The 1,118,678-nt window shown below is 38.3% G+C and overlaps 132 protein-coding genes, 5 long non-coding RNA genes, 2 other non-coding genes and 10 pseudogenes across 181 annotated transcripts in view; 73 read left to right on the top strand and 76 right to left on the bottom strand.

The window, feature by feature from the left end:
* Positions 1-5,471: 5,471 nt before the first annotated feature.
* LOC145903105 (lysozyme g-like) lies at positions 5,472-6,817 on the bottom strand (annotated as a pseudogene).
* A 4,704-nt stretch (positions 6,818-11,521) lies between these two features.
* Positions 11,522-13,327, top strand: LOC145903104 (uncharacterized). Its single transcript, XM_082991184.1, has 2 exons — positions 11,522-12,621; positions 13,168-13,327. Exons 1-2 carry the CDS (start codon positions 11,522-11,524, stop codon positions 13,325-13,327), a joined length of 1,260 nt encoding a protein of 419 aa, XP_082847310.1.
* A 1,043-nt stretch (positions 13,328-14,370) lies between these two features.
* Positions 14,371-15,321, bottom strand: LOC145903103 (uncharacterized). Its single transcript, XM_082991182.1, has one exon. The coding sequence runs from the start codon at positions 15,319-15,321 to the stop codon at positions 14,371-14,373; it is 951 nt and encodes a 316-aa protein (XP_082847308.1).
* A 288-nt stretch (positions 15,322-15,609) lies between these two features.
* Positions 15,610-16,560, top strand: LOC145903102 (uncharacterized). The gene has a single exon (XM_082991181.1). The coding sequence runs from the start codon at positions 15,610-15,612 to the stop codon at positions 16,558-16,560; it is 951 nt and encodes a 316-aa protein (XP_082847307.1).
* A 224-nt stretch (positions 16,561-16,784) lies between these two features.
* Positions 16,785-18,419, bottom strand: LOC145901337 (lysozyme g-like). Its single transcript, XM_082988967.1, has 5 exons — positions 18,250-18,419; positions 18,093-18,191; positions 17,834-17,947; positions 17,615-17,697; positions 16,785-17,237 (listed from the first exon to the last, which is right to left on the bottom strand). Exons 1-5 carry the CDS (start codon positions 18,296-18,298, stop codon positions 16,962-16,964), a joined length of 621 nt encoding a protein of 206 aa, XP_082845093.1. The 5' UTR covers positions 18,299-18,419; the 3' UTR covers positions 16,785-16,961.
* A 1,561-nt stretch (positions 18,420-19,980) lies between these two features.
* On the bottom strand, positions 19,981-21,137 carry LOC145903101 (lysozyme g-like). The gene is made up of 4 exons (XM_082991180.1): positions 20,963-21,137; positions 20,797-20,910; positions 20,631-20,713; positions 19,981-20,259 (listed from the first exon to the last, which is right to left on the bottom strand). Exons 1-4 carry the CDS (start codon positions 21,135-21,137, stop codon positions 19,981-19,983), a joined length of 651 nt encoding a protein of 216 aa, XP_082847306.1.
* A 1,839-nt stretch (positions 21,138-22,976) lies between these two features.
* Positions 22,977-28,718, bottom strand: LOC145903099 (peroxisomal membrane protein PEX16-like). The gene is made up of 7 exons (XM_082991178.1): positions 28,664-28,718; positions 25,586-25,719; positions 25,117-25,197; positions 24,929-25,055; positions 24,649-24,819; positions 24,113-24,320; positions 22,977-23,103 (listed from the first exon to the last, which is right to left on the bottom strand). Exons 1-7 carry the CDS (start codon positions 28,716-28,718, stop codon positions 22,977-22,979), a joined length of 903 nt encoding a protein of 300 aa, XP_082847304.1.
* A 637-nt stretch (positions 28,719-29,355) lies between these two features.
* On the bottom strand, positions 29,356-36,581 carry LOC145903098 (lysozyme g-like; annotated as a pseudogene).
* A 2,177-nt stretch (positions 36,582-38,758) lies between these two features.
* On the top strand, positions 38,759-42,698 carry LOC145902611 (uncharacterized). 3 transcript variants are annotated; one of them, XM_082990650.1, is made up of 9 exons: positions 38,759-38,979; positions 39,368-39,483; positions 39,621-39,758; positions 40,425-40,574; positions 40,754-40,810; positions 41,448-41,615; positions 41,898-41,969; positions 42,148-42,348; positions 42,422-42,698. In XM_082990650.1, the coding sequence occupies exons 4-9, from the start codon at positions 40,440-40,442 to the stop codon at positions 42,557-42,559; spliced, it is 771 nt and encodes a 256-aa protein (XP_082846776.1). In that variant the 5' UTR covers positions 38,759-38,979; positions 39,368-39,483; positions 39,621-39,758; positions 40,425-40,439; the 3' UTR covers positions 42,560-42,698. The 3 variants fall into 3 exon arrangements, with proteins under 3 accessions (XP_082846776.1, XP_082846775.1, XP_082846774.1); XM_082990649.1 differs by lacking the exons at positions 38,759-38,979; positions 39,368-39,483; positions 39,621-39,758 and adding an exon at positions 40,158-40,212 and having other exon boundaries at positions 41,487-41,615; XM_082990648.1 differs by lacking the exons at positions 38,759-38,979; positions 39,368-39,483; positions 39,621-39,758 and adding an exon at positions 40,158-40,212.
* LOC145902610 (uncharacterized) lies at positions 42,480-44,590 on the top strand. Its single transcript, XM_082990646.1, has 4 exons — positions 42,480-42,610; positions 42,668-42,724; positions 43,258-43,427; positions 43,554-44,590. Exons 1-4 carry the CDS (start codon positions 42,605-42,607, stop codon positions 44,272-44,274), a joined length of 954 nt encoding a protein of 317 aa, XP_082846772.1. The 5' UTR covers positions 42,480-42,604; the 3' UTR covers positions 44,275-44,590.
* A 15,034-nt stretch (positions 44,591-59,624) lies between these two features.
* On the top strand, positions 59,625-61,339 carry LOC145903097 (uncharacterized). The gene is made up of 6 exons (XM_082991177.1): positions 59,625-59,819; positions 59,929-60,108; positions 60,156-60,340; positions 60,393-60,517; positions 60,580-60,750; positions 61,137-61,339. Exons 1-6 carry the CDS (start codon positions 59,625-59,627, stop codon positions 61,337-61,339), a joined length of 1,059 nt encoding a protein of 352 aa, XP_082847303.1.
* Positions 61,340-65,724: 4,385 nt separating this feature from the next.
* LOC145901393 (tripeptidyl-peptidase 2-like) lies at positions 65,725-75,041 on the top strand. 3 transcript variants are annotated; one of them, XM_082989052.1, is made up of 28 exons: positions 65,725-66,008; positions 66,243-66,380; positions 66,528-66,604; positions 67,482-67,613; positions 67,684-67,826; positions 68,026-68,168; positions 68,317-68,393; positions 68,451-68,578; positions 68,916-69,015; positions 69,095-69,243; positions 69,469-69,584; positions 69,643-69,733; positions 69,843-69,926; positions 70,010-70,125; positions 70,300-70,418; positions 70,554-70,660; positions 70,798-70,952; positions 71,338-71,451; positions 71,795-71,989; positions 72,169-72,306; positions 72,381-72,625; positions 72,703-72,781; positions 72,845-72,883; positions 73,016-73,158; positions 73,238-73,334; positions 73,438-73,568; positions 74,675-74,797; positions 74,920-75,041. In XM_082989052.1, the coding sequence occupies exons 6-27, from the start codon at positions 68,139-68,141 to the stop codon at positions 74,757-74,759; spliced, it is 2,538 nt and encodes an 845-aa protein (XP_082845178.1). In that variant the 5' UTR covers positions 65,725-66,008; positions 66,243-66,380; positions 66,528-66,604; positions 67,482-67,613; positions 67,684-67,826; positions 68,026-68,138; the 3' UTR covers positions 74,760-74,797; positions 74,920-75,041. The 3 variants fall into 3 exon arrangements, with proteins under 3 accessions (XP_082845178.1, XP_082845179.1, XP_082845180.1); XM_082989053.1 differs by having other exon boundaries at positions 74,872-75,008; XM_082989054.1 differs by lacking the exon at positions 72,845-72,883 and having other exon boundaries at positions 65,726-66,008.
* On the bottom strand, positions 72,480-72,997 carry LOC145902615 (uncharacterized). The gene is made up of 3 exons (XR_014402619.1): positions 72,913-72,997; positions 72,734-72,819; positions 72,480-72,609 (listed from the first exon to the last, which is right to left on the bottom strand). It is a non-coding gene; the product is annotated as an uncharacterized LOC145902615 (long non-coding RNA).
* A 2,327-nt stretch (positions 75,042-77,368) lies between the features above and the next one.
* Positions 77,369-83,013, bottom strand: LOC145902449 (protein NLRC5-like). Of its 4 annotated transcripts, none has more exons than XM_082990419.1 (10): positions 82,869-83,013; positions 82,521-82,619; positions 82,253-82,291; positions 80,493-81,803; positions 80,333-80,428; positions 79,046-79,240; positions 78,558-78,629; positions 77,964-78,196; positions 77,611-77,778; positions 77,369-77,529 (listed from the first exon to the last, which is right to left on the bottom strand). In XM_082990419.1, exons 1-10 carry the CDS (start codon positions 82,927-82,929, stop codon positions 77,455-77,457), a joined length of 2,349 nt encoding a protein of 782 aa, XP_082846545.1. In that variant the 5' UTR covers positions 82,930-83,013; the 3' UTR covers positions 77,369-77,454. The 4 variants fall into 4 exon arrangements, with proteins under 4 accessions (XP_082846545.1, XP_082846546.1, XP_082846547.1 ...); XM_082990420.1 differs by having other exon boundaries at positions 80,333-80,425; XM_082990421.1 differs by lacking the exon at positions 79,046-79,240.
* Positions 83,014-89,817: 6,804 nt separating this feature from the next.
* LOC145903096 (uncharacterized) lies at positions 89,818-91,261 on the top strand. The gene is made up of 3 exons (XM_082991176.1): positions 89,818-89,894; positions 90,774-90,961; positions 91,100-91,261. Exons 1-3 carry the CDS (start codon positions 89,888-89,890, stop codon positions 91,259-91,261), a joined length of 357 nt encoding a protein of 118 aa, XP_082847302.1. The 5' UTR covers positions 89,818-89,887.
* A 648-nt stretch (positions 91,262-91,909) lies between these two features.
* LOC145903095 (uncharacterized) lies at positions 91,910-93,782 on the top strand. Its single transcript, XM_082991175.1, has 5 exons — positions 91,910-92,053; positions 92,242-92,299; positions 92,447-92,627; positions 93,229-93,419; positions 93,699-93,782. The coding sequence occupies exons 2-5, from the start codon at positions 92,255-92,257 to the stop codon at positions 93,780-93,782; spliced, it is 501 nt and encodes a 166-aa protein (XP_082847301.1). The 5' UTR covers positions 91,910-92,053; positions 92,242-92,254.
* A 6,197-nt stretch (positions 93,783-99,979) lies between these two features.
* On the bottom strand, positions 99,980-105,656 carry LOC145903094 (tripeptidyl-peptidase 2-like). The gene is made up of 18 exons (XM_082991174.1): positions 105,589-105,656; positions 105,002-105,168; positions 104,375-104,719; positions 104,033-104,175; positions 103,808-103,884; positions 103,623-103,750; positions 103,186-103,285; positions 102,958-103,106; positions 102,617-102,732; positions 102,468-102,558; positions 102,275-102,358; positions 102,076-102,191; positions 101,783-101,901; positions 101,541-101,647; positions 101,249-101,403; positions 100,750-100,863; positions 100,212-100,406; positions 99,980-100,024 (listed from the first exon to the last, which is right to left on the bottom strand). Exons 4-18 carry the CDS (start codon positions 104,060-104,062, stop codon positions 99,980-99,982), a joined length of 1,626 nt encoding a protein of 541 aa, XP_082847300.1. The 5' UTR covers positions 104,063-104,175; positions 104,375-104,719; positions 105,002-105,168; positions 105,589-105,656.
* Positions 105,657-118,653: 12,997 nt separating this feature from the next.
* On the top strand, positions 118,654-125,891 carry LOC145903093 (lysozyme g-like; annotated as a pseudogene).
* A 653-nt stretch (positions 125,892-126,544) lies between these two features.
* On the bottom strand, positions 126,545-129,456 carry LOC145903092 (uncharacterized). Its single transcript, XM_082991172.1, has 2 exons — positions 128,970-129,456; positions 126,545-127,335 (listed from the first exon to the last, which is right to left on the bottom strand). The coding sequence occupies exons 1-2, from the start codon at positions 129,454-129,456 to the stop codon at positions 126,545-126,547; spliced, it is 1,278 nt and encodes a 425-aa protein (XP_082847298.1).
* A 3,531-nt stretch (positions 129,457-132,987) lies between these two features.
* LOC145903091 (uncharacterized) lies at positions 132,988-134,526 on the bottom strand. The gene is made up of 2 exons (XM_082991171.1): positions 133,806-134,526; positions 132,988-133,187 (listed from the first exon to the last, which is right to left on the bottom strand). Exons 1-2 carry the CDS (start codon positions 134,524-134,526, stop codon positions 132,988-132,990), a joined length of 921 nt encoding a protein of 306 aa, XP_082847297.1.
* Positions 134,527-143,342: 8,816 nt separating this feature from the next.
* On the top strand, positions 143,343-144,280 carry LOC145903090 (lysozyme g-like; annotated as a pseudogene).
* A 236-nt stretch (positions 144,281-144,516) lies between these two features.
* On the top strand, positions 144,517-145,854 carry LOC145903088 (lysozyme g-like). The gene is made up of 5 exons (XM_082991170.1): positions 144,517-144,577; positions 144,676-144,873; positions 144,926-145,039; positions 145,123-145,205; positions 145,576-145,854. The coding sequence occupies exons 1-5, from the start codon at positions 144,517-144,519 to the stop codon at positions 145,852-145,854; spliced, it is 735 nt and encodes a 244-aa protein (XP_082847296.1).
* A 1,474-nt stretch (positions 145,855-147,328) lies between these two features.
* Positions 147,329-149,095, top strand: LOC145901786 (lysozyme g-like). The gene is made up of 5 exons (XM_082989580.1): positions 147,329-147,585; positions 147,645-147,743; positions 147,889-148,002; positions 148,139-148,221; positions 148,630-149,095. Exons 1-5 carry the CDS (start codon positions 147,537-147,539, stop codon positions 148,903-148,905), a joined length of 621 nt encoding a protein of 206 aa, XP_082845706.1. The 5' UTR covers positions 147,329-147,536; the 3' UTR covers positions 148,906-149,095.
* A 393-nt stretch (positions 149,096-149,488) lies between these two features.
* LOC145903087 (uncharacterized) lies at positions 149,489-150,173 on the bottom strand (annotated as a pseudogene).
* Positions 150,174-154,276: 4,103 nt separating this feature from the next.
* Positions 154,277-155,293, bottom strand: LOC145903086 (uncharacterized). Its single transcript, XM_082991169.1, has one exon. It carries the CDS (start codon positions 155,291-155,293, stop codon positions 154,277-154,279), a length of 1,017 nt encoding a protein of 338 aa, XP_082847295.1.
* Positions 155,294-162,470: 7,177 nt separating this feature from the next.
* Positions 162,471-163,471, bottom strand: LOC145903085 (uncharacterized). Its single transcript, XM_082991168.1, has one exon. It carries the CDS (start codon positions 163,469-163,471, stop codon positions 162,560-162,562), a length of 912 nt encoding a protein of 303 aa, XP_082847294.1. The 3' UTR covers positions 162,471-162,559.
* Positions 163,472-181,524: 18,053 nt separating this feature from the next.
* LOC145901785 (lysozyme g-like) lies at positions 181,525-183,068 on the top strand. Its single transcript, XM_082989579.1, has 4 exons — positions 181,525-181,778; positions 182,009-182,122; positions 182,264-182,346; positions 182,730-183,068. The coding sequence occupies exons 1-4, from the start codon at positions 181,604-181,606 to the stop codon at positions 183,003-183,005; spliced, it is 648 nt and encodes a 215-aa protein (XP_082845705.1). The 5' UTR covers positions 181,525-181,603; the 3' UTR covers positions 183,006-183,068.
* An 8,572-nt stretch (positions 183,069-191,640) lies between these two features.
* On the bottom strand, positions 191,641-192,948 carry LOC145903084 (uncharacterized protein F54H12.2-like). Its single transcript, XM_082991167.1, has one exon. It carries the CDS (start codon positions 192,946-192,948, stop codon positions 191,641-191,643), a length of 1,308 nt encoding a protein of 435 aa, XP_082847293.1.
* Positions 192,949-196,744: 3,796 nt separating this feature from the next.
* LOC145903083 (baculoviral IAP repeat-containing protein 7-B-like) lies at positions 196,745-197,230 on the bottom strand. The gene has a single exon (XM_082991166.1). It carries the CDS (start codon positions 197,228-197,230, stop codon positions 196,745-196,747), a length of 486 nt encoding a protein of 161 aa, XP_082847292.1.
* An 11,977-nt stretch (positions 197,231-209,207) lies between these two features.
* Positions 209,208-211,924, bottom strand: LOC145901787 (uncharacterized). Its single transcript, XR_014402567.1, has 7 exons — positions 211,410-211,924; positions 210,845-211,016; positions 210,388-210,566; positions 210,167-210,243; positions 209,941-210,107; positions 209,557-209,616; positions 209,208-209,363 (listed from the first exon to the last, which is right to left on the bottom strand). It is a non-coding gene; the product is annotated as an uncharacterized LOC145901787 (long non-coding RNA).
* A 5,305-nt stretch (positions 211,925-217,229) lies between these two features.
* LOC145903082 (uncharacterized) lies at positions 217,230-219,905 on the bottom strand. The gene is made up of 6 exons (XM_082991165.1): positions 219,899-219,905; positions 218,862-219,049; positions 218,586-218,723; positions 217,770-217,919; positions 217,524-217,581; positions 217,230-217,376 (listed from the first exon to the last, which is right to left on the bottom strand). Exons 1-6 carry the CDS (start codon positions 219,903-219,905, stop codon positions 217,354-217,356), a joined length of 564 nt encoding a protein of 187 aa, XP_082847291.1. The 3' UTR covers positions 217,230-217,353.
* A 6,882-nt stretch (positions 219,906-226,787) lies between these two features.
* LOC145901784 (protein NLRC5-like) lies at positions 226,788-232,431 on the top strand. Of its 5 annotated transcripts, none has more exons than XM_082989574.1 (10): positions 226,788-226,932; positions 227,182-227,280; positions 227,510-227,548; positions 227,998-229,308; positions 229,376-229,468; positions 230,561-230,764; positions 231,181-231,252; positions 231,623-231,855; positions 232,042-232,208; positions 232,290-232,431. In XM_082989574.1, exons 1-9 carry the CDS (start codon positions 226,872-226,874, stop codon positions 232,132-232,134), a joined length of 2,205 nt encoding a protein of 734 aa, XP_082845700.1. In that variant the 5' UTR covers positions 226,788-226,871; the 3' UTR covers positions 232,135-232,208; positions 232,290-232,431. The 5 variants fall into 5 exon arrangements, with proteins under 5 accessions (XP_082845700.1, XP_082845699.1, XP_082845702.1 ...); XM_082989573.1 differs by having other exon boundaries at positions 229,373-229,468; XM_082989576.1 differs by lacking the exon at positions 230,561-230,764.
* Positions 232,432-233,381: 950 nt separating this feature from the next.
* On the bottom strand, positions 233,382-245,253 carry LOC145901781 (tripeptidyl-peptidase 2-like). Of its 11 annotated transcripts, none has more exons than XM_082989562.1 (33): positions 245,190-245,253; positions 244,901-245,046; positions 244,573-244,788; positions 244,201-244,338; positions 243,977-244,053; positions 243,384-243,548; positions 242,965-243,096; positions 242,752-242,894; positions 242,272-242,414; positions 242,092-242,168; positions 241,907-242,034; positions 241,470-241,569; positions 241,242-241,390; positions 240,901-241,016; positions 240,752-240,842; positions 240,559-240,642; positions 240,360-240,475; positions 240,067-240,185; positions 239,825-239,931; positions 239,533-239,687; positions 239,034-239,147; positions 238,496-238,690; positions 238,179-238,316; positions 237,860-238,104; positions 237,704-237,782; positions 237,602-237,640; positions 237,327-237,469; positions 237,151-237,247; positions 236,917-237,047; positions 235,691-235,812; positions 235,447-235,568; positions 234,472-234,591; positions 233,382-234,085 (listed from the first exon to the last, which is right to left on the bottom strand). In XM_082989562.1, exons 9-33 carry the CDS (start codon positions 242,299-242,301, stop codon positions 233,996-233,998), a joined length of 2,907 nt encoding a protein of 968 aa, XP_082845688.1. In that variant the 5' UTR covers positions 242,302-242,414; positions 242,752-242,894; positions 242,965-243,096; positions 243,384-243,548; positions 243,977-244,053; positions 244,201-244,338; positions 244,573-244,788; positions 244,901-245,046; positions 245,190-245,253; the 3' UTR covers positions 233,382-233,995. The 11 variants fall into 11 exon arrangements, with proteins under 11 accessions (XP_082845688.1, XP_082845692.1, XP_082845696.1 ...); XM_082989566.1 differs by having other exon boundaries at positions 244,573-244,668; XM_082989570.1 differs by having other exon boundaries at positions 242,752-242,821; positions 244,573-245,046.
* A 2,812-nt stretch (positions 245,254-248,065) lies between these two features.
* LOC145902435 (uncharacterized) lies at positions 248,066-250,382 on the bottom strand. Of its 3 annotated transcripts, XM_082990395.1 has the most exons (5): positions 250,259-250,382; positions 250,120-250,185; positions 249,881-249,937; positions 249,179-249,348; positions 248,066-249,052 (listed from the first exon to the last, which is right to left on the bottom strand). In XM_082990395.1, the coding sequence occupies exons 1-5, from the start codon at positions 250,286-250,288 to the stop codon at positions 248,332-248,334; spliced, it is 1,044 nt and encodes a 347-aa protein (XP_082846521.1). In that variant the 5' UTR covers positions 250,289-250,382; the 3' UTR covers positions 248,066-248,331. The 3 variants fall into 3 exon arrangements, with proteins under 3 accessions (XP_082846521.1, XP_082846522.1, XP_082846524.1); XM_082990396.1 differs by lacking the exon at positions 250,259-250,382 and having other exon boundaries at positions 249,995-250,175; XM_082990398.1 differs by lacking the exon at positions 250,259-250,382 and having other exon boundaries at positions 249,881-250,021; positions 250,120-250,162.
* A 629-nt stretch (positions 250,383-251,011) lies between these two features.
* Positions 251,012-254,543, bottom strand: LOC145902436 (uncharacterized). The gene is made up of 6 exons (XR_014402603.1): positions 253,624-254,543; positions 253,121-253,236; positions 252,845-252,982; positions 252,028-252,177; positions 251,797-251,848; positions 251,012-251,148 (listed from the first exon to the last, which is right to left on the bottom strand). It is a non-coding gene; the product is annotated as an uncharacterized LOC145902436 (long non-coding RNA).
* Positions 254,544-256,991: 2,448 nt separating this feature from the next.
* On the bottom strand, positions 256,992-257,966 carry LOC145903081 (uncharacterized). The gene has a single exon (XM_082991163.1). The coding sequence runs from the start codon at positions 257,964-257,966 to the stop codon at positions 256,992-256,994; it is 975 nt and encodes a 324-aa protein (XP_082847289.1).
* Positions 257,967-263,551: 5,585 nt separating this feature from the next.
* LOC145903080 (uncharacterized) lies at positions 263,552-264,821 on the bottom strand. The gene has a single exon (XM_082991162.1). The coding sequence runs from the start codon at positions 264,819-264,821 to the stop codon at positions 263,901-263,903; it is 921 nt and encodes a 306-aa protein (XP_082847288.1). The 3' UTR covers positions 263,552-263,900.
* A 5,813-nt stretch (positions 264,822-270,634) lies between these two features.
* LOC145903079 (peroxisomal membrane protein PEX16-like) lies at positions 270,635-275,514 on the top strand (annotated as a pseudogene). Its single transcript, XR_014402631.1, has 7 exons — positions 270,635-270,764; positions 272,772-272,905; positions 273,294-273,374; positions 273,436-273,562; positions 273,672-273,842; positions 274,171-274,378; positions 275,388-275,514. The product of XR_014402631.1 is annotated as a peroxisomal membrane protein PEX16-like (transcript).
* A 1,843-nt stretch (positions 275,515-277,357) lies between these two features.
* LOC145903077 (lysozyme g-like) lies at positions 277,358-278,349 on the top strand (annotated as a pseudogene).
* Positions 278,350-279,960: 1,611 nt separating this feature from the next.
* On the top strand, positions 279,961-281,711 carry LOC145903262 (lysozyme g-like). Its single transcript, XM_082991327.1, has 5 exons — positions 279,961-280,102; positions 280,162-280,260; positions 280,406-280,519; positions 280,656-280,738; positions 281,147-281,711. The coding sequence occupies exons 1-5, from the start codon at positions 280,054-280,056 to the stop codon at positions 281,420-281,422; spliced, it is 621 nt and encodes a 206-aa protein (XP_082847453.1). The 5' UTR covers positions 279,961-280,053; the 3' UTR covers positions 281,423-281,711.
* Positions 281,712-285,178: 3,467 nt separating this feature from the next.
* On the bottom strand, positions 285,179-286,195 carry LOC145903076 (uncharacterized). The gene has a single exon (XM_082991161.1). The coding sequence runs from the start codon at positions 286,193-286,195 to the stop codon at positions 285,179-285,181; it is 1,017 nt and encodes a 338-aa protein (XP_082847287.1).
* Positions 286,196-296,218: 10,023 nt separating this feature from the next.
* LOC145903075 (uncharacterized) lies at positions 296,219-297,226 on the bottom strand. Its single transcript, XM_082991160.1, has one exon. The coding sequence runs from the start codon at positions 297,224-297,226 to the stop codon at positions 296,219-296,221; it is 1,008 nt and encodes a 335-aa protein (XP_082847286.1).
* Positions 297,227-300,365: 3,139 nt separating this feature from the next.
* On the bottom strand, positions 300,366-301,280 carry LOC145903074 (uncharacterized). The gene is made up of 2 exons (XM_082991159.1): positions 300,757-301,280; positions 300,366-300,672 (listed from the first exon to the last, which is right to left on the bottom strand). The coding sequence occupies exons 1-2, from the start codon at positions 301,278-301,280 to the stop codon at positions 300,366-300,368; spliced, it is 831 nt and encodes a 276-aa protein (XP_082847285.1).
* Positions 301,281-315,528: 14,248 nt separating this feature from the next.
* Positions 315,529-318,073, top strand: LOC145903073 (uncharacterized). The gene is made up of 2 exons (XM_082991158.1): positions 315,529-317,238; positions 317,696-318,073. Exons 1-2 carry the CDS (start codon positions 315,529-315,531, stop codon positions 318,071-318,073), a joined length of 2,088 nt encoding a protein of 695 aa, XP_082847284.1.
* Positions 318,074-320,867: 2,794 nt separating this feature from the next.
* On the bottom strand, positions 320,868-321,563 carry LOC145903072 (uncharacterized protein F54H12.2-like). Its single transcript, XM_082991157.1, has one exon. The coding sequence runs from the start codon at positions 321,561-321,563 to the stop codon at positions 320,868-320,870; it is 696 nt and encodes a 231-aa protein (XP_082847283.1).
* Positions 321,564-325,401: 3,838 nt separating this feature from the next.
* LOC145903071 (baculoviral IAP repeat-containing protein 7-B-like) lies at positions 325,402-325,887 on the bottom strand. The gene has a single exon (XM_082991156.1). It carries the CDS (start codon positions 325,885-325,887, stop codon positions 325,402-325,404), a length of 486 nt encoding a protein of 161 aa, XP_082847282.1.
* A 2,204-nt stretch (positions 325,888-328,091) lies between these two features.
* On the bottom strand, positions 328,092-331,486 carry LOC145902490 (uncharacterized). The gene is made up of 8 exons (XM_082990481.1): positions 331,168-331,486; positions 330,610-330,781; positions 330,153-330,331; positions 329,933-330,009; positions 329,707-329,873; positions 329,323-329,382; positions 328,950-329,119; positions 328,092-328,822 (listed from the first exon to the last, which is right to left on the bottom strand). Exons 7-8 carry the CDS (start codon positions 329,075-329,077, stop codon positions 328,522-328,524), a joined length of 429 nt encoding a protein of 142 aa, XP_082846607.1. The 5' UTR covers positions 329,078-329,119; positions 329,323-329,382; positions 329,707-329,873; positions 329,933-330,009; positions 330,153-330,331; positions 330,610-330,781; positions 331,168-331,486; the 3' UTR covers positions 328,092-328,521.
* On the top strand, positions 331,172-332,169 carry LOC145902489 (tripeptidyl-peptidase 2-like). Its single transcript, XM_082990480.1, has 4 exons — positions 331,172-331,289; positions 331,364-331,608; positions 331,686-331,764; positions 331,999-332,169. The coding sequence occupies exons 1-4, from the start codon at positions 331,236-331,238 to the stop codon at positions 332,167-332,169; spliced, it is 549 nt and encodes a 182-aa protein (XP_082846606.1). The 5' UTR covers positions 331,172-331,235.
* Positions 332,099-335,635, top strand: LOC145902488 (tripeptidyl-peptidase 2-like). Its single transcript, XM_082990479.1, has 7 exons — positions 332,099-332,141; positions 333,098-333,194; positions 333,298-333,428; positions 334,519-334,640; positions 334,763-334,884; positions 334,988-335,107; positions 335,495-335,635. Exons 2-7 carry the CDS (start codon positions 333,162-333,164, stop codon positions 335,582-335,584), a joined length of 618 nt encoding a protein of 205 aa, XP_082846605.1. The 5' UTR covers positions 332,099-332,141; positions 333,098-333,161; the 3' UTR covers positions 335,585-335,635.
* A 2,019-nt stretch (positions 335,636-337,654) lies between these two features.
* LOC145902414 (protein NLRC5-like) lies at positions 337,655-343,279 on the bottom strand. 4 transcript variants are annotated; one of them, XM_082990366.1, is made up of 10 exons: positions 343,138-343,279; positions 342,790-342,888; positions 342,522-342,560; positions 340,762-342,072; positions 340,602-340,697; positions 339,336-339,509; positions 338,848-338,919; positions 338,254-338,486; positions 337,900-338,067; positions 337,655-337,819 (listed from the first exon to the last, which is right to left on the bottom strand). In XM_082990366.1, the coding sequence occupies exons 1-10, from the start codon at positions 343,196-343,198 to the stop codon at positions 337,784-337,786; spliced, it is 2,289 nt and encodes a 762-aa protein (XP_082846492.1). In that variant the 5' UTR covers positions 343,199-343,279; the 3' UTR covers positions 337,655-337,783. The 4 variants fall into 4 exon arrangements, with proteins under 4 accessions (XP_082846492.1, XP_082846493.1, XP_082846494.1 ...); XM_082990367.1 differs by having other exon boundaries at positions 340,602-340,694; XM_082990368.1 differs by lacking the exon at positions 339,336-339,509.
* A 6,873-nt stretch (positions 343,280-350,152) lies between these two features.
* Positions 350,153-350,995, top strand: LOC145902039 (uncharacterized). Its single transcript, XR_014402571.1, has 2 exons — positions 350,153-350,750; positions 350,877-350,995. It is a non-coding gene; the product is annotated as an uncharacterized LOC145902039 (long non-coding RNA).
* Positions 350,996-351,692: 697 nt separating this feature from the next.
* On the top strand, positions 351,693-370,495 carry LOC145902038 (uncharacterized). 4 transcript variants are annotated; one of them, XM_082989878.1, is made up of 14 exons: positions 351,693-351,830; positions 352,019-352,076; positions 352,224-352,404; positions 353,006-353,196; positions 353,476-353,547; positions 353,725-353,925; positions 354,009-354,074; positions 354,253-354,309; positions 354,907-354,963; positions 355,151-355,330; positions 355,710-355,871; positions 369,309-369,368; positions 369,572-369,741; positions 369,869-370,495. In XM_082989878.1, exons 2-14 carry the CDS (start codon positions 352,032-352,034, stop codon positions 370,167-370,169), a joined length of 1,743 nt encoding a protein of 580 aa, XP_082846004.1. In that variant the 5' UTR covers positions 351,693-351,830; positions 352,019-352,031; the 3' UTR covers positions 370,170-370,495. The 4 variants fall into 4 exon arrangements, with proteins under 4 accessions (XP_082846004.1, XP_082846005.1, XP_082846007.1 ...); XM_082989879.1 differs by lacking the exons at positions 369,309-369,368; positions 369,572-369,741; positions 369,869-370,495 and adding exons at positions 356,838-356,897; positions 357,144-357,313; positions 357,441-357,724; XM_082989881.1 differs by lacking the exons at positions 354,907-354,963; positions 355,151-355,330.
* A 2,577-nt stretch (positions 370,496-373,072) lies between these two features.
* LOC145903070 (baculoviral IAP repeat-containing protein 7-B-like) lies at positions 373,073-373,558 on the top strand. The gene has a single exon (XM_082991154.1). It carries the CDS (start codon positions 373,073-373,075, stop codon positions 373,556-373,558), a length of 486 nt encoding a protein of 161 aa, XP_082847280.1.
* Positions 373,559-374,982: 1,424 nt separating this feature from the next.
* LOC145903069 (uncharacterized) lies at positions 374,983-375,907 on the top strand. Its single transcript, XM_082991153.1, has 2 exons — positions 374,983-375,717; positions 375,875-375,907. Exons 1-2 carry the CDS (start codon positions 374,983-374,985, stop codon positions 375,905-375,907), a joined length of 768 nt encoding a protein of 255 aa, XP_082847279.1.
* Positions 375,908-381,481: 5,574 nt separating this feature from the next.
* On the top strand, positions 381,482-382,510 carry LOC145903067 (uncharacterized protein F54H12.2-like). Its single transcript, XM_082991152.1, has one exon. It carries the CDS (start codon positions 381,482-381,484, stop codon positions 382,508-382,510), a length of 1,029 nt encoding a protein of 342 aa, XP_082847278.1.
* A 1,834-nt stretch (positions 382,511-384,344) lies between these two features.
* On the bottom strand, positions 384,345-387,367 carry LOC145903066 (uncharacterized). The gene is made up of 2 exons (XM_082991151.1): positions 385,285-387,367; positions 384,345-385,162 (listed from the first exon to the last, which is right to left on the bottom strand). The coding sequence occupies exons 1-2, from the start codon at positions 387,365-387,367 to the stop codon at positions 384,345-384,347; spliced, it is 2,901 nt and encodes a 966-aa protein (XP_082847277.1).
* A 4,017-nt stretch (positions 387,368-391,384) lies between these two features.
* Positions 391,385-391,990, bottom strand: LOC145903064 (lysozyme g pseudogene; annotated as a pseudogene).
* A 3,593-nt stretch (positions 391,991-395,583) lies between these two features.
* LOC145903452 (uncharacterized) lies at positions 395,584-397,228 on the top strand. Its single transcript, XM_082991532.1, has one exon. The coding sequence runs from the start codon at positions 395,669-395,671 to the stop codon at positions 396,587-396,589; it is 921 nt and encodes a 306-aa protein (XP_082847658.1). The 5' UTR covers positions 395,584-395,668; the 3' UTR covers positions 396,590-397,228.
* Positions 397,229-398,160: 932 nt separating this feature from the next.
* LOC145903063 (uncharacterized) lies at positions 398,161-402,610 on the bottom strand (annotated as a pseudogene).
* A 7,351-nt stretch (positions 402,611-409,961) lies between these two features.
* On the top strand, positions 409,962-411,533 carry LOC145902583 (uncharacterized). The gene has a single exon (XM_082990616.1). The coding sequence runs from the start codon at positions 410,060-410,062 to the stop codon at positions 411,074-411,076; it is 1,017 nt and encodes a 338-aa protein (XP_082846742.1). The 5' UTR covers positions 409,962-410,059; the 3' UTR covers positions 411,077-411,533.
* A 4,391-nt stretch (positions 411,534-415,924) lies between these two features.
* LOC145903465 (uncharacterized) lies at positions 415,925-417,235 on the top strand. The gene has a single exon (XM_082991545.1). It carries the CDS (start codon positions 416,023-416,025, stop codon positions 417,028-417,030), a length of 1,008 nt encoding a protein of 335 aa, XP_082847671.1. The 5' UTR covers positions 415,925-416,022; the 3' UTR covers positions 417,031-417,235.
* Positions 417,236-419,490: 2,255 nt separating this feature from the next.
* Positions 419,491-421,843, bottom strand: LOC145902596 (lysozyme g-like). Its single transcript, XM_082990629.1, has 4 exons — positions 421,096-421,843; positions 420,751-420,864; positions 420,575-420,657; positions 419,491-420,191 (listed from the first exon to the last, which is right to left on the bottom strand). The coding sequence occupies exons 1-4, from the start codon at positions 421,268-421,270 to the stop codon at positions 419,916-419,918; spliced, it is 648 nt and encodes a 215-aa protein (XP_082846755.1). The 5' UTR covers positions 421,271-421,843; the 3' UTR covers positions 419,491-419,915.
* Positions 421,844-423,020: 1,177 nt separating this feature from the next.
* LOC145903062 (lysozyme g-like) lies at positions 423,021-424,572 on the bottom strand. The gene is made up of 5 exons (XM_082991150.1): positions 424,568-424,572; positions 424,064-424,260; positions 423,898-424,011; positions 423,730-423,812; positions 423,021-423,284 (listed from the first exon to the last, which is right to left on the bottom strand). Exons 1-5 carry the CDS (start codon positions 424,570-424,572, stop codon positions 423,021-423,023), a joined length of 663 nt encoding a protein of 220 aa, XP_082847276.1.
* A 974-nt stretch (positions 424,573-425,546) lies between these two features.
* On the bottom strand, positions 425,547-429,862 carry LOC145902646 (peroxisomal membrane protein PEX16-like). Its single transcript, XM_082990694.1, has 8 exons — positions 429,678-429,862; positions 429,540-429,624; positions 428,789-428,922; positions 428,323-428,403; positions 428,136-428,262; positions 427,855-428,025; positions 427,319-427,526; positions 425,547-426,191 (listed from the first exon to the last, which is right to left on the bottom strand). Exons 1-8 carry the CDS (start codon positions 429,816-429,818, stop codon positions 426,065-426,067), a joined length of 1,074 nt encoding a protein of 357 aa, XP_082846820.1. The 5' UTR covers positions 429,819-429,862; the 3' UTR covers positions 425,547-426,064.
* Positions 429,863-431,595: 1,733 nt separating this feature from the next.
* LOC145902600 (nudC domain-containing protein 1-like) lies at positions 431,596-433,693 on the top strand. The gene has a single exon (XM_082990634.1). The coding sequence runs from the start codon at positions 431,615-431,617 to the stop codon at positions 433,403-433,405; it is 1,791 nt and encodes a 596-aa protein (XP_082846760.1). The 5' UTR covers positions 431,596-431,614; the 3' UTR covers positions 433,406-433,693.
* A 1,933-nt stretch (positions 433,694-435,626) lies between these two features.
* LOC145902621 (PHD finger protein 21A-like) lies at positions 435,627-441,916 on the top strand. 3 transcript variants are annotated; one of them, XM_082990662.1, is made up of 13 exons: positions 435,627-436,013; positions 436,747-436,779; positions 436,875-436,989; positions 437,204-437,607; positions 437,718-437,806; positions 437,938-438,047; positions 438,223-438,381; positions 438,597-438,745; positions 439,253-439,460; positions 439,809-439,993; positions 440,410-440,565; positions 440,976-441,155; positions 441,245-441,916. In XM_082990662.1, exons 1-13 carry the CDS (start codon positions 435,960-435,962, stop codon positions 441,377-441,379), a joined length of 1,977 nt encoding a protein of 658 aa, XP_082846788.1. In that variant the 5' UTR covers positions 435,627-435,959; the 3' UTR covers positions 441,380-441,916. The 3 variants fall into 3 exon arrangements, with proteins under 3 accessions (XP_082846788.1, XP_082846787.1, XP_082846789.1); XM_082990661.1 differs by having other exon boundaries at positions 435,628-436,013; positions 437,192-437,607; XM_082990663.1 differs by lacking the exon at positions 435,627-436,013 and adding an exon at positions 436,449-436,626 and having other exon boundaries at positions 437,192-437,607.
* A 131-nt stretch (positions 441,917-442,047) lies between these two features.
* On the top strand, positions 442,048-445,817 carry LOC145903061 (testis-specific serine/threonine-protein kinase 3-like). The gene is made up of 7 exons (XM_082991149.1): positions 442,048-442,300; positions 442,588-442,752; positions 443,157-443,320; positions 443,581-443,741; positions 444,492-444,670; positions 445,350-445,453; positions 445,526-445,817. The coding sequence occupies exons 1-7, from the start codon at positions 442,196-442,198 to the stop codon at positions 445,815-445,817; spliced, it is 1,170 nt and encodes a 389-aa protein (XP_082847275.1). The 5' UTR covers positions 442,048-442,195.
* Positions 445,818-447,555: 1,738 nt separating this feature from the next.
* On the bottom strand, positions 447,556-463,851 carry LOC145903060 (dual oxidase 2-like). The gene is made up of 30 exons (XM_082991147.1): positions 463,692-463,851; positions 463,304-463,372; positions 461,881-462,042; positions 461,234-461,532; positions 460,340-460,469; positions 459,271-459,437; positions 459,057-459,117; positions 458,879-458,990; positions 458,468-458,525; positions 458,243-458,398; positions 457,803-457,889; positions 457,232-457,416; positions 456,758-456,882; positions 456,147-456,281; positions 455,759-455,889; positions 455,437-455,589; positions 454,889-455,077; positions 454,076-454,277; positions 453,256-453,531; positions 452,990-453,056; positions 452,590-452,792; positions 451,976-452,206; positions 451,320-451,503; positions 450,877-451,000; positions 450,386-450,565; positions 449,872-450,042; positions 449,351-449,509; positions 448,724-448,879; positions 448,511-448,651; positions 447,556-447,678 (listed from the first exon to the last, which is right to left on the bottom strand). The coding sequence occupies exons 1-30, from the start codon at positions 463,849-463,851 to the stop codon at positions 447,556-447,558; spliced, it is 4,596 nt and encodes a 1,531-aa protein (XP_082847273.1).
* Positions 463,852-465,251: 1,400 nt separating this feature from the next.
* On the top strand, positions 465,252-479,000 carry LOC145901915 (protein HIRA-like). Its single transcript, XM_082989731.1, has 24 exons — positions 465,252-465,414; positions 465,903-466,082; positions 466,345-466,434; positions 466,505-466,603; positions 466,836-466,972; positions 467,029-467,148; positions 467,480-467,649; positions 468,404-468,586; positions 468,989-469,094; positions 469,151-469,315; positions 469,773-469,852; positions 469,910-469,988; positions 470,137-470,233; positions 470,297-470,370; positions 471,785-471,891; positions 472,633-472,882; positions 473,335-473,430; positions 473,687-473,847; positions 475,512-475,676; positions 476,214-476,396; positions 476,950-477,069; positions 477,454-477,600; positions 478,331-478,460; positions 478,826-479,000. The coding sequence occupies exons 1-24, from the start codon at positions 465,378-465,380 to the stop codon at positions 478,961-478,963; spliced, it is 3,114 nt and encodes a 1,037-aa protein (XP_082845857.1). The 5' UTR covers positions 465,252-465,377; the 3' UTR covers positions 478,964-479,000.
* Positions 479,001-479,572: 572 nt separating this feature from the next.
* Positions 479,573-484,244, bottom strand: LOC145902731 (nuclear pore complex protein Nup50-like). Its single transcript, XM_082990825.1, has 9 exons — positions 484,026-484,244; positions 482,928-483,063; positions 482,684-482,763; positions 482,449-482,610; positions 482,065-482,183; positions 481,467-481,803; positions 481,206-481,285; positions 480,481-480,721; positions 479,573-479,984 (listed from the first exon to the last, which is right to left on the bottom strand). The coding sequence occupies exons 1-9, from the start codon at positions 484,182-484,184 to the stop codon at positions 479,898-479,900; spliced, it is 1,401 nt and encodes a 466-aa protein (XP_082846951.1). The 5' UTR covers positions 484,185-484,244; the 3' UTR covers positions 479,573-479,897.
* A 2,517-nt stretch (positions 484,245-486,761) lies between these two features.
* LOC145903059 (SCO-spondin-like) lies at positions 486,762-522,684 on the top strand. Its single transcript, XM_082991146.1, has 80 exons — positions 486,762-486,823; positions 487,175-487,319; positions 487,765-487,924; positions 488,397-488,627; positions 489,531-489,654; positions 489,718-489,884; positions 489,943-490,104; positions 490,345-490,550; positions 490,607-490,876; positions 491,008-491,252; positions 491,588-491,812; positions 492,574-492,703; positions 492,762-492,873; positions 493,032-493,168; positions 493,537-493,735; positions 493,942-494,151; positions 494,585-494,717; positions 495,199-495,412; positions 500,219-500,313; positions 500,734-500,845; positions 501,375-501,492; positions 501,572-501,760; positions 502,119-502,318; positions 502,475-502,645; positions 502,811-502,952; positions 503,488-503,690; positions 503,895-504,109; positions 504,261-504,456; positions 504,586-504,784; positions 505,044-505,139; positions 505,265-505,392; positions 505,530-505,660; positions 505,720-505,847; positions 506,073-506,149; positions 506,263-506,398; positions 506,540-506,701; positions 506,810-507,016; positions 507,385-507,605; positions 507,941-508,155; positions 508,459-508,647; positions 508,997-509,094; positions 509,156-509,283; positions 509,388-509,497; positions 509,637-509,876; positions 510,113-510,312; positions 510,544-510,745; positions 511,238-511,390; positions 511,747-511,976; positions 512,216-512,460; positions 512,636-512,856; positions 512,955-513,019; positions 513,506-513,608; positions 513,859-513,955; positions 514,015-514,099; positions 514,223-514,412; positions 514,602-514,805; positions 514,916-515,028; positions 515,198-515,303; positions 515,520-515,704; positions 516,147-516,325; positions 516,386-516,523; positions 516,615-516,739; positions 516,808-517,086; positions 517,347-517,519; positions 517,943-518,083; positions 518,225-518,320; positions 518,388-518,453; positions 518,518-518,597; positions 518,926-519,098; positions 519,583-519,693; positions 519,768-519,979; positions 520,174-520,341; positions 520,628-520,829; positions 521,008-521,126; positions 521,224-521,363; positions 521,431-521,551; positions 521,611-521,871; positions 521,942-522,078; positions 522,216-522,366; positions 522,653-522,684. The coding sequence occupies exons 1-80, from the start codon at positions 486,762-486,764 to the stop codon at positions 522,682-522,684; spliced, it is 12,741 nt and encodes a 4,246-aa protein (XP_082847272.1).
* Positions 496,637-498,220, bottom strand: LOC145903534 (uncharacterized). Its single transcript, XM_082991620.1, has 2 exons — positions 498,045-498,220; positions 496,637-497,649 (listed from the first exon to the last, which is right to left on the bottom strand). The coding sequence occupies exons 1-2, from the start codon at positions 498,166-498,168 to the stop codon at positions 497,276-497,278; spliced, it is 498 nt and encodes a 165-aa protein (XP_082847746.1). The 5' UTR covers positions 498,169-498,220; the 3' UTR covers positions 496,637-497,275.
* A 1,287-nt stretch (positions 522,685-523,971) lies between the features above and the next one.
* Positions 523,972-525,895, top strand: LOC145901830 (fibrinogen C domain-containing protein 1-like). Its single transcript, XM_082989632.1, has 6 exons — positions 523,972-524,256; positions 524,336-524,439; positions 524,705-524,801; positions 524,877-524,973; positions 525,022-525,162; positions 525,456-525,895. Exons 1-6 carry the CDS (start codon positions 523,986-523,988, stop codon positions 525,649-525,651), a joined length of 906 nt encoding a protein of 301 aa, XP_082845758.1. The 5' UTR covers positions 523,972-523,985; the 3' UTR covers positions 525,652-525,895.
* Positions 525,896-527,746: 1,851 nt separating this feature from the next.
* On the top strand, positions 527,747-529,433 carry LOC145902056 (fibrinogen C domain-containing protein 1-like). Its single transcript, XM_082989904.1, has 6 exons — positions 527,747-528,017; positions 528,081-528,184; positions 528,492-528,588; positions 528,663-528,759; positions 528,813-528,953; positions 529,244-529,433. The coding sequence occupies exons 1-6, from the start codon at positions 527,747-527,749 to the stop codon at positions 529,431-529,433; spliced, it is 900 nt and encodes a 299-aa protein (XP_082846030.1).
* Positions 529,434-529,865: 432 nt separating this feature from the next.
* LOC145902657 (ileal sodium/bile acid cotransporter-like) lies at positions 529,866-535,538 on the bottom strand. Its single transcript, XM_082990708.1, has 9 exons — positions 535,432-535,538; positions 534,004-534,079; positions 533,681-533,805; positions 533,357-533,492; positions 533,067-533,185; positions 532,538-532,626; positions 532,234-532,332; positions 531,374-531,531; positions 529,866-531,101 (listed from the first exon to the last, which is right to left on the bottom strand). Exons 1-9 carry the CDS (start codon positions 535,523-535,525, stop codon positions 530,831-530,833), a joined length of 1,167 nt encoding a protein of 388 aa, XP_082846834.1. The 5' UTR covers positions 535,526-535,538; the 3' UTR covers positions 529,866-530,830.
* A 6,644-nt stretch (positions 535,539-542,182) lies between these two features.
* Positions 542,183-566,101, top strand: LOC145903058 (uncharacterized). Its single transcript, XM_082991145.1, has 9 exons — positions 542,183-542,287; positions 542,632-542,743; positions 542,948-543,483; positions 543,735-543,952; positions 562,071-562,327; positions 563,568-563,804; positions 564,014-564,189; positions 564,289-564,759; positions 564,951-566,101. The coding sequence occupies exons 1-9, from the start codon at positions 542,183-542,185 to the stop codon at positions 565,746-565,748; spliced, it is 2,910 nt and encodes a 969-aa protein (XP_082847271.1). The 3' UTR covers positions 565,749-566,101.
* Positions 566,102-566,217: 116 nt separating this feature from the next.
* On the bottom strand, positions 566,218-569,519 carry LOC145902530 (sepiapterin reductase-like). The gene is made up of 2 exons (XM_082990541.1): positions 567,333-569,519; positions 566,218-566,964 (listed from the first exon to the last, which is right to left on the bottom strand). The coding sequence occupies exons 1-2, from the start codon at positions 567,882-567,884 to the stop codon at positions 566,713-566,715; spliced, it is 804 nt and encodes a 267-aa protein (XP_082846667.1). The 5' UTR covers positions 567,885-569,519; the 3' UTR covers positions 566,218-566,712.
* Positions 569,520-576,408: 6,889 nt separating this feature from the next.
* LOC145902547 (ras-related protein Rab-12-like) lies at positions 576,409-580,427 on the top strand. The gene is made up of 7 exons (XM_082990562.1): positions 576,409-576,685; positions 577,030-577,196; positions 577,958-578,018; positions 578,141-578,279; positions 578,658-578,744; positions 579,128-579,229; positions 579,580-580,427. The coding sequence occupies exons 1-7, from the start codon at positions 576,519-576,521 to the stop codon at positions 579,688-579,690; spliced, it is 834 nt and encodes a 277-aa protein (XP_082846688.1). The 5' UTR covers positions 576,409-576,518; the 3' UTR covers positions 579,691-580,427.
* A 5,050-nt stretch (positions 580,428-585,477) lies between these two features.
* On the top strand, positions 585,478-589,762 carry LOC145903288 (uncharacterized). Its single transcript, XM_082991362.1, has 7 exons — positions 585,478-586,040; positions 586,136-586,215; positions 586,448-586,620; positions 586,962-587,091; positions 587,690-587,792; positions 588,292-588,457; positions 589,029-589,762. Exons 1-7 carry the CDS (start codon positions 585,545-585,547, stop codon positions 589,162-589,164), a joined length of 1,284 nt encoding a protein of 427 aa, XP_082847488.1. The 5' UTR covers positions 585,478-585,544; the 3' UTR covers positions 589,165-589,762.
* Positions 589,763-598,248: 8,486 nt separating this feature from the next.
* On the top strand, positions 598,249-623,579 carry LOC145901567 (uncharacterized). 2 transcript variants are annotated; one of them, XM_082989298.1, is made up of 60 exons: positions 598,249-598,797; positions 604,072-604,095; positions 604,192-604,227; positions 604,297-604,395; positions 605,658-605,717; positions 605,846-605,899; positions 607,217-607,324; positions 607,992-608,045; positions 608,330-608,383; positions 608,441-608,485; positions 608,645-608,698; positions 608,821-608,865; positions 609,044-609,097; positions 609,448-609,492; positions 609,784-609,837; positions 610,938-610,982; positions 611,339-611,437; positions 612,054-612,107; positions 612,376-612,483; positions 612,902-612,955; positions 613,623-613,676; positions 613,900-613,944; positions 614,012-614,065; positions 614,357-614,401; positions 614,577-614,630; positions 614,946-614,999; positions 615,288-615,341; positions 615,617-615,670; positions 615,768-615,821; positions 616,004-616,048; positions 616,114-616,158; positions 616,220-616,273; positions 616,363-616,416; positions 616,478-616,531; positions 616,851-616,904; positions 616,970-617,077; positions 617,137-617,190; positions 617,251-617,304; positions 617,461-617,517; positions 617,590-617,643; positions 617,705-617,758; positions 617,832-617,939; positions 618,017-618,124; positions 618,186-618,239; positions 618,481-618,534; positions 618,648-618,701; positions 618,937-618,990; positions 619,049-619,102; positions 619,184-619,237; positions 619,297-619,458; positions 619,681-619,734; positions 619,843-619,932; positions 620,045-620,098; positions 620,166-620,195; positions 620,355-620,405; positions 620,465-620,609; positions 620,751-620,857; positions 621,326-621,475; positions 621,679-621,831; positions 622,207-623,579. In XM_082989298.1, the coding sequence occupies exons 1-60, from the start codon at positions 598,354-598,356 to the stop codon at positions 622,348-622,350; spliced, it is 4,425 nt and encodes a 1,474-aa protein (XP_082845424.1). In that variant the 5' UTR covers positions 598,249-598,353; the 3' UTR covers positions 622,351-623,579. The 2 variants fall into 2 exon arrangements, with proteins under 2 accessions (XP_082845424.1, XP_082845425.1); XM_082989299.1 differs by lacking the exon at positions 604,072-604,095.
* Positions 623,580-624,161: 582 nt separating this feature from the next.
* Positions 624,162-627,107, top strand: LOC145903056 (Ig-like V-type domain-containing protein FAM187A). The gene is made up of 7 exons (XM_082991144.1): positions 624,162-624,343; positions 624,586-624,707; positions 625,054-625,172; positions 625,387-625,469; positions 625,529-625,674; positions 626,000-626,231; positions 626,903-627,107. Exons 1-7 carry the CDS (start codon positions 624,162-624,164, stop codon positions 627,105-627,107), a joined length of 1,089 nt encoding a protein of 362 aa, XP_082847270.1.
* Positions 627,108-627,463: 356 nt separating this feature from the next.
* On the bottom strand, positions 627,464-632,008 carry LOC145903481 (noelin-like). The gene is made up of 10 exons (XM_082991561.1): positions 631,759-632,008; positions 631,209-631,376; positions 630,653-630,793; positions 630,477-630,596; positions 629,949-630,049; positions 629,629-629,694; positions 629,027-629,158; positions 628,634-628,760; positions 628,139-628,308; positions 627,464-627,955 (listed from the first exon to the last, which is right to left on the bottom strand). The coding sequence occupies exons 1-10, from the start codon at positions 631,912-631,914 to the stop codon at positions 627,730-627,732; spliced, it is 1,407 nt and encodes a 468-aa protein (XP_082847687.1). The 5' UTR covers positions 631,915-632,008; the 3' UTR covers positions 627,464-627,729.
* A 1,762-nt stretch (positions 632,009-633,770) lies between these two features.
* On the top strand, positions 633,771-634,837 carry LOC145903332 (piercer of microtubule wall 1 protein-like). Its single transcript, XM_082991407.1, has 2 exons — positions 633,771-634,043; positions 634,259-634,837. The coding sequence occupies exons 1-2, from the start codon at positions 633,922-633,924 to the stop codon at positions 634,518-634,520; spliced, it is 384 nt and encodes a 127-aa protein (XP_082847533.1). The 5' UTR covers positions 633,771-633,921; the 3' UTR covers positions 634,521-634,837.
* Positions 634,838-644,041: 9,204 nt separating this feature from the next.
* On the top strand, positions 644,042-647,490 carry LOC145902418 (CDP-diacylglycerol--inositol 3-phosphatidyltransferase-like). Its single transcript, XM_082990371.1, has 6 exons — positions 644,042-644,090; positions 644,463-644,596; positions 644,702-644,814; positions 646,693-646,816; positions 647,091-647,172; positions 647,345-647,490. Exons 1-6 carry the CDS (start codon positions 644,042-644,044, stop codon positions 647,488-647,490), a joined length of 648 nt encoding a protein of 215 aa, XP_082846497.1.
* A 3,876-nt stretch (positions 647,491-651,366) lies between these two features.
* Positions 651,367-654,919, top strand: LOC145901733 (CDP-diacylglycerol--inositol 3-phosphatidyltransferase-like). Its single transcript, XM_082989500.1, has 6 exons — positions 651,367-651,512; positions 651,798-651,931; positions 652,023-652,135; positions 653,007-653,130; positions 653,401-653,482; positions 653,947-654,919. Exons 1-6 carry the CDS (start codon positions 651,464-651,466, stop codon positions 654,090-654,092), a joined length of 648 nt encoding a protein of 215 aa, XP_082845626.1. The 5' UTR covers positions 651,367-651,463; the 3' UTR covers positions 654,093-654,919.
* A 625-nt stretch (positions 654,920-655,544) lies between these two features.
* LOC145903315 (cytochrome c oxidase subunit 5B, mitochondrial-like) lies at positions 655,545-658,092 on the bottom strand. The gene is made up of 4 exons (XM_082991391.1): positions 657,939-658,092; positions 657,692-657,811; positions 656,536-656,724; positions 655,545-655,800 (listed from the first exon to the last, which is right to left on the bottom strand). Exons 2-4 carry the CDS (start codon positions 657,789-657,791, stop codon positions 655,652-655,654), a joined length of 438 nt encoding a protein of 145 aa, XP_082847517.1. The 5' UTR covers positions 657,792-657,811; positions 657,939-658,092; the 3' UTR covers positions 655,545-655,651.
* Positions 658,093-659,291: 1,199 nt separating this feature from the next.
* Positions 659,292-664,826, bottom strand: LOC145903055 (uncharacterized). Its single transcript, XM_082991143.1, has 13 exons — positions 664,732-664,826; positions 664,480-664,668; positions 663,909-664,028; positions 663,780-663,848; positions 663,250-663,508; positions 663,019-663,134; positions 661,964-662,111; positions 661,444-661,575; positions 661,059-661,220; positions 660,699-661,001; positions 660,225-660,574; positions 659,693-659,886; positions 659,292-659,623 (listed from the first exon to the last, which is right to left on the bottom strand). The coding sequence occupies exons 1-13, from the start codon at positions 664,809-664,811 to the stop codon at positions 659,292-659,294; spliced, it is 2,454 nt and encodes an 817-aa protein (XP_082847269.1). The 5' UTR covers positions 664,812-664,826.
* A 3,973-nt stretch (positions 664,827-668,799) lies between these two features.
* LOC145903054 (uncharacterized) lies at positions 668,800-674,545 on the bottom strand. Its single transcript, XM_082991142.1, has 14 exons — positions 674,433-674,545; positions 673,799-674,140; positions 673,538-673,726; positions 673,344-673,463; positions 673,220-673,288; positions 672,715-672,973; positions 672,094-672,209; positions 671,475-671,622; positions 670,921-671,052; positions 670,536-670,697; positions 670,176-670,478; positions 669,705-670,054; positions 669,201-669,394; positions 668,800-669,131 (listed from the first exon to the last, which is right to left on the bottom strand). Exons 1-14 carry the CDS (start codon positions 674,456-674,458, stop codon positions 668,800-668,802), a joined length of 2,742 nt encoding a protein of 913 aa, XP_082847268.1. The 5' UTR covers positions 674,459-674,545.
* A 3,279-nt stretch (positions 674,546-677,824) lies between these two features.
* On the top strand, positions 677,825-685,606 carry LOC145903053 (uncharacterized). Its single transcript, XM_082991141.1, has 14 exons — positions 677,825-677,954; positions 678,226-678,343; positions 678,689-679,030; positions 679,319-679,513; positions 680,236-680,364; positions 680,776-680,844; positions 681,116-681,332; positions 681,605-681,877; positions 682,558-682,692; positions 683,129-683,293; positions 683,611-683,913; positions 684,045-684,394; positions 684,931-685,133; positions 685,320-685,606. Exons 1-14 carry the CDS (start codon positions 677,870-677,872, stop codon positions 685,604-685,606), a joined length of 2,871 nt encoding a protein of 956 aa, XP_082847267.1. The 5' UTR covers positions 677,825-677,869.
* A 527-nt stretch (positions 685,607-686,133) lies between these two features.
* Positions 686,134-702,824, bottom strand: LOC145903052 (uncharacterized). Its single transcript, XM_082991140.1, is given in 41 exon segments — positions 686,134-686,335; positions 687,021-687,213; positions 687,292-687,444; positions 687,559-687,681; positions 687,816-687,959; positions 688,338-688,460; positions 688,649-688,792; positions 689,228-689,350; positions 689,619-689,771; positions 690,453-690,602; positions 690,792-690,986; positions 691,282-691,404; positions 691,839-691,961; positions 692,388-692,504; positions 692,568-692,690; positions 692,820-692,930; positions 693,300-693,456; positions 693,684-693,799; positions 694,063-694,303; positions 694,632-694,717; positions 694,917-694,968; positions 695,036-695,184; positions 695,528-695,642; positions 695,938-696,143; positions 696,412-696,573; positions 696,671-696,850; positions 697,173-697,353; positions 697,630-697,769; positions 697,971-698,078; positions 698,349-698,521; positions 698,784-698,909; positions 699,181-699,358; positions 699,512-699,659; positions 699,769-699,937; positions 700,225-700,339; positions 700,643-700,802; positions 701,116-701,300; positions 701,826-701,990; positions 702,066-702,282; positions 702,434-702,546; positions 702,704-702,824. Coding segments are annotated over 41 exon segments (6,063 nt in total).
* On the top strand, positions 701,727-701,799 carry Trnat-agu (transfer RNA threonine (anticodon AGU)). The gene has a single exon. It is a non-coding gene; the product is annotated as a tRNA-Thr (tRNA).
* Positions 702,825-710,682: 7,858 nt separating the features above from the next.
* On the top strand, positions 710,683-720,384 carry LOC145901459 (uncharacterized). Its single transcript, XM_082989154.1, has 3 exons — positions 710,683-711,412; positions 715,529-715,710; positions 719,065-720,384. The coding sequence occupies exons 1-3, from the start codon at positions 710,716-710,718 to the stop codon at positions 719,776-719,778; spliced, it is 1,593 nt and encodes a 530-aa protein (XP_082845280.1). The 5' UTR covers positions 710,683-710,715; the 3' UTR covers positions 719,779-720,384.
* A 1,474-nt stretch (positions 720,385-721,858) lies between these two features.
* On the top strand, positions 721,859-727,411 carry LOC145901478 (uncharacterized). 3 transcript variants are annotated; one of them, XM_082989175.1, is made up of 8 exons: positions 722,419-722,553; positions 722,895-722,950; positions 724,034-724,180; positions 724,644-724,779; positions 725,180-725,257; positions 725,580-725,752; positions 726,195-726,420; positions 726,755-727,411. In XM_082989175.1, the coding sequence occupies exons 1-8, from the start codon at positions 722,527-722,529 to the stop codon at positions 727,052-727,054; spliced, it is 1,143 nt and encodes a 380-aa protein (XP_082845301.1). In that variant the 5' UTR covers positions 722,419-722,526; the 3' UTR covers positions 727,055-727,411. The 3 variants fall into 3 exon arrangements, with proteins under 3 accessions (XP_082845303.1, XP_082845301.1, XP_082845302.1); XM_082989177.1 differs by lacking the exons at positions 722,419-722,553; positions 722,895-722,950 and adding an exon at positions 721,859-721,967 and having other exon boundaries at positions 726,755-727,410; XM_082989176.1 differs by lacking the exons at positions 722,419-722,553; positions 722,895-722,950 and adding an exon at positions 723,610-723,707.
* A 504-nt stretch (positions 727,412-727,915) lies between these two features.
* Positions 727,916-731,333, bottom strand: LOC145901477 (UDP-N-acetylglucosamine--dolichyl-phosphate N-acetylglucosaminephosphotransferase-like). Its single transcript, XM_082989174.1, has 5 exons — positions 730,002-731,333; positions 729,484-729,701; positions 729,005-729,236; positions 728,603-728,791; positions 727,916-728,392 (listed from the first exon to the last, which is right to left on the bottom strand). Exons 1-5 carry the CDS (start codon positions 730,268-730,270, stop codon positions 728,086-728,088), a joined length of 1,215 nt encoding a protein of 404 aa, XP_082845300.1. The 5' UTR covers positions 730,271-731,333; the 3' UTR covers positions 727,916-728,085.
* Positions 731,334-731,629: 296 nt separating this feature from the next.
* Positions 731,630-736,119, top strand: LOC145901474 (protein artemis-like). Its single transcript, XM_082989170.1, has 9 exons — positions 731,630-732,083; positions 732,424-732,722; positions 733,077-733,159; positions 733,217-733,311; positions 733,374-733,505; positions 733,669-733,862; positions 734,275-734,469; positions 735,041-735,190; positions 735,737-736,119. Exons 2-9 carry the CDS (start codon positions 732,450-732,452, stop codon positions 735,884-735,886), a joined length of 1,272 nt encoding a protein of 423 aa, XP_082845296.1. The 5' UTR covers positions 731,630-732,083; positions 732,424-732,449; the 3' UTR covers positions 735,887-736,119.
* An 826-nt stretch (positions 736,120-736,945) lies between these two features.
* On the top strand, positions 736,946-747,313 carry LOC145901449 (uncharacterized). The gene is made up of 21 exons (XM_082989140.1): positions 736,946-737,082; positions 737,277-737,345; positions 737,964-738,095; positions 738,403-738,547; positions 738,800-738,983; positions 739,528-739,613; positions 739,682-739,784; positions 740,024-740,099; positions 740,380-740,474; positions 740,536-740,629; positions 740,721-740,847; positions 741,083-741,235; positions 741,453-741,588; positions 741,651-741,740; positions 742,005-742,106; positions 742,356-742,544; positions 742,668-742,852; positions 743,162-743,366; positions 743,643-743,886; positions 744,083-744,215; positions 744,377-747,313. The coding sequence occupies exons 2-21, from the start codon at positions 737,294-737,296 to the stop codon at positions 747,117-747,119; spliced, it is 5,274 nt and encodes a 1,757-aa protein (XP_082845266.1). The 5' UTR covers positions 736,946-737,082; positions 737,277-737,293; the 3' UTR covers positions 747,120-747,313.
* An 878-nt stretch (positions 747,314-748,191) lies between these two features.
* Positions 748,192-764,537, bottom strand: LOC145901483 (uncharacterized). The gene is made up of 8 exons (XM_082989182.1): positions 764,436-764,537; positions 762,014-762,124; positions 761,528-761,586; positions 754,050-754,118; positions 751,289-751,439; positions 749,810-749,868; positions 749,582-749,716; positions 748,192-748,618 (listed from the first exon to the last, which is right to left on the bottom strand). The coding sequence occupies exons 1-8, from the start codon at positions 764,458-764,460 to the stop codon at positions 748,361-748,363; spliced, it is 867 nt and encodes a 288-aa protein (XP_082845308.1). The 5' UTR covers positions 764,461-764,537; the 3' UTR covers positions 748,192-748,360.
* An 885-nt stretch (positions 764,538-765,422) lies between these two features.
* Positions 765,423-773,937, bottom strand: LOC145901452 (ATP-dependent RNA helicase DHX58-like). Its single transcript, XM_082989142.1, has 24 exons — positions 773,795-773,937; positions 773,395-773,544; positions 773,209-773,328; positions 772,980-773,148; positions 772,670-772,827; positions 772,472-772,607; positions 772,254-772,411; positions 772,127-772,164; positions 771,714-771,801; positions 771,338-771,457; positions 771,037-771,162; positions 770,675-770,801; positions 770,239-770,370; positions 769,824-769,980; positions 769,437-769,602; positions 769,272-769,382; positions 768,899-769,047; positions 768,484-768,619; positions 767,934-768,152; positions 767,246-767,413; positions 766,711-766,865; positions 766,477-766,644; positions 766,285-766,418; positions 765,423-766,120 (listed from the first exon to the last, which is right to left on the bottom strand). The coding sequence occupies exons 2-24, from the start codon at positions 773,504-773,506 to the stop codon at positions 765,907-765,909; spliced, it is 3,261 nt and encodes a 1,086-aa protein (XP_082845268.1). The 5' UTR covers positions 773,507-773,544; positions 773,795-773,937; the 3' UTR covers positions 765,423-765,906.
* A 306-nt stretch (positions 773,938-774,243) lies between these two features.
* Positions 774,244-775,954, top strand: LOC145901496 (uncharacterized). The gene is made up of 3 exons (XR_014402529.1): positions 774,244-774,359; positions 774,544-774,692; positions 775,847-775,954. It is a non-coding gene; the product is annotated as an uncharacterized LOC145901496 (long non-coding RNA).
* Positions 774,905-779,321, bottom strand: LOC145901460 (uncharacterized). 2 transcript variants are annotated; one of them, XM_082989155.1, is made up of 14 exons: positions 779,206-779,321; positions 778,930-779,059; positions 778,472-778,591; positions 778,252-778,420; positions 777,889-778,046; positions 777,678-777,810; positions 777,467-777,624; positions 777,346-777,383; positions 777,055-777,136; positions 776,767-776,862; positions 776,509-776,628; positions 775,875-776,020; positions 775,474-775,615; positions 774,905-775,275 (listed from the first exon to the last, which is right to left on the bottom strand). In XM_082989155.1, the coding sequence occupies exons 2-14, from the start codon at positions 779,033-779,035 to the stop codon at positions 775,271-775,273; spliced, it is 1,473 nt and encodes a 490-aa protein (XP_082845281.1). In that variant the 5' UTR covers positions 779,036-779,059; positions 779,206-779,321; the 3' UTR covers positions 774,905-775,270. The 2 variants fall into 2 exon arrangements, with proteins under 2 accessions (XP_082845281.1, XP_082845282.1); XM_082989156.1 differs by lacking the exon at positions 779,206-779,321 and having other exon boundaries at positions 778,578-778,591; positions 778,930-779,032.
* Positions 779,322-784,192: 4,871 nt separating this feature from the next.
* On the top strand, positions 784,193-789,589 carry LOC145901453 (ATP-dependent RNA helicase DHX58-like). Of its 2 annotated transcripts, none has more exons than XM_082989145.1 (21): positions 784,193-784,381; positions 784,585-784,704; positions 784,763-784,928; positions 784,989-785,146; positions 785,361-785,529; positions 785,589-785,752; positions 785,818-785,886; positions 786,032-786,157; positions 786,216-786,342; positions 786,601-786,732; positions 786,785-786,920; positions 787,059-787,224; positions 787,279-787,389; positions 787,494-787,645; positions 787,718-787,853; positions 787,939-788,166; positions 788,223-788,394; positions 788,619-788,769; positions 788,825-788,968; positions 789,035-789,153; positions 789,213-789,589. In XM_082989145.1, the coding sequence occupies exons 1-21, from the start codon at positions 784,246-784,248 to the stop codon at positions 789,382-789,384; spliced, it is 3,054 nt and encodes a 1,017-aa protein (XP_082845271.1). In that variant the 5' UTR covers positions 784,193-784,245; the 3' UTR covers positions 789,385-789,589. The 2 variants fall into 2 exon arrangements, with proteins under 2 accessions (XP_082845271.1, XP_082845269.1); XM_082989143.1 differs by having other exon boundaries at positions 785,990-786,157.
* Positions 789,590-790,115: 526 nt separating this feature from the next.
* On the bottom strand, positions 790,116-797,617 carry LOC145901456 (ATP-dependent RNA helicase DHX58-like). Its single transcript, XM_082989149.1, has 17 exons — positions 797,408-797,617; positions 796,968-797,090; positions 796,126-796,254; positions 795,808-795,975; positions 795,424-795,550; positions 795,149-795,277; positions 794,838-794,982; positions 794,542-794,707; positions 794,298-794,408; positions 793,942-794,090; positions 793,759-793,888; positions 793,463-793,690; positions 792,783-792,950; positions 792,338-792,492; positions 791,343-791,486; positions 791,092-791,213; positions 790,116-790,700 (listed from the first exon to the last, which is right to left on the bottom strand). Exons 1-17 carry the CDS (start codon positions 797,550-797,552, stop codon positions 790,487-790,489), a joined length of 2,553 nt encoding a protein of 850 aa, XP_082845275.1. The 5' UTR covers positions 797,553-797,617; the 3' UTR covers positions 790,116-790,486.
* Positions 797,618-799,282: 1,665 nt separating this feature from the next.
* On the top strand, positions 799,283-805,490 carry LOC145901476 (beta-1,4-mannosylglycolipid beta-1,3-N-acetylglucosaminyltransferase brn-like). Its single transcript, XM_082989173.1, has 6 exons — positions 799,283-799,486; positions 799,738-799,793; positions 800,482-800,652; positions 801,388-801,616; positions 801,833-802,271; positions 804,410-805,490. The coding sequence occupies exons 1-6, from the start codon at positions 799,374-799,376 to the stop codon at positions 804,620-804,622; spliced, it is 1,221 nt and encodes a 406-aa protein (XP_082845299.1). The 5' UTR covers positions 799,283-799,373; the 3' UTR covers positions 804,623-805,490.
* A 157-nt stretch (positions 805,491-805,647) lies between these two features.
* On the bottom strand, positions 805,648-808,395 carry LOC145901472 (tubulin alpha-1C chain). Its single transcript, XM_082989168.1, has 7 exons — positions 808,288-808,395; positions 807,286-807,508; positions 807,095-807,199; positions 806,828-807,024; positions 806,269-806,766; positions 806,007-806,200; positions 805,648-805,951 (listed from the first exon to the last, which is right to left on the bottom strand). Exons 1-7 carry the CDS (start codon positions 808,288-808,290, stop codon positions 805,816-805,818), a joined length of 1,356 nt encoding a protein of 451 aa, XP_082845294.1. The 5' UTR covers positions 808,291-808,395; the 3' UTR covers positions 805,648-805,815.
* Positions 808,396-811,729: 3,334 nt separating this feature from the next.
* Positions 811,730-812,899, bottom strand: LOC145901492 (tubulin alpha-1B chain-like). Its single transcript, XM_082989189.1, has 4 exons — positions 812,744-812,899; positions 812,185-812,682; positions 811,923-812,116; positions 811,730-811,867 (listed from the first exon to the last, which is right to left on the bottom strand). The coding sequence occupies exons 1-4, from the start codon at positions 812,810-812,812 to the stop codon at positions 811,732-811,734; spliced, it is 897 nt and encodes a 298-aa protein (XP_082845315.1). The 5' UTR covers positions 812,813-812,899; the 3' UTR covers positions 811,730-811,731.
* A 2,751-nt stretch (positions 812,900-815,650) lies between these two features.
* Positions 815,651-818,388, top strand: LOC145901467 (tubulin alpha-1C chain). The gene is made up of 7 exons (XM_082989164.1): positions 815,651-815,749; positions 816,527-816,749; positions 816,836-816,940; positions 817,011-817,207; positions 817,269-817,766; positions 817,835-818,028; positions 818,084-818,388. Exons 1-7 carry the CDS (start codon positions 815,747-815,749, stop codon positions 818,217-818,219), a joined length of 1,356 nt encoding a protein of 451 aa, XP_082845290.1. The 5' UTR covers positions 815,651-815,746; the 3' UTR covers positions 818,220-818,388.
* Positions 818,389-821,321: 2,933 nt separating this feature from the next.
* On the bottom strand, positions 821,322-823,971 carry LOC145901468 (tubulin alpha-1C chain). The gene is made up of 7 exons (XM_082989165.1): positions 823,815-823,971; positions 822,935-823,157; positions 822,743-822,847; positions 822,472-822,668; positions 821,914-822,411; positions 821,651-821,844; positions 821,322-821,595 (listed from the first exon to the last, which is right to left on the bottom strand). The coding sequence occupies exons 1-7, from the start codon at positions 823,815-823,817 to the stop codon at positions 821,460-821,462; spliced, it is 1,356 nt and encodes a 451-aa protein (XP_082845291.1). The 5' UTR covers positions 823,818-823,971; the 3' UTR covers positions 821,322-821,459.
* Positions 823,972-827,261: 3,290 nt separating this feature from the next.
* Positions 827,262-829,919, bottom strand: LOC145901469 (tubulin alpha-1A chain-like). Its single transcript, XM_082989166.1, has 7 exons — positions 829,770-829,919; positions 828,868-829,090; positions 828,678-828,782; positions 828,407-828,603; positions 827,849-828,346; positions 827,586-827,779; positions 827,262-827,530 (listed from the first exon to the last, which is right to left on the bottom strand). Exons 1-7 carry the CDS (start codon positions 829,770-829,772, stop codon positions 827,395-827,397), a joined length of 1,356 nt encoding a protein of 451 aa, XP_082845292.1. The 5' UTR covers positions 829,773-829,919; the 3' UTR covers positions 827,262-827,394.
* Positions 829,920-832,872: 2,953 nt separating this feature from the next.
* On the bottom strand, positions 832,873-835,714 carry LOC145901470 (tubulin alpha-1C chain-like). The gene is made up of 7 exons (XM_082989167.1): positions 835,393-835,714; positions 834,483-834,705; positions 834,293-834,397; positions 834,022-834,218; positions 833,467-833,964; positions 833,204-833,397; positions 832,873-833,148 (listed from the first exon to the last, which is right to left on the bottom strand). The coding sequence occupies exons 1-7, from the start codon at positions 835,393-835,395 to the stop codon at positions 833,013-833,015; spliced, it is 1,356 nt and encodes a 451-aa protein (XP_082845293.1). The 5' UTR covers positions 835,396-835,714; the 3' UTR covers positions 832,873-833,012.
* A 418-nt stretch (positions 835,715-836,132) lies between these two features.
* On the bottom strand, positions 836,133-836,467 carry LOC145903051 (tubulin alpha chain-like). The gene is made up of 2 exons (XM_082991139.1): positions 836,291-836,467; positions 836,133-836,235 (listed from the first exon to the last, which is right to left on the bottom strand). The coding sequence occupies exons 1-2, from the start codon at positions 836,380-836,382 to the stop codon at positions 836,133-836,135; spliced, it is 195 nt and encodes a 64-aa protein (XP_082847265.1). The 5' UTR covers positions 836,383-836,467.
* A 2,024-nt stretch (positions 836,468-838,491) lies between these two features.
* Positions 838,492-841,195, bottom strand: LOC145901463 (tubulin alpha-1 chain-like). The gene is made up of 7 exons (XM_082989159.1): positions 841,067-841,195; positions 840,094-840,316; positions 839,911-840,015; positions 839,643-839,839; positions 839,085-839,582; positions 838,823-839,016; positions 838,492-838,767 (listed from the first exon to the last, which is right to left on the bottom strand). Exons 1-7 carry the CDS (start codon positions 841,067-841,069, stop codon positions 838,632-838,634), a joined length of 1,356 nt encoding a protein of 451 aa, XP_082845285.1. The 5' UTR covers positions 841,070-841,195; the 3' UTR covers positions 838,492-838,631.
* A 1,405-nt stretch (positions 841,196-842,600) lies between these two features.
* Positions 842,601-845,281, bottom strand: LOC145901465 (tubulin alpha-1A chain-like). Its single transcript, XM_082989162.1, has 7 exons — positions 845,167-845,281; positions 844,213-844,435; positions 844,022-844,126; positions 843,756-843,952; positions 843,195-843,692; positions 842,935-843,128; positions 842,601-842,878 (listed from the first exon to the last, which is right to left on the bottom strand). Exons 1-7 carry the CDS (start codon positions 845,167-845,169, stop codon positions 842,743-842,745), a joined length of 1,356 nt encoding a protein of 451 aa, XP_082845288.1. The 5' UTR covers positions 845,170-845,281; the 3' UTR covers positions 842,601-842,742.
* A 2,108-nt stretch (positions 845,282-847,389) lies between these two features.
* LOC145901464 (tubulin alpha chain, testis-specific) lies at positions 847,390-849,853 on the bottom strand. Its single transcript, XM_082989161.1, has 7 exons — positions 849,699-849,853; positions 849,220-849,442; positions 849,006-849,110; positions 848,742-848,938; positions 848,007-848,504; positions 847,746-847,939; positions 847,390-847,690 (listed from the first exon to the last, which is right to left on the bottom strand). Exons 1-7 carry the CDS (start codon positions 849,699-849,701, stop codon positions 847,555-847,557), a joined length of 1,356 nt encoding a protein of 451 aa, XP_082845287.1. The 5' UTR covers positions 849,702-849,853; the 3' UTR covers positions 847,390-847,554.
* Positions 849,854-850,310: 457 nt separating this feature from the next.
* Positions 850,311-852,657, bottom strand: LOC145901466 (tubulin alpha chain, testis-specific-like). The gene is made up of 7 exons (XM_082989163.1): positions 852,560-852,657; positions 852,214-852,436; positions 851,629-851,733; positions 851,365-851,561; positions 850,817-851,314; positions 850,556-850,749; positions 850,311-850,499 (listed from the first exon to the last, which is right to left on the bottom strand). Exons 1-7 carry the CDS (start codon positions 852,560-852,562, stop codon positions 850,364-850,366), a joined length of 1,356 nt encoding a protein of 451 aa, XP_082845289.1. The 5' UTR covers positions 852,563-852,657; the 3' UTR covers positions 850,311-850,363.
* A 925-nt stretch (positions 852,658-853,582) lies between these two features.
* Positions 853,583-855,602, top strand: LOC145901480 (carbohydrate sulfotransferase 11-like). Of its 2 annotated transcripts, none has more exons than XM_082989180.1 (6): positions 853,583-853,985; positions 854,063-854,171; positions 854,267-854,427; positions 854,573-854,684; positions 854,765-854,904; positions 855,222-855,602. In XM_082989180.1, exons 1-6 carry the CDS (start codon positions 853,771-853,773, stop codon positions 855,289-855,291), a joined length of 807 nt encoding a protein of 268 aa, XP_082845306.1. In that variant the 5' UTR covers positions 853,583-853,770; the 3' UTR covers positions 855,292-855,602. The 2 variants fall into 2 exon arrangements, with proteins under 2 accessions (XP_082845306.1, XP_082845305.1); XM_082989179.1 differs by having other exon boundaries at positions 855,038-855,602.
* Positions 855,603-855,696: 94 nt separating this feature from the next.
* LOC145903050 (uncharacterized) lies at positions 855,697-863,538 on the bottom strand. Its single transcript, XM_082991137.1, has 12 exons — positions 863,472-863,538; positions 862,403-862,541; positions 861,789-861,947; positions 860,859-861,008; positions 860,486-860,577; positions 859,323-859,544; positions 858,849-858,969; positions 858,223-858,412; positions 856,960-857,855; positions 856,575-856,743; positions 856,165-856,266; positions 855,697-855,804 (listed from the first exon to the last, which is right to left on the bottom strand). Exons 1-12 carry the CDS (start codon positions 863,536-863,538, stop codon positions 855,697-855,699), a joined length of 2,415 nt encoding a protein of 804 aa, XP_082847263.1.
* A 2,531-nt stretch (positions 863,539-866,069) lies between these two features.
* On the bottom strand, positions 866,070-875,301 carry LOC145901454 (serine/threonine-protein kinase PRP4 homolog). Of its 4 annotated transcripts, none has more exons than XR_014402523.1 (17): positions 874,547-875,301; positions 874,173-874,325; positions 873,960-874,103; positions 873,591-873,771; positions 873,323-873,446; positions 872,844-872,988; positions 872,490-872,597; positions 872,054-872,192; positions 871,454-871,643; positions 871,081-871,268; positions 870,468-870,652; positions 870,194-870,288; positions 869,257-869,361; positions 868,304-868,572; positions 867,866-867,940; positions 867,328-867,679; positions 866,070-867,272 (listed from the first exon to the last, which is right to left on the bottom strand). XR_014402523.1 is itself a non-coding variant. In XM_082989146.1 (16 exons), the coding sequence occupies exons 1-15, from the start codon at positions 875,221-875,223 to the stop codon at positions 867,908-867,910; spliced, it is 2,736 nt and encodes a 911-aa protein (XP_082845272.1). In that variant the 5' UTR covers positions 875,224-875,301; the 3' UTR covers positions 866,070-867,679; positions 867,866-867,907. The 4 variants fall into 4 exon arrangements, 2 of the variants coding, with proteins under 2 accessions (XP_082845272.1, XP_082845273.1); XR_014402524.1 differs by having other exon boundaries at positions 867,345-867,679; XM_082989146.1 differs by having other exon boundaries at positions 866,070-867,679.
* Positions 875,302-876,552: 1,251 nt separating this feature from the next.
* Positions 876,553-879,712, top strand: LOC145901473 (cleavage stimulation factor subunit 1-like). Its single transcript, XM_082989169.1, has 8 exons — positions 876,553-876,736; positions 876,976-877,068; positions 877,128-877,262; positions 877,325-877,483; positions 877,641-877,767; positions 878,020-878,195; positions 878,355-878,555; positions 879,463-879,712. The coding sequence occupies exons 1-8, from the start codon at positions 876,554-876,556 to the stop codon at positions 879,697-879,699; spliced, it is 1,311 nt and encodes a 436-aa protein (XP_082845295.1). The 5' UTR covers position 876,553; the 3' UTR covers positions 879,700-879,712.
* A 426-nt stretch (positions 879,713-880,138) lies between these two features.
* On the bottom strand, positions 880,139-885,652 carry LOC145901457 (armadillo-like helical domain-containing protein 3). The gene is made up of 19 exons (XM_082989150.1): positions 885,506-885,652; positions 885,381-885,437; positions 885,165-885,311; positions 884,740-884,985; positions 884,016-884,183; positions 883,711-883,767; positions 883,551-883,658; positions 883,282-883,331; positions 882,781-882,856; positions 882,623-882,707; positions 882,232-882,327; positions 882,052-882,176; positions 881,859-881,989; positions 881,542-881,630; positions 881,387-881,475; positions 881,194-881,320; positions 880,899-881,050; positions 880,725-880,841; positions 880,139-880,280 (listed from the first exon to the last, which is right to left on the bottom strand). The coding sequence occupies exons 1-19, from the start codon at positions 885,578-885,580 to the stop codon at positions 880,200-880,202; spliced, it is 2,076 nt and encodes a 691-aa protein (XP_082845276.1). The 5' UTR covers positions 885,581-885,652; the 3' UTR covers positions 880,139-880,199.
* A 5,650-nt stretch (positions 885,653-891,302) lies between these two features.
* LOC145901475 (beta-1,4-mannosylglycolipid beta-1,3-N-acetylglucosaminyltransferase brn-like) lies at positions 891,303-896,464 on the top strand. Its single transcript, XM_082989172.1, has 8 exons — positions 891,303-891,594; positions 892,486-892,565; positions 892,879-893,015; positions 893,485-893,528; positions 893,603-893,770; positions 894,197-894,416; positions 894,788-895,247; positions 895,657-896,464. The coding sequence occupies exons 2-8, from the start codon at positions 892,554-892,556 to the stop codon at positions 895,870-895,872; spliced, it is 1,257 nt and encodes a 418-aa protein (XP_082845298.1). The 5' UTR covers positions 891,303-891,594; positions 892,486-892,553; the 3' UTR covers positions 895,873-896,464.
* A 920-nt stretch (positions 896,465-897,384) lies between these two features.
* On the top strand, positions 897,385-902,865 carry LOC145901458 (cilia- and flagella-associated protein 45-like). The gene is made up of 12 exons (XM_082989153.1): positions 897,385-897,474; positions 897,878-898,000; positions 898,084-898,217; positions 898,722-898,866; positions 899,106-899,276; positions 899,557-899,735; positions 900,067-900,195; positions 900,465-900,612; positions 901,029-901,169; positions 901,638-901,804; positions 902,045-902,240; positions 902,625-902,865. The coding sequence occupies exons 1-12, from the start codon at positions 897,472-897,474 to the stop codon at positions 902,727-902,729; spliced, it is 1,641 nt and encodes a 546-aa protein (XP_082845279.1). The 5' UTR covers positions 897,385-897,471; the 3' UTR covers positions 902,730-902,865.
* A 2,239-nt stretch (positions 902,866-905,104) lies between these two features.
* LOC145901461 (nucleotidyltransferase MB21D2-like) lies at positions 905,105-910,531 on the top strand. The gene is made up of 10 exons (XM_082989157.1): positions 905,105-905,219; positions 905,329-905,456; positions 905,680-905,797; positions 906,039-906,161; positions 906,440-906,566; positions 906,940-907,156; positions 908,007-908,185; positions 908,403-908,633; positions 909,031-909,155; positions 909,500-910,531. The coding sequence occupies exons 1-10, from the start codon at positions 905,185-905,187 to the stop codon at positions 909,675-909,677; spliced, it is 1,461 nt and encodes a 486-aa protein (XP_082845283.1). The 5' UTR covers positions 905,105-905,184; the 3' UTR covers positions 909,678-910,531.
* A 903-nt stretch (positions 910,532-911,434) lies between these two features.
* On the top strand, positions 911,435-915,176 carry LOC145901482 (uncharacterized). The gene is made up of 11 exons (XM_082989181.1): positions 911,435-911,605; positions 912,131-912,237; positions 912,303-912,421; positions 912,860-912,930; positions 913,013-913,066; positions 913,446-913,574; positions 913,659-913,727; positions 913,975-914,028; positions 914,272-914,340; positions 914,593-914,672; positions 914,947-915,176. Exons 1-11 carry the CDS (start codon positions 911,512-911,514, stop codon positions 915,037-915,039), a joined length of 939 nt encoding a protein of 312 aa, XP_082845307.1. The 5' UTR covers positions 911,435-911,511; the 3' UTR covers positions 915,040-915,176.
* On the bottom strand, positions 915,065-916,830 carry LOC145901489 (translocon-associated protein subunit gamma-like). Its single transcript, XM_082989185.1, has 5 exons — positions 916,627-916,830; positions 916,248-916,374; positions 915,917-916,018; positions 915,407-915,538; positions 915,065-915,250 (listed from the first exon to the last, which is right to left on the bottom strand). Exons 1-5 carry the CDS (start codon positions 916,754-916,756, stop codon positions 915,181-915,183), a joined length of 561 nt encoding a protein of 186 aa, XP_082845311.1. The 5' UTR covers positions 916,757-916,830; the 3' UTR covers positions 915,065-915,180.
* Positions 916,831-917,937: 1,107 nt separating this feature from the next.
* Positions 917,938-920,423, top strand: LOC145901479 (exopolyphosphatase PRUNE1-like). Its single transcript, XM_082989178.1, has 8 exons — positions 917,938-918,022; positions 918,111-918,215; positions 918,435-918,631; positions 918,874-919,061; positions 919,186-919,370; positions 919,626-919,856; positions 919,927-920,015; positions 920,166-920,423. Exons 1-8 carry the CDS (start codon positions 917,969-917,971, stop codon positions 920,236-920,238), a joined length of 1,122 nt encoding a protein of 373 aa, XP_082845304.1. The 5' UTR covers positions 917,938-917,968; the 3' UTR covers positions 920,239-920,423.
* Positions 920,424-934,533: 14,110 nt separating this feature from the next.
* On the top strand, positions 934,534-937,545 carry LOC145901490 (signal peptidase complex subunit 2-like). The gene is made up of 4 exons (XM_082989186.1): positions 934,534-934,709; positions 935,516-935,668; positions 936,339-936,478; positions 936,984-937,545. Exons 1-4 carry the CDS (start codon positions 934,626-934,628, stop codon positions 937,162-937,164), a joined length of 558 nt encoding a protein of 185 aa, XP_082845312.1. The 5' UTR covers positions 934,534-934,625; the 3' UTR covers positions 937,165-937,545.
* Positions 937,546-937,642: 97 nt separating this feature from the next.
* Positions 937,643-938,416, bottom strand: LOC145901491 (trafficking protein particle complex subunit 1-like). The gene is made up of 3 exons (XM_082989188.1): positions 938,247-938,416; positions 937,986-938,124; positions 937,643-937,816 (listed from the first exon to the last, which is right to left on the bottom strand). The coding sequence occupies exons 1-3, from the start codon at positions 938,414-938,416 to the stop codon at positions 937,691-937,693; spliced, it is 435 nt and encodes a 144-aa protein (XP_082845314.1). The 3' UTR covers positions 937,643-937,690.
* Positions 938,417-938,443: 27 nt separating this feature from the next.
* On the bottom strand, positions 938,444-938,714 carry LOC145901493 (ubiquitin-like protein NEDD8). The gene has a single exon (XM_082989190.1). The coding sequence runs from the start codon at positions 938,675-938,677 to the stop codon at positions 938,444-938,446; it is 234 nt and encodes a 77-aa protein (XP_082845316.1). The 5' UTR covers positions 938,678-938,714.
* An 865-nt stretch (positions 938,715-939,579) lies between these two features.
* Positions 939,580-942,616, bottom strand: LOC145903049 (tartrate-resistant acid phosphatase type 5-like). The gene is made up of 7 exons (XM_082991136.1): positions 942,517-942,616; positions 942,109-942,314; positions 941,636-941,760; positions 941,097-941,279; positions 940,750-940,900; positions 940,182-940,294; positions 939,580-939,712 (listed from the first exon to the last, which is right to left on the bottom strand). Exons 1-7 carry the CDS (start codon positions 942,614-942,616, stop codon positions 939,580-939,582), a joined length of 1,011 nt encoding a protein of 336 aa, XP_082847262.1.
* A 1,199-nt stretch (positions 942,617-943,815) lies between these two features.
* LOC145901455 (peripheral plasma membrane protein CASK-like) lies at positions 943,816-961,183 on the bottom strand. The gene is made up of 23 exons (XM_082989148.1): positions 961,077-961,183; positions 960,346-960,458; positions 960,015-960,120; positions 959,494-959,571; positions 958,763-958,835; positions 957,466-957,568; positions 956,975-957,147; positions 955,708-955,914; positions 955,356-955,467; positions 954,907-955,028; positions 951,121-951,276; positions 950,641-950,832; positions 950,056-950,134; positions 949,863-949,948; positions 949,314-949,382; positions 948,183-948,379; positions 947,980-948,095; positions 947,652-947,732; positions 947,234-947,314; positions 946,688-946,890; positions 946,194-946,280; positions 945,502-945,618; positions 943,816-945,097 (listed from the first exon to the last, which is right to left on the bottom strand). Exons 1-23 carry the CDS (start codon positions 961,133-961,135, stop codon positions 945,038-945,040), a joined length of 2,670 nt encoding a protein of 889 aa, XP_082845274.1. The 5' UTR covers positions 961,136-961,183; the 3' UTR covers positions 943,816-945,037.
* On the bottom strand, positions 952,939-953,675 carry LOC145901613 (uncharacterized). Its single transcript, XM_082989355.1, has 3 exons — positions 953,542-953,675; positions 953,193-953,349; positions 952,939-953,103 (listed from the first exon to the last, which is right to left on the bottom strand). The coding sequence occupies exons 1-3, from the start codon at positions 953,673-953,675 to the stop codon at positions 952,939-952,941; spliced, it is 456 nt and encodes a 151-aa protein (XP_082845481.1).
* Positions 961,184-962,966: 1,783 nt separating the features above from the next.
* LOC145901451 (uncharacterized) lies at positions 962,967-977,723 on the bottom strand. Its single transcript, XM_082989141.1, has 28 exons — positions 977,596-977,723; positions 976,677-976,840; positions 976,179-976,203; positions 976,014-976,106; positions 975,404-975,523; positions 974,353-974,472; positions 973,973-974,092; positions 973,580-973,693; positions 973,069-973,188; positions 972,703-972,825; positions 972,143-972,251; positions 970,702-970,837; positions 970,024-970,144; positions 969,625-969,728; positions 969,035-969,170; positions 968,562-968,733; positions 968,025-968,134; positions 967,329-967,464; positions 966,976-967,069; positions 966,804-966,905; positions 966,357-966,556; positions 965,982-966,177; positions 965,569-965,721; positions 964,986-965,148; positions 964,186-964,319; positions 963,813-963,935; positions 963,433-963,532; positions 962,967-963,316 (listed from the first exon to the last, which is right to left on the bottom strand). The coding sequence occupies exons 1-28, from the start codon at positions 977,681-977,683 to the stop codon at positions 963,195-963,197; spliced, it is 3,498 nt and encodes a 1,165-aa protein (XP_082845267.1). The 5' UTR covers positions 977,684-977,723; the 3' UTR covers positions 962,967-963,194.
* Positions 967,894-967,966, top strand: Trnav-uac (transfer RNA valine (anticodon UAC)). The gene has a single exon. It is a non-coding gene; the product is annotated as a tRNA-Val (tRNA).
* Positions 977,724-983,861: 6,138 nt separating the features above from the next.
* LOC145902282 (endothelin-converting enzyme-like 1) lies at positions 983,862-997,512 on the top strand. 2 transcript variants are annotated; one of them, XM_082990196.1, is made up of 18 exons: positions 983,862-985,151; positions 985,593-985,777; positions 986,278-986,514; positions 986,926-986,979; positions 987,180-987,317; positions 987,585-987,665; positions 989,588-989,718; positions 990,137-990,248; positions 990,704-990,814; positions 991,613-991,711; positions 992,299-992,376; positions 992,932-993,035; positions 993,625-993,735; positions 994,803-994,870; positions 995,075-995,151; positions 995,290-995,355; positions 995,509-995,684; positions 996,428-997,512. In XM_082990196.1, the coding sequence occupies exons 1-18, from the start codon at positions 983,930-983,932 to the stop codon at positions 996,525-996,527; spliced, it is 3,150 nt and encodes a 1,049-aa protein (XP_082846322.1). In that variant the 5' UTR covers positions 983,862-983,929; the 3' UTR covers positions 996,528-997,512. The 2 variants fall into 2 exon arrangements, with proteins under 2 accessions (XP_082846322.1, XP_082846321.1); XM_082990195.1 differs by having other exon boundaries at positions 992,299-992,391.
* Positions 997,513-997,775: 263 nt separating this feature from the next.
* Positions 997,776-1,003,819, bottom strand: LOC145902677 (anaphase-promoting complex subunit 4-like). The gene is made up of 17 exons (XM_082990748.1): positions 1,003,600-1,003,819; positions 1,003,264-1,003,413; positions 1,003,080-1,003,200; positions 1,002,485-1,002,581; positions 1,002,291-1,002,401; positions 1,002,099-1,002,236; positions 1,001,519-1,001,616; positions 1,001,055-1,001,214; positions 1,000,511-1,000,623; positions 1,000,335-1,000,434; positions 999,796-999,910; positions 999,298-999,488; positions 999,105-999,201; positions 998,830-998,920; positions 998,500-998,662; positions 998,244-998,426; positions 997,776-998,174 (listed from the first exon to the last, which is right to left on the bottom strand). Exons 1-17 carry the CDS (start codon positions 1,003,817-1,003,819, stop codon positions 998,079-998,081), a joined length of 2,244 nt encoding a protein of 747 aa, XP_082846874.1. The 3' UTR covers positions 997,776-998,078.
* A 1,207-nt stretch (positions 1,003,820-1,005,026) lies between these two features.
* LOC145903370 (uncharacterized) lies at positions 1,005,027-1,009,495 on the top strand. Its single transcript, XM_082991448.1, has 9 exons — positions 1,005,027-1,005,136; positions 1,005,580-1,005,684; positions 1,006,647-1,006,760; positions 1,007,222-1,007,380; positions 1,007,727-1,007,863; positions 1,008,179-1,008,379; positions 1,008,782-1,008,945; positions 1,009,075-1,009,215; positions 1,009,273-1,009,495. The coding sequence occupies exons 2-9, from the start codon at positions 1,005,595-1,005,597 to the stop codon at positions 1,009,380-1,009,382; spliced, it is 1,116 nt and encodes a 371-aa protein (XP_082847574.1). The 5' UTR covers positions 1,005,027-1,005,136; positions 1,005,580-1,005,594; the 3' UTR covers positions 1,009,383-1,009,495.
* Positions 1,009,496-1,011,333: 1,838 nt separating this feature from the next.
* On the top strand, positions 1,011,334-1,015,126 carry LOC145903048 (ornithine decarboxylase-like). Its single transcript, XM_082991135.1, has 9 exons — positions 1,011,334-1,011,471; positions 1,012,333-1,012,506; positions 1,012,723-1,012,895; positions 1,013,353-1,013,487; positions 1,013,785-1,013,956; positions 1,014,070-1,014,211; positions 1,014,627-1,014,718; positions 1,014,838-1,014,958; positions 1,015,041-1,015,126. Exons 1-9 carry the CDS (start codon positions 1,011,334-1,011,336, stop codon positions 1,015,124-1,015,126), a joined length of 1,233 nt encoding a protein of 410 aa, XP_082847261.1.
* Positions 1,015,127-1,018,178: 3,052 nt separating this feature from the next.
* Positions 1,018,179-1,022,676, top strand: LOC145903046 (ornithine decarboxylase-like; annotated as a pseudogene).
* A 3,538-nt stretch (positions 1,022,677-1,026,214) lies between these two features.
* LOC145903045 (ornithine decarboxylase-like) lies at positions 1,026,215-1,029,822 on the top strand. Its single transcript, XM_082991134.1, has 10 exons — positions 1,026,215-1,026,352; positions 1,026,493-1,026,666; positions 1,026,973-1,027,145; positions 1,027,521-1,027,655; positions 1,027,955-1,028,126; positions 1,028,271-1,028,412; positions 1,028,815-1,028,906; positions 1,029,064-1,029,184; positions 1,029,268-1,029,355; positions 1,029,759-1,029,822. Exons 1-10 carry the CDS (start codon positions 1,026,215-1,026,217, stop codon positions 1,029,820-1,029,822), a joined length of 1,299 nt encoding a protein of 432 aa, XP_082847260.1.
* Positions 1,029,823-1,032,406: 2,584 nt separating this feature from the next.
* Positions 1,032,407-1,035,893, top strand: LOC145903044 (uncharacterized). Its single transcript, XM_082991133.1, has 8 exons — positions 1,032,407-1,032,496; positions 1,033,339-1,033,452; positions 1,033,843-1,034,001; positions 1,034,335-1,034,471; positions 1,034,765-1,034,986; positions 1,035,242-1,035,399; positions 1,035,564-1,035,704; positions 1,035,772-1,035,893. Exons 1-8 carry the CDS (start codon positions 1,032,407-1,032,409, stop codon positions 1,035,891-1,035,893), a joined length of 1,143 nt encoding a protein of 380 aa, XP_082847259.1.
* Positions 1,035,894-1,038,072: 2,179 nt separating this feature from the next.
* LOC145902121 (uncharacterized) lies at positions 1,038,073-1,048,071 on the top strand. Its single transcript, XM_082989985.1, has 8 exons — positions 1,038,073-1,038,202; positions 1,038,994-1,039,107; positions 1,039,498-1,039,656; positions 1,045,420-1,045,565; positions 1,045,822-1,046,022; positions 1,046,306-1,046,469; positions 1,046,540-1,046,680; positions 1,047,276-1,048,071. Exons 1-8 carry the CDS (start codon positions 1,038,113-1,038,115, stop codon positions 1,047,383-1,047,385), a joined length of 1,125 nt encoding a protein of 374 aa, XP_082846111.1. The 5' UTR covers positions 1,038,073-1,038,112; the 3' UTR covers positions 1,047,386-1,048,071.
* Positions 1,040,253-1,042,454, bottom strand: LOC145901594 (uncharacterized). Its single transcript, XM_082989330.1, has 8 exons — positions 1,042,259-1,042,454; positions 1,041,993-1,042,198; positions 1,041,597-1,041,795; positions 1,041,266-1,041,503; positions 1,041,027-1,041,189; positions 1,040,903-1,040,966; positions 1,040,680-1,040,845; positions 1,040,253-1,040,367 (listed from the first exon to the last, which is right to left on the bottom strand). The coding sequence occupies exons 1-8, from the start codon at positions 1,042,452-1,042,454 to the stop codon at positions 1,040,253-1,040,255; spliced, it is 1,347 nt and encodes a 448-aa protein (XP_082845456.1).
* A 1,048-nt stretch (positions 1,048,072-1,049,119) lies between the features above and the next one.
* Positions 1,049,120-1,053,141, top strand: LOC145901981 (oxysterol-binding protein-related protein 8-like). The gene has a single exon (XM_082989812.1). The coding sequence runs from the start codon at positions 1,049,160-1,049,162 to the stop codon at positions 1,051,623-1,051,625; it is 2,466 nt and encodes an 821-aa protein (XP_082845938.1). The 5' UTR covers positions 1,049,120-1,049,159; the 3' UTR covers positions 1,051,626-1,053,141.
* A 2,264-nt stretch (positions 1,053,142-1,055,405) lies between these two features.
* On the top strand, positions 1,055,406-1,057,125 carry LOC145902523 (TM2 domain-containing protein 3-like). The gene has a single exon (XM_082990532.1). The coding sequence runs from the start codon at positions 1,055,554-1,055,556 to the stop codon at positions 1,056,268-1,056,270; it is 717 nt and encodes a 238-aa protein (XP_082846658.1). The 5' UTR covers positions 1,055,406-1,055,553; the 3' UTR covers positions 1,056,271-1,057,125.
* A 1,178-nt stretch (positions 1,057,126-1,058,303) lies between these two features.
* On the bottom strand, positions 1,058,304-1,059,789 carry LOC145903475 (uncharacterized). The gene is made up of 3 exons (XM_082991555.1): positions 1,059,493-1,059,789; positions 1,058,993-1,059,252; positions 1,058,304-1,058,775 (listed from the first exon to the last, which is right to left on the bottom strand). Exons 1-3 carry the CDS (start codon positions 1,059,779-1,059,781, stop codon positions 1,058,590-1,058,592), a joined length of 735 nt encoding a protein of 244 aa, XP_082847681.1. The 5' UTR covers positions 1,059,782-1,059,789; the 3' UTR covers positions 1,058,304-1,058,589.
* Positions 1,059,790-1,062,698: 2,909 nt separating this feature from the next.
* On the bottom strand, positions 1,062,699-1,069,534 carry LOC145901504 (cationic amino acid transporter 2-like). The gene is made up of 13 exons (XM_082989203.1): positions 1,069,379-1,069,534; positions 1,069,028-1,069,147; positions 1,068,342-1,068,470; positions 1,067,557-1,067,712; positions 1,067,377-1,067,481; positions 1,066,672-1,066,818; positions 1,064,545-1,064,767; positions 1,064,115-1,064,254; positions 1,063,919-1,064,053; positions 1,063,747-1,063,866; positions 1,063,422-1,063,582; positions 1,063,262-1,063,370; positions 1,062,699-1,063,163 (listed from the first exon to the last, which is right to left on the bottom strand). Exons 1-13 carry the CDS (start codon positions 1,069,506-1,069,508, stop codon positions 1,063,075-1,063,077), a joined length of 1,764 nt encoding a protein of 587 aa, XP_082845329.1. The 5' UTR covers positions 1,069,509-1,069,534; the 3' UTR covers positions 1,062,699-1,063,074.
* A 5,405-nt stretch (positions 1,069,535-1,074,939) lies between these two features.
* LOC145903319 (uncharacterized) lies at positions 1,074,940-1,098,806 on the bottom strand. Its single transcript, XM_082991394.1, has 12 exons — positions 1,098,678-1,098,806; positions 1,097,107-1,097,243; positions 1,090,549-1,090,721; positions 1,087,834-1,088,073; positions 1,082,694-1,082,794; positions 1,081,514-1,081,661; positions 1,080,558-1,080,680; positions 1,079,514-1,079,665; positions 1,078,600-1,078,828; positions 1,078,121-1,078,229; positions 1,077,697-1,077,803; positions 1,074,940-1,077,319 (listed from the first exon to the last, which is right to left on the bottom strand). The coding sequence occupies exons 1-12, from the start codon at positions 1,098,745-1,098,747 to the stop codon at positions 1,075,210-1,075,212; spliced, it is 3,699 nt and encodes a 1,232-aa protein (XP_082847520.1). The 5' UTR covers positions 1,098,748-1,098,806; the 3' UTR covers positions 1,074,940-1,075,209.
* Positions 1,098,807-1,104,020: 5,214 nt separating this feature from the next.
* LOC145901988 (host cell factor 2-like) lies at positions 1,104,021-1,114,639 on the top strand. Its single transcript, XM_082989818.1, has 21 exons — positions 1,104,021-1,104,180; positions 1,104,578-1,104,726; positions 1,104,983-1,105,143; positions 1,105,629-1,105,834; positions 1,106,227-1,106,450; positions 1,107,103-1,107,250; positions 1,108,003-1,108,158; positions 1,108,385-1,108,529; positions 1,108,834-1,108,876; positions 1,108,948-1,109,035; positions 1,109,095-1,109,183; positions 1,109,458-1,109,685; positions 1,109,903-1,109,984; positions 1,110,202-1,110,286; positions 1,110,436-1,110,756; positions 1,111,026-1,111,184; positions 1,111,529-1,111,967; positions 1,112,534-1,112,826; positions 1,113,175-1,113,329; positions 1,113,712-1,113,769; positions 1,113,832-1,114,639. Exons 1-21 carry the CDS (start codon positions 1,104,021-1,104,023, stop codon positions 1,113,863-1,113,865), a joined length of 3,423 nt encoding a protein of 1,140 aa, XP_082845944.1. The 3' UTR covers positions 1,113,866-1,114,639.
* Positions 1,114,640-1,117,669: 3,030 nt separating this feature from the next.
* Positions 1,117,670-1,118,678, top strand: part of LOC145901841 (uncharacterized) — a 2,964-nt gene continuing 1,955 nt past the window's right edge. The window contains exon 1 of the mRNA XM_082989645.1: positions 1,117,670-1,118,511. Within this exon, the coding sequence (XP_082845771.1) occupies positions 1,117,722-1,118,511 (790 nt within the window). The 5' untranslated portion in view covers positions 1,117,670-1,117,721. The remainder of the gene's footprint in view (positions 1,118,512-1,118,678) is intronic.

Below are 1,118,678 nucleotides of genomic sequence, written 5' to 3'. Positions count from 1 at the left end.
GCAAAACGAGCAGTGAAAACCAAATTGGCCTATGTCCTTTAGCTTTTTATTTGCGACCGAAAACGCATGTTTGACACCATGGTGGCTAAGGTTCGTCGAATTTAACTCAAATTGACAGTTGCCCGCTTGTAATTTGAACATTTTTATATCAAGCGACTTGAAATTTTGCACACAAATACTAGATGCCAGTGCAAAACGAACAATAAAAACCAAATTGGCCTATGTCTTTTAGTTTTTTATTCGCGACCGAAAACGCATGTTTGACACTATGGTGGCTAAGGTTCGTCGAAATTTACTCAAATTGACAGTTGCCCGCTTGCAATTTGAACATTTTTATATCAAGCGACTTGAAATTATGCACACAAATACTACATGCCAGTACAAAACGAGCAGTGAAAACCAAATTGGCCTATGTCCTTTAGTTTTATATTCGCGACCGAAAACGCATGTTTGACACTATGGTGGCTAAGGTTCGTCGATTTTTACTCAAATTGACAGTTGCCCGCTTGCAATTTGAACATTTTTACATCAAGCGACTTGAAATTTTGCACACAAATACTAGATGCCATTACAAAACGAGCAGTGAAAACCAAATTGGCCTATGTCCTTTAGTTTTATATTCGCGACCGAAAACGCATGTTTGACACTATGGTGGCTAAGGTTCGTCGAAATTTACTCAAATTGACAGTTGCCCGCTTGCAATTTGAACATTTTTACATCAAGCGACTTGAAATTTTGCACACAAATACTAGATGCCATTACAAAACGAGCAGTGAAAACCAAATTGGCCTATGTCCTTTAGTTTTTTATTCGTGACCGAAAACGCATGTTTGACACCATGGTGGCTAAGGATCGGCGAAATTAACTCAAATTGACAGTTGCCCGCCTGCAATTTGAACATTTCTATATCAAGCGACTTGAAATTTTGCACACAAATACTAGATGCCATTACAAAACGAGCAGTGAAAACCAAATTGGCCTATGTCCTTTAGTTTTTTATTCGCGACCGAAAACGCATGTTTGACACTATGGTGGCTAAGGTTCGTCGAAATTAACTCAAATTGACAGTTGCCCGCCTGCAATTTGAACATTTTTGTATCAAGCGACTTGAAATTTTGCACACAAATACTAGATGCCAGTACAAAACGAGCAGAGCAAACCAAATTGGCCTATATCCTTTAGTTTTTTATTCGCGACCGAAAACGCATGTTTGACACTATGGTGGCTAAGGTTCGTCGAAATTAACTCAAATTGACAGTTGCCCGCTTGTAATTTGAACATTTTTATATCAAGCGACTTGAAATTTTGCACACAAATACTAGATGCCAGTGCAAAACGAACAAGAAAAACCAAATTAGCCTATGTCATTTAGTTTTATATTCGCGACCGAAAACGCATGTTTGACACTATGGTGGCTAAGGTTCGTCGAAATTAACACAAATTGAAAGTTGCCTGCCTGCAATTTGAACATTTTCATATCAAGCGACTTGTAATTTTGCACACAAATACTAGATGCCAGTGCAAAACGATCAAGAAAAACCAAATTGGCCTATGTCTTTTAGTTTTATATTCGTGACCGAAAACGCATGTTTGACACTATGGTGGCTAAGGTTCGGCGAAATTTACTCAAATTGACAGTTGCCCGCTTGCAATTTGAACATTTTTATATCAAGCGACTTGAAATTGTGCACACAAATACTAGATGCCAGTACAAAACGAGCAGATCAAACCAAATTGGCCTATATCCTTTAGTTTTTTATTCGCGACCGAAAACGCATGTTTGGCACTATGGTTGCCAAGGATCGGCGAAATTAACTCAAATTGAGAGTTGCCCGCCTGCAATTTGAACATTTTTATATCAAGCGACTTGAAATTGTGCACACAAATACTTGATGCCAGTACAAAACGAGCAGATCAAACCAAATTGGCCTATATCCTTTAGTTTTTTATTCGCGACCGAAAACGCATGTTTGACGCTATGGTGGCTAAGGTTCGTCGAAATTTACTCAAATTGACAGTTGCCCGCTTGCAATTTGAACATTTTTATATCAAGCGACTTGAAATTTTGTACACAAATACTAGATGCCAGTACAAAACGAGCAGTGAAAACCAAATTGGCCTATGTCTTTTAGTTTTTTATTCGCGACCGAAAACGCATGTTTGACACCATGGTGGCTAAGGTTCGTCGAAATTTGCTCAAATTGACAGTTGCCCGCCTGCAATTTGAACATTTTTGTATCAAGCGACTTGAAATTTTGCACACAAATACTAGATGCCAGTGCAAAACGAACAATAAAAACCAAATTGGCCTGTGTTCTTTAGTTTTTTATTCGCGACCGAAAACGCATGTTTGACACTATGGTGGCCAAGGATCGGCGAAATTAACTCAAATTGACAGTTGCCCGCCTGCAATTTGAACATTTTTATGTCAAGCGATTTGAAATTTTGTACACAAATACTAGATGCCAGTACAAATCGAGCAGTGAAAATCAAATTGGCCTATGTCCTTTAGTTTTTTATTCGCGACCGAAAACGCATGTTTGACGCTATGGTGGCCAAGGTTCGTCGAATTTAACTCAAATTGACAGTTGCCCGCCTGCAATTTGAACATTTTTATGTCAAGCGACTTGAAATTTTGCACACAAATACTAGATGCCAGTACAAATCGAGCAGTGAAAATCAAATTGGCCTATGTCTTTTAGTTTTTTATTCGCGACCGAAAACGCATGTTTGACACCATGGTGGCTAAGGTTCGTCGAAATTTACTCAAATTGACAGTTGCCCGCCTGCAATTTGAACATTTTTGTATCAAGCGACTTGAAATTTTGCACACAAATACTAGATGCCAGTGCAAAACGAACAATAAAAACCAAATTGGCCTATGTCCTTTAGTTTTTTATTCGCGACCGAAAACGCATGTTTGACACTATGGTGGCCAAGGATCGGCGAAATTAAGTCAAATTGACAGTTGCCCGCCTGCAATTTGAACATTTTTATGTCAAGCGACTTGAAATTTTGCACACAAATACTAGATGCCAGTACAAATCGAGCAGTGAAAATCAAATTGGCCTATGTTATTTGGTTTTTTATTCGCGACCGAAAACGCATGTTTGACACCATGGTGGCTAAGGTTCGTCGAAATTTACTCAAATTGACAGTTGCCCGCCTGCAATTTGAACATTTTTGTATCAAGCGACTTGAAATTTTGCACACAAATACTAGATGCCAGTGCAAAACGAACAATAAAAACCAAATTGGCCTATGTCCTTTAGTTTTTTATTCGCGACCGAAAACGCATGTTTGACACTATGGTGGCCAAGGATCGGCGAAATTAAGTCAAATTGACAGTTGCCCGCCTGCAATTTGAACATTTTTATGTCAAGCGACTTGAAATTTTGCACACAAATACTAGATGCCAGTACAAATCGAGCAGTGAAAATCAAATTGGCCTATGTCCTTTAGCTTTTTATTCGCGACCGAAAACGCATGTTTGACTCTATGGTGGCTAAGGTTCGTCGGAAATAATTGATTTTGAGAGACCGCCTGCGATGGTGGTCGAAAATTTTTTTGACATTTTTAAATCAAGTAACTTTGAACTTCACACACAAATTACAGATTCTGTTTCCACTATGAACAACATATTTGTGTCGGACTAATGGTATTACAACACAGTGATTAATGGATCAACGGCATTTGTAATCGAATTTTGTTTCAAAAACAAATTTTGTTTCCCACTATGTACAACACAGTGATTAACGGTTTAAATGCATTTATAAACGAATTTTGTTTCGAAAACAAATTTTGTTTCCCACTCTATACAACACAGTGATTAACGGATCAAAGGCATTTGTAATCGAATTTTGTTTCGAAAACAAATTTTAATTCATGCTATGTTCATGATGTTTTTGTGCAACTTTTTGCATTTTTGAATAGATAAAATCAGTTATCACAGTATATATAGACGTAAGTTATACTTACTGAGGCGTTTCAACTTTAAATTAAGAAACGTTTTGCTTCAACATATGCCCTACTCACACATATTTCGCACAGCGTTTGTTTCGTGTGATAGTGGATGAAAATCTAGTTTGTTTTGGATTAATTCGTATGACATGTTCCAACAGATTAGTTTGATAAATTAGTTGAAAAAGATTTCTGATTTAGGAACAATCCTTAACCCCGGCCCCATTATCTCACGTTTGGACCAACATTGTCCAATTTATCCGATAGTGTTGATTTAAATAGCTCATTTGACACCTGTATAACCTAGCATTTTTATTCCATAATATGTTACAGCACGTTTGCGTAACGCTTCTAATTTCAAGTATGGCCCTCTACCCCCATCATGTGGCCAGTCGTCGTCAAGAATTTTGTTCACAAAATTCGTTCACAAAATTCGTTTACAAAATTTCAATTTTGTTTCCCACCATTACATGGGAAGAGAATGATCATAGTTGCACAGTGGAAAAATTTCAGTCAGATGGGAACTAATCTTACGGTCAAGCTTCTTAAGGACGTAAAAACTTCCTGGTGCGAGTAATAGGGAAGTTAGGTTGCAGTGCAATTGCAAAATCTGTTTGTATGGTGCAAAATTTTAATTAGTTGCAAATTATGCGCAAAGGCTTTTTCCGTTATTTAAATTTCACTAAGCAAAGTTTTCCAAAAAACTTATTGCAACCGAGGAAATATCGCAAACCCACCAACGAACAATCAACAAGATTTAATATATGACCAACAAACCTGCTGGTTAACAAAGTAACCTGCACTACATTATTTTTTCATACTGACCAATGCTATTCCAAGCTTAAAATTTGTTTTAAACTTTTTATAAATCAATGACAGTTAATTAACGCAAGGTTAGACTGCTTTATAGTCATCATCTATAGGAACCATTAAATAACGCTATACTTATTTCCTGCCAACATTCTAGTTTAAACTTTTGTGGGCGTCAACAACGGTCACGTGACGTAGTTAAACGAACGTGGTCCGACCTTAAAATACTGTACCGACAGCGCCGTCTTGCGTTTTATAAACCGATCAAACTAAACATCAGTTGCACAAAGGCAACATACCATTGAAATTCCGATTCAAACTCGTAATGCGGTTACGTATTTTGGGATGAGATTTCAACAATGTTGCACGGCGCATAAATGATCACAGGGCACCAGCAGTGATAACAAACACTTCATCCGATCATTTACATCATTACATAAATATAAATTGACTCTGTCTTCCAATTAATTATATTTCACACGCTGAATTATATTTCACAATTGGACAACAACGCACCAGCATGAAGACTACAATATGATCCAAGCGGTTAAGACTAATCAATATTGCGAAAGTCATACCACAACATCCACCATACATTACTTACTTTGTAACCAATTTAACTGAGCAACTACGCATCACTGATAACTAAAATATAGGCCTAGGTCGAAATTTAAAACCAACACCACTTCTAACATCAACTATTAGTCTTTGTATCCCTTTTCACGGAAGTACTGGGCTCTGGCCACTACGTCGTTGGAATAATCGTTTTTGCTTGTTCCCATGTCCAAGTTCTTCCATTAGCGGACGTTTATGCTTCCGAAATTGTAGCAGGCAACACCGACTTGAAGTTGACGATGCGAAGACCAGTCAGGAAATTTCCTTTCCATTTGCTTGTTACAATCGGCCAAAATTTTAGCAGCCTGGGAGATGTGTTCTTTGGAGTTCCATGCACCCTTTGTGGTGTGGTGTCGCTTGTCAATCTAAACCAAGTGGTTTGTATCTTTATTGTACATGCAATCTAACCCGTGATTCACAATCTCACTTAATATTTCTGTTTACTTTACTGAAGATTAATATAAACAATGATATGTTTTCTGCCCCTGAAACTCCAATGCTGGAAAAATATCATTGTTTGTATTTGTGCCTGATATTCTTAAAGTTAAATGTAATAAACCGTTAAATTGTTTCATACAGATTTTCATTTTTTTGTTGTCAAAACCAAGTGATGGCATTTTAGGCACTTCAGTTGCAAGAAAAACTGGACTAACATCAGTACAGATTTTTCACAAATAAATAGCAGTAGCAGTTTGAAAGAACCCAAACCTAATTGTTTAAATCTTATAGACTCACCTGCATCAGTCCAAATGCGTTCCCACCGTCGCCGAACCCGTTCTTTAACATTCTTCCCCCACGACTCTCCCGGCTCATAATACCTACAGCGATAAAGCTGAATTTGAAACCCCACACATACCTACATGAGTTAACAATACTTAAGCTTCATTATCAAGCGCAATACCTACCACTAGCGCAGGGTCGACGTCGTTTTTTCTTGCAGCACTCAATATCGACGATTTGTATCGGTTTACGTCTTCAAGGTCCGTAGATGCCATTTTTCTTGAAGCGCGAACTCCTGGATAATGGGATGTGAGTGACAACGGTTGCAGTGACGTTCATGGACTTACCGCTGTACGAAAGTCGATCGCCTCTTGCTGTTTGAAAGGACGCACCGGTGGGATGCAACTTATTAATGTCGCCAAACAAACCTGAACGGGATGCCGTGTTCCTTTGACCACCGACTGAAAAACTTAAAACCAATCCTTGGCCAGCACTTACGGTTCTTGTTCCAAAACAGGACATTCGGCAACAGTGTGTGCAAACGCCTAAGCAAACACGGTAACATTTACCTCATTTAATGAAATTGCATGGATATCAAAAACATAAAAATGCAATTGTTACGTTATTTGACAAAAACATTAACTTACTTACTTTGACAGCAAAGAACCATAAAAAGAATTAAAATGTGCATCTTCATCGGACCGGTAAACATCTTTTCCGTAATCCGAAACAATAAACTCAGTCAATGCCTAGCCCACCAAAGCTCATACCATGGTATCTTTGTAATCGAAACGGTTTCCAGAATCACTTACCGCACTCTCCAGTTTCGCATTGAACTAAGCATATACATAAAAGCTTTCTAAAACCCAAGTGGAATCCCTTCATCGATAGTGCAAGTTATGTGGTTGTTTAACTATACACATTTAAAGGACTATTACAGGAACCATCAAATAGTATTTGAGGTGCTCAATGATAACCCCGAATGCTTCACGCAACAGTTCAAAAGCGAGACATTGTTTTCTTTGCGTACCACCTACTTGAATGTTGCAAAGTAACAAAGGGGATGAACGAAAATTTTGATATCACTTACGATTTTTTTAATTCGAACTATACCCGCAAATTACGGAAAGGTGCTCATGTTCTACCTGGAATGCGGTCGCGTACCACAGGTGGCAAACGCACCACCGGTTGGGAAACACTGATCAGAAAATAATTGCCCTGTCACCAAGCGCCCAGCACCAATCGATCATTTATTTCCTAGCGCCCCCCAATCGCCCATTTGGTCTTCAACGCCCCCCGAACGATTGCAAACGCCCCCACTTCGAGAACAACTGCTTTACAGTATTATTCAATTTATTCAGTTTGTCGTGTCAGTCTCTGATCTATGACTATATGCTTGCTTGTGCACTGCTTTTATAAGAGACTGACTGTTAAACAACTTTATTCGCACGAGCTTTCGTGAGATTGATCTCGCTTCATCAGGTGCAGCAAATAACGTGTCAAATAAAATGCGGTAACAGCGCTAAAAACAAGGAAGAAAAAAAGGAAAAACGCACGAAGAGGTGATAATTGTTGGTCACTGAGTGCCCGTGGCATCTTGGTGCGTATAATGACTCATAAAGCCCCAGTCTCTATTGAGACCGTGGTTGATGGAGTCAAATTTTTCGATGTGGCGTTGTTCTGCCGTCTATCTCGCTAGTCTCGTTCTTCTTATAACCTTCTGTACCACCATGACCCTCAAGTCTTCAACACTGTGGTCAGGCTCGTTGAAATGAGCTCCTACCGGTTTCTCGTAGTTGTTGTGCCGAATATCATTTTTGTGACCGTTCATTCTTTGTCTCAGTGTTTGTCCGGTTTGTCCGATATACAAAGCTCGTGGACAGCGGGCACACGTCAAGGCGTAAATGACGTTGGTTGACCTGCACCGTATACAGCGTTCGGTTATACAGTTAAACGATATATATTCATACAATTTTAGTTGATTGTTTCCGCATTTTGTATCAAGTCAAAGCATCCATGCCCTCGCTTTAGTGCCACCCGCAGTTGTTTGTTTTGATACAGCAAAGAATTAATGCTCCCCACATTTCTGCGTCATCATCACATACGCAACCGCAGGTTTTGCAATATGTTCATTGTATGTGTGTGTTAAGCCAATCCTGTTTTCCCATTTAAACTGTTGAGAATGGTCAGCATATTGTTTTTGGCTTTCTTATTTAAAATTGCAAATCATGTGCAAATGCCTTTTCTAATATTCAAATTTCGCCAAACAAAGCATATTGTTTCAATAAAATTATCGCAAAGCAGTTCAAAGTCAGTAAAAGAGTTTTACCATGAATCAATGAAAATACGCGTCTTGCTAATGACTGATCAATTACTTGTAGCTTCGACTACAAATATGCAAAACACAATGCGATACACATTATCCATTCAAAGACTGAGTTTTGACAAAGAAGATCAAAGTGAGAAAATATTTTTGTTATTTACATGCGTTTAATTTGACAGCATTGACAATGTTAAAATTACAGTAGTGATTCCAAATTTACAACTGATAGTTTGCAAAATCGAACCAAGTTTGTACCGACATGTTCAATCACACAAATTTTCTCACAAACAAAGACTAACAAACTCGACAAATATTATTTAATTGTATCCATTTTCGCGAAAAAAACTGAGCCCTTGCAACGATATCATTGGAGTATGCATTATTGATTGTTCCTTTATCCAGTTTGTCCCAGGAGCGAACGTTGCAAATGCCAAAGTTGTAAGCAGCAATTCCGCCTTGCAGTTGCTAATCAAGACTCAAGATGGGGAATTTTGCTTGAACTTGAACAATAAAGTTGATCAGGATGTGTGCCTTGGAGTAGGTGGGTCAGAGAATTCCAATCTCCTTTCAAGTAGTAATATCGTTTGTCAATCTATAAGTTTCTTTGACACAAATAGTTGACAGAAGTTGTATTACGACGCAGAAAACATGCACATATACCGTATTTTACGGACCATAAAGCGCACCCGATTATAAGGCGCACTGTCAATAAATTGCTTTGATTGTTTTTTTGTTCATACATAAGGCGCACCGGGCTATAGAACGCAACGTATTTTAAGGAGTATGGGTTACCGTATAAAGTTTACTTGTTACGTAATAAATGTAAGCAAGTCACAATAGTACAATGAGCAAAAGAAAAAATGTGGCTAGTGAATAACACAGTTGCTAGTTGCTTTTACCGTAGTTTATTGTGTAAGACGGTGGTTTATTTATATAATAATAGTATCGGTACTGGTTTTGAGTGTAGGCAATAAAGCACTACTTGATCCATACATTAGACACACCGGCTTATAAGGCGCACGATCAATTTATGAGGAAAAAAAGGATTTAAATTGCGCCTTATGGCCCTTAAAATACGGTACCATACCCACGAAAATTTATTATATAGATTATTTTATGTGACATATGTGTATGATGATTCTTAAACTTTCAAGTTCCAGATTTCAAGTCTAATATCGACTCTTACCAAAGAGTAAACTATTCAATGATATTTTTGCTCAAAGATGCTCTGAAGAAAGTGCGATGTAAACCCACATATTCGAATTCACACAGAACAAAAACCTTTAAGATGAGATTTTTTGCATCAAATGTTTCCTGTTAAATTCAGATGTCAAATGTCGTACACTTGGTGTGCACTTTGGAGAAAATTCCTTCATGTGCTCATTTCGTTTGAAAGCGTTGAAAAACACGCGATTTGGGCAGATATGTTTACATTCACACTGAAGTGAAACCTTTCAGATGCGAAATTTGTGAAAAGGTTTGACCAACAAATGCCCATGTCAAAACGCTCAAACGTATTCAAACTGGAAAGAGGCCGTACAAGTGCATCGTGTGTAATCAAGCTCTAGACACAAAATGGAGCCTGGTCGCACACGTCCGGATACACAATGCTGATAAATCTTTAAAGAGTAAGTTTTGTTTAAACATACTTGCCCAGAAAAGCACTCGAATCTTCCACGTTTTTACCCAACCAATACAGGAGAGAAACCGTGTACAACATATGTGATAAAGCATCCACAAGTTCAGGCAATCAAACGAAGCATATCCGAATCTATAATGAAAAAAACAAACATTATAAGTGAATTGTTGCCATCAGTTATATGCCTATCCGTATATTGACATTTAATTTTTAATGTTACTAGAACAATTTGTGTCCACGCTTCTGGTTTTAGAAAACATGTTTCGCTTTTTAGTAAAGCATCTTCAGTTATACAAACAAAATAAACAGAAAAGACATTGTTAGATGCTAAAAATGATAAAACAATAAAACTGGCCGAACAGTAGAAACCTCTGGTGCTAACATACTGGACGACGCTCTGATCAGATGTTACAAGTGACCTACTTTTTTATCACCACAGGCGTACATTGGTCAATCAGGTGAAACAACGATAAATAGTTTGTAATAAAGAAATCAAATCAAATGAAATGGGCGGGGCTATCGTAACTGACGGTAAAATTAATTTTTGAATGTTGATTTTAGCGTTTAAGTGTTTGTGCCATGTGTCCTCGTATATGTCCAATTGGTCTTTTGGCCCTTAATGGACCACTGTGACAAATTTGTCACGTTTAAAAAACCTCGAACTCACCGCCCCAAATTACAAATTTTTCCTATGCAGGTATATTAGTCTCTCATTGCGACACCAAATTATTTTTTCTTTAAATTTAATAATTCTGTCCATAGAGGGTTAAGAACATCTGTTTGTAAAATGCTTATGATTCGAACTCACAACCATTATTCAGAAGTGTTGTTTAGTCGTATATTTATCTAATCATTGCAACCGTCAGTTTGTCACCTCGTGCACTTGTTAGATTAAAACCCCCCGCTTGGAAGTTGGCACGTTTTGAGTTCACGTCATTTCACTTTCCGTTTGTTTTATAATCGCCGAACTACACCTTCCACTGCAGATAACAACCACACCGTAAAACTTTTAATCGTAACTCCAAAACTTTTTTCTCTTCCTTTGGCACTTCAACCTTTAAATATTGATACATCTTTCAACTTCTTCACACGCAGAACTTTTTTCGTCCTGGGATACACTCCTATGTACAACAGCAGATATACCAATACGAAATTACAGAATTAGTAACGTTAGTTGGCGAGATATTTGGTGTGCAAGCAAACTGCAGATACAAATGAGGTGATTTCTGTTGCGCAATATGTCGAGTCAGTTTTAGTGGCTTTTGACCGGTTTCTTAAAACTGTGGTAAACATCAAGACAGAGGGCGCAAAATAATCAATTTGATTTAGTGTTGTCAAAGATATAATACTGTTTACAATTACGTTGTAGGTGTGAATTGTGAAATTATTGGTAATAGGCAAAAAGTTCAACAATTGTTGCTTAAGATAAAAAAAAAAACAGAAAACAAACAGAAATGGAACAGTTTCAATGCAAGATTTGTGAAAAGTCGTTTCAAACCAAACACTTACTGGAAAAGCATGACATCATTCACACAGGAGAGAAGCCATTTCGTTGCAAAAAAAATTCAGGAAGTGCAACCTTCCAAATCCACAAAGGATCATATACTGGAGAGAAGCCCTACAAGTGCACGTCTTGTTCGAAAGTGTTCAACCAGAAAGCACTTCTAAGCAGACACATTCGGACTCATACCGGAGAGAAACCTTACAAGTGCACATTTTGTTCGAAAGCGTATAGTCAAAAAGAAACTCTAATCATGCACATTCGGACTCATACTGGAGAGAAACCTTTTCGTTGTGATTTTTGTGAAAAGTGTTTCATAACGAAATCGAAATTGAAAATCCACAAACGAACTCATACTGGAAAGAAACCTTATAAATGCACTGTTTGTTCGCAAGGGTTTAGTCGTAAAGAAGCTTTAATGATACACATTCGTATCCATACTGGGGAGAAACCTTTCAGATGCGATTTTTGCGAAAAGTGTTTCGCAGCCACCTCCAATTTGAAATCCCACAAACGAACTCATACTGAAGAAAAACCATATAAATGCACGATTTGTTCGAAAATGTTCAGCCAGAGTGGAAGTCTAAGCAGACACATTCGGACTCATACTGGAGAGAAACCTTTCAAATGCACATTTTGTTCAAAAGCGTTCAAGCAAACAACACATCTAAGCTCACACATTCGGACACATACTGAAGAGAAACCTTTCAGATGCGATTATTGCGGAAAGTGTTTTACAGCCAAATCGACACTCAAAGACCACAAACTAACTCATACTGGAGAGAAACCTTTCAGATGCGATTATTGCGAAAAGTGTTTCACAGCCAAATCGACACTCAAAGACCACAAACTAACTCATACTGGAGAGAAACCTTTTAGATGCGATTTTTGCGAAAAGTCTTTTAAAACGTTATCGCAAGTCAAATTGCACGAACGAACCCATACGGGTGAGAAACCTTTCAAATGCACATTTTGTTCAAAATTATTCAGTCAAAAAGGCAATCTGGGTGCGCATATTCGAACTCATACTGGAAAGCGCCCGCTGACACCCATGTGACGGTTACCGCGTCAATTTGAGCACGGTTAAAAAATGCACTGGTTTAATTTAACCTCCCCCCCCCCCCCCCCCCCGCTTGGAAGTTGGCACGTTTTGAGTTCTTGTCATTTCACTTTCGTTTGTTTTGTAATCGCCGAACTACACCATCCACTGCAGATAAAAACCACTCCGTAAAACTTGTAATCGCTACTCCAAAACTTCTTTCTCTTCCTTTGGCACTTTAACCTATAAATATTGATACATCTTTCAACTTCTTTACACGCAGAACTTTTCACGTACTCGGATACACTCCTACGTACAATATCAGATATACCAATACGTAATTACAGAATTTGAAACGTTATTTGTCGAGACCTTTGGTGTGCAAGCAAACTGCAGAAAGAAATAAGGTAATTTCTGTTGCGCGAGATGTCGAGTCAGTTTTGGAGCGTTTTGAACCGTTTCTTACAACTTTGGTAAACATCAAGACAGAGGGCGCAAAATAATCAATTTGATTTAGTGTTGCCAAAGATATAATACTGTTTACAATTGAAACCTTTCAGATGCGATTTTTGCGAAAAGTGTTTCGCAACCACCTCCCATGTGAAATCCCACAAACGAACTCATACTGGAGAGAAACCTTTTGAATGCATAATTTGTTTGAAGGTGTTTAGCAGCAAAGCGAATCTAAGAAGGCACATGCGAACTCACACCAATGTGTAACCTGTGCAATGTTTTGCTAAAAAATGTTCAACCAAAAATGTCAAAAATGTTCAAAGATTCTTAAGCAGATACGTTTTATATTGGAGTGTGCCCACAGACCCACCCATGACTGATACCGGTAGTTTGGTGTGGCTTGTTGGTTCTGTGGTAACAGCAGATTTTTGACGCACGCATGTTCCGGGATTTAATTTCCACACAAAGCGCAACTGACATTATTACGTTTGTTTAAAGTAATCGGAAACTTGTGGCTTGATCTTGATGTGTATGCATGGTTGAACAGTTGTTAAATATATATAATTATAAACTTAATGCGGTTGATGCTTTGTGCGTGAAAGCTGTTGTTCGTTAAAGAAGAGTGCCCAGCAGTTGACTATAGGTAGTCCAATGTGCCTTTAAATAGAAATACGTGCCTTGCTCGTGACTGATCATTCATTTGTAGCTTCGACTGCAAATATGCAAAACAGAATGCGAAACGCATTATCCATTCAAAGCCTGAGTTTTGTAAGATCAAGTAAGATCAAAGGTTGCGTTATATTAGAAATTGACCTAAATCATCCCACATTGTGTAAACACATTCTATTGGGAATGGTTTCCGTTTATTGAAATTTTACTCCAATGAATTTCCCATTATTAAAACTATATTTTAAGAAGAAACGGCCACAATCGCTTTTGGAGGTTGACTCAGATATGTTGTGTTCTGGAAGCTTTGTTTACACGCGTTTAGTTTGACAGCATCGACAATGAAAACTGAAAATAGGCTTTGACCACCAGGTATCATAATGAATTATGAATCTGACGCTCTTCTGGTGGAGAACAACAATATACACCTTTTGTTTAAAAAAGATTGTATTTTCTGACGTTTCGCCTGTACGTACGACTAGGCTTCTTCAGAGAATAAAACAAACACAGTAGCGAAGCGAACCCACAGGGCAAAGAAATTGAGCGACGAAAAACAAAAGGGCGTAACAGCTAAAACACAGCGGGACATAATTCAATGGACAACATCGATCATGGGTCAAACGGCCAAACATGGGAAACAAAAGTCACGAATTGTTACGGGCGAAATTGCGGAACACGGGCGAAAGTACTTTTCCATCGTTCCGATTTAAAACATTCGGTAGCGAATTAATATAATAATTTTCCACAACCAACCGTTTTGCCAAAATTGTTTCATGTTTTAATACTTTTGCTTCCTTCCAATTGATACGGTGGTCGGTGTCAAGCATGTGGGCACATAGGGCAGATTTATTGGGTTCCATATTGCGTATGGCTGCCTTGTGTTCTTTAATACGGGACGTTAAATTGCGCTTAGTCTGGCCAATATACACAGTGTTACAATCAATACAAGGGATTAAGTAAACTACACCGGTCATTTGAAGCATGGGAATACGGTCTTTAGGTTTGGGAAACATGTTTTCTAAAGTGCATACCGGTTTCATGGCAACTTTTACGCCAGTGGCGTTGAGTATTCTTGATATCCGCTCAGAAACTCCCTGTACATATGGTATGGAAGTGAATGCTGTGTATGTTTGTGTGGGTTTGTTGTGTGTGTGGGGTGTGAGATTTAGGTTAGTGGGAAATTTGTTTAGTTTTGGAACGTTTCGAATGTGTTTGCGTTCAACCCTCCGAGTGTGTGGATCGGCAATATGTGTAATCGTTCTGTTATATAAGGTTCTGGCCACAATGAGTTTTTGATGTTTCGGATGGTGTGAGGTGTATTGTAAGTAGCGGTTAGTGTGTGTAGGCTTGTAAAAAATGGAGGTGGTAAGTTTCCCGTCCGGGTTTGCAGTGACGTTTGCGTCCAAAAATGACAGACTATGGTCATGTTGTGTTTCCCGGGTAAACTTAATAGAAGGTTCGATGCTGTTTATGTGGTTATGAAACCCTGCGACCTCGTCTTTTGCTATGATGACGTACGTGTCATCGACATAGCGGAGCCAAAGTCGCGGGGGTGTTTTGAAGGAAGCAAGAGCGGTTTGCTCAAGTTGTTCCATTATAATGTTGGCCAGAACCGGTGAAATGGGAGAGCCCATGGGGGTGCCAAAAATTTGTGTTACGTAAAAACGTCAATTCCGACAGATGTTGCGCTCAGAATATCCTTGGACCAACTACAACAAGACACAACACTACATGAACGTACCAATCTTAAGTTAACACACATCCAAGAGGCATTACAGTTGTGCTTAGACTCGACTGTTTTCACATATAAACACGACATTTACCAACAAATTTTTGGCACCCCCATGGGCTCTCCCATTTCACCGGTTTTGGCCAACATTATAATGGAACAACTTAAGCAAACCGCTCTTGCTTCCTTCAAAACACCCCCGCGACTTTGGCTCCGCTATGTCGATGACACGTACGTCATCATAGCAAAAGACGAGGTCGCAGGGTTTCATAACCACATAAACAGCATCGAACCTTCTATTAAGTTTACCCGGGAAACACAACATGACCATAGTCTGTCATTTTTGGACGTAAACGTCACTGCAAACCCGGACGGGAAACTTACCACCTCCATTTTTTACAAGCCTACACACACTAACCGCTACTTACAATACACCTCACACCATCCGAAACATCAAAAACTCACTGTGGCCAGAACCTTATATAACAGAACGATTACACATATTGCCGATCCACACACTCGGAGGGTTGAACGCAAACACATTCGAAACGTTCTAAAACTAAACAAATTTCCCACTAACCTAAATCTCACACCCCACACACACAACAAATCCAGACAAACATACACAGCATTCTCTTCCATACCAAATGTACAGGGAGTTTCTGAGCGGATATCAAGAATACTCAACGCCACTGGCGTAAAAGTTGCCATGAAACCGGTATGCACTTTAGAAAACATGATTCCCAAACCTAAAGACCGTATTCCCATGCTTCAAATGACCGGTGTAGTTTACTTAATCCCTTGTATTGATTGTAACACTGTGTATATTGGCCAGACTAAGCGCAATTTAACGTCCCGTATTAAAGAACACAAGGCAGCCATACGCAATATGGAACCCAATAAATCTGCCCTATGTGCCCACATGCTTGACACCGACCACCGTATCAATTGGAAGGAAGCAAAAGTATTAAAACATGAAACAATTTTGGCAAAACGGTTGGTTGTGGAAAATTATTATATTAATTCGCTACCGAATGTTTTAAATCGGAACGATGGAAAAGTACTTTCGCCCGTGTTCCGCAATTTCGCCCGTAACAATTCGTGACTTTTGTTTCCCATGTTTGGCCGTTTGACCCATGATCGATGTTGTCCATTGAATTATGTCCCGCTGTGTTTTAGCTGTTACGCCCTTTTGTTTTTCGTCGCTCAATTTCTTTGCCCTGTGGGTTCGCTTCGCTACTGTGTTTGTTTTATTCTCTGAAGAAGCCTAGTCGTACGTACAGGCGAAACGTCAGAAAATACAATCTTTTTTAAACAAAAGGTGTATATTTGTTGTTCTCCACCAGAAGAGCGTCAGATTCATAATTCAGCATCGACAATGTTAAAATTACAGTCGTGATTTCGAAATTTGCAACCGATAACTTGCTAAATCGAAGAGTTTCATCGACATGTTCAATCACACAAATTTTCTCACAAACAAAGACTTATATACTCGACAAATTTTCTTTAATTGTATCCATTTTGGCGAAAAAACTGAGCCCTAGCAACGACATCATTTGAGTAATCATTATGGTTTGTTCCTTTATCCAGTTTGTCCCAGGAGCGAACGTTGCGAATGCCAAAGTTGTAAGCAGCAATTCCGCCTTGCAGTTGCTGATCAAGACTCCAGGTGGGGAATTTTGCTTGGACTTGCAGAACAAAGTTGATCAGGATATGTGTGCCTTGGAGTACGTGGGTCAGAGAATTCCAATCTCCTTTTAACTTGTGATATCGTTTGTCAATCTATAACACAAATAGATGACAGAATGCTATATTACAACGCAGAAAACATGCATATATGCCTTCGTATAAAACAGCCCACAAAAATTTACTAAATACATTATTTTTTGTGACATATGTGAATGATGATTCTGAAACTTTCAAGTGTAAGATCATTTAGACAATCAAGAACGTCCACAAATAAAACAAAAACAAGGGTTTTTAAATTTCACAGTCAACTTTTCTGTGTTTGAAACATTTCAAGCAGGGGACCATGCACGTATGACACATGTTAATTCGTAGGACCTTTTCGGTGGTAATTTTGTATTTTTTCATTGTAAATTTGTATCTTCTATGTATTCTGATTCACAGTTATATTTTTGTTCGCAATGTTGCATTACCTGCATCAAACCCCAGGCGTTTCCATGGTCACCCCAGCCGTTCACCAAAGCCTTTCCGGCCCGACTTTCACGACTGATGATTCCTGAAACATGAAAATATTTCCATTACAAATTTCAACACGCATCGACCTTATGATTGTTTTCCCTTTAACCACTGCGAACGTAGTGTGTGTCATAGTCAATACAAACAATATCACACTGTGGGGGCGATTAATATACCTGCTATGACAGCGGGGTCCATGTAACTGCTTGTGGCTGCCGTTAGTATGATTGACTTGTATCTATTCATTGCGGTAAGATCTGTTGAAGCCATTTTATACGAGGCCGGGACCCCTGCATTGAAAAACTACTATTGTAAAAACAAAGTACTTGAAACCAGCAGTATATTATCTTTGACTTTTTTATTCAAAGTTATCAACTCCATGCTTTTCGCACCACAATAAACAGAAACTGCTAAAGTAATTGAAGCGAAACAAACCGTCGTAAGTTAGTTTGTCACTTTTTGCTGTTTTCCAAGAAGCACCGGTTGGAGATAGGTTATCAATGTTGCCATAGTTTCCGTGGAAGCCAACAGCGTCTGCAAATAAACACAACCTTACGCAAAACTATACGTTGTACTTTTACCCACAACTTACATTTGGTACAGTAAAGTTCAACCAGGAGAATTAGCAATAATTTGTTCATGGTTATACAGTAGTAAACTGTCAACTCCAATCCCGAGTCAGGTGTGAATTATTCTTCTTAAGTCAAGCTTCTTAAGGACGTAACAACTTCCTGGCCCGATAGCTGGTGTGAGCAATGAGGAAGTTAGGTTGCACTGCGATTGCAAAACCTCTTTGTCTGGTGCAAAATTTTAATTAGTTGCAAATTTTGTGCCAAAAGCCTTTTCCGATATTGAAATTTCACCAAACAAAGTTTTCCAAAAAATTATTGCTAATCCACCTTCGAACATTTAACATAAGACTTACTCATAACTCGACAACCTGCTAGTTATAAGCAGTTCACAGTCAGCGAAAGAGTTTTACCGTAAAAACAAAAATCGTATGAAATTTAAATACGCGCCTTGCTAATGACTTGTAGCTTTGACAGCACCACACCCCTGTCTGAATTTGTTATTCTCACATCTCACTTGTATTTTGAGACCTCGCCCCGAAATTTCAGGAAAAGGGGACTCAGCCAGCGCGTGCGATGCCAATGAACGTGTTTCAATGTAAAATTAAATTTTTGCACCAGACAATGAAGTAATGTAATCTCAGTGCAACCAAACTCTCTCAAACCAGCTTTGTGACCAGGAAGAGAATAATCATAGTTGCACAGTGGAAAAATTTCAGTCAGATGGGAACTAATCTTACGGTCAAGCTTCTTAAAGACCTAAAAACTTCCTGCTGCGAGTAATAGGGAAGTTAGGTTGCAGTGCAATTGCAAAATCTGTTTGTATGGTGCAAAATTTTAATTAGTTGCAATTATGCGCAAAGGCTTTTTCCGTTATTTAAATTTCACTAAGCAAAGTTTTCCAAAAAACTTATTGCAACCGAGGTAATATCGCAAACCCACCAACGAACAATCAACAAGATTTAATATATGACCAACAAACCTGCTGGTTAACAGTAAGTGAAAGAGTTTTACCGCGAAGTGTTTCAACAAAGTAACCTGCACTACATTATTTTTTCATACTGACCAATGCTATTCCAAGCTTAAAATTTGTTTTAAACTTTTTATAAATCAATGGCAGTTACTTAACGCAAGGTTAGACTGCTTTATAGTCATCATCTATAGGAACCTTTAAATAACGCTATACTTATTTCCTGCCAACATTCGAGTTTAAACTTTTGTGGGCGTCAACAACGGTCACGTGACGTAGTTAAACGAAAGTGGTCCGACCTTAAAATGCTGTATCGACAGCGCCGTCTTGCGTTTTATAAACCGATCAAACTAAACATCAGTTGCACAAAGGCAACATACCATTGAAATTCCGATTCAAACTCGTAATGCGGTTACGTATTTTGGGATGAGATTTCAACAATGTTGCACGGCGCATAAATGATCACTGGGCACCAGCAGTGATAACAAACACTTCATCCGATCATTTACATCATTACATGAATATAAATTGACTCTGTCTTCCAATTAATTATATTTCACACGCTGAATTATATTTCACAATTGGACAACAACGCACCAAAGCATGAAGACTACAATATGATCCAAGCGGTTAAGACTAATCAATATTGCGAAAGTCATACCACAACATCCACCATACATCACTTACTTTGTAACCAATTTAACTGAGCAACTACGCATCACTGGAAACTAAAATATAGGCCAAGGTCGAAATTTAAAACCAACACCACTTCTAACATCAACTATTAGTCTTTGTATCCCTTTTCACGGAAGTACTGGGCTCTGGCCACTACGTCGTTGGAATAATCGTTTTTGCTTGTTCCCATGTCCAAGTTCTTCCATGAGCGGACGTTTCTGCTTCCGAAATTGTAGCAGGCAACACCGGCTTGAAGTTGACGATGCGAAGACCAGTCAGGAAATTTCCTTTCCATTTGCTTGTAACAATCGGCCAAAATTTTAGCAGCCTGGGAGATGTGTTCTTTGGAGTTCCATGCACCCTTTGTGATGTGGTGTCGCTTGTCAATCTAAACCAAGTGGTTTGTAACTTTATTGTACATGTAATCTAACCCGTGATTCACAATATCACTTGATAATTCTGTTTACTTTACTGAAGATGAATATAAACAATGACATGTTTTCTGCCCCTGAAACTCCAATGCTGGAAAAATATCATTGTTTGTATTTGTGCCTGATATTCTTAAATTTAATTGTAATAAACCGTTCAATTGTTTCATACAGATTTTCATTTTTTTGTTGTCAAAACCAAGTGATGTCATTTTAGGCACTTCAGTTGCAAGAAAAATCTGGACTAACATCAGTACAGATTTTTCACAAATAAATAGCAGTAGCAGTTTGAAAGAACCCAAACCTAATTGTTTAAATCTTATAGACTCGCCTGCATCAGTCCAAATGCGTAACCTCTGTCACCCAACCCGTTCTTTAACATTCTTCCCCCACGACTCTCCCGGCTCATAATACCTACAGCGATAAAGCTGAATTTGAAACCCCACACATACCTACATGAGTTAACAATACTCAAGCTTCACTATCAAGCGTAATACCTGCCACTAGCGCAGGGTTGACGTCGTTTTTTCTTGCAGCACTCAATATCGACGATTTGTATCGGTTTACGTCTTCAAGGTCCCTAGATGACATTTTTCTTGAAGCTCGAACTCCTGGATAATGGGATGTGAGTGACAGCGGTTGCAGTGACGTTCATGGACTTACCGCTGTACGAAAGTCGATCGTCTCTTGCTGTTTGAAAGGACGCACCGGTTGGATGCAACTTATTAATGTCGCCAAACAAACCTGAACGGGGTGCCGTATTCCTTTGAGCACCGACTGAAAAACTTAAAACCAACCCTCGGCCAGCACTTACGGTTCTTGTTCCAAAACACGACATTCGGCAACAGTGTGTGCAAACGCCTAAGCAAACACGGTAACATTTACCTCATTTAATAAAATTGCATAGATGCAAAAACATTAATGCAATTGTTACGTTATTTGACAAAAACATTGACTTACTTACTTTGAGAGCAAAGAACCACAAAAAGAGTGAAAATATGCATCTTCATTGGACCGGTAAATATCTTTTCCGTAATCCGAAACAATAAACTCAGTCAATGCCTAGCCTACCAAAGCTCATACCATGGTATCTTTGTTATCGAAACGGTTTCCAAAGGCACTTACCCCACTCTTCTAGTTTCGCATTGAACTAAGCATATACATAAAAGCTTTCAAAAACCCAAGTGGAATCACTTCATTGATAGTGCAAGTTATGTGGTTGTTTAACTATACACATTTAAAGGACTAGTACAGGAACCATCAAATAGTATTTGAGGTGCTCAATGATAACCCCGAATGCTTCACGCAACAGTTCAAAAGCGAGATGTTGTTTTCGCCGTGTACCACCTTGTTGAGTGTTGCAAAGTAACAAAGGGGATGGACTATCGAAAATTTTGATATCGCTTACGATTTTTTCATTTAAACTATACCCGTAAATTACGGAAAGGTGCTCACGTTCTACCTGGAATGCGGTCGCGTACCATCGGTGGTAAACGTACCACCGGTTGGGAAACATTGACTTACGCTATAAGAGAAAATTTGCCCTGTCACCAAGCGCCCACCAATCGATCTTTTATTTCCTAGCGCCCCCGAATCGCCCATTTGGTCTCCAGCGTCCCCTGTACGATTGCAAACGCCCCCAGTGGGGCGTTGGCGCCCACTTCGAAAACCACTGCTTTACAGTATTATGTAAACCACCTTCGCAAACAACTTGCGGCAAAGCCTTAGGCATGCGTGTTGCCACAGAGTGCATGGAATGTAACGGCAGATGCTAAACCGGTTTTGAGTGATTTTTTGGGATTGTTTAGGCAAGCTCATTTGTTCGGCGAATATTTTTGCAACAACCTGGCGTGGCTCTGTAAAATATTCCTGGTGTTGCTAATTTTTAATTAAAAAGCTGTTCCACGACATTTGTCATTCACCACCCAAAACTTGTTTTTGTAAAATTATCAATTAACTCTACTCTTGCTGCCAAGCATTGCAAAATCTTTAATTCAGTTTAACAACAGAGACCGACTCGACTGTAAAACGACTTCAAAGAACAGGTAGGCGTTCATCTAATTCATATCAAAACAAGTATTGCTTACCTCAATCTATTTTCCTGAAACTTTAAAGTGATGCCTTATATGTACATGCATATAGCAAGAAATAGTTTTAAACTGTACAAACGTACATATTTGTTCTTGTAGTTGCGGCAAAAAAGCATTAAAAGTTGCAATATTTTCCGCCATTAACACAACATACTGTTTCAAACGCAGAAAAATCATGTATAAAAATTAAGAACAGTAAAAACCCTTCAGAATACCCTTAAAGTTGATGCTTTAATCCAGAAGAAACGTCAGTGAGAGGTGAAACACCACTAAGTGGATTTTTTTACATCAACAATAACTGCACTTTTATAAACATTCTTTTACAACACGACAAAATTACAAAAAAGTGAAATTACTCCGCAAAAGGCACAACAACACATAAAAATTACAGATTCACAATTTGAAAACAATCTTCCAAAGAAAACAGAAACTCAATTGATATTGATCAAACAACACCTTGTACCACAGGCAGTGACACACAACTTTCTGATACACTGCAAACCCAATACTTGATTTTTACAATTTTGTCCAATATAGGTAATTAATTGTCATTAGTCCAACAAATAAACAAAGCCGTCAATGAGGAGTTAATCACACCAAGTGTAGAAGTAAACTCTTTGCCATGCTGGAAGATATTTGGAGAGGGGATCAAATATATATCTTGCCAGAGGAACAGTTTTGGACAGGTAAGCAAAAAGTTGAAGAAGTTTGGGTCTAGACAAAATTGTAAAAGTGTATTGGTGACAGTGCTGTTTGGGTAAGGTTGCATTAACAATTGCGTGTACACAGCCAACTCAAATATAATTTTTCATTGACTCACATTTGCTGACAGTGTATCATACAGCTAACATGCTCTGCACAACTATGTAACTGAAGGACTGATAATACACTTAAGTCTTTTACTCATGACTAGCACCTTGCACTTTCTGCACTAAGAATGTTTTTTTTCTTGTTCCTGATGGAGTGATCATTGTTTTCAAGAAAACATTTGGGCATCACACCCCATGAAGTTTATCTTATTTTACCTTATCTTAAGCTCCTATATAAACTTCAGGCATTTATCCCAAAATCTGCAGCACTGTTTGTCACCACACATGAAATTGTTTTATTCTCCTAGTAAATAGCTCATTTCATTACGTCCCACACTGCACAAAATGCAATAGCTGATATTTTTGCAATTGACAATACCTGCATTTGTACTGAGTAAACAAGTCTATCTAACGCTTCCTTATTGAAAGACTGGTTCCTTAATTTTGCCAGAATCTAGCCCTCAACGAGGCGTTGTTTATTACACCAATTTAAGCATAGCTTTCTTGTGGTTTGGTGCAAAAACTTGGAGTTAACTATTCTAAACAGGAAAGCCAAAGCTATTATGCTGTTAATCATCCTTAGTAGACATTTCGGACAGTGCTGTGTTCATCATCAGTATATCTTAGAAATGAGATACAACATTTCTACAACTTTCTTGTGGTTATATGCAATTTTGTATTTGCAGAAACTGAGATTGCTCGTAAAAGTGAAACTGATTTTTTTAATTTGTTATCCACCAGCTGATTTCAATCCAAAACTTTCTGTTTTAAATTAATACTACCTTAGTAGTGATATTGTGTATAATAATACAATAAAACTTGATTAGACATTAACGAAGATCAATATTAACCCTTTAACAACCAATGCCATAAATTTTTCATACCCTACATGATGTATACCACAAAACACTTACCCAGTTGTTTTGTCAAACACTGGAGATCTGAGCAAGTAGAGCAGGAGGTTGGCATATCTTCTCTGCAACTCTTTTTCTTCCAAAGGATTCAACTTCTTGTTAGTCAACCTGTTTTCTTTGGTAAGCAATACATGCGAGGAGGCATCAGTTGCAAGGGCTGTTACCCATGGCAGGAAAGACTTGGTCCCAAAAGCAGCAGTTGCCAATACTATGATTTGTTATTAAGGAATTTACTTTTGTAAATACTATCATTTGTTATTAAGGATTTGTACATTGGTCAGTGTGTTTAATGCAGACATACACTTGAGTGCAAAAAGCAAGTGTTATTCAAATAAATAACAACAAAGTATATAACGACCTTAAGTTGACCAGTCACATGTGCATTGTGATAAAGTTTAACCACCACAGCCATAATCATGTAGAAAACCAATTATAGATTTTACCAAAGTAACCTTGGATACATTTACCTTCATTAGTAAAAAATAAACAACAAGAATGAATATAGTAAATTTTCACAAAGCAGTTATTAAGGATACAGTGAATCATTGGTCGAACTGAGTAGAGAAGTTCACCAACAATCTGAGTTTTGTTGAGAGCTGTTGGTGGCAACTGTACATTAACTTTGTTGCCAGAATGTGAGTCATCACAACTATCCAGTGTTCTAAACTTGTGACCAGTTCTTGGACCAACGTAAAACACATTTGATTCTGCCAACAAATACATTTTTTAGCCATTTTTGGACAAAAAACACTTCAACATCAAACTAGTTTTTCTAGTTTTTCTGAAAAGAACAATTAGTTTCTTTCTTTTCACTACCTTGGCTTGAAGATGAAGGCTCATTGTGTGACACTCTTGAAACAGCTGCTCCTTTCGATGTGAGTGACAAAGAGGATATTTTTACACCTCCCTCGAATATTAACAACAAAACACATCTCAGAATGACCTGAAAAAATTGGTACTGACTGTTCATCCCACAACACAATTAAGAGATAAAAGACAATTACTTTTACAAGACATAGCACTGATATAACTGCCCATCTAGAACCAGGCCCACCAGTTCGAACTGCAGCTATTTCAAAAAAAGCCTGTAAATAAATCAGTAATACATAAAACCACATTTAAAAATGTATAACATAACTGAATTACAATTTTAGTTTTTTGTCGTCCTAAACATTAAATTGTACTTTATTGCTAATTTTACAGTACATCATGTAAGGCCCTGTATTTTTGACTGCTATAGTTTCTGGGGTATTTTTTATAACAGACTGGTTTTTGAAACAGTTTTAATAACGCGAGCTACTTCATCAAGTATTAGTAGAGCAACAAAAGCATGTGATTGTAATAAACAATATATACAGACTACTCCTTTTATTACAGTCAAACAAATAAAACTCTTGATGTACTACAGTGGAATATATGCAGAACTGCTCAATTTAAAACATATTGAACATAGAGTTTGTAGGGGTTATATACCTGAGAAAATTCAATCACTGTGAGGACCTGGTTTAACTTTTCAACAAAATTGCTGCCTTTCTCAACTGTAAAGAAATCCTTGGATTTTTGTATGTGTGAGTTGACATATGAAAACAGGTTACAGGTGGATGAAACTAAAAACAAAATACAGAAATAAGAAACACTCACAGATTCGTTTTTAGTTTTGATAATAAGGCAGTTAGTTTTCTGTTTTAAACCAATATGACCAATTTAACTGCATTATGGGCAATTATTCTAAAAAACACAAAATAAGAAAGACATAAAACTATTTTCTGCTTTATTAACTTTTTGCAGCAAGTGTTTCATGCTACTGCATGACAAGGCAGGATTACCACAAAGGTCCTTAATTGGCAATTAATGTAGCTATCACATCAACATTGTTTGGTTTGCAACCACAGACATAGCAGCTATAGCCCAGATTGGAAAGTTTGTTTTTTGCGCAGAGGATTTTGTTTCAGCGATTGTTAAATGCGCAGACAAACATAACGTTTTTCCGTATGATAATGCATTAGCTCATTAATTAATATATCATTAAATTTTTGCAAAAGTGAGCTAAGGATTTATAATTTTTTTCACCAGAGGGATGTTAGTTGACAAAAAAAAACGCCAGTTAACAAAACTTTGAACGCGGGTTACTCGGCCACCTTACGAGGTAGCGCCATGATTTTTTTACACGATACAGATGAAAAAATGTATTCATATTCGGTTATTAATATCATATGCGTATTATGACATAAGTCGCGAAAACAAGATTCGCTTCGCTAAATTTTAAAGCATAACATTCTACGCGCTAAACCCTTTCAAACGATATCAAAACTTTGGAAAAATTCGCTGGGGCTTGTGCAGAAAATGAATTTATATTTTCGAAAAATGAAAAAATATCGATTTTACCTTAATAACTTTTTTTATCGTTATGGCCCAAGTTTCAATTTACAACCATACGAAAGCTCAAAAATCAAGCTTTCCAAAAATATCAAACATGTCTAAAAACACATTGAGCTGCCTCTGTACGAGCCGAATACACTTCAACCCTACACCCCCCACTGTAAACACGGTTTAGGGGTGCTCTGGTGCATACTTTCGCCGATAAATGTTGCTACAAAGCGAGTCGCAAGCTTTTCTTTTTAACAAACAACCTTATACCATCCCACTATCGAATGAAATCAAAGTTGAATCAATTCAGTCGGAGATGCTATGCTAAATCCAACGATTACTTACTCAAACCCGACCGTCGCCCGTCGCTTTTTTAAACCGCCAAGCCATATGTATGGGCGTCACGTACTTTCGCCGATAAATGTTGCTACAAAGCGAGTCGCAAGCTTTTCTTTTGCACAAACAACCTTATACCATCCCACTATCGATTATGCCATTATTAATTCAGCATATGAGTCCATAACTGAAACCTCGACATTTTCCAAATTACACCCATTCATGGTGGGAGTCAATTGATTGGACTATCACATTGGGCTGAGCAGAATACAACTTGGTGGGAAATACTAGTTTAACATTTTTCCACTTCTGTATATGATTGCAATCACTAGATGGTTGTTTTGCTAATGGATGCTTTGGCAACTGCAATACAAAACACTTAACTTTTCTTGGGTTCTTTTGTGTACTTGTAGCAAATCCAAGTTTCATATATACATTTTGAAATGCTATGCATGACTGCACATGACAAAGAAAAAAAAATGCAAATAAACAAGCATAACAATTATAATATATAGTACCTCAAGTGTTGTATTAGTTTTCGTTCGATTTTTAAGGTCATTTTACTATTTTAGAACTGCAGGAATTAAGTTTTTTTCATTGAAATTTGTCCCTTAATGGACCAGTGTGACAAAGTTGTCACGTTCAAAAACCCCGAACTCCCCACCCCAAATTACAAATTTTTCTTATGCAGGCATATAAGTCTCTCATTGCGACACCAAATTATATTTTTCTTTAAATTTAATAATTCTGTCCATATAGGGTTAAGAACATCTGTTTATAAAATGCTTCTGATTCGAACTCACAACCATTATTCAGAAGTGTGATTTAGTCGTATTTTTATCTAATCATTGCAACCGTCAGTTTGTCACTTCGTGCACTTGTTAGATTTAAACCCCCCGCTTGGAAGTTGGCACGTTTTGAGTTCTCGTCATTTCCTTTTTCTTTTTTTGTAATCGCCGAACTATAGCCTCCACAGCAGATAACAACCACACCGCAAAACTTGTAATTGCAACTCCAAAACTGTTTTCTCTTCCTTTGGCACTTCAACCTTTAAATATTGATACATCTTTCAACTTCTTTACACGCAGAACTTTTTACGTACTCGGAAACACTCCTACGCATAATATCAGATATACGAATACGTAATTACAGAATTAGTAACGTTATTTGTTGAGATATTTGGTGTGTTTTTGAGATACATTTACGCTGTAACTTTTAATTGTGAAATCATTGCTACTATAGGCAAGAAGTTCAAGCAGAAAACACAAAACAAACAGAAATGGAACACGTTTACTGCAAGATTTGTGAAAAGTCGTTTCAAACCAAAGATTTACTGGAAAAGCATGACTTCATTCACACAGAGGAGTATCCATTACATCGCAAAAAACATCAAAGAGCATCCATCAACATCCACAAACGAATTCATACTGGAGATAAACCCTATAAATGCACGTTTTGTTCGAAAATGTTCTGCCAGAGTGGAAGTCTAAGCAGACACATTCGGACTCATACTGGAGAGAAACCTTTCAAATGCAAATTTTGTTCAAAAGCGTTCAAGCAAACAGCACAGCTGAGCAAACACATTCGGACTCATACTGGAGAGAAACCTTTCAGATGCGATTATTGCGAAAAGTGTTTCTCAGCCAAATGGACACTCAAAGACCACAAACTAACTCATACTGGAGAGAAACCTTTCAGATGCGATTTTTGCAAAAAGTCTTTTAAAACGGCATCGGACGTCAAAAAACACAAATGAACTCATAGTGGAGAGAAACCTTTCAAATGTACATTTTGTTCAAAATTCTTCAGTCAAAAAGGCAATCTGGGTAGGCATATTCGAACTCATACTGGAAAGTGCCCGCTGACCCCGCGACTTAATTTCCACACAAAACGCAACTGACATTATTACGTTTGTGTAAAGTAATCGGAAACTTGTGACTTGATCTTGATGTGTATGCATGGTTGAACAGTTGTTAAATATATATAATTATAAACTTAATGCGGTTGATGCTTTGTGCGTGAAAGCTGTTGTTCGTTAAAGAAGAGTGCCCAGCAGTTGACTATAGGTAGTCCAACGTGCCTTTGAATAGAAATACGTGCCTTGCTCGTGACTGATCATTCATTTGTAGCTTCGACTGCAAATATGCAAAACAGAATGCGAAACGCATTATCCATTCAAAGCCTGAGTTTTGTAAGATCAAGTAAGATCAAAGGTTACGTTATATTAGAAATTGAACTAAATCATCCCACATTGTGTGAACACATTCCATTGGGAATGGTTTCCGTTTATTGAAATTCTACTCCAATGAATTTCCCATTATTAAAACTATATTTTAAGAAGAAACGGCCACAATCGCTTTCGGAGGTTGACTCAGATATTTTGTGTTCTGGAAGCTTTGTTTACACGCGTTTAGTTTGACAGCATCGACAATGTTAAAATTACAGTCGTGATTTCGAAATTTGCAACCGATAACTTGCTAAATCGAAGAGTTAAATCGACATGTTCAATCACACAAATTTTAAAGACTTATACACTCGACAAATATTATCTAATTGTATCCATTCTGGCGAAAAAACTGAGCCCTAGCAACGACATCATTTGAGTAATCATTATGGTTTGTTCCTTTATCCAGTTTGTCCCAGGAGCGAACGTTGCGAATGCCAAAGTTGTAAGCAGCAATTCCGCCTTGCAGTTGCTGATCAACTCTCCAGGTGGGGAATTTTGCTTGAACTTGAACAATAGAGTTGATCAGGATCTGTGTGCCTTGGAGTACGTGGGTCATAGAATTCCAATCTCCTTTTAATTTGTGATATCGTTTGTCAATCTATAACATATAGTTGCTTGTTCATCAAAACCCCAGGCGTTTCCATGGTCACCCCAACCGTTCACCAAAGTTATTCCGGCCCGACTTTAACGACAGATGATTCCTGAAACATGAAAACATTTCCAATGCAAATTTCAACACATGTCGACCTTATGTTTTCCCTCTGACCACTGCAACGGTGGTGTGTAAATACAAACAGCATCATACTGTGGGGGCGATTAATATACCTCGTATGACAGCGGGTTCATGTAACTGCTTGTGGCTGCCCTTAGTATGATTGACTTGTATCTATTCATTGCGGTAAGATCTGTTCAGGCCATTTCTTACGAGGCCCCTGCATTGAGAAATTATCCACAGTGAAAAAATAGTTTTCGAAGACAGTAAAATATTTTGTGAAGCCAAAGGCTAATACGGTAACCATTCTTAAGAATATGTTTCGAATACGTCTGCTTAATGGTAGTAGCTTTGGCATTTTTATTCAAAGTTATCAACTCGATTCTTTTCACACCACATTAAACACTGCTAAAGTATTTGAACCGAAACAAACCGTCGTGAGTTTACATTTTGTCACTTTTGTTGTTTTCCTAGAAGCAGCGGTTGGAGATAGGTTATCAATGTTGCCATAGTTTCCATGGAAGCCAACATCGTCTACAAATTAAACACAATCTTACGAAAAACTACACGTTGTACTTTCACCCACAACTTACATTTGGTACAGTAAAGTTCAACCAAGAGAATTAGCAATAATTTGTTCATGTTTATACAGTAGTAAACTGTCAACTCCAATCCCGAGTCAGGTGTAAATTATTCTAACATTCGAGCTTCTTAAGGACGTAACAACTTCCTGGCCACAAAGCTGGTTATGTAATGAGGAAATTAGGTTGCACTTCTCATTTTTTGCAAAACCTCTTTCGCTGGTGAAAAATTATATTTACTTGCAAATTTTGTGGAAAAAGCATTTTTCGTTATTTAAATTTCACCAAGCAAAGTTTTTTAGATGTCAAAATTCGTACACATGGTGTGCACTTTGGAGAAAATTCCTTAATGTGCTCATTTTGTTTAAAAGCGTTGAAAAAAAAATATGTATACATCCACACTGAATTAAATCCTTTCAGATGCGAAATTTGTGAAAAGATTTGACCAACAAATGCCCATGTCAAAACGGACAAAGGTATTCAAACTGGAAAGAAGCCATACAAGTGCAACGTGTGTAATCAAGCTCTCGACACAAAATGGAGCCTGGTCGCACATGTAAGAGTTGGCGTGTTTGTTGGTTGATTACCTGTTCAGCTGCGACTCCTGACTACTCTTTGTAGCGAACCAGACTTGGGTTAGTTTGTTTATTTGTCACCAGGATACGAACGAAACTTGTGTGCAGAACAGACGATTGATCCTACACAAGACAAGCCAAAGTAGAATAGGCGGTTCCACAATGTGGAATGAATTCTGACCACACGAACCACAGATTTATAGACAATCAAAACAGAGTAAGAATGCCGTCGCGTGAGCCACGATACTGTCATTAGGTGATTACGGTCAAAAAGTTCCAAGAACTGTGGTATTCGCCTCGGCGATACAAAATTGAAAGTCATTTCATTACATCATAGCATAAACGTTACACACACGTCCGGATACAAAATGCCGATAAACCTCTCAAGAGTAAGTTTTGCTTAAACATACATGCCCAGAAAAGCACTCAAATCTTCCACGTTTTTACCCAACCAATACAGGAGAGAAACCGTGTAAGTACAACATATGTGATAAAGCATCCACAAGTTCAGGCAATCAATCAAAGCATATCCGAATCTACAATGAAAAAAACAAACATTATAAGTGAATTGTTGCCATCACTTATATGCTTATCCTTATATTGACATTTAATTTTAAATGTTTCTACAACAACTTTGTGTCCACGCTTCTAATTTTAGAAAACATGTTTCGTTTTCATTAAGGCATCTTCAGTCCTACAAACAAAATAAACAGAAAAGACATAGTTAGATGCTAAAAATGATAAAACGATAAAACTGGCCGAACAGTAGAAACCTCTGGTGCTAACATACTGGACGACGCTCTGATCAGATGTTACAAGTGACCTACTTTTTTATCACCACAGGCGTAGTTAATCAGGTGAAACAACGATAAATACTTTGTAACAAAGAAATAAAGTAAAATGAAATGGGCGGGGCTCACGTAACTGACGGTAAAATAAATTTTTGAATGTTGATTTTAGCGTTTAAGTGTTTGTGCCATATGTCCTCGTATATGTCCAATTGGTCCATGGGCGGTTGTTGCAAAAACACAACAGTTGTTGTTGTTGTGAAAGAAGTGCTGCTGGTTAGGTAGATTTCATGTAGTAAAAACAATTTATTGCTATATTGACATTTGTGACAAATTGGTAACGTTTAGAATACATGTCATGAACATACACTTAACAAATGTTTTTTGAGCGCCGATCAAGAATATCTCATTCTTTACGTTTCAAAGAACGCCAATTTTGCAATTGGAAACACTGTTATGGTTAACTCCAATAGTGTGAACGGCGGTAGTTTTCGAAAGTTGTGTTTTGGTAAATGACTGTTTGTTGTAGGTTTGCGGTTGTATTTGAAAGCTTTACTTTTAAGTTAGTGAGTTGAAAAAAATCATGCATGTGGGCGTAGATTTTATTGAAGTAAATACCGACGATTTTTGGTCAGATATTTTTTTTTGGATTTTATGGAAATTTTTGTCAATGTAACAAATTTGATGACATAGTCCATTAGGTGATATTTTGTAATAGATATAAAAATCAAAAGTTTATGGTTTTGCTCTTAAATTGGGAATATTTGCCATTATATACAGTAAATGTAAGGTAAATTGATGGTAGCAAATGGTGTGGTAGGTCTATGGGGGATGATAATGGTGAAATTGATGATGACTTATCGGAAAATATTCTAATTTTGATGATGAGCAGAGCTTAGTTTAGCAGTTTCTATGTTAAATCAAATACATATAGTTAGTCAGTTGGGTAATTGTCGGACAGTTAAAGTTATGGGGTAATTAGTGGACGCTATCAAAGGAATAAAAAAACTATGGTTCCCTCAAACTTTATCTTGTGCATGTGGTAAGCTGGAAGCCTCCATTTTCTTCTGTTAAACACTGATAAAAAATAGAATTTTTTTGTGAGGGGGATTCATTTTACGTAAAATTTTTCAAACTAAGTGGATATAGTAATTTGTTAAAAATTAACAGTGTTTTAATGATTTGAAATTTCATTTAGGAAACACTGGCTGGTCAAGCCCTACAGTTTTCAATGAAGGTTAAACTCAAACGTTTACCTAGTCTGTCCTCTTAGAAAAATGCATCTAATATTTACCCCATGCACATTTTTCCATTCAGGGGTAATTGTTAGACACTGACACTCTGTATTAATATCATAGTACCAACTGTTTTGAGAGGTTACAACCAGGATTAATGTAACAAAATTAAGAGATTATTACACTCATGCAGACCTTCGAAAACGTGCGATAATTACCCCATTTGACTATAGTGTTTTACTTGTTTGAGTATTGCTTAAATGATTATGCCATTATTGATTCAGCATATGACTCCATAACTGAAACCTCGACATTTTCTAAACTACACCCATTCGTGGTGGGAGTCAATTGATTGGACTTTCACATTGGGCTGAGCAGAATACAACTTGGTGGAAAATACTAGCTTAACATTTTTCCACTTTTGTATATGATTGCAATCACTAGATGGTTGTTTTGCTAATGGACGCTTTGGCAATTGGAATATAAACACTTAATTTTTCTTGCATTATTTTGTTTACTTGTGGCAAATCCAAGTTTCGAAGGTATTTTGAAATGCTATGCATGACTGCACATGACAAAGAAAAAAAATTAATGCAAATAAACAAGCATAATAATTATAATATATAGTACCTCAAGTGTTGTATCAGTTTTCGTTCGATTTTCAAGGTCAGTTTACTATTTTAGAACTGCAGGAATTATTTTTTTTTTTCATCAAAATTTGTCCTTGAATGGACCAGTGTGACAAATTTTTCCAATTTAAAAAACCTCGAACTCCCCACCCCAAATTACAAATATTTCTTATGCAGGTATGTAAGTCTCTCATTGCCACACTAAATTATTTTTTTCTTAAAATTTAATAATTCTGTCCATAGAGGGTTAAGACCATGTGTTTGTAAAATACTTATGATTCGAACTCACAACCATTATTTAGAAGTGTTGTTTAGTCGTATTTTTATCTAATCATTGCAATCGTCAGTTGTCACCTCGTGCACTTGTTAGATTTAACCCCCGCGCTTGGAAGTTGACACGTTTTGAGTTCTCGTCCTTTCACTTTCTGTGTGTTTTATAATCGCCGAACGACTCCCTCCATTGCAGATAACAACCACTCCGTTGAACTTTTAATCACAGTTCCAAAACTTCTTTCTCTTCCTTTGGCACTTCAACCTTTAAATATTGATACATCTTTCAACTTCTTTACACGCAGAACATTTTACGTACTCGGATAGACTCCTACGTACAACAGCAGATATACCAATACGTAATTACGGAATTAGTAACGTTATTTGTTGAGATATTTGGTGTATTTTGAGAAAGGCTACACAAAACTTGGCAAGAAAGCTGCAGATAGCTATAACTTACTGTTACAAACCTTTGCGGCGTATTATGTCGATTCAATTTGTTTCCAGACAAGTGCAAAATAATCAATGTGCTTTGTAGTCAGCAAAAGTATAGGACTGACTTACATTTACGCTGTAACTTTGAATTGTGAGATCATTGCTAGTATAGGCAAGAAGTTCAAGCAGAAAACAGAAAACAAACAGAAATGGAACGATTTCACTGCAAGATTTGTGAAATGTCGTTTCAAACAAAAGATTCGCTGGAGAAACATAAAATCAATCACACAGGGGAGCATCAAAATCCATCCTTCAAAATCGCAAACGAAAGATTGGAGAAAAACAATATAAGTGCACATTTTGTTCGAAAATGTTCAATCGGAGTGGAAATCTTAGCGCGCACATTCGGACTCATACTGGAGAGAAACCTTTCAAATGCACATTTTGTTCAAAGGCGTTCAAGCAAAGATCACAACTAAGCTCACACACTCGGACACATACTGAAGAAAAACCTTACCAATGCATGTTTTGTTTCAAGGTGTTTAATCAGAAAGGAAATCTAAGCTCACACATTCGGACCCATACTGGAGAGAAACCTTTCAGATGCGAATATTGCGAAAAGTGTTTTACAACGGCATCGGAAGTCAAAAAACACAAACGAAGTCATACTGGAGAGAAACCTTATAAATGCACATTTTGTTCGAAAGCGTTCAGCCAGAAAGGAGATTTGAGTGCACACGTTCAAACCCATACTGGAGAGAAACCTTTCAAATGCACATGTTGTTCACGAGGGTTTAGCACGAAAGGATATCTAAGCAAACACATTCGGACTCATACTGGAGAGAAACCTTTCAGATGCGATTATTGCGAAAAGTGTTTCACGGCCAAATCGACACTCAAAGACCACAAACTAACTCACACTGGAGAGAAACCATTCAGATGCGATTTTTGTGACAAGCCTTTTAAAACGGCATCGGAAGTGAAAAAACACAAACGAATCCATACGGGAGAGAAATCTTTCAGATGCACATTTTGTTCAAAATTGTTCAGTCGAAAAGGAAATCTGGCTGCGCACATTCGAACTCATATTGGAAAGTGACTGCTGACCCGCCTGTAACGGTCACCGCATCAGTTTGAGCTCGGTTAAAAAATTCTGCTGTAGAATGAACTAATGCAAGCGCAGAATATTACACAAAAATATGCCAATCTCACACACCGATCGTAGTTGAACTTAAAACTATTCTTGTGAACCGCTGTTCTACATTAAATTTTATTTTATGTGACATATGTGAAAGATGATTCTAAAACTTGAAAGTGCCAGATTTCAAGTGTAAGATTATTTAGACAATCAAGAATGTCCACAAATAAAACAAAAACAAGGGTTTTTAAAATTTACGGTCAAGTTTTCTGTGTTTAAAACTTTTTCAGCATTGGCGCCATGCGCATATGACACATGTTTTTTCGTAGGTCCTTTTCGGTGCTAATGTTGCATTTTTTTCAATGTAAATTCGTATCTTCTAAGCATTTTGAATCATACTAATATATTTGTTTGCAATGTCGGATTACCTGCATCAAACCCCAGGCGTTTCCATGGTCACCCCAGTCGTTCACCAAAGCTTTTCCGGCCCGACTTTCACGACTGATGATTCCTGAAACGTGAAAATATTTCCATTACAAATTTCAACACATATCGACCTCATGATTGTTTTCCCTTTTTCCACTGCGAACGTAGTGTGTGTCATATGAAATACAAACAGCATCATACTGTGGGGGCGATTAATATACCTGCTATGACAGCGGGGTCCATGTAACTGCTTGTGGCTGCCGTTAGTATGATTGACTTGTATCTATTCATTGCGGTAAGATCTGTTGAAGCCATTTCATACGAGACCGGAACCCCTGCATTGAAAAATTATCCACAATAAAAAGTAATTGAAGACAGTAAAACATTTTGTTCAGCCAAAAGCTAATATGGTGACCATTCTTAAGAAGATGTTTCGAATGCGTCTGCTTAATGATAGTAGGTTTGGCTTTTTTATTCAAAGTTATCAATTCGATTATTTTCACACCACAGTAAACACTGCTAAAGTAATTGAGCCGAAACAAACCGTCGTAAGTTAATTTGTCACTTTTTGCTGTTTACCTAGAAGCACCGGTTGGAGATAGGTTATCAATGTTGCCATAGCTTCCATTGAATCCAACAGCGTCTGCAAAATAAACCCGTCTTACGCAAAACTACACGTTGTACTTTCACCCACAACTTACGTTCGGTACAGGAAAGTCCAACCAAGAGAATTAGCAACAATTTGTTCATGTTTATACAGTGGTAAACTGTCAACTCCAATCCCGAGTCAGCTGTAAATTATTCTAACAGTCAAGCTTTTTAAGGACGCAACAACTTCCTGGCCACAAAGCTGGTTATGTAATAAGGAAATTAGGTTGCACTCCTCATTTTGTGCAAAACCTCTTTCGCTGGTGGAAAAATTATATTTAGTTGCAAACTTTGCGGCAAAAGCTTTTTTCGTTACTTAAATTTCACCAAGCAAAGTTTTCAGATGTCAAAAGTTGTACACATGGTGTGCACTTCGGAGAAAACTCCTTCATGTGCTCATTTCGTTTAAAAGCGTTGAAAAAAACGCGATTTGGGCAGATATGTATACATTCACACTGAAGTGAAACCTTTCAGATGCGAAGTTTGTGAAAAGGTTTGACCAACAAATGCCCATGTCAAAACGCACAAACGTATTCAAACTGGAAAGAAGCCATACAAGTGCGACGTGTGTAATCAAGCTCTAGACACAAAATGGAGCCTGGTCGCACACGTCCGGATACACAATGCTGATAAATCTTTTAGGAGTAAGTTTTGCTTAAACATACTTGCCCAGCAAAGCACTCAAATCTTCCACGTTTTTACACAACCAATAGCCTACATGAGAGAAACCGTGTACAACATATGTGATAAAGCATCCACAAATTCAGGCAATCAAACAAAGCATATCAGAAATGAAAAAAACAAACATTATAAGTGAATTGTTGCCATCAGTTATATGCTTATCCTTATATTGACATTAGTGACAAATTGGTAACGTTTAGAATACATGCCATGAACACACCCTTAACAAATATTTTTTGAGCGCCGATCAAGAATATCTCATTCTTTACGTTTCAAAGAACGCCAATTTTGCAATTGGAAACACTGTTATGGTTAACTCGATAGTGTGAACGGCGGTAGTTTTCGAAAGTTGTGTTTTGGTAAATGACTGTTTGTTGTAGGTTTGCGGTTGTATTTGAAAGCTTTACGTGAGAGGGATTTATTTCACGTAAACTTTTTCAAACTAAGTGGATATAGTGATTAGTTAAATTTAACAGTGTTTTAATGATTTGAAATTTAATGTAGGAAACACTGGCAGGTCAAGCCCTAAAGTTTTCAATGAAGGTTAAACTCAAACCTCTACCTAGTCTGTCCTCTTAGAAAAATGCATCTAATATTTACCCCATGCACATTTTCACATTCAGGGGTAATTAGTAGACACTAACACTCTGTATTAATATCATAGTACCAACTGTTTTGAGTGGTTACAACCAGGATTAATGTAATATAGGGATGTGGGATGTGGGCAATTCAAAATAACAAGTTTGGATGATTCGAATTCTAAGCTATTCAAATCCGAATTCTAATTCAAAATTGAATAATAGGATTTAGTTTTATAACTTTTCCTTAACTTTAATCACATTAATTGTTCACCTATTTCCTGTTTATAAATATGGCTTCAATGGCATGTAACAAACTTAAGAGATTATTACACTCATGCAGACCTTCGAAAACAGTCAATTACTCTATTATGCAACCAGCATAGTTGCAAGTGACTGCTAATTTCATTTTTAAAGGGATGTATAAGGATTTACCCAACACAAAGCAAAACGAAATAACTCAAGATGTAATGTCCAAATTTGCAATGTTTGTGAAAAAGGTCCGATAATTACCCCATTTGACTATAGTGTTTTACTTGTTTTAGTATTACTCGAATGATTATATTATTGATTCAGCACATCAGTCCATAACTGAAACCTCGACATTTTCTAAACCACACCCATTCTTGGTGGGAGTCAATTGATTGGACTTTCACATTGGGCTGAGCAGAATACAACTTGGTGGAAAATACTAGCATAACATTTTTCCAATTCTGTATATGATTGCAATCACTAGATGGTTTTTTTTGCTAATGGATGCTTTGGCAATTGGATCATAAACACTTAACTTTTCTTGGGTTCTTTTGTTTACTTGCGGCAAATCCAAGTTTCATATATGCATTTTGAAATGCTATGCATGACTGCACATGACAAAGAAAAAAAATTAATGCAAAAAAAACAAACATAATAACCATAATATAAATTATCTCAAGTGTTGTATCAGTTTTTGTTCGATTTTTAAGGTCATTTTACTATTTTAGAACTGCAGAAATTTTTTTCATTGCAATTTGTCCCTTAAAGGAAAGCATATAAGGAAAGACAGACTTGTTTCTATATAAGATAATTTTTATAAATCTTTTTTACAAATCGCACTCATAGATGTCACATGAATAATAACAATTAGTGAAAATGATTTATTCTTACGTACGGGGAAACACCGAACGGTGTTCGTGGATTAAGATTTTAACTTGATTGAAGTTATGGGAAGCAAAGATTAAAAATGGGATCTAAGGACATGCTTCGTAAGTATTTTTGAAATTTTTTTTTTGTGTTTTGACGTATATAAAATATTTGTGGTTTTTGGCCAAAAAAATTTGTGACATTGGATAAAATGCACGACCCAGGCTTTTGCCTGTCATAAAGCATCTGTTTTTCTTAAATCAGGCGTTAGACACCCAGGACATAGTAGTCATCAATTAGAATTTCTCCTGACCCATACACTTTTACCAGATTGAAAGAAAATTTGACATTCTTTACTAATATTCTGCAAAAAAGATACTAAACGCATTAACATACGAGATGTGTTTGCTATTCTGCACTACATTCTCACTACAAAAGTCACGCAAAAATTATTTAATCTGTTTTCTCCCGTTTAAATTTTTTATAAAATAGTTATTTGTTTATTTGCAGTGCGACAGTTGGTCCATCATAAGGATAATCCAAACAGACATTTGTGGACTCCTCATTATACTCAGGCAGCATTCGATCATGCCGGTGATGCATTTGTATGAAACAAGAGATTTACAGTAAGTCAAAAGGTAAAGCAGGGTACTTTGTGACAATTGACACAAAAAAAACCAAGGTGACTAGTGATGTTGTTGAACATCAAATATTCATGTAAAAAAAAGTTCATGAGGGCTTTATTGTTTTTTGTGTTTAACAGGCACCAACCAATGCAATCTTCCAGCGATACAAGCAGCACTGTTATGCAAAAAACTTTCCCATCCAACAACTTGATAGAATAACTGGTCTCTGTTTGCAGGAAACCCCATTTTGTCGTCCATTAGAGGATGATCAGCTTGTAAGTGGAAGTGGTAAAATTTGAATTTGCATTAAGCATTAAGAAGTACTAGTTTTTTGACTTTGTTTATTTTTGTTACATTTATTTGCAAAAATAACTGATGTATTTACAGGAAATGCATATTTTTAAAGATTTTTTTAAGTTTTTTTTTATAGCACTTGTATTTTTTTTAATGTTTCGAAAAAATAAGTTGAAACTAGATCTTGGTTCACAAAAACATTATAATTTCAAATTATCTTCATATTTTCATATTTCCATTTATCTTACTGATTTTGTGGTCAGATAATATGTAAAATGTGTCGACAATTCCTGAATAAAAACTTTTAATTCAATGTTTCCAGCAGCTCTTTCAAATTTGTTTTATTATAAGCTGAAAAATTTTTTTTGCCCTGATAAGGGCATCATCAGAAGAGTAAAAACAAAAGCAATGAAAAATAACCAAGTACAAGCGAAGGTCTGTTCATTGCTTTGTGTCCAAAATGTCCACGTTTATGTTTTTAATTTTCCAGTAAATATTTTATGCCTTGAAGACAGTTATATTGATTTTGTATTATTCTAAACTTCTTACTCACAACAAGTAAATATGCCTTAAGTGTTTATGTGCACGATAACAAGTTTAAACATAAAGAATATAAATAAGCACCATCTATTTTATTTTTCAACCAGCTTCGTTGTTTTTCAATGCTGACTCTGGAGATGAATCAAAGAACATTTAGTTTAAACAAATGTATTTTGCAATGTGCTGGTGCAATGGCTTCCACTAGTGTTATCAATGTACTAAAAGAGATTACAGAATCGGATTTGTCCCACTTGAAGGTTTGGATAAGTTGAAACATTCTGCAGAATTAAAATTACAATTGGATTAATATATTGGTATATGACTTAATATTTATCCTTTAGTATTGAACTCATGATCTATATCATCTATATATCTAATCTATAATTTATCATAGCCACTTGTGCATATTTTTTGTATCTGTTCTGTTTATTCTCAGGTGTTTGTGGATTATGCAAAGAAAATTCAATGGTATGGATTCACTTCTATATTGCAGGTATAATTAACTTGAACATTTCAAACACATGATATATTATGTGATATATACGATACATTCAATGGTATTGGAAACAAAATTAATTGTATTTCACAAGTATAGCTATAAATGGTATCGTTGGCAATAAAATGTTTTTACTTCATGAAATCTACCTAACCAGCAGCACTTCAGAAGCGTGGACACCAAGTTGTTCTAGTACAAAAACTTAAACGCAAAAATCAACATTCAAAAATTAATTTTACCGTCAGTTACGTGAGCCCCGCCCATTTCATTTTTATTTTTTACATGATTTCTTGTTATAATCTTTTGATTGTTGTTTCGCCTGATTAAGCAATGTGAACCTGTGGTGATAAAAAAGTAGGTCACTTGCATCACCTGCTCAGAGCGTTGTCCAATATGTTAGCACAAGAGGTTTCTTTTTTTTATCGTTTTATCATTTTAGCATCTAACTGTGTCTTTTTCTGTTTATGTTATTTGTAGAACTGAAGATGCTTTATTAAAAAGCAAAACATGTTTTATAAAATCAGAAGCGTGGATACAAAGTTGTTCTAGTAACATTCAAAATTGGTATCGTTGGCTTGCAAATTGCATATTTGTAATTTGTGGTTTTGAAGATCTTCCTGTTGACTATATAAAGGTGGTCTGCCAGTTTGCTTACAAACACGTTTGTCCCGAGAACAAAAGAAAAAGCTTCGCACACTGGACAATGTCAGAAAGAAATGGAAAACAAACTTTTAGACGGATCGAGAGATACATGAAATCCATGAATGACGGAAACTATGATCTGGGGAGGCTTTATTTGGAGGTTGGTTTTCACTTGTTGTGTTTTAGTATTTGATGCTCTGTATCAATTGTACATTTCTTGACATATAGATTTTTTCGTTTAATTTTTGCAATGTTTAATACATTTACTCCATGATTAGTTAATGTTTCTGTCTTAATCACACAACTTACCTCTTTTCACTTCTGTTTGGATCCTGTTTTGATTTTTTTTTCCCATTTCTGACATTATAAATATTCAACCTCATAACTGATCCTATTTCAACTTTTGGTCACTTAATTACATTTACAACTGGTTTTGACGCAGGACACAGCCCGACATGAGTATTTACGTGCCATTGAGCTTCAAATTGAAGATTACATCAAAAGCATAACAGAAGTGTGTGTGTAAAGTTATTCTTTTACGTGTATTTAAGACATTTCATAATGGTCATTGTAAGATTGGCCTCTAAATGTTTGCCTAAAATGTGAAAAGAAATATTGGAAAACTTGTGCAGTATTTTCTCTTTTTACTGTGCATTATTGTATGTGGTCTTACATCATAACTTATGCTGCAGGGTATCAGGACCATGTCAGTTGACACATCATATGAGTACATTACCTCAAATGCTCAGGATTTTATCTTCGAAAAGTACGAAGATTTTCTAAAAATACAAGACTTCAGACACCTGGGTTGGTATCAAAGTGGTATCAGTGCATTGGGAACATACACAAACAGTTACAAGATAATGTTTGAGGATGACTTTAAAAGAAAGCTTGTAAGTAATCTTTTATTTTATGAGTAATTTTTACATCCAAAAAATTTAGATTGTCATCTAATATTTTATTTAGGTTGCACTAAAGCGTGTTACAAACAACTACAAACAGCTACAACGGAATGACGTGACTGAGCCATGTAAGCAATTACTGCTTGGAATGAGAAAAAATGCTTCATCCATGGATGTTTTTCCTTTGCAAACATTTATGTGAAAAAGTTTGTTAATGTTTGTTAAGGAATGAAATCTTTGTTACATCATGATGGTGCTCAAGATTGTGAAGATGTGCTGACTGTTTTATTAAAGTTCGTTATTTTGAAAGGTTTTAAAGCAAACGCAAAGCACTGATGACACACTACCAGTTGATGGAAGCAAAACAGTAAGTTATTGGGATTGAACAAAACTTTAAAAATAAGTAACTTGTTTATCTTCGTGTTCCCTAAAATTGTTCATGCTTTTCGGAAGTGCATGGTGATTAAATATTACCATAGATTGTGGTAATACAGTCACAACTCTTTAGACTATAGCTTTGCCACTCTCAACTTAAACTGCAGCTTTAGTTCAAAGCATAAAATAGTCACAAACCTTCATAATTTATGGCTTTATGTTCCAACCTAATGTGATACACCCTAGTTTAACATGATGAAAAATGTTTACTGTAAAAAAGAATTTTGCGTTCGATTTTACTTTGTGTATTCAGTGCTTATTTTAACACAATTAGTTGCTGTATTTGAATACCAACAATTTTGTAATGTGTTGTTAGATCCATGATTTGAAAACAAACATGTGATGCAATTTTATGTTAAAAGAAACACTTTTTTCCATGCAGTAAGTTTGAACAACACTAATTGTTTAGCCAAAAAATAACCATTAAGTTAGATTATGATCAGTTTAACCAATCCATTACTTTAGGCTGTGGATTGTTTTGTTCCTCCGAGCGAACTGACATTTTCCATGGACAAAATTATTGACAACGGAAACTTCAGGCTTGTTAAGAAGGCGTGGAATGACATGCATGGAAATGTAACAGTGCAGTATATTAACATAGAGGACGGAATATCGACCGAACAGCAGATGGAAACGTAAGTTTGTAAATATATTGACACGGTTTTGGGTTTTAATCACATAACTGTTTTTCATGTAAAATTCAAACATGGATCTACAGTTGTTCACAAATCACATTAATTGAGCTGGTACGTTTGTTGTAGGTTGACGGAAGGCGTCTCACTCTTTCGGTTGGCTAATCACAATCACGTGATCCGCGTACTCGGTCACACTCGCCAGGGAAACGAGTTCGGAGTTTTGTTCGAGTGCGTGGACGGTATGAACATCTTCCCCTTCCTCCAATACACCAGGAAGAAGGATTTCTGGCTCCCTCCCCTGGCCAACGTCCGACTCTGTGCCGATATCGCATCTTCCATTCACTTCTTCCACTCCGATCCAATTTTTAGAGTCGGTGACGTCACGATTGATGACGTAGTGATCACGTGCAGCATTCGTGCCAAAGTGACGGGGTTTAAGATTGGTAAATTTATGGAAGGCAACGAAAGTCGTGGGAATGGTGCCGCGTCCCTTGCAAAGATAATCGCATCCATAATCCTCCGGGAGAAGTGGAGTGGTGATGAGGATTGGGATCGCATTGCGGAGGAGAGCATGGCGTGCGCAGAGACCCAGGAGGAGCGGAAGTTATGTTGGGCACTGGGGGATGAAATCCGACTTTGTCAAAGGGAAAGTCCCTCGGTCGCTGAAACACGAAAACGTCTCCTCATGCGCTTGGAATTGGAACCCTCTGATGACGGAGGTTTCACTTTTTCGGATGAGCGCACAACTAGGCTCTTAGAATACCTCCTGGATGCCATGAGAGAGTTCGACTTTTCAGACAAAGATCAGAATAAAATTGATGACAATGATGTTCTTCCTATTCTTTAACCTGTGTGTTTTCGTGAGCAAATTTTTTTTAGTTTACTCTGATATCGTCATTGCTCCACAGCTGTCACATCCGAAACTGTTTGATTTAATTAGTTGAGATGTGGGTGACATTCGTTTTTAAAATTTTCCCGTGTTTGGGTTTGCCTCCTTCATATGTGTTTCCAATATAGCCCACATATGACGTATCCGAGATATAATCCATTACTGCACTGGAACGACTTTTCAGACCTAAACTCTATTGTTTGTTCGGGATTAAATGCGTTGACAATTTATTTTTGTTTGTGGAGTTCTGTTGTTTGCAGTAAAACTATGTGAGTGCGAAGGATTGTTTGTTTTCACAAAAGTTAACCAATCTTGCTGACGGTGTTTATGCAAACATGTTGTTAATCACCGACACAAACCTCAGTCCCATTTATCAAATTTCTAACCGCTGTGTAGATAACGGCTTCTCGGATTGCACTGAAAGCTTGATGAGCCGCAAGAAGTATGGATTGGTTCGTGGGAGGGATACGTTTAGTTTATTCAACACAATGCAACCCCAGCTACAAACTTTATTAAGTTGTAAAGCAGAATTTAAACAAATACAATATATGCAACGTGAGTTGCTTAAAATCTTCAAAAAACCTTCCCCTAATTTGCTTTCGTCACAGCAATATAGGTGGCATAAAACAGCAGCATCCAGCAAAGCAAACTGGCAGGGAAACGGTATGAACAGAATGAACAGTTACGTGTGGTCAGGTACGGCAGTGTGTAGTTATTAGTACCTTTTTCGGCAAACTATGCGACATATGGCGAATGTTGCGAAAATGAATAAAACTGTTGCAAAATGAATACGATACAAGTTGATTATCCTCTATGTTGCATCACTTCATAGTGTTGTGGGTCGACCTTAATGGCAGTCCTGTCAAGAAAGAAGAGTTTTCAGAGAAAGGAGAACTTACTGTTTGACCTTCTTCAGGGTTGAAGGGAATGTTGAATTTCTGTTTTGCTGGAATTTGGCAGTGGCTGAGATGGATAGAATTCCCTAGGGATGATCTTTCAACACAGATTTCTTTGGAGCAGTACGATTCTAACCAGGAATCGGATGCCGAATTTGATCTCCTGGAGGAGAGAGTATAGATGGACTCTCGGTTCCACAAAGGGTTGAAGCGGGCTTACACCACTCCTTAGCAATGGATGGCAAGGAGATCAATTTGTTGGGAACTACCGGGGAGGAGACGTTGGTGGTTGCCACAGCGGCATTGGAGGGGTCATGTTGCACAGCACCGGTCATTGGGTTTCTTACATATTTTATTCGGGGTACCTTATAGTTCCCACGAATATCGGACCCAATAACAGCGAACAAAACAACAAATAAACAACAATATAAAAAACAACGCAGAAGAAAAGACCTGGTGATAGTTAGTCTTTAAATAATTTTCCGCTAGTGGGCGCCGATAAAATAGCGAGTAAGAACAACAAGGAAAAAAAAAAAAAACAATACAAGTAAAAACACGTACGGGAAAGTATACCGACTCCTAGTGATTGATCTATCATTAAATTATTGTCCACGAGTTGGCGCAAATAAATGACGAGCGAGAACAACAAATATAAACAACAATTTTTTTCTTACTTTATTTATTTTTTTTAGTATTATTGAAAAAGGACGCTAAAGGCGTACAATTGAAGAAAAGACTAAGCAAGAAGACAAAAAAGGCAACAAGGGTTAAACATAATGGCGAGAAATCAGCACAAGAAGTCAAGTTACATGGGTATATGCTTCACGTCAAGCAGCGTACGACCACTTTCTTTTGTAATAATTCGGTTCGGTATTTCTCACTGGCGATGTTTAATTCAATGGATCTTATTGTTTGCAACATATTTACAAATTCTGTTGTTGTTGTTGGTTGCCTATTAGCGTATTTGCATCTATAAATTACAAATCGTGCACAAAGAAGAGCGCAGTTTAATGTATTCCGAACAGTAAATGCAAAGAAGAAAAATAAAAGGGGACACGAAGTTTAGCACTGAGCCAACCGCATACATTTTCCCAGTAATGTGCTGCATTAGGGCAATTTACAAATAGATGTGAAAACAGTTTCCGCGGCATTTTCGCAAAAGACACATGAACCTGTTTCTGTAAACTTCATATCCTTTAACTTTTTGTTGGTCACAATGGCCATGAGATTTAGCTTAATTTGAAAGCTTATTAGTTTAGTTTCCACTGTAGCTTGAGGTATATTTTATATATTTGCCTCCAAGATACTCCAAAGTCGACTAAGGACTCCCATACAGCTTGTGCTTTGTGTTGAATCGTATTGCTATTTTGAAGCCAAAAATACAAAGCCTTTGTGCTCTTGCAATGTCTCAAGCAATGCAAACAACAATAACAAACGCGTGCGGGGAAAAACAGTGACATCTGGTGGTTATTTGGTGGTTAATGTATAGTCCCCAGGTGGGCGCTAATGTGGGGCGTTTTCCGGTTATTTTGGTCATGCCGTGAAAGGTCTCATACAGTAGGTTTATTGGTGCCATATTATTTTTGCTATATGTATATGTATGCCATATATGCTATACAGTCGGTTTCAGTGAGGATAAATAAAAAAAAACGATAACATCGCGTGGAAAATTTTTGATGATGTGTCATCCGGGAGTGGGCGCTATTATAGGGTGTCGGTATTTCTCCGGTTGTTAAAGGCGTTGAAAACGTCGGTCTGGACCACCTCGAAAAAGGGGTTGTCCCTATTTCGCTGGATAGTTAGTTTTCAGCGTAAAGAGGTTTTGCGGGATGTTACCAAGTGCCAGGGTATGTCATTGATGGGTCGTGTGTCGTGTTTAATTCTGTTTCGTGTTTTCCAAATAGCGTGTGTTAGTGAGGTGTTTAATAGTGCTTCTAATGTTTATGACAAGCACTGAGAGGGTCGTTAGAAGAAAGAATAGCCAACTTACTCACCTTGGATTTGTGGAGCGAACACTTGTATTCCAGACTTGATCCAGACGATGCAAAAGTGCCAATATTCCAGTAATCCAATGTACACAATAGTCCCATTTTTTAAAAAATCGTACACGAATGTGCGAAACTCCCCGTGTCGGACCGCAGTTTCCTAGTTTTCAAATTAATGGCGACGAGTTGAAATGTCGGGGTTCCGCTTAACTGAACAGCATTTTATTGCTGTACTGATTTTTTTAGCGAATGACGTAATGTGTAACGACTTACAATTTCCTTACATCGTCGCTTGCGTCGTAACAAGTATATCACCAACACAGCAACGCACGACACCTTGATTAAGCACAAGGAAAAACAGTGGAAGGAGAAGTGCTGGAAGCAGACAAACGCAATCAAGCGTGAGTTTTTTCTACAACATAGAAGTGTTGGCAAAAATGTGTTTGAAAAAAGGCTGTCAAATTGTCATTTTTAAGTATTGTGATAGTTACCAATGCCGTGAAATACAAATTTACTATACTTGCAATGTACAACAAAAATTCCCTGACTTTTTGAAACACACCGATTTTATGCTAATGAGTTCAGCACTAACCAGAAACTCAATTTTTCCCATTCTGCCATGAATTTTCAAGAAAATGTTTTTGTATTTTTTGTAACTTCTAATTGTCGCCTATCTACATACTTCACAACGCTAATAGGCAAAGGAAAAAACGAAAACACGTCTTATCGAGATATTCTTTGCAATCACCAATTTACGTACTCTTTTGAAGAAAAGCATCAACGGAAGAGACGGACTTGTTCCTATGTAAGATAATTTTAGGTTAGGCCTAGATTTGCTAGATTGTAGCAACACGCATGTTGCCCTATTTAATTCTTTACACATTTGGAACACATACGGACCGAAGACTGCAGACGGTGTTAAGCTTTCCTGTCGAAGCTCCCACAGGCTTTCTGGCATCCTGCTGGACAACACATTTTTTCTGACACTTTGTTATAAAACGCCCATTTTGTAATCCTTCGACAGCCAGTCTAGGCTAGTCTTGCCTACTCTCAGTCGCTCGTATTCTCTCGGCCCTGTCGTTATTCTTGCCATCGCGCTGTAAACGTTCGCATGTTCTTTTAATAGTTAAATTCGCTGCAATTCAGTCACGTGTTAAACGCGCTTGAAACAAGTTAAACTTAAGCCACCTGGTAATTGCAATCGTGTGTTTCCATTAATAAAGAAGTCTGTTCACGGAGCTTTTAATTCAGTAGTCTATATCAGCAAGAACACGCAAACAGACTTTAGCTTTAGCAAAGCAGCGACTGGGAATCCTATCTGTACGCTGCAAGATAAACCCCACATATTGCACAACTCAGCGGTTGCCTTGAGTGTGACGAAGCAATTTTTCAGATTGGTAATTATGAGATCGCTGCATAACCATATGAAAGAAAATACACATAGAAAAATAACTATTACTGAAAATAATTTATTATTACATACGGGGAATCACCGAACGGTTTTCATCGATTCTGATTTTTCTTTGATTAAAGTTATGGGAAGCAAATATTAAAAGTGGGGTCCAAGGGCATGCTTTGTAATTACTTTTGAAACATTTTCGTGTGTTTTGACATACATTAAATTTTATGAGCTTTTTGAAAAAATTTGGTAACATTGATTAAAATATACGACTCGTCCGTCCTTGGACGCTTGCAGACGTTGTTCGGTCATGTCTGACCCGCAGACACATATTTTTGTTAAACACAGCAACCCATGTTGCCGAGCCCAATTAATGGCATCGTTGTTGTGGAGGAAAGCACCACACAGAGAAAGTTGACGTGAGTTTACACCTACAAGCGAGTTCATGTTGATAGCACACGAATTTGCAAGAAAAGACAGTTTTTTGCGTTTCACGTTACACATCATAAAAAAAGAAAAAGGCAACACCAAAGTTTTTAAGATGCCCATTATTAGAAAACAATGAGCATTAATGACAAACTTGCAGAGACATGGGATTACCAAATAAGGCAACGAAAATATGCTTCCTGGTATTGCGAAATTAAACTTTCAACAAATACAAGCATGATTCATTGCTTACAGTTAGCATTCTAGTTTTACCAACATGTACCACAGCAAAGCAGTTGTGGAAATGTAAAACACTTTTGGCAATTTATTTTATTGCTGGAAGACTTAAACTTGGTTGAAACAATATATTTCGGTTTGGAATTAGTTATTAGTTCATTACAAACTATGGAAACATCGATTTACCTACATGGCTGCACTCCAACAGAAGACCTTTCAACTACACACTGTATTGATGTCTCTGGTAATAAGACAATTCCTAATCGACGGCTTGACCCTGCTGAAATTAAGCAATCGGTCTCCTAAAAGAATATAATGAATTCGTATCGTAAAAACAAGGCCACAAATTCCGTCGATCACCGTAAGGTCGTGGTTAATAAACTTGTAGCGATTTATATTTCGAGTTTCTTTGATACATTCTTTACGGTTGTGATCTCGCATAGGCCCTTTTAACCGCTAACGGGCACCGCACCTGGTTGGTCGACAATGTAACAGTAGTCATCAATTAACCCTTTAGAGCCCCAGGGGTCACCGGTGACCCCATGACTTTAAAGACCCATACAAGAAAGTTTTCTGCTTTTTTGATTTTTTTTTTACCTTTAAAGCCCAGATTCCTCCCTTTGCCCTGATCTACATATAATTTTAAAACCGGTAGATGTCGCTATAGGGATTTTTTGATTGACACAGCAAGCACGCCGGAAGGAAACGCAAAAGTGCTTTATAAGCTACATTTACATGTGTAAAAAAAACATTCAATTGGTGAACAATTTGCAAATAAAGTCGGTAGTCCTTTAGCTAAGGCATTGTATAGTATCTATTTAAAAGTTAGGTATTCGTAGCACGTATTTTTAAGAAATGGCGCACTTTATAATTTCATGGGGTCGTTTATGGGACATAGGGCATTGGTGCCAAGTACAATTATTTTTTTTTAATCATGTTTTTCAGCTTTTTAATTAATATTATTACATAAAAGGATCACATGATACTAGAAATAATACGTGCATCATCTATTGCGTCGATTTCGGGTCAGGTTTTTATTTTATGCACGGTAATATAGCTATTTATGAAGGTTTTGTCAAATTTTATCGGTATAGGCCGCATCTCTCAATTAAATCCCAAAAATTGAGCTTTAGAAGTCATTTGTTATTGTGCACCTGGTTACAGTTTCTCTTGTTTGCCAAAAACAATTGCCGGGTCTGATGACTCATGAAGGGGGACTACTATTGCTGAACAGAAAAAAAAATGATTGCAGCTGCATTAAGACAGCACATTGGGGGGTTTTGCAAAGGCTAACTGCTAAATTGTCAGTCCTAGGGGGTGTACAAACAGCCCCGGTGGGGCCCCAAGACAATTACAAGACATCTAATTCTTCATGAATTGTGTAGAGGAGGGTTGGTGGCTTCACTTAATCGCAAATGGAGGTAACTTTCTGTGATTCATTTTTTCACAAAACAAACCTACACTTTTTTCTGCTTTTTTGACCAAAATAATGGCCAACAGAGGGTCAAAATGCCCCCGGGGGAGCAGTTTAAGTAGTTATTTCGATTATAAATTTGGCCACAATTCCTTGCCAAGGGTCCGCACTGACAGAAAATCACAAATTGAACATACTTTCTGTGATTCATTTTTTCACAAAATCAACCTCAATATTTGGGTAGTTTTTCAGCTACATGTACAACAGCACCCTCTACCAGTTTACTGCCTGACTAATAACCCTGAAAAACAAACTAAAACTGCCCCAAACACGCTGAAAATCGCCCTGGCAACAGCCTGTTCATCTGCGCTCATTCAACCAAAACACTGGCGCCCATGCATGACCCATTGCATTGTTACACATAATTTTACTCTGTTACGCAGGACAGAGTTCGAGAAGGGCAATTCCCAACCGGGAAAGTCTTTTCCATAGAAATACAGAGATGCGGCCTATAAATAACCATTGACCAGCAAAAATAGACAAATATTGCTGTTACAACTTGGGCAACATCAACACGGACCTAAAAAAGGCGTTGTTTAGCTTTAAATACTAAAAAACAAAGTTTTCTGCCCATATGAACCTGCGAAACACGAAAATCAGACGTAATAGGGGTCTAAAAATCAGTTGTTTGACCAAACATAATAAAATATTACATCGATTTTATTTAGGTTGTTACTTGTACTGCTAAAGAAATGCATAGCTACACTAGTTTCAACAAAATTAGAAAGTTAAATTTTTTCATTGGTCATCCGCCAGAGCCCAATGGGTCACAGTTGATGCAATACTCATGGTAGTCAGAAATAAGGGGTCAGAAAGGGAGATACTTTTACACCGGGTCACAAAGTTTTTTCCAAACTTGATCCACATATAAGCCCAAATCACATATAAATCTGTGCGAATATAAACGCTCCGATTTCGGGTGGTATTTCAACTCAAAGTTATAAACAAAAACAACAGGCGGTGCGCACTGTTCACGCCTAATCATTCAAATTGGCACAGATTTCTTTTTTACACATACTTATATGTGGATCAAGTTTTGAAAAAACTTTGTGACCCGGTGTAGTAGTATTTTCCGTCAGAAAGGGGAATGCGCAGATATCACCATAACACTTGGACACGCCCTGAAGGATATCCCGACTCTATACCTTATGGGTACATTAACCAAACAAAATAACAAGTGTATGAGCTCCAGCAGCAGGCAGCAGGGTAGATAATATGTAGGAAAATCCTTTAAATAATGTTTATTTATTGCGTGCAGGGAGGAATATGTTCCACCTCATAAGTGCGTTAGGATATAGCCCAAAAATAGTGAATTGTTTAATGGTTGTGGCAATTCAATTTTGATCTGAAATACATGTAAGCGTTTGCAACATTCAAATCTGTTTACATATCTTTCATATGAGAAAATCTGGGAAATTCACATACTTTGAAATGAGCTAATATTACTCACCAATTCATTGCCCTAATTAATTTACGCAATTAACCCCAAAGTTTCGGTTGAGTATTTGAAAAAAATGCACCTAACCGTTTTGTTTTACAACACTAACCCTAACCTTACTTTATTACGTCACAAACAAAAGTGTATCATTACTAAAAAGAAGGTTAATAAAGCGGTATCGACTTGTATTTTTAGTATGTTTGTTATATGTCTCTTCTTATAATTTGTACCAAATTTCAAGTCTCTGCGACGTCTCCTTCATGGTTACGTACGATTCCGCACTTGGTACCCCCTCTTGCCGCCAACGGCGCCAGAGTGCGTAGAGATATGTGTATGTTTCGAGGTGTACAAGCTAAAGTACTGGTCCGATTAATGTATAAATGGGTACGATTGTACAGAAGAGACGGTCTTATAAGATGATTGTTGTTTTGATCCAATCCATCTATCATCAACATTGTTACGTCACAAACAAATGTGTATCGATGTTTAAAATAGGGTTAGTAAAGAGGTAGCGACTTGTGTTTTTTGTATGTTTGTTATATGTCTCTTCTTGTCATTCGCACTAAATTTCAAGTCTCTGCGACGTCTCCTTCATGGTTACGTACGATTCCGCACTTGGTACCCCCTCTTGCCGCCAACGCCGCCGGAGTGCGTAGAAGTGTGTGTATGTTTCGAGATGTACAAACTAAAACACTGGTCTGATTAATGTGAATTTTGGTACGATTGTACAGGAGGGACGGTGTTACAAGATGATTGTAATTTTGATCGAATACATTTATCATCAACGTTATTACGTCACAAACAAAAGTTTATCGATGTTTAAAATAGGGTTAGTAAAGAGGTAGCGACTTGTGTTTTTTGTATGTTTGTTATATGTCTCTTCTTATAATTTGTACCAAATTTCAAGTCTCTGCGACGTCTCCTTCATGGTTACGTACGATTCCGCACTTGGTACCCCCTCTTGCCGCCAACGGCGCCAGAGTGCGTAGAGATATGTGTATGTTTCGAGGTGTACAAGCTAAAGTACTGGTCCGATTAATGTATAAATGGGTACGATTGTACAGAAGAGACGGTCTTATAAGATGATTGTTGTTTTGATCCAATCCATCTATCATCAACATTGTTACGTCACAAACAAATGTGTATCGATGTTTAAAATAGGGTTAGTAAAGAGGTAGCGACTTGTGTTTTTTGTATGTTTGTTATATGTCTCTTCTTGTCATTCGCACTAAATTTCAAGTCTCTGCGACGTCTCCTTCATGGTTACGTACGATTCCGCACTTGGTACCCCCTCTTGCCGCCAACGCCGCCGGAGTGCGTAGAAGTGTGTGTATGTTTCGAGATGTACAAACTAAAACACTGGTCTGATTAATGTGAATTTTGGTACGATTGTACAGGAGGGACGGTGTTACAAGATGATTGTAATTTTGATCGAATACATTTATCATCAACGTTATTACGTCACAAACAAAAGTTTATCGATGTTTAAAATAGGGTTAGTAAAGAGGTAGCGACTTGTGTTTTTAGTATGTTTGTTATATGTCTCTTCTTATAATTTGTACCAGATTTCAAGTCTCTGCGACGTCTCCTTCATGGTTACGTACGATTCCGCACTTGGTACCCCCTCTTGCCGCCAACGGCGCCAGAGTGCGTAGAGATATGTGTATGTTTCGAGGTGTACAAGCTAAAGTACTGGTCCGATTAATGTATAAATGGGTACGATTGTACAGAAGAGACGGTGTTATAAGATGACTATAATTTTGATCTAATCCATCTATCATCAACGTTGTTACGTCACAAACAAAAGTTTATCGATGTTTAAAAGAGGGTTAATAAAAAGGTAGCGACTTGTGTTTTTAGTATGTTTGTTATATGTCTCTTCTTATAATTTGTACCAAATTTCAAGTCTCTGCGACGTCTTCTTCATGGTTACGTACGATTCCGCACTTGGTACCCCCTCCTGCCGCCAACGCCGCCGGAGTGCGTAGAAGTGTGTGTATGTTTCGAGATGTACAAACTAAAACACTGGTCTGATTAATGTGAATTTTGGTACGATTGTACAGGAGGGACGGTGTTACAAGATGTTTGTAATTTTGATCGAATACATTTATCATCAACGTTATTACGTCACAAACAAAAGTTTATCGATGTTTAAAATAGGGTTAGTAAAGAGGTAGCGACTTGTGTTTTAAGTATGTTTGTTATATGTCTCTTCTTATAATTTGTACCAGATTTCAAGTCTCTGCGACGTCTCCTTCATGGTTACGTACGATTCCGCACTTGGTACCCCCTCTTGCCGCCAACGGCGCCAGAGTGCGTAGAGATGTGTGTATGTTTCGAGGTGTACAAGCTAAAGTACTGGTCCGATTAATGTATAAATGGGTACGATTGTACAGAAGAGACTGTCTTATAAGATGATTGTTGTTTTGATCCAATCCATCTATCATCAACATTGTTACGTCACAAACAAATGTGTATCGATGTTTAAAATAGGGTTAGTAAAGAGGTAGCGACTTGTGTTTTTAGTATGTTTGTTATATGTCTCTTATTGTCATTCGTACTAAATTTCAAGGCTCTGCGATGTCTCCTTCATGGTTACGAACTATTGCACATGTTGATAGTTGTTTACCGACCGCGGCGCTGAAGCGCATTAGCATGGGTTAACGTTTTGTTTATTTTCAAGAGAAATACTTGTCGGATTTGATTGTGAATGAGCTCGATTATAAAATTGGTACTCTTCTTCGTAACATGTGACAACCAATTGAAACTGACGTAAAATGTAGGTGTTACGTCACAAACAAAAGTTTGTCGTCGATTTAAATAGGGTTAATATTTCGTTATCGCCTAGATTTTCAAGTATGGTGGTTTGGTGACACTTGTGGTTGTCTGTGCAAAAAATTAAGTCTGTGCGACATCTCCTTCAGGGCGACGTACAATTGTTCACTTTGTGACATATTTACCGCCAACGGCGCTAATACGCGCTATGCTTAGCTTCATTTTTTTCTTATATTGCTTTTGGATACCCTTGTGGTTGATCGTAGGCAATTTCAAGCTTGTAAAATGTTTATTTTATTGAATAATCAATGAAGCGTAAACACGTATTTTCTTCGTTGCTGTTGTGCCTTTCGTCGTCTTTCCGATGCCTATAGGAGAACTGCGTATGTACGTGTAGGCGAGAATCTTCGTCGGTGCGTATCTTCAGCCAGTGACGTCACAGTGACGTAATTTTTGGTGTGACGTCATAACTTGACCCCACCTTTATTGTGACGTAATTTGGGGTTTCCCCGGTTTCTCGAACATAGGTACGTACGGGTCTAGTGTACTATTGTACGTACCTATCTTCTAAAAATCGGGGAACCCCCAAATTACGTCACAATGAAGGTGGGGTCAAGTTATGACGTCACACCAAAAATTACGTCACTGTGACGTCACTAACCGAAGATATGCAACGACGAAGTTTCTCGCCCACACACACATACGCGGTTCTCCTGCAGGCACATGAAGGTCGGCAAAAGGCACAACAGCAACGAAGAAATACATTTTTACGCTTCATTGATTACATAATGAAACAAACCTGTGAGACACTTGAAATTGGGTACGATCAACCACAAGGGTGCGTAAACCAACATATGAAAAAATGAAAGTCGTGGTTAAGGCGCTTTAGCGCCGTTGGCGGCAAACAAGTCCCAAAGTATACATCCATACGTACCAATAAAGGAGACGTCACACAAACTTGAAATTTGGTACAGACAACCACAAGGGTGACTACACCAACATACTAAAAAGTTAACTCGATACCACTTTATTGACCCTTTGTTTATTGACGACAAATATTTGTTTGTGATGTAACAATTACATTTAAAGTCGATTTTAATCCGTTCTCGAATATTATAAACAAGAGTCCCTCCTTGACAATCGAGCCCATTCTCAACACAATCCAACAAGTATTTCTCTCAAAAATCATCAAAACTTTAACCGACGTTAACACGCTTTAGCGACGTTGGCGGTAATAAGGTTCCATAGTGTACAATTGTACGTAACAATGAAAAAGGCGTTGTATAAACTTGAAATTAAGCACAAACAACCAGAAGGGTTTCCACACCAACATACTAAAAAATTAACCCGATACCACTTTATTAACCTTCTCTAAATGAACGATAAACTTTTATTTGTGACGTAACAATTACATTTTAGGTCTATTTTATTCGGTTGTTGTATATTATAAATAAGAGCTCCTCCTTGACAATCGAGCCCATTTTCAACGAAATCCAACCAGTATTTCCTTCAGAAATCATCAAAACGTCAACCAAAGTCGACGCGCTTTGGCGCCGTTGGCGGTAATAAGGTTCCATAGTGTACAATTGTACGTAACCATGAAGGAGACATCGTACAAACTTGAAATTTGGTACAGACAACCACAAGGGTGTCTACACCAATATAGTAAAATCTTAACCCGATACCACTTTATTAACCCTCTCTTAATCGACGACAAAATAGTGTTTATGACGTAACAAACATATTTTAGGTCTATTTTAATCGGTTGTCGAATATGTAAAAGAAGAGCCCCTTCTTGACAATCGAGCCCATTCTCAACAGAATCCAACCAGTATTTCCTTCAGAAATTATCAAAACGTCAACCGAAGTCGACGCGCTTTGGCGACGTTGGCGGAAATAAGGTTCCATAGTGTACAATTGTACGTAACCATGAAGGAGACATCGTACAAACTTGAAATTTGGTACAGACAACCACAAGGGAGTCTACACCGACATACTAAACAATAAACCGGATACCACCTAATTAACCCTCTCTTAATCGACAACAAACTATTGTTTATGACGTAACAATTACATTTTTAGTCTATTTTAATCGATTGTCAAATATTTTAAAAACGAGCCCCTCCTTGACAATCGAGCCCATTCTCAACAAAAACCAACAAGTATTTCTCTCAAAAATCATCTAAACGTCAACCGAAGTCGACGAGTATTAGCGCCGTTGGCGGTAATAAGGTTCCATAGTGTACAATTGTACGTAACCATGAAGGAGACGTCGTACAAACTTGAAATTTGGCATAAACAACCACAAGGGATCCTACACCAACATACTAAAAAATTAATCCGATACCACTTTATTAACCATCTCTAAATCAACAATAAACTTTCATTTGTGACGTAACAATTACATTTTAGGTCTATTTTATTCGGTTGTTGTATATTATAAATAAGAGCCCCTTCTTGACAATCGAGCCCATTCTAAAGAAAAACCAACCAGTATTTTTCTCAAAAATCATCTAAACGTCAACCGAAGTCGACGCGCTTTGGCGCCGTTGGCGGCAAAAAGATCCCATAGTGTACAATTGTACGTAACCATGAAGGAGACATCGTACAAACTTGAAATTTGGTACAGACAACCACAAGGGTGTCCACACCAATATAGTAAAATCGTAACCCGATACCACTGTATTAACCCTCTCTTAATCGACGACAAACTAGTGTTTTTGACGTAACAATTACATTTTAAATCGATTTTAATCCGTCCTTAAATTTTGTCAAGAAGAGCCCCTCCTTCACAATCGAGAGTACTTTTAATAAAATCCAACGAGTATATCTTTCAAAAATCATTAAAACGTCAACCGACGTTAACACGATTTAGCGACGTTGGCGGTAATAAGGTTCCCATAGTGTGGAATTGTACGTAACCATGAAGGAGACATCGTACAAACTTGAAATTTGGTACAGACAACCACAAGGGGGTCTACACCAACATAGTAAAATCTTAACCCGATACCACTTTATTAACCCTCTCTTAATCGACGACAAAATAGTGTTTATGACGTAACAAACATATTTTAGGCCTATTTTAATCGGTTGTCGAATATGTAAAAGAAGAGCCCCTTCTTGACAATCGAGCCCATTCTCAACGGAATCCAACCAGTATTTCCTTCAGAAACTATCAAAACGTCAACCAAAGTCGACGCGCTTTGGCGACGTTGGCGGTAATAAGGTTCCATAGTGTACAATTGTACGTAACCATGAAGGAGACGTCGTACAAACTTGAAATTTGGCATAAACAACCACAAGGTATCCTGCACCAACATACTAAAAAATTAATCCGATACCACTTTATTAACCATCTCTAAATCAACAATAAACTTTCATTTGTGACGTAGCAATTACATTTTAGGTCTATTTTATTCGGTTGTTGTATATTATAAATAAGAGCCCCTTCTTGACAATCGAGCCCATTCTCAACAAAAACCAACAAGTATTTGTTTCAAAAATCATTAAATCGTCAACCGACGTTAACACGCTTCAGCGACGTTTACGGTAATAAGGTTCCATAGTGTACAATTCTACGTACCCATGAAGGAGACATTGTACAAACTTGAAATTTGGTACAGACAACCACAAGGGAGTCTACACCGACATACTAAAAAATAAACCGGATACCACCTAATTAACCCTCTCTTAATCGACGACAAACTATTGTTTATGACGTAACAATTACATTTTTAGTCTATTTTAATCGATTGTCAAATATTTTGAAAACGAGCCCCTCCTTGACAAGGAAGCCCATTCTCAACAAAAACCAACAAGTATTTCTCTCAAAAATCATCTAAACGTCAACCGAAGTCGACGCGCATTAGCGCCGAAACGACAAGACTTAAACAAAAACTGTTTTGACAGGTCATCTCCGTCTGCATTGTAGTTAACTTGTTGAAAATTTCAAGTCATTTGAAGGCAGATACAGCAAATGACAGCCGTGCATCAACTTTTTGCAGAGGGCACGACCAACGCGCCTTCCGCGCGCAAAATGCGCTACGATGGTAACTGTGTGTTTCAATATTTGAAAAACGACAAGACTTAAACAAAAACTGTTTTGACAGGTCATCTCCGTCTGCATTGTAGTTAACTTGTTGAAAATTTCAAGTCATTTGAAGGCAGATACAGCAAATGACAGCCGTGCATCAACTTTTTGCAGAGGGCACGACCAACGCGCCTTCCGCGCGCAAAATGCGCTACGATGGTAACTGTGTGTTTCAATATTTGGAAAACGACGAGACTTAAACAAAAACTGTTTTGACAGGTCATCTCCGTCTGCATTGTAGTTAAGTTGTTGAAAATTTCAAGTCATTTGAAGGCAGATACAGCAAATAATATTTAAACATTGTTCATTGCAACGGATTCCTGGGTGTATCAAGCCAGTTTTTGGTAAACTGCCTGTAAACTTATACATATCAGTATTTACTGCGTTATGAAAATGCCACAGCATGGCTTTTTACCTTACCATATTTGGCCAAACCATAAGTTGAAACTATTACCTTGTTTGGTAATATCAACTTCATTATAAGGACGTTGATAATGGCCTTTGTTTCGCAATATCCCCTACACTTTTTCTCATTCTTTCAATGAAATAGCGAGCAATCTGCCATGTGGTTTTTATTGCAAATTCAACATGAATTCGTTGGTAGGCATAAATGCTCGGCAACTATCGCTCTGCGGAGCTTTGCTTTATGTGGAGGATGCGATTAAATTTGCGCGGCAGTACAGGCTGTTGGCCAACAGTCACTCTTGTGTCTGTGGTACGCTGATGATGGAACAACGCCTACGGGCAAGCAAAGATGGGATAATATGGAGATGCCCGGACCAAGTAAGGGTTAGGGTTGATTTGCATTTCCCGTTGTCTTCTCCAAATTTAGGAAATGCCCAGAAGAAGTTGCGTTAACATACACTTCCTATAGTTGCCTTCATGCTTGCAGGAATGTCGAAAACGAGTCTCCGTTCGGACAGGATCGTTCTTCGAAGGAAGCAACCTGTCCACGGTTCAACTGCTTACAATTCTGTACTATTGGGCTGAGGGACGGAGTCAGGAGGCGATCGAGAAAGAGGCAGAAATCTCTAACAAAATTTCTGTTGATTGGTGTGGATTTCTCCGAGAGGTGATGGTTTTACCATTTAAATAGGTTGTTTAATACTTATTTACAAGGTTTACACTGGCATCATGCAGATATGCACAGAGGACCTTCTGCGGAATCCATGCATCACTGGAGGCCCAGGACATGTCGTCAGCATCGACGAGTCCTTGGTTGCTAAGAGAAAGCCTTGCTCGAACGCCCAGGCTCGCCCGATTCCGCAGCAGTGGGTGTTCGGTGGCATTGATGTGGAAACCAAGTACTTTTTTAAAAGCGTGTTAATTGCATTTTGCACAGAACTATTTTGACAGGGACTGTTTTATGGAATTGGTTCCTTCGAGGGACCAAGTAACCTTGGAGGCAGTTATACGCCGACACATTTTGCCCGGCACAGAAATTTGGTCCGACGAGTGGCGGGCCTATAACAATTTAGGAAGTAACTTCACTTAAGTGACCAGTAGATGTAGTTTTTTTAAACGTGTGTTTTTGCATTTGTAGACATCGGATATACTCACAGAACAGTGAATCACTCTGTGCAGTATGTTACGTCACAAGGCGTCCACACTAACACCATAGAAAGCCTGTGGTCGGCGGCTAAACGCCAGTTACGCCAAAAAAATGGTGTCCATCGGGACTATACTCCGACGTACCTGGACGAATTCATGTGGCGTCAGAGGCGACCGAAGTCGCACTATTTCCATGATTTGGTGCTGGCCATCAGCACTAATCCAAAATATCAAGTGTAAATGTAAGTGTGATTAATGTGGTACATTTTAACAGTTTATACGAATGTAGTTTTTCAGATAGACTGGCGTTCCTGTTGCGGAAGACGCATGTGCGCAGGTAAAATATGGCTAATGGCGAAGGGTCCTGCTGCAAAAAACCCTAACGACTGCATGGAGATTACCTCAAGGGTGCAGTTGGAAAATCTCAAATAACATAAAAATATTACAGTGCGGAAATAGGTTCGATTGTCAAAGAGGAGTTCTTCTTGATAATAATTAAGAGTCGATCAAAACAGTTGTAAACTGTAATTGTTGATGTCGCATCGAAAGATGCCAGCAAGACTGCGTTGTCCAAGCGTGCGGTGACATTGCGACACGAAGTTGTCTTCGATAAAGCCCAAGTTCTGGAGAAGGAGTTGGACCACTCCAAGCGGCTGTTTCTTGAGTTGCTTCACATCCACAAAAATAGTGGGTGCGTCAACGACAAAGAACAATGTGCTTTCTTTCCGACAGTTTCTAATAATTTGTTGTAACTGTTGTGTCTCCTGCAATGTTTGGCGTTTTTGCCTCTAGCACGTGATTTGACAAGCGGTGTCAAGGTGTCCTTTTTTCTTTTGTGTCCCTGCGTGTTTTAGTGCAGTTCACTTTTTGCATTATACCTGATGAAGTCTCGCCGCATGGCAGACGAAACGCCGAAGAAATACAGTACGTTATTTTATGCCAGAAGAGGAGTACATGCAATTGTTACATCACAAACAAAAGTTTGTCGTCCATTAAGAGAGGGTTAATAAAGTGGTATCGGGTTAAGATTTTACTATGTTGGTGTAGACACCCTTGTGGTTGTTCCTTCATGGTTACGTACAATTCCACACTATGGGAACCTTATTACCGCCAACGTCGCTAAATCGTGTTAACGTCGGTTGACGTTTTAATGATTTTTGAAAGATATACTCGTTGGATTTTATTAAAAGTACTCTCGATTGTGAAGGAGGGGCTCTTCTTGATAAAATTTAAGGACGGATTAAAATCGATTTAAAATGTAATTGTTACGTCAAAAACACTAGTTTGTCGTCGATTAAGAGAGGGTTAATACAGTGGTATCGGGTTACGATTTTACTATATTGGTGTGGACACCCTTGTGGTTGTCTGTACCAAATTTCAAGTTTGTACGATGTCTCCTTCATGGTTACGTACAATTGTACACTATGGGATCTTTTTGCCGCCAACGGCGCCAAAGCGCGTCGACTTCGGTTGACGTTTAGATGATTTTTGAGAAAAATACTGGTTGGTTTTTCTTTAGAATAGGCTCGATTGTCAAGAAGGGGCTCTTATTTATAATATACAACAACCGAATAAAATAGACCTAAAATGTAATTGCTACGTCACAAATGAAAGTTTATTGTTGATTTAGAGAAGGTTAATAAAACGGTGTCGGGTTAATTTTTTAGTATGTTAGTATAGACACCCTGTGGTTGTTTGTACCAAATTTCAAGTTTGTACGATGTCTCCTTCATGGTTACGTACAATTGTACACTATGGGATCTTAATACCGCCAACGGCGCTAATGCGCGTCGACTTCGGTTGACGTTTAGATGATTTTTGAGAGAAATACTTGTTGGTTTTTGTTGAGAATGGGCTTCCTTGTCAAGGAGGGGCTCGTTTTCAAAATATTTGACAATCGATTAAAATAGACTTAAAATGTAATTGTTACGTCATAAACAATAGTTTGTCGTCGATTAAGAGAGGGTTAATTAGGTGGTATCCGGTTTATTGTTTAGTATGTCGGTGTAGACTCCCTTGTGGTTGTCTGTACCAAATTTCAAGTTTGTACAATGTCTCCTTCATGGGTACGTAGAATTGTACACTATGGAACCTTATTACAGTAAACGTCGCTGAAGCGTGTTAACGTCGGTTGACGATTTAATGATTTTTGAAACAAATACTTGTTGGTTTTTGTTGAGAATGGGCTCGATTGTCAAGAAGGGGCTCTTCTTTTACATATTCGACAACCGATCAAAATAGACCTAAAATATGTTTGTTACGTCATAAACACTAGTTTGTCGTCGATTAAGAGAGGGTTAATAAAGTGGTATCGGGTTAAGATTTTACTATGTTGGTGTAGACCCCCTTGTGGTTGTCTGTACCAAATTTCAAGTTTGTACGATGTCTCCTTCATGGTTACGTACAATTCCACACTATGGGAACCTTATTACCGCCAACGTCGCTAAATCGTGTTAACGTCGGTTGACGTTTTAATGATTTTTGAAAGATATACTCGTTGGATTTTATTAAAAGTACTCTCGATTGTGAAGGAGGGGCTCTTCTTGATAAAATTTAAGGACGGATTAAAATCGATTTAAAATGTAATTGTTACGTCAAAAACACTAGTTTGTCGTCGATTAAGAGAGGGTTAATACAGTGGTATCGGGTTACGATTTTACTATATTGGTGTGGACACCCTTGTGGTTGTCTGTACCAAATTTCAAGTTTGTACGATGTCTCCTTCATGGTTACGTACAATTGTACACTATGGGATCTTTTTGCCGCCAACGGCGCCAAAGCGCGTCGACTTCGGTTGACGTTTAGATGATTTTTGAGAAAAATTCTGGTTGGTTTTTCTTTAGAATAGGCTCGATTGTCAAGAAGGGGCTCTTATTTATAATATACAACAACCGAATAAAATAGACCTAAAATGTAATTGTTACGTCACAAATGAAAGTTTATTGTTGATTTAGAGATGGTTAATAAAGTGGTATCGGATTAATTTTTTAGTATGTTGGTGTAGGATCCCTTGTGGTTGTTTGTGCCAAATTTCAAGTTTGTACGACGTCTCCTTCATGGTTACGTACAATTGTACACTATGGAACCTTATTACCGCCAACGGCGCTAATGCTCGTCGACTTCGGTTGACGTTTAGATGATTTTTGAGAGAAATACTTGTTGGTTTTTGTTGAGAATGGGCTCGATTGTCAAGGAGGGGCTCGTTTTTAAAATATTTGACAATCGATTAAAATAGACTAAAAATGTAATTGTTACGTCATAAACAATAGTTTGTTGTCGATTAAGAGAGGGTTAATTAGGTGGTATCCGGTTTATTGTTTAGTATGTCGGTGTAGACTCCCTTGTGGTTGTCTGTACCAAATTTCAAGTTTGTACGATGTCTCCTTCATGGTTACGTACAATTGTACACTATGGAACCTTATTACCGCCAACGTCGCCAAAGCGCGTCGACTTCGGTTGACGTTTTGATAATTTCTGAAGGAAATACTGGTTGGATTCCGTTGAGAATGGGCTCGATTGTCAAGAAGGGGCTCTTCTTTTACATATTCGACAACCGATTAAAATAGACCTAAAATATGTTTGTTACGTCATAAACACTATTTTGTCGTCGATTAAGAGAGGGTTAATACAGTGGTATCGGGTTAAGATTTTACTATATTGGTGTAGACACCCTTGTGGTTGTCTGTACCAAATTTCAAGTTTGTACGATGTCTCCTTCATGGTTACGTACAATTGTACACTATGAAACCTTATTACCGCCAACGGCGCCAAAGCGCGTCGACTTTGGTTGACGTTTTGATGATTTCTGAAGGAAATACTGGTTGGATTCCGTTGAGAATGGGCTCGATTGTCAAGAAGGGGCTCTTCTTTTACATATTCGACAACCGATTAAAATAGACCTAAAATATGTTTGTTACGTCATAAACACTATTTTGTCGTCGATTAAGAGAGGGTTAATACAGTGGTATCGGGTTAAGATTTTACTATATTGGTGTAGACACCCTTGTGGTTGTCTGTACCAAATTTCAAGTTTGTACGATGTCTCCTTCATGGTTACGTACAATTGTACACTATGAAACCTTATTACCGCCAACGGCGCCAAAGCGCGTCGACTTTGGTTGACGTTTTGATGATTTCTGAAGGAAATACTGGTTGGATTTCGTTGAAAATAAGCTCGATTGTCAAGGAGGAGCTCTTATTTATAATATACAACAACCGAATAAAATAAACCTAAAATGTAATTGTTACGTCACAAATAAAAGTTTATCGTTCATTTAGAGAAGGTTAATAAAGTGGTATCGGGTTAATTTTTTAGTATGTTGGTGTGGAAACCCTTCTGGTTGTTTGTGCTTAATTTCAAGTTTATACAACGTCTTTTTCATTGTTACGTACAATTGTACACTATGGAACCTTATTACCGCCAACGTCGCTAAAGCGTGTTAACGTCGGTTAAAGTTTTGATGATTTTTGAGAGAAATACTTGTTGGATTGTGTTGAGAATGGGCTCGATTGTCAAGGAGGGACTCTTGTTTATAATATTCGAGAACGGATTAAAATCGACTTTAAATGTAATTGTTACGTCACAAACAAATATTTGTCGTCAATAAACAAAGGGTCAATAAACTGGTATCGAGTTAACTTTTTAGTATGTTGGTGTAGTCACCCTTGTGGTTGTCTGTACCAAATTTCAAGTTTGTGTGACGTCTCCTTTATTGGTACGTATGGATGTTTACTTTGGGACTTGTTTGCCGCCAACGGCGCTAAAGCGCCTTAACCACGACTTTCATTTTTTCATATGTTGGTTTACGCACCCTTGTGGTTGATCGTACCCAATTTCAAGTGTCTCACAGGTTTGTTTCATTATGTAATCAATGAAGCGTAAAAATGTATTTCTTCGTTGCTGTTGTGCCTTTTGCCGACCTTCATGTGCCTGCAGGAGAACCGCGTATGTGTGTGTGGGCGAGAAACTTCGTCGTTGCATATCTTCGGTTAGTGACGTCACAGTGACGTAATTTTTGGTGTGACGTCATGACTTGACCCCACCTTCAATGTGACGTAATTTGGGGGTTCCCCGATTTTTAGAAGATAGGTACGTACAATAGTACACTAGACCCGGTACGTACGATTCCGCACTAGACCCAATTATTCAATCTGTTTTCACCAGTTAGCATTTTTTTGATAAAATTGACTTGTATATATTTGAAGTGCGACTGTTGGCCCATCATCAGGATAATCCAAACAGACATTTGTGGACTCTTCATTATGCCCAGGCAGCATTCGATTATGCCGTTATAAAATTTGTTAATGTGGGATTTTTTGGACCAGACGAAATGTCAACAAAATCCTTCTTTCTGGTGTATTTGGAGTACATGAAGCAGTAAGTCAAATATGGTGATTTCGAACACTTTGGACAAGCAAAAGGTGAAGCAGTATGTTTTCAAACATATCAGTTCTCAACAGTGCAGCTTGGTGACTAGTGATGTTGTTGCACATCAAGCATCCATGTGAAAATATTCAATAATAGTTCTTAACAATGTCTATGTTCAACTTCTCCGTGAACATTTATAAAAAAAGGAAAAGTTCTTTGTGTTGTTATTAATTTTGGTAATCGCCTAAGTATATTGTGAAGTCTCATCTGTTTTTGATATCATTTAGGGTCACATGGAATGCATGTTGTAGCCATAACTTTGCGGATGAACCAGACAAAAATCGTATTACACCTGGTGCACAAATTGTTGCGAGATTGTTGATTCCAAACTTGCTACCATGGAGACCGGAACTTTAATCAGAGGGGTCAGTTTGATATTTTGTTTGTTGTAAAATGTGTAGCTTTTTGTGTTGTATTCTGTATTGTTAAAACAGCTGGAACAGACGGTTACTATTTTCTGTGTACTTGTAATTTCATATATTAACATATATATATACATGTTTGTGTTCCAGTTATCAGAGGTTGTTCGTCTGGGATGTGATCTTGCCAACCTCTGTTATGGTGAAGCGTGCCACTGGCTGGGGGCTGAGTAAGAAATATGTCACCTATCACTTACATGCATAGGCGTCGATATAGGGGTGACTGGGGTGGCATGTCACCCCTCACAGACAAACATGGGTGACAACGCATGCATTGTCACCCCTGGATTTCGTTTAAATTAAAAATTATTGTCAGAAAAACCATATATACATTATACTATGCGTTGAGCTAGTTTTAAACGACCAGTACTATCACCATTACAATCAGGACAAACACAAGTGTCTTGTGGATTGTTACGTAACAAAGTGACAAGAAACGGAATTTGCGTCATTTACTGATGTTTAGGGTGATACGACTGACGAAATGTTTTTTGCATGTTTCTAAAACCTGGAAAAGTCACCCTTAATATTTTACAAAACGTTAAAAAATCGACGCCTATGCTTATGTGTCATTGAATTTGTCATGTGTGTTTTTCAGTAAAATCACTATAGAAGAGGCCGTCACCAAACACAATTTTATATTTGTGTCAAGTGTCGGCAACAATGGTCCATGTTTGTTGACAGTGGGCTCACCAGGTGGCACTTTTTAATGATCGATTTTTTGCTGTGTTGTGTGGTTTTGCCACAATGAGAAAAATATCTGGTGTAAGTGAATTGTTGACATGTTGACAATTTTCTGGAGTGTGCATTCATATTGTTCCTAGTTTGGAGAACTCTTGAAAAATATAACATTGACATTAGAAATAGATGTCTATGCAAAATCCATACACTTCATGAGTCACGGAACAATTCCCTGTGCTAATTAAGAACTTTTCAAAATTGATTGCACAGACACATATGTGCAAATTATGTATCAACTTACCTTTTATCAAATGTTACCAACTCTGAAATTCAGGAATTAGGAAATAACCACCTATGTTCTTCCAGTTTACATCAGATGGAAGACCCAAGATTGTCGACATCATTGACGCAACAGGTAGTGGAGATGTTGACACAAGCACTGTAGTTACTCCTGATCGTGACGGAAATATTGTTGGTCTAACTGGTCGAACACTGAAGGTGTGTAGTTACTTTGGTATACATGTTGATTTGACAGCATAATGTTTATCAATGAAATATCATTTTGAAGCATGGCAAGAAAAATGACATTGCGTTAATTAGTTGGTATTTTTTTTGATTCCATCGGCTTGGAACAACCCAAGTGGAAATTACAACATTGGTTTAAAAGATTTGTCCATCATTTTTTCTAAAAACCTAAAAGATTGCTTGCAGGTAAAAAGAGAGAATTTTTCTTGTAATCAGCAATTTTGTTTTAAAATATAAATGATATAATTATAAAAGATATAATAATATTAGGCAAAATGTGTGTGCACATGCAGTTATGTTGCCAGTCCAAGTGGAGTGATATGATTATTGAGATTCAACAATTTTATTTATTTATTTGGTTGCCTGAACAATTAAATATTCACAGAAAGAAAAGAAGGAAGGTACATGGGACTCCCAGCACAAGAAAATTACTGCCACTACACTAGGCAAGATTGAAGAAAGCACCAAAGCAGACCAAGGAACCCTGCAGTTGCAACCATGGAGACTGGAACTGGTTTAATCAGAGGGGTCAGTTTGAAATCTTGTTTGTTGTAAAATGTGTAGCTTTTTGTTTTGCACTCTGTATTGTAAACAGCAGGAACAGATGGTTACATCATGTTATTATCTGTGTATATACTTGAAATTTTGTATGTTAACGTAAATATTTGTGTTGCAGTTATCAGAGGTTGTTCGTCTGGGATGTGATTTTGCTAACCTCAGTTATGGTAAAGCGTGCCACTGGCCGGGGGTTGGGTAAGAATGTTACCTATCATTTACATGTCATTGAATTTGTCATGTGTGTTTTTTCAGTAAAATCTGTTCCACTGCAGAAGAGGCCATCACCAAACACAATCTCATATTTGTGTCAAGTGCCGGCAACAATGGTCCATGTTTGTCGACGGTGGGCTCACCAGGTGGCACTACAGAGCACATTATAGGTAGGTTATGCTGTGTGCACTTAAAATACCATGTCCATAAAATGTTGATACAATTTCTTGCATTTTAAGAAAACAAAAAAAATTACATTTATTTTATGCCAGGCGTCCAAAACATATTCACAAACATTTTCACCATGACTTATTTTCTACATCAATCAGTTGCTTTGTTGTCATTCTTAAAAAAATTCTTGTAAATTGTTTCTTTGTAGCACCTGTGCTTTGTCGGTAGACTGTATGGTTTCCTTGTCTCTCTTTTCAGTATCACTCACATGGCGTTTTGCTGGTATTCAGTTCTTTACACAATAAAGGTTCTCAAATTCCTTATCTTGTTCTTTAGGTGTAGGAGCGTGGGTATCTCCTGACATGATGACAGCTGAATATTCGATGACTGAAAAACTGCCTAGCAACCAGTATACATGGTCGTCAAGGGGCCCATGGTAAGCAATAAAATAACTTGTTTTTTGTTGTTAGTTACCTTGTGTTATTAATTTCAAATGTTATTGAATCACATTTTAGTGTGAATGGAGCACTTGGCGTGTCCATATCAGCACCAGGTGGCGCCATCACCTCTGTTCCAAATTGGACCTTACACAGGAGTCAGCTGATGAATGGAACCTCAATGTCTTCACCAAATGCGTGTGGTCCAATTGCACTTATTTTATCAGGTAGACTTTCATCTGGTTTGGACAGAAACTAAGTAAATATTGGTAAAGAATTAGTTATATTGGTAAAGAAGTAGTTGTGTATTTGGTGCAACTTCACTTTGTATCTCTGGTAGATTAAACAAAAATTGAAATAGTTCAGCAACTAAAATTTTGGAAATTTTTGAATTTTATTTTTTAATTGCTGCTTTGTGCAGATTCAAGAATAAAAATACTGTTGTATTTTAGCATTGAAAGCTCAGGAAATACAATATACTCCATACAGTATTCGCCGCGCTATCCAAAACACAGCATCAAAACAAGGCTCTATTGAATGCTTTGCTCAGGGTCATGGATTTTTACAGGTAGGCTGATATGAATATAGTGGGAGGTCACATTTAATTTATATCTCACATTTTTAAGGTAAATGAAGCATATGAATATATAATAAATAATGCTGCTGCACCAGAAAACAAGATATCTTTTGACATTTCACTTCCACAATCAGGAAAAGGTTATTGTTGATAGTTTAAGATAAATTGTTGTTTGCAACCTGTATAGTTTCTAAATTTCAGTTATCTATCAAGATCATGAAATCAACATAATATTTAACTTGTTTGCAGGAATTTATCTACGTTCTTATGAAGATTGTTTGAAACCACGTTCTGTCAGTGTGACTGTCGAACCCAAATTCCACTCTTCAGCAAGTAAGCACAAAAAATAATAAACAGTTGTCAAGCCCTCTTTGTGGTCTGTGTTTGCAGATGAACGTTCATTTCTCAATCTTCAGGTCCTGAGGAAAAGATTGAATTCAGTTGTCACATGGCTGTATGCAGTGACCAGCCCTGGGTAGTTTGTCCAACACATCTTGAAATGATGAACATGGCAAGAGCGTTTGTCGTCAAAGTAAGTTTTATGGCTGCCACCAAGATTTGCCTAAACTAAACAATTTGGAATAGACTTTAATAATATAGTTACGCAAACACCAAGTAAATAATGTTACTTGAAAGATGTTGATCTGTTGTATGGAATCTAATTCATGTTTGTTTAAATTAAATCATCATCTGGTTGCATTTTCAGGTGGATCCAAGAGGATTACCTCCAGGTGTACATTATGCCCAGGTTCAAGGTTTCAACACAAAGCGTTTGGATGCAGGAGTACTTTTCACTCTGCCAGTCACTGTCATTAAACCAGAAAAGTAAGATCCTTCAGTTTCCTGTCTTTTAATTATTTTTATTTTTTTATGATTAATTTTTATTGTAATTTTTTTGACTTCATTTCCCAATGAATGAAAAATTTCACAAAACTTATAACCTGAGATATCTTTGTCTAGAACTGGTCAACTCACCAACTACCGACTTCAACAAGAACAACGAACGTTTAAACCTGGACAGATAGCAAGAAAGTTCTTCCATGTACCTGAAGGTGCAACATGGGCAGGTCAGGATTTGACAAATGCACAGATTCAACCTAGAATTAACTTTATGCTGAAAATGTATTTTTTAGTTCTTAGCAACAGCTTGCTTGAGGCTTGTATTGGCTCTTATATTAGGATCAGACAATTACTTTTCCCACAGAAATGACGTTGAAAAATCACTCAATTGATCAGTCAGCAAGATTCGTGTTACACTGCGTCAATATTCGACCACAAAGAGCATTTCGTGAACAAGAGTTTTACAAGCTTGTAAATGTTCCAGCAGGTGGCTCCACAGAGCAGGCGTTTGCTGTTCAGGTAACAATTCCCGCCTTTGTGCACAATAATATCATATAATATCTAACATTAGTAATTTTTTTACCTCTACATACATTTGATAAGCAAAGTGGAGCCAATAATATGAATTGTGTAAGCTGCAGACAGATGGCCACTGTTTCAACATAAAAGGTCTTGAGCATCAGTGCAGCTGGTGTGACTATCAGACGACTTTGCTGACCAAACGGCCAAGCAAAGACTTCCACTTTGTGGTGACTATACAATCACCGTAGGTTGCACCTAGTCGTCTGATAGTCACACCAGCTGCACTGATGAGACCTTTTATGTTGAAACAGTGGCCATCTGTCTGCAGCTTACGCAATCTACATGCATTGTTTTGCTTTACTTAATGTGTTTTACTTTTTAGTCTGGGATCACAGTAGAACTCTGTGTCGCCCACTGGTGGTCAAGTTTAGGTGACGTCTCCATTTCATATGACGTCAAATTCCGTGGGCTTACCGTTAGCAACAACTTGGTTATGGTGAGTGTAATATTTCTATATTTGACTCATAACACAGAATATACCCAAACCGACCACTTCATTCACTCTGATTGGTGAACCACTGTAGTCAAGGTTGTGGGTTCAAAGTTCAAATCTTACCAGGAGCATGTTGCTATCACTAGTCAGCTAATATCAATCAGTGTCGGTGATGTCACTATAAATAAATGAATGATATGATAGCTGAGATAGACCACACTGCCTTAGATTGTCAGTTCAATCTTTCGTAATGTGGTATCTAGTCCTGAACACAAAACTTTGCATGTGTGTTGTACAACCAAGATGAAGTAAATACAGAAAGTAACGTAGTCATGAACCTCCCCAGCATGCAGCCAACGGAATTCATCGCCTTGAAGCTTGCTCATTGGAAAGAGAGGATCTCTCACCCTCTATAACCCTCAAACACGTTGTTCAACCCCTGAGAGCAACTGATCATTGTATACGTCCATTATCAGCTAGAGATCATGTTCTTGGAGAACAACCAACATATGAGATGATCAACACATACCCTTTGCATGTGGTGAGAATGTGGTTGATTTGAATCAACAGAGACTTAAAACTGTTCATGTTTTAGTTACGAAATTATCGCATAAACCTAAAACAATTTATGATGAATTTAGGAAGTTTTAAACTGAGCAGCCTGCACCTATTACTGGGGCTACTATTGTAACTTATCAACTCACAATAAATTGTCTGCAGACAAAATCATCTGATGTCACCATATCCTTTCCCATGTTGTCGGATTTATTGTACGAGAATGAATATAACAGTCAGATATGGTTGATGTTTGATTCCAACAAGTGCTTTGTGGGTGCAGGGGACGCTTATCCTCACCAGGTATATTCATTATAGTGATTACATATCATATTTGCAATTCGACACAGTTGATTGTGCATGTATTTATCTTACAGTACCCAATCAAATTGGACAAAGGTGAATACACAATACGCTTACAAGTCTCCCATTCATCGAGGGACGCCCTACACCGACTCAAGGACGCCGCACTAGTGGTGAAAGCCAAACTGTCGTCATCAATATCACTGGATGTTTTTTCCACATACAGAGACGCGTTGATGGGAAGTAACAAGATGTCGAATCAAACAGTGATTCCTGGACATCCATTTCCATTCTATGTTGCTCCTTTACAAGAAGACAAGTAAGATTGTGTTTATTTGGTTTGTTTGTCATGTGACAAGCGCTAAACAACATTTAAATCACTTTTAAATATTTCAGATTACCAAAGCATGTGACTGGAGGACAGTACCTGATTGGTCAGATGAGCATGGCAAAAGGGGAGCTTGGAAAACGTGCAGTAAGTTGTGTTAATTCAAACACTCAATTTATCTTCCTCTGAAGCAATGTGTATTGTTAACAGAGCTTGTATAGCGGAAAAAGGTCCAAGATTTCTGAAGAGGTAGAATAACAAACTATGCAGAAATTCACCTTTTGCCTTTGTTGCTTTTTTTCATATAGATGATGTCCTAGACTTCTGCATCTAAATCAGTAGAGTTCAAATCTTATATGTTGCCTATCTTGTTTCCTGCAGTACACATACAAATTCACGTACGTCCTGATCGACCCACCGAGCAAGAACAAAACTAACCGCAACTCAAACTCAAAGAAATCAAACAAAAGCTCCAACCAGTGTGAGGATGATGTCAGAGACCTTCAAATTTCCTGGGTTGCTAAGTATGACGTAACCAAATCCGATAATTAACAAAATCATTGCTGACACGATTATATCCTAAACTTTGATATTCCGTGACAGACAAGAACGACTGGACTTGTTTGATAAACTGAGGTTGGACTGGGGTGAACACATACCTCTTTACATGGCTAAACTACAAGCACTTGAAGCAGCAAAGGTAATCATTACTTTTATAAGACAGGTGAATTAGTAAAAATTCCTGGAAATACTTTGAAAACAAAAGTTATTTTTTCACCATCATTAAGCTCATGCATTTGTAGACAAGAGAGGAGAAATTGGATGAAATAATAGAGACGGCTGATGAAGTTATATCTCGTATTGATACTCATCAATTATCAGCTAACCTTGGGATTAAGTGCGACCCAAGACCAGATGCTGCTTCCATAAAGAGGTAAAACCACCAGACTGGCAACCATTTAACTCTAGTGTGATTCGTTAAAATTCTATTTCTGTGTAAAACGTTTCATGCGAAGAGCTTGTGAAAGTAATATAATGTTATGTCAATAATATTCTTATACAGTATATATGTGTGTATATTTACAATGCAACTTAGCGATTGCTTGCAAGTCAATCAATATTACATAAATTTAAGCCATTCCATGTTAAATCATCACCAAATGACCTAAACCTCTTTAATGTAGATGAAACATATGTGTTAAGTACTATGGCACAGTCACTCATGCCAAATTTTAGTTCACTCGGATCATTGGTTCAAGAGTTATGTTTCCATACAGTTGTCGTTTTGGGGCAAAGTTCAGGGGTTTGCCTTCTGCTTTAACCCCTTTATTTCGAAAACTACTTGGCCAAATTTGATGACTTCGGTATTGTTTGAAAGAGAATTGTCTGTATAATCAGTTTTGATTTTTTGTTTCCTTCTTACAATGACCTCTTGACCTTTGTTGTAACCCTGAATTTGACCTGGCCTGATTCGTGACCCAGAGGTCGTCAGATGGTTAACTTTTAGGTCTTATAACATACAGCTTACAGCTACAACATATCAAATCATTGAAGTGGTAAAAGTTTTTGGTTTCTTGTTATATCGCTTCATAAAGATAATATTGGCTAAGAAACATCTCTTTTGGTCATACATGAGTAATTTGGGATATACCTTGTTTTTATACACAGCATGGAATATTAAATGTTATAATGTAATTTTCCCACAAGCTGTGGTATCAAATAGGGCAGTTGAGTAATTTTCGTGCATTGAAATTCAATTTTTCCTAATTCATGTTTTTGCACAACAAACTTGTTTTCCTTTCTCAAGGTACACAGAAAATAAACCTTATTCATAAATGCATCCCACTTCATCCACATTCTGAAAATTGTTCCTCTTCTGTTATAATATATGTTTAATAAGGCCAATAATTGTGTTCCTATCCCACACGAAATGTTTCCTTCAGTGGTCCAACAAGTGTCCTTCTGGTTTGGCCAGTGGAACAATTAAGATGGTTTTAGGCGATTTGACATGGAATGACCCATTTACATTTTCCTTCGCAGTGAAAGTGAAAAACAGAGATGTCATCTCATTGGATCGCTCGTGTATAAAGGTTGTGCTCTCGCAGATAAAATGGTTCAACTTTGACACAGCGAGGGAAGAAAGATCAAAAAGTGAAGCCACAGGTGTCTCTTTATTATCTTTGATTCATGCTTATATCGCTGTAATTATACTTGTAGCTTAGTAACATATTTTACAGTGTATTGAATACACCAGTTGTGTTTTAAACACATATCTTTCTAAAAAGATGAACCGCATGAGGGCGCTGACAATCTTGGTAGTAGTGAAACAACTTATGGTGAAGTTTGCGAACAACTTAAAGAAACTTTCGAAAGGTTGCAAATGTTTGCGGACATGAACGAGAGCAAGGTGGGATGGAAAGTATATATTACCATAAGCGCTATTATGAGCTTGTCGTCTTATCTGACACTTGCATGTTATACCAATAGTTAAGAGAAGATCACCATGTTCAATTCATTCTATACAGAGTACCAGCATATATACACAGTATAAACAACACCAGTGCAAGCTTTTAATGACATTTTTGTCGTTTCCAGGTTTTGCCTTTTGTTTTTAAACACGCGGTCGCCAATAAGAAATATGGTCTGGCCGCCCGAGCCCTGCTTAAACAAAGCGACGACAAGAAATGCAAAGAGACTGACTTGAAACTTATTGAGGTTTGTATTCAAGTCTTAATGTGGACGTGTTACGTCACCTGTGTTTTGGGTCATCTTAAAACTATTTACACGCAAGAAATTCACTTCAAATTTTGTACCCAAGAAACTTACTCGTACGCGACCTAACATGATTGTTTGATTAAAAATGGTTTTACACAAATGTCTATAACTAAAAAAACAAGGCCAGAATCATTTCTAGAACCACACAGGTATTTAAGTACAGGTTTAAAGCAAACCAATTTCGACAAATATCATTGAAATGCGAAATATTATAAAAATAAAATACAGTAAGTTTTACTTGTTGTTGCATAAAAAGCAATAAACTGCAGGTGATTTTTGTAATATTTTTGAGCTGTGTTGTTTGAACTTACTACTGTTTGTTGCAGATTTGTCGCAAACTTGGTTGGGAATACGTGGCGCAATACATTGAGATGTCCCTTCCAATAAAATACCCAGCCTCATTCATTCCATTTTAAAGCGATACAACGTGTATTGTGTGCCGCTGTTTGTTGCGGTTTATTGCCGTCGTCCATCGCAGTTTGTCGCTGCTTTTATCTAAATTTCAATTTCTGTTTTTACTGGCAAAGATCTGAACTTTGTTTCACTAAATTAGTTTTTTTCGGCCATATTCTGCTCGCATAGGCACCAAATTTTATGTCACATGATTTATGAATTATTTGCAAAACCTAATTTTTCGACTGCATTGAGGAATTATTCTTGATTTTTAATTGACAGCGAAACAACTTCCACGCAAACCTTTTTTACGGGGATGTGGGTTTTTAAGCAATTGTTGCTTTCTGTGTTTTGCGCAATGGATATTGAAGGTAATTGCGTACAACCTTCTCTAGAGACGTTTCTACTATGTTTTTTTATCTCGTTGTAACCAAACGTGGTGTTTCTGATGATCGTACAATAATTCCACTTTTGTGTTTGTGTAGAAAAATTCTGTCCTTTTCTCATCTTGCAATCTTTGGTTACTAACAAAGTACCAGAATCACAAGGAAATTAAGATAAAAGCACTGGTTGGTTAAACAAAACTTTGCTGTGTACTATCCGAAGCTGTTGAATTGGAAACTACCCTTTATCTAATAATATTTTGAGCGATTCGCACGTTAATATTTGTTTGGCGAAGTTCTGGTAAAAATACCCATTTCTCAATTAATGCCAAGAGCAATCGAGCGTTTTAGGTTCTATACATTTACCCACATTCGGACAGTTTTGCTTTTTTGCCAGAAGAATTGCTGGTGTTTGGTAACACATGAAGGCTGACTACAAAATTGCTCAATTGTAAAACAAAGACGTTACAGCTGATTCAAGGTAATGTACGGTTAGGATTGGTAAATGACTGAATGTTTTGTGGCGGAAAAAAACAGCTCTGTGGGGGGGCTGGTATAACAGTTCGAATACCAAGAGACAATGTGCAGAAAAGTGTTTGAAGGCTAATACAAAAAACTCTGAGATTCTCAGCAAAAAAACGACTAACGTATTTTGCTCTTATTTTCCAAATAAAATGGCAATTCTGTTTTCCGCAATAATCGCCCTTATTTTTTAATGCTTCAGTTTAGAACCTTGCAGGTTTCCGTATCTGATCGTGCACAATATAGAAATGCACGGCAACACATCAGTAACTTGCAACGCAATTGGAAACCCGAGAAATGAAGCAGTCAGACATCATGTAAAATAGCGCAGATTTCCAGACCCACAATTTCCGACCAAATGTCTTTGCACAAATGACAAATTAATATCACCTACAGCTCGTTGTTCAAATTCTAAACAATTTTAAAATGAATATTTATAAATTATTAAACCTCTGAATCAGATAGGTGTAAATTTTCTATATTTAAACTGCAAAAAAACATTGCGCACATAAAATTTTGTCAGAAATCTGCTACAAAATTATATCTCATTCCTTAATTCGGTTATTATTTCTATTTTTGTTATAATACCTCTAGTGACACTGTTAAAGTTTATGTGTTGCTAAGTGACGCTTGGGAAAAAATGTCAGAGTTTTTGTTTTTTGTTAAAAATCATTTATTTCTGAAATCACGAAAACAAAACACAAATAATTCAGGAACAGGAAATAGTTTTCGTGTTGAGATTCTGCTTCAATCCGAATCACTGGAATCTGGATCGGATGAGGGGAGGGACTGTTGACCTTCATCCAAACCATAAACCATCGGCTGAAAAAAGTCACAAAAAGTTTTAATTTTATGAAATTCCACAAATAAATGTTTTTATACAAATATAAATTAAATCCTCACAGGGTTTTCCATATTAGCAAGTGCTTCCTTCACCATCTGAATCGACTCCGGATCCATTTTGCACCCAAGCAGACCCACCCCCCCCCCAACCTTCGGTAAAATCTCACAAATTTTTTTCCCGTCGTCTTTTCCGCGAAACTCGTTTCCATCCAGGGCGAGAAATTCCAACTATTTAAAATAAAAACATTGTTTGTTGGAAATATTTCTACACTATCTGAACCAGGAAGAAGCAACATTTTATCCCAAAACTAAAACGATTCCGTGTTTTTTCTTTAAACAAATAAGTTTTGCAAAAAATGTCAGGGATTTAAAACAGAATCTTGGTTACAAAATAAATAAAAACACAAACAAACCTTTGGTTTCATTATTTTTATTGCTTCACAAATAATCGTTAAATCTTCGGAGTTCAGGTCGCAATAATTCAGCCACAGCTGCAAATCATTTCTTGTAACTTTTGGTAAAAATTCCTCCAAAACCTGAACGATTGAGTGAAGTCGGGTTGTGGGAAAATCCAATATCTGAGGACAAAAACCGGCGAGATTTTCTTGGTGGCATTTTTGGATTTCCTTCAAATCCAGAAAAAAATCTGAAACAAAACAGAAGCAAGTTTATGAAAAAAGCAGATATCTGGTTTCCAGTTTTAATAAAATCATTTAAAACTAAAACTTACTTTATTCTTGCACAGAATTCCCCACGTTTAAGTCGGATTTAATCAACACAAGAACCAACAAATATAAAACGTTTAAATTAACAGAAAATACATAAATTACACGACAGAAATAAACGCGTCTTTCCTCCACAACATTTAATCACAACTAAAAAAAACTGCATTGAGTGTTCGGTTCAAACAATGACTGTGTGACGTAACAAACCCACCCATTGTTCGTTATTAAATGTTGTGTTTACAAACACGCATTAAACTGTTGGCATTCATATCATTTACTCACTCAGTAGATCGTATTTCGTGGGTTGAGATTGGAGATATCTTGAAAGCGCATCCAATAATTTCGCACGTTTGTCTGGAAAACAAGAAACAACAACATTGGCAATGAAACTGTTGACATGTATTTGGTTGGACGAATTGTTTCTACTCGTATGTTTTGCGCAAACACATTTATTATCTGTAGGAGCTAAAGGTTATTTAATGCAGTAAAGCAGAGGACATCAATAAATGAATCAAGTATACGCATGTTACATGTCTAACGCAGTAGTATCAGTAACGAGTGCCTTGGCAAAGACAATACCATGTTATAGTTTACTGGGGATGGGTATAAGTGCCCAACCTGTATTTAGAGTTGGTGGTTAAATAATCATTGTCATGGCCGAAGGCTGTTTATTAAATGCAAATAAAATGTGTGACGCTGTTACAAGATTACAATGACTGAAAAAAGCGTTATCACGAAATCCAGTTTGATCAGCATTCATGGAAGCTTACGGTGCTGTTGCTGGTTGGGTTCCTCTCGCTTCTTCGGTCGTGTCTGTCGCTTCGACGTCGTCGCGATTCCGGCATTCTGCTTCTGTGACGTAGACTTGCGGGGCAGCGGCTTCTGTGACGACGTCGCCCGTCGCGTGACGAGGACCTCGTGCGCCCTCGTGCGGTAGCCAACGCGACTGCGTCGATTCTTCTCTCCTAAGAGAAAAATAATAAAAAAACACGAAACAATGAAATAACCCAAAAACAAACGACATTTATATAAGTCTTTCGCGTGTGTGTAAGGCAAAGACAATACCATGTTATAGTTTACTGGGGATGGGCATAAGTGCCCAACCTGTATTTATAGTTGCGTGTTTGTAAGGGGTGTACCACACAAAATCCTAGCCGACAAGATGGGAGGACAGGTTGAAAATGTACCGGTACTAGTCCGCGGCCCTATAGTTGGGACTCCTGAGGTAAAACAAAAAATCTCTGCATGTCTAACCGTAGTGCAGTAAAATTGAACACATACACCATTGGTACAGCTATGCTTGGTCACTTAACATTCAAATTTGTGGATGCAATGTTTTAACATGGCTAAGAACCTGAAAACTTTAAATTACCTGAAACTTTAAAACATGACATGTGTTTCAAATGCACACCTGTGGCTACAAATAAAAATTTTAACACAATTTGACCCAGGATACAGGAGCTATGTTGACAAAGTTTTCATTTTGGGGCAAAAGCAGGAGCTTCAAATTTTCAAATCAATGCATGTCACTAAATATGTGTAACTTTTTTTTGCAAATATACTGTTCATCCCTGTTTAATTTCTGTAACATGTGAACATTCACTTAATGTGATTGATAAATCACTGTTTTCAAAAAATGTTCACAAATGTTACACAAATAGAAAGCTTGTAATATATGTGCAAAAAAAAGCCATAATATTGCAAAGCTGCAGACAGGGTGTGTACACGCACTGTTTCGACCTGTAAGGTCTCATCAGTGCAGCTGTTGTGTGGCACTATGCTAGCTTTCACACTAGCAGGCACACTAGTCTCCACTTTGTGGTACCTTTCGGTCAACGTCGATCTGCAGGGTACCCTATACTAGGTACCGAACAACAGAGACGACGAACCACTGTGGAGCGCACTATGGCCAAACGGAACTGCTTGGTAACCGATAGTGCAAAAGGCATATATATTACATTGGTGTTTTATGCCTTTTGCACTATCGGTTACCAAGCAGTTCAAATAGTAAACCAGGTAATATGTGTTGCAGTTGCAGGTTTACATAGCAAAGATACCTTTTTCCAGGATCATGGAATCTGTCTCAGAGCAAGCAAGATCACCGTCACATCCAGACTCCAAATTTCCTTCAGCAGGATAACTTCCTGATACTACTTGCAAAAACAACAATTAGGAAAATTAGAAAGATATTGTAAAAATAATTAATGCAATGCTTACGACGTTTCTGTCCAAGCAAAAGGCCACATACAAATCGCCGCACCATGGCCCAGTGTGAAACTTTCACTACCTCATCGACGATTTGGTTGAATTCTTCAACAGGCATAAAAAAGGAAATGTAAAAGGCGCAAATAAATTCTTGTAACATTTGATGTGAAAAGAAAAAGAAAGTTTGGGAACCATCAAAAACTTTACGATGTGAGAACCAAGAGTGTTTTACAAGCTTAATTATCACATCCTGAACATTAATATGCTCTAGGCCCACTGCAGAAAGGTCTACATGGCTAAACACAACAGTGTGGCGAGTCATTCCATTGTAGGCCATTTTGCCAAGGGCTTTTATAACAAAGTTTATGCTCTTGCCCTTTGCATATTCGGATACATTGAATTGTTGCAATACTGCATCAAATAGGTTGGTAACTGTGTTAAAACTGTCTGGGCCACCAAACAAACAGGCATACAAGACAAATTGTAAAAGCAATGGATTGTGACAAAAACTAAGCATTTGTGGAGATTCAGTTTCAAGTTTTTCAAACAGTTCACTTGCTTTTTCTTCAGCATAGAAATAAAACAGCTTTTTCATGTCTTCTGTAGCAAGGTCGTGGACATAAATGGTAGATTTTGGACGGAGTCCCACAGGAATGGCAAGCAGGGAATGAGGACGTGATGTAAAGATTAATGTTGCTTTACTGAAGAGGGTTTTGCTGCACAGACTAGCAACAAGCTGTTGAACTGTAAACAGAGTTTTGTAATCTGTATTAATTTGCTTTAAATTTTCCAGTGACCATGTTGCCTGATCCAGTCCATCAAATACTAAAATGCACTTTTCTTGGTTTTGCTTCATCCATGTGAATGCAGCATCAAGGACAGTTTGCTTGGTATCAGGAAACTGCCTGTCCAGTAGGAGCTCTTGAAGTGTAAGTTTGTCATCACCATAGTCTATATTCATGAAGGTTAGGTGTAACATCAAATACCCCTTTTTGATGTGTTTCAGCAGTTTCTTGGATAACGATGTTTTTCCTGACCCCGGCGGTCCCGCAAATGCGATAAACTGGGGACCTTTATGAATTTTAGTAAGCAATCCCTCAAATGTTGTGGGTTCGCCTTTAACTTGATTTACACTGTCCCTCATTGTTGATGGCACAAACTCCTCTGCTTTCTTGGGATCAATACCCTTGTAAAAGTCAAGTTTTTCCAGTTTTGGATTAACATCTGGGATTCCATCTTCTCTCAAACCAGGAAGAGACATGATAGTCTTTAGTACATTATGTCGACTTTTAATGATTTCGATGGCTTCTTGCTGCACTTTTTCTGAAATCAAAAAACACAAGTCATCAGAAATTTCTCCCAAAACTATTTCAATTCAGGTTCATCATTATTCATAGTTACGCTATTGCAGTGTATTGTTCTGTTTACCTTACATTTCTGCATTTGATTGAATGAAGGTGCACAGTTTTAACGAACAAAGAAACTAAATTGGGAAAAAAATTGTTTAAAGCCCCACTTTGATTTTCCTTGTGACCCATCGCTTCGATAGGCTGAGATATTACGGTAGATGGTGATTCACTGTGTTAAAATTACCGTTCCATCACCAATACCTCTAAAGTAGGGGTTGGCATCCCTTTAAATCAAAGTTTACAAATTATGTCAAAATTCGAATGACATAGTGTGCAAACATATAGGCTATGTGCACCATAATATTTTGACATTTCAATAATATGATTGTGTTCTTGTTGCAGAAATAGATCACAATATTTTACCTTCATTTTGTTCATCATCTTCTTTTGTGCTTGGTGTACCTAAATTTTCAGTAAATTGAATAATGTTAGCATAAAATCAGCTCAAATTAAACTTTGCCCATGAACCGATATAACTTCATATTATATATATCAATTGGCACTTGAATAAATTTTCTGGTTAATCTACATAAGTAAAAAACTAACATAACTAGAAAGCTCAAGACCCTGTTTAAAAAAGAATATTTTCAAATTGTCTTACCCTGCAGTAATTTGCAATACCCTTGGTTACCTTGACTGTAGTAGTTTTTGGTTATGTTGACATCACCTTGAACTCCAACAACGCTGTCGGGCATGCTTGCCCCCTGTGCTGATACTTGCTGCGATGGACCTCGAAAAATTAAAACTTTGTTACCTAGCCTAATAATGTTCATCAGCATACAGGGTGAAGTACAGGAAATTTCATATTTCAATGGTTTCTGATCATAGCAATGATGTGAAAAAAATACTTTCAAAGTTTGGAAAACAGCTCTTTTTATTGCTGCCAGCATTCTGAATTTAAGTGTGTTACATGGTTGTAATAAATCAACCAAACAACGTTAAATGTGTTTTTTAGATATGAAATCAAAACCCATCCTACCTGGTATCTGTGGCTTAATTTGAGAATCATTCTGACATTTTGTGTCAGACGTTCTTTTCATCTTGCTATCTCTGTTGATACTTGCTGGTTTTAAGCTTCTCTCGGAAAGACAATCACAATTTAACCAAAAGTACGAAACAATTCAGCTGTCAACAAAATCACATTATTGTAAAAGTTTAGTTAAACAATGTCTATATAAATCCTAATGCTGTACAGATTAGGTCAACAAGGTCATGGACACACTTTTGCCAAACAAATTAACATGTTAGGATCTTTACATAGGGTATGTCACAGATTAGGTTAATGTGTCTTAAGTAAGAAAGATGCTGCAGCAAAATGACTATTCATCGTTGTATGTTGTGTTCTCCCCAAAATAGTACAGTAATGTCCAAATTAAATTATTTTTTGCAAGACATCAAAAACACTACTTTTAGTTGAAGCATTTTTGTAATTTAATGGCAACTGTTAAAAGTTTTCAATTGCTTGGTTAGAATAAAACTAGGAGTTAAAAGATGGACACACACCAAGCCTTACACTACCACCTCTGACAAACAAACCGATACATTTGCAAGTAAATTCACTATCATAATTTGTGAAATATTGGTTAGTGATCAGCAAGTAACTGACAACTACTGTTTAGTCTTATGGGTCAAGATGAACATAAACCTTTGACCTTCTTTGTGACGCCTTAATCTGAATTGATGCTGTTGTGTTGCGCAGACAACCCATCATTCCGCTGTGCGATTTGCTGGAATTTTAAGTGACTCACTGTATGAAAATTATCGTCACATGAGTTAATAACCTCTGAGCTAAGGGTAGGCAACTCATTAAACGCAGCGTGCCGGTTTACAAATTACGTCAAAATTTTAAAGACCCATGTGCAAACATATGTGCGCCCACCAAACTTTGACTGATAAAGTCAGCAACAGCAATCGCCTCATTTTATGCAATTTCTATTGGGTAAATACAATACAAAACGATCCAACATCTTATCCCATGCCTGACTTGTTCGCATGTCTGGGTTTGCCAACTATTGCTATGGTTAAGGTTCTATCGGTTGTCATGTCATTATCGTTGTGAAATATCCGCTTCGTATTGTTTATGCTTACTCGTGAAAAATCACACTAATTTCATTATTTCGGGGCCTGGTATTTTCTATGGTCGTGTGGAAAACACTGGGCGTTGGTCGGTTTGCAGTAGATCTGAGGGCATGGTGAACTCTACTGTATCTCAAATTTTTCACGGAAATGAACGAATGATGTAGGAAAATTATATTTAGTGAAGAAAATTGCATTTGTTAAATGATATTTATTTGAGCGTTGTGCACTGGTAGCCTGTAGGCCATACCTAGGTTTGCATTTTAATATCGGCAAGTACAAAAACAGGTGAGCATTTCAAGCAACTAGCATGATTAAACGACTAACGTTATTGTTTTTTAGACAAAGTAAAAAAGGTAAAAATGACTATGTCGTTTTTTATGCGGACGTCAAAAGAAAACAAGATCATAAATTCCCTGTCAAGGTACTCGGGAAATCATATGTAAACTGTATGTGGTCCTTTAGCCGAATACGTTGGACGCTCTTGCTTTAACTGCACGCTACGTTATTCTCTTTTTTGCGTTAATAGCATCACACAAGAGAAAAACATTTCATGTGTTGTGATCACTGGACCCAAGGCTTTTTTCCTGTCAGAAAGCAATTTGTTTTTCTTAAATCAGATGTTGGACACCCAGGACCTAGTAGCCAAAAATTAGAATTTTTTCTGACCTGTACACTTTTACCAGATTAAAAGAAAATTTGAAAATGTTCACTGATATTCTGCACAAAAAATACCCTTCTGGAATTACTTTTTTTGCAACAAGTATTTGTTCACAGTTTACCAAAGTTAAAGTACACTTTTTACCATCTGGGCTAGTTTGCGATCTCAATTATCGTTGCGCAGACGACTGATGACGCTAACTATAGGTGGCGCTAATGAGCAAATATAAAAAAATTCCACCAAACAACAAAAGAAATTAAGTATTGTAACAATGCTGGTTGAATTTTTAAATGCTGATTGCTGATATTATTCCAAATTAATGAAATTGTTTTTAGAAAGGATTTTCCAATAGCTTTAATTATACTTTGTCGACTGCGCACTAAGTTTGCTGAACTTCAGGCTCATAACATTTTTCCTATATTGAGACTGGCGTCATGATACGACTTAGCTTTGTTGTACAACATAAAAAACGATGTTTACCCCTGGTTTTTGTTAAGATTGGTGTTGAGCCGACTACATACACTTTAAACTCTATTGATTGGTATTGATCTTCATATCAGAATATAATGTAGGCCTACACTACTTTCCAGAGGAGTAATTTTCAGTACAGTCATGTTTGTTTCTGCAATGACCTGTCTACACACATTCGCTTGTTAGACATATTTTCTCGTATATTGCCCGACTTTTTCACATAAAAGCGAAGCTGAATTCGCTGGAACTTTTGACGTCACAGCTGACAAACAAACCTTATGTACACGAGGACAGATTACTTTTTGATTCATTCATCGTTATCAAGTGTGGCGAAAATGATACAAGGCACTAATGCTTTAATGTTGTTTTTATTGTTTATTTAAAGGCACTAATGTTTTTCTTTTTGCTTTCTTTGATTATCTGTGTTGTTTATTTAAAGCAGTCTTTATTACGTTTGCGCACAACACATCGCACAATTCTTTTGTTTTATTTGGATTTATTTCCGAATCCTGTAACGCTCCATTGGTTTACGTGCAAGTCGTTGATTGGTTGATTGGCTGGTGCAAGAAGTGCCTCGTGAATGACCCATAAGGTGTGCGTCGCGCTATACAGTGGTTTTCATTGTGGCGAAGTGAGTATTTTGTTGACGCCCATTTAGTGAAACCAGTGTGAGGTATTTTGGCCTAAATGTTCGTTATTGCAGGTTCCGGGCCATTTTTGAATTAGGGAGACAGGGTTAGGGTAATGATCTTATTTGAGTCTCTAGGGTTGTATTTGGTAAGGGGTCGCCGCTTAAATTCCACGAGGCTCAATTCCCGCCCTGTCGAAATAATTCCGTAATAACTTGGCGAGGAGCCAGGACCTTGTCACCACACCCACTGGTTTCGCTAGCAAGACTCAAGTGTAGTGCCTTTTTTTAGGGAAAGGAGTTGTGCGTGGAAACTGATTCCGGGGAAAAGATCGTACTTAAAGTAGTTTTCCCTCTAAGTTTAAGACAAGAGGTTATTGTTGCACTACAAGAAGACGCACTCGGAGGTGGGCATCTAGGAATCGTGAAGACCCTCTCGAAAGTCGCCGAAAGTTACCATTGGTACAGGTGGCGTGAAGCAGTAGAACAGTTTTGTCGGGGTTGTATCGAGTGCCATATTAAAAAAACGCACAACGGCCACAGGCAGCATTTGTCCGCTCGACGGTAAATAGCCCGATACAGCGTGTTAAGGTTGATGTGGTTGGGCTTCTACCACTCACGCGATCAGGATATCAGTCTGGGCATTCCCACCCCACACGCTTTTGACAGGGCCACCACTACCACTTCTTGTGTAGATTTGCTTGGGGAAAATGTCGAAAAAGGGAACGAGATGTCATACGAAGCCGAAATCCATCGTTTACGCGATTTTTTGGAACAACGAAGGAAATGATGTGAAAAGTCTCCGACTCCAGCACTAGCGGATGACAAGTTAATACGATCGGCGACAACACGGGACACCACATTCAGTCGGTGATTGCATTCTTATCACGAAACCAGCAGTCCTGGTGGGAAAATGCAAAAGCTACAGCGACCTTATCGCGTTGTCAAAGTGGCCTCGACCCCGTCAACTATATCATCGAGGAAGCGGCTGGTAAAAAGCAAATGGTTCACTTCCATCGAATGAATCCCACAACCGATACCTTTCCTGAAGCCGAAAGTGTGCAAACGAATCAGAAAGATGAAGTCGAGAGCGTCGGCCTACCTGCATGTGGCCAGCACGTTTATGTTCCAAAAAGTAAAAACTTGCAAACCGTGCCAGCGGCCTGCTGATTGGACGACACGTTGGATATTGACCGACCCAGTTGGCCTGTGCGGGAACGCAGGCAAACCGAGATTTGTCCAGCGACAGAAACATAGCCCTAGCGGAAACAGTTTTGGGGTTGTGAGAATGTGACGAATATGCCAAACGGCACTAATGCTAGGTTTTTGAAGAATCGGAATCTCCATTCACAAATATTTCATGTGGATGTTATGTCACAGCTTTAATTCTTTGTAACAACTGAGCTACTAGTAAAACTTAATCACTCACCCTACTTTAACCTTCCAAACACATACAAATAACAAACCAAACATGACGCATGAAGTTAGTCGAATTACTATCCATAAATAAATAGAAACACTTTTGTTTAATCTCACACTTAACCCTGAAGTGCAGCTAACCTCTGTTGGTTGAAACGATTCTTGTATTAAAACAACAGCACTGTATGGTCCAAATACAGCCGGCAGTCATAAGCACGCGAACTTTCCAAGGCGCAACGAATAATATGACTTTCAAATCCGACGAACAATTTTCATGTTTACAGACGTTGTTTTTTGAGCGTTTGTTAGAGCAATAGTTTTGTTATCTCAAACATGCAGCAGCTGTTTTCTTTATTTCGAAAGACCTTTTGCTGGCAACCTCGCGCCGCTTTTATCTCCAATTTTTAGGATGTTGAGACATTGTCTAGAAAACGATTTCACGGCCATTGAACGCAAAAAGCTGAGTATATGCGCGCAGTTATGACTGACTTCAGATGGAATGCAGCTATTCAACATTGGGAACCGTGTAAACAATATGAACCGACTCCGATTGACCATCACGATACAACGAACTACTCGACTTAGGAAGTAAACGACCTGCGCAACGCAAACAACGTTGTACGCCCAAGTTGAATGATAACAACCTATAGGGATTGGAAAGGCTGGTCGTCCTTTTGCGTAATTGAGAAAATAGTGGGATAACGTGCGATGGACTTGATCTGCTCGGTCGCCAAGAAGCTGTACTATCTGCTATCGATAACTGGGGCCGTAGCTCATGTTTCGCGACCATGATAGCTAAGCACGTTCAGATCTGTAATAGCGGACACCAAATGGCGAATATTAGAACACCAACCATCACACGCTACTCCGCAACTCGAAAAGTGCAGCAAGGAAGTAAAAGCAAATCTTACACAGAGCACGAGTGTCATTGCCCGAGCTATAGAAACACAAACTAGATTATCTCCATATTATACCGGAAATCAAAATGATTTCACCACTTCCTGGCCTCGTATTTTCTAGGGCCGTGTGGAAAACATGTGGCTTCCTAAGCGTTGTTCGGTTTACAGTAGTTCTAAGTGCATGATGAGCTCTGCTGTGAATTATATGTTTTGCAGAATAAACGAATGCAGGAAAATATACGTTTATTCTGAAAACAAATCCTTAAATGCGTTCATTAATGGTTTACTTTCACACATTGGGTACTGGTAGCTTGTAAGCCCCATATAGGTTTGCGTCGTAACATCAGCATGTCACACTAACTTGTGTTCCGTAATGTTAGCATCTAATTTTTACATATAATGTACGTGACAAAACAGGTGAGTATTTCTAGCAAGTAGCATAAATAAACGACTTACACTACTCCTTTTGAACAAAGTCAAAAAAGGTAAAACATGACTATGTCCGTTATGCTAACGTTTTAAGAAAACAAAATCATAAATTAATTGTTAAGTGTTTCGTGAAATCATATGCAAACTGTATGTGTTCCTTCTGCCGAAAAGGTTGAACTAGCTTGCTTTAACTGCACGCCACGCTATTCTCTTCGTTACGTTAATAGCATCACACAAGAGAAAAACTTTACGTGTGATGTGATCAGTAAAGTGTGACGTTTTTGGCGCACTGTAACTTTCGTACTTCCTACAGTTTAACGAAAAGAATGTGATCGCTCTTTTGCCCCAAATAAACGGATTTGATCTGTTATTGGGGCAGTATATCCTTTTTGTTGTGTCGATTCATGCTTTGTAAATACAAAAATTCAACATCGTGTTATAGTTTACGTTAGCGATAACAATATTGTCATCAGTATTAAACCGCATTTTGAATCTAACTTACATTACGTTGACATACGTGCCCTTTTGAAGTAGGCAATACCAAACATGCACATAAAAGCTATCTGTTGCTTTTTAATAATCAAACTTATATTTTTAACTACAACTGCCGACATTTGACAACAAAACTAAGAAGTGCATCAACTGTTTGATTAGTTTTTCCATTAGCGACAACAGCTGAGTTTCGTGAAATATCACGAGCATCAATCCCACACATCAGCAACCCGATTTGACAAACAATTTTGTTTCTGCTTCTGGACAACCAAAGCCTAAAGTTTCTGCTTAATCTTACGCTAAACATTTTCAGCTACATTTCCAAGAATATTTGTTATAAATCTATGGCTAACTATAGCAAAGGAACCAATAAACAAGTTGCTTCACAGCAAACTTGAAAGATAGCACAAATTCAGTTCCTCATTTTACTGAATCAATGGCGACGAGTTGAAAGGTCAGGGTTCCGCTCTACCGAAGATTTTTTTTAGCGAATAACGTAAAGTGTTTTTTTAGCGAGTAACGTAAACGACTTACAATAACCTTGCGTCGTAACAAGTATATTATCAGCACAGCAAGCAGCAACGCACCTCGATCACGCATAGGAAAAACTTTGGAAGGAGAAGTGCTGGAAGCATACAAACGCAGTCAAGCGTGAGACTTTTTTCACACAACAAAGGAGAAAGCAAGTTATGTATTAATTTAAAGGAAAGCACATAAGGAAAGACAGACTTGTTTCTATATGAGATAATTTTAATAAAACTTTTTTACAAATCGCACTCATAGATGTCACATGAAAAATAATTATCAGTGAAAATGATTTATTCTTACGTACGGGGAAACACCAAACGGTGTTCGTGGATTAAGATTTTAACTTGATTGAAGTTATGGGAAGCAAAGATTAAAAATGGAATACATATAAGGACATGCTTCGTAAGTATTTTTGAAACTTTTTCTTGTGTTTTGACGTATATAAAATATTTGTGGTTTTTGGCAAAAAAAATTGGTGACATTGGATAAAATGCACGACCCAAGCTTTTTTCCCGGTGTTTCTAAAATGCACAATGTCGCTAATGTCGCTAATGCCGCTAATGCCGCTGATGCCGCTAATGTCACATTGGCTCCTTCAGCTATATTAGCGGGCATTAGCTTACATAAGCGGGCATTAGCTACATAAGCTGGCATTAGCTACATAAGCGGGCATTAGCGGCATTAGCGACATTAGCGGCATTAGCTACATAAGCGGGCATTAGCTACATTAGCTACATAAGCGGGCATTAGCGGCATTAGCGACATTAGCGGCATTAGCTACATAAGCGGGCATTAGCTACATAAGCGGGCATTAGCTACATAAAGCGGGCATTAGCGGCATTAGCGACATTAGCGGCATTAGCTACATAAGCGGGCATTAGCTACATAAGCGGGCATTAGCTACATAAAGCGGGCATTAGCGGCATTAGCGACATTAGCGGCATTAGCTACATAAGCGGGCATTAGCGCCATTGTGCATTTTAGAAACACCCCTTTTTTCCTGTCATAGAGGAATCTGTTTTTCTGAAATCAGGCGTTAGACACCCAGGACCTAGTAGTCATCAATTAGAATTTCTCCTGACCCATACACTTTTACCAGATAGAAAGAAAATTTGAAATTGTTTACTAATATTCCGCAAAAAAAATACTAAATGCATTAACATACGAGATGTGTTTGCTATTCTGCACTTCACTCTCACTACAAAAGTCATGCATAAAATTATTTAATCTGTTTTCACCAGTTAAAATGTTTTTATAAAATAGTTATGTGTTTATTTGTAGTGCGACAGTTGGTCCATCATCAGGATAATCCAAACAGACATTTGTGGACTCCTCATTATGCTCAGGCAGCATTCGATCATGCCGGTGATGCATTTGTTAATGTGGGATTTTTTGGAACAGATGAAATGTCAAAGGAAGTTTTCTTTCTTGTGTATTTGGAGTACATGAAGCAGACAAGAGATCTAACAGTAAGTCAAAAAGGTAAAGCAGGGTACTTTGTGACAAATGACACAAAAAAAACAAGGTGACTAGTGATGTTGTTGAACATCAAATATTCATGTGAAAAAAAAGTTCATGAGGGCTTTATTGTTTTTTGTGTTTAACAGGCACCAACCAATGCAATCTTCCAGCGATACAAGCAGCACTGTTATGCAAAAAACTTTCCCATCCAACAACTTGATAGAATAACTGGTCTCTGTTTGCAGGAAACCCCATTTTGTCGTTCAATAGAGGATGATCAGCTTGTAAGTAGAAGTAGTAAACTTTGAATTTGCATTTAGAAGTATAAGTTTTTTGACTTTGTTAATTTTTGTTGCATTGATTTGCAAAAATAAATAATGTATTTACAGAAGATGCATATTTTAAAGATTTTTTTATGTTTTTTTTTATACAACTTATTACATTTTTTTTAATGTCTTGAAAAAATATGTTGAAACTAGACCTTGGTTCACAAAAACATTATAATATCAAATTATCTTCATAATTTCACACTTCCATTTATATTACTGATTTTGTGGTCAGATAATATGTAACTTGTGTCGACAATTCCTGAATAAAACTTTTAAGTCAATCTTTCAAACAGCTCTTTCAAAGATGTTTTATTATTAGCCGAAAATTATATTTTGCCCTGATAAGGGCATCATCAGTTTCTGCAAAGAGTAAAAACAAAAGTAACGTAAAATAACCAAGTACAAGCGAAGGTCTGTTCATTGCTTTTGTGTCCAAAATGTCCACATTTATGTTTTTAATTTTCCAGTAAATATTTTATGCCTTGAAGTCAGTTATATTGATTTTGTATTATTCTAAACTTCTTACTCACAACAAGTAAATATGCCTTAAGTGTTTATGTGCACGATAACAAGTTTAAACATAAAGAATGTAAATAACCATCTATTTTATTTTTCAACCAGCTTTGTTGTTTTTCAATGCTATCTCTGGAGTTGAATCAAAGAACATTTAGTTTAAACAAATGTATTTTGCAATGTGCTGGTGCCATGGCCTCCACTATTGTTATCAATGTACTAGAGGAGATTACAGAATCGGATTTGTCCCACTTGAAGGTTTGAAAAAGTTTGTATGTTTAAAACATTCCACAGAATAAAAATTACAACTGGATTAATATATTGGTATATGACTTAATATTTATCCTTTAGTATTAAACTCATAATCTATATCATCTATATATCAAATCTATAATTTATCATAACCACTTGTGCATATTTTTTGTATCTGTTCTGTTTATTCTCAGGTGTTTGTGGATTATGCAAAGAAAAATTCGATGGTATGGATTCACTTCTATATTGCAGGTATAATTAACTTGAATATTTAAAACACATTGTATGTTATGTGATATGTACGATACATTCAATGGTATTTGAAACAAAATTATTTGTAATTCACAAGTTTTCTGGTTGCATTGTAATAAATCACTTATAAATGTTTCTTTTTGCAAGGAATTGGTTTTTGTCATCCATGAATACAAAGGCCCCAAATATGGACAAAATAATGACTATCTCAAAACAGTTTTCACAAAATATTCCACCTCAGAATATTCCTTTGATCCACTTTCTGTAGCATTTGATAGCTGTATGTGCTACACTCTGCCTTCAGTCAAAGATGTTACACACTCAAAAGGTTGGTTCTGTGGTGTATATTTATATGTAAATATAAGCCATAATATTGGAAAGCTGCAGACAGGGTGTGTACACGCACTGTTTCGACCTGTAAGGTGAGATCCGTTTGGCCATGGTGTTTTTTTCACATATATTGCATTGGTGTTTTTGCCTATAGCACTATCGGTTACCAAGCAGATCCGTTTGGCCATAGTGCGCTCCACAGTGGTTCGTCGTCTCTATTGTTCGGTACTCAGTATCGGGTACCAAACAGATCGACGTTCACCGAAAGGTACCACAAAGTGGAAATTAGTGTGCCCGCTAGTGTAAAAGCTAGCACAGTGCCACTGTCAACAGCTACACTGATGAGACCTTACTGGTCAAAACAGTGTGTGTACACACCCTGTCTGCAGCTTTCCAATATTTCTATGTTCTGATCCAAAATAAATTTTTCATTATGCATGTATTTGCATTGTACACGTCCTGTTCTAAATGTTGTTCCACTATTTTTGTGCATTAACTTGCACTGAAATTTAATAAAAAGATTCAAAATATGTAAAACTATAGTTATAAATGGTATCATTTGCTTACAAATTGCATATTTGTAATTTGTGGTTTTGAAGATCTTCCTGTTGACTACATGAAGGTGGTCTGCCAGTTTGGTTACAAACACGTTTGTCCCGAGAACAGAAGAAAAAGCTTCGCACACTGGACAATGTCAGAAAGAAATGGAAAACAAACTTTTAGACGGATCGAGCGATACATGAAATCCATGAACGACGTTAACTATGATCTGGGAAGGCTTTATTTGGAGGTTGGTTTTCAATTGTTGTGTGGTAGTATGTGATCCTCTGTATTAATTGTACATTTCTTGATGCATATATTCTTTGGTTTAGTTTTTGCAATTTTTAATACATTTACTGCATGATTAGTTAATGTTTCTGTCTTAATCACGCAACTTACCTCTTTTCACTTCTGTTTGGATCCTGTTTTGATTTTTCTCCATTTCTGACATTATAAAGATTCCACCTCATAACTGATCCTATTCCAACTTTTGGTCGCTTAAGTACATTTACAACTGGTTTTGACGCAGGACACAGCCCGACATGAGTATTTACGTGCCATTGAGCTTCAAATTGAAGACTACATCAAAAGCATAACAGAAGTGTGTGTGTAAAGTTATTCTTTTACCTGTATTTAAGACATTTCATAATGGTCATTGTAAGATTGGCTTCAAAATGTTTGCCTAAAATGTGAAAAGAAATGTTGGAAAACTTGCAGTATTTTCTCTTTTCCTGTGCATTATTGTATGTGGTCTTACATCATAACTAATGCTGTAGGGTATCAGGACCATGTCAGTTGACACATCATATGAAAACATTACCTCAAATGCTCAGGATTTTATCTTTAAAAAGTACGAAGATTTTATAAAAATACAAGACTTCAGACACCTTGGTTGGCATCAAAGTGGTATCAGTGCATTGGGAACATAAACAAACAGTTACAAGATAATGTTTGAGGATGACTTTAAAAGAAAGCTGGTAAGTAACCAGAAGCGAGTCGAAGCACTTTCAAAAGCCAAAGGAAACTTGGACACCCTTTTAGAGCGACAAACAAAAATTGCTATTATTCGGAGTAGGGTACGTTGGGCAGAAGAAGGAGAAAAAAACACAAAATACTTCCTGAACTTAGAAAAACAAAATGTCGCAAAAAAAACCATCTCTAGATTATTAATCAACGGGACTATATCCACTGACCATAAATTAATACTTAATAACCTAGCTGTTTTTTATACCCACCTGTATGAGAAACCTCCATGTTCGACTCCAAACACCCTGCTGACAAGTAACCTAGAAAAGCTCGCACTGCCAAAAATCACTTGCGAACAAGCGGAAAAACTGAATGAGGACACAACGGAAGCGGAATTTTTAAATGTGATTAAAACCATGCAAAAAAACAAATCGCCAGGCTTGGATGGCTTCACGGTTGAATTTTACAAGATATTTTGGGATGATATCAAACTGGTCTACCTAAATGCATGGAAGTTTACGGTTGAAACCGGTAAAATGTCGGCAAGCCAACCTGAAGGACTTATCACCCTAATTCCCAAACCAGGAAAAGACCTTTTACAGGCCCAAAATTATCGCCCGATAACCCTGCTAAACGTTGACTATGAGATCGCCGCGAAAGTGATTAACACAAGAATACGCGGTGTTATCGACGGTATCGTATCCAACGACCAAAACGGCTTTCTTCCACACCGATATATAGGAACAAATATCCGGTTGCTGTTCGACATGATTGACAGTACGGACCATTACCGCGTTCCTGGGGCAGTACTGTCTTTAGATATTTATAAAGCCTTTGAAACTTTAGGGTGGGAATTTATCTACGCAACTCTCTCTGCGTTCGGGTTCGGAGTCAGATTTGTCAATCTCATTAAATGCTTGTACCAAAATGCCTCTGCGAGAGTCACCAATAGCAACTTTCTCTCAGAATCTTTTGACATAGAACGTGGCGTCAGACAGGGAGACCCACTCTATTCGTGCTCTGCATCGAATGCCTAGCAACTGCGCTTAGACAGGGTGATTTTGAAGGCATACGAACGACAAAGAATACAAAACATCCTTATTTGCGGATGATACACTCGTTTTTACTAAAGGTTCTGATGCGGATTTCACCAAAATCTTTCAAATTTTAGAGGAGTTCGGCGAAATGACAGGTTGCAAAGTAAATATGGAAAAGTCCTGTGCCTTTTTCATAGGTCCTAATCGCTCAATCCATCACAAACCATTTCAAAAGGATGGTCTTCAATGGCCCTCGGAATCTATTAAGTACCTTTGGGGTTATAATACCACTCACAAAATACAAAGATGAGGAACTTATCGAACTAAACTTTTCTCCGGCACTAAAAAAGCGAACATAGTAATGAACCTTTGGGCGACCAGAGGATTAACCCTTCTCGGCAAAATAACAATAGCTAAGAGTCTCATTATACCTCTATTGACATACAAACTGTGCGTCCTACCAGTGATCATCCCAAAAAAGTGCATTTGTAAAATCGACCGAGCCTTATTTAAATTTATATGGGGCTCATCTTGGGAACGAATTAAAAGAGTCACCCTGTGTAAAAGTTTGGATAACGGCGGGGCGGGCATGATACATATTGAGAACTATATGTTGGCTCTAAAATTTAAAGCGCTCAGGGAATTATTTTGCGAGGAAACAAAAATTATAACGGGTCTTCAAACTCCATTCTTACACCCAAACAGATTGGAGGCACTCTTAAACGCGACGGTCGGCCCATCTAAAACAATTTTGAGGAGCCTCATCCCATTGAGAACCCTCCGTTGTATCATAAACATTGCGAAATCAATCCTGAGCAAAAACCCCGACCACGCATGCAACAGACCTCTCTGGCTCAACAAAGCATTAAAAAAACGCAGTAAACCCTTCTATTTCGAAAAATTTATAGACGCGGGAGTAATGGCCCACAACGACCTACTAGACCACAATGGGGAATATTTGAAATATGATGCACTTACTACAAAATTTAGTCTTGACCCAAGTACAACAGATTTCACTAAGTTTCTCAAGCTTATAGCATGCATACCCGAGGAGTGGGACTATGGACCAGTGCCTTCACATAAAAAGCTAACAGACGTTTTAAAAAATATCTTGACACATTGCGAGAGCACAAAGGCTTTGTATTCGTGGCTTCAAACCGCCAATACAATTCAACCCAAAGCACAAGCTGTATGGGAATCCTTAGTCAATGACAGAGTACCTTGGAGGCAAATATATAAAAATATACCGCAAGCTACAGTGGAAACTAAATTAATAAGTTTTCAAATTAGGCTAAATGTCAGGGCCATTGTGACCAACAAAAAGTTAAAAGATCTGAAGTTTATAGAAACAGGTTCATGTGTCTTTTGCGAAAATGCCGAGGAAACGGTTTTACATTTATTTGTAAATTGCCCTATTGCAGCACATTACTGGGAAAATGTATGCAGTTGGCTCAGTGCTAAACTTCGTGTACCCTTGTATTTTTCTCGTGCGCATTTACTGTTCGGTAGACATGAAAATAACAATATTTTTAAATACTTTTTAAATTGCGCTCTTCTTTGTGCCAGATTTGTGATTTATCGATGTAAATGCGGTAAGAGGAAACCAACAATAACAGAATTTGTAAATATGTTGCAAAAACAAGATCTATAGAACTAAACATCGCCAGTGAAAAATACCGTAGCGAACCGAATTATTACAGAAGAAAGTGGTCCTACGCTGCTTGACGTGAAGCATATACCCAAATAACTTGACTCTCTTTTGCTGATTTCTCGCCATTGTGTTTAACCATTGTTTTTTGTCTTCTTGCTTAGCCTTTTCTTCAATTGTACGCCTTTAGCGTCCTTTGTCAATAAAAAAAAAAACAATACAAGTAAAAACACGTAAGGGAAAATATACCGACTCCTAGTGATTGATCTATCATTAAATTATTGCCCACGAGTTAGCGCAAATAAATGGAGAGCGAGAACAACAAATACAAACAACATTTTTTTCTTATTTTATTTATTTTTTTATTATTATTGAAAAAAGGACGCTAAAGGCGTACAATTGAAGAAAAGATTAAGTAAGAAGACAAAAAAGGCAACAAGGGTTAAACATAATGGCGAGAAATCAGCACAAGAAGTCAAGTTACATGGATATGCTTCACGTCAAGCAGCGTACGACCACTTTCTTTTGTAATAATTCGGTTCGGTATTTCTCACTGGCGATGTTTAATTCAATGGATCTTATTGTTTGCAACATATTTACAAATTCTGTTGTTGTTGTTGGTTGCCTCTTAGCGTATTTGCATCTATAAATTACAAATCGTGCACAAAGAAGAGCGCAGTTTAAAAAGCATTTAAAAATATTATTATTTTGATGTATTCCGAACAGTAAATGCAAAGGAGAAAAATAAAAGGGGACACGAAGTTTAGCACTGAGCCAACCGCATACATTTTCCCAGTAATGTGCTGCATTAGGGCAATTTACAAATAGATGTGAAAACAGTTTCCGCGGCATTTTCGCAAAAGACACATGAACCTGTTTCTGTAAACTTCATATCCTTTAACTTTTTGTTGGTCACAATGGCCATGAGATTTAGATTAATTTGAAAGCTTATTAGTTTAGTTTCCACTGTAGCTTGAGGTATATTTTTATATATTTGCCTCCAAGATACTCCAAAGTTGACCAAGGACTCCCATACAGCTTGTGCTTTGTGTTGAATCGTATTGCTATTTTGAAGCCAAAAATACAAAGCCTTTCTGCTCTCGCAATGTCTCAAGCAATGCAAACAACAATACAATAACAAACGGGTACGGGGAAAAACAGTGACATCTGGTGGTTATTTGGTGGTTAATGTACAGTCCCCAGGTGGGCGCTAATGTGGGGCGTTTTCCGGTTATTTTGGTCATGCCGTGAAAGGTCTCATACAGTAGGTTTATTGGTGCCATATTATTTTTGCTATATGTATATGTATGCCATATATGCTATACAGTCGGTTTCAGTGAGGATAAATAAAAAAAACGATAACATCGCGTGGACAAATTTTGATGATGTGTCATCCGGGAGTGGGCGCTATTATGGGGTGTCGGTATTTCTCCGGTTGTTAAAGGCGTTGAAAACGTCGGTTTGGACCACCTCGAAAAAGGGGTTGTCCCTATTTCGCTGGATAGTTAGTTTTCAGCGTAAAGAGGTTTTGCGGGATGTTACCAAGTGCCAGGTTATGTCATTGATGAGACGTGTGTCGTGTTTAATTCTGTTTCTTTTTTTTCCAAATAGTGTGTGTTAGTGAGGTGTTTAATAGTGCTTCTAATGTTTATGACAAGCACTGAGAGGGTCGTTAGAAGAAAGAATAGCCAACTTACTCACCTTGGATTTGTGGAGCGAACACTTGTATTCCAGACTTGATCCAGACGATACAAAAGTTCCAATATTCCAGTAATCCAATGTACACAATAGCCCCATTTTGAAAAAAATCGTACTCGAATGTGCGAAACTCCCCGTGTCGGACCGCAGTTCCCTAGTTTTCGAATTAATGGCGACGAGTTGAAATGTCGGGGTTCCGCTTCACTGAACAGCATTTTATTGCTGTACTGATTTTTTTAGCGAGTGACGTAAATGTGCAACGACTTACAATTTCCTTAGATCGTCGCTTGCGTCGTAACAAGTATATTACCAACACAGCAACGCACGACACCTCGATTAAGCACAAGGAAAAACAGTGGAAGGAGAAGCAAACGCAGTTAAGCGTGAGTTTTTTCTACACAGAAGTGTTGGCAAAAATGTGTTTGAAAAAAGGCTGTCAAGTTGTCATTTTTAAGTATTGTGATAGTTACCAATGCCGTGAAATACAAATTTACTATACTTGCAATGAACAACAAAAATTCCCTGACTTTTTGAAACACACGGCCTGGCCGCGAAAAAATCGTTTGGCCGTAAGGCAGATATTTGGCCGAATTTGGCCGAATTTCACTTGGTACTATATAAATCCACAAAAGGCATTGCTGGTTTCAGGTTATCAACAGATTTGTGGACGATTGTATTGTCATAAATATGCCTCCGAAAAATTGTTACGTCATAAACTAATCTTGACTGAGTTGGTAAAGAATTATGCTGCAATCGTAATGCTTTAGCAACATAACCGGTTTTGAAACCACTGATTAAGCATATAGATAACAGTGTTTTGAGCATACAATTTACGAATTTATTTCCGGCTATGTAGTCGTTTTTGTAGAAATCATTAGTGATGTGTTGCGCCGGATCCGGGTACCCGGACCCGGCCGGATATTGACCAATTTTCAATACCCGGACCCGGCCGGATAATACACTTAATTTTACCGGATAGTTGGGAAAGCATTTTTGTCCTAAAAGCGGACAAACATTTCGCAAATTACTCGTTTTTGGGACCCAGTCTGTTATACTCGCCGACGTAAGATTTTTCTGTTATTTGTTATTTAGGTTTTTCGTGACGTGTTATACCATATTAATAAATGCCCACGTTTGTTTGTTCCACTCATGACAGGCTAACCTTAACATAGCATTCTGTTTGGCAATCAAACATTTTTGCCATAATAAACGAATCGGCGTTAACAAACTGCCGGATCCAAAATATCCGGCCGGATTTGATTGACAACTATCCGGATCCGGCCGGGCCGGATAATTTGGAACTGGGAACATCACTAGAAATCATCAAACTTATAACGTGATTTGGCCGAATTTTGGCCGTAAGAGAAAAAAAAATTGGCCGTCAAGTGTTTTGACCATCTGGCAGCCCTGTCGCAGAACGGTGTTCTTGGATCCAAAAATTAAGTTGTGGAAAGCAAAGATTCAAAATGGGATCTCTAAGGATATGGTGACATCAGATGATTTTGTCTGCAGACAATTTATTGTGAGTTGATAAGTTACAATAGTAGCCCCAGTAATAGGTGCAGGTAATGAGGCTGCTCAGTTTAAAACTTCCTAAATTCATCATAAATTGTTTTAGGTTTATGCAATAATTTTGTAACTAAAACATGAACAGTTTTAAGTCTCTGTTGATTCAAATCAACCACATTCTCACCACATGCAAAGGGTATGTGTTGATCATCTCATATGTTGGTTGATCTCCAAGAACATGATCTCTAGCTGATAATGGACGTATACAATGATCAGTTGCTCTCAGGGGTTGAACAACGTGTTTGAGGGTTATAGAGGGTGAGAGATCCTCTCTTTCCAATGAGCAAGCTTCAAGGCGATGAATTCCGTTGGCTGCATGCTGGGGAGGTTCATGACTACGTTACTTTCTGTATTTACTTCATCTTGGTTGTACAACACACATGCAAAGTTTTGTGTTCAGGACTAGATACCACATTACGAAAGATTGAATCGACAATCTAAGGCAGTGTGGTCTATCTCAGCTATCATATCATTCATTTATTTATAGTGACATCACCGACACTGATTGATATTAGCTGACTAGTGGTAGCAACATGCTCCTGGTAAGATTTGAACTTTGAACCCACAACCTTGACTACAGTGGTTCACCAATCAGAGTGAATGAAGTGGTCGGTTTGGGTATATTCTGTGTTATGAGTCAAATATAGAAATATTACACTCACCATAACCAAGTTGTTGCTAACGGTAAGCCCACGGAATTTGACGTCATATGAAATGGAGACGTCACCTAAACTTGACCACCAGCGGGCGACACAGAGTTCTACTGTGATCCCAGACTAAAAAGTAAAACACATTAAGTAAAGCAAAACAATGCATGTAGATTGCGTAAGCTGCAGACAGATGGCCACTGTTTCAACATAAAAGGTCTCATCAGTGCAGCTGGTGTGACTATCAGACGACTAGGTGCAACCTACGGTGATTGTATAGTCACCACAAAGTGGAAGTCTTTGCTTGGCCGTTTGGTCAGCAAAGTCGTCTGATAGTCACACCAGCTGCACTGATGCTCAAGACCTTTTATGTTGAAACAGTGGCCATCTGTCTGCAGCTTACGCAATTCATATTATTGGCTCCACTTTGCTTATCAAATGTATGTAGAGGTAAAAAAATTACTAATGTTAGATATTATATGATATTATTGTGCACAAAGGCGGGAATTGTTACCTGAACAGCAAACGCCTGCTCTGTGGAGCCACCTGCTGGAACATTTACAAGCTTGTAAAACTCTTGTTCACGAAATGCTCTTTGTGGTCGAATATTGACGCAGTGTAACACGAATCTTGCTGACTGATCAATTGAGTGATTTTTCAACGTCATTTCTGTGGGAAAAGTAATTGTCTGATCCTAATATAAGAGTCAATACAAGCCTCAAGCAAGCTGTTGCTAAGAACTAAAAAATACATTTTCAGCATAAAGTTAATTCTAGGTTGAATCTGTGCATTTGTCAAATCCTGACCTGCCCATGTTGCACCTTCAGGTACATGGAAGAACTTTCTTGCTATCTGTCCAGGTTTAAACGTTCGTTGTTCTTGTTGAAGTCGGTAGTTGGTGAGTTGACCAGTTCTAGACAAAGATATCTCAGGTTATAAGTTTTGTGAAATTTTTCATTCATTGGGAAATGAAGTCAAAAAAATTACAATAAAAATTAATCATAAAAAAATAAAAATAATTAAAAGACAGGAAACTGAAGGATCTTACTTTTCTGGTTTAATGACAGTGACTGGCAGAGTGAAAAGTACTCCTGCATCCAAACACTTTGTGTTGAAACCTTGAACCTGGGCATAATGTACACCTGGAGGTAATCCTCTTGGATCCACCTGAAAATGCAACCAGATGATGATTTAATTTAAACAAACATGAATTAGATTCCATACAACAGATCAACATCTTTCAAGTAACATTATTTACTTGGTGTTTGCGTAACTATATTATTAAAGTCTATTCCAAATTGTTTAGTTTAGGCAAATCTTGGTGGCAGCCATAAAACTTACTTTGACGACAAACGCTCTTGCCATGTTCATCATTTCAAGATGTGTTGGACAAACTACCCAGGGCTGGTCACTGCATACAGCCATGTGACAACTGAATTCAATCTTTTCCTCAGGACCTGAAGATTGAGAAATGAACGTTCATCCGCAAACACAGACCACAAAGAGGGCTTGACAACTGTTTATTATTTTTTGTGCTTACTTGCTGAAGAGTGGAATTTGGGTTCGACAGTCACACTGACAGAACGTGGTTTCAAACAATCTTCATAAGAACGTAGATAAATTCCTGCAAACAAGTTAAATATTATGTTGATTTCATGATCTTGATAGATAACTGAAATTGAGAAACTATACAGGTTGCAAACAACAATTTATCTTAAACTATCAACAATTACCTTTTCCTGATTGTGGAAGTGAAATGTCAAAAGATATCTTGTTTTCTGGTGCAGCAGCATTATTTATTATATATTCATATGCTTCATTTACCTTAAAAATGTGAGATATAAATTAAATGTGACCTCCCACTATATTCATATCAGCCTACCTGTAAAAATCCATGACCCTGAGCAAAGCATTCAATAGAGCCTTGTTTTGATGCTGTGTTTTGGATAGCGCAGCGAATACTGTATGGAGTATATTGTATTTCCTGAGCTTTCAATGCTAAAATACAACAGTATTTTTATTCTTGAATCTGCACAAAGCAGCAATTAAAAAATAAAATTCAAAAATTTCCAAAATTTTAGTTGCTGAACTATTTCAATTTTTGTTTAATCTACCAGAGATACAAAGTGAAGTTGCACCAAATACACAACTACTTCTTTACCAATATAACTAATTCTTTACCAATATTTACTTAGTTTCTGTCCAAACCAGATGAAAGTCTACCTGATAAAATAAGTGCAATTTCACCACACACATTTGGTGAAGACATTGAGGTTCCATTCATCAGCTGACTCCCGTGTAAGGTCCAATTTGGAACAGAGGTGATGGCGCCACCTGGTGCTGATATGGACACGCCAAGTGCTCCATTCACACTAAAATGTGATTCAATAACATTTGAAATTAATAACACAAGGTAACTAACAACAAAAAACAAGTTATTTTATTGCTTACCATGGGCCCCTTGACGACCATGTATACTGGTTGCTAGGCAGTTTTTCAGTCATCGAATATTCAGCTGTCATCATGTCAGGAGATACCCACGCTCCTACACCTAAAGAACAAGATAAGGAATTTGAGAACCTTTATTGTGTAAAGAACTGAATACCAGCAAAACGCCATGTGAGTGATACTGAAAAGAGAGACAAGGAAACCATACAGTCTACCGACAAAGCACAGGTGCTACAAAGAAACAATTCACAAGAATTTTTTTAAGAATGACAACAAAGCAACTGATTGATATAGAAAATAAGTCAGGGTGAAAATGTTTGTGAATATGTTTTGGACGCCTGGCATGAAATAAATGTAATTTTTTTTGTTTTCTTAAAATGCAAGAAATTGTATCAACATTTTATGGACATGGTATTTTAAGTGCACACAGCATAACCTACCTATAATGTGCTCTGTAGTGCCACCTGGTGAGCCCACCGTCGACAAACATGGACCATTGTTGCCGGCACTTGACACAAATATGAGATTGTGTTTGGTGATGGCCTCTTCTGCAGTGGAACAGATTTTACTGAAAAAACACACATGACAAATTCAATGACATGTAAATGATAGGTAACATTCTTACCCAACCCCCGGCCAGTGGCACGCTTTACCATAACTGAGGTTAGCAAAATCACATCCCAGACGAACAACCTCTGATAACTGCAACACAAATATGTACGTTAACATACAAAATTTCAAGTATATACACAGATAATAACATGATGTAACCATCTGTTCCTGCTGTTTACAATACAGAGTGCAAAACAAAAAGCTACACATTTTACAACAAACAAGATTTCAAACTGACCCCTCTGATTAAACCAGTTCCAGTCTCCATGGTTGCAACTGCAGGGTTCCTTGGTCTGCTTTGGTGCTTTCTTCAATCTTGCCTAGTGTAGTGGCAGTAATTTTCTTGTGTTGGGAGTCCCATGTACCTTCCTTCTTTTCTTTCTGTGAATATTTAATTGTTCAGGCAACCAAATAAATAAATAAAATTGTTGAATCTCAATAATCATATCACTCCACTTGGACTGGCAACATAACTGCATGTGCACACACATTTTGCCTAATATTATTATATCTTTCATAATTATATCATTTATATTTTAAAACAAAATTGCTGATTACAAGAAAAATTCTCTCTTTTTACCTGCAAGCAATCTTTTAGGTTTTTAGAAAAAATGATGGACAAATCTTTTAAACCAATGTTGTAATTTCCACTTGGGTTGTTCCAAGCCGATGGAATCAAAAAAAATACCAACTAATTAACGCAATGTCATTTTTCTTGCCATGCTTCAAAATGATATTTCATTGATAAACATTATGCTGTCAAATCAACATGTATACCAAAGTAACTACACACCTTCAGTGTTCGACCAGTTAGACCAACAATATTTCCGTCACGATCAGGAGTAACTACAGTGCTTGTGTCAACATCTCCACTACCTGTTGCGTCAATGATGTCGACAATCTTGGGTCTTCCATCTCATGTAAACTGGAAGAACATAGGTGGTTATTTCCTAATTCCTGAATTTCAGAGTTGGTAACATTTGATAAAAGGTAAGTTGATACATAATTTGCACATTTGGTTCCGTGCAATCAATTTTGAAAAGTTCTTAATTAGCACAGGGAATTGTTCCGTGACTCATAAAGTGTATGGATTTTGCACAGACATCTATTTCTAATGTCAATGTTATACTTTTTAAGAGTTCTCCAAACTAAGAACAATATGAATGCACACTCCAGAAAATTGTCAACATGTCAACAATTCACTTACACCAGATATTTTTCTCATTGTGGCAAAACCACACAACACAGCAAAAAATCGATCATTAAAAAGTGCCACCTGGTGAGCCCACTGTCAACAAACATGGACCATTGTTGCCGGCACTTGACACAAATATAAGATTGTGTTTGGTGACGACCTCTTCTATAGTGATTTTACTGAAAAACACACATGACAAATTCAATGACACATAAGCATAGGCGTTAACGTTTTGTAAAATATTAAGGGTGACTTTTCCAGGTTTCAGAAACACGCAAAAAACATTTCGTCAGTCGTATCACCCTAAACATCAGTAAATGACGCAAATTCCGTTTCTTGTCACTTTGTTACGTAACAATCCACAAGACCCTTGTGTTTGTCCTGATTGTAATGGTGATAGTACTGGTCGTTTAAAACTAGCTCAACGCATAGTATAATGTATATATGGTTTTTCTGACAATAATTTTTAATTTAAACGAAATCCATGGGTGACAATGCATGCGTTGTCACCCCTGTTTGTTTGTGAGGGGTGACATGCCACCCCAGTCACCCCAATATCGACGCCTATGCATGTAAGTGATAGGTGACATATTTCTTACTCAGCCCCCAGCCAGTGGCACGCTTCACCATAACAGAGGTTGGCAAGATCACATCCCAGACGAACAACCTCTGATAACTGGAACACAAACATGTATATATATATGTTAATATATAAAATTACAAGTACACAGAAAATAGTAACCGTCTGTTCCAGCTGTTTTAACAATACAGAATACAACACAATATGCCACACATTTTACAACAAACAAAATATCAAACTGACCCCTCTGATTAAAGTTCCGGTCTCCATGGTAGCAAGTTTGGAATCAACAATCTCGCAAACAATTTGTGCACCAGGTGTAATACGATTTTTGTCTGGTTCATCCGCAAAGTTATGGCTACAACATGCATTCCATGTGACCCTAAATGATATCAAAAACAGATGAGACTTCACAATATACTTAGGCGATTACCAAAATTAATAACAACACAAAGAACTTTTCCTTTTTTTATAAATGTTCACGGAGAAGTTGAACATAGACATTGTTAAGAACTATTATTGAATATTTTCACATGGATGCTTGATGTGCAACAACATCACTAGTCACCAAGCTGCACTGTTGAGAACTGATATGTTTGAAAAAAAGTGTATGGGCCAGGAGAAATTCTTATTCATGGCTACCAGGTCCTGGGTGTCTAACATGTTAGGTGCACCTGATTTCAGAAAAAAACAGATTGCTTAATAAATGGAAAAAAGCCTCGGTCGTATATTTTAATCAATGTTACCAAATTTTTTCAAAAAGCTCATAAAATTTAATGTATGTCAAAACACACGAAAATGTTTCAAAAGTACTTACAAAGCATGCCCTTGGACCCCACTTTTAATATTTGCTTCCCATAACTTTAATCAAAGAAAAATCAGAATCGATGAAAACCGTTCGGTGCAGGGCTGCCAGATGGTCAAAACACTTGACGGCCAATTTTTTTTTCTCTTACGGCCAAAATTCGGCCAAATCACGTTATAAGTTTGATGATTTCCTTTAGAAACGACTATATAGCCGGAAATAAATTCGTAAATTGTATGTTTAAAACACTGTTATCTATATGCTTATCAGTGGTTTCAAAACCGGTTATGTTGCTAAAACATTACGATTGCAGCATAATTCTTTGCCAACTCAGTCAAGATTAGTTTATGACGTAACAATTTTTCTGAGACATATTTATGACAACACAATCGTCCACAAATCTGTTGATAACCTGAAACCAGCATGCCTTTTGTGGATTTACATAGTACCAAGTGAAATTCGGCCAAATTCGGCCAAATATCTGCCTTACGGCCAAACGATTTTTTCGCGGCCAGGCCGATTTTCAAACGGCCAAATTTCTGGAATTTGGCCGTGAAGACGGCCAAATGGCAACCCTGGTTCGGTGATTCCCCGTATGTAATAATAAATTATTTTCAGTAATAGTTATTTTTCTATGTGTATTTTCTTTCATATGGTTATGCAGCGATCTCATAATTACCAATCTGAAAAATTGCTACGTCACACTCAAGGCAACCGCTGAGTTGTGCAATATGTGGGGTTTATCTAGCAAATCTAGGCCTAACCTAAAATTATCTTACATAGGAACAAGTCCGTCTCTTCCGTTGATGCTTTTCTTCAAAAGAGTACGTAAATTGGTGATTGCAAAGAATATCTCGATAAGACGTGTTTTCGTTTCTTCCTTTGCCTATTAGCGTTGTGAAGTATGTAGATAGGCGACAAGTAGAAGTTACAAAAAATAAAAAAACATTTTCTTGAAAATTCATGGCAGAATGGGAAAAATTGAGTTTCTGGTTAGTGTTGAACTCATTAGCATAAAATCGGTGTGTTTCAAAAAGTCAGGGAATTTTTGTTGTACATTGCAAGTATAGTAAATTTGTATTTCACGGCATTGGTAACTATCACAATACTTAAAAATGACAACTTGACCGCCTTTTTTCAAACACATTTTTGCCAACACTTCTATGTTGTAGAAAAAACTCACGCTTGATTGCGTTTGTCTGCTTCCAGCACTTCTCCTTCCACTGTTTTTCCTTGTGCTTAATCAAGGTGTCGTGCGTTGCTGTGTTGGTGATATACTTGTTACGACGCAAGCGACGATGTAAGGAAATTGTAAGTCGTTACACATTACGTCATTCGCTAAAAAAATCAGTACAGCAATAAAATGCTGTTCAGTTAAGCGGAACCCCGACATTTCAACTCGTCGCCATTAATTTGAAAACTAGGAAACTGCGGTCCGACACCGGGAGTTTCGCACATTCGTGTACGATTTTTTAAAAAATGGGACTATTGTGTACATTGGATTACTGGAATATTGGCACTTTTGCATCGTCTGGATCAAGTCTGGAATACAAGTGTTCGCTCCACAAATCCAAGGTGAGTAAGTTGGCTATTCTTTCTTCTAACGACCCCCTCAGTGCTTGTCATAAACATTAGAAGCACTATTAAACACCTCACTAACACACACTATTTGGAAAAAAAAGAAACAGAATTAAACACGACACACGACCCATCAATGACATACCACTTGGTAACATCCCGCAAAACCTCTTTACGCTTAAAACTAACTATCCAGCGAAATAGGGACAACCCCTTTTTCGAGGTGGTCCAGACCGACGTTTTCAACGCCTTTAACAACCGGAGAAATACCGACACCCTATAATAGCGCCCACTCCCGGATGACACATCATCAAAATTTTTCCACGCGATGTTATCGTTTTTTTTATTTATCCTCACTGAAACCGACTGTATAGCATATATGGCATACATATACATATAGCAAAAATAATATGGCACCAATAAACCTACTGTATGAGACCTTTCACGGCATGACCAAAATAACCGGAAAACGCCCCACATTAGCGCCCACCTGGGGACTATACATTAACCACCAAATAACCACCAGATGTCACTTTTTTTCCCCGCACGCGTTTGTTATTGTTGTTTGCATTGCTTGAGACATTGCGAGAGCACAAAGGCTTTGTATTTTTGGCTTCAAAATAGCAATACGATTCAACACAAAGCACAAGCTGTATGGGAGTCCTTAGTCGACTTTGGAGTATCTTGGAGGCAAATATATAAAATATACCTCAAGCTACAGTGGAAACTAAACTAATAAGCTTTCAAATTAAGCTAAATCTCAGGGCCATTGTGACCAACAAAAAGTTAAAGGATATGAAGTTTACAGAAACAGGTTCATGTGTCTTTTGCGAAAATGCCGCGGAAACTGTTTTCACATCTATTTGTAAATTGCCCTAATGCAGCACATTACTGGGAAAATGTATGCGGTTGGCTCAGTGCTAAACTTCGTGTCCCCTTTTATTTTTCTTCTTTGCATTTACTGTTCGGAATACATTAAACTGCGCTCTTCTTTGTGCACGATTTGTAATTTATCGATGTAAATACGCTAATAGGCAACCAACAACAACAACAGAATTTGTAAATATGTTGCAAACAATAAGATCCATTGAATTAAACATCGCCAGTGAGAAATACCGTAGCGAATTATTACAAAAGAAAGTGGTCGTACGCTGCTTGACATGAAGCATATACCCATGTAACTTGACTTCTTGTGCTGATTTCTCGCCATTATGTTTAACCCTTGTTGCCTTTTTTGTCTTCTTGCTTAGTCTTTTCTTCAATTGTACGCCTTTAGCGTCCTTTTTCAATAATACTAAAAAAAATAAATAAAGTAAGAAAAAAATTGTTGTTTATATTTGTTGTTCTCACTCGTCATTTATTTGCGCCAACTCGTGGACAATAATTTAATGATAGATCAATCACTAGGAGTCGGTATACTTTCCCGTACGTGTTTTTACTTGTATTGTTTTGTTTTGTTTTCCTTGTTGTTCTTACTCGCTATTTTATCGGCGCCCACTAGCGGAAAATTATTTAAAGACTAACTATCACCAGGTCTTTCCTTCTGCGTTGTTTTTTATATTGTTGTATATTTGTTGTTTTGTTCGCTGTTATTGGGTCCGATATTCGTGGGAACTATAAGGTACCCCGAATAAAATATTTAAGAAACCCAATGACCGGTGCTGTGCAACATGACCCCTCCTATGCCGCTGTGGCAACCACCAACGTCTCCTTCCCGGTAGTTCCCAAAAAATTGATCTCCTTGCCATCCATTGCTAAGGAGTGGTGTAAGCCCGCTTCAACCCTTTGTGGAACCGAGAGTCCATCTATACTCTCTCCTCCAGGAGATCAAATTCGGCATCCGATTCCTGGTTAGAATCGTACTGCTCCAAAGAAATCTGTGTTGAAAGATCATCCCTAGGGAATTCTATCCATCTCAGCCACTGCCAAATTCCAGCAAAAAGAAATTCAACATTCCCTTCAACCCTGAAGAAGGTCAAACAGTAAGTTCTCCTTTCTCTGAAAACTCTTTTTTCCTGACAGGACTGCCGTTAAGGTCGACCCACAACACTATGAAATGATGCAACATAGAGGATAACCAACTTGTATCGTATTCATTTTTCAACAGTTTTATTCATTTTCGCAACACTCGCCATATGTCGCATAGTTTGCCGAAAAAGGTACTAATAACTACACACTGCCGTACCTGACCACACGTAACTGTTCATTCTGTACATACCGTTTCCCTGCCAGTTTGCTTTGCTGGATGCTGCTGTTTTATGCCACCTATATTGCTGTGACGAAAGTAAATTAGGGGAAGGTTTTTTGAAGATTTTAAGCAACTCACGTTGCATATATTGTATTTGTTTAAATTCTGCTTTACAACTTAATAAAGTTTGTAGCTGGGGTTGCATTGTGTTGAATAAACTAAACGTATCCCTCCCACGAACCAATCCATACTTCTTGCGGCTCATCAAGCTTTCAGTGCAATCCGAGAAGCCGTTATCTACACAACGGTTAGAAATTTTTGTGTCGGTGATTAATAACATGTTTGCATAAATACCGTCAGCAAGATTGGTTGACTTTTGTGAAAACAAACAATCCTTCGCACTCACATAGTTTTACTGCAAACAACAGAACTCCACAAACAAAAATAAATTGTCAACGCATTTAATCCCGAACAAACAATAGAGTTTAGGTCTGAAAAGTCGTTCCAGTGCAGTAATGGATTATATCTCGGATACGTCATATGTGGGCTATATTGGAAACACATATGAAGGAGGCAAACCCAACCACGGGAAAATTTTAAAAACGAATGTCACCCACATCTCAACTAATTAAATCAAACAGTTTCGGATGTGACAGCTGTGGAGCAATGACGATATCAGAGTAAACTAAAAAAAATTTGCTCACGAAAACACACAGGTTAAAGAATAGGAAGAACATCATTGTCATCAATTTTATTCTGATCTTTGTCTGAAAAGTCGAGCTCTCTCATGGTATCCAGGAGGTATTCTAAGAGCCTAGTTGTGCGCTCATCCGAAAAAGTGAAACCTCCGTCATCAGAGGGTTCCAATTCCAAGCGCATGAGGAGACGTTTTCGTGTTTCAGCGACCGAGGGACTTTCCCTTTGACAAAGTCGGATTTCATCCCCCAGTGCCCAACATAACTTCCGCTCCTCCTGGGTCTCTGCGCACGCCAAGCTCTCCTCCGCAATGCGATCCCAATCCTCATCACCACTCCACTTCTCCCGGAGGATTATGGATGCGATTATCTTTGCAAGGGACGCGGCACCATTCCCACGACTTTCGTTGCCTTCCATAAATTTACCAATCTTAAACCCCGTCACTTTGGCACGAATGCTGCACGTGATCACTACGTCATCAATCGTGACGTCACTGACTCTAAAAATTGGATCGGAGTGGAAGAAGTGAATGGAAGATGCGATATCGGCACAGAGTCGGACGTTGGCCAGGGGAGGGAGCCAGAAATCCTTCTTCCTGGTGTATTGGAGGAAGGGGAGGGTGTTCATACCGTCCACGCACTCGAACAAAACTCCGAACTCGTTTCCCTGGCGAGTGTGACCGAGTACGCGGATCACGTGATTGTGATTAGCCAACCGAAGGAGTGAGACGCCTTCCGTCAACCTACAACAAACGTACCAGCTCAATTAATGTGATTTGTGAACAACTGTAGATCCATGTTTGAATTTTACATGAAAAAAATTTATGTGATTAAATCCCAAACCGTGTCAATATATTTACAAACTTACGTTTCCATCTGCTGTTCGGTCGATATTCCGTCCTCTATGTTAATATACTGCACTGTTACATTTCCATGCATGTCATTCCCCGCCTTCTTAACAAGCCTGAAGTTTCCGTTGTCAATAATTTTGTCCATGGAAAATGTCAGTTCGCTCGGAGGAACAAAACAATCCACAGCCTAAAGTAATGGATTTGTTAAACTGATCATAATCTAACTTAATGGTTATTTTTTGGCTAAACAATTAGTGTTGTGCAAACTTACTGCATTGAAAAAAGTGTTTCTTTTAACATAAAATTGCATCACATGTTTGTTTTCAAATCATGGATCTAACAACACCTTACAAAATTGTTGGTATTCAAATACAGCAACTAATTGTGTTAAAATAAGCACTGAACACACAAAGTAAAATCGAACGTAAAATTCTTTTTTACAGTAAACATTTTTCATCATGTTAAACTAGGGTGTATCACATTAGGTTGGAACATAAAGCCATAAATTATGAAGGTTTGTGACTATTTTATGCTTTGAACTAAAGCTGCAGTTTAAGTTAAGAGTGGCAAAGCTATAGTCTAAAGAGTTGTGACTGTATTACCACAATCTATGGTAATATTTAATCACCATGCACTTCCGAAAAGCATGAACAATTTTAGGGAACACGGAGATAAACAAGTTACTTATTTTTAAAGTTTTGTTCAATCCCTATAACTTACTGTTTTGCTTCCATCAACTGGTAGTGTGTCATGAGTGCTTTGCGTTTGCTTTAAAACCTTTCAAAATAACGAACTTTAATAAAACAGTCAGCACATCTCCACAATCTTGAGCACCATCATGATGTAACAAAGATTTCATTCCTTAACAAACATTAACAAACTTTTTCACATAAATGTTTGCAAAGGAAAAACATCCATGGATGAAGCATTTTTTCTCATTCCAAGCAGTAATTGCTTACATGGCTCAGTTTCACGTCATTTTGTTGTAGCTGTTTGTAGTTGTTTGTAACACGCTTTAGTGCAACCTAAATAAAATATTACATGACAATCTAAACTTTTTGGATGTAAAAATTACTCATAAAATAAAAGATTACTTACAAGCTTTCTTTTAAAGTCATCCTCAAACATTATCTTGTAACTGTTTGTGTATGTTCCCAATGCACTGATACCACTTTAATACCAACCCAGGTGTCTGAAGTCTTGTATTTTTATAAAATCTTCGTACTTTTCGAAGATAAAATCCTGAGCATTTGAGGTAATGTACTCATATGATGTGTCAACTGACATGGTCCTGATACCCTGCAGCATAAGTTATGATGTAAGACCACATACAATAATGCACAGTAAAAAGAGAAAATACTTCTAATCACATTTTAGGCAAACATTTAGAGGCCAATCTTACAATGACCATTATGAAATGTCTTAAATACACGTAAAAGAATAACTTTACACACACACTTCTGTTATGCTTTTGATGTAATCTTCAATTTGAAGCTCAATGGCACGAAAATACTCATGTCGGGCTGTGTCCTGCGTCAAAACCAGTTGTAAATGTAATTAAGTGACCAAAAGTTGAAATAGGATCAGTTATGAGGTTGAATATTTATAATGTCAGAAATGGGAAAAAAAATCAAAACAGGATCCAAACAGAAGTGAAAAGAGGTAAGTTGTGTGATTAAGACAGAAACATTAACTAATCATGCAGTAAATGTATTAAACATTGCAAAAATTAAACGAAAAAATCTATATGTCAAGAAATGTACAATTGATACAGAGCATCAAATACTAAAACACAACAAGTGAAAACCAACCTCCAAATAAAGCCTTCCCAGATCATAGTTTCCGTCGTTCATGGATTTCATGTATCGCTCGATCCGTCGAAAAGTTTGTTTTCCATTTCTTTCTGACATTGTCCAGTGTGCGAAGCTTTTTCTTTTGTTCTCGGGACAAACGTGTTTGTAAGCAAACTGGCAGACCACCTTTATATAGTCAACAGGAAGATCTTCAAAACCACAAATTACAAATATGCAATTTGCAAGCCAACGATACCAATTTTAAATGTTACTAGAACAACTTTGTATCCACGCTTCTGATTTTATAAAACATGTTTTGCTTTTTAATAAAGTATCTTCAGTTCTACAAATAACATAAACAGAAAAAGACATAGTTAGATGCTAAAATGATAAAACGATAAAAACTGGCCGAACAGTAGAAACCTCTTGTGCTAACATACTGGACAACGCTCTGAGCAGGTGATGCAAGTGACCTACTTTTTTATCACCACAGGTTCACATTGCTTAATCAGGCGAAACAACAATCAAAAGATTATAACAAGAAATCATGTCAAAAATAAAAATGAAATGGGCGGGGCTCACGTAACTGACGGTAAAATTAATTTTTGAATGTTGATTTTTGCGTTTAAGTTTTTGTACTAGAACAACTTGGTGTCCACGCTTCTGAAGTGCTGCTGGTTAGGTAGATTTCATGAAGTAAAAACATTTTATTGCCAACGATACCATTTATAGCTATACTTGTGAAATACAATTAATTTTGTTTCCAATACCATTGAATGTATCGTATATATCACATAATATATCATGTGTTTGAAATGTTCAAGTTAATTATACCTGCAATATAGAAGTGAATCCATACCATTGAATTTTCTTTGCATAATCCACAAACACCTGAGAATAAACAGAACAGATACAAAAAATATGCACAAGTGGCTATGATAAATTATAGATTAGATATATAGATGATATAGATTATGAGTTCAATACTAAAGGATAAATATTAAGTCATATACCAATATATTAATCCAATTGTAATTTTAATTCTGCAGAATGTTTCAACTTATCCAAACCTTCAAGTGGGACAAATCCGATTCTGTAATCTCTTTTAGTACATTGATAACACTAGTGGAAGCCATTGCACCAGCACATTGCAAAATACATTTGTTTAAACTAAATGTTCTTTGATTCATCTCCAGAGTCAGCATTGAAAAACAACGAAGCTGGTTGAAAAATAAAATAGATGGTGCTTATTTATATTCTTTATGTTTAAACTTGTTATCGTGCACATAAACACGTAAGGCATATTTACTTGTTGTGAGTAAGAAGTTTAGAATAATACAAAATCAATATAACTGTCTTCAAGGCATAAAATATTTACTGGAAAATTAAAAACATAAACGTGGACATTTTGGACACAAAGCAATGAACAGACCTTCGCTTGTACTTGGTTATTTTTCATTGCTTTTGTTTTTACTCTTCTGATGATGCCCTTATCAGGGCAAAAAAAAATTTTCAGCTTATAATAAAACAAATTTGAAAGAGCTGCTGGAAACATTGAATTAAAAGTTTTTATTCAGGAATTGTCGACACATTTTACATATTATCTGACCACAAAATCAGTAAGATAAATGGAAATATGAAAATATGAAGATAATTTGAAATTATAATGTTTTTGTGAACCAAGATCTAGTTTCAACTTATTTTTTCAAGACATTAAAAAAAATACAAGTGATATAAAAAAAAACTTAAAAAAATCTTTAAAAATATGCATTTCCTGTAAATACATCAGTTATTTTTGCAAATAAATGCAACAAAAATAAACAAAGTCAAAAACTAGTACTTCTTAATGCAAATTCAAATTTTACCACTTCCACTTACAAGCTGATCATCCTCTAATGGACGACAAAATGGGGTTTCCTGCAAACAGAGACCAGTTATTCTATCAAGTTGTCTGATGGGAAAGTTTTTTGCATAACAGTGCTGCTTGTATCGCTGGAAGATTGCATTGGTTGGTGCCTGTTAAACACAAAAAACAATAAAGCCCTCATGAACTTTTTTTCACATGGATATTTGATGTTCAACAACATCACTAGTCACCTTGTTTTTTTTTGTGTCAATTGTCACAAAGTACCCTGCTTTACCTTTTGACTTACTGTAAATCTCTTGTTTCATACAAATGCATCACCGGCATGATCGAATGCTGCCTGAGCATAATGAGGAGTCCACAAATGTCTGTTTGGATTATCCTTATGATGGACCAACTGTCGCACTGCAAATAAACAAATAACTATTTTATAAAAAATTTAAACGGGAGAAAACAGATTAAATAATTTTTGCGTGACTTTTGTAGTGAGAGTGAAGTGCAGAATAGCAAACACATCTCGTATGTTAATGTGTTTAGTATCTTTTTTGCAGAATATTAGTAAAGAATGTCAAATTTTCTTTCAATCTGGTAAAAGTGTATGGGTCAGGAGAAATTCTAATTGATGACTACTATGTCCTGGGTGTCTAACGCCTGATTTAAGAAAAACAGATGCTTTATGACAGGCAAAAGCCTGGGTCGTGCATTTTATCCAATGTCACGAATTTTTTTGGCCAAAAACCACAAATATTTTATATACGTCAAAACACAAGAAAAAATTTCAAAAATACTTACGAAGCATGTCCTTAGATCCCATTTTTAATCTTTGCTTCCCATAACTTCAATCAAGTTAAAATCTTAATCCACGAACACCGTTCGGTGTTTCCCCGTACGTAAGAATAAATCATTTTCACTAATAGTTATTATTCATGTGACATCTACGAGTGCGATTTGTAAAAAAGATTTTTCTTATAAATTATCTTATATAGAAACAAGTCTGTCTTTCCTTATATGCTTTCCTTTAAGGGACAAATTGCAATGAAAAAAATTTCTGCAGTTCTAAAATAGTAAAATGACCTTGAAAATCGAACAAAAACTGATACAACACTTGAGATAATTTATATTATGGTTATTATGTTTGTTTTTTTTGCATTAATTTTTTTTCTTTGTCATGTGCAGTCATGCATAGCATTTCGAAATGCATATATGAAACTTGGATTTGCCACAAGTAAACAAAAGAACCCAAGAAAAGTTAAGTGTTTATGATCCAATTGCCAAAGCATCCATTAGCAAAAAAAACCATCTAGTGATTGCAATCATATACAGAATTGGAAAAATGTTATGCTAGTATTTTCCACCAAGTTGTATTCTGCTCAGCCCAATGTGAAAGTCCAATCAATTGACTCCCACCAAGAATGGGTGTGGTTTAGAAAATGTCGAGGTTTCAGTTATGGACTGATGTGCTGAATCAATAATATAATCATTCGAGTAATACTAAAACAAGTAAAACACTATAGTCAAATGGGGTAATTATCGGACCTTTTTCACAAACATTGCAAATTTGGACATTACATCTTGAGTTATTTCGTTTTGAATTGTGTTGGGTAAATCCTTATACATCCCTTTAAAAATGAAATTAGCAGTCACTTGCAACTATGTTGGCAGTTATTTAAGGTTTTTACTATCCATAGTTAAATCGAATCCAAAATACTGCATAATATTCTGTTTTGCTGGTTGCATAATAGAGTAATTGACTGTTTTCGAAGGTCTGCATGAGTGTAATAATCTCTTAAGTTTGTTACATGCCATTGAAGCCATATTTATAAACAGGAAATAGGTGAACAATTAATGTGATTAAAGTTAAGGAAAAGTTATAAAACTAAATCCTATTATTCAATTTTGAATTAGAATTCGGATTTGAATAGCTTAGAATTCGAATCATCCAAACTTGTTATTTTGAATTGCCCACATCCCACATCCCTATATTACATTAATCCTGGTTGTAACCACTCAAAACAGTTGGTACTATGATATTAATACAGAGTGTTAGTGTCTACTAATTACCCCTGAATGTGAAAATGTGCATGGGGTAAATATTAGATGCATTTTTCTAAGAGGACAGACTAGGTAGAGGTTTGAGTTTAACCTTCATTGAAAACTTTAGGGCTTGACCTGCCAGTGTTTCCTAAATTAAATTTCAAATCATTAAAACACTGTTAAATTTTAACTAATCACTATATCCACTTAGTTTGAAAAAGTTTACGTGGAATAAATCCCTCTCACAAAATTTTTAAGTTTTCAAATTTCAAATATCAAAAGTTTCAAAAGTAAAGCTTTCAAATACAACCGCAAACCTACAACAAACAGTCATTTACCAAAACACAACTTTCGAAAACTACCGCCGTTCACACTATCGAGTTAACCATAACAGTGTTTCCAATTGCAAAATTTGCGTTCTTTGAAACGTAAAGAATGAGATATTCTTGATCGGCGCTCAAAAAATATTTGTTAAGGGTGTGTTCATGGCATGTATTCTAAACGTTATCAATTTGTCACTAATGTCGATATAAGGATAAGCATATAACTGATGGCAACAATTCACTTATAATGTTTGTTTTTTTCATTTCTGATATGCTTTGTTCGATTGCCTGAATTTGTGGATGCTTTATCACATATGTTGTACACGGTTTCTCTCATGTAGGCTATTGGTTGTGTAAAAACGTGGAAGATTTGAGTGCTTTGCTGGGCAAGTATGTTTAAGCAAAACTTACTCCTAAAATATTTATCAGCATTGTGTATCCGGACGTGTGCGACCAGGCTCCATTTTGTGTCTAGAGCTTGATTACACACGTCGCACTTGTATGGCTTCTTTCCAGTTTGAATACGTTTGTGCCTTTTGACATGGGCATTTGTTGGTCAAACCTTTTCACAAACTTCGCATCTGAAAGGTTTCACTTCAGTGTGAATGTATACATATCTGCCCAAATCGCGTTTTTTTCAACGCTTTTAAACGAAATGAGCACATGAAGGAGTTTTCTCCGAAGTGCACACCATGTGTACAACTTTTGACATCTGAAAACTTTGCTTGGTGAAATTTAAGTAACGAAAAAAGCTTTTGCCGCAAAGTTTGCAACTAAATATAATTTTTCCACCAGCGAAAGAGGTTTGGCACAAAATGAGGAGTGCAACCTAATTTCCTTATTACATAACCAGCTTTGTGGCCAGGAAGTTGTTGCGTCCTTAAGAAGCTTGACTGTTAGAATAATTTACAGCTGACTCTGGATTGGAGTTGACAGTTTACCACTGTATAAACATGAACAAATTGTTGCTAATTCTCTTGGTTGGACTTTCCTGTACCGAACGTAAGTTGTGGGTGAAAGTACAACGTGTAGTTTTGCGTAAGACAGGTTTATTTTGCAGACGCTGTTGGATTCAATGGAAACTATGGCAACATTGATAACCTATCTCCAACCGGTGCTTCTAGGTAAACAGCAAAAAGTGACAAATTAACTTACGACGGTTTGTTTCGGCTCAATTACTTTAGCAGTGTTTACTGTGGTGTGAAAGTAATCGAATTGATAACTTTGAATAAAAAAGCTAAACCTACTATCATTAAGCAGACGTATTCGAAACATCTTCATCAGAATGTTCACCATTTTAGCTTTTGGCTGAACAAAATGTTTTACTGTCTTCAATTACTTTTTATTGTGGATAATTTTTCAATGCAGGGGTTCCGGTCTCGTATGAAATGGCTTCAACAGATCTTACCGCAATGAATAGATACAAGTCAATCATACTAACGGCAGCCACAAGCAGTTACATGGACCCCGCTGTCATAGCAGGTATATTAATCGCCCCCACAGTATGATGCTGTTTGTATTTCATATGACACACACTACGTTCGCAGTGGAAAAAGGGAAAACAATCATGAGGTCGATATGTGTTGAAATTTGTAATGGAAATATTTTCACGTTTCAGGAATCATCAGTCGTGAAAGTCGGGCCGGAAATCTTTGGTGAACGACTGGGGTGACCATGGAAACGCCTGGGGTTTGATGCAGGTAATCCGACATTGCAAACAAATATATTAGTATGATTCAAAATGCTTAGAAGATACGAATTTACATTGAAAAAAATGCAACATTAGCACCGAAAAGGACCTACGAAAAAACATGTGTCATATGCGCATGGCGCCAATGCTGAAAACGTTTTAAACACAGAAAACTTGACCGTAAATTTTAAAAACCCTTGTTTTTGTTTTATTTGTGGACATTCTTGATTGTCTAAATAATCTTACACTTGAAATCTGGCACTTTCAAGTTTTAGAATCATCTTTCACATATGTCACATAAAATAAAATTTAATGTAGAACAGCGGTTCACAAGAATAGTTTTAAGTTCAACTACGATCGGTGTGTGAGATTGGCATATTTTTGTGTAATATTCTGCGCTTGCATTAGTTCATTCTACAGCAGAATTTTTTAACCGAGCTCAAACTGATGCGGTGACCGTTACAGGCGGGTCAGCAGTCACTTTCCAATATGAGTTCGAATGTGCGCAGCCAGATTTCCTTTTTGACTAAACAATTATGAACAAAATGTGCATCTGAAAGATTTCTCTCCCGTATGGATTCGTTTGTGTTTTTTCACTTCCGATGCCGTTTCAAAAGGCTTGTCACAAAAATCGCATCTGAATGGTTTCTCTCCAGTATGAGTCCGAATGTGTTTGCTTAGATATCCTTTCGTGCTAAACCCTCGTGAACAACATGTGCATTTGAAAGGTTTCTCTCCAGTATGGGTTTGAACGTGTGCACTCAAATCTCCTTTCTGGCTGAACGCTTTCGAACAAAATGTGCATTTATAAGGTTTCTCTCCAGTATGACTTCGTTTGTGTTTTTTGACTTCCGATGCCGTTGTAAAACACTTTTCGCAAAAATCGCATCTGAAAGGTTTCTCTCCAGTATGAGTTAGTTTGTGGTCTTTGAGTGTCCATTTGGCTCCAAAACACTTTTCGCAATATTCGCATCTGAAAGGTTTCTCTCCAGTATGGGTCCGAATGTGTGAGCTTAGATTTCCTTTCTGACTAAACGCCTTGGAACAAAACATGCATTGGTAAGGTTTTTCTTCAGTATGTGTCCGAGTGTGTGAGCTTAGTTGTGATCTTTGCTTGAACGCCTTGGAACAAAATGTGCATTTGAAAGGTTTCTCTCCAGTAGGAGTCCGAATGTGCGCGCTAAGATTTCCACTCCGATTGAACATTTTCGAACAAAATGTGCACTTATATTGTTTTTCTCCAATCTTTCGTTTGCGGATTTTGAAGGATGGATTTTGATGCTCCCCTGTGTGATTGATTTTATGTTTCTCCAGCGAATCTTTTGTTTGAAACGACATTTCACAAATCTTGCAGTGAAATCGTTCCATTTCTGTTTGTTTTCTGTTTTCTGCTTGAACTTCTTGCCTATACTAGCAATGATCTCACAATTCAAAGTTACAGCGTAAATGTAAAACAGTCCTATACTTTTGCTGACTACAAAGCACATTGCTTATTTTGCACTTGTCTGGAAACAATTTGAATCGACATAATACGCCGCAAAGGTTTGTAAAAGTAAGTTATAGCTATCTGCAGCTTTCTTGCCAAGTTTTGTGTAGCCTTTCTCAAAATACACCAAATATCTCAACAAATAACGTTACTAATTCCGTAATTACGTATTGGTATATCTGCTGTTGTACGTAGGAGTCTATCCGAGTACGTAAAATGTTCTGCGTGTAAAGAAGTTGAAAGATGTATCAATATTTAAAGGTTGAAGTGCCAAAGGAAGAGAAAGAAGTTTTGAAACTGTGATTAAAAGCTCAACGGAGTGGTTGTTATCTGCAGTGGAGGGTGTCGTTCGGCGATTATAAAACACACAGAAAGTGAAAGGACAAGAACTCAAAACGTGTCAACTTCCAAGCGCGGGGGTTAAATCTAACAAGTGCACGAGGTGACAACTGACCATTGCAATGATTAGATAAAAATACGACTAAACAACACTTCTAAATAATGGTTGTAAGTTCGAATCATAAGCATTTTACAAACACATGGTCTTAACCCTCTATGGACAAAGTTATTAAATTTTAAGAAAAACATAATTTAGTGTGGCAATGAGAGACTTACATACCTGCATAAGAAATATTTGTAATTTGGGGTGGGGAGTTCGAGGTTTTTTAAATTGGAAAAATTTGTCACACTGGTCCATTCAAGGACAAATTTTGGTGAAAAAAAAAATAATTCCTGCAGTTCTAAAATAGTAAACTGACCTTGAAAATCGAACCAAAACTGATACAACACTTGAGGTACTATATATTATAATTATTATGCTTGTTTATTTGCATTAATTTTTTTTCTTTGTCATGTGCAGTCATGCATAGCATTTCAAAATGCCTTCGAAACTTGGATTTGCCACAAGTAAACAAAATAATGCAAGAAAAATTAAGTGTTTATATTCCAATTGCCAAAGCGTCCATTAGCAAAACAACCGTCTAGTGATTGCAATCATATACAGAAGTGGAAAAATGTTAAGCTAGTATTTTCCACCAAGTTGTATTCTGCTCAGCCCAATGTGAAAGTCCAATCAATTGACTCCCACCACGAATGGGTGTAGTTTAGAAAATGTCGAGGTTTCAGTTATGGAGTCATATGCTGAATCAATAATGGCATAATCATTTGAGTAATACTCAAACCAGTATAACACTATAGTCAAATGGGGTAATTATCGCACGTTTTCGAAGGTCTGCATGAGTGTAATAATCTCTTAATTTTGTTACATTAATCCTGGTTGTAACCTCTCAAAACAGTTGGTACTATGATATTAATACAGAGTGTCAGTGTCTAACAATTACCCCTGAATGGAAAAATGTGCATGGGGTAAATATTAGATGCTTTTTTCTAAGAGGACAGACTAGGTAGACGTTTGAGTTTAACCTTCATTGAAAACTTTAGGGCTTGACCTGCCAGTGTTTCCTAAATGAAATTTCAAATCATTAAAACACTGTTAATTTTTAGCAAATTACTATATCCACTTAGTTTGAAAAATTTTACGTAAAATGAATCCCCCTCACAAAAAAATTCTATTTTTTATCAGTTTTTAACAGAAGAAAATGGAGGCTTCCAGCTTACCACATGCACAAGATAAAGTTTGAGGGAACCATAGTTTTTTTATTCCTTTGATAGCGGCCACTAATTACCCCATAACTTTAACTGTCCGGCAATTACCCAACTGACTAACTATACGTATTTGATTTAACATAGAAACTGCTAAACTAAGCTCTGCTCATCATCAAAATTAGAATATTTTCCAATAAGTCATCATCAATTTCACCATTATCATCCCCCATAGACCTACCACACCATTTGCTACCTTCAATTTACCTTATATTTACTGTATATAATGGCAAATATTCCCAATTTAAGAGCAAAACCATAAACTTTTGATTTTTATATCTATTACAAAATATCACCTAATGGACTATGTCATCAAATTTGTTACATTGACAAAAATTTCCATAAAATCCTAAAAAAACATATCTGACCAAAAATTGTTGGTATTTGCTTCAATAAAATCTACGCCCACATGCATGATTTTTTTCCACTCACTAACTTAAAAGTAAAGCTTTCAAATACAACCGCAAACCTACAACAAACAGTCATTTACCAAAACACAACTTTCGAAAACCACCGCCGTTCACACTATTGGAGTTAACCATAACAGTGTTTCCAATTGCAAAATTGGCGTTCTTTGAAACGTAAAGAATGAGATATTCTTGATCGGCGCTCAAAAAACGTTTGTTAAGGGTATGTTCATGACATGTATTCTAAACGTTACCAATTTGTCACAAATGTCAATATAGCAATAAATTGTTTTTACTACATGAAATCTACCTAACCAGCAGTACTTCTTTCACAACAACAACAACTGTTGTGTTTTTGCAACAACCGCCCATGGACCAATTGGACATATACGAGGACATATGGCACAAACACTTAAACGCTAAAATCAACATTCAAAAATTAATTTTACCGTCAGTTGCGTGAGCCCCGCCCATTTCATTTTACTTTATTTCTTTATTACAAACTATTTATCGTTGTTTCACCTGATTAACTACGCGTGTGGTGATAAAAAAGTAGGTCACTTGTAACATCTGATCAGAGCGTCGTCCAGTATGTTAGCACCAGAGGTTTCTACTGTTCGGCCAGTTTTATCGTTTTATCATTTTTAGCATCTAACTATGTCTTTTCTGTTTATTTTGTTTGTAGGACTGAAGATGCCTTAATAAAAAGCGAAACTTGTTTTCTGAAACTAGAAGCGTGGACACAAAGTTGTTGTAGTAACATTTAAAATTAAATGTCAATATAAGGATAAGCATATAAGTGATGGCAACAATTCACTTATAATGTTTGTTTTTCTTTCATTATAGATTCGGATATGCTTTGGTTGATTGCCTGAACTTGTGGATGCTTTATCACATATGTTGTACTTACACGGTTTCTCTCCTGTATTGGTTGGGTAAAAACGTGGAAGATTTGAGTGCTTTTCTTGGCATGTATGTTTAAGCAAAACTTACTCTTGAGAGGTTTATCGGCATTTTGTATCCGGACGTGTGTGTAACGTTTATGCTATGATGTAATGAAATGACTTTCAATTTTGTATCGCCGAGGCGAATACCACAGTTCTTGGAACTTTTTGACCGTAATCACCTAATGACAGTATCGTGGCTCACGCGACGGCATTCTTACTCTGTTTTGATTGTCTATAAATCTGTGGTTCGTGTGGTCAGAATTCATTCCACATTGTGGAACCGCCTATTCTACTTTGGCTTGCCTTGTGTAGGATCAATCGTCTGTTCTGCACACAAGTTTCGTTCGTATCCTGGTGACAAATAAACAAACTAACCCAAGTCTGGTTCGCTACAAAGAATAGTCAGCAGTCAGGGAAACGCAGCCGCAGCTGAACAGGTAATCAACCAACAAACACGCCAACTCTTACATGTGCGACCAGGCTCCATTTTGTGTCGAGAGCTTGATTACACACGTCGCACTTGTATGGCTTCTTTCCAGTTTGAATACCTTTGTCCGTTTTGACATGGGCATTTGTTGGTCAAATCTTTTCACAAATTTCGCATCTGAAAGGTTTTAATTCAGTGTGAATGTATACATATTTTTTTTTCAACGCTTTTAAACAAAATGAGCACATTAAGGAATTTTCTCCAAAGTGCACACCTTGTGTACGACTTTTGACATCTGAAAACTTTCCTTGGTGAAATTTAAATAACGAAAAATGCTTTTTCCACAAAATTTGCAAGTAAATATAATTTTTCACCAGCGAAAGAGGTTTTGCAAAAAATGAGAAGTGCAACCTAATTTCCTCATTACATAACCAGCTTTGTGGCCAGGAAGTTGTTACGTCCTTAAGAAGCTCGAATGTTAGAATAATTTACACCTGACTCGGGATTGGAGTTGACAGTTTACTACTGTATAAACATGAACAAATTATTGCTAATTCTCTTGGTTGAACTTTACTGTACCAAATGTAAGTTGTGGGTGAAAGTACAACGTGTAGTTTTTCGTAAGATTGTGTTTAATTTGTAGAGGATGTTGGCTTCCATGGAAACTATGGCAACATTGATAACCTATCTCCAACCGCTGCTTCTAGGAAAACAACAAAAGTGACAAAATGTAAACTCACGACGGTTTGTTTCGGTTCAAATACTTTAGCAGTGTTTAATGTGGTGTGAAAAGAATCGAGTTGATAACTTTGAATAAAAATGCCAAAGCTACTACTATTAAACAGACGTAATTAAACAGACGTATTCGAAACATTTTCTTAAGAATGGTTACCGTATTAGCCATATTTTTAAAATATTTTTCAAAAACTATTTTTTCACTGTGGATAATTTTTCAATGCAGGGGCCTCGTAAGAAATGGCCTGAACAGATCTTACCGCAATGAATAGATACAAGTCAATCATACTAAGGGCAGCCACAAGCAGTTACATGGACCCAGCTGTCACACCAGGTATATTAATCGCCCCCACAGTATGATGCTGTTTGTATTTATACACCACCGTTGCAGTGGTCAGAGGGAAAACATAAGGTCGATGTGTGTTGAAATTTGCATTGGAAATGTTTTCATGTTTCAGGAATCATCAGTCGTTAAAGTCGGGCTGGAATAACTTTGGTGAACGGTTGGGGTGACCATGGAAACGCCTGGGGTTTTGATGAACAAGCAACTATATGTTATAGATTGACAAATGATATCACAAATTAAAAGGAGATTGGAATTCTCTGACCCACGTACTCCAAGGCACACAGATCCTGATCAACTTTATTGTTCAAGTTCAAGCAAAATTCCCCACCTGGAGAGTTGATCAGCAACTGCAAGGCGGAATTGCTGCTTACAACTTTGGCATTCGCAACGTTCGCTCCTGGGACAAACTGGATAAAGGAACAAACCATAATGATTACTCAAATGATGTCGTTGCTAGGGCTCAGTTTTTTCACCAGAATGGATACAATTAGATAATATTTGTCGAGTGTATAAGTCTTTGTTTGTGAGAAAATTTGTGTGATTGAACATGTCGATTTAACTCTTCGATTTAGCAAGTGATCGGTTGCAAATTTCGAAATCACGACTGTAATTTTAACATTGTCGATGCTGACAAACTAAACGCGTGTAAACAAAGCTTCCAGAACACAAAATATCTGAGTCAACCTCCGAAAGCGATTTTGGCCGTTTCTTCTTAAAATATAGTTTTAATAATGGGAAATTCATTGGAGTAGAAATTCAATAAACGGAAACCATTCCCAATAGAATGTGTTTACACAATGTGGGATGATTTAGGTCAATTTCCAATATAACGTAACCTTTGATCTTACTTGTCAAAACTTGGGCTTTGAATGGATAATGCGTTTTGCATTCTGTTTTGCATATTTGCAGTCGAAGCTACAAATGAATGATCAGTCACTAGCAAGGCACGTATTTCTATATGAAGGCAGGTTGGACTACCTATAGTCAACTGCTGGGCACTCGTCTTTAACGAACAACAGCTTTCACGCACAAAGCATCAACCGCATTAAGTTTATAATCATATATATTTAACAAGTGTTCAACCATGTATACACATCAAGATCAAGTCACAAGTTTCCGATTACTTTACACAAACGTAATAATGTCAGTTGCGTTTTGTGTGGAAATTAAGTCGCGGGGTCAGCGGGCACTTTCCAGTATGAGTTCGAATATGCCTAACCAGATTGCCTTTTTGACTGAACAATTTTGAACAAAATGTACATTTGAAAGGTTTCTCTCCAGTATGAGTTCGTTTGTGTTTTTTGACGTCCGAAGCCGTTTTAAAAGACTTTTCGCAAAAATCGCATCTGAAAGGTTTCTCTCCAGTATGAGTTAGTTTGTGATCTTTGAGTGTTGATTTGGCTGTGAAACACTTTTCGCAATAATCGCATCTGAAAGGTTTCTCTCCAGTATGAGTTAGTTTGTGATCTTTGAGTGTTGATTTGGCTGTGAAACACTTTTCGCAACAATCGCATCTGAAAGGTTTCTCTCCAGTATGAGTTAGTTTGTGATCTTTGAGTGTTGATTTGGCTGTGAAACACTTTTCGCAATAATCGCATCTGAAAGGTTTCTCTCCAGTATGAGTCCGAATGTGTTTGCTTAGATGTGCTGTTTGCTTGAACGCTTTTGAACAAAATGTGCATTTGAAAGGTTTCTCTCCAGTATGAGTCCGAATGTGTCTGCTTAGACTTCCACTCTGGCTGAACATTTTCGAACAAAACGTGCATTTATAGGGTTTTTCTCTAGTATGAATTCGTTTGTGGATGTTGATGGACGCTCTTTGATGTTTTTCGTGAAGAAATGGATTCTCTCCTGTGTGAATGATGTCATGCTTTTCCAGTAAGTCTTTGGTTTGAAACGACTTTTCACAAATCTTGCTGTGAAACTGTTCCATTTCTGTTTGTTTTGTGTTTTTTATCTTAAACAACAATTGTTAAACTTTTTGCCTAATACCAATAATTTCACAATACACAGCTACAACATAATTGTAAACAGTATTATATCTTTGACAACACTAAAGCAAATTGATTATTTTGCGGCCTCTGTCTTAATGTTTACCACAGTTTTAAGAAACGGGTCAAAACCCTCTAAAACTGACTCGACATCTCGACATATTGCGCAACAGAAATCACCTCATTTCTATCTGCAGTTTGCTTGCACACCAAATTTCTCGATAACCAACGTTACTAATTCCGTAATTACATATTGGTATATCTGATATTATACGTAGGAGTGTATCCGAGTACGTAAAAAGTTCTGCGTGCAAAGAAGTTGAAAGATGTATCAATGTTTAAAGGTTAATGTGACTACAAAGCAAATTGATTTTTTTTAAATGTCTGGTAACCATATGAATCGACATAATACGACGAATAAAGTTGAAACGTACATCAATATTTAAAGGTTGAAGTGCCAAAGGAAAGAAAAGAAGTTTTGAAGCTTTGATTAGAGGTTTTATGGAGTGGTTGTTATCTGCAGTAGAGGGTGTAGTTCGGCGATTATAAAACAAACGGAAAGTGAAATGACGTGAACTCAAAACGTGCCAACTTCCAAGCGCGGGTGTTAAATCTAACAAGTGCACGAGGTGACAAACTGACGGTTGCAATGATTAGATAAAAATACGACTAAACAACACTTCTAAATAATGGTTGTGAGTTCGAATCGTAAGCATTTTACAAACAGATGTTCATAAGCATATAACTGATGACAACAATTAACTTATAATGTTTTTTTTTTCATTATAAATTCGATATGCTTGGTTTTATAGCCTGAATTTGTGAAAGCTTTATCACATATGTTGTGCTTACACGGTTTCTCTCTCTTCTTTATTGGTTGGGTAAAAACGTGGAAGATTCGAATGCTTAGAAAAGTACACGCTATTTTTTTACCCTTGTAAGAAAAATCTTGCACTCCCTTGAACTGAACTACCACTTTTGACGCTTTATGATCCCTTGTTCCTGCCACATTCCAAATCAGTTTTTTCTACTATAGTGTTTTAGCTGTAGTTTCAAAACAGTGTTTTGGAGCTCAATGTTTTGCGAGTGATGTTCCAAACTCTTAAAGGTTTGTTATATTTTGGATTTTCCAAAATGCAATACATATTACTCTTGTTGTTGCACATTACCATTGTGGAGTCAACTATCCTTTACATACAACACTAGTGCTAACTACTAAGCTGCGGTGAGCAGGATGTTTTTAATTAAGGCAACATATTCAACCAACATTGGTAGTTTATTGTGGAACAGCGGTTCATAAAAAAAAACTTTTGACGGTTTCATCGTTAGATGCACGATAACAAAACAGTTTTAAGTTCAACTACGATTGGTGTGTGAGATTGGCACATTTTTGTGCAATATTCTGCGCTAGCGTTAGTTCTTTCTATGGCAGAATTTTTTAACCGAGCTTCAATTGACGCGGTAACCGTCACATGGGGGTCAGCGGGCACTCTCCAGTATGAGTGCGAATATGCCTACCCAGATTGCCTTTTTGACTGAATAATTTTGAACAAAATGTGCATTTGAAAGTTTTCTCACCCATATGAGTTCGTTTGTGCATTTTGACGTGCGATGACGTTTTAAAAGACTTTTCGCACAAATCGCATCTAAATGGTTTCTCTCCAGTACGAGTTAGTTTGTGGTTTTTGAGTGTCGTTTTGGCTGTGAAACACTTTTCGCAATAATCGCACCTGAAAGGATTCTCTCTAGTATGAGTTAGTTTGTGTTCTTGGAGTGTCCATTTGGCTGTAAAACACTTATCGCAATAATCGCAGTTGAAAGGTTTCTCTCCAGTATGAGTCCGAATGTGTCTGCTTAGACTTCCACTCCGGCTGAACATTTTTGAACAAAACGTGCATTTATAGGGTTTTTCTCCAGTATGAATTCGTTTGTGGATGTTGATGGATGCTCTTTGATGTTTTTCGCGAAGTAATGGATTCTCCAATGTGTGAATGAAGTCATGCTTTTCCAGTAAATCTTTGGTTTGAAATGACTTTTCACAAATCTTGCAATAAAAGTGTTCCATTTCTGTTTGTTTTGTGTTTTCTGCTGAACTTCTTGCCTATAGTAGCAATGATTTCACAATTAAAGTTACAGCGTTAATGTAAATCAGTCCTATACTTTTTGTGACTTCAAAGCAAAAAAATATTTTCGCTTGTCTGAAAACAATTTGAAACGACATAATACGCCACAAAATCGACAAAAAGGTTTGTAAAAGTAAGTTATAAGTATCTGCAGTTTCCTTGCCAAGTTTCATGTAGCCTTTCCCAAAATACACCAAATATCTCAACAAATAACGTTACTAATTCTGTAATTACGTATTCGTATATCTGATATTATGCGTAGGAGTGTTTCCGAGTACGTAAAAAGTTCTGCGTGTAAAGAAGTTGAAAGATGTATCAATATTTAAAGGTTAAAAGGCCAAAGAAAGAGGAAGAAGTTTTGGAGTTGCGATTAAAAGTTTTGTGGCGTGGTTTTTATCTGCAGTGGATGGTGTTGTTCGGCGATTATAAAACAAACGGAAAGTGAAAGGACGAGAACTCAAAACGTGCCAACTTCCAAGCGCGGGGGTTAAATCTAACAAGTGCACGAGGTGACAACTGACGATTGCAATGATTAGATAAAAACACGACTAAACAACACTTCTGAATAATGGTTGTGAGTTCGAATCATAAGTATTTTACAAGCACATGGTCTTAACCCTCTTTGGACAGAATTATTAAATTTAAAGAAAAAAAATAATTATGTGTGGTAATGATAGATTAATACACCCTCATAATCAAATCCTAAAGTTATAAAATAGTAAAATGAGCTTGAAAATCCAACAAAAAATGATACAACACATAAGGTACTATATATTATAATTATTATTTTTGTGCATTTGCCTTAATTTTTATTCTTTGTCATGTGCAATCATGCATAACATTTCAAAATGCATAAATGAAACTTGCATTTGCCACAAGTAAATAATAGAACCCAAGAAAAGTTAATTGTTTAAAATCTAATTGCCACAGCATCCATTAGCAAAACAACCATGTAGTGATTGCAATCATATACAAAAGTGGAAAAATGTTATGCCAATATTTTCGACCAAGTTGTATTCTGCTCAGCCCAATGTGAAAGTCCAATCAATTGACCCCCACCATGAATGGGTGTAATTTAAAATGTCCTGTTTTCCATTTTGTTTCCGTGTCCCATCTTGCAACAGAAAACGCTGATACAGCTGTAATAAAGCTGGCCGGAAATGAGTTGTTGCATCCCTTTGCAAATGTCCAGGTTTCGGTTATGGCCTCAATTACTCAATCAACAATGACATAATCATTTGAGTAATGCTCAAACTAGTAAAACACTATGTATTTGATCTAACTTACCAAATCCATCAATATAAACATAGAAACTGCTAAACTAAGCTCTGCTCATCTTCAAAATTAGAATATTTTCCGACAAGTCATCATCATTTTTACCATTATCATCCCCCCATAGACCTTCCACATTATTTGCTACCATCAATTTACCTTACATTTGCTGTATATAATGGCAAATATTCCCAATTTTAGAGCAAAATCATTAACTTTTAATTTCCATACCCATTACAAAATACCATCTAATGAACCGCGACTACTCTTAACGTTTAACAAACTTACCTATGATGAACATAGTGCAAGGTATAGCGTGACTACCCTAACGTTTAACAAACTTACCTATCACGGACATAGTGCAAGGTATAGCGTGACTACCTTAACGTTTAACAAACTTACCTATCACGGACATAGTGCAAGGTATAGCGTGACTACTCTAACGTTTAACAAACTTACCTATGATGGACATAGTGCAAGGTATAGCGTGACTACCCTAACGTTTAACAAACTTACCTATCACGGACATAGTGCAAGGTATAGCGTGACTACTCTAACGTTTAACAAACTTACCTATGATGGAGATAGTGCAAGGTATAGCGTGACTACCCTAACGTTTTTAACAAACTTACCTATGATTGACATAGTGCAAGGTATAGCGTTGCTACCCTAACGTTAAACAAACTTACCTATGATGAACATAGTGCAAGGTATAGCGTGACTACCCTAACGTTAAACAAACTGACCTATGATTGACATAGTGCAAGGTATAGCGTGACCACCCTAACGTTTAACAAACTTACCTATGATGGACATAGTGCAAGGTATAGCGTGACTACCCTAACGTTTAACAAACTTACCTATGATGAACATAGTGCAAGGTATAGCGTGACTACTCTAACGTTTAACAAACTTACCTATGATGAACATAGTGCAAGGTATAGCGTGACTACTCTAACGTTTAACAAAGTCCATAAGTCTTTGAAAAGCTTGAGCAGCGTTCTTTAATTCAAAAGGCATTCGAAGAATCTCAAAAAAACCAAAGGGGGTGATGACGGCTTTGGAATGTCGGTTTTAGCAACTGGCACCTGATGGTATCCGCGCACCAAATCAATTTTTGAAAACACTTTTGCTCCATCAGGACGAGAACTAAAGTCCTGAATGTGACCTATATTGTAACGGTCTGGTATTGTGGCAGCATTCTGACGGCGATAATCGCCACACGGTCGCCAATCACCGGAGGATTTCGGCACCATGTAATGGTGATGCCCATGGACTCGAAGATCTGCAAATAATACCCAGTTGCAACATTTTAGAAAACTCGCGTTTTGCTATTTGCAATTTTTCTGGCGACAAGCGTCGTGCTTTTGCGTGAACTGGTGGACCGACAGTTGGAATGTAGTGTTCCACCTGATGTTTTGGCGTTGTTGCGGAGAACTTGGGAGTAGTTATGGAAGGAAACTGCGTCAGCAATTGTGCGTAAATGTTGTTACTTGTCGAAAGTGCGTTGAGTTGCATTGGTGAGTGATTGATACAATGAAATGGTGCACTCGCAAAGGAAAGAGCGTTTACCAAGCATTTGCGCCTCAGGTCGACAAGCAAGGAATTTGCGCGCAGGAAATCTGCTCCGAGAAGCGGCCTGGGAACGTGGGCTAAAACAAACTTCCAAGAAAACTTGCCAGCAACTAAATCGAGCGAAATTGTTTTTGTTCCAAATGTTTTTATGGCAGTCCCATTAGCGGCTATAAGCTTGAAGTCGTTGCATTGACGCAAGCGTTCCCTACTGGAGGCCGGATAAACGCTAACTTCTGCTCCGGTGTCGACCAAAAATTGTTGTTGTGAATTACTGTCCCATAGAAAAAACAAATTCTTGTGAACGCCGGCCGCTGCTGCAGTTAACAACGGCCGGCCTTTAAGTTTTCCTGATAAGCACAATGTTGCTGGCATTTAAGGGCACGGTCGCCAAAGCGTTGGTGATAAAAACAGAAACCGTTCTTACTTGATTGCTGCGCAGGTGCTGCTAAAGGCATTTCACGCTTGCGGACTTTTGAAACGAAAATTTTCTCGCTGTTTTTTGCCTTCCAAAGTACGTCGGCACGTTGTGCTAATTGCCTTGGTTCGACCAACGACTCATTTCTTAACACGAGCCGAATTTCTTCCGGCAAGGTTCGAAGAAAAATGTAGTGAAACAAAAAACATGGTTATGACCGGCCATCAGGGACAATGAGCTGTGATGGCGATCGGTCTCCAAGCTCGGTAATGTTCAGCAAACGTGCAGCTCTTTCATATTCCGTAAGTCCAAATGTTCTAAGCAAGCGTTCCTTAATTGCTGCGTATTTGTTCTGCTCAGTCGGACTTTCAAGTAGATCCAAAAGACGGCTTGCTGTTAGTTGGTCCAATGCTGACACCACATAATAATACTGCGTTCTATCGCAAGATATATTGCGCAGCGTAAATTGTGCTTCGGTTTGTTGAAACCACACTCGGGGTTGTTCAGTCCAGAACGTCGGTAGTTTCAAAGAAACAGCAGTGTGTGTAGTACTTCCTCTCGATCCTGCATTGTCCAAGAAATATCGTTTCCTGACGCTCGGGGTCACCAAAATGTGTCGTGATTGCTCTTTATTCGTAGTAAATCGAATGATGCCAACATGGCGTGACACATGACACGTGAGAGAATCGCAAGAAAAAGGCAACACGGACTAAAACTTAAACAACTTGCGACGGTACATCTTTACAACATATTATGTCGCTACAGGTTTCATCGTTAGATGCACGGTAATAAAACAGTTTTAAGTTCAACTACGATTGGTGTGTAAGATTGGCACATTTTTGTGCAATATTCTGTGCTAGCATTAGTTCTTTTATATAGCAGAATTTTTTAACCGAGCTTAAAATTGACGCGGTAACCGTCACATGGGGGTCAGCGGGCGCTTTCCAGTATGAGTTCGAATATGCCTACCCAGATTGCCTTTTTGACAGAATAATTTTGAACAAAATGTGCATCTGAAAGGTTTCTCACCCATATGAGATCGTTTGTGCATTTTGACTTGCGATGACGTTTTAAAAGACTTTTCGCAAAAATCGAATCTGAATGGTTTCTCTCCAGTATGAGTTAGTTTGTGGTTTTTGAGTGTCGTTTTGGCTGTGAAACACTTTTCGCAATAATCGCATCTGAAAGGTTTCTCTCCAGTATGAGTCCGAATGTGTTTGCTTAGATTTCCTTTCGTGTTAAACCCTCGTGAACAAAATGTGCACTTGTAAGGATTCTCTCCGGTATGGGTTCGAACGTGTGCACTCAAATCTCCTTTCTGGCTGAACGCTTTCGAACAAAATGTGCATTTATAAGGTTTTTCTCGAGTATGAGTTCGTTTGTGTATTTTGACTTCCGATGCCGTTTTAAAAGACTTTTCGCAAAAATCGCATCGGAAAGATTTTACTCCAGTATGAGTTAGTTTGTGGTCTTTGAGTGTCCATTTGGCTGTGAAACACTTTTCGCAATAATCGCATTTAAAAGGTTTCTCTCCAGTATGGGTCCGAATGTGTGAGCTTAGATTTCCTTTCTGATTAAACACCTTGGAACAAAACATGCACTTGTAAGGTTTTTCTTCAGTATGTGTCCGAGTGTGTGAGCTTAGTTGTGATTTTTGCTTGAACGCCTTTGAACAAAATGTGCATTTGAAAGGTTTCTCTCCAGTATGAGTACGAATGTGCGCGCTAAGATTTCCACTCCGATTGAACATTTTCGAACAAAACGTGCACTTATATTGTTTTTCTCCAATTTTTCGTTTGTGGATTTTGAAGGATGGCTTTTGATGTTTTTCGCAACGAAATGGATTCTCCCCTGTGTGATTAATATTATGCTTCTCCAGCGAGTCTTTGGTTTGAAACGACTTTTCATAAAACTTGCAGTGAAATTGTTCCATTTCTGTTTTCTTCTTGAACTTCTTGCCTATACTAGCAATGATCTCACAATTCAAAGTTACAGCGTAAATGTAAATCAGTCCTATACTTTTGCTGACTACAAAGCACTTTGATTGTTTTGCACTTGTCTGGAAACAATTTGAATCGACATAATACGCCGCAAAGGTTTGTAAAAGTAGGTTATAGGTATCTGCAGCTTTCTTGCCAAGTTTTGTGTAGCCTTTCTCAAAACACACCAAATATCTCAAGAAATAACGTTACTAATTCTGTAATTACGTGTTCGTATATCTGATATTATACGTAGGAGTGTATCCGAGTACCTGAAAAGTTCTGCATGTTAGAAAGTTGAAAGATGTATCAATATTTAAAGGTTGAAGTGCCAAAGGAAGAAAAAGAAGTTTTGGAATTGTGATTAAAAGCTCAACGGAGTGGTTGTTATCTGTAGTGGATGGTGTAGTTCGGCGATTATAAAACACACAGAAAGTAAAATGACGAGAACTCAAAACGTGCCAACTTCCAAGCGCGGGGGTTAAATCTAACAAGTGCACGAGGTGACAACTGACGATTGCAATCATTAGATAAAAATACGACTAAACAACACTTCTAAATAATGGTTGTGAGTTCGAATCATAAGCATTTTACAAACACATGTTCTTAACCCTCTATGCACAGAATTATTAAATTTAAAGAAAAAACAATAATTATGTGTGGCAATGATAGATTAATACACCCTCATAATCAAATCCTAAAGTTATAAAATAGTAAAATGAGCTTGAAAATCCAACTAAAAATGATACAACACTTAAGGTACTATATATTATAATTATTATGCTTGTTTATTTGCAATAATTTTTATTCTTTGTCATGTGCAGTCATGCATAACATTTCAAAATGCATATATGAAACTTGCATTTGCCACAAGTAAATAATAGAACCCAAGAAAAGTTAATTGTTTAAAATCCAATTGCCACAGCATCCATTAGCAAAACAACCATCTGGTAATTGCAATCATATACACAAGTGGAAACATGTTATGCCAATATTTTCGACCAAGTTGTATTCTGCTCAGCCCAATGTGAAAGTCCAATCAATTGACTCCCACCATGAATGGGTGTAATTTAGGATGTCCTGTTTTCCATTTTGTTTCCTTGTCCCATCTTACAACAGAAAACGCTGATACAGCTGTAATGAAGCGGGCCGGAAATGAGCATCCCTTTGCAAATGTGCAGGTTTCAGTTATGGCCTCAATTACTCAATCAACAATGACATAATCATTTGAGTAATACTCAAACTAGTAAAACACTATGTATTTGATCTAACTTACCAAATCCATCAATATAAACATAGAAACTCCTAAACTAAGCTCTGCTCATCATCAAAATTACAATATTTTCCGACAAGTCATCATCAATTTTACCATTATCATTCCCCAATAGACCTTCTACATCATTTGCTTCCATCAATTTACCTTACATTTACTGTACACAATGGCAAATATTCACAATTTAAGAGCAAAATCATAAACTTTTGATTTTTATATCCATCACAAAATATCACCTAATGGACCGCGTCATTAAATTTGTTACATTGAAAAAAAATTCCATAAAATCATAAAAAAACATATCTCTTGTTCCTGCCACTTTCCGAATCAGTTTTTAGTACTATAGTTTAGCTCTCGTTTTGAAACAGTCGTTTGGAGCACAATGTTTTACAAGGGATGCTCAAAACTCTTTTAAGGTTTTTTTTGGATTTTCCAAATTAACGACATTTTATTTGGAAAAAAACATATCTGACCAAAAATCGTTGGTATTTACTTCAATAACATCTACGCCCACATGCATGATTTTGTTAACTCACCAACTTAAAAGTAAAGCCTTCAAAGTACAACCGTAAACCTACAACAAACCGCCATTTACCAAAACACAATTTTCGAAAACTACTGCCGTTCCCACTATCGGAGTTAACCATAACAGTGTTTCCAATTGCAAAATTTTTGTTCTTTGACACATAACAAATGAGATATTCTTGGCAAGCGCTCAATAAACGTTCATTAAGGCCAGGTCCACACTCACGCTTTGCGCCGGCGGATTCTTTGTTTGTTCCAATGTCCCGAGCTTTCGCCCACACGCTGGTGTATAATGAAACAAACAAAGAATCCGCCGGCGCAAAGCATGGGTGCGGACCCGGCCTAAGGCTGTGTTTGTTGCATGTATTCTAAACGTTACCAATTTGTCACAAATGTCAATATAAGGATAAGCATATAACTGATGGCAACAATTCACTCATAATGTTTGTTTTTTTCATCATAGATTCGGATATGAGATGGTTAAGAACATCTGTTTGTATAATGCTCATGATTCGAACTCACAACCATTACTTAGAAGTGTTGTTTAGTCGTATTTTTATCTAAACATTGCAACCGTCAGTTTGTCACCTCGTGCACTTGTTAGATTTAAACTCCCCGCTTGGAAATTGGCACGTTTTGTGTTCTCGTTCTTTCACTTTCTGTGTGTTTCATAATCGCCGAACTACACCCTCCACTGCAGGTAACAACCACTCCGTAAAACTTGTAATCGCAACTCCAAAACTTCTTTCTCTTCCTTTGGCACTTCAACCTTTAAATATTTATGTATCTTTCAACTTTATTAGTCGTATTATGTTGATTCATATGGTTATCAGACATGTGCAAAAAAATCAATTTGCTTTGTAGTCAGCAAAAGTATAGGACTGACTTACATTTACGCTGTAACTTTGAATCGTGAGATCATTGCTACTATAAGCAAGAAATTCAAGAAGAAAACACAAAACAAACAGAAATGGAACAATTTCACTGCAACATTTGTGAAAAGTCGTTTCAAACCAAAGACTCACTGGAGAAACATAAAATCAATCACACAGGGGAGTATCCATTTCGTTGCGAAAAACATCAAAGTCCATCATTCAAAATCCAGAAACGAAAATTTGGAGAAAAAACATATAAGTGCACGTTTTGTTCGAAAATGTTCAGCCAGAGTGGAAATCTAAGCAGACACATTCGGACTCATACAGGAGAGAAACCTTTCAGATGCAATTTTTGTGAAAAGCCTTTCAAAAACGGCATCGGAAGTCAAACAACACAAACGAACTCATACTGCAGAGAAACCTTTCAGATGCGATTATTGCCAAAAGTGTTTCACAGCCAAATCGACACTCAAAGACCACAAACTAACTCATATTGGAGTGAAATCTTTCAGATGCGATTTTTGTGAAAAGCCTTTCAGAACGGCATCAAACGTCAAAAAACACAAACGGACTCTTACTGGAAATTGTCCGCTGACCCGCCTGTAATGGTCAAAAGTAAACGCTATTTTTTTACTCTTGTAGGAAAAAATGTTGCACTCTCTTAAACTGAACTACCACTTTTAACGTTTCATGACTTTTCGTTCCGCCACTTTCCAAATCAATTTTTACTGCTATAGTGTCACAAGTTTAGCCCTCGTTTTGAAACAGTTGTTTGGAACACATTGTTTTACGAGGGATGCTCCAATCTCTTTTAAGTGTATTATATTTTGAATTTTCAAAAATTAACGACATTGAGTATAAATGTGATACATATTACACTTGTTGTTGCACATTACCATTGCGGAGCCAGCTATCCTTTATTTACAAACACTAGTGCTAAGTATGCCTATTTTACAAGATATATTAATTCACTTTACGACGGCCATCCAGTTGAGCCTGTAGTACTTTCATCCCCTCATGTGTCGTATGTGGGTAGTTACCTATACAATTTTGACAACCCGAAAGGCAAAATTTAATATTGTCCCCACAAACTACTAAGCTGCGGTGAATAGGATGTTGTTAATTAAGGCACCATATCTAACCAACATTGGTAGTTTACTGCAGAACAGCGGTTCACAAGAAAAGAAACTTTTGACGGTTTGATAGTTAGATGCACGATAACAAAACAGTTTTGAGTTCCACTATGATCGGTGTGTGAGATTGGCACATTTTTGTGTAATATTCTGCGCTTGCATTAGTTCTTTCTATAGCAGAATTTGGAAACCGAGCTCAAATTGATGCGGTGACCATTACAGGCGAGTTAGCAGTCACTTTCCAACATGAGTTCGAATGTGCACAGCCAGATTTCCTTTTCGACTGAACAATTTTGAACAAAATGTGCATCTGAAAGGTTTCTCTCCGGTATGAGTTTGTATATGATGGCTTAGATTTCCTTTCGTGCTAAACTTTCGCGAACAAATTGTGCATTTGAAAGGTTTCTCTCCCGTATGACTTCGTTTGTGAATTTTGACGTCCGAAGCCCTTGTGAAAGACTTTTCGCAAAAAATACATCTGAAAGGTTTCACTCCAATATGAGTTAGTTTGTGGTCTTTGAGTGTCGATTTGGCTGTGAAACACTTTTCGCAATAATCGCATCTGAAAGGTTTCTCTCCAGTATGAGTCCGAATGTGTTTGCTTAGATGTCCTTTCGTGCTAAACCTTCGTGAACAAACTGTGCATTTGAAAGGATTCTCTCCAGTGTGGGTTGGAATGTGTGCACGCAAATGTCCTTTCTGGTTGAACCCTTTCGAACAAAATGTGCATTTAAAAGGTTTCTCTCCAGTATGAGTTCGTTTGTGGGATTTCAATTTGGAGGTGGTTGAGAAACGCTTTTCGCAAAAATCGCATGTGAAAGGTTTCTTCCCAGTATGGACACGAATATGTATGATTAAAGTTTCTTTACGACTAAACGCTTTCGAACAAACAGTGCATTTATAAGGTTTCTCTCCAGTATGCGTTCGTTGGTGGATTTTCAATTTCGATTTCGTTATGAAACACTTTTCACAAAAATGGCAGCTAAAAGGTTTCTCTCCGGTATGAGTTCGAATGTGCAAGATTAGAGTTTCTTTCTGTCGAAACACTTCCGAACAAGACGTGCACTTGTAGGGTTTCTCTCCAGTATATGATCCTTTGTGGATTTGGAGAGATGCACTTCCTGAATTTTTTTTGCAACGAAATGGCTTCTCTCCTGTGTGAATGATATCATGCTTTTCTAGTAAGTCTTTGGTTTGAAACGACTTTTCACAAATCTTGCAGTGAAACTGTTCCATTTCAGTTTGTTTTCTGTTTTTTATCTTAAACAACAATTGTTAAACTTTTTGCCTATTACCAGTAATTTCACAATTAACAGCTACAACGTAATTGTAAACAGTATTATATCTTTGGCAACACTAAAGCAAATTGATTGTTTTGCGCCCTCTGTCTTGATGTTTACCACAGTTTTAAGAAACCGGGCAAAACGCTCAAAACTGACTCGACATCTCGACATATTGCGCAACAGAAATCACCTCATTTCTATCTGCAGTTTGCTTGCACACCAAATTTCTCGCCAACTAACGTTACTAATTCCGTAATTACGTATTGGTATATCTGCTGTTGTACGTAGGAGTTTATCCGAGTACGTAAAATGTTCTGCGTGTAAAGAAGTTGAAAGATGTATCAATATTTAAAGGTTAAAGTGCCAAAGGAAGAGAAAGAAGTTTTGGAGTTGCGATTACAAGTTTTACGGAGTGGTTTTTACCTGCAGTGGATGGTGTAGTTCGGCGATTATAAAACAAACGGAAAGTGAAAGGACGAGAACACAAAACGTGCCAACTTCCAAGCGGGGGGTTTAAATCTAACAAGTGCACGAGGTGACAAACTGACGGTTGCAATGATTAGATAAAAATACGACTGAACAACACTTGTGAATAATGGTTGTGAGTTCGAATCGTAAGCATTTTACAAACAGATGTTCTTAACCCTCTATGGACAGAATTATCAAATTTAAAGAAAAAAATAATTTAGTGTGGCAATCAGAGACTTATATACCTGCATAAGAAATATTTTTAATTTGGGGTGGGGAGTTTGAGGTTTTTTAAATTTCAAAATTGTTGTTTAAGGTTTTTACTGTCCATAGTTAAATTGAATCCAAAATACTGCATAATATTCTGTTTTTGCTGGTTGCACAATAGAATAATTGACTGTTTTCGAAGGTCTGCATGAGTGTATTAATTTCCTAATATTGTTACATGCCATTGAAGCCATTTTTATAAACAGGAAATAGGTGAACAATTAATGTGAATAAATTTAAGGAAAAGTTATAAACCTAAATCCTATTATTCAATTTTAAATTAGAATTTGGATTTGAAAAGCTTAGAATTTGAATCATCCAAACTTGTTATTTTGAATTGCCCACATCTCTATATTACATTAATCCTGGTTGTAACCACTCAAAACAGTTGGTACTATGATGTTAGTACAGAGTGTCAGTGTCTAATAATTACCCCTGAATGTAAAAATGTGCATGGGGAAAATATTAGATGCATTTTTCTAAGAGGACAGACTAGGTAGAGGTTTGAGTTTAACCTTCATTGAAAACTTTAGAGCTTTACCTGCCAGTGTTTCCTAAATGAAATTTCAAATCAATAAAACACTGTTAAATTTTTACAAATTACCATATCCACTTAGTTTGAAAAAGTTTACGTAAAACAAATCCCCCTCACAAAAAAATCATTTTTTTCATCAGTGTTTAACAGAAGAAACAACACATGGTGTTTTTATCTACTGCAGGCTTCCAGCTTACCACATGCACAAGATAAAGCTTGAGGGAACCATAGTTTTTTTCCTTTGGTAGCGCCCACTTTACCTCATAACTTTAACTGTCTGACAATTTCCCAACTGACTGACTATATGTATTTGATCTAACACAGAAACTGCTAAACTAAGCTCTGCTCATCATCAAAATTAGAATATTTTCCGAAAAGTCATCTTCAATTTTACCATTATCATCCCCCATAGACCTTCCACACCATTTGCTACCATCAATTTACCTTACATTTACTGTATATAATGGAAAATAGTCCCAATTTAAGAGCAAAATCATTAACTTTTGATTTTTATATCCATTACAAAATATCACCTAATGGACCGTGTCATCAAAATTGTTACATTGACAAAAACTTCCATAAAATCCTAAACTAACATATCTGACCAAAAATCGTCGGTATTTACTTCAATGAAATCTACGCCCACATGCATGATTTTGTTTCAACTCACTAACTTAAAAGTAAAGCTTTCAAATACAACCACAAACCTACAACAAACAGTCATTTACCAAAACACAACTTTCGAAAACTACCGCCGTTCACACTATCGAAGTTAACCATAACAGTGTTTCCAATTGCAAAATTGGCGTTCTTTGAAACGTAAAGAATGAGATATTCTTAATCGGCGCTCGAAAATCGTTGGTGTTCATGGCATGTATTCTAAACGTTATCAATTTGTCACAAATGTCAATATAGCAATAAATTGTTTTTACTACATGAAATCTACCTAACCAGCAGCACTTCTTTCACAACAACAACAACTGTTGTGTTTTTGCAACAACCGCCCACGGACCAATTGGACATATACGATGACATATGACACAAACACTTAAACGCTAAAATCAACATTCAAAAATTAATTTTACCGTCAGTTACGAGAGCCCCGCCCATTTGATTTGATTTGATTTCTTTATTACAAACTATTTATCGTTGTTTCACCTGATTAACCAATGTACGCCTGTGGTGATCAAAAAGTAGGTCACTTGTAACATCTGATCAGAGCGTCGTCCAGTATGTTAGCACCAGAGGTTTCTACTGTTCGGCCAGTTTTATCGTTTTATCATTTTTAGCATCTAACTATGTCTTTTCTGTTTATTTTGTTTGTAGGACTGAAGATGCCTTAATAAAAAGCGAAACTTGTTTTCTGAAACTAGAAGCGTGGACACAAAGTTGTTGTAGTAACATTTAAAATTAAATGTCAATATAAGGATAAGCATATAAGTGATGGCAACAATTCACTTATAATGTTTGTTTTTCTTTCATTATAGATTCGGATATGCTTTGGTTGATTGCCTGAACTTGTGGATGCTTTATCACATATGTTGTACACGGTTTCTCTAATGTATTGGTTGGGTAAAAACGTGGAAGATTCGAGTGCTTTTCTGGGCATGTATGTTTAAGCAAAACTTACTCTTGAAAGGTTTATCGGCATTGTGTATCAGCAGGGTAATTACGGTGATGTTACAGTACAAACTTTAATCTCGAAACAAATAGTTGTTTTTTGCACACTTGTTTATAGGCTTATGGCGAGCGCACTGTTCGCCTGCGCATTGAAGTGTGCATTGCCTACTTCTTGTGTCGCCGTTACTTTATAAACGTGTGTTTTGTGTTGCTCGCTCTTGCTACACTGCACAACTTGCTAAATGGTTTAATATAGCAGAAGTAATGCATGGCAAGGCGGGACCGCCCCACTGCGCAGGCCCTTTATATTTGGCGATCACAGCTCTAATATTCTGATCATAAGGTTCACAGGCTTCGCAGCCAAGCTGGATCAGCCACTTTTCCCGACAAGTCGGAGCGAGATCTGAAAAATCAAGCTCCCGGTGAGGATTGAACTCACAACCCTGGGCTAACCAGGCCCAACGCTCTACCAACTGAGCTACAGGAGCTCACTGGCTTCACGGGGTATATTGTGGCCAAGGTACACTGGTGCGCAAGCGCGCAACTTGTCAGGCGGCCTTCACATGCGTAGAGGATCTCCACCACCGTAATCAGACAACGCGGAAGTAATGCCATGCTTACGCATAGCAAGGCGGCATTATTTCTGGCACCCCGCTGTCATAGCAGGTATATTAATCGCCCCCACAGTATGATGCTGTTTGTATTTACCATGACACACACCACGTTCGCAGTGATTAAAGGGAAAACAATCATAAGGTCGATATGTGTTGAATGTTTTCATGTTTCAGGAATCATCAGTCGTAAAAGTCGGGCCGTGAAGGCTTTGTTGAGCGGCTGGGGTGACCATGGAAACGCTTGGGGTTTGATGCAGGTTCTCCGACATTGCGAACAAAAATATTAGTATGAATTAAAATGTATAGAAGATACAAATTTACATTGAAAATAATACAAAATTAGCACCAAAATGGTCTTGCGAACAAACACGTGTCATATGCGTATGGCGCCCTGCTGAAAATGTTTCAAACACAGAAAGTTGGCCGTAAATTCTAAAATCCCATATTTTCGTTTTATTTGTATAGACATTCTTGATGGTCTAAATGATCTTACACTTAAAATCTGGCATTTTACAGTTTAAGAATCATCATACACATATGTCACATAAAATAATCTATTTAATAACTTTTGTGGGTATAGTATATGTGCATGTTTTCTGCGTTGTAATACATCATTCTGTCAGCTGTTTGTGTCAAATAAACAGTTGTGTTATAGATTGACAAACGATATAACTAGTTGAAAGGAGATTGGAATTCTCTGACCCACGTACTCCAATGGCACACAGATCCTGATCAACTTTATTGTTCAAGTCCAAGCAAAATTCCCCACCTGGAGTCTTGATCAGCAACTGCAAGGCGGAATTGCTGCTTACAACTTTGGCATTCGCAACGTTCGCTTCTGGGACAAACTGGATAAAGGAACAAACAATAATGATTACTCCAATAATATCGTCGCTAGGTCTCAGATTTTTCGCCAAAATGGATACAATTAAATAATATTTGTCGAGTATATCAGTCTTTGTTTGTGAGAAAATTTGTGTGATTGAACATGTCGATGAAAGTTTTCGATTTTGCAAATTATCGGTTGTGAATTTGGAAATCACTACTGTAATTTTCACATTGTCGATGCTGTCAAATTAAACACACGTAAGTAATTACAAAGATACCATGGTATGGGCTTCGGTAGGCTAGGCCTTGACTGAATTTATTGTTTCGGATTACGGAAAAGATGTTTACCGGTCCGATGAAGATGCACATTTTAATTCTTTTTGTGGTTCTTTGCTGTCAAAGTAAGTAAGTTATTATCAAATAACGTAACAATTGCATTGATGTTTTTGGTATCCATGCAATTTTGTTAAATGAGGTAAATGTTACCGTGTTTGCTTAGGCCTTTGCACACAATGTTGCCGAATGTCGTGTTTTGGAACAAGAATCGCAAGTGCTGGCCAAGGATTGGTTTTGAGTTTTTCAGTCGGTGGTCAAAGGAACACGACACCCCGTCCAGGTTTGTTTGGCGACATTAATAAGTTACATCCCACCGGTGCGTCCTTTCAAACAGCAACAGGCGATCGACTTTCGTACAGCGGTAAGTCCATGAACGTCACTACAACCGTTGTCACTCACATCCCATTATCCAGGAGTTCGCGCTTCAAGAAAAATGGCATTTACGGACCTTGAAGACGTAAACCGATACAAATCGTCGATATTGAGTGCTGCAAGAAAAAACGACGTCGACCCTGCGCTATTGGCAGGTATTGCGCTTGATAATGAAGCTTGAGTATTGTTAACTCATGTAGGTATGTGTGGGGTTTCAAATTCAGCTTTATCGCTGTAGGTATTATGAGCCGGGAGAGTCGAGGGGGAAGAATGTTAAAGAACGGGTTCGGCGACGGTGGGAACGCATTTGGACTGATGCAGGTGAGTCTATAAGATTTAAACAATTAGGTTTGGGTTCTTTCAAACTGCTACTGCTATTTATTTGTGAAAAATCTGTACTGATGTTAGTCCAGTTTTTCTTGCAACTGAAGTGCCTAAAATGCCATCACTTGGTTTTGACAACAAAAAAATGAAAATCTGTATGAAACAATTTAACGGTTTATTACATTTAACTTTAAGAATATCAGGCACAAATACAAAAAATGATATTTTTCCAGCATTGGAGTTTCAGGGGCAGAAAACATATCATTGTTTATATTCATCTTCAGTAAAGTAAACAGAATTATTAAGTGAGATTGTGAATCACGGGTTAGATTGCATGTACAATAAAGATACAAACCACTTGGTTTAGATTGACAAGCGACACCACACCACAAAGGGTGCATGGAACTCCAAAGAACACATTTCCCAGGCTGCTAAAATTTTGGCCGATTGTAACAAGCAAATGGAAAGGAAATTTCTTGACTGGTCTTCGCATCGTCAACTTCAAGCCGGTGTTGTCTGCTACAATTTCGGAAGCATAAACGTCCGCTCATGGAAGAACTTTGACGTGGGAACAAGCAAAAACGATTATTCCAACGACGTAGTGGCCAGAGCCCAGTACCTCCGTGAAAAGGGATACAAAGACTAATAGTTGATGTTAGAAGTGGTGTTGGTTTTAAATTTCGACCTAGGCCTATATTTTAGTTTTCAGTGATGCGTAGTTGCTCAGTTAAATTGGTTACAAAGTAAGTGATGTATGGTGGATGTTGTGGTATGACTTTCGCAATATTGATTAGTCTTAACCGCTTGGATCATATTGTAGTCTTCATGCTTTGGTGCGTTGTTGTCCAATTGTGAAATATAATTCAGCGTGTGAAATATAATTAATTGGAAGACAGAGTCAATTTATATTTATGTAATGATGTAAATGATCGGATGAAGTGTTTGTTATCACTGCTGGTGCCCTGTGATCATTTATGCGCCGTGCAACATTGTTGAAATCTCATCCCAAAATACGTAACCGCATTACGAGTTTGAATCGGAATTTCAATGGTATGTTGCCTTTGTGCAACTGATGTTTAGTTTGATCGGTTTATAAAACGCAAGAGGGCGCTGTCGGTACAGTATTTTAAGGTCGGACCACGTTCGTTTAACTACGTCACGTGACCGTTGTTGACGCCCACAAAAGTTTAAACTAGAATGTTGGCAGGAAATAAGTATAGCGTTATTTAATGGTTCCTATAGATGATGACTATAAAGCAGTCTAACCGTGCGTTAATTAACTGTCATTGATTTATAAAAAGTTTAAAACAAATTTTAAGCTTGGAATAGCATTGGTCAGTATGAAAAAATAATGTAGTGCAGGTTACTTTGTTGAAACACTTCGCGGTAAAACTATTTCACTTACTGTTAACCAGCAGGTTTGTTGGTCATATATTAAATCTTGTTGATTGTTCGTTGGTGGGTTTGCGATATTACCTCGGTTGCAATAACTTTTTTAGAAAACTTTGCTTAGTGAAATTTAAATAACGGAAAAAGCCTTTGCGCATAATTTGCAACTAATTAAAATTTTGCACCATACAAACAGATTTTGCAATTGCACTGCAACCTAACTTCCCTATTACTCGCACCAGGAAGTTTTTACGTCCTTAAGAAGCTTGACCGTAAGATTAGTTCCCATCTGACTGAAATTTTTCCACTGTGCAACTATGATTATTCTCTTCCTGGTCACAAAGCTGGTTTGAGGGAGCTTGGTTGCACTGAGATTACATTACTTCATTGTCTGGTGCAAAAATTTAATTTTACATTGAAACACGTTCATTGGCATCGCACGCGCTGACTTAGTCCCCTTTTCCTGAAATTTCGGGGCGAGGTCTCAAAGTACAAGTGAGATTTGAGAATAACAAATTCAGACAGGGGTGTGGTGCTGTTAAAGCTACAAGTCATTAGCAAGGCGCGTATTTTAATTCATACGATTTTTGTTTTTACGGTAAAACTCTTTCGCTGACTGTGAACTGCTTATAACTAGCAGGTTGTCGAGTTATGAGTAAGTCTTATGTTAAATGTTCGAAGGTGGATTTGCAATAATTTTTTGGAAAACTTTGTTTGGTGAAATTTCAATATCGGAAAAGGCTTTTGGCACAAAATTTGCAACTAATTAAAATTTTGCACCAGACAAAGAGGTTTTGCAATCGCAGTGCAACCTAACTTCCTCATTGCTAGCACCAGCTTTCGGGCCAGGAAGTTGTTACGTCCTTAAGAAGCTTGACTTACGAAGAATAATTCACACCTGACTCGGGATTGGAGTTGACAGTTTACTACTGTATAACCATGAACAAACTATTGCTAATTCTCCTGGTTGAACTTTACTGTACCAAATGTAAGTTGTGGGTAAAAGTACAACGTATAGTTTTGCGTAAGATTGTGTTTATTTTGCAGACGCTGTTGGCTTCCACGGAAACTATGGCAACATTGATAACCTATCTCCAACCGGTGCTTCTTGGAAAACAGCAAAAAGTGACAAACTAACTTACGACGGTTTGTTTCGCTTCAATTACTTTAGCAGTTTCTGTTTATTGTGGTGCGAAAAGCATGGAGTTGATAACTTTGAATAAAAAAGTCAAAGATAATATACCGCTGCTTTCAAGTACTTTGTTTTTACAGTAGTAGTTTTTCAATGCAGGGGTCCCGGCCTCGTATGAAATGGCTTCAACAGATCTTACCGCAATGAATAGATACAAGTCAATCATACTAACGGCAGCCACAAGCAGTTGCATGGACCCCGCTGTCATAGCAGGTATGTTAATCGCCCCCACAGTATGATATTGTTTGTATTGACTATGACACACACTACGTTCGCAGTGGTTAAAGGGAAAACAATCATAAGGTCGATATGTGTTGAAATTTGTAATGGAAATATTTTCATGTTTCAGGAATCATCAGTCGTGAAAGTCGGGCCGGAAAGGCTTTGGTGAACGGCTGGGGTGACCATGGAAACGCCTGGGGTTTGATGCAGGTAATGCAATATTGCTAACAAAAATATAACTGTGAATCAGAATGCATAGAAGATACAAATTTACCATGAAAAAATACAAAATTACCACCGAAAAGTTCCTACGAATTAACATGTGTCATACGTGCATGGTCCCCTGCTTGAAATGTTTCAAACACAGAAAAGTTGACTGTGAAATTTAAAAACCCTTGTTTTTGTTTTATTTGTGGTCTTTCTTGATTGTCTAAATGATCTTACACCTGAAATCTGGCACTTGAAAGTTTCAGAATCATCTTTCACATATGTCACAAAAAATAATCTATTTAGTAAATTTTTGTGGGCTGTTTTATACGAAGGTATATATGCATGTTTTTTGCGTTGTAATATAGCATTCTGTCAACTATTTGTGACAAAGAAACTGTTGTGTTATAGATTGACAAACGATATCACAAGTTGAAAGGAGATTGGAATTCTCTGACCCACGTACTCCAAGGCACACAGATCCTGATCAACTTTGTTCTGCAAGTCCAAGCAAAATTCCCCACCTGGAGTCTTGATCAGCAACTGCAAGGCGGAATTGCTGCTTACAACTTTGGCATTCGCAACGTTCCATCCTGGGACAAACTGGATAAAGGAACAAACCATAATGATTACTCAAATGATGTCGTTGCTAGAGCTCAGTTTTTTCGCCAAAATGGATACAATTAAATAATATTTGTCGAGTATTTAAGTGTTTGTTTGTGAGAAAATTTGTGTGATTGAACATGTCGATTTAACTCTTCGATTTAGCAAATTATCGGTTGCAAATTTGGAAATCACGACTGTAATTTTAACATTGTCGATGCTGTCAAACTAAGCGCATATAAACAAACTTTCAGAACACAAAATATCTGAGTCAACCTCCGAAAGCGATTGTGGCCGTTTCTTCTAAAAATATAGTTTTAATAATGGGAAATTCGTTGGAGTAGAATTTGAATAAACGGAAACCATTCCCAACAGAATGTGTTTACACAATGTGGGATGATTTAGTTCAATTTCTAATATAACGTAACCTTTGATCTTACTTGTCAAAACTCTGGCTTTGAATGGATAATGCGTTTCGCATTCTGTTTTGCATATTTGCAGTCGAAGCTACAAATAAATGATCAGTCAACGACGAACAACAGCTTTCACGCACAAAGCATCAATCGCATTAAGTTTATAATTATATATATTTAACAAGTGTTCAACCATGCATACACATCAAGATCAAGCCATAAGTTTCCGATTACTTTACACAAACGTAATAATGTCAGTTGGGTTTTGTGTGGAAATTAAGTCGCGGGGTCAGCGGGCACTTTCCAGTATGAGTTCGAATATGCCTACCCAGATTGCCTTTTTGACTGAACAATTTTGAACAAAATGTACATTTGAAAGGTTTCTCTCCAGTATGAGTTCGTTTGTGTTTTTTGACGTCCGATGCCGTTTTAAAAGACTTTTCGCAAAAATCGCATCTGAAAGGTTTCTCTCCAGTATGAGTAAGTTTGTGATCTTTGAGTGTTGATTTGGCTGTGAAACACTTTTCGCAATAATCGCATCTGAAAGGTTTCTCTCCAATATGAGTCCGAATGTGTTTGCTCAGATGTGCTGTTTGTTTGAACGCTTTTGAACAAAATGTGCATTTGAAAGGTTTCTCTCCAGTATGAGTTAGTTTGTGATCTTTGAGTGTTGATTTGGCTGTGAAACACTTTTCGCAATAATCGCATCTGAAAGGTTTCTCTCCAGTATGAGTTAGTTTGTGATCTTTGAGTGTTGATTTGGCTGTGAAACACTTTTCGCAATAATCGCATCTGAAAGGTTTCTCTCCAGTATGAGTCCGAACGTGTTTGCTCAGAGGTGCTGTTTGCTTGAACGCTTTTGAACAATGTGCATTTGAAAGGTTTCTCTCCAGTATGAGTCCGAATGTGTCTGCTTAGACTTCCACTCTGGCTGAACATTTTCGAACAAAACATTTTCGTTTGTGGATGTTGATGGATGCTCTTTGATGTTTTTCGTGAAGAAATGGATTCCCCAGTGTGTGAATGAAGTCATGCTTTTCCAGTAAATCTTTGGTTTCAAACGACTTTTCACAAATCTTGCAGTAAAAGTGTTCCATTTTTGTTTGTTTTGTGTTTTCTGCTTGAACTTCTTGCCTATAGTAGCAATGATTTCACAATTGAAAGTTACAGCGTAAATGTAAATCAGTCCTATACTTTTGCTGACGACAAAGCAAAAAAAATATTTTCGCCTGTCTGGAAACAATTTGAAACGACATAATACGCCACAAAATCGACAAACAGGTTTGTAAAAGTAAGTTATAAGTATCTGCAGTTTCCTTGCCAAGTTTCATGTAGCCTTTTTCAAAACACACCAAATATCTCGACAAATAACGTTAATAATTCTGTAATTACATATTTTTATATTTGCTATTGTACGTAGGAGTGTATCCGAGTACGTAAAATGTTCTGCGTGTGAAAAGTTGAAAGAGGTATCAATATTTAAAGGTTAAACTGCCAAAGGAAGAAAAAGAAGTTTTGGAGCTATGATTACAAGTTTTACGGAGTGGTTGTTATCTGCAGTGGAGGGTGTAGTTCGGCGATTATAAAACACACAGAAAGGGAAATGACGAGAACTCAAAACGTGCCAACTTCCAAGCGGGGGTTTAAATCTAACAAGTGCACGAGGTGACAAACTGACGGTTGGAATGATTAGATAAAAATACGACTAAACAACACTTCTGAATAATGGTTGTGAGTTCGAATCGTAAGCATTTAGAAACAGATGTTCATAAGCATATAACTGATGACAACAATTAACTTATGATATTTTTTTTTCATTATAAATTCGATATGCTTGGTTTTATAGCCTGAATTTGTGAAAGCTTTATCACATATGTTGTGCTTACACGGTTTCTCTCTCTTCTTTATTGGTTGGGTAAAAACGTGGAAGATTCGAATGCTTAGAAAAGTACACGCTATTTTTTTACCCTTGTAAGAAAAATCTTGCACTCTCTTGAACTGAACTACCACTTTTAACGCTTTATGATCTCTTGTTCCTGCCACATTCCAAATCAGTTTTTTCTACTATAGTGTTTTAGCTGTAGTTTCAAAACAGTCTTTTGGGGCACAATGTTTTACCAGGGATGCTCCAAACTCTTATAGGTTTGTTATATTTTGGATTTTCCAAAATGTGATACATATTACACTTGTTGTTGCACATTACCATTGCGGAGCCAACTATCCTTTACATACAACACTAGTGCTAACTACAAAGCTGCGGTGAGCGGGATGTTTTTAATTAAGGCACCATATTCAACCAACATTGGTAGTTTATTGTGGAACAGCGGTTCATAAAAAAAAACTTTTAACGGTTCCATCGTTAGATGCACGATAACAAAACAGTTTTAAGTTCAACTACGATTGGTGTGTGAGATTGGCACATTTTTGTGCAATATTCTGCGCTAGCATTAGTTCTTTCTATAGCAGAATTTTTTAACCGAGCTTAAATTGACGCGGTAACCGTTACATGGGGGTCAGCGGGCACTCTCCAGTTTGGGTTCGAATATGCCTACCCAGACTGCCTTTTTGACGGAATAATTTAGAACAAAATGTGCATTTGAAAGTTTTCTCACCCGTATGAGTTCGTTTGTGCATTTTGACTTGCGATGACGTTTTGAAAGACTTTTCGAAAAAATCGCATCTAAATGGTTTCTCTCCAGTATGAGTTAGTTTGTGGTTTTTGAGTGTCGTTTTGGCTGTGAAACACTTTTCGCAATAATCGCACCTGAAAGGTTTCTCTCCAGTATGAGTTGGTTTGTGTTCTTGGAGTGTCCATTTGGCTGTAAAACACTTTTCGCAATAATCGCACTTGAAAGGTTTCTCTCCAGTATGAGTCCGAATGTGTCTGCTTAGACTTCCACTCCGGCTGAACATTTTTGAACAAAACGTGCATTTATAGGGTTTTTCTCCAGTATGAATTCGTTTGTGGATGTTGATGGATGCTCTTTGATGTTTTTCGCGAAGAAATAGATTCTCCACTGTGTGAATGAAGTCATGCTTTTCCAGTAAATCTTTGGTTTGAAACGACTTTTCACAAATCTTGCAGTAAAAGTGTTCCAAATATCTCAACAAATAACGTTACTAATTCTGTAATTACCTATTCGTACATCTGATATTATGCGTAGGACTGTTTCCGAGTACGTAAAAAGTTCTGCGTGTAAAGAAGTTGAAAGATGTATCAATATTTAAAGGTTGAAGTGCCAAAGGAAGAAAAAGAAGTTTTGGAGCTATGATTACAAGTTTTACGGAGTGGTTTTTATCTGCAGTGGAGGCTATAGTTCGGCGATTACAAAAAAAAAGGAAATGACAAGAATTCAAATCGTGCCAACTTCCAAGCGGGGGGGTTAAATCTAACAAGTGTACGAGGTGACAAACTGACGGTTGCAATGATTAGATAAAAATACGACTAAACAACACTTCTGAATAATGGTTGTGAGTTCGAATCGTAAGCATTTTTACAAACAGATGTTCATAAGCATATAACTGAAGGCAACAATTCACTTATAATGTTTTTTTCCATCATAGATTCGGATATGCTTGGATTGATTGCTTGAATTTGTGAAAGCTATATCACATATGTTGTACACGGTTTCTCTCCTGTATTGGTTGGGTAAAAACGTGGAAGATTCGAGTGCTTTTCTGGGCAAATATGTTTAAACAAAACTTACTCTTGAAAGGTTTTCAGCATTGTGTATCCGGACGTGTGCGACCAGGCTCCATTTAGTGGCGAGCGCTTGATTACATACGTTGCACTAGTATGGCTTCTTACCAGTTTGAATACCTTTGTGCGTTTTGACATGGGCATTTGTTGGACAAACCTTTTTCCAAATTTCGCATCTGAAACGTTTCAATTCGGAGTGAATGTATACATATCTGCCTAAATCGCGTTTATTTAAACGCTTTTGTGAAAAAATGAGCACATGAAGAAATTTTCTCCAAAGTACACACCAAGTGTACGACATTTGACATCTGAATTTAACAGGAAACATTTGATGCAAACAATCTCATCTTAAATGTTTTTGTTCTGTTTGAATTCGAATATGTGGGTTTACATCGCACTTTCTTCAGAGCATCTTTGAGCAAAAAGATCATTGAATAGTTTACTCTTTGGTAAGAGTCGATCTGTTGTCTTCCAAATGTTGCCATTTTGCTGAAATTTAAGGTTTTGAGTTTTGGTTTGCATTCGTGTTTATTTTTTCAATACAAACTAACATTGTTAGTTAGGATATACAAAAAGTGACAAACTAACTTACGACGAGTTGTTTCGCTTCAATTACTTTAGCAGTTTGTATTTACTGTGGTGCGAACAGCATGGGGTTGATAACATTAATTAGGAAAGCCAAAGCTACTACCATCAAGCAGGCGTATTCGAAATATCTTCATAAGAGTGGTCACCATAGTAGCTTTTGGCTTGCTGCCTTCTATTAAATTGGCTTTAACAGATCTTACCGCAATAAATATATACAGGTCAATCATACTAACGGCAGCCACAAGCAGTTACATGGACCCCGCGGTCATAGCAGGTATATTAATCGCCCCCACAGTATGATGCTGTTTGTATTAACTATGACACACACCAAGTTCGCAGTGGTTAAAGGGAAAACAATCATGAGGTCGATATGTGTTGAAATTTGCATTGGAAATGTTTTCATGTTTCCGGAATCATCAGTCGTGAAAGTTGGGCCGGAAAAGCTTTGGTGAACGGCTGGAGTGATCATGAAAACGCCTGGGGTTTGATGCAGGTTTTCCGACATTGCGAACAGAAATATTAGTATGAATCAAAATGCATAGAAAAAACACATTTACATTGAAAAAATGCAACATTAGCACCGGAAAGTTCTCACGAACAAACACGTGTCATATGCGCATGGCGCTCTGCTGAAAAAGTTCCACAGAAAAGCTTACACAGGCATGTGCCTTCTTAGATAATATTTGAAAAAGTTCTGCCTGTAAAGAAGTTTAAAGATGTATCAATATTTAAACTCAAATTGAGGCGGTAACCGTCACACGGGTGTCAGCGGGCACTTTCCAGTATGAGTTCGAATATGCGCACCCAGATTGCCTTTTCGACTGAATAATTTTGAACAAAATGTGCATTTGAAAGGTTTCTCACCCGTATGAGTTCGGATGTGCATTTTGATTTGCGACGACGTTTTGAAAGACTTTTCGCAAAAATCGCATTTAAAAGGTTTCTCTCCAGTATGAGTTAGTTTGTGGTCTTTGAGTGTCGATCTGGCTGTGAAACACTTTTCGCAATAATCGCATCTGAAAGGTTTCTCTCCAGTATGAGTTAGTTTGTGGTCTTTGAGTGTCCATTTGGTTACAAAACACTTTTCGCAATAATCGCATCTGAAAGGTTTCTCTCCAGTGTGAGTCCGAATGTGTTTGCTCAGATGTGCTGTTTGCTTGAACGCTTTTGAACAAAATGTGCACTTGTAAGGTTTCTCTCCAGTGTGGCTTTGAATGTGAGCACTCAAATGTCCTTTCCGGTTGAACCCTTTCGAACAAAATGTACATTTGAAAGGTTTCTCTCCAGTATGACTTCGTTTGTGTATTTTGACGTCCGATGCCGTTTTAAACGACTTTTCGCAAAAATCGCATCTGAATGGTTTCTCTCCAGTATGAGTTAGTTTGTGGTCTTTGAGTGTCCATTTGGCTGTGAAACACTTTTCGCAATAATCGCATCTGAAAGGTTTCTCTCCAGTATGAGTCCGAATGTGTTTGCTCAGATGTGCTGTTTGCTTGAACGCTTTTGAACAAAATGTGCATTTGAAAGGTTTCTCTCCAGTATGAGTCCGAATGTGTCTACTTAGACTTCCACTCTGGCAGAACATTTTCGAACAAAACGTGCATTTATAGGGTTTTTCTCCAGTATAAATTCGTTTGTGGATGTTGAAGGATGCTCTTTGATGTTTTTCGCGAAGAAATGGATTCTCCACTGTGTGAATGAAGTCATGCTTTTCCAGTAAATCTTTCGTTTCAAACGACTTTTCACAAACCTTGCAGTAAAAGTGTTCCATTTCTGTTTGTTTTGTGTTTTCTGCTTGAACTTCTTGCCTATAGTAGCAATGATCTCACAATTCAAAGTTACAGCGTAAATGTAAAACAGTCCTATACTTTTGCTGACTACAAAGCAAAAAAATATTTTCGCTTGTCTGGAAACAATTTGAAACCACATAACACGCCACAAAATCGACAAAAAGGTTTGTAAAAGTAAGTTATAAGTATCTGCAGTTTCCCAAAACAGTTACAAGACATCACATTCTTAATGAAATGTGTAGAGGAGGGTTGGTGGCTTCACTTAATTGCACATGGAGGGTAGTTTCTGTGATTCATTTTTTCACAAAACATACCTACACTTTTTTCTGCTTTTTTGGCCAAAATAATGGCCAACAGAGGGTCAAAATGCTCCCGGGGGAGCAGTTAAAGTAGTTATCTCGATTATAAATTTGGCCAGAATCCCTAGTCAAGGATTGGGACTAACAGAAAATCACAAATTGAACATACTTTCTATGATTCATTTTTCCACAAAATCGAACTCAATATTTGCGTAGTTTTTCAGCTACGTGTTCAACAGCACCCTCTACCAATTTACTGCCTGACTAATAACCCTGAAAACCATAGTAAAACTGCCCCAAACACGCTGAAAATTGCCCTGGCAACAGCCTGTTCATTTGCGCTCATTCAACCAAAACACTGGCGCCCATGCATGACACATTGCATTGTTACACATAATTTTACTCTGTTACGCAGGAGTTCGAGAAGGGCATCTTCAAACCAAGCAAGTCTTTTCCATAGAAATACAGAGATGCGGTCTGAATAATGGTTGTGAGTTCGAATTAAGCTTTTTCCAAACAGATGTTCTTAACCCTCTATGGACAGAATTATTAAATTTAAAGAGAACAATAATTTGGTGTGGCAATGGGAGACTGATATACCTGCATAAGAAATATTTGTAATTTGGGGTGGGGAGTTCAAGGTTTTTTAAATTGGAAAAATTCGTCACACTGGTCCATTATGGGACAAATTTCAATTAAAAAAAAATAAAAATAATTCCTGCAGTTCTAAAATAGTAAAATGACCTTGAAAATCGAACAAAAACTGATACAACACTTGAGCTACTATATATTATAATTATTATCTTTGTTTATTTGCATTAATTTTTTTTCTTTGTCATGTGCAGTCATGCATAACATTTCAAAATGCATATATGAAACTTGGATTTGCCACAAGTAAACAAAAGTACCCCAGAAAAGTTAAGTCTTTATAATCCAATTACCAAAGCATCCATTAGCAAAACAACCATCTAGTGATTGCAATCATATACAGAATTGGAAAAATGTTAAACTAGTATTTTCCACCAAGTTGTATTCTGTTCAGCCCAATGTGAAAGTCCAATTAATTGACTCCCACTAGAATGGGTGTAATTTGGAAAATGTCGAGGTTTCAGTTATGGACTCATATGCTGAATTAATAATGGCATAATCATTTGAGTAATACTCAAACAAGTAAAACACTGTAGTTAAATGGGGTAATTATCGGACTGTCCATAGGTAAATAGAATCCAAAATACTGCATAATATTCTGTTTTTGCATGTTGCATAATAGAGTAATTGACTGTTTTCGAAGGTCTGCATGACTGTAATAATCTCTTAATTTTGTTACATTAATCCTGGTTGTAACCACTCAAAACAGTTGGCACTATGATATTAATACAGAGTGTCAGTGTCTAATAATTACCCCTGAATGTAAAAATGTGCATGCGGTAAATATATGTTGCATTTTTGTAAGAGGACAGACTAGGTAGAGGTTTGAGTTTAACCTTCATTGAAAACTTTAGGGCTTGACCTGCCAGTGTTTCCAAAATGAAATTTCAAATCATTAAAACACTGTTAAATTTTAACAAATTACAATATCCACTTAGTTTGAAAAAGTTTACGTGAAATGAATCCCCCTCACAAAAAATTATTTTTTTACCAGTGTTTAACAGAAGAAACAACACAGGGTATTTTTAACTACTGCAGGCTTCCAACTTACCACATGCACCAGATAAAGTTTGAGGGAACCATAGGTTTTTTCCTTTGGTAGCGTCCACTAATTAACCCATAACTTTAACTGTCCGACAATTACCCAACTGACTAACTATATGTATTTGATCTAACATACAAACTGCTCAACTAAGCTCTGCTCATCATCAAAATCAGAATAAAATATCACCTAATGAGCCGTGCCATCAAATTTGTTACATTGACAAAAATTTCCATAAAATCCTAAAAAAACATATCTGACCAAAAATCGTTGGTATTGACTTCAATAAAATCTACGCCAACATGCATGATTTTTGTCAACTCACTAACTGAAAAGTAAAGCTTTCAAATACAACCACAAACCTACAACAAACAGTTTACCAAAACACAGTTTTCGAAAACTACCGCCGTTCCCACTGTCGGAGTTACCCATAACAGTGTTTCCAATTGTAAAATTGGCATTTTTTAAAATGCAAAGAATGAGATATTCTTGTTCGGCGCTGAAAAAACGTTTGTTAAGGGTATGTTCATGGCATGTATTCTCAACGTTACCAATTTGTCACAAATGTCAATATAAGGATAAGCATATAACTGAGGGCAACAATTCACTTATAATATTTGTTTTTTTTTCATTGTAGATTCGGATATGCTTTGTTTGATTGTCTGAATTTGTGGATGCTTTATCACATATGTTGTACACGGTTTCTCTCCTGTATTGGTTGGGTAAAAACGTTGAAGATTCGAGTGCTTTTCTGGGCAAGTATGTTTAAACAAAACTTACTCTTGAAAGGTTTATCAGCATTGTGTATCCGGACGTGTGCGACCAGGCTCCATTTTGTGTCGAGAGCTTGATTACACACGTTGCACTTGTATGGCTTCTTTCCAGTTTGAATACCTTTGTGCGTTTTGACATGGGAATTGTTGGTCAAACCTTTTCACAAACTTCGCATCTGAAAGGTTTCACTTCAGTGTGAATGTAAACATATCTGCATAAATCGCGTTTTTTCAACGCTTTCAAACGAAATGAGCACATGAAGGAATTTTCTCCAAAGTGCACACCAAGTGTACAACTTTTCACATCTGAATTTAACAGGAAACATTTGATGCAAAAAAACCTCATCTTAAAGGTTTTTGTTCTGTGTGAATTCGAATATGTGGGTTTACATCGCACTTTCTTCAGAGCATCTTTGAGCAAAAAGATCATTGAATAGTTTACTCTTTGGTAAGAGTCGATATTAGACTTGAAATCTGGAACTTGAAAGTTTAAGAATCATCATACACATATGTCACATAAAATAATCTATATAATAAATTTTCGTGGGTATGGTACCGTATTTTAAGGGCCATAGGGCGCAATTTAAATCCTTTTTTTCCTCATAAATTGATCGTGCGCCTTATAAGCCGGTGCGCCTAATGTATGGATTAAGTAGTGCTTATTGCCTACACTCAAAACCAGTACCGATACTATTATTATATAAATAAACCACCGTCTTACACAATAAACTACGGTAAAAGCAACTAGCAACTGTGATGTTCACCAGCCACATTTTTTCTTTTGCTCATTGTACTATTGTGACTTGCTTACATTTATTACGTAACAAGTAAACTTTATACGGTAACCCATACTCCTAAAAATACGTTGCGTTCTATAGCCCGGTGCGCCTTATGTATGAACAAAAAACTAATCAAAGCAATTTATTGACAGTGCGCCTTATAATCGGGTGCGCTTTATGGTCTGTAAAATACGGTATATGTGCATGTTTTCTGCGTCGTAATACAACTTCTGTCAACAATTTGTGTCAGAAACTTATATGTTATAGATTGACAAACGATATCTCTAGTTGAAAGGAGATTGGAATTCTCTGACCCACCTACTCCAAGGCACACATATCCTGATCAACTTTATTGTTCAAGTCCAGGTAAAATTCCCCACCTGGAGTCTTGATTAGCAACTGCAAGGCGGAATTACTGCTTACAACTTTGGCATTTGCAACGTTCGCTCCTGGGACAAACTGGATGAAGGAACAAGCAATAATGATTACTCAAATGATATCGTTGCAAGGGCTCAGTTTTTTCGCGAAAATGGATACAATTAAATAATATTTGTCGAGTTTTTTAGTCTTTGTTTGTGAGAAAATTTGTGTGATTGAACATGTCGGAAAAAACTTGGTTCGATTTTGCAAACTATCAGTTGTAAATTTGGAATCACTACTGTAATTTTAACATTGTCAATGCTGTCAAATTAAACGCATGTAAATAACAAAAATATTTTCGCAATTTGATCTTCTTTGTCAAAACTCAGTCTTTGAATGGATAACGTGTATCGCAATGTGTTTTGCATATTTGTGGTCGAAGCTACAAGTAATTGATCAGTCATTAGCAAGACGCGTATTTTTATTGATTCATGGTAAAACTCTTTTACTGACTTTGAACTGCTTTGCGATAATTTTATTAAAACAATATGCTTTGTTTGGCAAAATGTGAATATTAGAAAAGGCATTTGCACATGATTTGCAATTTTAAATAAGAAAGCCAAAATTAATATGCTGACCATTCTCAACAGTTTAAATGGGAAAACAGGATTGGCTTAACCCACATATACAATGAACATATTGCAAAACCTGCGGTTGCGTATGTGATGATGACGCAGAAATGTGGGGAGCATAAATTCGTTGCAGTATCAAAACAAACAACTGCATGTGGCACTAAAGCGAGGGCATGTATGTTGTGACTTGATAGAAAATGCAGAAACAATCAACTAAAATTGTATGAATATATATCGTTTAACTGTATAACCCAACGCTGTTTTCGGTGTTGTTATGTGTCGTGCAGGATAATTACGGTGGTGTTAATGTACAAACTTTAATCTGGAAACAAATAGCTGTTTTTTGCACACTTGTTTGTAAGCTTGTGGCGACCGCACTGTTCGTCTGTGCATCGAAGCGTGTATTGCCTTTTTCTTGTGTCGCGATTACTACATTATAAACGTGTGTTTTGTATTGCTCACTCTTGCTATACTGAACAACTTTGCTGAATATAGTATCAACAGCTTACTGGTGACCCCGAAACTCCAAATACCTTGTTTGAAAATCATGGACACGGAATACCTGTCGTTTTTAAGCGTCCACGTTTTGGCCAACACAGCCACGCGTGTCTGGTTGCAAAAACCTGAAGCACACTTTGCGCAAAGGGAAATCACAGCAGACGATACGAAGTTTTTCTATGTAGTTTTGGCCTTAGACTACGCCACAGCAGCGCGTTATATTTACCTTGGTCGACTGCTTCACCCGATGGCCGGAAGCGATACCAATCGATGATGCCACAGCCATAACTTATGCACGTGCTTTTGTTTTTATTGGGTTGAGTGGTTCGGCATTCCCAGTCACGTTGGACTACCGTTAGTCAAATGCTGGGAACTCGTCTTCACATTTTTGACTTTTTTGGTTGAACATTTTTCAGCAAAACATTGCAAAGATTACACAATGGTGTGAGTTCGCATGTGCCTTCTTAGATTGTATTTGAAAAAATTCTGCGTGTAAAGAAGTTTAAAGATGTATCAATATTTAAAAGCCAAAGGAAGAGAAAGAAGGTTTGAAGCTGTGGTTAGAGGTTTTACGGAGTGGTTTTTGTCTGTGTCGGAGTTTATGTTGGCGATACAAAGAGGTTTGGAAATGACGACAACACAAAACGTGCCAACGTCCAAGCGGTGGGTTTAAATTAAACAACTGCACGAGGCGACAGACTGAAGGTTGCAATGTCTAGTGTGTGAATTCCCACGTGTTTGGTAAACTTGGCGTTCTCCTTTAAAAGGCTTTTTTTCCATCGTCTTGCAATCGATTGTTTTTTTTTCCAATGAGAATTCGGATATTTCTTGTTCGACAGCTTGGATTGTTGAAGGCTTTATCACATATCTTGCACTGAAAAGATTGCTTTCCGGTATGAATCCGCACATGTTTAGTAAACGTGACTTTCTCCCTGATGGCCTTTTTTAACATATGTTGCAATAGAATGCTTTTCTCCAGTGTGAATCCGAACGTGCTTGGCAGGGCTGCCATATGCCTTGAAGGTATTTCCACACATGCTGTACTTCGAAAACGCTCTGCACGACGTCCAGAGTATAGTTGAAAGCTACATCACACCTGTTACACTGGAAAGGTTTCTCACCAGTATGGGGACGAACGTATAACTTTCACACAGTTTGGTGCAAAAGAATCAACTGCACAAGGCAAATAATATATCAGCATTTCGAACCAGGTGAAGTACGATTATTCACTAAACAATTTTCAACATGAAACTGCTCAGTCTTTCTTTGTAAATTTAACAATTTTGCCTTCTTTAACCAAAATTAAACACAAAATATAAATGGTTTCGTTATCATTATATCTCAGTAGTGGAGTCTTGTTCACGTGGACTTTGTGACGTCAATACTGTGCTCACACACATATTTCCCCGTCCAGTGGGTTACCAGCATACTTTCACTATTTATTCGCTTCAGTTCTCATTCCCATTTATTCGTAAAACGCTTGATAAAGAAATTAAATGTAATTTCCACCTTTCAAAGTGTTCAGAATATTTTAGGTAACCGTTATCTCTAATATGACTGAGTCAGTGAATCAATTGCTTAAACCGCTGAAATTTTTGAAACACATTTTGCTTAAAAAATGTTTAGGTATCGTTTCAGGATATGGATAACTTGTTCGAAACATGCACAGCAGAGACCCAATGCATATTGTGCTTAGAGAAGTACACGCTATTTTTTACCATTCTAAGAAACAATCTTGCACCCTCTTGAACTGAACTACCACTTTTAACGCTTTATGTGTTTTCATTCCGCCACTTTTCAAATCAGTTTTTACTGTTGTAGTGTCACAAGTTTAGCCCACGTTTCAAAACAGTCTTTTGGAGCACAATGTTTTACGAGGTATGTCGCTTGTGGGTAATTACCTACACAATTTTGACAACCTGAAAGGCAAAACTTAATATTGTCCCCACAAACTACTAAGCTGCGGTGATTAGGATGTTGTTAATTAAGGCACCATTTTCAACCAACATTGGTAGTTTATTGCAGAACAGCTGTTCACAAAAAAATTAACTTTTAACGGTAGTTAGATGCACGATAATAAAACAGTTTTGAGTTCTACTACGATTGTTGTGTGAGATTGGCACATTTTGCGCTAGCATTAGTTCTTTCTAGAGCAGAATTTTTAAACCGAGCACAAATTGATGCGGTGACCATTACAGGTGTGTCAACGGGCAGTTTCAAGTATGAGTTCGAATATGTGCACTCAGATTTCCTTTTCGACTGAACAATTTTGAACAAAATGTGCATCTGAAAGGTTTCTCTCCCGTATGAGTTTGTATATGTTGGCTTAGATTTCCTTTGGTGCTAAACTTTCGCGAACAAATTGTGCATTTGAAAGGTTTCTCTCCCGTATGACTTCGTTTGTGGTCTTTGAGTGTCGATTTGGCTGTGAAACACTTTTCGCAATAATTGCATCTGAAAGGTTTCTCTCCAGTATGAGTCCGAATGTGTTTGCTTAGATATCCTTTCGTGCTAAACCTTCGTGAACAAAATGTGCACTTGTAAGGTTTCTCTCCAGTATGGGTTAGAATGTGTGCACGCAAATGTCCTTTCTGGTTGAACCCTTTCGAACAAAATGTGCATTTAAAAGGTTTCTCTCCAGTATGAGTTCGTTTGTGAAATTTCAATTTGGAGGTGGTTGAGAAACGCTTTTCGCAAAAATCGCATGTGAAAGGTTTCTCCCCAGTATGGACACGAATATGTACGATTAAAGTTTCTTTACGACTAAACGCTTTCGAACAAACAGTGCATTTATAAGGTTTCTCTCCAGTATGCGTTCGTTGGTGGATTTTCAATTTCCATTTCGTTATAAAACACTTTTCACAAAAATCACAGCTAAAAGGTTTCTCTCCGGTATGAGTCCGAATGTGCACGATTAGAGTTTCTTTCTGTCGAAACACTTTCGAACAAGACGTGCACTTGTAGGGTTTCTCTCCAGTATATGATCCTTTGTGGATTTGGAGAGATGCACTTCCCGAATTTTTTTTGCAACGAAATGGCTTCTCTCCTGTGTGAATGATGTCATGCTTTTCCAGTAAGTCTTTGGTTTGAAACGACTTTTCACAAATCTTGCAGTGAAACTGTTCCATTTCAGTTTGTTTTCTGTTTTTTATCTTAAACAACAATTGTTAAACTTTTTGCCTATTACCAGTAATTTCACAATTCACAGCTACAACGTAATTGTAAACAGTATTATATCTTTGGCAACACTAAAGCAAATTGATTGTTTTGCGCCCTCTGTCTTGATGTTTACCACAGTTTTAACAAACCGGTCAAAACGCTCAAAAACTGACTCGACATCTCGACATATTGCGCAACAGAAGTTACCTCATTTCTATCTGCAGTTTGCTTGCACACCAAATGTCTCGCCAACTAACGTTACTAATTCCGTAATTACGTATTGGTATATCTGCTGTTGTACGTAGAAGTTTATCTGAGTACGTAAAAAGTTCTGCGTGTAAAGAAGTTGAAAGATGTATTAATATTTAAAGGTTAAAGTGCCAAAGGAAGAGAATGAAGTTTTGGAGTTGCGATTAAAAGTTATATGGCGTGGTTGTTACCTGCAGTGGATGGTATAGTTCGGCGATTATAAAAAACCCAGAGTGTGAAATGACGTGAACTCAAAACTTCCAAGCGGGGGAGTTCGAATCTAACAAATGCACGAGGTGACAAACTGACGATTGCAATGATTAGATAAAAATACGACTAAACAACACTTCCTAATAATGGTTGTAAGTTCGAATCATAAGCATTTTACAAACAGATGTTCTTAACCCTCTATGGACAGAATTATTAAATTTAAAGAAAAAAATAATTTGGTGAGGCAATGAGAGACTTATTTACCTGCATAAGAAATATTTGTAATTTGGGGTGGGGAGTTCAAGGTTTTTTAAACGTGACAAATTTGTCACACTGGTCCATTAAGGGACAAATTTCAATGAAAAAAAATAATTTCTGCAGTTCTAAAATAGTAAAATGACCTTGAAAATCGAACAAAAACTGTTACAAGGTACTATATATTATAATTATTATGTTTGTTTATTTGCATTATTTTTTTTCTTTGTCATGTGCAGTCATGCATAGCATTTCAAAATGCATATATGAAACTTGGATTTGCCACAAGTAAACAAAAGAACCCAAGAAAAGTTAATTGTTTATAATGCAATTACCAAAGCATCCATTAGTAAAACAACCATCTTGTGATTGCAATCATATACAGAAGTGGAAAAATGTTATGCTAGTATTTTCCACCAAGTTGTATTCTGCTCAGCCCAATGTGAAAGTCCAATCAATTGATTCCCACCATGAATGGATGTAATTTAGAAAATGTCGAGGTTTCAGTTATGAACTTATATGCTGAATCAATAATGGCATAATCATTTGAGTAATACTCAAACAAGTATAACACTATAGTCAAATGGGGTAATTAACAGACATTTTTCACAAACGTTGCGAATTTTGACATTACATCTAGACTTAGAGTTATTTCGTTTTGCTTTGTGTTGGGTAAATCCTTATGCATCCCTTTAAAAATGAAAGTAGCAGTCACTTGCAACTATGTTGGCAGATATTTAAGGTTTTTACTATCCATAGTTAAATTGAATCCAAAATACTGCATAATATTCTGTTTTTGCTGGTTGCAATAGAATAATTGACTGTTTTCGAAGGTCTGTATGAGTGTAATAATCTCTTAATATTGTTACATGCCATTGAAGCCATATTTATAAACAGGAAATAGGTGAACAATTAATGTGATTAAAGTTAAGGAAAAGTTATAAAACTAAATCCTATTATTGAATTTTGAATTAGAATTTGGAGTTGAATAGCTTAGAATTCGAATTATCCAAACTTGTTATTTTGAATTGCACACACCCTACATCCCTATATTACATTAATCCTGGTTGTAACCACTTAAAACAGTTGATACTATGATATTAGTACAGAGTGTCAGTGTCTAATAGTTACCCCTGAATGTAAAAATGTGCATGGGGAAAATATTAGATGCATTTTTCTTAGAGGACAGACTAGGTAGATGTTTGAGTTTAAACTTGATTGAAAACTTTAGGGCTTTACCTGCCAGTGTTTCCTAAATGAAATTTTAAATCATTAAAACACTGTTAAATTTTAACAAATTACAATATCCACTTAGTTTGAAAAAGTTTACGTAAAACAAATCCCCCTCACAAAAAAATCATTTTTTTCATCAGTGTTTAACAGAAGAAACAACACATGGTATTTTTAACTACTGCAGACTTCCAGCCTACCACATGCACAAGATAAAGCTTGAAGGAATCATAGTTTTTTTTCCTTTGGTAGCGTCCACTTTACCCCATAACTTTAACTGTCTGACAATTTCCCAACTGACTGACTATATGTATTTGATCTAACACAGAAACTGCTAAACTAAGCTCTGCTCATCATCAAAATTAGAATATTTTCCGAAAAGTCATCATCAATTTTACCATTATCATCCCCCATAGACCTTCCACACCATTTGCTACCATCAATTCACCTTACATTTACTGTATATAATGGAAAATGTTCCCAATTTAAGAGCAAAATCATAAACTTTTGGTTTTTATATCCATTACAACATATCACCTAATGGATCGTGTCATCAAAATTGTTACATTGACAAAAACTTCCATAAAATCCTAAAATAACATATCTGACCAAAAATCGTCGGTATTTACTTCAATGAAATCTACGCCCACATGCATGATTTTGTTTTCAACTCACTAACTGAAAAGTAAAGCTTTCAAATACCACTGCAAACCTACAACAAACAGTCATTTACCAAAACACAACTTTCGAAAACTACCGCCGTTCACACTATCGAAGTTAACCATAACAGTGTTTCCAATTGCAAAATTGGCGTTCTTTGAAACGTAAAAAATGAGATATTCTTAATCGGCGCTCAAAAATCGTTGGTTAATGTGTTCATTCACAAATGTCAATATGTCAATAAATTGTTTTTACTACATGAAATCTACCTAACCAGCAGCACTTCTTTCACAACAACAACAACTGTTGTGTTTTTGCAACAACCGCCCATAGACCAATTGGACATATACGATGACATATGACACAAACACTTAAACGCTAAAATCAACATTCAAAAATTAATTTTACCGTCAGTTACGAGAGCCCCGCCCATTTGATTTGATTTGATTTCTTTATTACAAACTATTTATCTTTGTTTCACCTGACTAACTACGCCTGTGGTGATCAAAAAGTAGGTCACTTGTAACATCTGATCAGAGCGTCGTCCAGTATGTTAGCACCAGAGGTTTCTACTGTTCGGCCAGTTTTATCGTTTTATCATTTTTAGCATCTAACTATGTCTTTTCTGTTTATTTTGTTTGTAGGACTGAAGATGCCTTAATAAAAACGAAACATGTTTTCTAAAACTAGAAACGTGGACACAAAGTTGTTGTAGAAACATTAAAAATTAAATGTCAACATAAGGATAAGCATATAAGTGATGGCAACAATTCACTTATAATGTTTGTTTTTTTCATTATAGATTCGGATATGCTTTGATTGATTGCCTGAACTTGTGGATGCTTTATCACATATGTTGTACTTACACGGTTTCTCTCCTGTATTGGTTGGGTAAAAACGTGGAAGATTTGAGTGCTTTTCTGGGCATGTATGTTTAAGCAAAACTTACTCTTGAGAGGTTTATCGGCATTTTGTATCCGGACGTGTGTGTAACGTTTATGCTATGATGTAATGAAATGACTTTCAATTTTGTATCGCCGAGGCGAATACCACAGTTCTTGGAACTTTTTGACCGTAATCACCTAATGACAGTATCGTGGCTCACGCGACGGCATTCTTACTCTGTTTTGATTGTCTATAAATCTGTGGTTCGTGTGGTCAGAATTCATTCCACATTGTGGAACCGCCTATTCTACTTTGGCTTGCCTTGTGTAGGATCAATCGTCTGTTCTGCACACAAGTTTCGTTCGTATCCTGGTGACAAATAAACAAACTAACCCAAGTCTGGTTCGCTACAAAGAGTAGTCAGGAGTTAGGGAAACGCAGCCGCAGCTGAACAGGTAATCAACCAACAAACACGCCAATTCTTACATGTGCGGCCAGGCTCCATTTAGTGTCGAGAGCTTGATTACACACGTCGCACTTGTATGGCTTCTTTCCAGTTTGAATACCTTTGTGCGCTTTGACATGGGCATTTGTTGGTCAAATCTTTTCACAAATTTCGCATGTGAAATGTTTCACTTCAGTGTGAATGTATACATATCCGCCCAATTCGCGTTTTTTTCTACGCTTTTAAACGAAATGAGCACATGAAGGAATTTTCTCCAAAGTGCACACCATGTGTACGACATTTGACATCTGAATTTAACAGGAAACATTTGATGCAAAAAAATCTCATCTTAAAGGTTTTTGTTCTGTTTGAATTCTAATATGTGGGTTTACATCTCACTTTTTTCAGAACATCTTTGAGCAAAAAGATCATTGAATAGTTTACTCTTTGGTAAGAGTCGATATTAGACTTGGAATCTGAAACTTGAAAGTTTTAGAATCATCATACACATATGTCACAAAAAATAGTCTATATAATAAATTTTCGTTGGTATAGTATATGTGCATGTTTTCTTCGTCGTAATACATCATTCTGTCAAATATTTGTGACAAATAAACAGTTGTGTTATAGATTGACAAACGATATAACTAGTTAAAGGAGATTGGAATTGTCTGACCCACGTACTCCAAGGCACACATATCCTGACCAACTTTATAGTTCAAGTCCATGTAAAATTCCCCACCTGGAGTCTTGATCAGCAACTGCAAGGCGGAATTGCTGCTTACAACTTTGGCATTCGCAACGTTCGCTTCTGGGACAAACTGGATAAAGGAAAAAACAATAATGATTACTCCAATGATGTCGTTGCCAGGTGTCAGTTTTTTCGCAAAAATGGATACAATTAGAGAATATTTGTCGAGTATACAAGTCTTTGTTTTTGAGAAAATTTGTGTGATTGAACATGTCGATAAAAACTTGGTTCGATTTTGCAAACTAGCGGTTGCAAATTTGGAAATCACTGCTGTAATTTTAACATTGTCCATGCTGTCAAATTAAACGCATGTAAATAACAAAAATATTTTCGCAAATTTATCTTCTTTGTCAAAACTCAGTCTTTGAATGGATAATGCGTGCGATTTCCTATTTGATGATGACGCAAAAAATTAATTTTATTGAACCAATGTGGTGAGCATAAATTCGTTGCAGTATCAAAACAAACCACTGCGTGTGGCAATAAATCGAGGGCATGGATGTTGTGAATTGATACAAAATACGGAAACAATAAACTAAAATTGTATGAATATATATCGTTTGACGGTATAACCCAACGCTGTATACGGTGTTGTGATGTGTCGTGCAGGATAATTACGGTGATGTTGCAGTACAAACTTTAATCTCGAAACAAATAGTTGTTTTTTTGCTTATAGGCTTATGGTGACCGCACTGTTCGTCTGTGCATCGAAGCGTGTATTGCCATTTTTTGGGTCGCGATTACTACATTATAAACGTGTGTTTTGTATTGCTCGCTCTTGCTATACTGCACAACTTTGCTGAATATAGCATCAACCGCTTACTGGTGAACCAGAAACTCCAAATACCTTCTTTAGAGATCATGGGCACAAAACACGCCGTAGTCCTTCAGATTCAACGTTTGGCCTGGTTGCAAAAAGCTGAAGCACGCTTTGCGCAGAGGAAAATTGCAGTATACGATACGAAGAACATTTTGACACATTTCTTGCATTAAAAAGATTTAGTTACCGTTTGAGGATGTGGATAACTTGTTCGAACATCCACAGTAGAGTCCCGATGCATACTGTGCTTAGAAAAGTACACGCTATTTTTTTGCCCTTGTAAGAAAAAATCTTTCACTCTCTTAACTGAACTACCACTTTTAACGCTTTATAATCTCTTGTTCCTGCTACATTCAAATCATTTTTTACTACTATAGTGTTTTACCTGTAGTTTCAAAACAGTCTTTTGGGGCACAATGTTTTACCAGGGATGCTCCAAACTCTTGTAGGTGTGTTATATTTTGGATTTTCCAAAATGTGATACATATTACACTTGTTGCACATTACCATTGCGGAGCCAACTATCCTTTACATACAACACTAGTGCTAACTACTAAGCTGCGGTGAGCGGGATGTTGTTAATTAAGGCACCATATTCAACCAACATTGGTAGTTTATTGTAGAACAGCGGTTCACAAAAAAAAAACTTTTAACGGTTTGTGGCGTGCTTGCTCTTTATTCGTAGTAAATCGAATGATGCGAACATGGTGTGACACATGACACCTGAGAAAATCGCTAGGAAAAGGCAACACGCACTAAAACTTACACAACCCGCGTCGGTACATCTTTACAACATATTATGTCACTACATTACTCCCCTCCAGAAGCGGGTTTTGCACTTTTTGGAGGTCGCCCTTTTTTTTGGCTTTGGTGTAAGAACTGGCTGTGTTGCATCAATAAAGGCGATCAATGGAGACTGTTTGCTGAGTTCCAGAAATATCTAGCACGAAATATTTGTCGTTGCGCGTTACAACATGAAAAGGTCCCTGATATGGTGAATTTAAAGGAGGACGGTATCCATCTTTTCGAACAAACCCATACTCGCAAGTAAAAAGTAAATCAGGAACAAAAGTACGATAAGTTCGATGGCGTGACATTGGTACAGGTAGAACACGAGAAACGGAACTGCGAAGCGTTTTAAGAAATTGCGAGGGTTCAACGGCAGTGGTGGTGTGCGGAATGCAATCACCCGGTACAGCGATCGGTTCGCCATATACCAGCTCAGCGCTGGAGGATTGAAGATCATCTTTCGGCATGGCCCTGATTCCCAGCAACACCCATGGCACCTCATCTATCCAATTTGAAGAGTTAAGTCTGGCCATTAGGGAACTTTTTTGTTGTCGGTGAAAACGTTCCACCAGACCATTTGCCTAAAGGCGGAAAGCTGTTGTGCAGTTGCGGTTAATACCAATAACATTGGTAACAGTCGCCCACAGATGCGATGTAAATTGCGAACCTCTATCGGAGGTAACTTGAGATGGAACGCCAAATCGGGCTATCCAATGGTGAATAAGAGCACGTGCGAAAGTTTCTGTGTTAGCATCGGGCATAGGTATAGCCTCAGGCCACCTAGTAAACCGATCAACGATTGTAAATAAGTATTTGTTACCTTGGCATTGTGGAAGTGGCCCAACAATGTCAACGTTGATGTGTTGGAAACGGCTTGCAGCTGTAGGATAATACTTCAATGGTGCGCGCGTGTGTCTGCCAACTTTTGCCTTCTGGCAAGCATTGCACTGTTGAGCCCATGTGCGAACTTGCTTATTTATGCCATGCCAGACAAATTTACTTGATACCAGCTTCTGTGTGGTTCGAACAGAATAAGGATGCGCCGTGAATCACGTCAAATACACGACATTGCCATGGTTGTAGAATGATTGGTCGAGGGGAACCGGTTGACATGTCACATAAGAGCGTTAAACCGGCTTTAAACTTTATGTCTTGAATCTTTAACTTGGTAAGCGCTGTGCGGTATGCTTGTACTTTTTGGCTTTGTTGAGCAGCAGCGAGGGCGTTGTAATCAAGGTCAATATGTGCTTGGTCTGCAGAGGCAATGAACGACCGGGACAATGCACCTGCAACAACATTTTGTTTTCCCTCTATGTGTCTAACATCCGTTGTGAATTCGGATATAGCAGTTAAATGGCGTTGCTGTCGAGCAGAAAGAGGTTCCTAATGCTTCTTCAGAGCGAATGTTAAAGGCTTGTGATCAGTGTACGCGGTGAACGCTCGACCTTCAAGAAAATATCGAAAGTGGCGAACAGAAAGATGCAACGCCAAAAGCTCACGATCAAAAGTGCTGTACTTTGTTTCTGCAGGTCGCAGATGCTTGCTAAAGAAAACCAACGGCTTCCAAATTCCATTGATTTGCTGCTCCAATACCGCGCCAATAGCTTTATCCGACGCATCGATGGTTAATGCCGTTGGAGCCCGTGGTTGCGGATGGCACAAAATGGTTGCATGTTGCAGAGCCATTTTTGCGTTTTCAAAGGAGGCATTTAATTCAGGTGTCCACTGCAGCTGTAAATTTTTACCAGAAAATTGTTTATAGATTGGGGACATGATTTTAGCAGCCGCAGGAATGAAGCGATGATAAAAATTAATCATACCAGCAAACTCTTGTAGGCCCTTAATCGTAGTTGGGGGCGGAAAACGTTGAATGGCTAAAACTTTGTCAGGAAGTGGCTGAGCACCGTTGCAATCAATTCGATGCCCCAGAAAATCAATTTGCGTTTTTCCGAAAACGCATTTATTCACGTTAAGGACAAGGCCATTGTCTGCAAGTCGTTGAAATAGTTGTTTGAGATGTGTGCGATGAACCTTTAACGAGGAACTGGCAACCAGTATATCATCTAGGTAAACAAAGGTAAAATCCAATGATTGACAAACAGAGTCCATAAGTCTTTGAAAAGCTTGAGCAGCGTTCTTTAATCGAAAAGGCATGCGAAGAAACTCAAATAAACCAAAGGGGGTGATGACGGCTGTCTTTGGAATGTCGGTTTTAGCAACTGGCACCTGATGGTATCCGCGCACCAAATCAATTCTTGAAAACACTTTTGCTCCTTTAGGACGAGAACTAAAGTCCTGAATGTGCGGTATGTTGTAACGGTCTGGTATTGTGGCAGCATTCAGACGGCGATAATCGCCACACGGTCGCCAATTACCGGAGGATTTCGGCACCATGTAATGGTGATGCCCATTGACTCGAAGATCTGCGAATAATACCCAGTTGCAACATTTTAGAAAACTCGCGTTTCGCTATTTGCAATTTTTCTGGCGACAAGCGTCGTGCTTTTGCGTGAACTGGTGGACCGACAGTTGGAATGTAGTGTTCCACCTGATGTTTTGGCGTTGTTGCGGAGAACTTGGGAGTAGTTATGGAAGGAAACTGCGTTAGCAATTGTGCGTAAATGTTGTTACTTGTCGAACGAGCGTTTAACGAGCATTTGTGCCTCAGGTCGACAAGCAAGGAATTTGCGCGCAGGAAATCTGCTCCGAGAAGCGGCCTGGGAACGTGGGCTAAAACAAACTTCCAAGAAAACTTGCCAGCAACTAAATCGAGCGAAATTGTTTTTGTTCCAAATGTTTTTATGGCAGTCCCATTAGCAGCTATAAGCTTGAAGTCGTTGCATTGACGCAAGCGTTCCCTACTGGAGGCCGAATAAACGCTAACTTCTGCTCCGGTGTCGACCAAAAATTGTTGTTGTGAATTACTGTCCCATAGAAAAAACAAATTCTTGTGAACGCCGGCCGCTGCTGCAGTTAACAACGGCCGGCCTTTAAGTTTTCCTGATAAGCACAAGGTTGCTGGCATTTAAGGGCACGGTCGCCAAAGCGTTGGTGATAAAAACAGAAACCGTTCTTACTTGATTGCTGCGCAGGTGCTGCTAAAGGCATTTCACTCTTGCGGACTTTTGAAACGAAAAATTTCTCGCTGTTTCTTGCCTTCCAAAGTACGTCGGCACGTTGTGCTAATTGCCTTGGTTCGACCAACGACTCATTTCTCAACACGAGCCAAATTTCTTCCGACAAGGTTCGAAGAAAAATGTAGTGAAACAAAAAACATGGTTATGACCGGCCATCAGGGACAATGAGCTGTGATGGCGATCGGTCTCCAAGCTCGGTAATGTTCAGCAAACGTGCAGCTCTTTCATATTCCGTAAGTCCAAATGTTCTAAGCAAGCGTTCCTTAATTGCTGCGTATTTGTTCTGCTCAGTCGGACTTTCAAGTAGATCCAAAAGACGGCTTGCTGTTGGTCCAATGCTGACACCACATAATAATACTGCGTTCTATCGCAAGATATATTGCGCAGCGTAAATTGTGCTTCGGTTTGTTGAAACCACACTCGGGGTTGTTCAGTCCAGAACGTCGGTAGTTTCAAAGAAACAGCAGTGTGTATAGTACTTCCTCTCGATCCTGCATTGTCCAAGAAATATCGTTTCCTGACGCTCGGGGTCACCAAAATGTGGAGTGCTTGCTCTTTATTCGTAGTAAATCGAATGATGCCAACATGGCGTGACACATGACACGTGAGAGAATCGCAAGAAAAAGGCAACACGCACTAAAACTTAAACAACTTGCGACGGTACATCTTTACAACATATTATGTCGCTACAGGTTTCATCGCTAGATGCACGGTAATAAAACAGTTTTAAGTTCAACTACGATTGGAGTGTAAGATTGGCACATTTTTGTGCAATATTCTGCGCTAGCATTGGTTCTTTTATATAGCAGAATTTTTTAACCGAGCTTAAATTGACGCGGTAACCGTCACATGGGGGTCAGCGGGCGCTTTCCAGTATGAGTTCGAATATGCCTACCCAGATTGCCTTTTTGACAGAATAATTTTGAACAAAATGTGCATCTGAAAGTTTTCTCACCCATGTGAGTTCGTTTGTGCATTTTGACTTGCGATGACGTTTTAAAAGACTTTTCGCAAAAATCGCATCTGAATGGTTTCTCTCCAGTATGAGTTAGTTTGTGGTTTTTGAGTGTCGTTTTGGCTGTGAAACACTTTTCGCAATAATCGCATCTGAAAGGTTTCTCTCCAGTATGAGTCCGAGTGTGTTTGCTTAGATTTCCTTTCGTGTTAAACCCTTGTGAACAAAATGTGCACTTGTAAGGAATCTCACCGGTATGGGTTCGAACGTGTGCATTCAAATCTCCTTTCTGGCTGAACGCTTTCGAACAAAATGTGCATTCATAAGGTTTTTCTCGAGTATGAGTTCGTTTGTGTATATTGACTTCCGATGCCGTTTTGAAAAACTTTTCGCAAAAATCGCATCGGAAAGATTTTACTCCAGTATGAGTTAGTTTATGGTCTTTGAGTGTCCATTTGGCTGTGAAACACTTTTCGCAATAATCGCATCTGAAAGGTTTCTCTCCAGTATGGGTCCGAATGTGTGAGCTTAGATTTCCTTTCTGACTAAACACCTTGGAACAAAACATGCACTTGTAAGGTTTTTCTTCAGTATGTGTCCGAGTGTGTGAGCTTAGTTGTGATCTTTGCTTGAACGCCTTTGAACAAAAAGTGCATCTGAAAGGTTTCTCTCCAGTGTGAGTACGAATGTGCGCGCTTAGGTTTCCACTCTGGCTGAACATTTTCGAACAAAACGTGCACTTATATTGTTTTTCTCCAATCTTTCGTTTGCGGATTTTGAAGGATGGATTTTGATGCTCCCCTGTGTGATTGATTTTATGTTTCTCCAGCGAGTCTTTTGTTTGAAACGACTTTTCACAAATCTTGTAGTGAAATTGTTCCATTTCTGTTTTCTTCTTGAATTTCTTGCCTATACTAGCAATGATCTCTCAATTCAAAGTTACAGTGTAAATGTAAGTCAGTCCTATACTTTTGCTGACTACAAAGCACATTGATTATTTTGCACTTGTCTGGAAACAATTTGAATCGACATAATACGCCGCAAAGGTTTGAAAAAGTAAGTTATAAGTATCTGCAGCTTTCTTGCCAAGTTTTGTGTAGCCTTTGTCAAAACACACCAAATATCTCAAGAAATAACGTTACTAATTCCGTAATTACGTATTCGTATATCTGATATTGTACGTAGGAGTGTATCCGAGTACCTGAAAAGTTCTGCATGTGAGAAAGTTGAAAGATGTATCAATATTTAAAGGTTGAAGTGCCAAAGGAAGAGAAAGAAGTTTTGGAACTGTGATTAAAAGCTCGACGGAGTGGTTGTTATCTGCAGTGGATGGTGTAGTTCGGCGATTATAAAACACACAGAAAGTGAAAGGACGAGAACACACAACGTGTCAACTTCCAAGCGAGGGGTCTAACAAGTGCACGAGGTGATAACTGAGGATTGCAATGATTAGGTAAAAACACGACTAAACAACACTTTTGATTAATAGTTGTGAGTTCGAATCATGAGCATTTTACAAACACATGTTCTTAACCCTCTATGTACAGAATTATTAAATTTAAAGAAAAAAATAATTATGTGTGGCAATGATAGATTACTACACCCTCATAATTAAATTCTAAAGTGATAAAATAGTAAAATGAGCTTGAAAATACAACAAAAAATGATACAACACTTAAAGTACTGTATATTATAATTATTATGTTTGTCTATTTGCAATAAATTTTATTCTTTGTCATGTGCAGTCATGCATAACATTTCAAAATGCATAAATGAAACTTGCATTTGCCACAAGTAAATAATAGAAACCAAGAAAAGTTAATTGTTTAAAATCCAATTGCCACAGCATCCATTAGCAAAAAATCCATCTAGTGATTGCAATCATATACACAAGTGGAAAAATGTTATGCTAATATTTTCGACCAAGTTGTATTTCTGCTCAGCCCATTGTGTCAACATGGGAGTACAGCATCGACGTCATCATTAGCGATGTGTCAGGCTGCTGTACGGACCTAGATGTTGAATAGGTAAAGCGGTTTTGAGCTATCATCCACGTTCAGTGCTGGTTTATGGTGTTGGATGTACAGTGTTTCCAGAATTAGTAATTTAGATTTTATGTTAAAGGTGTGTAAAACTTTGGGCGAATTGAATTTAACGTGATGATCCGAATTTTCCCACAGGTGGTTGCTGACCTCGCTTTCAGCTTTCGTAGAAGGATGATGCTCCTTCATGCGAGTGGCAAGGTTGCGCGTGGTCTCACCAATGTAAGTGGCCCCACAGGAGCAGGTGAGTTGGTACACAACATTACAGCGATGGAGAAGCTGTTGCTTGTCTTTAAAGTTGAAGAGTTTGGAGAGGGAAATGGTATGGTGGGTCGCGCGCAGTTTGATGGGGAGAAAGCTGCGCGTATTAATGAATTGTCGTAATTCCTGACGTATTTATAGTTTACAGGGCCAAGGAAGGGCAGTCGAAATACCAAGTACTTGGTTGGTGCTTGAGGAGGGGGGGTCCGTGGGCTCACGTTCACGGTAATATACCGACAATTGAGGTAACGCCTAATGCAAGTGGAGATGAAATGGGATGGAAAGCCATTGGTAATGAGCATGCGAGAAATATTGCAATACTTAGCATGCAATCCTTGGTAAGTGGAGCAGATTTTGTACGCTCTATGTAAAAGGCAATTGACTAGGTTTCGTTTATAGATGAAAGGCACGAAACTAGACCATTTGGTGTATAGGCCAGTGTGGGTAGGCTTTCTGTAAACGGAAGTGACAGGAGTTTTTTGATTTTTATCTACCAGTATGTCTAGAAATGGAAGAACCCCGTCTTGTTCGAGTTCCTTAGTAAATGAGATATTACAATGAACACTGTTGATGATGGAAAAGAACCCATCCATTGACTGCAGATTAGGGAAAACCAAGAAAAGGTCATCCACGTATCTGAACAGGGCCAGTGGTTGTTGGGCTAAACTAGTCTTTTGCAGAGCTTTGTCTACAACGTGATTCATTATTACATCAGCTAGGAGAGGGGCAATGGGAGACCCCATTGCAACACCATCAACCTGCTGGTAGAGTGCACCATGGAACTGGAAGGTTGTGGATTTTGTGACCCAATTGAGTAAGGATTTTAACCTCCTCTTATTCAGGCAGAAGTTGTCAACATCTTTTGTGAATATTAATTCCAACAAAAGTTTCATGGTGTAATCTAGAGGTATGTTAGTAAATATACTTTTGACATCAAAAGACACCATGATGTTGTTTTGCAGGTCTGTATTGCGGCTATCCTTTATGTTTGAGGGGTGAGCCCTAAACGGTGACAAAATTTCAGTGAGAACTACACTCACTGAGAAGTTCACTGCAGCCAGTTGCTGTGAGGAGAGAGAATGGGGATTGCATTTTCTCTCAGCTTTAAATTTGGACATGTATTTGCTGTATAATTTAATAAGCAAAATTTTGAGATCTAATAGGTGTTTGGTGGAGAAGTAGGATCTAAGTTGCAGGTACGTTTACTGATGTATAACAGCATTTTAGCTTTGGCTTTCATTTTCAAAACTATGTATTTGATCTAACTTACCAAATCCATCAGTATAAACATAGAAACTGCTAAACTAAGCTCTGCTCATCATCAAAATTGGAATATTTTCCGACAAGTCATCATTATTTTTACCATTATCATCCCTCCATAGACCTACCACATCATTTGCTTCCATAAATTTACCTTACATTTACTGAACACAATGGCAAATATTCACAATTTAAGAGCAAAATCATAAACTTTTGATTTTTATATCCATTACAAAATATCACCTAATGGACCGCGTCATTAAATTTGTTACATTGAAAAAAAAATCCATAAAATCATAAAAAAAACATATCTCTTGTTCCTGCCACTTTCCGAATCAGTTTTTACTACTATAGTTTAGCTCTCGTTTTGAAACAGTCGTTTGGAGCACAATGTTTTACGAGGGATGCTCAAAACTCTTTTGAGGGTGTGTTTTGGATTTTCCAAATTAACGACATTTTATTTGGAAAAAAACATATCTGACCAAAAATCGTTGGTATTTACTTCAATAACATCTACGCCCACATGCATGATTTTGTTAACTCACCAACTTAAAAGTACAACCGTAAACCTACAACAAACCGCCATTTACCAGAACACAATTTTCGAAAACTACTGCCGTTCCCACTATCGGAGTTAACCATAGCAGTGTTTCCATTTGCAAAATTTTTGTTCTTTGAAACATAACAAATGAGATATTCTTGGCAAGCGCTCAATAAACGTTAATTAAGGCCGGGTCCACACTCACGCTTTGCGCCGGCGGATTCTTTGTTTGTTCCAATGTCCCGAGCTTTCGGCCACACGCCGGTGTATAATGAAACAAACAAAGAATCCTCCGGCGCAAAGCATGAGTGCGGACCCGGCCTAAGGCTGTGTTTGTTGCATGTATTCTAAACGTTACCAATTTGTCACAAATGTCAATATAAGGATAAGCATATAACTGATGGCAACAATTCACTCATAATGTTTGTTTTTTTCATCATAGATTCGGATATGAGATGGTTAGATGGTTAAGAACATCTGTTTGTAAAATGCTCATGATTCGAACTCACAACCATTACTTAGAAGTGTTGTTTAGTCGTATTTTTATCTAAACATTGCAACCGTCAGTTTGTCACCTCGTGCACTTGTTAGACTTAAACCCCCCGCTTGGAAGTTGGCACGTTTTGTGTTCTCGTCCTTTCACTTTCTGTGTGTTTTATAATCGCCGAACTACACCATCCACTGCAGGTAACAACCACGCCATAAAACTTTCAATCGCAACTCCAAAACTTCTTTTTCTTCCTTTGGCACTTCAACCTTTAAATATTGATGTATCTTTCAACTTTATTAGTCGTATTATGTTGATTCATATGGTTACCAGACATGTGCAAAAAAATCAATTTGCTTTGTAGTCAGCAAAAGTATAGGACTGACTTACATTTACGCTGTAACTTTGAATCGTGAGATCATTGCTAGTATAGGCAAGAAGTTCAAGAAGAAAACACAAAACAAACAGAAATGGAACAATTTCACTGCAAGATTTGTGAAAAGTCGTTTCAAACCAAAGACTCACTGGAGAAACATAAAATCAATCACACAGGGGAGTATTCATTTCGTTGCGAAAAACATCAAAGTCCATCATTCAAAATCCACAAACGAAAAATTGGAGAAAAAAAAAAGTGCACGTTTTGTTCGAAAATGTTCAGCCAGAGTGGAAATCTAAGCAGACACAAAATCTTGCACTCTCTTAAACTGAACTACCACTTTTAACCCTTCATGACTTTTGGTTCCACCACTTTGCAAATCAATTTTTACTGCTATAGTGTCACAAGTTTAGCCCTCGTTTCAAAACAGTTGTTTGGAGCACAATGTTTTACGAGGGATGCTCCAAACTCTTTTAAGTGTATTATATTTTGAACTTTCAAAAATTAACGACATTGAGTATAAATGTGATACATATTACACTTGTTGTTGCACATTACCATTGCGGAGCCAGCTATCCTTTATATACAAACACTAGTGCTAAGTATGCCTATTTTACAAGATATATCAATTCACTTTACGACGGCCATCCAGTTGAGCCTGTACTACTTTCATCCCCTCATGTGTCGTATGTGGGTAGTTATCTATACAATTTTGACAACCCGAAAGGCAAAATTTAGTATTGTCTCCATAAACTACTAAGCTGCGGTGAATAGAACGTTGTTAATTAATGCACCATATTCAACCAACATTGGTAGTTTATTGCAGAACAGGGGTTCACAAAAAAAGAAAATTTTAACGGTTTGATAGTTAGATCTACGATAATAAAACAGTTTTAAACTGGTTCTGCCACTTTTCAGAACAGTTTTTACTACTTTGGTGTCACAAGATTTGGTCATCGTTTCGGAAGAGTCTTTTGCAGCGCAGTTAATATTCCAAAATTAACGACATTGAGGATAAATATGATACATATTACACTTGTTGTTTCACATTACCATTGGGGAGCCCATTATCAGATAGATCAATTAAATATACGACGACAATCCAGTTTAGCCTGTACTATTTTCATACCTTTATGTGTCGCATGTGGGACGTTACACTTTTGACAACCCGAATGGCATAATTTAATTTGACAGCATTGACTTAGACACATATTCTCTAATTGTATCCATTTTGGCGAAAAAACTGAACCATGGCAACGATATCATTGGAGTAATCATTATGGATTGATCCTTTATCCAGTTTGTCCCAGGAGCGAACGTTGCGAATGCCAACGTTGTAAGCAGCAATTCCGCCTTGCAGTTGCTGATCAAGACTCCAGGCAATTTTGCTTGGACTTGAACTTGTGATATCGTTTGTCAATCTACAAAATAAAAGTTTCTTTGACACAAATAGTTGATGGAAGATTACGAAAGGAAACATGCACATACATTTTCGTAAATAATAGCCCACAAAAATTTAATAAATAGATTATTTTGTGTGACATATATATGATGGTTCTTAAACTTTCGAGTGCTAGATTTCAAGTGTAAGATCATGTAGACAATCAAGAATGTCTACAAATTAAACAAAAACAAATGTTTAAAATTTTACGTGCAACTTTTCTGTGTTTAAAACATTTTCAGCAGGGCGCCATGCTCATATAACACAGATTTGTTCATAGGACCTTTTCGGTGCTAATTTTGTATTTTTTCGATGTAAATTTATATCTTCTATGCATTTTGATTCGTACTGCTGTTAACCAGCAGGTTTGTTGGTCATATATTAAATATTGTTGATTGTTTGTTGGTGGGTTTGCGATATTACCTCGGTTGCGTTAACTTTTTTGGAAAACTTTGCTTAGTAAAATTTAAATGACGAAAAAAGCCTTTGCGCATAATTTGCAACTAATTAAAATTTCGCACCAGACAAACAGATTTTGCATTCGCAGTGCAATCTAACTTCCTTATTACTCACACCAGCACTGTGACCAGGAAGTTTTTACGTCCTTAAGAAGCTTGACCGTAAGATTAGTTCCCATCTGACTGAAATTTTTCCACTGTGCAACTATGATCATTCTCTTCCTGGCCACAAAGCTCGTTTGAGGGAGTTTGGTTGCACTGGGATTGCATAACTTCATTGTTTGGTGAAGCAAATTTAATTTACATTGAAATACGTTCATTGGCATCGTACGCGCTGGCTGAGTCCCCTTTTCCTGACATTTCGGAGCGAGGTCTCAAAATACAAGTGAGATGTGAGAATAACAAATTCAGACAGGGGTGTGGTGCTGTTGAAGCTACAAGTGTTATGATTAGTCATTATCAAGGCGCGTATTTTTATTCATATGATTTTTGTTTTTACTGAAAAATTCTTTCGCTGACTGCGAACTGCTTAACCAACAGGTTGTCGAGTCATGGATAAGTCTTATGTTAATGATTCCAGGTGGATTAGGTTTATTTTCTAGGTTGTGATAATTTTTTGGAAAACTTTGTTTGGTGAAATTTCAATATCGGAAAAGGCTTTTGCCACATAATTTGCAACTAATTAAAATTTTGCACCAGACAAAGAGGTTTGCAATCACAGTGCAACCTAACTTCCTCATTGCTCACACCAGCTGCGTGGCCAGGAAGTTGTTACGTTAGAAAGCTTGACTGTTAGATTAATTCACACCTGACTCGGGAGTTGAGTTGATAGATTACCGCTCTATAACCATGAACATTTTCTTGCTAATGCTCTTGGTTGGACTTTCCTGCACCGAAAGTAAGTTGTTGGTGGAAGTACAAAAATACGGTGTTGGCTTCCATGGAAAGTACGGCAACATCGGTAACCTTTCTCCAACCGGAGCTTCTTGGAAAACAGCAAAAAGTGACAACTTAACTTACGACGGTTTGTTCGTTTCGCTTTAATTACTTTAGCAGTTTGTGTTTACTGTGGTGCGAACAGCATGGAGTTGATAACTTTGAATAAGAAAGACAACGCTAATACCATTATACAATACCAGCAGGATTGTTCGAAACGTCTTCCTAAGAATGGTCAGCATATTGGCTTTTGGCTGCACAAAATGTTTTACTCCCTTCAATCACTTTGCTTTTACAGTAGTATTTTTTTCAATGCAGGGGTTCCGGCCTCCTATGAAATGGCTTCAGCAGATCTTACCGCAATGAATAGATACAAGTCAATCATACTAAGGGCAGCCACAAGCAGTTACATGGACCCCGCTGTCATAGCAGGTATTTTAATCGCCTCCACAGTATGATTCTGTCTGTATTTACTATGACACCAACCAACCCACGTTCGCAATGGTTATAAACAAATTATTCATTAGGTCGATGTGTGTTGAAATTTGCATTGGGAATGTTTTCATGTTGCAGGAATCATCAGTCGTGAAAGTCGGGCCGGAAAGGCATTGGTGAACGGCTGGGGTGACCATGGAAACGCCTGGGGTTTGATGCAGGTAATGTGACATTTGCGAACAAAAAAATGGTATGAATCGGATACTTAGAAGATACAAATTTACATAAAAAAAATACAAAATTAACACCGAAAAGGTCGTACGAACAAACCTGTGTTGCAAATGCATGGCGCCCTGCTTGAAATTTTAAACACAGAAAAGTTGATCGTAAGAGTTAAAAACCCTTATTTTCGTTTGATTTGTAGACATTCTTGATAATCTAAATGATCTTACACTCGAAATCTGGCACTTTACAGTTTTACGCATATCTCACATCAAATAATCAATATAATAATGTTTGTGTGCTGTTCTATACGAAGGTACTGTGCATGTTTTCTGCATCGTAACACATCTTTTGTCAACGTCAAGAATCTTTTGTGTTACAGATTGACAAACGATATCACAAATTAAAAGGAGATTGGAATTCTCTGACCCACGTACTCCAAGGCACACAGATCCTGATCAACTTTATTGTTCAAGTCCAAGCAAAATTCCCCACCTGGAGAGTTGATCAGCAACTGCGAGGCGGAATTGCTGCTTACAACTTTGGCATTCGCAACGTTCGCTCCTGGGACAAACTGGATAAAGGAACAAACCATAATGATTACTCTAATGATGTCGTTGCTAGGGCTCAGTTTTTTCGCCAGAATGGATACAATTAAATAATATTTGTCGAGTATATAAGTCTTTGTTTGTGAGAAAATTTGTGTGATTGAACATGTCGATTTAACTCTTCGATTTAGCAAGTTATCGGTTGCAAATTTGGAAATCACTACTGTAATTTTAACATTGTCGATGCTGTCAAACTAAACGCGTGTAAACAAAGCTTCCAGAACACAAAATATCTGAGTCAACCTCCGAAAGTGATTGTGGCCGTTTCTTCTTAAAATATAGTTTTAATAATGGGAAATTCATTGGAGTAGAATTTCAATAAACGGAAACCATTCCCAATAGAATGTGTTTACACAATGTGAGTAGTATAGGCTCGCCATGAAGATGCAGCAATAGTTCCTCGGATGTAGGTCTTCCTCCGATAAGGTCCTTGGCTCCGAAAAATGTCCCCCTCCTCCTATCAGATCTTTAGCTCCGAGCCCGCTTCTCCGCTAAAATAGAGCCCTTTTAGCTTTCGGGCTTCACGCTTTCGGGCTTCCGCAAGAGTTCTGAGAAAGTCGGGTGTGTGTGTGAGAGGCATGTGGTTTGAGAATTAAAGATAAATTTGTGTGAAATTAGATTAAAATTAGAGCTTTTTTTTCCGCCACTGTGTGTAGGTGAGAATAAATGTTAACCAGTGGGGAGTGTTCAATTCTCTAATGCAGTGTGATTTCATCGGTGTTTAACAGGTAAGTTTCGTAACATGTTTTTTAGGTCAATTGTTGTGATCGCTTTCACATGATGGTGTAATATGTTTTCTTGAAAGAATATGCGGTTGTTCCTGGTTTTGTGGCGGAAGGAATTGAAAGCAACATGTTAATTTTTGATCGCTTTCACATGATGACGTAATATATTTTCTTGAAAGAATATGCGGTTGTCCCTGGCTTTGTGGCGGAAGGAATTGAAAGGAGTATGTTAATTTCTAAGCTGTTGAGTGTTTTCGTGCTTATTAATTTTGAAAGCATGCGTGTGGCATTTTCAAAACTGTCAAGTGTTTTTCCCGCGCAACTACCTCTCCCCTGTTGAACAGGAATGTTTTTCTTTTAGGGGGAAAAATAGGGTTGTGTCATTCCACCTACTGGAAGTTGGATGAATTTATGGCGATGTAGCAATGGCGTTATCATCCCCAAGCTGTTTCGCGGGAAGTGGTGAAACCCGTTATCAATAGCCTTCTGAATCCCTTCCTTGTTTAGATTCACGTATGTGTTATTGTTGGAAAATAGTGTTTTATCATTCATACTACCGGGAATTTAGATTGATTTCTTGCTTTGTTCACAACCGATTTCACATTAGCTAGGGAAGCCGTTCATGAGCTGTAGTTGGCGGGAGAAATCTGTTAGAAGAAGGTGATTGCACCATTTCATGGGTATGAAAGTAAACGGAAAAAAGTTCGGCTATAAAAAAAGTTTCACCACGTGTTTCGTTCAATTCGGAAGTTGGAATACGTGCTGGTGCGTTCAGTTTTGGGTATAATGGAAAACGCACAGCGTATGTTTGTTTGTCCTAATTGTCAAACGAAATTTTGGAATGAAGCACAGTTATCCAGACACGTCCTTCTCTGTGACGTCGAGAACGTGTGCGAACACTGTAAAAAAAGGTATTTTGTTACATTGTTTTGTGTTTTCTGTGTCGTTTTTTTGTTACGATATTTGTTTATGTTACAGCTTTAGTACCAAGAACAACTTAAAGCGTCACGTAAAGCAAAGTTGTACCAAGTTGCAGTATCCGCAAAAATCTCTACAAACATTTGCGAATGCTGAAACTCACACGGAGGAAGTGGAGACAATCGACAGTCAAGCGAATGCGGGGCGCGCGAAATGTGTGAAACGATTGAGGTAAAGTATAATTGATGAAATAAAAAAACAAAACTTATGTCTTTCGTAATGTTGTCTAGGTGTGAAAACGGACCACCGGCAGAAGAAGAACCATGTAACATTGACACCAACACTGCAAAAAAAATTAGGTTGTAAGATATTTGTGTGATTTTTTTGTCCGTTATAACAATAGTTTTTCTGTTAGATCTGACGAAACAAAACATGGTACTTCCAGTATTGGTCAAGCTGTTGATCTATTAATTGGTGAAACTACCAAGTCGCCGAATACAGATTTTTCTGCACAGGACGTAATGTAAGAAAAAAGATTCTTTGATGGAAAAAAACAAAAAAAATAAAAAATGTTGTACATTGTTTTGTAAGGTTTTTGCTACAAGGCAACGGCGAAAGCTGCGGTGACGAAACTTTTTTTTTCGGAGAAGGTCAGAATGTTTCAACACAGACCGAGAATGGATTTTTAAACACTCCACAATACATAGAATGCAGAACACCGAGTGAAAGCGTTCCTCACGAGTTCCCCGTTGAAAGGTGACAAATAAAAAAAATACATATTTTCGAAGTTTAATTCCCCTTTGTGTCGCAGTTCTGACCCCTTTTTTGTGGAATTGGGTCCAACACTACATCCTGAAACATCGGAGACTGCTGAAACAACAACTTTGATGAATCAAGAGAGGTTTGTATAAGCGCGCGCCGGATCATGCAATACAATTATTTCTATTTTGTCGTTTATTCTTACAGTCAGTTGGATGTCTCTCGGTGCTCTGAAGACTCGGAATTTACACTTTCTCAGATCATAGCCTGCGACGAACTATGGTAACCACTTGTTTGTTTGTTTTTTTGTTTTAGAACCTGAGTAAGTTTTTTTTTCTTTGGGTGGTGAAATCATCTGCTATAGGTAACTTTTTTTCTTTTTTTCCAGCGACGAAGACTTGCGTAAAGATGAAGAGAGTGAAAATGTTGTTTCCTATTCACCCGAGACTTCAGAAGAGCGGAGAGAAGTGCAGAGGGGTAGGTGCGTGTTTTGTGTACATTCTTATCTCTGTAGCAGACCACTGAAACGGTTTGTGTTTGTTCTCAGTGGAAGAAGCGGCGAAGGAACTGGTGGAGGCGATACAGGGTTGCGATCCGTTGCGCCTTCATCCCGGTCTGACTTTGACGACCGCAGCGCTGTTATCAGCAGCCATCTGGTATCTGACAATGGGCGAGCAATCCAAAACTTCCAAAGACGAGGGAAACTGACGAGTGTTTATAATTACCGCCTTCCGCTTGACTGGGCTAGAATTGGTGACATTGTCGATGACATATTATCCGCAAGAAGTGAAAGATTTCGTATTAATGCTGGTTTTGGGTTTACCCTGGAAAATCACTCGGGGGAAACACGTTTTTTTCACTCGTCACCTAATAATTTCCAAGTCTTCCTAGCGCCTTATACAGTTCGCACGCGTGATGAGTTGTTAACGTTTTTCGCCGCTTTGCGAGATGTGGATGTTTCAGAAAAAGTTCGATTGGAACGACCGGATACTTCTTGGAAAGTTAAGGAGGTTTTAAACGTCACCCTGTATGTATATTATTTGTCATCGCCGCTTATTGGTCATGGTGTCGAATTGCCTCTGTACGTCGCACGAAATACAGGACTGCGTGCGCTGAACAAAACTCCCGACGGTCGTCGTCTTTATGGGGATAATTTGTGCTTTTTCAGATGTCTTGCGCTGTTTTTGAACCCAAACCTTGTGAAAGGGGTTAGTACTAAAGCACGTGAACTGTGTCAACAATTCTCACAGCACGTTGAGCAAAAAAGCGCTATTTTTCCCGGTGTGACATTGGAAGACTTACCCAATTTGGAGAATTTTTTTCAAGTCAACATAAATGTCTTTGAGTTAATGCCGGGAGAACAATCGAAATGTAAACTCAAATGGCGAAGTGTAGCCCGTCTAAGTGAGAAGCATGATCCAATTTTAAACCTCAACTTATTCCAAACCCACTTCAGTTTGATCCACGACCTAAACAGATACTGTTCAACATACTGCTGTCGGGTTTGCTTAGCTTCGTTCACACACCGTGTAAACTGTGCGCAGCACCAAGCCACCTGCACTATGCTAACGAAAGAAATTTATAAGTTTGGGTATTTTTCTTCTCCGAAAAGCATGGCCGAAAGACTTGCAGACGCCGGGGTCGTGGTTGATTTATCGATGAACATGTCCCCATTCTTCGTTTGCTTTGATTTCGAAAGTTATTTCTCTACTGCGAGTCTTCCCCCTGCGGCGCCCAAAACCAGATATGTAGCCGAACACTTACCTTTGAGTGTGTCGCTTTGTTCTTCTGTCCCGGGGTATGAAGCACCGCGGTGTTTGGTGTCGGAAGGAAGCAGTCAGGAGTTAGTCGAACGCTTTGTTGGTTACTTGCATGAAATTCGAAACGCCAGCTCAAAGATCTTGCTTCAGCGTTTTTCGGGCGTCATCAGACAGTTGGAGACAATTGTTCGAGACAGTTGTGAACGTGAAAAATGTGATCGTGAAGAGCACCCGTTGTCCAAACTGCAGAGTGACTTGAATCTTTACCTAACCAATACCACTGTGATCTCTTTCAATGGCGGTTCATATGACTTACAACTGATAAAGCGATTTTTGTTTCCCGCTTTGTTAAAAACCGATAAGATTTTGAATGTGGTGAAACGGAACAATCAATATTTGTCTATAAAAACAAGGTGTTTCGAATTTCTGGACTTGCGGAATTACGTGGCGGCAAACTGCTCATACGACAAGTTGTTGCGCGCGTTTGAATGCAAACAACTGAAGGGTGATTTTCCTTACGAGTACATGACAAATATTGAGAGATTAAATGAAACTTGTTTACCTTCACAAGAATCTATCTACAGTTCTCTTCATCGATCTACAATTTCAGATGAGCGTTATCAGAGCTGTTTAGAAACTTGGCGGTCTGAAGGCATGACATCACTCAAAGATTATCTCATTTGGTATAACAACCGTGACGTGATGCCTTTTGTAGAGGTAGTTTCGAAACTCTCCAATTTTTACAAGACGCTTGGAGTAGAACCGTTTAAACAGGCTCTTTCCGTTCCCGGCGTAACTCTAATCTATTTGTTCAAAACAATGGATCCAAACATAGGAATTCCACTTTTCGGTGAAAAGTTTAAACACATTTTCAACCTGGTCCGTCAAAATATTGTCGGCGGACCAGCTATCATTTTCCATCGCTACCACGAACGCGGACTTACCGCAATACGTTCAGTGAAATACGAGGTTGAAGCTCGTCTTTGTCAAAGTGTTATTGGTTGGGACTGCAACGGATTATATGTTTGGGCTATGTCCCAGCATCATGGGACATCGTTTTTCACGGTTCTCACCTATGAGAGCGATTCAGACCATTTTACGGTCTCCCATTCTTCCAGACACGGTCACCTTGCTCGTATATGGTTGGAATTTTGTTCAGAAAAGGACAAGGTTTTCATTCAACATCACTTCAACGGCGGGGAATCTCGTATTGGCAAGCGGAATATTCCAGTAGATGGGTATTGTCACGCGGAAAAAAGAATCTATCAGTTTTTCGGGTGCTACTATCACGGCTGTCGAGTTTGTGAACCGCGATTTTGCTTTGCAGATAAAAATAAACCGATGAGAGCTCGTGAAAAAACAGCGGAAATTACCGCTTATTTCCAACGTCTCGGTTACACTGTGGTTCATACATGGGAGTGTGAGTGGCAGGCTTTGCAGTCGCGTGACAAGACAGTTCACAAGTTCGTTGCTTCTCGCATGTTTCAGAAACTGCGCATTCCAAAGGTCAGGAATTTTGTGAACGTGCTAGAGGCTGTGCGTTCCGGTGCCCTGTTTGGACTGGTAGAGTGTGACATTTCAGTTCCTCCAGAGAAGCGAGAATACTTCAGCGAATTCTGCCCTATTTTCAAGAACATAGATGTTTCTCGTGCTGATATTGGTGAATATATGTGCGGTTTTGCAGAAAAGCATGGTATCATGTCTACCAAACGTCGCTGTTTGATTGGAAGTATTAAAGGCGAAAAGATTTTGTTGGCTACGCCTTTGTTGAGATGGTATTTGTCCCACGGTTTGGTTGTGATCCACATTTATCAAGTGATTTGCTACGAATCGAAACGCTGTTTCAAGCCGTTTGTAGACGCAGTCACGGCAGCGCGACGAACAGGGGACGTTCAACCAGATAAAAAATTGATCGGGGACACGTTTATGCTGCTAGGTATGACTCTTGTTATGTGTTGATGTTAGTTTTGCCCACCGCTAAAAAAATTTTTTTTATTTTTCTAGGTGTAATTTTTTTTAGGTTTTTTTTGTGATTACATGTGTTCTTCCGTTACCTAGGCAACTCTTCTTACGGAAAAACGCTCACCAACAAGCACAAACATATGGAAACGTTATTTCAATGTGAAAAAGACGCACAAAGTTCGATCAATTGTTCAAAATTCCGCCATCTGGAAAAAGTGAACGATGATTTGTACGAGGTCAAACTAAAGAAGAAAAGAATCTACCAAAATCTACCCATCCATATCGGTTTCAGTGTTTACCAGTACGCAAAACTACGAATGTTACAGTTCTACTACGACTTTCTCGACCGCTTTGTCGACCGTAGAAATTATGAACTCACAGTCACTGATACCGACTCGCTTTACGTCGCTTTGGCTGGAAGTACCCTGGACCAGGTGGTTAAACCGTGTTTGAAACGGGAATTTTATTCCACCTTGCACACTTGGTTCCCTTCGCCGTGTTGTGACATTCACCGATCTGAATTTATCGAAACCCGCGTTGCCAACCGCCACTTTCACCAACGACCCTGTTGCGTGCAACGCGAACGCTTCGATCTTCGCACGCCTGGTCTGTTCAATTGAATGGGCGGGAAGCGGTATCGTAGCCCTTTCAGCCAAAACGTACTTTTGTAAAGGTGAAAACGGCGACAAACAAACCTCAAAAGGCATTAATAAGCTCCAAAATCCGCTTACGTTTCAGCAATACCTCAACGTGCTACAAACCGGTGTGAGCGGATCGGGAAAAAACACAGGTTTCCGAGTTTTGAATCAAAGCATATTTACCTATGAACAAACTCACAGTGGGATTGGTCATTTTTACTGTAAACGTAAGGTTTTGGCCGACGGTGTATCTACCGAACCATTAGATTTGTAAACCGATGTTTGTTTGCGCTTTCTAACCGTTCTGTCTTATGCCACTTTTTGTGTGAGCGGTGTGCGTGGTGTGCGTGCGTACGTGTGTGCGTTAATAAAAGCACAAGGGAGTTTTGTACTCGATCATTTGATAAAAAAATGCGTAACTCAGCATATCCACCAGGAGCGGATGAACGAGAGAGAGAGAGAGCGAGCGAGCGAGCGAACGAGAGCGAGAAAAACAATTTACGTGGCATACAGCCGTGTGCGCGAGTTCAGCACCATCTGGACGCTGGACTATTTCGACGTCATTTCCTCCTTTTTCAGTAATAAATAAGACCGCGTGTAGCGATCTGCGGCATAGACGCAGTCCCATATACAGCCAAAGCAAACTCGTCGAAACAAAAACATGTCGTTCAATAAACGTTTGCACCCCGACACAGTGGATTTCCAAAGCAAGCGACGCAGTGCAACTGAAATTCTTGCGGACATTTGCAAAAGAAAAACGACCTGCGTTGCAATTGTGTGTTTGTGACGTATTTTTATCTCTTCGAACAGGTTCCAGGCTACGATGTGCAACACTGTACGTGAGGTCCAAAGGAGAGTTCTTTACCCAAGATGAGCTGCGAGAGCTTGCAAAAAGCTTGTTCTCGGAGTCTCCGTATATTTTAATGACGCCAAAACCGTCCTCGGACGGTTTCTCACGTGTACCAATTGTCTACTGGGCGACTTCAACTGCTCTAGACGATTGCCTGATTGAAGACCAAGCAAAAAACATGTCTTTTGATCTGCTCTCAGATGGTATAGGTTTAAGTTTCAAGTCGAAGTCGGTATTCTTGCCTGTCGGTTATCTGACGCCGCTGATTGGAAATATAGAATCATTTGAGTTCAACTACTGCTATTCGCATCTGGTCGAGGCCTCCATTCGCGAAGAAGCCACACGCGTGGAAAACATATTCTTATCAACAGATAAAACTAAGTTGTCTCCACTCGGTGTGCCTTCGCTTTGTCGCCGGGTTTCGGATGAAGACCCATAACCCCCCTCCCTTCCTCAACCGCCCCGCCCCCCTTTTTTTAACACAAACCCCCTCCCCTCTGCTCCGCAGAGGGGGCTAAGCAGCCACTCACCGAAGGTGAGTGCTTAAAGAAGGGGGGGAAACAATGACGTCATTTTGTGTGTGTGTGTGTGTGCGGCGACTTGTATTCGAAAAAATAAACAGAGTTACAACACACTTGAAACAACGGTGTCCACCATGGCGTCATTTTTTAGCAGATCAGACGAAAACGACTTGACAATAGTGGACATGGGTAGGCCACGAGCGCGAAACAGTACAAAGTAGATACAATGTTGACCACAGGCAGCCGAAAGGGAATGTTGAACCACTTGTGAATTCCATTTCCATTCTGTGGCGTTTCTGTTTAGAAATGCGACAAACTCTTGGTGCATCGGTTTGCGTCCAAAACTATCGAAAAATTCAGCGCCATCGCCTGCATCGAAATAAATCGCCAACCAATGTGTTACTTTTATCGGTATTTACAATGTACGCTTTTGGCGACGGGTGGTGGTTGTGGAATAAAGTTTTTAGCTCATCTCGCGCGTAACTCCATAAAAAACAGTTCGCGTCACTTGATCCCGGAGCAACACGGATGCTATTTCATTTTCATTCATTTTCACGCAGCGTAATTGAAAAGAACATTTCTGTGCTTCGTTATTTCGATTATGCTGTCGAATTCCGCGTACACCAAAATATTTATAGAATTCGGCAGCGCCGTTCCGAAATGCGCCTCCAAACGTATATTTCCGTGTTTTACCAGTTCAAACGAGGCATCGGTCGCTTGACTAGGGGTTAGATCGAAACAGTACAGAGTAAATCCGCGGGCGTAATCGTTGAACGATATTCCGTTTCCTTCGTCCGAAAATTGCACCCCGAGACCGGTAAATAACGACAAATAACTCCTGACGTGTTGTTTTGAGTTATAGTCGGGTTGCAAAGGCTTTGCGGGTGTTAGTTTACCATTGTTGTATAACGCCAGGTAGTTTACGTCGAAATGTTTAAAGTGAAACGGTTTTTTTGCATAACTTCCATTGAAGGCGTCGTTGTCGACGAAGCCAACTACCACGCGTCTAGGTATCTGACCACTGAGAAATGTGTCATGTGTGGTCGAGAGATTTCCGGCGGGGACCGAGTAAACCTGGACCGTCGCACGTGTAATCGGGTAAAGCGCGGAAGATTTCTCGAGCGCCTTGAGATGACCAAACATCACGGGGGTAGAGGGGGTAATTTTGCGCACAAACAGGCGGACGTCACGTAAGTTCGTTTTGTAATCTGATCCCGCGGCGGCCATGATAGAAAACGCGTCTTTGCTCCTGATTAATCGAATCTTCACATCAACTCCATTCAACAAAAACCGCGGTTGAAATACAACATCCAAGTGAAGTTTGCCGAACATTTGTATGTTTTGACTGTCACTCGCGCGCGTTTTACGCGTGGTGAAACCGCCGTTGCGCGCGCCTAACGTCTCAAACTGGCCCGCGGAATCGCGGTGCCACATTGCCGCTGTTAATTGAGAGGTCTTTGCATCGTTCCCAAAGTTCAGTAGTGTTTCAACGTAGGCTCTATACGCATAAGTATTACTCGCGGGGGTTACTAATTTGTTGTTCAAACTTAAATCTACTTGATCGAACAGGGCATGCATCCAGTAGTTGCAAGGAGCGACTGCTGCATCCGCAGCTATGGCAGTTCCGTCGCCTTTCGTGATACGCGCTGTGCACAAAAGCATGAGACTCGACAGGTCGATGTAATATTCACCGGAACCGGAAATGAGAAATTCGATGGGTCCTGCGTCGTTGAGAGTGGAGAGCGGAGCGAATTTAACCCAAGTCGATTGTTCGACACTGACCTGAGTCGGTTTGATCGCGAACAAGTCAAGTTCGCTTTTAGTGCATTTTCCAGAATGTTGGTTTATGAGACTGCCCATGTCGTTTTTTTTGTAGCCGCTGCTGTTGTCGTTGTTACGAGAAAATGTCTGTCTTGCTTCGTCTGATGGCCGCGGCACGTTTCTTTCTCTTGGCTGCTTTTCGCCGTTTCGACCCTGCCTCACTGGGAGGGTTCCTGAACGAGCGCTGTACCGAACGCAATAATGTCGCACCCGCTTCTCTGCTGCGTTTTATAGCGGCAGCCCTAGGAGACTGCCCGCTCAACACGTCACCGGCCATTTGCGCCCCTGTTTGTACGATTTGCTTCCCAACGTGTTTCGCTCCACTTTTCAACATAGGCAAAACAGCTCTACCGAGTGTTGCGAATAGGCTACCTAAACCTGCGCCGTTTTGCGGTCGCCCACCGGCATAATAAGGTAATGCACCACCGGCTTGTGTCATGTAATATTGTTCAAAATCACGAATATCGTCTTGAACGCAATAGGGAGTGCCGCAATGGCGTTGCATTTCACTGAAATTGCAAAGGTTTTTTTCTCAGGTGAAGTGTAACCACCACACGACCACTTTCAAAAGGAATTTCGGCCCCGAATTCGTTTCTTAAACTTAGTTCTATGCTGCGGATCGTGTTCGCTCTGACTGGATGGTAAGATAATCTGTTGAACCTTTTAAATACAGTCGCGCCAGGTTCTCCTTGTACCGGTATGGTGTTAAGCAATGGCACGATTGAATCACCCACAATGCGTCCGTGTAAAATGTCAGAATAGACAAAGATAGAAGAAAACGCGTGATTTTCAAGTGTACAGGGCCTGCGGCCTGTGTGACTCCCCGCTTCGAGCGTCGCCGCCTTTGTGGTAGGATCGTTCCCCAACAAGTGCCATAAATCAGGTGACAGCTTCATCCGACACCCTCGCGGTAGATTAATTTTGGTAAATCGTGTCACAGGGTCAAATGCGACTATGTTTTTGATTACACCGCCCTCGGGAGGGTAAGTTTCGTCATCCAGTTCGCGGAGCTCCCGTTTAAAACGTTTACTGCCTTCGACCCTAATTAATTTTCTCATTCCATTCGTAATTTCCGATCCACTTTTTTAGTTTCCATTGGGAAGGGTAAAGTTCGCAATTGGCGCGCGTTCACCTGCACTAATTCCGAACCACATGTCATTAAATTTCTCATTCTTCCACGTCCGCGGGTACTGGATATCGCTCAGCGCGACCCCACGCCTTTTTCGTTTTTCCAGTACCTTCTCCACGGTAAAAAGATCCTTTTCCACACTTTGTAATTCTTCTTCGTAAAATGAACCTCTAATTAAGTCACTGTTGTAATCGTTCAAAAAATAGGTGCGAGGAATTGTTCGACGGCGAGTGTTGACAAAAAAAATTTCCTCTGACCAGTTTTGCAGATAACCTTTCTTAAACATTCCGCGGGTGACCGCGATCCGCACCGGTGCACCCACCACAAATTTCCAAGTCCGAGAAGAAGGTCGCGGTAAATCACCGTATAAGTTTTGCCAAATTATTTCCTTGTTGGCTCTGTTCAACGACACGGGGGTTGTTCGAATACTCCGGTGATACGAATTGTTGTATCCCTCCACTAAATCATCCAAAACTTCGATGTATTTGGTCTTGGATGTGTGCGTGAAATAACGCCACATGCGCTGTTTCAACGTGCGGTTGAAGCGTTCTACGATCGACGCTTTTGTTTCGTCGTTGTAAGTGGTGAAAAACTCGACTTTACATTTGCGTAACCACGCTTGAAATTTGTTATTGACAAACTCCTTTCCGCGGTCGGTTTGCAATCGTTTCGGTCTGCGATCTGTTGTTTTAAAGATTTTCTCAAACGCTTTTACAAGACTTAAACCCGTTTTTGTTTTTATTGGAATCACCCAAGCGAATTTAGACAAAACATCAATCACAGTCAACAAATACTTAAAGCCCTTGTTGTACGCACTCAGTCTCGTAACGTCCACGAGATCCGCCTGCCATTGGTGGTCTATACCACCGACCACCACTTTCAAGCGTTTAAAATTTCGACGGACAGGCTTGTGAAGCGTGTAGGTGTCTTGACTTTGCAACCACCTTTTCACCTCACCCCTTTTCCGTCCGGTGGCGTGTGAGAGTCGACTGACTCCACCAAAAGCACCGCGATGCGACGGCGAAAAGTACACGTTTGAAAACTTTACAGATTTATCCATCGTTTCGCCAACCGACTTGTCCTCGCTTGACCTGAAGTGGATACGACTGGGCGCCGACGGCTTGAAGGCACGTCTTTTCTATACCCAAACAACATTGACGGCATGTTGACTTTCTCCAAGGCAGACATAAAATCATTCCAACCAATCGGTTTTGAAGCCAGACGCCTAGGCCGCACGGCAGAATGCACCAAATCTTCTATGTGACTGCCGTTTATTACGCGCCCTTCAATTAAAAGCTCGCCAGTTGGAGAGAAATCGATGTTGGGTTTTTTTTTGACAAAGTCCATCATTCGCTTTGCCTTGTGCTGGAAGGTTCTCGGGGTGGAGTCGACAAGGTGTTTTTCTATCAGGAATTTTTCGGTCGGACGTTCCGTTTCTTCTTGCTTTGTCCCCGTGATCGTCACTTCCAACGGTTTGCTGACATTGTTCTTGTCATAAAACCGATAACGATAAAGCGCTTGGTTGTATAACTTAACTTTTTCTTCCAGCGGAATTGATTCCGATAAAATGTCTTGCATTTTCCTGTCCAACGTGGACAACGCGTTTTCAACCGGAGTCGAACGCGATGAAATTTTGTCTTGCAGTGTTTTAATAATATTCGGATCGACAAGAGCAAGTTTTTGAACGCTTTCCATTATTTTCCACCAGTAAAGAGTTTGCCCAGGACCGGAATTACTGAACCTATGAGTGGGGCCAGCAAGGCAGAAAGGAAACCTCCACGCTGAATTATCTGGCGTTTTTTTACAAGAGAAACTGACTTCTTTCCTAACTGACGAATACCCTTTTTATATTTACACAGCTTTGCGCGTTGAGGATGAGACAAAGGTACGTTCCCCTTTAAAACGTTCAACGCACATTCACAAATACACTGAAGCAGTTTTCGATCAGCACCTTTTATAATCGTTCGAACGAGTTTTGGTTTGGCCGAAGCAAGTGTGGCAAGAACAGAAGCGTGGTCATTTAGTCGCATTGACATTTTTTAGAGCCTCTTTGAGTTTTCGGAACGTACACAATCTGCGTTTCCCCGCGAAAAATGTTTGTACGCCAGCGAAATTTCACCGGTGTTGACTGTTTAAAGTCCAAAAGTAAATAACCGTGGGCGCCCCTCGTTGCGTCTCTATAAGATTCTTGCAGCGCTCGACCGCGACCAGGTTGAATTTTTGAAAACGACCAAATAGTGTGCGTTCAAACTAATTGTACGGTGCTCTTGTCCTTTGTGAAACAAATTTTGGACGATATAAATTACACTAATGTTTCTGTGATGACTTCCCTTAGTGAAAAGATTGGTCACGTTCGCATCACATTCGCGCATTAAATCGTCCAGAATTAAAAGTGTTCGCTTCGAAGAATCAAAGTCGGTCACCATGCCTTGAACAAATTCCACCCCATCTATCTCGTCATAGGCAGATTGCCATTCTCCATAACACCACACAACACGCTCGGGTGTTGGGACCGTCAGTTTTTCCTCTATCAACCGTTTGACAAAAACCGATTTACCGCAAGAAGAAGGCCCGGCTACCAGGCATGTAAACGGATGTAGAAACTCCATTTTGTTTAATAACGTGTGTACCTGTTGCACCTTAAACATACGGAAAGTCGCACAAAAACATCGCTTTAAATACTTTATTTCACAGCACACAAACGAATCACCAGCGAATCAAATAAGTCAGTATTTCAGTAATATCAGGTGTCAATGTCCCCACACGTTCTCGCGCACACGTCTCTTCCCAGTTTGGTCCACAAACATCTTTTCCAACCCCATCACTTTCTCGCGAACATGATTTCACGAAGTTTTCTCCTTTATACCTGAGAAGAAACTCACATCGAGGTGAATGTCGGGCATGTTCCTCCCAAGGTGAGTCGTGCAACTCCCAGTTGAAAAGTCCACGCCCACAATACCAACACTTCACTTTATCACCACTCCCCGTGAAGTAAAAACCAGCTTCGGCGAGTTCTGACGGCGACGCATGGATGTGATAGGGCCAAAAACCAGTCCCGAATGATTTCAACCGCTTTGTTTCATTCGACATCGTCAAAAACTTGGGTTGTAAACAAGGAAACTTTTTAACACGTTCAAGAACCCAGTTTGGAGTGCCCAACGTCGAACACAGCAAATCTCCTGCACTCATCATTTTTTCTTGAACCAGAAAGTGGCACTAACAATACACTCGTTTGAATTCAATCGCACTATTTATATTCTTAAACACCGCATTCGACCGACCGCATAAACCAATATGCTTCCTGTCACACACACCCGACTTTCTCAGAACTCTTGCGGAAGCCCGAAAGCGTGAAGCCCGAAAGCTAAAAGGGCTCTATTTTAGCGGAGAAGCGGGCTCGGAGCTAAAGATCTGATCGGAGGAGGGGGACATTTTTCGGAGCCAAGGACCTTATCGGAGGAAGACCTACATCCGAGGAACTATTGCTGCATCTTCATGGCGAGCCTATACTACTTTCATCTCTTGGTAATTTTGTAACAGTCACAAAAGTCAAACAGCAAGGCCTTTTAAATGAAGATTTGGCTGCCTTGCTTTTATTAGCTGCCTGAGCGTAGCTAGTTTTGTCCCTCTCCATTTTGCGTCCGCACCCGACGCGCGCAACTTTAGAATGTTGTCAACGCCAATAACAACCAGAGAAATACCGACACCCCATTATAGCGCCCACTCCCGGATGATACATCATCAAAATTTGTCCACGCGATGTCATTGTTTTTTTCGAAATTTATCCTCACTGAATCCGACTGTATAGCATATATGGCATACATACACATATAGCAAAAATAATATGCCACCAATAAACGTACTGTATAAGACCTTTCACGACAATAGCCAAAATAACCGGAAAACGCCCCACATTACCGCCCACCTGTGGACTACACATTAACCTCCAAATAACCACCAGATGTCACTGTTTTTTCCCGTACGCGTTTGTTATTGTATTGTTGTTTGTATTTGTTGTTCTCGCTCGCCATTTATTTGCGCCAACTTGTGGACAATAATTTAATGATTGACCAATCACTAGGAGTCGGTATATTCTCCCGTACGCGTTTTTACTTCTATTGTTTTTTTTTCCTTGTTGTTCTTACTCGCTATTTATCAGCGCCCACTAACAAAAAAATATTTAAATACTAACTATCACCAGGCGTCACTATGAGTTGTTAACCCTTCCTTCCGCGTTGTTTTCTTATATTGTTGTTTATTTGTTGTTTCCAACCCTGAAGTTTCGCAAACAGTAAGTTCTCCTTTCTCTGAAAACTCTCCTTCCTCGAGTTTCCAGGAGGGACAGAGTGAGAATTCATCTTCCTCCACTACTGAATAAGACTCCTTCAGCGTGCTTTCCGAGATCAGATACGCCAGTTCATCACCATTGTACGCCCCTGCATCACCAGCGTATGATCCATCATTACAGCGTACGTGCCCCCCGAGGTTCAACGCCGAAGCACCCACGGTCTCCGATCCGGTGTACCTTCCACCCGAAGTGAGGAACACCAGCATCCAGTCGCCGATCACAACCTCGATCCCGTACAAACCCGTACAGGGATGAAGAAAGAAGAGGAAGAAGAGTCTTTCACCCTAAAAGCAGTACTCTAAGTGCTGCCACATACTCTTCCCGTCCGACGACGACATCTACCGTTGCAAATACAACCGAAACATGTAAATGGGGCATACGCATACCGCAAGACTTTGACACGACTATTTAGCGCCATTTTGAAATTTCTCGCGTCAGCGCAACCGTTGTGACAAAATAACTCCATTTGTTTATTCACCCAAAAAGCGCAGTTTTAATTTGATTAAATTAGAGCGAAAACTAAATTTTGATATTGATTTCTCGCTGATTAGAAAAGTTAAAGAAAAGGTTATTTGTTATGTAGTAAAGGTTTACAACCGGGACTTTACTGTTATCCATTCTTCATAGAATCGTCTCAAAAAAAAGGAAAAATTCTGCCAAGAACAAGACGACTCGATTGCAAGGTCGACCCACAACACTCTGAAGTGATGCAACATAGAGGATAATCAACTTGTATCGTATTCATTTTTCAACAGTTTTATTCATTTTCGCAACACTCGCCATATGTCGCATAGTTTGGTTGTGACTGCGTTTCCATTGTGTTTGAAATATTTTTCCAAAATTTTGGGTTTGTGTTCTGGCATCGCACAAACACCGTAAAAACATCCTGCTTTTCGCAACAACTGACAAGGGCAAAATTTAACGTGGACAAGGCTTGTGCTGTAAACATTAACCACACACTGCCGTACCTGACCACACGTAACTGTTCAGTCTGTACATACCGTTTCCCTGCCAGTGTGCTTTGCTTGATGCTGCTGTTTTATTTCCTCCTATATTGCTGTGACGAAACCAAATGAGGGGAAGGTTTTCCGAAGATTTCAAGCAACTAACATTGTATATATTGTATTTGTGATATATATATTAAACCTATCCCTTCCACGAACCAATCCATACTTTTTGACGCTCATCAAGCTTTCAGTGCAATCCGAAAAGTCGTTATCTATATACAAATTTGATAAATGGGACTGAGGTTTGTGTCGGTGATTAACAACATGTTTGCATAAATACAGTCAGCAAGATCAGGTTTTCTTTTGTGAAAACAAACAATCCTTCACACTCACATATTTTTACTGAAAACAACAGCACTATATAAACAAAAATAAAGTGTCAACGCATTCAATGCCGAACAAATAATAGAGAGTTTAGGTCTGAAAAGTCGTCCCAGTGCAGTAATGGATTATATCTCGGATACGTCATATGTGGGCTATATTGGAAACACATAAAATGGAGGCATACCCAACCACTGGAAACTTTAAAACACAAATATGACCCATATCTCAACTAAATAAATGGAACAGTTTCGGATGTGATAGCTGTGGAGTAATGACGATATCAGAGTAAACTAAAAAAAAATGCTCACGAAAACACACAGGTGAAAGAATAGGAAGGATTATAGATGCGATTATCTTTGCAAGGAATCCGGCAGCATTCCCACGACTTTCGTTGCCGTCTATTACTTTACCAATCTTAAACCCCGTCACTTTGGCACGTAGGCTGCACGTCATCAATCGTGACGTCACCGACTCTAAAGATTGGATCGGAGTGGAGGAAGTGAATGGCAGATGCGATATCGGCACAGAGTCGGACGTTGGCCAGGGGAGGGAGCCAGAAATCCTTCTTCCTGGTGTATTGGAGGAAGGGGAGGGTGTTCATACCGTCCACGTACTCGAACCAAACTCCGAACTCGTTTCGCTGGCGAGTGTGACCGAGTACGCGGATCACGTGATCGTGATTAGCCAACCGGGATAGTGAGACGCCCTCCGTCAATCAGCAACAAACGTACCAGCTCAATTAATGAGATTTGTGAACAACTGTAGGTCCATGTTTGAATTTTACATGAAAAACATTTATGTGATTTAAACCCAAAACCGTGTCAATATATTTACAAACTTACGTTTCCATCTGCTGTTCGGTCGATATTTCGTCCTCTATGTTAATGTACTGCACTGTTACATTTCCATGCATGTCATTCCACGCCTTCTGAACAAGCCTGAAGTTTCCGTTGTCAATAATTTTGTCCATGGAAAATGTCAGTTCGCTCGGAGGAACAAAACAACCCACAGCCTAAAGTAATGGATTTGTTAAACTGATCATAATCTAACTTAATGGTTGTCAGTTGTGTGCAGAATTACTGCATTGACAAAAGCGTTTCTTTTAGCATAAAATTGCATCACACGTTTGTTTCCAATCATGGATCTCGCAACACATTAAAAAAAAACGACCGCAAAATTCTTTTTTACAATAAACATTTTTCTACCTTCTTAGAAGCAAGTTTTTGGTCCAATATCTTTAACCTGGCTTCTGCTGCTTTGAGTTCCTGCAAAAAGAGTAACAGATCAAGTAAAATGTTCAATGATAATTTATCATAGCTGGTGTGTACACTCTGGAATCAAGAGACACAAGATGCAGATCTGCAACAAAACCCAGACATTGACATGACATCCTCTAGTTAATGTTGCAGATACACGATAACTAAAGGAAAAGGTTAAGGTTTAGTAAGGGCATGTGACTCACCAGGGGTCACCAAACTATGGTCCACAAGGCTAGTCCATGGGGCCCACCAGTCTAGCCCCCAAAATAGCACAACAGTTCATCCTACCCCACTATGAGATAAATCGTGTTTCTTTTGTTATATACTGACGTGGATAATAGGCTGAAGTCTTCAGTATTTAAACTGACTTTCCATTTGTTTCCTCAACGTTGCATTTGCCCAAAGTTGTGACGAAGAGAGAATTCTTTTTCCACACTTCAAACATTTTTTATGAATCCTTCAAATGGTTCTTCCATTGCAAAGAGAGCTTCCTAAAACTGAAAAACACACATGACAAATTCAATGACATGTAAGTGATAGGTGACATATTTCTTACCCAGCCCCCGGCCAGTGGCACGCTTCACCATAACTAAGGTTGGCAAGATCACATCCCAGATGAACAACCTGTAATAACTGGAACACAAATATGTATATATGTTAAAAATACGAAATTACAAGTACACAGAAAAAAGTAACCATCTGTTCCAGCTGTTTTAACAATACAGAATACAACACAAAAAGCTACACATTTTACAATAAACAAAATATCAAACTGACCCCTCTGATTAAAGTCCTGGTCTCCATGGTAGCAAGTCTGGAATCAACAATCTTGATGGCAACAATTTGTGCACCAGGTGTAATAAAATTTTTGTCTGGTTCATCCGCGAAGTTATGGCTACAACATCACCCAGGTAATCGCCCAGTAGTTATGGCTGCAACATGCATTCCATGTGACCCTACAGGATATAAAAAACAAATGTGACTCAACAATATACTAAGGCGATTAATACAATTAGCAACAACACACAGAACTTTTCCTTCTTCATAAATGCTCACGAAAAAATTGAACATAGACATTGTTAAGAATTATAATTGAATATTTTCACATGGATGCTTGATGTGCAACAACATCACTAGTCACCAAGCTGCACTGTTGAGAACTGATATGTTTGACAGCATACTGCTTTAACTTTTGCCTGTCCAAATTGTTTAAACATCACCATATTTGACTTACTGCTTCGTGTACTCCAAATACACCAGAAAGAAGAATTTCTTTGACATTTCATCGGGTGCAAAAAATCCCACATTAACAAATTTTATAACGGCATAATCGAATGCTGCCTGAGCATAATGAGGAGTCCACAAATGTCTGTTTGGATTATCCTGATGATGGACCAACTGTCGCCCTTCAAATAAACACATGTCTATTTTATCCCAAAAAAGGTAACTGGAGAAAACTTACGTCACTGTGACGTCACTAATATCTTCGGTTAGTGACGTCACAGTGACGTAATTTTTGGTGTGACGTCATAACTTGACCCCACCTTCATTGTGACGTAATTTGGGGGTTCCCCGATTTTTAGAAGATAGGTACGTACAATAGTACACTAGACCCAAATTCTAATTGATGGCTACTATGTCCTGGGTGTCTCACACCTAAATTTACAAAAACAGTTTGCTTAATGGCTGAAAAAAAGCCTGGGCCGTATATTTTTATCAATGTCACCAATTTTTTTAAAAAATAAGCTCATAAAATTTAATGTACGTTAAAACACACGAAAAGGTTTCAAAATACTTACAAAGCATGTCCTTAGAGATCCCATTTTGAATCTTTGCTTTCCACAACTTAATTTTTGGATCCAAGAACACCGTTCTGCGACAGGGCTGCCAGATGGTCAAAACACCTTCCACCCGAAGTGAGGAACACCAGCATCCAGTCGCCGATCACAACCTCGATCCCGTACAAACCCGTACAGGGATGAAGAAAGAAGAGGAAGAAGAGTCTTTCACCCTAAAAGCAGTACTCTAAGTGCTGCCACATACTCTTCCCGTCCGACGACGACATCTACCGTTGCAAATACAACCGAAACATGTAAATGGGGCATACGCATACCGCAAGACTTTGACACGACTATTTAGCGCCATTTTGAAATTTCTCGCGTCAGCGCAACCGTTGTGACAAAATAACTCCATTTGTTTATTCACCCAAAAAGCGCAGTTTTAATTTGATTAAATTAGAGCGAAAACTAAATTTTGATATTGATTTCTCGCTGATTAGAAAAGTTAAAGAAAAGGTTATTTGTTATGTAGTAAAGGTTTACAACCGGGACTTTACTGTTATCCATTCTTCATAGAATCGTCTCAAAAAAAAGGAAAAATTCTGCCAAGAACAAGACGACTCGATTGCAAGGTCGACCCACAACACTCTGAAGTGATGCAACATAGAGGATAATCAACTTGTATCGTATTCATTTTTCAACAGTTTTATTCATTTTCGCAACACTCGCCATATGTCGCATAGTTTGGTTGTGACTGCGTTTCCATTGTGTTTGAAATATTTTTCCAAAATTTTGGGTTTGTGTTCTGGCATCGCACAAACACCGTAAAAACATCCTGCTTTTCGCAACAACTGACAAGGGCAAAATTTAACGTGGACAAGGCTTGTGCTGTAAACATTAACCACACACTGCCGTACCTGACCACACGTAACTGTTCAGTCTGTACATACCGTTTCCCTGCCAGTGTGCTTTGCTTGATGCTGCTGTTTTATTTCCTCCTATATTGCTGTGACGAAACCAAATGAGGGGAAGGTTTTCCGAAGATTTCAAGCAACTAACATTGTATATATTGTATTTGTGATATATATATTAAACCTATCCCTTCCACGAACCAATCCATACTTTTTGACGCTCATCAAGCTTTCAGTGCAATCCGAAAAGTCGTTATCTATATACAAATTTGATAAATGGGACTGAGGTTTGTGTCGGTGATTAACAACATGTTTGCATAAATACAGTCAGCAAGATCAGGTTTTCTTTTGTGAAAACAAACAATCCTTCACACTCACATATTTTTACTGAAAACAACAGCACTATATAAACAAAAATAAAGTGTCAACGCATTCAATGCCGAACAAATAATAGAGAGTTTAGGTCTGAAAAGTCGTCCCAGTGCAGTAATGGATTATATCTCGGATACGTCATATGTGGGCTATATTGGAAACACATAAAATGGAGGCATACCCAACCACTGGAAACTTTAAAACACAAATATGACCCATATCTCAACTAAATAAATGGAACAGTTTCGGATGTGATAGCTGTGGAGTAATGAAGATATCAGAGTAAACTAAAAAAAAATGCTCACGAAAACACACAGGTGAAAGAATAGGAAGGATTATAGATGCGATTATCTTTGCAAGGAATCCGGCAGCATTCCCACGACTTTCGTTGCCGTCTATTACTTTACCAATCTTAAACCCCGTCACTTTGGCACGTAGGCTGCACGTCATCAATCGTGACGTCACCGACTCTAAAGATTGGATCGGAGTGGAGGAAGTGAATGGCAGATGCGATATCGGCACAGAGTCGGACGTTGGCCAGGGGAGGGAGCCAGAAATCCTTCTTCCTGGTGTATTGGAGGAAGGGGAGGGTGTTCATACCGTCCACGTACTCGAACCAAACTCCGAACTCGTTTCGCTGGCGAGTGTGACCGAGTACGCGGATCACGTGATCGTGATTAGCCAACCGGGATAGTGAGACGCCCTCCGTCAATCAGCAACAAACGTACCAGCTCAATTAATGAGATTTGTGAACAACTGTAGGTCCATGTTTGAATTTTACATGAAAAACATTTATGTGATTTAAACCCAAAACCGTGTCAATATATTTACAAACTTACGTTTCCATCTGCTGTTCGGTCGATATTTCGTCCTCTATGTTAATGTACTGCACTGTTACATTTCCATGCATGTCATTCCACGCCTTCTGAACAAGCCTGAAGTTTCCGTTGTCAATAATTTTGTCCATGGAAAATGTCAGTTCGCTCGGAGGAACAAAACAACCCACAGCCTAAAGTAATGGATTTGTTAAACTGATCATAATCTAACTTAATGGTTGTCAGTTGTGTGCAGAATTACTGCATTGACAAAAGCGTTTCTTTTAGCATAAAATTGCATCACACGTTTGTTTCCAATCATGGATCTCGCAACACATTAAAAAAAAACGACCGCAAAATTCTTTTTTACAATAAACATTTTTCTACCTTCTTAGAAGCAAGTTTTTGGTCCAATATCTTTAACCTGGCTTCTGCTGCTTTGAGTTCCTGCAAAAAGAGTAACAGATCAAGTAAAATGTTCAATGATAATTTATCATAGCTGGTGTGTACACTCTGGAATCAAGAGACACAAGATGCAGATCTGCAACAAAACCCAGACATTGACATGACATCCTCTAGTTAATGTTGCAGATACACGATAACTAAAGGAAAAGGTTAAGGTTTAGTAAGGGCATGTGACTCACCAGGGGTCACCAAACTATGGTCCACAAGGCTAGTCCATGGGGCCCACCAGTCTAGCCCCCAAAATAGCACAACAGTTCATCCTACCCCACTATGAGATAAATCGTGTTTCTTTTGTTATATACTGACGTGGATAATAGGCTGAAGTCTTCAGTATTTAAACTGACTTTCCATTTGTTTCCTCAACGTTGCATTTGCCCAAAGTTGTGACGAAGAGAGAATTCTTTTTCCACACTTCAAACATTTTTTATGAATCCTTCAAATGGTTCTTCCATTGCAAAGAGAGCTTCCTAAAACTGAAAAACACACATGACAAATTCAATGACATGTAAGTGATAGGTGACATATTTCTTACCCAGCCCCCGGCCAGTGGCACGCTTCACCATAACTAAGGTTGGCAAGATCACATCCCAGATGAACAACCTGTAATAACTGGAACACAAATATGTATATATGTTAAAAATACGAAATTACAAGTACACAGAAAAAAGTAACCATCTGTTCCAGCTGTTTTAACAATACAGAATACAACACAAAAAGCTACACATTTTACAATAAACAAAATATCAAACTGACCCCTCTGATTAAAGTCCTGGTCTCCATGGTAGCAAGTCTGGAATCAACAATCTTGATGGCAACAATTTGTGCACCAGGTGTAATAAAATTTTTGTCTGGTTCATCCGCGAAGTTATGGCTACAACATCACCCAGGTAATCGCCCAGTAGTTATGGCTGCAACATGCATTCCATGTGACCCTACAGGATATAAAAAACAAATGTGACTCAACAATATACTAAGGCGATTAATACAATTAGCAACAACACACAGAACTTTTCCTTCTTCATAAATGCTCACGAAAAAATTGAACATAGACATTGTTAAGAATTATAATTGAATATTTTCACATGGATGCTTGATGTGCAACAACATCACTAGTCACCAAGCTGCACTGTTGAGAACTGATATGTTTGACAGCATACTGCTTTAACTTTTGCCTGTCCAAATTGTTTAAACATCACCATATTTGACTTACTGCTTCGTGTACTCCAAATACACCAGAAAGAAGAATTTCTTTGACATTTCATCGGGTGCAAAAAATCCCACATTAACAAATTTTATAACGGCATAATCGAATGCTGCCTGAGCATAATGAGGAGTCCACAAATGTCTGTTTGGATTATCCTGATGATGGACCAACTGTCGCCCTTCAAATAAACACATGTCTATTTTATCCCAAAAAAGGTAACTGGAGAAAACTTACGTCACTGTGACGTCACTAATATCTTCGGTTAGTGACGTCACAGTGACGTAATTTTTGGTGTGACGTCATAACTTGACCCCACCTTCATTGTGACGTAATTTGGGGGTTCCCCGATTTTTAGAAGATAGGTACGTACAATAGTACACTAGACCCAAATTCTAATTGATGGCTACTATGTCCTGGGTGTCTCACACCTAAATTTACAAAAACAGTTTGCTTAATGGCTGAAAAAAAGCCTGGGCCGTATATTTTTATCAATGTCACCAATTTTTTTAAAAAATAAGCTCATAAAATTTAATGTACGTTAAAACACACGAAAAGGTTTCAAAATACTTACAAAGCATGTCCTTAGAGATCCCATTTTGAATCTTTGCTTTCCACAACTTAATTTTTGGATCCAAGAACACCGTTCTGCGACAGGGCTGCCAGATGGTCAAAACACCTTCCACCCGAAGTGAGGAACACCAGCATCCAGTCGCCGATCACAACCTCGATCCCGTACAAACCCGTACAGGGATGAAGAAAGAAGAGGAAGAAGAGTCTTTCACCCTAAAAGCAGTACTCTAAGTGCTGCCACATACTCTTCCCGTCCGACGACGACATCTACCGTTGCAAATACAACCGAAACATGTAAATGGGGCATACGCATACCGCAAGACTTTGACACGACTATTTAGCGCCATTTTGAAATTTCTCGCGTCAGCGCAACCGTTGTGACAAAATAACTCCATTTGTTTATTCACCCAAAAAGCGCAGTTTTAATTTGATTAAATTAGAGCGAAAACTAAATTTTGATATTGATTTCTCGCTGATTAGAAAAGTTAAAGAAAAGGTTATTTGTTATGTAGTAAAGGTTTACAACCGGGACTTTACTGTTATCCATTCTTCATAGAATCGTCTCAAAAAAAAGGAAAAATTCTGCCAAGAACAAGACGACTCGATTGCAAGGTCGACCCACAACACTCTGAAGTGATGCAACATAGAGGATAATCAACTTGTATCGTATTCATTTTTCAACAGTTTTATTCATTTTCGCAACACTCGCCATATGTCGCATAGTTTGGTTGTGACTGCGTTTCCATTGTGTTTGAAATATTTTTCCAAAATTTTGGGTTTGTGTTCTGGCATCGCACAAACACCGTAAAAACATCCTGCTTTTCGCAACAACTGACAAGGGCAAAATTTAACGTGGACAAGGCTTGTGCTGTAAACATTAACCACACACTGCCGTACCTGACCACACGTAACTGTTCAGTCTGTACATACCGTTTCCCTGCCAGTGTGCTTTGCTTGATGCTGCTGTTTTATTTCCTCCTATATTGCTGTGACGAAACCAAATGAGGGGAAGGTTTTCCGAAGATTTCAAGCAACTAACATTGTATATATTGTATTTGTGATATATATATTAAACCTATCCCTTCCACGAACCAATCCATACTTTTTGACGCTCATCAAGCTTTCAGTGCAATCCGAAAAGTCGTTATCTATATACAAATTTGATAAATGGGACTGAGGTTTGTGTCGGTGATTAACAACATGTTTGCATAAATACAGTCAGCAAGATCAGGTTTTCTTTTGTGAAAACAAACAATCCTTCACACTCACATATTTTTACTGAAAACAACAGCACTATATAAACAAAAATAAAGTGTCAACGCATTCAATGCCGAACAAATAATAGAGAGTTTAGGTCTGAAAAGTCGTCCCAGTGCAGTAATGGATTATATCTCGGATACGTCATATGTGGGCTATATTGGAAACACATAAAATGGAGGCATACCCAACCACTGGAAACTTTAAAACACAAATATGACCCATATCTCAACTAAATAAATGGAACAGTTTCGGATGTGATAGCTGTGGAGTAATGACGATATCAGAGTAAACTAAAAAAAAATGCTCACGAAAACACACAGGTGAAAGAATAGGAAGGATTATAGATGCGATTATCTTTGCAAGGAATCCGGCAGCATTCCCACGACTTTCGTTGCCGTCTATTACTTTACCAATCTTAAACCCCGTCACTTTGGCACGTAGGCTGCACGTCATCAATCGTGACGTCACCGACTCTAAAGATTGGATCGGAGTGGAGGAAGTGAATGGCAGATGCGATATCGGCACAGAGTCGGACGTTGGCCAGGGGAGGGAGCCAGAAATCCTTCTTCCTGGTGTATTGGAGGAAGGGGAGGGTGTTCATACCGTCCACGTACTCGAACCAAACTCCGAACTCGTTTCGCTGGCGAGTGTGACCGAGTACGCGGATCACGTGATCGTGATTAGCCAACCGGGATAGTGAGACGCCCTCCGTCAATCAGCAACAAACGTACCAGCTCAATTAATGAGATTTGTGAACAACTGTAGGTCCATGTTTGAATTTTACATGAAAAACATTTATGTGATTTAAACCCAAAACCGTGTCAATATATTTACAAACTTACGTTTCCATCTGCTGTTCGGTCGATATTTCGTCCTCTATGTTAATGTACTGCACTGTTACATTTCCATGCATGTCATTCCACGCCTTCTGAACAAGCCTGAAGTTTCCGTTGTCAATAATTTTGTCCATGGAAAATGTCAGTTCGCTCGGAGGAACAAAACAACCCACAGCCTAAAGTAATGGATTTGTTAAACTGATCATAATCTAACTTAATGGTTGTCAGTTGTGTGCAGAATTACTGCATTGACAAAAGCGTTTCTTTTAGCATAAAATTGCATCACACGTTTGTTTCCAATCATGGATCTCGCAACACATTAAAAAAAAACGACCGCAAAATTCTTTTTTACAATAAACATTTTTCTACCTTCTTAGAAGCAAGTTTTTGGTCCAATATCTTTAACCTGGCTTCTGCTGCTTTGAGTTCCTGCAAAAAGAGTAACAGATCAAGTAAAATGTTCAATGATAATTTATCATAGCTGGTGTGTACACTCTGGAATCAAGAGACACAAGATGCAGATCTGCAACAAAACCCAGACATTGACATGACATCCTCTAGTTAATGTTGCAGATACACGATAACTAAAGGAAAAGGTTAAGGTTTAGTAAGGGCATGTGACTCACCAGGGGTCACCAAACTATGGTCCACAAGGCTAGTCCATGGGGCCCACCAGTCTAGCCCCCAAAATAGCACAACAGTTCATCCTACCCCACTATGAGATAAATCGTGTTTCTTTTGTTATATACTGACGTGGATAATAGGCTGAAGTCTTCAGTATTTAAACTGACTTTCCATTTGTTTCCTCAACGTTGCATTTGCCCAAAGTTGTGACGAAGAGAGAATTCTTTTTCCACACTTCAAACATTTTTTATGAATCCTTCAAATGGTTCTTCCATTGCAAAGAGAGCTTCCTAAAACTGAAAAACACACATGACAAATTCAATGACATGTAAGTGATAGGTGACATATTTCTTACCCAGCCCCCGGCCAGTGGCACGCTTCACCATAACTAAGGTTGGCAAGATCACATCCCAGATGAACAACCTGTAATAACTGGAACACAAATATGTATATATGTTAAAAATACGAAATTACAAGTACACAGAAAAAAGTAACCATCTGTTCCAGCTGTTTTAACAATACAGAATACAACACAAAAAGCTACACATTTTACAATAAACAAAATATCAAACTGACCCCTCTGATTAAAGTCCTGGTCTCCATGGTAGCAAGTCTGGAATCAACAATCTTGATGGCAACAATTTGTGCACCAGGTGTAATAAAATTTTTGTCTGGTTCATCCGCGAAGTTATGGCTACAACATCACCCAGGTAATCGCCCAGTAGTTATGGCTGCAACATGCATTCCATGTGACCCTACAGGATATAAAAAACAAATGTGACTCAACAATATACTAAGGCGATTAATACAATTAGCAACAACACACAGAACTTTTCCTTCTTCATAAATGCTCACGAAAAAATTGAACATAGACATTGTTAAGAATTATAATTGAATATTTTCACATGGATGCTTGATGTGCAACAACATCACTAGTCACCAAGCTGCACTGTTGAGAACTGATATGTTTGACAGCATACTGCTTTAACTTTTGCCTGTCCAAATTGTTTAAACATCACCATATTTGACTTACTGCTTCGTGTACTCCAAATACACCAGAAAGAAGAATTTCTTTGACATTTCATCGGGTGCAAAAAATCCCACATTAACAAATTTTATAACGGCATAATCGAATGCTGCCTGAGCATAATGAGGAGTCCACAAATGTCTGTTTGGATTATCCTGATGATGGACCAACTGTCGCCCTTCAAATAAACACATGTCTATTTTATCCCAAAAAAGGTAACTGGAGAAAACTTACGTCACTGTGACGTCACTAATATCTTCGGTTAGTGACGTCACAGTGACGTAATTTTTGGTGTGACGTCATAACTTGACCCCACCTTCATTGTGACGTAATTTGGGGGTTCCCCGATTTTTAGAAGATAGGTACGTACAATAGTACACTAGACCCAAATTCTAATTGATGGCTACTATGTCCTGGGTGTCTCACACCTAAATTTACAAAAACAGTTTGCTTAATGGCTGAAAAAAAGCCTGGGCCGTATATTTTTATCAATGTCACCAATTTTTTTAAAAAATAAGCTCATAAAATTTAATGTACGTTAAAACACACGAAAAGGTTTCAAAATACTTACAAAGCATGTCCTTAGAGATCCCATTTTGAATCTTTGCTTTCCACAACTTAATTTTTGGATCCAAGAACACCGTTCTGCGACAGGGCTGCCAGATGGTCAAAACACTTGACGGCCAATTTTTTTTTCTCTTACGGCCAAAATTCGGCCAAATCACGTTTTTGATATTTTTTTTCTCTCACGGCCAAAATTCGGCCAAATCACGTTATAAGTTTGATGATTTATTGATTTCTACAAAAACGACTACATAGCCGGAAATAAATTCGTAAATTGTATGCTCAAAACACTGTTATCTATATGCTTATCAGTGGTTTCAACACCGGTTATGTTGCTAAAGCATTACGATTGCAGCATAATTCTTCACCAACTCAGTCAAGATCAGTTTATGACGTAACAATTTTTCGGAGGCAGATTTATGACAACACAATCGTCCACAAATCTGTTGATAACCTGAAACCAGCAATGCTTTTTGTGGATTTATATAGTACCAAGTGAAATTCGGCCAAATTCGGCCAAATATCTGCCTTACGGCCAAACGATTTTTTCGCGGCCAGGCCGTGTGTTTCAAAAAGTCAGGGAATTTTTGTTGTACATTAAAAGTATAGTAAATTTGTATTTCACGGCATTGGTAACTATCACAATACTTAAAAATGACAACTTGACAGCCTTTTTTCAAACACATTTTTGCCAACACTTCTGTGTAGAAAAAACTCACGCTTGACTGCGTTTGCTTCTCCTTCCACTGTTTTTCCTTGTGCTTAATCGAGGTGTCGTGCGTTGCTGTGTTGGTAATATACTTGTTACGACGCAAGCGACAATCTAAGGAAATTGTAAGTCGTTGCACATCAGGTCACTCGCTAAAAAAATCAGTACAGCAATAAAATGCTGTTCAGTGAAGCGGAACCCCGACATTTCAACTCGTCGCCATTAATTCGAAAACTAGGGAACTGCGGTCCGACACGGGGAGTTTCGCACATTCGTGTACGATTTTTTTTAAAATGGGGCTATTGTGTACATTGGATTACTGGAATATTGGAACTTTTGTATCGTCTTGATCAAGTCTGGAATACAAGTGTTCGCTCCACAAATCCAAGGTGAGTAAGTTGGCTATTCTTTCTTCTAACGACCCTCTCAGTGCTTGTCATAAACATTAGAAGCACTATTAAACACCTCACTAACACACACTATTTGGAAAAAAAAGAAACAGAATTAAACACGACACACGTCTCATCAATGACATACCCTGGCACTTGGTAACATCCCGCAAAACCTCTTTACGCTTAAAACTAACTATCCAGCGAAATAGGGACAACCCCTTTTTCGAGGTGGTCCAGACCGACGTTTTCAACGCCTTCAACAACCAGAGAAATACCGACACCCCATAATAGCGCCCACTCCCGGATGACACATCATCAAAATTTTTCCACGCGATGTTATCGTTTTTTTTTATTTATCCTCACTGAAACCGACTGTATAGCATATATGGCATACATATACATATAGCAAAAATAATATGGCACCAATAAACCTACTGTATGAGACCTTTCACGGCATGACCAAAATAACCGAAAAACGCCCCACATTAGCGCCCACCTGGGGACTGTACATTAACCACCAAATAACCACCAGATGTCACTGTTTTTCCCCGTACGCGTTTGTTATTGTATTGTTGTTTGTATTGCTTGAGACATTGCGAGAGCAGAAAGGCTTTGTATTTTTGGCTTCAAAATAGCAATACGATTCAACACAAAGCACAAGCTGTATGGGAGTCCTTGGTCAACTTTGGAGTATCTTGGAGGCAAATATATAAAAATATACCTCAAGCTACAGTGGAAACTAAACTAATAAGCTTTCAAATTAATCTAAATCTCATGGCCATTGTGACCAACAAAAAGTTAAAGGATATGAAGTTTACAGAAACAGGTTCATGTGTCTTTTGCGAAAATGCCGCGGAAACTGTTTTCACATCTATTTGCAAATTGCCCTAATGCAGCACATTACTGGGAAAATGTATGCGGTTGGCTCAGTGCTAAACTTCGTGTCCCCTTTTATTTTTCTCCTTTGCATTTACTGTTCGGAATACATCAAAATAATAATATTTTTAAATGCTTTTTAAACTGCGCTCTTCTTTGTGCACGATTTGTAATTTATAGATGCAAATACGCTAAGAGGCAACCAACAACAACAACAGAATTTGTAAATATGTTGCAAACAATAAGATCCATTGAATTAAACATCGCCAGTGAGAAATACCGAACCGAATTATTACAAAAGAAAGTGGTCGTACGCTGCTTGACGTGAAGCATATACCCATGTAACTTGACTTCTTGTGCTGATTTCTCGCCATTAGGTTTACTGCGTTTTTTTAATGCTTTGTTGAGCCAGAGAGGTCTGTTGCATGCGTGGTCGGGGTTTTTGCTCAGGATTGAATTCGCAATGTTTATGATACAACGGAGGGTTCTCAATGGGATGAGGCTCCTCAAAATTGTACTTGATGGGCCGACCGTCGCGTTTAAGAGTGCCTCCAATCTGTTTGGGTGTAAGAATGGAGTTTGAAGACCCGTTATATTTTTTGTTTCCTCGCAAAATAATTCCCTGAGCGCTTTAAATTTTAGAGCCAACATATAGTTCTCAATATGTATCATGCCCGCCCCGCCGTTATCCAAACTTTTACACAGGGTGACTCTTTTAATTCGTTCCCAAGATGAGCCCCATATAAATTTAAATAAGGCTCGGTCGATTTTACAAATGCACTTTTTTGGGATGATCACTGGTAGGACGCACAGTTTGTATGTCAATAGAGGTATAATGAGACTCTTAGCTATTGTTATTTTGCCGAGAAGGGTTAATCCTCTGGTCGCCCAAAGGTTCATTACTATGTTCGCTTTTTTAGTGCCGGAGAAAAGTTTAGTTCGATAAGTTCCTCATCTTTGTATTTTGTGAGTGGTATTATAACCCCAAGGTACTTAATAGATTCCGAGGGCCATTGAAGACCATCCTTTTGAAATGGTTTGTGATGGATTGAGCGATTAGGACCTATGAAAAAGGCACAGGACTTTTCCATATTTACTTTGCAACCTGTCATTTCGCCGAACTCCTCTAAAATTTGAAAGATTTTGGTGAAATCCGCATCAGAACCTTTAGTAAAAACGAGTGTATCATCCGCAAATAAGGATGTTTTGTATTCTTTGTCGTTCGTATGCCTTCAAAATCACCCTGTCTAAGCGCAGTTGCTAGGCATTCGATGCAGAGCACGAATAACGTTGGGGAGAGTGGGTGTCCCTGTCTGACGCCACGTTCTATGTCAAAAGATTCTGAGAGAAAGTTGCTATTGGTGACTCTCGCAGAGGCATTTTGGTACAAGCATTTAATGAGATTGACAAATCTGACTCCGAACCCGAACGCAGAGAGAGTTGCGTAGATAAATTCCCACCCTAAAGTTTCAAAGGCTTTATAAATATCTAAAGACAGTACTGCCCCAGGAACGCGGTAATGGTCCGTACTGTCAATCATGTCGAACAGCAACCGGATATTTGTTCCTATATATCGGTGTGGAAGAAAGCCGTTTTGGTCGTTGGATACGATACCGTCGATAACACCGCGTATTCTTGTGTTAATCACTTTCGCGGCGATCTCATAGTCAACGTTTAGCAGGGTTATCGGGCGATAATTTTGGGCCTGTAAAAGGTCTTTTCCTGGTTTGGGAATTAGGGTGATAAGTCCTTCAGGTTGGCTTGCGGACATTTTACCGGTTTCAACCGTAAACTTCCATGCATTTAGGTAGACCAGTTTGATATCATCCCAAAATATCTTGTAAAATTCAACCGTGAAGCCATCCAAGCCTGGCGATTTGTTTTTTTGCATGGTTTTAATCACATTTAAAAATTCCGCTTCCGTTGTGTCCTCATTCAGTTTTTCCGCTTGTTCGCAAGTGATTTTTGGCAGTGCAAGCTTTTCTAGGTTACTTGTCAGCAGGGTGTTTGGAGTCGAACATGGAGGTTTCTCATACAGGTGGGTATAAAAACCAGCTAGGTTATTAAGTATTAATTTATGGTCAGTGGATATAGTCCCGTTGATTAATAATCTAGAGATGGTTTTTTTTGCGACATGTTGTTTTTTTAAGTTCAGGAAGTATTTTGTGTTTTTTTCTCCTTCTTCTGCCCAACGTACCCTACTCCGAATAATAGCACTTTTTGTTTGTCGCTCTAAAAGGGTGTCCAAGTTTCCTTTGGCTTTTGAAAGTGCTTCGACTCGCTTCTGGTTACTTACCAGCTTTCTTTTAAAGTCATCCTCAAACATTATCTTGTAACTGTTTGTTTATGTTCCCAATGCACTGATACCACTTTGATGCCAACCCAGGTGTCTGAAGTCTTGTATTTTTATAAAATCTTCGTACTTTTTAAAGATAAAATCCTGAGCATTTGAGGTAATGTTTTCATATGATGTGTCAACTGACATGGTCCTGATACCCTGCAGCATTAGTTATGATGTAAGACCACATACAATAATGCACAGTAAAAGAGAAAATACTGCAAGTTTTCCAACATTTCTTTTCACATTTTAGGCAAACATTTTGAAGCCAATCTTACAATGACCATTATGAAATGTCTTAAATACAGGTAAAAGAATAACTTTACACACACACTTCTGTTATGCTTTTGATGTAGTCTTCAATTTGAAGCTCAATGGCACGTAAATACTCATGTCGGGCTGTGTCCTGCGTCAAAACCAGTTGTAAATGTACTTAAGCGACCAAAAGTTGGAATAGGATCAGTTATGAGGTGGAATCTTTATAATGTCCGAAATGGAGAAAAATCAAAACAGGATCCAAACAGAAGTGAAAAGAGGTAAGTTGCGTGATTAAGACAGAAACATTAACTAATCATGCAGTAAATGTATTAAAAATTGCAAAAACTAAACCAAAGAATATATGCATCAAGAAATGTACAATTAATACAGAGGATCACATACTACCACACAACAATTGAAAACCAACCTCCAAATAAAGCCTTCCCAGATCATAGTTTCCGTCGTTCATGGATTTCATGTATCTCTCGATCCGTCTAAAAGTTTGTTTTCCATTTCTTTCTGACATTGTCCAGTGTGCGAAGCTTTTTCTTCTGTTCTCGGGACAAACGTGTTTGTAACCAAACTGGCAGACCACCTTCATGTAGTCAACAGGAAGATCTTCAAAACCACAAATTACAAATATGCAATTTGTAAGCAAATGATACCATTTATAACTATAGTTTTACATATTTTGAATCTTTTTATTAAATTTCAGTGCAAGTTAATGCACAAAAATAGTGGAACAACATTTAGAACAGGACGTGTACAATGCAAATACATGCATAATGAAAATTTTATTTTGGATCAGAACATAGAAATATTGGAAAGCTGCAGACAGGGTGTGTACACACACTGTTTTGACCAGTAAGGTCTCATCAGTGTAGCTGTTGACAGTGGCACTGTGCTAGCTTTTACACTAGCGGGCACACTAATTTCCACTTTGTGGTACCTTTCGGTGAACGTCGATCTGTTTGGTACCCGATACTGAGTACCGAACAATAGAGACGACGAACCACTGTGGAGCGCACTATGGCCAAACGGATCTGCTTGGTAACCGATAGTGCTATAGGCAAAAACACCAATGCAATATATGTGAAAAAAAACACCATGGCCAAACGGATCTCACCTTACAGGTCGAAACAGTGCGTGTACACACCCTGTCTGCAGCTTTCCAATATTATGGCTTATTTTTACATATAAATATACGCCGCAGAACCAACCTTTTGAGTGTGTAACATCTTTGACTGAAGGCAGAGTGTAGCACATACAGCTATCAAATGCTACAGAAAGTGGATCAAAGGAATATTCTGAGGTGGAATATTTTGTGAAAACTGTTTTGAGATAGTCATTATTTTGTCCATATTTGGGGCCTTTGTATTCATGGATGACAAAAACCAATTCCTTGCAAAAAGAAACATTTATAAGTGATTTATTACAATGCAACCAGAAAACTTGTGAATTACAAATAATTTTGTTTCAAATACCATTGAATGTATCGTACATATCACATAACATACAATGTGTTTTAAATATTCAAGTTAATTATACCTGCAATATAGAAGTGAATCCATACCATCGAATTTTTCTTTGCATAATCCACAAACACCTGAGAATAAACAGAACAGATACAAAAAATATGCACAAGTGGTTATGATAAATTATAGATTTGATATATAGATGATATAGATTATGAGTTCAATACTAAAGGATAAATATTAAGTCATATACCAATATATTAATCCAATTGTAATTTTTATTCTGTGGAATGTTTTAAACATACAAACTTTTTCAAACCTTCAAGTGGGACAAATCCGATTCTGTAATCTCCTCTAGTACATTGATAACAATAGTGGAGGCCATGGCACCAGCACATTGCAAAATACATTTGTTTAAACTAAATGTTCTTTGATTCAACTCCAGAGATAGCATTGAAAAACAACAAAGCTGGTTGAAAAATAAAATAGATGGTTATTTACATTCTTTATGTTTAAACTTGTTATCGTGCACATAAACAGTTAGGCCTATTTACTAGTTGTGAGTAAGAAGTCCAGAATAATACAAAATCAATATAACTGACTTCAAGGCATAAAATATTTACTGGAAAATTAAAAACATAAATGTGGACATTTTGGACACAAAAGCAATGAACAGACCTTCGCTTGTACTTGGTTATTTTACGTTACTTTTGTTTTTACTCTTTGCAGAAACTGATGATGCCCTTATCAGGGCAAAATATAATTTTCGGCTAATAATAAAACATCTTTGAAAGAGCTGTTTGAAAGATTGACTTAAAAGTTTTATTCAGGAATTGTGGACACAATTTACATATTATCTGACCACAAAATCAGTAATATAAATGGAAGTGTGAAATTATGAAGATAATTTGATATTATAATGTTTTTGTGAACCAAGATCTAGTTTCAACATATTTTTTCAAGACATTAAAATAAATGTAATAAGTTGTATAAAAAAAAAACATAAAAAAATCTTTAAAATATGCATCTTCTGTAAATACATCATTTATTTTTGCAAATCAATGCAACAAAAATTAACAAAGTCAAAAAACTTATACTTCTAAATGCAAATTCAAGGTTTACTACTTCTACTTACAAGCTGATCATCCTCTATTGGACGACAAAATGGGGTTTCCTGCAAACAGAGACCAGTTATTCTATCAAGTTGTTGGATGGGAAAGTTTTTTGCATAACAGTGCTGCTTGTATCGCTGGAAGATTGCATTGGTTGGTGCCTGTTAAACACAAAAAACAATAAAGCCCTCATGAACTTTTTTTTCACATGAATATTTGATGTTCAACAACATCACTAGTCACCTTGTTTTTTTTGTGTCATTTGTCACAAAGTACCCTGCTTTACCTTTTTGACTTACTGTTAGATCTCTTGTCTGTTTCATGTACTCCAAATACACAAGAAAGAAAACTTCCTTTGACATTTCATCTGTTCCAAAAAATCCCACATTAACAAATGCATCACCGGCATGATCGAATGCTGCCTGAGCATAATGAGGAGTCCACAAATGTCTGTTTGGATTATCCTGATGATGTACCAACTGTCGCACTACAAATAAACACATAACTATTTTATAAAAACATTTTAACTGGTGAAAACAGATTAAATAATTTTATGCATGACTTTTGTAGTGAGAATTTAGTATTTTTTTTGAGGAATATTAGTAAACAATTTCAAATTTTCTTTCTATCTGGTAAAAGTGTATGGGTCAGGAGAAATTCTAATTGATGACTACTAGGTCCTGGGTGTCTAACGCCTGATTTAAGAAAAACAGATTCCTCTATGACAGGAAAAAAGGGGTGTTTCTAAAATGCACAATGGCGCTAATGCCCGCTTATGTAGCTAATGCCGCTAATGTCGCTAATGCCCGCTTTATGTAGCTAATGCCCGCTTATGTAGCTAATGCCCGCTTATGTAGCTAATGCCGCTAATGTCGCTAATGCCGCTAATGCCCGCTTATGTAGCTAATGTAGCTAATGCCGCTAATGCCCGCTTATGTAGCTAATGCCCGCTTATGTAGCTAATGCCGCTAATGTCGCTAATGCCGCTAATGCCCGCTTATGTAGCTAATGCCAGCTTATGTAGCTAATGCCCGCTTATGTAAGCTAATGCCCGCTAATATAGCTGAAGGAGCCAATGTGACATTAGCGGCATCAGCTACATTAGCTACATAAGCGGGCATTAGCGGGCATTAGCGGCATTAGCCACACAAGGGGGCATAAGCGGGCATTGGCGACATTAGCGGCATTAGCGACATTAGCGACATTGTGCATTTTAGAAACACCGGGAAAAAAGCCTGGGTCGTGCATTTTATCCAATGTCACCAATTTTTTTTGCCAAAAACCACAAATATTTTATATACGTCAAAACACAAGAAAAAGTTTCAAAAATACTTACGAAGCATGTCCTTATATGTATTCCATTTTTAATCTTTGCTTCCCATAACTTCAATCAAGTTAAAATCTTAATCCACGAACACCGTTTGGTGTTTCCCCGTACGTAAGAATAAATCATTTTCACTAATAATTATTTTTCATGTGACATCTATGAGTGCGATTTGTAAAAAAGTTTTATTAAAATTATCTCATATAGAAACAAGTCTGTCTTTCCTTATGTGCTTTCCTTTAAATTAATACATAACTTGCTTTCTCCTTTGTTGTGTGAAAAAAGTCTCACGCTTGACTGCGTTTGTATGCTTCCAGCACTTCTCCTTCCAAAGTTTTTCCTATGCGTGATCGAGGTGCGTTGCTGCTTGCTGTGCTGATAATATACTTGTTACGACGCAAGGTTATTGTAAGTCGTTTACGTTACTCGCTAAAAAAACACTTTACGTTATTCGCTAAAAAAAATCTTCGGTAGAGCGGAACCCTGACCTTTCAACTCGTCGCAATTGATTCAGTAAAATGAGGAACTGAATTTGTGCTATCTTTCAAGTTTGCTGTGAAGCAACTTGTTTATTGGTTCCTTTGCTATAGTTAGCCATAGATTTATAACAAATATTCTTGGAAATGTAGCTGAAAATGTTTAGCGTAAGATTAAGCAGAAACTTTAGGCTTTGGTTGTCCAGAAGCAGAAACAAAATTGTTTGTCAAATCGGGTTGCTGATGTGTGGGATTGATGCTCGTGATATTTCACGAAACTCAGCTGTTGTCGCTAATGGAAAAACTAATCAAACAGTTGATGCACTTCTTAGTTTTGTTGTCAAATGTCGGCAGTTGTAGTTAAAAATATAAGTTTGATTATTAAAAAGCAACAGATAGCTTTTATGTGCATGTTTGGTATTGCCTACTTCAAAAGGGCACGTATGTCAACGTAATGTAAGTTAGATTCAAAATGCGGTTTAATACTGATGACAATATTGTTATCGCTAACGTAAACTATAACACGATGTTGAATTTTTGTATTTACAAAGCATGAATCGACACAACAAAAAGGATATACTGCCCCAATAACAGATCAAATCCGTTTATTTGGGGCAAAAGAGCGATCACATTCTTTTCGTTAAACTGTAGGAAGTACGAAAGTATCAGTGCGCCAAAAACGTCACACTTCACTGATCACATCACACGTAAAGTTTTTCTCTTGTGTGATGCTATTAACGTAACGAAGAGAATAGCGTGGCGTGCAGTTAAAGCAAGCTAGTTCAACCTTTTCGGCAGAAGGAACACATACAGTTTGCATATGATTTCACGAAACACTTAACAATTAATTTGTGATTTTGTTTTCTTAAAACGTTAGCATAACGGACATAGTCATGTTTTACCTTTTTTGACTTTGTTCAAAAGGAGTAGTGTTGGTCGCTTATTTATGCTACTTGCTAGAAATACTCACCTGTTTTGTCACGTACATTATATGTAAAAATTAGATGCTAACATTACGGAACACAAGTTAGTGTGACATGCTGATGTTACGACGCAAACCTATATGGGGCTTACAAGCTACCAGTACCCAATGTGTGAAAGTAAACCATTAATGAACGCATTTAAGGATTTGTTTTCAGAATAAACGTATATTTTCCTGCATTCGTTTATTCCCGCAAAACATATAATTCACAGCAGAGCTCATCATGCACTTAGAACTACTGTAAACCGAACAACGCTTAGGAAGCCACATGTTTTCCACACGGCCCTAGAAAATACGAGGCCAGGAAGTGGTGAAATCATTTTGATTTCCGGTATAATATGGAGATAATCTAGTTTGTGTTTCTATAGCTCGGGCAATGACACTCGTGATCTGTGTAAGATTTGCTTTTACTTCCTTGCTGCACTTTTCGAGTTGCGGAGTAGCGTGTGATGGTTGGTGTTCTAATATTCGCCATTTGGTGTCCGCTATTACAGATCTGAACGTGCTTAGCTATCATGGTCGCGAAACATGAGCTACGGCCCCAGTTATCGATAGCAGATAGTACAGCTTCTTGGCGACCGAGCAGATCAAGTCCATCGCACGTTATCCCACTATTTTCTCAATTACGCAAAAGGACGACCAGCCTTTCCAATCCCTATAGGTTGTTATCATTCAACTTGGGCGTACAACGTTGTTTGCGTTGCGCAGGTCGTTTACTTCCTAAGTCGAGTAGTTCGTTGTATCGTGATGGTCAATCGGAGTCGGTTCATATTGTTTACACGGTTCCCAATGTTGAATAGCTGCATTCCATCTGAAGTCAGTCATAACTGCGCGCATATACTCAGCTTTTTGCGTTCAATGGCCGTGAAATCGTTTTCTAGACAATGTCTCAACATCCTAAAAATTGGAGATAAAAGCGGCGCGAGGTTGCCAGCAAAAGGTCTTTCGAAATAAAGAAAACAGCTGCTGCATGTTTGAGATAACAAAACTATTGCTCTAACAAACGCTCAAAAAACAACGTCTGTAAACATGAAAATTGTTCGTCGGATTTGAAAGTCATATTATTCGTTGCGCCTTGGAAAGTTCGCGTGCCTATGACTGCCGGCTGTATTTGGACCATACAGTGCTGTTGTTTTAATACAAGAATCGTTTCAACCAACAGAGGTTAGCTGCACTTCAGGGTTAAGTGTGAGATTAAACAAAAGTGTTTCTATTTATTTATGGATAGTAATTCGACTAACTTCATGCGTCATGTTTGGTTTGTTATTTGTATGTGTTTGGAAGGTTAAAGTAGGGTGAGTGATTAAGTTTTACTAGTAGCTCAGTTGTTAAAAAGAATTAAAGCTGTGACATAACATCCACATGAAATATTTGTGAATGGAGATTCCGATTCTTCAAAAACCTAGCATTAGTGCCGTTTGGCATTTTCGTCACATTCTCACAACCCCAAAACTGTTTCCGCTAGGGCTATGTTTCTGTCGCTGGACAAATCTCGGTTTGCCTGCGTTCCCGCACAGGCCAACTGGGTCGGTCAATATCTAACGTGTCGTCCAATCAGCAGGCCGCTGGCACGGTTTGCAAGTTTTTACTTTTTGGAACATAAACGTGCTGGCCACATGCTGGTAGGCCGACGCTCTCGACTTCATCTTTCTGATTCGTTTGCACACTTTCGGCTTCGGGAAAGGTATCGGTTGTGGGATTCATTCGATGGAAGTGAACCATTTGCTTTTTACCAGCCGCTTCCTCGATGATATAGTTGACGGGGTCGAGGCCACTTTGACAACGCGATAAGGTCGCTGTAGCTTTTGCATTTTCCCACCAGGACTGCTGGTTTCGTGATAAGAATGCAATCACCGACTGAATGTGGTGTCCCGTGTTGTCGCCGATCGTATTAACTTGTCATCCGCTAGTGCTGGAGTCGGAGACTTTTCACATCATTTCCATCGTTGTTCCAAAAAATCGCGTAAACGATGGATTTCGGCTTCGTATGACATCTCGTTCCCTTTTTCGACGTTTTCCCCAAGCAAATCTACACAAGAAGTGGTAGTGGTGGCCCTGTCAAAAGCGTGTGGGGTGGGAATGCCCAGACTGATATCCTGATCGCGTGAGTGGTAGAAGCCCAACCACATCAACCTTAACACGCTGTATCGGGCTATTTACCGTCGAGCGGACAAATGCTGCCTGTGGCCGTTGTGCGTTTTTTTAATAATATTGGCACTCGATACAACCCCGACAAAACTGTTCTACTGCTTCACGCCACCTGTACCAATGGTAACTTTCGGCGACTTTCGAGAGGGTCTTCACGATTCCTAGATGCCCACCTCCGAGTGCGTCTTCTTGTAGTGCAACAATAACCTCTTGTCTTAAACTTAGAGGGAAAACTACTTTAAGTACGATCTTTTCCCCGGAATCAGTTTCCACGCACAACTCCTTTCCCTAAAAAAAGGCACTACACTTGAGTCTTGCTAGCGAAACCAGTGGGTGTGGTGACAAGGTCCTGGCTCCTCGCCAAGTTATTACGGAATTATTTCGACAGGGCGGGAATTGAGCCTCGTGGAATTTAAGCGGCGACCCCTTACCAAATACAACCCTAGAGACTCAAATAAGATCATTACCCTAACCCTGTCTCCCTAATTCAAAAATGGCCCGGAACCTGCAATAACGAACATTTAGGCCAAAATACCTCACACTGGTTTCACTAAATGGGCGTCAACAAAATACTCACTTCGCCACAATGAAAACCACTGTATAGCGCGACGCACACCTTATGGGTCATTCACGAGGCACTTCTTGCACCAGCCAATCAACCAATCAACGACTTGCACGTAAACCAATGGAGCGTTACAGGATTCGGAAATAAATCCAAATAAAACAAAAGAATTGTGCGATATGTTGTGCGCAAACGTAATAAAGACTGCTTTAAATAAACAACACAGATAATCAAAGAAAGCAAAAAGAAAAACATTAGTGCCTTTAAATAAACAATAAAAACAACATTAAAGCATTAGTGCCTTGTATCATTTTCGCCACACTTAATAACGATGAATGAATCAAAAAGTAATCTGTCCTCGTGTACATAAGGTTTGTTTGTCAGCTGTGACGTCAAAAGTTCCAGCGAATTCAGCTTCGCTTTTATGTGAAAAAGTCGGGCAATATACGAGAAAATATGTCTAACAAGCGAATGTGTGTAGACAGGTCATTGCGGAAACAAACATGACTGTACTGAAAATTAGTCATCTGGAAAGTAGTGTAGGCCTACATTATATTCTGATATGAAGATCAATACCAATCAATAGAGTTTAAAGTGTATGTAGTCGGCTCAACACCAATCTTAACAAAAACCAGGGGTAAACATCGTTTTTTATGTTGTACAACAAAGCTAAGTCGTATCATGACGCCAGTCTCAATATAGGAAAAATGTTATGAGCCTGAAGTTCAGCAAACTTAGTGCGCAGTCGACAAAGTATAATTAAAGCTATTAGAAAATCCTTTCTGAAAACAATTTCATTAATTTGGAATAATATCAGCAATCAGCATTTAAAAATTCAACCAGCATTGTTACAATACTTAATTTCTTTTGTTGTTTGGTGGAATTTTTTTATATTTGCTCATTAGCGCCACCTATAGTTAGCGTCATCAGTCGTCTGCGCAACGATAATTAAGATCGCAAACTAGCCCAGATGGTAAAAAGTGTACTTTAACTTTGGTAAACTGTGAACAAATACTTGTTGCAAAAAAAGTAATTCCAGAAGGGTATTTTTTGTGCAGAATATCAGTGAACATTTTCAAATTTTCTTTTAATCTGGTAAAAGTGTACAGGTCAGAAAAAATTCTAATTTTTGGCTACTAGGTCCTGGGTGTCCAACATCTGATTTAAGAAAAACAAATTGCTTTCTGACAGGAAAAAAGCCTTGGGTCCAGTGATCACAACACATGAAATGTTTTTCTCTTGTGTGATGCTATTAACGCAAAAAAGAGAATAACGTAGCGTGCAGTTAAAGCAAGAGCGTCCAACGTATTCGGCTAAAGGACCACATACAGTTTACATATGATTTCCCGAGTACCTTGACAGGGAATTTATGATCTTGTTTTCTTTTGACGTCCGCATAAAAAACGACATAGTCATTTTTACCTTTTTTACTTTGTCTAAAAAACAATAACGTTAGTCGTTTAATCATGCTAGTTGCTTGAAATGCTCACCTGTTTTTGTACTTGCCGATATTAAAATGCAAACCTAGGTATGGCCTACAGGCTACCAGTGCACAACGCTCAAATAAATATCATTTAACAAATGCAATTTTCTTCACTAAATATAATTTTCCTACATCATTCGTTCATTTCCGTGAAAAATTTGAGATACAGTAGAGTTCACCATGCCCTCAGATCTACTGCAAACCGACCAACGCCCAGTGTTTTCCACACGACCATAGAAAATACCAGGCCCCGAAATAATGAAATTAGTGTGATTTTTCACGAGTAAGCATAAACAATACGAAGCGGATATTTCACAACGATAATGACATGACAACCGATAGAACCTTAACCATAGCAATAGTTGGCAAACCCAGACATGCGAACAAGTCAGGCATGGGATAAGATGTTGGATCGTTTTGTATTGTATTTACCCAATAGAAATTGCATAAAATGAGGCGATTGCTGTTGCTGACTTTATCAGTCAAAGTTTGGTGGGCGCACATATGTTTGCACATGGGTCTTTAAAATTTTGACGTAATTTGTAAACTGGCACGCTGCGTTTAATGAGTTGCCTACCCCTAGCTCAGAGGTTATTAACTCATGTGACGATAATTTTCATACAGTGAGTCACTTAAAATTCCAGCAAATCGCACAGCGGAATGATGGGTTGTCTGCGCAACACAACAGCATCAATTCAGATTAAGGCGTCACAAAGAAGGTCAAAGGTTTATGTTCATCTTGACCCATAAGACTAAACAGTAGTTGTCAGTTACTTGCTGATCACTAACCAATATTTCACAAATTATGATAGTGAATTTACTTGCAAATGTATCGGTTTGTTTGTCAGAGGTGGTAGTGTAAGGCTTGGTGTGTGTCCATCGTATTAACTCCTAGTTTTATTCTAACCAAGCAATTAAAAACTTTTAACAGTTGCCATTAAATTACAAAAATGCTTCAACTAAAAGTAGTGTTTTTGATGTCTTGCAAAAAATAATTTAATTTGGACATTACTGTACTATTTTGGGGAGAACACAACATACAACGATGAATAGTCATTTTGCTGCAGCATCTTTCTTACTTAAGACACATTAACCTAATCTGTGACATATACCCTATGTAAAGATCCTAACATGTTAATTTGTTTGGCAAAAGTGTGTCCATGACCTTGTTGACCTAATCTGTACAGCATTAGGATTTATATAGACATTGTTTAACTAAACTTTTACAATAATGTGATTTTGTTGACAGCTGAATTGTTTCGTACTTTTGGTTAAATTGTGATTGTCTTTCCGAGAGAAGCTTAAAACCAGCAAGTATCAACAGAGATAGCAAGATGAAAAGAACGTCTGACACAAAATGTCAGAATGATTCTCAAATTAAGCCACAGATACCAGGTAGGATGGGTTTTGATTCCATATCTAAAAAACACATTTAACGTTGTTTGGTTGATTTATTACAACCATGTAACACACTTAAATTCAGAATGCTGGCAGCAATAAAAAGAGCTGTTTTCCAAACTTTGAAAGTATTTCTTTCACATCATTGCTATGATCAGAAACCATTGAAATATGAAATTTCCTGTACTTCACCCTGTATGCTGATGAACATTATTAGGCTAGGTAACAAAGTTTTAATTTTTCGAGGTCCATCGCAGCAAGTATCAGCACAGGGGGCAAGCATGCCCAACAGCGTTGTTGGAGTTCAAGGTGATGTCAACATAACCAAAAACTACTACAGTCAAGGTAACCAAGGGTATTGCAAATTACTGCAGGGTAAGACAATTTGAAAATATTCTTTTTTAAACAGGGTCTTGAGCTTTCTAGTTATGTTAGTTTTTTACTTATGTAGATTAACCAGAAAATTTATTCAAGTGCCAATTGATATATATAATATGAAGTTATATCGGTTCATGGGCAAAGTTTAATTTGAGCTGATTTTATGCTAACATTATTCAATTTACTGAAAATTTAGGTACACCAAGCACAAAAGAAGATGATGAACAAAATGAAGGTAAAATATTGTGATCTATTTCTGCAACAAGAACACAATCATATTATTGAAATGTCAAAATATTATGGTGCACATAGCCTATATGTTTGCACACTATGTCATTCGAATTTTGACATAATTTGTAAACTTTGATTTAAAGGGATGCCAACCCCTACTTTAGAGGTATTGGTGATGGAACGGTAATTTTAACACAGTGAATCACCATCTACCGTAATATCTCAGCCTATCGAAGCGATGGGTCACAAGGAAAATCAAAGTGGGGCTTTAAACAATTTTTTTCCCAATTTAGTTTCTTTGTTCGTTAAAACTGTGCACCTTCATTCAATCAAATGCAGAAATGTAAGGTAAACAGAACAATACACTGCAATAGCGTAACTATGAATAATGATGAACCTGAATTGAAATAGTTTTGGGAGAAATTTCTGATGACTTGTGTTTTTTGATTTCAGAAAAAGTGCAGCAAGAAGCCATCGAAATCATTAAAAGTCGACATAATGTACTAAAGACTATCATGTCTCTTCCTGGTTTGAGAGAAGATGGAATCCCAGATGTTAATCCAAAACTGGAAAAACTTGACTTTTACAAGGGTATTGATCCCAAGAAAGCAGAGGAATTTGTGCCATCAACAATGAGGGACAGTGTAAATCAAGTTAAAGGCGAACCCACAACATTTGAGGGATTGCTTACTAAAATTCATAAAGGTCCCCAGTTTATCGCATTTGCGGGACCGCCGGGGTCAGGAAAAACATCGTTATCCAAGAAACTGCTGAAACACATCAAAAAGGGGTATTTGATGTTACACCTAACCTTCATGAATATAGACTATGGTGATGACAAACTTACACTTCAAGAGCTCCTACTGGACAGGCAGTTTCCTGATACCAAGCAAACTGTCCTTGATGCTGCATTCACATGGATGAAGCAAAACCAAGAAAAGTGCATTTTAGTATTTGATGGACTGGATCAGGCAACATGGTCACTGGAAAATGTAAAGCAAATTAATACAGATTACAAAACTCTGTTTACAGTTCAACAGCTTGTTGCTAGTCTGTGCGGCAAAACCCTCTTCAGTAAAGCAACATTAATCTTTACATCACGTCCTCATTCCCTGCTTGCCATTCCTGTGGGACTCCGTCCAAAATCTACCATTTATGTCCACGACCTTGCTACAGAAGACATGAAAAAGCTGTTTTATTTCTATGCTGAAGAAAAAGCAAGTGAACTGTTTGAAAAACTTGAAACTGAATCTCCACAAATGCTTAGTTTTTGTCACAATCCATTGCTTTTACAATTTGTCTTGTATGCCTGTTTGTTTGGTGGCCCAGACAGTTTTAACACAGTTACCAACCTATTTGATGCAGTATTGCAACAATTCAATGTATCCGAATATGCAAAGGGCAAGAGCATAAACTTTGTTATAAAAGCCCTTGGCAAAATGGCCTACAATGGAATGACTCGCCGCACTGTTGTGTTTAGCCATGTAGACCTTTCTGCAGTGGGCCTAGAGCATATTAATGTTCAGGATGTGATAATTAAGCTTGTAAAACACTCTTGGTTCTCACATCGTAAAGTTTTTGATGGTTCCCAAACTTTCTTTTTCTTTTCACATCAAATGTTACAAGAATTTATTTGCGCCTTTTACATTTCCTTTTTTATGCCTGTTGAAGAATTCAACCTAATCGTCGATGAGGTAGTGAAAGTTTCACACTGGGCCATGGTGCGGCGATTTGTATGTGGCCTTTTGCTTGGACAGAAACGTCGTAAGCATTGCATTAATTATTTTTACAATATCTTTCTAATTTTCCTAATTGTTGTTTTTGCAAGTAGTATCAGGAAGTTATCCTGCTGAAGGAAATTTGGAGTCTGGATGTGACGGTGATCTTGCTTGCTCTGAGACAGATTCCATGATCCTGGAAAAAGGTATCTTTGCTATGTAAACCTGCAACTGCAACACATATTACCTGGTTTACTATTTGAACTGCTTGGTAACCGATAGTGCAAAAGGCATAAAACACCAATGTAATATATATGCCTTTTGCACTATCGGTTACCAAGCAGTTCCGTTTGGCCATAGTGCGCTCCACAGTGGTTCGTCGTCTCTGTTGTTCGGTACCTAGTATAGGGTACCCTGCAGATCGACGTTGACCGAAAGGTACCACAAAGTGGAGACTAGTGTGCCTGCTAGTGTGAAAGCTAGCATAGTGCCACACAACAGCTGCACTGATGAGACCTTACAGGTCGAAACAGTGCGTGTACACACCCTGTCTGCAGCTTTGCAATATTATGGCTTTTTTTTGCACATATATTACAAGCTTTCTATTTGTGTAACATTTGTGAACATTTTTTGAAAACAGTGATTTATCAATCACATTAAGTGAATGTTCACATGTTACAGAAATTAAACAGGGAAGAACAGTATATTTGCAAAAAAAAGTTACACATATTTAGTGACATGCATTGATTTGAAAATTTGAAGCTCCTGCTTTTGCCCCAAAATGAAAACTTTGTCAACATAGCTCCTGTATCCTGGGTCAAATTGTGTTAAAATTTTTATTTGTAGCCACAGGTGTGCATTTGAAACACATGTCATGTTTTAAAGTTTTAGGTAATTTAAAGTTTTCAGGTTCTTAGCCATGTTAAAACATTGCATCCACAAATTTGAATGTTAAGTGACCAAGCATAGCTGTACCAATGGTGTATGTGTTCAATTTTACTGCACTACGGTTAGACATGCAGAGATTTTTTGTTTTACCTCAGGAGTCCCAACTATAGGGCCGCGGACTAGTACCGGTACATTTTCAACCTGTCCTCCCATCTTGTCGGCTAGGATTTTGTGTGGTACACCCCTTACAAACACGCAACTATAAATACAGGTTGGGCACTTATGCCCATCCCCAGTAAACTATAACATGGTATTGTCTTTGCCTTACACACACGCGAAAGACTTATATAAATGTCGTTTGTTTTTGGGTTATTTCATTGTTTCGTGTTTTTTTATTATTTTTCTCTTAGGAGAGAAGAATCGACGCAGTCGCGTTGGCTACCGCTCGAGGGCGCACGAGGTCCTCGTTACGCGACGGGCGACGTCGTCACAGAAGCCGCTGCCCCGCAAGTCTACGTCACAGAAGCAGAATGCCGGAATCGCGACGACGTCGAAGCGACAGACACGACCGAAGAAGCCGAAGAAGCGAGAGGAACCCAACCAGCAACAGCACCGTAAGCTTCCATGAATGCTGATCAAACTGGTTTTCGTGATAACGCTTTTTTCAGTCATTGTAATCTTGTAACAGCGTCACACATTTTGTTTGCATTTAATAAACAGCCTTCGGCCATGACAATGATTATTTAACCACCAACTATAAATACAGGTTGGGCACTTATGCCCATCCCCAGTAAACTATAACATGGTATTGTCTTTGCCAAGGCACTCGTTACTGATACTACTGCGTTGGACATGTAACATGCGTATACTTGATTCATTTATTGATGTCCTCTGCTTTACTGCATTAAATAACCTTTAGCTCCTACAGATAATAAATGTGTTTGCGCAAAACATACGAGTAGAAACAATCCGTCCAACCAAATACTTGTCAACAGTTTCATTGCAAATGTTGTTGTTTCTTGTTTTCCAGACAAACGTGCGAAATTATTGGATGCGCTTTCAAGATATCTCCAATCTCAACCCGAGAAATACGATCTACTGAGTGAGTAAATGATATGAATGCCAACAGTTTAATGCGTGTTTGTAAACACAACATTTATTTGCGTAACAATGGGTGGGTTTGTTACGTCACACAGTCATTGTTTGAACCGAACACTCAATGCAGTTTTTTTTAGTTGTGATTAAATGTTGTGGAGGAAAGACGCGTTTATTTCTGTCGTGTAATTTTTATATTTTCTGATAATTTAAACGTTTTATATTGGATTGATTTGTTGGTTCTTGTGTTGATTAAATCCGACTTAAACGTGGGGAATTCTGTGCAAGAATAAAGTAAGTTTTATTTTAAGTGATTTTATTAAAACTGGAAACCAGACATCTGCTTTTTTCATAAACTTGCTTCTGTTTTGTTTCAGATTTATTTCTGGATTTGAAGGAAATCCAAAAATGCCACCAAGAAGAAATCGCCAGGTTTTGTCCTCGGGTGTTGTATTTTCCCGAAACCCGACTTCACTCAATCGTTCAGGTTTTGGAGGAATTTTTACCAAAAGTTACAAGAAATGATTTGGTGCTGGTGCTGTGGGATTGCGACCTGAACTCCGAAGATTTAACGATTATTTGTGAAGCAATAAAAAGAATGGAACAAAAGGTTTGTTTGTGTTTTTATTTATTTTGTAACCAACATTCTGTTTTAAATCCCTGACATTTTTTGCAAAACTTATTTATTTAAAGAAAAAACACGGAATCGTTTTAGTTTTGGGATAAAATGTTGCTTCTCCCTGGTTCGAAATAGTGTCGAAATATTTCCAACAAACGATGTTTTTATTTTAAATAGTTGAGAAATCTCAACCTGGGTGGAAACAAGTTTCGCGGAAAAGACGACGCGAAAAAAATTTGTGAGATTTTACCGAAGGTTGGGGGGGGTTGAGTCTGCTTGGGTGCAAAATGGATCCGGATTCGGTTAAGATGGTGGAGGAAGAACGAGCTAATATGGAAAACCCTGTGAGGATTTAATTTATATTTGTATAAAAACATTTATTTGTGAATTTTCATAAAATTAAAACTTTTTGTGACTTTTTTTAGCCGGAAGTTTGGGGTTTGGTTGAAGGTCAACCGTTCCCTCCCCTCATCCGATCTTGATTCCAGTGATCCGGATTGAAGCAGAATCTCAACACGAAAACTATTTCCTGTTCCCGAATTATTTGTGTTTTGTTTTCGTGATTTCAGAAATAAATGATTTTTAACAAAAAACAAAAACTCTGACATTTTTTCCCAAGCGTCACTTAGCAACACATAAACTTTAACAGTGTCACTAGAGGTATTATAACAAAAATAGAAATAATAACCGAATTAAGGAATGAGATATAATTTTGTAGCAGATTTCTGATAAAATTTTATGTGCGCAATGTTTTTTTGCAGTTTAAATATAGAAAATTTACACCTATATGATTCAGAGGTTTAATAATTTATAAATATTCATTTTAAAATTGTTTAGAATTTGAACAACGAGCTGTAGGTGATATTAATTTGTCATTTGTGCAAAGACATTTGGTCGGAAATTGTGGGTCTGGAAATCTGCGCTATTTTACATGATGTCTGACTGCTTCATTTCTCGGGTTTCCAATTGCGTTGCAAGTTACTGATGTGTTGCCGTGCATTTCTATATTGTGCACGATCAGATACGGAAACATGCAAGGTTCTAAACTGAAGCATTAAAAAATAAGGGCGATTATTGCGGAAAACAGAATTGCCATTTTATTTGGAAAATAAGAGCAAAATACGTTAGTCGTTTTTTTGCTGAGAATCTCAGAGTTTTTTGTATTAGCCTTCAAACACTTTTCTGCACATTGTCTCTTGTTATTCGAACTGTTATACCAGCCCCCCCACAGAGCTGTTTTTTTCCGCCACAAAACATTCAGTCATTTACCAATCCTAACCGTACATTACCTTGAATCAGCTGTAACGTCTTTGTTTTACAATTGAGCAATTTTGTAGTCAGCCTTCATGTGTTACCAAACACTAGCAATTCGTCTGGCAAAAAAGCAAAACTGTCCGAATGTGGGTAAATGTATAGAACCTAAAACGCTCGATTGCTCTTGGCATTAATTGAGAAATGGGTATTTTTACCAGAACTTCGCCAAACAAATATTAACGTGCGAATCGCTCAAAATATTATTAAATAAAGGGTAGTTTCCAATTCAACAGCTTCGGATAGTACACAGCAAAGTTTTGTTTAACCAACCAGTGCTTTTATCTTAATTTCCTTGTGATTCTGGTACTTTGTTAGTAACCAAAGATTGCAAGATGAGAAAAGGACAGAATTTTTCTACACAAACACAAAAGTGGAATTATTGTACGATCATCAGAAACACCACGTTTGGTTACAACGAGATAAAAAAAACATAGTAGAAACGTCTCTAGAGAAGGTTGTACGCAATTACCTTCAATATCCATTGCGCAAAACACAGAAAGCAACAATTGCTTAAAAACCCACATCCCCGTAAAAAAGGTTTGCGTGGAAGTTGTTTCGCTGTCAATTAAAAATCAAGAATAATTCCTCAATGCAGTCGAAAAATTAGGTTTTGCAAATAATTCATAAATCATGTGACATAAAATTTGGTGCCTATGCGAGCAGAATATGGCCGAAAAAAACTAATTTAGTGAAACAAAGTTCAGATCTTTGCCAGTAAAAACAGAAATTGAAATTTAGATAAAAGCAGCGACAAACTGCGATGGACGACGGCAATAAACCGCAACAAACAGCGGCACACAATACACGTTGTATCGCTTTAAAATGGAATGAATGAGGCTGGGTATTTTATTGGAAGGGACATCTCAATGTATTGCGCCACGTATTCCCAACCAAGTTTGCGACAAATCTGCAACAAACAGTGGTAAGTTCAAACAACACAGCTCGAAAATATTACAAACATCACCTGCAGTTTATTGCTTTTTATGCAACAACAAGTAAAACTTACTGTATTTTATTTTTATAATATTTCGCATTTCAATGATATTTGTCGAAATTGGTTTGCTTTAAACCTGTACTTAAATACCTGTGTGGTTCTAGAAATGATTCTGGCCTTGTTTTTTTACTTATAGACATTTGTTTAAAACCATTTTTAATCAAACAATCATGTTAGGTCGCGTACGAGTAAGTTTCTTGGGTACAAAATTTGAAGTGAATTTCTTGCGTGTAAATAGTTTTAAGATGACCCAAAACACAGGTGACGTAACACGTCCACATTAAGACTTGAATACAAACCTCAATAAGTTTCAAGTCAGTCTCTTTGCATTTCTTGTCGTCGCTTTGTTTAAGCAGGGCTCGGGCGGCCAGACCATATTTCTTATTGGCGACCGCGTGTTTAAAAACAAAAGGCAAAACCTGGAAACGACAAAAATGTCATTAAAAGCTTGCACTGGTGTTGTTTATACTGTGTATATATGCTGGTACTCTGTATAGAACAGTGGTTCCCAACCTTTTGTGGTTGGTGACCCCCTATATTGATTTAAACTAACTTGCGACCCCCACCATTTTTTTCCCAACAGCAATATCAATCAAAGTGCACTTTACAGTATATCATTTATTGGCAATCACTTTGCTCCATAAGACGGCTGACTTGCAACTTCATAGCCAAGTTTGAAATCCTAGGTTGAGTATTTGACAACGCTAAAATCTGAAAACTACCTTGATTCAGCACTGCACCACGTTGCACAAGACACACGGAGGCTTTTTAGTGCAAGTGCAGATTATGCGGGTAAATCCAAACTTCAAATATTCTTCAACATATTTACGCTTCTTCTCCATGACCAGAGGTAAAGAAAAACACTGCACCTTGATATCTCACTGCTACTTACAACTGAACGCCCTAAACTGCTTTTTGATACTTTCATTGTTCATGACAATAACTGCTGTGATGTTTTAATGACAATGCCTGTGCACAATGTTAGTGGCACATAGCCTACTGCTTATCGTCCCTGACAAGACAAAGCGATGGTAGGCCCAACTAGTTGTAGCCTATGTGTTGTAACAAGTTATGAAAACATCACATATATGTCGCGACCCACAGATAGCCTTCCCGCGACCCCCTTAGGGGTCGCGACCCCCAGGTTGGGAACCACTGGTATAGAATGAATTGAACATGGTGATCTTCTCTTAACTATTGGTATAACATGCAAGTGTCAGATAAGACGACAAGCTCATAATAGCGCTTATGGTAATATATACTTTCCATCCCACCTTGCTCTCGTTCATGTCCGCAAACATTTGCAACCTTTCGAAAGTTTCTTTAAGTTGTTCGCAAACTTCACCATAAGTTGTTTCACTACTACCAAGATTGTCAGCGCCCTCATGCGGTTCATCTTTTTAGAAAGATATGTGTTTAAAACACAACTGGTGTATTCAATACACTGTAAAATATGTTACTAAGCTACAAGTATAATTACAGCGATATAAGCATGAATCAAAGATAATAAAGAGACACCTGTGGCTTCACTTTTTGATCTTTCTTCCCTCGCTGTGTCAAGTTGAACCATTTTATCTGCGAGAGCACAACCTTTATACACGAGCGATCCAATGAGATGACATCTCTGTTTTTCACTTTCACTGCGAAGGAAAATGTAAATGGGTCATTCCATGTCAAATCGCCTAAAACCATCTTAATTGTTCTACTGGCCAAACCAGAAGGACACTTGTTGGACCACTGAAGGAAACATTTCGTGTGGGATAGGAACACAATTATTGGCCTTATTAAACATATATTATAACAGAAGAGGAACAATTTTCAGAATGTGGATGAAGTGGGGTGCTATGTATTTATGAATAAGGTTTATTTTCTGTGTACCTTTAGAAAGGAAAACAAGTTTGTTGTGCAAAAACATGAATTAGGAAAAATTTAATTTCAATGCACTAAAATTGCCCTATTTGATACCACAGCTTGTGGGAAAATTACATTATAACATTTAATATTCCATGCTGTGTATAAAAACAAGGTATATCCCAAATTACTCATGTATGACCAAAAGAGATGTTTCTTAGCCAATATTATCTTTATGAAGCGATATAACAAGAAACCAAAAACTTTTACCACTTCAATGATTTGATATGTTGTAGCTGTAAGCTGTATGTTATAAGACCTAAAAGTTAACCATCTGACGACCTCTGGGTCACGAATCAGGCCAGGTCAAATTCAGGGTTACAACAAAGGTCAAGAGGTCATTGTAAGAAGGAAACAAAAAAATCAAAACTGATTATACAGACAATTCTCTTTCAAACAATATCAAAGTCATCAAAATTGGCCAAGTAGTTTTCGAAATAAAGGGGTTAAAGCAGAAGGCAAACCCCTGAACTTTGCCCCAAAACGACAACTGTATGGAAACATAACTCTTGAACCAATGATCTGAGTGAACTAAAATTTGGCATGTGTGACTGTGCCATAGTACTTAACACATATGTTTCATCTACATTAAAGAGGTTTAGGTCATTTGGTGATGATTTAACATGGAATGGCTTAAATTTATGTATTATTGATTGACTTGCAAGCAATCGCTAAGTTGCATTGTAAATATACACACATATATACTGTATAAGAATATTATTGACATAACATTATATTACTTTCACAAGCTCTTCGCATGAAACGTTTTACACAGAAATAGAATTTTAACGAATCACACTAGAGTTAAATGGTTGCCAGTCTGGTGGTTTTACCTCTTTATGGAAGCAGCATCTGGTCTTGGGTCGCACTTAATCCCAAGGTTAGCTGATAATTGATGAGTATCAATACGAGATATAACTTCATCAGCCGTCTCTATTATTTCATCCAATTTCTCCTCTCTTGTCTACAAATGCATGAGCTTAATGATGGTGAAAAAATAACTTTTGTTTTCAAAGTATTTCCAGGAATTTTTACAAATTAACCTGTCTTATAAAAGTAATGATTACCTTTGCTGCTTCAAGTGTTTGTAGTTTAGCCATGTAAAGAGGTATGTGTTCACCCCAGTCCAACCTCAGTTTATCGAACAAGTCCAGTCGTTCTTGTCTGTCACGGAATATCAAAGTTTAGGATATAATCGTGTCAGCAATGATTTTGTTAATTATCGGATTTGGTTACGTCATACTTAGCAACCCAGGAAATTTGAAGGTCTCTGACATCATCCTCACACTGGTTGGAGCTTTTGTTTGATTTCTTTGAGTTTGAGTTGCGGTTAGTTTTGTTCTTGCTCGGTGGGTCGATCAGGACGTACGTGAATTTGTGTGTGTACTGCAGGAAACAAGATATGCAACATATAAGATTTGAACTCTACTGATTTAGATGCAGAAGTCTAGGACATCATCTATATGAAAAAAAGCAACCAAGGCAAAAGGTGAATTTCTGCATAGTTTGTTATTCTACCTCTTCAGAAATCTTGGACCTTTTTCCGCTATACAAGCTCTGTTAACAATACACATTGCTTCAGAGGAAGATAAATTGAGTGTTTGAATTAACACAACTTACTGCTCGTTTTCCAAGCTCCCCTTTTGCCATGCTCATCTGACCAATCAGGTACTGTCCTCTAGTCACATGCTTTGGTAATCTGAAATATTTAAAAGTGATTTAAATGTTGTTTAGCGCTTGTCACATGACAAACAAACCAAATAAACACAATCTTACTTGTCTTCTTGTAAAGGAGCAACATAGAATGGAAATGGATGTCCAGGAATCACTGTTTGATTCGACATCTTGTTACTTCCCATCAACGCGTCTCTGTGTGTGGAAAAAACATCCAGTGATATTGATGACGACAGTTTGGCTTTCACCACTAGTGCGGCGTCCTTGAGTCGGTGTAGCGCATCCCTCGATGAATGGGAGACTTGTAAGCGTATTGTGTATTCATCTTTGTCCAATTTGATTGGGTACTGTAAGATAAATACATGCACAATCAACTGTGTCTAATTGCAAATATGATATGTAATCACTATAATGAATATACCTGGTGAGGATAAGCGTCCCCTGCACCCACAAAGCACTTGTTGGAATCAAACATCAACCATATCTGACTGTTATATTCATTCTCGTACAATAAATCCGACAACATGGGAAAGGATATGGTGACATCAGATGATTTTGTCTGCAGACAATTTATTGTGAGTTGATAAGTTACAATAGTAGCCCCAGTAATAGGTGCAGGCTGCTCAGTTTAAAACTTCCTAAATTCATCATAAATTGTTTTAGGTTTATGCGACAATTTCGTAACTAAAACATGAACAGTTTTAAGTCTCTGTTGATTCAAATCAACCACATTCTCACCACATGCAAAGGGTATGTGTTGATCATCTCATATGTTGGTTGATCTCCAAGAACATGATCTCTAGCTGATAATGGACGTATACAATGATCAGTTGCTCTCAGGGGTTGAACAACGTGTTTGAGGGTTATAGAGGGTGAGAGATCCTCTCTTTCCAATGAGCAAGCTTCAAGGCGATGAATTCCGTTGGCTGCATGCTGGGGAGGTTCATGACTACGTTACTTTCTGTATTTACTTCATCTTGGTTGTACAACACACATGCAAAGTTTTGTGTTCAGGACTAGATACCACATTACGAAAGATTGAATCGACAATCTAAGGCAGTGTGGTCTATCTCAGCTATCATATCATTCATTTATTTATAGTGACATCACCGACACTGATTGATATTAGCTGACTAGTGGTAGCAACATGCTCCTGGTAAGATTTGAACTTTGAACCCACAACCTTGACTACAGTGGTTCACCAATCAGAGTGAATGAAGTGGTCGGTTTGGGTATATTCTGTGTTATGAGTCAAATATAGAAATATTACACTCACCATAACCAAGTTGTTGCTAACGGTAAGCCCACGGAATTTGACGTCATATGAAATGGAGACGTCACCTAAACTTGACCACCAGCGGGCGACACAGAGTTCTACTGTGATCCCAGACTAAAAAGTAAAACACATTAAGTAAAGCAAAACAATGCATGTAGATTGCGTAAGCTGCAGACAGATGGCCACTGTTTCAACATAAAAGGTCTCATCAGTGCAGCTGGTGTGACTATCAGACGACTAGGTGCAACCTACGGTGATTGTATAGTCACCACAAAGTGGAAGTCTTTGCTTGGCCGTTTGGTCAGCAAAGTCGTCTGATAGTCACACCAGCTGCACTGATGCTCAAGACCTTTTATGTTGAAACAGTGGCCATCTGTCTGCAGCTTACGCAATTCATATTATTGGCTCCACTTTGCTTATCAAATGTATGTAGAGGTAAAAAAATTACTAATGTTAGATATTATATGATATTATTGTGCACAAAGGCGGGAATTGTTACCTGAACAGCAAACGCCTGCTCTGTGGAGCCACCTGCTGGAACATTTACAAGCTTGTAAAACTCTTGTTCACGAAATGCTCTTTGTGGTCGAATATTGACGCAGTGTAACACGAATCTTGCTGACTGATCAATTGAGTGATTTTTCAACGTCATTTCTGTGGGAAAAGTAATTGTCTGATCCTAATATAAGAGTCAATACAAGCCTCAAGCAAGCTGTTGCTAAGAACTAAAAAATACATTTTCAGCATAAAGTTAATTCTAGGTTGAATCTGTGCATTTGTCAAATCCTGACCTGCCCATGTTGCACCTTCAGGTACATGGAAGAACTTTCTTGCTATCTGTCCAGGTTTAAACGTTCGTTGTTCTTGTTGAAGTCGGTAGTTGGTGAGTTGACCAGTTCTAGACAAAGATATCTCAGGTTATAAGTTTTGTGAAATTTTTCATTCATTGGGAAATGAAGTCAAAAAAATTACAATAAAAATTAATCATAAAAAAATAAAAATAATTAAAAGACAGGAAACTGAAGGATCTTACTTTTCTGGTTTAATGACAGTGACTGGCAGAGTGAAAAGTACTCCTGCATCCAAACGCTTTGTGTTGAAACCTTGAACCTGGGCATAATGTACACCTGGAGGTAATCCTCTTGGATCCACCTGAAAATGCAACCAGATGATGATTTAATTTAAACAAACATGAATTAGATTCCATACAACAGATCAACATCTTTCAAGTAACATTATTTACTTGGTGTTTGCGTAACTATATTATTAAAGTCTATTCCAAATTGTTTAGTTTAGGCAAATCTTGGTGGCAGCCATAAAACTTACTTTGACGACAAACGCTCTTGCCATGTTCATCATTTCAAGATGTGTTGGACAAACTACCCAGGGCTGGTCACTGCATACAGCCATGTGACAACTGATTTCAATCTTTTCCTCAGGACCTGAAGATTGAGAAATGAACGTTCATCCGCAAACACAGACCACAAAGAGGGCTTGACAACTGTTTATTATTTTTTGTGCTTACTTGCTGAAGAGTGGAATTTGGGTTCGACAGTCACACTGACAGAACGTGGTTTCAAACAATCTTCATAAGAACGTAGATAAATTCCTGCAAACAAGTTAAATATTATGTTGATTTCATGATCTTGATAGATAACTGAAATTTAGAAACTATACAGGTTGCAAACAACAATTTATCTTAAACTATCAACAATAACCTTTTCCTGATTGTGGAAGTGAAATGTCAAAAGATATCTTGTTTTCTGGTGCAGCAGCATTATTTATTATATATTCATATGCTTCATTTACCTTAAAAATGTGAGATATAAATTGTATGTAACCTCCCACTATATTCATATCAGCCTACCTGTAAAAATCCATGACCCTGAGCAAAGCATTCAATAGAGCCTTGTTTTGATGCTGTGTTTTGGATAGCGCGGCGAATACTGTATGGAGTATATTGTATTTCCTGAGCTTTCAATGCTAAAATACAACAGTATTTTTATTCTTGAATCTGCACAAAGCAGCAATTAAAAAATAAAATTCAAAAATTTCCAAAATTTTAGTTGCTGAACTATTTCAATTTTTGTTTAATCTACCAGAGATACAAAGTGAAGTTGCACCAAATACACAACTACTTCTTTACCAATATAACTAATTCTTTACCAATATTTACTTAGTTTCTGTCCAAACCAGATGAAAGTCTACCTGATAAAATAAGTGCAATTGCACCACACGCATTTGGTGAAGACATTGAGGTTCCATTCATCAGCTGACTCCCGTGTAAGGTCCAATTTAGAACAGAGGTGATGGCGCCACCTGGTGCTGATATGGACACGCCAAGTGCTCCATTCACACTAAAATGTGATTCAATAACATTTGAAATTAATAACACAAGGTAACTAACAACAAAAAACAAGTTATTTTATTGCTTACCATGGGCCCCTTGACGACCATGTATACTGGTTGCTAGGCAGTTTTTCAGTCATCGAATATTCAGCTGTCATCATGTCAGGAGATACCCACGCTCCTACACCTAAAGAACAAGATAAGGAATTTGAGAACCTTTATTGTGTAAAGAACTGAATACCAGCAAAACGCCATGTGAGTGATACTGAAAAGAGAGACAAGGAAACCATACAGTCTACCGACAAAGCACAGGTGCTACAAAGAAACAATTCACAAGAATTTTTTTAAGAATGACAACAAAGCAACTGATTGATATAGAAAATAAGTCAGGGTGAAAATGTTTGTGAATATGTTTTGGATGCCTGGCATGAAATAAATGTAATTTTTTTTGTTTTCTTAAAATGCAAGAAATTGTATCAACATTTTATGGACATGGTATTTTAAGTGCACACAGCATAACCTACCTATAATGTGCTCTGTAGTGCCACCTGGTGAGCCCACCGTCGACAAACATGGACCATTGTTGCCGGCACTTGACACAAATATGAGATTGTGTTTGGTGATGGCCTCTTCTGCAGTGGAACAGATTTTACTGAAAAAACACACATGACAAATTCAATGACATGTAAATGATAGGTAACATTCTTACCCAACCCCCGGCCAGTGGCACGCTTTACCATAACTGAGGTTAGCAAAATCACATCCCAGACGAACAACCTCTGATAACTGCAACACAAATATGTACGTTAACATACAAAATTTCAAGTATATACACAGATAATAACATGATGTAACCATCATTTTACGACAAACAAGATTTCAAACTGACCCCTCTGATTAAACCAGTTCCAGTCTCCATGGTTGCAACTGCAGGGTTCCTTGGTCTGCTTTGGTGCTTTCTTCAATCTTGCCTAGTGTAGTGGCAGTAATTTTCTTGTGCTGGGAGTCCCATGTACCTTCCTTCTTTTCTTTCTGTGAATATTTAATTGTTCAGGCAACCAAATAAATAAATAAAATTGTTGAATCTCAATAATCATATCACTCCACTTGGACTGGCAACATAACTGCATGTGCACACACATTTTGCCTAATATTATTATATCTTTCATAATTATATCATTTAGGAACACAACTCACGGGTTTTCTCATAATGCTGAGTATAAATAGACTGGCCCATATTGCTGTTAACACTGTCATGTTAAAAACGTTTCGACAAAAACTTTTGTCATCATCAGTTTGATCAGTTTTTTTATATCATTTATATTTTAAAACAAAATTGCTGATTACAAGAAAAATTCTCTCTTTTTACCTGCAAGCAATCTTTTAGGTTTTTAGAAAAAATGATGGACAAATCTTTTAAACCAATGTTGTAATTTCCACTTGGGTTGTTCCAAGCCGATGGAATCAAAAAAAATACCAACTAATTAACGCAATGTCATTTTTCTTGCCATGCTTTAAAATGATATTTCATTGATAAACATTATGCTGTCAAATCAACATGTATACCAAAGTAACTACACACCTTCAGTGTTCGACCAGTTAGACCAACAATATTTCCGTCACGATCAGGAGTAACTACAGTGCTTGTGTCAACATCTCCACTACCTGTTGCGTCAATGATGTCGACAATCTTGGGTCTTCCATCTGATGTAAACTGGAAGAACATAGGTGGTTATTTCCTAATTCCTGAATTTCAGAGTTGGTAACATTTGATAAAAGGTAAGTTGATACATAATTTGCACATATGTGTCTGTGCAATCAATTTTGAAAAGTTCTTAATTAGCACAGGGAATTGTTCCGTGACTCATAAAGTGTATGGATTTTGCACAGACATCTATTTCTAATGTCAATGTTATATTATTTTTCAAGAGTTCTCCAAACTAGGAACAATATGAATGCACACTCCAGAAAATTGTCAACATGTCAACAATTCACTTACACCAGATATTTTTCTCATTGTGGCAAAACCACACAACTCAGCAAAAAATCGATCATTAAAAAGTGCCACCTGGTGAGCCCACTGTCAACAAACATGGACCATTGTTGCCGGCACTTGACACAAATATAAGATTGTGTTTGGTGACGGCCTCTTCTATAGTGATTTTACTGAAAAACACACATGACAAATTCAATGACATATAAGCATAGGCGTCGATTTTTTAACGTTTTGTAAAATATTAAGGGTGACTTTTCCAGGTTTTAGAAACACGCAAAAAACATTTCGTCAGTCGTATCGCCCTAAACATCAGTAAATGACGCAAATTCCGTTTCTTGTCACTTTGTTACGTAACAATCCACAAGACACTTGTGTTTGTCCTGATTGTAATAGTGATAGTACTGGTCGTTTAAAACTAGCTCAACGCATAGTATAATGTATATATGGTTTTTCTGACAATAATTTTTAATTTAAACGAAATCCAGGGGTGACAATGCATGCGTTGTCACCCATGTTTGTTTGTGAGGGGTGACATGCCACCCCAGTCACCCCTATATCGACGCCTATGCATGTAAGTGATAGGTGACATATTTCTTACTCAGCCCCCAGCCAGTGGCACGCTTCACCATAACAGAGGTTGGCAAGATCACATCCCAGACGAACAACCTCTGATAACTGGAACACAAACATGTATATATATATGTTAATATATGAAATTACAAGTACACAGAAAATAGTAACCGTCTGTTCCAGCTGTTTTAACAATACAGAATACAACACAATATGCCACACATTTTACAACAAACAAAATATCAAACTGACCCCTCTGATTAAAGTTCCGGTCTCCATGGTAGCAAGTTTGGAATCAACAATCTCGCAACAATTTGTGCACCAGGTGTAATACGATTTTTGTCTGGTCCATCCGCAAAGTTATGGCTACAACATGCATTCCATGTGACCCTAAATGATATCAAAAACAGATAAGACTTCACAATATACTTAGGCGATTACCAAAATTAATAACAACACAAAGAACTTTTCCTTTTTTTATAAATGTTCACGGAGAAGTTGAACATAGACATTGTTAAGAACTATTATTGAATATTTTCACATGGATGTTTGATGTGCAACAACATCACTAGTCACCAAGCTGCACTGTTGAGAACTGATATGTTTGAAAACATACTGCTTCACCTTTTGCTTGTCCAAAGTGTTCGAAATCACCACATTTGACTTACTGCTTCATGTACTCCAAATACACCAGAAAGAAGGATTTTGTTGACATTTCATCTGGTCCAAAAAATCCCACATTAACAAATTTTATAACGGCATAATCGAATGCTGCCTGGGCATAATGAAGAGTCCACAAATGTCTGTTTGGATTATCCTGATGATGGGCCAACAGTCGCACTTCAAATATATACAAGTCAATTTTATCAAAAAAATGCTAACTGGTGAAAACAGATTGAATAATTTCATGCATGACTTTTGTAGTGAAGATGAAGCGCAGAATAGCAAACACCTTTCTTATGTAAAGCATTTGGAAATTTTGTGCAGAACATCAGTAAATATTTTCAAATTTTTTTTCAATCTGGTAAAAGTGTATGGGCCAGGAGAAATTCTAATTCATGGCTACCAGGTCCTGGGTGTCTAACATGTTAGGTGTACCTGATTTCAGAAAAAAACAGATTGCTTAATAAATGGAAAAAAGCCTCGGTCGTATATTTTAATCAATGTTACCAAATTTTTTCAAAAAGCTCATAAAATTTAATGTATGTCAAAACACACGAAAATGTTTCAAAAGTACTTACAAAGCATGCCCTTGGACCCCACTTTTAATATTTGCTTCCCATAACTTTAATCAAAGAAAAATCAGAATAGATGAAAACCGTTCGGTGATTCCCCGTATGTAATAATAAATTATTTTCAGTAATAGTTATTTTTCTATGTGTATATTCTTTCATATGGTTATGCAGCGATCTCATAATTACCAATCTGAAATATTGCTACGTCACACTCAAGGCAACCGCTGAGTTGTGCAATATGTGGGGTTTATCTAGCAAATCTAGGCCTAACCTAAAATTATCTTACATAGGAACAAGTCCGTCTCTTCCGTTGATGCTTTTCTTCAAAAGAGTACGTAAATTGGTGATTGCAAAGAATATCTCGATAAGACGTGTTTTCGTTTCTTCCTTTGCCTATTAGCGTTGTGAAGTATGTAGATAGGCGACAAGTAGAAGTTACAAAAAATACAAAAACATTTTCTTGAAAATTCATGGCAGAATGGGAAAAATTGAGCCGACACCCTATAATAGCGCCCACTCCCGGATGACACATCATCAAAATTTTTCCACGCGATGTTATCGTTTTTTTTTATTTATCCTCACTGAAACCGACTGTATAGCATATATGGCATACATATACATATAGCAAAAATAATATGGCACCAATAAACCTACTGTATGAGACCTTTCACGGCATGACCAAAATAACCGGAAAACGCCCCACATTAGCGCCCACCTGGGGACTATACATTAACCACCAAATAACCACCAGATGTCACTGTTTTTCCCCGCACGCGTTTGTTATTGTTGTTTGCATTGCTTGAGACATTGCGAGAGCAGAAAGGCTTTGTATTTTTGGCTTCAAAATAGCAATACGATTCAACACAAAGCACAAGCTGTATGGGAGTCCTTAGTCGACTTTGGAGTATCTTGGAGGCAAATATATAAAATATACCTCAAGCTACAGTGGAAACTAAACTAATAAGCTTTCAAATTAAGCTAAATCTCATGGCCATTGTGACCAACAAAAAGTTAAAGGATATGAAGTTTACAGAAACAGGTTCATGTGTCTTTTGCAAAAATGCCGCGGAAACTGTTTTCACATCGATTTGTAAATTGCCCTAATGCAGCACATTACTGGGAAAATGTATGCGGTTGGCTCAGTGCTAAACTTCGTGTCCCCTTTTATTTTTCTTCTTTGCATTTACTGTTCGGAATACATTAAACTGCGCTCTTCTTTGTGCACGATTTGTAATTTATAGATGCAAATACGCTAATAGGCAACCAACAACAACAACAGAATTTGTAAATATGTTGCAAACAATAAGATCCATTGAATTAAACATCGCCAGTGAGAAATACCGTAGCGAATTATTACAAAAGAAATTGGTCGTACGCTGCTTGACGTGAAGCATATACCCATGTAACTTGACTTCTTGTGCTGATTTTTCGCCATTATGTTTAACCCTTGTTGCCTTTTTTGTCTTCTTGCTTAGTCTTTTCTTCAATTGTACGCCTTTAGCGTCCTTTTTCAATAATACTAAAAAAAATAAATAAAGTAAGAAAAAAATTGTTGTTTATATTTGTTGTTCTCGCTCGTCATTTATTTGCGCCAACTCGTGGACAATAATTTAATGATAGATCAATCACTAGGAGTCGGTATACTTTCCCGTACGTGTTTTTACTTGTATTGTTTTGTTTTTTTTTCCTTGTTGTTCTTACTCGCTATTTTATCGGCGCCCACTAGCGGAAAATTATTTAAAGACTAACTATCACCAGGTCTTTCCTTCTGCGTTGTTTTTTATATTGTTGTTTATTTGTTGTTTTGTTCGCTGTTATTGGGTCCGATATTCGTGGGAACTATAAGGTACCCCGAATAAAATATGTAAGAAACCCAATGACCGGTGCTGTGCAACATGACCCCTCCTATGCCGCTGTGGCAACCACCAACGTCTCCTCCCCGGTAGTTCCCAACAAATTGATCTCCTTGCCATCCATTGCTAAGGAGTGGTGTAAGCCCGCTTCAACCCTTTGTGGAACCGAGAGTCCATCTATACTCTCTCCTCCAGGAGATCAAATTCGGCATCCGATTCCTGGTTAGAATCGTACTGCTCCAAAGAAATCTGTGTTGAAAGATCATCCCTAGGGAATTCTATCCATCTCAGCCACTGCCAAATTCCAGCAAAAAGAAATTCAACATTCCCTGCAACCCAAAAGAAGGTCAAACAGTAAGTTCTTCTTTCTCTGAAAACTCTTCCTTCTTGACAGGACTGCCGTTAAAGTCGACCAACAACACTATGAAGTGATGCAACATAGAGGACAATCAACTTGTATCGTATTCATTTTGCAACAGTTTTATTCATTTTCGCAACACTCGCCATATGTCGCATAGTTTGCCGAAAAAGGTACTAATAACTACACACTGCCGTACCTGACCACACGTAACTCTTCAGTCTGTACATACCGTTTCCCTGCCAGTTTGCTTTGCTTAATGCTGCTGTTTTATGCCACCTATATTGCTGTGACGAAAGTAAATTAGGGGAAGGTTTTTTGAAGATTTTAAGCAACTCACGTTGCATATATTGTATTTGTTTAAATTCTGCTTTACAACTTAATAAAGTTTGTAGCTGGGGTTGCATTGTGTTGAATAAACTAAACGTATCCCTCCCACGAACCAATCCATACTTCTTGCGGCTCATCAAGCTTTCAGTGCAATCCGAGAAGCCGTTATCTACACAGCGGTTAGAAATTTGATAAATGGGACTGAGGTTTGTGTCGGTGATTAACAACATGTTTGCATAAACACCGTCAGCAAGATTGGTTAACTTTTGTGAAAACAAACAATCCTTCGCACTCACATAGTTTTACTGCAAACAACAGAACTCCACAAACAAAAATAAATTGTCAACGCATTTAATCCCGAACAAACAATAGAGTTTAGGTCTGAAAAGTCGTTCCAGTGCAGTAATGGATTATATCTCGGATACGTCATATGTGGGCTATATTGGAAACACATATGAAGGAGGCAAACCCAACCACGGGAAAATTTTAAAAACGAATGTCACCCACATCTCAACTAATTAAATCAAACAGTTTCGGATGTGACAGCTGTGGAGCAATGACGATATCAGAGTAAACTAAAAAAAATTTGCTCACGAAAACACACAGGTTAAAGAATAGGAAGAACATCATTGTCATCAATTTTATTCTGATCTTTGTCTGAAAAGTCGAACTTTCTCATGGCATCCAGGAGGTATTCTAAGAGCCTAGTTGTGCGCTCATCCGAAAAAGTGAAACCTCCGTCATCAGAGGGTTTCAATTCCAAGCGCACGAGGAGACGTTTTCGTGTTTCAGCGACCGAGGGACTTTCCCTTTGACAAAGTCGGATTTCATCCCCCAGTGCCCAACATAACTTCCGCTCCTCCTGGGTCTCTGCGCACGCCATGCTCTCCTCCGCAATGCGATCCCAATCCTCATCACCACTCCACTTCTCCCGGAGGATTATGGATGCGATTATCTTTGCAAGGGACGCGGCACCATTCCCACGACTTTTGTTGCCTTCCATAAATTTACCAATCTTAAACCCCGTCACTTTGGCACGAATGCTGCACGTGATCACTACGTCATCAATCGTGACGTCACCGACTCTAAAAATTGGATCGGAGTGGAAGAAGTGAATGGAAGATGCGATATCGGCACAGAGTCGGACGTTGGCCAGGGGAGGGAGCCAGAAATCCTTCTTCCTGGTGTATTGGAGGAAGGGGAAGATGTTCATACCGTCCACGCACTCGAACAAAACTCCGAACTCGTTTCCCTGGCGAGTGTGACCGAGTACGCGGATCACGTGATTGTGATTAGCCAACCGAAAGAGTGAGACGCCTTCCGTCAACCTACAACAAACGTACCAGCTCAATTAATGTGATTTGTGAACAACTGTAGATCCATGTTTGAATTTTACATGAAAAACATTTATGTGATTAAAACCCAAAACCGTGTCAATATATTTCAAAACTTACGTTTCCATCTGCTGTTCGGTCGATATTCCGTCCTCTATGTTAATATACTGCACTGTTACATTTCCATGCATGTCATTCCCCGCCTTCTTAACAAGCCTGAAGTTTCCGTTGTCAATAATTTTGTCCATGGAAAATGTCAGTTCGCTCGGAGGAACAAAACAATCCACAGCCTAAAGTAATGGATTTGTTAAACTGATCATAATCTAACTTAATGGTTATTTTTTGGCTAAACAATTAGTGTTGTGCAAACTTACTGCATTGAAAAAAGTGTTTCTTTTAACATAAAATTGCATCACATGTTTGTTTTCAAATCATGGATCTAACAACACATTACAAAATTGTTGGTATTCAAATACAGCAACTAATTGTGTTAAAATAAGCACTGAATACACAAAGTAAAATCGACCGCAAAATTCTTTTTTACAGTAAACATTTTTCATCATGTTAAACTAGGGTGTATCACATTAGGTTGGAACATAAAGCCATAAATTATGAAGGTTTGTGACTATTTAATGCTCTGAACTAAAGCTGCAGTTTAAGTTAGAGTGGCAAAGCTATAGTCTAAAGAGTTGTGACTGTTTTACCATAATCTATGGTAATATTTAATCACCATGCACTTCCGAAAAGCATGAACAATTTTAGGGAACACGGAGATAAACAAGTTACTTATTTTTAAAGTTTTGTTCAATCCCTATAACTTACTGTTTTGCTTCCATCAACTGGTAGTGTGTCATGAGTGCTTTGCGTTTGCTTTAAAACCTTTCAAAATAACGAACTTTAATAAAACAGTCAGCACATCTTCACAATCTTGAGCACCATCATGATGTAACAAAGATTTCATTCCTTAACAAACATTAACAAACTTTTTCACATAAATGTTTGCAAAGGAAAAACATCCATGGATGAAGCATTTTTTCTCATTCCAAGCAGTAATTGCTTACATGGCTCAGTTTCACGTCATTCCGTTGTAGCTGTTTGTAGTTGTTTGTAACACGCTTTAGTGCAACCTAAATAAAATATTAGATGACAATCTAAACTTTTTGGATGTAAAAATTACTCATAAAATAAAAGATTACTTACAAGCTTTCTTTTAAAGTCATCCTCAAACATTATCTTGTAACTGTTTGTGTATGTTCCCAATGCACTGATACCAACCCAGGTGTCTGAAGTCTTGTATTTTTATAAAATCTTCGTAGTTTTCGAAGATAAAATCCTGAGCATTTGAGGTAATGTACTCATATGATGTGTCAACTGACATGGTCCTGATACCCTGCAGCATAAGTTATGATGTAAGACCACATACAATAATGCACAGTAAAAAGAGAAAATACTGCACAAGTTTTCCAATATTTCTTTTCACATTTTAGGCAAACATTTAGAGGCCAATCTTACAATGACCATTATGAAATGTCTTAAATACACGTAAAAGAATAACTTTACACACACACTTCTGTTATGCTTTTGATGTAATCTTCAATTTGAAGCTCAATGGCACGAAAATACTCATGTCGGGCTGTGTCCTGTGTCAAAACCAGTTGTAAATGTAATTAACTGACCAAAAGTTGAAATAGGATCAGTTATGAGGTTGAATATTTATAATGTCAGAAATGGGAAAAAAAAATCAAAACAGGATCCAAACAGAAGTGAAAAGAGGTAAGTTGTGTGATTAAGACAGAAACATTAACTAATCATGCAGTAAATGTATTAAACATTGCAAAAATTAAACGAAAAAATCTATATGTCAAGAAATGTACAATTGATACAGAGCATCAAATACTAAAACACAACAAGTGAAAACCAACCTCCAAATAAAGCCTCCCCAGATCATAGTTTCCGTCGTTCATGGATTTCATGTATCTCTCGATCCTTCTAAAAGTTTGTTTTCCATTTCTTTCTGACATTGTCCAGTGTGCGAAGCTTTTTCTTTTGTTCTCGGGACAAACGTGTTTGTAAGCAAACTGGCAGACCACCTTTATGTAGTCAACAGGAAGATCTTCAAAACCACAAATTACAAATATGCAATTTGCAAGCCAACGATACCAATTTTAAATGTTACTAGAACAACTTTGTATCCATGCTTCTGATTTTATAAAACATGTTTTGCTTTTTAATAAAGCATCTTCAGTTCTACAAATAACATAAACAGAAAAAGACATAGTTAGATGCTAAAATGATAAAACGATAAAAACTGGCCGAACAGTAGAAACCTCTTGTGCTAACATACTGGACAACGCTCTGAGCAGGGGATGCAAGTGACCTACTTTTTTATCACCACAGGTTCACATTGCTTAATCAGGCGAAACAACAATCAAAAGATTATAACAAGAAATCACGTAAAAAATAAAAATGAAATGGGCGGGGCTCACGTAACTGACGGTAAAATTAATTTTTGAATGTTGATTTTTGCGTTTAAGTTTTTGTACTAGAACAACTTGGTGTCCACGCTTCTGAAGTGCTGCTGGTTAGGTAGATTTCATGAAGTAAAAACATTTTATTGCCAACGATACCATTTATAGCTATACTTGTGAAATACAATTAATTTTGTTTCCAATACCATTGAATGTATCGTATATATCACATAATATATCATGTGTTTGAAATGTTCAAGTTAATTATACCTGCAATATAGAAGTGAATCCATTGAATTTTCTTTGCATAATCCACAAACACCTGAGAATAAACAGAACAGATACAAAAAATATGCACAAGTGGCTATGATAAATTATAGATTAGATATATAGATGATATAGATTATGAGTTCAATACTAAAGGATAAATATTAAGTCATATACCAATATATTAATCCAATTGTAATTTTACTTCTGCAGAATGTTTCAACTTATCCAAACCTTCAAGTGGGACAAATCCGATTCTGTAATCTCTTTTAGTACATTGATAACACTAGTGGAAGCCATTGCACCAGCACATTGCAAAATACATTTGTTTAAACTAAATGTTCTTTGATTCATCTCCAGAGTCAGCATTGAAAAACAACGAAGCTGGTTGAAAAATAAAATAGATGGTGCTTATTTATATTCTTTATGTTTAAACTTGTTATCGTGCACATAAACACTTAAGGCATATTTACTAGTTGTGAGTAAGAAGTTTAGAATAATACAAAATCAATATAACTGACTTCAAGGCATAAAATATTTACTGGAAAATTAAAAACATAAATGTGGACATTTTGGACACAAAAGCAATGAACAGACCTTCGCTTGTACTTGGTTATTTTTCTTTGCTTTTGTTTTTACTCTTCTGATGATGCCCTTATCAGGGCAAAAAAAAATTTTCAGCTTATAATAAAACAAATTTGAAAGAGCTGCTGGAAACATTGAATTAAAAGTTTTTATTCAGGAATTGTCGACACATTTTACATATTATCTGACCACAAAATCAGTAAGATAAATGGAAATATGAAAATATGAAGATAATTTGAAATTATAATGTTTTTGTGAACCAAGATCTAGTTTCAACTTATTTTTTCAAGACATTAAAAAAAATACAAGTGATATAAAAAAAAACTTAAAAAAATCTGTAAAAATATGCATTTCCTGTAAATACATCAGTTATTTTTGCAAATAAATGTAACAAAAATAAACAAAGTCAAAAAACTAGCACTTCTTAATGCTTAATGCAAATTCAAATTTTACCACTTCCACTTACAAGCTGATCATCCTCTAATGGACGACAAAATGGGGTTTCCTGCAAACAGAGACCAGTTATTCTATCAAGTTGTCTGATGGGAAAGTTTTTTGCATAACAGTGCTGCTTGTATCGCTGGAAGATTGCATTGGTTGGTGCCTGTTAAACACAAAAAACAATAAAGCCCTCATGAACTTTTTTTTCACATGGATATTTGATGTTCAACAACATCACTAGTCACCTTGTTTTTTTTTGTGTCAATTGTCACAAAGTACCCTGCTTTACCTTTTGACTTACTGTAAATCTCTTGTTTCATACAAATGCATCACCGGCATGATCGAATGCTGCCTGAGCATAATGAGGAGTCCACAAATGTCTGTTTGGATTATCCTGATGATGGACCAACTGTCGCACTGCAAATAAACAAATAACTATTTTATAAAAAATTTAAACGGGAGAAAACAGATTAAATAATTTTTGCGTGACTTTTGTAGTGAGAATGTAGTGCAGAATAGCAAACACATCTCGTATGTTAATGCGTTTAGTATCTTTTTTGCAGAATATTAGTAAAGAATGTCAAATTTTCTTTCAATCTGGTAAAAGTGTATGGGTCAGGAGAAATTCTAATTGATGACTACTATGTCCTGGGTGTCTAACGCCTGATTTAAGAAAAACAGATGCTTTATGACAGGCAAAAGCCTGGGTCGTGCATTTTATCCAATGTCACGAATTTTTTTGGCCAAAAACCACAAATATTTTATAGACGTCAAAACACAAGAAAAAATTTCAAAAATACTTACGAAGCATGTCCTTAGATCCCATTTTTAATCTTTGCTTCCCATAACTTCAATCAAGTTAAAATCTTAATCCACGAACACCGTTCGGTGTTTCCCCGTACGTAAGAATAAATCATTTTCACTAATAGTTATTATTCATGTGACATCTATGAGTGCGATTTGTAAAAAAGATTTATAAAAATTATCTTATATAGAAACAAGTGTGTCTTTCCTTATATGCTTTCCTTTAAGGGACAAATTGCAATGAAAAAAATTTCTGCAGTTCTAAAATAGTAAAATGACCTTGAAAATCGAACAAAAACTGATACAACACTTGAGATAATTTATATTATGGTTATTATGTTTGTTTTTTTTGCATTAATTTTTTTTCTTTGTCATGTGCAGTCATGCATAGCATTTCAAAATGCATATATGAAACTTGGATTTGCCACAAGTAAACAAAAGAACCCAAGAAAAGTTAAGTGTTTATGATCCAATTGCCAAAGCATCCATTAGCAAAAAAACCATCTAGTGATTGCAATCATATACAGAATTGGAAAAATGTTATGCTAGTATTTTCCACCAAGTTGTATTCTGCTCAGACCAATGTGAAAGTCCAATCAATTGACTCCCACCAAGAATGGGTGTGGTTTAGAAAATGTCGAGGTTTCAGTTATGGACTGATGTGCTGAATCAATAATATAATCATTCGAGTAATACTAAAACAAGTAAAACACTATAGTCAAATGGGGTAATTATCGGACCTTTTTCACAAACATTGCAAATTTGGACATTACATCTAGAGTTATTTCGTTTTGCTTTGTGTTGGGTAAATCCTTATACATCCCTTTAAAAATGAAATTAGCAGTCACTTGCAACTATGTTGGCAGTTATTTAAGGTTTTTACTATCCATAGTTAAATCGAATCCAAAATACTGCATAATATTCTGTTTTGCTGGTTGCATAATAGAGTAATTGACTGTTTTCGAAGGTCTGCATGAGTGTAATAATCTCTTAAGTTTGTTACATGCCATTGAGGCCATATTTATAAACAGGAAATAGGTGAACAATTAATGTGATTAAAGTTAAGGAAAAGTTATAAAACTAAATCCTATTATTCAATTTTGAATTAGAATTCGGATTTGAATAGCTTAGAATTCGAATCATCCAAACTTGTTATTTTGAATTGCCCACATCCCACATCCCTATATTACATTAATCCTGGTTGTAACCACTCAAAACAGTTGGTACTATGATATTAATACAGAGTGTTAGTGTCTACTAATTACCCCTGAATGTGAAAATGTGCATGGGGTAAATATTAGATGCATTTTTCTAAGAGGACAGACTAGGTAGAGGTTTGAGTTTAACCTTCATTGAAAACTTTAGGGCTTGACCTGCCAGTGTTTCCTAAATTAAATTTCAAATCATTAAAACACTGTTAAATTTTAACTAATCACTATATCCACTTAGTTTGAAAAAGTTTACGTGAAATAAATCCCTCTCACAAAATTTTTAAGTTTTCAAATTTCAAATATCAAAAGTTTCAAAAGTAAAGCTTTCAAATACAACCGCAAACCTACAACAAACAGTCATTTACCAAAACACAACTTTCGAAAACTACCGCCGTTCACACTATCGAGTTAACCATAACAGTGTTTCCAATTGCAAAATTTGCGTTCTTTTGAAACGTAAAGAATGAGATATTCTTGATCGGCGCTCAAAAAATATTTGTTAAGGGTGTGTTCATGGCATGTATTCTAAACGTTATCAATTTGTCACTAATGTCGATATAAGGATAAGCATATAACTGATGGAAACAATTCACTTATAATGTTTGTTTTTTTCATTTCTGATATGCTTTGTTTGATTGCCTGAATTTGTGCTTTATCACATATGTTGTACACGGTTTCTCTCATGTAGGCTATTGGTTGTGTAAAAACGTGGAAGATTTGAGTGCTTTGCTGGGCAAGTATGTTTAAGCAAAACTTACTCCTAAAAGATTTATCAGCATTGTGTATCCGGACGTGTGCGACCAGGCTCCATTTTGTGTCTAGAGCTTGATTACACACGTCGCACTTGTATGGCTTCTTTCCAGTTTGAATACGTTTGTGCGTTTTGACATGGGCATTTGTTGGTCAAATCTTTTCACAAACTTCGCATCTGAAAGGTTTCACTTCAGTGTGAATGTATACATATCTGCCCAAATCGCGTTTTTTTCAACGCTTTTAAACGAAATGAGCACATGAAGGAGTTTTCTCCGAAGTGCACACCATGTGTACAACTTTTGACATCTGAAAACTTTGCTTGGTGAAATTTAAGTAACGAAAAAAGCTTTTGCCGCAAAGTTTGCAACTAAATATAATTTTTCCACCAGCGAAAGAGGTTTTGCACAAAATGAGGAGTGCAACCTAATTTCCTTATTACATAACCAGCTTTGTGGCCAGGAAGTTGTTGCGTCCTTAAGAAGCTTGACTGTTAGAATAATTTACAGCTGACTCGGGATTGGAGTTGACAGTTTACCACTGTATAAACATGAACAAATTGTTGCTAATTCTCTTGGTTGGACTTTCCTGTACCGAACGTAAGTTGTGGGTGAAAGTACAACGTGTAGTTTTGCGTAAGACAGGTTTATTTTGCAGACGATGTTGGATTCAATGGAAACTATGGCAACATTGATAACCTATCTCCAACCGGTGCTTCTAGGTAAACAGCAAAAAGTGACAAATTAACTTACGACGGTTTGTTTCGGCTCAATTTCTTTAGCAGTGTTTACTGTGGTGTGAAAATAATCGAATTGATAACTTTGAATAAAAAAGCCAAACCTACTATCATTAAGCAGACGTATTCGAAACATCTTCTTAAGAATGGTCACCATATTAGCTTTTGGCTGAACAAAATGTTTTACTGTCTTCAATTACTTTTTATTGTGGATAATTTTTCAATGCAGGGGTTCCGGTCTCGTATGAAATGGCTTCAACAGATCTTACCGCAATGAATAGATACAAGTCAATCATACTAACGGCAGCCACAAGCAGTTACATGGACCCCGCTGTCATAGCAGGTATATTAATCGCCCCCACAGTATGATGCTGTTTGTATTTCATATGACACACACTACGTTCGCAGTGGAAAAAGGGAAAACAATCATGAGGTCGATATGTGTTGAAATGGCACTTTCAAGTTTTAGAATCATCTTTCACATATGTCACATAAAATAAAATTTAATGTAGAACAGCGGTTCACAAAAATAGTTTTAAGTTCAACTACGATCGGTGTGTGAGATTGGCACATTTTTGTGTAATATTCTGCGCTTGCATTAGTTCATTCTACAGCAGAATTTTTTAACCGAGCTCAAACTGATGCGGTGACCGTTACAGGCGGGTCAGCAGTCACTTTCCAATATGAGTTCGAATGTGCGCAGCCAGATTTCCTTTTTGACTGAACAATTTTGAACAAAATGTGCATCTGAAAGATTTCTCTCCCGTATGGATTCGTTTGTGTTTTTTCACTTCCGATGCCGTTTTAAAAGGCTTGTCACAAAAATCGCATCTGAATGGTTTCTCTCCAGTGTGAGTTAGTTTGTGGTCTTTGAGTGTCGATTTGGCCGTGAAACACTTTTCGCAATAATCGCATCTGAAAGGTTTCTCTCCAGTATGAGTCCGAATGTGTTTGCTTAGATATCCTTTCGTGCTAAACCCTCGTGAACAACATGGGCATTTGAAAGGTTTCTCTCCAGTATGGGTTTGAACGTGTGCACTCAAATCTCCTTTCTGGCTGAACGCTTTCGAACAAAATGTGCATTTATAAGGTTTCTCTCCAGTATGAGTTCGTTTGTGTTTTTTGACTTCCGATGCCGTTTTAAAAATCTTTTCGCAAAAATCGCATCTGAAAGGTTTCTCTCCAGTATGAGTTAGTTTGTGGTCTTTGAGTGTCCATTTGGCTCCGAAACACTTTTCGCAATATTCGCATCTGAAAGGTTTCTCTCCAGTATGGGTCCGAATGTGTGAGCTTAGATTTCCTTTCTGACTAAACGCCTTGGAACAAAACATGCATTGGTAAGGTTTTTCTTCAGTATGTGTCCGAGTGTGTGAGCTTAGCTGTGATCTTTGCTTGAACGCCTTTAAACAAAATGTGCATTTGAAAGGTTTCTCTCCAGTATGAGTCCGAATGTGCGCGCTAAGATTTCCACTCCGATTGAACATTTTCGAACAAAATGTGCACTCATATTGTTTTTCTCCAATCTTTCGTTTGCGGATTTTGAAGGATGGATTTTGATGCTCCCCTGTGTGATTGATTTTATGTTTCTCCAGCGAATCTTTTGTTTGAAACGACATTTCACAAATCTTGCAGTGAAATCGTTCCATTTCTGTTTGTTTTCTGTTTTCTGCTTGAACTTCTTGCCTATACTAGCAATGATCTCACAATTCAAAGTTACAGAGTAAATGTAAGTCAGTCCTATACATTTGCTGACTACAAAGCACATTGATTATTTTGCACTTGTCTGGAAACAATTTGAATCGACATAATACGCCGCAAAGGTTTGTAACAGTAAGTTATAGCTATCTGCAGCTTTCTTGCCAAGTTTTGTGTAGCCTTTCTCAAAATACACCAAATATCTCAACAAATAACGTTACTAATTCCGTAATTACGTATTGGTATATCTGCTGTTGTACGTAGGAGTCTATCCGAGTACGTAAAATGTTCTGCGTGTAAAGAAGTTGAAAGATGTATCAATATTTAAAGGTTGAAGTGCCAAAGGAAGAGAAAGAAGTTTTGGAACTGTGATTAAAAGCTCAACGGAGTGGTTGTTATCTGCAGTGGAGGGAGTCGTTCGGCGATTATAAAACACACAGAAAGTGAAAGGACGAGAACTCAAAACGTGTCAACTTCCAAGCCCGGGGTTTAAATCTAACAAGTGCACGAGGTGACAACTGACGATTGCAATGATTAGATAAAAATACGACTAAACAGCACTTCTAAATAATGGTTGTGAGTTCGAATCATAAGCATTTTACAAACACATGGTCTTAACCCTCTATGGACAGAATTATTAAATTTTAAGAAAAAAATAATTTAGTGTGGCAATGAGAGACTTACATACCTGCATAAGAAATATTTGTAATTTGGGGTGGGGAGTTCGAGGTTTTTTCAATTGGAAAAATGTGTCACACTGGTCCATTCAAGGACAAATTTTGATGAAAAAAAAAAATAATTCCTGCAGTTCTAAAATAGTAAACTGACCTTGAAAATCGAACGAAAACTGATACAACACTTGAGGTACTATATATTATAATTATTATGCTTGTTTATTTGCATTAATTTTTTTTCTTTGTCATGTGCAGTCATGCATAGCATTTCAAAATACCTTCGAAACTTGGATTTGCCACAAGTAAACAAAATAATGCAAGAAAAATTAAGTGTTTATATTCCAATTGCCAAAGCGTCCATTAGCAAAACAACCGTCTAGTGATTGCAATCATATACAGAAGTGGAAAAATGTTAAGCTAGTATTTTCCACCAAGTTGTATTCTGCTCAGCCCAATGTGAAAGTCCAATCAATTGACTCCCACCACGAATGGGTGTAGTTTAGAAAATGTCGAGGTTTCAGTTATGGAGTCATATGCTGAATCAATAATGGCATAATCATTTGAGCAATACTCAAACAAGTAAAACACTATAGTCAAATGGGGTAATTATCGCATGTTTTCGAAGGTCTGCATGAGTGTAATAATCTCTTAATTTTGTTTTGCTTTGATTGATTGCCTGAACTTGTGGATGCTTTATCACATATGTTGTACTTACACGGTTTCTCTCCTGTATTGGTTGGGTAAAAACGTGGAAGACATTAATCCTGGTTGTAACCTCTCAAAACAGTTGGTACTATGATATTAATACAGAGTGTCAGTGTCTAACAATTACCCCTGAATGGAAAAATGTGCATGGGGTAAATATTAGATGCATTTTTCTAAGAGGACAGACTAGGTAGTCGTTTGAGTTTAACCTTCATTGAAAACTTTAGGGCTTGACCTGCCAGTGTTTCCTAAATGAAATTTCAAATCATTAAAACACTGTTAATTTTTAACAAATTACTATATCCACTTAGTTTGAAAAATTTTACGTAAAATGAATCCCCCTCACAAAAAAATTCTATTTTTTATCAGTGTTTAACAGAAGAAAATGGAGGCTTCCAGCTTACCACATGCACAAGATAAAGTTTGAGGGAACCATAGTTTTTTTATTCCTTTGATAGCGTCCACTAATTACCCCATAACTTTAACTGTCCGACAATTACCCAACTGACTAACTATATGTATTTGATTTAACATGGAAATTGCTAAACTAAGCTCTGCTCATCATCAAAATTAGAATATTTTCCGATAAGTCATCATCAATTTCACCATTATCATCCCCCATAAACCTACCACACCATTTGCTACCATCAATTTACCTTATATTTACTGTATATAATGGCAAATATTCCCAATTTAAGAGCAAAACCATAAACTTTTGATTTTTATATCTATTACAAAATATCACCTAATGGACTATGTCATCAAATTTGTTACATTGACAAACATTTCCATAAAATCCTAAAAAAACATATGTGACCAAAATTCGTTGGTATTTACTTCAATAAAATCTACGCCCACATGTATGATTTTTTTCAACTCACTAACTTAAAAGTAAAGCTTTCAAATACAACCGCAAACCTACAACAAACAGTCATTTACCAAAACACAACTTTCGAAAACTACCGCCGTTCACACTATTGGAGTTAACCATAACAGTGTTTCCAATTGCAAAATTGGCGTTCTTTGAAACGTAAAGAATGAGATATTCTTGATCGGCGCTCAAAAAACGTTTGTTAAGGGTATGTTCATGACATGTATTCTAAACGTTACCAATTTGTCACAAATGTCAATATAGCAATAAATTGTTTTTACTACATGAAATCTACCTAACCAGCAGCACTTCTTTCACAACAACAACAACTGTTGTGTTTTTGCAACAACCGCCCATGGACCAATTGGACATATACGAGGACATATGGCACAAACACTTAAACGCTAAAATCAACATTCAAAAATTTATTTTACCGTCAGTTACGTGAGCCCCGCCCATTTCATTTTACTTTATTTCTTTATTACAAACTATTTATCGTTGTTTCACCTGATTAACCAATGTACGCCTGTGGTGATAAAAAAGTAGGTCACTTGTAACATCTGATCAGAGCTTCGTGCAGTATGTTAGCACCAGAGGTTTCTACTGTTCGGCCAGTTTTATCGTTTTATCATTTTTAGCATCTAACTATGTCTTTTGATAAAGGATTTTTGTGTCCTATAGTCAGCATCACCCGCTGTACACAAAATATGCACATTACTTTATTTTATTTTAATTCGCGGAAATAAACTGACTGACTGACTGACTGACTCTTTTCTGTTTATTTTGTTTGTAGGACTGAAGATGCCTTAATAAAAACGAAACATGTTTTCTAAAACTAGAAACGTGGACACAAAGTTGTTGTAGAAACATTTAAAATTAAATGTCAATATAAGGATAAGCATACAAGTGATGGCAACAATTCACTTATAATGTTTGTTTTTTTCATTATAGATTCGGATATGCTTTGATTGATTGCCTGAACTTGTGGATGCTTTATCACATATGTTGTACTTACACGGTTTCTCTCCTGTATTGGTTGGGTAAAAACGTGGAAGATTTGAGTGTTTTTCTGGGCATGTTTGTTTAAGCAAAACTTACTCTTGAGAGGTTTATCGGCATTTTGTATCCGGACGTGTGTGTAACGTTTATGCTATGATATAATGAAATGACTTTCAATTTTGTATCGCCGAGGCGAATACCACAGTTCCTGGAACTTTTTGACCGTAATCACCTAATGACAGTATCGTGGCTCACGCGACGGCATTCTTACTCTGTTTTGATTGTCTATAAATCTGTGGTTCGTGTGGTCAGAATTCATTTCACATTGTGGAACCGCCTATTCTACTTTGGCTTGCCTTGTGTAGGATCAATCGTCTGTTCTGCACACAAGTTTCGTTCGTATACAAATAAACAAAAAACCCAAGTCTGGTTCGCTACAAAGAGTAGTCAGGAGTCAGGGAAACGCAGCTGCAGCTGAACAGGTAATCAACCAACAAACACGCCAACTCTTACATGTGCGACCAATCTCCATTTTGTGTCGAGAGCTTGATTACACACGTTGCACTAGTATGGCTTCTTTCCAGTTTGAATACCTTTGTGCGTTTTTACATGGGCATTTGTTGGACAAACCTTTTCACAAATTTCGCATCTGAAAGGTTTCACTTCAGTGTGAATGTATACATATCCGCCCAATTCGCGTTTTTTTCTACGCTTTTAAACGAAATGAGCACATGAAGGAATTTTCTCCAAAGTGCACCCCACGTGTACGACATTTGACATCTGAATTTAACAGGAAACATTTGATGCAAAAAAATCTCATCTTAAAGGTTTTTGTTCTGTGTGAATTCTAATATGTGGGTTTACATCGCACTTTTTTCAGAACATCTTTGAGCAAAAAGATCATTGTATAGTTTACTCTTTGGTAAGAGTCGATATTAGACTTGAAATCTGAAACTTGAAAGTTTTAGAATCATCATACACATATGTCACATAAAATAATCTATATAATAAATTTTCGTGGGTATAGTATATGTGCATGTTTTCTTCGTCGTAATACATCATTCTGTCAACTATTTGTGTCAAAGAAACTTATATGTTATAGATTGACAAACGATATCACTAGTTAAAGGAGATTGGAATTCTCTGACCCACGTACTCCAAGGCACACATATCCTGATCAACTTCATTGTTCAAGTCCAGGTAAAATTCCCCACCTGGAGTCTTGATCAGCAACTGCAAGGCGGAATTGCTGCTTACAACTTTGGCATTTGCAACGTTCGACCCAGGGATAAACTGGATAAAGGAACAAACCATAATGATTACTCCAATGATGTCTTTGCCAGGTGTCATTTTTTTCGCAAAAATGGATACAATTAGAGAATATTTGTCGAGTGCATAAGTCTTTGTTTGTGAGAAAATTTGTGTGATTGAACATGTCGATAAAAACTTGGTTCGATTTTGCAAACTGTCGGTTGTAAATTTGGAAATCAGTTCTGTAATTTTCACATTGTCAATGCTGTCAAATTAAACGCATGTAAATAACAAAAATATTTTCGCAATTTGATCTTCTTTGTCAAGACCCAGTCTTTGAATGGATAATGCGTGCGATTTTCTATTTGATGATGACGCAAAAAATTAACATTATTAAACCAATGTGGTGAGCAAAAAATTCGTTGCAGTATCAAAACAAACTACTGCGGGTGGCAATAAAGCGAGGGCATGGATGCTTTGACTTGATACAAAATACGGAAACAATCAACTAAAATTGTATGAATATAAATCGTTTAACTGTATAACCCAACGCTGCATACGGTGTTGTGATGTGTCGTCCGGGTAATTACGGTGATGTTACAGTACAAACTTTAATCTCGAAACAAATAGTTGTTTTTTGCACACTTGTTTATAGGCTTATGGCGACCGCACTGTTCGCCTGCGCATTGAAGTGTGCACTGCCTTCTTCTTGTGTCGCCGTTACTTAAACGTGTGTTTTGTGTTGCTTACTCTTGCTACACTGCACAACTTGCTAAATGGTTTAAATAGCCGATCAACCAATTATTGGTGACCCCGAAACTCCAAATACCTTGTTTGGAGATCATGCGTGCGTGCGTCGAAAATTTGCGGTTACCACAGGACCAACACGACACAGTAAACTACCGATATCAGTAATAGGTGGGTCTGAAGGCACACTCCAATATCAAACGTGTCTGCTTAAGATTCTTTGAACATTTTGACCTTTTCTATTGAACATTTTTTAGCAAAACATTACACAGGTTAAACATCGGTGTGAGTTAGAATATATGTTTTTTGATTTCTATGCTAAACACATTGATAAGGTTTCTCTCCGGTATGCGTTAGTCTGTGAACTTTAACATGGGAGGAGGATGCGAAACACTTTTCCCCGTGTGAGTTCGAGTGTGCTTTGTTAGATTTTCTTTGAGGCTAAACACCTCTGATCAAGATATTCAATTAAAAGGTTTCTCTCCGGTATGAGTTCGTTTGTGTTTTTTGACTTTTGATGCGGTTGTGAAGCACTTTTCGCTAAAATCGCATCTGAAAGGTTTCACTCCAGTATGAGTCCGAATATGTTTGCTTAGATTTCCTTTCTGACCAAACACCTTGGAACAAAACATGCATTTCTAAGGTTTCACTCCAGTATGAGTTAGTATGTGGCGCTTGAGTGTCGATTTGGCTGTAAAACACTTTTCGCAATAATCACATCTGCAAGGTTTCTCTCCAGTATGATTCCTTATGTGTCTGCTTAGATTTCCTTTCTGACCAAACACCTTGGAACAAAACATGCACTTGTAAGGTTTCTCTCCAGTATGTGTCCGAATGTGACTGCTTAGAGTTCCTTTCGTGTTAAACCTTCGCGAACAAAATGTGCATTTGAAAGGAATCACTCCAGTGTGGGTTTGAATGTGTGCACTCAAATGTCCTTTCTGGTTGAATGCTTTCGAACAAAATGTGCATTGAAAAGGTTTTTCTCCCGTATGAGTTAGTTTGTGTTTTTTGACTTCCGATGTCGTTTCAAAAGACTTTTCGCAAAAATCGCATCTGAAAGGTTTCACCCCAGTGTGAGTTAGTTTGTGGGCTTTGAGTGTCGATTTGGCTATGAAACACTTTTCGCAATATTCGCACCTAAAAGGTTTCTCTCCAGTATGAGTACGAATGTGCGAACTTAGATGTGCTCTTTGGTTGAAACCTTTCGAACAAAAATTGCATTTGAAAGGTTCCTCTCCAGTATGAGTCCGAATGTGTGAACTTAGATGTGCTTTTTGGTTGAACGCTTTTGAACAAAATGTGCATTTGAAAGGTTTCTCTCCAGTATGAGTCCGAATGTGTCTGCTTAAATTTCCACTCTGGCTGAACATTTTCGAACAAAACGTGCATTTATAGGGTTTTTCTCCAGTAGAAATTCGTTTGTGGATGTTGATGGATGCTCTTTGATGTTTTTCACGGAGAAATAGATTCTCCACTGTGTGAATGAAGTCATGCTTTTCCAGTAAATCTTTGGTTTGAAACGACTTTTCACAAATCTTGCAGTAAAAGTGTTCCATTTCTGTTTGTTTTGTATTTTCTGCTTGAACTTCTTGCCTATAGTAGCAATGATCACACAATTCTAAGTTACAGTGTAAATGTAAATCAGTCCTATACTTTTGCTGACTACAAAGCAAAAAAAATATTTTCGCTTGTCTGGAAACAATTTGAATCGATATAATACGCCACAAAATCCACAAAAAGGTTTGTAAAAGTAAGTTATGAGTATATGCAGTTTCCTTGCCATGTTTCATGTGGCCTTTGTCAAAATACACCAAATATCTCGACAAATAACGTTACTAATTCTGTAATTACATATTCGTATATCTGATATTATACGTAGGAGTGTATCCGAGTACGTAAAAAGTTCTGCGTGTAAAGAAGTTGAAAGATGTATCAATATTAAAGGTTAAAGTGCCAAAGGAAGAGAAAGAAGTTTTGGAGTTGCGATTAAAAGTTTTACGGAGTGGTTTTTATCTGCAGTGGATAGTGCAGTTCGGCGATTATGAAACACACAGAAAGTGAAATGACGAGAACACAAAACGTGCCAACTTCCAAGCAGGGGGTTTAAATCTAACAAATGCACGAGGTGACAAACTGACGGTTGCAATCATTAGATAAAAATACGACTAAACAACACTTCTGAATAATGGTTGTGAGTTTTAATCATAAGCATTTTACAAACAGATGTTCTTAACCATCTATGGACAGAATTATTAAATTTAAAGAAAAAAATAATTTGGTGTGGCAATGAGAGACTTATATACCTGCGTAAGAAATATTTGTAATTTGGGGTGGGGAGTTTGGGTTTTTGAAACATGACAAATTTGTCACACTGGTCCATTAAAGGGAAAAATTTCAATGAAAAAAAAAGTAATTTCTGCAGTTTTAAAATAGTAAAATGACCTTGAAAATCGAACAAAAACTGATACAACCTTTACTGGTACTATATATTATAATTATTATGTTTGTTTATTTGCATTAATTTGTTTTTCTTTGTCATGTGCAGTCATGCATAGCATTCAAAAAAGCATATATGAAACTTGGATTTGCCACAAGTAAACAAAAGAACCCAAGAAAAGTTAAGTGTTAATCCAATTGCCAAAGCATCCATTAGCAAAACAACCATCTAGTGAAAACAACCATATACAGAATTGGTAAAATTTTATGCTAGTATTTTCCACCAAGTTGTATTCTACTCAGCCCAATGTGAAAGTCCAATCAATTGACTCCAACCATGAATAGGTGTGATTTAGAAAATGTCGAGGTTTCAGCTATGGACTCATATGCTGAATCAACAATGGCATAATCATTTGAGTAATACTCAAACAAGTAAAACACTATAGTCAAATGGGCTAATTATCGGACGTTTTTCACCAACGTTGCAAATTTTGACATTACATCTAGAATTATTTCGTTTTGCTTTGTGTTGGGTAAAACCTGATACATCCCTTTAAAAATGAAAGTATCAGTCACTTGCAACTATGTTGGCAGATAATTTAAGTTTTTACTGTCCATAGTTTATTCGAATCCAAAATACTGCATAACATTCTGTTTTTGCTGGTTGCATAATAGAATAATTGACTGTTTTCGAAGGTCTGCATGAGTGTAATAATCTCTTAATATTGTTACATGACATTGAAGCCATATTTATACACAGGAAATAGGTGAACAATTAATGTGATTAAATTTAAGGAAAAGTTACAAAACTAAATCCTATTATTCAATCTTAAATTAGAATTTAGATTTGAATAGCTTAGAATTTGAATCATCCAAACTTGTTATTTTGATTTACCCACATCCCACATCCCTATATTGCATTAATTCTGGTTGTAACCACTCAAAACAGTTGGTACTATGATATTAATACAGAGTGTCAGTGTCTAATAATTACCCCTGAATGTAAAAATGTGCATGGGGTAAATATTAGATGCATTTTTCTAAGAGGACATACTAGGTAGATGTTTGAGTTTAACCTTCATTGAAAATTTTAGGGCTTGACCTGCCAGTGTTTCCTAAATGAAATTTCAAATCATTAAAACACTGCTAAACTTTAACAAATTACCATATGCACTTAGTTTGAAAAAGTTTACGTGAAATGAATCCCCCTCACAAAAAATTCTATTTTTTATCAGTGTTTAACAGAAGAAACAAAACATGGTATTTTTAACTACTGCAGGCTTCCAACTTACCACATGCACCAGATAAAGTTTGAGGGAACCATAGGTTTTTTCCTTTGGTAGCGTCCACTAATTACCCCATAACTTTAACTGTCCGACAATTACCCAATTGACTAACTATATGTATTTGATCTAACATACAAACTGCTCAACTAAGCTCTGCTCATCATCAAAATTAGAATAAAATATCACCTAATGAGCCGTGCCATCAAATTTGTTTCATTGACAAAAATTTCCATAAAATCCTAACAAAACATATCTGACCAAAAATCGTTGGTATATACTTCAATAAAATCTACGCCCACATGCATGATATTTGACACCACCCTCATTCTGGCAGAATTCTGGCAGAATAATTTTGCAAATTTGCCACATTTCGCAAGGTACAACAGGCATTTACTCAAAAATTGAAATTAAGGTGCCGGATGACCTTCAAATCGCCCATCGAAGACGACCAGCTTTTTGCGAATCAGCAGCATAATGGCGTAATGCCGGCATGCGAAAAATTTCCTATTAAAACAATTCTGCTCGGCGTTCTTGCAATAGGTGCCAATATTGACCAAATTTGACCATATTGACCAATAAGCCTTCTAAATTTATAACTTTGGCAGTATGCAAGTACAACATGTGTTCAATCATGTACATTTGCACATATCAGCAAACTTGGCAATAATACACAACTTTATTTGTAAAAAATTGTATTTGTTGACTTCCGGGGCCGGGCCACGTAGCAGCCTTCGACATGCTACAAAATGTTGATTTGCGGACTGCAGTTTGTCCACCCTTGGTGTAAACAAATACAAAACATTTTTGCTACATGTTTAGATGATGGATTGCTTTCTACGTTTCTTTTTCATGTGCTCTTTGGATAAAATGGCAACAAATTTTAGAGATATGTGACATACATAACGCTAAATACTATTTTTTCCAATACACACAAACATATGTATTTACTGTTTATCCTGTGACATGCGTTGCATAATTGATTTCTGTGACAAAATACTGTAAAAAAAATATGCTCTATTTTCTGTGCAGGTCGTATTCAGTTCGAAAAAAAAGAAAAAGTTGAATTGTGATGGTTACTTTTGAGGGAAAAGAAAATTGAATATGTAGTGTAGTTCATACTACACCTGACAAATTCCTGCAAATGTGTCATTGGTAGGGGAGTCAGGAGATAATAGGAGAGGGGTTGATAAAATTTTCATGTTAGGTACCACGAATCCATACGAGTTGATAAACCCTTCGGTATCTGAGATCGAATCGTAATAGAATGCAACAGTACAGTCAAACGATAACGCGTGAAATATGTCCACATCAACGTCATTGCGTCATAAGGGACAAACAGAAAGAAAGGCAATCTTCGACCAAAACGAATTTCAATGCCAGGACCAAACTTTATTTTATCAAAATAGGTCTAAAGACCGCATATCAGCAATTCTATTAAAATAGTTTTGCCCGCGGGGAATGCCCGTCTTGTACTCCTGCGTCATAGAGAGTCTCAGTTTCGTCACAAGGCAACCGGTGATGCATTGGGGTCAATTTTCTGTTTAATAAGCAAGAAGTAACGTGGTGAAGCCAGGGCGATTTTCAGCGTGTTTGGTGCAGTTTTAGTGCAAATTTTTGCTCTTCTCAGTCAGTCAGATGTTTGGTGCAGGGTGCTGTGAAAAGTTTAGTTGAAAAACCATCAAAATGTTCAAGGGGATGAAGCACAAAATTGAATCTTTTATTGGCACCTATTGCAAGAACGCCGAGCAGAATTGTTTTAATAGGGAAGTTTTTCGCATGCCGACATTACGCCATTATGCTGCTGATTCGCAAAAAGCGGGTCGTCTTCGATGGGCGATTTGAAGGTCATCCGGCACCTTAATTTCAAATTTGTTAATTGCATGTGGTAGAGCATTAAATTTCCGTTCTCGTGATATTGGTCAATATTGGCACCTATTGCAAGAACGCCAAGCAGAATTGTTTTAATAGGGAAGTTTTTCGCATGCCGACATTACGCCATTATGCTGCTGATTCGCAAAAAGCGGGTCGTCTTCGATGGGCGATTTGAAGGTCATCCGGCACCTTAATTTCAAATTTGTTAATTGCATGTGGTAGAGCATTAAATTTCCGTTCTCGTGATATTGGTCAATATTGGCACCTATTGCAAGAACGCCGAGCAGAATTGTTTTAATAGGGAAGTTTTTCGCATGCCGACATTACGCCATTATGCTGCTGATTCGCAAAAAGCGGGTCGTCTTCGATGGGCGATTTGAAGGTCATCCGGCACCTTAATTTCAAATTTGTTAATTGCATGTGGTAGAGCATTAAATTTCCGTTCTCGTGATATTGGTCAATATTGGCACCTATTGCAAGAACGCCGAGCAGAATTCTTTGTATTAGGGAAGTTTTTTGCATGCCGCCATTATGCTGAATCGCAAAACCAGGCGATTTTTTTAATTCGCGATTTTTTTGATTGATACAGCTGCGAAAAAATTTGTTTAAATGTTTTTTGAGGTTTGAACTGCTTGCTCATCTCTGTAATTTGATTCTAATCCAAAAGAAACTAATTTTTGAGTAAATGCCTGTTGTACCTTGCAAAATGTGGCAAATTTGCAAAATTATTCTGCCAGAATTCTGCCAGAATGAGCGTGGTTATTTGACTGCTGTAATTTCGGCGAAATTTTTTTTTATATCAACGAAATATTTTTCACGCATGACTGAATACAACTTCAATGGATTTACCAAAAACAAAACACAAGTATATGCACAAATTAGAGCATAATTACCATTCAAAAACATCAATGTAACTTTGGCAACAATTCACACTATTTTGTTTTCACAAAATGTATATACTGAAGCAGCAATACTTGTTAATTTGGATGCGAACTGACACAAAGCATAAAATGGAGAAGTCGATTGATATAGGCAAACATTTGAAACCTTTCCGGGCCGTAGGATTTTTTTTAATTTTGCACAGAGCTTGCCTGGAGCATGCAGATGAACGCGGTATAAGTTAAAATCCCAACAGTTTCCAAGTTTCCCAGCGAAATGAACTTAACTGCAGGTCACCCGCTGTGACGACATAGAGGCCTTTACGCGAGTATAGGCTGGCCGCAAGGCCTCTCGTACAGGCGAACATTTGAAACCTTTCCGGGCTGTAGGATTTTTTTATATTTTGCACAGAGCTTGCCTGAAGCATGCAGATGAACGCGGTATAAGTTAAAATCCCAACAGTTTTCAAGTTTCCCAGCGAAATGAACTTAACTGCAGGTCACCGGCTATGACGTCATAGGGCCTTTAACGCGCGTATAGGCTGGCCACAAGGCCTCTTGTACAGGCGAACATTTGAAACCTTTCCGGGCCGTAGGATTTTTTTAAATTTTGCACAGAGCTTGCCTGGAGCATGCAGATGAACGCGGTATAAGTTAAAATGATGGAAGAAGTATTGTAATTTCGGATGTTACGAAATTGACCCCCGCAATAAAACAATCATATGACTTCGTTTATAAACAAATTAATGGGATTTTGTGAAAATCTTTTGAGCAAGGAAAAGATCTACCGGAATGTTACCGCCTATGTTTATATTACCACGGAAAAAAAATGTGTTGATAAACTACAATAAACACTTTTCACACCTTAAAATCTCTCAAGATGAAATGAACAATATAATGCGATTCGTTGAATACTCGTTTTGTCGTCGTCTCGTGCGACAACGACTTGTTGGTAGTCAGGTTTTCCGGGAATCGTTTTGCGGCCGAGATTTAAAACCAGATTTGATTGTGCAAGGAAGTATGATCAGTAAGATGTCGAAAGATGAGACACTGAATTTTAATTTTTTTTTTAATAACATTTTGTACTTTGAGTCATTAATTGGTTATTTTATGAGTGTGGGTAACAGTGCCTACGAGGAAACATGTAGAAGGGTCGGTTCTAAACCATCGCTTTATATTTAAAAATGCAAAGTAGATTTTTTTTTTTTGTTATTTTGATTTATTGGTTAATCTAAGTATACTGGGCAATAAGCAGTGTTACCCGGGTCGACACTGTATAGACAAGGTTTTAATTTTCCCGCTACAGAGACCCCGCCCACCATACGTTAATTAAGGAATCCATTCACATATTTTTTTTAATTATATTTGTGTTTGCCGTAACGATATTTTAGAGTAATTATATTGCTTTGATTCAAATCAGTTATTTTCTTCATTTGGATACACTTGCGTCCAAATGTTGTTTTATCTGCAAAATAAAACCACTACGATTGCCGGAACCTTGACGTGGTGTAGTGGCTTTATACCAATACCGGCACTTACTAAAACAAATCGTATCCATCACCACTAAAGCAAAGAGAGGCAATGTCCATGAAGTCATGTTTATTTTCGAATACTTGGAACATACCGATAACCTTCGTTAACGCCTGAATGAGCAAGTTATGTTTTAGCCATGTCACTAGCGTATACGAGGGTAAATGACCGCGTTCATCTGCATGCTCTAGGCAAGCTCTGTGTAAAATATAAAAAAATCCTACGGCCCGGAAAGGTTTCAAATGTTCGCTTGTACGATAGGCCTTGTCGCCAACCTGTACGCGCGTAAAGGGCTCAATGACGTCATAGCCGGTGACCTGTAGTTAAGTTCATTTCGCTGGGAAACTTGAAAACTGTTGGGATTTTAACTTATACCGCGTTCATCTGCATGCTCCAGGCAAGCTCTGCGCAAAATTAAAAAAAATCCTACGGCCCGGAAAGGTTTCAAATGTTCGCCTGTACGAGAAGCTTTGTGCCCAGCTTATACGTGCGTAAAGGGCTCTATGTCGTGATAGCCGGTGACCTGCAATTAAGTTAAGTTCATTTCGCTGGGAAACTTGAAAACTGTTGGGATTTTAACTTATACCGCGTTCATCTGCATGCTCCAGGCAAGCTCTGTGCAAAATTTAAAAAAATCCTACGGCCCGGAAAGGTTTCAAATGTTCGCCCGGAAAGGTTTCAAATGTTCGCTCGTACAGCGGCAGCTCAATGTGTTTTTAGACATGTTTGATATTTTTGGAAAGCTTGATTTTTGAGCTTTCGTATGGTTGTAAATTGAAACTTGGGCCATAACGATAAAAAAAGTTATTAAGGTAAAATCGATATTTTTTCATGTTTCAAAAATATAAATTCATTTTTCTGCACATGCCCCTGCGAATTTTTCAAAAGTTTTGATATCGTTTGAAAGGGTTTAGCGCGTAGAATGTTATGCTTTAAAATTTAGCGAAGCGAATCTTGTTTTCGCGACTTATGTCAAAATACGCATATGATATTAATAATCGAATATGAATACATTTTTTCCAATAATTTTGGTGTCGTTGGAAAGATCAGCCTATGATCTGTATCGTGTAAAAAAATCATGGCGCTACCTCGTAAGGTGGCCGAGTAACCCGCGTTCAAAGTTTTGTTAACTGGCGTTTTTTTTTGTCAACTGACATCCCTATGGTAACAAAATCCTCTGCGCAAAAAACAAACTTTCCAATCTGGGCTATAGCTGCTATGTCTGTGGTTGCAAACCAAACAATGTTGATGTGATAGCTACATTAATTGCCAATTAAGGACCTTTGTGGTAATCCTGCCTTGTCATGCAGTAGCATGAAACACTTGCAAAAAGTTAATAAAGCAGAAAATAGTTTTATGTCTTTCTTATTTTGTGTTTTTTAGAATAATTGCCCATAATGCAGTTAAATTGGTCATATTGGTTTAAAACAGAAAACTAACTGCCTTATTATCAAAACTAAAAACGAATCTGTGAGTGTTTCTAAATTCTGTATTTTGTTTTTAGTTTCATCCACCTGTAACCTATTTTCATATGTCAACTCACACATACAAAAATCCAAGGATTTCTTTACAGTTGAGAAAGGCAGCAATTTTGTTGAAAAGTTAAACCAGGTCCTCACAGTGATTGAATTTTCTCAGGTATATAACCCCTACAAACTCTATGTTCAATATGTTTTAAATTGAGCAGTTCTGCATATATTCCACTGTAGTACATCAAGAGTTTTATTTGTTTGACTGTAATAAAAGGAGTAGTCTGTATATATTGTTTATTACAATCACATGCTTTTGTTGCTCTACTTATACTTGATGAAGTAGCTCGCGTTATTAAAACTGTTTCAAAAACCAGTCTGTTATAAAAAATACCCCAGATACTATAGCAGTCAAAAATACAGGGCCTTACATGATGTACTGTAAAATTAGCAATAAAGTACAATTTAATGTTTAGGATGACAAAAAACTAAAATTGTAATTCAGTTATGTTATACATTTTTAAATGTGGTTTTATGTATTACTGATTTATTTACAGGCTTTTCTTGAAATAGCTGCAGTTCGAACTGGTGGGCCTGGTTCTAGATGGGCAGTTATATCAGTGCTATGTCTTGTAAAAGTAATTGTCTTTTATCTCTTAATTGTGTTGTGGGATGAACAGTCAGTACCAATATTTTCAGGTCATTCTGAGATGTGTTTTGTTGTTAATATTCGAGGGAGGTGTAAAAATATCCTCTTTGTCACTCACATCGAAAGGAGCAGCTGTTTCAAGAGTGTCACACAATGAGCCTTCATCTTCAAGCCAAGGTAGTGAAAAGAAAGAAACTAATTGTTCTTTTCAGAAAAACTAGAAAAAATAGTTTGATGTTGAAGTGTTTTTTGTCCAAAAATGGCTAAAAAATGTATTTGTTGGCAGAATCAAATGTGTTTTTCGTTGGTCCAAGAACTGGTCACAAGTTTAGAACACTGGATAGTTGTGATGACTCACATTCTTGCAACAAAGTTAATGTACAGTTGCCACCAACAGCTCTCAACAAAACTCAGATTGTTGGTGAACTTCTCTACTCAGTTCGACCAATGATTCACTGTATCCTTAATAACTGCTTTGTGAAAATTTACTATATTCATTCTTGTTGTTTATTTTTTACTAATGAAGGTAAATGTATCCAAGGTTACTTTGGTAAAATCTATAATTGGTTTTCTACATGATTATGGCTGTGGTGGTTAAACTTTATCACAATGCACATGTGACTGGTCAACTTAAGATCGTTATATACTTTGTTGTTATTTATTTGAATAACACTTGCTTTTTGCACTCAAGTGTATGTCTGCGTTAAACACACTGACCAATGTACAAATCCTTAATAACAAATGATAGTATTTACAAAAGTAAATTCCTTAATAACAAATCATAGTATTGGCAACTGCTGCTTTTGGGACAAAGTCTTTCCTGCCATGGGTAACAGCCCTTGCAACTGATGCCTCCTCGCATGTATTGCTTACCAAAGAAAACAGGTTGACTAACAAGAAGTTGAATCCTTTGGAAGAAAAAGAGTTGCAGAGAAGATATGCCAACCTCCTGCTCTACTTGCTCAGATCTCCAGTGTTTGACAAAACAACTGGGTAAGTGTTTTGTGGTATACATCATGTAGGGTATGAAAAATTTATGGCATTGGTTGTTAAAGGGTTAATATTGATCTTCGTTAATGTCTAATCAAGTTTTATTGTATTATTATACACAATATCACTACTAAGGTAGTATTAATTTAAAACAGAAAGTTTTGGATTGAAATCAGCTGGTGGATAACAAATTAAAAAAATCAGTTTCACTTTTACGAGCAATCTCAGTTTCTGCAAATACAAAATTGCATATAACCACAAGAAAGTTGTAGAAATGTTGTATCTCATTTCTAAGATATACTGATGATGAACACAGCACTGTCCGAAATGTCTACTAAGGATGATTAACAGCATAATAGCTTTGGCTTTCCTGTTTAGAATAGTCAACTCCAAGTTTTTGCACCAAACCACAAGAAAGCTATGCTTAAATTGGTGTAATAAACAACGCCTCGTTGAGGGCTAGATTCTGGCAAAATTAAGGAACCAGTCTTTCAATAAGGAAGCGTTAGGTAGACTTGTTTACTCAGTACAAATGCAGGTATTGTCAATTGCAAAAATATCAGCTATTGCATTTTGTGCAGTGTGGGACGTAATGAAATGAGCTATTTACTAGGAGAATAAAACAATTTCATGTGTGGTGACAAACAGTGCTGCAGATTTTGGGATAAATGCCTGAAGTTTATATAGGAGCTTAAGATAAGGTAAAATAAGATAAACTTCGTGGGGTGTGATGCCCAAATGTTTTCTTGAAAACAATGATCATTCCATCAGGAACAAGAAAAAAAACATTCTTAGTGCAGAAAGTGCAAGGTGCTAGTCATGAGTAAAAGACTTAAGTGTATTATCAGTCCTTCAGTTACATAGTTGTGCAGAGCATGTTAGCTGTATGATACACTGTCAGCAAATGTGAGTCAATGAAAAATTATATTTGAGTTGGCTGTGTACACGCAATTGTTAATGCAACCTTACCCAAACAGCACTGTCACCAATACACTTTTACAATTTTGTCTAGACCCAAACTTCTTCAACTTTTTGCTTACCTGTCCAAAACTGTTCCTCTGGCAAGATAAATATTTGATCCCCTCTCCAAATATCTTCCAGCATGGCAAAGAGTTTACTTCTACACTTGGTGTGATTAACTCCTCATTGACGGCTTTGTTTATTTGTTGGACTAATGACAATTAATTACCTATATTGGACAAAATTGTAAAAATCAAGTATTGGGTTTGCAGTGTATCAGAAAGTTGTGTGTCACTGCCTGTGGTACAAGGTGTTGTTTGATCAATATCAATTGAGTTTCTGTTTTCTTTGGAAGATTGTTTTCAAATTGTGAATCTGTAATTTTTATGTGTTGTTGTGCCTTTTGCGGAGTAATTTCACTTTTTTGTAATTATGTCGTGTTGTAAAAGAATGTTTATAAAAGTGCAGTTATTGTTGATGTAAAAAAATCCACTTAGTGGTGTTTCACCTCTCACTGACGTTTCTTCTGGATTAAAGCATCAACTTTAAGGGTATTCTGAAGGGTTTTTACTGTTCTTAATTTTTATACATGATTTTTCTGCGTTTGAAACAGTATGTTGTGTTAATGGCGGAAAATATTGCAACTTTTAATGCTTTTTTGCCGCAACTACAAGAACAAATATGTACGTTTGTACAGTTTAAAACTATTTCTTGCTATATGCATGTACATATAAGGCATCACTTTAAAGTTTCAGGAAAATAGATTGAGGTAAGCAATACTTGTTTTGATATGAATTAGATGAACGCCTACCTGTTCTTTGAAGTCGTTTTACAGTCGAGTCGGTCTCTGTTGTTAAACTGAATTAAAGATTTTGCAATGCTTGGCAGCAAGAGTAGAGTTAATTGATAATTTTACAAAAACAAGTTTTGGGTGGTGAATGACAAATGTCGTGGAACAGCTTTTTAATTAAAAATTAGCAACACCAGGAATATTTTACAGAGCCACGCCAGGTTGTTGCAAAAATATACGCCGAACAAATGAGCTTGCCTAAACAATCCCAAAAAATCACTCAAAACCGGTTTAGCATCTGCCGTTACATTCCATGCACTCTGTGGCAACACGCATGCCTAAGGCTTTGCCGCAAGTTGTTTGCGAAGGTGGTTTACATAATACTGTAAAGCAGTGGTTTTCGAAGTGGGCGCCAACGCCCCACTGGGGGCGTTTGCAATCGTACAGGGGACGCTGGAGACCAAATGGGCGATTGGGGGGCGCTAGGAAATAAAAGATCGATTGGTGGGCGCTTGGTGACAGGGCAATTTTCTCTTATAGCGTAAGTCAATGTTTCCCAACCGGTGGTACGTTTACCACCGATGGTACGCGACCGCATTCCAGGTAGAACGTGAGCACCTTTCCGTAATTTACGGGTATAGTTTAAATGAAAAAATCGTAAGCGATATCAAAATTTTCGATAGTCCATCCCTTTTGTTACTTTGCAACACTCAACTAGGTGTTACACGGCGAAAACAACATCTCGCTTTTGAACTGTTGCGTGAAGCATTCGAGGTTATCATTGAGCTCCTCAAATACTATTTGATGGTTCCTGTAATAGTCCTTTAAATGTGTATAGTTAAACAACCACATTACTTGCACTATCAATGAAGTGATTCCACTTGGGTTTTTGAAAGCTTTTATGTATATGCTTAGTTCAATGCGAAACTAGAAGATAGAGTGGGGTAAGTGCCTTTGGAAACCGTTTCGATTAGAAAGATACCATGGTATGAGCTTTGGTAGGCTAGGCATTGACTGAGTTTATTGTTTCGGATTACGGAAAAGATATTTACCGGTCCAATGAAGATGCATATTTTCACTCTTTTTGTGGTTCTTTGCTCTCAAAGTAAGTAAGTCAATGTTTTTGTCAAATAACGTAACAATTGCATTAATGTTTTTGGCATCCATGCAATTTTATTAAATGAGGTAAATGTTACCGTGTTTGCTTGGGCGTTTGCACACACTGTTGCCGAATGTCGTGTTTTGGAACAAGAACCGTAAGTGCTGGCCAAGGGTTGGCTTTAAGTTTTTCAGTCGGTGGTCAAAGGAACACGACACCCCGTCCAGGTTTGTTTGGCGACATTAATAAGTTGCATCCCACCGGTGCGTCCTTTCAAACAGCAAGAGGTGATCGACTTTCGTACTTTTCGTACATTTTCGTACAAGTCCATGAACGTCACTGCAACCGTTGTCACTCACATCCCATTATCCAGGAGTTCGCGCTTCAAGAAAAATGGCATCTACGGACCTTGAAGACGTAAACCGATACAAATCGTCGATATTGAGTGCTGCAAGAAAAAACGACGTCGACCCTGCGCTAGTGGCAGGTATTGCGCTTGATAATGAAGCTTGAGTATTTTTAACTCATCTAGGTATATGTGGGGTTTCAAATGAAGCTTTATCGCAGTAGGTATTATGAGCCGGGAGAGTCGAGGGGGAAGAATGTTAAAGAACGGGTTGGGTGACAGAGGTAACGCATTTGGACTGATGCAGGCGAGTCTATAAGATTTACACAATTAGGTTTGGGTTCTTTCAAACTGCTACTGCTATTTATTTGTTAAAAAATCTGTACTGATGTTAGTCAAGTTTTCCTTGCAACTGAAGTGCCTAAAATGCCATCACTTGGTTTTGACAAAAACAAAAAAATATATTACATGCACAATAAAGATACAAACCACTTGGTTTAGATTGACAAGCGACACCACACCACAAAGGGTGCATGGAACTCCAAAGATCACATCTCCCAGGCTGCTAAAATTTTGGCCGATTGTAACAAGCAAATGGAAAGGAAATTTCCCGACTGGTCTTCGCATCGTCAACTTCAAGCCGGTGTTGCCTGCTACAATTTCGGAAGCCAAACGTCCGCTCGTGGAGAAATTTCGACATGGAAACAAGTAAAAACGATTATGCCAACGACGTAGTGGCCAGAGCCCAGTACTTTCGTGAAAAGGGATACAAAGACTAATAGTTGATTGTATGTTTGAAGTGGTGTCGATTTTAAATTTCGACCTAGGCCTATATTTTAGTTTTCAGTGATGCGTAGTTGCTCAGTTAAATTGGTTACAAAGTAAGTGATGTATGGTGGATGTTGTGGTATGACTTTCGCAATATTGATTAGTCTTAACCGCTTGGAACATATTGTAGTCTTCATGCTGCTTTGGTGCGTTGTTGTCCTATTGTGAAATATAATTCAGCGTGTGATGCGATTTGCAAATAAAATTAATTGGAAGACTGAGTCAATTTATATTCATGTAATGATGTAAATGATCGGATGAAGTGTTTGTTATCACTGCTGGTGCCCAGTGATCATTTATGCGCCGTGCAACATTGTTGAAATCTCATCCCAAAATACGTAACCGCATTACGAGTTTGAATCACAATTTCAATGGTATGTTGCCTTTGTACAACTGATGTTTAGTTTGATCGGTTTATAAAACGCAAGACGACGCTGTGGATACAGCATTTTGAGGTCGGACCACTTTCGTTTAACTACGTCACGTGGACGTTGTTGACGCCCACAAAAGTTTAAATTAGAAAGTTGGCAGGAAATAAGTGTGGCGTTATTTAAAGGTTCCTTTAGATGACGACTATAAAGCAGTCTAACCTAGAGTTAATCAACTGTCATTGATTTGTAAAGAGTTTAAAACAAATTTTAAGCTTGGAATAGCATTGGTTAGTATGAAAAAATAATGTAGTGCAGGTTACTTTGTTGAAACACTTCGCGGTAAAACTCTTTCACTTACAGTAAACTGTTAACCAGCAGGTTTGTTGGTCATATATTAAATCTTGTTGATTGTTCGTTTGTGGGTTTGCGATATTACCTCGGTTGCGATAACTTTTTTGGAAAACTTTGCGTAGTGAAATTTAAATAACGGAAAAAGCCTTTGCGCATAATTTGCAACTAATTAAAATTTTGCACCAGACAAACAGATTTTGCAATTGCACTGCAACTTAACTTTCTTATTACTCGCACCAGCACTGTGACCAGGAAGTTTTTACGTCCTTAAGAAGCTTGACCGTAAGATTAGTTGCCATCTGAATGAAATTTATCCACTGTGCAACTATGATTATTCTCTTCCTGGCCACAAAGCTGGTTTGAGGGAGTTTGGTTGCACTGAGATTGCATTACTTCATTGTTTGGTGCAAAAATGTAATTTTACATTGAAACACGTTCATTGGCATCACACGCGCTGGCTGAGTCCCCTTTTTCCTGACATTTCGGAGCGAGGTCTCAAAATACAAGTGAGATGTGAGAATAACAAATTCAGACAAGGGTGTGGTGCTGTTAAAGCTACAAGTGTTATGATTAGTCATTATTAAGGCGCGTACTTTTATTCACATGATTTTTGTTTTTACGTTAAAACTCTTTCGCTGACTGTGAACTGCTTAACCAACAGGTTGTCAAGTCATGAATTAAGTCTGTGATAATTTTTTGGAAAACTTTGTTTGGTGAAATTTCAATATCGGAAAAGGCTTTTGCCACAAAATTTGCAACTAATTAAAATTTTGCACCAGACAAAGAGGTTTCGCATTCGCAGTGCAACCTAACTTCCTCATTGCTCACACCAGCTTTCGGGCCAGGAAGTTGTTACGTCCTTAAGAAGCTTGACAATTAGATTAATTCATACCTGACTCGGGATTGAAGTTGACAGTTTACTACTGTATAACCATGAACAAATTATTGCTAATTCTCTTGGTTGAACTTTACTGTACCGAAGGTAAGTTGTGGGTGAAAGTACAACGTGTGGTTTTTCGTAAGATTGCGTTTATTTTGTAGACGCTTTTGGCTTCCATGGAAAGTATGGCAACATTGATAACCTATCTCCAACCGGTGCTTCTTGGAAAACAGCAAAAAGTGACAAACTAACTTACGACGGTTTGTTTCGCTTCAATTACTTTGACAGTTTCTTTTTACTGTGGTGCGAAAAGCATGGAGTTGATAACTTTGAATAAAAAAGCCAAAGATAATATACTGCTGCTTTCAAGTACTTTGTTTTTACAGTAGTAGTTTTTCAATGCAGGGGTCCCGGCCTCGTATGAAATGGCTTCAACAGATCTTACCGCAATGAATAGATACAAGTCAATCATACTAACGGCAGCCACAAGCAGTTACATGGACCCCGCTGTCATAGCAGGTATATTAATCGCCCCCACAGTATGATGCTGTTTGTATTTACCATGACACACACTACGTTCGCAGTGGTTAAAGGGGAAACAATCATAAGGTCGATATGTGTTGAAATTTGTATTGGGAATATTTTCATGTTTCAGGAATCATCAGTCGTGAAAGTCGGGCCGGAAAGGCTTTGGTGAACGGCTGGGGTGACCATGGAAACGCCTGGGGTTTGATGCAGGTAATGCAACATTGCGAACAAAAATATAACTGTGAATCAGAATGCATAGAAGATACAAATTTACAATGAAAAAATACAAAATTACCACCGAAAAGGTCGTACGAATTAACATGTGTCATACGTGTATGGTCCCCTGCTTGAAATGTTTCAAACACAGAAAAGTTGACTGTGAAATTTAAAAACCCTTGTTTTTGTTTTATTTGTGAACGTTCTTGATTGTCCAAATGATTTTACACTTGAAATCTGGCACTTGAAAGTTTCAGAATCATCTTTCACATCTGTCACAAAAAATAATCTATTTAGTAAATTTTTGAGGGCTGTTTTATACGAAGGTATACATGTATGTTTTCTACGTTGTAATTTAGCATTCTGTCATCTATTTGTGACAAAGAAACTGTTGTGTTATAGATTGACAAACGATATCACAAGTTGAAAGGAGATTGGAATTCTCTGACCCACGTACTCCAAGGCACACATATCCTGATCAACTTTGTTCTGCAAGTCCAAGCAAAATTCCCCACCTGGAGTCTTGATCAGCAACTGCAAGGCGGAATTGCTGCTTACAACTTTGGCATTCGCAACGTTCGCTCCTGGGACAAACTGGATAAAGGAACAAACCATAATGATTACTCAAATGATGTCGTTGCTAGAGCTCAGTTTTTTCGCCAAAATGGATACAATTAAAGAATATTTGTCGAGTATATAAGTGTTTGTTTGTGAGAAAATTTGTGTGATTGAACATGTCGATTTAATTCTTCGATTTAGCAAATTATCGGTTGCAAATTTGGAAACTACTGTAATTTTCACATTGTCGATGCTGTCAAACTGAACGCATGTATAAACACACTTCCAGAACACAAACTATCTGAGCCAACCTCCGAAAGCGATTGTGGCCGTTTCTTCTTAAAATATAGTTTTAATAATGGGAAATTCATTGGAGTAGAATTTCAATAAAAGGAAACCATTCCCAATAGAATGTGTTTACACAATGTGGGATGATTTAGTTCAATTTCTAATATAACGTAACCTTTGGTTGGGTAAAAACGTGGAAGATTCGAATGCTTAGAAAAGTACACGCTATTTTTTTACCCTTGTAAGAAAAATCTTGCACTCTCTTGAACTGAACTACCACTTTTAACGCTTTATGATTTCTTTTTCCTGCCACATTCCAAATCAGTTTTTTCTACTATAGTGTTTTAGCTGTAGTTTCAAAACAGTCTTTTGGGGCACAATGTTTTACCAGGGATGCTCCAAACTCTTATAGGTTTGTTATATTTTGGATTTTCAAAAATGTGATACATATTACTCTTGTTGTTGCACATTACCATTGCGGAGCCAACTATCCTTTACATACAACACTAGTGCTAACTACTAAGCTGCGGTGAGCGGGATGTTTTTAATTAAGGCAACATATTCAACCAACATTGGTAGTTTATTGTGGAACAGCGGTTCATAAAAAAAAACTTTTAACGGTTCCATCGTTAGATGCACGATAACAAAACAGTTTTAAGTTCAACTACGATTGGTGTGTGAGATTGGCACATTTTTGTGCAATATTCTGCGCCAGCATTAGTTCTTTCTATAGCAGAATTTTTTAACCGAGCTTAAATTGACGCGGTAACCGTCACATGGGGGTCAGCGGGCACTTTCCAGTATGAGTTCGAATATGCCTACCCAGACTGCCTTTTTGACGGAATAATTTGGAACAAAATGTGCATTTGAAAGTTTTCTCACCCGTATGAGTTCGTTTGTGCATTTTGACTTGCGATGACGTTTTGAAAGACTTTTCGCAAAAATCGCATCTAAATGGTTTCTCTCCAGTATGAGTTAGTTTGTGGTTTTTGAGTGTCGTTTTGGCTGTGAAACACTTTTCGCAATAATCGCACCTGAAAGGTTTCTCTCCAGTATGAGTTGGTTTGTGTTCTTGGAGTGTCCATTTGGCTGTAAAACACTTTTCGCAATAATCGCACTTGAAAGGTTTCTCTCCAGTATGAGTCCGAATGTGTCTGCTTAGACTTCCACTCCGGCTGAACATTTTTGAACAAAACGTGCATTTATAGGGTTTTTCTCCAGTATGAATTCGTTTGTGGATGTTGATGGATGCTCTTTGATGTTTTTCGCGTAGAAATGGATTCTCCACTGTGTGAATGAAGTCATGCTTTTCCAGTAAATCTTTGGTTTGAAACGACTTTTCACAAATCTTGCAGTAAAAGTGTTCCATTTCTGTTTGCTTTGTGTTTTCTGCTTGAACTTCTTGCCTATAGTAGCAATGATTTCACAATTGAAAGTTACAGCGTTAATGTAAATCAGTCCTATACTTTTTGTGACTACAAAGCAAAAAAATATTTTCGCTTGTCTGGAAACAATTTGAAACGACATAATACGCCACAAAATCGACAAAAAGGTTTGTAAAAGTAACTTATAAGTATATGCAGTTTCCCTGCCAAGTTTCATGTAGCCTTTCCCAAAATACACCAAATATCTCAACAAATAACGTTACTAATTCTGTAATTACCTATTCGTACATCTGATATTATGCGTAGGACTGTTTCCGAGTACGGAAAAAGTTCTGCGTGTAAAGAAGTTGAAAGATGATGTATCAATATTTAAAGGTTGAAGTGCCAAAGGAAGAAAAAGAAGTTTTGGAGCTATAATTACAAGTTTTACGGAGTGGTTGTTATCTGCAGTAGAAGGTGTAGTTCGGCGATAATAAAACACACAGAATGTGAAATGACAAGAACTCAAAACGTGCCAACTTCCAAGCGGGGGGGTTAAATCTAACAAGTGTATGAGGTGACAAACTGACGGTTGCAATGATTAGATAAAAATACGACTAAACAACACTTCTAAATAATGGTTGTGAGTTCGAATAGTAAGCATTTTTACAAACAGATGTTCATAAGCATATAACTGAAGGCAACAATTCACTTATAATGTTTTTTTCCATCATAGATTCGGATATGCTTGGATTGATTGCTTGAATTTGTGAAAGCTATATCACATATGTTGTACTTACACGGTTTCTTTCTATCCTGTATATTGGTTGGGTAAAAACGTGGAAGATTCGAGTGCTTGTCTGGGCAAATATGTTTAAACAAAACTTACTCTTGAAAGGTTTTCAGCATTGCGTATCCGGACGTGTGCGACCAGGCTCCATTTAGTGGCGAGCGCTTGATTACATACGTTGCACTAGTATGGCTTCTTACCAGTTTGAATACCTTTGTGCGTTTTGACATGGGCATTTGTTGGACAAACCTTTTTCCAAATTTCGCATCTGAAACGTTTCAATTCGGAGTGAATGTATACATATCTGCCTAAATCGCGTTTATTTAAACGCTTTTGTGAAAAAATGAGCACATGAAGAAATTTTCTCCTAAGTACACACCAAGTGTACGACATTTGACATCTGAATTTAACAGGAAACATTTGATGCAAACAATCTCATCTTAAATGTTTTTGTTCTGTTTGAATTCGAATATGTGGGTTTACATCGCACTTTCTTCAGAGCATCTTTGAGCAAAAAGATCATTGAATAGTTTACTCTTTGGTAAGAGTCGATCTGTTGTCTTCCAAATGTTGCCATTTTGCTGAATTTTAAGGTTTTGAGTTTTGGTTTGCATTCGTGTTTATTTTTTCAATACAAACTAACATTGTTAGTTAGGCTATACAAAAAGTGACAAACTAACTTACGACGAGTTGTTTCGCTTCAATTACTTTAGCAGTTTGTATTTACTGTGGTTCGAACAGCATGGGGTTGATAACATTAATTAGGAAAGCCAAAGCTACTACCATCAAGCAGGCGTATTCGAAATATCTTCATAAGAGTGGTCACCATAGTAGCTTTTGGCTTGCTGCCTTCTATTAAATTGGCTTTAACAGATCTTACCGCAATAAATATATACAAGTCAATCATACTAACGGCAGCCACAAGCAGTTACATGGACCCCGCGGTCATAGCAGGTATATTAATCGCCCCTACAGTATGATGCTGTTTGTATTAACTATGACACACACCAAGTTCGCAGTGGTTAAAGGGAAAACAATCATAAGGTCGATATGTGTTGAAATTTGCATTGGAAATGTTTTCATGTTTCCGGAATCATCAGTCGTGAAAGTTGGGCCGGAAAAGCTTTGGTGAACGGCTGGAGTGATCATGAAAACGCTTGGGGTTTGATGCAGGTTTTCCGACATTGCGAACAGAAATATTAGTATGAATCAAAATGCATAGAAAAAACACATTTACATTGAAAAAATGCAACATTAGCACCGGAAAGTTCTCACGAACAAACACGTGTCATATGCGCATGGCGCTCTGCTGAAAATGTTTCACAGAAAAGCTTACACAGGCATGTGCCTTCTTAGATAATATTTGAAAAAGTTCTGCCTGTAAAGAAGTTTAAAGATGTATCAATATTTAAACTCAAATTGAGGCGGTAACCGTCACACGGGTGTCAGCGGGCACTTTCCAGTATGAGTTCGAATATGCGCACCCAGATTGCCTTTTCGACTGAATAATTTTGAACAAAATGTGCATTTGAAAGGTTTCTCACCCGTATGAGTTCGGATGTGCATTTTGATTTGCGACGACGTTTTGAAAGACTTTTCGCAAAAATCGCATTTAAAAGGTTTCTCTCCAGTATGAGTTAGTTTGTGGTCTTTGAGTGTCGATCTGGCTGTGAAACACTTTTCGCAATAATCGCATCTGAAAGGTTTCTCTCCAGTATGAGTTAGTTTGTGGTCTTTGAGTGTCCATTTGGTTACAAAACACTTTTCGCAATAATCGCATCTGAAAGGTTTCTCTCCAGTGTGAGTCCGAATGTGTTTGCTCAGATGTGCTGTTTGCTTGAACGCTTTTGAACAAAATGTGCACTTGTAAGGTTTCTCTCCAGTGTGGCTTTGAATGTGAGCACTCAAATGTCCTTTCCGGTTGAACCCTTTCGAACAAAATGTACATTTGAAAGGTTTCTCTCCAGTATGACTTCGTTTGTGTATTTTGACGTCCGATGCCGTTTTAAACGACTTTTCGCAAAAATCGCATCTGAATGGTTTCTCTCCAGTATGAGTTAGTTTGTGGTCTTTGAGTGTCCATTTGGCTGTGAAACACTTTTCGCAATAATCGCATCTGAAAGGTTTCTCTCCAGTATGAGTCCGAATGTGTTTGCTCACATGTGCTGTTTGCTTGAACGCTTTTGAACAAAATGTGCATTTGAAAGGTTTCTCTCCAGTATGAGCCCGAATGTGTCTACTTAGACTTCCACTCTGGCAGAACATTTTCGAACAAAACGTGCATTTATAGGGTTTTTCTCCAGTATAAATTCGTTTGTGGATGTTGAAGGATGCTCTTTGATGTTTTTCGCGAAGAAATGGATTCTCCACTGTGTGAATGAAGTCATGCTTTTCCAGTAAATCTTTCGTTTCAAACGACTTTTCACAAACCTTGCAGTAAAAGTGTTCCATTTCTGTTTGTTTTGTGTTTTCTGCTTGAACTTCTTGCCTATAGTAGCAATGATCTCACAATTCAAAGTTACAGCGTAAATGTAAAACAGTCCTATACTTTTGCTGACTACAAAGCAAAAAAATATTTTCGCTTGTCTGGAAACAATTTGAAACGACATAACACGCCACAAAATCGACAAAAAGGTTTGTAAAAGTAAGTTATAAGTATGTGCAGTTTCCCAAAACAGTTACAAGACATCACATTCTTAATGAAATGTGTAGAGGAGGGTTGGTGGCTTCACTTAATTGCAAATGGAGGGTAGTTTCTGTGATTCATTTTTTCACAAAACATACCTACACTTTTTTCTGCTTTTTTGGCCAAAATAATGACCAACAGAGGGTCAAAATGCTCCCGGGGGAGCAGTTAAAGTAGTTATCTCGATTATAAATTTGGCCAGAATCCCTAGTCAAGGATTGGGACTAACAGAAAATCACAAATTGAACATACTTTCTATGATTCATTTTTCCACAAAATCGAACTCAATATTTGCGTAGTTTTTCAGCTACGTGTTCAACAGCACCCTCTACCAATTTACTGCCTGACTAATAACCCTGAAAACCATAGTAAAACTGCCCCAAACACGCTGAAAATTGCCCTGGCAACAGCCTGTTCATTTGCGCTCATTCAACCAAAACACTGGCGCCCATGCATGACACATTGCATTGTTACACATAATTTTACTCTGTTACGCAGGAGTTCGAGAAGGGCATTTTCAAACCAAGCAAGTCTTTTCCATAGAAATACAGAGATGCGGTCTGAATAATGGTTGTGAGTTCGAATTAAGCTTTTTCCAAACAGATGTTCTTAACCCTCTATGGACAGAATTATTAAATTTAAAGAAAACAATAATTTGGTGTGACAATGGGAGACTGATATACCTGCATAAGAAATATTTGTAATTTGGGGTGGGGAGTTCAAGGTTTTTTAAATTGGAAAAATTCGTCACACTGGTCCATTATGGGACAAATTTCAATTAAAAAAAATAAAAATAATTCCTGCAGTTCTAAAATAGTAAAATGACCTTGAAAATCGAACAAAAACTGATACAACACTTGAGCTACTATATATTATAATTATTATCTTTGTTTAATTGCATTAATTTTTTTTCTTTGTCATGTGCAGTCATGCATAACATTTCAAAATGCATATATGAAACTTGGATTTGCCACAAGTAAACAAAAGTACCCCAGAAAAGTTAAGTGTTCATAATCCAATTACCAAAGCATCCATTAGCAAAACAACCATCTAGTGATTGCAATCATATACAGAATTGGAAAAATGTTAAACTAGTATTTTCCACCAAGTTGTATTCTGTTCAGCCCAATGTGAAAGTCCAATTAATTGACTCCCACTAGAATGGGTGTAATTTGGAAAATGTCGAGGTTTCAGTTATGGACTCATATGCTGAATTAATAATGGCATAATCATTTGAGTAATACTCAAACAAGTAAAACACTGTAGTTAAATGGGGTAATTATCGGACTGTCCATAGGTAAATAGAATCCAAAATACTGCATAATATTCTGTTTTTGCATGTTGCATAATAGAGTAATTGACTGTTTTCGAAGGTCTGCATGACTGTAATAATCTCTTAATTTTGTTACATTAATCCTGGTTGTAACCACTCAAAACAGTTGGTACTATGATATTAATACAGAGTGTCAGTGTCTAATAATTACCCCTGAATGTAAAAATGTGCATGGGGAAAATATATGATGCATTTTTGTAAGAGGACAGACTAGGTAGAGGTTTGAGTTTAACCTTCATTGAAAACTTTAGGGTTTGACCTGCCAGTGTTTCCTAAATGAAATTTCAAATCATTAAAACACTGTTAAATTTTAACAAATTACCATATCCACTTAGTTTGAAAAAGTTTACGTGAAATGAATCCCCCTCACAAAAAATTATTTTTTTACCAGTGTTTAACAGAAGAAACAACACAGGGTATTTTTAACTACTGCAGGCTTCCAGCTTACCACATGTACAAGATAAAGTTTGAGGGAACCATAGGTTTTTTTCCTTTTGTAGCGTCCACTAATTACCTCATAACTTTAACTGTCCGACAATTACCCAACTGACTAACTATATGTATTTGATCTAACATACAAACTGCTCAACTAAGCTCTGCTCATTATCAAAATTAGAATAAAATATCACCTAATGGACCGTGCCATCAAATTTGTTACATTGACAAAAATTTCCAGAAAATCCTAAAAAAACATATCTGACCAAAAATCGTTGGTATTGACTTCAATAAAATCTACGCCAACATGCATGATTTTTGTCAACTCACTAACTGAAAAGTAAAGCTTTCAAATACAACCACAAACCTACAACAAACAGTTTACCAAAACACACTTTTCGAAAACTACCGCCGTTCCACTATTGTCATCCTGGCAGACTCCGAATATGTTTCATCGAAAAAAGGGTCCCGCATCAATGATCACCATTTCACGAGATGGTTCATAAGATACAAACGTGTTTCTTCTGCCTATAAATCACAGTACGTCTAATTATTTCAACCAAAATCAAACTGAACGGTTAGTACACTCAAATTACTGGCAGCAAATCCCACATTTGATATCAGAATGGCTTCAAACACAGGCGATTTGGCGTGTGTTGCTAAGTGGGGGTACGTCACATTCAACCGCGTGCCAAAATACTTTCCGGCCCCTATAATTTTTTTTAAATCTCTGCACCTGTCAAGTATCTAGTGCTGATTAACGAGAAAGTAATTAAACTCGGTACAAATCCCAGGTATTCCATCAGAATGACTTCAAACACAGGCGATTTTGCGTGTTTTGCTAGGGGGGGTACGTCACATTCAACCGCGTGCCAAGATACTTTCCGGCCCCTATAATTTTTTTTAAATCTCTGCATCTGTCAAGTATCTAGTGCTGATTAACGGGAAAGTAATTAAAATCGGTACAAATCCCAGGTATTCCATCAGAATGATTTCTGTTTCAGTATACGCAGGTTTTCCCCCCTTGGCGTGAACGTGATTCATTCGTTTCTTAAAAACGTAATGCATTTGTATGGTGTTAAACCATTTAGTTGCAGAATTATTTACCTACCTAAATTGATGATCGTTTTGCAATTTTTTTGTGTGTTGTACGTCAGGGATAACATATTCAAGGAAAAATCTCCACGTTTTTTTTCGAAAACTTAATGAATTCTTTTCGTTCGCCCTACTGTCTGAAATCTCGAAAGATAACATACCTTGTTTTTTTTCGATTTGATGTAGTTTTTTTCTCGAATTTATTTTATTAGGGGCTTCTGGCAAAGACATCTTTAGGCTTTTGACGTTGAAGTCGTGCTTTTTAATTCGCGGTTAAGGGTCTTATGGTGTAGTTTGTGTGCGTTAATTCTATTTATAAAAGAACATTACAGATTCATGGCGACTTGATTTGGTATGGCTGGCACTTTTTCGCAAATCTATTATATTTTGTTGGTGTTGCAGAGCAATTACGTTTTCCGTAATTTCTCCAGCATGCTGCTTTATCAAATAAACAGGCACTCACAAGCAACTGCAAAGTTTTCTTGGCGTTTATTATCAGCACAAATGCTAATAACAGCGCTAAATTTCAATGTAAACAACGTAAGTGTCCTCAATATACAACGAATTAAAAAGAAATGCCCATTGAAAACTTCGAACAAGATTACATTCAACAAATCTGTCACGTCTGACAATTTACCACAAAACAGCTAGAAAAAACGTATTTCCGCCTGTCGTTATATGGTTAATACTTGTAGTACAAGGATGAATGTCCACTTAACTCTACGAATAGAATTGAAAAAAATGGCGGAGAGAGAAAAAATAGTTGATACTCGTTCACTAAACAAGTAGAAGGTTTCATATTATGTTTTATGGCAAGCCCGTTTAGTTTAAACAATATTTATATCGAAACAAACGCCCATGAAAAGGTGATTTCCGCACAGTAATTAACGTCTGACGTATAGCATCGAAACTTAAGTGAAAGATCTGCTTTTCAGTTCCAAAAATATACATTCGACGAGCATATTAATTTATGTGTAAAAGAGAAATATAGGCAGTGGGCAATAATCCCTTTAACTACATTTTCATGTGTACAAAAAGGAAAATAAAATTTGTGTCAATTAGTGCACACATTGGAGGCAAACACAAGGAATCCACAATTTTCTTCATAAACCCAAAATCTTACATCTTCAGTGAAATAGGGATACTCTACCACAATCATTCTGATGGAATACTTGAGATTTGTACCGATTTTAATTACTTTCCCGTTAATCAGCACTAGATACTTGACAGATACAGAGATTTAAAAAAAATTATAGGGGGCGGAAAGTAGTTTGGCACGCGGTTGAATGTGACGTACCCCCCAAGCAAAACACGCATAATCGCCTGTGTTTGAAGTCATTCTGATGGAATACCTGGGATTTGTACCGATTTTAATTACTTTCTCGTTAATCAGCACTGCATACTTGAGAGATGCAGAGATTTAAAAAAAATTATAGGTGGCGGAAAGTAGTTTGGCACGCGGTTGAATGTGACGTACCCCCCAAGCAAAACACGCATAATCGCCTGTGTTTGAAGTCATTCTGATGGAATACCTGGGATTTGTACCGATTTTAATTACTTTCTCGTTAATCAGCACTAGATACTTGAGAGATGCGGAGATTTAAAAAAAATTATAGGGGGCGGAAAGTATTTTGGCACGCGGTTGAATGTGACGTACCCCCCCAAGCAAAACACGCATAATCGCCTGTGTTTGAAGTCATTCTGATGGAATACCTGGGATTTGTACCAATTTTAATTACTTTCCCGTTAATCAGCACTAGATACTTGACAGATGCAGAGATTTAAAAAAATGTATAGGGGTCGGAAAGTGTTTTGGCACGCGGTTGAATGTGACGTACCCACCCTAGCAAAACACGCAAAATCGCCTGTGTTTGAAGCCATTCTGATGGAATACCTGGGATTTGTACCGATTTTGATTACCTTCCCGTTAATCAGCACTAGATACTTGACAGATGCAGAGATTTAAAAAAATTTATAGGGGGCGGAAAGTAGTTTGCCACGCGGTTGAATGTGAGGTATACCACCCTTAATGAAATACGCAAAATCGCCTGTGTTTGTAGACATTCCGATGAAAAACGTGGGATTTGCTGCCAGTAATTTGAGTGTACTAACCGTTCAGTTTGATTTTGGTTGAAATAATTAGACGTACTGTGATTTATAGGCAGAACAAACACGTTTGTTTCTTATAAATCATCTCGTGAAATGGTGATCATTGATGCGGAACTCTTTTTTCGATGAAACATAATCGGAGTCTGCCAGGATGACAATAGTGCCGTTCCCACTGTCGGAGTTACCCATAACAGTGTTTCCAATTGTAAAATTGGCGTTTTTTGAAATGTAAAGAATGAGATATTCTTGTTCGAAGGTGAAAAAACGTTTGTTAAGGGTATGTTCATGGCATGTATTCTCAACGTTACCAATTTGTCACAAATGTCAATATAAGGATAAGCATATAACTGATGGCAACAATTCACTTGTAATATTTGTTTTTTTTTCATTGTAGATTCGGATATGCTTTGTTTGATTGTCTGAATTTGTGTATGCTTTATCACGTATGTTGTACACGGTTTCTCTCCTGTATTGGTTGGGTAAAAACGTGGAAGATTCGAGTGCTTTTCTGGGCAAGTATGTTTAAACAAAACTTACTCTTGAAAGGTTTATCAGCATTTTGTATCCGGACGTGTGCGGCCAGGCTCCATTTTGTGTCTAGAGCTTGATTACATACGTTGCACTTGTATGGCTTCTTTCCAGTTTGAATACGTTTGTGCGTTTTGACATGGGCATTTGTTGGTCAAATCTTTTCACAAATTTCGCATGTGAAAGGTTTCACTTCTATTTGAATGTATACATATCTGCCCAATTTGCGTTTTTTTCAACGCTTTTAAACGAAATGAGCACAAGAAGGTATTTTCTCCAAAGTGCACACCACGTGTACGACTTTTGACATCTGAATTTAACAGGAAACATTTGATGCAAAAAAAACTCTTCTTAAAGGTTTTTGTTCTGTGTGAATTCGAATATGTGGGTTTACATCGCACTTTCTTCAGAGCATCTTTGAGCAAAAATATTATTGAATAGTTTACTCTTTGGTAAGAGTCGATATTAGACTTGAAATCTGGAACTTGAAAGTTTAAGAATCATCATACACATATGTCACATAAAATAATCTATGTAATAAATTTTCGTGGGTATGGTACCGTATTTTAAGGGCCATAAGGCGCAATTTAAATCCTTTTTTTCCTCATAATTTGATCGTGCGCCTTATAAGCCGGTGCGCCTAATGTATGAATCAAGTAGTGCTTTATTGCCTACACTCAAAACCAGTACCGATACTATTATTATATAAATAAACCACCGTCTTACACAATAAACTACGGTAAAAGCAACTAGTAACTGTGATATTCACTAGCCACATTTTTTCTTTTGCTCATTGTACTATTGTGACTTGCTTACATTTATTACGTAACAAGTAAACTTTATACGGTAACCCATACTCCTTAAAATACGTTGCGTTCTATAGCCCGGTTCGCCTTATGGTCTGTAAAATATGGTATATGTGCATGTTTTCTGCGTCGTAATACAACTTCTGTCAACTATTTGTGTCAGAAACTTATATGTTATAGATTGACAAACGATATCACTACTTGAAAGGAGATTGGCATTCTCTGACCCACCTACTCCAAGGCACACATCCTGATCAACTTTATTGTTCAAGTTCAAGCAAAATTCCCCATCTGGAGTCTTGATTAGCAACTGCAAGGCGGAATTACTGCTTACAACTTTGGCATTTGCAACGTTCGCTCCTGGGACAAACTGGATGAAGGGACAAGCAACAATGATTACTCAAATGATATCGTTGCAAGGGCTCAGTTTTTTCGCGAAAATGGATACAATTAAATAATATTTGTCGAGTTTTTTAGTCTTTGTTTGTGAGAAAATTTGTGTGATTGAACATGTCGGTAAAAACTTGGTTCGATTTTGCAAACTATCAGTTGTAAATTTGGAATCACTACTGTAATTTTAACATTGTCAATGCTGTCAAATTAAACGCATGTAAATAACAAAAATATTTTCGCAATTTGATCTTCTTTGTCAAAACTCAGTCTTTGAATGGATAATGTGTATCGCATTGTGTTTTGCATATTTGTAGTCGAAGCTGTAGTCGAAGCCATATTTGTAGTCGAAGTAATTGATCAGTCATTAGCAAGGCGCGTATTTTTATTGATTCATGGTAAAACTCTTTTACTGACTTTGAACTGCTTTGCGATAATTTTTTTAAAACAATATGCTTTGTTTGGCAAAATTTGAATATTAGAAAAGGCATTTGCACATGATTTGCAATTTTAAATAAGAAAGCCAAAATTAATATGCTGACCATTCTCAACAGTTTAAATGGGAAAACAGGATTGGCTTAACACACATATACAATGAACATATTGCAAAACCTGCGGTTGCGTATGTGATGATGACGAAGAAATGTGGAGAGCATTAATTCTTTGCAGTATCAAAACAAACAACTGCATGTGGCACTAAAGCGAGGGCATGGATGTTGTGACTTGATAGAAAATGCAGAATCAATCAACTAAAAGAGCTGTCTGAAAGATTGATTTAAAAGTTTTACTCAGCTACTAAAATTGTATGAATATAAATCGTTTAACTGTATAACCCAACGCTGTTTTCGGTGTTGTGATGGGTCGTCCGGGTAATTACGGTGGTGTTAATGTACAAACTTTAATCTCGAAACAAATAGCTGTTTTTTGCACACTTTCGTGTAAGCTTGTGGCAACCGCACTGTTCGTCTGTGCATCGAAGCGTGTATTGCCTTTTTCTTGTGTCGCGGTTACTACATTACAAACGTGTGTTTTGTATTGCTCACTCTTGCTATACTGAACAACTTTGCTGAATATAGTATCAGCAGCTTACTGGTGACCCCGAAACTCCAAATACCTTGTTTGAAAATCATGGACACGGAATACCTGTCGTTTTTAAGCGTCCACGTTTTGGCCAACACAGCCACGCGTGTCTGGTTGCAAAAACCTGAAGCACACTTTGCGCAAAGGGAAATCACAGCAGACGATACGAAGTTTTTCTATGTAGTTTTGGCCTTAGACTACGTTACAGCAGCGCGTTATATTTACCTTGGTCGACTGCTTCACCCGATGGCCGGAAGCGATACCAATCGATGATGCCACAGCCATAACTTATGCACGTGCTTTTGTTTTTATTGGGTTGAGAGGTTCGGCATTCCCAGTCACGTTGGACTACCGTTAGTCAAATGCTGGGCACTCGTCTTTACATTTTTGACCTTTTTGGTTGAACATTTTTCAGCAAAACATTGGCAAAGATTACACAATAGTGTGAGTTCGCATGTGCCTTCTTAGATTGTATTTGAAAAAAATCTGCGTGTAAAGAAGTTTAAAGATGTATCATTATTTAAAAGCCAAAGGAAGAGAAAGAAGGTTTGGAGCTGTGATTAGAGGTTTTACGGAGTGGTTTTTGTCTGTGTCGGAGTTTATGTTGGCGATACAAAGAGGTTTGGAAATGACGACAACACAAAACGTGCCAACGTCCAACCGTTTAGTTTAAATTAAGCAACTGCACGAGATGACAGACTGAAGACTGCAATGACTAGATGTGTGAATTAACACGTGTTTGGTAAACCTGGCGTCCTCCGCAAAAGGCTTTTTTTGCATATCTTGCAATCGATTGTTTTTTTTTCCCAATGAGAATTCGGATATTTCTTGTTCGACAGCTTGGATTGTTGAAGGCTTTATTACATATGTTGCACTGAAAAGATTGATTTTCGGTGTGAATTCGCACATGTTTAGTGAACCTGGCATTCTCCCTTTAGGCTTTTTTTACATATATTAAATGCTTTATCTCCAGTGTGAATCCAGACGTGCTTGGCAGGGCTACGCCTTGAAGGTATTTCCACTCATGCTGTACTTCGAACCTGAGTAGTTGAAAGCTTCTTTACATGCGTGGAACGGTTACTCACCGAAAGTAACTTTCACACCGTTTGGTGCGGCGTCTTAATCCGCAAAAGAGTCAACTGCACAAGGCAGATATTTCAGCATTTCAAACCAAGTGAAGTATGAGTATTCACTAAACAATTTTCAACCTGAAACTGCTCAGTCTCTCTTTGTAAATTTAACAATTCTGCCTTTTTTAACCAAAATTAAACACAAAACATTAATGGTTTCGTTATTATTTTATCTCAGTAGTGGCATCTTGTTCACGTGGACTCTGTGACGTCAATACTTCGAAAGTTTTCAGAATATGATTGGTGACCGTTTTTCTCCAGTTGCACTCTCTCAAACTGAACTTTTCAAATCAGTTTTTACTACTGTGGTGTCATAAGTTTAGCCCTCGTTTCAAAACAGTCTTTTGCAGCACAATGTTTCACGAGGGATGCTCAAAACTCTTGATACATATTGCACTTGTTATCATGTGTATTACCAATGTAGGGGCAATTATACTTTACATACAAACACTATGGTACTAATTATGCTTCTATACAGTTGAGCCCGTACTATTTTCAAACCCGTATGTATGTCGCATGTGGGTAGTTGCGTATACAATTTTGACAACCCGAAAGGCAAAACTTAATATTGTCCCCACAAACTACTAAGCTGCGGTGAGTAGGATGTTGTTAATGAAGGCACCATATCTAACCAACTTTGGTAGTTTATTGTAGAACAGCGGTTCACAAAAACAAGAAACTTTTAACGGTTTGATAGTTAGATGCACGATAATAAAACAGTGCGTCCAAAATGTTACCACAGGACCAACACGCCACACCAAATTACCGGTATCAGTTATAGGTTGTCTGTGGGCACACTTCAAATGAAACGTGTCTGCTTGAGGTTTCTTGAACATAATTGACCTTTTTTTGTTTAACATTTTTTAGCAAAACATTGACAGGTTACACATCGGCGTGAGTTCGCATGTGCCTTCTTATACTGTCTTTGCTGCTAAACACCTTCGAACAACATGTGCATTTAAAAGGTTTCTCTCCAGTATGAGTTTGTTTGTGGGCTTTCATATGGGATTTGGTTGCGAAACACTTTTCGCAAAAATCGCATCTGAAAGGTTTTTCTCCAGTATGGGTACGAATGTGTATGATTAAATTTCCTTTACGGCTAAACCATTGCGAACAAACGGTGCACTTAAATGGTTTCTCTCCCGTATGAGTTCGTTTGTGGTTTTTCAAATTCGATCTCGTTATGAAACACTTTTCACAAAAATCGCATCTAAAAGGTTTCTCTCCAGTATGAGTCCGAATGTGAACAATTAGAGTTTCTCTATGACTAAACGCTTTCGAACAAAATGTGCACTTGTAAGGTTTCTCTCCAGTGTGGGTTGGAATGTGTGCATTCAAATGTCCTTTCTGGTTGAACGCTTTCGAACAAAATGTGCATTTGAAAGGTGTCTCTCCAGTATGACTTCGTTTGTGTTTTTTGATTTCCGATGCCGTTGTAAAACACTTTTCGCAAAAATCGCATCTAAGAGATTTCTCTGCAGTATGAGATAGTTTGTGGTCTTTCAGTGTCGATTTGGCTGTAAAACACTTTTCGCAATAATCGCATCTGAAAGGTTTCTCTCCAGTATGGGTCCGAATGTGTTTGCTTAGTTTTCCTTTCTGATTAAACACCTTGAAACAAAACATGCATTGGTAAGGTTTTTCTTCAGTATGTGTCCGAAAGTGTTTGGTTAGTTGTGCACTTTGCTGGAATGCTTTTGAACAAAAAGTGCATCCGAAAGGCTTCTCTCTAGTGTGAGTCCGAATATGTTTGCTTAGATTTCCTTTCTGACCAAACACTTGTTTTTCGCGAAATAATGGATTCTCCCCTGTGTGAATGAAGTCATGCTTTTCCAGCAAGTATTTGGTTTGAAACGACTTTTCGCAAATCTTGCAGTAAAAGTGTTCCATTTCTTTTTGTTTTGTGTTTTCTGCTTGAACTTCTTGCCTATAGTAGAAATGATCTCACAATTCAAAGTTACAGCGTAAATGTAAATCAGTCCTATACATTTGCTGACTAAAAGCAAATAGATTATTTTGCACTAGTCTGGAAACAATTTGAATCGACAAAATACGCCGCAAAGGTTTGAAAAAGTAAGTTATGGCAGTTTTCTTGCCAAGTTTCATGTATTTTCGAAGGTCTGCATGAGTGTAATAATCCCAAAATTATGTTACATGCCATTGAAGTAATATTTATCAACAGGAAATAAGTGAGCAATTAATGTAATTAAATTTAAGGAAAAGTTACAAAACTAAATCCTATTATTCAATTTTAAATTAAAATTTAGATTTGAATAGCTTAGAATTCGAATCATACAAACTTGTTATTTTGAATTGCCCACATCCCACATCCCTATATTACATTAATCCTGGTTGTAACCACTCAAAACAGTTGGTACTATGATATTAATACAGAGTGTCAGTGTCTAACAATTACCCCTGAATGTAAAAATGTGCATGGGGAAAATATATGATGCATTTTTGTAAGAGGACAGACTAGGTAGAGGTTTGAGTTTAACCTTCATTGAAAACTTTAGGGTTTGACCTGCCAGTGTTTCCTAAATGAAATTTCAAATCATTAAAACACTGTTAAATGTTAACTAATTAGTATATCCACTTAGTTTGAAAAAGTTTATGTGAAATAAATCCCCCTCACAAAAAAAATCTATTTTTTATCAGTGTTTAACAGAAGAAACAACACATGGCATTTTTAACTACTGCAGGCTTCCAGCTTACCACATGCACAAGATAAAGTTTCATAGTCTTTTTCCTTTGGTAGCGTCCACTAATTACCCCATAACTTTAACTGTCCTACAATTACCCAACTGACTAAGTATATGTATTTGATTTAACATAGAAACTGCTAAACTAAGCTCTGCTCATCATCAAAATTAGAATATTTTCCGACAAGTCATCATCAATTTTACTATTATCATCCCCCATAGACCTACCACACCATTTGCTGCCATCAATTGACGTTACATTTACTGTATATAATGGCAAATATTCCCAATTTAAGAGCAAAGTCATTAACTTTTATATCCATTACAAAATATCACCTAATGGACCGCGTCATCAAATTTGTTACATTGACAAAAATTTCTATAAAATCCTAAAAAAACATATCTGACCAAAAATCGTCGGTATTTACTTGAATAACATCTACGCCCACATGCATGATTTTTGTCAAATCACTAACTTAAAAGTAAAGCTTTCAAATACAACCGCAAACCTACAACAAACAGTCATTTTCCAAAACACAACTTTCCAAAACTACCGCCGTTCCCACTGTCGAAGTTAACCATAACAGTGTTTCCAATTGCAAAATTGGCGTTCTTTGATATGAAAAGAATGAGATATTTCATGGCGCTCAAAAAACGCTTGTTAAGGGTTCATGGCATGTATTATAAACGTTACCAATTTGTCACAAATATCAATATATGGATAAGCATATAACTGATGGCAACAATTCACTTACAATATATTTGTTTTCATAATAGATTCGGATATGCTTCCTTTGATTGACTGAATTTGTGGATGCTTTATCACATATGTTGTACACGGTTTCTCTCCTGTATTGGTTGGGTAAAAACGTGGAAGATTCGAGTGCTTTTCTGGGCAAGTATGTTTAAGCAAAACTTACTCTTTAAAGATTTATCAGCATTGTGTATCCGGACGTGTGCGACCAGGCTCCATTTTGTGTCTAGACCTTGATTACACACGTCGCACTTGTATGGCTTCTTTCCAGTTTGAATACCTTTGTGCGTTTTGACATGGGCATTTGTTGGACAAACCTTTTTCCAAATTTCGCATCTGAAAGGTTTTTGTTCTGTGTGAATTCTAATGTGGGTTTGCATCGCACTTTCTTCAGAACATCTTTGAGCAAAAAGATCATTGAATAGTTTACTCTTTGTAAGAGTCGATCTGTTGCCTTCAAATGTTTGCCATTTTGGTGAATTTTAAGGTTTTGAGTTTTGGTTTGCATTCGTGTTTATTTTTAATACAAACTAACATTGTTACTTAGGATATAAAAAAGTAACAAACTAACTTACGACGAGTTGTTTCGGTTCAATTACTTTAGCAGTTTGTATTTACTGTGGTGCGAACAGCATGGGGTTGATAACATTAATTAGGAAAGCAAAAGCTACTACCATCAAGCAGGCGTATTCGAAATATCTTCTTAAGAGTGGTCACCATATTAGCTTTTGGCTGGCTGCCTTGTATTAAAATGGCTTCAACAGATCTTACCGCAATAAATATATAGGCTACAAGTCAATCATACTAACGGCAGCCACAAGCAGTTACATGGACCCGGCTGTCATAGCAGGTATATTAATCGCCCCCACAGTATGATGATGTTTGTATTAACTATGACACACACCAAGTTCGCAGTGGTTAAAGGGAAAACAATCATAAGGTCGATATGAGTTGAAATTTGCATTGGAAATGTTTTCATGTTTCCGGAATCATCAGTCGTGAAAGTTCGGCCGGAAAGGATTTGGCGGCTGGGGTGATCATGAAAACGCCTGGGGTTTGATGCAGGTTCTCCGACATTGCGAACAAAAATATTAGTATGAATCAAAATGCATAGAAAAAACACATTTACATTGAAAAAATACAACAGTAGCACCGAAAAGTTCTCACGAACAAACACGTGTCATATGCGCATGGCGCTCTGCTGAAAATGTTTCACAGAAAAGCTTACACAGGCATGTGCCTTCTTAGATTATATTTGAAAAAGTTCTGCCTGTAAAGAAGTTTAAAGATGTATCAATATTTAAACTCAAATTGACGCGGTAACCGTCACATGGGTGTCAGCGGGCACTTCCCAGTATGAGTTCGAATATGCGCACCCAGATTGCCTTTTCGACTGAATAATTTTGAACAAAATGTGCATTTGAAAGGTTTCTCACCCGTATGAGTTCGGTTGTGCACTTTGACTTGCGACGACGTTTTGAAAGACTTTTCGCAAAAATCATCTGTCTGCTTGAGGATTCTTGAACATAATTGACCTTTTTTGTTTAACATTTTTTAGCATAACATTGACAGGTTACACATCGGCGTGAGTTCGCATGTGCCTTCTTATACTGTCTTTGCTGCTAAACACCTTCGAACAACATGTGCATTTAAAAGGTTTCTCTCCAGTATGAGTTAGTTTGTGGTCTTTGAGTGTCCATTTGGCTGTGAAACACTTTTCGCAATAATCGCATCTGAAAGGTTTCTCTCCAGTATGAGTTAGTTTGTGGTCTTTGAGTATCCATTTGGTTGTAAAACACTTTTCGCAATAATCGCATCTGAAAGGTTTCTCTCCAGTGTGAGTCCGAATGTGTTTGCTCAGAATTCCTTTCGTGCTAAACCTTCGTGAACAAACTGTGCATTTGAAAGGATTCTCTCCAGTGTGGGTTGGAATGTGTGCACTCAAATGTCCTTTTTGGTTGAACGCTTTCGAACAAAATGTGCATTTAAAAGGTTTCTCTCCAGTATGAGTTCGTTTGTGTATTTTGACTTCCGATGCCGTTTTAAAAGGCTTTTCGCAAAAATCGCATCTGAAAGGTTTCTCTCCAGTATGAGTTAGTTTGTGGTCTTTGAGTGTCGATTTGGCTGTGAAACACTTTTCGCAATAATCGCATCTGAAAGGTTTCTCTCCAGTATGAGTCCGAATGTGTTTGCTCAGATGTGCTGTTTGCTTGAACGCTTTTGAACAAAATGTGCATTTGAAAGGTTTCTCTCCAGTATGAGTCCGAATGTGTGTGCTTAGACTTCCACTCTGGCTGAACATTTTCGAACAAAACGTGCATTTATAGGGTTTATCTCCAGTATAAATTCGTTTGTGGATGTTGAAGGATGCTCTTTGATGTTTTTCGCGAAGAAATGGATTCTCCACTGTGTGAATGAAGTCATGCTTTTCCAGTAAATCTTTGGTTTCAAACGACTTTTCACAAATCTTGCAGTAAAAGTGTTCCATTTCTGTTTGTTTTGTGTTTTCTGCATGAACTTCTTGCCTATAGCAATGATCTCACAATTCAAAGTTACAGCGTAAATGTAAAACAGTCCTATACTTTTGCTGACTGCGAAGCAAAAAAATATTTTCGCTTGTCTGAAAACAATTTGAAACGACATAATACGCCACAAAATCCACAAAAAGGTTTGTAAAAGTAAGTTATAAGTATCTGCAGTTTCCTTGCCAAGTTTCATGTAGCCTTTCTCAAAACACACCAAATATCTCAACAAATAACGTTACTAATTCTGTAATTACGTATTCGTATATCTAATATTGTAAGTAGGAGTTTTCGAGTACGTAAAAAGTTCTGCGTGTAAAGAAGTTGAAAAATGTATCAATATTTAATGGTTGAAGTGCCAAAGGGAGAGAAAAAAGTGTTGGAGTTGCGATTAAAATTTTTGTGGCGTGGTTTTTATCTGCAGTGGATGGTGTAGTTCGGCGATTATGAAACACACAGAAAGTGAAATGACGAGAATACAAAACGTGCCAACTTCCAAGCGGGGGGTTTGAATCTAACAAGTGCACAAGGTGACAAACTGACCATTGCAATGATTAGACAAAAATACCACTAAACAACACTTCTGAAGGCCGCATCTCACAATTAAATCCTAAAAATTGAGTTTTAGAAGTCATTTGTTATTGTGCACCTGGTTACAGTTTCTCTTGTTTGCCAAAAACAATTGCCGGGTCTGATGACTCATGAAGGGGGACTACTATTGCAAAACAGAAAAAAATTGATTGCAGCTGCATTAATACAGTACATTGGGGGGTTTTGCAAAGGCTAACTGCTAAATTGTCAGTCCTAGGGGGGGTACAAACAGCCCTGGGGGGAGGGGTGGGCCCAAAACAGTTACAAGACATCTAATTCTTAATGAAATGTGTAGAGGAGGGTTGGTGGCTTTACTTAATCGCAAATGGAGGGTACTTTCTGTGATTCATTTTTTCACAAAACAAACCTACACTTTTTTCTGCTTTTTTGGACAAAATAATGGCCAACAGAGGGTCAAAATGCCCCCGGGGGAGCAGTTAAAGTAGTTATCTCGATTATAAATTTGGCCAGAATCCCTAGTCAAGGATCGGGACTAACAGAAAATCACAAATTGAACATACTTTCTGTGATTCATTTTTCCACAAAATCTAACTCAATATTTGGGTAGTTTTTCCGCTACATGTTTAACAGCACCCTCTACCAATTTACTGCCTGACTAATAACCCTGAAAACCATAGTAAAACTGCCCCAAACACGCTGAAAATTGCCCTGGCAACAGCCTGTTCATCTGCGCTCTTTCAACCAAAACACTGGCGCCCATGCATGACCCATTGCATTGTTACACATAATTTTACTCTGTTACGCAGGACAGAGTTCGAGAAGGGCATTTCCCAACCAAGCAAGTCTTTTCCATAGAAATACAGAGATGCGGCCTGAATAATGGTTATGAGTTCGAATCACAAGCTTTTTCCAAACAGATGTTCTTAACCCTCTATGGACAAAATTATTAAATTTAAAGAAAAAAATAATTTAGTGTGGCAATCAGAGACTTATATACCTGCATAAGAAATATTTGTAATTTGGGGTGGGGAGTTCGGGGTTTTTTAAATTGGAAAAATTTGTCACACTGGTCCATTAAAGGACATATTTCAATGAAAAAAAATAATTTCTGTAGTTCTAAAATAGTAAAATGACCTTGAAAATCGAACGAAAACTAATACAACACTTGAGGTACTATATATTATAATTATTATGTTTGTTTATTTGCATTACCGTATTTTACGGACCATAAAGCGCACCCGATTATAAGGCGCACTGTCAATAAATTGCTTTGATTAGTTTTTTGTTCATACATAAGGCGCACCGGGCTATAGAACGCAACGTATTTTAAGGAGTATGGGTTACCGTATAAAGCTCATTAATAAAAGTTTACTTGTTACGTAATAAATGTAAGCAAGTCACAATAGTACAATGAGCAAAAGAAAAAATGAGCCTAGTGAATATCACAGTTGCTTTTACCGTAGTTTATTGTGTGAGACGGTGGTTTATTTATATAATAATAGTATCGGTACTAGTTTTGAGTGTAGGCAATTAAGCACTACTTGATCCATACATTAGGCGCACCGGCTAATAAGGCGCACGATCAATTTATGAGGAAAAAAATGCGCCTTTTTTTTTTTTTTTTTTTCTTTGTCATGTGCAGTCATGCATAGCATTTCAAAATGCATATATGAAACTTGGATTTGCCACAAGTAAACAAAAGTACCCAAAAGAAAAATTAAATGTTTATAATCCAATTGCCAAAGCATCCATTAGCAAAACAACCATCTAGTGATTGCAATCATATACAGAAGTGGAAAAATGTTATGCTAGTATTTTCCACCAAGTTGTATTCTGCTCAGCCCAATGTGAAAGTCCAAACAATTGACTCCCACCATGAATGGGTGTAATTTAGAAAATGTCGAGGTTTCAGTTATGAACTCATATGCTGAATCAATAATGGCATAATCATTTGAGTAATACTCAAACAAGTATAACACTATAGTCAAATGGGGTAATTATCGGACGTTTTTCACAAACGTTGCAAATTTTGACATTACATCTAGAGTTATTTCGTTTTGCTTTGGGTTGGGTAAAACCTTATACATCCCTTTAAAAATGAAAGTAGCAGTCACTTGCAACTATGTTGGCAGATATTTAAGGTTTTTACTGTCCATAGTTACATTGAATCCAAAATACTGCATAATATTCTGTTTTTGCTGGTTGCATAATAGAGTAATTGACTGTTTTCGAAGGTCTGAATGAGTGTAATAATCCCAAAATTATGTTACATGCCATTGAAGTAATATTTATCAACAGGAAATAGGTGAGCAATTAATGTAATTAAATTTAAGGAAAAGTTACAAAACTAAATCCTATTATTAAATTTTAAATTAAAATTTGGATTTGAATAGCTTAGAATTCGAATCATACAAACTTGTTATTTTGAATTGCCCACATCCCACATCCTATATTACATTAATCCTGGTTGTAACCACTCAAAACAGTTGGTACTATGATATTAATACAGAGTGTCAGTGTCTAATAATTACCCCTGAATGTAAAAATGTGCATGGGGAAAATATATGATGCATTTTTGTAAGAGGACAGACTAGGTAGAGGTTTGAGTTTAACCTTCATTGAAAACTTTAGGGTTTGACCTGACAGTGTTTCCTAAATGAAATTTCAAATCATTAAAACACTGTTAAATGTTAACTAATTAGTATATCCACTTAGTTTGAAAAAGTTTACGTGAAATGAATCCCCCTCACAAAAAAAATCTATTTTTTATCAGTGTTTAACAGAAGAAACAACACATGGCATTTTTAACTACTGCAGGCTTCCAGCTTACCACATGCACAAGATAAAGTTTCATAGTCTTTTTCCTTTGGTAGCGTCCACTAATTACCCCATAACTTTAACTGTCCTACAATTACCCAACTGACTAACTATATGTATTTGATTTAACATAGAAACTGCTAAACTAAGCTCTGCTCATCATCAAAATTAGAATATTTTCCGACAAGTCATCATCAATTTTACTATTATCATCCCCCATAGACCTACCACACCATTTGCTACCATCAATTGACCTTACATTTACTGTATATAATGGAAAATATTCCCAATTTAAGAGCAAAATCATTAACTTTTATATCCATTACAAAATATCACCTAATGGACCGCATCATCAAATTTGTTACATTGACAAAAATTTCCATAAAATCCTAAAATAACATATCTGACCAAAAATCGTCGGTATTTACTTCAATGAAATCTATGCCCACATGCATGATTTTTTTCTACTCACTAACTTAAAAGTAAAGCTTTCAAATACAACCGCCAACCTACAACAACAACAAATCATTTACCAAAACACAGTTTTCGAAAACTACCGCCGTTCACACTATCGAAGTTAACCATAACAGTGTTTCCAATTGCAAAATTTGCGTTCTTTGAAACGTAAAGAATGAGATATTCTTGATCGGCGCTCAAAAAACATTTGTTAAGGGTGTGTTCGTGGCATGTATTCTAAACGTTACCAATTTGTCACTAATGTCAATATAAGGATAAGCATATAACTGATGGCAACAATTCACTCATAATGTTTGTTTTTTTTTCATTTCAGATATGCTTTGTTTGATTGCCTGAATTTGTGGATGCTTTATCACATATGTTGTGCACGGTTTCTCTCCTGCATTGGTTGTGAAAAACGTGGAAGATTTGAGTGCTTGTCTGGGCAAGTATGTTTAAGCAAAACTTAATCTTGAAAGGTTTGTCAGCATTGTGTATCTGGACGTGTGCGGCCAGGCTCCATTTTGTGTCGAGAGCTTGATTACACACGTTGCACTAGTATGGCTTCTTTCCAGTTTGAATACCTTTGTGCGTTTTGACATGGGCATTTGTTGGTCAAATCTTTTCACAAATTTCGCATCTGAAAGGTTTCACTTCAGTGTGAACATTTACATATCTGCCCAATTCGCGTTTTTTTCAACGCTTTTAAACGAAATGAGCACATGAAGGAATTTTCTCCAAAGTGCACACCATGTGTACGACATTTGACATCTGAATTTAACAGGAAACATTTGATGCAAAAAAATCTCATCTTAAAGGTTTTTGTTCTCTGTGAATTCTAATATGTGGGTTTACATCGCACTTTCTTCAGAGCATCTTTGAGCAAAAATATCATTGAATAGTTTACTCTTTGGTAAGAGTCGATATTAGACTTGAAATCTGAAACTTGAAAGTTTTAGAATCATCATACACATATGTCACATAAAATAATCTATATAATAAATTTTCGTGGGTATAGTATATGTGCATGTTTTCTTCGTCGTAATACATCTTCTGTCAACTATTTGTGTCAAAGAAACTTATATGTTATAGATTGACAAACGATATAACTAGTTGAAAGGAGATTGGAATTCTCTGACCCACGTACTCCAAGGCACACATCCTGATCAACTTTATTGTTCAAGTCCAGGTAAAATTCCCCACCTGGAGTCTTGATCAGCAACTGCAAGGCGGAATTGCTGCTTACAACTTTGGCATTTGCAACGTTCGACCCTGGGATAAACTGGATAAAGGAACAAACCATAATGATTACTCCAATGATGTCGTTGCCAGGTGTCATTTTTTTCGCAAAAATGGATACAATTAGAGAATATTTGTCGAGTGCATAAGTCTTTGTTTGTGAGAAAATTTGTGTGATTGAACATGTCGATAAAAACTTGGTTCGATTTTGCAAACTATCGGTTGTAAATTTGGAAATCAGTTCTGTAATTTTCACATTGTCAATGCTGTCAAATTAAACGCATGTAAATAACAAAAATATTTTCGCAATTTGATCTTCTTTGTCAAGACCCAGTCTTTGAATGGATAATGCGTGCGATTTTCTATTTGATGATGACGCAAAAAATTAATATTATTAAACCAATGTGGTGAGCAAAAAATTCGTTGCAGTATCAAAACAAACAACTGCGGGTGGCAATAAAGCGAGGGCATGGATGCTTTGACTTGATACAAAATACGGAAACAATCAACTAAAATTGTATGAATATAAATCGTTTAACTGTATAACCCAACGCTGCATACGGTGTTGTGATGTGTCGTCCGGGTAATTACGGTGATGTTACAGTACAAACTTTAATCTCGAAACAAATAGTTGTTTTTTGCACACTTGTTTATAGGCTTATGGCGACCGCACTGTTCGCCTGCGCATTGAAGTGTGCACTGCCTTCTTCTTGTGTCGCCGTTACTTAAACGTGTGTTTTGTGTTGCTTACTCTTGCTACACTGCACAACTTGCTAAATGGTTTAAATAGCCGATCAACCAATTATTGGTGACCCCGAAACTCCAAATACCTTGTTTGGAGATCATGCGTGCGTGCGTCGAAAATTTGCGGTTACCACAGGACCAACACGACACAGTAAACTACCGATATCAGTAATAGGTGGGTCTGAAGGCACACTCCAATATCAAACGTGTCTGCTTAAGATTCTTTGAACATTTTGACCTTTTTTATTGAACATTTTTTAGCAAAACATTACACAGGTTAAACATCGGTGTGAGTTAGAATATATGTTTTTTGATTTCTATGCTAAACACATTGATAAGGTTTCTCTCCGGTATGCGTTAGTCTGTGAAACATGGGAGGTGGATGCGAAACACTTTTCCCCGTGTGAGTTCGAGTGTGCTTTGTTAGATTTTCTTTGAGGCTAAACACCTCTGATCAAGATATTCAATTAAAAGGTTTCTCTCCGGTATGAGTTCGTTTGTGTTTTTTGACTTTTGATGCGGTTGTGAAGCACTTTTCGCTAAAATCGCATCTGAAAGGTTTCACTCCAGTATGAGTCCGAATATGTTTGCTTAGATTTCCTTTCTGACCAAACACCTTGGAACAAAACATGCATTTCTAAGGTTTCACTCCAGTATGAGTTAGTATGTGGCGCTTGAGTGTCGATTTGGCTGTAAAACACTTTTCGCAATAATCACATCTGCAAGGTTTCTCTCCAGTATGATTCCTTATGTGTCTGCTTAGATTTCCTTTCTGACCAAACACCTTGGAACAAAACATGCACTTGTAAGGTTTCTCTCCAGTATGTGTCCGAATGTGACTGCTTAGAGTTCCTTTCGTGTTAAACCTTCGCGAACAAAATGTGCATTTGAAAGGAATCACTCCAGTGTGGGTTTGAATGTGTGCACTCAAATGTCCTTTCTGGTTGAATGCTTTCGAACAAAATGTGCATTGAAAAGGTTTTTCTCCCGTATGAGTTAGTTTGTGTTTTTTGACTTCCGATGCAGTTTTAAAAGACTTTTCGCAAAAATCGCATCTGAAAGGTTTCACCCCAGTGTGAGTTAGTTTGTGGGCTTTGAGTGTCGATTTGGCTATGAAACACTTTTCGCAATATTCGCACCTAAAAGGTTTCTCTCCAGTATGAGTACGAATGTGCGAACTTAGATGTGCTCTTTGGTTGAAACCTTTCGAACAAAAATTGCATTTGAAAGGTTCCTCTCCAGTATGAGTCCGAATGTGTGAACTTAGATGTGCTTTTTGGTTGAACGCTTTTGAACAAAATGTGCATTTGAAAGGTTTCTCTCCAGTATGAGTCCGAATGTGTCTGCTTAAATTTCCACTCTGGCTGAACATTTTCGAACAAAACGTGCATTTATAGGGTTTTTCTCCAGTAGAAATTCGTTTGTGGATGTTGATGGATGCTCTTTGATGTTTTTCACGGAGAAATAGATTCTCCACTGTGTGAATGAAGTCATGCTTTTCCAGTAAATCTTTGGTTTGAAACGACTTTTCACAAATCTTGCAGTAAAAGTGTTTCATTTCTGTTTGTTTTGTATTTTCTGCTTGAACTTCTTGCCTATAGTAGCAATGATCACACAATTCTAAGTTACAGTGTAAATGTAAATCAGTCCTATACTTTTGCTGACTACAAAGCAAAAAAAATATTTTCGCTTGTCTGGAAACAATTTGAATCGACATAATACGCCACAAAATCCACAAAAAGGTTTGTAAAAGTAAGTTATGAGTATATGCAGTTTCCTTGCCATGTTTCATGTGGCCTTTGTCAAAATACACCAAATATCTCGACAAATAACGTTACTAATTCTGTAATTACATATTCGTATATCTGATATTATACGTAGGAGTGTATCCGAGTACGTAAAAAGTTCTGCGTGTAAAGAAGTTGAAAGATGTATCAATATTTAAAGGTTAAAGTGCCAAAGGAAGAGAAAGAAGTTTTGGAGTTGCGATTAAAAGTTTTACGGAGTGGTTTTTATCTGCAGTGGATAGTGCAGTTCGGCGATTATAAAACACACAGAAAGTGAAATGACGAGAACACAAAACGTGCCAACTTCCAAGCAGGGGGTTTAAATCTAACAAATGCACGAGGTGACAAACTGACGGTTGCAATCATTAGATAAAAATACGACTAAACAACACTTCTGAATAATGGTTGTGAGTTTTGATCATGAGCATTTTACAAACAGATGTTCTTAACCATCTATGGACAGAATTATTAAATTTAAAGAAAAAAATAATTTGGTGTGGCAATGAGAGACTTATATACCTGCGTAAGAAATATTTGTAATTTGGGGTGGGGAGTTCGGGTTTTTGAAACATGACAAATTTGTCACACTGGTCCATTAAAGGGAAAAATTTCAATGAAAAAAAAAGTAATTTCTGCAGTTTTAAAATAGTAAAATGACCTTGAAAATCGAACAAAAACTTATACAACCTTTACTGGTACTATATATTATAATTATTATGTTTGTTTATTTGCATTAATTTGTTTTTCTTTGTCATGTGCAGTCATGCATAGCATTCAAAAAAGCATATATGAAACTTGGATTTACCACAAGTAAACAAAAGAACCCAAGAAAAGTTAAGTGTTAATCCAATTGCCAAAGCATCCATTAGCAAAACAACCATCTAGTGAAAACAACCATATACAGAATTGGTAAAATTTTATGCTAGTATTTTCCACCAAGTTGTATTCTACTCAGCCCAATGTGAAAGCCCAATCAATTGACTCCAACCATGAATAGGTGTGATTTAGAAAATGTCGAGGTTTCAGTTATGGACTCATATGCTGAATCAACAATGGCATAATCATTTGAGTAATACTCAAACAAGTAAAACACTATAGTCAAATGGGGTAATTATCGGACGTTTTTCACCAACGTTGCAAATTTTGACATTACATCTAGAATTATTTCGTTTTGCTTTGTGTTGAGTAAAACCTTATACATCCCTTTAAAAATGAAAGTATCAGTCACTTGCAACTATGTTGGCAGATAATTTAAGTTTTTTACTGTCCATAGTTTATTCGAATCCAAAATACTGCATAATATTCTGTTTTTGCTGGTTGCATAATAGAATAATTGACTGTGTTCGAAGGTCTGCATGTGTAATAATCTCTTAATATTGTTACATGGCATTGAAGCCATATTTATACACAGGAAATATGTGAACAATTAATGTGATTAAATTTAAGGAAAAGTTATAAAACTAAATCCTATTATTCAATCTTAAATAAGAATTTGGATTTGAATAGCTTAGAATTTGAATCATCCAAACTTGTTATTTTGATTTACCCACATCCCACATCCCTCTATTGCATTAATTCTGGTTGTAACCACTCAAAACAGTTGGTACTATGATATTAATACAGAGTGTCAGTGTCTAATAATTACCCCTAAATGTAAAAATGTGCATGGGGTAAATATTAGATGCATTTTTCTAAGAGGACATACTAGGTAGAGGTTTGAGTTTAACCTTCATTGGAAATTTTAGGGCTTGACCTGCCAGTGTGTCCTAAATGAAATTTCAAATCATTAAAACACTGCTAAACTTTAACAAATTACCATATGCACTAAGTTTGTAAAAGTTTACGTAAAATGAATCCCCCTCACAAAAAATTCTATTTTTTATCAGTGTTTAACAGAAGAAACAAAACATGGCATTTTTAACTACTGCAGGCTTCCAACTTACCACATGCACCAGATAAAGTTTGAGGGAACCATAGGTTTTTTCCTTTGGTAGCGTCCACTAATTACCCCATAACTTTAACTGTCTGACAATTACCCAACTGACTAACTATATGTATTTGATCTAACATACAAACTGCTCAACTAAGCTCTGCTCATCATCAAAATTAGAATAAAATCACCTAATGAGCCGTGCCATCAAATTTGTTTCATTGACAAAAATTTCCATAAAATCCTAACAAAACATATCTGACCAAAAATCGTTGGTATCTACTTCAATAAAATCTACGCCCACATGCATGATATTTGACTGCTGTCATTTCGGCGAAATTTTTTTTTATATCAACGAAATATTTTTCACGCATGACTGAACACAACTTCAACGGACTTACCAAAAACAAAACACAAGTATATGCACAAATTAGAGCATAATTACCATTCAAAAACATCAATGTAACTTTGGCAACAATTCACACTATTTTGTTTTCACAAAATGTATATACTGAGGCAGCAATACTTGTTAATTTGGATGCGAACTTACACAAAGCATAAAGTGGAGAAGTCGCTTGATATAGGCAAACATTTGAAACCTTTCCGGGCCGTAGGATTTTTTTTAATTTTGCACAGAGCTTGCCTGGAGCATGCAGATGAACGCGGTATAAGTTAAAATCCCAACAGTTTTCAAGTTTCCCAGCGAAATGAACTTAACTGCAGGTCACCGGGTATGACGTCATAGATCTCTTAACGCGCGTATAGGCTGGCCACAAGGCCTATCGTACAGGCGAACATTTGAAACCTTTCCGGGCCGTAGGATTTTTTAAATTTTGCACAGAGCTTGCCTGAAGCATGCAGATGAACGCGGTATAAGTTAAAATCCCAACAGTTTTCAAGTTTCCCAGCGAAATGAACTTAACTGCAGGTCACCGGCTATGACGTCATAGGGCCTTTAACGCGCGTATAGGCTGGCCACAAGGCCTCTTGTACAGGCGAACATTTGAAACCTTTCCGGGCCGTAGGATTTTTTTGAGTTTTGCACAGAGCTTGCCTGAAGCATGCAGATGAACGCGGTATAAGTTAAAATCCCAACAGTTTTCAAGTTTCCCAGCGAAATGAACTTAACTACAGGTCACCGTCTGTGACGTCATTGAGCCCTTTACGCGCGTACAGGTTGGCGACAAGGCCTATCGTACAGGCGAACATTTGAATCCTTTCCGGGCCGTAGGATTTTTTTAAATTTTGCACAGAGCTTGCCTGGAGCATGCAGATGAACGCGGTATAAGTTAAAATGATGGAAGAAGTATTGTAATTTCGGATGTTACGAGATTGACCCCCGCAATAAAACAATCATATGACTTCGTTGATAAACAAATTAATGGGATTTTGTGAAAATCTTTTGAGCAAGGAAAATATGTACCGGAATGTTACCGCCTATGTTTATATTACCACGGAAAAAAAATGTGTTGATTAACTACAATAAACACTTTTCACACCTTAAAATCTCCCAAGATGAAATGAACAATATAATGCGATTCGTTGAATACTCGTTTTGTCGTCGTCTCGTGCGACAACGACTTGTTGGTAGTCAGGTTTTCCGGGAATCGTTTTGCGGCCGAGATTTGAAACCAGATTTGATTGTGCAAGGAAGCATGATCAGTAAGATGTCGAAAGATGAGACACTGAATTTTAATTTTTTTTTTATAACATTTTGTACTTTGAGGCATTAATTGGTTATTTTATGAGTGTGGGTAACAGTGCCTACGAGGAAACATGTAGAAGGGTCGGTTCTAAACCATCGCTTTATCTTTAAAAATGCAAAGTAGATTTTTTTTTTTGTTATTTTGATTTATTGGTTAATCTAAGTATACTGGGCAATAAGCAATGTTACCCGGGTCGACACTGTATAGACAAGGTTTTAATTTTCCCGCTACAGAGACCCCGCCCACCATACGTTAATTAAGGAATCCATTCACATATTTTTTTTAATTATATTTGTGTTTGCCGTAACGATATTTTAGAGTAATTATATTGCTTTGATTCAAATCAGTTATTTTCTTCATTTGGATACACTTGGGTCCAAATGTTGTTTTATCTGCAAAATAAAACCACTACGATTGCCGGAACCTTGACGTGGTGTAGTGGCTTTATACCAATACCGGCACTTACTAAAACAAATCGTATCCATCACCACTAAAGCAAAGAGAGGCAATGTCCATGAAGTCATGTTTATTTTCGAATACTTGGAACATACCGATAACCTTCGTTAACGCCTGAATGAGCAAGTTATGTTTTAGCCATGTCACTAGCGTATACGAGGGTAAAGGACCGCGTTCATCTGCATGCTCCAGGCAAGCTCTGCGCAAAATTAAAAAAAATTCTACGGCCCGGAAAGGTTTCAAATGTTCGCCTGTAAGAGAGGCCTTGTGGCCAGCCTATACGCGCGTGAAGGGCTCTATGTCGTCACAGCGGGTGACCTGCAGTTAAGTTCATTTCGCTGGGAAACTTGAAAACTGTTGGGATTTTAACTTATACCGCGTTCATCTGCATGCTCCAGGCAAGCTCTGCGCAAAATTAAAAAAAATCCTACGGCCCGGAAAGGTTTCAAATGTTCGCCTGTATGAGAGGCCTTGTCGCCAGCCTGAAGGGCTCAATGACGTCATAGCCGGTGACCTGTAGTTAAGTTCATTTCGCTGGGAAACTTGAAAACTATTGGGATTTTAACTTATACCGCGTTCATCTACATGTTCCAGGCAAGCCCTGTGCAAAATATAAAAAAATCCTACGGCCCGGAAAGGTTTCAAATGTTCGCCTGTATGAGAGGCCTTGTGGCCAGCCTATACGCGCGTGAAGGGCTCTATGTCGTCACAGCGGGTGACCTGCAGTTAAGTTCATTTCGCTGGGAAACTTGAAAACTGTTGGGATTTTAACTTATACCGCGTTCATCTGCATGCTCCAGGCAAGCTCTGCGCAAAACTAAAAAAAATCCTACGGTCCAGGAAGGTTTCAAATGTTCGCCTGTACGAGAGGCTTTGTGGCCAGCTTATACGTGCGAAAAGGGCTCTATGTCGTGATAGCCGGTGACCTGTTGTTAAGTTCATTTCGCTGGGAAACTTGAAAACTGTTGGGATTTTAACTTATACCGCGTTCATCTGCATGCTCCAGACAAGCTCTGTGCAAAATATAAAAAAATCCTACGGCCCGGAAAGGTTTCAAATGTTTCTCTCCTGTATTGGTTTCGAAAAATGTCCCCCTCCTCCTATCAGATCTTTAGCTCCGAGCCCGCTTCTCCGCTAAAATAGAGCCCTTTTAGCTTTCGGGCTTCACGCTTTCGGGCTTTCGCAAGAGTTCTGAGAAAGTCGGGTGTGTGTGTGAGAGGCATGTGGTTTGAGAATTAAAGATAAATTTGTGTGATATTAGATTAAAATTAGAGCTTTTTTTCCGCCACTGTGTGTAGGTGAGAATAAATGTTAACCAGTGGGGAGTGTTCAATTCTCTAATGCAGTGTGATTTCATCGGTGTTTAACAGGTAAGTTTCGTAACATGTTTTTTAGGTCAATCGTTGTGATCGCTTTCACATGATGGTGTAATATGTTTTCTTGAAAGAATATGCGGTTGTTCCTGGTTTTGTGGCGGAAGGAATTGAAAGCAACATGTTAATTTTTGATCGCTTTCACATGATGGCGTAATATATTTTCTTGAAAGAATATGCGGTTGTCCCTGGCTTTGTGGCGGAAGGAATTGAAAGGAGTATGTTAATTTCTAAGCTGTTGAGTGTTTTCGTGCTTATTAATTTTGAAAGCATGCGTGTGGCATTTTCAAAACTGTTCTGTGTTTTTCCCGCGCAACTACCTCTCCCCTGTTGAACAGGAATGTTTTTCTTTTAGGGGGAAAAATAGGGTTGTGTCATTCCACCTACTGGAAGTTGGATGAATTTATGGCGATGTAGCAATGGCGTTATCATCCCCAAGCTGTTTCGCGGGAAGTGGTGAAACCCGTTATCAATAGCCTTCTGAATCCCTTCCTTGTTTAGATTCACGTATGTGTTATTGTTGGAAAATAGTGTTTTATCATTCATACTACCGGGAATTTAGATTGATTTCTTGCTTTGTTCACAACCGATTTCACATTAGCTAGGGAAGCCGTTCATGAGCTGTAGTTGGCGGGAGAAATCTGTTAGAAGAAGGTGATTGCACCATTTCATGGGTATGAAAGTAAACGGAAAAAAGTTCGGCTATAAAAAAAGTTTCACCACGTGTTTCGTTCAATTTGGAAGTTGGAATACGTGCTGGTGCGTTCAGTTTTGGGTGTAATGGAAAACGCACAGCGTATGTTTGTTTGTTCTAATTGTCAAACGAAATTTTGGAATGAAGCACAGTTATCCAGAATTTTTTTCAAGTCAACATAAATGTCTTTGAGTTAATGCCAGGAGAACAATCGAAATGTAAACTCAAATGGCGAAGCGTAGCCCGTCTAAGTGAGAAGCATGATCCAATTTTAAACCTCAACTTATTCCAAACCCACTTCAGTTTGATCCACGACCTAAACAGATACTGTTCAACATACTGCTGTCGGGTTTGCTTAGCTTCGTTCACACACCGTGTAAACTGTGCGCAGCACCAAGCCACCTGCACTATGCTAACGAAAGAAATTTATAAGTTTGGGTATTTTTCTTCTCCGAAAAGCATGGCCGAAAGACTTGCAGACGCCGGGGTCGTGGTTGATTTATCGATGAACATGTCCCCATTCTTCGTTTGCTTTGATTTCGAAAGTTATTTCTCTACTGCGAGTCTTCCCCCTGCGGCGCCCAAAACCAGATATGTAGCCGAACACTTACCTTTGAGTGTGTCGCTTTGTTCTTCTGTCCCGGGGTATGAAGCACCGCGGTGTTTGGTGTCGGAAGGAAGCAGTCAGGAGTTAGTCGAACGCTTTGTTGGTTACTTGCATGAAATTCGAAACGCCAGCTCAAAGATCTTGCTTCAGCGTTTTTCGGGCGTCATCAGACAGTTGGAGACAATTGTTCGAGACAGTTGTGAACGTGAAAAATGTGATCGTGAAGAGCACCCGTTGTCCAAACTGCAGAGTGACTTGAATCTTTACCTAACCAATACCACTGTGATCTCTTTCAATGGCGGTTCATATGACTTACAACTGATAAAGCGATTTTTGTTTCCCGCTTTGTTAAAAACCGATAAGATTTTGAATGTGGTGAAACGGAACAATCAATATTTGTCTATAAAAACAAGGTGTTTCGAATTTCTGGACTTGCGGAATTACGTGGCGGCAAACTGCTCATACGACAAGTTGTTGCGCGCGTTTGAATGCAAGCAACTGAAGGGTGATTTTCCTTACGAGTACATGACAAATATTGAGAGATTAAATGAAACTTGTTTACCTTCACAAGAATCTTTCTACAGTTCTCTTCATCGATCTACAATTTCAGATGAGCGTTATCAGAGCTGTTTAGAAACTTGGCGGTCTGAAGGCATGACATCACTCAAAGATTATCTCATTTGGTATAACAACCGTGACGTGGTGCCTTTTGTAGAGGTAGTTTCGAAACTCTCCAATTTTTACAAGACGCTTGGAGTAGAACCGTTTAAACAGGCTCTTTCCGTTCCCGGCGTAACTCTAATCTATTTGTTCAAAACAATGGATCCAAACATAGGAATTCCACTTTTCGGTGAAAAGTTTAAACACATTTTTAACCTGGTCCGTCAAAATATTGTCGGCGGACCAGCTATCATTTTCCATCGCTACCACGAACGCGGACTTACCGCAATACGTTCAGTGAAATACGAGGTTGAAGCTCGTCTTTGTCAAAGTGTTATTGGTTGGGACTGCAACGGATTATATGTTTGGGCTATGTCCCAGCATCATGGGACATCGTTTTTCACGGTTCTCACCTATGAGAGCGATTCAGACCATTTTACGGTCTCCCATTCTTCCAGACACGGTCACCTTGCTCGTATATGGTTGGAATTTTGTTCAGAAAAGGACAAGGTTTTCATTCAACATCACTTCAACGGCGGGGAATCTCGTATTGGCAAGCGGAATATTCCAGTAGATGGGTATTGTCACGCGGAAAAAAGAATCTATCAGTTTTTCGGGTGCTACTATCACGGCTGTCGAGTTTGTGAACCGCGATTTTGCTTTGCAGATAAAAATAAACCGATGAGAGCTCGTGAAAAAACAGCGGAAATTACCGCTTATTTCCAACGTCTCGGTTACACTGTGGTTCATACATGGGAGTGTGAGTGGCAGGCTTTGCAGTCGCGTGACAAGACAGTTCACAAGTTCGTTGCTTCTCGCATGTTTCAGAAACTGCGCATACCAAAGGTCAGGAATTTTGTGAACGTGCTAGAGGCTGTGCGTTCCGGTGCCCTGTTTGGACTGGTAGAGTGTGACATTTCAGTTCCTCCAGAGAAGCGAGAATACAAGCGAATTCTGTCCTATTTTCAAGAACATAGATGTTTCTCGTGCTGATATTGGTGAATATATGTGCGGTTTTGCAGAAAAGCATGGTATCATGTCTACCAAACGTCGCTGTTTGATTGGAAGTATTAAAGGCGAAAAGATTTTGTTGGCTATACGCCTTTGTTGAGATGGTATTTGTCCCACGGTTTGGTTGTGATCCACATTTATCAAGTGATTTGCTACGAATCGAAACGCTGTTTCAAGCCGTTTGTAGACGCAGTCACGGCAGCGCGACGAACAGGGGACGTTCAACCAGATAAAAAATTGATCGGGGACACGTTTAAGCTGCTAGGTATGACTCTTGTTATGTGTTGATGTTAGTTTTGCCCACCGCTAAAAAAATTTTTTTTATTTTTCTAGGTGTAATTTTTTTTAGGTTTTTTTTGTGATTACATGTGTTCTTCCGTTACCTAGGCAACTCTTCTTACGGGAAAACGCTCACCAACAAGCACAAACATATGGAAACGTTATTTCAATGCGAAAAAAAGGGGCACAAAGTTCGATCAATTGTTCAAAATTCCGCCATCTGGAAAAAGTGAACGATGATTTGTACGAGGTCAAACTAAAGAAGAAAAGAATCTACCAAAATCTACCCATCCATATCGGTTTCAGTGTTTACCAGTACGCAAAACTACGAATGTTACAGTTCTACTACGACTTTCTCGACCGCTTTGTCGACCGTAGAAATTATGAACTCACAGTCACTGATACCGACTCGCTTTACGTCGCTTTGGCTGGAAGTACCCTGGACTAGGTGGTTAAACCGTGTTTGAAACGGGAATTTTATTCCACCTTGCACACTTGGTTCCCTTCGCCGTGTTGTGACATTCACCGATCTGAATTTATCGAAACCCGCGTTGCCAACCGCCACTTTCACCAACGACCCTGTTGCGTGCAACGCGAACGCTTCGATCTTCGCACGCCTGGTCTGTTCAAAATTGAATGGGCGGGAAGCGGTATCGTAGCCCTTTCAGCCAAAACGTACTTTTGTAAAGGTGAAAACGGCGACAAACAAACCTCAAAAGGCATTAATAAGCTCCAAAATCCGCTTACGTTTCAGCAATACCTCAACGTGCTACAAACCGGTGTGAGCGGATCGGGAAAAAACACAGGTTTCCGAGTTTTGAATCAAAGCATATTTACCTATGAACAAACTCACAGTGGGATTGGTCATTTTTACTGTAAACGTAAGGTTTTGGCCGACGGTGTATCTACCGAACCATTAGATTTGTAAACCGATGTTTGTTTGCGCTTTCTAACCGTTCTGTCTTATGCCACTTTTTGTGTGAGCGGTGTGTGTGTGTGTGTGCGTGGTGTGTGTGGTGTACGTGCGTACGTGTGTGCGTTAATAAAAGCACAAGGGAGTTTTGTACTCGATCATTTGATAAAAAAATGCGTAACTCAGCATATCCACCAGGAGCGGATGAACGAGAGAGAGAGAGAGCGAGAAAAACAATTTACGTGGCATACAGCCGTGTGCGCGAGTTCAGCACCATCTGGACGCTGGACTATTTCGACGTCATTTCCTCCTTTTTCAGTAATAAATAAGACCGCGTGTAGCGATCTGCGGCATAGACGCAGTCCCATATACAGCCAAAGCAAACTCGTCGAAACAAAAACATGTCGTTCAATAAACGTTTGCACCCCGACACAGTGGATTTCCAAAGCAAGCGACGCAGTGCAACTGAAATTCTTGCGGACATTTGCAAAAGAAAAACTCCTGCAGGTAAACAAACACCGACCTGCGTTGCAATTGTGTGTTTGTGACGTATTTTTATCTCTTCGAACAGGTTCCAGGCTACGATGTGCAACACTGTACGTGAGGTCCAAAGGAGAGTTCTTTACCCAAGATGAGCTGCGAGAGCTTGCAAAAAGCTTGTTCTCGGAGTCTCCGTATATTTTAATGACGCCAAAACCGTCCTCGGACGGTTTCTCACGTGTACAAATTGTCTACTGGGCGACTTCAACTGCTCTAGACGATTGCCTGATTGAAGACCAAGCAAAAAACATGTCTTTTGATCTGCTCTCAGATGGTATAGGTTTAAGTTTCAAGTCGAAGTCGGTATTCTCGCCTGTCGGTTATCTGACGCCGCTGATTGGAAATATAGAATCATTTGAGTTCAACTACTGCTATTCGCATCTGGTCGAGGCCTCCATTCGCGAAGAAGCCACACGCGTGGAAAACATATTCTTATCAACAGATAAAACTAAGTTGTCTCCACTCGGTGTGCCTTCGCTTTGTCGCCGGGTTTCGGATGAAGACCCATAACCCCCCTCCCTTCCTCAACCGCCCCGCCCCCCTTTTTTAACACAAACCCCCTCCCCTCTGCTCCGCAGAGGGGGCTAAGCAGCCACTCACCGAAGGTGAGTGCTTAAAGAAGGGGGGGAAACAATGACGTCATTTTGTGTGTGTGTGTGTGTGCGGCGACTTGTATTCGAAAAAATAAACAGAGTTACAACACACTTGAAACAACGGTGTCCACCATGGCGTCATTTTTTAGCAGATCAGACGAAAACGACTTGACAATAGTGGACATGGGTAGGCCACGAGCGCGAAACAGTACAAAGTAGATACAATGTTGACCACAGGCAGCCGAAAGGGAATGTTGAACCACTTGTGAATTCCATTTCCATTCTGTGGCGTTTCTGTTTAGAAATGCGACAAACTCTTGGTGCATCGGTTTGCGTCTAAAACTATCGAAAAATTCAGCGCGATCGCCTGCATCGAAATAAATCGCCAACCAATGTGTACCTGATCGGTTACTTTTATCGGTATTTACAATGTACGCTTTTGGCGACGGGTGGTGGTTGTGGAATAAAGTTTTTAGCTCATCTCGCGCGTAAACTCCATAAAAAACAGTTCGCGTCACTTGATCCCGGAGCAACACGGATGCTATTTCATTTTCATTCATTTTCACGCAGCGTAATTGAAAAGAACATTTCTGTGCTTCGTTATTTCGATTATGCTGTCGAATTCCGCGTACACCAAAATATTTATAGAATTCGGCAGCGCCGTTCCGAAATGCGCCTCCAAACGTATATTTCCGTGTTTTACCAGTTCAAACGAGGCATCGGTCGCTTGACTAGGGGTTAGATCGAAACAGTACAGAGTAAATCCGCGGGCGTAATCGTTGAACGATATTCCGTTTCCTTCGTCCGAAAATTGCACCCCGAGACCGGTAAATAACGACAAATAACTCCTGACGTGTTGTTTTGAGTTATAGTCGGGTTGCAAAGGCTTTGCGGGTGTTAGTTTACCATTGTTGTATAACGCCAGGTAGTTTACGTCGAAATGTTTAAAGTGAAACGGGTTTTTTGCATAACTTCCATTGAAGGCGTCGTTGTCGACGAAGCCAACTACCACGGGTCTAGGTATCTGACCACTGAGAAATGTGTCATGTGTGGTCGAGAGATTTCCGGCGGGGACCGAGTAAACCTGGACCGTCGCACGTGTAATCGGGTAAAGCGCGGAAGATTTCTCGAGCGCCTTGAGATGACCAAACATCACGGGGGCAGAGGGGGTAATTTTGCGCACAAACAGGCGGACGTCACGTAAGTTCGTTTTGTAATCTGATCCCGCGGCGGCCATGATAGAAAACGCGTCTTTGCTCCTGATTAATCGAATCTTTGCTCCTGATTAATCGAATCTTCACATCAACTCCATTAAACAAAAACCGCGGTTGAAATACAACATCCAAGTGAAGTTTGCCGAACATTTGTATGTTTTGACTGTCACTCGCGCGCGTTTTACGCGTGGTGAAACCGCCGTTGCGCGCGCCTAACGTCTCAAACTGGCCCGCGGAATCGCGGTGCCACATTGCCACTGTTAATTGAGAGGTCTTTGCATCGTTCCCAAAGTTCAGTAGTGTTTCAACGTAGGCTCTATACGCATAAGTATTACTCGCGGGGGTTACTAATTTGTTGTTCAAACTTAAATCTACTTGATCGAACAGGGCATGCATCCAGTAGTTGCAAGGAGCGACTGCTGCATCCGCAGCTATGGCAGTTCCGTCGCCTTTCGTGATACGCGCTGTGCACAAAAGCATGAGACTCGACAGGTCGATGTAATATTCACCGGAACCGGAAATGAGAAATTCGATGGGTCCTGCGTCGTTGAGAGTGGAGAGCGGAGCGAATTTAACCCAAGTCGATTGTTCGACACTGACCTGAGTCGGTTTGATCGCGAACAAGTCAAGTTCGCTTTTAGTGCATTTTCCAGAATGTTGGTTTATGAGACTGCCCATGTCGTTTTTTTTGTAGCCGCTGCTGTTGTCGTTGTTACGAGAAAATGTCTGTCTTGCTTCGTCTGATGGCCGCGGCACGTTTCTTTCTCTTGGCTGCTTTTCGCCGTTTCGACCCTGGCTCACCGGGAGGGTTCCTGAACGAGCGCTGTACCGAACGCAATAATGTCGCACCCGCTTCTCTGCTGCGTTTTATAGCGGCAGCCCTAGGAGACTGCCCGCTCAACACGTCACCCGCCATTTGCGCCCCTGTTTGTACGATTTGCTTCCCAACGTGTTTCGCTCCACTTTTCAACATAGGCAAAACAGCTCTACCGAGTGTTGCGAATAGGCTACCTAAACCTGCGCCGTTTTGCGGTCGCCCACCGGCATAATAAGGTAATGCACCACCGGCTTGTGTCATGTAATATTGTTCAAAATCACGAATATCGTCTTGAACGCAATAGGGAGTGCCGCAATGGCGTTGCATTTCACTGAAATTGCAAAGGTTTTTTTCTCAGGTGAAGTGTAACCACCACACGACCACTTTCAAAAGGAATTTCGGCCCCGAATTCGTTTCTTAAACTTAGTTCTATGCTGCGGATCGTGTTCGCTCTGACTGGATGGTGAGATAATCTGTTGAACCTTTTAAATGCAGTCGCGCCAGGTTCTCCTTGTACCGGTATGGTGTTAAGCAATGGCACGATTGAATCACCCACAATGCGTCCGTGTAAAATGTCAGAATAGACAAAGATAGAAGAAAACGCGTGATTTTCAATTGTACAGGGCCTGCGGCCTGTGTGACAGTCCGCTTCGAGCGTCGCCGCCTTTGTGGGAGGATCGTTCCCCAACAAGTGCCACAAATCAGGTGACAGCTTCATCCGACACCCTCGCGGTAGATTAATTTTGGTAAATCGTGTCACAGGGTCAAATGCGACTATGTTTTTGATTACACCGCCCTCGGGAGGGTAAGTTTCGTCATCCAGTTCGCGGAGCTCCCGTTTAAAACGTTTACTGCCTTCGACCCTAATTAATTTTCTCATTCCATTCGTAATTTCCGATCCACTTTTTTAGTTTCCATTGGGAAGGGTAAAGTTCGCAATTGGCGCGCGTTCACCTGCACTAATTCCGAACCACATGTCATTAAATTTCTCATTCTTCCACGTCCGCGGGTACTGGATATCGCTCAGCGCGACCCAACGCCTTTTTCGTTTTTCCTGTACCTTCTCCACGGTAAAAAGATCCTTTTCCACACTTTGTAATTCTTCTTCGTAAAATGAACCTCTAATTAAGTCACTGTTGTAATCGTTCAAAAAATAGGTGCGAGGAATTGTTCGACGGCGAGTGTTGACAAAAAAAATTTCCTCTGACCAGTTTTGCAGATAACCTTTCTTAAACATTCCGCGGGTGACCGCGATCCGCACCGGTGCACCCACCACAAATTTCCAAGTCCGAGAAGAAGGTCGCTATAAATCACCTTATAAGTTTTGCCAAATTATTTCCTTGTTGGCTCTGTTCAACGACACGGAGGTTGTTCGAATACTCCGGTGATACGAATTGTTGTATCCCTCCACTAAATCATCCAAAACTTCGATGTATTTGGTCTTGGATGTGTGCGTGAAATAACGCCACATGCGCTGCTTCAACGTGCGGTTGAAGCGTTCTACGATCAACGCTTTTGTTTCGTCGTTGTAAGTGGTGAAAAACTCGACTTTACATTTACGTAACCACGCTTGAAATTTGTTATTGACAAACTCCTTTCCGCGGTCGGTTTGCAATCGTTTCGGTCTGCGATCTGTTGTTTTAAAGATTTTCTCAAACGCTTTTACAAGACTTAAACCCGTTTTTGTTTTTATTGGAATCACTCAAGCGAATTTAGACAAAACATCAATCACAGTCAACAAATACTTAAAGCCCTTCTTGTACGCACTCAGTCTCGTAACGTCCACGAGATCCGCCTGCCATTGGTGGTCTATACCACCGACCACCACTTTCAAGCGTTTAAAATTTCGACGGACAGGCTTGTGAAGCCTGTAGGTGTCTTGACTTTGCAACCACCTTTTCACCTCACCCCTTTTCCGTCCGGTGGCGTGTGAGAGTCGACTGACTCCACCAAAAGCACCGCGATGCGACGGCGAAAAGTACACGTTTGAAAACTTTACAGATTTATCCATCGTTTCGCCAACCGACTTGTCCTCGCTTGACCTGAAGTGGATACGACTGGGCGCCGACGGCTTGAAGGCACGTCTTTTCTATACCCAAACAACATTGACGGCATGTTGACTTTCTCCAAGGCAGACATAAAATCATTCCAACCAATCGGTTTTGAAGCCAGACGCCTAGGCCGCACGGCAGAATGCACCAAATCTTCAATGTGACTGCCGTTTATTACGCGCCCTTCAATTAAAAGCTCGCCAGTTGGAGAGAAATCGATGTTGGGTTTTTTTTTTGACAAAGTCCATCATTCGCTTTGCCTTGTGCTGGAAGGTTCTCGGGGTGGAGTCGACAAGGTGTTTTTCTATCAGGAATTTTTCGGTCGGACGTTCCGTTTCTTCTTGCTTTGTCCCCGTGATCGTCACTTCCAACGGTTTGCTGACATTGGTCTTGTCATAAAACCGATAACGATAAAGCGCTTGGTTGTATAACTTAACTTTTTCTTCCAGCGGAATTGATTCCGATAAAATGTCTTGCATTTTCCTGTCCAACGTGGACAACGCGTTTTCAACCGGAGTCGAACGCGATGAAATTTTGTCTTGCAGTGTTTTAATAATATTCGGATCGACAAGAGCAAGTTTTTGAACGCTTTCCATTATTTTCCACCAGTAAAGAGTTTGCCCAGGACCGGAATTACTGAACCTATGAGTGGGGCCAGCAAGGCAGAAAGGAAACCTCCACGCTGAATTATCTGGCGTTTTTTTACAAGAGAAACTGACTTCTTTCCTAACTGACGAATACCCTTCTTATATTTACACAGCTTTGCGCGTTGAGGATGAGACAAAGGTACGTTCCCCTTTAAAACGTTCAACGCACATTCACAAATACACTGAAGCAGTTTTCGATCAGCACCTTTTATAATCGTTCGAACGAGTTTTGGTTTGGCCGAAGCAAGTGTGGCAAGAACAGAAGCGTGGTCATTTAGTCGCATTGACATTTTTTAGAGCCTCTTTGAGTTTTCGGAACGTACACAATCTGCGTTTCCCCGCGAAAAATGTTTGTACGCCAGCGAAATTTCTCCGGTGTTGACTGTTTAAAGTCCAAAAGTAAATAACCGTGGGCGCCCCTCGTTGCGTCTCTATAAGATTCTTGCAGCGCTCGACCGCGACCAGGTTGAACTTGCTTCGCAAGATGACTGATTTGGGATGCGTCTCTAGGATTTTTGAAAACGACCAAATAGTGTGCGTTCAAACTAATTGTACGGTGCTCTTGTCCTTTGTGAAACAAATTTTGGACGATATAAATTACACTAATGTTTCTGTGATGACTTCCCTTAGTGAAAAGATTGGTCACGTTCGCATCACATTCGCGCATTAAATCGTCCAGAATTAAAAGTGTTCGCTTCGAAGAATCAAAGTCGGTCACCATGCCTTGAACAAATTCCACCCCATCTATCTCGTCATAGGCAGATTGCCATTCTCCATAACACCACACAACACGCTCGGGTGTTGGGACCGTCAGTTTTTCCTCTATCAACCGTTTGACAAAAACCGATTTACCGCAAGAAGAAGGCCCGGCTACCAGGCATGTAAACGGATGTAGAAACTCCATTTTGTTTAATAACGTGTGTACCTGTTGCACCTTAAACATACTGAAAGTCGCACAAAAACATCGCTTTAAATACTTTATTTCACAGCACACAAACGAATCACCAGCGAATCAAATAAGTCACTATTTCAGTAATATCAGGTGTCAATGTCCCCACACGTTCTCGCGCACACGCCTCTTCCCAGTTTGGTCCACAAACATCTTTTCCAACCCCATCACTTTCTCGCGAACATGATTTCACGAAGTTTTCTCCTTTATACCTGAGAAGAAACTCACATCGAGGTGAATGTCGGGCATGTTCCTCCCAAGGTGAGTCGTGCAACTCCCAGTTGAAAAGTCCACGCCCACAATACCAACACTTCACTTTATCACCACTCCCCGTGAAGTAAAAACCAGCTTCGGCGAGTTCTGACGGCGACGCATGGATGTGATAGGGCCAAAAACCAGTCCCGAATGATTTCAACCGCTTTGTTTCATTCGACATCGTCAAAAACTTGGGTTGTAAACAAGGAAACTTTTTAACACGTTCAAGAACCCAGTTTGGAGTGCCCAACGTCGAACACAGCAAATCTCCTGCACTCATCATTTTTTCTTGAACCAGAAAGTGGCACTAACAATACACTCGTTTGAATTCAATCGCACTATTTATATTCTTAAACACCGCATTCGACCGACCGCATAAACCAATATGCTTCCTGTCACACACACCCGACTTTCTCAGAACTCTTGCGGAAGCCCGAAAGCGTGAAGCCCGAAAGCTAAAAGGGCTCTATTTTAGCGGAGAAGCGGGCTCGGAGCTAAAGATCTGATCGGAGGAGGGGGACATTTTTCGGAGCCAAGGACCTTATCGGAGGAAGACCTACATCCGAGGAACTATTGCTGCATCTTCATGGCGAGCCTATACTACTTTCATCTCTTGGTAATTTTGTAACAGTCACAAAAGTCAAACAGCAAGGCCTTTTAAATGAAGATTTGGCTGCCTTGCTTTTATTAGCTGCCTGAGCGTAGCTAGTTTTGTCCCTCTCCATTTTGCGTCCGCACCCGACGCGCGCAACTTTAGAATGTTGTCAACGCCAATAACAACCAGAGAAATACCGACACCCCATTATAGCGCCCACTCCCGGATGATACATCATCAAAATTTGTCCACGCGATGTTATTGTTTTTTTTCGAAATTTATCCTCACTGAATCCGACTGTATAGCATATATGGCATACATACACATATAGCAAAAATAATATGCCACCAATAAACGTACTGTATAAGACCTTTCACGACAATAGCCAAAATAACCGGAAAACGCCCCACATTAGCGCCCACCTGTGGACTATACATTAACCTCCAAATAACCACCAGATGTCACTGTTTTTTCCCGTACGCGTTTGTTATTGTATTGTTGTTTGTATTTGTTGTTCTCGCTCGCCATTTATTTGCGCCAACTTGTGGACAATAATTTAATGATTGACCAATCACTAGGAGTCGGTATATTCTCCCGTACGCGTTTTTCCTTCTATTGTTTTTTTTTCCTTCAGATACGCCAGTTCATCACCATTGTACGCCCCTGCATCACCAGCGTATGATCCATCATTACAGCGTACGTGCCCCCCGAGGTTCAACGCCGAAGCACCCACGGTCTCCGATCCGGTGTACCTTCCACCCGAAGTGAGGAACACCAGCATCCAGTCGCCGATCACAACCTCGATCCTGTACAAACCCGTACAGGGATGAAGAAAGAAGAGGAAGAAGAGTCTTTCACCCTAAAAGCAGTACTCCAAGTGCTGCCACATACTCTTCCCGTCCGACGACGACATCTACCGTTGCAAATACAACCGAAACATGTAAATGGGGCATACGCATACCGCAAGACTTTGACACGACTATTTAGCGCCATTGTGAAATTTCTCGCGTCAGCGCAACCGTTGTGACAAAATAACTCCATTTGTTTATTCACCCAAAAAGCGCAGTTTTAATTTGATTAAATTAGAGCGAAAACTAAATTTTGATATTGATTTCTCGCTGATTAGAAAAGTTAAAGAAAAGGTTATTTGTTATGTAGTAAAGGTTTACAACCGGGACTTTACTGTTATCCATTCTTCATAGAATCGTCTCAAAAAAAGGAAAAATTCTGCCAAGAACAAGACGACTCGATTGCCATTAAGGTCGACCCACAACACTCTGAAGTGATGCAACATAGAGGATAATCAACTTGTATCGTATTCATTTTTCAACAGTTTTATTCATTTTCGCAACACTCGCCATATGTCGCATAGTTTGGTTGTGACTGCGTTTCCATTGTGTTTGAAATATTTTTCCAAAATTTTGGGTTTGTGTTCTGGCATCGCACAAACACCGTAAAAACATCCTGCTTTTCGCAACAACTGACAAGGGCAAAATTTAACGTGGACAAGGCTTGTGCTGTAAACATTAACCACACACTGCCGTACCTGACCACACGTAACTGTTCAGTCTGTACATACCGTTTCCCTGCCAGTGTGCTTTGCTTGATGCTGCTGTTTTATTTCCTCCTATATTGCTGTGACGAAACCAAATGAGGGGAAGGTTTTCCGAAGATTTCAAGCAACTAACATTGTATATATTGTATTTGTGATATGTATATTAAACCTATCCCTTCCACGAACCAATCCATACTTTTTGACGCTCATCAAGCTTTCAGTGCAATCCGAAAAGTCGTTATCTATACAAATTTGATAAATGGGACTGAGGTTTGTGCCTGTGATTAACAACATGTATGCATAAATACAGTCAGCAAGATCAGGTTTTCTTTTGTGAAAACAAACAATCCTTCACACTCACATATTTTTACTGAAAACAACAGCACTATATAAACAAAAATAAAGTGTCAACGCATTCAATGCCGAACAAACAATAGAGAGTTTAGGTCTGAAAAGTCGTCCCAGTGCAGTAATGGATTATATCTCGGATACGTCATATGTGGGCTATATTGGAAACACATAAAATGGAGGCATACCCAACCACTGGAAACTTTAAAACACAAATATGACCCATATCTCAACTAAATAAATGGAACAGTTTCGGATGTGATAGCTGTGGAGTAATGACGATATCAGAGTAAACTAAAAAAAAATGCTCACGAAAACACACAGGTGAAAGAATAGGAAGGATTATAGATGCGATTATCTTTGCAAGGAATCCGGTAGCATTCCCACGACTTTCGTTGCCGTCTATTACTTTACCAATCTTAAACCCCGTCACTTTGGCACGTAGGCTGCACGACATCAATCGTGACGTCACCGACTCTAAAGATTGGATCGGAGTGGAGGAAGTGAATGGCAGATGCGATATCGGCACAGAGTCGGACGTTGGCCAGGGGAGGGAGCCAGAAATCCTTCTTCCTGGTGTATTGGAGGAAGGGGAGGGTGTTCATACCGTCCACGTACTCGAACCAAACTCCGAACTCGTTTCGCTGGCGAGTGTGACCGAGTACGCGGATCACGTGATCGTGATTAGCCAACCGGGATAGTGAGACGCCCTCCGTCAACCTGCAACAAACGTACCAGCTCAATTAATGAGATTTGTGAATAACTGTAGATCCATGTTTGAATTTTACATGAAAAACATTTATGTGAATAAAACCTCTAAACCGTGTCAATATATTTTCAAACTTACGTTTCCATCTGTTGTTCGGTCGATATTTCGTCCTCTTTGTTAATGTACTGCACTGTTACATTTCCATGCATGTCATTCCACGCCTTCTGAACAAGCCTGAAGTTTCCGTTGTCAATAATTTTGTCCATGGAAAATGTCAGTTCGCTCGGAGGAACAAAACAACCCACAGCCTAAAGTAATGGATTTGTTAAACTGATCATAATCTAACTTAATGGTTGTCTTAAACAGTCAGAGTTGTGCAGAATTACTGCATTGACAAAAGCGTTTCTTTTAGCATAAAATTGCATCACACGTTTGTTTCCAATCATGGATCTCGCAACACATTAAAAAAAAACGACCGCAAAATTCTTTTTTACAATAAACATTTTTCTACCTTCTTAGAAGCAAGTTTTTGGTCCAATATCTTTAACCTGGCTTCTGCTGCTTTGAGTTCCTGCAAAAAGAGTAACAGATCAAGTAAAATGTTCAATGATAATTTATCATAGCTGGTGTGTACACTCTGGAATCAAGAGACACAAGATGCAGATCTGCAACAAAACCCAGACATTGACATGACATCCTCTAGTTAATGTTGCAGATACACGATAACTAAAGGAAAAGGTTAAGATTTACTAAGGGCATGTGACTCACCAGGGGTCACCAAACTATGGTCCACAAGGCTAGTCCATGGGGCCCACCAGTCTAGCCCCCAAAATAGCACAACAGTTCATCCTACCCCACTATGAGATAAATCGTGTTTCTTTTGTTATATACTGACGTGGATAATAGGCTGAAGTCTTCAGTATTTAAACTGACTTTCCATTAGTTTCCTCAACGTTGCATTTGCCCAAAGTTGCGACGAAGAGAGAATTCTTTTTCCACACTTCAAACATTTCTTATGAATCCTTCAAATGGTTCTTCCATTGCAAAGAGAGCTTCCTAAAACTGAAAAACACACATGACAAATTCAATGACATGTAAGTGATAGGTGACATATTTCTTACCCAGCCCCCGGCCAGTGGCACGCTTCACCATAACTAAGGTTGGCAAGATCACATCCCAGATGAACAACCTGTAATAACTGGAACACAAATATGTATATATGTTAATATATGAAATTACAAGTACACAGAAAAAAGTAACCGTCTGTTCCAGCTGTTTTAACAATACAGAATACAACACAAAAAGCTACACATTTTACAATAAACAAAATATCAAACTGACCCCTCTGATTAAAGTCCTGGTCTCCATGGTAGCAAGTCTGGAATCAACAATCTTGATGGCAACAATTTGTGCACCAGGTGTAATAAAATTTTTGTCTGGTTCACCCGCGAAGTTATGGCTACAACATCACCCAGGTAATCGCCCAGTAGTTATGGCTGCAACATGCATTCCATGTGACCCTACAGGATATAAAAAACAAATGTGACTCAACAATATACTAAGGCGATTAATACAATTAGCAACAACACACAGAACTTTTCCTTCTTCATAAATGCTCACGAAAAAATTGAACATAGACATTGTTAAGAATTATAATTGAATATTTTTACATGGATGCTTGATGTGCAACAACATCACTAGTCACCAAGCTGCACTGTTGAGAACTGATATGTTTGACAGCATACTGCTTTAACTTTTGCCTGTCCAAATTGTTTAAACATCACCATATTTGACTTACTGCTTCGTGTACTCCAAATACACCAGAAAGAAGAATTTCTTTGACATTTCATCGGGTGCAAAAAATCCCACATTAACAAATTTTATAACGGCATAATCGAATGCTGCCTGAGCATAATGAGGAGTCCACAAATGTCTGTTTGGATTATCCTGATGATGGACCAACTGTCGCCCTTCAAATAAACACATGTCTATTTTATCCCAAAAAAGGTAACTGGAGAAAACAGATTAAATAATTTCATGCATGACTTTTGATTGTGAGGATGAAGCGCAGAATAGCAAACACATCTCATATGTTAAAGCATTTGGAAATTTTGTGCAGAATATCAGTAAACATTTTCAAATTTCATTTGGTAAAAGTTTATGGGTCAGGTGAAATTCTAATTGATGGCTACTATGTCCTGGGTGTCTCACACCTAAATTTACAAAAACAGTTTGCTTAATAGCTGAAAAAAAGCCTGGGCCGTATATTTTTATCAATGTCACCAATTTTTTTAAAAAATAAGCTCATAAAATTTAATGTACGTTAAAACACACGAAAAGGTTTCAAAATACTTACAAAGCATGTCCTTTCCCATGTTGTCGGATTTATTGTACGAGAATGAATATAACAGTTAGATATGGTTGATGTTTGATTCCAACAAGTGCTTTGTGGGTGCAGGGGACGCTTATCCTCACCAGGTATATTCATTATAGTGATTACATATCATATTTGCAATTAGACACAGTTGATTGTGCATGTATTTATCTTACAGTACCCAATCAAATTAGACAAAGGTGAATACACAATACGCTTACAAGTCTCCCATTCATCGAGGGACGCCCTACACCGACTCAAGGACGCCGCACTAGTGGTGAAAGCCAAACTGTCGTCATCAATATCACTGGATGTTTTTTCCACATACAGAGACGCGTTGATGGGAAGTAACAAGATGTCGAATCAAACAGTGATTCCTGGACATCCATTTCCATTCTATGTTGCTCCTTTACAAGAAGACAAGTAAGATTGTGTTTATTTGGTTTGTTTGTCATGTGACAAGCGCTAAACAACATTTAAATCACTTTTAAATATTTCAGATTACCAAAGCATGTGACTGGAGGACAGTACCTGATTGGTCAGATGAGCATGGCAAAAGGGGAGCTTGGAAAACGTGCAGTAAGTTGTGTTAATTCAAACACTCAATTTATCTTCCTCTGAAGCAATGTGTATTGTTAACAGAGCTTGTATAGCAGAAAAAGGTCCAAGATTTCTGAAGAGGTAGAATAACAAACTATGCAGAAATTCACCTTTTGCCTTTGTTGCTTTTTTTCATATAGATGATGTCCTAGACTTCTGCATCTAAATCAGTAGAGTTCAAATCTTATATGTTGCATATCTTGTTTCCTGCAGTACACACACAAATTCACGTACGTCCTGATCGACCCACCGGGGAAGAACAAAACTAACCGCAACTCAAACTCAAAGAAATCAAACAAAAGCTCCAACCAGTGTGAGGATGATGTCAGAGACCTTCAAATTTCCTGGGTTGCTAAGTATGACGTAACCAAATCCGATAATTAACAAAATCATTAGCCCTGTTTACATGGACGTCTAAAGCGGGTTCGCGGCACGCTTCTTACCCGCTTCCCGCCATTATCAGAAAAAGCGTTACGCATCACAGCCCAAGCTAGTTCGGAAGCGGTTTCGGCGAACTAGCTTAATAGGGGTGGGTTCGGAAGCTAGTTCGCCCAACTAGCTTCTTTTCGCGAACCAGCTGTTCGAAAAATTTGGCGGCAAAATCAAGTTAGGTTAGGTTTGCTTGTCGATGTTTTTCGAAGATATTCTTTTTGAGGTTTTAATTTGTGTGCTTGGTATTAATATTTATTTCATAAAAAATGACAAAAATATTGCGAAAAAGTCCAGTAATTTGGACCAACGAAGCAATACACCAGTTGTTAAAAAGTGTTGAAGAACACCCAAAGCATTCTTTACTCAATCTGAAATGGGTCAACCACTGGGAATCATTAAAACCGGGAACTATAACATTCCACCATTGTCCTGACCTAAAACAAACGAAAATAACATTTAACTTAACCAAGATAGAAAACTATGTATGCAAAGCGAAGCACAGTATTCCAGTAAGCATAAAGCTTGGCCCATAAATACCACCAATATCTCACCTCTGTAATCGCCACGGCCGTTCAAGTCTTCGATTGTGAGAAAGCAACGCATTGACATGTAACAACAGCAAAGCCTTTTTTCGTTTGCACCGTTTTTGGTAATTATGAAGTAAAAGTAGAGCCCTAACTTCCAACAAACTATCTGTTACCGCCATATCCATTTTGCGAGAACCGAATTTCGCGCTCATGTAAATTGAGCCCCGAAGCTCGCTCGTTATGGTATGTTAGTTCTTCACGGCTCGATGCCGCAAGCTCGTTCGCAAACCATTTCATGTAAACAGGGCTATTGCTGACACGATTATATCCTAAACTTTGATATTCCGTGACAGACAAGAACGACTGGACTTGTTCGATAAACTGAGGTTGGACTGGGGTGAACACATACCTCTTTAAATGGCTAAACTACAAGCACTTGAAGCAGCAAAGGTAATCATTACTTTTATAAGACAGGTTAATTTGTAAAAATTCCTGGAAATACTTTGAAAACAAAAGTTATTTTTTCACCATCATTAAGCTCATGCATTTGTAGACAAGAGAGGAGAAATTGGATGAAATAATAGAGACGGCTGATGAAGTTATATCTCGTATTGATACTCATCAATTATCAGCTAACCTTGGGATTAAGTGCGACCCAAGACCAGATGCTGCTTCCATAAAGAGGTAAAACCACCAGACTGGCAACCATTTAACTCTAGTGTGATTCGTTAAAATTCTATTTCTGTGTAAAACGTTTCATGCGAAGAGCTTGTGAAAGTAATATAATGTTATGTCAATAATATTCTTATACAGTATATATGTGTGTATATTTACAATGCAACTTAGCGATTGCTTGCAAGTCAATCAATATTACATAAATTTAAGCCATTCCATGTTAAATCATCACCAAATGACCTAAACCTCTTTAATGTAGATGAAACATATGTGTTAAGTACTATGGCACAGTCACACATGCCAAATTTTAGTTCACTCCGATCATTGGTTCAAGAGTTATGTTTCCATACAGTTGTCGTTTTGGGGCAAAGTTCAGGGGTTTGCCTTCTGCTTTAACCCCTTTATTTCGAAAACTACTTGGCCAAATTTGATGACTTTGATATTGTTTGAAAGAGAATTGTCTGTATAATCAGTTTTGATTTTTTTGTTTCCTTCTTACAATGACCTCTTGACCTTTGTTGTAACCCTGAATTTGACCTGGCCTGATTCGTGACCCAGAGGTCGTCAGATGGTTAACTTTTAGGTCTTATAACATACAGCTTACAGCTACAACATATCAAATCATTGAAGTGGTAAAAGTTTTTGGTTTCTTGTTATATCGCTTCATAAAGATAATATTGGCTAAGAAACATCTCTTTTAGTCATACATGAGTAATTTGGGATATACCTTGTTTTTATACACAGCATGGAATATTAAATGTTATAATGTAATTTTCCCACAAGCTGTGGTATCAAATAGGGCGATTTTAGTGCATTGAAATTCAATTTTTCCTAACAACAAACTTGTTTTCCTTTCTCAAGGTACACAGAAAATAAACCTTATTCATAAATACATAGCACCCCACTTCATCCACATTCTGAAAATTGTTCCTCTTCTGTTATAATATATGTTTAATAAGGGCAATAATTGTGTTCCTATCACACACGAAATGTTTCCTTCAGTGGTCCAACAAGTTTCCTCCTGGTTTGGCCAGTAGAACAATTAAGATGGTTTTAAGTGATTTGACATGGAATGACCCATTTACATTTTCCTTCGCAGTGAAAGTGAAAAACAGAGATGTCATCTCATTGGATCGCTCGTGTATAAAGGTTGTGCTCTCGCAGATAAAATGATTCAACTTGACACAGCGAGGGAAGAAAGATCAAAAAGTGAAGCCACAGGTGTCTCTTTATTATCTTTGATTCATGCTTATATCGCTGTAATTATACTTGTAGCTTAGTAACATATTTTACATTGTATTGAATTCACCAGTTGTGTTTTAAACACATTTCTTTCTAAAAAGATGAACCGCATGAGGGCGCTGACAATCTTAGTAGTTGTGATACAACTTATGGTGAAATTTGTGGACAACTTCAAGAAACTTTCGAAAGGTTGCAAATGTTTGCGGACATGAACGAGAGCAAGGTGGGATGGAAAGTATATATTCATTCTATACAGAGTACCAGCATATATACACAGTATAAACAATACCAGTGCAAGCTTTTAATGACATTTTTGTCGTTTCTAGGTTCTGCCTTTTGTTTTTAAACACGCGGTCGCCAATAAGAAATATGGTCTGGCGGCCCGAGCCCTGCTTAAACAAAGCGACGACAAGAAATGCAAAGAGACTGACTTGAAACTTATTGAGGTTTGTATCCAAGTCTTAATATTGACGTGTTACGTCACCTGTGTTTTGGGACGTCTAAACACTATTTACACGCAAGAAATTCACTTCAAGCTTTGTACCCAAGAAACTTGTCGCTCGTGCGCGACCTAACATGATTGTTTGATCAAAAATGGTTTTAAACAAATGTATATAACTAAAAAACAAAGCCAGAATCATTTCTAGAATTACACAGGTATTTAAGTACAGGTTTAAAGCAAACCAATTTCGAAATATCATTGAAATGCAAAATGTAATAAAAATAAAATACAGTAAGTTTTACTTGTTGTTGCATAAAATGCAAAAACTGAGGGTGATGTTTGTAATATTTTTTCGAGCTGTGTTGTTTCAACTTACCACTGTTTGTTGCAGATTTGTCGCAAACTTGGTTGGGAATACGTGGCGCAATACATTGAGATGTCCCTTCCAATAAAATACCCAGCTTCATTCATTCCATTTTAAAGCGATACAACGTGTATTGTGTGCCGCTGTTTGTTGCGGTTTATTGCCGTCGTCCATCGCAGTTTGTCGCTGCTTTTATCTAAATTTCAATTTCAGTGTTTACTAGCAGAGATCTGAACTTTGTTTCACTGAATCAGTTTTTTTACGGCCATATTCTGCTCGCATAGGCACGAATTTGATGTCACATAATTTATGAAATATTTGCAAAACTTGATTTTTCGACTGCATTGAGGAATTATTCTTGATTTTTAATTGACAGCGAAACAACTTCCACGCAAACCTATTTTACAGGGATGTTGGTTTTTAAGCAATTGTTGCTTTCTGTGTTTTGCGCAATGAATATTGAAGGTAATTGTGTACACCTTCTCTAGAGACGTTTCTACCATGTTTTTTTTTATCTCGTTGTTGTAACCAAACGTGGTGTTTCTGATGATCGTACAATAATTCCACTTTTGTGTAGAAAAATTCAGTCCTTTTCTCAATTTGCAATGTTTGGTTGCTAACAAAGTACCAGAATCACAAGGAAATTAAGATGGAGCATTGGTTGGTTAAACAAAACTTTGCTGTGTAATGTCCGAAGCAGTTGAATTGGAAACTACCCTTTATCTAATATTATTTTGCGCGAGTGGCACGTTAATATTTTTTGTCGAAAGTCTGGTAAAAATTCCCATTTCACAATTAATGCCTACAACAATCTAGTGTTTCAGGTTCTTTACATGTACCCACATTCGTGCAGTTTTGCTTTATTGGCCAGAAGAATTGCTGGTGTTTTGTAACACATGAAGGCCCCCTCCAAATTGCTCAATTGTAAAACAAAGACGTTGCAGCTGATTGAAGGTAATGTACTGTCAGAATTGGTGAATGACTGAATGTTTTGTGGGGGAAAACTTAGCTCTGTGGAAGCTGATAAAGCAGTTCTAATAACAAAAGGCAATGTGCAGAAAAGTGTTTGGAGGCTAATACAAAATCACCAATGGGCACAACTTTGAGATTCCATCATCAGCAAAAAGATTATTGATGTATTTTGCTTTTATTATCCAAATAAAATGGCAATTCAAACGTTACTTTTGGAAACCATAACAGGAACGGTGTCCAAACTGACACAAAATCTAACTTGCACCAATTTTGGTATATAGCCTACGTAGCAACGTGTTGCACATATAAAGAAAAATATGTCGGCCAAACAAAACACAAATTTTCACCGGTCCGACTGGAACAGGGTAACAAGCGATATCGGTAAGAGTGACAAAACGGTCCTTCTTCACCATCACACATCCAAACACGGTACCCCAGCTCGGCGCCCATTCATAGAAACCTGCTTTTCAGTGACATTTGTTCAAGAACCGACGGCAAAGTCTTTGGATGTTTGTGAGGCCAAATGACTTCATATGACGAAAGCATCTGTAAACATTCAGAAAATGATTTTACCGGGAATTAGATAATTTTCATTGCATTTCGATTTTACCTTTTACTAATTAATTCCATTTTTAGTCGCATTTTTTGCTCCTGGTACACTTGTTTGTGCTTCAGGTTTTTGCGGTCGCGTGTGAGTGTGCGGTTTTTTCCTTGTCTCCGCTACCCCCTGCTTATAGGTTCGCTACCACACTGTATAGTTCACTGTTTGAGCTTTGAGGAGATAACGTAAAGAAAGGACTTCCAGTGGCGTATTTTTTTATTTTATAGTGTATTTTATTGCTTTCATTATTACTATTATGTAATTTTTGCAGAAACTGACGATTCTTATGGTAACTTACATCAGCGAAATCGATTTTAACAATAAAATTTGCTGACGTAAATGAGAGGCTTAATTGTTGCTTCATTAAATACAATTTTAAGATAAATATGTATCAATTCTTAAACCACTAAATTAATGGAGTAACATTTCTATATTTAAACAACAAAAACCATTGCGTAAATTTGATTTTTGTCAGAAATCAACCACAAAATTATGTCTCATTTCCTAATTTGATTATTATTTCTATTTTTGTTATAATACCTCTAGTGGCACTGTTAAAGTTTGTGTGTTGCTTAGTGACGCTTGGGAAAAAATGTCAGAATTTTTGTTTTTTGTTAAAAACCATTTATTTCTGAAATCACGAAAACAAAAAACACAAATAATTCGGGAACAGGAAATAGTTTTCGTGTTGAGATTCTGCTTCAATCCGAATCACTGGAATCTACGTCGGATGAGGGGAGGGATCACTGTTGACCTTCATCCAAACCACAAACTTTCGGCTGAAAAAAGTCACAAAAAGTTTTAATTTTATAAAATTCACAAATAAATGTTTTCATACAAATATAAATTAATTTCTCACAGGGTTTTCCATATTAGCTCGTGCCTCCTCCACCATCTTAATCGAATCCGGATCCATTTTGCACCAACTCAGTTCCAACCTCTCCCCAACCTTCGGTAAAATCTCACAAATTTTTTTCCCGTCGTCTTTTCCGCGAAACTCGTTTCCATACAAGTAGAGAATTTCCAACTATTTAAAATAAAAACATTGTTTGTTGGAAATATTTCTACACTTTTCTGAACCAGGAAGAAGCAACATTTTATCCCAAAACTAAAACGATTCCGTGTTTTTTCTTTAAACAAATAAGTTTTGCAAAAAATGTCAGGGATTTAAAACAGAATCTTGGTTACAAAATAAATAAAAACACAAACAAACCTTTGGTTTCATTCTTTTTATTGCTTCACAAATAATCGTTAAATCTTCGGAGTTCAGGTCGCAATACTCCAGCAACAGCCACAAATCGTTTCTTGTAACTTTTGGTAAAAATTCCGCCAAAACCTGAACGATTGAGTGAAGTCGGGTTCTGGGAAAATCCAACTCCCGAGGACAAAACCTGGCGATTTTTTCTTGGTGGCGTTTTTGGATTTCCTTCAAATCCAGAAAAAAATCTGAAACAAAACAGAAGCAAGTTTATTAAAAAAGCAGATATCTGGTTTCCAGTTTTAATAAAATCACTTAAAACTAAAACTTACTTTATTCTTGCACAGAATTCCCCACGTTTAAGTCGGATTTAATCAACACAAGAACCAACAAATATAAAACGTTTAAATTAACAGAAAATACATAAATTACACGACAGAAATAAACGCGTCTTTCCTCCACAACATTTAATCACAACTAAAAAAAACTGCATTGAGTGTTCGGTTCAAACAATGACTGTGTGACGTAACAAACCCACCCATTGTTCGTTATTAAATGTTGTGTTTACAAACACGCATTAAACTGTTGGCATTCATATCATTTACTCACTCAGTAGATCGTAACCCCTGGGTTCAGATTGGAGATATCTTGAAAGCGCATCCAATAATTTCGCACGTTTGTCTGGAAAACAAGAAACAACAACATTGGCAATGAAACTGTTGACAAGTATTTGGTTGGACGGATTGTTTCTACTCGTATGTTTTGCGCAAACACATTTATTATCTGTAGGAGCTAAAGGTTATTTAATGCAGTAAAGTAGAGGACATCAATAAATGAATCAAGTATACGCATGTTACATGTCTAACGCAGTAGTATCAGTAACGAGTGCCTTGGCAAAGACAATACCATGTTATAGTTTACTGGGGATGGGCATAAGTGCCCAACCTGTATTTAGAGTTGGTGGTTAAATAATCATTGTCATGGCCGAAGGCTGTTTATTAAATGCAAATAAAATGTGTGACGCTGTTACAAGATTACAATGACTGAAAAAAGCGTTATCACGAAAACCAGTTTGATCAGCATTCATGGAAGCTTACGGTGCTGTTGCTGGTTGGGTTCCTCTCGCTTCTTCGGCTTCTTCGGTCGTGTCTGTCGCTTCGACGTCGTCGCGATTCCGGCATTCTGCTTCTGTGACGACGTCGCCCGTCGCGTGACGAGGACCTCGTGAGCCCTCGTGCGGTAGCCAACGCGACTGCGTCGATTCTTCTCTCCTAAGAGAAAAATAATAAAAAAACACGAAACAATGAAATAACCCAAAAACAAACGACATTTATATAAGTCTTTCGCGTGTGTGTAAGGCAAAGACAATACCATGTTATAGTTTACTGGGGATGGGCATAAGTGCCCAACCTGTATTTATAGTTGCGTGTTTGTAAGGGGTGTACCACACAAAATCCTAGCCGACAAGATGGGAGGACAGGTTGAAAATGTACCGGTACTAGTCCGCGGCCCTATAGTTGGGACTCCTGAGGTAAAACAAAAAATCTCTGCATGTCTAACCGTAGTGCAGTAAAATTGAACACATACACCATTGGTACAGCTATGCTTGGTCACTTAACATTCAAATTTGTGGATGCAATGTTTTAACATGGCTAAGAACCTGAAAACTTTAAATTACCTGAAACTTTAAAACATGACATGTGTTTCAAATGCACACCTGTGGCTACAAATAAAAATTTTAACACAATTTGACCCAGGATACAGGAGCTATGTTGACAAAGTTTTCATTTTGGGGCAAAAGCAGGAGCTTTAAATTTTCAAATTAATGCATGTCACTAAATATGTGTAACTTTTTTTTGCAAATATACTGTTCATCCCTGTTTAATTTCTGTAACATGTGAACATTCACTTAATGTGATTGATAAATCACTGTTTTCAAAAAATGTTCACAAATGTTACACAAATAGAAAGCTTGTAATATATGTGCAAAAAAAAGCCATAATATTGCAAAGCTGCAGACAGGGTGTGTACACGCACTGTTTCGACCTGTAAGGTCTCATCAGTGCAGCTGTTGTGTGGCACTATGCTAGCTTTCACACTAGCAGGCACACTAGTCTCCACTTTGTGGTACCTTTCGGTCAACGTCGATCTGCAGGGTACCCTATACTAGGTACCGAACAACAGAGACGACGAACCACTGTGGAGCGCACTATGGCCAAACGGAACTGCTTGGTAACCGATAGTGCAAAAGGCATATATATTACATTGGTGTTTTATGCCTTTTGCACTATCGGTTACCAAGCAGTTCAAATAGTAAACCAGGTAATATGTGTTGCAGTTGCAGGTTTACATAGCAAAGATACCTTTTTCCAGGATCATGGAATCTGTCTCAGAGCAAGCAAGATCACCGTCACATCCAGACTCCAAATTTCCTTCAGCAGGATAACTTCCTGATACTACTTGCAAAAACAACAATTAGGAAAATTAGAAAGATATTGTAAAAATAATTAATGCAATGCTTACGACGTTTCTGTCCAAGCAAAAGGCCACATACAAATCGCCGCACCATGGCCCAGTGTGAAACTTTCACTACCTCATCGACGATTTGGTTGAATTCTTCAACAGGCATAAAAAAGGAAATGTAAAAGGCGCAAATAAATTCTTGTAACATTTGATGTGAAAAGAAAAAGAAAGTTTGGGAACCATCAAAAACTTTACGATGTGAGAACCAAGAGTGTTTTACAAGCTTAATTATCACATCCTGAACATTAATATGCTCTAGGCCCACTGCAGAAAGGTCTACATGGCTAAACACAACAGTGCGGCGAGTCATTCCATTGTAGGCCATTTTGCCAAGGGCTTTTATAACAAAGTTTATGCTCTTGCCCTTTGCATATTCGGATACATTGAATTGTTGCAATACTGCATCAAATAGGTTGGTAACTGTGTTAAAACTGTCTGGGCCACCAAACAAACAGGCATACAAGACAAATTGTAAAAGCAATGGATTGTGACAAAAACTAAGCATTTGTGGAGATTCAGTTTCAAGTTTTTCAAACAGTTCACTTGCTTTTTCTTCAGCATAGAAATAAAACAGCTTTTTCATGTCTTCTGTAGCAAGGTCGTGGACATAAATGGTAGATTTTGGACGGAGTCCCACAGGAATGGCAAGCAGGGAATGAGGACGTGATGTAAAGATTAATGTTGCTTTACTGAAGAGGGTTTTGCTGCACAGACTAGCAACAAGCTGTTGAACTGTAAACAGAGTTTTGTAATCTGTATTAATTTGCTTTACATTTTCCAGTGACCATGTTGCCTGATCCAGTCCATCAAATACTAAAATGCACTTTTCTTGGTTTTGCTTCATCCATGTGAATGCAGCATCAAGGACAGTTTGCTTGGTATCAGGAAACTGCCTGTCCAGTAGGAGCTCTTGAAGTGTAAGTTTGTCATCACCATAGTCTATATTCATGAAGGTTAGGTGTAACATCAAATACCCCTTTTTGATGTGTTTCAGCAGTTTCTTGGATAACGATGTTTTTCCTGACCCCGGCGGTCCCGCAAATGCGATAAACTGGGGACCTTTATGAATTTTAGTAAGCAATCCCTCAAATATTGTGGGTTCGCCTTTAACTTGATTTACACTGTCCCTCATTGTTGATGGCACAAATTCCTCTGCTTTCTTGGGATCAATACCCTTGTAAAAGTCAAGTTTTTCCAGTTTTGGATTAACATCTGGGATTCCATCTTCTCTCAAACCAGGAAGAGACATGATAGTCTTTAGTACATTATGTCGACTTTTAATGATTTCGATGGCTTCTTGCTGCACTTTTTCTGAAATCAAAAAACACAAGTCATCAGAAATTTCTCCCAAAACTATTTCAATTCAGGTTCATCATTATTCATAGTTACGCTATTGCAGTGTATTGTTCTGTTTACCTTACATTTCTGCATTTGATTGAATGAAGGTGCACAGTTTTAACGAACAAAGAAACTAAATTGGGAAAAAAATTGTTTAAAGCCCCACTTTGATTTTCCTTGTGACCCATCGCTTCGATAGGCTGAGATATTACGGTAGATGGTGATTCACTGTGTTAAAATTACCGTTCCATCACCAATACCTCTAAAGTAGGGGTTGGCATCCCTTTAAATCAAAGTTTACAAATTATGTCAAAATTCGAATGACATAGTGTGCAAACATATAGGCTATGTGCACCATAATATTTTGACATTTCAATAATATGATTGTGTTCTTGTTGCAGAAATAGATCACAATATTTTACCTTCATTTTGTTCATCATCTTCTTTTGTGCTTGGTGTACCTAAATTTTCAGTAAATTGAATAATGTTAGCATAAAATCAGCTCAAATTAAACTTTGCCCATGAACCGATATAACTTCATATTATATATATCAATTGGCACTTGAATAAATTTTCTGGTTAATCTACATAAGTAAAAAACTAACATAACTAGAAAGCTCAAGACCCTGTTTAAAAAAGAATATTTTCAAATTGTCTTACCCTGCAGTAATTTGCAATACCCTTGGTTACCTTGACTGTAGTAGTTTTTGGTTATGTTGACATCACCTTGAACTCCAACAACGCTGTCGGGCATGCTTGCCCCCTGTGCTGATACTTGCTGCGATGGACCTCGAAAAATTAAAACTTTGTTACCTAGCCTAATAATGTTCATCAGCATACAGGGTGAAGTACAGGAAATTTCATATTTCAATGGTTTCTGATCATAGCAATGACGTGAAAAAAATACTTTCAAAGTTTGGAAAACAGCTCTTTTTATTGCTGCCAGCATTCTGAATTTAAGTGTGTTACATGGTTGTAATAAATCAACCAAACAACGTTAAATGTGTTTTTTAGATATGGAATCAAAACCCATCCTACCTGGTATCTGTGGCTTAATTTGAGAATCATTCTGACATTTTGTGTCAGACGTTCTTTTCATCTTGCTATCTCTGTTGATACTTGCTGGTTTTAAGCTTCTCTCGGAAAGACAATCACAATTTAACCAAAAGTACGAAACAATTCAGCTGTCAACAAAATCACATTATTGTAAAAGTTTAGTTAAACAATGTCTATAGAAATCCTAATGCTGTACAGATTAGGTCAACAAGGTCATGGACACACTTTTGCCAAACAAATTAACATGTTAGGATCTTTACATAGGGTATGTCACAGATTAGGTTAATGTGTCTTAAGTAAGAAAGATGCTGCAGCAAAATGACTATTCATCGTTGTATGTTGTGTTCTCCCCAAAATAGTACAGTAATGTCCAAATTAAATTATTTTTTGCAAGACATCAAAAACACTACTTTTAGTTGAAGCATTTTTGTAATTTAATGGCAACTGTTAAAAGTTTTCAATTGCTTGGTTAGAATAAAACTAGGAGTTAATACGATGGACACACACCAAGCCTTACACTACCACCTCTGACAAACAAACCGATACATTTGCAAGTAAATTCACTATCATAATTTGTGAAATATTGGTTAGTGATCAGCAAGTAACTGACAACTACTGTTTAGTCTTATGGGTCAAGATGAACATAAACCTTTGACCTTCTTTGTGACGCCTTAATCTGAATTGATGCTGTTGTGTTGCGCAGACAACCCATCATTCCGCTGTGCGATTTGCTGGAATTTTAAGTGACTCACTGTATGAAAATTATCGTCACATGAGTTAATAACCTCTGAGCTAGGGGTAGGCAACTCATTAAACGCAGCGTGCCGGTTTACAAATTACGTCAAAATTTTAAAGACCCATGTGCAAACATATGTGCGCCCACCAAACTTTGACTGATAAAGTCAGCAACAGCAATCGCCTCATTTTATGCAATTTCTATTGGGTAAATACAATACAAAACGATCCAACATCTTATCCCATGCCTGACTTGTTCGCATGTCTGGGTTTGCCAACTATTGCTATGGTTAAGGTTCTATCGGTTGTCATGTCATTATCGTTGTGAAATATCCGCTTCGTATTGTTTATGCTTACTCGTGAAAAATCACACTAATTTCATTATTTCGGGGCCTGGTATTTTCTATGGTCGTGTGGAAAACACTGGGCGTTGGTCGGTTTGCAGTAGATCTGAGGGCATGGTGAACTCTACTGTATCTCAAATTTTTCATGGAAATGAACGAATGATGTAGGAAAATTATATTTAGTGAAGAAAATTGCATTTGTTAAATGATATTTATTTGAGCGTTGTGCACTGGTAGCCTGTAGGCCATACCTAGGTTTGCATTTTAATATCGGCAAGTACAAAAACAGGTGAGCATTTCAAGCAACTAGCATGATTAAACGACTAACGTTATTGTTTTTTAGACAAAGTAAAAAAGGTAAAAATGACTATGTCGTTTTTTATGCGGACGTCAAAAGAAAACAAGATCATAAATTCCCTGTCAAGGTACTCGGGAAATCATATGTAAACTGTATGTGGTCCTTTAGCCGAATACGTTGGACGCTCTTGCTTTAACTGCACGCTACGTTATTCTCTTTTTTGCGTTAATAGCATCACACAAGAGAAAAACATTTCATGTGTTGTGATCACTGGACCCAAGGCTTTTTTCCTGTCAGAAAGCAATTTGTTTTTCTTAAATCAGATGTTGGACACCCAGGACCTAGTAGCCAAAAATTAGAATTTTTTCTGACCTGTACACTTTTACCAGATTAAAAGAAAATTTGAAAATGTTCACTGATATTCTGCACAAAAAATACCCTTCTGGAATTACTTTTTTTGCAACAAGTATTTGTTCACAGTTTACCAAAGTTAAAGTACACTTTTTACCATCTGGGCTAGTTTGCGATCTCAATTATCGTTGCGCAGACGACTGATGACGCTAACTATAGGTGGCGCTAATGAACAAATATAAAAAAATTCCACCAAACAACAAAAGAAATTAAGTATTGTAAAAATGCTGGTTGAATTTTTAAATGCTGATTGCTGATATTATTCCAAATTAATGAAATTGTTTTTAGAAAGGATTTTCCAATAGCTTTAATTATACTTTGTCGACTGCGCACTAAGTTTGCTGAACTTCAGGCTCATAACATTTTTCCTATATTGAGACTGGCGTCATGATACGACTTAGCTTTGTTGTACAACATAAAAAACGATGTTTACCCCTGGTTTTTGTTAAGATTGGTGTTGAGCCGACTACATACACTTTAAACTCTATTGATTGGTATTGATCTTCATATCAGAATATAATGTAGGCCTACACTACTTTCCAGATGACTAATTTTCAGTGCAGTCATGTTTGTTTCCGCAATGACCTGTCTACACACATTCGCTTGTTAGACATATTTTCTCGTATATTGCCCGACTTTTTCACATAAAAGCGAAGCTGAATTCGCTGGAACTTTTGACGTCACAGCTGACAAACAAACCTTATGTACACGAGGACAGATTACTTTTTGATTCATTCATCGTTATTAAGTGTGGCGAAAATGATACAAGGCACTAATGCTTTAATGTTGTTTTTATTGTTTATTTAAAGGCACTAATGTTTTTCTTTTTGCTTTCTTTGATTATCTGTGTTGTTTATTTAAAGCAGTCTTTATTACGTTTGCGCACAACATATCGCACAATTCTTTTGTTTTATTTGGATTTATTTCCGAATCCTGTAACGCTCCATTGGTTTACGTGCAAGTCGTTGATTGGTTGATTGGCTGGTGCAAGAAGTGCCTCGTGAATGACCCATAAGGTGTGCGTCGCGCTATACAGTGGTTTTCATTGTGGCGAAGTGAGTATTTTGTTGACGCCCATTTAGTGAAACCAGTGTGAGGTATTTTGGCCTAAATGTTCGTTATTGCAGGTTCCGGGCCATTTTTGAATTAGGGAGACAGGGTTAGGGTAATGATCTTATTTGAGTCTCTAGGGTTGTATTTGGTAAGGGGTCGCCGCTTAAATTCCACGAGGCTCAATTCCCGCCCTGTCGAAATAATTCCGTAATAACTTGGCGAGGAGCCAGGACCTTGTCACCACACCCACTGGTTTCGCTAGCAAGACTCAAGTGTAGTGCCTTTTTTTAGGGAAAGGAGTTGTGCGTGGAAACTGATTCCGGGGAAAAGATCGTACTTAAAGTAGTTTTCCCTCTAAGTTTAAGACAAGAGGTTATTGTTGCACTACAAGAAGACGCACTCGGAGGTGGGCATCTAGGAATCGTGAAGACCCTCTCGAAAGTCGCCGAAAGTTACCATTGGTACAGGTGGCGTGAAGCAGTAGAACAGTTTTGTCGGGGTTGTATCGAGTGCCATATTAAAAAAACGCACAACGGCCACAGGCAGCATTTGTCCGCTCGACGGTAAATAGCCCGATACAGCGTGTTAAGGTTGATGTGGTTGGGCTTCTACCACTCACGCGATCAGGATATCAGTCTGGGCATTCCCACCCCACACGCTTTTGACAGGGCCACCACTACCACTTCTTGTGTAGATTTGCTTGGGGAAAATGTCGAAAAAGGGAACGAGATGTCATACGAAGCCGAAATCCATCGTTTACGCGATTTTTTGGAACAACGAAGGAAATGATGTGAAAAGTCTCCGACTCCAGCACTAGCGGATGACAAGTTAATACGATCGGCGACAACACGGGACACCACATTCAGTCGGTGATTGCATTCTTATCACGAAACCAGCAGTCCTGGTGGGAAAATGCAAAAGCTACAGCGACCTTATCGCGTTGTCAAAGTGGCCTCGACCCCGTCAACTATATCATCGAGGAAGCGGCTGGTAAAAAGCAAATGGTTCACTTCCATCGAATGAATCCCACAACCGATACCTTTCCCGAAGCCGAAAGTGTGCAAACGAATCAGAAAGATGAAGTCGAGAGCGTCGGCCTACCTGCATGTGGCCAGCACGTTTATGTTCCAAAAAGTAAAAACTTGCAAACCGTGCCAGCGGCCTGCTGATTGGACGACACGTTGGATATTGACCGACCCAGTTGGCCTGTGCGGGAACGCAGGCAAACCGAGATTTGTCCAGCGACAGAAACATAGCCCTAGCGGAAACAGTTTTGGGGTTGTGAGAATGTGACGAAAATGCCAAACGGCACTAATGCTAGGTTTTTGAAGAATCGGAATCTCCATTCACAAATATTTCATGTGGATGTTATGTCACAGCTTTAATTCTTTGTAACAACTGAGCTACTAGTAAAACTTAATCACTCACCCTACTTTAACCTTCCAAACACATACAAATAACAAACCAAACATGACGCATGAAGTTAGTCGAATTGTTATCCATAAATAAATAGAAACACTTTTGTTTAATCGGACACTTAACCCTGAAGTGCAGCTAACCTCTGTTGGTTGAAACGATTCTTGTATTAAAACAACAGCACTGTATGGTCCAAATACAGCCGGCAGTCATAAGCACGCGAACTTTCCAAGGCGCAACGAATAATATGACTTTCAAATCCGACGAACAATTTTCATGTTTACAGACGTTGTTTTTTGAGCGTTTGTTAGAGCAATAGTTTTGTTATCTCAAACATGCAGCAGCTGTTTTCTTTATTTCGAAAGACCTTTTGCTGGCAACCTCGCGCCGCTTTTATCTCCAATTTTTAGGATGTTGAGACATTGTCTAGAAAACGATTTCACGGCCATTGAACGCAAAAAGCTGAGTATGCGCGCAGTTATGACTGACTTCAGATGGAATGCAGCTATTCAACATTGGGAACCGTGTAAACAATATGAACCGACTCCGATTGACCATCACGATACAACGAACTACTCGACTTAGGAAGTAAACGACCTGCGCAACGCAAACAACGTTGTACGCCCAAGTTGAATGATAACAACCTATAGGGATTGGAAAGGCTGGTCGTCCTTTTGCGTAATTGAGAAAATAGTGGGATAACGTGCGATGGACTTGATCTGCTCGGCCGCCAAGAAGCTGTACTATCTGCTATCGATAACTGGGGCCGTAGCTCATGTTTCGCGACCATGATAGCTAAGCACGTTCAGATCTGTAATAGCGGACACCAAATGGCGAATATTAGAACACCAACCATCACACGCTACTCCGCAACTCGAAAAGTGCAGCAAGGAAGTAAGCAAATCTTACACAGATCACGAGTGTCATTGCCCGAGCTATAGAAACACAAACTAGATTATCTCCATATTATACCGGAAATCAAAATGATTTCACCACTTCCTGGCCTCGTATTTTCTAGGGCCGTGTGGAAAACATGTGGCTTCCTAAGCGTTGTTCGGTTTACAGTAGTTCTAAGTGCATGATGAGCTCTGCTGTGAATTATATGTTTTGCAGAATAAACGAATGCAGGAAAATATACGTTTATTCTGAAAACAAATCCTTAAATGCGTTCATTAATGGTTTACTTTCACACATTGGGTACTGGTAGCTTGTAAGCCCCATATAGGTTTGCGTCGTAACATCAGCATGTCACACTAACTTGTGTTCCGTAATGTTAGCATCTAATTTTTACATATAATGTACGTGACAAAACAGGTGAGTATTTCTAGCAAGTAGCATAAATAAGCGACTAACACTACTCCTTTTGAACAAAGTCAAAAAAGGTAAAACATGACTATGTCCGTTATGCTAACGTTTTAAGAAAACAAAATCATAAATTAATTGTTAAGTGTTTCGTGAAATCATATGCAAACTGTATGTGTTCCTTCTGCCGAAAAGGTTGAACTAGCTTGCTTTAACTGCACGCCACGCTATTCTCTTCGTTACGTTAATAGCATCACACAAGAGAAAAACTTTACGTGTGATGTGATCAGTGAAGTGTGACGTTTTTGGCGCACTGTAACTTTCGTACTTCCTACAGTTTAACGAAAAGAATGTGATCGCTCTTTTGCCCCAAATAAACGGATTTGATCTGTTATTGGGGCAGTATATCCTTTTTGTTGTGTCGATTCATGCTTTGTAAATACAAAAATTCAACATCGTGTTATAGTTTACGTTAGCGATAACAATATTGTCATCAGTATTAAACCGCATTTTGAATCTAACTTACATTACGTTGACATACGTGCCCTTTTGAAGTAGGCAATACCAAACATGCACATAAAAGCTATCTGTTGCTTTTTAATAATCAAACTTATATTTTTAACTACAACTGCCGACATTTGACAACAAAACTAAGAAGTGCATCAACTGTTTGATTAGTTTTTCCATTAGCGACAACAGCTGAGTTTCGTGAAATATCACGAGCATCAATCCCACACATCAGCAACCCGATTCGACAAACAATTTTGTTTCTGCTTCTGGACAACCAAAGACTAAAGTTTCTGCTTAATCTTACGCTAAACATTTTCAGCTACATTTCCAAGAATATTTGTTATAAATCTATGGCTAACTATAGCAAAGGAACCAATAAACAAGTTGCTTCACAGCAAACTTGAAAGATAGCACAAATTCAGTTCCTCATTTTACTGAATCAATGGCGACGAGTTGAAAGGTCAGGGTTCCGCTCTACCGAAGATTTTTTTTAGCGAATAACGTAAAGTGTTTTTTTAGCGAGTAACGTAAACGACTTACAATAACCTTGCGTCGTAACAAGTATATTATCAGCACAGCAAGCAGCAACGCACCTCGATCACGCATAGGAAAAACTTTGGAAGGAGAAGTGCTGGAAGCATACAAACGCAGTCAAGCGTGAGACTTTTTTCACACAACAAAGGAGAAAGCAAGTTATGTATTAATTTAAAGGAAAGCACATAAGGAAAGACAGACTTGTTTCTATATGAGATAATTTTAATAAAACTTTTTTACAAATCGCCGGTGTTTCTAAAATGCACAATGTCGCTAATGTCGCTAATGCCGCTAATGCCGCTGATGCCGCTAATGTCACATTGGCTCCTTCAGCTATATTAGCGGGCATTAGCTTACATAAGCGGGCATTAGCTACATAAGCGGGCATTAGCTACATAAGCGGGCATTGGCTACATAAAGCGGGCATTAGCGGCATTAGCGACATTAGCGTCATTAGCTACATAAGCGGGCATTAGCGCCATTGTGCATTTTAGAAACACCCCTTTTTTCCTGTCATAGAGGAATCTGTTTTTCTGAAATCAGGCGTTAGACACCCAGGACCTAGTAGTCATCAATTAGAATTTCTCCTGACCCATACACTTTTACCAGATAGAAAGAAAATTTGAAATTGTTTACTAATATTCCGCAAAAAAAAAACTAAATGCATTAACATACGAGATGTGTTTGCTATTCTGCACTTCACTCTCACTACAAAAGTCATGCATAAAATTATTTAATCTGTTTTCACCAGTTAAAATGTTTTTATAAAATAGTTATGTGTTTATTTGTAGTGCGACAGTTGGTCCATCATCAGGATAATCCAAACAGACATTTGTGGACTCCTCATTATGCTCAGGCAGCATTCGATCATGCCGGTGATGCATTTGTTAATGTGGGATTTTTTGGAACAGATGAAATGTCAAAGGAAGTTTTCTTTCTTGTGTATTTGGAGTACATGAAGCAGACAAGAGATCTAACAGTAAGTCAAAAAGGTAAAGCAGGGTACTTTGTGACAAATGACACAAAAAAAAAAAAGGTGACTAGTGATGTTGTTGAACATCAAATATTCATGTGAAAAAAAAGTTCATGAGGGCTTTATTGTTTTTTGTGTTTAACAGGCACCAACCAATGCAATCTTCCAGCGATACAAGCAGCACTGTTATGCAAAAAACTTTCCCATCCAACAACTTGATAGAATAACTGGTCTCTGTTTGCAGGAAACCCCATTTTGTCGTCCAATAGAGGATGATCAGCTTGTAAGTAGAAGTAGTAAACTTTGAATTTGCATTTAGAAGTATAAGTTTTTTGACTTTGTTAATTTTTGTTGCATTGATTTGCAAAAATAAATAATGTATTTACAGAAGATGCATATTTTAAAGATTTTTTTATGTTTTTTTTTATACAACTTATTACATTTTTTTTAATGTCTTGAAAAAATATGTTGAAACTAGACCTTGGTTCACAAAAACATTATAATATCAAATTATCTTCATAATTTCACACTTCCATTTATATTACTGATTTTGTGGTCAGATAATATGTAAATTGTGTCCACAATTCCTGAATAAAACTTTTAAGTCAATCTTTCAAACAGCTCTTTCAAAGATGTTTTATTATTAGCCGAAAATTATATTTTGCCCTGATAAGGGCATCATCAGTTTCTGCAAAGAGTAAAAACAAAAGTAACGTAAAATAACCAAGTACAAGCGAAGGTCTGTTCATTGCTTTTGTGTCCAAAATGTCCACATTTATGTTTTTAATTTTCCAGTAAATATTTTATGCCTTGAAGTCAGTTATATTGATTTTGTATTATTCTAAACTTCTTACTCACAACAAGTAAATATGCCTTAAGTGTTTATGTGCACGATAACAAGTTTAAACATAAAGAATGTAAATAACCATCTATTTTATTTTTCAACCAGCTTTGTTGTTTTTCAATGCTATCTCTGGAGTTGAATCAAAGAACATTTAGTTTAAACAAATGTATTTTGCAATGTGCTGGTGCCATGGCCTCCACTATTGTTATCAATGTACTAGAGGAGATTACAGAATCGGATTTGTCCCACTTGAAGGTTTGAAAAAGTTTGTATGTTTAAAACATTCCACAGAATAAAAATTACAACTGGATTAATATATTGGTATATGACTTAATATTTATCCTTTAGTATTAAACTCATAATCTATATCATCTATATATCAAATCTATAATTTATCATAACCCCTTGTGCATATTTTTTGTATCTGTTCTGTTTTTTCTCAGGTGTTTGTGGATTATGCAAAGAAAAATTCGATGGTATGGATTCACTTCTATATTGCAGGTATAATTAACTTGAATATTTAAAACACATTGTATGTTATGTGATATGTACGATACATTCAATGGTATTTGAAACAAAATTATTTGTAATTCACAAGTTTTCTGGTTGCATTGTAATAAATCACTTATAAATGTTTCTTTTTGCAAGGAATTGGTTTTTGTCATCCATGAATACAAAGGCCCCAAATATGGACAAAATAATGACTATCTCAAAACAGTTTTCACAAAATATTCCACCTCAGAATATTCCTTTGATCCACTTTCTGTAGCATTTGATAGCTGTATGTGCTACACTCTGCCTTCAGTCAAAGATGTTACACACTCAAAAGGTTGGTTCTGTGGCGTATATTTATATGTAAAAATAAGCCATAATATTGGAAAGCTGCAGACAGGGTGTGTACACGCACTGTTTCGACCTGTAAGGTGAGATCCGTTTGGCCATGGTGTTTTTTTCACATATATTGCATTGGTGTTTTTGCCTATAGCACTATCGGTTACCAAGCAGATCCGTTTGGCCATAGTGCGCTCCACAGTGGTTCGTCGTCTCTATTGTTCGGTACTCAGTATCGGGTACCAAACAGATCGACGTTCACCGAAAGGTACCACAAAGTGGAAATTAGTGTGCCCGCTAGTGTAAAAGCTAGCACAGTGCCACTGTCAACAGCTACACTGATGAGACCTTACTGGTCAAAACAGTGTGTGTACACACCCTGTCTGCAGCTTTCCAATATTTCTATGTTCTGATCCAAAATAAAATTTTCATTATGCATGTATTTGCATTGTACACGTCCTGTTCTAAATGTTGTTCCACTATTTTTGTGCATTAACTTGCACTAAAATTTAATAAAAAGATTCAAAATATGTAAAACTATAGTTATAAATGGTATCATTTGCTTACAAATTGCATATTTGTAATTTGTGGTTTTGAAGATCTTCCTGTTGACTACATGAAGGTGGTCTGTCAGTTTGGTTACAAACACGTTTGTCCCGAGAACAGAAGAAAAAGCTTCGCACACTGGACAATGTCAGAAAGAAATGGAAAACAAACTTTTAGACGGATCGAGCGATACATGAAATCCATGAACGACGGAAACTATGATCTGGGAAGGCTTTATTTGGAGGTTGGTTTTCACTTGTTGTGTGGTAGTATGTGATCCTCTGTATTAATTGTACATTTCTTGATGCATATATTCTTTGGTTTAGTTTTTGCAATTTTTAATACATTTACTGCATGATTAGTTAATGTTTCTGTCTTAATCACGCAACTTACCTCTTTTCACTTCTGTTTGGATCCTGTTTTGATTTTTCTCCATTTCTGACATTATAAAGATTCCACCTCATAACTGATCCTATTCCAACTTTTGGTCGCTTAAGTACATTTACAACTGGTTTTGACGCAGGACACAGCCCGACATGAGTATTTACGTGCCATTGAGCTTCAAATTGAAGACTACATCAAAAGCATAACAGAAGTGTGTGTGTAAAGTTATTCTTTTACCTGTATTTAAGACATTTCATAATGGTCATTGTAAGATTGGCTTCAAAATGTTTGCCTAAAATGTGAAAAGAAATGTTGGAAAACTTGTGCAGCATTTTCTCTTTTACTGTGCATTATTGTATGTGGTCTTACATCATAACTAATGCTGCAGGGTATCAGGACCATGTCAGTTGACACATCATATGAAAACATTACCTCAAATGCTCAGGATTTTATCTTTAAAAAGTACGAAGATTTTATAAAAATACAAGACTTCAGACACCTGGGTTGGCATCAAAGTGGTATCAGTGCATTGGGAACATACACAAACAGTTACAAGATAATGTTTGAGGATGACTTTAAAAGAAAGCTGGTAAGTAACCAATAAACTTTATTTGATTGTAGTGTAATTTTTATATCTAAATAGTTTGGATTGTCACGTAATATTTTATTTAGGTTGCGCTAAAGCGTGTTACAAACAACTACAAACAGCTACAACGGAATGACGTGAAACTGAGCCATGTAAGCAATTACTGCTTGGAATGAGAAAAATGCTTCGTTTACGGATGGTTTTCTTTTACTAACATTTATGTGAAAAGTTTGTTAATGTTTGTTAAGGAATGAAATCTTTGTTACATCCTGATGGTTTTTAAGATTGTGAAGATGTGCTAATTATTTTTTAACTTTTTTATTTTGAAAGGTTTTAAAGCAAACGCAAAGCACTCATGACACACTACCAGTTGATGGAAGCAATACAGTAAGTTATAGGGATTGGGAAAAACTTTAAATATAAATAACTTGTTTAACTCTGTGTTCCCTAAAATTGATCAAATATTACCATAGATTATGGTAATGCAGTCACATCTCTTCAGACTAGATAGCTTTGCCACCCTAAATTTAATGTATATGGAAGACTAAAAGGCTGCTGCCTGAATGTTTATTAGTGTTTGATGACATCCTAATAATATTGATGACATCATTAGTCATACATGTGACACACCCTAGTTTAACATGATAGACCCGATATTAACAAAGTCATGTATTTTGGAAAAGAGGTGATTTTTGCTTGACTTGATTATTGCTCAGTTATACCTTTTTTATGTATATTTTCCCTAGTCCCATGGACAAAAGTCCAAAAAAAACAAAATTAGTAGTTAGAAAAGAGTCGTTCAATTATTGTCAGATCAACAAATGCTGAATTTCAATTTGACTTTGCAAGAAAAAAGAGATGCAATTATCAGTGAGATTGAAATTGCAAAAAAACAAGAGGTAATCATGATTGCCTGGAGTTATTCTGAATTTGATGTGCACCATTGTGCAAAAATATTGTGTTCTAATACATGGATTGTTTTAGAATGTAATGCACTGCTTACAATCGAATGCTGTTAGCAGCTACAGGGAAAGCATGGTGGTGAGTTTCCTTGTAATGTTGAATCAATCAATTTACTATATTTGTGGAAACTATTTGAAGTCTATTTTAAACTGAACAAAGGGTAATACAGAAAAAAAAATATTCTTCGTTGGTCAATTTGTTGTGACTATTAGTTCAGACATTTACATTTTGCTGTTCCATTGAACCTGTTTTGTTTGTGATTTAGGAAGCTCTATTTGCAATGGAAGAACCATTTGAAGAATGCCATAAGAAATGTTTGAAGTGTGGAAAAAGAATTCTCTCTTCGTCACAACTTTGGGCAAATGCAACGTTGAGGAAACTAGTGGAAAGTCAGTTTATTGAAAAGGCAGAGGAGGAAAAATCTTTTTACGGAAGTTATTTCAAAGTAATTGTTTTATTTTTTTTAAATACTTCACAAACACATTGTTAATCCTAATATCACTGTTATTTGTTTCATTTTCCAGTCATCATTTACATATTCACACCTCAAAGCGAAGATTTGTTTATATGTTAATATTTCTTACTAGGTGTAAAACTTAGTTTTTATTGTTTGTTCGTTAATTATTTACTGATGAAATGTACAATGATTTCGTAATTGATAGAACAACATAAGTGCATGACACTGAAATGTTGTCAACGAAAATCGTTTGCAAAAATTGTAGATCATTCTGAACAAACATAACATCAAGTGATTCAATCACATTTTCATACAAGGACAAGCAGAAGTCGATTTGTAATAATATTTCAAATGCACATTGTTTTAGATTTTGGAATTGGAGAACATCCAAAACTTTAAAGCCTTACATGGCCGTGCAGTGAGTCAAGCTTATCAACATCTGAAGTTAGGCAAGAAGTTACCGAAAGAAAATCTTGAGAGTCTGACCCCGTTCAAAGAAAAATACCTCGAGATGTTTGAACTTAATCAGGTAATTACAGCAAAATGGTTTAGGTTTTATATTCCACTGTTTCAACCCATTAGTGCTGCCATGGCAAGATTGTCCACACCATGTTGCACTGATAAGACTTGATAGGTTGAAACAATGGTCATCTGTATGCAGCTCACAAAATTCATATTATTGGTCCCCATGCTTATATATTTTATATGCGCAAAAGAGCCATGATATTTAATGAGAGCTGCAGACAGGTGTACACACTATTTCGACCTGTAAGGTCTCATCAGTGCAGCTGGCGACTGTGGCACAGGGCTACAGTTGTTTGGCCATAGTGTGCTTAATGTGGTTCGTCTATGGTCATTGGAACCTAGTTTGGTACTCAACATATCGAAGATTGACCGAAAGGTACCACAAAGTGGAAATCTGTGTACCTGTCTACCAGCTAGCCCTGTGCCACAGTCTGCACTGATGAGACCTTACAGGTCGAAACATACTGAACATCTGTCTGCAGCTCTCATTGCTTGTTTATCCTCTTTTTATTCTATGAATTGCAGTTCGTACTGGGATCTGTTAGTTGGCAGTATTTGAATAAGTATAATGTATAAAATACCTTTGTACAGAAGACAATATACATATTTGCATTAAATATATTCTTCAGCCTATTATCCCTGTCAGTATATCACAAAAGAAACAAGATTTATCTCATTGTGGGGTAGGATGAACTGTTGTGCTATTTGGGAGGCAAGCCCGGCGGGCCACATGGACTAACCTTGTGGACCATAGTTTGGTGACCCCTGGTGTGATGTCGCATCCCCCTAGTTAACCTTAACCTTTTCCTTTAGTTATCGTGTATCTGCAACATTAACTAGAGGATGTTGTGTCAATATCTGGGTTTTGTTGCAGATCTGCATCTTGTGTCTCTCTTGATTCCAGAGTGAACACACCAGCTATGATAAATTATCATTGAACATTTTACTTGATCTGTTACTCTTTTTGCAGGAACGCAAAGCAGCAGAAGCCAGGTTAAAGGTATTGGACCAAAAACTTGCTTCTAAGAAGGTAGAAAAATGTTTACTGTGAAAAAGAATTTTGCGGTCGGTTTTACTTTGTGTATTCAGTGCTTATTTTAACACACTTAGTTGATGTATTCGAATACCAACAATTTTGTAAAGATCTATGATTGGAAAACAAACATGTGATGCAACTTTATGCTGAAAGAAACGCTTTTGTCAATGCAGTAATTCTGCACACAACTGACAACAATTAAGTTAGATTATAATCAGTTTAACAAATCCATGACTTTAGGCTGTGGATGGTTTTGTTCCTCCGAGCGAGCTGACGTTTTCCATATACAAAATTTTTGACAACGGAAACTTCAGGCTTGTTAAGAAGGCGTGGAATGACATGCATGGAAATGTAACAGTGCAGTACATTAACATAGAGGACGGCATATGGACCGAACAACAGATGGAAACGTAAGTTTGAAAATATATTGACACGGTTTAGAGGTTTTATTCACATAAATGTTTTTCATGTAAAATTCAAACATGGATCTACAGTTGTTCACAAATCACATTAATTGAGCTGGTACGTTTGTTGTAGGTTGACGGAGGGCGTCTCACTATTCCGGTTGGCTAATCACGATCACGTGATCCGCGTACTCGGTCACACTCGCCAGGGAAACGAGTTCGGAGTTTTGTTCGAGTACGTGGACGGTATGAACACCCTCCCCTTCCTCCAATACACCAGAAAGGAGGATTTCTGGCTCCCCCCCTGGCCAACCTCCGACTCTGTGCTGATATCGCATCTGCCATTCACTTCCTCCTCTCCGATCCAATTTTTAGAGTCGGTGACGTCACGATTGATGACGTAGTGATCACGTGCAGCCTTCGTGCCAAACTGACGGGGTTTAAGATTGGTAAATTTATGGAAGGCAACGAAAGTCGTGGGAATGGTGCCGCGCCCCTTGCAAAGATAATCGCATCAATAATCCTCCGGGAGAAGTGGAGTGGCGATGAGGATTGGGATCGGATTGCGGAGGTGAGCATGGCGTGCGCAGAGACCCAGGAGGAGCGGAAGTTATGTTGGGCACTGGAGGATGAAATCCGACTCTGTCAAGGGGAAAGTCCCTCGGTCGCTGAAACACGAAAACGTCTCCTCGTGCGCTTGGAATCCTCTGATAACGGAGGTTTCACTTTTTCGGATGAGCGCACAACTAAGCTCCTAGAATACCTCCTGGATACCATGAGAGAGCTCGACTTTTCAGACAAAGATCCAGATAAAATTGATGACAATGATGTTCTTCCTATTCTTTAACCTGTGTGTTTTCGTGAGCAAATTTTTTTTTAGTTTACTCTGATATCGTCATTACTCCACAGCTGTCACATCCAAAACTGTTTTATTTATTTAGTTGAGATATGGGTCACATTCGTTTTTAAAATTTTCCCGTGGTTGGGTTTGCCTCCATTATATGTGTTTCCAATATAGCCCACATATGACGTATCCGAGATATAATCCATTACTGCATTTGGACGACTTTAAGACCTAAACTCTCTATTGTTTGTTCGAGATTAAATACGTTGATACTTAATTTTTGTTTGTGTTGTTCTGTGGTTTGCATTAAAACTATGTGAGTGTGAAGGATTGTTTGTTTTCACAAAAGAAACCCGATCTTGCTGACGGTATTTATGCAAACATGTTATTAATCACCGACACAAACCTCAGTCCCATTTATCAAATTTCTAACCGTTGTGTAGATAACGACTTCCCGGATTGCACTGAAAGCTTGACGAGCGGCAAGAAGTATGGATTGGTTCGTGGAAGGAATACGTTTAGTTTATTCAACATAACACAACCCCCGCTACAAACTTTATTAATTTGTAAAGAAGAATATATCGCAAATACAATATATGCAACATGAGTTGATTGAAATCTTCGAAAAACCTTTCCCTAATTTGCTTTCGTCACAGCAATATAGGTGGCATAAAACAGCAGCATCAAGCAAAGCAAACTGGCAGGGAAACGGTATGTACAGACTGAAGAGTTACGTGTGGTCAGGTACGGCAGTGTGTAGTTAATAGTACCTTTTCCGGCAAACTATGCGACATATGGCGAGTGTTGCGAAACTGAATAAAACTGTTGAAAAATGAATACGATACAAGTTGATTATCCTCTATGTTGCATCATTTCATAGTGTTGTGGGTCGACCTTAACGGCAGTCCGGTCAAGAAAGAAGAGTTTTCAGAGAAAGAAGAACTTACTGTTTGACCTTCTTCAGGGTTGAAAGGAATGTTGAATTTCTTTTTGCTTGAATTTGGCAGTGGCTGAGATGAATGGAATTCCCTAGGGATGGGATGATCTTTCAAAACAGATTTCTTTGGAGCAGTACGATTCCAACCAGGAATCTGATGCCGAATTTGATCTTCTGGAGGAGAGAGTAGGTGGACTCTCGGTTCCACAAAGGGTTGAAGCGGGCTTACACCACTCCTTAGCAATCGGTGGCAAGGAGATCAATTTTTTGGGAACTACCGGGAAGGAGACGTTGGTGGTTGCCACAGCGGCATAGGAGGGGTCATGTTGCACAGCACCGGTCATTGGGTTTCTTACATATTTTATTCGGGGTACCTTATAGTTCCCACGAATATCGGACCCAATAACAGCGAACAAAACAACAAATAAACAACGCGGAAGGAAAGACCTGGTGATAGTTAGTCTTTAAATAATTTTCCGCTAGTGGGCGCCGATAAAATAGCGAGGAAAAAAACAATACACATTCTACCTGTAGCACGCGTAGTGTGCGGACGTGCGTGAAATGGCAGAAAAGCCAAGTTACGCGCAAGTAGCATACAAAAGTCGGCCGAATGGAGAAGGCCAAACTGTCTAAGTTTGAAGGCGGAAGGCATTTTGAAAAGAGAAAATGTGTTAGAAACTCTTAATAATCTACAGTACTCAGTCAAAAAGCTTACTGGAATAGCTGAAATGAGGGGAAGCTCTTTTGACATCACCTGTACATCTAGAGAACATGTGCTCGACCTTTACGCAAAGCTTAGTACCCTTGAAGGGATAAAACACCTACGACTTTATGAAAGCGACAAAGTTAATGTCGCTGTAGGATGGGTTCCAATACCCTTTCCAAACCAGGCAATCGCAGAAGAGTTGACAAAAAAATATGGGAATGTTTCCAAGATGATACATCGTAAAGGAAGAGAAGGTTTGCTTTCAGGCATGCGTATCGCCACAATGAATGTATCCGACCTAGAAGATAACCCAATCCCAAGCTATATTAGAATTTTGGACTGCGAATTTTATGTTACCTACCATGGCCAGGTAGCAACCTGTAAATACTGCGGGGAAAAGGGTCACAAACAATTCGTTTGCCCAAAACGTAAATTGGATTTCCCTGAGCTTGCAAATGTTCAGCCATCAAAACGTGCAAACACATCAGAATTGAAGCAAAAGCAAGGTAACAAAAATCCCGGAGCACCAGGTGCAAGTCTGGAGCAACCTGATAAGAAAGCTGCGACTACAACTGATAAGAGCCCAAAGGGCGATAGTGCCAAAGTGCCAAACACTGTAGCTGATTACAACTTGACCGATGAGTTACAAGCCACGGAATCACCTCACGCAAGCACGCCCATCGATAAGCGGACCACCAGAAAACGACCAACAAGAAGCCCTGAAGACCTGCCTAAAAGCAAGTCAATTAGTCTTTGCGAAAGCGTAACTTCCTTGAACTGTCAAGAATGTAAAGAGGAAATCTTGGTTACCTCCAAATCTAAATCAACACGCTGCTGGGGATGCTCGAAAGAATGGACTGTGGCGGTACAATGTTGCAGAGATGAACTGTTCCTTGTGGAAGTGGGGAGTAAAGTCTGCAAATGTCCGACATGTCGAAGCACAATGCGGCTTATGCCATGTTGTCAGGACTTTCAACCAGAATTCCGAAAGGAGGAGGGCACCTTCGAATGTATCCAATGCGAAAGGTACTCTATCATATGTGTATGTAACGCGATGAATCGCGTCCCTAAGTCAACGATGAGCATTGAGTGTTGTAATGCTGTGTGTAAACATAAGATAATTAACTGTGACTGTGGCAAAGTATTTGCTCAGCTCATAAACCCTGGCGAACCCTTTCGTTGTCCGTGCGGCATGAAATTTGAGTGGGACATCGAGATTGGACTGAAAAAATATTAAATCATGTCATAATGGCGTCCCATATTGTTTCCTTTAATGTTCGGGGCCTAAACAAGGCTATTAAACGAAAATCGGTGTTTAACTTTTTGCGTCGCAAGTGTCACATTGCTTTTTTGCAAGAGACCCATTCCAGTCCTGACAACGCGAAGTTATGGCAACTAGAATGGGGCGGGGAAGCTATTTGGTCACATGGCAATACTAACAGCAGGGGAGTAGGAATCCTGTTCAACAAAGGCCTCTCTTATACGTTAAAAACACCGTATCCGATCGCGATGGCCGATTCATTTTGGCTGAAATAGAAATTAACTCCAAACCAATAACCCTAGCTAATGTTTACGCACCTAACAACGACTCCCCAGAATATTTCCACAACCTATTCGCAGAACTGTCAAACTTTTCTGGTGCGCCAGTTATAATGGGAGGGGATTTTAACCTAGCATTTGACCCAAGATAAAACCGGAAACGCCCATCACCCCAACAAACAAGCAAAGGAAACCTTACAAAACTACATGCAACACTCGAATTTTACCGACATTTTTCGACTTAAATTTCCCTCAACAAAAAAATTCTCCCGCACTCAGAAATCGCCATTGTCACTATCACGAATCGACTTTTTTCTTGTCGATCGCAGCTTAATTAGGGACGTAGTAAACATTGACATTGTCCCAGGAATTATGTCAGATCACAGTGTGCTAACCTTAGATGTTGCAATAAACCCATCTCCGAAAGGAAGGGGCTACTGGAAGCTAAATACTATGCATTTAAATGACGAAAAATACAGGGCAACAATCAGGAAAGTCATCAACAACTTCATTCTTGAAAACCCAGCAACAGACACAAATCCCCACACCAGATGGGACGCATTAAAAGCAGTAATTCGGGGTGAGTCGATCCGATTTGCGGCCGTACTAAAGCGCAAATTAGCCGTCAAACATAACGCCTTAGAGAAGCAAATTACGTCACTGGAAACTGAGATAACCAACCTACAAGGGGACGATAAACAGAAGCGAGTCGAAGCACTTTCAAAAGCCAAAGGAAACTTGGACACCCTTTTAGAGCGACAAACAAAAAGTGCTATTATTCGGAGTAGGGTACGTTGGGCAGAAGAAGGAGAAAAAAACACAAAATACTTCCTGAACTTAGAAAAACAACATGTCGCAAAAAAAAAAAATCTCTAGATTATTAATCAACGGGACTATATCCACTGACCATAAATTAATACTTAATAACCTAGCTGGCTTTTATACCCACCTGTATGAGAAACCTCCATGTTCGACTCCAAACACCCTGCTGACAAGTAACCTAGAAAAGCTCGCACTGCCAAAAATCACTTGCGAACAAGCGGAAAAACTGAATGAGGACACAACGGAAGCGGAATTTTTAAATGTGATTAAAACCATGCAAAAAAACAAATCGCCAGGCTTGGATGGCTTCACGGTTGAATTTTACAAGATATTTTGGGATGATATCAAACTGGTCTACCTAAATGCATGGAAGTTTACGGTTGAAACCGGTAAAATGTCCGCAAGCCAACCTGAAGGACTTATCACCCTAATTCCCAAACCAGGAAAAGACCTTTTACAGGCCCAAAATTATCGCCCAATAACCCTGCTAAACGTTGACTATGAGATCGCCGCGAAAGTGATTAACACAAGAATACGCGGTGTTATCGACGGTATCGTATCCAACGACCAAAACGGCTTTCTTCCACACCGATATATAGGAACAAATATCCGGTTGCTGTTCGACATGATTGACAGTACGGACCATTACCGCGTTCCTGGGGCAGTACTGTCTTTAGATATTTATAAAGCCTTTGAAACTTTAGGGTGGGAATTTATCTACGCAACTCTCTCTGCGTTCGGGTTCGGAGTCAGATTTGTCAATCTCATTAAATGCTTGTACCAAAATGCCTCTGCGAGAGTCACCAATAGCAACTTTCTCTCAGAATCTTTTGACATAGAACGTGGCGTCAGACAGGGAGACCCACTCTCCCCAACGTTATTCGTGCTCTGCATCGAATGCCTAGCAACTGCGCTTAGACAGGGTGATTTTGAAGGCATACGAACGACAAAGAATACAAAACATCCTTATTTGCGGATGATACACTCGTAAAATCGACCGAGCCTTATTTAAATTTATATGGGGCTCATCTTGGGAACGAATTAAAAGAGTCACCCTGTGTAAAAGTTTGGATAACGGCGGGGCGGGCATGATACATATTGAGAACTATATGTTGGCTCTAAAATTTAAAGCGCTCAGGGAATTATTTTGCGAGGAAACAAAAAATATAACGGGTCTTCAAACTCCATTCTTACACCCAAACAGATTGGAGACACTCTTAAACGCGACGGTCGGCCCATCAAGTACAATTTTGAGGAGCCTCATCCCATTGAGAACCCTCCGTTGTATCATAAACATTGCGAAATCAATCCTGAGCAAAAACCCCGACCACGCATGCAACAGACCTCTCCGGCTCAACAAAGCATTAAAAAAACGCAGTAAACCCTTCTATTTCGAAAAATTTATAGACGCGGGAGTAATGGCCCACAACGACCTACTAGACCACAATGGGGAATATTTGAAATATGATGCACTTACTACAAAATTTAGTCTTGACCCAAGTACAACAGATTTCACTAAGTTTCTCAAGCTTATAGCATGCATACCCGAGGAGTGGGACTATGGACCAGTGCCTTCACATAAAAAGCTAACAGACGTTTTAAAAAATATCTTGACACATTGCGAGAGCACAAAGGCTTTGTATTCGTGGCTTCAAACCGCCAATACAATTCAACCCAAAGCACAAGCTGTATGGGAATCCTTAGTCAATGACAGAGTACCTTGGAGGCAAATATATAAAAATATACCGCAAGCTACAGTGGAAACTAAATTAATAAGTTTTCAAATTAGGCTAAATGTCAGGGCCATTGTGACCAACAAAAAGTTAAAAGATCTGAAGTTTTTGAAACAGGTTCATGTGTCTTTTGCGAAAATGCCGAGGAAACGGTTTTACATTTATTTGTAAATTGCCCTATTGCAGCACATTACTGGGAAAATGTATGCAGTTGGCTCAGTGCTAAACTTCGTGTACCCTTGTATTTTTCTCGTGCGCATTTACTGTTCGGTAGACATGAAAATAACAATATTTTTAAATACTTTTTAAATTGCGCTCTTCTTTGTGCCAGATTTGTGATTTATCGATGTAAATGCGGTAAGAGGAAACCAACAATAACAGAATTTGTAAATATGTTGCAAAAACAAGATCTATAGAACTAAACATCGCCAGTGAAAAATACCGTAGCGAACCGAATTATTACAGAAGAAAGTGGTCCTACGCTGCTTGACGTGAAGCATATACCCAAATAACTTGACTCTCTTTTGCTGATTTCTCGCCATTGTGTTTAACCATTGTTTTTTGTCTTCTTGCCTAGCCTTTTCTTCAATTGTACGCCTTTAGCGTCCTTTTTCAATAAAAAAAAACAATACAAGTAAAAACACGTAAGGGAAAATATACCGACTCCTAGTGATTGATCTATCATTAAATTATTGCCCACGAGTTAGCGCAAATAAATGGAGAGCGAGAACAACAAATACAAACAACATTTTTTTCTTATTTTATTTATTTTTTTATTATTATTGAAAAAAGGACGCTAAAGGCGTACAATTGAAGAAAAGATTAAGTAAGAAGACAAAAAAGGCAACAAGGGTTAAACATAATGGCGAGAAATCAGCACAAGAAGTCAAGTTACATGGATATGCTTCACGTCAAGCAGCGTACGACCACTTTCTTTTGTAATAATTCGGTTCGGTATTTCTCACTGGCGATGTTTAATTCAATGGATCTTATTGTTTGCAACATATTTACAAATTCTGTTGTTGTTGTTGGTTGCCTCTTAGCGTATTTGCATCTATAAATTACAAATCGTGCACAAAGAAGAGCGCAGTTTAAAAAGCATTTAAAAATATTATTATTTTGATGTATTCCGAACAGTAAATGCAAAGGAGAAAAATAAAAGGGGACACGAAGTTTAGCACTGAGCCAACCGCATACATTTTCCCAGTAATGTGCTGCATTAGGGCAATTTACAAATAGATGTGAAAACAGTTTCCGCGGCATTTTCGCAAAAGACACATGAACCTGTTTCTGTAAACTTCATATCCTTTAACTTTTTGTTGGTCACAATGGCCATGAGATTTAGATTAATTTGAAAGCTTATTAGTTTAGTTTCCACTGTAGCTTGAGGTATATTTTTATATATTTGCCTCCAAGATACTCCAAAGTTGACCAAGGACTCCCATACAGCTTGTGCTTTGTGTTGAATCGTATTGCTATTTTGAAGCCAAAAATACAAAGCCTTTCTGCTCTCGCAATGTCTCAAGCAATGCAAACAACAATACAATAACAAACGCGTACGGGGAAAAACAGTGACATCTGGTGGTTATTTGGTGGTTAATGTACAGTCCCCAGGTGGGCGCTAATGTGGGGCGTTTTCCGGTTATTTTGGTCATGCCGTGAAAGGTCTCATACAGTAGGTTTATTGGTGGCATATTATTTTTGCTATATGTATATGTATGCCATATATGCTATACAGTCGGTTTCAGTGAGGATAAATAAAAAAAAACGATAACATCGCGTGGACAAATTCTGATGATGTGTCATCCGGGAGTGGGCGCTATTATGGGGTGTCGGTATTTCTCCGGTTGTTAAAGGCGTTGAAAACGTCGGTTTGGACCACCTCGAAAAAGGGGTTGTCCCTATTTCGCTGGATAGTTAGTTTTCAGCGTAAAGAGGTTTTGCGGGATGTTACCAAGTGCCAGGTTATGTCATTGATGAGACGTGTGTCGTGTTTAATTCTGTTTCTTTTTTTTCCAAATAGTGTGTGTTAGTGAGGTGTTTAATAGTGCTTCTAATGTTTATGACAAGTACTGAGGGGGTCGTTAGAAGAAAGAATAGCCAACTTACTCACCTTGGATTTGTGGAGCGAACACTTGTATTCCAGACTTGATCAAGACGATACAAAAGTTCCAATATTCCAGTAATCCAATGTACACAATAGCCCCATTTTAAAAAAAATCGTACACGAATGTGCGAAACTCCCCGTGTCGGACCGCAGTTCCCTAGTTTTCGAATTAATGGCGACGAGTTGAAATGTCGGGGATCCGCTTCACTGAACCGCATTTTATTGCTGTACTGATTTTTTTAGCGAGTGACCTGATGTGCAACGACTTACAATTTCCTTAGATCGTCGCTTGCGTCGTAACAAGTATATTACCAACACAGCAACGCACGACACCTCGATTAAGCACAAGGAAAAACAGTGGAAGGAGAAGCAAACGCAGTCAAGCGTGAGTTTTTTCTGCACAGAAGTGTTGGCAAAAATGTGTTTGAAAAAAGGCTGTCAAGTTGTCATTTTTAAGTATTGTGATAGTTACCAATGCCGTGAAATACAAATTTACTATACTTTTAATGTACAACAAAAATTCCCTGACTTTTTGAAACACACGGCCTGGCCGCGAAAAAATCGTTTGGCCGTAAGGCAGATATTTGGCCGAATTTGGCCGAATTTCACTTGGTACTATATAAATCCACAAAAGGCATTGCTGGTTTCAGGTTATCAACAGATTTGTGGACGATTGTGTTGTCATAAATATGCCTCCGAAAAATTGTTACGTCATAAACTAATCTTGACTGAGTTGGTGAAGAATTATGCTGCAATCGTAATGCTTTAGCAACATAACCGGTTTTGAAACCACTGATTAAGCATATAGATAACAGTGTTTTGAGCATACAATTTACGAATTTATTTCCGGCTATGTAGTCGTTTTTGTAGAAATCATTAGTGATGTGTTGCGCCGGATCCGGGTACCCGGACCCGGCCGGATATTGACCAATTTTCAATACCCGGACCCGGCCGGATAATACACTTAATTTTACCGGATAGTTGGGAAAGCATTTTTGTCCTAAAAGCGGACAAACATTTCGCAAATTACTCGTTTTTGGGACCCAGTCTGTTATACTCGCCGACGTAAGATTTTTCTGTTATTTGTTATTTAGGTTTTTCGTGACGTGTTATACCATATTAATAAATGCCCACGTTTGTTTGTTCCACTCATGACAGGCTAACCTTAACATAGCATTCTGTTTGGCAATCAAACATTTTTGCCATAATAAACGAATCGGCGTTAACAAACTGCCGGATCCAAAATATCCGGCCGGATTTGATTGACAACTATCCGGTTCCGGCCGGGCCGGATAATTTGGAACTGGGAACATCACTAGAAATCATCAAACTTATAACGTGATTTGGCCGTAAGAGAAAAAAAATATCAAAAACGTGATTTGGCCGAATTTTGGCCCTAAGAGAAAAAAAAATTGGCCGTCAAGTGTTTTGACCATCTGGCAGCCCTGTCGCAGAACGGTGTTCTTGGATCCAAAAATTAAGTTGTGGAAAGCAAAGATTCAAAATGGGATCTCTAAGGACATGCTTTGTAAGTATTTTGAAACCTTTTCGTGTGTTTTAACGTACATTAAATTTTATGAGCTTATTTTTTAAAAAAATTGGTGACATTGATAAAAATATACGGCCCAGGCTTTTTTTCAGCTATTAAGCAAACTGTTTTTGTAAATTTAGGTGTGAGACACCCAGGACATAGTAGCCATCAATTAGAATTTCACCTGACCCATAAACTTTTACCAAATGAAATTTGAAAATGTTTACTGATATTCTGCACAAAATTTCCAAATGCTTTAACATACGAAAAGTGTTTGCTATTCTGCACTTCATCTTCACGACAAAATTCATGCATGAAATTATTTAATCTGTTTTCTCCAGTTAACTTTTTTTTTTATAAAATGGACATGTGTTTATTTGAAGGGCGACAGTTGGTCCATCATCAGGATAATCCAAACAGACATTTGTGGACTCCTCATTATGCTCAGGCAGCATTCGATTATGCCGTTATAAAATTTGTTAATGTGGGATTTTTTGCACCCGATGAAATGTCAAAGAAATTCTTCTTTCTGGTGTATTTGGAGTACACGAAGCAGTAAGTCAAATATGGTGATGTTTAAACAATTTGGACAGGCAAAAGTTAAAGCAGTATGCTGTCAAACATATCAGTTCTCAACAGTGCAGCTTGGTGACTAGTGATGTTGTTGCACATCAAGCATCCATGTAAAAATATTCAATTATAATTCTTAACAATGTCTATGTTCAATTTTTTCGTGAGCATTTATGAAGAAGGAAAAGTTCTGTGTGTTGTTGCTAATTGTATTAATCGCCTTAGTATATTGTTGAGTCACACTTGTTTTTTATATCCTGTAGGGTCACATGGAATGCATGTTGCAGCCATAACTACTGGGCGATTACCTGGGTGATGTTGTAGCCATAACTTCGCGGATGAACCAGACAAAAATTTTATTACACCTGGTGCACAAATTGTTGCCATCAAGATTGTTGATTCCAGACTTGCTACCATGGAGACCAGGACTTTAATCAGAGGGGTCAGTTTGATATTTTGTTTATTGTAAAATGTGTAGCTTTTTGTGTTGTATTCTGTATTGTTAAAACAGCTGGAACAGATGGTTACTTTTTTCTGTGTACTTGTAATTTCATATATTAACATATATACATATTTGTGTTCCAGTTATTACAGGTTGTTCATCTGGGATGTGATCTTGCCAACCTTAGTTATGGTGAAGCGTGCCACTGGCCGGGGGCTGGGTAAGAAATATGTCACCTATCACTTACATGTCATTGAATTTGTCATGTGTGTTTTTCAGTTTTAGGAAGCTCTCTTTGCAATGGAAGAACCATTTGAAGGATTCATAAAAAATGTTTGAAGTGTGGAAAAAGAATTCTCTCTTCGTCACAACTTTGGGCAAATGCAACGTTGAGGAAACAAATGGAAAGTCAGTTTAAATACTGAAGACTTCAGCCTATTATCCACGTCAGTATATAACAAAAGAAACACGATTTATCTCATAGTGGGGTAGGATGAACTGTTGTGCTATTTTGGGGGCTAGACTGGTGGGCCCCATGGACTAGCCTTGTGGACCATAGTTTGGTGACCTCTGGTGAGTCACATGCCCTTAGTACACCTTAACCTTTTCCTTTAGTTATCGTGTATCTGCAACATTAACTAGAGGATGTCATGTCAATGTCTGGGTTTTGTTGCAGATCTGCATCTTGTGTCTCTTGATTCCAGAGTGTACACACCAGCTATGATAAATTATCATTGAACATTTTACTTGATCTGTTACTCTTTTTGCAGGAACTCAAAGCAGCAGAAGCCAGGTTAAAGATATTGGACCAAAAACTTGCTTCTAAGAAGGTAGAAAAATGTTTATTGTAAAAAAGAATTTTGCGGTCGTTTTTTTTTAATGTGTTGCGAGATCCATGATTGGAAACAAACGTGTGATGCAATTTTATGCTAAAAGAAACGCTTTTGTCAATGCAGTAATTCTGCACAACTCTGACTGTTTAAGACAACCATTAAGTTAGATTATGATCAGTTTAACAAATCCATTACTTTAGGCTGTGGGTTGTTTTGTTCCTCCGAGCGAACTGACATTTTCCATGGACAAAATTATTGACAACGGAAACTTCAGGCTTGTTCAGAAGGCGTGGAATGACATGCATGGAAATGTAACAGTGCAGTACATTAACATAGAGGACGAAATATCAACCGAACAACAGATGGAAACGTAAGTTTGAAAATATATTGACACGGTTTAGAGGTTTTATTCACATAAATGTTTTTCATGTAAAATTCAAACATGGATCTACAGTTATTCACAAATCTCATTAATTGAGCTGGTACGTTTGTTGCAGGTTGACGGAGGGCGTCTCACTATCCCGGTTGGCTAATCACGATCACGTGATCCGCGTACTCGGTCACACTCGCCAGCGAAACGAGTTCGGAGTTTGGTTCGAGTACGTGGACGGTATGAACACCCTCCCCTTCCTCCAATACACCAGGAAGAAGGATTTCTGGCTCCCTCCCCTGGCCAACGTCCGACTCTGTGCCGATATCGCATCTGCCATTCACTTCCTCCACTCCGATCCAATCTTTAGAGTCGGTGACGTCACGATTGATGACGTGCAGCCTACGTGCCAAAGTGACGGGGTTTAAGATTGGTAAAGTAATAGACGGCAACGAAAGTCGTGGGAATGCTGCCGGATTCCTTGCAAAGATAATCGCATCTATAATCCTTCCTATTCTTTCACCTGTGTGTTTTCGTGAGCATTTTTTTTTAGTTTACTCTGATATCGTCATTACTCCACAGCTATCACATCCGAAACTGTTCCATTTATTTAGTTGAGATATGGGTCATATTTGTGTTTTAAAGTTTCCAGTGGTTGGGTATGCCTCCATTTTATGTGTTTCCAAAATAGCCCACATATGACGTATCCGAGATATAATCCATTACTGCACTGGGACGACTTTTCAGACCTAAACTCTCTATTGTTTGTTCGGCATTGAATGCGTTGACACTTTATTTTTGTTTATATAGTGCTGTTGTTTTCAGTAAAAATATGTGAGTGTGAAGGATTGTTTGTTTTCACAAAAGAAAACCTGATCTTGCTGACTGTATTTATGCATACATGTTGTTAATCACAGGCACAAACCTCAGTCCCATTTATCAAATTTGTATAGATAACGACTTTTCGGATTGCACTGAAAGCTTGATGAGCGTCAAAAAGTATGGATTGGTTCGTGGAAGGGATAGGTTTAATATATATATCACAAATACAATATATACAATGTTAGTTGCTTGAAATCTTCGGAAAACCTTCCCCTCATTTGGTTTCGTCACAGCAATATAGGAGGAAATAAAACAGCAGCATCAAGCAAAGCACACTGGCAGGGAAACGGTATGTACAGACTGAACAGTTACGTGTGGTCAGGTACGGCAGTGTGTGGTTAATGTTTACAGCACAAGCCTTGTCCACGTTAAATTTTGCCCTTGTCAGTTGTTGCGAAAAGCAGGATGTTTTTACGGTGTTTGTGCGATGCCAGAACACAAACCCAAAATTTTGGAAAAATATTTCAAACACAATGGAAACGCAGTCACAACCAAACTATGCGACATATGGCGAGTGTTGCGAAAATGAATAAAACTGTTGAAAAATGAATACGATACAAGTTGATTATCCTCTATGTTGCATCACTTCAGAGTGTTGTGGGTCGACCTTAATGGCAATCGAGTCGTCTTGTTCTTGGCAGAATTTTTCCTTTTTTTGAGACGATTCTATGAAGAATGGATAACAGTAAAGTCCCGGTTGTAAACCTTTACTACATAACAAATAACCTTTTCTTTAACTTTTCTAATCAGCGAGAAATCAATATCAAAATTTAGTTTTCGCTTTAATTTAATCAAATTAAAACTGCGCTTTTTGGGTGAATAAACAAATGGAGTTATTTTGTCACAACGGTTGCGCTGACGCGAGAAATTTCACAATGGCGCTAAATAGTCGTGTCAAAGTCTTGCGGTATGCGTATGCCCCATTTACATGTTTCGGTTGTATTTGCAACGGTAGATGTCGTCGTCGGACGGGAAGAGTATGTGGCAGCACTTAGAGTACTGCTTTTAGGGTGAAAGACTCTTCTTCCTCTTCTTTCTTCATCCCTGTACGGGTTTGTACGGGATCGAGGTTGTGATCGGCGACTGGATGCTGGTGTTCCTCACTTCGGGTGGAAGGTACACCGGATCGGAGACCGTGGGTGCTTCGGCGTTGAACCTCGGGGGGCACGTACGCTGTAATGATGGATCATACGCTGGTGATGCAGGGGCGTACAATGGTGATGAACTGGCGTATCTGATCTCGGAAAGCACGCTGAAGGAGTCTTATTCAGTAGTGGAGGAAGATGAATTCTCACTCTGTCCCTCCTGGAAACTCGAGGAAGGAGAGTTTTCAGAGAAAGGAGAACTTACTGTTTGCGAAACTTCAGGGTTGGAAACAACAAATAAACAACAATATAAGAAAACAACGCGGAAGGAAGGGTTAACAACACATAGTGACGCCTGGTGATAGTTAGTATTTAAATATTTTTTTGTTAGTGGGCGCTGATAAATAGCGAGTAAGAACAACAAGGAAAAAAAAACAATAGAAGGAAAAACGCGTACGGGAGAATATACCGACTCCTAGTGATTGGTCAATCATTAAATTATTGTCCACAAGTTGGCGCAAATAAATGGCGAGCGAGAACAACAAATACAAACAACAATACAATAACAAACGCGTACGGGAAAAAACAGTGACATCTGGTGGTTATTTGGAGGTTAATGTATAGTCCACAGGTGGGCGCTAATGTGGGGCGTTTTCCGGTTATTTTGGCTATTGTCGTAAAAGGTCTTATACAGTACGTTTATTGGTGGCATATTATTTTTGCTATATGTGTATGTATGCCATATATGCTATACAGTCGGATTCAGTGAGGATAAATTTCGAAAAAAACAATAACATCGCGTGGACAAATTTTGATGATGTATCATCCGGGAGTGGGCGCTATAATGGGGTGTCGGTATTTCTCTGGTTGTTATTGGCGTTGACAACATTCTAAAGTTGCGCGCGTCGGGTGCGGACGCAAAATGGAGAGGGACAAAACTAGCTACGCTCAGGCAGCTAATAAAAGCAAGGCAGCCAAATCTTCATTTAAAAGGCCTTGCTGTTTGACTTTTGTGACTGTTACAAAATTACCAAGAGATGAAAGTAGTATAGGCTCGCCATGAAGATGCAGCAATAGTTCCTCGGATGTAGGTCTTCCTCCGATAAGGTCCTTGGCTCCGAAAAATGTCCCCCTCCTCCGATCAGATCTTTAGCTCCGAGCCCGCTTCTCCGCTAAAATAGAGCCCTTTTAGCTTTCGGGCTTCACGCTTTCGGGCTTCCGCAAGAGTTCTGAGAAAGTCGGGTGTGTGTGACAGGAAGCATATTGGTTTATGCGGTCGGTCGAATGCGGTGTTTAAGAATATAAATAGTGCGATTGAATTCAAACGAGTGTATTGTTAGTGCCACTTTCTGGTTCAAGAAAAAATGATGAGTGCAGGAGATTTGCTGTGTTCGACGTTGGGCACTCCAAACTGGGTTCTTGAACGTGTTAAAAAGTTTCCTTGTTTACAACCCAAGTTTTTGACGATGTCGAATGAATCAAAGCGGTTGAAATCATTCGGGACTGGTTTTTGGCCCTATCACATCCATGCGTCGCCGTCAGAACTCGCCGAAGCTGGTTTTTACTTCACGGGGAGTGGTGATAAAGTGAAGTGTTGGTATTGTGGGCGTGGACTTTTCAACTGGGAGTTGCACGACTCACCTTGGGAGGAACATGCCCGACATTCACCTCGATGTGAGTTTCTTCTCAGGTATAAAGGAGAAAACTTCGTGAAATCATGTTCGCGAGAAAGTGATGGGGTTGGAAAAGATGTTTGTGGACCAAACTGGGAAGAGGCGTGTGCGCGAGAACGTGTGGGGACATTGACACCTGATATTACTGAAATACTGACTTATTTGATTCGCTGGTGATTCGTTTGTGTGCTGTGAAATAAAGTATTTAAAGCGATGTTTTTGTGCGACTTTCAGTATGTTTAAGGTGCAACAGGTACACACGTTATTAAACAAAATGGAGTTTCTACATCCGTTTACATGCCTGGTAGCCGGGCCTTCTTCTTGCGGTAAATCGGTTTTTGTCAAACGGTTGATAGAGGAAAAACTGACGGTCCCAACACCCGAGCGTGTTGTGTGGTGTTATGGAGAATGGCAATCTGCCTATGACGAGATAGATGGGGTGGAATTTGTTCAAGGCATGGTGACCGACTTTGATTCTTCGAAGCGAACACTTTTAATTCTGGACGATTTAATGCGCGAATGTGATGCGAACGTGACCAATCTTTTCACTAAGGGAAGTTATCACAGAAACATTAGTGTAATTTATATCGTCCAAAATTTGTTTCACAAAGGACAAGAGCACCGTACAACTAGTTTGAACGCACACTATTTGGTCGTTTTCAAAAATCATCCCAAATCAGTCATCTTGCGAAGCACGTTCAACCTGGTCGCGGTCGAGCGCTGCAAGAATCTTATAGAGACGCAACGAGGGGCGCCCACGGTTATTTACTTTTGGACTTTAAACAGTCAACACCGGAGAAATTTCGCTGGCGTACAAACATTTTTCGCGGGGAAACGCAGATTGTGTACGTTCCGAAAACTCAAAGAGGCTCTAAAAAATGTCAATGCGACTAAATGACCACGCTTCTGTTCTTGCCACACTTGCTTCGGCCAAACCAAAACTCGTTCGAACGATTATAAAAGGTGCTGATCGAAAACTGCTTCAGTGTATTTGTGAATGTGCGTTGAACGTTTTAAAGGGGAACGTACCTTTGTCTCATCCTCAACGCGCAAAGCTGTGTAAATATAAAAAGGGTATTCGTCAGTTGGGAAAGAAGTCAGTTTCTCTTGTAAAAAAACGCCAGATAATTCAGCGTGGAGGTTTCCTTTCTGCCTTGCTGGCCCCACTCATAGGTTCAGTAATTCCGGTCCTGGGCAAACTCTTTACTGGTGGAAAATAATGGAAAGCGTTCAAAAACTTGCTCTTGTCGATCCGAATATTATTAAAACACTGCAAGACAAAATTTCATCGCGTTCGACTCCGGTTGAAAACGCGTTGTCCACGTTGGACAGTAAATGCAAGACATTTTATCGGATCAATTCCGCTGGAAGAAAAAGTTAAGTTATACAACCAAGCGCTTTATCGTTATCGGTTTTATGACAAGACCAATGTCAGCAAACCGTTGGAAGTGACGATCACTGGGACAAAGCAAGAAGAAACGTGTTATATATTGTGATTGTGTTGCAATTACCACGTGTGCTCGTTGAAGCGTAACGACCGCTTTATAAGCACTCTGTATGCCGGAGAGGTCATTACAATAAATTACTCGAGGAAAGCGTGTATGTGGCTGTACCTGAAGGCAAATACTTTACACTGGCGACGAGGATGGGATCGTCTTACGTACGTGGAAAGAATTGAACAGTTCTTCAAAATTAATGACATTCCTAATGACAAAAAGGTACCGGCGCTTTTGAATTTTGTTGGTGCTAAGACATACAGTCTTTTGAAAGATTTGGTTGCACCCTCCAAAACTTACTCAAAAACGTACAAGGAAATTGTGAAAATTTTAACAGAACATTTTTGCCCTACGACCCTCAAAATTTCTGAACGTTTTAAATTTGGAAAGCGTGATCAAATTCCTGGAGAATCTGTAAATCAGTATGTTGCTGTTATCAGAAAGTTAAGTGAAAATTGTCAGTACGGTGATTTTTTGGACGATGCATTAACTCAAAGATTTGTTTGTGGTATACTTTCGGAGACCACACAGCGGCGATTGTTAATTGAAAGTAATTTGAACTTTTCCCAAGCCGTGCTAATAGTTAACACTTTAGAAAAAGCCGATGCTGATACAAAAATAATGAGAAATAACGACATGTCCATTAACAAGTTTAGTAGAAATGAAAATCTAAGAAACCGAAGAGCGTGTGGCAGATGTGGTCGCTCTGGTCATGAAGAATTCAATTGCTTTTTCAAAAGTGCCACGTGTTACAAGTGTGGAAGAATTGGTCATATTGCATCGACTTGTCGGAATCGAAGCAAGCGAAATTTAAACTACATTGCTTTCGAAGATCAACAGGTGCCAGTAAAATGTTGTTTAAATTCCATTGGTGTTACAGAAAATGATAATATAGTGCTTCGACCCCTAATTAACGGAAAACCTGTTATAATGGAACTAGATACTGGGTCTGCACTGTCTATTATGTCCGAAGCTGATTACAAAAATTTGTTTAAAGGCTCCACACTTCAACCAACAAGCATTGTTTTAAAAACTTATTCAAATGAGAGAATCATTCCTCTGGGGTTTCTGCGAGTTACGGTGGAATACCGATCTACCCGTTTATACTTGAACCTTTATGTTGTGGAAATAAATGGTCCGACTTTATTTGGTCGTGAGTGGCTGCGTGCCTTTTGTAAATCTGGAAGTCATGAAGTTTTTAGTTGTTTGAAGTTTAATGTAACAAATTGTCCGCTGGTCACCGAGTTTCCAGAGGTGTTTGATGACAAATTAGGAACATTAAAAGAAATAAAAGGAAAATTGTATCTTAAATCTAACGCAAAACCTGTTTTCTGTAAGGCCAGATCACTTCCATACTCCATAAAGCAAAAAGTTGAAGCTGAATTAGAGAGGCTGACATCTGAAGGGATATTGGAGTCCGTTCCTTACAGTGAGTGGGCAACCCCTGTCGTACCCGTGTTGAAAAAGGATGGCTCCGTAAGATTGTGCGGAGATTTTAAAGTAACTTTAAATCCAGTCTTAAACATAGAGCAATATCCCTTGCCTAAAGTAACTGATATTTTTGCCACGTTAGCTGGAGGAAATCGTTTTACAAAACTGGATTTAAAAAATGCGTATTTGCAAATGACAATGGAAGACGAATGTAAACATTTGCTTACCATTAATACGCACAAAGGACTCTTTCGTTACAACCGCCTAGTTTTTGGGGTAGCTTCAGCCCCGGCATTATGGCAAAAGGCTATGGATCAAGTGTTGCAAGGGTTAAAAGGAGTACAATGTTTATTGGATGATATGATAATAACTGGAGCAACAGATCTAGAACATACAGAAAATCTGCGAAATGTTCTCCAGCGATTGTCGTCTTATGGGTTAAAAGTCAATCCGAACAAGTGTGAGTTTTTCAAGAATCAAATTGAATTTTGTGGCCATGTTGTAGATAAAGAGGGATTGCATAAATCACAAGATAAAATTGAGGCGGTCACAAATTGTCCGACCCCACAGAATGTGTCCCAGCTTCGTTCGTTCCTTGGCCTAGTTAATTATTATCATCGATTTTTGCCCAATCTGTCATCTTTGTTGCATCCGTTATGTGAACTTTTAGAGAAAAGTCGTAGATGGAACTGGTCCTTGGAATGCATTCAGTCATTTGATAAAGCTCGTAAACTGATGGCTTCTGATAAGGTTCTTACGCATTATGACGTAAATTTGCCAATTAAGTTAGCATGTGATGCATCGCCATACGGCATTGGTGCAGTTATGTCACATGTAATGCCGGAAGGCATTGAGCGACCAATTGCGTACATCTCGAGATCTCTGTCGAAGTCCGAGAAAAACTATTCGCAAATTGATAAAGAAGCTTTAGCAATTGTGTGGGCTGTGCAAAAGTTTCACATTTACTTGTTTGGTCGACATTTTACGCTAGTGACTGACCACGAGCCTCTCACTTCTATATTTCATCCAAAAAGAAGCATTCCTGTAATGTCGGCACAACGTTTGCAACGTTATGCCATTATTTTATCCGGCCACAATTATTCCATCGAATACCGCAGTACAACTCAACACGGCAACGCTGATTGTTTTTCTAGATTACCGCAAGGTTCCACTGAAACCTCGTGCGATGCTGCAAGCAATTTTTATTTTAAGCAGATTGACTTTTTGCCTGTAACGGCCGAGGATATTGCTAAACACACACGTTCGGATAAAATTTTGTCACGGGTGTTTGCTTGCGTGACATCGGGCAATTGGGTGCCGGAAAGTGCCAATATGCCATATTATTATCGAAGAAATGAGTTATCCACATTTTACGGATGTTTGGTTTGGGGACCCAGAGTGGTTATTCCAGAAAATCTAAGGTCCTCTATTTTGCAGGAATTACACAACGGACACCTGGGTGTTGTGAAAATGAAACAAATCGCACGAAATTACGTCTGGTGGCCCAACCTTGATAAACATATTGAAGAATTGTCCAAGAACTGTTCGGGGTGCTTACAAAATAGGAACGTACCACCTGTAGTAAAATACCACCCCTGGCAAACTTGTGTTAAACCATGGCAACGCATACATATAGACTTTGCAGGTCCTGTGGAAAACCACATGCTCTTGGTGATCGTGGATGCCTATTCTAAGTGGCCGGAGGTAATCCCAATGCATTCCACCACGGCGGCTGCAACTATAGACGAACTTCGCAACGTTTTCTCGAGGAACGGTATTCCTGAAAAGATTGTTTCTGACAATGGTCCTCAATTCATTTCACAGGAGTTCCAGACGTTCCTGAAGATGAACGGTATTCGTCATATGAAGACTGCTCCATACTCACCAGCCACAAACGGCCAAGCGGAGAGATTTGTACAAACCGTAAAGAGAGGTTTACAATCGATGTCAAACGAAACCGGGAGCATCAAAAGCAAACTGTCAAGATTTCTGCTGTCCCACCGCAATGCTCCTCATGCATTGTTAGGAGAGTCCCCTGCCAAGCTGTTCATCAAGCGCAATCTGAGAACCCGCCTGGATCTTGTTCAACCCGCGGGAGAGGGAAGGGTCGAGAAATGTGTAGAAAAGCACATCGACAAACACCACGGGCAACGGCCACGAACATTTGCAGTTGGTCAAAAAGTGGCAACCCTAGATTATCGCGCTCGTAGTAAGCGTTGGGCAGTTGGCGTCATTGAAAAAGTTCTCGGGCCACTGACCTATCTTGTACGTGTAAATTGTAAATTTATTTGGAAGCGTCACATTAATCAGTTAATTGACATGTCGGGAAATAACGTTCGTGATATTGTACAATGTAATTCGCCGTGTTTCGACGATTTTGTTTTTGATAACCGTTCCAACCTTTCGAACGACACTCATGCTCGTTATCCTACGAGAACTCGACATCCGCCAACCAGATATGGATGTGAGAATTAGGATTTGTTTGTAGGGAGGATTGTTATATATTGTGTTTGTGTTGCAATTACCACGTGTGCTCGTTGAAGCGTAACGACCGCTTTATAAGCACTCTGTATGCCGGAGAGGTCATTACAATAAATTACTCGAGGAAAGCGTGTATGTGGCTGTACCTGAAGGCAAATACTTTACAAAACGGAACGTCCGACCGAAAAATTCCTGATAGAAAAACACCTTGTCGACTCCACCCCGAGAACCTTCCAGCACAAGGCAAAGCGAATGATGGACTTTGTCAAAAAAAAACCCAACATCGATTTCTCTCCAACTGGCGAGCTTTTAATTGAAGGGCGCGTAATAAACGGCAGTCACATTGAAGATTTGGTGCATTCTGCCGTGCGGCCTAGGCGTCTGGCTTCAAAACCGATTGGTTGGAATGATTTTATGTCTGCCTTGGAGAAAGTCAACATGCCGTCAATGTTGTTTGGGTATAGAAAAGACGTGCCTTCAAGCCGTCGGCGCCCAGTCGTATCCACTTCAGGTCAAGCGAGGACAAGTCGGTTGGCGAAACGATGGATAAATCTGTAAAGTTTTCAAACGTGTACTTTTCGCCGTCGCATCGCGGTGCTTTTGGTGGAGTCAGTCGACTCTCACACGCCACCGGACGGAAAAGGGGTGAGGTGAAAAGGTGGTTGCAAAGTCAAGACACCTACACGCTTCACAAGCCTGTCCGTCGAAATTTTAAACGCTTGAAAGTGGTGGTCGGTGGTATAGACCACCAATGGCAGGCGGATCTCGTGGACGTTACGAGACTGAGTGCGTACAACAAGGGCTTTAAGTATTTGTTGACTGTGATTGATGTTTTGTCTAAATTCGCTTGGGTGATTCCAATAAAAACAAAAACGGGTTTAAGTCTTGTAAAAGCGTTTGAGAAAATCTTTAAAACAACAGATCGCAGACCGAAACGATTGCAAACCGACCGCGGAAAGGAGTTTGTCAATAACAAATTTCAAGCGTGGTTACGCAAATGTAAAGTCGAGTTTTTCACCACTTACAACGACGAAACAAAAGCGTCGATCGTAGAACGCTTCAACCGCACGTTGAAACAGCGCATGTGGCGTTATTTCACGCACACATCCAAGACCAAATACATCGAAGTTTTGGATGATTTAGTGGAGGGATACAACAATTCGTATCACCGGAGTATTCGAACAACCCCCGTGTCGTTGAACAGAGCCAACGAGGAAATAATTTGGCAAAACTTATACGGTGATTTACCGCGACCTTCTTCTCGGACTTGGAAATTTGTGGTGGGTGCACCGGTGCGGATCGCGGTCACCCGCGGAATGTTTAAGAAAGGTTATCTGCAAAACTGGTCAGAGGAAATTTTTTTTGTCAACACTCGCCGTCGAACAATTCCTCGCACCTATTTTTTGAACGATTACAACAGTGACTTAATTAGAGGTTCATTTTACGAAGAAGAATTACAAAGTGTGGAAAAGGATCTTTTTACCGTGGAGAAGGTACTGGAAAAACGAAAAAGGCGTGGGGTCGCGCTGAGCGATATCCAGTACCCGCGGACGTGGAAGAATGAGAAATTTAATGACATGTGGTTCGGAATTAGTGCAGGTGAACGCGCGCCAATTGCGAACTTTACCCTTCCCAATGGAAACTAAAAAAGTGGATCGGAAATTACGAATGGAATGAGAAAATTAATTAGGGTCGAAGGCAGTAAACGTTTTAAACGGGAGCTCCGCGAACTGGATGACGAAACTTACCCTCCCGAGGGCGGTGTAATCAAAAACATAGTCGCATTTGACCCTGTGACACGATTTACCAAAATTAATCTACCGCGAGGGTGTCGGATGAAGCTGTCACCTGATTTATGGCACTTGTTGGGGAACGATCCTACCACAAAGGCGGCGACGCTCGAAGCAGGGAGTCACACAGGCCGCAGGCCCTGTACACTTGAAAATCACGCGTTTTCTTCTATCTTTGTCTATTCTGACATTTTACACGGACGCATTGTGGGTGATTCAATCGTGCCATTGCTTAACACCATACCGGTACAAGGAGTACCTGGCGCGACTGTATTTAAAAGGTTCAACAGATTATCTTACCATCCAGTCAGAGCGAACACGATCCGCAGCATAGAACTAAGTTTAAGAAACGAATTCGGGGCCGAAATTCCTTTTGAAAGTGGTCGTGTGGTGGTTACACTTCACCTGAGAAAAAAACCTTTGCAATTTCAGTGAAATGCAACGCCATTGCGGCACTCCCTATTGCGTTCAAGACGATATTCGTGATTTTGAACAATATTACATGACACAAGCCGGTGGTGCATTACCTTATTATGCCGGTGGGCGACCGCAAAACGGCGCAGGTTTAGGTAGCCTATTCGCAACACTCGGTAGAGCTGTTTTGCCTATGTTGAAAAGTGGAGCGAAACACGTTGGGAAGCAAATCGTACAAACAGGGGCGCAAATGGCCGGTGACGTGTTGAGCGGGCAGTCTCCTAGGGCTGCCGCTATAAAACGCAGCAGAGAAGCGGGTGCGACATTATTGCGTTCGGTACAGCGCTCGTTCAGGAACCCTCCCGGTGAGCCAGGGTCGAAACGGCGAAAAGCAGCCAAGAGAAAGAAACGTGCCGCGGCCATCAGACGAAGCAAGACAGACATTTTCTCGTAACAACGACAACAGCAGCGGCTACAAAAAAAACGACATGGGCAGTCTCATAAACCAACATTCTGGAAAATGCACTAAAAGCGAACTTGACTTGTTCGCGATCAAACCGACTCAGGTCAGTGTCGAACAATCGACTTGGGTTAAATTCGCTCCGCTCTCCACTCTCAACGACGCAGGACCCATCGAATTTCTCATTTCCGGTTCCGGTGAATATTACATCGACCTGTCGAGTCTCATGCTTTTGTGCACAGCGCGTATCACGAAAGGCGACGGAACTGCGAGTAATACTTATGCGTATAGAGCCTACGTTGAAACACTACTGAACTTTGGGAACGATGCAAAGACCTCTCAATTAACAGCGGCAATGTGGCACCGCGATTCCGCGGGCCAGTTTGAGACGTTAAGCGCGCGCAACGGCGGTTTCACCACGCGTAAAACGCGCGCGAGTGACAGTCAAAACATACAAATGTTCGGCAAACTTCACTTGGATGTTGTATTTCAACCGCGGTTTTTGTTGAATGGAGTTGATGTGAAGATTCGATTAATCAGGAGCAAAGACGCGTTTTCTATCATGGCCGCCGCGGGATCAGATTACAAAACGAACTTACGTGACGTCCGCCTGTTTGTGCGCAAAATTACCCCCTCTGCCCCCGTGATGTTTGGTCATCTCAAGGCGCTCGAGAAATCTTCCGCGCTTTACCCGATTACACGTGCGACGGTCCAGGTTTACTCGGTCCCCGCCGGAAATCTCTCGACCACACACGACACATTTCTCAGTGGTCAGATACCTAGACGCGTGGTAGTTGGCTTCGTCGACAACGACGCCTTCAATGGAAGTTATGCAAAAAACCCGTTTCACTTTAAACATTTCGACGTAAACTACCTGGCGTTATACAACAATGGTAAACTAACACCCGCAAAGCCTTTGCAACCAAAAACAACACGTCAGGAGTTATTTGTCGTTATTTACCGGTCTCGGGGTGCAATTTTCGGACGAAGGAAACGGAATATCGTTCAACGATTACGCCCGCGGATTTACTCTGTACTGTTTCGATCTAACCCCTAGTCAAGCGACCGATGCCTCGTTTGAACTGGTAAAACACGGAAATATACGTTTGGAGGCGCATTTCGGAACGGCGCTGCCGAATTCTATAAATATTTTGGTGTACGCGGAATTCGACAGCATAATCGAAATAACGAAGCACAGAAATGTTCTTTTCAATTACGCTGCGTGAAAATGAATGAAAATGAAATAGCATCCGTGTTGCTCCGGGATCAAGTGACGCGAACTGTTTTTTATGGAGTTTACGCGCGAGATGAGCTAAAAACTTTATTCCACAACCACCACCCGTCGCCAAAAGCGTACATTGTAAATACCGATAAAAGTAACCGATCAGGTACACATTGGTTGGCGATTTATTTCGATGCAGGCGATGGCGCTGAATTTTTCGATAGTTTTGGACGCAAACCGATGCACCAAGAGTTTGTCGCATTTCTAAACAGAAACGCCACAGAATGGAAATGGAATTCACAAGTGGTTCAACATCCCCTTTCGGCTGCCTGTGGTCAACATTGTATCTACTTTGTACTGTTTCGCGCTCGTGGCCTACCCATGTCCACTATTGTCAAGTCGTTTTCGTCTGATCTGCTAAAAAATGACGCCATGGTGGACACCGTTGTTTCAAGTGTGTTGTAACTCTGTTTAATTTTTCGAATACAAGTCGCCGCACACACACACACACACAAAATGACGTCATTGTTTCCCCCCCTTCTTTAAGCACTCACCTTCGGTGAGTGGCTGCTTAGCCCCCTCTGCGGAGCAGAGGGGAGGGGGTTTGTGTTAAAAAAAGGGGGGCGGGGCGGTTGAGGAAGGGAGGGGGGTTATGGGTCTTCATCCGAAACCCGGCGACAAAGCGAAGGCACACCGAGTGGAGACAACTTAGTTTTATCTGTTGATAAGAATATGTTTTCCACGCGTGTGGCTTCTTCGCGAATGGAGGCCTCGACCAGATGCGAATAGCAGTAGTTGAACTCAAATGATTCTATATTTCCAATCAGCGGCGTCAGATAACCGACAGGCGAGAATACCGACTTCGACTTGAAACTTAAACCTATACCATCTGAGAGCAGATCAAAAGACATGTTTTTTGCTTGGTCTTCAATCAGGCAATCGTCTAGAGCAGTTGAAGTCGCCCAGTAGACAATTTGTACACGTGAGAAACCGTCCGAGGACGGTTTTGGCGTCATTAAAATATACGGAGACTCCGAGAACAAGCTTTTTGCAAGCTCTCGCAGCTCATCTTGGGTAAAGAACTCTCCTTTGGACCTCACGTACAGTGTTGCACATCGTAGCCTGGAACCTGTTCGAAGAGATAAAAATACGTCACAAACACACAATTGCAACGCAGGTCGGTGTTTGTTTACCTGCAGGAGTTTTTCTTTTGCAAATGTCCGCAAGAATTTCAGTTGCACTGCGTCGCTTGCTTTGGAAATCCATTGTGTCGGGGTGCAAACGTTTATTGAACGACATGTTTTTGTTTCGACGAGTTTGCTTTGGCTGTATATGGGACTGCGTCTATGCCGCAGATCGCTACACGCGGTCTTATTTATTACTGAAAAAGGAGGAAATGACGTCGAAATAGTTCAGCGTCCAGATGGTGCTGAACTCGCGCACACGGCTGTATGCCACGTAAATTGTTTTTCTCGCTCGCTCTCTCTCTCTCTCGTTCATCCGCTCCTGGTGGATATGCTGAGTTACGCATTTTTTTTATCAAATGATCGAGTACAAAACTCCCTTGTGCTTTTATTAACGCACACACGTACGCACGCACACCACGCACACCGCTCACACAAAAAGTGGCATAAGACAGAACGGTTAGAAAGCGCAAACAAACATCGGTTTACAAATCTAATGGTTCGGTAGATACACCGTCGGCCAAAACCTTACGTTTACAGTAAAAATGACCAATCCCACTGTGAGTTTGTTCATAGGTAAATATGCTTTGATTCAAAACTCGGAAACCTGTGTTTTTTCCCGATCCGCTCACACCGGTTTGTAGCACGTTGAGGTATTGCTGAAACGTAAGCGGATTTTGGAGCTTATTAATGCCTTTTGAGGTTTGTTTGTCGCCGTTTTCACCTTTACAAAAGTACGTTTTGGCTGGAAGGGCTACGATACCGCTTCCCGCCCATTCAATTTTGAACAGACCAGGCGTGCGAAGATCGAAGCGTTCGCGTTGCACGCAACAGGGTCGTTGGTGAAAGTGGCGGTTGGCAACGCGGGTTTCGATAAATTCAGATCGGTGAATGTCACAACACGGCGAAGGGAACCAAGTGTGCAAGGTGGAATAAAATTCCCGTTTCAAACACGGTTTAACCACCTGGTCCAGGGTACTTCCAGCCAAACCGACGTAAAGCGAGTCGGTATCAGTGACTGTGAGTTCATAATTTCTACGGTCGACAAAGCGGTCGAGAAAGTCGTAGTAGAACTGTAACATTCGTAGTTTTGCGTACTGGTAAACACTGAAACCGATATGGATGGGTAGATTTTGGTAGATTCTTTTCTTCTTTAGTTTGACCTCGTACAAATCATCGTTCACTTTTTCCAGATGGCGGAATTTTGAACAATTGATCGAACTTTGTGCGTCTTTTTCACATTGAAATAACGTTTCCATATGTTTGTGCTTGTTGGTGAGCGTTTTTCCGTAAGAAGAGTTGCCTAGGTAACGGAAGAACACATGTAATCACAAAAAAAACCTAAAAAAAATTACACCTAGAAAAATAACAAATTTGTTTTTAGCGGTGGGCAAAACTAACATCAACACATAACAAGAGTCATACCTAGCAGCTTAAACGTGTCCCCGATCAATTTTTTATCTGGTTGAACGTCCCCTGTTCGTCGCGCTGCCGTGACTGCGTCTACAAACGGCTTGAAACAGCGTTTCGATTCGTAGCAAATCACTTGATAAATGTGGATCACAACCAAACCGTGGGACAAATACCATCTCAACAAAGGCGTAGCCAACAAAATCTTTTCGCCTTTAATACTTCCAATCAAACAGCGACGTTTGGTAGACATGATACCATGCTTTTCTGCAAAACCGCACATATATTCACCAATATCAGCACGAGAAACATCTATGTTCTTGAAAATAGGACAGAATTCGCTGAAGTATTCTCGCTTCTCTGGAGGAACTGAAATGTCACACTCTACCAGTCCAAACAGGGCACCGGAACGCACAGCCTCTAGCACGTTCACAAAATTCCTGACCTTTGGAATGCGCAGTTTCTGAAACATGCGAGAAGCAACGAACTTGTGAACTGTCTTGTCACGCGACTGCAAAGCCTGCCACTCACACTCCCATGTATGAACCACAGTGTAACCGAGACGTTGGAAATAAGCGGTAATTTCCGCTGTTTTTTCACGAGCTCTCATCGGTTTATTTTTATCTGCAAAGCAAAATCGCGGTTCACAAACTCGACAGCCGTGATAGTAGCACCCGAAAAACTGATGGATTCTTTTTTCCGCGTGACAATACCCGTCTACTGGAATATTCCGCTTGCCAATACGAGAATCCCCGCCGTTGAAGTGATGTTGAATGAAAACCTTGTCCTTTTCTGAACAAAATTCCAACCATATACGAACAAGGTGACCGTGTCTGGAAGAATGGGAGACCGTAAAATGGTCTGAATCGCTCTCATAGGTGAGAACCGTGAAAAACAATGTCCCATGAGGCTGGGACATAGCCCAAACATATAATCCGTTGCAGTCCCAACCAATAACACTTTGACAAAGACGAGCTTCAACCTCGTATTTCACTGAACGTATTGCGGTAAGTCCGCGTTCGTGGTAGCGATGGAAAATGATAGCTGGTCCGCCGACAATATTTTGACGGACCAGGTTGAAAATGTGTTTAAGCTTTTCACCGAAAAGTGGAATTCCTATGTTTGGATCCATTGTTTTGAACAAATAGATTAGAGTTACGCCGGGAACGGAAAGAGCCTGTTTAAACGGTTCTACTCCAAGCGTCTTGTAAAAATTGGAGAGTTTCGAAACTACCTCTACAAAAGGCACCACGTCACGGTTGTTATACCAAATGAGATAATCTTTGAGTGATGTCATGCCTTCAGACCGCCAAGTTTCTAAACAGCTCTGATAACGCTCATCTGAAATTGTAGATCGATGAAGAGAACTGTAGAAAGATTCTTGTGAAGGTAAACAAGTTTCATTTAATCTCTCAATATTTGTCATGTACTCGTAAGGAAAATCACCCTTCAGTTGCTTGCATTCAAACGCGCGCAACAACTTGTCGTATGAGCAGTTTGCCGCCACGTAATTCCGCAAGTCCAGAAATTCGAAACACCTTGTTTTTATAGACAAATATTGATTGTTCCGTTTCACCACATTCAAAATCTTATCGGTTTTTAACAAAGCGGGAAACAAAAATCGCTTTATCAGTTGTAAGTCATATGAACCGCCATTGAAAGAGATCACAGTGGTATTGGTTAGGTAAAGATTCAAGTCACTCTGCAGTTTGGACAACGGGTGCTCTTCACGATCACATTTTTCACGTTCACAACTGTCTCGAACAATTGTCTCCAACTGTCTGATGACGCCCGAAAAACGCTGAAGCAAGATCTTTGAGCTGGCGTTTCGAATTTTATGCAAGTAACCAACAAAGCGTTCGACTAACTCCTGACTGCTTCCTTCCGACACCAAACACCGCGATGCTTCATACCCCGGGACAGAAGAACAAAGCGACACACTCAAAGGTAAGTGTTCGGCTACATATCTGGTTTTGGGCGCCGCAGGGGGAAGACTCGCAGTAGAGAAATAACTTTCGAAATCAAAGCAAACGAAGAATGGGGACATGTTCATCGATAAATCAACCACGACCCCGGCGTCTGCAAGTCTTTCGGCCATGCTTTTCGGAGAAGAAAAATACCCAAACTTATAAATTTCTTTCGTTAGCATAGTGCAGGTGGCTTGGTGCTGCGCACAGTTTACACGGTGTGTGAACGAAGCTAAGCAAACCCGACAGCAGTATGTTGAACAGTATCTGTTTAGGTCGTGGATCAAACTGAAGTGGGTTTGGAATAAGTTGAGGTTTAAAATTGGATCATGCTTCTCACTTAGACGGGCTACACTTCGCCATTTGAGTTTACATTTCGATTGTTCTCCCGGCATTAACTCAAAGACATTTATGTTGACTTGAAAAAAATTCTCCAAATTGGGCAAGTCTTCCAATGTCACACCGGGAAAAATAGCGCTTTTTTGCTCAACGTGCTGTGAGAATTGTTGACACAGTTCACGTGCTTTAGTACTAACCCCTTTCACAAGGTTTGGGTTCAAAAACAGCGCAAGACATCTGAAAAAGCACAAATTATCCCGGGAGTTTTGTTCAGCGCACGCAGTCCTGTATTTCGTGCGACGTACAGAGGCAATTCGACACCATGACCAATAAGCGGCGATGACAAATAATATACATACAGGGTGACGTTTAAAACCTCCTTAACTTTCCAAGAAGTATCCGGTCGTTCCAATCGAACTTTTTCTGAAACATCCACATCTCGCAAAGCGGCGAAAAACGTTAACAACTCATCACGCGTGCGAACTGTATAAGGCGCTAGGAAGACTTGGAAATTATTAGGTGACGAGTGAAAAAAACGTGTTTCCCCCGAGTGATTTTCCAGGGTAAACCCAAAACCAGCATTAATACGAAATCTTTCACTTCTTGCGGATAATTTGTCATCGACAATGTCACCAACTCTAGCCCAGTCAAGCGGAAGGCGGTAATTATAAACACTCGTCAGTTTCCCTCGTCTTTGGAAGTTTTGGATTGCTCGCCCATTGTCAGATACCAGATGGCTGCTGATAACAGCGCTGCGGTCGTCAAAGTCAGACCGGGATGAAGGCGCAACGGATCGCAACCCTGTATCGCCTCCACCAGTTCCTTCGCCGCTTCTTCCACTGAGAACAAACACAAACCGTTTCAGTGGTCTGCTACAGAGATAAGAATGTACACAAAACACGCACCTACCCCTCTGCACTTCTCTCCGCTCTTCTGAAGTCTCGGGTGAATAGGAAACAACATTTTCACTCTCTTCATCTTTACGCAAGGCTTCGTCGCTGGAAAAAAAGAAAAAAAGTTACCTATAGCAGATGATTTCACCACCCAAAGAAAAAAAAACTTACTCAGGTTCTAAAACAAAAAAACAAACAAACAAGTGGTTACCATAGTTCGTCGCAGGCTATGATCTGAGAAAGTGTAAATTCCGAGTCTTCAGAGCACCGAGAGACATCCAACTGACTGTAAGAATAAACGACAAAATAGAAATAATTGTATTGCATGATCCGGCGCGCGCTTATACAAACCTCTCTTGATTCATCAAAGTTGTTGTTTCAGCAGTCTCCGATGTTTCAGGATGTAGTGTTGGACCCAATTCCACAAAAAAGGGGTCAGAACTGCGACACAAAGGGGAATTAAACTTCGAAAATATGTATTTTTTTTATTTGTCACCTTTCAACGGGGAACTCGTGAGGAACGCTTTCACTCGGTGTTCTGCATTCTATGTATTGTGGAGTGTTTAAAAATCCATTCTCGGTCTGTGTTGAAACATTCTGACCTTCTCCGAAAAAAAAAGTTTCGTCACCGCAGCTTTCGCCGTTGCCTTGTAGCAAAAACCTTACAAAACAATGTACAACATTTTTTTTTTTTTTTTCCATCAAAGAATCTTTTTTCTTACATTACGTCCTGTGCAGAAAAATCTGTATTCGGCGACTTGGTAGTTTCACCAATTAATAGATGGAAAAAAAAAAAAAATGTTGTACATTGTTTTGTAAGGTTTTTGCTACAAGGCAACGGCGAAAGCTGCGGTGACGAAACTTTTTTTTTCGGAGAAGGTCAGAATGTTTCAACACAGACCGAGAATGGATTTTTAAACACTCCACAATACATAGAATGCAGAACACCGAGTGAAAGCAATTAATAGCTTGACCAATACTGGAAGTACCATGTTTTGTTTCGTCAGATCTTTCGCAACAGAAAAACTATTGTTATAACCGACAAAAAAATCACACAAATATCTTACAACCTAATTTTTTTTGCAGTGTTGGTGTCAATGTTACATGGTTCTTCTTCTGCCGGTGGTCCGTTTTCACACCTAGACAACATTACGAAAGACATAAGTTTTGTTTTTTTATTTCATCAATTATATTTTACCTCAATCGTTTCACACATTTCGCCGCATTCGCTTGACTGTCGATTGTCTCCACTTCCTCCGTCTGAGTTTCAGCATTCGCAAATGTTTGTAGAGATTTTTGCGGATACTGCAACTTGGTACAACTTTGCTTTACGTGACGCTTTAAGTTGTTCTTGGTACTAAAGCTGTAACATAAACAAATATCGTAACAAAAAAACGACACAGAAAACACAAAACAATGTAACAAAATACCTTTTTTTACAGTGTTCGCACACGTTCTCGACGTCACAGAGAAGGACGTGTCTGGATAACTGTGCTTCATTCCAAAATTTCGTTTGACAATTAGGACAAACAATCATACGCTGTGCGTTTTCCATTATACCCAAAACTGAACGCACCAGCACTTATTCCAACTTCCAAATTGAACGAAACACGTGGTGAAACTTTTTTTATAGCCGAACTTTTTTCCGTTTACTTTCATACCCATGAAATGGTGCAATCACCTTCTTCTAACAGATTTCTCCCGCCAACTACAGCTCATGAACGGCTTCCCTAGCTAATGTGAAATCGGTTGTGAACAAAGCAAGAAATCAATCTAAATTCCCGGTAGTATGAATGATAAAACACTATTTTCCAACAATAACACATACGTGAATCTAAACAAGGAAGGGATTCAGAAGGCTATTGATAACGGGTTTCACCACTTCCCGCGAAACAGCTTGGGGATGATAACGCCATTGCTACATCGCCATAAATTCATCCAACTTCCAGTAGGTGGAATGACACAACCCTATTTTTCCCCCTAAAAGAAAAACATTCCTGTTCAACAGGGGAGAGGTAGTTGCGCGGGAAAAACACTTGACAGTTTTGAAAATGTCACACGCATGCTTTCAAAATTAATAAGCACGAAAACACTCAACAGCTTAGAAATTAACATACTCCTTTCAATTCCTTCCGCCACAAAGCCAGGGACAACCGCATATTCTTTCAAGAAAACATATTACACCATCATGTGAAAGCGATCACAACGATTGACCTAAAAAACATGTTACGAAACTTACCTGTTAAACACCGATGAAATCACACTGCATTAGAGAATTGAACACTCCCCACTGGTTAACATTTATTCTCACCTACACACAGTGGCGGAAAAAAAGCTCTAATTTTAGTCTAATATCACACAAATTTATCTTTAATTCTCAAACCACATGCCTCTCACACACACACCCGACTTTCTCAGAACTCTTGCGGAAGCCCGAAAGCGTGAAGCCCGAAAGCTAAAAGGGCTCTATTTTAGCGGAGAAGCGGGCTCGGAGCTAAAGATCTGATAGGAGGAGGGGGACATTTTTCGGAGCCAAGGACCTTATCGGAGGAAGACCTACATCCGAGGAACTATTGCTGCATCTTCATGGCGAGCCTATACTACTCACATTGTGTAAACACATTCTATTGGGAATGGTTTCCGTTTATTGAAATTCTACTCCAATCAATTTCCCATTATTAAAACTATATTTTAAGAAGAAACGGCCACAATCACTTTCGGAGGTTGACTCAGATATTTTGTGTTCTGGAAGCTTTGTTTACACGCGTTTAGTTTGACAGCATCGACAATGTTAAAATTACAGTCGTGATTTCGAAATTTGCAACCGATAACTTGCTAAATCGAAGAGTTAAATCGACATGTTCAATCACACAAATTTTCTCACAAACAAAGACTTATATACTCGACAAATATTATTTAATTGTATCCATTCTGGCGAAAAAACTGAGCCCTTGCAACGACATCATTTGAGTAATCATTATGGTTTGTTCCTTTATCCAGTTTGTCCCAGGAGCGAACGTTGCGAATGCCAAAGTTGTAAGCAGCAATTCCGCCTTGCAGTTGCTGATCAACTCCCAAGGTGGGGAATTTTGCTTGAACTTGAACAATAAAGTTGATCAGGATCTGTGTGCCTTGGAGTACGTGGGTCATAGAATTCCAATCTTTTAATTTGTGATATCGTTTGTCAATCTATAACATATAGTTGCTTGTTCATCAAAACCCCAGGCGTTTCCATGGTCACCCCAACCGTTCACCAAAGCTATTCCGGCCAGACTTTAACGACTGATGATTCCTGAAACATGAAAACATTTCCAATGCAAATTTCAACACACATCGACCTTATGATTGTTTTCCCTTTAACCACTGCGAACGTGTGGTGTGTCATGGTAAATGCAAACAGCATCATACTGTGGGGGCGATTAATATACCTGCTATGATAGAGGAATCCATGTAACTGCTTGTGGCTGCCGTTAGTATGATTGACTTGTATACGTTTATTGTGGTAAGATCTGTTGAAGACATTTTAATACAAGGCAGCAAGCCAAAAGCTTATATGGTGACCACTCTTAAGAAGATATTTCGAATACGCCGGCTTGATGGTAGTAGCTTTGGCTTCCTAATTAAAGTAATCAACCCCATGCTGTTCGAACCACAGTAAATACAAACTGCTAAAGTAATTGAAGCGAAACAACTCGTCGTAAGTTATTTTGTCACTTTTTGTATATCCTAAGTAACAATGTTAGTTTGTATTAAAAAAAAAACACGAATGCAAACCAAAACTCAAAACCTGAAAATTCAGAAAATTGGCAACATTTGAAGACAACAGATCGACTCTTACCAAAGAGTAAACTATTCAATGATATTTTTGCTCAAAGATGCTCTGAAGAAAGTGCGAAGTAAACCCACACATTAGAATTCACACAGAATAAAAACCTTTAAGATGAAGATTTTTTGCATCAAATGTTTCCTGTTAAATTCAGATGTCAAAAGTCGTACACTTGGTGTGCACTTTGGAGAAAATTCCTTCATGTGCTCATTTCGTTTAAAAGCGTTGAAAAAAAAACGCGAATTGGGCAGATATGTTTACATTCAAATAGAAGTGAAACCTTTCAGATGCGAAATTTGTGAAAAGATTTGACCAACAAATGCCCATGTCAAAACGCTCAAAGGTATTCAAACTGGAAAGAAGCCATACAAGTGCAACGTGTGTAATCAAGCTCTCGACACAAAATGGAGCCTGGTCGCACACGTCCGGATACACAATGCTGATAAACCTTTCAAGAGTAAGTTTTGTTTAAACAAACTTGCCCAGAAAAGCACTCGATCCTTCCACGTTTTTACCCAACCAATACAGGAGAGAAACCGTGTACAACATATGTGATAAAGCATCCACAAATCCAGACAATCAAACAAAGCACATCCGAATCTACAATGAAAAAAACAAACATTATAAGTGAATTGTTGCCATCAGTTATATGCTTATCCTTATATTGACATTTGTGACAAATTGGTAACGTTTAGAATACATGCCATGAACATACCCTTAACAAACGTTTTTTCAGCGCCGAACAAGAGTATCTCATTCTTTACATTTTGAAAAACGCCAATTTTACAATTGGAAACACTGTTATGGTTATCTCCGACATAGGGAACGGCTGTAGTTTTCGAAAACTGTGTTTTGGTAAATGACTGTTTGTAGTAGGTTTGTGGTTGTTTTTGAAAGATTTACTTTTCAGTAAGTGAGTTGACAAATATCACATCATGCATGTGGGCGTAGATTTTATTGAAGTAGATACCAACGATTTTTGGTCAGATATGTTTTGTTAGGATTTTATGGAAATTTTTGTCAATGAAACAAATTTGATGGCACGGCTCATTAGGTGATATTTTATTCTAATTTTGATGATGAGCAGAGCTTAGTTGAGCAGTTTGTATGTTTGATCAAATACATATAGTTAGTCAATTGGGTAATTGTCGGACAGTTAAAGTTATGGGGTAATTAGTGGACGCTACCAAAGGAAAAAACCTATGGTTCCCTCAAACTTTATCTGGTGCATGTGGTAAGTTGGAAGCCTGCAGTAGTTAAAAATACCATGTTTTGTTTCTTCTGTTAAACAGTGATAAAAAATAGAATTTTTTGTGAGGGGGATTCATTTCACGTAAACTTTTTCAAACTAAGTGCATATGGTAATTTGTTAAAGTTTAGCAGTGTTTTAATGATTTGAAATTTCATTTAGGAAACACTGGCAGGTCAAGCCCTAAAATTTTCAATGAAGGTTAAACTCAAACATCTACCTAGTATGTCCTCTTAGAAAAATGCATCTAATATTTACCCCATGCACATTTTTACATTCAGGGGTAATTATTAGACACTGACACTCTGTATTAATATCATAGTACCAACTGTTTTGAGTGGTTACAACCAGAATTAATGCAATATAGGGATGTGGGATGTGGGTAAATCAAAATAACAAGTTTGGATGATTCAAATTCTAAGCTATTCAAATCTAAATTCTAATTTAAGATTGAATAATAGGATTTAGTTTTGTAACTTTTCCTTAAATTTAATCATTAATTGTTCACCTATTTCCTGTGTATAAATATGGCTTCAATGCCATGTAACAGTATTAAGAGATTATTACACTCATGCAGACCTTCGAAAACAGTCAATTATTCTATTATGCAACCAGCAAAAACAGAGTGTTATGCAGTATTTTGGATTCGAATAAACTATGGACAGTAAAAACTTAAATTATCTGCCAACATAGTTGCAAGTGACTGATACTTTCATTTTTAAAGGGATGTATCAGGTTTTACCCAACACAAAGCAAAACGAAATAATTCTAGATGTAATGTCAAAATTTGCAACGTTTGTGAAAAACGTCCGAAAATTAGCCCATTTGACTATAGTGTTTTACTTGTTTGAGTATTACTCAAATGATTATGCCATTGTTGATTCAGCATATGAGTCCATAGCTGAAACCTCGACATTTTCTAAATCACACCTATTCATGGTTGGAGTCAATTGATTGGACTTTCACATTGGGCTGAGTAGAATACAACTTGGTGGAAAATACTAGCATAAAATTTTACCAATTCTGTATATGGTTGTTTTGCTAATGGATGCTTTGGCAATTGGATTAACACTTAACTTTTCTTGGGTACTTTTGTTTACTTGTGGCAAATCCAAGTTTCATATATGCTTTTTTGAATGCTATGCATGACTGCACATGACAAAGAAAAACAAATTAATGCAAATAAACAAACATAATAATTATAATATATAGTACCAGTAACGGTTGTATCAGTTTTTGTTCGATTTTCAAGGTCATTTTACTATTTTAAAACTGCAGAAATTCCTTTTTTTTTCATTGAAATTTTTCCCTTTAATGGACCAGTGTGACAAATTTGTCATGTTTCAAAAACCCAAACTCCCCACCCCAAATTACAAATATTTCTTACGCAGGTATATAAGTCTCTCATTGCCACACCAAATTATTTTTTTCTTTAAATTTAATAATTCTGTCCATAGATGGTTAAGAACATCTGTTTGTAAAATGCTTATGATTAAAACTCACAACCATTATTCAGAAGTGTTGTTTAGTCGTATTTTTATCTAATGATTGCAACCGTCAGTTTGTCACCTCGTGCATTTGTTAGATTTAAACCCCCTGCTTGGAAGTTGGCACGTTTTGTGTTCTCGTCATTTCACTTTCTGTGTGTTTCATAATCGCCGAACTGCACTATCCACTGCAGACAAAAACCACTCCGTAAAACTTTTAATCGCAACTCTAAAACTTCTTTCTCTTCCTTTGGCACTTTAACCTTTAAATATTGATACATCTTTCAACTTCTTTACACGCAGAACTTTTTACGTACTCGGATACACTCCTACGTACGAACATGTAATTACAGAATTAGTAACGTTATTTGTCGAGATATTTGGTGTATTTTGACAAAGGCCACATGAAACATGGCAAGGAAACTGCATATACTCATAACTTACTTTTACAAACCTTTTTGTGGTTTTTGTGGCGTATTATATCGATTCAAATTGTTTCCAGACAAGCGAAAATATTTTTTTTGCTTTGTAGTCAGCAAAAGTATAGGACTGATTTACATTTACACTGTAACTTAGAATTGTGTGATCATTGCTACTATAGGCAAGAAGTTCAAGCAGAAAACACAAAACAAACAGAAATGGAACACTTTTACTGCAAGATTTGTGAAAAGTCGTTTCAAACCAAAGATTTACTGGAAAAGCATGACTTCATTCACACAGTGGAGAATCTATTTCTCCGTGAAAAACATCAAAGAGCATCCATCAACATCCACAAACGAATTTCTACTGGAGAAAAACCCTATAAATGCACGTTTTGTTCGAAAATGTTCAGCCAGAGTGGAAATTTAAGCAGACACATTCGGACTCATACTGGAGAGAAACCTTTCAAATGCACATTTTGTTCAAAAGCGTTCAACCAAAAAGCACATCTAAGTTCACACATTCGGACTCATACTGGAGAGGAACCTTTCAAATGCAATTTTTGTTCGAAAGGTTTCAACCAAAGAGCACATCTAAGTTCGCACATTCGTACTCATACTGGAGAGAAACCTTTTAGGTGCGAATATTGCGAAAAGTGTTTCATAGCCAAATCGACACTCAAAGCCCACAAACTAACTCACACTGGGGTGAAACCTTTCAGATGCGATTTTTGCGAAAAGTCGTTTAAAACGGCATCGGAAGTCAAAAAACACAAACTAACTCATACGGGAGAAAAACCTTTTCAATGCACATTTTGTTCGAAAGCATTCAACCAGAAAGGACATTTGAGTGCACACATTCAAACCCACACTGGAGTGATTCCTTTCAAATGCACATTTTGTTCGCGAAGGTTTAACACGAAAGGAACTCTAAGCAGTCACATTCGGACACATACTGGAGAGAAACCTTACAAGTGCATGTTTTGTTCCAAGGTGTTTGGTCAGAAAGGAAATCTAAGCAGACACATAAGGAATCATACTGGAGAGAAACCTTGCAGATGTGATTATTGCGAAAAGTGTTTTACAGCCAAATCGACACTCAAGCGCCACATACTAACTCATACTGGAGTGAAACCTTAAAAATGCATGTTTTGTTCCAAGGTGTTTGGTCAGAAAGGAAATCTAAGCAAACATATTCGGACTCATACTGGAGTGAAACCTTTCAGATGCGATTTTAGCGAAAAGTGCTTCACAACCGCATCAAAAGTCAAAAAACACAAACGAACTCATACCGGAGAGAAACCTTTTAATTGAATATCTTGATCAGAGGTGTTTAGCCTCAAAGAAAATCTAACAAAGCACACTCGAACTCACACGGGGAAAAGTGTTTCGCATCCACCTCCCATGTTAAAGTTCACAGACTAACGCATACCGGAGAGAAACCGGAAAATACTAAAACCCGGTCGGCTAATTTAGCACCAACTCCTGGGGTGCGTCACAATCACTACGTCACTGTCGTCCGACTGTTACATCACAAATGTGATTGCTGAGGTTTTATATTAAAAGGCTGTGTGCAGTGACACGGTTTAACTATGTTTATTATTATTGCAAGTTAATATCTTTTCTTTCTTCATTAACTTTCAAGCCAGATATAATTTTGTTTTTGTGCATATTAATGAAGCCAAAAAGCCCATATGATATGTAACTGAATTGTAACACTAGTGCATATCTTTATTAACTTACAAGCCAAATTTCTGTTTTGCTATTGCAGACATAGAAAAGAAGACACTGGAAGTACATTCACATTGTTGTTTTTATTTAGATATCACCAATAAACAACCAACAGATGTATTTCTTGTTGTTTTTGTAAAAAAGGGTTATAAAGCCTTAGCACAGCATAATGGCATATCCACCTCACTCGATGACCAAGCGATTGCACTGGCTAGGGTTTTGCTACCTTCACACAGCAGAGTGGCATATACACCTCACTCGATGACCAAGCGATTGCACTGGCTAGGGTTTTGCAACCTTCACACAGCAGAGTGGCATATACACCTCACTCGATGACCAAGCGATTGCACTGGCTAGGGTTTTGCAACCTTCACACAGCAGAGTGGCATATACACCTCACTCGATGACCAAGCGATTGCACTGGCTAGGGTTTTGCAACCTTCACACAGCAGAGTGGCATATACACCTCACTCAATGACCAAGCGATTGCACTGGCTAGGGTTTTGCAACCTTCGCACAGCAGAGTGGCATATACACCTCACTCGATGACCAAGCGATTGCACTGGCTAGGGTTTTGCAACCTTCACACAGCAGAGTGGCATATACACCTCACTCGATGACCAAGCGATTGCACTGGCTAGGGTTTTGCAACCTTCACACAGCAGAGTGGCATATACACCTCACTCGATGACCAAGCGATTGCACTGGCTAGGGTTTTGCAACCTTCACACAGCAGAGTGGCATATACACCTCACTCAATGACCAAGCGATTGCACTGGCTAGGGTTTTGCAACCTTCGCACAGCAGAGTGGCATATACACCTCACTCGATGACCAAGCGTTTGTACTGGCTACAGTTTTGGAACCTTTACACAAAAAAGTGGCATATGTTTTTGCTGATTTTTGTTTGCAATTGTTAAGATGCTGATTAACAATTGAACAATACACATACAAAGAGTATTTTTCTAATGATCGCCGCCTTCATTTGCACATGCTTTGCATGGCTGTTTCAACATTAGGGGTATTAAAGCAATTGCCAGAAATCACTTTAAAAATTTCAAGTCTACAGCTCTCCATGCAAGCCTTTTGCTCAAGACTTTTTCCAGTTGCTAGCCATTTGGCATACATACAGATCATAACTCCACAGCTTGATCCATCAAGCTGTTTTGTTCTCTGTGGAGTTTCCAAAGAAGCAACTTCCCAGCCAATTGTTTTTGTTAAGAGATAATTTACCATTTCCTTTGCAGTTTGAACATTGTTGTCAGTTTCTACACAAGGCATTGTCAAAGGATCAATATAAATTAATTTTTGGTTGGAGATATCAAAGGCAAGCAAAACCCAATGAAAACCTGAAGGGTTCCAAGGTATAAAAATCATTTGTTTTTCCTGCAAATTGATTCCTTCCCAAACTTTTTTGATTGAAGCCTTTCTCTGTAATGTTTGAGCCACAGTAGAACAAACATATAGTGTGTGTTGGTATATGTTAGTTAATTGCCATAGGTAGCTGTTGATAACTTCATCATAAAGCCAACCAACATTAAATCTGCTGTCATGATTTTTAAGTTCACAAACTTCGGTTGGTGGCAGTGCATCATCCAAAGATTTTAACTCCAACAGAGAAATTGAATGAGGGCCATGCTTAAAAACCATACTGCAAGGATTTAAGCCTGTTATATGAGCAGTGATGTTTTTTTGCACCACTAACTTTGTGTTTTTTACTTTATCCATAAAATTCCCATCAGAAGATTTATTTTGGTCAACATGTGCTGTCGCCTTTGGTGTTCTTGGTTGTACACTTGTCTTGGACTTAGGAAACAAAGTGGTTACCTGATGCAGTGGTCGCATTAGGTTTGCAAACTGCCCAACTCGTGAAGAAAATGGGTTTGGCTTTGGTCGCTTGCGAGGCAACTCATCATGAGAGCCTTTTCCAGAGAATGTTGATTTCCGCTTCCTTTTCAAAGATTTAACCTCAGGAGACCGAGTTATTCGAAGGCCAGCATCGTAAGAACATGCATTTGAAAATTTTGCTATCACTGATTCAATATTTGAAATGCCTTCATCCAAAACTTCTTTGGAACTGACATCATAAGAGAGGTCTATCAAGTGCTTCATCAAATCAACAAACTTTTGATGGCTTTGTTTGCGACCTGTGGTTTTATCAGTAACCACAGTATTTTCATGTTCTGGTTTTGATTGACTTGCATTGGTAAACTTGATTTCTTCATTTTGAACCATGGATTGGGTAACAGTCTCAGTTGATAGTGGGTTCACAACAATTGGATCCAATACCATGTATACAGAGTTGGAGAACCAATCTGGCAGACTATACCATCCAACATCTGCATACTTGTTAAAAATTGCAAACATATGTTTGCATGGTAAAAAATTGTGCAAAAAATCAACACATGTGCACTTAGGAAAATCATTATTGTTGCCCAAATTTATAGTGTATATTTGAGAAGATAAACTGCTTACCACAGTAAACATTTCCTTACCACAGTCTACCCTTTTGCATATTGAACTTGGCTGAATGTTTGCAGCCTCTCCTATACGCTTAACGCAATGTTTTACCACCTTTTTTGGTCGATTTCGAAGAAAACTTGGAACCTCTACATTGTAACTTCTGTAATTGTCAGAAGATCTTAAGTTTTCTTGCTTGTATCTAAAAAAAAAGAATTGAAAAATAATGTAGAATAATTTTAATTGCCACTTCACAACAGGTTTTGAAAGGCTACTTACTTCTCATATGCATTAGGTAGAAACTCCTTGTGTAAAATTGTGATTAGGCCAGATAATGATTTGTCTGTCCTAAATCGCACATGACATTCTTTCAATACACGGTTCTGTCTCTCAACACCGTTGTTCGTGCGAATCAAGACTTTTAACTTGTCTGCCCTGTAGAGCCACAGCCATTGCTGAAAAAAAAATTTATTAGTTGAGTTTACACTCTAAGATATACATTATTCTCATATCAATACTTCTTTTTGTTTGAGCCAAATGTTTGTGAAATACTTTTGCAGTTTTATATTGTTTTTCCAAACTGAACTTGATTGAAAGAGTTGCAGTGCCCTGTTGTAGCTATTTTCACATTCAGCACTAGCAACCCCTCTCATAAGAGACAGAACTTCATCCTTGTCTGAACCGACTTGGTTTTCAGATTTTTTTACCCATCGCTCCCATGCTTGTTCTCGATGAAAATCGCAAATGAGGACATGGGTATCTAAAATTTAGTTGAGTTTTGACGTTGAGTATAAATTTCATTCGAGACATTACATGGAATACGTATACCAGAAAAAATGCTTTCAATCGCATGGATTTCAGCATCACATTTATCAACCATAAAATATGAAGGATTCCATTCAGGATTCCATTGTTTTAATACGGTCAGTGCTTCTTCAATGTCTAATTGCCGTTCATTTTGTGTTATAAAGCTAGCCACAACTTGGTACCCAACATTGGTTTTCACACAGAGGAAAAATAATGGAAGTGCATATTTGGATGTCTTGTATGTTGCATCCATCAAACAAATGTCTTGGCCATAGCGCAGAAGCAGTCTGCGCTGCCAAGCAAACTGATGGATAAACAGCATGTTTTTTTCTGATTTAATGACAGGTCCTGTTTCTCCACCAACTACTTCTGTTTCAGTGCCAGCAACATACGGCCGAAAGAATATTTTGTCTTCAGGATCTCCAGTCTTTACCCACTCATCTACCAAGCACTGAACATTGGCTTGATCAATTTTTGCAAGTCGGTGTTTAGAAAATGCATGGTAGTAATGACTTTGAATATCCTTTTTGGTTGGAAAAAATCTTCTGTTTGAAGTAGAGGGTGGATTGTTACTTTTAAAAAGTTCATGGATGACATAATGTTTAAGGCTTCTTTGAATTTCGTCAACATTGCTTACACCTTCTGTGACCAATTCATCTATTTTGACAATTAACCTTCTGTCAACAGGTTGAAGGAAACCAGCCGCCTTAGAAAAATATGCAAAATCATTTACAAAGCCTTGGGTTAAAATATTTGAAAACGTTCTTACTTCTCCTATAACATGGCCTGTGTGGTCATCCTTTGCGGGAAAGCAAATACTACATGCTTGTTCCTTTATTAAGTGCTTATCATTACTTTGAAGCAAATCTTTTATTATGACACTCATTGTGTTCATTTTAGTCATACACTGTGATGAGATCTATTGAAAACATAGTCACAATTATTACAGATAAAAACAAACTGAAAATATGCACAGAGTTATGTACCTGAAACTGTGGAAACTTTACAATATTCTGGATTGAAATTGTTGCACTACAGTTTTTTTTTTTTTTGTTCCTTGAATGCACAGACGCTTTCTGCAAGAATTCGGATGATCTTGCAACTTTAAATACAAAATTTAAATACTTGGTAAATTTCACATTGTGCTATCATATTATTTTTAACTTGATACACATACATGTTTGGGTGTGGAGGCCTGACGCATTTGATTTTTTATCTTGTTGCGATCTTTTGCATGCTGGCATTCCAAGATTTTACTTTGCAGAATGATATAGGGGGTATATGAGCTATTGTCCCAACGAATGCGGCTTTTTGAAATGTCTACAGAAACAAAAAGCATAATCAAAAACTTATTGTGTAAAGATCAGAGAAGTAACAATTTCCTGAAAAAGTGCCATACCATAGGATTTCTTTGTTAAAGTAATGAATTTTGCCAATGTCGAAACTTCAAATTTCTCAACTAACATATTTGCTTCGTCAATAGAACTAGCCCACTGTAAAATTACTTTGATAACTAACAGCTGTACACTATACACTTAAATTGAACAACCTGCAAGTTTTGCCCAGTATCTGCATGTGATGTTTTTATGGCACTTTGCTAAAACAAAGTAAAAACAGTTACCCATGAGAACTATTTCTGAGAAAAAACAACTTAACTAACCATGTTGTTTATTTCATTTTCTGGTTTGAATTCAGTCTTAACCAGATTTACTAAATGTTTGGTTTCCTGTGATAAACCTGTATCTCTCAAATTAATGACTTTTCTAATTGCTTTACTAGTCTTTTCCATGAAATACTTCGTTCTCTTGTTCTAAATGCAAGATATAATAGCAAACCAATCATCTGCAGTCAAATAACAAACACATACTCACCACATTCTGAAACTTGGAAAAAAGAAAAACCTCAGATATTGTAATTTTATACTGATACAAGCTGTTAGCACCAATCTGATTTCTGTCAAAGTGCCACAAAGATTCGTAGCAATCAGAATGGGCAATAATGTAAGGGATGCCAGCATCATTCCAGTGTACTGAGCTTTTATGCAAGTCTGTGACAAAAAATAAATAGTTTGCCTACATTGAAGTGAAATAAATATCTTACCATGTGATTTGACAGAGGGGTCTTTCAAAGTTAGTGCAAAAGATTTTTGAAACTGATGTAGCATTGTTACAGCTTCATGTTTAGATTCATACCACTGGTGAAGTAGAATTGATTGAAATTGAGGAAAAAATGGCCTGTAACTTTATTTCAGAAACAAGCATTTCTGCTGTAAAATGGGAAAATTAAAAAATTTTACAAATATAATTATTTTTGCAGAATTTCCTAAACAACAATTTGAAAGTGCTTGCAAACCTTTTGCACCACATTGCAATGTTTAAAGTCCAAATCGTCAATGAACTCTTCACAACGGACACTAAAGTAAATTTTTCGACAAAAATAGAAGTTAGAAAGTAAAGGAAATTTGCACAATTTACCTTCGCATTTTCGTAGATCGAGTCGGTCGAAACTAAATAAAACCACGAAAAGGAGTAGACCAAACGCAAACAGTCCAAACTTGTCTGACGTGTCACTACACACAGCCTTCAGATATAAAACCGCAGCAATCACATTTGTGATGTAACAGTCGGACGACAGTGACGTAGTGATTGTGACGCACCCCAGGAGTTGGTGCTAAATTAGCCGACCGGGTTTTAGTATTTTCCAGAGAAACCTTATCAATGTGTTTAGCATAGAAATCAAAAAACATATATTCTAACTCACACCGATGTTTAACCTGTGTAATGTTTTGCTAAAAAATGTTCAATAAAAAAGGTCAAAATGTTCAAAGAATCTTAAGCAGACACGTTTGATATTGGAGTGTGCCTTCAGACCCACCTATTACTGATATCGGTAGTTTAGTGTGTCGTGTTGGTCCTGTGGTAACCGCAAATTTTCGACGCACGCACGCATGATCTCCAAACAAGGTATTTGGAGTTTCGGGGTCACCAATAACTGGTTGATCGGCTATATTAAACCATTTAGCAAGTTGTGCAGTGTAGCAAGAGTAAGCAACACAAAACACACGTTGAAGTAACGTCGACACAAGAAGAAGGCAGTGCACACTTCAATGCGCAGGCGAACAGTGCGGTCGCCATAAGCCTATAAACAAGTGTGCAAAAAACAACTATTTGTTTCGAGATTAAAGTTTGTACTGTAACATCACCGTAATTACCCGGACGACACATCACAACACCGTATGCAGCGTTGGGTTATACAGTTAAACGATTTATATTCATACAATTTTAGTTGATTGTTTCCGTATTTTGTATCAAGTCAAAGCATCCATGCCCTCGCTTTATTGCCACCCGCAGTTGTTTGTTTTGATACTGCAACGAATTTTTTGCTCACCACATTGGTTCAATAATATTAATTTTTTGCGTCATCATCAAATAGAAAATCGCACGCATTATCCATTCAAAGACTGGGTCTTGACAAAGAAGATCAAATTGCGAAAATATTTTTGTTATTTACATGCGTTTAATTTGACAGCATTGACAATGTGAAAATTACAGAACTGATTTCCAAATTTACAACCGATAGTTTGCAAAATTGAACCAAGTTTTTATCGACATGTTCAATCACACAAATTTTCTCACAAACAAAGACTTATGCACTCGACAAATATTCTCTAATTGTATCCATTTTTGCGAAAAAAATGACACCTGGCAACGACATCATTGGAGTAATCATTATGGTTTGTTCCTTTATCCAGTTTATCCTAGGGTCGAACGTTGCAAATGCCAAAGTTGTAAGCAGCAATTCCGCCTTGCAGTTGCTGATCAAGACTCCAGGTGGGGAATTTTACCTGGACTTGAACAATAAAGTTGATCAGGATATGTGTGCCTTGGAGTACGTGGGTCAGAGAATTCCAATCTCCTTTAACTAGTGATATCGTTTGTCAATCTATAACACAACAGTTTCTGACACAAATAGTTGACAGAAGATGTATTACGACGAAGAAAACATGCACATATATGTAACGTAATTTTACGTTACATAGCAACGTTTGCATTCTTGGAAATATGAACTGTGGTCACATAACAGCCAGTTTCGTCATCAACGTCCGGAATCTCTTTCCATGGGTTTTTTGTGTAAAGGCATTCTATAGGTAGCGTCTTGTCGAGCATCTCATTTCAAAATGTATAGCAACGGTTGCTTTCTCACGTGATTTGATCTCGTTACTAGTTTCTAGGCAACAGCTGTGTTTTTATGTGATTTCATTGGCCAGTTTAAATGTGTCGCCTTAGAGAAGTCGTTCATTGTTTTGTGTGAGAGTGCGTCTTTTGTTAACTGTTCGCTGACCGTTAGTTCTTGAATCGCCTTTCTTTCACGACACTTCGTTCGCTTTGTTTCTCTCCGGTTTTAAATAATGAAACTTTCCGTGTGTGTTTAGCTGAGGCGGAGCGGGGCAGTGCAGCGGTACTGTGCTCTCCTCAGTTCGTAAATTCACTCAGTTTGGCGTTGGTATAATTGCGCATGTTAATTTCGTATCCAAAATTGTTCGTGGTAAATAAATATTGGGTAATGTTTGCATCGAGAGTTAAGTAAAGTCAGGTTAGGAAAACACAACAATTAGAACTCACGTGCGATCTAATGTCAAATGCGCTAATCAAATGGGATTTCCATCAATCATAAATAATATTGTTAAGACCGATTCGAGACTCATAAATGACATAACAGATACGCTACAATATACTATACCCACGAAAATTTATTATATAGATTATTTTATGTGACATATGTGTATGATGATTCTAAAACTTTCAAGTTTCAGATTTCAAGTCTAATATCGACTCTTACCAAAGAGTAAACTATTCAATGATCTTTTTGCTCAAAGATGCTCTGAAGAAAGTGCGATGTAAACCCACATATTAGAATTCACACAGAACAAAAACCTTTAAGATGAGATTTTTTTGCATTAAATGTTTCCTGTTAAATTCAGATGTCAAATGTCGTACACATGGTGTGCACTTTGGAGAAAATTCCTTCATGTGCTCATTTCGTTTAAAAGCGTTGAAAAAAACGCGAATTGGGCAGATATGTAAATGTTCACACTGAAGTGAAACCTTTCAGATGCGAAATTTGTGAAAAGATTTGACCAACAAATGCCCATGTCAAAACGCTCAAAGGTATTCAAACTGGAAAGAAGCCATACTAGTGCAACGTGTGTAATCAAGCTCTCGACACAAAATGGAGCCTGGTCGCACACGTCCAGATACACAATGCTGACAAACCTTTCAAGATTAAGTTTTGCTTAAACATACTTGCCCAGACAAGCACTCAAATCTTCCACGTTTTTCACAACCAATGCAGGAGAGAAACCGTGCACAACATATGTGATAAAGCATCCACAAATTTAGGCAATCAAACAAAGCATATGTGAAATGAAAAAAAAAAAAACATTATAAGTGAATTGTTGCCATCAGTTATATGCTTATCCTTATATTGACATTAGTGACAAATTGGTAACGTTTAGAATACATGCCATGAACACACCCTTAACAAATATTTTTGAGCGCCGATCAAGAATATCTCATTCTTTACGTTTCAAAGAACGCAAATTTTGCAATTGGAAACACTGTTATGGTTAACTTCGATAGTGTGAACGGCGGTAGTTTTCGAAAACTGTGTTTTGGTAAATGATTTGTTGTTGTTGTAGGTTGGCGGTTGTATTTGAAAGCTTTACTTTTAAGTTAGTGAGTAGAAAAAAATCATGCATGTGGGCATAGATTTCATTGAAGTAAATACCGACGATTTTTGGTCAGATATGTTATTTTAGGATTTTATGGAAATTTTTGTCAATGTAACAAATTTGATGATGCGGTCCATTAGGTGATATTTTGTAATGGATATAAAAGTTAATGACTTTGCTCTTAAATTGGGAATATTTCCCATTATATACAGTAAATGTAAGGTCAATTGATGGTAGCAAATGGTGTGGTAGGTCTATGGGGGATGATAATAGTAAAATTGATGATGACTTGTCGGAAAATATTCTAATTTTGATGATGAGCAGAGCTTAGTTTAGCAGTTTCTATGTTAAATCAAATACATATAGTTAGTCAGTTGGGTAATTGTAGGACAGTTAAAGTTATGGGGTAATTAGTGGACGCTACCAAAGGAAAAAGACTATGAAACTTTATCTTGTGCATGTGGTAAGCTGGAAGCCTGCAGTAGTTAAAAATGCCATGTGTTGTTTCTTCTGTTAAACACTGATAAAAAATAGATTTTTTTTGTGAGGGGGATTCATTTCACGTAAACTTTTTCAAACTAAGTGGATATACTAATTAGTTAACATTTAACAGTGTTTTAATGATTTGAAATTTCATTTAGGAAACACTGGCAGGTCAAACCCTAAAGTTTTCAATGAAGGTTAAACTCAAACCTCTACCTAGTCTGTCCTCTTACAAAAATGCATCATATATTTTCCCCATGCACATTTTTACATTCAGGGATAATTGTTAGACACTGACACTCTGTATTAATATCATAGTACCAACTGTTTTGAGTGGTTACAACCAGAATTAATGCAATATAGGGATGTGGGATGTGGGTAAATCAAAATAACAAGTTTGGATGATTCAAATTCTAAGCTATTCAAATCCAAATTTTAATTTAAAATTTAATAATAGGATTTAGTTTTGTAACTTTTCCTTAAATTTAATTACATTAATTGCTCACCTATTTCCTGTTGATAAATATTACTTCAATGGCATGTAACATAATTTTGGGATTATTACACTCATGCAGACCTTCGAAAACAGTCAATTACTCTATTATGCAACCAGCAAAAACAGAATATTATGCAGTATTTTGGATTCGATTTAACTATGGACAGTAAAAACCTTAAATATCTGCCAACATAGTTGCAAGTGACTGCTACTTTCATTTTTGAAGGGATGTATAAGGTTTTACCCAACCCAAAGCAAAACGAAATAACTCTAGATGTAATGTCAAAATTTGCAACGTTTGTGAAAAACGTCCGATAATTACCCCATTTGACTATAGTGTTATACTGGTTTGAGTATTACTCAAATGATTATGCCATTATTGATTCAGCATATGAATTCATAACTGAAACCTCGACATTTTCTAAATTACACCCATTCATGGTGGGAGTCAATTGATTGGACTTTCACATTGGGCTGAGCAGAATACAACTTGGTGGAAAATACTAGCATAACATTTTTCCACTTCTGTATATGATTTCAATCACTAGATGGTTGATTTGCTAATGGATGCTTTGGCAATTGGATTATAAACATTTAATTTTTCTTGGGTACTTTTGTTTACTTGTGGCAAATCCAAGTTTCATATATGCATTTTGAAATGCTATGCATGACTGCACATGACAAAGAAATAAAAATTACCGTATTTTACGGACCATAAGGCGCAACTTAAATCCTTTTTTTCCTCATAATTGCGCCTTATTAGCCGGTGCACCTAATGTATGGATCAAGTAGTGCTTAATTGCCTACACTCAAAACCAGTACCGATACTATTATTATATAAATAAACCACCGTCTCACACAATAAACTACGGTAAAAGCAACTGTGATATTCACTAGGCTCATTTTTTCTTTTGCTCATTGTACTATTGTGACTTGCTTACATTTATTACGTAACAAGTAAACTTTTATTAATGAGCTTTATACGGTAACCCATACTCCTTAAAATACGTTGCGTTCTATAGCCCGGTGCGCCTTATGTATGAACAAAAAACTAATCAAAGCAATTTATTGACAGTGCGCCTTATAATCGGGTGCGCTTTATGGTCCGTAAAATACGGTAATGCAAATAAACAAACATAATAATTATAATATATAGTACCTCAAGTGTTGTATTAGTTTTCGTTCGATTTTCAAGGTCATTTTACTATTTTAGAACTACAGGAATTATTTTTTTTCATTGAAATATGTCCTTTAATGGACCAGTGTGACAAATTTTTCCAATTTAAAAAACCCCGAACTCCCCACCCCAAATTACAAATATTTCTTATGCAGGTAGGCTATATAAGTCTCTGATTGCCACACCAAATTATTTTTTTCTTTAAATTTAATAATTTTGTCCATAGAGGGTTAAGAACATCTGTTTGGAAAAAGCTTATGATTCGAACTCATAACCATTATTCAGGCCGCATCTCTGTATTTCTATGGAAAAGACTTGCTTGGTTGGGAAATGCCCTTCTCGAACTCTGTCCTGCGTAACAGAGTAAAATTGTGTGTAACAATGCAATGGGTCATGCATGGGCGCCAGTGTTTTGGTTGAATGAGCGCAGATGAACAGGCTGTTGCCAGGGCAATTTTCAGCGTGTTTGGGGCAGTTTTACTATGGTTTTCAGGGTTATTAGTCAGGCAGTAAATTGGGAGAGGGTGCTGTTGAATATGTAGCGGAAAAACTACCCAAATATTGAGTTAGATTTTGTGGAAAAATGAATCACAGAAAGTATGTTCAATTTGTGATTTTCTGTTAGTCCCGATCCTTGAGTAGGGATTCTGGCCAAATTTATAATCGAGATAACTACTTTAACTGCTCCCCCGGGGGCATTTTGACCCTCTGTTGGCCATTATTTTGTCTAAAAAAGTGTAGGTTTGTTTTGTGAAAAAAATGAATCACAGAAAGTACCCTCCATTTGCGATTAAGTAAAGCCACCAACCCTCCTCTACACATTTCATTAAGAATTAGATGTCTTGTAACTGTTTTGGGCCCACCCCTCCCCCCCAGGGCTGTTTGTCCCCCCCTAGGACTGACAATTTAGCAGTTAGCCTTTGCAAAACCCCCCAATGTACTGTATAAATGCAGCTGCAATTTTCTGTTTTGCAATAGTAGTCCCCCTTCATGAGTCATCAGACCCGGCAATTGTTTTTGGCAAACAAGAGAAACTGTAACCAGGTGCACAATGACAAATGACTTTTAAAACTCAATTTTTAGGATTTAATTGTGAGATGCGGCCTTCAGAAGTGTTGTTTAGTGGTATTTTTGTCTAATCGTTGCAATCGTCAGTTTGTCACCTTGTGCAATTGTTAGATTCAAACCCCCCGCTTGGAAGTTGGCACGTTTTGTATTCTCGTCATTTCACTTTCTGTGTGTTTCATAATCGCCGAACTACACCATCCACTGCAGATAAAAACCACGTCATAAAAATTTTAATCGCAACTCCAACACTTTTTTCTCTCCCTTTGGCACTTCAACCTTTAAATATTGATACATCTTTCAACTTCTTACACGCAGAACTTTTTACGTACTCGGAAACTCCTACTTACAATATCAGATATACGAATACGTAATTACAGAATTAGTAACGTTATTTGTTGAGATATTTGGTGTGTTTTGAGAAAGGCTACATGAAACTTGGCAAGGAAACTGCAGATACTTATAACTTACTTTTACAAACCTTTTTGTCGATTTTGTGGCGTATTATGTCGATTCAAATTGTTTTCAGACAAGCGAAAATATTTTTTTGCTTTGCAGTCAGCAAAAGTATAGGACTGTTTTACATTTACGCTGTAACTTTGAATTGTGAGATCATTGCTATAGGCAAGAAGTTCATGCAGAAAACACAAAACAAACAGAAATGGAACACTTTTACTGCAAGATTTGTGAAAAGTCGTTTGAAACCAAAGATTTACTGGAAAAGCATGACTTCATTCACACAGTGGAGAATCCATTTCTTCGCGAAAAACATCAAAGAGCATCCTTCAACATCCACAAACGAATTTATACTGGAGAAAAACCCTATAAATGCACGTTTTGTTCGAAAATGTTCTGCCAGAGTGGAGGTTTAAGCAGACACATTCGGACTCATACTGGAGAGAAACCTTTCAAATGCACATTTTGTTCAAAAGCGTTCAAGCAAAGAGCACATCTGAGCAAACACATTCGGACTCATACTGGAGAGAAACCTTTCAGATGCGATTATTGCGAAAAGTGTTTCACAGCCAAATGGATACTCAAAGACCACAAACTAACTCATACTGGAGAGAAACCTTTCAGATGCGATTTTTGCGAAAAGTCTTTTACAACGGCATCGGACGTCAAAAAACACAAACGAACTCATACTGGAGAGAAACCTTTTAAATGCACATTTTGTTCGAAAGCGTTCAACCAGAAAGGACATTTGAGTGCACACATTCCAACCCACACTGGAGAGAATCCTTTCAAATGCACAGTTTGTTCACGAAGGTTTAGCACGAAAGGAATTCTGAGCAAACACATTCGGACTCACACTGGAGAGAAACCTTTCAGATGCGATTATTGCGAAAAGTGTTTTACAACCAAATGGACACTCAAAGACCACAAACTAACTCATACTGGAGAGAAACCTTTCAGATGCGATTATTGCGAAAAGTGTTTTACAACCAAATGGACACTCAAAGACCACAAACTAACTCATACTGGAGAGAAACGTTTTAGATGCGATTTTTGCGAAAAGTCTTTTAAAACGTCGTCGGACGTCAAAAAACACAAACGAACTCATACTGGAGAGAAACCTTTCAAATGTACATTTTGTTCAAAATTGTTCAGTCAAAAAGGCAATCTGGGTGCGCATATTCGAACTCATACTGGGAAGTGCCCGCTGACACCCATGTGACGGTTACCGCGTCAATTTGAGTTTAAATATTGATACATCTTTAAACTTCTTTACAGGCAGAACTTTTTCAAATATAATCTAAGAAGGCACATGCCTGTGTAAGCTTTTCTGTGAAACATTTTCAGCAGAGCGCCATGCGCATATGACACGTGTTTGTTCGTGAGAACTTTTCGGTGCTACTGATGCATTTTTTCAATGTAAATGTGTTTTTTCGATGCATTTTGATTCATACTAATATTTTTGTTCGCAATGTCGGAGAACCTGCATCAAACCCCAGGCGTTTTCATGATCACCCCAGCCGTTCAACAAATCCTTTCCGGCCGAACTTTCACGACTGATGATTCCGGAAACATGAAAACATTTCCAATGCAAATTTCAACACATATCGACCTTATGATTGTTTTCCCTTTAACCACTGCGAACTTGGTGTGTGTCATTGTTAATACAAACATCATCATACTGTGGGGGCGATTAATATACCTGCTATGACAGCGGGGTCCATGTAACTGCTTGTGGCTGCCGTTAGTATGATTGACTTGTATATATTTATTGCGGTAAGATCTGTTGAAGCCATTTTAATACAAGGCAGCCAGCCAAAAGCTAATATGGTGACCACTCTTAAGAAGATATTTCGAATACGCCTGCTTGATGGCAGTAGCTTTGGCTTTCCTAATTAATGTTATCAACCCCATGCTGTTCGCACCACAGTAAATACAAACTGCTAAAGTAATTGAAGCGAAACAACTCGTCGTAAGTTAGTTTGTTACTGTTTTTATATCCTAAGTAACAATGTTAGTTTGTATTAAAAATAAACACGAATGCAAACCAAAACTCAAAACCTTAAAATTCACCAAAATGGCAAACATTTGAAGGCAACAGATCGACTCTTACAAAGAGTAAACTATTCAATGATCTTTTTGCTCAAAGATGTTCTGAAGAAAGTGCGATGTAAACCCACACATTAGAATTCACACAGAACAAAAACCTTTCAGATGCGAAATTTGGAAAAAGGTTTGTCCAACAAATGCCCATGTCAAAACGCACAAAGGTATTCAAACTGGAAAGAAGCCATACAAGTGCGACGTGTGTAATCAAGGTCTAGACACAAAATGGAGCCTGGTCGCACACGTCCGGATACACAATGCTGATAAATCTTTAAAGAGTAAGTTTTGCTTAAACATACTTGCCCAGCAAAGCACTCAAATCTTCCACGTTTTTACCCAACCAACACAGGAGAGAAACCGTGTACAACATATGTGATAAAGCATCCACAAATTCAGGCAATCAAAGGAAGCAACTCGCATGTTTCCCTGCTTAATTCTTTACACATTTGGAACACATACGGACCGAAGACTGCAGACGGTGTTAAGCTTTCCTGCAGGAGCTCCCACAGGCTTTCTGGCATCCTGCTGGACAACACATTTTTTCTGACACTTTGTTATAAAACGCCTATTTCGTAATCCTTCAACCACTTCAGTCTAGTCCAGGCTCTCTCAGTCGCTCGTATTCTCTCGGCCCTTTCTTTATTCTTGCCATCGCGCTGTAAACGTTCGCATGTTCTTTTAATAGTTAAATTCGCTGCAATTCAGTCACGTGTTAAACGCGCTTGAAACAAGTTAAACTTAAGTCACCTGGTAATTGCAATCGTGTGTTTCCATTAATAAAGAAGTCTGTTCACGGAGCTTTTAATTCAGTAGTCTATATCAGCAAGAACACGCAAACAGACTTTAGCTTCAGCAAAGCAGCGACTGGGAATCCTACTTGTACGCTGCACTGGTGAACTTGCCCGACGTGATCACAATTGCTCTTACCAGGAGTGAATTTCGTGGCGAATGGCAGATAGTGCTTCTCGCTCTATAACCATGATGGACGCGAGAAAAGAGCTGGACGTAATGATCGAACACCATTTATAACCCGGTACTGTAATTGTAATTTAATAAGCCTTAACGCAATATTAATAAGTCACTACGTTTAAAGCCAAACTGCTCTTAAAGCATGTTTTGTCTGTGAAACTATACTATGCAAGTAAAACGCCTATCCTATATGGTTATGTCAGTATGTATGTAGGTGTGTGTGTATTATATTCTTTTTGTTTCAAGCAAAGGGGTTCTTTAGTTGAAGTAACTCATGTAACTAAAACGTTAGTTTTATTGGCATACGTGTTTGACGTTACTTAATGGTGAATTGTGGACCCTAGCCTAAACATTTTGTCTGCTTAGAAAGTCCTCCATATGCACAACAGCAGAGGCGCGGCGCAGTTAAGGGACCTGACGTCTTTCGTGTAGCAAGGTCACACAGATACAATTTTCAGTCATTATGTCGGAATACCTTAGACCTTCCCTGGTCTTGACGACATGACTTCTGTGCCAATGGCATTTAGTCAAGCACGACTGACGTTCCTTTAGGAGAAATCCTTGCACTATTTTAGCTAGGGTTGTTATGGCTGGTTGAAGCATGAAACTGCTGATTAACCTAACTCACGTATGATTTTAAGTTTTGGCCCATATTTTTGTGACATGAATTTATCCTAAACTATACTACCACTTTTAACGTTTTATGGTCTTTGTTGCTGTCTAATCCAAAAACATATTTTTTACTACTATAAACCTTTTTTATTTGTCATGCAGCACGCAATTTCCATAAAAGCTTGATTTTTTTGAATTGTTTGAGCATTTTACTGCTGGTTTTCTTTTGTACACAGAAATAAAAAATCACCGTGACAGCAAAACCAAGATGATAATGCGGCCGATAACCACCACAAGTCACCGAATTCAATGCAACCCAATTCGCAACAGCCAAAGGTCAAGACGATATTGGATTTCGGATAGAAACTATCAATCTTCACAAGGAAGGGACATGTGTAGCAACAAGCATGTTTCCCTACTTATTCCTTTACACATTTGGAACACATACGGACCGAAGACTGCAGACGGTGTTAAGCTTTCCTGCAGGAGCTCCCACAGGCTTTCTGGCATCCTGCTGGACAACACATTTTTTCTGACACTTTGTTATAAAACGCTCATTTCGTAATCCTTCAACCACTTAGTCTTGTCCAGTCTACTCTCTCAGTCGCTCGTATTCTCTCGGCCCTGTCGTTATTCTTGCCATCGCGCTGTAAACGTTCGCACGATCTTTTAATAGTTAAATTCGCTGCAATTCAGTCACGTGTTAAACGCGCTTGAAACTAGTTAAACTTAAGCCACCTGGTAATTGCAATCGTGTGTTTCCATTAATAAAGAAGTCTGTTCACGGAGCTTTTAATTCAGTAGTCTATATCAGCAAGAACACGCAAACAGACTTTAGCTTCAGCAAAGCAGCGACTGGGAATCCTACTTGTACGCTGCAATCCGAATCTATAATGAAACAAAATATATTGTAAGTGAATTGTTGCCATCAGTTATATGCTTATCTTTATATTGATATTTGTGACAAATTGGTAACGTTTAGAATACATGCCATGAACATACCCTTAACAAGCGTTTTTTGAGCGCCATGAAATATCTCATTCTTTACATATCAAAGAACGCCAATTTTGCAATTGGAAACACTGTTATGGTTAACTTCGACAGTGGGAACGGCGGTATTTTTGGAAAGTTGTGTTTTGGAAAATGACTGTTTGTTGTAGGTTTGTGGTTGTATTTGAAAGCTTTACTTTTAAGTTAGTAATTTGACAAAAATCATGCATGTGGGCGTAGATGTTATTGAAGTAAATACCAACGATTTTTGGTCAGATATGTTTTTTTAGGATTTTGTAGAAATTTTTGTCAATGTAACAAATTTGATGATGCGGTCCATTAGGTGATATTTTGTAATGGATATAAAAGTTAATGACTTTGCTCTTAAATTGGGAATATTTTCCATTATATACAGTAAATGTAAGGTCAATTGATGGTAGCAAATGGTGTGGTAGGTATATGGGGGATGATAATAGTAAAATTGATGATGACTTGTCGGAAAATATTCTAATTTTGATGATGAGCAGAGCTTAGTTTAGCAGTTTCTATGTTAAATCAAATACATATACTTAGTCAGTTGGGTAATTGTAGGACAGTTAAAGTTATGGGGTAATTAGTGGACGCTACCAAAGGAAAAAGACTATGAAACTTTATCTTGTGCATGTGGTAAGCTGGAAGCCTGCAGTAGTTAAAAATGCCATGTGTTGTTTCTTCTGTTAAACACTGATAAAAAATAGATTTTTTTTGTGAGGGGGATTCATTTCACGTAAACTTTTTCAAACTAAGTGGATATACTAATTAGTTAACATTTAACAGTGTTTTAATGATTTGAAATTTCATTTAGGAAACACTGGCAGGTCAAACCCTAAAGTTTTCAATGAAGGTTAAACTCAAACCTCTACCTAGTCTGTCCTCTTACAAAAATGCATCATATATTTTCCCCATGCACATTTTTACATTCAGGGGTAATTATTAGACACTAACACTCTGTATTAATATCATAGTGCCAACTGTTTTGAGTGGTTACAACCAGGATTAATGTAATATAGGGATGTGGGATGTGGGCAATTCAAAATAACAAGTTTGTATGATTCGAATTCTAAGCTATTCAAATCTAAATTCTAATTTAAAATTGAATAATAGGATTTAGTTTTGTAACCTTTCCTTCAATTTAATTACATTAATTGCTCACCTATTTCCTGTTGATAAATATTACTTCAATGGCATGTAACATAATTTTGGGATTATTACACTCATGCAGACCTTCGAAAATACATGAAACTTGGCAAGAAAACTGCCATAACTTACTTTTTCAAACCTTTGCGGCGTATTTTGTCGATTCAAATTGTTTCCAGACTAGTGCAAAATAATCTATTTGCTTTTAGTCAGCAAATGTATAGGACTGATTTACATTTACGCTGTAACTTTGAATTGTGAGATCATTTCTACTATAGGCAAGAAGTTCAAGCAGAAAACACAAAACAAAAAGAAATGGAACACTTTTACTGCAAGATTTGCGAAAAGTCGTTTCAAACCAAAGACTTGCTGGAAAAGCATGACTTCATTCACACAGTGGAGAATCCATTACTTCGCGAAAAACAAGTGTTTGGTCAGAAAGGAAATCTAAGCAAACATATTCGGACTCACACTAGAGAGAAGCCTTTCGGATGCACTTTTTGTTCAAAAGCATTCCAGCAAAGTGCACAACTAACCAAACACTTTCGGACACATACTGAAGAAAAACCTTACCAATGCATGTTTTGTTTCAAGGTGTTTAATCAGAAAGGAAAACTAAGCAAACACATTCGGACCCATACTGGAGAGAAACCTTTCAGATGCGATTATTGCGAAAAGTGTTTTACAGCCAAATCGACACTGAAAGACCACAAACTATCTCATACTGCAGAGAAATCTCTTAGATGCGATTTTTGCGAAAAGTGTTTTACAACGGCATCGGAAATCAAAAAACACAAACGAAGTCATACTGGAGAGACACCTTTCAAATGCACATTTTGTTCGAAAGCGTTCAACCAGAAAGGACATTTGAATGCACACATTCCAACCCACACTGGAGAGAAACCTTACAAGTGCACATTTTGTTCGAAAGCGTTTAGTCATAGAGAAACTCTAATTGTTCACATTCGGACTCATACTGGAGAGAAACCTTTTAGATGCGATTTTTGTGAAAAGTGTTTCATAACGAGATCGAATTTGAAAAACCACAAACGAACTCATACGGGAGAGAAACCATTTAAGTGCACCGTTTGTTCGCAATGGTTTAGCCGTAAAGGAAATTTAATCATACACATTCGTACCCATACTGGAGAAAAACCTTTCAGATGCGATTTTTGCGAAAAGTGTTTCGCAACCAAATCCCATATGAAAGCCCACAAACAAACTCATACTGGAGAGAAACCTTTTAAATGCACATGTTGTTCGAAGGTGTTTAGCAACAAAGACTGTATAAGAAGGCACATGCGAACTCACGCCGATGTGTAACCTGTCAATGTTTTGATAAAAAATGTTAAACAAAAAAGGTCAATTATGTTCAAGAAACCTCAAGCAGACACGTTTCATTTGAAGTGTGCCCACAGACAACCTATAACTGATACCGGTAATTTGGTGTGGCGTGTTGGTCCTGTGGTAACATTTTGGACGCACTGTTTTATTATCGTGCATCTAACTATCAAACCGTTCAAAGTTTCTTGTTTTTGTGAACCGCTGTTCTACAATAAACTACCAAAGTTGGTTAGATATGGTGCCTTCATTAACAACATCCTACTCACCGTAGCTTAGTAGTTTGTGGGGACAATATTAAATTTTGCCTTTCGGGTTGTCAAAATTGTATACGCAACTACCCACATGCGACATACATACGGGTTTGAAAATAGTACGGGCTCAACTGTATAGAAGCATAATTAGTACCATAGTGTTTGTATGTAAAGTATAATTGCCCCTACATTGGTAATACACATGATAACAAGTGCAATATGTATCAAGAGTTTTGAGCATTCCTCGTGAAACATTGTGCTGCAAAAGACTGTTTTGAAACGAGGGCTAAACTTATGACACCACAGTAGTAAAAACTGATTTGAAAAGTTCAGTTTGAGAGAGTGCAACTGGAGAAAAACGGTCACCAACCATATTCTGAAAACTTTCGAAGTATTGACGTCACAGAGTCCACGTGAACAAGATGCCACTACTGAGATAAAATAATAACGAAACCATTAATGTTTTGTGTTTAATTTTGGTTAAAAAAGGCAGAATTGTTAAATTTACAAAGAAAGAATGAGCAGTTTCAGGTTGAAAATTGTTTAGTGAATACTCATACTTCACTTGGTTTGAAATGCTGAAATATCTGCCTTGTGCAGTTGACTCTTTTGCGGATTAAGACGCCGCACCAAACGGTGTGAAAGTTACTTTCGGTGAGTAACAGTTCCACGCATGCAAAGAAGCTTTCAACTACTCAGGACTTCGTGCAGAACGCGTTCGAAGTACAGCATGAGTGGAAATACCTTCAAGGCGCAGCCCTGCCAAGCACGTCTGGATTCACACTGGAGATAAAGCATTTAATATATGTAAAAAAAAGCCTAAAGGGAGAATGCCAGGTTCACTAAACATGTGCGAATTCACACCGAAAATCAATCTTTTCAGTGCAACATATGTAATAAAGCCTCCTTTTGCGGAGGACGCCAGGTTTACCAAACACGTGTTAATTCACACATCTAGTCATTGCAGTCTTCAGTCTGTCATCTCGTGCAGTTGCTTAATTTAAACTCCCCGCTTGGACGTTGGCACGTTTTGTGTTGTCGTCATTTCCAAACCTCTTTGTATCGCCAACATAAACTCCGACACAGACAAAAACCACTCCGTAAAACCTCTAATCACAGCTCCAAACCTTCTTTCTCTTCCTTTGGCTTTTAAATAATGATACATCTTTAAACTTCTTTACACGCAGATTTTTTTCAAATACAATCTAAGAAGGCACATGCGAACTCACACTATTGTGTAATCTTTGCCAATGTTTTGCTGAAAAACGTTCAACCCAAAAGGTCAAAAATGTAAAGACGAGTGCCCAGCATTTGACTAACGGTAGTCCAACGTGACTGGGAATGCCGAACCTCTCAACCCAATAAAAACAAAAGCACGTGCATAAGTTATGGCTGTGGCATCATCGATTGGTATCGCTTCCGGCCATCGGGTGATGCGGTCGACCAAGGTCAATATAACGCGCTGCTGTGGCGTAGTCTAAGGCCAAAACTACATAGAAAAACTTCGTATCGTCTGCTGTGATTTCCCTTTTTTTTGCAACCAGACGCGCGTGGCTGTATTGGCCAAAACGTGGACGCTTAAAAACGACAGGTATTCCGTGTCCATGATCTCCAAACAAGGTATTTGGAGTTTCGGGGTCACCAGTAAGCTGTTGATGCTATATTCAGCAAAGTTGTGCAGTATAGCAAGAGTGAGCAATTCAAAACACACGTTTATAATGTAGTAGCCAAGACACAAGAAAAAGGCAATACACGCTTCAAAGCGCAGGCGAACAGTGCGGTTGCCATCAGCCTATAAACAAGTGTGCAAAAAACAACTATTTGTTTAGAGATTAAAGTTTGTACTGTAACATCACCGTAATTACCCTGCACGACACATCACAACACCGTATACAGCGTTGGGTTATACCGTTAAACGATTTATATTCATACAATTTTAGTTGATTGTTTCCGTATTTTGTATTAAGTCAAAGCATCCATGCCCTCCGTGCCACCCGCAGTTGTTTGTTTTGATACTGCAACGAATTTATGCTCACCACATTAGTGCAATAATATTAAATTTCTGCGTCATCATGACATCGGCAATCGCAGGTTTTGCAATATGTTCATTGTATATGTGGGTTAAGCTAATCCTGTTTTCCTATGCAAATTGTTGAGAATGGTCAGCATATTATTTTTGGCTTTCTTATTCAAAATTGCAAATCATGTGCTGCCTTTATTGATATTTAAATTTCGCCAAACAAAGCATATTGTTCCGAAAATTATCGCACAGCAGTTCAAAGTCAGTAAAAGAGTTTTACCGTGAATTAATAAAAATACGCGCCTTGCTAATGACTGATCAATTACTTGTATAGCTTCGACTACAAATATGCAAAACAGAATGTGAATGCATTATCAATTCAAAGACTGAGTCTTGACAAAGAAGATCAACTTTCGCAAATATTTTTGTTACTTACATGCGTTTAATTTGACAGCATCGACAATGTTAAAATTACAGTAGTGATTTCCAAATTTACAACCGATAGTTTGCAAAATCGAACCAAGTTTTTATCGACATGTTCAATCACACAAATTTCCTCACGAACAAAGACTTATATACTCGACAAATATTCTCTAATTGTATCCATTTTGGCGAAAAAACTGAGCCCTTGCAACGACATCATTTGAGTAATCATTATGGGTTGTTCCTTTATCCAGTTTGTCCCAGGAGCGAACGTTGCGAATGCCATAGTTGTAAGCAGCAATTCCGCCTTGCAGTTGCTGATCAAGTCTCCAGGTGGGGAATTTTGCTTGGACTTGCAGAACAAAGTTGATCAGGATCTGTGTGCCTTGGAGTACGTGGGTCAGAGAATTCCAATCTCCTTTCAACTTGTGATATCGTTTGTCAATCTGTAACACAAAAGATTCTTGACGTTGACAAAAGATGTGTTACGACGCAGAAAACATGCACAGTACCTTCGTATAGAACAGCACACAAACATTATTAAATTGATTATTTGATGTGACGTATGCGTAAAACTGTAAAGTGCCAGATTTCGAGTGTAAGATCATTTAGACTATCAAGAATGTCTACAAATCAAACGAAAATAAGGGTTTTTAACTCTTACGATAAACTTTTCTGTGTTTAAAATTTCAAGCAGGGCGCCATGCACTTGCAACACAGGTTTGTTCGTACGACCTTTTCGGTGTTAATTTTGTATTTTTTTTATGTAAATTTGTATCTTCTAAGTATCCGATTCATACCATTTTTTTGTTCGCAAATGTCACATTACCTGCATCAAACCCCAGGCGTTTCCATGGTCACCCCAGCCGTTCACCAATGCCTTTCCGGCCCGACTTTCACGACTGATGATTCCTGCAACATGAAAACATTCCCAATGCAAATTTCAACACACATCGACCTAATGAATAATTTGTTTATAACCATTGCGAAAGGCGATTAAAATACCTGCTATGACAGCGGGGTCCATGTAACTGCTTGTGGCTGCCCTTAGTATGATTGACTTGTATCTATTCATTGCAGTAAGATCTGTTGAAGCCATTTCATACGAGGCCGGAACCCCTGCATTAAAAAAAAATACTACTGTAAAAGCAAAGTAATTGAAGGTATTAAAACATTTTGAGAAACCAAAAGCTAATATGCTGACCATTCTTAGGAAGACGTTTCGAACAATCCTGCTGGTATTGTATAATGGTATTAGCGTTGTCTTTCTTATTCAAAGTTATCAACTCCATGCTGTTCGCACCACAGTAAACACAAACTGCTAAAGTAATTAAAGCGAAACGAACAAACCGTCGTAAGTTAAGTTGTCACTTTTTGCTGTTTTCCAAGAAGCTCCGGTTGGAGAAAGGTTACCGATGTTGCCGTACTTTCCATGGAAGCCAACACCGTATTTTTGTACTTCCACCAACAACTTACTTTCGGTGCAGGAAAGTCCAACCAAGAGCATTAGCAAGAAAATGTTCATGGTTATAGAGCGGTAATCTATCAACTCAACTCCCGAGTCAGGTGTGAATTAATTTAACAGTCAAGCTTTCTAACGTAACAACTTCCTGGCCACACAGCTGGTGTGAGCAATGAGGAAGTTAGGCTGCACTGTGATTGCAAACCTCTTTGTCTGATGCAAAATTTTAATTAGTTGCAAATTATGTGGCAAAAGCCTTTTCCGATATTGAAATTTCACCAAACAAATTTTTCCAAAATATTATCACAACCTAGAAAATAAACCTAATCCACGTGGAAACATTCAACATAAGACTTATTCATGACTCGACAACCTGCTTGTTATAAGCAGTTCACAGTAAGCGAAACCGTAAAAACAAAAATGGTATCAATAAAAATACGTCTTGCTAATGACTGATCATAACACTTGTCTGAATTTGTTATTCTCAAATCTCACTTGTATTTTGAGACCTCGCTCCGAAATGTCAGGAAAAGGGGACTCAGCCAGCGCGTACGATGCCAATGAACGTATTTCAATGTAAATTAAATTTGCGCACCAGACAATGAAGTTATGCAATCTCAGTGCAACCAAACTCCCTCAAACCAACTTTATGACCAGGAAGAGAATGATCATAGTTGCACAGTGGAAAAATTTCAGTCAGATGAAAACAAATCTAACTGTCAAGCTTCTTAAGGACGTAAAAACTTCCTGGTCACTGTGCTGGTGTGAGTAATAAGGAAGTTAAGTTGCAGTGCAATTGCAAAATCTGTTTGTCTGGTGCCAAATTTTAATTAGTTGCAAATTATGCGCAAAGGCCTTTTTCGTTATTTAAATTTCACTAAGCAAAGTTTTCCAAAAAAGTTATCGCAACCGAGGAAATATCGTAAACCCAACAGCGAACAATCAACAAGATTTATTATATGACCAACAAACCTGCTGGTTAACAGTTTACGGTAAGTGAAAAAGTTTTACCGCGAAGTGTTTCAACAAAGTAACCTGCACTACATTATTTTTTCATACTGACCAATGCTATTCCAAGCTTAAAATTTGTTTTAAACTTTTTATAAATCAATGGCAGTTAGTTAACGCAAGGTTAGACTGCTTTATAGTCGTCATCTAAAGGAACCTTTAAATAACGCTATACTTATTTCCTGCCAACTTTCTAATTTAAACTTTTGTGGGCGTCAACAACGGTCACGTGACGTAGTTAAACGAAAGTGGTCCGACCTCAAAATGCTTATATTAAGCGTACGGGTAATATCAATACTGAATCGACAGCGTCGTCTTGCGTTTTATAAACCGATCAAACTAAACAACAGTTGTACAAAGGCAACATACCATTGAAATTCCGATTCAAACTCGTAATGCGGTTACGTATTTTGGGATGAGATTTCAACAATGTTGCACGGCGCATAAATGATCACTGGGCACCAGCAGTGATAACAAACACTTCATCCGATCATTTACATCATTACATGAATATAAATTGACTCAGTCTTCCAATTAATTTTATTTTTCAAATCGCATCACACGCTGAATTATATTTCACAATAGGACACCAACGCACCAAAGCATGAAGACTACAATATGATCCAAGCGGTTAAGACCAATCAATATTGCGAAAGTCATACCACAACATCCACCATACATCACTTACTGTGTAACCAATTTAACTGAGCAACTACGCATCACTGGAAACTAAAATATAGGCCTAGGTCGGAATTTAAAACCGACACCACTTCAAACACACGATCAACTATCAGTCTTTGTATCCCTATAAGTATAAGTACTGGGCTCTGGACACTACGTCGTTGGAATAATCGTTTTTACTTGTTCCCACGTCAAAGTTCTTCCACGAGCGGACGTTTCTGCTTCCGAAATTGTAGCAGGCAACACCGGCTTGAAGTTGACGATGCGAAGACCAGTCGGGAAATTTCTTTTCCATTTGCTTGTTACAATCGGCCAAAATTTTAGCAGCCTGGGAGATGTGTTCTTTGGAGTTCCATGCACCCTTTGTGGTGTGGTGTCGCTTGTCAATCTAAACCAAGTGGTTTGTAACTTTATTGTGCAAGTAATCTAACCCGTGATTCACAATCTCACTTAATAATTGCAAACCAAAGAAAATCGTACACAAGGGATAATAAAATTATCTGTGAAACACTGTTCGAGCTTGTTTTGTTGCGAGGGAAAAATTTTTCTGTTTTCTTTACTGGAGATGAATATAAACAATGATATGTTTTCTGCCCCTGAAACTCCAATGCTGGAAAAATATCATTGTTTGTATTTGTCCCTGATAATGTAATAAACCGTTGAATTGTTTCATTCAGATTTTCATTTTTTCGTTGTCAAAACCAAGTGATGGCATTTTAGGCATTTCAGTTGCAAGAAAAACTGGACTAACATCAGTACAGATTTTTAACAAATAAATAGCAGTAGCAGTTTGAAAGAACCCAAACCTAATTGTTTAAATCTTATAGACTTGCCTGCATCAGTCCAAATGCGTTACCTCTGTCACCCAACCCGTTCTTTAACATTCTTCCCCCTCGACTCTCCCGGCTCATAATACCTACAGCGATAAAGCTGAATTTTAAACCCCACACATATACCTAGATGAGTTAACAATACTCAAGCTTCATTATCAAGCGCAATACCTGCAACTAGCGCAGGGTCGACGTCGTTTTTTCTTGCAGCACTCAATATCGACGATTTGTATCCGTTTATATCTTCAAGGTCCGTAGATGCCATTTTTCTTGAAGCGCGAACTCCTGGATAATGGGATGTGAGTGACAACGGTTGTAGTGACGTTCATGGACTTACCGCTGTACGAAAGTCGATCGCCTCTTGCTGTTTGAAAGGACGCACCGGTGGGATGTAACTTATTAATGTCGCCAAACAAACGTGGACGGGGTGCCGTGTTCCTTTGACCACCGACTGAAAAACTAAAACCAACCCTTGGCCAGCACTTACGGTTCTTGTTCCAAAACAGGACATTCGGCAACAGTGTGTGCAAACGCCTAAGCAAACACGGTAAGCATGGATACCAAAAACATAAAAATGCAATTGTTACGTTATTTGATAATAACTTGCTTACTTTGACAGCAAAGAAACATAAAAAGAATAAAAAATTGCATCTTCATCGGACCGGTAAACATCTTTTCCGTAATCCGAAACAATAAATTCAGTCAAGGTCTAGCCTACCGAAGCCCATACCATGGTATCTCTGTAATCGAAACGGTTTCCAGAGGCACTTACCGCACTCTTCCAGTTTCGCATTGAACTAAGCATATACATAAAAGCTTTCAAAAACCCAAGTGGAATCACTTCATTGATAGTGCAAGTTATGTGGTTGTTTAACTATACACATTTAAAGGACTATTACAGGAACCATCAAATAGTATTTGAGGTGCTCAATGATAACCCCGAATGCTTCACGCAACAGTTCAAAAGCGAGATGTTGTTTTCGTCGTGTACCACCTTGTTGAGTGTTGCAAAGTAACAAAGGGGATGGACTATCGAAAATTTTGATATCGCTTACGATTTTTTCATTTGAACTATACCCGTAAATTACGGAAAGGTGCTCGCGTTCTACCTGGAATGCGGTCGCGTACTATCGGTGGTAAACGTACCACCGGTTGGGAAACATTGACTTACGCTATAAGAGAAAATTTGCCCTGTCACCAAGCGCCCACCAATCGATCTTTTATTTCCTAGCGCCCCCCAATCCCCTTTTTGGTCTCCAGCGCCCCCTGTACGATTGCAAACTCCCCCAGTGGGGCGTTGGCGCCCACTTCGAGAACCACTGCTTTACAGTATTATGTAAACCAACTTCGCAAACAACTTGCGGCAAAGCCTTAGGCATGCGTGTTGCCACGGAGTGCATGGAATGTAACGGCTGATGCTAAACCGGTTTAGAGTGAAACGTAATTTTTTGGGATTGTTCAGGCAAGCTCATTTGTTCGGCGTATATTTTTGCAACAACCTGGCGTGGCTCTGTAAAATATTCCTGGTGTTGCTAATTTTTAATTAAAAAGCTGTTCCACGACATTCGTCATTCACCAGCCAAGACTTGTTTTTGTGAAATTATCAATGAATCCTATTCTTGCTGCCAAGCATTGCAAAATCATTAATTCAGTTTAACAACAGAGACCGACTCGACTGAAAAACTACTTCAAAGAAAAGGTAGGCGTTCATCTAATTCATATCAAAACAAGTTTTGCTTACCTTAAACTATTTTCCTCATACTGCAAAGTGGTGCCTTATATGTAGCCTACATGCATATAGCACAAAACAGTTTTAAACTGTACAAACGTACATATTTGTTCTTGTTGTTGCAGCACAAAAGCATCAAAAGTTGCAATATTTTTCTCCATTAACACAACATACTGTTCCAAACGCAGAAAAATCATGTAAAAAAATTAAGAACAGTAAAAAACCTTCAGAATCATGATAAAGTCGATACTTTAAACCAGAAGAAAACTCAGTGATAGGTGAAATACCACTAAGTGGATATTTTTTTACATCAACAATAACTGCACTTTTATAAACATCCTTTTACAACACGACAAAATTACAAAAAAGTGAAATTACTCCGCAAAAGGCACAACAACACATAAAAATTACAGATTCACAATTTGAAAACAATCTTCCAAAGAAAATTGAAACTCAATTGATATCGATCACACAACACCTTGTACCACAGGCAGTGACACACAACTTTCTCATACACTGCAAACCCAATACTTGATTTTTACAATTTTGTCCAATATAGGTAATTAATCGTCATTAGTCCAACAAATAAACAAAGCTGTCAATAAGGAGTTAATCACACCAGGTGTAGAAGTAAACTCTTTGCCATGCTGGAAGATATTTGGAGAGGGGATCAAATATATATCTTGCCAGAGGAACATTTTTGGACAGGTAAGCAAAAAGTTGAAGAAGTTTGGGTCTAGACAAAGCAAAAGTGTATTGGTGACGATTCTGTTAGGGTAAGACTGCATTAACATTTTCGTGTTTTTTTCGAATTCAACTATAATTTTTCATTAACTCACATTTGCTGACAGTGACAGTGTATCATACAGAGATGCTCTGGACACACTTTTTTTACTCATGACTAGCTCTAATTGAACAATCATTTTTCTCAAAACTATAATTTATTCCTGGATAAAATAGTGGACATGTAACAAAGATGGTTTCTATTTGTATGTAACTGTTTTGTTATCACGGAGGAATATCCAACTATTTTTCCTATTCTTCAATTTCAACACAGTAAACTTGCACTTTCCGTACCAAGAATGTTTTTTTCCCTGTTCCTGATGGAGTGATCATTGTTTTCAAGAAAACATTTGGGCATCACACCCCATGAAGTTTATCTTATTTTACCTTATCTTAAGCTCCTATATAAACTTCAGGCATTTATCCCAAAATCTGCAGCACTGTTTGTCACCACACATGAAATTGTTTCATTCTCCTAGTAAATAACTCATTTCACTACGTCCCACACTGCACAAAATGCAATAGCTGATATTTTTGCAATTGACAATACCTGCATTTGTACTGAGTAAACAAGTCTACCTAACACTTCCTTATTGAAAGACTGGTTCCTTAATTTTGCCAGAATCTAGCCCTCCACTAGGCGTTGTTAATTACACCAATTTAAGCATAGCTTTCTTGTGGTTTGGTGCAAAAACTTGGAGTTGGACTATTCTAAACAGGAAAGCCAAAGCTATTATGCTGTTAATCATCCTTAGTAGACATTTCGAACAGTGCTGTGTTCATCATCAGTATATCTTAGAAATGAGATACAACATTTCTACAACTTTCTTGTGGTTGTATGCAATTTTGTATTTGCAGAAACTGAGATTGCTCTAAAATTGATTTTTTTGATTTGTTATCTACCATCTGAATTCAATCCAAAACTTTCTGTTTTAAAGTAATAACTACCTTTGTAGTGATATTGTGTATAATAATACAATAAAACTTAATTAGACATTAACTAAGGTCAATATTAACCTTTTAACAACCAATGCCATCAATTTTTCATACCCCACATGATGTATACCACAAAACACTTACCCAGTTGTTTTGTCAAACACTGGAGATCTGAGCAAGTAGAGCAGGAGGTTGGCATATCTTCTCTGTAACTCTTTTTCTTCCAAAGGATTCAACTTCTTGTTAGTCAACCTGTTTTCTTTGGTAAGCAATACATGCGAGGAGGCATCAGTTGCAAGGGCTGTTACCCATGGCAGGAAAGACTTGGTCCCAAAAGCAGCAGTTGCCAATACTATGATTTGTTATTAAGGAAATTACTTTTGTAAATACTATGATTTGTTATTAAGGATTTGTACATTGGTCAGTGTGTTTAATGCAGACTTATACTTGAGTGCAAAAAGCAAGTGTCATTAAAATAAATAACAACAAAGTATATAACGACCTTAAGTTGACCAGTCACATGTGCATTGTGATAAAGTTTAACCACCACAGCCATAATCATGAAGAAAACCAATTATAGATTTTACCAAAGTAACCTTGGATACATTTACCTTCACTAGCAAAATATAAACAACAAGAATGAATATAGTAAATTTTCACAAAGCAGTTGTTAAGGATACAGTGAATCATTGGTCGAACTGAGTAGAGAAGTTCACCAACAATCTGAGTTTTGTTGAGAGCTGTTGGTGGCAACTGTACATTAACTTTGTTGCCAGAATGTGAGTCATCACAACTATCCAGTGTTCTAAACTTGTGACCAGTTCTTGGACCAACGTAAAACACATTTGATTCTGCCAACAAATACATTTTTTAGCCATTTTTGGACAAAAAACACGTCAACATCAAACTATTTTTTCTAGTTTTTCTGAAAAGAACAATTAGTTACATTCTATACACTTACCTTGGCTTGATGATGAAGGCTCATTGTGTGACACTCTTGAAACAGCTGCTCCTTTCGATGTGAGTGACAAAGAGGATATTTTTACACCTCCCTCAAATATTAACAACAAAACACATCTCAGAATGACCTGAAAAAATTCGGTACTGATTGTTCATCCCACAACACAAAAGAGATAAAAGACAATTACTTTTACAAGACATATCACTGATATAACTGCCCATCTAGAACCAGGCCCACCAGTTCGAACTGCAGCTATTTCAAGAAAAGCCTGTAAATAAATCAATAATACATAAAAGCACATTTAAAAATGTATAACATAACTGAATTACAATATTAGTTTTTTGTCATCCTAAGCATTAAATTGTACTTTATTGCTAATTTTACAGTACATCATGTAAGGCCCCGTTTTTTTGACTGCTATAGTTTCTGGGGTATTTCTTACAACAGACTGGTTTTTGAAACAGTTTTAATAACGCGAGCTACTTCATCAAGTATAAGCAGAGCAACAAAAGCATGTGATTGCAAATAAACAATACAGGCTACTCCTTTTATTACAGTCAAACAAATAAAACTCTTGATGTACTGCAGTGGAATATATGCAGAACTGCCCAATTCAAAACATATTGAACATAGAGTTTGTAGGGGTTATGTACCTGAGAAAATTCAATCACTGTGAGGACCTGGTTTAACTTTTCAACAAAATTGCTGCCTTTCTCAACTGTAAAGAAATCCTTGGATTTTTGTATGTGTGAGTTGACATATGAAAACAGGTTACAAGCGGATGAAACTAAAAACAAAATACAGAATTTAGAAACACTCACAGATTCGTTTTTAGTTTTGATAATAAGGCAGTTAGTTTTCCGTTTTAAACCAATATGACCAATTTAACAGCATTATGGGCAATTATTTAAAAAAACTCGAAATAAGAAATAAAACTATTTTCTGCTTTATTAACATTTTGCAGTAAGTGTTTCATGCTACTCCATGACAAGGCAGGATTACCACAAAGGTCCTTAATTGGCAATTATGTAGCTATCACATCAACATTGTTTGGTTTGAATCTGCAGACATAGCAGCCATAGCCCAGCTTGGAAAGGATTTTTTTTTCGGCGATCATTAAATGCGCAGACGAACACAACATTTTTCCATGTGTTAATGCATTAGCTCATTAATATTGCGCGGATTATCATTAAATTTTCGCAAAAGTGTGTGAAGGATCTATCATTTTTTTCCAATCTGGGCTATATCCAAGTCATTTGCAGCCAACTTGGTTTTTGTTAAACTTTGTTTATTAATATTTAAAGTGCATACCATTCAATTGTCACAATAATTTTTCTCATGTAGTGTGGTAGGCTTAGGCTATACTAAAATATGCTATTTTTTTGGAAGTAATCAAACACCAACCAAGCTCTGTGACAAAAATGGAGTTGTCATAATTCTTTGAAAAGGCTTCATACAGGTATGCCGCAGCTTTAACAGTCCTCTCAACCTGAAAAAATGAACATTAAAGCTAACAAAAACAGCGCGCAAAATGTTGCAAACCTGTTCCACTGTGTCAGGATTTTGTCCCACATATTCAACGTAAGCAGCCTTGGCCCGGTTTAAATTTCCAACAATTTTTGTCGTAGTTGTTTTGAGCATTCTCTTAAGCATACCATTGTTAGAATCGCTATTAGTATCCATGTTTACCACAGAAAAGTGCAACACAGATCAATAACGAGTGGATATGTCATGGGCGCAATTTGGCCTAACTATCAACAAACTTTCGGCTCCACGGAATAATTTTATGTAACAATATTGTTTATTTTGTGGTTCAAGTTTTACAATTTTATAGGCGAATGTTTTAAGTTACTATGAATAATGCATAATGACAAATGTGAGTAAATTTTCATTGTAATACAACGGAATTTAACCACTGGTAATCCGTAATCACATTTGACGTCACAAACAGAATTGCTTTGTGCTGACTCGGAAGACACCGAAATGAACAAAGAAATTTTACGTAAAGAGCCCCTAATTTATATGCGTTTCCACATTCTGAACATAGCTTATCTGGGCATCAAACATTAAAAAATATTAATTTGTAAAATAGTTCGCTTACCAAAAAGGGAAACTACCGCGAAAAATTGACACGTGACTAGAGGAAGAAGTTATCACGTATGGAAGCGATGGAAGTAACGAAGAATGTGTTGTCAATTAATGCATCCAGGGAAAGAGATGCATGATACTGTACTGTATATCGCCAATTAAGCCTGTATAACGTGGGTAGTATGGTCCATACCAACAAACATGACGTGTGGCCTAGGATATTCTGCTTCCAATGATCGTTTCTGCTTTCTTAATTGCACCTTTTTACGATTGTTGTGTTGGTTGGTTTATCAACAAAAAGGGTTAACCGTGATTTTGCGAATATCTATAAACCAAAAAGTCATTGTGACATATTTTGACTTCAGCGTATAAAATGAAGTGTAAATTGCAGGGTACGTGCTTGATTGAATGACGCATGCAAAGGATATATTCAAATTTTCTCAATTTATAAACATACTGGCAAAACAATTAGGCTAGCTAACACATTAACATATAAAAGTGTAATTTCTTCACTCAGAATCCATGCAATCATTGTTGATCCAACAAAATCTGCTGTACAAATTCCAACCTTTTACGATTTGTGCCCGAAGGTTGGAATTATTTGCACCCAACATCATTAGATTTGGGATTCACATAAAGTGCAATTGTGGGCATTGTAGGAATTATGCCTATAAGAATCATTGTATCTCTAAAAACTAACACTAACCTTGATCATCTCTCCCTGATTAAATCTCTTCAGAAGTTGATGTAACAAGACTATTCCAAAAAGGCCAGATTGGTTTTTGGTGTTACGTTTTTGTAACTATGCGTACCTTTTTTAGGTAAACTAATGTTATGAATCCGTGAATAGTTAAGTTTGTTTTCTCTCACACCATTTCTGGAATTGCTGTGACAGATTTTTGTTCATTACAGTGTTAAAGATAAACACATCCAGACCAGTCACAGGCAAACTGCTGCCCAGGGTCCAAACCCATCCTGTTGGTTGATTTAATCTCGCCCTCCCCAAAGTTTTGCATAAAATAGGGTAGCTCAAAAAACCTGTACGATTAAAAACAGTTAACTTCCATTGTTGTTGGTACATTATTCTGTAAACTTTAGTGAAATCATTCTTGTCCACTCTATGGTTAACTGGCCCGTTGGCCTGCTCGAAATTTTTTTATTCTTGTTTGTGTGTAAATCAAATAGTTGACCGCCCCTTTTTTCTAAACTGGCCAACTCTATTGGTAAACACCTGCAAAGAAACAAATGCAATTCCAGATAAACCACTTTAACTAAAAGTATACATTGTTTTTCAATTTAAGACCTACTCTATTTTCAGATTTGTTTCATTGTTTGTATCACTTTATTTTTATTTTATTATCTTCAGAAGTTACAGAACACATTATATTAACATGAGTAGCCAAAAGATAATTTCTGTGGATTTGCGACCTGACAGAAAACTGATAGACACAAACTTTGACTCATACAAGCTTTCTTTGGCACCTTTGCCATCTTTTCGGGCAAATGTAGATTGTGGAATTTGCAGGGTTGAAGTGAATGACGATCATGTTACATATGAAAAGATTAGATGCCTTACTTTACATAATTACCTAACCATTGACCCATGGGACTATGATAGTGTTTACTTTGTGGATTCAGTTGGATCTGTAAGAAGATTTCATATTTCTGTTGAAACTCACATTGAGCCTTCACAAGTGATGTTTAGCTTGGGGTCAGACATCACAAGATCTGTAACTACCCTTCCTCCATGCATTTTGTTCCCATCACCAGATTTATGTGTTGCCAGTGATGGCATTGGGAATTTCTTTTTGCTAAAAACCACAGAGAGAAATGACAGAAATGCAGAAAAATGGAGAAAAATACACAAGGAACAAAGTGAGACACCATGCTTGGTGCTGCAAGCTATGGTCAGAAACATTGAATCAATGCAATGTGTGGATTTGATCCTTGTGCGATTTCAGGAGCCCTTTGATGACAACAAAGACAAACCTGCTGTTGCAATGGATTGGGTGTCACTGGAGAAACCTGAAGACGCCAGCCAATATGTTTTATCTTCGACAAAATCATTTGTTGGCAAGTCTTTGCCAACTTATGTGGCCTTGTCTGAAGACTGCTCTGAACTCCATGTTGCATCACCATTTCCATTTGAGCATGTCCAGGGATGGGATACGGAAGATAAACTTGATCTTGAAGATGAAACAGATGACAAGAAATCTGTTAATTCACCATACAAGTGGAAACAGACAAACGAAGACCTGACAGTTATCATTCCTCTACCTGAGGGTGCAGACAAAAGCAATATTGTTTATAGTTTAAGTACATCAAAGGTGAATATAGGAATACGGAACCCTAATACTCAAGATCTTTTAACAGTACTTGCTGGGACACTATACCTGGAAGCCGATGCAGAAGCCAGCAGCTGGATAATTGAAGACGATTGTTTAAACGTTATCATACAGAAGAAAGTAGAAGGGCATACATGGCCTCTGGTTGTGGAAGGAGATGACAGTGGAGAGATGGTGGTGGACCCCGAAGAAGTTGCCAGGATCCACCAGCAGTTGGCTCACATGACCTCAGACACTTTAAACACAGAACAAAGTGAAGGTGCTCTTTTTAACAGTGGAGAAATGGAGGAATGCGACTCCTATTACAGCTCTGATGCATCACTTATGCGTTTTGATGCTTCAGCAAATGCTTTTACTCATGCTGCCAACATAAGCAACCTTAAATGGCTTTTCAATGTGACATGTGACCCAAAGGAAGCGGCTTGTCTGGTCATGCGACATGATGTGGATGCTGTCATGTGGCAACCGACCAAGCCGGACCAAAACAAGGGGTCGAATAGGATTTTGTGGAAGCATCAGGCCACATTCAACGCACTGGGCTACGTACATGCCTCAAAGACCAACGTAAAGTTCTGTTCCGCAGCTCCAAATGCTTCCTTCGCAGCTATGTGCGAATGCCAGCGGCGTGTGTTCGTTTACAGACAGCCCACAGCGCTTGCTTCGCCTTTACGTAACCGAAGTTCGGGTGAGGTTGTAAGGAAAGTATCCCTGCAGCAAGTTGCAACACTGCCCAATAATAACAATGTATGTGGGTTTGCGGTTTCCAACGATCGCATGTTTGTTCTCACTGAAAATGAACTTGTTATATTCAAAGTTGGTGTCGACGTCGGTGCTTGAGGTGTCGTTATACCGTCTTCTACCGAAAAGTTTAGTTCCTCATTGTAATGCTTAATATACTGCCACTAGACTATCGTGTGACATCGAACTAAATCATAGCGTTTTAAATGACTGTTTTTTTAAATCCCAACCTGGAAAAGTTGTTTATGAATTTCCAAGGTTTCAAATAAAACAAAATGCGTAATTTCCAAAAGATCCGCTTTGAAAAATTTTCATTGGTAGATCAATATAATATTTTCCTTTAAAAGACACATAACGGTTTGTGAAAAGGCAAAAATGTATATGCGCAAAAACCCTGCTTGTCAGCGATTAGGTGCAAATAAAACAACTTTATGGAACTTTTTAATTTCCGTAAACTTCTGAAAAAAGATTGAATGATCGTGATTATTAGAAAAATAATACCAGACAGTACACCGGTCGATTGGCAAAGAATTATTTGACGGCCTTGGTATAGATCGGAGATCGGTAATCCACTGCTGGGAAACCGATGCGTCACTTTCATTCCTTCGTTTTGACTCGACAAGGAAAAAAACAATAGTGTGAATAAACGTATGTATATGCATATTCACATGTGAAGGTTGCTTGGCAAGTCGTGCGCTTGTGTACCAGTGTACCTTGACCACAATATACCCCGTGAAACCGCCGAGCTCCCGTAGCTCAGTTGGTAGAGCGTTGGGCCTGGTTAGCCCAGGGTCAAATGTTCAAACCACACCGGGAGCTTGATTTTTTCAGATCTCGTCCCGACTTGCCGGGAAAATTGGCTGATTCAGGTAGGCTGCAACGCATGATGGGCTGCGAAACCTGAAATAAACCTCATGGTAGTGTGAATAAATGTTGACATGCACCACCTATAATGCGTAACGCAAGCACATTTTGTTAAAGTTTCAATGATTTTGGTGCTAAATTCGTTTAATGACGCTCATGTGTTTTGTGTGCAAAGTTTCAAAAAATCCCATTTGTTGACATAAAATATAGATTTTTGCGACTCCCAGTATGTTTTAATTCAGTACAAAAGGGCCCAACTAATTCTTTGTATGCTGAAGTTTGCCTACCCTTGGCTCAGGCAATCTCAAGAAAAGATTTGTAAGTTTGTTTGTTTTTTGTAAAAATTGCCATGTACGACTCTAGTCCTGGTTTGCTTCGTCATGGAATGTTTTAAACCAATCGTTTACCTGTTTAAATCAATTAAATATTTGCCCCCACGAAACGTTTGGAGTGCTAATCAGGCCACTGACGATGTAAGTCTGCGAATAATTATTTGACGTCTTGAGTTAGAAATTATTATTACAGGTAGCCTATATTATACCCTACTTTATCGCTTTCAGTATATGCGGCTTTTTCCGTTGAGTCATAAATTTTCCACCTTTCCACCAATTTTCCACCAAAAATAGTAAATATTTAATTTTTCTTGAGATGCCGAATATGAATAGGGATTTGAAATTCCATTTCATAGAAATTCTGGTAACCACCACAGGTCCCACAAGAAAACTGCTGTTCAAAATTAACGAATTCAAAATGTTTATTATAGACGAATCACTACTACTAACATATATGTTGCAAAAACACCTGCTGAGGCTTTGCTGTGGTGCCTCTACGTTTACGATATATCCATAAAACATATATCAACTACAGCGCCATGCCAAGTGTAAAAATGTCATCCCAGGCTGCTGATATGTTTGTGAAAACAGCCCTAGAAAAAATGGGCGCAAAACAGTATATGCTTCGGTAATTTCTTTCTAGTTTCAACGCGAACAAACTTTGGATATACTTTTTCGTTTTTCCGGAAAGTGTAGTTGTCTGCATGATATTAAGCTCTGAAAGTGCCTAACAGTAAAAGCCACATTTTATTTGACAACAATGGAGCTTTAACGCATCATAAACCAAGAACGAAAAACAAATATTAAAGCCCTTATTTGAGTTACAGTGTAAGTATGGACGTTCACCAGCCGGTTGTAACTGCGATGTACAAAATGTTTTGCACGTCATGACTGTGTCTGTACAAACCAGACAAGGAACTGTGGGTATGGAGACGTGGTGCTTTTAACAACAGTACATCTAAAGCCACATCAGCAGCATAGTCTGGGCGTTACATAAGAAATATATTGTTGTGTCATAATCAGTCAACTTACTTTACACATTTTTCAGTAATTTGTATGTTTTGTTGACCGTTTCACATTTTTACATTGGTTTTGTAAGCTTTCAGGTGGTAAGCGTAAACATAGGGAAGTAAGGCAAAAGTTGGTGTATTTCCGCGAGAGGCAAATAGTCCCTTGACATTACGGCATAGCCAATGCAAAAATTTTAACTACATATCTGGCATACAAATAATTAATTTAACATTTTGTCAATGTACATCGTAAATTGAACTGATATATTTCTAATACGGGAATCGCAAACAAACCAGTGCGGATGAATATATTACACAGTATCGATAAGGCACGAGTTTGGGCTTTGCCTATTCGCAATTATTATTTCTAAACCGTCGGAATGAACAGTGGGGCGCAGAGTTTCTGCTGATAATAATACTTAATTCTGATGTGCAGAATTAGCAAACATGGACCTTAAAAGCGTACAGCAACAGTTAAAGGCGAACATTCTAAAACACCAGGTATATTTTTAGTAAGCTTCTTTTGCATTGTTCTTAGTATCACAGAGCAAAAGGCAACGGCATTTCCTGTGCCAGCAACAATTTGCGACTTCAGCATTTAACACTTGCGGCATTAAGTAGTTACGTATATATTTATTTTTTGATATGATTGTTAATGTATAAAAGCATGTAAATAACCCATTGGCTTTTCAAACATGTTTAACAAATGTAAGCATTTAAATCAACCCGTGGGAAAATATTTTTGTATTCTTCTCATCAGTTTTCGAAGCAATTTTTTTTTATTGTGTTTTATATTAGTTTATTTGGCACTCTTTTCCATTGGTTCTCATTCAACATACTTGGCGCAGACGAGCCGGCTGTATCCCGTTTGTAAAACAGGGCGATGCGCAACGCTTGATTTCGTTCTTGCATTGATGTACATTTACCGTATGGTGTAATCACGTGATGTAAAACCGCTTCGGGCTTGCTCGGATATTTTCGGAAATTGAGCCGGCACTCTTTGCTAGTGCATTCTTTGCATTTACGGGGATTCGTTTTTGTGGAGCTCAAACCAATTAAACAACGCCTTGATTGGAAGTAATGTGCTCTCAGGCAGCAACTTAACTTTTTATAAGTACGGCAATGGACTGATACTAATACACTGAACATTTTTTAGTTGTTATGCTCATACTTATTCACACATTTAAACGTATTTTTTTAGTTGTTATGACATAATTATGTAATTTTTTTTTAGGAAATAATGATCCAATTGAAAAAGTCCCCACAGGTAAATTTGCCACATTTGTTTTCAAAATAATTTTTTTTGTTAAAATCCTGTTTATTCCCTTATTATTTGCATTCTAAAATTACATTTGTGTAAAGGATGTTGATCTTCGTGCTAGACTGAAAGAAATACAAAAGCACATTGCTGAATTGGGAACAAAACAAAAACAGCTTAAATCACATCAGCAAAGTAATGACAAGGACAAACCTCTGGGTAAAACTAAAAATTATGTTATTTTATTTGGTTAATATTTTTTTGTGTGTGTGTGTTACTATAACTTAAACATTGTATAGCATTCCCAAAGGCCAGGAACATGACTTTGAATGCAAATACGAAAGCTAAAGCTTATTACGTGTTTTGTCCGCGTGGTGCAAAATATTTTTTAGTGACAATACCAAAAAATATTTTTTTTTAGATTCTCCCCCAGAAAATGTTGCGGATATCCCAGCAAGAAAGTTTGTTAAAATTGCTCCCAAGAAAGATGGTGAACACAACGGACAATCACCAAAATCATTGTCTGGGCTGCAAGTTCAGTCCAAGACTCAAATGAGCATAACAAGTGTTGAACAAAAACATAATGGGACAATCCTCCAGCCAGCTTTAAAGTTTACTGCCATTGCACCAAAAACTGACCACAAAACAGAGAACCAATTGAAGACGAATGGTGGTGGCGAAGGGGTGGCCAAGTCAAGACAAAATGGCTTGGACAGTCCGAATATAAAAGTCAGTCCTGTCAAAGATGCACTGAACTTAAGTATCAAAAGCCAACCTACTGCACCCAGCCACTCAACTTCAAAGAACATTATTATGCATGCCCCAGTAAAGATTAAGGTATATATATAAATGTAGTTTCATGCACATTCATAGATGTTTTTTTTCTCAAACAAAATTGATTCCAGCATTTTTATGGGATTTTAAAAAATATTACATTGATTTTTTAGGTTCCTGGGCCACCTGCATCGACCACAGCTTCTTTCGTTCTTTTGGCCACCAATGCTACTAATTCAAAGAAAAATCCAACCTTGTTAAGGTAAAGCAATGGCAAAATACAATTTATGTTGTAATTTGCATTTAGGCATGTTTTTAGTTAGGCATATACTGGGTAATAAATGCACAACCTAAACTTCTCCTGCAATTATACCTCAACTTTTTTGTTTCAAGGTTAGTGCAAAGAGGACAGCATGTTGGCAATGCTGTGTCAATCAATGCTAATCAAGGAAGTCTGGTGGCTTATCAGCCGAAAGCTATTACAAAGACATCCAATAGCAAAGGTATGCTATTCTTTTTATTTATATCTGCTGTGCCTTGCACTCGAAAGTCAGAACTAGTTGCTTTTTTGCAAAATTTGCTGCATTATGGACCTGTGTATTTATTGTCAGAATTATAATTAATCTGTGCATGGAGTTTACTTGTACTTTGCATTTAAGTGCAACCACTTTAATGTAGCACATGTGTGGCTGAACGTCACCAAAGCTGCGTCCAACCAAAAGCCAATTCAAACACCCTCACAACAACCGAAGGCAATACTACCTAAAGGAGATGCCCCACTCCACAAATTAAGGATAGTTTCCGGTGGGAATCCCCCAACTTTGAACAAGTTAAATGGTAAGCAGTCATGTAAGTAAAAAAAAAATTTTGTTGTGTAATGTATAAATGCAAAAGAAGTTTTGTAAACAAATTTCCCTCAGTGGTATTTATAACATTTTTGGTTTTGACATGTTCATTTTAATTGCAATTAAAAATTTAGCTAGATAACATAAAAATGACCTTTGCGAAACATAATAAGTAATAATAAAATATTCATTAATCTGTGTTATCAGAAAACATTGTAGCAAAACCACAGCCCGAGACAGAATCACCAGAGCCCTCCAACAGTTCTATTGTTTCTACACACAATGAAGAAACAACAAAAGTAAACCAAACCTCACCAAAATGTGTGACACCAGAGCCAACAGACCCTGAAAACAAGGTTTTTACTTTAATGGTAGCTTAAAGTCTTGCTATGACCTCCAAAATCTTAGCTTCCTTTCAAGGACATGTCAAACAAGTTTAAAATGAATCAATATTGTGGGTTACTGTGATTTGTGGCATTGTTATTAGTAGTTGTGTCACTTGTATCTAAAAATGAAGATAGTTTATTGTTATTATTTGTGGCTGATCCAGCTAGTCGGCAACGTCTGGGCTGTGAAGCCTGTAAACCAAACTTTTTTATATTTGAGTTCGTAGACATTGAGATTTATATTTTAAATAACTTAAGCTCTATGTCATTAATTTAACGCAAATGGATGTTTCAGAAGTACTTTATAAATGTTTTCTACTTCCATAATTTAAAGCAGTGTTGATGATGAATCAGCAGCATGTCATAAATCATTTTGTTTGTTCAGCTGTGGATTTTGATTTAACTTGTTTCCACTTGAGCGCAAAATTGTAAGATCATGTTGTGCCACTGTGACCAAATAATGCATTTAATTTGCAGAAACTGTGTTTTCTTGATGTGTTGGACCTTGTTCCCAAAGAAAAAGCCGACCGATTACGTAATCGTCGCTATGGGAAACGGAAATCTGCTGCTCATCCCGTTTACAGCGGTGGAATTTACGTATCCACCACAGGCACGGACTTGAGCAAACGAATACTTCCACCAGACCTACTTGGGTTTGAGGAGGTGCCCGTAAAACGACCACGTGGTAAGCGTAATTCTTGTTTTGATTTTCACAGCTACAAATGTTTCAAGTAACGTCTGTGATGAAATAGAATTTCAAGAATACATTTATGCTGTCAAAAAATATGCGGATCGTCGATAAAAGCCTACTACTCTTGAAATAAAATGTAACTACTTTATAACCTTTAATCTAAAACGAATGATAACAAAGGATAAAATTGGTGGATTTTTAATTCTATGTTACTTACATATTCAATGCAGACCTGTCACACACAACACAAGATATTTTGAGTAAAGAATTTAGAAATCAAATTTCCTTTAACAGCAGTCTGCGTCCTTTTGATTGCACCCAAACTTTGCTGTGTTGTTACAGGCCGACCTCGGGGCTCGGGAAAAAATTCTCTCGTTCGAAATCGGCCCCCGCCCATGCAGGCGAACACTGGGGGTGCTCTACACAAAGAAGTGTCGAAAATAATCGAACAAACTCGACCGAACAGACCTGGCACGTCACGTGAGACCGTTTCAAAATCACTGGACCGTAAAGGAACGAGTGTGAAGGTGAGGATCTGGAGTGGGTATCAGGCTCCCACACAGCGTGCGATATGGTTGAATGTTTTTAAAGCAGGAACAGCTCCTGCTGTATGCGATGCTTTGTTGGTTGAACGTGGTGGTGCGTCTTATCGCTTCAACCTGTCCTAAAGCGATTTGTGTGATAAAATGTATTTTAAAACAAATGTCCATTTACTGTATTTGCCCACGAAGTTCTTCTATACTGTTTACACGCTGGTTCCCCAAAAAAGGTTTTTGTGACGTAAAAAAACCTTTTTTTTATCAAAAACGAATTTGGGAGAAAGAAATTATATTCATTGACAGCGCACACTGGAAGTCCGTCGTTTCTTTTCTGTCAGTATAACGACCCTAACTATCACCAAGTTACCGCCTTCGGATTTGCAACAAGCTCTTTATCAATGCAGGGAGATTCCCACCAGGATCACTGTGCCGTGTGCAACAAAACGGGCGAGGTTTTGATGTGCGATACTTGTTCGTTGGTTTACCACATAAGCTGCCTCAAACCTCCCTTGAAAGTTGTGCCTACCGGAATGTGGTATTGCAATTCTTGCCGAGAAAAGGTTTGTTGTGCAGGTTTAAAAAAATCCGACTTTGTCTGCGCGAATCGTTGTATCGGTGTCACGACGTCATATGATTTTTGCTTGCTTTTAAGTGTCAATTTATCACCAACTACTGGCTGTGTATATTTGGATGGCTATACCGTAAAACAAAAAAAAATCTGAACGTTAACCTGGCGACCACTGGTCTTTATGCGTATATAGTCATGTGTTTAAATACAATCGTTTAACTAAGGAACAATGCCCATGGAGCGATATGCTTGTTATTAAAAAAGAAATAAAGCAGTATTGAGAAAAGTGTATTGTAATGTCCAATCACTTGTGTTATTTCTGTATCCTTGAAACAAGCCAACGTAAGTCGCAAAAATTTTTGAATTTCCTGTAAGCTGCTAACTGAGCCTAATTACCTTCAGTTTAACGACTCATCATCAGCGCCCAAATGGCCCGGGCTTATGTCAGTCGTCCACTCCTACTTTGCTTTCGACCGGCAACGCAGGGGGGCGCTGGAGAGCGCGAGACAAAAAACCGAAAATCTGAAACAGCAAAGAACGAATCGACAGACTCAAATCAAAACAATGGCTTCCGACCTATTGGTAATTTTATACCCTTTTTAACGTTTTGCAGCAATTTTTTACAATTTATTAATTTTTTTTACAACTTTTTATATATAATCATTTTTTAGGCCAAAGTAACCTCGAAAAACAAAGCGATCGAACGAAACCGGGAGCTTTTTCTAAAATTGCAAAAACTCCAAACGAAAGTCAAAACAATTCGAAATATTGTCAACGAAAAGGAAAAATGCAGCAATGGAGATTGACCGTGGTCTACTCCGCACTGTCCATTGGTGCTATGTGATATACACACTTTTTGGGTGTAATTTCTATTTGTTTTATATTTTATTTTATTTTATTTTTTTCACTCTGCCGCTGGTTTAAGTGCTCCCAACACCCAGTTACTGCAAATGTTGTACTTTTAACAACTTTTTTGGGGTAATTACAAAGTACAAACTTGTGTCTTTATACCGAAGGAAAGTTTACAAAAACAACTGTTTTCGTTGAAGCATCACAAAATGTAATCACCAAACGCCGTGAAAAATGAATTTGAATATTATTTTGGTCAATTCAGGATTTCGTTTGCACCGAAAATTTTCTGACCGACACTGGTTGAAGAAAAACAATAACCAAACATTGATTTGTTTTTTAATCCAGTGCAGGTCAGACACAAGTTTTCGTTTCATCATTGGCAATTTTCTCCCGAGTGTTATTTTGCGGCGCAAAACTGCATTTCTCTTCTATCACAAGTTTCTTTTACTACGGTGCTATCATGAATTAAAAGCAAACTATTTCATTCACATTTTGGCAAAGCATTGTGACGTCAGAAGACCATTGTTACGCAACTGTGGCTCTTGTGACGTAGAAACGCTGCCTCCTAAATACAAAGTATGTGTACATTTTTAAGGGCAGTTAAGCAAAGCCTGGAGAGAAATTACAGAAAAAAATCGACTCTCCATGTCGAGTTGAAAGTGTTGCTGGTATAATATGATAAACCTCTATGGGTAATCTGCGAGAATTGCGCCTTTTTAAGTTTGCTATAGTTCTGTTTGGTGTAGTGTTTTCCTATTCAGAGGGCGGTTATGGATGCCCCGTTGGAGAGAACGGCTGAAGACGGTTATGAGAGGTTACTCCGTGAGCGGGGTTACAGAATACAACAAATTCTCGGGGAAGGAGCTTACTCCAAGGTTAAATACGAAATTTTATTCTTTATTGTATAGGGCTACTTTCCTTTGGTTAACAGAATAGTTATCGAAAATTAAACGCGATTGAAAACATTTACATGATTTTTTTGCAGTGGAAATTTTCAACAAATCTTGCAATGAATGTACTAAGTTGATTATCTGTATTTAATCAATAATTCCATACACTAGCCCCCAAATTAATCTGTCTCGTTTTGATTAAAGCTGACATTCTCATCTTTACAAAAAACTAAAAAAAAATTTTCCTCGTGTAACGGAGTTTGGTTCAACAGGTCAAGTCCGCTTTCTCCTCCCGACTCGGTCGCGAGGTGGCGATAAAGTGCATCAATTCACAACTGGCACCGCGCGATTTTGTCGAGAAGTTTTTGCCCAGGGAGCTGAAAACCCTCCCGCTTCTGAGACATTCAAATATTGTCAGAGTCTACGAGATTCTTGAGGTGTCAAAAAAAATGTTAAACATTTGCATAAAGAACTGCATAAAACATTTTTGACCACAAAAATTGGCAAAAAAACTAAAATACCTACATTGCTTAGTGGTATTTGTAACTTTTACGATCGCAATGACAATATTTTCTTCACGAAATCAACCTATTATTCCTGCAACACATCTTATTCGTGACAGAAGTTGAAACTTTAAAGTTAATTGCTGAAATGCTGCTCTTCTAAAATATGCCTGGCAGCGTCAGTAACAACTTATTCAAAGTTAATTTCAAAATATTATAAAAAAGCGTTTTGACACAAGGTATGATAATTCATAATACTTTACAATTCGAAAAACATTTTAACCCTCGTAAAACAAACCATGTAATAACTGTGTTGTTAACCTCATAAGTTATCACAGGCAAGCGACGGGTTTGTGTATATTGTAATGGAGGCGGCCCGGAATGGCGACATGCTTCGATACGTTCAACGCAACGGTGCTCTACCCGAGTCAGAAATCAGAAGATATTTTTGGCAGCTCTGTCAAGCAATCAACTACTGTCATCGTCACAATATTTGTCACAGGTGCATAATGTACATTGCGGGGAACTAAAAAATGTTGGTTTAATTGGGAGATATGTAGGTTTACCAGGACTCGTTTTCCGTTTGTTTTCATTGTTCGATAGACTTTTCGTCCTGCGAAGCTGCACTTACAAAAATACAAAGGCTTTTGCTTAGTGGCACACTATTTAGGCTGCAATGCAATTTACTAAACCTTTCACAAACGTTGTTATACGCAAAATATTGTATAACCAATTAAAGCTCAAATTTCGTCGAATTTACAGAGACTTGAAATGCGAGAATCTGCTTTTGAACGACGACTACAAGCTGATGTTGACCGACTTCGGCTTTTCCAAACCAATGTCGTATGATTCGAGGGGCCACATAAGTTTAAGTACAACCTTTTGCGGGTCAGCCGCTTATGCTGCGCCTGAAATAATACAAGGCAAGTTATTTTTTATTTCCCTTGAAATCCTATCTAAACATGAAAAAGTTATAGCCGTTTTGCAACATATATGAAAAAGCTTTGTTTTTTTTATTAATTTAAAACTATATCGATTGTTAAGTGTTTGGCGCAGGGAAAATTTGATTAATGGTTTTTACCACACCGGGATATGAACCCACGATACCCTGGGCACTAATCCCGATCAGGATTCTCTTCAGAAAAGGGCGCCGTAGTTTACCAATTTAAAAGACAAGTTTTTACGCCTAGCAAACCGAAAAAACATATTTCTTGGACAGAAAACATGATAAACTGTTCTGACAAGCCTGATGGCGGTCATGGGACGGAGCACGATTATAATGCTAGGTATCGTTTCGTAAACCGAGCACCCATTTGATTCCTGCATTTTTTTAACCAAACAAGAACAAACAACAAAAAATTATTTCGAAATTTCTTGTGAAACAAGTCACAAATGCTTTGTCAAATGCAGCCAGAATTGAAAACAGTGTTTGAATTATCTTGCTTCTTTTCCTGAAGTACGCGATACCGGTTTCAGGTTTTGACTGCTATAGTTTGTATTTTTTTGTATCACAATGATTTTTAAACAATTTTAGCAACACGAGCTTTCACGATCTCCTTTTTGCTTCATCAGGTGCCCATGTCAGTAAAATTGATTTTAACAAATAAGTTTGCCACAAAAAGTACACTAGAATCTATATATCAGTTATTTTCATTTAATAAATGCAATTACAGGTCGACCATACGATCCACGCATGCACGATATGTGGAGTATGGGGGTGATACTGTACATAATGTCGTGCGGTCACATGCCTTTCGACGACTCAAACGTCAAGAAAATGCTTAAAGTCCAATTGCGAAATCATCTTAAATTTCCTCCACGTTTGGCTGACAAGATGTCGGATGAGCTGAAGGTAATCGTCTTCTTCGTTCATACAACTCGTGCTCTGTGGTTGACTTATATCGGATTTAATCCCTGTAACAATTTATGTATTTTTAATCACAACGAATGTCGCAAACAGTTGGATGTGGGAATGATTCTTTGGGTGGAAAAGCTGTGTTTTTTTCGCCGCAAATATCTGGAATGCGATTGATCAACTAATTATGGATTGTATTTCGAAAACTCAAAAAAGAGTTAATTGTATTCAAATATATTCCTAGAGCTCCAAAAGGAGTAAAATACGATCACACCAGTATAAGATCTTTATTGAAAGAAATATTAATTTCGCCTAATTGGCATCTTCAATTTCTGTCTTATTCAAATAGTCTATAATTAATATTTCTGTCAATAAAGATCTCATACTGGTGTGATCGTCTTTTACTCCTTTTGGAGCTCTAGGAATAGTATATTGATTCGTAAAGACCGATCTGTCGGTTACCGACCTGCAAGGGCTGATTCCTGCAGTCAAATTTCTGACGTTTTTTCTATTGTATTCCCTTTTTGTGCAACGAACATTTTCACCAAAAAAATAAAATAACATAGGAATTGGTTTTCGATTGATTCGCAAAAAAACATTCCGGTCTATATTAATTACTGGTCGTTAATCACCTATTCTGTTCCTCGTGTTTGAAAACAGGTGTTTGTTTTTGCAGCACTTGATTCGCAGTCTGATCCAGCCTGACGTCACGCTTCGGGCGACAATGGAACAAACTTTGAATCACCGTTTTTTCGCCGGCTATCAGGAAAGCTTAAGCAGGTTTTGCACATTGCCGGAAATCCAAGTAGACTGATTCGGACTCTGCCGTACGAATTCATTGAATTTACGCAGGCCCTCCGCTGTACTCAACCCCGCCAGTGTCGCCCAACATATTTACGATTTCTTCACCGGACGACCGAGTTCCTCGCCGCGCATGCGCACTGCGATCAACGATGACGCGGCCGGTTGCAGCCACGGAAATCGACGTCACACTCATCACCACGGCAACGGTTGTGATAAACAACAATGTGGGAGCTGCGGGCAGTCACGTGATCATGATACTAACGAAAACGCAGCACCTTGCCACAAGCGATGTCGTCATCATCGCGGCGGTGACGAAACAGAAGTGCGTCATAATCAATAACGTCATGGTTGAAAACATTACTTGTGCAATAAAAGATAACGCAAAGTAAATTCTTCTTTCTTTTCTTCATCATCAGCTTCGCGCATTTTTCGTTACTTGGTTCAATGATATTCCGTAAAAATAATTTTGTTTTTAATCCAAAACTACACCTGAGATCACCACGTGACATTGTTTTTGACAATTCTCGTTGAAAATGCTGCCAGGAAAGACAAAAATTAGCTAAATATTTTCATCGTTTTTTTAAGTGGTAGATTTAGTTACAGATATGCTGTATGCGATGACCTATCTTATGTTTAAGATGCAGTACAATGAAATCCCGATTATGTGTGATTGCGACTGATAGCTTGCCTGTACTTGAAGCCTGAATCAAATACAGATGTGTCCGAATTGTCCGGTTTAAAAGCGGTTTAATTTTTTATCTGCTTACAATGTCACTAACATCCTTTGCGATTTGAGAGTGACATTATTGGGTCAACTGAGTGTATATAAATAATCTTATTGTGTTACGTTAATCATACGTTGCCGTGAAACATCAGAAATGGTTATAGCAGTGGCATTGGGAAAATTAAGTTTTACCACAAACTGAAATGTCTCGAAAGGTATTTAAACGTGTTGATCAATGACGTGTACAGAAAGGCAGATTAGGTAACCGTATTACTTGTTTTAAAGCTTCATTTAAGGAAGTCTTTCAAAACTTGCGGCCAGCTACCTATACACTTTAATATAAGTGCATGCTAACTTGCGGTACGTTCTAGTTAGAGCTGATTTGTAAACAATAAGTATTGATGAGCAAGACAGGGAAAAATCATAACTGAGTATAATTCTGCTTTGAAAGCCTCCGGCGGGTCAATAGTTTCAACCTACTTCTGTAAACTGCGTTCAGGATAGGTTGCAATTATTGGACTGACTGCAGGTAATTTCTACGCAACAGCAAACAAATGCTCTACAACAGAGTTTGTCATCGACCTGGGTATAACCAAGCTGATATTTGAAGCCGACATATCGGATTTATTTCAGAACTAGGACCGACTTTGAGAACATTAATAATTATATCAGATAATTGACCCTTTTTTTGGAGTTGGCCCGTCTAAAAACGTCCATAGCATAGCGCCATATACCGCCAATCATCTGCAATTCATGAAAATAGAACCATGATACGAAAACTAAGCAGGCAAATCTAAAAAGCACTTTTCTTATAAATAAACTTATTTATATTTTCTGAGACACTGCTTGTGTAAATAAACACAGATGTTAGAAATAAAATTGTGGTAAACACTAGTACACACACACTATTACTAAAAGGACGGTGATCGCCAGGTTATCGACAGCAGTTTGTTTTTTTAGAAACACACTCACACTACTAGAAGTCATTTTTATAAACCAACTCATAACAATAATTTTATTTTTCCGCCAGAAGCAATGAAACAAAACGTAAAACAGATTACAAATTATGCTAACAGGATGGGCCAACTTAGAACCAAAAGTGGTTATTATGAAACTGACCCCAGAAACAACTACGCATGATTTCGCAACTATGCTGCATTCCAAAAGTATATGTGCAGTATTCACAGGATATATGTTTACAAAATAATTATCTAGGATAATGTTATATATGACGGTGTTAGTATTGTGTATTTGGTTAGTAGTACCGACTGGGATAGTGATTTCGCGCTCATTGCATAGAGAAATGCATTGTTGCACCATATAAGTGCGTCGATCATTTCGTGTCTTCCCATAATTAGAAGTTTTCATATTGATGAACGAATACGGGTTTTCCTTTCTTGCTGAGCCTTGTGCATGTTTCATCAACTTCTTTGGAAAGGTTCGCGGGACCACACGTAAATACCCCAATCTTCCGAATCTATAGAAAACATCAACTTAAACTATTGACGTATTTTATTTTGTTTGAAAGAGGTTTCGGCAAAACTTGTGTCATCATTAGTTAAAAATGTTTTTTAAGTTGACCTGACTGACGCCACAGACCGTAGATAAGGCTCGCGTTGGTGGTGACGCCATGCATCATTGATATCAGTCACACACCCATAGATGTGAATGTTTTATTGCAATATGGGCCATTTTCTTTATTCTCAAAATTATGAGTAAATCCGTTAACATTCTTCCTAAAAATTAAGTATTACAAATATCTGATCCAGTCTGATCTCACGCTTCGGATAACAATTGAACAAACTAGAAATGGTGCAAAAATTACATATCAAAAAACATTTTAAACGTTTGGTCCGGCTATAACGTTCTTTTTGTCTATAGTTGCGATTGGTTTGATGGTGGTGCATTTACACGCCTGAAGGGCGCATTTTTAATACATCGTTTTTGTTCACTGAATGTTTCTGTATCTTTCGTACGCAACACCGTTTATTTTTATCATATAATATATGTGAATAATTTAATTAATATTTCAATTTCTTTAATTTGCTGTGTCAGTCTCTGGTCTATGCCTATAATGCTTGCTGGTGCACTGTTTTTGTAAGAGACTGACTGGTAAATAACTTTATTATAGCACGAGCTTTCGCGAGCTTTATCTCTTCTTCAGGTGCAGTCACCTTGTCACCTTGACTATAATAAAGTTATTTACCAGTCAGTCTCTTACAAAAACAGTGCACCAGCAAGCAATAATTAATATTATATCTTACAAAAAAAATATTTTTTTGTTTCAACATGGAAGAACAGAAACCCACACTTTCAAAGTCCTGCTTTTGGTCTTTTCTCAATGTCTCCAATAAACTGAACCAATCTGGTCGTCCAAAGTGTGTAACTGCTTTCAACCCGGTAAACATCGACCTCCCCTCGGTCTTCTGGAAGTGCTTCTCGCATGCGTACTGTAATACCAACAATACAACCGTTATTTTAATATTGGTGAACCAAGTGACGCATTAATATGTTTAACGTGCCGTCATCGTGGTGCGCAGATCATATTTATGAGGAAACTGTGTAATGAAAAGGTGAGTTCGAAGGATTCCCCGTTCATCGCCATCTTCTGCATCCTTGATGATGTCAAGCAGCCATTCGAACTGCCTATGATCCCTCGCGAGCCAAATGAAGTAGACCTGACGACGTAAAGTACACATGTATACTTTTAAATAGAGACTATTAAATAAAGATAGCGTTACCGGGATTGAGTGTGGTTTAACAATTGTTCTGTCAATGCCCAATTTCTGATAACCGTTTTATGGTAATTCAAGAAAACCAAGTATTATGAATAAAACCAGTGCGAAATAAAAAAAAATGGATGCTGAGATTTGAAACACTTGTCCAAAAAATGTGCTGGTGCAAGACATTTTGTGGAGATAACAGCAGATTGTTATAGGGGGTACTAATAAGTATTTGCGTTACACATTCAAAAGTTACATGCCAAACAATGATATCAATGCCCCTCCACATTTCGATATTCATGGTCCCCTATGGACTCTCCTACACCACACCAGCTGCACCCCAACCCCCTCCGTCCGCCATATCTCGCGGGACCTGTTTTAGTGTACAGCGAAAACTCGCTTAACCATAGTAGATATGAATCATACCCTTTTACACGCAACATCCGGGCCCATGGTGGTTGTGTGAACCAAATCTTTCAAAATGGATGCGAACGGCGTCACCCCGATTCCAGCTCCTATTAAGACGGAAACTTTGTAGTTGGGCCAGTCCTGGTGACCTTCGCCAAATGGACCATCGAGGTAGATCTGAAAGTGGAAGCAAACGCTGAAGAAAATCATGTATTTGACTCAACACAATGTTTTTTCACCATATGATGCAACGTTTTGTCACATTAGGTTTTTGTATGCTGTGTAGCTTGTGTTTGAAATAAAAATTCAATACGGGCCTGGCCCAAATAGTAACGTAGCTTGTATACGATAGCTGTGATTGACAAGTATAAGGACCTGCGCAGTGGGGTGATGCTACGTTGTTACGCGATAGCATGAAATACTTCTATGTTTTATTAATTCAATCAGTGTTTGGTATGCCATGCGGCAAAGTTTGTGCCAGAATGTCAGTTATCAAAGAATATTATGCCTGACAGCAGCATCACAAACTATTCCCCCACCTTGGGAAGATCGAATCCAGCATTATTCTCAGTGTTGTAAACTTTGCATAGGCGTTTCGTCCAGGGGCCAACCGACCTGATGTGGAGCATGAGAGACGATTGGTTGGGTGCGGATGAGAGAGTGAACGGATGATAATCGCGAGGGGAAATCTCCGGGCAAGCGATCTGAACCTGCGACAAAACAAAGCTGAACTAATGAGGTCGGTTAGGTGGAAACGGTGGCCCGAAGATACAGCTTTGTTCGAAACGTTTTGAAACCAATGTTTGACTTTTACCTACTAATAAAATAAATGAGGTAGCAGAGAACGGCACGCATCGTCATAACAGATAAAAACTTAATTTTTTTTGCGTGGAGTTTAAAGACTTTGAAAAATTTATGAACACAACGCACTTTATAGTAATCATTCAATATGAACAATACAGCCAAAATACCCAACATAAAATTCATCTCAACAAACTTTCAAGTTGTTTGTAAAATGCCGCACGTAAATAAATCCAAGCAAAAGGTACTTACCCATTGACCAGATTTGTAGTGAAAATTTCGAGGCCTCTGTATTTCGAGGTACAGCACGTTTGAGGGAAGAAGTTCGGCGTTTAAAATTGCCACGGGAGTTTTGCGGCGACACAAACTGTACATCTTGTCCAGTGTGTAAAGTGTGGCAGGTCCCAGAAAGTAGAGATAAAATCCAGGTTTCTGTCAAAAGAGTTTTCCATGCATACGACAAGCAAAAACTTTGTAAACATGTAAAAAAAACCTACTGACATCATTTGATGTCAATTGATAACTAAAATTTAAAAAGGATTCTTAATGGATCGTGCTTCGATTGGATTTCAAAAAATGTAAGAGCATTTGTTAGGCTGTGAAAATACAATTAAAAAACAAACTCGCAGTGCTCTGTAATAGTGAGATATCCATACACCAATAACCAAACATCAATGCAAAACAAATTCACTACCAAAGATTTCATTTAAAGCAGGACTTTATGTTTACAAAAGTCTCCGTACCTGAACAAGCATAGCGCTTCCATGCAAAACTATGAGGATGTAAAGAAGAAATATTCCGATGATATGGGTCCAGTGGAATACTTGGTACATCAGACGACGGGCGAAGTCCATCGCAAACACGTACCTAAATATATTCGACAAATGCTATATTGTAAACATGTGTTTTTCATGTATGTTGGCACAAAGACTAGACTACTTAATTAATTTTAGTGCCGATTCTTCCGTGACTAATTTGTCACACCAAGAAAAAGAGCAGTTAATTGACTACGAAAATGACGCGGCCCACCGCTTATTGGAAGGGTTCAAACTCGTCAAGCGTTCAACATAATAAAGACTTATAATAACCTAATCAAAACTGTTCATAATTGTTCAACATTTATGATTTCAAACTGCATTCAAAAACAACACTTTCGCTTCACAAGAAACAAAACGCATACACTTACATTAGCAGTAACACGACGCAAAGGACGACGCCAGTCACACCAGTGATTGTTTGAAAAGCCCAAAATACAAAGGATGGAATAAAGTTGCTCGGCCACCAGAGGTCGCTAAAGTAGCAGAGCATGTCGGAAGGAGATTGTGTTGGGATGGAGTAGAAGTTAATTCCATGTGCCACGGTATGCATGACTGCAATGATAAAAGATACTGTACTATGAACGGATTTACTCTTTTTTAGAACAAAAAGTCTGTCCCATAATGCAGAAAAACTGGTAAAAAAAAATTTAGACAATTATTTAAGTTCCGGCAATAGTTTATTCCATCATCCGTTTATAAAAAAATGCGTGGCTGGTCTAACTTTACGGTTATGTTATAGAGCTGACCTGGCTGACGCCACAAATAGTAAGATAAGGCTCGCGTGTGGGTGACGTCATTGAGCGTTGATTAAAATTAGTCAAAAAACCATGAAAGCACACATACCTACGTTTTCTGCAAAATGTGCCAGCCATTTTGTTTGCGCTGAAAACTGCAAAAACAGGCAATCACATCCCTATGTAATTACTGTTGGAATGTGTGCCAGGGTGCGAAATTAATGCATACAGGGCACGAAAAATGTTACACCTCAACGAACACCACAGAATACATTTCGACTTCTGCTTACCAGAGAAAAACAATCCCATCCAGGCTGCAATCCGATGCGTCGTCATCGCTGAGTCAAACGGGACGAACCTTGCAACCCAAGTAGCTCTCATGAAAGTTATTATGTTCCTGCACACGGTCAATAGGATTGTGCTGAAGTTGAATTGCAAAGCTCCTGCCGACGCTCTGGCGACCGCTAGCGGATAACCTGCCATGCTGTTCAAGCCTGAGGTCTTGTTCGAGACAACCTCGTCTGGAAAATATGATTCGTGTTTAAATGAATAATATTGAAGTAATTTGGTGGCAGTAACCGAACGCTACTATTGAAATTCCCTTTACGATGTTTTCTTACTTACACTGGCTTTTCTTTTTAGCGAAATACAATTGTTTTATGCGAAAGTTAACACATTTTAACCGTGGAAAGGCATATTTCCATGATTGCAGTCAAAAGGAAAAGGTTAAAATCGTTGTGACTATAAATAGGGACAGAATGTTTCCGGAAGCGTTTATTAGGAACTTAAATTAAAGTCTTAAAGGGATACTTTTTTCAAAAATGGAAAATAAAGGAAAATTTCGCTTTGAGCGAACAAATATAAATGCAACCGCAACGTGATTTTCATGGGCTTTTTAACCTACTGAACGCGTATGCAAATACACCAGCCGTGATGAGAGTGTACAGAGAGATCCAGAACACATGCGTGCAGTATTGTTCCACCAGTCTACAAAACGCCCGGTATCTTCTGCTCATCATTCCCACCGCATTGCGCTTCATAATGACCGGATCATGTGACTCCCGCGTTGTCAATCGGCTCATCGTGTATTGGCAACTTCCCCTTGGACTATTGAAAGAAAAAATAAATTTGTGACGGCGCAATTAAATCGTGACAATGTAGTTGTTCGATTATTGATGTTACGAGGAGACTATTGTGATCTTGTCATTATGTTCGTCTGGTTCAATTTTAATGGGTTCCACATGCGTTTTAATAACCTGGGTATTGGGGATTCAATACATTTTACGAAACTTTATCGGAAATACCTGGAAAAACTTGTGGTGATTTTCGGAAGTTCCGTCGATTCTGGCACCACCGTGTTTCTGTTCAAATCTAGAATAAATCCACAATAAATGAACGGAAATCACAAGTAAATGAAGTAAATGAAAGTAGAGCTATCTTTCACAAATATCTTGTTTACAGTAATGTCCCATCGTGTTTATATCTTAAGGTTGTTAACCCACTATAGAACTATCCCATTAGAAACAACACAAATTGATGGAAGTTGATACTTGTTCAAAATCAAACCTACCTCTTCCTGGTTGCAAAAAACTCTTGCACAGACTGATGTCGTATCGCTTTACAAACTCTTCGAAATCTTCGAAATTATAGTGGTTGTGTTGATTCCGCTGCATTGACGTCATCATGGACATAATGATCTCATCGAATGATATGTGAGTAATCTTCTCCTCCCCAACAATCGTGAGGATGGACTTCACCATCGAAATAAATTCATTCTTGTTTAGGTGACCTTGTTTGCTGACGTCATACAATTCAAAAAGGAGTTTGGCTTTCTGTCTTGGTTGGCCTAAAAACACAAATATTATTGCAACCTTAAATCTGTAACTGCCAAATGTTATTTGGTTGTCAAGATTTTCTTAATGTAAATAAAACCATTATGCAAATTATAGTTATGTTCAAGTTTTGAAAAACCGTTAATGTAGGATACGGCATAGAAATATTAAATAAATCAAATTTAAATTAAATTAATTAATTTGGAACTTTTTTTTTTAAGCAAAGTTTCAACGTTCGCAAAGGAGCCAAATACACGAATGATACACGATAATTTCTTGGGCATGACCAGATTGTATTGTAAACGTAAAATTTATATTTATTTCTAAAATTAAATTAAATCGTTATATTTTATTGGCGCCTGACTTGGAAATCTATGGCGCCAATGTCATACTTTTATCTCTTTTTTTTAGTATTTTTTATCTGCATAATTTTTTATGGGCCAAGTGCACATGTTTTGATTATTATCATGTATATTTTGTACGAGTAAATAAAAAACATATTTCTACTTTTTCTGCAATTGTGGGAACGGCAACAAATTTGTAAATTCCGTCACAAACCTTTCGAGAAAAAAGTCAAAAATCGACAAAAGTCTTTGTACGTCATCATATCGCCATCATAACTCGAATGCTCGAAGATTTTGTCGAGAAATGTTGAGTCGTGTGAAATGCGAAACACTTCGGCAACGTCATGTTGAGATAACTTTGCGTTGGCGAGTTCCGGCAAAACCTGATCGGAATCGAGTCCGTCCTGTCCTATCGTCTGGAAAGGTTGAATATTGTGTTTTGATTTTGTTGGATTTACTTGCGCTGCAAAACATTTTTTCTGAAGCTATAATGCTGGATAGAACAACACAGTTGTGTTTGGAGATCTTCCCATTCAATTCCAATCCATATTGCAAATCCAAACCATAAGATGCGGTTACTCCACGGTTGTTCGTCTCCGTTGTTTCGTACCCAGTTGGATACATAACTGCTCGACGATCACCGAAAGGTATCACAAAGTGAAAAATTCTGTGCCTGCTTGTGTAAAAGCTAGCCCAGTTCCACAGACACCAGCTGCACTGACAAGACCTTTAGGTCGACGCATTATGAACTACTGTCTCCAGCTCTTAAAGATGCGGCAGATTTGCTAGTAACATTATATTTAATTGAATTTCAACTCATGCTACTGTCGCCATCGCCAGCAAAATAGACAATACAAAATGTGTGAAAGGACTTTACGTCCCCAAGTTAATTGTGCAAATCACCGTTCAAATCATTAATTCTTGTTATTCAACAACCCTGCGTACAACAGCAAGTAACGTTTCTTCCTAATTATTAACATCACAATTACACCGAAGTTGCTACCAAGACCAATATTCTTGTTCTTACCATGCGGAGTGCATTATTGAAGAACAACTCCATTCGATTGTCCCTCGTTTCCTTGGTAACGGCCATTTCAAGCATGCTTCTTTTGCTGACGGTTCCCTTGTCCGCGAAGGTGAGCGAACCACCATCACATAAACGGTTTAAATCTGCGTAAAACTTGTCTCGTCGTGTTTCGTCAGCGAACTTCAGCACCTGTGTGACGGTAACTTCAGAAAGTCACAACGACCTAGGGTCCAATAAATATATGCAAAGTATATGACCTGCTCGGTCGCTGTATATTTTGGTTAAAAAACGGGCAATAAGATATGATATTATTTTGATGCCAGCGCCTGCAGCATTAACTGTCAAGATAGAAGAAAACTCATATTTCGGGATGTAGCTCTTCGCTTTTGATTGTTTACGTTTGCTGCCCTCAAGCGTTGGAAATAGGCAAAATCAGTGCATGTAAATAAAGCATGGTAAATTAATACCGTGTGCACAGCTAAGAAATACTTAAAACAATCACTTTATGCATATAATTTTTATTTAATAGAGGTGTAAGGTTATTTTACCAAATCATAGGATTCTTTTTCCAGCCTCACAAGGAGATGCCTCCTGTCGTAATTATTACTGCTCCATACCTCCACCGTGCGGTTTTTTGTAAGGTTAATTTCTCTCTGATTGTATTGAGATTTGATGACAACTGCCCCGTCTTTAAAAGTGATCTGAAACAGGGAAGAATGATGCTACTTTACTTATGTTTCTAGGATGGGTCTCAAGCACATGTGAATAACGTTATACCTTAATGATCTGAACACAAGCTTACACGAATTAGCGTTTTTTCCAACTACTAAATTCGTGCATATTTTTAATTCTAGTGTTGCCAATGCCTACTTTGACGTTTTGCTTTTTGCTTCCAAGAACTTCTTGTGCCGTCACATCTCTCTTGCTAAGGGCGGCCCTGACGTAAATGTTTTTTCTTCGGCGACAGAAAGCAGCAAGAACCCGCGATATGAGTATTGCCGCTGTAAAAACAAAATTCCCGAAGTCACGAAAAATTGCCTTGTATGTAAATGACTAGCAGTGCGCGGGTAGCCCAGTTGGTCAAAATGCATGTAAGCAATGTGCCTTGACAAGGTTTAGCGCACATATTTAAATGAACTTAAAGATTTTGTTTGCATGAATATGGTATCATTGTCAAAAAGATCGGCACAAAATTACTTTAGAGCCTACATAAAGTTGCAAAATGGAAAAATCATGCAAAACAACTGTTTTGAATTACCGACGCAGGCAACTCCTACAGCTGTCCAAACCACAATGAAAGATATTTCACTATCTTCGAAATAATCGTACAAGTGCAGATCAGAACATCGTTCCAAATCTTTGATAAACACTTGCGTGTAATTTTGACATGATTCTGAAAAAATTAAAAAAAATGTAAAAGTTTGTTTTCATCTTGCAGTGATTCTTGAAGGGCCCATGGAGATTCTCAAGCAGTGATTCCCAACCTTTTTGTGGTTGCGTACAACTTGGAAGTAACACAATTTCGACGCGTACCACCTAGTCGAGTGTAACAATGTAACCTAAGAGATGCAGTAACAATCATCATGAGATCACTTACGATTTTCTAAATTCGTACTTCATCCGCAAATTACGGAAAGGTGCTCGCGTACCACCTGGAATGCGGTCGCATACCACTAGACCTATATACGCGTACCACCGGTTGGTGAACACTGTTCTCAAGGGTTCCACAAACCATCATAAAGCTTCAAGCAAGGCAGGTAAACGGGTTAGATCTGTAGGATTTGTACTGATTTAGCTGCCTTGCTTGAAACTTTATGGAGGCTTGTGGAACTCTGATTTATGAATTGTGCCGGTAATTTCTTTTTGTACCTGTAGGTTTCCACTTGAAAGGGAGTTCTTGAATATCTTTTCTATAATCTGACGTCATTACACGTAGAAGAACGTCACGAAATGATGTGTTGGAAATTTCTTCGATGGCGTTGTCATCGAACAAGCTACAAATTACTTTATTTCAATACACCGAACCGTAACATTGCACCGTTACATACATGCATACACAGAGCAAGGTATATAAGAAAAAAACCTGAGTCAATTGTTTTTATTGAATGTCGAAAAGATCACCAAGACTTTGTTACCCATATGACTGTCTGGGGATTCTGTTGCTTTATCAGAGAATTTTATCTTTGCAGGAGAAAGTTATGAAGATTTGCCGATTCCATTTCTAATGACTTAAAACCAGTGATTGCGACCGGCATAGTACGCAAGCACCTCTTGTTTGTTTTTGAACAAGTTACAAATGTGATACAAATTGCTTTGGATAATTAAATTTCCTTGGGTACTTACCCGTTCTTGACATTCTCGAACCAAAACCTGTCTCCGTCTCTAATTCTTTGGAACTGATTCCTGATAATTTTGCTGAAGAGTGGGGATGGATTCGCTTTGTCGGGGTTTATGTCCAGCAAACCTCCCACCAGGATGTCAACGTTTTCAAACGTCGACGACTTGTACATTTCCATAAGTTCGTCGCGCTAAAACGGACATACGCGATATCACACATTTTATAATAACAGAATCATTTCATACAATTGCTTTGTTGCAGTACGTTTTCTTGGAGTTGACGTGATGTAAGTTACAATTTAGTCAAAGTGATTGCATGACGGGTATAGTCTATTATACAGCTTCGTATATTTTTGTTTTGTCTAAATGTGGAAAACTTGGTGCAAATCGACTCGGCAAAATAATTTCATCTAAGGTTTGTGGACCAATGAGTTTAAGTGTGAAGCGGCTGATATGAGCATATAAATCAAAACTTCGGTAATTAATCAGTGTGAAGCAACATGGAACATTCAATCTAAACTGCCAACTAACTGACAACACAGGTGGATTTTGAAGGTGGATTTCAGGGTATGCTCACCATAGCGTTGCTAGCAAAGTTGGTGCGGTTGAATCCCAATTCCTCCAATGCTGTATTGTAATCAGGTAGACCGTGGTCTCGGCCCGTCTGACAACACATATTTTTAATTAACGTATGCTCTAATTGGGCACATGCTCTAATGCTTGATAGCGAAATATATTTGTCTCACACGAAAGCCAATAGATTTTAACCCATAAACCATATTTTCTAATATCTTCTAATTGGTATAAATTATCCAGTGAAGACTCAGAAAACTTGTATTGATGCTCATGGAACCGTGTACTAAGAATCATCGATCACTTTAAAACAGCCCCAAACTCTGCGCCAAATGGTACTTAACAAATCCAGTTTAGGTTACAATAACATTCAAATAAACACAGTTTGAGTAGACGCTGTAATAGCTACATTGCAAAAGTACTGCAATTTGCCCTGATTGTTACCTGTACAGATAAGGCCATCAAATCTCTCCTGGAAAACTCAAGTGGTCCGTGATAAGCGTTTCGTAAGTCGTGTGTGATGACGTGATCTTCCCTCTCAGCCAGCTGATTGCACATTCCCAGCAAAATACCTTCCAGTGTTCGCACACGAATAATCTCCTGCATAATGTGATGACATTTCTAAAATGAAACTTTAATTACACGTGTTGGCAGTGAAGCTGAGCTCACCTCGGATCTGTAATAACTCTGACAAAGTCGAACTGCTGTTCCATTAGGTGAGCATTTCCTTTTTGAAAAAGAAAATAGCATACTTTCAAAAAATAAGAGAAACGTCGTTTAGAAAACAGGAATCAGCCTGTTTTGTCTGGTGGTACAGACGAATCAGTCCTAGCTGGTCAGGTATTCAAAATTACTCATAAAGATTGATTGACATTCGGCGACAGTGCGTTTTATTTTAAAATATCACAAAAATATTACTTTCGCCTGAATGGCATCGTCAATTTCTGTACGTATTCAAATACATTTGTGATATTCAAAAAAATATAGATCGCACTGACGATAATCGTTAATCACTCCGAGTTGTTTGGACATTTGCAAAGAGATAATATGCTTTGCATCAAAACATAAAATCGGTCGTACCCTGGCTCGTTGGAACGCACATTTCCACCAGATGGCACTAAAGTGTACAAATACCGTATGGCGGCGCTCTGGAATACGTTGCTAATAGCGACGGATGTAGACGACTTGTAGCCTAAAATAGATGTGGGGCATTTGTACACAATGACGTAATTTTAGTTACTGAACTGGGATTACTCACCTTCATATTTTGGCACATTCGTTCCTAAAAGCACGGGAAGCCATTCGTAATACACGATGTTCTACAAAGGGAAGCAAAGTTATTTAACGAAACTCGAACGCATGATTATTTTACCGAACGCAGGTAAAGCTAAGGTTACAAACATTGCAAAACCTATCTTGATCATAACCATGCGCAAACTCGTGGGGCGAAACTTTCCAATAATATATCTTGCCTGGTAGATTGCAATGTTCAAAGTACGCGCTTCTTCGAACACCCGCTGTTCCGACCAGACGGGATTCGCAGTTCGCAATTTTTTGGCTAAATAGTTGTGATGCCTAAACCACACAACGCTGATAGAGAGAAGAAAGGGATTTTCGTTGGATAATCTGCTTCCAGTTGCTGAAAACGATGGAAAAAATGATAAGAACGATAATAAGATTATTTTACATACAAAAACAGGGCTTTGTGACTTGTGTTTCGAAACTTTGAGGTACGTAGCTAAAAAGGATTATGTGAGCCCAAGTATTTTTAACTGACATCAATTTAGACTTTATCACAATGCAATACTTTGCTTCAGACCCCGAAGATCTTTTCACCCGTGAAAGATGGTTTCGATATCCATTTGTAGCTTTGTTAGCACAGCACTCGAAACAAAAAAGCAAATAATAATGCTCGCGGAAAACACCGGGCCACTTAAGCCCCGGGTCGCAATCAAACGATCAGTAAACAGCGGATTGCGCTGAGTTTACATTACACGAACAATATGTTTGCATAACCTGCTGCTAATGCAACCTGACAGGGGAAAGCGATATACTTTTATTCCTCTTACTCCAAAAGCTGGAGTCAGAACTGTCTGTCGTTCTCACTCCCGCTTAGTTATTTCGGTTTTGGCGTCTGTTGCAACATTTCAGTACGTGGGGGAATTTGGATTGTCTCAATGTGAATATTCGGTCGTGATTGCCAAGATAACACATCGGCACCGAGGGATTTGAACGACGCGTAAATTATTAGCTGAATTCATCTACATACTTGCTTACAACATATAGACAGGAGCTTAAGAAATAAAAACTACAGGTGTAACACCATTTGATAAATGCTGACCTTCAGCACAATTATTATGGGCGACTGTGATGCTGCACAGTTCCATTCATTTAGACTGGATCGAAATATAAAACTAACGAGGGGCGATTACCCTGCTAAATTCAATCGAGTTCAAAGGATTAATGAATTCAAAATTTGCTGTTTAATATAACGTCGTTAAATAGAATGTGTTCTCAAGTTAATCATAGAAAGAAGCATACCGTAAAAACGAGCAGTTGATTCGACTTTATTGGAAGCAGGAATTGCGGGGTTGTAAATCGGCAGACCAGGGAAATTCAGCATCGGAAATTTTCCCTCGTCATCGGACGACCGCAATTCACCCTTGCAATCCTTAAAAAGGGAATACCGTCAGTACTCCTCATTTTACACAACATCTAAGCGGCTTTGCAAATGTATATGGCCAAAGCCAAAGACAATGCCAACACTTAAAGGAGGTTTCAAATTCCAGTCTCAGACATTCCGAACTTTTGTTGTACCGACTTAGGTACAGAAGCTCTCACAAACTAATCTCTATGTTGTGTTCATGTCGCCGTTTTTCGACAAAACCACATTGAACAACTTTTCTCCCATAGTTGGGACAGATGACAAATAATCCTTGATATTGAAGTTCGATGGTTTCATTTCAACAATCGTCAATATACCAAAGGTCGCGCCAGATATTTCACAATTTATATCCGGAAATGTTCAATGTTTAATAACGTGTACGTGACTAATAACAAACGGCGTCGGGGAGTTTTCATTCCTGCTATTTACTTTGCTCGTAAACTAATTCGAGCTCCCGGTTACAGTTACTGTCGCGTTCCAACGCCCACGTGGTCGGCACGAGTCGAACGTTTGTTTGTTTTTTAGGCTTGTCAAGGAGGTGTGAACAAAAGGTTATTCAGGTGTCACTGGATTTATACCGATGTCAGAGATCTGTAACGTGCCAAGGGATAGTTAGATCTCTACGCACTTAACTAAAACCCACTGGAAGCAGCGAGTTATTTTGACCCTTCAATATACGCACGACAGAAAATAGGCCCTGGGTTGACGACCTCTGATCTAATGTGTGCAAATACAACTTGAAGCAAATTTCTGGGCAATTCATTTCTTACCGATTCGTATGACTTTGGGCACTCGCCAAACGAACGCAGCTGATTGGCCCAAGTTCTTCCGTGACCATAGATACTGCTACCGTCTAAAAATGACGTCACTTCGTTGATCTGGTTCCGCGGACGGTTTGGGGAATACCCTGTGTTGGAATCGTCATATCTGGATCGTTCGTACGGCATTTCCAAATCACGCAATCCAAGAGGGTTGAGCTCAGTATCGTTGTACGATATCTTGATTCCGTATCGTTCCGGTGGGCAACCGTTGCGTTCAACATCGACGATGTCGTTTATGACATGTTGACCTGCCAGGGTTTATGGAAACCTCATGTTCACTTTAAAGAATCCGGTAACGAAACAAAAGTTTCAAAACATTTGGAATTGAAGGCTTTGTTGGCCAAATATTGTTAACATAACAATTATTGAACACTATATGATGCAAATTTTACAGGCGAAAGTTGTAGCTGAACGAAACTTGTTTTTTATAGTGAGCTGCAGACAAGGCAACTGTTTCGACATAATAGGTCTCTTTAGTTTGTCCATATTTCAGTCTTTTTACAACCAAAATTAAATTTGTGAATCGCATCGTTTATTTCTTCGAACAAATTTTTGGAAATTCAGAAACAAATCATTTCCCGCAGTTTTAAACTCACCAAAATACACGAACAAGACGGTTTTCTCGTCAAACGAAGTTAAGTCGGGTGGACCAGACATGAGGGACGAGCTTACATCACGTGGAGAAGGTCGATCCAATCCTGAAGGTTGATAAACCCCGTCCGTGTAATGAGAAGTCAGTTCCCGAGAAAGGGGAGAGTCTGGGGACAATGTTTTCGATTAATTCCAATACAGGGAGTGATGTTATAAATATATTTGGCAATCAACCAACAGGAAAAGGCACAAAATACAAAATTTGTAACTACAGCACACTGCGTTAATTGTTGCAGAAATTACAATAGACGATTTTTCAGCATAGAAAAGTGACAATGATTTATATCCAGCTAAATTAATTTCGAATTGGGACAGCGCTGTGTGTGGGTTGGTTTCGCGATGGAACCGTTCAACCTTTGAATGTAGCCTAATAATATTTGCGTTGTCGAGGGGGAACCCAATATGCGTAACGTGGAGATCTCTATGGGGAATTCTGAGAATTTAAACCACAAAACAACCTCTAGGTGTTATCCAGTTGACTGATGAAACTTGTTGCCAAACAGAGACTTCCCAAAATAACTTTACAACAGTCGAATTCGGAATACTGAAGTTGGGGGCGGAAGACCATGTTTCGCCGCATTGTTCACGTTAAAACAACCCGAAGAAATTGTTTAACATTATGTGGATTTTAAGCAGAAATTTGTAATTTCCGACATTCAGAACAAAAACTCGCAATTATTAACATTATCCTGGGGTCTACAAAAATTCGTTTACTTTGCAGAAATTTCGACGTTAGTTTGTAGGGTCGTATTGCTGACGAATACCTCTTTTGTCGTAACGCGGCAACACAGACAACGAAATATTTACGAGTATATGTTGTTTGAAATGTTTGATTACCCTGTCCGGTGTGTTGACGAATTTATGGAGACTTGTTGAAATCTTTGATTTATGCGACTAAGGTTTGAAATACCTTTTTGCGTACGGTTTTTACTCGGGCAAAGGTCGGAACAAAGACCACACGCAGCACACGAAACATCTCCAGCCGCAATTAGACAAGACAAGGTGCCTAATGAGCCGTATTGCGGCCATAACCTATGAAATGTATCCACCAACATAGTGTGGTTTCTCTTTTGTGTTGTATTTCTTCGCAATTTGTGGGTGTTAACCGGTGGTTTAAATTAAGAACAAGAAAATGCAAAATTTACTTCTCGTGTTATCAGTATCTGTGTTTGACTTGCCCGTGCAGTGAATTTATAATTACCATTAAATTGTAAATTTTAAATGATAATTTGATTACGTGTTTTAAAAAGGCACTAGATTTGCTTTAAATGCAAAAATTACATTACCGAGTATTTTCCCGAAGTTTGCAAACTTACCAGTTACAACACGAAATATAGAATGACACATCCATATTTGGTTTCGACTTACCTGGCGTCCCCGATGATGGGTCCATGCGGTTGTTAAACCATCCATCGTACGGCGGAAACTCCTTCTGACCTGTCCAATAAAATATTGTCAGCCATGCAGGTTATTTAAATTATGTCGGTTCTTCGTATCCGACAGTAACTTTGAGCACTTTCTACGGCGTTTTTGCAAAAAAATCAAAAAGAATTGAAAAATGATTTTCAGTCCCGACATATGACTTTTTTGATCTTAACTGTTGCTGTGTTTTATTGCCTGCATCTACATGCTGAAATTTGCCTGACCACAATTGTTTTTAGTTTAGTGAAAAAGTAATGAAAATAAAGCAAATTCCAGGTACGATGCAAACCAGAAACTTTCCCCAATTACTGTTGGTCCCGGCAGATCAAATTACGACACGGGCAATCAGCAACCAGCAGACCGTGCGATAAAAAGACAAACTCATACGCAAGTTGATTTACTGACTCATAATCAACACTGTGTGAAGTAAGACAGGAGCACGGTATGCCGCTATCGTGCCAAAGTATGCTGAGCATCAGGTAACACAACCCCATGACGATTTCCAATATATATGACCGTCATGAATGACCATAGGAATCAGCCTGTGCAGGTCGGTGACCGGCGGATCTGTCTCTTTCGAATCAATATATATCGGAAACTTAAAACGGTGAAATAGAAGCTGATACACTGGCTCTCATCGTCTATTTCACCCTTTCGAGTTTCTGTAATACTGATGAATTACGTTTACTATATAATACTGTCGTTTTCTTCCTTGTATCATTTCGATTTATCAGGGAAACCGAACGGTATTGAAATATAAATAAGAACCCTATACGTACCTGATACAGTTAGTACCAAAATTAATAAGACAATTCCATAATACGCCGCAACAACCTTCATATCGAATTGCGATGAGTGACGCTAATATTGAAAATTCCTCAGCGAAAATTTCGAAACTAAATTGCAAAAACAAACATTGTTATATTTTCGTTCTAATTTGAACAATCAATTTTGCATTATCGTACGCTTTAGACCGTCACCCTATGCATTTTTAATGTCCTGGCCCTTCACCCTTTGTATTCCCAAATCCTCCAGAAATGATTCTTTTAAACACTTTAGTCACGTGAGAAAAGCTCCTATTGGTCGACTGTTAAATGTGTTGCGTAACTTGCTGTGTTACCAGTTCCCCATCCGCGGACAAGCAAAGCTCAAGTCCGGGTAGCAAGAATAGCCTCTGTCGGCAAACAAGTGGGTTTTAGTTTCGCAAGCCACGATTAAAGGAGAGCGGAAGGCGAAAGAAACAAACCAAACAAACGCACGTAGACAGTTTCACAGAGAGAAATGTATCAGGTGTCTCTCTCATAATGTTTAATTGTATTGGTGCCTTTCTTGTGCAAAAACGGAAAGTCATCATGATTTTCCTGGGCCTTCTCTTCAGACGTGAGATTCTCCATCACAACTTAACGCTCAACTGCGATGAATTAAAAACAGCAATCATGGCGCAACCCTTTGTTCCATTAACCACCAAACAAGCAAAACAGGAGAAACTGTGCAACTCTCAGGCTTTTGACCTTACCTAAAGCAAACGGTTTGGCCGCATGTGGACGAATGCAAAATTTGGTCGTATGCCTAATACCAGTCTCAAATATATTACGTGCGAATAAGTACTGGCAATACAATTTACCGAACATGAAGGTCTGAATTCCAGGCCTTCTCCTTGTTTGTTTAATTATTGCGAGGATACTCTAGCATTTCAGTTTATAATGTAACAATTTCGGGGGCGCAAAGCATGCATGTACATTTTAAGAAAAGGAATATGATATAATCAGATATCTAATATTTTGTAAAAAATAAAGTTTTTTTAATAAGGCGAAAACCTCCACAGGTTTGGATTAATGACGCGCATGTTTGCTTTCGTGGGAAATTACCTAATTAACATACTGGTAACTTGGTCGATAATTGAGAAGTTTCCCAAAATTGCGTTTTGTTTGGGGAAAATTTCGTAGGAATGTAATGTCCTACTGAATTTAACTGACAAGTGGCTATTAATCTTATCATAGCACTTGTACCATTTCGTAATATGAAACTCTTCAAACCGGACTGGGTTTCTCATGATGGTAAGGCTAAAATCAAAATAGATTTTATTGACCAAACACATCTAGATGTAAAAGACTGGGACAAAATACTCATGACAATATTTTTTGGCTAAGGTAAAATGAAAAACAAATGCATTAATTTTTCCGTTGTCCCCTTTGCATGAATGATGAGGCCTATTGGAAAATTAACTTGTAGACCAACTGGTTTGGAAAGGTTATTTGCACATAAAGTTTTTAGACAGCTGTTAATTGCATAGAATAGTGAAAGCATTTCATATATTGATGTTTCAGTAATATTTTTGAGAGGATTACTAATGAAATGTCAAAAGTGTGCACAGAGGATAAATCTGAACGATATCTTTCCAAATCCACTTTAGGAACTTTTAGGAAGTGTTTTGTAAAATTTTGTCTTGTTACTCAAACAATGCATCAAATTATTTTATTCAAAATATTTTGCAACCTAATGTAATGCAGCAAAAGCGATCACCAGTGTTCCTTTTCTTACTTAGGCCAACCCATATTTTCTATCGATATTCATCCCGATGGATCACGTTTTGCAACTGGAGGTCTTGGGGACGGGGGGAGTAGTGGGAAGGTCATCATCTGGAACATGACTCCTGTTTCTAACCCGAAAGATGAGGATTGTAATGATGTGACCAAAGTGCTTTGTGTTATGGACAATCATTTAGGTAAGAAAAGGTGGTTCTTTTATTGTGTTCCAACAGTAATATTTTCTTATGCCTCTATTTTTTATGTCAAAATTTTGTTGCAGGACTATTAACTGTCATATTATGTGATAGTATATTATTTTATGTACTGTAGTTTTGTTATCTGTTAGCAGTAGACTATTAACTTGTGTTACTTAAAGTGCGCTTGTAATCTATATAAATGTGGCCAATAGTATAACTTCAAAATGTGGTTATTGCTCAACAATTACATGTATTTATGTAGCTTGTGTTAATTCTGTGCGATGGTCTTGCAATGGAGGATATCTTGCATCTGGTGGTGATGACAGGCTTATCATGATTTGGCAATTTGCTGGTATGTTGCTTGGGTTCTAATATCAAAACTACATCTTGATTGGCAAATACAACGAGGATGTTTTTTCCAGGTTATGGTGGTGTTGGAGTTTTTGGAGGGCCAGCCAACCTACAGGCTGCAAATGGTGAAAGGTGGCGCTGTACTCATACTTTAAAGGGACACACAGGAGGTAAGATTTTATTGCTAAAATATATCCTGATGGCAAAAATTTCTTCAGATATATTTTTATGGTGTATACTCTGTTTATACCATGGTTAGCTTTGTGTATTTTTTTAATAATTTTTTAAGAGGAATTTGTTATTTTGGCAGTACTAGAATGAATAAACTGGAAATATGTGCTTGAATCGTATCAAGGGAAAACTCTCGTATGAATGTTATAGTTTGAAATATTGTATTTACAGATGTTCTTGATCTGGCATGGTCCCCTACGAACCAATGGCTAGCATCTTGCAGCATTGACAACTCTGTTATTATCTGGAATGCAGAGAAGTTTCCGGAAGTGACAACAGTCCTTAAAGGCCACTCCAGTCTGGTTAAGGTTGGTTATTGTTTTAAACTTGTAGTGAGAATTTATTTAATAAACGATTGTAACAGGGGGTAACTTGGGACCCCATCGGGACTTACATTGCATCCCAGTCTGATGATAAAACTGTGAAAATCTGGAAAACTCTTGATTGGAAATTGGACACAACTGTTACAAAACCATTTAAAGAGGTATTTGTTAGTAATGTACAGAAGCTTAAGTTTAACAAATTTATTCCCCTGAATCAGCATTTTGACAAAGATTTAGTGTTTGTCGAATAATTGTTCTGAATTGGTCAAAACCGAATCTATTTTTCCAAAAAAAAATAATGTAATGAAATAATTGAGCCAGTATAAGTTCCGAGCCCTGCATACAGTGTACAATGTTTCTCGATCAACTCTCATCAGTGCAGCTTGTGACTGACAATAGATTGTTCCACTTTCTGGTGACTTTGCATAACAATAGTCATACCTTACATAGAACATACAATGCAAAAAGCTGATTTGTATTTCTTGTACATAGAGCACTGCCACCACTCATGTCTTAAGACTGAGTTGGTCCCCAGATGGAGGGTACCTTGTATCCGCCCATGCCATGAACAATTCAGGACCTACAGCACAAATAATACAGCGTGAAGGATGGACAACTGACATGGATTTTGTCGGACACAGAAAAGCTATAACTTGCACAAGGTGACAAAAGAATTCTTATCCAAATTTGTTTTATGAATGGCCTCTTACATTTAAAAATAACCTAATTTATTTGCATATCATATAATTTTGCAGTAATATTTCATGCAATGGCATGATTGGCAGGATCGATCCACTGTGCGGGTCCTTGCTTGGTGATCACAGCTATCGTATCGCGATTATTAGGTTCACAGGCTTGGCAGCACAGGCATAGCAGCCTAGCTGGATCAGCCACTTTTTCCTGACAAGTCGGAGCAAGATTTGAAAAATCAAGCTCCCGGTGAGGTTTGAACTCATGACCCTGGGCTAACCAGGCCCAACGTTCTACCAACTGAGCTACAGGAGCTCAGTGGCTTTACGGGGTATATTGTGGCCAAGGTACACTGGTGCGCAAGCGCACAACTTGCCAGGCAACCTTCACATATACGTAGGGGACTTGTCAGAAAAAAGTGGCCGATTCAGCTAGGCTGCAATGCCTGGGCTGCAAACCTCATAATCATATAATTTTGTTTACATGTCATATAATTTTGTTTACATATCATGTTTCAGTCCTTAAATATTCTGGTTAAAGGCCTTTGGGAAAAAAAGACTAATTTAGTATTAGCTGCCATATTAACATCAGCATATGTATAATACTATGAAAGCAACAACAACATTTCCATGCATCATTGTAAGGACATTTTATAATCTTCATTTCGGCTATTTGTGGAATTTGCCTTTCATGAAACTCACATTAAGGATCTTAAAATTTACATAGATTCAATGGCTGTGTTTTTTCAAATCCTGCGACGAAAGATAATAAAAAGTCTAGTTCACTTCCATACACATGCTGCGCTGTCGGCAGTCGAGATAGAGCAATATCAGTGTGGCTCACTTCACTCAGACGCCCTCTGGTGGTGGTTCATGACTTGTTCGAGGATTCTGTAATGGATATTTCTTGGTAAAAACTTTTTAAACTGTGGATGGTTTTTGGTAATACGTTATGAACTGAAATTCCAAGGTCAGTTTAAATATTGTGATCATAACAAAGTGGAAGATGCATATTAGATAATATGAATATAGTACATCAGTAAATAATTCTAAAAGGACAAATAAGAACTATTGGACTGCACTGTATATTACCCTACTTAGCAAACAACTGCATTTGTGCATATTTTACAAAACATAGTTTACAAACCAAAATCAGTTTAATTAAACATCACGATCATGACAAACTACATTATTGGATTACACCGGTTCTGAATGTTTGAAAGAATAAACCTGGTGTGGATTCGGATTCCATAATTATGGGACTGTATATTGCCTTTCTTGGCAAACAAGTAACTTTAGAATATTACTGCAGGTCATTTGATGGTTATAAAATGTTGTGTTGTTCCTGGGATGGAACTGTGGCGTTTTTTTCCTTCGACAAACCAGAAATCGGACAAACTCTTACACAAGAAGAAAAGGTGAATAATGAAACAAGTCTGAATTGAAAAGTACCAAATTTTACTTTACTTGATAGAACAAGTTGCACAAAGACACGTATGGGAAGACATCCTGTGTACAACAACCCCTAATAATTGAAAATCCAGCCTTGCTGGCTCTGCAACAAAAGAAAAAGGACCAGGCCTCTCTTCTTGGTGGCGAACAAATCAACAAACCTCCACCCATACCCCGTAACTACCCAGTAAGTTACCAAACACTTTCACAATCGGGCGGGGATACCCAACTTTCATAAGCCGGTGACGTCATCTCTAACAAAATCGTATGACGACGCACTCGATAAATGTTGATTTGCGTAATACGTTAATTCGCTTGCGTAATACGTTAATTCGTTTTTTGTCACTGCAACATCTGAAAGGTTATGCAGTTTTTTTTGCGGAACAAAATTCTTTCAAAGCCTCCAAGTAAGCTTGCGACACCACAACGACATTAAAACGACGCAATTGTGCTTCGCAATGCACAGTTTGGAACCTCTGTACTGTAGGGTCTTAAAGCGAAAGTGTTGCTTCTGACCACATCATATTTAGTAGTCGTAATAGATTGTAATGTAGCGCCTGTGCTGAGCACTGTTAGAACAGTAATTGTCATGATTATCAAATGCCAAAAACTGTTGTCTTTTAAATTCTTGTATTTGCATGTAGACAAAACAGATAGAGACAAGAACAGCCACAGGGAAAAGGAGAATAATTCCCGTCTTTGTCGCGCCGCAAGAAGCCCTCGGGTAAGTTTGTTCGCTTTCCAAATAAGCGCGAGTTGCGATACTGTTATTTATGTACAGGGGAATACCCTGTCCATTCGGATCAAGCAGTACCTTTGGCAGACCGCCGTCCACCTCGTCTCTCATCAATTCTTTCAAGGTAAACAAACAAACAAACATGTTGGTGCCACTTGTTGCGACATTTGGCATTTGGTGGCACTAACAAAACCTTGTATAGTGAAACAATGTACACTGCTATCTGCAGCTCCTGGACGTTACTGGTTTCAACAATTGATTTGTTTTAATAGAAGTCCCCAGAAATATCGGACAAATCTCCGTCCAAGTCTCTTTCCTCCAAAGAAGACACCAGATCCCCAGCCAAGCAATCCACACTAAAGCAGGACGGTGTGTTGATTATTTACCTGAGGAAATTACGTAATTGAATCCGATATTTTTGACGTGTTTTAGAGTCAAACAAAGCGGACGAAAAACAAGCAGACAAACCTTCACCGAACAAACAAACCTACGCTGAAGCTGAACAGGTGAATGTACGCACTTGGATTTCAATTGTTCACTGTTACGAAATCATAAAAAAGTCATACACGAGTGTTACTTCTGACAGCTGCAAATACTAAAATTCGTTTTGCCCACTTTAAAACTTTCCAAACTTTTAACATTACCAACCAAAAATTACACCATGAAAGTATTAGTATTTGGATGGTTTGATTAAGTGCACCCAGGTTATGATAATTAAGCACCGCCAGTTAATATAGTTTAATCGCAAATGTTTATCTTATCACATAAAACAACGTGTGCATTTCGCTTGTATCGTAATCACAGATACAAACAAGGCTGTTTGATTAAACAAAAAAAGGGTGGATCTACAGACAGTGGGGCACACTGTTTCGACCAATCAGGTCTCATTAGTACAGCGGGTGACTAAGTTCGGACTAGTTGGTTAACTGGATAGGTCGAAACAGTGTGCACTGTTTGCAGTTCAATCATCGTTATTTGCTCGTTTGCTTCTAAATTGCTGTGGAGCTCGTATGAATGTCAATGTTTCCTGGCATGGAAAATGGAAAGTCACTGGTGTTAGACGATCGACGCGACAATAGGTCAATAAACTTTTATCAAGCAGAACATCAGTATCACGTTCCCCTTTATGCTGTAAATGTACATAGACTGTTCTCTTTGTTTAGTTACGTGGAACTCGTCGCCAAACCCATTTATATTTACAACTAATCAAACTGGGGTTGAAAGTGAAATTTACCACCCGTAGTGGTGACGTCAGTACATAAATAGAATGTAACAAATTTGCGGCATTTCGAATTGTCAACGAGAATGTTGTCATTGAATCATCACACATGCCAACTGTCGCAAGATATTTGTATTAACGCTGTACAAGGGGGCACGACTCACAAGGGTTAAGTCGGATTACTCGAAACGACGCCAGTCCAAACCAGTCGACTCTACACTATCTGCTCATAGCGAATAGCAACGTTAATTCCTTATGACTTGCGATCTCGCGAGCGTGTGATTGTCAACAACTATAGAAACGATTTATGCTGGTAATGGCAACCACCATTTATCCCATTTTATTGAATAAATTAGAGCGGATTCCAATTTCGCATTTGTATCTTCGAGCTTGTATAAAAACCCCTGTGCTTCCCCATCACTGGTTGTCCGCGAAGTTTTTTCAGCCAACGTGGTACGGATGGGTCAATTCCACAGTGTTTGTGAATGTGTTTTGTTATAGAGCCAAACTATTAACGTTATACCCCAGGGGATGGACAAAGTTGTAGTTCATGGTATGACCAACAAAAACAAATCTCGTTGTGGCAAATTGTAAATTTTTTGCACATATACTTTGGTCCGCCAAAAAATGGGCTCTTGTTTATCCCATGTATACGTTGTCGAAATAGGTCGTAAGTTTAATGCATGTTTTTCAACCCTCAGAAGAAGAAAGCTGTACTGGACAGCAGACTGTGCGAAAAGTCATGCGATGTTGTGAAGGAGAATGAGGCAGGGATCGTAACGAAAACAACTGAATCTGACGTCGAAAAGTAGGCAAACACCTGTGTACATTAACATCATATGAGCTGTATACAGACGGCCACTGTTTTGACCTATTATGTCTCATTAAGTGCAGCTATGCAGCTTACAAAAGTCATATTATTGGCCCCCTGCTTATCTATCTACATGTATGCAAAACCATAATCCAACTTACACTGTTTACCCAGTTTATCCGCACGATACCGAAATCCGTGTAAAACATGTGATGTCGCAACTTTGAAAGAGTTGTGGATGGTTTGCATGTGCCCATGGGGGTAATGCGGCGTCTACAACATATCAATATCACTCTTTGGGCAAAGCTAAATGTCCCAGCTGTGGGGACATTGAAAGTTGTTTAATAATCCCGACCTTACAGAGTCATTTTATATCAAGGCAGAATGGTCATTATCTGTTTTTGTTTGTGTCATTTGTCTGACCCAATTTTTTAAGAAATGTCCCAAAAATTAAAAGCCGTTTCGGACACAATGTCCAAAAGGAAATTGATTGGTAGATTATTCGAGCGTCTCATCGGTAGGCGAAAATGCCCTTTGTGTTGCCCGGACGTCGTTTTTATAATTCTCGGCGAATCGTTTTCGAGCGGACGAAATGACCAAAATAAATTGAAAATGTCCTAAATTTTTGCTGGCATTTCGGTCATTTGACAGAATTTTTTAGTGAAAAACAAAACTAGGTCACTATTCTTTATTCAAAATATAAATTTACCATTCCAATGCCAAACTGTATTGCATTAGGGTGACAAACAAACAGACGGCCCTTTCGACCCCGGTCCCAAGCTCCCAGCCCCCTAAGCCCCCTACTCCACCCCAACCGTCACCAAGGCGACCCGGCAGACCCCCACTACATCTGAAACGGAAAATGAACGGTTCGACTTCTCCTGTGCGAAAACGTCAGTACAGACAGATGAGAAAAGACCATCCCAAAACTACAGCGCATACGGATATCGAACCACCTGCACATGAGCAACATACGCCTCGGAAAGAGGTCGGTGCTTGTTTTTTTCTATTTTTATTTAGTAGATAAAGTGAATACATTCGTTGGACAACCTGAGGATTTTTGTTGTTGATTGTGTTCAGTATTTGTGCTTCTTTATGTTTATCATGGTCAACACTCTTGGTTCTTTCATACCTAAATTTTTAATTTTGTTCTAATCCACGACCCCGAGTCCCAGCCATCTATTTTAATGTGGTACTCGACCGCAAACTGGTGGCAGGCGCCGCGTAGTTGCCTTTAAAGCACTATACGTGTTATTGCACGGGAATCGACCTCTTTGAAAGTAGCGTATTAGTTTGTTACTTGCGTTTCATCAATCTAGACAGTGTAGTGAAATATATTATTTGACCTTCAAAGAACTGACTGTTTGAAGGTTCTTAGGAATTTCTGATAGAAACTTTTTTTTCTAATCACTTTTTATAAGTTTCAATTCTACTTCGCAGGCATCAACGCCTTCCCACAAGACTTCGCATTCGATCAGACACTTCGATCCACATTTGTTACTTCATAAAAAGTTGACCAAGAAGTTGTTCTACCAGGTAACACTTGGTCAAAACGCTCAGTGTTTTTTGTTCGAAATTGCGCAAAAAAAATAAGATCGTGGTTAACATTAAACTAAAAGAATATCGAAATATTTTAGTGTGATTAACAACCTGAAGGTAATCACACCGTGGGTATAAATTTACAAAAACACAAAACTTGTATTTGTCATAATGTAGCGAAACTGAAATTACGATCAGAAACCAAAAGAGGGGGTCAAGTATTTACATATAATCGAAACCAGTTCCTTTTTAGAGTCCGTCGCCTCCGCACTTAGTGGTGACAGTTTACAACGACTTAACATCTGACGACAAACCCGTCCCTTCGACACTACACAAAGTTGAATGTACATGCGACAAAATCGAACAGTGGTCAACTGTCGTGTCTTCTCCATCTGTTTGTCTCGTCGTCAGCCAGTAAGTCGTGTTTCTTTTGTGTACAAATTTCCATAAAATTAGTCATGGTTTCGGTGGTTTCGTGCCTGGGGAGCATGACGCAACTGTATGAGCAGGGTGTCGATTTATGCCTTTTTCGCCATTCTAAGTGTTCGACACGCGACGTCACTGTTCGGCGAGAATAAATGTTAAGTTACCGGTATACAGTACCACGAACAAACAAACGCTATTGTTAGCTACAAATGTCCATAAATTGAATTACCATGATAACCTAATTGAGCCTAACATATCGTCCACGCCAATCTTGCAACATTTACATCGATCTTACTAGTTTTCTTTTTTTCGAAGATTGGACGCCAACGATTCCCCTATTACCACATAGTTGTCAATTTTTTGCCGTAGATGCTGGTGGCAAAAGTGGTTCGAAGACGTTGGTGCCAACATAAGTCGTTTAATTTCAAACCGCAAACAATTATTTGGGGAGAAATTTGTAGCCCATTTCGAGTCACTGTTAAACAACAGCATTTAAGTGAACGGCTACGTAGTGTTGAAAACTTAATGGTATCATCGTTTGGGATCCCCATCCAAGATAAATTTGCCTATTTAGATTGCTAAATAAACGCAACCGCAATACAATTTTGGACAAAATCCATGCAAAAACCTGTCAGCACTTCCTTCAACGTTCAGCGAATAAGCGCGTTATACCTAAAACTAACCATTGTTTCCAAACATGGAGCATTATTACCGAACACGTGGTATTATTACCAAACATATTGCATTGTTACCAAACAAATGCCATTTTTCGTTCAATCGGACCTTAAAAGAGACATAGCAGCCTGCAACATGCAAGGTTTTCAATTGTTTTGTCGTTATTTCAACGTGATGTAAGTACAAAAATTCTGTAATCGAAATAAGCCTGGTCGTTCCCATGCGTTAGTTACCAGATGCGACATTTTTGCTATTCGACACACACGATAATTTTTCTCAAGATGTTCGACACGCAGAAAAAAATCGAAGCCCTGTGTATGAGTACTATATTTGCTTCAGGTAACTATTTATTGAGTTCCATTTTGCTCTTACAGTATTGTTGAAAGAATTTGTGGTGGCGTCAATAATGTACAATTTTGTCTCGTCGTAGTCGTGACTCATATTGTGTATAAAACTTTACATATATTTCATCATGGTTTCGGTGGTTCTGTGTCTGGGGACAGGACGCAAGATCAATGAGTTATAATATTTACTTCCAATATCGAGAGTTCCAATACAGCTCTTACTGATCTAACAATGTCAACTATCACCTGGGTACCAGCAATAAAGATGATGGCGTGATTGAATTATGGTTTTTGTTGCGGTCGTACCCACGACCTTTCATGTTTTTAGTTAAACAACCTCAAACTTGAGTTGCAAACAGTATTGTACGCTGTTTCCTGGTAACAGCAGCTCTGGACTAGCTTTTAAACAAGCAGGCACAGGTATTTGTACTTTGTGGTACTTTTCCGATTAATCGTCGATCCGTTGGGTACCAAACAACAGAGACGAACCACTGTGGAGCGCACGATGGTCAAACAACTATACTTGGTATCCAATAGTGTTATAGGCTCTAGTGTCACCCAAGTCTTATCAAGGCAAAAGTGCTTCTCGTTTTCCTTACAGTTACTCAACAAACGTTTTTTGTTCGTTTCCAGGCATATTGTGGGCTTAGCGTGTTACGATCATTCCATACATGTGTTATCTCTAACATCTGGACGTCGTCTACTTCCACCAATCCACTTCGGGACAGCAATCTCACATTTAAGCTGCAAAGCTCACCACTTGATGGCAGTCGACAGCACTTGCAAATTATCTGTTTGGTGAGCGAAGTTAATGTTCCTGTTACATTTTCCGATTTTCCTCCATGCAAAGTTAAACTTGACCACAAATTGCGTAGTGTTTGCTTTCCGAAACTATTTTGTCCACGGGTCCATGCAAGGTTATTTAAGTTGACTATAGGAACACAGAAATTTCAAGTAAACATGGTTTTGCGCCTATATGGCTGGCTTTCTTATCACCCAAAGGCTTAAAGCACATATTCAGGAGTTTTTGACCTCAAATAAATAACGCGAAAGTTTTTATAAAACCCTTGAGTTTCGCGGAACTCACTTGTGTCCCTGTAATAGTTTAAAGTTGGCTGGTTTGTCAACTTGAAACGAATTTTGCTCCAGACAGATTTCTTTTCCACACAATTCACAAATTGAAAAAATACCGATTTATTTTTTGGATAATCGAGGACAGACTTTAAATAAAACTCAGCTTAAGAATATGGAATCGTAATTGAAATCGCGCAAAATTGAAGTTATCCTAAACGAGACGTTTTGTTCCAAGTTAGCCAACTTTAAACTATATTACAGGGACACAAAGAGATGCAAGGCGACAGTTATGGAACATTCCTTCTCTCATCTCGTCGACGAAAGTTGCCATGGAAACAAGGACGTATCCCCTCTGCGGAGATGTTTCCTCACTCAAAGAGGTTTGCCCGTGGTGACGCTCATCAACGGAAAGACTTACTCGTTCAGTCAAGAGTTGTGCTCCTGGTACGTTTGTCAGGTGTAAAACGATTCGCTTGGGCAATATATACAGGTGAAAGGGTTCACGCCACATTGGCAAAATGCCAAACTGTGGGTAAAGAATTGTGTAAGCTGCAGACAAATGGCCCAATTGGTGACCAACCGATGACGGTGATTGTATAGTCACCACAAAGTGGTAGTCTTTGCTTGGCCGTTTGGTCAGCAAAGTCGTCTGAAAGTCACACCAGCTGCACTGATAAGACCTTTTAGGTCGAAACAGTGGCCATCTGTCTGCAGCTTACACAATTCATATCATTGGATCCACTTTGCTTATCTTATGGGTAAAGAATATCAACATATAGCATTGCCAGTTATTTGCCTGAGCAATCCACACAGTATTAAGTTCGTTTTATATCTAATCACAGGGGCGTGAGTTTTCAGATCTTACTCCCGACTTGTCGGGAAAAGGTGGCTTTGATTCAGCTACAATATCTTAGGAATACTCATAAGTTTTCACAGTCGCCTTTCGATAAAATTCAACTACTAAATTTATTATTTCATCACCACGATATATTTTTAGGATACTTCTCCATTCCGGCAGCGACGCTGTGGAACAATTCGCAGATAATGTTGCACCCGATGCTGGGGATCAAACTACTGAAGAGGGGGCGTTATTGCTGGCGAAAAAGTCTTTTAACGGGTAAACTTAAAATTTTTATTTGTATTTAAATTAACCCTTTGTCTTTACTCTGGTGAACATGTTTGTGGTCGTACATCGTCACTCAACCAGGATATTATTTTCTTGAAAATATTTTTTATATGACGGTTTTTGGTCAATTGTTTTAACCATTTATGAATACGACAGGCCCTTACTTTTTTTTGGGTGCTACATTATCGGGGTCGACAAGCCTTTGTGGTAAAAATTCCTCAATTTCAAAGTAAAAAATGCTACTCACGGCCCTTTTTTGATATTCATGGGCCCTGTTGCGCCACCGGACTAAATACAATATTGTATCGAAAAAAATTTTTGTAAACTTTCAATCTACTTCAATTTGTCTCATACAAACGTTTCTACCTGCTGTAGGATTGGAGCTCATGCAAGTCGGTCATCTCACACCAGTGCGACGTCACAGAGGAATGCAACCCTCGCAATGTTGGAGAGTAAAGTAGCGGCTTGTGTCCTCATCGAATCGGTTACTGAGTACAGAAAGTGGATGCTGGCATACGTCAGGTGCGGATTACATACAGCGGTCAGCGCATATTAAGGGACAACACCGCATTTTACGATCTTGATTTGAGATTGCTACAATACGGCTCTTCTGGCAATTTAATTGTATTAGCAGTATTGTAGCAATAAAACATGCCCAGCATCAGTAGTTATTTATTGATTTGAGATTATTGAAATCATGGCGATTTAAAAAAGTACTGCCCTCTGGGAATTATGTTAAGTTGTTCCCAACCTTTTTTGGCCTGTGCACCCTTCTAGTCGATATTCAAATCTAATTCCCCCCTACAAACTTAGTTTGCTCATATATGGCAAATGCAGCAATAACACATAGCACAGACAACCAGTAAGAGATTAATATTGTGACACAAATTTTCCCTACAAATTACAAAATTAGATTGGCGTAGATTAAACTGATCTTTCGCCACCATACGAATCCACCAACAGTTAAGCAATGCATACAGCAATCCACCTGAATGCGAATTAACTACAGATAAAGAAGTGTTTCGGTTTTGTTGATTCATAGATTTCATAGATTTAAACTCCACACACCAAAACCTCATAAATAAACCGGTACATTTGGGAAAAGGAAAGCCAAAGCTGGAATGCTGCCGGTATACTTCTCACAAAATACATTTTCTTCCTTACAACGAGGTTGAAATGAAAAAGTTTCTGTGATTAAGTCCCACTATAACAGTTGCCTCTAGCTGATCTTTACTTCTTGAACAATTTTCAGGTATTTGGTTCAAGAAAATCTGGAACTTCGGCTCCGTGAAGTATGTGATGACCTCATCGGCCCTCCAGCACAAAGACCTTGGGCGAAAAGAAGGAACAGAGATAACGGAAGTTGGAAAGCTCACGTGTTGGTAAATCTTAAGTTAGATATTCCGTAACAAGAGTAAAACTCTGACTTTACTGAGTAACTTTCTGTTGGACAATTTCACAGTGGTTTTGAAACGACTCTTTGCAACTGGGATTTTGTTAAGTTTTTTTCCTGTCCTTAGAAATATAATCAGCAAAGCATACTGCAACGACGTCTTGCATTTGCAAATTTCAAAATTTACTTCAATACGATAATTTAAATAACGAGCAGCACCTACGTACAATTGTACACGTATTGACGTCTTCAAGGTACTTTCACTTGGGTCACCTTTGACAGTGCTGCTTCTTAAATCAAATAATTGTCACGATTGCATACACCCGTGCCTTTTTAACCACGAAACTCTATCAGGGCATCCAGAAGAGGACGCTGTTGCAAGAGGAGGTTTTACCGATCGTGGCATCGAACCTCGCCTTCCAACGTCTCTACACCGAGTACCAAGATCAACTCGACAGTGAAACTATGCCCACACTTCCTGGGCTTAACTGACTGGATTTTGCGTGGATCGAAATATTGTCACTTTCAGCTGCTAAATAATAAATGCAATAAAACTATGCTTTTGGCTGCGTTGATTGTACATGAAAGTGCACGGTGTAAACGCTAGGTTGTGAAGAGTCGCAAAAATACCACTGATTACTTTCTCCAACTGCTGCAGTTACGAGCAACGACAGGTTAGTAGGGATGTTGAGCAACAAAAATACATTCCTGACCGTATTATTGAAGTTAACTGGCAATCTTTACCTGCAGCATTGTGACGTCAGACACGAATTTGGAACCATGAGTAACTCTTTACACAAGACCGTGGATGTAGTAAAGGGCCCCCCGAGATTGACGGGGCGCACTAGGATCCATGTGCAGACTGATTTTTCGAAAAACTATTTTGATAGCATGAGCTACTATATCCCTTCGTCAGGTGCAGTATATCTAGAAACTACATCAGTTAAGATACCAGAGATTGATGCGTAGTACTGCGGAATTTCTATCGCACAGATGGGTCCACCTAAAAAAGGTCCCCCTACCGGCACGTTTTTTCGCTTGAGGGCCCTGCATAGACTGCATGGAAATCAACTTTTCTGTATATTGTGGAAAGCCTTCTAGGAATGTTGCGCAATTGTTTATTCACATTACAAATTCGGACAGTCTTGAAAAAACAAATGTACAAAACTAAAAAAAGGAAATTGAACTCCACTGATACAACTTCGCAAAATTTTGACACGGCGTGTGTAGTTTGTAGAAATACGAAATGTGTGACTAAAAATGAACTTGAATACAAAAAAGAAAGAACCCTTTTGTCATTTTTATCCCCTGGTACATTTTCAAGAGGAATCACGTCAGCTCATGGTCACAACACCATTAACATCGGCCAGGATCAAAAACTGACAAACACCAAATTCAACAAAGTAGTTTACTGATAAAAGTTTCCTCATTCTGATTTCTTCTTTTCGTTGAGCAGCTTTTCCAGTTCATCTGCATCCTCCGACGTTTTAACTCGAATTAACATCGGCGTCACCTGTTATTTATAATTTTGTTTTACAATATTGAAGGTATAATATTTTACATTATTGCAGCACAATTCAAAACAGTTCACAAGAAAGACCATCTTTCCACATATTTAAGCAACATTGTATGTTGATATATCTACCCAAACACAGTACATGAGATATGAACACTTTTTGCACAGATGAATAAAATGCATTAACCTTTGCAGGTTTAAAGTGTACTAACACCAGAGCTTTTCAAACTCAGGAGTCAGGACCCTGCAGGGGGTTGCATGCTAAATTTATGAGTCACAAACACAGCATACAAAATTTAGTAGTACTACTTTGTTAAGTATGCCCTTTCCGAAAGATATTACCGTCAAAACTGAGCGGTGCTCTAAATTGTGACCAGATACCATGAGCAAAAAAGTTTGGGAACCCATGGTGTCATACCATGTTTAAACTGGCATAACTTCACAAACCAACATTTATTGTCTGTACTGAGAAAAAACACGAGTTACAAAATACCTTGTTTTCTTCACTTTCATCAATGGGTGGATTGGGAATACAGGAAATTGCCACATTGTTTTTACCCTGCTTGTTAATAGGCATAGCAGGGTTGAGGACAATATTAAGGAGAAGATTTCCGAGGGTTGTATCAGCCCGAACAATGAGCTGTGTTTTGTTTGTGGAGGGAACTGGTTTCAGATGAAGATGCCCAACTCCTTTGTCTGCATATACTCCATCTTTCATGTAAAACAGCTTACACCTGGAAAAATATATTGTTGGGTTTATGATAAGAGTATGTTCCATGGTTAAAACTGTCAAAATTTTAATATGTTTATTCAAGTATCTTTTTTAGTACAATAAGATTTTTGAAACTTTGACTATAAAGCCAATCTTGTTCCATACTTCTATTTTTGCTGCCAGGCATAGTAATTATTGGGAATTGCTCTTCTGGCACTTAAGTTTCAAAAGATTTTACAGTCATTACCCTGAGGAAGTCTCACCGGATGATAGAAGAAACGCCGGTTTCAATAAACACTTTCAAAACTTAAGAGCCAGAAGAGCAATTTCCATTATTCTTGTTTCAGGTTGAAAATATTTTAGATTCAAAGTTAATGCAAATTGAATCATTCACACAACACACTGTTGCAATGAAGAAAAACTTCTGTTTGCAATTGCATACTTGTGTAAATTAAATGAATTAACCTCTACATTAACCAGTATCCAATCAAACAGATCAAATTTACTTTTTTGTGTAAACGGCACCTTCCTCTTTCACAATGTCGACATCTGGCTTAGGGGGAACATATTCCTCTTCGTTTGAAGTCTGTGAACAGTTAAAACAAAAGATGTGAAACAAAGTAAAACAAACAGACAAAGCTTGGTGGGACAGATTCTTTCTTAAGACAGTGCATAAAAATTACAAATTTCTCCACCACAAAAACAATTGCATTACACAAAACAAAATCATCATTTAAAATAAACTATCCTATTATTTACTAATTCACCTGTGAATCTGGTTGTGAACTGCTTTGAGATGAGGATGGCGTGCTAACCATCTTAGAACCAAACTGGAAACCAGTGAAACCAGTTGGTGCACCACTTGAAAATGGTTTGCTGGTGTTTTGAAAGCCACCAAATCCTTTAAAAGTGGTCCCAGTTGAGGTTGACAGACCAAATACTGGCTTAGTTGGTGCACTGGCTTTTTTCGGAAATTCAATTTTGGTTGCTGTTGTTGGTGGTGGTGTTGGGGTGGGTGTCGTTTTGGGAGCTGGTGCAGGTGTTGGTTCAGGAACTGGGGCTTTTGTCTTCTGAGCATTGGTGTTTGTTTTGTCAGAATTTTGACTGCAAAATTTAGGATCAAGTTTTACATAAATTACAAAATCAAACTTCTGTGATAAATTGAGAATCATATCTTCCAAGGTTTGGCATTTTGCAACTCACTTAAACTAAACTAAAAATAATTTCAAGTTGCTTCATTATATTAATTTTTTTATATTGTTTTTTCTTTTACATATGTCATGAGTTTTATATTGTGGGGTTAAATTGAAGCAACTTAAAATTAAGAAAGTGGGGTTAAATTGAAGTGAAAATACTACTACCCACCTGCTGTCACATTCTGACTGGCTGTTTTCTCCGTATTTTTCATCGATACTACTCAAATGCTTCTCATAATCTTTAAACACAGGCGTGAGATCACAGAGGGCATTTTTCTCAACATGGTCCTGAAAGACAAAATATTCTTCACCAGTCCTGGGACCTAATCTTTCATATTTTAGTCAAAAAACAACTATATATGTTTCTTAGCATACTTTCTGCTATGTTTTGACAAGAGAAATGAGAAATGTTTTTTATAAAGAAATTAATTAAATAGCCCATAGTTGTCAAATACATTTCAGTGGCATAGGTTTTCTCTATACTTAACTTTATAAACCAAAAACAAAAGGATATTAAATATAAATTTATTGTGAAAAATATCATGCGTCTTACAGCAATCCATCGGCTGACACTTTTGTTTAGGGCGCTAAGGTGTCGATTGTATTCAGATTCCTTTTTGTCTTCACTGGATGACTGACTATTTGTATCGCTTGCTTGGGAAGTTACTGGATTGGTAAACATTGGCTTTGGCCTCCCAGAATCCTTGTCAGTTTCCTGCATAAAGACGACATTGTCCAACAAAATTATCAGGAAGTAATGCAGATTTATATTGAGAAAATAAACTCACAGTGGTGGCAGGCTTATCACTACTGCTGATGCTGCTTGTAACATTCCCCACTTCTTTCGGCTTCTCAGTTGTAATATTACCTAACAACCATATGTACATACATCTTCAATTGAAACGATAAAAGCTTTAATGACAGCACAGACAACAATTATCATTGACAAAAATTTAAACATCCTTCATCAAATTGACAGTTTGAAATAAAAAACATCTGACAAATATGAAGATTATGAGAACAACATGATACCTCGGCCGAAAGAAAACAATCCAGGTTTGCCCCCAGTGCTGGATGGCATATTGAAACCTTTGAAACCATTAGATGTTGCCTGTCCTGTGGTGCTGGTGCTGGTTAACCCAGAAAAACCAGAAAAAACACCTGCACCCTAAAAGTTCACATACTTTCAAAAAAATATACACAACCAATTGAACCCTAAATTATAAACAAATAACAATTTGTTATGGGCTACATGCATGGTAAATACATACTCCAGACCAATGCCTGAGTTTGGAAAACAAATTTACACACATCAAGCAGAATTGCCATAGCAACTATAAATAATTCCCCCCAAAAGAACTTTGTTATAACTAAGGTTCACAGGCTTCGCAGCCAAGGCATTGCAGCCAAGCTGGATCAGCCACTTTTCCCCTTATGGTCAGAATATTAGAGCTGTGATCGCCAAATATAAAGGGCCTGCGCAGTGGGGCGATCCCGCCTTGCTATGCGTAAGCATGGCATTACTTCTGCGTTGTTATAACTAACATATTATTTTTGTTTTGCATTTATGCCTGCAGGCAACAGATTGGAAAGTTAGTAACTTCCAATGGATTTTATTAGCGTGTGTTGATTGTGTGGACTAACCAAGGTTTTGCATCATGGTCACCGTTTCCCAATGCAGATTTATGACGATATGACAAAAAGTGTGTTTTCATTCAAACAGGTATATTATGTAAGCTGCAGACAGATGGCCACTGTTTTGACCCAAAAGGTCTTATCAGTGCAGCTGGTGTGACTTTCAGATGACTTTGCTGACCAAATGACCAAGCAAAGACGTCCACTTTGTGGTGACTATACAATCCCCGTCATCCGTTGGGCACCAAACTAGGTGCAACCTTACGGAAAAAACAAGGTGGAAACACTATGGCCAAGCAATGCTCAACCAATAGTGCCGTCAGGCCCCATGTCACAATAATCATAAGATAAGTAAAGTGGAGCCAATAATGTGAATAATTGTTGGCTCAACTTTGTCTATCAGGTATAATGTTCGGCGAAGTATTTATTGTTTCATTTGTTTGTACGCAATCAAGAACAAAATCACAATTCCAATAAAATTCTGTGATTGCTTACCGACGATGAAGTGTCAACAGTTCGCCTCACAGCTTTCTTCATCACTCTTGTCTTCAACACTTGGTTATCCGCCTTTTGGAACACTCCCGCCTCCTGTGGTTCGTCTTCTTCTTCCCAATTTTGATCCGTCAAGTATTTGTCAGCCACACGTTTTGACATTTCAATTCGCAAGCGTTTGTTGGGTCATTGAAGTGCACCGACTATTCTATAACGTAGAGGTTTGCTAAACAACCGTGGAATAAAAACAATGCTATAATATAGAGGTCTACAATAAAAAACATCGCAAATTCGCAACCATAAGAGTGAGGAAAGGAAACATGCCTGCAAAAACTGACTAATCCAGACCAATGTAATCAGCAATATCCATTTATTCCACAACAAAGGGGTTTATTCAATTTCTTTTCAATTTTTACTACTGATCTCTATGTTTAATACGGGAAGTCTGAGAATTTTTGTTGAGCAAAAATTCTTGCATGACGATATTGCAATGCTCCATAAATACAGCATGAACACGCCAAACAAGGACTGATTTGTGCGTTGTGAATTATGAAAGCGCAGCGGCAGATCTGTTGGCCGACTAGGGCCGGGTATCGGTACTTAACATTAATTAAGGTCATTACAATTTTCAAAAGCAAGTTTTTGGTTATGTCCAGGAGATGATTTTTTTATTAGGGAGTAGATTAGGTTGCTTTTACACGTCACTTTTACGCAGAATTGCATATTGTTTATTTTAATTACTCAAATGAAAGCGACTTATAACACCGATCCAAATCACATTTCTCAAACAGAAATTAGTGTAGAAAGTGCTGCATGAAAACTCTTCCCGCTTCTGGCCACGGAAAAATTGTTTCAATAAGGAAGAAGCAGCGACATACACAAAACCTACTACTTCATGCTGTGAGGGAACTGCAGTTGCCCTTTTGGCACGGTTATGCAACAACACGAGGTCACACGAGGTCACAGGAGGTCACTATTCCTGCTTTGTTTGACAAACAGCCACTTTGGCAGATGTATTATATCATAATTATGATGTTGTACAAGCTCTAGGCCAATTTCTGCAAAATATATGTAACATTTAAAGCCTCTTTTTTATCAACTGAAGCGTAAGATTTAATTATTCTACTGTATTTGCTTGAAAATAAGAAAATTATTTCGCAGTAAACCACGCACGGAGTCACACAATGCGGACTTTTGCTTGTAACAAAAGTATATTTACAGATGCATCGCTGCTGGCCAAAACTCTAATTTATATTCTACAACTAGAACAATATTATAAACGTACCAAAGGTGATGTCCTATACTATTTTAAACCACCACTTAAGCGACCGTTCTATGCCATTGTGAACAGGATATTTATATCTAATATGATGCTCTGCAAAAATGTACAGATTTGTCAGCATTTTCCATTGTGAATAATGTCCCCATGTCTCTACAGAATCGATTTTTTTTATCTGGTTTTCTACTGTTTGCATCCAGTGCAGGCAGAATGCTAATTGCTCTGGTGCGGTAAAACGGAGAGGTTTTTGTGCTACCGGCATTTACCAAACACCTGGAAAGCCATAGTAGCGTTGTCGCTGTGTTTAATCTGCCAGTATACGTAAAATTGATAACAGTCGACAATCCCGGGTAAATTCGCTTTCAAGATTACAGTGGTGGCCTGAAAAATATCCGGTCAACATCCAAATTTAAAGGAATCTTGAAGCAACAGTAGCGTTTAGGAGACAAATTTAACTGGACTTGTCGACTGTTATCGATTTTACGTGCACAAAAGATCCTAACAATACTTGAAAACTGACATTGAAGTTTCTACTTGACTCACGCAAAAGTAGTGTTTCAGGAATAGGTGGATTTTCACGAAGAAAAGGGAAATATATTTTCATTGTTATCCGGTCAATGTACATCTGAAAACTTGAACACCGTCACGTTCTGGAATCTGTAAGTAAGTTTATCTTGTTTGCTGCATGCATGTAAATAAAAAAATACAAATCAAAGAAATAACTTTTGCAGAGCACAAAAAACAGAACAATTTCCCAAGTATTTAAATCGCTTTAAAATCCTTGTTTCATGTTGGTATAATTTATTTTGTTTGCCACAAATCCTCTTTTGCATGTAATTCCAGTTTTAAAATCTACAAACCAAACATGACTTCGACTCTATGCAAAGTTCACTAACACAACAGAGGTCAAATCAAGTTGTCCCGGGGTTACGCATTTTCCGATCTGGGGTCACTACATGACGTAATAATCAGCGTGCTTTCACAGCTTCACCAAACAATCGCGTTCCCTCCCAACTCAGCAGGGGTGTGGCGGCGGACCGATATTCCCCGATTTCGACACTCCATTATGCGTTGACATGCGGCGATTATGAGGTCATATTGAAACAGCATTTGCGTGGCCTCAAAATATGTAATTGGTTTTTGACGGATCTGTTTTTTTTTTCAAAAAGACATTCTGTGTGATATATAAGCGCCTCCACATCAGTCAGTAAAAGCAATTTAATATTTTGCTGATTTCGACTGGTAATGTGAGCCGGACGTTGCGAAAATATGAATCTAAATTACAATTAAATAAATTTTTTACAGTTTATTATAAAAATTATTATAATTGATTGTTTGTGCAATACATTTTGTTACATAATGTTTATTAAATTTAATAAATGGGTTTGCAAATTCTCTTGTTTATTTCAACATATTAATCTGTTAGACAAATGCTGTTTTAGCATTTATCCTAATACTAGATGCAGGACGCAATGATAGTCTTGAGTTGTGTGTTCGTATTCAGTTTCATTCTTCAGTTAAGGTAAATGCATTAACATTGCTGTATGTCGTGTATGATTGCTGTGTGTTTTTGTTTTTGACGAGTTTTTTAATTTCATAACCAAATCGTAATAAAAAAAGCATTTTATTTTAAAATAATTAAAATTATCAGTTATTTGGACACCTATATTTTTCATCAGTTATTCTGCCAAAAAATCTCCATTACATTTTCTATTTGGTTGTGGGGTTGAGCGTCTTACCGCCAACGCTTCTATTTAATTGCAATTTTTAACCGTTTTTAAGTTTTTTTTTACCCCACCGCGATAATCCCGATCAGGTTTTCTTCTTGGTAAACGGGTAGGGCGCTTGACCGATGTTGTCATTTTTGTTGCAGAGCCGATGATGGACACTGGTGCGCTACCCAACGGAATGTTACCAAAGAAACGGTGGTCACGCGGAGGCAGGAAAGGGCGGTGGATTGTCTTGATCTGTACAAACATGTACAGAGCGGTTGGAGATACGATGAGAAACGAATGAAGGTACGTTGGCCGTTGTGTTAACGAGATGCTACAATCATTGAGAAAAATATTGAGCTGCTTTGATCACTTAGGACAAGTTTTTGGTGATGCTGTTTTGAAACGATTTCAATTATGCAGTGAGCCGTGACAATCTCTTGTTACTTGTCTGCGCTTTTGCCGCTTGAGACAGACTTTTTAAAACTTAAGAAACACCAACTTTTGCGAGGTACTCTTGCTTGCTCAGGTGTGACAAAATCATAAATCAACTTGAAACATTGTATTGTAAGGATATATTATATCAAGGCTATGAAACAGCGAAATGTTGAATATACTATGATGTTACGAAAGCAAGTATTTACATACAATTGATTCTTGTTTTTTTTAATAAATATCAATGATTTTAAAACGAATTGTTTTCACATCGCCTCCATCCACCATTATCAATTATTTCATTTAATATTTTTAGATGCAACATGGCGGCCAAGCAGGGATTTCGAAATATTTTGAAACGGAAGGTTCCGCCGCACAATGCTATGTGTTTATTCCAGAACGCACGTTGCATTATAACGTCACAGAGACCTTGCGAAAGTGTTGCCCTGGATGGAGTGGGGATCATTGTGACCAACGTAAGTTTCTAACGTTAATCAGAAAATAGCATGCCTGATTATGAATAATTGATTCTGGCAATGTGCAGGTCTTCGCCATTTAACACACCGAAAAGCGTTTCAACAATTTTGAAACACGATAAAATTTCGCGATATACTCCGCAACATATCTTAAAAAAGTGTGGTTTTATTCTTTCAAACTATGCACCGCTTATCCATGTTTTGCTGGTCGGTGATTGCATTTCAAAATCGTTCATTGCAGTGCAATATAACTTTTTATGTCCTTTTTGCCATCGCATCAACACGTTTAGGTTGACCTGCTACAAGTCAAAAGTTCAATTTATCAAAGTTCCAATGCTCCTAGAAATTAAAACCAGGGCCGCCTCGACGTAACTGAACTTTTTTATATTTAACTTCCGTGCTCGCTAAACTTGAAATATCGTATTTACTCTAAAAGGTATGACAATAATTCACAACAATCGGTTTTTTTAAGGTCAAATACAACTGGGAGATTGCTTTCACGAAGAACGCTGCGTGACGTCACGACAACAGTCTACGTCAAATCAGTTTGTCAAGACATCACAGAGGCACCGCGCGTTTTCCTTGGAGGCGTGTTGCGTTTTGTTGGGCGGAAGATCTTGGCTGGGGGTGGATGACCACGAGGAAGGATGTAAAAGTTGCAACAACACAACGGCGGAAGAAAAACCTCTGACTCTGGAGAAAGGTCAGGACACTGTATATATTTTGACACTTTGCTTTCTAACACTGGCATGGCTTTGATATAAGTAAGCTGCATGCCGACAAGTTACACAAAATCGCATTTCAAACCAGTGTTTACCGTTGTTACAAAATATGAGGTGATGTTGAAACAGCGTTCGTGTGGACTAGAAATAGGCAATTTGTTTTTGAAGCTCTAATTTTTTCAAAACGTGTGATATAAGCGACCCAATATCAGTCGGTAAAAGCAATTTTTATATTTTGCTGATTTCGACTGTTGGTTGAACGTTGCGAAAATGCGAATCTAACTTAAAATTGATTAAATTTTGTGAACCTTTTTTTTGTTATTATTAGCGGTTGCTTAAACCATACATAGAAATACCACTCTTATATTGAATTTTATTAAGTTTAATCAATGGGTTTGCAAATTCTCTTGTTTATTTCTACATTTTAATCTGTTAGGCAAATGCTAGTTTAGCATTTATACTAAATGGTGCAGGACGCCATGATAGTCTTGAGTTGTGTGTTCGTAATCTGTTTTAACCTTCTGTTGATGCAAATGCATTAACATTGTTGTATGTCATGTATGATGCTTTTTACCAGAGGTAACCGATTTAAAGGAGGACGTTTGATAAATAATCATTTACAATTCGATAAGTTTAACTTAATAAGCAAAATCAAATGAAATCCTTGTCTCGCGGCAGGGAATTTGATAGATGTAATATTAAGTTAATGGAACAATTTTTAAATCAATAAACAGAGTAAATCACGTTTTAGAAGGTTTGAACTCGCGCTAATAATGGGCACTTAGTTTTGATACCTGTTGCGTGACTGTAAAGCGTAATCGCTGCGTCCATAGAAAACAACTTTGTACATTCCTGTTTGAACGTGAAGACATGCGTGTGTTTAGATGCAGGCAAACGACTGAGTTGTGTCGTTTGGGGCGATGGCCAGGTATTCGGATTTAGCGGGAAATTACGAAAACTGCAGAGTCCTTGTGCCTATCGGTTGGCAACTGCTCAGGACGGAAGTTGGTGAGGTTTCATCTCACAGAATATGATTGGTATCAACTAATTGTGAGTTGTCATCTTATGTAGGTGGGTTGATGTGCAACATGCTACAGACTGTGATGATGGAAACTACACGCGTTGCCGAAAATCTTTGCGAATTCATTTCGGCGATGACGTAACGGTGGTTTTGTTCGAACAGGCGACGTATCTGAATGGCATAAAACTCTCGCTTGCATCTGATCAAAGTTACAAAGGTAACGCAGTGAAAAGCCCAGAAACCTTGGTTTGACTTTGCATGTGTTTCTTTATTAGGTTTGATGCTAAGGAGAGTTGGTGATTTTGTCACAATTGAAGCCTCGAGCGGTCTGAAGGTGAAATACAACTCCGAAATTATTGTCCTAACTGCTGATGACGTTACCCACTCGAGGGGATATTGTGAGATGGTCTATTTTGCACGGGATCTCAACGTTGCAGGTACATGCCAACTAGATTAACGGTGCAACCTATATCAATCGATTCAAATCTAAAGGTATTACGCACTTGTGACAATTTAGAATTAACATCTATGTCATACAACTGCAACAAAGTATTTCCATAGTTATTGTCCATTGGTTTTGCAGAGAATTACGTAATATCATTGTCCAAAATATATCAAGCACCATAGGTATGTATTCCTCGCATAATTTACAATATTCTATAACTTCTAATACTCAGACGTATCCCCACCGAATGATACAACCGCAACAACACCACTCTCCTCACCACGTGACTGCCAGATGTTGGAGCTTACGTCACAGCGAGATGAATGCCTGGAAGATTCGAATTTCCACCAGATGTCTCGAATCTCATGTGATTTCCTCTTGTATGATGACGCCTTTGACACCTGCCGCCGCGTGAATGACGTCACTCACTTTTATGATGTAATATTTGTTAATTATTTCATATGGCGTTGTTATTTATTAATCTTGTTGTTTAGAGTTGCATTGAATCGGAATGCAAACACAGGATGGCGCGTGACACAAACCAAAACCACGTGACTCGCTGTCACGTGGCCACTGCGTATTCGCTCTTGTGCGCCGCTAGTGGTGTCCTAACTGGTTCCTGGATGGAAAGGTTTAACTGTTCGTGGGATTGTCCTCCCGGAATGTATTTTCGGGATTGCGTCACTTCCTGTCCAGCAACATGTGATTTACCGAACGTTGTAGATGAACCTTATTGCCATGACGACTGCACACCCGGATGTCAAGTGCGTCATTATAATAGTGGCTGTTATTCTTGTTAAATATTAATTGTACACGTAAACCAAATTTTATGATTGTGTTCCGGGTCTGGAGTTTCATTTTCCTATTTTCCTGCTAACATTACTTTTATCCCAAGTGTCCGCAAGAACAACTTTTGCATCGTGAATCACGTGGTGATGAACTCACACTTTCTTGCGTGACGTCAGACTCCTGTCCATGCAAACATCGCGGGCGGTTCTACGAGAGAGGATCGCAAGTGACAGAATCTTGTAATACTTGCGTGTGTGGGGCAGGAGGCACGTGGTCCTGCTCAACCAATCAGTGTAGAGCAGTTTGCCACGTGATCTCCGCCACGCACGTGACAACGTTTGACGAGACTAGGTCAGTTTTGGATTTTAACGTATATTTTGCATTCCGTTATATTTCTACAAATTTTATCCGTAATAAATACCCGTTGAACATAGTATTTGACACCATAGCAACACATTCATTGTACAACGTGCTTTTTGTTGTTGTCATTGTCTTAATTTATCAGTAGCACACTGCTAATTCAAGTTTGCATTGAAAATAACTTATAATTAGTCCTACTTGCTTCAAACAACTAATAAGAAAAGCTGATACTGCTCTCAGTTCACGGTTCAATGACGTATTCCCTATTACTGAATCACGAATATAGTTTATTTGAAACGCTCACAAATTTCCAACCTTTCTTTTAGGTTAAGTTTGTCGAGAAGTAAATGTTTGAAAAACATTCTGCTACAAACCAACGACCAATCAGTGACCACCATTACCGTTACCATGGATCTTTCGACGTCACTATCCACCACCGACCACATGTATGGCGTTGTCAGTGTTCACGTCACTGTCGGATCCGACTTAATTAAACTAAAGCGAAACATGGAGGTGACTGTGAACGGCGTGGAAACAAAACTTCCATTCAGGTAAGAGATACAGAGAAAGGAACAAATTGATTTTGACATATTGGTGTCGCTGGTACAAGACTGCCTTATCGAGGGCTAAATTCTGCTAAAACTAAGCAACTAGATTTAATTGTATATAACGACAAAATCACTCCGTTTCAAATTCTATTGACAGGCAATTTTATTTTGATAAGCAATGTGGAGCCAATAATATGAATTTGTGTATAAGCTGCAGACAGATGGCCACTGTTTCGACCTAAAAGGTCGTTGCTTATCATATGATTATTGTGACACGGGGCCTGACGGCACTATTGGTTGAGCTTGCTTGGCCGTAGTGTTTCCACCTTGTTTGCTCCGTAAGGTTGCACCTAGTTTGGTGCCCAACGGATGACGGTGACTGTATAGTCACCACAAAGTGGAAGTCTTTGCTTGGCCGTTTGGTCAGCAAAGTCGTCTGATAGTCACACCAGCTGCACTGATGAGACCTTTTAGGTCGAAACAGTGGCCATCTGTCTGCAGCTTATACACAAATTTTAATTTGTTTCATGAGGTGCTTAGAGATTTTTTGATACGAATTTTATTTATAGAAGTATTGAAATGTTGGATATATGGCTTTCACGTAACACACATATTTCATTTTGATATAATAATTATTATAAAACATTTTTTTTAATTTAAGTTTCTTTTCCGTAAAAAAGCATTGCTTTGAAACTGATCGTTTCATTTGCCAAATAATTCTGTGATAATGCATGCTGCATAATTTTGTTTTCCTTTTCTTTCAGAAACAAATATTTGACATTGAGGTTTGCAACAAGTCACGTCTTCATCATCAGGTCTCTTGGTTTTGAGCTGATTTGGATTCCAAGCACAGATTCACTTGATGTCGCTCTGGAGCCAATGTATTCAAACAAAGTAAATAAAATCTCATTACGTTACGTTGATGGCTTTAATACTTTTTTTGCTTGTTCAGGTTATTGGAATTTGTGGAAATTATAACTGGAACGCCCGGGACGATTTTACAACGCTAGATGGCGATGTGGAGACTGTGGAGGAAATATTTGTCCAAAAATTTCAGCAAACAGGTTTTTAATCTTACATCAAATATTACTTATCTAGAAAACTTGACAGACGATCCTAGTTAGGATGACCTTTTTACTTTTAGACCTTTCAAAATCTTATTTTGTCCAAATACTTACCGCTATAACATGGAAAAAACACTTTATTTCGGTTTTACGTTTAGTGCATGGAATGGCTTGTCCATCAACCACCGATCCAAGTGATGGTGATATGATGACGTCAGATCCATGTTTGACGCACACCCAGAAGCGCGACGAAGCGAGACGTCTTTGTGGATTGTTTAGCGATTCCATCTTTCAGGTAAATCTATTTATAAAAAGAAACTTTTCTTTGTTGGTGTAACAACTGACAAAACAACTTGTGGGCCGTTTTAAACTAACAATGATTTTGTTTTTAGTTTAGTGCAGTTGGTCCGATGTTTGCCACAGATTATGTTGTTGTGTGTAATAAAACACACTTTATTGAACCATATAAGCTATAAGGTGTCAACGCCTAACCAATGTACATATGTGTTGGAATAGTTTTGTCTTTTTTAAATAATGTACTCATGTCAGGCAAAAGATTTAAAAGAACTTTCGTAGTCACGTGTCTAAATATCTTTCGTGTATTTTATTCATCTGTCGTAATATAAAGCATGTTACAAAGTTCTTATCTTGTAATATTCACAGAACTGTAGGCTGGTGGTCGACGAGGAGCCCTACTCCCAAGCCTGTTACTATGACATGTGCACGTCTGATGACGTCACAACCACGTTGTCCTGCCGCTCCTTGTCCGCGTACGTCACGGCGTGTTTGCAAAAAGGTGGTGCGGAAGACACGTCATCTATCATTATGTGGCGCCAGCACGTGGAGTTAAACGGAGCTTGTGGTGCGATGAAAGTTTGGTCTTTTGGATTGTTTGGGATTATCAAGTTGTTTTCTTACTGTGATGACTTGTAGGAAGAGTTTATATTTTCAAAATCTGTCTTAACTCGACGGTCAATGTGAAGTTAAAAACCATTTTTCACCAGATACAAACATGTCCAAACTTGTGGTGCAAAATTTATTTTAATTCAATTTTAAACTTCTTGTCAGATGAAACTTGTCCTTCATTCCTTTCCTACAACGAATGCCAACCCGTGGCTACTTCATCATGTCATGACGTAAGCAGGCCGTTGCCAAGCTACGGCAGTGATGACTTCATTACAGGTTGCTACCCAGGATGCGAGTGTCCTTCGGGTTACAAGTTGTCCACTGGAGGCGCTACAGAACCCGCAAGTATGCTACCTGGCTCCGTATCTAGAGGTATGACGTCACAGATCGGATCATCTTGCATCAAATAACTTTTGTCTAAACGGTTCACTTTGGAAGCTTGTGAACATATTTCGTTTGTGCGTAATGGCTCGAAGAAATGTTTTAATTGTAAAGTTAATTGTCACAACCAATTTCAATGTTGCATCAGTCATGGCTGTCAAAGCCAACTAGAAAACCAAATTACGAAACAGTCCAGCATAACTACAATGTCATTGTGTTATGTGATACCTAATGAGGATTAAATCTTTATGTGAATCTAACAGAAAGCTGTCATTTTTTTGCATTTGAAGACAAACCTTCAAATTTATTTGTCAAAGTGGAAGCATTTTGCAGAAGAAAAGTACTTGTATTTTGCAAAACGACACAGATACGTCGGTGTCTCTTGTACCATTACAAGATATAATATCCACAAGCTTGGTTTCAGGGATTTCAGATGGCGGGTTTTCGTTATTCGGCGTCGAGGAGATGAGATGTGTCGCAGTGGAAAGTTGCCCCTGCTTCTCGCGGGGACGGGAGTTTCATCCAGGAAGCAAGATCAAGACCGGATGTGTGGAATGGTGAGTGACGTCATATCCCCTCAAATCCCACTACGGCAATCCCAAGGTCATTACTTTCCAAACAACGTCAATACGATCGGAAATTCACACTACAACGCTCACCAAGTTGGTGATCATAAAGGAAAAGAACAGAATGCCGGGCTCGTCTTTGTACAATTAATCCAACCCATCACTGTGCAGTGATTCAGGATAGGTTGTATTCGTTGGTCAATGGTGCTTGCCTCTTTCGGCCTCTCCAGCTATATACATGCGCAGAATGCGAAGATGTGCACAGTGCACTGCATATTGGTAGAAGGGAGACAGCTGCCGATTTTTGATGATTTTAAAGCGTTTTTTTTGTTACAATTTGTAGCTATTAAATTTAACTCTTTTTTTCAATATTGATATGATCGAATCTCACACATTTCTGGGTTATTAACCTAGAGAGGTTTACAACCTTATATGAACAACGATAAACCAAAACGGGATTTATTATAATTAGCTACTGCGCCACTGGGAAATGGAATTGCTCATCGAGTGCTTGTGGCGTCACCGTACGGTGTCCCAACAACATGGAGTTCAGTCGCAAGGTGACAGTGTGCGACCAACGAAGGTGTGACAACCTGGATCAGATTGCTTTGTGGCGTGACAAAGGTGATTGTGACGAAGAATTTAGCTTCGAAGGATGCAAGTGCCCGGATGGAATGGTCAAAGAGGTTGGTAACCTAATTTCGCGACATACATCTTGACACTGCATGGATTTTCTTGACTTCTTGGTTTAAATGTGGCTTAACACAAAGTTAGGTACTTGGACCAAGTTATAAATATACTTGTATAAAAAGCTCTTCTGGGAAAACAGTCGTTTAACGCAATGACTCCTAACTTTAACTAGCTACAAACTCATCCCTAATAAAACGTGATGGGGACGCCCCCAAAAAAACGTTGACATGTTTGTTTTTTGACACAAATTCGCTTACAGTCAAGTCACAAAACAATGTTTCGTTTCATTTTTCACTGCAACAATTGCAAGGCCACACATTTTAAAATGCAAAACCTAGAAGTTAGCTTGCGATGCCCCGACAACACTAAAACTACGCAGTTCGTGTGAACCTCTGGTTAATTTCGTGACAAATATATGTTCCTGTTGAGTGTTATAACTGCTGAAAAAGGAGCAAAATCACTCTTTGCGCAATTAGTTGGTTACCAGGGAAGTGACGCAGCCAACTAAGAATGTGTGTGTTGATGGATGGATATTTCCGCCCACTTTAAGACATTAGGTCATAAAAAAGGAATTCCTCAGTCCTGATGTAATGATCCGACAGCCAGAAGTTGTAAATTACAACATTGTGTTGCCTTCTGTCTTGTTACACCCGCTTTCGTCAATATTTGCCAATATGTATTACATGAATTTAAACTGTCGTCATCCGGAATGCGGCGGCATCAGAACATCCGCAAGTCTCAATAACATCACGTTCTTGGTAATCAATTTTGATTTTCGCCACGTAGCACATCATATTACTGCATGCATATTTTGCTGATTTTTAAAGGGCAAGCATTATTTAACACTATGGTTTGTTCAATTTTCCGTTGAACAGTCGCAACGAATTTCGAATCACGCTTTTAAGCAGTGAGAAGCAGAATATTTGCTAATGCAAGATCTTTTTAAAGGTTAAGTGAAAATGCCTCCTCTTTGGAGGTGGAAATATCTTAGCTTTTGGCAACAATGCTATGTTTTCCACCTTTGGTACCGTTGGACCCGTTATGCGGCGTACTGACTCTACCTTCTATTCATAATGGGCCCGATTCGACGGAAAGCGGAAATTCGCATAATTTATTTGCAACATTTATGATCGTTTGAACACAAAACTAAAACGTATTCTCACTTACCCAGATCAATATGTACGCTATGCTGATGTACAACATAATGCTTTTATTGGCGTTACAAAAAGCGGCAAACAACATCACATTTCATAGGAAGCGAGTTCACAAACACACAGAGGTTTTCAGCGACAATATATGCAAGAAAATGCTCCCACTATTTCGAAAATCCAATGAACGAATCAGGAAAGCAGTCCTGGTTGTTGGGCGGTTTGTTGACAGACATAACAAAGTAAAATGTGTTTGCGGCCACTGTTTGCCCTCACAAACCGAACGAAATTTCAACACAAAGAACAAGCTTGCTGGAGGAGTTGTTTGTTTGTCTGGAGAGGAAACTTTACAATTCATGTGCTCTGTTTACAAAACAGTAAAACTTTCAGTGGCCTGAAGTGAGTTAGAAAATATTATTTTGCGGAAAAAATGCTGGGCGAATGCAGCATAATAACTTTATTTAAGACCCTGCGTGGACGGGTAAACAGCGTCTAAAAAATGTTTCCAACGAACGACGAGGAATGTCAATATTGTAAGATGATAGAGTTTGTAAGATTGTTGAAGAATTATACGACTTCACAAAATTTTTTTTTGTGCGCTGTTTTGACAACTGCCATTAAAAGAACACGAGAAGATGTCTCTATATAACATTGCATGCTGTGGACAATTACCAATTGCAGGTAAATATTTCTCTTTGACCTGAGAACTATTTATTCCGCCTGATAAGAAAGCTCCACAGCCACACCATCATCGTCCGGCCCCGGGACTTCAATCTCATCTACCGGCGCAAAACGGAACCCGTCACCCAAACCACCCCAGTCCACTTTCACGAACCACTTGGGTTCCCTCCTTGTGACGTCAAACGTGACGTAAAATTTCTGTTCGTCTTTTTCGATAGAATACTTTGCGGAGAATGTGTTTTCCTTCACCTGGCCGATCCTGATGAGTTTGTTTTCGTTCGCTGCGATTTCTTCGGGAAATAAAGCGCTCTCCCCCTCCAGTTTCCATGGAAACGACGTCGTGTTGCTGATTTTGAAGCACACCGTGACGTCATTGGCGGGTGGCTTGGGCGCGGACTGCTTTGCTGAAAAATAGGGCTTGAGTATCAATACTATCTCCTTAACGTCGAATTAAAATTACACTCCAACATATTTAATTATCCAAACCTGACAGTCATAAAGCAATCAGTTTGAACAAGGTGCCTCGATTATTCACAGCCGATAGTTATGGACTTGGTTTAAAATATCATAGCGATGACGTTATCGCTCATATATAGCCTTTTGGGCCTACTGAGATCCAAAGCTACGTTGTCCAAGTTATTCACTTGAGATTATTCCGGAACTTTCATACCGTTGGGAATCCCTTTACATTTTGTAAACTTGCCTTAAATTGCCAGAGGCGCGAACCTGCTCCACAGAAACCCATCTATGTATTCAAGACGTTCAAAAAATACAACTGTTCATATTTGAAATCTACTACCTGAAGTTTTCTGTGGCGATGCGGTCTCAAGCTGGTGGAATTGGGCCGGGGAAGATGTGTCTTTCGTCTTCTTGCTTTTGGACGACCCTGACAACTTATATTTGGACGATTTGAAGAAATTCATTTTGCTTTTTGCACGTCCAGTATCTTACAACAAGTTCCTAACACACAGAATAGACCTTTTTTGAAATATGAAGTGGTTATGGTTAAAATGCGCACACACGTACAGTCAAATCAAATTTCAATCCTCAACAGAAGAATTGCAAAAATAATCATAATTACGATCGGCGCTCTTTGTCCACGTACTTACATGATTTCTTGAAATTGAACTTACCTAACAAAACGAAACATCTAATGCAAACTATAAACAAGTCACATGCACCACCACCACCACCACCACCACTGTGCCAACAAGCTCCAAGCGCCATCGGTACACAAGTAATGCTATCTATACAAAACGCGCATCGCGACTGACAAACAAGGAGTCAAGTGTTCTGTCGACTTAAAACAACTCGCAGCGCGACCTGCGAATTATCCAACCCTCCTACACTAGACAACCGTCTGCGCATCGGTTCGTCAAGTATATTTCTCCCTCTTCGTTATGACTGCTTAGGCATGAAGGGTGCTTGAAGACCAAGGCCCTTAGAAACATACGAACCTTGAGCCAATATTGCCGAAATGGGCGTTTGCAGAACTATACGGATGCCTGGAAGGTTTTTCTTCTATCCATCGGTTTAAGTCTTGAGGCTTTCCAATACCAAGTCAGCAACGCCGTAAAACATGTCAATATTTCATCACCAGATGTGACAATATACTTATTTCGAACCACATTTATCGTGCGTTGGTTGTAAAGAAAACCGCGCCGCGTTGCCAAATGCAATATTTAGTGAGAACGTATCATGTGCTGTCAATCTATTCCAGGCTTCAACAGATAAAAATGTGGAAATCCTGCGTATAACCTTCAACCAACCTGTCTTCATTTCAGATGTGGTTGGTGAAATTTAATTGAACGGTAGAACCCGAAAAACAAGTAAATGGCATCTAGTCGCTCGTACGAAAGCCTTACAAAGTAAACCTACTCGTAATATCGTAAAACTTACAACAGCGTCTCGGAACAAACAAGACACACCTTAAACCACACTCGGCTGACGCTACCTCGAATTTGGCAAGTAGCTAATTATAGCAATACGACACTTTACACAAAAGCACACTAGATTCTGACACACTCTGAATCTCTGATTAATGATTAGGTCTACAGACCAAGTTCGTGCTATTTCATGTGACATTCGTTAACTTTCTTGTGGCTATTCTCTGCCCTTACGCGACAACCACGCCCTGTAGACATACACATCGCGTCGAATGTAAGTAATGTGGCATTTACATCATCAACATGTGCTGTTCAAATGCCACTTCAGCAGGTTTTGTATTACGATAGATATTGGTAACCTTCTTCGCGGCGAGCCGCATATCATGTTGCTGATGGGTCAACTGCCTCGGGTGCTTCTATGGCGTTTGAAATCTTCAACGTTTTAATGTTACTTCAAACACAAAACGAAAAAACTTTTCAAGAATGAGCTTTGCCTTTCAAATGCTGACTGGTTAGTTACAGTCCAGTGTCCTACAACTCGAATTACATTCCAACATCTTTCTTGATTTAACCCTTTTCGGCGACACAGTTTAAATGCATTTGCTATATTTCGCACTCCGCTCCAGTTTTGCCTAAAACTCAGTACAAACAAATGCTTTCCGTACTTTCAACTTGTCCCCAAACTGGGAAAAGTGACACGAACACTCGACTCCTCCGCCCTATATTGACACATCTCCTCACTGCCATTCCTGTACATATTTACAGTTCCCTTTTACCCATGGCTATCCAATTACAGAATGTTGGCTCTCTAATTGTATTTCACTCTTTCCTATGTTGCGTCGCTATTTTAATAACCGACGGCAAATATTTGGTTAGTTGTTTCGTCGATTTTCGGTTGCCATCGCAAATGATTTCGCCATTGTCCTCAAGTGATCACCATTTAAAGTCAAATGATTTTTTAATAGTTTATTTACATTTCCATACACCCAAAGCTGCTATTATTCAAGTATCGTGCTGGTGGTTATACACGGCTTGTAGTGTATCATAGACGTCGGTTGAATAAATTTAAAATTATTACGTTTTTCAGAAAGACCGATGCATTTCCGCAGAAGAATGCCCATGTTTGCATGCTGGAAAGCTATACAGAACAAACGAAACTATTCAACGCGACTGCAACCAATGGTATAAGTTTAACATTCAACTAGATGTGTTCAATTATTTGAGTCATCTCCGTCGGCTTCACACACAACACAAAATAGACCTGACGATTTATGTTAATATTTTTGCGTTAATTCCTAAGTTCAGAATATGCCGAACTACTTTAATCATTACTACTCATTACCAACGGATCACTTCCACATTTGTGTAGACTGTAGACAACAACAAAAATTCAAACCTAATTCGAATGTACTACCTTACATTTTATATAAGCTCTTCACGACAATTTTATGCAAGCTCTGTAACATACATTTAAAAGATAGTCCTGAAAGTTTTTCTAAAATATACCGCAATTCCCAGCAGCATCAATAGTAAACAACAACATGTAAATCTAAGATTTTGTCTGAGCAAGCGGCATTAAAGAAATCTCGTTTTTTTACGCAGCATTTGCAAGGCACGGAGGTGGCACTGCACTAAACACAAATGCTCTGCTCACTGTGTTGCCATTGGAGACCCTCACTACGTCACGTTTGACGGCGCTCAGTACTCATTTCAGGTAAATGAATGTTATTTATACTAATATTTAGAACATACGGTATTAATTATTGAAAAGGGTTTCAATGAGCGGCCCTCGAACGTAGTTTTGCATATCAATGTTCCCAATCGGTTCCACGGCACTCGATATGCAAACAACCCGTTATATATTCGTGGGAGAATGATTTGAACTCAACCTGTCGTTATGCAAACTTTGAATTGTTTGTCTTATAGTCACACGCACAGTGATTTACACGACACCTGTACATTGTGATGGCGTAATTAATAAATACACAGACAGGAAATATTGTTCCAAAGTTCATTAGATCAATGAATAAGCAATGAGCTAATAATCATCAGGAAGTTCATTAGTCATAGGATCTTATTACAACGCTTGTTTGATTTCTCCTTGAATTTTAATTGAGAGCTGGGTGCTAAAAATCGGACGTTGCAATTGAGTCATCAGACAAATAAATTGCCCTTGAAAAATTAAAATTTATTCTGCAGCAAAACAGCCAGAAAACCATTTATATGATGTTTGTTACGTACAGGGTTCCTGCAGTTACGTGCTTGCCCGAGAGAAGAAAGGTCTGTTTTCTGTCACTGCTGAAAACGTCCCATGCGGCTCAAACGGCGTCACCTGCACCAAATCTGTCTACGTCACAGTCGGTAAGTCATAACCACCAAACACATCTGAGGTTCAAATCTCACCAAATGCAAAAAGCTACGGAAGGTTTCTACAATGCAGGGTCGACGGTTATCCACATGCTGCGAGGCAAACGCGTCACGGTGAACGGAGCCCCCATAGCGCGACTTCCAAGGCGATACGGTCATGACGTCATTGGCAATGAAGTAACAACCATGGCTCTTGACAGTGCTGGAATGTTTGTGTTTGCCAGTTGGCCCAACTTGGGTTTGTCGGTATACTGGGACGGAGGTAAAATGTGTATTTCGTCAACACGTGTATTTAGCACTTTTAGCACCGGTGTTTAGTAAGATGTTCAGTCATCCAGAGTATTCCAACTTACTTGTCACGTTTCCAAACTGTATTAAAAATGTTAAAACGTTTAATCGCACAGACAGGGAAGCTAATACTCCACAAAACTATAAGTCCATACTTACTAGTTTATACTAAATAGTCACACTTAAGTCATTACCCAATGTTACATTTGGTTGACAAGATTAAACTATTGGGACATTCAAATTATTTTTAGATTTCTGTTGAAATTGTTACCTCTTGGTGTACGTACCGAAAGCTACATCGTACAATTGAAAATTGCATTGAAATTTTTCAGGAACTCGCGTCGGAGTCCAACTGAAGCCTCAACACATGGGTAATGTGTCGGGGTTATGTGGAAACTATGACCAGAGTTCGAGCAACGATTTCACCACAAGGCAGGGCTCGGTTGAAACTTTAACGTCGCCTTTCACCGACAGCTGGAGAGTGTCTCCTGTCTGCTCCGAGACTAATCCACATTTCATCAACCCGTGTGAGGTGAGTCAGACAAACAAAATGGCAAATCGAGGCTAAAAAAATAAAATGCCTTTGTCATTATTACCCCAACCAACACCTGGGTTTATAATCCATTCAATTCGTTAAACTTCTAGAAATTTCACGAATGAAACTTTGTTTTTGTTGTTCTTTTTCTAGAGCAATATGCAGAGGGCTGGATGGGCGAGACGTAAATGTTCCATTATTTCTGTGAGTCGGGTGTTTGCTCACTGCCGCAAGGTGGTTCCCCACCATAGGTTTTTCAGCTGGTGCGTGAACGATGCTTGCGCTTGTGATGGTGGAGGGGATTGTGAATGCGTCTGCACTGCTGTAAGTAATAATACCTCAAAGCAAAAGGGTGGTTCCTTGTATTTATTCTACGTTTTTTCTATAAAAAAATGTTTTTAAATTCGATTTTATTTTTTTTAACTATAGATGTAATGTAGAATAGTGTTCACTGAAGATTAAAATGATATTTTCTCCTTTTGATTTCAGGTTGCAGCATATTCGCACGAGTGCAACCGTAACAATGTCCCCGTCAGATGGCGCTCGCAAGCTTTTTGTCCCATGCAGTGTGATGGTGGAAAGGTGTACAGAGCTTGTGGGCCAGTGTGCGAAAACACATGTCAGTTACAAGGTCGGTATCTGCGTTTAAATGTATCTAATAACTACGATTTAGTTAAACTATATTGCTAAACTTCCAAATATCTTGGGATATATGAGCTTAGCTATCATCAGAATGTAATTTTAGGCCCAAATGACTAAAAGACCAATTGTGCTGATGTTTTTCTATATTTGAATCTTACTTAAACCAAGAGTTTCTCCCCACACCAGTTTGCATTTATTTTACCACACAGGAATACCTCGCACAGGGCATTTTGCACATTTTTACGTTTCTATATAAGAACGGGTGTTTAGCGAAACATGTTTACTATAAAAACTGCGTTTTGACACGAGGTTATTTTATATTGTAATTTTAAATGTTAAGTTTCCACCTGCGTCACGCACAACAAGTGGCGTTGGAAAAAAGTTTATTTCAGTGAGAAAATATTAAATTTTACACATGAATCCTTTTACTGCCGCGGGATTTGAACCCACACTATCGCGTGCAAGTATCCCCGTCATGTATTTTACTTCATATCTTTTTGTTTAGTGAACAATAATTATTTCAGGAACAGATCTTGGGCGCCACTGTGCGGAACTTCCTTGTGTGGAAGGATGTTTTTGTCCAGAGGGTTTTGTCACGCATGGTCAGCGATGCGTGAGAATGGAGCAGTGTCCGTGCTCCTCGGATGATGGTGAATTTGCTCCAGGAACGAGGATGATGAGGAACTGTCAAAATTGTACCTGCATGATGGGGCAGTGGGATTGCAAGGTATTTAAATAAAGTTTCATATCCAATTTAAATCAGAAACTAACATTAAACTGCTCATAAATACATTATCACAATAAAACTTACATTTTATGCGTGGTTCTGATATTGAACTTTGTACAAAAATTATTAATTTCCGATATCATCGACATGCATCGATTGCAGAAATGTTTTGTGTTCTCTTATGACGTAGAACATTCATTTCAGGGAAATATTTGCGACTCTCTACTTCCCACGTGCGGACAAAATCAGTTCCGATGTTCGAACGGATTTCAGTGCATTTCCAGCTTGTGGCGATGCGACTACGAGCGAGACTGCTTGGATGGTTCTGACGAGTTCGGGTGCAATCGGACCATTTCGGAATGTTTCGGGAACGCTGGTCACGTGTGTGACGGAACCACTTGTCATCCAGCAAACAAAATGTACGTGGACACAAGAGTGTAACCAATAGCTGGAATATAGCCAAGCTATATTAACATATTCAAATTAATTTAAACTGTTAATTTTTCGGTATCTTTGGGCGTATCATAACTTTTTGCTTCTTTGCCGAAAACCACCGAGTTTTGTTTCCAGTTGTGATGGAATTTTTGATTGCAACGACCTCAGCGACGAATTAGATTGTGACGTCACAATCCGGCCAAACGTTACAGTTTGCGAGACGAACGAGTTCGGATGCTTGAGTGGGAAATGCATCAAAGGATTCTTGGCCTGCGATGGAAAGTTCGATTGTGGTTTCGGAGATTACTCTGACGAGGATGATTGCATTCAAGTTAGTAAACTTTCTAACAAGAGTCGCGGAAAAAGTTGATCTATTTTAAATGATTCGCCAGAGAAGAAGTTTGGGAAGTCCTGGTTTAAAGAACTCTGAATCTATTTAAATACGTGACGTTATTCACAGAATTGCTCCATTCTTCATCATTTTGCGTGTGACAACGATTCGTGCATCGCTCGCACCTCGTATTGCGACGGCGCACGGGACTGTGTGAATGGAGAGGACGAGGAGAATTGCTTCTGTCTGCCTTCCCAATTCACTTGTGCTGACGGAGGTTGCATCGATCGACTTATGCTGTGTGATGACGTGGAGGACTGCTTACAAGGTTTGTGACGTCATAGTGGTTATTTTACGATCCAACGGTGGTGGCACAACACAACAAGCAGCTATCACACTGTATATACTGTTTCATGTTCGGGGTGTTAAAGTGTTGTTCATTGTATTGATCTGCATTTTTATGGATTGGTCACTACACAGTCTGAAGCAGATTAATTATCCAAAGATATTTCTTGCAAAAAATTATGACAATGATTGAAGAACTTTTAGTATATTTAGCAATTGTAAACCGAACGTGTCAATTTCAGGAGAGGACGAGTTCAACTGTAATACAACGACCTTGACAACAGCCTTACCGCCAACCACAGCTACGTCATCTTCTTCAATACCTCCTCATACAGGAAGTGAGTTATTGTTACGTCACAGAAACCTATTGGCTTGAAACTGTAATATTGGATAATGTATTTGAAACAATACAAAATGTGTGCATTTTTCACCTAATTTAAATGTATGTTGTTGATATTGAAAGGTTGTCCCCAGTTTCATTGCACCAGTGACGTCACTGTTTGCGTGCCTTGGAAGCAGGTTTGTGACGACATAGACGACTGCCCTGATCGTTCGGATGAGACTGATTATTGCTGGATGGGCTGTGGCGAGGTGACCAAACATGAAACGATTGTTATTATCATGCCAACTTGATACATATGAGCTGATAACAACGTTTAGAACAGAAATGTTTGACGTAAAATAACTGGTTTTGGTGGAGTTCATTTATGGTTGCCATTTCGCTTTAGGGGGAGTTTTCTTGTGACAACGGCGCTCGTTGTATCGATGTGCGGTTGCTATGCGACGGTTTGAATCATTGTGTGGACAAGTCGGATGAAATTGATGAAAATTGCGAAAACACAACTTTATCTTGTAAAAAGTAAGTTTAGTATTTTAAGTTTTAAAGTGCTTCTGTAAACATTTGTAACTTTTTTGCAGTGGTTTTTACTGTGAAGACGGTGTGTGCCTCAACGGAAGTATGGTTTGTGACGGAATAATCCATTGTTACGATGGTGATGACGAACGAGATTGTCCCGATCACCAATCTACTGTACCTACTACGATAAGTAAGTCATAGTAGAAATTCTATGCTTAGTAAGATTAAAAACTTACAACATGGAGGGACCAAATACAGTTGAAGATAAATGCAGCACGAATGTGGTTGCATTAACCTGTATTTTGGGTACAGACACTCGAAGGTGAAATTTACTTTTCTTTCTAATTTATGTTGGTCTTAGATTATTGAACTGTTTTTCATAACTTTTAACTTCAATTTCTGTATATTTTGTTAGACCCCACCGTGCCCGCGCCTGCCACAGAATGCAACGGTTATTCATGTCTCAACGGAAACTGCATATCTTTGAACAAGGTAATCAGTAGAGTTGCAGCTTGGCTTTACAACTGCTTGCTTATAACTGCAGCTACTGTTAATCAATAATACATGGGGATAACATAACTATTAACTCATCTCGTTGTACACAGGTATGTAACGGCATGGACGAATGCTTGGATGCGCGCCGCTCCGGCAACGGTTCGCTGACGTCATCTATGCTTGTGCTGAGATACACGTCATCAGACGAGGCGGGGTGCTCGACGTGGAGCGAGTGGGGAAATTGGGGTAAGAAACTGTTTTCAGGGGTACATACACGTGTTACCATAATTACGTAACGGCGAACAGCATACAATTATCGGCTGTTATTTTGCAGGTTGTTTTTAAATTGTTCATGATTTTAACAAGCTAATTGTAATTCGTTCTCAGCATCTTGCAGCCATACATGTGGTTCTGGCTTACAACAACGTAACCGAACGTGCTCACCAGCGCGTGACGACGAGGGTCATGTGATTAATGACGACCCATTGAGAGGTCAATGTCAAGGTCGTGGCTCCGTCACAAGGCCGTGCTTCTTGGAAGTGTGCGAAAGTAAGATACTGATTTTAAATAGCCTTAAAAAAATAATATAAAAAAACATCAAAAGAAAGCTTAATCGAGCTATCTATGCGTTTTTGAATATATTTTTTTGCTACGTAGACAAAACGAGTACTCTCACGGAATGGTCGTCATGGACACCATGCGGCGTGACCTGTGGCGGAGGTCTAAGCTCCAGGTGGCGCTCGTGTGCGGATGGAAGCAACAACTGCACTGACGCGATGACTGCTGGCAACAGGATGCATGGAATCCCTCTATTGGAAATTCGATCTTGCTCTGAGGAAATTTGTCCTGATCAACAATGTTTAGGTTTGTTTCAGATATAATCAGGGTTACCATATGCCGCGCTTATTTCTAAGATTTAAGCTTATTATTGCATGCAGAATTTTAAAATATACAGAAGTGCTTATTTCCAAACAACGTGTTTATTTTGGACGTTTTGTCGCCTAAACGTTTTTTGTTTTTTTCATCAAATTATCAGTGAAATTATCGCTGTTCGCCTCCATCTGTGAAAGGATCAATAACATTTTTTGGGGGCAAACCTCTATTTATGGTGTGATTAATCATTGCGGTACACACAATGATGTGTGGATGCAAATGGAATATATGGGACAGTTGCTTTTGAATTATCCCTTTTTTTCAGGAAATTTAACTAATTTTGATAATTTGTTGCACAGGGAACAAAGTTTACCACAGATGCGACAACGATTCAATTGACGTCGTCAACCCCTGTCCTCTCACGTGTCGTGATTACATGAGGGGAGGCGACGCTACTTGTGTGACGTCATCAACCGGTTGTATGGATGGTTGCTTTTGTCCCTACGGTCACGTGCTCAGGAATGACACGAGCGAAGAATGCGTGCCGACGCATGAATGTCCTTGCTACGTTAACGGACGGGCAAGTCTTAAATAATGTTATTGTTTTTATTTACGGGTCATTAAGCTTTGTTTTTTGGTGGTTTATTGCGGTTCGGCGGTTACATTAACATACTGGCGTGTAACTACATCTGGTGATGTGAACGTAAAGTTTAGTTGATACCACCTTCGATTACTTGAGTTGACATTTATTTAATGCCACTATACGAACTTCAACATCTGCTTTTTTGTACGATTTTATAAGTTTTATAATGTACTCTTCCAACGTATAAACAAATGTGTCATCCACATAATAGACATTGTTTCCTTGTATCTTTGGGTTGTGGAAAAAGTAAACAACATTTTTTGATGTTTCAGGCTTTTGAAGTTGGCGAAGAGGTAAAGAGAAAAGGCACTTGTCAAACTTGCCAATGTCTCGGTGGGGGAAGACTAGGAGAATGCGCGGAAGATCCCGATTGTGACGACACAGCTTTGTGCGGATGGACTGACTGGTCAGGCTGGGGCCCATGTTTCGGTCCATGTGGCGTCAATGGAGTTCAGTGGGCATTCAGATCTCCATTGCACCCGAGTCGGTATGTTGAATGATGGCTTTTATTCTCAGTACATTTTAATATAAAGTCAATGGAGCAGATTTAATTTAATGGACAAATTGTAATTGATTGCAATTTATTTGCGGAATAGTCAGCAGGTTTGTCGTTTTTTTTATTGATGTGCAATGTTTGTCATTGCCATTGCTAAGTACGTATCAAAGACGTTTTCATAAATACCCTTCATTTGAAATTGTTTTTGAAGGGTCGACGATTTTATATCCAAAGGAGTGTATTTTCAACATTCCATCTGCTAATCTCCACACATTTATCTTTGTTTTATTCCAGTTATGGAAGGCCAAGAAATTGCAGGGGCTCTTATCGCAAATCTAAGCGATGCATGACTTCATCCTGCCCAACGTGTGATGTCACACGAAACGGCACCTTGATGACGTCACGTAAAATCGGAGAACAATGGCGCGAAGGCTCGTGTAGCTTGTGCACATGTGAAAATAACGGAACCGTTGCATGCCGAAAGTAAGATGATCTTGGGGATTTCCTCTTCTGTTTCAACTGTTACAGTTTCCAATGCACTACTTGAGACAGGCTGATTTTTTAAAAACGATTTAAATTACAAGAACTTTCGTAAGCTACTACTTGCTTCATCGTCAGGTGCATCAAATGTCTAAGTGCTACTGATTTAAAAATCAGTCTACAACAAGTGCACTAAAAGCAACAGCAATCAGTACGAAACCTTGTATAGCGCACTGCACTAACTGTGCAATAAGTATTGTTAGTTATGTGAAATTCATGCAGTTAATTTTTGCGAACAATATAAGTGTAAATCCCTACACAACACGCGTTGAAGCTGAAACAACTTCCTTAGGTTTTGCGAATACTCTTCTGTCGGTTGCCCTGACGACGAAACTCTCATTCAGACTGAAGACGGTTGCTGTTTTTGTCGACTTCCGACCACAACTACAGGTTTGTGATCAGCTGCTTAAGTGACACGTACCATTGTTTGTAAAAATGTGGTCCGCAACAGCTCCTACATGGCATGTGACGTCAGAGAACAACTTGGTGACACCAGCAAGCGTGATAAGAGAGGTCTTGACAAGGCAAAGTACACCTGCACCTTCGACCTCTACCATTGCTATAAACGCTCTCCAAGAGGTAACTTGGCACTTTTGCACGAAGATATACCTTTACATTTGCACAAGGAACGTTTCGTTTCGAACCGTTAGGAGTGTTATAATTATAAGAAATGTTTATCGCAGATAACCAGGGCTTATTCCACTGGCGCGACATCTGTTCTTCCGAGCGATATAACGCCATCTTGCGGAAGGGAACAATTTCTTTGTGCAGTTACTAAGGAGTGTATAAACAGGTCAGGCTTGTTGTGGTAACCGAAAAGCGCCGATATTATCCCCGATTTATTTATTAATGAAAACGCTACTTTTGTGATTTTTGTTCAGGGCTAAGGTTCTAAGTACTATATTAATAAAATCTGTAAACTTTCGTTGTAGAAGTTCGGTGTGTGATGGGGTGGTGGATTGCATCGATGCCTCAGATGAAGACGTCACTCGGTGCCACGTCACAGATAATGACGTAACATGCGTTTACGGTGATTGGACGGGTTGGTCTCAATGCTCAGGTTCTTGTGGATTGGGAAGAAAATCCAGGCATCGGGGGTTGGCAAGAAGAGAAATTGATGCAGATTCTGATTGGAATGCAACCGAATGCATGGGGCCATACCAAGACCACAAGTATTAATTCATACTGATTATAAGTAATTGTGCTGAAATGTTCCACGATTTACGAATCCGGCTGGTGAATAGTGTTATTATATGAATATTGGAAGCAGTAATGATATTTTGTATGTTACGTTCATAATCTCCCGAAGTGGAATAAACAGACATTATATTTCTGGGGATCTACTTTTTCCTTACTCCCGTAACAACTTTTTAGCACTTTGAAACACATATATTTTGTTATTTGTCAGAGTTTGCTATGTAGCTGCTTGCGCACGCGACGGCTCTTGGTCGTCATGGCAACCCTGGTCTCAATGCAGTCTCACATGTGGTGGTGGAATCCAACTGCGACGTCGGTCATGTGACTCTCCTGTACCTCAAAACGGCGGGAAACCTTGTCCAGGCGTCTGCTCTGAGACTAAGTTGTGCAATGCCATGCCATGCACCCCTGGTGAGTATAAAAGTAATTTCCTGTGTTAAGTTCCGTAAACCTCCAACAATATGTTATAATTCTCGCAGTATGCTGGCAGAAATATACGTTAGTTTTGCCAGAAGGTCAGCTATATTGTAAATTGTATTTTGCCTTACAATAACAACAGCATAATAGCGTGGAAATATTCCACCTTTCTCAAGAATACTATTTAACAAGAAATTCATAGCACTTTCCTTTAACTTTACGTAGGATTATGCAACGGTGATCGTCTATTTGTAAATGGAAGTCGCTGCTCCGAATTCGAGGCTTGCTCACAAACCTGCTCCGATCTGAGTGCCAACGTCCGATGTAGATCCGAGTGCGAAATCCGGGATGAAGAGGGAGGAGGATGCTTCTGTCCCCAGGGTCGTTATCTTCAGGATGGATCTTGCGTAGCTATGGAACAGTGCAGGTGACAGATCCTCAGTGTGCAGCAAAGTAGATCGATTTTAAAATTAACCTCAGCATTCTCGCGTCATGTTTCAATATGTACTGCGCAAGAAAATGTTTTATCACATTTTTGTGCTGCATCAGAGCATGTTAGAGCAGTGCTCTTCAACCTTTTCGGAGCTATATGGAACCCTTGAAGTAGTTACGAAAATATTGTGAAATCCCACTTTAAAAAGAAACATGCATTTCCCACTGACTTGATTTCCCCACTTTTAATGCATTGCAGTTAAACAGAACATTTCAGTGTAACGCAGTAATATTTAATGATTTAATGAATTGGATAAAACCCTTAGAGCTGACGGAACCCCCAGAAGTGCTTCCCGAAACACCAGAGTTCCGATGAACCTTTTATCATTTTAAGCATTAAGCGAAACTGTGACATTATCGATGTATATTCCAATCCTATGTAGTAATTACCAGCAAATCTACAACCATGCGCTGTGGTCTTGTTTAGATGTACAGTGAAAAGCAGGGAGTACGAATCTGGATCTGTTTTCACCGAAGAAGGATGCAACTGCACCTGCAATAACGGTCGGATGAGTTGTCAATCAATCTGTAGCACGAACTGTGGTTGGTCACAATGGTCGGCATGGTCACAGTGCGACAGGTTTGTTTCTGGATAAGTACGATACGGCCTCAGTTTTCTTTCCCTATTTCTTAATCGGGGGGAGTTCCCAAGGTGTTTTTTTGTTGTTAGCAAGGGAGAAAGTTTAGAATGAAACGTGATTGTGGTTCAATAAATGCTTGGTTTTGCAAACTACACTTTTTATCACGAGTAATAGCGTTTGCGGGAGTGAGACGACTGGAAAGACCTAAATATTCTTAATATATTTAATATATTGATATCAGCATATTGTTTAAAAATGAAATTTCCAGTAGAGTTATTTTAGCTTTGAATGTCGGTTGAACAGTTCCATGGAATAAAAACGGTTGAGAAAAAAAGATTCCACACATTTTCCACAGAACATGTGGTCACGGAGGACGTATTCATCGATTTCGGTCGCCTAGCAACCCTACACCATCGGGACCGTTGGGAAGAAATTGCCAAGGTCAAAGTCATGAGACTCGATATTGTGACGTGATGGATGATGACGTAATGACCTGCGAGGCCTCCTGGTCCGAGTGGGGAAGTTGGGGTCAGTGTTCTACGTCATGTGGAGTTGGAAAGCAAAGGAGAATCAGACAATGTTTGGGTAAAATCTTGTTACTAGATATGTTTTTGATGTGAAAATGTCTACGATAGTCAACGATTTGCTCCATGTATCCATGTACATTTCGAAAACCCAAAACGCTCAAAATTAAATTACGTATGGCTAAATTATATGCTATAGCATAATACAACACCAAGCGGAAGTACAGGTAAATCAATTGACATGCAATAACGCATAATCATACAAAAAAACAAATAAGGAACAAAACATCGTTATTTCAGTTGGGGGAATTTCCGCACCCCAATACATGTGTCCAACCATATCAACCTCGCAACACTTCCAACTTCGCATCTGCTCCGGATCAGACAACAAAACAGAGTGTTCCAACTGCCCCACTGGAACATCTTACCAATGCTCTCGCTGTCCTAGCACTTGCGATGACGTAACATGTGACGTCAGCAACGGAGAGAGTTGCGATAATGAGTGCAAGTGGTCATGCGCTTGTCCGAAGGGATTTTATTTGCAAGTGAGTTGTGGCGTAATTGCTTGATTTTAAACTTTTGACAAGTAATATTAGCTTTTCTGAAATAAGTCTGAAATAATTTTTGACAACCTGAAAAAATCAATACTGTTTAATAAACCCTGGTAATCATCGAGATTAAACATTTAATAAAACCAAGTTAAACATCATTATATTTTAGGACAACAATTGTGTTCCCATTACAAACTGCTCCTGTGATCTGGAAAGATACGCGACTTTCTATTCTCTCCCTAACAAACGAATCAACAGCGGTGTAAGTGTCACACTGGGATGCAGCAACTGCACTTGTTTGAGTGGACGCCTGGTTTGCACCAATCAGGAATGCGAAGACGGATGGTTGCCATGGAGTTCATGGTCTCCGTGCAGCCGTACATGCGTTTCGTAAGTTTAGTTCTGAACAAATGTATTTCGATACGGGGAGAAAAGCAAAGTGTTATTTGGTAAATTTGCATTTGAAACATCGAATTTAATATATTTAGGATTAACAACTCAAGTTCTTCTCGAATTGGAATACGCCGACGAAGCAGAATGTGCACAAAAAGAGGTTGGAATTAGCAATAACATGTTGTAAATTGTCGACAACTTCTGTATGTAGATAACCATAGAACATACATATTCTGCCCGTTTATAAATCAAAATATATCTTTAACAATAAAATCATTTGATCTACCGGCTCGCAGCCCAAGCAGTGGGGGCGATCCAGCCAATCATGCCATTGCATGAAACATTACTGCGTTAACAACAAAATGTTGAAGAAATTTCACTCTTGCTTCCATAATGTTAAGGAAAATACGAACACATCTACAACCTGTTGTCTGTTTACGATAAACACGTCTTTCGCCATTATATCATATTGTCATTTAATTTCTCGCAATATTTATTGTGCTCTTAATACCAACCGAACATACTGATACATTGACGAAGTACACACATGGACATCTGACAGAAATACAAATACTTGTAGAACTGAATGCATTGGTTTAAAATCGTTGAAAGATTACGGATTTTATTGATTGTTTTATTTGTTTAGATGTCTGTGTTGGCGAAAATGAGCAAACAGTCCACTGTGGATTGCAACTTTGTTCGCGTGAAGCTGATTGGTCGACTTGGTCTGCCTGGAGCAATTGTGACAGGTAGATTATTTTGTTAAATAACTTTTAACGGAAAACAGATCAGGTAGGAGAGGTGGAAACAGTCTCACACCGTTTGTAAAACAGAATCCATTTCAAAGAAATAAAAAAAAACTTTTTTTCATGCTGTTACTTTTTGCATTCAATCTTATTATGTTTTTAACTTAATAAGTCTGTATTTCGAAAACATAGATAAACCCATAACTATGACATTGGTTATTCCACTTTAACTGAAGATATGTAATATGTTAAGGACATGCAACGGAGGAATGCAAGTCAAACGACGAACTTGTCGAGACCAAAGTGGAAATCCCATTTCAGCCATTCAGTGTTCCGGATCACCTTACAAGGTAAGGAGGAAATGTGGGATAATTTAATAAGAGAAAAACTTAACCTCATAAATGTACAGATTAAATCCTGCTTCACGGAACCGTGCCAACCCGGGTCGTGTCCACCCGGATCAAATCTTGTTCGCGGCTGTGGAGGTTGCGGAGGTAATTGTGTTTTAGATAAAGCATCAAAACAAGAGATATAGTTACATTTTCCATTTAATAAAAGACAAAAATAACAAACAAAAGAAAGCACGTAAATGAAACATGGCAACATTTCTTTTGAAGTTTCTACATGCCTTGGACTGGGCAGCGAGTTCAGTGATGACGTCATGTGTGGTTATGGCCACAACGTCACGAATGACACAACCCGTTGTGATGTGGAAAGATGTGAATGCACGGAAGGGTTGTTTCTACAAAACGGACGATGTGTGTCACGTGATCAGTGCAACTGTTACGTCAATGGCGCAATCAGGGGGTGAGTTTCACAATGTTCGTTCATTATTTAAAATAGCTTGAAACACTTGAATGTTAAATTCGAACTATTCAAGGTCGACGTTATACATAAAGCAGTGTTTGTAGATTTTGATGTGTCACCTTTAAAATACATACAAAATAGCGTGTTTGGAAACTTGTACGCTTAACAAAATTACTTCTTTTCTGTCAGAGCTGGTTCTTCTTTCGATATCGGTAGATGCACAACTTGTCACTGCATAAACGGTGGAGTTTCGTGCGCTCCTAAGGCAAATAATGGTTCCAACACTTGCTCGTCTGAAGACGCATGTGGTGACATCATGGCCAATGACGTGGGCTGGTCGTCGTGGAATCAATGCAGTCGAAGTTGTGGTGTTGGTGTTCAAAGGCGGTTTGGGTAACTCTTGGAAATATCATAAAAAGTGTTGTATTACCGTGCTAAATTTTGTATTTTTGTTCGATTCATATATTTTAAATCAAAAAAACAAGAATCAAGGTTTTTTTCAGAACTTTCCGATCCAGAGTATGGGAGACATATGCGAAAATTTGGTGCGAAGATGCGTTGATTGAACAGAGAGATTGCAATGTCAACCCATGCCAAACCCCAACTAACTGTACAGGTACAAAGCATACCACACTACTTCACAAGAGATCCATGGGTGTCGCTACCCGTTGTGTCATAACTATAGTTGGTCTGGGCGCAACAATTTGTAATCCTTCCTAATTATCGTTAACCTTAGATGATTGTCTGTAAAATGCATTGCGTTATTGATGATTAACCTGCTTTAGAGTCACATTGTACAAGAGAATGGTCTTCTTGGGGTTCGTGCAGCGCTACATGCATTACTGAAGGACGAAGGGCCTGGCGCCACAGATATCTTCCATGCGATAATAGGTAAGTAGATAATGTATTTAGAAAACCTTGCTTTTTGAATGTTGTAGGGTTCGTTCCATTTTATTAGACAAGTAGTGCTTTTCTCTATATCTAACTAAGAACAAATTGACAAGGTGGTAAAAGTGACTTTATCAAACAAACTTAAAACAGTATTGGGTGGACTGATCGAAAGTTAACTATTTAGGAAATGGAAAAGAATGATATCCTTATTTCCAGGGTCGCTAACTGTTCACACGCGGTTGAAACAACTGAATGCGACCTCTCCTTAATTCCGGACTGTCGGCATCACGTGACGTGGGGAGCGTGGTCCCATTGGTCGGAATGTTCGATCACGTGCAAGATGGGCGTATCCTGGTTGGCTGCTGGAGGATTTAGGACAAGAACACGGCTCTGCCCTGGTGGTACGTTGTATCCTGTTTATAATACACAATCTTTAATAGCGTAAAACGACATTCATTTGTGTAGTTACATTCCAACAAAATTCTGTAAAAGTATTGATGAAAATAAATATTTAAACGGGGATGTTAAAAACGTTGTTTGTTTGCTTTACATACTCTACACCAGGATTTCTTAACTGGGGGTCCATGAGCCCTTAGGGTTCCACAGCGATCCATTGAGGGGGGCCCAACACACGACTTTTACAAACAATAATAAGATCGCGATTAAGATTATTTTATAAAGGGTCGCCACAAAAAAGGTCTTTTTATCGGTGAAGGGCCCACAAAAAAACAGTGGTCAGAAGGTCCACGGACCCTAACGAGTTGAAAAACCCTGCTTTACACTCCAGAGTGTACAGGCTTTGATTCGTAAATAAGAAAACAAAATGCCTAAATATTTTTGCAGTCAAAACCTGTGTTGGTGATTCATCTCAATTCGCCGCTTGTACCCAAAACCAACTTCCAAATCCTTGCAACGAATCAACTATTCCACCGACCGACCATGACGATTGCCATCACGTGACCGCCGGAAGTCGCTACAGCGCGTGTAGGCCTTTGTGCTTCAACACGTGCGAAGGGCGAGAGGTTTGTTGAATCCTTTGAGAAACAACTGAATTAGAATATAACCTGAAACCTTTTTCTAAGATTTGTCAGTCTTCGTGCTCTCCGGGTTGTTATTGCCCCGAAGGAAAAGTGCTGAGTCACGACCGCAAAAAATGTGTGACTCGGCACGAATGCGGATGTTATGACGCAACAATGGGACAGTTTTATTCCCACAATGAGGTAAGAGGTTTACTGTTAATTGCATGCAAATGACCTTGAATTTAATACTTATTATACGAATTTAGTTGGTTTTGTCTGTGTCTGTTTGCAGTCGTTCATTAGGCCACACCATTGGGCTTTCAAATGCAAATGCTTGAACGGAACTGTAACATGTGGAAACAGAACGGGAGGCACGACAAATACATGCAGTTGGTCGCACTGGTCATCCTGCGTCGAGTAAATTCAACTTTTAGATATAGTTATGTTCATCCTTAGCACTAACTCAACATTGTTGATATACACAGTTCCTGTCTCGCTCATAATCGGACAAGAGTCAGGTCGTGCAACTGCGCCAACGGGTTTGACGTCACTTGTGACGTCACACGTGGCCCAGGTATACCAGTGCAAATACAGACGGAGACCTGTCCAGTATCGTCAAGATGTGGATCGAAGTCCAACTCGACGTGGGAACAATGGGGCTCGTGGTCTCAATGCACCTGTATGACGTCATACAGTGTAAGAAGGAGACAGTGTTATTCGTCGGAGGGCTGCGTCGGGAAACTGATGCAAACAAGGCCATGCAGGTTTGTACCTCACAATATATTTTGTGCAAGTAAATACTCATCGAAATTAGGCTTTAAGGTGAAAACTACACGTCCACATTGACTAACTACATGCAGTTACCACAAACCAGATCATGTTTGTACAGCTTTGTAACTACGGCCATATTTGAAGATCTCGTGGCACCCCATATTAGAAACTGTCACATTGTTGCAATCTGATCGAATTTAGCAACAATTCTTTTCTAAAAAAGCTTGCGAAAAAAGTACCGCACTGTTCGTAGGTGGAGTATATCACAATGTGGATTGCGTTGTCCGCCCGGACTTGTACTTTCGCCGTGTGGGGGCGCAGGCGAGCAGAGCTGTCCAAATACTTGCCTTGGACTTTCTCCGGATGTCCAGTGTGTCGACTCGAGTGATAATATCGACCATGAATACACTTCAGGTATTTACGCAAGTAATTATTTCAGCAGAAGTGTTACATACTCCTGTCTTGTAAAGCAATAGCACATGCAACACTTCTGTGTTGTTTAATTACGGTGGTGAAGATTCCCTACGTATATGTGAAAGTTGCCTGGCAAGTTGTGTGCGCTTGCGCACCAGTGTACCATGGTCACAATATACCCCGTGAAACCACTGAGCTCCTGTAGTTCAGTCGTACAAGCGATAAGCCTGGGTAGCTCAGACTTGTCGGGAAAAGTGGCTGATCCAGCTTGGCTGTAATGCCAGTGAACCTTGCAACTAGTCTAGTACATATGTATCAGAACCTTTTTCGTTGGAAGTACAGCTGATTAAACTTTGCAAGTACACGTATCTGGAAGTTGCTTTTAAAATATCCTGTACTGCCACAAAATTATTCAAAAATATACTTGATTTTCAGATCGTGAGCGTCGTTGGGACAAATGTATTCCACAGTGCGTTTGTCCGGGAGGAAAAATGTTGAGTCCGGTGTTGGGTGAAGGAAGTCCAGTGTGCGTCAAACCGGAACGTTGTCCATGTTTTATTTTCCCACCTGAAGGAGGTAACCTATATTATCGTCCATGTAGTCACCATGTGTTTCATAGTTCTTTAATATTCGTGAAGCAAAACAAAATTGACAACAATTTTTGACCAATTTGGTTTACTTACAAAAATTTAAAGATTATGTTTTTGTCACTTTCAGGGTACAAACATTACAAGAGGAACCAAACATTTGAGTCCGAATGCAGAACTTGTGTTTGCAATTCTAATAATGCAATAAGCTGTGGTCCAGTGAAAAGTAACATGAGAACCAATTTGTTTTGGGTTTTACAAGGCCTGGTTGTGTACTTTGTTTTGTTTAACAGATGCAACAAATTGCTCTCCATCTGACGCTGGTTGGGACAATTGGACGCATTGGACCGAATGTAGTGGTAGGAAGACAAACAATAACCCAATTAATTAACTAAACAATTAACCAAATATGAATAATTTCAGCAACATGCGAAGGAGGAATGAAACGACGTACTCGTAATTGCACATTTACAAACCAAGTGTGCATTGGAAAATCTTTTGAGGTGACAAAATGCTTCATATCTTGCTTTGCAAGGAATGTTATGGAACGAATTATCACAAAACTTTTACCAAATAAATATATCTTCAATTACATTAGTATCTAAGATTTGTAAAATTTTACCGCCATCGGACATTCCCTAAACATCGTAACATGAAAGCTGTTTTATGAAACATATAAGATTGTAGTAATCAAACTTGTTGACCTTATTTCAACACTCTAATGAAACAGAAAGATTTTATTGCGTTATACATTTTTCAGTAAATTTTTCCTGTTTGGGGCAGTGTAATGTTTAGCTAACAAACATCGTTCAAACCCTCCACATTATACAGATGACTGCTTGTGCCGATGACGTGTCTTGTAACATGGGAGAGTGGGAAATATGGAGCAGTTGCTCTGTGACATGTGGAGGACAGAGAGGAGTGCGAGTGAGATCACGTGCTTGTCGCCATGGCAAAGAGTGTGACGAGCAAGCATTGAGACAGATGGTTCGTTGCTCTGTGAGGTAAATTTGTAGTTGAAAACATTTTGCTATAAAAGCTCAACGAAAATATGCACAGCCAATTGTTAAATTGCGATTTTTGATTTGTAACATATTTGTTACACTGCACATTTCAAAACACCCTAATTTCTGTTTGAATTAGAAACTGACTGTGCTTATTTTGTAATCGATTTTTGTTAATAGACGCCTGACTTGATAACCTTGATGGTTTTATCAGTGTCCATGCCGTTCTATTTCTTTTTTCTGTATTGTGTATCTGCGTATTTTTTTTGCACAAAATGCAAATGATTTGATTTATTAAATGAGGCTTGTTGCTTTATTGAAACACCATAACTTTTAAATTTTTTTTCAAAGAAGCCGCAAATTTTATAATATAATCCGCCGTTAGACATATGTATTATAAAAACGTTTTTTGTTTCTTTCTAATGTTCTTTTCTTTTTATATCTTTGTCCGAATAATATGTAAATGCTGCTAACTATTATACAGTACACCATGTCCGCCGTCGTTCGATCAATGGTCGGATTGGAACGAATGTAGCAAGTCATGTGACCTGGGATTTCAACAGCGCCGGCGATACTGCTCCAACGCCACCAAGCGGTAAATTTGTTCCATGAATGATCAGTTTGGCAAATACTTTTCAGAGTTTTAAAAGAAAATGCGAAACTTGCTAGGTTCGTTGTATCAAGTTGCAATGCCAGTCTACCCGGAAATGAAACGTTCGAGAAACAGGTGCGAGAGTGTCACGGCAAAAAATGCCACAACTCATCAAGCAGGGATTGGACGGAGTGGGGCGGATGGTCAAGTTGTTATGGAAGGTGTGGACAGGGAAACCAAAACAGAACAAGAAAATGCGGAAATTTCACTGGACGAAGCGTTTGTCGTGGTGTGTTTTGACGGATGTAATTAGAGATCTTACAACATTATTTATTGGTAAAATTCTGTTTTCAAAACCTTTAAACAGCTGTGATAAAACAGATCATCATAGAAACATCTGTGTACTGGAATGGATGAATCCTCAGTAGACTAGTAAATTTCAATGCTATATGCAACCATAATGTGAAGTTGGTTTACTTGCAGGTGACGCGGTACAGAACAGACTTTGTCAACTAACTCCTTGTCCGAACACTACGTCACCCAACCAGTGTCCGTCAGGAATGACGTTGAAACGCAACTGCGATACTTGTCGACGTGTCGACAGCGGATTGGCTCTCCGATTACCACGTGGTTGCAGCGAACTAGCGTTAGGTGTGTATTTAGGTACTAAAGCTCTCAGCTTTGTCACAGCCTTTTAAAAAACATTCAATGAGAATATATGGTAAATATTTGTCAATACAATAGCCTAGGTTATTATCGAGCAAGTTTTTTATGCTCTTTAAACTAAAGCACCTATTAGAAAACTCATATATATATATATATATATACAAAATGGTGGCAAGCATTATTTATTTCTGTATGTTTGTGTAACACCCTCATTGAACTCCCAGAAAAAACTACATTTTTCGAAAAGCAATTTCAACGCTTACTCGTGTAGAATCATCAATGCCTTGCGATCCTGACGATTGCTCGTTCATCTGCGTGTGTGACGGAGGAAAACTTTTGCAACTCGGCGAGGAGAGTTTTAATCACTGCGTCAGTGCACGCCAATGCGAGTGTGTTGACACCGAGAAACGCCGATGGCATAACGGGGCTGTGTGGGCGACATCTAGGGACCAACCCAACGGTCTTACTTGCAGGTTAGATGTCGCTGCTGAGATCGTATCATCCGTACTGTTGGCCCGCTATCTTTATTTCAGAAATCTGAAAATACGCTTTGACTATGAAGTAAAATAATGAATTATTGATGTGTTCGTTCTTGCGGTAAAAAAAGAACAAATATGCACATTTATAAAGATAACTTTATTTTATTTGTAGGGCCAACTGCACTTGTACAATTGGGCGAATAGTCTGTGACGTCATCGACTGCCACTCACGTGACCCGTGTGGTTGGAGTGAGTGGACTTCATGGACGAGTTGCAGCGCGACGTGTGTCGGTAAGTTGCCGCTTTTGTACGTACTTTGCATGCACGGTTAGCTCGCCCTCTGCGTGATCTATTTTTTTCATATTTTAAACTGAACTTTCGGTTTCAGAAACTTCTTCTCCGGCAACACGGTATCGATTTCGAAATTCATCAACAAACGGTCAGTCATGCGAAGCCGGTGCCATGGAAACGGAAACTTGCAGTCTACCGCGATGTAATCGTTGCGGGGGCCCTGATTTTGAAGAACAGGTAAAATAATGCAAAACGATGTTGAACAACCGAGGCAGCTTTCTGCAATAAGTGTTTCATGCATCAGGTCTGGAGGAAAGAGGATTGCCAAGAATGTAGATGTTCGAAAAACGGGACCGTTCAGTGTAGCGACATCTGCTGGTCAGAGTGGTCTCTCTGGACAACTTGTACAGCCACATGCGGCTCTAGTGAGTTACCTGGAATACATATTTATGTTTTCAACATATTCTAACGGCAAAGCTTGCAGATTTAACCCAAAGTCGGACTCGTTCGTGTCTCGCGGATGGAAATTGCTCCTCTGACGTCACTACGTTCGAGATGCGCAATTGCAAAAATCGTGAAAACATTCAACCGTGTCCTGACCGTGAACACGCCACGGCTGAGCCCCCAACCGAAACTGGTGACGGCAATTGCACTGACGTCACATGCGATGATGTCACTTGCCGCGAGGGCGAAATTAAAGTTTTGACCGAAGGCTCTTGTTGCCATTCTTGCGAACCAGAAAAAAGTTTGTTATTTTGCGTTTTGTTGTCGTTTAATTGTGTTTTTTTGTGTTTCATGTTTGTCGTTACTTTCAGTTGTTCCCACTCTTCCGATCGAGTGCGAGCTCCACACCGAGAAGCGAAACTTTTCATTGGATGGATGCATGTCACGTGACACTGAAATTCGATATTGCGCGGGAAGTTGTCGGTCCTCGGTCCACGTGCTTCCATATGTGAGTAAAGACAAAGTGGTAAAATATATTTTACAACAAAACAATTCGTACGACATTCATATCGCAAAATCAGATCACTAAAAACTATAGTGGCCATTTATATCACTACTATTTAAACGTGTTTACCACTTTTTCAGGATCCCTTTATACACACGAAGTGTGATTGCTGCACTCATCACGTGAGCCAAGAATACAGTCACGTGACTGTCACCCTCTACTGCCCAGACGGAAGTGAGAGGATGGTGGAGGTACCAAACATCGAGCGATGTTCGTGTCAGAGCTGCACAGGTCGGTGGTGGATCGTGGTTTAAATGACTCAAAATCAATATCTTTTTCATCCAACTTTGATATTTTCATCATTTTCACACTCAGAAACGCTCAATGCGACAACCGTATCCGCAAATAAGCGCTAGAAATTAGTTTTAAAAAGTTTAAGATTAGGGATTTTGTCATACAAACAAATAGGAGAAAATGTCTTGAGTAATAAAAACTGAATAGCATGATTAGTTGAAATTTCCTGCTAGCACGATGTTTATTTATTTTGATTTTCTGAACTTTGTTTGATATTTTTCAGGAAGTGCTGGGATAGTAAGCGCCGATCCTTGATGGAAAAGGGAAAGAAAATTCTTGTGTCTTATACTTTGTACAGTAATTTGTGCCTTTTATGTCGCAAATAAATATTGATGAAAACTTTCTGGAAGATACAAGTTTTTAGGGTGAAAAATTCTTTCGTTTGGCATATTGCAAAGCTAGCCTTTCAGCAGTTGCAGCGATAAATCTTAATAGCAGATGTGGAGAAAAAAGGCGAATTAGTCTCCAAAAAGGTTTTGTATCATGGTATTGTGTCAGAATAAAGTACGGAACCGATGGGCTATTGGTTAATATTTTCAGACAAACATAAACGTTTCAAAGGTGGTCATTTCTATATTGTATCCTTGATAAATCTTTCATATGCGCTTCTTAAGTTTTTGACCATGATAGCCCATGTCTAAGACTTTGATTGCCCAATCTTGTTTGCAGCCTATTCACAACAACAACAACACCACAAACAGACAAATTACAAGACCTGTATTGTCAGCAATGACCGTCATCGGAGCGACTTAGTTAATTAAGCCATAGCTATGAAATATTTACAGACAATTTCGGACAAAACAGACAAAAAAGAGCGGAGAACAAGTATTTTCACTGTGTAACAAGAAAACTTATCAATGCACGAAGGCATTTCCTGGTAATGAATGGTCCCGCCAACCTCTCGCCCTGTATGAATAAATTGTTTTCAGCCACTGTGCATTGAGATGTAACGAGCGGTTCTTTTCCTCCACCCACGCATCTCACCACTTTCCAGGAAAAACACAGACACGTGTAAAAGGGTCACATTTGTGCGCAAATGTCAGCCCGAACCTCACAAATAACAACCAACTGAGGATGAAAAAGCATGGTGGTGTATTGAAGGTTGGCTTGATTTAATTCAACGCAGGCATTTTTAATATCAGTCCTTTGGAATCGCCTTGTTGATGAAGTGCCGTGCGTGGATATGATTTAAGATGGAAATTCCGCATCCCAGTGGGTAGAATGCGTACAAAATGGTGGACTTTTTTCTGTTATAAATTAACATCAGAGGAGTTTAAACAGCAGAAATGCTTTTTTTTTAGAGTAGCTTATGCCGCATGACTGCGCCTTAAATAAACTTTGTGCAATTTTCGAATTATACTTACCATGTATCAAGAATAAGTCCGGAAATAGTCTCGAATTGGAACGATAAGCTATGTCATTACCATTTTAAGGAAGTACCCACGAAGTAAGAAGTGTTTGGTGACAATTAGAAATGGTTTATTTCGTTTTAAACTACATCTGTCAAACTCTTCTCATAAAACTATATCATTTCAAGGAAAATTAAAGGTGTTAAAATGAATGCGTTGCTACTTACGATAATGGTAATGCTTGGCAGTTTATTGGCAAGCGGTCAGCAGTGCAGTTACGTCACCGTTCCCGTGTGCGGGGATGACGTCACAGTATCGCCCGGACGGTTAGGAGGAGAAAGAGGGCAAAGAGGAGAAGCTGGAACTCCAGGCAAAAGAGGTCCAAGAGGAATTCCTGGACCTAAGGGCGATGCTGGCCCAAGGGGGGAAGCTGTTGGAATTGATGACTTCAAACAAGAAATAAAAAAGAATTTAAAAAGTTTGTCTGCAATTTCCCTTTTTTTTAATTTTAAACACACTTTTCGTTGCATTCTTTAATGATAAGAACGATTCTTTAGATATTGAGAATTTATTGACTCCAACAAGTTGTCTGACGTCATCAGTGTACGGTTACCAGCGGTTGCGTGACTGCAAAGAAGCATTTTGTGATAACGGATGGACGGTAAATGCGTTAAATCCTTTGCATGTTTTGCCACATGATCTTACAATTGACGTCATTTGTAGATCATGTGACCAAGCATGACATAAAACGTAGGTTTCGTAATTCATCACCTTAACTCAAATCGCACAATACAAAGCAAAAAAATACTCGGGAATATATCAATACGGTTCTACTCGACAGGTCATGTTTGTAAAAAAAAAAAAATTGAATCGGAACATTTTGTTCTAACTCAAACATAAGGATAATTAAATTACTTACATATCAGGTTGTACAAAGAAGATTCAATGGTTCTGTTGACTTTGACCAACCGTGGCAAGCATACAAAGATGGCTTCGGTAACATGACTGGGGAATTTTGGCTTGGTGGGAAAAAATACTTCAAGAAACATTCTTTCTGTTCTTTTATTACTGCAATCTTGTATGGTTTCACGTTTGTAGGTTTGGATGAAATCCACAGAATCACGAGCACACAGGGATGTCGACTGAGGATTGACTTACGAGGTTTCGATGGAACATTTGCGTTTGCTCAATACAGGTGCGGGTAAAGAACTTATCATTTTATAATAACTGAAATTTGTGTCAGTGCGTTTGCAGTGGAAGATGAGTCAGACAATTATCGTCTACATGTTGATGGTTATAGTGGGACAGCGGGAGACAGTCTGAACATTAATGCTGAACTACATAACGGAATGCAATTCACGACCAAAGATCAAGATAACGACAGGTTTTGGCTTTGCAATATAACATGCTGTTGTTACACAAAAATGAGCAACTTACACATGTAAAATTATAAAATATCTAAAAATATATACCGAAAATCCGTATGTTTCAGCCATCAAAATGTTTATGAAATTAAATATTTTCTGATTAGCGTTTTTAACCCAAGAAAGAGCCTATACATGGCCCAAAACAAAACTAACACACTGCATGGTTAAGACATTGACCCCAACCTGAAAGTTAAGTCGAAACATTATTATCAGCGATTCATACATTATCACTAGAAATCTAAACACGCAGGTCACGACAAAACTGTGCAGCATTGCCTTCCTCACCCAACATACGTGGAGGGTGGTGGTATGACTCATGCCTTCGAGCTTCGCTGAACGCTCCATGGGGTATATCGGATAGTCCATGGCATTACATAGTTTGGTATACATGGAAGGGAAGTAGTGAATCCATCAAAGAGTCGACGATGAAAATCAGATGTGATTAATTTGATAAAAAGTTATTAATTACGCCTTTCTTGTTTTACCATTGTACAGATTTATGGTTGTTTTCTTACTGTCTATTTTAATGTTTAATAGGCCAGTACCTTTATAAAGACGCAAATCTAATTCACTACGAACCCTTATAACTTTAAAAATTGTTACGGCCCGGCACATTCGCTTCACGTATACTTGTGATAATGATTTGCCTTCGGTGTTTTGCGGCCTTATTATGTTTTGGGCGTGTGTGCGTTTATAAAACAAAATACAAGTCGGAGTGTTGCTATTTATTGGCGATATTTAATAAACACAAAGCAGACATTAAAGACAGACCCAATCATAGTTTTTACTCTTTTCTTCGCTAATGATTATTGAATAATGTATGGAAGAAGTCCAAACAGAAAAACATTTTAATAATAATTATAGGTTGGAATGATTACAATAGGAAAATACGTGATTTTGAGAAAAGTAGCAAGCGTAATTTTGCATTTGGATGACATAAACAACACCGCTGACCACAACAGACGTCAGTGGCATTGTGTGAAACATTCGTGCTTAAAAAGTAACTCAGCGATTTCCTAACAGTCAGGGTTCTGCAGGTTCCGTAGACGAACTTTCAAAATGTTCAAACTTCTCATTACAATAAACGCGCAAGAAAAACAATGTTCGTGTTAATAATGGGTAAGTTGCTATGCATTTGGTTACCAAGGAAAGCGATGTTAGCAACAATGTTTTTATTTGAGCACATTTTCCACAAAGAATCGCTAAGCTCGTCAAGGTTTCGAAAATGTTTAGTCTGGAAGCAATTTGTGCTCTTCAGTGTAGAAAGCTGACTGAAAGCTTTTCTTATGTAGGTGGGTTTTACCGAAAAGTAAATCAGACCAGCGTGAGGTTATTGTTTGCTTTAGGGGGTCGGCAACCATTTGAACACCGCGCGACAATGTATGCACGTCCACTATGACAACGTATTGCTGATCGAACTCGTACCTAACATGGGCGATCACTTCAAGTGTTAATTTAGGACATGTGCGAGACAATCTTCAAACACCAAAATTTGCGAGAAATCCTTACATCATTCTTACGAGGTTCTGTTTAACGAAATAATTAATTAATTTTCTTCTGCACGTTGGTTTCGAAAACAGGTTATTTCGGGCGAAAATCCTGATATTTTACTAAATAAGTTTGCTTAACCTTCGTTTGACAACAAAAACGGTTGGTGGGCGACATCTAGTGATCTATCATGCGCGCCTATTTGCAGGTTGGATGTCGCTGATGAGACAGAAAAGCTCATACGTGTTGTTGTGATGCTAGCTCAGAAATACAAATCGACTGCCAGTTTCATAACCCGAGTGGTTGCGATCTTCATTACCCAGCTGCACGGCGACAAATCCCATAAATTTTCTGCCTCTTTCCAGTTGGAACAGCCTCTCTCCAGTTTAGTTGGAACAGAAAGCCAAAGTTAATATGCAAATCATGCGGAAGCAGACGTTTCAAACACTACTGTGTTCATTATCAGTGCTTAGAGAATTCTAAGTTCCAGCCAAGCGAGCGCAGAGATAGGCAGGAAAGTAAAACAACAGACAAGGCAATAATATTAATTACGCATTGAATTGATTTTATGCCTTTGATTTGTTTTTAATAAGAGCCAAATTATGGATTTCAAAGCGTGTCAAGCACCATCCTGTGGTTGGAGTTCTGTGTATCAGTTGGTTTGACCAATTTTTCTGCTTTTTAACCAAAATAAACACATATATATATGGATATATATGTGTGTATATGTGTGTGTTCATTACAGAAAATAAAAAGATTGTTAACATTATTCCATTTTCAAACACATGCAAAGGAAGAAAGCTCTTAAGCAACCGAATTGAATGCTTTCCAAAATCGGATAAATTTCGTGGTTTAATCACAGGTTACGTCTCAAACAATCGTCATGTGATTTTTCACGTCACAGTTAAACTATCACGAAGTCTGGAACACCAAAACTTGAATAGGAAGCGGACTAATTCATTAGTGTTTGGACACAGCGTGAACGGTGTCTTTCAGTTTAAAATTTGTCGCTATCGTGCGGTATCTGGGGAAACTTTAACTGTTATAGTCAGCATGTTTCCGGTAACGACAACAATACTATTGTTGCTCAACAATCTATTGGTCAGTGGTCAACAATGCAGTTACGTCACTGTTCCAGTGTGCGGTGATGACGTCACAGTATCGCCCGGACGGTTAGGAGGAGAAAGAGGGCAAAGAGGAGAAGCTGGAACTCCTGGAAAAAGAGGTCCAAGAGGATTTCCTGGACCTAAGGGCGATGCCGGCCCCAAGGGGGAAGCTGTTGGAATTGATGACTTCAAACAAGAAATAAAAAATAATTTAAAAAGTTTGTCTGCAATTTCCTTCCACTTTTCGTTGCATTCTTTTAAATATAAGAACGATTCTTTAGATATTGAGAAATTATTGACTCCAGCAAGTTGTCTGACGTCATCAGTGTACGGTTACCAGCGGTTGCGTGAGTGCAAAGAAGCATTCTGTGACAACGGATGGACGGTAAATGCGTTAAATCATTTGTTTAATGTTATTTCCTGTAAAGCAAGCGTTTTATGTTATGTTTTGCCACATAGGTTTATAATTGACGTCATTTGTGGGTCATGTGACCAAGCATAACATAAAACGTAGGTTTCGTAATTCATCACCTTAACTCAAATCGCACAATACGAAGCAAAAAAAAAACTTGGGAATATATCAATACGGTTCTACTCGTCAAGCAATACAGGTCATGTTTGTGAAAAAAAATTGAATCAGAACAATTTGTTCTAACTCAAACATAAGGATAATTAAATTACTTAAATATCAGGTTGTACAAAGAAGATTCAATGGTTCTGTTGATTTTGACAAACCGTGGCAAGCATACAAAGATGGCTTCGGTAACATGACTGGGGAATTTTGGCTTGGTGAGAAAAAATACTTTAAGAAACATTCTTTCTGTTCTTTTATTACTGCATTTTGTATGGTTTCACGTTTTTAGGTTTGGATGAAATCCATAGAATCACGAGCATACAGGGATGTCGACTGAGGATTGACTTACGAGGTTTCGATGGAACATTTGCGTTTGCTCAATACAGGTGCGGGTAAAGAACTTATCATTATTATAATAACTGAAATTTTGTGGTTTCAGTGCGTTTGCAGTGGAAGATGAGTCAGACAATTATCGTCTACATGCTGATGGTTACAGTGGGACAGCGGGAGATAGTCTGAACATTAATGCTGAACTACATAACGGAATGCAATTCACCACCAAAGATCAAGATAACGACAGGTTTTGGCTTTGCAATATAACATGCTGTTGTTACACAAAAATGAGCAATTTACACATGTAAAATTATAAAATATCTAAAAATATGCACCGAAAATCCGTATGTTTCAGCCATCAAAATGTTTGTGAAATTAGATATTTTGTGATTAGCGTTTTTATCCCAAGAATGAGCCTATAAATGGCCCAAAATAAAACTAACACACTGTATGGTTAAGATTGACCCCAACCTGACAGTTAAGTCGAAACATTATTATAAGCGATTCAAACATTTCACTTGAATTCTAAACACGCAGGTCTGGTGGAAACTGTGCAGCTCACTTAAACAACAGAGGTGGAGGGTGGTGGTATGACTCATGCTTCCGAGCTTCGTTGAACGCTCCATGGGGTAGATCGGATAGTCCATGGTATTACATAGTTTGGTATACATGGAAGGGAAGTAGTGAATCCATCAAAGAGTCGACGATGAAAATCAGATGTGATTAGTTTGATAAAAGTAACCTTGCGTTTTTGTTGTCTCACCCATGTGCAAATATCACTTGATCTAATATACGATTAAATTAAAATAAATCGTCGCAATGTTCCTTATCTGGTGAGTTGTAACATCTTTTAAATCCTATTGTTTTAGTGAAGTGATCTCTGTTCAGAATAAAATTATGCTTACTTTATTGAGCAGGGACGTTGCTATAGAACGTGTAAAAACGGAACACTTACTTCTGGTAAATTAAAGACTGTACAGACAGTCACAAGATTTACCTTTTAATTCGCATTTAGTCTAAACATAGCCTAAATACACGAACAAGCATCATCGCTTGTTCTAGGCGATGTGTTTCCGCTTTCTTCGTTGCTCGCCTTCTTACCAGCGAGTGGTGAGTTTAAGTCATAAGATGTTTTGTTGAGAAACGATGCTCATATTAAAGATGCTGATAAGATCGATGTGTTAAGGGCCAAAAAAAGTTTATATGTGTTAGTTAGAAAGCAATTAAATTCAACGATAAAGCCAGAATATAAACGCGAATCATCATGGGGAAATGGTTGATGCAATACCGAGCATATGGTAAAGAGAAATTCCTGTTTCTGAAAAAACTCAAAGCCATCCATCATGCAAGGTTTTAAACAATTTTCTTCTCATAAGAGGTTCTACCAAATTTCAGGGAATGTTATTTTTACAAATTTGCACAAAAACAGAGAAAAGTACGAATCAACACAAAAAGTAGATATAGATGAAAGTTGCATTGAAACGGGAAAGGGTTTGCATTGAAACGGGAAAAAATTATTTTCCTTAAAACAAAAAAGCGGCAGAAATTAATTCCTCAAATCATTTGTAAAGTGACCTTAGCGAAGAAGAATACAAATACAAAGTTTAAATTGAAGTTAATACATTCTCACCGGACTCCAAACGCAAGCTTTGAAAGTGCACAAGTATTGTATACATTGCTGGAGTAATGGACAAGTGGTCCTTGTCGGAATACAACGTTGAAACTGATATGAAGAAATGTTATAAAAATATTGCGCTATGAACCACACACAACACGCCAAGCTCCTCGAGTACTCGAATAAGGTCATCACAATATTCCCAAAAACATAACGCAAAGAACGTGAAGATAGTGCCAAAAACATTCATATGTTAAGGAAAACATGAGTGATCACAATTTTACAGACCTTGGTGCGAGAATTTTTCAGCGCAACAAAAATATTCAATGAAAACGCCGCATGAGACAGCGGTCTGAACGCGAAACTTTGGTGAACCAAAAAAAAAAAGTTTACGGAAATAAAAAATCAAATCAGAGGTAAATCCTTGTATAAAATGTTGAAAACGCGTGGGCACCAAATAAAACAGAAACTATAATTTTCAATGTATTTTAATTTACATTCCCAAACGCTCACGAAATCTTTTCCAAGGACATAATGGGAACATCCTTTTCATAGCCCGGGTTAGTCATGCCATTTTCTTCCACACAACCGTCATTGGTGTTAACAGTGCCACTGACACTAGCACCGCCGGTATCGACCTCAGCACCAGGCAAGACCCAGGAGCACCCTCTGCGCTTTAGGATTAGATAAAGAACCACCACAGTGAAGGCAACGAAGAGCTGCACTGCCGCGTACATTACGGGGAACAAAAAGATGGAATCGAAGTCGGGGGAATTGATGCTGCACAAATAATACAGGTTTGCCAAAAATATAATTGATGAACAACTGACGTTTCAGCAAAAAACGGCGCTCGAACAAAACTATTTGGCTTAATATTAAACCGAACAATTTCTCAAAATACATTTCAACTTTTCTGAAATTCCAACCTGGGATAGCCAAATACAAAAAGGTCTGCGCAGTGGGGACAATCCTGTCTTGTCATGAGAAAGCATGGTAACACTTCTGCGGTACTGATATTCAACAAGAGAAATGACAAAACAATTCAAACTTACTCGAACGAGCGCACAACGATGGAAGTCCCAACCGCCGAACTCTGCATTGCCGTTTCAATGGCTACCGTCCTTCTCGCCTCCACCGTGTACTCCAACCAGGGGAGGCGCGTTGCTAGGTAACCCAAGATCAATGCTATGCTCGGTAAGAGAAGCACCACCTGCATGAAAAATGGACGTGGTTTTGACAACTTGCTTGGCGAACTGGTGAAAGGTAATTTGAAACACAGCGGCCCACAAGGTCGAGTTCTACTTCGAATGCCCGAGGACATTATCGCCTCTGGTGCCGAAACATAAAACACGGCGTGAGGTACAACATCCTAAAATTTTTTTCACCGTTCATGTCGTTGGTAATTAGGGGTTCGTGGTTAACACAAACTAATTTGTTTCACTAAGCTCTTACTATTCTAAACCAACGTGGCAGTGAAGGCGCATTTACTGCGACAATATCTCAAAGACCCAAAGTTAACTTTTCATTATGAGACCCATATTTCTTGTGGTAACAATTTGCGTTGTCTTATATCCCATTGCAGAGGTGGCCCCAGGCACATTTCACTAAAAAGAAACCGAATTTGTACAGCACCGAACCTGCCACGTTAAATACCTCGGTTACGTGTTTTTGTGTTTTTTGATGTTAAATCTTATTTTTGGTCTAGCTGGGCCATGGCCCAAACTCTGTTTAAAACACACTGGCAAGCAGAATAATACTCGAGTCATGTTCTTAAAGTTCCACTACTTTTCATTCTCGCTTTTATGGCGATTGTCCGAAACAAATTGACCAAAATCCCACGCGAACAAAAACTTAAGTTACTTTTCGACCGAAGGACGACTGCAAATTTGCTTGAAATTGTGTGGTAACTTACCACTATTTGTCTCCATGATATCGTGTAGTCCACCTTTTTGACGATAGCGAGAACAATGACCATAATTAGAATGGCAAAGGATCCAACGATGGAACAAATCTAAAACGAATAATTGCTGATAAAAAATTGGATGTGTAGTGTTGCACTGTTTGTTTATGAATATTAATACATATACCGCGAATAAAGTTAGCGTAACACCGCACCGTTTTTTCGGGTAAAAATGTACACTTTTTATATAGCTTTTGCCATTCAATCAAAGATCAAAGGGACAACAGCCGAAAAATAAGGGAAAAATTTTTTTCACCTTTGTAATGTACTCCGATTTCTTCGGGAACTTATACTTTACTAAAGAACCGGCTAAAACTGGAACAATTATACCTAGAAGTGCGTAACCTGTAATATAAATATAACATATGAGCAACTACCGTAATTCAATATAATTAACGTAGTAATATGCCAAATACTAATTTTAATAAGTAGAACAATTTTCGAGTCATTTTTGTCAGTTTATACAACCAACTATTCGTCAATTTGGTCATGCCATACTGTATATCAGGGGTAACGAAACATTTTTTCCAATGCATTAACAAGATTATCTTTATTAAAATGGTATTCTTGTACTGGATGTAGATTAAAAGGCAACAATTCCTAATTTTAGTGTCAGCAGGATATTAACAAGATAATAGAAATGCCTAAAAGTAACTTAGTGATTTGCCAAATGAAGCCGAGATTTAACTGGCAGTGAGACGTAAACAACACTTTGTATTTGAACTGGTCTAGCGGGCCGAATGAACCCCTGCTGTATGCCAACACTAAAAGTGACGTTTACTCACCGAGCTGGTCAAAAGGAACCCGCAAACTTTCCTCAATCTGAATTATTTGTGGGAAGACGAAGAGCCAGAGAGGCATCGTGCCAATAGCAAGGATGGTGGATGCGGTTGTCATGACAATACTACACACATATATTTAATGAAGATTAATTGAAATGCAAGGAAAGTTGCATTTTAAAATTTCGATAGTTAACAATACGACAGCACACTTTTAGTTCAAAATAAACCAATGAGTTCAAAACTAGGTGAAAAGACTGTCTGTGGTAATCAACATGTTGTAGTAGTCGGTCCACCTTAAGTCCATATCCCCATCCATCCAGTAGGCCACAATATTGCTGTAAGCTCCGCCAGGACATGTGGCCATTATCAACACTCCCACGGTTTGAGCTTGCGTCATTTGCACTGCCCGAGATAATCCAAAACCAAGCCCTGGTTTGGTATGCAATATTATATATTGGCATGCAATATTATTGTTGCAATGATAGCAGTAGTTGGAAATCGGTTTTATATGAACGTTTTTAGGATGAAGGAAAAATGTTAAAGAAACAATTTTTGCTTTAGGAAATACTTTAAGGTAAACCAACATTGTTTCAAATTATACAGAATGGTTTGCTTACAAGGCATTATGATGAGTTGCAAGAAAAGTGCGGCGACAAACTGCTTCGGTCGTTTCACATAATATAGAGCTGATTTCAGAACCACAGAACAGCCAAGTCCAAACATGATTAGCGCCAAGATAACGCTGCAAGGAAAACATGGAGTTTAAAAACGCCACAATCTACCTATGCTGCACAAAATACCGACGTCTCAAATTCTCACATGGCAAACTTATATTGTGTTCGTGCCCATTTTAAACATTCTCTGCTTGAATGTTTTACCGTAATTTGAAATGGATCATTTAAACATAAAAGACGGAACGGATTCATATATAGCAACTTACGCCGTGCAAATTTGAATGGCTTCATTTGTTGCACTGTCAAGCCCTCCGCTCTCGCCTATTGTAGTTGGCATGGAAGCTGCAAATAAATTGAAACGAGTTATTGATACGCTCGGTTGGGAGAAATGTTTGCATGCGCTTGTAAAACAGACAACTGCCGTTTCAACTTTTAGAAAAAAGAATAACTGAAAACCCTTATTTGATTCGTTTGACGTCAGCGGTATACCAAAATGATATGGTAACTTCAATATTCATTTTAGCCTGGGTTGCATTACCGTCGTGTTTAAAAGATTTATCCCCAGTTGTTTCGGGGCGTCCTTATTTTAAGCATTTTAAAGCTTGTTTCGTCACAAGCGTCTTATTTTCCGCATGTTTTCACTTAAACGACGTTGAATGAAACCTTTTTCCCGAAACCCTTACTTTTACGTTCCCACATCTCTACTTAAAATGTTCACGTTCAAATTTCATGTGAAATGTGACGAAATGTGTATTTATTTTCAGTGTCCTGATTTTCGGTTGCAGATCGATGGCAACCCCCCTTCATCTTATGTCAAAATTTAAACAAACTCTTTGCGGTGATAAAGCAGCTTTCAAAACAACGACTTAATTGTCATCACGAAAGACCTCAGACAAATGACCATAGAATATTGGGCTCAATCCGATAAACAAATAAGTGCAGCATCATTGAAGGCAAATCGTATTTACTTCTAGCGGCCTTATTCAATTCAGACAAACGCTTTGCGCCGGTAAGGGGCAATTAAAACAACGACCTAATTGGCAAGTCGAAAAACGTCAGATAAATGAGCAATGAATGTTGGTCCCAATCCGGTAAACAAACTACCTGCATGTGAATAGCTACTAACTGCCATCTATCTCCATCAAATTTTGATCGTTTAGTGCCTCGCCTTAAGCTTTCGCCCCCTAATGTGTTTACGAGCCGAATAAATCAATGCACTTTTGCCGGTGTGGTTTTAATCATAGTCGTTGTACAGTGATTGTATTTAACTCTTCGTAAACAGAAATCGTATGTTAAAAACCCTACGCCCCCAAGCTATTTTTAAACTCGTCATTGAACGCAAGTCATACAAGAAATGAAACAAAGGTACCATGTCCCATGGTATTGAAAGGCCATCAGCCGATCAAAAAGATTTTTTGTTTGGACATGGCTGGGCACATTATTGCTTCGTCACCCAAGACGTGACGTCACAATGACTAGAGCATAGTTTTGCGCTTGGTAAGATATAAATACAGAACGAATAAACTGAACACGTAGAGATTACAAGCGCCCAATTTTTCCACAACAAACGCCTTAAGGCATAAGCAGCGTTCAGCGAAACTACTGTTACAACAGACCGAAACCCGATCAAGGCATAAGATTTCACTCTGATAACCGCCACAATTCTGAGCACGTGATGGCTAAGTAATGCTTACCCGTTGTTGCTGTTGTGTTGTTAGTCATCCTGTCACCAACGTCATACAAACCTACGTCATACCCACAATAAAAGGGACACGCTGTAAAACACATAGCATGTTTTTGGCAAACGACTGTATTGCATGCAGCCAATTAACACAAGAAACTTGTACAGCAACAAACAAATTAAAGCAACATTCAAGCACTTATAATTATGTACAAGGTTTTGTGGCCCTTTTACCCTTTCGTGTGACCATTCACGAAAATAAATATTATGTCGTATATGCATATTGAACAAAAGGTCTGCATGACTGTACAGTCGTATATCTAGCCTCTACGGTAGATGCTGTTAACGTTGTTTGTATGCTAGACAGGCATGACAACAGTTCGTTCAACGATCAATATTTTAAGCATTTTAAAATTTCGACGCCTGCTGTACATGGAGTAGTTCACCGTCTGATATAATGTATATGAAACAAATAAAGATTTGTCAAACAAGTTTATAAATGAGCTAATCAAATCCAGCTTTCAAAACCAATGATTAAAAACAAATTCACAGACATGCACTTAACTGAAGTTACGCCTAACTGACCAAAGTCATCTACCAGGGGTGGCTAAACAAACTGCCAACGTCACATTCAAACAGTTAAACTCCATTGTGATTTCATCTCGTTGTTACGTATTTGGCGCATGACTACAATTGTCAAGGACGTTTTCGAGTCAGTATAGGTAGCCTTCAGAAGACTGGTTTAAGGTAAGGGTGTTGGAGTTTTAGCGTGATTATGCTGAAATTACCCTTGGCAACATTTGCCAAGTAGGCTAAGTAGGCCAGCAGACGGTTTACAACAATCCCCAGCTTACAACTCCGAGTTACTATAATCACTTTGAAATTACAGCGCACAACCACTAATTATCAGGCGGCTAGGATTGCTATATTTCCCAACACATCATCTTTCCACTATAGCGGCTTGTCAGTCAGACACAACCAGAAGCGGTTGTGTGTGTATTTGGCGTCATTCTTTTTACGTCATAATTACGCTACGCGCATGCTTGATAAACGCTGTTTCCTGTTGATTTAATCCGCAAAGCTGCAGCAGTCAACAGCACATATCACCGGACAGAGATGGCCTCACTGTCCAACACAACGTTACTATTTTCACTCAGCAAAAAATCCCCGTGAGTAGATTAAAAACCATGGTAGATTCCAAGTAGAACATAATCTTGGCACGTAACTCGTAAGGATATAAACAATTAGCTACTGCTCCAAAACAATGTCTGACGTAATTGTCCTGCGGCCTTTAGTTGCAGCAACGCTAGCTTAACCAACGAAACATCGCAACACTTCCACACGACTGAAACCAGAACACATATCCCTCCAGGGTTGTGATAACAGAGTCACATGATTTCAAGACTTTTCACCAGACCCCTTACCACTCACAAGGTGCTATTATTCTTTTGTTGACTCACACCGCCCGGTCTATTGTAGAACGCGGTTGGAACTGAATGGTAAGTCAGAGGCAGCGCAACGAACTGTGGTACGTCAAGCATGACGCCGCTCCTCGAAGCGCTCGTTGGCTCAGTGTGCAACCGAGCGTGGCCAGAGTCATAAACAGACCAACTACATCCTGAATGGGTCGGATATTTAAGCCAATACAAAGTCTGGGGTGTAGTTTTTCTTCAATCAGAAATCTATTTTCAGACTCTCCGTGCATTCTCACAGCTCAGGTTCAGGTAATTGCGTGACAACATTCTCTCAATTAAATCACAAATCTCAACTGCAAAGTAACCGATACGAATGCACGCACAAGTAGCTGAAAATAATTGTTTTTTTTTAGCTACTTGTGCGTGCATTTGTATTTTTTTACTTTTTTAAGTACTCATCATACCCAACAAGCATTCACTGGAGATTTTTTTGTGTGAAACGAGAATATTGCAATTGAAACTGAGCATTTCGGCATTCATGCTGGAATAAATCTGATTTTTTGATCTGGCCTGATTAGCTGCGACACTGCATTTAAAAGAAAAGAAACTGTTTATTGGTTTGACGATATATGGTTGTTTTCATTCTACGTGTAACTTTATTTCAGCTATGTTCTCTGCGTAACTTTTTCAAATACTACAAACAGTCTTTAATATTAACTATCTTCCCTCCAAAACACAATGCTTTAAATCGCGTTGCAACAAAAACATTTCCATCAACCACTAATCGCATTTTCGGTCACCAGTCAAATTTTTCCTCACAGGTATAAACGATACAACGCGCTACATAATTTTGAATTCCCCAACAACAAGTTTCTTTTGTTTTTTTTTTGTTTCGTGTGTGAAATTGATTGCTTGGAAAATATCGGTTCAATTCTGTCAAGACGAATGGTCAGTGAACACAACTGTCTTCGAGTTTATCGATCGTGCAAAGATTCGCGAGGGCGAATTAAATTCTCTGAGACTTGTTTTTCTGCGCCACCCGTCCATTGCGATCAATGAATCGAGTTAATGCCGAAAAATTAAACCCACGGGACCAAGCACAGGAGTGTTCTTAAAATAAACCCCAAATTTCATACGTTGTTGTTGTTGAATATTCTACGATAACAAATACAAATGTTATTTTCAAATATTATAAACCTTGTGTCGAATTTTTTGCAAACATGTTTCGCTTTAATAAGCATCTTCAGTTCTTATTCAAATAAAAGCGTTTGACACAAGGTTCATAATACTACAGTACCTATTTACAAATATTTATAATATTTATTTGTGCCACGCTAAAGAAGTTTTGCTGGTTGCGTTGATTTTGTAAGGAAAAAATATTGTCATGGTAACATCTAGTAAGAAGTACGATATAATTTGTTTGCGTGAAGAGAATAAATTATATATTCCTTCTCATGTTTTTGCAAACATTGTGAAACAAAACGACATGGGATTTATTTCAAAAGTTGGTATTTCTGATAAGCAATGTGGAGCCAATAATATGATTATTGTGACACGGGGCCTGACGGCACTATTGGTTGAGCTTTGTTTGGCCATAGTGTTTCCACCTTGTTTTCTCCGTTTTGGTTGCACCTAGTTTGGTGCCCAACGGATGACGGTGATTGTATAGTCACCACAAAGTGGAAGTCTTTGCTTGGCCGTTTGGTCAGCAAAGTCGTCTGATAGTCACACCAACTGCACTGATGAGACCTTTTAGGTCGAAACAGTGGCCATCTGTCTGCAGCTTATACACAGTTGTTATTTCTCTTACTAATTTATTGTTAGCTATTTTTGTTGGAGATTTTGTTAATACAAGCTTTTAAAGCTATTTTAGGCACATACCAAGTCCACATCAACGCTATATAATGTAAACTGAAAATGATATTAGCGTGGATCAGACACGCAAAAACGGCATTGAGATGCGCCAAATGTACCAAAATCAAGTGACGTAATATAAGAAACGTCATCACGCCTGGATGTCACCGGTCAACCGGAACAGGACCAACGTTTCTCTGTGAGTGGAAGTAATTAGATCCATCGATTTTGAACAGGACATTTGCAATTGTAAAACGTGAGTACGAACGTTGACCACATGGAGGTAAAGGTCTGACATCCAGTTTTACAGAAAAGTTACTTAGGCATACTTAATAAAACTTGAAAAATAATCAGATTTAAGTTTTGTTTTCGCCGAAAAAAATGTATTGTTTTGAAAAAACGAGCAAGGGGAAAAGCATATTTGTATTTTTGAAACTTATTTTCAGTCAATTTACAGGTTTTATTAAACTTTTTTGGCTTTTGTAGGAGAACAAGCTCACGTGAGATAAAAATTCATTCATTTTATTTTGTCCAAAAGTACTCGAAAAGAAAAACAGACGATCAGCGTAGTGTGATGTTTTTTTCGTCACCGCCACGCACAAAAGGCTGATTCCTGTTTTGTTTTGTGACATTTTCCCGTAATTAAATTTTAGTATAATAATTTAAAAACCCTTAAGAGTACTTTTTCGTTGCTACACAGATGGACCTTTTTTATATTTTTGACTAAAACGCCTTGGGAGTTTTAATGAAAACCTAATTTTCTGGCAAAATATTACAACAACGACATGAGCCCTGCCTTTGCTCCAAGGAGACCAAGCTAATACGGTTTAAGATGTCAATGTTATTTGCTTCATATCAATCAAAAACGTTTTCGTCGGTAATAACAGAAGTTTATAAAATACCAAGATTTTAAATCTTTCTTTGATCGCAATAAGTCTCACGGGGAGCAATTCTTTCCAGTCATTTCTTGAATTTTTTTACCACCAAAATATTTGAGGAGATAAATACACAAAATGATTTCATGCTAAATTCAGATTCGGGATGGGTTATTTTAACAATAAAACACTTATTTTTAACAAACAACATAGCTTATATAGCAGATAGGAAATTCATTTGCAAACGTTTTGATCGTATGTTGATCGTGTATTTCACATCAGCTATACTGACTATATTGTGTGTCAAGATTTATGTAACCTTGATTTACCTCCAAAAACAATTTTTGTTAATTTTTCATTCTTTGACAACATATCCATCATTCATTTATAAGGCACCTAAATAAACTCCAAACAGCAGAAGGAAAATAATGGAAGATATTTAAGGGCGGCAGCTTTGCGACTGGAGTTCGACATATGGCGTACTTGACGGGTCATCCATTATGCCATACGGATTTAATGCGTCATAGGTCACAAGGATCCTATTTCTTCGCATTAATTCGCTTTGGAGATTTGTCCCTCTCTGCTCTCCCGAAAAAAACCATCAGCGGTTTTGTCAATGAGTCCATGCTGTGTCACGGGCGTCGTGCGTCGATTGAGATTTATCTCTCACTGTTGTCAGCGATTTGTTGCATTGCGCCAGGGTTAAGATGTTGAGAAGTCAAGCGTTTGTGTGGTTTAGTTGAGAATTTTAACGTTTGTGTGGTTTAGTTGAGAATTTTAACTGATAAGGTGCAGATTATTACGATACGCTTATGTTCGTTTGTGTGTTGGATAAACAGATAATATTTCCGATGGTTTTGATTACATGTCACTTTCAACCATGGGCTCAAGTGAGCAAGTAAGTTTACTGTGAACAAAAAAAAAGTGAACAAATAATATTAATTGCTACAAAACTTTTAAACTGATGCGGATTTCTTCATGTATTTCTTACCCAAATATTTCCAAGTCCGATTCTGGATTAGTTCTCCCTGTTGTATTTTGGTTCGTTGCCGCTAATTTCATTGCTGCTGTGTCCGCAGTCCCTGAAAGATTTGGTTTACGCGCGGAACATGTAGTTCCAGAGCGTAAGTACAGGCTAAGGAACGCCGGCTCAGGAGTAGGAAAGCTAAATTATTCATGGCAATAACATAAACTAATTGCAACTCAAGCAGATCCGATGCAATCACGAAGTCTTCGGCAGCCAAAATGCCTCAACAAGCGCGGTGTCACAGGGGTAGACTTTGCCTGCAGGAAGATAGAAAAAGTTAAAACGCTGAACAGTTAAAATCAGAAGTTGTTAATGTATCTTTTAAGTGCAACAGATTGCGCTGTTATGTATTTTCTAGGAAGATGCATACTTTAAGTGGCATTATACATTTGAACATTACGTCAGAACAGAAATATAAACATTGGGGACATTTTTACAACATGCGAATAAAATGGTTGAAAGCTCAAAAGGTCCTTACTGAAGAACTTATTAAATTTGCCCTGGAACTGAGCAAGTGCGCCGACAACGACCGAATACAGGAAATGAAACAAAAAGATTTGGGCTCGTTACGCACAGTTTTATCGACCTCGTCCTCGTCCGTATGTGGGTTGCACTTTGAACTCAAAACCGAATACCATTGTTGCAAGATGATTGCGACCCGAACGTGAACTGACAAAGATCCTTGGGGATACGATGAGCTTGTGTGAACGCGGTTTGTGCTGCCATGGATCAACTAACATTAACGAATGTAGTCCTTGCGGTCGTTTTTTTTTAAGTAGCAGCAATGCCACATGCTATAGCTTGGCAGGGAAAACAGATTGTTCCAATTTGTTGTGATGAGTTTGTGGTGTTCGTGGCGTAGAAGTTTGGTGGTCGGATATTTAGATTGTATGTGAAAGTGACTGCGAAAAACCCCTGAAATGTGTGGTTCAAAGAGTTGTTGCAAATGATGGAAGTAACATTCCTTTGAAATATGTCTTATTCTTTTTCATTAAAAAAAAACAGAAAATGTCAAACTATGGCTCTTTGTTAGGAGTGTATTTTTGTTAAATGATTTACGAAGGAAAGTTTATCAATATTCCAACATAAAAAAAACTATCCAGTTTAATACCTACAATTAATCAGAAATGCCGATGTACGAGATCGTTAAATTTTCTAGAGAAGCTTACGACTAATCCGGGGATTAAAGAGAAAGAGATATTCCTTTCGAAACACATGGCGTCCATTTACTAAACCTTAATTTACTTCCCGGTATTGTAGGAATCTAAGAACATCGTAAGAAAACGTGTTGAGGCGAAAAGCTGAGTATATTTGATTTGAACAACTACATGCAAATGAGCGATAAGAATAACAGAAAATGGAAGTTGTCCCAGCTTGGTTTTACGCTTGTGCGATCACCTCCTCGCTCTTATTGGTCATTCAATCGGTCACGTGGTTTCGCACGAGAAGACAAAACCGCATTTTTCACCAGGTATTGTTTGCCACAAAGAAACATGGATACGATCCTAAAAATCTAAAACACCTGGGGAAAATATTTTACTTTTGTTCCAGACTCACTCATGCGTGAAATGGCTTCGTGTTGCCCACCACGTGATGTGTATTTCTTTTGTGACGTCGACAATGGTCCTATTAGCTCTTAAAATCACGTGTTCCAGGCGACATAATATCTTCCAACCTTTGTTTGAAACCCTACTTGAGGTAAGTTGTTGTGATTTTGCATTGTTTCTTGATCGGAAATCACCGAATTAAAATCACTAATTCTTTTCCACCAACATTGCTCAGTTTCGAGCCATAACTAATTATTTTAGAAATACATGTGCAAAGCTTTTGTTGGTATTAATTTCACGACTTTGCGAAAAATAGACCACAAAATTATGCGACACAGAAGTATTGGAGGCAGTGAAGCTATAGTTCTGCCTGCAAGTCAGGAAAAGTTGCAATAAATTAATTGACTCTTTACGACAAACAAGCTGTTTTTTAAAAAAAAACAAGCATACAGACTACTTGGTCAGTATCAATTAGAGACCGATGATTTTTAACAGGTTGTGATGGTGTTTGAGATTCAAAGTCTTATAGCGGAGGCGATTTGCAACATGCATCTTCACAGGAAATGCTCCAAGTTATCAAAACTGGTTTTAGCATCGAGCGCTGTTGGTAAGTGTTTCTTTATTACAATCAATCTTTAACCTAGCAACTTTTTAAGCGCAAGAGGTATTTATACATAAAAAATCATATAAACCAACCAACTTAAGCATTGCAAAAGAGAATATTTTTTGTAAGAGCCCTGGTCAATAGGATGAGGGACAAAACTTACACTCTTATCTCAATACCTGAATTTCGTTCCTAACAATTTTGTAGTACTCCTGGCACCGATCGTGGCAACGATGTTTGCGTCAATGCATGAGTTGGTTGAGATCCAGGGCGCAAAAATCCATGACAACTTTCCCACCTCTACAAACAGCACCTTGAACTTCGGTCACAATTACTCCACATTCACAGAAATGTTGGCCGTAAACCCCAAATCGACCAACCCACAGATCTTTCCCGTCACAGCAATCTACCAGGACACTGTAAAAGACCCACTGTTGTCACTGGAGCCGATAATAGCCTCAAAGATGATGCCGAAAAATAACCGACTCAAGTCCGAAATACAAGACCAGTTGGATTTGATTTCTAAAGAAAGCGGCACGACAGTGGGATTATACGAACGAATTCTGCTGATCAAATACTTGGAAAAACTGGACGCCGAATCCGTTCCAGTCGTGTGTTGGATAGCGTGGCCTTCCGCAAAATTACTCATCACTTACGTCATCATGTCCTTGTCATGTTTCTATGGTTACGTGCTGTCACTAAAGGAATACGTGCGGCTTAGAAAGGTTGCAAAGGCCAGGATGGTAGGTTGCGTAATATCGCATCCAACAAAATCATGTTTATATGTTTGCGTGTTTTTGCTAAACGCTCGCATGGTAGCAACACGCCAATTGGTCAGAAAATAGAGTATCTTCGTGGAACAAGCCTAAACATAACATAATTTATTATCATAAAATCCTTGTTTCTAACCTATAAATGTTATTGTGACTTCATTAACATCAAGTCACAAACTAAAACATATATAATACACTTCCATCGCTTGGTGTCGCTGCAGGTCCCATTGGAGTCGTGGTTGGCAACGGTGGTTCGTCCCACCCTTATCACAGTAACCTTGCTGAAATGGATGGCGGTGTCGTTGGAGTTTCACAGTCACCAGTGCCTCTACACAGTTGCCGTGGCAACCAGCATGGCTCCGATCCTTTTCCCGTTCGTTGTCGGCCCAAAACGATGTTCCAGAAGCGGGGAAATGAGACGGGGATTTCTGTCCAAAAGGTAAATGTCTGGTTGTTTCTTTGGTGCGTTGTGTTTTAGCGTAAGGTTTTACGTGTGGTTGGTGATTGTAGTGTTTTTATCGCTTCGGTTCTAAAAAGAATTTCACTGATCAGGAACATTCATTTGATTTCTAAAAAATGACTTTTTATTTAAACACAGTGTGAGTAATAAAAATAATAATTGAGAAAGTTGACATTGTTTTGTGGCGATAGGAAACGTATTTAATTTCCTACGTAATGACCGACGGTACCTCTGAGTTGAAAAGCACATACTCGCGTGGTGGCGCACCTGCGCTGAAATGCGAATGTCAACATCGGTCTAACCGCTTGACCCACATGCCAAGTAGAAAAACTCTTTTCGTGTGTTCGTGGGTTCGAATCCCGGTGCGGCATTAAAAAGGGGGAAGTATATTTCTCCAAATTCAAGTAAGGTTTCGAGTTATTTTGCGACCTACAGGGAAACCTGGTATTAGTTTGCTGACCATTGTTCGCTAAACCTGCTAAACATATTTTAAATACCTGCGATCAGTTGGATCTACTTTATGGCTTATTAACTTTGGCTTCGTGACTGTCCAGTGACCACCCACATCAAAACAAGAACTTTCCAGACCAATAAAATTGAAAAACCTCCGGTAATTTCATTTCAACACGTTCTCTGTAGCCTCCTCTGGCCCACAGGAAAGACTCGCCTCAAGAAGTGGTTGACCATAAACACGTCAACAAACGCGGCCTCGGCACCAAAATGCGTTGATTTAAGCCGAGCGGATGATCACAGTATGCGCAACCAAACAAGTACCGTTCCTTGCTTGAACACAAATGGCGCGTGAACATAAAATTCCGCCCGTGCTTAGAGTGCACACTAGAGCTTTGCATAAACAACAAGCGTTCGCGCGAAGGAATGTTCGCTACAAAATGCCCGGCGTGTTGTTATTCAAGCGCACGTGGCTTTCATGTGGCACCAACGACTTGTTTTGTGGCGCCCGGGACGCGGTATTGGGCTTTTGTCCTGTGTTATGACAACTTGAATACATTGACATTTTGGTGGGAAAGAAATTATGAATGTATTTGGGATGTGGGGATTCGGTCTGAAGTTTGATGGACGTTATAAAATATATGCTGTTGATTGTGGAATCCTGTTTTGAGCGATGGCATTTGCTTCTCCTTTGTATGTAAGTAGAAAGAGGTTTATTGGTAAAATACGGTGATTATCAAAAACACATTATAATGCTTGATTTTGTATTGGGCAAAATTTGTGAGTCCATTAGTCCAAGTTGAAGCACCACATACTTCCCTTGTGCACGTTACGCGCAAAACTTTATCAATTTAAAACAATTGCATGGAAAGTCGCAGCGCCAGTGGACTCCACACTTGTTATAGCGACACGCGTTCTCCTTGCACTAATCCAACCCAACCGCCTCCATTGTCTACAACACTTATGATAACATGAAGTAACATGCGTTCGACAAAGAGACCGCCTTTATTGTCCAGCCCAGATATTGGTGACGCACTCGAATTGAAAGGCGGACACGCTGCGCACGCGAAGGTCGCCACTGTGTGACGTCATTAACACGTGACCTAACGGGATCACTCCAGCTGCAGAGAAAAGTGATTTTTGTTTGCTTGTTAATCCGGATGTTTAGGCACAGAGCTACACGTGCAGATGTAGTTTGCGACACAGCGCCATGTTAATGAGATTTCTTCGCCACGTTAATGAAGTTGGTATCGCGGTGACAAAACCGGAAAGCCCGAACCAGATAAATTTCGACGTCATTTCGGCTTTATTTTTTAAGTAAGTTGTTTTTCCTGTCCCACCAATTTTCCTTAACTCAGACAGGGTGTGGAATACACTCTTATGACCCTCAATACAGACACGTAATTTTAACAACGAACAGTGAGCAAATATTTGGTGGGACGTGAGTATTGTATCGCAACCTGTTCGTTTTGCATTACGATTCGATGACAGACGATCTTACAGGTTGGATAAAATCAATATTACACAATGGATAGAAAAATCCTTTGAGAAAAGTTACTTGGGATTACCTTGTGAGTTACATAGTGTCAGTCGTTTCTAAGCTCTTCAAGTCGTAGTCCAATCTAAATACATGCACGGCCAAAACGCAATCGCATTTGTTTGTGCACTCCAAAAAGTTTAAACTAAAATTGCTCTAACGTGTGCATTAGTATTATTCCTTAATAAACTATACGTGTACTCTTCACGTGGTATCATTACCAAAAAAACTTATGTCAAATTCGTAGTACTGTAATTTAAGTGTAACGGAAGAATGCCTGAGGAAAGAATGTCGATCCGCCCTGTGTGTTCCTTATCCCCCCCTTATTGTCGCTTTCCGCAAGATTAGACATTAATAAATTCGTTTTGGATGATTTCCACTGACTTTAAAAGAAACCTTTTCAACAGCTTTTCTTTCTTACAACAATTAGATGTTAAAAGAGTGCCACGTTTTTTCCTAAATGTGTTGTCAAGCGGAGATGGAAAATGTCTGTTGGCGATTTTCATCAGGGCAAAGAAAAATGGCGATTTTCCATTACATTGATGAAACATATCCCGGACACTCGTTTTGTAAGTGTTTTTATACAAAAAAATGCTTGGGCATTCTACGTAACTCATCCTAAACGAGGTGTAGACATTTAACTCCTGAATACGATCGTATTGTATCACAATGTAATTTTACGCGGAAAAACAGTGACGTTTCTGACAAAATGTGTTCGGACATTCGGCAAGTTTTGACACGTTGACATGCATACCCCAAGCAAAAACTAGATTGCGAAACTGTGATTACATGCTGATGGCAGCGCGTGCCTGGTTCCCCACACCCGTTAACGCGCCAATGAACCTGCAAAACACCCTACGTTTTCTTGAAATTGGACCTCAAAATCAGACGGAATGTCTGGTACGCCGAGTAATTCACCCGTGCGTCTTGACAAACAGCACGCTACACCAGATCACGTGTTCGATTTGACCTTTCCTATTGGCCGTGGGATGTTACGTCATGGCTTTGCCTGCTGCATTTTTGTAGATCGTAGTCACGCAAAACATTATACACCCGACATTTCGATGGGAGATTTTCTCATTGTCTGACCGGCAGTTGCGGCTGGTTGAGTATATTTGAACGCCACTGGGTCATTAAATATTGATAGTAGGAGGGGGCTCTACAACCATACCGGGTAGAATAAACACTATGGTAGATTAAATGTCTGTCCATAAATTTTGGCAAGTTGTGTTAATTCGCTTTCAAACAAAACCTCCAGCAGCTTCTCGTAGAGCAGTGATTGGGCAATAGATGGTGACGTGTCAATGATGGAAACAGTGTAAAAAGTAACTTTTTTTATGCCAGATATCATAACAAACAGTACCACCTGACCAGAACCAAGAATATTTTCGCGAAAGCAATGCAACAAAAAATACCTAAATCACGTAATTAATACTTTAACCAACGTCCACACTGGTATTTGCTTCAACAAGATGGGACAAAATTGACCACGGACTATACTTTTGACATCCAAGTTTAACGTTTTATGTTGGATTTCGTTGCATTTATTGTGGGTGGTTTTCGTTTGATGTTACAGAAATAGGAGTAAAATTGTCGAGCGATTATGCGTTTCAAGTTCTCGTCCTCGTTCAAGCGAAAACGCAACACCAACCATAAAAAATAAAGCCTGTTGCAAACAGATGGCGGCAAACGCGGTGTCTTAGAAATCCCGCTGGAAATGATTTTACGATTTGTTTACCGTCGAGCTTCAAGGCGACTGGTACACGCTCCAATAAAACGCAGTTTGGGATTTTACGTCGAGTATCGTCCTATGGAAACGCCCCGAGTGAAAATATTTGTCAAAACACGTCACGCTGCAGATTTTCCAAAACACCTTGAATTTATCAACTTCAGGTGGAAAACTCCATGCCGTAGGTTGGTGATTAGATATAAAAATTACATGAAATAAATTCGTACCACGAAATATATTATAACAGGAAACGATTACGGTTTTATTTATAATTCATCTCCAAGTTACGCAAGTTTGAAAGGATAATAATTGTTATATTTTAATAGGCTGCAGACTGCCGTGCACATTGTTTCGACCTGTAAGGCTTCAGCACTGCAATCCCAGCTCAATACTTATTGTGACTTTTTGCATCTGTGCTGTTTTTATCCTTCCATAAAAACAGCAAAGTCAGTTTAACTCTAAAAAGTGGATCCATACATGGTCAATATCAATGCAAACAAGGCACATACCGTGCTAGTTAACTTGTGGCCGCAGCAACCGCAGTTGGTTGCGCTGAAGTCGACGGAAAAATGCCTTTGTGTAGTATTTGTTTTCGGCTGAACAAATCCCACGATTTTGGGTCTGTAGGCGGAGATAGAGTTACAGTCGACCGCTTTATTCATTACATCACCGGTGGGAAACGTAAACGGTGGTGATTTAATTCTCGTGAACACTTCGTTAACGGAAATCTCGACCATTGTTTAGTGGGGGGTGTACGATTAGTTAGGAATGGCTCACAGGTTGAATCGGTTACACGGTGTAAGTTTTGTTAGATAATGGGTTTCTTTGGCGAAAAAATTACGTCATTTGGAAAAGTGCGGCGCAGAAACTCAAAGGTCTAATGTCTTTTGGGCGTTTTTTGTGTGTGTTTGGGGTGGCGCCATTGTGGCAGTGTTATATACAGTGGAGTACAATTTAAAAACATTTTGCTGATGCGTTGGCAAAGACGCCTATAATACACACAAAATTTTTAGCTTAAAGATGTCTCACTTAAGCTATTGCTCCTTTTAATGTTAGTGTTCATCCTCATTCTCATCCCCAAAACCTAAAAGACATTTGTAACAATTTCACTGACAGGATAACGTGACAATCTTACTCTGGCACCAAATACATGATAAAGATTTACCAACCAATACATAGCACAATACATGATATATCATCTTTAATGTTGCAACACCCACAAAGTGTGACCTATGTAAAGGTATTGTCGTCACAGGATTCATAAACACACATAAAAAGGTTAAAGCATTTCGAAACATAACCGTCGCATGTCTGTCGTATCGAGTTCCTGTTATTCCTGGTGTAATGGACACCTTGTGTTTGGTGGCAAACTGGCAATACTGTTGCGCAAGAACGCCTTCCACTTATTTTGGAGTGTTGCGGTCAAGAAACAATGTTGTTTCGGTGTTGGACCAAAATACCAAGAGACTAAGGGTTATTTTCTTGCTATGTAGCGTTATTTGTAGTAAAAACTCGTTACTTAGTTTCACAAACTATTGAAGTTGGCTATGGTAGTTAGTTGCAGACACATCAGCGATAAACTGCAAAGGAACAGTAGTTTTGACAAGCCTTCACAGATTTCTGATCAATTGCAGTTCATAGAGTGTGTAAATGGAATCAAAACTGCACATCACAATGGCGGTTACAAAAATAGACAACAAACACCAGTTGTTGACAGAATCAAGCCACCCTGTTGACGCAGCCAGTGCGAAACTATCGTATCATAAGACACACACAGTACCAACAACAATAACATTTAACTCTCACCATCAGTGCTGCTTTAAAAGATTATTATGATATGAAATGTGCCCTACCCCAACCCATAATCATAATTAAATATGTTTCCGTCATGGTTGCAAGTATAAGAATATCAAGGAATATGTATAATTAATTGCCCTATTAACCCCCCATTGATATGTGCGGAGATTTCACCTTAATAAAGCCGAGCTTCTTTTTGTGAATATGCAAATTATGTGTACTTTGCACTGCGTGTATTAATATTATCACCTACGTCACAATGTTTTTATAGCTGTTGTAACTAAATGAAGAGAAAAAAACAGTTGTTGTTGCGACTGTTTCGCGTACAAGTTACAATGATAGGTTGCGAGTGATGTCTGGCTAATTAAGAGCGTTGCGAATACGCAGTCATTTAACGCTGGTTCGTAATTGTGTATCAACAACTTCGCAATTATTTCAACCTTTAAAACCTACTCAATAGCATGTGCCAAACTACATATCGTATCCACTGCGGTTAATTTGAATCGTGTGTTTACAACACCACGTATCTGTTGTGGGAATGGCGATTATGTGTACGTGCTCGCCTTTCATCGGATGTTAATTGAGCAAGTATGATCAGTCATATTTAATTGAAACTGCTGATCAGAAATGACCACAAGCACTTTGTTAGACGTCGTAATTTGAGATCATTTGCATCAAATCTCCCGCCACTATATAGAGGGTGCCTGTTATGATACTATTACGGCACAAAAATCTTGTCCATAATGTCAAAATCCAGTTTTTTTGGGCGTGCAGTGAATATATTTTTTAAAGTTGCTCTTTGTTTAATTATGTAATGCAAACAATTTTAGAAATGAAAATAATTTTAGTCAAGTCCTAAACGGAAGAAGCAAAGTGGCCTTTTGTTGTGCAATTCTTATCAACAATTACCAATGAACACGTGCACAACGTCCAAGTGTAACAATGCATTTAAAAACTAACGAAGCAACCTGACCCAGTAAGTCGACGCAACGCATTATGTGGCAGCATACCCTCTCCTGCTGAGCGGCGTTGATTACAGAGCTGGAATGGCGGCGGGCGACGAAGTTCGGAAGTAGGTCGAGGGGACAACGAAACCGCTTGCCGCATTGTTAGCAAAAGACTTCACTAAGAGCCTCTTGTCACTGGCTAAGTTCGCTGGGCTTGAGTGCGGTGTGTGTGTCACCATCGTGGAGTATCTGCGTCTACCTCAATAAGCGTGGCTCATAATTCCAGGCAAAGCTCGGGGTGTATGTGAGGACTAAGGAAAGGGATAGAGATCTACTGTAGAAATGTGTTTTTAAAGTTTTAATGGTGAGTGAGGTTTAAGTTTTTAATTAATGTTAGTTTCCAGTGTTTCAAAAATGAAATTTATTATGTTTGTGTGACCACCTCTGGCATTTTATCATACGGACATTATCAACCAGCATTCTTATAGCGCGTTATGTTACGTCTACCTCAGTAAATGGGGACTAGAATACTGGATAAAGCAATGTTATAACAAAACAAATCGTCAGTGGCGACACCACCTCGTAACCCCTTTGTAAACAGAGCAAAAAAGCAAATAAATCGATGGCAGACTGAACGGTTGTAATGGGAACTTGTTTACAAAGTTGATGATTTACGTTGTGTTGGTGACGATGAATTTTGCATGCGTTTAGTCTCGTCATCGACCCCTGCATAATGCAAACGTCTATGACCACGATATCCATCAAAACACTTTTGTTTTCGAGGTTGAGAAAAATACGTTTTTACCGACAGCTAATCTGTGTGCCATGTTTCACAGCAGCTCACTATTAGAGATGTTGCTGGTGTTGGCTGCTGTGGAGACCTCGCAAAGTATTTTAATATTTTGAAATTAAAGTTTGTCACTTGTGTCACGCAAAAGAAGTGTTGCTGGAATAGGTGGATTACGTGAAGAAAATGTTTTTATTTGGCAATAATGTGACCAAAACGTCCAAAATACGCGGATTTGTCGAAAATAACAAGACTTTATGGCATGCCTAAAATGTGCATAGCTGTATAGGTCGTTTTGGTTCTTCGGCTGCACTTTAAAGATTCACGTTGCAGGCACTTCGCAAAACATCAGATAAAACACGCGTAATGGCAAAAACCCCGAGGTTGTTTCGAGTTTGCTTTCGCTTCATGCTTTCCATATAAGAAGGGGAAAACGTGTAATCAGACACGGCAGTACCATCTGCATAGCATCAATGAAATGAAACACGGCGCTGTGGCTTATTCAAGAACCCTGGTGAATAGTCAAACTCCGTTGCTCCGTTATATTTAAAACCACTCATTTCATTCAGATGTCGAAATTACGTCAAGCTCGGGCTTCGAAACCTTGCGATATGAAGAGTGTTAACTACGAGCTTATAGTCAGGCGATGCTGATAGCAGATAATCATCTAGGGTTTGGCGAGTTCGATGTATAAATACCCGCACGCGCTCGCTACCAGCTTGAATATATAGGAAGAGGGCAATTAAACACTAGCAAGATAATATTTATTCGCCTATTAGACCCGCAGATCGTGAGCTCGCGCTATTGTGGTAATTGAGTGGTGTGATAGGGTTTAGGCGCGGTGTGCACTTGTCTATTGTGGCACGCTGGCGCCGGCTAAGATTACAGAATTGATTTTTGCGGCTATTGTGACCGTTGTATGATTGCAATGGGACACATTTTACAGCTGTTTTTTTTGTGTTTTAATTGCCTTGTCTTTTACTGTATATACAGACAAACACTATTTTTGTTGAATTATTATCTGAAGAAACGTTCACATTTTCATGCACTAGAGGAATTGTATTTTGCGTTTTCCAAAATCCTTTTGAACACAATATTCCACCCAACTATTACATGAACATTATATAAACCACTTAGACGTTGCAAAGGGATACTTACAACGGGAGAACAGCACAGACTGTCGATATTGACCAAACCAACAAGACAGCGTTACGTTAGTCGCGAATCGCATCGCGTGTTTGCTTCCTGTTCTGATCAAAATTTTCACTCGTCTGTTTAAACTCCTATGTTCACATCGGTTAGAGTCGAAATTTAATATATTCGATTCGAACCGTTGTGAACAAAGCTAAAAAGTGATTTACAATAGTTTGCGCAGAGAAAAGGCGGGTGACAAACCACGGCGGGAAAGCGAGATCTACGGGGGGTGGTCGTAAATGTTTGTTTGCGTTCTCTCTCAATTGTTGGCCGCGATGCTATCGTGACAGCGGCACATTTTGTTCGTATAACAACACAGAGCAAACCATTTTGTGGTTGAGGTTTTTAAGTGCTCTTGTTTGGGTCGAACACCCAAGCCTTATATGGTGTTATGTGCTACGTAGGTTCGTCTTTAGCAGGTGTGCATGTTATGCAGGTCAAAGTAAGAAGTCTGTCTTCATTGCTTTTGGTATTTTTAGTGCAGTGACTGATGCATCTGTTCAGTTGATTTGACTCTGCAGGAAACTTAGTAATGTGGTAATAGTATCAGTGACAATAGACAGGGGTGTGAGATATGGTCATATTAACCACTATGAAAACTCAGACACAGTGTCTAAACTTTAGAATATTAAAGAAAACGACGCAAACTTGAAAGAGAAGATTGTGTTAAAAACAGTCCCCCGGCCAGCTGCTGGATTTGGATTTGGTACTTTTCGCAGCTGCGTACCAGTATAAATTCGCCGCTAACTAACGAAACATAACATAATCATCGAATTATGCCCGACGTTTGACTGTTGATCGGTGAGCTGCCAACACGTAATGAGCAATCAATGTCACAGCGCACGTGTCGTACGTACATACTCTCTTGTATCGGCCAGAGGTACAATAACAGCACACGAGGCGCGTAACTGGTTATTAACCAATCAACCGCCACTTGAGTACACAACTGGAACAATGCGCCGACCGTGGGCGCAGGCGGACGATTAAAGGCCTTTCCGCGGCGAACGAGCAAGTACCGCAACTGCAACATCGCATTTCACGCCTGGCAATGCTTTGATTTCGTGTTTGCCCTCCGCCAATTACGTGTAATTGCCACCAGTGCGGGTAGATGCGCGTTCCCATCGTGAGATCTTCGTGGAACCAGCGGTCTGTATCGTATAAGGGCGTTGCTAAGCCTGGCGCCAAATAAATGACGGAGTTAGTTTCGCCACTTGACGGTCACAATTACAAAGCACGCTTCTCACCGTTGGCCCGAACGTGGTTTTCTCTGCCAAAGGGGCAATTAAGGGTCGAATCGCTTAAGGATTTAGCGTACACCGACTTGTACGGTCCTAGTGACCATTAATTGAGCTTAAACGATTAACTGAATAGCGAAGTTAAGGACAGGAAACGACTTGCTGTGTGTCACCCCGAGCGATGTCGTCTCCACCGTGCATTGGGATATGAGTGCTTAAAGTCGGAAATTATTTAACTCTTCTTCAACTTCGCCCACCCTTTTTTGTTTCAACTCAGTTGGCGCCATACTTACTTTTTGTGTTATAACAACACGCGGGCTATTCTTTTTTGCTGACGGGTTTTTCTTCAGTTGCCATACCTGACGATAAAATTTGTTTTACAAAGAAGCTTTTTGAATTTAACAGTGGTCTGTCAGAACCAGGGATTGATACAAAGCCGAAAAGTTAGTCAAGCCTTTGTTTAATTCGCTGCTTATGCGATATATATATGTCTGAGCGAAACTATTCTTGTATATACGTTCTCCTGGTGTTGACCGTTGTGCTCGAACAGATCTTCATCGAAAAACGATTTAAACACCTCCTCTTTGAACCGTTGTCACCATATTTGCGACCAACAAGACACCTTTGAAATCAGTGCACGGCTTTGGTTTCCACAGTATCAAATAGGCGACCAAGAATTTCAATTGAGGCTTTGCGTCAGTCAGTACTGTTTGCCCTTTTTGGAGGACTGTGTACATACATACACGACAGCTAGACCGTTCGCGAACGCCTAAGATAAGATCTCAGCACCGACGCTAGGAATAACACTCGTAAACCGGTTGAGCTTCCAGAAAAACGTCAACTTCTGTGTGGTTTGCAGATGTGAGCTTGAGATACAGAATGGAATTTTTCGTGCCGTTTGCAAAATGTTAGCTGCATAGGAAACTGGTGTTGCACAGACAGAAATGTATTGTGGAAAAGATTATGAAAATAAAGACATATATAAGTATGGTTGTAGCTTTGGCTTTGTAGTATTAATCCTTCATACTAGGGCAATTCCAGATTAAGTCAGTCATCGTATGCAAAAAAGTTGTGAATTCTAGTTACATCGCTACAGGTTTAATTTTTATAGGCGGAACAATAATTGACTTGCGAAAACTTTAATTTGCACCAACGTAAAAAAAGTGTAACCGAGACAAACAACAGTGGTAATCGATTGAAGGTCGCCCACAACAATTGCACGGCTTTTTTTAATGACACAATCGAGTTAAAAGAATCTCAAAAAGTACTTTCTCTTCGGAAGTTGTTCAAATCGCTCCAGCCGATGTTTCATGAGACACGCGTGTTTTTTCCGCTTCGCAACCTCAATATTCACCCCCTCATTTGTTGACGGAAGTTACGTTTCCGCGCGCTATTGCTTACGTCACAGTGACGTGGCAGCGAATTGCAATCAACGTTCTACTAGTGGCAGCTGAGCTTTTGGCCATATTGAGTTATATATAGATTTTGATTGTCCTGTTGTCCGTCGCGCTTAAAATCGCTCACTTGGTTTGTCCTTTTGCCGACCGATGGATCGTTTCCGCTGAATTGGTGCTGTTGGCGGATTGGGCAAAGTTTGTGTGTGCTAGTATTTGGTCTTAAGCATTTGCAAGCGGCCCAATCGTCCCTTGATATTGGATATGGAGCATATGTTGACAGACTAAAACGGTTTGTGGTTTGTGCGGAGATATTGGCAGGTGAAGCCAAAGGGCATTGGCAAGCAAAGCCTTTCCGTTCATTGGCTTATAAAGACATGTATGTAATTTGTCTTTAATTTCCATAAAAATAGAATGTCTTCGACAAGGCTTAAAATACATATCGTTCGTCTCAATTGTAGCTGAGATAAAGGGAAACTGATATACATTAAAGCGTTAAAGCACTAGTAATTAGCACATATAAATTATACTTTGTCTTGGGCAATTCACATGTGTAAAAATTTACAACTTAGGCTACTTGTGACATTGATGTGGCGATTTGTGTCCTTGCAAACTCTTTAGACAGGTTGTCATTTATTAATGATTCGAGAAGACAGCCATTAGGGCGGTATATTTAGAAGGCTGCGTTATGGCTCAATGTTTATGCTTCAAGAGACAGACCATTCTTTTGAGATACGATCTGTAATTACTTTTAATGGTAGCGGAAAATATAGCGCAGGAGCAACGACTGACGCACTACAAAGCTCGATTTAGAGTGTGTGCCATGGTGGTATATTATGTTTATGGTCGTTAAGAGGTCCATTTGCCATAGCGGGGAAATTCATTGATATTCTAAATTGTTGTGCCGTTTATATAAAAAATAAGGAACTGGCAAAGTTGTTAGCACTGCAAGCTTTAACGAAAACTTGTTCAAAACAAGACGTAAATTTAATTTGTTTACGAGGCAAATTCTTCTGCTAACAAAGAACCATGCGATGATGGATTCTTGCTTGATAGATAATGGTGTAAGTACATAGTTTCAGAAAACTGTACTTTTTTTTGTATACTTGTTGATTTACAGGGCATTTTGTAATGTAATCGTCAGTACAAATGGTTCAACGTTGTGTTAATGTTTAAACCACAGGGATGAGAAATCAATCTTCAACTGCTGGGATTCACCCAGTTGCGTAACGCCAGTTCCTGTTATCATTGTGTTTGCGAAGCTCGACGTGTTACAACCGGTCACTGTTAGTCAACTCAGGGCACGATGCCGTCTTGCCTTTTGCCGTTGACGCAAAGCTCCAAGATCGCGGAAAGTTTGTCACTTCCCCAAGCTGGTTCATACGCATTCAGGCATCGTGACCTCGGTCAGAGTTGTTTGTGAGTCTCAGGTCAAGGCTTCTTTTGGCTTGAAACAAAGCACTTGCCTTCCCGGTTTCGCGACTTATGACGGCAAGACAAATCAGGAAACGCGCGCTTTTATACCACAAGCATATTACGTCACGCGATTTTGGGTGTGCGTGATAATTAAGCAGACTGCCAAAAAGCGTATGATCAGCAAATGTGTACGCACGTCAATTTTTTCGTGACTGCGTTGAGTTTTGATCTCTGCATTCCAAGTAAAACGTCCGTAGTCGTTGTGTTTCGAAGAATTGATCAATTTAGAAGTGCAAATTGCTTGATGTCATTCCTATTTTGCAGTGAAAATGTTCCCTTAACATATTTGGCTGGGTATCACTTAAATTTATTTCTGCTGCCAAAAAAGGATTGGTTTTATGTGCGTTATTTAAACTTATTAACAGCGAGGTGATTTGATCGCTTTTGTTTAACAACATTCCAATAGTATTCCATTATAGAATGCGAATAAAATAGAAATACCCGCGGACCATACGACGAACGTGCTAATGTGCACGCGTTTTAAATGCAAACTTCCTCACGCAATTGGCGAAGGGGCGAGATATACAATGAACTTTCATTCCACACAAAGCGATAAGAAAGTTTCAATACTATGACGCAACTATCATCGCCGCGACAATCAACTGCTCACGTATTGTGGCCTTTAGGTGGTCTTTCCACGCCCAGATGGCAGACAACGCAGATAAAGACTGGGTGTGACTACTGTTGGACTTCGTGATCGCCTGGGAGTCTCAGGCGGAGTCTTCTGTGTGGTTGTGGTCGTTCTAGCAACGTGTATTTTAAATGTAATTTGTAGACTATGAAAGCGTTGCTAACGATGGGTATTTTACCATTTGATTTGACGTTTTAATCGTTTAAGTGGTTGGAATTACGAAAACCAGATGGAAGTGAAGTTTAGCGTGAAAATTGGTTGGTGTTGCGTCACGGGGAAAGGTATTAGAAGTGATTTTAGCTTCCGTGGTAGTGATATAGGGGTTGGGCAAGGTGTTAAAAGTTGTTTGAAGTTAATTAAACAAATCGTTTAAAGTTTCATTTTATATTTGGTAATCACTTCAATGATCTTATATTGGATACTGACAGAACTGTGCACGTTAGTGAGCGATTTGAAAGGTCTTCTTGTAGAAAATGAGAAAGCCCCATTAAATTCACAACGCGCTTTTTGAACATGTTCGAAGTATAGAAAGCACTTGACGTGCAATGTTTCATTCTGCCAGTCTGGGCATTACCTCGATGCAGAACTTTAAAACTGCATTTATTTTTAAACCAGACAGCAATGTACGTAAGTCGCAGTAAGCAGCGCGCCCAATGCTACAAAACATGCATTTAGTCATACAAAAAAAACATTGCGAAAGTGCCAATAATTCGTGCAGCGGGCAATACAGCGCATACCGTTTGCCAAACTAACGAAATTACCATGCTCATATCGGTTGTCTAGTAAGGGCTGGAACAATGGTGGACTGTGGCGGGCGAGTGAAGGAGGTGTCTTGTTGCCACAAACAATGGTGCAGATGGAACAGGTGTTGTCGAAGCGAAGATCCATGTAGCTGGAAACTCAGTAGGGAGGTTCGGTTGCAGATTGTGACCGCGCGCTGACAGATACGATGTTAAGGCTGATTGCGCTCGGATGAAAATCAGTAGAACATCAAACGACCTCAAATCGATGGTACTTCTTTTCGAGATTCGGTAATGCCCTGTGTGTATTTTTTATAAAAAAAGGTTCATCGTGTTTTTGTATGTGGGCACGCGTGGCTGTGTAGCCCCTTTCGATTGCACGATTGCTCATACCTACTTATTTACTTGGGCATATATAAATGCAAATGTAGCTAAGTATATGACAGACTCTGTTGGTTATATATAAATGTATGCAAATCAAACAAACGGGCCAAAGATCTCAGCTAAGGTGACACTTGTCATCGGCCTGTGCAGAATTATTCACCATATTAGCATAGATGCGCAACAATACATCGTTTGGAATAATTTTGCCCAGGGAATGTCATGGCATTTGCATCGTGATTTCGTGTGTACTTGGTGGTTTGTCATGCAAATACATGCCATCTTGTGGATCGCGCCGTGCCATATGGTTCCATTGTAATTGCAGCCTTGCATCGGAAATTGTGGGTTGCCGAACGCAATTCGCATTTTGCCTGTCCTGAGGCTACTTCCACGCGGAAGGTACAAAGGCTCTTGGTACCGCGCGCTTCTATTCGGTGGGCAGGAAAATGACCGCGGAGCCGGTTCTGGCATGCCTTTGCAAGCGGAGCGAGAAATTGGGACCACACATCGAGTCCAAAATCAGTGGCGTCGTGTCGAAAATTGCGACTTGAACGCCGAGATCGTTTCCGCCGTACCAGTCAAGCGTGAACTGGGTCCACAATCTTGCATTTCTGCCACTTGAAATAGGCGTGGAAACGATTTCCAGTGCTGATTTTACGCTAAATGTTTCCAATGTTTGAGCTTAATCCATGTATCTTTGAATGTAAACTGCCCGCTTTGAAATTGTGATAAATTCGCGAGCGTTTTCGATATGGATACAATATATGATGGAAGACTGCAAGTCCTGCAGCAAAATTCGACCTTTGAATGCCCCTCCTTTGTTGTGTGATACAAAATGCAACTTGAGGAAATTGTTATGCAAAACGCTTGCAAACTTCCGTCTATCGGTTTTGGATCTGCGTTGAGCTTGTTGCGGATCAACAAGAGCAAGAAGAAAGTTTCCAGCAGTATTTCCTCAAGCATTTCTGTCCTGAACTAGCTGTTACACAGCTATGTTTTATCTGACATATTTTTGTCATTTCTTGCAATATGTCCTAACATACCTTTTTTTCTGTTGGTTCAAGGTATGAGATCAAGTATTCGTGAACAGCTTAAAGCCGTGCGGTCGGGCATAAAATTTACTATCAACACTTCATAAGCAACAATATCCTGGGGTTTCCCAACGAGTCGTTCTCCCGCAGAGGATGTGCGAGGTTTTGCAAATAAACCGCACCGGAATTTCGGACTTGGACCCGAAATCCGACTGCACACAAACACCGTGTTTTCATTCACACACCAACGCCCTGTCATTGTCCCACGGTGGCAACCACTTCGCGTGACGAGCGCCTTGATGATGGCGATGACCAGCAGGGTAATCCCTTATCTAGTCACCTTCATCATGGAACACAAACAAGTCCATTTCCTTCCGATGATCGCGTGGGTTTTGTGGCTGGCAAGAAACAACTGTTTTGCCGACTTTGAGGGTAATCACAGTCGCAGACTTAAACGCGATGGGCAGCAAAATTAAAACACGTTCTCGACAATCGGTATTGTTGCGCACGTTCCCACGTGAATGGTCACGCATGGCGTGTTGCGGCGTCGTTTCATCACTTGGAACATCATCCTGCTGCGTCTTAAACGTTTAGTCTTCGTTTTATTCCGGGGTTTGTCACACACATCCTACCTCAAGATGGCTGGTACTGTAAGAGGAAGGTTTTGCGTGGCTGCATGTGAACACAGCTCGGTTGTTTGGGCAACCTGTTCAACAGTGTTTATGCTGGTCACAGTGGTTTGAAGTTCCATGCAGGGGCTGGTAACGAAATCTACGCCGGACTGGGACGATCTGTCACACCAGAGTGCTTCTGTTGATAACAGTTGCGTGTTTCGAAGGGTTCTATGTGTGCTGTGGCAACCTTTAGGTCGCTTGAGTAATGGAGATCCGCAGTTTCGGAAAGTAGACCTTTGTGTTACTTTTGAAACCCCCAGGATAGGTTAAATGACATCAACGGAATATTAGATCACTGTTTTTTGTGGGTTATGACATTGTGTGATGCCCTATATGTGACAATTTTGTGAAGCCATACAAGCAACTGTGATATTCTCAACCAAGAGCACAGCACCGTATTCATTTATCACTGGGAAGTTTTATGACAGGTGCGTCGGTATGCATAAGGTCTAATGATTTACGATCGAGTTTCGCGGAAAGCAAGGAGCAAATCGGATTGCAAGAGGTTGTGTTTGTTGCTGTGTTCTGTCCATACGCGGAAGCCCGTGGCAAGCCCAGGTCTTGCAAAAAATAATCTGTCGAATCGCTCGCGCGACCCAATACCAGGTACCTGATCATTAAATCTTGTGCCGTTGCCAGCGAATGGAGGCTAAATTGGCGTTTGCCGCGAATTGGCGTTTACTTTTTCTATGAGATAACTGTGCATGATAATTAATACTGGCAGCGGGTTTAAGTGCTGCTTGTAGCGCCAGTTGTTGAGCCCAGTTGTTAAAGTTGCCGCTTATGCAAAAACAAGTTGGTGGGCGTGAACTGAACAAATCTGTGTTTTGTTGCGAACTCCACAATCACAACTCAGTGTGTCGATTTTAAGCTCCACGAAGCTTGTGCAGTCGTAGTTGCAGATAACTCATACCCCACCAGTCATTCAGTTATATGGTTTGATGCAGAATTGGTAAAAAAGGAAAAATAGTTTCCCAAAAAAACACTGGCGTTGTCGAAAGACATTGAGTCATCTCGTTCGTAACTTTATTCTTCCTTTAAAAGTCACGAGGGGTTAGTGTGGTTGATTTTGCCAAAACAAGCATGACTTTGGCAGCAGCAATTAGGGAGTTTCCTGCCAATTCCAGCGCCCCGACTTATCTTGAAAATCATTTCAAAATATTTTGCGTAAGATGCGTCATGAACTCGTGGAAGCCTTTTCGCAATCTGTCGTTCCATGCAGAGTGGTAAGGAGAAAGTAATGACGTAGCTGCGTAGTCGCGCCAAGGGACGTGGCTGTGACGTACGCAGGACGCGCGGCGATGCGAGAACCAAAAGAAAAAGGCGAATTCTTTTTACTCGAGTCACCGCGACCGCTACGTCCAGGACAATTCTCTTGGGTTTAGATATCATTTCATGTGATGGACGCTTCAGCAGGTGCCGCGTTTATCCAGAGAAAATGTGTGGTTTCGAGATTTGTTCGTTAAACTAGTTTACATTTTCAACATAGAAATTCAGTGTGTGATTAAATATAGGATATGAATGAATCAGCGGTTTGTGTATTTGGAAGTTTTTTCTGAAAGTTCCGAATGAGAGCGTAAAAATCTCTCGCGAAAAGTTTTAGTCAGAAAAATGCGCCTATGCTTACATGAGTTAGCTAAACACGGGAGCTCTGCTTGAATTGAAATCTTGAGGGGTTATATCCGGTCATAGTTTATTTACAGACCGACAGTTTGCTGATGTTGGTGGTTGTTTACCACATAGTGATTTGATTAACTTGGCCATGATTTTTGTGTGTGTTGATTCCAAGTTACTATTTTGTGTAAATGAAGTGTTACAAGAATTTACGAGGAAACAAGGATGTGTCGGGGTTAGCCCGAACCTCTATGAACGCAAACGAAACAGCATCCGTGCTGAAACGCGCTGAAGGAGGAAGAAGGGTTTGCGAGTTCACACACGCTTGACACACGCCTGTTTGATTGAGGCAGATTTAACGGAAAGTCGCTTCACTGCATTGTGCACTCAGTCGGATGAAGCATAATGTGACAGGACCGCGGGCATTGAGGCTTCAAACTTCGGCTGACGCGTTTAACCTTGTTTCTCTTCGTTTCACAGATTCGAAAGGTTAAGTTTTGGACGGACGGCGACCTGCTGTAGGCGCCGCAACATCGGTAGTTACTCAATTGGAATAAACGTTGGATATCAGAGAGCTAGCTACTTGGAAGAACCGCACAACATGATACAACTCGAAGAAGCTAGGAGCAGCCACGTTGGTGACATCATGATGAACCAAACCTTGCGCGACTTTGTACGCGAACGATTCGACGCGCCGGCGAATGACGTCACAAAGGAGCTTGGCGTTTATGACGCAGGTGGGCGTTTTGTGATGGTGGTGCTAATGACTTAGAATGGCTGGGGCTTAAAAGTACAGCTTTTGTTACCACCCTGGTAGGGGGTGTAAAAACGAAAACGTCCTCCTATCTTCTGTCGTCGTAATTCGACTTTCAAATTTATTTCAAGCGTAAAAACCAAGCACAGGCTTACAGAAGAATGACGTCATTACTTTTTTGACACTGTAAAACCTTAGAGCTGTTTTCTTTGAACATCTAAAGGCGTATTTACGTATCAATTACTTAGGTCGCCCGTAGGGGGAAGTTATGTCACCCAGGGTGGGGACAATGTTGGGTTAGTCACAGCACGTCGCGCTGGAAGTGGCGTCTATAGAAATCAAGGTGGGGGCTGATTCACTAAAATATAGAAATCACTGTGATTCATGTCACGTGAGATGGGGAAACCGAGCTATGTCGTGTTTTTTTTGTAAAGTTCTGCGCCCATAAATGCAATCGATTTTGTTGAGGCACTGGACAAAGCAGTTTTAGGCACAAGTAATCAACTTTAGTAAATGTTTTTTGAGAATTTTACGCCGAAATTAACATGATGCGCAATGAACTGATCTTTGCTTTCAAACTGCTTTGTCGTATCTTTTTTTTCATCTGGTAATATGGCGCGCTGTTCTAAAAATAGTTACAGGGACAGAGTAAAGGCCCTGCTAACCTCGTTGCCAAATTGTTAGGAAATCCCAATCACTTAGCTCAGCCTTGTGACAAAAACGCATCGCTTGCATCTTGCAAAGCCTACACACCCACTTATATAGAAAACCAAACCGCGAAGTCATGCGTTCTCTTTTGCACTGTGTCAGTTTTCAGACCTTATTGCGACATGGGCTCCTATGATTTAAAAAATACAACGTTGGCTGGGACATTGTTACCCGTGATTTTACTGATGTAGAAGAAGAATTTATACTTAGCAATGTTGGGTAAATATTTTTAACACGTGCAAGATTCTGTTGCTTGGAAGTGACTAAACACAAAAATGATTACAACACCAGTCACTTTGTATCCTTTTTCGGCGAAACAGTTTAATTTAAACAACGATTGTTGGACCGTTAAAGAAATTGAATGAGAATCATCGTAAAACAAAAACTACAGTTTTTGGCACGAACACGGCAGCGTTAAGTCAAAAGAGTTCACATAGCATGTTATCTACTTGGATTAACAACCCACTAAATAAGACTGATCATCATTTGTCTGACCTTGTCGCTTCTCTATGCAGACGCGCGAGTCTTTAAACCGGATGACGCAAAGCAAGGTGTCAACGACTCTGAGGATGAAGGCTATGGCGTCATAAAAGCCCGCGATTATGACGTCGTCGACGTCGCTGCAGATCTAGAAAAGTGCAAGCTGGGCGCCGCGCGGGGTTCGGTTTTCGATGACAGCGATTATGACGAAGTAATGGACTTTCTGGCGTCACCGACGTCGAGCACGTGCGATGAGAAGATCGTCACGCAAGGTACGCGTGGTTTAATTGATTTGTTACTGTTATTCGTTGGGGATTTCCCCTTGGTGTCCACGGGGAACACCTGCGGACTGTTTAGTGTTACGACCTCATATACGTTTTTCCGTACAGCAGCTGTAAGCCTTTCGCAATCCCATGTTGTGTCAAACATTTTTTAAGGTTAGTGTTTCGGCGGCATTTTACTAACAAGTATTTTTAATTAGATCAATGTCCAGAGGTGAAGGTTACGACCGATGAAACGGAGATGGATAATTTATCGAAACGATCGTCTGGGGCGTCCCAAGTTGAATCAGTGGTGTCAAGTGGAACCCTGTCTTCGTCTGGCGTCGAAAGCAGTGACGAGAGACCAAACCCAAAATATGCAAGCCTTGACATAGCTGTAAGTTTTAAGCACATTCCTCTGTGACTTTGTCATCGGAACTTCTCCGTGTGTATCCGTGCGTAACCCAGTAGGCTAAACAATGACGTTTCTTAACAGAAAATTCTCCACACTCGAAAACGAATCCAGCGCATTTTGCACACTCCGCAACAAGGGGAAAGCAACAACGAAGCAACTGAAGAAGTGTCAACCATTCCAAATACTTCGTCCAAGAAAAAATCAGTGTACAAGCGTCACACACATTACGGGACACTAGGACGACGGAGCAAATCTTCAAAACGAGCCTCGTCTATTTCTCGACCGCTGTCTGGAGGCGAAGGCGACTACCCCGAGGGCGCCACCTACCAGCCTGGCGACTACTCTACGTTTGATCCCTTGAGGGCGCGCAAGGACCTTCGCAGCGTTCCTGCACTGCAAGCAAATGGCGAGAACTACTTCACCTTTGACCGACCGAAGTCACGAGAGTCGGATTCGGACGGCAACAGCGACACCAACCGGAGTTCCGGAACGTTTGAGGGTGGAAGCAAAAGATGGAGCCGACTGAGCACAAATTCGCAAAACAGTGACAAGGTAAGCCGATTTTGAAGTAATGCTTGTTTTACGTGATATGCATCGTAAACACCAGAGTAAAATAAAAGCGTACACGCGTTTGTCGTGTATTCAAAAAATATTCAATTGAAATCCAATAAATTTCAACAGATTTACTTTGTAAGCTGTTCGTTGGATTCGATCAAGAATATTAACGACTCTTATTTTTGCAGGCCTCGGTCTCACCACAGAAGGGACCATTTAAAGCCTTCCGAAGATTTGTGAACAGCACAAGCAGTAGCAACGTTAACTCCATAAACCAACCACTACAGGCAACACTCTCACGCGAAGAGAAGAAGGCGATGATCCAGGTCTGTGTGGGCAATGCGAACAGCAACAACAACAATAGCAACAGCAGCCCTGACGTCGAGGAAATAATGAGCCGCGGAGAGTATGCGCTACGCCGTGACGAGAAGAACAAAAGTTACAGCTGCATTCCAGCCGGTGTGGTTGACGCTGCTTCAGAATACACCTACTCGCCTACCGTGGAAAGTGTCCCGCGCCGTGAGAGCCACTCACTCTTGCGGCGATTGTCGAAAAAGTCCTCGCCCGCTAGAGGGCGTGATCCACGACGTTCGAGCCTGCCATCTCAAAGCATGTATGACGTCCGCAGTACATCGCAGCCACCTGTAAATGACGTCACTACTCCTAAATTTCGCTATGGTGACGGATCGCAACCGCGGAGTGACATTGAGTGTCGCGTCATGGAATCAGTGGAGCGGAACGACAGAAGCAGCAAAACGGCTGAAACCAAAACCCTGCAAAAATCGAACAGCCTCAAAAGGCTCTTTTCCTTCGCCAAAAGACGACCTTCGGTGAAAAAGTCACCGGTGAAGAGACGTGACACCGAACCTTCCGCCTCCATGAACAAAACTCTGAGTTATTCCTCTCCTCAGCTCTCCGTGTTTTCTGTGAATTCGCCTTCGACCGGGTCAAGTCGAGCCGGTTTGGCGCAAAAACTTGTGTTTTAACACGGGCAAATCTGGAAACATTTACTGCCAGGCATCATGCAGAGTTGTATTAATTTGCCCATCAACTATTGCGTTTAAAACACAGCTTTTACCCGTTTGAGTTCAACCATCTAAACACAAATTATTTTTACTTGGTTCTGTTGTTGTTTTGCGTTTAACAAATTGCAGTTACAGGAAAAAAAAGCTTGCCTAGTTGTTGTTTTGGAATGGCTAATTTTGTTTTATTTTTGTTTAAGTTATTTAACCGTTCCGCTCACACTTGAATGTGTTCGTTTGTGTTTGGTCGGATGACTTGAACGTTATTTTCACTGCTTTTGTGACGTGTTACAGTAAAAGAAAACCATTTAACATCTTGCGTTAATAAGTTTGTGAGTTTCGGGAAGGAAAATGTGGAACCTGAAATGGAAGCAAACAGTTTAGAAGAAAGACTAATCAAGTGGTTTGACAGCATTTACGATTCGCCAAGTATGATTTAATTTTATTTACAAAACAACAAACAGAAAATGTAAAAAACGATAAATACGGGGTTAGAAAAATGTCGTTTCCTGTTTATCGCGTAGCAGTTTGAAATAAAATCTTGTTAGGTTGGGAAATGTCAAATAATGAAATCATGACCAATAATACAAATAATTGGAAAACAAACAAAGACGAATTATGATTTTGTCTGCAGTTGTTCAAAGAGAAAAGTTCAATATTTTCAGCTGTTCTTGAACACAACTTTCATGTACTTTGCATTGGAACTTTTTATCAAAACAAAAAACGAAAACAATGGATTTGATGACCTTTGTGCATTACCCGACAACCTCCATGGTTTTACCGGTCTCCATGCCATTTAACTTCTTGTGTTTATTTTTTATCCGCGAAGTAGTTCTTGCGCAAAATAAAATGATTTGACTTGAAACAAAGAAAGCAACGCAAACGTCGCTATCAGATTTATGCATAATCGGAGAATATCTGCGAAACATCACTTGTTTTCCGCCTCTTTATCCGGCATAAGCACATGAGAGCCCGACACGTATTCATCAGCCTGCAGGATGTCCAACAGGTGGCGCACCGGCTCCTCGGGGCTTCGCACTTGCCCGGTGGCAGACATGTGACCGAAGAAACGTCGCATGTCAGGCGAGTGGATCTGTTGGAGAGATTGCCACATGTCGGTTCGAACAGGCCCGGGCCCAAAGCTCAGGACTCTCACGTCCGGTTCTTCTATGGCAAGAACCTGTTGGTCACAAGTGATTTGTAATAGGAACGGTACGATGGCTTTGATCGCCAAGTAAGGACCTGCGCAGCGGGGTGATCCTGCCAATCATGCCATTGCATGAAATATTACTGCGTAATAGGAACGGTTTCGAAAAAGAAATTAGTAATTAAAAGGAGGGGCTTTCGTAGCGTTGCGGTAGTAATGATTTTGTATATTTTTGACAAATCGCCGAACAACTTGGCCAGGTACTGCGTCCAGCGAACAGAAACCATCACGGTGTTTGCTTCTTGACTATTAAAATCGCCCCACGTTTAGTGACGACGGAGAAATATAAATGTAAGCCTATTCTGTGTATGCGGTTACCAAAAAAATTGAGAAAGATTTACCTTGAAGAGCATGAGACGAGCCGCCTTTGCTGCACAGTACAAAGACAAACCAGGCGTTGGTTGCTCACTGATGCGTGAACTTGTCTGCACCACTGTCTTGCGCACGTCCGAGTCATTCCGAAATTTCCCGATGAACGCCGAAGTTAGCGCGACGAAGGACGAGAGGTTGAGCGACCAAAACGAATCCATAGCAGATACGTCATCATTTTCGGACAACTTGATTGTGATGTCACTTAGAGACCCCGCGTTGTTTATCAAGATGGCGTGGCGGAAGGTGCGACCCTCACAATGAGCAAAAACGCTTTCCAGAAGCCTTTTATTCGACTTTGAAAGATCGTGCGAGACCGTAAACACACGAATGTCGTCGTCGCAGGTCGTCGCCTCCGTCACGAGTCGTTGAGTTTCAAGCAGCCCGACCTTTGACCTCGCGACAAGGACCAAAACAGAACCTTGCCCAAGCAGCTTGCCAAGCTCGACGCTGAGACATCTGCCGATACCAGCGCTTGCTCCGGTAATCACGCAAAATGTAGGCACGCCAAACACTGGACGCATGATTGTTGTTTGCTTAAAAGATTACTGTGTTCCGAGTGACCTGGGTTGCATATAATTGTTAAATCTAGTGCAACAAATAGGTTGCTACATATGAAATCCTACTCTGATCATAATAACGATCGTTTGTAGACTTTTCAAAAAGTGAAAATTACCTCTTGGTTTACCTGATATAGAGTGAAATTAACATTAAACCACAATGTTCGTTTTGCGCATGCCCAACACTCATTTCTAGTTGTTCTTTTTTTTACAAATCTACTCATTTATCCAAACTAAACGCAAACTAATTCTATAAAGTTAAATCCCGCATATATAATCGGTATATTGCATGCCTGATCTGCTGTCCAACAATTAGCAAACTACAGCAAAAACATTCAACTAACTGAAACTTTGTATAGAGGGTGACCAAAACACACACGTTGTCAGATGTTTGTCAAATCCTTTTGCACGGCATCAACAACATGTTTTGCAACGATGGGAATGCCCCTCCTTGAATTGAAATACCGTCCGTCAACTTGCAACTGTTTTTACGCCAAGGTCAAAGCGAGTCATTTGGCGGAAAGACGACCTTCCAATTGCGATAACAACGTCTAAAATTGCATTGCGTTGCTCGCCTTCTCCTCCCGACAAAGCACAGAAAGCGTGCTGAGCGCAGTAAACACGCAACCTTTTTCATTTAAAATGTCGTTAGGCCGTGATCCAGCTACAAGACGTCACAAACAACATTTCGCACGCCACCCCACAAAACAAGAAAAATAATTTACGTATATTTTCCTTCCGGAAGACTGCATATTTTTAGCGGAACAGAACACGATTTTTTTTCTGCGAAACGATAAAATACATAAAGCTGGAAGCTGGGATCTTTGAGCTCCATTGGATGCAAATGTTCTATAGTTTGAGGAAATTAATAATGTTGACATACAAAACACCTGTTGGAAACCTATTGGTTTTTAACTTCACTTTGTTTGTTAACTCAATTGAAACGTATATAACACAAACAAAACTAACTCACCAATTCCATCACACACATCAACGATTACTACAACTTTCTGCACTGTATTTTGTAAAATCTTGCAGATAAGTGGTAACAACGCAGAGAACAACCAACTACAAAGCAATTTCATTTTGTACGACACGCCCTGCTGTCAACACAATTTCAAGCCCACTTAACCCATAATCCCCAACATGTAACTGGATTAAAGGTGTCCCCTGCATGGCCCTGTTGTGACGAGGAAGCTAAAAATAACTCAACAAAATAACGAGACGCTGAAGGGTTTTGAATGAGAAAAAGAGAAATTCTGGTTGGAGTGCACTTGACAGAACGTTATTGATTAATATTTATTCGAATAATCCAGTCGCGTGCTCATGTTAAGCTGGGGGTGTTTCTATTTATACCTGACGATGCCTAACTGTTTCCGAGCTGCTAACCTCAACATTTATTTGAATCAATCCTTAACAACACAAAAATCTGTCAAATGCAGTCCACACTAAAAACCTTACAATATATCCGATTTAATGAGCTGCGGACAGTGCGACTGTGTCGACCTATTAGGTTTCATGCAGCGTTGGTGACCATACGATACGAATATCTGATGAGACGTAATAGGCCAAAACAGTGGTCATGTCTGCAGCTTTGAAACTTTATTAACTCAATATTGCTCATAATATATCTATTTTCTAATGCCAACTAATTTTCTTGATTTAAAAACCTACCCTACCTTTTGAGTTTCATGCCTGCGCTGAGACCCAACCCTTGCACTTAAATCTGCAAATCGGTTTATCGACAGCAGCCAACGTCCAGGTATGTGGACGTCGCGTGCAGACGAGCCAGGTGTTCACACGCTATAGCACAGCATCGTGCGGTCGGACGAAAAAACAAGTCGCCGTTTGGTTTTAGTAACCTGCATAAGTCACGACCACTCCCATGAAAACAACTTCTCGAGTTATTCGGGTGAGTCACATCGGGTCGGCCAATACAAGTGGTTGGCTCTGCATTGAAGAATGGAGAAACGTTTTCGATCGCCTTTTGAGGTTACGTTAAGCGGTCCTCGTCCTGTGTGGCCTGATAGACTTGATGGTGTATGAGTACAAGCATGGCAAAAAATTTGCTCACTCAAAACTGTTTATTAAGCGAAATTTTACTGCTTTGGTCACGTAATCTTGTCAGATCTAAAATCAAACACTGTTGTTTTGGGAAAACAAACCGCAAAGCACAGAATGCACAATTTACTGCGTGTAAGAAACGTGATCTGTCGACTATTCGAATTCTTAAAGGAACCCTCCTGTTGTTTTAATATACGTTGCATTTGTTCCTGCTCTAAAATATTTCATTGTTACACTAACTATAGTCTTGCAATTCTTTAAACGTCATCGTAAGATTGCCAAAGCAATGCAAACTATTTAAATACAACAAATCCTCAAATTCAAAAAACGTGCGCTGGTTTGATTTTAAAAATATATCATTGTGATTCCACCAGAACAATACTTCGTAAACAGGGTTTAAGTAGCTCATAAACAAACAACTTATTGCCAATCCCTCATACAAACCATCGCAATGAATCATCTACACTTATCAAAGACCACGGAAATCTAGGCCTGTACCTATGCTGTTCTACTAAGTACAGCCCAAACACGCCCCAACATAGGCTAAATCGGCCATTGGCGCCCAGTTGGCATGCTGAAGCATTATTTAAGATACCTGCTCCCTCTTATCTCTCTGATCGCTGTTCACATGGTCGTTAGTAGCCAAAATTGGCATTTCTACAGCGAAGGTGACCTTGCACTGTGCCAAGCGCTGTTTACAACCTAGATTAGACTTTAAGTTCGGTAACTTTGGCCATCAGAAGTAGAAATCACTTGATCCAAACCAATCCTATGAATGAATTTACAGCGATCGTGATTGCATACAGTAGCGCCTCATTGCAATGTTACATTTGTCCAAAAAAGCTCGGCAGCGAATACAAACTTTCCTGAATCTAAAGCATGTCGCACGACTAACTCTTTAATGTTAACACTCACCAATAAAAATTAACCCCCCAAAATTTAAATTTTTAAGATATTGTATGCAATACGGTGCTGCAATTGGCATCGTATAAGCTTACAAGCAAATAAATAACCTGCTGTTGTCTCTCCGGGAAAAAGAAGACCCACAACAACGTTGTTAAAGTGTTAGTTCGAATAAGTTGCCACGACCAACTATCTACCACCCCCATTTCCATTGCCCTGGTTCGTCATATACACAAAAAAGGTGACGGAACATCGGAAAGCACCACACCATACACCACTACGCGGTGGATGTAACGATATAAGGTTTCCAGGGCAAAATACACTAACCATTTTAAAGGTTTACAACGAGCTAGTTGCTTTTAAATCTGCTTTTAAATCTTAAAACATTTCTTTTAAAGTTCAACTACACTCCGAAAATCCCACTTATAGCCTACTTCGCATAAATGTTCAGATTATCCGGAATAACTAAATTGTAAAGAAATTTCCCTTTGGAAAAATGCCGCAAATCTTTTGTGCTTCAATTTGTCCGTTATTAGCAAACTTTACGTGTAGTCTTCATTTTGTTGCAGTGGCACAAACAAGAAAATCCCATTATCACTAAGCAGCATCTGCCATTGGCTTCAGTCACACTGCATGTAAGCCCGATGTCGGTTTATAACCCGTGAAATTGTGAAGTAACGTACGCGTGAAATTACTACCTGTAAAGATTGCCGACAGCGCTTCGGTCGCATGAATTATTCTCCTGTTTTGGGTCGCGCATCAAACGTTAATAACGCGTTTATCTATATTGCGATGCTGCAACCTTTTTTTACTCGCGTTACAATCACAAACTTTCAAACATTCATTCAAACCTTAACCTGAGACAAAACACACCTTGCTTAACCTCAGACATGACAACTTCATGTGAGGACAAGCTTAGAAAGTAATATCGTTAAAAACTATTATGACGTAATACAAAGGTTACGAAACGGTTTTACAAGGCGTCGTAAACTTACTTCTATAGCATTCCGAGATTTTTTGAATTCCAAGGACCACTTTTGATTCCGTTTGTCACATCGTGCTTGTGTAAAGCTGACTTTACGAGAGTGTGCTCGGCAGTAAAGGTTGAACTTTATTCACTCGCGTATCATTTTGAGGTTTGGTGCAGTGTTCGCGTACCGCCTATACATGCAGTTTGTCTGATATTTCGGGCCAATTATACTATATGGGTTAAAACTGGTACAGGTTTTTGGTTCATAACCGCGCCTTGCAATTCACAAATCGGATAAGTGTGCTTAAATGTTTTTTTTTCCAATTTGAGCCACGAATTGCATAAATCAAAACAATCAACTTAAAAGCTTCATCTTACATAATACTTATAAAGATTTTGTCCGCCCATACATTGGCCCAATCCCCACGCTAATGCACCTATATCCAGAATATTTCGTGAAAGTCTGGAAAGTTTAACAATATTGGCCGAAATAAGGGTTAAAAAACAAATTAAAAACCAACAACTTTGGTTAATTTGCGTAACACCGGGATAGACCTCACAAGCTACAACGTGAAAATTGCCAGGAGAATAAATTCCTTACTTGTTATGGTTACATTGCGGCACACCTGGTATTGTTTCACGGAACACTGGTTTACCGGAACACTAAGCAAGTGGACCATGCCTTCTAAACATCAATAAATGTCTTCCTTCCATTCAATTTGCGTGTTGCCAATAAATATTTTTCGATTTTGCTGCTTGCAAAATGTTATTCATATCTAACTTTTGTCACCTCTCCATAGAAATCCGAGTAAAGGTCACTAGCGGGGTTAAAAGTAAAAAAAAAATGCCGAAACGATTGAATTGCAGGTGAAAAAGAACCGATTTTGAGTTTTAAGCAATCTGAACTTGCTAATAGGGAAAAACAACGTCATGTATGAATGTTTTACGGTAAAAAACACCAAGGAATATTGCCTGGCGGCTACTTAAGTTGGAAACATCAAATATATATTTCAAACATTGAGTTTGTGGACTACAATGACTTAAGCTATGGAAATGACAGCGAACAAACAGAACAAATTGTGAACAAGATCAAAGCAACCAAATTGCAATTAGGATTTCATCTAAGCCTTCTTTCTAGTTGGATTTGTGTCACTTGAAACGCTTAGCACTTCAGAATCTGCCTTTAATGTCAGTAGTACGTTTTATTATCGGACAATAGATCAAACGAAGCATATGATCTGAAATTATAATGAAAATCACGTCACTTAAATGCTCATAACTTTTCATTTAGCAACGACTTCCTGTACACAATCCACAGAATTATATTTTTGCTGCAAGGCATGGTAATTTTATAAGTAGTCGGTTAAAATAAAATCCACGTAACTTTGATGCCAAAAGGACAGTTCTTCTGAAAGTAAAATAAAGTAAAAATAACCAACATCCACGGTTTGTCATTTACGGAATGGTGGACACTATGCGGCAGTGTGGACAAAACCAAGCGAATTCTTTAGCACGTGACATGAAATTGTGACGCCTTCAGGCCAAACCGACACGCTTTGCTGCATTTTAATACAACGGTGAGAATGAGGCACGCGCGTTAGTTATTCTGGGTGGTTCATTAAACCCGTTACTGCGCAACGTGTTCAGGGATGTAGTTGGTGTGCGTGCAATAAGAAATGCTGTAGATGTGAAAGGAATGTTAAAGCTTCTAAAGAAGAAAAAGCATAGTTTTTTAGTCATAGTTTATTTTAAGTTACGTGGAGAAAGTCGTTTGTCGCAATCTTGCAAATTAAAACTTTGCGTTGAGTTTATTCTGGCGTACTAATTTTTCTCGGAATACCGAAAGAACTGTATGGCCTGTACTGTGGTTGCAGCAACATATGGCAACTCGCATTCGATTTCACACGTTTCATTATTTCCTGATTCAATGAGTTCAAAACGGCGAAACTCTGCACTAGCGCACTTTGAACTAGACAGACTTTGAGCAACCGCATGATATACAATATGTTACCGGGTTGAATCGATAACAGACATACATTCCTACAAAGAGTGAATACGCAGTCGGTCTTCGCAGTACAACCAATTACTCATACATGAACAAGTCATGTGTGACATCGAATTTCGATATTTCAATCAAGATTATATGCAGCTGGTGGTTGTTTCAATCATAGCGCTCATCAACGACCATGCATTATTAACATGCGAAAAGGTCGATTTGCGCAGGTGTGTTGCTCAAGATAAGTAAAGAGAAAGAACCTGAAGTGGAATTGTGGATTGTGGCATCTTAAACGCTCCAGTGCACAACGGAGAGCAAGCTGAATTGAATTTCTGTCTTTCCGCAAAGGAGTTCTTTGCTGAGCTTGCAGCAGCATCGAGAAACCCTTGTGCAAAAATTAGACAGGATTAGTGTATATCAGACCTGTACCGCAAACAGGATATGCATGGTGTTTAACTATGTAACTAACACGAAACGTGCATGACGCCTCGATGTTAACAGCCCCGCTAGCCTTCAATCGCACCAAGCTGTCGAACGCACCTATCAGTAGACGGCCGTCACAAATTTTGAGGTTATCTTTGTCGGTGTGAATTTGTTTGCATTCATGTCATGCAGAAATCACACTGGTTGAATCACGTTTCCGGCCGATTTGATTCATTTGTTGTTGAGAAGTTAGGTAAGGTCTTGCCGTCAACGTCAAGCGGCGTCGTTTTCTGTGTCACATTGGTGGTGTCTTGTATAGTTTAACTTTGCTGTGTGCTCAAGAAACTTTTAGTGCGACTGTCAAAGTTGGTCTAGTGGAAAATGTTACAACTGGTCTATAAGGAAAAAGTGGCTTTGGTTGGAAGTAGTGTCTTGATTGGAATGCCAGTGAACGGCATGCTCAAGTATATACAGATACAATATTCAGTCCCAGTAGCAGTTACATATAATCCCATCGCATTTAATTGAAATATTGTTGACATCGCTTGCAGCAAGCACAGAGGCTTAACAAACCAGCATGACATTTCAATTCCCTTATCTCCTGTTTCACTTCTTGACGTAAGACTGGGCGTCGAGGAGAAACCTCAAGGGAGCTTTCACCATCAATTGCTGTCGCGTTGGTTTACGTCTTGCCATTCCCTTCGCGCACTGTGTGTATTGATTTGTGAAGGACGGGTTTGCCTTACGAGCTGTTATTTGAGTGTTGTTGACAGAAAGTTGAGGAGTCAGAATGTTTGCATTTCCTATGATGTACATTGGTGGTAGCCACTGGTCAGATATCCTTGCATAACTTAAAGTCTCTAGATTGGCAAGTATTAAACATCTTTGTGTATATTTTCACAGCATTTCGGTAAATGATTTGCAGACCAAACACATTGCCTCCATCATTTCAGGACAAACTTGATCCGAAACTTGAGGTTAAAACGTGTTGGCTTAGGAAGTTGAGCTATGTAAATTGTAATACGTATTTGCGTTACAAATAGGCACTGAATATATAATAGGGTGTTCAAATTTGGTCAGATAGACGTAAGGCAAAAATGCTGGCGTTTGTATTCTTACGGGTTCGTCATAAGAAGTTGCACCAACATCGAGAAACCAGTGAGGAAATCGCTTCAAACGCAAATATTTGTTAATTTGTGATTCGAAGCGGAGGAGGGGATTTAAAGAGAAATATGGGGACGATTTTACTACACAGCAAACACTGGTGACTTGCTCTATGTCAACAAGAGTCGAAACAAGCCTGAAACTTCACGCTGTCGAAGTGCGACGTGACACCTTTCCCGCATTGTGGCTTGCCTCATAAACAGGGGAAGTTGTATTGAATGCAAAACATTAGTTCTGCGTTGTCTTACATGTTGTAAGAGTTTGACACAATGTGTTTTAGCGTAATTTGTTTCAAGGTAACGCTTTTGCGTTGGTGTGGTTTGCAATTGACTTTGAAAGGCTTGCTTTCAACATGTTTGAGGTTTCCATACATTTAGAAAGAGACTGCCTGTTTGATTTTGACTAAGAAATTACAGACTGGCAAGGTCACCTTATTATCCATTGGATGAAAATAATCATGTATTGTAATGCTGTGGTAGCCCTTGTGTATTAGTAAATCTACTTTCTTTGTGAAAACAGTCTCTCATGCAGGTATCAAACTTACGAATTGCGGAACATTCGTTCTTCCATCTTAGACAGATGTATCTGACATAGCATACCCAAAGAGTACAGTGACCCAAATAGCAGATCAGTGGAAACGGAAGTTCATTAAATCCGTTTACCATTGATTGATGTAACAGGTCAACGGGAAGAAACTGTCAGAATGCCTTTTTGAAATTCCAGAGAGGCCACTGAGAAGTTAAGAGGCAGATAGCGAGTCAAGTATGAGTGGAGAGTCTAATATTTGTTTGGTTGACAACAGCGAAAGAACGACTTGAAAACGTCCAGCTAAAGAAAGACAAGGCTCTTAAAAAAATGTGTTGATGCTGAGAAATCACCAGGGTTTGTGCAAGCTTCATTTTGCAGAACTGAGATATTATGTTTATCTTTTGATCTAAGTACAGGTAATATTGTTCTGTTCAAATTGCGGTAAAATAGTAATTAGCATTCACACTTTGTTCCCTGTGCGTATGTAGAGTAACGTTTTAACCGTTCGGTAAGAATAAAGAAACAAATAGTTGATTACTGTGACAAAACCATGTCACGGAACTCGAGAGAAAAACCGGTGGACGGACGAAATGGGGAAGTTAGAAGAAGACGAAGATCGGTGGAAAGTGTTGATGTATTGGATTTCGAGGAACAGAAAAGAAAGTTTAACGAGATCCAGGAAATGAAAGTGAAAAAAAGCATATCCGAAAACTTCATGTAAGTTAACACGATACGCGGTCGCAGCAGTTGTTCTAAGCCTTTTCTATTGGGGTTAGTTTAAACACATAATATCAACAACTGTAACTAAATGCTCGCCAGTACACCGCTATGTTGGGTACAAAACCTATTGAGACTCTTTCTGTTGGTCTTCCAGCAACTTCACGCATTGGAAATAACGAGACGTGTTGAAGTTTTTTACCATGCTTTTATGGCCGTTTTATATGTTGTAATATCTCACATTAGGTTGACGTCACCTTGTGCGATAAAACCTAAGGTCAAAGTACAACTCAGAGGTACTTTTGTTTGCACTATAAGGCAGTAAGCTGACTCTACTTGTTTAGATCAAAAGACAGCAACGGAAACTCCACTTCTTCCCCGCTTCTGTACACGCCCGTCATCGACTACAAAATGCAGTTCATTCTTGTTGGAGACAGAAATGTCGGAAAGACGTGTTTTCTGGAGAGATACGCGGACGACAGGTTTAAAGAGGAGATACGGTCCACCGTAGGTAACCAACTTCTTCACCGCTTTTAGTATATGACACTAACTTAAATGCTGCCTGGTTGCGATCTTTTAAAGCCTTGTAGCTATTTTTCCGTAGCAACTTGACATTTCTCAGCGTTGTACGCATGATTAACTCTGGGTTGTTTTTTATGGGGCAGGGAAATGTTTACACACCCCGCACCGTTGAGTATTAACTGCGTATAAGGGCCGACATTATGTAGTCCGGCACAGATTTGTATTAAACCTTCGCGAACATATGGTGTTAGTAAAGCAAGACAAAAAAATCTTTTTAAACAGACGTAGCTATTGGATATCCTATCATATGCGTGAAAAGAGACGTCGCCATCATGTCCACACTATTGTTTTGTGACGTTTATTGACAAACGTGATTCAGGCATATTTGCTCTCTTTGCGTAGCGAAGCAATTCCATACGCCCCGTGTCGGTATGCCATGAAAAAGTTGTTGTCATTACATAGGCGTTGTCCTCACGAAGAACGTATTCCCGTTTAAACATATAATACATTCTTTCGCTATTTTCGTCATTAAACCGCCGTTTGACTTGTTCTGTACGTAAATACACGTTTTGGGGTCAACAAGGCCATGATGTAGCGTGCTATATTAAACAACCCGAATATCACATTTAAATTACGTTGCATGCAAATTGTGCAATGGAGATTTTATAGGTAAGCAACCACAGGGCATACACCGTGAAAAGTGAATGTTTATGATGTAGACAATGCAATCAATACTCTAATGTATTTCAGGTATTGACTTTCGAATCAAGACCATTGAAGTTGCCGGTCGGCAAATCCGATTGCAGATATGGTGAGAATTGATGAACCAAAATTTTGTATTTGACTTTTATAGTGAGCGGTAGACAGGGCCACTATTTCGACCAAGTACGTCTCATCAGTGCAGTACTGACTTTACGAAAATAATTGTGACAGGGACACTGCTGGCCAGGAGAGGTTTAACAGTATAACCACAGCCTATTACCGAAATGCCCATGGCGTCATCATGGTCTATGACGTCACCAGAGCGGAGACCTACAGAAGCCTCAACAACTGGCTGGATTTAGTCAAAGAGGTAAGGCGTTCAATTCAATGAAAACAAAGCAAATCTAAACAAACGCAACGTCGACGTTAGCATCATTGTAATACTAGTATGGGTTGTGTTGTTTGTATTCATCATAACCAATGAATCTCCTACATAGGATGAAATTTCTCGATATCACTTCTCGTATTGACTTGAAACCACAAAGATATGAATGAAACCACAACTGCTCTTCCAACAGCATTACACACAAAAAAACTGTTGCTTAAAATACCTCTTAAGAAATTGTTTGTGCTGAATATCATTTCATCAACTTCACATTTGTGTGTGATCGTAACGTTTTGAATCCCTAGTGTGTGAAGAACTCCCTCATGTAAACTTCGTTCCTTAAGGTGTAATATTTCATTACAGTATGGGCGAAGTGATGTAGAGATCGCCATCGTCGGAAACAAGTCGGATCTTCCAGATGCGCAAGTTAACCCGAACAAGTCACGAAACGTAAGGAATGTGATTGTGCTTTCAAACTATTGGCATCCGTCGACCAAAAAAGTACAGAATTTATGGTGATGATATTTTTAAATTCAAAAAATACGTCCGACTACATATTTCCCTTTTACCGTGTTCACGATTTTCTATCCAACCCGGTACGAAAAGACATGTGAACGGTACATGACTTGTCAGTAGTCACAGAAGTGTCACACTGAAATTGCGTTATTAGGCCGTTTTAGAATCCCAACTTTTTGTGTATTTAACTGTAAGCAAGTCAGACAAATGTGAAGTTCATGTTTGACGTCCGTATATATAAATTATAAAGAATCTATTTTGGACATAGTAAAAATAAATGGATTGAATACATTTAAACCGTATTTTTGCACCTACAGCTAGCCGAGCGGTCGGGCTTCTTGTTTTACGAAACCAGCGCCAAAGAAAGTCTGAACATAGACACAGTTTTCATCAACCTCGTCTACAAAATACTAAAACAGGTTTGTGATAACAGATACTCACTAATTCGCTTTAAGGCTCCTCAGGCAACCACATATGTTTGTTTCGCTTGGTACACGAGGCTCTTTCTGTGATTCTTGTCGTTGTAGGGCCATCTAGTGGATAGTATTTCCGACATTAAATCGCTGTTTGATTTGTAATGTACGTAAATATGCGTCTTTGGGGCAAGGACAAGATACGGCGTGCACGCATGCAATATTAAAACAACCCAAATATTATCATTTACCTTACATTACAGTTAATGTACTAAACAGAATAATGTTTACAACATGTAACTTATTATCACCTGTTCAATGCAAGTAATCGCCATTTTCAAAACCTTTTCCTGCAGATTCCTCAACCCCACGAGAGAAATCCAAGAGTCCGGCGGAAAACCATCCAATCAACTCCGTCGGAAGACCGGTTACCTGACAAAGAACAACAGCGTTCGTCCTGCTGCTGACTTTCATTTGGCAAACGCCCTTGAACTATACAGCTCTGTTGCGCCAACATGCGGAACATTAAGTAACCCACAGTAAATGGTGCGACACGCTGATCAACTGCTATAAACTGCCCTCCCAACCAGCAAATGCGAAAACGCAAGCAAGCACTTGCTGTTGTTTATTAGCGACACTTGCCTCATGTATAAATACGTGAATGTTAAGACAGTGGCTACCGTAATCGGCATATAAATTACAAAAACACATGAAATACTAAACACACCTGGGAACACATTTATATGAATTTGCACAGTTTCGTTGCGGCAATTTTTTTTATGACAGGCTTTAGTTAAGGGGTTTGATTTAGTTTTTTGTATTGTCCCTTCTAAACATCTAGTACTGATTTTTCACACAGATTTCTTGGTGACTCAACTAACTTCCATAGCATCATTACGGATTGTTTCAAGCAAAATATTCGTTTTTAAATATGATCAGTTTATTCGGTCATGAGGAATTATGTTGGCGCAGTTGACAATGTATATATTGTGTTTGCGATTGACCTATTTTACGTATAAGAACCCAAGCACTGTGTATTTCCCTCTATTCTTCTCGTGGTAGCGTTGTATATTTTATTTATTTATACTTTCGCCTTATTTTGTCGTGCATGTTGCACACTTGTACCGCAGTACACGTAAATGACGAAAGCAAACGCGTTTCTCTTGAGCCGAGCCCCTTTAACGGTGGCGATATCGCACCCCAGATAGACATTTTAACCGAGTGGCGGTTTTGAGTTGGTATGCAATTTAGGGGCGATTTTTACATAAAATGTTGCTAATCTCATCCGCCATGGTACTGCTGCTATACAAGCGAAAACTGATTACCACTATCTACGCTTGTTTCTGTTGACACAAATGGGCGTAATTATGCATTTAGGCATTTTGTGTAACTACAGGGTGCAAGTATGCGATTAACTGTGTACATATATTTTGCTAGGTGGCGCCAGGTAGTGTGTTACATTATCTTAGCTTGCCGGGAACTTACATTTGATTAGCAAAAGTAACATGACAGGCTATTTTGATTTAAAACAAAGGATAGCAACAAAAGTTGCGAGTCCTTAGCAAAAACTGGATAAAGTGTTATGTAAATTTCATTACAGTTGCTAAAAATATCCTATTAGCGTCGTACATAGATGCTTATGACTTATTTCATTTCATGGTAAGTTCTAAAGAAAATGGTTTATGGCACTAACGAGTTGTGCGCCGTTCATAACCTAACTCATTCGCTTGCGCAACGGACCAGGCAAAGGTACGCAGATATGGAGGATGACTTTTCAGCTTTTCTGGAACATGAGAGTACTGGATTGTTTTTAATGACCAATGTTTGTATCAAGGGCGTAATTTTGTAGCAAAAAAAATATAATGGGGCGATTTAGCACAAAAGCTAACAGGCCTGGTAAAAAATGGCTGATATGGTAGTGCAAATTATATTAGGTAATTGGTTATTCTTGGGGGTGTTTCAGTGCATAAAGTGTAAATTAGAATATTGTCAGTGAAATGATTTTCTTATACTATAATAAGACGACTCTTCTGGCAAACATATTTGTAAGTATCAACGTTCCGGTTGCTATGCAGCGACCTTCATCCGGATGTAACAGTGTAAATTTGCAAACTAAACATAGCGGGGTGTTGTTGAGTCGCATCATTTTGTTTGGAAATTACGTCCATATCAGATAATTTTCAGTTGTATTTGGACATGTCAGTATTAGTGCAGTGGGTAAAATGGACACGAGTGAATATAAACTCCCCGATGTGTCATTTCACTTTCCCTGAGGACTTCATTCGGCTTACAACCTTTAAAGTCCAACCATATGAAGTGAATGACATAGTCTGCAAAAGGTTTGGAAAGTTGGAATGATTTCTTTGACTAGAGATTACTCAGTTAGAAATATTTTCAACAAGGCAATTGTGAAAGTCGATTTTGAAAATGAATGACAGAGGTATAAATTTACTACATGGCAATAATGTAAAAGTTTTAAACACAATATGTGTCCATCTTCAGGGCAAGGTCGGTATTTGCACGGTTGACGATTGTTCGAGCTTGCTTAGCATTTTTTTGAAGGCAGTCTACAATCTAACGTTGGAAATGTAAACTACAGCCAGATAAAGGGTAAAGTAAAACGTAAAGTAAAAAAAAAACTTTAATTAGCAAGGGCAAACAAGCCTGTATTTACGATTGGTAACCAGCTGTAATTACTAAGTCAAGCAAACACTTGTTAAAATGTTCTGCCCAACCGATCGTATGATGTGTATCAAAGACAGCAAATACTTGCTCGGATTAAGCCTGAAATTCTTCCATGAACTTTGTAGGCGAAATTACTCCAACTTGTAAACTACATATTTCGTGGCAAGTATTTTTTTTATCGTAAGGAAACAAGTTTTTTGAGTTGAGAAGAATCAGAATTAGATCGTGACTGAAAGTTAACAAACACCAGTTAAAAGGGATTATGGACTAAGCCAACATAAATCTCCCTGTTACAGAAAAGGCCGCGGTAGTATAGTTGCATGCTATTACAAACCGACATCAATCATCATGTTGCCGCATCCCTGACAACATCAAAGGCCCCAGATTCCAAACAGTTTCAAACAAAGGCGAAGCCCAGGAACGAGATTCTGGGATTTTGAATTTATAAAAATGTTCACAGCTGCATGTTGCGGGCAGGAGAAAACGTAGAGTGAATCGAATGACTTTGGAGCGAAGGGTGGAAATGGTTTTGTTGGCTGTGTCAGAGACATGTTGAAAGATGTTTTCGCCCGGTGTTCGAATGGTCTAATAGGATGTAAAGTTAGTACTACTTGCCTTTAATGCTCTGGTCCTGTGGCGTGCCCGAGGGGGTCTGAAATTCCTACGGGAGCCATAAGACTTTCTCTTAATCCTAAAGAGCGAACGCATCAAGGTAAAACGATTTTTTGACTCGAAAAATACCTTTTGCTGCTCGTTACGGAGCATTGCATATTGCAGATTCGAGTCTCCGTCCTTGACGTTTTTAACAAATTATTTTAGGATTTCACGGTATTAGAAAATATGTCGAACACAACTTGACCTTGACAAGATCATGGAAAATTGTTCTGTGAGGTTTTAAAATACAAAATGTTTCATGATATTTAAATTAGCAAATTAAAACGAAATGCTGCGTTTTTTTGGTGCAATCTCTCATAATAGTGCAACCATGCCAATGAACAAACTTTTTTTTGATTGCTGGAAACTCATTAAGTCAGCGTGTCTTCCTCACTTCAAAGAAGGTCATGATTAATAAACATGAAAAAGAAGCTGACAAATTTAGTCGTTAGATGTGCGTGGGGGCATTTGGGTTTTGTTTATATGGTTTTGTATATTTGTTTATATTGAAGTACAAAAAAACAACACTGATATTCTTGGTATATTGGAATTCTTGGTTTTGGATCAAACAAAAATTTTCTGCAGAATTTAAATCAAGCTTTTTTACATTAAGAGAGAATGGTCAAAAATGTTTTTGCGGCGTAACTGGTTATTGTGTGTTGTGACTTTTTAATAATCAAGCATTCACTTCATAAAAACTTCATAAGCAACAACACAAAAGCATCAGCAGCCATTTTGTGGGACTCGAAGATACGTAAATGAATATTCAAATTTGTCAAAGCAAGGACAATAATAAGAAAGGGCCAAGCTGCTGACGACGTCAGAATTACCAACATTGTTTATTAATAATGGGGAAAAAACTGAAAAGGCAACGTAAGAAAAACACTCCTGTTTAGCTTTTTCTTTCTTGTGAAAATGCATTAATATGCGAAACGTTACGTCCGTGGATTCCCGTCACGAGGCCATTTCTTAAGGCGGCAACATTTTTGCTGCAAATTTCCCGCGGTGCCGCCCTCCGACCGCGCTGCCTCAAATCTTTCTAAGGTCCCTGAACGCACACAGTGACGTCATCACGCTGGATAGTTGCTCGCGTGTTGATGTCTTGGGCCGAAACGATAACATCAAAGGCACCACACAGCTGGCGGAAGGCAATGTTGCCGCAAAATGAAGGCACGTTGCCTGTTTTCCATCAAAACTCTGGCTTTATACGTGCGATAATGGAACGCCGACGGGCCTTTGATTTTTTCCAAACGCCGTATAAGGGCCATTTTCAAAACACGCTCTTTTGTATTTCTTACAAAAGTACGTCGTCTGTGGCCTGATTGACCAATCGGAAATTTCGATCCCAAACGTCAAAGTAAATTGATTTTTTTTAGTATTTTTAAACTTCATTTATCAAAGATTGATATGGAAAGTAGCGGTGGCAATGATTAGCGAAGTGTGACAAGTAGAGACGGTTTTCAGTCTATTGAAAGACATTGTCCTAATCAATAATGATATTTTTCGAATATTAGTATAGTACTTATTTTCAAGACGCTTGTTTGTGTAGATCATGATATTTATCTGAAAATGTAAATAAGTCAGGTACAAAAAATTTTAATATTAGAAAGTGAAATCCAAAGCTTTGACCGATTTAGTGTTAAGACCTTAAAAATAGTCCGTTTTATGTTACATCGTGTTGCATTTTGAACATCATTTCCATACTTAGCTCTTACACCACCTACAACTCAGGTCCGGCGCAACTCTTAATAAAGCGAAACTACTCTTTGACATTCCAATACTTGGGCTGCGTAACAAACGAAGTCGAATGAGACAACAATGCCCCTTTAATGTGCGATAAAGAACCACGCCTCGGTTTAAGCGCGACGAAAGCGGCCTATTTCCCATGGGCATTACTCACACTTAGGCAGCAAATCCATTAACTTGATTCAAAGACGACGGCGAGGTAGCAGGTATTGTGGACACCAGCAAAAAGTTATGTATAGGCAAAAACATTGGTGAATTTACTGGTTTTAGATAGGACTAGTTTTTTTTGAATCAAAAAGCGAAAAAATCGAAAGCGTTTGGGAGAAAGGCGAAAAGCAATGAAAAGTTTTCTTCATGTTGACGTCTGTTTCGTAGAATTGTGTGCCAGGAATGTAAACTATTAAGTTAGTGTTTGCGAAGGGTAGTAATATTTGTAAAATGATGGTATGCTTTTTTTGATATGGTAAATAATATAATTTTGCAACGCTTGGACGAGTGCTTACAGGCTATAGCGCATTACCGAGCAGAGATTTATACGAAGTGAACAATAGAATTAGTTTGTCAGATGCGTGTATACAAACAGCAGAGTTGACATGCGAGCTAGTGGCCGTGTTTGGTGGTATACCAAGATTTTTTTGATACCTTAGCTTTACCCAAACACGTTGTCACCATAAATGCAAAAAAAACATTTTTTGATTACTAACCGGAATTATAGCAAATTCAAACTCAATAGAAAAGGAATTTTTCCAGCGTTACTTTACAATAAAATTCCCACAATGTGTCTTTTAACGAATTGGAAAAATATTAGGGCCTATTCATTTCAAACTAAACTAATATTATTGTTTGTGTGCAGTAGATAACGGATTTAACAATTGTTCTTTAATAAAATAAAAAATAATCAAATTTAAGAAATTGTTGTGAATTCCTTTTAAAGGCAGCCATATCCATTTTTTAATTTTTGCACAATAATCTCCAAAATAATGTGAATATCGATGAATAATGAATCGAATATATCATCCAAGCTCTTGAACATGAAAGGAAATAAGCAGAAAATATTAAAAAAATCGCTTTAAGCTAAATTTTTATCTGTAGGTGGACATTTTATGTTAGGAAAATTTGTAGTTTTGTTTAGCTGAAAGAAATAATGTGATTGTTTTTGCGCAGGAAGAAAGGAGATCGTTGAATGTCATTAGTAAACACATAATTTTTATTAAACCGTGCAGCGGGGCGTGTGGTATGACAGAATTTCACGCCGCCCGTAATTTCACTGTAAGCAGACTTCTCAACCTTGCAGCGAACGGACACCAAACCGAAGCCTTGCCAGCATACCAGTGCCCGTGGCCCGCCGAAAATAAATCCTCTCTCGAGGTAAATGCTGCAAACGTGGCAATGCATAGCAAAGGTGACCGACGTCCGACGCAGGTTTACCCGGAAAATGGACACAGTTTTGTGGTACAGCAACAAGGGTACCAGGAGTTAATAGAAGGACAAACTGGTGTTTCTCGGTTGGCCAATTGGCAAGGCCACAAACAGGTGATAGAGAATGAAAATTGGAATCCTGGGCTACCGGCATGTGCATACAAAGGGAAGTTGGATCAAGGAACCAAAGAAAAGGGCGATGTGGCGGATTATCATGAAGACGCCGAGATTAATAAAAATGATCAACGCAAGTTATCAGCAAACTCAGAGAGCGCCACACAGTGGAGCAGTGAAAGCGGTGGAAAATCCCAAGGTACACATGTGTTGATTTGTTTGTAGGTTCAGCTGTTTCGGGCAGGTTGAGGTTTATATTTTGTCAAAAAGTAAGATAATCGAATGGTTTTGTAGATGCTACTTCAGTTGAAGCTTCTTCAGAATCCAGCGCAAGTCCTCCGCCAGCTCTTGTTTCGGAGGTTGCTGAGGAGGCAGTGGGTGTTTGTTTGCACTGTAGCCTACTACCATTTCGTACTATTCGCTTTTAACTAATCATACTTTTTTCAATTATAATGCACATTTGTCCGATATTTATCAACTAAATCTTCTCCATGAATGCATTTGATCAAAATTTAATACACATATGGATTGCCATTACCATGGTGCACGGAAAAAATGTCAACCTAAACATCATCCCAAATCAATGTTAGCCATTTTCTGTTTCAGCCGAAGAGCGAGTCGTCATCGGACTTTGCGAGTCTCACTTACACCTCGACGGCAATAGATACCAAGACCCAACACGACGCGTATGGGGTGTTTATGACGTCACAAATGCAGAACGGAAGTGAGGAAGAAACGCCCCATATGAATGTCACCGCACCCCGCAAAAAGCAGAGAAGGTGGTAAAAAAAATAAGCCAATAAATGAAATTAAAGCAAAACGTAGAGACGATTTGGTACTGAGATGTTTCTAATTTTCAAATATAAACAAAAATTATGTCGACGATGTTGTTAGGATATTTATCTAGCTAATTTTTTGGAAGTCGAGACTTGTTTCGTAACTATCGGTTGTGGACGTATTGCTTCGTATTTTATACTCATGGAAGGGCATATGCAAAACATTAGATGGCAGATGTGGTGTTTGTAATAATAGTCTAAAGGCAAAAATTATACGTTTAGACAAAAGGTTTTCATCAAACAATCGAGACAACAACACCTGTATTTTATTACTTTTTATGAAGGACGCGCACAACGTTTAATAGTGGACAACTTGCTGCTCTTGAACGTGTTTTTGAACGGACGCATTATCCGGATGCTTTCGTTAGGGAAGAACTCGCAAGAAGAGTCGGTTTGACTGAAGCCAGAGTTCAGGTAACAAATTAAGTAGGTTCCTTTCTGGTTTTCATCAGTAATACTTGGTTGAAATGAGGTTACATTTGAAGTACTGTTTTATGCTATTCCATGATAAACCAGGATCACCCACACACTGCGAATGCGATCTCAGCTATAGTAATTCGATCATTATAGACGCACTGGCTAAAATGAAGCTACAGAAAGTAAAGCTTCTTTCGTGGCGATCAACATGGCAAATTTTAGCGCAAGTTTCTGTGAAAATGTTACAAAACTATATAGAAAGTATGGTCAGCGTAACGCGAACGTCATTGTCTGCGAAAAGCTTTGGTGAGTCAACTACTTGCGGCCAATTAAAATAACCGGGAAAACTAAATACACTTTACAACTGTGCGTCTCTGATCTATGGATAATTAGAAATTTCACTACTTTTTCTTGTTATAATTATGCTTAAACACACCAGAATCAAATTTCCTTCATAAAATGTCCATTTAAAATATATCCAACAAGAAAACTTGTAAAGAGTTATTAAAGATATTTTTTAGACTAAACAGTTCACTTTCATGTGGGTGTTGAAAGTAAATTTGTAAGTTCCATTGATTATGTTTATCAATTGAAGGTTTGGTTTCAAAATCGAAGAGCGAAATTTCGCAGAGCTGAAAGATCGCTGTTGACCGCTCGAATGTCGATACGCCACCCATTGCATCATCACACTCCATCAAGTAAGAGCGACGCCATTTTGTTTAGCATAATTTACCTGAACCTTGTGTTGTTTGCCTTCTTTTACATTTTGGTTTTCTGTCATTAAGAAACGACTCCAACCTACTTTTCACACACGTATTTTATTGTATTTTTGTTAACACAGAGTTTGTAAACCAAACTATAAATCATAATATAGGAACAACAAAACGGAAAAAAAACTGTCTCACATCATATTCACTGAATTTATTTCCCAGTTGTCAGGTGGACTTACGTAAATGTTGCTATGGGCGAAGAGTTTGAAGATAATTTCAAATTTCCACGAGAAGTTCTAGACACCAAGAATCTATGGCACAAAACTGTGCCTGGTGTACATCGTTTTTACCTTTTCCTAACGTGTCGCACGTTTTCTTTCTGTTATTGTTATTTCATTTGGTTTATGTTGCATGGAAAAAACAGAAATATATTCACAAAAACCTGAAAGTCTTTTCAAATCACCAACGCCTTGTCTTTATTTTCTAGCTTGCACTTCGTCAGGTCTTACATCCACGACGTGCCGAAACCAACCAATGTTGCCTTCCATAAGTGAGAATATGTTATCAAGACATAATTCACTTCTAACGCAAGCTTCAAACCCTCTTTGTGAAGGCCAACTGCCGATTGTGCCCCCAAACCATTTCTTTCAATGGTAAGCGAGCAAAATTTACGTACGCCTGTTATTTCACTCACATCAAAATCAAATTTTGATTTGAAATTTAGTATCATGTGAAACAATAAAATGGTATATTCTGCTAGGGATTGTTGCATGTTTGATTCTGCCAATGCAAGTAACAACGGTACACAATTTTTCCCTTACTTTTACCGTGCTTTAACAAATTCTGGCATACTTGAAGCACTTTTGTTATTGGCGTTTTTGTACATGAAGGCTTTGCAACTTTAGAGTCTCATTATGCGAAAAAACGTCGCAAGCAAAATGCCGTGGGTGAATTTAAATTGATTCCTGACTTTGTAAGCAAGCTGGACACCTGATTAACAATGCTAAAGTACAGAAGGAATATTTGTCCATAAAATGATATGTATGCATCTACCTTGCAACTGCATAAGCTCTTAAAGGTAAAACACATAAAAACCGTTTTGGCGTAGTTATTGCTAATACCTGAGAAAATTTGGGCCAAGGGTCGTTCGTTAGTTTGGCGTTCTGGTGGACAAACAACGTAATTTACTTACATTGGAAAGTTTTACAATATAATACCGCACAGGTCAGCCCCACCGATGAAAAGTTTCCCCTGTTCTGCCCCAGCTTCGATGGGGGTCGATCACCCCTCATATGTGGGCGACACTTTCTCCCAACTTAAGATGCAGGGTATGGCTTTCCAGAGCGGATTTTTGCAGTGACGGAAGAAACAAGGTTTGAATTGGAAGCCGTGTTTTAGGACACGCTGTTACTTGAGTATATTTCAGTTTACTGACACTGCGCTTTTGAGTAATTCTTCTCCCGGCCAAATATTACCCAAAATCTTTTATCGGTTTAATCCAAACATCACAATGTGAGCATCAGTACATTTAAAAACGTCCCAAAACTATAACTAATCCAACAACTTTTCGCTTTTTAATGCAAGTAACTTATCGTGCTCCATTTACAAAAGTAACACATTATCGTTGCCAAGTGCGTTTGTAATCGAGAATTTAGATTAGAATTGTTCCATTACTTGAACAATATCGAATTTTCACAATTGTAGCTCTTATGATTAAAGAACAAGTTGTTATCCGTCACAAGCTCACAAAAACAAACAAGAAGCACTTCGCGTAGTAATTCTTTTTGCCCGCCTAATGTGCCTTTTTAGATCTATCATTTCATAGCGTATTTACCAATGCCATAGTTCCGTTCTTTGTTTGTTGCGTGTGAACAAAACTTCAGGGCGTTGTTTCGCCTAATGTTAAAGTTCGTGCATCTCGTTCATTGTTTGAAAGCGTCTCATATTAATAAACCACCATCCGCAAGTGATACCCGTGTGATGATTAAATACTAATAAAACGACCTACGATCGTGAGTTTCGATGGTGGAGAGGAATTAACTGAAGTAGAACAGACAAACAGAGGAACTCCAACTCTTTGCATTATTTATTCCTGGGCCATTATTAAGGCGTTTAGTCCTAAAACGCATTTGGACACATGCCTATCCCTAAAGTCCATCAAACATAAATCGACAGCAATCGATAAAGAATTATTTGTTTGAAACATTAGAAAACAAAACATTGTTTTTAAACACACGCTACAAATATGTTTTTGTTTTTACTCACGAGAAGGTTATTTCCCACAAACGAATTAAGAGTAAAACCACTAGGGCTTTTAAAAACCACGCACTGCCGCCGATTTTCAGTCACAACCCGAGATAGCTGGCGATATCCCCCCAAATTGATGATTAATTGATCCGATTTAGAAAATCCACTTAAAAATTGCCGTTCAGACGGCGAGATAGTATTACCAACAAGGTTGGGTAATTTCAATTTGTCGCCTACACGGCTTGGTCGCAATAATTTACTTTAAACTGCCCGGGGCAGCATCATAGCCCAAGTGACTTCTCTCTGCTTGCAAATTAACACCGATTGAACGCAGACTAATAAGAGTGCATCAATATAATAAGGCTGCGTACGAGTGAGGCATGAGCCTTGCCCACGGGATCCTCAACGAGCGGCTTGTGTGCAGCGCGACGAAAGAAGCCCAGGGCAAAAGTTCAACATCATAACTGTTCATTATGCGCAATAAGGCAATAAATTAGGGACACGTCAGCGGACAGCGTGCCTCGACCTCCCCGCGGGACTGCAAGAGGGCGAGGGCCGCGTAGGCCGCGCGAACACTCCGAGGGGCGGATATCAAGCTTCCATTAACTAATTGAACGCCGAGGCGTAGGAAGATCAGAAGGCGCTGTGGAGCATTGACCGAGCGAGCGATTCCATTAGCTATAAACTGGGGTGCCTGCGCTGCTGCCAAGGGCACCGCGAAGCTCCCTACGGCGTTCTCGAATGCGGCGCTTGGAGAATCGCGCGTGAGAATAAGTACAGGGTCGTGCGGAGGGCACGGCCTTTACACGCGGCCGTTGAAGCAAAGCTTTGTGGGCGATATGCAATCTCACACTTAATGAATCACTTATTGGGTAATTTGCCCAACATTCGTCAAATCTGATTTTCAGACAGACTTGGAAATAGAGAAAGTAAAACAGGTATCCCAGAAACACAAACCGCTCAAAATTTCTATAACTAGGTATGAGAACCTTCACAAATCCATTTTGCTTTGTGATTACGTTTACCCCGCTTTGTTATAAAACCTGTCGGATTTATTATCGTGATGAGAAACATTGAAATTGTCGTCCTGCGTGTCCAGTAAGCTACAGTATACATTACATAAGAATGGAGCCAATAATATAAGTTTTGTGAGCTGCATACGAATGGCCACTGTTTCGACCAAGTAATACGCTGTGTCATCTGCGAGCTGCATTCCTAAATGCGGAAATGACGAAGGAAAAACGGCCCAAACCACTTATACTGAAGTATGGAAAGAAGGATGCTTTTAGCAATAAATCACACGAGAAAATTCAATGATCTCAAAAGATGGATTGCTCAAGTTGAACTATGCGCTGTCATTACACAGCAGAATTTTAGAATTCTTTTCGCACAGTATAAGCAGACTTGGTATGTCGTACAAAGCAACACAACAAACAGAGGAGCATCGCTAATGGCGGAGCTATACGTAATTGTGGGCGGTTAACCGCACTTACGCCGATCATATTTTGGAACGCACGCAATCCAGACAAAAAGCCACACCAGACAGAGACGAACAACTGCGCCGCGCATCCAGGCAACAGGAGGAGAAAGGCGGAGACACATCTGCACAAGTTTAGAAGACAAATAGATCTTGGTCTAACGAAGTCAACACCGTGCATTTAAGAAGAACTGGGTGAATGTGAAAAATGCAAAGTAACGAAAAAACATTAAAGCAAATTTATAGGATAATAGAAACGATTTTATACAATCTGGATCTACAATTTCATCCATACAATGTTGCCCAATGCAAAGACGATTATTTTCGGCCACTAGCCAAAAACTATTGGTCTAAATTACGAAAGCAATACAGGTAGAAAAAACACGCTACAGTAAAACGATTGTTTGAAACGCTGTCAATTTGGTAACCAACTGGTTTTCATCTTATCTGATCATTAAAACTTTCGCACAAATCCGTTCCTATTGTAGATTGTCTAGTTTAATCGAAAGTGAAATAGACTGCAAAACACATCAGGACAAACTGTTTGCCCTGTTCGAACCAAAACGCCCACCACCGCCACCTAACGGATTACACAGTTACTTAAGCCCACACACATTTTCATGACACACATTGTCATGGGCCACAAAGCATGTTAACAGATACGGATAGGCCAGTTAAAAGTCCACCGTTTGGGTTATGTGTCAGATGCTTACAAAAAAAGGCATATATGAAAACAAATCTAATAGTGGCAAAAAATTGCGCTAATTTGTGACTAAAACCGGGTTAAAACTCTTTGATCAACTTGCACCATAGAGTACGCGTTGCGTCATTATTAAAAGTTCATAAATCACCGAAAAAAACAGCAAGTAGGCAACAACAAAAAGATTTCATGAAGGAAATCTCAACGATGCATGCATGCATGGTACATCTGTGTTTGATGTGCAAGTAGAGAAGAGTATTGAAATCACCAACATAAACGCGGCCACAGTAGTCTATGTATAATTTACTAATCGTGAGATTGACAAACACATGACTTCGAGAGCTAAGTGAAGTAAATTTTGGTGATGATCCGTTTCTCGAGTTTAATTTTGAGTCAGCTTATGAACCACTGGGTCAGGTTTTTTTTACACTAGCTGTCACCCTACGAGTTTTGAAATGGAAGACATAATTATTGATCACATGTTAAAATAACGAAACCAATCCAAACCTCCAGCACTTGGTGGATGGAATTTTCAAACATATGACAAAGCAACTGAAAGTTGACTCTTGATGTGATTTTAATATATTTTAGCACAACTCTTCGCATCTTTTTTAATTCGCAGCCCACTTTCAATGTTTTTAATTCGCGGACCAGTTTAATAAATAGGCGACAGTTTTTTATCACTATGAATAAAGATTTCAAACAACTTTTTGTCCACATAACGTTAACAATTAGCCATTATTGGAATCATATTGTTGACAATTACACTAAGTCGCGGCCCACTGATTTAGCCAATCAAATTCTTGACGAGGCAAAATTTTCCAATAATTATACAGCACTTTAAATCACTATGCACGTACAACACAAGTACGCGCGGTTTCTCTACTGTTTTCCAAAACGAGCTAGTTGGATAGCACGCTAGACGGTGCTGGAGTGCTTTCAATTGCGGCTCCATCTGAAAACCGGGTCAAAACACTTCCGCAACTGTAACCGTTTTGGACGTCTCGGTTTAACTCAGCCAAAGCTCCGACGGGCTGCTACGATTTAAGCCCTGATAAGACGCGGCTCTTTATCGGCGTGTGGTGTGGTTGCAAGCCAGCGTGACTTGCACAGGCTCGTTAGAACTTGTCCACTTAAAGCGAAATTGCTATAGTTAGGTTTAGAGTGACGACTGCCCTGTAGATTGTCGAATAGGAAACGTGATGTGAACAGATGGGTTTGCCTTTGCTTGTGCAAACTGAGGTTCAATTTGGTTTAAACAGAACCAAAATTATACTGAAATGCAAAAATGCATTGAAAGGATTGTCTGTTTGGTAAAACAAGTTTAATTGCCGCTTTAGAAATGCATTATTTGACACTTGATTGCATTTGACGAAGGCCGTCGCAACAGAGTTTGTTTTGCCTTCATGAGATACAATTACCCAGTGACAAGATAATCTCTTCGGAATGTTTATACGCAGTAGAGCGTGTCCGATTGTGCGCACTGCCAGTTCGAATGATACATTATGTTTTTAAGTAGTCAGATGAAGTCTGCGAGAAGGCCGGAATTAAGTAACCACAATCTTTTGCGGCTTCCACGCAGCATGTGTATAGCCACAAGGAAACCAACTCGAGTGCTTTGGATGCTGTGAAGGAAAAACGGCTGCTACTTGCCAGAAACTCGAAAGTTGAAGGCTCGTCATTGTTTAGAGGATATAACATATGTACAATGTTCGTCATGTTTTGACGAGGTTTCTTTTGAAAAGAACGACAGAGAAATGTTATTCTTTGCAAGAGAAAGAAAAGTTTTGGGTATGTTGATTCTGTGAATTTCGTTTATTTATGGATTAGCATTGTGTCATGGCCAAGGCAACCTCGCTGCTTTGAGTAGCATCGAAGAGCATTTTATCAAATTAAAGTGCATCAAAAACTTAGGTGAATGGTAAATTGTAACGTGTCATATACCATACGAAGAAAATCAGTGTAGGCGAAATGAATAATAAATTGCAAAAATATTCGGTTTAGTATTGGCGTAGGTCAACATAGTTGAGCAAAACGTTGATTGTAGAAGTTACGCTTGATTGCCCCAGCCTACGTCAAGCTAAGTGCAGATTGACAACCACAAACAAACAACACTGATTTTGTGTCGCACAAATGCTGCGTTTTCACTGGGGTTTGTTGCGCTGTTACATATCTGCATTTCAACCGACTGTATAATCTAAATGGCAACGTGACGAATTTCATTTCAAGTGCGGCGGTTTTACTTAAACTGTTTTTAAGTTTAGCAATTGTAGGTTTAAGTATTAATATCCGAAATTCTTGAGGGCTGGAACATCTTAAGTATCACCTGAACTAAGATAGAAAGCGCCAGTCTACGACCACACGATGTAACGCTATCTCTGAAGACAATTTCAGCGTACACCATGCAATTTGGCTGATGGGAGAGATTACGAAATTGTATTTTCCGCATTTTAATGATCTAGCCATAGCTACGATTCTGTCCAATAAGCCTCTTAAAAGGTTTTTTATGGCATAAGCCTCACTGTGATACCATCCACACACCTGTGAAAAGTCGACATTTCAATCATTAGGCTTATGGCCACCACTCTTCATAATCGGATTTCAAGTGATTTAGTTTAGAAAAGGGTAAACGCAGTAATTAAAGATGATAAATCAAAAGCCCGCGATCCAGTTTATATTTAATATACATGCAGTCTAACACCACCTCGGTCTACACCCGCTGTCAACTTTCATGGGGATGTAGATAGCGACAGCAGATAAAATCGTGCATGCCTGATAAGCCGAGACGCGTTTCCTGCATGACCAGAATCTATCCGACCCTCCGTCTCGTCGCAGGCAACAAAATGACGTAATTGCTTATTACTCTTGCGCGCCACCCACCGAGATTATAGTGCAGGTCTTTCGGTTTTATTTGGTACGTTCAAAAGAACTTTAAAAATCTTGCAAAATAGCAGTGCTTGTTGTTTAATACGCAAGTCGGTATCAGGTAGATCTTTTGAAGAAATCAAATGTCATTTTAAACGTATTTGTCGATATGCTGTAAGCGGCTGCTCAGGCGCCGTGTAATCTCCCTTCTTATGCACTCGAGTAATTTGTTAGTAATTGATATCTGCTATAAGACCAGACATGCCTGACATTCTAGGTCATTGAGGCAGGTGGTCGAAATGGTAAAAAAAAATTCTAAAACTCGGTTTAACTCAGCCAAAGTTTTATTCTAAAACTGGACGGTTTTGTTTGTCTCTGGTTCACATTTTTAGCTAAAACATGATTAAGTGCATCCCGCATTTTGTGCAACCTATGACTTTTCCAAATGACATGCATAACGTTCTTTTAGTTACATCATGACGTATATTTGCCTAATATTGCTGCAATTGTAGAAAAAGTTTAATTTATTATCGTATCAAGTGGGTGCTTCATTTTAACGCTTAAGCATTGCAAAAATGCTCTTTGCAATTATTTCTGTCCTGTTCGGGATAATCGCAAAATCAGAACGCAAACGTTTTGATGTTAAAGAAGCAATTAAAACAGTTGCTGTCAAAGGTTACATGCACTATGTACAAGACATTGTGTAGGCGATGGAATGTCACACGATGCTTACCGAACACAATAGAAGCGAAACAGGTTTTGTTTGCAATGTTGTCTCTCGTCAAGCGAAACGAGCGTACTTGAACAAACGGGTAGCGACGACCCACGCTTATTTGCGATAGGATGTAGAAGTGGTAGCGGTGAATTGTGTTTAAAGTTTCCGTCCGCGGCACCCAACCTGGTTTCCTACGCCTAAACCCCGAGCTGGAGGAAGAAAAGTTGACGAAATTCCGCAAATAGATTTCGTGACAAGATCGCATATATCCCGTCAAACACTGACCGTGGATGTTGCTTCATTTCCCTTGCTACCAAATTACAAAACATTCAGTAAGGCGTAAAACCCATAGCAATGCTCCACCAGTCGGGAATCGGATAGCCACATGAGAATAACGGCATTAGGATTACATACATCAAAATAGATACTCTTTAAACTTCATGATGTTCATAGAGGAATCGTTACGCACGACTTAGCAATGTACACTCGCGGTCGTGACTTGTTGGCTGAGGGAAAATATCAAGTACACGATAGATCAATTATTGAAAGTCTCGTGCGAGGTGGCTTCAATTTGTTTACCCGTGGTGGTAATTAGATTATCCGACGTTGTTTTCTAGCAACTGAGTATATAGGCCCCGTGGTGGTATTGATGCAAGGTATGTGCGGTTTGTTTGAGTTTGAAGACAACTTCAAAAGCATGTAACAACAGGGGTTGTTAAACGCCCGACTGAGGTGGCTGATGAGAATGTTGTAGTCATATTTTTGCCAAATATGTAAAACTGGAATCGCTTATGAGTTTTTATTCAAAATTTTATTTGAATGCATTACTTAGTTAACTAACTTGCGATGGTAAAATGAGCCAATTTGAAGTTAAGTATGCTATTTCGGTCTCGTATGATTTTCTCCATCAATCAAATTGCCCTCTTTTAGTTACCGTTCTAGTGCATATATCTGCGGCGTTCATCTTTGTCGTTGCATGCCGAGTGATATACGACCGTTGAAATGTGTTGGGTTCGGGGCGTGACGAAATGAGCACGTAATTTTGACCGGGTCGATAAAAACTTAACCTTTCGGGTTACGACGTTTATATCTTAAAATACATTTTCCTCCATCTTAACCTGGCGAAAATGTGTGTTTACGTCATCCGAAGATGTTGAAACACGACCAAGCACTTAACAGCAGCGCCTAGAAGTAAGAATTGTGATTTTGCAAACGCTCAAAACTATACATTTATAACGGCATAGGGTTAGTAAATACAAGAAACTTTCGTTCGATCAATGACGTCATTCGCGTGGGAAGCCCGCGAGTTACACTGAACTACAAAACCACGGGCCAAGATACTTTAATATACACGCTTCTGCCGTTTCAACTTTTCCTCCGGCCACAGGGCAATTAAACGACTGCGCGTGGTATAATTGCAACCATCGTCGTGTGCAGAATTGAACTTTGCGAAGCACTTCAAGCCTTAGTAATGAAATATGATGACAGACGGAATCAAATAACGGTTGTGAGGTTATTTTAACTGGTGGTTCCCATGGTAATGATGTGCATTGTAATAACAGTGACAGTAATTGGACCCAAAGCATTGACATTAAAATTATATAAAAAGATACTTGATATCTTTGGTTTTCGGTTCAATACAAACAATAGCATTAATTCAGTGGCAAGTAGCTATTATTTGTACCTTTAAGTAAATATGATTGTGTTGTTGGTAAAAATTGTGTTCTGGCTTTTCGCAAGATATGTTTCTTTGATGTCATGCCTGGGTTCCAACTAACCCTCATAACCCCTGGCTTACACACTTACTTCCCCTAAAAAAGCTTCTTGACAAACGTGCAACTGCTTCCTTGTCGTCGAAGTAGGGGGTGACATTGTGCAACGCACAGATATCTAGCTTTACACTTGAGCTACAGCCCAGCTGAGGGAAATGAGTTTTTTGCACCCCTATGTTTATTCATGCTCTGCAGAGCGTGGTTGGCCAGTGTGTGTGGATGAAACTGCGCGTGGTACTGTCTGTGGTTGGCAACTGGATTCCATAGACGGTGTTGCTGGGCAGCTAATGTAGACAAGTGTTAATCTTGGGTGCCATTTTATTGCATTTGTTGAAAAGTTATTGCAAATATATACTTGAAGGGATAACTGCTTGAAGATAGTTGGACTAACAGGTTAATGGAAGGTCGAATGTAATTGACTTCCATTGTTGCATGGACAAATTTAAACAGTGTGAGGGAAGAGGCACCAAAATTAGAAAGTAAATAAGTTGCTAATCAAATCATGTGTATTTTGCGCAAACACCAACAATGCAGATGAACAAGACCCAAAAGAAATAGATTGGTCTGGACACCGATATAACCTCTAAAGATATCAAGTCAGGCGTCCATAATCAGTAGATTACTCTAAACTGTTGGATAATGGGTCGTGTTCGTTATATTTCAGAAGCTTCGTAAGTATTTCTGATCTAAAATAACATGGGCGCAAGTTACTTCAGGGGGTAAGTCCACCAAACCTGCAAGTTTTGAGAGTGAAGAGTGAGGTGGCAGCCCAGATGAGGCGACCGACCATCCTGTGGCTCTATGTGGTCGTGAACTTGGTGTTATCTGCGCATGGTAACCTTCAGGTCAATACTCCTGGGTTTGGAAACTTGAAACAGAACCAACAACCTAAAAGCAGAATTTCAACACGGATTCGCACTCAACTTGTGGCGCTGCCAAATTCACTGCAACCCCAAGTGATCAAACCACAGACGAACTTGCAGCGGCAAAGGGTGCGGTGTTCGCCCGCCGAATGTGACAGAATTCGCCGAGCGGGGACATTCGACGTCGTGAGGGACTACGAAAAGGAAAACACGTTTTCCTCACGTAAAACCGATGGTCCTAACAGCTGGTCAAATTGGAATGCCTGGTCCTCGTGGAAGAAATGGGTGGAGGTTGTGGAAGCCGTAACAAGACCACCCACCACTACCGCAACCACCACCATCACCACACAAACGGTACGTGGACATTATAATTGCCGCATTCCCCAAACCAATACATACATTTTGGCACAAATGAATAAAACACACTGACACCATACCTAATGCCGCGTTTTGATAAGGTGGTTAAGCTAGAACTTAACATGCAAAATTCGAAACCGGCCGTTATAAGGCACGGTATAAACGTCATTTAATTAGCATAGAAAGCAAGATAAATTTCGCGTGTTTGAACGAACTTAAGTGTTAAAAGCATTTTAAACTTTTCACGTCATTCATCGGAGCCAGATTAGAGACTGGCTTCGGTTAGTTAGGTCAAAGCCGACCCCTGGAGGAGAAAACAAAACAATCGCCGGCATTTGACGATTGATGTTTGCGTAGAACTTGCGTTGGGTGAGGGCCAGAGGATTGTGAATACTGCTGTAGGGCGTTTGTTAAGGCCTAGGAATGTCAAAACGCTTTCTCAGGTGGTTAAACTGATGAGTTCTATTTCAAGGTCATATGTTTGTATTTCTTCAATATCGAAAGACAATGAAAGCAACGTGCATGTTTCGGTTTGCCCTGGTCTATGGAATGCTATCACGGTAAATCGAGGATAATAGCTACTTGTAACCACGTAGCTGTGAGTTTCACAAACATAATGATACGACTAATCAGGTTATAAAATTTGGTCTTGGCAGCCCAAAATGCGACCTGCTCTGCACGAGCAAAACGGGCCATAATAATTTCAATCGGCGCGTAGGTAATTGAAAAAGCAAACTTATTACACCGCGCTCACCGCAACAAGCGCGGTACTTGCGTCCTGCGGGCAGAACATTTTGTAACTTTTTTGTCCGAATTTTTGCTTTCCACTTGCAAAACTTACGCGGAGGCCGCCCAATATTTCCTGTTGAGGTTACTTGCACGTTTGAGGTCACTGAGTTTCGCCAGACACTGACTTTAAACGAGGCCAGGTGAGGTTTTCGGGGTGTTTTATGCAACGTGATGGATCACTCAAACATTCGGTCACACTTTATGGATGGTGCATAAACAAACAGTGGTCGGGTTTAAAGAACGAAAGAAGACGATTCATTTGGCCAAAAAAAGTCTTTGGAAAGACCTACAATATTTTCAGTACGTAATGTAAACCCTAAAAATATTAAAACCAAAAAACACCCATTTCCATGCGATAGGCTAAACATGGACACATACGTTGCAGTTCTCTAAACTCGGGAGGCAAAAGCAAGTATCAAGACTGTTATGGCTTTATGCGGTCACACAAAACCGAATTCCGTCGTTAAGATGGTGTAAGAGGTGACCGCAACGATGCTGGCATCGGGTTTCAGACGTCTGGGCAAACACTGGACCGTGGAAGTTGTTGCGAAGTTGCTCTTTTGCCATGCTCATAAAGCAAGGGAAGTGAACATTATAGGTCGTTATCGATAAGCGAATTGCGGGCAAACTATCGCGCAAGGGTTTCGAAAATTTGCGAATTGACTGAGACGTGAATATTGATTCACTGATAAACGAGCGGAACAACTATTTACCTCGTCCTTGTATTGAGCAATGATTTCACATTTTGCGATTAAAAAAGTGTTTCAACCTGCATAGGCTACGTTTACAGAAAAAATACCACTTCACTAAAACAATCTGTAAAGAAAGTTCTTTAAAATAGTTTTTGTCACAATAGCGGTTATTCATTGGCCTGCATGGCTCCCCCCTTGCGTGACACGTGAACTATCGTGTTACGTGTGAACACAAAACCCCACTCTTGTTACTCAGCATTGCACGGAATGGTTAACGAGTACAGACGGTTCCAAAATCTTGACGGTCGCAACCAGTAACCTTTCAAACAATTTTCCATCAATTGAATAACTTCATACATTATTACAGCAAAAAGAGGTGATATTTGGCTTGAATTGAACATTCTTGATGTACTTATTACGCAATACTGACTGTTCATGAGCATTAACCTCTACAGCATTTACCTCAACCAATCTTTAGGGTAAAATGTTTATGTCAAGATTAACAAAACATAAAACGGCTCACTGACTTTCAAGATAAGCAGTGAAGAGAGATTAATTTCCACCTTAAACAGCCTTAAGTACCTCGGTGATACGACGCGTGGCGGACGCTGTGGTTTAAGCACATGAGCGATGTAAGGGGTTTAAAAATTCAGCAGACAGTTTGCAAGTGGTTTGCAAATACTTCATCACAATGTAACCGTGACTTGCATCAATCTTGTCGTATTTCCCAAGAAAGTTTTCATTATAATAATATTGTCAAGCAAACAAGCGTCATGTGATTGAAACGCATTCCAGTCGTGGGCAAAGACTAGAAGCAACGAAACCTGTCAGAGAAAACCGCATAGTTTGGAAATGTTCGCCACTATTCAACCCGCACTTTGCTGAAATTACGTAGTGCATTCCCAGGTGCGATCGGGCTATAAACTAATAATCACAGCTCAAGATTATCCCAACGGCATGCGGTTCGGTTGGGAACACGAGCCTCAATCATACACCGTCACGGCCACCTGGCATTCACCCACACACCACAATAAAGGGAGGAAAATCGCAAAACACACGGCTATGAAAAGAGTCGTAGTTTTCGGACCAAATTTACCTTGTATCCTCCATTGTGCGGAGACCGTAGTGAATAGGAGACTGATAGTTTGCGCCTGTCGTGTGGTATTGTGTCTTGAAATTGCACACCGCATTTAGTTATGCGGTGGATCAAGCGTGCTATCGTAAAAGATCGCGTACAAACTCAGATTTGACTTGAGCTAAATATACTGCTCTTAACCGTGGGAACATCTATTATGTTTCAGGCCAGTGAAAAGCCTCAAATGTTAGATTGCGATTTCTTTGTTGTTTATATCAGTATTTCGACGTAAATTTGACTTTACGTTCATATGCGTTGAACATCAAGTACACACATAAACACGCAACACGTTTCAAAACCTCACAAATATTTTTGTCAAATTCCGTATGAGGGTCAAGTATAAAACAACGCAAGTTGATTTATAAAACAGGCCCAGCGCAACCTAAGCACAACCTCTGGTTGCTTCATGTGGCCTGGCAAGACACTTGTACAATGCGAAAATAGCATTTCATGAACTCTAACAAGATATCCGATTAAATGGTGCAAATTTGTCGTTCTGTGTGTTAGGCACAGATTAAATCGTGTGGTATCGAAGTGGTTTGTTTTTCACGTGCAACAAAGCTATACGTACTTTAAATGCGATTTGTTGCAGTTTATGTGCAGTAGAATCCTGTTTACCCTGTGTGTGATGTGGGGTTTCGCTTTTATCTGTTTGTTTATTACACCAAGGGTAAGTAGCATTAAATTGAAAGTATGAATGACGTTTGCGAAATTTGTGTAGTTTATCTCACGAGAGATTTACAGAAAGCAGGTATTCTTTATAAAAGTTTCACAAGGTTGAACGCTATTTGTTAAGTTACTGGACTTATTCCCAGGTGCCACCAAATTGTCCCAGAAGACTTTAGGCTTTTCCTTATATATCTCAGACAAAATACAAATATTGCATATTTAAACATAAAGAAGGAAACGCCGTTTGGTCAGCAAATTCGTCTGAATGTCACACCAGCTGCACTGATGAGACCTTTTAGGTCGAAACAGTGGCCATCTGTCTGCAGCTTACACAGTTCATATTATTGGCTTCACTTCGCTTATAAAGAAGGGTTTGTAACAACTGTACATTATAGATCCGTTTGCATTATGATTGAAGTTTCTCCCTTAGTTATAGTTTCTACGCCTACTGTGCATTGTAAGCTTTTTGCAAAAAAAGTTAATTATGTACGTTGGTTACCAAGCTCCCTCCTATTGTGCATTTGTTTTAATTTGGATGTACGTCACCCAGATCTCAAATCGACAGAACTCAAGACAAACGTGCAGTACGAAGTGTCGAACAGGGATTACCATTATTGCCAGTCGAGTTGATCACTTTGATGTCGAGTCCAGGCAAAGGTCCCGATCTTGGGCTACACGCTTCTTACATTAAGCGTAACCGCACTCCTCATATGCGTGAGATCCGTGAAACATATCATCAGCATACGGTCGTTATCGCGATGCTAAAATGATGGCCAAGGATACCTTATGGTCAGAGTGCCTTGTGATCGGAGGTCGGCGTGCATCAGGATAAGATAGTACTCATGTGTGCAACATTTATATATATAGTGAAAATGATTGTGTAGTTATTGGAGTAAAGTATTTGATTTGAAGGGAAGTAAACAATGAACTTTTACAGACAGCAACTTTAATTTTTTATAATCTCCCAATCGTGGTATATCTATATTTGGTCGTTTTTAGAAAAGGTAAAACAGTGGGTAAAGCGGAAAGCCCCATGATCAGTCGCCACCGTAGTTTACTTAACTAAAAGGTGCGGACTTTCTCATGAGGGTTCCATAATGTTTTGATCCAATGTCAAATCGATCACATTTTTATGCTACACTGATAGTTAGAGTTTTAGTAGTTAACGAAATTAATAAATGAAAAGTATATGAAAGGTAATGCTGTAATTTGACATGTCAGTGAAAGTCTTCAACAATTTCTGGAAAAGTGGTTGAAAGAATGAGTTGTGGTTTGGGATGATGGGGGCTCAACAAAATTCAGTTTCAAATATCAAACTTATTTAAACTTGCATCTAACCTGGAGTTTAAAAACTCATTTAAAAACTAGACTGAGAAGATACCAGCATATGGCTTAAACAGAAAGATCAAAAACTACAGCTGTTGATGCATATCCGATGCTATCTTGCGGCCGTAATAATTGTAAGACCCTTTATTTGTTGTTCGACCTTATCTATCTCTCGTCGCATCATACTTTCAGCACAGACCTAACGTGGTCGCAAAGTCGCTTAATTCATTGCGAGACGATCAACGCTTAACTTCAGTTATGCATATCATTGTTGAAAATAAACACTTTAGTAAACTTGACGAATGTCTTCTTTTAAAGCAAAAAAAAAACATGAAGAGTTAGCGTAAAGTTGAATATCATGTTCAAAGTAGATAGTGGTCATTTTTTCAGAATTTCGCATGTCAACTTTATGACCCACAACAATTATACAAAGTTAACCCAAACGAAACAATCTGAAACGACAAGACTTTTGATATAAGTTTAGTTGGGCAGAGGAATATCGCTTTGGTTTGTTTTTACACTCAGAACTGACTTCAAACTGGTAATTAACGAATAATTGCTGGGACAAGGTATAATTACTTCCCGTGTTACACACAATTTTTGCGTTTTTGCTGCGCATTGTTAACATCAGAAACAACATGTATTGTTATTTTGTCGCAGGTCGAAATCGTTGGAGGACCGCAGGTAACCGTATACGTTTTGTTATTATACAACGCAATGCATGATGTTTAAGATACATAGGTCAATAAAAGGTTGTAAATCGTTATGCTTATTTTATAGGGTCCTGGTGGGCTGCCTGGACCAAAAGGATTTAAGGTGGAGATTATTGTTCAATATATTTAGTCTATTTGTGTAGATGAGCTACATTTTTATATTTAACTGCAGGGCGAACCCGGCCTTAAAGGCAGACAAGGACCAAAAGGAGAACGTGGACCACCAGGACCCATGGGGCAACCTGGCTTCTACTACGGACCGAACTCTGCAGTAAGTAAATATAAAACATATACAGTAAGGTCGAAACAAAAGTAATCTTGTCCGGATTTTATTCCATAATGGTTTCGTTATGCTGTAAACGAAGTAGATTTGACACAGAAGTTGTACCATGCTCAGAACTGGGAAATTAATGACTTGGTAAATCCCAAAGTATTTTACCACCGATTTTGGTCATGCTTACGGCTTGTCATGTAAATTTGATTAGTTCAAAACAATAATAATGACTTGTTACTGACGCTGCAGGGTATATTTTTTACTGACTTGCCAGAAACGTCGATAAATAAAGTTTGCCAGAAGAGCAAACTTAATAAAAGCCAAATCATTATCGCATTTTAAGGCGCTACATGCCATTACTATAAGTGCTTTAATCCACCGGTGATAATTGCTTAGGTCTAATATACATCTGTAAATCCGCAAGCTATGCGCTCAGAAACCCAAAATGACAGCTACATCCTGTCCAATTAAATTATAACATCACAGACGTCAACAATCCTTCTTGGAAATTACATACATCCCGAGAAAGGCCTTGTTTGCACCGAGTGTTCTCTGATGTTTGTTTTGAACTATAGGCACAGCAAAAGATGTCAATAAAATTGATCTGAAAGGAGTGTTGTGAATGTCAAATAAACAAGCCCTTCCTTGATAGCTTCTTCTCTTTCCCAACGTGCCCCTTTTAGAACACCTTTACAATACATGCGTTTAGGCATAGGAAATGGCGAAGCCGACGATGTCTGCTTGAGATAAAGTCATTCATAAAATAAAGTGCTTAACGATAACGATGCCATCAACTGCCGTGCACCGGAATGTGTTTATTTCCGTGCTACCGTATCTCGGTATCACAGCACGAATAAACGCGCCACTGCAGCTGCTGAGATACCGAAGATATTATGCCCTGCATGTTAACATGTACACGCAAACCGACGTTTGCTTTTCAACAACTAGGAAACTTTTAAGACGACGAGTTTTGCAGGTATATAAACGTAAAGTACGACACCCTTTTACAAAAGGAAAAACAGTGCCGACGTGGTATTATAAATAAACAGGCAGACGTGACTTGAACGAAATTATGTTGGTAGCAGTATGATTTCTATCCGTTATTTATATGTCATTTATTTTACCAAGTTAATTGGTGAACGTAGGGTCGGTTATACCAATATCACTAAACCTAATCATTTTAGTATGAAAGTGAAAATATAACTTGTAAACTCTTAAGCATGTACTGTATATTAATTTGACGTTTTGTTTTGATTTAGGTACCGAGTCCCCCTGGGCCGCCTGGACCACAAGGACCATTGGGAAAACCAGGCTCAAAGGTGCAATTTCAATCTGTCATCAAACTGAATGCGTTTCATTTGTGTCTTTTCACTTACATCTTCTCGCTTTAAACTGATATATTTTAGTCATTGGCTTGCTGCATATGATTTGTTTGTTTTGTTCGCAGGGCGAGCTTGGATCACCTGGCTTTCCTGGACCAAAAGGTGCTGTGGGAGTCGAGGTATCAGTTTGTTAAAAGTTCCTTTTTTGATACAATTTGCTACTGCACCTACCCAAAGAATGGCGGCCCATTTATTGGATATAGGTCATTTTAGCCACAGACACTTTTAGTAAAGAACTTCATTAAAGGTTAACGAGCAATTTCCGTGGTGGTATTTTGTCCACAAAATTAACCCAATCATCGGCTTATGTTTAACGGCTGAAGGGGAAACGACGTTCTATATAAAAACATTACTTCACGAGATAGTAATATTACTAAGTGCTGGTGCGGCAGTTTTGCAAGTTGATAGTGATAACATAAAGAAAAAGTTTTGTCGAATCTATATCAAACAACGAACGACAAAGACAGGAAATGCCGCGTGACTGGAGCAGTAGATTACCTTTTAAATTCGAGGGATTCTCCTTGACCTGGGGTCGGGGACGACGTTTGCACACAAAAGTGCCTTTGTCGGCGAAACGTGAATATGACACCAGATTAAAATTGCGGTTGTGCGAGGCAAGCCAAGTTGCTGGAAAAATAAGAGCCTGTTTCAACTACTCGCCCCCACCCTGCACAGACGAATGAGTTGACTAGCCAACCTCCAAGAGTTGATTCAAAGTTCGGGAGCTAATTTACTTTAAAAACTAACAAAAAAATGTTGATGTAGAAATATACTTTTTCACTGCTGTTTTGAATTCAATACACGAACGGCACGACATTGCTGAAAATCTTTTACTCTCCACAACAAACACAATTTAACTATAGCAACTTGAATTTCGCTATATTTTGTTCCCTTGCTATGTAAGTACATTGTATGCACAACAAATTACCAAACAAAACACGTGTACAAAGTGCGTGTCTGCGTAACAGGGCAAGCGTTTGAAGTCGAGTATGCTTGACCGAGTAAAACCAATACTCTCGATTGTGGTTTGCTGTATCTTAGCTAGCCTTACAGGTAATACACATCAAAAGGCGGCATGCTCCTTATCTCAAACCCCCAAATTCAAATATGAAATATTTGCGAGTGTACCTTATGTGACATTTTAGCCTAACAGGGTAATTTTTCAAACAAATTATGTCGTTGCTCATCAACTACACAAAGTATGTTCGACCAAGTCTGCATTTTGATTTGTGATGTGGTTATTGCAAAAAACATTTCCTTTAGGCATTTTGCACTCGAGGAAATGTTGAACAGACATTACTTTTGGAATTTCTACAAACATAACATGCAAATGGCAAAATTTACTTCGCATTACAAAACCTTTAGGTTGTTATATTTAAATTGTTATGACAACAAATGCAGGATATTGTGCATAAAGACTTGACATTATTTTGAAGGGCTATATGGGACCACGGGGAAAACCAGGAGATAGCGGTTCGAAGGGTGGACCAGGACGCAAGGGAGTACAAGGAGACAAGGGGGAACCTGGGCTCCAGGGCCAGAAGGTTATACCATTATTTTGACTACACAGGGAGGCGATATGTTTGTGGCGAAAACAGTGGCCAACATTCCTGTTATGGGAAGGTTGCAACAAAGGCCAAAAGAGAACCTAATTACTAGGCTGTGTTGACGTCACCAGACGCAATGGACCCGGGAAGTTGAGACAATGTGTATTCTATTTGTCTGAAGAGTTTCAACTGGAGAGATTGAGAAAAATCGAAATAATGAATTGTTGTCAAAGTGACTTTGATAGGAAACTTTTCTTATTTCCAAAGATAAGACATTTAAAATTGTAACTTATTTGTAGTTTCGGCAATGTTTACTTATGTAGAGTGATATCTGTTTGGTGTTCTCAATCCGTTTACATTAGAATTGCAAAAACTTATCACTGCAGCACCCGATCCGCAGTTGCAAGTACATGAACTGAACTATTCATCATTTACATTAACATGGCTGACAGTCGCCAAACCAATTAGTAACTCATGTTTACTGCATACAAACTCGCCAATAAGTCCAACCACACCTTAGCCCTGCGACAAATCATTTTAAGAACCGCGGTTAACCATCCTAGTCAGGGACTCAATCTATCAAACTCGTTGTAACATGATGCACCGCCATGGCGTGGTCGGTCACGTATGGCTGCATGAGGTTAACGGGTTGTTGTTTTTCTAGGGTCCCCACGGGTTTCCTGGCCCTAATAACGAACACAGCAGACCAGGCGACATGGTAAACAATCTTCTTTGTTTTCGAACTAGGGGATTTCATTTTTTCATGTCAGAAAACTGGGCCCTTTTGTTGCCAGCGTAACGTTTAAAACAGTTTGCGACCAGTAGAAAGCATAGGCGTATACGAGGAGTGTATGAACATTAAACGTTAACATAAAATATATCAACCATTTTATTCATTCTCACCTAAGTCTGTCCATATACTTTCACTCTATAATTGTTAAATATCATAAAACAAAATGATGAAATTGGTTGAATGGAATTTTTTTCCACATACGTTATCAGGGATTACCCGGACACACTGGCTTGCCTGGAAATGTTGGAGAGAAGGGGAACAAGGTAATATAGCAAAAAAATTATTCGACTACACAAATATCAAACAGATTTTTACTGCAGGGTGTAAAGGGCAAAGATGGAAAGAGAGGATCTACTGGCATTAAAGTATGTTTTTCGTTCATTATACCCTCATGGGTTTTGTAAATGTACTTCTCGAATGCAAATTAAATCCTTCAAATAATCATTGTAAAGGTTAAGAGTATATAACGTAGTTGTATGGTTGTCATTAAAACTAACTGTTAAATAAATGTTTTTATTTTCAAGGGATATCCTGGAAATACTGGACCTAAAGGCAACTTGGGTTTACCTGGAGAAATGGTAAGTTTTGTTATCTAAATTCGATATTATTTTGTCTAGGCTGACCTTTCGTTGCCTTACATGCGTAAACAGAATAGATAATATCTTTTTATATTGTTTTAAATCTGTATATATTCTGGCAGGGACCGGTTGGATTACCAGGGCCACCTGGACCGCCAGGTCGTTTGGTGAGTTAACTATAATATTGTCATTGTACAAGAAACACTCAAATGGATTTTAGTGCACATACTGTACCAGCTCCATTCGCATTATGCCTGTTGTCATTGCGAGAAATAACTCATTGGTAAAACTTGATGCAATTGCTAAAAGTATGGTCGTTTTTTAACACTGTTTTTATGTTCCCAGGGAAATGAAGGTATTGGAGGCACAGCGGGTCCTCCAGGTCGCAATGGGACAAAGGTACGTTGTTTTTAACTCTCAGTTACTATCAACAATAAAGTGAAAAACTCGGATGTTTTATTTTAGGGCGTCTCAAACTTTTTGTTTTACGACCCCATTTTAAAAATGTTATGCTATCGACCTCTCCAGTGGTAGCTTACTTGTTAATAATTAACAAAACAAGAAACGTGCCCTCAAATCTCGGGTCTCGCAACCCCAAAATTGTATTTGGAGAAAACCTAAATGGAAAAGGAATGTTAACTAATGGTGGATCCGGTTTTTACGTAGCATAAAGGAATGAATTTCTAATTTCGTTTTTCCTCAAAATTCCACTCAATAAATGAGTGAAAAATCTAAAATTTGTCTTTCAGGGCGACCCGGGACCGGAAGGATTACGAGGGCACCCAGGGATCCAGGTAAACACACACCTAATGTTACCAAGGGATTAGCCTGCACTTGACCTTGGAGTGCTTTCCTATCGTTAAATAACCGACCTCGGGTTCTAACAGGATTATGACGTGTCGGTGTGTCTGCTTATTTCACTGTGACATGGTTTCGAAACGGGTCAAGCGTAAAATGTAAAATCGCCACCGAACGCAGGAAGGTTTTGAACCTTTTCGGCTCTATGTCACACAGCTCGTTTATCATAAATGCCGTTTAACATTTACTTTTGAGGTGCCCTCTCACACCACATGCCTTATTCGCAGGGACAACGAGGAGATGAAGGACCGAGGGGACCGATCGGTCCACCAGGAAGTCAGGTTAGTTCGCGAAACTAACGCGATATTCACAAGCAAATGGAACTTGCTGCTTTGTAATGGTGCACAAAGTCAAATTGCCTATTACACAATTACAATGGGATTCTGAAAACTAAAAATAGGTTTTGACCACGAGGTATTATGATGGATACTAAATTAGGATACTGAAGCAACGAATCAAGTTTTTCGGGGATAGTCGAAACACACTTGCAGTAATTATGGTTGAAGCTTTGTCAGAGCGTCGGAAAAAGTAAAAACCATTTTAAATTAAGCATAATTTTTTCCTGATTGATAATAAAGTGTGGTAAAGGTCGCTGCTTTCGACCACACATAGAAATATTACATGCGATTCTTTTTGACAGCCTGCCACAGCACTTGGTACTTTTTATTATATTAATGCAATGTTATTTCACTGCCAGGATTCTCTCTCAATAAAGAGTTTTCAGTGTCTTCAGAATAAACAAAACGACCTCAAACAAATTGATGGCCATAAACTCCTCGGCATTAACGGACAAAACACTTCTTGCGTTGCAAAATGATATATGTGCTGACTGAAAGTCGCTCTTTGTTCCACTCGTGCCACAAAAACGCTTAAAAGCCACCGATCTGTCACTTTAATCCCTTGAAAAGCCACCTTTTGTCGGCCACGGGTTACTCCACCTATGATTGTTGAACTTCCGTGAAGGGCAGTATTCGGTCAAACAAAGTTGTGAAATATATGTGTTTTGTGGGTACAGGAGAAAATTCCGACCGTAAATTTGGCAAACATCTGAAGTCAGAAGATAAATTAAAACCATACAAAAGCGCAATAGACCCACCGCAGAAATGTCTCATATAACCAATCTGTTTCCAACACTGTGAACAAACCTAGCAGTGTTCGTTTGGGTAATAGCCCACCTTTATCAGCATTCCCGTTTCATCAACCATTTACATCTCACGACAAATTTGCTCATTTTCATAAACGCAATTTTATGAGGTATAAGTTAAGGTATTTAAAATGTTATTGATAGAAAAATAAAGATTATTTTGTTGTATGTGTGTATCTGTTTTGCTTATCTGATGAGTGGCAAAAAATGTGGTCAAACAATAGCAGCGTTTTTCAGGGACGGCGAGGTAAAAATGGCGTCAAAGGAAGAAAAGGACAAACAGTAAGTAACAATTTGCAGACGGCACTTAGTGACGTTTGTTTCGCTGTTTGCATTGTAACGCTATCGCATATACACTTAAAATGGCACCGTCCGTGTGACAACTCTAGTTGACAAGAAACAAATAATTTTTTGGGGGGAGGGGGAACCATTTGAATGCTTTGGAAGCTGTTGAACCCATAAACATGCAATAAGTTTTGAATTTATGGCACTTGTATTGTTTCAAGGGGTTGTTGTTTAGGTCTAACTCTAGAAATATGCTGGTATTTTATGACAACGTATACACCAACTGCATGAGTTGGCAAATGGTGCTTTTTACATTTTTCGCATTGTTTCAATCAAATCTATTGAACTTGAAGGGCACTAAGGGCAAAGCTGGTAAACGAGGCAAAACAGGACCTCCCGGAAGTAAAGGACTGCGTGGATTTAAGGGAGTCAGAGGGGAACCTGGTGGAGTTGTAAGTTTACGTATTGATTCCATACAGTTGTTCGCCGTGGTCGAAGGAATGCAAAAGGATCAGCTTAAAAAGCTCTTTGAATATCCATTTAGTCTGCTATATCCCCAATGCTTAAGCTTGAAAATTTTCTTTAGACGACAGATATGTCATCGGGTTGTTGAATAAGGTGAAACACTGCAAACACCTGGTATACAGTTACGTAAATTAGGTTACGTAAAATTTATCACTGAAATTGACGCATTTGAAAATACCTTACATGGCTTACAACAAAATTACCTGGGGAAAATCCATATTAAATTTTTATTTCTAACTTTTGTTGAACAAAAAGTATGCCAATCCACTGCAAGTAATCATATTAGGGCGCCAACAGATACAGGATACACAAAGTATATGCTATCAACCATTAGATCTAACCAAGTGATTAAAGAGAAAGGGCAGAACATGCTATCTGCACGGGACGGAAAGAATGCATTCCCGCGCGCCTAAAAGGCAATTTCATACATACGGTAGACAAGTTTAACAACCTGAAACATCAAAATCATTTAATACTCCACTTGAGTTTTCTTTCCCTCTTGCCAATGACACCTATATGTTAACACACATGTGTGTTTCACAGGGGACAAGAGCAAGCAGAGGCCTTCCCGGCATGCCAGGATTTAAAGGAGATCAGGTAAGATTATATCTCCGGTAGTCTGCTGGCTTATTGGACTTGGTTTGTTGCAACAACTAAACCTAACCAGGCAACAATTTTTCCATGTCATTAGTCAGGAACCGTCTGCATTTTTCAAATGAAATGTTTGTTACACGAAAACGATACATATCGTCGCTGAACCAACCTGTGTTTTAGATGGGGCTTGCCTGTGTATTTCTTGTAAACACAAAAATGTAGTTACTGGCGAATGTTTTACCGAGCTTAATTATCCTGTTTTGCATTACAGGGTAACATGGGTCGTCGTGGACGTCCTGGCATTCGAGGGCCTACCGGGCCTCAAGGGCCACCCGGCCCCCCGGGGCCACAGGGTCACCCAGGCTTACGTGGTGGCGAGGTAATCAACGCAATCATATGTTTTAAATTACGTAAAACGACACCCACGTCAGTTTTATGGCTGATTAGTAATGAGGATGTCTACGAAAAGAGTAATTTGCGGTTATATTTTTTCACGGCGAAGGTCAAGCTCATTACATGTAAACATACCCCGAATGTCAAAGACCGCCCATTTCCTCGTTAGGGCATCACCCTTTTTGTTACCTTCCTGCACCCTATAAGAGAGAGCAAGTCGCACGCGCCATGCCTCCGCACGTTTTGTCGACATACCAAACAAAATGGGCAGCTCGAGAAGTTTGCTGACAGAAAGGGAAGAGAGTAGGGAGAATTATTGTCATCCCCGCCAACTCACTGTTGACAACAGAAATACGGAATGTTGTTTTATGTCGTTGTTTTCGAGAAATTCTTCTTTTTTGAAGGGCGAGGGAGGAAAAAGAGGATTTCAGGGCCCTAAAGGAAGGGAAGGTCTGGCGGTGAGTCTTGGATTTACAAACATTAAACGTTTTTCCACAAATGACAATTTCCAATAAAGCAGCAATATAGGAAATTAAAGCGGGAAATTCTGTCATATCTTTTACAACTGTTTTTGTTCGGTGGCACATTGGCTTCTGGATGTTTTTGTGATTTTGTTTTTATAACTAAGGAATACGTTAAATCTACATTACCTCGGTCTTGTTATGTAATTCTGGCCATGGTACTTGTGACATGTATTTTCTCAATGGCACTGAAGGTCAAAGTGGAGCGACACGAATCCACTTTGACGTCGCTTGGCGTTAATTCAGCACGGACATATGTAATAGACCAAATCGGGCTGTCAAACTTATGGGATATCTCAGGGCCCTCGATTGACCCTTATCTCCGAGGCGAGGTGAAACACTTCCTGCTGTTGTGTAGTGTTTCACCTCTGTTTAATAACAGTGAGTACTTTCAAGTGGTGTCTTTCTCCTGTCCTATAGCCCGCTGATGACAACCTTAGTTAAAATCGTTGTAAAATGTGAGAGGTATTATAGGGTCGCTTATTGTAACGATCCCAAACAATTGCCAATGTTACAGACCAAGGTGTAATACTGTTGTGCAACTGCTGCTATGAAATCCTTTTATCAAAAAATCTTGTTTACTGAATATCGACATGCTTATTAGGGTGATTTTGGATATCCCGGAATACCTGGCAAGCGAGGAAGAAGGGGAAAACGGGTGGGTGGAAAGTTGTTTCGCATTGCAGTAAACTTTATGAGCTGTGGCAGCGGGATTGCAAATAGAAATCGAACAAGACGCAAGTTTCAATAAAATGCTTGAGTTTCAGCTTAATCTTTTTTTCTTTTTGTATCATAATAAGATATCCACTGTTTGAATTACCCTAACAAGTAAAGCTATTTGTTCAAGCATAAAGCAATTTAACCTAAAAACCTGTGTTCAGGGAAGCAGAGGTTTACGAGGCGACCGAGGGGTACCTGGCATAAGAGTAAGTACATTTCTGTCGCGTACCCTTAGACACATAAAATGGATGTAATTTTCAATTTTTATTGCAGGGTTTACGAGGTCCCAGGGGTTCCAAAGGAAAACGTGGTCCATCTGGTACACAGGTTATCTGTGTGTTGTAATGTAAAAATGCCAAACCAACCCAGCTCTTTTTGCTAGCTATTGGTTTTGCGATAATTATCCATTTCACGTATGCCAAGTTTATAATTGCATCGTGTGTACGTATGACACATTGGTTTCGGCAGAACATATCTTAAGATACGTGATGCTGCGTTATCTTGTACAATCATGATGCCACCTTTGATTAGCACAACACAAAACCAGCACACGGCATACTGATGGCGCCATGCTAGAACCTGTTGAGTAATGCGGTTTTAAATTATGTGTCATTGCAGGGTAAAGTTGGAAGACCAGGTGTAGCTGGTGGCCAGGGAAATAAGGTAAGTCATTGCCAAGGTGGTCAAAATAATAACAATGGGATCAAAATCAAAATGACAAGAGCGACTGTTGACCTGACAATGGCAAACAAACCTTAACGAGTCAAATCATCTAGTTAACTTTTTTGTGATACTGGATTGCGACAAACATCATATTATATTCTATAATTGTTTACAGGGATCGGTGGGCCCCAAAGGAGAGAGGGGCGTGAAAGGGACAAAAGGTGAAGACGTAAGTTGAATGTTTGTAAAACTTGTCGCTGTTCGCAACCTATACCACGTATGCAAACGGTTTCATGTCATCGAATATCAAATACCGTAAATTTCGCATACGTTCACAAACTGATGCTAATGGTTGTAGCCTGCAACCTTTATAACCAAATCAAATAGCAATAAGATAAGATCTCGTCATGCATCAAAACTTATCATAAAAATTATATATTCAACAAATGAACTCATTTCATTAATATCCTTTTGACGAAATTTGGAAAAAGCCACCACAATCTCTACCGTTACTTACGTCTCTAACAATTTGTTACATATCCAGGGTCCGACCGGTCTGCCCGGCTTTCCTGGGGTCATCGGCCAACCAGGAAAAGAAGTAAGAGAAGTGTAATGAAATAAAACTTTTAGTGAGAGCTGCAGATTGTAGTGTACACTGTTATGACCTAGAAGGTTTCATCAGTGCAGCTGACGACCGCCATAAGACCTTTTAGGGCATGAGCGTACATAACTCTCTGCAGCCGTAAACCATTTTTGTGGCTCTTTTGCATATAAGTTATGAATAAACTTTCAATATAAAAACACGTTATTATGATTTTTTTTAATAATTTGGTTAGGCATGTTTAACTCAGTAAGACACCGGTCCAGAAAAGTTTTGCTGTTTCAGGGTTTCGTCGGTAAGGATGGACCTCCTGGAAAGCAAGGAGAAGTCGGTGCGTATGTAAGTAAGTAATACACGCTACCACGGTAAAGCAAGCGATATAATGCAGGCCGATCAGTCGTGTGCTCAAGCGACATCATTCATATTCTCAATCAGCCAGTATTAAATCAATATGAGACACGATTTGACATTTCTTCTTTGCGTGAATGGAAATTAGTTGACAGATCGCTTTGTAACTAAACTCCAGCCAATTTGGGTTGTGTACATTGTGAACGTTCGTTAATTGCTGTTGCAATATGGTTTTTACTGTAAGACCCGAACCCGTGTTTTCACAGGGATTAAGAGGACAGACGGGACAAAAAGGAGATAGAGGAAAAACTGCCCCTGAGGTAACTATTGTGCATAATATCAGCAGTTGCTTTCAGAGAAGAAATTGCGTTAAACCGCTTAGTACGCAGCCAATCAAGTTAATTTTTGTTGTTGAAGGGTTTGATCGGTCCGCCTGGACCAACCGGTGTACACGGTCCTGCAGGAGTTAAGGTAAAATTATTGAAAAAAGTGTTTGATATCCAACATATTTGTATAGGATTGTGATCATACATACTTTGCCTCTACGAAAAAAAAAGGCTAATTGTTAGCAATGTTTTACAAATAAGTTACCATTATACAACTCACACAAGGGCAGTTTGCGAAAACTATGGAAAATATTTATTTTGTTCCAGGGTCCACCCGGAGCCCCAGGTCCAGAAGGTCTTGCTGGCCCAGCGGTATTTACTTGAAATTATGGGAAATTCTGTTTCTAATAATACTAAAATAAAATGTTTTAATACAGGGAGACTCGGGATCTAATGGCGTGAGAGGACTTCGAGGCCAAAAGGTAACGAAATCGGGTTTGTGATTTAGGAAAGTTAATTTGGGAATTTTTTTTTTCATTGTAGGGTGACAGGGGACCAAAAGGCTTTCAAGGCTCACCTGGCGTGCCCGGTGGAAAGGTATAGACTTGTTGTGTGTCAATAACAAGCAGTTGAACAAGTTTTAATGCTGTTTTAAACTGTGTGGAAATAATATTTTTGTTTTTCAGGGCGAACCAGGCAACTACGGGGCACTTGGTCATATGGGCTCACGTGGAGCACAAGTAATAATTCTTTTTATGATCGAGCTCAAAAAACTTTCATATTTAATGTTGACATTTTCAGGGCACACCTGGGTCTTCTGGCCCTGTGGGTCAGAAGGGTTCGAAAGGCGAAAACGTAAGTGTGTAAGGTTGCACCAGCATCAGTTGATTGAACTAATGTTCTGTTTTACAAACTTTAGTGATGCGATACAGTAAGACTTGTCAGAAACCGCTTTACTCATTGAAACTACGGAGACGCTTTTAACACCATCCCACTTATATATTATTTCGTGTAAAAGATTTAACACTTGTGAACTAACATTCCATAAATCGTAATCCCCTTAGCAATCGGTCGGCATTTTACCAGGCGAACCTGGGGGTATATATAAAGTTTTAGGTTGTGAGTATCTGCGAAAACATAAGTAGCAACTGTAAACTGTTCTGCATTCTTGCAGGGTCGCAAAGGAAGGTTAGGATACTCGGGAAGAAGCGGAAGATCTGGTGTTCGAGTAAGTAAATCATTTCCCTAAAATTATTTCCATCAATGTTTGGTTTACGTGTTTGCATATACCAGGGAAAACCCGGAAGCACTGGGTACAGCGGTAAACGCGGAAAAAAGGGAACAAAGGGAGAAATTGGGAAACCTGGAACCAGGGGGGAAGATGGCTGGAAAGGGTCGTTGGTAAATGTACTTTTCATTTTGCGCATTTTGCATTTTCATTAACTCGTGACATTTGTCAGGGGAAAGTCGGGTATCCCGGAAAAAAGGGAAAGATAGGCCACACGGGAAGGGAGGTGGGATATTTATTATCATGCATCATTTGTTCATTAAGTCAGCACACATTTCTTATTTAGGGTTTACCCGGATTACCTGGAATTCCCGGTCGGCCTGGAAGACGAGGAAGAAAGGTAAAAATGTGCCAACTCGCACAAAAAAGTCTTAAAAAATCCTGTGACGTAAAGTCGTCGCTAGTGACATAACATTTGGCTATTTTGCACACATTTAGAATGATAATTACCAAATAGTTGCAGTTGCAAAGTAAATAAAGTATTCCGTTTTGATAGGGCGCAAAAGGAAACAGGGGTAATCCAGGTCCATACTTTCCGATTTTGGGATCTGCGGTAAGTTTGAATTTGTATTTCTTCGTTGCGAATTAGCAATTACAAATGATACAGTGACTTTAAACATTGTAGGGGCCTCCTGGTGAACCAGGCATGAAAGGAGATAAAGGCTTTCCTGGACCTCCGGTAATTGCTATTTATCATTAATTTTTTGATGAATATTAACACCTATGTATGTTCTATGTAGACAATGCCCGAACCAGCAGGTCTCCCGGGTGACCCAGGCCCTCCAGGATTAGTGGTAAGAAACCATCTATCATAAGTTCACACCCAGAATCTCTGTACATTTTACGAATGTTTTCGTTTTAATATAGGGTGATGTGGGTCCGAAAGGAATCGCTGGTGTGCAGGGGATAAAAGGACAGAAAGGAGAACCCGGTTTTGCAGGGTCAGAGGGTCAAAAGGGCAAGACCGGCTTTCAGGTATTAAGAGATTTCTCTGAAAATACACCTGGTATAGTAGCCCGATTTCAGAAATAAAGAACGCAGGCGTGTTTTAGGGCAAAAATGGTGCCACCGGACGACAAGGGATGTCGGGTGAAACGGGATCGGTTGGTAAACAGGGGCCAATCGGTACCAAGGGCTTGCCCGGCATTCAAGGGGAACCAGTAAGTGCGTTGTTACTGATACAAAAAAGGCACTGAAAAGTTTAAAATTACAACAATTCAGGGCGACGAAGGAATAAAAGGTCCAAGAGGAGAGATTGGAATCACGGGAGTTAAGGTTGGAAACTTTCAGTATTTAATACGTGTTAAAACTGTACATAGCGTTGGAATGCTGAGTTAAAGCTGACCTTTTGAATGCAAGGAACGGAAATGAGCCGTTGGTTCTTCGAAAACTTCCAGCGGTTCGTTCGTTTCTTAATATTCAGACGGCCACCGTCATCATCAGATTAAAAACGAAATTTAAAGTATATTTATTTGGCACACTGGCGTTATGTGTACAGTATGTATGCGTGTTGCAGGGTAAAAATGGAGAAGCAGGACCAAAAGGAAACAAGGGAATGCAAGGAAAAGTGGTGAGAAAGTCGACCATGTGTGGTTGATGTTAGAGTCCAATACATTCAAAGTATTTTCACTATAAAGTCACAAATTACAAGTTTGCGTCTTAAAAGGTATGTGTATCGTTAAGGGACCACCTGGTAGGAATGGTACATCTGGGAAGCACGGCATGAATGGAACAATGGTAAGTTGTGGTTCATAACAAATGTTTAAACATCAGATCTTTGTATTTGTAAATTTAGCATTGGTAAAAGACGCCAACTCAAGTAACTTCAATACATCTTCAGCAAATGTAACGCCAAAAATGTTTATAGTGTTGTATGTCTGCATAAGGTATATTATATGGTAGGCTTAAAGATATGTTCAAATTTTGTTATTTGTCCAGTCGAGATTTTGAATGTTAAATTGTTAATGTACAGGGTCAAACGGGATTCCCAGGACTCCCTGGTGTAAACGGGACGAAGGGGGCAAAGGTATGTGAACAAAACCAAGTCGTATATATATCATAAATTAACCACCATGCATGGTTAGGGTGACGTTGGACCTGCTGGACCAAAAGGTTTAACAGGAAGTCCAGGAAAAAATGTGAGTTTAAACTTCTTTTGTGAAAATTTCATGTTGTAGTTCTGTGTCGAAATTAGAACCAGTGTAATTTTTATTGCGAAGGGCAGTATCGGAGAAACAGGATCAAATGGAGCCAATGGGACAGAAGGTTCAAAGGTAAACTTCACATTGCCATTGTATGACACCATTAGCGTTGCTCTTTATTCATTCAACAGGGTTTAAAAGGGTCAATCGGCCGTTATGGCCCATTTGGTCCGCAAGGCGATTCAGGAATCGTAGGAGTTCCTGGACTCAAAGGAGAGGTGGGAGTTAAAGGAGAAAAGGGATTTTCCGGAGAAAAGGGTGGAAAAGGCAACAAGGGAGAAAAGGGCTTTTCGGTACGACGATCGGTGACCATTACATCCGTGTCCAAAATCTACCATAAAAATATATCTAATCCTGATATTATTCACATTTCCTTTCATGCAGTGAACAGATATATCATTAGTTACAACAACTATTTTTTATAGAGAACAATACGGTCGGTTTTCTGTCGTGAATAGTTATGTCTTTAAGAAGTATCTGTTATCCAATTAATACACACATATTTTCTATTTAAGGGCGCCGTAGGTCCGCACGGTCCAGAAGGCGCAAAAGGAAACAAAGGAGAACAGGTATATACACTTGAACAATAAATTGTTAGTGACTAAACTCAATCGTAAAAAAGAACAACGTACACCCTAAATTAATGAAGCACAAAAATGAACGTTGCTTTCTTGCAGGGGGTTGTGGGTCCAGCTGGTGCCGGAGGTGCAACTGGACCAGTTGGACCGCCCGGGAAAATTGGAACCAAAGGCGCAGGCGGACTTAAGGTATGTATTTAAACAAATCAGCATCTGTTTAATGCAAATATGTGGATCACAACGTATTTAAAAAAATAAATTGACTTTATTATCAGTAGAAAATTTCCAGAATGCTTTTTAGGGCAAAATTGGACCAAAAGGACAAAGAGGAAAGCAAGGTGCGCCAGGAAAACAGGTAGAGACTGAGCTTTATTCGGTTTGCAACTTTAAAGCCAAAAATTTTGTTTTGTCGTGTTTTTCAGGGGCCGCCGGGACAATCTCACGAGATTTTGGTAAGAGTCGTTTGTATCAGATGTGATCGAAACAGTGGCCCTACCTGTGGCTCTTTACTGACAAGTATAAGAGTATATACACAATTAGCTGTACATGTATCCTTGATGACTTAACTGAGTCCGAATCAGGATAGTCTAACTATCTTGTTTATTTGACAGAGGGAGCATATTATGGCTATGATTAACAACACCTTCAACAACACACTGAACGTAAGTCGTTATCCGAAAGCTGACGTCGAAGCAACAAATAATTACTCTGTATTTAACAGGAAACTATGAGAACAAGCCTTTTCGAAAAGCTTTGGGATATTAGCATGGATTTGCTACGTCATGAACTAGGCCCAACCGGTTCAATTGAGTCGCCAGCTCGCACATGTAGGGACTTAATGACCGCGCAACCAAACCTGCAGGACGGTAAGTGTTTACAGATTGCTATTTCAGATGCACTTTTAGTCACATGTGTCAGTTTAATAAATCAACTATTGTGGTTTTAGTATAAACGAGACCAGCTTTTTTGTCAGCGACTTTGTTGGAAACTTTTTCTCTATTTTTAAGGAAATTACTACGTGGACCCGAACGAAGGATGCACTAAAGACGCAATCTTCGTGTTTTGCAACTTTACCGCTGGGGGCGCTACGTGCGTTAAACCCAAACAAGAAGAAGTAAGTGAAGACGAAAACATTTAAAAATTCATCGTCAGTCATAACTGCCCCAGATTCCTATCCTGATGTGGTAAAATAGTGGTTATCATGCTTAAGAAAGCTCGAATTGACTTTTATGAAGTATATCACCAATTAGAACATTTTCGCATGAAGCGCAGACCTGTCAAACTTTTATTTAAAGTTAAAACTTGCTCATTAACTGCAAGAGAATCTGGTCCTCGGTTGGGCATTGTCTTTCTTCTCAGCGACAGCATGTTACTGCAACTGGTGTGTCTGATTATAGCATATGAGCAAATTCGATTTTTCTAAATAAATCTGCTGACCCAAATTGGATGCTTGTTTTATCAATACTTGTATAATTTTTTTGTAACTGCATAACTATAGATAATATTAGGCTTTTAATTTCAGCAATTTTGTTTCTTAACAAAAAAAAAAACGCAATTCAGTGTCGGTATGATTCTATTACAGGTCGCCTACAAAAACTGGAAAGTTCCCGCTAAGCGGCGCCACCGCAGATACACGTGGTGGCGGAGTTATACAGGAGGTCACGTGTTCACATATAAGGCCAGTCGCGTGCAGCTGAAGCTTCTTCGCCACTTCAGCAAAGAAGCAACCCAGGTATAAAATAATTATACACCCCAAAAGTAACGAACAATTATTCCCTTAAATGAGCATGAGAGCCAATTAAGTGGAGGTCCTTGCCTGGCCGTTTGGCCGGCAACATCGTTCATTGTTACACCAATTTGTGCTGATTAGATCTAATAAGTCGAAACAGTGGCCATATTTATGCAGCTCACAAAATATATTGCTTTGTTCGACAGAAATTCGTGTTTTCTTGTCGTGGCGTCGCTGCTGCTCACGACGCAGTTTTAAACAGTTATTCAAACGCTGTGAAGTACATGGGCGACGACCGTCAAGTCCACAAACTCATGGATGGCGAAGCTGCCTATTACGTAGGCCACGATGGCTGTCAGGTATTGTTGTACATGGTAGTTAAAACAAACACATTCCAACTAACTTCACTTTGACCTTATTTGTTTGAAGAAACGTAGATTAAACTCCCGTAAGTATAAAAATGCCTTCATTTTTAATGTGCAAATCAAAATATGAAAGCATACTGGAAGATCTCAACAAGAAGCCACATCATAATATTACGTCACTGGCCAAAACAATGTTCAATGCTCATAAAACCCACTAACGATGAGCTCGCGTAACATACATTATGTGCCCAACAGCACAAATATTACACAGAAGCGAACGAAAAGTCATGAGTCAGGAAATACTGAAGCTGCCCATTTGGTAAACACAACATTACCCTTTCCATGGTCTAAATTACTGACTTTTCTCAGCACAAACACGACGAGCCCGAAACGACGGAATTTACTATCCAGTCACGTGACCTGCGGATGATGCCTGTGAGGGATTTCGCGATAGCAAACGTCCGCGAAGACAACAAGTTTGGAGTTAAAGTTGGGCCGACGTGCTTTCTATGACGAGTATGTTAAAGACACTTTAAGTAGGCAATGAAGGCTGGACCGGACCGTGATTTATTTCCAAAACGCTCCCAAAATCCACGCAGTCGTAAATACGTGACTTTGTTGAATTCTACATTCATTATGTGTAACAAATTTACACAAAAATGTAGGAAAAGAACAGTCACAAATATGGCTGTAAACCATGCACGAAAACAATTGCTATAACTTTAGATATGCCACAATTCAAACGCAAGCTTTCAGCACTGACAAAAATGTGCTTTGCCACAAAGCAATGCACAGCGGACCAAACAGTTCGGTAACTTCCTGTAAGAGTTTGCTGACAACGCGATGAAAGAAGTTTTTTACGGCGTTTACTTTGGAAATTTGACCTCAGTCCGTTAACGTTTACTGCTACCCCACTGTGTTGTTTCGTCCGACTATATGTTCAAGGGATGTTAATACACGCAAAAACCTCTATACTTAAAAGGTGAAAATTTCGTACAAAAAAAACATATACATATACCTATAAAACATGTCATTACAACATCTCATTAACGTTCATTGTGAGTTGCAATACATTACGTACACCGTTACCAAACCGTTTGGTTACCAACGTTTCCCAACGACAGTATATTTGAATATACATTTTAAATTGCAATATGCCTGGCAGCGACAGTATTTGACTATCATACACTTTTTCCTGATGTGCGTTGTTTTCTATATTGTAGTGATCTTTTTATATATTGCTTGGCTGAGTTTATATGCACTATGTACGCTGTCTCGTAAAGTTCGTTTTGTTTTTGGTATATATATATACAGCATATGTTCACTTTTTGTTCAAGTACGCCAAAGTTGTTCAACTATTGTTTTCCTGATTCAGCATACGTCCGTTTCGTATTTTGACACTGGCTGTTGTGCAAATAAACACATGTTGTTCAAACTAAACATATAAAAAAGCAGTAAAACGAAGCTGTGATAAGTGAAGCAAAGTCGCAACGAATGCTCGTTGTGCCAGTTTTGTATAGACAAGAACACATGATATTACACAATAAATATTGTTTTTTTAATGCATAGAGACTCCAACTTGCTATTTTTTCTAGTCGCAGAATATATGCAGAATATGACGGCACAATGTCATGTTGTAACGACAAAGCTTTTTGTTTATGTAAAACATTTGAACACATACCTTGTTCTTTGGCCATCTAGAAATATTATTATGCTGTTTGGTATAACCGCACCCTTTGCTATTGCACCAATTTGAGTGTTTTGTATGTTTTAAATTAAAATCGGTTCAATAATAGTAGTTGCTTTACGTCGGGGGTATATGGGTCGTTGCAGGTGCGCCACTAACAATCGTGAAATGCACCACTGTTGGCGCATACGTCATAGGTTGGCCACCCCTGATATTTGATTTATGCACCTGCTGACCTTTCACACAATCACATATTTTAGGTTATGTAGTAATACAACACACTAACCATAAGGCAGCTTGAATCATCGGTATCTTCTGTCCAACCGAATAAGATGATTTGAAAACATCCCATTTCCAGTATTTGTTAGACAAAATAATCCAATTCCAGTGTTTAACACTCCATGCATTACAATCCTATTCTCCAGCACAATATTATAACACCTATTCTATACTTCATTACTAACCAGTAAAGCTATACCTAAAAAGCAACCCACATTACACAAATCAGCAACATTTTGCAACTGGTTTTCCATATTTCAAGTTATTTTTACAATGCCAAGGCAACAATAGCATTGTGACATCATTATCAACGATTGTGACAATGGTCTGATGAAAAGATACGAGTTACAGTTGCAAAATGGCCAACGTTGCGTTTTTACTGCTGTTTGGTGTAAATTTGCATGTAACTTGTTCGTTCTTTTTCGGCGAGGAGGTCCCGGCAGACGTAAATTCTACTTTGCTCGATATCTTTGTACAAGAACCATTGACAGTTACCTGCGAAATAACGACAACGGAACACTCGTACTGGAACTTCTACAGGTAACTCTTTTTTGTTTGTGTAAATTTCCACGAGCACCGTCTGCTGTAAGATTTATAATTAAGTTACACGCGACCTTCCACCGTTTGCCGTTTTCACCACAACGCCCTGCAGTCAACTGCAGTTTGATGATTAATTACAGGTGCAGTCTCAGTTTGCAAATGTTAGCCTGCTGATTTAATCTCGCCAGCTCATTTAGTTTACTTGCAAGGCGTGGAATGGTATTTTTTCTGTTTATTAACAGTTACCATGACTCAAGATTGCAAGTTTATCGACCTAACGATGAAACCGATAATCGTGTGGAAGTCGTCAACATCAACAGTTTACTAAAGTTACAAATTGCATCGACTCTGGTATCTGATTCAGGTACTCTATGTAGTTTTGCGCCAGGTTATCGCAAAAGTTTGCGCTTGAACCCCCAGCAGAATTAGGTTAGGATGTCATGCGTACATTAATCTACAATTAGAGTTGCTTTTTGTCATGTTTGAGTCACCGAGGAATAAGTCAAATTGTTTACTAAAGCAACTACAAAAACACAATCAAATCATGGACAAAATCCTTTACCTTTAAGTGGGCCTATTGCACAAACACAATACATGGGTAATATATATTGATTCTACACATCCAGCACCCATTTTAGAAATCGCGCTAAAAATGTACAAACAAACAATCCTATGATTTCTATTATCATGAATTTTTTCTTTGCGTGAAGGGCGATACGATTGTGTAACCGATGGAAGAATATTTGGAACTAGGAAGGTTGATGTTCACGACCCTGGAAAGATGAAATACATTCTTACGGCGAGAGGACAGTCTCCATACGATGACACAGTATGTTCCAAAACCTTTTACCCGTAATCTTAAAACGTGAAAAAAAAGCAGATTTTATCTCCATTCTTGTAACGTTGCGGCAATTCTTGGAATGTATTAGCAGTTCCTCTAAATTGCATCTTGGGGTAAAATAGTGGAATACATGTTACTAATGCAACCGTACACTCAAGTATAGCAACTTAGAAAACACAAAGTAACTCATCTTTTGCCACAGGTGATGAATGAGTTTAAAGTGTTCATGCATTGGAGCGATTGGACCAAATGCGACGGTTGTCAGGGAAACGGAGAACGAAGAAGGTAAACTTTTCTAAAGTTTAACAGTGATTTTTATGAACCAAAACCATAATGTGAAATAGGTTCGGGTTCTGCCGAGTGAGAACTTTGGACGGCGAGGAGCACTGCAAGTCAAAGGATGTCCCCATTTTCCTTCGGCCTGCAGCAAAAAACAGACCAGAGGAAATATTGGTGGACATGTGCTATGACCATTGCATTGAACCAATAGGTAAGCATGTCATGCCAATTCATCATTATTTTATTTTCCAAATTTAGCAGAGCTCTTAACCATTACTGGTGATTTAACAACCTTCCTCTATATTTATTCAAAACAAAATCCTGTCCTTGATGTAAAAACCTGTACAGAAGTGGTCTTTATGTGACGTATCGTTCTTGTTTGCGCCGGATATCGTTCGCCAATTGGGCCTACGGGCATAAACGTTCAGATGTTTGACTTTTGCGACTAAGAACGATTGCAAAGTGACCACCACGTATACGTAATTTTGTAAAAGAAATCATTGCATCTTCCAATCGTATTTCTTTGTGGTTTACAGAGCCAGTGAAGCTGAGTGAAAAGCGAATTGACTTGACCAATTACGCCAACGTCAGGCTTTCTTGTCGCCCTGGCGCCACCGTGCGGTCGACCGTCAGATGGGAGCGAAGCTTAACGACCTTGAAGAGAAATGATTACAGTTTTGGTTACGCGAAAAGCAGGGCGATGTACGTCGACAAAGATAACACCTTGCTTTTAAACAACGTGCAAAAGCCAAATGGAGGCACAATAAGGTACAGATTTAAGGTTTACTTCATCGAAGACAGGCGAAATTTGCCTTGATACTAAAACGTCTTAAAATTATTAAACGTGCCGTATCAGTCTATATATGTGTACAAGCCTTTTTTCTTCGACCGCCTTGCGCTTGTTTTTTTTTGTATCGCATTGTGTTCGTTTACACCTGACGAAGCGAGGGAAAATCGCGAAAACTAGTGTACTTTTCACATTACAAAAGTCAGTCTTTTACAAAAGAGTGTCAATCAAGAGAATTTAGCTTAAAACGTCTTGGTGTTTGAAACTAAAAGAAAAACGAAGTAGAGATACGTTACCCGACTTATACCAATACAAAACTGTAGGTTTGGCATTTGTTAGTCATTGTAATTGGTCATGTTACGTGTACTAATCAAAAGAATAATTTACTGCAAAAAATGTTGAAACATGAACATTAAACCAAAGTATATTAGACTGGGTTGTTGTAACCCTTTTGAACAATAGGCATCTACTGATAAAACCTTAGGCCTCTTACTAACGTAAGTTGATTTGTAAGTTTAGAAATAATCCGCCTATGTATAGTAGGCATCAGTTTCTTACTCAGTATACGATAACATTTGCATTTTTTGAAGTGATTGATAAAGTCTATACCAATAGATGTGGTTTATCAACAGAGTTTTATAATTTGACGCAGAGTCTCTTGTGTCGACGATCGCACTTACCGTGTCACATTCGACCTTGTAGTAGAACCACTGCCCTCCATCGGCATTCCGACCACGCTAGATCACCTCCGCTACATGGCGCTGTCGAGCTGTGTGCAGTTTATTGCGTTTTTGCTTATTTTGGCTGTTTACAATGCTGCTCGTACATTCACCATCGATACCAGTCTGGAAATTTGATAATGCCATGTTAGGTTGATTAAAAATAGTGTTTATTTTAGTTGTTTGCGGTGTTGTTGTAATGCAGAATTAAATGATGTGAAAACACGACTGGATGTCTGTGTTAAATTCTTATTTAAAAATTTTGCAATTACGGACCTTTTTTAAAGTTTGTCAGAAAAAATTTTGGCGTTAAACTTTATCAGTGTTTTTATCAAGTTGGTGATCGTCCAATTGGAAAATTTAATATCCTCCGGATGGTCTTCTTACCGATCGTTTGTGTTTTTGTTGGGAAATTGCGATCTTCAAACAATAAACTGAATAGACCTATTTCAAAAAAATCCACGAATTGTTTGTTTTACATTTTTTACCACAAGATCAACGAAAACCGTAAACATGACTTGCATTAATAAATAAACAAGATTTGTGTTTACAGAGAGCAAATACAAAACAAAGATACAAAAATACTGTGATATAGAACTACACATGGAATATACGCGAAAACTACACTGGCATGCATAGAAAAAATAACATCAACAACGACTAAAACATTTATTTTTGCCTAACATCTGAAATGTATCAAATATTAAAAAATACTCAAAGCTAACTCAAACAAAATTACCCCACAAAATGATGATGACAGCTACTTAGGTACCGATGCATATTTAAATTCAACGTTTAACCATCCTATTGCACCAAAGCTGGTCCACACAGTGAGCCGTTTTTCAATGCGATCATAGTTGAGATGCATAATCTGGCCTTGGTTTTTCCCATGTAAGTCCACAGTCACATCGTCAAGCGGATGACTAGATTCCTCGCGGATGGTATTGTAGGTGTATTTTATTTGAAGAAATGGGGCCGTTTGGAATCTAACTCAAAACAAATGTAGTTGGTTAATATATTCTATGTCTTCATCGGCAGTCAGTTTATGTGTTGTTTAACTCTTCTGATTACAACTGAATAATAATCACTAGGCATTCCATTTTCTTAGCGGTATAAATAAAAAATCGTTGCTGTTATAAAAAAATAATTTAAACATCTAAAAAACGAACCTCCTAACGGCGTAAGCCACGCCACACGCAACGAAAATTGCCTCGAACCAGCTTTTCCGCCACCCGGTGTCGTACTGCTTCACAATTTTCAACGAATCGGGGTCCAGCAGAGATAGTTTCATATCTCCTTTGCTCGTGCAGTACGTCGCCCATAAACCAAACTCATCAATCTGTTCGTAATGTCCGACCATGTCAAGTAACGAGTATTTCCAAATTACATTACAAGGTTCTTCGTTTTAGGGGTAAAAACAACAAAATATGAAACTTGTTTGCAAACTAATTTTGCGAAATGCTCATTTCTGGCAAATGTTCATTGTAACCAACGTTTCGTCCACCATCCGGCTTTCTCAGGATTATGTAGTAACGATAACGTGGTAACAATTCTCATCAATTACTATGCCAGGCAGCAAGAATAGCACAAGAAATGCTTCTTGTTCGAACGACACCGATTGGGGCAATATATTTAATGAAATTCGAAAAGTGCCTTCTACTTACGTGAAGACTGATGTCTGAGTATTTTATGTGGCTGAAAGCACAATTCGCATCGTTTTTATCTTTCTCCGTGTACTTGGCACCCTTGATTTGGCGATATCTCACCATTCGTCGATTCTCAAGGTCATATCTAGGTAAAAAATAACCCCACAAACCCAGTTAAAGCAAAAAGTGTTTAAATTAGGCTTTGTACATATATAGTAAAATCAATAAACTGTCAAGGTGTTCTTCAATTTTAATAATTACTCTATTTTATTTCTGAAGGTTGGAATTTAAATATCGCTCTATATTAAAACAAAAAGTTGTGAATGTTATTTGGTTTGGTCTTAACCTTTATTTGTGTTTGAGAGTCGTGAACTTAAACAGAGAAAGCACTGAAATTTGCATCCCACTCACTTGACGATGAAGTTGGACTTGGCTCTGACGTAGAAGAAGTAACCGCCCAAAACCACGTGACTCGTACCACCCCATGGGTAGGGAAGGGTGTAATTTGCAATCGGTTGCGAAGTGTTAAGAAAATATGTTGCTCTGGTAAAATGAAAATTAGAGAGTTATTTTTAGTTTAGCGGTACCCTGGGTATCCCGGGTATCTAATATCTAAAACCCAATAAACAATGTATTTTTATGTGAGCTGCAGACGGGGCCACAGTTTCGACCCAATATGTCTCAGTGTATATAACTTGATTGTTATTGTCAGCTAAATAGGCAGACGAAGACATCAGCTACACGGATGGAACCTCAATTGGTTGAAGCAGTGGCCCTGTCTGCATCTATTTGTACCACATGTTATTGTCTCCAATGTTAATATAAATTATTTTTTTTCAGGTAAAGAAAAATTAAAGCATATCCACCACATGTCTATAGACATAACTAAGCTATAAAGACAAAATGAATGGACAACACATATGTAATTTAATTCATTCATTTGTTTCAACTGAATATTAAAAACTAAGGTTGTAAATATTTTGTATCTCTACATTCCTTTACAATAAACAGACCTATCGTATTCCAGAAGTATGCGATTGCCGTAGGGCTTGTGCGCAATCCAAAACCGCTCTTTCGTCCTGTGGAAAAGGTGAATGTAATAAAATGTAGTATGATAACTATAACGCAGGCGTTCTATGTTATGTATGAAGAGGAGCCTGTGACGTGTTTAAAATAACTGCTCCGATAAATGGTCAACTACCTTCCCGCCATGACGTTTTATGCACTCCGCTTGAAATTTTCAACATGTGTTTATTTGTTTAAGGTTACGCGGAAAATTACTTCAAATTCACAACCAAATGCACTTGGAGTGTCGCTTTATATGTAATTTGACCTGTTATTCGGCTTGTCGTCTTCGTTCGGCGATAATGCGTCAGTAAGGATGGCTCCAACTTTTTCTTCTGTGTGACGTAACAGTTGAAATTTACCCACACTCTAAAAAAAGTTATAATGATTGTAAATTATATCGAGATGTAAATTTAGTAAATCAATTAAACTGGTTTTTGTTTTTATGTTTTTAAATAATTAACTTCTACCAGTTGTAAATGAGTTTAGCAAAAGTTGGTCATAATGGTGGTAAAAATGAGAGCAAATTCATGCGCATTCAAAACCATTAGTATTTTTTCGTGTTGGTGCGTTTTCTTGGTGTTGGTTGTGTGGTGTACTATTACCCTGGTGTGGGTTGTGTGCTGTATCATTACCCTGAGGAAGCCTTGTTGTATAACAGGCGAAACGTTGGTGAATAAAGTTACGTTTTTAATGTGCCAGAAGAACAGACTATTGAATTCCAGTAGTTTTTGTTCAACAACCGACCACAAAATTACTGCTGATTATACTGCTGCACGAAAGCATAGACAACAACCTTTATGTGCATTGAACAAGCCTGCTGAGATTCATCGAATCTTTCCAGTCGTTGAATTGGCCAATCATGTGCATCTAAAGGGTGCTCTTTTTTATTTGCGATTGCCCCCAACATCACGTCCTACAAAATGATATTGTCACATACACGTTTTCTGCGAGTAAAACCATCACACTTACTTTAACGTGGCTGTTTGTGACGTAAATTAAAAGCGGCCTTGGTACGTGACCTCGGTAAACTCCGACGCGTTTCACTGCATCCACGTCTGAGGGGTCAATTGTTACGTCATAAAGATCGGCAAGAAGTTCAATCAAATTGTTCTGCGTGGCACAGTCATCGTATTAGCGTTGAAATTTATTTTATGAAACATGGTACGTGTAATGACCCTTTTTAATATACAAGTTAGCAAAAAATGTTAGCTTTGTCCCGCACAGTTTTTTTGCGAAACTTTCGTTCAAAATCTAAGTAGATACAGCTTAAGATAATTATCTTCAGTACGTCGTCGCCCGTTTTATGTAGCATACAAAAAGCCAATTTTGCGCATAGTGAAAAGATTCTTTAAGTTATAATCGAAATACTGATTTATTTGAAACGTGGGTTTAAATACTATCTTTCCCAGTTTTGCCGAAAGAGCAGGAATATATCGATTACAAAATTACGCAACATGTGATATATGCACAACTCAATAAAAATATTATTTTCTCTATATATTGTGTGTGTTATCGTGTCTTAAACCTCATCGCCGTCTTCTTCATCTTCTTCAATGCCCCAAATGATCAGTTTGCGTTCCTTAGAAACTCGATTTAAAACGTCCCTCAGTAAAATCCGGCTGTCGCTCCACGATTGAGAAACGTCGCTTAACCGCCTTGTTAAGAACGAAGATTCGCTTCTGGTGGATTTCGACTGCTCAAAAACAAACAAGAAAAATGTGGAATTATTTTTCGGTTCCAAAACAGGGTTTATTAGTAGGGTCGTATGTCCACTGCCCCTCTGTAAGACTGAGATAAAAGTTTAGAACACGAAGTGACGTAAAATCACATGTGGATTTGGGTATTTACTGATGCTGCTATCTCCCGCTATAGACACACAATAATACCTGATATCAACTGTTATGAACATTCTGTGCGCTTTTGTATGATTTGGTACCAAGTAAACTTCGAAACACGGTTCAGATAACCAAGTTAATGTAGGTCGTGATAAAGCACGCAGAATGTAATTTTCCAATTCGATTTACAGCCAAGTTGACTTGCAATGTTCGAGCATTGAATGTGAAGCTTCGACTAACCTGCAATGCGATGTTCTCCAGTTGAAAAGTTAAAGCTGTCGCCTGAAACTTCAGGTACAAGATAGAAAAATACCACAATCCTGTGATTACAATCACAATTGAAGGTGCCACAAGCCTGCAGCATTTACGCACTGGTATTTTCGGCGGCAAAATCATAGTTTCGAGAACATTGATAACCCATCTTGCAACATTATTTACTTTCTATTCGATTTCTTCATTGTGTTTCGAACATACAATTATCGCAAACTATATAGCAACTAAAACAATAAAAGAGGTTTCAAACGCACAAGATAAACAATAAAGGGAATAAGCTGTTGTTTCCGAGACGATAATGATGATTTCCTTATAATTTCCCTACACTGACACAGCTTTAAAACTAGTTTTGTCGGTAAATTCTGAGCTTACTGTATAGGTTACAGAACTGTAGCAATATTAATTTAGAATTGGATTTTTGCTGTTAAAGCCCTTTAATGTCAAGGTACTTGAATAAGCAAAACTAACGACGTCTATAAGAACGGGATAGTGAAAACGTAGAACTTGTTACTGGCAAACAGCATTTAGAGTTTTAAATATAAGTAGTCTATATTTGAGGCAAGAGCATTGACGTGCAAGAGCATTTACTGGTTAATTTGCCAACTTGACTTGAAAGTAACCCTTGTGATAACATAACAACAACACGTAATCTAATAGGATCAGTGAATTCCTGTGTAAGCCTCCGGCTTCACGACAAATGCTCACAATTTGAGCATGTCTGGCATTGATATTGCGACAGCACACAATATTATCGCCGCAATTCAATCAAATAAATGCGCAACCTTCCAGAAACTTCCATTATTGTCATAGTATTACTTCGGCAACTGAGCTTTCAAGCATTTTTGAAACAATCGACAAGGTTTGACTGAAACCCGAGCCCATAATTTGCATGTAAGCGAACCGCTGAAACCACCGGCTTTGTTTCCAGCATCACTCACTCTTATACCTTGCCAGACCGCGCATGCTATATGTTTACGTGATGCTGCCCATTGAACTGTTCCAGCAGTTCACTGCACTAATTACTGTTTGCGCACAAGGCAAAGGTTACGCGGGTTCATGGCCAAACCTTGTCTCCACCTTAATTACATCGCTGCGACAAAAACTACCCTAATCACAGTAGACAAGTATTTCAGAAGACATCAATTAGTACTTGTCTGTACGTTGCATCGGAGACAAACGTGCACAACGTTTTACATTCAGCATTTGGAATATCCTCAGTCAGAACTACACTATAAAGTATTAGCTAGAAGTGTTTGATTTTAAATAATCATTTACACATCGCTTGCTGACCTTTCTTCTTCTTCATTTCACTCTTGTTGAGACTAATTCGACAATTTCTTTGTAGAATGTAATAGCACGTGATAAAATCAGACACAGCCAAACGTGCGTGGTTCCAAATAATGCCGAGACTCAGAGGGCACAAGGCCAACTCAATATGGTTGTATCAGGCGCGGAGGCAAAATCCCTCAGGGTATTAATGGCATGTGCGTTTTGCTGGCATCGAACTTTCGATTTTACTTTGTTCAAATGTTGAAATCATTTTGATCAAAAACAGCAGACGATGTAAACTTCCTGACTGAGTGCAATTAATCACCAGGGTTAAACAGGAAAACAATTATAGCTAGTCCAACCTCGATTGCACAAAATATATCACAATTTGTTATCAGTATCAATACGTTTAACAGCATGACAATAGGTTGCAATATTTTTTAAACAAAAAATATTAAATCAAACCACATATCTGACTGCGCCAATAAAGTCATAAGTGTAGAATTTTGACAGTAATTGTGTATGTTTATTCAACCGTTAAATTTCGTCATACATGAGTGAGTGTGTCCATGACAACAAAACAAAAGATTGATCACTGAGATTAAATCTTTTCCACTAAATAAGTTGTAAAATTTGTTTTTGATTTGAAGATTTATACGAACAAAGTTTGTTTTAAATTTATGGTAAATTTTAGGTTACTTGCCTATGTCAAACAAGACTTTGTACGTTGTATCAGCACAGAAAGAGATCCGAAATGTTAAAACAATACATTGTAGATTGTATTACTAAAAAGTCATACAGTGAAGCTTATTATTTAGATTTTTATTAGATTTATTGTATTTCTGCCAAGAAAGCTATACAATGACTGAAGTGGAGAGCAAAGATGAGATTGAGGTTGCAAAAAACAAGACTTCACATTATTATAAAACTGATGAAGAGTTGCCTGGAAGATTTGAAAATCCTGAATGGATGAAAGGGTACAAGTAAGTGATTTTGCAAATCTTATTTTCTGTTTGTACAACTGATGTTGATAGTTCTTGAGAGTATTTTTACAAATACGTCTTTAACAATGAAATAGTTTTCCTTTCTGATTTGTATCCAATTCTGTATTTGTTTAATTTCATGACTTGAAAAAAAAACACTTACTTTTGCTTTAATTTGTTTTGCCAAATCTGTAACAAAATGTAAATAATTTTAGCACTACAGACCCACACCCCATCTACAGAACATCCAACATGGTATATGGATCCAGGGCCCCAACTGTCCACACAGTTCCAACATCTTTCAAGCCAAGATCTCAGAAATTTTCAACGCATTTGGGCCTCTGTGGCATGTACAAAAACAATTCCTTGAACACTTTCGTGGAAAAAAGTGTGGTAACTGGCCCTGACAATGCAGGCCTCACTTCCATGAACCGATTAAATTATCATAAAAGCTATTCAGCTAACCCCAATGTTTGAGATGGGGTACGTCTACTGCTAGTAGCATATAAGATCATTAATGACCATCTTTTACCCTTCAACACACATATTTATTGGAGTATAATTCATTGATGTATTGGGTGAAAATAGCAGAATTTGCATTATTTTCATTTGCACATTGAAGACACCTAAAATTCCCCAAGTTATTTTTGTACGTATAACTAAGATTATAGTTTTGACTTTTTGCAAAAAAGTAAGAAATGTCTTTTTGTTTTGAAGATTGAAATCTTCTGTTTAAAGGGTCTTGTGCTTACATAGAAACCTTTGATAGTGTGCTATTCGAATTGCAATACAAATGCAACACAACTCCTTGTGTGCTTTTTTTGCCTATTATTTTCAATTTGGATCCAAACCCAAGTTTTGTCATGGGAATCATATGTTATAAAATATGGTGTTTATAAAAACTGGTTTGTTCGATTGCAAATGCATTCATTTTAATGATCTATTTTATTTCATTCCTGTGTTTTGTTGTGCAAAACATGACATACAGTTACATTGGTTGTACAGGTTTACAAAAGTACTAACCAAACCTTAGTACAACACATGGTAGTTCACTTTTGCTTAATGAAATCACAATAAAAACTGTTAATATCTTGTAGGAGGCCTGCACAAGGGCCACAGCAGATAAAAACAATTCTCGCGGACCGCATACTAAACTTTTTAAATTCTTAAAAGTTGCAAGATTGGAGTCAAGTTGTTTTAATTAGCAGCAGCTTAAACAAATACTCGCCATGTGCCACAAACACTTAAAGTGCATATGACTCGGCCATGGCAACTTTGCGCAAAACTAAAGGTACATCTACAACAAACATATATCCAAAGTTTTTCGGTTCTACGTCCACGAAAAAATGTAGAAAACTGCACGAAAAGTAGCGGCGACCAAAAATCGTGAACCTTTTGCGCTAAGGAGAAAAGGACATCACACAAGGCACTCGCGTCGAAAAAATGCATTGTTTAGATAGGAGAAGGCGCTTTTTTGCAGATATCGATTAGTTTCAAACATAGGAAAATCCACAGATTACGTTACCTCAAAGGTCAGGACAGGGTTTTGCATCACACAAAAATATTTCATTGTGACGTCACAAACCAAAGGCTTAATTTGTCTCTAATTAAAGGAAGAAACGACATAACTCTGTACTTCACGACGCCATTTTGGATGTGATGTCATAACTTTAACCTCCCCTTTTGTGTTGACTTTAATTTGATGATTCCAACATTTATAGTTACGAACTATATTGCGAAAAATACATTAGTGGTTGATTGTGGCGAATTAAATAAATCATTTATGACGCGAACTCGTAGGCAACGCTACTGTCGGGCAAAAAGTGGTATTATGACAGAATAACTGTGTTGCATAATCAGCCAATTTGGTCGGCGAAAATTCAATTAACCTACTTCTATGTTTTACTTTGAGTGGACAAAGCGACAATACTAAACTAACGGTTTGTCTCTGTCGTGTTTTCAAAAGTTCATGTATCACGTTAGCGATCATAAATGCTGTAACAACAAAAGAACACCCTGTCCCAGTAACTGTTTTATTATTACACAACTAAATAAGACATAATAGGTCGAACAGCGGCCATCTGTCTTCAGCTTAAATTAACATAAAATCCGTTTATTGCACTTATTCAGTTTTTGTCCCCTGTTTAGTGCAATATTTTGCTAAACCAGTTTTACAATGTTTTCCATTCCTACGCATAAGACTTGCTGCCAGCACTCGCGCACGACCGAAGCGCCTTCTATGACGTCACGCAACAATATCTCGCTTTCGCACAATTTCGTTCGCAGCGGCAAAAGTGCGACTTTGATCAGCAGTCGTCGTATCAAGCTCCTTTTTTTGCCAAAAATGTTTTAAAGTTATGAACATCTCTTAGTTTTATTATTAACATGTTTTGTTTTTATGTGTCATATGCACTTTAAAAGCGGACACATCCAATCACGTATTAATCCTTGCAACTGGGCTATGCGTATTGTGTCGTAACAAAGGTGAAACTTTCGTCAATTTATCAAAGCAACTCACATATGTAGATCATTTTGTTCCGCACTTTTATTCAAAATAACCCATATATTTTCGATTTCATGAAGTATTAATGTGTCGTACTGTACACACGCAGGCTAAAACCCCTTGTCTTCGTTCAGGCCAGGGTTCACCAAACTTTTTTCATAAAGGGTGATATATAATCGGTGGCAGGATAACCGCATCAATACAAGACTATTTTTACCAAAATGGTCTCTATACAGGATACAGTGTTGAAAAGCAGGGTCTCAACCAGATAACAAAAGTGTTCAAATTCAAATAGTGATGTACAGAAAAAACCGAGATTTTTCTGAAAGTGCGATTTACCTTTTCCTTTTAAAAGATCAAGCTCCGTGGACCGGATTAATTTTTTTAGGCCATGGCGGAGATGGGCTTAAAATCGATTCATCGAATACAGTATCTTCATTTCACGAAATTAATAGCAAAAATGCTTTCGATAAATGAAAAGCATTCAGCAACATTGCTACAAGTACACAGTAAACTAGCGAAATGATGTAGTTGATACTTTAATGGAGGTTTCAGTGCCGAAGACCTCGCGGAAACGACAACATTGCCTAAGTGAGGCAACTCAGCAAGTAACCTCTTCCAGTTATCGGATGTCAAATCCGGAATGTCGTCATCCCAATTAAGTTCCAGTTTACATAAGTTCCGCAGCAATAACTTGGCGCTTATAGACGGGAAATACGAAACCCAGAGGGTCGTAAAGTGAACTGACAGCTGAAAGGATTCCTCTACGCGCGTGCGGCCTGCTCGGTAGTTTGACTTTGAACAGAAATGCATCCTCCGCAACAGACCAATGAACACCAAGGACTCTCTGTTGCGCAGCATCATCGAGGCAACGCGATTTCACAACCTTTGCTAGATCATTTTCGGGAACCGACTCCAAACCGCGTTGTTCGTTAGAGAGCCACTTTTTCAAGCGAAATCCTCCTCTGGCTAGCAGGTCTTTCAAACGAAGACGAACAGCAATAGCAGTTTCTATACTGTTGACGGATGCGAGGCAGTCGTCCACATAAAAATTGCACCGTAGAACAGATTCAACCTGTGGATCGAAGTTTTTACCAAATAAATCTGGAGTCTGCCTCAGACAGAAGGTGGCGCAACTCGGAGAGGACGTTGCACCAAATATGTGCACTTTCATCCGGCGAGGCGTCGGTTTTACAGGTCAGATCTCCACCGGGCCACCAGAGAAATCGAAGTGCATCGCGATCACGGGGTTCCACCCGAACCTGGTGGGACATTGCCTCGATGTCAGCAATCAAGCCAACTGGCTGACAGCAAAAACGGGTTAGCACGCCAACCAAACCGTGTACAAAATGAGGACCTTGCATCAGTGCGTCGTTCAGTGAGACGCTTCTGCTTCGGGCAGCACAATCAAAGACCACACGAAGTTTGTCAGGCTTGTGTGGGTCAAATACTGGGTGGTGCGGCAAGTACCAGATGCGATTATCTGTCACGACCTTGTTGTCAGGAATTTCCTCAGCGTATCCTTTGGATATGTACGTTTGCACCGTGTCTACGTATCCCTTTCGCAGAACATCGTTGTTGGACAACCGTTTTTACAAACCGACCAGTCGCTTTTCCGCCCTCTGGCGGCTGGGTGACAACTTTTCGATTTCAGGTCTCCAGGGTATTGGGAGCTCAAAATGTCCATCTTGGTGCTTCACCGATGCCTTCATCATGTTATAAACAATTCGATCTTCCCTTGATGTGGGCATGTCGAATACTGATGTCCCGTCGCCAAAGTCGTTCTCGATAACACTCTGTCTCCCGTTGGAACATGACTTGTGCAACCTTTAGAAAACGGACATGTGCTTCGCTCCTTGCAGACGAACCAAGTGCGGGACCAAACAATGACCAGTCATGAGTTGTCTTTACAGCACAAGGGGTCCCCTGCGGTCCAGAACGTGTACACTGTACGTGGAAAGCTGCAGAAACATCGGCTTCGATCAGTATCGTCACAGTTTCCCCTTCCAAACGATGCAGGGGTCCTTGAGGTGAGAGAACTCAGCAAGCTCAGGTCAGATAATTCCATCAGGTCTTTTGGTCGACCTTGCTTGACTGGCGGAAATTTTTTGAGTCGGCGCTCACATGCGTTAGCGATAATATGGGGTTGTGCGTAATCGTATTCAAGCCGGGAACGGGCTTTTGAGTATCCTGAGATCTTACCCTTACTGTAGATCTCAAGTTTAACAGCAATGAAGTCTTCACAGATTTGCAGCAAACAAACTAGCCGTGAATCTTGAGACTTCGTTCGGCTATGAACATGGGACTCAACAGCACGAACAAATGACCAGTAGTTCAACGGATCACCATCAAACTTTCTGGCCACAGACTGAGGCAAAACAATTCGCTGTTGTATAAAGTCCTCTTCTGGGACGTGTCTACGCGACGGAGAGACAACATTCTGTATGTTCGACGGAAAGGGATCAGACCCAACCTACAAAGAAAAATTAAATAATAATAATTAGTACATTTGGAGGTCAGGCATATGGAAGGGTCTGCATGTTAGGGAGTCAAGCGAATCCGGTATCTCTCGGATTCGACAATCTCTCGAATCGCACCAAACTGAGAAGTACCGTTGAAGAAAATCACAGGTGGGGCTTGAATGCGAGCGTTTCAGTTTGCGAACGTTTAAGCGCGCAGTATAGGTATTCGTCTTACTTCTATAGAAATATAGTTATAGGCGGTTAAACTTGCTGACAACAATTAGCAGCATGTTTTTAATCACTGCAAAATGGGAGCTTAAAGACTTAAAGAAAGGTACATACATACAAAGACTTTTGTACATCCTTACGTCTCTCGCCAGAATCGGCGTTTCGGTAAGCCGTACGTTCTTACTGGCCTCGCTTGACCCTTGATTGTACGATGGATTTGCAATGTTGAGTGTATTCAGGGTCAAGGTCTTCGGCGACTCAGGTTGCGTGTGAACAAGTACCACGATTAATCGCTTGTAGTGCCCGCGATTTGTCCCAACTTTGTATTTCGCCTATCTATGACATCTGCAAAACAAGCGAATTGCCTAGCATAGTTTAATCACATCGCGTTTCGTTGAACTTGCGTGCCGTTTCGTAGACCACCAGGTTTTTGTTCGCTGTATCTTTACCATTGTATGGAATATTGGTGTTCTGAAACGGAAGCGGGCAAATACAAAACAGTAGGTGCGTTAAGCCGCACTTGCGCACTTTGATGTTCGTGACATGTAACGTTTTGATGTTAGTGCCATACGGCATTTCGATGTTAGTGACATGTAGCATTTTGATGTTAGTGGCATGAAGCATTTTGATGTTAGTGACATGTAGCATTTTCTTGAAATGGCACAACAATTGAAAAAAACACGCAAGTCGTGACAATCTATTACAAGCGGATAATATATAGGATAAATATTTTGCGGCTGTACATCCAACGGCAAAAGCACCATACGAATGCATTGCATATCTTTGACAGGTCAACCGAGGGGAAATAAGAACGCACGATGTACCCAAAGTCTTTGTATGTATGTACCTTTCAGCCAACGAGTGAACTCTCAAAACGAGGCATGCAAAATTTTCGCCGCGGATACAAATAACAACTGATCGAAACACAATTGTTGTTGATCTCGTCGTCTCTCCCGTGATGTCATCGTGAAGGCATTAGGAAACAATTCACCAGATAGACGCACAACGACACTACACGACCATGACATTAAATTACTGGTGAACCGCGTGCGCGATTAGCCTCAGCTATCAAAGCTTGAAAATATGTAATTTTTGAGTATCCCAGGCACTTGCCCAACACAAAGATAAGGTTAAAGTTGCGACATCACACACAAAATTACGTCACGTAATGTCACTGAGCAAAGCAACGCACCATCTCCGTCTTATCGAAGTACAGATTAGTGTCGTTGCTGCTATACTCTTTCGTCTTCCCATCATTAGGGGCAGATAAGCAATGAATTTGTGACGTCATAGGGACATATTTTTGTATGATGTAAAACCTTGTCCCGACCTTTGAGGTAACATAATTTGTGGATTCTCCTATGTTTGAAACTATTTGATATCTGCAATATAAGGTGCCTTCTCCTATGTAAACAATGCATTGTTTTGACACGAGCGCCTTACGTGGCGTCAATTTCGCTACAGCGCAAAAGGTTTACAATGTTTGGTCGCCGCAGGTTTACGATTTTTGGTCGTAGAACCGAAATACTTTGGAAATATGTTTATTGCGGATGAACCATTAGTTTTACGCAAAGTTGCCATGACCGTGTTACTTGCACTTTAAGTGCATTCCTGAACATTTACGACCAAGAAACGCAACATAGGTGGAATATCCATTGTCACAGACACAGCTTTAATAATGACACATAAAACTCCACGCATTACTTCAATCCTCTCGTTTTGCTGATGTCATGGGTAAGGTTACAAGATACATAATTAGGACCAATAGCAGGCAATGTAAGCGATGATTCGTGTACTTTGCAATGCCAAACCGCTTGGTTATTCCGCCTAGATCTGGACTGTATGTTACACCTTAGGGTGGTCAATAGGTCGTTTTACTATAACTGATCGATGGCGTCTGATTTTGTTTTGTCTTTGGAAAATATATTTCATGATCGCAAGACAACTATATGCAAACTACTTTGCGAAAACTCGACCCAAATCGAATGTTTTCTTGTCGATCGTATTCGCTGGCATGTTAAACATTCCTGGTACATACAGTTACATGAGTATTTTGTTCCGAAAGTTGCAAAAAGGAAACAGGTGACCGACAAAACATGGCGACGAACAGAAAATTAACTAAGTGACCAGCGTAATGTCATTAAAATCCATTTAGACAGCGTCCGTCGCGATACACCATTCGACCTGTGATACAGATCGTTTACCTACTCAAACACAGCAATACAAAATGTTAACAATCCATGCGCGACCTCAGCCACCTAAGATCTTGTGGCCCACCAATCGAATTTACAGACAGGAGTCTTGAACGATTAAACGTCAAATCTAATCAAGACGTTGAGGTTTGTTGCCCAAGCTCAAAAGCGTTTTGCTTTCGTAGCAAAGAGAGACGTGTTCGCCACTGTATTCACTGCATACTGTAATGTGACTGTAAAGTCCAAAAACTTTATGGTAACGTTGGCTGGGTCGATTCAAACAGAGGTCGAACAAGTGGCCCGACAAAACATGCCGATCGACAAAAAATCCGACACATCGATGTTGTGATAAAGATAGGAACTACCTACACGAACATGTCAGTGCTCCATGCTCGAAAACAATCCACACGCAATCAGGTCAATGTTGGGTATTCAGGTCACCGAAGACCTTGACCCTGAATATTCCCAACTTTGCAAATCCAACTTATTGGAAAGGGTCAAGCGAGGGGCAATACAAACGCACGATGTACCAAGTCTTTGTATGTTTATGCTTTTCAAGAGCTCTGAAAACGAGGCACGCTGAATTTTCGCTAGCGGATACAAACAGCTGATCGACAAACAATTGTTTGTTGATCTCGTCGCATCTCGCGTGATGTCATTGTGAAGGCATTGGGAACCGGTTGCATTCAGGAAACAATTCACCAGATAGACCCACAAACGCCGCGCGACCACACAGTGAACTGCGTGTGACCTCGAATTCCTTGGCGCGGACATCTCAAACAAAGTTCACACGCTCAAGATAAAAATAGAATCACGATTGCGACACCGGAAAGAGACAAACAATAGGAGAATCTTATTTTACTCCCAATCAAGACCGGAAGGCTCATGAGTAACTGTGAGTATCTCCCTGACACAAGTCCCCTTTTGAAATGCATACGAAAGAGAACGGAAAGAGTACTCTTTCCTGTCTCCCGAACCGGAAAGAGTAGCTGAGAGACAGGAAGGAAGTCTCCCCGTTCTCTACTATGTCACCCTATACTACTCAGCGCGATGGCGAGAATAAAAGCAGGCAGAGAGACAGAACGATAACTACGAGGGCGTTTCATAGCGAAGTGTCAGGAAAAACATGGTTGTTCAGCAGGGTATCAGAAGCTTGTTTGAGCTTTGCAGGAAAGCTTAAAGTGCATGTGCTGACACGTAAAAATAAAACGTGTTGATAAATAAACTAAGAGATGTTCGTAACTTCAAAATATTTTTGGCGCAAAAAGTAACTTCATACGACGACTGGTTTCTGAGAAACAGCTGATCAAAGTCGCAATTTAACCGCTGCGAACGAAATCGAGCGAAAGCGAGATTATTGTTGCGTGACGTCATAGAAGGCGCTTTGGTCGTGCGAGTGCTGGCAGCAAGCCTTATGCGTAGGAATGGATAACATTGTAAAACTGGTTTAGTATAGTACTGTACAAAACAGGCGACAACAAGTGAACAAGTGCAACAAACGGATTTTGATGTTAATTTAAGCTGCAGACAGATGACCGCTGTTTCGACCTATTATGTCTTATTTAGTTGTGTAATAATAAAACAATTACTGGGACAGGGTGTTCTTGTTTTTATAGCATTTATGATCGCTAACGTTACCACTGACACATGAACTTTTTCCAAACACGACAAAGACAAACCGTCAATTTAGCATTGCGGTTTTGTCCACACACAGCAAAAGATAAAAGTAGGTTAATTTAATTTTGAGGCTGGCAAAGACCGCTGAAAATAACGACCAAATTAGCAACACAACACTCTTATAGCACCACTTTTTTTCCGACAGTAGCGTTGCCTACGAGTTCGCGTCATAAATGATTTATTTAATTCGCCACAATCAACCACTAATGTATTTTTCGCAATATAGTTGTAACTAGAAATATTGGAATCATCAAATTAGAATTTACAGATAGATGAGGTTAGAGTTGTGACATCACACCCAAAATGACGTCATGTAATGTCACTGAGCAAAGACACGCACCACCCCCGTCTTATCGAAATACAGAGTATAGTGTCGTTGCTGCTATACCCTTGCTTTTCCGATGATCAAGCGATATATTTTAGTGTGATGTAAAATCTTGTCCGGACCTTGAGGTAACGTAATCTGTGGATTCTCCTATGTTTGAAACTATTCGATATCTGCAAAAATGACGCCTTCTCCTATCTAAACAATGCATTTTTTCGACGCGAGCGCCTTGTGTGATGTCAATTTCGCCACAGCGAAAAATGTCCACGATTTCTGGTTGCCGCTACTTTTTGTGCAGTTTTCTACATTTTTTCGTGGACGTATAACCGAAAAACTTTGGATATATGTTTGTTGTATAGGTGTACCATTAGTTTTACGCAAAGTTGTCATGGCCGTGTCATATGCACTTTAAGTCCGCCTGTGTCCTTTCGGTCTGATGTTCTAGTGTTGAGTCCTGAGTTTCAGCAAATATGCGGAGTGGTCAGAACTAGGCCAGAGAATCATGCGTGTTGCCACAATACCGAGTCTCATTAGTGAACGGGCGTAATTTTATTTTTCTAAAAAAATTCTGTGCTTGTAGAATAATTCGCTTTGTTTTACACATAAGAAATATGGCAGTGACGGCAACGAACATCTTTCTTTTTGTTCCGAATCTGATTGGTGAGTTTTTTTATTGTTCATTTTTTTACATTTACTAATCGGCAAAAATATACTTTTATGGTTAATTGAATCAACTTGCAGTGTTCACTATAATACTCCCGTATCTGCATGTTTTCAAAAATCTGTTTTGTTGTAAAATTAAAAAAGTTGATGTATGGAATTTAGATTGAAATGTTTGTAACTTTTTTTGCTACTGTTGATTGTGCGTTAAGTTAACTTTGTGCGGTTAGTAAATTCATTATATTTACCTTTTATTTTGTAGATTATCTTTGCAAAATTATGCGGAGGGTATATAGAGTTTATTTCCAATCTTGAGTGGCTTTATTGGCTGGCATACAACATTTGTCATATACGATACTATTTCTTTTTCAGGTTATGTTCGAATTGTTCTTGCCATCACTTCATTTTATTATATGCCATTTGATTATGTGATGGCATCATCTTGTTACCTATTAAGTGGATTTTTGGATGAGTTTGATGGTCATGCTGCTCGCATGCTGAATCAGGTTTATATTTTCATTGCAGTTCATAAAAAGTTTTTATGTACAGGATTTTTTTTGTAAATTGCTTTTTATGCATTTCAAATTAATTTAAAAAATGTTTATATGCAGGTTACAAACTTTGGTGCAATGCTTGATCAGTTGACGGATCGAGCTGCCACTGCTTGCCTGGTTGTTACTCTTGCACACTTTTACCCCAATTATATGCTATGGCTTCAGTTGAGGTAACAAGGATTTATTGTGAAATTAATTTTTGTGATTTACCTATTGTACAGGCCTATTTGGCAGTGTTTTAAATAAGTTAAACACAGTCATAGCGGTGTGTTCACAAAGTTTTAATTTCAGCAAAAAAAGTTTTAACTTTAGTTCAAGCAACTTGTCTTTATCGTTCATGTTATATTCACTTCTTTTGTTGTTATATTTTATTTTAACTTTTTAAACATAAAAAAAAACTACCAATGCTCATTATCGTGTACTAGGGTTAATTAACAGGATTCATGCTTACAAAATTTGAGAAATTACCACTGTGTAAAAAGTTCTTTAGGCTGCATGCTTTTGGGTCAAAATGATATATATGTATAACATTCAATTACAAAAAAATAAAAATAATTTGATCGCTTTTAGTATCCCCAATGCAATAAAATTTACTATTAGACGCATTTGGGATATTTTAGCGTTGTTGCAACTTCAACCTCTCCAAGTAATCTAACAGTTCGAGTTGGAATAACAGAGTCTTGTGAAACCCAATAATCTTGTCAGACTTGGTAGAAGATTTTGGCTTCTCTGTTGTGTCACAATTGATTCAGATTAAGTTTCTTACTTAACCAAATTATAAAAACTTTTTTTGCTGCTTGCCGTAACAACATTTGTATGGGCTTTTTTGTTAAAAACGCACTAAACAACACTGTCATGGTTTGAGACAACATTGAGTGTTTGAGACGAAAATTACTGTGAAAACCTATCCTGTACAGTGTCTATGTAAAACAAAATGCACTTAAGGGCCTATATGTGTATTAAATTGGAGAAATCCCGTTTTCAAGGCCCTCTGCAATAATGCATCTAGCGACTGTTCCGCTTGTTTCCCAATGACCGTTGATGGGTTTTGTGACTTACATAGGGACCTAAAATTCTTCAAAGTTAAGAAAAAATATTTTGCTACAGGATGAGACTGTACAGAGAAAGGACTTAAGCCTCCTGGAAGGTCTGTAGGGTTTATGATATGCTTACTCAGAGATAACACAAAACCTGACTATGACTCCAAAAAGACTCCAACACTGTGCAATTAGTAATTACTGGGTTGCATTAAAATTATTAAAGCATTCGAGTACAATAAAAGATGCAATTTCAATGATTCGAGTAAATCCAACAAACGTAGATTACAAAAAAATCAAAAGGCTTTGGTCAGCGGAAAATTCCGATCACTAGAAGGTGATCAAGATGAATTTCTCTCACGTGCGAGAGCGGGCTTATCAGATTAATAACGCACGGAAATCGAGACAAGGCGAATTAAAGAGTGACATGCGTTAATAAACGAATGTAGGTTAAACAAACAAAAGCGATAAAATACAATTTTCATTATCTGCTACAGGTCTTATGACCAACAGGGGGCATAAACAGCCCTGGGGGTGGGGGGCGGCTTTGGCACTATTTCAGCAACTAAATTCAATGCCATTTCATAGAGAAGAGTCGGAACTTACAAAAAATGCAAATGAGTGGGTAGTTGAACGATTTATTTTTCTGCAAAATCCAGTTCCAATTTTGTTGCTTTTTGATTCAAAATATTGACTAACCAGGGGGCAAATGCCCCCAGGGGGTGGCTAAACCATTTTTCTAGTGACTAATTTTGATCATTTTTGTTTATCTGGGATGGATCTTTCATAAAATCACGATGGCAACAGCACACGCATGTTCGCTCATTCAACTGTAAAATTGAATTATATGCATTACTGGTTTGCTTTCTAACGTAAAATTTATACTGTGACAAAAGTATACACGGTGGGCATTTCCCAGCACCAAAACTTATTTTTGATAGAAATACCAATATGCGTCCTTCATAGCATCACAAAATCATGTTTTAAGTATAACTTTTCAATCAATTTTAGTCTTGCTTTGGACATTGTCAGCCATTGGTTGCATTTGCACACATCTTTGATGAAAGGAACATCCAGTCACAAGGCCATGGGGTTGGACAGCAATCCAATCATGAGAATCTACTACACTTCTAGGGTTGGTTGCATGGCAACAAAAGTTTAGGACTACAGTACATGATTGTAACACTTTTAAGGGTGGAGTTTTCGTTGGGTGTTGTTTAAAGTAAAAACAATGCTACAATTTATGTGAAATGTTTAATTGTTCTCTGACCATTAAACGTTAATAAATATTTCAATTTTAAGACATCTTTGACAAAAAAATTACAGAAATTAAAAAAAAACTAACAATAGATGTTTTGGAGATTTTAAACCGTATATTCCAGTTATTAAAAACTCTATTTTTATTTCAGCCAGTGCTATCTGTGATGTGTGCTGGAAACGAACTCTTCTTTACAATGCTTTATCTGCTTCATTTTACTGAAGGACCATTGGGTATGAAAACAGTCATAGCTTGTTTCGGTGGATCGTAACATAGGTCATGCTGCTTTATTTGGCGTCACATGCATTGTGTTTTTTGGCGTCACATGCATTGTTATCACAGTGACCTGCTGAAACTCACTGGCCTGAACCTGTGGTTTCACACAAATATTTATTTTTCTTGCAGTGCTGGGGATAAGTGTCATCCGTATGATACTGTACATCTCTACACCCATCATGCTTGTAAAAGCTTTGATCAGTCTGATTCATCTTGTTGACGCTTCAGTTAGGTTGGCAACTATTGATGCAGATGAAAGGAACAAACAAAAATAAATACTTTGTCTACACTGCTTATTCATTAATTATATGGTAAATATTCAAATACACGGATTTCTCTGCAATTCATACCTTGCTGTTCAATTAATCAATGTTGTCCCTGGATCATTTTTAAAAATGTTAAAGCCACAGAAGTAATCATGTTGTTGCCACCTTACACAAAACATAATGTTTGACTGTGGTCCATGTCCCCCCGCAAATTTTCATTTATTTGGTCACAATCTTAATTTTGCACTGCGACACGTTGACGCGCTTGGTACGAGTGGAAATTAAAGCTGTAAATAACCGGGAATGTTGGTAAACTGACATGTATTGTATGAAATCTGTTTTCCAAGTGCATAATGCACTGTGCATTAGATTGCCGTGCTTAAATTTGCCATTGTTACCAAACAAGTTACATTGTTAGGAAACAAGTGCCTTTTTTATTTGCCTAACTTTAAGAGACTGGGACAAAAGTGGTGTCGTAGTTGCAATAGCATGCGCTTTTCTCAGTGTAAACCATTTTTTGTGTGCTGCGGAACAAAACTTAAATTGTATATATATTGTGCACCTTAGAATTATGGTATGCAGCAGGGGTATGCAACTCCACAGACTGTTACGCATTTGAAACCAGTCTGTGCCGAATGAAAATTTATAGGTCATAATTTGAAGACTACTTGCACGACTATGATTATAGTCAAAAAAACAAATTGCAAATTTAAACTAGCCAACAATGTAACTGTTGCATGATATTTGCTTTAGCAAGACTCCTACTGATATGGTTGTATGGAGAGTTAATTTATGTGTTTATCTGTCACATCTTAATGACCGACCAGAAAAAAATTATCTGTGTCAAACCGACCCATGATGCAAAAAAGGTTGGGGACCCCTGGTGTACAGAATTTGGAAGGCATTTTATTTAAGCAAAAAAAAATTATCTTGAAACTGTGGTGTGAAACAGTTTTCTCAGAGACAAGTTTGTATTGTTTTTGACACAACTACTAAGTGCAGTGACCATTGGTAATCCGGCCTGGTTTCAGAAAATAAACGGTACCGGGGTAACATCGGACGTGACTGGAGATATCTCGGACAACAAGTTTAACGGAAACTTTTTTTAGAAATAACTGAAATCAAACTTGGCGCAATATCAGCATTGGGGCATTAGCGCATAAAATGTTATTTAAGCTTTCAGGAATCGAGGCGTGGCCACTTATCGTTTCGACCCTTCCACACGTCAGGATTTTCTAATGCTTTGGGTTACTCGTGTACTTTTTAGGGAGCACGGATATTATAGATTTTCGGGTCAACAAACGATTTGATATCTTTGGGGCTTTTTCTTACTGCCAAAATTCGATCATTTCATCCAGCCTCTGTTTAATCTCTTCTATGGCCGATAATTTTTCCTAAAACTCAAAAAGCGTTGTCTTCTCGCGATTTCTTGCCATGATGTCCGAGGTATCCCCGACCACGTGACGACATAGAAATTACTAAAACATGCCCGTATCATTGGCCTATCAAGGAATACGTATTTGAATATGCAATCAACCAAAATTACTGCATTTTGATAATCTGTGACTGATATACAACTTTCCACATATTTTTTGAAAAACTTGGTTTCACTTATAAATTGACTTTTTCGATTACATTTTTCTAAGCAGGCATGATTTAATTCCAAAGTTCCTGTTAACGTGTGATGGAGACATAAAGCTTTTGTAAAAGTGTCTTTTTTTTCATTTAAACCTTAATTTTATTTATTTCCGGTTTCAACATTAATTTATGATTGATTTTTCAAACAAAATTTTCTGACTGACGGCATGTTTGAAAAGGCTAGTGGCGCACAGTGTTGATTTGCGAATTTAATAAATTTATCAAAACGCACTCTAACTTCCGACGGCCCTTTCACCCCAGTTACTAACTTTATTATCGAAACAGTCATGAGGAAAATCGCTAGGTGCGTAATGTAGTATTTGCCATTTCCCACCAACTTGTCTCATGTTTGAATTTTTTGTGGCAAGATTTTCTGACGAAATATAAACAATTAAAAACAACTGGATTTGACCATAAAGGTAATAAATATGGTGTTAAATTTTCTGACTGACGGCATGTTTGAAAATGCTAGTGGCGCACAATTATAGCCTTTGCTGTACCAACTAGAGCATTATTTAAATGTATAAAAAACCACAATTCTTACTATGCTTGCGATTGCTGTACCATAAAAGGCTCATGGATTGTTTGAGTGGTTTTTAATGAACAAAAAGCTTATCCCAGTAGGTGTGATGATGAATTTAATCAGTTTATATATAACCATGATGAACAACGACATCAATTGTCTGTTTCTCTACTGATTGATTGCAACATTTCCTGTGTTAATGGATTTTGTTTAGACTACATGCATTTGGTTTGTCTTGGTGTGATGCGCCGGATTCTTGTATTTTTTGAAAAAGGTCCAAAGTGTTGCAGACTTTCATCTCTTCAGTTAAATCAAATATCTGACAAGTTAATAATGCTCAATGGCAAACTTCCCAGAGAATTTGCACGGCAGCCTCGATCTTTATTGTATTTAGACCGATGGAAAGCAACCGAATTTCGGCAATTTTTGTTATATACAGGGGCGATTGTTCTAAAAGGAATTGTCAAACACAATACTTTTATTGGCATTGTCAGTTGCAATATCCATTTTAGTAAATCTAAACAGTAAAAGCCGAAGTAAATTGCTCCCATATGCCAACAGTTTGTATTGCGCTAAGCTCTGACTTTTTACCATGGTAACATCTTTTTTAGGATGTTTACGACTGCTCTGATGACAAACATGAACATGCAAGAAGGGCTTGGAAAAATAGCATTTACCAAATCTCCATTATTTAAAGTTGTACTAGGTTGAGATTACCTGAAAGCATGCGCTCGGGAGAAACGGAGTTCACCCGTCCTCCGGCCCAAGCACCCCTGCCTAATTTCTTCCAAACCTTTCTTTGCGTTGTTTTCTTTTTTTAAACTTATTTCCATCTTCCAAAAACTGTTCCAGATTTCGACCACTGGTAAAAAAGGAACATATTTGGACGTAAATACAACGTCCAGCTAACCACGTCTGATTGGAGTCTGGTTTCGACGTCTTTTGAATTTGCACTTTTTACCAAAAACTGCACCAGATTTTGACCACTGGTCGGGACCACAATTGACGTCTATATTACGACGTACTTTTGTCTGCTGGGTTGGTGTTTAAAATGTTTGTAACTTTTGTACCGCAAGCACGTAGGCTAAAATCCCCTTTCTTCGTTCAAAAAAAAACGGGGGGCCGGATGACTTTACGAAGAAAGTGGGATTTTAGCCTGCGTACAAAAGTTTCCATATCAGGGGCAGGATAAAAGATTACAAAGAGATGCCTAAAATGTAGTGTTTACAAAACCAAATCAATATTTATCTGACAGTGCGATTAACCTTTTCCTTTTGAAAGATCAAGCACGACTGGTCGAACTAGAAAAGCATTGCGGAGATGGACTAAAAATTAATCGATTTCTCGAATACAATATTGAAAATAATAGCATAAATACCTTGAAAAAAGAGAAATGAAATAAATTTAGCAATGCTGCTACAAAAAAAATTAATAAAGTACACAGTCAACTTGTGTAGACTGATGGTTGTTGTTTATGAGAGCAAGCCCCAAGTGAGTAATTCCCATGGGCATTTGTAGACAAATAACAACTAATAGTTTGGCAAGTGTGTGCTTGGGAGTTAATTGCAAGTATTTTGGGATTTGCACAAGGCGATTCTTGCACTAATTATTTTTTGTAATTTTTCTATCAACCTTTTTTTCGCAATGCGTGACGACGACGAGATTCTAAATAGGTTAATCCCCTTATTTCTGCTCTCGTGTGATGCGTCATCTGTTTACAATATTGAGGAAGACGAGTCTCATTAGTAGATGGGCGTGATTGTATTTATGTACAAATTTCTGTGCTTGTAGATCATTCGCTTTGTTTTATAAACAAGAAATATGGCAGTAACGGCAACGAACATCTTTCTTTTTGTTCCGAATCTGATTGGTGAGTTTTCATTTTTTGTTGTTCAATTTTTTACATTTACTAATCATGCAAATAATTTATTAAAGAAGTTGGAATATGGAATTTAGATTTAAAAGTTCGTAATTTTTTTTGCTACTGTTGATTGTGCGTTAAGTTAATTTTATGCTTTAGTAAATTTTTTAGTTTTCTTTTGTACATTATCTTTGCAAAATTATACGGAGGGTATATAGAATTTATTTCCAATCTTGTGTGGCTTTATTGGCTGGCATACAACATTTGTCATATACGATACCATTTTTTTTTCAGGTTATGTTCGAATTGTTCTTGCCATCGCTTCATTTTATTATATGCCATTTGATTATGTGATGGCATCATCTTGTTACCTATTAAGTGGATTTTTGGATGCATTTGATGGTCATGCTGCTCGCATGCTGAATCAGGTTTATATTTTCATTGCAGTAAATTTCAGGAATTTTTTTGTAAATTGCTTTTTATGCATTTCAAATCGATATCAAAAATGTTTATATGCAGGGTACAAAGTTTGGTGCAATGCTTGATCAGTTGACGGATCGAGCTGCCACTGCTTGCCTGGTTGTTACTCTTGCACACTTTTACCCCAATTATATGCTATGGCTGCAGTTAAGGTAAAAATGATGTTTTGCAATATCGATTATTGTGTAGGTCAATTTAGCTGTGTTTTAAATGAGTTAAACACTATCATAGCGGTGTATTAAAAAGTTTTAACTTCAGCAAAATAAGTTTAAACTTCAGTTCAAGCAACTAGTTTTTATCGTTCAAGTTATATTTACTCCTTTTGTTGTTATATTTTATTTTAACTTTTAAAATTTAAGAAAAAACTAGTAATGTTCATATTTGTGTACTAGGGTTAAATAATTGGATTCATGTTGACAAAATGTGAGCAATTATATCTGTGTAAAAAGATCTTTGGGCTGCATGCTTAACATTTGCATTGCTAAAATTGAGTCAAAATGATATATATGTATAACATTCAATTACAAAAAAAAAATAACAACAATTTGATTGCTTTTAGTATCCCCAATGCAATAAAATTTACTATTAGACGCATTTGGGATATTTTATCATTGTTGCAACTTCAACCTCTCCAAATAATCTAACAGTTGGAGTTGGAATAATAGAGTTTTGTGAAACCCAATAATCTTGTCAGACTTGGTAGAAGATTTTGGCTGCTCTGTTGTGTCACAATTGATTCAGATAGAGTTTCTTACTTGATTAAATTATAAAAACTATTTTTTTGTCTACTTGCCGTAACGACATTTGTATGGGCTTCTTTGTTAAAAATGCACCAAACAACACTGTGATGGTTTGAGACAACATTAAGTATTTGAAACAAAAATTACTGTCGAATGTATCCTGAAAATTAGTCAGACAGACTGGTAGTGTCTGTGAAAAACAAAATGCACTTAATAGCATCACAAAATTATGTTTTTTTTATATACATTATTATCATGAGTATAACTTTTCAATCATTTTTAGTCTTGCTTTGGACATTGTCAGCCATTGGTTGCATTTGCACACATCTTTGATGAAAGGAACATCCAGTCACAAGGCCATGGGGTTGGACAGCAATCCAATCATGAGAATCTACTACACTTCTAGGGTTGGTTGCATGGCAACAACACTTTAGAACCATAATATAGGGCATATTTTTAGTACTTGTTGGATGTTGTTTTCTTGTATGTCAAAGCAAAAGCAATGCCACAATTTATGTGAAATGTTAAGTTGTTCTCTGACCATTAAACATTCAAAAATATCCCAATTTTAAAACATCTTTGACAATAAAGTTTTAGAGAAATTAAGCACTTACAATAGAGTTTTAGAGATTTTGAATCGCATATTCCAGTTTTTAAAAACACTACTTTTATTTCAGCCTGTGTTGTTTGTGATGTGTGCTGGAAACGAACTCTTCTTTTCAATGCTTTATCTGCTCCACTTTACTGAAGGACCATTAGGTATGTTTTTGGTGAACAGTCATAGCTTGTTTCTGTGGATCATAACATAGGTCATGCTGTATTATTGCAAATATTTTGCCAAGTCATATTGTGTATGTTTGTGACAACCGTTGGTTTGCTACTATTGCTTTTAGTGTAAGCAAAGAAAACATGAATATATTTCTGCAATATGGGCCAGTCTATTTGTTCTTAGAATTACATTGTAACAGCTGCCAAATAATGCTCAAAGCATATTTGTTGTTGATCAAAAAAGTATTATGCCATGTTAACCTAAATATGTTGACCAGAAGTGCAGTAAGTGTCACATTGTAGACAGCAAATTGAGCGTTTCCAATGTTTTCAGGCATTACATTGTCTCAAATTTATTTATTTTTTTGGCGTCACATGCATTGTTATCACAGTGACCTGCTGAAACTCACTGGCCTGAACCTGTGGTTTCACACAAATATTTATTTATCTTGCAGTGCTGGGGATAAGTGTCATCCGTATGATACTGTATATTTCTACACCCATCATGCTTGTAAAAGCTTTGATCAGTCTGATTCATCTTGTTGACGCTTCAGTTAGGTTGGCAACTATTGATGCAGATGAAAGGAACAAACAAAAATAAATACTTTGCCTACACTGTTTATTCATTAATTGCATGGTTGTTTTCTCTGCAATTCATACTCTGCTGTTCCATAAATCAATGTTGTCTCTGACTCATTTCAAAAAATTGTTAAAATAACGGTAGTAATCATGTTGTTGCTACCTTATACAAAACAGAATGTTTGACTGTGAATCAACTACAGCACTTTTGTTCATGCTGTTGTGATACTAAAACACTCTGTTTTATTCCGCATATTTGCCAGAAACATTTTCTGATTACATTGCTGTTGATGTCCAGTTTTAACAAGACAAAATGTGAAAATTCTTAGTTTGTGTGTATTTTGCCCAACAAACCATACAAAAATGTTTATGTTGAAACAACTGTTTGTATAATATGCACCTTAGAAGTATGGTGTACAGCAGGGGTACGCAACTGATCCACAGACTGTAACGCATTTGAAACCAGTCTGTACAAAATGAAATATTCCTTTAGTCATAATTTGAAGACTACTTGCACGACTATGAACTTAGCCAAAAAGACAAATTGCAAATTTCATCTAGTCAGCGATTTAATTGTTGCATGGTATTTCCTTTAGCAAGAATCCTACTGATATGGTTGTATGGAGATTTAATTTAGTGTTTACCTGTAACATCTTAATGACTGATCCATTAAAAGACTACCTGTGTCAAACTGACCCATGATGCAAAAAAGGTTAGGGACCCCTGGTGTATAGAATTGGGAAGGCATTTTATTTAACCAGAAAAAAAGTATCTTGAAAGTGTGGTGTGAAACTTTTTTCTCAGAGACAAGTTTTCATTGTTTTTGACACATCTACAAAGTGCAGTGACCATTGTTGTTCCTTGTTTCAGAAAATAAACTCCACTAAATTTGAACTGAGAGGCAAAACATCGTACTGATTTTTACCAGGTTAACTAGTGACCTTCCTTAGTTTAACCTATTTGCAGTTAACTCCTGTTCAGACCTTTTTTTATTTATACCTTGTCTTTCCACTATTTACATCTGATAAAGCACAGGAAACTTGTGAAAGCTCTCGTTTCAAAGGAAAATAAAAAATCAGCATTTTAACAGATGCCAATAACACAAGACTTGCATGGCCTATCATATAATCTGTTTGATTGCTGTTGACGAGTGAAGCTATGCCATTGGCAAAAGATTTGTTGCACCCTTCCCCTGAGGAGGAACGAAAGAAACGCAAGAAAAAGAGATTGGTTCAATCACCAAACTCCTACTTCATGGATGTAAAGTGTCCAGATTGCTACAAGATCACAACCGTCTTTAGTCATGCACAAACTGTTGTTTTGTGTGTTGGATGTTCTACTGTTCTGTGCCAATCCACCGGAGGAAGGGCAAGGTTTACAGAAGGTTGCCCTTTCAGAAGAAAGCAGCACTAACCTCACTAATTAAGACTACTACACAAAACTACAAATTTGGGAGTTTGTTAAATTGCTGAAACAAAGTTGACCATGTTATTTATTCCATACCAAATAGAGACGATCACAAAACAAAATTCCATGGAACCACAAGAGAACAGTTTTTATTATAGAGTAAAAGTCTTTGTTTTAATGTTTGAACAAATCCAGCTCATCAATTCCCCATTTGTCAGTAGGGTCATACTCCAACTTGTAATGCCTTCCTGTTGCCGGGCACCTTCCTCCCTTCTCCAAAGTCACCCATGTGCCTGTAGGTGGACCGCCTTCCCAACCAGGAGCTAAATAATGTTAAAATAATAAATGTAACTACAGTCAATAGTTTATAGTGGTATATCCAGAAATTGGACTGTATAATATCAGAATTATTTGTTATTATTCAGCCCAAGGGATATGATTCAACTCAGTTCCATTTCAGCTTCTATTAACAACTAAGTACTAACACTTTGAAGTATCCCTATTGAAAAACGTTTTGAGATGGAACCAATATGTGCATGTGTACTTGAGTCAAAATTGTGTAAAGAGGATATAAAAATTCCTAATACATGGATGGCAATCACAGAAGAACTGTTGTATGTGATTTGTTTATATTTTGCTCCTATCTGGCTTCCATATGTCCGTTAGTGGGCGCAATTTTTGCAGTCAGTCTTAAAATACGCCCCACTACACACCTGGTCACGTGACGACACAAGCAGTGCCAATGTTATCTAATCCTTTTTTCTTGTGTTTGTTACGTTTATTCCTGCGTTTTTAGTGTTTATGCGCTTGATGCAATATGTTGACATAACCCTGAGGAAGTCCCCCCAGATGGCAGAAGAAACGTTAGTTTCGAATAAATAACTCCCGAAACTTACGTGCCAGAAGAACAATTTTGATTAATTAGTATGCCTGGCAGCAAAAATAGCAGTATAGTCTTAAAGTAATTTGAAATTAGCATAGATGATAAACATAGGTGTGTTTTAAAAGTTTGATAAATATGTCAATTAGCATTGACTTGGTTTTTCTATTTAACTTACGGTTGGTCATAACAAATCGCTTCTTGTTCCTCGATGGAATTCTGAATGGGTCGTCTTTGGTTCCGGCACCCTGAAACTCGTACGGCACGTCACGGTTAAACACTTCAAGAGGATCTTCACCAACTTTTGCCGCTTCCATTACAATTCTTTCATACCCAACTGCAGCTCCCTCATCAGGCCAAGGTTTGTCTGCAAAAAACAGCATTTTCAAAGTTTTTGCAGAAATATGCAAAATAGTAATGCATGACAGTAATTGTTAACACTGTAATGTGGTCACTGATGTAGCTTTGCTGAAATGTTGGTAAAAAAAACATAAAGAGAATGATAGTTGGATGGACAGAGCGGAGGACCTAGTACAAGAAGTTCGACAGAATAGCACTTAAAATTACACAAAGCTGTCTTGGATTAAGTGAAAAACCTGCAAAGGCACAGAGAGATCATTGCCAACTAATAGAATGGCAGTTATCCCATGTATTTCCAGGTTAACTGCACTAGCCTACTAAGTGGGGCAGCCAAATAAAAGGGTGTTGTTTCTTTGGTCACATGTGGGGTTGGCACAACATGCTGAACTACACATAGACCAACAAGTTGCCTTTGATTAGGCTCCAGTTTTGAAGTGGAAAACGAACCACCCAAAACATTTTTTTTTGGGGGGATGTATCACATCCACAAGTTTTAACACAATTACAGCATAACCTTTTTGTGTTTTTTTTGTTTTGTGTATGTATATATATTACATGGTTAGATTGCTGTGCCGTTATCCCATGAAGTCTCAACAGATCACTGACAAAACATCCTTAAAATAAATTCTACATTATTTTGTGTACGGATGACATTCATGGTTTAAATAACTTTGCAACCTATGCACGTAAGTTTTGAGGAAACCTTAAAAGCTGTTGTTTAAGACAATTGCAACAATAGCAAGGTTTTTTTGTAGAAGTTCACACGTTGGTTTAGGGAAAATCCTAATTTGCATTGACTATATTGAACAGTCATCTTTTTCATGTCACTGGTATTAAGTAAACTAGGCCACGATCCCAGCTAACATGATATAAATAACTTTTGTGGGGAAACCTCACATAAACTGCATTCAATGTGTCGAAACGAGCAAAACACATAAATGCCAGAAAACAGATAGGAGTTTACAAAACGTTACCATTGAAAATTAGGCTTTTGCTGCTAACGTGCAAAGTCCTTGCAGTCTGGACGCGATGAACAGATTGCAGAGCAACTTGAGAAAACTTTCGGAGAGCCATCGTTCAAAAATTAACGCAACCTTAACAGAAAATAAAATTGTATTGTACAAAACATTACTGCGGAAAAATAACCAATTTTGTTAAGCAAAGAGTAGATGGTTGAAGAAAATAGAACGTAGTCCAATTAGTCATGCTTTAAACACTCACCAATCAAAAATAATTCCAACTTCGGTACCACCAAGCAGCAAAGTTTCTCTCTGAATGTCAAAGCTGCCGAAAATCAATCAAGCGAAACACCTTCATAAATAATTTTTCATAAATAATTTCAACCATTTTATTGTAATTATGATACATTTTTAAAAGTAAACGTAACAATTTAGCATAATTTTTAGTAAACCATAATTTTACAATATCTATTTGTTCGTCAGTTTGTTGGATCAAGCATTGATAAAATTCTTTTCGACGTAAAATATTTGGTACGTGACCAAGCCTATCCGGTGCTGCACAAAACGAAACATGTCGTTGAATAACTGCAAAGCACCGGATTAAAGCAGTCACGAACCTAACAAAGGTGCAGAGAAAACAGGTTCCAGGAAAGATTGGAGCCGGAGCTTGGAATTTTTAGTCGGAGGAGGGGTTATTGAATTAATTAAAAAAAAAGCTAAAAATGTGACTTCTAGTACCCAATAATTTTTAAAGTATGTAGATAATTAAATGTAGTTTATGTCAAGTTTTTGAAAAAATAAAATCGAAATTTTACATGCTATTGCGACGAGAAAAAAAAGTTATGATAATAAAGTTAAATGTAAAGAAAATGGAACCTAAATCTGGTTTGGTTGGAAGTATTTTGACCACAAAATATTTATTTTTTCAACAACGGATTTCTTATTACAGCAATACATTCAGCAGCTGGGTGGGGTAATAGAAGCCACTTGGTTGCGACAAAGTGGTACCACGGTGGCGATGTGAGCGGCTCAACTAACCTTTGCAGAGAGTCGATGCGTGATTGTCACGTTGTTTGCCCAAAGAAAGCGACACAAAGCAATGCTCAAGTAATATACGCGCAAATTTGTATTTCGAGGTATGGTGATGACATCAGCATCACAGCCCAACTTAAAACTATGTACATACTTCAAGCGAAGATATTGAAGAATTTTCTGTAACGTTTACCACCACACTACAAGATTTGCAAATGCAATACATGGTCTTGTCTTTCAAATCGTGACCGTCCCATGCTAAGCAAAACAGCCCAAACGATGCACTAACACAATACATTGATAATGTAATATCATTCTCATAATGGCTTGGAACCAAACTGTAGAAATATGTCGTTTGTTTCACAAATATCAGATTCCACAATACCAACAGGATAAGATTTTCACTAAAATTTTTTTTAATAGCTAAATACCAAAGTTGCAGGAACATATCAATGTTTTCTAACATTTTTCGTGTCATTAACAAACTAATGGCGTGCCCTGTGTTTTGCATCCCTGGCCTATATAAAGTAGATATAGAACGTCTATGAAACTCAGATCATCATAATAATTTTTTGTATGGGAGTTAATTGATTTCCAATTCCCGGCTCCCCGAGTTGGAATGAGCAGCATTCCTTGTCGTCATTCGCATTTTGGTTGTGTTTTGAGAAGACATTGATGAGGAAGGCTGGCTCCCAATTGCAACACTTCCTCTGCATTTGTCAACAATCTTGTCAATAAAACTGGAGTAGAGAATGGGGTTGAGGGCGCTGTTGATTGGGAGAAGAACGATTGCAGCAACTGCGTATGAGATGCTGTCAATCTTAACTCCGCTAAAGTTGACGAACACCATGATTGAAAGAGGAATCCAGCAACAGAAATCCGTGATGATCAGTCGAATAATCTTCCTCTGAAGCACTAATAAATAAAAAACAACGCTTTTTTAAATATATCCAGTAAGTAGTAAACACAATTGCATTTGTATACTTGTGGATTTCTTTCCGACTTTCTGTGCCTTGCTGACTGTTTTCCTTGCTTTGAATATAATAGCAGTGTAAATTGTAGCTACAAATATGAACACCAAGAAGTTGATGATGGAGATAGCTAGGGAGAACCTCCACGCCCAATCCTTAGTGGTGACGAACAGATTTGGAATGCAAACACTGTTGGCACTGTAGTATCTAAACATGTAGTTTGGAATGAAAAGCGGAAACACCGGTCAAGCGGCATATAACGTTTCGAAAACCTGATTTGGATGAAATCTCGTTGTGGTAAAAAATATTTCAGTTGTATAAAGGGTATAATAGTAAAATGACGAAACGTACATACGACATGCAACGTATAAAACGTCTATACAAAATACCCGCAATAAATTTGAAAAAAGGAGGTAGCGCTATCGATTAATTCACCATATGTCATGTCAGGATGCGCGGTCTGTGAGTCACATGGGGGAAGAGGTCGTTAATTTTTAAACACAATAAAGGCTCATTACAGAGTAAAGCGCCAAAAATCTAATTACCCGAAGTGGCTGGAAATGGTCAAAACTTGACTTTGGGGAAATTGAGAGGTGAGAAACTGATCGAGTTCGTTCCATGACGTTATTGCTGATACTTGCTGTAGAACGGAATCAGGCTGTGATGATAATTGCTGGGAGTAAGTGAGTAATTTCATGGTGAAGTTCTTTGCCGCATCGAAGTGGACAATCACGTTGCTGAAGTAAGGATTGGTCTCTATCAGAGTTTTTTCGACAAAGGTACTTTGTTGGTAACTCGACAAAGGCACCAGGGCCAAAATCAGGGAAAAGACCCAGGTTAGAGCAATCGCCAAAAGCACAGACCGAAAACTCGGTTTGCTCAACGAAGCAATAGGCTGAAAAAATGAAACGTACGTACATTAGTAATAAATAAAATATGAACACCTACATTGTAAATAGCTTTAACATTTACATTGTTACCAGATGTAATACATATATTGTAATTAGCGTTTATCTTACATTGTAAACCGCAAACAGACGAGATCCTGTGAGCAGTAACAACGTCATCACAGATGTTTCGCTCGAAAGCACGACCAGCACTCCCATAGCAACACAAGACTGACTTGTTAACCACGACAATGATTGAGCGCAATAACTTCCGCTGTAAGTTGCCCCTGCTATACCCAACATCAACAGGTAGATAGCCATAAAGAAATCTGCTACAGCCAGATTTAGCACAAGCATGTGATTGGTCCTCAGTGACGCTCCTCTGTCTTTTATTTGTTTTTTCCTCAGTGTTTTTACTTCTCCGACGATAACAACCTTACAAATAAGTAAATATAACGTAGAGTCTTCACTTGAATACACTTGAGAACTCACCAGGTTTCCAACAAAGGCGAGCAAGGCCATGATCCACACGATTCCTCGTAATGCAGGATTAGCGATAAGTTCGAATCGTGACGACAAAATATTTGCACCAGTTCTGAATTTTTCAGAGCATTCGTCGCTCCAGTCACTGCAGTCGCCACGGCCATCCAAAATCTTACATGAAAAACAAGTTAGTTAAGTGTAAATTGTCAAAAAGATAACAAGTGGCCAGAATTTAGTGTTTGAAATACATTGGTTGCATTTAATGCCGTCATGCAAACATTCTGGTGACACCATTTTTGAGTAAAATATAGATAATTTAGTTTAATTTACACGTGGTTGTCGATGTTTTGGGCACGAACGGGCAGAGAGGCCAAGCAAGTCCCTTTCCACGTACCTGGTTTTCGCGAACAAATAAAGGCATTCCACTTTCGCAGTAGAACCTCCCATCTTGTGTGCAGTTTGCTTCGTCAGCAGCGTTGTCGCAGTTAATGTTGAAATCACAAAGCACGTTTGTTGATACTGAAACCTAAGAAAATAGAAAGCAGTAAGCATTTGTCAAAATATTTTAGCTTTTGGAAGGACATCCGTGAAACTTGAGAGATAAAGTACAAGTTCACAGCCCTTGTCAGCCCAATATTTTTAAAAAATAGGGCAAAAAGTGTGTGTTGACCTGCAGACAGTACCTATACAAATCAGTTCGGCCGATGGCTATATAGCTCTGGTAGCTGGCTGACAAGCCAGGCACAAATTTTCACTTTACGATCGCCCCGTGCTTGTCAACCCAGCTAGACCAGACCAATACAGTTATCAGCTGCATTAACGAGAGTTTACAGGTCAAAACGGTGTGCACTGCTACTGTAATCACTAAAAATGTCCTTATTTTAAAAGTGGTAATTTTTTTGTCATTATTTCACCTTTTGTCCGTTCAAGGACGGACAGTAAAACCTTTCGGTCGTTGAACAATTCGCTTTAAATTCATCGGTTCCATTGTCACAGTCTTCATATCCATCGCAAAGTTTGGACCTCAGGATACTTACCAAGTTTTTGCTTTTGCACATAAACCTGTTTGTTCATTGTGGTTAGCACAGAAGTAGTGAAAGTTTTAAAGCGTTGATTCAATAAATGACTTGATTTTACAAAATCATTCATTCGTTTATTTTTTGAACAAAAATGCCAAATTAATAAATTTTGGAAAGTTAATGCGGCGACAGGGTAGAGGCATATTGTATTTGGGAAAAAAATATATGTCTTTTTAATTTGAAAGCTCTTTAAAGTATCCAGAACAATTTAGGCCATTTTATACCGGCCTATATTCGGGAAAAGAATGTATTGTGCAATAGACTGTTGATTCTCGCCGCCATTATTTTGTTTACGGGTGCTGGGAGCACAGTCATTATAGTTACGTAATAATGCGTGCCTTTGTCTTAATGTGATGGCGGGCTTTCTTTTCGTTAGTTAGTTGTTGTGTTTGGTTGTGTTACATGTGCTCTGATTAACCTGCTGCTTTCAAAGATTTAATTTTGAATAAGGTGGCATTTAACATAGTTAGTGCTCATTTCAATTGTAAATCGAAGAAGTTGAGGCTTGCTTTACGCCACAGTTCGGTGAGTTTTGTTGTCTAGCTGTGTGGCGCTATTATGTTGGTTAGTCATGTTAGATTATTGAGTTGCAGAAAACCGCGTTATTTTTCGTGACGCGCGTATTTGACTCTGGAAATAAACTGTACGAACACTGGCAGTTCAGCAAGCGCTGTCCGAGTGTGCGTCGTAACCAGACAATGAATTTATTGAAGCAATAAGATAAAAACATTTTGATCATATTTTTGCCAGCACCAACTAAACAAATCAAGATAGTTTTAACTTTTTGACTATGTTGCCTGCCAGAGCCATACATAAGTCAGAATGTCTTACGTCTTACGAAGTTTGGCTAAATCACCCATATATCATTTTAAATTTATATGTTTTAAAACCTGTCGGGACAATTGTTTTCGTCACTTCCGTCGCCGACGCAGTCAAGAACTCCATCACAAACTTTTGTTCCTGGAATATCATTTGGAATGATCACAGTGTGGTTGCCAATCATGACCTGCAGAACATACAATATATTAGTGTAAGTCTACCTGTCAAAATCACCGAAAACCCTACGTCAAACTTAAGTTGACGATGAACTGTGAATTCAATAATTATGCCAAATTACCAACCCTATCCGTGCACACGTGTCTAAACAGCGGAGTTCCTTTGGCATGGGCAGAAAAAAACGTACAACCGAACTTCCCAGTCACGTTCGGACACTGGGCCTCGCATTCGTCCTCTGGATAACCAGGGGGAGCACCCCAAACAGCGAACCCAAATACTCCAGGTTGGTTGAGGTGACAATCTTCGATCGCGTTACACAAAATTCCAGTCGCGACTCCTAATTCGGATTTGATTTGTGGTGGAGGACACCTGGAGGATTTACACCTGCAAAAACATATGTTGTATTGCAATACCGACTTTAATGTGTCTTTGCACGTTTCTACGAGTTATGCCTAATTATTACGCCGACCCACCAAGCGTTACAGGCTCCGGCCCATAAGGTTGGCCATGCTATCATTGTTGGTTTTAGCGTCAGGGAAAGAGTAAAAAATAAAGGAAACGGGAAAAGTTAATATATAATAAAAGTTAATATTTAGGTTAAAACAACCAAAATAATGCACAACATATTAACGCTAAACAAAATCGTTGCACAAACCTGCACTCTTTTCCCGCGTCATCCAACTTTCCCTTAGCACAGGGCAAAGTCCCTTCGCAATAACTGAATCTGCACACAAAAATAAATAAATATAAACTAGCCTACGTCATCTGGTGCCTGTGAACTTACTTCTCATCCAAGTTATCTGCACAGTCAGCAATTCCATCACATACTGAAGTGCGGTTGACGCACTGACCCAAAGTTGCATTGGTGCACATAATCTGTCCAGAGGGACATACAGACGGTGAGCTATAAAAAATCCAAATTCCATTACCGTATTTACTCGATTGTAAACCGCGGCTTATAAAGTTTTTTAAACTACCGTTTGTGCGGCTTACGATCGAGGGCGGCTTATATCATTTAATGTCACGCAGATATTTTGTCTGCGCTCTGTTTTTTAATGAAATTTACCATCAACTCGCTTCATCGTACCAATACGTTTTATCTCCCAAGATTGTCAGCGTATCTGACAATTTTAAACGACAGATTTGTTGACAATTATTGTTGTAGGGCACCTAAGTTTGTCTTTAGCATTAACGTGCGGCTTACATTCGAGGGCGGCTTATATTAATTTTTGAACACCGTCGCGTGCGGCTTACGATCGAGGGCGGCTTACATTCGAGGGCGGCTTACAATCGAGTAAATACGGTATATAACTTTCCGTTACTTTTAGTTATCCCTGCATAAAATATTCTTATACCTGAGTGTCCGTAGAGTCACGTGATTGCAAATATTCGAAACCTGCTTCTCGCACAAGCACTCATCCGACAAATCCGGACAATCCACTATTCCGTCACAAACCCTATGACGTGGAACTATCATGGCGTTGTCAAGGCAACGTGTACACTTTTTGTCGTCGAAAACCACTCCACGTGTGTTCCTCAGATCTCTACAGAATTAGACAAGTTCTTCTAAGTTTGAACAAATTTCGGGAGTTTTTACGAGATTCTACCTTCCGTCCGGCAAACTGGTGGTGGTGGAAAAGCAAAGATCCGACCCATCGTCACAATCTTGCACACTGTCCCACAACATCTGTTGTGGTAAACGACAAATTTCACCGTTTCGAACGCACTTAAATCCCACACCGGTTCGCCAAGCGTCGTCCTCCGGACACCCGTTACATTTCTTGCCGTCGCATACAGTTGTACGCGGGTAACACGCGTCGCTGTTCTGACATTTGTAATGACTCGGACAACCGACGTCACAAGGCGTCAAACCTTGACACGTGACCGTTCCGTTGCAGAAGTAATCTCGGTGCAGCAGGCAGGTGTTATTAAGTGGGGCGACTGTGCAACTTCAAGTAAAAACATTTTGTATTCCTTCTTATTGCTTAACATACTTATTCACTTAAACAAAAACAATCGGATGCATAAAAATAAATTTGGAAGGTATCTTGGTCCAAATGACTTGTTTCAAAATTCACCATAAAGTCTTATACTTTTGATATTTACTTGATAGCTTTTTGGTTAAAAGAGCTTGTCGTCCCTATATGTAGCCACGCCAGAGGGTAAAGGTGACAACATTCAATATTTTCATATCGAAATCGACCTTTTCTAACGCCACTTGTTGTGCGTGACACAGGTGGAAACTTCACGTTTGCAGAATTACAATATAAAATAACCTTGTGTCAAGCGCACTTAACAATAAATGCGTTTGACACAAGGTTATTTTATATTGTAATTCTGCAGAGGGTAAAGGTGTCACATATTTCCCTGGAGCCATGGTTTGCCGACATCTGACCTGGAGTAAAGTTTATGCTCACCTAATCGCTGGATAGAGACATAACCTACATGAAGCATCGCCCTTTACTTCGTCACTTCCGTCACAGTCGTTCACACCGTTGCAAAATTGTGTACTGGCAATAGTTGCTCCGTCGTTGCAAGTTAGATCTGGAACAGGTGGTTATTATCAGCGTGCACTTTTCGAAATTTTACAGCGAAAATAGTACGAACATAAATTAAAATATTGATGATATTCAAGTAAAAACAATTATTAGACAAATATATGGATTCCTATATGTTTCATACAACATTAAATCCATGAAATTTCCCCCGAACAAAGTTTTACTGGAAGTTGGTTTTTAACTGCACACATTTAACCAAATTGCTGCAATTTGTTGCAATCGATCGAGAGACTTACTTGATAAACTGACAGACAAAATTGCCTGGAATACTGTAACAGCAAGTAGGTTCTTGACTATGATCCCAAAAGCCATTGCAGGTGTTATTTCAACCTGTACGAGCAAGAGTTTCGGCAGCAGCTGGAACGTAGAACTATTTTTCCTAAACAGTCTTAAGAGTTACAAAATCTGTTATGAGGAAGCATTGCTTCCGGAACACGATATTTGTTGTGCTGTGACGTCAATCACGTACAGCAAAAACATCGATCATAATTGTTGTGATACACACTTAATATAGGTTATGGCTTTATGGCAAGTAACGATAAAGCACACAACGTAACCCCCAGTGGCGGAGGTCTGTACACAATGTTTTGGGGGGTAATCACGATAATGATAAAACTACGTAATCACAGTGGCCTAATTTACAGGACGTTCATTACAAAATCACGTTGAAACTACGTAATTTTTTCGAACATGTGAACAAACAGGCACTCAACCCTCATTCAAGGCAACACGGTAATATTTCATAAAATTGCATCATTGGCAGAATGGCCCCACTGCTATCCTATATCCAGATCATAAGGTTTACAGCAGTACGTGGATTTTTCCCGCCAAAATTTAATTTTTTTTAAAAAATCAAACCTCGGCGGTTTCACGGATAAACCTGGCAATTTGTGCACTTGTGCACCAGTGTACCTTGGCCATAATATATGCCGTAAAACCGCCGAGCTCCAGCAGCTCAGTTGGTAGAGCGTTGGGCCTGGTTAGCCTTATGTGTTCAAACCTCACAGGGAGCTTGATTTTTGAAATCTTGCTCCGACTTATCACGAAAAAGTTGGCTGGTCCAGCTAGGCTGAGAAGCCTGTAAACCTATTTAAAGAACACATAACTTCAAGAGTAAATTTAGAGTGATTCAGAATTTTAGCTGGAGGTCTGCAACGTGGGGTTTTGGAGCAACATGTTGCTCTTTCACCCTCTGTTGTGACTTGACAGAGGCGGCAAACACATTTAGAAAAATAACTATAATGTATTAAATTGAGGCTCCAAAAATATCAGTTCGATCGCGTTTTTTGTTTATTTTTGACATCAAAATGTTCTTACTCCCAACACGATAACAATGTTGATTTAAAAAAAAAATTTCCGTTACTTTTAGTTATCTCTGCGTTGCAATAATCTTATACCTGAGTGTTCGAATAGTCTCGTGATTGCCAATGTTGGAAACCTGCTTCTCGCACAAACACTCATCTGACAAATCCAGACAATCGACTATTCCGATACAACCCTATGACTTGTCCTTGCACTTATCGTGCGCAACACGGTTTGTCACATTTGTCTTCAAAATATCAATGCGATCACGTTTTCATCACCCGAATGGATTACGGGAAATGAAAATGTGACGTCCATAATCGATTTTTGTATTTTTACTGGCAAGAGAATATTTTATTTGGAGTTAACGGGTTTTGTGAGTACCACCAGTCGAAGTTTTCTCGAGTGCGTACACCTTTAGTACTCACCAGTTTTGATCAAGTATATACATTACCATAGGCAACTTTACCCACTGTTACAAATCAGCGCATTTTTGAAATCATATAAATGAGGTTTTCGAAGTCATAAAATCGCAATTGTACTTATTACGACGAGAAATATAAATTTATGAAGATAATAAAGTCAAAAGAAAATGGCGCTCAACTGTGGCTATAAGTTGGAAGTATTTTCACACCGTGAAATTCATTTTTTCAACATCAGGTTCATTATTTCGGCAATACACTTGGTTGCGCTAAAGTGAACACATAGAAAAGAATATTGGGAAAATATTTGAAGGTGGCTCAGAGCGAAACTTCGCGTTCCGTTGGTCTTTCCACCTCCTCAGTTGTTGTTTGGAGTGCACAGTAACGGGGTAATGTACGAATGCTTTTTGAATTGTGCGTTGCGTTATGGCACTTTTACCATATACAAATGTAAATTTACAAACAGGCGACCGACCATAACAGACGTTGTGTTAACATCACAGCCGAAAAGAACAATTGAATTGAAGATCGCTCGGAAAAACTAAGTGTGTATGAAGCAAATTGGTAGTACGCAGCTTGACTTTTACCCAAGTAATTTGTCTTCAATGCCGATTTCTCGCCAGTAAAAATTTTTGTTTTCTTCAATTTGCAGTTTATCGGGTTTTATTCAAAAAACGAGATCACATGATGGCAATGTGGGCTCGTCTGACAACTGCAGAGAGTCAATACGTGATAACCACGTTGTGTTTGCTCAAAGTAAGCGATATAAAATAATGCATAGGTAAGATACGCGCAATGGCGGTAACTTCAGCATTAGAAACATACTTAAAACTTGGTACATCCTTCAAGCGAATGTTTTAGAAAATTTTCCGCAACGTTTACAACCACACTTCAAAACTTGCAAATGCAATACATGGCGTTATCTTTCAATTCGTGACCGTCCCCTGCAAAGCAAAACAGGAAAATACTCAACTTATGTATACGTGTCATCCTTGTCATACACTATCTGTCAGGTGTCAAACATTTGTGCAACTTTTAAGGGGTGATGCGCATTGACAAAGAAACTTGATTGAACATTGAGACTTGTCAAGTGTATCCTAACATTCTGTGTGTTTAGAATTTTTTAAATAGCTCAATACCAAAGTTGCAGGAACACATCAATGTTTTCTAACATTTTTCGTGCCACTAACAAACTAATGGCGTGCCATGTGCTGTACATTCCTGGCCTATATAAAGTAGATATAGCAACTGCCCCATATTGTCATTAACATTGTCATGTTTCAAAGAAATCTGTCTCTTTATACTCAGATTGATGAGGAAATCCGTGATTTGTGTTCCTAGATATAGAACGTCTATGAAACTAAGATCATCATAATATTTTTTTGTATGGGATTTAATTGATTTCCAATTCCCGGCTCCCCGAGGTGGGATGAGCAGCATTCCTTGTCGTCATTCGCATTTTGGTTGTGTTTTGAGAAGACGTTGATGAGGAAGGCTGGTTCCCAATTGCGACACTTCCTCTGCATTTGTCAACAATCTTGTCAATAAAACTGGAGTAGAGAATGGGGTTGAGGGCGCTGTTGATTGGGAGAAGAACGATTGCAGCAACTGCGTATGAGATGCTGTCAATCTTAACTCCGCTAAAGTTGACGAACACCATGATCGAAAGAGGAATCCAGCAACAGAAATCCGTGATGATCAGTCGAATAATCTTCCTCTGAAGCACTAATAAATAAAAAATAACGTTATTTTAAATATATCTAGTAAGTAGTAAACACAATTGCATTTGCATACTTGTGGATTTCTTTCCGACTTTCTGTGCTTTGCTGACTGTTTTCCTTGCTTTGAATATAATAGCAGTGTAAATTGTAGCTACACATATGAACACCAAGAAGTTGATGATGGAGATAGCCAGGGAGAACCTCCACGCCCAATCCTTTGTGGTGACGAACAGATTTGGAATGCAAACACTGTTGGCACTGTAGTATCTAAACATGTAGTTTGGAATAAAATGGCAACGCCGGCCAAGCGCCATATAGCTATGAGAAAACCTGATCGGAATGTAATCCCGTTGTGGTAAATAATATTTTAGTTATATAAAGTGTATGATAGTAAAGGACGATTTTTTGCAATTGGAAATGACGAAGCGTTCACACGAAATGCAACGTATTAAACGTCCATACAAAATACCCGCAAATGACGCTATCGATATATTCACCATATGTCATGTCAGGAAGAAGCAGTTATTTTTTAAACGCTTGCTAACAGAGACTCATTGCAGAGTCAAACGCCAATTACCCAAAGTGGCTGGAAATGGTCAAAAGTTGACTTTGGGGAAATTGAGAGGTGAGAAACTGATCGAGTTCGTTCCATGACGTCATTGCTGCTACTTGCTGTAGAACGGAGTCAGGCTGTGATGATAATTGCTGGGAGTAAGTGAGCAATTTCATGGTGAAGTTCTTTGCTGCATCGAAGTGGACAACCACGTTGCTGAAGTAAGGATTGTTTTCTATCAGAGTTTTTTCGACAAAGGTACTTTGTTGGTAACTCGACAAAGGCACCAGGGCCAGTATCAGAGAAAAGACCCAGGTTAGAGCAATCGCCAAAAGCACGGACCGAAAACTCGGTTTGCTCAACGAAACAATAGGCTGAAAAAATAAAACCTACATTAGTTATAAATAAAAGATGCACAACTACATTGCAAACAGCTTTAACATTTACATTAAAAACAACTTTATTACTTACAATTTCAACAACTTGAACACTTACATTGTAAACAGCAAACATACGAGATCCTGTGAGCAGTAACAACGTCATCACCGAAGTCTCGCTCGAAAGCACGACCAGCACTCCCATAGCAACACAAGACTGACTTGTTAACCACGACAATGATTGAGAGCAATAACTTCCGCTGTAAGTTGCCCCTGCTATGCCCAACATCAATAGGTAGATAGCCATAAGAAAATCTGCTACAGCTAAGTTTAAAACCAGCATGTGATTGGTCCTCAGTGACGCTCCTCTGTCTTTTGTTTGTTTTTTCATCAGAGTTTTTACTTCTCCGACGATAACAACCTTACAAATAAGTAAATATAACGTAGAGTCTTCACTTGAACACACTTGAGAACTCACCAAGTTTCCAACAAAGGCGAGCAAAGCCATGATCCACACGATTCCCCGTAACGCAGGATTTGCGATAAGTTCGAATCGTGACGACAAAATATTTGCACCAGTTCTGAATTTTTCAGAGCATTCGTCGCTCCAGTCACTGCAGTCGCCACGGCCATCCAAAATCTTACATGAAGAACAAGGTAGTGAAGTGTTAATTGTCAAAAAGATAACAAGTGGCCAGAATTCGGTGTTTGCAATACATTCGTTGCAATTAATGACGTCATGCAAGTATTCTGGTGTCACCATTTTTGAGTAAAATAAAAAGAATTTAGCTTAATTTACACGTGGTTGTCAACTTTTTGGGCACGAAGGGGCAGAGAGGCCAAGCAAGTCCCTTTCCACGTACCTGGTTTTCGCGAACAAATAAAGGTATTCCACTTTCGCAGTAGAACCTCCCATCTTGTGTGCAGTTTGCTTCGTCAGCGGCGTTGTCGCAGTTAATGTTGAAGTCACAAAGCACGTTTGTTGATACTGAAACCTAAGAAAATAGGAAGAAGTAAGGATTGGTCAAATTATTTTAGCTTTCGGAAGGACATTGTGATACTTGAGAGATATAGTACAAATTCAGAGCCCTTGTCATCCCAATATTAAAAAATAGGGCTATAATGGAATAGTGACCTGCAGACATTACTAATATAGACTGTCATCAGTTCGACCGTTGGTTATATAGCTCTGGTAGCTTGTTGACAAGTCAGGCACAAATTTTCACTTTGTGGTCGACCCGTGCTTGTCAACCCAGCTAAACCATCAGACCTATACAGTTATTAACTGCATAACGAGAGTTTACAGGTCAAAACAGTGTGCACTGTCTTCTGCTCACTTATCTAATCACTAAAATTGTCCTTTATTATGAACACAATAATATTATTTTAGAATGGTAATTTTTTGTCATTATTTCACCTTTTGTCCGTTCAAGGACGGACAGTAAAACCTTTCGGTCGCCGAACAGTTCGCTTTAAATTCATCGGTTCCATTGTCACAGTCTTCATATCCGTCGCATAGTTTGGACCTCAGGATACTCACCAAGTTTTTGCTTTTGCACATAAACCTGTTTGTTCATTGCAGTTAGCATAGAAGCAGTGAGAGTTTTGATGCGTTTATTTAATAGGTAGCTTGATTTTACAAAATCATTCATTTGTTCATTTTTTGAACAAAAATGTTAAATTAAAGAATTTTGAAAGTTAATGCGGCGACAGGGTAGGGGCATATTGTATTTGGCAAAAAAATAGATATTTTTTTTAATTTAGGCTTTTTAATGTATCCAGAACAATTTAGGCCATTTAATTCCGGCAACTAATTCGGGAAGAAAATGTATTGTTCAATAAACAATAACTGAATTCGTTGAAGCAATAAGAAAATTTTTTCGTCATATTTTTTCCCAGCACCTAAACAAATCAAGATTGTTTTAACTTTTTGGCTATGTTGCTTGCCAGAGCTATACATAAGTCAGAATGGCTTACGTTTCACGAAGTTTGACTAGATCACCCATATACCATTTTAAATTTATATGTTTTTGAACCTGTCGGGACAATTGTTTTCGTCACTTCCGTCCCCGACGCAGTCAAGAACTCCATCACAAACTTTTGATCCTGGAATATCAGTTGGAATGATCACAGTGTGATTGCCACTCATGACCTGCAGAACATACAATGTAGCCTATTAGTATAAGTCTACTTATCAAAATCGCCATTGCTAATGAGGCCAACTTGATTTACAAAACTGACACAGAGATTTCTCCCAATATCAAAAAATACATGCAAACCTCATACAATAATCGCTCAAGTTGCAAAAACTGCCTAAAACGGAGGAATTCTAAACAACTGATGGAGCTGCTGTTACCGTTCAAATTTTTTACGCCTTTGTCCCCAAATCGGACCAGATTCGTGCTCGAATAGACACTACTATTACTACATCTGTGGCGTTTTTACTATGACGTCAGGTACGTCACATGTTTTGAAGAGACAGATCCTTGTTACATCACAACTGGTTGAACCAAATTCGGGCTTTAAAAACTCTAGTTCGGGTCCAGGTCCAAAATAATGGGCTCGGTTACAACTCTGCTGTACGCTCACTAAAATCCCCACGTCAAACTTGAGTTGACGATGAACTGTAAATTCATAAATTCTTCCAAATTACGAACCCTATCCGTGCACACGTGTCTGAACTCCGGAGTTCCCTTGGCATGGGCAGAATAAAACGTACAACCGAACTTCCCAGTCACGTTCGGACACTGAGCCTCGCATTCGTCCTCTGGATAACCGGGGGGAGCACTCCAAGCAACGAATCCAAATGTTCCAGGTGGGTTGAGGTGACAATCTTCGATCGCGTTACACAAAATTCCAGTCGCGACTCCTAATTCGGATTTGAATTGTGGTGGAGGGCATCTGGAGGATTTACACCTGCAACACAATGTCAGAAAATTGACAGAACAAAACCCCAAAAAGTCTGTTGTGTTAACAATACCGACTCTAATGTGTCTTCATACGTTTCTTCAGGTTTCCCCTAATTATTATACAGACCCATCAAGTTTTGCAGGCCTGGCCAATTACGTTTGCCTTGAATGTCATAATCGTCGCATACAAATTGGTTTTAACCTCAACGAAACCCAAATAATACACAACATATTTAAAAACTGTTGCACAAACCTGCACTCTTTTCCCGCGTCATCCAACTGTCCCTTAGCACATGGCAAGGTTCCTTCGCAATAACTGAATCTGCACACAAAAGTCATAAATATACACCTACGTCATCCGGTGCCTGTGAACTTACTTCTCATCTAAATTATCTGCACAGTCAGCAATTCCATCACACACTGAAGTGCGGTTGACGCACTGATCCAAAGTTGCGTTGGTGCAAAAAATTTGTCCAGCGGGACATACAGACGGTGAGCTATAAAAAATCCAAATTCCATTATAAACCTTTCCGTTACTTTTAGTTATCCCTGCGTTGCAATATTCCTTTACCTGAGTGACCGTAGAGTCACGTGATTGCAAATGTTGGCAACCTGCTTCTCGCATAAGCACTCATCAGACAAATCCGGACAATCCACTATTCCGTCACAAACCCTATGACGTGGAATTATCATGGCGTTGTCAAGGCAACGTGTACACTTTTTGTCGTCGAAAACCACTCCGCGTGTGTTCCTCAGATCCCTGACGCGATAAACGGGTTCAAGTTAGTATGAACAACCTCTGTGAGCTTTTACGAATTTTACGAGCTTCTACCTTCCGTCTGGCAAACTGGTGGTGGTCGAAAAGCAAAGATCCGACCCATCGTCACAATCTTGCACACTGTCCCATAACATTTGTTGTGGTAAACGGCAAATTTCACCGTTTCGAACGCACTTAAATCCCACACCGGTTCGCCAGTCGTCATCCTCAGGACACCCGTTACATTTCTTGCCGTCACATACAGTTGTACGCGGGTAACACGCGTCGCTGTTCTGGCATTTGTAATGACTCGGACAACCGACGTCACAAGGCGTAAAACCTTGACACGTGACCGTTCCGTTGCAGAAGTAGTCTCGGTGCAGCAGGCAGGTGTTATTAAGCGGGGCGACTGTGCAACTTCAAGTAAAACATTTTCTATTCCTTCTTATTGCTTAACACAATTAGTTACTTAAACAAAAAACAATCGGATGCATAAAAATGAATTTGGAAGGTCTCTGGTGCCAAATGACTCCATAGAAAAGGTCGAAGTTCACCATTAAGTTTTGTACTTTTAATGTTTACATCATAGATTTTTGATTAAAAGAGTTTGCCGTCTCTATATGTAGCCATAACAGAGGGTTAAAGTGTCACGTATTGCCCTGAAGCCATGGGTTGCCGACATCTGGCCTGGATTAAAGTTTATGCTTACCTAATCGCTGGATAGAGGCATAGCATACATGAAGCATCGCCCTTTACTTCGTCACTTCCGTCACAGTCGTTCACACCGTTGCAAAATTGGGTACTGGCAATAGTTGTTCCGTCGTTGCAAGTTAGATCTGGAACAGTTATTATCAGCGTGCACTTTTCGAAATTTTACAGCGAAAATGTTATGAATATAAATTAAAATATTGATAATTTTCAAGTGAAAAAATTACTAAGAAAAATCTATGGATTCCTACATGTTTCACGCAATATTAAATCCATAAAATTTTCTACCGAACAAAGTTTCACTGGAAGTTGGTTTTTGATCAACTGCATTACTTAACGAAATTGTTGTTATTTTGTTGCAATCTATAAGGAGACTTACTTGATAAACTGACAGACAAAATTGCCTGGAAAACTGTAACAGCAAGTAGGTTCTTGACTATGATCCCAAAAGCCATTGCAGGTATTATTTCAACCTGTAGGAGCACGAGAATTTTTTCGCAGCAGCTGGAAAGTCAAACTAAATTCTTACTAAACAGTCTAAGAGTTCCAACATCTGTTATGAGGAAGCATTGCTTCCGGAACACGATATTTGTTGTGCTGTGACCTCAAGTCACGTAAAGCAAGAAACATCGATCACGATTGTTGTGATACACACTTATCACTAAGTTAGGCTATATGGCAAGTAACGATAAAACAAATTACGTAACCATTAGAGTCGGAGATCCGTGTATATTCTTGGGGGGGGGAGGTCAATCAAGAAACTGTACAACACTTAAAGACGTAAAACTACGTAACAACAGACATCCTAACTTACAGGACGTCTATTACAGATCAGTTTGAAAGTACGAAACTTTTTCGAACATGTAAACAAACAGGAATTCGAATCCTATTCCAAGCAACATAGCAATGTTTCATGCAATAGAATGATTGTCAGGATCGCATCACTGCGCATGTCCGTGCTTGGCGATCACAGCTATCGTATCAAGATCATTAGGTTTACAGGCTTCGCAACCCAGGCATTACAGCCAAGATGGATTTTTCAAAGTAGAGGCGAGATTTTTAAAACCAAATCTCGGCGGTTTTATGGGTAAAAATCAAGCTCCCTGTGAGGTTTGAACTCACGTGGTAGTGATTCCCTAAAGGTTGCCTGGTAATATGTGGACTTGTGCACCGGTGTACCTTGGACACAATATACCCCGTGAAACCGCCAAGTTCCTGCAGCTCAGTTGGTAATGCGTTGGGCCTGGTTAGCCAAGGGTCGTGAGTTCGAACCTCACAAGGAGCTTGATTTTCAAAATCTTGCTCCGACTTATCAGGAAAAAAGTGGCTAATCCAGCTAGGCTGCGAAGCCTGTAGACCTATTTCAAGCACAAATAACTTCGATACAGTCAAGAGTAAATTTAGAGCCATTTAGAATTTTTAGCTCTAGGCTAGAGGTCTGCAACCTATGGTTTCGGAGCAACATGTTGCTCTTTCACCCTCTGTTGTGACTTCACAGAGGCGGCAAACACATTTAGAAAAAAAAACTATAATGTATTAAATTGAGGCTCCAAACATGTTTTGGTTAAATGCAAAACGAGGTTTCTGTAACTGGCTATGTCAAGAGTTGTCGACCTCTGCAACATTTTCCCGCTTGTAACTTGATTTTAACCGCTCAAAACAAATGTAGTTATTTTTTTTAGTTCGTGCATTTTCCCCATCAGGAACTTTACATTACGTCTCCTTAAATTTTGTTTAAATCAAAGCCAGAGATCTGAACCATTCATAAAGGCGGACCTGCATTTTTGCACAAAAAAAGTAAAACGTACATATCGCAGTTGTCTGACCAATAACGCATACAATGTAACGGCGACTAACAAACATTTTAGTTTCACAGCAAATACCATTTTTGGTTGCAAGTTGCACTCTCTCGATAAACCCACAGGAAAATAACTTTAACTGCTGGCCGGGTCCGAACAACAACATGATTCCTCAATCCGAAACATTCCTTGCAATTATCGTGCGCTAGACGGGTCGTCACATCAGTCTACAAATATCAGTTCCATCACGTTCTCTTTATTTTTAACATCAAAATGTTTTTACTCCCAACACGATAACAATTGTTGTGCAAAAAATTCATGCATCGCAGAGTGTTTTTCACATATTGCCCATCAACCCAGTAATGTTTCATTGCCTGGGCTGCGAACACTATAAACTTACTGTCCATTACATTTGTTTGCTTTTTAGTGCTAAATTACCACAAAATACTTTGCGACAACCCAGTGATATTTCATGCAATGGCATGATAGGCAGGATCGCCCCGCTCCACAGGTCCTTGCTAGGCGATCACAGCTATCGTATCGCGATCATTAGGTTTTCACGTTTTGCAGCCCAGGCTTTGCGCAGCCTAGCTGGATCAGCCACTTTTTCCTGACAAGTCGGAGCGAGATTTGAAAAATCAAGCTCTAGGTAAGATTTGAACCCACAACCCATGGGCTAACCAGCCCCAACGCTCTACCAACTGAGGATACAGAAGCTCAGTGGTTTCACGGGGTATATTGTGGGCAAGGTGCACTGGTACACAAGCGCACAACTTGCCAGGCAACCTTCACATATATGTAGGGGATCTCTGCCACCATAATCAGACAACGCAATAATATTCATGCAATGGCATGATTGGCAGGATCCCCCCACTGCACATGTCCTTGCTTGGCGATCACAGCTATCGTATCGCGATTATTGGGTTTACAGGCTTGGCATCCCATGCGAACGATGATTTTGGAACGCGAGTCCGACAGGTACAAGACGGTGTTTTTGGAATCATTGAACATTAATGCGTATGCATTGTCACTCAATGATTCCCACAGTGTACCGAGATCTGCTTGGAAATTCTGTCGTTAAGCGTCGCGCACTCCAAAAACCATGATTACCCGTGTTGTTGCTGAAACGTCGAGAATCGTCGATAAAGTAAAGTTTGCCAAAAAAGAAATATTCAGCAATAATGAAAACACATTAGGATTAGAAAACCATTAAAATATGATTTAGCGTGTCATTGCAATCCTCAAGAGATGCAGTAATTTGTAGCCATTTGTTATCATTCAACCAATTCCAGGATGTAATCTTAGGCAAAAGACAGGTGCATTACGTCAGCTCCTGTCGTCTGTCATGATAAATTATGGCTGCAAGGAAGTCTATAAGAATGTACGGACTTTTGTTAAGGGAAGTTCGGTATTCTTTTATAACAAAACATAGCCTTGATGTTCAGATAAGCTTTGTGGTAACCATTATCTTTTGGTTTGATGATCGTTTGGTGCTTTCGCATCACATCGATTTTATCGTGATGGAAAATTAGTTGTATCAATATTTGCTGATTACTGTATTCCATTCAGTTGGTCAGCATGTAAAAAACGGCAGTACTGCTTTGTACAAATCTGTGACTTTGCACCGAAGTGGAACATCATGACGCAAGAACGCAACGTTGCAAATTGGTTTGTTCTCTTGATTCTGATAATAGTTCTCAAGCAGTTGCCAATAAGCGGGAAAGGTAACTTGTGGTTGAGTTAAAAGAGTTAACACCTCTGTTTTTAGTTGTAAAGAACCCGCGCGATTCTCAAAGACCTTATGAAAGTCTATTCCTTAAACCTGGTCAATTTTCGCTTATTGTTCGTTCCGAACATCAAACAAACAAACATGAATTAACCGGTTCTTTCGAAAGAGTTTAAAAATGGTGTAAAAAACTAAACTAACCACCCTGCCATCTGAACAACATCGATGTTGCGTCTACTTTGCCAAAGCCATGGTTGTTGACGTTTCAGAATTTTATTGTAAAAATGGAAAGAAAATCAAATCGACTCTCTTTTGTGATGGGAAGAAGAACTGCGCAGAGGGCAGCGATGAACTCAACAACAATTCAATATCAGGCCACTACATCAGGTAATTTGGAAATGCACAGGTAGTTGACGCATGCTGTAGGGATGCCATACGTAAAGATTTACCATGACATGTCCGGATTTGGGTCAAATCTGTCTCAAAAAGAAATGACAGTAAGTGCGTAAATGTCAAGGATTTTGAACATGGTTCCACACAGTGCCGATAATGTAACGAATTATTTCATAGTTGCGGTGCCTGCAGGCCCCTTAAAACAGACGTATCAAAATTTGGGAATTCAAAATTTACTGATGTGACTCACGCAAATCGTTTTGGGATGGTCCCTTATCTAACATGGTAACACTACCTATATATCATTTCCATTCAACTCCATCCATGTTTAAACAACAGTTGTGCGGTTCCTTCTCGCAACACATCGTGCCTGCTGCACCGAGACTACTATTGCAACAAAACGGTCACGTGTCAAGGTTTGACTCCTTGTGACGTCGGTTGTGCGAGTCATTACAAATGCCAGAACAGCAATAAATGCGTCCGGCGTACAACTGTTTGTGATGGCCATTCATGCAACGGATGCCCAGAAGATGATGAATGGGAAACTGGAATAGGGTTTCAGTGTGTTAGGAGTGGAAGGCGGTGTCGTTTGCCTCAACAGCTGTTGTGGGACAACGTAAAGGATTGCGACGACGGTTCGGATCTTTGCTACAAAAGCACAGGCGTGATAGAAGATGGAAGGTGACGATACGTTATTTGTGTTGCAGTGATTAGGAAAGAAAACTGAGGTGTCTGTTGACCCGAGTTGCACCAAATTTTGAACCATATCTTGCGGACAATCTGTCTACTAAACACAAATAAACTTATTAATCGTAAAAATCCTTACGCATTTGCCATTTACAAGTCTGCGGTAAATACTTTGCACCTATACTCAAAGGTATATCTATAAAAACAACCCCTACTCAAATGGAACGATTGCTTAAAGTGAATACAATGTTGTGTTCATTCTCGTCAAATGATATGTTTCAGAGATATTCGGCGTGGGAATCCGAACCCCGATTCTTACAAATGCTTTAAGTGTGTGAATAGCTCGGTGATCATTCCAAGATCCAAAGTCTGTGATGCGAAAATCGATTGCCCCGACCTCTCCGACGAATGTCTCTGCGAAAGAAGGCAGCCCGGAATCTGCATGCGTGTAAATCTCAGGGCCAGTTCCATGCAAAGGTAAGAATTCAATATATTCAATGAACTGAATTATCCTGTTTGTCGTTGCACTACCAGTTACCAAGCAGATCCGTTTGGCCATAGTGCGCTCCACAGTGGTTCGTCTCTGTTGTTCGGTACCCAGTATAGGGTATTGTAGATCGACGTTGACCGAAAGGTACCACAAAGTGGAGACTAGTGTGCCTGCTAGCGTAAAAGCTAGCACAGTGCCACTCAACAGCTGCACTGATGAGACCTTACAGGTCGAAACAGTGCGTGTACACACCCTGTCTGCAGCTTTGAATTACCTCGGGTTCGGGACTCCTTAAGAAGACAGACCTGAAGAAGATTGGCCATCAGAAAATTAAAGTCAGTCATCTTTATAGACTGTCAAACCAGGATATTTCAGTTCATAGACACAAGACTGACACGGCACATTTCATAATTCAAAGCAAGTCAATTTTGAAGCTCTTCTGACAAACGAAACTCTTTATATGGTTCACGTTTCGGTCTACATGCAATCGACCTTCATCAGGGCAAAGTGCCTGAATGTGAACAAAACTGTAAACACAACATAGCGTGAAAAATAAAGAATTGTAAACTAAAGGACATTAGTGCGCAAGTAGGAAAATGCGCATCAACGTACGACAACACATCTCCAAAACTCATTGCAGTTGACTTAAAATTATACCTGGTAGTGTTTGCAGCAAGCAATAAATTTAATGAACGTTTTGTTTCCGTAGGAAAGCGATGGTTGTTTCCAACTGCAAAGTCGGGGAGATTTCTTGTTTCCGGAAAAATTCCTCACTTTGCATTTCCCGTTCTCAGGTCTGTGACGGAAAAGTGAATTGTCCGAACAGGAGAGATGAAAGGTACGGCATATAAAAATGCGTTAAATGAAATGTGACGCATTCCTCGTTTCACTGATGTTTAAGTTTTGTCAAAACTGTGTTATGAATTATTATGTACGTGAACAAATATTCAAAAACTCAAAAACAAAGCGAATTGATCAATATCGGTGCATGTGATCTTATTTTTGTTGAAACGGAGAAATATAAATTTCTGCCTATTAACATGGAGAGTTTCTGTCCTGCAGCTGCACAGGTTAATTCCTGTGAAACAACTGATAGAGCGTTCGGCCTGGTTAGCCCAGGGTCGTGAGTTCAAACCTCACCGGGAATTTGATTTTCAAAATCTTACTCCGACTTGTCAGGAAAAAGTGGCTGATCCAGCTAGGCTGCAATGCCAAGCCTGCAAACCTAATGATCATTTTTCACTCATAGACACAATTACTGTGGAGGAACTTTGCCGTGTGATCGAGGAAGAGAGGAGGCAAAAGGAAAAAAATGCAGGTTTGGCAACAATCACGAAACCTTATTAAGCTTTTTTTGTAAATGTAATGTTTGAACATCAATTGTGTTTGCGGGAGTGCACAATCATTTTAGTTGCCTTAACAAATGTATGAATTGGACTGTTTGTTGTCACTGCAATGTGAAGACTTACTAAATTTACGAAAAAAATTGCTATTACGGTAAAGCGACATACATTATCACTATGACAAGGGACATTTTAGATACAAACACTGGTCGTTTGGCGAAGGAGGTAAAAACAAAATGTTCACAGATGTCGTACACCCTGTGTGTCACAATTCGGTCGGCTTTGCGACGGCGTTGCAGACTGCCCAGTTGCAACATTAAGAGAAACGGTCTGGGATTTTCCTCCAGGGTATCCGGCAGACGAGTGTCGTGCAGATTGCCAGCTCTCATCCGGTTTTAACTGCACAAACCCAAGTCACTCGCTCGTGAAACTGTCGACGAAACCCATAGTGTGTCAGACTTACGTGAGTGCTAATTTACATATTCTACATCACTGGTAAAGTAAACGACACAACGTTAAGATACATATACTAAAATAGTGACCTTGATTCATAGGTGAGCTGTAACTGATTCGACATATTTTCACCATCAGCATGTTCTACTGTGGTTTAATATGTATGAGATTATGGTAACGAGGAGTTCGGCATGTATATGATTAAGTTTGAATGGGTTTTGTTATTGTTGGGCATCCGTTTTGTTTATTTTACGTTTCAAAACTCTCACATATATATGTCAGAGATCCTCACCTTATCCCAACGGAACAAGGAAAATTCACACATTCACTCTGAAAAGGAAACATCGCTGCGATGGAAAATTAAAGTGTGACGCAAATTATGCGGATGAGCGGAACTGCAGTAAACGATTTCCATGCGCCAACCGTAACGGGAGATATGTCAGCATTCACTTCACAAAGGTATGCGACGGTTACGTGGATTGCGACAACGGACAGGACGAGACGAGAGAGTTGTGCAAGGAAAGATTTTTCTGCCCAGTCTTGCGCGGAAGTAGGGTAAGATATTTTTTTTTTTAATATACTTAAGTGCAAAAAACTTCGGAGTTGGGTAGTTTGAAGAAAAGCCAAAGCTAATATGCTAGTCGTTGAGCAGACGTTTCAAACGCCATTGTGTTCATCATCATTCCTACTTAGCACTGATGATGAACACAGTTCGAAAGGGTGTTCGAAACTGCTCAATGACTAGCATATTAGCTTTGGCTTTTCGGTTTAAAATATTTCATCTATAGTTTGTATTGTGCACCACAGATTCAAGCTATGGATAATCAATGTGGTGTGTTGTAATAACTGTTTTATCCTGTGGAAACGGATAATACCTTTACAAAATTGAACTCTTGTTACCAAAATTATTGACGAAAAGTGACATGCGATCTTTTACCATGAAAATCAACATATATATTAAATCCGGCAAAATGACATCGCCAGTTTCGGTTCTGATTCAAAATATTTGAATAGTCACCACCAAGCAGAGCGGGCTAATTCCTGTAGTGTCATAACTTTTTCCCTTAAATTCATGTAGTTTCTTGTTACGAAAATAATTTTCATGACTATTTTCAACGACTTTCGAGTGTTTCAGATAGCTATGTAAGTAATATCCTGTACGACTGTGGATGCCACAGAGCTATCACGTTTAATTCTTTTCCATACTTATATCGCTTTTGTTTCGAAATGAACAGGTTTCAATAAAACTCAAACACGTCTGTGACTACGTCATCAACTGTGACGAAGCAGAAGATGAGATGGGCTGCGAAGACTCGGATGGAAGGTTTTACTGCGAGGGCGGACATCCACTATTCGTGAGGAAGACGCTGGTAATTAATTGTCGACTATAGTGACGTCATCAGTCGTCCGCTCAACATTGTTTATGTCTTCGGTCATGGTCAAAAGTAAATGCTTCAAAAAAAACGGGCCGAACAAAACTCCAGGGGTGCCGCGTGTTTGAAACCCTGGATATTTTTTTGCGATTAAAGGAGCCTTTGACCTATGACGTAATATAAGATCATACATAAAACCTCGCATGTTTCTATATGCAATTCTATACCACCTTAAAAGTAAGAAGTTTTGGACTTCGGTGCACTGGCATCGTATACAAGTCGTTGTAGCCTCTGGTGGGGTTTGAACTTACAACTTTGGGCTAACCAGGCCCACTGCTCTACCGACTGAGGTACCGGATTACATTGTAGTTAAGATACACTGAGACTTTTTTGTTTAATTAATTTAAATAAACCATGTTCGGTTTGTTGGCAGATGTTCGATGGAGTTGGAGACTGCAAGGATTGGAGTGATGAATGCCCGACCACAGTTGTCCCTGGAAGTGAAAATCTCCTTTCATCGAGATACGAGTTAATTGGAAACCCCATTCTCAGGGCGTTCGTCTGGATAATGGCTATACTCGCACTAATTGGAAACAGCGTAAGTCGCTATGACAAACTATACAAAAAATCACAATTAAATCATGCGTATTTTGCACTAAAAAATACTACGCAGGTGAACAAAAAACAAAAAAAAATTAAAAAGGACACCGATATAACCATAAAGGTTTTCGAGCCGTCCATACAACCATTCGCACTGGGGGTAATGGGTTGCGACAAGCTGCATAGGAAGTTAGGTGGCAGCATGATTTTCTATGCAGTTTCAGTAAATCCAGCTTAAATTTCCAATATTTATTGTAGGTTGGCGACGTCAATCAGCTAAAACAACAGAGAAGTAACAACTTTACCTTTTTGCAGATTGTCATCCGGGGTGAAATCGAAACTGTTCGCTTGTTTTCAAAACAAAACAAATCAGCTTCACTCATTACCAACCACATGCTGGTTTTAAACTTGGCTGTAGCGGATTTCCTCATGGCAATCTATCTCTTGATGCTTGGTATAATTGGTGTGGTATATAAAGGCAGTTACTGCGCCCAATCCCTGTCGTGGCTTACAAGTAATACTTGCGCTCTTATGGGAATTGTGATTGTCTTGTCAAGCCAAACATCGACCATAACTATGATCTTGCTCACTTGCGCACGCCTCTATGCCGTTTTAAAGGTAAGAAAATGTGTTTTTTAAATAAAATGAAGGACTATTGTAGCGAGTTTTAAACCAACAGATTAAGTCCCTTTAATCGGGTTGACGATTGGAATTAGAGCTTTTTTAGCAAAGAGTCGATTTACACGCAGCCGATCGAATCCACCACAACGCCAAGGCCCAAATTCATGCTCATTCCGATTGCGTGTGCTTGGATCATTGCAATGAGTTTGGCGATCATTCCACTTTCCCACACTTTCGAGGAAACCTTTGTGGAAAAAGCTCTGCTCGAAGATCACCTTTTCTTCAAGAGTGTTGTTGTTCACATAGACAGCGCCAAGTCTTTCACCGAAAGACTTCTCACTTATTCACCCCAGTTTGCCAAACTCACGGAAAGCGAATCGACATTACTTATGAGCGCCACCTCGTGGCACGAATTTGAGGATATCATGGAAGCCCTGAATGTGAGCTCGACGTTTATCAAATTCATCAGGTATTTCGGGTGAGTGTCGAATTTGTGTATGCAATACATAAGAGTCTGATCCAGATAGGCTGCCATGCATGGGCTGCGAAGCCTGTAAACCTAATGATCTCGATACGATAGCTGTGACCGCCAAGTAGGAGCTGCGCAACGGGGCGATCCTGCCAATGCACGAAACGTACTGCAGTACACAGCGTGTATATTGTAAGAGCAATACAATTAACTATGTATTATAAGTTTCATCAGAGCAACTTTGGTGACTTACTTCCATCTTGCCAGTAGTGTTTGTTTTGTTTATAAAGGGTTGCACCTATTTTGGTACCAAATGGTTAACGGCAATTATGTAGTCACCACAAAGTCCCACTTGGTTATTTAGGTGGCAGGATCGTTGTAAGTCATCTGCACTGATGAGACTTATAAAAGTCGAAACAATGGCCCTGTTTGTAGTGCGTACGTTTAACATACTGTCGTGGTCTCCATGTTACCTGACAAACAGTTTAACATACTGTCGTGGTGTATGGAACAGGCAACTTTTTCAGCATATTTGTTGTCTGCAGATACTACAGTGCGAACAGCGTCTGCATTCCAAATCTATTTGTGACGCGGGAAGATCGGGCTTGGAAATACTCTCTCAGTATTTCCATATCTAACTTCCTGGCCTTCATGTTCGTCTTCGGTGCTTATGTGGTTATTATGGTCAAAGCAACTCGGTCTGCCAAACTGCAAGGAAAACACAGTGGGGTTTCCAATAGCAACAAAGGTGTGAAATCACGTGATACATTCCATTCCCTGAACGTTTAATCACAGATTCCGAATTGCAAACATATAACCAAGATTGTGTTAACTTTGGTCGTGTTGCGGGTAGTTTAACGATTTTGGAATTTTGTTTTGTCATTTTCATCAGTATATAATATCCGTGTAAAAACTGTTGGCGCCACTTTTTCAGAAATTCAGCGCAAGATTATTCGACTGATCTTCACGGATTTCTGTTGCTGGATTCCTCTTTCGATCATGGTGTTCGTCAACTTCAGCGGAGTTAAGATTGACAGCGTTTCGTACGCAGTTGCTGCCGTCGTTCTTCTCCCAATCAACAGCGCCCTCAACCCCATCTTATACTCCAACTTCATAGATACGATTTGGGAGAAAATCCGTAAAAAATGGACCGAATCGAAAGCAACGACCTCAAAGGGAGGGTCTGGTATAAAATGGATTGAGCTGCTTCCTCATAAATGAGTAGCTTTATTGCATGAAATCGGACATGACAGCGACCCATCTTCAGCTGTGTTTTGTTGTAGTTGAACGTTTCTATATCACTGCTATACCATTACGCATACTCACATGCTCTACTTTCCGTGATTTTGTATAAAACTTTTCCGTTCTCGAGAGTTTAGCTTCGAAGATACTAAAATGTGTTTCAAACATTTGGTGGATTATTGCTTAAGTTTTTAGGTCAAATGCAAACGACACATACGTAATTTCGCTTGGTGCGACTCACGTGGCTTTATATGTAAGCTTAAACATGGGGCAACTGATTCCATAAACTCTATTTTTTGATAAGTTGGCACCTGCACTTTTTAGTGACGCTTTCGCATCCTTTTGTAGCCAATACAAAGCTGTAAAATGAAAAAAAAAACAAAGTTGTGCAATTCGAAAGCAAACGTGCAGAGATGTGATTTTACTCTGTGGCAAACGCAAGCGGGAATAATAATTTAAAATGCAACACAGGAAAAGCTAATGAATTGCAAAGAAATAATAAAAAGTTAAACAATAGACACGCACGCTTTACCGTCACCCGTGAATCCGGGAGCGCACAAACAGGAATATGAACCAATCGAATTTTGACACGTGGCGTTGGCATCGCAACCGCTTGCCACCGGATCCAGACATTCGTTGACGTCATCACAATTGAGAAAACCATCGCCCGTGAAGCCGGGTGGACAAAAGCACATAAAAGAGCCAGGACTGTTGGTGCAGACGGCGTCGGGGTGACACAGTAAGTTGCCAGCACACTCGTCGATGTCGTCACATGCTTTGCCGTCGCCATGGTAACCCGTTGGACATTGGCAAGAGTAGGAACCTTCGCAATTGGACGTTATTATTAATAGTGGCTTTGTTTATGGCATGGGTTTGTCTGGAACCACTTTATTGAGGTTCGGGCCGATCATGGGAAACGCGGTGCCCGACTTTATAAAAATATGCGGGGCCTGTATTTCACTTAACTCAAGTTAGTTAGTTCAAGGCACTGATGATGAACACAGTGGTGTTCGAAACGTTTGCTTTATGATGAACAGCATGTTAGCTTTGGGTTTTCTATTCCATGAAAATTAAGAGATTTAATGTATTTTGTTTTCCCTGTAAACTGCTGGGATCCCTTGTGTAAGTGCGGGATCTGATTTGGGTCAAATCAGTCACATTTGCCAAAGACCAGTCCTGGTTATAATCAATCTATTGAGGGCGGGTGGCGATTGCCCTCGATATTTAACAAACGTTTTTGCTGATGTCATTTGAACGACCTTTACCAGAAAATAATTTTTTTATTGACCATACTTTTACTGCAAACAAAACACTGTCCATCTGGGAACAAAATTTATGCCTTATGCCCAAATATGAGTTACTTACACCTTTTTCTACTTCGTTAACTTAAAACTAACCTTCCGAATTAACGCATGTCGCGTTTGAATGACAATCATTGCTCGCGACACACTCATCTATGTCGTCACAGAGTAGCTGTCCGTCCCCTTGGTAACCATTGTTACAAGTACACGTGTAGCTGCCGACTATGTTGGTGCAAAAAGCGTCGACGTTGCAACTTGCTGTTTTGGCCAAACATTCGTCAATATCTGAAAAATAATTCAAAAATTTAGGCAAGAACTCGAAAACTTGAGTGGCGAATGTAATCTATTATTTCCTGTACTTACCGACGCAAATCTTTCCATTTCCGAAGTAACCATTGTTACAAATACAATCAAACGATTGTGACGTATCTACACATGTTGCTAGATCCGAACAATCGTCAGTTCCAAGCAGACATTCATTCACATTCGATGGATTAGGAGTTGTTGGCGAATCAGCTGAAATATGCAAGATATTTTAGAACCAACCCACCAAACACATAGAAAACTATTAAATCAGAAGAGGAACGGTTTTAGACAAAAATCGGTATTCGGGCTTCAAATATTTGATACCTGTGCAGGTTTGCCCGTCGCCTTGGTAACCATTGTTACATGTGCATGCGTAACTTCCCACCGTGTTGGTGCAAAAAGCGTTGACGTCACAACTTGATGTTTTCGCCAAACATTCGTCCACGTCTAAATATAAGGGTTTTGTACTTTGTTGTTGTTACAGACGTTACTTTAACACGACAGGAAATTATTAAGTATTTTTATGATGATAAGCAATAATCGATAAAGTTGGTTGTCACACAAAGCTATTTTAAACTTACCAACGCAAATCTTTCCATTTCCGAAGTAACCATTGTTACAAATACAATCAAACGATTGTGACGTATCTACACACGTTGCTAGATCAGAACAATCGTCGGTTCCGAGTAGACATTCATTCACATTCAAAGGAACGGCTGTAGTGGCTGACACAACTGAAATAGGCAACAATAATGTACAAACAGAAAGGACACAAACACAATTAAAACATACAGAAGAAATAGTTTTTTGACGGGAAAATTTAATTATCAACAAAAATATATTCAACAAAAATGCATATTTAATACTGATTTGTTTACCATTGTTAAGGAATGAACATATTCTGAAGGTTTATAGCGGTGGTTTACAACTTTTATCAAACCGTGGCCCATTAAGTCCAATAAAAACAACAACCAGCAACTGTTTTCAAAAGTACTTCTCAATGCAAGTTGCGAAATAAAGTAGCAAAAACCGACACGGAAATTATGTGACTGAAAAAAGGCCAGAAACCTACAATTTGAAACCACTGCTTTGTACCCACGTACCTGTGCAGATTTGTCCGTCGCCTTGGAAACCATTGTTACACGTGCATGCGTAACTTCCCACCGTGTTGGTGCAAAAAGCGTTGACGTCACAACTCGCTGTTTTTGCCAAACATTCGTCGACGTCTGAAAGATTTCGATGTAAGTTTTTGACAAATATCTCAGCAATGTTACAAAAACGTTAAAAATATTGTTCGTGACAAATTAAATTGTGTAAACACTAAATCATTTCATTGCGACCTTAAACAAACCAAAACGCCCAGAAAAACCTGAAACATGAAATTTTTATTGCCTGTACATGGATATGAACTTACCGACGCAAACCTTTCCATTTCCGAAGTATCCATTGTTACAAATACAATCAAACGATTGTGACGTATCTACACACGTTGCTAGATCCGAACAATCGTCAGTTCCAAGCAGACATTCATTCACATTCAATGGATTAGAAGTAGTGGCTGACACAACTGAAATATGTAACAAGAATGTACAAATCGAAAGAAAAAAAAACACAATTAAAACGTACAGAAGGAATTCTTTGTTTTGTGAAGAGGTTATAACACTATTCATTAAAACATATACAATAAAAATGCACATTAAAACACTATTTTTTAACTTTTGGCAAGAAATAAAACTATTTTGAATGTAACAGTGGTTTATAACAATTCCCGTTCCGCGACCCATAAAGTAAATTAAATATATTAAGCAACTCTTTTCCAAAATTACACCTCAAGTTAAGTTACGAAATCAATTAGATTGCTGGGCTACGAATACACGGAGGACCTCAAACCTCTGTGCGTTTATTTACTGACAAGAATCAAAACCGAATTCCGAAACAAAAATGAAAGGTTAGCGGCCCAGAAATTGAAAACCACTGCTTTATAACCACGTACCTGTACAGGTTTGTCCGTCGCCTTGGTAACCATTGTTACACGTGCATATGTAACTTCCCACTGTGTTGGTGCAAAAAGCGTTGACGTCACAACTCGCTGTTTTCGACAAACATTCGTCGACGTCTGAAAGATTTTTATTTAGGCTTTTGATAAATACTTCAGCAAAGTTACCAAAACGTTAAAAGTATTGTGTGCGACAAATTAATTTGTGTAACCACTAAATCATTTCGATGCGACCTTAAACAAACCAAAACGCCCTAAAAAACCTAAACCATTAATTTTTTACATAAAATACAAGTACTTTGAGTAAATAGAAAACATATAGATATATGTAAGTTTTTAAATTCTGTTTTGAAATAAAAAAATTGCCTGTACATGGATACGAACTTACCAACGCAAATCTTGCCATTTCCGAAATATCCATTGTTGCAAATACAATCAAACGATTGTGACGTATCTACACATGTTGCTAGATCCGAACAATCGTCAGTTCCAAGCAGACATTCGTTCACATTCAACGGATTGGGAGTTGTTGACGAAACAGCTAAAAGTTCGGTTGTATTATTTTTGTTTTTAGAAAGTTTTCTGACGTCACAATGGTCCTCACCGGTACACGTCCATCCGTTTCCTTGGTAACCAGGATTGCAGGCACAGTTAAAACCGCCGGGCAAGTTGTTGCAAGTTGATTGGGCGTGACAAGTGTGGGTAGACGTCGCACATTCGTCCACATCTGCACACAAAAATATTGAATTTATTTGCTTTCGTAACCGGTGTAAACTCTACACATTGCACGTGACATTCAACAACGACCTTTAGTTCGCCAGGTTTGGGGCTCCTCCCGACATATATTCACTCATAACCCAAATACATATGTTGTAAATATAGCGAGACACCAGCGAGCTTTTAGAATTTTAAAAATCTTCATGACCCTGTTAGTTCAAACCTAACCGAAAATGTGATTTTAAATTATTACGGTTCGTGTATACATTGTTTCCAAACTATGGGCCATGGTCCAGTAGAGGATGATGAGAAGATTTTGGTTGGGTCTCTTAGCTATTTGAATAGATACTCGTATTTTTTTTAAGCACAAGTCGTTTCATTAATATTTCGATCACGAACTTAAACCTTAGGGAACCTTTGCAAATCATTATGGTTCGTGTTAAGCCTCATTATCACGTTAATTCAAACAAGTAATCCACAAAAATTTACAAGGATATTGACGTACCAACACAGGAAATCCCATCTCCGGTGTAGCCAAAATTACAGGTACACGTAAAAGAATCAGTCGTGTCTACACACGTTGCATCAACATGACAATTGTGTGATCCAAGCAAACATTCGTTACTCGATAAAGGATCGACAGTCGTACTTAAAGCTGTGGAAATGAATGTGAAATGTTGTAATTTGAAGTGTATTCAAACGCAACATATTGTTATTTCGTGGTATAGATATGCAAATTAAATTAAATCAATATCTGGGCATGAAATTTAAGTTCTGCTTACCGGACACAGAGAAATAACAAGAGTCATTTCCAGTTTTAAAACATGTATTTCTCTACAGTAACCTTCAAGGTTAATTTAAACGAGACGTATACACAGTTATGGTCTTTGAAAAGAAAGTGATATAGGTTGCTTACCGGCACAAAACCTTCCATCGCCAATAAATCCATCTTTGCACGCACACTGATATCCACCGTCCACATTAGTGCAAGTAGCTTGTACATCACACAAGTGTGAGCCAGAAACACACTCATCCATATCTAAAATACACAAAGTTTATCCAGATTGTAAAATACTTGGACGGTACTACTTTGAATAAAAAATCCAAAGCTAAGATACTGGACATATTAAACAGACGTTTCAAACACTGTGTTCATCATCAGTGCTACTATAAAATGGCGAAGTTGCAGCCGTGTGCCTGTTTGTGGGCACAAAAAGTGCAGTTATCTTAAAATTTCCCAATTACCATTGAAAGTCAAGAGTATGTCCACATTAACTTTGTATGGGAACTATTTCCACATATATACATATGTAACATGACAAAACAGCCTGTACCTTGACAGTGGCCATCCACAAGAGTGAATCCTTTCCCACAAACACAAACAAAACCGCCGACGATATCAACACATACTGATGATATTGAACAGTTGTGAGTTCCACCCGTGCATTCATCGATATCTACATCGTATAAATATGTGTTTAAGAAACTATAAGTGCAAATTTCGTTTCCGACAAACCACACCAAAATGACGCCATACAGTCGTTATGTTTAAATAACTTTCATCCATGTATAAAGATATATTATACTGTAAGATTTTGTAAAAATTGCCCAAAACAGAAGGAGCTGCGCATTAAAAGAAACATTACAAACTTAAAAAGAATTTTAAAGATTTTGGCGCAATAATGACATTTCTAGGCTTTGAATAATACATTTAATTTTCGATGACGGCTGTGTTGAAATGCGTCTTGATAATTCTGTTAGAATGTACAACACATATCGATACTTTCGATACAGTCACATAAACTACATTACGTGACTAACTCGTTTCAACCACGGCAGCTTGGCGTTATTTACACAAGAAACTTATAGTTTGATGCAAAAATGGTCTTACCAATACATTCTCCCCCTACCAGTTCCATACCGAACCCACACGAACATTCGAACGAACCAGGATTATTCGTACAAGTTGTTCCAAGAGGACACGACGAGGTCCCGGTTGCGCACTCGTCGATATCTGCGTAAAATAAACTTCTATGAAAGGTTTTTACTTTTTTGTGTTGCAACCTAGGGACGTGGTTGAATATTTCCAACAACCAATAGAAGCTCTGAGTTCTTAGGTGGTGAAATATCGTGCGTTAGAAAAAGTTATGATGTCAATATCAGGGGGAATAGAAATAATTACAAGTTTGTGACAACAAATTGAGGGAAAACCACTTAAAAAATAGAAAATACACAAAATTGTGCTTGATTTAACTCAACTAAGTTAGCGGTAAAAACCAAAGCCAAATAAGCTGGAAACAATTTCACGTTTCGAATAGGTTTATCACCATTATCAACGTGGGATTGGAAACCATTATCTGAAACGTACTTCGAGGTTGTGTTGCGTTATTTTTGTACTTACGCAATTTAAGCTGATAGAAATTGTAACATTTGTCATTACCTGTACATTCACCGACATTCCCAGTGTATCCTGGCTCACACGAACATCTGTAAGATCCCTTTATGTTCAAACATGGTCCATTGCAAGGATTGGGGACACTCGCACACTCGTCAACATCTAACACAATAACAACACCTTCTTAAAACTGTGCAACAATTGTATGTTAACAATCAAACTCACCATAACAAGCAATCCCGTCACCAACAAATCCTTCTCTACACGTACAAGTGAAAGACCCGATGGTGTTTTGACAAGTTGCATCTTCGTGGCAAACGTGCATACCAGATGCACATTCATCGATATCTATGTTGCAATCAAAATAAATTTTAATTGCGTGCAACAGAATGCTTAGGACTAAATGTTATGTAGGTGACATCGAGTTTTCTAGTATAAATCTCGTCCTAGTATTTCATTTTTCTAGTATATTAATACCTGAACAAGGCAGCCCAGTGAAACCTCGTCGGCAAACACAATTGGAACCGTTTCTTTGATTCAAACAAACCTCGTTGACTTGACACAAGATGGCTGAACATTGATCAGGAACTGTAAAAGTTTTCCAATAAAGTTACGTATTCAAATGCATAACTATGCCTTTTTAATGCTGGAAGCTTTTTTCAAGGCCTTGCTTTATTAAAAAAAATGAAAAATCATAAGACTACTATGCTTTAATATTACCACTATTCAGGAGCAGTTCATACATTTAAAAAAAATTAACATGGTATTTACCTCTCTGATAAACAATAACAATCAGTCGAAGCATATTGTGCATTATGATAATATCCCACCCGTTTACCACAAGACGCGGCTTTAGTATTGAGTTTCTTTGAATTGAAGCAAAGGAAAGTTTGAGCAATATAGGATCACAAACGTTGGTCTCACAAATCTGTTTAAAAAGACCCAACAACAACTTACCGGTTCTTGCGAAGGTGTAAACCCCGTCACTCATAATGCCGTCGGCTCTCGTTACCATGGTAACTATGAAGTCGGTGTTTGTGGATAAACCGGTGATAAGAGCACTCGTCTGATTTCCCATGACGTAGAAAGGGGATGATGGGTTGCCTGTTCTTCCCTTAAGAAATGGAACAGACATTTTGATACAGACACGGAAAGTCAGTTAGAAAGTTTTCAACCACCATGGCAATCGAACTCAAAAAATGGTACCTATTTCCGCAAACACACGTGGTTTCACGACAACACCCGACAAAAAAAGTTTTATCGAATAATTCGTAACTCTTCACTCGTTCGGGTTTTATAATGCGAATTAAAAGCAACAGCATCAGCAACAAAACTATTTACCTCAGGAAAATATGAGATTCTGTATTTTTGGTGAATCCCCTTCGGCTGATTCCACGAAATTCGCAAAGAAATTCCGTCGACAGACGCGGATTTGATATTTTCCACATCAAGGGGACCTAACATAACGTCATAAATTTACATTTTATCATGACAATAAAACTTATGTATTGTGTCTATATTAAATGTAACCTAGTTGGTCACTATTCCAAAGAGATTAGAAATGAAAAATATTGGTTTGCCATCACTGTTAACACGAACGATAATATTTATGTGACTGATGATATTACAAAACTAATAATGCAACGAAACTTCAACATCATCTGGGTTTATGTTGTTTAAATCAAAACGTAAAATGTGATGTCACAAATTGCTTTTGTACCAGTGGTGACGAAGACGCTGCTCATTGGCCCGGAGAGTTTTCCAGCATGTAACCTCGCCGAAAATTGGTATCTCATTCCAGGCAGGAGAGCGGTAAGTTGCACAGATGTCAGGGATCTCACAACCTCAACACGTTCCTCTATGTCAGCTGTAGGCGCCGATTCACTTGATTTTCTTACGGAATTTTCCGTTAAAGTTGCTTGAAAGCTCGTCTCGTCGATGGGTGCGGGGTGGTAGGTTATCTGCACGAAGTTCACAATTTCAGTCCACCATGACGTCAAAAAAGTAAAGCAAAAAATGGCTTCGAAACAAAACAAAAGATATATTGTAAACAAAAATAGTCGGGAATATGTTTGATTTTTACGTATATGACGTCTCTGTGTTTTGGCTGCAAGTTACAAATAAAAAAGTTACATTTTGAGTGTTTTTTGATTTTTTCAGGATACCCTGACAATCGTATCCAATTTCTCCACCGTGCCGGCCAGCTTAACAGGGACAAAAAATGCCTTTTTTAATATTGTGATAAGTGTTGCATTAAACATTAATATTATTATTTGAAGTCAAACCTACCTCGACGAAATCGACGAACAATGGAATTTTCCTCCATGCCAGTTTAACACTTGAGTTTGTGGAAGAGACTGAACGAAATCGAGAAACTAAAAAAAGGGGAAGGATTTTAAGTTTTTTAGTTTTACGATGTCCAAAATTTCAGCATTGTTGTGTCATATAATCAGTAACGCTTATATTTAATATATTAGAGAAAACATAAGAATACATAGGTATGTGTGTTGCATTCCATAGTGGCAGTAGGCAACGACTTTAACAGCATGCAAAATCGGGAAATGACAAACTTACTTGGAGGTACAGGCAGAGCTGTGTTCTGGGGAATCCATACTTTATCTGGATCCTAAATAAACAAACAATTACAATCAACCTTAAGACTTTCACCGTTCACATATGACTTAGTAACTTACAATATAAGGCGTTGGAATCGGAGCAAGCCCTGTTTCACCAAAAATAATATTGTCATCAGGTTTTTTCCCAGTAGGCAACGAAGGGTTGCGAATATCTTTGTATTCTTTCCTGCATGTATCGGGGTTTCGGTTGTACGCTTGGCTGGTGGCTGAAATACAAACGGAAACGAGCATTTAAAATCAAAAATAAAATCACAGAATTCCATACATCGGAACACCACCGTACATAGTTTTATAACACTTAAAAACCTCGGGAATTAACCTACTTGTATTGCTTATGCTTAAATAGAGAGACTTGCTCCAATCAAAAGAACAGAACAACATAGGTATATAGTCTAGTCAAAACTGTATGGAACAAAAACAAAATATTCGGTGTCTGTAGCTGAAAATATAGCTTTAATGTCATGGTGAAAATGTATAAACTAAAAACAAGTTATCAAGTGAACCATAGTTGAAAACAAGCAGTGGAAAATAAAGAAATAGTACACTTACCCCGATATGTGATAGAGAAAAGTTCGCTCTGTAAGCAAGTGCTTGACGCTTGAGCGTTTTGTACGTGGAAGTGAGCCGTAAAACCGATAAAACTTTTGTGAATTTGCCAACTTATCTGTAAATAAAACATTATTTTTAATGCCTTTTGTGTAATATATTCAGCCTGAAGTAATGTTGCAAACACGGTCTTGTGCTCATTACCAAAAACAAGTACATACGCAAAATGTATTACAACTCAGCAAATACTATTTAAAATGTTGAAAAAAAAGATCCACAAATTTTACATTTTATACGTCATAACCGTTTTCACTTTGATTGTAAACCGTCAAGTTTTATTCAACCCACGCATTTTGCAGAAAATTATGCTCGCAAACCTTTAAAATTAAGCCTATAGTTTGTGCAACACATACCTGTTCCAAGGCAATCACACCATTATAAGGATCTGATAGACTTTCAACAGTGCAAGCTTCCCAAAACTGGATGGAATCAAGCAAACAGGATTGTGGAAGTCTCATTACAAGTAACCACTCGCCAGCATTGTTTGGTTTTGTTCCCTCTAAAGTGATTTGACCTTGACCTCCTGACCCCCACTCCGACATCCACCGAAGGGCAGGCTCTACAATGTTGGAATGACAGTTAAAAAATATATTGGCAATATCAGTCAAGGTGTTCGATCCATTCTTTAAGTAAAAAACCTGATCCTCGCCCATGCCCCCGAATAAAAGAAGTTTCGTATGTTTTTTGGTATTCTTGCATGTAACAACTTCATTGATAAATTTATTTGAGGACTTTAACAAGCTAAACCTAAATATATATGGGATTGCATAGTATAATTATTGTCAAACGTCCATCGGTATCCCAAGTTTTAGATTAAAAAATCTTACGTTGGATTCCACTTGGTGGCGCATTGGTGACTGGGAGTTGATTTTGTCCATCGGGTGGAGTTATATGAGTTTCCAGAGGAATTATAATGTTTCGAGGTGCCAAAGTGCTTGGTGGTTGTGTTATTGGGGGTAGAGTAATTGCGTTGATGACTGGGTCCACAACTAGAATAACATAATTCTGTGAATACTTTTTGTTACACTACTTACTTGATTTATTTTTGTTGCCGTTAGAAAACCAGAAATATCTTTAAATCCTAACCTTCAAATTCATCATCGATAATTATACTTGTGGTGAATGGTATAGGGTCTGGTGTTGCAATAGGGTCTCGACTGGCAAATGGTTCTATTGGTTCCATGTAACCACTTCCAGACCCTTCAAGTGGGTGGGGCAACTGCTTCGGACAATCCTCCGGAAATCGCCATTGAAGTGATGGAGCAGCTAAAAATTTCAATTATTAACCACGATGTAGCATGGTAAGAATAGAACTGTCTCTAAAATAAAGTACTAGATTTTTGAATCAAGCTCTGTAGCAAAAAAACTTTATTTTCAGAAATCTAATTCCACATTGACCTAAATATTATCTGGTATTCTGCCCCAAAAACTAAAGTTACAATCAACAATAAAAAGCAAAATGTAGTAAATTTAATTGAGTGTGTTTTTGATTGATGTGGTGAGTGATTAACATTGACTTTCAGTGGCAAACAATGCATATATAAAATGTTTAGTATATACAGTATTTGATTAGTTAAAATTGACTAACCTTTATCTATTACTACAAAGCTGTAGGCAGCTTCTCTGAAACAGTTTCGTAAAAATCTTGCTTCGCTAAATTGGAAACGAACCCCTATGGTTTGCATCTTCTCCTGCCATCCAATTTGTTGAAAGAAAACAACTCGAGATGACAAACTTGAGTCAGCAACATTTAAACAAGCATTCCACACCTGCACATAAAATCGTTACAAGCTACAATTTATTTAGTTTGTAGCTAGCATTGTGGCTGAACATAGATTACAAGCTTGGTAAATTAAGACTCAATCAAAAAAAATTTCTGAAACTAAAAGTGGTTTCTCATTCTTATGTAAAGACACAGCTTTTCAAAAAAATGTCCATTTTGTATGCTAAATAATCACTACTTTTTAGGCTTTATTGTTTTGATTTATTTTAAAATATATATTCCATTAGATTTCATACATTTCAGTTTAATAATAAACTCTCACATCAAGTTCGGTAAGGGGGCAATCATGGGGAAATCCCATTTTGAGCTGCCAGGCACCAGTTGGTTGCAAGTTTGGAAGTTCAAGTTTGATTTCTGCTCCATTGCTCCAAGTGTTTACAAATTTAAGAATTGGCGTCATACCTTAAAACATAAATCGTAAAGTTTTAAAAAGATAGTTTAACAAACATAACAGTACCATTAGAATAAACCTAACCTGTCAAAACAAATTTGTTTCATATTTACCCTTACATATCCTAACATAGTGTGACAAATAAATAATGATTTTAGGATATGAGAACCATTTTAAAGTTTTAAATCCAATTGATATTTGTCAGGACTTACGGTGTTCACAGTTGATTCCAAATACGTTTTCTGGACAAGTGCAAAGATAATTGAAACCTTCGACACTTGTGCATTGCCCATTGTTTTCACAGGGTGATGATGAGCAAGCTATACCAAAAAAATTTTTAAATTATTTTCCACCAGCATATACAATATGAAAAGGCTAAATATGTAATTGCAATTTAGCATGAGCATAGTCATTATGGAACGTAGTTTAAAACTCCTTTATCATATTTATTCTTGTTTTACTGCACAGCAATATTTGGCAATTTTTTTAGAAAAAATGTCTTTGAAGATACACTGTGTTCCAGAGAAAATATATTTTAATTGGCAGTGATTTCATTTAGTTAAGATTGCGATAATTTGCATGCAACTCACCATCAAGTTGAGATGTTGTGTCAATAGCAAAGACTTCTCTTGAAATTTCTTGTGGATCCATGGCTAGGAGAGGTTGTCCAGAATTAATGCTTTCTATGTAAAGAATTCCAGCAGTGACTGATTGAAATGCAGAATTGTGGAGAAGGTGTGGTTGGTTGCCCACAAAATTCTTCCTGAAGAAAATAGACCAGAACTGTTACTTTAAAAGACAATTTTCAAGTTGCCATTTTCAGTTAAGGAGAATAAACTTAACCATGTAAAATTCATTTATTAATAGGTTTTTATGCAATAATAGATGCCTACAAGTTCATGGTCAACCACTCATTCAAAGAGTTACAAATAACAACTAGAAATATTGGTGTTTGCGATATCACCCAAAAAAAAAACAGAAGAAAAAGATGGCTGAGCAATACAAAAAATGAAAATATGATAAACCTTGTATCAACAAGATGCCCACTTGCATCAGGTCCTCCAACAACTGCTCCTGTTAACTCATGTGCATTGTTGCTAGGAGAACCAAAGAATCCCCACCCACATTCCTGAGGTGGTGTGGGACAAGAACTGCAAGAAAACAGAAATTAAATTCATAATTTCATAAAACCTGCCCTCAATTGTGTATCTACCAATGGAGGAAGCAATCGCCATAAAATGGGACCCAGCTGTTATAGTGTGGCATAAATCGATGTATGTTTAATTTACTGATGTTGACAAATTTATCTCTTATCAATCTAACACAAACTAAATCCAATGAAATTTGTTTAAAAAATACTTTGTATAGCGATTAAAAGATTTTAAAAAAATGAATAGTACAAAAATGTTGGTTACATGATACCTGTCTCTGTCATGTAATTTCTTGGGGTAATCCTTTCCATATCCCACCATATAACTGATTCCACTATCTTTTCCCAAAACTTCAGCTATCTGCATTCTTGCCATAGCTTGATATTGACTTGCTTGATCTGGATTTAATGTTTCTTCAGCAGCCAGAGTGCACAAGAAGGCAGTGTTTGCTGAAGAGAGTTTAACATATTATTTCAATAAACATTATAAAAACAATAAACACAAATTAATAGCACCAGGCTAATATAGGATAAATTTGCAGTAAAATGTATAAAATTCATTGCCAACAATCTGCAGGTAACTATTTCAACTGTTTGTCTTACCCACAAACAAAATTTTGCTCTTAATTTTTGGCATTGACAGAAGTCCATCAGGGGTTTTTGGTGCATCTGGAGAGCTCCATGTATCACAGAAGTTGAACACTGGTGCAATGTAGGTGTCATGGTCACCAGTAAGCTCCGACAATATAAGCTTTAAAATTATACACAATTATTGTTATAAAAATTTTTACACCAGAACTAAGATGATCTTTTTTAATTAAAACATAAGTGTACATCATTATTATATCCAATCCAAGTACCTGAATGGCTAGAATCTTGTTGTCGTACGTGAAACCCTTCTCTGTATCTAGTTTACCCAAACCAAATTCACTGTATTTTGCAACAGCATCATCCAAATAGGATTGTTTGTAAGATGCTTTATGAAGCCATATTGCAGCCCAAACCAATTCGTCTCCATAACCGCTTGATCTGAGAAGGCGCAAGCATGTTTTTTAACTTATTACCATGCTTCAAATATGTGACGTGTAAACGGTTAGCCGCATCGTTTGAAAATAATTACCACGTATGCAGTTCGATCAATTAAACTTACAAAACTAGTCTTGCAAACGGGTTAAATTCTTTATTTCCACCACACAAAAACTACACACAACACAAGGCACAACTTTTCAAATTTCTACTGCAACAAATTTCGCGCCAATTTCAAAAAAACAGCATCCGAGCAGAGTGTTTAAACTACTACAACAAATCATACTTACGGATAGAATCCGCTCGCTCCTGGGATTGAAAACGCATCGTATTTTGCCCGGTGGGTGTCAGCAAAGAGATACAATTGTTCGGCGTGGCGAAGAAGCTCGGTCGAGTAATCCGGTGCTAAATCAAAAATATTACTGAGCCAAATGTGTCTCCATGGCAAAACTAAAAAATGATTGAATAAACAAAACGTAATAGTTGGTGAAAGGTTTACTAGAGTTGAATCTATCGATTTTTTAATATTTAACCACAGTCGAATAATCGTTAAACAACGGGTTTACCGGACGAACTGTCCGACTATGAGCTAAATGAAATCAGTCCGGGCTATTTTTTTCGACAAACCGAGTTTTGGTTGCCACTACAACAATCCACATCTTGTGTTTAATGTGCTGTGCAGTTAAAATAATACTATGACAAACTTACCGACTGTTGAAAACAATAGGGCAGCAGCAGCCAAAGCAGCAGAAGTTTCAGCTGCCAAATCGGACCCGGGTTCGTTTTCGGTCAATTTGAACGCCGGCCTTCGCCAGTTGATATTGTTACCGCTCACCCAGTGACCGTGGTCAATAGTGGGATCCCCAACCTTTTAATACGATAGAAATACAACATATAAAAAGAGTTTTAACCAGATTATGTAACGACTAATGACTTTACTGTTATCTTGGCGACATTTGTGTCCGATCAGTTGGTATGTACATTTACAGTACAATTCACAAAGCAATTTAAAGGCAAATATTAATATAAGCGATAATGTATTGTGATAAAGTGTGATAAAGACTGGCATCTTTTGCAAGAATAATTTTTGATATATCGGTAAGCCAAGTAACGAGTTGAATGACGCTTAATCTATCGCAAGCTGTCGCATTAACGACGGCATTGGGATTTTCGACACTTACCATTCCATACAGGACATTATCCTGTGGGTGGGCTTTAATAAAATAATCCGTTCCCCATTTGATCGCCTTGAACAAATTGACTGTTTGTTGTGCATGTGCGTAACCTCCAGCGAATTCCAACGCTCCCCACGCAAGTTGGGTAATAGCAAACGCCATTGGAAATCCAAACTTAATATAATCGCCACCTGTACGATATATTAAAAGTTATAATTCAAAAAACATACACGTTATTGAGAAACAGGTTCACATATTTAGGTTTTTATTGTTTTACAAGGGAATTAGTCTTACATATGAACATGACTGTTGAAATAAACTTACATCTTATGTGGATATAATACTCCAACGCAATGGTTGTCAACCGCTAAAGTTATATAGAGCGTTGCTAAGGGAACCGCGGCAACTTCTGAATGCTCTGTAGGCTACGCTATGTGTTTGATAAACACTTTACAATATGCAAAACTATAGAAGCTCGTTACATGTTAGTTAAATGGTACCCCAGGACCAAACGGTAACGTATTTGCCTAGGTGACGTCCACTCTCCACTGGTTTGTAGATGATATAGATTACGCTATCACCTATAAGAATGCAAAACTTTCATGACGTCGGCGTCTGGCGCCATGGCTAAGCGGTTACAGCGCCTGTCTAGTAAACAGGAGATCCTGGGTTCGAATCCCAGTGGTGCCTCGCTTTTTTTTCTTTTTCAAACGTACCTATGTAGTAACCACCAGTCAAATCGACACCTTCTGCACCGCCATCGTACAAAGCCGAATCTAGTTTCCAACTGATTCTGTTGTCTGCAGGCATTTTGCCTGACCTTTGAGCTTCAAAAAACAGCAGCGAATACTCGATTACTTTGCTGTAGTCCACAGTGAAGTCTGCAAAACAAAATTGATTTTAACGTGCCAAGAATTCTAGAAAGCAAACACTATTAGCCCCAAAAATATACACACCAGCGTCTTTTTCGTTTGCAGCAGGACTTTTTGGAGGAAAAGCTTGGCCGTGAACTTGACCTTGAAACGTGACCTTCAACGACGGCAAACCATGCGGTGAATACCCCAAGACGTTGAAGTCAAACGTTCCGGCTTGTAAATATCCATTCCACGGTTGATTGGATATGACGTAATAGGTGAAATCCGACGCAACGTCAGTAACCCTGCCTTTCCAAACCTACATATATCCAGGTTTAAGAATGAAAATGCAACGATACGCCGACTCTAACAAACCAGTACAGTGTTTTTTAACCTTTATCTTTATGTGGCCCAGATTTATTTAGAAAAAACGTATGAGGCTCACTACCACGTTATCGGGATAACAATACCTGAAAACCTTTTACTGGTCGGTCAAAGGTCAAGGTCATCTTCCAATTTCCGTTCGTCCCTCCGCGAACTGGGACTTTTACATCACCTTCAAAACCCCCTTGACCAAACGTTCCTATGAAATGAGGGATTAATTTCAGTTATTTATATTATGCTCGTAACAACACCTCTGATTATTAAAAGAGAACAAATTATGGTTAGAAATTTAAATACAAAGCAAAAAAGGAAAGTCTCGTATACTCCTTGTAATGTTACATTGTAGCCTAGCTTACTTCTAACTTCGAAGAGAGGCGAAAATGGACCAGCGAACGATTGGGCGGTGCTTTTCCAAATACAAAGAAAACATAATAAACAAACTTGAAGAAAAAATGTTCGCCTCGAGTACAGTCTCATGTTTATACAATTGCATAAATAAACCTACGTGTGCGTCTCTAAAAGTTTGAAAAGTAAATCGAGCGAACAAAAACGACACGCTGTCTGAAATACACCTTTGTAAACGTTTTTTGTACACAAAATAAATAGGGTAACTCATATTCTATTGCCCAGGAAATTTTTCGTAAATTGACAAGTGCTAATAGGTTGTTTACGCTACGTGAAGTGAATTTAACAACAGGTGACAAGCTGATGAGTTGTACCGGCCATTATGCTCTCATAATTACACCGTTTGTGACGACATCAAGTGAGGCAGTACACGATTAAAGATTGACGCTTGTCTAGGTATCATTTGCCTACGTCATTGTATTCAGGAGCAAGTCAAATATGGATGCTCTTTTATGAGACTTAAAACACAAAGGCTCGAAATTCAATTTTTTAAACATTTCATTACTTGTACCATTTAATCGCGCTTTGTGGTAAGCGAAAACAAAGTGGTAGCGCCACAAAAGTCTTTAAATCTGACCTGACTCACTCGTCTATATCTCATAGGGTTAAGCGCCACAGATACTTATTTAAATATCTGTTTTTTTTCAATAGGCCTTTCGAAAAGATTCAACTAAACGGAATATTTGAAAAAAAAATTATAGTATTAGAAAATATTTTTCGACACATTATAACTTTTTTATAGTTTTTTTCTTAAACTGAACTACATTACCCTGAGGAAGCCGGCGAAACGTCGGTGAATAAAGTTACGTTTTTTATATGTGCCAGAAGAACAGATGATTAAATTACATTCAAATTGTTTTAAAATACAATTTTCGGCTTTCCATCTTTTGGAACTGCGTCTAATTTCAAATTAATTCCTTCGCTCGAATAAAGCAAGTAGTCCTTTCTCTGATACTTCGACAAACTTGGTGAACTTGACCCGACAGGCGCTGGGCGCAACTGGAACCAGAGTGAAAGTTTGGAGGTGGCGAAAAAGTGGGCCTTGTTAATTTGATCGATGGCTTGTAATTTGCGCCAAACTAATTCCGTAAATTACCCGCGTGTATTCTGTGCTCGTCGTTGCTCACGTTTAAGGCGAAGGATTTATTATAGTGCAACTGCCGTGACTGGTTTTGAAGATTGCGTCACTGTGTAAACAAAACCGACACCAACACAATTAACTTGGTCTTTCCTTCGTGTCACACATACTACCTGACCGCAACGTCTATTGGTGAAGTTCCTATAACGCGTAATCTCAACTTTAGAAATATACTCATACAAATGAACAAACAGGTTACGGAAACTTGAATTGACACAGATTTTCACGGATGCTTTTTTTTCCTCATGCAGAAAACTCGATTTATTTGATGAAAACATTGGTATAGTTACATTTTGATGCAATCGCCTTTCTTCTGATCAAAGCGTTTGTATATTTGTTTCGTTTGTGTGCATTTAATTCCAAGTATGTAAACAGTGCTTTTTGTCCCTTAACTAAAATTAGAACAACTTCACCTGACATTGCGAGAAAGTCGCATTTACCCGTTCTAAGTTGACAGGGGCAGGAATGTTTCCTTACAATATATTATAACTATAAAGGGTCGTTCAATTGCATGGCTTGACTTTTGCAAAGGGTAACTTTCAACAAAAAGGAAATGATATTTGCACTTTAAAATTCCAATGCTTACGCAGTTGTTAATTGGAAATCAATTTTCTATACAGGAGTAACCGCCCGCACTTGTTCACTATACACCGCTACAGGCTAGATTCAATACAACCACAACGAAACGATATTACTACGAAGTGGAATATTTGCAACAAATGGTGTCGATTCAAGTGGTTGATATTTGGTTAATTACATCCCTAATTGGTTATTCACATACGGCTAATTACATTTTCATAAGATCTAATATCATCAACAACGACTAATCCCCTCTCACCACAATCGCTCTTGTTAAACAGAAAAGTCGTCGTTTGACGTCACAAATGTGCTTGATGACATGTACAAACGATTGGGTGTGATGCCACTGGCCAGTGGCAAATGTGCTGGGCAACAAAGAGCCATAGAACATCAATTACCACCTCGAGTCGTCGGCGGCAAGCTGATCCAATAAACTTTATTATTTCGAGCACCGGTAGATGACGCACTTGAGAGGTGCTTGAGTTAGCAGAGGGATTGGGTCTTTCAGCAGGTCGGAATGGGGTGGGTACTCGAAACACAACAATTGGAGACTCGGAATATCTGATAGTTGACTGACTAACTATTGGCTCCTCTGAGAAGTTTGAACCGGCAATTAAACGGATACATTCTTCAACACAAATAATTTGTCAACAGGCTTGCGTTATATTTTTACGGAGTTTCGAGCTAATGAGCCCTATTCCAACACTACACTGAATGAAGCAGGTTAAATTTTGTTTATTTCAATTACAGTCCATCATTTTGGAACCAAAGGTCCTAAACCAACTTTAAAAATTAACTGAAATATGTGATAATTTGATATGGCTTAGTAAATGAAGGCATGTTTAAACATAGTCAAATAACTGTGAAGTATTTAACTTGGCACATAAAAGCAACTTAATGATAATCTTATATTTTATAAATACAACTGAGGTTATTCTTCAACAATAAATATTGCGTACGATTTCCTCTGGAGTCTGAATCATAAATAGACACAATTCCCAGTCAATTCAGCACAAATATTAGCTGTTAATAGGGCAGCTGGATGTCAATTGGGTTTGAGAGCGGATTTTCAAGAAGTGGACCCTCCAACACTTGAAACTACAAACAGGTCGGAATTCTTTAACATCTATCCCATTAAGTGGCCAATTAACAAGCACAAATTGATCTTTTTACCAGCTTTCAGCCATTTGAGCACGCTGATTTGCTGGTTAATTAGGACGGATGCTTCTTCAATTATGCGACTGCGACGGGTTTTAAGTATGCGGACAGCTCAACCTTACTGCTTATGTAATCCAAGTAAAATAGAGCATTTGTGGGTTTTATCGATAAAGCGTCGTTTTCTTCAACCATGTGGAATTTAAGGTGTCTCATATTTTTTTTCTGTGAGCGAAGTTGTGAAACTGGCGATGCATGTTGTTAAGACTATTGACAATATTTGTCGGCGTTTAAAATTGGAAGAAAAACATACACAAATTTGTGTGTGCCGCCAATCAGTTGATTTTAGCTTAAACCAAAATCACAATAAAATTTTCCTCAAGTATTCGTTTTTCATGACGACAAACTTTTTAATTATTTCAACTATCCGTGATTCACAATCTGGGCATGACGTCACCAGTCACAATGACGTCACGTGTGCGCTTTTACTGGAGCCTGGTGACAAAGGTATGTTTGTAAACTGCGAGACGTTCCCAGATCGGGACGGATTAGCTTCTGTATGACGATATAAAGGGGCGCAGCGCGTCGCGTAACAATGGGGACTTTGCCTTTTCTCGACTCGACACTTATTGCCTGAAAACCATTCCGGAACAGAAGTATCAAAGGGCCACGATAAGCGGCCGATTGCTTGTAACAACTTTTAAACGAACATCAAAGTGCTGGACGTCGGGACCGAATAAAGTAGGGTTATATGTATAGATGGATGTGGCTCCCAATATGTTGCTCAGTGTATAACTGACATAACGACAGGGACCAAAGTCAATTTATGTTGCTTGTTTGTTGTCTGACATAAAAGCGCAACACATCTCCGATGAACCAATAACCACTTCAGTTCAACTGACAGCTATGTGTAACGCGGTTTCAAGCGGGTTTCTAAACGATTTACCGCGTGATGTTTTTGAGCGTATTTTTTCTGCCCAATTAACAATTTTCATCTCGGCTCCTTTTACAAGCTTTGTGGGTTGGATTGGACGCGATTTTATTCCGAGTAAAACTTTTCTTCGTTATTAGGAAAAGCATTTTCAATATTTTTCAGCCATGATACATTTTTAACGCTTTACGTTGCTTCGATTTAAACCACTGTGAGTAATAAGCTTTTAACCTCCCCAGCTTTATGTGTGGAAAAAACAGAAATCAACTATTTATAAACGATGAAATAAATTTTTCAACAACGCTAGTTCCGATAAAAAAATTAAAATGTTGTCAAGGTGTAGTTGAGGAATGCCTCTTATATTTTTGCTTAAAAATTATTTCAGTGAATTATTTAAATTATTCTTTTCAAAAATAGTTTTAATTATACTGGAGAGTTTTACAAAACAATGAAAAATGAGAATCAACTCAGCGGCTTGCAATATTAACCCCGAAAACCGACGTCGTCTCAATTTAATTGGATCCGAACAACAAGGTGAGCAAGGAACCGAAAGTTGAAATTAGTTTTGGCGTCGAATTGTCTCCGTTACGGGAATTAATTAAGTGTGAATCACCCTTAGAAGATGCTCACGTTGTCCAGCCTTAACTAAAGCAGACACCCCAGCCAGTAGACAACCATGCAACACGGTGTTTGTCCATACTTGCCGATATTAAATCTTTGGCTTCCCTGCGTCAAAATTCGCAACACTTCAAAGCGCTTTCGATGCGACAGAAACAAAATAAACAGAATGGCGACGACTTCTAGCCGCCAACATGCCCCTCGCTCTGTTGGTGCCTGTGTGTGCGTGTGTGATGTAACAAGACGCTTTGTTTTGATTCGAAAGATCGGTGTAGCTTGCGCCCATTCGGGACGTGACGGATGCGGGAAAGGTGGCAGATGAAAAGCTTAAAGGAAACTCATGTTTTTAACAAGGGAAGGTAGTTAAATTACATATCTATAGGGAAGAGATCATGTCCCCAATCTGAATCAGAGGACATTTTCTGGGTGTTTTCGTATTGTATCAAGAAAAAACATGTGTTTTTAGCAAAAATTTCGGCAAAGTTTGCGATACTAAGATTGAAAATCTTGTAGTCTTTCGGCTCTGATTCTTTTTATTTTAGTATTTTTATCAATAATGCAGCACATGTGAATGCATAAACTCTTTGTGTGGATTCAAAACCTGGCAATACTTTATCTCAAACATATGGTTGACGTTGATTACGTTACTTCAGTTTCTCGTTATTCGTTTCGATATTTGTTTGAAAAGGATGCCATGACGGTAATTTCCCCCAAACGGAGAAAAATTTATGTGTGAAACAATTGATAAGTGGAAGTTTTCACATTTGTCTTTTTTAATATCATGTGTTTCATCTGATATCCTAAGTTAGATTTGTTTGATACATTTATAAGTGGTTAAAGCAATAACCACCCCTAGGCCCCTTTATAACCTTACAACGAACTGCATGTGCGTATATATGTGCGTACATATGTGCGTATATACCCATTAGATAGAGACCGAATTGCAGCCACTACTTGTCAGATATGTCATGTAACAACACTGACTAGCTAGTGGGAGGAAATCATTAGGAACGCGCACTCGGTGTCAGGATTGATTTAACGGCAAGTAAACTGCTGGGTGTGGGTGGTAAAACAAACCTTACTGACAAGCTATTTCATTGGGATGTTCAAGGAGTTCGGACGGCTTTTAGTTTACTTCAGATCAATCAGCTGCTGGCCTATCCTGTTTAAATGAGGTCTTAAGAATAGTAAAACAGAGAATCTTAGCTACAATACTTCAGCCTTTTGGCGCAAAATGTGGTTCAGTGTATATTTCTAAACAAGCTTGTTTCAAATACTTCCGCACCAAACCTAAAGTAAGCTTAAGAAGGGAGATTTTATTTTAGAATAGTTTAGCAATGCTCATCAGTCCAAGCAACTACTTCTATGCGCCAAAACCAATGCAGGCAGAGGTAATGTTTTTTTGCCGTTATTGGTCAGGCCTTCGATTTGTCAAGGTGCATCTCCAGTACCTCAGGGAGCATCTTATTGTCATATTTGCGCCTGATGATTTTACTAATACGTGTACAACAGTGGAATAAAGTAAATGGTGCACTTTTAGGCACAAAGTTATATTAGTTCCGGCAAAATAAATAATCTGAAGGTACATGACGCTTTTCAACATTTGAAGATTGCGCGAAAGGTGTTGACAAATCTCTACGTAAGTGTGTGATTTGTAAAAACATGTGGTAAGTACACGAAAAGGGACCAGCGGACGAGATATTGGAAGATTGTTAACAAAGGCAAGATACAAAATGTCAACACGGTGTCAAGCATCTCGGAAAGTGAATTTAAGGAGTGGGCGACACATCGAGTGCCAACTTGTCTGTGGACTTCTATTTGACATTTTGTGGCGGAAGAAGCAACCCGCAATAGAAATGGTAACGCACAGAATAACATCTGATCACGTGCACTGACATATCCCTGCAGTTTCACCTTAGGGAGAGAACCTAGAAACCCTAAAAATACATAGATTTTGAAAGTTCAAGCGGTTTAGGTAAAGTGAAGGGAAGGTTTAGCGGTGGGATGGGTTAAATGGCGGACGGAACGGTGTAGCTACTTTTTATACACGGTAAACCATGTCGATAGTTCTTAATTCAAAACAAACACTTGCAGCATATTGCCAGGTCCCGCGTCGCCGCTCCTCAGCAAATGCATCGCAACTGCTGCACAAACATCCCACAAGCAAGCGACGTGGATAGATTAGTGTGAAGTTCCCAATCCTAATGCCAGGCACCATGCATGGCAGAACCAGAAGCATTGTCGCGGCCAGCGTGTTAGCCGCTACACAGAACCACAGAGGCGTGTTCGAGAGGCGCGTACCGACTGTTATTGGTAGCGGTGGTAGCATATGTCTCGGCCGGCTTCCTGAGTACGCAAAGCGTGGCCCGCACAAGGCAAGGGACGGCATACGCACACGCAGCTCCGTGCAGGCTGCTGCTGTTGCTGCTTAACTGCTGTTAACTGGGTTATTAAGTTGGAACTGCACGTCGTACGGATGTTTAATGTTTCTCTATAGCTTGGAGATGCAAAGCATACAGTTTTTGTTCATAGTTATGACAGAGTTATGTCAGTTACAAAACAGTTTTCGTTTTTGTTGTCGGAAAAATGCGCTTTTGAGAAGGATTGTAGTTGGTCCAAAATTTATTGTCTTTTAATGAATTATTTTACATTGAAAAGAAGAAGTCAAACATTTTTACATGATAGTCTGGAAAACTGCTGACAACGTGAAACAAAAGCGAAAGAGTTTCGATTTGTCGAAGTTTAGGATTGTCACACGTGTTGCTAGAATGCCTGTCTGTTAGTTTTAGCCACTGTCTAAAAGTTTTCCCTTGAAACAAGCAAGCAAAAAGTGCAGGATTTTGACTACAAAAAAACTCGACGATGCTCTTCATTTTACTACCAACCAGAGACGGTTCGTTTTTTGAACACAATAAGTGTAATTGCTGTGAATGACAGCATGCAAGAAAAGAAAACAAAGAAACAAAAGCCACTTTACTGTGTTGTTGGCCAACACACAAAACCCCTTGACAATGTCGGCAAACACCTAATGCATTAGCGGGATATGTTTACATGCTTATTATCGATTAAATAGTCAAAAACAGACACTTCACAGTAGGTGCGGGATCGCATGACATTATTTTCATGTGTGTTTGCGGACATATTGTGTGTAAATGTTACTGTGTGAGCAAATATATAACTTATTGGCTCGTAAACCACGCAGTGTTGGCGAGATACTGAATTCGAATTTAAACACTGTGACAGAAAGATGTTTTTTGACCGTAAATAATTACTGTGTAAAGTGAAACGAAAGTTTGTCCTAACAATGAATATTTGTCAATTTTGATTTTCTCTTTGCAAGGTATATTTCTAAAGCAGCTGCGAATTTTATTCTGTTTTACTTCCCCGCTATGATGGTCAGTTTTTTCCTCTAGATATTGTTAAAAATTCTGTGGACCTTTGTCTGTTTGTCTTTGCTTATTGTATTGTTGATGAAGAACTAAAACCCAGTTGTTTAAATTCACAGGCTAAGAAAAATTCGCTTGCCTGAACTTGTTTATAATATGATGCAATTTGAGACTCCTGCACCATCGACGTTCACGCCAGCAGGTGGCAGCATGGCATCCACTCCCTCCTATGTCACACACCAGCCTACCCCGTTTTACATAGACAATATACTGGGGCCGTCCACCCACCAATCGGCCAGCGACGAAGCCGACACTTCGGCCACGCCCGGTGCCACCAATGGCGTCACCAGCGACGGAATGATGTCATCGAGGTCGCCGAATATGCACATCAACATGCTACACCCCGACATGATGACGCAATCGACCGGTCAGTGCCTGCAAACTTCGACAGCGGACGACCATCTTCATCCTTTACAGCCTACAACCTCTCCCTACGTGTTACCTTTAGCGAGCACGTCCAACGAGACCTTATCCACGTTCTTGCCTCCATCATCCCCCAATCCCAGTCGGCAGCCAACCCGCCCTATTGTCCCCACCCCCATCCAAGCAGTTCCTCCGCATCATTCAATTGGTTATCAAACCCCACATGGCGCTTACCCGAGGCCATCGGGTATTTACGAGCCGGCCGGCGGGATCCCGGGGCCGTATAACCCGGCGCCGATGCAGTATGGACCCACTCACTACGGAGGACCCCCGCCACCACCGCATGGCCCCCCTCCATCCCCGCTTTATCCTTACCCGCGACACGATTATGCAAGTTGGTTTTTGGATCGCCAAGCTGCTTTCTCCAAAGGTGAGAGTAGATATGTTACATGTTTTGAAAAAATAGTTTAAGAATTAAACAAAAACTTTTGTCAGGAGAAAGATAACTTCACAATAATCAAATATTGTTTTTAAGTTTGTAAATGGCCTGTTTGCCATCGAAAAAAGATGTCTTTTTAAAAATTGATTCAAATTTTTTTCATAGCACACATTCTATCTCATTTTTTCTTTTTATTTCCTTTTTGTGCAACTCGGAAATTGTTTGTCCTTGAGGTAGAAACCAAACTGAAATCGTTTCACGCTGAAAAAAAAATGAATTGTGGAAAGCGGAAACTTATCGTGTGGTTTATGTGGAAAATTGTGGTCACCAGTTACTTGATTTGGTAACGCATATAAACCATTGAACCTAATTACAACACGAAACTGAATACCGTTTCTCGCATTGTGGAAACGTATGTTTTTATGCTTTTATGAGTAAAAGAAGGAACAATATTAGTACAGATCATGGTGCGTAATTTATTATTCAATGAATCATAAACATTTTTCAAGAAAATCAATAACGAATAATTTCTGTTCGTGGCTGAAACTCCGCACAGGCCACAATAATTAAAAAAAGTTTTGGTTTCGTGCAATTTCATGTATTTTCTTACAAAATGGCGGTTTGGCTGAGTGTCGTTGTACTTCTCCCTCAGGAAATGCCAAATAATTTCCTGCGCACAAAGCGGGAAATTAGTCATCGCTCCTCGGTAGAATGTTCGAAATTTTCGAAACTAACTTGTTTACCACGAAATGTAAAAAAAACAATTGTGATGAAATTAAGGAAATTCGTCCCATCGTTTATCGTTGTGAAAGCCAACAACGGTTGACGATTGTTGCAAACATTACAACGCGGCGAATTCTCTGCAAAAAGGTTACGTTGTCTTGTCGCCTGATTGAGAGAACAAAACTGTTCAATTTAACACAAGATCAATTTAATTGAAATTGTTTTTTGTGCGAAATCTTGTAAAATTTCCTCGTGCATTCACAGAGGTTTTGGATTAAAGCAATGGGTGTTTTTCTCGCTGACGTATTTTGTGCAAAATTTCCTATAACAGCGCTTTACTGCCAAATCCTATATACACATGGCCACGACTCTGCAGGCAAAGCCGCTAAAATAACTACATCAATACATATACAAGGCCTGGGCGCTCCATAGCGAGCGTGGGATGGTAGGAAGAAACGTATCTATTCAATTGCAGGAAGGCTATAGAAGGGTCGCTCATTTACTGCGAACGAGTGGCCGCATTGCAGCAGTATAAGCCGCATTAGCGCGTGTATTAGCGGTTTTCTATAAGCCACCACAGCTTTTATGTCCATCTAGTAGCGTGATATTGCCTTGTTGGCGGCCCTTCGTCTGCACCGAGCACCCTTCGATCTGCGGTCTCGTTGTGGTTTGACAATTATGTTTAATATTAACCGTTGCAAAACGTTTAAAACTTTACAAAACAAATGACAGCGCCTTACAGGTCCGCGAGGGGTGTAAAAATCTGAAACTCGATACGTTGGTATCAGCATGCGATTACCTTACAAGAGCCAGAATATATTACCCAACACGATGCTGTGGATATTAATTTAACAAAAGTCTCACTGCTCAAAAAAAGAGTACTTTTCGTAAAAGTTTAACAATACACCTTTCGTGCACGTATTAAGCGTCAAATTGGAAGTAGGGTTGGGTTTTTGTGGTTTAAAGTATTTGCCTTCTACACAAACAACAAATTGTATATTTTTGCAGCAAAACATTTAAACTACTGTGAACGAAAGATTTGAACTGGACGAAACTAACTCCATATCTCTGATTTGTAACCACACGTAATTTTAATGCAGATGAACGTTTTCAAATTAAAATTTCCACGAACGACAAAAGATTATCGTGTTTTTTCACGACATAACCATGACGTAACAAATTGCGCAACGTTGCCAGCTTATGTATGGCTCTAAAAGAATTCATTGTAATGACGTAATGCTCTGGCCCCAGCGCCAGGCCCCACGCCAAATATTTGCCAACCTCCATCTTGAACCCGATTATCACACATTTAAAGAACGCTCTCATTGTTGCTGACTTGTCGCCACACAAACACGCTGTGATCTTTGCAACACTGGTATGTCGAAAACGCACACCCTTTGCAATTGAAGTTTTATCCATTCACGCGTCACACTTGCGCATTGTTTCGAGTTGGAATGTCATGACAATGGTCGTTTGTTGGCGGATAATTACGTGTTTTGACTATTTGATTTAAGTAAACAAGAGATATAATAACATGTGTTGTTTTCTTTAGAAGAGCAACTAAGTCTGTGCAAACATACAAGCACATATACAAGGTTACGAAACCGTTGAAGTTTCTGTGCCGTTTTATTGTCAATTAATTTGGAAAAGAGAGGCGTTTTAAAGAAAAATTTTGTTGTACAGAAAAAAGTGCAAACATAGCTAGTGGTGGCAATCATAATTTTGGCATATTAACTGAAAATGTTGACTTCTCCTGCATGGTCTTCCATTGTGCTCGTCGCTGAGGTGTAACTTCCCAGTAACACCGACATGACGGGATAAGTCTACAATTTAAGCTTTCAATGAATAAACAAGGGCACTATTAAAATTATCAGGAGGCGCTTAGGTAAGTTGAATTAAGCCACAAGACGCCGGAGAGCCTGCGGTAGCAAGAAGATTACACCCGGCTTGTGAAAAGTCAAATAGCTTCGACGCCAAACTGACTACGCGCAACACATCCCGATACCAAGTTATCCCATCCCCGTCCGCCGCCTGCTGCTCTTTATTGACGACATAATGTCCCAACAATGTTTGCACATCGTAGAACGTCGATTGCCCGAGATGGGAGGGGTCTGTATCTTATCACAACCTAACCCAACGCAAGTGCTTATAAATGACCAATACGTAAAGCATATTGCCGAGCGATTAAGGCAATCCAGTAATTGGTGGTGGTATTAGCCCGAACAAGGCGCATAATGACTGTACACACACACAAACAACCGATTCGGCGATCTGGGTAATATTCCACAGCCAGTATTGATTTTATCATATTCAAAATGTCCTTGGGTCGAACTGCATCAATTCGTCTCTGACAAAATCAAACATTGCGTGGTGCCAATTAAATACATGGGCTAAAATGTTTTTGGGGGGTTAAAAGCAGAAAAAGAATATTATTTGTACCCGATGAAGAGAATGTTTTAAATAGCAAAAGAACCAACGAGTAAATTGAACCTCGTGTGTAATCGTATCTATCTGATAGTTTGTTAAAATATTTTTTATTTGTACGGCATGTGAAAAATGGAGTATGCTTACGAAACTGACATTCGTACAAGTAGACGAAAAAACAAATAAAACAACGTTTAAAGTTTGCCTTGAGGGACCGATACTGACTCCAATTTCTCGATTTTTACGAGTGATTTTTTTGTGCTTGTGTATTTAGCGGTAGTTAAACGCGCTTGTGATCACCGTTTTATCGGCAGACGTGCAAATAGAGGCCGGCGCCCGACTAAAGCTAATGTCAATTTGTTATGTCGTTTCTTGCCCGGCCATTTCTTATCATTGCCGACACGTAGTGGTTCGTTGGGACGAAGTGCTCTATCGTGTTGGGCCATTACAGGCCGCGAACGATGTGCTTGACGGTTCACCCTTTTGTAACTCAAGTTAAACAACAAGTTGAAAGTAAAACAAATTTTTGAAATAAATTAACCGGTATCCAATACCAAGGGATTGCATTATTTTACCGTTTTCAAAAATTTTGTCCATTTTTCAAGTGGCGTGTTGCTTATAAATGACACACGAGGTGTTCGAAAACACATACAAATGATACATAAGTGGGAAACATATAGTGATTCGAAACGTTTACCAGCATTATGATGAACAGTATTCTAGCTTTGGCTTTTTTATTTAGACTACTAAACTCCAGATACTTTGCACCCAAGTATATAGTGATCATTTTACAAAGAATAACTTTTTTACTTATACCAGACTAAAAACAAACTTGTATTTATACGTTATGAGAACAAACAACCACCGTGAACTTTCCAACGGTTTTACAAACAGATATTTTTCCTAGACCGCGAATAAACGGGTACCGGCCATTCTAACGTCATCACATTTCTGTTTCAGTCGGTCGACCGATGTTGTGGGGTTCGTTCGTTCATCGTAACATGCACAAACGAAAGGGAGGACAGGTGAGGTTTTCCAACGATCAAACCGCAGAGTTGGAGAAGAAATTCGATGCGCAGAAATACCTTTCGCCTCCAGAGAGACGCAAACTCGCCAAAGCTCTTCAATTGTCGGAGCGTCAGGTTAGCTATATGTCGAAACCACAATTTTAATACCAATGTATAAGCAGCAATGGAGACAAAATATAATTTAAATATCTACTTCTTTTACCCAAATAGTTTTAACATATGAAGGAAAAGAAATATTCAAAAAAAACCTCAAACAAATTTAACGGAAAACAGTGGCAAAAAATTGCCCAAACGTTGATAAAGTATTTGGAAACGATACTATATAAGGCTACGCGCAAAAGCCTATGAGGAAGTCCAACTTATGACACAACGCGCATGCCTGGCCTGACCCTTCCCCGCGCTGAAGTTTTTTTCCGCGAGAGATCCATAAACTTTCGTTAACCACCAGCAGGCAGCAAACTCACGGAAGTTTGTCCTTTGAATGCACCAAATACCTTCGCAATTCCGTGTTTCAGCGACCAAGAAAATTCGCACTGCGGCAACTTATTGCGTCACGAATATCACCCACGTGACGTGTGTGACGTCATAATGCCTTCATGTAGTCGCTCGACATGTTGTGCGTTTGTCGCAGGAGTTGTCGGACGAGCCGGAAACACGACAGCATTTTGAAGCACTCGGTGCCTTGCGGAGGGTTGTAGCGCGTCTCTGACCCGCGACTGACTCGATTGTTAATTGATTGCGACATCGCGTTTTTTTTTTGGGGGGGGGGTGTTGCCAGAGGCTGGGGGGAGGGCACAAAGGCCACAGTCTCACCTAGTGAACACAAAAAATAACCAAACGTTTCCTATGCTTAAGTGAAATGTTCGAATCGAGCAGACAAATTGACAAGATTGTGGATATCTAACCGACTTTTGATAACCCAAACCTATCAGGAAACAGCATTTAAACCGCTTAAAATAAAAATTACACTAAGGATGTGCATAATTTCATGCAAATGCTTACTGCAGTGAAATGTACAATATTCAATAAACTGAGGTATAATGTTCATCTGGAACTCTTGTTAAAAGAAAAACAAAACCAAAACTGAGCGGAGTAAAAAGCTCCTAACTCGTGGGAAACCGTGCGCGCTCGGTGTTCGGGGTGTTCTTATATTCATCCGCGCGACTAATGCCAATTATTGCGGTGTCAAATTCGGTTCCACGCAGCTACATGATAAATGAGAGGGGGAATGCAGGGAAGGAGAGAGGGGGGCTTAGTTTGCGCGGGAACTTAGCACCACGCAGCCTAGTGTAACCCAAGCCCGCAAAGCTACGACCAGAGGAACAGGATGTCACGTGACATGGCTTCCCTTCAGTCATGCGTGATGTGACATACACGGCTGTGGCACGCCGGCGCGAAGAACTTACACGAGGTCTGGTGGTGGTTTATGTGGGGTTTCAACGCTTTCTGGTGATTGTGCGATCAATAGACACTTTTTTCCACATATTATTAAAGATGACGAAAATGCCCAATGTTAAAAAATAAGGTTTGGCGTTTTGAAACTTGCCACAAGGAAAACTATCACATAGTTGAAATTTTTGGTAAGCAACAAGATTAAAATTTCAAATTGATATTTGCGTCCCAGGATTGGATCCAGGCGCAATTTATTCCTTGATGGATGTCAAACAGAAGTTGTAGACAATATGAATCATTGTCAAACTTTTCAACCTCTTGCATCCATATCAACAATTCTGCCATGTAATGGCAAATGATAAAACCATATTAACCTACAATCCAGGCGCCATATATGGCAATTGAAGGGTTTCTGTTCATGATGACACTTCAAAATGCAATTGCTTGTTAACAACATCAATCGATCGTATCTCCAAAAGTCCAACTGGCTTGGGACGAGCGACCCAACGACCCAAATTAATCCCATTACATCAATTGTCATAATATGCAACTGCTACACAGTGTAGCTAGCCGGTCGTTCGCGAGACAATAAGGACAATCACATTAAACAATTCAAATCGCGATATAGTCTCGCAAAGGCCGCATTCGCCATTGTTAATCCCTCGTTGCGGGCATAGATTGCGCTTATTATTATGTCAACAGCCGCCTATTGTGATACCACAATTTAGAACAAACGATTTCCGTTCTCGATGACAGAGAGATGCGCCCACCAGCGCCTGCGTACGCGTTAAACGCGCGATGCCCCGCAAAGGTCGTGCACGCCTCCTTCTACCAGTCGTCCGCTTATGTATGGCTTGTGAGCTAATGCATCACAAATAAGGAAGTAGTTTCTCGTTGGATTGAGATACTTCGATCTAATGTGGATTGCAATCACGAGGTCGGCTTTAGTTTTCTTGCACAGTTCCTGGGCTATCGGCTGGAGTGTTGACCCCCAGAAGCTTGACATCAATTTAGAGTACCCGTGTTTGTGCGTTGTATCTCCAGATCCAAATGAGCCCAAGTCAAAATTGTAACAATACAACGCACTAAAGCTTCATATTAGGTTTTTTCTGTCCATGAAAGACGTTGCAAGAAAAATAGAATCTCTCCTTGTGTGGCCTCTACTGTAAACCACACCACAGACAAAACCAGCAACAATAATTAAACTCCCAATGAATTAAATCCTGTCTATAGGAGCAACAAGTCTTGAATTTATGTTAGAAGAACTATTTAGAAAAATCGATGTCGCCGAGCAATTATCCAAATAAATGATGTCAGCATCTTATTTTTGCCACGAAGTAACTTAGCAACACTTCACGGGGTTTCTTCGCTCCATGCGTCGATTCAGGCAAACTTTTCCACACCGGATACGTATGTTACAATGACGTATAAGCCAGGGACCTGGCAGGCCGTGAGGAAACCCGCACCACCCCTCCCCCCACCACCTTTTAGTCCGCTACCAGCTTGTGTCGCGCGGCTTTCTAAAACTGGAACTCGCGCGGGAAGCTCCTTATCCGGCCGCGGAGAAACCTGTCACGTGATCGAGGCGGTCGCGGTCGTCGCAGAAAAACAGGAAACAATGCAAAAGGCGATGCAAGGCGTCCTGGCACGCGATCCGCGCGACTCGGGAATCGCTCTAGTTATTTTTTGCTCGGATCGCGTGTGGAGCTCGGGCGTAAACAACCGTCCGCCTCCACAGTCGCGGCTGCACGGCCAACGAAACAAGCGTGATGACGTCATTGCGGCGGTGGCAATCTCCCGGCGTCTCGTTCTGGCCAGGAAGAAGTCGGACTTTTCTGTGAGTCACGCGGCCCAGTTGGAGCCACTCCAGTTTTGCGTGAAAGTATTTGAACTGAAAAGTACTAACACAATCTTTGCGCCAGTTTGGCTTGATGGTAAAACCTTTGAAGCCAGCACATCCCCCTTCAAACACGTATTGTTTATTGTATAGCATGACATTAATGAATTTTATGTGCAATCTCCTTAAGAGTGTTGTGTTCAGGAGCAATTGCTAACATTGACGTCCATTTTTCAAAGGTGAAAACGTGGTTCCAGAACAGGAGGGCAAAATGGCGGCGTCTGAAGCAGGACGGTGCGGAGGGAGAAAAGGAGACAGAGAACGCAGAGCAAGGAAAGAATGGATCGAAACGGCAAAGAGCTGAGGGAACTTCTGACGACGATAACGGTTCAGCTGATGACGAGGACTCCTCCACGTGCGAGGACACAGAGAAGAAAATTAAGAAGGAGCACCAAGATGTCGCGAAGATTGAGGGTTTTGATCAGGGAGAATACGTCGGGATGAAAATGGAAGCTACCCCGACAAACGGGTCGATATTTCCGGTGGAAAGGAGTGACGAGTTCGTTCCATCTCCGGTTACCAACTCTCTGACACCATCACTGCAACCATCCAACAACCATACTCACGTCAGTATCTCGCACCACTCGCCCTACCACCGCCTTCCCAACATCGGACCACTGTCGCAACCATATTACCCAAATCAGATGACGCCCCAACCATATCACCATGGCAACAGCACCAGTTATGACTACCAGTCACCAGTTCTATCGACCATTACCGGTGGGCCGACCACCTATACCGGTCAAACCATGCAGCAGTATGACAACTTCGCCACGGCGAATCAACACAACGGCGTCCAGCAGGTGTCGCTGCACCCCGCTCCTCCAACGACCATTAACAGCAACAATGGCAATGCTACGTTGACCCTTCCGCTCCAACCCTCCCCACAATGAACAACCGCTTCCGTCGGTCATTGCAAACGCAATAGCGAGAATTTCAGTCACGATTGATCAACGAGAAGCGATCAGATAGCGCCCTCTACCAACGCGCATTTAAAACTCATTCATCCGCCTAGCGGCGCTATCTTGTACACACATTCGTTTATTTATCTTTCACTTCATGGCGCTAGGTGCCGCTGTTTCCGTACAATACTGTCAACTATTACCAGAGTGCTCACCCGTTTGTCCTTTAGCATATTTTTACGCCATGATCGCAGTCACCTTCGGAACTTAGATTGCCAATCCACTTACAACAAGAGTGCCCAAGAATTTTGATCACTGTTTTCATAAAACCTTGTACTTGTCTCAAGCAAACTACGTGTTTGTCATAGTATGATTAAAAGCCAATCGCTGTTTTGTATTCATGTATCACGTTTATGGTTTTGTATCCACCGGACAACCAGCATACAATGGATAGCCTGATAAGAAATGTGGTTAACTGAGGTTGCATAAGGCAGGATGCTGTCGATTAAAAATGGTGCTTATTATTTCCACGCGCTATCGATTTCTTTCCTTCTGTATATTGGCGCTTGAAACGGTGTGGATTACAAGAACAAGCAAACCCTATTGTCGGCTCCTGTCTTTGATGCAGTAAATAACATTACCCGTAGGAGTAGAGTTAGTGTGGTGTTAACAAAGGATAAAATCAATGAAAGTGTTATTTAAGGAACAGCGGTCCAGCTTAACCTTTTATGACCAGTAGTTTCCTTCCCCCAAAGACAGACAAGCCAAAGTCGAAAGAAGTCTGGTTATCAAAACAGTGCACATACCTTGAATGTTATCATCATCAACAAGCACAAGTCAAATACTATTTTCGGTAAACTTATGCCGCCGAGCGATTAATTTTCTTGCTTCGAAAACCAATAGTTAACACTACTAGTTAATAGTTAAATTTTCGACCTACACTTGCGCCATACAAATTGAGGTTAGACAATATGAAACCAAATTCACAATAAGTTCCTTTAGAGTAGTGTTTTCGCAACCCGTAAATGCTGGCACACGGAAGCGTTCAAGGCAGTACGCTGGAACGGTTGACGATACTGTTGACGATAACTTAATCTCCAAATTCAAAATTTGAAAATAATTAAACAACATATACCAAAATTTTTGATAAACTGTTTGGTTTGTGGGATTACTCCTGTCAAAAGCGAGATGTTTTATGGTGGCACTTTACAACTTATTAGCACGAATTTGGATGGAAAAGTAGGTGCTGGCTCGTTCCACCCCGCATGCAGGACTTTAAAGTGGTTCGCGATAAAATTATTGTTGGGAACCACTGCTATCAAGTTTCACTGAATGTAACACATCTTGATGTACTTAAGTGCATCTTGGAACCACATTGCAAACTTGTATAATGTTTGGATCTAGAAAAGTAGAGAAACACGTGGTTGCACTGTTGTTAGTTATTGGTGTAAGTATAGAGGTAATTTTTATACATGATTACTACAGTCGCATATTTTAGACGCACGCTGCATTACTGAAATCTGAGGTAAAAATTAAACAAATGACAAAGTGACCTCGAAACTTCTTCAGTTTTTGGTATTAGAATTACACAATTTTCAGCTCACGCAACGTGGCATCCCAATCATGAAAAGTATGTAAGATGCCTATAAAAGGGAATACCTGGTCAGCACAAGCACGTCACTGACCTATGACGAAACAGTAGTGCCATTGTTGGGTCACAAAAAGGTGTTTATTGTTTACAACGATCGGATTTCGCAGGTTTTGAGTAGCGAGGAACTTTAAAAATGTCGCCTGGACATAGAATGGGGGTGGACGACCTTCGTCGCGCCAGTAGGTCATGAGGCCGCGCCACCAAGCCGTATCCATGACAACGGTAGTTGAGATCTGGAGCCGCTATTGTTTTGTCACCGGCCCTGGAATTCCAGATTGTTGTCGGCGCTTTAATCGAATTTAATTTCGCTCGAATCGCGATTGAAATATGAGTAAGGGCGCGCTTCACCACGCTATTATGCCCCCTCCCACCGATTCCCGAAGATCGAAGCAAAGAAGGATTGTTGTCCGATTATTACGACAACAATCGTGAGTCGGGTCGACATCGAACGTCGCGTTTGTTATATCTGCTGCTTCTGTTGCTGATCCGTTTCACGGCTGCAAAATCGTCGAAAGATTTCCTGACAAAGGTAAGGTTCCTAAAACGTAAAGTACCACCGCAGACTGAACACAGTATTTCGTATATTTTTTAACGAAAACGTTTTTGGGTAAACTTTCGTTGAAATAATGGTGAATTTAGGAGTATAAATAAAAAGAATATTGCAAAACTACAACAAATCAAAATTTATCAAAGCATATTTCCGTTCCTAAGTCCTCTAACGAATATTTTGAGTTTTAGGACTTTTGACAATCATTATGTAGAAAGTTGATCTGAGGTGTTACTCACCAATAAACTGTAGTAACGTACACAGAGACGTTTATTAGTGTGGTTAACTACACAATGGTCACACGTTTGTTGCTAGTCATTTTGATTTGGTGTCGGGTGACACGGACAAGGAGTGTTGGTTAAAAACAATCCAGCACTGATAGGTCACTATTTGGCGTCCCCTTTGTTACATAACAAAACTCAGACTGAGTTATCGAATGGATCGTGGCGATTCATTGCGAGTAGTTGCAGTAGCGAGTTGATTCGGACGCAAGATTATTCTACTGGTGTTGGTGCTGATTGCACGAAGATTTTTAAGTGCAATGGAAGATAAAGAAAATCAAACCACGGTTTGCAAGTTGCTAAATCTATAGAAATCTTATTATTAAAAATTTCATTAGGATCTCATAATGTTTTAGTACGATACAACATGTTACTACTTTAACGCCTTAAGTCTTTTTGATCAAAACATGGGCACCGTATTAAGTAATAGCACCATAGACACCTCTGGTATAAAGAGTTCTATAAACGTCCATGTAAAGGCGGTTAAAGGCTATACAAAAATATTATATTGTTTCAGTTGTCTCGATTAAAGTTTTAACGACTCTATTACGCCATGTAGCGGCAGTTGTTGTTGTTGTTGTTGTTGCTGTTATTTTCACTTGACTAATATGCTATTGTTTGCTTAAAGCCCATGTCTACACCTGAGCCGGTGCCCCGTCTTTTCATTCCTACAACGTTTGAAAGGTATAACCGAAAAGTAACACCTTATCAAATGTCATAAACTAACAGCACCCTGAAGGTGAAAACAACGTTTATATCTTGCCAATTCTAAAACAAGTTTAGTTTAACGTTGATGGTATTTTGGTTCCGGGGAGTGCAAATAACTATATCAATACACTATAGCGAAAATTAACCAATTTCGTAAAGTTATATTTGAAATACCGGGAAGTTGAACCTTTTTTACCCAGCAACAAAGACACTTTTCATGTGAGTGACGTTTTAATTTCACCGTGGCTTGTCGCGTTGTTATGCAAACAACTTACGCGCATCTGACAAAGTCCAAATATTTATCATACAACCACTTTAATAGTACGATCTTCGCCGTACTTTGCTACTTGCAAGTTAAACACGGCGTGTGCGTCTAAAGGCCGCAATCGACAGGAGCCGGTTGAGTGAAAGCCAAACAACTGCGGTTGGGCGAGAATTAACAAGTTTACGGGATCTGAGGGGCACTCGAAAACCGCCGCGCACTCGTCCCATTGTTCCGGCCTCCAACGTCCCAAAGCCGCAAAAAGGCAGTTTTAATTTCTCGGCGTCCCCAGGCCACTTAAGCGCGGGCACTGGTGCGTGACGTTGTAAAATACGTCGGTCGACTCGTGGGTTGGATTCATTATTCTGTCGCACCCGTTCGCTTATGAGGGATGAGCTCAAAATACGAAAATCAGAAGTGGAACGGTGTGGGTTCAAGCAGCCCCAGTGCCGGTCTGCACAATAGCATTACGTAAGTAACGACATTTATGACCTCATAATGCAGTGGATTGAGGGCGTGCAGATGTTAGGAGAGATCGTTGTGGAGAGTTATGAACCGATATTGTTGTGTGCGATGACATTCACCTTGGTTTACTCGTTCTGTGCGCGAGAATTTAAGTAAGTTTCGGCAAAAAACGAGCCTTTAACGCCTAAAATCACCAGCGATATCTCCAACTGACGTTAGGTTGATATATAAAAGCTTGGAGTCCCCATGAATTTTCAAACGATCAACGCAAAAGACAATATTTGTCGTATTACAAAGCTTGTGGTTCGATAAACCTGCTCGTTATCATGCAGAGAGTATCTACCTGTTATGAGCAAACTCAGCCCAAGAGGAAGCATGACATCATCAGCTCTGACGACATACCACTCCACGAGCCCTACTCACCAGAGTTGGGACTGTGCACTTACAGACGTTCTTAGCGTCCTGCGCATACAATACAGGTATATGTCCTTTTAATTAGGTATTCAGTTAATTGTGTTTGTTGGATGTTTCAACAGTAACGCACCCTCTTGTATGCAGCATATACTGTGTCCAATCATAAGCATAAAGTCGGTGTAAAGTGTTTCAATACAACATGTCTTATTGTGAAGTAATAAGCTTTTGTTGAACAATTCAAGACAAAAGTTGGGATCCTTTGGAATGACACATACGAACTTTTTTTTACATTGTTTCGCTTTCCGCTCATTGTTAAATATTATTGACGTCACAGCTTTCATTGAGCACCTGACGTTTCCAAATTCGGCTTTTGTATTTTCGCGGGAATCAAACACCGTAAAAAACAGATATGGACACGATTAAAAAAATGTGCTTGATATTAATAATTGATGTAACGGAATGGCGCCAGAGGTTTGAATCGAAGGAAGGTTCACGTGACCAGTTTCCGGATGAGTGCGTTTACTTTAGAAACGACGATGATGTGATGTTGTTTCTCACCGATGCGGACAAGATCAAGCAGCTCCAGTACAGCACAGCTGCTAAGATGGAGTGGAACAGAAGAGTGATCAAGGAGGAAATGGACTCCGGCATTCACAGTCCGCCGGTAGGTGGCAGTATTTACATATTTTACAGATGTGATGTTGTTTTAGAAATGGGTTCAAATCCCGGTGTTGTGAAAAAATAAAAAGAAATAAAAAAATTTAAGAAATGTGTCGGTCAAACGCCCGACCCTTATAACATGAAAAAAAAGATCGGGATTCGTGGCCAGGATAACAAGGGTTCGAATCCCGGTGTGGTCAAAAAAATAGAATGTGATAAAACGTTGTCAGATATGCCTTGTTTCACGTTTGTTTCGGAAACAAGCTGTAGAAGTGGGACAATTGTGACGTTAAGGACGTAGCCATCCCAAGTAACAACGACTTGGACAAAATCTTATCTACACATATAATTTAAACTCGGGTTCCATAAAACTGAAAACAAGACATGTTTTGTGTTGTCACCAGAGATCACGTAGAATCGCAAAGGAAGTAGCGATTGACTACATCAGAAGATACTTGGACGGAGAGGAAGAGAGAATCGATGTAAATTTAATAGGATAGTATACATTTTTAACAGCTTTATTTATTATTTATTTAGTTTTTATTTAAAAACAAAAAGTAAAACAAAAAAGCGATCTTTTAGGTCGAAACAGTGGCCATCTGTCTGCAGTTTACAAAAAAAGTAAAACGTTTGTAATAGGTGAATGCATTTGTTTGGTTTTCAAACAAAATTCGCCTCTTTTTAAAGTCAATTGACGGAAACGTAATAAACTTGAGGTGAAAGCTAATCAGTGTTTGCGAAAGGATGCACCCTAATGTTAAACATACTAAACAAAATCTCAACTGTGTGTTTACGTCACATCAGATGCTCCGAAAGATCCACGCCCTCCAAGCCGATAAAGATGAAACCCTGAGCACTGTGATGGAGTTGGAACGGGAAGTGAAAATGATGAAGGACGAAAATCTGAGGCTGAAGATCGAAAACTCGGCTCTCAAGGACGACCAGGACAAGATGCGAACCGAAGAACAAGTGTTCAGGTTATAAGCTGAGTGTTTGTTATTGTATCAATAATACCCGAGCAGTTTCAGTCACACATTCTTTAAATAGGAATTTTAACTTACTGCCTTTAGATCACCACGACCAGGTTGATTAAAATAAAAAAACGACTTCTTCATGGGCACCTATAACTCGACAACCCTTGGTTTTTATCGGTGCACATGTCACGTTATATTTCATGTTTATTGGTAATTTGCGTAATTACTTGCAGACCAAAGTGATTGGATTTGATTGATTTCCAGGGTCCATTATGCAAGGCAAATGAAAAATCCAAGCCACTATTTGCTATTTAACAATAACGCTTGCATAAGAGTCCATATTTACATCCATATTTAATTTTCGTAGTTATATTTACTATTCGTAAAGCTAAAAACCCGTATATTTACTTTTTAACAATTTAACTAATTTATATTTTAATGAAAGGGGAGACAACCAGAGTCTGAGGTCTGAAAACCAAAAGACTCGCGATGAGAACGAGATTGTTAGAGGAGAGAACACCAAACTCCGGGATGAGAATAAGAAGTTGAGGTTGGAGAACCAGGATCTGAGGAACGAGAACGGAGCACTCCGATCCGAGAACCAGAAAGTCCGATCTGACAACGGGAAGTTGAGGGATGAGGCTGGAGAAATGAGGGGCGAGAATTTAAAGGTGAGTCGGGGAATTTGCCCCAAATTACTCCCCTATTTCCAATCCGGTATTAATAGATTTAAAGGTTTATGAAGGGTGATTACGTCAAAGCATAAAAATCCAAAACAGGACATTAGAAATATTTTATTAAAAATATGTACAATAGGTGTACATACACCACACAACATAAAACGAAAGGTGGAACGTACTGCTTTACAATGCCAGTGCCTCAGATATGCTTTCAATTTAGGCTGTATATCAATTTGGTAAGGCAAGTGTTTAGGTTCTGCACGATTGCTAAATCAATTGCGTGGCCGAACGTGGAAAAATGTACTTACCTGTGGCCGTTCATTAGGTTCGTGGCGAGAACCAAGCTCTCCGCGACGAAAATCAAGAACTGAGGAGCGAAAACTTGAAACTGCGTGACAACAACAACTCTGTGCGCTCGGAAAACGAAAGATTCAGATGCAACAACGAGGCCCTCCTCACTGAAAACAGGAAGATTGTACGCGAGAATCTGGAGCTTCATGCACGCGAAGATGAGATGAGGATGTTGGTCAACGTCCAACAGAGCCTCCTGGCTGGCAAGACTACGACAGGAGAGAGGAGTGAGCTTGGAGGAGACGGACAAGCAGAAGAGGAAGAATCGATTTAATTTCACATCCATTCAGCCAACTTTTACTGATTTGTTTTTTATAATTTCGGAGAGCGTATTTTTAACGGCGTTTAGAGAATTTAACGGTAAAAAGTTACAATTATATATTTGAACTACTGGACTTCAAGCATGCAAATACGTATTTTATTAAATTCCTGTGGTATTTGCTGCTACAGGCCGCACTGTAGCAACACCAAAGGGTAAATGTATCTTGCAGTTTGAATCGCGCAAACTATATTGTAAATACCCAAGCTAAACGATGAATATTTTTGTACTTCTATGTAAATATTGGAGTTGAATGTTGTTCACTTCTGCCTATGCCAGCACTTTAAAAATAAAATTGTGAAAAGAAATTGCTCAAACCTTTACTGGAATAGAATCACACGCATTAGAATATATAGCTTCACAACCACGCGACACGGCGTCATTAATTTCCTCCACAAACGATCATACAGTTAATGACTCTGTTGCATACACACATTTACACAACAAGTGCACAAAGCAGCCATCTTGGGTGTGGTATACAGCCTTGGCCAACTTCGCTAAAGAATTTGGAAATGTATAATTTCCTCAAACCATTCTATTTAAAACCAAACAAATTTAATGTTCGCATTGTAAATTTCCCCGCTGTTCACAGCCACAGGTTGTCATACGACTGGCCATCAATTGACGTCACATCCTCTGTCACCGAGCTTTGTTCTGATTAACTCATAAGTGCGTTTATTTCGGACAGTAATGCAGTGACTTGTAATAACGACATCAACGTTATCTCGCATATACTTGCAAAGTAGGCACGCCATTCCTAACGGAATTCAACAAGCGTGTGAATGCAAGATATTGGTGACTAAAACAATTTTGAACACAGGTAAACTATACGTATAATATGTTTCCAGCGAACAGCAACAGCTTGGAAAATACAAACACATGCACAACAATAAAATAAAAAGGCTTCTTCTGTGCAGATTGTTATTTTAACTTTAAAGGAAAAGGCGAAAGCAATGTATCTGGAATACCCCCTTTTTCCCTGTTGTTCAATCATAAAACATGGCGCTAACGCAATATCGAATATAAAAAGCCAAACATGAGCAGGCAACTTGAATTGACAACATGAGTATCGTCAAAGTACGTTCGTGCATTGGACCAAAAAACTTCAACACAAAGTTGTTCAGTGTCAGGTTATTGCATTCAATCATATCTTTGTCCTCGCCAACATTTCTTTTTACGTCAACTACTCTTGCCAGCTCGGCCACACGAAGTATGAGAGGGCCTGGAAACCGCATTTCTGATGATTTAAATGTAGCTTTGCTCATTCCAACTAAACCAGTTTGTTTGTTGAACCTGTGGTAAGAACATACAATCAATAGGTGTCATGAGAAAACCACAGGAAATATTCTATAATGCTTCTGTTATTACTTTATCTACAAAGCTGAAAAAAATTGCTAGACAATAATACTTTGTATCAGGTGTGGTTGGAACATAAGAAAAACACCAGCTGGTGCGATTACCATTAACTCAAATAATACTTCTGAGTAATGAAATAGTATTTACTTTGGAAGTCGATGCCTTGGGCAAGGTATAAAGTGAAAAAGCTGTGGAAGGGAATACAAAAAGTTGGCCACTTGTGGTATGAAGAACAAAATCATAGTCTTGCTAAAATGTCCAAGAATGCCGACAACAGCAAAAGTCATCCCGGCAAAATAACAATAGGTGTCCCCAACAAAAACCTGTGATGGATACCTAAAACAAAATATAAAGTTACAAGCCAATTTGAAAGGCACCAGTTCTGCCAACAAGAGTAAACCCTATTGTTCTAACTATTTCAAATAGTAAAATCTACTAATTTTCTAAACAAGTGCTTGAAACCAACACAAATAATTTTCACTTTTTCTTGAATGATAAATTAGGTTTCCTTATATCTTAATCACTAAATTTTAAAAACTATAAACACACCAGTTATAATATAGAATTCCCAGAGATGATCCAAGAAATGGGAACATGAAGTACAAGGAGAAAAGATGGTAAGTTGAGACTGGTCCGGATAACTCAATAATATTGTGAACAATTATTGAGGCACATATTACCACGGACTGGCCAACTTCAAGTCCGTTTATACCCGACAATATGTTGATTGCATTCGTGCAAAATACAGCAAGCATTCCCATGTATACATAGTACAGAATACCTGAAATACAGAAGTTTAGCTAATTTTACTATTATGTTGGCACCTTACAGACAATATTCTATATGCAGCAAATTGCCATAAACATGTTATAAAGTACAGGATTGACCTTTCGTTTCAATACATGCTTAACTTAAATTGTGACCCTAACCAATTTGAACACACATACAACTCACAAGATTGTTGCTGTATTTTAGTTTTTTCGTTTAACCAAGTTAGCTGAATTATTATATACACAGACACAGCTTACCTAAATCCAACTCCCCACCCAGGATAAACCTGAGAGGTTTAGGCACAATAATGTAAGTGTTGCTTATGTTTGTGTAATACACCATTAGCAAAGGAAGTGAAGCAACCGTTGGAAGGGTGAGCTTGTGACGCCATTTAAGGTTAAGAACATCATCAGCGAAACCGAGAAACACCATGCAACAAATTGAGAGGAGTGCGCCAATAAATTGAATAAACTCCCTGCAAAGAAAACACTGTAGATAAGAAAACACATAACAAGGTGGGCAAGAAAAAATGTTTGTTGTGATGGAATGTGATAGAATAATTTACTTCTTGGTAATCTGACTTGGATATATTAAACTGGTTACAAAGCACACTATGCAATAATTAATTAACAGCTTTATTCCCTGAAGATAACAATACCGACCCATAGTGAGGATAACATTATCAAGTTTATTTTAAAGCTCTTTAAAGGACTATATAGTTAAACATAAGAATAGTGCATGCTGTTTTCACAAAAACACAAGGACAAAAACATACTTTTGATTAAAATTCAGACTTCCATTTCCATCAGAAGTCATATCCATGAATGGTATTGGAATGAAGAAAAACATGCACACAAGAAATACACCTCCTGTGACAACACCAAGTGCTTCTGGCACTTTTTTGTCTGATGTTTTGCTCATATCTCTTCCAAACAGATTAGCAGCGATGAAAAGGTCACAAAATGAAGGAATAAGCTTCATAGTCATAAAGAACCCAATGCAAGCCACCATGCCATTGATCAGCAGCGTAGTTTCTGGTTGCATAGTGATGACAAAGTGATAACGTTTCTCGCAAAGAAAATAGGGAACACTATCCTGATCTGCCCAGTAACATAAACATTAACTGACAGGATATAACTGGCAGAATTGAAAATCCGACGAATGCTTTAAATCCAGTGAAAATCTTTCCACAGATTGTGTATGAAACGTTGTAACCAAGTTTAAACAGAAACATCAACACCTGCTTCATGACTTCAAAGAATTTTGATTGTAGAAATTCAACACATTATATTATTGCCAGACTAATGACCTAAAAAGATATAACCAAAGTATTGATGAACCATATTATCCAAAATTCAGTAAACTCCCAACACATATACGTAACACATAAGGAGATAATAGAACTGAGCTTATAAACACTTCTTAAATATCAAAATATGTAACAACAATCTATGGAATGCGGTTACTGACATAAGGCCACATATTTACAACAGTTATTACATTCCAAGCAGTTGCACAACCTTGAGATTTTAGAGCTTGAAGAAAAGAAACTTGATACATATACACCGAGAATATCATGCGTGGTATATTTTGTTACAATGTGTTGGATATAAATAAATTTCAGCCCACACCAACATATTACACAGAATAGTACTTTCTCAGTTCAGATGTACATTACATGTTTGCTTTTAACATGTCTTGGAATCTGTATAATTATCTGCAGATATCTGCAACTCTTCACATATGTTGTTGGGGGCTATTAATGTTCTGTTTTAATAATTTTCAATTATATTCCCATGGTTGGTCGACTTTGGACTATAGGCCTATACAAAAACGAAAAACGACACAGTTGTTCAATAAATTTAAGAACGGTACAACGGCATCCGATGCTACTACAACATGAACTTTATCTCATCTACTACTACCCTAAAAAACAACAACAAGATCAAAAACCTATTCCATTGCTAACTGCGACGTCAAGGTGCAGTGCAGACAAATGCAATCTGTTCCTTGACACGTCAGAGTCAGACGTCACGTCGAGCTATACCAACCTATTCAGGCATAACGACGCGACTAGCAACAGGAAACACAAAATCGCATCATTCGAATTGAAATGAAAAGCGTCTCGGCGCACGATTTAAGTATGTGCCTTGTTGTTTACGCTACCAGTAACTAATCCGTGTTGTTTACGCAAAATTGTCTCTTATTTTTCCAAATTATCCAAGCTTCTTCGAGAAATCTAGCATCATGTGATACGACATAATAATACTAGTAGCGTACGTCATAAGAAAGTTGGGAGAAACGTCTACAGGTCCATCGGCCCATAAACATGTTTACGACTCGTGTGCCATTTTTGTCACAAGTTTTCTTCAAAAAAGTAAAAACCAACATTTACATAGGAGTTTGCGAGAGGACATGCAGCGACGTAACAGTATGGCAAAACAACACAACAGTAACTTGCTGTAATGAAAAATGTTGCGTGCCACGTCCATGCGCACGTCGAGGGCTTCAGAAAACGGCGTATTTTTCTGTGTATTTTGGATAAGTGTGTACAGTTACATGACGAAAATTAGTTTCCAGGCCTTATATTAGGTGTATTTTGTTCATATGCCATAAGTCCATACGAGGAGGATATTTACCGAAAAGTTAAAACCTTGCCTAAATCCGCCTCGTATAAACTTTGCACTTTTACACCAAAATATCCAATGCATTTAAAAAAGTAACTATTGCAAAAAACACAGTGTTCTCACAATAATTCAAAAAAAAATTTAAATCATTGGTTAGCAACAAAACTATGGGAAATTACCTACCGGTTATTTTTTACGTCTTCTAGGGCTGAGAGGTTTTCATTTTTCAGGTAAGTTTGTTTTCATTTTTACGGTAACTCTAATAATGTATGATGTTTTATCTGCCAATGTTTTCACCTAATTTTAAAGTTTCTGTCCTGTTCTCGTTAAGTCGTAACTTAAAAGTTCTATTTATGCTCAATTGTGTCACAGGCTTTTGTAACTACTTTCTTTCTTTTAGCCACAGCAATACAGCCGCCAAAATGTAAATAAGTAAAAATATACCCTTACTAAACATATTGTTTCAAATCTTACCTGATTGAAATGTTGCAGTATGGCATATTTGTAATGCATGGCTTTTAAATGATTAACAGTTACAGTCTACTGGATTTTCCTGTTTTTTTCTTGCAGGAACAACTTCAATACATTTGTTCACAATGAGTTGTTTTGGTGGTAAAATGAATCTTTTCCAATTTATATCAATTGATCGTTTTGACAAATACAATTTAAATTCTGGCGCATACTTTCTGTCTCATTGCCACACAGACCACATGGTTGGACTGGATAGTGAAAAATTGGCAGAAAGGTTGCGCAACAATACTGAAATAAAACTATATGTTTGTGAAGTGACAAAAATCCTACTTCTTACCGATCACAAATATTTTCATTTGAAGCGTCACATATCTGTTTTGCCAGTTGAAGAGCCAAAGGTAAATAGTTTGCATTAGTTTGATGAATATTGAATTGTGATGGTACAGGGGTCAATAGGTGATTATTCATGACCAGAGATTTATGACCAGATATTACAATACAGATGAATGTAATTAAACCTTTAACATTGCTTGTGTTCAGTTTGTTTGTGTCTACATTAGACATGTAAAATTTAGCAGCATACTATTCTATACACAAAAATGTTTGCACATAAAGTCATTAATATTTTGACATAATTCTAAAACTGCCACACAATATTAATAAATTGAATATAGTTCTTTTATGAAATAGAGCTTTTCCAAATTAAAATTAAACCCTTTGTTTTTGTGGTAACTGTTTGGGTTTTTCCATAGATGATCAATATTTTGGATGGTAATGAATCCCATGAGATCACTGTAACATTACTCTCTGCAGGACATTGCCCTGGTTCTGTCATGTATGTTTTGTGATAAAGCCTTGTTTTCTGTGATGTGTATTTAGTATATGTTTTTAGGTTTTTGTTTGAAGGTATTGATGGGACGTGCTTGTACACTGGTGACTTCAGACTGCCAAAAGGTTCTGCTGCCCGAATCAAACATCTTCATTCAGGTTTGCTGAAACCAATTATTAAATCATGGCATTAACATAACTCCTTATTTTAAACTGTTAAGGCTCCAGGAAAAAGAGAATTGATCACCTTTATGCGGACACAACATTTTGCATTCCTGAAGCTAATTATATACCTAGCAGAGAAATGTGTTTGGAAAATCTGAAAACACTTGTGCAAAACTGGATTTCTCGAGGTTATTTGCTAGTGATGTAATTTAAAATCCCTTTTCTAAAAAGGTTGATTTTTTCAAAAAAAAATACTCTAATTTGCATTGAAAATGACAACAACAGAAACGTATGTTAAGGAAAAAATACTGGTCATTACCTATTAAACTAAAATATTTTTTGCAATTTTAGGTAAAAATCATGTTGTGAGACTGAACCTGAGTGCTAAGTATGGGTATGAGTATCTCTACCAAGCTCTACACAAAGAATTTCGAACAAAAATATACTGTGCAAGAGCCCAGCACTATCGTTGTCTACCTGACATTGCTAAAATACTTACCACAAATCCGAATCACTCCCAAATTTACGCATGTTTCAAGAAAGAGGTGAGTGTTTTTTGATTATCCTAGCAATCCATGCAATATATGTTAGGCATTTGCATATTGGTTGTAAAAAAAGGCTCGGCCGCGTTGGCATTTTCAGATGATTCTATTTTGGTGTCGTTATTTGTGCGTTAAATTAGCTGCAGTTTTTGTTTCGATTAATTCCGTTTTCTTGCAAAAATCTTAATCACAGTGCACAATTTAAAGCGTTGTTTAAATAAAAGCACATTAAATGTTGGATTCTTTGTCAATATTCAGATTCTGGCACATTTATTGTTGTATGTTAAGTTTATAAACATTAATATTGGGCAGTATTGATATTTTGATTTTAATCCACGAAGTCCTTGATTGTTATTGCTAATTGCTTTGTCATTAAGTTGGCGTAATTTTTTGACACTTTGACATTTCATTTCAGAAAGTAAACAACAAGGATTGGAGTCAGTGGCAGTCAACTGATAACGAAACCCCCTTGGCCAGAGAGGTGAATATTCTTTCTGTAACCCTCAGTACAATGTACTTCACACATGATGCTCTTCCCGATGACGTCACCGTTCGAATCAGCGAAAGAAGCTACAGGCTTTGTTTTTCCTTTCATTCTTCCTTGAGCGAGGTCAGTGCTGATCTGCTACGGTTTGACAATGACGACAATATTTCTGGAATATTGGAAATATTAAAAAATACTAATTAATTTAATAATTTTTTTTTAAACACGAGCTTTCGCAGCAGTTTTTCCTCTCTTCATCGGATGTAAATAGCTTTAATCAGACAACGCAGAAGTAATACCATGCTTTCGCATAGCAAGGCAGGATCGCCCCACTGCGCAGGCCCTTTTGTATTTGGCGATCACAGCTCTAATATTCTGATCAAAAGGTCGCCTGACAAGTTGTGCGCTTGCGCACCAGTGTACCTTGGCCACATTATACCCCGTGAAGCCACTGAGCTCCTGTAGCTCAGTTGGTAGAGCGTTGGGCCTGGTTAGCCCAGGGTCGTGAGTTCAAACCTCACCGGAAGCTTGATTTTTCAGATCTCGCTCCGACTTGTCGGGAAAAGTGGCTGATCCAGCTTGGCTGCGAAGCCTGCGAACCTTAGCTTTAATCATTTTTTTTTATCAGTACCAATAAGACTGTCTTATAATGTGATTTACTGTAAAAATTTTAGATATCACCGTGTGATTTTTGCAGGTTTGTGACTTTGTGCGTTACGTTCAACCTCGCAACGTCCACGCCAATGTCATTCCACGTGCCGGGGAGACTTTCAAAACTGTTGAAGATCGTTTAAAAATTCTTTGTAGTCTGACGCATGATGAAAACACAGTAGATGGAAATAATGAGGTAAATTGAATAGGAATGTAGTTTGTTTGATTGTGAAAATCAGAAGAATTAATGTAATGTTTTGTTTAATTACCTTTTTTGGGATATTCTGACCGTCGTTGCTCTACACCAAATCGCAGTGTTCTAAAAAGGGTTCCAAAATAGCATAAAGGGTTCAGTAAGCTATCGAATTCTAGGCAAATAAACTGCTGAATGTACTCGCTAAACCTTTTGCCAACAGGCGCACGAGACTAAACCAAAAAGGAAACAAAAAGCGTCGATATAAGTGAAAAACCGTTTAGTTTACCTTGGGTTCTTTATCAACTTAAGTAAGGGTGTTCGTGGACAGAAACGTTGGGGAAACAATGCCTTATAGAATAAATCAATTTGAGTTTGTTGATTTTCCGACTATAGATACTTTTTGCGGTCATATCTCACGCCTATTAATGCTATCAAACCCCTGATTAAATTAGACACCAGGTTCAAAATCGAATGCTTGCAGAAGTCGTTCCCCTGTTACAAATATAATCTCAATGTGCGACGAAGACTTATTTTGTTTGTTTGCAGCTTGAGTACAGAGCTATCGGCAAGTTGTCGAATTCCGGTGAAACCACGAAGTCTGAAAAGAAAAAAATGTCGAAATCCCTGACTTTTGAAGACAGCGACTCGGATGAAGTTCCAACGTTTCCATCACGGAAGCGAAAACTCCAAAATTAACTGAGACGCCAAACTTGCTGTTCCGTAGATACATTGAGTTTAATCAAAACCAAATTAGCACTTAAACGGCTTTCAAAAAAATGATTTCATCAAATTCTTGTTTATTTTTTTATATGTTCGCCCGTTGTCACTGTGAATTTTGGCCTCAGAATCGAATTTCCTAAAATCATAAAAAACTTTATTTTTGTTAAGTTTTTGCATTGCTTGTTTTATTGAAATTATATAGTTGTTAATTTAAATAAAAGTTCGTACGTAAAGTTGCGTATTTTCTGACGGGTCCTAGGTCGTATACAATTTGCACTAGGATGTGCCAAAACAGAAAAGATTCGGATCTGAATACGGACACCGAGTCTTAATATACTGTCATTTGTTATTCAAACTGGATTCTACCGAATATTGGCCGCAGATATAAGGCCTAATCCGGACCGGATATAAAATGACGGTAAATATTCAGATTCAATGTTATTTGCACCTGTGTATGAATGTTGTCTCTTATCAATTACTTTAACAACCAGGTTATTAAATCGACTAGAAGTTCATGCAACAAATTTTGTTTGCTCTCTCTATCTATAACGGCCTACCGAAAATTGTAAATGACCCAAATCATCATTGTATTTTGCCTGATGACTAACAGATACAAATTGACAAGAAATGCACGAATTAAAATGACATGGGCACCGTACAAACCCTTATCAAATCAAGAGCCAACCTAAAATGTGAAGCAATATCGCTGTTGTTGGGAGGCGAAAAACTAGTTTTGTCAAATATTGGAATTGCATGTTTCGGTTATGTAGGCAAGGCATAAATTTGCATCATAACGCCTTGTTTACCACTTGAGAAAAGGTGCAAATTTAATTTCACAGCGCAAAACCCAGTCGCCTTCCTAGCTTGATTTCAGTGTTTAGTATAAGGGCGAGGCCACGTGTTTCCGCGACTGAGCTGCGAAATCTGTGGTTCTGTAAAGTGTTAGACATGGCGTTGGAACGCCCCGGGCACATCGAGCAACGTATCTGGCCTGGCAACTATCATCGCCACATACGACGATAGTCACAACACAGATTTATACGTCATTCGGCAAATAAGGACAAGTTTAATTCTTGCGTTGAAACAGAAGTGTGAAGAGATATATGGTATATGAGATTTGTTTTCGCACAATTAAGAATTACCAGACGAAAGTGAGAAAATTCATCTGCAGTGTAAGTGGAACATTGAGTGAAAACCTGTGTATTGTGTATTGTAACCTTAAGTCTAGCTATGGCACTTGTATGTATTTAAGAGATTTCGGAAAGTAAAGGTCGATAACAATGGACTGAGATTTGTGCTAGAAGCTTATTATAATATTAAAACACTATGACGACCGAAAATTATTTAATATTGATTACTTTTGTAGCACTGCTTGGCGACAAGATGTGGATTTACGTACTAGCTGCACTACTATGGCATTTCGCTTGTCAAGCAGGTATGTAGAATTTTTGTTTGCTCTGAGATATCAACACTTGTACACAGCGAAATAATAAAAGTAAATTAGGTCTTACAAGTCGAAACAGTGTGCGCTACTGTCTGTATGATTATCATGACTCTTTTGTTTCTATGTAAATTATGTTTAGTCTTGCAGTTTCTTTGATTCAAAATCGAACATTTATTTGACTAAACGTTAGGTTTGTTTATACAAAGTTTTACGATTTACAACAAAAGAACGTTTCAATTAGGTTAGGTTTAGAAGACCTTCGTTTCCTACGTTAGTTCAACGCTGATATTTGGTTGGTTTAAAAAACGTCGAAATAAAAATAGTATCAACGCTAATCTTTGAAAAAATGCAACCGGTAAAACATTTTTTGGTTCGATTTACGTTAATGAACGTTTCAACCAAAAGTCAACCTAACAAAAACGTTCCTTGCACGTTTGATGTTTGCTGGGTTCTTTGTAATTTCATATTAAAGTAGTTTACTGAAAAGCGGTTGGTAATGTAAAATATGCATAATCAAAACCTGTTTTAAATTTTTCCTTCCGAAATGTGACCGTTTTATTTTCGATATTTATGTCAGTAAAAACTATCTGTTTATGTTTATGTCTTCAGATGCGGCTTGTGTCGACAAAGGAGGCCCCAGTTTTTGCAGCCCAGCACTGCAAAGAGTTGGACAAAGATGCAACTTGCTGGAACCATATGAACTGGAAATGTGCAGGAAATCATGCCAGAAGTGCCAGACTTGTAATTACATGTTATTCGTTACAAGAAAGTAGTATTGCGCGTGCATCGATTCAAACGTACACCGGGGAGTGTAGTAGACGGTTTGACAGACGGTTATGTTAATATTCACAGTAAATGCTTTCAATTGGCATTTCCAGCGCGTATTTAAATGTGCAAGGATTTTTATCAGACCTGGAGCTTTAGAAATCGCCCAAATCCTGATTGACACATTATTCACAAATCGTTTAGCACAAAAAATAAAAAATCTCTCACCATAAAACCAATTAATTAATAGCGGTTCAAATTTGTTGACGATTTTTCTCCCCAGTACCTGCGTTCCCTAACCAGGGGAATAACCAACCTCCTCCATTTGCTCTTCCAAACACCCCGCGGGCTCCGGTGTATCCACCCCCAAACAACAACAACAACTTTGATATTAACAACATTAACAGTAACAACAACAACCAGAATCAGTAAGAACATAATAATTGTGTCCCTCAAAGTATTGGGTTTATTTCGTACGTGTGACATTTCAATCTGTTACGACATAAGGTTTGGTGTAGGCTTATTTTTGTGTTGAGAATGTTTGTCATGAGGAAAATGTTTTACAGTGTACTTGCTTCTTATAGATGTACGTAACTAAGCATAGATAACGGCACTCTCGTTTATTTGATTTTATTTCTATTTGAAGTTTCTAACTTTCTGCTGAATTTCCTCTTGCGTAGAAATGAGCCTGCTCCTGCGATTCCCATGTGGGCTGTGATCCTCATCGTCGTCTTTCTATTGGTTCTTTTCGTCGGAGCCACGATCCTCTACTTCTGCTGCAAGAAGAAGAGAAAGGAGAAAAAGATGGAGAAAAACCGCTTGCGCTTCCAGAGATCAAATATGTCCAACCAACACCAAGTGCCGGTATGTGAAACCCTTGACCTTTATGTAATTTTCGTTGCTTAAAAACATTGCTTGGTATCACTTACCAAGACCTTTATTTGCATTCTGCTCCACTTGGATTTGACTTATCATTTTCCTAATTCGCGCGATATCAGCGGTGCAAATGATTCGAAATCTTTTTCTGACAAAAAGTTTTAATAATTCGGAGTATATAATCTGGAGATTCCAATTCCGGATAAATGATGCTCTTTTGGCATCCGGATTTACTGCCTTACCCGTGCATCAGTGCGCCAAACCAAGTTTAAGTCTCACATTTATTCTCAACAACTATTCATAAATTAAATTCTTGCTCAACTGCATTGTTCCTTGCAACATTGTAAAATAGATTTTCGTTCAAACCTTGACGTTTTACATCAAATCCCGTTTCAGTTGCATGCTTTTCCTTCCCAACTACTTATAGATAGTAACTTCTATAACTTCTATAACATCGATTTACTAATAGCCTCTATGGCATACCAACAAAACGATCTTAATAACTCCATTTCCAACCTTCGTGTTTCTTTAGTACCCAACATCAATGTGGGGGGATCACCCATCAACCCAGGTTGAAGGTTGGACGAACGAGTGTTACGCGGAGGATGGACTTGCCAGGTAACAACTTGCTTACGATAAATATTTCCGTGAACAATGCCTTTTAACTGTCCTGTTTTCCTCGACAGGAATTCATACCTTCCTGGACAAGCGGACAACAACTCGACCTGGGTTCAAAATGACCTGCGGAAGTTAGAATCGACGACAAGACCCAACAACAGACACCAAACGGTGATGAAATGCTAAAATGTTTCAACAATGTTTTTTTGTGTTTAAAGCAAGAACCGGCACAATTTGTTGATGAATAAACCAACAAGCAGAATAGTTAAGAGTTACGAAACAAAGATGTAACATCTGCCAAAATAAAATTAAAACACCTTGACTGTGGAAATTGTTATACCACGTGATCGCCAATCTTATTTAGAAAGATGCCCTTTTTTTCCAAAGTTGATTGTAATTGTTCATTACAGCAAAAGAACGTGAATTTGGCCCGAAATCACAGCGAAACTTTGAAGAGAAAAGCCCCTCCTCCACCCCCTGCCGAAGGTGACCTTGACGTTGAGTAATAACTTGTTCTATTAGAAACATGCATAGCTCCCGATAAAGTTTTATAAATATATTATGTGATGAGGACAAACAAGAAGAACGCCATTACGATATACAGATTATGAAAATAATATAATGCATGAAATCAAGGCATCAGTTTTTGCTGTTTTGTAACAATGCCAACACGTATTGATGATTGCATAAATAATTGCATTCACTTACTGATTTTGTTTTACATTTGGAAGGAGTTTGCCTAATTGACTTTCTTTAATTTCTGCAGAACAAACCTATGAAAACTTACCGATACAAACGGATGAGCAGAAGAAACAAACACGACGTGCGCCACCCCCACCTCCCCCGATTGAACCCGAGGACGTAAGTACGACGTATACATAACAAAGTTGAAAAATCTTAGAAGTGTTTATCCATAAAACAGGACCACACGACAGGAGTTTCCCTAAACAGCGAGCAAATAAATTTTCGCAGCTTGCCTCCCATCCCAATGCAGGAACATCTACAACGAAATTCAGGTGGTTTTAAAAGTTGCGCTCTCAGAATTTTAAAAATATATGGATTAGGCACAAAGTTGACAGTAAAAAGTTAATTAATTTGTTCTGCCAGATATGAGAACACAAAGCCTTCATCCAACCAGCAACTTACCTCGTACGGTGTCTGCTGCGACATCTACCGGAACGCAAACTCGAAACGCGCAGACAGGTGGTGTCGCTAACGATCAAGTCCAGGAAAGGTAAATATATGTTACATCGGTCAAACGCTCGACCGATATATAAGAAGAAAACCTGATCGGGATTCGTGGCCAGGATATCCTGTTTTCGAATCTCGATGTGGTTAAAACACATACACATATGAATGTAATGCATGCATATCTTCACTTTGGAAACATAAAACAACATACTTTGTGTTTCTAATAAATGAAAACAGAGCTTATTTTACTGACAGCAAAAATGCGATTTCTGATTTAGCAGCTCCGAAACGGATGAGAGCAACACCAGTCATCATGATCAGCGTCATCCCAGCCACGTGGACTCCGAAGCTTCTGGGATAGTGAGCGTACTTGGAGAGTGGATGGAACATTTAGTGGCTCAGAAATCAGAGTTGGAGGAATATTATAACAAGTAAAAACATACGTCTTACCTGAGTTTTGCTGCATGAATGGCGGCAAAGTATTGCAAAAAACTATGTTTTGTTTGAAAAGATTACAAGAGCAAAGTATTCGATCCTATCAGGCTTATTTCAATAGAATGAATATTGTATCCGTGTTCACAACACAAATACTCCCAAAAATTCCTTTGCCTCAATGTGTTACCACGATCATTTTCGTTGCTGTCATAGACTGACTGGTTACGTCGACGCTATGGCCATCCAACCCGCCGATAGTGTGTCGAATGTGGGGGACAACGATCAGGGATTTCCCCCCGATAGCCACCTTCATCCAGCCTACATGAGGAGCAAGTCATTAAATCAAATCGTAAGACGCATGAGTTATCTTTTATTTGCCGCTGAGCGCAAAGTTTTCTTATGCTGTTGCAGCATTCGCGGGAATTGGGATTCCCGGATCCTCCAGAGTCTCTCCGCGATGGTTGGGAGGAAGATCCGCAAGACATACGGAGTCAGAAAAAGGTTGGTTTCAAGTCTATGATTTTAAACTTCATACTTTTTATGTTTTAAATACGTACCAACACCGCTTTTTGCGTTAAGTAACGCTTTGTTTCTATTTTACCTGTGGCAGTTGTAGAATCTGATGATGCTTTTTGGACGAAATATATTTTTCTAAATACCAATAAACTGAGCTGTATGCAAGACCGCTGTATTGGAATTAACATAGAAATACATATTTTTAAATTTTATATTTTATATTGCTGTTCATGTCAACACTTGTTTTAGGTTGTCCACGATTTGAAGCATAAACTTGCCGAACTGGAAGGTTTGCTCCAAAACGCGCGAGAATTCCAGGATGATGACATCACTGATACTAGCACACAACAGGTGTTGATCAAAGTTATATCAATTCTGTATAGTAATGCAAAGTGGTCCCTATTGCAAAAAAATGTTTATTTACTTCGTCATTGCTATACAGCAGACCTTTGTTAAACAATCCGTTTTTAAACGACAGACTATAGCAGTTTATGTTTTTGTAATTCTTGTTACAATACTTGAAGTGCACTGTATTATCTTACATGCAATAAAGCAAAAAAAAAACTTATTCACTTCATCCTGGATTTTTGTTCTGTTTAGAGTGTTTTCGACGAACCCCAACCAGTGTATGATTTACCGCCTTTGGCATCGCCCCCAAAACATTCATTGAGAATTCAAACCGGTCCAAGGATTCCATCCCGCCATCAGGAACCTAAACACGAAGAGAGACAAAAGATGAGAAGGTCGAAAACTTTACCAGCACGCAAGTCTCGGCGGATTACAATAAAGGTAGGATTGTGGGTTGTCCTGCAAACGACATGTGGCCCTTCAGCCCAAAAGGACCCAATGTTACACTAATGTTACGGCCCAATCAACAAACTATGTATATAATAAATAAATTAACTTATTTAGGCCCTGCTGATGGAAATGGAAGAGTTCGACACAAAAAGATACTTCTCAAAAATTAAAAAGATTCTTAACGTTGCTGAACAACACGTATCCATGGCAATGAACGAGAAGATGACGGACACGGTGACGTGTACAAAGCTAGTACGTCAAATTCATCACGTCATGCGTGATGTCATCAATCCCGGGCTGTAAGTAACTTCTGCTAAACTTTTTTGTTGCTTGATTTTTCCAACTCTTTAATGAAGTTGAAAGTGCTGATTGCTTCATCAACTGCTCATCTCAATGCACATATATTTACTTTCGTAGTATATATAAGTAAATATGCCCACATAAGCAGTAAAACTAGGCTAAATAAACTTCCGATGGTTTTTATCAAGAAAAGGACAGTGATAGCGTTTCAAATGTCAATTATTTGATTGTAAATAAGTAAACAGCAATACACGGACTGATGCAAAACAATTTTTGCACACAAAAACCATCACTATACCAAATTGCAGACAAACTAACATCCTCCTGGCTGCACAAGCCGCAAGCAACCTTTCATTCAAATTTTCGAGAAGCTTTGCATCCGATCAACAAATTTTATCAAGAAGCAACCGCAAGGACGCGAAGGAATTTCGCGAGAAAATTTGCTTGCTCATTAAACAACTGCTTGAGATGTCACTGCAACTTGACAAAAACAGGAACTCATTGGGAAAACAAGTAAGTCGAAATACATCAATGAAAAATGTTTATTCGGTAGGACGGTATTGTAGCCAATTGTTGCCCAATCTCGGCCCCCTTTACCACCTCTAAAGGGTAGAATTACAAATTAAATGGTAGGTTAGTATTAACGAAATTTGCTGCAATCACCACCTTGGTCAGATGGGCATAAATTGTTGAATTATTAGTGTGAAGTGCAGGTGTTCTTCTTTAATACGACAAAGTCCTACACAACGCCCAATTTTGTAACATATATTTTGCAATTTTCTGTCGAAGGACATCGCTTCGTTTGTAGCTGCTTTCACACAACACGCCCTCAAAACTATGGAAACATGCTTCAGCCTGGTCTGCACCTTCGCGCGAGGGAAACCCCCCACTGACGTCAGAACCACCCCGGTAGCCACTCTGCGACGCCAGAGCGAAGAGAGTGCTTCCATACCGATTAAAAATGCTCTTACATCCGGGGACATCGCAAAACTAAACGACGGACTTGCAAAACTCGAGCAGTTACTTAAGCTCGGTAAGTATTTCATTTTTATTTCAATCAATCTGTTCCATTGGCACGCCTGCTTTTTGTGCCAAATGCAATATGCCTGGCAGCAACAACAACACAATATTTCATTTACCTTTAAACACTCTGGGGATAATTGTGTAAGCTGCATACTGATGGCAACTGTTTCGGCTCCACTTTACTTATCATCCTGTTTTTTTGACAGGCAAAATTCCGGAACTAGCTTCATCGCCACCAAGCGGCTACTGCTCAAGACACAGTCGCCAACTGGATGGCGATAGTGATGCAGATTCAACTATCAGTTGTGGAAGCGACTGCGAAACAATGACGTGTTTAAGGTAAAAAGCCTTGAACTTATTGCATTGCCAGAACTAAATATATTACCTCCATATTACATCGAAAGCGAAAGCAAGCTATATCAGTATGGCACAATCGTAACAGGCATTTGCTGGCAGCTTTCTGCACGTTTCACACATAACAATAAAAAGTTCTTTTGTAGCTGCTCCACTTGCGCTGCCGCCTACGACACCAACTATGACAGTTACGCACCGAGAAATCCCTATTTGTTTCCCGGGGATCGCACACAAACTCATTCAAACCCACCACCTCCTCAACAAAAGGTTTCAAGGCCACCAGAGGTCGACCCATACAGTAGACCTTCAACCAGGCCGCGAAAGGATAACAGCCTACCTGTACTTCCTACCCGAGAAGAACCCATGTACGCTGAACCGGTTGAGGATCGTCCCAAGAGAACTCACAAGATAGGAGGGGATCGCAGGGCGGAGGAAGAAGATGATGCACACCACCAACTTCTCCTGGCAAAGTATCTTAACGACCTCTTAAAGTCACAGGAAAGGGGACCAACGTCGTATCCTGGTTTTCTCCCATTACCCCATGGTGTTGTAGCGAACACTGCTCCTGAACCAAGGTCACTTCCCGGTGGTCCCGGCAAACGTCGGTCAAAACCCCCCAAAGTGAATGTTGTTCGCAATCCAAAAGAAGGAAAAGATCCTAAGGACGCTGACAGAGACCCAAAGAAAAGAACGAAATCGAAATCTCAATCGAAAAAACCGAAGAAAAATAAATCCGATCCCAAGCAAATATCTGCACCGAAACCAGAGTCAGGAAACCCCGACAAAATCGCTGGTGACCTCAAGCAAGCTCCGGAACTTCCCACGCCAAATACGAAGTCACCAGAAGTTGAACCAGTTGATGTAACCGAAGATATTCCTGAAAATAAACAGGACGATACACTAGCCGATGAGACGCAAAATGAACCTGATAATAAACCAAATGATGCGCCAGAAAACGAACCAGAAGACAAGCCAGAAAACGAACCCAAAGATGAACCTGATGATAAACCAGATGATGCGCCAGAAAACGAACCAGAAGAAAAGCCTGGAAACGAACTGAAAGATGATCCCGATGATAAACCAGATGATGAATCAGAACATGAGCCTGATGATAAAACAAATGATGAGCCAGAAGATGAGCCAGATGATAAACCAAATGATGAGCCAGAAGACAAACCAGAAAACGAACCAGAAGATGAGCCTGATGATAAACCAGATGATGAGCCAGAAGATGAGCCAGATGATAAAACAAATGATGTGCCCCAAAACGAGCCTGATAATAAACCAAATGATAAGCCAGAAGATGAGCCAGATGATAAACCAAAAGACAAACCAGAAAACGAACCAGAAGATGATCCTGATGATAAACCAGATGATGAACCAGAAGACAAACCACGTGATGAGCCTTATAATAAACCAGATGATGAGCCAGAAGATAAACCAGAAAACGAACCAGATAAAGAGCCTGATGATAAACCAGATGATGAGCCAAACGATAGACCAGATGACAAACCAGACGACAAACCAGATTATAAGCCAAATGACAAACCAGAAGACAAACCAGATGATGAGCCAAATGATACGCCAGATGATGAGCCAGAAGACGAACCAGACGACAAACCAGATGAGGAACCTGATGATAAGCCAGATGATAAGCCAGATGATGAGCCAGAAGATGAGCCAGATGATAAACCAGATGATGAACCTGGTGATAAACCAGATGATGAGCCAGAAGACAAACCAGATGATGAGCCAGAAGACAAACCAGATGATGAGCCAGAAGATGAGCCAGATGATAAACCAGATGATGAGCCAGAAGATAACCCTGATGATAAACCAGATGATGAGCAACAAGATAAACCGGATGATGAACCAGAAGACAAATCAGGTGATGAGCCAGAAGACAAGCAAGATGATGAGCCAGAAGATGAGCCAGAAGACAAACCAGATGATGGGCCAGAAGATGAAGCTGATGATAAACCAGATGATGAGCCAGAAGATGAACCTGATGATAAACCAGATGATGAGCCACAAGATAAACCAGGTGATGAGCCAGATGATAAACCAGATGATGAGCCAGAAGACAAACCAGATGATGAGCCAGAAGACAAGCCAGGTGATGAGCCAGAAGACAAGCCAGATGATGAACCAGAAGATGAGCCAGAAGACAAACCAGATGATGAGCCAGAAGATGAACCTGATGATAAACTAGATGATGATCCAGAAGACAAACCAGATGATGAGCCAGAAGACAAACCAGATGATGAGCCAGAAGATAAGCCAGATGATAAACCAGATGATGAACCAGAAGACAAACCAGATGATGAGCCAGAAGACAAACCAGATGATGAGCCAGAAGACAAACCAGATGATGAGCCAGAAGATGAACCAGATGATAAACCAGATGATGAGCCAGAAGACAAACCAGATGATGAGCCAGAAGATGAACCAGAAGACAAACCAGATGATGAGCCAGAAGACAAACCAGATGATGAACCAGAAGACAAACCAGATGATGAGCCAGAAGATGAACCAGAAGACAAACCAGATGATGAGCCAGAAGACAAACCAGAAGATGAACCAGAAGACATACCAGATGATGAGCCAGAAGACAAACCGGATGATGAACCAAAAGACAAACCAGATGATGAGCCAGAAGATGAGCCCGATGATAAGCCAGATGATAAACCAGATGATGAACCAGAAGACAAACCAGATGATGAGCCAGAAGATGGGCCCGATGATAAGCCAGATGATAAACCAGAGGATGAGCCGGAAGACAAACCAGAAAACGAACCAAAAGATGAGCCTGATGATAAACCAGAAGATGATAAACCAAAAAAATCGAAAGGATTTAAATTACCAAAAATCTTCGGTAAAAAAAAGTAATTGCGTTGCTGTGAATGTATCTTTGTTTTAATATTTATCAATAAACGCTTCGTTTGGTTTCAAATCATCGAAAAGTGATTAATGCGCTGAAAGTAACTTGACACAAGGTTGTTTGAGGCAACAAGTAAACATGTTTCATAATTTTTTATACCGACGCATTGGCAAACAAACCGAAGGCGGTTGTCGAGAAGCTGATCGGGAAAATTCACATGTAATGCTATAACGATTTGTATTGTCTTTGACAACTAAGCGATTTAATGAAAAATATTAGGTTCTGATGGTTTTTCACTGTAATACAACTACAAACCGTTGTTCTTGTTTGTCAAAAACCAATAGTTGGGGCTTGCGACCAATGATAGAGCACTAATATACTTCGATGCGTCTACATTAGACACCAAGCATGAGCGTCAAGTTGCACGGTGGAATGAGAATATATGAACGGGTAGTTGCTTGGGCGAATTTGCAGATGAAGTTTTGGGCACTTTTCCAATGTTTTTGGTCAGAAATTAAATTGATGGTAGGTGGAGTTGAAAGTTTAGTCAAAAAAGCAGGCAAAATTGCTGTCCGAAGATGTGCTTGCCTGTCAGAATTATTCTAAAATAAGGACCTATATGGCAATTAAACCAAATAAATTCTGTTTTCAAGGTCTTCCGCAATAATGCATCTGGTGACTGTTCCACTTCTTTCCCAATGACCGTTGATGGGTCTTGCGACTTACATAGGGACCTAATATTTTTCAAAATTTATAAAAAAAAATTGGACCTTTTGAACCACAATAGATGGGATACTAAAAAATTGATATTTCTGTAAAATCCAATTGCATATTTTATTGCTTTTTACCCCAAATAATGTTCAACAGGAACAGATCAAATGCCCCCATTTCCCGACGACAATCATATTTTAATAGAATTACCAATATGGGTCCTTAACCTACCTGACTGACAGCACTGCGCAATTTTTCCGATAATCGTGGATTCATTTACGCGCGAAATAATATTATCTGCCAATCAAACAACTGCCAGTAAAGTAATAATTTACCATTTGGCGACACAAGTGAGCGATTTTTGTGTTAGCACTTTGGACTTGTTTTTATTACTTGTGAAACCAAAGTTGGCAAGCTCGACAATGCAAGGTCGAAATGCAGAGGTAGAAAGTGAAGTGAGGTGATTAAAAGTACTGAAAGCAAAAAGTTTAGGCACGGAGGAAAGAAGATGCAAGATGGTGTTTAGTTCGAAGTTTTTTTACATTCTCGTTTCTTGGGTAACGAGATTAAGGTGAAAGCTCTCCCCTTCAAATGGGACAATTCCCTTTTCCAAAACTTCAAGATCTTCTGCACTCAGCTCCACCTTGTGGACGTCATCCTCACTCTTTATGTCGCCAGTAGGTGGTGTAGAGAGCTCTGAAATTTGCGTGTATTCCAGTGCTGGGTTGTCGGCCCCAACTGACTCGGCCGATGCTTCCACTTCTAACCTCTTTTTTTTGTCGTTTTCATTCGATTTCTACAAAAAAACATTATGTTCCAAACGCAAAAGTAAAATAGTCAACAAAAGTAGAAAGTTCAAACTTTTGCCAGGCGGTTGCAAAATACCCTGTACCAAAAAGAGTTTGTGAAACAAAACAAGCATTTTTGCTTTCTGAATCGTAATGGCGGCTTTATCAGCGAAACGCAGGGTCAGGCGATAAGATAAAGTGAAACCTTGTCTTTCTTGTGCCCAAAACGTCACAATGCTTTTTGTTATCGGTTTTCAAAGCTGGCCCTTTTTTCGATGCTTATCCGTTGAACGAAAACAATCCCATGAAGATATTGAAGCTAAGAATTCTCTTTCCCATTCAACAACAGTGGTCCAGTGTTTTTTTCATTTAAAACGTGAAAATCGTATTGTTTGGTATCTCTGGCAAAAGCTTTTCGCTGGATTGGAGCCAGTTTCTCTGGCCTGTGTATGAAGGGTAGCTGTTAAAACAGGGGATATACGCGACTGATTTCCGACTATTCGGGATTTAAAGCTTAAATGTCGGTTGGTTGTATTCCGTGCTAACTAAACAAAAGGATTTCCTCTTTTCTTTTCATTTTGCAGCGCAATCTCGTGATTGCCAAAAGGGATTTAAAACCCCAGACTGCATGGTTGTAGAAAGTGTGCAAGGTACACTTTTGTTGTGCAACAAACTGCTGGGTTTGTAAACAGATCTCGGTTTTACCTGTCGTCCTGCAGGATTCAGATCCAGTGGTCGTATCCTGTGGTTACGACGCCACGCCTACTTTTTGTTAAGCTACAATAATCCCATACAAACTATAAAATTGGCTTTGATCCAGCTTGGCTGCAGTGCCTAATACCCTATATTAACGTGCACAGTGCACACTTTAACCTAAGCATGTTTGTTGTGGGTTAACTAAACCATAACAGGCAAAAGTTTTAAAAAACAATTGTTTGTTCCTAAAATTTTTTACTTTTACGTTTACCAACCTTTCTGCAACAGCAATAGGTACACAGACACAGAGCCGCCAGAATTACAGCACAGACCACCATTAGCACAATCCAGAGAGGTAACAGACGTTCAAACAACGAACCGCGCTTCTTGCATACGTACGTGCAGACAGTCTAAAAACAAACCATTACGTTAGTTGTCCAAAAGTCACCTCACACTATTCCACATGGCTTTGGAATCGATTAACAAGACACAAAATTTCTTACCACATTTTCTGACGGTTGGTACGTAGGATTGCAAATATCATCCAAGTGACATTTTGTTCCTGCATGAAAACAAACTTATTTACATCTTTTGTTTTTAACGCTGACTCCAAGTATGTTATCAGTTATTAGCCAGCAGTGAATCGTTACGGATGCCAATGGGGTTACTTCCACAATTTATTTGGCTGGACTTGTCCAGGATGTCGCATATACCATATGCTGCAACACGTATCCTTTATTAGCCACAATTCGAACCAACAATAAGCGTTTATTTGCACGAGAAATTATCCACAAACAGACAAAGAAATAGAACGTCTGTTTATCGCACGTCCCCCAAAAACCAAATCGATTTTCACCGCCCAACGTCTGCTGTGAGTTTAGGCTTCGCTATCGATTCGCTCTGCCGATTTCCAAAGCGGATGTTTGTGACGTCATAATTGAATTGAAATCGGCAGAAGAGTGGGGGGAATATTTAATCAAAGCCGATGGAGACGTTTCCCTGGGGGTTTTATTGCATTTTAAGGGATGTGGCGACTTGGATGTTGCAGCCAATTTAGAATGGCCACTTTACTCAAAGCATTTTGGACGAAGCTTGGCGTTTGGCTTGTTCAGTAAACCTCAAAGACCATTTTACATTGAATGTTTGGCGGTTGGGAGATGTTCAAACAATTGTCTTCCTTCAGCCTTTATTTCTCAAATATTTAGGCACCAAACCCCTGCTAGCAACTATATAGAAATATAAAATTTTGGAAATGAAACGAATTACTCTTGCCTAGTACACTTGTTTGATCAAGACAGGTTTCTGACTACATTTTAAATGAATAATGTTCCTGCATCGGTGAAAATGCGACGATTCTCTTTGTTCTGGTTGCAAACTTGCGAACGCGTAACGCAATGCCATGTGAAAAGGGTGCTGTGGGTCGTACCACCACCAAGGTCACCGTGATACGACGAGGCCAAAATACAATAGAAATCCGAAGGGGTCAAGGTTGGGGAATTCTTTCGCTGGCAAGCATGGTATTGGGAGCAAGTTCATGACTACGTATACACTGATCATAGCAACGCCGCATTGTGATGGTTGCATGTGGAACAGTCGGGTCGCTCGTTAGTTGTAATGGTTAATTAACGGTCTTTGTCTAATTAACGAGCAGCCATCACATAAATATCGCTCGACCTTGCATTAAGATTGATCGTACACAGCAGGCTCAATGGGACGTCCTCTACATAAAAGGTCGAATAGCCCGTGCCTTCCGCTGCCAATGCATTACTCACGTTTGGTTGCAGCGCCCTTACGCAATATAAACTCAGATCATGTTCGTCGATAGCAAGAATGTGCCATACCAGTTTCCCATTTCGCATTTGATCAACTCAAACGTAGCAGCAGCAATATATTTTTCACCCACGCCCCCATAACACCTACCAGCAATACGTAATGGTCTACGCCCTGTTACGTCATGGAACATGCATTGTTAGGTATTTTACCACAGTGTGCAGAAAGCTTGACGATGTCGCAGATTTCCAGCGCCGGTTCGCACTCAACTGTGGAATTGGTCACATGACTAAAGTGACAGTTTTCGTTGATCTCCAATAAATTTTCCGATGCAACACAGTGGCTTTCATCTCTCGTTTTGTTCTGGTAAAAAAAATGATATTTTTAGACGAAACAAAAAGTTTCGGTATCAGCATTCGTGTGATTGAATTATAAGCACAGCTTATAATCAACCGCTTATTATTTGAACTGATTTCTAAGAAAATATTTCTTCGATATTGATTTTTATACATCTATAAATTGAAGTAATTGACTTTCTGCTGAACATTGGGCGAATTTCTTTGCTCAACAGCTTTCGGTTTGTTGTCGAAAGCCTACTCAAGCATGACAACATAAGACAACCGATCCAGGTCAGGGCGTATGTGTGCAACAAGGAGAGGTGTGTTTAATGAAGCGGAACCTCCATTAGATAGAGTTGTTGATCTTGCGCAGCTGGAAATGGGAGGAGATTCACTTTATCAGGCGTGGGGTAGGCCCTCTTGAATTTTGCTGACGATGTTAACTACACAGAGTTCTTCTAAAGTTTCACTCACCAATATACAAGGAGTAATAAGGATACTGACAACCACAGGCCTCGTACACCCTTTGCGCCATAGCTTTTTGCTTTTGTTTTTCTGTTGTAGAATTATCCCCGAGCTCACAAGGTGCGAATCATCAAAGAAAGCGGTTTATTACTAAGTGTGTGAGCTGCGAAAATGTTGATGTCAGGAACCAGTTATTGTGGGAAAATAACGCGGGAAAAAGTTCACAAAGTCATTATTTTGTCATGAACATTTTGCTGGACTTTTTTTTTCAATCTCGTAATTGGATTTTGTTTAAAATCTTCTACGTGTTTTAAACCCATATTATAACTGCTTTACAAAAGCGAGTAAGATGTTCCAAATAAGGAATCAAAACCTAGACAAAAAACATCCTGGCTTTCCCGAGAAAACGAGTTTTTCGTCACTTTGGCACGCGTCTGCCAGGGTAGATCCACAATAGTTGGAACAGCTGTATGTTAAACCAGGAAGTAAAATAAAGAATGAAAACGCAAAGGCAGCTGTGAAACTTGGAGATAAGACACGACATGATGAAAATGGCTTGGCACAAGAGTGGGAGTTTCGAGCAAACGGACAAGGCGCATATTTGTTCATGGGCGTAGTGTTGGCGAAGCAAAGGAAAGCTTTATTGAACTGATGTTTACTTTCACTTCGGTTATGATGTGTGACATGTTTCGCCCTTCCGCCCTTTAACGACATTTTTTTGTTCGATCACAATAGCGGCAGTCGTCACGTGACCACTTCCTATTTTCAACACTTTAAAAATGTGTACGTTTGACACCAACAGTCGCTGCGTAACAACCACCATGGAAACATATTGAATTATTTTGAAACCTTGGCACAGCCGGGTGCTTTTCCGCCATGGAATTCCACGTGGCACATGCCATCCATACATGGCCCGGCGATCCGCATTTAATTAAACTTTAAAAACTCAGCCAGAAACCGGCATGTGACATATCATGAATCAGAAATAAATCAGAAGGTTTGTCAGAAGTATTAAATCACGTGATAGGAACGACTGTGGTTACGTCATCAGAAGTCGCAACAGCCTCTTACAATCACTTGGTTTGATTGACAGGCCAAACTTGGTGGGAGTTGACGCAGGTTTTAATGTCAATCTGATACATCGCGCGGTCAAACCAAGAAATTCATCAAACGAAGTCGAATTTAAGCAAAGACTTAAAGTAAATACATTTGCGATAAAAAAAATAGAAATATTTTTATGGTCGTGCTCTTTTCTTTGAGTAAAACGTACACACAAATATCGTGCGGTTGTGATTTACTGTGGCAGTGTTGTAGCCAAGCACTCGGATTTTAAACGACTCTTCCAACAGATAAACGACCCATTCGACTTTTTTACAAAAAAACTTCTATGGAAATCAGAGATCTGGTCGCTTTATTGTGTTGTGCAATTATACTTTTTACAATAACTGTCCACAGAGACAAATCCACTACAATCATTTACTAAGGTTGTTAGGTCGATCCAATTCCATAAACATATATTGCATCCAAACGGACAAATTTTGTGTGGATGCAACGGAGACTCACACGCATATGACGTGGATACGACTTTACATTGCACAAATTAGAAAGTAACCACAAATTAGAAAAGTGCATAATGGCTGCGGCGATCCACTCTCACTTGCGGGGACACAGACGACGTGCGGTTCGATCGTTAGTGTCTTTGAATAATTCATGACAAAGTGGGGAAAGCAGCCGCATGGGTGTTTACATTTTCCTGTTTTGCTGAACGCGATTTTAAGACAACTGGAGGTTATGGTTGAAGTTGGACGACCACTTGAAGCTAACTAAACCCTCACATTTTATACCCATACTGCAAACGATTAATATATGTATACCAATGGTTCCTAACCTTTTTTCTATTTCAGCACCCCTTGGACATAACCAACCAATTCTGGTTCCCCCTTCTATTTTAATATATTTAACCGTATCAATTGCTACAGATGTAATGTATTTATATAAACAAACTTAATGATTCAGCATCCACCAAACCCCTAAAGGTACAGATCTCGCACTCCTGGTTAAGAACCAAACATAGCAGGTTTAGTTTGCGAGCACAAGAGGTTTTTGTGCTGGCCTGAGACATTTCTTTAATAGTTTTGACCGAAAAAGTTTAGCAAACATAAAAACTTACCAGAAGAAAGCAAACTTTAATGGATTCTTTGCCATCGTGTACACAACAGTGCGAAAAGTTATCGCTGACCTGAAAAACATGAACAAAAGATTTACAAACAACACCGCACCTTTTCAGAAAAGCAGGTACATCAGTTTTAGACCTCGGGTCGTGAATCACCCAATTGGAATCACGAAAATGAGGCGATTATATTTTTGAAAACACTGAGGAGTGAATTAAGAAGCAGCAAGGCGTGTAAATAGCTTCGTATTGTGTGGGAGGATGACTGCTATGGCGGTTGCGGTTGAATGAGCAAAACGTACAAAACTTAAATGCGAACATTTAGCCCAAGGCTCTTCCCTGCTACCGCGTCACTCAAGAGTAATTTTTTCATTACGTGTCTATGTTAATATGGATCATTACGTAAGTGCAAGTTTTCTTTAGAAGTGCTTAGTTGGTGCGTTTTACAGAGAATCGTACTTTGGGAAACATTCCATAGGCGACGACAGCACTCTGAAAACATTATCCGTTTCGGATCCAGGCGCATCCGTAACAACCGGTATGATTTAACACAGTAATTCGCCTTCTTCTTCACTAAAAAAAACGACCTTGTTTACCCTCCGCACGTTGCATGTACCTGACAACATCTCTGACACCATGTCAATCCGCTGAGGTGCTGCGATTACGTCACCTGTGATGACGCAGACGAGCACACATTCAGGAGTGGATCGTCATGGTGCCAAAATTGTTGGAACAGGCTTGGATGTGCGGAGGCAAAACTCGCCATGATGGCAGCAAACGTTGAAAGTTACCCTGGGTTTAGTTGTTTAAAAACGTAACAGCATTCCAACAAAACAGTAATTTTCTGAATTTTCGACGACTTAACCAAAACACATGATAAATAGCGCATAGAAAAGTCACTAGCGAACAATATTTCAGTGAAAAACATGTAAGGTAAACTGAGAACACGCCAAACGGGTTGGATCACTCTGCATTCAATTCTTCTTGGCGAAATGTTTACACGCACGAGTCACTTCACAGGTCCCTATAACTGCTTGGAGTGCGCAATCACAATTGTTGAAAGCATGTTCGCTGGTACATACTGGGAATGTGCAAAGGAATACAATCACTACAACATAGTTGCGTATGTTGTCTTTACTGTATTATGTGCAATAAGAGATATCTGGTCTGCGATATGTTCACAGTCATTTTATATTAGATAATCACACATTTTTTTTATACCTTTGTCAAATGTGACTTGTTCTTTTTGGAAAGGCAGACACAAAAACTAATTTCTCATGTGAAACCACCAACACGACCACACAATAATTAAAACAAGTGAATCAGCCTCATCACGAGAAAAACCTTGTTGGTGGAAAACCCACAAAAACTTTTTGTCTGACTAAACTTTGCGCACGTCACACTCACAAGTCCTGTCACCACAACTGACTACACGACAACCCGACCGCTTGGCTAAATAAACCTGGTTTCCACGGTAACGGGTCGTGTGCAGGCCCATCTGGGCAACGGGTGGGCAGGGACAGGCAGGGCCAAAAGTGTCAGGCGTCGTTGTGCAATAATTACCCGACAACATATCATGAAGATGGCATCCTGACAACACTCCAAAGACACGATAGAATCATGTGCCGACCTGCTGAGATCATTCGATCACCCGCCCCGCGTTTATTAAATCTGCAGGCACCGTCGCGCTGTTCGCAATACTCAGTGTGCTTTCTGAAGTGGAATTATTCGTATCTCGAGGGTGCTTGGTTCTGGCAGGTGGTCGCCAGCACAAGAGCATTAAACCAATTCGTCGTTATATTCAATTGTAAGAACCCTCGTTCCGCGCGAAGCACAAAAGCGGAACCCCATAACATGTTTGCCAACAACGCAAACTACGTATAATTTTGAACCTCAACCGCCAAAACCGACATGCTACGTTCGTTACTCAACGGTCTGGATACTTCAGCGGCAAAACTGCTGTGTAGGCAAAGTGAAATTACCTGCCTAAACCCCTGCCTAAAATCAAACCGAGAAATCAGCACAATTTTACTTATCATATATCCATTCAGGCGTCAATGTAAACGTGCTTGTTTAAACGTGCGACGCTATCCCTGTCTAAGCTCGCCTTGACTTGCACCCCAGCATGTCAGCAAACTACCCGAAAGCTTTAGACATGCTTTACGACATGACGTCTTGCCTACCCAAGTTTAGAATGATGAGGAAAACGTGTTGCAATCCTTGTTTAAACATCACGTAGCAAATAGTTTCCACATTACGTCCCGCACGCAGAGGCAATTTAAAACGCCTTTAAATGAACAGATTAGCCTATGTCCTGAACGAACTTTTGTATTACATTCTGTCTGTGTTTTCACTGCAGAGTTATTGCAACAGAATTTGAACAACAAATTTGTCACGTGTTGATTTCGCCACGCAGTCGTCACACGAACGTGTGGGGGAACCACAAAAATTTCAACCAGCTATGATGTCAGTTATGTTTTTATGTACGGAAAGTCCTTGGCGGTTGAGCTTGCAAAGTCAATTAACGGACTGTTTATTTATCTGCATTTGGAAATTTAGCATTACCAGATTGCAAGTTAGATTCAATTCGCAATCGACAGAGCAATACTTGGACATAGATTTACACACGTGATTGGGTCCAGTTGTGAAATTCCTGGCGTATCAAATTTCACATGACCCCGTGTTGACGTGGATGTGACGACTTGGCGGCTCTTTGTGTAGTTAGGAGAAAATCTCGGACTTTAAACCGGCAGGAGAACTCGTTTCAATAGCGCACGGGGAAATTTATAAGCAATGTGGAGCCAATAATATGAATTTGTGTATAAGCTGCAGGGGAAATTTATGTTTGCTTCGCTTTTTGGGTTGGTGTGAATTACCAAATCCAAGATCTTTCCGTATTAATAAAGCAGCAGAGAAAATTTCCAGAGCCGGAGAAAAAAACACCATGGTAAGATATACGAAATCAAGTCAACGTTTTAACTACGAGCATATGGCCGCGTGATTCGACCCTTCAGAAGCGTGACACACATGAAGTCGGACGCAAATTGTGCCGGAGAAAGAAGGCCCGGTGGGAAATGATTTGAGTTTTCTCGTCGCGGGGTGGAGATAGGCCTGGCCACCGATGACATGCGGTTCTTGCTAGGCAGCTGCTGTCCGTAGTGCCGCCGGGTCCCCAATACCGGCTGCCTATCTGCCATCAGATTGTTTACACACGGCTCAGAACAGAGAAATTTGATTACGATCGGTCCAGATCTCAGCCACTTTTGTGTTCACCTGTAGGGAACCCAGTATATTTTTACCGCTTGTAAGTTAACCGTATAAGATTTGGTTCGTTCGTTAAAATGACGATGTTTCCTGTGGTTTGTAACGACATAGAACACATTTCGCCGATTTAAAAAGGTTTGTCCTTGAACAGTCCAGCAAAAACGATTGCATTTCAATGATTATAATTCAACAAGTTTACGAGGACAACCATACACTAAGATTCATTGTTAATACTCTTCACTCAACAAAATGCAAAGTTTAATACGATAAATCAGCTGCAACGTCGTTATGCTAATGTTAAAAAGAAAAATAACTTGCTTTTTTTATCAAGCGGTACTTGGTTACTGATTGTTACTTTTATGTAAGCAAAATGGAGACAATAATATGATTTCTGTGAGCTGCAGACAGATGGCCACTGTTTCAGGCTATAAGGTGATTTTCATGTGTAAAGCACGTTTTGGGAAATTGCGCTTCTCACTTCCGGGAACTGTAGCCAATTATCGACGAGATATCTACCTGCCCTTCAGCCGAAAGATGCGCAAAAGTCGCCTCTATCTTACTTTGTAGCCTCTCTGGCTTAAGACCTAACTTTGGAAATTTGTCATGAGCCAGCCTAGATTCACAAACGTAATACAACTGCACTTTCACTTTACTTATGAATGCCAGGGACCATATCTCTTATCTGGTTCCAACGTTTGACGTCGCTTTAAAACAACACGCCCGTGTTGACTATGCAAACATCTTTAAAGACGCCACCAACCAACCACCATCATATCGGGGACATATCGTACTTGGTTACTCATACGTTCAACCAAACAACGGCGTTTGTTATACACTGGTGATATTAATGGTCAGGTAACCATGGGACAGTATATGTCGACAAGGGCCGTGAGGATAGTGCTCTTAGTTGGTAGCGTTGGTAAAATTAAGCATGGCGCCGAATTACTTCCGTGAAGCAGCCATCTGTCGCACGCGCGGACAGGCATCAGTGCAATTTAACTTAATTAAACGCAGTCACAAACAACGCCGCAGTTTCCCGGGCTTCCATCTATTCACCGCTACCCATTCGCTCCATCAAACAATTGGGACATTGATGGTTTGTGGAAGGCCGCAATGTTAATGGTAAATATTACATGACATCCCTTTTTAGAGACACAATGACAAAATTTACCCAGCCTTAACCTCCAGTCAATAAGCAAACTGGAGGTTGTGGAATAGTTGATCATGTTGAATATATATTAATATCGCCAATATTACCCACATCAGCTCGGTCCATTCCCTGGAGAGAAACGAATTTATTGTATATGCAGTTCCTCTGCCTCACAACACACACACACACACACACACACACACACACACACGCACACACACACGCACACACACACTCATAAATTAAGCCTCATACAACTGACAGTTTTTTCTTTTAACAAACGAAAACGAATCAATACACACATTCTGTAAACCCAACCAAGAATTGACCCAAAGAAACACATTGAAGCTATTAAGTAATTGTCATGGTTAATTTAGTTGCAGGCCCAGCAGTAAAGAGCAAAACTCTTTTAAAAATTGTGATCGTTATCCTAAATAACGTGGTGTACCTCAAACGTCACCGTTTAAAAACCAAAGCAGAGATAGTGGTGATAGACAGGCTGCTTGTAGAGCTACGATGCTTTCATAAAAAGCAAAGGCCGTCGTTGTGGCGCCACTGTAGTCTCTACTGGGAAGTATTAAAACGATGACGTATTGATGTTAAAAGTCACGTGATCAAGTTAAAGGTCTACTCCGTATCTTGAGCGGTTGTCCGAGTCGATGGATAAACTGATATATTTGGGATTTTAAATACATCAGCAGTTGATTGAGTACTATTCGCCATTGCATGAGCAACTGGATACGAAGTTTTAAAAAGTGCTTTAACGCGGGCAAATATTATTAAATAAGTCCAGCTCAGTTGGGGCGTTGAAAAAATGCATTTAACAACGGGTTTGGGTGTGTACACGTTAAAGTAGGAAACGAATGTTTGCTGTGAACTCGTCGACACAATGAACTGACGACGGAAACATTCTATTTCCATTGTCCCACGCGGCAGCCGAAAGTAATTGCAATAAAATGTAACTTTCGCCACGCTGTAAAACGAAGATTGAGAAGAGACAGTGCATGGCACCAAAATTGCGAAAATTGGACGAAATTGCCTCCCATTGACACGACATCAAATGTGCCAGGGCGGTGCGCGGTTTCCTGCAACATCAAATAGAGCCGAACCGCACCGGATGGGTCGTAAAGCTGGACGGTTAATTTTTGACTGTGTGACCCCGAAAACATGAATCAATATTTCTCAAATCTGTGACATTTACAAATATATGGGAATACACTTGAGGTCGACTAACATTTGGCTCGTATCTGGTATATGTTAATATCTATCCCCATGCAAGTCAACAATATGTACAGCATTGTGCTTTATAACAATTACATCTTTCATGCAAAGATCTAACGTTTTGGCACATTCAACGACCTATATGCTGTATTGATCATACTGCTGAGCTGGCACTTCGTTCGACACCAATGGAAATATGATAGGTAAATATGCCTTAATTTGCATTAATGTCTACGTTGGAACCATATGTGACCTATGATATGCAAATACATCGCAAAAGCGTAAATGTCGCTTACAGCAGCAGACAAAAAACAAAAGATCAATCTAATGTCAAACCATGTGGCATTTTACGCAACTCGATTACAAATACAACGTTTACATTTCAGTGATTCTGCGCCGATTTAGTCGAAGCAACAAATAACCCGCGATAATGGAGACAATTTTATAGATTGGACAGATGACAAAGACAGGGTGTATATCTATCTATATATGGATAAGGGCATGTCAATCATTGCTGTTATAGATGGAGATGTATTAAACATCCTTCCTCTAGCCAAGTATCTTCAACCAGGACTTCGCTCTAGGCAACCTTTGAAAGGCGAATGACAGCAATTTGATGCCGCGCCTTTTTCTGCGAACACGCCACTATAGAAACGACACATTTGAACACGTAAAACCTGCAAACGCCTCGTTCTTTAATCAAGCCTTTGAACAGGAAAACGCGCGATAGTTTTGATCCCAAAGGCGTTTATAGAACAATCATACCCGAAATCTTCATGACAATTAATTCGCGAGCGCAAATGGTTTCAAAACACGAAGTTCATATCAAGAGACCATGATGCGTACTTGTAAACACTTACCTTTGACCACTTTCATTCTGTCAATCCTTTTAAGGGTGACCTCTGCACGGTTCGCAAGACAAAGGCGACTTCGATGCACAAGCGCTTGCTGGAAGGGACTGACAGTAACACTGCGCTTTGCTCATGGGCGTATGCCCTCTATCTAGGGCTAACAACTGCCTTTTTCCCCAAGCGCTCTTTGATTACGTCATCTAAATTGCGGTTTAGGGGATTTTGCGTGCGTTAACAGCGCCAGATCAAACGGTTGAAGACCAAACAGCAGCAAACCACAATATGTGTCGTGCTGTCTGCACAACACAAATCGCTGAAGGACAAACTATTGCTTCAGCGGTGAACCAGAAAAAATCGAACCCAAACTTGCGCAACGCCCTGTCGCATCACAAAGGACGTGCGTTACGTCACCGCGCCCCGCCCATCATGCGCGCATAGGCAAAGTGCAAGTTAGGCATTTAAAACTAATTGTTACGTCACAAAGCATGAGCGGTTCCTCGTGACATAGAAGTGGAAATGCCGACGAGAAGTTCTGGAATTGTTTTAAAGACCATAATCCATCACGCGCAAATAGTCAAAGGTTGAAACGTTTCAGCTTTGCATAAGTCCATATGGCTTCGAGAAATCGTTGTCAGGGCATGTACGAAACAACGAGATTAAGCGTTTTATGGCGGTTTGCAAAAATCGAAACAAAATATACAAAAATATGTGAATCAATGCATTGACCAGAGATCCGCTATCGGTCAGGTGCAACAAAATAATGCAAAAGTCTTTAACGCTTGCATGTAGCTCATCCTATTTGGACCTATTACTTGTAACCTTCCCTTAAATTGTCTTTCATGAGTTAGGTGCTACTGGTTAGGATTAAAAGACATGTTGGTTGCGCCAAATGTTGTACAAATCCCGCGTAACAGAGATTTGGACAAAAAAATACGAAGACCAAATCTAAACCGAATTTTAGGCAGGCTCATGGTTTGAATAGCAATACTTACATTTGCATGTGTGGTGGTCTCTATTGTGGTGGTGCTTCCTGCTGCTGATAACGTCTGCCCTGAAAATGAGCAACAGGTGTTGGTGCGTTTTATGTGACAGCAATCTGCAGGAGAAATCGGATATCTGACTTTACACAGAGTTGTCACGCCACGCTACTGTTGCTTAAGATGTTGTTTTGGAAAAAATATCAAAACATGTTTCGTTGGTCTAAAGCATAGGTGTACAACACAGGGCACGCATAACAAATGGAACGCGGGCCGATTTTCGCCCAAAATGACAGAAAATATTTTTAAGTGTGATCCTCAAATGAATGTTGTTTAGATCTAACAACGTTCAATTACGAGGTTTTGCCACACTCATATTTGGCGCGCGAGCAAACGGTTGCCAACAGATACAACCGAAGCAGTAGGAAAAGCAATTCTCGCTCGTATTTCATTCACGAGTCTAAAACATGAAGTATTTTTTACCATGAAATATTCAAGTACCTGCATCGGTTGTTTCATTGTCGACTTCTGGTTGTAGAAAGGTGCTGTTTATTTCAACTCCATCTGTAGTTTGAGCCACTGCCACACCCACAGTTGTCATGAAGACAATAGCTGAAAGCAAACGTTTTGAACCAACTCAAATCGTTGTGAAGAAGATTATTTCACATGCCGAGTGGAGGGGAACCCAGATCTTTGTTTCAAAATTATGATAGTTTATAAACCAATTGTCTGTATAGGATAAAACAAATTGTTGGAACTCTTTTGTTCTTGTTCCAATTTGACCGAAAATAGTGAACGGTTTTCTGTCGAATGAAGGAGAATTTTAGACACCCGTGTATCCATTGACGTGCAAAGTGCGATTCAAGAGAAAAATAACTTACAATGCGTTTCAATCGTTAATGTTTGGATAATGGGCAACGCTTTTTGACTGACAAAACATCATTTTAAAAGTCATTTGTGGCCGGAAAGTGGGCAGGCATAAAATGAAGTTTCATTGTTCGTCTCAAATAAACTTTTCCCAATATCGTAGAAATCGATATATTTTCAAATCGTAAAGACGCGGCACTAAATTTGAAGTAACAATTTACATACAAGGTGTGTGTGGTTACTAGTTGTACAAAAGTGTAGCATGGTGTAACTAATATAAATAGAAAATAATACCATACGTCGAGGCTTGTAGCTAAATCTGGGCACAGTTATGCAAGCAAATGAGCATCTCTTTTCGCCAGAAATAAATGTTGGATAATTTCTGAATGCAAATACACGTACGCTTCACCCTAAATGCATAAAAGTGAATGTGCGTGGTCGCCAGATTCATCTAACATCTTTATTGGCAAACCGGCTCCAACACCAACCAAACGTTTACATCTAGGTTGAAACATCCCGGCTGCCCTGTGCAGTAAGCCATCATTGAATTAGCATCGACGTGACGAGTGGTAAAGTCTTGGGGCGTCTATAAATAATGCAGTGCCCAAATGAAAGCGACCCTGCCCCGGAAGATTTGGGGAAAAACAATCAATAACTTTAGGCATCGCGAGCTTCAGTAAGAAACAATTGAAAATCTTTGGTCCACTTTTATAAATTATTGATGTCTCTGTCCCTAGAATTTCTGTTTTCAGAGCAGGCTGCGAAAAAAATATGACGTAACTTTCCGCTTTCTGCTGTATGGTATAATTAAGATCTAATCCTGTACTTGTTTAAAATAGCGCTTAGCAGCGTTTTGCTGCAAACTAAACCACATACTTTGCTAGTAATGTACAATGTAAAATAATGTTAAAACACACCAATCAATTAAATGACTTGTAGGTGAAAAAATCTGGCAATATAGTGCAGTGTTTTAAAAAAATTTAGAGTGATTTTCGATGTTTTGCAATGAAAAGGGTTTTTAGACTTTTTACCCATTAACGAACTTAATTTTAAAAGGCTTTCGTCCTCTAAAATTGTGTTTTATTGCTGTAATCTAAAAAGCTTTTTCCAAATTCGCAGGCAAAATGTAACGAATAGTACCACGTCCAAAACCAGTAACTTATATTAACACCTGACAACAACTAAAATTAATTCAACTCATGCAACAGACATAGATTGTTAATCTCAATAGACGATCAAAACTTCCCGGCAATTTTTAATACATTATGCAGCCTTTAGCCCAACGTTCATTCGTCAAACACGAACATTAACATCCGCGCATAACATGCAAATCGTTTCCAATTAGTCAAAACTGCTGTATTTCATTTTTTGTATTCCATTAACGTCACCAACCAAGGAAATGCAGTGGTAACATTGTTTTAGGTTTTGACTATCTTTATTGTGTGTTATATACAGAAATTTTGATTGAACGCAATGCTAATGTAATCGTTGATCATATTTTTATCTTGCCATGTGACCCATGTGCCTTGTGCAACAGGCGTAATTGTTTAGACTATTTTAGATGTTAGTTGTCTTGTAGTTATTTTTACAAGGTCGTCATCAACTCTGGGTTATTTGTGCACGAAACGTGATCATGTTTTTCTATCGGCTTTATTATAAACTGGAGTGAACGGGAGAAAATTCTCAAGCTTGGCATGGGTGCAGTCGGCCAAGAACTCGTTCAAACAGTTTGCCTGCTGTCGCTCGGAACTGCTTGCATACCTTAGCAACACTATAGTGCTTGTAAGCACACTAGTGCCCACTACAGGATAACCCAAGAAAGTTTGCAACATAAAAATCTATGTGGCATGCAAGCCGATTGAAACTATTTATCACAGCATTATGTGGATAAAGGTGCGTCTTGTCTAGTTTAAAAGAAGTTTCGATTCAACAACAATACCTTTGCAAAACAGCAAGGTAGTCTAATTTATAATGCAAAATGCCTTTCGATATACAAACCATGTTTCTTTCTGCAACATAACCGTTACCTTTCTATGCTGTAAACTACGTTCCTTACCTATTATCACTCGTAGTAAAGTCATTTTGGTGCTTGAATCAAATTAACCAGCATGTGCGTCAGAAACCAGATTACCAAATCTAGGAAAAATTTAACTTTGTATCTGTAAAAATTAGTCATTATATTTTGTTCTCTTAGCACATTTTAACACTTTAGTCAACTACTGTTCTTTTACTGTCAGCACGAGTCTAGTAAAACAAGCAAAAGGGAACCGTTCATGAGAAAAACATCGATGTTTGGCCTCGCTACTGCAGCAACAATGGTGGCATTCTTAACGCAGCGGAGTCTTTTGTGACGTTATAATAGTTTTGCACCCCGCAGTTAAAGCTCCAAACCGGGACAAGTTGAAAAGACATGGAAGGAAATAGAATGTTCACCAGGCGCGTAATTCGTATTTTGTCCAGATTTACAAACAACAAGCAAGCCCTTTCCAACATGCATTTGGCCCAATTACATACTGAATACAAGTGCTGGGTCACTTTGGCTACTCAGCCTTTATCCGAACTGCTGGACCATGAAACCAAATATTTCGTTTTTTAACTGCTTTTAACTATGCTCCAACTGCAGTAACTTATTAAATCTCGTGACAAAGTTATTGCATGCGTTTCAATTAAATCGAATGTACCTGGAATCCCTTGCCGGTTTAGATTTACCACTTCAATAATCACAATTAACTCAAGCAAGATATAAGCGATTGACTCAAACGGAAACCTATTGTTGGAAGAACTTCTTAATTAACCACCAGCAATATATCGTTAAGCCACATGGCACACATTATGAGCGCTCCACAAATGAGTCTGCTGACACCCCTGGAGAAAATTGAGACAAACCAGACACCAAGAGATAAAAAGGTCCATTGTAAGGAAATGAACTAATGTTTCTTGTCAATCTAGTTTACAATATGGTAAAAACTCCTGAAAACTTTCAGTTCCACTGAAACGTATTTTTTTTCCTTTTACATTTGCCGCACACCGGTTTATTGTTGCTAGATGTCACTGAAGGCGGACAGTTTCATGGTTTTGGAGCTGTTGCCAAAGTTCCTGAATGATTTACACCTTATGTATCAATATGTAGATACGTGGAACTAAACATCACGACCAATACTAATTTATACGAAACAATTTGAAATATAAAGATATGGGATCACACACTTTGCGCCAGCAGCTGGAAATAAAGCTACGTTGCTTCTGGCTGTTTGATTACTTTTGGTATAAGAATTGAGCAATATTTTTTATTCATATGTTTTTAAAGCAGATAACCAAACAATTAAAACACGTTGAAGCCATATAGTAGTCTATATCACATTAGAAAACACACAATACATTGTAGCCACAAGAATGAATCGCTGTACAAGTGGAAACCAAAATCAAAAACGAAAGAACATAAATCACTTAAAAGTTACGTAGTCGATCGATGAAGTATGAAGGTAGTAATTACAATAACAATCATACATATTAAATACAAATACTAATCACTCGTAATTCATATCGTCTTCGATTTCGTTTTCGGACAAATCAAGAAGCTCCGTCATGTCCTCCTCAGACAACTCCTTCACATTAAAACACACTTCACCCCATTTGTCGTATGTCTCCCTTTCGCCCAGACTGTTTGTAAAGAGAAAACTGGTGACCTTGGGCACGGAGAGGGTAAGGTGTTTGTGCTTCATCCTATAACCGAGGTGGTTTCTACAAAAAGAATATAAAAAGTAACAGGTTCAGTGCACATATGTACGATTACATGCTAGTACAGTACACATAGGATTGTGAATTTTTTTTCGACTAGATTTGAGTGTCAATTAAGCTTTGTGCGCTGTATATTTTGAACAGAAAAGCTTTTCACTTTTATTCACCTGCAAAGTCTGTTGTCACAAAACATCTTCCCAGTAACAAAGTTGTCATCTGTTAGTTTTTTCCATTTCGTTTTGTCCTTCTCGATTTTAACGGCGGCACGGGCGACGAAATCAGGATCAACAATCACTCGATGCTACAAAACAAACGTCATAATGATCATTACGTCACTAATCATGAGGAAGCAACGTTACCTGCTTGTTGATGTGCCTCAGATAGTGAGAGGTTGTAGCTTTTTGTTTGCACCACAAGCAGAGAAGGTCATATTCTACGTCAGTTTTCTTCATCTTCAGTCGTTTGCCGGCTTTCATTTTGCGTTCAATGTCTCGGTTTTTCTTGGCCTTTCTTTGAATTTCCCGGATCTGAAAGTATTTTTTGTTCAGCCAGAGATTGCAAACGTTTTGTGTTTTTTTTTAGTTTTAGCCGACTTGTTTCTCCAAGTTATCGTGTTGCAAGCTTCGAATAGTGTTTAGCATTTCATCCGTCAATTCAACCCGAATCTTGTTTTCCCGCTCCTTGTGCACGTGACGGCTGTCGTCATAGGCAAGTGTGATCACTTTGCTGTTTTCGGCTCTGCCGCGACCTGCAGCGGACAACGAGGTTATTGACGCTCGACCAGAAGATGTCGCTATGATATTTTTCTATAGTATGCAGACATTTGAATCATGTGAAACGTGGGCGGGTGGTTGGCAGCATTAACCAAGCGCCCGACCCATATACCAAGAAGAAAACCTGATCAGGATACATGGCCAGGATATCCTGGGTTCAAATTCCGGTGTGGTAAACAAAAAATTATGCGAAATGCAGAAAAATGATTAAAACAAGCTTGGTTCAAATCCTGGTGTAATTGGGTAAAATGTTTACACATTCAATACTAAACACACAAGATACAACACACTTTTACTTAGAACATACAGGTCACAATAAAAATAAAAAAGGAACTGAGATAAGTACAAAATGTACCTTTTCTTTGTACATGTCCAACTTCATTCGTAGAATAATTATAGTTGATAATCAAGTTGCATGCTTTGATGTCAAGGCCCTCTTCAGCCACTGAAGTAGCAACAATCACCTTACATTTGCCTGTGCGGAATGCTTCTAAGGTGCTTTCCTGTTCTCGCTTTGTCATTCCTAACATTAAATATAATGAATTAATTTTTAACTCATTACACCTAACAGTCAGTTAGTCAGTCAGTTTATTTCCACGAATTGAATTAAAATAAATTAATGTACATATTTTGTGTACAGCGGGTGATGAGTGAATGATTTACTATGTTTGGTTCTACGTGACAATTCAGTATCAATCATCTCTATGTGTAATGTATGTGCTGGCAACAATATTTGTAAATATTAACGTAAATGTTTGTACATGTACTTTTATATGAGTACATCCTAATGGAGACTGCTGCATAGCAACCGAAACCTTGATATTTATCGAATTATTGCCAGAAGAGTCTTTTTTTGTTAACAATATGCCTTGCAACATCAGTTATGAAGAGAATTAAATATACAGCACGATTTTCAATTAATACAACTTTCACATTTCATACCAAACAAACAAATTTTGGGTAAAGGTAACATTAGGCTTTCTGACCGACACAAAAATCTAGCAATGTGAGTGGGTTCTGTTCACACAAAACATTATGATCACCTCCTTTTTCCCCACTAACTCCAGCGCCTGTCAGCAACTTCGGGTTTAGCTTATTCATGAGCATGTCTGCTTCTCCTAGGTAGGTAATTATCCCAGTTGCAATGCTTCTTGTCCTTACAAATATGATGCAGCGTGAGTCAGAATTTGATTGAAACTCATGTGTTAAAACTTTATGCAATGCTTGCAACAGTGCATTCACCTTTTGCAAGGGCTCCTTTTCTGTAAAAAGCAATTTTGTTCACACAAATATGTTTCAATGTTTTATACTCAGTAATGCAACACAGATAATGGTAACTAGAGAAAAAAAAGTACATCTCATTACAAAAACATTGCTTTGGTAATAAGATTAAGAAGGGATAGCTACCAAAAATCCTGGCTTTATGCAAAGTTCTTAAATATTACATTTATTTTGACGTTTTTTGTGAAAGGCGTCATGTATTTATGGATTATGACACCAATGGCACACTTGCTGAAGCATCACATTTAGTGTGTATTTCATTGGAATAAAATCTTGTTGGTAGTTACTTAATAAATACAACATTGTACTTACTAAATTGTTCATAAATGCTGTAAAGTGTTTCAAGTGTGGGATGCTCAGATCTAAACATATCCATGTGGTTGTAAAGAGTTTCCTCTGCATCTAAACTTCGAACATGATCATTCAGCACAAGGGCTGTGTTGTATGCCTTTGGAAATTATAAAAAGCACAGCTGTTAAAAAATATTGGTGTAAGAATATTTATCACAATCACAAAAACTACCAACAAAGTTATAAAAAAACATGAAACTGTATGTTAAGCTGATATGCCTTGCTATGACAACCTATAACCTATGGAAAAAAAAACTTCGCACTTAGTTTGTTTAAGCCATGATTTCCTTAGAAAAATATTATATTTTGCTATCTTAGAGTCATTTTGCAAATATTTCAACAGTTATCAGGGAATTACTGCCCTTAAAGATACTTACCAACAGGCATTTTGCATACATCATCAAGTTATAACTCAAATCACTGTCCTCTAATTTTTTGCTTCTATTTCCCAGAGTTATCACCCAGGCCTCATAGTCCTGACTCCCCTGAATAGCAGTGAGATCATACTTGATTTCATTCGCGAGATCTGCCAACATAACATGTGCACATAAGTACGAATAAAAACAACCAAACTTTAACTTTCTCTCTAATTCTTGAATGAAACAGATCAAATCAATTTCATTTTACAAAACCTTTTTATATTCCTCAGATTTGTCTGAGAAAGGTCTACAGAAAAAATATATATATACAAAAATTCCACATAAGTTTACTGCCGTAATTTTTTCATTAAAGTAAAATAAAGATTGCTACGATTTTGATTTGCAGTAATCGTTTCCTCCACTAATGTTTGAGTTGCATCCATTGATTTGCAGATGCTCTCACGAAAGTCATCATCTTTTTCCCGTACAACAACAGAAATTACTGTAAAAGATTAAGAGTGTTAGGGTGTTTTACTAATTATTAATACAAACTTACAGTCTTCTGCATCATTTCTAAATGCCTGCAGGTTTTGAAGTGATTCCTTCACACAGGTTGGTGCCACCGTTACATCAAGGTTAGCCATTAATACTTTTATGTTCTCTTCAGCGTCAGACATTTTTTTTGCTTTACCTATGCCTGGTGAGGCGGTCAAACCAACAATCTTGAAACAAAAATAACATATCCCTGTTTCACCACAAATGCAAAAAAAACAGCAGAAAAATAAGTTTCTTTTTCATAGTAGTCATGAAATGTCAATGCAGCACAAACGTTAATTCCCTTAAACCATGCAACAAAGATGACATCTATCTGGACATGCATGGAGACAAGGTGTGTAGTGGCAAAGCAAAAGACCGCAATATCATTACAGCACATTTTGTGTACCTGTGGAAGCCTGGGCTTGCTTTTCCCTGGTTTTGGAGAACTGAGTCTTTCATCAAGGTAAATTTTCATGATGTTGTTGTAAGGGTCATTTTTTACAGTGTGATGGCACTCGTCAATGACAAGCAGTGTGAAGTCACTTATTTTTACAAGTTTCCCCCTTTGCAACACAGAGTAAACATCTAGTATTGTGAAAAACTTAATATAATAAAGACAAGTAGTTAAATTGCATAATCTACAAGACTTGAGTAGACCCTGTCTGCAGCTTTAAATTATTATGACTTTTTTGCACATATCTACAAGACTTTTACAAATAGTTTTTTGGACATGCAAGACTACAAGTTAAAGTGTGAACAAGAAAATGCCCAATTAAGACTTAAAGCAACCTAAAGATATTATGAGACATATAGGAACTCACTTCAGTAAGTCAAGTAGAATTTGTGGAGTCATGAAAGCAATTTTATTTCGCTCCAGCGAAATGTGCACGGGAACACGACTGCTAGTCTCACCAGTCACTCTCAAAAGCAAATTTTCTTTATCACCCAAAAACCTATAGTTACGGCATGTTTTAAAAAATCACACAGCAATTGAAACTTCCACTGTTATATTTAATGTATAGAATAAGTAAACGTTTATGTCAGAAAAAGTTTTTTGACCTTGTTGTAAAGTCTTAGACAAATCTTTACCTGACCTATTAAGTTTATTTCCATTATACCGCAAAACCCATTTGTAAAAGAATGCAACACATAGCATACAGACCTAATCAAATATAATAAAAGTTATAAGATTGTTCAAGAACATATATTTGCCAAGTTAAAATATTTTGCATGGAAACCAAGCCAAAACCGTCTAACCTTTTGAACAATTCATGTTGTTGGTTGACAAGAGGCACTCTTGGAATAAGAAACACAACTTTTGAATCTTTATTGTTCTTAATGTGCTCTTCGCATATTTTTAGGGCCACAAAAGTTTTGCCGCTACCTGAAATCAATAACAATTATATGCCAGAAGGTCTATTGCAAAGATTTGCTGAATTTAAAGATTCAAAAATCAAAATCACACAGAGGCAAGCTTGAATTAGTGATCCAAAAAAGCCATCAAACAAAATATACATATCAAAACAAACTAAATAAACTTAAAACAGTTTCTATGTGTTAAAACAACAATTATTGACACTAAACATCCTTAAACATTGTGGTTTGATAATATGTGTCACCTGTTGGTGCAACTATCATGCTATTTTTGCCATTTAGGGCAGGTTGGGCTAATTCCATTTGGTAATCACGAAGTTGTAGATGCTCCAAAGTGCTTTCTTGTTTGGAAGAATTGCCCAAGGGTTTTGCTAAAATTTACATTACTATTATGCAGTAGTTTAAAGCCCACACACATCATCAATTGCAAGGGTATTCTGACAGAGCTACACTTTTACGCATGTTCTTTTTATTAAGCTTTTCTATTTTACTGGAACAAAATAAGCTATAGATTGTTGCAAAAGAGCTAAAAAATATAGATGACACCTGTAGTATTCCCTTCTTCTGTATTGATCTGGGGCTTATCAAAGTCATTCAAAAAACTTGGCGGTTCTTCAGCGTCATGAACAATTACTTTTTCAGACATTCCAACTGTCAAAAACGTGCCTAAAAATAATTGTAATGCTAAGAGGAGTACATACTTACAACTTTAAGCATGGCAGAGTCCTGCCTTGATATACATTCTGTATGACTTTTCATACATTCACTTTTTGATTGTTATACTTTTTGGCATGTTACTGGTATAGTCTAAACTAATGTCTGTACATTACATTATTTCTAACAAAAGTCAACAGTTCCAACATTTGCCATAATATTTAGTCCCATTTAATTTTAATAATTTAGAACTTTGCTTCCCTCCAACCTGGTTCTGGAGCTGCATTGACATCAACATCTACTTCTTCCATGATAACTGATTCCTCTGTTTGCCAAACATCATCTTCCATTCTCCTCTTCATAGATGAAAAAAAGTGAACCAAGTTAAGGAAACCCAATAACTGATAGTCATGTTTTTTTTAAAAAAAACAGACTTTAAAAAAAAATAAATAAAGTAAGGTTTTGTTCATGTCACATGAAAAAAAATGAAATACTGAACAACAAAAAGCGAAATGTTTTTCTATTTGTGGCTTGGTTATATTTTAAATAAAAGATATACAAAAAAATATTTGTCCTCAATGTACATGTAATTATTTAGCATTACAAATTCACATTCTTCCATTATTGGCAATTCCATATTCAGTTATTAACAGTATGAAATGACTATGTAGGTATACTCACATTATCACCTGATGTATTTTCATCTTCATCATTACAGTCTAAATAAAATGTTTTGTAATTAATCTGCTGTAGTCACCAATGCACCATTTAATAGTTTCTGGAACAAAACTTTAAGGGAACTACTTACCTCTTTCTAAATCAGAAGCTAACTCACTGTAGTCATGTATATCGCACTCTTCTAATGCAGTAACAAATAGTTTAAACCATAGTGATTCAGTGCAAGCCAGAAAATCCAGAAACATATTCACTCTTTCCTGCCGTGTGCTGCAATGCTCAATATCATTCCTAAATAGAGAAACATAACATGTTTATGTTGAAGACAGTCCTGTATTACAGGTTTACTACCATTGGCATTCATCCATAGTGAAGTGTTTTCGTAAATCTAAGGGTTCAAAATCATTATGAATTCGCCTTGAATGTGTACACAACCTCCCCAACATTTTTACATTTAGTGCTGCTTCTGATGGAGTAAAGCTACCATCTATATTTTGGTCCAATTAATATTTTCTTAAGATTATCATGTGGCTCTTAAAATATTTTTACCGCTTCCTTCCATAAGACTAACAAGATGGGAGCAGCTTCCACATTCACCACTTCTCAAAGCAATCATTAAATTTTTAATTGAATCATCATTTTTTAATACATAATACAACATCATTGCAGTTTGGCTTATGGAACCTTTTTCCCCTAATACTCTTTGCCTGTGGAAGTTTTGATGTTAGGAATGTCAATGTGACATTTTTGTAAGCTCTAGTATCACCACTTTTAGGAATATTCTAACATGTTCAAAACTTTTCTGCGTTTTTAAAAAAACAATTATAAATACATCTTATTCCATACAAGCACAACCAACCGTGTATGGTCATCCAAAATATTTGGAAATTTATTTAAAATAGCCACAGGATCCAATTTGTTTACTATCTCCGAGTAAAACACTTCAATGTGATATTTTGTCCTTTTCAAATTCTCAGTTTGTTGCTTTTTCTTCCCCTCCATCAAATTCACCAAATGTTCCAAACCACCTGTAAATTTTTTTCATGTACTACAAAACTTCAAAACTTCTGAAAACAATTATTTCCAACATTGTAACAAAGCAGTGCGGAAACTAGCATAGCATCCTTGATTATTGCGTCTTAACATCAATTCAATCATGACCCTTGACTTGTCTGCATCATTTGAGTTCACCACTTGGTTGTGGTCATCTTTAAAATAATTGTGCATTATCCCTGGACATCAAAAAAAAATTGTCATGTAATTTAAAAAATCACCTTCATAAATCATTCCATCTTTTTTCAAACTTTGTGCAATCATATTACAATGGTGCGCTGGAATGTCATTGCACAAAGGTTGTTTAAAAAGGCTTATCATTGATGCAGTCATTCTGGAATTTTCTGCTATAATTTGAAACCAATATTTTCCTGAACCAAAAAATAATACAGTGTTTATTTCCAGCATTGTCCATCATGTAGGGTACAAGAATGAAAAGTTTGCATAATAATGCACAGTATCAACGGTTGTTCTTTAGACCAAAAAACGAATTTTAATGTAAAACTTAACAACATCGGATTCTACATCAAGTCACTGTAAGAAGTCATCTAGCATATATTTTATGAATTTTATTGCTAAAGGCAAATATGTGCAATTTAAAACAATGAACCTAAAACTTACTGAAAACCAGTGTTAGTTCCCTTAAAGGCAGATGTTTGTAACTGAAAATTTAATTCCTAGCAAGTCGTTAGTGGCATTATTTTTTCCAGTAACTTTATAGCATATGAAACGCCTACAAAGAATTATTTTGTCTACATCGAGGCAAGACATATACCTGGGCGAGAAAATAGTTACTCACGCGGGAAATCCCCTTCGGGTAAGTGAAATGAACCGTATCAAATAAACGTAGCAATGTTTCATGCAAAGGATCTGCCTTTGGGTTGAGAAAACGTAAAAATTACTGTTCGATATAAGCAAAATAAATACCAGCGACATACGTGTACCATTACTACTATAAGTGCCTCACAACAACATCCATGGTTAATCCTTGCAAATGTATTGCTTAAGTTCCAGCTCATCGGTATCTATAGCAACATCGAAACAATATAAAAATCTTTATTCTTAGTATAGAGACAATGAATGCTACACAAAACACCACATGAATTCACCATAACGTAAACACACATGTAAATGTAGAGGCTGTGAAGTAATTTCAACAGGGGAGACCGTGGATACCTCGGAACAGGTATTTTACGTCACAATTAGGTGTTGTTAAACTTTATTTCAAAAGCTTTAGGTCTTCATCACAAGTTAATAGGATAGAACATTATTGTCGAAAATGTCAATGGCAGTGAAACCAATTATTGTATGTGTAGGGTTATAGGCCTATATCAAAAATTAAAATATAAATGTCCTTGTGTCAAACGCAGGTTATAATTGTTGGTTGATTGCGTGTTCAACTGCATATTCTTGGATGGGCCAATGATGATTTTGCTTTACGTAAAAAAAAAACGGCTACATTTTTGTATTTTATGTCGTCACGTAATCGGGGACACTTCGGACGTTATGGCAAGAAATGGTGAGTTTTTGCCTTGTTAGTTTCACGTCTTTCGTCTTACTTTTTTTATATAACCTACTAAATTACTTCTTTTTACGAACATAACTGACGGTTTTATAGCATGTTTGATTTGAGGAACCACTTAAATGGTCTTTTTAAATCCGGACTAAAGTCGTCCACTTAAAATGTCTTACAATTTTTTGTCATCAATGAGTTTCAACCCAAAATACAACCCAGAGCAAATTTTTTTATTAAATTTTTCATAATATTTACATGCTGAATAAGATTTAAAATGAAATTGTAAAGTATGAAAGAAAGAACAATAACATCGGTAAAAGTGAAAAAAAGTTTTTTTGTCACAAATCTATCAATTTTTTTATTTTTCCTTTTTTTCGAAAATGGATTTTGCGTTCAAAACAACTCATTTTTGTGTGTTTTTGTTACATATTCATCATGCATGAAATATAAATTTGCTAAAAATGTAAAATATAAAACAAACCTGAACCATCTGACACACTACTAAATAATAAAAAGCGTCGCTTTTTTGGAAGTAAGAAAAAATGAAGAAATAGAGGCTGGAATGCTGAAGGCAATGTGTGTTATTCTGTAAACAAAATAAAAAAGACTAAAATTTTAAGCATCATACACTAACAATTCAGATGAATCTGCAGTTTTCCGGTCGGAGAGAGTTTTTTTTTCATTTCCAGTGTTTGAAAATAAAATTTATTATTTACCATTTTAAAATTCATTTCTACTCATATGTATTGTGTTACAATAAATATTATTAAACCAGCCAACAAACCTGGCAGAAGTTGCAGGGCATCGGGGTTAAAAGTCCATTGGCAGTCACGTGGTTTTGTCATTCCCATGTCTAACGGCCTGTATTGTACTTTGATGTCATTTTTGTTTGTGATGCATTGTACATGACCTTTTCTACCGATCAGCTGTGAGAAAAATAGAAAATAATTCTTTGGTGTGACTAGTTGCTTATGCCCTTAACATGAGCTGTTACATTCTTGGTTTAAGTAGCAAAGATAGTGCACAATTCAAACTACCATAAACTAAACTTTCATTTAAATACTCACTAAATTATCAAATACACTTCTGAGGAATTTCTGGTAACAATCAAAGTGTACAAATGATACTTCATTTTGGTTATGTTGGTTTTGTTACAGACAGTAGTTAATCATGATACCATCACACCTTCTCCATGTTACTCCTCCATCCTCCATGACCTGCTTGTAGATTCTTCAGGGTTTCTAATGGCAAATAAACCATTACAGGGTCACCCACTTTGAAGTGTCTCTTTGCCCTCTGCTGTGTGCCATCAGTGTTCATCCAAGATGCACCTGACACAGAAATCATGGCATTTATTTATACCTAATGAAGTGAGAGATGAGCCTTATAAATAAAAGTCAGTCTTTGTAAAAAGTGCAAAACCAGGATAATTTAGTTTATTGGCGCAAGACTGATAAAGCACATTTCATAATCTGACAAAAAAGGTAATTAAAATACTACAAAGTAAACTGGGAGAAAATGAAGTTTTAGATTAAGTAGTGATGGCAGCACTGAATGCCTTAAAGCTGAGAGGTTAATGTAGTACAATGTTGAATTTTAAAAGTTAAGTTGTTGAAGCTAAATTAACTTATATACTTATTCTAAAATACTCAAAAACCAAATCATATTTCAAATGCAAATCTGTATTGTCAGTGAATTGTGATAATACTTATCATATATTCCCCAAGGAAAAACAATCTTTGGGCCACATATGATTGTAAGATAAACTTTTTAATTTATCTTTTTTACCTTGACGTCTAAGTTAAAATAAAAAATTCACCTGTTGAACTTTGTTCTATGCCATTTTTCATATTAGAAACAGGTGGAGCTATCTTCCTTTGATGACATAGGTCATAAGGAGTCTCAGATTTTTTTGGCATTGAATTGCCAGAGGTGCATGCTGCAAAAAATAGAAAAAAAAACAATCATAGATTGCCTATTTTGGTCACTAAATTACACAACACAATCTGTGTACATTAAACATACAACCACAACTTAACATCAATCAAACTATCTCAAATAATGATAAAAATGACACCTGTTTGATGTCCATAGTGTGCTTTGGCCTGGGGTTTTTTAAAGTCATTAAGAAAGCTCTGTGATTCTTTGAAGTCATGCTTAATTATTTCCTCCACTAAATACAAACAAATTAAAACTTAATGCTTTGGTTTGCAGTTTCCATGTGAATAGCATTCAGCTATCTGCAAATGTAACTACAATATTTCTGAGAAAAAAAGAAAATAAACAATCCATTATCAACTTGCACAAACAAATCTTCTTCGCATGAAACTTTTAACTGCATCACATAAAAAAATTGTACTCTGACCTGGAACATCATTAACATCAACATCTGCATCTTCCATTATCACAGACTCATCTGTTTCCCAAACATCCATTTCCATTCTTCTCTGAAAAGTCAGTTCAAAATCTTAACAAGTTAATGCTAGTTAATTATCATGAGATTAGGTTAATTTTTTCACAATTGGCTATTTTCCCAACTACAAGATCAATAGTATTGCAATGAAAAAGGCAACAATTTTGAGTAAAATATAAAAAAAACACATAAACAGACAATGATTCTATGTCATTTGTAGCTTATGATTCCACATATGCTTACATATTCTTCTGGTGTGGTTGGATCCTCATCACTGCCAGCTTTGATAAAATTAAAAAAGTTACACAGCATACTATACAAAAGCAAGATAATTCTTGTTACAATTTCAGAAATAGAGAGTTACCTGAAGCTAAATCACAAGCTAAATCATGATATTGTGGTTTATTGCATTCTTCTAATGCTGTGATTAAGTGCTTTAACCATTTTGCATTTGTGGATGCCAAAATTTGTAAAAACTTGTTTACTTGTTCCTCTTGTGTTCTACACATTTCAATAGAATTCCTGAACCACACAATGTCATAAACTTAGTTTAATACAAAAACATTTTGACTTACCATTGATATTCATCCATGGTGAAATGTGCTCGCAAATCTAACGGTTTAAGAACTTTACGAATTCGCCCTGAATGCGTGCACAATTTCCCCAATAAAGTTAAATTATTGTTTTCTTCTGATTGGGTAAACTCATCTAAACAAAAATAGCAAATCTGTTACAGACATGTTCCAATTTCCCAAAGTTACTCTGTTACAGATGTTTTTTCATTACCACTTCCTTCAATAAGGCGAACAAGATCATTGCAACTTCCACATTCTCCACTTCTTAAAGCACACAATAATTTTTTGATGGCTGCATTGTCTTTTAACACATAATACAACATCATATCTGTTTGACTTATAGAACCTATTTGTCCCATAACTCTTTGTCTGGATTGCAGAAGATGATTAAGAATTAGAAAACCTCAAGCTGCTTGAAATTGAACAAACTGGTGAATATTATTGTTTGAAAAAAACAGTGGTTAATGCCAAGCATAAATGTCAATTATATTGACTGATTTATAATAGAAGATTAAATTGTAAACATTAAATTCATTTTATCATATTGCCTTGCAACAAAGTAGAATTAACTAACCTTGTATGGTCATCCAAAATATTTGGGAATTTTGTCAAAATCTCACGAGCATTTAATTTGTTTACTATTTCAAAATAAAACAACTCTATGGAATATTTCGCCATTTCAAAAATCTCAGATTCTGCCTTACAGTTTCCCTCCATCAAATCCACCAGATGTTTCAAACCATCTGCAAGAAATGACAATTTATGAAAAGTTTTCAGATACCACAATTTCCTACTTTGTAACAGAGCGGCGCGGAAGCTAGGGTAACATCCAGGAATATTTCGAATCAAAATCATTTCAATCAGGGTCCTGGGCTTTTGTGCATCACTCAAATTCCTCACCTGATTGTAGTTTTCTGTAAAGCAATGACACTGTTACTTGATTGCAGTAAACCTGTATTGATTAAAATTAGAATGGTAAAAGACAAAAGTAATAGAAACCACACTGGATCAGTGAACCAAGCTACCCTAGCAGACTGTCAATTAATAACCATAGTGAGAGTTTCTGTGGAAAACTGAAGATGTCTAAAGCTGCACTGTTTTTTTAAACATATATAGGGGTGCCTGCTTAATCAATATTTTCAGCTTTATGCAGAAACTGGAATGGTTTAATAATATTTATGTTTATAATTGTTCTGCTTATCTTCTATGTACAAAGGAAGGGAATCCAGAAACGTTTTGAAGAATGTAATACCTTCGGAAATGATTCCATCTTGTTTCAAATGATGTGCAATCATTGAGCAATGATGTGGTGGAATATCATTGCACAACTTACGCTTGCAACATCTAATCCATTCCATATCAAGTCCACTGATGATGCAATTCTGCAGGAATAATTGGAACATGTAAAAAAAATATTTTCCTTGCGTGTTTTGTTCCCAAATATTCACAACACTTCGAAACTACCTCAATATTCCCACAAATTACTGTTTAAACAAACAAATAAATATAAAAAGTGGGAATTACGTACATAATTTCTTCATTAATTTATCTTTTGTGGTGTTCCGGGTAGATTTCTTTGAAATACCAGAGTTTATTTCCTTAAACCTCACTTGCACAAATTTGCTTCTTGTTGAGAGTACGCTTTAAACGCCAAAGATAACTATTTTAAAGTGCTTTTGGTAAATCAAATCTCACAGAAATAGACTGTTTTTTAACATAAAATTCCAAACTATTAATACAATTAGCTACGTCTACATTAAAACCTATATACAATGAGATAAAATAATTCTAAAAAATACTTTATCAAGGATCACACTTTGGAATTTAAATTATGGTGTTTTTGACGTTAAGGCGAGAAAATGATTACTACTTGGGGAAAGCCCCTTGTGGGAACACAAAATCACCGAACCGTGTCACAATAAACATAATGTGTTTTAATTTTGTCATAGTGTAACTTTATGGTATCAAAGAGCATCCCAATTTAACGTATGCATGGATTTATAACTTCTTCTCCGCCTACTCTGGATGCATTTGTGGTTTTGATTGGAATATTCAGCTTACGTGAAACACAAATGTAAAAGGAAAATGACGTAATACCTCTACAAAGAACGCCACGCAACATTCATGGCTCGTCTTTCATGTTTCTGCATTGCGTTCTTTTTTTGTACGCTTCCTCAGGGAATGGTGCAACTTCATCCGAAAAGGGAACCTGTTGTATTTTCGAATAGCACAAAATAATAGAATGAGTGTAAGTACAGGGAGACCTGCCTTTATAGCAGGAACTTCAATTAACATTCCGGCACTGGAATTCTGCGACTGCAATTTAACGCAGGGTACGAAATAAACACAGAGTGCGAAATGAGTATTCTGTTGCGTACCACAACACCTCCCCAATAAAACACAAAACAGCGCAATGCACAAAAACACACACAATTTTAACAACAAAATTGTTGCGGCGGTTTACGACGTCTAGAGGACCGTCGTGGATTACCCGGGCCATACTCGGGTGTATCTGAGGATGAAAATTGCGAACCTCATCTTCAACATTACTGCCGTCACGTATCGATGTTGGAAGTTCTCCGGGATCGTCGTCTTCATCCGAAGCATGCCGTGGACGCAATTGCTCAATGTGGCGACGCCATACTTGTCCGCTTGGCATCACTTTCACGGTAACAGATCGGTTGCCGTGAATTTCCATAATTACAGCTGGAACCCAACGTGGTGCACGGTCATGTCTTGGGCCATAATACAATGCGTAGCATGGCATCCCTACTTTGTACGCAGTCCGTGCACTGCGACGGTTCTTCGAGTTCGCGGCTGAAGTTTCTCTCGACAATTTTCCCTGAGCAATATGAGGGGGTGAAGGTATAAGCGCGTCAATCTTCGTACGCATTTGCCGATTGTTGAGAAGCTGACTTGGCGAATAACCATTCCCAGTCGGCGTCCTTCTGTACTGCATGAGAAATTCCATGATTGCTTGTTTTGGAGGCTTCACAGACTTTTTTAATGCCTGTTTAAAAGTCTGAACTAGACGTTCAGCTGCTACATTTGTCGCTGGGCGGTATGGAGCTCCGGTGAGGTGAACTATTCCTCTCTCCTTGCAAAAGTTTCTGAATTCGTCAGAGGTGAATGTCGGGGCGTTGTCAGTGACTAGTGTATGGGGATAACCAAAATGAGAAAAGTCTTTCTCCAAAAGATCCGCAGTAGCTTTTGCTGTGATAGACTGTGTAGCGTGGATGCATGGATACTTTGAGTAATTGTCAACCATAACGAGCCAATTGTGACCCATAAAGTTAATGGCATGATCCACATGTAGTCGACACCAAGGTTTTTCGGGTAAGACCCAAGGATGCAACAAGGCTTCGGATGGAGCATTTTGATGCTCGGCACAGTTGTGGCATTTGCGACACATGTCCATGATGTCCTTGTCGATATTTGGCCAGTATACAGCTGTTCTAGCTAGTTGTTTCATCTTTTGCATTCCCAAGTGACTTTGATGCAACAACTTGAGAACTTCAGGTTGAAGTTTTGCAGGTATCACAACTCTGCAGCCGTACAGTAAGCAACCATGCCTGATGCTAAGGGAGTCCGCAATCTGACTGTAACGATTGAGCGAACTTTGCTTGTCAAAACGTTTATTTGGCCAACCTTCTTGAGTATACCTCATGACCTCCGACAGAATCCGGTCTTTTGCCGTTTCTTTTATAATAGCTGTCGCGTCTGCGGGCTTCACTTGATTACTCAACACATACCGTATCCGTATCAACGGCGGTTTCCTCCTCATCAAATGTAAGATCCTTTCCAGATGAAAGACGACTAAGAGCGTCGGCATTGTTAATGTCGGAAGTTTTTCTGTACTCAATATCGTCAGAGAATTGGTTGAGTAGTAGCGCCCATCTTGCCAAACGATTTGCTGCGAGCGTTGGAACAGCTTTCGTCGGTCCGAAAATCGACAACAGAGGTTTGTGGTCAGTCACCAAAATAAATTTTCGACCGAAAAGAAACTGAAAAAACTTGCGAATAGCAAACACAATTGCCAAAGTTTCCTTCTGGATCTGGCTGTACCTCCTCTGGCATTCAGTCAGTGTTTTTGAAATATTTGCAATGGGTCTTTCGCTTCCATCTGCGAAGAGAAGAAATAAAACTGCACCAATTCCTACACTGGATGCATCACATGCTATTCCAATCGGAAGGCTTGGATCAAAATGTGTGAGAACATTGTCTGATGAAAGAAGATGTTTCAATTGCTTGAAAGCTTCTTGTTCTTTCTTCTGCCACCTCCAAGTAACTGCCTTTTTCGTTTAGCCTTGGCAATCCCCTTCATGGTGAGCAGATGCCCAAGGTATTCGACGCTTTGCTGAGCGAACTTGCATTTCTCCAACCGGCAACGTAGACCCTTTTCATCAAGACGTTGAAGCAAACGACGCAAATTCAGCAAATGATCTTCCTTAGAAGAGCCACTGACGAGGATGTCATCCAAAAATACCGCTACACCCGGTAAATCATGTGTGATGTCGTTTATCAGCTTTTGGAAGTAACCTGGTGCCGATGAAATTCCGAATGGCAGAACATTTTGAAGAAAAGCACCTCGATGAGTGCTAAGCGCTAACCTCTTTCGGCTTTCGGGGCAAAGCCTAACCTGGTTGTATGCATCTGCCAGGTCTATCTTGGTAAAACCGTGACCTCCACCCAATTGCTGCATTAGATCACTTGGTAACGGCAGCGGCTGGCGGTGTGTGTCTAGCTGGGGATTAACCGTCACCGAGTAATCGCCACACACCCGCACTTTACCAGATGTCCGACCTGGTAATGGTGATTTCCGTACTGGAACTACCGGTTTTCCCCAATCGTTAAATTGTACTGGCGTCCATATGCCGTTCTGGATTCCTGCATTGGTTCAAATCGTCAAGCAGAGCAAACGGAACCGGCCTTGGCTTTTGATACACTGGAGTTGGGTTGTGCTTGAACTGCACCTCTAACTCGACGCTTTGTAGAGTTCCCAACCCTTCTTTAAACAAATTCGGAAAATCCATGCAAATTTTCTTGCATTCTTTTTGGAAATCTTCATGCGATTCAATGCGAGACACCAACTTTGTGGACAGCTTTCTTGTTCCATACAAAATGTTGTCCACAGAAATCTTCAGTTTCTTGATGGAGTCTCTTCCCAGAATATTCAAATTGTCAAGCCGTGTTACGCAAAACGTAAGCACGGTCGTGATATCGGTATTTGGAACGTTGACCTTCAACAGACAAGAACCAATAATAATGTTACCACCTGCAGCGGTATACCTTGAATGATTTGGAGTCGACAACAAGTGGAATGACCAATTTTGGTAACGCTTTGCAGTTAACAGAAGCCACCAACCTCACACTTGAAATCTGGGTCTTCTTACGACACACAGCTTGCAGATGCCCTTTGCGTTTGCAGAAATTGCACCTAGAGTCTTTAAACCGACAGGTTGAAGCAAAATGTCCAGGTTTTCCGCACCGTTGGCACTTTAACGATTCCTTTGGGGTATCCCGGAAAATCAAGTTCTTCGCTGTCTTGCCTCCTTTTAGCTTATTGACAGACGACTCCCTTTCAGGACCAAAAACTGTTTCTTTTGCCACCTTGGCTGCATCTTCAGTTTCCACAGCAATTTGTATTGCTCTTGCGAACTTCAGTTCGTCATCCTTGACCTTAAACAGAGCCTTTAACACTGCCTCGTTGTTCACGGAACAAATGAATCTTGTCCGCAGTGCTTCGTCCAGTGGACCCTTGATAGAAGCAAAATCACAGGTAGCAGCATCTTCGCGAATTCTAGCGGCTAATTCTTGTATAGTTTCGCCTGGCTTCCTTTGCATGTCACTCCAGAACTTGAACCTCTCATGAACAATAAACCGTTTCGGGTCAAACTGGTCCTTCATGAATGCAACAATTTCTTCCATTCGTAATTCGTTAACTTACTTGGACGGCGAACTTTGAGAAGCAAGGTTGGATATAAGCTTGAAGATCGTCGAAGACTGGTTGGTGAGAAATACTTGAGCTTTACGTTGTCCCGGTACAGCGTGTGCGTTCACAAACGTCGTAAAACGCGACCAGTAATCCTCCCACAATTCCGTTGACGGATCAAAGCAAGCAAAATTCGGCGCAACAGAAGCCGAAGACGTTTCCGTACCAACATTCATATCCTTCATAAGCTTCATCATTGCCTCCATTTGCTCCTGGTGACGTCGCTCCTGCGCGTCCATCTGCTTTTGTACATGTTCAAAAAATTTCTCCATAGTTTTCTTCCGTTCAGCAGTTAACAGTAATTCAAAGATATCCTCGTCGCCAATGTTGTATTTTCGAATAGCACAAAATAATAGAATGAGTGTAAGTAGAGGGAGACCTGCCTTTATAGCAGGAACTTCAATTAACATTCCGGCACTGGAATTTTGCGTATGCAATTTAACGCAGGGTACGAAATAAACACAGAGTGCGAAATGAGTATTCTGTTCCGTACCATAACACTTGTGCTTTGCGTTGTAAAGATTACCTGACCGATGCTCCCTGCATTGGACTTCAGTGTAAACGACTGGAAACAACATGACTATGGACCTTACTCAAGAAAATGAAAGAAAGATACTTACTCTATTTCAATCATATTTAAGTTCAGTTATTGCTCCACACTATTGTGATGAAATTGCTTTTAGATTGAGAGTGGATGGTATTGTTACTGAAGGTAAGTCCGCTGATTTCTTTTAACAAAGAAAATTATCTCAGTTTTGGATGCCCTTGTGTGTCTGGTCCATGATGATCAATCAAGGCCCATTTCATTTTTTGATTTATGTTGTGCTCGTTTACACAAAATCAAATGATTTTATTTGGTGTAAATATACAAAAAAAAACACTAAAAGCATCTGACAACTTTTTTGTTTTGTTTAGAAACTTGTGACAAAATCATTCATGCAGAAGATAATGAGAAGTTTAAGATAATTCATCAACAATTGTTGAATGGAGATTCAGCATGTTGTTTTCAATCATTACTCAACTCTCTCCCAGAAGGCAACAAAAATGTTTCTGTTGCCACATTTCCAAATTTTCATTTCATTTTCTTTTAAAGGTCTTGCAGAAGTAAAACAATTTCTTGAAGGCAACCATATTCCCACCAGTGAAGAAAACACCAGCATTAAACAGAAAATAGAAGTCTTCCACAGAAAAATTGTGACAACTATTAGTGCTGAAGAAATCTTGCTTAAATTTCCTGAAATATTTGATCAACAAACAAGGTTGGACCTTTTTTACTAACATATAATAACTATAACATTATCCATTTTTATTATTTTTAGGGAATTTGTGCTTTCGAAAAAAACATCACACCAAAGAGCTTTCTCCCTGATGTATTCAGTTCTTAAAAGTGACAATTCCCTTGGTACTTTTATGAATGCATTGGAAAGCAAAGAATGTGGAGACTACAGTCACATAGTAGACCTACTTAAAGGAATTGGTAGATTTTCATATTCTTACATATGCCAAAATTTATGTATTTTTTTAATAATTTGTATTATTTGGGCTATCTAAATTTTTATTTCTGTCATAACATAACAGATTTGTGTGTTTTGACAAACATATCATATTTGCTGAAATGATTCTGACCTACTATGTTTGTAGATTTTATGATTTAGCAATTAAATATTACATAGATACTTTGTTGTTATTAGAAGCAACTCCATCCGAGAAGAAAACAGAAGAAGGGGAACCTAGCTTAAGTGGAAAACAGGCTCAAACTGAGTCAGTGTGGTCCAATGCCTGTTGGGATGCAATTAAACTCCTTGAAGGTGTAGAACCGCTGGATATTGTGAGTCACTTCAGTTTAGGAGAGGAAACCCAGTAAGATGTCATATATTAGCATGTGAAATTACTTTACCACTGAACACAAAACCATACAGAAAATTAATCCACAATGCAACATCAAGAGATACAAGAGTGGAGATATTGGTAAACGCACTTGCTTTAAAGCCTGGTTGGTTTGGAAAGTTAATTTCTTCATTGCAATCAGCCAACGGTGCAAACAATTACAGCAATTTAATCCAAACCCTTGGCAATAGTGAAGGTGTGACTGAATGAATTTATGTTGCTTACCCAACTTATGCAAAATAACCTTTTTTGTTGTTCTAGTCATAACTGAGAAAGAAGAAACTGCAGAAAAAAACTCAGATGAGAAATCCAACTTTGAAGCTAACTCAGGTGGACTTTTGTTTGAATAAGTCAGTGGCATAGAAAATAAAAGTTAATAAAACAAAATTAAGTACAACTGATACTTGGTAAATCATTCTATCCTATGAATTAGATCAACTTGGTTTTGAAACATTCACAAAACCAAATATTGTAGTGGAACAGTCAGAAGCAACAAGTGACGCATCAGACACAACTGCCAAAATGGAGGTCCTCAAATTTCAAGAGGAGTTGGCCAAGCCAGCTATTGATGGCCATAATTGTGTTATTGTTTCACAAACAGGTATAAAATACCAATATATTATATTTTCTGATTATAATAAATTACTTTCCTGTTAAAGGCACTGGGAAAACATTTGTTGCTGTAAAAATTTGTCATGAACATTTGCTACGAAACAAAGATGGCAAAGTCGTTTTTCTTGTGCACAAAGTTCCATTGGTTTTGCAGCAATTCAAGGTTTTCCAAAAGTATGTTGACAAAAACAAGAATCTTTTGTATAAATTGTGTGCATTTCTGTTGCAAAATTGTAAAAAAATAGTATTTTTTGTTTTTATCCAAAACCACTCCAATTTTCTCTTATTTAACTTAATCGCACTTGCTTATATAGCTGGAATAAAAAAAGTTGTATACATTTATTCTTGTAAAACACCACACAATGTGGGGCCCTTGTTTGGGGTCAAGAGGAATTATTCATATGAACATATTGTATTTTTTAATTCAAATAGAAACCTCTACATTGATGGTGTTCAAATAGAGGAGCTCTCTGGACAGAAAGAAATAAACAGTCCCACTGCAACTTTAATACAGAGCAACCAAGTCATAATTATGACGCATGACATACTTGGAAACAATCTGAGGTAACTTTGTTGGTTAAACATTTTAAAGACTGTTTACTGATGTTGCATTTAGATCAAACCAAATCAAGTTTGAAGAAATAAGTCTTTTGTTTTTTGATGAATGTCACAACACAGCCAAAAAACATCCATACCAAATGATAATGGACATTTACTTTGAAGAGAAAAAGCAGGGGAAAAGATTGCCACAAGTAACATATAGGCATTTTGTGCCTCTAATATTACCTATTATTAGTTATATTCCAGGGTACCTTAAGATAATTTTTAATTTAAAGCAAGAATATTCATACTTTCTTGAAGGTTAATCTTTGCTGCTTTGTTTTTGATAGATTGTTGGCCTTACAGCAACACCAGGATCTGGAAATGCATCCAACACTCAACAAGCATACAAACATATTCAAACACTGTTTGCATGTCTGGATGTCACAATTCCACCAGTAACTGTATCTCAAAACTCTGAAGAACTGGAGCAATATGTGGCCACTGGGAATTTCGGTAAACATAAAGGTTTTGTTCATTTATTTTCCTCATTTTACATGGTATTTTCAGAAACAATTCCTGTTAAGAGAAGTGCTGTGAATAAATTTTCAGTACTCTTGAAGGACCACATGTCTGTGATAGAAAAAAATATTAACAAAAAAATGGAGAAGAACGCAAATTGTAAGTGTAATAAATGACTGGTGCAATATGTATTGTATATACATTTTTCACTTTTGTTTTTGCACAATTTATACTATTTATTGAGTAAATTTGTCTTTCTCCAGGCATAAGTGATCTACAATTTTCTGCAAGTGAAAAACGAGGTACACAGGAATATGAACAATGCATCATATCATTTGATAAAGCCTTAACCTTGAAGATAACTGAAAATAAAGACTTGCATTTGGAGCTAAAAGTATATGCTCAGCAATTGTTGGTAAATACCATGCAAATCAGATGATTTTGTTAAGTGAATGAACAAAAATTACAACATTGCCAGTATATGTAGACGTATAACAACGCATTGATCGTGGATGAACAACTAAGACCGTGTGACTCTTGTGATTTTATTGAGCAACAGTGGAAGAAAGATTATTCAGAAAATTGTACCCTGCGAACACTAAAAGAGCTCTATGAGAATAGTGGTAAGCAAAAAGTATTTTCAATTGGTTCGGAAGTGTTTGCGTCTCCACTTAGAAATAACTATTTACTGGATTAATTAACCTGTAGGTGTAAACCGATGTGCTGACATAACACCCTCACCTGTGCTGAAACAACTTGTTGAGCTTTTGAAGCATCATTTCACTTTGAAGCCAGATTCACGCTGCATAGTTTTCGTGAGGACCCGTGCTGTTGCACAACTACTGGCAAACTGTCTCAATGAAGACCCCCAATTAATTGGGTTCAATCTTAATGCAACTCATCTTACTGGCTCCGGGGCAGCTGCAAGCGAAGGAGGTATGGAATCATTTGAACAAGCATTGCAATGATTGAAACTTTACAATATGTTATAGGATTGACAAAGAAACAGCAAGACCGGTGTTTGGATGTGTTTAGAAAAGGTGATAGCAAAGTTATTGCTGCTACTTCAATTGCTGATGAAGGAATTGATATCAAGAGATGTAACCTAGTTGTAACATACAACCATGGAACTAATGAAATTACAGAAATTCAAAGAAAAGGCAAGTTTTCTTTGCACAAAATTAGTTTCCGGCACTATAACAATCAGATGCATCTGAGTTTTTCCAAAGCAATAGTTAAGTTAAATTAACAATTTGTTTTGAGATTTTGAGTTCATGAAATATCTACTGTGTTGCTAAGAGCTTTAACTACTATGTGGCGACAAAGGGCTTTAGTACTGAATATCTGTAATGGTGGATATTGCTAAACCTCTGGCCCAAACCAGGCAGGGGAAGAGCCAAGGACAGTCAGATGGTTGTGTTGTGCTATGAGGATTGCAACTTTATTGCCCAACAAAAAATAAACCATGCAAGACAAATTTTGGTGGAACAAAGTATGAAAATATTTAGAGACATGGACAAGGAGCAATTTAAGAAAGAGGTAAAAAGCAATTAGAAAATAGAATTTACGAAGGTGCAAATTTTCTTATGCATAGGTGGAAGAAATTCAAAAAGAGTTGTCAGAATTGAGTCAAGAGGTGGAACCACGGCAATATGATGAACATGTTTGGATGCTTTATTGCAAAAAGTGTCAAACCTTTGTGACAACTTCTGCAAACATTTGGAAAATTAAAAATGCTGTAAAAAACATCTAATTTTCACCGATTTTGTGGTTAAATTTATGTTATAATTTTTTTTTGCTTTAGCACCATGTGGTTGTTGATAAAGATTTTGCTGACAAATGTGTGATAATTAATATAAAGAACAAAAAAATTGATGAAGTGACGCTGATTGGAAATGTGCTGTGCAACAAGCCCACTTGCAGGTATCAGTTGCTAAGACTGATAGTGCACAAAAATACACAGTTAAAACCTTATTTTTAAGAAATCCATGGGGCAAATACATTGTTTATCGAAATGGTCATCACCACATTCTTAGCATCAGTGGCTTCTTCATTGAAAAGGAAGGAAAGAGGGAAATTTACAAAAAATGGTGCCAAGCGCCAATCAAATTTGATAGATCTTTTGACGACTACCTAAACAGATCACAATCTTAAAAATATGTGTGTTTTATATAGACTTTTATTCACTTTGCACATATGTATAGTATTACTGTTTCAGTTTGTGGTGAGTTAACAGTGTTGTGTTGTATTTTAGTCATCTCATTTTAGTAATTAAAGAAATTTTATCATTTTGGCCAAAAAATTCTAATCGCTAAGATAATGTTGTAATTTTTATTGCTTGTAATTAACTTTTATGCTTTGGTGCATCTATGGAATAAATGTTAATAATTTATTATATGTGACTTTTTTAAAAGGTGTCTACAGTAATTCCTTTATGTTGTGCAATTATACTTCTTATCCATGACATATACTTGATTACGTTTTGATGATCAATCAACTAATTCATTCCATCAGAGAACATGGTATATGGCACATGTTAGAAGTGATAATTGGCAAAAAAAAATTTTAAAGCTTAAAACAACAACAACCAAATGCTGAGCAAGATCACAAATGGGGTTAAAATAAACATCTTTAGGGAACCTAAAAAAGTGACATTAAATAGACATGACAAAATAAATCTTGATAAATCTTACTTATTGCTACTTTGTGATGCCATTTTTAACAGGCAGACATCAGTTGTTAAAAAAATTTAAAAAAAGACAGCCAAACAATTGCAAAATGCTATACAGTATAAATTGCAGCATTAAACATTGAAATTTCGTTTAGATTTCCCATGCACGGTTGGCATCCTTAACCTAGTTGGCTCATTTGAAATAACAAACTAATTCATCTGATATAAATGTATTGAAGTATTTTTGCAACCAACCCCAATAATAATTAGGACTGTATTGAATAAGCACATACATTTTAAAATAATTACATTTGTTGCCAATAATACAGAAACGATTTTGATCATTCCACACAAACCGTGATGATGACTACTGAATAAAAAAAACAGACACGGCAATTCTGCACTCCAATTAAATTGAAAGGGCAATGAAGAAAGAAATAATTTGAACTTTAACACATTAGTCTATGTACAATCAATAAAAGCATCTGCTTAACAACTTTAAATAAATTTAAAAAATAAAAACGTTTTTTCTCATGCACTGTTTTCGTCCATCATAATACTTCAGACTCAAACAAATATAAATTTTTAATCATCAAAACTAAAAGCATAAATATCATCATCTCCTTCATCACTCCCTTGTTCTTCAAAGTCATCATCAAAGTTTTTGTCTACTGAGAAAGGCACACCTTTCCACTGCTTGCGATAAATACTCGCTTCATCATTTTTCAGCACAAAATTTTTTATGGACAAAACATAAACTTCCATTTCCTTGTAAATCATTCTCGAACCCCATTCCTGTCTAAAAAACACAAAAAATATCACATTAGATGTCCAAACTTATGAATAAATTAGTGTTTCCTAATTACAACAGTGTGGATATGTTGTCTGCCTGTTAAACAGTGTTAATAAACAATGTAACCACACAAAACAAGGGTTGAGATAGCCCTGGGCCCAGAGTTTAGACCTAACAGCAAGCTTAAATTAGTCTTATCAGAACATGCATATGTTGTCATTTAACCATAAAATTGTGCTTTCAATACATCACTCATTGCTTTTGACGTCATGTTTATATTGTGACAGAGGAATAGTTATTTTAATAGAAATACATATGTACGGCCTAAACGTGTCTTGAATTGCCTTCTTTTTATTGTTCTGCTACAACGACTTACCAACATTTCAAACTAACTCACCTACATGTCTCATCACTACAATGCAATTTTCCAGAGATAATCACCTCACTTTTTACAGATAAAGCTTTCATATCTGGCATGTAGCAAAGTGAAGGAAAGTCCTTGTCAACAGTCACAAAATGCTAAAGACCATTATTTGTTGAAACAAGCAGTAGTTTGTAACACAACAAGCTAACAGCTGTTGTAACTTTATGTTCATACATTCATTGTTGGTTTAATTGCATAATATCATTGACATGAAGTATAAGCACCTGGTTAATTTTGCGAATCTGATCAGATGTAGTAACATGCTTTTTGCAATGCTTGCACAAAAGCTCCCACACTTTATCATCAGTCTGTTTGGTTTTTGGAGCAATAGGAGACACTGTGAAAGCTTTGCTTTGTATTTCTAATATCTAAACACAAAAGAATTGTATGGTACCATAGATTAGAAGTATGGTACAGGTGTCTGCAATAAAATACTAACATCTTTATACGTTTTTTATTGTGGTATATAATATTTTTTACTTATAGTATAAGTTCTATAAATACTATACTTTTCACCGATAATCTGGGTCCACACAGAGGCATGAGTTAGCGCACTGGCATAAAGAAAACATAGGCATCCTTCCTTGCCCAGTGCATTTTCACCGCTAGTCAACACACTTTGTGCTTTGCTGTGTGTAGCTTTTAAAATTGCCCGAATATTGCTGTTTATCACTAAAGAGTTCATGTCATGTTGTATGGTGTTAATCATGAGAAAGAACCAGATAAAAAATTTAATTGAAGGCATTGCATCAATCAACAACATCACCAAGGACAACTCGTGTATGTTTCTTTGGTTTTAACAAAAGTACTGCAATTACCACATTCACAAGGCCTGGTCAACATTTTAAAATTTTGCCTTATCTATAAAGGAACAACCATGTCTTGTTAAATATTTTATTTTGTGCAATTGACAAATGAACAAGAAGTAAGAGAAATCAATTACAAATATATGATCATTATGTTTACTACCACTATATATCACTGGAATAGATTGACATGACAAACGGATTTTAATTCATTCTGGTGTATGCCAAGCTCTCACAAGCCCTTTTTCTTACAAGCATTAGCCCATGTGTTCAATACAGAATATATACCCAGCCGAAGTACTTAATTTTTGAAAATGTTAAATACAGCATATATCCCTCAATACTATTTGTACAATCCTCCAATACTATATGTACAGCAATGTTTGAAAAACAGTTGGATAACAATATCTAACCTTTTTGGCCACTTCTTCAGCATCCATACAATCTATGTAAGCAAGCGTTCTGTTTGTAAGAGAATTGCGATCTTGGTTGATTTCCTCCTTCTGAATAAAACCTCGATCGCTGTATGCGAGAATGAACATTTTACTGTCCTTTGCCCTGCCCCTACCTAAAGCAAAACAATTCATGAAATCACGAGGTAACAGCATGAAACTTTTATCATTACACAATTTTTAGACTTTTGTGAGCTGCATATAAACTAGGTGCAACCATTCAAAAAACTAGGTGGAAAAACTGCGGCCATTTGGCCGGCAAGATCCTACATAGTCACGCCAAGCTGCACTGATGAGACCTTATAGGTCCAAACAGTGGCCTCTGTATGCAGCTCACAAAATTAAGTCTTTGTTTACATGCTGACATATATAATCTTGTTCTTCTTATCAGTCAAAAATAAATTACCTTTTCTTTGCACAAGGGCTATTTCATTACTACAATGGTTGTAAGTGATAACAAGGTTGCATTCCTTAATGTCAATTCCCTCGTCAGCTATGGATGTAGCAATAATGATTTTGTGTTTGCCTTCACGAAACAACTTCAAACGTTCGTCTTGTGTCACCTTTGTCAGACCTACAAAATATACGGAAAATAATGGAATGGTAAATTTAAGATGACGTGTAAAAGCCATGATAGCTGTTAAAGGCTAACAGAAAACAATTCAATGAAGGTTTATGCTTACATCAATCAAAACGTAACACTTTAATTTATAAAATGGTCATTTCATAGCCAAAGTGCAACAAATGAAGTAACGATACATACAAAAAGAAAACTCGTCTATCCCTAATTAAACAACACACACCAGCTAGATCAGATGTTTGTTGTTACCAAAAACAAATTATGTTGTCAAAAATTTCAAAATGTTTACATTTACTGTTGTTTGAGATAAAACATATTAAAAATAAGAGTGCCTGTAGCTAAAAGAGCCTAAAAATGCAGAAATATCCAGTCACAGTCAAAAGTAAGGACACAATTTTTTTAGGACGTAGAAAATAGGGATGGAATGACAACCCTGATGACAGACAAAGAAACAAAGCAATGTAGTTTTGACAATTGAATAAAAATGTAAGGCTGTGATATCATACCTCCCTCAGACTTTTTGGCTCCTGCTCCAGTCAAATAGTCTGGATTTAGGTTTAATCTTGACAAAGATTCTGTTCCTTTAATGCATTCTACCAAGAGTTTGGCAACATCTCTTGTTCGGGCAAATACGATGCACCTTGAATCCGGCAGGTCAGAAAAGTGTCTTTCTATGATTTCTATTAGCTTTTGCAATAGTGGACTTGGGCTAATTGTTGCAATTTCCGAGATTCCTAAAAAAGGGTATGGCCGAAATTAAAAGGAATTATTTAATGAAAAGTGTAAGACTTAAAAAAATTACCACTGAGCTCATATAACTGTTTCAATTTCTCTTCAAGTTCATGTGAAGTTTGAAACAAGTTTTCTTCAATGTAGTAAATGGCGTCCAACTCACGGACATGCTCATTAATCAGAAGTGCATTATTGTATATCTGCAAATCACAAGAAAGTACAGGAACTGATTTTTACAAAATAAAAAGCTCACTTGAAGGTGCTTTGCATAGATCTGCAAATTTTGAGATAGTTTTGCATCTTCGATCAAAACACTATCGTTGCGAAAAGAAATCACACCGTTTTCATATTCTGGTCTGCCACGTTTTCCCGAAACATTAAAATCTACTTTTCCAATCAAAACTGCACAAAACAATCAGGTTGCCAGTATCAATGAAAAAATTTTATCATGAAAATAGTGTATTCTAGCATCAACTCTTTTGCATGGCACAAGAGGAAACTTCAAAGTCAATTTAAATTTGTTAACCTTGTACCAAATGCTAATTTTTAATATTTTAAAATTGAGGTTGCCAGTATCCTAGAATTTTTTGATAAAAAAAAACTTTTCACCATTTTCATTTCTTTCAATTAGTTCTTTGACACGATTTTCAATTCTCTCCATTACACAAACAATTTTCTTTGCGAATTCTTTGTGTGGATCCCTATCCACAGGGATTGTCTCTGAAAATGATGTTTACAATAAACATTATACACACTGTAACTGAGAACAGTATCAAATGCATAGCAAGGCAAGTTTTTATTGGGTATTGGAAAAGTCTGTTTTAATGGTAAAAGATTTTGCAGTTCAACACACCAAAGTTATCTTGGGTTGTATAATGTTGCAATTCAGGGATATTCCGTTTCACTTGGACAGGGGCAAGTGTCACATCCAAGTTGGCAAGAAGTTGAAAAACATGCTTGCTGGCTTGTTCCTCATCTCTAGACTTTCCTGATCCTGGTGATGCCGTAAGACCAACAATCTTGAACACAAAACCAGCTTAATTGAGCACATGTCAACAATAAGTGTAATCTACATAATATTATCAAATTACTTTGCCTCTATATATTGTTAAACCAAGATGATTTTACATATTACATGGCATGTCATACTTGTGGTAGCACCCAGTCCACTCCCTCAGATTTTTGCTTCAAATAAACCCTCATGATGTCATTGTATGGATGGTTTTTTGTAACATTATGGCATTCATCAAATATTATTAGGCTAATTTCAGTCATTTTTGTTCCATTCTTCTCGCTGTCACAATTAGATCACCAGTTTAATAAATTTAACTGTAGACACACATGCTTCTATATCAGTATAGTTTTTGTACAAAAACAAGTATGTATTATGTTAAGTTTTCTCTATTTTGCATTTCCAAGATGTGTATCATAAAATAAAACAAAACAACCATGTAGATTACCGCAATGCATTGAGCAAAATTTGATGGGTCATTACAAGTACTTGTGTGCGTTTTATTACAGCCACAGATGGAGTATCAATGGTTGAACCAGATATTTGTTGAACGCTAAATCCTTTTGGAGCAACAAATCTGGTGAAAAGCAAGATATTAATTTGGCTTACTTTACCTATTCATGCACCAGTGTCAAAACATTTATGCTTTGTTGAAAAACACAATAGTTTTTTTGTTTTTGCAAAGTACACATTAAAAATCAAACAATACTCATAAATACTAACTTTCTAAACAGTGCAAATTGTTGTTGAACCAGCGGCACTTTGTGAACCAAAAAAATGACTTTTCCATCTGGCTTTGCAGCAAGATGTTTCAAGCAAATGTGCAAAGCCACAAATGTCTTTCCAGTTCCTTTTGAACAAACAGGTTTTAAAATTATTTCAAATAATATTGAAATTATTGGTGAAACCAATTTCTTTTAAACATCAAATTTAAACAAATAGACAAAGAAAACTAGTCTGTTAAGAACCACTATTTAGTAGTCACTCATAATGCCACCCACGTAGACCAGCATATACAACATATTAGTCAAAGAAGTTACTGAACATAGACTGACAAGCAATATTCTCAGTAAGATCAATCATTTTGTTACAATCTAAATAAAAAACCTGTTGGTGCAACAATGACACAGTTTATGCCCTTCAATGCAGGTTCGGAAAGTTCCAATTGATAATTCCTCAATTTCATCACTTCTCCAACTATACTTTCATTATTAACTGCTGAATTTGGCAGACCTGATGTCCCAGCAACATCAACAATTTCTTCTTGCAATATAACTGGTAATGGTAAAGATCAGTTTTTAATGTTTTGGTTACACTTTTTAAGCAAATTTTTTAAGACTAGTATCAACAAAAGTACAATCAATGGATTTAAGCTCAAGAATATTGTGCTACAAAAGCCATTGCAATAAAGAGTGAACAATATACCTTCTGGAGGATTCTCAACCTGCATCTCGTCAAACAGGGGATTTATTTGAACACTCTGTGGAATCTCTTGTTGGGCAACTGATGGACACTGTTTTATTCCCTCCACAACATCAACAACATCATTTAACTCTAAAAGTATTATGCAAACATTATTGTTATTATGCATAAACAGTGGCGGTTCTAGGGGGGTGTTTGGGTGTCAGAACACCCCCCTCAGCATTGTGCTATATTGTTTTGAGGGATGTAAAACTACGGTTAGTGTTATGCAACGCAGGAGCGAACACTTCGGGCCAGTGTTCGTCTCCACAATTTCTTTGTTTACCAGTCGCACCCGCCACGTTCATGCGGCGATGACCGCTTTCAAGACAATTATTTGCCATACTGTTGATACCCCAAAAAAATATAATTATATCCGTTTTTAAAATAATTATATCTGCAGCAGTTTCAATACAGCTATATTGTTTCAGTTTCTATTAAACTTTACTGGACAAACTGAATTATTTTGCGGCAAGTGCTGCAGCATTTTATTGCAGGACATTCTCCAGTTAAGCCTCGCCTGCTGCGATTTGTATATTGTCCTGAATCCAATTTCACACAACGGAGACGGAAATAGCCTGGCGCTAAGGGTTGTTTTTCTTAACCGCCAAATATCTATTTCAGCCTAAGCCAAAAGCGATTATTGGCGTATTTTAGCCTAAGCCAAACACGAAATTGGCGTGACCAAACTCGGACACCCCCCTTATTTTTATCTAGATCCGCCACTGTGCATAAATAAATTAATAAGTGCGAAAACTCAAAGTACAGCCCCCATAAAAAACACAACATGCTTCTTTAAGACTCACCCATTTGTCTCATAGTTTGTAGAACTGGCTGACACCATATAGGAGTTGGTAATGATACAAGATGGTAAAAAAGCTCTTTAGACCTCTGTGATTCATTTGTTTCACTAAATTTCTCATAAAATCCTGTGATGAACAATAGTTGGGTGAGTCGAGTTTAAAAAACTGGTATACTGTAATAATTATCATGCATGTTTACTGTAGCTTTAATAACCATACACATGCATTACATGTGCCTTATAACACATATCAATGTTAAATTTATTCCAGATAATTCGTGTTCTTTTTAAAACCACGAGGGTTTCAGAAGAGTTACAAATTACCCCAAACTAAACATTACATTTTCAATGCAAACAAACTTTTCCCTGGAAACCATAGTGCTTTAACACTTGATCCAACATCTACAAAATGTGATGCAATTATATGATGTACAACAAGCTTACCTGGTGTTAAAATATCTTCAGCACAAAGAATTTGCACAAGCATCTCAGCATGAAACGACTGAACATTTGAACAAACGTAAGCAATATGTGACTCAATATTCTTCTTGTAACGAAGTAACTCATAAAATTGACTTTCGTCGTCCATCTTTTAAAGTTATCCACTTACTTTATTTATTACTTACAACCTTGCAAGCGGAACTAAACTGTGTTGCGACTGTTCAAGTCATGTGACCAATCGCCGAAGTAAACAAACCAAACGACATACATAAGTCTAAAAAAAAGTTATTAAACACTCAGTTTAATTACCTGGATTATTCAATTGTTAGCAACAAAAAATGTACGGCAGTCTGATCAAAATAAACACGACTAACTTTTTGTCAAATAATCTGTTTTTTTACATTTTTATGATTTTTGTTCGCAACTCCCGGGGTTTCCCGCGATGAAAACTGTAGTTCTCAATAATTACATAAAAATCCTCTTTGACTGGGACTTATTTATCCTAAAATCCACGGACAGGGTCATACCAAACTAATTTTGAATTTGGTCGTTATACAGTAATATCTGATGAAACAATTCGATTTGCATTGTGGTTTAAATATCTTGAATTCGGGAGTATTTCGCTGTTTGTGACAAATTGTGAACTATTATTGCCGAATTATTTGATTGCTGTTTTTGTATTATACAGTACTCAAAGGCATATATCCAAATATAATACTCTTTAGTGGACTGTTAATTGATTGCAATGTATTGTTGTGCAAACGACACTATTGTTAACCAACCCTTTAAAATATTGTTTCCAAAAAGTATGTCTGGTTGCCGATATTATTGACTTCAAATTGCTTGTTTCTCTAATTCATGAATATGCGTTTGTAGTCAATTTGTTGTTAAACGTGTTTTAAGTATGGACAAAGGGGTTTTGAATCTTATTATGACTTGTCAAGCTTGGTTTGTTCATGCAACGATCTCCTCATAAACCTAAAATGGGATTATGATGGCCGATTTGATATGACAATCTGCTTGTGCATTAAAATGCCCCTTCAGTGGTATATGGGCCTACCACACAATTCACATAAAAAATCAATAGTTTTAGATAACGGTTCAGATATGGGAAAAACAAGACTGAATCGAAGTTACAAGTTAATGTTACACCATGTTTTTGATTTGTATGTGAGTTCGATCCCTTACGCCGCCCAGTTTTGGAATGTGTTTCTTTAGCGCAGAAGTTCGTAAGTACCACCAGAAACATTTTGTGTGAAACAAAAAACTCGTGTGAACCAAAAAAAAAATTAAGCAAAATCGAGTTTTGCGACATTTTACATTTTTTAACTCAAACACCTTGCCATGCTCAGCTCGGCGATATCGGCAACTACAGTGAAAGAGATACGCCACACATGGCGAAGATCCGGTGTTAAGTCAATATTTAAACAGCATATACTTGCCCTTTTTGTCGGTGGCACTCTTTTGTGTTCCATTTCAACTCGTTTCCGCGAGTTTCTTACCGTCCTGTATAGGAGAAAGTCCGGTATATACCAGCAATGGCTATTTCCACACAAGCTGTGTGTATTTTCTGTTCTGAAACAACTGTCATTAGGATTTAGGCAAGTTTGCATTTACGCAAAGGTTATCGTAGGACGCAAAGAAATTTATACAAAAGCAATTATACAGAAGAATGTCCTTTGAGCAGTGTTATTATGTTCTATCTTGTTTATGTAGGCATCGGCATTGTGACGCCCGTTCTTTATGAAATGAAATTGAGTACGAATTCTGCATATTTATGTTCACAGACTTGGCGGTGCCTCTCTGCACAAAGAGTTTGTAATCGAGTCTGTTTTGAAGTGAGCGTTAAAAACTGCCCAGGTTGATGCTTTCCGCATGATCGCAACCCCGTACAAAACGTGGTGGGTTTTCAACTGGGCGTCAAGCTTGTGCGAAGACAGTCGAGTGAGGGCCAACAGTGGGCTCTGTGATGAGATTTCACTTGTGCAAGCGAAGAAACAGCACACAATGTTTGCTGTTGATGATTTTGGCGGCTTTCCTTGTTTTTTCTGTGACAGTTGAAAGAAACTTCGTAGAATTTTGGTAAGTGTAAGTTTGAGAAACAAACGTTTGCTGTGGTGTGGACATAAAGATAGGTTTATTGGTTTGATAAACGACATTAGTCTGTCACAATAAGTGCCTACAGACCCTAAGAAAAGAACAGTCAGGTGATTTTATTAAACAGTACATTTTGAACTTTATACAATCAGCCAAACCGACCCTGCTGGCAAAGGTTTTGTCTTTGCCACTACTTGTGACGGTCGAGTAATTTATTACTCCATGCTGTTTCTCAGGTTGAACGAAGAGGAAATTGAGGACTTGGCTTTGAGCAAGTGGTCGCGGGAGTCAGGTTTAAAACCGTTTGCTGTTTGTTTTTTCTCGGTTTCCAAGCTCTATGGTCGGTCACTCATTCAAAACACAACGTATAGTTTCACAGGTTTTATTCACTTGCGCAAACGCACCCGCTAAAACATAATAGAATACACAATCACGGTCCTTTTGTTCATTTTAAACTTTGAAAAACCGTATATGGTGCATTATATGTAAACACGATTCCATTCAGTGACAATACTTGACTAATATAAAGTTTATGAATTTTGGTTACAGTTTTTAAGTTTGAACGATCGGTATATATATATGACAAACAATATACCGTAACTTTCAATAGGTGTTGTCTCAAAATAATGTTTGTGAGTTTAATATCATGCGTGCACAATATTTTCACGAGGTTTCGCAAAACCTATGCCAGGGATGCACAACACAGGGCACTTCTACCACACTTCTCACGCCACTGATTTAAAATTACACGCGGGCTGACTTGACAACAAATCAGAAACCATTTTCCAAATGTCGTACATACGTACATACAACCATGTTAAACCCACCTTCTTTGTCAATGTACTTTGAGACATCAACCCCTAAAAAGGTCACGCAGATGATTGGCACTAGATTGATAGCATACAACAAATATGGCACGCATAACCGTGAGTGGTGCATCCCTGATATACTGTATATTCAGCAGTTTATTGCTGTTACAGTTCAACCGTGCGCTCCTCTCAAACACGTTCCAATGAAATCATACCATCAGCAGGAGGTTGGAGGACGTTACATGAGGAAAATGGCGAAGAAACGAAAGCTGATGAAATTCGAAATCGAACCCTGGGCAATAAAGTCTACCTACTTCTTCAACAAATGTTCCATATCTCCGGGTAAGGGAAATGATTCATAGCATTTATGTGTTAGAATATTTGAGAATTATCATATTTAAAGATCAGCCTGGTGTGGCATATCAGGGCGATTTTCGTGTTATTGCCTGGTTTTGCGAATTGGTTAAATGTTTTATCTAATGGATTACGCCAGCTAATTTGTTTAACATGCTTAGGATTCACAAATACAATTGACGTATGGGACACCATTGTTCAACCTACAGGTTATTGTTTTAAAAGGCGTGGAAAAGACTTCAATTCATTCATAGTCACTTAACGAAATTATCGATCCATTTTCAATCCGTCAGCCACCTCCCTTTCTGTATACACCGTTCTTTGTTTTCGACTGGAAAGTTAAAGAGAAATGCTTATCGTGACAAAACAAACACTCACTGGGGAATTTGGTCTGGATAGTTTGTGTCAACACATTATCTTTGCCGGTTTGACAAAAGCCCCAGTGGGAGTCTCGTAGTTTTCATTAATAAAAACTTTGTTTGACGATAAAACCGCAAAGCTACACTTTAAAGTAAATGCTGAAAATATGAAATACCTTTCGAATGCCACCAACAATTTATTACATGAGCGTGTAAGGTAAAATGTTGGTCTATTTAGAGGTGATGGTTGGTTTGAAAAAAAGTTAATTTCATTGCAAAAGTTTTCATTTGTCTCAGTAAGAAAGATAATGTTACAGATTAACTGTTAAAACTGTCTCAAACTATTAACAGTAACTATTTGCAGATGATACGCCTTCGACTATCGTTTTCATGGTGAAGAGCAAACATACAAACACGGATCGTCGGAACGTAATCCGGGACACCTGGGGCGGATACAAAATCTACAAAGGTTTTTACTTTGAGCTCGTGTTCATACTGGGTATGTCGAGTAATCCAGAGGTGAACGCCAATGTTACACATGAGAGTGATCTTTTTGGAGATATCTTGCTTCTACAGAGAGAGGATAGAGAAAGGTGAGGGGCATTAAACAACTACTTAACTATTATGGGTAAATGTAGGCGAACAAACCGCCAGATTTCGCAATTAACTCCTGAAACTTCTAGCACAAAATAGTCTCAACACAGCTTAGCTGAACAAATTAATTAATGTACAGAAGTAGATTGTGTAAAATTAATACCTACCTACAATAAGCAGATTTTTCCAAATCGACTGTTTTTTCCACAAACCAGCCTCGTTCCGGAGAAAGTTCTGGCCGGAATGCAGTGGGTCGCAGCAAACTACGACGACCACGTCATCTATACGACAATTGATGACGACATGCTGGTACATCACCCAAATCTGGTTCGTCATATAAACTCTTACATTGCGTGGAAACCGAAGTGGGTTGGGGCACCGTGTTACCAGAACCTTCCTATCATCTGCGCCTACAGCTATCAACCGAACGATCCACCAGATCGAAAACCGAAAAGCAAGTGGTTTATGTCAAAGGACGTTTACCCAAACGACACGTGGCCCTGTTACTGCAGGGGTGGGATGTACTTGGCGCCTGTAAAGATCGTCCGTGCCCTTTTTGGAGTATCGCGATATACGGAAAGGTTGTATTTGGACGATGTGTGGATCACCGGTTTTATGAGAAGGAAACTGGGAATGGGAGACACGAATATTAGGGTGAGATTACTAATAAAAATAGCTGTAAGAATCTCGGTTGAAAACAGGAGCTAATGGTCACTTGCGATTTTTGTGTTGTTTTTAATTTACACTGGACTTCTTGTCGGGCTTTTTCGAGGCAAGCCACAGGAAATTGCACGATGTTTGATGCCGTCAGTCACGCGCCAATCTATGCACTGCACCAAAACGTTCATTTTAAACCTTATTAGAATGTTACGCGGCTCGCAATGCCTTCAATTTAAAAAAAATATGACTCCAGTTATCTTCTGTAATGTGAAATATATTGAAAACGCACACCCGAGGATAAGCGAGTGCTTTTGTTTAGAGCTGCGGTTCTCAAACTTTTCCGCTTCACGGCACATTTGATTCATCGTTTTCGCATACCAAATTTTTGAGTGAGGTTCATGTAAATGTGAATTTATATTGAAGCAACAACATTTAACAGGAATAATGGTCTGGTTGGGAACCGTTAGGTGAACAAATTGTCTTCATTCAGGGCCAAATGTTCGATGAGCTTTTTAGTTCCAACGTTTTTTATATAGGATAAAAACCCGATTTTCGTAGTCACTGCAGCAAATGCTTGGAAAAAGTCTCATTTTTCAGGAAACCTATTTTATAATTTATTGTTTACAAGTAAACTTTTCGCGGTATGCCTGAGCCCCTTTTAAAGCACGCCAATATGCAGCGGCGCACTGTCTGAGAAACACGGTTTCAGGGGATAACATTTATTCCTTGCCCCAAAGAAGTGTTTTTGAAAAAATTCTACGTGGGGATTTACTTGATTCCGACCGTATACTCGCTACCACGCATGACCGCACACGGGTATGTGACAAACTAGGTCAGCTGTTTGTGAGACTTGCCGCAGCACGTTAACAAATGCGCTCCTTTATTTTAAGTAATAACAGAGGGTTGGTACAGACTATTTAAATAGTAGTTTTGCGCTCTTAACGTAAACTTTTATTGACTTCTTGAAAAGTTTGAACACAACAACAAATCACATGGGAATATTTTAAGTATTGTTTTCTCTGTTTGAATTAGCCCCTTGTATATGTTTTTGTTACATTGGAAAAATAAGTCTAGGTGAACTTTGTGTTTCGGAAAGTGACTGAGGTTGTTAGTCTCGTTCCGTTTCCTCTATCTCATCTTTGAAAAACCACTAATTGATTTTATCGTATTCATTGTTTAACTAAGGCGTGAAAACCGTGGTGAACAGATGTATTGGATCTTATTTCCTAAGAATTAATTTCAGGACATTCTAAACCCAAGTCGAAACGTATTTCTTTTGAAAAACCGTGATTCGCTTAAAATCATCATGACTTTTTAGCCAGATAGTGTTTTGTCACAAAATAAACCACCCTTTGACTTCTAAAATATTGGAATTAATCACAAAGTTCTTCAACCGTGTCACACAAAGAAGTGGCACAAGAAAAAGATTGATTCCAAGAATTAAACCTGAATATTAATCCCCTCACGAATGTTTGATCACAATTGTGCATAACCTCTCAGAGTATTTCAAGGTCAAATCAATGTTATGCTGTTTAATGTTTTTTTTGTTGAACCCAGTGCTCGCCGTTCGTAATTCCATAAACATTTGTAAAATAATTCGACCTAAACGAGTAGCACAACATAAACAGGACACTCCAACCGTTACGTCACCGGGAAAGTAGAATAAACGACCACGTGACGGTGACGTCATATATATTTATGGCATCATATCTGCCTTGTGTACAAACCTGGAGTCAGTGGAAACACTCTTGCAGTTCAAGACACACGAAGTGCGCGTTTACAGATAAATGTAAATCATAAATGCTTTTTTGCACAACTTGTAATAAAACCATTTAATGTAGGCACAGTTTTATGTAATTCTTAGTTAACGATTTTATTACTGCTGTGTATTTTGCAACAAGTTATAATAACGAGGAAATGCACCGGGTTGACCTTTCATTAGAGACTGACAAATTCCCATATAAATCATTTTCAAAAAAATTGACATATTCAAAGCGTTTTTTCAAGTAAACCGCTTTGGATTCTCATTATAATGATACTACCCAATGAGTGCAAAACCTTTTTTGACATATTCAAACATATCCAAAAAAATTTACATATTCAAACGCTTTTGATTTGTGTTATGGTTTTAGCCGGCGCCATTCTCAGAGAGAAGCGACACGGAGTTGTTCAAGGACGTCGACAAGACTGAGGTGATTGTGAGTCACGCTTGGGGAAATACGGAGTTCGAGCCCGGTGACCTTACGACGGTGATGAGAAAAAGATTCCTAAGCTGGGAGGTTGAGATGCCTAAAGGGGAAAGTTGTTGGAGCGGAGTGCCCTGGAGGATGCTGGAAGACGGATGATGATGACGTGTGTTTTCATTTCAGGACAATAAAACCTGCCACAACGTTACAAACAACTGTGAACTACGGATTTGCGAGGAAGAAGCAAGAAAACCACGTGGTTATTTGACTTGAAACAGTGTTCCAGAACCGGCCAAATGGTTTACCCCAATTTGAATGAAATTTATGCAGAGGTTCAAAAAAAAGCATTGACATCAATATGTATTCAAGTAACGTTGTCAATGATCGCATTATCAGTTATGCCATATTTCTATGGTTTATTTCCATTCTTAATTGTTGTTTGCAATCTATGACATCACCTCCAAAAAAGGTTGCGCAATTTTTCAAAATGAAATGCATGCAACATCGTGGTAAATCGAATGCCGCAAAATTTGGTCGCGGTGAACGTGTCCAAAAAAAGATGAAGCCATAACTTGGAATACACTACGTCTTTTCTTTTTATTAAGCATTTAAACAAATTTCTAATTGAATATTTTATATATGTGCTAAGTATGTATACTCTGAAGCACTAAACCGGAAAGTACCTAAATTATGTAAAGAGTTAAATTTTGTTCTTCCATGGCCTTTATTGCAATATATATTTGCCCAAACCACTATATATTAGTTGCTCCGATGGTTTATTCCCAGGTGCAAATCATTTTTCCTTTCTATGTTACACTGTGCCCAAACTGTAGCCAACGAATCCCCGATAAATATGACTTGGCTCGGAATATTACACAACAATTAATGCTTACTTGTTGAAAAATTCATGAAATCAGTTTTTGTGCGACTCTCTCGTTGATATGATTGCGACAATTTGAACATTACAAACCTTATATTGTGATGTCTGACGAAAAGCTTACTTTTGTTTCGGTGCCTCAATTACATTCCGCGAACATTATCGTAAAAAATGTATGATACGGAAGTTATTCAAAAGTAGTCGTTCCAGGTTCTAACATGGTAGTAATTCACAATGATAAAATAAAATGCCGAATAATCCATCATGTTGAGCAAACGACAGCTACAAAAAATACAGAAGAACAAAACAAAAAATGGCGCCTGTTGCGAAAGTATATTATTAGAGTTAAAAAGTGTTAGCTGTGAGAAAGTCTTTTGTTAGAGAATACAACAGAAAGATAATGTAATAAAACCAGAAAGACCATCGAGGTATATCTTTGTTTAAAATAACTAAAATACATTAATAAAGTGGATTTTTAATATTCCTCCCCTTCCTCTTCATCATTCTCATCAACTGAATCGGCACCAACCTCTTCGTAATCCTTCTCAAGAGCTGCCAAATCCTCACGAGCTTCAGAGAATTCACCTTCTTCCATTCCCTCCCCAACATACCTGTCGGATTTCATGTTGAGCAAATAGCAACAGCACAAGAACGTCATCAACTTACCAATGGACGAATGCTCGCTTGGCGTACATCAAGTCGAACTTGTGATCCAAACGAGCCCACGCCTCGGCGATGGCAGTGGTGTTGCTCAACATGCAAACAGCACGTTGCACTTTGGCCAAATCTCCACCAGGGACAACACTCGGAGGTTGGTAGTTGATTCCAACTTTAAACCCAGTCGGACACCAATCCACAAACTAAAATATATTTATTATTTAACCCAAATAACAAATGAAAACCAAGCATGTTGGAATGCAAAAAATACCTGAATTGTGCGTTTGGTTTTGATGTGGGCAATGGCTGCGTTCACATCTTTGGGCACAACATCGCCACGATACAACAAGCAGCAAGCCATGTATTTGCCGTGACGTGGATCACATTTTACCATCTGGTTGGCTGGCTCGAAGCAAGCGTTGGTAATCTCACCAACGGTAAATTGCTCGTGGTAAGCTTTTTCAGCCGAAATTACTGGGGCGTAAGTGACCAATGGGAAGTGAATACGTGGATATGGCACCAAGTTGGTTTGGAACTCGGTCAAATCAACGTTGAGAGACCCATCAAATCTCAACGAAGCTGTGATGGACGAGACAATTTGACTAATAAGACGGTTCAAGTTGGTGTAAGTTGGTCGCTCGATGTCGAGGTTTCGGCGACAGATGTCATAGATGGCCTCGTTGTCGACCATGAAAGCACAGTCGGAGTGCTCCAAAGTAGTGTGGGTTGTCAAGATCGAGTTGTAAGGCTCGACAACGGCAGTAGAAATCTAGAGGATAAAAGATGACGGATACAATTTTATGTGTCCTTAAGCCAGTTAGCATTCGTACCTGCGGAGCTGGGTAGACGGAGAACTCGAGCTTGGATTTCTTTCCGTAATCAACAGACAACCTCTCCATGAGAAGAGATGTGAACCCAGATCCAGTTCCTCCACCGAATGAGTGGAAGATGAGGAAACCTTGGAGACCGGTACATTGATCGGCGAGTTTTCGGATGCGATCGACCACCTGGTCTATTTGCTCCTTGCCTGTTAAAAGCAAGAGTGTTCGAGTTTCGTTTTTGCATAAACACCACAGTTGCAGAAGGGTCCTACTTACCGACTGTGTAATGACCACGAGCGTAGTTGTTGGCAGCATCTTCCTTCCCTGTGATCAGTTGCTCAGGGTGGAAGAGTTGACGGTAGGTTCCAGTGCGAATTTCGTCTGCAATCATAGCACAGAACAAGGTAATATATGAAGTTATTTCGTACTAAAATTAATTTGTTTGATATCAAATATTATTTTCTTACCAATCACAGTTGGCTCGAGATCGACAAACACGGCTCTTGGTACATGTTTCCCAGCTCCAGTTTCGCTGAAAAAAGTGTTGAACGAATCGTCTCCGCCACCGATGGTTTTATCGCTGGGCATCTGACCGTCAGGCTGGATGCCATGTTCGATGCAGTACAACTCCCAACAAGCGTTACCCATCTGCACTCCGGCTTGGCCGACATGGATAGAGATGCATTCACGCTAAAATAAATTAGATTTAGTATTGTTTATTTGTCAAAAGATGTGGCAACCCACAAACATTGATAGTGCAAAACGGAATATCTACTGCTTTTCTTTAATTTATAGACAGATCGATTGCGATTTCACAAACATGCCAGATGTGTTGACTTGTTGTTTGTTTAATAAAATTATACTACAATGAAAGGAAAACGCAAAAGCAGGAAGAGGCCAGAGGTTTAGCGGAAAAGGGCGTTAACTGGGAGCCAAAAATGCGCGGGAACAAGAAGAAATCTTGCCCTGCAGGACCGATTCAAAGTGTTTCCTGTATGAAGCTCGACAATTTCACGCACCAGTAACCTGCAAGGCTGCGCAAAATGCCGAAGGCCGAACTAAGGAAGCCAAGCGACTGAATTGCTGACTATGCGCACTGATAAGTGGCAGAAACCTGTTAATTGTTGTTTTAATTAGGGCTGCTAGAAGCGCTGGGCTTACAACGGAGCCTTGCGTAATGGAATGGTTTCAGAACGCACCAAGTTCGACAAATAAACTTTACATTAAATAAACTTTGTGTCGGTTTCGACATTGTTCCGTTCATTTCCTTCATATTTATATCTTCTCCGACCAAATAACTTAGCTGATTATTTCAGTTCTTCGCAAAAATCTACCTAGCTTAATCTAACAGAACAATATGAAGCGAAATTGCAAATGATAAAGGCGTGAAAGTTGACATCAGGCGTCTAATCCTTTTATGCATACACAAAATAGTAAAACGCAAACACAACTTTATACTAAACACTCACCATTTTTGATGGTTGATGCTTCAATTGGTCGGTAAAAAGTATGTAAAATTGACAGCAAACCAAGACTAGACGCGGAGCAACAAACAGCGTTCTAAGGCAATCTACGTAGCTTCGAAACAACTGGAAGTAAACGATGTCACTCCCGAAGCGCGTTTATATACCGCGGAGCATTACGTCATAATCGTAGCATATGATTTGGAGCTCTTCCACGCTCTGATTGGTCAGCTCACTTTTTGGCGGTAAAGTAGTTTGTATTATTGATTGATGTTTCACAACACAAACGTACAAAGGCTGTAACTGAAGGAAATTAGGACAGCAGCTTGCATGTTTATTCCGGTGATGTGTGTTGCAGTGTTTTCATAAACACAATGTTATCCTCAAAAAACACATCATGTATTCAACAAAATGGAATGTTCAACTTTATGTAGTGATTTCATGTACTAACGCTTTTGCTGAGGCCGCTGACCGTGACGTCCAACCTTGTGCCTTGTTCCCTTGTTCTGTAAAAAATTAAAGCACTTGGGTTTGAAATTTACTTTTCAGTTGAAATGTATTCTGCAAGGAATACGTTGCCTGAGATTGGGGATCGATCAACTACGAGAGAATACATTCGGAAACATTTAGTAAGATCAAATATTTGCTTATGATATCGTAACTCAAGTGTTTCCAACTTCTGTTGTAAGTTGTTACTTTTTCGGGACAACCTGAACCCCTTAATTAATGCAGTCATGTATAGTGAACAACATGATAATTGTGTCCAAGTGATTTACTTATGTGTAGATGCGCTTGATCAATTCGTTTGTAACCGCAATGAACATTGACGCGGTCGACCATTTTGCAGAACATTACTACGACACATGCAGCAACATGTTTCATATTTTAACATGCTTCTGTTGCATTGTTTCGCCGTATTGCTGCGACGCCACATGTCCTCTCGCAATTTCCTTTCAGAGGAAATCGTTCTCTAACGTTTTACGCCATGAGAAACTCAGTTAATCCCGTTCTCACTCTGTTGGTTTTTGTATCACAATGTTTTGATCGAAGTAGCCTGTATAAACACACACAAATGACCTGTTCCAAAATGTTATTCAAACCACTCGCATTATATGAAAAACGAACTCGGCCGGGAGTCCAAAGACTTGTACACATGTTATTTAAGACGGTATCAAGAGGCACTGTGTATTGAAAAAGCCTATTGTGAAATCTTCAAAAAAAATGATTGTTGTTGTAGCTGAGTAAAACTTCTTTTAGACAAGTCAATCTTTCAGACAGCTCTTTTAAGATGTTTTTATGATTGTTGTTGTTTCGAATTGATTGTTGACCTGTGTCCTAAGCTGTATTGTTCGCAATTACAGCTTGGATTGTGGATCGATACAATTCTAGTTTTAAGCATGTTCCAGGCCATTTTTTAAAAAATTGATTTAGGCTTGGAAAAAGTTCATCAGAATATCATTGCGACTTTCTGAACACGAACAAGTACATCGCAACGAAAAGGGTTTGACCGCGGTCACGCTGTGTGAATCCTAACAAGCGTGTAAGGTGTAGTTCCACAAAGCACACACAGCGAGCAATTGCGGTTCAGATAAACCACCCACAGTCAAACCATTTTGTTGCGATATGCTTCATAGGTGTTCAAAAATCGCCACCAAAAAGGTATAAATATTGTTTTGGAAATATTGGAGATCTTCTTTAATGAGTTAATGCACATATTGTGTAAATACGTTGATTAAGGGCGTGTTCACTCATGCGTGAAATAATTTCGGTTTAAAACAAATCTCCATTTCGCCGAAATGACGATGGTCTTGGCGCGTTGGTAAAGAGCGTCCGTGCCCTTTTGGGTGCATGGCGATATACGGAATTTTGTATTTATACCATGTGTGGATCACCGGATTTATGAGAAGGAAACTGAAGAAGCCATGATTTGTAACACGGCACTACGCCTTTTCTTTTCTGTTAAGCATTAAAACAATTTTTTTACAAGTGAATGTTTTGTATATGTACCAAGTATATACACACCGAATTACGAATTGGAAAAATGCCAAAATTGTGTAAAAAGTTTAAAATTTTCAACTTGCATGGACTGTCTTGCAATATACATTTACCATGACCCAAAACCTTCACAATGCTTATCCCCAATAAATGTGACTAGGCTCTGAGTATTACACAACAAATATTGAAAAATGAATGAAATCAGTTATTGTTCGCCTCTCTCCTTGATTTTGTCATAAATTTAGAACACGTCAGGCCCACTATAGAAACGAACCTCAATCCCTTTCTGGGTCAAATTTGTTTCTACAAAAAGATTTTGTTACACGAACAAAAAATTGGGCATTTCGTTGCACAGGTCTTTGCATGAAGCAATTTCGTTCATCGGTTACCGTGACCCTTATTGAACAAAAACAAATCCTGGGATTTAGAAGGGCTGTTTTGTGATGTCTAAAGGAAAGTTTACATTAAATTTCGTTGCTTCATTTACATTCAGTGATTATCATGGAAAAAATAGTATAGTACAGAAGTTACTGATTCTAAATTTGCCTTGTCGTGTTTTTTAGAAAACAAAACAACGCATTACTCTATTATTTTATGTATTATAACGTTTTTATCAAAGAAGCCTGTATGAACCCACAATGCCCTTTCGAAAAATGTTATACCAGCCACTCGTATATGTACAAAAAAAGGAGTTCGAAGACGTAGACACGTTATTAAGACGGGACCAGAAGACACTCTATATTGATAAAAAATACATTGTAAGCTCTTTAAAACAAAGTGATTGTTGTTGTTTCAAGTTGATTGTCGTGCTGTGTCGTAAAGTATTGTTCGCAATTACAGCTTAACCCTTTACCTGATATGCGCCGATTTTTTGGTTCGCGACATGCGTAAACATTGTTGATCTTAAAGGGTTTCATGCCACCCGAGGGGCAAAGGCAATTGTCCAGCAACCAATTGCATAGACAAATCTGAATGCAAACCAGAATGCATGGACAAATCTATCATAAAGCCACAAATGACTGGGCAACTTTATATTCATTTTTCTGTAACGACAACTCGAGATTTAAGCTACTTTTTAGTTCAATTTCCTTCAGCACACATCACCAAGTGATTTAAACGGGATTCTTCTAATCAAAAACGCCCCAAATCCTACTAAAACTGCACGAAACGGACTCAAATTCCCCATATATGCATAGCACATGCACTTACCCAATCGTAAAATTGAGACTAGTGCACCAATGAGTGCTTTGTTACGTCATCTTTACATTGTGACGGAGGAGTAAAGGATGGGCATTACCAATAGAAGAAACTTCTTCTAGAAAAATACAGACATGCGGTCTTAAAATGCCGAATTACTCCTCTGAATTGAAAGCTAGGTAGAGGTCTGTACAAAAAATACACCACAGCAACACAAAAAAATATCTAATAACTAAAATACATTAATAAAGTGGATTTTTAATATTCCTCCCCTTCCTCTTCATCATTCTCATCAACTGAATCGGCACCAACCTCTTCGTAATCCTTCTCAAGAGCTGCCAAATCCTCACGAGCTTCAGAGAATTCACCTTCCTCCATTCCCTCCCCAACATACCTGTCGGATTTCATGTTGAGCAAATAGCAACAGCACAAGAACGTCATCAACTTACCAATGGACGAATGCTCGCTTGGCGTACATCAAGTCGAACTTGTGATCCAAACGAGCCCACGCCTCGGCGATGGCAGTGGTGTTGCTCAACATGCAAACAGCACGTTGCACTTTGGCCAAATCTCCACCAGGGACAACACTCGGAGGTTGGTAGTTGATTCCAACTTTAAACCCAGTCGGACACCAATCCACAAACTAAAATATATTTATTATTTAACCCAAATAACAAATGAAAACCAAGCATGTTGGAATGCAAAAAATACCTGAATTGTGCGTTTGGTTTTGATGTGGGCAATGGCTGCGTTCACATCTTTGGGCACAACATCGCCACGATACAACAAGCAGCAAGCCATGTATTTGCCGTGACGTGGATCACATTTTACCATCTGGTTGGCTGGCTCGAAGCAAGCGTTGGTAATCTCACCAACGGTAAATTGCTCGTGGTAAGCTTTTTCAGCCGAAATTACTGGGGCGTAAGTGACCAATGGGAAGTGAATACGTGGATATGGCACCAAGTTCGTTTGGAACTCGGTCAAATCAACGTTGAGAGACCCATCGAATCTCAACGAAGCTGTGATGGACGAGACAATTTGACTAATAAGACGGTTCAAGTTGGTGTAAGTTGGTCGCTCGATGTCGAGGTTTCGGCGACAGATGTCATAGATGGCCTCGTTGTCGACCATGAAAGCACAGTCGGAGTGCTCCAAAGTAGTGTGGGTTGTCAAGATCGAGTTGTAAGGCTCGACAACGGCAGTAGAAATCTAGAGGATAAAAGATGACGGATACAATTTTATGTGTCCTTAAGCCAGTTAGCATTCGTACCTGCGGAGCTGGGTAGACGGAAAACTCGAGCTTGGATTTCTTTCCGTAATCAACAGACAACCTCTCCATGAGAAGAGATGTGAACCCAGATCCAGTTCCTCCACCGAATGAGTGAAAGATGAGGAAACCTTGAAGACCGGTACATTGATCGGCGAGTTTTCGGTAAAGGGTTAAGCTGTAATTGCGAACAATACTTTACGACACAGCACGACAATCAACTTGAAACAACAACAATCACTTTGTTTTAAAGAGCTTACAATGTATTTTTTATCAATATAGAGTGTCTTCTGGTCCCGTCTTAATAACGTGTCTACGTCTTCGAACTCCTTTTTTTGTACATATACGAGTGGCTGGTATAACATTTTTCGAAAGGGCATTGTGGGTTCATACAGGCTTCTTTGATAAAAACGTTATAATACATAAAATAATAGAGTAATGCGTTGTTTTGTTTTCTAAAAAACACGACAAGGCAAATTTAGAATCAGTAACTTCTGTACTATACTATTTTTTCCATGATAATCACTGAATGTAAATGAAGCAACGAAATTTAATGTAAACTTTCCTTTAGACATCACAAAACAGCCCTTCTAAATCCCAGGATTTGTTTTTGTTCAATAAGGGTCACGGTAACGGAGCAAGAACGAAATTGCTTCATGCAAAGACCTGTGCAACGAAATGCCCAATTTTTTGTTCGTGTAACAAAATCTTTTTGTAGAAACAAATTTGACCCAGAAAGGGATTGAGGTTCGTTTCTATAGTGGGCCTGACGTGTTCTAAATTTATGACAAAATCAAGGAGAGAGGCGAACAATAACTGATTTCATTAATTTTTCAATATTTGTTGTGTAATACTCAGAGCCTAGTCACATTTATTGGGGATAAGCATTGTGAAGGTTTTGGGTCATGGTAAATGTATATTGCAAGACAGTCCATGCAAGTTGAAAATTTTAAACTTTTTACACAATTTTGGCATTTTTCCAATTCGTAATTCGGTGTGTATATACTTGGTACATATACAAAACATTCACTTGTAAAAAAATTGTTTTAATGCTTAACAGAAAAGAAAAGGCGTAGTGTCGTGTTACAAATCATGGCTTCTTCAGTTTCCTTCTCATAAATCCGGTGATCCACACATGGTATAAATACAAAATTCCGTATATCGCCATGCACTCAAAAGGGCACGGACGCTCTTTACCAACGCGCCAAGACCATCGTCATTTCGGCGAAATGGAGATTTGTTTTAAACCGAAATTATTTCACGCATGAGTGAACACGCCCTTAATCAACGTATTTACACAATATGTGCATTAACTCATTAAAGAAGATCTCCAATATTTCCAAAACAATATTTATACCTTTTTGGTGGCGATTTTTGAACACCTATGAAGCATATCGCAACAAAATGGTTTGACTGTGGGTGGTTTATCTGAACCGCAAGTGCTCGCTGTGTGTGCTTTGTGAGACTACACCCTACACGCTTGTTAGGATTCACACAGCGTGACCGCGGTCAAACCCTTTTCGTTGCGATGTACTTGTTCGTGTTCAGAAAGTCTCAATGATATTCTGATGAACTTTTTCCAAGCCTAAATCAATTTTTTTAAAAATGGCCTGGAACATGCTTAAAACTAGAATTGTATCGATCCACAATCCAAGCTGTAATTGCGAACAATACAGCTTAGGACACAGGTCAACAATCAATTCGAAACAACAACAATCAAAAAACATCTTAAAAGAGCTGTCTGAAAGATTGACTTGTCTAAAAGAAGTTTTACTCAGCTACAACAACAATCATTTTTTTTGAAGATTTCACAATAGGCTTTTTCAATACACAGTGCCTCTTGATACCGTCTTAAATAACATGTGTACAAGTCTTTGGACTCCCGGCCGAGTTCGTTTTTCATATAATGCGAGTGGTTTGAATAACATTTTGGAACAGGTCATTTGTGTGTGTTTATACAGGCTACTTCGATCAAAACATTGTGATACAAAAACCAACAGAGTGAGAACGGGATTAACTGAGTTTCTCATGGCGTGAAACGTTAGAGAACGATTTCCTCTGAAAGGAAATTGCGAGAGGACATGTGGCGTCGCAGCAATACGGCGAAACAATGCAACAGAAGCATGTCAAAACATGAAACATGTTGCTGCATGTGTCGTAATAATGTTCTGCAAAATGGACGACCGCGTCAATGTTCATTGCGGTTACAAACGACTTGATCAAGCGCATCTACACATAATTAAATCACTTGGACACAATTATCATGTTGTTCGCTATACATGACTGCATTAATTAAGGGGTTCAGGTTGTCCCGAAAAAGTAACAACTTACACCAGAAGTAGGAAACACTTGAGTTACGATATCATAAGCAAATATTTGATCTTACTAAATGTTTCCGAATGTATTCTCTCGTAGTTGATCGATCCCCAATCTCAGGCAACGTATTCCTTGCAGAATACATTTCAACTGAAAAGTAAATTTCAAACCCAAGTGCTTTAATTTTTTACAGAACAAGGGAACAAGGCACAAGGTTGGACGTCACGGTCAGCGGCCTCAGCAAAAGCGTTAGTACATGAAATCACTACATAAAGTTGAACATTCCATTTTGTTGAATACATGATGTGTTTTTTGAGGATAACATTGTGTTTATGAAAACACTGCAACACACATCACCGGAATAAACATGCAAGCTGCTGTCCTAATTTCCTTCAGTTACAGCCTTTGTACGTTTGTGTTGTGAAACATCAATCAATAATACAAACTACTTTACCGCCAAAAAGTGAGCTGACCAATCAGAGCGTGGAAGAGCTCCAAATCATATGCTACGATTATGACGTAATGCTCCGCGGTATATAAACGCGCTTCGGGAGTGACATCGTTTACTTCCAGTTGTTTCGAAGCTACGTAGATTGCCTTAGAACGCTGTTTGTTGCTCCGCGTCAAATCTTGGTTTGCTGTCAATTTTACATACTTTTTACCGACCAATTGAAGCATCAACCATCAAAAATGGTGAGTGTTTAGTATAAAGTTGTGTTTGGGTTTTACTATTTTGTGCATGCATAAAAGGATTAGGCGCCTGATGTCAACTTTCACGCCTTTATCATTGCCAATTTCGCTTCATATTGTTCTGTTAGATTAAGCTAGGTAGATTTTTGCGCAGAACTGAAATGATCAGCTAAGTTATTTGGTCGGAGAAGGTTTTAAATATGAAGGAAATGAACGAAAGAATGTCGAAACAGACACAAAGTTTATTTAACATAAAGTATATTTGTCGAACTTGGTGCGTTCTGAAACCATTCTATTACGACATGGCTCCGTTGTAAGCCCAGCGCTTTAAGCAGCCCAAATTAAAACAACAACAATTAACAGGTTTCTGCCACTTATCAGTGTCAGCAATTCAGTCGCTTGGCTTCCTTAGTTCGGCCTTCGGCATTTCGCGCTGCCTCGCAGGTCACTGGTGCGTGAAATTGTCGGGCTTCATACAGGAAACACTTTGAATCGGTCCCGCAGGGCAAGATTTCTTCTTGTTCCCGCGCATTTTTGGCTCCCAGTTAACGCCTTTTTCCGCTAAACCTCTGGCCTCTTCCTGCTTTTGCGTTTTCCTTTCATTGTAGTATAATTTTATTAAACAAACAACAAGTCAACACATCTGGCATGTTTGTGAAATCGCAATCGATCTGTCTATAAATTAAAGAAAAGCAGTAGATATTCCGTTTTGCACTATCAATGTTTGTGGGTTGCCACATCTTTTGACAAATAAACAATACTAAATCTAATTTATTTTAGCGTGAATGCATCTCTATCCATGTCGGCCAAGCCGGAGTGCAGATGGGTAACGCTTGTTGGGAGTTGTACTGCATCGAACATGGCATCCAGCCTGACGGTCAGATGCCCAGCGATAAAACCATCGGTGGCGGAGACGATTCGTTCAACACTTTTTTCAGCGAAACTGGAGCTGGGAAACATGTACCAAGAGCCGTGTTTGTCGATCTCGAGCCAACTGTGATTGGTAAGAAAATAATATTTGATATCAAACAAATTAATTTTAGTACGAAATAACTTCATATATTACCTTGTTCTGTGCTATGATTGCAGACGAAATTCGCACTGGAACCTACCGTCAACTCTTCCACCCTGAGCAACTGATCACAGGGAAGGAAGATGCTGCCAACAACTACGCTCGTGGTCATTACACAGTCGGTAAGTAGGACCCTTCTGCAACTGTGGTGTTTATGCAAAAACGAAACTCGAACACTCTTGCTTTTAACAGGCAAGGAGCAAATAGACCAGGTGGTCGATCGCATCCGAAAACTCGCCGATCAATGTACCGGTCTTCAAGGTTTCCTCATCTTTCACTCATTCGGTGGAGGAACTGGATCTGGGTTCACATCTCTTCTCATGGAGAGGTTGTCTGTTGATTACGGAAAGAAATCCAAGCTCGAGTTTTCCGTCTACCCAGCTCCGCAGGTACGAATGCTAACTGGCTTAAGGACACATAAAATTGTATCCGTCATCTTTTATCCTCTAGATTTCTACTGCCGTTGTCGAGCCTTACAACTCGATCTTGACAACCCACACTACTTTGGAGCACTCCGACTGTGCTTTCATGGTCGACAACGAGGCCATCTATGACATCTGTCGCCGAAACCTCGACATCGAGCGACCAACTTACACCAACTTGAACCGTCTTATTAGTCAAATTGTCTCGTCCATCACAGCTTCGTTGAGATTCGATGGGTCTCTCAACGTTGATTTGACCGAGTTCCAAACCAACTTGGTGCCATATCCACGTATTCACTTCCCATTGGTCACTTACGCCCCAGTAATTTCGGCTGAAAAAGCTTACCACGAGCAATTTACCGTTGGTGAGATTACCAACGCTTGCTTCGAGCCAGCCAACCAGATGGTAAAATGTGATCCACGTCACGGCAAATACATGGCTTGCTGCTTGTTGTATCGTGGCGATGTTGTGCCCAAAGATGTGAACGCAGCCATTGCCCACATCAAAACCAAACGCACAATTCAGGTATTTTTTGCATTCCAACATGCTTGGTTTTCATTTGTTATTTGGGTTAAATAATAAATATATTTTAGTTTGTGGATTGGTGTCCGACTGGGTTTAAAGTTGGAATCAACTACCAACCTCCGAGTGTTGTCCCTGGTGGAGATTTGGCCAAAGTGCAACGTGCTGTTTGCATGTTGAGCAACACCACTGCCATCGCCGAGGCGTGGGCTCGTTTGGATCACAAGTTCGACTTGATGTACGCCAAGCGAGCATTCGTCCATTGGTAAGTTGATGACGTTCTTGTGCTGTTGCTATTTGCTCAACATGAAATCCGACAGGTATGTTGGGGAGGGAATGGAGGAAGGTGAATTCTCTGAAGCTCGTGAGGATTTGGCAGCTCTTGAGAAGGATTACGAAGAGGTTGGTGCCGATTCAGTTGATGAGAATGATGAAGAGGAAGGGGAGGAATATTAAAAATCCACTTTATTAATGTATTTTAGTTATTTTAAACAAAGATATACCTCGATGGTCTTTCTGGTTTTTTTACATTATCTTTCCGTTGTATTCTCTAACAAAAGACTTTCTCACAGCTAACACTTTTTAACTCTAATAATATACTTTCGCAACAGGCGCCAATTTTTGTTGTGTTCTTCTGTATTTTTTGTAGCTGTCGTTTGCTCAACATGATGGATTATTCGGCATTTTATTTTATCATTGTGAATTACTACCATGTTAGAACCTGGAACGACTACTTTTGAATAACTTCCGTATCATACATTTTTTACGATAATGTTCGCGGAATGTAATTGAGGCACCGAAACAAAAGTAAGCTTTTCGTCAGACATCACAATATAAGGTTTGTAATGTTCAAATTGTCGCAATCATATCAACGAGAGAGTCGCACAAAAACTGATTTCATGAATTTTTCAACAAGTAAGCATTAATTGTTGTGTAATATTCCGAGCCAAGTCATATTTATCGGGGATTCGTTGGCTACAGTTTGGGCACAGTGTAACATAGAAAGGAAAAATGATTTGCACCTGGGAATAAACCATCGGAGCAACTAATATATAGTGGTTTGGGCAAATATATATTGCAATAAAGGCCATGGAAGAACAAAATTTAACTCTTTACATAATTTAGGTACTTTCCGGTTTAGTGCTTCAGAGTATACATACTTAGCACATATATAAAATATTCAATTAGAAATTTGTTTAAATGCTTAATAAAAAGAAAAGACGTAGTGTATTCCAAGTTATGGCTTCATCTTTTTTTGGACACGTTCACCGCGACCAAATTTTGCGGCATTCGATTTACCACGATGTTGCATGCATTTCATTTTGAAAAATTGCGCAACCTTTTTTGGAGGTGATGTCATAGATTGCAAACAACAATTAAGAATGGAAATAAACCATAGAAATATGGCATAACTGATAATGCGATCATTGACAACGTTACTTGAATACATATTGATGTCAATGCTTTTTTTTGAACCTCTGCATAAATTTCATTCAAATTGGAGTAAACCATTTGGCCGGTTCTGGAACACTGTTTCAAGTCAAATAACCACGTGGTTTTCTTGCTTCTTCCTCGCAAATCCGTAGTTCACAGTTGTTTGTAACGTTGTGGCAGGTTTTATTGTCCTGAAATGAAAACACACGTCATCATCATCCGTCTTCCAGCATCCTCCAGGGCACTCCGCTCCAACAACTTTCCCCTTTAGGCATCTCAACCTCCCAGCTTAGGAATCTTTTTCTCATCACCGTCGTAAGGTCACCGGGCTCGAACTCCGTATTTCCCCAAGCGTGACTCACAATCACCTCAGTCTTGTCGACGTCCTTGAACAACTCCGTGTCGCTTCTCTCTGAGAATGGCGCCGGCTAAAACCATAACACAAATCAAAAGCGTTTGAATATGTAAATTTTTTTGGATATGTTTGAATATTTCGCCGAAATGACGATGGTCTTGGCGCGTTGGTAAAGAGCGTCCGTGCCCTTTTGAGTGCATGGCGATATACGGAATTTTGTATTTATACCATGTGTGGATCACCGGATTTATGAGAAGGAAACTGAAGAAGCCATGATTTGTAACACGACACTACGCCTTTTCTTTTCTGTTAAGCATTAAAACAATTTTTTTACAAGTGAATGTTTTGTATATGTACCAAGTATATACACACCGAATTACGAATTGGAAAAATGCCAAAATTGTGTAAAAAGTTTAAAATTTTCAACTTGCATGGACTGTCTTGCAATATACATTTACCATGACCCAAAACCTTCACAATGCTTATCCCCAATAAATGTGACTAGGCTCTGAGTATTACACAACAAATATTGAAAAATTAATGAAATCAGTTATTGTTCGCCTCTCTCCTTGATTTTGTCATAAATTTAGAACACGTCAGGCCCACTATAGAAACGAACCTCAATCCCTTTCTGGGTCAAATTTGTTTCTACAAAAAGATTTTGTTACACGAACAAAAAATTGGGCATTTCGTTGCACAGGTCTTTGCATGAAGCAATTTCGTTCTTGCTCCGTTACCGTGACCCTTATTGAACAAAAACAAATCCTGGGATTTAGAAGGGCTGTTTTGTGATGTCTAAAGGAAAGTTTACATTAAATTTCGTTGCTTCATTTACATTCAGTGATTATCATGGAAAAAATAGTATAGTACAGAAGTTACTGATTCTAAATTTGCCTTGTCGTGTTTTTTAGAAAACAAAACAACGCATTACTCTATTATTTTATGTATTATAACGTTTTTATCAAAGAAGCCTGTATGAACCCACAATGCCCTTTCGAAAAATGTTATACCAGCCACTCGTATATGTACAAAAAAAGGAGTTCGAAGACGTAGACACGTTATTAAGACGGGACCAGAAGACACTCTATATTGATAAAAAATACATTGTAAGCTCTTTAAAACAAAGTGATTGTTGTTGTTTCAAGTTGATTGTCGTGCTGTGTCGTAAAGTATTGTTCGCAATTACAGCTTAACCCTTTACCTGATATGCGCCGATTTTTTGGTTCGCGACATGCGTAAACATTGTTGATCTTAAAGGGTTTCATGCCACCCGAGGGGCAAAGGCAATTGTCCAGCAACCAATTGCATAGACAAATCTGAATGCAAACCAGAATGCATGGACAAATCTATCATAAAGCCACAAATGACTGGGCAACTTTATATTCATTTTTCTGTAACGACAACTCGAGATTTAAGCTACTTTTTAGTTCAATTTCCTTCAGCACACATCACCAAGTGATTTAAACGGGATTCTTCTAATCAAAAACGCCCCAAATCCTACTAAAACTGCACGAAACGGACTCAAATTCCCCATATATGCATAGCACATGCACTTACCCAATCGTAAAATTGAGACTAGTGCACCAATGAGTGCTTTGTTACGTCATCTTTACATTGTGACGGAGGAGTAAAGGATGGGCATTACCAATAGAAGAAACTTCTTCTAGAAAAATACAGACATGCGGTCTTAAAATGCCGAATTACTCCTCTGAATTGAAAGCTAGGTAGAGGTCTGTACAAAAAATACACCACAGCAACACAAAAAAATATCTTGTTGAGAAAGTTTATTGTGCAAGGAAAAAGGAAGTTAGCTGTGAGAATGTTGAAAGAGAATGTAATAAAACCAGAAAAGAACCGAGGTGTATCTTTGTTTTAAACGACTAAAATACATTAATAAAGTGGATTTTTTAATATTCGTCCTCTTCCTCTTCAACATCGTCATCAATTGAATCGGCACCAACTTCTTCGTAATCCTTCTCAAGAGCTGCCAAATCTTCACGAGCTTCAGAGAATTCACCTTCTTCCATTCCCTCGCCAACATACCTGTCGGATTTCATATTGAGCAAATAACAACAACACAAGAACGTCATTTACTTACCAATGGACGAATGCTCGCTTGGCGTACATCAAGTCGAACTTGTGATCCAAACGAGCCCACGCCTCGGCGATGGCAGTGGTGTTGCTCAACATGCAAACAGCACGTTGTACTTTGGCCAAATCTCCACCAGGGACAGCAGTAGGAGGCTGGTAGTTGATTCCAACTTTGAATCCAGTCGGACACCAATCCACAAACTAAAATATATTTGTTACTTAACCCAATAATACAAACGACAACCAAGAAGGTTGAAATGCAAAAATTACCTGAATTGTGCGTTTGGTTTTGATGTGGGCAATGGCTGCGTTCACGTCTTTGGGCACAACATCGCCACGATACAACAAGCAGCAAGCCATGTATTTGCCGTGGCGTGGATCACATTTTACCATCTGGTTGGCTGGCTCGAAGCAAGAGTTGGTAATCTCACCAACGGTAAGTTGCTCGTGGTAAGCTTTTTCAGCCGAAATTACTGGGGCGTAAGTGACCAATGGGAAGTGAATACGTGGATATGGCACCAAGTTGGTTTGGAACTCGGTCAAATCAACATTGAGGGACCCATCGAATCTCAACGAAGCTGTGATGGACGAAACAATTTGGCTGATGAGACGGTTCAAGTTGGTGTAAGTTGGTCGCTCGATGTCAAGGTTTCGGCGACAGATATCATAGATGGCCTCGTTGTCGACCATGAAAGCACAGTCGGAGTGCTCCAGAGTAGTGTGGGTTGTCAAGATCGAGTTGTAAGGCTCGACAACAGCAGTAGAAATCTAGAGGATAAAAGCTGACGGATACAATTTTCTGTGTCCTTGTCCAGTTTGCATTCGTACCTGCGGAGCTGGGTAGACGGAAAACTCGAGCTTGGATTTCTTTCCGTAATCAACAGACAACCTCTCCATGAGAAGAGATGTGAACCCAGATCCAGTTCCTCCACCGAATGAGTGAAAAATGAGGAACCCTTGGAGACCGGTACATTGATCGGCGAGCTTACGGATGCGATCGACCACCTGGTCGATGAGCTCCTTGCCTATAAAAAGCAAGAGTGTTGGAGTTTTGTTCTTGCATAAACACCACAGCATGCAGAAGGGTCTTTATACTTACCGACTGTGTAATGACCACGAGCGTAGTTGTTAGCAGCATCTTCCTTCCCTGTGATCAGTTGCTCAGGGTGGAAGAGTTGACGGTAGGTTCCAGTTCTAATTTCGTCTGCAATCATAGCCCAGCATATGGTTAACGTGAAGTTATTTCGTACAAATATTAATTAGTTGGCTATTGAATAAAAAAACAAATTACCAATAACAGTTGGCTCAAGATCGACAAAGACGGCTCTTGGTACATGCTTTCCAGCTCCAGTTTCGCTGAAGAAAGTGTTGAACGAATCGTCTCCGCCACCGATGGTTTTATCACTCGGCATCTGACCGTCAGGCTGGATGCCATGTTCGAGGCAGTACAACTCCCAACAAGCGTTACCCATCTGCACTCCGGCTTGGCCGACATGGATAGAGATGCATTCACGCTAAAATATATTATATTTATTATGGTTTATTTGTGAAAAGATGTGGCAACCCACAAACATTGATAGTGTAAAACGGAATATCTGCGTTTTACTTTGATTTATAAAAGTAGTATAAAATTATACCACAATGAAAGGAAAACGCAAAAGCAATAAGAGACCAAAGGCGTAAAAGAGCGTTAACTGGGAGCCGAAAATGCGCGGGAACAAAACGAAATCTTTCCCGGACGGAGCGTTTCAAAGTGTTTCCTGTATGAAGCTCTACAATTTCACGCACCAGTGACCTGCAAGGCAGCGCAAAACGCCGAAGGCCGAACGACGTAAAACAAGAAAAGCTGGGCTTACAGCGGAGCCCTGTCGTAATGGAATGGTTTCAGAACGCACAAGGTTCGACAAATAAACTTTACATTAAATAAACTTTGTGTCTGTTTCGACGTTATTTCGTTCATTTCCTTCATATTTAAAACCTTCTCCGACCAAATAACTTAGCTGATCATTTCTGTTCTGCGCAAAAATCTACCAAGCTTAATCTAACAGAACAATGTGAAGCGAAATAGAATTGGCAACGATAAAGGCGTAAAAGTTGACATCAGGCGCCTAATTCTTTTATGCGTACACAAAATAGTAAAACGCAAACACAACTTTATACTAAACACTCACCATTTTTGATGATTGATGATTTGATCGGTCGTTGAAAAGTAGGTAAAGTTGACAGCAAGGCAAGACTTGACGCGAAGCAACAAACAGCGTTCTAAGGCAATCTACGTAGCTTTGAAACAACTGGAAGTAAACGCTGCCACTCCCGAAGCGCGTTTATATACCGCGGAGCATTACGTCACAATCGGAGCATTTCATCTGACGCTCTTCCACGCTCTGATTGGTCCGCTCGCTTTTGGCGGTAAAGGTTTATATTATTGATATTTCACGACACAAACGTACAAAGGCTGGAACTGCAGGAAATTAGGACAGCAGCTTGCATGTTAATCCCGGTGATATATCTTTGTTTGCAATGTTTTTATGAACACAATGCTATCCTCAACAAACACATCCATGTATTCAACAAAATGGAACGTTCAACTTTATTGCGCAATATCTTCGTCTAGGCCATAAAGTGAAAAAAGCAAAAAAAAATTCATGTACTAACGCTTTTACAGAGGCTGCTGACCGTGAAGCCAAACCCTGTGCCTTGCTCCCTTGTTCTGTAAAAAATTAAAGCACTTGAGTTTGACATTCACTTCTCAGTTAAAATGTATTCTTCGTACGAAGGTTGTAACTGCAGGAAATTAGGACAGCAACTTGCATGTTATCCCGGTGATGTATCTTTGGTTGCTATGTTTTTATGAACACAATGTTATCCTCAACAAACACATCATGTATTCAAGAAAATGGAAAAACATTATTACGACAGATGCAGTGCCATTTTTTTATGTTATAACATGCTTTTTTTATCACAATGTTTTGATCGAAGTAGCCTGTATAAACACACACAAATGACCTGGTCCAAAATGTTATTCAAACCACTCGTATATACTGAAAAACGAACCCGGCCGGGAGTCCAAATACTTGTACACATGTTATTTAAGACGGGACCAGGAGGCACTTTATATTGAAAAAGCCTATTGTGAAATCTTTAAAAGAAAATGATTGTTGTCTTGCGTCCTAAACTGTGTTGTTCGCAATTACAGCTTAACCCTTTACCTGACATGTGACGGTTTTATCGCTTTGCCACATGCGTGAACAAAAAGGACTGCACCGATCTTGACTGGCATGGAAAATGTGGATCGATTCAATTCTAGTTTTAAGCATGTTCCAGACCATATATATTTTTAGATTAATGTAGGCTAAGAAAAAGTTCATCAGAATATCATAGCGTTTTTCTGAACACGTATAAAGTACATCGCAACGAAAGGGGTTTGACCGCGGTCACGCTGTGTGAATCCCAACAAGCGTGTAGGGTGTAGTTCCACAAAGCACACACAGCGAGCACTTGCGGTTCAGATAAACCACCCACAGTCAAACCATTTTGTTGCGATATGCTTCATAGGTGTTCAAAAATCGCCACCAAAATGTACAAATATTGTTTTTGAAATATTGGAGATCTTCTTTAATGAGTTAATGCACATTTTGTGTAAATACGCTGATTAAGGACATGTTTACTCATGCGTGAAATAATTTCGGTTTAAAACAAATTTCCATTTCACAGAAATGACGATGGTCTTGGCGCCTGTAAAGATCGTCCGTGCCCTTTTTGGTGTATCGCGATATACGGAATTTTGTATTTATATGATGTGTGGGTCACCGGTTTTATGAGAAGGAAACTGAAGAAGCCATGATTTGTAACACGGCACTACGCCTTTTCTTTTCTGTTAAGCAATGAAACAATTTTTTTTATAATTGAATGTTTTGTATATGTCCAAGTTTATATACACCGAATAACGAATTGGAAAAATGCCAAAATTGTTTAAAAAGTTTACAATTTTTAACTTGCATGGACTTTCTTGCAATATACGTTCACCATGACCCAAAACCTTCATAATGTTACTTGACTACAGCAAACTCATCCCCAATAAATATAACTAGGTCCTGCTAGAGTATTACACAACAATTATCGTTCATTGGTTGAAAAATTGACGAAATCAGTTTTCGTTCGACTCTCTCGTTGATTTTGTCATAAATTTAGGACACCACGTCAGGCCCACTAGAAACGAACCCCAATCCACTTTTCTGGGCCAAATTTGATTCTATGCATGTAAAAAAACGTGTCTCCCAGTTGTGATGTTTAAACCCTTATCCTTAATTGGCCACTACTGTTCAGTGTTAGTTTTGTTACGGGGTATTCCGAATAATACACATACATAGATTGGAAAACAAACAAAACAATTGTTGCAATCAAAGCTTTTTGAGTAGTTGTTAACATGAAACTACAGAAAAATTTTGTTAAACGAACAAGAAATTGGGCATTTCGTTGCACAGGACTTCGCATGAAGCAGTTTCGTTCTTGCTACGTTACCGTGACCCTAATTTGAACAAAAACAAATCCTGGGATTTATAAGGGCTGTTTCGTGATGTCTAAAGGAAAGTTTACATTAAATTTCGTTGCTTCATTTACATTTAGTGATTATCATGGAAAAAATTGTTTAGTACGGAAGTTGCTGATTCAAAATTTGCCTTGTCGTGTTTTTCTCGTTGTCACATTTAGAAAACTAAACGACGCATTACTCTGTTATTTAATGTATGATAACGTTTTTATCAAAGAAGCCTGTATGAACCAACAATGCCCGGGTCCAAAATGTTATTCAAACCACTCGTAGGCCTATATGTACAAAAAAGGAGTTCGAAGACTTAGACACGATATTTAGGACTGGACCAGAAGGCACTCTATATTGATAAAAAAAACATTGTAAACTCTTTAAAAGAAAGTGATTGTTGTTGTTTCAAATTGATTGTCGTGCTGTGTCGTAAACTATTGTTCGCAATTACAGCTTGTTGCGTAGATTGTCGTTCTGTGTGTTCGTTACAAGCTTAACCCATTACCCGATATGTGCCGATATTTTTGCTTCGCGACATGCGTAAACATTGTTTATCTTAAAGGGTTTCATGCAACCAGAGGGGGAAAAGGCAATTGTCCAGCAACCAATTGCATAGACAAATCTGAATGCAAAACAGAATACATAGACAAATCTTACCATACAGCTACAAATGACTGGGCAACTCAAAATTCATTTTTCTACAATAACAACTCAAGGTTTAAGCTACTTTTTGGCTCAATTTCCTTCAGCAGACATCACCAAGTGATTTAAACGGGATTCTGATTTAAAACGCCCCAAACCACACTAAAACTGCACGAAATGGACTCAAATTCGTCCTATATGCATAGCACATGCACTTACCCAATCGTAAAATTGAGACTAGTGCACCACGGAGTGCTTTGTTACGTCATATTTATATTTTGACGGAGGACTAAAGAATGGGCATTACTTAACGAAGAAACTTCTTCCAAAAAAATACAGACATGCGGTCTCAAAATGACAACATACTAATCTGAATTGAAAGCTAGGTAGAGGTCTGTACAAAAAATACCCCACAGCAACACAAAAAATATAGCTTGTTGAGAAAGTTTATTGTGCAAGGGAAAACGAAGTCAGCTGTGAGAATGTTGAAAGAGAATGTCATAAAACCAGAAGAGAACCGAGGTGTATCTTTGTTTTAAATGACTAAAATACAATAATGAAGTGGATTTTTAATATTCCTCGTCTTCCTCTTCAATTTCGTCATCAACTGAATCGGCACCAACTTCTTCGTAATCCTTCTCAAGAGCTGCCAAATCCTCACGAGCTTCAGAGAATTCACCTTCTTCCATTCCCTCCCCAACATACCTGTCGGATTTCATGTTGAGCAAATAGCAACAACACAAGAACGTCATTTACTTACCAATGGACGAATGCTCGCTTGGCGTACATCAAGTCGAACTTGTGATCCAAACGAGCCCACGCCTCGGCGATAGCAGTGGTGTTGCTCAACATGCAAACAGCACGTTGCACTTTGGCCAAATCTCCACCAGGAACAACAGTAGGAGGCTGGTAGTTGACTCCAACTTTGAATCCAGTCGGACACCAATCCACAAACTAAAACATATTTGTTACTTAACCCATCAAAACAAACGACAACCAAGAAGGTTGAAATGCAAAAATTACCTGAATTGTGCGTTTGGTTTTGATGTGGGCAATGGCTGCGTTCACGTCTTTGGGCACAACATCGCCACGATACAACAAGCAGCAAGCCATGTATTTGCCGTGGCGTGGATCACATTTTACCATCTGGTTGGCTGGCTCGAAGCAAGAGTTGGTAATCTCACCAACGGTAAGCTGCTCGTGGTAAGCTTTTTCAGCCGAAATTACTGGGGCGTAAGTGACCAATGGGAAGTGAATACGTGGATATGGCACCAAGTTGGTTTGGAACTCGGTCAAATCAACGTTGAGAGCTCCATCGAATCTCAACGAAGCTGTGATGGACGAAACAATTTGGCCGATGAGACGGTTTAAGTTGGTGTAAGTTGGTCGCTCGATGTCAAGGTTTCGGCGACAGATATCATAGATGGCCTCGTTGTCGACCATGAAAGCACAGTCGGAATGCTCCAGAGTAGTGTGGGTTGTCAAGATCGAGTTGTAAGGCTCGACAACAGCAGTAGAAATCTAGAGGATAAAAGCTGACGGATACAATTTTCTGTGTCCTTGTCCAGTTTGCATTCGTACCTGCGGAGCTGGGTAGACGGAAAACTCGAGCTTGGATTTCTTTCCGTAATCAACAGACAACCTCTCCATGAGAAGAGATGTGAACCCAGATCCAGTTCCTCCACCGAATGAGTGGAAGATGAGGAACCCTTGAAGACCGGTACATTGATCGGCGAGTTTTCGCATGCGGTCCATCACCTGGTCTATGAGCTCCTTGCCTATTAAAAGCAAGAGTGTTCGAGTTTTGTTCTTGCATAAAAACCACAGCATGCAGAAGGGTCTTTACACTTACCGACTGTGTAATGACCACGAGCGTAGTTGTTGGCAGCATCTTCCTTTCCTGTGATCAGTTGCTCGGGGTGGAAGAGTTGACGGTAGGTTCCAGTTCTAATTTCGTCTGCAATCGTAGCACAGCATATGGTTAACATGAAGTTATTTCGTACTGAAATTAACTTGTTAAATATCAAATATTATTCTCTTACCAATCACAGTTGGCTCAAGATCGACAAAGACGGCTCTTGGCACATGTTTTCCAGCTCCAGTTTCGCTGAAGAAAGTGTTGAACGAATCGTCTCCGCCACCGATGGTTTTATCACTCGGCATCTGACCGTCAGGCTGTATGCCATGTTCGAGACAGTACAACTCCCAACAGGCGTTACCCATCTGCACTCCGGCTTGGCCGACATGGATAGAGATGCATTCACGCTAAAATAAATTAGATTTATTATGGTTTATTTGTGAAAAGATGTGACAACCCACAAACATTGATAGTGCAAAACGGAATATCTGCGTTTTACTTTGATTTGTAAAAGTATTATAAAATTATACCACAATGAAAGGAAAACGCAAAAGCAATTAGAGGCCGAATGCCTAGCGTAAAAGGGCGTTAACTGGGAGCCGAAAATGCGCGCGAACAAAAAGAAATCTCTCCCGGACGGACCGTTTCAAAGTGTTTCCTGTATTTCACGCACCAGTGACCTGCAAGGCACAATTTCACGCACCAGTGACCTGCAAGGCAGCGCGAAACGCCGAAGGCCGAACAACGCAAAACAAGAAGAGTTGAACTTACAGCGGAGCCTTGTCGTAATGGAATGGTTTCAGAACGCACCAAGTTCGACAAATAAACTTTACATTAAATAAACTTTGTGTCTGTTTCGACGTTATTTCGTACATTTCCTTCATATTTAAAACCTTCTCCGACCAAATAACTTAGCTGATCATTTCTGTTCTGCGCAAAAATCTACCAAGCTCAATCTAACAGAACAATGTGAAGCGAAATAGAATTGGCAACGACAAAGGCGTAAAAGTTGACATCAGGCGCCTAATCCTTTTATGCGTACACAAAATAGTAAAACGCAAACACAACTTTATACCAAACACTCACCATTTTTGATGATTGATGATTTGATCGGTCGTTGAAAAGTAGGTAAATTTGACAGCAAGGCACCGACTAGACGCAAAGCAACAAACAGCGTTCTAAGGCAATCTACGTAGCTTCGAAACAACTGGAAGTAAACGCTGCCACTCCCGAAGCGCGTTTATATACCGCGGAGCATTACGTCACAATCGGAGCATTTGATCTGACGCTCTTCCACGCTCTGATTGGTCCGCTCACTTTTTGGCGGTAAAGGTTTATATTATTGATGTTTCACGACATAAACGTACAAAGGCTGGAACTGCAGGAAATTAGGACAACAGCTTGCATGTTTATTCCGGTGATATATCTTTGGTTGCAATGTTTTTATGAACACAATGTTATCCTCAACAAACACATCCATGTATTCAAGAAAATGGAAAAACATTATTACGACAGATGCAGTGCAATTTTTTTTGTTATAACATGCTTATTTTATCACAATGTTTTGATCGAAGTAGCCTGTATAAACACATACAAATGACCTGGTCCAAAATGTTATTCAAACCACTCGTATTTACTGAAAAACGAACCCGGCCGGGAGTCCAAAGACTTGTACACATGTTATTTAAGACGGGACCAGGAGGCACTTTATATTGAAAAAGCCTATTGTGAAATCTTTAAAAGAAAGTGATTGTTGATGTTTCGAATTGATTGTTGTCCTGCGTCCTAAACTGTGTTGTTCGTAATTACAGCTTAACCCTTTACCTGACATGCGCAGGTTTTATCGCTTTGCCACATGCGTGAACAAAAACGACTGTATGATCTTGACTGGCATGGAAAATGTGGATCGATTCAATTCTAGTTTTAAGCATATTCCTGGCCATATATATATTTTAAACTGATGTAGGCTTAGAAAATGTACACCAGAATATCATAGCGTTTTTCTGAACACGTATAAAGTACATCGCAACAAAAAGGGTTTGACCGCGGTCACGCTGTGTGAATCCCAACAAGCGTGTAGGGTGTATAGTTCCAGAAAGCACACACAGCGAGCACTTGCGGTTCAGATAAACCATGCACCCACAGACAAACCATTTTGTTGCGATATGCTTCGTAGGTGTTCAAAAATCGCCACTAAAAGGTATAAATATTGTTTTGGAAATATTGGAGATCTTCTTTAATGAGTCAATGCACATTTTGTGTAAATACGCTGATTAAGAACATGTTTACTCATGCGTGAAATAATTTCGGTTTAAAACAAATTTCCATTTCGCCAAAATGACGATGGTCTTGGCGCGTTGGTAAAGATCGTCCGTGCCCTTTTTGGTGTATCGCGATATACGGATATTTGTATCTATATGATGTGTGGATCACCGGTTTTATGAGAAGGAAACTGAAGAAGCCATGATTTGTAACACGGCACTACGTCTTTTTCTTGGCATTAAAACATTTTTTTTGTAAGTGAATGTTTTGTATATGTACCAAGTATATATACACCGAATTACGAATTGGAAAAATGCCTAAATTGTTCAAAAAGTTTACAATTTTCAACTTGCATGGACTTTCTTGCAATATACGTTCACCATGACCCAAAACCTTCATAATGTTACTTGACTACAACCAACTTATCCCGAATAAATATGACTAGGCTCTGAGTATTACACAACAATTATCGTTCATCGGTTGAAAAATTGATGAAATCAGTTTTCGTTCGACTCTCTCGTTGATTTTGTCATAAATTTAGGTCACCACGTCAGGCCCACTAGAAACGAACCCCAATCCTCTTTTCTGGGCCAAATTTGTTTCTATGCTTGTAAAAAAACTTGTCTCCCAGTTGTGATGTTTAAACCCTTACCCTTAATTGGCCACTACTGTTCAGTGTTCAAATATTTACCTGAATAGTTTTGTTACGGGGTATTCCGAATAATACACATACATAGATTGGAAAACAAACAAAACAATTGTTGCAATCAAAGCTTTTTGAATAATTGTTAACGTGAAACCACAGAAAGATTTTGTTAAATGAACAAGAAATTGGGCATTTCGTTGCACATGTCTTCGCATGAAGCAGTTTCGTTCTGGCTCCGTTGCCGTGACCCTAATTTGAACAAAAACAAATCCTGGGATTTAGAATGTCTAAAGGAAAGTTTACATTAAATTTCGTTGCTTCATTTACATTCAGTGATTATCATGGAAAAAATTGTTTAGTACGGAAGTTGCTGATTCAAAATTTGCCCTGTCGTGTTTTTCTCGTTGTCACATTTAGAAAACTAAACGACGCATTACTCTGTTATTTAATGTATGATAACGTTTTTATCAAAGAAGCCTGTATGAACCAACAATGCCCGGGTCCAAAATGTTATTCAAACCAATCGTAGGCCTATATGTACAAAAAAAGAAGTTCGAAGACTTAGACACGATATTTAGGACTGGACCAGAAGGCACTCTATATTGATAAAAAAAAGCATTGTAAACTCTTTAAAAGAAAGTGATTGTTGTTGTTTCAAATTGATTGTCGTGCTGTGTCGTAAACTGTTGTTCGCAATTACAGCTTAACCCTTTACCCGATATGTGCCGATATTTTAGCTTCGCGACATGCGTTAACATTGTTGATCTTAAAGGGTTTCATTCCACCAGAAGAGGGAAAGGCAATTGTCCAGCAACCAATTGCATAGACAAATCTGAATGCAAACCAGAATACATAGACAAATCTCACCATAAAGCTACAAATGACTGGGCAACTTAAAATTCATTTTTCTATAATGACAACTCGAGATTTAAGCTACTTTTTGGTTCAATTTCCTTCAGCACACATCACCAAGTGATTTAAACGGGATTCTGATTGAAAACGCCCCAAACCACACTAAAACTGCACGAAACGGACTCAAATTCGTCATATATGCATAGCACATGCACTTACCCAATCGTAAAATTGAGACTAGTGCACCAATGAGTGCTTTGTTACGTCATCTTCACATTGTGACGGAGAACTAAAGGATGGGCATTACCAATAGAAGGAACTTCTTCTAGAAAAATACAGACATGCGGTCTTAAAATGCCGACATACTCATCTGAATTGAAAGCTAGGTAGAGGTCTGTACAAAAAATACACCACAGCAACACAATAAAATATCTTGTTGAGAAAGTTTATTGTGCAAGGGAAAACGAAGTTAGCTGTGAGAATGTTGAAAGTGAATGTCATAAAACCAGAAGAGCGTCGAGGTATATCTTTGTTTTAAATGACTCAAAGATATTAATAAAGTGGATTTTCTAATATTCGTCCTCTTCCTCTTCAACATCGTCATCAATTGAATCGGCACCAACTTCTTCGTAATCCTTCTCAAGAGCTGCCAAATCCTCACGAGCTTCAGAGAATTCACCTTCTTCCATTCCCTCGCCAACATACCTGTCGGATTTCATGTTGAGCAAATAACAACAACACAAGAACTTCATTTACTTACCAATGGACGAATGCTCGCTTGGCGTACATCAAGTCGAACTTGTGATCCAAACGAGCCCACGCCTCGGCGATGGCAGTGGTGTTGCTCAACATGCAAACAGCACGTTGTACTTTGGCCAAATCTCCACCAGGGACAGCAGTAGGAGGCTGGTAGTTGATTCCAACTTTGAATCCAGTCGGACACCAATCCACAAACTAAAATATATTTGTTACTTAACCCATTAAAACAAACGACAACCAAGAAGGTTGAAATGCAAAAATTACCTGAATTGTGCGTTTGGTTTTGATGTGGGCAATGGCTGCGTTCACGTCTTTGGGCACAACATCGCCACGATACAACAAGCAGCAAGCCATGTATTTGCCGTGGCGTGGATCACATTTTACCATCTGGTTGGCTGGCTCGAAGCAAGAGTTGGTAATCTCACCAACGGTAAGTTGCTCGTGGTAAGCTTTTTCAGCCGAAATTACTGGGGCGTAAGTGACCAATGGGAAGTGAATACGTGGATATGGCACCAAGTTGGTTTGGAACTCGGTCAAATCAACATTGAGGGACCCATCGAATCGCAACGAAGCTGTGATGGACGAAACAATTTGGCTGATGAGACGGTTCAAGTTGGTGTAAGTTGGTCGCTCGATGTCAAGGTTTCGGCGACAGATATCATAGATGGCCTCGTTGTCGACCATGAAAGCACAGTCGGAGTGCTCCAGAGTAGTGTGGGTTGTCAAGATCGAGTTGTAAGGCTCGACAACAGCAGTAGAAATCTAGCAGATTAGAAATGTGCTTCATGTGTCCTTCATTAAGCCAGTTTGCATTCGTACCTGCGGAGCTGGGTAGACGGAGAACTCGAGCTTGGATTTCTTTCCGTAATCAACAGACAACCTCTCCATGAGAAGAGATGTGAACCCAGATCCAGTTCCTCCACCGAATGAGTGGAAGATGAGGAACCCTTGAAGACCGGTACATTGATCGGCGAGTTTTCGCATGCGGTCCATCACCTGGTCTATGAGCTCCTTGCCTATTAAAAGCAAGAGTGTTCGAGTTTTGTTCTTGCATAAAATCCACAGCATGCAGAAGGGTCTTTATACTTACCGACTGTGTAATGACCACGAGCGTAATTGTTCGCAGCATCTTCCTTCCCTGTGATCAGTTGCTCGGGGTGGAAGAGTTGACGGTAGGTTCCAGTTCTAATTTCGTCTGCAATCATAGCACAGCATATGGTTAACATGAAGTTATTTCGTACTGAAATTAACTTGTTAAATATCAAATATTATTTTCTTACCAATCACAGTTGGCTCAAGATCGACAAAGACGGCTCTTGGAACATGTTTCCCAGCTCCAGTTTCGCTGAAGAAAGTGTTGAACGAATCGTCTCCGCCACCGATGGTTTTATCACTCGGCATCTGACCGTCAGGCTGTATGCCATGTTCGAGGCAGTACAACTCCCAACAGGCGTTACCCATCTGCACTCCGGCTTGGCCGACATGGATAGAGATGCATTCACGCTAAAATAAATTAGATTTATCATGGTTTATTTGTGAAAAGATGTGGCAACCCACAAACATTGATAGTGCAAAACGGAATATCTGCGTTTTACTTTGATTTATAAAAGTAGTATAAAATTATACCACAATGAAAGGAAAACGCAAAAGCAATAAGAGACCAAAGGCGTAACAGGGCGTTAACTGGGAGCCGAAAATGCGCGGGAACAAAACGAAATCTTTCCCGGACGGACCGTTTCAAAGTGTTTCCTGTATGAAGCTCTACAATTTCACGCACCAGTGATCTGCAAGGCACAATTTCACGCACCAGTGACCTGCAAGGCAGCGCGAAACGCCGAAGGCCGAACCACGCAAAACAAGAAGAGTTGGACTTACAGCGGAGCTTTGTCGTAATGGAATGGTTTCAGAACGCACCAAGTTCGACAAATAAACTTTACATTAAATGAACTTTGTGTCTGTTTCGACGTTATTTCGTACATTTCCTTCATATTCAAAACCTTCTCCGACCAAATAACTTAGCTGATCATTTCTGTTCTGCGCTAAAATCTACCAAGCTTAATCTAACAGAACAATGTGAAGCGAAATAGAATTGGCAACGATAAAGGCGTAAAAGTTGACATCAGGCGTCTAATTCTTTTATGCATACACAAAATAGTAAAACGCAAACACAACTTTATACCAAACACTCACCATTTTTGATGGTTGATGATTCAATCGGTCGTTGAAAAATAGGTAAAGTTGACAGCAAGGCACCGACTAGACGCGAGCAACAAACAGCGTTCTAAGGCAATCTAAGTAGCTTTGAAACAACTGGAAGTAAACTCTCCCACTCCCGAAGCGCGTTTATATACCGCGGAGCATTACGTCACAATCGAAGCATACGATTTGGCGCTCTTCCAAGCACTGATTGGTCCGCTCACTTTTTGGCGGTAAAGTGATTTTTATATTATTGATGTTTCACAACATAAACGTACGAAGACTGTAACTGCTGGAAATTAGGGCAGCAGCTCGCATGTTCATTCCGGTGATGTATCTTTGGTTGCAATGTTTTTATGAACACAATGCTATCCTCAACAAACACATCATGTGTTCCACAAAATGATATGTTCAACTTTATTGCGCAATATCTTCGTCGCAGCCACAAAGTAAAAAAGGCTTAGGTAGGGATTTCATGTACTAACGCTTTTACAGAGGCTACTGACCGTGAAGTCAAACCCTGTGCCTTGCTCCCTTGTTCTGTAAAAAATTAAAGCACTTGAGTTTGAAATTTACTTCTCAGTTAAAATGTATTCTTCGTACGAAGGCAGTGTACCTTGGCCACAATCTACCCCGTGAAGCCACTGAGCTCCTGTAGCTCAGTTGGTAGAGCGTTGGGCCTGGTTAGCCCAAGGTCGTGAGTTCAAATCTCGCCTTCCTCTTCAACATCGTCATCAATTTAATCGGCACCAACTTCTTCGGTAATCCTTCTCAAAAGCTGCCAAATCCTCACGAGCTTCAGAGAATTCACCTTCTTCCATTCCCTCGCCAACATACCTGTCGGATTTCATGTTGAGCAAATAGCAACAGCACAAGAACGTCATTTACTTACCAATGGACGAATGCTCGCTTGGCGTACATCAAGTCGAACTTGTGATCCAAACGAGCCCACGCCTCGGCGATGGCAGTGGTGTTGCTCAACATGCAAACAGCACGTTGCACTTTGGCCAAATCTCCACCAGGGACAACAGTCGGAGGCTGATGGTTGATTCCAACTTTGAAGTCAGTCGGACACCAATCCACAAACTACTGCATTGTTTTGCTATATTGCTGCGTCGCCGTACGTCTTCTCACAATTTCTTTTCACAGGAAATCGTTCTCTTACGTTTCATATTAAGAGAAACCCTGGTAATCTCGTTGTCACGTTTTGAAAATAAAACAACGCATTACTCAGTTGTTTATTGTATTACAACGTTTTTATCAAAGTAGCCTGTATGAACCCACATGCCCGGGTCCAAAATATTATTTAAACCACTGGTATATGTACAAAAAAAGGAGTCCAAAGGCTTGTAGACACGTTATTTAAGACGGGACCAAAAGGCACTCTATATTGATAAAAAAACATGGTAAACTCTTCAAAAGAATGTGATTGTTGTTGTTTCAAATTGATTGTCGTGCTGTGTCGTAAACTATTGTTCGCAATTACAGCTTAACCCTTCACCTGACATGCGCCGATATTTTAGCTTCGCGACATGCGTAAACAAAAACGACTGTACTGGCCTTGTAAATTGAGATTTTTTCATGTTTTTTTTTTTGAAAACCGTTTTGAGATGCTGTTTTAAAGTTAGACTTGGATTTCCGAAAGTCGGAATTGGTTGCTTAGTTTATGAAGGGACGTAGAAAAGCAATTACATTGTAATTACATTTGCAGAAACTCTTGATACCAAAACTTCAGTTGACGTCGCAGTTTAAACGTTTAACCAAAACGAAATGCTCTACTCTACTAACGAAATGCTCTACTCTACTTAATGCTGTGTGTTAAGTAAAATTGAACTAAAAAGGAGATCAAACTTTAATATCTATTTACAGAAAAGTTAATCGTTTAAAGGCCCAGTCATGTGTGGTTTTATTAAACATCCATCTCTTGCTGGACAAGTCTTTTTCGAGAACTGGAAGGACCTATATGACAATTATTTCAACGAAATCATGTTTTCAAGGTCATCTGCAATAATGCATCTGTCGCCTGTTCTGCTTGTTTTCCGATAACCGTCGTTGGGGCTTGGGACTTATATTCACCTGGATGGGACAGTACACGGCAGGATATTGTGAAGACTACTGGAAGACCTGGTAATAATTGATAATTTAATTTTTTCCCGTTGTAATGACAAGTATTATTACACCGTAAACGAGTACAGTGAACTGACGAGAGCCGAACAGATTTGAACCGTAGGCGGCTCAAATGAAATATATTAGGTAAGCGGTGGTTTTTAAACAGGTACACACATTTTGCCAATTCAAATTCATGCACTTCAGCAATTCTTCATGGTTTGTTTGTTGAGATTTGCGGTGTTGCAGCGATAAAGAGTGTTTGTTTTTAATTTCAGAGCTCTGTTTTGGAGGACATGAAGATGATAAAGATTTGTCTTGTTGTCGAAACCCCATTAAAGTATAGGCCATATGATAAGTTAGGGTGAATTAGGGCATGATATACAAAAGTGTTTGATGGGATTTTGTGTCATAATTAGGACAACTATTTAGCAACTAACTTCGGTGCCATTGCGTGAAGAGATGTATCAAACCTTGCATAAAATCCACAATCTGCAAAATCCAATTGCATTTTTATTGATCTTGAAGGTCTTCAATGCCACCAGACGGGGGAAAAGCAATTTTCCAGCATCCAATATGGATCACAATGCATAACCAAATCTATCATAACGCTACACATTACTGGGCTACTTAAGATTCATTTTTCTGTAATAACAGTTCGAGGTTTAAGCTACTTTTTGGTTCAATTTTCGTCGGCACACATCACCAAGTGATTTAAACGGGATCCGATTTAAAACACCCCAAACCCTACTAAAACTGCACGAAACGGACTCCAATTCGCCCTATATGCATAGCACATGCGCTTACCCAACCGTAAAATTGAGACTAGTGCATCACGGAGTGCTTTGTTACGTCATCTTTATATTTTGACGGAGGACTAAGATGGGCATTACCTAACGACGAAACTACTTATGAAAAAATACAGACATGCGGTCTGAAAATTACTCGTCAAAATTTAAAGCTGGATAGAGGTTTGTACAAAAAATATAGATTGTTGAGAAAGTTTATTGTGAAAGGGAAAAGGAAGTTAGCTGTGAGAATGTTGAAAGAGAATGTGATAAAACCAGAAGAGCATCGAGGTGTATCTTTGTTTTAAACGACTAAAATACATCAATAAAGTGGATTTTCTAATATTCCTCCTCTTCCTCTTCAATATTGTCATCAACTGAATCGGCACCAACTTCTTCGTAATCCTTCTCAAGAGCTGCCAAATCCTCACGAGCTTCAGAGAATTCACCTTCTTCCATTCCCTCCCCAACATACCTGTCAGATTTCATATTGAGCAAATAGCAACAACACAAGAACGTCATTTACTTACCAATGGACGAATGCTCGCTTGGCGTACATCAAGTCGAACTTGTGATCCAAACGAGCCCACGCCTCGGCGATGGCAGTGGTGTTGCTCAACATGCAAAGAGCACGTTGTACTTTGGCCAAATCTCCACCAGGCACAACAGTTGGAGGTTGGTAGTTGATTCCAACTTTGAATCCAGTCGGACACCAATCCACAAACTAAAACATATTTGTTATTTAAGTCCTAAAACAAACAACAACCAACGATGTTGAAATGCAATAATTACCTGAATTGTGCGTTTGGTTTTGATGGTGGCAATGGCTGCGTTCACGTCTTTGGGCACAACATCGCCACGATACAACATGCAGCAAGCCATGTATTTGCCGTGACGTGGATCACATTTCACCATCTGGTTGGCTGGCTCGAAGCAAGAGTTGGTAATCTCAGCAACGGAAAGCTGCTCGTGGTAAGCTTTTTCAGCCGAAATTACTGGGGCGTAAGTGACCAATGGGAAGTGAATACGTGGATATGGCACCAAGTTGGTTTGGAACTCGGTCAAATCAACGTTGAGAGCTCCATCGAATCTCAACGAAGCTGTGATGGACGAGACAATTTGGCCGATGAGACGGTTCAAGTTGGTGTAAGATGGTCGATCGATGTCGAGGTTTCGGCGGCAGATGTCATAGATGGCCTCGTTGTCGACCATAAAGGCACAGTCTGAGTGCTCCAACGTGGTGTGGGTTGTCAAGATCGAGTTGTAAGGCTCGACAACAGCAGTAGAAATCTAGCAGATTAGAAATGTGCTTCATGTGTCCTTCACACAAAGACCAGTTTGCATTCGTACCTGCGGAGCTGGGTAGACGGAGAACTCGAGCTTGGATTTCTTTCCGTAATCAACAGACAACCTCTCCATGAGAAGAGATGTGAACCCAGATCCAGTTCCTCCACCGAATGAGTGGAAGATGAGGAACCCTTGGAGACCGGTACATTGATCGGCGAGTTTTCGGATGCGGTCCATCACCGGATCCACGTGCTCCTTGCCTGTTAAAAGCAAGAGTGTTCGAGTTTCGTTTTTGCATAAACACCACAGCTTGCAGAAGGGTTTTACTTACCGACTGTGTAATGACCACGAGCGTAATTGTTAGCAGCATCTTCCTTCCCTGTGATCAGTTGCTCAGGGTGGAAGAGTTGACGGTAGGTTCCAGTGCGAATTTCGTCTGCAATCATAGCATAGCACTTAGTTAACATGAAGTTATTTCGTGCAAAAATTAATAAATTAAGTATCATTTTCTCACCAATCACAGTTGGCTCAAGATCGACAAACACGGCTCTGGGAACATGTTTCCCAGCTCCAGTTTCGCTGAAGAAAGTGTTAAACGAGTCGTCGCACCTTCCAAAAGACTTATCGCTGGGCATCTGACCATCAGGCTGGATGCCATGTTCGAGGCAGTACAACTCCCAACAGGCGTTACCCATCTGCACTCCGGCTTGGCCGACATGGATAGAGATGCATTCACGCTAAAATTATCCACATTGATAATTACTGATTTGTGCGTTATATTTACATAAGATGTGACAATACACGAAAATTTGCAAACATTGACAACGCGAAACGAAATACCTACTGTTTTAATTGGTTTATTAACAGGGTGATTCCGATTGCCGAAACATCGGCAAGCCAATTTGTTCAATAAAAGTGGTAAAAGGTTTAGCGTAAAAGGACGTTAACTGGAAGCCGAAAATGTGCGGGAACAAGAAATTTTGCCCGCAGGGACCGATTCGAAGTGTTTCCTGTATGAAGCTCGACAATTTCACGCACCAGTGATCTGGAAGGCAGCGCGAAACGCCGAAGGCTGAAGAAGGAAACCAAGCGACTGAATTGCTGACCATGCGCACTGATACGTGGCAAAGGCCTGGTAACTGTTGTTTTAAATCGGGCTGTTACGAGCACTGACATCACAAGATCACAACGGAGCCTTGCGTAATGGAATGGTGTCAGAACACAAGAGATTTAAAAACAAACGTTGTGTCGATTTTGACGTTCTGTCATACATTACATTCACATATAAAGTCTTGTCCAACTACTCAACTTAGCTAATGATTTCTGTCCTGCGTAAATATCCACTATGTAGATAACATTACAATATGAAGCGAAATTGGCATCGATCTGTTCACAAAGGTTTGAATCAGGCGCTTGCGTCAAAAACTATTTCTACTCTATATACGCAAAACACAAATAAGCAAACACAATTTTATCCAAACACTCACCATTTTTGATTGTTGATGATTCAATTGGTCGTTGAAAAATAGGTAAAGTTGACAGCAAGGCAAGACTTGACGCAAAGCAACAAACAGCGTTCCAAGGCAATCTACGTAGCTTCGAAACAACTGGAAGTACGCGCTCCCACCCCCGAAGCGCGTTTATATACCGTGGAGCATTACGTCATAATCGGAGCATTCGATTTGTTGCTCTTTCCCGCTCTGATTGGTCCGCGCCGCTCCCAAATGCATGTGACGTCAATGCACTTTTTGGCGGTTAAGCGGTTTGCATTTTTGATGTTACAAAATTCAAACGTGCGTGTGTTTTAACTGCAGGAAATACGGATAATAACTCGTGTGCTGCGAGGCTGCGTTGGACACGCGTTGGACACGCGTTAAACACTGTCATGTTTAAAAAAACACAATGCTTTTCTCGTGGAAAAATTCAAGTGAATAAGCAATTTTTCAACAATGCTTAACTTCATAGTAGAGGATATTTCGTCGCAGTAAAAAGTGTAAACAGGGATTTCATATCCAACTCTTTAAATGAGGATGCTGTTTTTAAAGTCAAACACTGTGTTGTTCTCTTGCGCTAAAATCTATTCTACAAAGAAAGCGTTGCCTGAGGTGGTGGATTGGTTTTATTCAGAAATGTGTGGTTGGCTAACATCGACAGTATGTGCGAAAATATAAGTATATTTTAGTCCTTAAGTTATTCATTGGCAACTGTTTTCCGTGTTTCCGACTTCTATTGTAAGTTGTTATTGTACGGAATGACCCTAATTCCTTTATACAATCGTGTGCAGCGTACATCTTAAATTTCAATCGTAATTATAGGCCTGTTGCATGGACGTTCGTCTCTAAAGCAAAGCTTCGCGGCACCATTATCGGAAAAAGCGTTACGCATCACAGCCCAAGCTAGTTCGGGAGCTGTATTTTCATGAACTGAAATATATTTCGAAAAATCAGAATAAAGGGGCGCACACAATAAAATGTGTTCAAGAAACATCTGGATAGTTGATGTATGAGGCAAATGTTTGGTGATAAATTGCAGAAACGCACCACAGCCAGCTTTAGTTGCACGTGGCAAAAACATGGACTGTGCAAACAATGTACTTTGCATCATTGGACAGGTTGTGTCTGATGCTTCACACATAAAGCAATTTTAATCCATCTCCCATAAAATGCACGATTTGAACACCACTGTGTTAGCAGAGTTAGCTGGTGTCAGTTTTGTTTTAAAAAACATGTCAGTAGCGAGGACAAAAAAGGATATTTTTTATCTTATGAAATAGTAAACTTCCCATCTTAGAAGTCTAAAATAAAACTGTATTGTTTTCTAATAAAAGCATTATTTGTTTTTTCTGAAATGAACAAATGTCCTGATCTCGAACAGAAGCAAATGTTTAACCACAGATTAGGATAAGGGCAGTCATTCCAAGCAAATAATTTACGTTTGTCTACGCCAGGGTCTCTAACCCTATTTAAGGATACAAAAATGCAAATTGGGGATTTCGCAAACTGCACAGCAAAAGTACAAATATTATAGCTTGTTGGGAAAGTTTATTGTGAAAATTGAAAACGTTGACTGTGAGAATGTTGAAAGAGAGTGTAAAAAAAACCAGACAGATCATCAAAGATATCTTTGTTTTCAATGAATGAAAGACATTGATGAAATCGACTATCTAATATTCCTCATCGTCCTCTTCACGATCCTCATCAACTGAATCGACACCAACTTCTTCGTAATCCTTCTCAAGAGCTGCCAAATCCTCACGAGCTTCAGAGAATTCACCTTCTTCCATTCCCTCGCCAACATACCTGTCAGATTTATTGTTGAGCAAATATCAACAGCACAAAGAACGTCATTAACTTACCAATGGACGAATGCTCGCTTGGCGTACATCAAGTCGAACTTGTGATCCAAACGAGCCCACGCCTCGGCGATGGCAGTGGTGTTGCTCAACATGCAAACAGCACGTTGAACTTTGGCCAAATCTCCACCAGGGACAACAGTCGGAGGCTGGTAGTTGATTCCAACTTTGAAGCCAGTCGGACACCAATCCACAAACTGAAATATAATTGGTTTTTAATCCAAATAACAAACTAAATAAATGATATCAAAATATAAAATTACCTGAATTGTGCGTTTGGTTTTGATGGTGGCAATGGCTGCGTTCACATCTTTGGGCACAACATCGCCACGATACAACATGCAGCAAGCCATGTATTTTCCGTGACGTGGATCACATTTCACCATCTGGTTGGCTGGCTCGAAGCAAGCGTTGGTAATTTCGGCAACGGAAAGTTGCTCGTGGTAAGCTTTTTCAGCCGAAATTACTGGGGCGTAAGTGACCAATGGGAAGTGAATACGTGGATATGGCACCAAGTTGGTTTGGAACTCGGTCAAATCAACGTTGAGAGCTCCATCGAATCTCAACGAAGCTGTGATGGACGAGACAATTTGGCCGATGAGACGGTTTAAGTTGGTGTAAGTTGGTCGCTCGATGTCGAGGTTTCGGCGGCAGATGTCATAGATGGCCTCGTTGTCAACCATGAAAGCACAGTCCGAGTGCTCCAACGTGGTGTGGGTTGTCAAGATCGAGTTGTAAGGCTCGACAACAGCAGTGGAAACCTAGCAGATAAGAAAAATATATTGTCCTTCACAAAGACCAGTTCGACCAGTTTGCATTCGTACCTGCGGAGCTGGGTAGACGGAAAACTCGAGCTTGGATTTCTTTCCGTAATCAACAGACAATCTCTCCATGAGAAGAGATGTGAACCCAGATCCAGTTCCTCCACCGAATGAGTGGAAAATGAGGAACCCTTGGAGACCGGTACATTGATCAGCGAGTTTTCGGATGCGATCAAGCACCTGGTCCACATGCTCTTTGCCTATCAAAAGCATTGAATGTTAATTACTCGCAAACACACCACAGCTTGTTACACGGTCCTTATACTTACCGACTGTGTAATGACCACGAGCGTAGTTGTTGGCAGCATCTTCCTTTCCTGTGATCAGTTGCTCAGGGTGGAAGAGTTGACGGTAGGTTCCAGTGCGAATTTCGTCTGCAACCATAGCACAGAACAAGGTAATATAAGAAGTTATTTCGTACAAATATTAATTAGTTAGATATTAAATATTTTTTTCTTACCAATCACAGTTGGCTCAAGATCGACAAAGACGGCTCTTGGTACATGCTTCCCAGCTCCAGTTTCGCTGAAGAAAGTGTTGAACGAGTCGTCGCACTTTCCGTACGACTTATCGCTGGGCATCTGACCGTCAGGCTGGATGCCATGTTCGAGGCAGTACAACTCCCAACAGGCGTTACCCATCTGCACCCCAGCTTGGCCGACATGGATAGAGATGCATTCACGCTAAAATAATTTAGTTTTAATTTATTCATTTGTGCGTTATATGTACATGACAAGATGTGACAACACCCGAAAATTAACAAACATTGACTGAGCAAATCGGATTACCTACGATTAAGTTTAATAATAGCGTGATAACGATTTCAGGCACATTGTTAACCTAAAAAGATCGAAAGTTTTATAGTGTAGGGGCGTTAACTGGGAGCCGAAAATGCGCGGGAACAAAAATAATTATTGTCCCGTGGGACAGTTTCAAAGTGTTTCCTAAATAAAGTTCAACAATTTCACGCACCAGTTATCGGCGAGGCTGCCTGAGGAAACCAGGCGACTGAATCGCTGACCAAACGCACTGACAAGTGGCAGAGACCTAGTAACTGTTGTTTTAAATCGGGCTATTTTAACAGCGCTAACATTGGAATGGGGCCCTGTTGCATCGGAATAGTGTCAGAACGTATACGAGATTCGATAATTAAATTTTATAATGAATAAACGTAGTATCGATTTCGATTTCCTGTCATACATTTCATTCACGTCAATAACTTTGTCCAACCAATTCACTTAGCCGTAGGCTGTTTCTTTGTGATCTGCACATAAATCTACCATGCGGATAGCAGTACAATATGAAACGAATCGGATTTGGCACCGATAAAGGTTAGAATCAGGCGCCTGCGTCAAAAATTACTCCTATTCCAAACACGCAGAAACGCAAACACAACTTTATACCAAACACTCACCATTTTTGATGATTGATGATTCGATCGGTCGTTGAAAAGTAGGTGAAATTGACAGCAAGGGAAGATTTGACGCGGAGCAACAAACAGCGTTCTAAGGCAATCTACGTAGCTTTGAAACAACTGGAAGTAAACGCTGCCACTCCCGAAGCGCGTTTATATACCAAGGAGTATTACGTCACAATCGGAGAGTTCGATTTGTTGCTCTTCCACGCTCCTATTGGTCCGCGTTGCTCGCAGATGCATGTGACGTCAGTGCACTTTTTGGCGGTAAAGTGGTTTGCATTATTGATGTTCCTCAATTCAAACGTGCGCGCGTTCTAACTGCAGGAAATACGAAGATTAGCCGGCATGCGTTGTGCTTTTGTCCCAATGTCATATCTGTGTTGTATGGTTTTCATAAACACAACGCTTTCCTTGTACAAAAAAAAACAATATAAAGTAGAAATTTTATATACTAACTCATTAAGTGAGGATGCTGGTTGTAAAGTCAAACCCTGTCTTGTCCCCTTTTGCTGTAAAAATTTAATCAGTTAAGTTTGAAACTAAATTTTCAGTTAAATATATTTTATAAAGAATACGTTGCCCGAGGTGGTAGATTGATTTCATTCAGAAATGTGCGGTGGTCGACCAACTTCGACAGTATGCGCGAAAATATATTCCGAAACACGTGATAAGATCAAATATTGGCACATAATATCTAAACGCAATAACTTTAGACATGAAAGTTATTCAGTGGCAAATGTTTTCCGTGATTCCGACTTCTGTTGTAGGTCGTTGCATGCTGCTCTTGAGCTTATGTTTAAATAGCAAACCTCTGTCTCAATAAACGCAAAGCGTGTTGTACTTTAAAGCACAAGCCCACAATCGATTTGCATGGTGAAAGTATCAATTAATACAACGAAAAACCAATAACAAAAAGGGTTAATTACACGTGATTTTATAATACAGAACACAACAAGCTAAAAGGTTTGTATTCGAATTTAGAGGGACGAAGAAGGACCCAACTGTGCTAGTAGTATTAGAAATATATTACAAATACAAGGCATCGATCCCCAGGCACATGGGAAATATCGATTGTAATTTGATAGAAGCCAGGAAGGCTGCCAAGCGCCAGCAGTAGAGTGCGTGTGCGGCGTGAGTTTGCCAGCGGCGCCAGCTGCAGTTATTTCATAAACGCGTTGCACCAGACTTCGGGACGAACACCCTTGGGACATAAAACCGGCGCCAGCTGGAAGTAAATCTTTAATAATTTAAAGGATGACGTTAGAATGTACGGTGCGACCTTAATCCCTTAAATTTAATGCAACCGAATCCGTTCTTCACTTTCCCTACGAAGGAAATTAGAAACACAAATTGGGTTTTTCGCACACTGTGGAAATATTCCATACAATGTAGCTTGTTTTTATATCAACATAAATCCCTCAAACCAAAACTTTTGTCGAAGTCTCGTAGTTTTAATGTTTATATAATGCGATTTTTTTTTAATTTTCTAATGTAGGTGCCAACATATTTTTAAATAAATTTAAGAATGTGTCGGTTATGATCTAGATTTTGGACACCAAAACACTTAAAATATTTTTGACAGACAGAAAAATTTGACGTTGGTGCGATTTTATGCCGATAACTCTAAAATCTAGGATTATTAGACTATGTCGCCTCTCGTGGACAAAGTAAGGTAGAAAAACAATCGCTGAGGGGAGCTAAAGAGCATTATCGCAACGTTGGTGTTGTGCGTTTCTAGCCTTTGGCATAAAATAACATATTACAAAATTGCAATCAAGCTATTGGCATTCAATAGCTTGAATGCTATTTGGCGGGTAAAGATAATAAATACATTGATTTAATCTTCTCTGTTCGCGCTAATAACTTTGTAGGGATAGTATTAAAGAATGTTGTAAAACAACAATAACCAAAAATAACAGAAACTGTATCAACGCCAAGCTTTGTGTCCGAAAACGGTTCACGCAAAATTGAAAATATCTTCTGTGTCTTGCAGAATTCTGTAAGATGACTGAGTAATATTATTTTAATGAAATGTAGAACTCATTTGATGAACAAACAAACCCCCAATTGTGATTCACAAACAAAGTGTTCCAGTAACGCTGGTGACACAAAGGAACATGAATTATTAAATTGAATTTCTCTTCGCGACGTTTGCCTCACAAACATTGTGATGCGATGCTATGGCGCGCCCTGGTAACCTAGGCAACACACAACAAACCATCTGTGGCCACAAGTTACAGTGGAGGTGTATTGAAGAAGTTTGTAGGCAGACGAAAACATCAAAAGCACAGCAATGAACAGAAGCAGATGGCTTATTTATCGTTGATATGATGAAATACTACTAGTTGGCTTTTATTGAAGTGACTTGCAAAGTATTCTACGCATCTAATATTCATCTTCCCCCTCTTCAGCTTCACCCTCAACTGAATCGACACCAACTTCTTCGTAATCCTTCTCAAGAGCTGCCAAATCCTCACGAGCTTCAGAGAATTCACCTTCTTCCATTCCCTCACCAACATACCTGTCAGATTTTATGTTGAGCAAATAGCAACAACACAAGAACGTCATTAACTTACCAATGGACGAATGCTCGCTTGGCGTACATCAAGTCGAACTTGTGATCCAAACGAGCCCACGCCTCGGCGATGGCAGTGGTGTTGCTCAACATGCAAACAGCACGTTGCACTTTGGCCAAATCTCCACCAGGGACAACAGTGGGAGGCTGGTAGTTGATTCCAACTTTAAAGCCAGTCGGACACCAATCCACAAACTAAAATATATTTGTTATTTAATCCCAATGACAAACGAAAGCCGAGAATGTTGAAACGTAAAATTACCTGAATTGTGCGTTTGGTTTTGATGGTGGCAATGGCTGCGTTCACATCTTTGGGCACAACATCGCCACGATACAACATGCAGCAAGCCATGTATTTTCCGTGACGTGGATCACATTTCACCATCTGGTTGGCTGGCTCGAAGCAAGCGTTGGTAATTTCGGCAACGGAAAGCTGCTCGTGGTAAGCTTTTTCAGCTGAAATTACTGGGGCGTAAGTGACCAATGGGAAGTGAATACGTGGATATGGCACCAAGTTGGTTTGGAACTCGGTCAAATCGACGTTGAGAGCTCCATCGAATCTCAACGAAGCTGTGATGGACGAGACAATTTGGCCGATGAGACGGTTCAAGTTGGTGTAAGTTGGTCGCTCGATGTCGAGGTTTCGGCGGCAGATGTCATAGATGGCCTCGTTGTCGACCATAAAGGCACAGTCTGAGTGCTCCAACGTGGTGTGGGTTGTCAAGATCGAGTTGTAAGGCTCGACAACAGCAGTGGAAATCTAACACAAAAAAATATTTTAATTCAAAATCTTGGTAGCCTTTTACCTCATGGGGCGGTATTCTTTTCAGTGTAAATACGTTTACCGTATATGGCAACATGGCCCGACCCATCAAAGCGCCCGACCCATATAACAAGAATAACACCTGATCGGTATTCGTGGCCAGGATAACGAGGGTTCGAATCCCGGTGTGGCGAAAAAAAAAATTAAAACAAAACCACATGTGAAATTGCTAACCTGGGGTGCCGGGTAGATGGCAAACTCGAGTTTTGACTTCTTGCCATAATCAACTGACAACCTTTCCATCAAGAGTGAAGCGAATCCGGATCCAGTTCCTCCACCGAATGAGTGGAAGATGAGGAATCCTTGGAGACCGGTACATTGATCGGCGAGTTTTCGGATGCGATCAAGCACCAAGTCGACAATTTCCTTGCCTACAAATGTACAACATAACATTTTTTCAACTATAGCCTTATGCACTTTAAATGGCAATGAATTTACCGATTGTGTAATGACCACGAGCGTAGTTGTTAGCAGCATCTTCCTTCCCTGTGATCAGTTGCTCGGGGTGGAAGAGTTGACGGTAGGTTCCAGTTCGGACCTCATCTGAAAGATAAAAGAGAATAGTTTACCTACACATATTCTTGCTGGTCATTACTCAGGCTACACTCATGTCGGTTAGTTTAGCAAACAAGCGTGTGGCTAATCTGCTTACCGACAACAGTTGGCTCCAGATCGACAAAGACGGCTCTTGGCACATGTTTTCCAGCTCCAGTTTCGCTGAAGAAAGTGTTGAACGAATCGTCTCCGCCACCGATGGTTTTATCACTCGGCATCTGACCGTCAGGCTGGATGCCATGTTCAAGGCAGTACAACTCCCAACAGGCGTTACCGATTTGTACTCCGGCTTGGCCGACATGGATAGAGATGCATTCACGCTTTAAGTAAAATTTGTATATCATTCAACGTTTATTCTTATTTTTTGTTATATGTTAGTTAACAGCCAAACCAAAACAATGCCAACTTTTAATTACCAACGTGAGCAGTCTTTTTAGAATAAATAATTTCACAAGTGCTTTGTTACATGACGATTGGTACTTACATTTCTTAACTTGTATAACTTCATATACCGTCATTTATGTCACGCATATTGCTTGGTTATCGTAATTATTGAAATTAAAACTAGCCACATACCATGATTTTGATGTATGTAAGAAATCACAGTTGAAAGAAGACCGACGCTTTGAATTACGTGCAGGGTATGACAGCAACTTTACGCAGCTTCACCACTGAACTATGGGAGACCACCTCGTGGAACCCGCTATATATCACGTAGATTGCGAAACACGGCGCGGCGGTGTTGGCTCCCCACGCAGCGCTACAAGAGCGTGACGAAACTAAGTAAATATGAAGTGGCGCGCGCGCTCAAGTGATCCTTTGTTAATGAGGTTCATTGGTCGATTTGTGTGAATGCTTGAATTTTACAGCTCTGTCATTGGTCAGGCGAAAGCGCGCAGATGCGGGAGAGCAAAGTGCATATTCCCGCCGCCTCGCCTCCCTAGCAACGCCAACAAACGAGAAAAAGAGTTCAGAGAGAAGGTTCGAGTGGAGCGACGGCTGGATGCGCTTTCACGGTAAACAAAGAATGAATTGGTTCCATGCTATCTTCTGCCCCACTTCAACTTATTGAAAACGGGTCGCGGTTTTAAGCTCATTACAGGGCACCTGTGTTGTCACGCCGAGCTACATTCAATTCAACACACAACAAAACCAAATTAAGGTAAAAATAACAAATTCAACTCAATCCTTTGTCCACGCTTTTTACTTTTTATTAACAGTAGTCAAACATGTTTGCGGAATTAATATTCATCTTCTGCCTCTTCAGCTTCACCCTCAACTGAATCGACACCAACTTCTTCGTAATCCTTCTCAAGAGCTGCCAAATCCTCACGAGCTTCAGAGAATTCACCTTCTTCCATTCCCTCCCCAACATACCTGTCAGATTTTATGTTGAGCAAATAGCAACAACACAAAGAACGTCATCAACTTACCAATGGACGAATGCTCGCTTGGCGTACATCAAGTCGAACTTGTGATCCAAACGAGCCCACGCCTCGGCGATGGCAGTTGTGTTGCTCAACATGCAAACAGCACGTTGCACTTTGGCCAAATCTCCACCAGGAACAACAGTAGGAGGCTGGTAGTTGATTCCAACTTTGAAGCCAGTCGGACACCAATCCACAAACTAAAATATATTTGTCATTTAATCCTAATGACAAACGAAAGCCGAGAATGTTGAAACGTAAATTTACCTGAATTGTGCGTTTGGTTTTGATGGTGGCAATGGCTGCGTTCACGTCTTTGGGCACAACATCGCCACGATACAACATGCAGCAAGCCATGTATTTGCCATGACGTGGATCACATTTCACCATCTGGTTGGCTGGCTCGAAGCAAGCGTTGGTAATTTCGGCAACGGAAAGCTGCTCGTGGTAAGCTTTTTCAGCCGAAATTACTGGGGCGTAAGTGACCAATGGGAAGTGAATACGTGGATATGGCACCAAGTTGGTTTGGAACTCGGTCAAATCAACGTTGAGAGCTCCATCGAATCTCAACGAAGCTGTGATGGACGAGACAATTTGGCCGATGAGACGGTTCAAGTTGGTGTAAGTTGGTCGCTCGATGTCGAGGTTTCGGCGGCAGATGTCATAGATGGCCTCGTTGTCGACCATAAAGGCACAGTCAGAGTGCTCCAACGTGGTGTGGGTTGTCAAGATCGAGTTGTAAGGCTCGACAACAGCAGTGGAAACCTAATCAAAGCAGGTTAATGCATACCGACTTGATCAATTGAATTATTTACCTGTGGTGACGGGTAAATGGCAAACTCAAGTTTTGACTTCTTGCCATAATCAACGGACAACCGCTCCATCAAGAGTGAAGCGAATCCGGATCCAGTTCCTCCACCGAATGAGTGGAAGATGAGGAATCCTTGGAGACCGGTACATTGATCGGCGAGTTTTCGGATGCGATCAAGCACCAAGTCGACAATTTCCTTGCCTACAAAAGTACAATATAACATTTTCCTGACTGTAGCTTTGTGCACTTTGGATAGCAAGGGATTTACCGATTGTGTAATGACCACGAGCGTAGTTGTTGGCAGCATCTTCCTTTCCTGTGATCAGTTGCTCAGGGTGGAATAGTTGACGGTAGGTTCCAGTGCGGACCTCATCTGAAAGAGATTGTATCTCGATATTGACATGGAAAACAGCATTTATTGATTTCTAGCTATTTCGCAACCGTTTGTTGTCAACAGTTCATCACAGAACTAAGTTCCACTTGTATGTTTTACCAATTGTGACGAGTGGGCCATTACAAAGTTCAACAGCGTGTAAACACCACCAAAGTGGCATAAAACAGGTAAAAGATCGACTAGAGTTTCCCACTGAAAAATCATCAGGATAGGCATATCGTAAATGTATAGAATAAGAATTGTTTTAGTAAAATTCATTTTGACAAACTAAAAAGCCTAAGGTAGCAAAAATGCACAACTTTTTCGTGGCCATGAAAGAGTTTTACTGTTCATATTATTAGGAAAGTTCATCAAAACTTATAGGCTGTTAACATGATGTATCGGATTCAAATCCTAAACAATCACTCTTACAGCAGCCCACTATAGTATTGTGTATACACAAAAATATTTCGTATTTACCAACAACAGTTGGCTCAAGATCGACAAAGACGGCTCTTGGTACATGTTTCCCAGCTCCAGTTTCGCTGAAGAAGGTGTTGAACGAATCGTCTCCGCCACCGATGGTTTTATCACTCGGCATCTGACCGTCAGGCTGGATGCCATGTTCGAGGCAGTACAACTCCCAACAGGCGTTACCGATTTGTACTCCGGCTTGGCCAACGTGGATCGAGATACATTCACGCTGTCATTTTAAATATGCCTTGTAGTTGCACTGCTGATTTATAGTATCCAGGCCTAACCGTAGTCAAATCACGCGTAACTCAATAATAAAATCAACTTAAACACTATTTACACAAGTACTTACCATTTTTTCTTTTGAATGGAACCTTTAAGCTGAAAAATTGGCAAAATTAGTACAGAGAACAGCGACACAGCTTTACGTTGTGACTTCACCGCGGAAATGAGTTAATGATTTCTAAAAACCAGCAAGTAACCCATTACATTATGACGTCACAGAGACACGGTAAACAAGATTGCGATTGGGAAACAAAACCTGCTGAGCCCGGTTTGATTGGTTGAGAAATGTTCTAAAAGTTGCCCGCTTGTAAATTTGAATTTTTTCCCCTTTGATTGGTCAAAAGTTGGGTGACTGTACAAAGTGACATCAGAGTAGCAAAAAATGTAGTTCGTAAATTGTAATATTTTTATGTGATGTGAAAACCTGTTTATTTATTAATCGGGGCTGTCACTAACAATGTGAAGAAGGTTGTTATATCTTGACTTTCTAATATGCCTGGGGCAATATACTAACTACACACGTTGTAGTACATGCTGAACAGCACTAATGGCAGAACAGTGGGGATACAATACACAGAACAGTTTGCAGTTTTAATCGCAACTGTGAGATAAAGTGACCTCTATGTGGAAGGTTTGTCATAAGCTTACCCTGTAGTCGAATTGTTTACATGTACCGGCAACAAGAACGCTACACATTTTGTTCAATTCGTCCGAAGAAATTGACACGTGTAACCACTTATCTCAACAAAAGATGATAGAAGCCGAGCAGAAAGGGCGCTCTTACGGCTGTTTTGTATTATGTTAGAATAGTGTCACCAGATACCTAGGTCGCGCGAAGGTTGTTTCAATCAGGGAGACAAGGAGCTGGACAAACCTGGTCAATGAATGACACGTGATATTAAAATGCAACTGTGTCGAGTTGAGTCCACAATGGCTTGATTTCTAGCGGGAATTTAAATTGTGTACACAATATACCACATCGGTACGGGCAAAACTTTTAAACCGCGTCAGTAGCGCTATAATTCTGAAAACACAATTGAGCAAATACGATCGAAATGGGCTTGTCCCTTTTGGCTAAATTTCCACAAAAGAACAAAATAGCGTCGGTAAGCCTGTAATACCCATGAAGTGGTCATTATGTTAAGACTTATGAATAACCCTACACTTCCAATTGAAGGTTACACGTATCCCGGAGGGCGCCTATCATGTAGGCCAAAGTATTTTCTATAGTCCGTGTCAAAAGGAGACGCTCTTACTCCTTGTAAATAGAGTTCCAACATGTTTGGACTGAGTCGCTGTCTTTCGGCTTTGGTCACATGGAAAAGCCTCGTTTCGTGCTTCTTGTTTCTTGTGCTTGTAATATACCCCGAAGTTTTAACTTCAATTTTCTCTACGAGAGCCGTATTTAACAAACCACATAAGAAACTGCATTATGCGCTCGTTTCAACAACAAAAACTGTCAAGCCAAATGTGGAAGAAATAATGAAAAACAGGTTGAACATTAAAATACAGCCTACTTGTTTTTATCAACAAATTGACATGTTGGAATTCCGCTTTGACATTCTTTCAGATTACAAGAGATCAGACATCAATGTCTAAACAATGAAAACCCACCTGATGTTCATCAAGTATTGAATCAAACGAATTCGGAGTTTATCATAGTCGATGACGTAAATAAGGTATTCAAAAGCCTAATAACAAACACTCATTAGAATTGAAAATTTTTAATTAGATTGTGGCTGCAAAAATGCTTTGACCTTGTTGTTATTTTAAGGTCATGTTTTGTTACGTTTCAAAAGCGGGAAACAGTCACTGGAAAGCTGTTATGGCAGTTCTTGGCGGAGCTGTAAAAAGGCCGGAGGTGTATAGTTTCGATAGAGTGAGTGAAGTGCCAACCAAAACCGGCTCACCAATACACGCTCCGTGGTTTTTCAAGTGCGTTACGCTTTGTGCATTTGTTAATTTCCCGCCCTTTTTTGAAGAGTTATCGATTTGTTTGCACGTGACAAGGTCAAAAGCCCTTGACCTTTCCAATAGCAAGTGTCTCGTCGCATGTTAATTAAAAGTTAGTTTCGTGCAGAAAATTGGACAACTATGACCGAAAAGAAGCGGAAAGAATGCTTCGGGATGAAAGTTTCATGAAATTTATGGTTGTACGGCACCCTTTCTCCCGGTTGCTGTCAGCTTATCAGGTGAAAAATAGTGCTAACTGTACATGTACAGTACCTTAGAATGCTAGCACCTAGTCACGTGTGTAGTTACGCAACCACAGGACAAATTTGCGCTCCGCAACACCATCGTGCGGAATAAATACAAACGACTTTACGGAAACTACATCATCCGAAAGTACCAGAAAGGAAACCTTACAGAAGCTCAGCCAGGATACGATGTTTCGTGGAAGGCGTTCGCTGAGTACGTGGGGTGTAAAATAACCTTGTTAAAAATGTTTTGCTCATAATTGAATAAGTGCTTGTTTGTAATTCCTACAAGCAGTGTTCGCTTTGTGCAGATTGGCTGCTATTTTGTGCGTTTTATTCTAAAACAGATACGTGTCAGACAGTGACGTAACGGCGTTAAACGAACACTGGGAACTGCAGAACAAACTCTGCAATCCGTGCGCCTTCAAATACGACTTCGTTTCTCACCTTGAACAGAGTGACGTGGAAGCACCTTATTGGCTGGAACAACTCAAGTCACACACAAAAACTAATGCAAGCCTATTTCTTAAGGAGGCGTACGACAACCACGTGGGCTACGATAAAGCCAGAAAATACTTTTCCCAACTTTCATCAGAGGTAGTATTGGGCTTGTATGAGCGCTATAAGTCAGATTTCGAACTGTTTGGATACAAACCAGCTGATGTGGCAACAAGTTTTATGTAACAGCTTGTACAAACCTGCTTGTATATCCGCCAAGGTCTGTGGGCAACTTGTATCTTAACACAAGGGAACATGCATGCGCTATTTTCACGATTTCTGTATCTCGAATGTTTAACCTTAAAACAGTAAAAAACACCACCAACGAGGTAAAAGCAGCATACGAACCATATACCTTTTAAAGATACGTAACCTATTAACATTATTTTGTATTGGACTGTATTCTTTGACCAAACCAACTCCAATGTTTCATTTTTGAGCAAGTTTTATTTTTGTTTACAATAACAAAAAATGCAAAATAATCTGTGGAATGCGTGATTAGATGAGGTCATCCCGACCAGGGGGAATACCGCGAGTCGCTCGTCGTCAACCAACAATTTGCCCACTTGGGGTCGCCTCCGTAAAATGGATGATCAGGTGGTGAATTGAGGATAGCCTAAAACAATACCACAATGTGACACTGCTGGTGTAAACAGGGTCAACAAAGCAAAGAACTAAAGCATAAATAAAATGTTTTTGACTGGATAAGCTTACAGTAATCCGGTTCTCACCAGACGCCTTCAGCTTAAATCGATAAGATTATTGACAAAAGAAGTGAAATCAAATTGTTTGGGACGCGTTGAATATTTTTATGCAAATGTAGGCAAAAAAATTAAAAATCGGACAATAAACTTGGGTGTTTTAAAATGACAAATTTAGTATTTCGTACTAAAAGTTGACAAGGACGTAACTTTCTTTTGAGAAATTTAACCGGTGTACATGTTATTAAGACAAACGTGGGATCACGAAAACCCACCTTGAGGCAAAAGTGCAGGGTTCCTGCAGCAAATACCAATGAAAATATCCACAAAAGTAAACGATCGGCGACCGCGGCCACAAAATGCCAATCTTCGATCATCTAAAAATGAAAAGCACTGCTCAAACGTACGCCGTGACAAGTATGCGGGACAGTCATTGTGACTAGATCAGCTTATTGCACTTGCAGCGCACAAGGGACAGAAGTCTGACGGTAAAATGGCTTAAAAGAAGAAGTGTTTCAGAAATATTTTGTTCTAATGTGCGGCTCTTACCGCGGTTCGTCGCGACAAGATGTTTGTATTATGTACTCATTTTGTTGATTGTACATTTAATTATATCTTTGAGAGATTTTTAAATTTGACAATATTTGGTAAAAAAGTGCGTATTAATTTTTTTTCCAAATCTTACAACTTTCATGCGATCCGTTGTTTTCATGTTGTTGGCAATGTAATCGACAGCGTTGGCGGCGACCAACATTCCTTCCGGCACTTTTCCCTCTGTTGTAATGCACGGGGCTGGAGCTTTGTACGCAGCTTCAATTATTGGGGCAATCTCGGAATCAGTGTCGCTGCTTGAACTGATCAACATAACAACATACATTAGTAACCCTACGTTAATGACAGCAAATTAGTATAGTATGTTGGACAACACCTTTGAAAAGTAGACTTAAACAACCTGCATAAAAGTCTTCATACTCGAATGCTCAAAACACTTAACGGGAATCTGATTGTTGCAACAGTGCACAAAAAAAAATCTGAATAAACGATGAATCAAAAATATTGCGCAAACCTACCTTGAAACGCTGTTTAGATCGAAACGATGCTGGAAACCTTCCCGCTGGGATTTAGCATTACATTCCAAAGATGCTGAAGTGCCACTAGGTGGCGTTGTTGGCGCGTTGCTTGAGGTTGGTTGGCTCAAGACTGAGTGGGAACGCTGTTTGCGATGTAAAGGTGATATCACGTGATTGAAGGGTCGGCAACTGCGTCTGACGCGTGTTTGACCTTTCATGTCTGACCTTGACGGGCTATGGCGCCACGTATGACGGTCGGTAGTCTTGTAAAGGAACATGGCCTTGTCACGACGCTCACCGAACCGTCGTGGCCCGTCGTCACGTGTTCCACATAGTTCTTGGTCGGCCTCTGGTAGGTCCGTGTGTTCGCGGTTGACTGGTTTGGAACGCTGGAGCGCCCTCCTGTGGGGTAAACTATGATTGCAGCCAACAGTACTCCGCGGACCGCTTACGCTATTGTGAAGTTTTGTCCGAATGAGTTTAGTTTGCTGCAGGGAGCATGACCCGATTTCGGTTCTTATTGTGGGTTCACTACTTTGCGCCACCAGGCGTTTGGGGTTTCTCCGAGGCTTGGTAACTTCGTTACGCCGGGACGACAGACGTGCTCTGCGTTCGGAAGTCGAACCACTTGACGCGCCGGAACAAACAGAATCGACCGACATTTGCTGGATGAGATGACGTGACATCCTTCGGCGCCTGTGCGTGATTTCCCTATCCCGATTATGTGAGGCAATTTCATGTTGTTCCAGGCCACTGCAAACGGTCTGGATTTTGTTGCAATTTTGTCGCGTTATTGAGCCGCGAAACTGGCCACTAGAGGTACTCGTGCCCAAGCCTGTCTTCGTGGTTTCGCAATCGCGTGGTGACGTCACCGATGAGTTTGACCCACGAGAAACCTGCACACATAATATACTTTCAAGATTATTTCTTTTTTAATGTTTGCTTTAAAAAATACAAAATTGCTTCCTTTCGAATGCCGTGCCTTAATGGAGTGTTAGTTATTTCACACACTGTGTTAGACGTTTCAAGACGTATTTTGGAGCCCAGTTTACCAAAAATAACAAATTATTGTCAAAAGGTCTCTATACAAGGTCAATACCTTGGCGTAATAGTTGGGATACATCTATTTCTTGCATTATGTTATACACCTGTACAGTAAGGTAAATAAACATTCCAGGCAGCTGTGTTATTACTCCAGACAACAATATTTTACTGCTCTGTGAAAAACAATTTCCTTTTTTTATTGTTAAATATGAATCTTGCCTGTTGTTTAAGACTCCTAGACCTGGAGACATAATTATTTCGCTCTGTTTCGTCAAGCAACATTTGTCGTGTACTAAAAGGCCGATCCATCCTTAATATAGCAGGCAACTTCACCATGAAAATCTGCTGCACCCAGAGTGGCATTGCTGAAGTCGACGGCGTTCGGTGATAGATGTTCAAGACTATCACACTATTAACAACAGGAAACGAAGATATATTTTTAATAAAAGTTACCTGTATTGATGTATGGATTCTATACAGTCTACAAACTGTAACTTTAATGAAACTTAATTTACAATTATTAAACGTGCCGTATCAGTCTTTATATGTCTACGAAGCTAGTGTGCATTTTTGAATTCAAAAGTCAGTCTTTTTTAAAAGAGTGTCAAATCAAGAGAGTTAAGTTCGTTAATTTACAATAGTTTTCATAAAAAAACTGTGGCAACAACACAATAGGACAAAAAAAAATTAAATAAGAACCATAATATCCCCATAAAATAAACAACATATGGGACTTTATTGGTGGTTTTGTATGTTAAACTATAAGTAGGGTATTTTCCTTCCCATTAAATGTCAAATAACAATGTTAACAAGAAGCTTTTTTTACAAAATAAAGCTGTGGAGACCTGAATATTATGGAGAGTGTTACTGTCAGCATTGTGAAGAGCAGGTAAGCTCCAATTAGGGGAACACCCAACGATGTTTCGGGTACGCGCTTGGCGAGTAGAAGAAGATACACAGTAAGACCTGCAAGAAAATAGACATAAAATTCAAGATGGTATAACTCTTGTTCTCAACATACACGGTATTTGAACAACAGTCACTCATGGTGTCTTGGTTTAAAGTGTTCATTTTAGGACGTGTACGTTTCAGACACACAATTTGACGCTCACGAAAAATATTTCAGTTTCGTTAGATTGTTTTTGAAATTCTGCGGAAAGCTTCCGAATGATGGAAATAAATCCTAAATTAATTACATTCCCGAGTGCGTGCTGTATTAATAGAACCCTGCGTGCGTGCAGTTTCAAAAAAACCCTTCGATGGGATTACGCTGCTTAAAAACTAAAAGACATAACGGCAAATTTACAGCACTTACTAACCCAGCAAAACCGATATGCTCATTGTCATCTTTTCACTGCTCCCACTTGGCAGATAAAACACCAGAACAGATAGTGACGAAATAAGGACACATGGAACAATGATGTTTATGACGTAGAAAAGAGGCTTCCGCTGAATGATAAAGTTCAGTGAGATGTCTTGGTACGTTGGGTCATTTGGGTCCTCGTTCGTACGGATAGGACAGTGAATAATGGTCCATTCGCCTGGAAGGTAAAAGTTAAATAAATAAATAATCGTAGGATAAATTGTTTTTTTTAAATATGTTAAAATTTGGTTGAAAAATAAATAATCAAGTTTTCTGCAACGACATTGTTTCCGGTAAGAATTTCTTCTTGTAAAATTTTCAGCAAACGTTCTGAATAGTTGACAAAAAAGTCCTTTACCCCGCGGAAACAACGCGGCTTGCTATAGTGGAACAAACCCGGTTTTAGTCTGTTGATTTAATTTAATCCGAAAGTCGTCCAGCAGTTGACTTAATTTACTTTGAAAGCGAGCGAGCAGAGGCGGAATGTTGGAGGTTGTCGGAATTACGGGAGTCAAGCTCAGAAAGTCAGGTTTTAATTGAAAGAAGAAACTCGGCTGAGTTTAGCGCTGACATTGTTTGAAGGCCCAGATCGAAGTAAGGGCAAAGCTTATCGACCAGCAGCTGACCCCGGCCACAAATCGATCGACTGCCGACGTTGCGGTCAGTTTCATTTCAAAACTAAACGCGTCGTTTCGTCGCAGATAGAGACAATAGGTGATTAATTATGCACGGAAAATGGGGAATAATCTTGCCGACTTTCGCTGTTGCAAAACAAAGTAGCAGATAACATATAGCTTGCTTGGTGGGTTGATGAAAATTAACTCCAAGCATTCGTCAAAAAACGTTTCCTATTTATGATCCGAATTACTGCCCTGAAGTACCCCTATCCCTACCCCTACCAAAATAACGTAAAAAAAACAGTGTTTTGTCAGTAACAAGGGCTACGTTTGTACTAATGTACATATATATTGCATAATAGGCATCGTTAAAATCGCTGTTTCAAATAGAATCATTTATTTCGAAAAAAACTTAATATAGCAGCGTTTGATTTTGGAGATAACCTTACTACATAAAAGACTAGAAACAGCAAAACTAAGTGGGTAATGGAAGTTACTTTACCATTATCTCTGTAGGCTTGCTTGTCGAAAACCACTTTGTCGTACGTACTGGTGATGAACAACTCATTTTTATCGTATGTAAAACTACGAAATCTGCAAGAAAAGTCCTTGTTTAAAGACAGGAATATGTGTTGACACAAAACGCTTCAAATTATTACTAAAGTTATTTTTTTATACCTGTAACAAAATAGAAACAACTAATCCACATTTTTAATCAGATTTGGTGAGCAAGTTATTCGTTAGTGGAACTATTTTGTAAAAAGCTTATTTTTTAAACTAAACAACACGCACCGATCTACACATATTTGATAGTTTACACAAACTCAAAAGATCAAATTTGTCTCAAATCTCTTTAACATGAAAGTTGGACCTACTTCATCGTGCAGTTCTGCCAGTCAAACGGGAAAAGATCGACTTTTATTTGACACGCGCTTTTGTAAATAGCTGCTGGCAGCCATTCGATCATCCCAGTGTGGTTGAGCAGGGCGTTTACTGGTACAGTTGTGTCATACCGTCCATCGTTGCTGCAATAATAAACCAATTCGGTATTTGCCGGAATGACACAAATCAAATCGTTTTGCACAATTCAATTTATAACCATGCGAACATGCTTGTCTACAACAATCCATAGCTTATTGCACTATGACAGGGGTGCACAACCTGCGGCCGTACACATGCTTTCGAGACATTTGTATTGCCGGCCGTGCATTTGCGACACCTTGTTGTTCAGTCTATGTTGTAAAACAACACAAAATCATGTATTTTTTGGTAAGAAAAATATTCAAACATAACAGTGCATTGCACTTTTAGGTACAAGTCACTGACGGCCGTTGGTGAAATAAAGTATGTGTGATGCGGCCGGCATAAACAAAAAAGTTGTGTGCCGCTGGGCTATGACTTCAAACACGTATTTCTTGGACAACCGTATTTCGAACATACCCCAGTTTTTTTTTCAGAAGTCATATAAATATTTTAAAGTGAAAGACTAAAGTTAAATAAGGAATTAATTCAAATTGTGAAAATTAAATATTTCCTCTTGAGACACAAACGTTTTTTTTCTCAATAGTAAATATCTTTGGTTTCTGTTTTCGCTTCTAGTCATGAAAACTGAAAATGGGTTCTGGCAACCTGGAAACTCGATCTATTCGTCGACGAAGAAAAAATACATTGTTTTCTAACAAAGGTTTATGGACCGTTGTTTTCACCGGAAGAACGAATAGATCAGTAATTTATGAATAAAGAAATCATTACGATCCAATGACTAAGTTTTGTTTATTAAAAATAACAAAAGCAAAACTTCTCACTTGTTATGGAGAACAATGTCAGGTTTCCAGAACAACCGCGATGGCAATCTCAGCTGTGTGACGCCTTTGTGCTCTGATGGTTTCCATGTCAACCGCGGGTCTTCCCACTGGAGCGTGACGTACTGCGACGTCGTCATCTCTTCCGATTTTTCTGTAACACTTTTCAATAAGGCAGATAACATAACTCCGGGGTACTTTTTGACCAAACAAATGATTTTGAAATAACGACAAACAAAACTATATATTTAGATGTTGTACGTAACCTGATGGTCAGTGTTTTTTTGAAATCGAGACTGTTTCGCATTATACTATCAAAAATATTATTAACTTTTGTCGAAAAGTAACTAATGGTTGTTTAGGATACGCAAATGCACAGTTTCTCGCAACTATAACGACCTGAAGTATAATGAACAGAACACATTAATTTTAATATGTGATGAGGCAGAATTGTGCACTTTGGACCAGAAGAAGTAGAATTATTGTGAAAACTGTTTATATTGGGGGCCGTTTAAAATTAACGGACCTGCGATTGAGAAAAATTAAATAACTTTAAATGGCGCCTGACTAATACAAAAAATTAAAATTAACAAAAAATACAATATTCGAAGGTTTACCTTATCAGCTGGAGAATGGTGAGATAAAACGTGACGTTTGTGACATCTCCGATTTTGCGTGCTGGCCTGATGTGTTTGTTGTAATTACTAAAGAGATGGTGGACCAACTTCTCGTCGCTGGTAGATGAAAGAACAATCCCTGCGATACGATCAATATCTGGTACCTTATCTGGGTGTATTACACCTACATTATCCCCGCCATAATCTACCGTTCAATCAATCTGGAACCATTGAATGAGTTTTCCGCAATCGATCTCCATCCGCGCTAATTTGTTCGCATTCCAGACGCATGGGGAACGTATGCCACGTTTCGTTCCATTTCATTATTTACGTTTTGACGAAAGCGAACTTACTTCACTAAATTTTGTTTTACCCAATATTTTTAAAATAATCCAACATGTGCTTTTTTGTCAAAAGAAAATACGTTTGTCCGGCCTGAATTAGCATTTTTTCAGTCGCCAAATACTTTTAAGGTAGGTCAGCATTAAAAGCAATAGCCCTATAGATCACGGAAAATACTACTACACCGGGTCACAAAGTTTTTCTTAACTTGATCCACATGTAAGTCTGTGTGAAACAGAAATCTGTGCGAATTTTAATGATTGGGTGTAAACAGGGCCACCGCCTGTTATTTTTGTTTGTAAATTTAACTTGAAATACAGCACGAAATCGTGTCGTTAATATTCGCACATATTTCTATGTTACATAGGCTTATATGTGGATCAAGTTTGGAAAAAACTTTGTGACCCGGTGTAAAAGTATCTTCCATAGATCACCACCCACATTTTTTGCTTTAGTTTCTTAGCGGAATTTACACAACCGGAATTTCTGGATAGGTTATTTGGTGTCTGGGAAAGCGATAAATAATTCATCAACCGAAATTGAAGAGACGTTTGATAAGAATGTGTGGTGAATTTAACAAGGCATTATAACGAAGTTTAATAAATTTAGAATGAAATCGAATCTTTGTCATTTATATGCAACAAAACTTGAAGGAAAATCGAACGGAAAACCATCGTCTTTCACAGAATCTAAATTTCACAAAACCATTTGAAAAAGTTGAACTAACCCGCAGTCGTGATAAGGATCAGGGGTATTATCAGCGTACTTCCACTTCTTACGTGAAGAAAGTTCATTTCCTAACGAGAATAAACCGTTCCCTGCCTCGTCCATTAAATCCTGGTGTAAAATTTTAGCAACTCATCACATGTTGTTTTTCCTTGAGTTTCGTCTCAACCAAGAACACATTTTACTGGGAGAACCAAACACAGTGTCCGGACAAGAGTGAAACAATTAAAACTAAACCTTTGTTTAGTCTACGATGTTCTGGTGTTCAATATATAGGCTGTATACTGTTAAGAAAAATAACCGAGATTATTCATTTAAACGTAACACTGGTTGGGTAGTGACCTGATAAACCAGGGCTTTTACAAAATCGCCCAGTCAGTCAATTTTATCACAAAACATATTAAACAGAACAAACTCATTGAACATAACTGTTTCTGCCTTCTTCTGATCGGCGAATTATCAACAGTTTGTTCTGCAATAAACTACACGGATATCGATAAAGCAAAACTCAACACCTCTTTACTCTGACCGTGGTACAAACAGCATTGAACTTTCTTTAGCAAATTGGATAAGCCGAACGTATCTTTGATTCCATTTGACCCGTTCGTGACTGAAGGCAATCTTGTAACAATAAAGTGCTTCGTGAGTCTTTAATCCTGTTGGAGCGTTTCAGCTAAATTAAACCTAAATGATTTATTGACGTTTTCGCGACCGGCACGTTTTCCTGACACGTCAAGTATATTAACTTCGTGGGGCAACAACTGCCTGTCCACCTTTTTCCTTTCTTCTTTGCAATGGTGGTGGCCAATTTAATAGGAAAACCATTAGCGTCGAACACGAATCGCTCTTGAAAGAGGCTTTAAAGATCTAAGACAGTTTTAATTAAAAATATAACTTTTACAAAAAATATCCGATCCAGTTTTGGAGATACGTAATGTACCAAATATTTACTGATTCTTTCTCTGGTTTGCGAAAATAAGTTACAAATGATTCAATACAAAATAAAATAACGTGGACTGCATTTGGTCGTATATTTAATGGAGCTTCCTGAAAATCACTTGTTTTAACCAGCTTTGACGTTATTCAGCAACTATATTTATTGCCATTCTTGCGCAGAATTCATATTGTTCATTCATTATTCTGCTGTGTATTTTGCTGTTTTTTACTCCAATGTTCATAGGGAAGCCAAACGTCTGAAGCAATTTTCCTGCAACTAATTTTAAGCTGTATGTTGACATTCTCAATACGGCAGTACAAACAAATAAACCAATTTTGTGATTTTGTATTCATGCTAAAGGCCCACAATTTTTTATTGTTTTCTTAGCTAAATTTTTAAAACACCATACATATGCCCAACTCTACACCAAAGATAGTCAACTAAAAACTTCTGAAATGGCATTGAAACTACTCACAACAACACTAAATTCGCATCGGTGTTATGCCTCTGTACGTGAATATGTATTCTGATTACCCCTCTATCGAAACGTAACCACTCTATCGTCTTGATATTGATGTTACGCGTCGTATTCAGATCAAATCATACCACCACGCATCTATGCTCATTGAACCGTAATATTAATTTCTTAATAAGATGCCTTGAAATTTTTTGACGTAAGAGAAAGACATTTTCACACTGACTGAAATCACTTTTATTGATATAATAATATTTGGTCCAGTGGTCGACAAACAGAATTTCGAATATAAGGGGGGGCCAACATTTGGCAAATTAATTAGGCCATAGAAGTTGTGTCACCAATAATACACAACAATTCTGTATGACTTGGCATTATAACCACATTTTAATTCAGTGATTCCCAAAATTTATTGATTTGTGGCACAAATATTTTTTTTAATATCGGCCTGTGACCCACCATCGGAACCGATCTTTGTCAATCGAATGATTAAATCTATATGGCGATTAAGGCCCCATATCAGTATTAAATCCCCAAAATCAAATTTTGGAGGCTATCACCGTGAATGTCCACTAGTACTATTTAAAAAATTATTGCAGCTGCATTGAACAAAATACAGCAAGGAGGATCTTAATATGTCTTAAAGATGGCGGAAATGATAACAGGGTCGACAAAAGCAACTTCCCAGTAACAATTTTTTTCTCCATTGCATAGAAAAAAAGTTGGGGTCAACATTGAACTGTTTGGTGATAATTTTTTTCACAAAACCAACTTAGCCTACATTTTTTGCAGTCTTTTTAACTAAACTAAAGTCCGACCAGGGGGAGAATTTTCCCTTTGGTGCTTTGAGCAACTAATTTTGACATGAATGCGTAAACAAGAGCCTAACATAAAATGACAAATGAAGGTTTTGGACTACTTCTGCAGTTCAAAATTTAGCTACATCCCTTTGAACATTTTTATGCTTTTTAAACTAGCTTTTTGACAACATCCAATGACTATAACTGACTGAAAAGGTCAAAAAATGCATTAAACGCGCTGAAAATCGCCCTGGCAACAGTATCTGCTTATTCAACCGGAAATTTGACATGGATCTAAAAGGGCCTACGTTGCAATTAAACCCAGAAATCCTGTTTTAAACTACCTTGCACGACTGGACCAGCTCAAGCATGCGGTGTATTGTCGGAATTACAGCAGCAGAACAACATTTAATACACTCAGACCTCATGCCCAAGAAATTATCTTTTATTTACCGAAATTACTGTTTCATGGTCGCACCGTTCAAACTATTTGATCAAATAGCATTGGCATAATTATATTCCGTCGCAACGCACCAAATAACAAGCGCAAAGGTGGCACCAACTTCTGCACAACAACGGATTCGAAGTCGTCAAAAACATTGAAGCATCTTCTTCCTAGGCCACAGACATATGGGCGTCAAATACACCTTTTTTATGACGTCATCTTCGGTTGAAGTTTGAAACCTTTTCTCGGAATTCAGTAAAGAAATCAATAACTTATCGTTCGCTGTAGGTTCTGCACAGAGTCACTCACAAAGGTATTTAAATGCTTTTTGCTTCTCAGACCCACCAAAGCATGTGGAGAGCGTCGATTTCACAGCACAGCAGCATTTGAATGGTGAGATTCAGGCAGCAAAACAAATGGAAAGGCCGAACCCTAGGTGGCATTACTAAGTACAAGCTTACCAGCATTCTTGCTTTCACAGTCCACTGTCGGCGTTAGCAGTCCGAAGACGTCACTTTTCGCCAACGCACACAGAACTTATGCAGGCTGTAGTCTTGGAAGGGGTAGCCAGGAGATTGGACACCCCGATTTTTTTAGTATAATTAACTCGGTCACCGAAGAACTTAAAACTATATAATCACCCCAAACTACCATTCCCCCATTACACAAAAAAACTGGTAATCTTTGCCTTAAAAGTTCCAAACTTGCAGTAAACACACATGCACATTATTATTTTTACACATATCTGTGCTAAACAAAAGCAAAACTACAAATTTACTGCATTGCAGTATCAGACAAAGTGGCAGTGTGATGCAGAAGTATTCTCGTTAAATTCCAATAGATTCAGCACTAAGTTTTTTTTTCCTCTTTTTGTAGGTAAATAACCATCATTTAATGTCAGAACAGGGAAGGTAATATTTTTAACACAAAATCTCCCTTATGACAAGATTTGGGCTGACTTCCTTGCCTTTAAAAGCAGTACCTTTCATAGCTTTGATAAACTACAGAGGACTAACCTGGTATCAAAAATTGTGAACAATTTTGTTTCATATTATCAAACTGGATGGTGAAAACCTACCATGCAAAGCTGGTTACCTATTCAGAAAGATTGTGTATCTTGATTTTCAGTTGACAACTGCATATTTCTGATAAAACAATGAAAGTTAAGCAAAGGTGCATCCCTACTGATTTGTAAATAACCATAATATATTGCTTGCATTGCTGTGCGAACACTTCGTTCTCCTGTGCTTGAAATATAGATGAACGGAATCCAAGGCTTGCCATGAAGATGGTTTCGCATGGTGTTCCATGATGCAGAAAAAAACAAAAATAACAAATATAAAACTAATTCTTTAACATAAGGGAGAAAATTTGTACAGTTAAAAACACATGTATGTTTAAAATTTAACAGAATTTTTTATTTTTTTGTTATGTAAGTGAAGTTTGATTGTGTTTGTGTTCAACTACCTTCAGTCTAACATGACCTCAAGGGGAGGCTGTTCGACAAAAGTATCAATGGTTGCTGCCTGTTGTTGTCCCAACAGGGCAGTGCCTGAAAGAATGAATGAAAAACTGTTAAAAGTTGCGACCTTTGAATCCATGACCTTGAATCAAGCACTGGTGGTTATTATAGTTTTGTCACACTGTGCAGCTGCATCAAAAATTTATTTAGTGAAATCTAAAGGATTTTGCTAATTATTGTGTTTGAGCGTTTTAAGAACTTGTATCGTGTGAATACCATTGCAAGTTGGTCTTTACAGAGCTCAAATCATCAGCAATCTTAATCATTGCTCCAAGACTTCTGAGAAACCACCTAGAAGGTTGAAATGTGTTAAGGCAATTTTTAAAATGTTACTAAACCATAGTGAAAAACATGTTGAAATTGTATTAATATGCACAAGTCAAAGTGCAAAGCACAGAAGCATTCATTTAAGTGGAATCTACAGTTTTGAAAATGGAAACTCACACTTGTTTTGGAGAAAAAAAACACATTGCTGGCTATACAAAAAGTGTTTTCGCAAAACTCACAATTTCAAACCTATAGGAAACAACCTGATAGTAAGTGAAGCTGCAAAAAAGTTAACTTTCATCATCAGTAAGATGAAAAATGCAACATTGTTTATAAATTGGTCCACAGTCAGCTGTACATAACGAATTGTCGAGTTTACTATGCTACCTTTTCCAGTACAAATGGATGACTTAGAGCTTGGTTCACTGACAAGCGTTTGGAGGGATCAAGGCTCAGGCATTTGTCCAACAAATCCACCAATTGGTTAATCTTTCTTAATTGATCCTCGGGCATTCTAGACGTCGACTGTCCGCCTAATATCTCCTTTTTAATATCCATCGTTGGATTTATTGTTGAGATGACTGTGACCTTCTCCCGTTCTGTAACTTTGTCCACTTCAGCGAAGAGAAAGTTCAGGCTGCTGTCGAAATGTTGGTCTAAAGCACATACAAATATTTATAATTATGTTAACTCAATGTAAAAGGTTACTTAACAAAACACTACAAACTATGTTTATGGCAAAACTATTTATGTCGTGAATTGTTATATTTATTGGTGTTGCCTTTACAACATTTACCTGAAGCAGGGGTCGGCTACTTTTAGCTCATCACAGGTTAAAGCTAAAAAGTCTCAGTGGACGTATTATTTTTCCAATACCAATGACATTCCCTTCACTGTTTACGATGATATTAAACCTTGTAAATTTCAACTTTTTTTATCTTCCCGTTGTGCGGCATGACAAAAATACCACCCAGCTGGCTACATAGTTGTAACAATTAAAAAAAGGGCCACATATGCAGCTATAGGTTGCACTTCATAAAATGCCAAATATCTTTCTTGGCACTAGTGTGAGACTATGCTGCAGTTTACGAACTTGAGCAACATAATTCTACCTAGGACGCTTAGCTACTGTTGCAAGTGACTGCATGCTTATGTGGGATCATATTGCATTGAATATCAACCAAAGGGCCCCCTTGCACAACAACACCGTTTTGCATTTGTACTATATGGTTTAAAGTTTAAAGAATTTCTCTACAGTAAATAATGCATGATGAACATTGGTCAGATTTTTGCCTGCGCCCAGCATATAGATGTTTGACGCCTACGGTGACAACACTTGCCTTTCAGGGTTCCTTTCTTCAAAACACGATGAGGTATTTTTCCTTTCACTTCCATCATCAACTTCAACATCTGATTGTTGGATTTTCCAGGAAAAAGAATTCGACCTGTACCAATATGTTAATTACAAAAGGAAAAACCAATTATTCCAAACATACAAATGCATACTTCACATACCTGAACTTAAGAGCAACGGAAGTTTAAAGTTAAAAAAAAAAAAATTAACCATGCAAGATGCTTGACTAATCCAACAGGGAAAAAGTTGTGAAAAAAAAATTCAAAGAATATTAATTGATTTGCTGCCGGGGATATACTAACACTGATAAAATTCAGATAAATCAAATACAAATACGATAACACAAATTTTAATCAGTATTCGACTGCATAGCGACACAACTCTACTTGAGTGTTCTTATTCTTGTGATCAGTTCTAATGACAATTTTTCTAATGGCATGTTTTGTTTTTAAACACTGCATAAAAATTTAAGATAAACACATTGAATGTACGATTCATATTAAATATGTGGCTTCGGTGCAAAACGTACCTAGTTCTTGCATTACTTTACGACTGTCACAGCCCTTTTAGAAGAAAAAGAGCTACAATATGAACATTGAGCTGCAGGCAGTATGTTTCAAACTATCAGGACAGGTCAGTGCAGCTGGCACTGAACTGGTTTTTAACAGACAAGCACAGAATTTTTCACTTTGTGGTACTTTTCAGGCAATGTTGACCTAACCAGGTACCAAAAAATAGAGACAAACGACTGTGGGGCATACTATGGGTAAACAACTGTGCTATAGGCTCAGATGTCGAGACTTTATAGGTTGAAACAGTGGGCACTACTGTCTGCAGCTTTTTCTATTGGTTTGTCTCCTACATGACATTGCAGACAGTTAACAAAAATAGAAAATAAACTATTGATGCAGCAACATTCTCACCTGTGTAGAGTTCAAATATGGTGCATGCCACTGACCACATGTCAATGCCATGTCCATACTGCATTCCCAATATTATCTCAGGTGCTCTGTAGAACCTGGTTATATGAAATAACATTAACGAAAGATCTCCTGTGCATGCCATGTTTGTTAATAGTTATACAATATATGAAGTCTTTCATAAAAGCCACTCATGTACTGGAGTTTAGCTAGGATGCTTTATGCAAGAAAAATAAATATGGTTATAATTAGAAAAAAAAATTAAAAACTCTGTTACCTGGATACAAGGTAGGGTGTAATTTCTTGATCTGCAATGTGCGATGTCGACCCAAAATCACAAAGTTTTAGTTGTGATTTGCTTTCATTCACCAGAATATTGTCTGGTTTAATGTCAGCATGAATAAGGTTGCATCTTTTTAGCAGTTTCAAAGACATAAAAAGTTGCTGTGTGTATGATTGCACCTGTACATAAACACACAGTATGTGAACAGATATTACATTTAAAGCTGTTGAAAGTGTCACAGGTGACATCGTTACTGTGTTGCTGTTGCTGCCAGGCACACTGTAATTTCAAAGAATTAAATGTAAAATTTTATTTTTTATTTATCGACATTTTCCCTGCTATTCAATGAGGCCTAGCATGGTAAGAATGGATTTAGCATCATCTTGGTAAAGCCTTGTTGGATACATTTGATCTAAAATGTCATGAGCGAACAAACTTAGTAGTGTTCAACAAGATTAAAACAAACCTAACATAAAATGACGTAAGATGTCAATACCAAACAATTATATGTTGTGAGACAAAGAAGAGTTGACGAACAACTATATGTTAGTCAACAAATTTGCAAGAAAAATAAAGCTCAAAACAACCAAGAATCAAAATTACTTACGGCTTTGACATGTATTCCAATGTTAGCTCCGTATTTCTTTAACAACTCCCGGAGGTTCATACTTAATGATTCAAACACCAAACACAAATGGCTTTTGTGGTTAAACTGACGATACAAACGCAAACAATGGTATTTATCATCTCTATCCACATCATTCAACTTTTTCAAGTAGTCCAACTCTTTCAAACCTATATGTTAAAATTTAAAACAGTTTTAATCATTTGTCCAGGTAAACCCATACATGTGCACTTTATATAGCATTGGCGTTCTGCAAAATACTTGATGTAAATTTATTTAAGTAGAAAAAAAACTAGACATGGTTTAACAATCTGGAATTAAGTCAGCAACCTTTATTCTTTAAAATTATTCTTACCTGTTTTATGCATGAGGTCATTGCGGCGTATGATCTTGATGGCAACTTCTGACCCACCTCTAGCATTATCTCGAGCCCTTACTACGTTGCTAAATACACCTTGCCCAGTGTAACCGTAAACTTGATATCGCTTGTCGAGTATCTCCCCAATGGCAACCCTGTAATAACCTTCAGCATCGGTCCAGTTGTCCTGTTATAAAACATCTTATTACATCCACATTCATGAATATTACAACAATAATATGCTATGTAACTGGTCCGAGATGTAGATGTGCTATATGCTAAAGTAGCTGTGCTTGATAATGAGAAATATTATTTAGATAACAAAGAGGTAGCAATCATGTCCTTGTTTTTTTTAAATTTAGAGTGCGAATGTATATATTTAAGTGAGAATATATATATATACAATAAACAGTACCGTAAATAACAGTAAATAAAGGGTGCCAGAATGCAGAATTGACACAACGAGAAATTTGCTATTTTTTAAGACACATTTTTAGTTTAACAATGGTTTACAGTTGTAGTCCTAAAGGTACCATAACAAAAATGGATTGCTACTAAAATGAAGTGAACTTTGCAGAGTCTTGTATTGAGAGCTACCTGGAGACTTGGATCTTGGGAGTCAACAGCACGGGTTACTGCCTTGGAAGCAACTTGGGCAGCAAACTCTTCTGAAAACATGTCACCTGTTGCTTTTTTCTCCTCATTGTTCTGCTTTTCTTTCTCATCTTGAATTGTCCTGACAGGAACAAAGTCAAGGTTACGTTGTTTTGTTTGTGAAACATTTTACTTGCAAAATAAGTATGAATTTTAGGCATTCAACACAACTTTGACAACATTTAACTGCACATTGTAAGCAGTATATGCCATTTTATACACTTTCAGAATTCCTGTCAAAATTGCCAACTACAAGTCCTATGGTGAAATGAAAGGTTTCAAGCCAATAATTGCTATTGTTGGAACTTAAGAAATGAAATTATACATTGGTGGCTCTGAGTGAATCAACTCCAGTCTTGAATAACATGGGAAGACTTACTTGTTAATTTGTTCAATCTTATCTTTAATTGCACTCTCAAAGTCAGCGTTGGTGAGATTTTTCAAAGCATCAGAAGTAAGGAGGGTTTCCATATCAGGTGTCACAGAACTGCCAACAAATTTGCATATCACAATAAAATCTACATATGCATTTTTATATGGATACTCACAATGCTACAACTCTTTCACTAGTGATAATTTGTACCATTTAACAAGATAAATAATCAGACACAGAGTCTTTTCTGTCCATAAGACTGTTTAGAGATTACGATAAATATTTTGAGTTTTTTTTATTTGTAATTAAGTGTAAAATGAACCACATCGCCAACAGTGTCCGCACGCAATTCCAACTCACCCTTCTTTGTTGGTAGGAGCGCTACTAGCAGGTGTTGAAGCATCTGTGTTTACGTTGGAAGCAAATATGTCGTCAGCTATGACAAGATTTCCTGCGTCGTCTTCGTTGTCTAACACCTGAAGATCGTCAGCAGCTGCACTCAACCCTAATCAACACAAGAGTTATTTAACTATGGTCAACTTATTGCAGCCATATTGACAGAGATAAATAACAAATAACAACTGTGTAAATTGTGCAATCAAACCATACCATGCAACTTCTATACTATCTTATATATAGTTCAGACTAGCAAGATATACACTGCAAAATCAGCCAACAACATGCAATTCATTGTCATGGCATTTTAGAATGACATTAAAAAGTCTACAAACAAAATAACACTAGGAATCACAAAATTATCCGAACATTGGTATGACAACATTACAACCAGTACTAAGTGAACACTCTTTGCACACAAAGCAGTTTAAAGGCTTAGAAACCTGGAATAAGCCCTTTCTTCTCTTGTTCTTGGTATTTGTTGACAATTTCCATTCTTTGTTTTCTTCTTCTTTCTATGACGGATTCTTCGTCCTCATCGCTCATCTCAACAGATATATCATCAGACTTGCAAAAAAACAAAAAACTTATTGGCCAACCACAATACTATATACTATGGTGTGAACATGTATATTGTGACAGATAACAGCAGCTCTTGTGTTTAGTGTAAAACTTCAGCTTGTGCATTTAAAGTTTTACTGAAGAATTTACCTCACTGTCACTTTGTTTTTGTTCATGGGCCTTCATTCCTTCAGAGAAGCTGCCTTTATATTTGTCCTCATTGTAGCTGGAATGTCGGCGTCTACGCCCATCTCTTCTGTCATCTCTATGCCGTGAACTGTCATATCGACGACCGTGGCGATCTCTGGACCTGCTTCGTCTTCTTTCCCGACTGCATGGTAACAAAATAAAAAAACATGAGTATATTAAATACACAGACATTAATACCACATAGATATTAATACCATTTATACAAAAGAATTCTTACAATACAAAACAATTATAGTTTTACCATCCAATAAGCACAGCACTAAAAGGCCTTTTCAACAAGTTTTGGTTTTACATTTTATGGACTTTTACCTTCTACTTCTACGAGAAGCAAGTTGTCGCGGTAAATCTCTACGTATACGAGAGATATGAGACCTGCTTTCATGTCTCTCTTTTGACCGACTTCTCCTCCTGTTTCTAGAAGAACTTCTTCGTCGCCGATCTCTTTCACCATCTCTGTAACAATAATATTTGACAACTTAAAATATTCTGCACATGAAAGAGTCCAACCAGACAAAATCTAACCTGGTTCTGCTGTGAGATTCATGACTTTGACGAATGGCTTTCGATTTATTTTCAGAGTGCCTGTCTGAAGCGGAACGCCGTAAATCTGATGAATGTCGGGGTTTCGATGCATCAGAATGTTTGTCACTTTTTCTTTGATTCTCAGATGACAACCTTTCCAAGGTCCAACATATTGTTAAACCAACAATGAAACATCAGACTATGAGATTTAGGCCAAAATGTAAAGTTAAAAAAAGAGGCAAATTTCAGAACTTAACAAAAATTAAAGTTGCTCAACCAAACACTTAGTAGTTGGTTTCATTGGTATATTAACTTGTCACAAAACATAGAGGCATACAACCCAATACATATTGAACATGGAAGAAATTGCATACCGTGATTTTGATTTGTCATCTCTTTCACGAGATTCATCTTTATTTTGGGATCTCTGCTTGTCTTTGCTCCGTGATCGCTCCTTTTTCTTTTTCTTCTTGCTACTTTTCTTTGGTTGTTGGACATCATCATTATCTGCAACCTCCACTTCATCAACTTCCTCAACACCATTTTCCAGAGTACCATTTGCATCAGAAGCTTCACCATCCTCGACACCGTTTTCACTCATTTTTAATGCCTCCTGAATGAGGGCTTTTTGTCTTTCAAGATCCATCAGCATATTTGACTCCTTGTCATCATTATCATCGACAATCTGAACATCGGTTTCTTCAGTTTGTTTCACATGACCCACGACAATCTCCGTTTCATTTTCAACTTCAGAATCAGCTTCTCGCTTCTTTCGCTTTTTCGGTGAAGGATGATCTATTTCATCATCAGAGATTTGACGTTCCGCTTTTTTCTGCTTCTTGCGCTTGTTGTGTTTGTGTCGTTTTTGTTCAGCTTCCTCATTTTCTCCGTCAGAAACCTTTGCAGACTTCTTTTCACTTTTTGAATGCTTCTTGTGCTTTTTTTTGCTCTTGTGGGATTTTTTTATTTTGGGGGCAATTTCATCAGCGATCGAATCAGAGTCACTAATGTCCGATTCAGCACTTTGCTCATGCTTGTGCTTCTTCCCCATCTTTACTTTCTTTACTAAGCAACAGGTTTGCAATTGCAACTATGATAAAGACCAAATTAACCAAGAGGTAAATAAGTATTATCTTGGAATGTAAGAAATGATAATTGAATCTTGGGTGTTAAATAACACACACATTATATTTTTATACAGGCCTATAGGCTAAAGGCTATAACTAAAAAAAAACATTATTACCACAATGTGACGATAACGAATGTCTCAAACGCGCACTTACGTTGCCTGAGATGAGTCAAAAAAATATTTTTGCATTCAGTTTTATTTGAAGAAACTGAAAACGCAGCCTTTCAGAAACACACAAAAAATCTACAGACAAAGACAACAAACAACAAACCTCGAGCGAAATCGACGAAAGAGAAACGTCGAGAGGAAATCACCTATTCGATGGCCGTATTTCTACGACAAAAGTTCCAAATTTCGAATTTGCTGTATGATTTAAAATGTATTTATTTAATCTTGTCTCTAATTTTGTTTGTTATGGAACAATTATGCTGAATAATGCAAACTAAAAATGTCCAGCACATTATGTAGAAAAATCAAACTTGCCTTATCAAATCAACTTTGGATATTGGATACATAACTTTGGATTCATTGGATATTAAAATTCATGAAAAATATTTTATAACTCTCTGGATTTGTTTTGCTTGTTTTTTTTTAGTTATTATTTTATGTATTAACTATTTTATAAACTGATGCACCTATTTATTCTGGTGTTAGTTTGGAACATTATTCAATGCAATGTTTGCATTGTAATTTTTTCCGGTTTTTGGATGACGTCACACGCCGGTGTCACGCTCACGACGTTTCTTTCTTGTTGATATTTTGATTGCGAGGTTTGCAGGCTGCATTAGTACCACGTGCATTTCTTAATTAGTGTTGCTTGCAAAACTTTGGTTTCGTTTGACCTTACATTATTCCTTATTAAATATTTCTAAAACTCAAGCTAATTTTCTTCTGTTCTACTTCTTTCTTTGCTTTTGAATTGAATTTAGTATATTATTATTTCTGTCAAAGCTTGAAAGCTACTACAATCGCATATGCATGTCGCATAGGTGGTACTAGTGCTGACTGATAAAGCACTTCATTGTCTTCCTGTGTCCTCCAAACATCACTCACGAAAAGATTTTCGTTAATTTACAGCACATTTATGATTTCCTCTCCTGTATTGGTTTCAACTTATAGCCAAGAAATAACTTTTTTTAAGCCTTTTAAATTTGAGGAAAATTATTTCAGCTTTAAAAACTATTTTTTGTGCTATGAGTGGTTATTTTTGGTTTCGATAAGTTTATTTCTTTATGATTTTTTCTCAGCAAAGATGACTGAATTCAAAGCTGATGAAGTTAAGTTGCGTGAAAAGTTGTATCGTTCAATAATAGGTCAACTGTTAAATGATGGATTTATGGGTGTTGCAAAGTCTTTGACATCACAAGTGAAGCCACAGGCTGCATGTGTTCCTTCAGACAATCTTTTCAGGGCGTACAGCATAGGTGTGGACCAGGTACAAGAAGTGCATACATTTCGCATCTGTGCATTAGTCAATGCATATCTTGCATCTGCCAACCAATGACTGAATTGCTATACTAAACAGGCTCTAGGGTTTAAGTGTCTAAGTAGTTAAAATATTATTTATTTTATTGGGAAAAACTACAAATGTATTGAATTTAACAAAACACACTTGTGGTTTCTTGCTTGCCTGAACAAAAATGATTTATACAATTTATTTTGCTTTTGCAACAGGTTGAACGTGACAAAGAGGAAAAGAATTATAATTATGTTGACAATGTTGCCCCAGGCAGTGGAATCGACCTTGAATTTGAAAGTGAAGTGCAGGTAAATGAAAATTTTTATTACTGTTTTGTAATACCATCTAACTAAAACATCTCATTTAGATTATCTCGCCTGAAATCAGTCAGTATGAAACATGCTATGTAACAGCACACAAAGCACCATGCCGTGCTGCTACTTTTTCACGAAATGGACAGTACATTGCCACTGGATCTGTCGACACTTCCATCAAAATATTGGTAAGAATTACACACATTTACAATTTAAACACAAACAAATGCTCAGGGTTGTTTGATTACAGGATGTTGAGCGAATGCTTGCGAAGAGTTTGCAGCCGGCGGATATAACTGCAATGATGGAGCAACCTCCCCAAGCATCGATGGCTGACCATCCTGTTATTCGAACACTTTATGATCATGTGGATGAAATAACATGCATTGATTTCCACCCAACAGAGCAGGTTTCTTTGTACAGTTATAAAAAAATAAATATTATTATTATCTATAGGTAACACTTCGAATAGTTTTTGTAAATTTACTGTGTTCTTAATGATTTATAATTCTTTTATGTTCATGGTATTTGCATAAACTGAATGAAACATGGCAATTTTATTGCAGATTGTGATATCCGGTGCAAGAGATTACACAATCAAAGTATTTGACTTCACAAAGAGTTCAGCAAAACGAGCTTCCAAAACCATCAAGGAAGTCGATATTGTCAGAGATTTAGCTATACACCCAACAGGTGATTAAAGATTTTGTGTGCAAACCGAGGAATTTGTTGGGACATTGCCAAACACATAGCATTATATGCATGTTGGGATATTGTATGTCCAGTTTTATATGTTAAATATCGCATGGAAATATTTCATGGTAGAATTAGATGTTTGTAGACATTAAACTTGTCTGATGTTTAAAAACAATTCCTGCAATTAATTATCACTGATCATAAGTGACTTGCAAAATAAAATGATAATAATATGGTTTCTTTGTCCAGGGGATTTCGTACTTGCTGCAACTTACCATCCTGTACTTCGTCTGTACGACCTGGAAACATTTCAATGCTTTGTGTGCAACCAACCTAGTGACCAACACAAGAGAGGTGTTAACTGTGTGTGTTACAGTCCAACTGGAAACATATATGCTTCAGGGAGCAAAGATGGAGCAATCAAGGTAACATTCTGATTTAATTCTCATCTGAACTTCCGAAGATTTTGCCAACTGATCACTATTCCTTATTTATTTATTACTGGACGTGCATTTAACTAGCATGTCCTTTTCTAAAATATATATATACAATAGGTTCATAACAAAATGCTTGTTTTTTATAAGATTTGGGATGGAGTCAGTAACAGATGCGTATCAACGACAGTGGGAGCTCATGATGGTGACGACATTTGCTCTGCTGTCTTTTCTCGGAATGGAAAATACTTGTTAACAAGTGGAAAGGATAGTGTGGCAAGGCTATGGGACATGGCAAAACCTACACAGGCAGTGCAAGTTTATACTGGGGCAGAACTCAGTGGGAAGCAGGTAATTTGCCCAAAATATGTATGGTGTGTAGACTTCGGGTTTTGACCGATACTCCGAATACATTTAGTGTGAATGAGTAAACTTTGCCAGCATTTCATTCCAATTATTTTATTGATCCACTTTTGTTGGACTGTGTAAAGCAGTGGTTCTAAACCGGGGGGGGGGGGGGGCGTCATCCAATTTTCATGGGGGGCACAAGCTCTATACCAAAACTTCATTTTTTGTCGTGACTTTAATGTCCTATGCTGTCTGTCATATTTTTCTCGCAGTTTCAGAACAAAAATCTTGTACTTGAAATGAAAAATCCGCCTGTGTAGTTAAGTTGCTGTTACATCACAAAAAAACCATTGCGTCACAAACTAGCTTTTATGATGATTCGTGTGTTTCCTCACAAACCGTTTATTGGTCCCATAATTGTTTAGTTAAAATAAGCAAGCTTCTTTAAAAACATCTTTAAAAGAGCTGTCTGAAAGATTGACTAAAAAAGTTTTGCTCAGCAAGCAAGCCTAAATTGATACATATTATGTTTTTATCATGTTGCAGTGTTTAGTTACAAAGCTTATTTACGTAGATCGACAAAAACACAATTGCTTTTGGTATGAAACCTAGTTTAGGGGGCGGAGGGCACAAGACCATTATTAAAGGGAGGTGTGATAGAAAAAAGGTTAAGAACCACTGGTGTAAAGGGTGGTTGGGTGCCTAATAACATCTTAGTGGGACCACTCTCACCTACAGGGTGTATAAATGCTCACACATCAGTCATTTTTACCTTGTAACAACAGTTGGCGGTGATCAAGAATGTAAAAGTTAAATTTATTTTCCAAACTTGTAATGTAAAGAAGGTAATAAAATACAGTATTTTTTTGTAATCTAACCAAAGTCTGATTTTCCTTCTGGTTTATTTCAGGCCCACCGAGCACAAGCAGTTTTTAACCATACAGAAGACTATGTTTTATTTCCTGACGAGCAAACGGTGTCCATGTGCTGCTGGTGTGCTCGCACTGGTGAAAGACAGAGACTATTATCTCTGGGACATCAAGGTCCCGCACGACGCATTGCCCACTCCCCGACTGTATCTGCCTTCATAAGTTGCAGTGAGGATTTCAGAGCAAGGTTTTGGTACAAACGGCCTGGCTCTGACTGAGTACCATGTCCAACAATCATTATACTGGGAGTGCTTTGGTTTAGTGTGCTGAACTATTACAAAGACTTAAAAGTTGGAAGATCATTTCATTTGTTGCAACTGCCACTTTTTTGCTGCTATTTTTTACTTCACACCACACCAATGCTTTGAATGCGTAAGAACTTTATTTGATATCCTAAAGTGTTTAATCGCTATGGTGTAAGCAGCAACAGTAGAATACAGCAACATAACATTTAGGAAAATAAAATGAGCTGCTGCTGCAGAGTGTACGCATACTAGGTTTGCAGTTTTTAACATTGCTACAACAGAAATAATTGAATACCCTGCAGGCAGTGTAGTCATTGAATGTGGTTGCTACCTGCTTTAAATACTTAAATATTCCCTTCAAGAGCGTGTTCTTGATGTATAATATGCATGCAACATAACAAACATTCATGATTTAAAATGAATTGCACAAAAACATTATGATCACAGTGCGTGGAAATGATCTTCCATCAGCTTTAAAAACAACTGGAGTATTTTTGCAAATCAATTTGCTCGAACACAACCGCTTTCTTGTAGCCTTGAACAATAGAACGCACCTGAAACCAGAACAGTTAGGGTTGGTTTTTTACAAAAATGCTTTTTCTAGTGTCAAAAAATTTATTGAGAAAAACTTTAATAACAGGATCTTTTGCAAGGTACTCCCTTGCTCCATCTAGTGTGACAATTAGCATAACACACAAGTATTTTTTTTCTTGTTGAAGAAACAGCTGAACAGTGCCACATAGACCATTCCAATCCCATTAACCAATGTCTCAGAGACTGGCACAGACTGTCTGATCGCATATGAATAGCATGTCGTATTCTTTCGGCCTTTTTTGCCACCATTTCTGTGTGCTACACCAATTGAAAGAGTGCCTTGCAAAAACTTGTGTTATTGAACTGTTTTGGAAAAATCATCACAATGTGTTCCCAAGGCAGCAGACAAGCAACTAACACGGCCCACTACACAATTTGATTCATGAAAACATTGATTAACCCACCAAGTCGCTAAAGTATGATGCCTCTTTTGGTCTTTCTGAATAACGTTCGTAGTGATCAAGATTATCCTGAAGTCTCAAAGTAAGGCTGTCATAATTATTACGAACAACCTCCAAAACCTGAAATTACAAGTTTTGAAAATAAGAGCGGAAGTACTAATATAATACATTGCATACTTCTTCTTCGGTAAGAGTGGTTAAGTTGTTGTCCTTTGACCATTTGTCAATTTTCGGACGAAAGTGATGGATGATTGCCCGTACATTCACTGTAGCATTGCTGAGTCTTGAAGCAAATTCCTTGTACTCGGGATGATTAACATAACGTAGCACTGAAAACAATAAACACAAAACTTTTAATAATAAATTCACATACAATCACTATTAGTTGGTCATTTATGCCTATTGACCAAAACAGTATCATGTAATATGTGTACTGATAATGCAAGAATCTATGATCAAATATGTCTCCTACCCACTGCGTGAAGGTTGTCAAAAACTTGTGCCATTCGTACAACTTCATAATACAGTTCATCGTAGCTCGTCGGGGAAGGCAAAAATGTGTCGCCAAATGTGATAAACATATTAAATAAGTTGATAACCTGAGTAGTATATAAGAATGTGCTTGTTTTATAAAATATCAATATAACCAACAAGAATGCATTTACCTGTGTGAGTAATACAAACACCCCGTTTTTCCACTGGGAAATAAAACTAGCTTCGTTGCTTAAGATGAACTTTATGAAAGTAATGAGTGCTGTAAAATAGATATAAAATATCTGGTTGAGTATTGGAAAGACAACTTAGACATCAAAAACCATACCAGTCCATAACTCCTTCCAGTTATATTGCAGGCGAATGTGGCACTTTTTCTGATAGCACATTAGTCGATGAATAATGGAAACACATCGCCTGTTTGTTGAAAAACAAGTAGATATAATTCTGAATAAAGTTACAAGTCTGCAGCCTAGCTTAGTCATGGCAAAGGTTTTAAACACGAAACTGTGTTCATCATCATGATGAATTTTTAGAATTATAAGGTATTTAAGTACACATAAACTACGCACTTTCTGGCAAAAAAAAACATCTTTGAATTATTCCACCAAGGCGACACCCACATATACTGCTATTGACACCCACATATGTTGCATGAACGGAAACTCCTTCATCATGTGGGAGATAATAAACTCGGTTGCAAGATCGAACAACCAACAAGCGAGGGGACGGCTTCGGCCATCATCCATCGCCCGAACTTTTCGATGGCGCATCGGCTGCAGGAAGACGCAGATAGCTACGTTCTAATGAATATGTGAATTAATTTAAGCAAACTCACCATCCTGTGTATGTGGATTCTGAACACCATATTATCGTCATGAAGAAAGGAATTGGCAAACTGATCCTCAGTGATACAGACAAGGATCAAAAAGCACAACTTTGCGCTACCTATGTTTTGTTTCACTGCAAAAACAGCAGGGTGTACAGTCAAATTTTTTTTTTGTACAACATCAAATACCTTTGGTGTCTTGCATGACAATAGACGTGTATTGGATGAATGAACAGAGCACATTACTGGTTGATCCAATCGACAGAGCAGCATCAGTTGTTGGTGCTAAAAATAATATGTATATATTCACAATACCTTTGTTATTTTCATAGTAATGACACCATATCACAATCAAGTCTAAAAACACTTCATAGCATTCTTTGTACCATGAATTTTACGTTATTAACAATTTAGATCTTGGTTTAAGTATAACATACTATGCATTATTAAAGACTAGAAAAATGTATGGGACAGTTCAGTTGTCAAATCATTTTCAACCTCTCACTCCATGAAGCAATTGATATGGGAAAAAATGAATGATAAACTATCCATAAACCCAATTCTTGAGTTGAATACTTACTATTTGGGGTGCTAGATGTTCTACCAGCTCCATCACCAGCTTTTGGTGTTGTTGGTGGGGTTCCAATCAGGGCATCTGGATGAGACTGCAAAAACTTTACTGTTATAACATGCATAACCATGACGGACCCTGTTAAACATTTGCACATCTTTACTTACATGTGTTAGAACCGAAATAAAGTTACGATTAAGATGTACTGCTTCGTAGAGTGCGAGTAATATTGCTTCATTTGTCCTGAAAGGAATTTTGAAATAATTTTGTACTACGGTCAGGTTACTTTCAACATGGACTAACAAAATGCGCACTGCTTTTCGATGTACAATTTGTGTCAGTACAATTTAAAGGATATTACTATGTTTTCATCAGGATGGTTGACCTTTTTTTGAAGGTCAGAAAACGCATAGCACTGTGTCATATAACCAATAATTTGTATTTTATAGAAAATAAGCACCCTTGGAGGTGAAAACTAAGCATGCGAGCCCAAAATAAACACACTTATTATAAATGAACATAATTTGCATTTTCTAAGACACTACTTGTAAAATAAACATGGCAACCATGACTATGATCCACAAAAAGTTTTTGAAAATTTAAATAAGGCTTCTGTCTTTTTGATAGTCACTTATCTTTCCCAAGAATGAACAGATTACTTTGTTTACCTTATGAGTTGTTTCTGTTCGTCTGAATCACCAATGAACATACTTCCCACCTACAAACAATGTGACCAGGCATTAATGATTGACCTGATTACAAACAATACAGGACACACTCATGTGCGGCATGAAATTAAACACACACATTGCACTTTACTTTTTGTGTGATTTGCCAAACCCCAAAGAAGACATAATTTATTTACCTTAAAAACATGATTACCACAAACAGTGTTCAGAGATTATCAACACAACTGGTGACCATTATGAAAACCCACCATGTTAGTTATAGTTGAAAACAATCCACTGCTTTTAGTTTCTTCCTGTTTTGCTATAAATTGTTTATTGAAATTTGCCAGTGATGATGAGATTACAGATGCGAGTCCCTGAATAAAATAGTTGTTAAACTTGCACACAGAATATCATATTATTACTTACATTAAGGGCAAGCTCGTTGTCAAGAACTGATAACTTCATGATGTAAGGATTCACTGACTGTAAAATAAACAAAATTGTAACAAGCAATTTAAACACAGAGAATGGTTGAAGATACAAAATAAAACGCCTGTAATAGAAAAATTAATGTTAGGGGTATTTTCTTGAATACCTTGTTGAAAAAAAAAACAGATGGGTCTTTGTTGCCCATCACACTGTTTGGTGATTTGATGTGTAAGTTACAAGAATAAACAACTTTTGTAATATTTTTTTAGGGATAAAAGAATAAACAAGTATGAGGAACTTACTTCATATTTTCTGTAGTTTACGAGTAATGTAAGTAGGAGTAAAACATCCTGTCCATGACGACTTCGGACGACAGGATCGGCCAGCATTTCAACCAAAGCACTTTCCATGCCATCACCCTCCATCATGATATATTCCAGGAATGTATTTTGACTGATGTTGTCAATGCCCTTCAAAACAAATCCAGAATATAAAAAAATACTACAAATCTCAATTAAAGTTGTAGCAACTATCTCCACTTTAATTCAACTAAAAAATTGCTTGATTACAAGCTCATTCATTATCATTTACTTCTCTGTTTCCTAAGGTGCTATACTAGGATGTTTTATATTCTACTTTTAATATTTCCATTTTAAACTTTGTTAAACCGTTGCACATGCGTGTGTACCAATCTGAGCAGTTTTACACTAAATTCGTGTAAATGGTTGGCAATTTTCTCAAAAAGATATTCCATACCATTAAAAAGACTTGCTATGCAAAATTTACTCTGTTACGATTTTTAAGATCATTAAGAATTTCAAATACACTGACACTATCAATTGTGTTACCTAAAATACACTGCCGGGTTAATTTTTTTAGTTGGACTTTCGGTACATCTAGACATTAAAATATATGCACATTTTTTAAATTTTGTCAGCAATCTGCCAGACAAAATACACACACACATTATATTATTGATATTATCTCCACTTAAGTTTTCCAATCTTACATCGCTATGTAACTTACTGTGGTTATGATAAGCAAGAGTTGGAGAACCAGTGATTTTAGTACTGGAGGATACACATGGTCATCATCATCATCTTCATCTTGGCCAGGATTAAGTGGGTTGTTTGTTAAGATTGCTGTGAGAGCTCGGAGCAAAAGTTGCATTTGTACTTCTGCAGAGTTAAAGCCAATCAGCAAGTCGATTGCTTCAAATCCATGGTCACCAAGATCATGGGTGAGCACAATTCGAAATAGACATGACATGGTCTGCATACAAAGGCATTTTATTTTGCTTCCACAAAACATTTTTCGTTTTTGTAGATTATATTGACAGACTGTTCATATAGTTCAAACTTTTCAATTGGTAGTTGTAAAACTAATGAGATATACCCATTTATGTAACATTTTATTGTAACATGAAATAAACATTTACACATTTTTCATACCTGCAAAGCATTTATCATCCGAATTAAGTGATCTGACACTATGTATTCTGAACATTTGCTGAAAAAACGATTTAAATCTTCTTTGAAGTTCAACAATTCCTTTGCTGATAATGCTTCAAACTTTTTTTCAAGGTATTCAGCATTTACCTGAAGTAAAATATTTTATATATAAGCTCCTTCTCCTCAGCCATACCAAATAAAAAAAATAATATATACCTTTAACAGGAAAAACTCATCCCAAAAGTTTGGATTTTCCAAAGCCAAATCCTCTGCCTATAAATTACAATACATACGAAATTTTTATGTAACAGATAATTGTAACAACAATTTGTGCAACTAACCTTGAATATAGTATCATATAGCAGCAGAATTTTTTCCTTTAGTGGTTTTTTGCCCTCAGACCCTCTTCGCAACATTGTCACTAGTTTTTACAATTCCTCCTACCAACACAAAATCTTCCGGAGCAGCAAACAAAACAATTGTACAGACTGCTGTGACTGCTGGACTGTAGTGTAGCGTACACTTGACTTGATGGTCGCAAATCGCTACAGCGTATTCATATGTAAATGAATGTATTTTTTGTTCGGAGTCTGTACTGATAAATGCAACACAAACTAACACCTACATCAATTGCCTGCTGTATCATTGACAATTTATATACCAGTAATACAACATATGGTGCAAGAGCAAATTAGTATTTTATAGTGCAAGTGAGTCCACGCAATTGAAATCTGACGCAGAGATTTCAGGGTAGATGCTAAAGAACCACCCCACAGCTAGGTCGGCAATTGTGATCATAGAAATCGTACAAATATGTGGCACGTCGGTTTCGGTAAAGAGTAAACAAACACCTGTCAAATTAATTTGGTAGCATTATTTAAATCTCGGTTAATTTGAAAACATTTACAGAACCAGCATTTAATGCCGAAATAACACTATTGGTACCTTGCAGGCCTCATGCGGGGATATCACAGAATGAACGGCGGATAAGTAATCACGTTTCCAAGGTCTTTTTTGTAGCGTGCGATTGCGTTTGTGTAATTTTAACGATTTGCATTAGCCTATAATAAAAATTATTTGTATAACTTTACGTTGTGAGTATTCTTTATTTATTAATGCTTTTGTTAATTTAAAAGGTTAAGATAAACACTTTTTTTGCACTATAAGTTTTGACATCTAATACTATGATTCTAATACATGGTGTTAGTGTCCGATAATACCCCTGAATGCAAAGGTGTCTTTCCTGCTAATATAGCGTAGTAAGCTATTGGTTTATAAATACTAATCAGCTTTAGAGTCGGATAGAAACAGAACGAAATGTGAGTGTATATTCTTTCCTACTAATATAGTGTAGTAATCCATTTCCTTTTGTTTCTAGAAAAAGTATAGAATGTGTATTTCTCAGTATGCACACACTATGAACTTTGCATCCGTAAGCAATAAGTGACATTCTGTGAAGTCAACAAACATTCTGTGAAGTTTCTGTGTTTTTTATTGGAAAAGTTTTTTTTTTATTGTTTTACAGAAAAAAATCATCAATAAACAAGATATGATTTACTTGTGGGTTGTGATTTGCAAGTATTAAACAAGATGTTAGTATGTCAGGTACATCACAATGTAATGACCTAACAGTCAACCACATTCATACATAAGCGAATTTCAATTTTGTCATGAACCTCATCCCTGTGCAGAACATTGAGCCTTTTCAGACTTATTTGGTTGGTTGACCACACTTGTGTTCAATAGGCCATTGCCCTTACACTGGACAAACAAAGTATTTATCGTCCTTCGGATATTTTGGTGAATAATCAACACACTTTATGTGAAACCATTGTTTGCATCAAGTGCATTCAATCCAAACAACTTCTGAAAAGTCAACACCTTCATCTTTGCATGAATTACAAATGCATTTCTTTGTTGTATTATCAAGACATTTGCCAGCAATAAAGTTTAGGATTTGCAATCTGTACCTTTAAACAAAACCATTTTGTGGTAAGATCAATAGGTTGTAGAAACCCAGCAGCCTTAACAATAAAAAGATTGAAAAAAATTCTCATTATTATTTAGTATTCCAAACTTGTACACACTTCCCCAATGATATGACCTGAATGATTGTCATCCCTTGGAAAGAGAATGCTGCAAGTCAGTTCTTTCACCAACCATACATCCCCATACATCATTGATCATTAATAGATCTGATGCTTATCTTGCTCTTGATAATTTCATCTCTGATGGATGACTATGAAGAAGGAATATGGATTAGTGCATATAAATGTTATTGTTTAAACACATTTTATTGTTTCACAATGCAACATTGTTACAAAACCTTTTTGGGCATATGACTACAGTTTCTGAAAAAGCTTCTTTCAATGGAGTATAAGCAAGCAAACTCATTGAAAAAAAACATGACTCTTACAAATTGCGATTGAAATATAAACCACACAAACGTAATCGCACGCTACAAAAAAGCCCTTGTATAAGTGATTACTTACCCGCCGTTCATTCTGTGATATCCCCACATGCGGCCTGCAAGGTACTAGTGTTATTTCGGCATTATATGCTGGTTCGGTAATTGTTTTCAAATTAACTGAGATTTAAATAATGCTACCAAATTAATTTGACAGGTGCTTGTTTACTCTTTACCGAAACCGATGTCCCACATATTTGCACGATTTCTATGATCACAATTGCCGACCTAGCTGTGGGGTGGTTCTTTAGCATCTACCAGATTTCAGCACGACAGATTACGACGTTTGCAATGAGCCGACATACCGCTAAAATAATGTTTACTTTAACTTAACCCTTCATTGGAATATACCAGTACAATAACTCGTATTTTTTTATTACGTTTTTGATATGAAAGCAATAGTTCTGAACAATATAATTTTTTCTTGTTGAAAAGTATTACAGATGGTGTTACACTTTTTTGCATCAGTAAAATGGACAAGCAAATGTACAAAAAATCAATGGGTTTAGATAAGACTTTGTATACATGACACAGAGTTTTTAAAATCAAGAAACGCAATCAAGCGGGAAGATTTCGGCGCGTAAGACACGTAGTTAAACAAAACATTTTGCTCTGAACGGTACCAATCGATCAGCAGCGTATTACTTGGGGGCATGTTATATGCACAAGGTCTGGTTGTTTGAATATGAGACATTTAATCTGTCAGCAGTTGAGGCAATGACTCAAAATGCAACCATCATGCTGATCATGCCATATATTGTGCCATTATAGCTTCATAACGCGCTCCACATTTGTTCGGCGTTTTCAGAACTATAAAAGTTGACACAGAATTTAAACAACAACTAAGGACACAATCAGCAATAGCAATTCATTTAAGGACAGCGAGAATAGCAAATTTTACGTTTCTGCTGCATCACTTTCTCATAGTTTTGGTATAGGAACACCCATCGTCCATTTCTACGTCCAAATCACCAAGTCTTCTTCTTCCATTTAAAGGCCTGTTCCTCTTGCGAAAGATCATTCCCTCGTGATGGTGAATGGTGCTTCCCACAGCAATATCCCAGCCTTCTTCATCAAGTCCGTGCAACAATGACAGAAAGATGTCGGAGCGAGAAGCTAAATCTAGTGGTTGGCCGGTTTTGTCCGTTTTATTAATGTACTGATGACACGTGATGCTAACTTGTGTACAACCAGGGTACACGTCCACAACTTCGTTTGACGCTTGCCTAAAACTTTTGTGCAGCACTTCGCATACACCTTCGTCCATTGAGGGCCGTGCGTTAATTTCATACGTGTGCTTCAGGTGAGTACTTTTAAGATATACGTGCAAGAACGCCATGTTGAAGCACAGATGGACCTCGGCCACAAAAATATACTAATATACAAGCTTGACTGCTGAAACAAAAAATATGTACATCTTCACGTCCGGATAATGACGCTTTTTGTGTCAACGCTATCTACGAAAACGTTGCACATCAACGTTGACCATTTTGTAAATGCTGCCTATACCTCTACAAATACGCTACTGGGCAATTCAACTCAATGAAGTCTCGCATAATGAAACGTTTCAATGAGAGTTCTTCTCGATTTAGTTGGAAAGTGTCAGCCACTGGCGGATATAGCCAATATCCACTACGTTAGTGAGTAGTTTTGTTCCAAGAATATTGCATTACCTTACCAATAACTTCCCAAAAACAGTTATCTCCTAAATTAATTTCAAAACAGTTGTCAAGAAAAGTAAACGAATGAATCCAAATCTGCGTGTGCCACGAAACTCTTCACCTACATTAGAAATAAATGGTTTTGGATTTCAAGTGGTTTTCAAGACCATCAACGCCACACTCCCTTCCATTAACAACAGCAGGCAAATTCGCGGTAGAGCACACCAAATTTACACAGCAAAGCGAGTCATTTCTGAATCAAGTTCCTCGAACAGATCTTTTGTTTGTCACAGTGATGCAAGCATTTCGTAACTATAGGCCTATTGTTTGGCCGATTACTTCCTGAATGGCTGCAAGACCGACTTTCGCATGCCAGCGACTTCCTTTCGGGTTAAACTAGTAAGATATTGTACATGTTTAAATATACTACTTAGCACAGTTTAATTACCGCAACACTTTTTTAGGCGTTTGAGTCATCTGGCCAACAGAAAACGAACAAAAGAAAGCTAAACGCAAAATGCTCTTGAAAAGTTTCGCTTGGTTGGTATATAATTCACTAACAACATTCCTTTCAACAAACTTTCGAAATGCTTGGTTTCATTTCGTTTTAAACAGTGCATATAGAACTGTACACGCAGTTGGCAAATATTCGCGTACAAGTAACTACAACAGAGGCTAAGATGATCGTTTTCGTGCTCAAACACAAAACGCACGCAAAACCTATTTGCGCTGTGCAACGTAACAACACAACAAAATCGCATTACGCTGACGGGCAAAATAACAGCAGCGTCGCTTGGTCAAACATGTTGGCGTGTTGCTGCGCTCCAATCCTTCACATGACAGCGCAAGCTTTTCTCCTTTGGCTGCACCTTCCATAAGCAGTTCGCCTTGTTTTGCAACAGCCTATGCAACAGCAACTGGTTTAATTTCTTTGCGGTACCAACAGCAAACACTTTTCAGGTTTTTTGACGTCAATATTTATGATGATGTCATAGGTGTATTCATAATGTCGAAAGAAGGTAATCTTCAAACATATCATGCTGTCGTTTCTTTTGGTTTTTCAAAACGAACCTTTTATCTTATGTCTTAAAGTGTTGCGATGACGTCATATGCTCATCGGTTGAAACACGTGTTTTGAATGTCGTTTATTAAAACCGTGACTTGGTCGGAGAATAAATGAAAGGAAACGTATGGATAAATATTGCTTAAATTGTCGTCACATTTGTTTGCAATCTCACTTAATCGACATTACTTAATCTAATACATGAAGCAATTATTTCACAAACGTTTTACAGCATATATATGTGTCATGTTGGTCAACAAAGGGCTAAAAAACCACAATCGGATGAGATTAGTGCAGCAGCAACTTCCTTAATCTTACATTGCATTTTGCTGTTGTGGATTTAGGATGTGCATTGGCTCTCGGTTTCGTTTTCATTACTCTGCACATCCATCAAATTTTGTCTTATTGTGTTGTGTTGTGCTGCTGTCAGGCATATTGTGATTTCTGTCCTTATTGCACAATTAAATGTTTTTAGTCACCGACGTTTCGCGTGAAATTCAACGGTGGTATGTAAAAATAAACCTTTAGATGTGCCTGAGGAGAATCTTTAAAATCAAATTAGGTCTGAGTTTCCAGAAGATAACCAGCGTTTCATTGTGGGCTTTGCGTTGCAATAATGCACTGATTCAACGCAAAAGAGAAGTTTGGCGAGACTGCTTCAGCAGAAAACTTGGCGTCCTTTAAAATTCCATAAAATATTCAACAATTCATGGAAGGAATTTAGTGCGCACCAGCTCGGCATTACAATGACAAAGTCGCTCAAACTTCAGGTTTGAATGCACACCGTTTTCATACACCCGCCACTTCCAGAAGCACCACGTTCGTCTTTCAATTGTACACAAAAAAATATTCACCTTACAGCCACTTGTAGAACAGCGGTTTGCCTTTTTCTACCGTGTCTCCCTGAGGCACGCGCCTCACAAACAGCACTCACTTGTGATGCTGCTTTTCAATGGGCATGGGACAATGCTCACTCAACCCAGCTATTTCGCCCAACTGTAAATGCTTCCTAGAACTGTGAAACTGAAGTGGGCTTGACAAATTGTGTGGCACTTTAAGAAAGAATAGAAGTGAAATGCAGTGTTATAGTTATAAGCTATGAAGCAAAAAAGAATATCGCTAGTCGCCTTCAGTCACTAATAAACATTCAAGACCAGACAGAGTTGTGGATGTGGTACGTTTGCTGTTTCTGTCAATAGAAGAACGCCAGGGCAATCGAATGCTTGGTATTAGAACTTGGTAAGCATGCAAACGGTTTGTGAATGTAGATCAAGTACCTTATTGCAACATACTGCTTCCGCTCGTTTGAACTATTGTCACCAACTTGGCAAAGATGTTAGTTAATTCAGGGTTTTGCAACCTCTGGCAGGGTTGGTGATTATTAATGGCACGCAGGGAGTTATCAGTGAATATTCCAAACCGTTGGAATATACAATCATCTACTAGAAAGGTTGAATGATAATCTACGTCCAGGAATGTTTATGTAATCCTTTAAAATTTGTAAATATTATGTGGTTCATGAAGTCATATATGTCACACACAAAAAATGTTGTCATTTTCACATGATTTGTAAAACAGCTCGCTGTGTTCAAAAGGTTGCCAACCCCTGACATAAGATGCAATGAACAGTTTTCAGAAGTGTTCAGCATTCATTTTGATATTCTCCTCTTACTTTGATATTTACATCCACAAATTGGGTTTAGTTTTAGATGTAGTTCTATTTGTTTCCTTGTATAACGCACTGGGAAGGCTGGAGTCCTTTATTGTGTACATGACCAATGGTTCCTGCATAATTAATAACCAGAACAGATAGAGCGTTAGTTGGCCTTAACGGCATTTTGGTATTGAAACGTCATTCCAGTGCCACATGTAAAATCACCAGTAGCGTTATAAATAAATGAATATTTTTAGAATACACACATAAAAAGCACTTACATCAAAAACAGGATACGCTTGGTGTGCCAAAACGGATCACATATTTCTCCCTACGAGCATTGTCAGTTCCTGTATAAGGCGTAAAAAATGTTAAAACGTCTGAAAAAACATTAGCAATGCCAGTAGACTAGGAATCAACCTCGTCTGCAGTTTATAGTATGAATTCTTCATGTTAAACGCGAGATTACTTTTCAGAATATCACGTGTGTCATTCGTTCAAATTGAGACGGAAGTGTCATTCACAAGCCTCCATCGCCATTCAAATGCCTTTTATGGTAAGAAACAGATTTATGTAGCCTACACATGTTTGTGATGAGCCAACGGAAAGTGGGCCACAAGAAACACTTCCAATAATATTTATGGTGAAAAACACGCTTGAGTGAATTGCGCGAGAACCTTGTTGTCGTCTCCGTTTTTGGACTATATGGAATAATGAATGGTGACATATGGTAAACTAGGTTTCATGGTGAAATTGCTATCAAACCCCAAAAGCGAGGTTTGTTGCTACTTCTTTCATTAGAAAAGTGTGAAGAGCGACTACGGTATCACAATATTGGATACTTTTTAACGTTTTTGCCGTGATTTTAGTCGCAAGCTCGACGGCTTCAAGCAAGGCTGCGAACAAGAAACAGTCTACGACAACAGATCATATTGCTTCTGCTCGTTGTAGTGTTTTTCATCTCGTGGAAGTTACTTGGCTTGTTTGTCTTGGATACACCCGTGTGGTAAGAATGTATGTAAAGATCAGTGGATGCTAAGCAAATTGGTAGAAAAAACTCGCTTTATTCTTGTTTATAAATTTGTTTCTTTTTTGGAATGGTGGTGGCTACTGTTTTGACCCAAAAGGTCTCATCAGTGCAGCTTGCGTGACCAAACGGCCAAGCAAAGACTTCCGCTTTGTGATGACTATATACAATCATCGTCATCCGTTTTGCTTGGCCATAATGTTTTCACCTTGTTTTCTTCGTGAGGTCGCACCTAGTTTGGTGCCTACCGGATGACGGTGATTGTATAGTCACGAAGTGGAAGTCTTTGCTCGGCCGTTTGGTCAGCAAAGTCGTCTGATAGTCACACCAGCTGCACTGAGGAGACCTTTTAGGTCGAAACGGTGGCCATTTGTCTGCAGCTTGCACGGTTTATTTTTTTGTAAAGTTCTATTTTACAATAAGATTTCACTTTGTATTTTTGTGGCAGGTCCATTTGTGTCGATGAAGACATTTCGGAAACGACATCCATGAGTAAGTCACGTGTCCACTTAAAAAATAATACTTTTTCAGCATAATTTCTAAAAAACTTTTTTTTTTTATTTCAGATGGCTGTCTTCCGCTCAAGTGGGCTGTTATGCCTACTGTGTATGAACACAAGCGCGTAAGTGGTAAAATAATGGATTCAACAAAAGACTCAAGGCCCTTAGCAAAGTTCCTAGTTGACCCAAACGTCAACGATGCCCAGGTCAAAGTTAAGGAATGCGAGTCCCATGGTAAATGGAATTTCACTGCATGGTGATGTTACTTTATATATGCTTACCAGGACTGTCCTATATTGTTGCACAATCATTCAAACTACTACTTTAGAGAATATGTATATATATATATACAGTGGTAGGATTCAAGTATTTTAGCAACCGGTTCTGCATGTCACAGTACAGGCGGGAATACAGTGCTCGAAGTGAACCAGGCCTACACATACGGTTGTCAACAACCGGTATGCTTTATGATGGTCATTAAATTCCAGGAGCAGGTTCGCGCGAACCGGTGCGAACCGGCTGAATCCCACCACTGTATTTTTTTTCGCCTATGCGGCATCATCAGTATTCTAAAAGTAACAAACACGAAACAATAGCTAAGATTAAGATTGAAATGAAACGCACACTTCCAGACTTGGTATACGATGTTGCATTGTGCAGGAAATGTTCAATGGACGTTGGTTAACTTTATCAAAAGCTCTGTTTCAAATCACGAAAGACGACAAATTATTCGTTCTACTTGGGGCTCAATCAGAGTTTTCCGGGGTCTGCAGATTAGAAATATCTTCATAGTCGGAACGAATGGGAGCACTGACTTGTTGAATAGTGAAATTAAAGTGCGTGATGATATTCTTCAAGTGGATTTGAAAGATTCCGCCAGGTAAGTACAATATAAAATCATGAACTGTCCAATTAACTTCAAAAATTGAAATATTGGGATCTACCCAAAACTGCAGATGCAGGCCTAGCGATCACTGCAACTTGTTTGAATAAGACGTTTTTATATCATTTAATGTGTTTACTGAAGGAACTGAAGATGCCCATGGGGCGAAACATATATTCCTGATTTATAAGCCAGGCTGATCCTGTATAAAAAGCTACTGCTTTTTTTAGTACTGTCCAATTAAAGGTTGCATAAAAACGCGCAAACCCGATTAAAAAGCATAAAAGTTATGCCTGTACATTCAACATAAATTTGTAGCAAAGAAAATAAGTGCTATAGGCTGACCACAAATATGTTGTTTTCCACAGGACAGTACCGGAGAAGGTATTGGCTGGAATGCAATGGTCTGCAAGTAATCTTCAACAAAATACTTTGTATTCTTCAATGGATGATGACGTCGTCGTTCACATACCAAACCTAGTGAATTATTTGCGGCAAAAATTTCTGCGACTGCCTTTTTGTCACCAGAAAACAAAAATGCAGTCCGAAAGGCCATGCTTTGAAGACCTTCCCATACTGTGTGTATATGCTTACAAGAACAAAGACTTTCCGGAAAGAAACTGGTTTAGCAAGTGGTACACCCCATACAGCGATTATCCCGGTATGACCTGGCCAACTTATTGCAGAGGGGGAATGTACATTTTGCCAGTAAAAATGGTGAAAGATATGTTCGAGGCTTCAAGATTCATGAACCGACTTATGATGGATGACGTGTGGGTAACTGGTTTCATGAGAAGAAAATTGGGAAAAGGAGATTCAAATATTGTGGTAAGATTTGATTGGTATAGGTATAAAGCAACTCCGTTGAGTTTTTTTTTGAGTATTCTGCATCACATCCATGCATGATTGGTCAAAGAAAATGAAACGTATAAAAAAAAGCAGTGCCCGAAAGTGTACCATTACCTGCATGAAAAAAGGGTCATTACAACTTTCGAAAACTAAATTTTGCGATGTAGCTTTTTTGCCCCCTCGGTAAACTGCGGAACCCTTTATTGTGTCGTGAAGCCCGTTGTGGTCAAATCAGTCAAATATGCTAAGGATCGGTCCTGATTCTGGTGAGCAGCCCTTACTTTTGCAAAACATGCTGCGGCAATTGCTTGTTACGTATTACTTCTAAATTGATTATTCTAAACCAAATATTTGCAAAAAAAAGTTTGTTCTGCAAATTTCTTTGCAGCCAGCACCGCATTCAGTGCGTTACGACTTCCAGTTTCGAAGTAAAGCTGACCAATTCCAAGATATTTTGGTGCAACACTTGTGGGGTGATATGTCCGATGGGGAAGATATTGCATCTCAAATCAGCAAGGTGTGGGACAGTTGGAAAATTAAGTATGAAAAGGAAGATGTTTGTGTCATTAATTCTTCGTCGTCTTTCGGGAATGCATTGACATAAACGTGTGTCAGAAGACTTATAGCAACGAAGTACATTCTTTACTATGCACAATGCACAGTTGCATGGTAATAAGCTTCTTTTCTACGTCAGGGTATACATGACTTTAAACCAGTTACCAAAGCAATTCCATCTCGACCTTTAAAAAACGTATGGTGGTCACAATGTTGCCATATCAAAATGACTTCCTTCTAATTATTTAACGTTGATTTACTCCTAACTTTTGAACCAGGGTGCCCAAAGTTCCGCGGTTGTTGTTCAAAATTATGTTGCACATTGAACCGCCAAAGTTTTGCTGCTCGTAATTTCCTTGCTTTGTAATTTCCTTTACTATTTGGCACCAAGTATGGAAAATTGATTTTATGCAGCTGCACGAAGACTAACTTGAAAATTAAAGGCACTGTTGTTTTGTTCCACTGTGTGTTGTCTTGCGATGTGATTCTTATTTTATACGATGACGAATATAAGTAACTTTAATAAAACAAGCTTATTTTACCGTATTTATCATGTATCGCCAATTCAAGACGTTTTCTGCTAGTCCAATAAAATATACGTAAACAAATTGTGCTCACTCTATTTTCGGCTGCATGCTATTTACCTCAAATAAACATATTACCGAAAAATCGTGTATGGGTCAATATTTTGTGTGGTTTATTTTTTTGCAGCTGCTGTTGCTTATTGATTTGTTCTGTTAACGTAGGACAGTTTAAATGTATCTGGCTAAACGCTACACAGCGAAATGTAGAGTGTCATGGAGTCGGCATTGGACATTGAAAATGTGTGTCTGAAATAGTAGCAATTTATATTTTATGGTGGCAGAAGTATTGTGGAATAATGAACCCAGTGTATAGAATCAAACTGAATTACGGTTAGACCTTCTGACGCCTTTTTGCGCGTTATCTCGCCTGCGTTTTGTCTTTCAACATACTTCTTTTAAGCCTCCTTTGTTACGTCATCGCAGCAATTGTCTTCTTGTTTCTGCCTTTTGTCTTTATTTTTTCGCAAATGAACAGACCCAGACCTTGGGACAAGCTTAGGCACAAGAAAACACCAGTACAGATACCGAGAATTGGCACCATATGACCATGGACAATAGGACGCTAAACTCTCAGAACAGACCATCGATCCCAGACTACGGACCTGCAAAAACAGAAGACCAGCGACGGCCTTATGACGAGTTGATTTTCTTTGTCAGATATTTGAATAAAGTGTGAGGGAACGGTATTAATATTCAGAAATTACAAAGGGGTGCAATGGGTGCGAGAACTGATTGGTATTTTCAAAGAGGGATTGTATTCGACGAGCAGGAAAATTGGTTACTGGTGTATTGTGATGTTGTAACCTGTTGAACAAAAACGTGTGCGTAGCAAAGACAAATTATTTTAAAGCACAACTTTTTGTACAGTTTATTTACTTTTACAACTCTACCATAAAAAATACCCGCTTACAAAAACAAAATAACTTAGCCACTAGGTGGCAGACATCCTTATTTTTGTTGCGTGGCAACGGTTTCTTTATCAGACAAGTTTACATCGTTGACTGTTGCTGCTCAACCAGAAAAGACATATTGTTAATCAAAATTAACAATCTACAAATTTTAAAATGGTAAGTGTTGCTTACGTACTCCAAATAGTACCCTTAATTGGAAAGTTATATAACATTTTTAAATTTAAATAGCAGCATTAGCATAAACCTTATTTAACTGGAAGAACACTGTATATGCTTTTATCCAACATAGTTTAGAAAGTGCACATTTTTATATAGCTACCAAAAAGGTATGAGACAAATTGAATTAGTAAGAAAAAAAATTTTTGTCCTATAAGCAATAGATCCAATAATGTTTTTTGTGGTGAGCTGCAGACAGGGCCACTGTTTCGACCTAATAGGTCTTCTCAGTGCAGCTATGGTGTAATTTACAATAATCTTGTCAGCTAAATAGCCTTTTTAAAGACTTCCACTTTGTAGTGACTATACAGCCAAACCATTTTTTTATTTACTTTTTTATTAGCCTGGAAGCCGCATAGCATCAGTATCATCAGCTGGAAGCATCGGCTCAAGGTATTCAAAGCGATACAGGACAAAGTCAAAACAATCGAGCGTGGATGAAACTTTGTTTGGAAGTCCTGCAAAGGTAACTTGGTTGGTTCTGGTAGACCTATAGTCTACTCTAAATGTATATTTTAGGCCCATATATTGTAAAACATTTGTCTATAGGGTAAATGTGAAGCCAATGCTGCAGAAGAAATTACTGTGGCAAGGCCTGCACCAAGAAGAAATGGCCTCCGATCCAAAACTAGAAAACCAGAAACAATTCAAGTTATTACTAAGGACCTGATTAGAAATGTGGTGTAAGTCAGATTTGAACATGATTATTTTTTTTTGGTCGGCAAATAATGTAGGTTAGAGATTATGCATAAAATGCAAAGTAAATCAAACCACTCCAGTCACTGTTTAAAACAATTCATTATTAGTGCTTTTTAGTGTTTTGAAGTTCCAAAAATCAGTCCACCCCAACTTTGCCGAAATATTTTAATTAGACTCTGACTCTTTTTTTTAGCACTGTTAACTAGAATAATATGGTTGTGCTTATGATGTCAGATATTTTTTTGATTTTGTTGATTACCTTAGTGTTTTTTTTTACATTTGAATCTAAGTATAGGTGTTTTGCAACTCATCCCTGCCAAATTGACATTATGTAAGTCGCTAACTGTAGTTACAGCAGTCAGTAAAGCCATTGACTTTGTCAACTCCCACAACCCTAGTCTTTTCCATGAGCAATTTACACAATTAAGCTATGACAACAATCTTCAGTTTTGCAAGATTGTGTTTGATGTAAAGATGTATAATTTCAGCGTTCCGGGAACAGATCCTTCTGGCCGAAGTGTGGTTCTAAATCCATTAAAGTTTACGAAGATTCAGCAAGCATCCCGTGTACGCACAAAAGAGGAAATACAAAAAGATTACGAGATGAGCAAGTTGGAAAAAGACCAGGCAATGGTAAAACAATGTCAATTTTATTTAAACATGATAATATTTATTAAACAACATCTCATAATCCTGTACTTCATGTATTTCTGTTAAAAGTCACAAGAATTTGCCCTTGATAATAAACATTTCCATAAGTTTACTGAAAGGAATAGTTCTCAACCTTTTTTCACAAAATTCAACACTGGTGATGGTGTAACACACTTTTAAACCAATTTGAGCAAGAACAAGTAGCCCTACTTTATAATTAGGAAGCTGCACAGAATCGCAAGGAAGAAATGAAACAGCGCGAGCTGCAGAGAAAGCAGAACGAAAAGCTGAGTGACCTCGAGGCAGAAGCAAAGGAAAAGGCTGAATATTTGCTGGAGAAGGCAAATGCCCAACGGTTGGAACAAGAGGATGAAGTGAAACATCTTAATGAGGTACATCCCAGTATCATAAACAGAAAATGTTTTTATGACTTTTTTATATATTGTAAGCCTTCAGTTTTTGTTGTGTTGACCCTGTTTCAAATTTGCTTACATATTACGATAATTATGTTTTTATGAGTGTAAAAGCTGAAAAAGCATGCAGTTTATTATGGAAATAAAATTCGTCTAAAGTCTAACATAAGCTTGTGTTCCCCCAACAACATTAAAACAATCCACCATTTGCAAACCTCAGGATAGGAACAATCAAAATATTTTATGTTTTATTGCTCAGCTCATACTGAACGCAAAATGCCACGCTATTCGAGATGCTCAAATTTTGGAAAAGAAATCGGTCAAGTCCGAAATGGAAACTGAAGATAAACGACTTGACACGATGATGGAGATTGACCGCATTAATGCGATTAAAGCGCAGGAAGAGATTGAGGAACTAAGAAAGCAACAGAGATATGCGTAAGTTGTTTGTGTTTATTTGCTAAACTTTTACAATCCCATAATAGTTCAAGACATGTATTGTCAACTTAGCCTATTATTTGGCTGGTGTAAAAGAACTCAGTAAAATCAAACTTGACAGTAGAGTTTTGTACACAAAAATATGAATTTACATTTTGTTTCACCTGATACATTTGCTGTGATAATTTCCAAACCCTGTAAAAATGTACACCAATGTTAATTTTACAAAATGTTTTGCAAGCCCCTCCACGCTAATAGTTTCATACAGTACTTATTGTTGAACATAGCATGCTGTATAAGCACTAGCCTGGTTTAACTGTCCTGTTTACAGTGGAGCGGTGCAAGTAATGAAGCAGATAGAACAAAATGCTCAAGAAAGAATGCTTGACCAGGAAAAGAAGGATCAGGAGTCACAGCAGATGCTCAAGTATCTCGAGAAACTGCAAATGGAGGACCTAAGGTGTGTACTGATACCTCATGTACCTTATGTTGGTGTAGTTGCTCAGCTTGTATTAAAGGAAAAAAGCAATCAATTGAGCTAAAAGTATTTTTTAGATTTTGCATAAAAATTACCAATGTTGGTAATTCACAATGTGATGTATAATTGTCCTAAAGTGCTACTTTCAAAATATCAACGAAAAACACCAATTTAATTTTAACAAAACTTTTCATGTAGATTATAATGCTCCATAAAGAAAAAAAAATGTTCTCACTTTTGAATTTGTACAGGGAGCTTGAGCGGAAACACTTGGAGCAATTGAAAATGCAACAAGAGATCGATATCATCAACCAAGAACATCAACGGCAAAAAGAACTGAGGACAGAACAAGAAAAACTTGCTGAGCAGAAAGTCATTGAATATATGAAACAAAAAGCTGTAAGTTCTTTACATAATTTTATTAATTGAAAACAATGTTAACTGGTTGCTGTTGCTGCCAGGTATAATGTTTACTCATATAAATATCACGCCATTGTAGTCCATGCTTTTCTTATAGCATGTTTTTTGACAGAATTGTTGCAAGCCATTCGGAACATTTAAGTTTTCCACATTACTGTTTTAATCATTTTAATATTTTTGTGTGATGATGTCAATTTCAGTATTTGTAAATGCAGCATTTTACAAAGCGGTGTCTGTTATTCACAGTAAAACTCACAGCAACTTCCAGGCATAAGTAAGGTTTATTTCGTGGTCGATCAGCACTTTTGTAGTGTTTCTATCAAGGCGATACCTTGCAGTTAACAACACAAATAACATAACGAATCACTTTATTTTAACAATTCCAATCATTTCAGCAAAGGGAAGCTGAGTATGAGGAAGAGCAGGAAAGAATCCGTCGCGAAAAAGAGAAGGAAGTTGCAAGACTTCGTGCTCTCCAGGAGAGAGCAAGAGATCACCAGGCTGAACAGGATGCCTTGAGGGCCAAGAGAAATCAGGTAAATAATCTTAAACAAATCCAACTCTTTAGGTCGAAACAGTGGCCATCTGTCTGCAGCTTATACACAAAATCCAACTCTGTTTGTCACAGAGTTTATTTTCGGAAGAGTGGATGTATATTGAGTTTTAACTATTTGGGAAATGGATGTTTTGCAAACTATGGTGTTGCACAATGAAAAAAAATTATTGTTGTGTGTTTGACTTCAAAAGTTGAAATATTGGGATCTACCCATAACTGCAGATGCAGGCCTAGCGATCACTGTAACTTATTTAATAATACTAAAAAAGCAGTATAAGCTACTGCTTTTTGAGTATTATTGTGTGTTGAAGTTTGAATTTCATCAGTTTTTTGTGTTGTCTGCAAACAAACTTCTCTGGCTCTAGTTTATTTGCCAGCACCAAGAAAGTACAGATGTAATACCCGCTGCCAGCTGTTTCAAACCTAACAATAACTTCATATTTTTCAGGAACAAGCGGAGCGTGAATGGAGACGCAAAGAACAACTTGAAATGCAAAAGAAGGTTCAGGCAGATGAGGTCATGAAGAGAGCAAGAACTGAACAAATTCAATCCAAGGAACATTTCATGGCAGTTCAGGCACAGAGGGAACGCCTTGAATTTGAAAGAGTTCTGAAGTAAGTTTGATATTGAAAAGATTGATTTGTTGTGAAAAAACTAAAAAAATTCTTTAAGACAAACAATATAGCCTATATAACATAACTGACATTTCGCGTTGACATTGATTGTAGAAAAGTTTGCAAATGAATTTCAGATCAGTTATTTGGGCTATAATGTTTGTCTTAAAAGATTTACAAAGCCGTAAGTTATGTTCTCCAAAAAAATTTCTTCACTTATTTTCTGATCTTTCCACGCAGAGAACAGCAGCGTCTTGTGGAGATTGACAAACGCAAGGAGGAGGACGCTCTCAAAGAGAGCAGGATGCATGCAGATGATGTGAGGAAGCAGATACGTGAGAAGGAACAGCTCAAGATTTCGGATCGCAGATCCTTCTTTGAGGAAGGAATTAAAATGGAGGAGGAGGCGAGGCAGAGGAGACTGAGACTGGATGAGGTAGACATCGTTAATTTGTATAAACGGAGTAAAAAATGTTTTTTATCGATTCTGGGAATCATTTCCCATTCTGCTGAAATCGCCGTTTATACCACAGACATGGGAAGATTTCAAGGTTTTTTAAGTTAATAAGCGTTTCCATATTGCGTTGTAGAAAGATCAAAAAGTATTTGTTTACTCACTGCAATAAACACATTTGACGCCTTTCCATGTTAAAGTTGCGTGACATCACACCACGTGATTTATTACAACACATGGAAAGAGGAACTTTTTATTTCCTCTCTTGAAAAGTGGTTGTCGGTGTCGGTTATTTCTAATGCGCATAAAAAATCATACAGACTAGTTTTTAAGTGACATCAGTTGCCAACGTACAATATTATTTAGGTTAAGAAGAAGAAGTTGGACAACCTGAAGAAGGCTGGAGTGCCTGATAAATATTGTGCGGAGGTTGAGCGCAGGATCGATGCACCACAAGGGCTCGTCTTCTAAACGCCATTGTCAAATGCTGTGTTTTGGTTACTTGTTTATAATATTGATGGCTTCAATTTGGGGCCGCACTGTGTTGTTTTGTTCGCAATGTTTTCGTCTTTCATTAGCACACACGCGAATACAAATATTTACTGTTGGTTCTTGTGTTCGCATATTCATAAAGTTTAGTCGTTGGGTTCACCGGCATTGCAGCCAACCTGGATCAGTCACTTTTCCCGACTAACTGGAGCGAGATCTGATATATCAAGCTCACACCAAAGCAAAGTAGCTGCCAGACGAGAGCTGCCGTTAATTCCAGACGTTTTTCTTCGCCTAAACGTAGATTTTCGTTTATGATGCTTAGTAGGCCTGCTCATTTACTTCGATTTCTACTGTGCCTAAACGTAAAATGTTTACATGTGTTTTATTTATGTATTTGTGGGCAATCTTTAACTGCAGCATTTTTGCTTGGCTTGAAAAAGTGAAAATATTCTTATACCAGCCATATCCTCTATACTCGTAAACTTATAGGCTAAAATAAGGTTGTAGCAATAAGCAAAAGTTTGTTAAGACGTGGCCAAACAATTTTGTGGGATGTTATTTTATGTCCACAAATGCTTACTGTACACCAGTGTTTCTTTTTTTCTGTACCGCCCCCCAAATACCCTAGTCATTTAATAACGCCCAACAGAACAGACAAAAAAACATAACGAATTTATTTGTTGCTTGTCAATTAATGCGAGGCGTGAGGTCAGTGGAATGACACCAATTTCGTCTGATTTCTAATATTTCAATACCAAACTCTAGTTAAAAACAAGTAAACCATACCACCGAAAATCCTCATTTTCGAATAGCGATTATTTAGCATTGATTGATGACACATTGTGATGACATACAAAAAAATCGTTGTGACGTCAGAATCAATAACTTCTAGTTCAGCATGCGAGAAAAGCCCTTTTCGAAGTAGCATAAATTATACAAAGATTGGACTGAATCATTCGGGTCAGTGATTTCCAACCTTTTTGTGGTTGCGTACCACTTGGAGGTACACAATTTCGTCGTGTATCACCTAATTGAGTGTTACAAAGTAACCTAGGTTGTGAAAACTATCGAAAATTTTGAAATCAGTTACGATTTTTATTAATTCGAACTATACCCGCAAATTACGGAAAGGTGCTCACGTACCACCTGGAATGCGGTCGCGTACTACTAGTGGCACACGTACCACCGATTGGAAAACACTAACTTACGCTATAAGAGAAAGTTTGCCCGGTCACCAAGCGCCCACCAATCGATAGTTTATTTCCTAGCGCCCCCCAATCGCCCATTTGGTCTCCAGCGGCCCCCGTACGATTGTAAACGCCCCCAGGGGGCGCTGGCGCCCACTTTGGGAACCACTGCTGTAGACAGATCCTCTACTAGTCATCTGCCCGCGAGTTCGAGTGTTTTACTTCTTTCCGTATTATGCCCTTATTCTTAAAAAAAGTTTCTACGCCTAAATGAACTTTACAGTTAAAATTTCACGGACAGGCCTTTACCGATGTAGCGAATAAACAGCGAGTGTAAAGTGCACATGTGTAACAACTTTCCATGGCCACAACGGTGTGCTGGTGGGCGCCATGCGACACAGGATATATGTCAGTTTAGAACCTGTTTTTGTAGCTGCGTGCATGTGAAGCGTGTGTGACATTCTCAAATTGTGGCCAATATTCGTGTCTGTGCGGACCTGTTACAACTCGTAAAACGTGATGAGTTGATGCAGGATGTAACTGCCTGCGCCACCAATTGCTCTTAGGTGCAATCAGGTTCAGATCAGGTGTAAATCTCTTTTAGTGTAGTGCCTGACTCGATAGCCTCTTGCGTTTATCTTGGCCCATCCAATTTTGCTTACTGCAACTGCTTGTATCCATTCGTGTTGTAGTCTTTCGCACAAATTAAACTGACTTGAAACCACCCCGGCGTTTATTAACACGCTTCATCGGTCTCGCACTGGTCACAACCCAGTGACGTAGTTATGGTTGGCAGCACATTATGAAGTAATGCGAGTGGACATGGGTATGTTCTGTGCTGCATGAACAGGTCCCGGATCATTCGTTAGAAACAGGTTTAGCAATCAAGCTGTTTAGTTTATTCGTATGCGTACAGTATACAAACCTTGGAAATATTCGGCTTTGCATGGAACTTTTGTCGTTGCTAACAATACGGAATTGCTATACGCCCAAAAGCCCAATCGTAATCGCAATTCACACTGTTCGTTGCATATTTCAACGTGCGTTACGCAAAGCGTTTAAATTTGAGTTTAAAATCGATTATGAAAGCGAAAAGGAGGATTCCCAATACCAACTTGTTATTGGAAAACAACGGGGACTGAATGTTTTTAAACACACTATCTTTTTAGTAAGTTTGTTGTTGTAGTATGAAAGTATGCCAGTAACAATTTACTGAATGAATATCACCCAGTTGGGCTCAACCAAACATGGTGGAAAACGGATTTGAAAGAGTGGATTTTAGGTAAGTTACATAATGCAATCAGTCACAAAGGCTGTGGAATAACAGAATAATTTTTGAATTTTTTATGTTGTATTGTTTGGCAAATGATGCTCATACACTTGCATTTTAGGTCTGGGTGCAGCATTAACAGACTGGAACAGCTGATAAACATATTTGATGAATATGATCGCCATGAATTTGATGATCAAATGGCCATGGAAGTTCACACAATGAAAGAACATATTTTCAGTATATTAGGTGCAAACATGCATATGCCAATTCGCTGTCGTCTTTTCATTTTTTCAACCAATGTTATTTTATTATGTGCTAAATTTTGATAAAAATGTAGTTGTGTGCATATATGTGAGATATTAATTCAAGCATTAATTTAACATTGTTTTCTTGGTTAGTTTATCCATGCTTAAACTTTTGGTAAATTTATTCAAGACAAAGTGTTACAGCAACTACAAACTTTTTGCAGGTGATGTTCAAAAACTTGATGGAAAACTTCCTGTTGCGAACGAATATCTTTTACTCTCTGGTGGAGCCAGAGATGGAACATTAGATATTGATGTGGATGGCCCTGGAGAAATGGCAAGGTCATTAAACTACAAAGTTACTTAGGCATATATCTATTGTAAATAGTAACAATGCAAATATTTTGGAAAAAAAGGCCATAATAATATTGGTAAGCTGGAATCTAGTGTGCCTGCTAGTGTAAAAGCTAGCACAGTGCCATTGCAATAGCTGCACTGATGAGACCTCACAGGTCGAAACAGTCCATGTGCAAATATTTTGATTATGGGTGTATTGTCCAATGAAACTCTTATTCACACACAGGGGAAATGACTTTGATCTTGATTATACATTGTTTGTTCCCATTCTGAAACTCCACGACAGGAACCAGCCTGTGGTCCTCGATATGAGACACTCAATACCCTGTCATTCATGGCTAAGTCTAAAGTAAGTGCTTGCTTGGTTTTACATTACATGTTCAAAAATATCTGGTTTCTAACTTGTCGCTTTGTTTTATGAAAAAAGCGTTTTTAAATTTATTATGGTGTGTATATAAATATATATATATAAATGACTTGATTTGATATGTATTTATATGAATGACTTGATTATACATATATATATAAAGTGGTCTACCAAATTTGAGCCATATGACTGTTTAAACATAATATACCAAATAACTAGCTTTGGTGTAGACATGGATTTTGATATTCCTGCAATTTAAGGTTATTTGACGATGAAACAATTTCAAAATGGGAGTCTTGCTGCTGCACTGTAGAGCAACAAGAAGAAACAAACTATTACCTTTCTCCTCCAAAAGTGTGTGAATGGTTCCATGAAGCTTTAGAGAAGGTTTGAATTGATAAATCCATTGGCTGCATTCAAATGAGGATTAACCTTTTAAAATTGCACGGCCATTAATTGTACATCACTTTAGGTTCTTTTGGTATTCTTTAATTATTTATACTGTAAAGTTCTGTTGCATTAAGTCGGTCAATGGCAATTTGTGTTCTGCTGTTGGTTTCTGTTTGCAATTTTGTTTACTAGATCAATAAACTGTGAGTTTTAATTATTTTGGTGTTACCTGTGAATTTGTGCATTAATTTTTTAGGATTATCACAACACCTTGTGTAATTTGTTCAAATTTTGTTGTTTAATCTATCAAAGCAACCTCTTGAAATAGCAAAATCACTTTCATTTATCTGATCTCAGTTTCTTTATTCAGGTCACTGACGAAATAAAATCAAAACCAAAGAGGGGAATTCCCGGCATTGTGAAAGTACACAGAAATGGACTTGCCACTACAATCATATTGACAAGTGGTGGCACCCGTATAATGTATGACCTCGTGCCTGTTGTGTCGTTCCGTGGATGGCCAGCTGTCGCCATGGGTTGGTTGTCTGAAAGCCATTTCTGGGATGGAATAATACCAGAAGACGAAGGTAACTTATTTTTTTTGGGTTGCAGAAATCGCATCTGCCCAAAATGTTGAGTGTTGCGTACACTGGAAAGTTGATAATTTGCCGTTATTCAAATATAACGGTAATAGTAAAAATGGTTATTAAAAGACTTTTGTCGATTGAACAGTGAGAAATTGTCTTGTGACAACTCCCTTTGTTAGTCCCAAAATAAAAGGGGTGTGCCCAAACATTGTTTCTTGTGGCTTCCAAAAACATTTTTTTTGTTAAATATGTTGTAGTGCATTTTTCTGGTAGATGCTAGACTGGTGATGAAACCAAAAAACTTTTTTAAGTGTTGCTTTTTTAAGGAGAAATTTTCTCCCTCATGTCTCAAGATGGCAGATAAATTTTATGGTGAATCTACTTTAACCTTTCAACACAACTGCATTCATATTTGTGGTGGCGACCTCTAAGATGTGACTAATCTTTTGTTTATAATAGGGAGTGTCATATCTCACTATGTTTATTTTCACTTTGTATTAACCTCTCTAACAAAAGTCCACCCCTTTTCCGGATTTTCTCACCAAACTGTTTTCTTAAAATGTTTTCGCGCGTGTGGAAAATTGCAGTTACTTAAGTGTTGATTTGAAGATGTTTGTGAAGATTGTTATGACAAATTGTTGCAAAACATTTATTGTTGTGGTTGAAGGAAGTATTCATATTTCCAAGTTGTGCCTTGTTAAAACAATTGCTTTTTAGGTAACCAAGTTTTTGGGACAAATCCAAGAAATTCAATTCAGTTTATTTACATCATAATCCGATTTATTTAATCAAGAAAGATAATGGATAAATAATTTGCAAAAATAGTTTGTTGTTTTCTGTGTTTTTCTAGTTATCACCGGGTTTCATCTTGTGCCTGCGTGCAGTTTAACTGGTAACAAGGAAGTAGAATGGAGATTGTCATTTGCAAGAAGTGAAGTACAACTCAAAAGATTTGTTCCTGTTCCATTCATGAAAACCTTCTATGCATTTAAAGCTATTATGAATCGAGCCCTTGGTCGTTATAGTAAAGTAAGTATTTACATATATTTCTTTTGACTTGGTAATTAATTGTATGTTCTACATCACAAATAAACCTGTTTAAATCACAAACTAATCATTTCCACCCTTTGACATGTTGCTTTTGCATTTATATAGTCTGGGTTTCTGGTCAGCCATGTAATCTGAAACAGAGAATTCTTGGCAATATTTGTTGGTCAAAAATGTATAATTTGATGTTGCTTTTCAGGTATTTAAACCTTACATCTTAAGAGGGTTGCTCTTGTGGGCATGTGATCGTGTGAAACTCCACTACTTGGCTTGCGACGAAACAATTTCCGAGTGTTTATTGGGTCTCATTGATGACACGCTTCAATGCTTGCTCAGTCGATCGTGTCCAAATTATTTTATACCACAGTACAATATGATTGGACATTTAGATGACCAAACCATGCTTAAACTGTGTCAAGTGGTCTTAATGGTAAGAAGCATTTGATTTCAAATTACTTGCTGGGTCTGCCACAAGATTGTTGCAGTTGTTTATTGTCCAACCTAGTATGCCATGTGCCTTTGTGGTTTCAAGTGGGCCTAAATATTGTCAAAAATGTTTCTTATATGCCGCACATGGTATAAAATTTTATGCAATTGGGCTGCTCTAACCTGCTTCCATTTTACCGACTTTACTTCAGATAATAAACTAATGTTTTGTGTATGGTTATATATTTTGCAATTTATTTGCCACAACACCAATGTAACTTTGCTGCTGACACATTGTGCTCTCTTTTTTTATAAATTATGTTTGTTTTACAATTTGTAAGCACAGCTGTGCAGCCAGCTTTAAATTTTGGTTTTGTGTGACATATTATTTGTTTGTTTAGGTACGAAGTGATCCAGCAGAACATGTTAGAAATGCTGTTGATCAGGTGAAAGCTGCACGTTCCCTCACCAAAGGCTACCATGACGAACAAGTGAAACAAATGACACTTAGAAAGGACATTTCAGAGTAAACACTAGCAATTTGTGTTGTAACTGCATATTGATTTATTGATTATTAGCTTTTGTTAAATACCTATGTCAAACTAGACATCCCCAATTTATTCCATGATTACTTGTTGTGAATCAGAACATGGTTTATATTGCTGCCAGAATATTATAGTTTGTAAGGAACTGATGGCACTAGCAAAAAACATGTTTATGAGGATTTTTTAGTTATTGCCCTTTTCCTAACAAACATTGGAAATTGGTTCAAATTTGTGCCCCATTTTTTTCAAATTCTGTAAAGCTAAAATTTACTATTGTCTTTTTAGAGGTGAAAATTCTCAAACAATACTTTAATGTGTTTTGCAGAGTAAATGGGGACACAATTCCGAAGCCTCCAGTTGGGGCAGACTCCCGCCAGGAATTGGATTTGGCTGAGAAGGTTAAGAGATTGGTGGACAGCAATCCTGGAAAGAGCATATCAGTATTTCTTAACCCAGACGATGCATCCCAACCCCATTTTCGAATTGACGGGAAGTTTTTTTAGGCAACAAAATCCTTCTAAACGTGCAAGTTTCAGACAGAAAAGCTGCTACAATGGTTTTGAAGGGTGGCTGTTGATTTTATTGGAACAGTGACAATCATTTCTATTTAAGGGCAAGTCGGTATAAAGGGTTTTGAATGATGCCTTGGTCAAAAACAATATACAGCAACCAGTAGAAAAGTCATTGAACTGTAAAAGATATACCAGTGTTGCATAAACTTTGTTTTTTTGGTACTGTTAATTAATAATGATTAGTAATAGATGAAGCACAGTTTTTCAGTATTCAATTACACTGGTTTTATACTGCAATAGTTGTGCAATGCTTTCTTTCATTTCCTTTTTTGATTTTCTGACTAAAATAAACTGCCAGCATTAAATTGCAGTAAAACAAGAACAAAGGCTGAAACTGGTTGATAAATTGCTAGCCAATCATTTGTATGTAGTCTTGTTTATTCAGGATTTACTCCTAACGTTGTTCTGTTATCGGTTGAATGTAGATCGCTTTTACTTTTTGTTCCATTTGTTTATGCATTCGTTCTGTGCTGGTGCTTCTTGTCGTCCATTTTTATGCTTTTGTTTTAAGAGGAAAATTGGATTTTTGTTTTATTTTCTCCACTTGTGGATTGAAATCGTACACCGGATGTAGTTGGTTCTTCATCGTTTTGTTGGCACGCAAATCAAATATATCAAATTTACCCGTTACATCACATGCAGCATTAAAAGGCAGGCAACAGTTTGCTGTTGATATTTGTCAAAAATTGTTAACAAGTTTTTTTATGTGCTTAGCCTACATAAAATGTAAAAAACATTTTCTAGAAAGGCAGTCAAGTAGGAATTAGCAGGATTTTATCATTGACAAGTTGTGTTATTTCAAGCAATACACATCCTTTTTACTTTCAATTTGGCTTAGAAGCATGTTCATACGATTCTTCATTATTGGCTGCCCCTTATTAGTCCTCGCCATAAGTTTGTGATGGTTTTTAGTCCTTTTCTTTAACTTTTGTTTACGCACTTCCTCGTTAGCTTCTCTTTCTTCTTGCTTCTTCCTCTTTGCCTCCTGTACCTGTTGTCCTTTCTTGTAGGCATTTAAAATATTGTTTGTCTTTTTGGCAACTTTCGGAGGTTGGTATGATGGTTTTTCCTTCGGTGCTGAATCAGTTACTTTCTGATGACCAGGTGCTTCTTCACGCGGATTTCCTCGTTTCAACATTTTTCTATATTGGTACACAAGTTTTGTATGGTGCGATGCAACTCCCATGCTGCTGGGCTTTTTTGTTTTCGGTTTCATTCTGAAAACGGATAGCTGTTTTCAGGGTACAGAATTTTTTTGTTGGAAGCAAAGGTTGTGGACTATCATATTACCATAACTATACCTAAATCTTCAATCTGCAACCACAGGAGTAGTAAGGATTTGCTGTAATATTATACTTGTTTCAAGTACTTTACGATCATTAACGTCAGTGTACGCAGTACCTGGCACAGCACCAAACTTCAATCATGCATGACGGTGTCATTCATCCTAATTATTTTTTTTGTCCATGCAGATTTCTGCACGCGAGACGCGACCCTTTTTTTAAGACACTTTTGAAGATTATTGTGCCAACTAAATAGCGTTGGGTTGTCTTCATTGAAATACACGCCAAACTTCTGCAGTGTGAGCCAAGCAGAAAAAAGTCATGGGAGTGATTGAAACAGCAGAAATGACCTAAAAGCAAGTTGGTCACGCTTGAGTAGCACTCAGATAGATATCATATGCACAAGACAACAACACATAAATACTTCTTTATGCAGAGAACCAAAAAGGTTTGTCGGTAAATAATCAATTCGTCCAGCAACCATGCCTGCGATTATTGAGCGTGAGAAAGTGTCACCATTAATGCAACAGGCACTACGAGCTCATATCGTACGAGAAAGAGAAAAGCGAAAACAAGGTAAGCATTTGTAATTGAGTAAGTTTTTGATTGTTTTCCCATTGTAGTACCATTAGCTGATTGTGTAGATGAGATGCACTGCAATTTGCTTTGACACCCTGAACTAGCCAAAATTACCTTTCTCAAGTCATCAATTATTATGGTTAATAAGCTTAATTAGAAAAAATTATGAAATTTTAAAATGTGCAAATTATGGATAGATAATCTGGGGGCAATGTAGTTTGGAAAAAAACAACTATGTGAAAGCATCTGCAACGGTGACTTGGCAGTTGCAGTTTATTCATTAGGTAACAAACTAAGTAGCCTACAGACCCCTAGGAACCTTATGTTACGACCCATCAACTGCTCAAAAACCAATAGTGCTGTCGGCCCTTGAAAAACATGTCTATACAAGAACCAATATGTTAAATGAGTTGCAGACAGGGCCCCTGTTTCAACTTATTAGTGTAGCTTAATGAATGTTCAGTAAATCTTGTTTGCAGAAGTTTAATCTTGACTTTAAGATGTTTTTTTTCTGTATTGCAGAAGCGGCTGAAGCAGAAAAAGTGTCTGAACGCAAAGCAAAAGAGGAAGAAGAAATTAGGAAGAAAATAGAGGAAGAAAATTCAACGCTAGAAGAAATTAAAGAACAAGTAAATAACTTTTGTTTAAGTTAGGTTTTGTTGTCTATATGTCACATTTTCATGTTTTTGTACAGTTAGATAAGCTGAAAGACAAACTTACTGGCCTCAGGACTGAAAAGCATCATATCTTTTTACAATTTAAAGAACTTTTGCAAGAGGAAAGTAAACGAAAAGCTAGACTTAGAGAACAAAGGTATTTTGGAATATTCGTGTATTATTGTAAACTTTGTCTGTTTTCAGTTGTGTCTTCAGTCTGTGTTAGATTTTCATACATTGTCTACTTAAATTAAAATTGAACTTATAAAAATCACAATTTAACTGTTTAATTCATAAAAATATGTCATAAAAACAGAAAAGATGGCCTAAACTGCTAAATTGTTAAGGGGTCAACCATATTCATTAAAACGGTTACAATTTGTCTGTGTCACCATTTACAGGACTTTTGATTTTCTACCACACAGTGGTTCAAAAACTGTGTGTATATGTATATTTATAGTTTACTAACTGTATATACATGAAACATTTATTAAGCTTACCTCCATGTCATGAAAACTATTTTTAACATGAATATGTAATGCATGATATTTGTGTAATTTTTCCCCAACAAAATGTTCTTGATTTTTGTTAACAGTGAAGCAGCTAGTCCACACAATCCATATTCCCAACATGGAATGAGTATCAGCAGTCACATGATGGGCCAAGGTCGGTACCTTTGGCGATATTCTTTAATATTGACCATTTTGAATCATTGTTCAAAAATTTTTGTTAAATATTTTTGATGCAGGTGGGAGAGTTCAAGGTCAACATGCATACCTATCACAAAGCAGGGCATTATCAGGTGAGATTAAAAATTACTGGAATTTGTGCTGTTAATAATAAGTTGTGTGATATTTTGCTTTCTTCTGCACTAATATAGTTGTATGTTAATGAGACATGTCTACATTCAATATGCTCCATAATTAAACGGAAACTCTCATGCGGTTTTCTGACAGTTTTGTGTCCTTTAAATTATTTGATTGCTGGCAAATAAACAAGTAAATTTTAATTCTTCTGATATATCACATTTGGTTCTAATATTTTAAACTGAAGAACTAGAATTATCCAGTTATCCAAATCTGCCTTGAGAGCTACCGTGATAAATTTACTGTTAAAACCAATGTTCAAAATTGTGGTTTTGTAATATCATTAGATTTAGGCATTGTTTCATTTTTTGGCAGGAGGCCAACCTATGCAGCAGGGGTTAAAGAGACCACACAGTCCCAACCCCAGTAGCATGATCCACATGTACGCCCGTCCCAACATGATGCACTCATCCCCACAACATAAACATGAATCTTCATATGCAGGTGGGTGACAATGCTGTGTATTTGTGAGAGTTCTGTTACCCTGGGTTATTCTCATGTTCAAAACTTATAATATTTCCTTTGCAGCACATGGTTCTTATTTGTCACCAGCCCATGGGAGTAGTCACCATTCTGTTTCAAATTCAACTCCTGGACGTAAGTTTGGTCTTGTATAATGTGAACAGATATTTTAAATGTGCAAATGATATGCACTGTATCACATATACATCCCATGAAAATTTTTTTTGAAAAAAAAGAAAAAAATACTTTTTTGGAGTGATGTGATGTTTCAAGTCACAACGATATCAATAATCACATTTCTGAAAAAAGACAGTAATATTTTCTGAGACATTACCGGTGTTGCTTTTATTGAAATGTGACGTAACCAAATGTTTTAAACCAGGTTATTCCACACCTGAAAGACCAGGCAGTGGTCACCACACCAGTTATCAACCTAGTAAGAAACTTATTTGTGTAAATACAGTTGCTTATAGAGTGATTTTATGTCAAATCACCCAACCCATAAAGCATGACCTTTTTGGATTTTCCTCAAAATTGGTACACTTGCTCAAGGCCATACACTTACTCTTTTTTTCAAAGTTCGTGGAAATTGACCGTGTACTTTTCGAGATATTATACTTTTAAGTTATTACCGTATTGCCACTCTATAGTTGTTACTTGATCGTTATTGTATTTGAAGGTAAACCGGAATCAAGTTTCATGGAAGAACAAACTCGTGGAAGAATAAGAATGATCAACGATGAATACGGTACGATAAAACTCATCAGTTTCATTTCAAAATCATTATTTGTAGTCAAGAATACCCAACAAGAGTTACAGTCAGTATAATCTTATTTAAATGATAGCTGAGAAGGCCGCACCAATGATAGTCATCTTCCACTCATTTTGAGTATTTTTAATACCTGGAGTGAAGGCACATTGGTCTGAGCAACACAGACAGATTCCTGTAGTGTTTATTACATTTTCATCTTTGTATGTAATTATTTTCATTTTGCTTCAGGCCACTCCTCTCCATCCTTCTCACATCCTCATGCAAGGTCTAACTCTCCAGGGAGATACATCAAGTCGGAAAAGGATGTGGTAAAGATTATAGGGACTTAAATTTTACTTTGGGGCAGTAGATCTTGAACTGTGAGTTTAATGTGGGGTCGCTAACTACTTTTCTCTGGGGGTTTATTTATATTTGCTGAATTGTCTCAGAAGCAATGTTATCTAATAACCACTTTATACCAAGGGGATTGGATTTGTGTATTGAGTAAACTATATTTACATATAATTTGTAGCCTCAAAACTTAAACAACTTTCTGGTTATATGTCATTGGACAGGATCTTTTGAAGTGTGTTTCCTTCACAGATTTCATACTCTCCTGGGTCTAGTGGATCACCTGCACATCATAAATATTCCTCACCACAAGCAAGCTCCCGGATGTACATGAAACACCCGTGAATACACAAAGCACACAGACGACCAGTTGCATTTACGAGTTTATTTTTATTGCTCTTTTTTCTCCGTTGTCGAAACTATAGTCAGTGCTTCATCTTGATGTAGAAAAATTTGAACCATTATCACCCAATACAGTACTAATGCTCAGTTCTTGGAAGATGTGGAGAGGAGTGCTGTCACACCACTTGATCCAACCATGGACACAATATAATTGCTAAAAACAACTTGTTAAGGAATTGTTAACACCAACCAGTGTATGTCTTATATTATTTATATTGTCGTTTGTTGAGTTACCTTTCCACTAATAGCAAAACAGAGTTCTCTTACAAAGAGTGTTTTTTTGCAAACAAATATCATACAAAAAGGATACAACATTGGAGTGTAGTTCTTAAAAAAGTAGAATGATGAAAGAATGAGCAGGATGATGAACAGGGAGTTGCTGTAGAACACAGCAAGCTGCATTGACTCCGCTTCAGCTATTTCATTTTTTCTCCACAGAATCCTGCAATAAGTGATTTGCAAAATAATGTTTATGTAAAAATTAGCACCATCTACATTAGTGTTTCTTCATAGAGGGCAGGGTAAAATTTGACTGGGCACCGAGGATTAAAACTTAAAACCATTTTTTTTGGCATCACTACTATAGCATTTTATTTTGAACTGACAGAATACAAAAATATTAGTTGAACTTTGATGCAGGTGGTCACAGAGATATCATTGAAAGTATTCAAAAAAAAGATACTGCAATTTTATGTAGTTTAGTTTGTTGACCAGGTGATTGAAATCAAGGCATTTAAAGTGGGATGCCCAACTATTTCCACACATTGTTGATTGCATCACACCAAATTTCCACAGCAACTGTCTTTTCATGTTTATTTACCTTTCGTCCTTTTCCTTCTTTGAAATTTTTTTAGAAGCATCAGATTCAGCAGTTTTGCTGTAAACCTCTGCTGCCACTCCTTCACCCCTTTTTTGGGCAATTCTAAAATATATTCAATTTTTTTATGAAATCACAAGCTCTTATTAAATCATAAAAATGCTGAAAAAGTATGCAACATGCCACAAATGGGTGCTGTAAAAAGTTGTTAAACTACACGTTACAGGTACTGTTCGTTTTTAAAGGTAATACAATAACGCCTAATGTTAAAACCACATTTGTTCATATTTATTTCCATAATGTATTCCATTAGTATTTATGGTGTAAAACTTACTTGTGTTTCATTTCAAACTTGTTGTTTTTGTAAGCCATAGAAATAAGATAAGCGCTAACAAATGTTCCTATAGCAAAGAGAACAACATTATCAAGCAGCTCCATCTGATGCACCCTGTTGAACAGCCCTGCAAATGCATAACATCATACATGCTTAATTACAACAATTTCTATATATGTTTTTGTTAACGGGAGATATAAGGCAAGTAGGTTAAGCTTAATGTAGCCAAAACCAACCATCTCAAAAAGACGTCATTACTTTCCTCAATATTTAAATATCGTACAGATTAAGCTTATTTTCGACAATTTTATGTAAACTTCAATTGGTTTAAAAAATTAAAGCTACAGTCCTATGAAAAAAAATCCAAACTTCAACTTACATAACGGAATTGCCGAAACAAAAAGTGCGTGCACGTAAAATATGGCAGAAGACTTTTTTGACAAATTTCTACCAAAGTCCTGCAAAAGCAGCTCCTCTTCTTTGCTGAAGTTACCGGATTTCGGAGACATTTCGGTCGATTGCTTCACTTAACAACAAAATATTTAACAATTTCTGTCAAGAATGATCAACGTTTTCACTTTCCGCGTAGTGTTACGCATGAACGGCTTGGTGACGTGTGGTGCTCGTGTGTGTGCAGTGAGGTGTAAAAACATTATTTACCTTGAAATAAAAAATAGGCATTTTTTATAATTAGTAGACTTCCTTTTAATAAGTCCTAAAATATGTGAGATACAATGCATGGAAGGAAATCAGATTTTACTGGAAGTTTTTGTTTTAGATGACAGGGTTACGGGCAGTGGTGGGATTCAAATTGTTTGTCAGCCGGTTCTATCACAAAAGTCTTATTTTTCAGCGTTCTGTTACAAAGATCATATGGACAGTAACCAGTATTGCTAACAGGTTCGCCGATCTCAAAAAATTTCTTGAGACAGTTCAATAGAACCGGTGCGAACCGGCTGAATCCCACCACTAGTTTCGGGTGATCGAGGTCCGGATTAACGAGTTCTGGCTATGGTACACTTCAAAAGTATGTAACATGTTTGATAAAGATCTTCGCCTTTTTACCATGCTACTTCTCAACTCTTGTCCATATGGGTCTGGGACACCCATGAATTCCAAAAGGGTGCCCTAAAATGTCAATGTTTGGGAATTTCTACTGCAAAATCTTGGCGCCCATGCATCTAATGTGATCGCCAAACTAAAAAGGCTTGGGACCGGCTGATTTTTATTTCACACGGCCCCGACATTTGCGCTCTATAGTTCAATGTACCCTTTCTTCCTGGAGCAAATCTATTTACTTGATCACTTTACATAAAACAATAAAAGTATCTAAGATTTCTGCTGCCAACAAAGATCTTATATTTTTGCAAACGTTTGGGGTTTCCCGTATTGTCGAAGTAAAAAAATATCGCGGAAATACTTTTACGCCTGATTAATCATTATTTCAATCTAACTATTACAGTATATGTTAAAGTACTTCTAGGTCCAAATTAATATTTAATTAATTGAACTGAATCAATGCTTCTGGTCCATCGATGAACCCACAGGTCAACTAGCTTAGTCTGCATGGGGCTTGCTGTTTGATAGACGTTAGACATATTGGCGAAAAATTACATATTGCCTAGTTAGTCATGCGCTGAATTATTTTCGAGGTATTTTTTGTAATCGAAGTGACTGAGGTTTGGTTTGTTTTTATTTGATATAGGCCTTGGGGCTAAACTATGGAATTAAGTAGTTATTTAGCTAAAACGCAATCGTCCTACAAGCAACTGTTGGTGAGTCAAACCTGTATTACAAAAAACCTGTACCGTTTCATTTCAACTTTTAGTTGGTGAGATGCAAAAACTTTGTTTTAATTTGCAGTTGTCACCAGTTCCACACAAATGCATCCATTTTGTGATTGGGAATGAGTCCTGTGATTTGGATTCCTTTTCATGTGCTTTGGCATATGCATGGTACAAAAACAAGGTAATGTGCAACTGGGAAAATACTTATAGTAGTTGTAGAATAATTTTGTTTAAATGTGGGTATATACATGCAAACAGAGATGTTTCACTATGCACCATTCAGCTGAATTTCTATTCTTATACATTAACATTAATAAACTTGCATTAAATTACAAATATTTTGGTACTTTTGTTTGCAAATGAATCAGTAATGTCTTTGCATGTATTTAATGTTTTTCAGCTTGATGACGGTCATACTTATGTACCGGTGATGAACATTAACCGTGAATCTTTAAAGTTACGAACAGAAATTATGTTCTTGGTGGAAATGCTCAACATACAGGTTGAATGTCTCATGTTTGACGATGAAATACTGTGGAATGAACTAAACGATTGCAATGTAAAAATTACTTTGGTGGATCACCACTGCATATCCAAGTAAATCTCACGAAAACGTGTTTATGACTTGAATTTAAGTTATTACATTTTTTAGGGTGGCTGTGCAATTTTTTTTAAGAAACTTAAACACTCATAAGACCCCCAATGCTACTTTTACCAGAAAGTAATATTAAAACTTTATTGAAATTTAATATTTTCTTCATTGTATGTGGTTGAAAGATAATGTTTTGGAAAGGCTTGATGTTTGTATTTTTGTCGTTATTTTATCCTAACATTTTTAGGTCTAAAGGTTTACTGCACGCCCTGGTGGTCGAGATAGTTGATCATCATCCAATAACAGAAACCTTTTCTGACCGAGTTCGTATTAACATACAAACTGTAGGTTCATGCTCAACTCTTGTGGCAGAAGAAATTCTGGACAAATTTGATGCTTCCACTTTGCCAAATGAAATCAAAGTATTAATTACAAGTTTGTAAATGTTTCTGTACAAATTATTTTGCAGTAGACTTTGAAAAAGAAAAAAAAACATTTTTTTTTATTATTTCCAAAAACTTTGTTTCTTTTGGTGTTGCTGACTGTCAATATTGTCCAGGTTCTATTTTATTGGACACTTGCAACTTTGCCCCTGAAGTTGGAAAAACTACACCAAAAGACATAGAGGTTTTTGAGAAGCTGAAAAATGTCAGAGGAAGCAAAGAAATTATTGATCTTCATCAGAAATTAAGCCAAGCCAAGTTTAATATTGATGGGCTTTCCATAACTGACCTCATGTTGAAGGTAGATCTCGATGAAATTTTTCACTGTTTTGTGTGAGGTGGTAAATGCCATGTATAGTTTTAACATTAAGTTGTTCAAAACATGCTACATATATGTTGGGAAGAACTTTCAGGGAACCTCATGACTTAAATTAGTTGCTTTCAAAATAAGGGGCAGGATTTTGGTGGTGTTTACAGGATAATGGCCTAATGAACAAATTACTTGGCTTGCCTTTCACTATCACACTGTATAATGTGTTGTTTGTCATATTTTCAGGACCCAAAGTATTTGGAAAACTCCGCCAAAAGAAGACTTTTGTTCAGCACATTGCACCAACCAGCTGATGAATTCTTTCAAAGGCAAAATGCAGCTTGTATCATTTTAGAGTTTTGTGATTCCAACAACTTCATTGCTTGGGTTTCCCTTTCCCCTGTTGCCACCGACGCCACTGGAGCAACATACAAACCTATTGTAATCCACAGTAAAGACAAAGAACTAAGGGATGAGGTGACGGGGAGATAATCCCATAATAACATGTAATTCAGACACACAACAACTCATTTCATCTTTAATGCAGATTAGTCATAAACTGCTGCAGTGCACAGAGCTGCAAATTATTGCAACTGATAATCTGCCTTTTGCAAGAAACGATTTTGTCTTTTTGAGGTAATTTGAAAAGTAAACATGTTTTCATTCTGTAAATATAATTTGGAGCAACTGTAGTTTCCAGAAAGGTAAATTTGGTAGATTTAGAAATTTTTTTTTTACTCATGTTTATTATTAAGATTAGCTTCAAAATATGTTTTTTGTACATAGGATGTTGAATTGCAAAGCATCAAGAAAGCAAGTAATGCCAGTGGTACAGCAAGCGTGGATCGCCCAAAACTAACAAAAAGTGCTTTGGGTTTATGTGTGTAAAGCAAGTTAATGTGTAACTTGTTGTGAACGCAATCACCAACATAATCTGATAGTGCATGATACCAGTTTTAAAAAAAGGAACGTGTGTGTGTGTAGAGATTTGATGTACAAGGTGACAGGACTGTATCCTAAATTATATGTTTTCATTGTCAGCCAATAAAGCAACCGAAATTAGGCATTGTGTGCTACTAAACCAGGAGAAGTGTATACTTTCAGTTAATAATAAGATAATGTAGGTATTGTGCCCACACAATTTAAGTATGACATCACCGTCAGATCATTATGATGTCAACAGTCCTTCTGAAGACACTTCAGCTTCAAGTTTGTCTATACAACAGCATGGTGAATTGTTGGAGTTAGACACCAACAAACAAGATGGAATATTGGATATATTCAGTGATTTTGGTCAAATCGAACCTACTAATAGTGGAGCAACATTCACAGAAAATATTTTCGATTTAGGAGAAAGCACACAGACAACTGGCTCAAATCCTGTTGCCGAAGACCCATTTGGATTGGATTTGTTTGGAGTTACAACATCAAGTTCTGATAAAATTGACACCAGATTAAATGATGACAACAACTGGTTCAAAGTAGATGACAGCAAGACAGAGAAAGGTGAAACAGATGATTTGTTAGGTTTGTTTGACAATTTACCTGGCGATAAGTTTTCTGGCATTAAACAAAGTGATCCAGGTGATTTGACAACGTTGGAAATAGATTACGATAAAGATTATCTTGGTGGAATACAAAGCATGATGGATGTTATTCCTTTGACAGCTGCGTTAAGTGATAAAGGAAAAACAGAAACACAGCCTCACCAGATGAGAGACGAACAGAACACTAATTTGCTTATGCCAGTAGATTTTCAAACAAACTTTCATGAAGCAAATGAAAGTAATGCTACTATTGGACATGAAATCCCAAATGTTTTGCAACCCTTGAATAACAATGACAGTATCCAACAATCAAGTGAAACATGTGTCAATTTAGTCGATGATGATGAAACAGCTTCATTTGATATATCATCAAACAATGTGGAGGTTGAGGCTTTTGATGGTGTTGGAAATGCATTTATGCCTGTAATTGACCAACAAACTTATCTTTCAGTGGCTACACCTGCTGTTGAGTCTGACAATGAACTTATTTCTACAGGTAATAAGGTTAAAAAAATTGCCATTTTGGAGGATACAAGTGATCATAAAACAAATGTTGAAAACAGTGATGTGCCCACCACAGATATTGACAATATGTTTGGTCCTGATTTGTGTAGCAAAGCAATAGAGGTACCAGGCGATACAAATGCAGACAAAGCACAAGTTAATTTTCAACCTAGCAACAACCAAGCAAACAATGACATCACAGACTTCACATCTGATGTCAATAAACCTGAATCAACAGAGAAAGCTGATTCCATAATGACTTTGCTTGGTGAAGGTTACACTTCCAATTGTTTACCTAACGTGTTAGAAAAAAGTTTACCTGAACAAACTGATGAATTAGCAACAGTTGATTTCCTTGTGCAGCCCGGGATTACTGGTGAAAGTGAAATGGACTTAGCAAATAGTGAACCAATGCTTGATGTTTTCTGTGTTGACAGCGTCAATAAATCCGTGCTTGTTGACAACATGTCCACCTGTGACCAGTTTGATAGTTCTGAGGGCATATTTGACCCGTCAGACAATATCATGGGAAACTGTGTGAAGACAATTTGTTCCAGCAGTGGTGACAATCCTGATACTGCAACACACTTAAATGCAGCTTACAGTAAAGAGGAAGTCAGTGAAAACGTGCAGGAGTTAAATGTGTTTGAGGGCAATGCAGACATTGGGAGACATGAAAGTAATCACAATACTCAAGATTATGAAAATCAGTCGGTTGATGTTTTTGCAGAACACAAAGTACCTGAAAGTGAAATATTGACTTATGAAGCAAACACTAGAGGCTCTGAATTTAAGACAAAAGATGAGATTTTCACAGGTGACACATTTGGTTTACACACAGAAAATAGTAACCGTGAAACACCACAATCAGTCACCCACACCGGGGATGAAAATGATCAAGTATCGGACAAAAATTCTCCATCTTTTGGTGATACAAGCAAAGAAAGACAACATGTAAATGTGTTTGATACAACTGTTTCTAAAACAGATGACCCTAAAGAACAAGCATTGGTGTCTAATTCAGAGCCAGAAATACATCTTCACCTAGAATTACATACAGAACATGATGAAAACGTACATATAGCAAAGTGCATTTTTGACACAGGTGTGAATGATGAATCAGGTAAACATACAGAAGACACTTCCATTGGTTCAGAATTAAGTTGTGAGGAAAAAGTAATTGAACACCATGAAAAATCCACAAGTCAACCAACTAAAGAAGAAGCAGGTGAAGCAACTCTTTCTAATATGGAACATGTTTTGGAGATGCCATCACCACCAGCAAGGGAGAAAAGAAAGAAAGAGATTGTAGAAAAACACATGGAAACTCCTCAATTGTTGGTCTCAACCACTTTGATGGAAACTGTCAATGACAACAGCTATGTAAATGGTTTGCTTGATTTAGGCCCAAAAAATAAAGATGTGACAGAATTGAACACTGATGAACAGGACATTGAAACATCTGCAGACAATATAAAAATGACAGGAAGTGTAGGCAATGATGCTGTTGCCATCCATGTAGAGGATAACCCTGATAGGCTCTTTGAACAACCTCCCCTCTCAACTGCAAATTCAATTTTTGATGAGATAAATACATTGCCAGTCACCAAGTATGAGCTATTAGGTGATAACTTGTTGGACGGTGCAACTGAACAACAGGATCTTAATGTCAATGCTAATGTTATGAATGAAACTTTGGATATTGCACAAACCAACACTCCATTAGTTTTGTCTGATGGTGAACCAAAAATAGGAGATGAAATCTCAGTGAATGAAATACAACTATTTAGTATGAAAACCAACAAGACAGATAATGTGGAGAATCAATGTCCAGATAACCAGCATTCACACCATGCAGAAGTTTTCAAGCAAGACACAGGAAATAGTTTGAATTTTGATGATACTTCTTTATTAACCGATCTTCCAGAGCAAGTTGATTTAGAACCAGAGAAAAATGGTGAAGCAGCTCTTTCTAATATGGAACATGTTTTTGAGATGCCATCACCACCACCAAGAGGAAAAAAGAAAGACATTGTAGAAAAACACATGGAAACACCTCAACTATTGGTCCAAACCACTGTGCTAGAAACAGTCAGTGACAACAGTTGTGGAAGTGGTTTGCTTGATTTAGGCCCAATAAATAAAGGTGTGACAGATAGTGCTAAATTGAATACTGATGAACAGGACATTGACACATCCGCAGACTATATAAAAATGACAGGAAGTGCAGGCAGTGATGCTGATGCCACTCTTGGAGAAGATAACCTGGAACGGCTTACTGAACAATCTTCCCTGTCCACTGCAAATTCAATTTTTGATGAGATAAATGCATTGCCAGTCACCAAGTATGAGCTATTGGGTGACGATATGTTGGAAGATGCAACTAAACAACATGATCTTACCGTCAATGCTAATGTCATGAATGAAGCTTTGAATATTGAACTTAACAACACTTCAGTAGCTTTGTTTGATGATGAACCAAAAATAGGAGATGAGATCTCAGTGAATGAAATGCAACTATTTAATATGAAAACCAGCAAGACAGATAATGTGGAGGATCAATGTCCAGATAACCAGCAGTCACACCATGCAGAAGTTTTCATGCAAGACACAGAAAAGATTTCAAATTTTGATGATGCTTCTCTACTAACTGATGTTCCAGAGCAAGTTGATTTAGAACCAGAGAAAAATGGTGGAGAAAGTCTTTCTAATATGGAACATGTTTTTGAGATGGCATCACCACCACCAAGAGAGAAAAGGAAGAAAGACATTGTAGAAAAACACATGGAAACACCTCAACTATTGGTCCAAACCACTTTGCTAGAAACAGTCAGTGACAACAGTTGTGGAAGTGGTTTGCTTGATTTAAGCCCAATAAATAAAGGTGTGACAGATAGTGCTAAATTGAATACTGATGAACAGGACATTGACACATCCGCAGACTATATAAAAATGACAGGAAGTGCAGGCAGTGATGCTGATACTGTTCATGGAGATAAAGCTGAAAGACTTATTGAACAATCTTCCCTGTCCACTGCAAATTCATTTTTTGATGAGATAAATGCATTGCCAGTCACCAAGTATGAGCTATTGGGTGACGATATGTTGGAAGATACAACTAAACAACATGATCTTACTGTCAATGCTAATGTTATGAATGAAGCTTTGAATATTGAACTTAACAACACTTCAGTAGCTTTGTTTAATGATGAACCAAAAACAGAAGATGAGATCTCAGTGATTGAAATGCACCTATTTAATATGGAAACCAACAAGACAGAAAATGTGGAGGATCAATGTCCAGAAAACCTGCAGTCACACCATACAGAAGTTTTCAAGCAAGAGACAGAAAAGATTTCAAATTTTGATAATGCTTCTCTATTAACTGATGTTTCAGAGCAAGTTGATTTAGAACCAGAGGGGAATGGTGAAGAAGAAGCAGGCCAAGCAACTTTTTCTAATATGGAACATGTTTTTGAGATGCCATCACCACCACCAAGAGAGAAAAGGAAGAAAGACATTGTAGAAAAACACATGGAAACACCTCAACTATTGGTCTCAACTACTTTGCTCAAAACTGTCAATGACAACAGCTGTGAAAGTGGTTTGTTTAATTTAAACCCAATAAATAAAGATGTGACAGATACTATTACATCGAACACTGATGCACAGGACATTGAAATATCCACAGACAATATGTATATGACAGTACCTGCAGGCAATGATGCTGATGCCACCCTTGGAGAAGATAACATGGAACATCTTACTGAACAATCTTCCCTGTCAACTGCAAATTCAATTTTTGATGAGATAAATGCATTGCCAGTCACCAAGTATGAGCTATTGGGTGATAACTTGTTGGAAGATACAACTGAACAACATGATCTTACCGTCAATGCTAATGTTATGAATGAAGCATTGGGTATTGAACAAAACAAAACTTCAGTAGGTTTGTTTGATAACAAAATAAAAATTGAGGATGTGATCCCAGTAAATGAAATGCAACTACCTAATATTAAAACCAACAAGACAGAAAATGTGGAGGATCAATATCCAGAAAACCTGCAGTCACACCATGCAGAAGTTTTTCAACAAGACACAGAAAATAGTTTGAATTTTGATAATAAATCTTTATCAAATGATGTTTTAGAGCAAGTTGATTTAGAACCAGAGAAAAATGGTGAAGAAGAAGCAGGTGATGCAACTCTTTCTAATATGGAACATGTTTTTGAGATGCCATCACCACCAGCAAGGGAGAAAAGGAAGAAAGACATTGCAGAAAAACTCATGGAAACAACTCAACTATTGGTCTCAGCCACTTCGCTAGAGACTGTCCATGACAACAGCTGTGTTAATGGTTTGCTTGATTTGAACCAAAAAAATGAAGATGTACCAGATACCACTGACATGAACACCGATGAACAGGACATTGACAATACGAACACAATAGGAAGTGCAGGCAGTGATACTCATTCCACCCTTGAGAACAACGCTGAAAGACCTATTGAACAATCTTACCTGTCAACTGCAAATTCAATTTTTGATGAGATAAATGCATTGCCAGTCACTAAGTATGAGCTATTGGGTGATGATATGTTGGAAGATACAACTAAACAACATGATCTTACTGTCAATGCTAATGTTATGAATGAAGCATTGGGTATTGAACAAACCACCAGTTCAAAAGGTTTGGTTGATAACAAATCAAACATTGGAGATAAGATGCCTGTGAATGAAATGCAACTATCTAATATGGAAGTCAACAAGACAGAAAACCTAACAAACTTTGACCACTTCGGTAATGACAACAACACTTTGCCAGACTTCGATGATAACAGTTTGTTGATCATTGCTCATGAGCCAATGAATGACCAACCTGAACACAGTACTTCAGAAGACAAGAAAGGTTCATCTAGTTTGGAAAATGATATAAAAAAAGAAATTTTTGCCTTTAAAAACAAAAATGAAGAAACACCAAGTAAAAGTGTGTCTGAATATGAGATTGGTGTGTTACTTAATACAAGTGCAAGTGCAGAAGATTGTAAGGCACCTTACTTCAGTGATGCTGACATATCCCATAACAACCAAGTTGCAGATATTAAAGCAACTGAACTTTTAACTATAGAAGTAGAAACAAGTAAGGAGGATGCACTGTTATTTGAACTGGCTGGCACTAAAGATACGTCAGACAGTTCAGCTCTGCCAAAAGACTCGGCCCCTGAACAACTATTCCAAAACATTGATCCTATATTGCCAGTGTTAAGCACAGAAACACAACAAACTAATCAAATTTCAGCATTCAGTGTTTTTGACACCGAAGATTTTGCCAGTGTAAAATCAAATCCATTCATAACCCATGGAGAAGGTAGTAGCAGTAATATGTTAGAAATTGCAGGTGCAGACAGTCACCCTGCGAATGAAACAAGCACAAAAAGATTTCAAAAAACAGTCTCTGATGAATTTGTAACACAATGCCAAGACTTGGTACCACCCGTAGAGTTTGCAAATCTTTTTGGCAGTGAAGTTGCATCTAAAAACCCTGAACTGCAGTTGCTGGAAAACACAAATTATTTGACAGGTGGAGCAGATATCAATGACATTTTTGACAAACAAACAAGCAGTGCTGAAGAAAATATAGAACTGCATACCATTCAGGAACTGAAAACTGACACTACTGGTTCACTTAGTTTGGCAATTAGTTTAAATGATAAAAATAAACTGGTAGGGAGCTTTGTGTCAAGTGATGATGAAGAGATGCCTAAACTTGACAAACCTGATGATCAGCTTTTCAACAATATAACACCAGAATCACAGGAAGCACTAGGAGATGCAAGTATTTTGGTTGCACAAAGTAGTCCTGATGAAACAAAATTCACAGATTTGACTCCTGGTGTTTTGAACAGCGATGAAAAAACTGCTTCAGAAATACAAGTCAAAAAGCAAGCTTCACAGCATTTTATCAATGATGATATGTTGTCTGGTCAATTCATGGAAACAATTGTAACTGAAGACTCTGAAAGTCAACTTGAATATGAAATTGAAGACAATTATTCTATGATTGAATCCACAGGCACTGTGCATGTTTCTATAAGCCACAATGAAAACGAGGAATTTCAGAAAACAGAAGAAGTACCCAATGTTTTAAAACTGAACACTTCTGAAGAAACAATTAACAAAGATAGTGTTCATGTGTATGATTTTCCAGATGATAAGCAAATAGAAAGCATTGCACCTACAGCTCCGAAACGTAAAAAGAAAAAAGTTTCCCTTCATGCATTGTTGCCTGTGGACGAAAATATTTCAACTGAGGCTGACATTATTCCTTCTTCGACTTGTGCTCACCAGGAGCAGCAAAACACACAGGATTCAGGTGAATCCTTGCAGGAGGAAAATGTTCCACAAAATAGCAGTGAAACTATGTTAGTTATCAAACCTGATGATGAATGTTCTGCAACTGTTCAGCAGGATAATGTCCTGGAACATAGTGAAAAAGATCCAATTTTGGGCATTGAATTAAACCAGCAACCAATTGACACTGTTTCTGGGATATCAGAATATGAAACTGGTGAAGAAGAAAGCCAATCCAATTTGGAAATGAACTTCGGCCAAGTCAACAATACATGCACTATGGCACAAAATAACAGTGAGTCACACAATGGGCAAGATACTTCACTAAGCCATGGAGTAGACCTGATTGGTGAAGACCCCAATGTATTTCAGGAAATACCCACAACCATAACTGATAAACATATTGGTCACACTTATCCTTCAGACACTAGCAATGAAACACTGGGTAATCAGATAAACTTGTCAGTTAAAAATGAAGATAAATTGAATGAATTAGAATCAAACACAAAGTTAAAAAATGATCTGCACTGTATGAGTAACTCTGAAGACCAGATTGATGTTACTGATGATGTGAACTCTTCACATAGTGGTAAAAATGAAAATAATGACGATGAAAGGGCATCATCTTCTTCAGATGAGGGAAGTATGTTTGGCTCTGATCAAATGAACATATCTGACTTGGATGAAACTTTCTGTGATGAAAATCAAACAGGTGATAATATAAGTCAAATTTCCCTAGAGTTTGATGACAATCCATTTGCAAGCTCCCAATTAGCTCCTCAAAGGGGCAAGAAGAATGTGGTGGTATCTGTACCATATGTAAGAGTTGATGACCATGCAAAGAGAAATGTTGTTCCAAGTACAGTGTTTGTTAATCCTGAAGATTTTGGAGAAGAAAATGATTTAGCACCTGGTGATTACATTGACTTGACACAAGTTTCAAATGCAGCCTTTATGCATGAATCATTGATTCCTCAAGCAAATGGTTTAACTGTGATTTCAACTGCATCTGAGGGTAATTTTGTTTCATTTGATTCCGACTGGGATGAATTTCAACAAGATATGCAGCCGGTTAACACACTTCCAGTGATAGAAGAAGAATCGGAGCCTGAAGAAGTTGATGATGAGGAATGGGAACCTCTAAAACAACACTCTGTATCATCTGATGACGACACTGAAGTTACTGAAGCTGCACTTGTTAAGACAAGTGAAGAAATCACAGATAAAAATTTACAGGAGGATTTTGCTTCTTCAAATTTGGACAGCGGTGACAAACAATTTGCATCAAGTGAAAGTGAATTGGAAATAGAATCTGATGCAAATTCAACAACCACTGAAGATTCATGGTGCATTCTTGAAAGGCCAAGTGAAACAGAGGACTCAGATTTAAATGAACACAGTGCTGATTTATTTATGCCAAATGCAGCAATTTCTTCTGTGAACTTACAAGAAAAAGTGCTGGATTCACACAATGCATGGAATGATCATTCACTGAATGATGTAATCGTAGATGAAACAGTTGTTTCCATGGCAGCAGATAACATTGAACCTTGTGCTGATAATGTTTTGCCACAAAGTAATGACATAAACCATAAGAATCAAACAGAAATAGAACTTGGAGGAAATGAGGCCTTGTCCAGACCTGTGGAAGAAGTTACTAAAGAATTAACAACTACCGACATCAATACAAACCTTGACCCACACGCTGAAACGTTGGAAATAAGTGTACTTGAAATTCCACAAGATTCGGATTCAGGACATGATTCACCCACCTTAGGCATGATATTTAACAAAACTTTAAGCGAGGAAACAGGGGAAATTGTACAAGTTGGCCTCTCAAATGCTCTTGGTGAAGAAGAAGCCCAAGCTTTAGTAGTATCCGATGTTGGCAATGGTAATCTGTCATATGAAAATACTGAAATAAGTGATGTGGGTCAACATATAACAATGGATGACAATGAGTCAAAACTGGAAGAAGTTACAACTATTAATCTTAGTAACTTCAAAGATGACAGCCATAGTTTTGTTGATGATTCAAAAATGAATATCCTAGAGAATGTTTCTTGTGAGGAAACAAACATTACACACGAACACAAAATTTTGCAAGAAAAAGAGGAAATCAAAACTACTGAGGAAAATCATGAGACAAAGCCTTCTACTGAAGAAGTTTTTGATGAGTTGCAGACTTTGCCAACCAACAACCTTGCAAAGGACACAGAAGAGACTGTAGACATAGATAAAGTTTTTGACAGCAAGCAATTATCTAATAATGATGAGCTTCCTGATAATATTTTCAATGATAACCAGATGGAACTGACTGATCCAGGAAGATCTGGAAACAAGGAGCATGAACAACTCTTAAATGGAAATTTTGATGAAGATGTAGTATTTGGTTTGGTAAAGCCTTGTATCAATAATAAGGAATCTGATGAGGCTGCACTGCACACAGTTGTTACAAGTAAAAATGATCATGGAACAAAAGACATGATAGGGAATGTTGAGAAATTCCACAAACAACAAGAAGAAGTTGATATTTTTAGTACTGTTGATAACAGTGGAATAAAAAAGGAGAAGAAATCTGGTGAATTTCAGTTACCTGACCACAGCCTTCTTGACATTTCTTCAGAATCAATAGATTTTAGCAGCCAAGTGATAACTGCAGAGTCAAACAAACTTGGGGCCCATCACACAGCAAGTGACCACACTGATGAAGAACTTGTCCAGATTTCAAATAAGCCTCTCAAGAAGTTACATGTTCAAGATGATGAAGCCGATAATGACAGTGATGGACAAACTTTTCAACAGTAAGTAAAATTTGTTCTTTACATAACACAAGATACTCTTTTCTTAAAACTCCCATTCATTTATGGGTACATTTGAAACTTATGATGCTTTTGTTGCTAAAAAGAGGGCAATTTTTTTAAAAAGAAAATATCTTATACTTTGCACAGAAACCGGGTGAGATATGATACAATAGGAAGCATTGACCTACTCACTGACTCTGAAGAGGAAGAAGAAATTACTGAAGAACCAACTAAACCTTCAAGTATGATAGCTTTCATGACAATTATCAATTGCAAAAATCATAAAATTCCAACAACATATTTTTCAAGAAGAAATACATGGCTCTAAACACATGTTCATTTAAAATATTTCTGCAAATACTCTATGCTAATGAAGTCATTATCATTGGTCATGTGGATATGTTAATAGACGATGACATCTAAAAACTGCATATAATGTGGCATGTCACAAATAAAGAGACAGAAATAAATTTGTGGTCGTCATACTGGAGTAACTTATTAATAACAAAAATAATTGACCATTAACAGTTGATAAAATTTGTTGTAAATATCCATTTACTAAGTGTTGCGAACTGGTTGTGAACTGGTTAACATGCAGGTTGAAATGTTTGTAAAAGTGTGTAAGATGTCATTGACTTGTTGTTATTTCAAATTTAGATGAGGAGTTGATAAGCATTGACCTGAAGACAGACACAGACAAGGAAGAAGAGTCAGTCACCTCGAGTCAATCTGGATCCTTGAGAAGAAGATCCATTGCTCCTCCATCATCATTGGTTCTTTCCATTGCTTTGGATGAAGTTAAGGTTCAAACACCAACACCTGATGTTGTACTGGGTAAGTTAAGTTAAAAGTGCCATTAATTGAAAAAAATTACCGATAATAATTTTTTCATGCATTATGGATAGTGGTTATTTTTTGTATGCATTTGTTTAATTTTCATGAGAAAGCAATTCTAAACCGACTGCCTCTTATTTTCCTTTACCTTGCAAACTTTGGCAATTTATTTTTTTGTGAATGTTATGATTCAATAAACATGTATAACTTTTGAAAAAATGTTTATATTTAATTGTTTTTTCTTCATGTCAGAAAGTGAAAGTGGCACACCATCTGCAAGTGAAATTTCAAACGCATCTTCAGCTACCAACAAGAGTAAGTTTTCATATGTTTAAATGTGAAGAAAGTGTTTTTTTTTTCACTTTGTAATATCATAGGTGCAAAAGAAAGTGATCCAGACATTTTAACTCCGAGTGTGCCCAGCAACTTAAAAGAACCACCGCTCTGGGAGACTGTGGTGGTTGGAAATGTGGATTACAGAATTGATGGAAGGGCAATCCAAAATTATAAAAGGGTGATTTCACATGGAGGTAATGTCATAAAGCTTCTATCATGTTATGTTAAATAAGGGTCATGGAATGTGTGATAATAAAACAAATTAAATGAGTATTTGGTGGATGTTGTAGAAGTTGCACTAACATAACAAAATTGAGATTCATTATATGTGATATGTTAATATGAAATTTTTGCAGGGTTCTACAAGGAGAAATCTGCCATTGTGGAAATATTTGGCCGCTACCTTCCAGACAGCAGCGTACCCAACTACACATGGGTTATGGATAATTTATTTTTGTCAGTAAAGTGTCTTGTTATATGTGATTTTATTTTATGAAGATATTTACTTTCTGTAGATACCTGGTTGCCACATTGGAAATGCTGGTGCAGAATCAGGAATATGTGGTTGTGTTTTTTAATGGCTCTGTATCAAAAAATCATTTTCCAAGCACAGCCTGGCTGAAAAAATCACACCAGCAAATACCATATCACTTGAGAAAAAATCTGAAAGAATTTTATGTCATTCAGTCATCATTTTATTTCAAAACCCTTACTGGTCTAGCCCGTATGTTTCTCAGGTAATTGAATAAAGTATTGTTTCTTAAATATGCAGCAACTGTTTATGGCATGTCCATGATTCTTGTGGTAAAATTGCATGGCTTATAAACTCCTTGGAGAAACAACACATTTTTTGTTTTGATCAGCTATTTATTGCTTGGCTCCATGGCTCATTCGAAAGTGTGGGCCATGGTTGAAAAACAATAAAATAAGAAGTTTGTAAACCAAACAAAACAGCATTTGTTGAAATAACAACCAACCTTGATGATTCATTTCAGAATTTCAAACAAGAGTTTTATGATTTATGCACCTGTGCAATTTTGTGACATGTCTTTTCGTTATGCTACTACTAAGTTTTGTTGTGCCGTGAATATTAACTTATGGTAGTTTACGTGGTTGTATTAGTGTGAAAGTTATTTTTTGTACTGCTTGTTTTTAAAGCCGAAAAGCATTCAAGAAAACGAAGAATGTTAAAAGTCACAAGGAATTGAAGCAATTCATTCCTACTGATTTTCTCTTTATTCCGCAAGATATTGCCAGGTAAATTATTTACCAAGCAGTTGTTTCCTTGCATTTGTCTCTTTTAAACTTTGATTTCAATTTGGTAATTATCAAACTGGAATATTTTTTGAAATTTGTTTGTGTTAATTTTGCAATTAATTTGCTCCATTATTTACCTGATTTTGTTTTTTGAAGCACAACACCAAATAAAATGAATCAACAGGTAAGAATATAATTCCTTTGATTTGATATTACTTTTTTTTATATATGCAACAATTTGCTCTAATTTCTAACCAAACCACAAAACAAAATACCAAGCAAAGATTAAGTCAGAAAATGTTGGCCAAGTAAATGATGATGTTAGACATCTTTAGATATAGGTCTTTGTTGACTAAATTTCAAGTTTTTAATTGAAGAATGAACCAAAACTGCTTGAAAATTGATGACAACCATTTTTTTCAATGCCTAAACTTTTCTTTGTCATAGGCTACATGATAATTATTTGTATCTAAAAAAGGTTGCCGAATTTATTGTTTGTAGGCTACCTGTTTTAACATGTTTTGTTGCCATGTACGCTATATGATGTGCTTTACAGCTCAACACACTAAAGGGAAGTTTATTTGATTTATTAACAGGTAAATAAGGGTTGGCAATGGTGGTGGACAAGGTGACCACTCCTCATGAGGCCTATGGATGATGAATTTAGTAAATCAATTAAAGTAAATCCCTTCTTCGCAAAGTGTTACTACATATCTATTTTTCTGCATAGCAGTTAATTACTTTTCAGCTGAAGGATAAACTGCATAATTGTATAAAGATACATGTAATGTTTTTGTGTGCTGCAAGTACAATGTGACTATGAAGATGCAAACTGCCCAGGATGTTTCTGTTTTACATCTTGTCTATGCATTAAAATAAGTGCCTTAACGTGAATTCTTGCTTTATAGAACTGTACCCTTAGCAACATATTAAAGACTGTGGTGCATTGTTGCTTATTATTATGTGCAATTTATAGTGTGTCTTATTTTAGTGATTTTGTGCAATATATTGTGAAACCTGATTTAAAAAGTATGCATATATTGTATGTCAATAAATCAAACAAATATTTGGTTTATACATTATTAGAAAGGCATACATAATTTTCCCAACACAAACGTAAACAACACATTTGAAACAAATCTTTATTAGCGAATGCTGTTTTTGCTTTTCTTTACTTGGCTTTCGATCATCAAAGTTATCAAAACACGAAAATTAAATATAAAATGCCCAAGTCCACTTACATAAAGTGTGGCATTATAAATCCATAAGATTTGGTTGCAAGATATAAGGAGCCAGAATATATGGTTTTCAACGGAAGAACGAGCATATCTGTAATTTATGAATGGTAGTGTCATGTAAAAAAATAATGCTCGGAAATAGAGCTTTAATGTTTTGTTTTTTCATGTTTCGTAAGTTCTGCTTTGCAAATCAATCGGGCCGTGTGGGATGCGTACTAAACTGTGATTGGCTGTTACAAAACCGTCAGTGCATGACGTGATGTCACACTCTAATGTGAAATACGCACATGTGGATGAGTTTATGCTATAGCTGTTGAAAGTGAAACAACTTTATAAGTCGATTATATTTAGCTCATACAACATCGATAAACTATTAAAATGTCTGAAGAAGACAAACCAATTAAAGTAGACAAGTGGGACCAGAATGCAGTTAGAATTGCCATGGACGATGCTGCTAAGAAGGTATTCAAAATATTTGTTTTGTGTTTGCCCGAGTGTTTATATTATGCAGCGGTGTACAAATGGAATACGTCACTGGGCCAAACTTGATGTTTCCTTTTTTACATAAGGGCCACACAATAATCAAACATTGTCTTAGAACAAAAATTTTTCCTTTTTTAACGGATAACAATGGGATAATTTCATGTTTTGTGTCAACTTTATAATGTCAACAGGTGAACTGTTGGTTGCTGCACACTGTAAATGCTCTGTTAGATTTTTGTCACACAGCGACAAATGTTTACAATTTCTCATGGCACTTCTGTGTAGCCTATCTCATTTCTATTTTTTCTACACAGGTAAAATCAGTACAGGGTTGCAATAATCTAACTGGGTCGCAGGTTGGACATTGCTGATCTGATGTATCATTCTTATGCCTCGCCTAAGCATGCAGAAATTATAAAAAATCTCAAAGACAGAAATACAATGCTTGCTGAGACATTGATTATTATGACTACAGCATTTTGCTTATGCTTTTTATTTTTTGTAGTTATACATGTCGTAAGCTGTACATTGTCATATCAGCTAAGCTATGCATGATATTTAAATGTTAAAATCCCAACTTAGTGGTACAGCCTCAAACCTCGATATATATAGTTGTGAAGACAAAAAACACATGGCAACATACTTTAAGAAGCTTTTCACAATTTCCTCATTACATATTTTATACCTGTTCTGTGGTATAGCAGAATTATCCGAACTTAAAAGTCAATTCAACCTTTGGTTACATGTAAAGTTGCTTCAAAGTGTTCAATGCTCTATTTATTTAGGTTCTTTTAAATCTTGGATATGAAGAAAATTTTAATTTGATTGACACGAGGCTTGCAATTTGTACAACTGCAGTGCTGTTTGCTTTGCTTGCCTTGTTATGGGACTTTCTCCATCCATTCCCTGAGTCCAAACCTGTTCTGATACTTTGTGTGGTAAGAGAAGTTGTATTTATATATTACAGTTAAGGTTAAATAAAAATGAAAGGTAGTCTGGTGATTTTAGCATAAGTGTATTATATTTGGGTGCAAAATAAGTGGAGTTAATAACTTCGAATAAAAAAGCCAAAGCTAAGATGCTGTTAATCAAAAAGCCAAAGCTAAGTGTATTATATATTAATAATTGAATTGTCCTGCTTTGGCACTTTTTGAGAAGACCGACTTTTATATTATAACGTACACGAGCTTTAGCAAGTATCCCTCACACCATCCGGTGTAAACGACACAAAGTGATACAAAAAACAAGACTGATACGGCACATTTTATAATTTGATATATTAATAATGTTGTAGTATGTGATCTGACTTGAGAATGGTTTTTTAGCTTGGGCATAATGAAAAGTGTATATTAAATAAAATTTTAAAGGTTAAGATTGCTTAATAACATAATCCAAGGTAAACTACCCGACTCCAATCAGAAACATTTTGTTCCAAACAATTTAATTCAAACTTCGATACATTCCTATCGCCTAAAATAAGACAGCACCTAATCGAGGGCAAGAATCTACAAACTAAGCAACCTTGATGCAAGGCTGTGCCTATGCTTTCTAAAAACAAAAACTATACACATTGTTATCATGCCAAGAAATAATGGTTGTTTTTTGCAGTGCTCATATTTTATCCTAATGGGAGTCCTAACACTTCATGCCAACTTTCGTGAGAAGAATGTGTTTCTTGTCGCCCACCAGAAAGATCCAGTTGGTACTGAACCAGATATTGTTTGGACTTTAGCTTCCACAATGGTCAAGTAAGAAATATTTACAAATGACTTTCTAGTGTTGATTTTGGGACAATGGTTAAAATTAGTAGTGGGGGAATGTTTTGACTCTGGATCCATACTTTATAGGCAATCAGGTATTGAGTGGAGAATGAGTGTTAATTATACAACACTGTTTTTTGGCCCAATTTATATATATTTCTGAAAACTTAAAAAAAAACTTCCACCTACATTTAACTACAGTTATGAACACTTAAAAAAAAACATACGACAATCACAGAAACGTTAATTTCCAGGCTAAAATCTGTCAGTCTTGGTATAAAATCATCCTGAGTGTCTATAATAAACAACATAAGAACAAGTGTTCCGAAAAGATAATAATTTATACAAAATTTGGTCATGTAAAAGGGTTTTCATACGCATTTGAGTTATTTGTGATGTTTATGCAAGATATCAATAAATGACCCTGAAACTTTCATAAACAAAATAAGTGTGCAAATTTTATTGGTGGATTTTTTTATATTTAATGTTGCAGGTATGAAAAGGATTATGCTTTGACTATATCAGTGAGGGACAATTCTGACAGTCGAAGTGCATCCATGACTAAATGCGTGGGAGAATTTTTTGATGATAGTGGATTACTACTCTTTGATAAATTTGAGCAGATTGTGCTTGGACTGCACGACTCCATCGCTGCCGGAAAAAAGAAGCGTTAACCTATTTAATTTGTTGTTGTTGTACTTTTTGTGGTGTTGCTTGCAGGTGTCTTGGAACTGTAGTTGCAAGTTAGAAAATCCTTAAATGCACCTGATTATAAAATGCATGCAACTCGTGTTTAGTGTCTTGCCAAAGTGGAGTTGCAGCTGACATACATTTGTTTTTTTATCGGAGTTGGGTTTCACTCGTGCTTAAAAATTTTTGAAAAATATATATGGACCAACTTCCAGAGGACTTAGATACAATAGTGGTCAAAAAAGTTCACTGTTGTTTTAATACACCTACATTATTGCATATACATCAGATTATGAAAAGTGATGTTTCCAGCATTTGTGTGGGATATTGGCATTTGTGCAGATAATAAAGATCATCATCATCAGCCCAATGCATGTTTTTTTTTAAACTAAAGGATTTTTTCTTTTTCTAAAAATTGCAATCTTTCTGGGCATCAAAACCTCAAACAGAAACACAGCTGAGGAAATTAATGTACAATATTTATTTGATAAGCCATGCACTGGAGATCTTTTAGCTCGAGTCTTCAAAGAATGAGAGTCCAGTCATAAATGCTTCCAGTTTGGTTTCAAACAATGAACTTCTGATGGGCTCATTCAGTGGACAAAGTGGATTACGTACAACAAATTCCACGTAAATCTGTGAAGATACATAATACAAATTTTCTTTTATGGAAACGAAGATAAATTATACCACATCCTGCTTGATTCTTTTGTGAAGTTTTTATTCCAGCACATTACATTTAACTGGCACATATTCCCAATGCAAATCTTATCAAGTTTGGTATTTAGCAATCTGTATTACTCACAGAGCTATAAATTTTCTTCATGGTTTCCCTAATGTTTCCAACAAAAGTGTCAGTAAGAAGGATGAACTTTAATCCTGTGGGTGACTCATAGAAGTGAAGTTTGTATCGACTGGTCGAGTAGCTGAGAAATCCTTCTTTGCTGTAAAAGACAACAAATGTGAAAATAAAAAACCTAATGAATACATCAGGCAATATCGACTTGTGTGCAGTTTCTCACAGAAATAAGGAGCTTATTTAAGTAACAAGAAATTAAACTTTTACCAGTCCTTGGGTGACATCTTTGTTACAAAAGATTTAATTGAATGAATCATGCCAAAAAGAAGCTTTTTTTCTTCTTCATTTGAGAGGTTGGAAGCTTTCTTTCTGCTCCATTCTTTTTCAAACAAGGAATTTCCATTGCGGTCATAAATATGCAGCAGATGAACAGTCATGATTGATTGGAAGCAAAATTAAATCAGTTAAAACCCTCCACGAAGGGCCAGCACCAAATGCAAAACGGAGCCACCGACGATTTTGTAATCAGAAGCAGTTTTTTCGTCGTTCATTTGCTTTCCGCTGAAGATGAGTCTCTGCTGGGGAGGAGGAATTCCCTCCTTTTCTTCCACCCGTTCCTTAATTCTTTCCACTTTGTCTGTAGCTTCAATGTCAATTTCTATTTCTTTTCCTGTCAGTGTTTTCACTTTAATCAGCATGATTTACTGCATCAGTCTAGGAGGGAAACCTGCATTGGACACTAAAGCAAAATATCATGGTAGATGAAGTTAGTGGGTGTAATGTTGAATCAGGTGCATACAAGTTAGCAACACCAGTCTTAAGTAACAAATAATGTATTTATGCGACTTGAAAGATACCAAGCACAACCTTCCTCACTAGCTGCATATGTTTTTTATTACCAAAGCCACAACACTTTTATATTTATAAATGAGCTTGCTGCCTGTCCAGCAGAACCAGAAATCAAATTTCAAAAACACTTTTAAGCAAGCTATTACTACCCGCATATGTTGTTCCCTTGAAAACCAACGTATGAAGCACATCGGAATTTTTAACGAATAGACGAAAATGTTGGAAAGATTGGGAGGTATTTTTTTTATTTTTGATGAAATAGGGTGTAACCCCATCATTTATTTGAGTGAATGAAAAGTAAAAGACCTGATCCAAACAGATAAAATCGTATCTAACCAATGTCGTTTACTTTTTTTTACTTAGGCGTTTGTCAAACATGGTTTATAAACAGTCCACGATCGTCGCAGCTTACAAGAAAAAAACTGAAAAAAAACCTATTTCAATTTTCTTCCTTTACCTTTAAAACCGGTAGTCAGGAAAACGTACATAATTCTTGAAACTTTACAAACAAAAACATAGAAATCATGTAAAAAAAATTTTAAAGATGCATTTTATTTATGTCTGAGTAGGTTATTAAATTTTAATTTTCGAATGTTTGTTAAATCAACAACCCATGTTCTGCTCACGCTTTTCATAATAATCTTTCTACTTGTCCATAAAACTACCACTGCACTAACTGAACCGCCTCAGCTAAATCGTACATATGCTTTCTTTGACAACAGCACCACTGCAGTTTTTATTGATCAGCCATTTATGACCGCGGCATGATATCATAACTGTAGATTTCTTTCCCGTCTCTTCCTTGGATGAATACCATCTTCATACTTTGTTTGTTGATTTCCACGCGTGCAAATCCCCCACCCAAGTCATCCATTTCAGCCCAGCTAAAAATAAGCAGGTTTATGTAAGACATTGCTCATGAAAACAAACAAGAATCTCAGAAATAAGCATGGCAACCTTGCACAAATAACCAATAATGAAGTTAGCGGAACGATTATGCACGAAACAATAAATTAAAATGTTTTGGAATACTGAAGAGGTAAATGTAAGCATTATCAATAGCTTTTTCCGTGGGACACTTCTCAATTTCGAAAAGCTTTTAGTTCTTTTCGCAATAGTAGAGAACTTAATAGAAAAAAACGTCAGAAATTTGACTGCAGGAATCAGCCTTTGTAGGTCAGTAATCGACGGATCTGCCTTTGGAATTCATTATAACATTCCTAGAGCTCCAAAAGGAGTAAAAGACGATCACACCATCAGTATAAGATCTTTATTAAAGAAATATTAATTTTGCCTAATTGGCATTTTACTCCTTTTGGAGCTCATCTAGGAATGTTATAGTAGAGAACTTACGTGAATTGAGGTTGGAATTCTGTTGCATCGATGTTGACGAATCTCGGAGACACGAAGTTGCTGCATCCGACCACGAAGTATTCAGTGTTTGTTGCAGGGTTGTCTTTTAAATGCTGCAAGTAGGGGGTGATAGATAAACATTTCGTTGGAATTCTGCAGTATGACTACTGTTGAATTTGTAGCCGCCGCAACCTACAAGGACCTATGTTCTTGCTTTTCAATAAAAAAAAGGTATCGTAAAAATAGAATTAGCTGGTTATCTTCTTTCTGCGTTCGGATTTTAAGCAATAGTTCAACTGTGTTTACATTAAAAAAAGTAATTTAGTAACTAAACTGGACCAGTAAGCCAAGCTACACCCTGGCAGGCACCGGTATGGAGATTTTCTGTGTGGGCCCAATGCTGTCCATAGATATTTCATAACAGAAAAATATATTTCGCCTGAAGAGGCATCTTCAGTTCTGTGACTTATTCAAATACATATTTTCAGCATTACAAAGAAATTAACAAAATGTATTTATATATGACTTGATTTGATAAAAAATGTCTATATAAACCTCTATGTTGCACCTGCAAGTTATGTTCGTGTCCAGCAATGTATGCCGAAACCTTGTATTGATCCAGAAGAGGGCGCAAGCGATCGTGCAGGCACTTGATCACGGGTCCCGTATTACCTGCCCCGAAAACGGGAAAATGGCCGACAACAATCAAATAGTCGTAACTGTAATAGCGAAAAACAAAATGATAGGTTGACGAAAATATATTTCGCTATATGGTAATCTTTAGTTAGTGGCATTTTTTATTTTAACGGCCTATAAAGTTACTCATCGGCAACGAAAACTTATTCGCAAACGGTTTGGTTTTGCCACTGAAGAAAAAACCGTGTGATGTAAACCATGGTACAAAGTGTAATTTACCTCGCGCTATCTTTCAATTGTTGTTCGACCCAATCCCATTGCATCTCAGCAACAGTTTCATTAATAGGTACACCACCTGAGTTTATACCGCACTGGATAGTCGTATCCATCATGATGATGCGAATACTTGTGTTGGTCGGCGTGAGATCGAAGTCCAAAGTGTACCAATACCACGGGTAAGTCCTTTGTGGGAGAAATGCAAGAAGCGTTTTGTGATGAATAGACGCAAAGCAAGTCGGTCACAACAGTTATTGTACAGCAATGATTTGAATGCATTTACCGAAAAGCTAATGTTTTTGTCAGCTATAGAACAAATGCCACCATTAATTTCCTGAAATAATTTATTGGTTACTAAACTTCAAAGCCCCTTTTCAATAAAATAAACATGCCAACTCCAACCCAGTGACTGTATAATGATGTTTGTGTTTTGTCATTCCAACCGCACTTTTAACCTAATTCTTATCGGTTTCGTTAAACGATCACGCCCACGTTTTCAACCAATGAATATCCGAGCTACCAAATATAGAACTCATATTTACCAACGTGACGAAATGTGGGAATAGTCCAGCTGTGCTTGTGCGTTGCCATGCCAATCGTGGTTACCCATCGTAGGGTACCATGGCACCATCAATGACGGGTCGGTATAGACGTCCTCGTAAGTCAGCTACAAAGGTAAGAATCATTTCCATCTTTTCACAAGGAGACGGACAAGTCTATTTCTTGGGTTAAATGTCTCGGAATCGGAAATTTCAAATAGTATGGGACAAGTTAAAGCAAAAACGTTTTCTTAAAAACAATAAATTTTTAAACACTTAATTGTATCTCTGGACTGGAGGCTAGTAAGATCCGCACAAAATCCTATAACCTGAAGACTAAAAAAATTACACAATCCTGTTAATTCACGTTGAAAAGCCTGTTTGCAAGCCAAAGAATATATAAGCCTGTTTGCAAGACAAAAAAAAAATAATTTCTGAATATAACACAGCACACTGCTTATAATCTAGTTTGAAACCTTAAATCTATCGTCTTTTTCATTTTTAACGCCGAGGAAGTAAAAGTTGTCTCCGTTGGCGATGACAAAGTTGGCTTTCTTGGCCGTCGCCACTTCTCCCATTCTCTCAGCGTTGGTGATCTGGGTTGGTGTTGTATAGAACGGAGGGGGCCAACCTCCAAAATCACCCGCAATCACGAAATTAAGAGCATCTTGGTTCAGTTTCTCTGTGTTGGTTTGAATAAAAAAAGTTCGATTAAAAACCCGAAAAAACAGCCTACGTACATTCTGAAAAACGTTGTTTTTTAAATGTATTTTTAAAATTTTGGTTTAAATGTAAAAGCAAAGGTGAAGATTAAAAACTATTCCGAACTTTGTTAACATCATATATTTTTAAAAAAACAAATTCTTGAAAAACAAACTGTTTACCTTTAATGCTTGTAACGGTATTGGCATTCGGAATGGGAATTTCCCTCGATGCTGCAAGGGCAGCAAACAAGCAAATAACCAAACAACGGAAACTATGCATTTCGGTGTCTAACTATTGCTGAAAAAGACACAGTTCTGTCTCTAAAACAATCTTTCTTTTTCCTGTTCTTTTGCGTTTAGTGGAGTGTAGGGGTCTTTTATGACCTGGCTAACGTTTTGTTCTACTTTTCTTCAATCTAAATTGTGCGCGTATTGCTGTGGTTAGTTGGTCGGTAATACAAGCAACGTAAGGTCGTTTAGTGCCAGCGTAGCAAAGCACAAAGGCCAAAGGGCTACTTCGAATCACAGCGCTTAGTTGTTACAGAGAGTTTAAAGAATGGTGCGATGTCAGGTGTTCTAAATCTGTAAGTCGTTTTCCATAAGATGTTGATTAGATTTCATGGAGTAAAAACAATTTCTTGCTGCTCGTTTTACCATAACCAGTACCTCTTACATTGCACTAATTTCAAGCCGTAATGGTTGCAATCTGTCTGTACCTAAAGCCAAAGCACCAAATACCGCAATAACACCGGTGAGGTAAATATACGTAACAGAACGGCTATTTCGGGAATGTGGGAATTTGGACATGCGGCATCGGGTTTACTTACTGGCTGAGACAATACTTAGCAGCCCACTAAAGATGGTCACAGTTGAAATACAAAATAACACAAATGACTTCACAAACAATAACTCACAACAAAGGCATGCGGCTGCCTATGGGAAATCCACGTCACTGACTGTTTCATATCACACGAACCTGATTGACTGATACCGCGGTAAAACATGGGCATTTATACCATGTTTGGTGCGGATGCTGATCTTTGGGTCGCATTTTTACACATAGTAATACCTTGCAATATATTTCATGGAGTAGGAACCTCCGAAACGGTTGCTGAGCCGCGATTTAGGCCCGTGGCCCCACTATACAGGCATAGTAAACGGGTAACCAAATTACACAAGCATTGCTAGAAGTGCTTAAACCACATTGCGCCTCAAGAATTATTGTGTTGATGCCATCTTATTTATTCGATAATTAGTGTCTGCCATGTGGGCACCCAGGCATATTCATCAAATGTTGTTTGGTCAACAACAAAAAGCGATTGCAATCAATACCCGAAACACGTGTTTCATTGCATATTCTTGAGTTGCAGAAGATATTTAGTCGTTTTTTTACAAATAAATCATTCGACCTGAAAAAGAGTCGTGGGTGAAGGGGTTTGGGAAGTCCGGCCTCGTCCTGTTTGAAATTCCACCGCCACATACAGAGGTCTAATAAAATTATATTTTTCATTAGATTCACACACACCCACGATTGCGCCTGAATACTGAATAAAACAAATGTACACGAAACGGTGTGAAACAAGAGTCACCGGACGACAAAATCGGGCAAAGGGATTTTGGCAAGGACATAAGCACGACGGGGAGGGTAAGGGGAGCAAAAGCACTCCCAGGTGAAAATATCGCACAATGGGTCAAATTAACGAAGCACACTGTATACCGAAGTGTTGGATCATACAAAAATGATTTTGCTACACAATTATTACAAAAATTACTGGCATATTGGCTATTTACAGGAGCCAGTTCGGACTACGGTCCAAATATGCAACATAATGTAAAATGTAACCGTACATGGTGTAGAAGATTTTTCATTTAGAAAATCAGACACCGACACATCGCGGAATTAAAACATGACCTTTCAAAATGATCACGCCATCATCCGGTGCTGAACAGGATGCCGATTATATTTCAGCAAAAAATAAACATTATAGGATATATTTTTATTTGTTTCTGGTCGTATTAGGTAAGCTTTAATGTATGATAGCGATTAGTTGACAATAATCAAAACCAAATCAACTTTAAAGCATATTGGCTGAAGTTATGCGTCGTGTGCCATCGCAGGTGACTATTTCAAGAGCCACCCCACAAGACTGAAACTTAAGACTGTTTCCATAACTACCACAACAATTATTGCATAACAGTAGAAGAACAATGACATCGTAGACAGACAGTTAGGAGAGCTCCCGATGTTGTTTCAAACATATCATATATAGTACACGTTGTTTCAAGCAGTGACGACAAACTTGGGATTGAGAGATCAACATTATGATGTACGGCGATTTTAAATCAACCAATCACAAACCAATACGACAGATCTGTATGTGATAGTTGGATTAGGCTTTTGCTTCATTTAAATAGATACGTGGTGACGAGTGGCTGCCCTCGATTGGTCAGCTCACATTTCCACGTCAACCAATCAGATGTCGCACAAATTGTCAAATTTACAGACGTTCATCAGATACCCATAAAACAACGGTGTACGTCATCATCATCGTAATAATAGGTAATGATAAAGAATCAATGATGCGTGACGAAAGCAGCAAAGTCGCGCTCTGGCGCCATCGGCGGAGAAGAAATTGAAGGTATTGAGTCGGATAGAAATCACAAAAGGAAGACGCAGGGCGTGCGCGTGCATTGATCTGTATCAATACACCCAGGACACTGGAACCCATTGTTGCATTGAGGCGATTTCTTCGATTGCGTTCTGTGAGAAGAAAATGAAAAGTTTTACTTGCAGGAAATTTCGCCATCAACTTCACATATACAAGAATTATTTGACAATTTCAAAAACAGACACTTTTAGAGCTTTTCGGTGTAAGGCAGTGGTTTCAAACTTCACGGACATCAAAGTGGCCAGTGGGGTGGTTTTAGGGGGTCTGTGCATGAGCCTTTTCATTAAATTTTACGAATATTCGCTTTTTTCTGTTTTCCCGTTTTCGTTAAATTTATCGTCAAATTTTTGGCGGTTTTTGGCCCTTCCTACTTGTTACGTCACAATCATTTTCTAATGAGTCCAATCAGGACATAAAGGCTGGGGTATGGAGAAGTACAAATCAAGTATACAAGCAGTCAAATACAACCACGGGGTACAGGAGAAAGTGCGAATACCTCAAGCACGGTGATGGTTTGGTCAATGTTGTTGTTTATGATGATAAGATCGAAGTAATGCTGATACGCATTTTTGAGTAAATCGGATTCACGCTGCAATCTTTCCAGGCTCTCATCCTGAAGAAACAACATTTTATTACTGAAAGAAACAGTTTATTTATGGGCAACACGACCGTTCGAAAGAAAAACCATACGAACAAGAAATGAAGCCTTATCATTTGGCTAAATTTTGCACATACTGTAAGTTGTATGGTGCTTACACCTAACCTCATATTTCCACTTACTTTAATATGTTTCTGCCAAGTGGGATCCTTGTTTGCAAAAAAATAAGAAAAAATATATTGACGGAGGGACATTTACCAAACATTGACACAAAAACTACCAATACATGTTTCCATTAAGTATATATCCGTACAACACCACTAATTGTTTCCCAAATATTAACTACAGATACTTTATCTATGTAGGCCTAACGAAATTCATGTTCATTGACTCTGTAAGAGGTCACTGTGCTTTTCCATGCATTTTATTCCGGAATAATCCCCTAAATCACAAATATACGATGTAGTAGTTTGCGTTGTTTTTTCATGCGCAAACCAATTCTTTTTTTTCGGATCAAGAAATGGCGCAAAGCTATAGGGCAGGCGGGCGTAATCACGCGAGAAAAAAAGTGTATCAAAAAGTGAACTTACTTCTTCCAGTGACGTGGTAGTGACGTCAGGCGCCGAAATGAAGACAACAAACGGAGAAAATTCGGACGTGCGGAGCGTCTTCAGAGCCTGGAATAAATTTAGACAAGTTTGAAAATCAGTGAAAATCACACAAAAATGTTCAAATATTTCGTAACAACAGCAGCATTTGTAATAACCTGCGTATGTGGGCGGTTAGAAGCAGATTTGTCTGTGAATAAAACAGCAGACCAAACTGTTCCAAATGTAAGTGGGAGCGTTAACATTTTGAGTGGGAATGTCCATATATCCTAATATCTGTTCCTGTTCTAAGAATCTGCGTGTTTCGTTTTTGTTTTTTTTTATCATTTTTTTTATGAAAACGCTGACGCCCCTCCACTTAAAAATATATATATTTCGCAACAGCAGCGCTAATGTTTTAGTTTTTTTTTTATATTAAAAGTGGACACACTGTTGGTCGTTCAAAATCACTACACATATTCGTAATAAACAGAAACCTGAGGCTCAACGTCGAGAATGGCCATCAACCCGTCTTGGTGGATTTTTTTTATCGTGTCCAGTTTCGTTCCATAACAGGCGTTTTCATGCGTTCCGTACTCCAAGTACAAATTGTTTTTGATTTCATACATCATGGTCTCGTAGGTGGTGAAATAGTAATTGACGCCAGCTTGTTCCTCTGGCCGTTGAGGCCTCGTCGTGTCTGTGGAAATGAAGACATGGATGGATTGACGAATTTATTTCGAGGTATTTTAGAGGAAATTTGCTCCTATAATAAAATAGACATTATTTTGAATAACGGCAGGAAAACGGTTGAGGTCCTTAAATGCCATAATGGGAAATGGTACAAAAACAATGTTTTGCGGCTTTTAGCTTATGTATTTAATGGTTAAAATGGATTTAATTAAACCCTATACATTAAACATGTGTTTGTGTAATATACTCGGCTCTAGTTTGGTGTTGAAACAAGCATATAGTATAAGTATCTGTGTAATTGACAAAATGCTTTTATGCTCGGCTGTAATAGTTTTTCAAACACAACTTACGTGGAACAGGGTAGGCAAACTTTCCAGGGTGTTGGGCGATCAGTGTATTCTTGATATGACGTCTTCCAACACCATGCGCACCTGTCATAAACCAACAACGGCGGGGTTAGGGCTAGTACAGTTTAACAGGTAAGCAATAGTGAAAGCAAAACAACCTTAAATAAGTGATTACTAAACATAAGTTCTTATAAATATTTGGCTCACACCAGCCGCTGGATTCCTATCGGAGCAGTGTATCAGCAAAACTTATTTTACCATAAAAACGGCGCCCTGCCATAAAAATAGATGGAAACGGTTAGGTCTTTGCGAATAAAAATTGAAGCAAAAGGAATAACATTTTCCTTGCAATTCTTTCGCAAATTGTCGATAAAGAGGTTTTTTCGAGAATCGTAAAGCAGAAAACAAAGTAGAAACCGACCTAACAGAACTAATGTTTTCCTTCTGAACGCCGGAACTTTCACAACTTCTTCGTACGTCACCAAATCAAGTTGGTCGAACACTAAAAACATATTGGAAATACTGGTTAGTACAGTGGACCCCAAATTGTTTATCGTGAGGTTCCAAGGCCGTCACACAACAATTTAAACAAAAAAATTAGTTTGGCGAAGAAATAGAGGAAAATAACATAGCCTTCGTCGACTAAAAATTGTAAAAATAGAAATAAATTGTCCTAATAGATTTATAGTTGGAGCGTTGCACGCCCAAAAGTTTGAGAACCATGGTTAGAGAATTATACGACTCATTACCTGCGTTGTGTTTTGCGAGGTATTTGTCTTTCTGTGGTTTCTTCTTCTTCCCGAACCACGAGTTTCCGCAGTTCTGTTGCTCCTTCGCTCTCTCCATGGCAAGACATGCGACCCTCCTGTTTGAAGCAAGACTTCCCAGTTTAGTGACATTGACCTTCACCATCAGTGACCAAAAACACAGCCAGAATAAAAAACAAACGAACCATTCTTGCAGCTCCGGCGACGGAACAAGTCCCGCTTTCTGGCCAGGATCATCAGCTACCATTGCTTGCCACCAGTTGTGGTCGTCCTTGCTGATAACTTGTAATATATCTCCTGTATTGAAGCGAATTCCGGCTTCTTTGCAAGGAATGAGATCGTCAGACCGAGGGTCGTAATCGAATTGAGCTTTGACGTATATCTGTGGGTAATGCGGGTAACTCATGAAATATGTTCAATGCAGAAAGTGACTTTTTACAATGTTGAGAGATTAAATAAAATAAATCAAAACGCCGTTAAGAATCGTTGCTATGGCTGATTAAGCCAAGCAGTTTATCGCGATATGAAGTGGAATGATTGGAGTTTAAATAATTGGATCTCAATGTATTTAATAATTGGATTTTTAATCTACTTATACAGAAAGTTCTCCCGATACGACCTACTTAAGGTAACTTTTGTGATGCTCTGATACCTATTAGGTTTTTTTTTATAATTAAAGGTAAAAAAAGAAACGCATCTACACAATAGGTTAATGACAAACACACGACAAGATGAATGGATGGATGAAGATTCCAAATGATTCGTACAAGGTATAATGAATTTGCACCACAAGACAGCAATAAGGAATTTGCATTTCACAACAAGAAGTTTAAAATTGAGCTGTTTATCAAGACAAGCTTAGACTTTAGTAACAGATATGTGTCAAATTAAACAAGTACAAGGGTCACGTCACAACAAACATGACGTCATACCTGCTTGAAAACATCTTCCCCGTTCATAAACTTAACCAGTGGGCAACAACAAAAAAACAGGCTTGGAAAATTCGGCCCCATATAGTTATAGTTCACAAAATGTACGGCTACAAAAATCTTTGACAACATTCTGACCACTAATTAAGCAAACTTGGTGTTTAACCAGCAGTGTTACCGCTTCATGCTTATTTAATAGATTTTCTGGTTTATTTTAGAAGCGGTGCTCAATTTATCATGAATTCAGCAAACTCGGACAGTTTAATCTTTAAAATCCAAGATCTGCTCTCAAACTCCCCAAAAACGTAAAGAGTCAACGCAAAGCCTACTGATTCTTGGGTTTAGGCAGATAATAAACCTGATTATAAATGTTAGTTTGATGTTTACCTCGCACGAAGGGGGTGGACTTCGGTAGCTAGGCACGATCTTAAACGTGATGTTTCCTCTCGCCTCTTTCTGTAGAGAAATTACAACAGATGAGGGCAAGGGAACACTCAGTAGTTATGGACCAATTGTGGTTGTCTTGAAATAAATACTAGACACAAGATTGTTTAATATTATGAATTTGACTTTTTTCCACTTGTGTCACGAAGTATTGCTGGATTGATGTCTCGAAGAAAACGTTTTTATTGTATTGAAATAGATACAACGTTGGAACCAGACTAAGATACAACTATTCAAAAAGTTTAAGGTCTAAAAGTATAGCGGGATAGATAAAAAACAAAAATACATAGACCTTAATCGAGTTAAAAATCGCAACGCGCCTCATTTTAGGCGCAATTATAGTAGGAAACTCATTATATCCATCGAGCAAGCAATGTCCAAACTACACAAACACTAGATGAATTCGGAGAAAACCAACGTCAAAAAATCGAAACAAATACAAGCTAAAGATATTTTGTAACTATAAATTTGTGTGTTCGACAAGTAACGTACGAGCATCTTTTGGAGGTTGTCGATCGTCTGATTTCCAACATTTACTCCGTTTATTTCGCGAATCTCGTCCCCGACGTGCAAGGTGCCTACGAAGATGGGGGAACAGGGTTTAAAAACGAGGTGCTTGGCACAATGTTACAAAGTTACGGTAGAATATCGGAAACTTATGCAAAGAATAGAAAGCGGTGTTTACCTTGTCTGTGGATCATTCCACCGTGCATGATGCGTGCCACAACACAATGACCTTCAGTATTTATTTTCAAGGTTATTCCCTGGAAGCAACAAAGGGTTGATATTCAGCAAGACCGAAATATAAAAAAATGATAAACTTTCATAATTTACAAGAAACTTCTTCACTTTTGCCACATGTTAAGCTCAAATTGAATGAGATTTCTAAATTCAAAAAAGTTTTTTTTTAATTGCTTTGCAAGTGACGTTTTATTTTAAATTTATCAAACAAAACCTAAAATGCAATTGTAAGTGTTATCCCAAACTGTGTTACATTATTTTTTAAACAAGCACGCTGCAAGGCTTAGTGCAGGAAACAGTGAGGTTATTCTCATTTACATATTATCGACAACGGGGAAACGATCCAGTGAAAACGCTGATTAGGGAAATTTGATCCCAAGAGAGATCACCCTCATTAGGTTTATAACGACGCGGAAAAACCCGTGTTGACGAAGGTACTCGAGGGGCCCCTTCATATTTGTCACGCGTGGAACACGAAATTCTCCGAATTTTAGCCTAAAAACGCGTGTGGAATACATAAGAAACTTACCAAAGGTTCGTCGGTATTTTTCATAAACTGGACAAGACGCACTCTCGTGGTGATTTCCCCTCCGTTCTGCTTCACTTCCTCCTCGGCGGGAAGTCCGTTCTGCACGTTCTGCCCACTAGTGGAAGGTGTGATTTGTGGCGATTCGTTGGTGTAAACTTCATGAGCAACCACATCGTGCGCTTGGAGCAGCCCCTATTTTGAACAAACACAGTGGTGCAAGAAATTTAAAATCCCAGAAATTTTTCACTGTAACTTTTTTACAGATAGTTTTGATCAAAACTCAGTACAAACTGCAAACCCGCATTAGAAAGTTATAAAAATAGAAAAAAAGTCATAAGTTATTTGACTCAAATCAATTCAATTCCCAGAAATACCTTTTGGCAAATCAATTATTTATAACTTCGGTTTGTACATGGCATGTTGACCATCAGTGTAATAGTGATTACTGGCATATTTGCTTCAAACCAACACAACACCCACCTTCATATGTGGTTGTGTGAGAAGTGCAGTGAGTTCCAGGGTTGAAGAACTGCCGCAGCTGCTCAACGATGAAAGGACTTCCCTTGCTCGATTAACGGAGTCACTAGGTGGCACTGCCTTCTTGCCCTGATTTTTTGTGTTGATGCGGTCGTACAACTATAAATACATGAAAAACAAACATAAAATTTTGTGAATTTCAGCTTGTCTGTGTGTAAATTATATTGTGTGGCTGGTAAAACCACACATTTAAATAAATTAAACTTGGTACGAAACAATGTTTTGACACAACAATTTCAGCTTTTAGTTCTGCAAACGAAAGGCTAACTAGAGACATATTTGTTTGAGACGCAGAAACCTACACCAACAGTTTTTGTTTTGCAATCAAGACCAAGTCTGATGTATTTGTTTGTTGTATTAATGGTTAAAATATGGCAAAAATACTTGACGAAAATACCTGGTGGAAGTGAAAGCACTGGGCAATCTCATTCATTTGTCCATTCCTGAACTGTCTATGTATGACTTCAGTAACGCTGTGACATGCTTTAATTTTAGGCTTTCTCTTATTAACTTTCAACCTTTTTAACAAAGGTTTAACTTGTCTTCGAACTTTTGAGTACAACTTTCGATAATTCATTTTTCACTTCTGCAAAATCTACCTCAAATATTAAACATTTGCTTGTTTTGACAAAACAAAAACTATTCTTTGCTGCAAAGATGCAGAAACCAATTAGACATTCCAGGCACACATAAACCTGATGATTTTTTTATATTTTAAACAGATAATGTCCATATTTAGCCATATATAAATGCACAAACGCTATACATTGGCTGTTGAGCAGCCACGTTTCAAGACTTGATGCAGAAAAGCAATGAGGTATCCTCATTTACCTACTAGCGTTTGAGGAGGAAGTGATCGGTTGGGAGACGCTCATTACTGGAAATCTGATCCCAAGAGAGATGGTTTTCATTAACTTAATGATGATGCGGAAAAAGTGTATTGATTGAGGTGTACTGATTTTTAAAACAATTATAGGTGATACTTATTGATTTATTGCAGGAAATGACTGTAAATATTTGTTAAAAAAAAACACTTAACGCTATGGAGCAGACATGTATTGCATTTTTTTACAAAAGCATCACAAGAAACAAAATGAGTATGCATCAATTTTAAATCAAATGGACAAGATTTGCAAAACTTTTTAATTGGTTTTCTGTTGGAATGATAAAATATGAGGAAAATTCATGAGAAATGTAAATGATGATCCTGAAGTTTTTTAAAAAAAATTTAACCATTATATTTGACAAAGTTTTGACGCTTTTTAATAAAGACATAACCTAATGTAAATAAAATTAATAGTAAATATTTTTTTAAAAACAGTAAGTATATGAGCTACTATTTGGACCTATTTAGGTCTCATGTTATGATCTTGCTCACTAAGTGGCCAGACAAAGACTTCCACCTTGTGGTGACTATACAGTGTTCTTTAAACCAATAGGCTTGTTTTGTTGGTAAATGACAATTTAAATCGTTCAACTTTTAAAATCGTTATATTAAGCTGGGTTTAAAACCAAATTAAAACTGGGGCATGCTTCCAATTAATCCCGTTGAAATTTGGTTCAGGCAGTTGCCCAGCAAGAATTAAAAGCAAAAAATTTAGATACACCTATTGCTACATAACTTTCAAACTAACAATTTGCGAAAAACAAAAAAACAATACGTACAAACAAAATCCAAACATAAACAACGCATAAAAATGACAAACAACAATAGTTTTGTTAATTTTTAATGACAAATTTTCTGAACCCAAGCTGTGGTGGCTAATTCAAGCTTCTTTTTAAAGATCGTGGACTTGGTGGAGGGGGCAAACTATCTGTACTGCCGCCCAGTGGAGTATTTTTTGGTAACTCTTTATTCTGGAGATTGGTGACTTGTTGTGGAATTGGTGGTTTGCTGATTATAGCGTTTTCATCGTCACTACTGGTCTGTAATATAATCTCAAATTAATTTTATCCATTCAATCATTCGCTCTTACAATTTACTTTAGTGTAATAAAACATTTTTACATACTTACTTTCCATGGAGAGTTTCTCAACAAAGGAACTCTTTGCTCAGCCAGGAGGGACTCAGTGTTATCAACAGGTAGTGTCTGCTGTTTAGTAAGTTTTTCAATTTTTCTACCAGTGTATTTTGGGGACATACTACGTTGAAGTGAAGGTGATTGTCGGTACCTGGAATTCGGTATAATTAGCTTTCAAGATTTTGTACAAGTGAAAAATGGTAGCTGGTATTTTACAAGAGGGCTATAGCACAAAAATCACAAAAAATATGGTATATTGTTGGTTGTTCTCTTTAGTTTGCAAACAAATCACATTTTCTAAACATTTCCATAACAGAAAATAAATAAGTATACACCAACTAACCTGTGAGGGGTTTCAGCATAAATCTGAGTCAATTTTTTGGCACTTTCCCATCTCCGAATAAATGAATCCTCAAATCCAAATGTTCCATCAAAACCATGTTTTCCAGATCGGTGTTTTTCAACTTTCACATCCATTCTTTGCAACAAAACTTTCTAACAACTAGCTGCAGATGTAACAGTTTGTCTGCTAGTTTCTGCCTCGAAAGAAAGTAAAGTTGACAAAAAAATTTGTCTCGAAGAAATGTACAAAGCTAACTTGCCCAAAACATACCTGACATAACTTCCATTCTTGCAAAAATTCAAAAATAAACTTTAACGTAAATTTCAAATAAGTCATACACTGACCAACTCTTTGTTCTGTAAAATATCCTTTGTCTAAGGTAAGTCTCTGTATGTATGGTGCTGCGTGTGGCCTTTATAAATCTTTTGTGTAAAGGGAGTTCGATGATTTAATTATCACAGGTTGGGCTGCTGTGCATGCAGCTTTTGCATGTGGTATGCGCTATCAGATAAATGTGACCAGACATGTGACACACAGCTTACATAAACACAAGTGAGAGAAGGGCCTCATTTGATTGCACTGCTTGCATAATCATGTTACCCTCCGTTAAATTGATTATTCTGGAAGCATCAAAAACATTTGTGGTGATACAACATGACATGTCAGGCTCAAATATAAAAAAGGTTGTTGACATTCTCAACAACAAGGGAATTTTCCACTGAAAACAAATCACACACATTACTCTTCAAACTAGAATAATCTTTCTGCACTAAACATTAAGAAAATATTTCTGCAACTCCAATCACAGTCACACTGAGCAGGTAGCAATGTCTCTTTACACGTATAACAATAAATATCTGCATCACATCTTTATTACACCACTGATGAGCATAGTTGGCTGTCCTTAAATCATGCACCTGCCATGGAGGTGAGACGTTGACAAAAAAGTAAAACCAGGCACAGACCTAGTTAATGATTAACATTAAGTGGAAAATTAACTGCCACAAGATTCATGTACTGTGTAATGTCCGATAAACACATGTGACATATGCCTTCCTGTCCAGCGAGCTATGAAGCTTATAAAATCCAGTATTCTGATATCTTTTTTTACACACACTTATTTTGTTTTATCTTGATAGTTTTAAGATAACACATTAATTGTAAATATCAGTTTGCAAATAGTTAAAGCTTTTTTTCATTCACCCTTTTCCATTCTCAAGTTACAAATCAAAGTGTGAATATTTTATTGCTTTAGTGAAAATTATGTGCACTGGTTTATGTACAGCGTTTCTTGTTCAAAGCAAGCATGATTGCACAGTATGGAAGCTACCATTGGCAGCGATAGGAATAACCACAAAAACATACCTCAAGCATGCTGTACAACGACTTGTCATCAAGGAGACTCTGTAGGAATGAAAGGTCGTTCTCTGCACCATCTGATAAGGCGTGGATTTCCTCTAAGCTATCAAGCACATGAGCAACCGCACCTGCAGCAAACAATTATTGAATAATATTTTTGAGAATAATCTACAGCAATTACATATTCACAATCCAAACATTTGAATATCTTTATTATGTCATGCATTTTAAAAACCTGTACAACACTGTATACTTTTTTCTAGTTTTATGTTGTGATGGAAGTTTCTTAACTTTGGCTGCACCAAAGCACATAAAATGCATATTGACTGTGTTTAGAATGTTTATGATTGCAACATAATTGATGGGTTTTGGGAGGTTTGAATTAATTTCTCTACCTAAAATGTTTTGTCAATTAAATAACAAACAACACTGAAAACAATAAGCTCGACCCCTACCGGATGAAGTTGGATCTTGCTCCTCAAACAACAAAGCATCGTCGCCGTCTAGTGGTGGGTCACTGTAGAAGGAGGTGAATTTGACACTGGACACAGCAGCCAGCACAGCACCCTGGAGAACAATAGTTAAATATTTTTATACCCGATACAAAAACAACATTACAAGATATATTTGCATGAGCTTGTAATGGCTGTAGTTTTTTTCCTTGAGGTCCGTGAAATAATAAATAAAATGTTAAATTCCATAACAAACTTTTCAGCCCTATGTGCATTACTAAAGCTTTGTCGCAGTTTCCTTTTTATTATAGCAACTACAAAAACAAGCTGAATTAAAATTTGGCCAATGGCTTACTTTCAGTTTTCTTCTTGCATTAAACTTTTTGAGTTGCTCAACGGAATCAGTTAGATGAACTTTTGGGGCGTAGCGATCGCGTTCTTTAATCCAAGGATGGTTAAGGCACTCGAACACAGTGATACGTTCATTGGGGTCAAGGGTCAACATTCGTTGGATGAGATCTTTGCAGGAGGGGCTAATCGATTCCCATTGCTTTGGATTCATCTGAGTAAAATATTGATGTTTAATAATGTGTGTAAAAGCAGCACAAATTTTTCACACTTTTCAAATGAAAAAAAATACATTTTATACACATGGTTCACAATGCTTCGTAGCCAAAGCATTGCGAAAAGTGGCTGATCCAGATTGGCTGCGAAGCCTTGTGAACCTTGTGATCGCCAAATTTAAAGGGCCTGCGCAGCGATCCTGCCTTGCTATGTGAAAGCATGGTATTACTTATTTTATACATATGTTAATTAGTCTGCAGAAAAATAGGAAAGTTTAGTTAAAGGTTTAGGTTTTGTTGTTGTTCTTATTGTGCATCGGTGCCACACATCTATACATATGAAAGAAGTCCTAACAAACTTTAATTTTTTAACATGCAACCTGAAACACATATTTTAACATTTTTTACAATGTTGTTACTCCCAACTTGAATTTTTTTTAGCCCACAAACTAGTTTGTGCAACACCGGATGCTTCAAGAATTTCCACCTTTAGTGCGTATCCTAAATGGCCCATTACCTTCCAGTACTAGTGGCTATTAATCTTTATCAGGTGATCGCAAGGAACCAGAACTAAAGCCATTAAAGAACTTCCTCGTATCAAAACAGTCCAGAGAACCACATAATGGGCCTGAGCTGACACAACGATCTAACAATGAGGCAATTTCTGAGGAAAGTTGCCTCTGGTCCACAGTCATGACTGACCATAGTTGGGGTAGTAGTGAGCTTGTTTTGCAAAAATAGATGACACAAAAGTTTGGGAAATTTAAAGTAATTGCATGGCAAGTTAAATGCACTAACCGCATTTATTACATTATTCATTGTCAAAAATATTTATAAATAGAATAAATACTGGGTTTTGGTTGTTTTTGCACATAAAACGTATGATTGTGCAGTAAGCTGTATATAAGCCCTTTTATACTAAACTGTTCTTTTCTGAAAATCAGCCTTTTTCAACAGTGCCAATAGTTCAAGGTTTATCACATATACATTGTACAGTTATAATAAGCCTTATCCCAAGCATACCATGATCATACAAAGTAAGTAAGCGGAAACATCTACCTTATATTTAGCTTCTGTGATTGATTGATATAATCGTTGTCGGGTTCCATAGAAAGGTAAACTGCCGCTGACAAGAATAAACATCATGACTCCGCAACCCCAAATGTCCACGGGTTTCCCGTACGGTTCCCCTTTCATAACTTCGGGAGCCATAAAATGTGGGGTACCCACATCTGTGTAGGAAAAGGTATATACTTGGTTGTGGGCAGTCTTTATGCTCAGTACATTAAACAGCATTGGGACAAAATCCAACTTTAAAAACTTTAATGAAGATGCAATGGAATGGCAACTAAACTTGTCGAAACTGGGAAAAATAAATTAAATAATTTCATTGTTAGTACGCAGCATCTCCATTAAAGATGCACATTTTAAATACTATACAATAGATCTTAAAAATAGGAACACATTATTCATTTTAAAAAGAAAAAATGTACATGTTATATATGGCAGCATGTTGCAAGACTTGTGTGCAGTGTTGAAATATTACAAACCTCCGGTAATAAATCCATTGTCTTCTATTTGAGTTGCGAGACCGAATCCTCCTAACTTTACGGCGGCTGAGTTTTCTTTTGATGCAAGTAGGACACAATGTGGCTGCAATACAGAGATACAGTTAGTTTTCTCTGTGGAGTAAACACTCATAGAGAGTTGACACTCATAAAAAACAGACATTTTATAACTGAAGACATGAAATACTATGTTGAAATTTCTAGGGTTATGGGTGCAAATGAACAATTATTGGCTTTAGTTTAAACTTCTGTACAATAAGATTTTTCTTTACACTTGCACTAAACATATCGTTTATTGCATAAGACATGAAATACTGGGTTGTTCCTCTAAAATTATGGTCATCGAGTAAAAGATCAACTGGTGGCTTTAGTTTATATGTACAGTAAGATTTTTCTCTGCACTAGCAAAATCATTTTGCGGCTTGGAATGGTAAATGAGCCATCTTATGTTGTGGAAAAAAAATATATAAGCACTGACTTTAGTCTGAGTTTTGTACTAAGCGTGTGTTGCAACATTAAGACGGTGGACAGCAAGCGTGGACAAACAAGAGTGTAGTGTAAGTTACAACCCATCTGTCAGGTATTGATATAGGGGGACAAAATGTTTAGTTAATACTGTGAGGTGCCTAGCTTTGAATTCATCCATAAAATCTATGGGGCTGTCCACATATTTTATAACTTTTTAATACTGCAAACACTGCTTCTCTTTTACAAAAAACACTCTTTTTTAAGTTTAGACTGTAGTTTTACGGATTTGATAATTCTACTGATTTTTACATTGAAAAACTAAAGTATGAAGTTTAAAAGATTACAGTTTCATGGTAAACTGGTAGTTCTGTTTTTAAAAGATTAATAATTAAAACCCCATGTAAATGACACAACCATGCAATGCCATCCCATGCTGTGAACAACATATTGTGGTTGTTCCTCTGTTTCAACATATCTACTAGGTCATGTAATTTGTGTTTTGCAAATCAATTAAGTTTGGCAGCTAAAAATTATTTTGTACCTCTGTTGGTTAAAGAGTTGTCACAATAAATAGTAATACAGATACGATTTACTACTTGTATCTTCATAAATAGTAATACTATGTGTCGTCATTAAAAGCTATTTTCATCGCAATATGTCAGATCAAATCCCTGGAATTTGGCTAACACACAGGAATTCTAAGTTCCAAGTAGAGTTGATCAATTATTAAAATAGCCACAACTTTCCCATTGTGTGAATTATCCGTTTTAAAAAAGGGGTCGGATTAAAAGAAGGAAATTGCCAAACATACCTTGATATCACGATGCACAACATTCTGTTCATGGCAATACCGCAGGGCTTCCAGTATTTGACGCATGTAATGGCTAAATGCAACAACATCAAGTGTTAATTAGTGTCAAAATCTGTGGTTTTATATGTTATATTTATAACCGCCAGTAGCCGTGTACGTTTTAGTGACATTTCCTGTTCATATTTAAGAGGACATACATGTGCAAAATATTATGATGGGGTGCTTGGAAATGATTGAATGGCACATCGAATCCTTCTGTCGAGGAAATAGCCCTTGTCATAAATTTTGCCTCTTGGGAACAATGTGCCCCCATTAACACTGATAATTGTGCAATAAATAGCCTTCTCACTCATGTACTAGTCATGTTCTAGTCTGTAGGGACTGAGAATTGACATGACTTAATTCAATTCTATCCAATGTTGAACTCTGGTTCACCTACATGCCCTGTGGGTGCAAAATTGTGATAGAAGCACTTCATAAATATCTATGAGCATTGGATTGCCAAACAGAGCCATTTTCGTTGCGTTGGGTTATGAATTGCAGCCACTGTCAGACCTTATTAATTTGGGTTACTTGGTTTTGGTGTATTCAGAATATAAGGAGTGCAATGCATGGGATGAAAACTGTTGGCAGACGTTTTTGTGTCAAAAAGCATGGTGTCTGGATGTTGGGGGGGGGTAAAGAATTTGCACAAGCTTTGCAGGACAACATAAAACAAAAGTATTTGTTACCTCGTGACTGCTTCACTGTAGACAAATCCCATGTTGGCCCGCTTAACAATCTCGAAACACAAATCAGCTCCATCCATGCTGAAAACATACATCTCGTTTTAGTCCAATTAAAATGGATTACTTGATTTATAAACGCATGCATGTGCCCTAATATTCCTCTAATTGTCAGGGATATATTTTGCTTTGCTACAATGTATTATAGCTAATTGCTACAATATATCCTCAGTAATCTTGCAACTTGCAAGGGAGGCTTTGGTTTGTGAAGAAAATATTATGTAACAACATAATGTTTAATCACACAAATATATATTTACACATAACTGCAACAATTAGGAAACATTTTATAAAGCATTTATGCATCAAAATTAGCAATTTGCTGCATGCATTAATGTAGTTTGGTGTTCTTTATATGCATTGTATAAATAAAACTCGTTTAGTTACAAACTTTAATATTACAGCAACAAACCGAATAGATAATGTGGCTCATATCACACTTGACAAGCTTAAAGCACTCAACTCACTATTCAAAAACCATGTACAGAAGACCGTCGCAACTATACACTTCAACCAATTCAACAACATGGGGGTGTTTCAGTTGATGACAAATGCTTGCTTCACGCTTCAAATCTACAACAGCAACAGGCAAAATAAAACACTAATGGAAATAATCTTCATAAAAACAACAAATTTATCAATGGGTAAGTAGAATAGGTCACAACAACACATGCATGGACATTGAAGGTCGTATTCCTATAGGGCGGACTATAATATTTGCATCAAGGCACTTTTGTTTATATATATACAAGTAGGATATACAAGCATTTAGTTTACATGAGTACAAAGTTGATTTACCATGAGCACTTAATCCTGGGCTTGCAGTAAATTGTGCAACATCAACAATTTTCACAGCAAACTGCTGTCTCGTAGCACGGTGAATGCATCGTCGCACAACACTGAATGGACCTCTACATAAAAAATAATTGGTTAACAATTTTTGGTACTTATACATTGAACAATCTTCAGAAGATGCTTAATAAAAAGCGAAACATGTTTTTTAAAACCAGAAGCGTTGTCACGAAGTTGTTATAGTAACATTGAAAAAATTGAAATTAAAGGTTAACATGAGTCACGCGAAAGAATTGTTGCTGGTTAGGTGGATTTCAAGAAGTAAAAACATGCTATTGCTTTTTAATGGTTGTTTTTTACTCAAATTTTCCACAGGAATGATCAGTGTAAATTAAAATTTCATTGGAAGGTGATATTATTTCTGTAGCTGATAAATAGGATGGTAAATTTATTGAGATAAAATTTTACAAAAAGTAAGACAAAACTCTGTTAATATTTATTTAGTGACAAATGTGCTTTTTGTTAGTTACAACCCAGATTGGAAAGTATGTTTTATGAGCGGAGGATTTTGTTTCGGCGATCGTTGATTGCGTGGACGATAACGTTTTTTTCGTCTGTTAATGCATTAGCTAATTAATATTGCGCGGATTATTGGTAAATTTCGCACGACATTTTTTCCAAACAACCTTACTGATCAAAAACAGTGTACAATATGCTGAACAGCAACACAATCTTACTTTCCGATTGTTTCAAACTGCTCGTAAACAGCCTCGAATGATGGTTCTTCATCAGCCATTATTGAAAGCAAGTAAAAATTATACTCAAATGTAAACAAACATTGTGGAATCTTGAACAAGAAAAAATAAATTGAATATCCAGACACAGCACAAATATTTTTCCATTCTTTCTAAGTCACGATGGCAACAAATGGTTTACACCAGTTGGGTGGGCAAGCCATATGGGCCAAATATGTTTTGGGCTTAATTTTGCAAATTAAAAACATCGTCCAACACAATGTTTATAGATGCACATGCTTAATGGCAAGATATCTTTTCAAAAACTTACAAATCTTAAATTTAGAAATTTGGCTATGCCATTGCTTTAAATACTTTGACCTGCTATGTACTTGAGTAATTAGTTAAGTCTTCCAAAACGTCCCAGGATAAAAAATAGGTTAATTATGCTTTCAAATTCTGTGTCCAACCCGACCTCACTTCGAAAACTAATTGTTCACACGTAAGTCGTATAGTATGTGCTGTAGCATCGAAAAAAAATCTTTCGCGAGAGAATTTAAATATGCACAAAATTGCGCAATGCAGCAAATATTTGCACAGTGTGTTTTTTGCCGTCAGCAAACTTATGAAAACTGAAAGCTTACTTCATTGCAGTTTCACGCATTTAAATGCCATTAACTTTACTACAGTATTGTCTTCAACACAATCCCGCCACAAACATTATACTCGCGACTCAGGAAACCTGTTGCACTGTAACATCACAATAACACTTTGTTACGCTTCGGTAACCTGGGGCTTGACGTAGCGAAATGCCAAGAGAAGTTTTTAAAATGTCTGTGGCGGTGCAAGCCCAGCCAGCGGAATGATATTTCTAGTTTTTCTTCTAAGGGAGTAAATTAAGAATTTTCGTACGCTATTTCATGTTCACAGATGTATTCGAATAAATGACTTGGCGTGTTGCACATCTCTTGCCTCCTGTGTGATTTTCAACTATATGCCATGGTCCAAGAGGTGTTTGGTAAATTTATTTTAGACAGCACGGCCGGAAGGCCAATAAACTGTCACAAACCGTTCACCTCCCACTGCTGGCCGTGATCCCTCGTCCGTTATTGTCTGGGTGTCTGGTACAGGGTTTATAGCATAACTAATAATGCACGTTCCTTATTTGAGACCCAAATTTCTTAGGACGTTACGGTAATGGCCTTTTTTTCATGTCTCTGGCGTGGCAACTACCGGTATATATCTATTTAAGATGTGTCATATTCAAAATCCCTTACATTTATGCAGTTAGGTAATTTTTGCAAATCCTTCCTGACGCAGATTTGGGTACTCAAATCCCGCACTGTTGTCAGGAAAAGACCTGACGTATGTACCTCCAATAGCATTATTAATACCCGTGGCATGTGCTAGAAGAACAAATTATTTAATTTCAATACGCCTGGCAACAACAGCAACGTAACAAAGATATTAGGTATGAAAACTTTTTAATTACGTGTTAATTACACGGAAAAGGAAAGCCAAAGCTAATCACGATAAAGCAAACGTTTCGAACACTGCTGTAGGCTAACCAACTGACTGAGTTACGACTAAAAGCGCCCACAAAAGCGGGCAAGCAAATGCAGAGACAAGCAAAACAAAGACAGGACTGAACTATCAGATGTGGTAATATTACATGGAATGACATGACAGGCAGGATCGCCCCACTGCGCAGGTCCCTGCTTGGCGATCACAGCTATCGTATCGCGATCATTAGGTTTACAGGCTTGGTAGCCTATCTTGTCAGGAAAAAGTGGCTGATCCAGCCAAGCCACAATGCCTGGACTGTCATACCTGCAAACCTATCAGAAGTATTTACAAATCTCTCCCATAATCACTTGACCATTCCCTTACAACTCATTGCTTGTACTTTTTATTTGGAATCATTATCGGAATAACGTTTTCACTGCATTTATTCAAGTTCCAACGTTGGGTAAAATTACAACCAGCCCCCTCAGTATATGTCCCTGCGTCACGTGACGCTTAAACACAGCGCGGCCATAATAAACAATATACTTACGAGAGCTTCAGCCCGAACGTACTAACACTGGCAAAAACACGAATAAAAATAAAGCGGGCAATTGTTTATCGAGGGGGAATCCCCATCATGTTGACACCGTCGTAATCGTTGGAGTCCCGGATGTCAAGAGCGACGTCGTTGATGCGAAGTCTCTTCATGCTGCCTTTAAAGTGCGGCAAGGCTCCGCCTGGCAAAAATAAACCTAGGGTATTATCGTAAAACCTCGACTTTGTGGTCCAAACAAAACTAGGCATTTGTAAGCACGAAAACAATCATAAACTCAAGACTGATGCCTTCTTAAACCTTTTAGTCCACCGACGAAAAGACTTGTTCTTGTGTTAAAGAGAACTCTTGGTCCACGTTTAACTTTCAATGCACTTTTTCCATCAACATACAAATTGATCTGGAAAGTATATTGGATTTGTACGGTTTCACGCTAATTACTGCGTCGGCCAATATTCATGCAAACAAATAACGCTGAAAATTTGGGCGGGTTGTAACAAACCGTTTAAACGGATAAAACTTCACCCGATGTCGAAAATATTTTTTCAGGAATTTTAAATTACATCATTCAATATCTTACCTCATGAATTCTATAGTTTATAACTCAATGCACACAAAACACAAAAAATTAACATAGGGAAATAAATAGGGAATCACAAAACACAATAACTGGGTACAACCTTTCCTCCTGACACCCGGCAATCTATTGTCATCCATAATCCATCGCACAACATTTTCTCTTGATTTTCATAAACTGCCGACTGCAAGATGGCCCCTGTTCGACTCTTCACTTCCGCCACCACCTATATAGTTGTATCGAACTAGTGGTAAAAATATAGCATGCTTGTGTGTTTAAGCTGTCATATTTAGTTATTAATCTGTAAGACAAAACAGAAATTTTAATCAATTAAATATACCAGGTGATTGACCTTTTTACCACAAGGTAGAATATATTGCCTGCTGCAATGCAGTTTGGATTGCCTTATCACAATTGTCGTGTCAGTGTTAATTGGTTGAAGTAACAAGTATATAAGAATAGATTTACGGCAATACCTGCCCGTTTTCAAGCTTGACATAGTATGTGCCCCTATTCCTCGTTGAACCAGACACAATTAATCCATCTCCAACACTTGTACGCACTTTCACTCGGAGTTTAAAATCCAAAAATTCCCTGTACTGTCCTGCGTCTAAATTGAAGCAGTTATTTTGTTACAGTACGTCTAACTGTTATCATTTCGATAATACAACTCTTACAGAGCATACAATTTATATGCGGAACAATTGCCCGTAACCGACGAATGACAATTTACTGGCAATGACACAAATTACTCAATGTTTATCTATCATAATTACTCGTTTGTAAGCCGCATTCGACGGTGTTGAAAAATTAATGTAAGCCGCATAAACGTTAAAGGCAAACTTAGGTGCCCTTCAAGAATAATTGTCAATAAATATGGCGTTTAAAATTGTCAGGTACGCTGATAACTGTGTTTGATAAAACGTATTCTGGTTAGGCACAGCGAGTTGAAAGGTGAATTTCATTGAAACTCAGAGCCGCAGATAAATATCGGCGTGACATTAAATAGCGTAAGCCGCCTCCGATTGTAAGCATCACAAACTGTAGGTTAAAAAGCTTTACAAGCCGCGGCTTACAATCGAGTAAATACGGTAATAGGCTTTCACATGGACATATTGAAAAATAGGCCACATACTTTTTTAAGCCAAATTCCTTGAAAAAAGACAAATTTGGCACTTGAATGAATTTATTTAACAATTTCACTATAGTTGGGATTAATTAAGTGTGGCCGCAGTATAATTAACATTGGTCTGTGACACATATAGTTTGTACTCACCAAACTTTGCATAACCGGTTCCATAGAAATAAACTCCATCTGTGGCAAGGTTGGCAACGCAACCGATGTGACTGTTGTACACGGATCGTTTTGAAGGCGTCCATAACATTTTTGGTTTCGTTTGGACGCTTGCGAAACAACCTTTGAAGTAAAGATCACTTCCCTGCATGACAAAATTCTCTGCTGGTCAAAAATGTTTGTAAAATTGTCAGTTACGACGTCATAAATGTGATATTCAAGTTATCGATATTTGTGAAAACAAAACATAATTATGTTGGCTATGAAAGCTAATGGATGACTTTGTTCATCAGGTTGTATGGGTCACAAACGACTGGAGTTCTTGCCTATAAGTTCATTAGGAAAGTAAGCTTCGTTTCGAGCTAGTTGGGCATGTGGTTTCAAATCACTTTTAACATTGGTTATTAAATATACCTATACGGTCTAAGGCCAACTCCATTTAAAATATACGAGTTTGGGCATAGAAGCCGACACTGCAGCTTAGATTTAGTATCATAACGCAATGTGTATACGATGCGAAACGTCTATGTTTTTATGTTTATTAGGGCTGCCTTCCACTATTTACCAACTGCATGGCGAAAGTGTGGTTGGAGGGGACTCCCCCAATGTGCAACAGTGTTCCCTTGGAATAAAACGATGAGCCGGAGATGGCACCACGTGACTTGGTGTTTTTGTCCACTATGAGTTTCGCTGACGATTTGGTCGCACGAAGTTTCACCTTGAAGAAAAGGTCAAAGTAATTGACAACATCGCTCAAGGCGCTCGACCCATGTACCAAGCAGAAAACCTGATCGTGATTCTTGATCAGGATTTAGGTTCGAATCCCGGTAAGCCTACGCACCTTTTATATTTTGATACAAAACCTTTCCTACGTTATTGTTGCATGCCCTTGTAACTGCTTAAACGTACTATAAGAACACCTTATGGTTTTATTAACAACCGTAGTTCACATCATAAACAGTAGGTGACGTCACTTACCACGTGCCAAGCACCGTCAGCCACGTATACATCCGGGTTGGGCACGAGCTCAGTGTAATCCCCACCACACGTTATCCCTGCTCGTATGTTTCCCATACTTATCATTATATAAGCACTGCTTTCACCTGATTGGTCGGCGATTCCCATGACAATGCCAACTTGCGCAGTGGTGCGGAAACGCGCAACAAAGTAAAACCTTTCAATGACAACGTTGGAGTTACAATGAGCCTTAAATTGCCCACAAATCTATGGTATTTAATATTATGTATCTTAAATTTTGATTTAAATGCAGCGTATTCCACAAGAACAGAAAATTAAATGTTGTAAAACAAGAAACAAAGCAGTTAACACAGATTTGGGCAACCAATCACGCACTTGTTTTTCAAGGCCGAACGCAACTTCTTGCTGACGTAATCTTGGCTCTTAATCCCCAACACGAGGTGATCTGTGCCCGTATACGTCACATTGGGATTGCCCTGGCAACCAGCTATTGCCATGCACGTGACGCCGTCGTCATTGAGACGATGACCAGGTGGGCAGGTACATTTGTACGAACCAGGCGTGTTAACGCAAACCTGGAGTAGAATACGTAAATACTAAGGATTAGAGATGGTTGTACTCTAATGGGATTTTGAGATTGCAAAGCACAGTTGATATAACTATTGCAATACTCATAGAATTGCAAGCTACTATTCAGTTTAGTGTGTTTTGTTGAAGGGGTTATATTTAACAAAAGCCATTATAATTGCCCGATTTCGTATCAACTGCAAAACCAACAATACTTCGTTTCAGCACACAGAATGTTAAAAACATGTCGTATACCTCCGAACACGGTGATTCCCCCAAAGTACATTCGTCAATATCTGTGCAGCTGTCGGTTCCGTTTAAGACGTAACCCTCTGTGCAAGCACATTCGTAAGAACCCTACATAGTTCGGAGCGGTTACATACTGACACGAATCTTTGCACACACACACTGTTATAAATTTGCTTACTATGCTATTTACACAATCCTGAGTGCAAGAGCTTGTCTGAGTTAAACACTCGTCAACGTCAATGCAGTTTGGCAAATTGCCTGTGAACCCTGGACTACAAAACAAAAAACCTAAAATGGGATTTATCGATGTAGGTTGAATTTATTTAACTAATGATATTATCATTTTTACAAAAACTAAAGTTTCAAATTAGTTAAACATCAAGTCGACCATTGCGTGTTGAGGATTGCAACACAAGCAAGGTTTACATGACGAAGTTAAAGTAATAACTGATTTTAAATAACTGAGCAGTTTGTGAGCAGAGGACGTGTGACATATATTAGGCAAAAAAGAGTTATACAAAACCGACTTACCTGCACATGCACATAAATGAACCTTGGGTATTGACGCACTCATTCTCACATATGTTGGTGTCTTCACATTCATTAACGTCAACGCACGTTTCACCAGTGCCAGTGAATCCTTCACCGCATAGGCAAGTGTACGAACCTGGAGATGCATTGCATAGGTCCCAGTTATAAACATCATAATAGGTGGACAACGTGCGTATCCTATAGTATGACCTTATGTTCTTATCAGTTGTAAAATTGCAAAAAGAGGATAAAGAGGGACAACATACCATAGCTTAAAACTAAAAAGAAAGTGACATCGGATATTCATGTCACAATATGAATCTAATTTTTATTTGTTCCCATGGCCCTATGATATCAAATTGACATGGTTTATCGCAACGCATGTTAAAATAGTTGTGTGAAAAAAATATTATCGAGCGTGACACGGTACTGGCAAAAAACGTTTGCCAGCTAATAGCAAATAACTTGCAAACATTAACGAAACAAATTGACCAATCAACTCAATCGATGTTATGGACAACTGATTCTCGGATATAATGGCGCCATGGCTCCACAACTGACGTCTAGTTCCATAGTGTAGTGGTTATCACGTCTGCTTTACACGCAGAAGGTCGTGGGTTCGAACCCCACTGGAACTACTTTTTCAAACTTCATTCGTTTCGTCTTTTCTTTGCATTGACGTATTTTTTGCATTACCTGGCGTGTTTTGGCATTGTCCACTGCAAGTTGCGGTGTTAGATTCACACTCATTGATGTCTTCATCACAATTCCATCCAGTGTATCCTGCATCACATGTGCAAGTGTAGCTGAAAAACGGACAGAATTTATTCAATGTTCAATTTTATCCAATATTATAATAAGAACATGGGTTGCAATTGACTGAAAAACAATACCTAAAGTTACCCAGAATAAAGAAACAGATAATAAATGTCATGGTTCCGATTTCACATCACCAATGGGCCTGACGTCACAATGCTGCAGGTAAAGATTGGTGCTAAGTTCCTACATTCTTCGATAATTTTTGCTTTGCCTAAGGTAAAATGTTTCCCGCAAAGGATTGTTTCGCTTCGCTACATGTGTTTTATTGAAGAACTCCAATTTAAACCAATGTATTTTCAGGCAATCTTTACCTGCAGCATTGTGACGTCAGACCCGTGCTGACCGGAAGTCGGAACAATAAATAAAGAAAACGAAACTGCTGAACCAAAGAAACGTGATCGGTAAGACATATACCTTACACCAGAGACCTCACATTCTCCATGGACGCAAGGTGCGTCACTGCATGCGTCACTGGTGACGTCACACAGATCTCCAGCCCAGCCGAAGCTACAAGTACAAGAGAATGAATTCACGGCGTCGAAGCAGCGACCATGAACGCAGGGACTGCTCTTGCAATCGTTAATATCTGGAAAAAACAAGAAACATCCCGTACGAATTTCTTTTATCACCATTTAAGTAGTACTTAGTAGTGTAGGTAAACGCCAAGGTATTATGTGATACAAGATTTCAAAATTTGACGAAGCAAAAGCCGTTTTCATTTAAGAATTTAAGTAAAAGTAAATGTTTCGCTAACGAACTGATTTTGAAATGCTTCTCGTAGTTATTTTACGTCACAATACTTTCAAATCCCAAGCCCACTCAGGTTATTTCACTGTTTACACAGCAGGCTCGATAAGGGGTTGTACGGTTTCCACATTTTTTCTTACTGAAACACCTTGTTCCAACAAGTTCGTATCCGGTTTCACATTCGCATCGAAATGATCCCTCTGTATTTATGCAAATGTCCGAACATTTCTTTAACTCGACCGAGCACTCGTTTATGTCGTCACAATGGCTTGTCTCCTGCGCAACACAATCAATTTCCACCCACAAAATACATATGGACTTGACAAGACCCAAAATAAACAAAACTAGCATAAATTTATGTTTCAACAAAATTGGAAAATTTGTTCGACTTTTTACATGGTCGCTTTAACGTGTTATTGTCCAGTCCTAATTCATGCAAAAAAAAACAACGCATTAAAAATTTTTTTTAATTTAAAAATTAGGTGACTATGCCAACACCAGGGGGTATCGACAAATTTTCATTAAGTGAAATGAAAGAAATTGGGGAGGAAAAAGTTTGGAAAGCCCTGCTGACGTACCGTGTTTATAACAAAGATTTCCAACAAATGCAAGAAATAAAGTTCAATACAGACAAACTTAAGCATTATGGGCTAAAATATGTCAAACAGCTCAAACTATCGTCCAGTGTGGTTGCTATATTGGTTGTTATTGGCAACCTATAAACACCAACCTCATTCAGTGTGTAACCTCTGTTACAAGAACATGTGTACGTCCCAGGAGCATTTCTGCATTTCTGATCACAAGGTGGAGTTGGCAGTGAGCATTCGTTTATGTCTGCGAAGAAAAGTCAATTAGATTGGGAGGGCGGTTGGAAACAATCGGTCAAGCGCGCGACCTATATACCTAACAGAAATACTGACCAGGACTCGTGGCCAGGATATCCTGGGTTCAAATCCAGGTGAGGTAAAAAAAAATGACGAAACAAGGCCCTATAAAAAGGGGGTGCAGCCTAAAGTATGGGATATATAACTTTTTTGAACCCCCGAAAAATTGCAACATCAACCGCTTGGCGCCTACACTTGCCAATATATTTTTTTCTCGCAAGAGGATATTGCATTTTACAAGATACCTCTGCATGTTTTCTTGTCGTAGTTAAGTTTGTAGCCGTCAGGGCAAGTGCATTCGTATGAACCCGGGTGGTTGATGCAAGTGTATTCACATCCGTGGTTGCGGTTGCATTCATCAATGTCCTGTGGGTGCGAAACTCAGTAAATGCATAAAATGGTGGTCAACATTGCCACTAAATATTAAAACTAAATCTACGACTAATTTTGACCGGTTACGTAAAGTGACCAGACTTTTTGAACGTAGAGGCGGAACATCCATACATACATATTACGTATCATCAAATGACTTTTTGGGGGGTACACACTTCCGACACTGGAATGTTAAACACAAAGGTGGAAAAGCTTGCTTTTAACCGGTGTTGGAAGTAAATTAGCACTAAAATTAAAACTTGAATAATGTGAATATTTTTAGGTCGTCATTGGTAGCAATGCAACAGGCAGTCGGTATACTATTCCATTAAAGTGTGGAGCAGTTTTGTAACGTAAAAAAGGCGGGACAAACGTAAAAAGCGAGACTCGTGTCGCAATAACTATACGTTGCAATATGGGCGACACCTTTCAGTGAAGCTATGTGTCAATTACAGTTCATGGATCAATTGTTACTAACACACTGCATAAGAATACTATTATTTAAAAGTCACAACGATTGCGTTTAAATTTGCCAAACAAGTATTTCTTACCGTGCACGCTCTACCGCCATCCTGCGATTCATAACCGTTGAAGCAAGTGCAGATGTAAGATCCAAGACCGTTCACGCACTTTCCCGCGCACCCGCCATTGTTCGTACGACATTCATCTACATCTTCGCAATATCGTCTGCAATGACATGTCTGTGCTATTCATTAAGTCATCACTTACATATTCTGAAAGACGTTTTGACTGTAGCTTGTTAAAAACTAAGTTAAAACTCTGGTTTTCGATAAAAAATGAACGTGGCGTCGGGCGAACAAACTGTTGGTGTGTTTTAGTGCTCGGTATAGATTTCTCAAATATAAAACTATACGATAAGCAATGTGGAGCCAATAATATGAATTGTGTATAAGCTGCAGACAGATGGCCAGCCTTTGCTTGGCCGTTTGGTCAGCAAAAGTCGTCCTTTAGTCACACCAGCTGCACTGATGAGACCTTTTAGGTCGAAACAGTGGTCATCTGTCTGCAGCTTATATAAAACTATACGTTTTAAACATCAAATTCGTTATTTTTATTGAAATAAACTTTAGGTAATTAGTTATAGTTTGCCCAAAAAACGTCAAACAGTATTCCCCTAACACAATACAAAATCACTTTGAGGCACTGCGGTCATCCATTTTAGTTTTCTCGTACATAGGGTAAGAACTAATGGAGGCTTTTTAGGATGTTAAAATTCAATGAGACAGCAGTTTGGATTGGGCCAGACATTAAAGGATTTTAGGGGAAATAAGATACGTGCGACACAATTAATGTTGATGGTGACATGGCCTATCCTTCGTATTAGGAATATTTAAGTGCGAGTTTAATGCAATTCGATAGAGATTACAACGACCCTGACCTTCTCGATTAAACGGCAAACAAATTTAATAAACGTGTTTAAAGGAATTCGCGGAAATTTATCCAAACAGGTACCACCCACGCACCCATGTGGAAAATTAGCACAAAAAAAGGTCGCTTCAAGCCGAGGAATGTTATCAGTGTCTCATGTTAGCTGTATGGATGACAAATGCTTGGTAACAGATTTTTTTTCAACAGCTTTTGTACAAAATCTGAAGTCGTTTGTCTCACAACAAGGTCTTCGTTAAATATATACGCCATATTTCAACAAGACTTTTTCATATGTTATACAGAAAGCTGTTTTTTAACCCAATCGAATAAACGCAGTGACAATGCTTGGATGGGAAAAAGAATAATAGAAACTATACTGGATCCATGCTTGAACCACGCGACCTTGGCATATGTGTGAAGCTAAAAATACCGATCAAACTAAAAGTTCTATAGATGTTTCACATAAGAAAAATCAAAATACAAAATTCATGATTTTTCTGACATAAAACATCTATAGAGCTCTCTTTCGGGAACAAACAATATTTTCACCATTCGGAAGATTTCTGGAGCGTATATGTGCTGTTCAATATCCGACCAACATACCCGAAAAGCTTATCGACGGCATACCCAATATCACAAATACATTCGTAACTTCCCACAGAGTTGACGCATTTAAAATCGCACCCAGGAGACCCGGAACATTCGTCGATATCTGAGTGAAAAACAAAATATGAAATCCTCATCCTTGCCCACGTTAAACAACATTTGAAAACAATGAGAAAATAAATATTTTACTAGTTTTATTTGCAGCACTCCGTCCACAAAGCATAATGTTTGATATGACATCATCGGAAACAAAACGTTTAAGATTGTGGCTATAAATGTGTTTTTATCCTTACACAACCACAAAACCAACTTGACAACAATGTTCGAGCTGGATTTGACTAATTTGACTAAACGGTCGAAATTTTGTTCAGGATACCAATAAAACTAATTACCCTGTGAGACAAAGTATTTGTTTTACCAAAGATTAAACTCCAGCAACTGATTTTGTGTCGATAAGTGCAGTAACTTAATGCAGTTGAAACAAAGCTACGTCACAATGCGAAAAGTATAAACTACACTTGTCAATGGGGATTTATTAAAACAACATTGTTTGTCACCTTTGCAGGAATGCAAATCTGGAATGTTAACAAGATAACCAGCTTCACACGAACATCTGTAACTACCGATGGTGTTCTTGCATTCCTGTTCGCACGGTGTCGCTACGGAGCATTCATCAACGTCTGTCCAAACATTCGTTAAATTACGCGACGTGCGAACCACCCTGATAACATGTGATCGTTATTTGAACATTTAAAAAAAGTTTGGCCAAAGAAAACATCAGGAAATGTGAAGCAACAAGCCACTGATTTACGTCCGCAGATTTTAATTTGAAAAATCGATATCACTTATGTTGTTTACCATAAAATCATGAAGACGGTGACGAATTTTGCAAATTCAATTATAATATTAAAAAAATGCCAAACCTTCGTCACAATTAGGGCCTTGGAAACCTTCGCCACACTGACAGGAATACGAACGCCCGTCAGGAGAGGGCAAACATGTCCCATGGTCGGAACAACCGTGGTTCCGACAATCGTCTATCTCTAAAAATCGTACCTTTTCATTAGAATCGTTTTTTTTTTATTTTGCGAGTTAGAAAACCCTTCTGAAATCACCAACGAATTCTCACACTCTCTTCTGGTATAGATGTAATTTTATAAAACTTACTCCATGCGCCACTGGGAAAAAGGCTTGGTTCCAGGTTATAAGAACCATTGCCTAAGAACCATTGCCGAAAGAAAGTTGCATTGTCGCATTACCACACACTATCGACAAACATTCCGGTTTATCCATAACTCAGAGCAAAGGGACACAAATGAGCAACTCTTATGGACTGTAATTTTCACACTTATGATAAAAATACTTTACGATTTTCCCAAAAGCTTAAAACAAAGCATTTTACAAAGCTGCAACAACAACAATTGCTTAACCTACCCTTGTCGCAAGTAAAACCGAAGTGAAGTTCATCGCAAACACAAACAAATCCGTTCAGGCCATCCAAACAAATCCCTCCGTTAAGGCAGGGAGAACCAACGCAGTTGTCGATATCTACGCGCAATTTCATTTCCATTATTTTGTAATGTTCAAAGCACATTTTATGTTACACTGCACTTGATTTCTTTCAATTATATAATAAGCTGTGTAACACTAAACAACATAAATAATCAGTCTTTTCAACAGAGCCAAGACCAGAACAATGCAGTTGGTTTCTTCAGCTCAACTTTCGGAAACAGTTTTTTCCATTGTGGAAATTTACGGATTATTTTTGCGACAAACGTGTTGAGCCGTGGCGTGAGTGATTTGTTGGTAAATCAGTTCAACCCCAACCTGTCTCGCACGTGGTTCCGGTGTAACCGTCATTACAAATACACTGAAAGGAAGCGGGTGAATTTATACAACTTTGCGTCCCCCTCGCATCACATGGTCGCCGAAGACAATGATCCAGACCTGCACAGACAGGAAATAAACGTTATTGGCATTGGATTATTTACTAGGGATGAATCGGTTTGTAGAGCGTAACTGAGTTAGTATATGTCAAAAAGAGTTGACTACCATTTGACAAACAACGCAATCCGTAAGTTGTTTTTTTTAGCTCATATGCTAAACATGTAAGTTAAAGCAAATCAATGTGAACAGTAAACAAATTAAAACAGAAAATTTGAATGAAACAAGAAGAAAAATATGTTAGAATACAAACGAATTTATACTTGTTTGGCAGAGATTCCCAGTAAACCCTGGCTTGCACACACAACGATACGTGCCGGCTGCGCTTTCACAACGATCCGTTCCAGTTTTTGCACAATCGTTAGACTTGCAGTAATCAACAGCTAAAATAAATCACATTCAGTTTTCAGAAACTTTTACTATTTTGGGTTACAACAAAAAATGCTCAAGTTGGTTTTGAACACAAACACGATTTTATTTTGTATGACGAACTGTGAAGCACGTACAATATAGACACAGCGTCATAATCTGGGTGATCTTAGGTAGATTCTCTGGTGGCAAGTTCTTGTGAATAATTAAACAAAAATCAATGGTCGTTAGCAGACGGACACTTTAAATGGCAGCCTGCGTCAATAAACTCCCGACCTAACTAATATTGCACTTTACCGTCGAATCCATCGTAGTTCAAAGACATTAAATTTACTGAGATATTTCCCTGCCATTCCCAAATGCCACTGAAACAAAGGTCGTTGATTGCGACCAGTTTGTGTTGGATCTAGCACGTTTTTCAGATTTATTTTAAGTTACCACAGAAAGTTTAACGAGCTTCTTCAGCAGAAATTATATTCTCTGGAGACCATGTTAGATATTAAGTTTAACTTTTCGGTCCGGAAAACACTGCAGAAAAACCACAGACTCGAACCATACACAGTTTACATGTTTGCATCACAAATGCAGCAAATATACCAGAGTATGCATGTGTGGCGGGCCAGGATTACAACATCAGGTCATAAATAAAACATGGCAGAGTTGTTTTTCCTGTGGGACAGACCGCTGTTCTCCGAGTAATCCATAACAACTCACCGCATAATATTTAAACATGGACGAACTATTCCGTGTAGCAAATAATGGCGCAAGTTCCTAATTTTACTTTCATTTCATGTGCAACAATACACAAGATTTATATAGGACTTTTTGGAAACCTGGGGGGGAAGGGGTGTTTTGTTTGGGTGACAATTTTTTATTATACCAAATTTTAAAGCTTTCACAACAAAATAAACCTGTATTACTTATCATGGAAACAAAAGACCTCACCACTTTCGCAAAGATTTCCCTCAAATCCAGGCCTACAGACGCACTGGAAACTCTGAAACAAATCCTGACACAATACAGTGTTTGTTTTTGTGCACGGTTCCGGCTGGCAATCGTTCGGATCTGAAAATGATAGTTCAATAACAATTGGATTTATTTTACTTTTATTTTCAACCAAGAGCTTTCAATTCGAGGTGACATTTTCAGTGCACACTTTCCCAAATTTGAACAAACCACGAATCTACTCTAAATTGATCCAAATAAATAAAAACGAGTTCACAAGCCACTGTCGTCAGTACAACGTGTATTTCTACTTTAAAATGAAACAACTGATCGCACAAGTCACACGACTTTTTGAATTAAAATTAAAAAGTTTAGTTGATGTAACCTGCGATTCGTCGCCTTAAATAGCAACAAATAAATTCGGTTAAATCGTTAAAACCGATCGGCAATTTCGTCCGACCTCAAGTCACTGACATCTGATCTGCAAGTCCAAACTTAGGTCATTTGTTAGTTTAAGCGCTTGGAATTGGGTTTTAATGAATTCAGTAGTTTTAAATCTAATGTATGAAGTTCTTGCAAGTCCACTTGTTCAAAATAGTGCAAAGCTCACCAGCTAAGCATCTCCGCATTTGAGTTTTCTGTTGATTTGTCGATTGTCTTCGTCTACGCCTTCTTCCGACTGGAATAACTTCAGTCTTGCAAGCTACAGTTGAAAACGTTATGTAGTAAACTTGCCATGCCGAGATTCAATGACAAATTATTCTCAGATACATACCTTTATACTTACTCCAAAACTTTTGCTAAAAAAATATTTTATATTTTAGTTCATTTTCAGTAAGAAACGTTTGAATGGTAAAGATTTATTTTACCATAAAAAGTGAAAAATATACTTTATATTTAAAATGTTTGTAATTAAAAGCTCTTCTGGCAAAAGAAAAACTTGTTTGTTCGACGTTTCGGTATTTAAAATGAGTTACTATCTAGATGGTACATCTTGGCTGTATCGAAATATAATGAACACAACCACTGATTGGATGCACCGTCAAACATTTGCAGAAGAACAACATAGTGCCATTCATACTGACTTTGTCATGTCAAAATCGCAAAGCAAATCGGTATGTACCATAACATCCAACTGGAAAAACTTATTGCACTGGCTACTGTTGTCAATTATTGTCAAACAAGTTAGCGGAACGCGCAAGCAATGTGTAACAAGCAATGCTTGTTGGATATTCAAACCATGAGGTAAGATAGGAGGTGAGTCGTGACTTACAGCAATGGCAGAGTTGTCGGAAATCTCAAAGGCTTCCTCATAACTGCAAGATTCCTCCACGCATTCACGTTCCTGGTTTCCGGGTTGAATCTCTTCGAAGAGGGAGTTGCTCCTCCTGCTTCTCTGGAGAAAAGTATTTGCCTCCTCTGCATCCAGGAACACATCTGCGGATTTCAAATCAATTAGTTTCACTTTCTATTTTTCATCAAATAATATTTTTTTTATGTTTGTTTCATCAATTAAGTTTATCTGCCAGTCAAACGTTATTAACAGTTTCACCTTTAATTGCGTAAAGTTTTATGCGAAAGTTTCGCATTTCACGTTGGTGATTAAATCGAGTTGCTTTGGTAAACGATGTAACATGTAGTACAAAAGTTTAGCATTTCACTTACGTAATTGCGCAAAATGAAACGACAACACAAGTAAAGTTGCAACACCAGAAATTAACTACAAATTTTTCAATGCAACTAAGGTCAATGTTACGCTAAAGTTCGTCATTATCGCAGAATTGAAAACGTTAATCAAAACAACACAGGATTCCATGCAAAATAGGTTTGACAAAGAACCTGTGTCGAGCTGAAACACTGTAAAGGAATCACCTTCACATGGGCGCCTGACTCGATAACCCTTTCGGTTGTATCGTTGCCTATGACATTTTTGATATTATTATTCACGTACGTGGAAGTTTTTCGTGCAAAATGTAAAGGAATTAATTTGAAAAAAAAACAGTACGACGAATCGCAAGGTTCGTTTAAATAATTGCAAACGCCTTGCTTAAAAGGCAACTGTCAAAATCCACAGCTTTTGCGTTCGTTCAGATCGATGCGGCGCAAATATTCAAATCCGCGGGGAAATATCTATATTGCTATAAAAATCCTCCTAATGTCATACTGGTGTGCGATCGGTCGATAAATCTCACCAGACGCCTGTGAAGATATTGCCGAAGTCGTGAAAATCCCACATATCACAACGATGTGGACGCAAAACATCATTGCTCGGTGTCCCATCGATCTGAAGAAAATCTGAAAGCCTATTTTAAAGCTGCGAGACAAAATGCCGGGTAACCAGGTTTCTCTCTACTTACAGGCACATGATTAATATTTTATAACTCTAGTTGCAATTGTTAAGTGTGACCTCGGGGTTGCACAAAAATGAGGTGGGAATCACTATTTTGAGGCTGCCCATCCTCCTGTAACTTGCATGGAACGGGGAGTTTGCGATTGACAACATCGCCACACTTCGAGTGACTTACGATACTCAGTACTGTTGTTTTTACAAAGACTTACTGTTGTTTTTTCAAAGACTTTATTTTAATTGCTAGTTTAAATAACATGTTACTTTAACTTCACAACCATTTCTTGGCTTATCAAAACTTACTTCCTCATATTAGTATCATTGTACTATTCGTTTCGTTTTATCCGTCCTATACTACCCAAGGACTGTATGTTACTGTCTTGAGTATCAATGTGCTTCTAGTGCTATCAGTTTTCAAACAAAACACCTGCAGACTGTCCAAGTTACCTTATCAGCTGACTGCCGACGTGAAACGGAGAGTGCAAAACGGCAAAAATTCGGTCAAGCAGCAGAAAGCGGCAAAAACAGTCTCACTTTGTCTTGACGCTAATCTCTGCGTCATAGTTCGTTCGTGCGTGACCACATGAGCAGCGATGCGTGTCGTGGCCTAATTCCTTCCCCGCATTGGTTTCTTTTTTCTTTGTGTTCTTTCGAAAACAGTTCAAACAGAAGGTCTTTCTGAAGCACATGATTGGACCATGACGTTTCGAAGACATTTACTTTACACAAAGTGAAGCAACCAGTATATATGCTCCGCTGTGCGTTTCAGGATATGCAATGAAATGTTGGTTCCCTCGATGATTGCAGATAAAATTGATGCATTTTAAACTTGCCGAAATTTACGCTTCGCGATAATACGTTCTATTGTTAAGTCCAAAAATAACAACAGGGTCGTTGTGGATTTGAAACGATAACAGCAGATGAAAAACGACTCCTATACTATTATTTAATCCAACAATGTCATTGCTATAAAATCGCCAGCTTAATCAGAACTGACATCAGAACTCCACAGGCACCAATCTTCTCCATAGCGACACCAAGAGGAAATTAATTTTTACGACATACCCCCATAGGGTGGTGCACTTTACATGTTTTTAAAAGTCAAATTATCCTGATTGGCGGGATTGAGATCGGTGGTCAATGCGATCGACCCAAGCGAGAAAAGTATCAGATTTTGTTGCCCGCCTGTCAAAGCTGGAAGTTTATAGGGGACGAAAATTGGCTTCAGGAGGTTCTCAAACCTTGAAGGCTCACGGCAAACTTGGGTCTTCTTAATTCGTTTGCGGCACTCCAAACTTTTAAGTCGGTTCAAGTTTTAAACAACAGGTGGCTCTGGTTACTTGAAAGAATTACCTTAATTCGGTGCTGATTTTGTTTTCGGATGTTGTTTGTTCTGAATAAGTGTCATGGAAAAACGACAATGTGTACTGTGATACTATCGATATTAATAGATTCGGATACAGTGTGGATGAGGCGTGTTACTTAAAAGTACAGTGGTATATTTTTACGGCAGTTACGATGTTGATCGAAACCTTACAGCGTTGGCGGTGTCGCCCAGAACCACTGTTCGATTTCATACCTCCACAATGCTAGCATAAAAACTGGTTGAGGTTAAAACATCGGCATTTTTAATTCTGCAAACCCAGATCCTGAGATAAGATTTTACGTGAAAGGTTGCGCAAAGACAACAGTCATATTACCACGTGACCCAATTATCTCCCGTTGCAGGTCGATCGAAGGGTTTCCCGGCGGCCGAAACTGAACTGTTGTAGCTAAATAACTGACGATAACACAAACCAGGTCATTATGACGAACACAATTAGCGTTTGTGACGTATACAATCCCGGGGGATTACCCAAAATGGCGCGTGTCCATTATTATGAAGCGTCGAATTGACAACGGGGAAGTCGCTTTTGACAGAATTTATTGTTTTCGCTTTTTCCCGGGGAAAAGATCTCGGCGCCTCTCTATTGTTGTTCGCGCCTCAGTGCTTGTTACGTCATGACGAAATCAATTTGTAGTCAATCGCGATCTTGCGGACATCTGGCGTGCTTGAGACAAACTATCTTTTCCATCCTATCAGATCTCCCCAGCATCCACTCTGGGCGTTGAGTGGGCGAAGTGGGAAGGATTCAACAAAAGTTTTTGTTTCATTTTCTTCTGATAAGATTTCGGAAAATGAGTGTACAGTTATGTTTAGTGGTATTGATGCAGCAAATATATAACTTTGATCAGGCATTATTGATATTGTCATAAATTACCGGAAGAAAGTAAGGCAAGTTTTTATGGGCAGTGCTTAACATACAATCGTGTCAACAAAATAACTTTGCATGAAACAAACTGCAGATGGTGATCAGACGATCACTGTTCTTTCCATAATAACACAGCAGACACCAAGTACTTTCTTTATTTAAATAGATTTCCGTGTACTTAAGAAATTGAAGATGCCCATAGGGCGAAGTATAATATCCAATGTTATTCCCGGCTGATTATGCGGTAAACCAGTGATTCCCAACCTTTTGGTGGGTGCGTAGCACTTGGAGGTAAACAATTTCGACGCGTACCACCTATTTGAGTGTTACAAAGATAACCTAGGGGATGAAGTAACAAATATTTCGAGATCACTTACGATTTCTTTTACGGAAAGGTGCTCGCTTACCACCTGGAATGCCGTCACGTACCACTAGTGGTACACGTATCACCGGTTGGGAAATACTGTGGTAGAGGAAGTACTTTGAGTATGATCGTGTTAGTAAGGCTTTTAACCACGTTAGAATGTACAGAAATATCCGCGACGATAAATACATCAACGAATTGCGAAATTACAGGTATTGTGTGCAATATAATGTTTCTGTTGCTGCCAGGCATATTGTAATTTAATAGTCTGATCTTCTGGCACATTAAAAACGTAACTTTGTTAACCGACGTTTCGCCTGTTATCCAACAAGGCTTCCCCAGGGTAATGATACTGGTACAGCACACAACCAACACCAAGAAAACGTACCAACACGAAAAAATATAACGCTAGCAGTGCTTGTTAAATCACGTGATGTTATCAAAAGGGCGGGAAACAACAGTTACAGCAAGTTATAGTAAAGCACCGGAAAATAGACGCACTGTTCCTTATCATTAACACAACGATTGCGGATTGCCTTCGACAAGGCTAAGGTTTTGGAAAAAAGAGGTGGATCACACAAACCCCCTTTTCCTAAGAAGCGCTACATATCCACAAGAACAATTGCTGCGTCAATGATAAGGAACAGTGCGTGTATGTCCCGGTGCTTTATAATAATTTGCTGTAACTGTTGTTTCCCGCCCTTCTAATTACATAACGTGATTTCACAAGCACTGTTAGCGTTATATTTTTTCGTGTTGGTACGTTTTCTTGGTGTTGGTTGTGTGCTGTACCAGTACCATTACCCTGAGAAGCCCTGTTGGTTAACAGGCGAAACGTCGGCCAATAAAGTTACGTTATTATAGTGCCAGAAGATCAGACCATTAAATTAAATTGTGTGCAATATTTCTTGCACAAAACTGTTTTAGTTTAAAAAAAACTTTCTGCTTCTCGCGAATTTTGATTGAAGTATATATTCCTATTATCGATTTATCAAACGGGGTGTGTGTGTTATTGGGCACGATTTGTTTGAACTCGATGCACTTTATCTTTGACCAAACTTGACGATTAGATCTATGTAAGTACGGATGTGGTGTCGACAGCGTAAAATCGCAAGGCCACAATTTACATGAGCACAGCGTGGTAGGGTGTTGTGAACAGACTGTATTGCCAGCAAGCATGCGAGTTCAAAGTTTTTGCATTTTGCAGCAATACTTTTGAAGCTGGTGTTGTACACACATCACTGTGTTTTTACCAATGCGAAAAGTTACGGGAATGGATAAAGTAAAGTGTTTCCATAAACGGCAAAAGCATTGAAACAAACAATTCAGTTATCGATCCATGGATCAAGTTTAGGCACAAAGAGAGCTCACATACGCGGTATAGCGAGTTCTGGGTTTAAATTTCTCGTCTCGTCCGCAGGCAGTTTTAGCTCTAAAGGGCGGGAATCAATTTTTGCGCCGGCGCCTCGACTTCATGAAGTTCCCTGGAGGGAGTTAAACTTATTACTATTGATTAGCAAGCATTTAGCGGCGAGCAGGATACGCGAAGGATCGCATTGGACGAAATTCAGACTCGCGCTGGGTTCGCGCACTTTATGCTAACGGGATTAGGTGCGTTCGGGCTTGGAGGCAAAAATCTTGTTAGCCCGGGTCAATATTTTGGGTTTATTTCCGACCGTTTCGCGGGGTGATTTTTATTTCGGCGGGAAAGCACGCTTGTAGATGTTTTTGCGACAAGCACGCAAATGCGATTGTTGGCTGTGATTCATCGGACTTTAAACCGCTAATGGAAAAGCAAAGTTACGAGTACATGGGAGATGATTTAACGAAGATGGAGCTTGGCAATTAAAGTACTTGTTGCGCTCCAAAAAGTAAAGTTACAGAAACGCGCTTAGATAAAGAAGTATTAGGTTTGTTCAAAAAATAAATTCGAAGTTTGGTTGTATAAATTGTTGCTGATGCTGCCAGGCATATTTATTGCTGAATACTGCCCTTCTGGCAAACTTTATTTTATTGACGTTTGTCAACGTTTTGGCTGTTATGCAACATGTATGTTACTGTAGGAGCAGTATTTTTTTTTCATTTTGTCAGTGGGTCTTGTTCTAGGTTTGACAGTCTTGCCAAAAATGTCTGTAGACGCTTTGAGTTAAATATTAGTTCAGTTGTACTGTCAAACAATATGTCTTCGGAAATATACAAGCTTTGATATATAACCAATTATCGAATTTGTTGCGTTGGGTAATTTATAAAACTGGATTTTATTGACTTGTAAAAATCCGGTATTTTCTTGTCAATGCAAATACGTTGAATCAAACCAGACAGGTACTGAAATGCGAAAATTTTTTTCGGAGAGAGTGATTAACATTCCATAATTCCCCACCCCCACATACTGATGTTTTGACGTTGCCAAATATGACGTTTACAAAATTGTAACACTGAAGGCCTTGTTGTTGAACTTTACAAAATTTTTGCTTTTCTGAACTTAACAAGAAAGTTGTAAGAAAAAGTATTTGAAAGTTTAACAGCTTTTGTATAAAATACGTCTGTCTTGTAAGGTCGTAGTTTGAAGGTTTGCATATAAACCATGACAACCAATTGTAATTTGGTCGTACATTGATGTCAATTAATAGCCATCTCATTTAGGACGAATTTTATAAATTTAAAGAACGTCCAAACGCAAGATCAAAGTTGCATTGTTTCAAAGCAAGTAACTGATGTTTGTCTGCTTTCAATTGCAGTTTATTTGAATTATCGAATTAATGTTGTTACAAATGTTCAAATAGGTTTGACATGACTACCTGCATATGAATATTTAAACACCAAAAAACTTTAACGGCTAAGGGCACGCACCCACGCAACTGTAGTTTACGAAATTCTGTTTTATTTTACTTGGGCGCCTCAATAGAACTGGCGTATTGTGTGTCAGGTGTGTAAAGTTGAGCGGACAGACACCGGTCATGGCAACCTCTAACTGGAACCATGAATTTTAATTAATTTCACGTCTCCGTGGAGACGCTTGCATCGATCCAGGCGGACAAGACTCATAAACAACTTTATCTTGCCCTTAATTAAAGGCCTTTGTCTGACAACAATGCAACCTGTGTGACCTCACAGACCTCATCCCGCATAGGCGACAAAGGAAAGCACGCCACTTTATTGTTACAATAATAGATTTTTTGAGATGATTCTGGCGCATTTGTTGTTGTTTAGAGTATTAACAGGTATTGCAAGTGATCGGTTTTGATAAATTCAGCGATAAAAGGTTGGAAGATTGAGAACTTGATTTGACAGAAACAATGCCTGCCTCGATAAACTTGCTAGTGTTATCTGCAGCCAGACGCTTTTTATTTCTAATGTTTCCTGTTATTTAACCTTTACTCCATCATTCCAAATAAAAAAATTACTTAATTTGTTGCATTATAATTTGTTGTAAATAAATTTCAAAGTAATGTAATCAAGACTAAATATTAAAACCTGCTTGATTTTGTAGAACAATTCGTTCTGTTTTTATTGTTACGTCACATTACCGGTTTAACAATAGTGTCAAACCTTTCTGAGTGATCATGGGAAGCAGGCAACATCCCGGCAACGTAATGAGAAGCTTTAAAGGTGACGTAACCAGTACAACGTCGCCTCCCACTATGACGTCATTCTCTAGCAGAAAAGCCCCGAATATAGAACCGTTAGCAACACCGTCGGCTGACCAGTTTATACAACAGCGAGACGGAAGCCTGGCATCATCGCCCTATGCCAATAGATCGCTACAGCGAACAGGCGCGCCACACAGTTACGACGATGACGTCATAGAGCTACCGCCGGAGATGCACCCGATGGCGAACAATTATCAGCAATCACGAAAGTCGACCGTGATCAGAATTGACGCCAGGAATATTCCCGACGGTGGCGGAGGCGGTTCGTTGAAAAGAAGGGCGCCCTCAAGCAGAGGGCCAATTTCTCCCCAACCCCCAGTCAACGACAACCTAGGAGTGAATTACCCGAAAACAGACAATCGCAGGATCGTCAAAACAAGCTCAGCAAGTTCAATGTCACGTGGACACAAGCCCCAAACAGCGACTCCGCCTCCGTCTCAATTCAATTTCAACCATTCACAGGCAATATCGCCGACCCCGCCCCCCGCATACGCAGGCAGCCAATCGCAATTTTCAGAGTTCAACAGCCTTCCCGAAGACGCTACCTTACCTTACCAGCACCCGCGTCCGGTGCCAACGCGGGCTCACGGAACCGCTCTGGACCGCAGCGAGGAACAGGGTGGATGGAATGGTAAAAGCAACGGAAAGCCGAGGGTGACTTTTGCGTCAGGCGAAGTGAAAAAGAAGACGGATTCCCGAAAAGATGAACGCCGTGAAATAGAAAACCAGCCTTCCAAGGGCATGAGGATGCAAAACCGGGATGACAGCAAAACGAAAGGTGGGCAAGTCTCCGAGGAACCAGGCAAGGAACTGAGCCCTTTACATCGTCCAAAAGTCTTGTGCGTGGTGATCTGCTTCCTTGGTGTGCTACTCATCATCACTATCGTCTTGTTAGCACACTTTGCCACCAGGGATAAGATGACCGAGATTGGAAGCGACAGAAACAAGGAATGGAAAAAGGAAATGGCATCGCAAACCCCGCCGCCTCAAACCATTCACATTCCCAAGATCACTAAAGTGACAAACATGCCAGTCTTCAAAGAACCGAGGAAGAAGTTGTGTCTCAGGAAGGATTGCATCCGAACCGCTGGAGCCATTCTGTCGAAAATAAACAGAAGAAAGGACCCTTGTGAAGGTAAACCTATTACATGTAAAATATCCAAAATTACTCACAAGGAATGATTGACGATCAGAGTTAGAGAGATCTTTTATTTTAGAATATCACGGAAATATTAATTTCGCCATCATGGCATCGTCAGTTTCTGTGCTATAAAAGAATAAAAATAAGACAGATTCGTTGGCACCACCTAGCAAGAATAGGCTGATCCTGTTGTCTAAATTACATTTTTCTTTCGTATGTAAGACATTGAACAACATTTTACACGACCCTGTGTATAATCATTGCGTAACCCCTGTTTCAATTATGTTGAAAGTTTTTATATACTACTTAATGCGAAGTGATATATCTCTAAGCTTTAAGACGATAAATCAAACGAACTTGACCCCTATCACATAAAACCTGACCTGGACACGAATTCCGGTATGGTAAAAACTCATTGTTCCTTTAAATGTGAAGACTTCTACTCGTATTCTTGTGGTGGTTGGTTAAAGAACAACTACATTCGACTGAATTCGGACCAAAACGGAATAAGTAGTGAGATCGCTGAGCGAAACGATCGTCTTATTTACGAACTACTGCTCAGACCACCCGTCAATAGAACGGTTATGATGGAACGGAACATCACCGTGGCGGAGGAGAAGGTGAGGTTACTGGTTCGACTCTCGCTGACGCACGACGAGCACGAACTTTTTGTTGATAACAATAAACGATAGCATTCCAATTAAAAATGTACTGATCTTCTGGCATAAACGTACTGTATTTTTACGACGTTTCGTCTGCCATGCGGCGAGACTTCATCATAGCATTCCATTTTATTATTCTCAGCAACTGTGATTCATAGCTTGATGTTAAACTTACTTTTTGATAAACGACGAAAAATTTCTAGCCAACATCAGAAGCACATTATGCTGTTCAAATATATACAGAAGTTTTAGGTCTTGTTAAACAATACGAAATGTTTAAAACGACTATGATGAACTTTTCTGTAAATTGCCTTCTTTGGAAAAGTGATTGAGATTTTGAATCTTTGAAGCGGTTGAAAATATTTTCGTTTTTTTGTAAAAAATTCAACGCAGCTTTTTTCAAAACAGTACATACCGCTTTTTATCAACGATAAACATAGATATTTTTGGAAACTCAGGCTAAGCGGTTTTACAAATCATGCATCGACGAAATATCCATCGAAAATCTTGAATCCCGGCCTTTAATGGATAAAATTGCCGACATGGGCGGATGGGATGCATTTGGAACTTGGGACGAATCGACTTGGGATTTGGACGAGCAACTTTACCAGAACCAGGGGGTCTTAAGTACAAGCGTCCTGTTTGGCATTGACGTCGAAATCGACCCAACAAATACATCAAAATACATACTGCTGGTAGGTGATAGGGACATATAGTGTCGTGTATAGGAGCTACCTTTAGACTGGCCAGATGCATTATGTATGTGTGTAAGTATTTATATCACACATGAATGCCCAGGGTTGCGAGTTTAAAGCTCACCGGCCTCGGAATTTATATTCTTGTTATGATTTGACGAGTTTGGATCCCTTTACGATTGTGAAAACAAACTCGTCATTTGCATCAGAACAAATATATTGCCCACACAAGTAAACAGAATGTGTCATTACGCAAAGACCAACGTGTTTTGAAAACACGAGCATATTTTTAATAGCACTGGAATTGATGTGAGTTTTTGCTAATTTATTCAATCTAAATGAGAAAGCTAAATTGACCGACAACATTTTATCGAGCAGATTGGGACTAACAGTTGTTTTTTTACATTCCAGGTCGGACAAAATGGTGTTTTAACTCTGCCCGACAGAAGTTTGTACTTATCAAGGGTAAGTTCGGAGCTTTTCAATCACGTTTTTCGGTGTCTTTGTAATCAGGATGATTTAGAAGCGATCTAGGCCAGACCTTGGAATCACTTTTAGCAAGAATTTTAGTGCTTTCATCCCAAAACCTTAACGCACTTCGGTGCGTTTGTGAGCACGTTACGATGGAAACCTAATTTAAATTAACGCCCCAAGTTTCTGTGTAGGAACAGAATCCAGAACAGCTGGAGAGCTTGTTCAAGAAAGTAGCGAGGAAGCTCCTTGAACAGCTGAAAGTGGTTGATATCGACAGTATCGACAGTGTTGTGAACGACATTTACTCCTTCGAACAGAAGTTGGCTGAGGTAAGATTGGTCAAAATAATAACTGCAACAGCTTGTTTTCAAACACTGTCTTTACGCTTGAAAATGGGGAAAATTTTCGAAGAAGAATTGATTTGTGCACGGAATGTTAAAGTGTTTCTTATGAATCGAACTCTAGTAGATTTGAACACTTTTACCATCTTACATGAACACGAGTATATAGAGTCTTACACATTCAATCGCAAATGCCAGAATATCGAAAATTCTTTTAATAAATCGTGAGATTTTTTAACGTAGTTTTTCTTCTAGATCCAGATCCCGTTTGACCAGATATCCGTACAAAACTTTGAAACAATATCCATCAGTGAGCTGGCTGGATTATGTCCGAAGGTAAATTGAGATGGCAATATTGATTTATGAAAGCAAATAATCGATCCCTGGGCTCCTATATTCCTTGCCATGCGTACGGAACACTCGTGTAGAACTGCTTATATTCGATACATATATACTTGATGCCTGGAATTTATATTCATTTGTTTACAACACGGATTCGACATCCGTCCCGTGCGTATCGGATACTGTGGGGTTTTATAACCTTAAGACATATTGTGTTTCCACCTTATTTTTAAACTTAAATTGAGTTAATTGGAAACCTGGTTTTCTTTTGTCATCTAATTAACTTTCATGAAGAACTCACGCTTGTTCGTGTAAAAAGTGTTTTGCTTCTGTAATAGTCTTTTGCAATATCGATATGCTCTTTTGCAATAGTTGCAGAATTTGAGAGCCATCCTGTTGAATTTATTTATATATAAATGGAAACCACTTGGGAGTAGGTTTGGCCTTTACTTCAAAAGTACTCCATGACACAATCTTTGCAACATGACTATTTTTCATCGTACTTGGATGCGATTTTTTACTAAAAGCATAATATACATTTTTGCAGCGGAAATGGGATGATACGTTTCCGCACTTGCACTGTTCGGGTGTTAATATTGCACTGGTTGCCCGGTGTTGTAGTTTTCGACAAAAAACACACCAAGTACCCTAGTGCTATGGCAGCTGTGAGTTATATCCACATATTTGGCAAAAATATTCTTTGTTCAGAAGGTAAAGCATGGCATGGGGGTGCAGAAAGCTGTTGCGAACGAGAGTTATGACATCGCGACTGTTTCTTTTAGAACTATTAAATACAAAAAACGCGGTTCGCTACGTCAAATCACAAAACTTGATGTGACGATATTGTGATTAATAATGGATGAGGACGATCGCGGCAAGTACACGACGAACAAAGAGCAACGCGAACACGCTTCATCGAGTCACATTCCCTTAAATCATCTCCCCCGCGTACGCACGTCAATCTGTCGAGACGTAAAACTCCTGGAAACATGATCAGCGCAGGAAAGTTTAACATTTCCTTGAACTTTCGGCACGTCGGGAAGGGGTCGGTTTCCTTCCGCTTTGACGCGAGAAGTTTTCAGGGAGTTTTGATTCAAAGTTTGGCGACGAAGGAAATTTATTGCAATGTTGAAAAAAATTCATACATTCACTGTCTTTTTTGAATATCGTAGCACTTAGTTACGTTTTAATTGCTCATTTTTTGGGGCGTGGGTCGACAATATTCAGAAACGCAATAATCGTCAAAGTCACGTGACCTCCCATCAATTGAGCCGACCCTCGCGGGGGATTTCCCTTCTAATTGCTGCCAAACTCAATCAGAAGGAAATTAATCCAATCTCGATGCAGTTCCGTTCTATGAAGCAACACACACTGCTCTGTTACGTCATAGTGGAGGTAGCGCGATTTTAAATGATCCTGGATTGGTGTGGGGCGAAATCGATGGGCATTATGCGAGGATGGCGTCGCTTTTGTGACACACAGAACTAATTATTGACCTCATAATGGAAGCACAACTGCTGAAGTTTCCTGTTAAGCGTCAACCTTGAGCAAAAATACAGCAATTAAAAAAAAACTCTATCAATCGATATAGAAATTATTTGATCTATCCAACATTAAACACATGAGAAACACATTAAATTTTATAAATCTTTACTGCATTTTTGCGATTTTTTTGTATTTGAGCAAACCTACTTGTCACAGATAATTGCTTCACCTGTGATCTACATATAGAGTAGGCCTATATATATATCGCCACTTTTTATTAAGAAGTTTGATTTTAACACAATATTAAATATGCTGTTTTCACGTCAAAATTCAGTAGTTTTATTTTTCTGCATCTTTGGCAAAAGATAGTTTTGTTACAAATTGTGGGTTACATGCGTACTACTTTTTTTTATTAAAGTTTTTCCTTACAGATTCAGTGGTTTCGTTTGTTCCGCCGAATTGTATCCATGATTCCACTACAGCAAAGCACGCGAATATTAATACATGGAACTCGGGAATACTTCAGGAATCTTTCCGGTTTATTAATGAAAACCCCGCCAAGGTATTTGCACTGACATAAAATCAAATAATGTCAGAAACTTTTGACTGATTTTAATGTTCCGAAACGACATACGCAAAATATTAAGACGCATAAACTCCCAGAATAGCACGTGTTTGGTGCCACAACTGCATAAAACATTATTGTAACAAACTAAAGGCAATCCACAATAATTTTATGATCAAATATGATTAAATATCCATTTTGAAAAAAGTACATGAATTTAATTGTGTGAAACAAAATGCTTCGGATTGATGTCAGCTATATCACTAGAATGTGTAACAAACCGACCGACATCAATCCGAAGCAATTCGTTTCACGCAATTAAATCTTAACAAATAGGTGTCACTGGTACCAAAACAATGTGTAATCGAGGGCCTAATTTGAAAGAAGTCTTTCATACATGTGTTTTGACCAACAGAGTTATTCACAACTACATGATGTGGAGATTCGTCTTCTCCTGGTCATCGCGACTCTCAATTCCATTCCGGAACATTGTGGCCGATTTTACATACGCCCTCACCGGAGAAAAGGTTTACTGAGTTGAATAAGAAAACCTTTTTCTCTTGACATAAGCGCTCATAAGAGGTTTTTAAAACTTTATATTGGACACTTAAACTTCAGTATAGGGGTATATACTGCAGCATAATGAAATAAATGATGCTTTGGTTCAACCATTTTTGCCATTCAGTCTGCGCCGTCATTGAAAATATATTATTGATTCGATTATTTGCCTTTTATCCAGTTGGACCGATGCGTTATCCAAACTAAGTTTGTCATATCTATGCGCTAAATTGTTTGAAACAAGATGCTGCGGGTTAGTTTACTAGTTTATTGCAATAGTCAAATTTCGGTATATTGATGTCGCTGGTAATAAGACAATGCCTTATCGAAGACTTTCGAATGATTCTGTCAAAATTATGCAAACCTATACCATATATGTATGCGACGCTCTGTAAAAAACGATCTTAAACTTATGCTCGGACAGGTGACGGTACCTCGGAAGGAGGAATGTCTTCGTTACGTCAAGCAACAATTCCCGGATGCCCTCGGTTTAATGTATGTACGGGAAGCATTTACACCTAGCGACAAAGAGCAGGTAATGAAAAATACTGGCGAAAGTGCAATCGCAGAAATTTCATGAAATCGCATACTAATGCGCCCTAGTCAAACAATATTTGGATTTAAACGGAATTTTTATTCTTTCTGATATTTTTGACCGAACATATATCCGATCTCGCGTTCTGGTGTTGGTTACACAATTAGATCACTGGTTTTTAACCTTTTAACCTTGCGAAAATCTTCACATTCTGCTTAACTGGAAATAAAAATCAAAAATAATAAAAGTACCGATAAAGTGGTAAAGTGGTTTGTCAGGGCAGAATCCTATTTATTTGAATTCAGCCACTGTAGCAGAATCGTGAGGAACGAGCAGTACTGAAAGTAAGCCGCGGGACGGTGTCGGTAAGAATTCAACGGCTGGTGTGTCCCGAATAGTCAGAAGAAACTTAAATTTAGTAAATTGATCCACTTATTTAAGAAATCTCACCTACAGTATACGAAAACACGATGGTTTATTTTATCATGTAAATTCAATCAATCCGATAAGAGTTTAGTTAGGAACGAGTTAAACTGCAAATAAAGTTGGTGGGACCCGAAAATACAATAAGTTGTTTTTGTGGCAAAGAATGCCATGGGACAGCAGCGGAATAAACAACATAATTCCCAACGGAGAACAAATATGCACTCCAGTTACTATCGCCGTGGCTGTGGGAAAAACATGCCAGGCTGGATTAATTAAAAAACACATTTTGTAGCAATGCAATGTCACGTAACCGTGGACCACACAAATAGCGTGTGAGAAGTTTTAATATCGTTTCTACTGTTTTTACCACAGGTCACTGGAATAACCAACTACGTGAAGAGGGCGTTTATCCAAAACCTGAAGAGTCTTCCTTGGACAGACGTAACTACCAGAAACGAAATGATCGCAAAGGTTATTTGCGATTTTATCTTCTCTTATTACAATACTCCTATGTATGGAGTGGGAAACTGTCTGATGAGCTCTTCTCTAGAATTAACTGACTTTGTTATAAAAGGGGGAATTTGGAAAGCCACATTACATGTCACGGGGCAACTATACAGCCTATGTAAATTTAGACGTTTAAATTTGGATCACATCGACGCTAAAATAAACAATTTCTCTTCGGAACCAATTACTATAAAGCAGGGATTTCCAGACTTTTTCGCTAGGGACCTCTTTTAATTGATTAAAATTTCCCGCAACCTCAATGTTTGACAGTCATTCAGTTTTTAGATATTTGAATGAAACGACTGAAAAACTCCACTTGCATATATAATGACCCATGCATACCTACCAGAAAAGGGAAATTTTGCGAAACAGAAAAGTTATATTTTGAATTTCGTGTGACATTGGTGAACTATGTACGACCCATAAAATTCGTCGTGCGAAGGCATCGTCAGTTTCTGTACTTGCTCAAATACGATTAAATGTTATTTAATTTACGTTTTATGTGCAGCAAGGTTTGCGATTTTAAACACTTGCCTTTTCCTGTTGTTAAGTTGACGACAATTGATGTGAAGATTGGTTACGATGAACGGATGTTGCTTGATACTTCCATAGTCGATCGAAAGTACCAGGTCAGCGAAGATGCCGTACGTATTCCACCTTCATTTCAACTTATTGAAACGTTCATTAACGTTCAATAAATACACGTTTTATTGTCCAAAGTGCTTCCTATAGGTTAAGTAAATTTGACCTGTGTAATATTTGTAAAAATAAATTTTAAATTTTCAGTCAAACAAAAAGAAAGTTATTGTAAGATTTTACTCGAAAACATGACTCACGGTTTTTTAAATCTTAAAAAAAAACACAGTAAAGCACATGTAGTCACTGTTTGTTTTGAAGATTATATTTATTTTAATGAATATTTAGGTACCTTGTGACATTTTGAACTACTTCTGACCAGGAGCAAATCGTTTTGAAGATGGCTTAGTAATTGTTAGCCCTATATAATTGCTAGGCGTTTAAGTTGATGCTTCGAAGAAGATTTACAACCGACATTATACCTGCATGGCATGAATGCAGGGCATCTATATACATTGATTGTATGTTTAAACTAACTGCAGTGGGGTGTTTGGACTGGGTGAAATCGTTTTCGGTTCTAGAGTTCTAATTATTTTGTGTTTTCACAGTTTGACGTCTACGAGAACACTTACTTCAACAATTACATAGACAGCGTCAAATCGAAAATTCGACAAGCAGCCAACAAGCTCATTGGATCTGTTGATCAAATGGAGTAAGCTTTATTTAAGAATTCCATTGCAAGATTACGCTGTTGGATATGAAGCGTGTCCTGGGTTAAACAGTTAGGTTAAATTGCCAACATGTTTCCGTGTTGTTTACTTTAGAAAAGATAAACAGTAATGATTTAGTCGTAGCAAAAATAAACCGACACAAACTTTTTAAATTATGTTAAACTCTGAAAAAGGTTTGATTTATTTATTGAACTTTCCAGTACATCGTGTCGAAAACTATAAAAATGTAAATAAATTATTTTTTTTAGATAGTGTATCTTCCCAGATGACAAAAAGCAAATAATTGTTTAGCGGTGGTAGGAATTTATTTACTTATGGTTTTCGACACGATATACTGGAAAGTTCAACAAATAAATCCAACCCTTTTTCGTTTATTCAATGTGTACTGTACATGGAGAACTCCGCACTGATAATTTTGTGATATACCTACAAATTACTTTGGAACAAAACAAATATAATTCCATGTCGCAATTTATTTCTGAAAGGGACCATGCACTTCCAACTTAATTGGTTTAATTGTTTTCGAGTAATATCGGGGGAGAAATTCCATTACACAGAATCCTTTTTTAGGTGGAATCTCCCGTTTTACTCAACTGGTGCTTTCTACGTCCGATCGACCAACCAGATGATTTTGCCAGCTGGTCTTCTACAACCACCCATGTTTGACAGGCAGGCGCCAGAGTAAGTACACAATACAGAAGCTATTATAACTGAAAAAACACGACGAGCGCACTTTTTGGTGATAACCTCGCGATTAGTAATTTGCACATCTGCACAGAATAACTGCGCTATGTATGCTAGTGAAGAAGGTAGTCCAGTACCATAATCAGTACTCTCTGCAGCTCTAAATGGCTGTGGTTAATTGTTGAGACAATTTAAAGCGGTGTTTTTTCACCCTTTTCTATGAAAAGTTTAAACCAACTCTGATGACCCGGCGATTTTGAAAATCTAAACTGAAAGAAATCCATTTAGTGCCGGTGTAAAAATACTGAAGGATTTGCGTGTGGACCAATGGGTCTGTAATGCTACATATGACATGTCACGTTAGTTTTCATTGACCATCAAAATTAAAATCTTTTTTGAAAATACAATACACACGCAATATACTGTATTTTATTAAAAATGCTTTGGATACTACGGAACATAACGTAACGAAACAGGATATCATACACATTTCGGAACAGGGTTATACACCTAATAAATTTGTTAGACAAACCAATAGTAAAACAAGATTTTTCAGCTTGCCAGAAGTTGCATCCTTTGTAGTGATGTTCCCAGTTCCAAATTATCCGGCCCGGCCGGATCCGGATAGTTATCAATCAAATCCGGCCGGATAATTTGGATCCGGCAGTTTGTTAACACCGATTCGTGTATTTTATCGGTATGGCAAAAATGTGTGATTGCCAAACAGAATGCTATGTTAAGGTTAGTTTATCATGAGTGGAACAAATAAACGTGGGCATTTATTAATATGGTATAACACGTCACGAAAAACCTTAATAACAAATAACAGAAAAATCGTAAGTCGGGGAGTATCACAGACTGCGTCCCAAAAAAGTAATTTGCGAAATGTTTGTCCGTTTTTAGGACAAAAATGCTTTCCCAACTATCCGGTAAAATTAGGAGTATTATCCGGCCGGGTCTGGATGTTGAAAATTGGTCAATATCCGGCCGGGTTCGGGTACCCGGATCCTGCACGAGACATTACTAATCCGTAGTCAAGTCCTTAACCTATAACTTGTGTACAGGGAGGTTAACTTTGGTTCAATCGGCTCCACCATCGCCCACGAATTACTGCATGGTTTCGAGGATTGGCGTAAGTTGTTTTTGTTTATTTTGATGCAAACCAAGTCTTTATTCATTGTATGCGTCATAGAGGCCTTGTAGTTTAAATTGTGTTTGATTGTCTTCAACAATAGTCAAGGTCATCATCAGCCTGTGCCAATAAATAGCAAACTGCTTGTTGATGGAAACTGGAAACCAATATACAGAGTTTGATTAAAAACTAATTATTTTGCAGTGGCAAGGGATCAAAACATATACTCATGCGTCAGAAGGACCTACAGCAACTATGAAGTAAAAGAACTGAAAATGAATGTAAGTTACTTTGTAGAAATGAAGTTATAACTGAACTAAAACGTTAACGAAAGCAAAGAAGACAAGTCCATGTAAAAGTGTTATATCCATGTTATTATTCTTTTGAGATTTGAAATGTTTCTGTTTCTATGTTCAAAGGTAAACGGATATCACACGGAAGCAGAAAACGTTGCCGATATGGGTGGTCTGCGGATCGCTTTTAAGGTAGGTCGGAATGCACCTAAGATAATTTAATTTGTCCAAATTTGAGAAACCTTTTACTGTTTCACCGGTAATGTTTTTGTTTCCCCTTTAAATGTTAGCGAACGACTCTAATGCGTATGAATTCATACCCGAAAGAATGTATTGCTGTTGCAGGCCTACAAACTACGGATTGCCGAAGACAACCGTACACGACGCGCGTTGCCCGGAATGGAACTGAGTAGCGATAAATTGTTTTTCGTCAGTTTTGCTCAGAGTTGGTGCATGAAGCGTACGTTAAAATCACAACAAATTCAACTCATCGAAGGCATCCACGCACCAGAAAGATACAGGTACATGTGGTCGCTCTGGTCGCCTATATAAGTGCCAACCGAAAAAACAATTTACTTTAACGTACAATTTACAGAGATAATTGCATACAAAAATTAACTTGCAAATAAAGTGATTTCCAAGTGAAAAATTACTTTGCAAACGCGAAGTGCTTTGTAAATTGGCCAAAGTGTGTCATTTGAAAAAAAAAGAAGAAAAATAACATGAAATTACTGTGGCAACGATTAAATGTTTTTTCATGGAAACCAACGGCATACTATAGTATACTGGGAGATATGTTATGAGCCAGGGGTCGCGGTGTGCTGGTTTACAAATTGTGTCAAAATATTTGTTGCGTCACTTGCCAGTAGTTTTGTATGAGGACACAAAAAAAACGATGTAACTTACTACAGCTCCGTTCGTAAATCACCTTAAGTGCCTTGGAGAAGAAATCACAACGGGCGACAAGCGTGCCACAAACAATCCGTTTCTCTAAAAACAATGGTCCTGGTTTGATGTGGATGGGGAAAATAAAAAATAATAACACTCCTATAACTCAACGGCGGACGGTGATTTTCCGTGAGGAAATCACCTTAAACATATTGGGCACCTGACTCGAAAACCCTAATGGTTTTATCTGTGCCCATACCTCTTTTTACATATTTATTGCATTAAAGTTCTTCTGTGAAAAACAAAATTAAGAATTTTGAAATATTTTTTTTCTACAATCCAGTCACCACTAAATTTTTTATATGATTTGCTTCAGAGTAATCGGGAGCGTTTCAAACTTCAACGAGTTCGCCAACGCCTTCAGGTGCGAAGAAGGAAGCGCGATGAAACCCAGAGATCAGTGTGTTGTGTGGTGATTTCTCGGTCTGCAAATATCAAACAAGTTCCTTTGCACCTATGAACAACTACTACTCACCACTCGTGTAGCCTACTTCTTACATTACTAACTCTCTTCTACAGTAGTTCCCAACCATTTCATAGTCACAGACGCACTTTATAAATTCTTGTAAAAAAAATCTTCACGACCTACACATAAATAGTCTGAAGCTCTTGTAACAAATCAAGTATTTTATTTCTTAAAGTTTAAATAAACTGATGGATGTGACGTAATATACAAAAAGATTGAAAACCAAAATGTTGAAATGAAACGCACGAAAAAAGTACAACAGGAAAACAGAATGAACACAAAATATGCATAGATTTTGAAAGATGTTTCATTTAATCACGGACTAAATCACCAGACGGACCCCTTGGGGATCCAAAATTCCCAGGTTGGGAACCACTGCTCTGGACTATGTAACTTACACTTGTAGCAAAATGCAAACCTTGTCAAAATGTGAGTTACGATGAAGACGTAGCCTGTCATTGACTTCTGACAAATTTGATTTTTGTTTTATATTTTGAATTTTTCACTGTTTTATTTAAAATGAATTCGCCGGAAATCACTTCGCTACGTACACGTCAGTTGTGTTGAATGAGTTACTAAAATCTCGTAGACAAACAGGAAATTTTGCTTCTAGTTTTGATACCAAGTACTTTTATGATGACCAAGCAAGTTTCCCTTTTCAAAGTACACGTCATATTCTGATAACATAATAAGTCAAATTACCTATAGTTTAGATTCGAAATGGTAGCTGCAATTTGGACAAAGTTGTTACCCCATGACAAACTGCACTTGTATCAGAACCATTTGAAGCAATTATGCCTGGAAATATTCATGCAATAGGCTTTGCCACTGTTTTCATTTCAACACATCGTAACAGGCGAGTTTCTGGTGACAGAGATGACCTGCGTATTTTGCTCGCGCAATTGTCCGTGTGTTGTATTTTTGTAAATAAAATTCACGACATCGCTTGCTGGATAGTGTATAAAGTCTAAACAAGCAACAAACGACCGTCTATCAAAATATTCCTAATTGCAAACGTCTTTAGGACATTCTCTTTTACACAAATGGACCAGTTGGTTCATAGTGATGGGTTTTGTATACGCTAACAACTTGGTCCCAAAATGGATTTTCATCCTTCGCGTTAAATTGTGAAGAACGTTTGTTTCTACACAGCTTGACTGCCTACAATTTAATGGGGAAACAACATATTTTTAAGGTCATGTTTTTGATATTACGTCACAAAATGAATTGCCATACACACACACACTTTTACCGCAGCTAGGAAATCCAAAAACCACGCAGCGAAATAAAGGACATTTGCTTGTATTATTCCATGTCTTACGAATTCAGCCCTCGTTTCTAATATTTTGTCACAGTGTTATCAGTTCATCAGGGAACGTTTTTCGGGATAAACCACAAGTTTGTTCACGAACTACAAACGACCACCGTCGGCGTCGACTTCGCCATCTCTCGACCCAAAACGAAACCTTACGGTGAAATCCCATCGCACAAAAACGATGATTTAATCGTCATTCGTTGCCATGGAAACGTCAACATCGTCATCGTCGTTTACAGTATCCATGTCGTAAGCGCGCACGTACCGCAGGTCTGCTCCGAGCTTAAATCACACCGTTATGACGTCATAAACGTGATAAAGCAAGGAAAATTGTTTGAAACGGACGCTCACCAAGCAGGATATTTTTCTTGTTCCTGATGACGTCACAGACACCGGTGCCATGGGGTGAACGGAACAATATTGCGCAATCGTCTCTGATACGTCACAAAGTGGCAACGACGATAACGCCGTCGCTTTTTTGGCAACTTGTGCACCCCTGGTTAGTATGATGTGCTCCAACATGGGGATAGACACCTGGTGACCAAAAAACGTTGATATGTTAAGTTAAGAATTTGGAGTAAAATTTATTGCGTTTGAAAAATATTACCTGGGAGATTAAACAACGACCGTTATCAGTTTGAAGGAGAAATGTCATCAAACTCTCATTGTAGTTGGACATGTCGACAATGCAACAGGGCTCACTAGATTGGTCACTTTGGTCATGTGACATAAAGTTTGTGGAGATTTGCAAGCGCATTCCATGTGTTGTGCTGAAGGAATTTAAAACACTTTCGACACGTTTTCCTGTGTTCGTTTTGTTTAAAGAAATTCAAACAACAAAATATTATTTAAACATTTAACAGTTTCGAAAAATAATACATGGTAGGGTGCAGGCTTGATAAGGGCAGAAGTTTAGTTTAAATTAATTTAAACATACCAAGAACATTCGTTGGTTATAAAGCAGGCAAGTTGTTTGCAAGGTGGATTGCTCTCAAACAGTAAAGTGAAAAAACGTCCATCACTATTCCCTGAAAACAAATTAATTTTACGAATATATTTAATGGACATTTTTTTCTTGCTAGCCATACCGCAAAAGTGAACACTTTTTTGTCAAGGTTTTTGGAAAATGAAGCTTACAGCAAACAAATGAAAGCGATTTTTTTCTTTGAAAACATGACAAACATGTTGGGAAACGACCTGGTTTGCACTGACCTTCAGAAAGAAACCATTGTTGTACACGTGGCTGCAATGAGGCATTTGGTAGGCTGAAGAGACATTTGTGTTTCACATTATCCAATTTCAAGGTTAACTAAAAAATATGACAAAAGTGTTGGTACAGAGATAGTATGTGAATCGGGACCACATGTATGGCAAAAGGTGAACCAGGGTTTTGCATCAATTTTACCTCGGGCTCATTGAACAAACTGCTCATCATCTTTTTCACCTCCAAAAATATTTGTTGGAGAGAGTTGTTTGGCCGACGATCAAATATCAACGGGTTGTGTGCTAAACACGGTGTTGTGTCCACTAGGTGGTACCATTCGTTCTCGACTGATTTCACTGTACTTGAGAGAGGTGCATCCTGCAGATACTGGTCTGGGGACAACAATAATTGGTAACTATATTTTTGTTTCATGCTACTGTTGATTCATGGCACTTTAATTTCATAGGAACTGCCCTTCAGGAATACAAGTTATGTAGACTTCTTCTGGGTTATGGCACAGCAATTTACCAATATTATAGTTTTTAGTACCATAATATTCTTCAAAGTTTTCTTTGATTTAAGTGAGTATTTTAGCTAACGTAAAATTTTAATTTACAATTATTTTTTCCTAATGTTGGAAATGCAAAATGTAGTGATGTTTTAAAGTGGTTATTTGCCAAAGGCAGCTACAGGACTTACCGACTTTATTCAAGTTAAAATGTCTTTCCCTTCCTGCCAGTTTAAGTTGTTCATGTTCGTGAATAAAAGAACTCATGATAAAATCAGCCACAAATTCAAGTTGTGAATGCGAAATCTGCGAAAGGATAAAAACTTGTTTTAATAAAGGCTGTGGGTTAAATCCAGCTTGTTATGTCCTGTTTTGTGACCTGCGCGATGTTAGCATGCTATGTCAAACTCATTTAAGTGCTGCAGGCCTTATTTACCTTTGTAGATTTTATGTAGGCCAGACTAGTTTGCAAATCAAGACAATTAATAGTTTTTTTTAATTTTTGAGACAATTTTAAATTGCTTAGAAATTTTGTAGTGAAAGGCCACACTTATCCGATATGCATTTATATATGTACCATATATTTATAAATACTTCTTTATTCATTTATTTAATTTCATTTCTTTTTGTGAGGTATCTTTAGTACTGACTTTTTCAGAATATTTCCTAGTTCTAAACAGTACTGGGAAGCTGAACATTGTATAGAAATTGTTTCAACAGCAAAATGCACCTGCAGGTTTTTGTCCATCAATGTTCCTTTGATTTTAAGTAGAGTAGAATACAGCCATTGGAAAAAAGCTTTGAAACTTTGAAGATTTTTTCCAATAACTCTTCAAAAAAAAAAAAAAAATTAATTTTCAAACTTACTGTTGCAAATACATCAAAATAGGGAGGTAGGTAGCTTACTGTTGCATTTCAACAGCTTTAAGAAACATGGATCCAACCGTCCTTGTTATTTCATGAAGTTGTGTTGGTTTAAACAAGTTGAGATTGCCCAAGATGGAAGGCGTACACAAGCCCTGCAAATAAAATAGTCTGAGTAAATTTACTGCAAAAATCCTCATATTTACTGGACATGTGTTGTTTTGAATGTCACATCTAACTTAGCGAGGAGTTTTTTTGTCTCACATGTGCCAAGACAGTAGAAAGGAATATTTAAGTAATAGGAGACTGTTGGATAACTTTACATATAATTTCGGTTATTTTAGCCACTAGTGAGAGGATAAAATCATCACTTACTGTTTATACTAGAAGATGCTTTTCAAAAAAAAAATTAAATTAAAAAAGCCATAGCGATAACTTACTCTTCAAGCAGCAGTCAATGAAAATAACTTGGTAAATAACCTGACATAGTCTATATGTGGTGAACTGTTACTTTGTGATGCACTGTCTGTAGCTCTTTAGATGTATCTTTTATATTACAGTACTGGTGGAGGTGAGATTAAAATACCTTCAGTTCTGTGATGTGATAAAAAATAACATCGGATGCCAACAGGAAATTAACCATTATCAGTTGTTGCATTGAAGTGTAAGAAGATTCAATCAATGTTCCTAACTTAACGATGCTCTTTTCGGATATGCAGCGGAGAAGCAAATCTTCCAGTATTTCACTTCAAATGACATGTGTGTGTTTTAATTATATTTTCAAATAAACCGAAACAATAGAAATAATAAAATATGAAAACTGAGTTATACAGTAATGGCAGAAACAGAACGTTGTCACACTTTTCTATGTACATTATGTCATAAATAGTGCTATTCAAAATACATTCCAGTTTAATGACAGCTCTTATCAAACTGCATTGGTTTTAACACAGGTTTCATCACATTTAGGAACATAACTTACAAGTTAATTTGATAAGTTTTATTTCATATCAAAGGTGAAAGATAATCAACTTATTGATTTTGCATTACCTTGGCTTTCCCCACATAAGCATATGCATGAACTCATCCCCAATAGTAGCAGACAAATGCTTGTTCATTAAATAGTTCGTCAACTTTGACTCCATTTCCTGGAAAATGTTAGTATAACAGATGAACATTTTTCCTTTTTTTCCTCACTTGCCAAAACTAACACACACTTTTTTAGTACTTGGACTGTTGTAGTGTGGAATTTTAAACTGTCAAAAGTAAACTATTTCCATACTTCAAAATTAAGATAACACTGCATACAGTAACATAGGTGGCCACAAAACCCAAGTATGTATTCTAAAAGAACAAAACCTTGTGCATCCAATTTGCAACTGCTCAATAACCACAACATGAATTCCCAAGAATAAAATCAGTCAGCTTTCTTGTAAGACAAATATACTTTGCCAAACGGCATCATCAGTGATGTATGCATTTATTTTTCAAAGCTCGTATATGGAGAATAGTCAGTATTTGACTATGTATATATAAGTTACTTTTGTGTTTTACAACTACAATGCAGTAGTTTAAATTAAATTAACTACTAACTACCTTGCCAATAACATCGAGCTTGCTAGAAACTTACTTGAATCACTGATTCGCAAGATTCTTTCATGCAATCCAAAACATCGTCCATATATGATAAGGTGGACACCAGGTGGCACACTTTATGAGATGCCTCGTTGCATAACAAAATATCCTCAAACATACTGGACAGATCAAACTGAAAACAGAGACTTGCAAGAACATGGTATTAAAATATAAAGCAAACTCTCACGATGTAAATTCCAACTGTTTGCTGTTGTTGCTTTGGCATTGATACTGTTACTGAAAGACGGTGAAAATCAGGACTTAGGCTCAAATTTAATATTGAGAGTGCTGGTTGCTTCTGTGTGAGATATTTAAAACAATTACATCCATGCCACCATCGAGTATTACTTAATATCTATACAACATAACAACAAAACGTACCAGCAATAGTGGCATATTCAGTGTGAAAATTGGAAATATCCCATAACTAAATCCAATAATAGTGTTTTTCTCATCACATGATAAAAGCAGGTTGAATCTAAATCACAAGCAGGGTGTCGATTTATGCCTTTTTCGTCATACTAAGTGTTCGACACGCGACGCCACTGTTCGACACGGGCGGCGTAAATAAATGTTAAGTTATCGATATACAGTACCATGAACAGACAAACGCTTTGTTATCTACCATAAATAAATTACATATAATTACTCAATTTAGCCTAATGTATACATCAATCTTGCACATCGATCTTACTAGTTTTCTTTTTTCAAAGATTGGACGCTAATGATTTTCCTATTTACATCTATTTGTCAATTTTTCGCCGTACATGCTGGTGGCAAAAGTGGTTCGAAGACGTTGGTACCAGTAAAGGTCGTTTAATTTCAAAACGCAAACAATTTTTTGGGGAGAAATTTGTATTTCGAGTCACTATCAAACAACAGCTTTTAACTGAACAGTTACGGAGTGTTGAAAACTTAATGTCATCATCGCTTTGGATCCCCACCCAAAATAAATATGTACATTATGGTATCACACCTTAATTCCGCTATAACACTCTTAACATCAATGTTCTTTCCACTTTTAGATGAAAGATGGGGAAGTTGGGTCAAGTAGTCCTTAAATGTAAGTGATGCCATCCTCCTATCAAACTCTATGTCTATAAACACAAACAACTATTTATTTTCCGTGCTCACAGTTTAGGTGGACACACTGTGCTTACCTTTAATTTCCTGACTTTCAAACCATTTTAAGGAACACAGAGGATATTTTAATGAAAACTGCTCTGCGTTAATATTCCAAAATATTTGAGCTTTTTCCATTCCAATTAGTGCAACACCATTTTCCTTTGAGTTGTATGCAACTGCAATAACTTAAAACACAAAAACATCGTTTTATGATAAAGAGTCATAATACTATTATTTTTGTGGCTATTTTGCTTTTTGGACAACCACAAGTTTCCAACACCATGGCTTGCATGCAGTGTTTTTCATTCTATGTTAAGACGTATATATGTGTTTCAAATGTATGAAAGTTTTGTAGGCTATTATGTACACACCACCACCATCCGGCCTCCAGCAAATGTCGTTAATCCTTGCATCTTTTGCTGGAGCAGGCAGGGACCACACCCTCTCAATAGAAGTAAGTCGATGCAGGACAACTTCTCCCATGTTGGTTGCCATGACAATGAGGTCCCGCTTTGGCGACCAAGACATGAGGTGTATCTGACATTTCAAATGTTTTTCGCCAACCAGCAAAAATGAACATTCCTCTGACATACCTACTTACCAGGTAATACCTGATGAAATTAAAATTATAGTAGTCAAGTCATGCTTAAAAAGTTAAATTGACACACGTGCAGGTCCATTAATATTAACCTGGTTACTAAAACCACTACCCCAGCAAAAGAATATATATGTTGGTGGTAGTGGATAGGAAAGTTTGCAATTTACATGGAGGATTTTTTAATGCAAATGTTGATTACATATATTATGGGCAGACTAGTTAATTTATCTCGAATATAGCCTAAATGCATTTAAGTATTTTGAATGGATTGGATTGGAAAATAATTTAACATTCTCATGATTTCCAATCTCCCAATCTGGGTGGGAGTGAACCAGTGTGGTTAGGGTAATGCAGTTTGTAACGTACATTGTATGATACTCAAAGCCTCTACTTCTAACCTAACATAATGACAAGACGCTTTTTTAGATGGTTTTTCGATGCCATGTTTTCGGAGTTGCTTAACTTTAACCTATTTAACAGTTGTGTTTGTGGCCGCTGCAAAGGCATGGTATGATCAAACATATCAATGCTGTCGGCTTCGCGTCAACTAAGGGCCTGACGTCACAATACTGCAGGCAAAGATTGCCCAAAAAACTGACAACGGACCAATAAGTCCGCCAAGCAACCAATGACTGTTTTTATTATTCCCGGTATAAACATAGAAATCAAATCATTTCTCGCTAAATCCGTCCGCCCTAAAGCAAACCGCAAACGATAGTGATTTTTATTGTATCAAGTCCGAATATCTGATAGGAACTTACCTAAACAACATGAATTTGTCTTTTCAATAGATGCATAAGAAAAGTTTCCGTGTGTGTGCTTACTCATGCATGAAAGCCGCATATGGAAAAAGAGGACAATTTCTACACCAGCTTTCACAAGGTGACAAAAACAAACATCTATAAACAAACACATATTTTTATTATTTTGCAGGCACACATTAGAAACTATTAAAAACGACATATCTTATACTCAGTATATATGTCGCGTGCCTGTTGCTGCCAGTTGCCCGCTGTGCTTTAGTTAACTAGTTTTAGTTAGTGCTTTAAGCTTAATATTGATTATCCAAAGTTTCCAAAGTAAAAGGCAACAAAATAAAACGCATTTGTGTAATCAGGTATGTTACATTAACTTCTCGACATTCATAGGTGCATTGCGTACATGATGATAGTAAACACTATTCTGCGGTTAATCGGGTGACCAGCCAACTGCAACAAGACGACAAAATGCTGAATGCGGCATTTTGTGCAATTTCAAGACATGCATAGTATACAAGCATCGTCGACATTCAACTTGTGAAGTGATTTGACGTGAGTGTGTTTATTATGTGACGTAAAATGTATTAGAAAAGCCTTAGAACTATAGTGTTGAACTATGATTATGTACAGCATTTGTGAAAACAATGGAGCGAATTACAACTTTGACAGTGATAGGGCAGATGAGTGTGGTTGATATTGCATTACACCCATTACATTCGTTTTTTTACCGCTATATGGCCTGTAATAGAGACAATGGTAAACTGGGCCCACAATCTGACCCACCGGGGGTTGGTATAGTAACAATTAAGAAAATTGTTTCAGAAAATTTGTCATAGAATTTACTTTTCGCTTACAATATCTTATCGTGAATAAGTTCAAAAAGCTTTTTGGCACGCCCGCAAAACGTTCAATGATTTTTAAGTCAAAAATCAAAACTTTGGTCACTTCTGTTCCAAAACGTCTTGTTGTCTAAATTCTGCTGCTTTTTCATCTAGGGGAAAATATCCAGTATGGCCAGCGCAAATTATGGAAAGGTGACAAATTACGAACCTCCAGAATTTGCATCTGGTCTTCCAAATATCCCGAAACATCGTGTGGAGGTAAGTTAGTGCTCTCTGGTAAGGTTGAAACCTTTGATGTTTTTTAAACGCATAATCCACGTCTTTATGTTAATTGGTAAGAAAATTGTACGGAGAGAACCCGGTAAGATATTGAAGATACTTTCTTTGACTATTGCACAGCAAACTAACATCAAACTTTCTTAAATTAAGAGTTGAATTAACGATACTTAATAATAATTTTAAGTTGCAAAGCTCAGTTCCAATACAAAACGGAAAATTATTTACTTTACCTGCGCCATTAGACACCATAATCAGAGGGCAGGACGCTAACCCCTTGCGTAACTTTTTGAGACCCCAAAATACTCCATACGATAGAAAATATATGATAAAAGACAAGAAACTTAACAAATTTTAAACAAAGATCAATCCAGGTTTTGTAGCTTACCGGAATAAATTTCAAGCTGACCAAAAAACGGACTAAAACTTTGTCCCTGGCACAAGACGCGACTGGTGAAGCGTGACTATTTTATCGTTTGTCGATTGCTGTTATCGCCGTATATTGTTTTCAAAGTATGGCTTGATGAAAAACTTTGTCGTATGTTTAATAATCTGGGTATTGCGTCATATTCGCGTGAAACCGGAATAAAAGAAATTATACCCAGTAATGTGTAAGTCGTGACGTAAAACCACTGCTGCTTAGAACGTAAATGATTATTTAGCGATAAACTGAAACAATATTTTTTTTATTTGACCAAAACCGAATATTTCAAAAAACGTGCTGAATAAAATTCGGCCGAAAATACCGAAAATTCTTTGGCATCCAACTCCTGAAATGCATTAAATTAAAACAAAACACAAGTAATTATTATCATTTCATTCTGTTCCTTCTGGTTTTAAATCAGGCCAAAACTGCATATTCTTTATAGAGCTTCAAATAACAACCTGATTGCCCTTTAAACCTGATGCAAAACTGAAAACGACTATTGTCTTTTTTATTATAGCTGGCCATGTTACCAACTCCAATCCACAAATGGAATTTACCAGACGTTCCACCTGGTTTTGAAGTTTGCATAAAAAGGGATGACCTCACAGGAAACCTTTTAAGTGGCAACAAGGTATGTTTACTAGAACAAGGCAAATGCTGGATACGGGCTATTTACAAGGAAGAATAATTATGCAATACAGTAATTCAAACCACACCCTCTTAAAAATGTTTTGTTTAATACTTTGTACTACTATAGTTAATAGGATTTTTTCTCAAAAAATCCGTCAGGTGTCGCCAAATGCATCAATAACAAGAAGAATAATACTACACCGGGTCGCAAAGTTTTCTTCAAACTTGGCTTACTTGTGCATCAGGTTTGTCGAAAACTTTGTGGCCCTGTAATAGTATCTTCCATCAACAACAAAGCAGGGTTGAGTCTGCATCCGGCGATTGTTTATCGTCTGGTACGCGCTTTGTACCGAATAATGAATAAGACGAATAATGTAACGCCATTAAAAGTCATGTTTATGTCATAAAATGCTTTTACGCTCAATATCTGATTTACTCAATATACTATCATATGTTGCTCAGGTTCGCCCATTGGAATTTTCACTTGCGGAAGCACTTACTACTGGCCACAAATCTGTTTTAACTGCTGGTGCAATCCAATCTAACCAATGCCGGGCAACCGCAGTTGCAGCAAAAGAACTTGGTCTTGAGTGTCACTTGATTCTGTTTTCCCAGAACAATGTATGTTCCCTTTTTAGTTTACGTGTTTACATTATTTGTAATAATGATTTAAGTATTTTAGTTTTAGAAACTTTTTGTGCTATAATTTATAGCCTAAGACTCACAGATTTCCAAGTTATTTTTTTGGTGACATAAGGCAAATCGCGCAGTAAAATACATCAGCAATGAATACAAAAACACTGCATAATATTATATCTTGGTACTTTTCGAGCTGCAGCTTACTGTAACTGATTTATTAAACCTATACTGATTCGCAGTTGTTACATTCATAATGTTATTTGTATTTTTAAAGGTAACAGTGTGCTTTTTTAAGATATGTTTTATGGAACAAAACTATTTATTACAGGAAACTGAACATTCTCAAACCTCAGGAAATGTTTTACCGTATGTGATGAACGGGTGCCGTTTATACCTGGTACCTGGTGATGTTTATCCTTATGGGGACTTAAATGAGAGAGTAGAAAAACTATCCAAACGCATACTGTAAGTCAATAAATATTCGAATTACGACAAGCCAAAATCCCTACAAGAGCTTGCAAAACATCAGTTTCGAAACGCAATGTCGACCATAATTATTCGACTGTGCGAATGTGTTTTTCCAATTACATTTTTGCTCTTAAGTTGGAAAAAAATAGATAAAAACATTGGAGTTTTGACTGACAGCTGAAACAACAAGCCCTTGTCTTACCGCTGTTATACATTTTACAAAAATACTACAAAAATATTTTTCTGTAATCAAAACATGGAAAAATCAGATGCTGTATTTATAAGAAAGGAAACTTTAATCATACATTTCAGAAAAGAGAGTGGAAAATCGCCTTACTTTATTCCAGTTGGTGGCGCCAATAATATTGGAATGTTTGGTTACATTGAAGCTTGGAAAGAAATGATAAAACAAGGCATCATGGAGACAGTTGATGATATAGTGGTTGCTACTGGAAGTGCTGGAACCCTGTGTGGGCTTGGCATTGCAAACTACCTGACTGGTCAAAAAATTAGGTAGCCTACTATGCTTTTTTAGTAACGTATAGTACCTCGTTTGAGGCTAGTTACAGAGCTATCAACCAACCTTAATATCCACGTAGAACATATTATGAAACACTAAGGGGGTAAAATAGTTGTTTTAAAACTTATTTTTGCTCATCACACTGGCGTGCTTTTCTTGGTGGCATGGCCATCTCCTCATCTGGCACCCTACATCGGTTTTAGTGCGCCACCACAAGTTTCAGGTTGTTACCTAGCTCTTTTCAAAAAATACTGATCGTATATTACGCAAAACCCGTGAATGATAAGCGAATAGAAAAGTTTAAAAATCACTAGTGACTTATAGTGACAGTATTATAATTTACCCAATCATGTTTTTTTGTTATTTCTCGTTATTGTAAGAATTTTTTTGTTAAGGATCCATGGGATCGGTATCAACGAACACATTGAACAATCAGATAAATTTATTAATATTACCCTCAAAGAAAATAACATTACCGGAGTGAAGACGGAAGATGTTGTAGATTTAATTGATGGCTATGAAGGAGAAGGATATGGCAAATCTTCCGCTGAGGATTACTGTGAGTTTTTTGTGTTATGTAACTTGTATTTCGGTTGTATAGGTGATGGACACATTAGTCTGAAACATTCTTGTATATTTGAGGTAAATTTTTAGTTTGTTTGTGGTGCAACAACCATTTTGTGCGAAGATTTTGTGGAGAAAATTGCCAAGGACACTGGTATATTCTGTGAACTTGTCTACACGGGAAAAGCTCTAAAAGGAATGCTGAAAGAGATGAAAAATAATCCCGGTAGATTCAAAGGAGATAGAGTCTTGTTCATGCATACAGGTACAAGGTGGCGATAAAGTACCAACTTTATGAATGACCGTGTGCCTAAATTTTTAGGTGGAACTATGGGATTGTTTGATGGAAAATATCAGTCATGTGTTGGGAAAACGTATGACAGTTTAGCATACAAATGGCCAGTTTGTGAAGAAGAACCAAAGTTAAAATAGAAAATAGACATTAAGCTTAACAATTGTGTTGTTTTTGTAAACTTCGAACGTTCACAGAATTCAGGAGATGAGTTATTAATGTGATGGTGGGTGGATTTTGAATAAAATAAATAATTAACAGCTGGGTTGTAGTGTTCCACGTCTGGGTAAAACTACTGCAGAGATTTAGCAGCTTGCGTGTGGAGAGAATGTGTTTTCGCGTGAAGGTATACTACACCAGAGGAGCAGTATAACCCTAACTGGCTAGATTGAATCTCACGCGCCTGTGACAGCAATCAATCTTGCCAGACTCTCTGGGTAAGTATTGTGTTCGAGTACATGTCCACTGGCTCGTAATAACAGTACATCACTCTGGCTTGATTGCTGCTTTAATTATGAACGTTGATTCGAAAACAGAATAGAATTGTATGCTGATTCAAACATAATAGTGATTCCAAAAAAAATATAGTTACAGGTAAGCACAGGCTATATATGCTCTCCATACTAAGAGCTGATTGGTCGGCTATGTCACGTGATGTCATATAACGCTTGCGATAATAAAACACAAAAACAAGGTGTGGTGTGACATAACCATGGGCGAACCTTTAGTGTTGTAAACAGGTTACGTTATTCACTCCGCGTTAGGTTGTGATTACTTTATCATCTAGACATTATTAGGTTAAATTTCGCAATAGACTGTGCAAAACTGCGACGGTTATGACGTCATTGTACGTGTAGATCACATAACCGTTACACGCGCGTTAGACCAGTGGTTCTTAACCGAAGGGAAATTATGGAGTATTTTAGGTGGGTAATTAGTTTGCACCGAAATATACAAAAGTATTTGGAGAAGAAATATTATGTTCTGTATTCATCGTGTGTCGCACACTTATTAGCAATGGGTCATGCGGTCCAAAAAGTTATGAAAGTATGACAAATATAGCGGAAATGCAGTACTTAAATTCTTTGTGAAAAAAATTAAATAGTAGTGGGAAATGAGATAAAAAAGTTTAAGAGCCCCTGGTCTAGAAGGCTTGTGAACCATATATAAGCGCCAAGTTCTTACAGCAACGCACGGCTGTGACTTCTGTTCCGGAACGGCGAAAACCTGACCTGATTCAGCAAATCTTAAGCACACAGGAAAAGGTTACTTGGGGACATTTAGGCTTGAAATTTGTTTCATTTGGGAGGACATCTTTGATGTAGGTTATACGACAATTCGTTTAGACTCTTTAGAGCGAGACAACAAAGCATCGATAAAATCTGAATTTGCTAAAGTTTCGTTGGCAGACATAAGGAATCCGCTACCTTGCCAAGTGTAGTCAAATACGCAATATAATAATATTGATGTCACAATTTGTGCAGCAGGTTTGATTTATTGCATTGCGAAGTTACGTGCTTCGATAATGTTGGTGTCTTGTAATTTGCAGTACTAGGTTGCTTAAGTGATGGTTGGTAACAATTTAACAGGTATAGCTACTATAAAATGGTCATTACTTTTTTGGACAAAAAAGTAGCTTGATACGGCCACAGGTTTCTGAGATACATTCGATTGAAGTTTCGTTTTAACCGTTGCCACTGGAATCGTGCGAAAGTGAGATTAATGTTACACGAGGTCATAAAAGGCGTTTCAGTCGCGCGAGAGCTGCCAGCGAGGCTTATGCGTAAGAATGTATAACATTGTTGGTCGCTGTTATTGCAGTTTTCCATATTTTTAAGTTGACGTAGAACCGAAATACTTCGTAAATTTATTTATTGCGGATGAACCTTTAGTTTTACGCAAAGTTGCCATGACTGTATCACATGCACTTTAAGGGGAAATTCAAGATCATTGCAGTGAAGAGGTAAGTAATATTTAAAAGCAGGAATAGACGATCCACTGCGTTCTTTCTTCTATAAAACATTTGTTAAATTTTTTTTTGCAGAAAGTTGATGTTTTGTGCTTGTAAGTGTTTGGATTTTTAAACGCACTATGGAAAAAACATATGACGATAACTTCTTGCCGCTTCCCATTCACACGGGGCTACAACAAGAAGTTGCTGTTGTTCCGGATGGTACAACTTATGAAGATGTTGCTAGGAAAATTGTGGAAAGGAACGGCGGGCAGAAGGTCAGCAGTCAAATAAATAGCGACATTGTAAGATCCGTTGAACGCACCCCGGTTCTTGGCGCCGAACGTCAAACGAGGCGGAATTCCTGCAGTTCAAACGCGTATCCTTAATGGGCCTCAAACTCGTTCACTCAGCAGATGTTATTCTTGTTATCGAGTGTGCAGTACGCAAGAAAGAATGTATTTGAAATGTGGACAAAATACACGTGGACCCTTAGAACACGGTTTCTACACAGAAGGCAATGTGTCAAACAAATACACTTCACACGTAGATAATTACAGCATAAGGCTCACCAACTATTTGGGAACCGAAAAAACTCTTGACCACAAAGACGGTTCAAGCAGTTACTGTCACACACCTAAACGAAACAGGCAACATAAACTACAATGCGCCACTATGACGTAACACACACAATGCTTACCGATAGGGCAGCTATATACTATTCAGCGACCTGACTTCTAAGTCATCGCAATTAAATTTGCCAAAGTTACAATTTACACATTTCGGTTATTTGGTACTTCGGTCGTTTCACACATATGTACAAATAGACTCACCAGAAAATGCTCGCTCGCAACACAAAAAACCCTTTGCAAGAATGAAAATGACGTAGCACTGTGCTGTACAGTTGTCGGACACAAATAGGACAGAACCACGTTGCGTTGTCACTTAAAACTTGGTCTCTTATTATTACGTCACAGACCGTATGAGATTGCAAAACACATTAGTGTAGAGAAAAATGTGCATTCATAGAAATCGGCAATTACTGGCAAACAAGATGTAACAGACATAGAACGGATAAAACCAATCTGTATTTCATTGTATACATTTGGTTATGAGTGTTTTTTTTATGAATTTTTTAGGATTTCGACGAAAGCTTTTTGCTTGGAGATTTGGGAATTGTGCTCGAACAATTCAAGCAATTCAGACAGGAACTTCCAAGAGTGGAAGTGTTTTATGCAATAAAGGCGAACGCTCTTCGTCCATTGCTAAGCACACTCGCTGCGTTAGGATGTGGATTTGATGCTGCCAGCAAAGTAAGTCTGTCAAAGTTATAAAACAAAGCGGGAAGTTTCTGTTTATTCCAAATATTTTCCACAACAGTTACGTTAGTTTCAAGACCATATAACAGATGCAAAATTCATGTAGCCAAACACTTCAGCTATTTCGACAAACATTCTTAATCATAAGGGCTGTATTGTTTGTGTTGAAACTTAACGCCACATAAATATTTGTTTGTTTTTTCGCGCCAGTGTGAAATAGACATGGCTCTGAAAACTGGAGTCCAGCGGGACAATATTATCTACGCAAACCCCTGCAAGTTCGCATCACACATTTTAAACGCACGTGAGAATGACGTCAGAATGACGGTGTTCGACAACGAAGAGGAATTGTTGAAAATGAAGAAGTTGTTCCCAAACGCAAAGTGAGTTAAAAATAAATTGTCAGATAAGATGAAACAATACACCTTTTCCAATTTTAGTGAAATGCGCTGTTTTCTTTTCAAGCAGATCCAAGACCATGTTACGACATGCATAAAATAGCTATACGTAATTTGATATTCCCGCTACGATGTAAATACATACGATAAACACAGCACACCAGCATCTATTTCTACACATATATACGTGGATTCAATGGTTAAAGATGTTAATAATCAAAGTCGAACACTTGCATTGGTTGTATGAGGAAAAAGGAAAAAAAATATTAGTTGAAAACATTGTTATGCGAAAAATAGGTGCTGTGCCAACCAATCTTTTTTTGCAGTTGCATTCCGAAAAAAGATACTTAACTTAAATCTGCGTTAACATTGACCGTTAATTTGTAATATCTCTGTCAGCTTTATTGAAAATTACAAAAGAGCCAACTTTATAATACTTTAGACTTGTGATGAGAATTGAGGTCGACGATTCAAGCGCACGAGTACATTTTAAAATCAAGTTTGGAGCAAATCTTAACACGGGAAAAGAATTGATCAAAAAGGCAAAAGAACTTGACCTTGACGTCATTGGAATAAGGTGACGTCAGTGTTTTTAAATTCCCCGAAACTTTTTTAATAACCTGAATGATACTGACTGGAATTTTGTACCGACTTGCGTTTTATTGTAATGAGGTTGGTAACAACCAAAAGTTTGTTTTGTATTTGTTTTTTATGTTTTTTACTTCTTTGGGTCAAAGGGAAACTTTTGAAAACATACATATATTGAAGGCTGTGTCAAAACATGTTCAGACATTTAGCTTTGTTCAGACACTTTCACTTCTTCGAATGATGCAAAGATAAATTCTTACTGATGATCAGAATCTGTTTTATTTAGTTTTCACGTCGGTAGCGGTTGTCCAAGTGATGATTCCTACAGAATGGCGATAGAGGAATCTAAACAACTTTTTGACTTTGCTCAGAAAGTTGGCTATGACTTCAAACTTCTAGATATTGGTGGAGGCTACCCTGGAAACGAGGAGTCTGAAAAGATTACGCCGTTTAAAGAGGTTGGGAGTCTTCGATACTGTTTTTATTCGGTTCGGTATAATGTAGATACAAAACAAGGAAACTTTACTTGCGATCCGTTTACGCGTTTAATATCTTAGATTTTTATCGCTAGATGGCAGCAGTGATACGAAAGACTCTCGAACACAACTTTCCCGCATCAAGCGGTGTGAGGATAATATCGGAACCGGGGAGGTACCTCCCAGGACCAGCGTTCGGAATTGTCACAAACATTTTCTCCAAGAAAACTCAGCAAGGTTTTTGGGGCAACAATTTATTTGTCCAACAGTTCTTAGCTTTGGTGCAAAATGCTTGAAGTGTTTTACCTTCAACAAGAAGGCCAAAACTACGATGCTGGACGTGTTTAAGTGGACGATTCAAAAACACCTGCTTCATCATCAGTGCTCTTACAGTCTATGCAGCCAGTTTAGTAACAGCACCGATGATGAACACAACAGGTGTGTTTGAAACGTTTGCTTAAATATGTCTTAGCTTTGGCTTTCTTACTGAAATTTCTTAGCTTGTTGTCAAAGTTGTTGTTTGGAAATTTATTGATGAATTGGAATTACTCTTGGCTGCTTATCTATTGACTTGATGCCAGAAGCTGTTCGTGTGTTTTTGTAATTGTGAAAATACGTTTTATTGGTTTTCGAAACATTTGTTTGTCTTCAGATCACGTTTATTATTACGTTGGTGAAAGTATCTACAACAGTTTCACTACCACTTCTATGGAAATGTTTCCCGCCTTTCCACAACCATTGCAGGTATGCTGCGGTCTTGTAAAAATAAAGAAAAATGTGCAAATAACCCAAGAAAATTTCACTTATTCTAATGATAATAATCTCAAATTCGTGTCAAAACAAAAATCATGTCGTCATCACAGACTACAAACGGGAATCCCCGACCCTCTACCATATTTGGATGTTCGCTCGACGAAGGTGACGTCATTGCGAGATCGAAAAGTTTGCCGGAAATGAACGTTGGAGACTGGATCACGTGGAAAGGTGGGGAGACACTACAGTTTCATAAAAATGAGATTTTTGTGTTTCAATTAATTACATATCTATCCCCGTTTGTTTGTTACAGATATGGGAGCTTACGCATGTTACTGCAGATTAGGTTTTAACGGTTTCACCACCCACAAGGCCGAATTATTACATCACAAAGTCTAAATTGTAAGTGTTAAAGCACATATGTGGAATTTGTGGATCTTCAGTTGAGTCGTAAATTGCGGGTTGTCATCTCATATATTTGTAACTATTGACCAGTCCTGTACCCCTAACTTGCTGGATAAGTTTGGCATGCGAGGTAATGATTTATAGCAAGCCAAGTGATATAAATAGTAGTTCATGCTCTGATACTTTGCCATACGTCCGGGATTTAGTTGCATCAAATAGAAAGGTTGAAAGTGCCTATATTTGCATTTACCCATTGCATCTCATATGTTCACGTAATCACGTGACCTGGTAACCACAATAGGTCGGTGTACACATACAGGTAGGCACGCAAAGTCACTAAAATTTTGATATAGCGTCGTTTAAAACGTTGCCAATCACTGAAATAATTTGTATTGTTTTATTTGCAGCCAGGAGTTGAAGGAATTGTGTGTCTATCCGGAGTTGCTACCTCCAACCAAAAACGAAATATAAAAATTTGCAGGAGCAAACGATAAACATGACGTAATTTCACTGTTTAAACCAGAAGAAAGCAATTGCTTTTGTCAATGATGTGTTAATGTGCTTGACGACAAATTAAACGCGAATTGTGAGTTTACCACACCAATACAACAAAAAAAAGCAGACTTGTCAACATGAGCATACTGTCTTTTGCTGCACTGTGTGATGAAGTTGGAAGTGTTGTGACCTTAAACAATTAATTTCTTGTGGTCAGGACAACGTTTTAGAAAAAAGCTGGACCATTTGACATACTGTTTTCATCACTGGTTGGTGTCGGTATACTGTGGCGCCCGTCTGTTGCAAAATGAACCATCTTGTGCAAAACACAATTCTTGAATGGTTACGACACTATCGTGTAACGCGAGTGGCCGGGATAATTTGTAGGCTAACTGGAATATCTGTTTTCAAATCATGTTAAATTGATATCAACTGAATATTTTCTTGTTCATTTGAATTTAGAAGTAATTTCCTGTATTTTCTGTTCCTGTATTATATTATTTCAAGCGGTTCATGATATCACGTGACATTGTTGACCAATCAGCTCTCAGTAGGGGGAGCTTTCAAAAGCCTTGTGTGTACCTGTAAATTCATTCTACTAATATTTTACTTTACGAAACCCCAGAATTCTCATCTGATCTTCCGAATATTTCGAAACATCGTGTGGAGGTAATTTCTTACTATCTGGTAAGGTTTGAAACATTGATTTTTTTTTCACGCAAACTCCAATCCACGTCTGAATGTTAATTGGTAAGATAATTGTATTGAGAGAACTAGGTAGGATATTAAAAATACTTGACTATTCGAATTAAACATTAAATTAACAATTGAATTAACGAAACTTGATGATAATATTAAGTTGCAATGCTCAGTTCCAGTACAAAACGGGAAATTATTTACTCTACTGCGCCATTGGACACCGTTTGAAACAACAACCTAATCAGGGCAGGTTAGTAACCACTGTTCTGTTTTCAAGGTTGAACCATGGTTATTGTACTGGGCACAAAATTGGAAAAAAAACTCCAACTTTTTATGCGACACAGGCGTTCGACAGAGACGATTTGTCAGGTTTTCGTACTTTCGCAAACCTCGCGACACGATCAGTGAAGGGCGAAAAACTGTTACGCTTGAATGCGTATGCGACATTGAAACACGACCCGTTTTTGGACCAAAACGTAAAACCTGGACCAAACATTTTTAGGAAGCCAAATCGCGACATGAAAACATGTGCAAGAGACTGCAATCGTTCGCTATTTCACGGTGACTGTACAATACTGCCACGGTTATGACGTCATTATTTGTATGAAAGATCGCATGAATTACCTATACGCGCGTGGCAAGACAGACATAAATACAGCACCTAAATTCTCAGTGAAAAATTTAAATGGTAGTGGGAAATGAGATAAAAATGGTCTAGAAGACTTGTGAACCACATAAGCGCCAAGTTCTTACAGCAACGCACGGCTGTGACTTCTGTTCCGGAACGGCGAAAACCTGAGCTGATTCAGCAAATCTTAAGCACACAGGAAAAGGTCACTTGGGGTCATTTAGGCTGTACTGCTTGAAATTTGTTTCATTTGGGAGGACATCTTTTGTGTAGCCTATACGACAATTTGGTTGGACTCTTTAGAGCGAGACAACAAAGCATCGATAAAATCTGAATTTGTCAAAGTTTCGTTGGCAAACATAAGGAATCCGCTACCTTGCCAAGTGTAGTCAAATACTCGACTTAATAATATGTCACAATTTGTGCAGCAGGTTTGATTTGTTGCATTGCGAAATTACGTGCTTCGATAATGTTGGTGTCTTGTAATTTGCGGTACTAGATTGCATTAGTGATGGTTGGTAACAATTTAACAGTTATAGCTTGTTACTATTAGCATTAAAGTGTAACTATTCGAAAACAACGCAGTAATGTTTAATGTAATCGCATGATTGGCCGATTACGTAGCTCCTTACTTGGTACTTGGCGCAGGTCCTTCATCACATTGAAATCAGCACAAAGGTGAGGTTTAAGTTATGAAATCACACCCAAAATGAGGTCATGTAATGTCACTGAACAAACAAACTCACCATCCCCGTCTTATCACAGTAGTGTCGTAGCTAGTATGCCCTTTGGTCTTCCGAGACATATTTTTGTATGCTGTAAAACCTTGCCCTGGCCTTCGAGGCAACACAATTTGTGAATTCTTCTATTTTTGAAACTATTGGATATCTGCAACATAAGGCGGCTTCTCCTATCTAAGCAATGCATTTTTTGACGCGAGCGACTTGTGTGTCGTCAAATTCGCTACAGCAAAAAAGGTTTACGATTTTTGATCGCCGCTACTTTTCGTACAGATTTTTACATTTTTTAATTGACGTAGAACCGAAAAACTTTGGATATATGTTTGTTGTAGATGTGACTTTAGTTTTACGCAAATTTGCCATGACCGTGTCGTATGCACTTTAAAAGCAGGAATAGATAAGCCACTTGCCCTCTTATTAGTTGAAATTGACTCCAGAAAATTAAAATTTTGTGCTTGTAAGTGTTTGTATTTTTAAACGCACTATGGAAAAAACTGACAACGACAACTTCTTGCCGCTCCCCATTCACACGGCGCTACAACAAGAAGTTGCTGTTGTTCCGGATGGTACAACTTATGAAGATGTTGCCAGGAAAATTGTACAAAGAAACGGGGGGCAGAAGGTCAGCATTCAAATAAATAGCAGTTCGAGATAAAAAGGGATAAATTAATTTGTATTTCATCGTGTACATTTGGTCATGAGTGTATATGTACGCGTTGCTTCGGTGAATGATTTGCGACAATTCGCATTTAATTTTTTAGGATTTCGACGAAAGCTTTTTCCTTGGAGATCTAGGAATTTTGCTCGAACAATTCAAGCAATTCAGACAGGAACTTCCAAGAGTGGAAGTGTTTTATGCAATAAAGGCGAACGCTCTTCGTCCATTGCTAAGCACACTCGCTGCGTTAGGATGTGGATTTGATGCTGCCAGCAAAGTAAGTCTGTCAAAGTTAAAAAACAAAGCGGGAAAGTTTCTGTTTATTCCAATTATTTTCACAACAGTTACGTTAGTTTCAACAAAAAGACGTCCGTGTAACAAAAGTAAAATCTTGACAAGCGACTCAGCTGTTTCGACAAACATTCTTAATCGTATAAGAACTGTGCACCAGCAAGCATTATAGGCATAGACCAGAGACTTTCACGGCAAATTAAAGAAATTGAATTCTTAATCACATGGGCTATATATTGTTTGTGTTAAAACTTAACGCCACATAAATATTTGTTTTACTTTTTGCGCGCCAGTGTGAAATAGACATGGCTCTGAAAACTGGAGTCCAGCGGGACAATATTATCTACGCAAATCCCTGCAAGTTCGCATCACACATTTTACACGCACGTGACAATGACGTCAGAATGACGGTGTTCGACAACGAGGAGGAATTGTTAAAAATGAAGAAGTTGTTTCCAAACGCAAAGTGAGTTAAAAATAAATTGTCAGATAAGATGAAACAATACACCTTTTCCAATTTTAGTGAAATGCGCTGTTTTCTTTTCAAGCAGATCCAAGACCATGTTACGACATGCATAAAATAGCTATACGTAATTTGATATTCCCGCTACGAATCGTTGCAAATACATACGATAAACACACCACACCAGCATCTATTTCTACACATATAAAATGGATTCAATGGTTAAAGAGTTTAATAATCAAAGTCGAACACCTGCATTGGTTGTAAGAGGCAAAAGGAAAAAAAGATTAGTTGAAAACATTGTTATGCGAGAAATAGGTGCTGTGCCAACCAATCGCTTTTGGCAGTTACATCCGTAAAAAAGATACTTGAATTTAATCTGCGTTAACATTGACCGCTAATTTATAACAGTGAGATAAATTGTCAGATATGATGAAACAATACACCTTTTCCAATATTAGTAAAATGCGCTGTTTTCTTTTCTAGCAGATCCAAGACCATGTTACGAACCAGAGGGATGTTAGTTGACAAAAAAAAATCGCCAGTTAACAAAAGTTTGAACGCGCGTTACTCGGCCACCTTACGAGGTAGCGCCATAATTTTTTCACACGATACAGACCATAGGCTGATCTTTCCAACGATACCAAAATTATTAAAAAAAATATATTCATATTCGGTTATGAATATGATTTGCGAATTATGACATAAGTCGCGAAAACAAGATTCGCTTCGCTAAATTTTAAAGCATAAAATTCTACGCGCTAAACCCTTTCAAACGATATCAAAACTTTTGAAAAATTCGCTGGGGCTTGTGCAGAAAAATGAATTTATATTTTTGAAACATGAAAAAATATCGATTTTTCCTTAATAACTTTTTTTATCGTTATGGCCCAAGTTTCAATTTACAACAATACAAAAGCTCAAAAATCAGGCTTTCCAAAAATATTAAACATGTCTAAAAAAACATTGAGCTGCCGCTGTTACGACATACCTAAAATAGCTCTACGTAATTTGATATTCCCGCTACGAATCGTTGGAAATACATACGATAAACACACCACACCAGCATATATTTCTACACATATATACATGGATTCAATAGTTTAAGATGTTAATATTCAAAGTCGAACACCTGCATTGGTTGTATGAGGAAAAAGGAAAAAATAAATAGTTGAAAACATCTGCGTTAACATTGACCGCTAATTTATAATATCTCTGTCAGCTTTATTGAAAATTACAAACGAACCAACTTTATAATACTTTAGACTTGTGATGAGAATTGAGGTCGACGATTCAAGCGCACGAGTACATTTTAAAAACAAGTTTGGAGCAAATCTTAGCACCGGAAAAGAATTGATCAAAAAGGCAAAAGAACTTGACCTTGACGTCATTGGGATAAGGTGACGTCAGTGTTTTTAAATTCCCTGAAACTTTGTAATAACCAGAATGATACTGACTGGAATTTTGTACCGACTTGCGTTTTATTGTAATGAGGTTGGTAACAACCAAAAGTTTGTTTTGTATTTGTTTTTTATGTTTTTTACTTCTTTGGGTTAAAGGGAAACTTTTGAAAACATACATATATTGAAGGCTGTGTGTTCAAAACATGTTCAGACATTTAGCTTTGTTCAGACACTTTCACTTCTTCGAATGATGCAAAGATAAATTCTCACCGATGTTCAGATTCTGTTTTGTTCAGTTTTCACGTCGGAAGCGGTTGTCCAAGTGATGATTCCTACAAAATGGCGATAGAGGATTCTAAAGAACTTTTTGACTTTGCTCAGAAAGTTGGCTATGACTTCAAACTTCTAGATATTGGTGGAGGCTATACCCTGGAAACGAGGAGTCTGAAAAGATTGCGCCGTTTAAAGAGGTTGGGAGTCTACGATACTGTTTATTCGGCAAAAATCACTTAACTGTGATGATGTGACGCGGTTCGGTATAATGTAGATACAAAACAAAGAAACTTTACTTGCGATCCGTTTACGCGTTTAATATCTTAGATTTTTATCGCTAGATGGCAGCAGTGATACGAAAGACGCTCGAACACAACTTTCCCGCATCAAGTGGTGTGAGGGTAATATCGGAACCGGGGAGGTACCTCCCAGGACCAGCGTTCGGAATTGTCACAAACATTTTCTCCAAGAAAACTCAGCAAGGTTTTTGGGGCAACAATTTATTTGTCCAACAGTTCTTAGCTTTGGTGCAAAATGCTTGAAGTGTTTCACCTTCAACAAGAAGGCCAAAACTACGATGCTGGACGTGTTTAAGTGGACGATTCAAAAACACCTGTTTCATCATCAGTGCTATTATACAGTCTATGCAGCCAGTTTAGTAACAGCACCGATGATGAACACAGCAGGTGTGTTTGAAACGTCTGCTTAAATATGTCTTAGCTTTGGCCTTCTTACTGAAATTTCTTAGCTTGTGGTCAGAGTTGTTGCTTGGAAATTTAATGATGAATTGGAATTACTCATGGTTGCCTATCTATTGACTTGGTGCCAAAAGCCATGTTCGTGTGTTGTTGTAATTGTGAAAATACGTTTTGTTGGTTTTTGAAACATTTGTTTGTCTTCAGATCACGTTTATTATTACGTTGGTGAAAGTATCTACAACAGTTTCACTACCACTTTTATAGAAAAATTTCCCGCGTTTCCACAACCATTGCAGGTATGTTGCGATCTTGTAGAAATAAAATGTAAAAAAACGAAAATGTGTCAAAACTACACTCAAGAAATTTGGCCTTTTGAGTCTCACCATTTCACATATTCTAATAATAATAATCTCAAATTCGTGTCAAAACAAAAATTATGTCGTCATCACAGACTGCAAACGGGAATCCCCGACCCTCTACCATATTTGGATGTTCGCTCGACGGAGGTGACGTCATTGCGAGATCAGAAAGTTTGCCGGAAATGAACGTTGGAGACTGGATCACTTGGAAAGGTGGGGAGACACTACAGTTTCATAAAAATGAGATTTTTGTGTTTCAAATAATTACACCTCCATCTCCGTTTGTTTGTTACAGACATGGGAGCTTACGCATGTTACTGCAGATTCGGTTTTAACGGTTTTACAACCCACAAGGCCAATTATTACATCACAAAGTCTAAATTGCAAGTGTTAAAGCACACATGTGGAATTTGTAGATCTTACAGTTGGGTCGTAAATTGCAAGTTGTCATCTCATATATTTTTAACTAACCTAGTCCAATATCCTTGACTTGCGAGCCAAGTTTGGTATGAGAGGTTGGCAAACCAAGTGATAAAGTAGTTCATGCTCTGACACTTCGCCATGCGCCAGGGATTCAGTTGCATCGGAAAGAAAGGTTAAACGCGTGTAAATGTTTATATTTACTCTTTACAATTCATATGTTCAGGAGGCCAGGTAACCAAAATAGGTCAGTGTACGCATATAGGTGGGCACGCCAAGTCCCTAAAATTTTGATATAGCGTCGTTCAAAACTTTGCCAATCACTGAAATAATTTGTATTGTTTTATTTGCAGCCAGGAGTTGAAGGAATTGTGTGTCTATCCGGAGTTGCTTCCTCCAACCAAGAACGAAATATAAAAATTTGCAGGAGCAAACGATAAACATGACGTAGTTTCACTGTTTAAACCAGAAGAAAGCAATTGCTTTTGCCAAGGATGTGTTAATGTGCTTGACGACAAATTAAACGCGAATTGTGAGTTTACCACACCAATACAACACCAAAGCAGCATTGTCAACATGAGCATGCTGTATTTTGTTGCAATGTGTGAAGGAGTTGGAAGTGTTGTGACCTTAAACAATTAATTTCTTGTAGTCAGGACCACGTTTTAGAAAACAGCTGGACCATTTGACATACTGTTTTCATCACTGGTAGGTGTCGGTATACTGTGGCGCCCGTCTGTTGTAAAATGAACCATCTTGTGCAAAAACACAATTCTTGAATGGTTATGACACTATCGTGTAACGCGAGTGGCCGGGATAATTTGTTAGGCTAACTGGAATATCTGTTTTCAAATCATGTTTAATTGATATCAGATTGTGTTCAACTGAATATTTTGTTGTTCATTTGAATTTAGAAGAAATTTCCTAAATTTCTAAAGATTACCACGTGATTATTATATACCGAAACATCACATCGCGTAAAGTTTGCAGCAAATAAGTTCTAAAAGAATTGCCATCGCTTCAAGAAGGCTTGTAACCATTGAAGTGCAAAGTTCTTGAAGCAACGCACTTCTGCTCTGGAACGGTTTTAATACATGATTCAGCAATTCGGTGCAAGGGAAATCCAAGGTTACTCGCCGTCACTTAGTTTGTACTGCTTAGAATTTGTTGCATTCGAGAGAACTTTTATGGATATTTTGGATATTAACCAGTTGGAAATTATAGGGTTGTAGATGGGTAAATAGTTGGTATCGAAATATACTAAAGTAACTAACAAAGAAATATTAAAATATTTTGTTTTGTATTCATTGTGTGTCAAACACCTATTGGCAATTGGTTACGACATGCAGTCGAAAAAGTTGGCGAAAATGTAACGATTAAATGCTTACATAAAAAATTACAATATTGGTAGGAAATTAGTATTCGGTTTAAACTGAAAGTGGGAAATTAGATACAAATGCTTTCCACAGTACTAGGACAAAACATTTTGTTTTGTAGTGCAACATACCAAGAGAAACCAGCAAATATACTGTGCAATATTTAGTTAGCAGCATTGTATAAGCATTGTATAATTCATCTCGTTTGCAGCATTGCACAAGTATTTGCGAGCCCGTTACCATAGGCATTGCATATTTCGCAAGTTTCGATCCAAGTGTAAACATAATCCCATAAGGTGACCCAAATGATTTATCCATCGAATGTTCTCCAGTAAAGTGATTCATTCAACATCCTGTTTACCACATAAAATGTTCTCCTATGCTTATGTAACACCACATCTTTACTCTTGTATTATACTAATCATTTGAATGCGTCCCAGATAACACATGATGGATCGCCTTCCTCCAGTGCTCTCCCAGAATGTGTCTACCAGTAACTCAGAGAATCATTCGTCTCAAGCACATGTGTATCACTATATCCTGTTTATCACATAACAACGATGCGCCAGTTTACAATATCCTGTATTTTCTGTTCCTGTATTATATTGTTTCAAGCGGTTCATGATATCACGTGACATTATTGAACAATCAGCTCTCAGTAGGGAGAGCTTTCAAAAGCCCTGTGTGTACCTGTAAATTCATTCTACTAATATTCTACTTTTTTTTTCACGCATACTCCAATCCACGTCTGAATGTTAATCAGTAAGATAATTGTATTGAGAGAACCAGGTAGGGTATTAAAAATACTTTAGTGATTATTCGAATTAAACATTAAACCTTCTTAAATTAAGAATTAAATTAACGAAACTTGATAATATTATTAAGTTGCAATGCTCAGTTCCTATACAAAACGGGAAATTATTTACTCTACTGCGCCATTGGACACCGTTTGAAACAACAACCTAATCAGGGCATGTTAGTAACCACTGTTCTGTTTTTAAGATTGAACCATGGTTATTGTACTGGGCACAAAATTGAAAAAAAACAAACAAATTTTTATGCGACATAAGCGTTCGACAGAGACGATTTGTCAGGTTTTCGTACTTTAGCAAACACAGCGACACGATCAGTGAAGGGCGAAAAACTGTTACGCTTGAATGCGTATGCGACATGGAAACACGACCCGTTTTTGGACCAAAACGTAAAACATGGACCAAACATTTTTAGGAAGCCTCAATCGCGACATGGAAACATGTGCAAGAGACTGCATTCGTTCGCTATTTCACGGTGACTGTACAATACTGCCACGGTTATGACGTCATTATTTGTATAAAAGATCGCATGAATTAACTATACGCGCGTGGCAAGACAGACATAAATACAGCACCTAAATTCTCAGTGAAAAATTTAAAAGGTAGTGGGAAATGAGATAAAAATGGTGTAGAAGACTTGTGAACCACATAAGCGCCAAGTTCTTACAGCAACGCACGGCTGTGACTTCTGTTCCGGAACGGCGAAAACCTGAGCTGATTCAGCAAATCTTAAGCACACAGGAAAAGGTCACTTGGGGTCATTTAGGCTGTACTGCTTGAAATTTGTTTCATTTGGGAGGACATCTTTTATGTAGCCTATACGACAATTTGGTTGGACTCTTTAGAGCGAGACAACAAAGCATCGATAAAATCTGAATTTGTCAAAGTTTCGTTGGCAGACATAAGGAATCCGCTACCTTGCCAAGTGTAGTCAAATACTCGACTTAATAATATGTCACAATTTGTGCAGCAGGTTTGATTTGTTGCATTGCGAAATTACGTGCTTCGATAATGTTGGTGTCTGGTAATTTGCAGTACTAGGTTGCTTTAGTGATGGTTGGTAACAATTTAACAGGTATAGCTTAATTGTTACTCTTAGCATTAAAGTGTAACTATTCAAAAACAACGCAGTAATGTTTAATGTAATCGCATGATTGGCCGACTGCGTAGCTCTTTACTTGGTACTTGGCGTAGCTCCTTTATCACATGAAATCAGCACAAAGGTGAGGTTAAAGTTATGACATCACACCCAAAATGACGTCATGTAATGTCACTGAACAAACAAACTCACCACCCCCGTCTTATCACAGTAGTGTCGTAGCTAGTATGCCCTTTGGTCTTCCGAGACATATTTTTGTATGCTGTAAAACCTTGTCCCGACCTTTGAGGAAACATAATTTGTGGATTCTTCTATTTTTGAAACTATTGGATATCTGCAATATAAGGCGCCTTCTCCTATATAAACAATGCATTTTTTGACGCGAGCGCCTTGTGTGGCGTCATATCGCTACAGCAAAAAAGGTTTACGATTTTTGATCGCCGCTACTTTTCGTACAGATTTCTACATTTTTTAGTTGACGTAGAACCGAAAAACTTTGGATATATGTTTGTTGTAGATGTGACTTTAGTTTTACGCAAATTTGCCATGACCGTGTCATATGCACTTTAAAAGCAGGAATAGATAAGCCACTGCGTTCTTATTAGCTGAAATTGACTCCAGAAAATTAAAATTTTGTGCTTGTAAGTGTTTGTATTTTTAAACGCACTATGGAAAAAACTGACAACGACAACTTCTTGCCGCTCCCCATTCACACGGCGCTACAACAAGAAGTTGCTGTTGTTCCGGATGGTACAACTTATGAAGATGTTGCCAGGAACATTGTACAAAGAAACGGGGGGCAGAAGGTGAGCAGTCAAATAAATAGCAGTTCGACATAAAAAGGGATAAATTAATTTGTATTTCATCGTGTACATTTGGTCATGAGTGTATATGTACGCGTTGCTTCGGTGAATGATTTGCGACAATTGGCATTTAAGTTTTTTAGGATTTCGACGAAAGCTTTTTCCTTGGAGATCTAGGAATTTTGCTCGAACAATTCAAGCAATTCAGACAGGAACTGCCAAGAGTGGAATTGTTTTATGCAATAAAGGCGAACGCTCTTCGTCCATTGCTAAGCACACTCGCTGCGTTAGGATGTGGATTTGATGCTGCCAGCAAAGTAAGTCTGTCAAAGTTAAAAAACAAAGCGGGAAAGTTTCTGTTTATTCCAATTATTTTCACAACAGTTACGTTAGTTTCAACAAAAAGACGTCCGTGTAACAAAAGTAAAATCTTGACAAGCGACTCAGCTGTTTCGACAAACATTCTTAATCATATGAGAACTGTGCACCAGCAAGCATTATAGGCATAGACCAGAGACTTTAATGGCAAATTAAAGAAATTGAATTCTTAATCACATGGGCTATATATTGTTTGTGTTGAAACTTAACGCCACATAAATATTTGTTTGTTTTTTGCGCGCCAGTGTGAAATAGACATGGCTCTGAAAACTGGAGTCCAGCGGGACAATATTATCTACGCAAACCCCTGCAAGTTTGCATCACACATTTTACACGCACGTGACAATGACGTCAGAATGACGGTGTTCGACAACGAAGAGGAATTGTTGAAAATGAAAAAGTTGTTTCCAAACGCAAAGTGAGTTAAAAATAAATTGTCAGATATGATGAAACAATACACCTTTTCCAATATTAGTAAAATGCGCTGTTTTCTTTTCTAGCAGATCCAAGACCATGTTACGACATGCCTAAAATAGCTATACGTAATTTGATATTCCCGCTACGATGCAAATACATACGATAAACACAGCACGCCAGCATCTATTTCTACACATATATACGTGGATTCATTAGTTTAAGATGTTAATAATCAAAATCGAACACCTGCATTGGTTGTATGAGGAAAAAGGAAAAAAATAGTTGAAAACATCTGCGTTAACATTGACCGCTAATTTATAATATCTCTGACAGCTTTATTGAAAATTACAAACGAACCAACTTTATAATACTTTAGACTTGTGATGAGAATTGAGGTCGACGATTCAAGCGCACGAATACATTTTAAAAACAAGTTTGGAGCAAATCTTAGCACCGGAAAAGAATTGATCAAAAAGGCAAAAGAACTTGACCTTGACGTCATTGGGATAAGGTGACGTCAGTGTTTTTAAATTCCCTGAAACTTTGTAATAACCAGAATGATACTGACTGGAATTTTGTACCGACTTGCGTTTTATTGTAATGAGGTTGGTAACAACCAAAAGTTTGTTTTGTATTTGTTTTTTATGTTTTTTACTTCTTTGGGTTAAAGGGAAACTTTTGAAAACATACATATATTGAAGGCAGTGTGTTCAAAACATGTTCAGACATTTAACTTTGTTCAGACACTTTCACTTCTTCGAATGATGCAAAGATAAATTCTCACCGATGTTCAGAATCTGTTTTGTTCAGTTTTCACGTCGGAAGCGGTTGTCCAAGTGATGATTCCTACAGAATGGCGATAGAGGATTCTAAAGAACTTTTTGACTTTGCTCAGAAAGTTGGCTATGACTTCAAACTTCTAGATATTGGTGGAGGCTACCCTGGAAACGAGGAGTCTGAAAAGATTGCGCCGTTTAAAGAGGTTGGGAGTCTACCATACTGTTTTTTTGGCAAAAATGAGTATACTGTGATGATGTGATACGGTTCGGTATAATGCAGATAAAAAACAAGGAAACTTTACTTGCGATCCGGTTGCGCGTTTAATATCTTAGATTTTTATCGCTAGATGGCAGCAGTGATACGAAAGACTCTCGAACACAACTTTCCCGCATCAAGTGGTGTGAGGATAATATCGGAACCGGGGAGGTACCTCCCAGGACCAGCGTTCGGCATTGTCACAAACATTTTCTCCAAGAAAACTCAGCAAGGTTTTTGGGGCAACAATTTATTTGTCCAACAGTTCTTAGCTTTGGTGCAAAATGCTTGAAGTGTTTAACCTTCGACAAGAAGGCCAAAAGTACGATGCTGGACTTGTTTAAGTGGACGATTCAAAAACACCTGCTTCCCCATCAGTGCTCTTACAGTCTATGCAGCCAGTTTAGTAACAGCACCGATGATGAACACAGCAGGTGTGTTTGAAACGTCTGCTTGAATATGTCTTAGCTTCTTACTGAAATTTCTTAGCTTGTTGTCAAAGTTGTTGCTTGGAAATTTAATATTGAATTACTCATGATTGCCTATCTATTGGCTTGGTGCCAGAAGATGTTGGTGTGTTTTTGTAATTGTGAAAATACGTTTAATTGGTTTTTGAAACATTTGTTTGTCTTCAGATCACGTTTATTATTACGTTGGTGAAAGTATCTACAACAGTTTCACTACCAGTTTTATGGAAAAATTTTCCGCGCTTCCACAACCATTGCAGGTATGTTGCGGTCTTGTAGAAATAAAATGTAAAAATAAAGAAAAATGTGACAAAAATACACTCAAGAAATTTGGCCTTTTGAGTCTAACCATTTTACTTATTAATATAATAATAATTCTCTGAATATTGTGTCAAAAAAAACATGTCGTCATCACAGACTGCAAACGGGAATCCCCGACCCTGTACCATATTTGGATGTTCGCTCGACGGAGGTGACGTCATTGCGAGATCAGAAAGTTTGCCGGAAATGAACGTTGGAGACTGGATCACGTGGAAAGGTGGGGAGACACTACAGTTTCATAAAAAATGAGATTTTTGTGTTTCAAATAATTACACCTCCATCCCCGTTTTTTTGTTACAGACATGGGAGCTTATGCATGTTACTGCAGATTCGGTTTTAACGGTTTTACAACCCACAAGGCCAATTATTACATCACAAAGTCTAAATTGTAAGTGTTAAAGCACACATGTGGAATTTGTGGCTCTTACAGTTGGGTCGTAAATTGCAAGTTGTTATCTCATATATTTTTAACTAACCTAGTCCATCAGTATCCTTGACTTGCGAGCCAAATTTGGTATGAGAGGTTGGCAAACCAAGTGATAAAGTAGTTCATGCTCTGACACTTCGCAATGCGCCAGGGATTCAGTTGCATCGGAAAGAAAGGTTGATCGCGTGTAAATGTTTATATTTACCCTTTACCATTCATATGTTCACGTAATGAGGCGGCCAGGTAACCAAAAAAGGTTACGGTGTACGCATATAGGTAGGCACGCAAAATCACTAAAATTTTGATATAGCGTCGTTCAAAACGTTGCCAATCCCTGAAATAATTTGTATTGTTTTATTTGCAGCCAGGAGTTGAAGGAATTGTGTGTCTATCCGGAGTTGCTTCCTCCAACCAAAAACGAAATATAAAAATTTGCAGGAACAAACGATAAACATGACGTAATTTCACTGTTTAAACCAGAAGAAAGTAATTGCTTTTGCCAAGGATGGGTTAATGTGCTTGACGACAAATTAAACGCGAATTGTGAGTTTTCCACACCAATGAGCATATTGTAACAAAAAAAAGCAGCCTTGTCGACATGAGCATATTGTATTATGTTGCACTGTGTGAAGGAGTTGAAACTGTTGTTACCTTGACAAATGGGACAAAATTTTAGAAAATAACTGAGTTTTAAAGTCGATTTTTAACAGAGATTTGTCATCAAAATAACCCATTTACATTAAGCTAAACTAACTTGAAATTTCTGGCAAAGAACTGTAGACAAAGTTTATAGTTGGGAAATGTAGGATAATACGCGGCAAGCAATGTTTGTATCCACACTGTGCCGAACACACATGCAAGAATGATATTACGATACCAACAACACACTTCTACTCTGGAACGGTATAAATACCTGATTCAACAAAACTAAACCATTTTTCGGTGTGACTGAAAACGCTAACGTGCCCAACGGCATTTAACATTTAGAAAAAGATTTCCGCCTTGTTGGCGTATTTTACCACACTAAACGTGAGAGTAGATCAGTGGTGCCCAACTCAATTAAGGACGCAAAATATTTAATGCTATTCGGCATGCCTCTCTTTACGGTTCAAGTAACTGCTCTTTACGCAGTACGGTAACAGAATATACGCCGGACATCGTTATTTACGTGTGACATTTCCAATTAATTGCATGTCACATTTGGCACGCTCGCCCAATGTTGTTTACCCCATGCTGTAGATTTTAAACACTCAACAAACCCCGGAATAAGTTTTTTTAAATGAATATGGAAAACGAAGTGAATGCACTTCCGCACAAGACACAATTAACATCAAGCACTCACCAAGTACTTGCACACCGGTACTTGTATATATATGTATACTGTCCACTGCTTAGTCCGAATTTTAGTCGGAACAATAAACTTTTGCCGATACTCAGTATATTTATCAATGGCCACTACAACACAACTTATAACTTGCCACGTTGCACACCAAATAACAAGCCATTCCATATTATGCAAGCAGTAACTCGCAAACAAGGGCTTCTGATTTAATTATTACTCATAATGGCCATTGTTACGTCTCCATCAGGCAACAATCAAATCAAAATCAATTCCGATGTGACATGCATTGGACTCGATTTGTAATTTCAGTTCTATATTTTGTTGATTTTTTTCTTAAGCATCAACAGAGCTGTATGTATAATGAGTGTTTTGACCTCACACAGAAATATCGTTTTCGTAAAATCAGTTATTCTAATATTATTTAAACGCTTTCATTTTCATTCCAATATTTACAAGTTGGAAAACAATTCTAGTGCCTCAAGTCTACAAACAGATCCCTTGCGTGATTCCAATGATCTAGTGTCAATAATAAAGTTGCCGTGTCTTGATAGCACAGTCCCTGTCAGATGTGCAGTATAACCTCGGTTAATCCGGATTCGATTTAACCGACAAATAAATCCTGATTAGGCGAAGTACTGGGTTATTCGATGGCGTTTGTATAATTTATCGATTAAAAGCTTCGAGGCAAGACATTGATCAAAGCCACAAATCAAAATCACCGGTGAGGTTTGAACTCACGACCCTGGTCATACTGGTACACTGTTCTGCTGACGCACCTACGCGCAGGCCTCACGAAAGGGTGTTGCAACCATTTCCCATGCCAGTAGGAGAGCATAAATAGCAAAAAGGGGCCTACAGACACCACTGTTCAAAACTAAGGGAGTTTCTACCTTCAAGGCTGGGTTACATCTATGGGTTTATGTGATCTCTAAAAGATAAAGGTCATTGCACAGGCACATTTTTTTCTTATGGGCGCTGCCTACGGGAGCCCACAACTTCATGGCAGTGGGTATATCGTGGTCATGATACAGTGGAGCCCACAAGAATGACATTTCGAGCGACCTTTACGTGTATGCAGAGGATCTTCACTACCTTCATCGGAGAACGCTGGCAACGTTCAGGATTACCAATCGTCTGTACCTTCAATTTTAACCGAATTATGTGAAGATCCGGATTAACTAACGTTTATTTTTATGTCAGACACAATGTCTAATTTTCGAGGCGCAAACACATTTGTTAATGACGATAAAGTATTATCAGCATTTTAAATTTTGTTACTTGGATAAATCTGAGAGTTAAGAAAAGGCGATTTTTGAAAACTTAAGTTATCCACGAGAAATGAAGACATAAGTAATGTACATCTAGTCATTTATTATATAAATTACATGACCGCGTCTAAAAAGGTATAAGTTACTGTCGTTATTCGAACGCCCTTATTGACTGGCAATCGTCCAAAAAAAAACAAAAAAATGCCAAACTGTTCGTTGATGCGGTACAAGACATGTCCAGATCCACGACCACAGCACTCGAAGACCCGGATATTCAGTTTTTGATGTGATTTTAGCGAAGGTTGTGTTGTAAACAGTTACATTTTAACAGTATTCTGTGACGCTGTATCTAAATCATTTATAACTTTTGCAGTTTGTGTTAAATTTCGGAAGATATCTAGTATGGCCAGCGCAAATTATGGAAAGGTGACAAATTACGAACCTCCAAAATTTGCATCTGGTCTTCCAAATATTCCGAAACATCGTGTGGAGGTAAGTTCTCACACATTTTAAAGGTAGATAATGGAATAAGTAATGAAACTATAACAGTCGTTTCATTGTTTATTGAGCTTATTTAAGAAATTTCATTTATAGTATACGAAAACACAATCGTTTGTATATTTTTTGGTGTAAATTCAATCGTTTCGGTTTGATTTGTTTTACTGATGTTACTGCTGCTAAAAAAAGGGGTCGCAGAAAAACTTAGCATGTTAACCTTCGCTAGCCGCGAGTGAAAAAGTTTTGGAAGCCTAGATCTACACGATTCGCTGCATCTTCAAGCCTTGTCATGCAAGGCCAATCAACCATACAGAGGCATTAAAGTTGGGGGTTTTAAACTTCACAGAAATGGCGTAACGCAAAATGGCATGAACCTTTCGTTACTTTGGACCACCAACGCATTTTAAATTGAAGAAAGCATTACCGATATTTCATAACAGTAATCGTTAACTAATCGTTAGATGCATAACGATATTTCATAACAGTAATCGTTAACTAATCGTTAGATGCATAACGATATTTCATAACAGTAATCGTTAACTAATCGTTAGATGCATAACGATATTTCATAACAGTAATCGTTAGCTAATCGTTAGATGCATAACGATATTTCATAACAGTAATCGTTAACTAATTGTTAGGTGCATAACGATATTTACGTCAGTTGAAATCCAAAATAAAAAGCAATTTTCTAATCTTCTGTTATTACTTTCACATTCCTTCTGCATTTAGCAGAGAATTGCAATTGCCAAGACATACAGTAACGGTTTCTAAATATCTTAAAACACATGCAAAACATGAAAAAGGACTTGCTATAAAAATAATAATTTGTACAGCTGGCCATGTTACCAACTCCAATCCACAAATGGAATTTACCAGACGTTCCACCTGGTTTTGAAGTTTCCATAAAAAGGGATGACCTCACAGGAAACCTTTTAAGTGGCAACAAGGTAAACTTTTGCATAATACCGAGATGCGTAAAATAATAATTTACAAGCCGAAATAAACAAATGACCAATTTATACCACTCTACCGAAAATGTTGTGTCGTAAATTTGCGATGTTGCGCAAAACAAAGCAGCAAATGTTGGCGCCAGGTCTGGTTCTTGATATCAAAAGCCCATTGTGTGCGATGATTATCGTCAGTTTATTTACCTTTAGTGTACATCAGCGTGCAAATTACCGGTAATTCACAAAATACTTCGAATTCATCATCGACCTTAAATCGTCTTGTATCGCAGACAAAAAACTACAATTCCATAAATTGATGAATTTCTATCTAGCGTTTGTCAGCAAATTTATCAACAGATTGAGCTGAGAAATCTTCCTCCTGTTGCTCAGGCTCGAACACTGGAATTTACACTTGCGGAAGCACTTACAAATGGCCACAAATCTGTTTTAACTGCTGGTGAAATCCAATCTAACCAATGCCGGGCAACCGCAGTTGCAGCAAAAGAACTTGGCCTCGAATGTCACCTCATTTTGTTGACAAAAACCATTGTATGTTGTTTTCCATACATTTTACTTGCTCATATTATTGTCATGTATGTATAAGTACTTGGGACATCATGTCTGCAAAATTACGGAACTGCCAAAAATTCCAAGTAAATTTACTTTCCTTGTAAATTCGTCTGTTAGTCACAGCACAGGACAAGAGCACAGCGCGTGTGTTCGAAAATTTGCATAATATCTCTTAGGTAATTTTGCCAGGCTATAAAAGTCACGTTTAAATTTATTGTATGTTCCGCTTGTCCTGATCAGGGAAAATCGAAGTTGATATCTATAAAGTTACGGTTGTCTGTTTAGGGATCAACCTAACTCCATGTATTGCAGGAAAGTGAAAATGCACAAATCTCAGGAACTGTTATACCGTATGTGATAACCGGAAGTCATTTATACCTGGTGCCATTGGATGCTTTTCCTGATGGCGACTTTAATGAGAGAGTAGAAAATCTATCCAAACGCATACAGTAAGTACAACAAAAAAAACGGTACAAATGTGTTTTTGAAGTGTGTTTCCAACTGCTCAAATGTTTCATGACAAAGTCCTAAGAGCACCTAAACTGGTAAATGATATGGTGAATGCCAATACAAAAGGGATGAACCGGAACGAATCGGAATGTTCGGATTTCGAATATCTAACCAATTGTGTTTTACGATGTTTGTTGTACGTGTGTTTTCTCAGAAAACCAGATAGGTGGCACGCAATAACTAGGTGGTATGCGATTACAAAACTTTAGAATCACTCCTGTACATGCTGCAGTTCTAATCAACTGAGTTTTAGAAAAGAAAGTGGAAAATCGCCTTACTTTATTCCTCGTGGTGGTTGCAATATTGTTGGGCTTTTTGGTTACATTGAAGCTTGGGAGGAAATGGTTCAGCAAGGCATTCTGGAGACAGTTGATGATATAGTGGTTTCTACTGCAAGTGGTGGAACACTTTATGGGCTTGGCATTGGAAACTACTTGACTGGTCAAAAAGTCAGGTATGTTACTTTTAGCTGAATAGCATGTCAAAGTTTGATTAATTCCTTAATTACTTAGCAAGAAAGGTATTGTAGCTTCAACAGCTGCACTGATGAGACCTTACAGGTCGAAACAGTGCGTGTACACACCCTGTCTGCAGCTCTCCGATATTATGGCTTTTCTGTACATTTGTCGTATAGCTTATTATACATGTCTAATATTATTTCCCAAAGTGAAAAATTTCACCGTTTTATTAATTGTGTGATGTTTTTTAGAATTCATGGAATTTGTATACATGAATTCACTGGATATGCAGACAAATTTATCAATAATATCCTCAAAGAGAATAACTTTTCAGGATTAAAGACTGAAGATATTGTTGATGTAATTGAAGGTCATGGAGTAGAAAGCAAAACCTCTGATGAGGATTACAGTAAGTATCAGTTATATGTAAGGTTTAGTGTAGTGGTTAAAAGAAGTGGTGGATTTTGTTTTTTTAAAAGGAATGAAACTTTATTAAATCAGTTCGTTACATAAATCATTTTACTAAGGAAAGCTTTAGGCTTCCTTGATCTGTAATGCGTTATTTTTGCTAAGATTTCGTCGAGAAGATTGCCAAGGAATCTGGGATATTGTGTGATCTGGATTACACGGGAAAAGCTCTAAAAGGAATGCTGAAAGAGATGAGGAATAATCCCGGTAGATTCAAAGGAAATAGAGTCTTGTTTGTGCATACAGGTACAAGGTGGCGATAAAGTACCAACTTTTAAACGATCTTGTGCCTAAGTTTCGGACTATTTTTTAGGTGGAACTATGGGATTGTTTGATGCAAAATATCAGTCACGTGTTGGAAAAACATTTGACAGTTTGTCATACAAATGGCCAGTTTGTGAAGAAGAACCAAAGTCAAGGGGAAATGAAAAATAAACACAGACAATGCCAAATTGATAAAAACTGTTCAAACCCATTGCATCGTTACGTTCAATTTTAGTCTAACAGTGAACGTTTACTACAATTTTACTGTAAAAACGAAAATGTATTAGTTGTGTTTGCCTGATTGTTTTGCAGAATTGTAAACTAATTTTGATCAATTCGAATCAAGGTTACCTGACATCGCGCACATATCGCGATATGTAAATACATGTTCACCTGATTGCACAATTTTGCTCAATATCCAGCAGCATTGTTAGGTAATGTAAATACGCAAAAAAACGGTTTATTTAGACCAAACAAATATTTGTCGTGCATAAATACAAGCCCAGCAGTACTCTGCAAAACTCGACCTCGAGTAACAATCGTACATTTCGAAAATATGTGGGAAACTTTCCACCTGTTCGATTCGATTGTTAGAAATTTCCGTGTCGAATCCATTCGCTGAGACATTGGCCACCCCTGATAGAAGCTGCTGGAAGAATGTTTGTTATAATTATGTACAAATATATCTATGGAGGCACAATCAAAAACAATTGTACAATATAGTATAGGAATCGGTCATTTAGCGCTCCAAGCATATCTTATATGGTGGAAATGTCGCACAATGTTATCCGACTTTAAAGTTTTTATTAACTGGATAGTATTTTTTAACTGGATAAACTTCAAAATGGACAAAGTGTTTTTTTTAAATGTTGAAGACTGACCAAATAGGATTTCTCGCACAAAGAAATGTCATTCAAGGGCATATTTGGTGTGACAAAACTACGCCAATCTGCTATCTTTTTCTGTTTGGAACGAATTTCAGTAGATTGCCTGCACTGTCAATATAATTGATTACTTGCATGAAATTTAAAAAGCTTAAGATGTAAAATGCACATGATTGTACCATCCACAAACAATGTGTTCATTTGTAAACTAATGGCAAACGTAGTTACATTAAAATAAAATACGAGCGTGCAACATTACTATTGGCCAATGTTTATGATTGATTTTCCTGTATGGAGACGGGTGCGAAAAGGCATACTGGTTATCTCCAGCGTGTCAATTGGTAATTGATATCTCTGCTCTAAAACAATAACCACCGTAACTCGCTGGCCAGACCTCACATGTCTTCAGGGCACCTTTGGTCTGTTCCTATGAAATAAATTGTATTTGATCGCAATCTTCTCAGTTCTGATTGGACTTACGCTGGATTGCTGCTGCATTTGATTTCCTTTTTGTAAAACATTGAATGTACTTGACTAGTGTGAGGTATACGGAGACAAGCTTAACAACTTTGGTTCAACTTGTGACGCAACTGACGAGGATAATATTCAATTTGGTCGGTGGTTCGTTCGATTCTCTTGATTAATTTAACAACCGCTCGACACGCTGTAGTTTAAGGTTATAATTTATAATGTTTTACAACAACGAGATTTAAACCCATGTTGTCCTGACCACGAATCCCGATCAGGTTTCGTACTTGGTGTATGGATTGTATGCCAATGTTAACCACAAACTCACTGTAACATCGAAAATCGTGCTGCGTCACACAGTATACGTAATTGAATTTGAACACAATGTCAATTTGGCCTTTTATGTGGCATCACAGTGCAAAAAAAACCTTTTTCCTACAGTCATGCTTGGTCAAACTCAATTGTTAAGGTGCCACGTGTAGCGTGCTGCGTCAAGTTTATAATACTGAAGCAAAAGTTGCATTTATTCTATTTGAGTACTTTGAATAAGTTTGAATAGTAATATCAATCTGATTGGTTCGTTGAAATTATTTGTGATCTGGCTCCAAACTCCGGAAAGATTTTTTATTGACATTATATCATTGCATAACTGGGATTATAAATGTATGTTTTCTTTGGAGAAAACAGTGTGTGTGTACGTGTTGTCAACGTGTCTGTGTTCGTGTGCCAAATACACGCGTTTTTGGGAATTGAGATTCCTTAGTGTGACGACGGCGCGGTGCAAGACGCGCAATCGTCCGGAACCGAGTCAGAAAGTGCCTAAAGCGATTTTTTTGCACTACTGCTTGTTGGTGCGTTGCAAGACAAGAGACGAGACCAACTCGCAAAGCGCTGTGTATTTATTTTGAAAAGCTGTTTAGCGAAAGTAGAATTGTGAATAAATATAAGTTATCTGATATTTTTTAACATTATTTCGGAACCATTTTTGTTTTGCTTTTAGGTTATTTTGTTGCTGTTTGATTTTAGAAGATATTAAGCATGACAAGTGCAAATTATGGAAAGATGGTAAATTACGAACCCCCAGAATTCGCATCAGATCTTCCAAATATTCCGAAACATCGTGTCAAAGTACGTATTTAACCCCCCTAACAAGTTTTCAAAACTGACTATACCAAAACGCTTAGGCGTTACACTGTAAATCAAAATCGGGGAGTTTACCAACCCAAACAATCACTGTAAATGAAACATGTGTTCAAAATCAGACACTTTATTGGTCAAGTTTTATAAAAATGTTGATAGCTAGCATATTTATTAGAAGCAAACATTGACAATAACAAACCCAAAAACATGTTTGGCTTCTTAAGTACAAAGATTTAAGAACTAGAGGTTGCCTGGCAAGTTGTGCGCTTGCGCACCAGTTTACCTTGGCCACAATATACCCCGTGAAACCACTGAGCTCCTGTAGCTCAGTTGGTGGAGCGTTGGGCCTGGTTAGCCCAGGGTCGTGGGTTCAAACCTCACCGGGAGCTTGATTTTTCAAATCTTGCTCCGAATTGTCAGGAAAAAATGACTGATCCAGCTAGGCTGCTATGCCTGGGCTGCCAAGCCTGCAAACCTAATGATCGCGATACGATAGCTGTGATCGCCAAGCAAGGACCTGCGCAGTAGGGCGATCCTGCCAATCATGCCATTGCATGAAATATTACTGATTTAAGAACTATGTACAATTTAGTATATAAACACAACAAAGAACAAAGAATAATAAAATGACTTACAACAGAAGAAAACTGCAGCACTGGAGGTTAAGGAAAACGTATGCCAGGGGTTTGTCCTGATATAAAGTAACGGTTTCTAAATAATGTTAAAATATATGCAAAAGTATGCAAAAACAATTAATTATTACGCTTCGTGTAATATAGCTGGCCATGTTACCAACTCCAATCCACGAATGGAATTTACCAGACGTTCCACCTGGATTTGAAGTTTACATAAAAAGAGATGATCTTACAGGAAACCTTTTAAGTGGCAACAAGGTATGTTTTTACCAATTGTTCTTTCATTTAAAACATACACCAGCAACACATCATTTTTGTGTCCAACAAATTTCCATGGCTCCTTATGAATAATATTAGATGCGAGACCGTTTTTTTTACAAATTCCTGCGTATGGGCCCGCCGTGATGTACGCGAAATTAAAGGCAAGCAGATTGGGGTTCAGCTCTTCTAGCTCATGGACCAAAGGCCAGATAATCAAAAAATTAGTATCAAAAAGGACAAATAGTTTTCTATGGTAACTTTGTTCCCAAGCGTCTAATTTATAGAGTCAGGGTTAGTTGTGAAGATGCTCAGTGAGTGTTAATTTATTTTGCTTTCAAAGCGTGTTGTCCTGTTGTCTATCTACAGTTTCATATTTTTCATATGAAGATTCGCAAGTTGGAGTTTCTGTTGGGGGATGCACTAGCGAAAGGCTGCGAATCCGTGACAACTTGTGGGACGGTCAAATCAAACCATTGCCGGGCGACCGCCGTGGCCGCAAAGCTGTTGGGTCTTGATTGCCACCTGATTTTACGCTCCAAGAGCGAGGTAAGTGAGAACCGATACAATCTATTTGAATAAGACAGAAACTGGCGATGCCAATACCCAAAATTGATATTTCTGTTTTCAATAAATATCTTATACATTGACGCTGATCGTCTGTTACTCCTTTTAGAGTTTTCTGAAATTACGATTAAGTCATTTTTTTTCGCAAAACACTACTACGCAACTAAACAATAAACACAAGATATAAAATACCATGGATATATCAAGAATAAGGGCAAATACCACTAAATAATACAGCCATGGAGTATTTTAGGCGGCCTGAGTTTGTGGCTGCACTGTAAAAAAAATTTACTGTGAAAACTACTGGCAGTTTTTTTTACGACATTTTTTGTAAATTTTACTGCGAAAATGCATGTAAAAATATACGTGCATTCCTTCGTTAATTCTGACCTTTTTGCGTATTTTTTACGTGATTTGACCTGTATATTTTACTGGATAAACTACTGCAAAATTTACGGGGAAAAGTCCTGGCAGCACTTTTTACTGACAAACTCGTAAGTCACACACTGCAGTACACAACATGCTTCAAAGAACTGAAATGATTTTATTGTCCCACGCACAGCAGGCCACAGCAGTGTTTACGTTTGAAACGCCTGCATTATCTTTGTGAGTTGCAAAACTTTAGGGTGAATGCCAGCGTTTCTTCTCTTTTTCGAAGTTTTTGTGCCTGGCACATTAACTTCAACAAAATACCTACAAAACATAATTATATTATTGTGGATATTAATACAAAGAGTCATAAGCTGGATATGCATTAAATTTTACATAGCTTTATGCAGTTTTTTCTGTTGTGATTGCACAAAAAAACGTACATAAGAATTTAATACATGGATAAAACTGCTCCTTTAACGAAGTTTTGACGTACTTGGGATGAATTGATAAAAAATTGATACTGAACACTTTTGCATGTGTCTTTTCAAAACATATGGCAGGCGCAACACCAAATTGCACACAATAATGATTTAGGACTTTTACACTAAATGGCTTACAACTAAAGACAGTTACCTCTGCATAAACTCCAGCGTTGCCAGACCATACTTGGGGTATTCAATATTAAATATGAAATAGCTGGCAATACAACAAGCCAATGCTACAAACAGGTCAATACATGTGACTATTATGTTTTTTTCCACCACAACTTTAAAAACATCAGCAACTGCTGGTACATCTCCTAAAATAAAAAAAAAACATTTTATTTTTGTTGTTAAAACACAAAATACCAACCCACCGATGGCAATCACATAAGGGGTGGCTTCATTTTCATCCAAAATATTATTTAAATGATACTCATCCTTCAAACAAAGAATCTAGTTTTAGTAGGGTGCTTTTTAGGCTACAAACATAGCACTTACCTTGACACATTTAAGAATGGTCTTGCCATTTTCTCCAAAAAAAGCAGCCAAAAGGCTTACCACCTCACAACACTTGGCATTATTGTTTGCAAATTGTGAACATTGAACTTTAATTGATTTCAGAACCATCTCCACAGTAGGTCGGGCATTTAACTTTAGTGACCTGAAACAGCATCCAAACAAACCACTGCATTAATGAGGTAACAAATTAAGTATGAAAAAAATTCTAGCTTTCTCACCTGTACACCTGCATGCTCCGCTTAGCAATGGTTGCTGGTAATTTATCAACATTTTCCAATCCCATTAGTTTTCCAAAATGGGAGAGTAAAAACTCAGCTTCCCCTAAGAAAGGCCATTGTAACAAAACGGTTTGAACCGGAGAATTTTCATTTATTAATTCCCGTTGCATGGAGTATGTCTGCTTCATGAGAGTTTTAAGATGTGTCACATCTTGATCGGACTTTGCTTTTTGGAACTCTACCAATAACCAATTTTTTAAACCAGTTTGGTTTTCGCCTGTTTCTGGGGGTTGCCAATTTTTTACACCATATGGTGTTTTTGAGATTTTACTTTGGGGGTCTTCTAAATGCTGAAGTTTTCTTTTTTTTCTTGTTACATTTTCCCATCTGTAGTACAGCTGGTTCGCGATTGAGTTGTGCCCATCACCCATTGGAATTCCTCCTATGACATCGCGAAATGATTTTGGATATCTTGACACAACATTGTAAGCAATTCGCTCCAAATTTTTTCTTCCTGGCTTTTCTGTAAACTGAAGTGTTTGCAAAAATGTAAAAAAATAACATTAAAAAAATAGAGTGCTGTACTGACTGCATGCAAATACTTAAAAGTTGCAATGTGCTTTAATGGGATAAAGTCATGCTATGCAATAGTTTAAAAAAGGAATACAACTGCTAAAATTACCTAACACAATTTTTTTGTAAATGTAAAATATATGTATGTTTTTACCTGCAAAACTTCATCAACTATTTTGTGAATCAGTTCTTTTCGCAATAAGGCACTGGGTACTCGATTCTCCTGTAGCACATTAATTAAACCACTGGAACATTTACTCCAAGGTATTTTAAAGTCATGTATCCACTGAGCCCCTTCCGCAAGTTTGCAACTGTCACTGTCTGAGCTCAACAGTGGTTCTGTGCTGGAGCTTGAAGTACCTTTAAAAACACAAAAAATTAGTCATTTACAGATTGGTTTCAATAAGCATATTTACTAACTCTGATTCGCCAAGGAAGGTTTAAGCAATTTTCTTGCTTGCACCAATGTAAATTGCACAATTAAATCGTCCAGTTCCAAATGTTGAAAATCATCTGTGTTAATGACACCCAAGTTACTGAGATGATCCAAACAGTTTTGAAGTTTTAATTCATCAGAGGCCAGTTCAGGCAGTTTTTTTCTCAAATAATCTTCCATTTTCACTTGACAGCAAGTTCAAAAACTGTGTATAGTCTGTTTTAAACCCTGTAATAGCACATATTACATGTGGACAAAAACACTCATAACTCCAATATTGTACACAATTATAGGAGTTTCCAAAAACAAATCATCTATACAAACACATGTAAAATCAAAACGTTGATGATCTAATTTGTAAATACCATAATGTGGAAAACTATGAGCAATTTGTTTGGAAACAACAAAGTAAATTTTAGTACCAATCATAAATATGCAACATATTTTGCCAATATGCCAATCACATCCTATTTCACACAAAGCAATGTACATTCCAATTTTATACTGAATTGACTTAAATTTAACAGAAGCAACACAAATGCACTTTGAAACATCAAATCCATTCTGTGCAATGGTGGCAAAAACATTTTGTGAGTACTGTGGTTGCTCAGTGCCAAGAATTGTATCTGACAAAAACAAGGGTGTTTCCAGCAAACATGCTTGCAAAAGTTGGTGACTATGTGCTAAAGTATAAGTTACATTAACAAAGTTTTTGTTGTGTCTCACAATGCGCTTAAAATATGAGTGCTTACTTTCAAAGCGTAGGGTGGAGGTATACGCAATGGGCCCAAACTGCAAGATTGCCCAAGGATAGTGTTGCATGTAATGGTGTTTTGGGCGTAAAGGGACATTTGGAAACAAACTTGAACGCATTTCTAAATAATCACAAACTAAAACATTTAAATGCAAAATGTCACATTTTTTTAATGAATGACAGAGCACTGTTTTAGTAATCAAGCGAATTGTCAAAATAAGCTGCCAAACATCATCTTCTGTATCCTTTACACAAGACAAAATCAAAAGAGGAAAAACTCTCAAAAAACATAAGTTTTGACTTGCGTTGCCCGGAAGCCTTTTTGCTCCTCGTCCAAATACTGGTGGTTTTGAGAGTAAATCATTTTCAGCAAATGGAAACGACTGCAACTGAAAGTTTAAGTAATCCATTGAAAACCATTTTTCTTTGACAAAATAGTTAAGGTATAATATCATGTCATATTGAAAAACTCCTTCGAAAAGATCATGTGCAATGCAAGGTGGTAGTCCTGGAGCGGCAACATGAAAATATTTCAATTCATTAAAAATGCTACCTTTCTTGACACCTTCAACTGGGTTATCACTGTTTAAACACAAATCTACTGCTGAATTGTGTGATTGTACTGTTCGAATAGACTTCTCTTTTTCCCAAGCAGTTTTAAATTCAGATCGCGTTATTTTGCAATACCTACAAATATGGGAGGATGTGCTGAAATTTGTAGTAAACCCCCCCAACCAATGACTACCCAAATTGTCACCCATAATGCACAAAATACTGCCATGTACAGGATAACCAACCCCCAAGTCGATTCCTTCCTCCTCTAAAATCTTTATATCTTCTATTAGTGGACGAAAGAGAGTGTCTTGACTGTTTGTGGTAACAAAACGCTCTTTGCATAACAGAACCAGCTGGAATACATCAATCTTTGGGAATAAATTGGCCAGAGTGTAGTACACAGCTAGAATTTTATGCTTGCATCTTCCCGAACCCAAAGGATTTGCAACTTCAAAAGAATCTTGATACAAGATCAGCTGGAGGCTTTGCTTATGAGAATTAAACAATGAGTTTTTTTTAAATACCAATCCATCAGAAAAATCATTCCACTTATTATCGAAGGTTACGGGGTTTTCAAACTGATGTTTAACCATTGAATCTGTAAAAAAAGTCTTCAGAGATTCTAGAATGGGGACATAATGAAAGACATTTTCATCACTTCCAACAGTCATACCACTGCCAATTTTCATCGCCACTGGTGCAACATACTTAAAGTTTGCTTGAAAGTAACGTTCTCGACAATATGGAGATCTAAGTGGACCTGTGGTATGGAGTTCTTTAATCTGACTGCCAGCACTTAATTCAAGCAAAATTTGAGCTACAACCGTTCTTGACATTCCATAATTTTCCAAAACAGATTCAATTTTTGAATTAATAGCCCTTGAGTGCTCATCCATAACATCATTGAGATGGGTAACTATTTTATTTACAGTACTTACAGGAATAAGGTATTTGTACTGCAATATAAAATAAAACCAGGCGTATGACCGGCATATATCAGCAGGTTTTTCTCTTTGATTTTGACTCGTTGCCGACGTACACGGAGATTCATCTCCCAAAATGCTTTCAAAACAGTTCGAATCACTAAAACTTGTGTCATGATTATCAATCGAGGGCAAGTAGCTGTGACAGCGAGACAAATGTGATGTAAATGAAGATAGAACTCTGTACCTTTTAAAGCATAAATCCATAGGACATTGAATTTCGTGGCCTTGGCGGATATGATGTTTTGTGTGCTTGATCAGCTCTTTTATACAAATAAAACTTAGCTTACATATGTCTACAGAGCACACCAAATTTGATTCCATTGCTTGGGTGCGGTAGCCTACCTCAGCTTTAGGCATACTAAAAATAATTTAGTGTTTAAACTTAAATCAATCTATTCGGATAATGGGCTACTGCATGCTACTGTTACACATAGTCCTCTCTATAGAGCAACTTTAAACACATTATGCTAAAAAAATTAACCAAAACCTTAACTGGTCAAACTATACACGTCTGCCAACAGCAAGCCACAATCCTACCTTGAACCTACGTCGTCGATAAAATATGTCAGCAGTTTGGGCGATTAGGATTGGATTACGCATTCATCCGGAACGGAACATGCTCGAATTACGGTCATGTACGCGTAAACAAAAGTTACGTTTCGCATCCGTAAAAGTTTACGTAGGTTTTACCAGTAAAATATACGAGTTTTTTTTACAGTGTGGCCGTAAGACATGTGCCTTCTTTGCCTTAAAGTTAATCTAGCATTGGACAAGGCGACCGACAAAACCCTAAAGGTTATCGAGTCCGGCGAAGGGCTTGCAGTTCTATTTAGTCATCAAATATTTGCAGCACAGAAAAGAAGCACGAGAATTCCAGAACCCTGGAAATATCTTGCCATCTATGTTTGTCGGTAGCAAATATTATTTTGTGCCTTGGGACAGTGTCTACGATCAAGATGTCTATGAGAGACAAGTCAAATTGGCTGCACAAATAGAGTTGGGTGACATTTATTAGTTTGTTTAAAAAAAAAATTTGACTAATATAATTTGAAAATTCCCAAGCCAGAACTTAATTAGTTTCGGGTAAAACAGAGCTTATTGCTTGTCATAATCTCATCATGTCAAACACATTGAACCATTTTGAAACAAACAAAATTCGTGCCGCAAAATCGACTTCAATTTTTGACTTAAATTTTTGACAAAAGTGCAGTTTACAGCATGGAAGCCATGAAATCCTTTTGTTTCGTCGTAGAAAATCGACAGGAAAAGCGCCTTACTACATTCCATTAGGTGGGTCGAATGTTGTTGGCTCGTTTGGTTACATTGAAGCATGGAAGGAAATGCTTGAGCAGAATATTCTACAAAACTTCGATGACATAGTGGTTGCAAGTGGAAGCGCTGGTACGGTGGCTGGTCTCTGCATTGCAAACTATCTAACTGGACAAAAAGTAAAGTGAGTAAGTGGTAGTTAACGTGTTGTCGCAAAGGTATGAATTGTTTCGTTGGAAAGTTTGAAAATTTCAAAATAATTATAAAATTATATAATGGTGAAGAGACCAGATAACTAAACTTTGGAGTATACAATTTTGAAAGGATAAAGAAAGTAACATTTTTAATCAACGATAATTGGATTGGAGTCAAGCTTTGCGGCTTTATCATCGTAAAAATATTACCATCTATTACTGCCAATGTAATAATAAGGCAAACACAGGTTAATGACGCACAATTTTGCGCAGAATTCATGCAATTAATGTCAAAATCGACAAGGAATATGCCCCAAAACATGTGAACATTGCTCTTCAAGAACAAAATTTGTCACGTGCAAGGGCAGAGGACTTGGTAGATTTTGTAGATGGTTACGCGGGAGAAGGATATCCCGCTTCTTCGAAGACAGAACAAAGTAATATGCTTTCGATATCGCAAAAACAATTTAACGTAGAATTGACATTGACATGTTGTGCTGGCTGAAGGTTACATCAAGAAGATTGCGGAAGCCACGGGAATTTTTTGTGACCACGTGTACACGGGGAAGGCAGTGATGGGAATGCTTGAAGAATTGAAAACAAACCCTTCACGTTTCAAAGGAAACAGAGTTCTTTTTGTACATACTGGTAAAGATAAATTCCACGATATTTTCGCGTATCGCAAAACATACTTGAAGTGGGGAACGCTATCAACTGGTTTACTTATAATTCTGAGAATAAAGAGACTGGCCCATGAAACTGTTGAAAACATTGACATTTTTTTATTTATTCAAAACATTTCGACAAGAACTTATGCCATTATCAGTTGAAAATGGCGTGGTTGGTATATAGCTCCAGGATTATATGGGGCTGAACGGACTGACGTCACAGATCGCAGATAAGGATCGTTATATATCATTAATTTCGGTCACACACTCCTAGAGGCGGAAATACGCAGTAACGCCACGAAATGCAAAAAACAACTGTGTTGAACAGAAATAGTGGCAATATGGGACAGTCTCTTTATACTTTAATTGTTTCTTATGGATTTCCATTTACGGGCGTGATATCACCTCTGCTAAGCTTTTTATTGAAAAATAATTACATTAATCATGAACTGCAAGTGGTGATGTATTTTTATTGTAATTTGTCACCTTTTCCTTGCGGAGAATAAGAAAGCTGAAACAATAACTTCGTGAATCATTTTGACCAATACTTTTCAAACGTAACATGCTTTTTTCAGGTGGGTCAATGGGTTTGTTTGATGGAACTTTTCAGTCGTGTTTAAGCAGCAATTTTGACAAGACTGCATTTACGTGGGAAAACCCCGGAGATGAACCAAAGCCATTATAGTGAAGCGTTTCATTCGTTTACGATATCATTCGTTTGAGCCGTTTTAACAAATTTTTTTTGACAAATTCATGTTCAACTACTTTACCTTTTAGCAAACGTCCTCCAACATGCAAAATATGCTATATTTAATCACTGATCAATAACGAATAAAATGTCATGCGTCGCTAAATACATCTGATAGGCACATGGCGTTTATCTGCATATGTTTTGCAAAAATAATCAGTTATTCTGTGCTTTTCATGCTTTGAAGTGGAGGCAATTTCACGACGTTTTCATTTGAAGATATTTTCGTATGCAGGGCATCGATTTGTTATTGCGTGTCCAACATTAAGAGAAAAATTATCGTGTGCGTCGAATGACAAGAATCTCGTATCATCGCATATAAAAAGGCGTATTTTTAATCAAAACATTATATTCGATGAAACTCGACTATAAATAATATGGTATTGATTACAGGTTTCTTTTTTGCGTGTTATACTGTCCTGCTCTGCCAATTTGGCTCAGATAATAATAACGCAACCTGTTTCCTAACAATGAAATGCGGTGTTTCGTAACAATGCAGCGTTTTTGGTGATAATGCCACGTGGTTCGTAATAATGCCACGTGTTCCGTAACCAGTTTAAAAACAATGGGGATAATAGATGAAACTTATTTGATAAATAGGGTGGGGATCCGAATCCTTTAAACCCCCCTGGATACACTATTGCTTTAAGGAATGCGTAAAGTTTAAAACGTTATACGTAAACAATCAAGTAAATGCTGTTGTTTGATAATGACTCTAAATACAAGTTTCTTCCTAAATTCTTACCAGAGTCTACTTCAATAGATAACAGAAGATCGGTGTCAAAACTGCGAATAGGAACGCACTTGTGACAACTAACTGCGTTATTGGATTTGAGTCCGTATATTACCGTATTTCACATCGTGCTGCGAAGCTATGACTTCTTCGCTTTTACCGTGATAAAAACAAGAGAGATATACGCGTGCACGTTCTAAAAAGTAAATACAAAACCATAATAGGCATTTCGTGTGTGCGTCGTCTTGACATTTTGTAAAATTGCGTGATTACTTTTGTTTTTGTTAAAGTTGGGATCCACTGGGTTATGGAGTAATGGACAAAGAGCTAGCGTCACCTGCAGTTAGTAAGTGGATATTTTGTAACGCCGCAGGATGCCGCAAGTCTCCAATCATGCAACAACAGGATAAGTGTTCGTGACGAAAAAAGACTAGCGCTGCTCGTAACCCCATCAATCAACAGGGCAACCGCTGTAATCTGACAGAAGGACAGCTTGTCATTTTTCTTTGTGTTGCAGCCGAAAGGGTTTACTAACGAGCAAGCAGCGCTTCAACAATTTGTGATTGCAGTTTAACCTTTGGTCCGGAAGTTGCAGATTGCAAAAGAACAATACGGTTTTCTTTCGACACTTTCAATGTTAATAAGGCGCCCATTCATTAGCAAAATAGGTTCGGTATTCATAAAGTACAGTTGCATTTTGACCTTAGGTGCGGTATTCATAAAGTACAGTTGCATTTTGACGCGAGGTTTGTAGATATTTAGTGTGCTGTGGTTTTGCGTTTGCGTATTATGTGAGCAACGCGTGCTTTGTGTGCTGTGTGAAAGGAAGCATTTGTCAAAACAAATGTTATGTATGAATAGTGAAAATAGGACAGAAAACAGTAATCTGTATTGTATGTCCTTATAATGTTTCCCTTTAACATTTATAGATGTTACATTTGGTACAATAACTATTTTTTTTGATTTGTACATACTAAAATGGAGGACACACCAACTCCAGGAAAAAACAATCCAGTTGAACATAATGGATCAAAACTTGAAACACCTAAAGCTATTACAGTTACTGATGTGGACGGAACCAGGAGTTCAGTTAAGTTATCTAAAAAGGCTTCTCTAAGAATGCAGAAACAATCTTACAAAATAGAAAAGAAAAAGGCAGAAAATGAACTCAAAAATATGGCAAACGATCCTGCAGTTGTAATAATCTCTGATTGGTTAAAAGTTCGCAGCACTCTAAAGAACTGGTCGAGAATGTGGTGTACTTTGAAACCGGGCCTTTTAATCTTATACAAGAATTCCAAGAAAAAACATTGGGTTGGCACCATTTCTCTGGCCTCAGTAGAAATAATTGAACGGCCATCCAAGAAGGAAGGCTTTTGTTTCAAAATTTACCATACTATGGATCAGTGCATGTGGTCATCTAAGGGCCCAAAAGGTGAAACTACAAGTTTTTTGACTAATTCTTTGCCTACTTCTTATTTAATTTTGCGTGCTCAAACTGAGTCAGATGGCCAGTGCTGGATGGACGCACTTGAACTTTCACGAAAATGTTCCAACCTTCTAAAAAAATCACTGGATGTAAAACCCAACAGACCTGCAAGTTTAACAGAGGAAATTGGCAGGGCTAGCATTGATATTCTTTTGCCAGATGCCATTAACAATGAGGAACTGGCAACTGACATTGCTGAGCTACAAGAAAAGCTTCCAATTTTGCATACACGAAATTTAAGCACTAGTGATATACCTTCAGAAAATTCAGCAAGATGTGACTCAACAACATCCTTTATTGATTTTAAAAGAATTAGTCTTACGGACACTATAGAAAGTATCGAAGACTCTACGGAAAGTTGTTACTCTGATGAAAGCTTTCCAGTTGCTGTTGACAAAGAGGATGACATGAAGGAGCCAACCACATATGTAAAAGAGATTGGAGAAGATCTCAGTGCAATAGGAGAAGACTGTCAGACAGAAACACTCGAAGGTGAAAACAAAAGCCTTATTTGGATGCTTTTAAAGCAAGTTCGCCCTGGAATGGACTTGTCCAAAGTAGTGTTACCCACGTTTATACTTGAGCCAAGGTCATTTCTAGATAAGCTTTCTGACTATTATTATCATGCTGATTTGTTATCAAGTGCAGCTATGATGGAAAACCCTTATGACAGAATGAAGGCTATTACCAAGTGGTACTTGTCTGGGTTTTACAAAAAGCCCAAGGGCTTAAAAAAGCCCTACAACCCCATATTGGGTGAGACCTTTCGTTGTAAATGGGAGCATCCTGATACAGACAGCACCACGTTTTATCTTGCTGAACAAGTGTCTCACCACCCACCTATATCAGCTTTTGTGGTAAGCAACAGAAAGGATGGCTTTGTCATAAGTGGCAGCATTCTTGCAAAGTCTAAATTTTATGGAAATTCAGTTTCCGCTGTGCTTGACGGTGCAGCCAAAGTAGAATTTTTAAAGCATGGCGAAGAATATATGGTAACTATGCCATATGCACACTGTAAAGGTATTATATATGGAAAAATGACAATGGAGTTTGGTGGCAAAGTGGTTTTAGCATGTGAAAAAACTGGGTATAGCGCTGAGCTGGAGTTTAAGCTTAAGCCAATATTTGCTGGTGGCGGCAAGCTTAATGAAATTTCTGGCAGAATTTTACTGGGAAAGCGTGTATTGGCAACCCTGAGTGGCTGTTGGGACCAAACTGTGTATTTGACAGACTTAAACAAAGGCAGCATGACAGAATTTTGGTCTGTGACTGATGAGGTCAGAAAGTCCAGGCTTCAGCGATTCGTTGTCGACATGTCAGAGCAAGGTGACTTTGAGTCTGAAAAGCTTTGGCAACATGTCACCAAAGCAATTATTGATCAAGACCAAGTCGCTGCCACAGAACAAAAAAGCATTCTCGAGGTGGCTCAAAGGCAGGGTGCTAAGCAACGCAAAGACTCTGGGGAGTTGTGGAAAACCACATACTTTGACTTTAATGCTGATTGTCAGGACTGGGTATACAAGTATATTGACAGTCGACCTTGGGATGACCTCAATGATATTGAACAGTGTGAAAGTGGTGGCATTATTGAAACGAAGACAAGACACAGAACATCTCCATTGAGAAGCGCAGCCATGGCAACAAGCAATGTAATTAGTCGCACCAAAAAGAGATCTTTCAAAGATGGCAGCAGTATTCAATGCATTGAACCTGATCAATGCAATTCAATAGATGGTGAGCAGCATGGTATCAACAGTAAAGAGTATGCAGCCTCTGTGAAGAAAGCTCTGGAGCCTATCACCGAAAGTCAAGAAAGAATTTTGAAGCGCTTGGATCAAATCCAATTTCAATTGAAACACCCTCAGCAGATATATAGTGATTTGCCTTGGACAACTCTAATAGCTGCATGCCTGGTGTCTATAATAGTTTTTCAAGTTTTTGCGTATTTGACATAGACACAAAATCATAATCTTAATGTCATCTCTAACTGTTTTGATCACTGCCCATTGCCAGTGCAACCTTTGTATTTGAAAGTTTGCTTAGTATAAGCTGATATATGCATTCACAACATCCAGAACTTGTTTTGAAAACAGCATTTCAGGGAGCTCACAAGCTTTCTCATGGCCATTTAATTGATTAGTGTAATGGCACAATATTACCCTTACATTGATTTTCTTACTGCCAAAATGTATTGATTAGACATGTCTTATGTTGCTTGATTAGCTGGCTATTTATAGAAATGTAATTAACCTTGACCATTTATTGCAAAGCTGCTTTGTGATTCTAAATCTAGAACTCTTAATCCACATATATTTTTATTTTTGACCACAGACCTTTAAATGGTTTCTAAATATAAGTATGTTTGGCTAATACAGCAGTTTTATTTCTGAAGGCCAAGCTGTTTCATAGGCCTAGTTTCATGCAATTTTGACCATCACTTGCCATAAATTTAGGTTATTAGTATCAACCAATCTATTCCAACAATAGCCAATAAAAAAATATAGTTTAAAGTTAATATGTCTTAATATTCCTGTGCCTTTGGCTGAATAACAACAGGGATTTATGATAGCGAAATATGTCAATTTTTTTGGCATTTTGGTGTTTTTATCCAAGAACCAATGTCTGGGGATGGTTATCAAACAATGCAATGAATAATTGAACATCTGATATTTTATTTATGCTAAGTGGTCCAGAATTTTTCACTGAATTGGCTGAAAATGTACATTTTATTTTGTATATACTTGTAAAATTTTATGGCATTTCCTATTAGATTTGACATATGTTTTACTGAGGCAATTGTTCCAGGTTTAAACTGTCTTCATTTCCACCGGTTTTTATATTTCACTGTGTTTTGTGTCAATTTGCTTTTCTTCACTTTAACCCCACGACATCACTTCAGTGCAGCAGGACATTTGGTGAAAAATTATGCTTTTAGTGTGTTTTCCTGATAGGATGGCAATGACTGCCAGTGCCAATGTGCAATACATGCTGGGCAACTTTGTTGACCACATGAGTGGCATTTGAAACAAATTTTGTAGAATGTGAAACTGTCTGAATACCCCTTATTTATGTGTCATTAAAGTGTTTGGTTTCACACAGCTGTGAATGTTTCAAACTTTCTGAAAATAGTGTGGCACAAAACTGTAGTAAACCATTGCAACAAATGCTTACATTAAAATGTGTACTGGCTAGTTTAAGTAAACAGTTTAATATTTGTCCTTTAAGACGTAGTGTACTAATGTTTTTATATCATTCATTACTGTGCAGGTGTACTAATGGTGCCAGTGTTTTTTTGCATGCCATAACAGCTAACCTGACCTTTTCCGAATTGATGAATCAATTGAATCTGATTATTGTCCTACTGTAAGTGCATGTGAGAACAAAGCAGTTATCATATAAGTGTTCACTTAATTTCCTCATCTTTGTCTTGTGAAAATGCATTGATCGGTTTTATGCTTTCCGAATTTTTCTGCCACATGCTTGTCATTAGACGTGAATACAATGGTTACTGTGCTGGTTGGCAGATGTTTTAGACATCGTCGTGTAGGCATCCTAGACAAGCTTCATTGAGGCACAATTTGAATATATCAGCTATATAGGGTTTGTTGTTCATTTAGTTATTATAGTTAACAGCAGATACGAAAACGGTGATTTTAAAATGCAGGTACTTTGCACCCGAGGCGACTTTTAGTTCGCTTAATGCCTTCATGGACGGGCCGGTGCTGAGCGTAGGTGTGTCCCGGGAAGGAGTGACGTATTGAATTGTTAGAAAAACAAAGTCCGAGACAAATTTACACGTTAAAAATCAATGAGTGAAGTTTAAATGAGTAAAATGACTATTTCGCCATTTTATCGACTCTTTATCTACAAAACCTGTAAATAGAGTTGCCAAATAGTCCTGCGTTAAAAAAGGAACGTTCAAACCATGTTTTCAAGGCTTATTGGCTACAACCTCTAGGGTAATAACCATCGCAGAGCGGTTCTAATCAGCTTGTGCAACTTTTGCGCACATGGCCAGGCCCCATGAGAGTCGGTGCCATCAATGTGGCGCACAGGTCCAATACGACTCATGAGTCAAGTGCAGGCCATGGATATCAAACAGAAGCCATTCATTGCTTTGAAAATACGGATTTGACCGCGAATCCTTATTAGAACGCCACCTTCAGGCACATTTTCTCTCTCAAGGGTCCTGCACATGACACAGGATGTGCTGATTTGATGTGCTATAATTAACAATGTATATAATGAACTGCATCATGTTTTGAAAAGTTCAAATGCTTTGAAGTGTAACTTGTCAATATGACACAACAGTAGTTTTAGCAATTAGTGTCATATATATCTATTCAGTGTTTCCCAACTGGTGGTACGCGACGGTATTCCAGGCGATACGCGAGCACCTTTACGTAATTTGCGGATATAGTTCGAATTTAAAAAATCGTAATTGATTTCGAAATGTGTGTTACTTCAACCCCTAAAGGTTATAACTTTGTAACACTAAACTAGGTGGTACGCGTCGAAAGCACCACAAAAAGGTTTGGAATCACAGGTCTAATTAAACGCGTCTCTTATATGCGTATACCATAGCGCAACTGCCCGATAGTGTCGTAATAACAAGAAAAGCGACTCCAGCGACACCTTGTGGATTAGTAATGAACGAGTTGGTTAAAAAGCAACACGTATGCGTGCAACATATATGCGCGTACGCAATGGCTACTTATAATCAATTATCTTCCCAGTTTTACTCCAAGCCTCCATCTAATATCAAATGATTCCATGCCACCCTTTCATTGCCTTATGTCTAAATAGTTCATTATCCTTATATTTCCTCAAGGAATCTCACATAGTATACCGAAACACAATCGTTTGTATATTTTTTTGTGTAAATTCAATCGTTCCGGTTAGATTTGTTTTACTTTCACCAGTGCTAGGGCTAGGGGAGACCTATGTTTTCAGTAGAAATACCTATACCAAGACAAAATGGTTTATTTTTTCCTGCTTATTCAATCGAGGAATGTTTTTCACGTTTAACCCTGAGTAGAAGGAAAGCGCACCGCGGGCGGCCAATTGGTAAAATCGGCCCTAACCCTTGCACCAGGCAGTAAAACTACCATGCCGAAAAACATGACAAATAGCATTCAAGCGAATCAACAAAGTTTTGTCCAAGTAATAAATTATTTTATTTTGTCGGTCCGGTAAAAGTAGACAAAAAAAAAGAACCGTGTTTGGTATGCGTTAAAGTTCTGCCTAAGAACAGTTTTAAGAAAACTTAGAAAAGTTGTTTTTTTCGTATTCATTGAATCAGCCTATTTTATGTTGCGCGAATGACTACAACATTCATTAACATATATAAATAAGGTACAATGGAAAAGGTACCGAGAAATTTATACAAACTTATGTTGATATTTTGGTTCATTAATTGTGAATTGGTTATTGGTACACCTCCAATACAATACAATGCACGTAACAGTAACACGTTGTAAAAAAATTTGCAACAGGTAGCCTAACAAATCAAACGATATATCTTTGACAAATAGAACCACAATGTATGCCCTAAAATAACTGATAATAAACATATTTTTAAAACATGCAACAGCTCATAATTCAGCTTATTGGTATTTAAAAAAACCTTCTTTACTTGTTATAAAAATATTTCAAATGTAAAGTACTAATATCATGACTTTAATGTTTGCACTGTGTATACATTTAATTGACAAATTGGTGCCATGTGTAGGACTTTCTGTTAAGGTTGCAGAGAAATGTATGTGGGAAGAGTGTTCTGAGAACCAGGTTTTGACATGGTAAAGCATCAAATTTGCCTGTTATATAGAGGAGATGACTTACTGAATGCAATGAAACAACAGCAAAGGGTACTGGCACCATACTATGGAGATTAACCTGAAAGGTTACAGACTGTTTTACCTGAAATTCCTCATCCTAATGCTAATTACCTCGCAAGTTCTTGCTGGCTCTGGTTTTACCCCTAACAGCAATCCGCTGTTTTCACCGACTTTTGCTTTTAACAAGAAAGCAAAAAGTGCCAGGACAATGAATATGACGCTGACACGTTTCTGTGGAGGCAACTGTGCAAATTTACCGGCAATATGCTATACATGCAACACTACAGATAAATGCACATATGGAGATACTGTGCCTTTTAACTGCTCAGTACTAGAAGGGGCTCCTTGTGACGGAAGACGTGTGCTGCAGAAGTCATTTCAGTGCCGGTACTGCTTTTTGACAATTCCGAATGAAGAGCACACTTGTTACCAAAACAATACAACATGCAAAGCAATGGCCACTCCAAGGCAAAGAGTAAAGGCATCTTGTACTACAAGGGATCATGTATTCTGCCTTGGCAAACGCAATTTTACTAAACTAGTGCCATGTAACTGGACTTCTGGATATAGCTGGACAACTGCGTTTGTTCTAAGTATTACTTTAGGCGGGTTTGGAATAGACAGATTTTATCTTGGGTATTGGCGGGAAGGTTTGGGAAAGTTTTTTAGCTTTGGCGGCCTTGGTGTTTGGACACTCATAGATGTCGTTTTAATTGCAACAGGATATCTGGGCCCTTCGGATGGGTCACTTTATGTGCGATGAAACTAATGCAATCCAGTCAGGCCTTATTAGTTTCATTTATCTGTGTTTATGTTTTCATTGTTTTAGGTACTGTGCATTAATTAAGTTAAAGTGGTTGCCAATTAATACCTTGGTTTACTCGGAGTGTAACCTGCAATTAGTGGTTTTTAAAACAAAGCTTTGTCAGATTTTTTAAGGTTTGTCATATTATTATATACCATACATAATTTTCTTTTATGCATCCAAGTATGTAATCTGTAATCATATATCCCATTGTCAAAAAGTCTTTAAACATTAAACTGTTAATGTATTGAGTGTACGAACGAAAAATAGCATTCATGCAGTTCATTTCATTTTAGAGGACTGTTGCCTTTAATCTTTTGTTTGGGACTAAACATTTCCAGTGAAGGCATGTGTGCTCAAATTGTCTGTAATTTTTAGGAGGTACTTTTCAGATTTTGTCAATATATTGCAGCATAGCAATTTGCAAATGCAGTACACATGTTTAGCAAACTTCACCAAGCCTTTTCCTCTTGTCATTTTTTGTTTGTGCACTTGTTTCCACTGTTTCTGTGTTTTTAAACCTCTTCTGTACCTAACAGAGTGGAGGTTGCGTAGAAACAACAGTCTTGAACCACAGATGGCGCCTACCCTGCTATTTAGATGAAATTGTTGCCAAAGCCTATCAGAGCCTTCACGTTACTGTGCTTTAAAAGTTTTGTTGGCATCATCTAAATGAAAAAAGCATTGTAAGCATTGTAAGGTACTGAATTCAAACTATGAAATTACAACTATTGATAGGTTCAAATGTCACAAGAGGAACAATTCTATATAAATCCCATCTGTTGTAATTCACCACTACATTCGTTGTTTCTTCAGCTGAAATAATAAAGTTAATAAAAATTTACCTTTTTAATCGCGTGTCACGCCAACAAGCCAAGGGAACGTTTAAAAAACTTCTCATCATGAATTAACAGTCACGAATAGCCACAACACACTTCAGAAACGTTAAGTTTCATATATGTTAAGCGTCCCTTATCTTCTCATTCTTGCATAAACATTTCGATTAAGATACATCGGTTTTGTCAAGGGAGTGTTGTCGGCTATGTTACAAAAAGTCATATAATCCAATGATTGTACCCAGTAATGCTAACCGGTTCGCAGATCTCATAAAATTTCGCGAGACGGATCTATAGAACCGGTGCGAACCGGCTGAATCCCACCACTGGATAGAACAGCCGTGGTGTAGATCAGCCTGTAGCAGAAACCACGATCCAAAAATCCCAGAACTGCAGTTGAGTCTTTCTGCGCCAATGCTGTGACGTTTTAAAGTGCATGTGACACTGAAAAATAAAACATGTTAATAATTAAACTAGGAGATGTTCATAACTTCAAAACATTTTTGGCAAAAAAGGAGCTTGATACGGCGACTGGTTTCTAAGATACAGCTGATCGAAGTCGCATTTGTACCGCTGCGAACGAAATCGTGCGAAAACGACGTAGGTTAATTAAATATTGAGGCTGGCAAAGACCGCCGAGAAAAACCGACCAAATCAGCTGATTATGCAACACAACACTGTGATTCTGTTATTTGAGTAACGTAATCTGCAGATTCTTCTATGTTGAAACTATTCCATATCTGCAATATAAGGCGCCTTCTCGTATGTAAACAGTGCATTTTTTCGACGCGAGCACCTTGTGTGATGTCAATTACGCCACAGCGAAACAGGTTTACGATTTTTAATCGCTGCTACTTTTCGTGCAGTTTTCAGCATTTTTTAGTTGACGTAGAACCGAACAAAATTATAGGTATTTTGGCAGGAATTCGTGACTCGTCTGTGTACTCTTTGGTATGCACTTTTGCTGGTGAGCAATAAAAGGACTGCCTTCAAGCTGAGATACTTAAACATGTCTGTTTTCTCGTGGCCAACAACCATATCGCAGCAAAACCAAGTTCATTAACGACCTTGGGTCTATTTTATTGTTGCCACTGGTGTCCGTCAGTCGTGGGCTTATATGTCGTAAACGTACGATACAGTTATACATACATAGGGGCCTGTTGACAGAAGGTTTTTGTATAATTAAAGAATCGCCGTGTAGGACATGAAAGTGGCTGAATATACACAATATGTAATAAAAGCAATTAACTGGATTTTGAAATATTTTCAGGTTTCTTCATGATATATATTTACATTTTTACAGTAACTATATGCGTCAAAGAATGGTAAAAATTTGCAGAAATGCAATTATACTCATTCCAAATACCTCCAAGCTAATTTGTAATCCTAACCATCAATGTTTCAGTTTTGCTTTAACCAAATGTTTGCAAAAAATCGACCATTAATGCGGGAAACGGCAAAAGGGCACAGGCTGCCCACTGGAAGTATTAACATTCCACAATCCTGTAGTGGTGCGTGTATGACGAGTAGCAACTTCTAACGTCATTCCCTCGTCAGACCCTCTTGGATAAGTGGGATACCATTGAACGTAAACATCTCCACCAGTCGTACTCACAACCTTCCCTTCCTGTCCATATCAAGATAGTTACTATGGGTTGAAAACAAATGCAATAAAGTGAGATTTTGGGTATTTTTAACATTAAAAAAATTTCTATGTAGAGTAATAAATCAAGTGCTTTCGGTTTTATTTTCTTCAATTGTAAAAGTAAATTGTATTGGTTTTGTAACGATGTGCTTCATCCAACTTGAGGAAATTTTAATAGCTACAATGCCACATGATAAACCTGGAATCTGGATGCCAACCATATATCAACATAGTTTATTGTCGGATCATCAACGTATCCCATCCATGTTCGCTTCAAGTAATCATATATTTTATTGTAGAGTTCTTGAGTGTCGATGTCCACCAACTCGCCTCCATGGAAAGCGCATAAATTGGCTGCATACTCTTTACCACCCTTGTCTGTAGATCGAACAGCTGTGGTGTAGATCAGCTTGTAGCAGAAACCACGATCCAAAAACCCAGCACTGCAGTTGAGTCTTTCTGCACCAATAATCGTATTGAAGGCTATAGCCTGAAGGCTATATCGTATTGAAGGCTATGTAAGTATACTTACATATCACATCATGCCACAATCACTGCAAAACTTTGACTTTCGTATTCATTCATTTGGTCAATTAATTGGATTAATTTCAATGAACTCATAAGAATATATATAGTACAGTTATACGAATGTCATAAAAAGGATTAATTAAGTGCGACATATTTTGACGACAAACACACCTTCAATCTTTTCATTAATCCGTTCCACCACAGTGTCCCAATCAATATCTGGCTGCGGTCCCGTGGGTCCAGTCTCCCCCTTCACACCTTGTGGGCCACGTTTTCCTGGTGGCCCTGGCGGACCTCTTGGACCAGACAAAACCCCATTTGCTCCAGGAGAAGAGCTATTTTCTTTGAAAAGGTTTTCGATCGGTTTACAGACCAAATAGTCGCTACGCAACTGACACTTGATTGCAGGCAAGGCCACAAGCATTAAAACAACAATGAATGCAGTTGTCTGGTATTTCATTTTTATATTCTTGTACTGATTACCCTGCCCTAAGTACAATGCCTTTCTTTGCTTGTTTGTTTTCAGTTAAGTTTTCTCAATTTCTTGTCGTCACAATGATTGATTTAATCGGAAATGATTGGCCAAAATGTGTTTATGGTTAGATAATATGTCGTGATTAGCAATTTCGTCAAAAGGCATGTCTGCCATAGACTAGCTACATGGCTGAATGCTATCGGACAAAACGATTGTTCGTATCCCTGTGGTTTTCAATATAAACGACCTTGTGCTGCTTTCTGCTTTTATTTGGTAATGTGTTATCTAAAACAATATTTAGTACTTTATATCATTTGCAGAATATCAAATACAAGTCTTTTCACATCTCTCTGCCTTTTGCTCGTAGTTCCTGCTTCATACACGAAAGTTAAAACAGCCAAGGTCCAAACATCATTTTTTCGTGATCAAACTCTTTCTCCCTTGCGGTTGGGTTTATTTGTTGGAGTGACAAATTGCTTCCGAAGTACATAACAATCTGTACATGGAAAGGAGCAATATTGCGGTTTAAACTTAAGTGGCTACTGTTAATTAGTGCAGGAAACTTAAAAAATTGCCATTCATTCATTCATTGGTTTATTTTGCACAAATTATTTCAGTTATGAAAAGAGACAGGGAATGTGAGAGTATGGACAGCGAGACGCTCGAGTAAACTTCAGGTTTTTGCCATGCATGTGATTAAATGTAAATTTATAACTAACTTTAAACTTTATATTTCTAATTAACTGCAACACATTGGTGCAGATGTCCTGAATTTTACCCTTTTTTCATTATTTTTTTAGGGGCATTCTTGCCTTCCCCTTTTTTTCTACTTCCATGCGAAAACAGAGGTGAAAGGTTACGTGTGACGTAATGGGGTTATTTTTGCGCAACGAACACCTCTAGTAATACGTCGAGGGACAATTTTCGCAGTTACTGAAAGGCAGGTTTGTTCTGATTTTCACAAATAATGCGTGAGTTCTTTGTGTAGTTTAGCAGCAGGTTTTGCTCTCATGCAATGTGTGAATTGTACGCGTTAATTATAGGGATGGCTAACTAAACCTAACGCGTTACTTTCAGACATTTTTCTTCGCCTAAAAGATAATTTTCGTTTTTGGTGCTTAGTACTTATATTCCTGGACAATTTATACCTTGCCCAAACGTAAATTTTCCCGTGAAGAAGTCTTGCCGCTGCGATACACGCGTTCCATTAAGAACTCCTATCTAAACCAATGCATATTCAAACAATCTTTACCTGCAACATTGTGAGACGGTTCTATAGGGCCGATGCGAACCGCCTGAATCCCACCACTGTACATAGCCCATGTAAATAACGTATCACATTGCCTGGCGGTCATGCTTTTGTTTCGTTTATGACCTACTACACAGGTATTCGCCTAGTTTAGAGATCGACAGTCTTCGTAATGTGATGAGCCAGTTGCACTCTTTTTACACCAAACTCAAGCATTCTTAGAGCCACAAAAGTTGTCCATCAGTTTCAAATGTTTCTTGATTATACATCATAGCTTTTTTCTTAAGATGAACTTGCCGTCTATGTAGCAATGTCTATATCAGATGTTAAAAGAGCCATACGTAGCTCCCCAATGACATAGCTTGTTAAATTATTACACTCCTCTTATTAGACCAAACGTTTGCAACTTCTTTTTTGACTGCTCCAAGTGGATAATTTTAAATGGGCAATGACTTACTTCTTAAAAAGCATCGTGACTAGGCCCCATAAAAAAAGTTTAATTAACAATGGCTGTAGATTGTCGCTAGAAGCGCCGCTCTATACTGTTAACTAATGTTACCACGTTGTTGTAAATGTGTAACAATGCAATATGTATACGCCATATCCATTGTTTCGGAATCTGTACTGCATGCTCGTAGGCTACTTTGTGATGGGGGGGTTTATAAATGCGTTGCGTGTAATAAAACTGGAGGTCTGGACGATAGTTTTTGCTAACACGGGCGTATGGATTTCGCAATGCTCGCCAAAAAATAACTTTAAGTTACAACGGTAAATCGTGAATTCCCCCCAAAATTTTAGACCCCCTTTGAAGAATCCTGGATACGTCTATGGCCATATGAGCATATAAAGTAGACAAAACATGTTTAACCAACACTACAGTTTGTATAGAAGTATAGAAAAGAAGACTTAAACCAGGCTGATACGATTTCCCGTTTTTCTCTCTCCCAAAGAGAAGTCGGGCACGCCGAAGTAACTAAAAGATCACGTGCTTCCCATTTCACTGGCAACACGGTTTCGTCGTCTACTCGCGGTTATGACGTCACGAATATTGGGATGAGGCTGAGTGATATACTCACCACCGGGCCTCCCTAACTAATTGAATTCGTGAGAAGGCTACAATATACGAAAACCATACTCAAACTGTCCAAAATACGCCAAAAAACGCCCAGACAACAGCCCGTGCACCTGGCTCATTCAACCACATCACTGGTACATCATTTTTACTCTTTTTTTCATAAATATACAGAGTGTATAAGTTACCACTGTAATTACTATTTGTTGTGCATTGTTATTATATAGTCCATATTTTGTAGAAAACGTTTTTTTATTGACAAAAGTAGCCTATACATCGCAATCCAGTTGTGCTGTTACTTCAAACTGCGATATCTTGAAAAACACTTTGCCAATCTCAGAAAAGTGAAATTTACCACTTGCCGTTGGCAGACGGTGATTCATTGTGAGATATTCAACATCACATGGACGCCGGACTCGACAACCTGAAAGGTTTTAGAGGTGCCCATGCCATTTTGACTTTTGCATGTCTAGTTCATTTTTGTTGTCTTTCGTGCAAAATAAAAAGGCCTAATGAAATCTGTAACCTGTTGAGTTAATTCATCATGAAACTTTTTTTATTAAATTTGACATAGGCGTGTTTAAATAGCGTTACAAATTCAGTGATTGGATAAAAATCACTCGCTTTCCTCCAGGACTTGATTTCAGCTCGAACATCGGGAAAGAGGATTGTTTTATTTTGTGATAATTTGATGTCAACATAAAGTGTGGTTTGTGCCTGTGTTCTGTTATGATGGCGATGTTACGATGGGAACGGCAACAATGTTGTTCACGACAGTTAACAGTATGTAAGTTGACAACTCATGTCGCTTTATGCGGCCTTTTCCAAAACTGCACGGTTTTTACGCTGTGATGTTTATACATTATACGAAAGGTCATGGATATACAATTGTTGTCAATTGCTCTCAAAGTTGGCAAAAACATCCCAGAATAAATGAGCATGTACAAAGTACTATTCCTAATTTATACATTCTTCATTTTGTACCAGGGAGTCATCATCCATGTTACTGCCATGGCGTATTCCATAACCGAAGTACATAATCAAACCTAACAATAGCGAACCATGCATTAGCCACTTGTTTTTTTAAAAAACAAAATAATATGACAGGTGCAACAGATGACATATATATCTTTCTCTGACTTACCTACAACCATCCATACACCAAACCTCACCCATGTCATTGTTGGAAGTTTTAACATCAAGTAAATATTAAACATCATACTAAACATAGGAACAAGCGGGACCAACGGCGTCTAAACAAGCTTTGTCAGGACTTAAGATTTTTAAATAAGTTGTAAAATTACCTGAAAGGAGAGAATTGTGGGATTTTTTGGCTGCTTTCCAATTACAAAGATTGAAAGTAAAAAAAACGTTGCCAATATTGCAAGCAGGAAAATTCCCCACCATTTTTCAAGGTTTTCATCTCCCCAGACGAGGAGGATCGCCAACAAGATCATAACAACCACTAAAATAGGTGAGTTTTAAACACAACCACAGGTAATAAGACCCAGCTCAAGCATTCATGTTTTGGTTTTGTAAATTTGTTGGTAAAAAAACAGCGATTATTTTCATCCTACTTCTATATTGCGTGCAGAGAATATTGGGCAACAGTCTACAATTATATGTTACCTGACAAACAAGAAACAATGTTAACACGGTTGTTCGTTGACTGAGTTGGTATTTCCACCTCTGGACTACAAAAATTCCTCAAAGAATAGTTTTCAGATGAAGCAAAGCTTTCTGATTCCTCTGAAGAACATTTGTTTAGTTTTCTATACAAGGTTGAAAAACAGATTTTTACCCAGTGATAAATTTTCATTTTCTGGACGAAATCTTAGTAATAGCACAGAGAATGCCACCAATGTGTAGGCCATCAATGTACCAATAGACATCATATTTACTAAATCATGAAGGTCAAACACCAACGCCATTAAAGCTGTGAAGAAAATGCTGTTAAAGGAGTGGTGTGTCTACTTAAACGTGTGTATATACGACACCTGACAAAATTCCTGATAAAATAGTAGCAATTACAGGAACATGTGAATTTGGGGATACCTTGGCCAACTTTTTAAATATGAGTCCATCACGGGCCATTGCAAATACTATTCTTGGCATTCCAACTGCTGCACCTAAGACGCTAGATAGATTTTAAAGAAAAATATACTGTTATAGATCATTGGCTGAAAATGGAGTGTAAAGGATAACAAAACAATTTTATTCACCATATTCATTATACCATGATGTCATTGTAGCATTCACCGAACCATGGAAGCATGCACTTGCCTACAAACCACATTACGGTTTAAATCATAATTTTTATATGACAATAAAGCAATCAATAAAATAAAAATATCGCATGATATGACAAAATCACATACATATGTAAAACATATTGAGAAAATAGCAAATATATTTTAGAGATTATACCTAGAAAGTAAGGCACAAATTGAACCAACTGCTATCGGTTTGGATGCCCAACCCAAATTTACATAAATAAATGCATTGGGCAAAGGAGCGTTTTCATTCAACAAGTAGTATGGTTGCATTAATGTTAATGCAGAGGAAACAGAAATATAAGCCAGTAGGCAAATGACCAGTGTAATAACTATGGACCTTGGAATATTTTTGGAAGGATTTTTGGCTTCTTCACCTGCAAAACATAAGGAGAATTAGATAGCACCTTTGTTGTTGAAAACAAATATGAAAAATCTATGCTCTAATCCAGTATTTTTCAACCATTCTGAGCCACGGAACACTATTTTTATCAAAATAATCTTGCGGAACACCAAATTGTTGGAAATCCTGCGGCATTGTGCTTAACCATCAACAGGCTCGCGCAATTACATTCTTATTATTACAAAACGAATCTTATTGTTTCACAACAATAGAACATTCAAACTGGCGATAGTGGATGATTATTTTCATAAAAATAGTGATTTTCGACCCGTGTTCCACGGAACATCAGTTAAACTAATAAATTTCTTGCGGAACACCTGATGATCTTTCAAGGAGCACCGGTTGAAAATCACTGCTCTAATCCTATTGAATTGTTTTGTTTAACCTTCTTACATGTAGCCAGGTAAAACTACATTTTCCACCACCCAAAGGAGACCTAGCACATACACGGGCTTAATTAATCGCCCTGCAATAAGTGACATGCATTTGTCAGAAACTTGTAAAAACCAAAGCAGCATGGGCCCTAATAACCAGGAGATATATATTTTCAGACATCAGATGAGAAAGCCGGAAAACAAGTACAGGGCATTTGACCGTGAGCTACTGACACTTTAATTAGCAATCAGGCATTTCCAATAATTTGATAATAGCGGGGTTCACCACTGATATGCAATTTATCAACGGGAAAGCAAGTTGTCAATGGCCTTTCGCGTTCTACCATGTTTACTTTGCAAATGCCAACCCTGCATTACGACTTGTAGGCTTTTGACAACTGCGCAACAAACCGACGAGGTACAAGCGTATTGCACAGCGGTGACCGACCGTAACAGCGAATTGGAACATGTTTCAGAGTTTGAGTGGTGTTTCAAACCAGCTATTTTTTGAGGCCGGATGTTGAAGAAAAGTGAATCAAAAAAGCAACTTAAACTTCAAGCTGTATTTACAAAAAAATAATCGTTTGAGGGTCCAGTCATTTGTGATTTTCTGAAACATCTTATTTGAACCAACAACGCTTTTCCGTGCACTCCCGAGATCTCTTTATCCATGATGTTGCAGCGAGCAGTTAAAACGTTTAGGCTTAAAAACGGCACTCGTGACCAAAACATATTCCTCAAATGTCTGAAGCTAGCATACGTTGACTTATTCAAGTCACGAACGTCCACTAGGACGTTAACATGCGTGACAACTGCCTGCTTCTGGAGGGGTCTTATGGGAAACTTATTGGATGTGCCACGAATAGAATGCTCCAAAGCGTGTAGTGTGCATTTTACATTAAGCTTCCTTCTTTCTTTAAAAGCGCCATTCACGTGTACTAAAAGCGTGAACCAGCTTATCGTATTTAAAATAAATCATAAGGCCGTTTGAAGATACAACATATATAAGCCTAAAATTTAACATTAATATAGAAAATGCTATATATACAATATGGTGGCTTAACAATAAGACAAATAAACGGCCTCCACACTCCGCACCCTAGCTAGGCAATATGCAAAACACCATCACGCCACAGTCATTCGTCATGTTTAACGTCCATGCTATTCAGGAAATCACTGAGTAATTAAAACATGCCTCGCAGTATTTTGTTTGAATCTTAAAATTATACTAAGATCTTTAAGTTGTGTTGAAACAGAGTGATTTTAACCCATTATCGAAACAACTTCAGTCTTTAAACAAATATTTGTTACTTCGCTACACGGTTCAGATTGAATCCGGATTAACCGGGGTTCACTGAAGCTAGTATACACAAACACACTTCTAAAGTACTAAATACTAAATTTTGTATTCTATTTTTTCCCCAAACCAGCAGCATTCACAAGCAATATCTTAGCTTCTGAATGCTAGTAGTTTTTGGCTAACACTACTATTTGCTTCACTTACCAACACAAGCTATTGTATCAAAACCAACAAATGCATAAAAACAAGAAGCTGCCCCTTCCATCATCTTTGAAACACCATATGGCATAAAACCACCATTTCCATGACCATTGACATCATCCGGTTTTAAATGCCAATTGTTGGTATCAGCTGTAACAAATAAGAAAATAACATTTGAGCATTTTTTAAACAAAACAATCAACTTCTAAGAATGAAGAGACCAGCCCATACTATTGTCAACATTGTCATGTTTCACACGAAAAACATTTCAGCAAGAACATATGCCATCATCAAAACAATCATAACCATCAAACAATTTTAAAGCTCCCTTGCAAAAAAACATATGTATCAATGTTAAAACCAAACCAGCAACCAACTTTGTATGCCAAACATGTAGATAATATAGTGAGCTGCAGACAGGGCCAGTGTTTTGACCAAGCAGGTCTTATTAGCTATGGTTCGATTTTTAGCTATGGTTTGATTCGATCTTGTCAGCTTAGTAGCAGAGAAGACTTCCACTTTGTGGTGACTATGTTTATACATGTAGATAATATTTTCAGCTTTATACTAACACCATGTTTTTTTATTTAAACTTGTCAAAAAAGAACACTTTGGTTTCTTCACAAGTTTAACATGCACACACAATAATTCACATGTTAAATTAGCCCACAATGGACAAAAGGAAAATGCTACAGCTACCAAACTTACCTTTGATAAATCCTCCAATACTGCAAAAGCACAGAACAACTATATTGATAACAGTCAAAACAGTGATGAAAATACTTGACACCTTCATCCCAATGGATAGCAAAACTATAAAAAAATGCTTAAACTAATGAATTGCACTATTTTTGCCCGAACAATAAAAGAAAGTAGATAAAATAATACCTGTGACAAGTAAAATAAGACCAACAGCAAGAAAATCGGGGTAGGTAGCAAATCCTGCTACATTCATGGGCATGGCTGACCTTGAAGCATTTGCAATGATGCCACCTGTCAGTGCATCAACATTTGCACTAAAAGCTCTTGCAACACTTGATACACCTTTACCAGAAAACAATAAAATTGTCATATCTTATTTTCATAAAAAATTACGAACAGGAATCAATGAAATGACTAATTTCTTTTATCACAAATAAAACAAATGCAAAATTAAAAACAATTGGATGAAAAAATGTAACTACTTCAGTTGCCACATAAATTTCACAATCAGAAAGTAAAAAAATTGCACGAAAAATATATTTCTGGATAACACAATGCAAAAAAGTAACACCAAAATCGCAATAAAATTTTAAAAAATGAGTAGTTGGCCAAATCTTAATCTACTTCCATTGTTATGGATCTAAAAAATAGACAACTGGCAAAAGACTACGGCTTTCCTTTGGTGATGCTACAGTAATATGATTTTGTTTGGTGGTGATATTTCTGAAACAGGGATGTCACAAAAACAAAAAAAATTATAATAAGAATGCTAGAACTAAAACTGCTTTGAAAAAGGATGCCCAGTCAGAAATAAGGGAATTTTTATAGTAATGGACAATAATATTTTCTAAGGCACCCTAATGATAAGGACAACATGGAATACATACCAAAACACAATGCACTGTATGATATACATTATGAAAATAAACTTGGTTACTACAATCTTGCTATACCAAACAAAAAAATATTACCTATGATATACTCCAGTATAAGATTCCAACCGATAACAAATCCACAAAACTGTCCCACAGTAACATAGCTATAGATGTATGCAGATCCAGCTTTTGGAACCCTGGCACCGAATTCAGCATAACACAAACCTAAACAATAAACAAACTACACACCATGGTAAACGACAGTGTATAAAATAGTATTTTGGACATGTTCACATTACAAGTCATATGATTATAATGCGCATAGCAAAACTGGGCATGTCTGAACAACATATTTATGATCTTTAATTTTTTCTGTACATATGTATTTTACAAATATAATGTTTTTGTTGCTGCCAGGCATATTGTAACTTAATAATCTGTTCTTCTGGCATATATAAAACGTAACTTTATTCACCGACGTTTCGCCTGTTATTCAACAAGGCTTCCTCAAGGTAATGGTACAGCACACAAGCCAAAAAACGTGCCAACACGAAAAAGGGGATAACGCGAACACTGCTTGTAAAATCATGTGATGTATAAAAAATGGGCGGGAAAACTACAGTTACAGTAAGTTGTTATAGAGCACTGGGAAAACTGATTTTTTACAGTCTGCTAATTTGTCAAATTCATACTAAAGTACATAGTAAAGAGTAAGAACAGAACATTAATAAAATTAATATACAATAAAGCAAAAGTATGCACTTTGCACCAGAAGAAATTACCTGCCAACATAGATGCAAATGCAGCAACAGAAAAAGACACTATGATTGATGGTCCCGCATCATTTTTTGCTACAGATCCAGCAAGCACATAAACTCCTGCCCCCAAAGTACTCCCAACTCCTTTAAAGTAACAGTTTTTTTTACACAACAGACGCTTTTTTTTTAAATGAAAAGTTGTGGTAAAGGTGAAAACCACCACTGGCCATATAAATGTTGTAGATCTACCCATGACATTCATACTTACTTAAGTAAAAGTTGTTTTGTTTTTAGAATTTATTTTGCACATACAGATTATTTTGTAATTGGATAACTTACAATGTGCATTTGTACATTTTTACACAGACCACTTACCTATAAAAACTAAATTCCACAAAGACAGGTTACGTACAAGGTCTGAACTTTCAACATCGTCCACAGACATTTGTTTCTTACTTGTAAGACGGTTTATCAAGTTGTTCACATGATAATTTTTGCAGAACATTTTGATACAAATAGCCTACATACGTTTTTGAAGTACTTGAAAAAGTATTGAGTTTGTAAATTAACTTACAATCTGTACATTTATTGTTTTGTAAACTTTCACTGGAAACAAACTAATTTTAATTGGTCCCATTAAGATCTTGTATCCTACATGAGAAATACAAGGAAGGTAATTTATATTTTTTGGTAAATAGTTTAGGTTGGGAATTTGGACAGTTTGTGTTAGTTATTAGTTTGGGTAAGGTATGCTTTGTTGGTGCCTGAGTGGATAACATGGTTTATTGGCGCAACATTGCCTATATTTAAATTATGCCTGTTAAAATATTTCATTTCTTTAAAAAAAAATAAAATAATTTGTATTGGTAGTTGCACTTCATAACTTTCATTGTATCTGCCTAACACAGTCCAAATCAACACAGATTTTCGTTGGTTTTTGACCAGAGCAACTCCACGTCAATCACATAGGCCTATTGATATTATATTAAAGCAAATGCAGGTTAAGTATTATACAAACCGTTGTACGCATCGCAGTCTTCCTAAAGCGTTCCCCAAATTGCAAATTTAATAAACAACGAGCGATAGTATTCTATTTAACTGGCACTTTAAACTGCAATAGGCTGAAACTACGCCTTCCTGGATAATTTTGCAACAATGCACGTGATGCAATTTTAAGGCAATCACGTGCATTCCAGCAACGTCTCAACCATGTGTGTGCAATATGCAAAATTTCTTTGAAATCTAACGAAAAATGGCCATCCTAAATCAAATCATTTGTATTTAGAGCAAAAAACTACTGCACAGATGAAGAGTAAACACAAGAAACAAAATGTAATGGGCACCGACAAGTTATAAGGCCCCATTCCAGTATTTCTTTAGATTATAGAAGGAAGTTTCTTTGACGGGAAATGCCCTTTTGAACTCTTGCGTAACGGAGTAAAATTATAACAATGCAACGGGTTATGTATAGGTGCCCGCGTTAAGGTTGATTAAGAACAGATGCACTGCCTAGTGCTTGGACGATCTTTAGCGAGACAACTACGTAAGCATTCTGCCCCATGTTGGACATTATTTTGTCTCTAAAAGCAGAAAAAATGTAGGTTTGCTGAGTATAAATAGACTGGCCCATATTGTTATTAACACTGTCATGTTAAAGACGTTTCGACAAAAACTTTTGTCATCATCAGTTTGACTCAGTTTTTGTCGAAACGTCTTTAACATGACAGTGTTAATAACAATATGGGCCAGTCTATTTATACTCAGCATTATGAGAAAACCCGTGAGTTGTGTTCCTAATGTAGGTTTGTCTTGTGAAAAAGTAAATCACAAAAAGTATGCTCCATTTGCAATTCAGCGCAGTCACCAAACCTCCACTGCACAAGGTATAATTGGATGTCTTAATCTGATTCTGCGTGTTCTGTGGACTAAAACTGTGACCAAAGGTAGTCCTAAACATCATACGCTATAAGCCCACCCATCAATGCGTTGTCTCAATTTAGGAACCACTCAAATAAGAACAACAAAACGATCAGTGTTAGTGTATGTGATCTTATTTGGAACAGAAATATAAATTTTCCCTATTGGTATTGTCTGATCCGTCGGTCAACCCCTACCTACACAGGTTGATTCTGTAGTGATTTCATGACATTTTCTGTTGTTGAAAACCTTGTATTATATTTCAAAAGACGAAGAATTAGAAATATTCTTATGTGTTTTTCGGACCTGCGGTTCGGACTACCCACCTCTATATTTAGGTTTGCCACAGATGTGACATCGAAAACAAGGTCAACCGAAAGGAATACAATTTACTTTCTATGTATTTCTATGTTAAGTTCAACACAGCGATTTTGCAGACAGTTCAGTTGGTTGATGTTTAGAAAAATACATTTCGCCTAAAGGCATCATCAGTTTCTACAGCTGCCACAAGTGAAAAAATATTAACAAAAGAAAAATAATTAAGTTACTTGATGCAAAATGCGGTGTAGGTAGGACGAAAGTTCAAAACAAAAGAAATATAAGTTGCCGGTCTTTAAAGTAACGAAAAAATATTAGTAAAATTTATTTGATTAAACGAAAGAGGGCAGGCTTGTGTGTTCTGCTAAACCGAAACCTGGGGAGTTCTGTCAAAAAAACTCTGCCGATGACACCAAAGTGAGCGCTTGCACAAACAGAAACAACTCGAATTGACCCAAATTAGTTTATTATTCTGCATACACTATTTAAGTTCAATAGTTGTCAATACTAGACTTTCAAATAACGTGTTGTCATGAACATCACGCAAAGTGAAACGTTGTGAATCTGGGTTGTGATAATTGTTTTTATTTCTTTCTAATTATATAAACTTGAAAAAATACACTTCCTACAAAACAAGAATGGGAAAATGTCGCTTATACCGTCGCAGCACGCGTCTCCTGAAAATGTTGCAATCACAACTGAAGTGCGTTTATTGCGGAATACAGAGGGCGCCAACTTTATCAACCAGCGACCCACTCAAGCCTTACACAATATTATAAAAAATCAAAACTTCTACTTATTTTATTTCAATGACCCGCATTACCTTGTTGTTGCGGCAAACTTCGCAAATTAGCGAACTTCGCACAAACATGACCTGTCAAACGAAATGAAACGAGATATTTACAAATGCCATATTCGTCAAAGCGAGAATGAAACAATATGGAACTAAAAGTAAGGCTGGAACCCTTGCTTTTATAGGGCAGGTAGTGGCATTTAAACATCGCACACACGTATTAATGACATATATTGCATGATACATTACGTCACATTACGTCACATTCCACAAACCGCGTGCCTGTAGCATGTAAGGGCGTCACCACCGCCGAACGCGAAGTTCTGAAGCCGCAACCACAAGATGGTTGAAGTAAACTTGTGGCGCTACAACAACGATTGCACGACAAACGAGTCGTCGCGACATATCGACAACCTGCCGAGTGTCAAAACGTTTGCTTTCAGGTTTGTTTGAAACCGTCGTATGCTATATATAGTCAGGACAGGTCCCATTTATAGGCACAGTTCAACGATTTAGCCATATCGAGAACCGCGTTTCAAAGGAGCCCCGTATGGTTTACTGTGAAGAACCCAAAAACATAACGAATTGAAATCTAATCGAGGTAAAATTTGCCCTGTATTCCGCTTTCTGATCGGGCCCCGCAGCATTTTCTAGAACCGGCCACGCTTAAAGTCAACGTGTGTTTTGATGTATAAAGGTTTTAGTAAACAGTATGTGTGAAACTGTGATTATTGCAATAAAACGATGATCTAAGATTTTACAGACGTGTCAAGCTGTTGTGAAACCCCAGGCAAAATTTTTGCGGTTGCAAATGCGTGGCCACAAGGGCATACAGACAGATGCGTATGATATTACGGTTATTTTATAGTTTTTAATACAAATGTAATAAATCGGGTTTTCTTTAAGGTTTTAAACCTGACAATATAATGGATGAAATGGAGTGCAATATGTATTTCAAGTGATCTTTAGAATGTCCAGCACGTGTCCAGAAGTTCACCAAACTCTGCAAGAGAATATAGCTTTTACTACGCACTAATAACTAGCCTTCGAGAAAGGTCATGCGCAATATGGAAACAAGTAGAACTTGCATCTCGGTTTGTGTTAAATTCTCAATGTGTGCGCATCCATGAGAATGGCTCGTATCCATTGGTATATCCAATGTTTGCATGTCATGTATTGTTAGCCAACGGAATTAAGATTTAAACGATATGTTACAACCCAAGCCATACCGGGAACCACTACAATTGTAGCGCAGGTACTTCTGGTGCTGCGGTTGTCTATTGTAAAAAAATGGGTTTGTAAGACTGTTATGTAAACTAAATTTTGTCCCTTCGCTTGCTCTTAATTAACTTATCTCGTTGCTGGAAAGTCAAATTGGCAAAAGTTATACCAACCATTTAAATTACACCAACCATTGGCAAAAGTTACATCAACCACGATATTATTTCTTTCCACAAGTAACTAGTGGCACGTGTAATTATTTTCCAATAACTGTTTGCTTTTAAAAGAGTTTCGAGGCAGCATTATGTGTTTTGAAGTAAGGAAACCCCAGCCAAGCTAACTTATTTAAAACAACAAATGGAAGACGAGCGCTTTGATCCAATCTTCAACCTGACGTGGATGTTTTTCAGTAAATCTAATATCCGCTTATATTTTGGCACTTTTATAGGCGTGTTGTAGAAGTCTCGATAAGACAGAAAACTACAGGCAATGTGAAGAACTGGGTGAAGTCGAAAAATAAAGTCGCTGTTTGGTTTGTTAGCAACTGCGACCGAATGTATGGAGCAGTTTGGCACATGCAATACGCAAGGAAATTACTGGAGGCTGGAATAAGATTGGACAAATTCGGCGAGTGTTTCAAAGCAAGAGATGAATCCAAGCTTGTTGCAAAGATTCAGAATAATAAGTTCTATCTGTCGTTTGAAAACTCACTTCATTGCCCGGAATACATCACGGAGAAGTTTTGGAGGAATGGCCTCGAACTTAGCGATCATTTCCACATTGTGCTTTTTTTTCAACATTTGTGCTTATTTTTAAGAACAACAATTAAAAAAATGAAAAATATAGTACTGTGCTTATTTTCAATCTCATTGTCTAAATACTTTGGTTTGTTATCAATGCAGTTTGTAAGTTACACTGGCATATTGTTGCAATTTATAAAAACCTTCCTTAGACACCGCTGGAACATTGCACTGCCTCTTACAATACCATTTTTCTTGCTCATATAAAAGAAAAGAATATTTCGATGTGGAAAACGGGTATTCAGTATTAGTCCATATCTCCAACGTCTGCGGTGCCCATCTGGCTATTTTAGGACGAACACTGAGACCAAAGTACTTATTGTTGATGTTTACTTTTAGCGTTAAACCTTAGCATTGCGTGTGTGGTATTATACCTCTGAGCTACTCTGGTTGAGCCTATCCACAATTCTTACCGAAACTGCAAAATGAGTTCATGCAAGACGTTCAAAGAAAAAAATGAAATGGATTTTCAAACATGGTGAAATGTGGTTTTCGTGCATATGGTTGTCGATAGAATCCACTAACGGTTGCGCGCCGCGTAATCAACAAGACCAATTGGAATTGGTAGAATCATAGCAAAAAAATTCTACAATTGTAGCGCAGGTACTTCTAGTTCTGCGGTTGTCTACTGTAAAAATGGGTTTGTAAGACTGTTATGTAACTAAATTTTGTCCCTTCGCTTGCTCTTAATTAACTTATCTCGTTGCTGGAAAATCAAATCGGCAAATGTTACACCAACCATTGGCAAAAATTACACAACCACGATATTATTTCTTTCCACAAGTAATACATTAAACGTGTTACACATATACCGTCCAACAATACAAGTACGAAAGATGTTTTGGTCCTTTTTTGTCTTGCGGTCAAGTGAGAGTAAATATGGTTGCGCTTCGGAGATTATATTAGGACTATATATGTGGAAACTCACATGCATGTCAGCTTTAAGTCATGATAACACGAAAAACATGAAGTATATGATATAAATTTAGAGTCCTGACCGGGATCCTGCGTGAAGAACGATTCATTGAAGAATGGAGCATAACAAATCACGATAAGAAGAGAAAACGTGCCACGTATACATCGACATTCAACAGTACAGGCGAAAATGCATTAACTGGGCCGGTGGGCAGAAGCCAAGCGCAATGACAGTAAAGCTTTCAAATGACAGATTCATTCATTCCGTTATCTACGTATGTATGTTCAGTAACGAGTCGAGATTCCGACCTCGAAACCACATGCAGTTCCACGTCGGTTCCACGCAATAACCGATGGTCATCGTTGCTCAGTCGTGCCCTGACCTGGCCCTGTTCACCACACCCACCCACCCCGAACACGTAGCAACCGTGAGGGTTTATTTTGCGCACGAAGTTAGCGAACTCGCCGAACATGTTGTGCACTGCGTTCGAGTAAAAGAGTGGATTCAGCGCGCTGTTAATCGGCAACAGAATGACGGCGGTTATCGCGTACACGATATCTGAAATCGGGACTCTGGCAAACCATAGGAAAGCGATAGTGCATATCGGCAGCCAGCATGCGCAGTCCGAAGCGACCAGGATGGCAATTTTCTTTTGCATGTTGCGGGTTCCCTGGCTCGAGAAAGCGCTTTTGTTGATCTGTCTAGGGCGACAGATAACGCAGTATGCAAGTACTATGTAAAGGCAAAGCAGAAAGTTCAGTGTCGTCAAAGAGATGGAAAACTCCCAAGAAACGTCGTCTCTGGTCGTAAATATCTTCGGCAGGCAAGTGGAGTGCGTGCTGTAGTATCCGTAATAACCCAAGACCGAATATTCCGGATCGAAGTTGGAAAGTAAGATTGGGGCGCAACGCCATGGCACGTCTGATGCGTTTTCTTGTCTGCAAACCGCAGGAACATCCGTGCTAAGGTTTAGGTAGTTATTGAGCTTGAGCGCAAAGCTGCTGAACTCCGACTTGTTGATAATGTCGGTGCTGAAAAAGAGATTGGGCGAAATCCAAACCCGAGAGATGAAGAAGTCCTGGAGCACTGGCGCGAAAGGCAAGAAAGCAATGATTGAGGCAAAGATCCACGTGAATACGGCAAAAAACACTGTGGTATAAACATTTAAAGTCCTACTCTGTACAGGCCGGACAACACAGTAAGCACGATACGTTGAAAGGATGGCTAGGGTAGTGAGGGACACCTCGCTAGAAAGAACCGCTAAAACGCCTAAGCTTGCACATGCTGATCCCGATCTCCAACCATGGTCCTGCTCACAGTATTTTCCCGATGAGATCGCGTCTTTAATTCCAAGAGCTATGAGAAAAACGCCCATCAGGAAATCGGCCAACGACAAATTGACCACCAAACAATTGTAGATAACCGCAACTTTGGTCATTTTTCGACGCTTGGAGTTCTTCAGAGCGCGTATTGTGTGTATCATAACGGACAGATTTCCGCCGATAGCCAGCAACCCCATGATCCACACCATAAACTTGAGAAAATAGTTCTTTATGAGATAGTACCGAGAGGAGAACACCGAATCACTCTCCCCTTCTGGGCACTCATCACTGCCGTCTGTACAGTCGTCTTTCCCGTCGTACATCTGACGTCGCATCACAAACGCTGGTTTTCCGTTTTCACAGTAGAAGTGCGAATTGCAAGCCTGCTCGTCTTGGCCAAACTCACAGTCTTCGACAAAATCGCACCACTGCTCATTCCTGACGCTGTATCTCAATCCGCCCCCACACTCTCTTCTGCCTTCGCAGTACAATTCATCCTCATTGTCCTTGCAATTTGTGGTGCCGTCACATACCATTAAACCTGGTAGAGTTAAGTCTTCGCAGCGGAAATATCCGTACGGTGAGCGTTCGCTGCAATATTCAGGCGGATTATTGCACCAATCGCATTCATCTTCCATATCAGAACATTCTGGTCTGCCGTCGCACATTTTGGCTGTACTAGGAGCATGGGGATTTCCCGGTATGTGCCTACGACATGTTACAGTCTGGTTGCTGAGCTTTCTCGGGCACGTGCCGTTGCAGGATTGGCTTGCGTCACAGTACATCTCGTCTGCCCTGTTATCGCAGTCTTCCACGCCATCGCAGAAGCTTGCAAGTGAAATGCATTGGAATGGTGACGCGTCGACCAAGTCGTCCTGTCTCATGCAAGGCACTTGACCAATGTCGCACGGGCATTGCGAAGTTTGCTTGAAAAAGCACGAACTTCTGCAGGTTTTCGATGCTATTACGTCATAACAAAAGCACTCGTCCGATAGATCTGGACAATCGAACACCCCATCGCAAAGTTGGCTATAAAAAAAATTAAAGTTTTGCAAAAAGAATTAAGGAAATAAGAACAATGTGGTTATCTGTTATAATATTTAGTAATAAGATTGCAATATGTCGTGACAGGCTGTTTTTACAAACACTTCATAGCACGAACTTTAGCGAGCTACCGTTCGCTTCCTCAGATGCGACGTATGTGTGAATAAGAAGTACAACAAAAACTATACCATCAACAAACTATAGAGACTGATTCGGCGTACTGCAGAATTTGAACATTATCATAGTAAAAAGTGTGTGGCTAGGTAGGCTCTCCATTTAATTAAAATACAAAAACAGGTAATAATAAATGTGCTTCATTTAATATTCCTTTACTTTAGTAAAATATGCACAAGTGTAATTACCTTGAATGAATCCGTATTTCTGGGTTTGTCCGACATGTGCTGCAATTACCGTTGTCACAAGCGTCACTACCATCAGCACACTCCGTGCTATTATCTCCGACCATTTCCTATTAAATGTAAATACGTAAGGTTGAAAACCAAAAAACAAGTTACAACATAGCCCATGTGGTGTGGTTACGCCTTAAGACGGCGCAATTGCATGTCACAGCCGCGTGATTTGCGGAGTGAGCCGCAATTTATTATGCGCAGTCATTACTTTGTGTGCTGTGTGGTATTTTCATGCAATTTCCCCACCCTAGGTGTGAGCTTTTATTATATTGTTTTGCAATTATTCGAACGAATACAACGAAATAAATAAACATATGGCTCACGTCACAAGTACGTCACAAGCCTGAGGAATTATTTGCTTTTACAGATAACACACCTGGGGGAGTACACATTGTTGTCTGTGGTGTATGGAAGCAACTGGGCATTTGAAGCCTTTTACTTTGGCCAGCGAATCCACTTGTTGGCCGGGTTCGTCTTTGTAATCACTGGAAATAAAAACAAAAACATTTTCAGTCTCTAAGATTTTCAGAAGGCTTCGTCACCTGCAAATAGCAACTACAGTATAAGTTCCAAGTGTGCCTTCTTTACATTCAGGGGCTTTTTACAAACAACTTGAATGAAATTTTTGAATAATCCAGTACTGACGGTGATCGGCCATAACCAAACTAATAATGCCACGTGTTTCGACCCAATGCATGATTTATATATCCCTATGATGCCTAGTTAAGTAGCAGGCGAAACGTCGGTGCATAACAGTATACGTTTAATTGTGCCAACAGATTGATGAAAGATGCATGGACCTTGACCGAATTACAGTAAAAATATCAACATGTGTGTGAACCCTTGATCACTTACTGACACGTCGGTTCTCCGTCGCACAAACCGCTTCTTGGGACACACGTGTCTCCACCGTCGCAGAACAGAGAATGGGAGCAGTTATTTTGGCACTCGTCACTTCTGTTGTTGCATTGAGTGATGCCGTCACACAAGTACCGGTATGGAAGACGACAGGTTCGATTCGAAAAGGTTTCCGGATTCCTATTCTGGATCCAGGCGAACCGGTTTGCACAGTAGTGGAAGCCATCTATGTGTGAAAAAAATCCCAGTGATAGTTTGAAACTTTTGGAGAAGTCAGCTGGTTTTATTATACACACTGTAAAATCGATTTCGCCTCCACGGGCATCCTCAGTTTCTTATTCAAATAATGCTATTGATATTTTGCTTTTGTTGCTGCCAACAATGATGTAGTTTTTAATTATATTATCCTTCCGGCAATAAGTTGACGTATTCTTATTTGCAACTTCAAATTCACATTATTTTGGCCGAATATATAGAACAGGCTGTACAGATTTTTTTTTCGGTTGATTGCTTTAACAACCTGGCTGTATAGAAAAAAAACGTAGGTTATTTGTCGTTGGGTGATTCTGATACTCGTATCAAATAGTTATGTTTTAAACAACCTACGGTGAATAGAAAGTAACGGAGATAATGAGTTTTTGGATATGTAATAGCTTGACCATCGCAGAAGCCAACTGAACAATTTGGGGTCGGAACAAAATTTTTTTGACCTATTGCCAGCAAAGTGTTCGGTTTTCGACACTTTTACACGAATCAGAATAAAACGCGTGGCTGACAGTTTCTATAGTTGACGTATTGTGGTGCAACTTCAACAAAAGCAATATATTTTCTGCGAACGACTTAAAAGGCACAACATGTATGGCGCCTATACTATAGCAATGCCTATACTATAAATAGTTTTGAAATCTCACCTTCGACTTGATCTATTTCATCTTCCCCAAAGGGACAGTGTTTAGTTCCGTCACAAAATCGGTCCAGAGACAAACACGACCCGTCGTCACATTCGAATCTATGCTTGCACTTCGGGTCGCCACATTCGTCCTCCATGTCGTCGCAGTCAGCCCTGCATACACGAAGCAAATGCTTACAATATTTACAAAGGTTTAATTTTGGAGAAAATTTAACAAGGACAAAACGAATAAACACCTTACATTGGTTGTTCAATGTGACAAACTAAAATAATAAACAAACAAAATGGTTTATATGCGCAAGAGAGCCATAATAATCAAGGAGAGCTGCAGACAGGGTGTATACACCTGTAAGGACCTGTAGGGTCTCATCAGTGCAGCTGTTGAAGTGGCACTGTGCTAGTTGGTAGACTATATGTTATGATTGAAAGCCGAGCCGATAGCGCTATTGGATCCCAAACAGTTGTTTTTTTCCATATTGCGCTCCACGTGGTTCGTCTGTGTTGATTGGTACCTAGTTTGGTACCCAAAATATCGACGATTGACCGAAAGGTACCACAAAGTGGAAATCTGTGTGCCTGCTAGTCTACCAGCTAGCACAGTGTCACATCAACAGCTGCACTGATGAGACCTTACAGGTCGAAACAGTGCGTGTATACACCCTGTCTGCAGCTCTCAAAATGGTTTAAACATATTTTATTTTTTATTTAAATTTCATTTGATTTGCATTGACTCCTTTCGTTTACTTTCAGTAATTGCAATGGAATGTTCATTCCAACCGCTCCAGAATAGGTTTTTTAACTGGGGTGCATGTACCTCTAAGGGTCAACTGGACTTTCCCAAGTAATAATACTTTCAACGATAAAGTTCTTTTTGTATGGGGACCAAATAAATCATGAAAAGTATATAGGTGATGGTGGTTCACCGAGCTTGCTGAACTGTTCAGACGGTCCAAGGACCCAAACGAATCAGAAAATGACGATAATTCATCGTGAACATTTAAAGAATACACTTTGTTTTGTCGCTGTTTGATATATTTAACCTCACCTTCCATCGCATTTCTTATCGGAAACAATACATCGACCGTCACTGCAAATAAACGACAGACTGCAGTTTATCCCGCATTCATCCTCTCTGTGTAGACATTGTTCCGTTCCATCGCAGTTGTACCTTGAATTAATTTTAAAGGTTTATGTTTTGCATATTGGACATAATTGGTGTTATATACTCGTGTTAACAGTTAATCACGGATAACTACACCCAAGCTTTGCAGGCCTATAACACTTTATAGATGGGTCCACGCGGGTAAAAACTACTTAACACCTACTTTAAAAACTTTAAAAAGGGCCGATTGCACAAATAAACGACCCGTATTCTAAATATTTTTAACCCACAAAACGGCCTGTGGTGCTTTTATTAAATATTTTAGCCTTTCAAATGCACAGGCTAACAAAAACATAAATGTGGGTGTTGATTACATTTATAAGCAAACCTGTATTGAAAAAGAATTATTTTAATTTCGAATGCATTATATTTCCTTCACTTTTTCAAAAAAATGGCTTGTTAATAACAAATAAAAATACTGTCTTTCGGTTTTGCGCAAAATGGATTTTTTCAAATTAATTTAAAGCCTTTGTACACGCTCCATTGATTTCTATGACAAATGCATTATCGGTATTGGCATGTGGTGTGACTTTTTGCAGTGTATTTCCATTTCACGGGTTAAGAGAAACTCATTTGGAAAACAGAAATCAGCCTTTTTTGGTTGGTGGTATCGACGGATCTGTCCTCTCTTGTCAGGTATCCGAAATTACCCACATAGAGTAATTAACGATCGGCATCTGTGCGATTTTTATTTAAAAAACGTACAGAAACTGACGATGTCAGTTAGGTGAAACCAAAATTTCTGCGATGTTTCAAAATAAAAGATCGCACCGACGTTGATCGTCAACCACACTTTGTAAGTAATTTCGGTTAATTTTCGCAGGTTCCTTTTTTCTTACACGTTTGGCAGGACACAGCGGTGATCGAAAAAGTTATATCTGTTCGAACAAATGACGCTCGACGAGTCATTGGTGAATTTCCTTTCGTCGCTGCCGTCCGGACAATCTTCAACCCCGTCGCAGAATTTGCTAAAGGCGATCCTCATCCCTTTCAGATGCAAAATGGAAATATTAATGATGACATCGTGACTGAACGCAGTAAGCCCTTCATATTTTATATTATATTTGCCTGATGTTGGCAGTTAACTATCAAAAGCGATTTTTCTGCACAAAGGTTGTCCGTGCGCCGAATATCAACTATGCAAAGCCTGCGAGCTTGTGTATATGTTCAGGTGGACACATAAGCAGCAACATTTTCCTAGTTTCTTTCTTTCTTTTTTCACCAAAAAATATCACTTTTTGTGGAATAGTTTTGTGACATGTTTTTGTTTGACGATTTTCAACCAAATAAAGTTTGTCTAGGTACTAATTTTAATGTAATTTCAACTTGGGTTGGAAATAGTATCGCATCCAATTATTACTCTTGAGGTAGTTCAATATACAACAATACACAGAAATATCCATTTATTTGGCCTAAATTCCAAGTTATATTTTAAATAAAATATTTCGAGTCCATGATTGGTTAATTCACGGTACAATTAACGTACGGGGTCACCATTAGCATTGACCACAGCCCTCGTGGCACTTGTAATTAGGATGGTACACTTTTCTTAATTGACCATACGGGAGTATATGCCCTTTTTTGTGTTCGCTAATTTGTATCAAAATCTATTCAAAATTTCGGAGCTGGCTAACATTGGTCGGCTTCGAGCGTCGGGACCAAATTATTTCCTGGGATCAATATCTCAGTTACAACGTAGCAAGAAATTTATTCAGAAGGCGACAAAGTGACAATAAATCGTCGCTTGCAATTTATTTTAATTCAATCATGTTTGCAAACTGGCGATGTTCGCGTTGTGCCTCGCGTTGAAAAACAAGCAGCCTGAAAAGAGGCATTTCATTGCCGTATAGTCATGTTGATGACAACCATGTTAATTGTGTAGTTGAAAAGCAAATATTACAGAAATAAATTGCATTGTGTCAAGCTTGCTCAAATGTAAACTTTTTGCTCAAACAATACACTTTTGCTACTACAGCACCCCATATACATATATGTAAATATATAAGAAGAAAAACTTACCATTCGTACACGGGTAAAACTTGTCACACCCTGGCGCTGTTTCGTCACTTCCGTCGCCACAGTCGTCCCTCCAATCACATCGATTAATGGCTGAGATACATCTGCCAACACAGTGACGTCATACAATTTGGTAAAATTTGTCTAATTATAACAAATTCGACCTGTAAGATGATTGTTACAGATTTTCCTTTCCCGATTTGAGCTTATTACAGAAGAAGGCTGACGTCATACGCATGATTAAAGCTCGTGTATATTGGTAACTAAATCGACCATTTTTTTGTTTATTATAATATAAAAAGCATATTCTGCTTGCGTTGCGCAATAGTAGTCAATATGCATGCCAGATTTATAATTATTTAGGAATTGTAAAATTCCGTGTTCCTTTGTAGGCGGAATCTGCATTAGTTTCACAAGATTGTTACAAAATCGTGCTTTATGTTTTGTTAAGTTTGAACTTTGTGAACGTTTAAGTTGCCTTGATTCATCAAAGGCAACTTTAAATTATTGATGGAGCCTTTAACCGCGCTTATGGAACGCGGTTAAATTCTTCCATAGTTTATTTTTTTTATGTAATCTGTCTCGGCCTTCAAGGCGGACGCCTATCATTTTTCCCTAAAATATTTGTGAACTTGCCCGCAGATATACAAAAAGAATAATTTTTTTTGTGGATTGAATTATTTCCAAAAACGGTTTTGCTCTAAACTGGCACATTGTTATGTTTGGAATCGTTTAGAAGAAAGAACGCCTATCAACGATGCTTGCAATTACACAGATCTTAACAACCATGGGAAGCATTAAATGTGGGTATTATTAACCAAGCATTTTAGAAATATTTGTAAAAAGGCCTGCAGAAGTAGGAACAAATCTTGCTTTGGATTATTTTCCAAAACGATTTTCTCTAAACTTGCAAATGTGGGCATTATTAACCAAGCATTTTTGAAAGCTTCAATTTAGTGAATGGAATTTCAAATTTCGTGCCCTTGGCGACAAAATGCGAACGTCCGCATTAGCCGCAAATATGCAGTTGATTTTGGGGGTTGTCACTCGATTCGCAATGCATTGATATAGTAAAATATGTGCATGAATTTATCGCATTTGTCGGTTCTCCTAAAATTTTCATTTTTTTTAATTCTTTGGTAAAATGGCGTTGCCTGAAATATTTGAACCCTAAAACATACATCGATGAACTTCATGCACACCTTTACATGGCCAAGGGTATATAAGGGTTTTTCTTAATGCACGGTGAACTGAAAGGACAACACACTTTGAACTCTCCTGTGCGTCATTCGTAGCTCTTATACACGGTTCATTGGCTCGGTGGATACCAAAGATATTAAACATAATCTGTAAGCAAATAGTTTTGACAGGTACTGCTACGTCAGACCTGTGCCGTTGTAGTTGTCGACAACATTGGATGAAGAAGATTACAACAAATCGCAACCTATTCCCAATACCGAGTTCAAATCGAATTTCGGAGCAACATACTACCGGTGAGAAGAATTAAATAACATGACTGATGATGAACTACTGTGGCATGCATCACTTGATTACAAGCAAAGGCACTTAAATATCTTGCGAGTTTCCTATTCCATTACTCATTGTTCGCATGCTTGTGTTTCCCTTTGTTTTTTTTCTTCTATTGCATTTAGCTGGTGTTTATGCTACCATGCTGCGATTGGAGACATGACTTACAAACTACTAGGTTCAAGCAGATACGTCTGCTAAACATAATGAATTTCGCCGTAAGGTAGATGCAATGAGTGTAATATATAGCGTGACATAAAATAATAATAAACGAATAGGACTTTTTACATAATGCCTTGCAACCACAATTTCAAGGTTTGCCATACGGAGTTTTGGATTTTTGCTGCAGTAAGGACGCGTTGATGTAATTATTACTCAAAAACCATAGGCAAGTTTGAGTTCGCTATGATTTTACGTCCCTTATACGCTTACGCATGTCGGCAATAAATTATTCAACGAAATCTGTGTCGCTTCTAGTGTTCGTCGGTGACGCGCATTAACCTGACTGTTACGTGATTGACTATTGGTAAGGGTTTGATCATCCACTTCAACTTATTTCTTGTTTGTTAATTGGCTTTTATCGTTTTGTATCTAGTTGGGGATGTGGCTTTGATATTAAATCATACATTAACCGAATCTCAGCAGACATAGCATACCAAGACGCCCCTCATTTCATCACATATGGTTTCATAATTACACAGTATGGCCAGAGCAAAGTATCGCAATACATCAATGTGTCCAGCGCCCAAAAGCTTCATGATATAGCTTGAGTACGATATACAGGCTGGTATAGATTAAGATGATAGTTGTATTTTTTTAGGAAAGCCAATATGTGGTACTAATGTAAGGAGGTATCAACCACCAGCCTTTCGAAAGGATTAGGGTGCTTATTGCAAACAAACTTTTTTACGAAATGACTGGTAAAGTGGGACAAAATCGGAATTTCGCAGTGATGAAGTTGATTAATTATCAGCCCGCACCTGCGAACACCCACAAATAGGTCTCAGGGTTAGAGAAAAAATTTTTGAATTAAAAATACGCCGTAAAATCCCTGAATGTCGATTAAGGCAGCACTTAACGTCGATTTTCGCCATAAAAGATGTTAAAATCCGGTTATCGACTGTAGTTGAGAGAGAACCACTTTGTTGCTGGCCACAACTGGCACTGAATCTCCCATGTATCGATTAAACAAGTGCTTAGCGTTAAAAATCCACCATGTAAGTACTTGTGGATTAAGCTAAATTCGGTAGTTTACAAAACCAACTTTTTAATGGACTGAGATTGGAACCTTTGCCCCTTTTTATGTGTTGTTTAAGTCAGTATGGGGCGTAAGTGCGTTGTAGTTTTTCAGTAAATAAAACAAACTTAAATAGCAAGTGAACGTTTTTGTTTACCATATGCTGTTATATCCCCTGGAGTGTAAACGATAGATCCTATGTCTTTACCTCATGCAGATTAAGACACTTATATTTCAAGTTCTATGTTTCGGGATAAAATTTCAAAGGGAAAATTTGCTACTTTGCAACTCATAAAAATTGTGTTGTTTCCTTATTCATCCACCGAGGCATCTGTGGCTCCTAATATGTGTTGTTCATAGTTGTGGGGTTGGGGAATCAATGATAAATATAAATATAGGGGCAGTGGAACAATAGTCACTGGAAACACCCTGCGTATTGATTCCCTGTTGACAAAAATGAAACTATTTGACCAGACAACGGAAAATGGAATTTGTTTATTTGCTGCTGAGCCATCGATTCGCCAATTTTGACCTTTCTCTGGAATTTCCATATCCAAACATAAATGGGTTTTCAGGTTACCGTGATGTTCTTAATATAGGCAGATGGAAGAGGCGTAGGAATAAAATTGGGACCACGGTGTTGTCGTCGGTTCGAATGGAAATTTCCGCTTCGTTGCGTAAGCACTGACCACCCACAAAACAGCACCAAAAATCTGAAAGTTTCTCCTTAGAAAAGGTGCCCATGCCCTCCCCAAACGTGACTGATGAGATACTAAAAGCCGAAAAATACGCGCGTAAATATTTTGTAACGTTCCTACCGTCCGGCTCATTGTCGTTTAACTCCGTTTTATAGACAGCATCAGGATTGAGTGGTGGCAGCAAAGAAGGCGTAAATCTGTATGTTCTTGGTATTGATAGTTCAGAGGAGACCAACACAATCATAGAGTTCAATATTGTTTTTCACTTTTAGTGTGCTTTCCCTCTTTTCCCGTACTTCTCAAAAGGAAAACCGTCGTTAACGACCCTTGCTCGATTTTACTCGGACAAATAGAAAAATAACCTTGAATGATTTCATTCTACACGTTCCTAGAGAAAGCAGTTTTACACAATCCGGCCCGCGAAGTAATATTTGTTGCTATGGTTACGTATATGATGTCCGCAAATGATCACTTGGTTGTCCAGAAAAACAGACCGGAACAACGTTACTTAATTTGGTAGTTAAGTGTGGATTTTTAATAGGTTGTTTTTTTGCCAATACGTCGATCCGACTGGATTAAACGTTTTGTCCAGAAGTCGCTTAATTACCTCAATAAGTTCCTAATGAAAGCGTGGTGTTACGCAAAATCAATACCAGAGACTTGGGGCCTTGCATTAGTTGGAAGACAAATGTTCACGCTTTCGAGTCAATAAATAGTTAATGGAATGGGAGAAGGAAAAGTACAATTCCTCCTGTCTGTTTTTAAATCGACTTTGCTTGTAACGTGCGCACTTACGTGTTAAGCCGGACAGTAAACTGCTAAGTGACCTGGGGTTGGCGCTCAAATCGGCCTTGCTCGTGTCATAGTACAAGGCCTGTGTTTCACACTTTTCAACCTAAGAAACTACTGTGAAGAGAATGAAATTGATCTTCTGCCAAACGGTCGAGACTTAAAACAGGTTAAGATAAAATCTTTCTCAGGATTGGCGTGTGGTGTGGCAAGGGCCCAAACGGGAATACATTGCCTCTCAAACTCGGGCGATTGATTCCTCATGGTTTTGTGACAACTCACATTCCATCATAAGGTCGATTACGTCATTTTACCACACCACACATATCATGTACAAGTTAAAGCGAAAGGTGAATCGCAGATTTGAAGGTAAATGTCAAAAGTATTGTGTTGGTAAAAAAAATTAAAACTAAAACGGAAAGGTTGTGGGTCATTATAAAATAATTCACACTTTTTCGATTTATGTAACAATTTGTCTGTAATTAAATCTGTAAGGTGAAAAATTGCTTGAGAAACTGCATTGACCTAATGAGTGATGAGATATCGTATACAGGGCACGTTTTTCCCTCCAATTAAGAAAATTAAATTCGTTTGTAGATTCGAGACACAGGGTAAATAGGCACCTAATCTTTTTATGAGGTCAACACGTTTGTTGCATAACAATAAAAAGCGGGGTTATAAATGGAAATCCGCACAAGAAATGTATTTCTATCCTGATATCAGCAACAAGCAACTATTTCCAGTTGATGGCCACGTGATAAATGAAAAGTCGAATGGTTGAAATTGCCCATGATACTTTTTCAATAAATCAATGCTATACAGCTCCTCCTATAGTGTTTTGGTATTGTTTGCTTATTGGGCGCTTTTCGTAAACACTTTCTACCCGTCTTACCTTGAGTTATTGCAGATAAACTTGTTAGTGTCGCCGCACCGTTCGTCACACTCGTCGGAATGGTCACCGCAGTGGTTTATGCCGTCACAGAGATAGGCCTTGGGGAGCGCACACCGTCGTTCGAAATCTTCCTGATGATATTTCGACCTCACGTCAGGATTGGAAGGCACGCGCCACTCTTTCCACGTTTCAACGTCCCTGCTTCCCCATACAGATCTCCAGGCGTTGGAGCACACGAAGCTGCAAATTCAGCCAATGTAAGTTTGATTTAGGTGCGAATTACAACGGACTTAATGCAATAATGTGAGGTAAAGAGACCTGTACTTAAATATATACCGTTAATTCATTTCGGATTGCGATGCGATAAAATTAGGACTTTTACTTAAATATACCGATATATATTATTCTTCTATTTTAAAGTGGTTAAATATAAAGAAATGCATAGCAATGACAAAGCCAAATTCTTGGTGTGGGCAACATGTTGGATTTAAGCTACCAAAATGTTCTGATTTGAAACATGGCCTAACGAAGTGGAATAATGACTCAGAGTGCCTTTTAATGGAAATTATCGTTTCAATTGTATATCGTTTCAATTGTAGATCATTTCCATTGTATATCGTTTTAAATGTATATCGTTACAATTGTATATCGTTTCAATTGTATATCGTTTCCATTGTATATCGTTTCAATTGTATATCGTTTCAATTGTATATCGTTTCAATTGTATATCTATATCGTTTCAATTGTATATCGTTTCAATTGTATATCGTTTCAATTGTATATCGTTTTATTTGTATATCGTTTCAATTGAATATCGTTTCAATTGTATATCGTTTCAATTGTATATCGTTTTATTTGTATATCGTTTCAATTGAATATCGTTACAATTGTATATCGTTTCAATTGTATATCGTTTCGATTGTATATCGTTTCCATTGTATATCGTTTCAATTGTATATCGTTTCAATTGTATATCGTTTCAATTGTATATCGTTTCAATTGTATATCTATATCGTTTCAATTGTATATCGTTTTATTTGTATATCGTTTCAATTGAATATCGTTTCAATTGTATATCGTTTCAATTGTATATCGTTTTATTTGTATATCGTTTCAATTGAATATCGTTTCAATCGTATATCGTTTCAATTGTATATCGTTTCAATTGTATCTGAAAAACGTCAGACACTTTTGCCGCTTAAAACATTCGACTGAATTAGTTCGCCCGCAAACGAATTGTATATGCGCGTTTTATAATTTAGCAGCTACCGGATACCTCCTTATCCAATTCCTTTAATAATGCATTGGTTACTTAACAAGTAGCCAAAATATCGAACATCGCTGGGTGACAACCAGTCGTTAATTAAATCAGTAAATTTGCCCGACCCATGCCAAGCAGAAAACCTGGTGGGAATTCGTACTCACGACAACCTGGGTTCCAGTTTCAGTACGATAAAGCAAAAATAGAATAAGCAGGTTATAGGGTATTGTGAAATGCATTTTGTGACTTTTTTAATAAATGACCGAGGATGCAGAGGTGTGTCAGTACATATGCCGGCAACAAGGATTGCATTAAAAACTTCATTAGACCCAAAGACGCAGCGTTGCACGTTTATTCACGACCCATTAGTGACTTGGCATAAGACACTCGTTTCGTGGAAATGTTGGCATATGTGGTTATGTTGGTAGCGACGGCCATCTGCTATCGGTTCATCAATAAAAGGTGCGAGTAAGACGTGCATTCATATGGCTAAGACACTTTAATTAAATACTGCTTTGTCAGAAGGTATCCTGGGTCACAGTAGGTTGCAAACCACATCAGAAACCCGAGTCGCTTTAATATGAAGTCAATAAGGTTATCGAGGAAGGCTTACATTTACGCGTCGGCAGAATGTCATCAGTTCAATAGTTATTTAATTGACGCAACCAAATGACGAAACACTGGAAATACAACCGTACCATGTTACAAAGCAATGCAGTTGATATTTACGTGCGCGTGAAACCAAATGTTACGGATCCAGGTTTATAGCTAGATTGTAATTCGTTTATGGTTGTTATCTTCTCCTATGTTATTAGATTGTGGGGTGACATGTAGATGCTCTTTGCCTTGACGTTCCAAAACCCCCGAGGCATCGCGAACAAGGCAGTACTTTTTCACATTTTTACAGCGGAGGTACACTAAGAAGACGGTACACTGTATGTGCGCCTGTTTCTTCCAGACATTTTTTTTTGTGTGCCAGACGTGATTTCATATTCTTTCTTTTCAGTGCGAAGGTTAGCAGAGTCGCGACCTGAGCGATGGTTTAAAAAGCACGTCAATTTGTTTGCTAACACACCAGTTTGTCGTTAGTATATCATGAATGTATTTTACACTTGCAAGCGCGATACCGAATTAATAGCTCTTTGCCAAAAGTTTGTACAATAACAGCATACATAAATAATTACAATACTTGTTCCAACTAGTGAGGTTATTTATCCTACATATAACAATACACCGCATTCCCTTAATATGTTGAACTAAATATGTTTGTACCACAACCTGTACGTGGTTTGTAAGGGAATTCTCGCCATTATGGCACGAACACAATAATTTCAACTTTCCGACCCAAATCACCCATTCAGGATTTTACCAGCTCGACTAATTGGGTCAAATCCTTTACGTATGAATAGATTTAACGCAGCATGATGTTTGTATTCGTTAGTTGGCCTTATCACCTGTCATTGGCGTTGGTCGAGTTCATCGTCTCGTCTTCACCATCGGGACAGTCGACTGTTCCGTCGCAAAACTTGTCCATCGCCAATTCCTTGTTCGATTCGAGACAAGAAAACAAGGGACAATTGCGCTCATCCGATGAATCGCCGCAGTCGTCGTGTCCGTCGCAAATTTGCTGAAATTGTAAAGATTTTGGAGTTACTGCAGTGATACACGTATAAGTGAAATTGTCATATTTTAAATCAGTTCATTGCGTTTTCGCAAACATATACGTTACCGCAAATACAAGCACTGCCTTTAATTAGTTTGGCTCAGCGGGTGGACTTACTGTAAGGCAAGCAAAACACGATAGAGGTTTTACCAATAAGCCAAATTCCACCCGCTCCTTTGTGGCCCCTTTGCAAAAGCAGTATTCGCGGCATGGTAAACATGGACCCACAATGATAAATAATGCACGAACAAAGAAATTGTCAGGAAAGCGTAACGGCCGATAAACCGCTTGGACACAGGATATCACACAAACCACAACCTTTGCAGAGGTTGATGAAATTCGCTGCTTTCAACTCAACGCAAGATAACAACATACAACAATACCTATTTCGACAAATCAGCACTGATAATTTCTTCCAAAATACGTTCGCAATCATAACTATAATGGATTTCAATCTAATTCATTTGTGCATCAGTTATTGATTCGCACGGTCCAAATTGCCTCAACGTTAATATTTTAACAATTTATTATTCAAGTTATTCTGTTTTAGGTCTCTTAAAATGATTTTAATTGAATACAGGGATACCATGAAAATGAATACAGGGATACCATGCACCGCAGAATATATACTCTATTACAGTAAAAAAGTGTTTGAAGACGGCAGCAAAAAAACAGATACAGCGCAAGACACAAGATGGCAATCGTTTTAGGCGAAAGGCTACCTTTTCACTGCCGATCGATATTTCAAGAAGCGCGTCATATTTCTGAAAGAGAGCCAGGTTGACGTAAGCTTCTGTGTGCAAACAAATGGGAAACCGAATGGTTTGAACAAAATATTACCCCCATCTGCAAGAACACACCATCAGCACAACACAAGATTACAGAACAGCAGCGCGAGAGAAGAGAACCAAATGGGCGTTTTTATTGTATTTGCTCTCCGGCGAAGGCTTTAAGATTCCCCCGTTAAGTGCACGTGCCAAGAGGGTTTCTTCCACAAGCGTATTTTTGGAATGCCGAACGTTGCAGGAACGTGCGGGTTTTTGATTGAAAACAGAAACTACTGTTTACGTGCCACTGTTTTTTGTACAGCGCTACGGGCACTTTCTCCTCATAATGTTATAATAACACGTATGACATAACGTGTTTGGAGCAGGCTGTCGGGAAAGGTATTTTGGGTTTATTTTCACTGGTAGTAAACAAAACAGCTGGATAAGGTATGGCCCAACATGTGGGATCGATGGCAATTATCTGATGATGTATAACTAAGCACTTACGAAACAGAAGGTAAAAACGTAGTTAAAAACGTCCGTGCGACGAAAACAAAAACGACCTTCGCATATTCATATTCTATGTGTTTGGGCGTTGACTCTTTATGCGGCGAATACCTACACAGGGGTCCGTTTGCATCTGGCGGTCGTAAAGTCACGTTACATAAAGTGTGAATAACAACTTTACGTTAATGTTGCTATTGTTGTTGACCGACATTTTATGTACATACAATAGAGTCAGTAATAAGTGGTCTGCTGTTTCGACTGTTTCTAAATATACATACGAACACTGGAATGAATGAATAAAAACAATCCAAACTGGATACAAAGTTATTTCTTATAGCGTCTGTCTTTTCGGAATTTTTAAATTAATAATTTCGTGTGAGTTACTGTCGCGACCAATCGCATAAATGGGGGGGTAGTGGGCGAATGGGTGGCCATGGGCCATGGTTTTACAAATTGGGCTTTGAATTTTGTGTCAAAGTCATACTGAAACGAAACGCAATTGTTTTGCAACCGTTTTTGTTTTTTTCGTCAATTGATTCAAGTCAAATTGATGCGATTGAATTTTGTTTGTTTTTCACCGTCACAAATTTAATTACTTGCCATTGCTTACAAATGGGCATGACCTGAATAATTGTGAGAAAAATATTTTTCGACTTTTAGCGCTCTGCACCTCAAACCGCGTGGACTTGCTGCAGTAAAACATGAAGCATGGATTGGATTAAATCCAAGTGTTTTCACTTTCAGGGTCACTTACCCCTTAAGTAGCCCCCATACTATATTCACAGTTGAAACTGGATCACTGCATGTATTAGTTTTGGGACCATGTGGCCTTAGACCTTGTAGGTTTGGCGAAACAGAGTGGGGGGTATGTAATGACGCACCGTATAGTCTTAGGCCAAAGTGGGAAAAAACTATTCTAGCGCAATCTAAAGTAATTTGTGACTGGAAGTGTTTTGAGTATGAGTTGCAACGTTGGTTTGATGAGAGTAAAATTCGTCACGTGGTCATTTGTTTGCTTGTGTTGACTTAGCCTTGGTCTGCCACAGCTTGAACTGCCACTGTGCTACATATAATTTGAGAACTAATGGACTTTAGGCGTTTGTGTATTTGAGGAAAGTGCAAAGTGACTGTTTCTAAATATATATGCCACAGCTTGAACTGCCACTGTGCTACATATAATTTGAGAACTAATGGACTTTAGGCGTTTGTGTATTTGAGGAAAGTGCAAAGTGACCAATACGGCCAGCTTTGTATAAATACTGTTGTAAACTATACCAGAACAAATGGTAGTTTTTGAAGAGCATGTCTGTTCGTCCTGGCTTGTATTAACTTGTATGTCAAAAGGGTCGTTTATCCTCAAAAATCTGCAGCAAACGTTTAAATAACGTAATTTCCCACGCATGGGGGCTAAATGCAGACTGCAATTAAAAGGCCATTTGCTTTTATTCGGTCGCTTTTTGGCGTATGAGTGCCACACTCGATGTCAATAGCGGCAAAATTTGCTGCGCTTGGTTTTTTCCATGAAGCAATTGACCTCCATTAGGCAAAAATCTACTTGTTGCAAAGCAATTGCCGACAAGCAAACCGCAACGACCTTACGCGACTCGCGTGGCAAGGCACTTTGGGGCCGAAGTTCAACATCAGGGCATTTCAGAGAAAAAAAAACAATCTTGCAAATGAGTTCGTAACTAAGAACGTAATATTTTTAAGCCTACGTTTTTTCAAGCCTTTTGAGACACTATTTTCAATAAAAATGTTGGCATATCGGAAAACATTACCGGCGCCCGCGGGACAAATTCAGTCCCGTTGTATAACCCGCTTCATGTTATGCCCTTGCAGCAAGACTCTTAAAAAGAACCAATTTATGGTGACTATCTTAAAATGATAATAAACACGAAGGTAGATCAACTCTGGCAGGCTGTCGATCATATGGCAAGCAATGCATCGTTGTTTCGAACTTCACATAGAATTACGCAATTCGTTCGGTTCAGATCCATACACCGGTTCGATTGTATCATTATTGGCAAAGCTGCAGGGCCCGCGATCAATCTTGGTAATAAATAAGGTCGACACCGCTGTATTATCGTCTGTACAAAGTACGAGGTAATAACCGACAAAGAACATTCATTTTGCCTTTACTTAACCAGAATGAACCGTTTTGTTCTTTTATCTTTACCTAAATAAACAAACATATGCATATGACATAATGTCCAACCTTGGCTCGCAGATTATGCCGCAAAATTGATATGCAAGCTACCTGGCAACAACATGCCGCTTTGCGTTGTCGTGCCAATACTGAACGCCTTCACAACGAGGTCCTTGTGAGCCACCTCTCCCTGCTATCTTGCTTATTGTGTTGTTTGTAGTCACACATAACAAGCCAAGTTTAACGAAAAACAAACGGTATTAAACGTATTGATGTTGCCGCTGTTGTCAGTGTGTTAACCTTATACTGGCGGGAAGTGCTCGACATGCCGATCCTGTGCTGCTGTAGTGCTGTATATTGGATCTTAATCACTATGCAGTTGTAGTGCGGATCAATGCATGGTTTTAGCCGTAGTTTGGCACGTAGTTAATTGTGTGGTTTTATAATCTGTTTTGTTTCTAAACGAAGCGCATAATTGAGTTTTCGTATCAGCGTCACTATCCCATTGCCGAAATGTTACAATCTCCAGTATATGTGGATGTATGACAAAATCGTTTGACATATATACGCTCAATCTTATCAATAAATCTTTCACGATAGACTCAATACAGTAATTGTACCCCATTATTAATTATTCATGCGTGATAAGATACGGAAAAGTTTGGCAACAATAAAAAGATTGCTCCGTTCAAAATTGTTGTTTTTTCACAAAATAATAAACAAAGGTTGACGATATTTAAATTTCACCCAAAAATTCAACTCAATCTAGCTAGATTATTTATGTTTGTGTAAATTGCTTGTTGACATTACAACACGTTGCGTACTGGCGAAAGTTTTGTGGACAGTAGTAGGCGAATGCAAGAGACACAGTCCCCCTTTTATCTCTTGGCTGGCCAGAAAATGAGAGGCAAATTACAGGCTTTATACCCCACTTTGCACCTACAAAAGCAATAAACGAAGCCTCAGAATGCAATCGCGTCACATCTTGATGACATTGGTGATACAACGGATCAGGCGACCGTCACGATCGTACCAGTCGTCGGCACATTCCTGCGGCTTTTCGGGGACGAAAACCCCGCGGTAAGGATTTATTTTTCCAAAGTTAAGCACCCTGTGTTAATGTACGAAGTGCGTTTGTCATAAATTATGCAAATAAACACGATGTGCTGCATGGTGATTAAGAGCCTACTTTATCTGTGTTTGTCATAACGCAGCAATTTATTTGATTGTAGATCTGCTCGAATGCACTTAAGACGTAAACTTTTAAACTCTCTCTGCGCGGACCGTACATCAGGCAAGCGCAGTACGCAGCTGTTATGCAGAGTTGCGGCAAATCAACTATTGCATGTACAGAAACCGGGGGTCATAACCACAGCGGCAACTCTTAACTTTTGCCTCGTGTTAATTAAGCAAATGTTCACCGCACACGCCACTTGGGATGTTCAATTAGAGTGTTGTATGCGTGACAATCTTAAACGGATGAGCACGGCCGATAAACATCTAACACGCGGTACAGCATGCAGTTAGTGGTTCCACAACGTTGCTTGATCTCATACGACAAGTGCTGCTCCAGAAAAGTGGCTATTACAATAGAAATTATAACAGAAGTGATCTCGATGGTCACAATATTTTCCAACAAGTATGGGATAACTAAACTTTGAGAACAAATGATTCCTAAAACAATATTGAAATAAGTATTACCCACTATTGCTGTAGGTCAAGTGTGTGACATGTTTTCTATCGTTGTGTAATGATTAGATTTTATCCCAAACTATCAAAAGTCTGTTTAGATTTGATCGAATCAGCCCAACCTTTTTAGCTAATCCCCTCTCGGTGCAACTGATTTGCATACAAAATACACGTTACATCTTTTACTCAACATGGGGCCAAGCTTATCTCACACCTTTTATAATTTGCAATTCTTGCAGAACATATAATTGTACTAAAATTCATGGAATACGTGGCGCAACGTAAATACTGTTAAATTTGGGGAATGGCTTTTAGGCGTATAGGTAGTGTGCAAGTTCTTATCAAAATATAACATAAAATATAAAGTAACAAAAAATTTTTTGATTTGCATACAAAAACCCGAATGTTGCTAATGTTTTTCATCTTTGCATAGAATGTCTCATGTTTGGCAATATATTTGGAACTGTTTCTATGGAACCTGGACTGTTTTGATCCCGTAATTTCGAAAAACTATCGCGTTTTGTGAAATGGCTGACACGGATGAATCGCCTACTCTTTGTTTACTGATCGATGGCAACGACGGAAACGCAGTTGTGTGTTGACAACCAACATCTCGTTAGAATTATTGAACATTCTGTCGTTTCCCTCGGGGTTGGTTACGACCCCGGACGAGCGATTGTAAAAATTGAAGAAAAACTTCCTCAGAAGTTTCTACGTAGTCAATTTGACAGTAATGGCATGGGCCGGATTCATACGCCGCATTCTGTTGTCAACACCTTCAGAAGTGATTAACTTACGTCAGGACGTGAGGGATTACATTCCAATTACACAAGAGCAAAAGAGCAATAATGAACTCAGAAGAACGTGACGTAATTTGTTGTCAACGTCAGTCGTATTGATCGGGCCGCCATCTTTATTTGAACCTACGTAGTGTTTTGTACCAACCATGCCTTCACCACATATCACTGTTAATGGAATATATTTTACCGCATGTTTGGACTGCCAACAAAATTAAATCACATCACAAAAGTCTGCCTCATTGTTTGAGGCTCAGCAATTCTGGCAAACATGGCCGGCAAACAACTATATTGAATTTGGAAGAAAGTATTTACAAATATCAATTACTAAAAGCCAAACCTAGACTATTTGGACACACTTTGTGGCCAGCCATTGACAAACACTCAATGATTCGCCATTGTGTACTTCCGGGAAGACATTGGTCAATATACGCAGATCGTACCTGTATCGTGAAGCAATTTCGGGCGTTTTCGCACATGAAGTAGGGCCACGGTTCATTCTGACAAGGTACGAACGGTCCTAGTGGTGGATCTGTCCATAAGGTGGTGGTCGTGTTTTGGTTTTTGTTTTTCTCTTCAGCTGCACAATTAAGATATCCTGTAATGTTTATACTTAAAACACATCACTCAAAATTCATCCTTATTTGGTTTGAAATAAAGATTTTCGTCGACATTTTTATCAAAGTTTAGTATAGGTTTTATCACTCATTGTCATCTTGGTCAATATTGGTGTAACGTCAAAAACACACAATTGTGTGGACAATAATATAGGACAAAATGTATTACAGTGCAACATTTCAATACATTGTCAATGAGCAGCAAACACATCAAAAGGAAAGTCTGTCGTTGAGAAAGTAGTTGCAAAACCCTTGTTAATTTTACTCTCATTATTTTTTACGGTAAAATTCCTTTTGAAACACGTTCGTTAAACATAATCATTTACGACGCACAGAAGCTTTGATTTTGCCTAATGAAGCGAATGTCTGTTCGTGTATTGATTTTGTCCGCGCCGTAATTGATTGTTCGGTTTTGTTGTCAAAGTGTGAAAGCCAGATGCTGTCTGATAATGTGCTTCCACCTGATGGGTTGCTACTCTATTGTATTACTCAAACAGATGAACACATGGTTGCTAATATGTTGACGCATGTTTTTTTGTTTAGTTCGCGGGATTATGTAACAATATTAAAACGCAAAAGGAATCCTTATCTTGGTTTCAGGCAATTCTGTATTGTTTTGCAGTTGCTGGATGACGTAATATAATTTTTAACAACTGACCTTTTGACAAAAATTATCTTTATAGATTTTAATCACCCGACCTTATTTGACCAAATTGTCCTAATTTATACAGCGGGCAATATATTTTACAACACAATTTTGCCAACTGGCGTTTCAGAAGAGTTGTGTTAGTTGTAAATTCCATAACTTCTAACGTAGAGACATCAGCTGCGCGATTTCGGAATGTCTGGGGCTACATTTCAAGTGCTTTGTAAATAAACCACTAAGGCTAACTTTATGGTTTCGTCTTAAATTTTTGCTCAGTGAAGCGTGGTTTGTTTTTCCTGGCAGTACAGTTTATCCCGGCTAGGCAAATATAAACATAATTACTCTTTTGTTTTCAGCCAAACACAGAACCAAGGTATTTACGAATATCTTATTGGTGATGCCCTTTGGACCCATGCCTTTTTGTCGCTATAATTCAGCTTTGTTTAAAATATACTTTATTTAGACTGTTTGGATATGAATTCGTTTTGGTTTTACACCATGGCGTTTTTACCAATAGCGATATGCCTACAAGTGGGCGAAATTAACACACAAAACGACATTGGATTAACGATACAAAAGCTGTACCTCAAAAGTAGGGCGTTGGAAATACATATTTCTAACACTCGTGCACAATAATCTGAATATGATCTAACAACGTTTAAAGAGTAAACACACGGGTATACTAGGTTAACGTGAAGATACGGAATCCTCTTTGATTCAAACAAAACTTTGGAAAGTAAAACATCCTTACCTGCGAATACAACACAGGGAAACAGAAGATTGATGGTTACACCAAGAAGACTCAGCTTCCATTTCAGCATTTCGGCCGGCTTTTATTTGATTACCCAATCTCGAATACCTAAAGGTGGCAATTTTAAACCTGCAACACAGATAACGTCAGTGATAAACGCTTAAGTGGCTCCTGACTTGACCACAAACTAGTCTTGTGGTTGCGCGGTGGCTTTAACCCTGCTTTGCCTGATAAGGCTTTTGAGCCGCGCTCGGGGTTAAGGTCAAACGGAATAGAAGGTTGTCTTTCAATTAGTCATGGTGGGTGCATGGATTGGATGAAGGCGGGATCTGCGCTGCCAGCGTTTTTCGCGTTCAAGAAGAGTTTCTCATTGGTATTTGGTTACTTCACGTTCACCGTTTATTGGGACTAAATACAATAAACGGTATCGGCGTTTTTGTATTATCAGGTCATCAAGGTGGAATACACACACTTAACTGAAAAAAAAAGCTGGCAAATCAGGCAGTAGGAAATACATGTCGTGAAGGGGTGGTCGTACAAAACTGCGTTTGTTTTATAGTTCTTAAAACCAATTCATTAAAATTCGGCTATTTTCTATGTGCTCTTTGAATAAGCTTTATACCAAACAAAACTTTCTCGCTTTCTGTAAAGGCTGGTAAATACAAGATGCAGCCTTTTCTATAAGCTAACTGGTAGACATATTTGTGTATTGCATATTAGACTGTCTGCAATGCAATGCAATGCAACGCGAAAGTCACAACTAAAGCATCGTGCTCACTTCCTAGTTCTTCGCGTACCGAATTCTACGAATAAGACGCGACCCATAACGAAACAGGTCGGCTGATTCAGTGACGTTCCTTACATACTAGCTACCGGGTCTCCACTACCCTTTGGAAGCTTACGACCTTCCGGAACAAACAACAACGTTTGTTCAGACCCAGATCACCGAGCCAACCACCTGCTTCACGAGCGTCGAACTGACCTTTCGCCGAGGGTGCGCTCCTTTCCACCGAATACCTTCATTTTTTTCCATCGGAAAGGGAAAAAGTATTGAGCGTTCGCTCTGTGTTCGAAAAAATGCCAGCAGCCCGTAGCACGCGTTACCTGGGCTACTCGTACACACGCAGCTCGGGCCTCAAAGGCCCAGCGAATCCGGATTACATGACTGTTACGACAAAAACAAACTCAATTCGTTACCCCAGAAATCCTGCACTTTCGTACGCAAGCAGGTATGCGACCAAATCGCAGACTATCAGAAGCATAGAGAACCCTAAAACGAAAGAAAAATGGTTGTGTTTGCCCTACGTGACCGCAAAGTCTGTGTTAATAAATCTGTTAACACTGCTTCCAGGACTTAACTCACTCCGTTTGGCACGGTTCGCACGAACGAATTACAAGCGAGAAGCTCCTGCACCAGATTTGCTTTGGCGATATTGATTTTAACGCTTTTTTCCGTTGGCGATATACTGGCGTTTTTAGTGGAGGAACTAGAATAGGACCTTTCTTTGTGTTTTTTCCCTTGTTGCGAATATTTATCGACCATTTCAGAAACCCTTCTGGGGTCATTTTTACCATAACAATTGCTAACAGTGATTTAAAGACTAAACAAAGTACCGACAAAAGGATTCAGCTTCCGCCAATACCATTTAGATAACGAGATAACACCCGTTGAGTTATTCTGTTCCAGCGCTTTTAAGTTACTGATAGGCAACAAGAGTCTGAATGGAATCGATTTTTAAACCTTCCTATAACAATATTGTGTGGTGCGCATATATCTATCAGCCATAAACTTTTGAACTCGAATCGATTTCCATCCTTTTACGACATTATTTGCCGAATTTACTCCAAGAGTTGGTAGATTTGATAAAAGCCGACAAGCTGCCAAACCGGTGTTGGTCGAGCGCAAAATTGAATGAACTTTTACTCGAAGCTGTCCTGTTTAAATAATTTATGAGCTGGGGTGGCACCTCGGTCCCCCAAGGCCACCGTCTCCCAAAACCCCTACATCACTTAAACGGCCTCAGGAGATGTTAAATTAGAATAGCAAACTACTTTTAGTGATGTTGAGAAATTGTACAGGAGTTGCATAACAGGGAAACAACCTATTTTATACTGAGAAATGCTTATCTTTTACCTCATTACGAATTGCTGTTGAATTTCGCGGCCCGTCTACCTTCGGGGATGCTTCATTACCATGAGTGTAACGCATATATATCTTAAAGGCAAAAATATCGTACGGTTTTGCCACAACTCTGGTAATTTTTCTAAATGCTTACTTGCTTAAATGATTCGCAAAAAAACATTGCTTTGGCGAAACAGTACTGGTAAGTTTAGCCGTTGGTACTGCTGCGTTTTTTATCGTAGAGTTTATCGTTTTGTTTGATGAAATGCAAGATGAATGTGGTACGAACGTGATTAACTTGAAGAATAGTCAGATAGCGATGCATTCCACAGTTGAAAATGAAGAGGCTCCGGGCAGGTGACGTAATGTTTCCCGGAACCTTGTTTGCTCTTGTTATCTTACTGAGGAGGTGCTGTGAGATAGGGTTGAAACTGAAGAAAGGATGACTTGTTTTTTGGCTGCTTCACGATTCTACGTGCGCTCCATCACTGTCTATCCCTAGAAAATCCGTCCGGTTTCATCAACGGAGGACGTCAAAACGCAATCTGTCATCCGGAGAAAATGAAAATGTCATTTGGACAGCAGCAGGAAACCTGTTCTTGCCAGGTGGTGCCGAAGGATCTGTCTTATCTAGTCAGGTATCCAAACAGAAATTCAAATTTCTGTAAGATTTCAAAATTGATGAGCACTCTGACGCTGATCGTCAATCACTTTTCTTGGGTAATTCTGTCATCTGGAGATGTCAAATGCGTGAGGGAATATTTGTAAACAAATGAGTAGTGTGATAAAAAAACGTAAAATCGTTCAGTGTAATTATCATACATTTGATTTGCTGTTGTATTACTCACGAATGACAGTTCAATCAACCTACGTGTTCTATTATTATTCTTTGTTTGGTGATGCCGTTTACCCACTCCTTCTTATATAGGTCTGTATAGGTCTACGCGATATATTACATTTCATTAAAACAGTTTTGAATCATGTTCATTGGAATTTAATTTAAAATTTAATTGCTTTCACAGTGACATTTCAGTATAGGCTAAAACTTCATTCCTTCACCTTGGTAATGTCTCGTTCAATAACCAGCAACTCTTTAGCGCCACCGAACGAATGGACAGAAAGAAAACCTGGACTGGTTCGATTGCGAATGAGTAATGCATGAAAAACTAATTTTGTCAACATTAGTGAAAGGCTTGTTCATCTTACAGCTTGCTAAATTTTTATATCGTTAGAAGTAAGCATCAAAGTACCTTTGCGAGGCCCGTTTTTAAATCACGTGATATTGTAAGGATGCCCAAGCCTTTGCGGAAGAAATCCCCAAGTTTCGAAGCAAACAAAGATATTCATGGGCCCTGGAAACGCCCTTTGGTTGGGCAGGGGATAGTTTAACAGTTTTGTCCCTAAAGTGCTGGGTTCAGCACATGCCAGAACACGAATTTACGAATTTAGCCAGATACAAAACGGCTGTGATATGGTGACTAATGTTATTTTTTTCCCATTGTGATATTGTGATCTGGTTAAAGCAGCTACATTGCTAGTTAATTTACCGGCACCTGAGTACAATTAAAAGTGGCCGGATTGAAAAGTTTTTTACTTGACTCCAATCCGGCTCCGACAAATCAAGTACGTCTTGTTTTTGGATATAAGTTGTTCTGGTTCAGGCAATGATGGCATTGACACACTTATTTAATCTGTGGTTCCACTCCTGCGTTTTTGAACCCATACTTCGTTACCCATCGGATTAAGGCCGCTTGCAAAATCAACACAATGTGATTGATGGGCAGCCACTCTTTCATCTGGATATGTCAAAGACACGAGAATACATCTTATTCTACACATGTGGACGTCAATAAAGAGGTGTTGTAATTGAACAACGTAAACCCCTTTCAGTTTAATTATCATGCGTCAGATTTGCTGTTAATTGCTCATCACAAATGACAGTTCAATCAGCCAGGGTATTTTGTTCTTCTCATTCGTTCGGTGATGCTGTCTACCCACTCTACCACATATACGCAATGCGTTGTATTTTCAACTGTTTTTAGCTTTGTTATTGACGGGGAATATTTTCTTCCCAGTCATGTTTATTCATTCACCTGGAACATTATCAAGCATTTAGAATCTGCTCTGTTGCGACACCAAGCAGATGAGCAGCATAAAACCTGGGTTGATTGGATTCCGAATTAACAAAATAAAGCAAGATCCTATTTCGTGTTGGCAATTTGATAAAAAGTTTAATCGTGCGCAACCTTATAGCCTACTAATGAAGTTTGTCTCACCCATCACCTCCCAGCGCGACGCCAAATCACCTTTATAAGGACGCCTGACTCAATAACTCTGGGGTGGTTTTATTGCCGCCCTTGCCATTTTATGCATCAAGTTTTTGTTCATGTGCGTAGTAACGTGCAAAATAAAAGTGATTTGATTTGATTTACTAAACCTCCGAAAAGAGATCACGGATCGTTTTTTTTATATCATCTGGTCTTCTGGATGATAAAATGACATTTTGCGCAAAAAACAGTGTTGATTAATGTATTCTGTATGATATTATGCATAAACAAAGTTGCGATTTATTTTTATCACTGAAAGAGGTTGTTCATGCAGCTTATCGTTTGCTTTTTTTCTGAAGAACGTTTGAGCATTTAAAAAAATGTGATAATTCTCTTTCTTCCATTGTTCCATTTGTAGTTGTGCAACTTGTTGACTTTGTTCAATCGCTGAAACATAAAATACAACTTGTGCTTACTTTAGTGCGGATTAATCGAACACAAGAATGTACTTCATTATCCCAAACTTGCATTTACCATACAAACGAAACGAGTTTCTGTGGTTCAAATAGTCAACCAATTACTAAACAGTTTATGATGAGGTGAATAATGTTTTTTTTATTACCACGAATAGGTGTGATATAATTGTAACAGCTATCGCTAATTAATTTTGGTTTGATTATTACTGCATTGGTCCTGTAATTTCAAAGTGTTGTTAAAAATCACAAATTATAAACTCTGCAACAACGATTACTTTACATTTTATTTTTGTAATTTCGAAGCCTGTATGTTAGTAAAATTACTTGAAATGTAATTTTGAATATGAAAAACTTGTTGATGCGCATATATTAGGATGCAGGAAATGATCTTTATTGTGTTTGTTTTACATCCGGGCTACTTGAAGTGACGCGTTGTGATTGGTTACATGTGTTCATTCGATCAGTGGAGTTTTCCAAGATGGCGGCGCCCAGTGTAAAATGGAACAGAGTTGCAAATAGCAGTGGGCCAGTCCCCAGGCCAAGACATGGCCACCGAGCAGTTGCTATTAAGGAACTTATGGTGGTATTTGGCGGCGGGAACGAAGGAATTGTGGATGAATTGCATGTTTACAACACAGGCGAGTTGCAAAATTTTGCCGCCATTTTCTTTGTTTTGATTTGCATAAAATCAATACAAGAATTTCTACAACAAATTTTGTTGCCAAACTCTAGCGATTTGTTTAACTTTGGCCATTATTTACTTAACTTCCAATTCTTAAATACTGCTTGTCACCCAAAACTACAGTATTGATGTTTGGGGCGTATTTCAATTTCAATAGGAAAGCTACATGCATGCTAACTGTTATGTGTAGTTTCATCCAAAATAACTGTTCCATTTTATATACTGTTGTTGTTCTATCGTTTTACAATAACGCCCATACGGTCTTCCTCAAAAAAAATTTTTCTTGCTTTTGTTATTCATTAACAACATATATTAGCCTAAAATATATATTTTGTTTTTTACATTTTTTGCAGTCACAAACCAGTGGTTCATACCAGCTGTGAGAGGTGAAATACCCCCAGGATGTGCTGCTTATGGGTTTGTTTGCGATGGCACGAGACTGCTTGTGTTTGGTGGAATGATAGAGTATGGAAGATATTCTGATGATTTATATGAGCTGCAGGTGGGTTCATTATAAATAATCTTCACTTAATTTTGCTCGCATGAGCCAGTTTGAAATGCATCTTCCACTTTTAGTTGTTGTGTTTTTGAACCATTTTTCAATTTAGTGGTATAAATCACATAAAGTGTAAGTATGCATTTAGCTTTTTCGTAAAAATAACTTCATTGTTTGTACATGCCTACTTTTGATGAAATAACTTCTAACAAAAACTATGAATTCTTCTTTATTTTTCTAATCTTTTTCGATGTTTTTTCAGGCCAGCAGATGGGAATGGAAAAAGCTGACTCCAAGACCTCCAAACAATGGACCACCACCATGCGCGAGATTGGGCCACAGTTTTAGTCTTATTGGCCACAAAGTTTACCTGTTTGGAGGTCTTGCAAATGACAGTGATGACCCTAAAACCAACATACCCAGGTTAGTGTTTAGTTTTGTTGACGGGAACAAGTTTTAAAGGAAACTGCTGCCATAGTGATAGTGTGTATACTTCCTGTTAAATTTTTATGCACAAGGCTTGTCGATGTGCTAATCACACAAACGTAAACATGTTTTCAAGTGAGTTTGAGGAGTGGTCATTATTTATTCCTCTGCTTTTACTACTTTTTTGTGATTTGCAAAAACGATATGTGTAAAATGCAGTCAATAATAAACACACTATTTTACCAATACATACAACTGATCCATAATTTATATCGAGATTTTTCTAAACCTTAACATAAATATGCACATATACACAAGGTTTTTTAGTCTGATGAATTTTAGTTAAAAAATAAACAGCTGACAATAGTAAAAAAAAATTGGTGGCATAAATTTAACCAATAATTCCACCATTATATACCACTTCCCCCAGTCTTAGAAACAGAAATCAATCAACTTTATTCTACATAATATTTTTACCCTAGATATTTGAATGACCTTTATACATTGGAGTTGAGATCTTCAACTGGTGTTGCTGGGTGGATGATACCAGCTACATATGGATCACCACCACCTCCCAGGGAGTCTCACACTGCTGTATCATGGGTTGACACTGCTGGATGTGATAAACTTGTGGTTTATGGAGGGATGAATGGTTGCCGTCTGGGTGACCTTTGGATTTTGGATATCGGTGGGTGTCTTTCAAGTATAGATGTATAATATATTTCACTTACAACAATTTTAATTAATCGTGTGGGTAAAACTGTGAACTTTGACCCCTTGTGGCAATCCTAGTACCATAAACATCTAATCCCCATATCTTAATTTTGAATTTGGGAAACCTGTTTGTTTGGTGCGAAAAACTAAAAAAAAAAGTTAACTAGTTAGAAATAAAATAGCTAATATGCTAATCATGCTGAAGTAGTCATTCCAAACTACTGTGTGTCCATTATGCTCGTTTGATTATATATACTTATCTAGAGCACAACCATAAGCCCAAAAGTTTGTTGTAAACCAAAGTGCTTTATTTTTAAAAACTTGATGATTTCCTCAATATACATACATATACCAAGTTTATTACAGAACAAATGCAGTGGACATGCCCTATGTTAAATGGACCAACACCTTTACCTAGAAGCCTTCACAGTGCCACTTGTATTGATGACAGTATGTACATATTTGGGGGATGGGTTCCTCTGGTTTTGGATGATGTTAAGGTGGCAAGTCATGAGAAAGAATGGAAATGCAGTGACACTCTGGCCTGTTATAACTTAAAGAAGGGCAGATGGGATCAACTCTCCTTGGATGTAAGTAAAAAAGGATTTTGAACCTGTTTGGTTCGGTTAGACACCAGACCAATTAAATCAAGCTCTTTGAACTAAGGATTCCCATGAAATATTTGCATATATACTCATTTTAGTATGCTTTTGACTTTTCCATTAGGCAATACAAAATGTTAATGTATTTATCACATATTATCGGTTTAAACAAAGTTAGCTTCATCGTTAATTTGCCAAATCAAGAAAAAATCCTATATATGGACTTATGTAATAGGTCACTGGGAAGTGGGGAACTCTAGTTATGAATACCCACTTTAAACTGTATTTTATACAAAGTATAATTATACGCATGCTATGTCGCTAGTTTCACCATTTTATCTGTCCAAGTTCACAAACGAGATGTTTTTCATTAGGTGTAAAAACTAATCCATCAAAAAAGTATATATTTTGTTACTGTGTTGTGCATTATTCTTGTATATAACAGATTTTTCATCATATAGATGTTTTGTGTTTAATAGTAAATTATGTTCTAAGTTTTCGTAGGCTGTTTTTTTTTCTTTAGTGTCCCAAATTCCTGTTAACTGATCCTACGCCAATGGCTATGTACATATTTAAAACTACCTCTCCATTGTTATGTTAATAGAATTAAGCAGTTATTTATATTCACCTATTTTTGAAGATGTATGATGAATCCTGTCCCCGGGCAAGAGCCGGCCACTCCTCGGTCAACATTAACTCAAGGTTGTATTTATGGAGTGGAAGAGATGGATACCGGAAGGCATGGAACAACCAAGTTTGCTGCAAAGATCTGTGGTTTCTTGAAACAAGTAGGTTTACTTTCTATAGTGCTTAAATGTACATAGAACACAACAGCAACAGGTAGCCTAAAACTGTCGATTGTCTGCTTCAGTGTGATATAAACAATAGTAGTAACATTCCAGCATTTATTTAAAAACTGCATGGCAGTCTGAAACACAATTGCCAAGATAATAGGTATTTTTTGTGTGTTTCCAATCTGAAAAGTTTCTATGTAGAGATGAAAACTAGCGATGTACCGAAACAGCATTTTTTTTTATTCGGCCGATACTGAATAATCGGCAAAACTTGCCGAATAAATTCCGCCAAATAAACCGAGACTAATTTTGTATCCATCTCTTTAAGCGCAATAAATTTAAACAAAATTTTGTGCTGGATTGGATCTCATCCTACCATACAGCCTTTTATTGACACTTAAAGAATAACCGCATCTGCTGTGCCAACTGCTTAAAGTTGATTTTCATCATTTCGGTCACAATAAACAAATAAAATGAACATATTTGTGAAGTTATTTTCATTGCATGCAGTGAAAAGTTTCGGTTTCAGCCGAATTTCGCAAAAATATTCGGCCGAAACCGAATTTACAAAAACCTTAGTTTCGACTGAATAAATTTGGCAAACAGAACTTTCAGTGCATCCCTAATGAAAACACTGATCAAACTTTTGATGGGTTATTGATCGACTGCTTGTCAGGGTATATATAGATCTGGCATAGTTTAAATTATCCTTTCATCCATTTGATTTTTCTTTCAAATTTTTTTAGAAAAACCACCAGCGCCATCGCGTGTCCAATTAGTTCGAGCATCGACAACAAGCCTTGAGGTCTCGTGGGGCAACGTTCCCATTGCAGACGCGTATTTGCTGCAGATTCAAAAGTATGAGATCACAACCAAACCACCAACGACCACAACTTCTTCAGGTAAATATATTAATTCCATTTACAGTGCTTTTGTATCACAGTTTAAATATATGGAGTATCAAGACTTTGTAAATATACACTGTATCCACTACATAATAAAATGCACTCTGAATTAAGGTTCAATGTTCTCTTGCAAAGCAGTTTTGTATGTTATTTAAGATGACAGTTGCATTTACATGTGATTTTTTGGAGAAATCATGTCTAACTCTGCAAGTTGGTATTGCAGTATCGACATCTTCAGCAGCCCAACTTGTGAATACATCACCGCGGCTTGCCACGTCGCAGTCCCATATGGCTGGAATTGCAGCTCTTGCAGCAGCAGCAGCTGTCACCGACAAGATACCTGCAGCAATCGAAGCAAGATCAGTCCTGTGAGTAATTTTTTTTTATCATTTGTAAGACTTGGTGGCTGACATGTGTCTTAAACTTTTCCATACGTTTTGTTTAAAGAGATCAAAATCTGACACAAACTTGTTACTTCAACGATTCCTACAATTTTAATTTGTTTTGATTAATTTTAACAATTTAAGCACAGAAACGAAGAACTTGGTGTTTAAATGAGCAATTTATATTTTTTCTTGGATTACAATAACAGTGTAACCCCAATAACCATCGTGTTACAAAAGAAAAAGTTTTAGTTTATCATAAATCTTACCTCCACAATTTGTTTTGCAGAGGTATGCAAGCAGACAAAATTATCGGAGGCACAATCATGTCGGTAAGTGGCAGTGACCCTGAAGGTTCGTGCGCCATGTGGTTCATTTATTGAAACTAATCTTTTCTCCACAGAGTGTTGCCAAATCAACATCACAACTGACTTTCATTAAAACTTCTTCTGCAATTCAACAGCCCCGTCAACTAATTGCCATGACCAAAGGTAACTGTTACAACTTATTAATTGTTTCACGGAAATATAATTGTTATCTTTTTTTTTAGGTCCCGTTACTCAGGTTGTCACAACGATGATAGGTGGTGTTACAAAAACCATTACTCTTGTCAAAACACCTATATCTTCAGTAGCAAAGGTGAGAATTATTCCAAACAAATTCTAACGTATACCTGTAGCTGTAGCTCTGTTGGTAGAACGCTGACCCTGATAGCCAAACCTCATTGGTTTAACCTCTCGCTCAGACTTTGAGAAAAAAAGGTCTATCCAGCTTGGCTGCAATGCCTTGTCTGAGAAGCCAGTAAACTTACTGTATGAGATCTGTTTATGATTAGCCTTTAATAATTACAGTATTGAAGATAATAAGAAAGTTGAAGTTTGCGATTTTAAATCACATTACAACTGCTTTGCAGACCACAGGACCTGTTGTCAAGCTCGTCTCCAGCGGCAGCGCCTCGGGGATCAACAAACCAATCTCAATTATGACCCCTCAGACAGGGGGGAGCACATCACAAGCCCCGATCATCAAAACAATACCCCTGATTAACAAACAGGGTGGGGGAACCCCCAAGATTGTTACTCTTACTTCAAAAGTGCTGACATCAGCTACTGGGGCAAAGATCATCACCTCTAACCAACAAGTAGTCAACCTGTTACATTACATATATCTACATATTGAGAATGGGATTATGTATAAGTAAAATATAAGCTTCTTTGTAAGCTCATAATATAAAAGCTAGTTGCATTTTAGAACACAATATATTAAAGAGCTATAGTTTTTACTGCTAAACTTGTATGACATTTACATAAACAGTGTTGATCGTCGTACTTATATTCATCATTTCAATTTTCATTTAGGGTGTAAAAGTAATTTCAAATGTTTCTGGAATGCAGCGGATCATCGTTGCACCAAAACAAAAACCACCTCCATCCACTCCAGGTAATCTTTTTGTCACTATCTTCATTCCCACCACTAGAAGGCCTGGTTTTATTGCACTGTACTGTTAATTCTAAACCTGTTTTTTTTATTGTAGCTATTCATAGTGAGGTTGAGGTATACTCGAGATAACATTGCTTGATTTTAATGCCTGACAGAACAACTTTACATAGGGCTGTTACAAGACTATCTGGATGTTTGGTATTGTTTTGTGTTGTAGAACCTGTTGTAGCCACTGAAACAAAGGCAGCAACGGACAAAGCTGCAGAAGCTGTTGATTCCAGCAAGGGAGCTGCTACACCAAGGTATTTATAACCCTTACAATCAAAGATGGCTGGAAAAAAATTTTGAGAATACCATGATACCATGACAAAATATTTAGTTGAGAATTAATTTTCCACAAAAAATGAGTGTTTTGTTACCATTTATTTAAACGTAAATGTTCAATTTAAAGCTCCGATGTGAAGAAGGTGGAAGAGGCAACGCAAGGGGAAACACTCAAAGAAACTCGACTTGCCACAAATGAAGAAAAACCTGCAGAAATTCCACTAGAATCGAAACCCGATGAAATTAAGAAAGCTTCACCTTCAAAAGATGAAAAAGTTTCGATGGGTGTCAAGGACCAAGCTGGGAGTGGTGAAGCTCAACTAAGTGAAGAAACAGAATCTGCGGAGGAAACTAAGTCTGCAAAGGACAAGGAGACAGAAGAAGATGTTGAGATGAAATCGGTAGATGAGGTGAAGGCGGATGTGGAAATGAAGCCGGAAACAGAAAAGTAAGACTGCCTAAAGCTGCCGACAGTAGTACACACTGTTTCAACCTGTAAGGTCGTCAGTACAGCTGGTGACTGTAGCATTAAACTAGCTTTTAAATTAACCAGACCCAGAATTTCTCACTTTAAGTTACTTTTTAGGAAACATTGATCCGTTAGGTGCTCATAACTTGGACTGTAGTTCATTGAGTATTACAGTTCGTTTGCTTCCATGAGACTACTTCATGCTTAAAACATTTGAAAGTTGAAAAAACGTGTAATACACTCAACAGTATCACTGAACCCAAGTCACCCCCTCATGAAACAACACTCACCAACCAAACCGACTCAACTGTGACCACAACAGCAGACAGTAGCGAGCCAACCACTACATCTGCTGCTGAAGCGCAAACATCAAAACCTGAAGAAGCCAAGCAGGAAGAAACACCAATGTAGGGTTTATAACTTTAAAATGTTTGCGGCGTAGATAACTGTGTTACCACTTGTGCTGCGGGCCCTGTAAATCTGAAATTTTGCAGTCTTCTCATTTTTATATATTGATTAAATGGCAATTTTAATTAAACGACCAAAAAAAGCTTCAGGGGCTTGTATTGCAGTGACCAAGCAAACATGTCTGTGGGTGTAGTAGTACTTTAAGTTGTGTTTCTTGTAAACGTTGGACATTTTGCAACCCATGAAATATCTCGAAGACCCCCAGTTTGGGAACCCCTGCACCATAACCATAGTATTAAACTTTTTTATTTACTTGTGCTACAATTGTCATGTACATACACAGGGAGTGCGAAGAACCTCCACACGAAACCACCACCACCACCCAAACCGACACAACGAAAACCGTGTCAGCCGGGGAAGGTGCATCCAACACCACAACCACGTCAGCACTGAACGACATCGCCATGGCAACCAGCGCCCCTGAAACCAACCCCGAAGGCAGTGTTACCCAGTCTGTTGAAAATCCTTCCGAATCGGGAGAAGCAGCTAAAAAAGATGCAGAATCGGACATTTCTCTGCCTAAAGAAGCAGACGCCGTGCCTTCAACACAAGATGATAGCGTGACGATTGCTGTTGCCAATGGCACCGGAGTTATAAAATCCGAGAACGTGTGGCACGATGTTGCGATAGTCAAGGCAACTTCACTTACCGTCAGCCAGTACTTGGAGAAAGTTAGCAACGGAGATTCAGACCAAGTGGATGTGGTCAACATACCCGAACAGGTATGAATGCGACGGAATTATCAAACGAATTGCTATTGTATTGAAGCGAATGAGGTACAGTGATCAGTGAGTCGCGTACTGTTTCAACATATCAGGTCTCATCAGCGCATTTGGTGACTGACCGTGGTCTTGCCGGCTAGCAAGCTAAACAGTGTTCTACTTTGTGGTGATTGTACTGTCGGCGCGGATCAGCTCGGTATAACCCACCGAAAACGAATCACTTACGGCTCTTTAAAAATGCAATATCGTTCAAACTTAACTGATAATTATGTGACAACGCCCGATAAAACATGTCAAGTATTTTACAAAGCAGCACTGGACTATTAATAAAAAAACGTATTCTTATGTGCGCTCCTAAAAGTTTCCAATTCAAAGAAAATCTTCTGGCTTGTTTATTATCACACACATTGGCGTATTCTGACTTATTTAATGGGGGTTCCAAATATTTTAATGAAGTCCACCCCATTTTTTCGCTTTCAAATTACTGTTACTAGTGTCTTAAGAAAATACGAAACATTTGTAAAAGTGTCAACCCTGTTTAAAACGAGTTTGTTTGTCCATTCCAGGGAAGCAACCTGAAAAAAGTTTACCTCGAACCTGGCACAGCGTACAAGTTCCGAGTGGCAGCCGTCAACGAATGTGGTCGAGGCCCATTTTCCGAAGTTTCCGCTTTCAAAACCTGTCTCCCCGGCTTCCCTGGCGCCCCGTCTGCCATAAAGATCAGCAAGACCTTAGAAGGCGCCTCCATTTCCTGGGAACCACCTGCGAGCACCAACGGTCTTATCTTGGAATATTCAGTTTACCTTGCTGTGAAGAGCGCCCACGCGCGACAGAGTCCTTCCAACATGCAGTTTGTTAGGTGGGAAGTTTTAACTGTTGTAACTGTGATTTTGTTTTATCCCTCTTACAACGTGTGGCGAATGTCGTACTTTTTTTAATGTGGTTTCTTTCAAAAAACCGTCATAAAATAGCATGCACCTCCTACGGTAAAAACCTTATTCGTGTGGTAATACATTTTATCACGCAACTAAACTGAATTTAATTAAGACAAGATAGATCGTGTATCATATTGCTAGCAGTATTTCTATGTAAACGCCTTAACATCCGTCATAACAGACAGCTCTGTAGTTGTTTTTACCCATTTATAAAAATATTTAAGTTTCAACATCAGTAAAACCGATCTCAACGCGATTTTAATGTCGTGCAGAGTTTACCTCGGTCAGCTCCCACGTTGCGTTGTTCTACATTCCCACCTCGCCTCTGCCCATATCGACTGCACGACCAAACCTGCCATTATTTTCCGCATTGCAGCGAAGAACCAGAAAGGGTACGGACCCGCTACACAAGTCAGGTGGCTGCAGGGTAAGTATCTTCCTTATCGAAAACAAAGTGTTTTTTGAAAGTTTTGAAGTGTGGTGAATTTTTGTGTCGATCGGTGGATTTTCCCCAATCTTCGATAAAGAATCAACTCGTATATATATGTATATTATGTTCGAATACATTTGAGGAAAATACCGCAAAAAATACTTATACTGTCTTATTACTAACCCTGTTCACGATTTTAAAAGTTGTAATTGAAGAAAATTTAACCAAAAAAAATTTACTGTGTATTTAGCCCAATAACAAAATTCAAAGTATTGTAAGTCAGTCCAGGAGATCGGTCATCTATGCTTCTCCGCGTTACAATATATAAACACAGCAATAAGCCTGTAGTGGCACTTTCTCAATTTGTTTTTGATCGCAGACGCGTCCAAGGTTGACACCCAACGTCAGGCTTTCAAACGATCGGCGGGATCGGAAGGGTGAGATGACGTCATAGCTTCCCACCCACAATTCCAACTTAACCAATATTAACTTTACGCAGATCGACCTCCAAAAAGACAAAGGTCGACAGTTGATGCAGAAGCACAGAGTAGAGAAATTATGAAGTTGAAGCACGAGGTGTAACAGCGGGAGAACGCTGCCGAAAAAACAAACTTCTAGGTAGAAAAATCACCTTTTTGCCACCACGCGGCGCTATTGAGCGTTGCAAGCGACCGCTAGTGGTCGGTGTTAAGCTTTTTGTTTGTACAAACCACCGACACGAGTTTATTTTTGTTTTTGTTCCACCATTTACGTCTCCATAGATGATTTTTTGATTACCGCGTGTTCAGGGATTCGTGTTTGGCTTGCGCTGGCCAAATTCATAGGAGTTATTCCGCCACGATTAAGATTGTATTGCATTAGCGATAATTTCAGTATGCTTGGCACCAATGGCGACTTTTGATGGCAAGAAAATGAGATTTTGTACAACCTGGCCCTGGTTGTGTTAAAATCCTCCAACATCATTTAGTGCAATCTAGATGACATTGAGACCCTATAATATTGTGTTATTTTTGGACGTAAATTGTTTACTTCATTGCAATTTAAAACACCTTTGGTCATACATGAAATTCTTCTTTAGATGTGGGACTGTGTTTCTGTCTGTTTTCAATGCCTTTGTACTATCGTTTTGCCTTCGTCGAAGTTAAACTTGTCTCCTAAAAGAGTTTTCAAACGTTTGCGAATAATTTTCGCAACGAACGGTTTTTGATCACTTTCAGTACCTTTCTCTGTAGATAATCCGCCAGATGTCGCCATACACACTTTTTCGCGCTCATGCGCATCGTCGCATTTTCAAATAAAAGTGTAAAGATATATTTAGAAAAAACTATGATCTCTGTAATTGGAAGCTGTCAGGGCAAGGCTTAAGCAACCGGCAGAGGGCGCTGAAGTGCGCTTACTACTACCACAGGTTCTCGACCAATGCCTAGAAATGATTGGCAGCATTGGTCAAGCGCCCGACCCGTATACCTTAAAGAAAACCTGATCGGGATTCGAGGCCATAAGGGTTTAAATCCCGGTTTGGTCAAAAAAATTATCATTGGTTCGGACGAAAAAATAAACACGCTACTTTCGATGTTAAAATTGGTTTGTTTTTTGGAGACCGACCTGGATAGTTTGTGCCATATAACTAAAAATGCTATTTTGATATTAAAATATTTTACATGCATGTTTTTTTACAAATATTGCTCGTGAAAATAACAACAAATCTTGACAGCGAGCCGATTGAGTGTATGTAGATGTATGCAGTTCTTTTACAAAATAATATTACTCTTCTTTTTTGTCTTGGCACCAACAACGTTAAATGTAGTGTTTTCAGGAATAACATGTTGTCGGAGAAGATCGTTTCTAGTGATAAATTTAAACCAGCTATTTTGCGTAAGTTGTAAAACTACAAATATTTTCCCAAAAAATATGTGTGATTCCTATAATACCAAATAACATCTCATTCAATTGGTCAGTGTGCTCAAAGCAAAGTTATTCGAAACGTTCGGGTACATCACCACATTACCTTTGGTCTTTCTTGTCGGAGTAAAACAATAATAGTTTTAAAACAAAAAAAAATCCATTTTCCTGTGAAAGTTAAAACTTATCCTAATGTCCGGGAAACACCCGCTTACGTCACTGGCCACCTGCCAGAGAAGAGGTTGTCATACCAACTGTGGCCAGGCCGAGCCCCCAAGAGCTTGAAAACACATTAATTTAATTCAAACGCCGACAAATGTCGCAACATTTGGAAGGGAAACCAAAACAACATACCAAACAGCTCTACTTTGTACCAATGCGACCACCCAACATAAAACGCTGAGTCACTTTTTGTGACGTAGTATTTGACGTCATCAACCTCGCATGGCCAGCCCTTCGATAATTGGATTGAAGTGGTTATGAGGGTGTTAATACTTTGACCAGCAAATCTATTTGTTGTCGCTTGCTCCTAACGGACCACATCTGCGCTACGAGCTTCAAGGAGCCGACCAAACAATCCCAAGGGAGTGACGTCATCACGCGGTTTGCTCATCGCTTGGCAAATTCCCACGTAGATTTGTCGGGAATTTCTACATCCACGCGTTCTGGTTTAAGTTGTTTTGAAGTTGTTATTGTTAGATTGTGAATTGGTGGAAACGATTTTACTTGAACGCAAATTCATCAATGGTTTTCGCTTTTGTTAACGCAACTGCGGACGTGTGAGAGTGGTTCGTATCTGGAGATGGACGCCTCCCTATTACCTTTGTCTTCAACATCGGAATACAACTGATGGTTTTGTAAATCCTTAACAAACTAAATAGCCGACGCAATAGTCGAGAATTTCATAATACAGACATTTCTTCAACATATACTTTTACCGGGCAAAGGGCCGATCACATTACGTGGAGTTCGGCACATACGTAGCAAATTCGCAATGCGCATATGAATCCCAAACTGAGATTTGTAGCAAAATCTTGTTTTCCTTTGGCATCCAAACCACCTTTTCATGCTAACTCAACTTGATTGTAACCTTGTGTATAGAAGGTTTCAACGACGGAATGTTTATATCGTGGAACAAATAATAGCCGAATAACATTCGTTCCTTAACCACGATTTAAAAAAAAAATTACGAACCCACAAGAAATCGTAAGTTTTTAAAATGTTGTATTTATAATTTCAGTGTTTTTAAGTCCAAAAAAAATTAAATAGACATAAAAAATTATTTGTATTTGATAGTAATCAAATGTCATTGTTTTTTTACACTTAGAATTAAAGTCAATCCCGCTGTAGTCATTCACTCTAAAAGCTTTACCAACCGCAAGACGAATGCGCCAGTCCAGTGAACGCGTAAAATACGAAAATTAATATTATAGTTTGGAGATCTTATTTTCACGTTCAATCTTATTCGGTGACGATATATCGCGATATTTAAATGTACTAAAAACATAAACTAAAATGTAAGACAACGTTAAATGAGTGGGTATCGGTCTTCAAATTAAATGAAAGGCTTCGTTGTTTGCAAAACTTCAATTCTCCTCAAAACAAACACAAACAAACAGGCCGAGCAGTAAGCAAAAAAAAGGCACACGAGAAAATGTTCCGCGAGGCAATAAAGCTCTGCGGCAAAACGCGTCGAAGCAGAATTGGACCGGCTCAGCTGGAGAGAAGCAGGCGCATAATTAAAGACGAAGCCGTCTCGACCGCGATAAGGAGAACGTCGAGTTTTGGGAAATGTTCGCTTCCCGAAAGGTTGTAAAACACAAGTGTATGTTTTTCAGAGTGGGATAAGAACAGCAGAAGAGCTGTTTGTTAACGCGCAGTTAAATGAAAAACAACTTTTGCTCTTTTTGGGTTTCAACTAAGTTTGTCGAAAAATGGTAATTTTCGCGACCTTAGACTGTTGATTATTTTACAAACTAAAGAAAACAGGTGTTGGAAATTGAGTTACTTAAGTATGGAAAACAGTCACTGTAAGGTTTATACTTTCAACTTTACGACATAGTTCAGTTGTATTGAAGAGATTAATCGGATTTATTGAACTAACGAGCGATCATAATTCCCTTGCAGTTGAGCAAACAGAGCGGCAGATTTCAGTTTAATTTGAAGTTAAAAAATATCTCGGAGAAATAATTTTGTTTACATATTTTAATTTTTCATAAAAAATCTTACAAAAGGGGTAATATGTATTTTGAATAAATCACCAGTGCTTGAACAAGTTTTTTAAAAACGTTACATGGATTTATCAATTTTAAGCAGAATAAAACAGTCCATACAAGCGCAGCAAAATGCATTTTTCATCATATGTTCTTTTGTGCTTTTTTTTAAATTCTGTTATACAACATCTAACCAATAAAATTTTTTTCCGGTATAGTAACTTGCGTAGTCGTCATTTCTTTTTTGTGTTTGCGTTTCATTTCCATCGACAAAATGGCTTTTGCAACAACCTTAAGTTACGAAAACACTCCGCCCTTTCCGAAGACTCATCACTACGAGTCGAAAGATATTACTTCCAATATGCCCCAGGAGCCTTTTCTGTCCCAGCCATATCCCGCCTTGTCCGCCATTTCCAGGCCGAACATCGAAACCATCCACCCTCTTTCGACGGGAAATCCGAGTACGTTTTTTCGCCAATCAGGCGAGACATCCCCGGGCTCGGTTTGGCACCAGCAGACCGCACCCAACATCGGCATCGGAACACAGTACAAGTATCAGTACGGAGAACTTCCTCTTCCATGGCAAAACCCGTCGCCCATCAATTTCAACTTGCCGGTGAACTTTTCCCACAATCTTCACACTGGTCAGAGCTTTCTCACATACACAGCATTCCAGCACCCTCAGGCAGAACTGCACCAGGAACTGGTTTGCAAATGGACCAAAGCCATGACGAGCAACTTTGACGATTCCGGTATGTACCAGTGCGAACCAAAGCCTGTTCACCTTCACGTCCCAGGCGAACCGTGCAACCTCATATTCCACAATATGGTGGATCTGGTCGCCCACGTGAGTAGAGACCACGTCGGGGGCCCGGAGCAGGCCGACCATACTTGCTATTGGGCCGAATGCGCGAGGAAGGACAAACCTTTCAAGGCCAAGTACAAGTTGATCAACCACATCCGTGTCCACACAGGCGAGAAGCCGTTCCTTTGTCCTTACCCTGGATGCGGAAAAGTATTCGCGAGAAGCGAAAACCTGAAAATTCACAAACGGACGCACACAGGTATGCATTTTATCGTGTCTTTGTAGGGAGTGTAAATGAAATGGAATTTATCAAGTAAACACTGTAATTTTAGGTTGATAAGTTTATAAAAACTTTAGCTTTATCGGAATAGCAAATACTTGATAAAATGTACAACAAAAAAACTGAGACATAAATTACTAAAAAAC

This window comes from Ascidia mentula, chromosome 5 (assembly GCF_947561715.1).
Source record: "Ascidia mentula chromosome 5, kaAscMent1.1, whole genome shotgun sequence".
Classification (NCBI taxonomy): Eukaryota; Metazoa; Chordata; class Ascidiacea; order Phlebobranchia; family Ascidiidae; genus Ascidia; species Ascidia mentula.
The sequence above is the reverse complement of the archived record's forward strand: the minus strand, read 5'-3'. Positions and strand labels throughout refer to the sequence as shown.

Bases quoted from the DNA above. Each gene is read 5' to 3' on its own strand.
- LOC145903104 (XM_082991184.1), top strand. From the start codon at position 11,522: ATGGAACAGTTTCAATGCAAGATTTGTGAAAAGTCGTTTCAAACCAAA. The intron at 12,622-13,167 runs GTGACGGTTACC...GAAACCTTTCAG, and splicing joins AAGCGCCCGCTGACACCCAT to ATGCGATTTTTGCGAAAAGT.
- LOC145903103 (XM_082991182.1), bottom strand. From the start codon at position 15,321: ATGGAACAACTTGAGCAAACCGCTCTTGCTTCCTTCAAAACACCCCCG.
- LOC145903102 (XM_082991181.1), top strand. From the start codon at position 15,610: ATGGAACAACTTAAGCAAACCGCTCTTGCTTCCTTCAAAACACCCCCG.
- LOC145901337 (XM_082988967.1), bottom strand. From the start codon at position 18,298: ATGAACAAATTATTGCTAATTCTCCTGGTTGAACTTTACTGTACCAAA. The intron at 17,948-18,092 runs GTTTGTTTCGCT...TTTTCAATGCAG, and splicing joins TGACAAACTAACTTACGACG to GGGTCCCGGCCTCGTATAAA. The intron at 17,238-17,614 runs GTAATGCAACAT...TTTGTGTTATAG, and splicing joins ACGCCTGGGGTTTGATGCAG to ATTGACAAACGATATCACAA.
- LOC145903101 (XM_082991180.1), bottom strand. From the start codon at position 21,137: ATGTCGTGTTTTGGAACAAGAACCGTAAGTGCTGGCCGAGGGTTGGTT. The intron at 20,911-20,962 runs GTAAGTCCATGA...CCCATTATCCAG, and splicing joins CGATCGACTTTCGTACAGCG to GAGTTCGAGCTTCAAGAAAA. The intron at 20,714-20,796 runs GTATTACGCTTG...TTATCGCTGTAG, and splicing joins CAACCCTGCGCTAGTGGCAG to GTATTATGAGCCGGGAGAGT.
- LOC145903099 (XM_082991178.1), bottom strand. From the start codon at position 28,718: ATGTCAGTTGCGTTTTGTGTGGAAATTAAGTCGCGGGGTCAGCGGGCA. The intron at 25,198-25,585 runs GTATATAACCCC...ATTTATTTACAG, and splicing joins CAGTGATTGAATTTTCTCAG to GCTTTTTTTGAAATAGCTGC. The intron at 25,056-25,116 runs GTAATTGTCTTT...CAATTTTTTCAG, and splicing joins CAGTGCTATGTCTTGTAAAA to GTCATTCTGAGATGTGTTTT.
- LOC145902611 (XM_082990648.1), top strand. From the start codon at position 40,186: ATGAAAAATAACCAAGTACAAGCGAAG. The intron at 41,616-41,897 runs GTTGGTTTTCAC...GTTTTGACGCAG, and splicing joins TGGGGAGGCTTTATTTGGAG to GACACAGCCCGACATGAGTA. The intron at 42,349-42,421 runs GTAAGTAATCTT...TATTTTATTTAG, and splicing joins ATGACTTTAAAAGAAAGCTT to GTTGCACTAAAGCGTGTTAC.
- LOC145902610 (XM_082990646.1), top strand. The intron at 42,725-43,257 runs GTAAGTTATTGG...CCATTACTTTAG, and splicing joins CAGTTGATGGAAGCAAAACA to GCTGTGGATTGTTTTGTTCC. The intron at 43,428-43,553 runs GTAAGTTTGTAA...CGTTTGTTGTAG, and splicing joins ACCGAACAGCAGATGGAAAC to GTTGACGGAAGGCGTCTCAC.
- LOC145903097 (XM_082991177.1), top strand. From the start codon at position 59,625: ATGAATTCGTTGGTAGGCATAAATGCTCGGCAACTATCGCTCTGCGGA. The intron at 60,109-60,155 runs GTGATGGTTTTA...CTTATTTACAAG, and splicing joins GGTGTGGATTTCTCCGAGAG to GTTTACACTGGCATCATGCA. The intron at 60,518-60,579 runs GTAACTTCACTT...TTGCATTTGTAG, and splicing joins GGCCTATAACAATTTAGGAA to ACATCGGATATACTCACAGA.
- LOC145901393 (XM_082989052.1), top strand. From the start codon at position 68,139: ATGGAGACTGGAACTGGTTTAATCAGAGGG. The intron at 68,579-68,915 runs GTAGGTTATGCT...CTTGTTCTTTAG, and splicing joins CACTACAGAGCACATTATAG to GTGTAGGAGCGTGGGTATCT. The intron at 71,452-71,794 runs GTGAGTGTAATA...GAACCTCCCCAG, and splicing joins TTAGCAACAACTTGGTTATG to CATGCAGCCAACGGAATTCA.
- LOC145902449 (XM_082990419.1), bottom strand. From the start codon at position 82,929: ATGAAAAGAACGTCTGACACAAAATGTCAGAATGATTCTCAAATTAAG. The intron at 82,292-82,520 runs GTAACCAAGGGT...CTGAAAATTTAG, and splicing joins CAAAAACTACTACAGTCAAG to GTACACCAAGCACAAAAGAA. The intron at 78,197-78,557 runs GTGAGTAAATGA...GTTTTGTTTCAG, and splicing joins CACGAAATACGATCTACTGA to ATTTTTTTCTGGATTTGAAG.
- LOC145903096 (XM_082991176.1), top strand. The intron at 90,962-91,099 runs GTAAGTCAAAAA...TGTGTTTAACAG, and splicing joins AGCAGACAAGAGATCTAACA to GCACCAACCAATGCAATCTT.
- LOC145903095 (XM_082991175.1), top strand. From the start codon at position 92,255: ATGCAAAGAAAAATTCGATGGTATGGATTCACTTCTATATTGCAG. The intron at 92,300-92,446 runs GTATAATTAACT...TCTTTTTGCAAG, and splicing joins GATTCACTTCTATATTGCAG to GAATTGGTTTTTGTCATCCA. The intron at 92,628-93,228 runs GTTGGTTCTGTG...GTGGTTTTGAAG, and splicing joins AGATGTTACACACTCAAAAG to ATCTTCCTGTTGACTACATG.
- LOC145903094 (XM_082991174.1), bottom strand. From the start codon at position 104,062: ATGGAGACTGGAACTGGTTTAATCAGAGGG. The intron at 101,902-102,075 runs GTAAGTTTTATG...TTGCATTTTCAG, and splicing joins CAAGAGCGTTTGTCGTCAAA to GTGGATCCAAGAGGATTACC. The intron at 101,648-101,782 runs GTAAGATCCTTC...ATCTTTGTCTAG, and splicing joins ACTGTCATTAAACCAGAAAA to AACTGGTCAACTCACCAACT.
- LOC145903092 (XM_082991172.1), bottom strand. From the start codon at position 129,456: ATGGAACACTTTTATTGCAAGATTTGTGAAAAGTCATTTCAAACCAAA. The intron at 127,336-128,969 runs GTGAGAAAACTT...CAAAACAAACAG, and splicing joins GCACAAACGAACTCATATGG to AAATGGAACAGTTTCACAGC.
- LOC145903091 (XM_082991171.1), bottom strand. From the start codon at position 134,526: ATGTTCAATCGGAGTGGAAATCTTAGCGCGCACATTCGTACTCATACT. The intron at 133,188-133,805 runs GTGAGAAACCTT...ATGTGGTGTCAG, and splicing joins GCACAAACGATCTCATATGG to CATTGGACCAACTAACAGCA.
- LOC145903088 (XM_082991170.1), top strand. From the start codon at position 144,517: ATGTTTACCGGTCCGATGAAGATGCACATTTTAATTCTTTTTGTGGTT. The intron at 145,040-145,122 runs GTATTGCGCTTG...TTATCGCTGTAG, and splicing joins CGACCCTGCGCTATTGGCAG to GTATTATGAGCCGGGAGAGT. The intron at 145,206-145,575 runs GTGAGTCTATAA...CACTTGGTTTAG, and splicing joins ACGCATTTGGACTGATGCAG to ATTGACAAGCGACACCACAC.
- LOC145901786 (XM_082989580.1), top strand. From the start codon at position 147,537: ATGAACAAACTATTGCTAATTCTCCTGGTTGAACTTTACTGTACCAAA. The intron at 147,744-147,888 runs GTTTGTTTCGCT...TTTTCAATGCAG, and splicing joins TGACAAACTAACTTACGACG to GGGTCCCGGCCTCGTATGAA. The intron at 148,222-148,629 runs GTAATGCAATAT...GTTGTGTTATAG, and splicing joins ACGCCTGGGGTTTGATGCAG to ATTGACAAACGATATCACAA.
- LOC145903086 (XM_082991169.1), bottom strand. From the start codon at position 155,293: ATGGAACACTTTTACTGCAAGGTTTGTGAAAAGTCGTTTGAAACGAAA.
- LOC145903085 (XM_082991168.1), bottom strand. From the start codon at position 163,471: ATGGAACAGTTTCACTGCAAGATTTGTGAAAAGTCGTTTCAAACCAAA.
- LOC145901785 (XM_082989579.1), top strand. From the start codon at position 181,604: ATGAACATTTTCTTGCTAATGCTCTTGGTTGGACTTTCCTGCACCGAA. The intron at 182,123-182,263 runs GTATTTTAATCG...TTCATGTTGCAG, and splicing joins GGACCCCGCTGTCATAGCAG to GAATCATCAGTCGTGAAAGT. The intron at 182,347-182,729 runs GTAATGTGACAT...TTTGTGTTACAG, and splicing joins ACGCCTGGGGTTTGATGCAG to ATTGACAAACGATATCACAA.
- LOC145903084 (XM_082991167.1), bottom strand. From the start codon at position 192,948: ATGGGCAGTCTCATAAACCAACATTCTGGAAAATGCACTAAAAGCGAA.
- LOC145903083 (XM_082991166.1), bottom strand. From the start codon at position 197,230: ATGATGAGTGCAGGAGATTTGCTGTGTTCGACGTTGGGCACTCCAAAC.
- LOC145903082 (XM_082991165.1), bottom strand. The intron at 218,724-218,861 runs GTAAGTCAAAAA...TGTGTTTAACAG, and splicing joins AACAGACAAGAGATCTAACA to GCACCAACCAATGCAATCTT. The intron at 217,377-217,523 runs GTATAATTAACT...TCTTTTTGCAAG, and splicing joins GATTCACTTCTATATTGCAG to GAATTGGTTTTTGTCATCCA.
- LOC145901784 (XM_082989573.1), top strand. From the start codon at position 226,872: ATGAAAAGAACGTCTGACACAAAATGTCAGAATGATTCTCAAATTAAG. The intron at 226,933-227,181 runs GTAGGATGGGTT...TAATTTTTCGAG, and splicing joins AATTAAGCCACAGATACCAG to GTCCATCGCAGCAAGTATCA. The intron at 227,549-227,997 runs GTAAAATATTGT...TTTTGATTTCAG, and splicing joins AGATGATGAACAAAATGAAG to AAAAAGTGCAGCAAGAAGCC.
- LOC145901781 (XM_082989570.1), bottom strand. From the start codon at position 242,301: ATGGAGACTGGAACTGGTTTAATCAGAGGG. The intron at 238,317-238,495 runs GTGAGAATGTGG...AATTGTCTGCAG, and splicing joins ACACATACCCTTTGCATGTG to ACAAAATCATCTGATGTCAC. The intron at 237,248-237,326 runs GTATGACGTAAC...ATTCCGTGACAG, and splicing joins CAAATTTCCTGGGTTGCTAA to ACAAGAACGACTGGACTTGT.
- LOC145902435 (XM_082990395.1), bottom strand. From the start codon at position 250,288: ATGTTTGAGGATGACTTTAAAAGAAAGCTT. The intron at 249,938-250,119 runs GTAAGCAATTAC...TTATTTTGAAAG, and splicing joins ATGACGTGAAACTGAGCCAT to GTTTTAAAGCAAACGCAAAG. The intron at 249,349-249,880 runs GTAAGTTATAGG...CCATTACTTTAG, and splicing joins CAGTTGATGGAAGCAAAACA to GCTGTGGATTGTTTTGTTCC.
- LOC145903081 (XM_082991163.1), bottom strand. From the start codon at position 257,966: ATGGAACGATTTCACTGCAAGATTTGTGAAATGTCGTTTCAAACAAAA.
- LOC145903080 (XM_082991162.1), bottom strand. From the start codon at position 264,821: ATGGAACACTTTTACTGCAAGATTTGTGAAAAGTCGTTTCAAACCAAA.
- LOC145903262 (XM_082991327.1), top strand. From the start codon at position 280,054: ATGAACAAATTATTGCTAATTCTCTTGGTTGAACTTTACTGTACCGAA. The intron at 280,520-280,655 runs GTATATTAATCG...TTCATGTTTCAG, and splicing joins GGACCCCGCTGTCATAGCAG to GAATCATCAGTCGTGAAAGT. The intron at 280,739-281,146 runs GTAATGCAACAT...GTTGTGTTATAG, and splicing joins ACGCCTGGGGTTTGATGCAG to ATTGACAAACGATATCACAA.
- LOC145903076 (XM_082991161.1), bottom strand. From the start codon at position 286,195: ATGGAACACTTTTACTGCAAGGTTTGTGAAAAGTCGTTTGAAACGAAA.
- LOC145903075 (XM_082991160.1), bottom strand. From the start codon at position 297,226: ATGGAACACTTTTACTGCAAGATTTGCGAAAAGTCGTTTCAAACCAAA.
- LOC145903074 (XM_082991159.1), bottom strand. From the start codon at position 301,280: ATGGAACACTTTTACTGCAAGATTTGTGAAAAGTCGTTTGAAACCAAA. The intron at 300,673-300,756 runs GTTCAACCAAAA...TTGTTCACGAAG, and splicing joins TGCACATTTTGTTCGAAAGC to GTTTAGCACGAAAGGAATTC.
- LOC145903073 (XM_082991158.1), top strand. From the start codon at position 315,529: ATGGCCGAAAGACTTGCAGACGCCGGGGTCGTGGTTGATTTATCGATG. The intron at 317,239-317,695 runs GTAGAGTGTGAC...AATTTTTTTTAG, and splicing joins CCGGTGCCCTGTTTGGACTG to GTTTTTTTTGTGATTACATG.
- LOC145903072 (XM_082991157.1), bottom strand. From the start codon at position 321,563: ATGGGCAGTCTCATAAACCAACATTCTGGAAAATGCACTAAAAGCGAA.
- LOC145903071 (XM_082991156.1), bottom strand. From the start codon at position 325,887: ATGATGAGTGCAGGAGATTTGCTGTGTTCGACGTTGGGCACTCCAAAC.
- LOC145902490 (XM_082990481.1), bottom strand. From the start codon at position 329,077: ATGGACAAAATTATTGACAACGGAAACTTCAGGCTTGTTCAGAAGGCG. The intron at 328,823-328,949 runs GTAAGTTTGAAA...CGTTTGTTGCAG, and splicing joins ACCGAACAACAGATGGAAAC to GTTGACGGAGGGCGTCTCAC.
- LOC145902489 (XM_082990480.1), top strand. From the start codon at position 331,236: ATGTTTGATTCCAACAAGTGCTTTGTGGGTGCAGGGGACGCTTATCCT. The intron at 331,290-331,363 runs GTATATTCATTA...TTTATCTTACAG, and splicing joins GGGACGCTTATCCTCACCAG to TACCCAATCAAATTAGACAA. The intron at 331,609-331,685 runs GTAAGATTGTGT...TAAATATTTCAG, and splicing joins GCTCCTTTACAAGAAGACAA to ATTACCAAAGCATGTGACTG.
- LOC145902488 (XM_082990479.1), top strand. From the start codon at position 333,162: ATGGCTAAACTACAAGCACTTGAAGCAGCAAAG. The intron at 334,641-334,762 runs GTGTCTCTTTAT...CTTTCTAAAAAG, and splicing joins ATCAAAAAGTGAAGCCACAG to ATGAACCGCATGAGGGCGCT. The intron at 335,108-335,494 runs GTTTGTATCCAA...TGTTTGTTGCAG, and splicing joins CTGACTTGAAACTTATTGAG to ATTTGTCGCAAACTTGGTTG.
- LOC145902414 (XM_082990366.1), bottom strand. From the start codon at position 343,198: ATGAAAAGAACGTCTGACACAAAATGTCAGAATGATTCTCAAATTAAG. The intron at 342,561-342,789 runs GTAACCAAGGGT...CTGAAAATTTAG, and splicing joins CAAAAACTACTACAGTCAAG to GTACACCAAGCACAAAAGAA. The intron at 337,820-337,899 runs GTGAGAAATTAA...GACTTTTTTCAG, and splicing joins GAGCTAATATGGAAAACCCT to CCGAAAGTTTGTGGTTTGGA.
- LOC145902038 (XM_082989878.1), top strand. From the start codon at position 352,032: ATGCAAAGAAAAATTCGATGGTATGGATTCACTTCTATATTGCAG. The intron at 353,926-354,008 runs GTAAGTAACCAA...TATTTTATTTAG, and splicing joins ATGACTTTAAAAGAAAGCTG to GTTGCGCTAAAGCGTGTTAC. The intron at 355,872-369,308 runs GTAATTACAGCA...CTCTTTTTGCAG, and splicing joins AGATGTTTGAACTTAATCAG to GAACTCAAAGCAGCAGAAGC.
- LOC145903070 (XM_082991154.1), top strand. From the start codon at position 373,073: ATGATGAGTGCAGGAGATTTGCTGTGTTCGACGTTGGGCACTCCAAAC.
- LOC145903069 (XM_082991153.1), top strand. From the start codon at position 374,983: ATGTGGCTGTACCTGAAGGCAAATACTTTACACTGGCGACGAGGATGG. The intron at 375,718-375,874 runs GTGCCAGTAAAA...ATTTGTTTAAAG, and splicing joins TTGCTTTCGAAGATCAACAG to GCTCCACACTTCAACCAACA.
- LOC145903067 (XM_082991152.1), top strand. From the start codon at position 381,482: ATGGGCAGTCTCATAAACCAACATTCTGGAAAATGCACTAAAAGCGAA.
- LOC145903066 (XM_082991151.1), bottom strand. From the start codon at position 387,367: ATGGCCGAAAGACTTGCAGACGCCGGGGTCGTGGTTGATTTATCGATG. The intron at 385,163-385,284 runs GTATGACTCTTG...TCCGTTACCTAG, and splicing joins GGACACGTTTAAGCTGCTAG to GCAACTCTTCTTACGGAAAA.
- LOC145903452 (XM_082991532.1), top strand. From the start codon at position 395,669: ATGGAACACTTTTACTGCAAGATTTGTGAAAAGTCGTTTCAAACCAAA.
- LOC145902583 (XM_082990616.1), top strand. From the start codon at position 410,060: ATGGAACACTTTTACTGCAAGATTTGTGAAAAGTCGTTTGAAACCAAA.
- LOC145903465 (XM_082991545.1), top strand. From the start codon at position 416,023: ATGGAACACTTTTACTGCAAGATTTGCGAAAAGTCGTTTCAAACCAAA.
- LOC145902596 (XM_082990629.1), bottom strand. From the start codon at position 421,270: ATGAACATTTTCTTGCTAATGCTCTTGGTTGGACTTTCCTGCACCGAA. The intron at 420,658-420,750 runs GTATTTTAATCG...TTCATGTTGCAG, and splicing joins GGACCCCGCTGTCATAGCAG to GAATCATCAGTCGTGAAAGT. The intron at 420,192-420,574 runs GTAATGTGACAT...TTTGTGTTACAG, and splicing joins ACGCCTGGGGTTTGATGCAG to ATTGACAAACGATATCACAA.
- LOC145903062 (XM_082991150.1), bottom strand. The intron at 423,813-423,897 runs GTATTGCGCTTG...TTATCGCTGTAG, and splicing joins CGACCCTGCGCTAGTTGCAG to GTATTATGAGCCGGGAGAGT. The intron at 423,285-423,729 runs GCAAGTCTATAA...CACTTGGTTTAG, and splicing joins ACGCATTTGGACTGATGCAG to ATTGACAAGCGACACCACAC.
- LOC145902646 (XM_082990694.1), bottom strand. From the start codon at position 429,818: ATGGATACTAATAGCGATTCTAACAATGGTATGCTTAAGAGAATGCTC. The intron at 428,923-429,539 runs GTTGGTGTTTGA...TTTTGTTTTTAG, and splicing joins CATTTTTGTCACAGAGCTTG to TTTCATCCGCTTGTAACCTG. The intron at 428,263-428,322 runs GTAATTGTCTTT...GAATTTTTTCAG, and splicing joins CAGTGATATGTCTTGTAAAA to GTCATTCTGAGATGTGTTTT.
- LOC145902600 (XM_082990634.1), top strand. From the start codon at position 431,615: ATGAGTAGCCAAAAGATAATTTCTGTGGATTTGCGACCTGACAGAAAA.
- LOC145902621 (XM_082990661.1), top strand. From the start codon at position 435,960: ATGGACCTTAAAAGCGTACAGCAACAGTTAAAGGCGAACATTCTAAAA. The intron at 440,566-440,975 runs GTTTGTTGTGCA...AATTACCTTCAG, and splicing joins GCAATTCTTGCCGAGAAAAG to TTTAACGACTCATCATCAGC. The intron at 441,156-441,244 runs GTAATTTTATAC...ATCATTTTTTAG, and splicing joins CAATGGCTTCCGACCTATTG to GCCAAAGTAACCTCGAAAAA.
- LOC145903061 (XM_082991149.1), top strand. From the start codon at position 442,196: ATGGATGCCCCGTTGGAGAGAACGGCTGAAGACGGTTATGAGAGGTTA. The intron at 443,321-443,580 runs GTGCATAATGTA...TCGAATTTACAG, and splicing joins CGTCACAATATTTGTCACAG to AGACTTGAAATGCGAGAATC. The intron at 443,742-444,491 runs GCAAGTTATTTT...ATGCAATTACAG, and splicing joins TGCGCCTGAAATAATACAAG to GTCGACCATACGATCCACGC.
- LOC145903060 (XM_082991147.1), bottom strand. From the start codon at position 463,851: ATGGGGTTGTGTTACCTGATGCTCAGCATACTTTGGCACGATAGCGGC. The intron at 457,417-457,802 runs GTGAGCATACCC...TGTCCGTTTTAG, and splicing joins ACTTTGCTAGCAACGCTATG to CGCGACGAACTTATGGAAAT. The intron at 451,001-451,319 runs GTAAGTGTATGC...GAATATATTTAG, and splicing joins TGCGTCGTGTTACTGCTAAT to GTACGTGTTTGCGATGGACT.
- LOC145901915 (XM_082989731.1), top strand. From the start codon at position 465,378: ATGAAACTCTTCAAACCGGACTGGGTTTCTCATGATG. The intron at 471,892-472,632 runs GTAGGCAAACAC...GTATTGCATTAG, and splicing joins ACTGAATCTGACGTCGAAAA to GGTGACAAACAAACAGACGG. The intron at 476,397-476,949 runs GTACGTTTGTCA...ATATATTTTTAG, and splicing joins AGTCAAGAGTTGTGCTCCTG to GATACTTCTCCATTCCGGCA.
- LOC145902731 (XM_082990825.1), bottom strand. From the start codon at position 484,184: ATGTCAAAACGTGTGGCTGACAAATACTTGACGGATCAAAATTGGGAA. The intron at 482,764-482,927 runs GTATCATGTTGT...TATGGTTGTTAG, and splicing joins ATTGTTTTCTTTCGGCCGAG to GTAATATTACAACTGAGAAG. The intron at 481,286-481,466 runs GTGAATTAGTAA...AACTGTTCACAG, and splicing joins GTTCACAACCAGATTCACAG to ACTTCAAACGAAGAGGAATA.
- LOC145903059 (XM_082991146.1), top strand. From the start codon at position 486,762: ATGCAGGACGCAATGATAGTCTTGAGTTGTGTGTTCGTATTCAGTTTC. The intron at 515,029-515,197 runs GTACAAAGCATA...AACCTGCTTTAG, and splicing joins AACCCCAACTAACTGTACAG to AGTCACATTGTACAAGAGAA. The intron at 519,099-519,582 runs GTAAATTTGTAG...ACTATTATACAG, and splicing joins ATGGTTCGTTGCTCTGTGAG to TACACCATGTCCGCCGTCGT.
- LOC145903534 (XM_082991620.1), bottom strand. From the start codon at position 498,168: ATGAATTTCTTCAAATCGTCCAAATATAAGTTGTCAGGGTCGTCCAAA. The intron at 497,650-498,044 runs GTAGTAGATTTC...CCTATTTTTCAG, and splicing joins ATCGCCACAGAAAACTTCAG to CAAAGCAGTCCGCGCCCAAG.
- LOC145901830 (XM_082989632.1), top strand. From the start codon at position 523,986: ATGAATGCGTTGCTACTTACGATAATGGTAATGCTTGGCAGTTTATTG. The intron at 524,440-524,704 runs GTAAATGCGTTA...CTTACATATCAG, and splicing joins TTTGTGATAACGGATGGACG to GTTGTACAAAGAAGATTCAA. The intron at 524,802-524,876 runs GTGGGAAAAAAT...TCACGTTTGTAG, and splicing joins GACTGGGGAATTTTGGCTTG to GTTTGGATGAAATCCACAGA.
- LOC145902056 (XM_082989904.1), top strand. From the start codon at position 527,747: ATGTTTCCGGTAACGACAACAATACTATTGTTGCTCAACAATCTATTG. The intron at 528,018-528,080 runs GTTTGTCTGCAA...ACGATTCTTTAG, and splicing joins AATAAAAAATAATTTAAAAA to ATATTGAGAAATTATTGACT. The intron at 528,954-529,243 runs GTTTTGGCTTTG...CTAAACACGCAG, and splicing joins AAAGATCAAGATAACGACAG to GTCTGGTGGAAACTGTGCAG.
- LOC145902657 (XM_082990708.1), bottom strand. From the start codon at position 535,525: ATGTGTTTTACAGCGTGTCCCTTTTATTGTGGGTATGACGTAGGTTTG. The intron at 534,080-535,431 runs GTAAGCATTACT...ATTTATTTGCAG, and splicing joins CAACACAACAGCAACAACGG to CTTCCATGCCAACTACAATA. The intron at 531,532-532,233 runs GTAAGTTACCAC...TTTTTCATGCAG, and splicing joins TATCATGGAGACAAATAGTG to GTGGTGCTTCTCTTACCGAG.
- LOC145903058 (XM_082991145.1), top strand. From the start codon at position 542,183: ATGTGTATTTCTTTTGTGACGTCGACAATGGTCCTATTAGCTCTTAAA. The intron at 543,484-543,734 runs GTAGGTTGCGTA...GTGTCGCTGCAG, and splicing joins AGGTTGCAAAGGCCAGGATG to GTCCCATTGGAGTCGTGGTT. The intron at 543,953-562,070 runs GTAAATGTCTGG...TTCGTTTCACAG, and splicing joins CGGGGATTTCTGTCCAAAAG to ATTCGAAAGGTTAAGTTTTG.
- LOC145902530 (XM_082990541.1), bottom strand. From the start codon at position 567,884: ATGCGTCCAGTGTTTGGCGTGCCTACATTTTGCGTGATTACCGGAGCA. The intron at 566,965-567,332 runs GTAAATCTTTCT...TGTGACCAACAG, and splicing joins CTCGTCTCATGCTCTTCAAG to GTTCTTGCCATAGAAGAACC.
- LOC145902547 (XM_082990562.1), top strand. From the start codon at position 576,519: ATGTCACGGAACTCGAGAGAAAAACCGGTGGACGGACGAAATGGGGAA. The intron at 576,686-577,029 runs GTAAGTTAACAC...CTACTTGTTTAG, and splicing joins AGCATATCCGAAAACTTCAT to ATCAAAAGACAGCAACGGAA. The intron at 578,280-578,657 runs GTAAGGCGTTCA...ATTTCATTACAG, and splicing joins GGCTGGATTTAGTCAAAGAG to TATGGGCGAAGTGATGTAGA.
- LOC145903288 (XM_082991362.1), top strand. From the start codon at position 585,545: ATGACAGAATTTCACGCCGCCCGTAATTTCACTGTAAGCAGACTTCTC. The intron at 587,793-588,291 runs GTAAGAGCGACG...TTTATTTTCTAG, and splicing joins GCATCATCACACTCCATCAA to CTTGCACTTCGTCAGGTCTT. The intron at 588,458-589,028 runs GTAAGCGAGCAA...AATACCGCACAG, and splicing joins CCAAACCATTTCTTTCAATG to GTCAGCCCCACCGATGAAAA.
- LOC145901567 (XM_082989298.1), top strand. From the start codon at position 598,354: ATGAGGCGACCGACCATCCTGTGGCTCTATGTGGTCGTGAACTTGGTG. The intron at 615,671-615,767 runs GTAACTATTGTG...TTGTTGTTGAAG, and splicing joins GAGGAAAAACTGCCCCTGAG to GGTTTGATCGGTCCGCCTGG. The intron at 619,459-619,680 runs GTACGACGATCG...TTTCTATTTAAG, and splicing joins AGGGAGAAAAGGGCTTTTCG to GGCGCCGTAGGTCCGCACGG.
- LOC145903056 (XM_082991144.1), top strand. From the start codon at position 624,162: ATGGCCAACGTTGCGTTTTTACTGCTGTTTGGTGTAAATTTGCATGTA. The intron at 624,344-624,585 runs GTAACTCTTTTT...GTTTATTAACAG, and splicing joins TCGTACTGGAACTTCTACAG to TTACCATGACTCAAGATTGC. The intron at 625,173-625,386 runs GTATGTTCCAAA...CTTTTGCCACAG, and splicing joins AGTCTCCATACGATGACACA to GTGATGAATGAGTTTAAAGT.
- LOC145903481 (XM_082991561.1), bottom strand. From the start codon at position 631,914: ATGATTTTGCCGCCGAAAATACCAGTGCGTAAATGCTGCAGGCTTGTG. The intron at 629,695-629,948 runs GTCAAATTACAT...CCTTTTCCACAG, and splicing joins GACGACAAGCCGAATAACAG to GACGAAAGAGCGGTTTTGGA. The intron at 629,159-629,628 runs GTCTGTTTATTG...TCATTTTACCAG, and splicing joins ATACTTCTGGAATACGATAG to AGCAACATATTTTCTTAACA.
- LOC145903332 (XM_082991407.1), top strand. From the start codon at position 633,922: ATGACTGAAGTGGAGAGCAAAGATGAGATTGAGGTTGCAAAAAACAAG. The intron at 634,044-634,258 runs GTAAGTGATTTT...AAATAATTTTAG, and splicing joins GAATGGATGAAAGGGTACAA to CACTACAGACCCACACCCCA.
- LOC145902418 (XM_082990371.1), top strand. From the start codon at position 644,042: ATGGCAGTGACGGCAACGAACATCTTTCTTTTTGTTCCGAATCTGATT. The intron at 644,091-644,462 runs GTGAGTTTTTTT...TTTCTTTTTCAG, and splicing joins TTTTGTTCCGAATCTGATTG to GTTATGTTCGAATTGTTCTT. The intron at 644,815-646,692 runs GTAACAAGGATT...AATCAATTTTAG, and splicing joins ATGCTATGGCTTCAGTTGAG to TCTTGCTTTGGACATTGTCA.
- LOC145901733 (XM_082989500.1), top strand. From the start codon at position 651,464: ATGGCAGTAACGGCAACGAACATCTTTCTTTTTGTTCCGAATCTGATT. The intron at 652,136-653,006 runs GTAAAAATGATG...AATCATTTTTAG, and splicing joins ATGCTATGGCTGCAGTTAAG to TCTTGCTTTGGACATTGTCA. The intron at 653,131-653,400 runs GTTGGTTGCATG...CTTTTATTTCAG, and splicing joins GAATCTACTACACTTCTAGG to CCTGTGTTGTTTGTGATGTG.
- LOC145903315 (XM_082991391.1), bottom strand. From the start codon at position 657,791: ATGGCTCTCCGAAAGTTTTCTCAAGTTGCTCTGCAATCTGTTCATCGC. The intron at 656,725-657,691 runs GTAACGTTTTGT...TGTTTTTTGCAG, and splicing joins CAAAAGCCTAATTTTCAATG to ACAAACCTTGGCCTGATGAG. The intron at 655,801-656,535 runs GTAAGTTAAATA...AACATTATTTAG, and splicing joins GCGATTTGTTATGACCAACC to CTCCTGGTTGGGAAGGCGGT.
- LOC145903055 (XM_082991143.1), bottom strand. From the start codon at position 664,811: ATGTTGTGGGACAGTGTGCAAGATTGTGACGATGGGTCGGATCTTTGC. The intron at 663,135-663,249 runs GTTGGTAATTTG...TATGTTCTGCAG, and splicing joins GACACGTGTGCACGGATAGG to GTCATGATTGGCAACCACAC. The intron at 662,112-663,018 runs GTTTTAAAACAT...ATGAACAAACAG, and splicing joins GAAAACAATTGTCCCGACAG to GTTTATGTGCAAAAGCAAAA.
- LOC145903054 (XM_082991142.1), bottom strand. From the start codon at position 674,458: ATGCTATGCCTCTATCCAGCGATTAG. The intron at 672,210-672,714 runs GTTCGTAATTTG...TATGTTCTGCAG, and splicing joins GACACGTGTGCACGGATAGG to GTCATGAGTGGCAATCACAC. The intron at 670,479-670,535 runs GTGAGTTCTCAA...CTTATTTGTAAG, and splicing joins TCGCCTTTGTTGGAAACTTG to GTTGTTATCGTCGGAGAAGT.
- LOC145903053 (XM_082991141.1), top strand. From the start codon at position 677,870: ATGACGCAAGAACGCAACGTTGCAAATTGGTTTGTTCTCTTGATTCTG. The intron at 680,365-680,775 runs GTACGGCATATA...TTTCACTCATAG, and splicing joins CCGAACAGGAGAGATGAAAG to ACACAATTACTGTGGAGGAA. The intron at 680,845-681,115 runs GTTTGGCAACAA...AAATGTTCACAG, and splicing joins GCAAAAGGAAAAAAATGCAG to ATGTCGTACACCCTGTGTGT.
- LOC145901459 (XM_082989154.1), top strand. From the start codon at position 710,716: ATGATGCAATTTGAGACTCCTGCACCATCGACGTTCACGCCAGCAGGT. The intron at 711,413-715,528 runs GTGAGAGTAGAT...TTTCTGTTTCAG, and splicing joins CCAAGCTGCTTTCTCCAAAG to TCGGTCGACCGATGTTGTGG. The intron at 715,711-719,064 runs GTTAGCTATATG...CATTTTTCAAAG, and splicing joins TTCAATTGTCGGAGCGTCAG to GTGAAAACGTGGTTCCAGAA.
- LOC145901478 (XM_082989175.1), top strand. From the start codon at position 722,527: ATGGAAGATAAAGAAAATCAAACCACG. The intron at 724,181-724,643 runs GTATATGTCCTT...CGTTTACTTTAG, and splicing joins GTCCTGCGCATACAATACAG to AAACGACGATGATGTGATGT. The intron at 725,753-726,194 runs GTTATAAGCTGA...TTTTAATGAAAG, and splicing joins ACCGAAGAACAAGTGTTCAG to GGGAGACAACCAGAGTCTGA.
- LOC145901477 (XM_082989174.1), bottom strand. From the start codon at position 730,270: ATGCAACCAGAAACTACGCTGCTGATCAATGGCATGGTGGCTTGCATT. The intron at 729,702-730,001 runs GTATGTTTTTGT...TTTTCTTTGCAG, and splicing joins AGTCTGAATTTTAATCAAAA to GGAGTTTATTCAATTTATTG. The intron at 728,393-728,602 runs GTAAATACTATT...TTCTTACCACAG, and splicing joins CCAAGGCATCGACTTCCAAA to GTTCAACAAACAAACTGGTT.
- LOC145901474 (XM_082989170.1), top strand. From the start codon at position 732,450: ATGAGTTGTTTTGGTGGTAAAATGAATCTTTTCCAATTTATATCAATT. The intron at 733,312-733,373 runs GTTTGCTGAAAC...TAAACTGTTAAG, and splicing joins AATCAAACATCTTCATTCAG to GCTCCAGGAAAAAGAGAATT. The intron at 734,470-735,040 runs GTCAGTGCTGAT...TGATTTTTGCAG, and splicing joins TTCATTCTTCCTTGAGCGAG to GTTTGTGACTTTGTGCGTTA.
- LOC145901449 (XM_082989140.1), top strand. From the start codon at position 737,294: ATGTGGATTTACGTACTAGCTGCACTACTATGGCATTTCGCTTGTCAA. The intron at 740,848-741,082 runs GTAAATATATGT...TTTCTGATTTAG, and splicing joins AACGATCAAGTCCAGGAAAG to CAGCTCCGAAACGGATGAGA. The intron at 743,367-743,642 runs GTAAGTCGAAAT...TTTCTGTCGAAG, and splicing joins GGAACTCATTGGGAAAACAA to GACATCGCTTCGTTTGTAGC.
- LOC145901483 (XM_082989182.1), bottom strand. From the start codon at position 764,460: ATGACTTTACTACGAGTGATAATAG. The intron at 761,587-762,013 runs GTACTTGAATAT...GCTCATTTTCAG, and splicing joins CAATGAAACAACCGATGCAG to GGCAGACGTTATCAGCAGCA. The intron at 754,119-761,527 runs GTAAGTATTGCT...CATGTTTTTCAG, and splicing joins AGACCACCACACATGCAAAT to GTCAGCGATAACTTTTCGCA.
- LOC145901452 (XM_082989142.1), bottom strand. From the start codon at position 773,506: ATGACTGCATCAATGATAAGCCTTTTTAAACAACCTTTGTGCAATGAC. The intron at 771,802-772,126 runs GTGAGTATACCT...TCATCTATGAAG, and splicing joins AAAATACATCAGGTGATAAT to AGGAGAATGGAAGATGATGT. The intron at 771,458-771,713 runs GTTGGAGGGAAG...AATTATTTTTAG, and splicing joins CAATGCAGCTCCAGAACCAG to GCACGTTTTTGACAGTTGGA.
- LOC145901460 (XM_082989155.1), bottom strand. From the start codon at position 779,035: ATGGAATGGATTAGATGTTGCAAGCGTAAGTTGTGCAATGATATTCCA. The intron at 777,625-777,677 runs GTAAGTCAAAAT...TGTGTGGTTCAG, and splicing joins ACCATGGATGAATATCAATG to GAATTCTATTGAAATGTGTA. The intron at 776,629-776,766 runs GTGTCATTTTTA...TATTTTTTGCAG, and splicing joins ACACTATGGACATCAAACAG to CATGCACCTCTGGCAATTCA.
- LOC145901453 (XM_082989143.1), top strand. From the start codon at position 784,246: ATGACTATGGACCTTACTCAAGAAAATGAAAGAAAGATACTTACTCTA. The intron at 786,921-787,058 runs GTAACATATAGG...TGTTTTTGATAG, and splicing joins AGGGGAAAAGATTGCCACAA to ATTGTTGGCCTTACAGCAAC. The intron at 788,770-788,824 runs GTAAAAAGCAAT...TCTTATGCATAG, and splicing joins AGGAGCAATTTAAGAAAGAG to GTGGAAGAAATTCAAAAAGA.
- LOC145901456 (XM_082989149.1), bottom strand. From the start codon at position 797,552: ATGGACGACGAAAGTCAATTTTATGAGTTACTTCGTTACAAGAAGAAT. The intron at 796,255-796,967 runs GTGAGTCTTAAA...TAATACTTTTAG, and splicing joins ACAAACTATGAGACAAATGG to AGTTAAATGATGTTGTTGAT. The intron at 791,214-791,342 runs GTGCTTATACTT...AATGGTCTTTAG, and splicing joins AGATTCGCAAAATTAACCAG to CATTTTGTGACTGTTGACAA.
- LOC145901476 (XM_082989173.1), top strand. From the start codon at position 799,374: ATGAGATTTCACTTGTGCAAGCGAAGAAACAGCACACAATGTTTGCTG. The intron at 799,487-799,737 runs GTAAGTGTAAGT...GCTGTTTCTCAG, and splicing joins AGAAACTTCGTAGAATTTTG to GTTGAACGAAGAGGAAATTG. The intron at 801,617-801,832 runs GTGAGGGGCATT...TCCACAAACCAG, and splicing joins CAGAGAGAGGATAGAGAAAG to CCTCGTTCCGGAGAAAGTTC.
- LOC145901472 (XM_082989168.1), bottom strand. The intron at 806,767-806,827 runs GTACGAATGCTA...TTTATCCTCTAG, and splicing joins CCGTCTACCCAGCTCCGCAG to ATTTCTACTGCCGTTGTCGA. The intron at 806,201-806,268 runs GTATTTTTTGCA...AATATATTTTAG, and splicing joins AAACCAAACGCACAATTCAG to TTTGTGGATTGGTGTCCGAC.
- LOC145901492 (XM_082989189.1), bottom strand. From the start codon at position 812,812: ATGGAGAGGTTGTCTGTTGATTACGGAAAGAAATCCAAGCTCGAGTTT. The intron at 812,683-812,743 runs GTACGAATGCTA...TTTATCCTCTAG, and splicing joins CCGTCTACCCAGCTCCGCAG to ATTTCTACTGCCGTTGTCGA. The intron at 811,868-811,922 runs GTAAGTTGATGA...GAAATCCGACAG, and splicing joins AAGCGAGCATTCGTCCATTG to GTATGTTGGGGAGGGAATGG.
- LOC145901467 (XM_082989164.1), top strand. The intron at 817,208-817,268 runs GTACGAATGCTA...TTTATCCTCTAG, and splicing joins CCGTCTACCCAGCTCCGCAG to ATTTCTACTGCCGTTGTCGA. The intron at 818,029-818,083 runs GTAAGTTGATGA...GAAATCCGACAG, and splicing joins AAGCGAGCATTCGTCCATTG to GTATGTTGGGGAGGGAATGG.
- LOC145901468 (XM_082989165.1), bottom strand. The intron at 822,848-822,934 runs GTAATTTGTTTT...CTATGATTGCAG, and splicing joins TCTTGAGCCAACTGTTATTG to ACGAAATTAGAACTGGAACC. The intron at 821,845-821,913 runs GTAATTTTTGCA...AATATATTTTAG, and splicing joins AAACCAAACGCACAATTCAG to TTTGTGGATTGGTGTCCGAC.
- LOC145901469 (XM_082989166.1), bottom strand. The intron at 828,347-828,406 runs GTACGAATGCAA...TTTATCCTCTAG, and splicing joins CCGTCTACCCAGCTCCGCAG to ATTTCTACTGCTGTTGTCGA. The intron at 827,531-827,585 runs GTAAGTAAATGA...GAAATCCGACAG, and splicing joins AAGCGAGCATTCGTCCATTG to GTATGTTGGGGAGGGAATGG.
- LOC145901470 (XM_082989167.1), bottom strand. The intron at 834,219-834,292 runs GTAAGTATAAAG...TGCTTTTAATAG, and splicing joins TCGTGGTCATTACACAGTCG to GCAAGGAGCTCATAGACCAG. The intron at 833,149-833,203 runs GTAAGTAAATGA...GAAATCCGACAG, and splicing joins AAGCGAGCATTCGTCCATTG to GTATGTTGGCGAGGGAATGG.
- LOC145903051 (XM_082991139.1), bottom strand. From the start codon at position 836,382: ATGTTGAGCAACACCACTGCCATCGCCGAGGCGTGGGCTCGTTTGGAT. The intron at 836,236-836,290 runs GTAAGTAAATGA...GAAATCCGACAG, and splicing joins AAGCGAGCATTCGTCCATTG to GTATGTTGGCGAGGGAATGG.
- LOC145901463 (XM_082989159.1), bottom strand. The intron at 839,583-839,642 runs GTACGAATGCAA...CTAATCTGCTAG, and splicing joins CCGTCTACCCAGCTCCGCAG to ATTTCTACTGCTGTTGTCGA. The intron at 839,017-839,084 runs GTAATTATTGCA...AATATGTTTTAG, and splicing joins AAACCAAACGCACAATTCAG to TTTGTGGATTGGTGTCCGAC.
- LOC145901465 (XM_082989162.1), bottom strand. The intron at 843,693-843,755 runs GTACGAATGCAA...CTTATCTGCTAG, and splicing joins CCGTCTACCCAGCTCCGCAG to GTTTCCACTGCTGTTGTCGA. The intron at 843,129-843,194 runs GTAATTTTATAT...ATTATATTTCAG, and splicing joins AAACCAAACGCACAATTCAG to TTTGTGGATTGGTGTCCGAC.
- LOC145901464 (XM_082989161.1), bottom strand. The intron at 849,111-849,219 runs GTAAGCAGATTA...TTTATCTTTCAG, and splicing joins TCTGGAGCCAACTGTTGTCG to ATGAGGTCCGAACTGGAACC. The intron at 848,939-849,005 runs GTAAATTCATTG...GTACATTTGTAG, and splicing joins TCGTGGTCATTACACAATCG to GCAAGGAAATTGTCGACTTG.
- LOC145901466 (XM_082989163.1), bottom strand. The intron at 851,734-852,213 runs GTAAATACGAAA...AATCTCTTTCAG, and splicing joins TCTTGAGCCAACTGTTGTTG to ATGAGGTCCGCACTGGAACC. The intron at 850,750-850,816 runs GTAAATTTACGT...AATATATTTTAG, and splicing joins AAACCAAACGCACAATTCAG to TTTGTGGATTGGTGTCCGAC.
- LOC145901480 (XM_082989179.1), top strand. From the start codon at position 853,771: ATGTTTGGACTGAGTCGCTGTCTTTCGGCTTTGGTCACATGGAAAAGC. The intron at 854,172-854,266 runs GTATTCAAAAGC...TGTTATTTTAAG, and splicing joins TAGTCGATGACGTAAATAAG to GTCATGTTTTGTTACGTTTC. The intron at 854,428-854,572 runs GTGCGTTACGCT...AGTTTCGTGCAG, and splicing joins CACGCTCCGTGGTTTTTCAA to AAAATTGGACAACTATGACC.
- LOC145903050 (XM_082991137.1), bottom strand. From the start codon at position 863,538: ATGAACTTTCTTCACGTAAGAAGTGGAAGTACGCTGATAATACCCCTG. The intron at 862,542-863,471 runs GTTAGTTCAACT...ATCGTATCGCAG, and splicing joins GATCCTTATCACGACTGCGG to GGATTGTTCTTTCATCTACC. The intron at 860,578-860,858 runs GTAGGTCCAACT...CTTTTCTTGCAG, and splicing joins TGGCAGAACTGCACGATGAA to ATTTCGTAGTTTTACATACG.
- LOC145901454 (XM_082989146.1), bottom strand. From the start codon at position 875,223: ATGGGGAAGAAGCACAAGCATGAGCAAAGTGCTGAATCGGACATTAGT. The intron at 873,772-873,959 runs GTAAAAGTCCAT...GTTACCATGCAG, and splicing joins GCTTCTCGTAGAAGTAGAAG to TCGGGAAAGAAGACGAAGCA. The intron at 871,644-872,053 runs GTAGCTCTCAAT...GTTTTATAACAG, and splicing joins CCCAAGATCCAAGTCTCCAG to GACAACTGGACCGATGCTGA.
- LOC145901473 (XM_082989169.1), top strand. From the start codon at position 876,554: ATGACTGAATTCAAAGCTGATGAAGTTAAGTTGCGTGAAAAGTTGTAT. The intron at 877,484-877,640 runs GTTTCTTTGTAC...ATTTTATTGCAG, and splicing joins ATTTCCACCCAACAGAGCAG to ATTGTGATATCCGGTGCAAG. The intron at 877,768-878,019 runs GTGATTAAAGAT...TTCTTTGTCCAG, and splicing joins TTTAGCTATACACCCAACAG to GGGATTTCGTACTTGCTGCA.
- LOC145901457 (XM_082989150.1), bottom strand. From the start codon at position 885,580: ATGTTGCGAAGAGGGTCTGAGGGCAAAAAACCACTAAAGGAAAAAATT. The intron at 883,768-884,015 runs GTAAGTTCCTCA...TTTATTTTACAG, and splicing joins TAAACTACAGAAAATATGAA to TCAGTGAATCCTTACATCAT. The intron at 881,631-881,858 runs GTGGGTGTCAAT...TTCAACAAACAG, and splicing joins TTTCCGTTCATGCAACATAT to GCGATGTGTTTCCATTATTC.
- LOC145901475 (XM_082989172.1), top strand. The intron at 893,529-893,602 runs GTAAGTCACGTG...TTTTTATTTCAG, and splicing joins TTCGGAAACGACATCCATGA to ATGGCTGTCTTCCGCTCAAG. The intron at 893,771-894,196 runs GTAAATGGAATT...TGCATTGTGCAG, and splicing joins TAAGGAATGCGAGTCCCATG to GAAATGTTCAATGGACGTTG.
- LOC145901458 (XM_082989153.1), top strand. The intron at 898,867-899,105 runs GTAAAACAATGT...CTTTATAATTAG, and splicing joins TGGAAAAAGACCAGGCAATG to GAAGCTGCACAGAATCGCAA. The intron at 900,613-901,028 runs GTAAGTTCTTTA...CAATCATTTCAG, and splicing joins AATATATGAAACAAAAAGCT to CAAAGGGAAGCTGAGTATGA.
- LOC145901461 (XM_082989157.1), top strand. From the start codon at position 905,185: ATGGTGGAAAACGGATTTGAAAGAGTGGATTTTAG. The intron at 905,220-905,328 runs GTAAGTTACATA...CTTGCATTTTAG, and splicing joins TTTGAAAGAGTGGATTTTAG to GTCTGGGTGCAGCATTAACA. The intron at 906,162-906,439 runs GTAAGTGCTTGC...CTGCAATTTAAG, and splicing joins CATTCATGGCTAAGTCTAAA to GTTATTTGACGATGAAACAA.
- LOC145901482 (XM_082989181.1), top strand. From the start codon at position 911,512: ATGCCTGCGATTATTGAGCGTGAGAAAGTGTCACCATTAATGCAACAG. The intron at 914,029-914,271 runs GTAAGAAACTTA...TTGTATTTGAAG, and splicing joins CCACACCAGTTATCAACCTA to GTAAACCGGAATCAAGTTTC. The intron at 914,673-914,946 runs GTAAAGATTATA...TTTCCTTCACAG, and splicing joins TCAAGTCGGAAAAGGATGTG to ATTTCATACTCTCCTGGGTC.
- LOC145901489 (XM_082989185.1), bottom strand. From the start codon at position 916,756: ATGTCTCCGAAATCCGGTAACTTCAGCAAAGAAGAGGAGCTGCTTTTG. The intron at 916,375-916,626 runs GTAAGTTGAAGT...ATGCATTTGCAG, and splicing joins TGTTTCGGCAATTCCGTTAT to GGCTGTTCAACAGGGTGCAT. The intron at 915,539-915,916 runs GTAAATAAACAT...CACTTATTGCAG, and splicing joins AAGAAGGAAAAGGACGAAAG to GATTCTGTGGAGAAAAAATG.
- LOC145901479 (XM_082989178.1), top strand. From the start codon at position 917,969: ATGGAATTAAGTAGTTATTTAGCTAAAACGCAATCGTCCTACAAGCAA. The intron at 918,216-918,434 runs GTAATGTGCAAC...AATGTTTTTCAG, and splicing joins ATGCATGGTACAAAAACAAG to CTTGATGACGGTCATACTTA. The intron at 918,632-918,873 runs GTAAATCTCACG...TAACATTTTTAG, and splicing joins GATCACCACTGCATATCCAA to GTCTAAAGGTTTACTGCACG.
- LOC145901490 (XM_082989186.1), top strand. From the start codon at position 934,626: ATGTCTGAAGAAGACAAACCAATTAAAGTAGACAAGTGGGACCAGAAT. The intron at 934,710-935,515 runs GTATTCAAAATA...CTATTTATTTAG, and splicing joins TGGACGATGCTGCTAAGAAG to GTTCTTTTAAATCTTGGATA. The intron at 936,479-936,983 runs GTAAGAAATATT...TTAATGTTGCAG, and splicing joins TTAGCTTCCACAATGGTCAA to GTATGAAAAGGATTATGCTT.
- LOC145901491 (XM_082989188.1), bottom strand. From the start codon at position 938,416: ATGACTGTTCATCTGCTGCATATTTATGACCGCAATGGAAATTCCTTG. The intron at 938,125-938,246 runs GTAAAAGTTTAA...TGTCTTTTACAG, and splicing joins AAGATGTCACCCAAGGACTG to CAAAGAAGGATTTCTCAGCT. The intron at 937,817-937,985 runs GTGAGTAATACA...GTATCTTCACAG, and splicing joins TGAAGAAAATTTATAGCTCT to ATTTACGTGGAATTTGTTGT.
- LOC145901493 (XM_082989190.1), bottom strand. From the start codon at position 938,677: ATGCTGATTAAAGTGAAAACACTGACAGGAAAAGAAATAGAAATTGAC.
- LOC145903049 (XM_082991136.1), bottom strand. From the start codon at position 942,616: ATGCATAGTTTCCGTTGTTTGGTTATTTGCTTGTTTGCTGCCCTTGCA. The intron at 942,315-942,516 runs GTAAACAGTTTG...AAACCAACACAG, and splicing joins TACCGTTACAAGCATTAAAG to AGAAACTGAACCAAGATGCT. The intron at 941,280-941,635 runs GTAAATATGAGT...TCTCCCACAAAG, and splicing joins TCCCACATTTCGTCACGTTG to GACTTACCCGTGGTATTGGT.
- LOC145901613 (XM_082989355.1), bottom strand. From the start codon at position 953,675: ATGGATGTGAAAGTTGAAAAACACCGATCTGGAAAACATGGTTTTGAT. The intron at 953,350-953,541 runs GTTAGTTGGTGT...ACCGAATTCCAG, and splicing joins TATGCTGAAACCCCTCACAG to GTACCGACAATCACCTTCAC. The intron at 953,104-953,192 runs GTAAGTATGTAA...ATTATATTACAG, and splicing joins TGAGAAACTCTCCATGGAAA to ACCAGTAGTGACGATGAAAA.
- LOC145901455 (XM_082989148.1), bottom strand. From the start codon at position 961,135: ATGGCTGATGAAGAACCATCATTCGAGGCTGTTTACGAGCAGTTTGAA. The intron at 958,836-959,493 runs GTAACAAATACT...TGTTGCATTTAG, and splicing joins TACAGTGAAGCAGTCACGAG to CCATTACATGCGTCAAATAC. The intron at 957,569-958,762 runs GTATGTTTGGCA...TCTGTATTGCAG, and splicing joins TTGTGCATCGTGATATCAAG to CCACATTGTGTCCTACTTGC.
- LOC145901451 (XM_082989141.1), bottom strand. From the start codon at position 977,683: ATGGGACACCGAGCAATGATGTTTTGCGTCCACATCGTTGTGATATGT. The intron at 966,557-966,803 runs GTATACGACATG...ATTCTACTCCAG, and splicing joins GGGAATCACCGTGTTCGGAG to GTTTGCGTTAACACGCCTGG. The intron at 964,320-964,985 runs GTGAGTACAAAC...GCTTCAATTTAG, and splicing joins AACCGGTTATGCAAAGTTTG to ACGCAGGACAGTACAGGGAA.
- LOC145902282 (XM_082990195.1), top strand. From the start codon at position 983,930: ATGGGAAGCAGGCAACATCCCGGCAACGTAATGAGAAGCTTTAAAGGT. The intron at 994,871-995,074 runs GTAAGTTGTTTT...ATTATTTTGCAG, and splicing joins GCATGGTTTCGAGGATTGGC to TGGCAAGGGATCAAAACATA. The intron at 995,152-995,289 runs GTAAGTTACTTT...CTATGTTCAAAG, and splicing joins TAAAAGAACTGAAAATGAAT to GTAAACGGATATCACACGGA.
- LOC145902677 (XM_082990748.1), bottom strand. From the start codon at position 1,003,819: ATGTCAGAGGAATGTTCATTTTTGCTGGTTGGCGAAAAACATTTGAAA. The intron at 999,202-999,297 runs GTAAAATTGATG...CATATTTTTTAG, and splicing joins GTTTGTTCAATGAGCCCGAG to TTAACCTTGAAATTGGATAA. The intron at 998,663-998,829 runs GTATGTTTAAAT...AAATTCCTTCAG, and splicing joins ATAACCAACGAATGTTCTTG to CACAACACATGGAATGCGCT.
- LOC145903370 (XM_082991448.1), top strand. From the start codon at position 1,005,595: ATGGCCAGCGCAAATTATGGAAAGGTGACAAATTACGAACCTCCAGAA. The intron at 1,007,381-1,007,726 runs GTATGTTCCCTT...TATTTATTACAG, and splicing joins TTCTGTTTTCCCAGAACAAT to GAAACTGAACATTCTCAAAC. The intron at 1,008,380-1,008,781 runs GTAGCCTACTAT...TTTTTTGTTAAG, and splicing joins CTGACTGGTCAAAAAATTAG to GATCCATGGGATCGGTATCA.
- LOC145903048 (XM_082991135.1), top strand. From the start codon at position 1,011,334: ATGGAAAAAACATATGACGATAACTTCTTGCCGCTTCCCATTCACACG. The intron at 1,013,488-1,013,784 runs GTGACGTCAGTG...TGTTTTATTTAG, and splicing joins CTTGACGTCATTGGAATAAG to TTTTCACGTCGGTAGCGGTT. The intron at 1,014,719-1,014,837 runs GTATGCTGCGGT...TCGTCATCACAG, and splicing joins CCTTTCCACAACCATTGCAG to ACTACAAACGGGAATCCCCG.
- LOC145903045 (XM_082991134.1), top strand. From the start codon at position 1,026,215: ATGGAAAAAACTGACAACGACAACTTCTTGCCGCTCCCCATTCACACG. The intron at 1,026,353-1,026,492 runs GTGAGCAGTCAA...TAAGTTTTTTAG, and splicing joins AAAGAAACGGGGGGCAGAAG to GATTTCGACGAAAGCTTTTT. The intron at 1,027,146-1,027,520 runs GTGAGTTAAAAA...ATAATACTTTAG, and splicing joins AAGTTGTTTCCAAACGCAAA to ACTTGTGATGAGAATTGAGG.
- LOC145903044 (XM_082991133.1), top strand. From the start codon at position 1,032,407: ATGGCCAGCGCAAATTATGGAAAGGTGACAAATTACGAACCTCCAAAA. The intron at 1,032,497-1,033,338 runs GTAAGTTCTCAC...TAATTTGTACAG, and splicing joins TTCCGAAACATCGTGTGGAG to CTGGCCATGTTACCAACTCC. The intron at 1,034,987-1,035,241 runs GTATGTTACTTT...GATGTTTTTTAG, and splicing joins TTGACTGGTCAAAAAGTCAG to AATTCATGGAATTTGTATAC.
- LOC145902121 (XM_082989985.1), top strand. From the start codon at position 1,038,113: ATGACAAGTGCAAATTATGGAAAGATGGTAAATTACGAACCCCCAGAA. The intron at 1,039,657-1,045,419 runs GTAAGTGAGAAC...AAATATTTGCAG, and splicing joins TTTTACGCTCCAAGAGCGAG to CACAGAAAAGAAGCACGAGA. The intron at 1,046,681-1,047,275 runs GTAAAGATAAAT...TGCTTTTTTCAG, and splicing joins AGTTCTTTTTGTACATACTG to GTGGGTCAATGGGTTTGTTT.
- LOC145901594 (XM_082989330.1), bottom strand. From the start codon at position 1,042,454: ATGGAAGATTATTTGAGAAAAAAACTGCCTGAACTGGCCTCTGATGAA. The intron at 1,042,199-1,042,258 runs GTTAGTAAATAT...GTGTTTTTAAAG, and splicing joins ACCTTCCTTGGCGAATCAGA to GTACTTCAAGCTCCAGCACA. The intron at 1,040,846-1,040,902 runs GTGGGTTGGTAT...TTTTTATTTTAG, and splicing joins CCCTTATGTGATTGCCATCG to GAGATGTACCAGCAGTTGCT.
- LOC145901981 (XM_082989812.1), top strand. From the start codon at position 1,049,160: ATGGAGGACACACCAACTCCAGGAAAAAACAATCCAGTTGAACATAAT.
- LOC145902523 (XM_082990532.1), top strand. From the start codon at position 1,055,554: ATGGAGATTAACCTGAAAGGTTACAGACTGTTTTACCTGAAATTCCTC.
- LOC145903475 (XM_082991555.1), bottom strand. From the start codon at position 1,059,781: ATGAAATACCAGACAACTGCATTCATTGTTGTTTTAATGCTTGTGGCC. The intron at 1,059,253-1,059,492 runs GTGTGTTTGTCG...TTATTGGTGCAG, and splicing joins GATTAATGAAAAGATTGAAG to AAAGACTCAACTGCAGTGCT. The intron at 1,058,776-1,058,992 runs GTTTATCATGTG...TGATATGGACAG, and splicing joins GGTTGGCATCCAGATTCCAG to GAAGGGAAGGTTGTGAGTAC.
- LOC145901504 (XM_082989203.1), bottom strand. From the start codon at position 1,069,508: ATGTTCTGCAAAAATTATCATGTGAACAACTTGATAAACCGTCTTACA. The intron at 1,067,482-1,067,556 runs GTATTATTTTAT...ATTTTTTTATAG, and splicing joins TCTTATTTTACTTGTCACAG to TTTTGCTATCCATTGGGATG. The intron at 1,063,583-1,063,746 runs GTAACATATAAT...CACCTATTTTAG, and splicing joins CATTGTTTCTTGTTTGTCAG to TGGTTGTTATGATCTTGTTG.
- LOC145903319 (XM_082991394.1), bottom strand. From the start codon at position 1,098,747: ATGCTGAAATGGAAGCTGAGTCTTCTTGGTGTAACCATCAATCTTCTG. The intron at 1,078,829-1,079,513 runs GTGAGATTTCAA...TTTCACACATAG, and splicing joins TGAAATAGATCAAGTCGAAG to ATGGCTTCCACTACTGTGCA. The intron at 1,077,320-1,077,696 runs GTAATTACACTT...TTTTTTTTATAG, and splicing joins GAAATACGGATTCATTCAAG to CCAACTTTGCGATGGGGTGT.
- LOC145901988 (XM_082989818.1), top strand. From the start codon at position 1,104,021: ATGGCGGCGCCCAGTGTAAAATGGAACAGAGTTGCAAATAGCAGTGGG. The intron at 1,109,184-1,109,457 runs GTGAGAATTATT...ACTGCTTTGCAG, and splicing joins CTATATCTTCAGTAGCAAAG to ACCACAGGACCTGTTGTCAA. The intron at 1,111,185-1,111,528 runs GTAGGGTTTATA...GTACATACACAG, and splicing joins AAGCAGGAAGAAACACCAAT to GGAGTGCGAAGAACCTCCAC.